The 1044299-nt window shown below is 41.3% G+C and overlaps 5 protein-coding genes, 1 long non-coding RNA gene and 1 other non-coding gene across 24 annotated transcripts in view; 4 read left to right on the top strand and 3 right to left on the bottom strand.

Moving 5' to 3' along the window:
- Positions 1-96913, top strand: part of FZD3 (frizzled class receptor 3) — a 98747-nt gene extending 1834 nt beyond the window's left edge. Inside the window, exons 2-7 of the mRNA XM_065907826.1 lie at positions 12450-12977; positions 35728-35924; positions 50184-51201; positions 80566-80714; positions 84399-84632; positions 92644-96913. Of these exons, the coding sequence (XP_065763898.1) occupies positions 12789-12977; positions 35728-35924; positions 50184-51201; positions 80566-80714; positions 84399-84632; positions 92644-92857 (2001 nt within the window). The 5' untranslated portion in view covers positions 12450-12788 and the 3' untranslated portion in view covers positions 92858-96913. The remainder of the gene's footprint in view (positions 1-12449; positions 12978-35727; positions 35925-50183; positions 51202-80565; positions 80715-84398; positions 84633-92643) is intronic.
- A 21396-nt stretch (positions 96914-118309) lies between these two features.
- LOC136148276 (uncharacterized) lies at positions 118310-122171 on the top strand. The gene is made up of 3 exons (XR_010659493.1): positions 118310-118453; positions 119050-119123; positions 122067-122171. It is a non-coding gene; the product is annotated as an uncharacterized lncRNA (long non-coding RNA).
- An 11950-nt stretch (positions 122172-134121) lies between these two features.
- On the top strand, positions 134122-259481 carry EXTL3 (exostosin like glycosyltransferase 3). 4 transcript variants are annotated; one of them, XM_065908047.1, is made up of 7 exons: positions 134122-134232; positions 218527-218618; positions 220142-222771; positions 235575-235702; positions 242444-242588; positions 247046-247174; positions 256383-259481. In XM_065908047.1, exons 3-7 carry the CDS (start codon positions 220624-220626, stop codon positions 256590-256592), a joined length of 2760 nt encoding a protein of 919 aa, XP_065764119.1. In that variant the 5' UTR covers positions 134122-134232; positions 218527-218618; positions 220142-220623; the 3' UTR covers positions 256593-259481. The 4 variants fall into 4 exon arrangements, with proteins under 4 accessions (XP_065764119.1, XP_065764118.1, XP_065764117.1 ...); XM_065908046.1 differs by lacking the exon at positions 134122-134232 and adding an exon at positions 197246-197388; XM_065908045.1 differs by lacking the exon at positions 134122-134232 and adding an exon at positions 197246-197434.
- Positions 259482-269722: 10241 nt separating this feature from the next.
- INTS9 (integrator complex subunit 9) lies at positions 269723-391105 on the bottom strand. 3 transcript variants are annotated; one of them, XM_065908099.1, is made up of 18 exons: positions 390903-391105; positions 387931-387984; positions 352714-352841; positions 342965-343025; positions 339722-339784; positions 335132-335271; positions 332937-333023; positions 317365-317485; positions 316468-316602; positions 297275-297386; positions 293847-294027; positions 287483-287543; positions 282963-283134; positions 279545-279669; positions 278534-278701; positions 273498-273596; positions 272280-272417; positions 269723-270412 (listed from the first exon to the last, which is right to left on the bottom strand). In XM_065908099.1, the coding sequence occupies exons 3-18, from the start codon at positions 352776-352778 to the stop codon at positions 270236-270238; spliced, it is 1905 nt and encodes a 634-aa protein (XP_065764171.1). In that variant the 5' UTR covers positions 352779-352841; positions 387931-387984; positions 390903-391105; the 3' UTR covers positions 269723-270235. The 3 variants fall into 3 exon arrangements, with proteins under 3 accessions (XP_065764171.1, XP_065764169.1, XP_065764170.1); XM_065908097.1 differs by lacking the exon at positions 387931-387984 and adding an exon at positions 355962-356178; XM_065908098.1 differs by lacking the exon at positions 387931-387984.
- Positions 391106-391445: 340 nt separating this feature from the next.
- On the top strand, positions 391446-602203 carry HMBOX1 (homeobox containing 1). 12 transcript variants are annotated; one of them, XM_065908103.1, is made up of 11 exons: positions 391446-391717; positions 468521-468600; positions 475808-476284; positions 483624-483709; positions 516051-516161; positions 528331-528484; positions 584378-584460; positions 586324-586419; positions 587248-587336; positions 587577-587648; positions 589158-602203. In XM_065908103.1, exons 2-11 carry the CDS (start codon positions 468578-468580, stop codon positions 589293-589295), a joined length of 1329 nt encoding a protein of 442 aa, XP_065764175.1. In that variant the 5' UTR covers positions 391446-391717; positions 468521-468577; the 3' UTR covers positions 589296-602203. The 12 variants fall into 12 exon arrangements, with proteins under 12 accessions (XP_065764175.1, XP_065764173.1, XP_065764172.1 ...); XM_065908101.1 differs by having other exon boundaries at positions 587245-587336; XM_065908100.1 differs by having other exon boundaries at positions 587242-587336.
- Positions 602204-604213: 2010 nt separating this feature from the next.
- On the bottom strand, positions 604214-805659 carry KIF13B (kinesin family member 13B). Of its 2 annotated transcripts, XM_065907699.1 has the most exons (40): positions 805529-805659; positions 787055-787148; positions 737812-737824; positions 732112-732172; positions 730442-730534; positions 729054-729234; positions 724758-724845; positions 722463-722597; positions 720490-720602; positions 719245-719356; positions 711636-711848; positions 709991-710101; positions 704225-704359; positions 696764-696894; positions 692149-692235; positions 690268-690458; positions 689251-689461; positions 688020-688182; positions 684490-684636; positions 683184-683333; positions 682789-682917; positions 678772-678942; positions 677108-677265; positions 676018-676150; positions 672019-672165; positions 671407-671436; positions 669830-669929; positions 669172-669298; positions 668277-668332; positions 666127-666251; positions 664491-664667; positions 661577-661669; positions 654472-654624; positions 653143-653220; positions 651374-651427; positions 641330-641441; positions 633843-633976; positions 615080-615142; positions 610447-611293; positions 604214-608183 (listed from the first exon to the last, which is right to left on the bottom strand). In XM_065907699.1, exons 1-40 carry the CDS (start codon positions 805581-805583, stop codon positions 607897-607899), a joined length of 5658 nt encoding a protein of 1885 aa, XP_065763771.1. In that variant the 5' UTR covers positions 805584-805659; the 3' UTR covers positions 604214-607896. The 2 variants fall into 2 exon arrangements, with proteins under 2 accessions (XP_065763771.1, XP_065763772.1); XM_065907700.1 differs by lacking the exon at positions 615080-615142.
- Positions 756600-756672, bottom strand: TRNAK-CUU (transfer RNA lysine (anticodon CUU)). Its single transcript has one exon. It is a non-coding gene; the product is annotated as a tRNA-Lys (tRNA).
- Positions 805660-1044299: the final 238640 nt, after the last annotated feature.

Here is a 1044299-nt window from a genome sequence, read left to right as displayed (position 1 = left end):
GAGGCTTGAGGTGAAGATAATAGTAAAGTGCACCTTCTTTCTTTGTATAGCACAATGTTGTGAGAGCGTCATCATTGGGCAAAGAGAGGGGGTTTTAAAGTCATGATAAGTCCTCTGTTGCCCACTTGACAGGAAGAAAATATCTTTCCCCAACTTAAATTTCGTATGTGTTAGTAAAACTATGAGATTTCTTACTGAAAACTTATTCTGAGCATGTTAGTTTGTTGATGTTAGACTGCTGTTGACTTTCTTTTCTTCAGGAGGCATGTGGTAGGAAACAGTTCTTACTGCATGTTTACCTTCTTTCACAGGGAAGAGCAGTGTTGGCCTCAAGTGTCTTTTAACCCCTAAATCTGTAGAATTAGAGACGTTTAAAAAGCTGCAGCTGCCCACAAAAAGAGCAGTAGTGCAAATGAAAATCAAGACTTTGAAGTATGTATGAGGAATTGTTCAGTATAGATTTGGGAGAAGAAGAGTCACAGCATCTTGAGGAAAGAAGTGAAGGTTTTTAATAGTGGCATTCCCAGAAGGTTAGGAATGAATGTTTGAAGCGTAACAACTCCTCTTTGACTAGAAAGCAGTTTTAACTGACTGTTGCTTCAGAAATGATGAATCTATCTTTGAGTTACAATTTGTTATGCTGAGAACTAACAATAGTTTTGGTGGATCCAAGGAGTGCGCTGTGAATGAAGTTTAAGAAAAAACAACTAGGCTAGTAGGCCTAAAAAAAAATCCTAGTCCCCAAAGTTTATCTCATTAAACCAATTTTATAGTCAAAACATGCAACCATGCTAAAGGGGAAAAAAAAATCAGGAGCTTGATATTAGAGCATTTTCTGAACACATTTTAATGGAAAAGGGAAACCAGGCTAGAATTTCAACCTGACTTTATTTTTTTTTTTAAGTCCAGACTCTGGCCATCTTTTAACTTTCCAGTTTTGTTTTTACTTTTAAAAAATCTTCTGCTTTCTCTAGTCTTAAAATTAATGTATAATTTGTAAGATGGACTGGATTTTGATTTCTACTATTCATTTTAATTTTAAACTTTATTTGTTTTTCCTATATTTTTTTAAGCCCCATCACTCAGCACACTGGAAGATTAGATTATCTTTTGTAATCAGTAGATGACTAGACAGACTTTAAAAATTAGATAAAGTAGCAAAGTGATAACTTGAGGTTAGTAAGAATCTAGGCCCTATGAATTAAATATGGAGCTATATAAACTTTAGCAACCAGAAAACAGTATCCTGAGAATGAATTTATTTTTTAAATAAGATAAGGAAAACAAAAGGCCAAAACCCACGTGAGTTTTAGGAAGAGGAATCTAGCACTTTGAGCAGTGATATGCTCTCAGTGTGTACTTTGGTCTCTAACAAGATGATAATTTCCTTGAGAGAAGAAGCTTCAGAGGTAGTGATTGCTAATCCTTATAATGCAGTCTTGGAAAACTCTGAAAGAAGACAAAAGAATATCCTCCTGTTCCCATTGTAGCCAGTGTGTTTCAGGCAACCTTCAATTTCTGAATTGGAAAGGCAAAATGTTATGTACATTTATAGTGTGTCAAGATAAGTAAATCTAAGCTGAGAAAGATGAAAGGAATCACTTTCTGTACAGAAAGTGTGAATTGGAATAGAATTGCTAACACCTTTGTTGCAGGGCCCTGCTGACACGCCCCCAGGGCCCACTTTTGTCATTGTCTCTTCTGGGATTCAGCCTGCTTTCTTTCCTCTTCACAGTTGCCATCTCCTGCTTTTCCCACCTGAGTTCTTTGAGTCTGTAGCCAGCCTCTGAAGACAGTCTTCCAAGATTGCATCCCCTTTATTGCTGTTCTTCAGGACAAATACTCAACTTACTTTAGGGGCTTTTACTTCTTATCATCAAAAGAGAACTGGTAAATTGGGGAATATCAGATTCCTGATGTTGCACATTGATAAAAATTAAAGTGTAGGGTTAAATGTATCTAGTCTTTTTGTTTTCTGAGGAAATAACCATCAGGTCACTTAATCTGAAATTAGTTTTCCACATATCTTATATTGTTCTGTAAAGAAGTAAATGTCTCTTTTCTCAGGGTTAGGGCATGAAAAGCTGTTGCCAGACCCCTCATTTTTTACTGGTCCTTGGTGCCTGAGACTGTTCCCTCCAGTTAATCCAGCAATTCCCTTTATTCAGCTGAGATTCTGCAAATTCCTATAGTAAAAGATATAATATCAAAAAGAATGCAAAAAAACCTTTTAACCTTTATGTAATCAGTTGCTGTATTTTGTCAGTATTTCTTGGTTTCCTCAACCTTCTCTGTGTCCTGCTGTCTGAAACTTACAGCTTCTTCAACGATGGTTCTCTTAGGAAAAATTACTTTCTATCTATACTCACGTGATCCTGATTAGAAGCATTTATTTCATTATGTTATTGAAAAGCAATTTAGAATATATATCAAAAGTTTTTTTTTTTTTTAACTGCATAATATTTGATTCACCTGAGAGGTGATCTGATTTTTTTTCAGTATTGAAAATCAATTTTTGACCCATTCTAAGTTTATCATCATTTTTTTACTTCTCTTGCTACCTGTAGTAGGGCATTTTTGTGTCCCTTGGCTTGTTACTTAAACAACAGTTAGTAAATCATTGATTCAACTAGTATTATTGTCAGCACACATTTATAGATTTAGCAGACTTAGTTTTCCCATACACAAATAACATATGACAGATTTAAAAATAACATTGCAGCATTTATAATACTTTACTGTTTTTTTGTTTTGTTTTTTGACTATGCTGTGCAGCTTGTGGGACCTTAATTCCCTGACCAGGGATCAAACTCGAGCTCCCTAAAGTAGAAGTGTGGAGTCCTAATCACTGGGTTGCCAGGGAAGCCCCTATAATATTGTATTTTTAAACAATTCATATAGTTTTATTCTATCCCATGTATGTATATTTTTGACAAAAGTGGGAGACTATATATATATATATATGTATATATATATATAATGGTTTTGTAAACCATTTAAAATTTTATTTTTCACTTATTTTATTGTTACTGTCTTTTCAAGTCAGTATATACAGATCCTGCTCATCATTTTTAGTGAGTGTGTTATGTGTTGGTTGTACCCTAGTTTAACCAGTTCCTTATTGGTAGACTTTCAGATTGTCTGTGGGTTTTCATTTTATAAAAAATGTTGTACTAACATTTCAGTTATACATCATGTGTACTTGTGCTTACTTTCTTAGAATAAATTGTAGAATAGGTTTGCTGAATCAAATTATATACATTTTAAGGGTTTTTGATATCCATAGCTATTTTTTTTGAAATACCAGTTAGTTTGCTTTTCCTCCAGTAGTATTTGAAAATGGAGAATTTCCTGGCGGTCTAGTGGTTAGACACTTCCCTGCCCTGGCCCGGGTTCAGTCCCTGTTTGGGGAACGATGATTCTGCAAGCCGTGTGGGACAGCAAAAGAAAAAAAAAAAGTATTTCCAAGTGTAGGAATGTTGAATATATTCTTTTTTCTGCACCCTCTCCTATACTGTGTTCTGTTATTCTTACTTTGCTCATCTGACTGACAAAAATGTTATATATCATGTTTGCATGTTTTTATTAGTAAAGTTGAATATCTTTTCATATGTTTGTTGGCCATTTGTGTTTCTTTTGTAAATTTATGTCCTTTTTCCATTTTTCTATTAGAGTAGTACTCTATCTGCTTTTTAAAAAATTCATTTTATATTATTACTTTTGCTAAGCACATAATTATGTGCAAATGTCCTATACTGTTTTAAGCTATTCTATTTTAGGATAGCATTTCTCAAAATATGACTTATAGATCACTTGTAACAGTACCGAGATAATCATTAGAATGTATGTATATCATTCATTTTCCAGAGGTTTGGATTTCTTAGACTTATGGGGTTTCTATGAATCTGCTGCACATTAACTTTAGGGAACCTCTGATTTGAAAGAAATATAAGTTCCTTAATATTTTTACTATTCCTATTTTTCTTCTTGTCTCATTGCATTCTCCTGTTTTTTATTTATCTTAATAATCATAAACTAGTCTTAATGTATTAAGGTTTTATTCTACCCCAGCCTAACATAATAATTTTACAAAAATGTTTTGATATATGGAAATTTGAATGTCAAAGTACATAATGGAAAGCACTTTTGTAAGTCTGTGAGAAGCGTTGTTTGTAAATGAGGCAAAAGGAATAACTGAGAGAAAAACAAGTAAAATAGAGTATAAGGGGGTTTCTCATCTAATTTAAAAAACTCAATATTACTTTGTTTCTTCCTCAAGTTTTGTATGGTAATCTTTGAACCATAAATTTGGAACCCATACTGCTTGAAAAATAGTCTAAATGAAAATGTTGAAATTCTCATTGTTATATACATATTCAGTAGGGAGCAATGTTCCCTTTAATTTTTTTTCAAGTTGCAAGCAGATGAACATGCTGCATAACAGCAAACTACAAAAATGGAACTTATATGGATGTTTTGATACTGTAGCCAAATAAAGCTTTCAGGGCTTATTTGACACATTTAATGATATGCGTAATTGTTACCGTGCTGCATGGTAATTAAGCTTAAATATACATGACTGTGTTTAATATCACTTTTCCATAGCCAGACATCACATTACTGGGCCCAGTTTGAAGGAGGAAAAAAATATGGCAGGCCAAGAAGCTTTAACAAATATTTCTGATTTAGAGATTTCAGTATTAGAGAGATTAGACGTTTAGGGCAGAGGTTGCTCGTAACTTTGGTTATTTCTAAGGTTGTAGACTTTCCTTTTGCCTTCTTCTACTCAAGACCATATGCTTGGGGGAGAAATTGGGAAGTTCAGCCATGGCTTTACTTTATCCAAATAGTTTTTTCTGCCCAGTAATTAAAACTTGGGATGCAGGGGTCCCTGTCATTGGTAGTACACAAAGGACAGTTTCTCTGCTTTAGCCAAGCCAGTTCAAGTTACCAAGGTCTAAGCTGTCATGGGCCCTAACATCTATTTGAGGTGTCTTGTTAACCTGGGTCTCTGAGAATTTCTGAATCTGACTTTCTCATGTTTTCCCAACCGAGTTTGTGTAGTTCAAACAGAAATATTTGACATCTGTGAAACGAAAATAAAGTAAAAGCAGACTTAACACCATTACAAAACCAAATGGAAGTATGATAGTTTTAGAATATGCTTTTTTCCTACCACTCCTGCCTTCCACTCTACCTGCCCTTCCAGCCCCCAAAGAGACGCATATTTTTGTCCCTAGGCAAAAAGTGAAATTGGCATCCAACTCTCTGGGACCCCATGGACTGTAGCCTACCAGGCTCCTCTGTCCGTGGAATTTTCCAGGCAAGAATACTGGAGTGGGTTGCCATTTCCTCCTCCAGGGAATCTTCCTAACCTAAGGATTGAACCCATGTCTCCAGCATTGCAGGTAGATTCTTTTTTTTTTTTTTTTTTCATTTATTTTTATTAGTTGGAGGCTAATCACTTTACAGTACCACAGTGGGTCTTGTCATACATTGATATGAATCAGCCATGGATTTACATGTATACCCCATCCCGATCCCCCCTACCACCTCCCTCTCTACCCAATCCCTCTGGGTTTTCCCAGTGCACCAGGCTGGAGCACTTGTCTCATGCATCCAACCTGGGCTGGTGATCTGTTTCACTATAGATAATATACATGTTTCGATGCTGTTGTCTCAAAACATCCCACCCTCGCCTTCTCCCACAGAGTCCAAAAGTCTGTTCTGTACATCTGTGTCTCTTTTTCTGTTTTGCATAGAGGGTTATCATTACCATCTTTCTAAATTCCATATATATGTGTTAGTATGCTGTAATGTTCTTTATCTTTCTGGCTTACTTCACTCTGTATAATGGGCTCCAGTTTCATCCATCTCATTAGAACTGACTCAAATGAATTCTTTTTAATGGCTGAGTAATATTCCATGGTGTATATGTACCACAGCTTCCTTATCCATTCATCTGCTGATGGGCATCTAGGTTGCTTCCATGTCCTGGCTATTATAAACAGTGCTGCGATGAACATTGGGGTGCACGTGTCTCTTTCAGATCTGGTTTCCTCAGTGTGTATGCCCAGCAGTGGGATTGCTGGGTCATATGGCAGTTCTATGTCCAGTTTTTTAAGGAATCTCCACACTGTTCTCCATAGTGGCTGTACTAGTTTGCATTCCCACCAACAGTGTAAGAGGGTTCCCTTTTCTCCATACCCTCTCCAGCATTTATTGCTTGTAGACTTTTGGATAGCAGCCATCCTGACTGGCGTGTAATGGTACCACATTGTGGTTTTGATTTGCATTTCTCTGATGATGAGTGATGTTGAGCATCTTTTCATGTGTTTGTTAGCCATCTGTATGTCTTCTTTGGAGAAATGTCTGTTTAGTTCTTTGGCCCATTTTTTGATTGGGTCATTTATTTTTCTGGAATTGAGCTTCAGGAGTTGCTTGTATATTTTTGAGATTAGTCCTTTGTCTGTTGCTTCGTTTGCTATTATTTTCTCCCAATCTGAGGGCTGTCTTTTCACCTTAGTTATAGTTTCCTTTGTTGTGCAAAAGCTTTTGAGTTTTATTAGGTCCCATTTGTTTAGTTTTGCTTTTATTTCCAATATTCTGGGAGGTGGGTCATAGAGGATCCTGCGGTGATTTATGTTGGAGAGTGTTTTGCCTATGTTCTCCTCTAGGAGTTTTATAGTTTCTGGTCTTACATTTAGATCTTTAATCCATTTTGAGTTTATTTTTGTGTATGGTGTTAGAAAGTGTTCTAGTTTCATTCTTTTACAAGTGGTTGACCAGTTTTCCCAGCACCACTTGTTAAAGAGGTTGTCTTTTTTCCATTGTATATCCTTGCCTCCTTTGTCGAAGATAAGGTGTCCATAGGTTCGTGGATTTATCTCTTGGCTTTCTATTCTGTTCCATTGATCTATATTTCTTTCTTTGTGCCAGTACCATACTGTCTTGATGACTGTGGCTTTGTAGTAGAGTCTGAAGTCAGGCAGGTTGATTCCTCCAGTTCCATTCTTCTTTCTCAAGATTACTTTGGTTATTCGAGGTTTTTTTGTATTTCCATACAAATTGTGAAATTATTTGTTCTAGTTCTGTGAAAAATACCATTGGTAGCTTGATAGGGATTGCATTGAATCTATAGATTGCTTTGGGTAGAATAGCCATTTTGACAATATTGAGTCTTCCAATCCATGACCACGGTATATTTCTCCATCTGTTTGTGTCCTCTTTGATTTCTTTCATCAGTGTTTTATAGTTTTCTATGTTTAGGTCTTTTGTTTCTTTAGGTAGATATACTCCTAAGTGTTTTATTCTTTTTGTTGCAATGGTGAATGGTATTGTTTCCTTAATTTCTCTTTCTGTTTTCTCATTGTTAGTGTATAGGAATGCAAGGGATATCTGTGTGTTAATTTTATATCCTGCAACTTTACTATATTCGTTGATTAGGTCGAGTAATTTTCTGGTAGAGTCTTTAGGGTTTTCTATGTAGAGGATCATGTCATCTGCAAATAGCGAGAGTTTCACTTCTTCTTTACCTATCTGGATTCCTTTTACTTCTTTTTCTGCTCTGATTACTGTGGCCAAAACTTCCAAAACTATGTTGAATAGTAGTGGTGAGAGTGGGCACCCTTGTCTTGTTCCTGATTTTAGGGGAAATGCTTGCAATTTTTCACCATTGAGGGTGATTCTTGCTGTGGGTTTGTCATATATAGCTTTTATTATGTTGAGGTATGTTCCTTCTGTTCCTGCTTTCTGGAGAGTTTTAATCATAAATGGGTGTTGAATTTTGTCAAAGGCTTTCTCTGCATCTATTGAGATAATCATATGGTTTTTATCTTCCAATTTGTTAATGTGGTGTATTACGTTGATTGATTTGCGGATATTAAAGAATCCTTGCATTCCTGGGATAAAGCCCACTTGGTCATGGTGTATGATTTTTTTAATATGTTGTTGGATTCTGTTTGCTAGAATTTTGTTAAGGATTTTTGCATCCATGTTCATCAGTGATATTGGCCTGTAGTTTTCTTTTTTTGTGGCATCTTTGTCTGGTTTTGGAATTAGGGTGATGGTGGCCTCATAGAATGAGTTTGGAAGTTTACCTTCTTCTGCAGTTTTCTGGAAGAGTTTGAGTAAGATAGGTGTTAGCTCTTCTCTAAATTTTTGATAGAATTCAGCTGTGAAGCCATCTGGTCCTGGGCTTTTATTTGCTGGAAGATTTCTGATTACAGTTTCGATTTCCTTGGTTGTGATGGGTCTGTTAAGATCTTCTATTTCTTCCTGGTTCAGTTTTGGAAAGTTATACTTTTCTAAGAATTTGTCCATTTCTTCCAAGTTGTCCATTTTATTGGCATAGAGCTGCTGGTAGTAGTCTCTTATGATCCTTTGGATTTCAGTGTTGTCTGTTGTGATCTCTCCATTTTCATTTCTTATTTTGTTAATTTGGTTCTTCTCCCTTTGTTTCTTAATGAGTCTTGCTAACGGTTTGTCAATTTTGTTTACTTTTTCAAAAAACCAGCTTTTAGCTGGTTTCTTTTGCATTTATTTCTGCCCTAATTTTTAAGATTTCCTTCCTTCTACTAACCCTGGGGTTCTTCATTTCTTCCTTCTCTAGTTGCTTTAGGTGTAGAGTTAGGTTATTTATTTGACTTTTTTCTTGTTTCTTGAGGTAAGCCTGTAATGCTATGAACCTTCCCCTTAGCGCTGCTTTTACAGTGTCCCATAGTTGTTGTGTTTTCATTTTCATTCATTTCTGTGCATATTTTGATTTCTTTTTTTATTTCTTCTATGATTTGTTGGTTATTCAGAAGCGTGTTATTTAGCCTCCATATGTTTGAATTTTTAACAATTTTTTTCCTGTAATTGAGATCTAGTTTTACTGCACTGTGGTCAGAAAAGGTGACTGGAATGATTTCAGTTTTTTTGAATTTACCAATACTAGATTTATGACCCAGGATGTGATCTATTCTGGAGAAGGTTCCATGTGCACTTGAGAAAAAGGTGAAGTTGATCGTTTTGGGGTGAAATGTCCTATAGATATCAGTTAGGTCTAGCTGGTCCATTGTGTCATTTAAAGTTTGTGTTTGCTTGTTAATTTTCTGTCTAGTTGATCTATCCATAGTTGTGAGTGGGGTATTAAAGTCTCCCACTATTATTGTGTTACTATTAATTTCCTCTTTCATACTCATTAGCATTTGCCGTACATATTGTGGTGCTCCTATGTTGGGTGCATATATATTTATAATTGTTATATCTTCTTCTTGGATTGATCCTTTGATCATTATGTAGTGTCCTTCTTTGTCTCTTTTCACAGCCTTTATTTGAAAGTCTATTTTATCTGATATGAGTATTGCAACTCCTGCTTTCTTTTGTTCTCTGTTTGCGTGAAATATTTTTTTCCAGCCCTTCACTTTTAGTCTGTATGTGTCTCTTGTTTTGAGATGGGTCTCTTGTAGACAGCATATATAGGGGTCTTGTTTTTGTATCCATTCAGCCAGTCTTTTTCTTTTGGTTGGGGCGTTCAACCCATTTACATTTAAGGTAATTATTGATAGGTGTGGACCCGTTGCCATTTACTTTGTTGTTTGGGTTCACGTTTATACAACCTTTCTGTGTTTCCTCTCTGGAGAAGATCCTTTAGCATTTGTTGAAGAGCTGGTTTGGTGGTGCTGAATTCTCTCAAGCTTTTGCTTGTCTGTAAAGCTTTTGAATTCTCCTTCATATCTGAATGAGATCCTTGCTGGGTACAGTAATCTAGGTTGTAAGTTATTCTCTTTCATTACTTTCAGTATGTCCTGCCATTCCCTTCTGGCCTGGAGGGTTTCTATTGATAGATCAGCTGTTATCCTTATGGGAATCCCTTTGTGTGTTATTTGTTGTTTCTCCCTTGCTGCTTTTAATATTTGTTCTTTGTGTTTGATCTTTGTTCATTTGATTAATATGTGTCTTGGGGTGTTTCGTCTTGGGTTTATCCTGTTTGGGACTCTCTGGGTTTCTTGGACTTGGGTGGCTATTTCCTTCCCCATTTTAGGGAAGTTTTTAGCTATTATCTCCTTGAGTATTTTCTCATGGCCTTTCTTTTTGTCTTCTTCTGGGACTCCTATGATTCGAATGTTGGGGCATTTCACATTGTCAGAGGTCCCTGAGGTTGTCCTCATTTCTTTTGATTCTTTTTTCTTTTTTCCTCTCTGCTTCATTTATTTCCACCATTTTATCTTCTACCTCACTTATCCTATCTTCTGTCTCCGTTATTCTACTCTTGGTTCCCTCCAGAGTGTTTTTGATCTCATTTATTGCATTATTCATTTTTAATTGACTCGTTTTTATTTCTTCTAGGTCTTTATTAAACATTTCTTGCATCTTTTCTATCTTTGTCTCCAGGCTATTTATCTATAACTCCATTTTGTTTTCAAGATTTTGGATCATTTTTATTATCATTATTCTAAATTCTTTTTCAGGTAGATTCCCTATCTCCTCCTCTTTTGTTTGACGTGGTGGGCATTTTTCATGTTCCTTTACCTGTTGGATATTTCTCTGCCTTTTCATCTTGTTTAGATTGCTGTGTCTGGAGTGGGTTTTCTGTATTCTGGAGGTCTGTGGTTCCTTTTTATTGTGGAAGTTTCACCCAGTGGGTGGGGTTAGACGATTGGCTTGTCAAGGTTTCCTGGTTAGGGAAGCTTGCATCGGTGTTCTGGTGTGTGGAACTGGATTTCTTCTCTCTGGAGAGCAATGGAGTGCCCAGTAATGAGTTTTGAGATGGGTCTATGTGTTATGTGTGACTTTGGGCAGCCTGTAAGTTGATGCTTAGGGCTTTGTTCCTGTGTTGCTGGAGAATTTGGGTGGTATGTCTTGCTCTGAAACTTACTGGCTCTTGGGTGGTGGTTGGTTTCAGTGTAGGTATGGAGGCTTTTGGATGGTTTCTTATTACTTAATGTTCCGTGTAGTCAGGAGTTTTCTGGTGTTCTCAGGTTTTGGGCTTAAGTCTCCTGCCTCTGGATTTCAGTTTCATTCTTCCAGTAGTCTCAAGACTTCTCCAACTATACAGTACTGATAATAAAACTTCTCCTTTCGAAGACAGTGGGCTGCTTTTCTGGGCGCCTGATGTCCTTAGCTAGCGATCAGAAGCTGTTTTGTGACGTTTGCTCTGTGTTGAATTGTTCTTTCAATAAATTTGTAGGGGAGAAAGTGGTCTCCCCGTCCTATTCCTCTGCCATCTTGGCTCCTCCCTCCTGCAGGCAGATTCTTTACCGTCTGAGCCACCAGGGAAGCCTCTAGGAAAGGCAGTGTCAAATCAGACTCTGAAACTTGATAGAAACTCTAACTGGAAATCTTTCATATCCTACACTGTAACTTTCTAGGGTTGACTCTTCTCTGCAGCCTGATTGTATGTAATGAAGCATTTGTTGGTCAAATGTTTTCTCTATGTATCTATCTATCTATCTGTCTGTTTATCTTCTCTATCTATGTATTAAATTTTTGTACTATTTAAAAGGATGAAGCATTGTTGGGAAAATGTCCTGATACTACTTTTAGAATCTTCTGTTTGCCAGTTCAGTATTGGTTGATAGAAGTTAAGTCTTTGTATCCGCTGTAATTCAGCAATAAAACTACCTAAATTTTGATGTTGCTTTACCTTTTATAGATTACATTATTTTATAATTCACTCATATACTGTCTTTGATAGGGAGGTGCAATTTTTAGAAAGGAAAATTCTGAGCTCAGAGAAGCTAAGTGATTCACATAGTGGGAAGAGGCTTGAATCCATATCTTTTGATTTTTTTATATTTTACACCTTTCACAGATACCATCTGCCAAATCATTTAATGATTAAAACGTATACAATAAAATTTAAATAACTTGTTATTAAGTGTGGCAGATATTTAAATAAAATTTAGGACAACAGCATGCAGGTTTTTCAAAATGGATCAATTATGTCTTGTGACAAATGAAAAATACCATTATGGGGGGAAATTAAACTGTATGTTATATAAACAACTGAGGGAGGAAATAGTGCCTTTAAATGCCATTTATGGATTCTCTGGTATATCTATAGCAAGAATAATAAGGTAGAAAAACTATAGTATTTTCTTATGAAATACCCATGTATGTTATCTATAAGGCAGTATTATATCTCTCATCAGAGTTTGTGGTTGTTGTTGTTGTTAGCCACACGCCCAGCATTTGGAATTTTAGTTCTCCACCAGGGAGTGCACCGGTGCCCCCGCGCTGGATGTGTGCAGTTTTAATCACTGGTCCACCAGAAAGTCCCAAAGGCAGTATTCTAAAATTTCTCTTTCTAGTAGCTGATTGTTAGTGTGTAAAAATGCAACTGATTTTTGTATACTGATTTTGTATCCGCTTTACCGAGCTAATCAAAGTTTTAATATCAAGCCTATAATATTTTAAGAGGAAATTGCTAATTTATCCCATTTTTAAAAAAAATTATTTTTCAGATATTTCAATCAAAGGAAGAAGTAGCTCTTCTCCTAAGATGGAATCTGTTGTTTGGGAATGTGGTTGATCAACTTGACACGTTGGCCAAATGGTGCCCGATGTAATAAAATGAAAAGAAGAGGCAAGATGATGTCATTCTCCCATATTGTGAAACCAAAACAAATGCCTTTTGTGAGACCAAGCTAACAAACCTCTGACAGTGCAAAGAGTATTTCTGTTTGAAGAACTTAACAGTAAGATAGAAGAAGTACTTTCAAGCTGAGACCTGCAGGTGTACAAAGATCTAAAATACATATTGAGTAGGCCTGATCATCTGAATCTCATTCAATCAAGGAAGCATGGCTATGAGTTGGATCGTCTTCTATCTGTGGCCCTTGACTATGTTTGTGGGCCATATAGGTGGGCACAGTTTGTTTTCTTGTGAGCCTATTACCTTGAGGATGTGCCAAGATTTGCCTTATAACACTACCTTCATGCCCAATCTCCTGAATCATTATGACCAACAGACGGCAGCTTTAGCAATGGAGGTAAGACTTCATCTATTATTTGGCATGTCGCAGAAAATTTTTCTTGTATTGCCCTTTTAATCAGTCTAATGAATGTGTCTGATAAACAACAGGAAAAACTAATATTTTATTTTTAACTGCATCTTATGCATTAAGAAGTTATGTATTTAGGTTCAGACTCTGGTAGATTGAAGATTTCATGTTTGGAGAATGCTACTCATCTTCGTTTTCAGATATTCTTTTATGAAGAAATTTGAAACATTGGAACTGGGGAAGTAATAGCCTTTCAGAAGTTTAAATTGTCCAAGTTATGGTTACATCTTTTCTGTTATTTGATAATAAGACTTTAAAGAGCAGACTATAATAATAGTAATCATAATTCATTTAGTAAATATTGAAGGTAACATGATTTTGAAAATGGGTTCTTTGGTTCAGCCTTTAGGCTGGTGGGTTTACAGTATTTACATTGTTTTAAATACTTAAGATGGTATTCCTGGTCTTACTATCTTCACATCAATTTAAGAACAGTAACTCCCAAGCATTGATAACAGTTTTGTTGTGTGAATTATCTGTTCTTGACCTCTCGGGACTTCATGAAAATCTGTTGCCTTACTTGAATTTTTCTTATGATAATTCTTTAGGCACTTTTTAATTATTTTACTTTAGAAGCTATGACAAATTTAATGGATATAGTTAATAATAGGTTTAAATAATTTTTTTAAAAATAATTTTGTATGTGTTTCAGTAATGGTTTTAGAATTGTGGACAAAGATATGTTTACCAGATAGGAATTAGGAGGCAGTAAACTGTGACAATAAGAGGTAAAAACTTTGGAGTTGTACAAACTGCAGCAGCAGCTACCACTTTCTAGCTGTATTACTTTGGGCAAGTTATTTGAACTTTCCTACCATTGTCACTTTGCTTGTAAAATAGAGTTAACACTTTGGAAGGTACAAAATGAAGCGTTTATAAAGTACTTGGCACAGTACTTTTGGAGTCAGTTCTCTTGAAGTGATAGTTTTTCCCATATTCTAATATTAATGTAGCTACATAGTACATAGAATTTAAAGTTGTTTTTTTTTTTTTTTTTAATTTTAGTCTTTAACCCTTTGTTACAGTGCTTTCAGCAAATTGAATACTACATGTTTTGGAATCTTCATTTTATAGTAAAATTCAAAGGTTTAGTACTTCCAAGTAAACTAATATAAATCTGCCTGGGAAATTTTGTAGACAGATTATTATTCATAGATTTTGAAATGTAGAGGGCAACTTGTATAGTCCAAATACTTGAAAATATTGTAGAGGTTGAATAAAATATTTCTGTTCTTCCACTGACTACACAAAGTCTTAACTGGTAAGGAGAGATTTGGTATAGACTGTTAGATTGGTTATATGGAAATGGGTATTGGTTTAATATAGGAATTTGGTTCCAGGCATGATAGCTCCTGTTTGGTATTAAAACTACCCAGTTCTCTCACCAAAAAAATGAAGTAGGAATATCTTTGGTTCTGGTATCATTTTAAGTCAGTATAACTCCTTTGGAAAGCAAATATAGAGTTGTAAGAAATAAGTCATAAAGATTTATGTACTGATTTGGGTTTAACTTTTGCCTCTTTCATGTAGTAGCTTTCAGACTTTGAAATTAAGTCACCTGACATCTCTGTGATCTGGAGAAGGAAATGGCAACCCATTCTAGTACTCTTGCCTGGAAAATCCCATGGATGGCTACGGTCCATGGGATCACAAAGAGTCGGACACAATTGAGCGACTTCACTTCACTTCAGCATCTTTGTGAAAATCATGTGTGAAAAGGCACCAATAACAAAAGCACCTTGAATGGCTATTAGGATTAAATGAGAGATTTAAGTAGCTAGCTCAATGCTTGATGAAGAATAGATGATCCACAAGTGTTAATTCTATTCCAAATTTCATTTCTAAGTGACCCTAGAGAGAAAGTACTAGAAAGACGATGTATTTGTTTCACATGAACTTGCATCTCTCATTGTGGGCTCCTGGGGCTTTCATAATGGTGGCATGGTGAGCTGTCTCTGTCCTCTCTTCAAACATGCCCATATAGGCTAGGTATTTTGTTGTCAGTGAGACTGCATCTTTTTGAATTTCACTCATTCTAGGGAGAGCACCTAGATGAGTAAGACAAAGCTCTGGTGACATGAAGTGATGTCAGGGATAGTTGACTTGGTTGTCATATCAGGATAGTGATGCCACTGACAGTCTCCTGACAGTCTGAGAGTGTAAAGTTTCTGTAATAGCAAAAGATATGGAAAGTCAGCAATCAACACAGCACACTTGCAAATAGAAGTAAGGATTCTTAGATCCTTACAAGAACTTGTCTGTTGATGACACCCTCCTGTCTCTGATCCAGGAACTTTGGATCAGCTTGCCAGCTTTTAGCGGAAGCAAATAATTGGAGCAGGTAACCCCAGCACATTCTTGAGTGTTCTTCGTGGGACTGGATGAGTTGAAAGACATTTCCTAGGCATAGCATCTTTCAGCAGACCCAGGCTTCAAGCCTGCCCTGGGTTCATTCCTGTACTGATGTTTGGTGAATCAAAATGAGTGCTTCGAATGAAATAATATATGGTATTGAGCTAAGGATGCCAGGAGAGAAATTGCAGAATTTGGGTTATTTCAAATTTGCTTATTATTGTTCACAATCAATAAGTTGGGTGTTCTTTCATTGTGTATAGAGAATTCTTCCTCAATACTTCCATTGAAGTTGGAACATGTTCAAATAAATGAATGGGGTGAATGTCCATTTATTAAATTGGAAAAAAGATCCTTGTTAGTTTAGTATGTTAGTATGTTTATTTCTCTTATTTTACAAAACGTGTGTTTATACACGAACACACACATTACATTTTTCTTGAGTTCTTAAGTTGATGTCTCTCTTTTCCCCGAGTATTGTGGCTTTTGATAGAAAAAAGATTGCTCATTCCTGAGTTTCCCACACCATTTTGAACTGTCTAAATTGCCAAGTAAATTTTTAGGAGCTGTCCAACATGAACAACAACTTGTCAGTAACTATTTTTACGAACCTACATGTTATCAGATATTTATGACTTTATTGGTAATGAATGAGATCTGAGCAGTTGTTTTTTTTTTCTTGTATTGAATAATTAAGCCCAGTTGAATAGGACGGGTACAGTTTACTGGAAGAAGCACTAAAACAGGAATAGAAGACTTGTATTCTGCCACTACCTAATCTTGTGACTCCCTTGTGTCAGTTTCTTCTAGGAAGTATTTTCCCTGTCCCTTTTCCAAAGTTTTTGTTAAGATCAAATGGTACAATTTACGTGTATTTTAAAGAACTTTAAAAAGTTAAAATGCTGTTCAAATGCAGAGCATCATTCTTTGCTGCCTGTCAATCTGTTTACCTCTAGTTAGATTGTGAAATAAGCAGTCTTTAATTTCTTTGGAAGGTTGATTGCTTTTTTTTTTTCTTCAAACTGAACCTGTATAGGATAATCAGAGGGAAATACTCCCGGGATGGTTCCTACTTGCCTCCATTTCCTGTTTTCTTTTGTAATTCTCCTTAAAGATTTTCTTATAGCATGAGAAACGGGCAGGTGCATAGATCCTAGTGGAAACAGAGATCCTCAAAGCCTGAACATTCTTGGTATCCTTTACGGCTCATTAAGAACAAAGCATGTTTGAAATAGTTTCCCAGTCATCCAAACTCAAATTTTAGCCTTTTCTCCCTGCAACTTTTTATTAAGGAAGAGTTCAGTTATGTGGACATATATGGAACACCATATACCCATCATCCAGCTGCAAAAATTATCAGCTGATACTAGTCTTGTTTCATTTATGACTGCATACCCAGCTGGGTTACATTGAAGCAAGTGCCACACACCATAATTTCATCCATAAATATTTCCATATATATCTCTATAGAGTAAGGACTCTCTCAAAATACGTAAACATATCACTTCCTCAGTATTTTCAAATATATGTTCAAATAAATGTTCAAATTACCCTTGTGCTATGCTTAGTCTCTCTGTCGTGTCCGACTCTTTGCAACCCCAGGGACTGTAGCCCACCAGGCTCTTCTGTCCATGGGATTCTCCAGGCAGGAACACTGGAGTAGATTGCTATGTGTTCCTCCAGGGGATCTTCCCAACCAAGGGATCAAACCCAGGTCTCCCGAATTGCAGTGAGATTGTTTACCATCTGAGCCATCAGGGAAGCCCAAATTATGCTTACAATTTCAGTTTTTTAATAGTTGGCTTTTCAAATCAGGGTTCATGCATTACATTCAATTGATATGTCTCTTAATTTATAGTTTCTCCTTACATTTCCCCTCTTCCTTTTTTCTTGTAATACACTTGCCTTACAGATTTTCTCAGACTCTGTTTTGCTGTTTGCATCCCTGTGGTGTTATTGACCATGTTCCTCTGTTTCTGTTTTGAAACAATACTTCCAAGGCACTATAATATCTGTCTGTTACTCTGTATAATTTTAGCAGCCATTGGTCATTCCCTCGGTCAAGAATTTTATTAGAGGTTTGTAAAATGGTGATTTCTGCCATGAAATTAAAAGATGCTTACTCCTTGGAAGGAAAGTTATGACCAACTTAGATAGCATATTAAAAAGCAGAGACATTATTTTGCCAACAAAGCTCTGTCTAGTCAAAGCTATGGTTTTTCCAGGGGTCATGTATGGATGTGAGTGAGAGTTGGACTGTGAAGAAAGCTGAGTGCCGAAAAATTGATGCTTTTGAACTGTGGTGTTGGAGAAGACTCTTGAGAGTCCCTTGGGCTGCAAGGAGATCCAATCAGTCCATCTTAAAGGAGATCAGTCCTGGGTGTTCATTGGAAGGACTGATGCTGAAGCTGAAACTCCAATACTTTGGCCACCTTATGCGAAGAGTTGACTTATTGGAAAAGACCCTGATGCTGGGAGGGATTGGGGGCAGGAGGAGAAGGGGACGACAGAGGATGAGATGGTTGGATGGCATCACTGACTCAATGGACATGAGTTTGAGTAAATTCCTGGAGTTGGTGATGGCCAGGGAGGCCTGGCATGCTGCGATTCATGGGGTCACAAAGAGTCAGACACGACTGAGCGACTGAACTGAACTGAAAATGGTGATATTCTGTTATTCTTCATTTCTCAGCTAGAATACTTTATAAACAGAAACTTCCTCATTTTGATTACTGGACTGTTGAGTTACTTTTATGTTCAGTTTATATAAAAAAGACAGTAAATACACAACTGTTCTCCTTTGTTAGTTTTTAGGATAATAAATTGATTCACAAGAATCTTTCAAAAGTGACTAATGAGATCTTTCTCCTTTTGAATATCGTTGTTCTCCTTTCAAGTATCATTATGAACTCATGGATTTTTACCATATTTTATGTGTTTCAGTCCATTGCAATTATTTTTTTGTTGTGGCTCAGTCGGTTCCTTCTTCGGTAGTGAGCACCTCTTCAACATACTCCTAAGTGGTTTTGATACTACCCTAGTGGTTTCTGATAGCTTCCTTGCTTTCTGGTATGATCCAACCTCATTTCATAAAATTCTGCCTCAGAACTTGAATTATCACTTTCTTTAGGGAGTGCTGTTTCCTTTTAGTTGGAAAGAATTTTCACGCATTTTCACAGACTGCTATCTGGGTGCTATGCTTATTGATACTAGGTTAGTAATTTATAGGTCTCTTCAGAGATGGAGCTAGGAAATACTTTTTTTGAAAAAGAAACTTCAGCATGAGTTTATACTAATAACTTGTAATTAAATAATATTGGAGAGTTTTTGTTTAATATTTTAGAATTTTTGTTTCTTCTCATACTGAAACCTTATGATATACAGACATTACATAATTTCAGAATAATATCAGTATTACTACTAGCAGTATCATTACTGAAAGCACTGTAAGATTTCTTTGTATTTCTTATGTCCTTAGGATGTATTTCACCAAGGATGTGCAGTCAGATTACTATGTTTTAGAGTTAAGTACTCTTCTGTTTGGTTTAACTCAATACACAGTTTAGGTTTGTTTTTCTTTGATTTTGAGGAACGACTTAAAATTTTTTTGTTTAAATTTATTTTATAATCGTGTTTAAAAACTTGATGTATACGACAAGGTACATTCAGAAAAGTCTAGTTTCTGGACTGTGTTTGTGCTTAGTCACTCATTCATGTCTGAGTCTTTGAGACCCAATGGACTGTAGCCTGTTAGGCTCCTCTGTCCATGGGGATTCTCCAAGCAAGAGTATTGGAGTGGGTAGTCATGCCCTCATTCAGGGGATCTTCCCAACTCAGGGATCGAACTCAGGTCTCCCGAATTTCAGGCAAATTATTTACCATCTGAGCCACCAGGGAAGCCCATGAATACTAGAGTGGGTAGACTATCCCTTCTCCAAGGGATCTTCCCGACCCAGGAATCGAACCAGAGTCTGCAGGTAGATTCTTTACCAGCTGAATCCTAACCTTATTCTTTCCTTCCCTTTGGGGTAGTTGTTTTTTTAAAGCTTTTTGTTTATGCTTCTGTTAAAAATTATAGTAATTATAGAAAATGTCTATATAATATCTGTTTATAGCTATATATTCTTTCACGTTCTTTTGATATAGTGTCATACTGTTTGTTTTCTCTATCTTGTTTTTTTACTTAATATATCCTGGCTATTTCATAGTAGCACTTATAGATAATATTCCTCAGAATTTTTTTTAAATTGTGGCAAAATATACATGTTGCACTAGTGATAAAGAAACCGCCTGCCAATGCAGGAGATGTGGGTTCAATCCTAGGGTTAGGGAGATCCCCTGGAAGAGGACATGGCTTCCCAATCCAGTATTCTTGCCTGGAGAATCCAATGGGCAGAGGTGTGTGACAGGCTACAATCCATAGTGTTGCAACGAGTTGGACATGACTGAAGTGACTTAACATGCATGTATGCAAAATACATATAACATAAAATTTACCATTTGAACCTTTTCTTGTTTGTTTTTTGGCATACCATGCAGCCTATGGGATCTTAATTCCTCAACCAGGGATTGAACCCAGTCCCGGCAGTGAAAGTTCGGAGTCCTAACCATGAGACCACCAAGGAATTACCCCATTCCAATCATTTTTAAGTGTGCAGTTCAGTGGCCTTAAGTACAGTCACCTTGGTATGTCATTACCACTATCCTTCTTCAGCACTTTTTCAGCTTCTGAAACTGAAATACTATACATATTAAACAGTAATTCCCTGTTCTCCCCTCCCCTCAATTCCTGGCAAACCACCATTCTACTTTTTTTCTTTCTCTCTGAATTTGACTACTCCAGTACCTCATTTAAGTGAAATCATAAAATATTTGTCCTTTTGTGATTGGCTTATTTCACTTAGCACAATGTCTTCAAGATTCATCCATGTTGTAACAAGTGTCAGAATTTCCTTCCTTTTTAAGACTGAATAATATTTCACTGTATATTTATGCCCAACGTTTAGTTTAATCATTCATTCATCAGACACTTGAGTTCCTTCCAGTTTTTGGCTATTATGAATATAGCTGCTATGAATACAGATGTATAAATATTTGTTCCAGTTTTTGCTTTAAATTTTTTGGGGTATTCCCAGAAGTGAAATTTTAGGATAGCATGATAATTCTATGTTTAATTTTTTGAGGAACTGCCGAACTGTTTTGTATAGCAGCTGCTTCATTTTATATTTCTGCTAGCGGTGCACAAGGGTTCCAGTATCTCTGTATCCTCACCAACACTAGTTATTTTCTGCGTTTTTGTTTTGGAATAATAGCCATTGTAATGGGTACAAACTTGTCATTTTTAGTTCAGGTCCTACTGAAGGACATTTACTTTTGAAAGCAGAACTTGCTATTGAGGTCCTTATTCATCTTTGTAGGGCCAGCAGCTAACATAGTACCTAACACATAACTGCTAAATAAATGTTGGAGTGAGTTAATGAACTTTATAAACTGTGAATTCTGGAAGAGGTAGTTGTAGTTGTGGTTATAGAGCTGTACCTAAGCACATGATCTCCTGGAATTGTAAATAGTTGTGGGTTTGTTGGGGTTAGTAGTGGTAGTCCTGACAGGAGTACCAAAGATACCACTTTCCTTTGAACACCGGTGTTTTACTTTGCCCTTTTTCTTGGGAGAGGGGAAAGGTCAAAGTGACTTGAAACTTTCAACATTATGTGTTTACACTTGTAAGTGGTATAATAAAGGAATAAAACAAACCAGCTTTCTTATCTTTAGACCTCTCATTCTCTTTCTGCCTAAATAATCTTATCTCCATCTTTGCCTGTCAGATTCTGTTGGTTGTACTTGATGTATCCCTCCAGGCTTCTCTGTCCATGGGATTTCCCAGGCAAGAATACTGAAGTGGGTTTGCCATTTCCTCCTCCAGGGAATCTCCCCAACCCAGGGATTGAACCAGCGTCTCCTGCTTGGCAGGTGGATTCTTTACTACTGAGCCACAAGGGAAGCCAAATTTGATACATTAATTAATAGGAAAAAAGTAGGAATAGATAATAAAATAATATATGTGGTATCATCCTATTTTTGTTGAAGAAAAGAAGTGTATTCATGTTCGTGTAGAGTAAGTGATCTGGAAAGATTTTTGTCAAGACCAATAGTGATTGTTCTTGAATTAGCACAATTTATTTGTGTTTTCTGTTTTTCATTTAATGTTTGTGTTTTCTGATTTTTCTGTAAGAAACACGTTGTGTTTTTAAAATAGTAAAATTAGTACAGAAACTTTATTTTTAAAAGTCCCAGCTGGCCTTTTTTGTCTAGCTCCCAGTTGCAGTGTCTAAGACTTAGTATTTATTAAATCTGTTTTTATTGGAATGACTGAAACTTAAGGAAGAACTTGGTAAATGCCGTAAGTAGGCGTATAGTGCTGAGAGGATTCCAAAGAGAAAAAGATCGTGTGTGGAGAGGATCAGTTGCAGATGACTGCGTTGACCTTGAAAGGCAGGGTTTTGTTTTGTTTTTTTAAGAGGATACTATAATTTAATACCCCTTCGTACCAGTGATTAACATTTTGTGGATAGGCGTTTGAGGGAACGAAATTTCTTTGATTGTATTTATTCTTTAAATTCATGGCTTCTATTTTTAGGATACATGTATTATCCAGCAGACTGACTTATTATCTTCTATTTAGGTTAGTATTAATAAGGTGGTTTTCCTTAAGCAAACAACAGCCTGGTGAAGTGGATTGAAGAGCCTATCATGTGTAGGGAAGCCAGCCAGGAATTAGGAAACTTCTAAATTGAAAAATGTGAAAAATACACAAGTAGTGGAGAATTAATTGCATTTAGTTATTTCTGACTTTAGGAAAAAATAAGCTTTTAAAATTTTAATTGATTTTCTTGCATGATAGGTCACTTTAAAAGAATGCCTTGAAATACTTACTCTAAAGTATTAAGTGTGATGAATTTGGTTTGTAAAGTTTTATCTTTTGAGACAGACTATAATTCACAACCATTCATGATACTTGAAATGTTAAAAGTTTACTTCCTGAAGAAAAGTCAGATTTTATGGGATCTCCAGGAGCTCCCCTTTGACTTAAGATAAATATATTCCTGTGATAAAGTCATATTTCTGCAAACTAGCTCACTGAACTAATATTGGAAAGTATTTAATATGCTGTCATAAGACATTAACAAAATAAATTTGTAAAAGAAAAGCAAATCTATGGGACTAAAGGTATTCTACAAACCTAGAATTTTTTTTAATATATATAAAGTAATTCTTAAAGTTTTAGACCTTTTCTCTTTAGAATTTTACTCTTACGAAAAAGTTTTTAAAGGTCTTATTTTACATCGCTTAAAATTATTCTAAAAACTTAAAAAAAATAATTTCTTACTCTAATTTGGACCTAAAATAGAATGAATATCATTTTTTAATTTTCAAGGCCATTCCACATTGGGTTTCACATTTTGTGAATTTAGTCATAATATTCCCAAACCCAGTAGGATACAGTTTCTATGGTTATCAGACCCTTTGTAGAGTGACAAAGATTGGAATTCTGATTCTCATGAGTCAAATTTTGGCCTTTGACTCTGTTCCCCTTTCACACTCCTTGCTAAGCTTGGGCTGTTGCTATGCTTGAAGGCTTGTCAGCTAGGAGGTTCCTATGGTAACAGGAATGGAAATTTCAAAGAAGAAAGAGAATAGGAGCACAAAGGCTTGGTTGATTTGAATTTGAACAAAGAATAGAAGGTTCCCTGTCTTGCACCTTTGTTGAAGAAACCAGAAATTTAATTTTAGAAAGTTATTTTTCAGTTTGTAAACTTCATATACCCTGGTCTTAATTTAGTGAATAAAAGTACTACTGCTTGGGGAAGTACTCAGTAAGAATCTTTTAAAAATTTAAACAACTGAAGATTCTTTTTTTCCTCCTTTATAGAGCTTTGATAGTCTGTGTTCCTTATATATATATTCTCAATTTGGCATTATGCTGGCTAACTCATTTAATTTTTACTTTGCTGAAGTTAAAAATTGTTAAGAGTTATAATCAGGGCAGTTTGCTTATTTGAAAAATATTAATGTTTTTTTGTTTTTACATAACTCTGTTGAGGTATGATTTGTATACAGTTAACTGTACCCATTTAACAGTGTTCAGCTTCAGTTTTGACAGAAGTATGTATCTGTGAAACCATCATCACTATCAAGATGTCATACATTTCTCAAAAGCTTCCTAGGGATCTTCCCTGTGGCTCAGACAGTAAAGATTCTGCCTGCCATGCAGGAGACCCAGGTTCAATCCCTGGATCAGGAAGATCCTCTGGAGAAGGGAATGGCAATCCACTCCAGCATTCTTGCCTGGAGAATCCCATGGACAAAGGAGTCTGGCGGGCCACAGTCTGTGGGGTTGCACAGAGTCAAAGACACAACTGAGTGACTGATGCTGCTACGCTACAAAAGCTTCCTTGTGCCCTTTGTGGCCCACCCTCTGAGCTGGCTCCCTGCTCTACGCAACCACTGAGCTGCTTTCTCTCACTGTGGACTAGTGTTCATTTCCTGGAGTTTTATATCAATGTAATCATATAGTATCTACTTTTTTATGTCTGGTTTCTTTCACCCAGAATCGTGATTTAAAGATTAATGCATGTTTTATTTTGCTTTTTAAAACCACCATTCCAGTTGACAGTTGACTTTTTCACTTGGCAGTTGAGCACAGGGAATTGAGCAGGGTTCCTCGTGCCCATCAAATAGGCCTTCTGTGGCTTTGTTAATTTCTAACTCTTTCCTAATCTCTTTTTAAGCTGTCATTTACTAGGTGCTGTATCCTATTTTATATATTCTTATTTGTATATATTGTTATTGTTCGGTTGCTGTGTCTGACTCTTTGCAACCCCATAGACTGCAGCACGCCAGGCTTCCCTGTCCTTCACCATCTCCCAGAATTTGTTCAAACTCATCTCCATTGAGTCTGTGATGCCATCCAACCATCTCATCCTCTGTCACCTCTTTCTCCTCCTACCCTCAGTCTTTCCCAGCATCAGGGTCTTTTCCAGTGAGTCGGCTGTTCACTTCAGGTGGCCAAAGTATTGGAGCTTCAGCTTCAGCATCAGTCCTTGCAGTGAATATTCAGGGTTGATTCCCTTTAGGATTGACTGGGCTGGTTTGACCTCCTTAATACATCTATATGTATTAACACCGTTCTATAGAGGAAAAACTGAGATTTAGAGAGGTTACAGAGAACAAACTGGTTAATAAGCTCAAGAGCTCTGGATAAGAATACCAAGGTTTAACTCTTGAGACTGTCTTTGTAGCTATGTCATCTTCGGCGAGCTACTTAACTTCTGTCTTGTTTTCTTCATATTTATTATAAAATGGTATGAGTAATTCTGGTACCTACCTTATGGAATTGTTCAGAAGATTAAGTTAGATGTGTGAAGCACTTACAACACTGCCCAGCCTGTAGTCAGTGTCCATAAAGGCTAGCTGAGATACAGCACAAGGTACTTAAGCTAGTGAATGACAGAAGCGTAAACTTAAAGCTTTATACTCAGTGCAAGCAGCACAAAACAGTGATTCAAGTCAATTTTATAACTCATGATGGGGCTCCCAAATGGAGGTTTTACTAACATGGTAACATATCAGGATCAGATTAGTTGGTATTGTATACTTGAGGACTAAGCAAGTTTGAGACTTACTTAAGGCATACATACGCTTGTATGTATGATGTCTATACATACATCAGCTGTGAATATAATGCATTTTTAAGCTTTGAATTTTTTTTTTTCATTGCATTGGGTCTTCGTTGCTGTGCACAGGCTTTCTCTAGTTACGGTTTAGGAGCTTCTCCGTTGCAGTGGCTTCTCTTGTTTCAGGGCACAGGCTCTAAAGTGCGTGGGCTTCAGTAGTTGTGGAAAGTGGGCTTAATAGTTGGAACTAGCAGGCTCCAGAGCCCGGGCTCATTAGTCGTGACCCACTGGCTCAGTTGCCCTGTGGCATGTGGGATCTTCCCAGACCAGGGATTGAGCTGGTGTCCCTTGCATTGCAAGGTGGATTCTTAACCACTGGACCACTAGGGAAGCCCTAAACTTTAAAGTAATTATAGACTCACAGGAAGTTAAAGTAGTGTAGAGATTCTATATACTGTAGCTAGTTTTATTGGGGGTCTTGCTATCTTATGTAGCTATTAGTATCAAAACTGGGACTTTGGACTTCCCTAGTGGTCAAGTGGTTAAGAATCCTCCTGCCAGTGCAGGGGACACCAGTTTGATCCCTGTTCCAGGAAGATCCCACCTGCCTTGGGACAGCTAAGCCCATGTACCACAACTACGGAAGCCTCTATGCCCTAGAGCCTGCTGCAACAAGAGAAGCCTCTGCAATGAGAAGCCTGCACACCGCAACTAGAGAGTAGCCCCCACTCACTGGAGCTAGAGAAAACCGGCACTCAGCAATGAAAACCCAGCACAGCCAAATAAATAAATAAAATTTTTTAAAAATCACAGGTGATCTAAAAAAAAAAGGAAAGTTATCATTGATATAATCTATAGCCCTTTATCATATTTCACCAGTTTTTACATGTACTCACTTTTGTGTCTGTATATGCACATGTACATTATGTTTATTGTCTTTGCATTTTTATCACATGTATAAGTTCATGTAGCCATCACTTTGGTTAAGATACTGTGGAAATTCCCTGGCAGTCCAGTGGTTAGGATTCTGTGCTTCCACTGCAGGGTGCATGAGTTCAGATCCCTGGTTGGGGAACTGAGATCCCACAAGACCCACAGCTTGGCCAAAAAAGAAAACAAAACACCAAAACGGTACAGATCTGTTTTTATCACCACATCTTCCTTGTGCTTCCTTTCTCCCTACCACCCTTTCCTTTTTCCAGGCAATCACTAATTTGTTCTCTGTCCCTATAATTTTGTCATTTCAAGAATGTTGTATAAATAGAATCATACAGTATGTAATCTTTTGAGTTTGACTTTTTTCATTTAGCATAATACTGTTTAGATCCATCCAAGTTGCTGCATGTACCAGTAGTGACTGTTTATAATTGCTGAGTAGTATTCCGTTATAGAGATGTTCTGTAATTTGTTTAATCATCCACTGAAGGATACTGAGTTGTTTCCAGCTTTTTGCTATTACAAATAAAGCTACTTTGAACATTCATATACAGGTTTTTGTGCAGACATAAATTCCTTTTGGGGGAATAAATGCCCAGGAGTGTGATTGCTGGGTTATATGATAAGCATGTATTTGAATTTTTAAGAAACTACTCAACTATTTTCCATAGAAGTTCTACCATTTTACATTCTACCAGCAGTGTATGAGAGATGTACGTTCTCAGCATTCTTACCACCATTTGGTATTTTCACTACTTTTTATTCAGTTTTTCTCATATGATGAGATATCTTACATGATTTTAATTTGCATTTCCCTTATGGCTAATGACATTGAACATCTTTTCATGTGCCATTCATATATCTTCTTTGATAAAATGTCTGTTCATGTCTATTGTTATTTTCAATTGAATTGTTTTTTACTTTTGAGCTTTGAGATTTCTTTATGTATTTTAGATACAAATCCTTTGTTGGAAATGTAGTTTGTAAATAGTTTGTTCTAGTCTATAACTTGCTTTTTCATCCTTTTAACAAAGTCTAGGAGAAGTCTTAAATTTTAACAAAGTCCAGTTTACCAAGTTGTTTTCCTTTTAGGGACTGTGTTTTTGGTGTCGTTTATAAGAACTCTTCAGTGGGTCTGCAAATTCTCTGAAGTTTTATAACTTTATGTCTCACATTTAAATCTATGACCAATTTTGAGTTAATTTGTATGAAGCAAGTTTCATTTTTTTTCCTGTGAATGTCCACTAGCTTCAGCACTATTTGTTGAAAAGGCTATTTATCCTTCCACCATTGAACTGCTTTTGCTTCTTTCTCAAAAATCAGTTATCTGTCCTTGTATAGATTTATATTTGGGTTCTCTATTCTGTCCTGTTGATCTTTGCGTATATTTCACCACCAAAACCACAGTGTCTTGATTTTTGTTAGCTATACAGTAAATCTTAAAATTGGATAGTATGATTTTTCCCACTTTTGTTTTTCAAAATTGTTTCATTCTACTTTTTTTTTCATATAAAATCTAGAATAAGTTTGTCTTTAACTACTAAAAGTGTTACTGGATTTTGACAGAAATTTTATTAAATCTAGAGGTCAGATGTTGAATCTCCAATCCATAAATAGTGTTGTTATGGATTGACTTGAGTCCCCCTGAAAAGTGAAAGTGTTAGCCGCTCAATCGTGTCTGACTCTCTGTGACCCCATGGACTGTAGCCCATCAGGCTCCTCTGTCCATGGAATTCTCTCCAGGGAAGAATACTGGAGTGGGTAACCATTCCCTTGTCCAGGAGTTTTCCCGATCCAGGGATTGCACCTGGGTCTCCCACATTACAGGCAGATTCTTTACTGTCTGAGCCATCAGGGGAGTCCCTTGAGTCCCCCTAATAAACCCTAACCTCCAGTACCTCAGAATGTGACCTTATTTGAAAATAGGGTCAGTCTAAGTGTTATTAGTTAAGACAGATTTATACTGAAGTAGTGAGGGACTCCTGTTCCAATATGGCAGGTGTCCTTATAAAAGGAAATTTTGGACACAGGTACACATAAAGGGAAGATACGTGTAGAAGCACGGAGAGAATGCTATGTGAAGGTTAGACTGGTGCTGCCACAAGCCAAGGAGCTACTAGAAGCTAAGAAGGATACCTGGAACGTATCTTTCCCTGTCACCTTTAGAGGGAGTATGGCTCTGCTAGCACCTTGATCTCAGACTTTTAGCTTCCAGAAATGTGACACAATCAATTTCTGTTGTTTAAGCCACTCAGTTTGAGGGACTTTGTTACAACAGCCCTAGCAAGCTAATAAATCATGTATCTGTTCATTTATTTATATCTTCCTTGATTACATCAGCATTTTATAGTTTTCAGCACACAAGCCATATATGTTTTATTAAGTATATACCCAGGTGTTTCTTTTTTAAAAAATAAATGTGATTATAAATGTATTGTTTTAATTTTGTTTCTGCATGTTCATTATATATAAAAACACAATTGTATACAGAAATTCAATTTTTAGGTATGTTTTTCTTGTATTCTGCAACCTTGTTGAACTTACTCATTCTAGGGCTAATAAATTTCATTAGTTTTTTGTTGTTACTAATTTAAAAATATTTTTTTGAGATTCCTTGGGATGATCTATGTAGACAGTAATGTCACATGCAAATCTGTCCTTTATTGAGCCCATCTTTGCATGAAATGTTCCCTTGCTTTCTCTAATTTTCTTGAAGAGATCTCTAGTCTTTCCCATTCTATTGTTTTCTTCTATTTCTTTGCACTGATCGTTGAGGAAGGCTTTCTTTCTTATCTCTCCTTGCTATTTGGAATAGCAAGATTGTTTGGCTCCATAAAGGACACAAATGGTATGGACCTAACAGAAGCAGAAGATATTAAGAAGAGGTAGCAAGAATACACAGAAGAACTATACAAAAAAGATCTTTACAACCCAGATAATCACAATAGAGCCAGACATCCTGAAATGTGAAGTCAAGTGGGCCTTAGGAAGCATCACTACGAACAAAGCTAGTGGAAGTGATGGAATTCCAGTTAAGCTATTTCAGATCCTAAAAGATGATGCTGTGAAAGTGCTGCACTCAATATGCCAGCAACTTTGGAAAACTCAGCAGTGACCATAGGGCTGGAAAAGGTCAGTTTTCATTCCAATCCCAAAGAAAAGCAATGCCAAAGAATGCTCAAACTAGTGCACAATTGCACTCATCTCACACGCTAGTAAAGTAATGCTCAAAATTCTCCAAGCCAGGCTTCAACAGTATGTGAACCATGAACTTGCAGATGTTCAAGATGGTTAAATAAAAGGCAGAAGAACCAGAGATCAAGTTGCCAACATCCATTGAGATCATCGAAAAAGCAAGAGAGTTCCAGGAAACCACCTATTTCTGCTTTACTGATTATGGCAAAGCCTTTGACTGTGTGGATCACAACAAACTCTGGAAAATTTTGAAAGAAATGGGCATGCCAGGTCACTTGGCCTGCCTCTTGAGAAATCTGTATGCAGGTCAGGAAGCAGCAGTTCAAACTGGACATGGAACAACAGAATGGTTCCAAATTGGGAAAGGAGTACGTCAAGGCTGTATATTGTCACCCTCCTTATTTAACTTATATGCAGAGTACATCATGAGAAACACTGGGCTGGATGAAGCACAAACTGGAATCAAGATCACTGGGAGAAATATTAATAACCTCAGATATGCAGCTGACACCATCCTTATGGCAGAAAGCAAAGAACTAAAGAGCCTCTTGATGAAAGTGAAACAGGAGAGTGAAAAAGTTGGCTTGAGACTCAACATTCAGAAAATGATCATGGCATCATAAGATCATGGCATCTGGTCCCATCACTTCATGGCAAATAGATGGAGAAACAGTGGAAACAGTGACAGATTTTATTTTTTGGGGCTCCAAAATCACTGCAGATGGTGACTGCAGCCATGAAATTAAAAGACGCTTAACTCCTTGGAAGGAAAGTTATGACCAACCTAGACAGCATATTAAAAAGCAGAGACATTACTCTGCCAACAAAGGTCCATCTAGTCAAAACTATAGTTTTTCCAGTAGTCATGTATGGATGTGAGAGATTGACTGTAAAGAAAGCTGAGCACTGAAGAATTGATGCTTTTGAACTGTGATGTTGGAAAAGACTCTTGAGAATCCCTTGGACAGCAAGGAGGTTCAACCAGTCCATCCTAAAGGAAATCAGTCCTGAATATTCATTGGAAGGACTGATGTTGAAGCTGAAACTCTAATACTTTGGCCAGCTGATGCGACAAACTGACTCATTGGAAAAGACCCTGATGCTGGGAAAGATTGAAGGCAGGAGGAGAAGGGGACGACAGAGGATGAGATGGTTGGATGGCGTCACCAACTTAATGGACATGAGTTTGAGTAAGTTCCAGGAGTTGGTGATGGACAGGGAGGCCTGGCATGCTGCAGTCCACGAGGTCTCAAACAGTTGGGTACTGAGCAGCTGAACTGAATGTTAAATAATCTGTACTTCATAGAATTTGTTTGGATTAGTTCTCTGCTGTTTTTTGAAAGAGATTGTGTAGAATTGGTATTCTTTTAAAATTGTTAGATTTTGCCGATGAAATTATCAGGCCCGAATATCTTTTTTCAGGAGATTTTAAACTACATATTCAATTTTTTGAATAGTTATAGGACTGTTCAGATTGTCAGTTTCATCTTTGGTAGTCTATTTCATTGGTCTGTTTCATCTAAATTGTCTGGTTTATATGCATAGAGTTGTTTGTAATATTACTTATATATTTTTAACTTTTATTAGAAAGTGAAAGTTAGTTTTGGCTGTGCTGGGTTTTTGTTGCTGCGTGCAGTCTTTCCCTAGTTGCAGAGAGTGGGGGCTACTCTTTGTTTTAGGCTTTTCATTGTGGTGGCTTCTCTTGTTGCAGAGCATGGACTTTAGAGTGTGTGGGCTTTAGTAGTTGTAGCACACAGGCATGTCACTATGAAGCGTGAGGGATCTTCCTGGACCAGGGACTGAACCTGTGTCTCCTGCATTGGCAGGCGGATTCTTAACCACCGGGCCAGTAGGGAAGTCCTTCCTTATTATATTTTTAATGTCGGTAGAGTCTCTAGTGATACCCTCTTTTTCATTCTTGATATTGGTTAAGTTGTGTTTCTCTGTGTCTTTTTAAATCATTCTTACTAGAAGCCTATCAATTTTTTGAAGTTTTTGAAGAACCAGCTCTTGGATTGGGTGATTTTTTTAAAAAAATATGGTTTTTCTGATTTCAGTGTCATTGACTTCTCTTCTTTACTATTTCCTTTCCTTTGCTTGCTTTTGCTTTATTTTGCTCTTTTTGGTTATTACGAATAACACTACTCTTATGAACATTCATATGCACATTTTTGCTTCAGTTCAGTTCAGTCGCTCAGTCATGTTCAACTCTTTGCAGCCCCACAGACTGCAGCACGCCTGTCCTCCCTGTCCATCACCAACTCCTGGAGCTTGCTCAAACTCCTGTCCATTTAGTCAGTGATGCCATCCAACCATTTCATCCTCTGTTGTCCCTTTCGCCTCCCACCTTCAAACTTTCCCAGCGTCAGGGTCTTTCTCAATGAGTCAGTTCTTCCCATCAGTTGGCAAAAGTGTTGGAGTTTCAGCTTCAGCATCAGTCCTTCCAATGAATATTGAGGACTGATTTCCTATATGATAGAGTGGTTTGATCTCCTTGCTGTCCAAGGGACTCTCAAGAGTCTTCTCCAACATCACAGTTCAGAAGCATCAATTCTTTAGCGCTCAGCTTTCTTTAAAGTCCAACTCTCACATCCATACATGACTACTTGAAAAACCATAGCTTTGACTAGATGGAACTTTTTGGCAAAGTAATGTCTCTGCTTTTTAATATACCATCTAGGATGGTCGTAACTTTTCTTCCAAGGAGCAAGCATCTTTTAATTTCATGGCCGCAGTCACCATTTGCAGTGATTTTGGAGCCCCCCAAAATAGTCTGTCACTGTTTCCATTGTTTCCCCATCTATTTGCCATGAAGTGATGGGACTGGATGCTGTGATCTTAATTTTCTGAATGTTGAGCTTTAAGCCAGCTTTTTCACTCTTCTCTTTCACTTTCATCAAGAGGCTCTTTAGTTCTTTGCTTTCTGCTGTAAGGGTCGTGTCATCTGCGTATCTGAGGTTATTGCTATTTCTCCTGGCAATCTTGATTCTGGCTTGTGCTTTGTCCAGCCTGGCATTTCGCGTGATGTACTCTGTATATAAGTTAAATAAGCAGGATTATTTTTGCTTGAACATGATTTTAAATTATTTGGAGTATATTCCTAGGATTGGAATTGCTGGATCACGTGGCAGTTTTATGTTTAACTGCTTGAGTAGTCGCCAAACTTTTTTCATCATGGTTGCCTCATTTTACATTCTTATCAGCAAATTTTTTTTGTACCTAGTCCAGCAGTCTTACTCTCTTATGTAGTCGATAGTTCATTTATATATAAAGCAATTGGTGATGTACTTGGGTTAATATCTACCATCTTATTATTTGATTTCAATTTTTCCAAACTGTTTCCCTTTTTCTCCTTTCTTGACTTTTGTATTATTCTATTTCTCTCTCTATTACCTAGTTAGCTGTGCATTCTTGTATTGCTTACCCCAGAAATTATGATATGTACTCTTGACTTACAATATTCTAATAAAAATAACTATGATCACTCTGCTGTTAGTGTTCCTCTGATCCCTGTCTTTATCATTTTATTTTTACACATAATTATTTTGTATTTTGTATGTCTTTTAAGGCATTTTTTGTTTTCACATAGAATATTCATTTCTATTTTCCCACATATTCACCTCTTTTGTGGCTTTTAATTCCTTTTGAATTTTCATCTTAGATTACTTTTATCTTTTAATGTAGGTTTGGGCCAGTAATTTTTCTGTTTTTGTCTATCTTAAAATGTCTTTACTTTGCCTTCATTTATTAAAGGGTATTTCTGCTGACCATAGTATTATGGTGAGCAGTTGTTTTCTCTTAGCTCTTTTAAGTCATCCTGTTGTTTTCTAGTATTCCAAAGTCCAGCAGTAGTTGTTCTGTTGAAGGTAAGTTGTCTTTTTTCCCCCTGTTAGTTGCTTTTACGATATTTTTCTTTGGTTTTCCAGAGCTTAAATACGATATGCTTAGGTGTATTTTTTGTATGTATTCTTCTGGGGATTTGCATAACTTTTTTAATCTAATGCTTGTCTTTAGCAGTTTTGACAAATTCTTGACCCTCATCTTGTTATATATTGCCTCTGTTCATTCTTTCTTCCCTCTTTTGAGGTTCCAGTTATGTATATCCTAAACATTTTCATGTATTTTACACATCTATTATGCTTTTTTCTGTATTTTGAAGTGGTTTTGGTCTTTGTGCTCCTGGTTTGGATATTTTCTATTGCCTTGTTTTCCATTTTGCCAGTTCTTTCTTCTGATATATCTACTGAGCTCTTAATTTCATCATTTATGTATTTCACTTAGAGAATTTCCATTTGGTCCCTCTTTATGATAGATTCCAGTTTTCTGGAATCCTTCATCGTTTATTTTCTCAAACATATTTCTCATGTACAGTCTTGGGACTGAGCTGAGTTGAGCCTGGGTTTCAGTTTTGATCGGTCTCTGCCTCCCTATCATTTGCCCCCACTGCTGAAATGTGGTCACTCAGGGGAGGGGCTTCCAGCTGCGAGTGAGTTACGCTCATCTCCTCTAGCTGGACTTGAGCCTCTAATTTATGTTTCCTCATACTGATATCACTGCCAAAATCTCCACTCTGCTTTTCAGAGGCTTTGTGCTTAGCTTTTTAACCTCCTGCCCTGTGCATCTCCAGAATTTTCAAATATCTTGAAGGGAAAATTAGCTCTGTGTCAGACCCAAACCTAGGTACTTCCCTGTTCACCCATCTGTCACTTTTGTTTTGAATTTTGTCTGTAGTCTTTTTTTTTCTTCTAATTTTTATTTTATATTAGAACATCATCGATTAACAGTGTTGCATTAGTTTTAGGGGGTACAGCAAGGTTACTCAGTTAGATATATACATGCACTGTCTATGATCTTGCACGACTACCAGAGCCCTGCTGGTTTCTTGGTTCTCTAGCATCAGCCTGGGCAAAACTTGCTTCTCAGTCTCTTACCTTACAGCCAGGTTCAACAGATACCTCCTTGGAGAAGTGGCTACACTTAGCAGGCCACCTCTGCATGCTTCCCTGCTTTCTGATTCCTGGTCTGTCTAGTTCTTTTCCTTCAATAGTTCTCTAGTAGCCTTCAATAGATACTTTAAAACTTTTCGTATATTTTGAAGTTGTTCTTGATGGAAACATTGATTTAATTTAAAGTTATTAATTTAAAATTATTTCTTCATGCTTGGAAGTGCTGATTGCGTATAGTTTGTTTTATGTTATTATATATAAATATATGTTATATTTATTATATATAGTGTATATATAATACATATAGTGTTATATTTATATATATTATATATGGTGATAGTGATAATAAGTGGTAAAGTGATCATCACATATAGTTGTGTATCAGTTATCACACCTCTTATACAGTTAACTTCTTTTAACACCAGTTTCTCTAAGTGACTCTTGGTTTTGTGACTGTGTTGTGTATAAAAGTCTTCTGGAAAATGTTTTATATCAATGTAGAAATAAATTGATTGAGTCTTAGTGGAAAGGCCTTGTGGTGAGAATATGTTATTAGTTAAAGATCAGCAATGACTCTCAAACTGGTTATATAAACATGTGAAAAAAATATTTGTTAGTCAAAAGCCCAGATGTACATTTCTTGGGATAATTGATCTATTCCTGAGGTTATGATGATAATTTTAGTATGGTTTTATGTTTGGGGCCACTATTTTTCTTTTTGTTTCCTTAATATCAGCTGACAGTGTTAGCTCTGTTTACATCATGTGATTTCAGAGTTCAAAGAACTCTAGTGTATGTTTTTAAAAGTTTCTTTTAATGTAAAAGAAACAGGAAAATATGAGACCAAAGTGATATCTCTTCCTTTACCTCACACTTCAAAATATGTACTACTGTGTATAATAATGACTACTCTTCCTCTCCTGTTGGGAAAGATTGAAGGCAGGAGGAGAAGGGGGACAGATGGTTAGATGGCATCACTGACCCAGTGGACATGAGTTTGGGTAAACTCCGGGAGGTGGTGATGGACAGGGTGGCCTGGCGTGCTGCAGTTCATGCAGTCTCAAAGAGTCAGACTCGACTGAACTGAACTAAACTGAACTTTTCCTTTCATTTTTTGGTCCTCCTCTCCTATTGATATACATTAGTTGACAAAAATACAGAAATTGAAGTACATAAGAAAAAGAAAATTGAAATCTCTTGTAATCCCATTACCAAGCAGTAATTAGGTTTCTGGGCGTTTGACACATATCTTTTGTGGATTTTTCTTTTTAAAATGGACTGTATTGTTATTTGTCATTCTCAGCCAGGCCTTTTCATTAATATCACCTGTAATAATTAAAATATCCATATAGATTCTGCAATATACCTCATACTTAACCAAATCAGAATCTCTAGGTGATTCTAGGTGAAGAGGGTTTTGTTGAAAAAAACAAAAACTTCCCTTCAGAAAATTTTAATTGCCTTCAGAAGTCTTCTAAAACAGAAAAAACAAGAATATTGCCATATTATATTTGAAGAAAACTTTAACTTGTATACAACTCTTCATCTAATGATTTGATTTGAACTTTTCCCTAGCCATTCCACCCTATGGTGAATTTGGATTGCTCTCGGGATTTCCGGCCATTTCTCTGTGCGCTCTATGCTCCTATTTGTATGGAATACGGACGTGTCACACTTCCCTGCCGTAGACTCTGTCAGCGCGCTTACAGTGAGTGTTCGAAGCTCATGGAGATGTTTGGTGTTCCTTGGCCTGAAGATATGGAATGCAGTAGGTGCGAAAATCAGATTTTTCATGGACCGTTGCTTCTTTTGCAGCATATTTAAAATTATTTGTCTTCTAGTTCATCAGTTTTTAAGAACTTTTCAAAGTGTGTGTATTATAATTTTGAACAGAAGTTTCATGCCTCAGCTGTTCATTTCCTTAGGAATTTGGAATGAAATGAAAAAGGTGGAAAAAGAAAAACATTTCTATGAAGAAATTTTTAAAATAATTAAGAAAAACATAATCAGGATATTGATTTTTGATATCTTTCCCTTACAGTTTTTTTTTTTTTCTGGTTATAAAAGTAATGCCATTTATAAAAGATTAGAACATATAGAGAACATAACCATTTGTTGCCTCATTATTAAATATCTTTAAGGATGATTTAATGGGACTTGAATATCTTTATAATTTCAGTGTTAATGACTATAGTAGTTTTGTCATTTCTGTTTTTCTTTCTTTTTTTTTTTTCAATTTTGTTTTTTTGACCATGCAACATGTGGGATCTTAGTTCCCTAATCAGAGATAGAACCCATGGCCTCTGCACTGAAAGCATGGAGTCTTAACCACTGGACTGCCAGGAAAGTCCCTCTGTTCTCTTTTACTGCCATGTATTAACATACCCAGACCCAGAAAAGTCACTTCCAATATATAGATTGTTGGCATTTCTTAAAGGTTTGAGGATATTTACCTGACAGTCTTATGATTTGTTTAAGAGAACATAATTGTTAGTAATAACGTGCATGTTAGTAATACCGCATTTTTTATACTGTAATATACCTGTTTGTATTCTTACATGTTTCAAGGATAAAGCATACATGAATACCTGTAAAACTCTTACTATCTAGCTTTGTCCAATACTATTTTGCAGTGTTTGCTTCAGGTTTATTTTTTTCTCGGCCACACTCAAGATGCCACATGGCTTGCAGGATCTTGGTTCCCCCAACTAAGGATGGAACCTGGGGCCCCGACAGTGAGAATACCGAGTCCTAACCATTGTTGCCCCAGATTTCTTTTTTAAAGAAATAAAACAGTACAGGTAGAGTGGAAAATTCCTTCTTTAGTATCCATCTTGATTTCATTTCCTTCTTTTCTCCCCAGAGATGAGATAATCATTATGTTGATTTTGTTGTTAATCCTTCTTATGTTTGTTTTTATACTCTTACTATACATTATGTACATATCAATAAGCAACATTATATACTTTTTTACATTTCATATATATATATAAAAATATATAATGTTGTTTATGTATCTGTGTTTGTATCTGTGTTTATATTTGTTAGTCTGGTTCATTCCTCTTAATTGCTGTGTAATGGCCAGTTGTGTTAATATTATCTATAGTTATTTAGCCATCTTCTACTGATGATCTTTTAAGTTATTTCCAAGGGTTTGCTATTATGGGCAAGTGCTGCACAGAACACTTTCTTTCTCCTTCATGTTTAAAATTACTTTTATTTATCATCTATCAATAGCCCTTGGAGATAGGTAAAAAGCCCATGTTGTTACTGTCATTTGAAAGATGGAAAGACTTAAAACATGTATTAGTTACTTGTAGTCAGTTAACTGACAGTTTGCTTTCTCTTATTTGTCTACTCTGTTTTCCACCTATTTGGCATACTCTCTTATCTAGCCCCATCAAACCATTCATCCACTGTCTCCCCAAAACCTTATAATATTTATAATTCCTCTTTTAGAAATCTAAATTTCTTGGTATTTATAACAACAGTTATGAATTACCTCAGCAGGAATCCTATTTTATGTTTTGTGTCTAGCTCCTATTGTTTACTAGTCTTTTTATTTTATTTTATTTTTATTTTTGGGGGGGTCTTTTTATTTTAATAGATTATGTACAGCTATAGAAATGTCATTGTGATCTCTGTTTTGATAGTATTAAATCTATTTTGTGTCCTCACTATTTTGCCTGGATTTGCCTAACTGAATTCTTACTTAAATTCTGACAAACTGATCTTTCATAATAACCTTTCATTCCTCCACACTTCTCATATCCTTATTCATACTGTACCTGTTCTTCAGTTTCATGGATACCCCAAAGTTTTGGGGTTTTCCCCCACCTTTCCTAATAGGTCCCTTCCTGATCTCATTTCTTTTCCTGCTTAGGTTAAGCTTTGCTGTCCATTACATAAAATAGTACTTTTGCTAACAGTTTCAACTTATTCCTTCTACTGTACTTGTTCAGATCTCTAGGGGACCAATTCAACTAATTTCTTACAAATTAATTATGCTGCATATTTAATTATTTAAACCATAGCAACTCCTTTTTTTTTTTTTACTACATTCCAGAGTCTGTCATTGTTTTATTATATTTGCTTTATCACATCTGTCCATCCCTCTACTGATCCACTAATCTACATTGTTCTTTGAGTGTATTTCAAAATAAATTAGAAGCCGCAGCTATTGTCCTCACAAATATTTTATCAGGTCCTTCACCAAACATTTGTCTATAGTTTTTTTTTTTTCTATTTAAAACTTTACAAGGAAATGCACAAATCTAAAGATAGCACCTGAGTTTTAACAAAACCCTGCAGCTTAGAAAGCCAAATCCTTAGAAGGATATAGGACAGGATCATTACCATTACCTCATGCTCTCATGCTCCTTGCTAGTTAGTCCATGTCTATAGCATTCTCTGGAAGCAGCTACTGTTAAGCATTCTTCCTAGATAATTACTTTGTATATTCTAGAACTTCATACAAATAAAGTCATATGTTGTTTAACTCTTATTTTGCTTAAGATTGCTCTTTCTTGCTCTGTTTTCAAGATTCATTAATGTTTTTGTGTTCATTAATAGTTCTTTCCTTTTTCTTGTCTTCTGTTGTATAGATTACTGTATTTTGCTTATCTATTCTCCTATTGATAGACATTTTAGACCATAGCTGCTCTATTTGGTCTTTGTCTTAAGTCAGTTTCCAGTGTGGTTAACAGGAAAGTTTCTGTTCATTCTCCTCAACACTTATGCCAAATCTGTGTCACTCACCTATATTTCATTTCACCTTTATTCCATATTTGACCCTTACTCCCCTCAACCTCAGTCTGTCCTCCTTTCCTGAAAATCACTTTGGCATTTTGTGCAAACTGTTGTGGTCTGCTACATCTCAGACCAGTCCTTATCAGTTTCCTTTCTTGCATCTTCTTCTTCCTGGTGCTTCTTAGCAATCTGTTTCTGTTCTTTTTGATTCTACTTGCTTCCTCTGGATAATTTCATCTCACTGATTTTAACTGTTACTCACATGCTGATGACTCCTAAATCCACATCTATAGCCTTGGCATCTTTCTGGTAAGTTCCAATTCTGCGTAACAAGCAACTATTGGATATCCTAACCTGAATTTGTTTCAACTACCTCAACTTCAACATGTCTAAAATTGACTTTACTTCTTGCTCATTTTTTTTTTAAATTCCTGGAAGGCATATTCCTCCTTCATTGACCTAAGCTCCCACATCCAGTCAGTTGTAGATTCTGTTGCTTTTATTTAACTTATTTCATAGCTGTTCATTCTCACTACCTTATCTGGTTTTCGTTATGGCTTGTCAGATATCTCTGCTCTCAATTTTGTACAACTCAAGTGTCTTCCATACTCCCTCTAGTTATCTTTCTAATTAACTTGTATGTGTGGTGAGCGCTTAGTCATGTACAACTCTTTTGAGATCCCATGAGCTATATATATAGCCCACCAGACTCCTCTGTCCATGGAATTTTCCAGGCAAGAATATTGGAGTGGGTTGCCACTTCTTTCTCCAGGGGATCTTTCCGACCCCGGGATCGAACCCACGTTTCTTGCGTCTCCTGCATTAGCAGGCAGGTTCTTAACCAGTTGAGCCACCAGGGAAGCTGTTAACTTGGGTAAGGGCTATATGAATTTATTTAGTCAACAGTCATCAATTAAGCAAATATTTAGTCAACAGTCATCCATTCAGCAAATATTAATTGGATGTCTTCCATGTGCTAGACACTATTCCAGATAGTAAAGATGAGTAGTGAACAAAACATGGTCTGTTCTTATGGATCTACAGTTCTAGTGATGGTTGTAATGGTAGGATATAAATAAATAGATAATGTCAGCAGTGAATGCCAATAAGAAAGAATAGAGCTAGGTGATAGTGATACAGTATGGAGACATTAGAGAAGTCCTTTTTAATAGGGAGACAATGGAACAGGGATGTGAGTGAAATGAGAGAACAAATGATACAGATATCTAGGGAAGATCAGCCCAGGCAGAAGAAGCAGAGCAGCAAGTGCAGAGGCTCTGAAGTGGAAGCGTGCTGTTTATATTCACAGAACATCAGGGACACCACAGAGGGTAGAGCCATGTGAGTAAGGGAGAAGGGAAGGACATGTGATCAGAAAGCATTGGGGTTGGGGGGTGTCTTTAGAGCTCCTTTATGGAATTTGGATTTGATTCCGAATGAGAAGATTTTGAGCAGAAGAGACATTATCATGAGCACAGGGTTAGCTTGTCTTTAAAGGATCACTCTGGTTCTTACGTACAAAAGGAGATGAACTGGAAGCCACTCCAGAAATCCAAGGATGAGGTACTAATAGCTCAAACTGGGTGGACGCTGTGGAGGACGTGGAAAGTGGTCAGATTTTAGATACGTTGCGAAGTCGAATGACAGGAGGTGCTGGTAGGTTGTAAGGTGACTATGACAGAAGCTATTTCAAGGAGGACCCCAAGGGTTTCAGCCTGAGCAGCTAGAAGAATGGGATTACCATTTGTGAAAATGGAGAAACTAAGGAGTGGAAATCAAGAGTTTGGTTTTTGAAGGATTAAAAAATAAGGAGTGTGTATATGGTGAATTGGCAGTTGGATATACAGATATATCCACTGATATGTTTATATCAGTATTTATACACACACATGCACATACATATTTCTGAAAGTGCTTACCTCTTGTGCTTACACTTCATGCACTCTTCATGCCCCAGCAATACTAAACACACCCTGTTCGAACCTCTCTGTGTCTTTGTTCGCATTTTTTGTTAGAATACTGATTGCCATACTGCCAGTACTGGCAAATACTGATTCAAAAATCCTGTGTTTGAGGGACTGACATGAAGTCTTTCATAATTTTGATTGCTTCATACGTCATGCTGCTGTATCTTGTATTGTGCTTACAATTTTGTGCCTTCTTTTGTACTACTCAAGGATAGAGTGTTTTTTAGGTGTTTTTTTCCTTAAAGCCCTGGCTTACTGCAGAGTTCTAATAAATGCCTCTGTGCAATAAGTTTCTGTCATTTGGCTTTATAATCCAAGCCTTGTGAAGAAAATGGTTTGTATTAATCAGCTTCAGTATAAGGTTATACATGTATTTGGCAAACTTAATATCAGTGATAGTTTATTGAGATTAATCAGCTTCAGTATAAGCTTATACAGGTATTTGGCAAACTTAATATCAGTGACAGTTTCTTGGAAACTATTTGAACCATGTAACTACTGAATATCTAGTTGATGGGAGTCTGAAGGCTTAGAAACTGATGCTGCCAAGAAAACTGAAAATGCAGGAAGTTGATGAGAACAGTACTTCCGATCATGTGAGAATGTCTGCAGCACATCCCGGTTTTTTCTGTACTGTGCCTGTGATGCTTTCTCAAGTCTGGAAAATTGTCAAAATGCAGATTTCTTGGGCCCTAACACAGGCATAATAAAATAGAATTTGAGGGTGAAGAATGTCTCATCCTCTCCTACCCTCTCCCCATGTCCATAAGTGTATGTCTGTTTCTCCATTGCTGCCCTATAAATAAATTCTTAAGTACTATTTTTCTAGATTTCATATATATGCATTAGAATACAATATTTATCTTTCTCTTTCTGACTCACTTCACTCTGTATAATAGGTTCTAAGTTCATCCACCTCATCAGAACTGACTCAGATGCCTTCCTTTTGATGGCTGAGTAATATTTCATTGTGTATTGTGTAAAGTACATTGTAATATTACATTGTGAAATGTAATATTTCATTGTGTAAAGATACAACTTCTTTATATCTGTCAATGGACATCTAGGTTGCTTCCATATTCTAGCTATTGTAAATTGTGCTGCAATGAACAATGGGATACATGGGTCTTTTTCAACTTTGGTTTCCTCAGGGTATGTGCCTAGGAGTGGGATTGCTGGGTCATAGGGTGGTTTTATTCCTAGTTTTTTAAGGAATCTCCATACTGTCTTCCATAGTAGCTGTATCAATTTACATTCCCACCAACAATGCAAGAGCATTCCCTTTCCTCCACACCCTCTCCAGCATTTATTGTTAGTAGATTTTTTGATGATGGCCATTCTGACCGGTGTGAGGTGATATCTCATTGTAGTTTTGATCTGCATTTCTCTAATAATGAGCGATGTTGAGCATCTTTCCATGTGTTTGTTAGCCGTCTGTTTGTCTTTGGAGAAATGTCTGTTTAGGTCTTTTTCCCACTTTTTGGTTGGGTTGTTTGTTTTTCTGGTGTTGAGTTGTATGAACTGCTTGTATATTTTGGAAATTAATCCTTTGTCAGTTGTTTCATTTGCTATTATTTTCTCCCATTCTGAGGGCTGTCTTTTCACCTTGCTTATCGTTTCCTTTGCTGTGCAAAAGCTTTCATGTTTAATCTGGTCCCACTTGTTTACTTTCGTTTTTATTTCCATTACTCTAGGAGGTGGGTCATAGAGGATCTTGCTTTGATTTATGTCATCGAGTGTTCTGCCTATGTTTTCCTCTAATAATTTTATAGTTTCTGGTCTTACATTTAGGTCTTTAATCCATTTTGAGTTTATCTTTGTGTAGGTGTTAGGAAGTGTTTTAATTTCATTCTTTTACATGTAGCTGTCCAGTTTTCCCAGCACCATTTATTGAAGAGCCTGACTTTGCCCCATTGTAAATTCTTGCCTCCTTTGTCAAAAATGAGGTACCATAGGTGCATGGGTTTATTTCTGGGCTTTCTATCTTGTTCCATCGGTGCCAGTACCATACTATCTTGATGACTGTAGCTTTGTAGTATATTCTGAAGTCAGGAAGGTTGATTCCTCCAACTCCATTCTTTCTCAAGACTCCTTTGGCTATTTGGGATCTTTTGTGTTTCCATATGAATTGTGAAATTTTTTTGTTCTAGTTCTGTGAAAAATGCCATTGGTAATTTGATAAGGATCGCGTTGAATATGTAGATTGTGTTTGGTAGTATAGTCATTTTCGCAATATTGATTCTTCCTACCCAGAAACATGGAAAATCTCTTCATCTGTTTATGTCATCTTTAGTCTCTTTTGTCAGTGTCTTATAATTTTCTGTGTACAGTTTGTCTCCTTAGGTAAGTTTATTCATAGATATTTAATTTTTTTTGTTGCAATGGTGAATGGGATTGATTCCTTAATTTCTCTATATGATTTTTCATTGTTAGTATATAGAAATGCAAATGATTTCTGTGTATTGATTTTGTATCCTGCAACTTTGCTAAATTCACTGGTTAGCTCTAGTCATTTTCTGATACTGTCTTTAGGGTTTTCTACGTACAGAATCATGTCATCTGCAAACAGTGAGAGCTTTACTTCTTCTTTTCTGATCTGAATTCCTTTTATGTCTTTTTCTTCTCTGATTGCTCTAGCTAGAACTTCCAGAACTATGTTGAATAATGGTGGTGAAAGTGGACATCCTTATCTTGTTCCTGATCTTAGGGGGAATGCTTTCAGTTTTTCACCATTGAGAATAATGTTTGCTGTAGACTTATATATGCCCTTTACTATGTTGAGGAAGGTTCCTTCTGTGCCCATTTTTTGAAGAGTTTTAATCATAAATGGGTGCTAAATTTTGTCAAAGACTTTTTCTGCATCCATTGAGATGATATGATCTTTTTTTCAATTTGTTAATATGGTGTATCACATTGATTTATTTGCATATATTGAAGAATCCTTGCATTCCTGGTATAAACCCAACTTGATCATGGTGTATGAGCTTTTTGATGTGTTGCTGAATTCTGTTAGCTAAAATTTTGTTGAGGATTTTTGCATCTATGTTCATCAGTGATATTGGCCTGTAGTTTCCTTTTTTGTGTTGTCTTTGTCTGGTTTTGGTATCAGGTTGATGGTGGCCTTGTAGAATGAGTATGGAAGTGTTCCTTCCTTTGCAATTTTTTGAAAGAGTTTTAGAAGGATAGGCATTAGATGTTCTCTAAATGTTTGATAGAATTCTCCTGTGGAGCCATCTGGTGCTGGGCTTTTGTTGTGTGGGAGATGTTTGATCACAGCTTCAATTTCAGTGCTTGCAGTTGGGTTGTTCATAATTTCTATTTCTTCCTGGTTCGATCTGGAAGATCAAACTTTTCTAAGAATCTGTCAGTTTCTTCCAGGTTATCTATTTTATTACCATATAGTTGTTCATAATAGTCTCATAGTCCTTTGTGTTGTCTGTTGTAACCTCTCCTTTTCATTTCTAATTTTGTTGATTTGATTCTTCTTTCTTTCTTGATGAATCTGGCTAAAGGTTTGTCAATTTTGTTTATCTTCTCAAAGAACCAACTTTTAGTTTTATTAATCTTTACTATTGTTTCTTTCATTTCTTTTTCATTTATTTCTGCTCAGATCCTTATGATTTCCTTCCTTCTACTAATTTTGGGGCTTTTTCTTCAGTTGTTTTAGGTGTAAAGTTAGATTGTTTATTTGATGTTTTTTTTGTTTCTTGAGGTAGGATTGTATTGTCATAAACTTCCCTCTTAGAGCTGCTTTTGCTGCATCCCATAGGTTTTGAGTTGTCGTGTTTTCATTGTCATTTGTTTCTAGGAATTTTTTAATTTCCCTTTTAACTTATTCAGTAACCCGTTGGTTATTTAGAAACATGTTTAGTCTCCATGTGTTTGTGTTTCTTACAGTTTTTTCTTATAATTGATATCTAGTCTCATAGTATTGTAGTTGGAGAAGATGCTTGATATGATTTCAATTTTCTTAAATTTACTGAGGTTTGATTTGTGACCTAAGATGTGGTCTAGCCGGGAGAATGTTCTATGTGCTCTTGAGAAGAAGGTGTATTCTTCTGCATTTGGATGGAATGTCCTGAAGATATCAATAAGATCCATCTCATCTAATGTGTCATTTAAGACTTGTATTTCCTTATTAATTTTCTGTTTTGATGATCTGTCCATTGGTGTGAGTGGGGTGTTAAAGTCTCCTACTATTATTGTGTTACTGTCAATTTCTCCGTTTATGTCTGTTAGTGTTTGTCTTATGTATTGAGGTGCTCCTATGTTGGGGGCATAGATATTTATAATTGTTATGTCTTCCTCTTGGACTGATCCCTTGATCTTATGTAGTGTCCTTCCTTATCTCTTGTAATATTCTTTAAGGTCTACTTTGTCGGTATGAGGATTGCTACTCCAGCTTTCTTTTACTTCCCATTTGCATGCAATATATTTTTCCATCCTCTCACTTTCAGCCTATATGTGTCTTTAGGTCTGAAGTGGGTTTCTTGTAGACAAGCATATATATGGGTCTTGCTTTTGTATCCATTCAGCCAGTCTGTGTCTTTTGGTTGGAACATTTAATCCATTTACATTTAAAGTAATTATTGATATATATGTTCCTATTGCCATTTTCTTAATTGTTTGGGATTGATTTTTTAGATCATTTTTCTTCTGTTATATTTCTTGACTGTATAAGTCCCTTTAACATTTGTTGTAAAGCTGGTTTGGTGGTACTGAATTCTCTTTAACTTTTGCTTGTCTGAAAAGCTTTTTATTTCTCCATCAATTTTGAATGAGATCCTTGCCAGGTACAGTAATCTTGGTTGTAGATTTTTCCCTTTCAGTACTTTAAATATATCCTGCCATTCCCTTCTGGCCTGCAGAGTTTCTGCTGAAAGATCAGCTGTTAAGTGTATGGGGTTTCCCTTGTATGTTACTTGTTGCTTCTCCCTTGCTGCTTTTAATATTCTTTCTTTGTGTTTAGTCTTTGTTACTTTGGTTAGTGTGTGTCTTGGTGTGTTTCTCCTTGGATTTATCCTGTATGGGACTCTTTGAGCCTCTTGGACTTGATTGACTATTTCCTTTTCCACTTTGGGGAAGTTTTCAACTATAGTCTCTTCAAAAATTTTCTCATACCCTTTTTTTCTCTTATTCTTCTGGGACCCCTATAATTTGAATTTTGGTGCATTTGCTATTGTCCCAGAGGTCTCTGAGACTATCCTCAGTTCTTTTCACTCTTTTTAAAAATTCTTCTAGGTCTCTGTTAATTGATTCTTGCATTTTCTCCATTTTGTTTTCAGGGTTTTTGATCATCTTTACTATCATTATTCTGAATTGTTTTTCAGGTAGTTTGTCTATTTCCTCTTCATTTATTTGGAATTCTGTGTTTCTAGTTTGTGCCTTCATTTGTGTAGTATTTCTCTGCCTTTTCATAATTTTTTTAAACTTGTGTTTGAAGTCTCCTTTTCCCAGGCTTCAAGCAAAGTTGGAATTCTTTCCTTGAAGAAGGTTGAATTCTTTCTTTTGGTTTCTGCCCTCCTAAGACTGGTCCAGTGGTTTGTGTAAGCTTCGTGTAGAGTGAGATTTTTGCTGAGTTTTTGTTTGTTTGTTTGTTTGTTTTTCCTCTGATGGGTAAGACTGAGTGAGGTGGTAATCCTATCTGCTGATGATTGAGTTTGTATTTTTGTTTTGTTTGTTGTTTAGATGAGGCGTCCTGCACAGGGTGCTACTGGTGGTTGGGTGACGCTGGGTCTTGTGTTCAAGTGGTTTCATTTGTGTGAGTTCTCACTATTTGACACTCCCTATGGTTAGCTCTCTGGTAGTCTAGGGTCTTGGAGTCAGTGCTCCCACTCCAAAGGTTCAGGGCTTGATCTCTGGTCAGAAATGAAGGTTCCACAAGTGGTTGGTTAGGGCATTAAGTGAGATTAAAACAAATATCCAAAAATGAGAAACCAAAGATGAACCCCAGACAAATGACAGTTACAAAATCAGGCAAATAATAATTAAAATAATGGAATATACACATATACATATATACCCATGAGCAAAGTCAAAACAATCCAACAAAAATAAAATACAGAAGATTGATCTGGCAAACAAAGGAAATCAAAAATTATATTTACCAGTTAAGAACAAAACTAATTAAAGCACAAACTGGAAAACAAAACTAAAGCAAGGTGCCAAGTGGGGAATAAAGCAATGAAAACAAAACTAACACATATGTTAAGAGGAAAGGACCGAAAGAAAAGAAAGAATAGATATGCAAATTTAAATAGAGATAGATGAAGATTTATATACATTAAAGATTAATTGCAAGGGGAAAAAAACAGTAGAAAAGGCAAAGAAATGGATAAATGTACAAAAAAAATACAATAAGTTTAAAAAAACTAAAATTATAAAAAGGAGAAAAGAAAAAAAAAATGGAAGAAGAAAGAAAAAAGGAAAACTCCACAGAACTGCAAAAGCCCAATGTAGAGGCAGAGGTTTATAACAACATTAAAAAGTGTGACTGAATATACACATGTGCATATACACCCATAGGCAAAATCCAAAAAGTCCAACAAAAATAAAGTACAAAAGATTGACCCAGTGAACAAAAGAAACCAAAAATTATATATACCAGAACAAAACTAGCCAAAGCACAAACTGGAAAACAAAACTAAAGCAAGGTGCCAACTGGGGAATAAAGCATTGAAAATAAAACTCACACATATGTTGAAAGGAAAGGAGAGAAAGAAACAAAAGAGAATAGATATGCAAAGTTAGAGGTAGATAAAGAAGATTTATATATGTTAAAGATTAACTGCAAGGGGAAAAGAACCATAGGAAAAGCAAACAAAGGAATAAATATAGAAAAAATAAAAATAGGTTTAAAAAATTAAAATTAAAAAAAGAGAAAAGAAAAAAAAGAGGAAAACTCCACAGAACTGCAAAAGCCCAGTGTAGAGGCAGAAGTTTATAGCAACAATAAAAAAATGTGACTAAGGAAAAAATAAAGCTCAAAAGTTTAATTGGATTTCATAGTGCCAGTAAAATCGACAGCTACAACAAAGGGGAAAAAAGAAAAAAAAAATCTGAAAGAATCTACAGAACAAGTCAAAAAATAGTGATAATAAATGTTTTTCTTGAGCCACTGCTGTCAGCGCCCTTCCCCTCGCTGGGATCACAGTCCCCCTCACCTCCCTAGGATGCCCTCCAATACTGTGCTGATCTCTGGACCTGCTGTGGGGGCAGCTCAGATTCTAATCTAGTCTTACTCCTGTGTGTTTTTGCCTTCAGTGTCCACAGCTATCAGAACTAGTGAGTTTTCTTTTGTGGGAGCTCTCAATGACCTTTTATATATCCCATAGACACAGAATCTGCCTCGTTGATCATGTGGATTTAATCTGTAGCTTGTACAGCTGTTGGTAAGGTTTTAGGTCTTCTTCCTTAGCCACGCTGCCCCTGGGTTTCAATTGTGGTTTTATTTCCACCTATACATGTGGGTCCTCCACTGGGGTTTGCTCCTGAGGCTGCCCTGGAGGGTTTGGATTTGCCTCTGTGAGGGCCAGGTGTGGAGGTGGTGCAACTGCTTGGGTCACAGGGGCTCTGGCATCACCAGGTCTTCAGGGGAGTTGGTGGCTAGGGCAGCAGGAAATACAGTGCTCTGGAAGGGTGTGGCGACCAGTATTGGCCAGTACACTCCAGTGTTCTTGCCTGGGGAGCCCCCCTCCCTGACAGAGAAGCCTGGCAGGCCACAGTCTACAGGGCAGCAAAGAGATGGACGTGACCAAAGCGACCGTGTGGGCATAGATGCAAGACTTTCTTTGCCTGTGGCAGCTCTGCCCCAGGAGTATTGAGCAGGAAGGTGGTGCAGCTACTTGGCTTGCAGGGACGCTGGCAGTGCCAAGTGTGCAAGGACATGGACTGCCTCTGCTGCAGGAGTTATGTCCCTATCGGTCTTTTTTTGAGCCTCCTGTAGCTGGCGATCAAAAGGCCTCTTTGGCCATTCTATCTCTGTAGCTCCGCCTGGTCAGGCACTTAGTGGGCTCCCTTGCCTGGGGTCCTTCTCTGTTGTTTGGTGTGTTAGGCACATAGAGGGACCCCCTGGCTGGGATCCTAGTCTGTAGATTGGCGCCTCTGGCACTTACAGTGGCACCTTGGGTGGGGTCCTGCTCTGTAGCTCTGTGTCAGGCGTTCGATGGGCCAGCCTCTCTATTGTTCAGCTGCCGATTCTGGCGTGTGTGAAGAGAGGCTATGGTGATGGCTCCGTCCCCTACCCGTGATCAGCAGTATTGCCTTGCTTCCATGGCTGCCTAGCTTTCCTCCACAGGTATTTCCCACCACCATCTCCTCCCTCATATCCCCTCAGTCTGTCTCTTCTCCCTCACATCCCCTCAATCCATCTCTCCGCAGTCAACAGCAGCCTTCGCCCTGGGGTTGCTCCACAATCCCTAAACTCCAGCTCCCAGCTGCTGCGCCTTTCAGGGTACCAGTGTTCCTGTCTGGGGTATGTATGGCTGCTGCAAGGACTGTCTGATTCTTATTCCATTTAGGCTGCCACAGATCAGCTGTTTCACTCTCAGCCTTAAATGTTTCTCCTCTAATTCAGACAATTGCCCTGATGTGGGGATTGGACCCCTGCTTCAGTTCCCCTCCAACCGAGTGCAGGTCCAGTCCTGCTAACACTCCTGTTTTTCCCCGTAGTTCCTTCGTCCCACTGAGTTTTGTGTGGTCCTATATATTCTTTTCCACTGGTCAGGTCCTCCTGTCCGCTGTTAGCTGGTGTTCTGCATGCACTTCTGTGTCTGAAGGTGTATTCCTGATGTACCCTTGGAGAGCAGATGTACTCCATGTCCACCGACTCCTCCGCCATCTTGTTCTCCTAGGGAAGATTTTTACGTCTTATTTTTAAGAAAGTTCTATCTGAGTCTAGGGTAAATGAGGACTATCTGGTAATTAAACATTAAAAAAAAGCTTTTAGCTGCTATTCTACTGGAGTTTTATATTTATGCATGTTTATTTTATATATATACTTATTTATAGTTTGAAATCTTACTGTAAACTGTGTCCTAAATAAATAGTATTAATTACACTATTTATTATTGGCTCTGCCTGTTTTAATAAAGAGTAATATTTTTGAAGCCAAAAAAAAATTAAGTATATATATTTTGTTTTTTTGCCAACTGTGAAATATCTTATATGACCCACAAGCAAGATATTTGCATTATTTCTTTGACATATCGTAATGTTCTCCAAGGACATAAGCATAAATAAACCACAACTGCTAAATGTGAAAATCCAAATCATTAGGTTCCCAGTAAGTAAATGATTCTTGTCTTGTGTTTTTAGGTTCCCAGATTGTGATGAGCCGTATCCTCGGCTGGTGGACCTGAATTTAGCTGGCGATCCTACTGAAGGAGCCTCAGTGGCAGTGCAGAGGGACTATGGCTTTTGGTGTCCCCGAGAGTTGAAAATTGATCCTGATCTTGGCTATTCCTTTTTGCACGTGCGTGATTGTTCACCTCCTTGTCCAAATATGTACTTTAGGAGAGAAGAGCTTTCATTTGCTCGGTATTTCATAGGATTGATTTCAATCATTTGCCTCTCTGCCACATTGTTTACTTTTTTAACTTTTTTGATTGATGTGACAAGATTCCGTTATCCTGAAAGACCCATTATATTTTATGCCGTCTGCTACATGATGGTGTCATTAATTTTCTTTATTGGGTTTTTGCTTGAGGACCGAGTCGCCTGCAATGCATCCAGCCCTGCACAGTATAAGGCTTCCACAGTGACCCAAGGATCTCATAACAAAGCCTGTACCATGCTTTTTATGGTACTCTATTTTTTTACTATGGCTGGCAGCGTTTGGTGGGTGATTCTTACCATCACGTGGTTCTTGGCAGCTGTGCCGAAGTGGGGTAGTGAAGCTATTGAGAAGAAAGCCTTGCTGTTTCACGCCAGTGCGTGGGGCATCCCTGGAACTCTGACCATCATCCTTTTAGCGATGAATAAAATTGAAGGTGACAATATCAGTGGCGTGTGTTTTGTTGGCCTCTACGATGTTGATGCCTTGAGGTATTTTGTTCTTGCACCCCTCTGCCTGTATGTGGTAGTTGGGGTTTCACTCCTTTTAGCCGGCATTATATCCCTAAACAGAGTGCGAATTGAGATTCCATTAGAAAAGGAGAACCAAGATAAACTGGTGAAGTTTATGATCCGGATTGGTGTTTTCAGCATTCTGTATCTCGTACCACTCTTGGTTGTGATTGGATGCTACTTTTATGAGCAAGCTTACCGCAGCATCTGGGAAACAACGTGGATACAAGAACGCTGCAGAGAATATCACATTCCATGTCCATATCAGGTAAGGGAAACCTTGTTCTAAATTTCAAAATATTTAACAGTGAAAAGAGCTAATCTTAGCTGTTTTGTTTTGTTTTTTAAACTCTTCATGAAAAATCTGAACATTAAAATTTTGAAGTGAAGTTAATGAACAAATTTATTGTAGTAAGAATGTCATACACACGTTTCTGTTAACATCTTCTTTTTAAAAGACCACTTTTGTGAGTCCAGGCCATGGGCTTTTAAGCACTTTACTTCTGTTATCACAAAATAGTTGCTTGTTGATTATTTAGAAGTCTGCAGGTTTGAGGGGCAGATGTTGATTAAAAGACAGTGTCTGTGGAAATTTTACTGATATTTAGAATGGGAGTTTTAATAGTTTTGAAAAAAAATTAGAATGCATTTGTACAAACAGTTTCATCTTTTAGTTGATATTTTTTCTTTTTTGCATACTGAATATTTTGTGATTTACCTTTTAATTTAAAGAGATTGGATAATCATAGAATTTTAGATCTATAGAGGACCTTAGAGATGATTTATTCAAGTTCTCTCTATAATTTAGAGTTTTTAAACATCTATCTCATTTGAGGCTTAGAAATGTTAAGTGACTTGCTCACTTTATTAAACTACTTAGGCGTTATAGATAACTTCTGTTTACTTGTCTCTTTCCCCTAATAGACAGTGAACTCTTTAAATGTAAGAACATCTTTTTCCTGTTTTTTCAAAGCATATTCTATAGGTTAGTAGATAATGGCATTGAGAATGGGAATGTGTAAATTGAGAAGACATTTTTAAGAAATGTTCCAGTTTTACTGGAAACAAGGAGTGTGTGATTAGCACATAGTCAATTCTTGTAAATACTTGATGACTGAAAATGCCATTTTCTTTTTTATTTTGTGGTATAAATAATTCTACACCAAATTACATTTTTATTGTATAAATATTAGCTACTGGCATTTTAAAAACCAACCTATAATTGAGAGGCCAGAAAAAATGAATAATTGAAATTTTATTACATTTCTTGATAGAATTGCTTATTAAAAACTCTTAATATGAGTTTTCAGGCCTGAAGCTAAGTAATCAAATTTTGCCTCTAATGAGAGAGAGATGTTTGAATTACATCATGTGCTTCTCCATGTAAGGTTTCTAGGATTCCAAATATATATTATCTTAGGATTATAAAAGAAATAATGTTTGTCTCTGAAATAATGATCTGAAAAATACCAGACCTCAAACATGTAAATTAGTAAATTAGAGTAGTTGGGATGCCACTATTTTCAAGACATTCCTAAGAATCTTTTAGCATCTTTAGAACCAGTTTGAGCTATGCAAAAATGTGTGTATTCATTTCTTTATAGTCATAGGTTCTATAAGTGTTTTTTATTTCCAGCTTACAGAAATAAGGTTGGATTTCTGACATCCTAAAAAGAATAGAAAATGGTGTAATAACTAGCATAGTTATTAAGCTGTAAAGTATGGGTCAGGAATCCTGGCTTCATATCTAACTCTTATTATTTACTAGTTTTATAGCTTTAGATCAACTTCACGTCTATCCACTTCAATTCCTCATCTGTAGAATGAGTAATGGAATCTCATAGTAATAAAAGAGTAATCGTGTTAGATAGAAATAGTAGTAGAATCTGTCCCCTAGGCCTGTCTTTAGGCATCTACATGCAGTTAGAAGTGTGCCTTCTGTATAATAAGTGCTCGACTATTAGTTCTGTTATTCATTTTTTCCTTTATTGTTGCTGCTGTTACTGTTATTTATACACACACATACATACATAAACTTTTTTTAAACCATTCAGTACAAAACTTTAGCAAATGCCATGTTTAAGTTATTGAGAATATACATGACAGTATGTGTACCACTAACTTGTTTATTTTAACTGCAGTAGAGAGATTTAATGTATAAATATACTTTAATTCATTTACTCATCTTGCTGATGGACATAGAGTTTCCAAATGTTTTACTATTGTAATACCTATCTTCCTTGTACATGACCAAGAATGTTCATGGGGTGTGTACCAAAAAGTGTAGTTGTGGCATTTTAACATACAGGCATCTTCAACTCAAGTGGTTATTTTAATTTACACTTGCAGTATAGGGTTGAAATTCCCCATTTTGCCCCATGTTGGTGTTCTCAGGCTTTTAGGTTTTTGTCAGCCTTTGAAACAATATCTCAAGCCTGTCTTGATTTATATTTTTATTTCCCTTATCCCTCAGTGTTTTCATATGTTTATTTGCTGTTTGGGGTTTCTCTTCTGTGATTTGCCTATTTGTTGCCTTTGTCCAATGCTCTGTCAGGTTATTTGTCTTTTGTTGTTATCTTGTTTTAATTCTTTGTCAGTTACTTGCATTTGCATATATCTTACCCTGCTCTGTAGCTTGTCTTTTCACTTTGTGTTTTCTTTGCCTCTTGTGTTTTAATCCCTCCCTACCTCTAAAAATCATAAAAATGGTCTGCTGTTTTTTTCCAGCAGTTTTTTAAATTTGATTTTTTAATTCACTACTGTAATCTCTTGAAATTCATTTTTATCTATGTTATGAGTAACGACTTTAGTTTTTCACATGAAGGGTGCTTTTTGCACCATTTATCAAATAGCCAGTCTGAATAGTAGTGCTTTGCTGTAGCATACAAGTTCCATTTTTAAGCTCTCTTATTTACTGCTCTGTTTGAATAACCGTGTTTCAATCCCACATTTCCTCTACCTATGCTTCTTCAAAATTATTTTAACTGTTAATTATTTTAACTAGCACTCTTCTGTTTGAATTTTAGAATAATTTCTTCATGAGAAACAGTTTGTATTTTGTTGAAATTGTTTTAGGTTTTAAATGAATCCAGGGAAAATTGCTGTCTTTGTGATACTGAGTTTTAGTATCTTTTTGTTTCTTTATGTATGTATTCATTAATTTGTTCCTAGGTACCTTATAGTTTTTGTTTCAGTTGTGAATGAGATCTTTTCTCTGTTATATTTTCAGTTGGTTATTGCTGGTCTACAAGAATGCCACTGATTTTTATATATTGACCTTATATTGAGCATCCCTGCTGAACTCTTCTGTTCTAATTGTGTGTAGATTCTTTTATGTATTCTTTGTAGAAATCCTGTTGCTGCAAGTAAGGCCAAGTTCATATCTCACATTCCAGTTCTTATGTTTTATTTAAGATTTTTGTGTCTATACTCATGAGAGATATAAGCTGTGATATTAATAGTTTTTCTTTTCTTGCTGTGTATTTTTCCTTTTTGGTGTCAAGGATGTAATAGCTTCATAAAGTGAGGTCTTTTCCTCCTCTTCTTTGAAACAGTTTTTACAATGAATAGGGACTGTCTGCTCTTTGAAAGAGTTGGTATATCATCCTGTAAAAATCCTTTGTCATGGTATCTTTGAAGTAAAGAGAGAGAAATTTCATCTTCCCGAACTGAAATTCTGCAAGTCCCCATTCCTCCCTCTCTCCTGGCCTTTGGCAACCATTGTTCTACTTTATTCTCTATGAATTTAACTACTCTGGGTACCCCGTATTAATGAAACTCAAACACTAGAATTTTAATATTAGTTTTCATTCAGGATTTTACTTCAGAGGAATTTTATACAGACTTGTAAATCGAGCACTAGAGCTATTGAATTCCTATTTGAAGTAATAGTCACACATAATTGAATAAGATTCACTATTACTGAGCATGCCTAAAAGAATACTTGTCAAGTTTTGATGATAATGCCTAATGAGAGGTTTGTAAAATGTATTAAGCAATGATGTTATCCTTGAGATAGCCTCCGCAGGTGTCTTGGAGAACGTAACATTTGAATATATGTTCACATGAATATCATTGCGGTTGCTTTGTAGTCATTTCTCAAATTAATGAAACTTTCAAACATTTGAAAAATCAGAATGTGAGGTAGTTGATCACATTGTGTCAAAATACCCAGTTGGGTTTAAAGTAAATTGCATGTATTTAAGTCCATGATTTGAAGAAAAGTGGGTTTGTGTAAAGTATTTTTAAATGTTTAAAATGAATGTCCTTGCTGAAAACAGGAATTCACTGCTTGGATTTTAAAATACTTTACACCAACTGTTTTTTTCAAGAACACTTTTTAAAAAATGTGTATTAAATAATTCTTGAGAAAGTAATCTTTAATGCCTGAAAAGAGTTGGTCATGAAATATAGCTTGAGTTTTCAGAATAATGTATATTTTACAGTTTAAAATCAGTAAAGTTTATTCCTAGAATATGTTTCGTCTTATGTATTATTTAAATAGCACAGTAATTTTCCAGGTACTTGGTTGTTGTTGTTTTTTTTTTCCTTTTAAAGTATTGCCTTCTATTTATTTAGGGGCTTCTAAGAGGCTCAAAGCATTTTATGAAAGAGTTACATATTTCAAAGTTTGTTGATATTTCTAGAAAGTCATTCACATGTAACATATTTATTAAAAACATGGGGTTTAAAGTCCTGTCTGTAACACTTTGAGTTTCAGTTTCCTCATGTAAAATATAGGGAATAATATGTTAAATATAGTAATATCTACTTCATAGGTGGCTGTGAAGATTAAATGAGAAAATAAAGTAAAGCCTCTATACTAGAGTGCCTTGCACAAAGAAAAATTTCGTTATTCTGTTGTTGCAAGTACATAATTCTTTAAAAAAAAATTGTTCTTATATTCTGTATTAGAATCATCATTTTGTCTTTTAAACATTGATCTTCAAAAGAACATGTTTCTTTTCCTAAAGTTTCCGCCTTCTTTTTTTCCTCCTTCATCTCTTTCATCTCATCCAATGATGTATGTCCCAAGGAATTTTGATACTAGAACCTGTGTTTCAGTAATAGAAATGTGTTACCATAATAGAAACAGCTTAGCTAAGACTGTCAAGTTCACATTAGAGCCATTTGTAGAATTTTAAAAAAATTATTCGTGTAGAAAACAAACAAAAAACCCATTATTTCTATTTTCAGCCACAGAAGGCAGCCCATCTGTTGTTTATCTAATCTTGATTCAGAAACATACAAAAATAGAAGAATAACATCATATCTAACTTATGATTTTAGCTTCATTTTCTGATAAGAGTGTTTCCCCTTTACCAGACAATACCAAAAGGAATCAACATTGTTTATGAAAGGGCCATAAGGAAGTGGGTATGTTTTGCCCTTCCAACATTAGTGACAGCAAATAATTCTCAATAAATATATAGTATGTACTACTAATCTTTTTTTTTCCTGCTACTAATCTTTAAAGTGGTAAGTATCCTGCCTGTGACTTTCTAGCACCAAACTGATTTTTCCTCAGAATTGTTCAGTGCATGTAATAGAGGAAAAGAGGGAGAGTTACTGAAAAAATATTCTAAGTCTCTTATAGAAAAATATTTTGAAATATTATATTTTAAAAGCATAGAATATTAAACTTATTTTTAAAGTTTTCATCCTATTATGTACAGGCTGTAAAATGCTATCAAGGGGCACTTTTGGATAAATACTTTAAAATATACAAGTTATTTTGGCCTCTGCTAAACAGACTAGATAGCCTAAGCCATGAGTTCCGTTTTAGTCATAACTGCAGATATATCTGGTAGTGGTGGTGGTGTTCATTCGTTAAATCGTGTCCGACTCTTTGTGACCCCATAAACTGCAGCATGCCAGGCTTCCCTGTCCTTCACTATCTCCGATATATACTATCTAGTCTACAAATGGTTTATACATATTTAGGAAAAAATTCAGTGTTCTTGCCACAGTCTACAGCAGGGCAGAGCAAACTTTCTCTGTAAGGTCATATAGTAGATATTTTAGGCTTTGCCAGCCATGTGGTTTTTGTTGCAACAACTCAGCTCTGCTGGTGTAGTGCAAAAGCATCTATCAGTCAATTCAGTCGCTCAGTCAGGTCCAACTCTTTGCAACCCCATGGACTGCAGCACGCCAGACTTCCCTGTCCATCACCAACTCCCGGAGCTTGCTCAAACTCATGTCCATCGTGTTAGTGATGCCACCCAGCCATCTCATCCTCTGTCGTCCCCTTCTCCCCCCACCTTCAATCTTTCCCAGCATCACAGTCTTTTCCAATGAGTCGGTTCTTTGTATGAGGTAGCCGAAGTATTGGAGCTTCAGCTTCAACATCAGTCCTTCCAATGAATATTCAGGACTGATTTCCTTTAGGATTGACTGGTTTGACCTCCTTGCAGTCCAAGGGACTCTCAAGAGTCTTTTCCAGCACCACAGTTCAAAAGCATCAATTCTTCGGTGCTCAGCTTTCTTTATAGTCCAACTGGCACACCCATACATGACTACAGGAAAAAACCATAGCTTTGAGCAGTGACCCCAGAAGAGAGTTGACCCAGACTTGCCTGTGAGTGTCCAGGAGTCTCTGGCGGAGGTGTGGGTCAGCAGTGGCCTGCTACAGGATGGGGGGCACTGAGTGCGCCAGTGCATGTATGAGACCTTTTGAAGGAGGTCACCATTATCTTCATTACCTCCACCATGGTTTGGTTTCAGGTGAAACAACAATAGCATACCAGACCACGTGACCTGCCTCTTGAGAAACCTGTATGCAGGTCAGGAAGCAACAGTTAGAGCTGGACATGGAACAACAGACTGGTTCCAAATAGGAAAAGGAGTACGCCAAGGCTGTATATTGTCACCCTGCTTCTTTAACTTATATGCAGAGTACATCATGAGAAACGCTGGGCTGGATGAAGCACAAGCTGGAATCAAGATTGCCGAGGGAAATATCAATAACCTCAGATATACAGATGACACCACCCTTATGGCAGAAAGCAAAGAGGAACTAAAGAGCCTCTTGATGAAAGTGAAAGAGGAGAGTGAAAAAGTTGACTTCAAAACTCAACATTCAGAAAATTAAGATCATGGCATCCGGTCCCATCACTTCATGGCAAATAAATGGTGAATTGAAACAACAAGGAGGGAACACAGTCCCACCCATCAACAGAAAATTGGATTAAATATTTACTGAGTATGGCCCCAGCCATCAGAACAAGACCCATTTTCCCCTACAGTCAGTCTCTCCCATCAGGAAGCTTCCATAAGCCTGTTATCCTTATCTGTCAGAGGCTGGACGTAATGGAAACCACAATCACAGAAAAGCAGCCATAGACAATACATAAACAACTGGAAGTGTTTCAGTAAGACTTTGTTTGCAGTGACATAATTGGGGCAGATTTGCTCTGTAGGTTGTAGTTTGCCAGCTTCTGAACTACAGCAAGCATTATTCTTTATCACTTTTAATAATTCTTTCATTACAGTGGTTCGTGACCTATGGCACTTTTCTGTCCCATGGAAATTGTCACTGTTTCAATCTCATCCCTGCTTTTTGAGGATCATCATTTTACTCTGTCACATAATGATATTAAAAATACTCAATAAAATAAATTCTAGTACATCACTATAATAAAGATATGCCAGTAAATCTTATTTCTAGTTGTCTTTGAAGTCATACCACACCAGAAAAATTTTCGTCAAGGAAAAATTTGAGTAGTTTATGGGAATAGTAAAATAAAAACAACATAATGAAATAGTCATAGAAGCTTCTAGTTACTAAGTATGTACTGTGCATCAGGTTCTGTACTCAGTAAATTTATACACATTATCTCCTTTAATTCTCACATAGTACAATAAGATTGTATTCTGCTTTATGAATGAAGACCCGAGTCTTATAATTAAATACAACTTATTTAGATTCTTACAGTAAGTGGTAAAGCTAAGGTGTGAACTGTATTTCTGATTCCAAAGACTACTAACCACCTACCTGATCATGTCAAATATGAAGTCTTCCATTTTATTTCCTCTGCCTACCTGCTTGCTCAGTCGCTTCAGTTATGTCTGACTCTTTGCAACCCCATGGACTGCGACCCACCAGGCTCCTTTGTCCAGGGGAGTCTTCCGGCAAGAATGCTGGAGTGGGTTGGGGATCTTCCCAAACCAGGGGTTGAACCTAGGTCTCCTGCATCTTCTGCATTGCAGGCAGATTCTTTACTGCTGAGCCACCGGGGAAACCCCTCTAGTGAATCACATATATTTTATCAGTGATTTTATAAAATGTGTTAAGGTAATTTGGCTTCCCAGATGGCACTAGTGGTAAAGAATCCACCTGCAGCAGGAGACGCAAGAGATATGGGTTTAATCCCTGGGTCGGGAAGATTCCCTGGAGGAGGAAATGGCAACTCACTCCAGTATTCTCTCCTGAAAACTTCCATGGACAGAGGAGCCTGACAGGCTACAGTCCATGGGGTGGCAAAGAGTTTGGCATGCCTGTGCACACTGTAACTGGTTAAGTTTGTTAATATTGTTAAGTTTGTTAAAGAGGTAAGAAGTTTGTGTTAAAGTAGAGCATTAGGAAAATAATTAAATATACTCAGGTTTCCCCAGACAGTATGACTTCTGACAATATGCCTCAGTAGGAGCATCAGCAAAGTCTGAACCAGTTAAATCTGGAAAGAACTCACTATTAGAGATATTATAGATCTTGCATGACTGAGGGGAGATCTCCAAAGAATCCCCCACTTCAAAAATTATTATGAATTGGGACCAGCCTAATAAGGAGCTCTAGGGCTGGCTCGTCAAGCAAGGGCCATTAGGTGGATGAGATGAGAAAGGTCACACAAGTGTGGTTGCTATTTATTGGTGAAAGATGAGCCTTGGGCCAGTTGATAAGTTGAGAAAGGGAGTCAAGAACTCCCTTGCTAGCCTAAATCACCAGAGCCATAGGCTGCAGGTTAGTTATGCCTCCTGTCAATCAGCTAGAACAATACTTTCTCCAGGATTCCCACTGACTGATTCACCAAATAGCTCAAAATATAAAGCCACCAAACACATGAGAAAACAAGCTACTGTGACGATGAGTCACAGCATCAAACTTAGAACTGCAGATACTGAAATTGTCAAATACTGAATGATAGAATAGGTAAGTATATAATGTTTATAGAAATAGGAAATGTAGTCACAGGTTACCAATCTACAAGAAATTACTTGAAATAATAGATTTTTTAAAAAAAATCCAGAAACATAACTTTTGAAATGGAAGCTCATTTGTTGGAATTCCTGAAATATTTAATATGAAACAGCAATTTAGGCTGCTGTTTGAGGAGAAATTTAATGAACTGGTAGTAGGTGAAAATAAAACTATCCAGAATGCCATAAGAGAGACAAGGAAAATGTGAAAGTGATGTTAAGAGAAATGGAGGGCAGAATGAGAAGGTCGAATAGGAGTATATTGGGTTGGCCAAAAGATGGTATGGGCTTTCTGTATCTGAATGAACTTTTTGGCCAATGCAATAATTAGATTCCCAGGAAGAAGGGAATTGAGAGAATCTAGGAGAGACAATATTTAAAGAGATAATGACTACATATTTCCCACAACTGCGAAACACATGAATTCACAGACCAAGGAGGAACTATACCACTAGCAGGATAAGTGAAAAGAAATCTGCACTTCAATGAAACTGCAGAACTCCAAAGACAAGAGTCATAAAAGAGTCTCAGAAAAGGGGACAGATCTTCTAAAAAAGACCAACAATTAGAATGACTGCAGAGTCCTTAACAATAACAAAAATCAGAAAACGATATATTTTAAATGTTGAGTGAAAAAAAACTTTTCAACCAGAATTTTGTACTGTGCAAAACTTTTGTGGGGATGCACAGTCAGATCGCCTTTGCAGAAGGATAAGCCTTTTAAGCTGCAGGGTGTGGGGTCAGTAGACATCCTTCATGTGGAAAGCTGCCTTATCTGAGGTGGGCCTGCAACCAGCGATTCTTAGGTGGGCTAAGAAGGCTTGACGGTTGGCCCAGCATAGCACCCTCTGATGGTCCTTATTTGCTCTGGAACTCCCTACCAGTTTGGCTGAGGCTTTTCTGAGAATGCATGGCAGGTCACTTTCTTCTGCCCAATTGTAGATACTGTTCCCGAATAAATATCTCACATCCCAAACTTCCATCTCTGCATGTTCTGGAAAATGCCGATTTGTTCTCAAGAATACAGATGAAATAAAGCTATTTACATATAAACAAAAACTGTGAGTTTACCACCAAAAGATTTGTACGAACTTCTAAAGGTTATATTTCAAGAAGAATGAAAATAATCTCATAGATAGTAGGAGATGCAAGAAGAAATGATGAAGTAAAGTTGTAAACACATATGTAAAGCTAAATAAACATTTCTATAAAATGCCAACAACAGTGTGTACTTTTGGGGTTTAAAAAAACATCTAAAGACCTATAGAGAAAAAAATACACCAAAAAAAAAATATATATATATATATATACATATAGACCAGAATTGGGTTAATGCTGTAATCAGCTGTATCAGATGTATTGATGATCTAGGACCCCTGACAAATGCTTGCCCCCTACCCTCTTTATTTTTTGCTCTTCTCATAGGCCTCTTGTTCTTAAGGGTTTTTTAATTTTTCGATGGTTTTTTAAATTTTTTGGATAGGCGATTTGTAATGTTTATAACATTAAAAATAGTAAACATATATATTGAGAAGCATTATTCCTACTCTTGTTTGTCATGTTCTCAATTTTTGCCCCCTCTCCATCTCTACCAGTAACCACCATATATATCAATAATTTCTTATATGTATTTCCAGAGTTTCTTTTTCCACATGGGTTGTTTTGAAAAGCAAGTCATAATTATAAGAGCCTGTCACACACCAAGAGGTCACTAAATTTAGTTCCCCTCTCTCCATAACCTTCTTAGGACCTTAAGACCCAGAAAGAATAATTTTCCATAATTTTGCTACTGAATATCACATTTTTTGCTTTATATCTATAAGCATAAATTGGAACCATAAAACCATGTTTCATGCATGTCATATTCTTAATAAAAAGTTCATGGAGCTTTCCTAGCCTTGGCCTAGAACTAATTGAAAAGGCAAGGTATTTTTTTAAAGATGTGAATATGATTAATAGAACCTTGCGTGTTTTCTGGAAAGAGATTCTGGTGTTTCAGAATGTGATATCATAAAACTAGAAAGTTTAGTTGTGCCTATTTTTTCCAAGATGCAAGTTGTTTTATTATTTCAAGTATTATAAAATGTGAGGTTAGATTTTTTCTTTTTATGGAGGAGAAGGAAAGAGTGGCTTTATTACTTTGCCAGGCAAAGAGGGAACACAGTAGGCTAATCCCCCAAGAACTATGCCCCACTCTCTGGAGATCAGTTTTGTTTTTTTGATTGAGGTGTAATTTACATATACTTACTAGTTTCAGGTATGCAGCATAATGATTTGATATTTGTATATATTGCAAGTGATCATTGTAATAACTCTAACATCTATCACCATACATAGTTTAAAAGTTTTTTTTCTTGTGATGAGAACTTTTAAAATGTACTCTTAGCTACTTTCAAAAGTGTAGTACAGTATTATTAACTACAGACACCAAGCTATACATTACATTCCTATGCCTTATTTCTCTTATGACTTGAAATACTTACCTTATGACCACCTTCACCCGTTTCATCCATTGCCCACCCTTTGCATCTGGCAACCACCAGTCTGTTCTCTTCATCAGTTTGGTGGGTTTTTTGAGGTGGGTGGGGGTGGTTTTCTTTTTTTTAAGGTTCTATATATAAATGAGATCATAAGGTATTTGCTTTTCTGTGACTTAATTTCCCTTAGCACAAACCTTCAGGGTCAATCTGTGTTGTCACAAAATGGCAAAATGACACCTTTTACAGCTGAATAATATTCCATTGTGTATGTATACCACATTTTCTTTATCTGTTCAGCCATCAGTGGACACAGGTTGTTTCCATGTCTTGACTGTTGTGACTAATGCTGCAGTGAACATGAGGTGCGAGTATCTTTTCAAGTTTGTGTTTTTGTTTTCTTAAATATCCCAAAGTGGAATTGTTGGGTCATATGGTGGTTCTATTTTTTATTATTTGAGGACTTGCCATACTCTTTTTCCATAGTGGCTACACCACTCTTCATTCCCACCAGCAGTACAGAGTGGTTCACTTTTTCCCACCTCCTCATCAATGCTTGTTATTGCTTATCTTTTTGGTAGTGGCCATTCTGTCAGTTGTGAGGTGATCTTGCGGTTTTGATTTGTGTTTCCCTGAAGATTAGAGATACTGAGCACCTTTTCATGTATGTGTTGACCATCTGTGTGTCTTCTTTGGAAAAATGTCTATTCAGAACTTTTGCCCATTTTTTAATTGGATTGTTTGGGTATTTTTAATTGAAATTGTATGAGTTCTTTATATATCTTTTGAAAATAACTCCTTGACATATATATGATTTGCAAGTATTTTCTCCCAGTCGGTTAGTTGCCTTTTCGTTGGGTTGATGATTTCCTTTGCTGTGCAGAAGCTTTTTAGTCTGATGTAGTCCCACTTGTTTATTTTTACTTTTGTTACCTTTACTTTTTGTATCCAAAAATATTTTAAAAATCATTACTAAGATTGATGTCAAGGAGCTTGCTATTTGTTTTCTTCTGGGTGTTCAAGTCTTTAATCCATTTTGAATTAATTTTTGTGGATGGTGATCCAGTTTCATTCTTTGACATATGGTGTCCAATTTTTCCAACATCATTTATTGAAAAGACTGTTCTTTCCCTATTGTGTATTCTTGGCTCTTTTATCAGAAATTAGTTGACTATATATGCATCGGTTTATTTTTGGACTCTCATGTTGTTTGATTACTATAGCTTTGTAATATAGTTTGAAATTAGGGAGCATGAATGATACCTCCAGCTTTGTTCTTTTTTCTCAAAATTGCTTTGGCTGTTTGGATCTTTTGTTGTTCCATATAAATTTTACACTTTGTCCTATTTCTGTGAAAAATGCTGTTGTAATTTTGATAGCAGTGCAAAGAATCTATAGATTGCTTTGAATAGTACAGATATTTTAACAATATTGATTTTTCCAGTCTTTAAGAATGGAATATCTTTCCATTTATTTGTCTTCAGTTTTTTTCTACTAATGCCTTATTTTCTTGTTGTAAATCATGCGATTATAGGACAGTTTTGTGGAGTTTCAAAGAACTCATTTCTGAAAGTAATCTTCCCTCTAACATACATAGTCTTTCTGTAGTTTTTTCAGGGCTGAGAAAGATGATCTATTATTGTAATGTTTAGGAAAGTCTAAGCTATGTTTTCTGTTTTGTTATTCTATACTTAATAACAAGCTAAATTTTTTCCTGGTTAATTTTCAGTTCATATTTAGAAGAGAGAATGGAAATTTTCAAAATTATTTACCTTCAGTTTGATTTGTTTTGAGAAAATAGCAGTTTATTACTTTAATCCAAAAAAAGAAAGGTTATGCTTTTCACATGATGAATGAGCATATACTGTGAATTCTGATTAATAGTTCTTTAATTAATAGTACATCAAGATTAAGTGTAAATTCTGCAGTTTTTAATTATTTGTTTCCCAGTTCTTGCATCCATTATTGTAAAGTATGTATATACAGAATACTGTTCTATTTTCTAACTATTTCTAGTTCATAAGATTAAAGTGACATAAGAATGATGATCATTTTCCCCTCACTATAGTTAGATGAAAGTTCAAGATGTTGTCCTTTGCTTAATCAAATATAACTTCTGAAGAAGTAATATTTTCTGTTTCATAATGTCATCAAAGCAAAGGAATAGAATTGAGGTAATTATTATTTTTGTTTTCATTTTAACTTCTTGAGTGAACTTTGGCTTTAAGCCTTTTCTTACCTAATTTGCGAGTTTTCCATGAGGTTCATTAAATAATAGGCACAGTATATCCAGATGTCATAATAAATCTTTGTGATGTTAATATTCTGTGGTGACTCTAAGAATGTATGCTCTGTACCAGTCAGTTCCTTCCCAATCAGTCATGCTGTCCTTTATTTACTCTAGGTTTACTGAAACCATTTTCTCATCTTTTTGCCTGGCTAGTCTTTCACTTGGAAAATTGTCTCTTCCTGAGATAATGGGAATAAAAATTTATTCTTTAATCATTAAATTTTATCTTTTATTTATCTAAAAGTTGACCTCATCCACAGTTTGCACTAGTCACTGGTAAAGTCAATTAGGATCTAAATTAACTTTCCTCATTGCCATTAGCCATTCTTGAATTTAGAAGACAACATTCTTTTAAGGTAGTCTTAGTGCTTGGAAAGGAAAATGAGATTATTTGCAAAATATCTGAAGTGTGGAGTTTATATTTTGTCATTTCCTCTATTGATTGAAGGAAAGCTTGGAAATTGAAATCCCAGCTTACTATACCTATTTTTCACTGGGTTACAAATAAATTGGTGGTCCAATAATGGGAGAAGGTAAACTTAGAAGTAAAAGGAAGATAGACTGATAGATACAGATCTGGTTAAAGAAGTGAATTACTAATTAGTTCTCTATTTAACCTACCTAGTGCTGTTTAATTTCAAAACTACTGCCTCTCTGAAAATAGCAAGATATATTTAAATTATAGGAGCCTTGACCACCCTTTTGTCCTTTTTTTTTTAAATTATAACTGTTTCTGACATACAGGTATTTATACACACACACACACACATACACATATATAAGCATGTATATAGTGGAGGTGATGGAATTCCAGTTGAGCTATTTCAAATCCTAAAAGATGATACTGTGAATGTGCTGCACTCAATATGCCAGCAAATTTGGAAAACTCAGCAGTGGCCCCAGGACTGGAAAAGATCAGTTTTCATTCCAGTCCCAAAGAAAGGCAATGCCAAAGAATGCTCAAACTACCGTACAACTGCACTCATCTCATATGCTGGTAAAGTAATGCTCAAAATTCTCCACGTCAGGCTTCAATAGTACATGAACCATGAACTTCGAGATATTCACGCTGGATTTAGAAAATGTAGAGGAACCAGAAATCAAATTGCCAATATCCGATGAATCATTGAGAAAGCAAGAGAGTTCCAGAAAAACATCCATTTCTGCTTTATTGACTATGCCAAAGCCTTTGACTGTGTAGATCACAACAAACTCTGGAAAATTCTTAAAGAGAAGGGGATACCACCTTACCTGCCTCTTGAGAAATCTGTATGCAGGTCAAGAAGCAACAGTTAGAATTGGACATGGAACAACAGACTGGTTCCAAATCAGGAAAGGAGTACGTCAAGGCTGTATATTGTCACCATGCTTATTTAACTTATATGCGGAGTACATCATGAGAAACGCTGGGCTGGATGAAACACAAGCTGAAATCAAGTTTGCCAGGAGAAATACCAATAACCTCAGATAGATATACAGATGATACCATCCTTATGGCAGAAAGCAAAGAACTGAAGAGCCTCTTGAAAGTGAAATAGGAGAGTGAAAAAGTTGTATTGAGGCTCAACATTCAGAAAACTAAGATTATGGCATCTGGTCCCATCACTTCATGACAAATAGATGGAGAAACAATGAAAGCAGTGAGAGACTTTATTTTGGGGGGCTCAAGAATCACTGCAGATGATGACTGCAACCATGAAACTAAGACGCTTGCTCCTTGGAAGAAAAATTATGACCATCCTAGATGTCGTATTAAAAAGCAGACATTACTTTGCCAACAAAGGTCCATCTAGTCAAAGCTATGGTTTTTCCAGTTGTCATGTATGGATGTGAGAGTTGGACTATAAAGAATGCTAAGCATTGAAGAATTGATGCTTTTGAACTGTGGTGTTGGAGAAGACACTTGAGAGTCCCTTGGACAGTAAGGAGATCAAACCAGTCCATCCTAAAGGAAATCAGTCCTGAATATTCATTGGAAGGACTGATGCTGAAACTGAAGCTCCAATGATGCGAAGAACCGACTCATTGGAAAAGACCCTGATGCTGGGTAAGATTGAAGGCAGGAGGAGAAGGGGGGTTGACAGAGGATGAGATGGTTGGATGGCATCACCAACTCAATGGATATGAGTTTGAGTAAACTCTGGGAGTTGGCGGTGGACAGGGAGGCCTGGCGTGCTGCAGTCCATGGGGTGGCAAAGAGTCAGACCCGACTGAGCGACTGAACTGAACTGAAAAAATCTGAATGAATTTTTGGCCAACCCAATATGTCATATACATATACATGTACATTATAAAGAATAATACATTGAACAACAATAGATTTATCACTCATTTAATAAATGAAACACAAAACACCAGATCCCCCTCCCTTATTGAATTTCCTTTGTAAACTATCATTATCCAGAACTTGGTGTTATTGTGTATTTATACTTATATATATTTACCTAAACAATATATTGTATTAGTTGAAATATTTTAAATCTTTGCAGTGTCAAAACTGCATGTATTTTTGCAGCTTGCTTTTGTCATTCATTATTTTTGTGAGATTTATCTATGGTAATATGTACAGTATGTGTTTATTTGCTGTCTTTGCTGTTCAACATTCTGTTGTATGAATATATCAAATTTGTGTGTTTTACTGTTAATGGATATTTAGGTTACACATTGCTTTTACTCTATTATAAATAATGCTGCTGTGAATATTGTGCATCTATGTGAACTTCTCTAGAATATATAAGTAAAAATGGAACTGTTAGATCTTGTGAATCTTCAGCATTAGCAGATGTTGCCAAATTGTTTTCCAAAGTTGCTGTGCAATTTAGAACCTCATATGAAAGTGCAGAGTTCTCCTTGTTCTACATGCTCACCATCACATTTAAAATTTTGCCCATCTTATTGACAATCCTCATTGCTATTTTAATTTTATTTCCCTGATTACTTACCTATATAACTTAAAATAGGTAAATAACTTACTATTTAGATTTCCTCTTCTGTGAATTGCTTGTGTATATACACAGTATATTCTGGTAAATATATTCTGGTATAATTTCTTAATCAGTTTTATGCATTACAGATAAAGTCTAACTTTGGTTTTTCATAGTTTTAATGGTGTCCTTTGACGAGCAGAAGTTTAAAATTTTAATATGTTATTCTTTTTCTTTGTTTTTTTTTTTTTAAACTGTTTAAGAAATCTCTACTCAAGGATTGCAAATAATATTCTCCTTTGTTTTCTTCAGACAGTTTTAAAGTTTTTGCTTCTCAGACTTGGATTTTTTTATCTATAGAGTTTATTTTTAGATCTGGAATGAGGAGGTGATATCATTTTAAAACTACATAGATGTCTAGCTAGCACCATTTATGACTAGTCCATCCTTTCTCCACTGATTTGTGATGCCACGTCTGTCATACAGTATCTGCTTTTCACTTGTGAAACTTATTTTGCTATTCTATTCTGTGGTCCGTTTTCTATCCTTGTCTTGATCTTCTGCCATTGTCATAATTCTGATAGGTCTTTATATCTGATAGGGTTAGTAAGTGAGTTTTCAAGGCAGGATAAAAGTAAAGGCAGATAAAGCTATGAAGTGTAGTAGGGCACAAAGTTTGAAATCAGAAGACTTACATTCCAGAACTGTAGTCGCTTATCAACATGGATGAGCCTGATCCGAAGTTTATTTTTATGTGGGCTTTCGATGACCATAAAGCAACATTTTGTAATGAATTTTTTTTAATGAAAGCAAATCTAATACAATGTAGGTCTCATTAGTAAAGAATAGATTCCACTTGATTGGGAAAGAAGCCAAAGACTCTGCCTACCTGATTCAAAGCCAAAGTCTCAGAAACAATAATTGAATTTAGGCCACCACAATAACCATACATATGTCCTTCATGTTTTTCTTCTTCTGTGAGGCTTTTTTCCCCTTTAGCATGAATGATTTTTTCTACTTAATTAAAAAGAAGTTAAGCCCCAGGATCTTTGTTAGATGATGGATCTAAATTGGGAAAATATTTTCCATATTTTGATCAAATAAAGTCACATTGCAAAATTCTGTTGATTGAAATTAGAGTGGTGTTAGTGGAGATTGGTTGTTGAAAAGATAGTAAAAGTAGGCTATTCACGGCAAGGCAGGCAGTTATAGAAAAAGGACAATGACCAAAATACAGGGGTAGCAGTGGAGGCTGATTGTCTGCCTTTTCTGCTGAGGATTCTCCTTCAGTTCCCAGTAAAGAGACCAAAGAAATATATCAGATGAGGCTTTTCAACTGTTAAGGTGGTGTTTTTTTAATTTAACTTTATTTAATATTGGAGTAATGTTGATTTATAATATTGTGTTAGTTTCAGGTGTACAACAAGGCTATTCAGTTATTCATATACATATGTCCTTTTTTTTTTTGTATTCTTTTCCCATATAGGTTATTATAGAGTATTGGGTACAGTTCCCTGTACAGTAGGTCCTTGTTGATTATCTGTTTTATATATAGTAATGTGTATATGTTAATCCCAAACCCAATTTATCCCTCCTTTCCACCTTTCCCCTTTTGTAACTGTGTTTTCAAAGTCTACGAGTCTGTTTCTGTTTAGCTTGAGTTGCTTTCTCACTGTATCGTTATCATGGCAGGTACTGACTTGTCTTCCCTGGGGATTGTCTTTAACCAGAATCTTATAATACAAAATGTCCCATGTTACAACCCTCTGTCCTCCAATTCTCCTCTTTACTGTCTTGCCTAATTGAAGGTTTTGGTTGTTGCTCTTATTACTGATTTTGTTTTTAGTACTCTTTTAATTCAAGCATTTGTGCTATATGGACAGTATTGCTAATTTATGAACGATAATACAATGTGGTTTAAAAGTACTGTAGGAGTCATCAGATGTGGTGCCTCTCCCAGGTTCCCTTTTTCTCCTCTTCTGCTTTTCTGGGTAAACTTATTCAGTCTCATATTTTGGATTATATAGGTCAACTTTTCTTCTGAACTCCAGACATGTATCTGTTTATATGATATTTCCAACTTAACATGTCTAAAATACAATTCTTAATTTTTCTTCTTAAACCCTGTTCTTGTTTTCCATCCCCAATTCTTTCCATTCAGTAAATGGTATTGTCATCTGTGAGTAGTTGTTGTTCATTGGCTAAGTCATGTCTGACTCTTTGCAGCACCATGGACTGCAGCAAACCAGGCTCCCTGTCCTCCACTATCTCATAGAGTTTGCTCAACTTCATGTCCATTAAGTCAATGATGCTCTCTAACCATCTCATCCTCTGCCACCCGCTTCTCCTTTTCTCTTCAGTCTTTCTCAGCATCAGGGTCTTTTCCAGTGAGTTGGTTCTTCACATCAAGTGTCCAAAGTATTGGAGCTTCAGCTTCAGCATCAGTCATTCCAATGAATACTCAGGATTGGTTTCCTTTAGGATTGACTGGTTTGATGTCCTTGCAGTCCAGGGGACTCTCAAGAGTCTTCTTCAATACCACAATGAACTAAAGCATCAATTCTTCAGCACTCAGACTTCTGTTTGCTCCAACTCTCACAGCTGTACATGAGTACTGGGAAGACCATATCTTTGACTGTATGGACTAGTCCAGCGATAATCATGTGCCAGTTAGAGCTAAAGTGTAATAAGGGAATTTTTAAACAGAGTCAGCCTAAAAGACAAAATGAGCTAATTTGCAGAATAGAAATGCAAATGATGGCTGGAGATAAAAACATGGGCTACTAGCATCCAGGTCTGAAGTGGCTGGGGTGGCTAGGGCTTTCACTTTCTATGGGTACACAGAAGTAAAAGTGTTACTTGGGAATCAGAGGACTAGAACTAGGCTTACCAGTTAAAAGTGGGAGTTGGGAATGGGACTCTCCTGCTCCTAAAAGAAAGTTTATATAAAAGGTGCAACCAACTCTTTCCTGAAGCTGCATTTAACATTAAAAATACTAAAAATATTTATCTAGAGATGTGAGAGGGCCAAACTGTAATGACTCAGTAGCTGAGTCTGTGGTAGCTGATAATGTCTGGAGTGTGCAGTCATAATATTAGACCTGGTTTTTAACTACGGCCCCATAAAGTAAAGTAAAGTGAAGTCACTCAGTCATGTCCGACTCTGCGACCACATGGACTCTAGCCCACCAGGCTCCTCCATCCATGGGATTTTCCAGGCAAGAGTACTGGAGTGGATTGCCATTTCCTTCTCCAGAGGATCTTCCCGACCCAGGGATCAAAGCCGGGTCTCCCACATTGTAGGCAGACACTTTACCGTCTGAGCCATCAGGGAAGTCCAGGGCCCCATGGGTACTGGTAGAGACAAAAATGAATGAAACATGGCAGATAAGTAGGGGGAGTGAGGGAGAGAGAACAAGAGAGAGAGAAAACTCTCTTACTCAAGATCTGTAAACAGAAATTCCAAAGCATAATTAAAGAAAAAAGCTAAACCTAAAACGTCATTCAATAAAATCAACAGTCAGGAGATGGATTCACTCCCAAATGTAATAAAAGTAATAAATAGAAAGTAATAATTTTCTAAAGACTTATTTTAAAAATATGTATGTTTATGATTCTTAAATAGATAAATAATAAAAAAAAACACTTTAAAAGAATAAGAACTTACAATAAATTAGCAGACGTGAAATAAGAATGCTGCTGCTGCCACTAAGTAGCTTCAGTCGTGTCCGACTCTGTGCAACTCCATAGACGGCAACCCCCTAGGCTCCTCTGTCCCTGGGATTCTCCAGGCAAGAATACTGGAGTGGGTTGCCATTTCCTTCTCCAATGCATGAAAGTGAAAAGTGAAACTGAAGTCGCTCAGTCAGGCCCAACTCTTAGCGACCCCATGGACTGCAGCCTATCAGGCTTCTCTGTCCGTGGGATTTTCCAGGCAAGAGTACTGGAGTGGGGTGCCATTGCCTTCTTTGGAAATAAGAATAGACAAACATAAAAGCCAGTTTGCCTAGAAATGTAGGTATAGGAATTAAGTCAATAGATGGAATGAATTCTAAAGTAGACATGATTAGAGAGAGAACTAGTGAAGTGGAAAATTGTTCTAACTCATTAGATCACTCAGAATGCATAATAGAGACATAAAATACTCAAAATTATCTAATTATGCCATTAAGAGATATTAAAAATAGGTTGAGAAACTTCAGTGTACATCTGATGGGAGTTCTAGAACAAGGGACTGTAAGAATGACTAAAAAGTGGTAACTAAAGAACTACATCCTGAATTTTTCAGAACTGAAAACTTGAAACCTCACATTAAAAGTACGCTCTGCATACCAAGCAGAACAAGTAAAAACCAAGCACAGTGAGAAACATTCTCTGCAACTAAAGACAGAAGGATAGAGACATTTAACAGCTACTAGAGAGAAGAAATCTCCAAAAGATTATCAGCTGTGCAGGCTTCTCAACAGCAACAATAACAGCTAGAAGATAATGAACTAATATTTTTAAAATGCTGAGTGATGATAACTTTATCCATCTAAAGCACCACTGAAGATTGAGGACAAGAGAAAGACATTATGGGGCAAAGACTGAAATACTTTATCTCTGGCATACCCTATCTATAAGAATTTCTAAAGAGCATCCGTTAGCAGAAAGAAAAGAGAACCCCAAGATAGGATGAGGGTGTACTTTTTGGCAAAGTCACTTAACAATGATAATAACAAGACCAATTATTTTTGTAAAGGTTATTCTGAGTCTCTTGAAAATAATAACAAGGAGTATTAGGTAGCTAAAGTGTGCTAGGAGCATAGTCTTGTTCAAGAAGATGGACGTGCTGAATACTTTTAACTATAACTTTTTCTCATAAAGCCAAGTATAAGTATATATTGTAAATGTATGTATGTATTTATTGAGCACCTGCTCTGTGCCAGACACTGATCTAGGCTCTGGGAATAATACCACTGAGGGGAAACACTCCTCATTGAGTTTATACTTTAGTAGGAGGAAACTATATATTGTTTAAAAACAGTAGTATAACACAAACAGGCTTGAGAGAAATACACTGGCAAATAGGAAAAGATACACTTGAAAAATGTGATGGTATGATGAAGGAAAAAACTGGTGTAACAATATTAAAGTCAGGTAAAATACTGTTTAAAGTGAGCACTAAAGTATATTGGGCAGCTAGAGCATTTATATAACACCTAACATAGACTTAAAAGTGAAAAATGACAGGATTAGAAGAAAAACTGAGGAGTTCATAGTTTAGCATATCTCTGTTAAAACAGATAGGTAGGGACTTACCTGGCAGTCCAGTGGTTAGGAATCGCCTTGCAGTGCAAGGGACATGGGTTTAATCCTTGGTTAGGGAACTAAGATTCCACGTGCCAGAGGGCAACCAAGCCCACACACCACAGCTAAGACTCGATGTAGCCAAGTAAATACATATCCTTAAAAAATAGGAAAACAGAAAATTAGTCACGAAAAAACATAAACCTTGTTTTATTGCACTTCCCTTTATTGTGCTCTGCAGACACTACAGTTTAGCCACTCAGTTGTGTCCGACTCTGTGACCCCATGGACTGCAGCATGCCAGGCCTCCCTGTCCATCACCAACTCCCAGAGTTTACTCAAGCTCATGTCCATTGAGTCGGTGATGCCATCCAACCATCTCATCCTCTGTCGTCCCCATCTCCTCCTGCCCCCAATCCCTCCCAGCATCAGGGTCTTTTCCAATGAATCAGTTCTTTGCATCAGGTAGCCGAAGTATTAGAGTTTCAGCTTCGGCATCAATCCTTCCAATGAATATTCAGGACTGATTTCCTTTAGCATGGATTGGTTGGATCTCCTTGTTGTCCAAGGGACTCTCAAGAGTCTTCTCCAACACCACAGTTCAAAGCATCAATTCTTCAACGCTTAGCTTTCTTTATAGTCCAACTCTCACATCCATGCCTGACTACTGGAAAAACCATAGCCTTAAAACACTCCGACATAAATCACAGCAGGATCCTCTATGACCCACCTCCCAGAATATTGGAAATAAAAGCAAAAATAAACAAATGGGACCTAATGAAACTTAAAAGCTTTTGCACAACAAAGGAAACTATAAGTAAGGTGAAAAAACAGCCCTCAGATTGGGAGAAAATAATAGCAAACGAAGCAGCAGACAAAGGATTAATCTCAAAAATATGCAAGCAACTCCTGAAGCTCAATTCCAGAAAAATAAATGACCCAATCAAAAAATGGGCCAAAGAACTAAACTTCTCCAAAGAAGACATACAGATGGCTAACAAACACATGAAAAGATGCTCAACATCACTCATCATCAGAGAAATGCAAATCAAAACCACAATGTGGTACCATTACACGCCAGTCAGGATGGCTGCTATCCAAAAGTCTACAAGCAATAAATGCTGGAGAGGGTGTGGAGAAAAGGGAACCCTCTTACACTGTTGGTGGGAATGCAAACTAGTACAGCCACTATGGAGAACAGTGTGGAGATTCCTTAAAAAACTGGACATAGAACTGCCATATGACCCAGCAATCCCACTGCTGGGCATACACACTGAGGAAACCAGATCTGAAAGAGACACGTGCACCCCAATGTTCATCGCAGCACTGTTTATATAACCAGGACATGGAAGCAGCCTAGATGCCCATCCGCAGATGAATGGATAAGGAAGCTGTGGTACATATACACCATGGAATATTACTCAGCCATTAAAAAGAATTCATTTGAATCAATTCTAATGAGATGGATGAAACTGGAGCCCATTATACAGAGTGAAGTAAGCCAGAAAGATAAAGACCATTACAGCATACTAACACATATATATGGAATTTAGAAAGATGGTAATGATAACCCTAAATGCAAAACAGAAAAAGAGACACAGATGTACAGAACAGACTTCTGGACTCTGTGGGAGAAGGCGAGGGTGGGATGTTACGAGAGAACAGCATGTATGTTATTTATAGTGAAACAGATCACCAGCCCAGGTGGGATGCATGAGACAAGTGCTCGGGGCTGGTGCACTAGGAAGACCCAGAGGAATCGGGTGGAGAGGGAGGTTGTAGGGGGGATCGGGATGGGGAATGCATGTAACTCCATGGCTGATTCATGTCAATGTATGACAAAACCCACTGAAATGTTGTGAAGTAATTAGCCTCCAACTAATAAAAATAAAAAAAATGAAAAGAAAAAAAAACATAGCCTTGACTAGACGGACCTTTGTTGGCAGAGTAATGTCTCTGCTTTTTAATATGCTGAAGGTTGGTCATAACTTTCCTTCCAAGGAGTTAAGCGTCTTTTAATTTCATGGCCGCAGTCACCATCTGCAGTGATTTTGGAGCCCCCCAAACTAAAGTCTGTCACTGTTTCCACTGTTTCCCCATCTATTTGTAATGAAGTGATAGGACCAGATGCCGTGATCTTAATTTTCTGAATGTTGAGTTTTGAGCTAACTTTTTCACTCTCCTGTTTTGCTTTCATCAAGAGGCTCTTTGGTTCTTTATGTTCTGCCATAAAGTTGGTGTCAGCTGCATATCTGAGGTGACTGGTATTTCTCCTGACAAACTTGATTCCAGCTTGTGCTTCATCCAGTCCAGCGTTTCTCATGATGTACTCTGCATGTAAGTTAAATAAGCAGGGTGACAATATACAGCCTTGGCGTACTCCTTTTCATATTTGGAACCAGTCTGTTGTTCCATGTCCAGTTCTAACTGTTGCTTCTTGACCTGCATACAGATTTCTCAAGAGGCAGGTCAGGTGATCTGGTATTCCCATCTCTTTAAGAATTTTCCAGAGTTTGTTACGATCCACACAAAGGCTTTGGCATAGTCAATAAAGCAGAAATGGATGTTTTCTGGAACTCTCTTGCTTTTTTGATGATCCAACGGATGTTGACAATTTGACCTCTGGCTCCTCTACCTTTTGTAAATCCAGCTTGAGGATCTGGGAGTTCTCAGTTCAAGTACTGTTGAAGTCTGGCTTGGAGAATTTTGAGCATTACTTTACTAGCGTGGGAGATGGTGCAATTGTGCGGTAGTTTGAGCATTCTTTGACATTGCCTTTCTTTGGGATTGGAATGAAAACTGACCTTTTCCAGCCCTTTGGCCACTGCTGAGTTTTCCAAATTTGCTGGCATATTGAGTACAGCACTTTCACAGCATCATCTTTTAGGATCTGAAATAGCTTAACTGGAATTCCATCACCTCCACTAGCTTTGTTCGTAGTGATGCTTCCTAAGGCTCATTTGACTTCGCATTTCAGGATGTCTGGCTCTAGGTGAGTGATCATACCATTGTGGTTATCTGGGTTGTGAAGATCTTTTTTGTATAGTTTTTCTGTGTATTCTTGCCACCTCTTCTTAATATCTTCTGCTTCTGTTAGGTCCATACCATTTCTGTCCTTTATTGACCTCATCTTTTCATGAAGTGTTCCCTTATTATCTCTAATTTTCTTGAAGAGATCTCTAGTGTTTTCTATTCCATTGTTTCCCTCTACTTCTTTGCAGTGATCACTGAGGAAGGCTTTCTTATCTCTCCTTGCTATTCTTTGAAACTCTGCATTCAAATGTGTATATCTTTCCTTTTCTCCTTTGCTTTTCACTTCTCTTCTTTTCACAGCTATTTGTAAGACCTCTTCAGACAACCATTTTGCTTTTTTGCATTTCTTTTTTTGGGGATGGTCTCAATCCCTGTCTCCTGTACAGTGTCACGAACCTCCATCCATAGTTCATCAGGCACTCTGTCAGATCTAATCCCTTGAATCTATTTCTCACTTCCACTGTATAGTCATAAGGGATTTGATTTAGGTCATACCTGAATGGTCTAGTGGTTTTCCCTACTTTCTTCAATTTAAGTCTGAATTTTGCAATAAGGAGTTCATGATCTGAGCCATAGTCAGCTCCCGGTCTTGTTTTTGCTGACTGTATGGAGCTTCTCCATCTTTGGTTACAAAGAATATAATCAGTCTGATTTCATTATTGATCATCTGGTGATGTCCATGTGTAGAGTCTTCTCTTGTATAGTTGGACGAGGGTGTTTGCTATGACCAGTGCATTCTCTTGCAAAACTCTGTTAGCCTTTGCCCTACTTCATTCTGCACTCCAAGGCCAAATTTGCCTGTTACTCCAGGTGTTTCTTGACTTCCTACTTTTGCATTCCAGTCCCCTGTAATGAAAAGGATATCTTTTTTGGGTGTTAGTTCTAGAAGGTCTTGTAGGTCTTCCTAGAACCGTTCAACTTCAGGTTCTTCAGCATTACTGGTCAGGTCATAGACTTGAATTACTGTGATACTGAATGGTTTGCCTTGGAAACGAATAGATCATTCTGTCGTTTTTGACATTGCATCCAGGTACTGCATTTTGGACTCTTATTTTGCAGACAGCACAGTTTTTACAAATTGAAGGTTCATGGCAACCCTGTGTTGAGCAAATCTGTTGGTGCCTTTTTTTCCAACAGCATTTGCTCACTTCATATCCCTGTGTCACATTTTGGTAACACTTGCATAAGAGGCATATCTCTGAGATATTGCAGGTTTTGTTCCAAACCACTACAATAAAGCAAATATCACAATAAAGCAAGTCACACAATTTTGGGTGGTGGGTTTACATATAAAAGGCTCTCCATGGGCCTTCTTATTCACTTAGGCACAATGATATTGAAAGCAGTGACCTTGATATTAAAATCAGATAAACTTACAGTGGCTGCTGAGGGTTGAAGTGAAAGGAGTTGCTTTCCTCTCACTTTAAATCAAAAGCTAGAAATGATTAAGTTTAGTGAGAAAGGCATGTTGAAAGTTGAAACGGGCCAAAAGTTAGGCCTTTTGAGCCCAATAGCCAAGTTGTGAATCCAAAGGGAAGGTTTTTAAAGTAAATTGAAAATGATACTCTGGTGAATTCATGAATGGTAAGAAAACAAAACAGCCTTATTGCTGATACGGAGAAGGTTTTGGGATCTGCATAGATCAGCCAGCCATGGCGTTCCCTTAAGCCCAAGCCTAATCTAAGACAAGGCCCTAGCTCTAATTCTGTGAGGGCTGAGAGAGATGAGGAAGCCGCAGAAGAAAGGTTTGAAGCTAGCAAGGGTCAATTTCGTGAAGTTTAAGGAAAGAAGTCATCTCTGTAGCGTCAGAGTTCATGGCAGAACAGCAAGTGCTGATGTAGAAGCCGTAGCAATTTATCCAGAAGATCGTTCACGAAGGTGGCTGTGCTAAGCAGCAGATTTTCAGTGTGGACAGAACAGGCTTCTATTGGGAGAAGAAGCCACCAGGACTTTCGTAGCTAGGGAGGAGAGGTCAATGCCTGGCTTGAGAGCTTCACAGGGCAGGATGACTCTCTTGTTAGGGGCTAATGTAGCTGGTCTGGTGGCTCAATGGTAAAGAATCTACCTGCCAATGCAGAAGACGTGGGTTTGATCCCTGAGTTAGGAAAATCCCCTAGAGAAGGAAATGGCAACCCACTCCAGTATTCTTTTTTTTTTTTTTTTTTCACTCCAGTATTCTTGCCTGGGAAATTCCATGGACAGACGAGCCTGGTGGGCTATAGTCCATGGGGTTTCAAACGAGTAAGATATGACTTGGCAGCTGAACAACAACAAAATGCTCATTTGCCATTCTGAATTATGCTAAATCTTCTCTTTCTGTGCTCTGTAAATGGAACAACAAAGCATGGGTGACAGCACATCTGGTTACAACATGGTTTACTAAATATTGGAAGCCCACTATTGAGATCTACTGCTCAGAGAAAAGATTCCTTTGAAAATATTACTGCTTATTGACAATGCATTTGGTCACCCAAGCACTTTGATGGAGATGTACAAGATTAATGTTGTTTAATGCCTACCTTCTCAACATCCATTCTTCAGTCCATAGATAAAGGAGTAATTTCAACTTTTAAGGCTTTATTATTTGAGAAATATATTTTGGAAAAAAAAAGAAATATATTTTGGGAGTGGTACACCTCACAGCTTACAGGATCTTAATTTCCTGACCAGGGATTAAACCTGGGTCACCTCAGTGAAAGTGCCAAATTCTATCCACTGGACTGCCAGAGAAGTCCCATAAGAAATACGTTTTTAGGCTATAACTACCGTAGTGATTCCTCTGATGGATTTGGGTAGTTAAATGAAAACCTGGAAAGGATAGACCATTCTAAATGCCATTGAGAATATTCATGATTCAAGGGAAGAGGTCAAAATATAAATATTAGCAGGAATTTGAAAGAAGTTGGTTCTAACCCTCATGGTGCCTTGCGGGGCTTTAAGACTTTGGTGGAGGAAATAACACCCAATGTGAAAAATAGCAAGAGAACTAGAATTAGAAGTGGAAACTGAAGATGTGACTAAATTGCTTCAATCCCATGGTAAAACTGTAATGGATGAGGAGTTGCTTGTCATGGGTGAGCATTAAGAAAATGATTTCTTGACATGGAATCTACTCCTGGTGAAGATACTATGAGGATTGATGAGATGACAACAGAGGATTTAGAATATTACATAAGCTTAGTTGATAAAACAGAAGTAGGGTTTGAGAGGATTGACTTCAGTTTTGAAAGACGTTCTATTTTGGGTAAAATGTTACCAAACAGTAATTCATGCTACAGAGAAATTTCTCATGAAAGGAAGAGTCAATGGATGCAGCATACTTCATTATTACCTTGTTTTAAGAAATTGCCACAGTCATCCTATCCTACAGAAACCACCCTGATCAGTCAGCAGCCTTCAATATCCGAGGCAAGACCCTCCACAACAAAAAGAGTATGACTCACTTGAAGACTCAAGTGATGGCTAACATTTTTTAGCAATAAAATATTTTTAAATTTAGATATGAGCATTGTTTTTTAGACTCTTATGAGTAGATACTGCATTCTACATTATAATCTAAACATGAGTTTTATATGTCCTGGGAAACAAAATCATCCCCATGACTCACGTTATTGTGGTATTTGTTTATCGTGGTGGTGTGAAACCAGACTTACAATGTCTTTGAAAATGCCTATGTAGAAGATTGGAACAACACAACTAATAAAGTTGGTCTAATACATATGGAAAGTTTTGTACCTAACAAATAGAGAATAAGCATTATTTCTGAGCACACAAGTACTTTAAAAAAATGGACTATGTCCTAAATCACAAAAGAAGTTTCCAAAATATAACGTAACCAGAATCAAGTAAACTACATTCTGTGACTATAAAAATTTAACTTGTAATCAATAATAAAAAGAAATCTTTAAAAAATTCACCTGAATAGAAACTAAAAAATGTATTATAAATAACTCATAGGTTAAAGAGAAAGCTTGAAAACAGCCAGCAAAGCAGACATGAAAGGAGGAGCATATTAAATAAAGGAACAGAAGCTAATAAAATGGGGGAAATGATTAACACTTTCCTAATTGTATATTGTGATAACCAATGATAGGATGAGCAGAGTTGGCCAAGAAGAATATAGGTATTATTTGAGCCTCTATTCCTATTCATGGTTTATTTTCTATATTAGTAATCTTTTTCTTTAGACAATATCTAATATGGGCTAGTAAGAAAATTATACAACTCAGGCTATATTATATATAGTCATTGTCAAATTTTCAGCAGTATATCTTTTCCATATAATGAGAAACTCATAGGACTGTGTAAGTGCAAACATCAGACTTGTATAATTATTTTGCTATTTATTTTAAAAGATTTTACAGTGGTCTTTAATAGAAATTTCTATTTATATATTTAAGATACTCTTCTTTCCCTTCTTGTAGGTTACTCAAATGAGTCGTCCAGATCTGATTCTCTTTCTGATGAAATACCTGATGGCTCTCATAGTTGGTATTCCTTCCATTTTTTGGGTTGGAAGCAAAAAGACTTGCTTTGAATGGGCCAGTTTTTTCCACGGTCGTAGGAAAAAAGAGTAAGTTGAAGTAAATTATCATGGTGTTCACAGGCTTCACATTTACATAATTTTGTGTGTGTGTGTTTCCTGTGTTGAAACAATTTGGATTTGGAGGAAATATTCCAACAAGATTATAACCTCAGTTGCCACCAGGTATGATTAAATCTTAAACCTAAAATCTTAACTCAGAAAAGATAGCCAAGTAGAACCAGGCTTAAGGCCTGTTCCGTACTAATTCAGAATATTTGAGGGAAAGCCAATCTTTTCTTAAAAAAACTCCAAATTATAATCTTCTTAAAATTAAAAACGAATGAATGCTTATGTATATATATTCTTATTTGATCTTTTTGACATTTCTGTGATGACTACTGTTATCATCTCTGTGTTAAAGATATGAAAACTGATGCACAGAGAGGTTCAGTGCCTTGGCTAAAGTTACACAGTATTAGACTTCCATTTCCAATTGTCCATTGTTCTTCCAAGTTACACCATAAGTTATTTAAAGGGATAGCATGTTATTTTATTCTAAGTCATACACTTAAAGCCAAAATAGTAAAATGATATTAGCAGATAAAATGAAATATGTTAAAGATGTTATTTTAATTCATAGTTGGCCAAATTGCATATTAGAGAGTCGTGATAATATAAGATTTGGGCATATTTGAGGAATCTTTCACTTTTTGACCCCTTAATTAATAGAACAAAATAAGACCCTGCAGTATTCACAAAGGAACAGATATGACTTCAAACTTTTTGCTAAGTGTAAAGCTAATATTTATACTGTATTTGAATTGTCACAAATTCTGTTAGTGGAATCCATATTCTTATGATTTTATTTAACTTAAGTTACATGGAAAATAAATTTTGGGAAAATTAAATCTATAAAAGTCTTAAGATTATATGTAAAATGTTATTGTGTTTTGTATGGGTTAATGTACTTTTAAAATACATCTTAAATTACCACATTATCAGAATCTTGTGTTTTCTCAATTATCAGTAATTAGCAGCTTCTGTTACACAGATTAGATTGAAATCTATAAAAATCACAATTTTAGAATATACATTCCTTATTACCACATCTGAGACCACTGCTAGTGATATCAGACAATGCATTTCTCCTTTAAATGCAATTTCATTGGGCAGAGAAGGAAAGAAGGGGAAAGGTTAATTCAACAATGACAAAAATGTGTTTTCTGGAAATTCATCCTTTGAGAAAGACATTAATGAGTGGTTACCGTGTGCCTTCAACTCTTCGGTAATGCCACAGGTTTAATAGCAAACAAAACAGACCAAGTCCTTGATTTCTGTGGAACAGCCTTACTTGGGAGATTTATCTGTGTATTCTTTGAAATTTTTAAATGTATTTTAATCACAGTAAAACATAATTCTAAGGAGAAGGTTTGAATTAGCATTCCTGGTCACCTCTGGGTCACACACAGGTCATTCTGTCACACAGCAATTTTGTTGTGTTAGAAACTCCAGATGGGGCTAAACTAAACCAACGCTGCCCTTTTGGGAACTCATTCCAGTTATTTGGGGGATCCTGGCTGGGCCAGAATCCTTTTGAAACTAGTTAGACCTCCCCAAACCCTTCCATTTGGTTTTCTGGAACCATGGACCACCTACTTCCCTGACTCAGCAAAGTCATTGTGACCCTCCCAGCTGGGACTGTGCTCTGGGCTAGAGTCTCGCTCCTCCAGAGTGTGAGCAGCCTACAGTCATTTCTAGCATTTGTCTGGTAGCCTTTGAGATATGACTAGAGAGTAACCATAATAATGGTTTCCAATCAGTTGAGCCCACTTAATACTCCAAGCACTGTTCTAAGCATTAAATCATTTAGTCCTCTAGACAACCTTGTAAGGAAGATTGTCATTTTACAGATCAGAACACAGAACCATGGTTCAATAGCTGGTGAGTGGCAGAACTGAGATTCAAACCCGAGCAGTCTGATTCTAGCCTCCAGTCTTTGCTGTTCACCCTCTGTTACACCATGTTGTCGAAAGACTGGCTTCTAAAACTATGCCAAATCAAATTAGTGTTCTTTCTCTCAGGGAAGCCACATTTAAGATTGCTTATGCTAATAATTCTGACACTGGTTGAAATATTTTTAGAAATCTTGTTTTGGAGTTATCTGGGTCACATCACTTCATTTTTCTGGACCCCCGTTTTCTTATTTGTAAAATGAGGAGACAGACCTTCAACATTTGAAAGTAGATTGAAGTTTTGGAATGACCAGAAGTCAGTATGAACCAATTTTTAAAAATAAGTTTAGAAAATAAGTTCAGCAATCCAGAGCAAATTTGGATGTATGTACATGTGCACAGGGGCATTGATGACAGAAGAATAAATGTTGTAATAACTATGTTTGAGTTGTTCTTTCTTCTATCTAGTTTTTGATACTTTCAGGATATATGTAAACATTATGTTTTATCATTACTTTATGATTCACTTTGAAACATTTAAGCTTAAGTTTGATCCCCAGCTGTTGTTTTGCTATATGACCTTTAAAAAGTTCTTTAATCCCTTGTGACCTCAGTTTCTTCATCTATAAAATGGGAACCACAATCCTTACTTTTGATGGACATCTACCCCATAGAAGTGTCTGTTTAGGAGTTAATCTCCATAATAAAAACATTATTGAGAAAGATTATTAGAGAATATATGTAAAACACCTGGCACTATGCAGGTACTCAGCAAATACTAGTCTTCTTTGAGTCCTTCTACCCCAGCACTAAAAATAACAATAGCAATAACAGCAGTGATTCTTTTCTAATTTGAAAACTTGGAATATGTGCACTTTGTCAATTTATGATCTAGTCTTCACATGTCAGAACATTTTTTTAGTAATATTGTCTAATTTTAACTTTATGATTTTTTTTTAATTTTAACCTTATGATTCTTATAGTCACTTATTTACCCAAACTGATACACTGACCTTTGCACCTATTTAATTGGCTCTTTAATTACCATTTTGCTCATCAATATAAACACCTATCTGCTTTTAGCTTTTTCATAGCAGTTGAAAACTTTAGCTCTGGACATAATTCATCCCCTTCTTTTTTTCCTAAGTCTTTATTATGTCTGGGACTTCATTGTATGTTTGGTTAAATTAATTTTTCATACATTTTATTCTAGTTACGGTCATTCGTGTTTATTCAAACACTAGACAACAGCTTCTGTCATAAAATCAACTTGTAACCTAAAAACAACTACTCTTACAAAATAAAAAAATGAGTCTATGCCATGATGAGGCCTCCACTACTTCTGTAAACCATGCAAGAAAATAATATTTTTACTTGATAGTAGTACCTTTGCAATATTTCAGTGTCCTCGAGAATGATAAATTTCTTTAGCCGAAAGGGACTTTTAAAAAATGATGAAATTGTATGCCTTCATTTTATAGATGAGGAAAATTAAGAAAAGGGGATAGTGACTTGCCTAAGATCACATATTTATTGATAGAGTTGGAACTAAAATCCTTATTTCCTTATTCTAATATGAACCTCTTACCATCATACCAGTTTAGGGGACAGATTGACACAGATTTTTGTTTTAGTCTCTCTTCTGTCAACAGTGTTACCTTACATCTCTCCTAAAGACATTGGTTGGAGAGCTTTTTTTCTGAAGAATAACATCAGTCTGTCAAAGTATTGTTTTTGGTCTGTAGGGTTGTTATCTTACACTTAGTATTTTGTTATCTAGGATAGTGAATGAGAGCCGACAGGTACTCCAGGAACCTGATTTTGCTCAGTCCCTCCTGAGGGATCCAAATACTCCTATCATAAGGAAGTCAAGAGGAACTTCCACTCAAGGGACATCCACACACGCTTCTTCAACGCAGCTGGCCATGGTGGATGACCAGAGGAGCAAAGCAGGAAGTGTCCACAGCAAAATGAGCAGCTACCACGGCAGCCTCCACAGGTCCCGTGATGGCAGGTGAGTTTTATCGGCAGCTTAGTTTACTTCACGCGCTGACTTAGAGTCACACGACGTCCGAAGGAAGAGCAGCCAATTCTGAAACAGAAGTTGATCATTATTGACCTTTCTGAACTCTGCTAGGGTGCAGTTGTCCCAGATTATGGTCAGACTTAATGCCAGTCATTTAATGCCACTCCTCCTTAATGCCAGAGGAGTTTAGACGTGATGCAGTGAGCAATGTGGAGTCATTGCACATCAGGGAGAAGGCAGAGTAAAAGTGGTTATTTTAGTGAGATTAACTTAGCAAACAATTATGGAATACCTACTGTGTCAGACATTGTGTGAGTCTCTAGGAATACAAAACTGATTTAGGCATGATCTTTTTTCTTAATAAGCTCAAGAAAAATAGAGTAGTCATTTGTGTTGTAGTTGAAAGCATGGGGTCTAGAATAATAAGCCTCAGTTTCCTCATCTGTAAAATGGAAATAGTAATAATATCTGTCCCTTTAGCAATGTTGTAAAAAATAAATGACATAATATACCTAATTGCTCAGAACAGTGCCTGTCTCAGTACGTGCCTGTTACCAACTTTTATTATCAATATGATAAGGTAATAATTAAAGTAAAATGCAAATATAATGGTATAGTCCAGAGGTTGTCAAATTTTTCTATGAAGAGAAAAATAACTAATATAATAAATATTGTATTATAAATGAAATAACATAATAAATAACTTTAGACTTTGTAGGTTACATGGTCTTTGTTGGCACCATTCATTTCTGCTGTTAATACCATGAAAGCAGCCATAGACAGTATGCAGTCAAAATAGGAGTGGCTGTGTTCCAGTAAAACTGTTCACAAAAATAGGAAGGGGCCCGATTTGACCAGCAGGCCACAGTTGGCCAGCCTCTGTTTGGTAGCATGGACAAGGGGGTGATTAAATCTGGTGGGGAGGAGGTGGGAGAAAGCTTCACAGAGAAATGTCTGAGAGTGGGCAGGATGTGCTTTCTAGTTATATTTGATGGTAGAGACACTAGAATTAGAAACCTCTTAGGAGCTCTGCAGTAATTCAGTTAAGAGACGATGGAGGTTTATGAAAGAACAGTGACGTGCCAAGACAGTAAGAACTGATCTGAAAGATATTTAACAAGAAGAAATGAAATGATCAGAGTTGGTGATGGATTAAAAGCAGTTGGAGAGAAAATGTGCCAAAAGAAATTTTTTTTAAGATTTCTAAGCTTGGGAAACTGAAAGAATGAAAATTATGATGCCTGAAATTCTCTGTTCTGTGTCTCCGTGGCTGTCCTGTATCCTTCCAGTCTCATTTCAGCCTTTCTTTCAGTCTTCCCTGTCCTTGTCATGTAGGATATGATTCCTAGACATACTCTCTTTTTAGATCTTCCTGTTTGTCCTCTCAATTTGCGTTCTTTTGCCATCTAACTTGTGCAGCTACTTAGGTTTTGAAAAGGAGCAGCCTTTCTTTATCTTTGACGTTTTCTATCTTATATCCATTTTTTTTATTTTCCTTGCCAGATTTTTAAAATATTTTGAATATTTCCTTTGTACCAATTCCATCCTTCATTCCTTGTATTTCTGGTCTTTTTCACCTTCTTGCCCAACTTCTAACATAACCAATGACCTGTTTTTAAACCACCATCTAAGATCCTTTCTCTTTCCTGCCATTTCCTTTCATTTAGCACTCCTAAGTGAAAAGCATTCTTCTAGCTGCTAGGAACGCAGAGGTGGAGGACAAAAGAGAAGTAGGTATGATAAAATCACACACAGTGTGCTTTGGGATTCCAGAGGAGAAAGCCTTTTAAGTCACTGTGGAAAGTCTTGTTCACAAACGAGGTAGTACTTTAATTTGACTAGGATACGTAGGAGGCAGTTGGAAATCTCAGACAAGGAAACAGCATATGCAGAGGTAAGGAGGATGAAAAGGCAATTAGGTATCAGGGCCATTGTAAGAGATACTGAGGAGTTCGGAGTTTTTTCCCCTAGAGCAATGAGAAACTCTTAAAAGACTTTGAGCATTGGGGTGATAAAATCAGATTTGTGTTTTAGGAAGATGACTTTGACAACAGCATAGGAGAGGAGGTTGTAAGTAAGCCCAGTTGGGAAGTTTCTAGAGTAAAATTAGAGCTCTTAACTTAAGACATTCATAGAAAGAGAGGAAACCAGAGAATCTTTCAGAATACCTGCCTCCATGACCTGCTAGCTCCAGTTGGCGCTAGTGGTAAAGAACCCACCTGCCAATGCAGGAGACATAAGAGGCATGAGTTTGATCCCTGGTTTGAGAAGATTGCCTGGAGGAGGAAATGGTAACCCATTCTTGCCTGGAGAATCCCATGGACAGAGGAGCCTGCCATAGGGTCACAAAGAATTGGACATGACTGACTTGATAGCATAGCATGGCTCCGTGAACTGACATTCAGCAGTGTTTGATAGTTGACATTATTAGCCTCATCCTTTTTCATAGGAGTGAACAGTTACACTACAGCTCTTATGCATGTGGCTTCTGTGTATTAAGAGAGATATAGAAGAAAGCTAAAGTATGATTTCTGCTTTCCAGGAGAATAGAACCTTACAGGAAAGGTATGACATATACACAATAACCAATTAAAAATAGTTCAGGCTGGCATATAATTAAAACAGTGAGTGTTAGAGATGATCAGTGTTACAGAACTTCAAATGATCAGATGGGCCTCTCTGAAAATATCTCAGAGGAGATAAATAGGGTGAGCAAATGGTAATACAAGTAATGAGTTCATATTGAGCAGAGAATTTCTGAAGGGAGTTAAATATAGGAAAATTTTAGCTTCTGTAATCTAAATGAAATTAAACTTTTTAGGTAAGAAAGCTTATAATCTTTAATATAAGGTAGTGGTAATTAAAAAGCTGTGAGATGGAATTCCTTGAAGCTTAATAAAAAAGGACATACCAAGAACAAGATCATCAGTCATCATCAGTTCAGTCACTCAGTCGTGTCCGACTCTTTGCGACCCCATGGACTGCAGCATGCCAGGCTTCCCTGTCCATCACCAACTCCCGGAGCTTACTCAAACTCATGTCCATCGAGTCGGTGATGGCATCTAACCATCTCATCCTCTGTCGTCCCCTTCTAGGAGAAGAACATGATACAGTAATGAAAACAATACAATAAGAATAGCCTAGCATTTGATTCAGAGAAAATGCTTATAAACACATGAAGGTCTCAATGAAAGTTTAGTGTCATGGAAACTAGGGGATAGCATATGACCTCCTGTGATGGCCTTTCTTATCTCTCTGGTTAATTAAAATCACACTCATCCTTTAAGTTCTGCTTAATTCCCATACCATGGCAGCTAATTAATTGCTTTTTAAACATTCTTTGAGTGTGACCTATTTTCAGTACAGTTTTTTTCCCTCAGCTAAGTTTGCAGTTTCTGGAGAATGTGAACTTGCTGACAGGTATCTGTATATCCCTTGACAGTATCTAGCCCTGTGTTGTTCTTCAGTTGCTAAGTCATGTCCAACTCTTTGCGACCCCATGGACTGTAGCCTGCCAGGCTCCTCTGTCTATGGGATTTCCCAGGCAAGAATACTGGAGTGGGTTGTCATTTCCTTCTCCAGGGAATCTTCCCAACCCAGGGGTCGAACTCATGTCTCCTGCATTGGCAGGCAGATTTTTTATCACTGAGCCATGAGGGAGGAAACAAATAAATCTGTCAAATAACTTTAGAAATAATTTGGGCATGCCATCTCATGGATATTTCTTTCTGCATCAGTCAGTTTTTAAGTTTACATGTTAGCACTATATTTTGGCCGCTGTTTTCTCATCATCTCATGTTATCTTGGCTGTGAGATTACACATATGCACACTTATATGCTTCTCAGTACTCAACTCTAGTCCAGATTCCTTGATGGATAATTACTGATCTCAGTGCTGTGTAAAATAAAATAGACTTAGGTAAATATACCTACACATATATATCGACTTCAAAGAATAAGTAATTGGTAGTTAGATGAGAGGATATAGAAAAGGAAATGGATGAGTAGCTGGGTGGAATTTGAGAATGAGTGGTTAGTTTGGTAAGTGGGTGACATTTTACTGTGTAGTTGAGTCCTAATTATCCATGGGCAGGTGGTTCATATATTAGAATTTTGTGAATAACCATATATTTCACTTAAATAGATATAACTCAGTTTTTTCTATGAAAAAGCTATTCTTTGAGTCTTATTCAGTAAATTAAACTCAAAGATTTAGGTTTCAGTTTTAGAAAATGTAATTCATATTTTTAATTACTTTGATATCATCATATTTTGCTTTCTTCATTTGCCATATTTACTTGAATTAGATACTTATGAAGTCATCGAGAGGTGAAAGTTCTCCAAATTAGCTAGCAACTCATAGTTAGAAAAATTTTCAGTTTAGGACAATAATTATTATGTAAAATAATTATTAACTAGAATAACATGCTTATTCTATTTTCATTATTTTAATTTGCAACATTGTAATTATTTCATCAAAACTTACAAATCAAATTTAAAACCTTTATGTTCTGAATGTGAAGTCTTTTAATAAATAAAAATTAAATGCTCTTTTATCCATTAACTTGAGAAATTTAAAAATATTCTAAAGGTAGTTTTTCATTCTTAAATTTTCTTTTTTGCTTTACTCAAACGGGAGAAGAAAGACATGCTTTCTTTTATCATTTAAAAAGGACTTGATTTTTAAACTTTGTGATCTAATGAAAACATTGTTTGATAAGCACTGCTATATAAGACTAGATCACCTCAGTAGTATATGAATCAGTCTTTGAAATCTTTAAATTTTACAAATGATTCATAATGAGTCATGAAGTTTGTTATAATCATTAATTGAGGGAAATGATAAATTGATATTTTCTGACAGCCAGTAGGTCTTCAGCTGTTCATGACTAGTTCTTTTGATGACTTTAAAAAAGGAAAAACCTGCTACCTCCTTTTTATTTTTAGAAATACTACTAAAAATTTAATGTATTAATTATATTTGGTTGTTTTCTTTGATCATTGTTTTTCTGAATTAAATACTTTTTACAAAACTGTGTATAGTTATATGGGGGCTTTCCCGGTGGCTCAGTGGTTAATAATCCACCTGCAGTGCAGGAGCCACAGGAAATTCAGGTTCATCCCCTGGATCAAGAAGATCCACTGGAGGAGGGCATGACAGCACACTCCAGTACTCTTGCTTAGAGAGTCCCATGGACAGAGCAGCCTGAAGGCTACGGTCCATAGGGTCACACAAAGAGCTGGACCCTACTGAGCGACTTAGCGTGCACGCACATATAGTATATATGACTGTGAGCTTTCTTAGCTCTAATGGGGACTCAGTGAATCAGAATCGCAACAAAAGAAAATTTTAACAGGTCCCACTGCTGCCTTTCAAGATAAATAGAATGATGGAGAGGATGGCCTGTGATGAGCAATGGAGCCCAGTTGACACACTCCGAAGCTGCATCTTGGGGAAGGGATAAGGAGAGAATTTTTTTTTTTTTTAATATTATTTTATTAGTTGGAGGCCAATCACTTCACAACATTTCAGTGGGTTTTGTCATACATTGACATGAATCAGCCATATAGTTACACGTATTCCCCATCCCGATCCCCGCTCCCACCTCCCTCTCCACCCGACTCCTCAGGGTCCTCCCAGTGCACCAGGCCCGAGCACTTGACTCATGCATCCCACCTGGGCTGGTGGTCTGTTTCACCATAGATAATATACATGCTGTTCTTTCAAAGCATCCCACCCTCACGTTCTCCCCCAGAGTTCAAAAGTCTGTTCTGTACTTCTGTGTCTCTTTTTCTGTTTTGCATATAGGGTTATCGCTACCATCTATCTAAATTCCATATATATGTGTTAGTATACTGTAATGTTCTTTATCTTTCTGGCTCACCTCACTCTGTATAATGGGCTCCAGTTTCATCCATCTCATTAGAACTGATTCAAATGAATTCTTTTTAACGGCTGAGTAATATTCCATGGTGTATATGTACCACAGCTTCCTTATCCATTCATCTGCTGATGGGCATCTAGGCTGCTTCCATGTCCTGGCTATTATAAACAGTGCTGCAATGAACATTGGGGTGCACGTGTCTCTTTCAGATCTGGATTCCTCAGTGTGTATGCCCAGAAGTGGTATTGCTGGGTCATATAGCAGTTCTATTTCCAGTTTTTTAAGAAATCTCCACACTGTTTTCCATAGTGGCTGTACTAGTTTGCATTCCCACCAACAGTGTAAGAGGGTTCCCTTTTCTCCACACCCTCTCCAGCATTTATTGCTTGTAGACTTTTGGATAGCAGCCATCCTGACTGGCGTGTAATGGTACCTCATTGTGGTTTTGATTTGCATTTCTCTGATGATGAGTGATGTTGAGCATCTTTTCATGTGTTTGTTAGCCATCTGTATGTCTTCTTTGGAGAAATGTCTGTTTAGTTCTTTGGCCCATTTTTTGATTGGGTCATTTATTTTTCTGGAATTGAGCTTCAGGAGTTGCGTGTATATTTTTGAGATTAATCCTTTGTCTGTTTCCTCATTTGTTATTATTTTCTCCCAATCTGAGGGCTGTCTTTTCACCTTACTTATAGTTTCCTTTGTTGTGCAAAAGCTTTTAATTTTCATTAGGTCCCATTTGTTTATTTTTGCTTTTATTTCCAATATTCTGGGAGGTGGGTCATAGAAGATCTTGCTGTGATTTATGTCGGAGAGTGTTTTGCCTATGTTCTCCTCTAGGAGTTTTATAGTTTCTGGTCTTACATTTAGATCTTTAATCCATTTTGAGTTTATTTTTGTGTATGGTGTTAGGAAGTGTTCTAGTTTCATTCTTTTACAAGTGGTTGACCAGTTTTCCCAGCACCACTTGTTAAAGAGATTGTCTTTTTTCCATTGTATATCCTTGCCTCCTTTGTCGAAGATACGGTGTCCATAGGTTCGTGGATTTATCTCTGGGCTTTCTATTCTGTTCCATTGATCTATATTTCTGTCTTTGTGCCAGTACCATACTGTCTTGATGACTGTGGCTTTGTAGTAGAGTCTGAAGTCAGGCAGGTTGATTCCTCCAGTTCCATTCTTCTTTCTCAAGATTACTTTGGCTATTCGAGGTTTTTTGTATTTCCATACAAATTGTGAAATTATTTGTTCTAGTTCTGTGAAAAATACCGTTGGTAGCTTGATAGGGATTGCATTGAATCTATAGATTGCTTTGGGTAGAATAGCCATTTTGACAATATTGATTCTTCCAATCCATGAACACGGTATGTTTCTTAAGGAGAGAATTTGCTTCGTGGATTACAAAGCGTTAGGAGGTTGTTAGTTGTGTATTTAAGTTGGTACTATATTAAGTAGCTTTGATGAGCTAGCATCCTGACAGCCGCAAGCCCTAACGAAAAGTAAGACCATTTACAGGTAGTTAACTGAGCTATTAACTGGGCTCTCTGGAAGGAAGCTGTCCACACTTTAAGCATCATCTTTGCTTGCCAACTCCCTCACTTTTTTAAGGTTCTGCTGATTTCTCCTCTAATTTCATATGCTCCCTTTTCCACTCCCAGGGTTGTAGTGAAATTGGAGTTTGCTGTACCATGACTATCACCATTCTTCTAGATTGCCTGGGATGATGCCATATTTCTTCTGTTGTTGTTCTTCCTCTCCCGAGACCCACCTCACAACCCAAAACTTATTTGAACGAGAGAATTATCCTTACTTAGCATAGTTCTAGATTAGTCGGCTCTGCTTAGCTTCAGCTTCTGTCTTTTTGCAAGGCAGCTCTTAATTCTGAGCCTAATTAGTAGATTTTTTTCTCCCTTTTTTTTGGCCATTTGAATTGAATTATTCAAATAATGTAATCAAATAAATGTAATCAATGTAAATCATGAATGTAAATCATGTATGTAAATCATGTAAATCATGAATGTAAATCAATGTAAATCATGAAATTATTTTGTAAATCAGTTTTATTTTCATGAAAAATTTTAGTGTCATTTTCTAGTGTGTTCTGTCACCTCCCACATTAGGTACACTCCCTGCAGTTACAGAGGAATGGAGGAGAGACTACCTCATGGCAGCATGTCGCGACTTACAGATCACTCCAGGCACAGTAGTTCCCATCGGCTCAATGAACAGTCACGACACAGCAGCATCAGAGATCTCAGTAATAATCCTATGACTCACATCACACATGGTACCAGCATGAATCGGGTTATTGAAGAAGATGGAACCAGTGCTTAAATTGTCCTGTCTAAGGTGGAAAATTTGTGCTGTTTTAAAAGCAGATTTTATTCTTTGCCTTTGCATGACTGATTGCTATAACTCACTGTTAAGATGCTTTCAGTCAGGTGCAGATTGTGTCCATTGAAAAGTAAATTTTTGCTTTTTATATTGCTTCAAACTTGGAACCTCAAGGCATCCAAAATGCTAAGAATGATATCATCACATAAATAATTCTTATTTCTAGGTTATGAAGAAATAATTATTTGTCTGGTAAGCATTTTTATAAACCCACTTGTTTTATATTTGGAAAAATCCTAAATGTATGGTGACTGCTTTATAGTGAACTTTCATATAATATCAACTAGTTGTGAGGTAGCATTCTGGTAGTTCTGTTAATAAAACAAAATTTCAGAATTAAAGAAATTTTCTATGCAAGGTTTATTTCTCAGATGAATAGTAGGACTTTGTAATTTTCTTTCCACTAAGTGAAAAAGAACTGTGTTTTTAAACTGTAGGAGAATTTGATAAATCAGCAAGGGTATTTTAGCTAATAGAATATAAAATCAACTGAAGAATCTGATTAGTCTACTGAAGATGCTTTTGAAATTCTGTCAAAATAGTCTTTATCCAGAGAAATACAGGAGTAGGATTAGCAACAGAGTAAAAGCAGAGATGGGCATTTTTTTCTCAGTAATTGTGCTGTTTTTATTACTTTTGTAAATATTACTTTTACTGGCTGTGTTTTTATATTGATAACTTATCCATATGCATGACAGAAAATTTTTACTTTTAGCCATTTTTTCCCATGTAGTAGTATTGATTTGTAGAGAACTTCATGTTCAGATATGTTCTATGGAAGCATGTAATAAGATAAGCATCACACACTGTAAGCCTTTTTGTAGTAACCATAGTTAAAAAACAGCAAAGTCTTTCCTCTGTATCTGTTACTGTGTTTTTTGCAGTGAGATGTAATCTTGCCAAAGCCGCCAGATGTTGGTATCCAGACCCCTCCTATCAGTGGACTTATTGTTCGCACTCGCATTGCCCAGTAGCCAATAAGCTACAGCTTTTGCCCCACACCCCTATCTTCAGATTCTGGGTCATTGTTGTTTACAGCTGAAATATATATATAACCCGAGTCCACAGTGGTGATTAATTTGGGATATTTGAAATTCATTTTAGCATGAATCAGTCCTGCTGTGAAGTATCTTTTAACTTTAAAAATATCAATTCAAAAATCTTTGACATTTGTCTTGTAATATTTAAATAACTTCTAATAAAAATTGTAAACTTTATTAGGCATGATAATGATCGTAAGGGAAAGAAAAATTCTGGAAAATGCTGGATGTATTATGTAGACAAGCATATTTAAACAAGCCATCCTCAACCCTGACTAGAGATAAGAATCATTCGGGCAATGCCTGACTTCTTCCTTTCATTGAGATGAGGACTGGTAGTTTTATAGAAAGCTTCCCCAGTGATTCTAATCTGCTTACAGGCCTGACTGCAGGCTGTTTGAAAGTAACTTGCCCCTGCTGACAATGTGATGACATCATGTTATATCATGTGAAAACCTAGCTGGACTCAGTGTTAGGCTTTTATATCGTTTACCTGATTGATCTACAACTGGAATTCTGGACTCCACTCCTAAAAATCTGTGCTCAGTAAGTCAAAGATGATGGTAGAACTTTAAAAATCTGTCATCATAAAAATATTAATATCATAGGTGATTCTTATGCAGATATCCAACAATCAAACTTTAAAAGATATTCTAGATTCCAGAGGTCTGGCTTTGCCATGTGCTAGTTTTTGACCTTTTACAAGTTAATTTCTCTGAGCCTCAGTTCCCTTGTTTTTGAATGAAGATAGAAAATAAATACCTACCTCACAAAATTGTCAATAAGTATCAGACAAAAAATCATATGAAAACTGAAAGCTCTTTGAAAACTTTAGTGTTATGAACTAGAAGGGATTAAGATTATTGAGGACTTAAGATATTTGTTTGAGGGCTACCATAGTACAATCTTTGACATATGTTTGAATTCATGTGGACTTTTTCCTCTCCTTCTTTAAAACAAAATGTACCAAGAAATTTGGTGTTGGAAAAGCTTTCATCAGGCACAGAAGTCAGTTTTCTGATAATAATAATTTGTTTGCCTGTCATTTTTTTTCTTTCATAGTACATATTTCTTAATATTTATTATTAATTCTTCATAAGATAGTTGAACATTTGGCTCAAATGCTTTACTTTTTCCTCCATCCTCATTGTCTTTCTCCTTGAAACTGGAGTTAATACTCATGACAAGTAGAGTCTGAATTCCCTCACATGTGACAGTCGACCTTTACTCTGAAGATCAAATTGGTAACAACTCATTTATAAATAAATCTAATTCATAAGGCTTTTGTCTGAGGATTTCTCCTGAGAACAGCATGAAAGACCAAAACAAACATTCAGACACAAAAATAAGTTAGCAGAGAAGGTACCAGTTTGAGCTCAAAGATGCTGTCATTCATTGCCATCTGCATTATATCATCCATTGCCAGAATGTTAATTGGTTTCTTTGTGGGCCAAGTATAGACAGTTAAGTGAACATCAATGTGAAAATCTTAACCCTGTGCTTCCTGATTTTTAAATATTCATTTGTATCTTCTCTATTAAACTGTTGATATATTTGTAAATGCTTTATTGGCCTTTCAGTTACTTTCACTATCTTAGTTTTGCTTCACAGAATTTACTTAATATTGTTAATCCATCATTTTAAATAATAGTATTTAGTTTGGGTTGTGTTATTTATCAAACTAGTGCTCCGAATTAAGACTTTTTTCTTTAAAGAGACATTTGAAGAACTACAGCAAAACAACAATTTCAAGTCTCAACTAGCTTAAACTAACTTGAACAAGTCTGGACAGCTTTCTTACCATATGTTTAATTTGTGTTGTGATTGGCAGATGATAATGTTTAGTATTTTATTTGTTCAGTTGACAACTGAGAAAATAATAGTTCTCTCTAAAATGTTAACATATAACCAAAAAGTTTTCGAAAAGTACTCTGATTTCAGCAATATTGTATTGGATTTTTTCAGTGATTAAAGCAAACAATTCGAAACAATGTTAAGCTTGAAACAATAATTAGTTTCAAAGAACAGTTAATAACTCAACAACTAGAAGAGGGCATGGTAGGTTTTCAATTAAAATATTTAAATAAATGAATGTTATGCAACTCACTTTAGTCGTGATAGTCTCAGTTTAAAGAAATTTGAAGAATCTAAATTTAAGCTAAGTAAAATGAGTCTCTGCTTTACCGGAATAATATGTGGCAAGTAATAATCGTGAATTGCACCAAATAAAATTTATTTCTCCTAGAGTAACAGTACATATTACTATTTTAATTAAATATATATACAAACTTATATTAATACTTTATATTAATTTTAAAAGGTGAACAGCAGGTTTTAGAAGTAAGTAGGTTCTTCTTGGTTTTATGTGAAATTAGATCTTTGTATACTAGTTGGGTGAATGAATATTCAAGTAAACCTTTATTAATGATGATTTTCTTTTTCTAAAACTGTTTCTTGGAGCAGATTTAAGAAAATTCTAAGAATGTCTTCAAATGAGGGAAATTAACTACATTTTAACCTACCTCATTAGTTTCTTTGTGATAATAGCTGGAAATAACTGAAGTTGTAACTTTATTGGTGTAGACTATATCTTCATGAAATAAAGGAACTACTTAAAATTTTTTCATAAAATAGTGGATCATTGACTGGAGCTTAGAAAATGTTAACTTACCAAATTTTCACTATGATGATATTTATATTGCTTTTGACATGCCAAAGGTATATTTATATATTATCATACTTGGATGACTAACATAGTCTAGTGTAATGAAAATTGCCCTGGGCTTGGAATTCAAAAGACCCATAATAATGATGTAAACTGAACAGGTCATTTAATTTCTCTTTGTCTCAATTTCTTTGATGTAAAATGAGGATAAGGTAATCTGGGGCTCTGAGACCTGCTTTACAGGACATTGTGAGGATCAAATGAGCTAACAAGAATTATAGTGCTCTTTAAAAAAAACACTGGGAGACAGAAATGGCAACCCACTCCACTGTTCTTGCCTGAGAAATCCTATGGACAGAGGAGCCTGGTGGGCTACCGTCCACGGAAAAAAAAAATAAAAAAATAAAAATAAAAAAAACACTGATAGTATTTGGTTTTGTTAGAATCTGGGGGTTACAGAAAGCAAGCATAGTGGTGTTGAGCAGTAAAAACAGAATAGGCGATTAGGCCAGTATTCATTTGACACAGTCTTTAAATCAGCAATCCAATTGACCCTTTAAAAATGAGATTCTTTTTTGAGGATGACTGTGCCCTTAGATTGTATTGGCCCTTTATTATATGTTATACCAGAATATGCTCTGAAAATTTATATGGTTGAATTTATAGGTCACTTTCAACAGAAATTTGGGGATATCCATTATATGTCTCCTTTGATATGGAATGATATAACTACATTAGTTTGGCAAGAAAAATATAAAGAGAAGTGTAGGCCCTGTTACTTTTTTTCCTTTGAGGTCTTTCATATGCCTAATTACTTCCAATTAAGAACAGTTCTTTTTTATTAGTGACTACTGTAACTTATTGGTTTTCATCATGGCAAAACTTGAAATTAGTGATATTATTATATTTGTATATGTAATTTTTTAACCTGCATAAAGTAAGGATTTCTCCATTCTTTTCCACACGGATTACATAAACACAAAAGGGCATTTTTATAGAACCTAGATGTACAAAGGAACTCATGATTCTTTTAAACTTCTTTTATGCCTTTTTACAACTGAGTAAGGAAAGGTGTTTATGTTTAATTCAGCTATGTTTCTTAGTAACTGTATGATGTTATACATTATTCTTGTGTCATTTTTATGTTTTTTATGAAAAAATTATGTTGACATCTCTTCATATTTTAATTCACTTCAATTCTGTTTTGCTCCAATTATATGATTTTTGAGAAAGGAATGGGAAAACTAAGCAACCTTTACCTGCCATCTTATTGTAATTACTCTCCTGGATTTTTTCCTAATATAAATTCTATACTTCCTTAGTAGCCAAATTGATAGGATTATAATAATTTCTCTCAAGATCTGAAGTCTTCTGGGAAAGAGAATATTAAGGTTTATCCAGAACCAGCCATCTTTGTAGACATTTCTGTTTGGTTGATTTATAAAGATTTAATACAGTAAGTTAATAAGCATATTCCTTATTCTGTGATCACTAATTAGAAAATAACATTTTTGTTGCCATAAAGATAAAAGAAAGTAAATTTTCACTTACATTTTAGTCATATCCCATGCCAGTACAACATTATCTCCTATAAAAGAGAGTGATTCAATCTACTTAAATGTATTGAAGAATGGTTTCCTTCAGAATTTTTTTTTTTAATAATCACTTTTCTCAGGAAATCTCTTATGTCCTTTCTTGGACATTTTCACTGGTGTGATAGCATTGTTTTTATTTTTTTTTATCTTTTCATTGGTCACTGTCAGCAGTTTTCCCTGATCAAGAGAAGCAAGTATTTAGAGTAATTCAGATTTTGAAAATTCAGTGTTTTGTTATTTTTATAATTACTGTTCATTAATAACATGAATTTTTATAAGACAGTGATATTTTTCAAGCTTTTTATCATATTTCTTGCAGTAGGATGAGCTATATTTTTATTATAGCCCTGGGATTTTTGTTATATAAGTCAGCTTGTTTGTATTGCTAACTTGCAAGTATTACTTTAATTGTGTTGACATGCTATTGACATAAAAGAAAGAACTTTGGAGCTTAATAGTTTCTTTTTTCTAAATTGGCAGATTTTTTGAATGCTTAGTAAAAATGCATTATGTTAATTTTTAAATCTGACAGAACTTTGTGTCAGAGGGCTGATTTGTAGTATTGCCTCTGTTTTCAAATGAGCTGTGGAACCTTGTGGTTTTATCTCTTGGGACCTCAGTTTAACCATCTGTAAATGAAAGAAAAAGGAGATTAGACCAGGTCGTGTCTCAGATTCCACCTGTCTCTGGCTTGGTTATCCCTTGACTATTTTATAATCATTATCTTATTCTTGTTATTCCCCCCATGAACTCTATATACTAGATCAGTCTGCAATGTTAATGTAAGTTGCACTTAAATTGATAGGATTCAGCTATGTTGCTGATTTTGTTTTTCATTCTTGATTTTAGGTAATTTTAAAGGAGGAAAATTATAGATTGTAAAAGTAAAAAAAAGGTTACAAATAATCGACATGACCTTTTTTCCTCCTAAGGGAAAAATCTCCTAAGGAACCAATATAAGCACCTTAAAACTGATGTACAGAAAAAAATAACATCTAAAATTGTGTGGTCTTTGTTCACTTAAATATGAGCATAGCTACTTAGGCTAAACTTTTAAACAACATGTTTTAAGGTAAAATTAGTAAACAAATCATAATAACAGTTATATGGCCCATATAACTAATTAAAAAGCTATTAGGTTTTGCTGACATTAAAATAATTATAAAATACAAAAAGAATTGAGGACTGGATTTAAATTTGTCTGTTTAGTAATTACCTGAAAGCTGAATTCTTAGATTCTTTGCATAACAACAGTTGCCAGATTGCCACGAGCAAGTGAATGTCCTGCTTTAATATATCCTTAGAGATAAATGTGGTTTCTTTATTTTTTCAGCTCTGCAGAAGATGTTTCTGTAAAGCCTCCTTCTGTAGTAAAATGTAGAGATTCTATTACTTCCATCTCTTGACAGATTTCTCTTGTAGTTTTATTAATAATTACATTCTCTGAGAACCAGGCCATAGAGGTTCCTGTTAACGCTTAAAGATCATTGTCTTTGTTCTAATTGTCTTCATTAACTCCTGTCAATCTCTTGAACCCTTGGTCTGTAGATTTACAATTTAGGTACTGGGTTTGGTGTCTGGTGGGTAGAGAAGAATAATGGAAATTGATACAGGAAGATGCACTGGTTTCTGATGTAATTTGTTTGGCTGTACTTGATTCCTTGTCTTTGGTCAGTTCACTGGATCAGGCAGCTCTCCTGACTTCTGAAAGTTCAATTAGATGCCCAGCATCTCTCATTCACACATTGCTATATTACAGTGTTATATTAATCACCTGTTAAGAACTACCACCACAACCTTCTTTTCAGTTCTCTGACTCTGTGTGTTTTGCTATTACATTTGTTAAATCTTAAGTCTGAGGTCTAAACATTTCATTGAGTATTTTCTGGGTTTTGATAATGGGATATGCTATAAGGTAAAACAGATAATCCTAGGGTGGTGTAATTTATATTTATCCATCCATCATTTTTCTTTTTCTAACTGACCCCTCCTCAGTTTTGAAAATTAAGTTTATAAATATCTTCTGTCTCTCCCTTAGCCCTGCCTCAGATAATTTTTCTTTGAACTACTCTTGTTGGCAGAAAGGTTTAATATGAAATAATTCTGTGTTTCTGAGACAAGATCAACACAGTAGTTCTTTACATTGCGCTGAGGTGAACATGTACTTGAAAATGTTGCAGCTTCTTTATATGTGAACTTAAAATTCTTTTTTTTAATCATGAAAAGGACTCTCTGATTTGAAAACGTTCGTTTGGAAGTTCTCTTGTCATCAGGTGCTATTTCTACCGTAGCTGTGAACTATCATAATAAATCTGAATTCTTTATCATTCATCTTTTTAAAAAAGTTAATGCCTTTAGAATGAGCCCATTTCACAAATCTTTTTTTTTTCCACAAATCTTTAATACCAACTTCAAACAACTTTTCTGCTTTTATTTTCAAATGCCGGACTCTATTTTTAAGTTTTATTTTTTCATTGAAGTTTAAACATATTACATATGTGAAGGAGTGACTACAGTTTGAACATTTACTTTGGCATGATAAAGAGAGCTACACCATCCATAATCGCTTTCTCCCATTACCAGAAAGAAAAGTTTGACACTTCAAAGCTGTTCAATTGTCTTATTTTTATTTGAAAGAGCTATGGAAGCTGTTTCTTCTCATTTAAACTGTTTAAGAAAATGCCAACTTTGCTGTATTTTAATCTGATAGTGGATTGGGATTATTTATATAAATATATATGTCTATAGTTTATCATAGTTAATAGTTATTTCACTTTCTGTAATATAGGATACCTGAAGCTCATATTTATTTAATGTGAGTGGGTTTTTTTTTGAGCCCCCTTTTTTGTTTTGTCTTTTATTTTCTTAGTGTTGTACATTGCTGTATATTTTAGGTTATCATGATCATCTCAGTAGAAAGCTGTTAAGTAGATGGTATTTTGTTTTTGAGAATCAGCCCAAGGAAATTCATATTACATGGCCATAGCTGGGTAATACTATTCTGAGCTATGTGAAGTTGCTGGTTTTATTGATCAAATGTTAGCAGTTTCATAATACATATTCAAGAAACAACCACGCAAAAGATCTTTTAGAAGAGATATTTCAACTTCCCAGTTCAACTCTTTTAAACAACCTACCAGAGGCTTTATAAAGATTCAAACTACAGATAACCAGAGGCCTATCAAGAAAATTCTGCTTTGTTTTGCTGTTAAATTGCCCAGTTTTCAAATGTATTTAATCAAAATGACTTCAGTAATTGAAGCAAATATCTTTTGGGAATGTTTAAGTTATGTCAGTTTTTCATTAAATTTCTGTATAGTTTTTCAGCTTTCATTCACTGAGATATTGTCATATATCAAAGGATTAGCCTGTAAATATCACTTGAAGGCAAAATAACTACCCCCTGCCAGTATCTAATATGGACTCAATTTTGCCAGCTATAGAATTTTGTCTTCTTAGCTATAGAATTTTGTCTTCTTAGTATGCATTCTAAAATAATATTATGTTATGTAGCCAACAGATTTGCCTAAACATGCCACTTTAAAGATTTTCTTTATACCTGTGTTTCAAGTTATAAGAATTAAAATATATGGGTATAAAAAAGGATATAAAAATGAGAAGCTCCTACCTAGGAGATCCCCAATTTTAAATAGAACTGTGTTTTGAAAGGTTGCGGATTGGGTTGTTCCAAAGTCAGACTACATCTTCTCATATATGTTAAATAATGAATAATAAGGGTAGCATATAGCCAACAAGAGCTGACCTAATGCTCTCCAAAGTTAACCTAGAGGTCTTGGTTTACAATAAAGTGTTTGCAACTATAGCCCTTTCACCTGTTTTAAAAAAACAAATACATTGTTGTTAGCACAGATGACTGTCAATTAGTAGAATAAATATTTAGCTTTAAAACAAAAGTGGAAATAGTTCAATCAGTGTTAGTGAAACTATTTTGAGACAAGAGATTTCATTTAGGTGACTTAAGTTGGGAATCTGCTCCTCTTTCGAAGAGCCCATGTGATGACTGAAAGTGCTGTGTGGTTTTGGTGACCTTGAGAAAGAGAGCCGGTCATTTCTTCTTAAGTGTCGTAAGAAGTAGGAACCTTGCTGGTCTCATACTTTTCAGTTCAGAAGCTGTGTCCAGAACATCTTAGATATCTTTCACCCACATTGTTCAAAGGCTGTCTGTACTTCAGGCTCAGTCTACCCTCCCTTCAGCTGAGCCTGTCTTCCAGCTCTGCTCCCTCATACTGAATTCACAGGTGGGCATTCTCCATTCTTGTTTTTTTTTTTTTTTTTAAAGTCTTTACTCATTTTACTGTTATGAGAAATGACCACCACCTTCTCCTTTTCTCAAGAAATACAAAGGTAGACGAGATGTTCCTTTTCCATTATTTTTAAAAGCTATTGTTTTTGAACTGCTGGCACTTAGCAGTTTAGTTTTTAGACCCTAATCTGAATTAGGTTGATGGAGGTGATCCTAAAATTGATCTAAAGTTTTAATCTTGCTTTATCACATAAGCATCTGGTTGGAAACTGTGCTGATGAAGATTTGTATTTTGTGGCATTAGTTCTTCATGTTTCTTTTTTATGTATTTAAAATCGATCATTAATTTCCAAACGAGTGGAGAATTTACTGTTGTTGAGCTATATAGAGGGCAAGTGTGCTTGATTAGAGCATGAACTGTACTTCCACATTAGCTGATGTGCTTTGCACTCTGCTCTTGTAGATTTATTTTGTTTACAGTAGACTGATGTCAAGTTTTTGTAAATGTTTTTACTTAGCACTTTAACTGTGAGTGTACAAACTGATTTTAAATGTAGTGGTTGTATATTTTGGTTATAAATTGGAAATTTGTAATAAAAATGAAATGATTTGTTCTCTATTTTGTCATCAGTACCTGATTGAGTGTGTAATTTTCTACATCATCTACACTGCTATTTTTAAATTAGGTTTCATGTTTTATGTTTTTCTAATTACTAATTTTTTCATTCACAATAGCATAGACTCCACAGTAATCTGGAATATAGATACGTCATTCTGTATCATATCCCTGGAATATAGATACATCGTTCTGAATGCTCTCCCATCTCTATTCATTATTATGTCCCCATGCACACCACTACCAGGTGTACATAACAGGAGAAAAAGATGAATGCATTCAAGTACCTAAATCAATTTTCCCAATAGGAAGTCCTACCCATGTAACCAACTCAGTTGTTTTTTTTTCCATACACAGGACAGCCGATTAAGACTTAAACCGGTACTAGAGTGTTTTTTGCCTAGATCATGCATTCTTTAGTTGGAAGCGACCTTAGAAATCATAAGGTTCAACTTCCAACCCAGTACCAACATCCTCCAAAACCATCTTTTATAAGCCTCTGTTTAAATTATTTCAGTAACAGGAAGCTTACTACTCTAAGGCCTTCCATTCCATTTTGAAGTCAGCCGACAACCAAAATGAGCAAAGTGAGCAAGGAAATTAACACTCCCCTAAAGTCTTCATAAAGGAGCTGCTGGCATCTTCATTTCAGCCCCTTGAGACCCATGTCAGACTTCTAACTTACCGAAGGTGATAAGTTGCTTAAGTGTTGCTTAAGCCCATAAATTTAGGGTAATTTATTAGAGCAGCAGTAGAGAACTAAAATATTCAGCCTCACACTTGCACATCTGCAAAGCATGGGCAATGAACAAGCAAGGAATGGAAAATGGCCCAAGGAATCCATTAAAGACCAGAAACATTGCTTAGAACTGGCCTGTTGCCATGAAACATACTGTTGAGTTTGCTTGGAGAAGTTGGAGGTACTGAGATTAATAAGAGCAATCAGTCTCTGCTGCCCTTCTTCCAATATTATCCTTCAGTTTTTTTCACCGTTATTGTCCAGTTTTCTTTTTATTCCCACTTCTCCTTTATCTTCTCCATCGTACTTTCCTCCTTTTTTAAACAATGCTCTTTATTTTTTTGCTGCTAATCAAGTGTATGTTTTTACCAACCTCACACTCCCACTAGCATACCCTCCCAATTTGTTGGCAGGAGATAAGGAGCAGAATATGAGAGGAGCCGTGAGAGAAGGTTGAGATTTTCCAGCATGCCAAGAATTAAAAAGGTAAGGAACGTAGCTTTACCGCCTGGTCTCTGAGTACTCCAGTGTAGCACATGAATTCACAAATGAGGGTTATATCCAAATCCATTTATAAGGAAAAAAAATCAAAACTAAGCAGACTCTCAAAAGTATTTTGAAGATAATTAAAGGTTTTTGCTAAGGTACTGATTAGTGACTGCCTTCTATCTTGCTGCTGAAAAATTATGTTGAGCCCTTTTCACTATCTCTTAGCTCAAAATTAAGGCCACCTTAAGGAGCTAAGGGAAGGTTTTCATCAACTTCAAGTAACATTAGATGAGCTACTGAACAACAGTAAATACAATAGAAGCATCTAAACACTTAAGTGAATCAGTGAAGCATGTACCTTTTTATTTTAAGAATTGTTTGGCACCAGATTTTTTAGGAAAGTGTTTGCTGAGTATGATGACTAAGATCCATGCACTAACATCTATGTACAAGCTTCTGATTTCCCACATGTCCTGCTGGCTACAAGGGCAGAAGGGACACTGTTCTCTGGCGACAGATTGGGCTCTGGTGGAGCCAGTTTAAAAGCACTGTTGGTAATAATCCCAAGGGCACAGATATTACCTCAGTCATCAATTTAATAGATTCCAAATGAACCCTTAGCGCAAGGACAAGGAGAGAAGTCTCCTTCATTGCCAATGTGAAGATAAGCATTTCTGAAAATTCCAAAACTTATGTGGGCCACATTAACTGTCAGAAATTGGCTTGTTTCTAAAGCCATTGCTGCAGCACTAAGATTGATGAGCAAATACAGAGGAGAGCAAAGTTATTTAACCTGAAAGTCCTTTTCTTCCTCTCTTCTGTCCTAATCATTGTTAGGAGTTCTTTTGCAGAAGCATGACATATTTAATTAGAGGCTTGTTTTTGCTGTCACAGTTTTAGTTGCTTTTCCAGAACCAAAGGTTATGTTCATGTTGTTTTTCGTGTCTGTTGATGAAAGTAATTTTAGAAAATGATATTTCAAGTCTCTGTGACTGTTCATTAGCATTCATTCATTTATTCAGTAAACATGCATTTGTTTACCTACTCCTTATCAGGTAGTGCATAAGACCCTAGAAATTCGAACAAGAAAATGTCATGATTTATACTCCTTCAAAGTTCACACTCTAGTAAGGAGATAAGCTTGTAAACACCTGAGTACTATAATGGTGGTGTGTTCAAAGTGTTATTTGAGCACAAATGTGGAAGTAGTTACTTCTGCTATGAAGACTGGGTGTTCAGAGAACTATTAGAAGATGACAGATCCAATCGATAGGAATTTATTAGTCACCTAACAATGGCTGAGGTCATGGTAGGGAACAAATAGACAGTTGTCCTGTTGTAGTTCTATAATGGAAATTTTGAGTCTAAAGAGAGGAAGCAGACAATAAGTAAAGACATTAGCAGATTAGTTTCAGATAGTAATAAGTGTTATGAGATACAACTTAAGGGTCTTGGTTAAACAATATGGATTTTATTCAAAGTGCAAAGGTGTGCCATTGAAGCATTTTAATTAAGGGATTAACATGACTAATTTTCCTTTTTAAAAAATTATTCTGCTGGCTCTATGAAAATGGATTATGAAAATCAAGAATGCACACAGGGAAACCAATAAAAAAAGCAATTGCATTAGTACAGGTTAGAGAGAATAATGACTAGGACTAGGTGGCAGTTGTAGAGATGGACCGGAAAGGGAAAATCCAGGATATCTTAAAAGTAGAGTCAGTACCACACACTTAGAAAATGAACTTATGATTGCCAGAGGAAAGGGATGGTTAAGGACTTTGGGAATGTCATGCACACACTGCTATATTTAAAATGGATAAACAACAAGGACCTACTGTATGGAGCATGGAACTCTGCTCAATGTTATATACTGACCTGGATGGGAGGGGGGTTTGGGGGAGAATGGATACATGTATATATGTATGACTGAGTCCCTTCAATGTTCACTTTAAACTATCACAATATTGTTAATTGCCTATATCCCAATAAAAAATGCTCTTGCTGTTTAAAATTTTAAAAATACTTCAAGATAAAAATAGAATCAGTAAGACTGACATACTGGATGTGATAGTGACAGGAAGGGGGTGAATGAAAGATGACTCCTAGTTCTTTGGTTAGAGCTGTAAGGTGGAGTCAGGGCCACTTACTATGGTGGAGAAAACTGGAGGAAGAAGAGATGCTGGAGGGGAAAACCAAAAGTTCTGTTTTGGACGGGTTTAAAGTGACCATTACCCAAGTGAAGATGCCAAGTAAGCAGCTGGATGTAACTCTAGAGCTCAGTTCAAGATTTTGGCCTGAGACCAAAATGTGAGAATCATCTAGATATAGGCAGGATATAAAGCCACCAGGTTATAGGAGATGACCTTGGGAAGACTAGATAGAAAGAAGTTGTGTAGAAGACAAAAGGTCAGGAAAGGACACTAAGGAGTGTCCCAGGAATATCCAGGGAATGTGTTGAAGAAGCCAGGAAAGAAGTGCTGTATAAAGGAAGGAGTCCTTAAACTAGTCAAATGATGCTTAAAGATCAAATATGATGACTAAGGAAGACCATTTGATTGGACAACATGGAGGATACTGAAAAGAACAACTTAAGGGGAATTTCCTGGCCATCCAGTGGTTGGGACTCCATGTTTTCACTGCCAGGGGCCCAATTTCAATTCCTGGTCAAGCGACTAGCGTGGTGTGGCAAAAACAAAAAACCACCACCACCACCACCAACAACAAATGGAGTGGGAGGGGTGGCAGCCTGGAGTGGCCTGGAGAGTGAATTGGGAACTTGCATTTTTAGCAGTTGGAAGATTAGATACTTTCAATGACCATCCCAATGTAAACAGTTAAAAATCATCTTTGTGATTGTGTTGCTAAACTGGCATGATCTTAACAAAGGTCAAAAACAAAGTGAAAGCAAGAAACTCCGGTGATAAGGTAGCACCAACACCAAAAACTCTTTTGAGTTTTTTGCTGAACCCTAGAGATGGTACCATATTTGGGGGGCAAGAAATTAAGCTTAAAGTCACAATATCAATTGGAGGCTGTGATAAATCTCTGCAGAGAGCTGGGACTTCAATGGGTTATACCTTCAATGTAAAGGAGATGGAAGAAAAGAAAGTCACACAGAACGAGACATCAAAGAAATCTGAATCCGAGTTTAGCACTGGTTGGCAGGAGTATGGTGGAATTTCCCCCTGAGAATGTGTAGTGGCCCTCACAATACATTTCTTGGTCCAAATATATACTGCATGTGACTTGAACCTTAAGCCAAGAATATAACTCAAAGTGTCCTGGTTTGCTTGTTACTCCAGGCAGTTTCAGAAGAAAATGCACATCTTTGGAGGAGAGCAGTTTAATGTTGGGAAAGACTGGGGGCAGGAGGAGAAGGGAGCGACAGAGGATGGGATGGTTGGAAGGCATCACTGATTTGATGGACATGAACTTGAGCAAACTCCGAGAGAATAGGGAAGCCTGGCGTGCTGCAGTCTGTGGGGTTGCAAAGAGTCAGACATGACTTAGTGACTGAGCAACAACAATGACAACATTCATTTAGCTGCCAAGGAATTTCCACACAGAAATTTCCAAGGGAAAGGAGCAGTTCATAGTCAAAGCTAGCAACACACACACTAAAGAACAAGACATCAGGAGTGAGAATCTATTCTCCAAAGACCGAAGATTTTTAGAGTTAGCACACAATATAAAATAACAATTTAACATGTTTAAAGAAATCAAAGAAGGTATTAGATGTATAACACAATACTATGAAAAATCACTAGACAGGTTTGAAAAGAAAGAGGCCTAGGTGAATGTCTAGATACGAATATTTTAGTAACTGAAATCAGAAACAACAGATTAAACACAACCGATGAGAGACTACTGAACTGAAATATGCATGCTCAGTCGTTCAGTCAAGTCCGACTCTTTGCGACCCTATGGACTGTAGCCCACCAGGCTCCTCTGTCCGTGGAGAAATTTATGTGGTGATTTTAAAGATTTATTTTTTGGCTATGCTGCACCGCATGTGGGATCTTAGTTCCCAACCAGGAGTGGGACCTCTGCTTCCTGCAGTGTAAGTGTGGATTCTTCACCACTGGGCTGCCAGGGAAGCTCTGTGTGCTGATCTTCAAGTGTTTAGAATTCTTTGATATTCTCCTCTTCAGGAGGTGGAGCTTCATTCTCCTTCCTTTAAGCATAGATCAGCCTTCTTGATTTGCTTCTAACCGACTGAATAAAGTGGAACTTAAGGTGTGTGATTCGGGGACTGGGTCAGAGAGGATGCTGTGGCTTCCTGCTGCTGGTTTCCATCTCTTATACCTCAGCTTGGGGAAGCCAGCTGGTCTGTCCAGAGACTACTCAGGCAGCCCTGGGAGAGGCCCCTGTGGGGAGGAATGGACGGGAACCAACCTGGAAGCAGCTCTATCTCCAGCCCTGGTCCCACCCTCTGTTGATGACAGCCCCAGGGTCACTTGACCTTCACCTTGTGAAAGACACTGAGCCAAAACCACCCAACTAAGTCATTCCTGGATTCCTGTCCCCCAGAAACTGTGTGAAGTAATACATGTTTGTTGCTTTCAGCAGCTAGGTTTGTGGGTAATTTATTATACGCCGATAAATAAGTAATACAAGATTAATTTGAAGAAATTACCCTAAAGGCAGCACAGGGAGAGAAAGCGATAGAAAACATGAAATGAGATTAATCAACAGTCCAGAAAGAATAATGGGAACAAAGAAATATTTGAAGTATTAATTGCTAGGAAATCTCTAGAACTGTTGAAAGACAATAATCATTAGGTCCATGGAGACCAGTGAATCTTAAGATGAATACTTTTTTTTTTTTAACAGCACTTAGACATCTTATAGGGAAACTGATGAATACCAGACAGGGAAAAGATTCTTTAACAACACAGTCAGAGAGGAGAAATCTCAGTCTCAAAGGGATGGCAATTACCGTGAAAGCTGATTTCTCTATAGCAATAATGGAAGTCAGGAGCCAGGAATATATCTTGATTTACTGACTGCAAGACAACTGTAGTTTGAACATTATTTGAACATTGCCTTTCTTTGTGTTTGGAAGGAAAACTGACCTTTTCCAGTCTGGTGGCCAATGCTGTTTTCCAAAGTTGCTGGCATATTGAGTGCAGCACTTTCACAACATCATCTTTCAGGATTTGAAATAGCTCAGCTGGAATTCCATCACCTCCACTAGCTTTGTTCATAGTGATGCTTCCTAAGGCCCACTTGACTTCACATTCCAGGATGTCTGGCTCTAGGCGAGTGACCACACCGTCATGATTATCTGGGTCATTAAGATCTTCTTTGCATAGTTCTTCTGTGTATTCTTGCCACCTTAATACCTTCTGCTTCTGTTAGGTCCATACCATTTCTGTCCTTTATTTGTCCATCTTTGCATGAAATGTTCCCTTGGTATTTCTGATTTTCTTGAAGAGATCTCTAGTCTTTCCCATTCTATTGTTTTCCTCTATTTCTTTGCATTGTTCACTTAGGAAGGCTTTTTTATCTCTCCCTGCTATTCTTTGGAACTCTGCATTCAGATGGGTATATCTTTCCTTTTCTCCTTTCCCTTTAGTTTCTCTTCTTTTCTTACCTATTTGTAAGGCCTTGTCAGACAGCTATTTTGCCTTTTTGCATTTTTTTTCCTTGGGGATGGTCTTGATCACTGCCTATATAATGTTATGAACCTCTGTCCATAGTTCTTCAGGCACTCTATCAGATCTAATCCCTTGAATCTATTTGTCACTTCTACTGTATAATTGTAAGGGATTTAATTTAGGTCATACCTGAATGGCCTACTGGTTTTCCCCACTTTCTTCAATTTAAGTCTGAATTTTGCAATAAGGAGTTCATGATCTGAGCCACAGCTCCTGGTCTTGTTTCTGCTGACTGTATAGAGCTTCCCCATCTTTGGCTGCAAAGAATATTATCAGTCTGATTTTGGTATTAACCATCTGGTGATATCCACATATAGAGTCATCTCTTGTGTTGTTGGAAGAGGGTGTTTGCTATGACCAGTGTGTTCTCTTGACAAAACTCTATTAGCCTTTGCCCTGCTTCATTCTGTACTCCAAGACCAAACTTGCCTGTTACTCCAGGTATCGCTTGATTTCCTACTTTTGCAAGTCAGTCACTTATGATGAAAAAGACATCTTTTTTTCGTGTTAATTCTAGAAGGTCTTGTAGGTCTTCACAGAACCGTTCAGCTTCTTTGGCATTAGTGATCGGGACTTAGACTTGGATTACTGTGATATTGAATGGTTTGCCTTGGAAACGAACACAGAACATCTATCAATATGCCAGCAAATTTGGAAAACTCAGCAGTGGCCACAGGACTGGAAAAGGTCAGTTTTCCTTCCAATCCCAAAGAAAGACAATGCCAAAGAATGCTCAAACAAGTATACTGCACAATTGCACTTATTTCACATACTAGCAAAGTAATGGTCAAAATTCTTCTAGCTAGGCTTTAACGATACATGAACTGAGAATTTCTAGATGTTCAAGCTAGATTTAGAAAATGCAGGGGAACCAGAGATCAAATTGCCAACCTCTGTTGGATCATAGAAAAAGCAAGAGAATTCCATAAAAACATCTAGTTCTGCTTCATTGACTACACTTTGACTATGTGAATCACAACAAAGTGTGGAAAATTCTTAAAGAGATGGAAATACCAGAGTTCCTTACCTGCCTTCTGAGAAACCTGTATGCAGGTCAGGAAGCAACAGTTAGAACTGGACATGGAACCACAGACTGGTTCCAAATTGGGAAAGGAGTACGTCAAGGCTGTATATTGTCACCCTGCTTATTTAACTTATATGCAGAGTACATCTTGTGAAATGAGGGGCTGGATGAAGCACAGCTGAAATCAACATTGCAGAGAGAAATATCAATAACCTCAGATATGCAGATGATTCCACCCTTAGGGCGAAAGTGAAGAGGAACTAAAGAACCTCTTGATGAAAGTGAAAGAGGAGAGTGAAAAAGCTGGCTTGAAACTCAGCATTCAAAAAACTAAGATCATGACATCTGGTCCCATCACTTCTTGGCAAATAGATGGGAAAACAATGGAAACAATGACAGACTTTATTTTCTTGGGCTCCAAAATCACTGCAAATGGTGACTGCAGCCTTGAAATTAAAAGATGCTTGCTGCTTGGAAGAAAAGCTATGATAAACCTAGACAGCATATTAAAAAGCAGAGACATTACTTTGCCAACAAAGTTCCATTTAGTCAAAGCTATGGTTTTTTCAGTCATGTATGGATGTGAGAGTTGGACTATAAAAGCTGAGCACTGAAGAAATGATGCTTTTGAACTGTGGTGTTGGAGAAGACTCTTGTGAGTCCCTTGGACTGCAAGGAGATCAAGATGGATTCTAGCAAAGAGGCTTCTGAGTAGGTTGACATCATCTACTGAGGGGTGGCACCCTCTCACTTTTTGACTATGGAGGAGCCTTTCTGTACGTGTGCAGTTGGGAAGTTTGCCTTGACTTCCAGAATGAGAACAATATGGTTTCTTTACCTCTTATCTGGGCAGGCTCAGCTCCTTCTCACTCCTGCTATTACCTTCATCTTAGGGTATCTGTCAGTGGGAGGACAGACTCCAGCTCTCAGCCTGGGCCCACTATTTCAGAGTGGCATGCATGGAGGAGTGTGGAAGCTCGTGCTGTCTCCCCACACCTCGCTCTGGGCATCTCACCCATCTGGCTCCTCCTGCGTTACCTCGTTTTACACTAAACCAGTGTAACTGGAGGCTCCGTCTGAAGACAGTGACAGCAGATAATGGAAGGGGACCCTTGTCGTGCACTTCCCTGACAATTAGTGATGTTGAGCCTCTGTTCAGGCACCTGCTGGCCGTCTGAATATCTTCTTTACAAATATGTCAGTTCGGGTCCAGACCACCCAGCACCCCAGGATGCCCTCTGCCGCTGCCCAGCATTCTCCAGTCAGATTCCCCGGATGGGCAGGAACTGAGGCCGAGCTATTTGCTTTCCTGCTGAAATGAGGCGGAAGAATGAGCTGGTGGGGCCCCTTGACTGGAGACTCAGGTCAGGCGGAACTGCGAAACAACCGTATTCCCTGGCCAGACGGGCCCCCCAGCAAAGCCACTGGCTGGGATGTCTGCTCCCGCACGTGGTAAGTGGGTACCTGGTTCACAGAGGGCCGCAAGCAGTACCCTGCAAGCCCGGCACTCTGTGTCTGTTTGATCCCTGATGGTGGAGCCCTGCCACTCTCCCAAGTAATTTCTTTGAGGCAAGACCCAAACGGGCCTCCCTGGGAGCACGCTCCACAATGCTGGAAAGCTGGCTGTCCATTTGGGCTTCTCTTTTTGCCTGCCAGAGGGACTAGGTAGGGGCGGGATGAGGGCTCTTCAGGCAGTGCGTCGCCAGCCTCGGGGAGGAACAACATGGTCAGACTGTGATTGCTCCTTCTACCTTCGAACGTGGTCCCCCTCAGTCTCTGTGGTCCAGATGGGTGCTTCAGCCTCACCCCTGCGTCTTATGATTTTCTCTGTGGAAAGATGCTAGTTGATCCTCTTGTGAGGGGTGCTGAAGTGGCTTGAGGCATGGCTCCATCCTTATGAACGTACCTTGGGGAAGATGCTGCTGCAGACCCAGCTGGGGCACCGGGACAAGCTCTTAATGGCCCAGAAAGTTGGGCTGGTGATGGCGGGATCTGCTAGTATTGGAGGGTCTCCTCTGAGGCAGTGGCGCGGGGCCTGTGACTCACTAGGGGAAAAGGCCCCTGGCAGCAGTTGTGCGGAGTACTCACTGGTGTCAGCCGTCCTGGAGGCCACCATTTTCTCACCAAGACCCCCCAGCCCACCCCAGCAGCCTTGCTGTTGTTGTTTAGTCACCAAGTTGTGTCTGACTCTTTACAACCTCATGGACGCAGCACGCCAGGCTGCCCTGTCCTTCACTATCTCCCGGAGTTGGCTCAAACTCATGTCCACTGAATCGGTGATGCTATCCAACCATCTCATCCTCTGCTGCCCGTTCTCCTCCCACCTTCACTCTTTCCCAGCATCAGGGTCTTCTATAATGAGTCAGTTCTTTGAATCAGGTGGCCAAAGTATTGGAGCTTCAGCTGTAGCATCAGTCCTTCCAATAAAAATTCAGGGTTGATTTCCTTTAGGATTGACTGCTTTGATCTCCTTGCAGTCCAAGGGAAAGACTCTCAAGAGTCTGCTCCGGCACCACAAATTGAAAGCATCGATTTTGTAGCCCCTCAGAGATGTAGACTCAGTAGGTCTGAGGTGGGGCCCAAGAGTCTGAATCTGGAAGCGCACATGGCTCTGATGCCTATGGCTGAGGACCACACTTAGAAAAACACTCCTACACATTATAGATTCTCGAACCCATCGGGCAGCAAGCACATCCTTGGATCACAGAAGGACAAATAAACAGGTGATGATGAGTTGTTTTGAATACTGCTTGAGATTCTTTTTTCCTTTCCCCTTTGTCCCCGAATCTTGGGTCTGCAGCAGCTTGCCTGTGCTGTGGGGTGGGCACGTGGGAAGTGTGGACACCTGCCAGCCAGCCTGGGGGGTGCAGCGCAGCTCCAGGGAGGGACAGGGCAGTTCTGAGTCACCTTTCCTAATGAGCATCGCTTGTTGACTGACTGGAGGGGAGGAGCTCATTATTCATGTTTGGCCCAGGGCCTTCTCTCTTGATTGCAAAGGAGCAGAGGCCCCGCGGCTTCCACCATGTTCACCTCTGTGGGAAAAAAAGTGGAAAGATCATCAAAGCAACACTTTAGTTCACCCTTCTCATTGAAAAGAGTTAGATTAGCTGGAAGGAAGCTTATGAGGCTGTTTGGCAGAGAATTTTCACACTTGATCTATTCCTTTCTTCCTCCATCCATTACCCCCTGCCCAGCCCACCTTGATCCCTTGAATAGGGACATTGTCTGCTCCAAGTCATCCAAAACAAAGCCTCTGTTCTTTTGAGCAATTCCTGTCCCCCCTCCTCCCGCCCCCAGATGCTTCAGAAACATAACCCCTAAGAAAACAACATGAGGTTCAAGAATATCGTGTCAGTATCCCTATTCCTGTAAAAGGCCTGGCCTAATCCAGAAACTTCATTTCTCATATTGTCCTTGTTTCAGAATCCGACAGTACCTTTTTCTTTGTCTCTTGGTAGAACTTTCAAATAAAGCCCCTAGAGCCAAACATATTTGGAGTTAAAAATTAAGTTGGAAAACAGGGTGGAATTTGTGGAGCTTAACTCCAAAGTGCCTTCCTGGACCAACCACAGTCAACACTTCTGGTTGATGGTTTCAACATAAGCAACCTTCTTCAATCATGAGACGGCTCTATACAGAGGCGTAAGGGGAGGTTCCTCCCTCCCTGGAAGAGGAAGGTTCGCATCATCCTGGCCCCTGGTTCTGTAGCCCACAGGGACTGGAAAGGAGAGAAGCCTTATCTCCTCTTCCTGCAGCCTTGGCTCCCATTCTCCATCCAGGGCACCCAGGACTCCTGCTGGCCCCTGGACAGCTTCTGGGCTAAGCTTGTATCGATTCAAAGATGTCCATTTTCATCTGTGGGAGTCCATTCACTAGGTCTTGAGAGGCGAATGATTTGCTAAGATAACACTGCTCAGGGGGTGGCTCCCATCTGACGTCATTCTAGAATGGCTCCTATCATCAAGTTGGAAGACCGCGGTGCTCCCTTTGAACGTGGGGCGTAAGTTTAGATGAGAGAGAAGGTGGGGTGGCGAGGGGAATGCTAGCTTCCTTTCTTTGCTTGCGGCTCTTTTTGGTCATTTCTCCATGTTCTGCCTCGTGGCATCTTTCTCTTTGCTTTTGCTCCTCTGTAGCTCTCTTTAAGGCTTCCCTGGTGGCTCAGTGTTAAAGAATCCACCTGCCAAGCAGGAGACTCAGGTTTGATCCCTGGGTTGGGAAGATCCCCAGAAGGAAATGGCAACCCACACCCGTATTTTTGCCTGGAAAATCCCGTGAGGAGAGAAACCTGGTGGGCTACAGTGCATGGGGTCACAAAAGAGTCGGACACAACTGAGTGACTAAGCAACAACAGTCTTGTTTAAACCAGGAGCTCTTTTTTTGGCTGCACCATTCAGCTTGTGGGACCTTAATTCCCTAACCAGGGATTGAACCCGGGATATGGCAGTGAAAACCCAGAATCCTAACCACTAGGCTCCAGGGAACTCCATTAAAACAGGAGTTCTGAACCGATGGTTCATGGATCCCTTGAATACACAAGAATTTGTCTATTTTCACATTGTCAAAGTGGACTGAGAGAAAGAACAATCATCCTAAACTTCTCCCCGCTTTCCTTTCTCTGACACTCTTGTTGCCCCCTTAGGATTCTGCCTCTTGTACTATTACGGCTCTTCCCCCCAATCCGTGTCTCTCCCGTTTCTTCTCTCATGAGCTCATGTGCTAAGTCACCCTCGGTCATGTCCGACTCTTTGTGGCCCCACAGACCGTAGTCCGCCAGGCTCCTCTGTCCATGGGATTCTCCAGGCAAGAATACTGGAGTGGGTTGCCCTGCCCTCCTCCAGGGCGTGTTCCTGACCCAGGGATCAAATCCCTGTCTCTTCTGTCCCCTGCTTTGGCAGGCAGGTTCTTTACCACTAGCGCCATCTGGAAAGCCTTTCTTCTCTCCTTCCTTCTCTCTTTCTCCTTCTGTCTTTGGCTTATTGCCCCATGCCATCTTTTTTTTTTTCTTTCTGAAAATAGGGTATAATACAAAAGTGAATACTAATAATTGTCACATATTGAACAATGTTCAGTTTTAAATGAAGGTTTAATTTCCCTAGTTATGTTCTTAATTTTAAAAGCTACTGAACTGGACATTTTTCTCGAAAGAAAAAGTCACGAGGGGTAATTGTTGGCTCCTCTTTTTTAACTCCTCTGTGACAGTTCATTCTACCCACTGTGAGCTCTCAGCTGTGAATGAGAGCATAGCTTCCTGCCCACGTCTAATCAGACATCGGGAGGGCAATCGCGCCCCCTCGTGTCAGAGTTTTAGATTGCATATTGCGTTAGATGAGGAAGGTAACTGAATCTAATTATTTAACAGAATTTGAAGTCATGAACAGGATTGCTTTCAGCAGCTTGCTGGTCTATCCGAACGGGGGGCTTCAGAGAGAAAGCCCCACTAGGGCAGAGGGAACAGGGAAGGGTCTGATTCTTTGTCATCGGAGCAATACAAGACTCCTCAACCATTAGATAGAGTGGATCTTTGTCCTTAAAGAGTACAGACTGCAACACCACCTTCTGGTGTTTTGATGTTTTGATATATTAATATTCCAGTATTTTGCTGGCATAATGCTGCCACCATGGTAATTTAAAAAATCTGAAACACATATTGAGATACACTTAGAGAATTAGGCACTGCATTAATTTTCAAATGGTAAAGCTTACTCAAAAGTGTTCTTTTATGCCTGTATAACATTCAAGAAGAGAAAGAAAATCAACTGATAGAAAATCTCTTGCAAGAACGAGTCTCCATTTTAAGACTTTAGAAACTTCATTTATCATATTACCCCAGGGGAAGGAAATGGCAATCCCCTCCAGTATTCTTGCCTGAGGGAAACCCCATGGACAGAGAAGCCTGGCGGGCTACAGTCCATGGGGTGGCAAAGAGTCGCATACGACTTAATGACTATCCCTGCTTCAAACCCCCAAAGTACCTTTTTCTTGGAACTCTTTATCTCTTGGTAGAACTCTAGAATAAAAACCCAAGTGCCATACTTACCTGTTTGGAGTTAAAAATTAAGTTGGAAGATAAGGTGGAATTTGTGGAGCTTAATTCTAAAGTGCCTTCCTTGGACCAGCCCCAGATGACACCCCAAGGAAAGGAAGAAGCCTGGGGCAAAGGTCAGCATTAGACACTTCAGGTGGAAGTTTCCAACACAGATACCCACCTTCTCTAACCATGAGACCGCTCTACACAGAAGTGCACAGGGAGGTTCCTCCCTCCTCAGAATTCTACAGTGTCCAAATGTAAAATTGTTGTTGTTTTCCGGGCATTCATCTTGTTCCTATGCAATGTGCAAAACTGACATCCATCCTGGGATGGGAGAAGGACAGCATCCATGGGAGCCTCAGGGACCAAGGGAGGATATGGTTCTGAAGGTGAGAAACAACCATGGTGTTAGAAGCTGTTGTCAAAACGCTCCGCAGTCAAAGCAGCTGCACCGAACTCTCAGAAACCTAGTAAAACACGCAGCTACGGAGGTGCCGGAGGGAACCATGTACGGGCAGTTATATTGATTGCAGGCCAAGCACTGGGAAGAAATGAACTTACCATCTCATCTTTTTTAAGGGACATGGGATAAGGTGATGTGAGATGGGAGTAGGAACCAACAATTACTGAGCACCTACTGTATGCCCCTCGCTGCCTCTCATATAACCTTCAAAACAGCTCTGGGTGGTAGGTAGTATTAGCCCTAGTTTTCAAAAATCGAGAATGAGAATCAGGTTAAGCGGCATGATTTTTTCATGTTCCTATGATGAATTTTCTGAAGCGTCCCACAGTAACTCCCTGCAAAGCTGAATCAAAGGTGGGGTCAGCTGTAGTTGCCCGGACCTCACTCTCTAAGGACTCTCCAGTCTTGCTGGAGTGTAATAACGGGGAGAACGTTAATTCCACTCCCCCCACCCCGCCCCCGCTCAGCACTTTCTCTTAGGGAGAATGGAGTAAAAAGCTGTAAGAAATAGTCGAGGGGCTTCTGGGGGTGAAGTGGAGCTGTAACGCCCGGCTCCTAGCCGTCCTTCTGGAATGCGGAGAAGGCAGTGATTAACTCATGACTCTGGTTTGCTGAGATGCAAGGTTAGAGAGCCGGTTTGGGACCGCGCAGGAAAGGCGGAGCGGCTGCCACCAGAGGGCGCCCTTCGCCCCTCCCTACACCCCGCCCCGTCCACACCCCGCGCGCGGCTCTGGCGCCAGCCTGGTCTCCACCCGCATCTCTTTCATTTCTCCAGTCTTTTCCTTTCTCCTCGCCCCGCTCCCTCCACGCTCACCCGCTCCCGCTCTTCTCTCTGAGGCTCATAAGGTAGCAATGAAGGAAACCTCCTGTAACTGCTTTTCCACCGCTAGGCACTTTGTTGTGTCTATCCATGGAGGTCGTCTGGCAATTTTATGTGACGTTCACTTTGGGTAAATCTTTTCAGTCCTTAATAACAACGTTGCTGGAATTGTTTTACCAGGGGGGAAAAAAGCAAGCCCACCATACTAGAATTACAACAGGGCTTGCTTTTTAACTTTTAGAGTGATAGGTAGTTAAAAAGCCAATTTCCGGGTGATCACGTAAATGTATGTCTAAATGGGAAAGGTGTTTCATAAAAGAAAATCTAGCCTTTTTCCAAATTCCTTTTAAAAACGAAATAATCCAGAACGTTGTAGAAAATAGTTGGATCTTTTTCCCCACATGGTAAGAGGAAATATGTAAATGGAAGATTGGGAAGAGAGAGGGGATCACACAGAGGCATGGGGTAGAAAAAGAAATAGGAAGATAAGGAAGACATAGTGGGAGGAGGGCACAGTTTGACCTGAGGAAAAGAGGATGAAAAAGTGATGAAGAGAAAAGGGAAAGAAAAGAGGCACGTATCACGTGCCCAGAGTGACTTAAGTCGGTAGAAATTAAAGCCCGGGTGTTAGCACCTTAGGTTTTCCTTGCCTATGAGGCGGAAGGTGAGGGGGAAATCCAGGGAAAAGAGTCCTAGAGAGACTGCTAGCTCCACCGTCTTCCTCAGAGCATGTGCTCATCTTCTATACCCACAGCAGAGGAAACTGCAGCAGGAAGGTCCAAATCTGTTCCCCTTGCAAGGTGAGTGTGCTTCCATCTGCCAGGCTGTCTGCTTGCTTTGCACGTCTCCCCACATCATATGCTAACAGCACCCATCGTCTGCCATCCTGGCACGAGCCCAAGAAGACGCAGCTAAATTAGAAGGTGGGGGAGAAGAGGAGAGCACGCCTTGTTTTCTGCTCTGGAATTTGGGGTGACTCATGAGTCATTGCTGCTGTTCAGTCGCTCAGTCGTGTCTGACTCTTTGAGACCCCTTGGACTGTAGCCCACCAGGCTCCTCTGTTCATGGGATTCTTTAGGCAAGAATACCGGAGTGGGTTGCCATTTCCTTCTCCAGGGGATCTTGAGGCCTTTGCAGGTCCAGACAATTGGGATCCTTTAGAAAAGGATTCTCAGTTTTCTGCTGGGCTTGCCCGATGTCTCCTCCTTCCCTTTGACCTGGTTGGTCCGCTTCTGAATATCAGCAGATTTTTGTGGGAACAGTCTTGGGATTCAGTTGAAATAAATGCTGCTCCAAGATAAGGCTCTTTAGTTCACTTTTGGTGGTCTGGAGTTCATTCCTTTTTTGATTCAAACAACAAGTATTTGTTGCATGATTTCCACATGCCAGAACAGGAAACAGGGTGGATTGATAGATCCCTGCTGTCTCACAGAGATTCTCTTCTCAAAGAGCAGGACAGGACCAAAGAAATAAACAAGAAATCTATCAACAAGTAACATGAGCTACACAGAGAATTACAATAAGTCACCGTAATAGCGAGTGAATGGGTGGGCTTCTGGCATGGGTCCTCTGAGCTGGTGACATCACACGGAGTACTAGAGGCCCCCATCCTGCAAAGATATGAGGGGACACACTGCAGGCAGAGGCACAGCTGGTGCAAAGGCCACAGCCCAGGACTAATGTTGGAACATTTGAGGAACAGAGACAAGGCTAACTTGTCCTGAGCCCAGTGAATGAACAGAGAGGTGTGGGATGAGTTGGAAAGACAGTGGAGGGTAGGGGGGTTCATTGAGGCTTTTCTGACTCAAAAGAAGGAATTTGGAATTTTTTTTCCAAGTGCAGTGGGAAATCATCAGAAAGCTTCAAGCTTAGGGATGATTTGACCTGGTCTGTATTGGCTCAGATGGTAAAGATTTTGCCTGCAATGCAGATTCAATCCCTGGGTTGGGACGATCCCCTGGAGGAGGGCATGCAGCCCACTCCAGAATTCTTGCCTGGGAAATCCCATGGACAGAGCCTGACGGGCTACAGTCCATAGGGTTGTGAAAGAGTTGGACACGACTGAGTGACTAACACATGCACACAAGTATTTTTAAAAGGTCACTGGTGGGTTTGTGAAGCGGGAACAAGTCTGGGGTCAGGGTGGATACCACAATGGTAAAACAGAAATTCATGGTGGCCCAGACTTGATGGTTGTGGAGTTGTAGTAGAGATGTGGAGAAGAGAATGGATTAGGGTGCGTTGTAAATGTAGCATCAAAGGCCCTGAGGAAGATGAAAGAAAGAGACCCAGGAACATCCCTAGATTTTTGGCTTAAGTTACCAAGTGGATTGTGTTGCCCTTTTCTGAGACAGGGTGCTTGAAAGAGGAGCCAGTCTGGATGTGGGAAGGTAGAGTAAAGAGCTCTCTTCTGGGCAAGTTCATTTGAGATGTCTGTGAAACCATTCAAGTCTTCATCTAGAGTTCTGGGCAGAGGTCAGGGCTGAAAATACCAATTTGGGGAGCCAGTGGGCTGTAGGAAGAATCCCCTAGTGCTGTTTTTTAAATTGCTATTGCGTTTGTCTTCCTCTGCTTCCCTGGTGACTTAGATGGTAAAGAAATTGCCTGCAATGCAGGAGACCTGGGTTCAGTCCCTGGGTCTGGAAGATTCCCTGCAGGAGGAAATGGCAACCCACTCCAGTATTCTTGCCTGGAGAATTCCATGGACAGAGGAGCCTGGCAGGCTACAGTCCATAGGGTCACAAAGAGCTGGATACGATTGAGAACTAATTCTTTCCTTCCTTTTTGTCTTCCTCTGCCCACATTCTCTTCTCCTAAGACCATGCAGCCTTCTTTTCTTGATCTACTGGCTCTTCTTTGTATGTATGACGACCTAGGCTGACCAAAGTCCTTATTGACCCTGATCATTTTTCCATGTTGGAAATATGGGAATAGGACCACATTCCCATCTATTCCCATCACCCTCCAGTATCCCACGTTATACACACACACATACATACTCTCTCTCTCTCTCTCTCTTCTGGATCTTACAGCATATATATGTAAATACAGGTTAAGGAAAGCACATTGAATGGAGCAGTTGGGGAGGCTTCCAAAATATCAATATCAAAAGATAATATCAATTTTTAATGACCTTTACTGGTGGCTCAGATGGTAAAGAATTTGCCTGCAAGGTGGGAGACCCAGGTTCGACCCCTGGGTAGGAAAGATCCCCAGAAGGGAATGGCAACTCACTCTAGTATTCTTGCCTGAAGAACTCCATGGACAGAGAAGCCTGATGGGCTACAGTCCATGAGGTCACAAAGAGTCAGACATGACTGAGCAACTAATAGACCCACACCCTGTTTCTCTGATAGAAAAACTGAGCTGCCGGTGGATCTAGGTTTTCATGTACAGCTTACCAGGGTGGAGGCAGAAACTAAGCCCCCTTCTGTACCTCATTTGCTGGCGAGCAGAGCTACAGAGACATGCTAACACATCTAGGGGTCCCTTCATCCCCAGTCTGAACCTGATACCTGCAAATACTCTGCCTCTTGCTGTCACTGGGACCAGAGGAAACAGGAATGAACTGCGACTCCAGAGCCCAGCACCAAGGTCTAGCTCTGACCCTGAGATCCAAAAAAAAGAAGGAAAATGCTTATTGAGGATTCTTATGTGGCAAAACTGTGCCAGTGCTCTTCAGGTTTCAGCCTTAATTTTAACAGCAATCCTGTGAAGTGATTCCTATTATGCCTGTTTTACAGATGAAGAAACAAGGGCCCAGACGGCTGCAATGACTTCGTGGTGTGTGGGAATCAAGCCCTGATCTATTGGAAGCTATTGTCCTGTATTGCTCCACCTTGTCATGTACCCAAGGGCCAGATTTTTACCTTCTCTGGCCCAGAGTGTCTTCGTTTATTAAATGGAACATGACATTTTTTATTTTTATGGGTTCATCTAACTCTGATATTCTGGATTGTAAATGCATTTGAATGCTTAACTTTCCACTTTTCTAAGCAAGGGTTTTGAATCATACTGTGAGTGACATGCTTCAGCCACAGTGTGACTTTCACCCTTTCACTACAAGAGGGGATAATTGACCTTGCTTGTGGAGTGGATTTGTTACCCTGACACCCAGGAGTGAAAGGCCACTTAGACACAGAGAGGATACTGACATAGCTTCTTTGTTCCCCTTGTTTATAGCTCTTGGTTTCTTCTTCTCTTTCTTTGTCTTTGGAAAATGCTTCTCATTTTCTAAATCCTTGTGCATTGAAGACCAATTTTGCCAGAGAAATGTCAAAGGAGACACGGGGTTAAATACAGAATTGATTCTGCAGTAGCTGCAGTAGCCTGACTGTCACCCCAGACCCCATCATCCTAGTGAGAGCAGAGGCTTGGCATTCTGGGATCACCACCTCCTTTGCCAACAGCAAAGGGCAAAGGGTTCTTTCCTAATTGATGTTTGCCTGTCTGGATCCTGAAGGGCATTCTGATGGTTGGAAGGAAAGGCAGCGCCTGGCTGGCAGCATGATGTTTTGGTCAAAATCTGTCTTCACTGCAGAAATTCTCATGGTGTTTTAATCTCATCCTTTTGGGTGATTGTCCATTTATAACATGTTTTTTAAAACTTTAGCAAGGGGACTCTTTTTAGTGTTCTTGACAATTATCTATTCATGAAGAATTGTTATTATTAATTTTGTATAAAATATACCATGAATGGGGGTTGGATTTTGTAAAGTACCTTTGCTGTATCTTAGTATGTTCATATGATTTTTCTTCTCTAGATTGATATGCTGGGTTCCTTCCATTCATTGATTTTGGAGGGTATGCAAGGCTAGAGTTTTGAACTAGCCTTGTATACCCAGGATAAATTCCACTTGGTATTATTTATACCATTATAAAAGAATGGTATAAAATTCTTTTCACATAGTGTTGGCTTCAACTTACTAATAATTCTTTAAAGGTTTTTGCTTCTGGGTTCATGGGAGATACTAGTTTTGTTTTCTTTTCTTGTGAAGTCTTTTGTCTGGTTTTGGTATTGGGATAGTGCTGTCCTCATGGTATCAGTTAGGAAGTGTTCCTGTGCCTCTCTTTTCTGGGAAAGATGCTAAGGGAATCGATACAATTTCTCCCTTAAATGTTTGTTAAAAGTCATCAGTGAAACCATCTGGGCCTAATGCTTTCAGTTTTAGAAGGTTATTAATTATTGATCCACTTACTTTCTTTAATAGAGAAAAGCCTGTACAGATTATATATTCTCTATGTGAGTCTTGGTAGAAAAAGAGTTTCGGGGGAAAAAGACTTGTATCTTCAAGGAATTGACCCATTTCATCTAAGTTATCAAATTTGTAGGTATAGGTTTGTTCATTATATTCCTTTATTACTTACAACATCCATGGGGGGTGTTATGACAGCCCCACTTTCATTTCTGATATTGGTAATTTCTCTCTTTTTCTCTTTATTAGCTTGGCCAGGGGTGTATCCATTTTATCGACCTTTTCAAAGAATCGGCTTTTGGGTTTGCTGATTTTCTCTGTTGCTATACTGCTTTCAATTTCATTTATTTCTATTCTAACTGCAATCTGCCTCTCAATGCAGGAAACTTAAGAGATATGGGTTTGATCCCTGGGTTGGGAAGATCCCTTGGAGGAGGGCATGGCAACCCACTCCAGTATTCTTGCCTGGAGAGTCCCATGGACATAGGAGGCTGGTGGGCCACAGTCCCTGGAGCCATAAAGAGTTGGACACGACTGAGGTTACCGAGCACACAGCCATGCACAGTGTAAGCTTAGACTACTGGCTTTAGATCTTTCTTCTTTTGTAGTAAATGTATTAAATGCTATAAATTTCCCTTTATGCACTGCTTTCTCTGTATATGATAGATTTTGATAAATTGTGTTTTCAATTAGTTTAAATTTTTAAAATCTTCTCTTGAGACTTCTTTGACCCATGTGGTATTTAGAAGCGTATTGTTTAGTCTCCAAATATTTTAGAATTTTTCAGCAATCTTTTTGCTATTGATTTCTAGTTTATTTCCACTGTGGTTTGAGAGCATACTTTGGTTTCTTTTTTTTTTTTAATTTGTTAAGGTATGACAAGGAAGCAACCTGTGTCTATCAGCAGATGAATGGGTAAAGAAGATGTGGTATATATATACACAATGGAATACTACTCAGTCATAAAAAGAATGAAATAATGCCATTTGCAGCAAGAGATTATCATACTAAGTGAAGTAAGTCAGACAAAGACAAATATTGTATGATACTGCTTATATGTGGAATCTAAAAAAAATGATACAAGAGAACAAAACAGAAATAAACTCATGGACTTAGAAAACACATTTATGGTACCAAAGGGGAAAGGGAGGGAGGGATAACTTAGGAGTTTGAGATTAACATTAACTAGTGTATTTAAAATAAGTAACATGGATCTACTATATAGTACGGGGAATTATACTCAATGTCTTGTGATAACATATAATGGAAAAAGAATCTTAAAAAGAATGTAGAGTTTTCCCTTGATTAGTATTAATGTGGTGTATCTTTCTCCATTTCTTGAATTTAAAAAACTATTGTATCAAATCTATCACGAGTGAAATTATTACTTTGAAGAATGTAACCACTCTTGCAAAAAGCAGGATAGTAAGCCATTTTCAGTCATTCACACCTTAGTATAAATCAGTGCATAAGCTCCTTTCAGTAAACAGATAAGGACAACTTTATGTGGAAGGAAATGGAGAAGCTGTAAGAGATGATGAGTCAGTAGCTGAGAAAGGGAGATAGAAGTCCTATGGAGAGAAAGGAGGGGTAGTCAGATGTAAAAGGCACATCTTGTTCTCCTGAAGACTTTTGCTCAAGCCTGATAGGGCCTGAATGTGTAGGAGCGTCCCTGTCTAGGTGAACTCATCAGAAGCTGTGTACTCATGTGTACTGAGTGTGGACCTCGATATGGAGCAGGAGCTAGGAACACACGAGGGCTCCCGGGAGCAACCTAGTGACCACCTAGTGGCTCCATACAGTCTGTCTCAGAACTTGCTGTGGTTTTGCTCTCTAGGTATATGAAATTGAAGGGAAAAGAAAATTAACATATAGGCTTATTCCCCAAGTTTCCTTTTTTGCTTCCTTCCTTAAGCCACATCATCTCAAACCCTCTTTACTTGGACTGCATCAAGGTAGCCTAGTGTTCCCAGTTATGCTCAACTCCAGGAGGTGGGATGTTCTTTCAAAGCCCACTTCCTGTCAGAGTGTCTCAGTCTTGAGAGGATCTGTCCAGGCAGGACTAGCTCTTCAGCCAAGCTGAGTATGTGGTGTGTCTTGAGGGTGTGATTTGAGGAACGCCCACATGGTTCCCACATTCAAGACATTTCTTCCCTACTCATGCCTAAAATCCTGTCCTTGATGATTCATATCTGTTGTTAGCACCTGGGGCCTAAAAGGGAAAGACACCTGGCTGTTTGCTTCCTAATTTTGCCTGGCAGTGGCCCAGGATTAGGGTCATAAAGGGATTTCTGAGTGTACAAATTGGAGTGTCTTGCTGCTGCTGCTAAGTCGCTTCAGTCGTGTCTGACTCTGTGCGACCCCATAGACAGCCATCCACCAGGCTCCCCCGTCCCTGGGATTCTCCAGGCAAGAACACTGGAGTGGGTTGCCATGTCCTTCTCCAATGCATGCAAGTGAAAAGTGAAAGCGAAGTCACTCAGTCGTGTCCGACTCTTCGCGACCCCATGGACTGCAGCCCACCAGGCTCCTCCGTCCCTGGGATTTTCCAGGCAAGAGTACTGGAGTGGGGTGCCATTGCCTTGCAACTTCTCATAAATGCTGACAAAATTCAGTATGAGGCCTCAAGGCTTTGGGGCAGGGGGAGAAAATCAAAGAGGCTCTCAGTGATTATTTCTTAGGAAGCAGGTTAATAGCAATGGGCTAGGTTTGACCAAACTTAGGCTAGATCATGGCGTTCAACACATGACCCATTGTATATCCTTGTTTGTATTCAGGTCATGTAAAAGCATGTGAAATAAGATTGCATGTTGGCATCTATTCCACTCTGTCTTTATTGGACCAAATTTATTATATGGCAGTGATTTGGTAGCTTGAACTAAAGCTCTGCTGAGTATTCAAATGACCACTTACTCTAATCTCCCTTCTTTCCATTTATATCCCATTTGTAGTTTTTATTTATTTATTTATTTTTTACCTTTTGACTGTACTGAGTGGCATGCAGAATCTTAGTTCCCCCACCAGGGATTGAACTCATGCCCGCTGCATTGGCACAGACTCTTAATTACTGGATTGTCAGGGAAGTCCCTTAAAAAGTTTTTTTTAATCTTATCTTCCATACTTTTCCACTCTTCTCTCAACCGGTTAATATCCACATACCCACAGTGGTCTCTACACCATTTTACTTTCTGAGAATGACTGCGTGTGGACATCTATGGGCATCAAATGTGAACCCATTTTTATCTCCCTTGGGTGGAGCCCTGCCTCTAACTGCAGGCTTACTGGAGCCTCCTAAGTAACCTCTTCAGGCTCTGCTACCTTCAGTCCTCCCCCTTCCACGTGATAGTCCATCTGAGAAAGTCTGCAATCCAGTGGGCACAGTGGAAGCATCCCTGGACACAGGCCAGAGGTTTGAGCTTGAACTCCTGTTCCATCATTTTCCACTTGTAGGTGATTCTGTAAGACAGATGGCACTTAGCCAGTTCTACCTCAGTAATAAGATCTGACTCTGTGGAGGCAAAAACATGTGATGTGTTAACCAATATTCAGAGCAGAATTATTCACAATAACCCAAAGGTGGAAACAACCCAGATGTGTATTAACATATGAATGGATAAACAAAATGTGGTATATTCATACAGTGGAATATTATTCAGCCACAAAAAGAACAGAATTCTGACACATGCCACAACATGGATGAACCTTGAAAATAAGCTAAGTGGAAGATGCCAGATACAAAAGGACAATTATTGTATAATTGCATTTGTAGAAAATACTTAGAATAGGCAAACTCCTGGAGACAGAGTAAATTAGACATTAGATGTTAGTGGAGATTGGGTGAAGTAGAGAGTGGGGAGTTATTGCTTAATAGGCTCAGAGTTTCTGTTTAGGGTGATGAAAAATTATGGAAGTAGTGGTGATGGTTGTATAATTTGTGACTGTCACTAATGCCACCAAATTCTACACTTAAAAATGGTTCAAGTGGCACATTTTATATTACATGTATTTTGCCACAATAAAAGATAGTAAAAAGAACAAACCCCAAACCTGGGGGCTTAATAATAAACCTATCAATGTGACTCAAGATTCCTGGCATGGGAAGACACCCATAGAGCTAGGAAAAGAGTAAAAACTCAGGAAAAACAACTATTAAGACCTAAAATCAAGCAAACATGGCTTCTTTGGGAAAGGCAACTTAGATAAAGTGAAGTTACCAGGAGTGGGGAGTCAGATACAGCTGATGAGTAGATGCTAGATCAGGAAAAGCCTGTGTCTTGTGCAAAAGAAAGTCAACCTGGCCCAGGGAAGGGTTTTTAAGCAGAAAGGAACATACATGTATCAGCTTTGCTCGTGGGAAAAATCACCCCAGCAAGGTGGGGGATTACTGCACAAGAACACCGCTGAGGGGACTTCCCTGGCGGCCAAGTGGCTAAGAATCCGCCTGCGATGCAGGAGGCACGGGTGCGACCCCTGCTCAGGGACCTCAGATCCCACCTGCCGAGAAGCGGCTGAGCCTGTGCGCCGCAACTACTGAAGCCCAAGTGCTCTGGACCCTGCGTGACATGACTGGGGAGTCCGTGCGCCCCAACACAAGACCCCGCGTGACGCAGTGAAGAGCCTGTGTGCCGCCACGAGCCCCGATGTGGCCGGACGAGGGACTGAACTAACAGAAGGACAACGCTGAGAGCAGAGCCAGCTTCTGGGCCAGGCTGTGGGGCACGTGCCCCCCTAGTCTGCACTGGAAACAGGTACAGAGCCCCTGAGAACCAGCTGGAGTGACAGGAGAGCCAGCAGTGTCTCCTGGTTGTCTTACCCACCTTCAGTTCAGCTCAGTTGTGTCCGACTCTTTGTGACCCCATGGACCACAGCATGCCAGGCCTCCCTGTCCATTACCAACTCCCGAAGTCCACCCAAACCCATCTCCATTGAGTCGGTGATGCCATCCAACCATCTCATCCTCTGTTGTCCCCTTCAATCTTTCCCAGCATCAGGGTCTTTTCAAATGAGTCAGCTCTTCGCATCAGGTGGCCAAAGTATTGAAGTTTCAGCTTCAGCATCAGTCCTTCCAATGAACACCCAGGACTGATCTCCTTTAGGATGGACTGGTTGGATCTCCTTGCAGTCCAAGGGGCTCTCAAGAGTCTTCTCCAACACCACAGTTCAAAAGCATCAATTCTTCGGTGCTCAACTTTCTTTATAGTCCAATTCTCACATCCATACATGACCACTGGAAAAACCATAGCCTTGACTAGACAGACCTTTGTTGGCAAAGTAATGTCTCTGCATTTTAATATTCTGTCTAATATTCTTGGTCATAACTTTCCTTCCAAGGAGTAAGCGTCTTTTAATTTCATGGCTGCAGTCACCATCCACAGTGATTTTGGAGCCCAGAAAAATAAAGTCTGCCATTGTTTCCACTGTTTCTCCATCTATTTCCCATGAAGTGATGGGACTGGATACCATGATCTTAGTTTTCTGAATGTTGAGTTTTAACCCAACTTTTTCACTCTCCTCTTTCACTTTCATCAAGAGGCTCTTTAGTTCTTCTTAACTTTCTGCCATATGGTGGTATCATCTGCATATCTGAAGTTATTAATATTTCTCCCAGCAATCTTGATTCCAGCTTGTGCTTCATCCAGTCCAGAGTTTCTCATGATGTACTCTGCCCGCCCTCACGCAAGCTTTATCGGCTATAACAGGAGCCCACGTGTGTCTTGCACTGGGCTCAGCCTCATACCAAGCCCTCAAGTGGGAGAACGACCTTGTGGAATGTAAGTCCAGTGACATGACAGCTGGCTGAGCCCTGGAGACTCTCACCTAAATGCCCCTCTTCCTGTCAAGGTCATCTCAGGGCGAACACCCTAAGAAGGGAAATGAAAGAGGAGTGTTTTCCTTCAACCTGAGAACCTTCTGATTGCTTCACTTGTGCCTGTCCCATTTCTCTTACCCAGACTGAGTGAGCCTCTCTCAGCTCAGGAAGAATGCCCTTTCTCCTGCTGGGTTTGGTCTCCTTGCCCACTCCCTGCCCCCCACTGCCCTGGAGGCTGTGTGGGGGCCTGGATTCTCATGGGGCTGCCCCACTGCTCCCCACTAGCATTGCTGCCCCTTTGAAGGCTCTGCTCTAAACCCGCTGCCCTTCTGTCTGAAGGGCTGTCCTTCTGTCTGCTCCCAGAAACGTCTCCCTGGCAGCTCCCAGCTTTGAGACCCTGAAAACAATTACCTGGGCTTGGTGCTGGGCATGCTGGTGCTCTAACTCTGCATTCAGTGACCTCCTGTTGGTAGTTTGAAATCAACCATGTAGAAGTATTTATGATGCTAAACTCAGCCACTCTGCATTGGTGCCGAATAGAATCTCAGAGACAAAGTTTTAGGTGAAGTAGAAAATTATAGCTTTATTGCTTCACCTGGCAAAGGGGGACACAGCAGGCTCATGACCTGAAAATTTGTATGTCCCTACCCACGAGGCTTTGGTGAGGAGTTTTATAGCAGTGGTACAAGGGCGGGGTTGTTGTTGAGGATCCGGGTTTGTGCAGGGTCCAAGTTCCTTTGATTTGGCCTCAGAGGATCCCCTGATGAGCTTTTTGATTCCCGAGGTTATGAAACTGTGACCTTCTCTCTGGCATGGAGAATGCTTCAAGTAGTTAACATCTGTTTGTTCAGGGCTCTAGTTCTGCAGAAGAGCTCAAAGATGTTGCTAAGTGTATCCCTTGAGGTGGAACTGGGATTCCATACCAAGGCCTCACTATTGTTTCTTGGCTGCTCCTCCCTCGTCCCTGCAGCCTCTCCCCACCCTGATTAGCAGCTATTTGAACCTGCCCTTTGGGATTCAGGGAAGGTCATGGAGGCTAGGGCTTCCCTGATAGCTCAGTTGGTAAAGAATCCGCCTGCAATGCAGGAGACCCTGGTTCGATTCCTGGATCGAGAAGATCTGGTGGAGGAGGGATAGGCTACCCCCGCCCCCCCCGCCCCAGTATTCTTGGGCTTCCCTTGTGGTTCAGCCAGTAAAGAATCTGCCTGCAATGTGGGAGATCTGGGTTCAATCCCTGGGTTGGGAAGATCCCCTGGAGAAGGAAAAGGAAAGGCTACCCACTCCAGCATTCTGGCCTGGAGAATTCCATGGACTATGCAGTCCATGGACTCGTAAAGAGTAAGACGGGACTGAGTGACTTTGACTTCCACTCTCACGGAGGCTGAAGCCTATTTCCTACAAACCAGAAAGGAGGACACAGAAAGGTTTCTATGCCCAGGAGCCCCACAGGGTTCTGTTTAGTTTTATTTACACCACAGAAATCTGCAAACACCATGAATTAGAGCTTTTTTTTTTTCTGGAGAGTCAGTTGTTTTTATCAGTATACCTCTAATTGGGCTTCTGGTTCCTTTAGAAGAATTAACAAACAAATAGATGGAACTGGAGGCGTTAGGGCTTTATTTTCTCAGAGATCTACTGGGTCCCCATCATCTCCAAAAGCAGAAGGCAGGACTCAGTAATGATTTTAAGCTTCTTGTCGAAACCTTGTAGTGAGATGAATTGGGAGAGGCTGGCTCAGCTCAAGAAGACTGGATCAGTCCTTCCAATGAATATTCAGGACTGATTTCCTTTAGGACTGATTGGTTTGATCTCCGTGAAGTCCAAGGGACTCTCCAAGAGTCTCCTCCAACACCACAGTTCAAAAGCATCAATTCTTCGGCACTCAAGCTTTCTTTATGGTACAACTCTCAAATCTATACATGACTACTGGAAAACCATTGCTTTGACTAGACGGACCTTGTTGGCAAAATAATATCTCTGCTTTTTAATAGTCTGTCTAGGTTGGTCATAGCTTTTCTTCCAAGGAGCAAGTGTCTTTTAATTTCATGGCTATACTCACCATCTGCAGTGATTTTGAAGCCCAGGAAAATAAAGTCTGTTACTGTTTCCATTTTTTCCCCACCTATTTGTCATTAAGTGATGGATGATTTTAGGAACAGATTTTATGATCTCAATCCTTGCATCTCCTCACATCTAGAGAAGCACTAAATCCCTACATGGTGACATCAGATCCTCACGACTAGCACAAAACCTTTTGTAAATGAGTGCTTAATGGTATTGAACTCCCCCTTCACCAAAACCTTATATATTGACCTCCCGCCACTACTTCTTTGGAGCAGTCTCTCAGAGCTATCTGAGATGCTGCCTCTTGGGCTACAGTCCTCATTTTTCCCCCAATAAAACTTAACAGCGCTCAAGCTGTGCATCTTTTTTAGTTGACATGCCCAAGCTGAGGCTCTTATCGACCTCCTGAATGAAAGTTGAGTTCCTCACAGGAGGGTGTTTGTGTGTGTTTTCCAGTGATGAGATCCTGCTTACAGTTCTCCACCCACAGCCTCTCTGACCTTGTTCTTGAGGCACAAATGCAAGAGATGGCGCCTTCCTCCCTGGGCGCATGGACACACCTTTTCCAAGCCCTTCCTGCAGGAGGTCAGACACATCTGATCTACTATCTGTGAAGCTAAAGGCTGTCTTCTTCCATTAATATCTCTGGTTCCACTGGGAAAGCCTGAAAGGTGTTAGAGGACAGAAAGAAGAATGCAGTTTGGTTTTATTGTGTTCAAATTGACAGGGTTTTGATATGTTCAAGACTGTATACAGGATTACTAAATAAAAAAGACTGAGTGCAGAAGAATTGATGCTTCTGAATTGTGGTGCTGAGAAGTTCTTGAGAATCCCTTGGACAGCAAGGAGATCAAGCTGGTCAATCCTAAAGGACATCAACCCTGAATATTCATCGGAAGGACTGATGCTGAAGGTCCAATACTTTGGCCACCTTATGCGAAGAGTCAATTCATTGGAAAAAACCCTGATGCTGGGAAAGATTGAAGGCAAAAGGAGAAGAGGGTGGCAGAGAATGAGATGGTTAGATAGCATCACCAACTCAATAGACATGAGTTTGAGCAAACTCCAGGAGATAGTAGAGGATAGGGAAGCCTGGCGTGCTGCCATTCATGGGATCGCAAAGGGTTGGACATGACTTGGTGACTGAACGACAAACCCCTCACCGCTCCCAGAAGGAATCAATCCTGCCAATACCTTGATCTCAGACGTTCAGCCTTGAGAACTGTGAGACAGTATACAGTCAGTGGTAGTTTTAGCTCTAGTAAACTAACACACTCCCTAATAAATTTACTTTTGTTTTGCGCCACATCAGGGTTTGCAGATAAGCAAAACTGTCTTGGTTCACTAAAACCTCAGAATTTTTTCTGTATCATGTAAAGTGAAGGGAAACTAAAATACTGCAGTTCCATTCAAAAGTAGAACTAAAAAAAAAAAAAAAAGTAGAACTAGTCCCCCACAAGTTAGGGCTGTTTAAAAAGTTGTTCAGCAAAGATAAAACAACTTTGCATGCATGCTTAGTCTGTCAACTTGTTGGGACCCTATGGACTATAGCCTGCCAGGCTCCCCTGTCTATGGGATTTTTCAGGCAAGAATACTAGAGTGGGTTACCATTTCCTCCTCCAAGGGATCTTCCCCACCCAGGGATCGAACCTGCATCTCCTGCACTGGCAGGCAGGTTCCTTACCACTGAGCCACCAGGGAAGCCTTAAGACATAATAAGACATACATTGTTCCCATGGTTATTTTCACACTTGTTAACACATATATTTTCACATAGAATCACAGGCCATGTGCTTTCTTGGGTTCTGTGTTTTTAACATTTGATAGAAATATTTCTAGCTAGTGATATTCATATTTTTATTTTGGTAGCTACATATTATTTTTTTAAAAGATGGTATTAGCTCAGATGGCAAAGAATCTGCCTGCAATGCAGGAGACCTGGGTTCGATCCCTGGGCCAAGGTTGTTTTATTAAATAACCGAGCAACTAACACACACATATATTATTTTTAACCCTTTCACGTATTTTTAGCTGTTTGTTGCTTTCTAATTTGTCACTGTGAATATTTTTGTATAATTTATTTTTACCCCACTTGAACTGTTTCCTTGAGGTGTATACCAAGAAGAAAAAGTCCTGGATTACACACTTTTATAGTCTATGTTCCGTATTACTGTTATTCTCTAGACAGATTGAGCTGACCTGTGGTTCCACCAGAACTAAAAACTAACTGTGCAGGTTTTTCCATAATCTTCATGGCATTTAATTTTATGATTTTATTTTTATTTATTTATTTATTTTTAGTTTTATGATTTCAAAATGACTTTTCCTAACTTAAAAATCTTTTCCGAGACTGACAGTTGCTTAGCTTTTCACTTATATCACTACCCGGGAGGGGGCCCTAGGCACTTCGAAAGCATCATTTATTTTCATCTTTGGGATATGCGGCAATAGGCAACCAGTACTAACTGCATGTGGCCCCCCTGAGCGCCCGGCGCCTCCGCTCGCTCGGCCGGTTCCCGCACACTGGCCCCGCCAGCTCTGGGGTAGTTCTCGGACGCGCCCGCCAGGGGTCAGCACAGGCTCGGCGGCGGGCTCCGGCTTCCCACAATGCACCGGGAAGTGATCCAGAGGTGACCGAGCTGCGGCTGCGGCGGCCGAGCCCCTAGGGTTTGCGGGCAGCCGAGGGGCGGGGCGTCCAGGGGGCGGGGCGCTATATGGGCGGGGCCAGAGCCTCAGCTCTGGCCTCGGTCGCCCGGCGCTGCGCCTCTCCTGCGGGCAGCGTCCGGTCTCCGGTCGCATGTTCCCGGCCTCGGAGACCTGTCCAGCTGGCGCTGTAGCAAGGTAGTGGGGGGCTCTTCCGGGCCATCCTATTTTTTCTTGGTGGTGGGGTGGGCTGTGAAATCTTAGCTGTTGCCAACCGGAGAAGCCGTAACGTTGCTAAAATTTAGGGATGGAGCAACTAGTTTCGCTCCGAAGAATTTAAAACTCTTGCTTCTGTCCCATTCTCCCGGTGCCCTCCAGTCTCCGCTGGGCTTTGGGAGGCCTGATTTGGGGTGCCCGTGCCAGGGTAATTTCAAGCTCTAGGTTCATCTCTCCTGCCTTATGAAGGGATGCTACCTAGCGGGTGGGGTTAAAATGCGTGAGAACTTTTATGGGTGTAGGCTGGTTTCTTAAGATGTGTGCCTATGTAAAAAGTCCTGAAAAATTAGATGTACTTGGTGTGAGTAGGGATCCCGAGTCCTCGCTGTTTCAGGGAGTTAGAGGCGTCTGTCTCGTGCCCGTCTCCGCCACCTTGTAACCACCAGGAGATAGCAATCCTGGGATCAAAGCCAGTAGGTGCCCTCAAATTCTTTTCCCCAGGACACTGCTTCCTAACGGTCCGTGCCGCCGCACCCCGGAGCTCCTCAGTACAGCTGACCCTCGTTTGGAGATCCCAGCTTTTCAAAAAAGCAAAGTTTGGCAGATAGAAAGAGCTGGAATATGCGGGCACCTGGGACAGCTTAAGCTTGTTGGAGGTCTGTCGTCCTCAGCCTGTTTCTTGGTCACACTACATGGCTCAACCCATTCGGTCTACTTTCTGTTACCCCAGTGCTCCCCTTGGTTAAAATGCCGATCTGAAGTAATTCCAATGTGAAACCTGCAAGTCTAAAGTGACTCCTCCTTTCCCCACTTCTAAAGGCTTAGAAAAGCACTTTAGTGCCCTGATCCCTAACTTCAGTGCAAAATAAATCATAGTTGTAAAGGTCTGTTTTTCTTTAAAACCCTCACCCAGTAAATATCATCTGGTTGATTTTACTTGTGAAATCCAAGCAGTTTCATTTATTGGTTAGTAATAAAGATCGTAACTCGGAAAACCATCTGAATGATATATTCTTCAGATGACTGTAATTAACCAAGTAGCTGATAATAAAAGGCAGATGGGAAATCAAGTAAGCTTGGGTCTAAAACATTTCTGCCTCTGAGAAGTTTGGAAAGATAAACTTTCCTTCTAAAAGTAGAAGGAACACAGATTTCCCCCCCCCTCCTTTTTTTTAAACTAGACAGACCTTTTATTTTGAAATAATCAAAACTAAGAAAGCTCTTTCAAACCGCTAGCACTTCACCTGTGTCCACTGAAGGAAAGACGGTAAGTCTAGGAGTTGTTAGGATTCTAAATCTTTAAGTAGAAATTCTTAATGATCCTTAACACCATGTGTGGGTACGTTCTTCCAGAAGAGTCAGTTCTCCATCAAATATAAAATTATGAATTTCTCATTATGTATCATATTTTCTATTTGGAAAATATTTTCCATATCTAGTATTAGATATTTGTGAGTGTATTTGTGAGTAAAATGATGCAAATCTTTAAAAGGTTAAAAGCAAGAAAAAAAATGGTCTTAGCTAGTCTACGTTAGTGATTCTCACCTGAGTTCCTCAGTTAGTGGCAATAAACCCTAGAGATAAAAATCAAAACCTGAGGAAACTTCCCTGGTGGTCCAATGGTTAAGAATCGACCTTGCAATGTAGGGGAGGCAAGTTTGATCCTTGGGGGAGCTACGATCCTACGTGCCCTGGAGTGACTAAACCTGAGCACCACAGCTACTGAACTCACTCGATGCAGCCAAATAAATAAATGTTTACAATTTAATAATAAAATCAAAAGTCATTAATAATTGCCAACACCTGTAAGAACTAGCGTGCACCATCTGAAGCTTAAAAGGAGCTGATTAACAGTGGCTCAGGTGGTAAAGCATTCCCCTACAGTGCAGGAGAGACAGGTTCGATCTCTGGGTTGGAAAGATCCCCTGGAGAAGGAAGTGGCAACCCACTCCAGTGTTATTGCCTGGGAAATCCGATGGACAGAAGGAGCCTGGAGGGCTATAGTCCATGAGGTTGCAGAGTCAATAACCTCAGATATGCAGATGATACCACTCTTATGGCAGAAAGCAAAGAAGAACTAAAGAGCCTCTTGATGAAAGTGAAAGAGGAGAGTGAAAAAGTTGGCTTAAAGCTCAACTTTCAGAAAACTAAGATCATGGCAAATATATGGGGAAACAGTGGGAGACTTTATTTTTTGGGGCTCCAAAATCACTGCAGATGGTGTCTGCAGCCATGAAATTAAAAGACATTCCTTGGAAGGAAAGTTATGACCAAGAATATTAGACATAATATTAAAATGCAGAGACATTACTTTGCCAACAAAGGTCCATCTAGTCAAGGCTATGGTTTTTCCAGTAGCCTTGTCTGGATGTGAGAATTAGACTATAAAGAAAGCTGAGCACCAAAGAATTGATGCTTTTGAACTGTGGTGTTGGAGAAGAGTCTTGAGAGTCCCTTGGACTGCAAGGAGATCCAACCAGTCCATCCTAAAGGAAATCAGTCCTGAATATTCATTGGAAGGACTGATGTTGAAGCTGAAACTCCTATACTTTGGCTACCTGATGCAAAGAGCTGACTCATTTGAAAAGACCCTGATGCTGGGAAAGATTGAGGGCAGGAGGAGAAGAGGATGACAGAGGATGAGATGGTTGGATGGCATCACCGACTCAATGGACATGGGTTTGGGTGGACTTCGGGAGTTGGTGATGGACAGGGAGGCCTGGTGTGCTGCAGTTCATGGGGTTGCAAAGAGTAGGACACGACTGAGCGACTAAACTGAGCTAAATGCCAGAGTGTTCTTACTGTTTTCACACACTGATGAGAAATAGCTTTGGGATGACTTCTTATCAGGAGTCGTGTCATCATGACTATGAATGTAGAGATCAGAATATTTTTCAGATGCTGGGAAAAGGAAAGCATCTCTCAGAACTGTGCAGACTCGAGGAATTCAAAAGTACCTTGAAAGTACCCTTTGGTTTCCATCCTTCATGGTGCCAATTTTTAAAAAATGCCCCATTTCATAGTAATACTAATTATTCTATAATAGTCATGTAGTACGAAACTACAGAAGCAGTTATTAACTCAAGAGTTAATCATATGTGAACGATTTCAACTTTCTTACAATAAAAATGCCACCCTGTTTTTATAGTCATCTATTTGTTCAGTAAACAGCCTGGCACTGTGCTAAGACCAGAAATGCAGAGATGCGTCATCTAAACCCCTGACTTTGAGGAGCTGATCTAGTTGGGGAAATCAACCCACAGACGGTTATAGTGAAGCGTGTGCTTGGCATGGTGATAGATCTCTGTTCTCAGTGCCATGGGCCCCGAATCTAGTCTGGTAGAGTCAGAAAAGTTCTGGAAATGTCAGAAATTAGTAATTAAAGGATGACTGGCTTTAGCTAGGATTGGAGAAAGGGTGCTGTAGGTGGAGGGGACAAGCATTAAGAAGACCATGGGGGTGGGACTTCCCTGGTATTCCAGCAGCTAAGACTTGGTGCTCCCCATGCAGGGGACTAGGGTTTGATCCCTGGTCAGAGAACTAGATCCCACATGCCACAACTAAGAGTTTGCATGTGCCAACTGAAAATACTTACATGCCGCAACTAAGACCTGGTCCGGCCAAATAAATTAGGGGTTAAGTGGCAAGATCTGAGAAATAGACTGAAGAAAGAAAGGCCTGGCAAGGGTAAAGGGTAAAAACCTAAGTGGGAGGGGCAGGAACCTGTCTGCTTTAGAGAGTTCACTCTGAATCTGTGGTGGAGGAGGGACTCAAGGGCAGGAGGCTGGAGCAAAAGAAAGAAATGAGGAGAGCTTAGCGTCTGTAGAATGCATGACCCTCTCCAGCTCTGTCATCTGTTACTTTGGTTTTCACAACCACCCTTTGCAGCAGTAGGGTGAGATTCACATCTTCATTTTCTTTTCTTTTTATTTTTAAAAATATTTATTTGGCTATATGAATTCTTAGTTGCAGCTTGAGAATTCTTAGTTGAGGCATGTGGGATCTAGTTCCCGGACCGGGGATTGAACCCAGGCCCTCTGCATTTCAAGCACAGAGTCTTAGCCACTGAAACCACCAGGGAAGTCCCTACATCTTCATTTTCTAAATTCTTACCTCACTGCTTTGTGCCTCATCCCTGACCCTTATTTAAAAAAAACCTGTAAATTAAGTATTATTGACCCACTTTACAGAAGCAGATACTGAAGCAGAGTCAGGCTCAGACCCAGGTCCAGGGTGGAAAGCAGGACTTATTCCAAACAACAGGTGGGTCCTTCTCCTGTAGAAAATGAGGCAAGATAACCTTCTGGGCAGATCTGCACCTGGGTGACATCTCTCAGGAATCAGCTTGGGGAAAGGACTGCCGTGCCCAGCTCCTTCAGTGCTTCCGTCTCTGCATTTAAAAGTCCTGTTGAACAAAACAGTGTGGTGGTTCCTCAAAACAATAAATGTAGAATTACCATGTGATCCAGCAATTCCACTTCTGGGCGTACACCCAAAAGAAGTGAATGCAGGGACTTGGATACTTGTACCCTTGTGTTCATAGCAGCGTTATTCACAATAGTCAAAAGGTGGGAACGACTCAGGTGTCCATTGATAGAAGAATGGGTAAACAAAATGTGGCCTGTACCTACAGTGAAGCGTTATTCAGTCTTACAAGGAAGGAAATTCTGACACAGGTTACAACATGGATTAACTTTGAGGACATCATGTTCAGTGCATTAGGCCAATCACAAAAGGGAGAATACCGTGTGATGCTACTTAGACAGTCAGGCTCATAGAGACAGAAAGTGGAATGGTGGTTGCCAGGACAGGCGGAGTGGGGATGGGAAGTTGCTATTTAATGGGTAGAGAGTTTCAGTTTGGGAAGATGGAAACAGTTCTGGCGATGGATGGTGGTGATGGCTGCACGGCAATGTGAATGTACTTAATGACTCTGAACCGTCCATTTAAAAACGATGCAATGGTCAATTGTACGTGTATTTTGCAAAAAAAAATTAAAAAGTCTCATTGAGCAAGTGACTTGCCCAGAGTCACTGAACAAAGCAAAAACATGGCCTCTGCCAAACAGTCATGCCTTGTCATTATAAGGAAGCTCTTTGGGCAGGCGGAGGTGTGACCTGGCTTTCTTTTTAAGCAGAAAGAGAAATCAAGTTTTGCATTGTTATCACGCTTATTGCAGCAAATTCGTAGGACTCCAATCCTTGAAGAAATCTGGGTGCTTAGAACTTGGGGTTTGCTTGCTGGCTTTGTCTAGGTATCAAGGTGGGGAGGCGGTGATAAATAGAGTTTGTCGGTTGATTCGTTCATTCGATGTTGAATATTTGACGGCCTTCGTTGTGTCAGAATCCCTCTCCAGCTTCCCACGTTTCTGTCTAGCAGTCAACATCTGCCAGCTCTATTCTTGGTGCTCTGCCAGTTTCCCTTGGACATAAAGTCCTAAGTTACATAAACCTTCATTGATTCCTGGAAAGGTCAATAGGGGAACGGGTAGAGCTGGAGGGGAGGTGATTTGAGGTGAAATGGGAGGTTCCAGATGCCTAGGAGAGTTGCGATTCCAATGAAGAGGCTGCTCAGCCCTAGATGAGTATCCTGAGGTGTGTCCAGGGGCTGCAGATGCAGAAGCAGTGAGTCCAGCTCATGGGCCTCGCCCCTGGTGCAGGCCAAGTGTGGGCATTGCCTGTGTATTGCTGGTTTACAATGTTGTGCTAATTTCTGCTTTATAGCAAGGTGACTCAGTTACACACACTCAGTCGTGTCCAACTCTTTGTGACACCGTGAACTGTAGCCCACCAGGCTCCTCTGTCCTTAGAATTCTCCAGGCAATACTACTGGAGTGGGTTGCCATTTCCTTCTCCAGGGGATCTTCCTGGCCCAAGGATTGAGCCCAGGTCTCCTGGCATTGGCAGGTCAGGCAGATTCTTCCCCATCTGCCCCGCCAGGGAAGCCCAGTTGCACACACATATACATTCTTTTTTAATACTCTTTTCCATTATGGTTTACCCCAGGAGATTAGATATAGTTCCCTGTGCTATATAGTAGGAGCTTTCTGTCTATCCATTCTAAATGTAATAGTTTGCATCTGCTAACCCCAAACTCCTAGTTCCTCCTCCTCCCTCCCCTGACCCTTGGCAACCACAAATCTGTTCTCTGTGTATGTGAGTCTATTTCTGCTTTGTAGCTAGACTACAAAGTTCATTTGTGCCATAGTTTAGATTTCACATATAAGTGGTATCATATGGTATTTATCTTTTTCTTTCTGCCTTACTTCACTTCATATGATAATCTCTAGGTCCATCTGTGTTGTTGTAAATGGCATTATTTTTTCCTTTTTATGGCTGAGTGGTATTCCACTGTATCTGTGTACCACATTTTCTTTATCCATTCATCTATTGATAGACATTTATGTTGTTTTCATGTCTTGGCTATGGTGAACAGTGCTGCTATGAACACTGGGGTACATGTATCTTTTTAAATTATAATTTTATCTGTATATATGCCCAGGAGTGGGATTGCTGGATCCATACGGTGGTTATAGTTTTAGTTTTCTGAGGAACCTCCATCCTGTTTTCTGTAGTGATTGCACCAACTTACATTCTCACCAACAGTGTCCTTTTCTCCATACTCACTCCTGCGTTTGTTATTTGTAGGCTTTTTAGTGATGGCCGTTCTGACCAGTGTGAGGTAGTACCTCACTGTAGTTCTGATTTTCATTTCTTTGTTAGTGATGTTGAGCATCTTTTCATGTGCCTGTTGTGTGCTAAGTCACTTCAGTAGTGTCTGACTCTTTGCAACCCTATGGGCTATAAAGCCTACCAGGCTCCTCTGTCCATGGGATTCTCCAGGCAGGAACACTGGAGTGGATTGACATGCCCTCCTCCAGGGGATCTTCCCAACCCAGGATCGAACCTGCCTCTCTTACGTTTCCTGCACTGGGAGGTGGGTTAGCGCCACCTGGGAAGCCCATTGGTCATCTACATTTCAAACTCTTTGGAGAAATGTCTGTTAAGGTCTTCTGCTGATTTTTGGTGGATGGTTTGTCTTTTTGGTTGAGTTCTGTGAACTGTTTGTATACTTTGGAAATTAAGCCCTTGTCAGTCATGTTATTTATAAATATTTTCTCTTATTCTGTAGGTTCTCTTTTCTTTTTCTTTTATGGTTTTCCTTGCTGTGCAGAAGCTTGTAAGTTTGATTAGGTCCCATTTGTTAATTTTTGCTTTTATTACTGTTGCCTTGCCCTTGGGAGACTGACCTAAGACAGCAATGGCACAGTTTATGTTAGAGAAGGTTTTGCCTGAGCTCTCTGTTAGAAGTTTTACAGTATCATGCCTCATGCTGAAGTCTTTAAGCCATTTTGAGTTTCTTTTTTGTATGGTTTGAGGTTGTGTGCTAACCTCATGGACTTATATACAGATGTCCGATTTTCTAACACGCTTGCTGAAGAGACTGTCTTTTTCCCATTTTCTATTCTTGCCTCCTTTGTGGAAGATTAATTGACTGTAGGTGTGTGAGCTTATTTCTGGGTTCTCTATTCTGTTCCATTGATCTGTATGTCTGTTTTTTAAACCCAGTTCCATACTGTTTTGATTACCACAGCTTTGTAGTATTGTCTGAAGTCTGGGAGAGTTATGCCTCTTGCTTTGTTTTTTCATCAGGATTTGCTTTGGCAATTCTGGGTCTTTTATAGTACCGTGTAAAATTTCGATTATTTGCTTTAGTTCTGTGAAAAATATCATGGATAATTTGATAGAAATCACATTAAATCTGTAAATTGCTTTGAGTAGTATTGCCATTTTAACAATATTAATTCTTCCAGCCCAAGAGCATCATATATCTTTCCATTTCTTTGAATCCTCTTTAATTTCTTTTATTAATGTTTTCAAGTTCTCAGTGTATATGTCTTTCACCTCCTTGGTCAGCTTTATTCCTGGGTATTTTATTTTGGTGAGAGTTTAAAAGGTCTTGCTTTTTTTACATTCCCTTTCTGATATTTCATTGTTAGTATAAAGAAATGCAACCAATTTCTGAATGGTATTCTTGTGTCCTGCTACTTTGTCTAATTCAGTTTTTAGCTGTACTAGTTTTGTGTGGAGTCTTTAGGGTTTTCTGTATATAGTATGGTGTTGCCTGGAGTTTTAATGACTACATGGAGGATTAGAGTGATGCCCACAGCAGAAATCCCGAAAAAGTAGATCAAAAGAGCAATACGTGGAGACAGGCAATGGTACAAAAAGAGAGAGTGATGTGGAAGACAGTGCAATCTGGGGAAAAAAAGCCCAATGTTTATGGACTGACATCCTCATCTTGTGCCCCAAAGGATAAAGCCTGGTTGGCTATTCATAACTATGTGCATAAATGTCACTAGAGCCTATTAGAAAGTCCAGAGTGTTTGGTTCTGTCTGCTTCCAGGAGATTTGAGGTTAGAATACAAGGTAAAGCATAACTTTTTTTATTTATTAGAGGTATTTTTCTTTTGTCTATTTATTTTTTTCTGTTTGAGGGCGCTCTCTGGTTTCAGAGATCGGGGCTCCTCTCTAGTTACAGTGCTTGGGTTTCCCACTGCAGTGGCTTCTCATGCTGCTCAGCACGGGCTCTAGGGCACATGGGCTTCAGCAGCTGCAGCTTGCAGGCTTTAGAGCTCAGGTTCAGTAGCTGTGGTGCACTGGCTTAATTGTCCTGAGGCATGTGGGATCTTCCCAGATCAGGGTTCACACTGGTGTCCCCTGCACTGCAGAGCAGGTTCTTAACCACTGACCCACCAGGTTAGCCCAAAGCGCAGCTTTAAAAATAAGGCTCTGGGGTAGTTTAGTAAAACAAGCACTAGATTTGTAATGACGTGGGGAGGACGGGCACATCAGGAGAGGTAGGGTGCCTGACCTGTAGGAGACACACTGTCTGTCTGAGCCTTTTTTCAAAATATAAAATGAGAGTGGTCCTAGCAGCAAGGCGGAAGTAGGTCCTACTGGGCATCTGAGAGGAGATACTTTGGCACAGTGTTTGGTTTTACGTTTCTTAGAAGTCATGATATAAAGGAAACAGGTACAGTTACATCATTTTATTATTCTGGCAAGATAAAGTATACAGATTCCACTCTAGAGGAGACCATTTTTACCCTGGAACTAAACTCAGGGAAGGATTTACCTCACGGGTTCCCTGGAATACAGTCTCGAAGCTGTGGACAACATCTTCAATGACGTTTTGTGGTTAGCTCTGAAGATGTCATGCAGATGAATGGATTTTACCTTTGGTAGAATCCATCTGGAGTCAGCGCTGAGCATGGAAAGTATTTTCCTGTTATAATGCTGTAGCGGTGGGATTCCCGGACAGTCACTTTAAGGAAGTTCCCTAAGGATGAGTCATCAGAGGGGCCTGGAAAAGAGGGGCCTGATTGGACACCTGAGCAGGAAAAGATCTAATTGTCCTTTGAGCTTGGTCATTTGCACTGTTCTCATGAGGTAGAGGATCTCTTGGCAGGAAACCAGAGCCAAGTGGTCCAAGAGGCATTTAAGCTTTGAAGGAAGAATAGAAGGAGTCCTGTGCCAGTCTTGACACAAGATGGCAGGCTCTGAGGATCATCATTCCTGCTGCTGGTCAACTACCAAGCCAGTGGTTTTTACTTCTCATAAACTAAACAGGAGGTTGTGCTGTGGTGGAAAGGCATGGTCCTTGAAGTCAGATAAAGCTGCTTCAAATCCTAGCTCTGCTGCTTGCTGGCTATATGATTTCACAAACTCCTTTATTTTTCTGCTCTTCAATGGGCTACTAATATCTGCCTTGTATGAGTCGTTTTACTGATCACAGATAAGATGTATAAATAGTCATAAACAATGATAATAGTAGTTAGCAATTTTGTCAGTTATTATTATGTTTATTATCAAGATACCAATGTCATGTTTTTTCCAACTTAAAAAAAAAAAAATCCATAGTATCATTCAGGTTTTTCCAGTTCATTCCAATAATGACTGCCACTCCCCTCCCTCCTTTTTAAAAAGCAATTTATTTATTTCTTCAGGCCCCTCAAGCACATCTCTAGTTGTTCCGTGTGAGTTCAGTAGTTGTGGTGTGTGGAATCTCAGTTCCCCAAGAAGAGATCAAATCCACGTCCCCTGCGGTACGGGGCAAATTCCTAACCCCTGAGTTACCAGGAAGGTACATCCCAAACTTGCAACAGAGGTGCCTCTTGTCTATCTTTATCAGTTCAGTCGCTCAGTCGTGTCTGACTCTTTGAGACCCCATAGACTTCAACACGCCAGGCTTCCCTGTCCATCACCAATTCCCAGAGCTTGCTCAAATTCATGTCCATCGAGTCGGTGGTGCCATCCAACCATCTCATCCTCTGTCGTCCCCTTCTCCTCCTGCCTTCAATCTTCCCCAGCATCAGGGTCTTTTCCAATGAATCAGTTTTTCGCATCAGGTGGCCAAAGTATTGGAGTTTCAGTTTCAGCATCAGTCCTTCCAATGAATATTCAGGGCTGATTCCTTTAGGATGAACTGGTTGCTTCTTGACATGCATACAGATTTATCAGGAGGCAGGTCAGGTGGTCTGATATTCCCATCTCTTTCAGAATTTTCCAGAGTTTGTTGTGATCCACACAGTCAAAGACTTTGGCGTAATCAGTAAAGCAGAAATAGATGTTTTTCTGGAACTCTCTTGTTTTTTCTATGATCCAACAGATGTTGGTTTCTCTTCCTTTTCTAAATCCAGCTTGAATATCTGGAAGTTCTCAGTTCATGTACTGTTGAAGCCTCGCTTGGAGAATTTTGAGCATTACTTTACTAGTGTGTGAGATGAGTGCAATTATGCAATAGTTTGAGCAGTCTTTGGCATTGCCTTTCTTTGGATTTGGATTGAAGGCTGACCTTTTCCAGTCCTGTGGCCACTGGTGAGTTTTCCAAATTTGCTGGCATATTGAGTGCAGCACTTTCATAGCATCATCTTTTAGGATTTGAAATAACTCAGCTGGAATTCCATCACCTCCACTAGCTTTGTTCATGGTCATGCTTCCTAAGGCCCACTTGACTTCACACTGCAGAATATCTGGCTCTAGGTGAGTGATTAAACCATCGTGGTTATTTGGATCATTAATATCTTTTTTGTACAGTTCTTCTGTGTATTCTTGCTACCTCTTCTTGATATCTTTTGCTTCTGTTAGGTCCCTACCATTTCTGTCCTTTATTGAGCCCATCTTTGCATGAAATGTTCCCTTGGTATCTGATTTTCTTGGAGAGATCTCTAGTCTTTCCCATTCTATTGTTTTCCTCTATTTCTTTGCAGTGATCACTGAGGAAGGCTTTCTTATCTCTCCTTGCTGTTCTTTGGGCCTCTGCATTCAAATGGGTATATCTTTCCTTCTCTCCTTTGCCTTTGAGATAAGATTAGATTTGATTTGATTAATTCTTGTCTATAGTCACTGACAATAATGATGCTTACCTCTTTTTTTTTTTAAGTTTCCTCTTTTAAAAAAAATTATTTTTGGCTGTTCAGGGTCTTCATTGTTGTGCAGGCTTTTTCTAGTTGCAGAGAGTGGGGGGCTACTCTCTAGTTGAAATGGCTTCTTATTGTGGGGGCTGCTCTTGTTGCAGGAGTACCAGCTCTGGAGCACAGGCTTGATAGTTGTGGTGCACGGGCTTAGGTTCTCTGCAGCATGTGGAATCTCACTGGATTCCCTGGGCCACCAGGGAAGCGCTCATGTTTACCTCTGAGCAAGCATTATGCTGAGTGCTCTACAGACATGCTTTTATTTATTCTTCAAAGCAACTCTCTGCAGTACATACCACCTGTCACCCATAGGTGCTCAACGAATGTTATCCACTAGTATCACTAGGATCACTTTTAATAATAAACTGATGACGTGAAAGAGAAGAGGACATCTTTGCCATGGGAATCAGTGCCTTTAATGCACAGGGCAAATCTGGCCCATCGCCTGCTTTTATGCAGTTGGTACGCTAAGCATGGGTTTTACATACTTAAATGGCTGAAAAAAAATTAAAATAAGAATACTGTTTTATGATAGGGACTTCCCTCGTGGTCCAGTGGTTAGGACTTTGCCTTCCGATGCACGGGGTGCAAGTTCCATCCCTGGGCAGGAGGCTAAGATCCCACCTCCCTTGTGGCCCAAAACAACATAAAACAGAAGCAATATTGTAACAAATTACAATTAAGACTTTAAAAATGGTTCATCATCTAAAAATCTACATCGAAAGGCCACATCTTTAAAAATAAATAAATAAATAAATGAGAGCTTCCCCAGTGGCTGGTAAAGAATCCGCCTGCCAGTGCAGGAGACAGATTTGATCCCTGGTCCAGGAAGATCCCACATGTCTTGGAGCAACTAAGCCTGTGCACCCCAACTGCAGAGCCTGGGCACTAGAGCCAGTGGTCTGCAACAAGAGAAGCCTGCACACCGCAATGAAGAGCAGCCCCCGCTCACCGCAACTAGAGAAAAATCCCTGCAGCAGCAAAGACCCAGGACAGCCAAAAATAATTGCGTATGAAACAAATACATACACGATTTTTTAAAAATAATAGTATTTCATGAGAAAATTATATGAAAGTCAAATTTAAGTGAGAAATGGCAACCCACTCCAGTATTCTTGCCTAGAGAATCCTGTGGACAGAGGAGCCTGGTGGGCTGTGGTCTATGGGGTCGCATAGAGTTGGACACAACTGAAGTGACTTATCATGCATGCATGCGTTGGAGAAGGAAATGGCAACTCACTCCATATTCTTGCCTGGAGAATCCCAGGGATGGAGGAGCCTGGTGGGCTGCAGTCTATGGGGTCGCACAGAGTCGGACACGACTGAAGCGACTTAGCAGCAGCAGCAAATTTCAGTGTCCATAAATAAAGTTTAATTGGAACACAGCCAGGCCCTTTGGTTTACACATTGTTTACATCTGCTTTCCTGCTGGAGCATCAGGATTGAGTACCTATGACCGAGCCAGAGCTGAAACTGTTTACCCTGTGGCCCTTTACTGGAAGGGCCCTTTCCTGACCCCTGATTTAGAGCAAGACCTCCAGAGGCAGTTTCAGTGGAGAAGCTCAGTCAAGCTCAGTATAAGCCAGACTGCACGGGGTGAACATTAAGAAGGGGGACCCATCGGCCTCCTGTTTGCACGGGGGACAAAGGGACTACTGTTCTGTTCCGGTGCCAGCATGGATGGGTGGAGGAGGGAAAAGAGGGCTGGGGTCGAGCCCTCTGTGTACAAGTTCTAATCAGGAGCTGGAACTTTGTGAAGGAGCTAAGAAATCTGGGATCTGTGAACTGTTCATTTTTATGCTTTTTGCTGTTTGCTTTTTGTTTTGTATTTGTTTGCTTTTCCCTTTGTGCTTAGGGAAAATTCTTTTTCAACAATTCTAATCTTATCTAATCTAAGCCAAGGGAAAAAATGATTGATTCACACCTGGGCTGGGACAAAGTTCAAACTTAACTGCTCTTACGACCAGCCCAGACGCTGGTCCCTTCTCACTTGCGCAGGCTCATCTTCTGACCTCTCCCCACACCCTGTGTTCTGTAATGCAACCTACAGCCCCCGGAAGTAAGCCTGTTCCATCTCTCTCTCTCCCTTTTTTCTTTTTTATGTTCTGCTATTCCCTCTGCTTCTCACTCTTCCACACATTCCCTGACTGGAGAAATCCTCATCTTTCGAGACCCTGCTGAAATGTCACCTCCTCCAGGAAGCCTTCCTGACTCTGCCCATCCTGGAAGAGAGGATAACATCCACCTTTTGGCCTCCTTTGCCTCCGATCACAGCACCTGTCACTCTGTATTGGCATTGTTCCTGAGTCTATGCCTCCTTCAAGGTTAGGAATGAGGTAATCTTAGCTTGTCACCTTGCTTCTAGCACATGGTAACCTAGACATGTAAAAGCTGAGGAGAGTCAGAGTGCTCTGAAGGGCCAGGAGGTAAGAACTTTCCAGCTTAAGAACCTGGAAATGTTAGGTCAGAAATGGGGTAGATAGGGACTCCCCTGGTGGTCCAGTGGTTAAGAATCTCTGTTGCATTGCAGGGGGTACAGGTTCAATCCCTGGTTAGGGAACTAAGATCCTACCTCCCACAGGGCAACTAAGCCGCATGCCATAACTAAGGAGTCTGTGCGCTACAATGAGAGATCCCACATGCCACAACTAAGACCCAACGAAGCCAAATGAATAAACAAACAAATATTAAAAAAAAATAAGACAAATGTGGCAGAAATGAAAACCAGGCAAGGAAGACCTTGGAGAGCAAAGTGCTGCCTGGTTTTTTTTGGTTGGATGATTTTTCTTTATAAAGAATATTGAATAATTTAGTAGGAAATCACCTCAACTCTGAAAGACAAAAAAAAAAAAAAAAACCCAAAACACTATTCAGAGTGTTTACATCATACCTGTCTGAAGACAGAGGTTATTGTGATTCAGAAAAGGCATTTCAGGAGGGGCTGAGACAAATATGGTCCAAAAACTTTGTTGAGATGAAACTAAATATAAGAAAATTTGAAATTATAAATGACTAATGTGATCCGTAGAGGAGGCCTTCAAATACAGTTATCTCACATGAGCTCTTATCATTCTCAACTGAAACTTTTGTCTTGATACTGGAAAGGACCTTATCTAGTGGCCTCTTGGTATTTGGTATTTGTTCAAGGCAGTGGTTGTATCTGGTCTTAACAGCATTGTTCCGGTCACTTTGATTCCGTGATTAGATAGTCACTGAGATCTCAAGACCTTTATTTTGCGAGCACAGTTTGTGTTTTAGACCCAGATTCATTATCATATTCCAGCCTGCTGAATCTTATCGGCCACTCCTCACTCTGTCATTTTGTGAGAATTGCCTGTGGTTTCTCTCCACCAGATTGGCCGTTTACTCTGCAGAAAAGCTGCGGATCCTATCAGCAAACTGAAAATTTCCTCTTTTAGGTCAATGATGAAAACTATCCCAGTACACCCTAACATTTTTTAATGTATGAAAGAGGACGTTTATAAATCAGTTGCCTCAGTATAAGCCAATACTCACTTTCAGATTCCATCCTTTCCTTGATGTACCCAATTTGGGGGAAACCACTCCATTGTTTGGTGTTTGTTTGGTCACCGAGTCATTTCTGACTTTTTGCAACCCCACGGACTGCAGCTTACCAGGCTCACCTGGCCTCCACTATCCCCCGGAGTTTGCGCAAACCCCTGTCCATCGAGTTGGTGATGCCATCCAACCATCTCGTCTTCTGTCATCCCCTTCTCCTGCCTTTAACCTTTCCCAGCATCAGGGTCTTTTCCAATGAGTCAGCTCTTTGCATCAGGTGGCCATAGTATTGGAGCTTCAGCATCAGTCCTTCCAGTGAATACTCAGGGTTGATTACCTTTAGGATTGACTGGTTTGATCTCTTTAGAGTCCAAGGGACTCTCAAGAGTCTACTCTAGCACCACAATTTGAAAGCATCAATTCTTCGGCACTCAGCCTTCTTTGTCGTCTAAACCCTTATGCACCTAAACCCAACTCTCACATCCATACATGACAACTGGAAAAACCATAGCTTTGACTATGTGGACCTTTGTTGGCGAAGTGATGTCTCTGCTTTTTAATACACTGTCTGGGTTTGTGATAGCTTTCCTTCTGAGGAGCAATGTTAACTGGTTTCTGCCATCCAGTGGGTCCTCATAGCTTCCAGTCAGTTCTTTTGTGTTTTCCTAGTCTCTTTCTCTCACTAGGGCTTCCCAGGAGGCACTAGTGGTAAAGAACCCGCCTGCCAGTGCAAGAGACATGAGACTCCGGTTTGATCCCTGGCTTGGGAAGATTCCCTGGAGAAGGAAATGGCAACCCCCTCCAGTATTCTTGCCTGGGAAATCCCATGGACAGAGGAGCTACAGTGGGCTACAGTCCATGGGGTTGCAAAGAGTTGGACACGACTGAAGTGGCTTAGCACACACTCATAATCTCTCTCCTCCACGGTAAAGTTTCAGACGGCCTGCATTCTCCTTAAGCTTCCAGCCCTACCCTTCCTCCTACCCCGCCCCCATTCTCCTCCTCAGCAAAGGATCCTGCTGGCTACTCTGTGGAGAACATGGACGCTCTCAGACTGTCATGCCATCTAGTTCCTGCTGCTACGCCAGGACGTCTAGTTAATTCCTCCCACTTCCTTCTGTCTATTTCCAGTGAAGAGATGCTCCTCCCTTGAATTGGGGCCAACCTCTAAGTCTGTGTCTCGGCCTGAGCTCTGCACCTTCTCTCTCCCCCCTCCTCAGGGTCTCCCCCAGCTGACTGTCCCCCTTCCTGCATCCTCCCTGGTAGCCTTTACACATTCTCCCACCTCATCCATCTGAAAGCATCTCCTTCGCCATCCCTCCCCTTGGCAATTCAACGCCTCGACTTAGAATTGTTTCTGTTCTGCTTCCTCACCTCAGCCCCTCACCCCTTCAGTCTGGATTGTACCCCCATCCCTCCACTGATACTGTCCTCACTGAGGTCACCAGCTCCTGCCTTGTGACTAAACCCAACATGGATGTCTAGGTCCTTGTCTGCCATCTCTCTCTAGAGCATTCAGCTTTACCAGCCACATGCTTCTCTGAGAGCTTCTCTTCTGCCCGATTTTCTGGGCTCCTCCTTTCCTCTCTCTCCCTGGACTCATCTTCCTGTGCTGCTTCTTCAGTGGTGGTTCTACGCTGGTCTCTCTGCTCCTATTGTCCCCTCTCTTCCCTGAATTCTTTTGGTTTACAAGCCACAGATCCCAACTCAGATTGAATTAACCAACCAACTAAAACACTACCATCACCAAAAAATCAAAAGGGAAATTAATTGATTCGTGTGTCCAAAACATCCAGTCATAGATCTGGAGAAGACTCTCGAGAGTCGCTTGGACAGCAAGGAGATCAAACCAGTCAATCCTAAAGGAAATCAACCCTGAATATTCACTGGAAGGACTGATGTGGAAGCTCCAATACTTCATCTGATGCAAAGAACTGACTCACTGGAAAAGCCCCTGATGCTGGGAAAGATTGAGGACAGGAGAAGGGGACGACAGAGGATGAGATGGTTGGATGGCATCACTGAATTGATGGACAAGAGTGAGCAAACTCAGCGAGTTAGTGATGGACAGAGAAGCCTGGTGTGCTGCAGTTCATGGGGTCGCAGAGTCGGACACGACTGAGTGAACAACAAGGAGATCTGGGATAGCCGGTCCACAGGCATAAAATAAGGACATCACAACAGCTTCACCGTCTCTGCCTTAGTTTCGTTTTCCTCTGTGTTGGTTCCGTTCTCAGGCAGCTTCTTTCTAAAAGACGGCATGACGCCTACCAGCAACTCCTGGCTTATATCCAATTCTCTTAGGAAATACAATGGAAAATTTTCTACCCAGGTTCTTAGGCTGGGAGTCTGGGAATCATTTCTGACTCCTGTTCCCCCACATCTTAGTCGCCAAGTCCTGTTCCACCTTCTTAATCCTCATTGTTTAGTCACTCAGTCATGTCCGACTCTTTGCGACCCCATGGACTGTAGCCCACCAGGCTTCTCTCTCCGTGGGATTTCCCAGGCAAGAATACTGGAGTGGGTTGCCAATTCCTTCTCGATGGGCTCTTCCCGACCCAGGAATCAAACTGGCATCTCCTGCATTGGCAGGGGGATTCTTTTTCACTGATCCCCTTGAGAAGGCCCCATCCTTGCTGCCGGTGTTCTAGTTCCGGGTACCATTTTTCATTCAGATTCCTGCTGCAGCCTCCCTGTGATATTCTGCCTTGAGTCTTGTTGCCCTCCAGTCTGTTCTTCATCACAGCCAGGATCATCTTTTGAAAGTGTTATGTGATGCCCAGCCACAATAGATAGGAAGCTAAAGACAAAAGCCCTTGCTATGTTCTGGAAGGCCTTGCAAGAAATAGCTCCTGCCTGCTTCTCTTTGCACATTATACCTCATCCCAGGCAGTTCAGCTGCAGATGCCAGACTAGCCAACTCCCTCCCAGCTCTGCCTTTTCATACAGTGCTCCCCGCACCGTGACCATTTCCCCTCCTGAGACCGCCACCTAATGAGCCTCTTCTTATTCATGTAGACCTTGCATTTGATATAACTGTATTGAGAAAAATCCTTCCATACTGCGTATGTACTCTTTCTGCTAGAATATCCTCTTTTTTCCATCTTAGTGATTATCACACTTTATCCTCATTACTTGTTAAATCATCTGTACCCCTCAGCAGACTGTAAGGTCCGTGAAGGCAGATGTTTCTCTTGTTTTGTGGAATATCCCCAGCATTGCAGAGTAGAGACTTGATAAATATTTATGAAATTGTAAAATAAAATAGGATGTGATTTTACTAGGTGATCTTAGACTATACGTTGGTTTGTGAAGCTACTGGAAAGTCTAATGTCTACTGCTTTTCTTTTTTATATGCTTATTGCATGCTAAGTGGCTTCCATTATGTCCGACTCTTTGCGATGTCGTAGACTGTGCCGCTAGGCTCCTCTGTCCATGGGATTTTCCAGGCAAAAATACTGGAGTGGGTTGCCATTTCCCTCTCCAGGATATGCTTATTGGTCCTCTATTAAAAACAGTAGAGTTTGGCAATTTCCTGGCAGTCTAGTGGTTAGGACTCCGTGCTTCTAGGATGGAGGTGGCATGGGTTCGATTCCTGGTTGGGTAACTAAGATCTCACAATCTGCGCGGTGCAGCAAAAAGTTTTTTTAAAAGAAAAAGTAGAGCTTTAGGATTAAAGAGGATCTTAACAACCATCCTGCACTAATTCACTTCAATTGACAGATTAGGAAGTGGGAGCTCAGAGCAACCCTGTAACTTGTGCAGACCACGGGGATATTCATGGTGGCCTCACTGGACTTGAACTCAACTCCTGACTTTTAGTGCAGAGCAGCCTTCTCTTCATCATGATATTAGCACTTTTAACAGACTAGTGGAGTGCGATTTTTATATTATCGCACAGGAATCTGACCATCTATAGCCTCCCGTGTTTTCCTTGTGAAGATGTTCTTCGTTTGCCTGGTGGCTCAGATGTAAAGAATCTGCCTGCTGTGCAGTTTCCATCCCTGGATCAGGAAGATCCCCTGGAGAAGGGAATGGCAGCCCACTCCAGTATTCTTGCCTGAAGAATCCCATGGACAGAGGAGACTGGCAGGCCGCAGTCCATGGGGTCACATAGAGTCGGACATGACTGAGTGACTAACGCTTGCTGGTTCTGTACATCTTGGTGGATTCTGACACTTTATCAGGATGCAAATCTCCCTGGTCTGTAGATGCCCGAGAATCCTTTAGAGTTTGTTCTCTATGTCAGTGTGGTCCTCAACCCTTTTGGCATCAGGGACCAATTTTGTGGAAGAAAATTTTTCCATGGACCAGAGGCAGGGATCATCCATCATTTCAGGATGATTCAAATGCATTACCTTTATTGTGCACTTTATTTTTGTTACTATTGCATCAGCTCCAGCTCAGATCATCAGATATTTGATCCCAGAGGTTGGGGACCCCTGCTGGACACCATTGACCCACAGAAAATCAGAAGCTCTACGTTTGGCTCCCTTGTTCCCCCATATCTCCTTGTAAGGGTGGGTACTGAGTGGCTGCCATCTGGATTAGATCTGAGGAACACTCGTGTTGTGTAAAAGAAGTAACAAACTTCTGGTTAAACTGTTTGTGAGAACCGCTCTTCTGTCTGTGAGGCTTGCTGACTGATGTCCATATGGGATAGGAGCTTAAAAAAGAGAATTGCTTCCATAAAAACAAGTTGAAGTTTGGCAAAGACTGGGTAGGGGTAACTTTCTAACAAGAATTTTAAGAACTTCCACGGGCAGTCCAGTGGTTAAGATGTTGCCTTCCAATGTAGACTGGTGCTGGTTCAGTCCTGGCTGGAGAGTTAAGACCCACATATCCACACACCCCACAACACATAAAAAACAGAAGCAAAACTGTAACAAGTTTAATAAAAACTTCAAAGATGATCCACTTCAAAAAAATCTTATAAATAAACGAAAAGAATTGTAATAGAATTGGGTATAGGTGAGAAGACAAATATTGGGGAAATTTTTTATTTAATAGAAAATAATTTTACATTAAAATGTTTAATTTATTTAAAAGTTTGAAAATGAAAGAAACTGAAAATAGAATCTGTTGACCAAAGCATGATGAAACTTCAATTAATTGACCTATTCTCTACATAAATGTCTTCAAGTACTCTTCCAAAATAAAATGTTCAGCATGTCCTCCACATTATGGTTCTTGCTTTGACTGATTATTTCAGTTAACCAAATTACCTACCCTTCTATCTGTTGCAGGTGGACTTGTTATATGTGGCTATAATTTTGCTTTTGAACCAAATTTTAAGCTTCTCAAGGGCTAGGACTGGACCTACATATTTCATTTCCTGTAAATCTTAGAGCCCTAATGTATTACTCTGCATCTGTCTCTGATGATGGGATTTTATTTCCCTAACCAGCTAGTCTTTCTTTACTGGGCCAACTTGTCTTTCTCATCTGGGTTAACATTATTATTTTGTTTTCATCTTTACTCCTTCCCTCTTCCTAACTGAAGGACTTTGTTTCTTCTGAAAAGGAGAGGGAGAAAGAGAATCAATAAGAAGAGCTTTGCCTTCCTCCCTAGGGGGCTTGCCATGAATTTGCCATAGGTCTTGATACTAAAAAAGGGACTAAAAATGAAGCAAAGGACAAGTTAAAAATATATTTAAAACAGATGTTTGTGCTTAAATTAAAACATTCCAAATGCCACCCTTTGACCCAGCAAGTCTACTTCTGGAAAGCTACCCTGTGGAAGTATTTAAAGGCATGCAGAGAAGACTTAGTTCTGCCATGCTCATTTCAGCCTCGTTTACAATGGAAAAGGTTTAGGAACAACTTGAATTTCCTGCCTTCAGCTTTCAAGGACATAACCTATAAATACAGAGGAATTCCATTATTGTTAAAAAGAATGTATGTACTGACATACTGAAGAGAGTCACAAGGGCTTCCCTGGTGGCTCAGTAAAGAATCTGCCTGCCGATGCGGGAGATGCAGGTTCAATCCCTGGTCCGGGAAGATCCCCTGGAGAAGGAAATGGCTTCAGTATCCCACTCCAGTATCCTTGCCTGTGTCATAGCCCATGAGGTCTTGAAGAGTTGGACATGACTTAGTAACTGAACAACAACAACAAAAAGATAGTCACAATTTATTAATTGGAAAACAAGCTATAAAATGTATACAATTCAACCCATTTTTGTAAAAGACAAATATACAGAAATGACTAGGAGTATATGCAGAAAGATTATACAGTGGTAATGAGACACTTTTTTTTTCTCATCTGTGCTTTGAACTTCTTTACAATAAACTTCTGTAAAGTTATCTTTAAAGATGAGTCCAAATAGTTTCTATTACTGTCATTGTTGTATATGTCTTTTTCTTCAGAAGTAATTGACTGTAAATTGTTGTTCAGTCGCTCAGTCCTGTCCAACTTGTCACAACCCTGTGGATTGCAGTGCACTAGGCTTCCCTGTCCATCACCATCTCCCGGAGCTTGCTAAGACTCACGTCCATTGAGTTGGTCATGCCATCCAACCTTCTCATCCTCTGTCGTCCGCTTCTCCTCCTGCTCTCAATCTTTCCCATCATCAGGTTCCTTTCCAGTTAATAGGGTCTTTGCATCAGGTGGCCAAAGTATGGAAGCTTCAGCATCAGTTCCAATGAATATTCAGGGTTGATTTCCTTCAGGATTGACTGGTTTCATCTCCATACCATCCAAGGGTCTCTCAAGAATAAATATATTAATAGTTGAGGTCTTAGGAAAAGGAAAACATTTCCTTTACTTTCTTGCCTTCATTCCACTCCCCCCCCCCCCCAAGTTCAGTGGATTCTAAATCCAGTTATGTTAAGTTGGAGTCTTGTGAGAAGGGAGGAGGTGGCTGGGTTTTATTTGTAGTTTGCTAATTCTTTTTAGAATCTTGGGACATTTGCTTTCTGGCTTTTTGTCCAGTAAGTCTCTGTAAAATGTGAACTCCCTCCTCACTGCAGCCCTAGCAGAGAGATTGAGAACAGCAGCAGGCTTCACTCCTTGCCTGGAACGTGGCTGATCTCTGCCACAAAGCCATGATAACACATAATATTAATAAATACTAACTTAACCACGACTCATTGATTATGTAATTAGCCATAATTCACCCAGCTACCCAAGGTAACTCATCATTCTCACCCTAACTACCATAGACATTTACTAAATTGTCCAGTTAATTCTGAACCATTACTTATGCATTAATTTAGCAAATACCTGAAAACTGGCAATCAGGACTCAAATCCCGACTCTCCCATTTCACTCTGTGAGCTTGGGGAAGGAAGCTGATTTCCCTGTGCCTCCTTTATAAAATGAATAGGATCATTCATCATTGGAGACTTCCTTGGTAGTCCAGTGGCTGAGACTCTGTGCTTCCAATGCAGGGGACCCAGGTTTGATCCTTGGTCAGGGAACTAGATCCCACTTGCTGCAACTAATGCCTGGTGCAGCCAAATAAATAGTAAAATAATAATAATAATACATTATTATTGTAGGGATTAAATGAGATACAAAATGTATAATGCCAAGCACATAATAAGCTCTCCTATGTGTGAAATGGGCTTCCCCAATGGCTCATTAATAAAGAATCTGCCTGCAACACAGGAGACACTGGTTCAGTCCATGGGCCAGGAAGATCCCTGGAGAAGGAAATAGCAACCCATTCCAGTATTCTTGCCTGGAGAATCCCATGGACAGAGGATCCTGGCGGGCTACAGTCCATGGGGTCACAAAGAGTCAGGTATGATTTAGGGACTGAATAACAACAACTAGAGCGATGTGCCGAATACTGAGATTCACATTCCTTCAATCAACAAACATTTATTGAGTGTCTGGTATGGGCCAGACAGTGCTGTCCATGTTTGGATTATATCAGTGAACAAAACAGATTTGCCTGTTATCATGAGCTTAAGTTCGGGCAGGTGCAAAGAGTAAATTCAATGTAGTTGAATCCATGATTATTGATAATATGAATCACTATTATTACTACTAGTGTATCATATGCCAGCCACTGTGCAATTGATTTCCATATATAATCTTATTTTCTTATTAGCCCCGTGAAGTAGGAGTTTTTTTTGTTGCTTGAGAGTGTGGAAACTGAGCCTCCAAAACGTTATGTAAATGAAGTTGGCAAGTGAGCGGAGGGGCTGGTGGTTAGACCAGGTTGTCTGGCTTCGTTCACTGCCCCACCTTCCTATCTTTGCTTGGTGAGTCATTGGTGGTTGTCATCTTTGCCTACAGTTCTTTCTTGACATCCTTGCCAACATGTTTTGCTCTGCAGTAGAAGTTGGGAGAGAACAAAATTTGCGTTTTCCTCATTTTGTATTAAAATACTTAATTATCTCTGCAGGAGATGATCAGAGAGGGGATAAATGACAGCTCTGCTGAGTGTTTCTCTGAATCAGCTAGAAGTCACCGCTGACTCCCCTCCGTGTTCAGAAAAGATGTCACGGTTAGAGGGAGGAGTCGAGGTGGAGCCTGGAGAGAGGCGCCTGGCCGGGATGGGGAGACTCCCAGCAGGAAGGTGGTGGCACTGGTCATCCTGCCAGTTAAGGTGAAAGCAGTGGAGTTGCTGCCTCCTGTGTCTGTCTTCTGGAGTTGGGTCATCTTCATTTCCTGGCTTGCAGTCTTTAGGAAAGATTCAGCTCCTCAGCTCCTCTGCTCGTTTGCAGTTGCCCAACAACCGGGCATGTTCATGTCCCTGAGCCAAGCTGAATAAATCTCGCTGGAATTTAAGAGAGTATTGTGATGAAATATTTTAAGTATTCAGAAAAGTGCAAAGAATATCATCTATGCACAATTTAGGTGGTTTTTTTTTTGTTTTTTTTTTTCTTTATTTGACTCCTCTCTGTCTTAGTTGCGGCATGTGGGATCTAGTTCCCTGACTAGGGATCAAACTTGGGGTCCCCTATATTGGGAGCACTGGGTCTTAGCCACTGGACCACCAGGCAAGTCCCTCACAATTTAGTTTTGTCAAACCTTAACATTTTGCCTCTGTGCTCCAGTTTTTAAATTGTTTAAAATTTATTTTTATTTATTTATCTATTTTTGCTTTTTGGCCACATCAAGAGGTATGTGGGATCTTAGTTCCCTGACTAAGGATGGAACTCGAACCTCCTGCAGTGGAAGCAAAGAGTCTTAACCACTGGGCTGTCAGGGAAGTCCCTCCAGTTCCTTTTTTTTTAAGTAAAAAATATAGATGTAGCTGAAATGCTCTGTACCGTTCCCAAGTCCACTCTCCTTCCTCCCTCCCTCCCATTCAGAGGCCACCACTGTGCTGACTTATCATTACAGTGCATAGTTCATCCCAGCCCTGCTCCATGTAAATGCATGGATAAGCACCCTTACACTCGATGCCTAGAGGCACATTCTTATAGCTGTGTCTTTGTATGCAAGGGCAGGAGTGTCTTTAGGATGTTGCTGGGGCGTCATGAATCTGCAGTGACATGGCCACATTTCTCTCCAGGATGGCTGTGCCAGTTGATGGTGTATATGACAATTTCTACCTCTCTACGACCTCAGTCTTGCTTACTGCTGATTTTTAAAATGCACTGCCTATCTGATGCATGTGAAATGGTGTCTCACAGTCGTATTTGTGTTTTTATTATTAATGAGATTGAGCATCTTTTCCTGTGTTTATTGGCCACTTGTGTCTCCTCTTTGTTGAATTATCTGTTCACATTCTTTGCTTTTGCATCTATTATGTTGTCATTTTTCTCACTGGTTGTAGGAGTTCATTGCATATTCTGGTTACTGATCCTTTACCAGTCACTGTGCAGAGACAGTCTCCAAGTCTCTTGCTTGTCTTTTACTTTGTTTATGGTATATGTTGATGTACAACAAGTTTAATTTTGATGCAGGCAACTATTTTGCAATCTTTTATTATTCATGCTTTGAGTCTTTTTAAAAACATTTATTTATTTTTGGCCGTGCTGGGTCTTCGTTGTTTCCTGCTGGCATTCTCTAGTTGTGGAGGCAGCGCTGCTCTCGAGTCACGGGCTACTTCTCATTGCAGGGGCTTCGCTTGTTGCGGAGCACAGGCCCCAGGGTCACGGGCTCTAGTAGCCGTGGCGCACGGGCTTTGCTGCCCCACAGCATGTGGGATCTTCCCGGACCAAGGACCAAACTCGTGTCCCCTGCATTGCAAGCTGGATTCTTAACCACTGGACCACCAGGGAAGCCCAAGTCTTGCTTAAAAGAATTTTCCACCCACTCTAAAATCACGTGTATATTTTCCTCTATTTCCTTTCTAAACTTTTTGAACATTTTGATTTTCGCATTAAGCATGGGATCCACCTAGAATTTATTCTGTGATTGCTGTAAGGTAGGGATCCATTTTTCTCTTTCTGCCATACAGGTGATCAGCTGGTCCAGCCGCTTATTGTATAGTCTCTCCTTTCTCCACTGACTGGTTATGTCTGTCTGGTACCAGGTTTCCATACTTTCAGGGGTGTGCTTGGGGCTTCTTTGGTCGACTGATCTTTTACCTGTTCCTGGGCTGGTATCATACTGTCCAAATATTTTAGCTTTTCATGTATCTCTTGATGTCTCACGGGGAGAGGTGGCCTCCCTTGTTTTTCTTTTTTCAAAATTATTTTTTGTTATTCTTAGTTCTTCCATACGGATTTTAGAGTCAGCTTGTCTGGTACCTTAAAAACACTCATCAGTACTTGATCTTGAACTATCCTGGGCTCCATCTAGACCATCATGCTTTAAACTCTGTCTGCTTTAAACTCTGTAACAGTATCCTTCCCGGTAAACTTTTACCACACAGCTTCTGATTCCTATGTTCACAGATCAGTTAGCACAGATTATTTTTTTCTTTTTATATGTAATTGTGAAAAAAAAGATGTATGACAAAATTTGCCGTCTTAACCATTTGAAGTGTGACTCAGCATGAAATACATTCATTGCATCATGCAGGCAACACTGTTAAGGCAAAACTCCATAATCATTAGGCAGTAATTTCCTATTCTCCCCTCTGTAATCAATAGGCAGTAATTTCCTATTCCTACCAGCCTCTGGCAACTACCATTCTACTTTCTGTCTCTATGAATTTGCCTTCTTAAACATCTCACATACAGATAATCTTACAAAATCGTTCTTTTGTGTCTGGCTTCTTTTACTTAGTATGATGTCTTCAAGCTTCATTCATGTAGCAAGTATCAGAACTTCCTTCATTTTTAAGGATGAATAGCATTCCATTATATGGATATACCACATTTTGTTTATCTGTTTATCCCATGTTGGACATTTGGGCTATTTCCTCTTTTTTACTATTGTGGATGATGCTACAACAAGCATAGGTGTACAGGTATTTGTTTCATCCTTGTTTTCATTTGTCTTAGATATTTGTATAGGAGTGGAATTGCTGTGTTATATGATGATTCTATGTTTAACTTCTTGAGGTATTTTTTTCACAGCAGATGAACCACTTTACATTCCTACCATCAACGTCTGAGGGTGGGATTTGTCCAATTTCTCTACATCCTCTCCAACACTTATTTTCCGCACTTTTTTATTATAGTCATCCTTGTGGGTGTGAAGTGGCAGCTCACTGTAGTTTTGATTTACATTTCCCTAATGATTAATGATGTTGAGCATCTCTTGATGTGCTTACTGGGTATTTGTTTATTTTCTTTAGAGAAATGTCTAATCAGGTCCTTTGCTCCTCTCCTCAATGCCCCTGTGTTTAGAGAAGTTTTAAGCTTACGGCGAAATAAAGTGAAAAGTATAGAGAATTCCCATATACCACCCCACTCCATGCACAACCTCCCTCACAATCAACATCCCACACCAGAGAGGAGGTATATGTATTAAAACCGATAAACCTATATTGACACAGCATTAGCACTCAAAGTCCATAGTTTACATTAGAGTTCATTCTCGGTGTATATGTTCTGGGTTTTGACATGTATAATGACATGTATCCACCACTACAGTAGTATGGAGAATAGTTTCACTGCCCTCCACATCCTCTGCTCCACCTAATCATCCCTCCCTTCCCTCTAATTCCTCCCTTCGCCCATTTTAACGTCACGTTATTTGATTCGGTATTGCTGACCTTTAGGAGTGCTATATGTATCCTGTGTTGTTGTTTAGTCCCTCAGTCATGTCCGACTCCTTGCGACCCCATGGAGTGTAGCCCACCCGGCTTCTCTGTCATGGAATTTCCCAGGCAAGAATACTGGAGTGGGTTGCCATTTCCTTCTCTAGTGTATTTGGCATATCAAATCCTTATTGGCTATACGGTTTGCAGATATTTTCCCCCATTCCCCTCTTTCCCCGTTACTCTCTTGATAGTGCACAGAAATTTTTGCTGCAGAGAAATGTTTAGTTTTCATGAAGTCCCATTTATCTGCTTTTTCTTGTGTTGCCTGTGCTTTTGGTGTTATATTTAAGAAACCATCGCCAAATCCAAGTCCACAAAAATTTTCCCTTACATTTTCTTCTAAGAATCTGATAATATTCGCTCTTAAATTTAGATCTTTGATTAATTTTGAATTAATTTTTATACATGCTATAAGGCAAGGATCAACTTCATTCTTTTGCATGTGGTATTTAGTTTTCCCAGTACCATTTATTGAAGAGACTATTCTTTCCTTATTTATTGGTCTTGGCCCCCTTGTCAAAATTAATTGACTATAAATGTGAAGGTTTATTTATGGACACTAAATTTTATTCCATTGCTCTATATGTCTCTTGTTATACCAGTACCTGGGTTTTGATTACTCTACCTTTGTAATAAGTTTTAAAATCAGGTGATGTGAATCCTCCACTTTGTTCTTCTTTTTCAAGGTTATTTTGTTTATTTTGGGTCCCTTGAAATTCCATATGAATTTCAGTATGGATTTTTCATTTCTGCAAAAAGAAAAAAAAAACACATCCTTGGGATTTTGCTAGTGATTTCATTGAATCTATATGTTGATTTGAGTAGTATTGTTACCTCAACAACATTAAATCTTCCAGTCTGTGAACACAGGATTCTTTCCATTTCTATAGACGTTCTTTAATTTCTTTCAGCAATGTTAGCAAGAGTCTTCTAATATTATCCCATATACTGAAGTCCCTTACTATCTTGGCACCTAAAAATCTGTCCCCTGATTTAATCTTCATAATAAGTCTGTAAGACAATATTATGTCTATTTGACAAGAAAGTCAGCCCCACAGGTACTGGATAACATAGATAACTCCCATGGTCATGTAGAGAGTAAGTAACAGGGCTAGATTCAAACTAGAGCTTTCTGGTTCCAAAACCCTTGCTCTTGTCTTGTCATTTTCCAAATCTTGGCTTCATTAATCCTGTGTTTTGGGACTAAAAATCCTTCATTCTTTGATAGGTATTTGTCACACAAGATCCTTGGCATCATGTTTCTCTTTCTACTATGTACCAGTGATTCAGCCTGGTCAGTGGGATTCTGAACCACCAGGACAGCCCTGGATGGAGGGAGAGGGACTAAATGGAGGGTTGCTGTTGACAGAAACAACAGGAGTTGCTTGGCCATTGAGTGGTGGGCAGGAGCAGGAGGTGCCAAGAAGAGTCAGCCTGCAGGCTCATTGGCAACCACTTTGCCTTTTACGTAATGCCCTCCAGGGTCCTCTGTTCATGGGCTCCGCTGGACAAGAATACTGGAGTGGGTAACCATTCCCTTTGGGGATCTTCCCCACCCAGGGATCGAACTGGGGTCTCCTGCTTTGCAGGCAGATTCTTTACCATCTAAGTCACCAAAGAAGCCCCCTTCACTTAGTAAATCTTTTCATTTCAGAGAAGCACCTGCCATCAAAAATGCTCTTTTCAGAAGCATTCTGACCTTCAGTTGTTTATAATTTACCATCTGGGAGCAATTGGAGGGCGGTGACACATAACACTTTGGATTTTGCTAAGGCGGAACAATCTTAAATTGCGTGTGCTCTGAAGCTGGTGAATAGTAGGAGGGAAGTCTTGGCTCTGAGAGCACTCAGCCTCCTCGACTCACTGCACCGTTGCTTCCTAAAAACTTAAATAAATGACTCCCATAAAGGTCTGAAATGCCATTTACATTTTCCAGTTAGACACTGTTTCTTTTTACTGGAGTGTAGTAGTCTTTTCTTTGTTTTCTTATTTATTTTGACCTGTCTGGCACCCAATGCGTTCTGAGAACCGAGGCACCTCCACTTCAACCACGTGATTCAGCTGGAGCATCTACATTCTTACAGCTGATTGGCTCCGGGTGAACGCCTGACCGTCACTGGCCAATCAGAGACTTGTCTCAGGATTTTTGAATTTACAACTGGAAACAGATGGAAGTTTACTGTCAGTGGTGATCCTTAACCTCTTAGTGGCCGTATCTCCTGCCATGTGGGGTAGGCGATGAAAATGGCTTGTAGTGAGATGCATGAATGAGAAACAGGCAGAGCCCTGATGGTGTATGTATCCTGGGTCTTGTTTTCAGGGAAGCTTACTGCACCTCTTTCTGAATTTGGTTATGCAACCATTCCTTGAATTCTGTCCTCCAGCACACTCCCCTTTCTGTCATTTGGGTTTCTATTGATATAATTTACAGTCAAAAGAGTCCTGCCTGAAAGGGGAAAAGTTTTGTGCAGTAGTGCTATTCCCAAATTTGGGACTCAGGGAGGCTTTAGGATAGATTCCTTGCAAATATCAATGTCTGCTATACTGTTTTCAAGCATTAAAGTCTTGCATTTAACTTTACTGCTGCTGCTGCTGCTAAGTCGCTTCAACTTTACTGATGATCCTTTAAATAAAGCCATTTGTGTAATGGTAAGAATCTTAGCCTCAGCTATGCGCAAGCCTATTCGAGTAATTTGAATGTTAGCTCACTTTTCTCAGGATTAACTAAGAACCTGAGAAAAAAGTTGGTTGAGTTTCAAAATGTATTTTTAAGTTTCTGAGATAAATAAGGCTACCATCAGCATTTGGGTTTAGAGAGTGGAGGCAGGAAAGTGGTTTGACTTGCTAGATGTCAAGTTTCAAACCCAGGGAGAGGAAGACAGTAGGAAGGCATATGACTCTCAGCTGGAGAGTGTGTGTGCGCGTGTGTGCGCGCTCAGTCTTGTCCTGTTCTTCTGTAACACCATGGACTGAAGCCCGCCAGGCTCCTCTGTCCATGGGATTTCATAGGCAAGAGTACTGGAATGGGTTGCCATTTCCTTGTCCAGGGGATCTTCCTGAGCCAGGGACCAAACCCAAGTCTCCTGCATTGGCAGGTGGGTTCTTTGCCACTGAGCTGCCAGGGAAGCCTAGTTGGCTGGAGAGCATAGGACCAATGCAGACATCTCTTTAATGACTGCACTTTCCTGCCCAGGAACTGTGGACAGTTCCACTGGGCCCATCCTGACTAGGTAAGTCAAAGTGACCTACTGTCATGTAGCATCTTCAGCATTATAGAAGAATTTTTAAAAAATTATAGTATTCTTATATTTCTTGTTTACAACTGTAAAATTCTTATGCTGCCCATCTCAATTTCCATTAGTTTTTTTTTTTTTTTTTTTTTTAATGTGAACCATTTTAACAGAGAAGGCACGGACGACCCACTCCAGTACTCTTGCCTGGAAAATCCCGTGGACAGAGGAGCCTGGTAGGTTGCAGTCCATGGGGGTCCCTAAGAGTCAGACACGACTGAGCGGCTTCACTTTCACTTTTCACTTTCGTGCATTGGAGAAGGAAATGGCAACCCACTCCAGTGTTCTTGCCTGGAGAATCCCAGGGACGGGAGCCTAGTGGGCTGCCGTCTATGGGGTCGCACAGAGTCGGACACGGCTGAAGCGACTTAGCCCCAGCAGAACCATTTTAATGGTTTTTATTGAATTTGTTACAATACTTCTGTTGTTTATGTTCTGGTTCTTTGGCTGTGAAGCATGTTGGATCCTAGCTCCCCGACCAGGGATTAAACCTGCACTCCCTGTCTAGGAAGGCGAAGTCTTAACCATTGGGCCACCAGGGAAGTCCCTCCTTTCTTCATCTTTCAAAGTTTCTGGACTACATAAGAATAATGGTTTGACTTGGTTTCTGTATACAAGGTGTATACAATATATACATCATTCATATTGTATGCAGTAGTTTTTGGTTTTTAAAAGTATTCTACACTCATTAAAAAAAAAATGGAATGCACATCAAAGCGTAAAGAGCAGGAAAAATAAACACCCACCCACAATTATACAACTTGAAGCCGGCCACATTCACAACTGGGCAGATTTCTCAGTGGTGTCTTGGGGGAGTAGTTTCCAAGCTTAACTTGGCAACCAGCCAGGTATCTGTTCCAGACTGTTTGACCTCCTGGGCTCCACTCCTCCTTTAATAGAAGTTTACTTAATCAACTCTGTCCTCCCCTTTCTGCCCTCCCATAGTGAAAATTAAAGCCAGCTGCTGGAAGATTCTGGTAACTGGTGAGGATGGGGGGTCATGAGCATCCTGGCCCCTGGGGGAGGCAGAGCAGTGGGCTCTGGCCGTGGTGAAGGAGGGGCCCCTGGTGAGGACGTGGTTCGTGTGGCAGCGGTTCAGAAGCCCTGGGTGCTGCCAGTGCATGAGCTGTGGGCTCTCCACTCTCCCAGGGCCCCTGTGTTCGCTGAGCTACCCAGAGCTTCAGTCCAAGCTCCACCCCAGGCAGGGAGGCCTCCTGCAGAAGCCAACTTCCTCCTCATCCTGCTCTACCTTGTTGGGGGGTGTTTTTTCATTGTTTCCTTCATTGTTTTGAATAGGAAGACATTCACGTGGTTCAGAATATATCTGTGCATTTCAGACGGCAATTCTCCCACCTGCCCTGAGACCTTCAGCCTCTTTTTACCTACCCGCCTCACTGCAGGTAGTCGGCTTGTTTTAAATTTTTTTTTATTGGTGTACACTTGCTTTATGGCATTGTGTTGATTTCTTCTGTACAGCAAAGTGAATCAGCCATATGTATACACATATCCCCTCTTTTTTGCATTTTTGTTCCATTTAGGTCACCACAGAGCCCTGAGTAGAGTACCCTGTGCTATGCAATTGAGTTCAGTCACTCTGTCATGAACGACTCTTTGCGACCCCATGGACCACGGTACACCAGGCTTCCCTGTCCTTCACCAACTCCTGGAGCTTGCTCAAACTCACGTCCATCGAGTTGGTGATGCCAGCCAACCATCTCATCCTCTGTCATCCCCTTCTCCTCCTGCCTTCAATCTTTCCCAGCGTCAGGGTCTTTTCCAGTGAGTCAGTTCTTCGCATCAGATGGCCAAAGTGTTGCAGTTTCTTTAGCATCAGTCCTTCCAATGAACACCCAGGACTGATCTCCTTTAGGATGGACTGGTTGGATCTCCTTGCAGTCCAAGGGACTCTCAAGAGTCTTCTCCAACACCATGGTTCAAAAGTGCTGTGTTATATGCTATGTCCTCATTATCTGATTTATACATAGTAGTGCATATATGTCAATCCCAGTCTCCCAGTTCTTCCCACCCTCGTTTCCCCCGTGGTGTCCAGACATTTGTTCTCTGTGTCTCTGTTTCTGCTTTGCTGATAGATTCATCTGTACCATTTTTCTATGTGATATTTTTCACTTTCTGACTTCACTCTGTGTGACAGCTTTTAGTTTTTGTGTGTATTCATTCAGAGTTTACTTAACAGATAATAAAGCAAATGCAGATACATTCTTTAAAAATTGTTTTTTAATTGGAGGATAATTGCTTCACAATGTTGTGCTGGTTTCAGCTGTATAACAACAGTGAATCAGCTATAAGTATACACACATCCCCTCCAGTATAATCTGTATTTTCATTTTCCCCTTCTTGCAAACAAAAGGAGGCATTGTATGCACATTTTCCATACCTTGCTGGGGTTTTTTTTTCCCCACCACTTAATATATCTTGGAGACTTTCAAAAATATCAGTGCATTGAAAGCTTCCTCATGCATTTTTATACCTTCAAAATCTTCCACTGTATATAAGTAGCATAATTTATTTAGCCAGTCCTCTGTTCAAGGATACTTGAGTTCTTTCCAGTCTTTTGTTATTTTGAGTAATGCTATAATGAATAACTGTGTATATATGTTATTTCTTAAGTATGGCTAAAGGATAAATTCCCAGAAGTTACATAACTGGGTCAAAGGAGATAATTCAGTTGTCATTTTGATCTCTGTGCCCACATTCCTTCCATAGGGGCTTGTACCAATTTATCCTTCCACTGGGAAAGTCTGAGAATGCTTGTTTCTCTTGGGGGATTATTACATTCTGCTTACATGTTCCTTTGGAGGGTTCTTCAGTTGTTTTAATTTGGATGTTGTCCTCCCAATTAGATGGCAAGTTTATTGAGAGCAAGGGCCAAGCCTTTTATTGCTTTTGAATTGTCTGCATTTATAAATAATACCATATGGTACCCTAGGAGTACAATAAATTTGTTTCTAGTGTAATTTGGGAGAAGAAGCCAATTAAACCTTAATGATAAAAAGATTTCTATACTTGGTTAGAATTCAGCTGAACTGATTTCTCTCCCTAAAGTAATTATGAGGTCTTGTTCCAATAACTATGGAATAAATCTTGAGATGAGGTGTTACAGCAGATTTACTTGCTGACACATGGGCTTCTCTCCTGCATCTGTGTCATTTTTTGTTTGTTGTTTTTTTTTTTTTTTTTTTTTTTTAATATTATTTTATTAGTTGGAGGCCAATCACTTTACAACATTTCAGTGGTGTTGTTTTGTTTTTAATATTTATTTGGCTGTGTTGGGTCTTAGTTGTAGCCAGCAAACTGTTAGCTGCAGCATGTGGGATCTAGTTCCCTGAGCAGGGATCAAATCCAGGCCCCCTGCGCTGGGAGCATGGAGTCTTAACCCCTGGCCCACCAGGAAGGTCCCCGGAGTGTCATTTTAGCAGATTCAGTGCAGCGGTGTCTCGGCATCAGTCAGCCTAACTGAGAGCCTGTCCTGTCGCTTTTTTTCCTCTCCGTGCGCCAGGGCCTGCCCCGAGATAAGCAAGAGAACAAAGAGCTGCTTTTTCACTTTGTATATCTATTAAATTAGAATGACACCTGGCTTCCCAGGTGGCTCAGTGGTAAAGAATCTGCCTGCCAATGCAGGAGACGTGGGTTCGATCCCTGGGTTGGGACGATCCCCTGGAGAAGGAAGTGACAATCCATTCCAGTATTCTTGCCTGGGGAACCCCATGGAGAGAGGAGCCTGGTGGTCTACAGTCCATGGGGTGACAAAGAGTAAGACACAACTGAGCGACTGAACAACAAGCAGTGTAAACATTGCACCGCTGTAGTTTCATCTCCCTGCATCCCAGCAGCAAAAGTGTACTCGTGGTTTTCCTGTCCTCTCGGTTTTTACCATGGTGGATTCCCCCACATGTATGGTCCTGTATGGGTATTCAGTGGTCTTCCAGTTTTTTGCTTGCATAGCATCCAGAGGAATTTTGTGAGATTACATGCCCCCTCACACGTTTACAGCCTATATCTAAAAATTTATTACAGGTTTAAATAGCTTGTAAAGGATATATTTTAAAGTATATTGTCTTTAGAAAGTAGTTCTTCAGTATACCTGTATACATGTGTATATCTACATGTGTTAAGCTTGTATACACACAAATGATATTTATCTATCATACTAAGGAAATATCCCTCTATTCCTTTTTTTTTTTTTTTTTTTCAATTTTTATTTTAATGGGGCAAGTTTTCCTCTCTTTATTTGCTTGAGTTTTTTTTTTCTTTTACATGCAATAAAATCTGTCAATTTAAAGTGTAGAATTTGATAAATTTTGGCTATTGTATGTAATTATGTAATATCACCACAAAGTATATTCATGCTGATGCTTTATTATCATATATATATCACATATGATATATATTATATAAATTGATCCCAGAACCCCCTGGCAGATAACAAAATCCAAAGATGCTCACATCCCTTCTATAAAATGGTGTCATATTTGCATATAACCTATACACAGCCTCTCTTTATATCGTCTCTCGATTACTAATAATACCTAGTACAATGTAAATACTATGCAAATAGTTTTAAATTCAATGTAAATGATATATAAAAAATATTTGCTAGTGTGCAGCAAATTTAAGTTTTGCTTTTTGGAACTTTCTGGAAAATTTTTTTTTCATATATTGTTTTTTTCAGTTTGCAGTTGGTTGAATCCACAGATTCAAACCTGAACATGTGGAAGGCTGACTGTGTCTGTATATATCTGAATTTGTGTATATACATATGTGTGACATGCATACTCAGAACTGTTACATGATTCTTCTAAATGTATTCAGAGGAGTCTAATAGTGTTTGATACTCACCATTATCCACTAGAACAATACAGGAACAAGGACTCCTTAACATCAGACCTTTTTATCATTCCTTTCTCCCCCTGAACTTGAATTTCCATTCCACTTCTCACAGAGACTTTTCTTTCCTTTTTTTTTTTTTTTTGAGACTTTGCTTACATATATTTTTATGCTTGAAATCCTTTACTGGTGGTCTTATTTATTAATAAGCAAAAACATTAGTATTAACCCATTGATATTAATATATTTTTGTTTCCTATAGCCTTACTTCCTATGACCATTGAATAATTTCTTCTGATGGAGCTGTCATTATAGTTTTAGTAATACATTTGGTAAAAATAACAATCTATTTCAAATTAGCAAATAGTAAACAGAGAGTTACATTTTAGTGAAAATATATCCCTTAAATGACTGTGATGGGCTTTTTATCAGTCATATTCAACTCTTTGTGTCCCACGGACTGCAGCATGCCAGGCTTCCCTATCCTTCCCTATCTCCTGGAGTTTGCTCAAGCTAGTGTCCATTGAGTTGGTGATGCCATCCAGCCATCTCATCCTCTGCTGCCCCCTTCTCCCCCTGCCTTCAGTCTTTCTCAGCATCAGGGTCTTTTCCAATGAGTTGGCTCTTCTCATCAGGTGGCCAAAGTATTGGAGCTTCAGCATCAGTGCTTCTATTAGTATTCAGGGTTAATTTCCTTTAGGATTGACTAGTTTGATCTCCTTACAGTCCAAGGGATTCTCAAGAGTCTTCTCTAGCACCACAATTTGAAAGCATCAGTTCTTTGGCACTCAGCCTTCTTTATGGTCCAACTCTTACCATACATGGCTACTGGAAAAAGCCATAGCCTTGACTATGTGGATGTTTATTGGTGAAATGATGTCTCTGTTTGTTAAGACACTGCCTAGGTTTGTCATAGCTTTTCTTCGAAGGATCAAGTGTCTTTTAATTTCATGACTGCAGTCACCATCTGCAGTGATTTTGGAGACCAAGAAAATTAAGTCTGCCAGTATTTGGGGTTGGTAATTACTCTTTGCTGGAGTAAGTCAGAGGTCACCATTGATTTTATGTCTCAGTGAAATTACAGAAGAATTTTGTTCATATAAAAAATAGCTTGGGGTGGAAAGCATTTTGTTACAGCACTCTCAGTTAATTCTTTTAACCCATTCTGAGTCCCAAATTCTATCTGGATCTATCATCAAGAATTATTTTTTTGAAACTTCCCTGGCAGTCCGGTGGTTAGGGCTTCAGGCTTTGATACAGGGGGCACAGGTTCAATTCCTGGTCAGGGAACTAAGATCCCACATGCTGCACAGAATGACCCTGATGCTGGGAAAGATTGAGGGCAGGAGAGGGGGCAACTAAGGATGAGATGGTTGGATGGCATCACTGACTCAATGAACATGAGTTTGAGCAAACTCCAGGAGATAGTGAAAGACAGGGAAGCCTGGCGTGCTGCAGTTCAAGTGGTTGCAAAGAGTTGGACATGACTTAGCAACTGAACAACAAATGCCACATATGGTAAATAAATAAATGAATATTTTTCATGTTCTGTCTGTTTGTAACTCTACTGAGCCTCCTTTGGTTCTGTTGAAACCACCTGACTCACACAACCACATTTAATCTAGCCTCATAGTGGTTCATTGCTTCTGCACCAGCACTGGTTGTTCCCATCTTTCTTTCTGTTTGATGCCCAGGAAAACATGCCCTCATAAGATTAGCATGGGTGAGAGGGGTCCTGGAGAACGGAAGAATTTGTTCATCATAGTCAGGATCTCAGACAAATACCTTGTTGAATTTATCTTGAATACCTGGAAATCGAGTCTCTAAAACCACCAGTGCCTCCTGCCATGGAGAGAGAGTTTGCTTGCTCCCACTTGCAGCCCACTATTCCCTGAAATCCTGATGGTGACTGTAGCCCAGCAGGCTCCTCTGTCCATGGGATTTTCCAGGCAAGAATACTGGAGTGGGTTGCCATGCCCTCCTCCAGGGGATCTTCCCGACTCAGGGATTGAACCTGAGTCTCTTACATCTCCTGCATTGGCAGGCAGGTTCTTTGCCATTAGTGCCACCTGGGAAGCCCATTCTTTCTAGAGCTGTTAACTATTATTGTAATGATAATTAACTATTATTATAATGATAAATAACTATTACTGTGATGGTAATATAGTGAAGGACAGGGAAGCCTGGCGTGCTCCAGTCTGTGGGGTCGGAAAGAGTCCAACACAACTGAGTGACTGAACAGCAACTGTAATGATCATTGCTCATTAAATGGAAACTAGGTCATTAATATTATTAAATATTATTAAAAAGCAGATACATTGCTTTGCCAACAAAGGTTCGTCTAGTCAAAGCTATGGTTTTTCCAGTAGTCACATATGGATGTGACAGTTGGGACTGTAGAGAAAGCTGAGTGCCAAAGAATTAATGCTTTTGAACCGTGGTGTTGGAGAAGACTCTTTAGAGTCCCTTAGACTGCAAAGAGATCCAACCAGTCCATCCTAAAAGAAATCAGTCCTGAATATTCATTGGAAGGACAGATGCTAAACCTGAAACTCCAATACTTTGGTCACCTGATGTGAAGAATTGACTCATTGGAAAAGACCCTGATGCTGGGAAAGATTGAAGGCGGGAGAAGAAGGGGACGACAGAGGATGAGATGGTTGGATGGCATCACCAACTCGATGGACATGAGTTTGAGTAAGCTCCAGGAGTTGGTGATGGACAGGGAAGCCTGGAATGCTGTAGTCCATGGGGTCACAAGGAGTCGGACAGGACTGAGTGACTGAACTGAATTGACCATTACTAGTAGTATTATTTTGACCCAGATTCAAATCATCTGAATCTTCTTAAGTAAACTCCAACAGTATTCCCTATATCATGAGTAATATCCATATCTCCCTGGGTCTGGCAGATTGGCAAATATCTCCTAAGGACCAGTAATGTATAGAGTAGCCTTGCCTGCTCTCAGAGAAGCAGAGTCTCTGAGGCTCTCTACGGTTAGCTCTTTTGCTCTGAATGGCGATTCAGCCTTCACTACAGTAACTATAAAGAAAGCTAACTTGATTGCAGTTATATGGTGCATCAGGGCATTGAGACGTGCTTTTTTATGACATAATTGTTAAAGCAGTTACCTGCATCAGTACTTACAGTGGGGTGGGGTGTTAATATCATCGAGCTTGTCAACTCTTGCCTTTTTTTTTTTAAAGATAATTTGATGTGGACCAATTTTGAAGTCTTTACTGAATTTGTTACAAGATTGTTTCTGTTCTGTGTTTCGCTTTTTTGGCCAGGAGACATATAGGATCCTAGCTCCCCCACCACGGAGAGAACTGACACCCCCTCTATTGGAAGGCGGAGTCTTAACCACTGATCCACCAGGGAAGTCCCTGCTCTTCCCATCTTGGCAAATGCTTCTCTCTGCATTACTTTTATTAATTGATATGTCCTCCATTACCTCTTGACTTTAAAAAGTACATCTACAAGCTTTCAAGAGTTTGAGAAGAGGTGTGTGTGTTGCACAAAGTCAGGGGACAGTGGAGAGGAGAAAAGAGGAAACCTTGTCATTTTTGTAGAGAACATAGAGAAGATTCAAGACAATGGACAGACATGGAACAGGATCCTTGCAAATCATAGAGTGTGTGTGCTGCTTCTGCTTCTGATATCACCTCTTAACATTTTTTATTCTTGGATAATAACAGAGAAGATCCAACATTACAATAGGTTTTAAGTTTCCCTTCCGGCAAATCTCCACCCCGACATCTCTTCCTGGGCTGACAGCAAAACAGGGCTTAAATCACTGGTGAATCACTGGATCTGAATCACCTCTACCAAAATGTCAAGGTACAGACATCCGGTAAAGGGGGTTTGGTAGAGGTTTCTAGGAGTAGTGCTGATTTTTAGTGAAGTATTGAATTAAAGAGGAAAAGAAGTGAGTTAGAAATTTTTGTCCCGTGCTGTATGAGCCAGGAGTCTCCAGAGAAACAGAACCAATATGCGGTGTGTGTGTGTTTATATATGAAGATATTTAGTATAAGGAATTGGCTCACGTGATTACAGAGGCTGAGAAGCCCTAAGATCTGCAGTCAGCAAGCCAGAGACCCTGGAGAGCTGATGATTTTATTCTAATCTGAGCCCAAAGACCCAGCAAAACTGATGATGTAAATTCTAGTCCAAAAACTGGCAGATTTAAGACTTGGAAAGAGCCAATGTTTCGGTTTTGAGTCTGAAGGTGGGAAAAAGCCTGGTGTCCCAGCTAAACAGTCAGGCAGAAAAGAGTTTCCTCTGACTCAGCTGGTTTGTCCAGTTCAGGCCTTTGCCTGATTGGACACGGTCCACCAACATTAGAGCAGACAATCTGCTTTACTTGGTCTATCAGTTCAAGTGTGACTCTCGTTCAAAAAGACTGTCCCAGACACACCCAGCACCATGTGTGACCAGATGTCTGGGCCCTGTGCACCCCCACCCCCCCCTCCTTAGCCCAGTCAGGCTGACACAGACTTAACCACAAGTACTTCTTCCTCCACGTTATTTGGTCTTTCGATAATCACTTCAACTTTTACGGAAAGAAAGGAGAGAATAGGATGAGAGCAAATTCTTTTCCTGACAACCCCACAGCTCCTGCTTTAAACATTGGTTGGATCTTTACTCAGATTCACCTGGTATGAACACATCAGTCACTGAATTATGATAAAAGTACTAGCTACTCAGATTTTTCTTTCCACTGGCACCACTCTGAGGAGAGGGAATTCCCAGGAAAGGAGAGTTACAGAAGTGATTTATTAATTTTGAGAAAATCTTTTCACTACACCACATGGCGTGTGGGACTTTAAAGTTCCCTGGCCAGGGTTTGAACCAACACCTCCTGCATTGGCATCATGAAGTCTCAACTACTGGACTACCAGGGAAGTCCTGGGAGTGATTTATTTATTGTAGGTATGCTCTGCCTTTGCTGCAGTTATTTTCCAGATAACAGATTGTGTATTAGAACCTTAGTTTTTCATACCCAGTTTGTGTTTTCCCTTAAGCAGTTTGGAGGCACTGGAGGCTTTGAAGTGGGTCATTGTAATGAGTATTTGCTTTCCTTATAATACTTCTTGTTGTTCAGTCATGTCTGAGTCTTTGTGACCCCTTGGACTGCAGCATGCCAGGCTTTCTTGTCCTTCACTATCTTCCAAAGTTTGATCAGACTCGTGTCCGTTGAGTCAGTGATGCCATCCAACCATCTCATCCTCTGTCACACCTTCTTCTCCTCCTGCCTTCAGTCTTTCCTAGCATCATGATCTTTTCCAATGAGTAGGTTCTTTGCATCAGGTGGCCAATGTTTTGGAGCTTCAGCATCAGTCCTTCTACTGAATGCTGCTGCTGCTAAGTCGCTTCAGTCGTGTCTGACTCTGTGCGACCCCATAGACAGCAGCCCACCAGACTTCCCCGTCCCTGGGATTCTCCAGGCAAGAACACTGGAGTGGGTTGCCATTTCCTCCTCCAATGCATGAGAGTTAAAAGTGAAAGTGAAGCCACTCAGTCGTGTTCGACTCTTAGTGTCCTCATGGACTGCAGCCTATCAGGCCCCTCCGTCCATGGGATTTTCCAGGCAAGAGTACTGGAGTGGGTTACCATTGCCTTCTGTGCCTTCCACTGAATATTCAGGGCTTATTTCCTTTAGGATTGATTGGTTTGATCTCCTTGCTGTCCAGGGGACTCTCAAGAGTCTTCTCCAGCACCATAGTTCAAAAGCATCAATTCTTCCTTATGATATGGTTTTCTTATTTCTTTGTTTGTTTATTTTTGGCTGTGCTGGGTCTTCGTTGCTGCTCACGGGCTCTCTCTAGTTACAGAGAGTAGGGCTGCTCTTCGTTGCAGTGTGTGGGCTTCCCATGCAGTGGCTTCTCTTGTTGCAGAGCATGGGCTCTAGAGTCTGCAGGCTTCAGTAGTTGTGGCATATGGGCTTAGTTGCCCTGAGACATGTGGAATCTTCCTGGACTAGGAATTGAACCCATGTCCCCTGGACTGGCAGGTAGATTCTTAACCACTGGATCACCAGGGAAGTCCACAATATGGTTTTCTTAAGGCAGATCAAATTAACCTCTCTTCGTGATCATTGGGTATAGCAGTTATATCAACCTGACTTTACCAGTTCTCAAAGTATGTTTCCTGGGTCAGCAGCAGCAGCATCTGGTAATTTGTTAGAACTAGACAATCTCAGTCTCACCCCAGACCTACTGAATCAGAAACTCTAGAGGTGGGACCCAGAGATCTGCATTATAACAAGCCTTCTCTGTAAATCTGATGTTTACTCAAGTTTGAGAACACCTGACCTAGTATATTTGCAGTTAAGTTGCTTGCTAATGATGTATGTGATCTTAAAATTGAGCAAAAAGTTGGAGAGGCAGCCAATTATAACTCCAGAACTGCAAAACTATCCAGATCACATTCTTCCTTTGGGTGGATATTTTCATCACAGTACGGTAAATGTAAGGCTTGCTCAGTTTGGTCAGATGCCCTTTGATGTGTTTTCATTGGTTAGAAGAAGGCAGGCTCACCCACTAATGACATGTGTCATACCTCAGTGTCGTTTATAGTGCATTAAAGAGGATCTGGGTTCCTCTCTGAAAAGTCTAGGACAGGCAGACCTAGTTTGCTCAATGGTTGAAACACAAGTTGTGCTTCCTGTGGCCCAAATGGGGGAGAAATGGATGAGGGGGAAGAGACCTCTGCAGGTAAATTTCATATGGAAGTTCTGCCTCTTAGCGTTTTCTTCCTCTGTAGGCTTACAGAGCTCCTGAAGATTAAAGAAGCTCATTTAAAGTGGACAGTGATTAAGCACCCTTATTGTTACTGTCAGCAACTGAGGGACTTACTCCTTCCCCAGCTCTGTTTCAGAGAAAAGCCTTTTAGGGCCTGCTGCTTACCTGGGTAAGAGGAACTGACATCTGTGGAGAGAGTTATTTTCACACTTTTTCTTCTCAGAATTAAGTAGGGGGGGGGGGGAGAATTACTCAGGAGGGACAAATATGCCTGTTACTGGTAGTAATAACAATTTGATATTGATGTTTTTTAAAAACACATGTAACATGGACAGCACAGGGAACTCTGCTTAATGTTATGTGGCAGCCTGGAAGGGAGGGGAGTCTGGGGGAGAGTGGATACATGTGTATGTATGGCTGAGTCCCTTTGCTATGCACCTGAAACCATCACAGCATTGCTAATCAGCTGAACTCTAATATAAATAAAAAGTTAAAGTACACATAACAATTTTTCCTTGCAGATTCCAAAGACTGCATATATCGCTAAAGGCAGAAGAAATTACTTCCAAACTGAATTAGGTGTTCCTGCATGTAACTCCCTAAACTTCTCCCTTTCACAGAACTGAGTACAGTGTTCAGATTATCTGCCTACTTGCCAGTTTCCTTATTAGAGGAAAAATTCTAAGAGGGCAGAGGTGGTGTTTTTGTTTTTTTTTTTACTTTGCTCATTGTATCTGTGATGCTCCTCACATAACATGTGTCCAGTGAATTTTTGTTTAGTGAATGAATTTTGTGATCCCCCTAGGTGTCACAGCCTATGCGTGGTGCTGGCTACAGAGAGGCACATAAGGTAGGCTCCTGGCCATGAAGATATTACAGTCTTGGGACTTCCCTGTGGTCCAGTGGTTAAGAATCCACCTTGCAATGCAGGGGCCACAGGTTTGATCCCTGATAGTGGTGCTAAGGGGCTTCCCAGATGGCCCTAGTGGTAAAGAACCCACCCACCAATGCAGGAGACATAAGAGATGCAGGTTCCATCCCTGGTTTGGGAAGGTCCCCTAGAGAAGGGCATGGCAACCCACTCCAGTATTCTTGCCTGGAGAATCCCCATGGACTGAGGAGCCTGGGGGCCTACAGTCCATGGGGTCGCAAAGAGTCAGACACGACTGAACAACTTAGCACGCGTGTGGGGGCGCTACGACCCCCCATGCCGCAGGACAGCTAAGCCAGTGTGCGGCAACTGCTGATCCCTCGCGCCACGACTGGAGAGCCTGTGGGCGGCAAATAAATAATAAATAGTTTTTTAAAAGATGCTATAATCTTGTAGAAAAGACAGACAAGAATGGGTACTTCATAGGATAAGGAAGACTTCACCGAGGAACTGACATCTAGTGGGCTTTGGCAGGTTGAATAGAAGTTTGCCAGGAAGACAAGCTGAGGTGGGGAGGCATGAGGAAGGCGTCAGTTTCAGGCACCAGGATGGGTCAGGATACACAGCTGTGAAGCTGCATTCCAGCAGGTGATTCAGCGCTAGTGAAATACCAGTGGTGAATTTACAGAGGGGAGAATGGATGGGAAATACACTCGAACGTGAGGCCAGTTAAGGGGCTTAGAAGTTAGCGTAAGGACCATGGGATTCATTAAAGGGATTTAACCACGGAGGTCATGAGGTGGCCGCTGAAGGATGAACTGCTTAGGAAAGATGAGAGCTGACAAGGTCTGCCCCAGAGTGGTGGTGGACACAGAACCGTCTGTAGAGTGAAACTGACCAAAGGAGGGGGGAGGAGAGTTGAAATGACCACACTGGGGACAGAACTGCCCTACTGTCTAGATTTAAAAGAATTTTTAAAAATTGATTCATTTATTTGTTTGGCTGCACTGGGTCTTAGTTGTGGCACTCAGGACCTTTAGTTGTGGCATGTGGGACCTAGTTCCCTGACCAGGGATCAAACCCAGGCCCCTGCATTAGGATGGTGGCGTCTCAGCCACTGGACCACCAGGGAAGTCCCTGTCCAGATTGTTCAAATTGATGCAGAATGGGTGTACGAGGAGACGTCTGGCTCATTCTAAACATACTGAGTTAAGAAAATTGTGCACCATTTGGCAGGAAAGTGCAGAAAACTGCTGGACATTCTGGAGGCTCAGAGAAGAGGCCAGGGATGGGGTGACCCTCAAATTTACTCACACCTGTGTTTGAACAGATACATAACCAAATCAGCCTCTGAGTGGCTGAGATCACTTAGGGGAAGGATGACGCTCAAGAGAAAAAATAAAAGGCTAAGACAGAGCTTTGGGGAGTCAGACATGAAAGGGCCGGAGGAAGGCACCCCAAGATGGCGAGGAAGCAGGGGTGTGGAGCACAGGCAATGTGCCAGGCTTGCGTGCTTAGTTGTGCCCGACAGTGCAACCTCAGGGGCTGTAGCCCGCCAAGTTCCTCTCTCCATGGGATCTCCCAGACAAGAATACTGGAGAGGGTTGCCGTTTCCTCCTCCAGCGATTCTTCCCAGCCCAGGGATCAAACCTGTATCTCCTGCGTAGCAGGCAGATTCTTTGCCTGCTGAGCCATCAGGAAGCAGTGCTTCTCAAAAGTGCTTCAGAATCACCCGTGGCGCATGTTACAGCACAGATCTTGGGACCCCTCCACCCCCCACCCCCCCTCCGCCACACAGACACACACAGGGATTCTGATTTGGTAGGTCTGGGGTGGGCGTGAGAACTGCATGTCAGATGTGTTCCCATGCGGTGCTGATGTTGCCAGTCCACAGACCACCCTTTGGGTGGCATTGGAACAGATTGTGAGAAGGCAGAGGGCTGGTGTTTGCAGGGTGGCTTGAGGTTTCTGGGGTTCTGAGGATGTGGGCATGATTGTAGGTGGAGGTGAAGCGCATAGCTGAGACAGGGAGAGGTGGGGAGAAAGGGGACGGTCAAGGAAAGAAATTCAAGGACGAGAGAAAAGGAATGGCCCTAGGAAGATGGAGGTGCCAGTGATAATGGTCCCAGTGAAAATATGAGTGGGCCGTCATGTCCTTTGTGAAAGCCAAAGCCCCCTTGAGTAAGGGGATTTGCTTGTAGCTCCACCCCCCTCTTTTTTATCTCCCACCTTCTCCAGCTACTGTTTACTTTCACCCCTCTGACTCTCCCACTGTGCCTAGGGCCCTTTGTCTCTCTGCCAACATCCTCCCAGCCCTGTCACTTCCGCATACAGATCCATAAAGAGATGCCTTGCTACAGATGAATGCTCAGTAATGAATAGACTTTCTGCAACACAAGGCATTTCAAGGATAAAGGAAAATTTCAAAAAATGTTTGATCATTGTTGTTAAAATTGTGTCTCTACCACCTTCTTGCTAGACTGCCATCAAGCTGTTTGAGAGCACCCCTGGGATGTCAGTCCTTGGCATCGCAGCCATAGCAAAGCACAAAAGCCCGGCTCTCTCCCCTCTGCTAACCAAAGCTTGCTTCCTTGTAGCCTCAGAGCCTGCAGCCAAACTAGAAAGGCTTCAAAAGTCACTTTGTATGATTTAAAAAAAAAACAACGATCATCCCGACTATAGCTGTGAGCAGTTACATGCCGGTGTGTGTCACCTTGTCTGAATTGAAGACAACAAAAGTTTATTGAAGGCTGGTCCTAGAACAGGCACCAGGAGAGGCACTGAGACCCAAAGATTAGAAAAACACTGGGTTCTGAGAGGCCCTTCATGTCCCTCTTTTTTCTGAGTCCTGACCCAGGTGATAGAGGAAGCAGACTGAGATGAAAATATCACCTTCCTTGCTGCTAATGCTGGTCTGGAGGATATAGCTTGGACCCGGGGGCAAAAGGGGCATCTCATTTCTTCCTCCATGAACTGAATTCCCCCGACACAAATAGGCTAAGCTATGGGAAGGTATATGGCCTGAGCAGAGATGAAGGTATATGGCCTGTAGGACAGACATCTCCAAGAGAGAAACTCAGACGGAGCATGGGCAGTGTGTGTGTGTAGTGACCCTGTGTGTGCGCACTCAGCCGTGAGCGACCCCAGGGACTGTAGCCCACCAGGCTCCTCTGTCTATGGGATCTCCCAGGCAAGAACACTGGAGTGGGTTGCTGTTTCCTCCTCCAGGGGATCTTCCTAATCCAGAGATCAAACCCAAGTCTCCTGCGTTGCAGGCAGATTCTTTACTGTCTGAGCCACCAGGGGGGCCCTGTACTAGTCTCATTAATCAGAGAAGTACTTTTTTCTTCCTGGAGGAGGAGGAAATAAATAAGGGAAGTAGGCCGAGAAAGGAGTAGAAGCTGTCTTCTCAGTACTGTGGACAGAGAATATTTCCTGCTTTTAAACAATGCTCAGTTTCTGTTTTAAAAAAAATATTTATTTTGGCTGTGCTGGGTCTTAGTTGCAACGCACAGTGTCTTCACTGTGGCGTGTGGGCTTCTTAGTTGGGGCATGTGGGATCTAGTTTCCCGAGCAGGGATCAAAGCTGGGCACCCCCTGTATTGGAAAGGCAGCGTCTTAGCCACTAGACCACCAGGGAAGTCCCTATTCTAAGTTCTTGGTCAAAGAAGACTAGAGAGATGGGAAGAGCATGGTTTTCCCTCACTCTCCAACTATATAACTCTCTCTCTTTTATTTTTTCAGTAACTTTATTTTTGGCTGTACTGGGACTTCATTGCTGCACAGGCTTTTCTCTCGTGGTGGTGAGCAGGGGCTTCTCTCTGATTACAGTGTGGCTTCTCATCGCAGTGGCATCTCTTGTTGTGGGACAGGGACTGTAGGGCTCGTGGCTTCAGTAGCTGTTGCAGCTCCCGGGCTCGAGAGTGCAGGCTCTGTAGTTGGGGCACACGGGCTTAGTTGCTTTTCTGCTGTATTAGCAGGCAGATTCTTTACTACTGAGCCACCCAGGAAGCCAGCCATAAGCTCTGTTAGCCCATGAGTTTTATAATCCGACCTCTGGCCAGCTGAGGATGGGGCTGCTCTCCTGAGATACATGTCTTGGAAGTGAAAAGACAGAAGTGCCAGGCATCAAGGGCAACTGGTTCAACTTTCAGAATATCTTTCCCTCATGTAGTGCTTCTGAGTACCTGCCCGGCAGCCAGTGGTGGGCTTTCCAGCTGTGCCTGCAGAGGGGTCCATAAAGGGACAGAATGGAGCCACTGATCAGATTAACTCCAGCACTCTGCTTTGCTCCGAACCAAAGGCTTTTTTTTTCTATTCTAGTTCTCAGTTCAAGAATGTCCAGCCATGTTTTGCTGTGAGGCCAAAATTTAGCATCAGAATATTACAGTAAAACCATGCGAGCAACATAAAATTGCCTTGAATTAGAATACTCCTCCCATGATTAAATTCCAAAGGGAATTTAAGTTCCTACCTCAAGTAGCTTCAACAGGTAATTACAACCCAGTCTGAGCATTTGCTTCCCCAGTGGCTTAGTGGTAAAGAATCCACCTGCAATACAGGAGATGCAAGGATGCATGTTCAGTCCTTGGGTCAGGAAGATCTCCTGAAGGAGGGCATAGCAACCCACTCCAGTATTCTCACCTGGATAATCCTCTGGACAGAGGAGCCTGGCGGGCTACAGTCTGTGGGATCACGAAGAGTCGGACACGACTAAGCAACTGAGCACGCACACTGAGCATTTTAGGTTAAAAATAAAAACACAACAACTTGGAGGAGGCAGGGTTAATTCTGTCTCAGAGAGTGGGAAAAGTATTTCACATAAGTAATAGCTTTTTAAAAATACCTTATTTTGAAAAAATTTCAAACATACAGAGATGCTTTCAAACTTGCAGAGATGCTGCAAGCATAAGCATTAACTCAGATTCACCAATATTAATATTTTGCTGTATTGGTTCTTTCTCTCTCTAGGTAGACACATACGCACCTTTTCATTCCCCCAGGGGTGCTGGGAGGCATACGGTGATCTTCATTCCTGGACCAGGGATGGAACACTTGTCCCCTGCAGTGAAAGCATGGAGTTTTAACAACTGGACCACCAGGGAAGTTCCTCCTAACACACATATACACACACACACCCACACACACTATTATTTTTATTAATTTTGCTGAAATATCTTAAAGTTGCAGACATCATCATACTTTGCCCCTAGATACCTCAGGATGTCTCTCTTAAGAACAAGGACCTTTTGGGACTTCCTTGGTGATCCAGTGCTTAAGACTCTGAGCTTTCAATGCAGAGAGTGTGAGTTTGATCCCTGCTTGGGGAACACTAAGATCCCACACACCTCGTGCATGGATTCACAACATATAATATTGTTTTAATGCTATTATTAAATGGTAAAGGGTCTTTTTTCTAATTTTATTGCTTGTTCAAAAAATGTATTTTATAGCACATTTTTTCCAATCTATGAAGAGCATCTAACCCAGGGTTTCACATTTCATTTACTTGTTATGTTTCTTTAGTCTCCTTTAATCTAGAACACTTTCTCAGCCTGCCCCTCCCTCCTTCCTTTTTTTTCCCCCCATGATATTGACATTTTTAGAATATAGGTCAGTGTTCTGGTAAAATGTACCTCAGCATGGGTTTATTTGATTGTTACCTTGTGGTTAGATTGCCTCATACTTTCTTTTTCCTTTGAAATAATTTCAAACTTACATAAAAGTCAGAATTATACAGAGTTTTGCAACTTCTTTTTTGTAAGTTCCAAATGATTCCTTTCCAGATTCACCAATTTTTAACATTTTATCACATGTACACTTGTCTTACCATTTTCTCTTTCTCTTCCTCTCCCTGTATGTGTGTTTTTATGTGTGTGTATAGAAACTTAAGAATCTGAACCAGTTAAAATAGTATCACCCTGTAAGTAACAGCTTTTAAATTTTTAACTTTTTAAAAAATAATTATTTATTTGGCTGTGTTGAGTCTTAGTTGCAGCACTTGGGATCTTCGCTGTCTCATCCCCGAGCTTCCGTTGTACTGCACAGACTGTCTAGTTGTGGCTTGCGGATTCCAAAGCATGGGGCTCAGTAGTTGTAGCATGCTGGCTTAGTGGCTCCATGGTATGTGGGATTCTAGTTCCCTGACCAGGGATTGAACTTGCATCCCCTGCATTACAAGGCAGATTCTTAACCACTGGACCACCAGGGAAGTCCCAATTTTTAAATTTTAAATTAAAATTGTGTATATTTAAGGTGTACAACATGATCTGGTATGCAAGTACATAGTAAAATGGTTATAATAGTCAAGCTAATCAACATATTCATTTAGTCACCCTGGAATTGTTAACCTTTTATTGTGGTGAAATCTAACCTCTTAGCAAATTTCCATTATTCAGTCCAGTGTTATTAACTGCGGCCATCATGCTGTACACGAGATCCCCAGACTTAGTCATCGTGCAACTCTGTACCCTCTGACCGACATCTCCTCCTTGTTTCCCCCACCTCCACACCTCTGGAAACCACCATTTTACTCTCTGTTTCTCCATATTTGATATCATTAGATCTCACATACAAGTGAGCTCATGCTTTTCTTTCTTTCTTTCTTTTTTTTTTAAATTTCTGCATCTGGTTTATTTCACTTAGCATAATGCCCTCTGGGTTCATCCATGTCATAGAAGTCAGGGATTTTTTCTTCTTTTTTTAAAAAAATTATTTATTTGGCTGTGCTGGGTCTTAGTTGAGACACTTGGGATCTTTAGTTGTGGTATGTGGGATCCAGTTCCCTAACCAGGGATCAAACCCAGGGCTCCTGAATTGGGAGTGCAGAGTCTTAGCCACTGGACCACTAGGGAAGTCCTTCTTTTGAAAGCTGAATGTAGTTCCCTTGTGTGTATCCTTCAGTGGATAATTAGGTCGTTCCCATATCTTGGCTGTTGTGAGTAATGCTGTAGCAAACATGGGAGTACAGATTTCTCTTCAGGTTACTAATTTCATTTCCTTTGGGTATATACCCAGAATATGGTAGTTCTGTTTTTAATTTTTTAAAGAATCTCCATACTATTTTCCATATGGCTGTATGACTTCACAGTCTCAACAATGGTATATAGTTTCAACAAAGTCTATAGTATATAGACATTATATATATACTATAGAGACCATATATAGACTATATATACTATATAGACATTATATACTATATAGCATATAGTATATAATGGTATATAGTCTCAACAATGGTATATAGTATATAGTTTCCCTTTGTTCCACATCTTTGGCATCACTTTGTCTTTTTGATGGTAGCCATCCTAACAAGTGTGGAGGGACTTCTCATTGTGGTTTTGATATGCATTTCCCTGACGATTAACTATGTTTGGCACCTTTCTCGTACTTGTTGATGATTTGTCTTTGGAAAATATTCAGGTTTTTCCCCCATTTTTTATATGGGTGGTTTTTATTTTGGTCACTGAGTTGTAGGGGTTCTTTATCAGATTTATGGTTTGAAAATATTTTCTCCTAATCCGTAGGTAGCTTTTTCAATTTATTGTTTCCTTTGCAACGCAGAAGCTTTATAGCTTGTTTGTTTTTGCTTTGGTTGCCTGAGTTTTTGTTGTCATGTAAGTGACAGCTTTTTGAAAAAATTCTTGAGGAGTGAAGAAGCTTTCCAGTTAGACAAAACAACTTGGGCGTGGGAAGGGAATTAAAACCAGAGGGATCAGCATGTCAGAAACATAAGCCAGTGTGTGTATGATGTAGCTGGTGAAGAGTCAATATTTTAGAGTAACCAGGATGGGGGAGAAGGGACCAGGAAGGCAGTTGGACTTTGTTCCACATGAAAAAAAGAAATGTTGATGTATTAAAGCAAATGAGATGATAGCATCATATTTAATTTCTGGAGAATTTAATTGCAGGGCAATTTGGAGGAGAAAGGGTAAAGCAGTGCAACAAAGTGGACATTGCATTCGACCAGATGGTGATGAAGGCCTAAAGGAAGGGGATGTAGGGGAATGTTTGTTGAATTGCAATTTTGTGCTGGCCATTTTGCATATGGTAGCTCATTTAACTATCACAAAGCCCAGAGGTCAGAGAGGTTAAGTAACTTGGCCAAGAACAGTCATTGTAAGCTTATGGTATGGTTAATATTTGAACCCAGGCTCATGCGACTCTAAAGCCCACTTTGAGCTACCACAGCATCATGAAGGATGGAGCAGGACTGATAGGATTCTGAATATCAAGCTCTGATAGCCAGTTGGACACAGTGGGCAAGCAAGGGAGACAGGAAAGATAACAGTTGATGTTAATAATGGAAGTGGTTATAGGGAAGAGAAAGAATTGGAGTAGATAGAAAAAATGATGGCTTTGTTAACAGGCTCTATGAATTTGATTTTGAAGCCTTGGTTTTTTAAACCCCTGGGATAAGGTATCTAGAGAGTAGTTTGGCTCAAGAGCTCAGAAGAAAGGTCTAGGTTAGAAGCAGAGATGTGGCTACTGGAGTTTTGACTGTGTTCGCTCAGTGGGTGTTGAGTGAGAGCAGAACATGGCTGAGGGCAGGATTCTGGGCATGTGAACCCTTACAGGGTGGTGAAGAAAGAAGAGCCAGTGAAAGAAAAGAGTGGTGGGAGAGCTAAAATTGGACCATTTCAAGAAAGTATGTGTCTAGGACTACCATGTATTCTGCAAAAGGATTCCAAAAGGAAAAGATTCATCGGGATTAATAACTAAGGAACTCACTAGTTACCTTTGTGAGAACAGTTTCAGTAGATTGGAGCCTTCTTGGGTTCAAAGAGTGGATGGTGTAGAGGAAGTAGACACAGAGTAGCAATTATTCTTCTAAGGATTTTAGTTGGACTTTCCTGGTGGTACAGTGATTAAGAATCCGCCTGCCAATGCAGGGGACATGGGCTGGATTCCTAGTCTGGGAAGATTCCACATGCAACCTGCAAGCCTCAACTACTGAGCCTCCGGCCTAGAGCCCAGGAGTCATAACTACTGAGCCTGCATGCTGCAACTACTGAAGCCCGTGCTCCCAAGAGAAGCAACCATTGAGAAGCCCTCACCCTGCCACTAGAGAAAGCACATGTGTAGCAACAAAGACTCCTGCAGCCAAAACTAAAAGAATTTTGGTGGATGATGATTGCAGTTAACATTATGAGGGTTTACTATTTGCCAGGTGCTGGGCTAACAATTTATTTTCATTATCTGGGATAATCCTTACCATAGTCTTAAGAGGTAGGTACTATCTTATTTCCTTTTACTGAGGAAGAAATTATAGCTGAGAGAATGCAGAGAGGTTAAGTGATATGCCCAAAGTTATACCACCAATGGGCTTCCTAGGTGGCATTAGTGGTAAAGAACCTGCCTGCCAATGTAGGAGACATAAGAGACACATGTTTGATTCCTGGGTTGGGAAGATCCCCTGGAGGAAGGCGTGGCAATCCACTCCAGTATTCTTGCCTGGAGAATCCCATAAGCAGATGAATCTGGCGGGCTACAGTCCACAGGATCGCAAAGAGTCGGACAAGACTGTAGTGACTTAGCATGGATGCATACCACCAATAATAGAATAAGGATCAAAAATCTCAACTTTTCTGAGTTTGAAGCCTGTGTTACAAGATGATGGTGCTTTAGGCCTGAGTCTGTGTACAAGCAGTAGAGGAAAATCCCTGTGGTGAGGATGATACTGACTTTATGTAGCAAAGAGAGAATAGTTGATGGAACCAGGTCTAAAGGAAAGATATTAGATCTCATTGAAAAAACAGAGTGCCTACTTTGGGACTTCTCTTTGTCAAAAGCCAGATATGTACCCAGATGTAGCTGAAGTAGCATTCTCTTTTGAGATTTAAGTAAAATTGGCTTGTCTCCATTCCGTATCCACTGGGGAGTTCAGTGCCTGCTCCAAGATCTCTGTTAATTCCTGGGAGGTGATCTTATGGTTTGTTTGGCTTTTGCATTTCTGCTTCCACTGAATTTTATTTATTCATCTCTCTTTGATCTTCATTGTGGCATGCGGAATCTAGTTCCCTGACCAGGGATGGAAACTGGAGCCCCCTGCTTTGGGAGCAGGGAGTCTTAACCACAGGATAGGACCACCAGCAAAGTCCCAAATTCTTCATCTCATTTGTACCTCAGTTCCCATGTTCTTATTCCCTGGTTCCATGCTCACCCAGTTGTAGAACTCAGACCTACCCCAGATCTTTTTTTCTCGGATTTTCCCCCAGATCACTCACACAAGCATTTGTGCATGTGTCAGGTATTACTGAGGGCTTAGGGGATTTTATATCCTTAGCAACACAACAATGTAAAGTCCAATAATAGATATTTCTATTTTAAACATACTTTCAGTTTCCCGATCTCTGGAGCTCTCTCCCTAAGCTTGAACCTCCCACATTGTTGTTTGAACCTCAACTCTCTTTACCACCCCACCCACCCCATTTCATCTTCTCTTTGCTCTTTCAGTCCTTATTGTATTGGTCTCTCTTTCTTTCAAATGGAAATCTGTTTAGGTATTTCTTTCTTTCAGTTTTATTGTAAGGCTAGCTTTCTTCTTTCATATTTCAGGTGTTCATATCAGGTATTTTCCTCAATAAGGCATTTTCTGTCCCTAAGAGGAGCCTGCTAAGAGCATCAACTGCTAAAATAATAATTTTGCACCCCAATGTTTATGTTGTTGTTCAGTCTCCAAGTCATGTCTGACTCTTCGTGACACCATGGACTGCAGCACGCCTGGCCACCCTGTCCCTCACCATCTCCTGGAGTTTGCCCAAGTTCATGTCCATTGAATCAGTGATGCCACCCACCAATATTTATAGATAGGTTTAAACGGTGGAAGAGGGAGTTTAGGAGCGATCCTGTCTGACCTGCCTTCTTAGGGCAGTGGGCAGCCCATCAGTTTCAGAAAAAAGATTCTGTCTGTTGCTTCTGTCTTCTCTGTGAATATAAGATATGCTCCTCTGCTGAGGTAAGGATGGGCTGAGTTAGGATCTGACAGCCACGATGAGGGATTCTGTCAATAGAAATTAACCAGATTTCTAAAATATTATAAAATAATATATTTATGTAGGCCGATTCCTTTACCTAAAGCCTGCAGACTTGTAAAGCTGATTCCTTTGGTAGAGCTGAATTTTTCAGTTTACTGAGTACTCTGGTCAACATGAGAGAAGTAGAAAAAGCAACGGAGAAGGAAGAAGTCAATGTAAGCAAACTGAAGCCAGGATAATGGACATCATAGACCTCGCTAATCCTTCCTCTCTCCCACCATCCACATGAACACACGTTAAGCTGTTGTGGCATTGTGCTGGGGCCAGAGACCTGTTCACCTTGCAGCCGAAAAAGGAGTTGCATGAGTTATTTATTGTTCCATAACACATTACCTCACACTTCGTCATTTAATCCACAGCTATGTATTATATCTCAGTGTCTGTAGGTCAGGAATTCAGCAGCTGCCTAGTTGGGCAGTTCTGGCTCAGGGTCTTCCATGAGGCTGCACTCATCCAAAGGCTTGACTGGGGCTGGGGGGTCTGCTCCCAGTGTCACTCACCTGGCTGTGGGCAGAAAGCCTCAGTTCCCATCACAAGGACCTCTCTGTCGTGTTACTCGTGACATGGCAGCTGGCCTCTTCCAGAGGGAGGGATGGAAGAGTGAGCGCAACCATGTGACAGCTGGAAAGCCTCGTGTGACTCACTCTCAGTAGTGATGCGCTATCACTTCTCCTGTGTTCTCTTGGTCATGCAGACCATTCCTGGTACCGTGTGGGCCCACGAGGGTGTAAACACCAGGAAGCAGGGGTCACTGAGGACATCTTGGAGGCCTGCTACCGCAGGAGTCTTTCCACAAATGTTTTTGAGTGTGTCTGTGTGGGCTCATGCTTAATTCATTTTTAAAATTGAGGTGTAATTGCTTTACAGTGGTTTGTTCCTACCGTACAACAAAGGGAATCAGCCATATGTGCACATATACACCCCCTCCCTCCTGGACCTTCTTCCCGCTACCCTCCATCCCACCCCTTCAGGTCATCGCAGAGCATGGAACTGAGATTCCGGTACTGTGACAGCTTCCCACTGGTTGTCTGTTTTACACATGGCAGTTGTACAGATGTCAGGGCCAGGCTCCCAGTTCATTCCATCTCCTCCTCCCGCCCACTCCATGTCCACACATCCGTTCTCTACATCTGCGTCTCTGCTCCTGCCCTGCAAATAGGTTCGTCTCATGAAGGAGTATATTTAATTGATTGACTTTTGGATTTACTGGACTAGTAAAATATAAAATAACTGGTAATGGTGGGGAGGGCAAAATAGGTATGTTTCAGTATTTTGTCACATGAGGAAGATAAAAAACTGCCATTTACCATTACTAAAGTTCCATAAAGATACCTTTTAACACAAGAAAAGGGAAAGGACATAATCTCAAAGTAAAGGACAAAGAAACTGCAATAATAATTATTATTGTTATGTAATAAATTCAATAAAGTAAACTGAATAAATTTAGCTTTACTAAAAACTTAGTAACTTGCCTTTGTTTATCTCATTTAACTGTGGTCTGATGAAAACTCCATTCTATCTACAAACTGTTATTCAGGAGCCACTGAGACAGACATGGAATGTCTTCAGAGATGACTATGAGAATCATCTGGAAGCATATAGTCCATTCAAAGTAGGTGAAAAAAGAAGAAATAAAACTAGTTAATACACAGAGATAGCAGTTTTATAAAATTGTGCTTCTGAGCTGGAAGGAAGCCACAGAATTGGCAATTATTTATCAGTTTTTGTGAGTTTTTTTGCAAATTTGTGTTCCTACTGATATTTACTTATTATTTAAGTTAATTAAATATGAAATATAAGGAAATATTGAGCATTTTTGCAACCTAGTTAAATGTACATAAAAATAATACAAATGCATGTAGTATTTGAACTTTTAAAGGATTTTCATACTTAGCATATTTCACATGTGGTTAAAGTATTTTTGGATTATTTACATCGCTTATGTCAGTCATCCTTTTTCTAAATAATCACCTCTTCACTTTATAAATAGGCTTTTCTTTATAACCTACATAATGTAATGATGGGTGTCCCTTTGTAACAGGAGGATGCAATATCTGACACAGTCTGTCAGAGTTGAGTTTGGGTTGTTAGTTTTGGCCTCCGGAATTGATATATTTGTTGACATGTGGTCACACTTCCATTTGGCTCCATTTTTGACCTGTGGCATAGCAGTTGCAAGGCTTCTGAAGGCTTGGGTTGGGGAAGGGGTCAATGATTATTTCGTTCTGGGATTGACTGGGTCCACTAGCATCATGTTCTTACCATTTAGTGTGAGAATTCATATTTAGGAATACTTGGGAAAATAGCATTTCTCTTTAATATAATCTTGTTGCAAACCTTCATGAATTGGTTTAAAATCTTCACATTTTTCTTTTGAAAATCTGGTTGGCAGAAACTACTTTTTTTTTTTAATACCTTTTTTTTGTATGTTATTTAAAAGTTGTATTTTTTAAAGTTTTGAGCAAGATTACATTCAGAAATTGCACTTTCAATTTTGATTTTCCAGCCAGATTGGTCAAGTAAGAAGTTAATTGATGTTCTTTAAGTACTTCTAAGACACTTGGCTAATTTTCAGTTGGAATGCCTTGTTTACAGGAAGGATTTATAAGTGGAAGTAGTGAGCAGTTGATTTTTTGAATCTTTGTGAAATGATAACTTTTGGTATTAGGACCATCTTGGAGTCATGGAGCTGCCTACAAACGTGACATTGGAACTCAGCCATCAGTGTTCAGCCTGACTTGTCTTTTTTTCTGCTTGTAACCCTTATTACCTTAAGTTCTTCAACTAGGCATTCATGCTGTGCTGTGACATGATATGGTTAACTGGTCTTGTTTTCATTATTCACTGTCCTAAAAGGGCATGTGTTAGGGGCCTGTATATTAGCCTTTGGGAACATCTGTAGCACTATTTGGAACTTTCAGGAGCAAGCTTAGGAAATTCTGATCACATTTTGAGATATACGGAATGTTCAATGTGATTACCTTGGCAAAGCTGTGCAGAGAGTAAAAACTCACGGGAGAAGGGGCTTCCCAGGTGGTCCAGTGGTTAAGACCCTGTGCTTCCAATGCATGGGGTGTGGAGTTGATCCCTGGTTGGGAAACTAAGACCCAGTGTGGCCTCATGACATGGCCAAAAAAAAGAAGAAGAAAAAATAAAAGGAAGAAGGGAACTTAAAGACAGATCTATTATATTTGAGGGACATGTGTGTGTGCTCAGTTGCTCAGTTGTGTCTGACTCTTTGTGACCCCACTGACTGCAGCCGGCCAGGCTCCTCTCTCCATGGAATTTTCCAGGCAAGAGTACTGGAGTACATTGTCATTTCCTACTCCAATTTGAAGGACAGTAGCTATTTTTTTTTGTTTGTTTGTTTCCTCTGGCCGTACAGCCTGTGGGACCAGAGATCCTGTGAGTTTTTACTCTGGTTCATTCCTGGACCAGAGATCGAACCCATGCCCCTTGCATTAGAAGTATGGAATCTTAACCATTGGACTGCTAGGAAAGTCTGGACAATAGCTAATTTTTAGAATGTTAATTGATCATTACAGATTAGATGTCTTATGTAGATAACTAGTTTCATATCAGGCTAAGTTTCCTGATGTGAAACTAGTACAAAACTTTATTATATATTTTTTAAATTTTCATTGGAGTACAGTTGATTTACAGTGTTGTGTTAGTTCCAGGTGTATAGCAAAATGAATCAGTTATACATGTACATGTATCCACTCTTCTTTTTTAATCAATAGATTCTTTGTCCACATAGACTATTACAGAGTACTGAGTAGGGTTCCTTGTGCTATCTAGTAGGTTCTTATTAGCAAAACATTTTTCACAGTCACATGCAAGGTAGTGAGGAAATGAATTAAATCCTCATTTTGAAATAATATGTGCTTTGTTTTGGAGCTCAGTTTAACTCAGTGTTCTTACTACAAATTAGCCACAAACTGCTCAAACCATCCCTACTTTTGCCAGATTATTAAAAAAAACAAAACAAAAAAACAGCCTCCTTTAAAAGGTAACATCAAAGCAAGGACTTTTGGGTTGAGCCATTTAGCAGGCTAAAGAATGCCATCCATGGAGCCTCAGAAGGTGACCTTTTGTCTTTCTGGCATTGATGGACCAAAGGGAAGAGTAACCTTGGGACTCTAATCTAGAAATTGTCATGCATTGTTCTAAATATAAGCCACAAAACTGCTCAATCATTTATATATAGAAAAGATCTTGAGTGGTGGTTGTCAGCACTTTCTTCTAAAGTCAAAGCATTATAGAGAGAACAAGTTCTTATCTGACTTAAACTCACTGATAATTCCTGAATCATGCCATTTGAGGTTGCTGGGGGTCACCAATGGCTTGGTTGTGATTGATCTAGAAGCCTTGCTGAGTGGATTGTGAGTCTGGCCATCATCGTGGGAAGTGACCACTGGCGTCTGCCTCCCTCTTAGGGAGTAACTTTTCTTTTTTTTTTTAGGGAGTAACTTTAATCATTAATTTCCATAGGACTAAAATCCCCTTCTCCTGGGTATTAACATTCTGGGAAAACTAGGTAATCTAGTTTTGTGGGGACCTGATAACAGAGCATTTTGCTGAAATTTTTAAACAATTTCCTGGTATAAGAACACAGTCTTGCTTAGTATAATTTGTCATGTTATATGCATTTTATATTTCTCTGACATCTATAACTCAAACTGTAATTCCCTTGTGAAAAAATTAAGTGCTTACCAACTTCTTTGGACAGCCAGTTTTTAAATCTTCTTTATCATTTCTCCATTTAAAATCAGATGCTTTAGTTAGATTGCAACATGCAATTCATGTTGACATTTTCAGCATTTCTCTATCACTGCAATGCACTTGATTTGTTAAGATTTCAGACTCCAGGATCAGACTGCTTGGATCCAAATCCTGCCAACATCACCTACCAGCTGTGTGATTTGGGCAAGTTGCTTAACCTCTCTGGGCTTCAGTTAGCTCATCTGAGAATGGGAATCATAATGGCACTTACTGTGTAGGGTTGTTACAGGAACTAAATGAGATAATATATGCCACAAACAGAAACCTATTCAAATTAGTTTAAATAAGTAAGATTTTCTTTTTTGAAATCACAGAGCTACATGGGACTTCGCAGGTGGATCAGTGGCAAAGAAACCAAAGCAGGAGATGTGGGTTTGATCCCTGGATTGGGAAGATCCCCTGGAGAAGGAAATGGCAACCACTCCAATATTCTTGCCTGGGAAATCTCATGGACGGAGAAGCCTGGCAGGCTATAGTCCATGGGGTCTGAAAGAGTCGGACACGACTGAGCGACTAAGCAGCAAGGCTACATGAGCAATCTTAGGGATACCCAGTGACAGGTGGGGTGCATGTGTACCAGAGCCGGCGCGTAAACAGCCTCTGGGGCATCTCACTCCTCCCACAGGTTTGTTTTGCTTCCTTTGTTGTGTTGGCTCTTTTTTCTGCAGACCAGTTTTCTTGGTTTATCACTGTGCATATGTCCAGAAATTCTTTGCCCCAAATCTGTGTAGTTTATTGAATGAAGCACTTCGTCACCTGATTCAGCTTCACAGTGTCAAGTTTCCAGGTCCAGCCAGCTGGGGCTGGAGGGGAGGTGACTCTTCTGAAGACGGACGGATGGACAGGGTTTAGTGTCTCTGAGAAGGTGGTGGGGGTGGGCCCAGGAATGATTGGCCTCTCTAGCATAACCATAGTGACAATGTTCAAGGGTGATTAAAGGCTTCTTGCCTTGATCATTAATTACTTTTTAAAAAAAAACATTCAAAAGTGAAGGATAATATCCACAAAAGGACACATATGATAATTGTACAACTTGATGGGTTTGGATAAACTGAACATACCTCTGGAGCCACACCCAGCTCAAGAGATAGAACAAGCACCCACAGAGCCCCTTTTGCTCCCCTCCAGTCACTACTCCTTAAAAGTAGATTAGTTTTGCCTGTTTTTTATACTTTCTATAAATGGGATCATAGCCTGTATATTATCGTGTCCAGTTTTTCTTAACATTGAGACATTCATCAATATTGTTGTGTATGTTTGCAAAGCACTCATTCTCATTGTTGTATTCCATCATATGAATATGCTGTTTAGTCTGTCATTACATATTTGCATAGTTTATTTCTAGTGGTGCAGCCCTGGTCTTGTTCAACATGTATATGTTAGCACTGATTATTTTTACCACCAGAGGCTTATACAGGGTGTGGTAAATTATCATCCATTACATGTAACTGGATTGATGACCTCTTATGGATGAATATTGTTATGCTTACTCTCTGGTAATTACTCATCTTTTTAAGTTGTGACTTTTACGGTATGAGGGCAGGATCATGTTTTAGACATTTTGCATATATGAAAGAACTTTGCATACACTTTGATAAGTGCTCAGCTGACTCTGGAGCTGGGGAGACTTGGGAGTCGCATCTGTGATCACTTGGTGCCTCACTCTGTGATCTGTGATCACTCAGCACCTTCTTTATTTAGCCTTTTTTCTTTTTAAAGATTTTTTTGATGTGGACGATTTTTAAAGTCTTGAATTTGTTACTTCTGTTTTATGTTTTGGTTTTTTTGGCTGAGAGGCATGTGGGATCTTAGCTGTCTGACCAAGGATCGAACCTACACCCCCAGCATTGGAAGGCAAAATCCTAACCACTGGACCACCAGGGAAGGTATGAATTAGCCTCTTTACATATCAGTAAGCTGATTTCACCCTGCAAGGATTGAAATGAGACAGTGCTTACAAAGGGTTGAACGTATTGCCTGGCAATTAAGTATTCATAAAATAGGTATTCACAGGATGGTGATGGTATGGTGATGTCTCGAGTGCAGCTGGAAAACAAGACTGGGGTGATGCAGTGAGGGATCTGCTTCAAGTTGAGATGATGCTCAGAAGAGACAGTGGGAAGGAAAGAAAGGAGCCCAGGGACTTCCTTGGTGATCCTGTGGTTAAGATTCTGAGTTTCCTTTGCAGGAGGCGTGGGTTCAATCCCTGATTAGGGAATTTCCATATGCCCTGTAGTGCATCCCCCCAAAAAAGCCCAAGTCATAACTAGTTAGTGACATGAACTGTGGGAGAGGAAGAAATAGTGGGAGAGGAAAGACTGACAAGATCCACAGGAGGCGGGTGCTCAGGAGCGCCTGGGGCTTTGGGGATGTCGAGATTTCACCACATTTTGGTTGTGTATCCTTTTTCTGCCTAAATCTTGAACTGCTGTTGGAATCAAGTGAGTCGACATTTGGGGCAGCAATGTGTTAAGTCATTTAGGTGGAGAAGTTGTCTGGGCTGAGTCCTCCGGGAAGAAGCTATCTGCAGGTCCTCTCTTGTCCACGGGCACATGAACCAGCACCTGGTGATGAACCAACACCTGATGAACCAGCCCTGGCTTCTGTTGCGTCTCCTACCACACTGCCAGTCTTCTGCCTGCTGCCACAGACCTCTGGAGGAGAGTCAAGATGAACTATTAAAAAAAAAAAAAAGAAAAAAGGACAACTTTAGGCTGCTTATAATATTTGGGCGACAGTTTTCCCTATTTTTATTTCTTGCAATGCTTTTGACTTTTAAAGCATTTTGATTTTTGCTTCCTTGCCTCCAGCCTTCTTTAACAAAACTGGCAAAAGCTAAAAAGGAGTTGTTTTTGCACGTATATGATGGTGGTGAGACTTTGAAGGTTTGAGTTAGTTCTTTGTAATAAAGGCAAAAGGAGAGAGAAGTGTGTGGTGAGGGATGAGGAAGATGTCAGGAAAGAAGGAAGAAAAGGGGGATCAGAAAAAGGAGGGGCTGATGGGTATGGAGAGAGGAAGTGTGCTCCCTGGAAAACAGGTTGCTAGGTTTTTAAAAAGTTTTGTTTTGCATATGGAATCCTCGGCCCAAACTGTCCCCTATGGGAAACATCAATCTTCAGGGTTTTGTCCGGCCTCTGGGCTCCCCCAAGAAGGGTGTGTGGATGAAACAGGGCTGCTGTGAGTGGTCTCAGGGGGTTGAGCTCCTCTAAGATACAGACCACCCAAGCACCGGGATCCCAGCCAGCAGCTTCTTCGGGTCCTGGAGTGTTTCCGGTCCCCTGGACTAGAAGCCCCGCCCTTTGGAAATTAGAAACATGTTTTTAAAAAGTTGGAGCAAGTTTGATCTTAGCTCATATTGCAGTTATAGATTTTAAGTAATGATTTAAACTCATTCTTGAGTGACCAGTAATGATCAGGTCTATCTTTCAGGATTGGTGGAGTTCCTTCTCTTTCTTGGGGCTAGTTTTGGTCACCGCCTCCTGTACAATGTTGCGAACCTCCAGCCATAGTTCTTTAGACGCTCTGTCTTCCAGATCCATCGTCCTTCGCCCACTCCCGCCATTTTTCTCCGAAAAGCCTAGTCCTGACTTTGCAAGTGTGAAGGTTGACAAGTCTCTTAGAGTTGTAGGATGTGTGCACTTTTCCGTTACGAGAGGTTGGCTCTTAAGTATTTCAAACGGCTTCGTCTTTTCCTCCCGGTTGTGGCTGATCACGCCAACACGACTGGACTAGCCATTGTTTCTGCAAAGCCTCGGTATTTTCCCCCTAGGCAATCTTGCCGGCCGGCCTTTTCTTTGTTGTTAAATATTTACTGTTTGCCAACTCCAGACCTTTTGGGAGACCGTCAGCTCATTGAAGAAGGCCTTGTCTGTGGGGACGGCTTTAGTTTTAGACCCGAAGTTCAATGGCTGAGGCTCTGGAGTCGGAACGCGTTCCAGGACCAGCGGAGAGCTTTCGCTCTGCACCCCCCGGAGAGGTTTTTCGGAAAGAGTTGGGACACTGGTAGGAGGCGGGTCTGAGGGCCGAGAGAGGCGGGCCGGCGCTTCTTTCCCGCGGGCGGCTCCCACAATCCCCGGCGCCGCCGCTCACGGACCCTGGCGAGCCCGGCTGCGGGGTCCGAGGCTTCCGAGGCATTTCAGGCGCGGTCGGCGGAGCCGCGGAGGCCTTCGCTCCGCCCCTTCTGCCCTCGCCCCTCCCCCTCCCCTCCTCCTCCCCTCCTCCTCCCCTCCTCCTCCCCCTCCCCGGACTCCAGGCTCGCGAGGGTAGGGGTTCGGCCATTTCCGGCGCTGCGCACTTCGGCAAGTTCCGCCGGTACAGGTCGGAAATGGCTGCTCGCCAGCAGGGGGAGCGGAGGATCCGGCGCGGCCTGGAAGGCGGGCTGCAGGCGGAGAGAGCGGCTCTTGGGAACCCGAGTCTCGCGCAGGCGGCAGCGGCTCGTCCCTGAACTGGAAGCCGGTAGGACTCCTGGCGGCGGCGGGAGCCCCGAGGAGCCGGGGCGGCGGTCCGGAAGAGGTTCGTGGTAGGGACCCCGGGGCCGGCCGCGAGAGCCGGGCACCGGGCTGGACCGGGTCTGGCTGCTCTGGGGTCGCGGGAGCCGGGGGGGAGGCTGCTGCCCTGCGTGGCGGGGGCGTGCAGCCTCGGAGTAGGCCTTGCCAGACGTCTCGGGGGCCCGGGAGAGACCTCCAGGGCCTTAGCCACCAGTGAGGAGGATAACCGGTAACGGGCCCCACCCTGGGGGTATAGGGAGCTCTAAATGCGACCTCCCCACCCCCACACGCCCCCTAGAGCCCCGGTTACCTCGCACCCACCTCCACCCCTTTTTCTAAAGGCTCAGCCTCAGCCGTGCAGCCACTTCTGCATCCGAAAGTCCTCCCCCATCCTTTGCCCCCCTGTGTTTGTCCAGCTGCTTCTGTAGAGCATCTTCGGTCCACGAAGGGGCATCCGGCCCGCCCCCACCCCCGTTCTGAGCGCGCACACACTTCCACATCTGCTTTCCGCGGCATTCAGACACAGCCGCCTGCAGCTGCTCTTCCTTGGCCTCTTTTCTCCCGGCTCACCTCCTTTCACGAGGAGCCCGCAATCAGAATAGCCACTTCCTGCGCAAGGAAGGGTCCAGGTGTATCTCTTCTGTGTATCTGGGGCTCTGGTACCCAGGCTCTGTAGTGATGGGCCTAGCGCTACTCAGGCGGGAGAGGGGCTGCGGAGAGCGCGTCTGCACGGCTGAAATCTTAGCGGAGTTAACCGAGCGCGCGGCAGAGTGCAGTGAGAATCCGAAACGCTTTGGAAGCCCGGCAGGGCTGCCAGACTGCAGAGAGGCTGTTTCTCTTCTCTACCGCTTGAGCCATTGTTATTCGTGGCTCTCAAAAGACTTAACTTCGGTGGATTCTTCCCCTCTCTTTTCTTTTCAAAAATTCGAAGGGGCTTCATCAAGCCCCAAGTTCCATGTCTTCGGAGGAGGATCAGACCCTTGTCTTTTTTTCCCATATGTGATTTACTTAAGAAGTCTAAAGTAGTTCACCCTCCAGTTTAGGTAGCTTCATTTTTGAAGGCTGGGCTTCCCAAGTTTTTTTTTTTTTTTTTTTTTTTTTTTTTAATCTGTGCGTTGTGGCCACACAGACTGCATTTCCCCCCCGGTTTCGCTCAGCCAATGTCTTGCGCTCTCGTTCAGTTATTCTAACTCCACTGAGCGGCTGGGATGCTAACCTGGGAGATCCTGATAGTCTTTTGAGTGGAGCTCAGCTTTCTCAGCAACTTTTAGCGGGGGGCTTTAAAAGAAAGAAGACCCAGCTTCTTAAACTCTTCCTTGGTTCATTGAAAATACTTTCTCCTGTGGGAATTTCCTGTGGGGAGTCTGAGGAGTCAGAAGTAATCAGAAGTATGGGGGAACCTAGTCTGAGTGCTTTCTGGAAGAGGGTTAGAATTGTAGATCTTCAGAACACTGAAAACATGGTTTATTTAATACTTCAAGATGTAGCCGCTGCTCTCAGGGACATAACTACTAGATAAATGATTCACCACTTTGAGTCTTCAGGTTCCCACCCCTTGCTTTATCAAAGGGGAAACTCGCATTTAATGTTCTGCATGTAGTTGGAATCTTTTTGTCATTAGGCTTCAGAGCTTTAACCTGTGGAGAGGAAAGGCTTCCTGCAAACAGAATAGAGAGAAATGAGTCAGGGGTAGAGTTAAGCCTGAGAAGGAGGAGGTTGAATGGATGGCTTGAAGCCATGGGAAGAATGGTGTGGGGATTAGATAAGGAGCTGCCCTTTTCCTCAGGGCTTTAGGCTAGCTGTTGAGTGAAATCTCTGAAGGGTGGTGCAGGAGTAGGGCCTGGGCTTCGGTAAGCTGTGCCGAGTAGGGGGGTCCCTAACTGAGGCACGAACTGGAAAGACTATCAGGATCGCCCAGGTTACCATCCCAGCCGCTCAGTACAGTTAGAAAACTGAAGCAGAGCACAAGACATTGGCTGAGCGAACCCTGGGGGACATGCTGTCTGCATGACCACAAGGCACAGATTTAAAAAAACAAAAACTACATGGGAAGCCCAGCCTTCAAAAATGAAGCTATCTAAACTGGAGGGAGAAATCCTTAAGAGTCGTCTTATGTAAATCACATCTGGGACCACATAGTGGTTACCCTGGAGGGAGAGTTGGAAGTACTGCCTAAAGCAGAAGGAGATTCAGGTATTAGGAGAAGAATGAAGGTTCCTCTGTTGGTAGAGATTTGAATGTCTTTGCATATAATTACTTCAGAGTGAGGCAAGGAATATAAACCTTTCATAAAGCTGTAAACCTGTGGACTAATTTCTGCTGGACGTTAAACTTAGTTCAGAAAACTTCTGTTAACATATTTATCTTCACCCTATTTTTCTTTCCTCTTAATTTTCGCAGCTGTTCTTTCGAAAACCTGTAATGATAGGGTAACTAAGTAAGAAGAAAGGATTTTTCATGTATTTGTAGGTTCCTTGAAAATAGGGGAGCTCAGGCAGATGGAGTTCGAGAACTCATGGGGGACGGGTAGACTCTCCGGTAAGCGTGATCTTTTCGTGCCTGAACTGGTTCCACACTCCTTGTACACTTGGAGTTCTTGGTGATATTACTAGATGGAAGAGAAGCAGTATTAAACTTTTTATAATCCTGGGTGTATCAGAGGAATATGAAGACCTCACTTGGTGACATATTTACCTCCTCTGCACTTAGGCTGTAATTTTCAGTATAGGATTTTGCTCACACGTCCCCCAGATGACCCATAAAACACAGGATGGAGCTGTGGGAAGATGAACTATGTCTCAGCATCCAGCAACCTTTGTGGTTTGTAACCCAGGAGTACTTTTACAGAAAAGTAGGCAAACTTTTTCTGTAAACGGCCAAATAGAGAGTATTTTAGAAACTGTTAAGCTTTGCTTTTGTAGAGTGAAACAGACTTATAGGACATATATACAGTGTGTGCATGCAGCAGTACACACGTGCCGTCCGTAAGCGAATGATCCAGTGTACCTCGGTTTACAGAACAGACCTAGCTGTGGTTTGCCAGTGCCTACCTGCGAGCATCACCCCTTCACACACGTTACTGCTTTTGTATATTCCTCTGTTTGACGGGCCCAGTACCTTTTAGACTGACCAGTGAGTGATATTAATGATTAACCTCCTGGATGTTTGCTTTTTGACTGTTTGTTTTCTTATTCTCTTATATTTGTCATCATTTTAACCCTCTTCCTCCAACTCTTTTTAAAATGTTTTTTCAACAAAGATTTGCTACTGAGTGAGGAATAAAAAAATAATGAATTAGATTTGAAATATGCCCTTCATCTGTATAGTAGGAGAGGTTAGACATACATAAATACATGATGATGGTAGATTAATATCTTAAATTACTATAGTCCTTGTCGATCATGTCATACTTTCCTATATTGTTTCTCACATAGATTTTGATCTTTATAGTAACTCTGAGAGATAGGAGGCTAAGTGTTAGAATATTCCATTTTTTAAAAAAATTATTTTTTTTGCCTGTGCTGGGTCTTCATTGCTACACAGGCTTTTCTCTAGTTACACTGAGTGGGGGCTACTCTGTTGCAGTGTTCGGGCTTCTCATTGCAGAGGCTTCCCTTGTTGCAGAGCATGGGCTTAGTTGCTCTGCGACACGTGGGATTTTCCTGGACCAGGGATTAAACCTGTGAGTCCTGCATTGGCAGGCGGATTCTCTGAGCCACTGGAGAAGACCCAATATTCCCTTTTGCGAAGGGGAAGGAAGGTAGGAAAGAAAACTGAGACTTGGGGGGGTGGGGAGTTGTGGGGTGGGCTTTTAGTTACTTGACCAGAAGATGTACTAGAAGGCAGAGTTACTGACCTGTTCCTCTTTGAATACTTACAGTGATGCCAACCCCCTGGGCCACCCATTCTAATTCGCAGACTAGTTTTTAGGACGGTTGTCCTTCCCAAGCTGCAGTTGGCCTCTCTGGGAGTGTCGCCTTTCAGGGCTGTGTAGAACAAGTCTATTTCTTTTCCCTCTTGAGAGTTCTTCAATGCTGGAAGATAGCCATCATGTTTCCGAGACGTGAGTTGCAGATTGGTGTGCATGGATCAGAAAAGGCCTGTGCATGTACAATTGGGCTGCCCAACTTATACCAAGTCTTACATTGGGTGCCAGCTCTTAGAAATGGGGAGATTTCACATGAAAATCTCTATTTCTGGTTTTCTTCAGAAAAAGAAGCTTCAATGTTGTAGAGTTCACATTTCTGATGATAGTAATCTCCTTTAGGGCCTACTTACGTGGTGCTAGTGGTAAAGAACCCACTTGCCAATGCAGGAGATGTGAGAGATGCAGGTTCGATCCCTGGGTTGGGAAGATTCCCCGGACGGAGGTATGGCAGCCCACTGCAATATTCTTGCCTGGAGAATCCCATGGACAGAGGAGCCTGGTGGGCTCTGGTCCATAGGGTCCCAAAGGGTCAGACATGACTGAAGCGAGTTAGTATGCAGTCTCCTTTAGATGCCAAATATCCTGTCCATTTTGCTAAAGTCTCTGCCTCCTAGCTTCACTCTTGCATAAGCTTCACTCTCAAGGCTCCTGTGGTCATTGAGATTACCGTCCTGTTTCCTGGGTCTTCTAGTCCATAGACTATCGATCCTCATTCCCTTCAGATGTTTCTTATTTGACAGTTTCAAATCCCCTGACCTGTTTCTTAGTCCTCTGTCCTGCATTCACTTTGTTAATGTCCCTCCTAACGTGTGGTCCTCAGCGCAGCATACAGTATTCAGTATACAGTGTCATCTAACAGGACAGAGTAGGGGGGGACGCTTACTCTCTTGTTTTTGACACCATACTTTGTTAAAAAAAAAAAAAAAGACCAGAAAATAGGTGATAATTTTTTTTCCCTAATCAGTCTTACATATTAGTATATATATAATTTTTTTATTGGAGTATAGTTGCTTTACACTGTTGAGTTGGTTTCTGTTATACAGCAGAGTGAGTCAGCTATGTTTATACATACACTCCTCTTTTCTGGATTTCCTTCCCGTTTAGGTCATGACAGAGCATTGAGTAGACTCACTGAAGTGATACGGATACTCACTGAAATCATAGCTCTGTGTGTGTGCATGCTGTTGTTAAACTAAATTATTTCCCTGTAGTTTTGAGATCCAAGTGCTCAACTCTACCTTGATTGCCTTTAAATGTACTTAGATATTCCAGACTGATAAAATCTTTTTCCGTATCCTGGGTTTTTTCCAACCTTGGCTTTTCCCAGTGTGACTTCCTTTGTTTCTGAAGCGGAGCTATAAAATATAAAAAAAAATACTGTGGCATAAAATGGAGAAAATAGTTGATAAGGACCCTAAATTATTATTAATGCAGTGGAAAATGAAGGGGAGGTCTTAAAGCATTATGCTTGGCATTTTGGAGGTGAAACAAAAGGAGGTCTTGGGGATGGCCTTGCTACCTTGAGTTTGTATGTTGGTATTATTTCCCCCCCAGTGAAACCAGTATGTATGTGCTTTCTCTGTGCAAGGCAGTTGTAAGTCAGTGGGGTCTCAGAATCTAAAAGGATCTTTGAGGTCATATAGTTGACTCTTTTTTTGGTGCTAGTGGTAAAGGACCCGCCTGTCAGTGCAGGAGCTGTCAGATTCAGGGGTTCGATCCCTGGGTTGTGAAGATCCTCTGGAGAAGGGAATGGCAACCCACTCCAGTATTCCTGCCTGGGAAATCCCATGGACAGAGGAGCCTGGTGGGCTACAGTCCATGGGGTCACAGAGAGTCGGATACAACTGAGCATGCACACGCATGCAGTCCACCCCTTTACTTTATGGGTTAAAAAAGGATAAGAAGCATTTGAGTCAAGAAGGACTGGAATTGTGAAGTTAGGGGTCCTGATGACTCTTAAAGATGGTTAGTTATAAAAGGATGACAGAATTGGAGTCTCAAGTTGAATTCAGCCATGAAGGTTGAAGTTGGATGCCCGAGTCATAAAGCACGATTTAGGTCATGCTTAGCAAACTGCTACATGAGTTTTGTGTCTTATTTAGGGAGACTTGGAGCCCTAATGATATGAATTGTATGCCTCCATAGCATAAGGTGAAAATCCTATTCTCTTGAGAAATGGAAACTCTTAGAGAAATTAGTTTATGCTCTAGGCACTTGCACATCAAGTTAACTATTCTGGAAAGATTCTTCAGCAAAATCCATCTGAAGATCTTATTAAAGAAACAAACCTGTTTTTACACCTTCTCCTCCCATACTGTGGAAGCTGTATTTTTTCACAGTTATATTGTGAACATTTCCCTGTTTGATTGAAACTGATTGAAAAGCTTATTAATAATCATATTAATGACATGGACTTATCATACTTAGTATTTAACCTTCCTTTAATCTTGGACATTTAATTTATAGCTTTTTCTGTTGAATGCTTGGTGATTGCATCTTTACAATACAAATCTTTGCTCACATAGAATGCATTCCTAGAAAGTGAAATTGCTGAGTCAAAGATGTGAACACTTTATGGACTTGTTACAGATGGAAAATTTCAGTTTACTTTCCTACTAATACAGCATCAGTGTACCTGTCGCTGTAGCTGCCAGCAGAGTGCGGAGATGTCCTCTACTTTACTATAGTCAGTAGTGTACTTCGTGGGCATTCTCAAAATTAAATCTCGGTTCTCATTCTCGACTCTTTCTTATAAATAACTTCTGGAAGTGGAATTGAAGAGTCAGTGAAGGCAGGTTTCAGGGCTTCTATTGCTTCAGGCCTAACTGTGTTCCAGAAAGGAGAGTCGGTACCTGCTCCCAGCACTGGGGATGTGGGGATGTTTGCCTTGATCCTGATTGGTGCCACATACTGTAATCTTACTGCCCTTGGCTGATTTATAGGTGGAAAATGTCACTGTGTCCTGTCTTAAAGATACATTTCCTTGATTTCTGGGATGATTAAATATTGAAAAATGTTAAGCCTTTGGGCCCCTTCTTTTTGTGTAGCTTCCTGTTTATTTCCTTTTGCTACTACAGTCTTGCCTTTGCTTCTATTAAAGTAATGCTGTGTTGTAAAGGCCTCCCCCTAGTCTCTTCACTGAGTCACAACTTAAAAAAATAAACAAATATTAGAAGCCTTTGATCCCTTTGTCATCAAGTTTGTTGAACTTTTCTTTCATGGATTCCATTTTTGCCTGGATTCCAATACAAGTGGCTGAACTTATCTTGAGGTGAAATTTCATTTATGTTTTCCTTGTTCTTTTTGTGGTTTCACTTATTACAATTACCTCTCAGATTCATCTGGGACTTACTTGGGGTTTTGGTTTGTCAAGCAGGAATTCAGCTTAATTTTTTTCTAAAAAGCTGATTGTCAGATTATGGGAAAATCTATGGGAAAGTCACTTTACAGTGACTGCAGCAAAATAACATTTTCCTTAATTGCGAAACTAGTGCATGCTTATTATAAATGAGTGAAAGAAGAATGAGTATTTTAGTAAACAAATCATGAACCCTTGGGTATCGGGGTACAGCTCTGGCATCTGGGTTTGTATCTGGGCTCCTTACCTTCTTGCTGTATGGCCTTAAACAGGTTACCTGACTTTGGGATTCACACTTACTTTTCTTCAGAGTACAGTAGAAAAAACAGGCCTGTCCCCCAGACGGTTGACATGAGGATGAGATGAGATAGTATGTGTAAAGTATTGTATACTGGAGGATGTTGTAAATATAAATACAGTTATAACAAGTGGTAGGTCTATAGTGATAACAAATGAAGACCACCCCACCACCCGCCCCGCCCCTGTCTTCCAGAAGTCTGTGCTGTAGTCTGTAGACTTTCTGCGTGAATGAGGTATATTGCTCTTTGGCCTCCTTAGTTGTCTGTAATTACATTGATTCAGATGTCATCAGTGTGAATGAGGACTGTCGTCAGTTCTTTGTTAGACCAGTACTTTTGAATTTGTGTGTGTGCTCTGCAATAAAGTCACCTGGAGATTTGTCAAATGGCAGGAACTTGAGTCCCATACTTGGGAATTCTGATTCAGTTACTGTTGGGCGGGCCTGGGTTTATCTTGTGAAAACATCCTGAGGTGATTTTGCATCTTGATTTTGTATTACTCTAGTTAAAAAGTGACTTGTCAGACATGATTTTCATTTGTGGGATGTTATCAAACTGCTGGGAGTGGAAACAGTTAAAGGAATTGGCATAATTTTCCAATCAAGGACTTATCCTGGAGTTGAGACTTCTGGGTTGAGATTTATTACTGACTAAATGCAGCAATATTTCACCTAGGTTAATGAAGAATGTTTGTTTGTTAATACACTATATACAGTTGAGTAATGGAAGGAATGCTTATTGTGTGCCTACTCAGGGCCTTTGTGGAACATCTTTGGACTCAGTAATCTGCTCTTGACCCAGGGTTCACTTGTTTTTCCTTTTTTCAAAGCCCTATAATAAAGGCGGCTCATCTCATGGTTCTCTGTGGTTGTGTCATTGTGACTCGTAACTCAGCGAGTGTGTCAGCGCACAACCAGTTTTTCTCACCTGATTTTGGTTTTTAATTGCCAGCAACTTTCTACTTCCCTTGTTTTACACCCAAGTTACGTTTACCCAGTAAATAAACTATGGTGGTTGTCTTATGAAAAGCACACATTGCTTTCCTATAACTTGTGAATTGCACACATTCAGTTTTCACAAGTCATTCTTTATCAACAGTTAGCTTCCCTGAAAAGTGCATCTTGTTATTTTGAATGATAGAAGAGAGAAGTCAGAATCTTAACAGTAGTGCTAGTATCAGGAAATTTGTTTTAGTTTAATTCGTTTAGCTTATTGAAATCCTCAATTTTAAACTAGGTAGTCTTCCCGGAACAGGCTGTTTGTCATGCCTGTGCATAGCAGGAAATCAGGAAATGATGTTGTTTGGTGTCGCTACAGAATTTAAAAAAATCTTTGAAATACTGCTTTCAGCAACCTTATTGAAATGATTTTTGTGCAGAACTATCTTTATCTAGTTTGAAGGGCTTGTGGCCATGGCAGTAATCGCAGGTTGTAATAGGTTCTGCCTGCTTAATGGGCCTGTGTACTAACTGCTACATGCGCAGACACACAGGTAGGTCATTCACTCTGAGCATATTGTTTTCTTGTTTTGTTTAGCAGATAAATCAGTGTGAATATAGAGTTGACTTGAGGTTTGGAATAGTATTACCGTGTGTGTTAATTACAGCTCTCATTACCCGTGTACAGCAGAGCTGTAGTAATCTGGGTAATTTAAAAATAATTTATGCATGCTGTACCTGTGATCTGTGTTCCCTGAATTAACGTCACAGGCAGTTTATCTTAAATGGGTAAGACACGAGTGAGTGTGGGCCTTAGAGTAACTCTGCTTTGAATCCAAGTTTTACTCAGTATGGATGCCTTTGGGCAAATTTCCTAACCTCTGTGCTTTGGTTTCCTCATGTACATAGTGGGGACGCTGGTAGTATGTGTTTCATAAGATTGTCATGAAGATTACGTGTGTGAAGGAACACAGTAGGTCTAACCTAGCATACAGTAGGCATTCAATAGATGTTCACTGTTACCACAGGTATTTAATAGATTAAAGTCAGTTGAAGGTTTCATTAGGGAACATCTGGAAAAGCGTCTAGTTTCTTGTCCCAGTCTGCCTCCATACGTTTCAGATAAAACGCATAACTGCAGCCCAAGTGGAACCAGCTGTTCATTCCCTTCTCTCCCTTCTGTTTTTTTCTTTTTTTCCTCTCTCCATTGAGTGTTTTGCTTTAGCTCAGTTTAGTGTTTTGTTTTTTTTTTCTTAAATGAAGAAAATTATATAGCTCTGTTGAAAGACATTAAAGAAGACCTAAATGAACAGAGAGATATGCCAGGTCCATGATAGGAAGTTTCAATATCAGATTTTTTAGTTGTAAAAGAAGAGAAGTTGAGTCAGTAGGATGGTTATTTTATCAGCAGACTCTTGAAAGCAGGGCCCTCATCACTGGCGATGTTCCCACTGAGACGGAAGGAGTGTTAGAGGGGAAGGCACTCACAGAGGAGGTGGCTCCAGTAAGCTCAGGTGTAGGAGGGAGGCGGGGAAGGGACAAGACAAGCAGGTGTGGAATTCTGACTGAGAACTCGAAGCCCAGCTAACTCCTCAGCATGCGTCCTGGACCTTTGACTTGAGTTACTTACCATTTCAGCTTCCAGGAATGTAACTGGTTTCAAACCTTCCAGTGAATGGCTAACAGATGAAGAATTCCCATTTATTAGCAAAAAAAATTTTGGTTAAGGGAAAGAGTAAAAAGTTACAGCATCGGCGGTGATCTGAATGATAAATGTCTGTACACGATATTTTGAACTCTTCCCTCTTTCCTGGGAGAAGACACTAACGTAACCTCCTTATACTCAGAGATGTACCCTTGCTGCCACTGGAACACTGAGGGGTAGATGTCTGTGTTGCTGACCATCGGAGAAGGGAGATCAAGATTAGAGAGGTAAATTTCATAGTCTTCCAATCAGGGGGTGCTAATTGAAGCTGCTGGCAAACTCCAGTAAATAAAGATAGGGAAAGAGAGGACAAGAGATAAACCCCCGAGGACAAACTGTACTTACGGAGTGGTGAAAGGTACCAGAGGATGAGCTGTTGAGGTGGAGAACCAGGAGAATGGATGAGTAAATTATATAAAATACAAATTAACTTAATATAAGACACTGGGGCAGGGATGAAGATGACAAAACTGTTTGATAGGAGAAATAAAGGTGTGACTAAATGGAGAGAATGAATGTTCATGCTTCCGGATAAGATCAACAATGTTAACACCTCCCTACCTACGAGCGATGTATGAATAATTTAATTCTTTTTATATATTACTGAATTCCATGCACTATTATTTGTTCAGTATTTTTGTCTTATATTCATGAGAGAGATGTATCTGTCGTTTTCTTTTTTGGTGCTATCTTTGGTTTGGGTATCAGGGTTGGTAAGATAGACTGGGAGGTGTCCCCCGACTCCGGAAGAGATTGTATATAATAGATCATTATGTTGGGTTGGCCAATAAGATGCTGTGGAAAAACCTAAAGGAACTTTTTGGCCAACCCAGTACTTTAAACACTTGGTAGAAATTCTCCAGTGGAAGCCTTTGGGGCTGGACATTTCTTTTGGGGGACACTTCTTTTGTAATTTTAAAATTACAGAGTCAATTTGTTTAATAGTTGTAGGACTAATTATTTCCTATTGGGTGAGTTGTGGCAGTTTGTGTTTTTTGAGGCATTGGTCCATTTTGTCTGAGTTGTCAAACTTACGTGTGTTCTTCCTAGTCTTCCTTTATTATCCTTTTGATGCCTGCAGGACTTGTGTGATATCCTGTTTCATTCCCATTGTTGGTGATTTGTATCTCTTTTTCTTCTTTGTCAGTCTTGAGCAGATTTGTCAAAATTGTTGACGAACCTCTTTGTTTTATTGAGTTTTGTCTTTATGTTTTTGATTTCATTGATTTGTCCTCTTTATTATTCCTTTCCTTCTGCTTACTTTGAGTTTATTTTGTTCTTGTAGGTTCTTGAAGTAGGAGCTTAGGTTATTGATCTGAAATATTCCCTCTTTTCTAACGTAAGTATCACCATCTATAATATCTTATTTCATCCCCACAATAACCCTGGAGGTATGTAGGGATTTTCAGTATCACTTTAAGGAGGAAATTGTGTAATATTCTTAAAATCTCAAAGCTGAGTTTTGAACCAGAGATTCTGGCTGCAAGTCCAGATGGCCTGCAAGCCTCCTCCTAGATGTGAAAGTCTCTCCTTTTATTTTTCAGTGTTTCATTTCCCTTGAACCAAGACTTCATAGGCTCTAAATCTCAAACTTGTTTGAAAATGAAAATGTAAACTAAGACTTTCACCTAGTATAATTATTTATTGAGCAGTGACCTGGTAAGCAGAACTATGTGGTATTTTGTAGAGAGGTTTTAAAAGTGGTGAGAAAAACAGTTTTTATATCCAGCTGGAGAGAAACAAATTGCTTAGATGAAACTAAGGAACAGTTGAAGTTCGGCAGGAGAATGATAGGGACAACCGACTGTTGTGGTTAGAAAAACACTTTCAGAGGTAGAAACTTTGGCAAAACAGGTGAACTGATAGTGTATGAAATGAGAAGCACAGATACTTAATGAGCACAGATTGTTTGCTCTCCAGTAATAAAGGGTAAATCAAAACAGGAGAATGACATTTTATCAAACTGAGTTTTTTTTAAAAATAGCATTCAGTTGAATTTATTTGGTTATGTATTTATTTATTTTATTTTTTATTTTTTTTTCCATTTATTTTTATTAGTTGGAGGCTAATTACTTTACAATATTGTAGTGGTTTTTGCCATACATTGACATGAATCAGCCATGGATTTACATGTGGTCCCCATCCCGATCCTCCCTCCTGCCTCCCTCTCCATCCCATCCCTCTGGGTCTTCCCAGTGCACCAGCCCTGAGCACTTGTCTCATGCATCCAACCTGGGCTGGTGGTCTGTTTCACACTTGGTAGTATACTTGTTTCAATGCTGTTTGTTCGGTTAATTAATGCTTAACTGCAGCCAACAGACACAGAAATCTTAGTGGCCTGAGATAACCAAAGTTTCTCACTCTTTCCCATTCAAGTGACTATCTCCAGTGGTGACCCAGAGCTCTGGGTTGCTTTTAATCTCGCCTCTCCGTAGTTGTAGAGTTTTTTGCTTTCAGTGTCTCAAGTAGTTGGGGGAAGAAGAATCCATCCCTGTTCTTAAGAGCCTTGTACAGGAAGTGATACCTTGCTGCTTCTCACATTCTCTTTGGCAAGAACTAGTCTTCTGATTCCAGCCAAACTGTAAGGCAGAGAGGGAAATGGAAGGGAGCAGATCCATACTTGTGGAGTAAGAACCGTCTCTGTCACACCGTGACTGGTCAACTCTTGGGAAACAGATGCCCTCTGTGTTGTTGCTGGGAGGATAAATGGCCATCTTTCTAGCAGACAGTAATTTTTAAAATAAGATATTCTTGCACTGACCCATGTTAAATTTTTTTTTCTGAGGAGCTACCTGTGGATGTGTGCAAAGATAGCTACAAGAATAGTTGTTATAGCGTTGATTATAATGAAAAATTGGAAACAAATGTCTAACAAAAAGAGGATTGGTTAAACAAATTATGATGTTTCTGTCCTCAGTTATTGACCATCATATGGTATAGCATGTAATGATATGGGTCATTAGACTGTTCTTGTTATAAGTGGGAACAATCAGATTACAGAAAAGAACATATGTCCCATTTTTGTAAGCATGTTTATTCATGCATAGACTAAAGACTGGAGGAGGTCTCTGGTTTTGGCACAACAGCAGACTAGATTAATGTAAACTCCTTGCTACACAATGCATATTTTGCTTTCAGGAAAGAAATTCTCATTAAAATTAAAAAGTGGAGTGGGGGCAGGAGAGGTTGGGGATTGAAAAAGCATCTGATGAACAGTCTGATGCTGTAGTCTGTTAGGGTGTTTGCCAGTTTTGGTAACTTGCAGTTTAGTTCCCACAGAAATAAGAGACAGAGCCTTGTGCCTGTGAGTGTCAGACTGAGACACCAGATGACAGTATGGATCTTTAAAAGGTTGAACACTCACTAGAGGAATGGGTAGACTGGAAAAAAATAAAGTCTCTGTTAGCAAGATCCAGAACTGGCTGGGGAAGGGAGTGTTCACTGAGAACTCAGAACCATTTTCCCTTCATATGGGTTTTGTGTTCAAATTTACATTTACTTGGCTTCTCGGAGACTCTCCAGACTGAGAATCGACATAAAAAGCAGTCCAAAGCTGATGATAATAGAGTCAGCAGACAGAAGAAACTCCGCACGTGAAGGGCAGGAACAGAAAACGTGAGAAAGAGTAGGTGCTATCGTAAAAGTAAGGCAGATTTTAAAAAAGGAGCCGACAGCATTTCTAGAAATGTAAAACAGTCATTGGAATCAAGACCTGGTGGTTTTGATAAACAACCCCTTAGGTACAAAAGAGGGAATTAATGGGTTAGATCAAGAGTTGGCCAACTGTGGCTTGTGGGCTAAATCTTGGTTGTGGTTTGTTTTTGTACAACCTGCATGGTAAGAATGGTTTTTATATTTTTAAAGGATATAAAAAAGAGACAAAATATTCTACTTAGACTGGATGTGGCTCCCAAAGCCTAGTATGTTTACTCGCTGGCTCTTTACTGAAAGCATTTCCTGACCCCTCAACTGCGTAGATAATGAGGACATTTCCAGATGGTAGCACAAAGGATAAAAGAATACAGAGGAAAGGTTTAAAGACATGGAGAATGGAATGAGGAGGTCTGACATATGTCATACGTTCAAAAGGACAGAATGAATGACAGGCCCTATACAAAGAGTTAATGACTAAACAAACAAACAAACAAATAATGATTGAACATTTTCTAGAATAATGAAAGACATGCATCTTAAGAACCAAAAAGTTTGAGTGCTGAGCATCCCACTCACCTTCCACTCCTGCCCCCTGCTCCAGATTCCACATGTAGACATAGCAGAACTCCAAAGCTGAAGAGATCTTAAATACAGCCAGCATGAAGAGTCAGGTTATCCACGAGGTACAATAGTTTGACATCTCACTTCTCAGCAACAATAATAGAATCCAGAGGATTCTTCAGTTGGTGGAAAAGAGTTATTACCCTAGACTGGTGCATGCAATTGGATCATTATTTAGGATTTAGGGTGAAATAAAGTATTTCACATAAAATTTACCACCAACAAACTCTGACTGGAGGAACTACTTTAGGAAAAAGAAAATAACCAGAGGGAAGGAATGAAATGTAAAAAAAGTGGAGCTCTGAATAAGGAGCGTGGTAAATAATGTGGGTGAATCTAAACAAGCACAAGTTGCACTAATGATAGTAAGGGCTAATGTTGAGCGAGTAAAAGCATGGTGGAGCTACAATATCAGTCAGTATTGATGTACAGTCACGAGAGGTCATCATAGGTAAAGTTGTTCAGTCGCTAAGTCGTGTCTGACTCTCTGTGACCCCATGGACTATAGCCCATCAGGCTCCCCTGTCCATGGGATTTCCCAGGTAAGAATACTGGAGTGGGTTGCCATTTCCTTCTCCAGGGAATCTTCCCGACCTAGGGATCAAACTCAATGTCTCCTGCTGGGCAGTTGGATTCTTTACCACTGAGCCACCAGGGAAGCTCCAATCATAGGTAAAGATCTTTTGTTAATTGAGAAGAGGGACAGAATACTAGAGATAATGTTAAACTTTCAACTAAAGTCATAAATTGAATATATAACTTCCAGACTGGTAGAGGGTTTAAAAGACACAACAAACTTATCAATTAAAAGTCAGGAAAGAGATGGGGAATAAAAAAAAGTGATAAATAACCCCCCTTCAAAAAAGATTGTTAGTAAATCTTAATGTATCACAAAAGTATAAGTAGATCAAACACTATAGTTTAAAGTCAAAGGTTGTTAAATTGGAGTTCTATTAAAAGAATGAAATCTTGTTCTCAAGTGTTTCTAAGAGGCACCTAAAATACAAGGAAAGACATGGAAAGTTTGCTGGGAAAAGAATGGAAAAAGTTAAGCTAGGTAACTATGAACTGAGAGCTGAGTGTCTGACCAAGTGGCAGGCAGTACCCAAATATCCATCTATATGGATAGTTCAATGGATAAACAAAGTGGTGGCATATACCTACCATGGAATATTATTCAGCCAAAAAGAAGGATGAAGTTCTGTGCTGCAACATAGATGAACGATGAAACATGCTAAGTGAAATAAGTGAGTTCCATAAGGACAGATATTCTGATACTCCTTACATGAATATTTAGAAAAGGCAAGTTCATAGAGACAGTTAAGTAGAGATTACCAGGGGCTGGGATTGATTATATTCTTTGTAGTCAAAGATGGAGAAGCTTTATATGGTCAGCAAAAGCAAGACTGGGAGCTGACTGTGGCTCAGGTCATGAACTCCTTGTTGCCAAATTCAGACTTAAATTGAAGAAAGGAGGGGAAACCACTAGACCATGCAGGTATGACCTAAATCAAATCCCTTACGATTATACAGTGGAAGTGACAAATAGATTCAAGGGATTAGATCTGATAGAGTGCCTGAAGAACTATGGACGGAGGTTTGTGACATTGTACCTGAGGCAGTGATCAAGACCATCCCCAAGAAAAAGAAATGAAAAAAGGCAAAATGGTTGTCTGAGGAGGCCTTCCAAATAGCGGTGAAAAGAAGAAAGTGAAAGGCCAAGGAGAAAAGGAAAGATACACTCATTTGAATGCAGAGTTCCAAAGAATAGCAAGGAGAGATAAGAAAGCCTTCCTCAGTGATCAATGCAAAGAAATAGAGGAAAACAATAGAATGGGAAGGACTAGAGACCTCTTCAAGAAAATTAGAGATACCAAGGGAACATTTCATGCAAAGATGAGCACAATAAAGGACAGAAATGGTCTGGACCTAACAGAAGCAGAAGATACTAAGAAGAGGTGGCAAGAATACACAGAACTATACAAAAAAGATCTTCACGACCCAGGTAATCATGATGGTGTGATCACTTACCTAGAGCCAGACATCCTGAAATGCAAAGTCAAGTGGGCCTTAGGACGCATCACTACGAACAAAGCTAGTGGATGTGATGGAATTCCAGTTGAGCTATTTCAAATTCTAAAAGATGATGCTGTGAAAGTGCTGTACTCAATATGCCAGCAAATTTGGAAAACTGAGCAGTGGCCACAGGACTGGAAAAGGTCAGTTTTCAGTCCAATCCCAAAGAAAGGCAATCCCAAAGAATGCTCAAACTACCACACATTTGCACTCATCTCACACACTAGCAAAGTAATGCTCATTCTCCAAGCCAGGTTTCAATAGTACATGAACTGTGAACTTCCAGATGTTCAAGCTGGATTTAGAAAAGGCAGAAGAACCAGAGATCAAATTGTCAACATCCATTGGATCATAGAAAAAGCAAGAGAGTTTCAGAGGAACAGCTGCTTTATTGACTATGCCAAAGCCTTTAACTGTGTGGATCACAACAAACTGGAAAATTCTTAAAGAGATGGGAATACCAGAGCACCTGACCTACCTCCTGAGAAATCTGTATGCAGGTCAGGAAGCAACAGTTAGAACCAGACATGGAACAACAGACTGGTTCCAAATCGGGAAAGTAATACGTCAAGGCTGTATATTGTCACCCTGCTTATTTAACTTATATGCAGAGTACATCATGAGAAATGCTGGGCTGGATGAAGCACAAGCTGGAATCAAGATTACTGGGAGAAATATCAATAACCTCAGATATGCAGATGACACCACTGATGCAGATGACACCACACTTATGGCAGAAAGTGAAGAAGAACTAAAGAGCCTCTTGATGAACATGGAAGAGGAGAGTGAAAAAGTTGGTTTAAAACTCAACATTCAGAAAACTAAGATCATGGCATCTGATCCCATCACTTCGTGGCAAATAGATGGGGAAACAATGGAAACAGTGACAGACTTTATTTTGGGGGGCTCCAAGATCATTGCAGATGGTGATTGCAAGCCATGAAATTAAAAGACACTTGCTCCTTGGAAGAAAAGCTATGACCAGTCTGGACAGCATATTAAAAAGCAGAGACATTAGTCTGCCAACAAAGGTCCGTCTAGTCAAAGCTATGGTTTTTCCAGTATTCATGTATGGATATGAGAGTTGGACTATAAAAAAAGCTGAGCACAGAAGAATTGATGCTTTTGAACTGTGGTGTTGGAGAAGACTCTTGAGAGTCCCTTGGACTGCAAGGAGATCCACCCAGTCCATCCTAAAGGAGATCAGTCCTGGTGTTCATTGGAAGGACTGATGTTGTAGCTGAAACTCCAGTACTTTGGCCACCTGATGCGAAGAACTGCCTCATTGGAAAAGACCCTGATGCTGGGAAAGATTGAAGGTGAGAGGAGAAGGGTATGACAGAGGATGAGATGGTTGGATGGCATCACCGACTCAATGGACTTGAGTTTGAGTAAACTCCGGGAGTTGGTGATGGACAGGGAGGCCTGGCGTGCTGCCGTCTGTAGGGTTGCAAAGAGTCGAACGTGACTGAGTGACTGAACTGAACTGAACGGGGAACAGGGAGGTGAGTTACTGCCTTCTGGTTGTAGAGTTTTTGCTTGAGGTGATGGAAAACTTTTGGAAATGGTAATGATGGTTGTATAACATTTTGACTGTAATTAATGCTGCAGGCTATACTCTTTAAAAATAATTAAGATGGCAGTTTTATGTTGTATATGTTTTATCACAATAACAAAAGTTTTTAAAAAGCTGAGTGACTGATACTAATATTGGCCAGAGTAAACCTTAAGGCAAAAAGTATTTCTAGGGATAATGAGAATCTGTACATGATTATATTCTTTCTGACTGCCTGACAGAAAATGTGCCATCTCTTGGGAAAATTGTATTTACTACTATGCTTATAGTACTTTTAAACAGTGTCCAGCACACAATAAAAAAATCCTAAGATTGCAAAGGAACAGGTAAACAGGATGTACAATCAAGAGAAAAATAGTAGAATAAAGTCTACAGGTGCCCCAGACAGTAAAATTAGATAAGGAATTTTATTCTTGTAAATATGCTAAAGAAAATAGAAGAGGAGATGGAAAAAATAAATAGATGAGGAATTTCAATAGAGAAATGGAATCTCTAACAAAAGACTTAATGGACATTCCAGAACTGAAATGTATAATACCTGAATTTAAGAATTTATTGGGTGGAATTAACCTTTAACCAGATAGAGCAGAAGAATGGTATGGTGAACTGAAAATCAGATCAGTTGCAATTATTCAAGCTAAAGCATTGTTAGATGAAAAAAATACTGAGTAATGCAGAGTTACTGAATTGTTACTCTGATTCAGAGTAATGCACAGGATAAACTGATGGGGAATTGAGATTAGGCATAATGGTTTGTTATGGCCCAGTATTAGGGTGAAGACAGTAGAATAAAAGGAAGGGATAAATGCACACATTGCAAATTATTATTATAAATATATTATTACCATAATATTTATTATAAAAAGGAATGGATACAGTTTGGCAGATCTAAAAATAACTCCAGGACTTGTAGCCAATAATAGACTATAAATTTGACATTCTGTGTAGGGTGATTTTTACTCACTATCTAATATTTGTAACAATCCTGAACATGAGTGTTTTACTTATGAAAAAACTGCAGCTCATTATGGTTAAGTGACCATCTAAGAGCTTGCTAAGCTGTGATTTGATCCAGGTCTGGCCAGGAGGTCTGTACGGTTTCCTGTATATCACATTGTTTCTAGTTTGCAAAAGGGGAAGAATGTAGCATCATGGGCAGATTTGAAAGTTTGTGGAAAGAGGGAATATTTGGAATCATGAAGTGGCCATGGTGTGTCCTAGAGGAGGTAGCCTTGTTGATCAGCCACTAAATTGTGTCCGACTCTGTGCGACCCCACGGACAGCAGCACGCCAGGCTTCCCTGTCCTTCGCTATCTCCCAGAGTTTGCTCAGATTCATGTCCTTTGAGTTAGTGACGTCATCCAACCATCTCGTTCTCTGTCGCCTCCTTCGGGAGCTGGAAATGCTGGTCTGCTAGTGCAGAGCAGAAAGGCTAGGGTGGGAGTAGGAGCTTTGGGGGTTGAAGCCTTCTGAATGGATGGATTCATTACCAGATTATGTCAGAAGCCTTGGGAGGCACTTTTTCTATGAGGTAGAACCACCAGTGGTGCCAGCAAAGCAGAAAGGGACGAGTCAGGGAGACAGGGGGAATAGAGTATACAGTGTCACGGACAACCAAGGGAACTTTGAGAATTTGTAGAACGGGAAAGTGATCGGTGATATCATTCATTTATTTAACAGATGTTTATAGAGATGCTAACCATGTGCCTGGTGCTGTGCTGAGACCTGGTGATATGGCAGTGCTCCAGGCAGACAAGGTTCCTACCCACAAGAATGAGGTTTTGTTGGGAAAGACAGGTAATACTGTATAGTCCATGGGGTTGCAGAGAGTCAGACACGACTGAGCGACTTTCACTTTCAGGAGCTAGTTATGAAGGTCCTGGCAGTGCAGTGGGAGAGCACTGAAGATTTCTGAGGAATGGAGAGCCATGGTCTCACTGAGATTTTAAGACGATGCTTCTGGTTGCTGCGTGTAGAATGCATCGTAGGGTGCAGGCTGACAAGCTGGGCATTCAGTGCTGTGGCAGATGACAGAATCAGTGAGGTGTGTGTACTGTGTGTGAAGTTACATTGATGAGGAGACTCCTCCTGATCAGTGTTTCATGGGACATTTATTTCTAGATCCTAGTACCTTCATTGTCATGTTCCAGAGAATGGCAGGAGAGAGTCTAACTGTTTTTGGTTTTCTTCTGTGCTTGAAATGATGGATTTAGCTGTTTGGGAAAGAAAGTTCATGCTTTAGAGCACTGATGACACTCTTGCCTAATTCCAGTAAAAGAGATGGAACTTGATGGGGACAGAAATTTTAGAGTCAATGTTGAATTACTGGTTTCCATCAGGACATTTGTTTCTTTTTCCAGTTCTGTTCACTGTAAGTTGGTGGTGCTAGCAATAGGAGATTGTGTAGTCAGTCTCCAGATGACTTTTTAAAGACATTTTGTTTAGACTCTGTATAGTTTATTTTTGAGTTTTAATATGAAAAATGTTAAACACATAAAAAGCAGACCCGCCTGTCTCCCTGTTATTCAGTGTCAACAGCAGTCTGGTCATGACTAATCTTGTTTCACTGATTCCCCAGAGTTCTCACCATCACCCTTGTCCTATTTATTTTTAAGCAAATTCCAGATAAATTGTCTGTAAATATCTCAGTATATACTTCTAAAAGGTAAGGACTTTTCTACATTTTAGTGTTTTGGTTTCTTCCCTCATGGAGCACATAAACAGGTAACCATATAGCTGGATGGTTTGCCTTTGAGAGTGCCAATTTATGCTTATTGTCCAAGTGTATTTATTGATAGGACCCCTTTTCACTTAAAATACTGTCTCCATTTGAACAATAAATTCTATGATTGCCTTGTATACATGAGAAGCCTTTTCATAGTGGACAGTAAATAAATTCTTCAGTATTGAGTGTTTTCCTAATTGCTTGTCACCTCTCTGTCTTCTATCAGGAGAGCAAGCCCTGGAGTTCACTCCTTCAGGAGATGATCCACCGAAGTGCAGTGCTACGTGAGTCAGAGAGAGGAGGGACCTGAGCCACATGGTAAGAAGGGGCTGGAGCAGCCGAGTTGCCTGGATTATGCCATTTTTTTTCCTCCACCCCAGTCTTTCTTTGTTAGGATTTGCTCAAAAAACGCAGAGCACATTTTTTTATTTTGAAAACAAAAAAGGAGATTTCTAACATTTGAATTAAAAGGATAATACTTTAGAAATACTGACCTACATGAATATCTGGTAAGCTGCTAAACTAAATTACCCAAGTTTAGGTTTTTTCCATGATTGATTATTATTTGGGTTTTGTTGTCCTTATCTCATGGTCTACTTACTCAGACCTCTTAGTAACATTATCATCACTTTCTGTTTTTATCTAAAAGGATAGATGACTCTATCAGACATTTAATTGTTATACATGGTTAGCAAAGGTGGAAGCTAGATAGAGTGAGCATCCATAAAATACCCCTCATTTTACACTGTCTCGTGGTAGTATCCTTGCTGTTTGTCTTTGTCTTTTTAGTAGTTCCCTGAGGTCAAAGATTATTTTACATCCTAGCTTCTCCCACAGTTATACTTAGCATGTCTTAGACATGAAAAGAGTATGTTGAATACTCTTTGGAGGAAATGAATGAAGGAAATTGGGGGTATTTTTGGCACAGAACATTATAAATTTACTTCTAGATGTACTGAAGTTGAGGAGAAAGCAAGTGCGAAACTTTTATAACTTCTGATAGTAAAGTTTGGTAAGAGAAAAGGACTGGGAATGTTGGTTCAAGATTTATTAATCTAAAATATCGTCCTTTATTTTCATAGCAACACAATGTATTGTTATCCCCACACATTTATCTCTGTTTTGGGAGATTAGAAACCTGAGGCCTAAAATCTCATGGCAAATCTCTGTAAAAGATAAGAAATAATACCCCCATTTCTAAGTACAGTGTTCTTTCTGAAAGACCAAGTTACTATTTATATAGAAGATAAATGAGAAGCAAACTGTGAAATACATTTTGTCTCTGGATTACTACACCCACTGCTGGGTGAAGATCCAGAGAGTTCTCTTCAGCTCTTTTCCACCACTCTGAATGTAACAAATGGAGCCTGAATATAACAAATAACACCTCCTCACAGAGGTGTTGTCTTTTTTTGCTTTTCCCCAATACTTAGAGGCAATTTTCCTGTCAGGAATGAACATAGATAGGGTATTTCTCTGTCTCACAACCGATGCCTAAGTCTCAAATAACAAATTGTTATGAACGTTTTTGCCCTCTGTTGAATGTAGCTGCTAATCATTTTATAGGACTCTAATAGAAAGTGGGTGTGTCTGAACAGTGAAACTGCTTTTGGACACTTACCTAATCCATCTCTTACTATTAATAACTCCCAAGTACAATATCCATGCCAAAAAATAAAACCTGTATTGGACTTAAAATGTTCTGCGAGGCACACACCAGCGATCCAACCATTGTTTCATCTTACAAGATTTAGACATTTTCTAGAAAGTTTCGGAAGTGGGGGAGCAAGGTTGTTGAGCATAAGGTCTTAAAGACTGACACACTTCTCTTTCTTTCGCAGGCCTGAATGTTGGCGGTGACACCATTAAGAGGCTGGCATTTATTCCTCTTCTGAGCAGCTACCATGTAACTGTGAATAGTAACTATGCGTATGTTTTGGTCAGCAAAACCAAGGAGCAAGAGCTATGGCAGTTGAGGAGGTCTGTCTGATTCCAGGGTATTTTTCCCCGGCTCCCCCATCAGGGACCTTCTCCCTCCCACCTCAACAACAATGTGGTACCGTCTGCTGTTTGATAGAGATTAAGGACATGTTCTTTGGCCTTCAGCTAGAACTCAGCCTCTGCTGGAGCAGGGTCAGAGACCGTTTCAGTCACAGCTGAGGAAGATGAAATTCCCGTTCTACTTGGTGCCTTGTCCAGGGAGCGCACTGCCTCTCGGGAAAACGTGCTGATTGAGAAGAGGCTGAGCCTGGCCCACCGGAAGCCCGCGGTTATGGCGAGTGAGCCGACGTGACCAGCGCGGGCAGGGGCCGCAGCGGGACTCATGACGGGGTATACCATGTTGCGGAATGGGGGCGCGGGGAACGGAGGTCAGACCTGCATGCTGCGCTGGTCCAACCGCATCCGGCTCACGTGGCTCAGCTTCACGCTGTTCATCATCCTCGTGTTCTTCCCGCTGATCGCTCACTATTACCTCACCACCCTGGACGAGGCGGACGAGGCGGGCAAGCGCATCTTCGGCCCGCGGGCCGGCAGCGAACTCTGCGAGGTGAAGCACGTGCTGGACCTCTGCCGCATCCGCGAGTCCGTGAGCGAGGAGCTCCTGCAGCTGGAAGCCAAGCGGCAGGAGCTGAACAGTGAAATCGCCAAGCTGAACCTGAAGATCGAGGCCTGCAAGAAGAGCATCGAGAATGCCAAGCAGGACCTGCTTCAGCTCAAGAACGTCATCAGTCAGACAGAGCATTCCTACAAGGAGCTAATGGCCCAGAACCAGCCCAAGCTCTCCCTGCCCATCCGCCTGCTCCCGGAGAAGGATGATGCCGGCCTCCCGCCCCCCAAGGCCCAGCGGAGCTGCCGGCTGCACAACTGCTTTGATTATTCCCGGTGCCCTCTGACCTCTGGTTTCCCCGTCTATGTTTATGACAGTGACCAGTTCGCCTTTGGCAGCTACCTGGATCCCTTGGTCAAGCAGGCTTTCCAGGCCACAGCCCGAGCCAACGTTTATGTCACTGACAACGCGGACATCGCCTGCCTTTATGTGATCCTAGTTGGGGAGATGCAGGAGCCCGCTGTGCTGCGGCCCGCCGACCTGGAGAAGCAGCTGTCCTCCCTCCCGCACTGGCGGGCGGACGGCCACAACCACGTCGTCCTCAGCCTGTCTCGGAAGTCGGACACGCAGAACTTACTGTACAACGTCAGCACCGGCCGGGCCATGGTGGCCCAGTCCACCTTCTATGCGGCCCAGTACCGGCCTGGCTTTGACTTGGTGGTGTCGCCCCTAGTCCACGCCATGTCGGAGCCCAACTTCATGGAAATCCCACCACAGGTGCCGGTGAAGCGGAAATACCTCTTCACCTTCCAGGGCGAGAAGATCGAGTCGCTGAGATCCAGCCTTCAGGAGGCCCGCTCCTTTGAGGAGGAGATGGAGGGGGACCCTCCGGCCGACTACGACGATCGGATCATCGCCACCCTCAAGGCCGTCCAGGACAGCAAGCTCGATCAGGTCCTGGTGGAATTTACCTGCAAAAACCAGCCGAGACCCAGTCTGCCGACGGAGTGGGCGTTGTGTGGGGAGCGGGAGGACCGCCTGGAGCTACTGAAGCTCTCCACCTTCGCCCTCATCATCACGCCCGGGGACCCGCGCCTGCTCGTCTCCTCGGGGTGCGCCGCCCGGCTCTTTGAGGCCCTGGAGGTCGGGGCTGTCCCGGTGGTGCTGGGCGAGCACGTGCAGCTGCCCTACCAGGACGTGCTACAGTGGAGCGAGGCGGCGCTGGTGGTGCCCAAGCCGCGGGTCACGGAGGTCCACTTCCTGCTGCGGAGCCTCTCGGACAGCGACCTGCTGGCCATGCGGCGCCAGGGCCGCTTCCTCTGGGAGACCTACTTCTCCACCACGGACAGTATCTTCAGTACCGTGCTGGCCGTGATGCGGACGCGCATCCAGATCCCCGCCGCTCCCATCCGGGAGGAGGCGGCGGCCGAGATCCCGCACCGCTCGGGCAAGGCGGCCGGCACCGACCCCAACATGGCGGACACCGGGGACCTGGACCTGGGCCCGGTGGAGACCGAGCCGCCCTACGCCTCGCCCAAGTACCTGCGCAACTTCACGCTCACCGTCACTGACCTCTACCGCAGCTGGAACTCCGCCCCGGGGCCGTTCCATCTGTTCCCGCACACGCCCTTTGACCCCGTGCTGCCCTCGGAGGCCAAGTTCCTGGGCTCAGGGACCGGATTCCGGCCCATTGGCGGCGGGGCCGGGGGCTCCGGCAAGGAGTTTCAGGCGGCGCTGGGAGGCAACGTCCCTCGGGAGCAGTTCACGGTGGTAATGTTGACTTACGAGCGGGAGGAGGTGCTCATGAACTCCTTAGAGAGGCTGAACGGCCTCCCTTACCTGAACAAGGTCGTGGTGGTGTGGAATTCTCCCAAGCTGCCGTCAGAGGACCTGGTGTGGCCTGACATTGGGGTCCCCATCATGGTAATAATAGAGCCGTGAGCGGTTTGTTTACCGCACCAAGAGGGTAGTTCATTCTTGATGATCTCTTTCCCATAAAGATGCTGTGTTGTATTTTTTTAACTTATTCAGATTCTTACCCCATGAAAATTTCCCCTTGCTTCTATTTCAGTTCTTTCAAGCCTTTCCGGTTCTCTGCTGCTCATTTCCAAAGGCCCCTAAGACGTTCCCATAGGGAGACTGATACTGGCCCCTTGAAGGTTTACAAAACCCTGTCATTGACCTCGTAGACATCTTCTCTGTCCTTATAAAGGGGCTGATGACGAGAATGATGATGAAAAGCTGATATTTAAGAAGCAGTCATAATTTTAGAGTTTATAGAACTTACAGTAACAGTAATGAGCTAATATGATTTCTTCAGTGGAAACTGAGGCTTGTACATTTTAATTATTTTGCCCAAGGTCACGATTAGCATTTGTGGAGGAGCTGAGCTTTAGTCCGCCTGATTCCAGGAACTGTGGTTTTAATCACCTCCCAAAGGGTTTAGGAAGGAGACCTGCTTCATTTCACAGGATTGTCTGTAAGTTCTCTGGGAGACTGGCCTCCGGGTTTGATATTTTGGGAGTTGGAGACCTTGGACCTTTTCTGTAGTTTCATTCTCATAAAACTCTTCTCTGTTATGGTTAGGATGACGTATTCTACAGGAAAAGTAATAGCCAAATATGCAGGATAGAGCTTTGGTTCTGAGTACTTTGTTTATCCACCTTCTGTTGTAAGTTTGTCCGTCTAGCGGGAGATTACCCATTTCTCTTAAATGTGAGGCCTTAGAACAAGTCTCAAGCCACATGGCAACAGTTTACCGTATGGCACAGGTACTTTCTAGAAAAGGTAGCAAAGAAGGGCCAAAGTCTGATGAGCCATCACTGCTAGATGCTTGCTTAAGAGTCATTTTTAGGAAGAATTTGCCTTGAAGGGCATTGAGGAGCTAATTCACGTGAAGTATTTTCTAAGCAGCCCCATGGTAAATGGGAAAGTATGAGTTTTGGCACGATAGAGACCTAGGATTAAATAGTCATTTTGTGATCTTTGATAAGTTGATTAACTCCTTTGACTTCAGGATTAAAGAGGGATCTAAGATAATACAGGGCTTACCCTGATAGCTCAGTTGGTAAAGAATCCGCCTGGAATGCAGGAAACCCTGGTTTGATTCCTGGGTCGGGAAGATACACTGGAGAAGGGATAGGCTACCCACTCCAGTATTCTTGGGCTTCCCTAGTGGCTCAGCTGGTAAGGAATCCGCCTGCAGTGTCAGACACCTGGGTTCGATCCCTGGGTTGGGAAGATCTCCTGGAGTCGGGAAAGGTTTTCCATGCCAGTATTCTGGCCTGGAGAATTCCATGGACTGTATAGTCCATGTGGTCACAAAGAGTCTGACACGACTGAGCGACCTTCCTTTTCTTTTGCTAAGATAATACAAGTAGTCAGTTCAGTCGCTCAGTCGTGTCAGACTCTTTGTGACCCCATGAACTGCAGCTCACCAGGCCTCCCTGTCCATCATCAACTCCTGGAGTTTTCTCAAACTCATATCCATCAAGTCAGTGATCCCATCCAACCATCTCATCCTCTGTCATCCCCTTCTCCTCTCACCTTCAATCTTTCCCAGCACCAGGGTCTTTTCCAATGAGGCAGTTCTTCGAATCAGGTGGGCAAAGTATTGGAGTTTCAGCTTTAGCATCAGTCCTTCCAATGAATATTCAGGACTGATTTCCTTTAGGATGGACTGGTTGGATCTCCTTGTAGTCCAAGGAACTCTAAAGAGTCTTCTCCAACACTGCAGTTCAAGAGCATCAATTCTTCGGTATTCTACTTTCTTTATATTCCAACTTTCACATCCATACCTGACTACTGGAAAAACCATAGCTTTGACTAGACAGACCTTTGTTGGCAAAGTAATGTCTCTGCTTTTTAATATACTGGAAAATTGCCCAATGATTATTTGATTCCTATTTATTCCTTCATGTCAAAGGAAATGGAAGTCAGCATGGATGTTCTGCTTATGTTAAGGACTCACTTCACTGATAAACCTCCTTGTTCCCATAACTTAATTTCCCTTGTGTCATAACTGTTATTACCTTTCTTCTCTTGTACCAATCTTTGTTTTCTTTTTTTTATAAATGCCACTACTTTCTTCATACTGCTGCTAATCTTTTCTTGTATTTTATTTAATTGAATTTATAATCAGAGACTTTTCAAAGACTGTAGGATTCTGCAAACTTTTGATCCCAGAATTTATCTTGTATATTAAGAAAGCTTCGTAAACGGGAAGATTTCTTTGTAGACTTCTTCCCAAATACATTTCACATTTTTTCTTTCCTAGTTAACTTTTTGAATGTCATCGAAATTAAAATTAAATCGTTCTGTGAAAGGTAGATGCTGCTCATTAGCAAAGCAGCCTGTGTTTTCCATTTTCCTGAGTTTTCTCTAAATTTGTTAGGGACGTGAAGAAGCTGATGCTGCCACAGTTAACAGTGACTGAAGTGCATCAGAGAACTTGCCAGAACTAATCCTTCCTTTTAACTCTGGTGGGAAATAAGTCTTTCTCTTTGATTACCGAGCCACTCATTGCAGCAATACCATGCTTAGTCAGAAAGTGCCAGAAACTTTCCAGACCGGGGGCAGCTCTGAATAGCTTGTCCGTATTAGTGGTACACTTTTTTTTTTTTTTTTCCTAGTTCCTGTGAAAAAAGAAGAAACTTTTTCAAGCTGAAAAATTTCACCCCATTCTCTAAATATTTGGACTGCTTTCTGTTCAGTATGTAAGCGAGGCAGGGTTTTTGGACAGCAGTTGAACTGCCGCGCTCTGGGGCATGGAGCTATCAGGGCTGGCAGGGAGGGCAGCCCTCCACGGTGGGAAATGGCAGCATGAGGAGCCATCTCAGAGTGGGTTTTCCACCGAGGATGCACACGTGACCTCTTTGTTCATTTTGCTACAGTTAACAGTAGATCTCTGTAAAATGACCAGGCAGTCTTTCAGGTTCCATTCCTTCAGGGAAGATGATTTGAGCTAAAAGAATCAACCTGGAGCCTCCCTGCTGCTTCAGAAAATGTCTTGGGCAGCCTGTGGGTCTCTTCTGCTCAGGGTGCCATCAGCGCAGCGGGCACAAATGCTGTCTGTCTGTGGGCTGTGAAGTCTGTTGTGCCCTAGGTGTTCAAGTAGAGAGCAGGGTTGTCTCAGGGGTACCTACTGGGGTCTATGGTGAAATCCCTCTTTCTTTTCCATTACTTACATAGCAAGGGGGAAGCTACTCTGGGTTTGGCTGAGTGTAAGTGTGATTTTCACTGCCATCGTCCTGCCCGGAATGCTTTATGTAAAGAGAATTTCAGTTGAGATCGGGTGGGGCCTGGGCGAATTGACGGCACTGCCCACAGGGAGGTGGGGTGCGTGCCACCAGCTGCAGTGGGTCTCTCACCTGGAAGGTAGGGATGGCTGCACCAGAGGCATCTTTATGTTTCTTGCTTGTTTGTGAGCAGTCAAATCGGGTTACTTAGCTCCTTGAGTGGATTCACATGAATGTTTAATGGAAGTCAAATGGAGGGTGGCATTGGGCCAGGGGATTTGAAGGCCTGTCTTTTGAAAAGCTCCCTTCTAGGTGGCGGAGTCAGCACTTTCATGCATCTTAAAGATTTTCCACTGTTCCCTGGCTGCCGTTGTTTGTAATGATAGTCAGTGATTTCTCAAATATTTATTTCCCCATAGGTAACGTGTTATTTTTCTCTGGCCACTTTGAAGAGTTTTTCTGTGCATTTGGTTTTCAACAGTTTGACTGTGATATGCCCCTGCATGATTTTCTCTGATCTGTGTTCTGATTGGGGTTCACTTAGTCTCTTAAGGGCTTCCCAGGTGGCTCAGTGATAAAGAATCCAGCTGCCAGTGCAGGAGATGTGGGTTCGATCCCTGGGTCAAGAAGATCCCCTGGAGAAGGAAATGGCAACTCACTCTAGTATTCTTGCCTGGGAAATTTCATGAACAGACGAGCCTGGTGGGCTACAGTCCACGGGGTCACAAAGAGTTGGACAACACTTAGCGACTAAACAACAAGGCTCTTAAATCTAGTAATTTATGTATTTAAAAATTATATTTGGGGAATTTTTTGTTCAATATTTGTTCAGATATTTTCTTCCTCTTTGGAGACTTCATTCTGTGTGTAATAGGCATTTAAAAAATATTTTACAAATTTATTTGTCTGTTATACTATATTAGGCATTTTGATACTGTCTTGCAGTTTTCAGCAGCTCTGTTCATTGTTGAAAAATCATTTTTAATCTTTGGTAATTTCACACATTTACTGACTTTGGTGTCTACGCTGCTCTTTATTGAGTCAGTTTTAAATTTCAGATACTGTGTTTTCCAGTTTAAGAATTTCCATGTTTTTAAAAATAATAGTTTCTGTTTCTTTCCTGAGATTTCCTGTTTTTTCCCCCCCATTCTGAATACACTTCATTTAAAAATTTTTAAAAAAAATTTATTTCACTTATTTGGCTGCATTGAGTCTCAGTTGCAGCACGTGGAGTCTTCATTGGTTCACATGGGTGCTTTTATTGCTGTGTGTGGACTCACTAGTTGTGGCCCAGGGTCTCTGGAGCGTGAGGGGCTCAGTAGTTACGGCACATGGGCTTCTCGCTCCTTGCCGTGTGGAATCTTAGTTCCCCGATCAGGGATCGAACCCATGTCCCTTGCATGGCAAGGCGGATTCTTAACCACTGGACCACCCGGGAAGTCCCTGCTTCACTTCAGTGAGTGCAGTTAGGTTTGCTGCTTAACGTCTTGGTCTGCTAATTCCAGCGTATGGGTTGAGTATTTATTGTAATTGGGGGTCATGTTTTTCTGGTCCTTTGTACACCAAACAGTTTTGTATTAAATTGTGAATGCTGCAAAGACTTTTAGTTTTAGCGGGAAGTTAATTTGGTTGGACTCAGACTGCAAGTTCTCTTGGGTGGCAACACAAATGTTAGTTCAGCCTTCTTGTCTGTAGCTGGTCTGCTTGTGAACAGCAGAAAGAATACATGGTTCTGGGGTGACTCCATGGTTCTGGAAACTGGGCGGTTTATACACAGAACTTGGAGCTCTCCTATCTGGTTCTCTCTCTCCTGCAACCCCTTTCTTCCAGGGGTGTGGTTGCCCCAAGCTCTTTCCTCTTATTCGTCAGGCCGGAGCAGCTCGGGTGCTATATGCAAGTTTAAGCTATCCTTCTTGGTACCAGCTCTGGTCTACGCTCAAGGTGAAGGCAGTGGTGATTCTCCCCATGTCAGTAATTTCTTTCTGAATTTTGGCTCCCCTTCGTAATGTGTCGCCTTCTGCTCACTCTGGCGTCTTGTAATGCTCTTTTGGTATTTTTGTCCAGAGTTAATGTCGCCGTCAGCAGGAGGCTGTGTTTGGGTGTACAGGAGCCTCCAGCTGGTCTCTTGATACTCAGCCCCACCCAAAATATTGGTTCATGTTACTACTTTATTCTGACCAATTAACACATCTTTTTCACTCTGCTTTACATTCTGGAAAATAGTATATAGGGTGGCCTTGTTTGAGCATCCTGTGGAAATGAAATGTCAAAATCAGTCCTTTTGGAGTTTTACAAAGGGGATGTTGTTATTCACCGTGTCATCTTGCCCTCTCAAAACACTGTCCATCTCTATGCTGTGTACTCTCTTGTGTTTTAGGTCCCTGACAGCCAAGGCCCTCATTTCTTAATTTTGAGTTCTCTTCTCTATAAAGGGTACAGCTCCTTTAAATAAGGTGCCTAGGGGGACTGTTTTGAAGAGGTGACATTTGAGCAGAAGCCTGAGGGAAGTGAGAGAGCGGACCATGTGAATCCTGGAGGGGTGTACAGAGCGCAGGAAGTGCAGGAAGCTTGCGCTCAGGCCGTGGCAGGGGGACCCTGTGTGCCCTGGAGGAATGATCCGGAGGAGAGCTGGGGAGGAGGTCGGAGGAGACAGAGGCAGCACATGTAGATCGTGGTGAGGACTGAAGGGTTTATTCTCAGCGTGTGAGGGTGCCAGGGGAGGGTTTTGAGCAGGGAGAAATATGAAACATGTGGGATGGTGGGGGAAAGAGCAGACACAGTTGAAAGGCTATTGCAGGAGCCCAGGTGAGGGGTGCTGGTGGCCTGGATGGGGCGACATGGTGGAGATGGTGATTCAGAGAGAAGTGTATCACCGCCCTGGGAGTCTCCAAGGTCTCTGGAAGTGAGACCAGAAGGCGCTCTGTTGCCCAAGTGAAGACTGTGGAGATATGAAGTGGTTTTTCAGCCCTTTTCCCCTCTCTCCCAGTCCTTGATACTAGAATTGAGCAAGGGAGGTTCTGCCTGGGGAACTCAGTGTCATGCCAGCATGGTTATTTCAGTCCTGTTGCCCCAGCAGTCTGCTGAGGAGGGTTGGAGGAGAAACTGACTGTGTTGTTAACTCAAGAGTCATTACAATTCAGGCTTGGGCCTCTGCCAGCTGGGCAGTTAAAGGCTTCATTTCTTGCTGGCTAGCCCGCCAGGCTCCTCTGTCCATGGGATTCTTCAGGCAAGAATACTGGAGTGGGTTGCCATTTCCTTCTCCTGGGAATCTTCCCGACCTGAAGTTGAATCTGTGTCTCCTGCATTGCCGGCAGATTCTTTACCACTGAGCCACGAGGAAGCCCCCAGATATGAGTTGTTTGCTACTAATTGGGAAAAGAATGATCATGATAGCTAATTAAATATTTACTAGGTGAATTGATACTTGGGTGATTAATTTGGATTTGCTGATTCTTCCTGGATTTAGAAACCAAATGGTTAGTTAACATATTGGCAGAAAGGATTCTATTTAAGTAGTAGTACTTTTATCATTCATAAGCTCCAGAATTCCTCAAAAACCGGGTTGAATGTTAGCTGGAGATGCTGGCTGTTTCTTGTATGTTTTTGTATGAAGCATACAGCTCGTGCATTTGCACATAGTAGGGGTCTAGGCTGTGCTTGTTGGACTATTCCGTTGTGATGAGAAGGGCGCCTTCATGAATGAAGGTGAACAGAGGACGAGGGAGCCATCATCAGGGAGTATTGTGTGTGAGACAGGAAAAAAACGAGCGTCAGTGAGCACTGCTCCTGACCTTGACTGTTGTAGGTTGATGGATTTTCTTTCTTTTTTTTTTTTTGCTCTAGAAAACTAGGTTAGATACTAAGAGGTTTCAGTAAAATCAGTGTTTATAGCTGACATATAGACTTCTCAAGTCTTTATTCCATATTCTGACAGTATGGGTGGGACAGGGCTAAGTTAGGTCCTATTTCCTGTTTGTTTTTTCATTTGGAGAACACTTGTTGAACATCTGTATGCCAGGCGCTGTGCTCTGTAAGTTCTGGTCACTGTCATAGCAGTAGTTAAATCAGCAGCTTGAAGGTCAGTCTTCTTGTTGACGAGTCACTAAGCGGTTGTCATAAGGCATGAAAAAAAACAGCCAACGTTGAGGGAGCGGGGAGAAGCATTGTTTTAATTTGAGAGAAAACAAAACAACATCAACAGAAGTGAGAATATTTCCTAAATATGACATCTTACTTCTGGTTGGCTCATTTCTTTCACGTTTGATCTGCCCTTTGTCAGATCCTTAGAGGCCGATGCTGTTCTGCGTGTTTGCGTTGGAGATATTTGAATCCCTTTGTCCTTCTGATTTTGGTGCCAGAATGGATAACGGTTGATATGCTGGGCTTTTGTCTAGCTATTAAGCACTACAGCTATGAAGCAAAACTGGTAGAAGAAAGCTTTTTCTAAAAGATGATTTTAATTTATCTATTTGGCTGCTCTGGGTCTTAGGTGTGCCATGTGGGATCGTAAGTTGCAGTATGTGGGATCTGGGATTGAACCCAGGCCCCCTGCATTGGGAGCTTGAAGTCTTGGCCACTGGACCACCAGGGAAGTCCTGAAGAAAGCTTTTGCTCCTCCCACCCTCCCCTCACCCTTTAATTTTAGTTTGTATTTGCAGACTTTGTAAAGGCAGAGATCTCTTTGGTTATGAGAAAGAGGTGGCTGTGCTTGCTTACATTACCAATTACTCATATTCCGAGTTCCCCTTGCTCTCTCCTGGTGGTTGATTCTGAAAATGGCACAGTGACATTTGGCTGGATAATCCTCTGTTGTGGGGAGCAGCCCTGAGCAGTGTGGGATTTAGCAGCATCCCTGGCCTCTTCCCACCAAGTGCAGGGAAGCCGCCGGCCCCCCAGTGGTGACGACCAGAATGTCCACAGACGCTGTCACGTGTCCCTCGGGGCTCAGGATCCCTCCTGGCTGAGAACCCTTAAAGCAGCCCTGCCGACCATAGTTTCTATGGGTTAACCACAGGTAGGCTGCCGCCAGACTGGACACTGTTTCTCTGAATCCTGGAAAGCTGCTCTTTATTCCAATGGCTGTTGCTTCAGTTCCCTTATCCTGGAGATCTTACTGTCGTCCAGCCCGGAGGAGTCATGCCAGGATGAGCTGAGACAGAACACGTGCTGTATTCCTGAATCCAGGGTCTTGTTCTTAATGGATCTGCCTCTTAATGAACTTTGATAAACTTGCTAAAAAACTGAATGTGAAATCTAGGCCAACACACACTTGATATGAGACCCTCTGCTCCGTCTCGGTTTTCCACAGGACAGGCAGGTCCTCTTGATTGGATTTACTTTGTAATAAGACAGAAAGTTTGGCTGTGTTCTAGGTATCAAAGCATGATGGTTTTAGTTTTTATTGTTTCTTAATTTTAGATGAGGGAGTTGACTGTAACGTTGTCAAGTGTGGCTGGTAAATAGCTTCCGTTTTTGCACACAGCATGGTGGTGAGTTGATGCAGCCCAGAGGTTGCTTACTCAGGCTCATGCATGTAGTAAGTGATAGAATTGAAATCTGAACTCAAGTTTTTCTGGTTGACTCCAAAGCCATGCTTTTCCCTCTGTCCCAGCGCCTCTCAAAGTGCGGTGTGCCTAGGACTCACTCTGGAGATCTTGTTAAAACGCACATCCTGGCTTGGTAGGTTTAGGAAGACTGGCAGTTCTGCCTTTCTAACGGAGTCCCAGGTGATGCCCATGTTGTTGACCTTGGAATCACACGTTGAGTACTAGAGCTCTGTGCTGTGTTCCTGGATTTTTTTTTTTCCTTTTCTTTTTGGTTCTGCTGGGTCTTCGTTGCTACTTGTGGGCTTTCTGTAGTTACAGTGAGTGAGAGCTACTCTTCCTTGTGATGTGAGAGCTTCTCATTGTGGGGGCTTCTCTTGTAGAGCACAGACTCCAGGGGTACGGGCTTCACTAGCTGTGGCTTGCAGGCTCTAGAACACAGGCTCAGGGGTTGTAGTGCATGGGCTTAGTTGCTCTGTGGCACGTGGGGTCTTCCCAGACCAGGGATCAAACTCATGTTCCCTGCTTTGGCCGGTGGATTCTTATCCACTGCACCACCAGGGAAGCCCCTGAATTGTTAATTGTGGTATAGATAATCCTCCTGGTGATTAACCCACAAAATTAACCAAAAAATTAACCACAAAAAAACCTTCAATTGAACATTCAGTAGTTGGATATTTTATTGATTGTTTTCTTCATTTTAAGCGATGTGTATTCCCTGGTAGAATTGAGGGAAAGCTCTGTTCCCCTGAACTGGCAGCATTGCTGTTCTGTGTTGAGTGAATGCTGGGTGTGCTTAGAAAGTAATGTGAAAGATCCCAGGGTAGTGTGTGGGGGCGAGCATTACAGTGCACAGCTGCCGAGGTCCACCGACCTAGAGTGGACGTTAATTTACACTTGCACACCTCTGAAATTGGGTGTGTCTTAAGCTACAGATGGCAGTTTACCGTCACTGGATGTTGGCAGTTGACTTCTGCTACTGCTGGCGGCCTCCCAGCAGTGAGCACCCCCCAGGGGTTGAGCTGGGCAGCCCCCACAGTGAGCATCTGGTCGCCTCACCTGCTCGTTCCTCTCTTTTTCCTTCAGTGCCTTTGTCCTATCACTGCCGAACCCAAGCTGGGGAGGTCCAGGCTACAAGCTCGGAGATTTTGATCTTGTTCAGAAGTGCTGCAGGGCAAGATGGATTTCTTTTGCTCTGCCCCTGACGTCTGCTGTTGGTAGCAGCAAATCTGTTACCGATTTCTCCTTGTTCTGACTTGGTAGGGACTCCTCCAGGACTAAGTCGAAATTTTAAAAAGCTCTTTACTAGAGTAAACATTCTAAATGATGAACTGTTTTTTCATAGTTTTCTTATTCGGCAACATTTTTGTTTCTTGATGGTACACAAGTTAATAATGCATTTTTCATGGGGCCTTATTAGCTAGACAAGAGTTAGAAGTTTAACCTAAGTTTACCAGAAAAAGACTGGTTTGGAGTTAGGAGGTGTACGTGAGAAGTCTAGGTCTGTGAGGGGCCCATTGTCCATGCGTAAGGTAAAAGTTGACTGAATGCTCTCCAAGCCCTCCTGGCTCTGAACTAATTGGATTCTAAGTGTGCTGGTATGAGTGAATTGAAATGTGAGGTCTCTGCTTTAAGAACATAGAAGAAGTGATTATTAATTATTCGTACTTTTGACAAGATTGGTGAATGAGGAGACATCTGAGCCGGGTGCTCAGGGGGAGAGTAGTTGTGGTGGAGGAATAGGAGAGAGAGGATTTTAAGCTGAAGAGACAGTACTCACAAGGTCATGGGAGAACCTTTAAAGCCATTCACAGGGACTTCCCTGGTGGTCCAGTGGTTAAGATGCTACGCTCCCAGTGCAGGGGCCATGGGTTCAGTTCCTGGTCGGGGAACTGAGATCCCACATGCTGCACGATGTGACCAACCAACGAACAAGAACACTCAGCTTTTAGACCCTGGATAAAATTATATTCATGACGTTATGTAGAGGTGAGCCTCAGTACAGGTGTTCATTGCAAGAAGGATGTCCTTTCCCAGCTGTCTAAAAAGATGATTACTCAAGAGGTTCTCTTTGTTTCTGGCTTTTGACAATAAAATGATGATTCCTTACTAGTCAGTCAATGAATGACTGGGTATAGAAACCATAAGATTGAAGGAGTATCCGAGTACTTGGATATGTTCATCCTTGTTTGAGTTTCAGTGTCAAAGTGAATAATAAAGCTGCTACCTAGTAGTAGCTACTATCTGAGGCACATTTGAACGAAAAAAAGTGAAAATGAAGTCGTCCAGTCCTGTCCGACTCTTTGCGACCCCATGGACTGTAGCCCACCAGGCTCCTCCGTCCATGGGGTTCTCCAGGCAAGGATACTGGAGTGGGTTGCCATTTCCTTCTCTAGGAGATCTTCCCGACCCAAGGATTGAACCTGGGTCTCCTGCATTGTAGGCAGACGCTTTACCCTCTGAGACACCAGGGAAGCCTTCCAGTGAGGCACACTTAAATAATCTTATAAATGATAATGTAGTTCATCCGATTGAGCGCCAATCTTCGTTTTGGGAAGAAATAGCAGCTTTGCATATGTCAGTCACTTCAGATAGAGGTTCTTTGAATTGGGAATTTCTCTGGACGCAGAGGCTCTTAGTTTTACTGAACCAGGTACACCGTGAAGGAAAAAGCTCTTGTAAGTGTAGTCAGTGTAGCAGGTAGCAGTTGCAAAATCAAAGTAATGAACCTCAACTGGATGGGCTCGCCTTTGTTTTAGACCAAAAAGAAAGGCCGTTTTAAATCGGGACTCAGAAATGGCACAGACTCCAGGGAGTTTGAGTTGGGTTTTCTAGGGCTGAGGATCCAGAGCTGAGGATCATAACCTCAGTTCTGCTCTGCCACCTTGTGTTCTCTTGGGAAGGTTATTGTTAATATCCCTCAACCGTGTTTGTTGCATACTTAATCCTCAGCTTTAGCTTGGTTCCCAGGGAAACTAGTTAGCAAATGAATAGAGCCTCCAGTGTGAAATCTTTATAAGTTTGCTGAATGGTCAGGTAGTTTTTATTCTGATAAGACGTATGCTAGATTTCACAGTTTGGTTTTGTTGTTGTTGTTATTCAGTCTCTAAATCGAGTGCGACTCTTTGGGACCCCCTGAACCACAGCATCCCAGACTCCACTGTCTTCAGTATCTCTGAGTTTGCTCAGATTCAGTCAGTGATCAATTGATGAATTGAGTCAGTGATGCTGGATCTAACCATCTCATCCTCTGTTGCCCCCTCCTCCTCTTGCCTTCAGTCTTTCCCAGCATCAGGGTCTTTTCCAATGAGTCGGCTCTTCACATTAGGTGGCCAAAGTATTGGACCTTCAGCATCAGTCCTTCCAATGAATATTCAGGGTTGATTTCCTTTCGGATTGACTGGTTTGATTTCCTTGCAGGCCACAGGACTCTCAAGAGTCTTCTCCAACACCACAGTTCAAAAGCATCAGTTCTTTGGCGCTCAGCCTTCTTTATGGTCCAACTCACATCCGTACATGACTACTGGAAAAACCATAGTTTTGACTATCTGGACTTTTGTTGGCAAAGTGATGTCTATGTTTTTTAATACACTGTCTAGATTTGTCATAACTTTCCTTCCAAGGAGCAAGCGTCCTTTAATTTCATGGCTTCAGTCATCATCTACAGTCATTTTGGAGCCCAAGAAAATAAAATCTGTTACTGCTTCCACTTTTCCCCCTTGTATTTGCGATGAAGTGGTGAGACTGGATGCCATGATCTTAGTTTTTTGAATGATGAGTTTCAAGCCAGCTTTTTCACTTTCCTCTTTTACCCTCAACAAGAGGGTCTTTAGTTCTTCTTCACTTCAGTGTATTTAGCCACTATCTCCTTGGACCTAAAGACAGCCTTGCTTTTGCCTTCTTCAGTACAGCATTGATCATCAGTGTTTGTCCTTCCTCTTTACAGGTGGTTCGTACTGAGAAGAACAGTCTGAACAACCGATTCCTGCCGTGGAATGAAATCGAGACAGAGGCCATCCTGTCTATTGATGATGACGCTCACCTCCGCCATGATGAAATCATGTTTGGTTTTCGGTGAGGAGCTGATTTTTAATCAAGAAACGCTTTTGTTTGCAAGTGACAGGAAACTAACTCCAAACCTGGATGAAGCAGGCAGATGGGTTTCATAGCTGGTAGTAACTGAGACATCTTATGTGCTGAGTCGCTTCAGCCATGTCCGACTCTGTGCCACCCCAGGGACCGAAGCAGCCAGGCTCCTCTGTCCATGGGATTCTCCAGGCAAGGATAGCGGAGTGGGTTGCCATTCCCTTCTCCAGGGGATCTTCTCGACCCAGGGATTGAACCCACATCTCTTACATCTCCTGCATTGGCAGGAGGGTTCTTTACCACTAGCGCCACCTGGGAAGGCCCAGGGCTTAACGATCTCACTTTGAAGGAACAGTACAGATAAGAGAACAGAGTAGATCAGGGCTGCTCAGAGCGTGTCCAGTCCTGGTGCTGACTCGTGGACAGTTTATTTCCTGTTCAAAGTGAGGTAAGTACAGAAATTGAGGGTAGATATTTAGAAGCCTTTAAATAACTTGACATTTACCATGACATCCAAGTGTGAACATTTTCCTGTAATTCATTTTTGAGTAACATTTATTGAATATAATTCATACGTCGTACAGTTCACTCATTTAAGTGGCTTTTAGTGTATTTACAGGGTTGTGCAACCGTCACCATAATCTGTTTTAGAAGTCTTCATTACCATCAGAAGAAATCTTGTACCCATTAGCAGTCATTTTCCATTTTTCTCCCAACTCTCTAAACCATTGGCAGCCATTAATGTACTTAGTTTCTCTGTAAATTTATCAGACATCCCATATAAATGGTACCATATAATATGTGTTCCTTGGTAACTGGTTTCTTTCACTTAACATGTTTTCAGAGTTGATCTGTCTTGTAGCATCTGTCGGTACTTCATTCTGTATGGATGTACACATTTTGTTGACTCCCAGGTAGCTCAGCGGTAGAGAATGTGCTTGCCAATGCAGGAGACGTGGATTCTACCCCTGGGTTAAAATTCCCTGGGGAAAGAAATAGCAACCAACTCCAGTATTCTTGTCTGGGAAATCCCATGGACAGAAGGGCTGGCAGGCTATAGTCCGTGGGGTCACAGAGAGCTGGACACGACTGAGCATAGACACACACATTTTATTTGTCCATTTTTTGACATTTGGGTCATTTCTGCTTCTTCACTGTTGTGAATACTGCTGTGAACATTAATGTACATGCTTTTTTATATGACTATTTATAGATACATACATTGGATATATATCTTGGAGTGGAGTTACTGGGTCACATGGTAACTCTTGGTTTAACATTTTGAAAAACTACCAGCCTGTTTTCCAAAGTAGTTGCACCATTTTATATTGCACCAACAGTGAATGAGGGTTCCAATTTCTCTGTGTCCTTGTTGACACTTGATATCTTCTGTATTTTATTTATAGCCCTCCTACTGGGTTCAAAGTGGTATTTCAGTGTAGTTTTGATTTGCATTTCCCTAGTGACTTAGGATATTGCTCATCTTTTCATGTGTTTAGGAATAACATATATCTTCTTTGAAGAAATGTCTATTTAGATGCTTTGCTTTGTTTGTTATTTGTGTTGTCTGTTTTTTTTTTTTAAACTTTAAACGTTTATTTTGTAGTGGGATGTAGCCAGTTAAAAACGGTGCGGTGGTTTCAGGTGAACGGCAAAGGGGCTCAGCTATATATATGTGTGTATCCGTTCTTCCCCAGGCCCCCTCCCATCCAGGCTAGCACATAATTTTGAGCAGAGTTCCTTGCTAGGTCTTTTTTGGTTTTCTGTTTTAAATATAGCAGTGTGTACATGACTGGTTTGTCTTTTTATTATTGAGTTGTCAGAGTTCTTTGTATATTCTAGGTACAAGTCCCTTATCAGAGATAAAGATTTGCAATTTTTTTCTCTTATTCTGTGGGTTGTCTTTTCACATTTCTTGATGGTGTCCTGCAAAGCACAAAACTTTTCATTTTAATGAAGTCCAATTTGTCAAGGTTTTCTTTCGTTACTTGTCCTTTTGGTGTTATATTTAAGAAACCATGCAATTCATTTTTATTGTATTTTTACAAAAGCACGAACAAGCCCAGGGAAAATTACTTCTTTGTCACATAGTTTGAGAAGCACTGGAGTAGATGTCCTTGGGGATCTTATTCAAACGAAGTATAGATCCAGGATGGAGAACTTTCTCTGTGCTTTTGTTTCAGGCACTGGGAGCCTGGCAGGCCCCTCGCTTTCAGGCTTCCTTTGGTTTAGGTGGATAAGTGCAGACGCTTAGATGAAAGGAGCAGCAGCTTTACTGTTGTATTTGTCATAGGTACATGTATAGTTACTTGGCACATTATTGACAAATTGGAACATCTCTTCTTCCTCTCCCTCACCCAGCCTCTCATTTCCTCTTACCTCCTCCTACCACTATGTTATTGAGGCAAGAATCTGTTGTTAGCAGTTGTGAAAATCCCACTGGAATGTGTTCCTTTTTACCATAATAATAAGTAAGCAGCTCTCTTTCCTTGATTTTATGAAAGGAACAAAAGCCATGTGATGATAGCAGAAACGGGCCTTTGGTATCACGGTTGTTGTTATTGATGGTGACGGGAGGGCCGGGAAGGTGGGGTGTTTCCGACACCGCATGGTGTACTTGAGAGCCTGCTGAGGGACTGGAGGCTGTGGACAGAGTCAGGGGGTGTTACAGGAGAATTGCCAATCAGCGCTCGATCCCCAGAATGACTAGATAAGCGGTCCTGCTTTGATGACTTTGAAGCTTATTAAGATAGCTGGTGTTTGCTATCTTCTGTGGTTCTTGATTTAGAAAGATTTTTCATCTTTTCCATTTGTCTCCAGATTCCCTGGTGGTGAGAGAGTGATGGGGAGCCTCGTAGCTGACGGTGCTGAGCATCTTTTCATGTGCTCAGTAATCGTCTGTTTGTCTTCTTCAGGGAAATGTCTGCTCAGATTCTGTGCCTTTTTATTATCAAGTGGTTGAGAGTCTCTTACCATCATTTGAAATTTGAGGTTTAGTCTCTTGTTATAAGACAAGTGTATTATCTCTGACTCTGCTTCCAAATCTTCTATTACGCTGAGTATTTTCTCATTTGTTTGGGCATCCTTTGATCTAAAAACTTTGCTTTTGAATTAGAGTTTTCATCTTTTTCCTATGTATGCCTAGGAATGGGATTGCTGGATCATATGGTAACTTTGTTTTTAGTTTTTTAAGGAACCTCCATACTGTTCTCCATAGTGGCTGTACCAATTTACATTTCCACCAAGGGTGTAGGAGGATTCCCTTTTCGAAAGGATACATGCATTCTGACGTTCATTGCAGCACTATTTATAGTAGATGAGACATGGAGGCAACCCAAATGTTGATATCAGCAGATGAATGGATAAAGAAGATGTGGTATATATATACCATGGGATATTTTTCAACCATAAAAAGAATGAAATAATGCCCTTTACAGCAACATGGATGGACCTAGAGATTATCACACTAAGTGAAGTCAGTTCAGTTCAGTTCAGTCACTCAGTCGTGTCCAACTCTTTGCGACCCCATGAATCGCAGCACGCCAGGCCTCCCTGTCCATCACCAACTCCCAGAGTCTACTCAAACTCATGTCCATTGAGTCGGTGATGCCATCCAGCTATCTCATTCTCTGTCAACCCCTTCTCCTTCTGCCCCCAATTCCTCCCAGCATCAGGGTCTTTTCCAATGAGTCAACTCTTCACATGAGGTGGCCAAAGTATAGGAGTTTCAGCTTCAGCATCAGTCCTTCCAATGAATACCCAGGACTGATCTCCTTTAGGATGGACTGGTTGGATTTCCTTGCAGTCCAAGGGACTCAAGAGTCTTCTCCAACACCACAGTTCAAAAGCATCAATTCTTCGGTGCTCAGCTTTCTTCAGAGTCCAACTCTCACATCCATACATGACCACTGGAAAAACCATAGCCTTGACTAGAAGTAAGTTAGAGAAAGTCAGATACCATATGATATCACTTATATGTGGAATCTAAAAAAAATGGTGCAAGTGAACTTATTTACAAAACAGAAATAGACTCAGACATAGGAAATAAACCTAATGGTTCCAAAGGGGAAAATGGGGGGAGGGCTAAATTTAGGAATTTGGAATTAAAAGATCTATACTACTATACATGTGTCATTTTGCAGAGTCGTACATGAACACACACACATATATAAAATAGATAACAAGGACCTGCTGTGTAGCACAGGGAACTATATTCAATATCTTATAATAACCTTTAATAGAAAAGAATCTGAAGAATAATATATATAACTTAGTCAATTTGCTGTACACCTAAAAATTGTAAATCAGCCGTTTTTGATCTAGAGTTAATAAATAAATATATCCATAGAAACTGTCCCTCTGGCAAAAGATAATGTGGGTCTTGGCTGACTTCAGCTTATGTAGCAAAGAAGGAAATAGTATGTTTTTAAGGGATGGATAAAGAGACCCAAGAGAATTGAAAGCACGTATCTGTACAAAAACAGTCCATGACTGTTCATAGCAGCATTATGTATAAGAGTCAGTAAGTATAAACATGATTCAGCTTATATGAGGCACTCACAGTAGTCAAGTTCATAGAGATGAAGTGGAATGGCAGGTGCCTGGAACTAAAGGAAGGCAAGAATGCCAAATTAATGTTTAATGAGTCAGGTTTTAGGTTGGAAAGATGGAAACATTCTGGAGATAAATGATTGTGATGATCATTTAACAGTGGGAATATACTTAATGCCATTGAACTGTATGCTTGAAAATAATTAAAATGGTAAATTTCATGTTATGTGTATTTTGCCACACACCAAAGAAAAATCAGTTGTCAAAAAAAAAAAAAAGCTACAACAAGAGAAGTACGAACAATCAGAACGTCCTTCAGCTGATGAATGGATAAACAAACGGTATATCCATACAGTGGAATATTACTTGGCAACAAACAGGAATGAAGTACTGACACGTGCTACAACATGAAAACAGGCTAAGTGAAACAAGCCAGTCACTAAAGGTCATGTACTGTGTGAGTTCATTTGTGTGAAATGCCTGCAACAAGCAGAGCCATGGACACGGAAGGTGGATTAGTGGTTGCTGTGGGAGACTGGGGGTTGGGGGGAATGGCAATGACTGCTAAACTGCTAGTGGTTTTGGAGTTTCTTTTCACTGATAGGTTATGAAAATATTCTGAAGTGGTGATGGTTGCATAGCTTTGTGAATATATTAAATACTAACCCCCAGCGAGTCATACACTTTTAAACAAGTGAGTCTTCTATGTGATTTATATCTCAATAAACTTTATTTTTAAAAAGGGCAAAAGTGTAAGCTTTACAGTGAGGGATCATGGACTGGAAGGTAGGTTTCTCTTCTGGAGGCATTTGAAGGGATCAGTATTTTTAGGAGTATTGATATAGCCTTCAGATATGCTGTTGGTATTTATTAACAATCCTTATATTCTGTAACTGTCAAAATATATTATTAAAACATAGCTTTTTAGGTGAGTGTTTGGAAGTCTGTGTTAGGAGATAAACAAGGATGGAGGTAGGGGTTTGGGTGGGATGTGGCAGAAAGCCCATTTAGATGGCTGCTGTGTTGTGATATAAGTTGTAGTTTCTCATCTTCTGGACTAGACTGTGTGTGCATCGTCAGTCGTGTCCAGTCTTTGTGACCCCATGGACTGTAGCCTGCCAGGCTCCTCTGCCCTGGGATTTCCCAGGCAAGAATACTGGAGTGGGTAGCCAATTCCTTCTCCAGGCATCTTCCCAGCCTAGGTATTAAATCCTCATCTCCCCCATCTCCTGCATTGACAGGTAGATTCTTTACTGCTGAACCACTTGAAAGCTCATTGGACTAGGTTAGTTGCTTTCAAACTTAACAGGAGAGGGACTCTTGAAATGGAATCTTGCGTGCTTTAGGAGCTGAGGTTTCGTGGGTGATGAGGGACTTTGTTAGGCAGTTTAAATCTCTGTTGGAGTGAGGTGGAGGGAGGACGTGATGAATCCTTGTTTATGGTACACCTGAAGCACTTCTGCAGGACTGTGGATTTCAGCCTGGGAATTTGATTTTATTTGTTGTACCTTACCTAGAGGTAAGGTAAATTTGAAGATGTTAGAACGTTTATCCTGGAAACATTCCCAGCTTATTTCTTATATTATGAAGTCTTTCATTTGTCCGGTTCTGTAGACCACTGATTTTCATGGTACAGGCTTCCCCCTCAGCTCTGCTCCAGTCCGAATGTTAGACTGTGGTTAGATCGGGGTCACTCAGTAAGAGAGGAGTGAAGTATACAGTGTGCATAGATTATGTGCAAGTCCTACCACACTAGGATGTTACAATCTTTACAAGTAGAGCTTAAGAAATTAAACAATATTAAAAAGAAATAGATACAAAAATTATCTTCTTCCTGCTTCTTAGCAGATTGTTGTACTTACCCCATCCTGGAGACCTTAGACTCCTTAGAGCCTTTCTGTGTTTTTCCAGCTTGTTCTTTATGCAAGGGCTGGAGAGATGCTAGCCACCAGCATCAATAAGTTAGAGGATCGATAAGCAGGTGCTTATTAAGGAAACTATGGGTGATACTTTGTTTTTATTCTGTTTGGTTTGTGATTGATTTGGTATATAAAATTAAAAAGAAGAAGTAACAGCTCAAAAAGAGAGATCCTGCAAAATAGCGGCAATAATAGTACACATTTCTGATAACCTTAGAGCTTTGTACTCAGGTGTGTGCATATGCTTGTGTTTTATGAGGGTGTGGAGAGAAGCCCGGGACCGCATTGTGGGTTTCCCTGGCCGTTACCATGCGTGGGACATCCCTCATCAGTCCTGGCTCTACAACTCCAACTACTCCTGTGAGCTGTCCATGGTGCTGACAGGTGCTGCCTTCTTCCACAAGGTAAGAAAGGGCTGGCAGGACTGGCGTGACTCGGTAAGAGTTGAGCCTTTGTGTGGCAGTGAAATGCTGCTTTAGATAAAGGTAGCTCTCCTAATGCTCCTTACATATCCCATGCTTGCTAGAATTACCCGACTTCTATCTTTAAAGACAGTGATCAAGATGGTTATAGCAACTCTAGAATGAAGTCAGGATGGGAATGCCACTAGTATAATTGCGCATTGGCCATTAGAAAATCAGTTTATCCTCCTGAGCACTGGCTCTCCCTCTGTAAAACTGAGCGCACGGGGCCAAAACATTTTCCAGTTTCCCCACAGCCATTCCAGACATGGCCTGGCCAACAAAAGGCTGAATCTGGCCCTCTCCTGATTCAGCCACCTCTGTCCCAGGCCCCACCACAAGCTTCTGTCCTTTCAGGCTCTGCAAGTTCTGTTTGATTCCTTAGAGCTTTTAATGTTCACGTTGCCTCACATCCTGCTTTTCATTGAATATTTAGGATGCAGATCCTTCCAGTCATTACTCCTCTCTTGTACTGTTGTTGCTAAACTGTTCTGTTTTCTTGCTCCTGACTCATTTTCTCTCTCCATTTCATCTGTTCTGTAAAATAGCCCCTGGGCACATGTGGCTGCTGAGCACTTGAAACGTGATTGGTCAGTGCTGAGATGTGCTCTCAGTGTAAAATATTGTACGTACCAGGCTTTGAAAACCTGGAAGAAAGAGTGTAGACTGTCTCATTACTATTATTTTTTTATATTGATTGTGAGACAGTGTTAGTTGCTCAGTTGTATCCGACTCTTTGCCATCCCATGGACTGTAGCCTGCTAGGCTCCTCTGTCCATGGAATTCTCCAGGCAAGAATACTGGGGTGGGTATCCTTCTCCAGGGGATCTTTCTGACCCAGGGATCGAACCCATTTCTCCTGCATTGCAGGCAGATTCTTTATTTACTATATGAGCCAATACGGAATGATTGTATGTTAAAGTGCAGTTATTTTGGGTACACTGGGTTAAATTAAAATATATTACTAATTAATTTTACTGTTTCTTTTTATTTCTTAAAACTGTGGCTACTAGAAAATTAAAAATGACGGATGTGACTGCTCCATACCTTCCTTCCCAAGTCCTCTCTCTTGGCTGTGAAGAGTCCTTGTTGTGGGATGGTCAAACTGCCTGTACCCTAACTTCACAGAACACCTCCTCTGTCTCCTTGATCTGGTTGAAACCTGACTTTTCTCTGAGCACGGTGCTTCCGCTTCAGCCTGCCTCTGTATTCCTTCCAGGGACCGTGATTGAAGCTATTCATTTCCCCAGACTTGTACTGTGGAGCCAGGTAGAGAGAACCTGGCTCACTGGTGACTCTTCTTGACAATTGCTTCTCACTTGTCCTGTGAAATCTCATTTGAGACTGGTTGTGTCTGTCTTGTTGCTCCATCTACCGACCTCCTAACTCATCCCTTCATGGTCAGCCAAGATGTTACCACCTGGCCCATCATCCTGTTCTCCACTCTGTGCTCTCCTGAACAACCCAGCCAGGACCCTCTCTCCCTATAATTATTGAAGTATTACAGGGTTCTCCTTCTGTCTAGTGCTTTTCTTTTTTTTAGTTTGAGTATCATTTTATATTGGAGTATAGTTGATTTCCAATGTTGTGTTAGTTTCAGGCATACAGCAAAGTGATTCAGTTACACTTGCAGCTACTCTTTTTCAGATCCTTTCACATAAAGGTTATTACGGAATACTGAGTAGAATCCCCTGTGCGCTGCAGTAGGTGCTTGTTGATTGTCTAGTTTATGTGTGATCGCCTAGTGCTCTTCTTATTTTGTGTCGTCCTTACGTCCTCTCAAGCTCTTGTGGCTTTTCCTAGCGTCCGTGAGCTGGTGATTTCCAGCCCTGCCTTTCCTTGAGAGCTTTACTTGTACATTTCTTTTCAGGACATTGCTGTGTTTCTCTCTGGTACGTCAAGCCGAACTTTTACCCAAAAAGCTTCCTTGTTTGGCCTTTGAAAGAAACTAAGTAGGTCTTCCCTAGTCTAGAGCGATCAGGTTATTTTTTCTTTTTATTATAAATGCCTATCAGTAAAAACTTTTGGTACCTCACAAATCTATGTATGTATAAATTATAGTATGTATACTATACTTAGAGAAATAATATAGTGTACCATACTTATAGAAATTTTTATATGGTTGAGATAAAGATGAAACAGTTTCAAAATAATAGTCTTACTAAATTCTTAAATTTTAGTGAAAGCAATATGACTGAACATGCATTATCATTTTTGAAAATCTTGATTTGACTCTTTGTATACTGGCAGGTCAGTGTTCTGTTTCTAAATTAGTCTGTTTCTAAATTAAGCACATTTCTGATACTTTGTTTTAATCACTGACCCTGGAAGAAATACCTTATTGCCCTGCTTCCAAAGTCCTGATGCTTATCTACCAATTTGGTAGCATTTTGTAAAAATTGTTGAATTTTCATCTTCTATGGCATTGTTCAATTTTTTTAAGCAAACTAATGAGCAGATATTGCATTTTATATTTTAGAATAGGTTCTAAATTCACTGAAACTTTTAGAAGATTTTTAAACAGATTACAAAGTTTTTCTGTATTTTAAAAATTATTTTTGGCATAAAAATCATATAATAGTGGAAATACTTCTAAATATTTGTTTTCATAATGCTTTCTCCATATACTTTTAAGTCAGTTCTTTTTTCTTATAATGTCGTGTTTCCCTTGATAAAGATATGGATTGTTTTTAATTAATAAATATTCTCATTAGCATGCTAATGATAGCTAATGGCCAGTTAAAGGGTCAGCCTGTCTTTTTGTAAAAGAAAGATGTATAATTCATCTTTTAAGTTTAACATCTCTTAAGTATTTTGCCACAAGATAACGAGCAAACCACTGTTTGGTACAAAAATTTTATGGTTGGTTTGCTATATAGATTCTACCATTTAAGGTAAAAAGATACATAAGTCAGTTTTATTGGACACCTCACCTGTTCATTTATCATCAGCATATTGCAACAGATCTCGATTACCATTTGGTGTGTTTTATGACATTTGTTCACTTCTGTGGTGTAAATATTCTTGCCATGACTGAGTTCAGGTTAACATGAGTCATTGAACATGGCTTTTGGAAGAGATGAGCAATTACATGCCAATTACATAGTCTTTTCACCAGACAGTTGTAATAGGCATGAACAACCTCAGGATGACAGTAAATGTGGGACTTCCCTGGGGGTCCAGTGGTTAGAACTCTGCCCTTCCCCTTCAGGGGACGCGAGGGTTCGATCCTTTGTCAGGGAACTAGGATCCTGCATGCCTTGCAGCGCAACCAAAAAGGTTAAAAAATGATGATGGTAAATGTAATAAATAATTATAAATGTGTTAGCTAGTTAAATAAGTGATGTGCTTTAGGTATTTATTGGCTGCTAATATAGTGTATTTAGTTTTCAGTTGTCATTTAGTCGCTAAGTTGTGTCTGACTCTTTACAACCTCATGGACTGTAGCCCGCCAGGCTCCTCTGTCCATGGGATTCTCCAGGCAAGAATACTGGAGTGGGTTGCTGTTTTCTTCTCCAGGGGATCTTCCCAACCCAGGGATCGAATCCGCGTCTTCTGCATTGGCAGGCAGATTCTTTACTGCTGAGCCACCAGGGAAGCCCCTTAATTTTAAGTACGTGTAATTCTATTTTTAATAATGGCTGTTTTTCATAACAAGGTCACAAAATTCCTAAAATCCCTGAAAGTTCAGCAGTCGACAGTCATTGGTAGATGTGAGGCAGTGCACACCTGTGGACCTTGTGGGACGTTTTAAGAACTTAGGCTTAATCTGAGTGAGGTGAGAAGCCATTGAGGGGTTTGGAGTAAAAGAGGCACATGTTTTAACACGATCGCTCTGCTGTGCTGAGGATGGACTGGAGGGAGGAAGGCAGGCAGCAGGGAGGCTGATGAGGAGACTGTGTGAGAACAGTGTGGGCCAGAAACGAGGGTGGCTTTGGGCATGGGTAGCCTGTGCCCAGACTGAGGAGTGAGGCGCTGTGGGATCGGATGTCTCATCCCTCAGTGACTTACTGAGGTCTGAGAGATAACCAGACTTTCCCCCTCGCTTGCCCTTTGCTTTGTCAGAACGCTTTCAGCTGAACTAGTGTCCAGCTGGATTTGATAGATCTCTATGTTGTTGCAGGATCACTGTGGTACCAAGGAGACAGCATGAAGGTTTGGTTCCCAAAGAGGGTGATGATGGCAGTTTGGATAGGCTGATTCTTCAATGCGGGAGGTCTGCCTTGCAGGTGCTCAGCATCCCTGGACCCAACTCCCTAAATGCCACTGGTGCTTCCTGGAGATTGCCACACCCAACCTCCGCCTCAACACGCTTCCTGACAGCCCTATGCGTGTTTTTGCTGAAAGCCAAAGAACTGTGGCCTCTAACACACTATGTGCTTCTGGTTCTGCCCTGACAGTATTATGCCTACCTGTATTCTTACGTGATGCCCCAGGCCATCCGAGATATGGTGGATGAATACATCAACTGTGAGGACATCGCCATGAACTTCCTCGTTTCCCACATCACTCGGAAACCCCCCATCAAGGTAAGGCCCCACCGTTTACGGGACTGGGGGCGCATGTGCACTCAGTTCACGTACTTTGTGGTCGTGCGGTGCGTAACTCACCGTACTTCGGAGTCCTCATCTGTAAAATGGGATGATGAGGCCACCAGCCAAATAGGATCACCTTAGGGTTTAATGAGGGTCTTCACTTCCTAAGGTGTAAATGGATAGAAGTCAGTGATTGGAATTTGAATGGGGAAATGGTACATCTTTAATTTTCGCTGATCTTGAATTAAAATTTATCCTTTTTATCAGTTATAAAACAGGCTGTAATTCATAAGAGGATTGGTGGTGACTGATTTTCACCAGAACTCACAGATATTTTCATATCACATTATGTTTATTGTGAAGTATTGTTAACTTTCATCGCTTTGAAATTATGGCAGTTACTAACTTTTCCCTAGATTGTGTTACTTTTATAAGAGTACATATATTTCTATGTTTCAGCATTACCTGTTTACACTGTTATTGTTGTTCAGTCCTTCAGTCGTGCCTGACTCTTTGTGACTCCATGGACTGCAGCACTTGTCTGTTCTCCACTGTCTCCCAGAGTTTGCTCAGATTCATGTCTATTGAGTCAGTGATGCCATCTAAGCATCTCATCTTCTGCTGTTTCCTTTGTAATTTCTTACATTTTACATGTCTAAAAGCATTCTAAGGAGGGTCCACAGGCTTCCCCAGGTTGCCAAACCAGAATGGAAGGTGGTGTGTCCTTGGCACACAAAATGTAAGAATTTCTGAGTTAAGGTGTGTAAAACTGTAAGAATAGTGCCTGGCACCTACCTAAGTTCTTCATAAGGTATTTATACAAAACACACGTACCCTCAAATTTGTAGAAATTCGAGTTCTTTCTCTGTCTTTGAGTTGGTGAATAGAGTTGACCAGACTATTAACAATTTCATACTCGGTGCTTTTCATATTTTTCATAAAGACCAGTCCCATCACCATCTCTGTCATTATTGTAGATTCAGACAAGTGGAAGCTCTCCTGGTGAGGGCTACGGTAAAGGGCTTGTAACAGTTAATACTAGAGAATCTGTCAGTTCCAATTAATAGTATTTATGACTATGCTCTGTCAGTCTTTTAAGTTACAGATTCACACTTGATGTCCTTACGTTATTATCAAAAAGTCATATTATTTAATTTTATAAAATAATTTTACCTTCATGAATATCATTAGGGCCATGAGTAAATAATAATTTGGTGTATATTTCATTCTTCTTATTGTACATTTTAAATGTAAGTTCTAGACTAAGTAGCCACTAGACTGTACTAATAATGGTGGTCAAATTGTATCTTTAGTTTTAAGCAAGAGTGGTAACTAGAGAGCATTGATTCCAGCAACAAAGCGTAACCGACAAATGGAGAAGCACTGGGGCTTTATGCACTCATTCACACCTGTTCCAGCCTTTTGCCAAGTGCGGTTCAGGGTTATAACTTAACTCCTGGTTACCACATAGATTCTTTAGCCTTCTGCTAAAGCCTCGTAAGAGAAGAATAATTAGCAAAATAATGCACCAAATTGTGTGTGTGTTTTTTTAAACTCTGAGTGATGATAGTATTCTTATATAAAATAATATGTTTTCCAGGTTCAGTGGTAGATCTGATAGTAAATGATAAAAAAGCATACTTCTTTGTAAATTCTAAGGAAAGGAGGCAAAGGTCTTAAAAAGAAATGAATGATTGGTGCACTTTTCTGTTCCTTATTTATCCTTTATTGTGTAACCGGGGACTGGACTCCAGCCAGATGTTTGCTTTCTAATTATAACTCCCTAGTAGATCATAAGACATTATTCATGAAAATTTAAAGTATCTGAGTGATTAGGTACCTAATAATACCATCAGTCACGTTAAGCACTCACAGACATGGTGCATTTTTCATCTCATGGAAGCATGTTTGTTCTGTTATTAGGCCACTGTTTCATTGGTTAAACATCTCTCCAGTGTAGAGAGTGAGGTGGAAATAATTTGCTTACGGTATACATGATTCTTTGACTACCTGATGTGAAGATCTGATTCAGTGGAAAGACCCTGGTGCTGACAAAGATTGAAGGAGAAAAGAGAAGGGGGCTGCAGAGGATGAGATGGTTAGATAGCATTACCGACTCAGTGGACATAAATCCGAGCAAACTTGGGGGATAGTGAAGGACAGGGGAGTGTGGCATTGCAGAAAGTCAGATGTGACTTAGCGACTGAACAACAAAAGTGAAAACTTGGAAAATTAGAATGACTTTTTAAAGTCAGAGGCTCACTAAGTTGAGCCTGTCTTCAAATTCTTAGTCCAGTTATTTACTTCATATCATAGAACCAGTTTGAACTCAGTATTTTCATTAATTTACCTAATTTTATCAGTATATATACTATTTTATATTATAAAGTAGTAATTTTTTTTTTTGCTTTAAATACTTTAAATTTTCACTGTCCCTTCCCTTGTTATAATTAGGAAGGCATGACTGTTTTAGGTGATAGTTGTATTCTTTCAATAATGTTAATATCTTGACAATATTGACTAAATAAATCACACAGAGTTAATTTCATATTGTTGCTTTGAATAATGTACTATTATTTTTTTGAAGAGGAGAGATCTAGAGTGTAAATAGACTTCATTCAGAATAAAGGATGAAAAACTCATAAAGCATTGAGAAGACAGGTGGAGATGGCTTATGGGATAAGGAAGAAGAGAGAGGATACATAAGTAAGCGTCTTAATATTAATGCTGAGTAAGTTCTCAACATCTATTAAGGATTTTCCTTACCATTACTAAGCAGAACTTTCTTTAGACTAAATTACTTGAAATATTCCTGTGTAAAATATAATCCATGATGTTGCTTTAGTAAGTGTTCAAACTTCACTTTGTACAATTTACTTTATTCTTAATTTTTTGTATGTTTTATTATGTTACACACACACATACACAAACACACACACACATATATAGTTGTTGTTCAGTTGCTCAGTCATGTCCAACTCTTTGTGACCCGTGAACTCCAGCACACTAGGCGTCTCTGTCCATTACTGTCTTCCTGAGTTTCCTCAAACTCGGGTCCGTGGAGTCAGTGACGCCACTCAGCCGTCTCATCCTCTGGTGCCCCTTCCCCTCTTGCCCTCAGTTTTTTCCCAGCTCTCTCTGTGTATATTACAGAGCCACTGAACCACCAGGGAAGTTCCTGTATATAGATATATATGTATATTTTTTAAATAAATATACTGGGGTTGCAATCACAACATTTTTTTAGTAGTGGGTTACATGATTAAAAACATTTATTTGGAAACCACTACTTCAGTGAAAATGCCTTTATAAAAGGAGCATATATAAAGAGAAAATGCCTTATAAAAGCAGTATAAATACCTCTTCTTGTGCCAGAGTGGAGTCATTTGCAGGTTAAGAGACTTTTCCCCTCGAGGTTGGGTGCTGGCGTCTGAGATGCGGTACAAGGAGAGCGAAGTAGGATACTGGACATAGATGCGGCTTGATGGCAGCCTTGCTTCTCCAAGCCCTTGACAGCCGTCTCCTCCTTCAGTCAAGGCTGGTGGGGAGAGGAGCAAGTGCCACACTGTTGGCTGTAAACTGGAGGAGTCTAGGGACCTGCCGGTGGGAGGGAGGGTGGGGAAGGGGTGGTGGGGTCCTGTGAAGGGACCTCTGCGGTCATGACTCCTTCTGAGTTTTATCTCTGGTGCGAGTGTCCCTTGGAGCCCTGGCCTGCGGTCATGATCACTCCTCAGTTTCAACTCTAGCAACTGGACTTCTGATGGCTGATCCTGGCTGTGGGTGGTGGTTATTCTTCAGCTGTGATTAACAGGATGGGCCATCCAATTTTAATTTTTTTCTCAGTTTATAATAGTAATAGTAATAATTTTAAAGTTATTCAGGAAAAAACATATTCAGAAAGAAAGTAGAACATGCAGATTTAAAAACTTAAATAGAACTACTGGAAATGAAAATTATAGTTATTAAAATGACAGTCTCTGTGAATGGGATAAAATGACAAGACAGCTGAAGAGAAAGTTAATGACCTAGTAGATTATGTGTGAATAATGTGAATACATTATCTGAGAAGGTATTATGGAGCTACAAAGAGATGGAAAATAAGAAAGATGAAGAGATGTGAACGCTGTAAAATCTCACACAGTGCCAGAAAGGGAACAGTAGAGAGATGGGAGGGGCAGTCTTGAAAATACAAAATGAGAATTTCCAGAATGTATTGACTGCATGGGGCCTTCCCTGGTGGTTCCTGCAGTGCGTTAGACTGGGGTTCGATACCTGGGCCAGGGAGATCCCCTGGAGAAGGAAATGGCAACCCACTCCACTATTCTTTCCTGGAGAATCCCATGAACAGAGGAGCCTGGTGGGCTACAGTCCATGGGGTTGCAAAGAGTCGGACACAACTAAGCAAAACGCGTAACATTGCATGAATACTACAGCAAATATTACACTTAATTGTGAAAGTTTAGAAGGTCCCTGTTGAAGTCAGTAGTAAGATAAGGTTACCCACTAAATAAATGGAGGTAGAGACCACATTCACATTCATATGGTCAGGATAGCAGTTCTCCCCAAGTCTAAAATGTCGGTGTAACTCTAACTGAAATCCTATTAGGTGGCAATAAAATTAACCATCACACCATCAAAAAAAAAAAATCCTAGTAGGATACTTCATTTGGTTTAATTTGACTTGGAGTGAAACTTGACAAACAGGTCCTCAGATTTGTATTGAAAGGCGAAGAGCCAGGATGGCTACGGCACTAGTGAAGAAGAGGGGAACTTGCCCTGTCAGAAAGCGTGGCTCGGTACTAAAGTACATACTTAGGACAGGTCCCTGTGATCTTGGCGCAGAGACCGACACCAGTGGTACAGGGCAGAATGCAGACACAGGCCCATGTCTACAGGGAAACTTGGCATGTGATAAAGGTGGCATCTGTAAATGAGTGCGGGAATAACTGGTTTTCTGTATGGAACAGCAGTACATGTCATACTATACACAAAGTAAATTCCAGATGGGTTAATTAACCTAATGTTAATAGCAAGCTTTAAAACTTCTAACAAAAAATACAGAAGTGTTTTTGTGATATAGAAAAAGAGAAACAAAAAGTACAGAGTCTAGAGGAGAAGATTGATTGGTTTGAATATATTAAAGTTCAAAACTTTGTTCAAAAAACTCTATATCCAGACTGTGACATTTACAGTGCTGGTACATGACAAAGAATTGATACCCAGATAAAGGATTTCCAAAGGAGAAGACTACTCAGTTGATTCAATAAGTATGTAAGAAAGTAGTTCAGTGAAGTGGAAACCTAGATGATTAATGAACATGTGGAAGGATGCTAATCTTCTGTAATAATCAGGGAAATGGAAGTTAAAAGAATGTGATATAGTCTATACCCATCAAGTGGGCAGAAATGAAAGTGTGATGGTACCAGATGGTAGTAAGGATGTGTAGAAATTGCAGCTGTTGATCAGGGCTGGTGGGTGTATACATTGGGACATTTATTTTGAAGAAAGTTTGGTTTTGTCAAGTGCAATTGAAGGTCATGTTCCCCATGACATTGCAGTAGAGGAAAGGAGGGTGGCATATGGATTAACTCTTTGTAATATTCTGTTTCTTTTGCAAAAAAAAATAAAAAAGAAAAATATATATGTAGTCTAAAACAAATAGGACAAAGTGTCAATATTTGACAAACCTGGTGGGTTTGCTTGTTTTGTTATGTTCTTCCCCCCTTTAAGCATAACATTTCATTCATATGTTTTAAACCAATAGTAGTATATGTTTCATACATGTATAGCCATGTTTGATTCTTTTGGAAATATTTATTTATTTGGCTGTGTCAGATCTTAGTTGTGGCATGTGGGATCTAGTTCCCTGACCAGGGATGGAACCTGAGAGTGCATTGGGAGGGCAGAGTCTTAGCCACTGGACCCCCAGGGAAGTCCTTTGATTCTTTAAACAAACACCTGTGCAATAAAAATGATAACTGAAAATAAGAAAGTTTAACATTCTCACTACCAACTCCTTGTATATGTACCTCGGTGATCCCGGACTGCTGCTCCCCTCCATTGATAACTGCTACCCTGAATTTGGTTTTAAAAATCCCCTTCCCCTCCTCCCTTAAAAAGAAAAGCATTTTTACTGATGTGTATTTATCTCTAGGACTTCCCTTGTGGTTCAGCTGGTAAAGAATTCACCTGCACTGTGGGAGACCTGGGTTTGATCCCTGAGTTGGGAAGGTCCCCTGGAGAGGGGATAGGCTGCCCACTCCTGTATTCTTGGGCTTCCCTTGTGACTCAGCTGGTAAAGAATCTGCCTGCAATGTGGGAGATCTGCGTTCAATTCCTGGGTTGGGAAGATCCTTTGGAGAAGAGAAAGGCTACCCACTCCAGGATTCTGGCCTGGAGAACTCCACAGACTGTATAGTCCATGGGGTCGCAAAGAGCTGGACACGGCTGAGCGACTTTCACTCCCTCATTCATCGCTAAGTGATTGGTGTCTTTAAACTTTATGTAAACGAAGTCAGACTGTTAGTGTCCCTCTCCGATTAGGTTTTTAAAAAGTCAGTCTGTGAGCTCAGTCAGTGTTGATGCTTGTGACTGTAGTTTATTTTTATTGCCCCAGAGTTTTAAAGAGGCCCTCCCCCATACCCCTCTAAAAGCTTTTGGTTTTGCCTTGTTGTATTTAAATCATCAGTCGTTGTGGAAGTGATTTTTGTGTGTGATGTGAGATAGGGCCGCAGTTTCATGTTTGTCTCCTAAGCAGTGTTCATTGCACACTTAGTTCATCCACACCCAGTGATGTGCAGTGCCGCTCTGTCGCTCAGCGGACGTCTGTGTGCACGTGGGTCTATTCAAGAGTTCTTTATTCTGGTCTGTTGGCCCAGTTTGTTCACGTGCCAGATTCACACTAATTGTCATATCTTTAGAGTTATTTTCTGTATCTGCTAAGACAGGTCCCCTCTGATGTAATCTGTATTTCAGGAGTGTCTTGCCTTGCACATGCCCTCCTGCAGGGATCCACCCAGAAGGGCAGAGTGTGCGCTGGGCCCCAGGAGGCAGGTGGCTCAGCTCAGAGCAGGAAGGAGAGCTCCGCTGCGGGAATGATAGCTTTTTTCTGTCCCAGGATCAGTTTTCAACTTTAAATAAATGGAATCATACAGTTATCTCTTTCCATGTCTCTCGGTCTTTTTTTTTTTTTTTTTTTTTAAATAACGTTATTATCTATTTATGGCTGTGCTCTCAGGCTTTTCTCTAGTTGTGGAGAGCGGGGGCTATTCTCCAGTTGCGCTGCGGGACTCCTCATTGTGGTGGCTTCTCCTCTTGCGGAACACGGGCTCTAGGTGTGCGGGCTTCAGCAGTTGTGGCTCCCCGCCTCTAGAGCGCAGGTCCAGTACTTGTGGGGCATGGGCTTAGTTGCTCTCAGGCCTGTGGGATCTGCCAGGATCAGGGATCGAACCCGTGTCTCCTGCATTGGCAGGCAGGTTCTTTCCCACTGAGCCACCAGGGAAGCCCTCCATGTTTCTTCATCTTGCTTTGATATTTCTTTAAAGCTTTTTCCCAGTATTTTACATTCTGGGAATAATTTTAGTATACTTTTTATCACTAATTTTCTCTTCACCCATCAGTTATCTGATTTAATTCAGTATACTTTTTTTCTTCCTAGTTTTATTGAGATGTAATTGACATTCAACTTAATGATTTGCCTTACAAACCATCATGAGATGATGATCACAATAAGTTTATATATTTCCATTTCTATTGTTCTATTTGGTTCTTTTTCCTTTTCTTTTTTTGATTGTGCCGTGCAGCATGTGGGATCTTAGTTCCCTCACCAGGGACTGAACCTGCACTGCTTGCATTGGAAGCGTGGTGTTAACCACTGCATCACCAGGGGAGTCCTTCTCTGGTTCTTTTTCATATCCATACGAACTTTTTTGATAGTCCCTGTTTCTTCCACAAACTTTGAGTAATCTTTCAAAACTTTATTGTACACATGAGACACGTTTACTGTTACTGTCTCTGTCTGAGAATCCTGCTGTTTTGCAGTGTTTGGTTCTGTTCTTTCTTTCTGCGTATTCTCATTCATGTGACTCATCCCTGCTGTGTGATTTTTGACTGAGGTCATATTCCTTGGGGTGCTACTTACGTCACTTCTTTGAGGCCTGGATCTGAGAGGGCTTGTACTTGTTTCTCTTGTGTGCCTGGGCTCACCACCTGCTTAAGACCTGTTCATGCTAAATTAGCATATTGGGACACACAGGTGACATAAATTGTAGCCTCAGCTGTGTGAGGCCAGCTTGAGGTTATAGTTTCTCAGAGGGGATGTTTCCTCCTCCTCTTGGAGCTCAGACTAAGAAGGAAGCAGTGCTTCACCACCTTGCTCTGTGGGGCTGCCTCCCACTCACGTGGCCTTCCGCTGGGTCCCAGGCTTCAGTCTCTGTTATGACAGTGGCTGCCCCAGCCTCAGGAAGACTGGAGCTCCTAGCTGTCTCTCTGTATTTTCAAGCCTTCTCACTCCTTTGACTTCTGAGGATTTCATTTCTTTCATTACAAGCTCAGCCAGTATATTTAAAGAGATGGTTTCTATATTTCATCCTGCCTTTTCAGACATTCTCTGCTGAGGGGGCTTATATTATTTGCTCTGCTGTGTTGTTGACAGTGAAGCTGTTGCATTCCTCTGTATACTTTTCTAATTGCTTAAAATTTCATCATACTAATAACCAGTGAACTATAGTATGATCACTTTCCCTTGTCTTTAAATATGACTTTCTTAAAACTTCTTTGTAATGGATGTGTAGTATTTTATAATTATTTAACTAGTCCCACTTTGATGGGTAGTTTTCTAGTATTTTGCTGTTAAAAACATGAATGAACTGAACAACTTTGTACCTACAACATCTGGCTGTGCAACCAGGAGAAATACTAGAAGTAGAGTCACTGAGATAAGTAATGCTGAAGACTTCAAGGCTTTCGATATCTGTTAAGTGTGGACCATTTGGAAAGTGCATCCTTACCAGCAGTGTTGAATATGAATTCAACACCAGTAGGTGTTGAATATGGCCCTGGCAGGAAGAGGACTCTGAGTGAGCATGGGCCTCGGGCTCTGCTTCGTCGCCATGGAAACGGAGGCCTCCTAGGCTGAGCCGCGGGGCCTCTGTCAATACTGGCGCCGAGGTTCTCACCCTCTGCTCTCTCTTCCTGCTCCCAGGTGACCTCCCGGTGGACTTTCCGATGTCCGGGATGCCCTCAGGCTCTGTCCCACGATGATTCCCACTTCCATGAGCGGCACAAATGTATCAACTTCTTCGTCAAGGTGTACGGCTACATGCCCCTGCTGTACACGCAGTTCCGCGTGGACTCTGTGCTCTTCAAGACCCGCCTGCCCCACGACAAGACCAAGTGCTTCAAGTTCATCTAGGGGCGTTGCATGGCGGAGCGAGGAGGAGCGGAGCCACGGAGGGGCTCCGGGGGGCCCTGGACACTGAAGGGCCTCGGACGCCCCCCGGCTGGTCAGGCCAGGCCCTCTGCTGGGAGAGGCAGCAGGGAGGCGGGAGGGGCGGGCCGCCTTGCTCTTGAGGTCGGCGGCGCTGGGCCCGGAAGCCTGGTCCCAGGCCACCAGGGTTCCCTGAACAGAGCACTGACGATAGCTTACACTGAGGACCACGGGGCTCTGGGGAGTCACACACACGGCTCACGAGCCCGGCACAGCCGGCTCGTGGTTTTTTACTTCACTAACAACTATTATTATTATTTAAAAAGTTTCAGATTTGCCATTCAAGATTTATTTATATATGTGTGTGTATATATACACATACGTGTGTGTGTATATATGTGGGTGTATACGGATATATGCACACACACTCACAGACATATACATATGTATGTATTCGAGGGGGAGCTTGGCGTTTCTGCCCATCTCACAAAGTGAGGGTCCTGCCGTGGTGGTCTGTATTTTGGTAGAGAAGGATCCTGGCCCTCCTGTATCTGGCTCATCCTTAAAGATGGTCTCTGTCCTCCCCAGGGGCCCCTCTGTGCAGAAACAAGAAAGGGCTGGCGTGGCCCTGGGGGGTCTTGCCTGAGTTAAGACCTGTGGGTTGGTTCCTTCCCCGCTCTCTGTTGCCAGCAGTGCTCTGTGGCTCGAGTGCTTGGTGGGATGAGGCCTGTGTATTTGGGGGCAGCTGAGCTTCCCTGCGTGGGACAGGTGGGTCAGGGACTCCCTGCTGGGTGTGCTGTCTGTGCACTTGACCTGGCTCCCCCTCTCCCCCCGTCTGAGAGTGAAGACAGGAAGGACCGAGCCCTGCAGACAGACCCCCAGATTGTTCACTTTGTTCGACCCTCCTTTTAAAGACCTGTTGTGCTTTGGCTGCAGACTTTCCTGAAGGTTCTCTCGTAGAGAGCAGATGCCTGGTGGCTACACTTCAAGGGGGTCTGAGTGGTTGGTTGCAGGTCGGCCGACTCTTTCTGGCACAGAGCAAGTGAGCAAGCACCCTTTGATCCCCACCCGGCTGGCCGGGAGCCACAGCAAGGCACCTGCCTTGGGATGATACCTGGGTGAAATTCACCTTACCCACCCCCTCTGGACCCCCAAAGTGTAGTTCCTAGATCCCTCAGCCTGGGTGGGTGCCAGGCCCCCCCGCCGGGGTTGGTTTGGTGTATGTCAGAATGATGGGAGCATAGGATTTGTTGGGTTAAGCTCAAATCCAGCCTGAAATTGAACAGGTGTTCACATCCCATATTACCACTTCCCCATGTGGGTTTCAGTCTCTCTTCCTGGGCTGAAATAGAAGGAAGCTAATTTTTTTTCTGGTGGTGGCAGCAGTAGGGGAACTGAAGAGAGTGGTCTCTCTGGCGTTTGGCTGGGATGTAGCACGTGACCTCTGCTGTGCTTTCTGGACCCCCCTTTCCTCCAGTGAGGCTGAGTCTAGGAGGTTCCCCTCAGTGACTGAACACAAGCCCAGGCCTGTCCTGGGCGCGCACATGCCTTAAGCCAGCTCCGTCTTCCCAGACCTTGACCTCCCCTCCCCTGTGTCCAGGGGTCACATCCCTCTCTGACCTGCCTGCCCCCCAGGGGGTCCTCTTCAGGTGTCACTGAAGCCAGCTCTGTCTTGGAGGGAGCGCCCCCCGGAGGGCTGCTTGACCTGAGGGACTCGCCCCGGTGGCGGACAGGACCGGGCTGTGTCTCCCTGACGTCCCTGCTGGCATCTCCCTGTGTCTGCCCTGCTGAGGCCGCTTCCTAGGAAATGAGCTCTGCTGCTCGGCAGCCCAGCGAAGGGGTCCAGACCCCACCTCCTGACTTTCTAATTACTCCTTCTTTGACTCTGGACTTGATTCTTTTTAGCAGTAGCCTTCTTCCCTTTGGGAAGCCAAAGAGTGTGGTGTTTTGAGCTATAAATGTGGCTGCTATTTTTATCTTGTCTCTTTTACTGTGAGGAACTCCTGGACTGCCTCTGAGCACGGGGTCCCTGGTGAGAAAGTAGCTGTCAGGACCCCCCGAGGTGGAGCCAGGGCAGGGGGTCCCTGAGTGTCAGGGACAGATCCAGAGGAACTGGTGCTCTGAGCTGATGGATGATGTCATGGGGCACTCAGGGGTGGGGGGCGGTGATGTCAGCGCAGACGAGGGGGCGCTCTCGGACCTGAACGTGACACCGACCTGAAGGACCTGGAGTGCGGGCTCTGGTGAACACGAGCCGCGTCTGTAAAGGACACTCCTCACGGCGAGAGGCGGGGGGTGCAGGGCTCTCGGGGGCCTGGTCGGTCTCCCAGAGAACAGCTGTCACATTTTGCAAGGTGGGTCAGAGGATGCGCAGATCCAGGCTTCCAGTGCCTTTGATGCCTGTTGTTCAGCGTGGGGAGTCCAGGGTTGTCTGCGCCACCTGGCTGATACCTGGAGCCTGCCACAGCCCTGCAGACAGGAGCCTCGTCAGCTGTCCCGTGACCACCCACTGCCGTCTGCACTCCCAGAGCCCAGCGCATCCGTGCTCCCCGGTGGGAGACACCCACCTGAGGGGGGCCCCAGGCGCTCACCAGGCCTGCGCCGTGGCCCTCCGCCCATGTGGACCGCCCCTCAAGCCAGGGCCCCGGCGCCGTGCCCCGGGGAGGAGTCCCTCCGGAGCGGCCTGCCTGTGTGAAGGCGGGCGCTCCTCTCTGCAGTGCTCGTGTTCTGAAGGGGCAAGCTCTGATAATTCTCATGCCATGTCCATCCACCCCACCCCTTTTCCAGTCATGAGCACAATGGTCTTACGTTGGGTTTTTGTAAAAAAAAAAAAAAAAATTAAAAATGGACTACAAGCAGCTTGGAGGTCTTCTGTGATTTTTCTCTGCAGGATGGAAGAGCGCCCTAAGGGAAGGTGCCTGCTGGTTCCAGGAACCCCCCACCCCCACGCACGGGGCACGGCCCGGGGCCTTCCTGCACGGCTGTGCTTGCCCTGGGCCCGGAGTGGCCTGCGGCTGAGCCGGGTGATGCTGTCAGCGGGCACGGGCAGCCTTGCCCATCTTAGTGTCCGTTTCCAGGATCGGTCACTAGATCGGATCGAGAGGAACTGTCACGGAACTGGTTTGCGCATGGACATGGGGTGGCACGGGGCACGTGTTTCCCACCTTTCTCGTGGTGACTTGTCAGTGTGTGTGGTGTGTGCTGGGGAGCTCCCCGCGTGTTCCCCAGCCCAGAGCAGGGGCTGGTTTACAATGGCCCCGTCAGACTTAGGGGTCACGAAAAGCACCTGCATCTAGCTGGGGCTTAACTCTTGCTGCTGTGGTCCCAGGCTTCTGCTCAGCCATGGGATCAGAGCCATCCTCAGGGAGAGAACACTGAGTCACAGAGTTGGAGACGGATGGAGACAGGAAGGAGGATGGGAAGCCAGGGAGAAGCTGAGCTGGGGTGCTCCTCTCCTGGGGGCAGTTGTGAGTTTGGACATGAACTTGGGCAAACTTCGGCAGGTGGTGAGGGGCAGAGAAGCCTGGTGCGCTGTAGTCCATGGGGTCACGAAGAGTTGGACACGACTGGAAGACGGAACAGCAACAACGATCCTAAGAATGCCTGGGACTGGAAGTCCAGCATTACTCTGAAAGTAAGGCTGACAACTGATGAGGTGGGTTTGTGGCAGGTGACGGGGGAGGATGATGTCATACCAGGTGGGGATGCCTGCTTAGGTGCTGCCAGGGTCCTGTTCTTCCAGCCATCCCTCTCCTTGTTATAACTTGTCCCAGAACCAGAGAAACTTGAGGAAGTTGCACAAGGCTGTAGAAATAGGGGTCTTACTAGGTTGCAGAGGTGATGCGTCTAACTTGGGTTCTGTTCCCAAGTTACTTAGTTCTGGCTTGGACCTGACAAGGTAAACCAAAGTGGTCAGTGTTAGTGGTTGATATATTGAAATAGAAGATTCCACAATACTTGCAAAACTGTGGTTAAGAAAATGTTGTGTTTAAGGATACTGGGTTCAAATCCTGGGTCACCCATTAAACTGTGGTGGGAAACACATTATATTTTAAACTCATCTATAAAATGGTAAGACTTGTGCCCACATCTTGAAGACATGTTGAAAATAAACATTAATGTGAAGAGTCCACTGTTTTGTTCACAACAGACATGAACTATCGTGGTAACATACTGAAAGGTCTTAGTGGCTCTTTCTGCACTCCACTTGTTTTTTTAAAATTTTATTTAAATGGGAGGATAATTACAATATTGTGATGGTTTTTGTCGTACATGAATATGAATTGGCCGTAGGCATATGTGTGTCCCCTCCATCCTGAACCTCCCGCCCCCCCACCTCCCCCAACCCACCCTCCAGATTGTCACAGCACCGGCTTTGGGTGCCCCATGTCGTACATCAAACTCTGCTTGGTTATCTGTTCTACACGCCGTGATGTGTATGTTTCAGTGCTATTCTCTCAAATCATCCCACCCTCTCCTCCCACCGAGTCCAGAAGTCTGTTCTTTATGTCTCTTTTCCTGCCCTGCACATAGCATCATCAGTACTATCTTTCAAGATTCCATATATATGCGTTAATGTATGATATTTGTCTTTCTGACTTCCCTCCGTGTAATAGGCTCTAGGTTTATCCACCTCATTAGCACTGACTCACATGCGTTCCTTTTTATATCTAAGTAATATTTCAGCGTGTGTATGTACCACGACATCCTTATCCATTCACCTGCGGTGGACATGTAGGTTGCTTCCCTGTCCTAGTTATTGTAAATGGCGCTGCTGGAAACATTGGGGTCCACGTGTCTTTTTCAGTTCTGGTCTCCTCAGGGTATAATGCCCAGTAGTGGGATTGCTGGGCTGTGTGGTGGTTTTATTCCTAGTCCTTAAAGGAATCTCCATGCTGGTCTCCATAGTGGCTGTATCAGTTTGCATTCCCACCAACAGTGCAAGAGGGTTCCCTTTTCTCCGCACCCTCCAGCACTGATTGATTGCAGGCTTTTTGATGATGGCCTTTCTTGCCGTTTTGATTTGCATTTCCCCTTGTTTTAATGCCAGCTCATTCAGGTCTCAGCTGAAGCACCCTCTTCAAGAAACCCACCCTGCTCCCAAGTTGCTGCTTCCCTCCCCTCCCCCGCTGTCTCCTGTTCCAGGAGCTGCCCCTCAGCTTCCCACACCAGACTGTAAGCCTCTGGAGAATAGAGCCCTGAAGTCCATTGTCACATGTGTGCTTTGTAAATATTTCCCCCAGTTTGGAGGTTGCCTATCCATTTTCTTTATGGTATCTTCTGATGAGCAGAAGCTTTTAATTTTGCTGAGATAAATTTAGAACTTTTTTTCTTTTTTGTTGCTTTCTGTGACTCGAGAGCCTTGTGCCTAGCCCAAGTCATGAAGGTATTCTTTTAGTTTTTCCACTAAAGGCTGTACAGTCCAAGCTCCATCTCAAGTTAATACTTGTGTATGGTGGGTGGTGGTGGTCAAGGTTCTATTTTTTTTTTTTGGTAAATGACTGTCTAGCTGTTCCAACACCATTTGTTAAAAAAGAATTTCCTTTCTCCATTGAATTGATTAGGGCCTTGACAACATAGTGACTGTCTGAGCTCTCTCTTCTGTTACTGATTTGTTGCTAATACCAGACTGGATAAATGTAGTTTGTTTGTCTTGAAACAAAAGTAGCATAAATTCTCCAACTTGCTTATCTTTCTTAGAATTGCTTTGAGTGTTTATAGTTATATTGTATTTCGATATATACATTTTAGAATTAATTTGTCAATTTTTTTCTAACCTGGAATTAAAATTTTTAAAAAATTCTTACGTGTAGAACTTAAATGCTTTTAGCCACTTTTATTTTTTAACTAAAGTATAGGTGACTTACCATGTTTATTTCTGCTGTGCAGCTAAGGGACTCAATTATACACATATATATTTTTAAAATATTCTTTTTGATTATGGTTTATCATAGGATACTAAATGTAGTTCCTGTGCTATACAGTAGGATCTAGTTAACTCCATATGTAACAGCTTACATCTGTAACCTCCCACGCTATCCCTCCCCTACACCTCTCCCGCTTGACAGCCGTTTCTACTGTTTCTGTCTCATAGATGGGTTCATGTGTCATGTTTTAGAGTCCACATGTAAGTGATACACGGCACTTCTCTCTCTGACTGCTTGTAGCGTGGTGATCTAGTTGCATCCACGTTGCTGCTGGCACTTTTCCGGCTCAGTAGCGCCCCCTGTATACGTGGACCCCGTCTCCTCCGTCTGTCCATCGGTCAGAGGGCGTTTAGGCTGTCTCCATGTCTTGGCTGCTGGGAACCTACAGGTGAGTGTATCTTTTTGGATTCGAGTTTTGTCTGGGTGTTTGCCCAGGTGTGGGATTGATGGTGATGAGAATTCTTTGCCTATCATCTCTTCAAGGAGTTTTATGGTGTCATATCTTACGTTTAAATCTTCAGACCACCATCCTGAATTTATTTTTGTGTATGGTAAGAGGATGTGTCCTAACTTCAATTCACATGTGACATTTTAGCCACTTTTAAGTATACAATGTAATGGCGGTAAGAATATTCACAGTGTACAACCATCACCACCAGCTATTTCTAGCACTTTGTCTTCTCAGATAGAAAGGCTGTGCCCATTAAGCAATAGCTCTGCATTTCCCCTTCCTTTCAGCCCCTGACGAAACCTCTGTTATGTTTCTATGAATTTGTCTATTCTGGACAGGCATATAAATGGAATCATAGAGTATTACGTGTTTTTTTGGTTTGGCTTTTTTAATATAGCATGTTTTCAAGGTTCGTCCATGATATAGCATGTATCAGAATTTCTTTTTTATAGTTGGACAATAGTTCCTTGTTTGTGTACAAATAATTACGGCATGAAATATTGTTTATCCATTCACCGTTGATGGATACTTGGGTTACTTCCACGTTTTGGCCATTGTAAATACTGTTATGAACATGGATGTGCAAATATGTGTTTGAGTCCCTGCTTTCTTTTGTGTAGATACCAATGAGTGGAACTGTTGGATCATATGGTAACTCAATATTTAACTTTCTGAAGAACAGCCAAACTGTCTTCCCATAGCTGCTGTACCATTTAATACTCCCACCAGCAACACACAAGAGTTTGGTATCTTCACATCCTTGCCATTACTTGTTTTATAATTAATAATTTTAAAATCATAGCCATCCTGGTAGATGTGGAGTGGTTACCTCACCGAGGGTCTGGTTTATATTTTCCTAGTGACTAACCATGTTCAGTACCTGTTCATGTGCTTATTGACCATTTGTATATATTATTCAGAGAAATGTTTATTCAAAAATATCCATTGGGGACTTCCCTGGTTAAGACTTTGCTTCTATGGCAGGGGATTCGATCCCTGGTTGGGGAGCTAAGATCCGACATGCCATGGCCAAAATAACCAAAACATAAAAACAAGAGGCAATACCGTAACAAACTAATAAAGATTTAAAAAATGGTCCACATAAAATTTTTAAAAGCTTTTTAAAATTGGGTTGTTTATTGTTGCTGTTATATACTGGGATTTTGATGAGATTATACTGAATCTGTAGATCGGTGGGTAGAATTGAAATATAATAAGACTGAGTCTCTAATCCATAAACATGCTGGTCTCTCTTCATGTATTCAGATCTTCCCTAATGTCTATCATCAAAAATTTTAAGACTTTTTATGTAGAGATCTTACACATCTTTTCAAAAATTTATTCCTAAATATCTCTTTTCACACTATTATGAGTGGAACTGCTGATATTTAAAGTGTTTTTCTAATTACTTACTATATTACTAATTCTAGTTAGTAGTTGTTAGGATTTTCTTTTTTTTAAATTATTTGGAGGACAGTTACGATATTGTGATGGTTTTGGTGATAGATCAGCGTGAATCGGCCACAGGTATACCGTGTTCCCCCGTCCTCCCACCTCATCCTGTCCCTCTGGGCTGTCTCAAGAGCGCTGGCTTTGGTGCCCTGCTCCATGCACTGAAGAGTTTCTGTGCAGTCTTTCGCTCATGGTCCTGGAAACCTGCCCCTGTATCCTTGGGAGAAGTCTGGGAGGAACCCGTACTTGGTCTGTCTGGTGAGCTCCGTCCTCAGGGACAAGGCGTTGCACAGGATATAACAGGTGTTAATAAATGCTCACTGACGGGTGGGAGGGCCCACAGATGACTGGAAAAGGCTTCATAACATCAAAGTTCTTTACTTTGAAAGTATTGTGAACATTGCAATCTAGTTAAAATTTATATAATCTTAGGAAACTTTTAGTTGATAATGTGTTTGGTGGTCCCAAATTACTGTACAGTATGTGAATTACAGTTACTTTTCATTTGTGACTGATTTCATAGTTACGCCATGAAGACATAAACTGCCTTAGAAAATATTGCCATGGTTTACTGTAGAGAAGTGTAAAGGATAAATTCTCCTAGCATAAGTGATCATGCAGAGGACACAGCTCTCTTTTTTTCCCCCTTCAGTGGCCTCAGATAACAATATAAGAGAAAGAAGAAATATTCCTTATGCTTAATGATAAGATGTGGGCAAAACACCTCTCAAAGATCTGTGGTTCTATGACTCAAAAAATGCTTAAGTTTAATACATGTAAGTCTCCCCCTGTTTTATTGAGATGTTATGGACGTATAGCATATGTAAGCTGAAGGTGCACAACATGATTCGATACACATATTACACTGAGAAATGATTACCACAGTAAGGTTAATTCTGTCCTGTCACGTAATTGCCACTTCTGTGGTAATAACTTTTAAGATCTACTCTCAACAGCTTTCAAGTATATCATATGGCATCGTTAATTATAGTCACAATGCTGTCCCTTATATCCCTACAACTTACGCATCTTCTAGCTGGACATTTTTATCTGGCCCTTGACAACCACCACTCTTCTCATCTTTGAGATTCTACATGAGTGAGAACATATAGCACTTGCCTTTCTTTGACTTATTTCATTTAACCCTTAAGGTCCACCCATGTTGTTGTAAAAGGTAGGAATTTCTTCTTTTTATGGCTGAATAATATTCCATTGTGTATGTGTATGTATCCCATATTTTTTTTTAATCCTTTATCAAGGGAAACTTCAGTTTCCATGTCTTGGCTATTTTGAATACTACTACAGTGAACATGGGGATGCAGAAATCTCTTCAAGGTAATTTTTTCACTCCCTTGAGATACATATCCAGAATTGGGGTTGCTGGGTCATATGGTAGTTCTATTTTTAACTTTTTGAGGAACAGCAATGCTCTTTTCCATGGAAAGTGGCTGCACCAACTTACCTCCCCACCAGCAGTGCATAGGGCTTCCCGTTTCTCCACATCCTTGACAAGATTTGGTACTTCTCATCTTTTGGGAATAGCCATTCTGACACGTGTGAAATGCTACCTCATTGTGGTTTTGATTTCCATTTCCCTAGTGAGTCATCATGTTGAGCACCTTTTCGTGGACCTGTTGGCCATTCCTATGTCTTTGGAAAAATGTATATTCAAGACTTGTGCCCATTTTTAAGCTGGGTTGTTTTCTGCAGTAGATTTCTATGAGTTCCTTATGTATTTTAGCTATTAACCTCTATCAGATAGTTTGCAAAATTTTCTCCCATTTGATCACCTTTTCATTTTCTCCCATCTGATCACCTTTTCATTTTGTTGGGTTCCTTTGCTGTGCAAAAGGTTTCTTCTAGTTTGCTAGTAGTCCCAGGTGTTGATTTTTCTGCTTGTTTTCAGTGTCACTGCCAAACATTGTTGCCAAGACCAGTGTCAGGGAGCTTTCCCCCTGTTTTCTTCTAATACCTTTACAGTTTTGGGTCTGACATGTCTTTCTTTATTCTTTCAAGTTTTTATGAGTGGTATACGGGCGGAGGGGGACCAATTTCATTCTTCTGTGCGTGGTTATCTAACTTTCCCAATGCCATTTACTGAAAAGACTGTTCTTTCCTGAGTCTTGTGGACTCCCTTGTCAGATGTGAGTTGACTGTATGTATATGTGTGGGTTTATTTCTGGCTCTCAATTTTGTTTCATTGGCCCATGTGTCTGTTTTTATGCTAGTACCCTACTGTTTTAGTTACTATAAGCTTTTATTAAGCTTAAAATGAGGAACTGTGCCTCCATCTTTCTTTTTCTTTCTTTTTTTTTGGCTATTCAGGATCTTTTGTGCTTCCATACAAATTTTAGTTTCTTCTTCTCTGAAAATTTTAATTGGAATTTTGAGAGGAATTGCATTGAATCTATAGATGGTAAAATGCTTTTACGATGTGATTAAGTCTAAAGTGTGATCCAGGAACAGTGTTGGCTGCAGCCTTTAGCAAGACTAGACGAGTCTGGCTTAGTTCTACACTACCTATCTCCATAATTCAGTGGCAACTTCCTTCAGAATTGTAATTGGCTATTTTTACCGCATTCTAGGGCTTCCCTGGTGGCTCAGTGGTAAAGAATCTGCCTGCAGTGCAGGAAACCCACGTTCGATCCCTGGGTCGGGAAGATCCCCTGGAGAATAAATGGCAACCCACTCCAGCCTGTAAAATCCCATGGACAGAAGAGCCTGGTGGGCTACAGTCCATAGGGTCACAAAGAGTTGGCCATGACTGCATGACTAAACGTCCAGGTTTGAAAGAGTAATGTTATTTACCCACGGTTCCACCTCGGTGAATGTGCGAACACTGGAGGTTTTCTGCCTTCACAGCATGGCATGGAACAGCGAGACAGCACTCGACTTTCCTCGCGGTTGTTGGGGAAACACTGGGCTTGGCAGCCCTTTCCTCAGCAGGTTGCTGGGCTCACGTGAATCGTGATCATACAGCTTTAGGGGTTTCTTCACTCTCATTTCTGTTGATACTTCATTGCACAGGTAAACCTCATTTCATTGTTCTCTGCAGGTTCTGCCCCCCCCCCTTTTTGTTTTTTAGCAAATTGAAGGTTTGTGGCAACCCTGCGTCGAGCACGCCTACCAGTGCCATGTTCCCAACAGCATTACGTTTAAATTAAGGTCCGTACACTTATGCTCTTGTACATTTAATAGACTGCAATATAAAGGTAACTTTTACACGCACTAGGAAATGAAGAAATTCAAGTGATTTGCTTTATTGAGATATTTACTGTCGTGGTCTGGAACCAAACTAAAAATATCTCCAAGGTAAGCCTGTAGTTTGGAAAACTTATGCCTTAATAGGACAACTGTGAGGCCCCAAAGCTTCAAGCCGTCCAGGGGTCAAGAAGAGTAGTTGTTACCTTTACCTGAAAAGGAATGAACAGACCTGTCTCCTCTTCCCCAGCTCGTGATCCCTGATGCTCACACATGATGGTACAGTAAGGCAGAAACCACTTGCTGGCTATGGGTTTTGGGGAAAGTTACCCTCTGTACCTCAGTTTCCTTGTCCAGCACGTTGACTATAGGTAGCCCTGTGGAAAGATGCCCCTGAATCAGGAGTACCCAGCTAAGCCACACAGGTTTCTGACCCATAGAAACGGTGAGATAATAAATGTTCACTGTTTTCAGCTACTAAATTATGGGATAATTTGCTTTACAGCAATAGATGCTATTTTGCAAAGATCAAAAGAAATGGGAAAACTGGGTTCCTCCTCACTGTTTTTAATGGCTTTTCAATTACTATTTAATCACTAGGTTAATCATTAGGATTTTATTGGCTTTTCTCTAATCATCACCCTCTTCTTCAGATTGGTATCAGTGGGCTGCATTTCTGACAGCAGGTCCCACCGTTTTTCCTGGGTCGTCTTCTCACCAGTCTGGTTTGGTATCTGGACACGCAAATTCTAGGCAGTAATTCATACTTGCTGTTTCCTAACAGGAGGCAGGATCTAGATTTTCTCTGCTCTAACAAATGATTCTTTGTGTCTTTCTGACTGGCTTCTGCCATGAAGTAGGTGGTGATGATAGTTAAAACCTTCATAATTTCTTAATTATTTCCTGCCCATCAGTCTATCAACTAATTTACATTCACATACTGTTTGTCTCTTTAGTGACCATCTCTCGAGATTAAGGCCTTGGAATTGATCCCTTGGGATTACTTAAGCCTCAACAGAAATCCAGTTTGGACAAATCCATGCCATTCCTGGACATGTCACTCACTGTTAGAGGACATTTAAGTAAAACAACTATTTGATTTCTTTCTTTTATACTGCTTTTGCATTTTTCAAGATGTTAAGAAAACTTAAAAAAAACTTACCTTGATTTCTCTAAGTTTTATTAGGAAGCATGCCTATATGTGCTGCATATTTACAGCTCTCCTAAGAACAAGCTAAATTCTCACAGCCCTGGCATGTCCATCTGTTGTAATGTTCGTCTTCCCCCACTGTTTATTGTAGGCACAGTCGAGGCCCCTCGACTGGAGTGACCTGTACCTTGGGAAGCACAGACGGTGGAACACAGCTGTACCCAACCAAGGCTGGCCCAGTTGGAGATGGCAAAAATGAAGTTGTGTTTTCCCTTCTCTAAGGAAGAACTGCTTCCCAGGGATAGGGCCATTTCAGAGAGAGAACTGACAGACAGTCAACTCTCTGTAACACCTGAGCAGGTAAGAGTTTTACAGTGCTACAGCTCTTGGGTCACTCGAGCCCGCTGTGATGCTCTGCTGCTGACCAGGCTGGAAGGCTGACTTCCAATTGAATTTCAACCAGTCTGAACAGATGGTTAAGAATTTGCTTCTGCTGTAGGCCAGTTCTAAGACTTGTGTGCTGCTCCCCACCCCTCACATTTGAATACTTACAGAACTGGCACGAGTGTGACAACTGACGCTAGACTAGATGGAATCTGGTAAATACCTGTTTCACACAATTTCATTATTTCAGATGCAGGCATCTGAGTTACTGCACAGTGGAATGCGGAGCGTCTGTGGGAAAGGCAGTGACACAGGCGAGTGAAGCCTAGTTCAGGCCCTCCCCAGACGGCAGAGGTCAGTGTTAGCGGCCTGTGCTGTTTTCCGTACAGATACAGGTCAGATCAAGTTAAGCACCCTTTTGTACAACTGAAGAAATACATTAATGCACACACCAAACTAAAATTTGCCAAGTTCAGTTCTGTATATTTTCATATTTTTTGATAGATGTTAAATGAATGCATAAATTTTAGGTTCAACAGAACACAGCTACTTCTATAAAAAATAAATTTTATTAACAAAATGAGCTCACATTATAAAAGCAAAATGAACCTTTGCTAATTTCTTGGCATCATCTTTCTTACTAGGTACAGCACTGTAGACAATAAAACAAAATCAAAGACTAGTTGCTCTGCCTGAGGCCTGAGAAACTGTGACAAATGGGCCACAAGTCATCATCCTTCAGTTCCTCCCACCACTGACCCGGTGCAAAGCTGCGGTCACTCTCACTCCTCCTCAGCCTGTTGCCTTACCTGCCGGGGGAAGTCAGGCCTGGGAAGAACACACGCCTCAAGTTTAAAGGGAGAGCGCTCTCCTCAAACAGTGCTGAGAAGGCAGACTGGGAGGTTCTGGCTGTAACTCCTGAGAAGGCATCTCAAAAGCCGCTTCTTCATTCCTCGAGCTAGAGACCCACCAGCTGCGGGTCTTCCCTTCTTCCGCTGGGGGCTGGCAGCGGCAGTGAAGGGCGCAAGGGTCCAGGGATGTGGAGGTGGCGCGGGCCTTCCCCTCAGAACTTCTGAAGGAACTTGAGGACCAGGTCCCGCAGTCGGACCCGGAGCACCTCGTCGTCATCACAGATGATGTGGGTTGAGTCTTCCTCAATCTGGATGAGGGTCTCGGCTTCCTGCAGCAGGACGATATGGCCCTTGGCTGTGTCTTCCACCTTAATGTCGCTGAAGCCGTGCTGCACCAAGAGAAAAGGGGCAGGAGGGCATTTCAGCGTCTGAGATGCTTCCTTCCCTGCTGGCTCACATGGTAAGGAAGGAACTGGCCTGCAGTACAGGAGCCCCAGGTTTGATCCCTGGGTCAGGAAGATCCCCTGGAGAAGGGAGAATCCCACGGACAGAGGAGCCTGGCAGACTCCGGTACGTGGGATTGCAAACAGCTGGACACAACTGAGCAACTAACACTTTCCTTTCCTTTCCAGCCTGGGCTACACTGAACATTCTAGAAACTGGCATTTTGGACTCTCCTCAGTACAGTTCTTCAGAGCAGTCCCAGGACCTACTACAGCAATAGAATTCCAGGGGAAGCCCCCAACCATGCAAAATCTCATACAGAGTACAACAGAATTCCCACCACCTGCTTAAGCTTCTGTTTATCATCTGAGGAGCACATCCAGGCACCTGGGTTCAGCAGGCTGGGTGTTTCATCCCCGCCTCCCGGCCACACCTGTGGTCCCTGTAAAATGCTCCACCCTGTCCCAGGAAGATGCCTTCCTCACCGCAGGTACCAGTGACCTTGTGATCTGGCAAGTCCCTCCCAAAGGGGAAGATGAAGCAGTGTATCAAATACTTCTCCAGGGCCCCCTCCAACACTAACTCAGAATTTCCTTACACATCAGATGTAAAGTTGAGGAAGAAGAAAAGAAGTGGAAATAAGAATGATTTGCCTGAGAAGGACACAAGATAGGTAATAATCATGACCTAGGGAGGTTCTCAATCTTTGGCGCAGTAACTGGAGTGGGAGAGTAGTCGGGTCGGGTCCTAGAGGTGAACTCCTGGGAGAGCCAGACAGAAGTAAATAAGATCTTTCTGGGAAAGCAAGGTGTTTCAAGTTTTCAAGAAACAAGTGACGCGTGAGTCCCCTCAGTACAGCCGGGGACGCCGCACAGTCAGGAGGAATGCTGTGCACGGCACACGGGGGCCCCAGGGGGAGTCCCCACATCACTAGGGGTCAGGGAGCCCAACAACTTGGGGAAAGCCCTCCATTTGAGGAAACTTAAATGACGAGCGGAGAAAACTCCCAACAAAGAGAAAGCCTTTAAGACTGGAAAGCATTCAGCTACTGAGTTAGTCTGGACAAAAGGCAGTAACTAACTTAGAAGAAAATCTCTCTTCCTGGAATGGTTTCTAGTGTTAACTGCAGTTCTTCCTGCAAGAAGCAGCATGAAAAATACCATCTTTAGCCAATTGCTCCTCTGTTCTGTCAAGGACTCTCTAATTCTGATGCCAAAACAGTGGTCTCTGAAGCCCTGTGACTGAAGCCAGAATTACAAGACACTTTCAGGTTAATAAATTCTTTTTCCTTTTACTTGTAGTCATGAAATCTATTCCACCAGCCACCACCATGACCACCTGCTTCTCTCTCCCACTACCCTTTCTGGGAATCACTGGCCCCGCTTCCCGAGCTCCAGGGGATCAGGCCATCCTGACCCCTCTGCCCACACCACCCCCCAAGAGCCCCAAGACTGGCGTCTCCTCTGAGCTGGCCATGCCAAGGGTCTTCTTGCACAGAAGTGCGACCCTAAGGGGGCAGACCCTTCTTTCCTGGCCAGCCCCCTGCCCCATATGTCACAGCTGTGTTTCTGAAGAAAGGCTCCTCCTCGGTCTGGTTCCCACAAGAAGTGGGTCTGGGGGGCAGTCTCGTGGCAGCCTGCTACTGGGGGTGGGGGGAGGAAGGGCCGGGGGAGGAGGGAGCAGGGCCCCTCTTAACTCTGCAGCCCCCGCCTGGTTCGGGCGCTGCCCTGACCGAGGGCGGGCAGGTGCTGCGGGGACAGCGCACGGGCTCCCGGGAGGAGAGCGTGGCACGCCCACGCCCACAGCGCTCACCTTCTCCAGCGTCTGCACGAACTGGTCCACGGGGATGGAGCCGCTCAGCAGAGGCTTCAGAACCTTGCAGTCTGGAATGTCGTCACTCGCCCGCTTTCGCTTCTTGCCGCCTGTGGGCTGGGCGGGCCTGGGCGGAGGCTGGGCAGGAGGAAAACAGGGGTCTCGTCAAGAAATCACCCGGCAGCCCCAGGTCCCTGCAGGCCACCCGCGGGACGCTCTTCCTGGGAGGGCGCAGGGCCTGGCCCGGTGCCGCTGTCTGTGCCCCGTGTCAGGGTCTCCATCTCCAGCTGGGTCTCCACACAGGACCACAAGCTAGAGCCAGCTATCCACAGAATCATCATCTCAGCTGGCAAAGACGCCTTCCTTTTAGCAAGATCCGTTTTTAATTTTCGGTCAACTCACTTCAGTCGTGTCCGACTCTGTGACCCCGTGGGCTGTAGCCCCCCAGGTTCCTCTCTGAGTAAATCCTTAATAACCCACGTTGGCAGCTGGGCCTGGGGCAGCAGTGCCAGGGGCTGTGGGGCCGGACCGACTGGTCACAGTCCTTCCGTCGGGGAAGTGAAGGGCAGAGGAGCTGCCTCTACAGTGGTGATGGGAAGGAGAACTTCGTGAGGCCTAACTGAGACAGCGGCTGCGAAGGGCCTGGTCCGGGCCCAGCACTGTGAGTGGCTGCTACGGGCACACAACCCGGGGCAGGAGTGACAGAGCCCAGCCCTGACGGGGGTTCCCAGGAGGGTGAAGACGGGGGCCCAAACAGCTGCCCTCCACCTGCAGGGGCTCCCCAGGTTCCCGGCCCTTGGCCTGACTGCTTCGGGGCCCCCGAGGGCAGGGGCTGCGTCTGCTGTTGGGTCTACCTCCCCTCCTACCTCACGCCCGCAGGCTCAGGGCCGGCACCTGATGAGAGTTTGTCTCCTGAGCACCCACCAGGGGAGCTGATGCTCCTGGAGCTGTGATGGCTCTAGAATGGTGGGCGGCCCCGTCCCTATGAATAATCGTTTCTCCTCCCTTCTCTCTCCAAGGCAGGCGGCCAGAGAAATAAGAGGTGCCCTTTCCTTCAGATCTGATCCCTGAGGAAGTCTGGCCTCTACTATCTGCTGGTGTGGGAAGCACTGTCCTGGGGGCTGGCTGGGATGCCAGCACCTTCTCAGGAGGAAGGGTTCCAGTCCCCACAGGCCCTGGAGGTTCCTCCTGGAGCCCAGCCCAGCCTCCCCACGCTACCTGAAGAACGTGCTTGTTATCTTTAGTGTGCAGCACAGCCGAGACGGTTGCCAAGGAAATGCCAGGCTTAATCTCCATGGGCACCAGCGAGTCTGCAAGCTGGGAGCAAAGAGGGGGGTTTCAGTCAGGTTCCCTGTAAACCGGGGACAAGAGAGTGCTGCAGCCGTGCTGCCCAGGGTGAGGCCATGCTGGGCCACCGTGCAGAGCTCAGGGATGGATGGTGAGAAACCCAAAGTCGTACAGTGATAGCAGGAGCCTTTAACATCCCACTTACATCAGTGACTAGATCGCTTAAACAGAAAATCAGAAAGGAAACACTGGCCTCAAATGATATATTAGCTCAAATGGACTTAATTGATATAGAGACATTCTATCCAAAAATAGCAGAATATACCTTCTACTCAAGTGTACATGGAACATTCTCCAGGAGAGATCATACGTGAGGCCACAATACAAGTCTCAGTAGATTTTAAGAAGACTGAAATCATATCAAGCATCTTTTCCAACCATAATGCTATGAAACTGGAAATCAGCTACATGAAAAAAACTTATACAAGTGCATGGAGGCTAAGCAATGTGCTACTCAACAATCAATGAGTCACTGAGGAGATCAAATAAGAAATGAAAAAATACCTGGAGACAAATGAAAATGTAAATACACTGATTCAAAATCTATTAACACATGCTTATATGGTCATTTATGACAAAGGAAGCCAGAATATACAATGGGGAAGACAGTCTCTCCGATAAATGTTACTGGGAAGACTAGACAGCTACATGCAAAGTCTTGTACTATGTAGAACAAACTCAAAATGGATTAAAGACTTAAATATAAGACCTTAAACCATAAAACTCCTAGAACAAAACACAGGCAGGCATCTTTGACACTGGTCTTTTATCAGTTTTATTTCTGGGTATATCTCCTCAAGTATGGAATTCAAAAGCAAAGATAAATGAGACTGCATCAAACAAAAAAGCTTTTGCACAGTGAAGGATACCGTCAATAAAACAAGAAGGCTGCCTAGGGAAAAAGAGAAGGTATTTACAAATGATGCACCAGATAATCCAGAATTCACAGAGAACTCATACAACTCAACATACCCCCTCTGAAAATGAGCAGAAGACCTGAATAGGCATTTTTCCAAATAAGACATACAGATGGCCAATGTTACTAATCATCAGGCAAGTGGATATCAACACCACAATGAGGTATCACCTCATACCTGTCAGAATGGTGGTTGTCAAAAAGACAACAAATAACTGGAGGTGACAATATAAAGGTGAACACTTGTGCACTGTTGGTGGGATGGTGAATTAATGGAGGCGCCAATAAATGCTGGAGAGGGTGTGGAGAAAAGGGAACCCTCTTACACTGTTGGTGGGAATGCAAACTAGTACAGCCACTATGGAGAACAGTGTGGAGATTCCTTAAAAAACTGGAAATAGAACTGCCATATGACCCAGCAATCCCACTCCTGGGCATACACACCAAGGAAACCAGATCTGAAAGAGACACGTGCACCCCAATGTTCATGACAGCACTGTTTATAATAGCCAGGACATGGAAGCAACCTAGATGCCCATCAGCAGACGAATGGATAAGGAAGCTGTGGTACATATACACCATGGAATATTACTCAGCCATTAAAAAGAATTCATTTGAATCAGTTCTAATGAGATGGATGAAACCGGAGCCCATTATACAGAGTGAAGTAAGCCAGAAAGATAAACACCAATACAGTATACTAATGCATATATATGGAATTTAGAAAGATGGTAACGATAGCCCTATATGCAAAACAGAAAAAGAGACACAGATGTACAGAACAGACTTTTAGACTCTGTGGGAGAAGGCGACTCTGTGGGAGAAGGTGAGGGTGGGATGTTCTGAGAGAACAGCATTGAAACAAGTATACTATCAAGGGTGAAACAGATCGCCAGTCCCGGTTGGATGCATGAGACAAGTGCTCAGGGCTGGTGCACTGGGAAGACCCAGAGGGATGGGATGGGGAGGGAGGTGGGAGGGGGGATCAGGATGGGGAACACATGTAAATCCATGGCTGATTCATGTCAGTGTATGGCAAAAACCACTACAATATTGTAAAGTAATTAACCTCCAACTAATAAAAATAAATGAAAAAAAAATTAATGGAGGTGCTATGGAAAACAGTATGGAGGTTCCTCAAAAAATTAAAAACAGAACTACCATATGACCCAGCAATTCCATTCCTGGGCATTTACTCAAAGAAAACAAAACACTAATTTGAAAAGATATATGCATCCCTATGTTCAGGGTAGCATTATTTACAATAGCTAAGATATGGAAGCCACCTAAACGTCTCCTGATAAATGAATGAAGAAGATGTGATACACACACACATGGGATATCAGTCATAAAGAAACAATGAAATTTTGCTGTGACAACATGGATAGACCTAGAGGGTATTATTATAAGTGAAATCTAAAAAGCAAAACAAATGAACAAACATAAAAAAACAAACTCAGTTATGGAGAACAAACAGGTGGTTGCCAGAAGGGAGGCAATGACAGAGACTGATTCAAGGGGATGAAATGTACACTATAGGAAATACTGTAACAGGATTAGTGTGGTGATCATTTTGTAATGTAGAGATATACTGAATCACTATGTTATTATGCACCAGGAACTAACACAGAGGAAGGTAGGTCAATTATACCTCAAGTTAAAAAACAAAGGCGGGGGGGGCCTTCCCTGGTGGCTCAGGGGTAAAGATTCCACCGGCCAATGCGGGACTCACGGGTCCAGTCCCTGATCGGGGAAGATCCCACATGGAGCAGAGCCGCTGAGCCTGTGCACAACCATGGAACCTATGCTCTAGAGCCCAGTGCCGCAACTACTAGGCCCATGTGCCCTAGAGGCCGCGCTGCCCAGCAAGAGAGGCCACCGCAGTGAAACCAGCACGCTGCGGCCAGAGCACCCCACTCACCACAGCCAGAGAGAAGCCCGCGCAGCAAGACCTAGCACAGCCGGAAATAAGTAAAATTTACAAAAGAAAAATAGGGAACAGTGTGAAATGTTCCCACTGAGAGACACGTGTGCTCTAGGCTCCCGGCCATGCCCATCCACAGATACTGTTTTCCTTCTGACGCGGCACTGACAAAGGTCAGGCTGCGGGCAGAACTGTAAGGCCAAAGACCTGGCGGGGGAGGCTCACAGATGGCAGTGTGGGAAGCCAGCAGGCGGCGGGCTCTCCCTGGGCGGCCCCAGGAAGAAATTCATCTCCAAGGAGACTGAAGTGGCAGCTCAGCCACAGGGAACTCTATCCGGAGCCCACAGACGACTCAGTGAGGACACCTCTGGGAAGGAAGACGCGTTCACCGGCCACCCCGGAAACAGAGGTTTTCTCTTAATGGAGGCCCCTGAGGGCTGACGTCAGCGTTCCCGCTTTGCACATGCCGGGAGAGAGAAGGCGGGTCTACAGGGGAGCTGATCTGGGGGACAAATGAGCATCCACTAGTTGTGGCAAAACCAAAAGAACCATGACAGAGTTTAACTCCTTCCTCTCACATGCACTTTCCAGGCAAAACCAAATGATTCTTCTAGTTCTCTCTCTAAATCCCACACACAAAGATTTATGTGAAAGTATGTTTCTAAAAGTATTATTTGCACTTTGAAAATGCAGGAATAATAAATGCCCACCAATAAAGGAACAGTGAAATGATGACACATTCATGATAGACCATTATATAGCCTAAGATGCTTTTCAAGTATCTTGAATGACACAATATACTTACCTTCACGTGACAAAGATATTATATGATACATGATTTAAACACACCCACAACACAGTAAACAGACAAGGCAAATACACAAAAACTAGAATAGTAATTATGTTCGGTATTCAAACTAGGATTGACTTTTTTTTTTTTTTTGGTCTGTATCCTTTTTCTCCTTATTTCCCAAGTTTTCCAGAATGAACAAGCACAGAGTCATACAATTCAAAGCCTGAGAAGGCTGAGGTGCAGACCGTCCAGAGCACTGGGTCTCAGGCGACGAGCAGGGATCCCACCTGGGCTCCTGAGGCTCAACATTCTGCCTTCCTTTTGCCTTTGAAAACTGACACATGGTCTCTGACACCAGTGGTTCTCCAATATTAGCGGGCACCAGACCCATGTGAAGGGCTGGCAGAAATCCAGATGCTAGGCCTCACCTGGAGTCTCTGACTCAGCAGGACTGAGGTGGGGCTGGAGAAACCTGCATTTTTTCAACACTTTCTCAAGGATGCCGCTGCTAGTGACAATCACACCGAGCACCTCGCTGCGACCCCCACGGGAAGGCATGGGCCATGTGCCCCAGCAACGCCACAGCCCAGATCAGTCGGGGGCTCTACACTCACTGGGGTTAAAGGGCAAAATCTTCAATGGAATAAAACCTTTAAGTTCTACTAATATGCGTGCAAATGATGATCATGCAAGGGATGTAAGCTTTCCTTCCTTTTTGGTTACTGTCATGTCCTCCATCTATTGCAGAATTCAGTGAGACCTGACCCTCACTGGTAAATGAGGTCCAGGAAGGATGAGAAAGCCCACAGCCCTAAGGTGGTTAACGACAGAGCTGACAACAGCGTGTTTGTTCTCCAGGCTATGACCCGCGGGTGACACGCTGAACTTTAACATAAGCAGCCCTCCAGCAGGCCTGGTGTTGACAGCTGTTACTTCATTACTGGAAATAGGAGGGGGGCGGGGGGGGGAGGACTTCCCTGGTGGTCCGGCAGCTGAAACTTTGCACTCCCAGTGCAGAGAGCCCAGGTTGGATCCCTGATCAGGGAACTAGATCCCACATGCTGCAACTCAGAGTCCACAGGCCGCAACTGAGGCCCTAGTGCAGCCAAAGCGGCAGCTCTGAAAAGCTCAGCTCTCTTCCCGCTTATCTGCTAAGGGTTCGTGTACCTTGGTCCATTCGTGTGTGACACAAACCCCAAGGAAAGCCACCCCAGGACGGTGTTCCAGAGACTCAAGAGGAAACCCAGGGAAACCCCGGGAAGCCCAGTGCTCACCTCCGGCATGATTTCGATCTTCTCGTACCGACGCTTGAAGGGCAGGGCGAGGACCTCGGCGCGCCGATAGGACATGGCGGGCGGCTGGCAGTCCACCATGAGGTCCATGCGGTGGGACTGCGCCGGGGGCGGCTGGGTGTACTGCTCGGGACAGACCACGTGGAGGGGCTGAGGGCCGAGAGGGCGGAGGCCGTGAGGCGGTAGCAGGCCCAGTGCTGACCTCACCCTCCCCACATGCCGCCCAGGCTCACTCATGGCCGTTCTGAACACCCATCCTCTCAAACCCAAGTCACCAGGGACCACAGCGTGTGGGGAGAAGCAAAAAACTTTCAGGGAAAGCCATGGTTATGAGCAAGGGACTTACTCCTCATCTCGCATTTATTTTCTCACTCTATTTAAGTCACTTTGAAGCTGACATCCGTGGGTCTGCTCTCAAAGGGCCTCCAAGTCCCTTGCGGGCAGCCTTTCTGTCACTTTCTGTCAGCATCTCTGACTGGCACCCCGACTAGCTGGTGAGGAAGAACTGTGACTTTCTGGGCTTGTTTGGGTTTCCGGTCTGGACCTGAGGTCCACAGGTCCTAGGCAGTGGGCGATGGTCAGGCCATGTCCTCAGTTGTGTAGGACATACCAAGTCAGAATTTTTTGGGTTTTGTTTTTATAAATGTCTTCTTTTATTATCTTGGGAGAAAAATAATTAGGAAGCCAGTGTTTACTTCGTCCAAATACCACCCAACCGCCAACTGGACCCAAGTGGTCCTCATCAAAAATAATACACTGTGTACGCTTGCTTTTCCTTCCACTTTTGATTTTTTTTTTTTAAGAGCAGAAACCTCTTTCAGGGTGCAAAGCCCACTAGTTTGGAATCTGGAGGGTACCGGCCGAGCACCCTGGAGGCCCTGGGGGTGGAGGTGAGGACGTCTAGCCCTCGTACTGCAGGACAGAGGGCACAGAGGCACCAGGACGCGGGAGCAAGCGGCACAGTGGGGCCCCCATGGCCCCCGCCCCCCGTACCTGCACTTCTTTCAGCAGCTTTGACACCTGGATGAAATTCAGCCGCGTGTCAATGGGGCAGTAGATGCATTTCATGGCCAAGGGCTGGTAGGGAGCCAGTGCTTCCAGGTATGAGAAGTCAGGTTCTAAGGGGAACATAAGAAAGGAACTTCAAAATGAAGGCGCCGGGGACTTCCTTGGTGGTTCAGTGGCTAAGACTCCGCGCTCCCAATGCAGGGTGTCTGGGTTTGATCACTGGTCAGGGAACTAAATCCCACAGGTTGCAACTAAGACCTGGTGCAGCCGAGAAAATAAATATTAAAAATGAAAGCAACAGAGGGGTGGCCACGTGACGAAGCGGCTGGCTTGGTCAAGGCCCAGCGGACGGACAGCAAGACAGGAAAGGCAGTGCAGGTCACAGGAGGCAGAGGCCTCACGGTGGGAGAGAGGGGTGATTTCTGGGTAGAGAGAGGGAGACGCTGGACTAAGCGCTGCAGGCAGGAGTGTGAGCTCAAGGTTTTCAACACTGACGGAGAGAGATGAGACAATGAAGGGATACATAAATAAATGAGGGAGAGAGGAAAGCTCTTCTTTGCAAAAAAAAAAAAAAAAAAGTCATGCATTGGCAGCCATTGCAGGAATAATTTTTCAGACCAGAATCATCAATAGATGCTAGAAAAATTAGATAAACCTCTGGGGAAGACCAGATGAATAGACAGCCTCAAAGTGTCCCCCAAGAGATGCCGATTAATACAAAAGCAGTGCCTTCACAGTGGAGATGTCCAGCCCAGTCACTCAAAGCGAGAGCTCCGAGATCACCCCCAGGCAAGAGACAAACCCCATGCCTCCTACTTGACAGGATGCAAAGAAGAAGAAAAAGAAGGATCGTGACCCCACATCAACAAGACGCCTGTGCTGAGGCTGCGGGGCCCATCTGTAGCGCCAGTCCAGCGCCCAGGAACCAACCTTGCCTCACTGGCCGGTTTGTTCTCTGCGGAGCCCCCACTGGAGCCGGCCTGCCAAGGACTGCTTACTCTAATCAAGAAAGCTGCCCACCTCAGGCCAAAAGCACTGGCTTAGTCCTGGCATGAAAAATGACCTGTAGGTTCCTGACAGAGCCTGTGCCCCGTGAGCGCGGCACTTCCTGTATGTGGCCCCGGCTTCCACGCACCGCTCCTTACCTGGGGAACTCTGGAGAATGCAGAGCTTCCAGGGTTTGAAAGGCTCACTCCTCCAGTGAACCCTGTCTACTCAGGAAGAACCCAGAAACCCCCGAAGGAGCCTGGCCTGCCTGGGGGATGACTGCCTCTCTCTGATGGACACTGTGTGACTCTCTATGGGTACAGTTCCCAGCGGTCACAAACAAGAAAAAGTGGCCCAGAACCTAGCGGACGCGGTAACTGACACAGCTTGAGCTCTGAAAGTGCAGCACACCAGTTTAAATACAAATTCCTGATCCAGACAAATGCTGGTGACGCGCGTCATGGACAGTCATGTAGCCCTTGCTTTCTTTTCAGCTGGCTGAAGGGAAGTTTCTGGTCTTGCGACGCTTCTTCTGTGCCTTGTCCTACCGTGCCCACTGTCACGTCAGAGCCAACATCCCTCAGAAAGAACAGGAGCGCCCCCTTAGTCCTACTGCAGAAAGCGTTCTCCAGATGACTTCCTGTTTAGCCGAACCTGGCAATCAATGGTGAGGCTCTGGGCGGTGTGAATCTTACAGACTGACTTCCTCTGCCTGTGGCTAAAAGGGGGCCTGGAGGGAGAACAGCTGCCCCCACCAGCTGCTCCTCCGAGCGCTTCCATCACTCAAGGCCAGGCCGCGTCCTCCCGCTGCACATAAACCATCCCACACGATGCCGATGTCACAAAAGGCTGCTCGGTGACCACCACGGATCAAGACTGAAACAAGGCCCTCTGTAATCATGCCTGAACACAAGACCGCAACTCTGTCCAAACCTCAAACAAGTAAATGCCACCCTGTCCTGGCTCTGTTCTTCTAACCCTCTAGACAAGAATCAAGATGTCCAACTAGAGAACTACTTCCGGTCCTGATGACACCCAAGCCAGAGCACCACCACCTCCAAGATCACCCAACCCAAGGCCCAACCGGTAAGTTCTTTTGACCATGTGCTGCGATGCCTCCCGCCTCCCCCTGGCAGTCTCCCTGACTCACTGCAATGAGTCGGCACCCAAGTTTGTTGCAACTGGTCCTTTCCCCACAGGCTTTTGGGCCAGGCCTGGTAAGAACTCCTTCCTTATAACACTTCACTAAAAGCACAGAGCTGCCCGAGGAGCCACCACCCACAGTCCCATTTTACAGAGAGGTGAGTAAGCAGGCTGAGGTTACAGTAACTCCGCTGAGATTTCATATCAAGGCTTTTTACTTCAATACCCAAGTTTCAAATCCCAAGACTATCTGAAGACCCTGATTGGTTAAGATAATGATTAAATAAAACCCCTAAGGTGCCCTCATTAAAGATTAGCTTTATTCTGAGGGGTTCATCTCCATAAGAAAAACTGCAAGCCAGCTGCTGCTGTTGCTGCTAAGTCGCTTCAGTCCTGTCCGACTCTGGGCGCCCCTATGCGCAGCAGCCCACCGGGCTCCTCTGTCCATGGGATTCTCTAGACAAGAGTACTGGAGAGGGATGCCATTTCCTTCTCCGGACCAAAGCAAACTATAGCCTAAGGAGAAAGATCTATCTCACTCAGTAATTCCTGACTGAAGGGTGAAACAAGACTGATCACTGGAATTCCTGCAGTTTTTGAATAGCTTACAAAACTGTCAACAGTAGTTCTAGACCAGAAATCTGTCTCGGGGACAAAATCTACAAAAACAGCTTATGAAAGCCCTGTCCAGTGCACATCATCTAAGGGGACATTTTGTTTTGTTCTCCTTCTCCCCCTGCTGGGTGATGTATCCTTTGGTATTTACAATGGAATAATGATCTAAAGGATTGTTGCTTTTGAACTGTGATGTTGGAGAAAACTCTTTGAGAGTCCCTTGGACAGCAAGATCAAACCAGTTGATTCTAAAGGAAATCAACCCTGAATATTCATTGGAAGGACTGATGCTGAAGCTGAAGCTCCAATACTTGGTCTCCTGATGCCAAGGGCTGACTCACTGGAAAAGACCCTGATGCTGGGAAATATTGAAGGCAGGAGGAGAAGTGGGTGACAAAGGATGAGATGGTTGGATGGCATCACTGACTCAAAGACATGAGTTTTTGAGCAAGCTCTGGGAGATGGTGAAGGACAGGGGAGCCTGGTATGCTGTAGTCCACAAGGTCACAAAGAGTCAGACACAATAACAACAATAGTATCATATTTACGCCTTACTGTCAAATTCTTCCCAGGGTCTCTACGAGGTTGGTAACATCCTACAGGTATTTAGGAATGATCCCAGTGGGAAGCACAGGGTTTTGTTTGCTGGTTTATTTACCTGTGAAGATGACCGTGTTGAGACTCGACTTTCCCCAGAGCTCCATGAAATGGACCACGTCCCCGAACCGGAGGGAAGGGTGTCCAGTGAAGACCACGCACGGCTGCCTGAAGTCGTTGCTGAAGTCTCCGTGGATGCTGGGGTAGTGCTTCAGCTTGTTGGTCTGAATGAGCTAGAATACGTGTAACAGGAAGAGATGTTAGCCTGCCCATGAAGGAAGCACTGCAGCATGGGAGAGTGAGTGGAGTACATTAAAAATACAAGATAAGGATACAGGTTTTTAACCTATAATGTGACTTTCTCCAACAATGGGTCTTTTGGGTAACATTGGTCTATGTGTGTGTGTTAGTCATTCAGTCATGTCTGACTCTTTGCGTCCTCATGGGCTGTGGCCCGCAAGGTTCCTCTGTCCATGAATTCTCCAGGCAAGAATGTTGGAGTGAGTAGCCATTCCCTTCTCCAAGGGATCTTCCTGACCCAGGGATCGAACCTGGGTCTCCTGCATTGCAGGCAGATTCTCTACCATCTGAGCCACCGGGGAAGCTCTACAACTGTCATACTTATTGGAAACTTTCATTCAGGCTGTTCTGGCTGGATTCTGTCTAACCCTTCCTTTATAGCTTCTTGACACTCTGAGCCCCAGGCCCAGAAGTCCCCCAAAAGTCTCTGAAGTACAAGTAACTTTCCCAAACTCTGTGCATCACTGAGTTCTGTCAACATTTAACACTTCACACAAGAAACTGTGTTTCTCAGCACAGGACCACCGCCTGAGAAGGCGGAGCTGTGTTACGTCACCGTGGGGACGGAAACGCAAGAACCAAGGCTTGCAGAAACGTGCGTGGGAGGAGTGATGTCCTCCTGACAGAGAGTTGTGGTGAGGAGCAGGCCATGCATGGCTTCACACCTGTCTCCAAAAGTGAATGTTCTGAACCTTAAAGGTCCTCTTTTCAGTACAGCACCTGGAAATACTCTCCTGCCAATCAGGCCTGACCCAAGACAACACCGTATACAGTGACCACCACAGATGGCATCTTGTGGCACTGCTCAGAAGTTCTTCATGCTGCCCCAGCCCCACTGCTTCACTCTGGCACCAACAAGTCAGATGATAAACACCCATACTTCAGAGACCCTCAATATCAACTACTATTGCCTTGAGAGGCTTAGTGGTAAAGAATCCGCCTGCAACGCAGGAGACCTGGGTTTGATCCCTGGGTCAGGAAGATCCCCTGGAGAAGGGAATGGCAACCCACTCCAGTATTCTTGCTTGAAAAATCTCAGGGACAGAGGAACCTGGCAGGCTACAGTCCATAAAGTCACAAAAACTCAGACACGACTTAGTGACCAAATGACAACAACATTGTCCTGAGATGCTGTCTGATGGATGAAGAATTGGTGTGAGGCATTGCTCGATCCTGTAGTTACTCCTAAAGCATAGGAGGGGAGCCCAAGCAACAACTCCAAGCCCGCCTGTCGCCACCCCAACGGTGAGGATGAGGCGAGAATGGGGCCATTCCCAAGTGGAAACACAACTTTCTTCACTATGAAGATCTAACCTTTAATTCTGAGAGACTGCTTTCGTTAGCAAGACCACCTTGGAGGTCTTAATCAGGGGTCATATGCTTGGCTGGGATATGAATAGTAAAGATGGAACACTCAATGCATTCTTACTTCCCTCCCTGCTGCTGCTAAGTCACTTCAGTCGTGTCCAACTCTGTGCAACTCCATCCCTGGGATTCTTCAGGCAAGAATACTGGAGTGGGTTGCCATTTCCTTCTCCAATGCATAAAAGTGAAAAGTGAAAGTGAAGTCGCGCAGTCACGTCTGACTCTTTGCGACCCCATGGACTGCAGCCCACCAGGCTCCTCCGTCCATGGGATTTTCCAGGCGAGAGTACTGGAGTGGGGTGCCATCTAGTTACATACAAATAAAACTGACATTTTTTTATAACCTATGTGGCCCAAATCATTACTCGCCCCAGTTAAATAGATATATGGCTGACTAAAGGACCAGTTCTCTTGTACCCACATGTGTCAAGGAGATGATTGGGAATCTAAGAAGAGCATAGGTCTTTGCACATAAGTCACTTTTTAGGCACCCTAATTTTTTTCCCACATTATATCTACTTTTCCAGCTGACTTACCACCTTTTTGACCATCCAGAATTACCTTTGTGCTGATTTAAGGTCTAAACTACACAGGCAGTGAAGCTGGAGGTAGGAATTCTGTAAAGCAGTTCTTTATCAGTACTAAAGGCAGAGGTGTATTTTCTCATAAGCACTGGTCACATGATACCATCAATACCATCACACCTTAATATCAATAAGCACGTATTAGGAACCCTGATTGTGCAACTCTGGTCTTTTCCCATCCCTAACTGTGAGTGGGACAAAGGTCATTTGTGACAAACTTGTGGGTAAGAACATGATAATACCCTTAGAGATCAAGTTCTAAGGAAAGGCTAACTGTTACTAGGGGAGAGGCAGGTACACTTTCAGTGGTAAAGTCCACTACAGAGCATGTTTTGCTATGCTTAATTTTCTGACATGATTAGATTTCTACTCTGAATTTCACTGAATAATGACAGAGTTTGCAAAAGCCTTGGCTGCTGTTAAGACATGTGAGGGGGGCCTTCCTGGTGGCTCAGTGGTAAAGAATCCGCCTGTCAACACAGGAGACATGGGTTCTATCCCTGATCCGGGAAGATCCCACATGCCATGCAGCAACAGCCTGTGCGCCACAACTACTGAGCCTGTACTCGAGAGCGTGGGAGCCACAACTGCTGAAGCTCCTGGACCCTGGACCCTGGAATAAGAGAGGCCACCACAAGGAGAAGCTGGAGCACTGCAACGAGAGAGTAGCTCCCGCTCTCAACTAGAGCAAAGCCCGTGCAGCAGCAAAGACCTAGCACTGCCCCCCTCCCACCCCCCAAAAAACGACAGTATGAGGGCTGCATGGGACTTCCCTGGAGGCCCAGTTAAGACTCTGCCTTCCAAGGAGGGGGTGCAGGTTCAATCCCTGGTTGGGGAACCAAGATCCCACATGCCCCGTGGTGCAGCCAAGAAAATTAAAAAAAAAAAAACAAGACAGTATGAGGACTGCAAATAACTTGCTCAAAACCTTCCACTTGACGTCCTAGTTAATGAAAGACCCATCCTTGGGAGTAGGAAAACAGTAGTAAGATTTAAAATAATTAGCAGGACATTTGTTGCAATTTACCCTTGAGTCAAACAGTTAACTGCATAAGTCAGTCAGCAAAATCCCCATACATACGGACCTGCACAGCGAAATCCTTATACATACATACATAACTGGATGGCATTTTTCCAAACTGAAAACACCCGTGTTCCTGTTCGCACACCAAGAAACAACATCACCAGCCCCTCAGAAATGCCCCTTGTCTGCTTCCAGGTCCTGCCTGCCCCCACTGCTGTCTCTGTGATGACCACTCTCCTGACTTCTAATATCAAAGGTGAGCTTTCTGTATGTGTGAAAGTGTTAGCTGCTCAGTCGTGTCTGACCCTTTTGTGACCCCACGGACTGTAGCCTGCCAGGCTCCTCGGTCCACGGGATTCTCCAGGCAAGAATACTGGAGAGGGTTGCATTCCCTTCTCCCGGGGATCTTCCCGACCCAGGGATTGTACTCGGGTCTCCGGCACTGCAGGCGGACTCTTTACCACCTGAGCCACCAGGGAAGCCAAGAACACTACAGGATGTGCATATGGGGTGCTATGAAATATTAGGCAGCAATAATAACAGCGAGGGACACAGAGAAAAGTTCATCACTTACTGTTTGGTGAAAAACAAAACTGGCACAAAACTGGGCACACATAGCCATATAAAAACACTACTGGTTCTGTGAAGGAGGAGGAACTTTTCTGTTTTGTAAACTGAAATGTTGTCATTTGCATTATTAAAAATTTATACGAAGGACATAAGCTATGTTTAGTATCTTATACTAAAAAACGTAACTTCATTGCTCAGTCGTATATGTCTCATTGCAACTCCAAGAACTGTTGCCCACCAGGCTCCTCTGTCCACGGGATTCTCTAGGCAAGAATACTAGAGTGGGCTGCCATTTCCTTCTCCAGGGGATCTTCCTGACTCAGGAATTGAACCCATGTCTCTTGTGTCTCCTGCATTGACAGGTGGGTTCTTTATCACTAGCGCCACCTGGGAAGCCCTTATACTAAAGATAGACATAACCAACTAGTAGGAAGGCTTTGACAATAAGTAAATCTATTATGCAAAAAAGGCAGTAGTAAATACTAGAAGAAAATTCCTCACCCGTCAATGAAACAGAACTAGACTCTGAGCTGAGCAATGTACTGGAAATGCAAGGTGTTAATGAGAAGAGAAAGTAACACATCTTGAGTTAGTATATTCACAGCCACCTTACAAGGCAAACAGAAGGCTGTGTCAGCTTATCTCCACATTTCTTAATTCTAATGACCTGCTATTTCCACTCGCATACCTTTACCTACATTTCTTACTCACTCTGACCCAGTGATTCCATTTTCTTACCTCAGCATGAGGAAAAGGTGGTTCTGGGAGATACACCTTAGTCTGTTTGTTGTGACAAAGCCTTTTAAAAAAGAAAACAGACCAGCATATTAGGCAGGGTGCAGAGAGGCATTTGCTGCCACATAGTGGTTAAACAGTGCAAATACATGCTGAAGTTTAAAATTTTCCTGCCGGTGACTCTCACTGTGAATAAAAACCTGGCATGTATAAAGTAATCAGGACGCAAGTCTCTTGTGAGTGTATTTTTAACCTTTGGAATTCCTCAATATATTTTTCCCATTAAAACACAAGCTTCTTATTTTGGAGTAATTTTAGATTTACAGAAAACTTGCAGATAGTACAGAGTTCCCATATACCTTTCACCGTCTCACAATGTTTTGTTAAACTAAGACACTGACATCAGTACATTACAGTTAGCTAAGCTCTAGACTTTACTCAGCTGTCACCAGTTTTTCCACTGATTTTTTTTTTTTTTTCCTGTTCCAGGATCCAATCCAAGATACTGTATTTCATTTAGTTGTGATCAGTTTTTTGGCTGTACCACAAGGCTTGCTGCTAAGTCACTTCAGTCGTGTTCGACTCTGCGACCCCATAGATGGCAGCCCACCAGGCTCCCCCGTCCCTGGGATTCTCCAGGCAAGAACACTGGAGTGGGTTGCCATTTCCTTCTCCAATGCACAAAAGTGAAAAGTGAAAGTGAAGCCGCTCAGTCGTGTCTGACTCTTCGAGACCTCATGGACTGCATGCAGCCCACCAGGCTCCTCTGTCCATGGGATTTTCCATTAAAGAGTACTGGAGTGGCAAGGCTTATAGGATCTTAATTCCCAGACCAGGGATTGAACCCATGCCTCCTGCAGTGGACGCACGAACTCCTAACCAGTGGACCACCAGGGAATTCCAAAGTGATCAATTTTGAGTAGAAAGTAATTTTTTGTTGAGACAGATTTCTATTTTGTACATGTACCATTTCATAAATAGCAGAATTTGGTAAGTCAAATGAGAGTGATAAATCTCTCTAGGAACTGTCTTAATCTAGAGACACTGACTGTTTTAGGTAGTCTGTTTTTCCCTACTCAGATATGACATTTAAGACATGGAGATTTCTGGAAAAGAAAATGTGATAAAAAGTTAATCAAGGTATGTGGTGTTCTGTAGGTCTGACATTTTTAAAAGTTGGGGAAAAAATACATGCAGTGATTGTTTGCTAGAACTGCTTCAAAGAATCCTACTAAAGCAGAATTAAAGCATTTCAACAATTTGAACAGATATTACTTTTGATGGAATAATTCAGGACTCTGGGGGTCTAGGTTTTGTCTGAACTTCATTATAAAGTCTATTATCTAATTTTTCCTACCTTTGGTTGAACTCCACTTTAAAAACATCATTTTATATCCTTTGTGGAAGAAAATGTAAAATACAAAAACAAGATACTTTTTGAAGGGTTATTTATTAATATTGTCTAAAGAGACAATCAGTTCAGTTCAGTTCAGTCGCTCAGTCGTGTCCGACTCTTTGCGAGCCCATGAATCATAGTACGCCAGGCCTCCCTGTCCATCACCAACTCCCGGAGTTTACTCAAACTCATGCCCATCGAGTCGGTGAAGTCATCCAGCCATCTCATCCTCTGTCGTCCCCTTCTCCTCCTGCCCCCAATCCCTCCCAGCATCAGGGTCTTTTCCAATGATTCAACTCTTCGCGTGAGGTGGCCAAAGTATAGGAGTTTCAGCTTCAGCATCAGTCCTTCCAATGAACACCCAGGACTGATCTTCTTTAGGATGGACTGGTTGGATCTCCTTGCAGTCCAAGGGACTCTCAAGAGTCTTCTCCAACACCATAGTTCAAAAGCATCAATTTTTCGGCGCTCAGCTTTCCTCACAGTCCAACTCTAACATCTATACATGACCACTGGAAAAACCATAGCCTTGAACAGACGGACCTTTGTTGGCAAAGTAATGTCTCTGCTTTTTAATATGCTATCTAGGTTGGTCGTAACTTTCCTTCCAAGGAGTAAGCATCTTTAGTAATGTCTTTATTTCAAACTCAGCTAAGAGGGATAAATAAAAGAGCTTGGTTTAAAACTTTAATGTAGAGTGCTGCAAAGGATAATAGATCAATTAGCATCAATACATAGAAGTATAAAACTAAAATACTTCTGTCAAAAAAATTAAAGAGATAAATGCATTTCATGCAAAGATGGGCACAATAAAGGACAGAAATGGTATGGACCTAACAGAAGCAGAAGATATAAAGCAGAGGTGGCAAGAATACACAGAACTATACAAAAATGATCTTCATGACCCAGAAAACCATGATGGTGTGATCACTCACCTAGAGTCAGACATCCTGGAATGGGAAGTCAAGTGGGTCTTAGAAAGCACCACTACTAACAAAGCTGGAATCCCAACTGAGCTATTTCAAGTCCTAAAAGATGATGCTTTGAAGTGCTGCACTCAATATGCCAGCAAATTTGGAAAACTTAGCAGTGGCCACAGGACTGGAGAAGGTCAGTTTTCATTCCAATTCCAAGGAAAGGCAATGCCAAAGAATGTTCAAACTACCGCATAATTGCACTCATCTCACATCCTACCAAAGTAATGCTCAAATTTCTCCAAGTCAGATTTTAACAGTACATGAACTGAGAACTTCCAGATGTTCAAGCTGGATTTAGAAAAGGCAGAGGAACCAGAGATCAAATTGCCGACATCTGTTGAATCATCAAAAAAGAAAGAGAATTCCAGAAAAACATCTACATCTGCTTCACTGACTACGCTAGAGCCTTTGACTATGTGGATCACAACAAACTGTGGAAAATGCTTAAAGAGACGGGAACACCAGACCACCTTACTTGCTTCCTGAGAAATCTGTATGCAGGTCAGGATGCAAAAGTTAGAACGAGACATGGAACAACAGACTGTGTCCAAGCTGGGGAAGGAGTACATTGAGGATGTATATTGTCACCTTGCTTATTTAACTTATATGCAGAGTACATCATGAGAAATGCTAGGCTGGATGACGTACAAGCTAGAATCAAGACTGCCGGGAGAAATATCACTAACCTCAGATATGCAGATGACACCACCCTTATGGCAGAAAGTGAAGAAGTAGTAAAGAGCCTCTTGATGAAAGTGAAAGAGGAGAGTGAAAAAGCTGACTTAAAACTCAACATTCAAAAAATTAAGATCATGGCATCTGGTCCCATCACTTCATGGCAAATAAATGGGAAACAATGGAAACAGTGACAGACTTGATTTTCTTGGGCTCCAGAATCACTGCAAATAGTGACTACAGCCAGGAAATTAAAAGATGCTTGCTCCTTGGAAGAAAAGCTACGATCAACCTAGACAGCACATTAAAAAGAAGAGACATTACTTGGCTGACAAAGGTCCGTCGAGTTAAAGCTATGATTTTTCCAATGGTCATGTATGGATGTGAGAGTTGGATCATAAAGAAAGCTGAGTGCTGAAGAATTGATTCTTTTGAACTGTGGTGTTGGAGAAGACTCTTGAGAGTCCTTTGGACTGCAAGGAGATCAAACCAGTCAACCCTAAAGGAAATTGGTCCTGAATATTCATTGGAAGGACTAATGCTGAAGCTGAAACTCCAATACTTTGGCCACCAGATGTAAAAAACTGACTCACTGGAAAAGATCCTGATGCTGGGAAAGATTGAAGGCAGGAGGAGAAGGGGACAACAGAGGATGAGATGGTTGGATGGCATCACCGACTTGATGGACATGAGTTTGAGCAAGCTCTGGGAGTTGGTGATGGACAAGGAGGCCTGGCATGTTGCAGTCTATGGGGTCGGAGAGAGTTGGACACGATTGAACAACTAAACTGAAATACAACGTGGAGGACTTCTCTGGTTCAGTGACGCAGTGCCTAAGACTCAGTGCTCTCAATGCAGGAGGCCCAGGTTCAATCCCTGGTCAGGGAACCAGATCCCACATGCTTTGACTAAGTGTTCATAGGCTGTAACAAAGACCTGGTGCAGCCAGACGCATAAATATTAAAGATGAATGAACCAATGAATTCATGTGGTACCCTGGACTGGCTCCTGGAAGAGGAAACAAGCATTGGTGGAATAACTGGTGTAATATGAATAAAGACTGGAGTCCAGTTAATAGTACCGTGCTCATGTTAATTTCTTACTTTGATACAGAATGGATGAGCATGTAAGACATGAACACTGGGGGAAACATGTCTTAAAAAAGTGCCAAAATGGGAAACAATATCTGTAGATATAACCAAGCATTAGGATCTTTAATACATTTACAGCGTTCAAGTAAATAGATAAAGGTACAACACCTCTGAAATGTTAATAGGCAAATAAGGAATAATTTACAGAAGACATAAAAATTTTTCTGGAAAGCAATTTACATTTGTATAATGAACATTAAAAAATATGTATACCTTTTGATCCAGTGACAGCATCTTTTGTAACTTACCCAAAGCAGATTAGTCATAAATATACAGAATTATATTATTTGAAAATTTATCACTAAAAGGAAAAAAACTGGGAAAAGCCTGTCTACTCCATAAGACAATAGTTACGTAAATTATACTATATATAAATGATGAGTCATGATGTCATAATGCAGTCAAGGAAAAATGATGGTATCAAAGATTTTCTAATGCTCTAATCTGGTATTGGGCTTCCTTGGTAGCTCAGCTGGTAAAGAATCTGCCTGCAATGCAGGAGACCCTGGTTCGATTCCTGGGTCAGGAGGACCCACTAGAGAAGGGATAGGCCACCCACTCCAGTATTCTTGGGGTTCCCTGGTAGCTCAGCTGGGAAAGAATCCGCCTGCAATGCGGATTAAAAAATTTAAAAGCAGGATTCACAATTAAATGTTCAGCATGATCCCTATATAGAAAGATGAAATACATCAGAATCTAATACTGACATTATTTCTGGTAGTGGGATCATGGGTTCAGATTATTTTTACTGTTCTCTGTAACTTTCTTTTTCTCTAGTAAACATATATTAAACTCATATTAAAAACAAATAACAAAAAACAGGAAGTCAAAAACAACCTACTCTTACTAGTCCCAAGTCTTATCCCATCAGACATTCTGACAAGAGTGGACTGGAAGGGCAGACACCCAGTTAGGAGGACACCATCCACAGGGGCCCACAGGGCTGGCCCCGGAGCTTGCCTTGTTCAGTATTTTCAGCTGAGGGTCTGGATGAAGACGTTTAGAACATGCTGATAAACGTTCAGTGATCCTTATGTGGACTGCCACTTATTCAAGATTACCTTCCCATAATGGGGGAGAAGAGACTTCTAATCAAAGAAGAAATTCAATAGCCACCAATAAAAGTGACCTTTTATTGTGAGTCACTAAGTCAAAAATAATGTAAATAACACCAAAAGGTCCTATGAACGACCATGAATAATATGCACGTGGGATGAAGAAGCCTGTCTGAATTTAAAAGCAGAAAAAAAGGGCCTTGAGTACAACTAAAATGGGAAGAGAAAAATGGTACTTAAAAGTGGGGCAGGCAAGCACAGCACCAGGATGAGCTGCACAAATGCTGTATGCAGCACAGTTGCGGTTCAGATGCTTTCAGCACATCAGGCTTCCCTGGCCTTCACCATCTCCCCGAGTGAGTGAACGCTGCACAGAATAATGTGCACATTTCTCTCAGATCAGAGGCTTTGTAGACTACTGTGTCCACCAGGTCATCACACCAGTAGACGGGATTAAGCACATCTGTATGTCACAACCCCACCCTCAGGTACCATTAAGTCTGGTGTGTAATTTACAGTATTTCCTCCTACCCCTGCCTTTTTGTGGCCAGGTGAGCTAGAATCAAACACCCATCTAAACAATCCTAAAAAGGTTCACCCACTTCATACTGTTCAATAGTTTACCCATCCTAGGATTTGATCAAATAATTTCCTGTTGTAATAAAACACTGTCACCAAATATACTATTGAAATGGAAAAATAAGCTAGTCTTCTCCATAAGATGTGGTATTAAAAATTTCAGAGAACATGAGCTTGGGTCTGAAACTTTTTTTTAGCTTTTAGAATGTAACTGCACTTTGTAACAGACAGAGGGAAGCATGTGAGAAGGTAAGTGTATAGTAGTTCTGTTGTTCATTTTGAAACTGCTGGCTAAGTTATGTCTTTGCCTTTCCTCCTTCCCTTCTTGATAACAATTCTCCTAAATCCTAGCAAAGTAACTGCTCTAGGTTTTATTAATACAATCTTCATATCACAGAGGGGGGAAAAAATGAAGGTTTCACAGTAAGGTGAGAAAAAATAGGATTATTTCTATTTCTTTTTAAATTAAAACTAAAAAGCTTTTTCTTTTCTTACAGCTTGAGTGTAGGGATCATAGGATAAACAGAGACCTACCACTCGGCAAAAATCTGTGAAAACTCCAGTGAACTGTTAGCCACTGGGGAGATGAAGTAGAAAGGGATGCTGGAGAGGCCGGCCGAGTCAATGTACTGATACAAGCACTCCAGGAGGTCGTAGATCACTCCAGAAGGGTAGCAGGGGACCAACACGTTTCCTCCGTTCCGTACTGTCAGTGCTAGAGGGGTGGAAACCACATGACACTGTAAATCAAACAGACTTCAATAATATTAAAAACAAAAAAGAAAAAATAAAAGTTGAGGCCAGAGTGGGGAAAGTAGCATGAAAAGAACAGTTTTATACACGGAGGACAGAACTTTACAAATTCTGTTTGCATTTCTTTCATTTTTCCACTTCTGTTCCTAAGATTCACTTCATTTGGGTAACAATCAACTTTGTTTTTTTGGGGGGAAATGTACAAAAAAATTAATATTCTATCAACTGAGATATTTAGTGCAAAAAAGATTTTCATACCCATACATGAAAAAAAAATCATTTAATCTTGTCTCCACTTTAAATGAACAAATACACTATTTTCTTAAGCAAAAGTCATCAAAACAAAAATTTTAATCAAAATTTAAAGAACAAAAAAAGATTTGAGTTCTTATTTTCAGTTGCTTGCTTTGTAGTTCAAATACCAATAAACTCAGCAGTATTATAGTGTGCAGGTGGGGAGGAGCCTGAGTTATTTTTTAAAAGGAACAATTTTAGTAAGTATTCTCAGTCACTGGCCCATTCGACAAACAATTAACTTGAAAAAAAAAGAATTATTTATTTTTGGCCCTGCTGGGTCTTCGTTGCTGGGAGGGCTTTTCTCTAGTCGTGTGAGCCGGGGCTACTCTCCAGTTGCGATGCGCGGGCTTCTCACTGCAGCAGCTCTTCTTGCGGCGCATGGGCTCTGGGGTCACGGGCTTCAGTAGCTGTGACCCCTGGGCTCTTAGAGCACAGGCTCAGCAGTTGTGGAGCACGGGCTTGGTTGCCCGAGGATTGCGGGAGCTTCCTGAACCAGGGGTAGAACCCAGGTCTCCTGCAATGGCAGGAGGATTCTTAACCAACTAGACACCAGGGAAGCCCCAACAACTGACTTCTTTTGAAGACTAGCACCAGTGTGGGAGGGTCCAGAGGCTTACTGATGATCACCTGAGGGATTAAGCAACATCTCAGGCCCTGGGACCAGGGTGTGCAGGGATGGGTTTGGGTTTTCAAGTTCCCAATGGCAGATGAGCTTCGGGACAGACCATCTCAGTGCCTTCTCTTTTCAGCTCCTGCTCAGAACTTTGTTTCATTTGTCTCTGTTTGGTCTCTGATCATTGCTGGGTGACCATAAAGAAATAGGCCAAGTTTTTCCATTTGACTCATTCTAGTAGCATTTTCTTCCATGAGCGTTTTGTCTATAAGAAAATCTTCTAAACTTTAAACGCTTAAAATCAGTTATCAAATGAGGAATTGCAACTTATAACCAAAATCAGATTAGAACTGGCTAAACAAGTCAAAGCTCTCAATTTCTTTTCTTGTCTAGTTTCCAACATAGATGAAAACAAGCAAAGTTAGGGCACAGAACCTGAACTCTCTGATGCCTTCTATCCCCCTGTATGTTCCCAACTCTCACATCCATTTTCTCCAAGCTGCTGTGCATGGAGGCCTGGCTGACCCGCTTTACTGGAGGAGGAACCAGGGAAAAGATGAGATGCAGGGCTCCAGTCTCACCCCATCTCAAGCTGTGGGACCTTCGGAAAGCCACTGCAACCTCCTGGGCCTTAGCTTCCTCATTGCTTATGAGAGGCTTTCAAGCTTTCTTTTGTAGGAAGATGCCAGAACATGTTAAAAATACAACTTCTCTACTAGGTCTCTTCTTTCCTCAGACAGTCTGACTGTGGCACAGCCTCAAAATTTGAGGCAGGTGGTTAGTGGACCCCTCTGAGAAACAATGGATTACATGGAAGATTCTTTTAAGATCTGAAGCTCTTGGATTCCATGATTCTAGAGTTATAAACAAACATACAAAGAGTCTCCTTGAGACCAGTCCAATTATTTTTCCAAGGTAAGAGTAAAGTGTTGTTTAGTTGTTCAGTCACGTCCGACTCTTTGTGACCCCATGGACTGTGGCCTGCCAGCCTCCTCTGTCTGTGGGGTTTCCCAGCAAAGAATACTGGAGTGGGTCACTATTTCCTGTAACAGGGGATCTTCCCAACCCAGGGATCAAACCTGTATCTCCTGCACTGGCAGGTGGATTCTTTACCACTGAGTCACCTAGGAAGCCCAAGAGTAAATTACTGGTGGAATAAAAAAGGCTACAACTATTGGCAAGGGAAAGTGAAATTTCACAGGCTAGTGCCTTCCATGTAAATATTAGAAGACAACCACTTCCCTCCCCCAGAGCTGAGGTAACAGGGTTGAGGGGCCTGAGCTCATGAACTCCTCTTTGGTAACAGTTATGGAATGAATGTGTCCCCTGAAGTTCATATATTGAAGCCCTAACCCTCAATGTGACAGTGTTAGCAAGGGGATCCTTTGGTAGGTGACCATGTCTATATGAGGTCATGAGGGTGGCGCCCCCATGATGGGATTAGTGCCCTTATAAAAAGAGGAGGAGGCCCCAGGGCAGCCTTTCTCTGCCATCTGGGGACACAGCCAGAAGGCTGCCGTCTGTAAGCCAGAGACAGGGTCCTTGACCAGAATCCAGCCGTGCTGGCCACTGCATCCCTGACATCCTAGCCTCTAGAACTGTGAGAAATAAGTGTTGTTTAAAGCCACCAGCCTTTGGTATTTGGCTAACACAGGAAGCAACCTACACATTTCTAGAAGAAATACAGCATTTCTAGACTTTATTGACAATTATTCCAAAGAAGCATACATTTATTCCAGGAGAAAATACTCAGCAAGTCTCTCAATTTTAGTTCCCCCCACCCAAAGAAGAAAAAATAATACCAAGCAAATATTTTTTGGGAAAAAATACACCTGTTCAATGTATCCTTGTTGTGAATTCAAAATATTAACAATCTTTTCTGTGCTATTATTTGAAAAGCAAAGACAGGATTATTCCCTTCTTTAACTCTGCTTATCTTGTAAGTACCCCTGACCCACCTGCAAAACCCACCAAAAAGCAAAAAAAGTAAGAGTTTCTATGTAAGTGGGAGAATGTTGAGCATCCGTTGTATAATTGCTAAAAATTCAAATTTACTGTTATAACCACCCTTCTTATCGTGCCTTCAGATTTAAGTTGCTTAAGAACTGTTTTTGTTGACAACAGTAGGTTTTGAAGGATAAGCAGAAAGTGTGGAAATAAATGAGGGAAAAAGTCGTAATAGGGTGCATCAGAGGGTGTGAATATGAAGCAAAGGGACAAAAAAGTACCATATGAGCAGGGTGATCAAAAATAAACGTAAACCATTTCCTCCCATGTAAGACTTTCCCTGGACACATACCTAGGTTGCTGCAGAACTCACCCACCATGCCGTCAGGGTTTGCGGTGGGAATCTGGGTAAGGCCCGTCAGGATGAGAACATCGCTGTTTTTGAGAGATGCCTGGTCCATGGGCTGAAAAACCACAGAGAACTAGGCTTAGTAATTAAACAAAAGAAGGTTAGGTATCAGAAGGAAAGGAAAAAGAGAACACAATCAATGGTCTTTCCAGGTCCAACTTGTCAACAGGTCCTCTCCCTTCCTTTTACAACATGCCTATCATTGAAGAGTGTCTGCCCAAGGGAGATGGGTACCAGTGGGAGGGGACTTTACGGGGCGATGAAAACTCACAGAACACTGGGGCAGGATGGATTCATGTGTATAGATGACTGAGTCCCTTTGGTGTCCACCTGAAGCCACCACACTATTAATTAGCTGTGTGCACGCTTAGTGTGTATGCTCAGCTGTGTCAGTCTCTTTGCGACCCCAGGGACTGTAGCCCACCAGGCTCCGCTGTCCACGGAATTTTCCAGGCAAGAATATTGGAATGGGTTGCCACTTCCTCCTCCAGGGGATCTTCCTGACCCAGGGATCAAACACGCATCTGTCTCCTGCACTGGCAGGTGGACTTTTTACCACTGTGCTGCCTGGAACTCCATTATAAAGGAAAAAGTTAAAAAAAAAAAAAAAGAAAAAAAAGGATAAAGGATAAAAAAAAGGTTAAGGATAAAGGGTAAAGGATAACCCCCCAAAAATATGAAGAAAAAAAAAAGAAGCTCTTTTTGTAAAGCCATGTTACACGTATCATCACAAATTTGAGGTGGTCCTAATCTGAGCCTGTACCAGGATCACCTGGAGGTGGAGTGCTGCCCCCCCACCCCAGGGTTTCTGATTCAGGTCTGAGGTGTGGCCTGAGAAGATGTAATTTTAATGAGCTCCCAGGAGATGCTCCTGGTGGGGATGTGGATGGTGGTCTGGAGATCATGCCGTGAGATCCCCTGCACTGTATGGTCTGGTTCTCAAAACAGCTCTGCCACGTACATGAAACTGGGAATGTTGTGGAAATACAGAGGTCGAGACTCAAAAAGCTGGGGTGCTTTTCCCCAATAGTCAGTGGCAGAGAAGAGAGGACAGACAGTGGATCAGGAACCAGAAATGTAAAGCCCCCCTTCAATTCAACTACCAGTAGGGGACCTCAGCCAAGCCTCTGGGCTAGGTTTCTTATAAAATGATCCATCTTAACTGAGACAGATCATTTTATAAGAAACCTAGCCCAGAGGCTTGGCTGGGAATACACGTAAATCCATGGCTGATTCATGTCAATGTATGACAAAACCCACTACAATATTGTAAAGTAATTAGCCTCCAACTAATAAAAATAAATGAAAAAAAAAAATGATCCGTCTCCCTTCAGGGATTTCTCAAGAGTCTCATGCGCTAAGTTACATGATCTTCCTATAGCCTATGGAGTCCTATAACACAATGTTATGCAATCCTTAGGTTGTTCTATTTTTGAATTTCATTTTGACTGCTTTCAGAGCATTTAAAAAAAAATACAAAGTAGCTCTTCCAAATAAATCAGGATTAAAACTGGAAACAAATATGAAGGCCCATGCAAGGATGTATTGTACAACATGAGGAATATAGCCAATATTTTATAATAACTGTAAATAGTAATCTTTTTAAATTGTATAAAAATAGGGACTTCCCTGGTGGTCCAGTGGCTAAGACTCCGTGCTCCCAATGCAGGGGGCCCAGCTTTGATCACTGGTCAGGGAACTAGATACCACATGCTGCAACTAAAGATCCTTCATGTTTCACTGAAGATTGAAGATTCCACGTTCTGCAACTAAGACCCAGTACAGTCAAATAAATATTTTTTAAAACTGCATAAAAATAAAAATTTTAAAGTATTTAATAAGAAGAATAGAAAGGGGAAAAATAGAAGGCCCAAAGGGCGAGATGCTAGAGAGCTCGTCAATGTTTTCATTTTGTAATGTATCTTTTGCTCAATTTCATTTAACCTACTCACTAGAACATCAGAAGGAAAAAACAGGAGGGATAAACATTATCCCTCCTCTTTTCTATCCAAATTTCTCAGTAAAATTTCAAACAGCAGTGCAGCCAAGAACCACCACCTGAATTGCTATCTCTGAGTCCACGTGCCTTTTGATGTATCATTCTTCAGCATCTTATATCTGCATGGACATAGGGATTCATTACTTTTTTTAAATAACATGATTGTGGTTAGATAAGTTGCTTAATAATGTGAAAAGCATTTTTTAAAAACATGGATACAGGAGATGTTCAGTTGTGACAATTATGTTGAGCAGCTTCTAACTGCTATTTGCACAGATACACAACAATGCGTGTAAGAGTTTTTCTTCTGCTCGGGCAGAACTGACCTGCGTATTTGCCTTCTCAACAAACACACGTACGTTCATTGTTTCCAGAAAAGGAGGGAAGGGGAAGTAAAGCACAGAGGTTTATAGTAACTGATGTGTGAGGAGCCTGGGAACGCTCACTGTGTGCATATGTCAAGCAGAAGGAAACTGGAATGGTGACCAAAGGTACCAAGCTTTGTTCGGTAGTATATTTAACTTATGGATGAGAAGGGCTTTCCAGGTGGCTTAGATGGTAAAGAATCTTCCTGCAATGCAGGAGACCCTAGTTTGACCCTGAGGTCATGAAGATCCCTGGAGAAGGGAGCAGCAACCTACTCCAGTATTCTTGCCTAGAGAATCCCATGGATGGGGTAGCCTGGGGGACTACAGTCCGTGGGGTCGCAAAAGGGTCAGACACGACTGAGCAACTAAAACAAAACAAATCAGTATTCTTGCCTGGAGAATTCCACAGACAGAGGAGCCTGGCGGGCTACAGTTCATGGGTCACAAAGAGCTGGACATGACTGAGCGTCTAACACACTCTCTCACACACACACACCCTCACACTCACACACACACACACTTAGCTTAAAAGGACAATTTTATAAGGACCTTATCAGAACAAGCCACTAATGATTCACAGGGCTGATAGGGGATTCAGAGGCCCTCAGAACCTCCTAAAATGGTACATACAATTCTGTCTCCCTATATACATTCTCCCACAGATTTAATCAGGTTGTCATTTGGGGCCATGATCTCCAAAAGGTTAATTAAAGACAACTAATCTAAACAATGACTCAGGAGCAATTCTGGCCTGGAAAACACCCTCATCTCTGAACCTCAGCTATTACCACATTCCTTTAAAAATTAAATGTCCATAATAAAAAACAAAGGCAGTGCTACAACATGACTAGCACCAATCTGGATGTTATAAAATACTTCATGATTGAGTCACACTGGATGTTCACAGATTTAGCCCTGTAACTCAGACATTTCTTGTGGATTCCTCAGTTCAGTTCAGTTGCTCAGTCGTGTTTGATTCTTCGCGACCCCATGGACCACAGCACGCCAGGCCTCCCTGTCCATCACCAACTCCTGGAGTCAGTCTGCTCAAACTCATCTCCATTGAGTCGGTGATGCCATTCAACCATCTCATCCTCTGTCGTCCCCTTCTCCTCCCGCCTTCAATCTTTCCCAGCATCAGGGTTTTTTCAAATGAGTCAGCTTTTTGCATCAGATGGCCAAAGTACTGGAGCTTCGGCTTCAACATCAGTCCTTCCAAAGAACACCCAGGACTGATCTCCTTTAGGATGGACTGGTTGGATCTCCTTGCAGTCCAAGGGACTCTCAATAGTCTTCTCCAACACCACAGTTCAAAAGCATCAATTCTTCAGTGCCCAGCTTTCTTTATAGTCCAACTCTCACATCCATACATGACTACTGGAAAAACCATAGCCTTGACTAGATGGACCTTTGTTAGCAAAGTAATGTCTCTGCTTTTGAATATGCTGTCTAGGTTGGTCATAACTTTCCTTCCAAGGAGCAAGCATCTTTAAATTTCATGGCTGCAGTCACCATCTGCAGTGATTTTGGAGCCCAGAAAAATAAAGTCTGACACTGTTTCCCCATCTATCTGCCATGAAGTGATGGCACCGGATGCCATGATCTTAGTTTTTCTGAATGTTGAGCTTTAAGCCAACGTTTTCACTCTCCTCTTTCACTTTCATCAAGATGCTCTTTAGTTCTTCTTCACTTTCTGCCCTAAGGGTGGTGGCATCTGCATATCTGAGGTTATTGATAGTCCCACACATCACATCCAGCCTTCTGATGCCAATTAGAGCCCACTCAGCGGTCTCCTTGATCCCCAGTGGGAAGGGATATGCCCCACGTCTGAATCCCACAGCCCTGGACTGGATTTCTAACCTGACAGGACCCATCACTTGTACCCTGGAGAAAGTCCTTTGGGCACCCATGTTCTTCCTCTACGGTAACCGGTGTAAACCTAGCACCTCCCCATTTACGTTTCCCTTACAGTCGAGCATAGCCCACTATCCAAAGCAGGAGGTTAAGAAACACCACAGACTAGATGCGGGAAGGAAGGCATGAACAAAGAGATGAAGGCATGTAAGCAGTGCACAGTAACTCAGAGAAGGAAACGCTCTGCCAGGTTAGAAACCAAACAGCATGTGTAGAAAGAAGAAGACAGGAGCCCATTAAGTGGTCCAGTCTCTCCCTCCTTGCTTCATGGGATCTGTCTCCCGAGTCCAATCCTTCAAGCCAATCACGAACTCTTTGTAGCTCAGCTTCCTCACTGCAACTGCCCTTAAATATATTAGGTTTAACTCTCACTGGCTAACATTGCTTCACCAGTGAGGACAGAGCTTTGTTTCCTCAGGACTGACCCGAGGAGGCTGAGGCTTCGGGACAACTTGGGGCTATGTCCATGGAGAGGAGAAAACTTCTTGTGGCCTTGGCAGCTAAGGTGGGGAGCACTGTGTGGTGGTTTGTCCCAGACATCTTTCTTAAATAACATTTTGGGGACATGGCTGTGTCCTGTCCCAGGAGGAGTGGGCCCTTCGTGGACATATCTGAGGGACCGCTGCGGACAGATGTGTTACTAGAAACTCAGTCATCTGGTCTTCACAGAGGAACTGAGGCCCGAAGAAGAGAAGTGATTTTTTCAGACTGCCCCTTCTTGAAGGGTCAATATTCGGCCCAGGCCTGGCTCTCACGTAGTGGGCTCTGATGTGACAGAAGACAAAGGAGAACTGAAGCCCAGATGTTTCATGGGGCCAGCTGATCAGAGGAGCAAAGGCAGCTTCAACTGGCTATACTGAAGGCTGGGTTCTGTGGATGCAGGAAAAGGTCTTTGTGTTGACCTTCAGCTCTACCCTGGGCGCCAGGTAAGCAAGTGGTTTTAATCCCCTATGTTCTGTGTCAGGGAAAGTCAGACACTTCCGGAAAATTCCCAAGGACTGAACCTGACTGATTGTAAGATCTCCATAAGGCCGGGCACAGAAGGAGAAGCAGCAGCCTGCAGATATTTCCTGAGAATATCTCAAAGGAAATGAATTCCTTCAAGAATTAATTCCTTAGAAGACTAAGGAGTGGCTGAAAAAAGCTAACATGTACATCCACATGAAGATCAGAAGCAAGTCACAGATTTATAACAATAAAATGCATTAGAAAAATCAATCAAACAAAAAAACAGAAAACTTCTAGAGCATCCATTTCAGAGAAATGCATAAACAACAACAAAACACTTGGGGAATTCAGAGGGAAGAAGAAAAATGTAAAAAACAAAACAGAGCAAAACAAACCTATCCAAGCAACTGTCTTAACTCTAAAAACTGCCTTCACCAGTTCCTCTTCCCCAACCCCATCTCCAGTGACCAGCAATATGACCTCTTTTTTTTTTTTTCCCAGTGGGTTTTGTCATACATTGATATGAATCAGCCATAGAGTTACATGAATTCCCCATCCCGGTCCCCCATCCCACCTCCCTCTCCACCCGATTCCTCTGGGTCTTCCCAGCCCACCAGGCCCGAGCACTTGACTCATGCCTCCCACCTGGGCTGGTGGTCCGTTTCACCACAGATAATATACATGCTGTTCTTTCGAAACATCCCACCCTCACCTTCTCCCACAGAGTTCAAAAGTCTGTTCTGTACTTCTGCGTCTCTTCTTCTGCCCTGCATATAGGGCCATCGTTACCATCTTTCTAAATTCCGTATATATGTGTTAGTATACTGTAATGTTCTTTATCTTTCTGGCTTACTTCACTCTGTATAATGGGCTCCAGTTTCATCCATCTCATTAGAACAGATTCAAATGAATTCTTTTTAATGGCTGAGTAATATTCCATGGTGTATATGTACCACAGCTTCCTTATCCATTCATCTGCTGATGGGCATCTAGGTTGCTTCCATGTCCTGGCTATTATAAACAGTGCTGCAATGAACATTGGGGTGCACGTGTCTCTTTCAGATCTGGTTTCCTCAGTGTGTATGCCTAGAAGTGGGATTGCTGGGTCATATGGTAGTTCTATTTCCAGTTTTTTAAGAAATCTCCACACTGTTTTCCATAGTGGTTGTACTAGTTTGCATTCCCACCAACAGTGTAAGAGGGTTCCCTTTTCTCCACACCCTCTCCAGCATTTATTGCTTGTAGACTTTTGGATAGCAGCCATCCTGACTGGCGTGTAATGGTACCTCATTGTGGTTTTGATTTGCATTTCTCTGATGATGAGTGATGTTGAGCATCTTTTCATGTGTTTGTTAGCCATCTGTATGTCTTCTTTGGAGAAATGTCTGTTTAGTTCTTTGGCCCATTTTTTGATTGGGTCATTTATTTTTCTGGGATTGAGCTTCAGGAGTTGCTTGTATATTTTTGAGATTAATCCTTTGTCTGTTTCCTCATTTGCTATTATTTTCTCCCAATCTGAGGGCTGTCTTTTTACCTTACTTATAGTTTCCTTTGTTAAAAGCAAAAGCTTTTAATTTTCATTAGGTCCCATTTGTTTATTTTTGCTTTTATTTTCATGCCAAAGACTTTAAGACCTCAGGAAAACTAACCAGGGGGAGCAGGGTCAGGAAGAGGAGGCAGAGAAAATAGAGGCGGTGTGTGCTAGAAGAAAACATTCTCTCAGGCTGGCCACCAGCCTCCTCCACTCCCAAGGGCAAGAAGTAATTCCCACTGTGAACACCAGAGGCTTCAGGGTACTGACTGGATAGAAATTCTCAATTGATTTAAAAAAAAATTTTATTTCTTACAAAGAAAAAAAATTTCTTTCCAATGCTCTATGTCAGGGATTCTTAACCTGATGAATAATAATGGGTTTCTGAAGACTCTATAAGCTCAGTCTTCAGAAAATAAATGTAAAATGTCATATAGATGTGCAACAGATTTTTTTTTTTTAAAACAGTTCTTATCAGATTCTTACCACCAGGATTTTGGGGCTGTGACCCACAAGATGTTAAGAACCACTACTCTATGGACTTCCCTGGTGGTCCCGAGGCTGAGACTCCATGTTCCTAATGCCCAGGTTTAATCCCTGTTCAGGGAACTAGATCCCACATGATGCAACTAAGACCCAGCACAGTCAAATAAATGAATAAATATTAAAAAAAAGAAGAAGAAGAAAGAAAAGAACCACTGCTCTAAGGCAGACATTTCCACAGGGAGCCTCTGCTGTCAAAACATCTCTCCTCTCCTTCTTACAGATACTCACCACCCGTCTGGCATCCTGAGAACCACCTGTTTGAGCCTCAAGACCCAATGTTAACTGGCTTGGAAATAGCCCAGTGACTGACTGAGCCTGGACTCCCTATTTTGTTCCAGGCAAGGCGGTAAGGAGAGTCCTCAGTGCAGGAGAGCTGAAGGGGGGAGATGGACACCTTTCCAGGTCCCTCTCGTGATCAGGATAAGGATGGGAAAAGATTGAAATCATAAACGAACCAAACGCAAACCCTTAAGTACTGCTGATACGAACAACACCAACAAATATCTACCACTAACTTTAAAGTTCCACACTTCAAATCTTAGCCTTGGGACTTCCCTGTTGTCCAGTATCTAAGACTCTGCACCCCATGCAGGGGCCCTAGGTTCTGTCACTGGTCGGGGAACTAGATCTAGATCCCAGATGCGGCAACGAGACCTGGGACAGCCAGATAAATAAATAAACATTAAAACAAATTGTTTTTTTTTTTTTCTTGTAGTCTTGCATGGGTATCAGTGTCCTGTCCTAAGCCAGCCTCTAAAACTACCCCAAATTCTGTGGCTCCCCATGTCTGGGTATATGCAGGTTTTGCCCTTTTATACTGGTGATTTTCACATCTAAAACTCAAGCCCCACCCCTGAAGTCAGGCAGAATAACCAGGAAACTACTGAAATAATGAATATAAAGTTGCCTTTTTAAACCATCATAATAGAAAAATAAAAGTTCAAACATTGGTTCACAATGCACAAGCAAATCCATTAATTTAATTTCCAAGGCCAAAAAGGCTGTGGCTCTAATAACCAAAAGTGCTCTCTAGTTATTGCTAATGTGTTCAGGGGACTCATCCAATGGTTACTGTTTATTCTGTGCTAATAGCATTATAGTTTTTAAACTGTATCCAACGCCCTCTTTCTGGGCACATCTGTTTGAAGATGATGATGTTCGGGGGGGAGGGGGGGAAGCTTTAAATAATTTATATCTCTGACAGTGATAAAACAGTTAAATACTTTACTATATATCCATATGATGGAATTAGGTAGCTATCAAATATCACGTAGTAGACCTAATCGTCTAAGAAAAGTTCATTAAATCAGAAAGAGCAGAAAATCAGGCTGTAAATTCTCTCTTAATCTTAAGATAATTACATTTTTTTTCCTTTGAGAATTTTATATTTTCCAAAACTACTAAAATAAGTGGCTCAGATGGTTAAGAATCTGCCTACAATGCAGGAGACCCGGGTTTGATGCCTGGATCAGGAAGAGAAGGGAATGGCAACCCAGTCCAGTATTCTTGCTTGCAGCATCCCATGGACAGAGGAGCCTGTCGGGCTATGGGGTCCATGGGGCTGAAAAGAGTAGGATAGGACTGAGCAACTAACACGGTAACACACAAAACTACTATAATAAACATAAATTACTGTTCTAACAGAAATTTCTGGAGAAGAAAATGGCAACCCATGCCAGTATTCTTGCCTGGAGAATCCCATGGACAGAGGAGCCTGGCAGGCTATGGTCCATGGGGTCACAAATAGTTGGACACAACTAAATGACTTAGAAAATAATATTAATTTAAAACAAAATGAAAAATCCTGACAAGACAGAGCATAAACACAAGCTGCTGGCTGTCTTGTAGAATTTCAGGGACAGTGTAGAAAGAAAGGCAAATGACAAATTTTGAGAAACTGAAAAACTAGAATAAATTCCCAGAGAGACTATGGGTCCTGGATGTTGTTGTTCAGTGGATAAGTCATGTCCGACTCTGCGATCCCAGGGACTGCAGCACGCCAGGAGGAGCCAGACCAAAAAGGGTTGGGCACTAAGGGAAGAACAAGGGCCGGGAAGAGAACTCTCTGACCCTTCTCCTCTCCTCTGCAGTACCCCTGGCAGACGGTAGCCTGCTCCAACAGAGTGCGAGGGAGAAAATACCTGGAATAGTGGCATCAATGTTCGCAGAAGGTGCAGACACACCCACAAGCCCTTGCTTACTCCCTTCACCTCACAAGGCTAAGCAGTAACAAGTCAGAGAGACAACTTCTGGGAAAAAAGCAGTGTCTGGAGCTGAGGTACAAGAGGGTTTCCCTGAGAGGCAGGTAAGTGGTAAGAGCTGACAGGGAAATAAAACCAGACAACTGACGAATGCAACGTCTACTAAGAACAACAACCTACCCTGCACAGAGAATAAACAAACGAGATGGAACAGTAGCATTTGCATTAAAAAAAAGTCCATGCACAAAGAAAGTAAAAATGAGTAAATAAAATAAAAATAAGTGTAGGGCTTCCTTGGTGGTCCAGCAGCTAAGACTCCAGGCTCTCAACGCAGGGGGCCTGGGTTCAATCCCTGGTTGGGGAACTAAATATCCCATGTGTTACAACAAGATCTAGTGCAACCAAATAAATAAAAATAAGTATTAAAAAAAGTATAAAAAGCAACATTTGGAGATACTGTATATGGAAATATAACCATTGAAATAAAGAATGCAATACACAGGTTGAAAAGCAGTATGGATATAGCTAAAGAATGAACTCATGAGTTGAAGCAGGGAACTGTAAAGAGATGAGAAATATAAAAGAAAAGAGATATGGAAAACACAGATGTCTCAATATCTATATACTAGAAGTTATACAAGAAGAAAAAAAATCAAGCAGAAGGAATAAATAATTTAAAAAATGATTAAAGAATTTTTCTATGTTAAAGGAAATTGGAAGATCTTACAGGAAAAACAGACAGGAAAACAAACAGGAGAAAATATACATTTAAAATACATCACAGTGAAATTTAAGAGCATTGAGGATAAAGGGAAAATTCTACAAGCAGATCCCACAGATGACCACAAATCTGATGGGCTTTGCAATTCTTCAATGCAATAAGGGTACAAGTGGAAAATGAAGAAATAGTTTCATAGGGCTATAGGTTCAGAGTTTTTTCCCTTTAATTTTATATCTATCTAAGCTATCATTTATTAGGGCTTCCCTAACAGCTCAGTTGGTAAAGAACCCGCCTGCAAAGCAGGAGACCCTGGTTTGATTCCTGGGTAGGGAAGATCCGCTGGAGAAGGGATAGGCTACTCACTCCAGTATTCTTGGGCTTCCCTTGTGGCTCAGTTGGTAAAGAATCCACCGGCAATGCAGGAGACCTGGGTTCGACTTCTGGGTTGGGAAGATTCCCTGGAGAAGGGAAAGGATACCCACTCCAGTATCCTGGCCTGAAGACTTCCATGGACTGTATAGTCCATGGGGTCACAAAGAGTCGGACAGGACTAAGCGACCCTCACTTTCACTTAAGCTATCGTGTGAAAGTGAAAGTGAAGTCACTCAGTCGTGTCCAACTCTTTGCAACCCCATGGACTGTAGGCTACCAGGCTCCTCTGTCCATGGGATTTTCCAGGCAAGAGTATTGGAGTGGTTGCCATTTTCTTCTCCAAATGATAAAAGCTATCATCTAAATGTGAGGAAATTTTAAACATATTCTCAGTAGATCAAACTCTCATAAGGATTACCATTTGAAGACCCTCATGGTGAATATTCCTCAATTATTCCTGGAAAAAGAAAAGTAAATCTAGGAGGATTGTGAGCTTTATGGGAAATAAGAGTGAAAATAAAAAAAGAATAAAGTTCACTGTTGTCGAAGTACGTTCACCACCCTGTTGATGTTCAGTTACTAAGCCATGCCCAACTCTGTGACGCCATGGACTGCAGCACACCAGGCTTCCCTGTCCTTCACTATCTTCTGGAGTTTTAAATAATCTGAGACTAAATTTCTAGACACTACTGACAACGGTGGGTAGGGGAGAGGTGGGAAGAAAGAAGAGAAAAAAGATGAAAAGGACAAAAGGAAACTAGAGGGAGAGACAGACAGTGATAAAGATACTCACAGGAAGAACAAAAGGAGGAATAAACTGGAAGAATAAGATATACATAGATAACATAGAGAGACCTACTGTATAACACAGGTAACTCCGCTCAATATTATGTAACAACCCAGGAGGGAGAAGAATTTGAAAAGGAACAGATACATGTGTAACTGAATCACTTTGCTGTCTGTACCCCTGAAACAAACACAACACTGAATCAACTATTGTTGTTCAGTAGCTCAGTCCTGTCTGATTCTTTGCAAACCCATGGACTGCAGCACACCAGGCTTCCCTGTCCTTCATTATCTCCCGAAGTTTGCTCAAACTCATGTCCATCGAGTCAGTGATTCCATCCAACCATCTCATCCTCTGTTCTTCCCTCGTCCTCCTGATCTCAATCAGGGTCTTTTCCAATGAGTTGGCTCTTCCCATTAAGAGGCCAAAGTATTAGAACTTCAGTATAAGTCCTTCCAATGAATACTCAGGACTGATTTCCTTTAGGATTGACTGGTTTGATCTCCTTGCAGTCCCAGGGACTCTCAAGTCTTCTCTAGCACCACAATTCGAAAACATCAGTTTTTCAGTGCTCAGCCTTCTTCATGGTCCAACTCTCACATCCATACATGACTACTGGGAAATACTACTACTAGCTTTGACAATATGGACTTTAATCGGCAAAGTGATGTCTCTGCTTTTTAATACACTGTCAAGGTCTGTCATGGTTTTTCTTCCAAGGATCAAGTGTCTTTTAATTTCATGGCTGCAGTCACTGACTGCAATGATTTTGGAGTCCAGGAAAATAAAATTTGCCACTGTTTCCATTGTTTCCCCACCTATTTGCCATGAAGTGATGGGACCAGATGCCATGACCTTAGCTTTTTGAATACTGGGTGTAAGCCAGCTTTTTCTATGATTCCTATGAGTCAACTATGCTTCAGGATAAAATTAAAAATGAAAAAATAGACATATATGTTCAAACCTGCAAAAAGAAATTTAGTCTTCTAAAAAAAGGCAAGAAAACACAGGTGAAAGAATGAAGTAAACTAAAAAAATGTGAAGATGGCAAAAACAAGACTGAAATAGTGATTTAAGAAACATAAATAGGTTTCACTAATCAAAGAGACTCTGTAGATTAAAAAAGAAAAAAAAAATTCTTTACTACGTTGTCTGCAAGGGATTCACTAGAAAAGGACATAGAAAGAGTAGCGGAAAAAAGGATGAAAAACACTAGCAGCAATTGTAGAAAGGAAAAAGACTCCTGGCTTTTAACGTAGCCTTGACAGAGAAAAACAGGAAACATTCTGATAGAAGGAGTAATTGATCAACAAGACATAATGATAACACAAACACATATCCCTGAGTACACGGCTTAAAATATGAACAGGATAAATCAACAAATAACGCATCTTTTTCAGATACTGGTAGCTGAGCAAAGTTATGAAAATTAAAAACACAACAAACTCAAAAGGATAAATATATATGGAAAAAATTTTCATTCAGCAGTGAATACAGTCTTTTCCAACATATGTAGAACATTTACAAAAAAGGAATTGTGTTTCAAAGTAAGCCTGAACAAATTTCAATGAATCTGTAAATTCTTACTGTAACACACAAAAAAATTAAATAGACTCCTGAAACATAACCATGATATGACAAAAGTCTTATTTAACCCTAAGTCTAACCACACTGGATAGGCCTGAAACAAATAAAAGTATACTATACAATAACCTCTGGTTATTTAAATCAGAAACATTAAGAAGGAAATTATGATATACTTACACATAAATGACAAAGTACTTCTTATCAAAATTTAACAGTTTTCCACAGCTCAGTCTTCAGTCCTCAGCACTTATATTTCAAAAAATGTGATGGCTCTCCAATTTGTCTCCAGTCTTACCTTCATGTCTAAGTTTCAGCTCTGCATTTCCACTTGTCTCATGTTCTCTCTAGTTCCCATTCATCATACCTACTACCCTTTTCTGCACCTAATGACCACCCCTGCCCCTGGCCAACTTGTCAACTGTATTCATGTCATTATCACTACTCTCTGAGTCATCCAGGTATGAAATGTCTGCCTTATATTTTTCCTTCCCTGAAGATAGTAGGCACTCAAGAAATGATTGTTGAATTTAAGATCCGCCAATGTTTTCACTTACCTTTCCATCCTTACTATTTCAGGCTGAACCCAAAGTCTTATTTCCATATGCTTATTAGATCAGCATAACAGTCTGCCACATTCTTCCTAGCTTATGGGCTTCCATTACTAAAGCTGAATTGGCCCTTTTCTATTAATATAAAGTCTAACTTCATAACTGCTGTGACAGGGTGTAAGCAGCTGCAAACAACCCATAAAACAATGGGTGTGGCTATATTTCAACAAAACATCATTAACAAAAACAGGTGGGAGATCAAATTTGGTTCAAGGACCATAGTTTGCTGACATCTGAAGTAGACTACTGAGCTTTTTCAAAACAAATCTTTTCTTATCCCTGCTAATTCAATACAGAATCCAATCATCTGGGCAAAAGAAAATCTAATTTACTTTCTTTTTTACATACAATAGTGGCTGCCAGCTAGAAACTAAAATTAATTACTTAGGTATATTATTCATTACTTTCAAGACCTTATTTTTCCCTTTAAATTTATGGATCTTTTAAGAATAATTTACTGGAAATTACATCGATAGTACTGTAAAGGCTTTGATCTAAGCAGGACAAATCGGAAGAACTGGCAGCCAAGTAATCTTTCTGTCTTTTATGAAAGAATATATCAGGAATGACAGAAGCTGCCAATACAAAATTCTGATTCAGTGAAGCAGATGAAGATGACACTGATGGGCTTTTGATTTCAGCAAGCGGGAAAGGCCCAGAATTCTGCTAGCTATAGGAAAAACTAGCAACTTGTCCCCTCTAGACCTTGAAATGAAAGTTGCTTACAAAAAAGGTATGAAAACAAAGCAGAGTGGCAGCTCAGAGCATTCTATGGTTCTAGACTTACAACATTCCTTTTCTCATATTAAAATGGGACATGGATCTCACCCATTGTCTATCCATCATCATTGTTATCTATCCGTCCATCACCCATTGCCTATCCAATCTCCATTGCCCTCCTTTATAAACATGGGAAGATAGACATGTGCTTTGCTAAGTTGCTTCAGTCCTGTCCTGCTCTTTGCGACCCCATGGACTGTAGCCCGCCAGGCTCCCTGTCTGTGGCATTTTCCAGGCAAGAATACTGGAGTGGATTGCCATGCCCTCCTCCAGGAGATCTTCTGGAGCCAGGGATCAAACCCACGTCTCTTATGTCTCCTGCATGGCAGGTGGGTTCTTTACACTAGCACCACCTTTTATACCCAGATAATCACAATGGTGTGCTCACTCACCTAGAGCCAGACATCCTGGAACGCGAAGTCAAGTGGGCCTTAGGAAGCATCAATACAAATAAAGCTAGTGGAGGTGATGGAATTCCAGCTGAGCTGTTTCAAATCCTAAAAGATGATACTGTGAAAGTGCTACACTCAACATGCCAGCAAATTTGGAATACTCAGCAGTGGCCACAGGACTGGAAATGGTCAGTTTTCATTCCAATTCCAAAGAAAGGCAATGCCAAAGAATGCTCAAACTACCGCACAATTGCACTCATCTCACACGCTAGCAAAGTAATGTTCAAAATGGTCCAAGCCAGGCTTCAACAGTATGTGAACCATGAACTTTCAGATGTTCAAGCTGGATTTAGAAAAAGCAGAGGAACCAGAGATTAAATTGCCAACATCCGTTGGATCACCAAAAAAGCTAGAGCATTCCATAAAAACATTTACTTTTGCTTTATTGGCTATGCCAAAGCCTTTGACTGTGTGGATCACAATAAACTGTGGAAAATTCTGAAAGAGACGGAAATACCAGATCCCCTGACTTGCCTCCTGAGAAATCTGTACACAGGTTAGGAGGCAACAGTTAGAACTGGACATGGAACAACAGATTGGTTCCAAATCGGGAAAAGAGTATGTCAAGGCTGTATATTGTCACCCTGCTTACTTAACTTATATGCAAAGCACATCATGAGGAACGCTGGGCTGGAAGAAGCACAAGCTGGAATTAAGATTGCTGGGAGAAATATCAATAACCTCAGATATGCATATGACACCACCCTTATGGCAGAAAGTGAAGAGGAACTAAAAAGCCTCTTGATGAAAGTGAAAGAGAAGAGTGAAAAAGTTGGCTTGAGGCTCAACATTCAGAAAACTAAGATCATGGCATCCGGCCCCATCATTTCAGGGCCTGGTGTGCTGCAGTTTATGGGGTTGCAAAGAGTTGGACATGACTGAGAGACTGAACTAAACTGACCTTTTATAAACATGAAAAAATTTAGAAAATGAACCATAAATTCTTTAGAAATATCTAAAAAATGGAGTTAAGTAACACTTATAACAATACTTAAAACACTGAGCTTCTTGCCAATATAACTGTTAAAGAAAGACTAACTTAAAACTTTCCAAAAGCCTCAGTCTATACATTCAAATAAAATTCAAACTTCTCATGAAGTCCTACATGGCTTGGCATCTTGGACATGTCATGATCACACTTCATACGATGCAATCACAAGGGTGTCCTCTTGCTCTGCAGACATGCCCAGCTTGTTCTAGTGTTAGGAGCTCTTCATCTGCCACATCTCTGTCATACTTTGCCCACACAGCTTTACATGCCTCATTTCCCCACGTCTCAGTTCCAATGAGATGTTTCCCCAGAAGCTCTCTCTGACCATCCAAGTTAAACCAGTCACCAGCACTCTCTACAGAGCTCTGTTTTCAGTGCTTGTGTCGCCACGTGGAAGCATTTTGCTCATTTATTTTCATCATGCCATTCTCTCTCATCATATGAATACTGATCCGTGAGAGGAGACTTTGTCTGTGGGCCACCACTGAATCTCTAACACCTAGATGAGTGCTTGACACGGCGGGCCCTTAGTAAACATTAAAAAATTAGTATTTGCTGAGTAAATGAGCGACCATCTCTGTTACACACATCAGGTTCTGGTTATTGGAAGTGTTGAGAAATCTCTTAAGTCCCAGAGGTGACCTAAAGGCAGCATGATCTTATAGAGGAACTATGATCCTAAATGTTCAGACACAAATAATCTAACTTTGATAAAACAGTAGGACATAAAGTTTCAGGTAAACAAGATGAAAAAGCTCTAGAGATCAGCCATACAACACTACAACACTGCACTTATAGTCAACAACCATGTATTGTACAGCTACACTTTTATTATAAGGGTATAGCTTATGTTCTAGAGTAGGAAATGGCAACCTGCTCCAGCATTCTTGTCTGAAAAATCCCATGGACAGAGGAGCCTGGTGGGCCAGTCCATGAGGCTGCAAACAGCTGGACACAACCGAGTGACTGAGCACCTACCTCATGTTAAGTGTCCTTACACAACAAAAAAGAATGTTTGTAGAAACTAAAATCAGAAAGATTTAAAAGGCTGATGCTTTGGTAAAGTGCAGTATACAAAATTAATATACAAAAATCTGTTGCATTTCTATACACTAACAATGAAAGATCAGAAAGAGAAATTTAAGAAACAATCCCACTTACCATTGCATTGAAAAAGAGTAAAATACCTAGGAATAAACCTACCTCCTGATGCTGGGAAAGATTGAGGGCAGGAAGAGCAGGGGACGATGGAGGATGAGATGGTTGGATGGCATCACCAACTCAATGGACATAGCTTTGGGTGAACTCCAGGAGTTGGTGATGGACAGGGAGGTCTGGTGTGCTGCAGTTCATGGGGTCACAAAGAGTTGACACAACTGAGTGACTGAACTGAACAAGACAAAAGACCTGTATTCCAAAAAGTATAAGATACTGACGAAAAAAACTGAAGATGACACCAACATATGGACACATGTACCATGTTCTTGGATTGGAAGAATCAATATTGTTGAAATGACTATACTACTCAAGGCAATATACAGATTCAATGAAATCCTTACCAAATTACGAACATCATTTTTCATAGAATTAGATAAAAAAAGTCTTAAAATTTGCATGGAGACACAAAAGACCCTGAATAGCCAAAGCAATCCTGAGAAAGAAAAGCAAAAGGAATCAGGCTTCCTGAACTTCAGACTGTATTACACAGCTATAGTCATCAAGGACAGCATGGGACTGGCACACAAACAGAATTACAGATCGATGGAGCAGGAGGACAGAAAGGCCAGAAATAAATTCATGCACCTGTGGTCAATTAATCTACAACAAAGGAGGCAAGACTATACAATGGAAGAAATAAATGGTGCTGGGAAAACTGGACAGCTACATGTTAAAAAAAAAAAATGAAGACATAACAATCTTTAATACTATACTCAAAAATAAACTCAAAACGGATTAAACACCTAAATGTAAGACTGGATACTATAAAAACTCAGAAAACACAGGCCAAACACTCTCTGACATTAACTTCACCAGTATCTTTTTTTGATTTGTCTCCTAGAATAATGGAAATAAAACCAAAAACAAATGGGACCTAATTAAACTCAAAAGCTTTTGCACAGCAAAGGAAATCACAGAAAAAAAAAAAAAAAAGACAACCCACAGAATGAGAAAAAAGCTGATGCAGTTTTATACCCCCAAAACAAACAACCCAATCAAAAAATGAACCGAAGACCTAAACAGACATTTCTCCAAAGATGTACAGATGGCCAGCAGGCACATGAAAAGATGTGCAACATCACTAATTATTAGAGAAACACAAATCAAAACTATAGTGGGATATCACCTCAAACTTGTCAGAATGGCTATTATAAAAAAAAATCTACAAACAATACATGTGAAAGAAGAAGCGGAGAAAAAGGAATCCTCCGACACTGCTGGTGGAAATGTAAATTGGTACAGCCACTATGGAGAACAGTATGGAGATTTCTTAAAAAAAAAAAAAAAAAAAAAAGAGTTACCATATGATCCAACAATCCCATTCCTGGGGCTTTTACCCAGAGAAGAACATGGCTCAAAAGGATCCATGGACCGCAGTGTTAACTGCACCGCTATTCACAATAGCCAAGACATGAAAGCAACCTAGATGTCCGCTGACAGATGAATGGACAAAGAAGATGTGGTAAATACACACAATGGAATATTACTCAGCCATTGAAAGAATGAAACAATGCCATCTGCAGCACATGGATGGACTTAGAGATTATCATACTAAGTGAAGTCATGAGACAGAGAAAGACAAATACAGCATGATACTGCTTTACATGCAGAATCTAAAAAGATACAGATGAACTTCTTTACAAAATGGAAGCAGACTCAGAGACTTACAGAATGAATTTATGGTTATGGCAGGGAGGGCTGGGTAAAGTGATAGATTGGGAGTTTGGGACTGACATGTACACATTGTTCTACTTAAAATAGATAACCAAGAAAGACCTACTGTAGAAATGAATAAATAAATTAAAAATGACAAAGAGCTAACACCACTCTGGATACATTGTGAATTTAGGGTAGTTACTGAAAATTCAGGGATTCCCTGGTGGCTCAGAGAGTAATACAGTCTGCCTGCAATGCGGGAGACCCAAGTTTGATCACTGGGTTGGGAAGATCCCCTAGAGAAGGAAATGGCCACCCACTCCAGTTTCTTGCCTGCAAATCCCGTGGACGGAGGAGCCTGGTGGGTTACAGTTCATAGTGACGCAGAGTCAGACATGACTAAGCGGCTTCACTTTCAACTGAAAACCTCAGTTGTTACAGGAGAATTTAGAATTACCTGTGGGTGCGTGGTAAGCAAGGAGGATCCAGAGACGTAAGACACCTTCTCATAATGGGACTGGATGATCCAGTTGGAGCTTCCAAGGGCGTAGCCAGAACTTAGGGGAGTCACCTGGACCGCACCGAAAAGCTCCTGGAAAAGAACCACGGTAAGAATGTGTGCTGAGCTTTCAGTAGTGCAGTCATGCCAGGTAAGTCTGCAGAGGGAAAAAACCCAGAAAACCCTTCTCCACTTAGGAACGACTTTCAAGTGAATCAGAAAGTTTAAGGACAGAAAGATGGTGGAGACCATGGGAGGGTCACAGCTTATAGTCTTTTACTCGTCACATTTCTGAGAATTTCAGTCCATCCACGTGTCACCAGGCATCCAGGTCCCACCCATTAAAATGTAGAGAGGATATGTTATGATATAGGCCAAAGAGACAAATACTTAGGTTTTCTTCTTCTCTTTTTAGCCCTTTTCAGGTTAGGAATTAATATCTTGGTTGTTCTGTACAGAGTGGCTCTGGGCCACAGTTGACAGGAATGGGAACCCTCATCATGATCAGAGCTCAGAAGTCATATGTGCCAAATTATTTCTTGATCCCTTTGTTGCTGTTTCCTACTTCACAAGTCTAAAACTTTAAAATGGTGTCACTGTTCTAAAGTAAAGAGGATGAGATGCCTTTTTTTTTCTTACCTATTATATGCTAATGAGTGACGGGGAATATAAGGTTTAGGACAGAGCACCAGTAAGAACCTGGGAAGGATGGAGGGAAATAACAGATGTTCTATCTTTCCACCATGTACTAGTACAAGATTTATAGTGACTGAATGGCTTAAAAAAGGGAACTACAGAATCCTTCCAAAGAATCAAGAGCATTCATCAATCAGTTAAAATCGTATTAACACTCACAATTTTCTGAGAATATCCCACCAGTTGGATCTTACTAAGGGCAGAGTTCACCTCCTGCATTGTGTAGCATCTTCTCCAGGTCGAGACTTCTACTGCATCCTTGAGAGGAGAAGGCAGGAGCCTGGAAACAGATCATCAGGTCAGTTCTTAGGTACAGAGAATACTGTTCAAATAACTTGCCCATTTTGTCTTAGTTGTCCAACCTATTGGCATATCTGGATGTTCACAGGATAAACATTCCTTTATAACTACTTTTATTTCTATAAGGTTGGCAGTACTCTCCCCTCTTTCATTTCTGATTCTAGTAATTGCAGTATTCTCTCCATGGGGTGGCAAACAGTTGGACACAGCTGAGCGACTGAACTGAGCTGAACTCCTTTTTGCTTGGTCTAATCTAGCTAAGGTCTGGTGGTTTTGTTGATCCTTTCAAAGAACTAACTTTTGGATTCATTGATTTCTCTCCATTGTTTTTCTACTCTTGATTTTGCTTATCCAGCATATAGCTAGATCTTCTCTTTTGTGTTTTTAAACCCACGAGATAATCTTGGTCATGTGAATTATTTAAGTCATTCACACTTAATGTTACTACTGATATATTAACATAATAGTTGGCTTGCTGCTGCTGCTGCTGCTAAGTCGCTTTAGTCATGTCTGACTCTGTGTGATCCCACAGACGGCAGCCCACCAGACTCCGCTGTCCCTGGGATTCTCCAGGCAAGAACACTGGAGTGGGTTGCCATTTCCTTCTCCAATGCGTGAAAGTGAAAAGTGAAAGTGAAGTCACTCAGTCGTGTCCGACTCTTAGCGATCCCATGGACTGCAGCCTACCAGGCTCCTCCGTCCATGGGATTTTTCAGGCAAGAGTACTGGAGTGGATAGTTGGCTTACATTTACCAATTTTTGTTTTTTATATGTCACTTCTTTTTTTGTTCTTCTATTCCTCCACTGATTTTTAAAAATAGTAAGTGAATATTTTCTGATGTAGCCTCTTAAATCCCTTCATGATTTTTCACTTTTTTAAAAGTTATTTCCTTAGTGGTTATCCTAAGGGCTTATCGTATATCTCTTAATATAGAGCATTTCTGTATGACCTCTCACATTCTCTTCCCTGTTCAAAAAAGATAAATGAAATAAATGTTACTTGTGGACCTGCAAAGTTATAGGAAAGAACTAGGTTAAACACATCTGAGGCTTGGCAGAAAGAGGAAAATAAAACACATTTTGCAACTTTTCAGACCAGCATCAAGAGCAATCATTAAAACAAACAAAAATATGTCATTAGAAAGACATTTTATTCAATATTACTTGCTCAAACACAAATAGGAACAGACCTAAAGAGTGACTTCCCTGAAATTCTCAGTATAATACAGGTGAGGGGACTTCCAGAGAACGGAAGCTGTGCATTAGCTCTGCTCTGTCTCCTGAGCTGACGCCGAACAACAGTGAAGACTCTCACACGCTCACAACTGGCCCTTAAGACAAAGCGATGAGAGGAGAACTCACAGCAACAGTGTTTTAGAAAGCAGAAGGACAAATAACGACTGACTTCATAGACCCAGGAAAGTTCAAGTCACTAAACTTATACTGCAGAACCCACAAAAAGCTCAGCAATGGGAAACAACAGGTATGTCTTGAAGTGAGGTTAAAGGTGAGACTAAAAACAAGAAAATTCCTAGAAAAAACTGATTAAGAAATAGAACCTACTAATTCTCCTCACCCAATATTTCTGCTTTATTGACTATGCCAAAGCCTTTGACTGTGTGGATCACAATAAACTGTGGAAAATTCTGAAAGAGATGGGCATACCAGACCACCTGACCTGCCCCTTGAGAAACCTATATGGAGGTCAGGAAGCAACAGTTAGAACTGGACATGGACCAACAGACTGGTTCCCAACAGGAAAAGGAGTACGTCAAGGCTGTATATGGTCACCTGCTTATTTAACTTATATGCAGAGTACATCATGAGGAACGCTGGGCTGGAAGAAGCACAAGCTGGAATAAAGATTGCTGGGAGAAATATCAATAACCTCAGATATGCATATGACACCACCCTTATGGCAGAAAGTGAAGAGGAACTAAAAAGCCTCTTGATGAAAGTGAAATAGGAGAGTGAAAAAGTTGGCTTAAAGCGCAACATTCAGAAAACTAAGATCATGGCATCCGGTGCCATCACTTCATGGCAAATAGATGGGGAAACAGTGGAAAAAGTGTCAGACTTTATTTTTTTGGGCTCCAAAATCACTGCAGATGGTGACTGCAGCCATGAAATTAAAAGACACTCCTTGGAAGGAAAGTTATGACCAACCTAGATAGCATATTAAAAGCAGAGACATTACTTTGCCAACAAAAGTCCGTCTAGTCAAGGCAATGGTTTTTCCAGTGGTCATGTATGGATGTGACAGCTGGACTGTGAGGAAAGCTGAGTGCTGAAAAATTGATGATTTTGAATTGTGGTGCTGGAGAAAACTCTTGAGAGTCCCTTGGACTGCAAGGAGTTCCAACCAGTCTATCCTAAAGGAGATCAGTCCTGGGTGTTCATTGGAAGGACTGATGCTGAAGCTGAAACTCCAATACTTTGGCCACCTCATGCAAAGAGTTAACTCACTGGAAAAGACCCTGATGCTGGGAGGGATTGGGGGCAGAAGGAAAAGGGGACAACAGAGGATGAGATGGCTGGATGGCATCACTGACTCGATGGACAGGAGTTTGAGGAAACTCTGGGAGTTGGCGATAGACAGGGAGGCCTGGCGTGCTGCAATTCATGGGGTCGCAAAGAGTTGGACATGACTGAGTGACTGAACTGAACTGAACCCACGTAGCTCAACAATTGCCCCTTCCACTCCCAGGCATGTCACCAATGACTCCAGGGAGAATAAAATGAGAGTCTGGACCAGGGGAAACCAGCAACACCTGGAAGCAACCTCCTTAAGCAGAAGTTTACATACTGAGAGGGACGATTTTCTTATGCTCAGAGCAGAACACTATCAGTTAATCTTACACCCTGCAGGGTTGGAGACTAGAAGAACCTTCTCTGAAAAACAAGATCAGCACCAAAAAACCCAAAAAACCCAAAAACAAACCTCAATGAAAAGATTCTGACTGACATTGGGGTTTTACAGTGAAATTATCCAACCAGGCTATGTTATGGTAAAGTCTAGAATTCAACAAGACCTGGCACACAGGCTTTCCAAGTAGCTTTTTTAATTGTCTAATTCTTAAATATGAACCAATAACCAAGGATCACCATGTATTTGAATAAAGCCTCTAAAATTATAAAGGCCAAAACAAATGGAGGAAGGAGAAGAAATAAATTAGGTAGGTAGAAAATATCAATCATTATTCTCAGATAAATAAAAGAGTGTACCTAAGAAATGAGAAGAGACTTCTACTAAAAGGGGGAAGAGTCATTAAGAGAATGAAAAGAATGCTTATAAACGAAAATAAGACATTACATAATGAAAGCATGCCAACAAAACAACAAGATTTCAAAATAAGCTAAAAACATGAAAAAGTTATTCAAGACACAAAGACCCACATAAAACAAGAAATCAGAAAAGCTTAAAAATGAAGGAGCAGAACTACATAAAGAATTAGAAATTTAGTAAGAATTCAGGAATGAAGACTAAACTGAAAGACACACAAGAGTGGATAAACATAACAGATATGCCAAGAGAGAAAAGATACATATAATATACAGAAAACAGGAGTCCCTCACAGAAATCCAAGCAAGGGAACAGAATACTAAGAACCGTAATTAGAAATAAAAAGAAACCATACACTGAAAGAACACAATGCATACTTGAGAATACTGACCCAGAATAACTTAATACCAGATATATTCTGGGAAAATATATAGATTACAGAGAAAAATGTTTGGGCATGGAGGCAAAAAGGGCAAGTTATTTACAAGGAAAACAAAAAAAGATTACGTCGGTTTTCAACAATTTTCATTGTTTTTTCTAGAATAAAATAGAGAAACATATTTAAGAGACTCAAAGAAAGAAAATGCAAGCCAAGGACTACGTATTTAGCAAAACTGACTTGCAAGGTCACAGAGCACAGACAAATGATTATTAACCAGCAAGAACTCAGGGAATACAGTTCTCATGATTCCATCCTGAGATAGCATCTCAATAATGAGTTTCACACAACCCAAACTGACTACAGTAGAAACATCAATATATGGGTTGATAGTATTAAATGTATAGGTCCTTGAGGGGAAAGGCCAAATGAAGTTAGAAGGGAGAGAGGACAGAATGGAACGGCTACATGTAACGACAAGATAGACACAGTAAAAGTATAAAAGCAGTGGAAGAAAAATATATATTTTTTGTCCTCCCAAAAGGCCTAGAAACAACTGACCAATCCAGTAACTGAGCAGCAACCAGAATGGGAGCTCAAAATCCCATTTCCCACTAAAAGAATCCAGAGTTTCTTGGAGGAAATGGGTGATTCCACATTTAGGAACATGAAGGAGGAGTCTTCGACATCCTGCTACATTAGATAACAAGAAAACTATCAAAAACTACAAAGGATGGAACAAAAGGACATGGTGGATAAACTGAATATATGCTTCCACTGTCCGAAGATGGGACAGTCTGAGCTGCAAGAAGCATGATGTGGGGACAGGCTGAAATCCTCGCTCTATGTATGTCTCAGTGTGCGCTGTGATTAGACTGGAGCACGGAGACATGGCTTTTGAGTTACCAGACATTTTCTATCTCTTAACCTAGGTGGTGTATAGGGGTAGCTGCTTTATAATAATTTGTTAACTGTATGTCAAGCTTTGTGGGGTTTTTTGTTTTATATTACAATATAAAAAGGTTAATTTAAAAATACAGAAAAATTTATGTCAAAACAAGAAACAAGTAGCAGAAACAAAAAAATTCATAGGAAGGCTGGGAGATAAAAGAAATTCCCAGACAGAATAACAAAACAAAGTGACGGCAAAGAGGAGAGAGAAGAATTTTAGTGTCAGTCCAGGAGGTTCAACATCCAAATAACACGAGTTCCAAAAAATACACAAAAATTGAAAAAAGGAATTTTAAAAGGGGGGGGGGGGAATTTGTTTTTTAAACCAGAATTGAAATTCTCCATTTTCTAGATTGAGGGTCAGCAAACATTTTAGATATAGGGCCACAGATGCTTTAAACTCTGGAGGCCACCTACAGTCTCTGTCAAGTTATTCAACTTGGCCATATAACACCACAATGACTTGAATGTGTCTGTGTGCCAATAAAACTTTATTTACAAAAACAGTGGCAGGCCAGATTCAGACACAAAACAGATACTTCACATAGCTGCCGACACTTTTCCAGACTGAAAGGACATGCTAAGCTCAGTCCATGAATGTGAACTATCTTTAGGTAAGACACACCATCATAAACTTTAAGGACAAGGAGAATTTTCTAAAAATCTCTACAGGGGAATAAACAGCATACATACGGGAGATCAAGCCTTAATAACATTGAACTTTTCAACAGCATTTTTGGGAGACAGAAGAAAATAGCACAACGCTTTAAAAATTTTATGAGCAAACACCTCTAGTTTGCATTTCTATCAGAGTGTGAGGGTAGAATGCAGACATTTTATATGTGCAGGGTCATAGACAATTTACTTCTCATGCACTCTTTTTCAGGGAGCTGGTGGAGGAGGTACCTGGCAAAATGAAAGTATAAACCAGAAAAAGAAAGGCCCAGGAAATAGAGCTTCTACCAGAAGAAAAGGGTGAAGAAATCTATAGAATCAAGGTGGAGAAAGTCCCAGGCTGAATGCTGTGGAGCAGTCCCAAGAGCATCTGACACCAGACAGGGTAAGAGTGAAGACTTGGGGAGGGGACTTCTAGAACAGCAAGATAAAACTGTCAGACTATTCATTAAGTCTGAACACAGAGAAGAGACTCAGACAAATGGGGGGAAAGGTTAGAGATCAGTTAGTGATATAATACGTAAGGGCTTTTAATGCAGGAGATGTGGGTTTGATCCCTGGGTTGGGAAGATCCCCTGGAAAAGGAAATGGCAACCTACTCTGGAATTCTTGCCTGGGAAATCCCATGAACAGAGAAGCCTGGCAGGCTATAGACAAGGGGTCATAAATAGTTGGACATGACTGAGAGATTGAGCACATATGCACACAGAAAACTAAGCAAATAAACAAGTAAGATAATTACTAACTCAAGGGAAAACAGAAAGTTGCGCAAGAAAAAAATTCCTAACAATGTTACACGGCCAGTGAATTGCATTTCCATGATCATAATAATGTAAACATGGAACAGAGATTCAGTAAAAACAGCACACGGATCACGTAAGTCCAACTCGCTTCACCTTTGTTTCTGCAGCAACAAAATAACAACAATCCTTCCTGTTACCTTCTGCATAAACAGGTGAAGATTTTCTTATTTCATGTACCTGTCCTCTATAGAGTGAATTGATTTAGGTTTGACAATATTGAGTCAATAAATATTTACTTAGCCCTGACTATGGCCATAGTACTCTAGTCCTGTAAGGAATTGAATAGGTATAACATAGAGACCTCGGCTCACAGGAACTTAGCCTGAAAAAAATCTTTACAACAGTACAAGGCAAAAAAGGAGACATGGAAAACCATCATAAGTCATTCTTGCCTGCATACGTGTCTTCCCTCCCAGAAGGGGTTAAATGATACATTGAAAATGCAAATCTCTACACATACACACACACTCTCTCTCTGTCCTCCTCCAATTTAATGGTTCACCATTACATTCAGCATAAAATTCAAGGCTCTCAGCATGACTTATAAGGCTCATCTTTATCATGGTCCTGCCTCAGTCTACATTCTACACCCTGAACTATATAAGGAGCTTTCTAAGTGCCAGGCTCCCTTCAAAGCCGGAACATTCCATTGTCCAAGTCTTCATATTTTGTGTGGACAACATGCATGCATGCTCAGTTGTGTCTGACTCTCTGGGACCCCATGGACTGTAGCCCACCAGGCCCCTCTGCTCATGGCATTTCCCAGGCAAGAACACTGAAGAGGATCACCATGCCCTCCTCCAGAGGGTCTTCCTGACCCAGGGATTGAACTTGCGTCTCTTGAATTTCCTGCACTGCAGGTGGATTCCTTACTACTTAGCCACTGGGGACGCCTTACTCCTGCTTTAAAATCTAGGCGACCTGTCACCTTTTCTCAGGTCTTGTGACACCTGTCTCTGTCAGGTGCACATCCCATGTGCTGAGAAGATGGCTGGCAGAGTCTCAGAGCCCAGGAAGGGGCACAGAAGCCCTCTCTGGAGCAGGTTCATGGCAAGGGGCCACCACCGACACTTCTGTCTCCTTCTGCTACTATCTTTCACCCACTGAGGAAGGAGAGGTTTCTCTCAGAGGCACACCACGGGAAGAGCAGACAGTTTAGACTTGTTCTGGATGTAAATCTCAGCACTGCTTCTTCACCTGTGAGCCTCAGTCTCATTTGTGAAAAAGGAGAATATCACCTCCCTTTTAGAGCTGTCCTGTGAGCAGTGAAGGACAGAACTCACACAGTGTCTGCCATAGAACAGAGGCTGGGTGAGGACTCTCTCCAACCTTTCCCACCATACACAGCCATTGCTACCCCAGAACAAGCATTTTCCAACAATACTGTAGTGGACTTTAACCCAGGGTAATTTCTTTAGATGAGTTGCAATGACCCTGAACTTGAGTGCTCCAGGCACTGCTCTAGAGCGTCTCAAGGAAGACTCCAAGTTACTGCCCTGCTTTGAGTGTGAATGTGTGCTCAGTCGTGTCCAACTCTTTGCGACCCCATGGACTACAGCTCGCCAGGCTCCTCTGTCCAGACTTTTCTGGGGAATACTGGAGTGGGTTGCCATTTTTTCCTTCAGGGGATCTTCCCTGATCCAAGTCCTTGGTCTGGTCAATGACATTTTTACAAACGCTAACTGTACAGAACATATGCAGCATGGTCATCATATCCAATTTAAATTTGATTTCTGCTTTAGTTACAGCATTAAATAATTCACCTAACCTCTTTTCTTCCCTTCATAAATCTAAATGGGCGGTAAAATGTTTCCTTCAAAAACTGTTGAAGACCACAGCAAATGAGTAATCACACACACACATGTGTATATGTATACTATATTATTGACATTATATATCTATGATTATTCAGTGCCTATGAATTCCTCCCCCTTACTCTTATGCTTAAATTCTTTGGGTATCTTATTCTGGCACCTTATATATAGACTACACTACTTTCAGATCTAAAACTAATTGTTTGTCATTTCTCTATTGGAAACATCTAGAGGTTTCCTTTATCACACAGGTTTGGTGACTATGTTTTCACAAACAATTTTGATAAATTTTCTACCCGCTAGACAAAACACTTCAACCAGGAAATCAGTCAAATGTATTGCTGGCTTTTCCAGAAGAACAGTCTGAATATTCTTTCGTACGTGGTTAGCTGGCAATGCTTCTCTCTTCTTGGTGTGCACTGGCTAACTGGAACCCAGTCGGTCCCCTCTCAATCACGCCATGTGGCCACGTTTTTGCCCACAATATTCTCTTATCTTAGAATGACCTCTTTCCTCACTCAAACCCTGCTTAACCTGCTAAGCCTGGCCTGAGTCTCGCCACTTAGTACGTAATCTTTGCTCAACAAGCTCCTTGGATACAGGAACTACGCCTTAAACTTTTGGGGGCATTTCCCTATAAACTTGTCATAATGCCAGGCCCTTGGGAGTTAATCAACAAACAAGACTGAAGTCCTCTGAGTTTCCTATTTCTACCCCCAAATTCCCTTCGCTAACACCATCTTTACTCTTTCAAGATACATGGTCCCTTTCTCCTTCTATCTCCTAACATCTTATCTAACTCAGCTCTCCCCAAAACTTACGCTTGAGGCCATAATTATAGAGAGGCCGTTACAGAGCCATTCAAAGCCATTAGGATTATTGGCTGATTAAGGATAAGTCGGATAAGGAAACCCAGCGGGAACTAGTTCTGTTTTTGCTGGCTTTCTAATTTATCAAAGTCAAGTTCCCAGAGTCTAAATGTTTAATAAGTACTTTCTAAAAGATTTCATTGTTTTGTTTTGTTCTTATCACACTTGAGTGCTTAATAAACATTTTTTCCCAGGGCTTGACAACACGCCAGAACTCTGCTGTCTCTTCTTCCATCCTACCAGCACAAGATCACGTGTTTTCATAAAAGAGTAAGACTTTTAGGTCCACAGGGACCACGTAGAAGCTTATAAATAAAACACTGGTTGGGCTTTTTCTAAGTGTTTGATGAATGAATGACTGAATGAACAAAATAAATATAAGAGCAGAATACAAAGAAGAAAAGAAGCAGAAAAAATTTCTTTCCTCTCATTATAGTGAAGTGTGCTTAACACACACGGAGGTGGCGGGAGGATGGAGATGTGTCAGCTGACTGATGCTCTTTATTGCTTTTGTTGTTTAGTTGCTCAGTCATGTCCGACTCTTTGTGACCCCATGGACTGTAGCACGCCAGGTTTCTCGGTTCATGGGATTTCCCAGGCAGGAATACTGGAGATTAGCCATTTCCTTCTCCTGGGGATCTTCCTGACCCAGGGATCAAACCTGAGTCTCCGGCACTGGCAGGTGGATTCTTTATTACTGAGTCTCCAGGGAAGTCTGATGATCTTTATGGGATTTACCAAAAGCAAAACCTGAAAATCAAGCATTTCTTAATACTAAACTGAAATCAGATTATAAACCTTGATTTTTGTTTCAGATCAATTTCTCTCTTAAAAGCACAGAGGCAATTGTTTAGGCTACGAAAGCATGACATAAATAATTCTTGAGAAGGCTTAAACCATCTCTGCTTTCATTTTCTGCTTATCAAAACCCTCTTATTTATAATTTGATCTCTTTAAGTGGACTTGCTGCCCAAAACAGAGTCCTGGGCAGAAGAACGCCCCCAGTTCTCAGGATAAAGTAATTAAGTGGAGTTTCTGTCTGTCAGTCAGTATCCTGGGAGTTTAGTTAGGTCGAACCTGTCCCTCAACTGACTCTAAGTGAAATGAAATGACTAAGTTTCTGGAACTGCAAAGTTGTGATGACGCCATCAAGTACCACCACTCTCTGCTGCTGCTACTGCTGCTAAGTCACTTCAGTCGTGTGGGACCCCAAAGACGGCAGCCCACCAGGCTCCCCGCCCCTGGGAGTCTCCAGGCAAGAACACTGGAGTGGGTTGCATTTTCTTCTCCAATGCATGAAAGTGAAGTCACTCAATCGTGTCGGACTCCTAGCGACCTCATGGACTGTAGCCCACCAGGCTCCTCCATCCATGGGATTTTCCAGGCAAGAGTACTGGAGTGGGGTGCCATTGCCTTCTCCGACCACTCTCTGAGAACCTGCTTAAAGACATCTTTAAAAACTCTAACATAAGCTAACTGTGTTCAATTCAATTCTCCTGTACTACAGAAGAGAAGACTGAGTCCCAGAATCTGAATGATACTGCTAACGATCATCAACAGGGGGATTAGGAAAATAACTTCCCTTCTGCTATACTAAATACGTTGCTCTCACTAGGAAAGGTAGTGCTGAAAGATAAGTAAGGCTGAGGAAGGCAGATGTGTGATGGTTACTGAAAGGGGGGTGATGTGAGCCACGTGTATCATTAAAGGGAGAAAGGATGCGGGTGTTCGCTGAGCACCTACTATGTGCCTGGCACTGTTTTAAGGACTTTACTTGTATTATTCATTTAGTCCTCACAACAACTTTGTGACGCTGCTAATACTATGCCTATAATATAAACAAGGAAACAGAGCCTAGAAGAGAGAAACTTCTGCAGCTAAAAAGCAGATCTGAAATTCAAACACCAGGCTATTTGACCTCTAAGTCCAGAGTTTTAATTTTCTTCCTACTACATAGTGAGACCTGATAAATTCATCTATAAATACCCAAGGAGTGTCAGAACAGAGGAACTTCAAGTACAGTATGCTTTAAAAAAAACAAAATTATGTCTTCTATAAGGTATAAACTCACATTTTAAGCTCTGAGTACTGAAAATTGCCATAACATTTCAGCCAGGAATATATCGATGCATAATTCCTTAACGCTTGTCAGAGGATTGTGACAATATCCTGTAATGATTTAGTCTCTTAGTTATAATTGTAGATTTCTAGTCTTGTACAAAAAACACTACACTCACATAAAAAATATTAGAGGATGGGCTAGTTTCTTCAGTGTAATATTGTGCTTTAAATTTTCCCATTAAAAACCTAAATTCTGAAGTGTATATGGGAATGTCAGAGGCTCAAAAATTTTATGGTAGGGGATTCTCCTTTCTCTACCCTTCAAAAATCTCTCTTTCAAGAAGTGTAAGCTGCAATGTCAAAATGAGAAAGGAGGATAGTTAACTTCTAAATAAATCTCAGGGAGTAGTGTCAACTGACTTGGGGAGTCTGACAGCTGCCAAAAAGCAAGTGTAATGGTTTTTTTGGGGGGGATGGTGGGTTGGTCAAACACACTAATATAATACTAAATCAAATGCTAATTCAAACTAACTTCCTGTGATTTAAGGGAATTTATCAGAAACCAATGAGTCTGAAAGATTTTCAATTATTGTTTTTTTGGTTGATGGTCTTATGAGTAACTTAAGCTACTAAGATGCATTAATTTTAAACACTTAACCATGAGACAGCTTGTATAAGGTTTAGGTCAAAACTTAGGGGCTTGAATCCAACTCATGGAAGTGTTCCACTTGAGGTGTTCATCTAGAATTTTATTTTAATGTGAGAGCCAACTTTTTAAAAGGTAGGAAAAAAAATCACATGTGAAACATCCAGATCCTGAGCTTTTCATTTAAAAAAAAAAAAAAAAAAAAAGGAACAGGTTTTGGCAGTGACGGGCTCGCGTTCCCGTATGGCCAAAAATGTGCTGAAGTTGTGCGTCAGCTGCCCCTTAGAGAGGTGTGGTCGCCGGGCCATGGTTCTGGGCAGCCAACCCCACTCCTGAACTTACCTACCTCTTCTTCATCCCTAGAGGTATCTGAGTTTGTGACTCCTACTTTATAGGAATGGAACAAGGGGGATGCAGGAATTAAAAAATAAATTGAGATAAAGAAAAGATACAGCTGTATCATTTGGTCACCGCTTCGCGATAGAATCTATTACAGTGTCTTGGGACATATGATATCATCTGGTTTATGACACAGGGAACTTTTCAAGGGGTGTAAATCCTTCAGCATAAATATTCACATGAAACGCTTTTAGTATTCTGGTCCGAGATGAAATCCTGGGTGACTATTTTGAGAGAACTCTTTTGTCTGATGTCAATTACAAAATAGCTCCTCACATTTTTCTACCAGTTCTAATATTTATGCTGAATTTCTTCAAGAGAAAAAAAAAAAGAGGACATGGCTTGCTTGATATGTCTGTCACCTCGGTGTAATCTTTCCAATAATCAGACTCTTCTCTTTCCCTATCAGTAACTATGGCTCATCTCACACTCAAAAACCAAAACAAAATGCTTGATGGGGATCAGAAATATGCTCGGATACAAGAAGTAATGAAATACAGTCTCTGATTGGTCCAAGTTATTCTTTCTTCTCTACCAAGCTACCTCTCAACAGTTTCTGGTTTTTGCCCACCAGGTGGCGAGATAACAGATTCAAGGTTTTATTTCAACTAGCACCTTTTTTAAAAAAAAAAAAAAAAAGGATATCCTAAAGCACCTTAGGAAATTACTTTCAGGCCTCCTCCCTAGCCCTCTGTTCCTTCAAGTTCAATTCACCTTTTCCCCTAAAATACGATGGCATTTTTTTCGGTGAGCCCGAAAAAAATCTTGTATTTTACAAAGAGTGGGAAGCAAAGACCACTGCGCCAAGGATTCTGTCCAAGGTCACAGACAAAAAGGCAAAGGACAGACTTGGATGTCTCAAGGCTTGGCCCAGGGTTTGGGAATCAGGAAACAGTGACCTTTGAACATCATCACTGGTGTGCCAAAATTCTTCATGGCAGAGTATTTAAGGGTATAAATATAAAAGGAGGAAGTGAAGGGAGCCAAGGTGTACGTGTTCCACAGCAAGTGAAAACAAACTCCTCAGGTTTCTAAGGAGGGGGATGAAAAGAGTAACTGGGACAAGTGTGGGCCAGTGGGCAGACAGGAGGGGGAAAAAGGGGAGGAGGAGGTATGTGATAGGCAGGAGGAAGGAAGCTGAGAATAAAAACACACTCGGGACGGGAGGGAACCTGTACTAAGCTGGCAGATCAAGGAAGGCAGCCACGTGCGCTGAGAAGACTCAGAAACGCATGCGTCCACCAAATGTTCCCTAATGACAAATCAGACAGATACCATGTCCCCAGGCACGGAAACAGAGACACAAAGGAGCCCATAAAACACAGAAGATGCGCACTGCTGTGTTCCCCTTCCATCTCATGAGGGGCTCACACACTCTGCAGGAGAGGCCTGTAATGGCTGAGGGGCCGCCCAGCACAGGTGGTAGCAGCTCGGTGTTGGGATCCAGACAAGCCCAGCCGCCTGGGTTTGAATCCAAATCCTACCATTCACTAGCTGGGTGACCCGAACAAGTTACTTAACCTCGCTGTGCCTGTTTTCTCTTGTGCAAAACAATCATGTTGAAGAACTAAGTGAATTAAAGAAAACACTGATTAGAGGGTCAGGCACATAACAAGTGCTACGTAAGTTAAAGAAGGTGAGTAACACATGTGATAAAGGAATGCATAGAGGAGACTCATATTCTCAAACTCTGAGACGGTCACAGTGTAAAAACAAAGCAGGACTTCCCTGGTGGTCCAGTGGTTAAGACCCCCACCTCTTCCTATGCAGGGCGTGCAAGTTTGATTCCTAGTTGGGAAGCTAAGATCCCACCTGCTGCATGGGCCAAAAACCAAAAGGCAAAACAGAAGCAATATTGTAACAAATTCAACAAAGACTTTAAATATGGTCCACATTAAAAAAAAAATAAAATATAAGCAAAAACCAAACAAAGCATATTCTCCTAGCTACATGTTCATAGTGTGTATTAGCTGACCAGTTGTGTCTGACTCTGTGCGACCCCATGGACTGTAGTCTGCCAGGTTCCTCTGTTCATGGGATTTCCCAGGCAAGAATATTAGAGTGGGTTGTCATTTCCTCCTCCAGGGGATCTTCCTGACCCAGGGATCGAACCTGGGTCTTCTGCATGGCAGGCAGACTCTTTATGGTCTGAGCCACCAGGGAAGCCTATTCATATTCTACATGTATCCTTGTAGAAAGAATGTCACAAAACCCAAGACATTCTAAAGTTTAGCTAATAGATGGCTCACAAATCATGGACCTAGAGGGAAAGAGCTCAGTGACGAGGTAGCTGGAAGACAGTGGAATGGGTAGGAGTATAAGGAACACACCTAAGAAATTAGAGATGCGTTCTGACTCTGAATGCCAGGCCTGGAGGGCTGGGGCTGGGGTGCTGGAGGCTAAGTGTAGCAACTGGCAGGGGTGACCAGCTGCAATGTGTTAAGACTGACTGGTGTCCTCTACTGTCTATCAAAGGCGAGTGCGGGAGAAGAACCAAGCTGCCTCTCTGCCTTCTCAACTGCATTTCCACTCCCTTCACCTGTTCATTCTCCTGCTACAGCCTTCTTAGTTCAGGCTTCTGTTCTCTTGCCTGGGTTTCTGCCACTGGGCTTCCCTCTCCTGTCTCTGTATTCCATCCATCCTCCCTGCCGCTTCCAGGGTTGCTTCCTCTCAGTAGACATGTGATCATGTCCCTGCCTTGTCAACCTACCCCGATGGACTTCCCACACCCGATTATGGAAAAATCAGTCTTCACACGGTAGACTCTTCATCATCTTGCTCCAGTGTCCCTGTCTAGGGACATTTCACCTTTCCCCCTCTGTGCTCAACCAATTCTAATCCACCCTGGACTGAATATGTTGCCTGAATATACTATATCAGGGGCCCCCAACCTCTGGAATCTAATGCCTAATGATCTGAAGTGGAGTTGATGTCCTAACAATGGAAGTAAAGTGCACAATAAATGTAATACACTTGGACCATCCCCAAACCATCCCTTGCCCCAGTCCATGGAAAACCTGTCTTCTACAAAATGGGTCCCTGGTGCCAAAAAGGTTGGGGACTGCTGTATCCTACGATGCTTTGCCTGGACCCCACTTTATGACCTTTTCTATCAGGAGAAGTCCTTTTCTTCCTCTGAGACGTACCTTAATTGTCATCTCCTATGGAATGTCCCTTCTCAGTTCCCTAAGCAAGGAAACACCTTCATTTTCTGAGTGCCTATAGCCTTGTGACCAAGCATCTGTTACATTACATGCCACCCAAGACTGTAATGTATGTGTTTCATTGTCTGACTTCCCATTAACCCCTCTGCACCTCAAAGAGACAGCCAACTGTTTACTAAGTTTAAAAAACACCCAAACCTAGCATACTACCTTGCATATGGCATGGTTGCCTCTCAAAATCTGTTGGTTGAATCAGACATAGGGAAAAGAGAATCTTAGTTCTAACAGCATAAACTAAGCAGAAAACAAGGAAACACTTGAGACTGCTTGCTAAGCCCTTCCCCTGCCCCCACAACGGTCAAGGGGAGTAGACCGCCCACTGCTCACCGCTGAATATCCTTGTTCTTCCACAAGGAGGCAGACTGAGCCTTGGGCACTCGTTCAATGAAGTTCACCAACTCTTCCATGAGAAGTCTGGATTGAAACAAGGACAGCGATGAACACTCAAAAAGAGAGTCAGAAAAACACTGCACTCTAACACAGTCAAGAGAAACGGGCTTGTTTTCCTGCCCCTCCCCAATCATCTTTCTTCCTGTTTCAAATAAATGTGAGCACCATTTTATATAAACCTGAACAAAAACTCAGACTCTGTCTTGTATTTCCATGTTAAAAATTTGGAATGTAAATGATTTAATTCACCTTTAAAATAAGCCTGGAGTGTTGCTTATCTTGGAAGTCTGAAATATTTAAACCTATGGTTTTACTCTCTTAAGATCTCTGCCTTTATCCAAGTAATTAAAAATACAGCAGGAGAAAAAGCTAAGTGAGCATGAAGTATCTGATTTTGGTGGTAGCAGAGGTGGGGACAGGATTGTTTCTAAATGACAACATTAAATGGACATTTTTTAAACTGGTGAAACAAATTTTCTTCATATATTTGTTTTAGGAATTAACAAAATTCCACATGCAAGAACACTCTTAAAAAAAAACAAAAACACTCTAAGAACTAATTCTGAAGCTCTAACTCAAGGACCTGCCAGAGGACAGGTTCTGCGACTGCAAGCTGGATTTCCACAGAGCGCCACCTGAGGGAACCTGAGAGAGGCCTCGCTCAACTGGGTCAAAGATCTCATGCTCTGAGGAAGCCATGGAACAGCGCACGAGAGGACCTGGACAGCTGCAGGATGACCAGAAAGCTAGAAAGAGACTTCTAATGTCCTGACTCCCCTATATAATCCAGTACAGATGTTCCGGATCGACTTAAATCCTCTCCCAATAAACATATAGGCATGGCAAGCCATAAACGTATTAGCATTTGAATGCTGGAAGACTTCATTTTGTTTCCATTTATTTACTTATTCCTAATACCATCACTGACTTTCACCTCAAGGGAGCAGCACCTGTTCTGGCATTCGAAGATCTGGGATTCAGGCTCACACCTGCTGTGGCTGTAGCTTTCAGGAGAACATTCTTGTGTGTGCATCCTCAGGATGTAGCTTTCTCAGACAATCTAATGCTGTCGGTTTCTCCTCTCCCTGAAACTGACCCATCACCTTTACTTTTCTATTACATCTTTCCCTCAGATCTCTTACGATTTTTCTGTACACACTGAGGGTAATAAATTTGACACAAAAAACACAGACTGATTTTGCTTCACTTCTGGTAATTCCATCTTGCTGGACTTCAGCCAGACTCTAGAACCTAGAACTAAGAGTCTATATCGCACTTAGATCCTGTAGTTTAGGTCTTGATAGTTTTACCTCATACTATACCGATTTGTTTGCTTCAACACAATTCTTTCTGCTCTGGGGTAATTTTCTTCACATAATTTTTTTTTTCTCACTAAATGATGCTCTGGTTACTTGAAACAACCTTCTGTCCCACAGAAGGGGCTGGGAGGGGCTGGCATCTGGCTCATAGCATTCTCAGAGTCAAAGGAAGACTGTGAGGTTTTCATTTCATTGGGTCTTGAGTTTCACTCCGTCAACAGTACAGACAACTTCATCTGCATACTCTTCCTGTTTTCTACCAGCCACCTCTCTCTGTCTTTTTTCCTTTTACTGGCATGTGGGATCTTAGTTACCCAATCAGGGATTGAACCTGCGCCCTCTGCAGTGTTAAGTGTGGAGTCTTAACCACGGGACCACCAGGGAAATCCTGCAAGCCATCTCTGTTTATAGTCTGCACTGAAAGGAGGGAAAATTTGAAAGCAAAGTAGTAAATTTTCTTTTTTTCTTAAATATGCTGTGTTCCTTTCTCCTCCAAAGCCCTCTGCATTGCATCTCGGTGGCACCTACTGAATGATATCTCCCATAATTAGTGTTGTCTGCACAGAACAGTTGTCCCTCTCTTTCCATTTTTCTAAGAAAGACTGAACGACCACTATTCCCAGCATCCATTTCTAGGCAACTCCAATGAACATTTGTTTTATCTGCAGAGTTGTCTATTCATTCTGTTCCTCCGGGTCAGCTGCTCCGGAGCAAACAACGGTGCCTCTGGGCACAGCACTCTAGTAAACAGTCACTGCTGAAGGCAGGAGTTCTCCAGCCACTCACTCACAGCTCTAGAAGAGATGCCCTCACCTGCCGATCTGGACAGTGGGCTCCGTGGCGTAGACTGTGCCTGTGAACCCAGTGTGCTCCGTGATGTAGGGCAGGGCCATCATGCAGTGATAGTTAGAGATGAGGATCACATCCACTGTAGACAGATCTATCAGCTCGGTCTGAAAAAAAGGGGAGGGAGTGAGACGTGTCTGTGCTCCGCACAGAGCTCAGCATGATGGGGCTGAAAAATGACACTGTCAGAAGGCAGAGTGGCTGTGGTGCCACAGAATAATGATGCCGCTCCTCTAACGTTTCTGGTCTCTCGCACGGGGATAATCCCCAGTGCTGACATGGGGCAGCAGGACAGGACGGCTGCTGATTTTACCACAACAGAGTTCTGAAAGGCAGATGTATGAGGATAAATGACAATGGGACACTTTAGCCGCCGCTGCCTGCCAGGTGGAGCCAGGTAACAGGAAGCAGCTGAGAGGGAGCACCACACAGAAAGTAGCTCTTCAAAAGTCCAATGGAGGAGACAAGTTTATTTTTTCTCGAGGTGACTTTAGACCACTAGTGCTGGATAAAGAACTCCCCCCAAATGTAGTGGCAGAGTCATAAAAGGAGGCTATACTCTTGTACTCTACCCTAATCATAACCCTCAGTCTACCATTTACTCCACTATTAATGTCATGTGAATAGGGAAAAAGACAGGTTTGCAGGTGAGGAATAATGCTACTCATGTTGAGTAAATTTTATGAAAACTTTTAGTATAAGGGAATGATTTTTACATAAATTTAAGCTCTACCTGCCTTTTTAAAAAAATTATGAAGTATTTTTTTGGGGGGGGCAATAGCTGCTGCTGCTTCTTCTTTTTTTTAATATTTACTTACTCATTTGGCTGTGCTGGGTCTTAGCACATTGGATCTAGTCCTGTGTGCTAGACCAGGGATTGAACTGGGGACCCAGGCATTAGGAATACAGATTCTTAGTCACTGGACCACCAGCGAAGTTCCCCTACCTGCTTTTTAAGACTCAATTCTCTTCTGCTAAGCCCTCCTGATTTGCCCAGATGAAAGGAAGCACTTCTTCCTAAGAACTGCCAAGGCACTTTGTCAATATCCCTCTTAAAGCAGTTACTATTCTTTACTATGGTGGGCACCTCAAAGGATGCCCTTGTCTCCCCAAACTGGAATGTCTCTGAGATAAAAAATCCCGTGGGACTCATCTCTGTCCCCTTCAAGCTGTGGCAGCCAGGACAGAACAGGCCTCGGTGCATTGTTGCTGGAGGAACACATCACGAGAAGCGGCGCCCTCTGTGGAGGTGCCACTGTGAGAAGCTAGCCGCTCTGGTTCAGAGACATCTCCTCAGTCTCTGAGCTCTCCCTCACGGAACTTATCCCACAGAAACTGCATGGGGCCGTACAGACAGCATGGGGCAACTCAAGAAAGTTTTAGTTAGGAGACTGGGGCACAGAGCTACTCTGTCCCCCACAGAGTGGGACAAAGATGTCTGTGCCATCTTTGCAAACGACAGAGACAGCACACCATTTCGGCTGTGGGTATTTTCTGGTTGAATGACTTTCTGTGTAAAGTAAATTGATTTAATAAAGCCACCAAGACATAATCAGCTTCAGCTCCTTAGGACAGAAAGGAGATTAGAGTCAAAAGCTACTCACTGCCAAGGCAATGGCAATCTGTGTGAATAAAATGTCAAAGGACCACAACTTAATTCCATGTTGCGTACTGCACTTCCAAGACTATATCCTCACATAATGAAGGAAGGTCTACTGGTCCTATTTCTCACCTCCTCTCCAGAACCATTTTTAAACAAATGAGAAAGTTAAGACAGAGTAGCAGAGTGACAGGTACAGAAGAAAACAAGGGAAGGAGAGTTGAAGCAACAGTAAAGGCCAAAAACTTCCCTCCCTTCCTTCTACCTCTATAGAAACTGGGTAGGTATATTTGAAATTTCTCTTTAAGGATATAAGAATCAGCCCACAGAGTCTATAATGATAAGAAATCTGGTGAGGACAGCTGGGGGACAAATATATATATATATACACACACACACTTACACACATGTATTGCCTGTATATATATCAAAGACTGCCTACATAAACAATTTTCTGAGAAATAAATTTAATATCCAAACTATGTGTGTGTATGTATATACACACACACACACATATTTACTTTCACTCAATGATATCCCATAAAGATTATTCTTAAACGTCTTGCATATAGATACTTTGGTTCTTTGTGTTTTTGTGCACTTGTGGGCTCAGATGTGTCTGACTTTTTGCGACCCCATGGACTATTGCTGGCTAGGCTCCTCAGCCCATGGGATTTCCCAGGCAAAAATATTGGAGTGGGTTGCCATTTCCTCCTCCAGGGGATCTTCCTGACCCAGGGATCAAACACGTGTCTCCTGCGTCTCTTGCACTGGCAGGCAGATTCTTTACCAATGTGCCACCTGGGAAGCCCAATACAGACACTTGGGTTCTACAGACCATGAATTGGATCAAAACAATCATAATTTATTGGCTGCTTACTATACTGTCCTAGACTTTATGCACAGTCTGTGGTGCAGACTTTGGGGGAATACAAAGATGTTTAAAGTAGCTGCACTAGATTATAAATTCCATGAAGACTAGAATTTTAGTTCTGTATGGCTCAGCCACAAGTCAGCCAAGGCTGGACTGTGTAGTAAGTCTCTCTCTCCTGATTCAAAGACTCTCCTATTTTTCTTCTGATCGTACAATGCCCTGGTTTCCCTTAAAACAGTAAGTACTACTGATCTGTCATGGGCTACCCTGGTAGCTCAGATGGTAAAGAATCTGCCGGCAATGCAGGAGACCCCAGTTACATTCCTGGGTCGGGAAGATCCTCTGGAGAAGGGATCGGCTACCTACTCTAGTATTCTTGGGCTTCCCTAGTGGCTCAGCTGGTAAAGAATCCGCCTGCAATGCAGGAGACCTGGGTTCAGTCCCTGGGTTGGGAAGATCTCCTGGAGAAGGGAAAGGCTCCCCACTCTGGTATTCTGGCCCGGAGAATTCCAATGACTATAGTCCATAGGGTTGCAAAGAGTTGGACACAAATAAGCAACTTTCACTAACATGCCATAAACTACAAATTCTGATCCAAGTTTAAAAAAAAAACCCTATGGCTCTGGAATCCTACATATAATGCTGCTGCTTTTAGCTTGGCAAAAGTGAACTGTGGAATGATGACTGTCTAATTTCAAAGTTTAGTAGGAGTCTATGGAGCAAGTCACAAAGACCCCAGAACCCCAAGCCAGGGATCCTCTGCTGTTGGTCAAGCTGAAGGTTGCAGCAGTCAATGCCACAGGCAGTAAACTGAAAAATAAAAGCACCTGGGACTAGGAATCTTTGAAGAAATGGGGGACTGGCCCACCAGCTCCTAAATGACAAATGAAGACGACAAAATTTTATCAGCAGTTAGGGAGAGCTTAGGATTTTGCTGTCTCCTTCACCCTTGCTCCTATCACTTCACCACAAACTCTCTCCCTTATCAGTAAAACTTCAATGACCATGTCCTTCTCTGTTTTTCTTTGCTCTGGTGTCCTAAAAGGTCACCTCACATACTTCAAAGAGAGAGAGAGAGAAAGTTTATCTAAAGGGTATCAACAAAGTTGTAGAAATGGAAAGAGAGATAGGAAGAAAGGACAAAACTAAGAGACACAGCACACCCAATTTCTTTTCTCTCTGGCGCTGAACTGTGAAAGTCTGTTTGACAGGCACTGACACCCCCAGGGGACATGGAAAGAGCAGAATGGTGGCTTCTCAGTGATTTCCCCAGGAACCTGGACAGGCTACTGGCCTCCCCACAGTTCTCCTGTGTGCTGAGATATCCACCCAGGCCACTATGGGGATCAGGCCTGTCCGTTGAGATATTTCCTTTAAGACTAATGCAAACTGATCTTTGTTTCCTTTAAAACAATGGAACTGGACTCAGATACTTATAACAAGTCTCATTGTGATGATAGTATATAAGCGACAGATATCTGTGATTCAGTTCAGGATCTGTGAATTTCAAGCAATATTTCATGTGTTATTAAGTCAGCAAGAATTTTTCCAGTTTATTGTACTAGTGGATTAACAACAATTCCCAATTAATCAAGACTAGAAAAAGTGTGGCTAACCTAAGACAGGGCATTATCCAATGGGCCTTCTGCAACCCTGGATGTGAAATCTGTAGATATGGAGGGCGGCCTCTATTCATCGTACTCCATCATACTGGGTGCTTGAGTATCTGTGGATTTTGGTACTCACGGGGCTCCTAGAACCCATCCCCTCAGAGACTAAGGGATGACTGTAATTACAAAACTGAAAGACTTCAGTTATTCTTTACCTTGCTCAACACTACGCCCCAGTGTGAATGTCAATGGGGATTACAGAAAGAGTTAGGAAGAGAATGACTTCAGTGATTTATGGACAATTCAAAAAGCTCCTAAATGATCGAATTTTAGTTGTATAACAAAGTGCCTAGTATAAGATTCATTTTGATTTGAAAATAAGAAGTTCAGCCCCTTGAAATTATTTCGTGTCTTCACTCTGAGAGATGATCAGATATGCTCTGTTCCTACGATAAGATCCACTTTAATCTTACCTCTGGTAGGCAGAATTCAGGTACAGAATCCACAAATACATGACCTGAGCACTCCTTTAGCTCCTAAAAGACATGAAAGAAAAAAAATTCTAGGAAGACATGGTCAATAAACACAGTGCCAAAGAAATTCCATCCCCAAACCAAACTCTATGAAATATTGCAGAAGGCTGGAGTTGGAGGAAAGTGGGAAGGTTATTTAGGTCAACTGGTTCTTGTTTAAGCTTAGGGCAGCTGAACATTTTATTCAGTATTAAAAAAATCAGGGTGTGCATGCACATTTCTTGATGCTTCTTTAAGGAAGCCATGTGTGGACATATGCTGCTCACACAACTCCGAACCAGAGCTTTCCAAATAATAGTTATATGGACTACACCAGAAATATCAGAATGATCCAGAACAGTGATGGAAGTAGACTCCTGGGTCTTACCTAAGATCTAAGGGATCAGACATGGGACCTGTATCCATGACAAGCATGTCCAGTGATTCTGTTCTACAATTAGATTGGGAGTCCAGAGTGCAGATAAATGAACTGGAACCCCCTTCTCCTTCTACCAAGGTTTGAGGGGCAAATAAGGTAGGAGAGGAAGAATACAGGATAGGGATTAAATCACCTCCCCACCACCATTCAAAAGAAAACAGTATATTTATATACTGCAACTCCCCATACTGCCCATGACCTACAGTATTTAATAGGCCTGTGTTACTTCAAATTCTTTCACAAACAGACCTTGAGAAAAGGGTGTGTGAAAGCTTATAAGAGAGGTGCTAAAAAAAAAAGAAAAAAAGAAAAAAATAGCAGGAGGAAGGGCAAGTGATGAAGGGCAAAGAAGCTGGCCGATAATAGATGTGTCACATAGCCACATACGACTGTGTGCAACAGGGAGACTCTGAGAAATGGTATCAAATGTACACCCAGGAGTGATTCTACCCAGAGGCAAGGGACCTGGGATATTTATACAGCAACTGCTGCATCTAGGGTAGCTTCAGGAAAAAACTGTCAGGCAAAGCCATACAAGTATCAGCAGCTGGAATTATGACAGCGGACACTGAAACGACTGGAGTGGGCCCCCAGGAGGCCAGCAGAGGTGCTGTCTTCTCGTGATGACACTGTACTGAGATCTATGCAGGAGTTTTTGCTCCAAAGTTAGAGCTGTCTATGACTCTATAGCAAAATAGAAATCTTGCTGTTTTTCCCAGAAAGGGAAAAATACAGTTGGAATTGTGTTCCACTGTGTTTTCATTAGTCACTGCACATAAATTTCTGTATATTCATATATCTCTACTTATACATTGGAGTTGGAATGATTTTACTCTCAATCTTCACCTGAAAATGTGGCATTAACTGTCTGCTCTCTTCCTTTTGAATTTTACAAGTCTCCTATCAGAAGCTTAGAGAACATTTCCTACTCTTGCCTTCCACTGTAAACTCTGGTTCCTCTCCTTATATGACTACCATTTAACCAGTGAAATGCCGAGCCAAAAAGAGACTGAAACCATTTGTAATTACAATACACCTGCCAGTGAAAAACAAATGAGCAATTACGGTTAATGGATGAAGACCTCCAACTCCCTTGGGATGAGATTAAAAATGATTAAAGACAAATCATGGGAAATTTCAAAGCACGGCCTGGCCTTTCATCGGCTGTGTAATCTTCTTCCCCACATTCTCCATGCCCTGCCATGCACCAGGGTGCAGGGTCTGTCTACCTCGCCTGACAGAGCCTCCTCTGAGGTGCTCATCTTTCCTGGCCTGGAGCAGCGTATTTGCCATTCTGAGCACTTACAACATCACTGTATTTTATTCGCCACTCCCTCCTAATGAAATGCTCCCACAGACACATGCGAGTCATCTTGCTCACAATGCATGGGTAATGGGATGCTTCTGAGCCTTTCTCTGGGAACAATGATTTACAGCCAGCAGGAGACACAGGCTGAAATTTCATCAGGTGCATAGGTTCTTGAATGTCACCTAATTTTATAGTTAGGCTATGAGGGAAATCTGGTTTCAAGTCATGCATCTGGCTTGCACTTGAAGCTAGGTTGAGGGGGAAGGTACAGGAATTAATTCTGTAAAAAGAGCTCCTCTTCCTTTAACAATATCTATGAAGAGAAGGAAATGCCTCATTCAGATGAATCATTTTAAGGATCCTCACATTCAGTCTTTTAATTATGAAACTGGGGAGAGGAAGAATGACATGGAGGTCTAAGAATGCCGTGGATAAGCTTTACAGTGTCTAATCTTCCTTTATCTCTGACTTTTTTTCAGAAGAAAATTTGGCTAGGTAAGTTTTACGTTGTTGTTTTGTATCTCTGGTCTCTCATATGGAACTTAAATGCCTAAAAATTGATCTGAGGAAGGACAAACCATGAAGACAATCTAATGGCAAAAATTTAACAGCCTTGAAAAAAATAAAAAGTAATTTGAGTCATTCAGTTTAGGCTTAGTTAGTGATTAAAGTCATTAATAGAACTCCAAATTCCTAGATTCCTGTTAAAAGAACCATGTTCTTTTTTCATAAATTATAAGAGTGTCCAGGCCAGGCTACCATGATCATGGATCATAGTCTGGAAGGCCCTTTTGTTCACGTTTACCTGAACACATGTTTCCCTCTCTCCCCCCCCCCCGCCGAGGACACGGCCTGCAAGCGAAAACACTTGGCTCCTCAGTCTGTTCTCCACACTGCAGCCAAAGCGCTCTGCGCAGAGGATGGCCCTGCCTGCAGCAACCCTCTGTGGCCCTTCATCACCCCAAGAAGAAGACCCAAACTTCTGACAACGCCCTATGTGATCTGACCCCTAGAAGAGCGGTTTAAAACTCAACAGTGTCTGGTGGGCTTTAAAGTTATTCTTTTTTAAAAAAAGTTCACTCCTTATAGGAAAAGTCAGTACAGCCTCAAAACGAAATGAGATGGATGGAATTCTCTAACAAGCAATGCCACTGAAACACTCATCACAATTCTAGAAATAATAGTTTTCTTTTTGGGGTGATAAAATGTATTTCCAGCTGAAGTTCCTAGATTTTACACATGTGAAAACTGGATCTGTGTCTGAACACCGAGACTCCTTAAAAAGCTCTTAAAAACAGTAATTACCAAGTACTGAAGACTCTACACGGGTCACAGGAGTTTTTAGGGAGAAGACAAAGGGGAAGAAATGAGCCCATTAGTCACATTAGTGTGGGGTGGCTCCAGAATGACAAGATGGCTTTCCAGTGGATGTAGATACACTTCAGCTTATCATTACCTTGTCCAAGAAAGCGTTTCCATCCTTTAGGGACCAGCCAGGAAGACTGGACAGTCTGGGACTGCAAAACAAAAGATTAAATTATCCTAAAGAGGTTATAATCCTCAGTGATTTCATGGTGACTGTACCAGCTCCACAAAATGAAACACAGTTTGAAAGGAGTGGCAGCAAGGCTCACCCAAAATAATAATCAGAAAGATGAAAAGTAACCAAGTGGTATCAAGCTTAAGAATTACGTGGCAATGGAACATTAAAAAGTCAAAGAGTTCTGCCCTCAATTGGAAAAATTAAAAGAATGCTATGCAGAATAATAAAGAGAAAAGGAAAGATGAGGCACGACAGCATTGTATAGTTTTCCAATCACTGGCCCTGACTTCACCTTGCTTGCATTTGACAACAAGCCGGAGGGGAAGGCCGAATGGGACCCTCATATTGCAGAGGACAAAACAGACTCAGAGAGGTCAGGTGTCTGTCAAGAACACTTAGCTGCCTACCAACCAGAATTTACCACAAATACAAATCGGAATTTGGCTCAGTCACCTCTGTATTCATTGCTTAAATGAATTAGTCACTGGTTACCTGTGCCTTGATGTTACCTGTGCCTTGAGTTTCCAATTTTGGCAAATGAAGCTAGCTTTTCTCAGTGTTATAAAATCTCACCGTATCTCAGTGAGTAATTTCTAGAAGGTGAGGTTAATTTCACATATACGTTATATCAAAAAAATCTGAACCAAAAATCATTCACTTTGGCAAGATCAGAATTTAACTGAGTGCTATGAGCTGACCAGAAGAATTACACTGGAGTCTGAAAATGCAAACATGTCAGGAGAAAAAAAAATGTTGGTAAAAAGAAAAACTTGACCAAGGTGATATGTGAAGAAAACACATCAGAAGTACAAGGTAGATTACAAAAGGATTTTAGCACTTCAACACAAAATTAAATTTAAAAATAAAAGGCAAAGTATGGGTGTGGAACTAAAAGACTCTATAACCCCAAACCAAATTAATATATAATACTTTATCCTCTTGCTAAACTGATTTTTATCAAATTTCTGACTTGGTAATTAGGTGCTAGATACGAAAGTCAAATTGAAACAAATAATGGGAAATATCTGCCAATCTTCCAGGAAAGATTAAAAACCTGAATAATATATATATGCATCTGATTTTAGCAAAAAAGGTGAGAATTTGATATAATTCCCAGGCTACAGGGAATTATGGCATCTCCAAGAGTCGGACACGACTGAGCAACTTCACTTTCATTTTTCACTTTCATGCACTGGAGAAGGAAATGGCAACCCATTCCAGGATTCTTGCCTGGAGACTCCCAGGGACAGAGGGGCCTGGTGGGCTGCTGTCTATGGGGTCGCACAGAGTCGGACACGACTGAAGTGATTTAGCAGCAGCAGCAGCTAGTTCATAGAAAAGCTGTTAAGAACGTAAGTACAATGAAGTCCCACATCTCCTTTGCCTAGATTCTCTGTTTACATTTTGCCTTTATTAGTCAAAAGTGAGAATTCTGAATTTCATTCTTGAGAATGAAAATTACTACTAGGAGAATCAAATTTGACTGGCATAAATTATATCTGAAAAACTTTTTAAAAAAATGCTTGGCGTTTTCTCAGAAAAATACTCTATTACCATTAGATGTTGAATTCCCATCTCATTTCATAGTTACATGTGTACCTTCAATTAAGAGACTTCTTAAAAATATTTACTATCAGATAGATTAAAAAACCAAGCATTCTAATAAAAGTGTAAAGATAGGCCAGTCTCAATACTATTCTCATTTCACGCACGTGGACTCTTTACAAGAAGGTTATAAATGTCCACTTCCCTTTACAAAGGGAACTGGATCAGAGGACTTGTATCCTGTTTGTTTCCTACTGGGCACATACAACTCAGCCTTCAAATTACAGATGATTGATTCAATTAGTTTTGTCCTCAACAAGTGATTAGAAATGGTATGCTGTGCTGTGTTCAATCCCATCTGACTCTTTGAGATCCCATGGATCGTAGCCCATCAGGCTCCTCTGTCCAAGGGATTTCTCAGGCAAGAATATTGGAGTGGGTTGCCATTTCCTTCTCCAGGGGATCTTCCTCACCCAGGGATCAAACCTGGGTCTCCTGCACTGCAGGCAGATTTTTTTACCGTGTGAGCCACCAGGAAAACCCATTTACTGCTTATTAAAAAATAATTTTTTAAAAAGTAAAAATTTCAGGTATTACTGCTGCTAAACATTGTTTATAACATCAGAGACTTCTGTGAATATCTGGAGTTATTCTGGATTTGAGAATTGCCAGTAGATGGGACTGAATGCTCAAAGAAGATCCTGACCAGGGTGTAACAAGAGTGCCAAAGACAAAGGGCCACAGAAATGTAGCCCCAGGTGGCAAATGGATGCTGACTACAGAGATGCAAATATTTTGTTTTTAGGTCCAATTAAGTTAATGACTAAACCATGAAGAGCTAGTAAATGTTAAGCTACGAAAGAGGAAGAAATGTACTACTTTGTTCTTAATGATTACAAAATTTGACCGTGTAAATTTTTTGAACAAGGAAACAAGTCTCTTCACAGAAATCTACGTTAAAGAAACATGGGCAGTAATGATACTAGAAAAATTCTGATTACAGATGAACACATCTTTGTACCCACTATTTAACAATAATTTCTATGGAAAAAAAGGGTGGCTTTAAAAAATGTTATGGTCAAAAAAATATGTATACAAAAATTTTTTTTAGTAGTTTTTTTATTTTTTTTCAGTGGGTTTTGTCATACATTGACATGAATCAGCCATAGAGTTACACGTATTCCCCATCCCGGTCCCCCATCCCACCTCCCTCTCTACCCGATTCCTCTGGGTCTTCCCAGTGCACCAGGCCCGAGCACTTGACTCATGCATCCCACCTGGGCTGGTGGTCTGTTTCACCATAGATAATATACATGCTGTTCTTTCAAAACATCCCACCCTCACCTTCTCCCACAGAGTTCAAAAGTCTGTTCTGTACTTCTGCGTCTCTTCTTCTGCCCTGCATATAGGGCCATCGTTACCATCTTTCTAAATTCCATATATATGTGTTAGTATACTGTAATGTTCTTTATCTTTCTGGCTTACTTCACTCTGTATAATGGGCTCCAGTTTCATCCATCTCATTAGAACTGATTCAAATGAATTCTTTTTAACGGCTGAGTAATATTCCATGGTGTATATGTACCACAGCTTCCTTATCCATTCATCTGCTGATGGGCATCTAGGTTGCTTCCATGTCCTGGCTATTATAAACAGTGCTGCGATGAACATTGGGGTGCACGTGTCTCTTTCAGATCTGGTTTCCTCAGTATGTATGCCCAGAAGTGGGATTGCTGGGTCATATGGCAGTTCTATTTCCAGTTTTTTAAGGAATCTCCACACTGTTCTCCATAGTGGCTGTACTAGTTTGCATTCCCACCATTTTTAGTAGTTTTAAAAATAGGTAAAGTATTCCCATAAGTAACTAAATAAATAACCTACGGTCTTTAAAAATAACCTGTTGTCTAGAAAAATAGTGAAAGGTAGAATGAACATGATATGCAATTCATTTTCTTTTTATACGTTTCCTTTTCCCATTTTCCTACTTTGAAATGCATTACTTTTATAATTAGGAAAGAGAGAGGCATAACTACACTCATTCATTCAAAATATGTTTATAAAGGCTTACTCTTGATTAAAATAGGCAAAGTAGAGGGATATGACAATAGCTAATCCTTGAGTTTGAGGAGCTTGCACTGCAGTAGAGGGAGACAGGAACCAGCAATCACAATGGAATAAACTAAACGCTTGGACAGGGACAGCAGAGGCGTTATGTTCATACAGGAAGGGGGCTTGTGACAGTGTGCAGAGGTGTGAGAGAGCAGGAACACAGAACCGGAACACGGGGTGAAGGCAGAGGTGACTTTCCAGAAAGAGGGATAGGGAACGGCCTCATCATTTAGTGAAGTGTTGAAGGGGGAATGAGGTATTCATCTTCACTTGTTCGTTCACGAGTCTTGATTTTTGGGTCAAGCACTCAGAGGCTGGTGATACTGACCACGAGCAAAATGTGCCTGTCATCCTGACAGGGTAGGGAAAACTGATCAAGTAGCCACACACACAGAGAACAAGTTGTTACGAATGATGAGGCCACACCGCACAAAGCGCCACGAAGTCTCCTAACACGGGAGTGGTCTAGGCGGTATCAGGGCCCCTTGAGTCTCTGCTGATCCAACTGCAATCTGGATGTTGGGAAGTCAAGGGGAAACTGGTCAAGGGGCAAGCATGTGTGTGTGCGCGTGCATGCGTATGTGTGTGTGTACGTGAGGTGATTTGTCCCTCACTGTGTCTCATTCTTTTGTGATCCCATGGACTGTAGCCCACCAGGCTCTTCTGTCCATAGGATTTCGCAGGCAAGAATACTGGAGTGGGTTGCCATTTCCTCCTCCAGCGGATCCTCCTAACCCAAGGATTGAACCCGCATCTCCTGTGCTGGCAGGCGGGTTCTTCATCACTGAGCCATCTGCAGTGGGATCAAGGGGCAGGGTTTGGAGGGAACAGAGCAAGAAGATAGCTACAAAGCCCAATCACTCTCACCAGCCTTCAGGATGCATGTCTTAAAAAAGATTATTCAGATGAAATTTCAAGCAGAGTCTCATATACACCACCCTCCCCCTCAACCAACGAAAATGCCATCTCTCTGTCCTTCCCAGGTAGAAAAGGGTATCAGAAATGATCTGAGAGAGGAGCTCCTGCTTACTAGGTAGGCTAAGGCAAAGGTGGGATGGGAAGGGTGGAGAGCCTTTTGGCTGAAGGAACAATCTGTGTAGACTGCTCCCAGGCAGGAGAGAAGTCTTTGACACTGAAGGAATACAAAGAGCAGGAGACGAGAAGGATATCAAAGGTACCAAGAGGAACTCGGTACTTAACCTAAAAGCAATGAAAAATCCACTGAAAGATATTAAACAGATGAGAGACGAGACTAGATCAGTCTATTAATAAAAGGTGATTCTGGAGAAAACTGACATCAAGTGCCCTCTGATAACATATACTACCATTTGTGTGGTAATTCTACCAAAAACAGTAACCCCAACCTCATCGTGAAGAATCAAGAGGCAAACACAAATTGAAAGATGTTACATAAAATAATTGGCCTATACTCTTAAAAATGGCAAGGTCATCAAAGACAGAGCTGTGAAACTTCCAGACTGAAGGAGATTAAAGACATGACCGAATGCAATGTGTCATCTGGATTGAACCCTGGACCAGTAAGTTACTTTTTTTTTTTTTTTGCTATAAAAGGCATTACAGAGAAATATGAGCTGGTATATCCTGAGAAATATAAATAAGGTGCTAAGTTGCTTCTGCCATCTCCGACTCTTTGCGACTCCATGGACGGTAGACTGCCAGGCTCTTCTGTCCACTGGATTTCCCAGGCAAGAAAACTGGAGTGGGTTGCCATGCCCTCCTCCAGGGGATCTTCCTGACCCAGATATTGAACCGCGTTTCTTTTTTTTCTTTCTATTTTTAAAATTTATTTTAATTGGAGGCTAATTACTTTACAATATTGGGGTGGTTTTTGCCATACATTGACATGAATCAGCCATGGATTTACATGTGTTCCCCATCCTGATCCCCCCTCCCGCCTCCCTCCCCATCCCATCCCTCTGGGTCATCCCAGTGCACCAGCCCTGAGCACCCTGTCTCATGCATCAAACCTGGACTGGCGATCTTTTTCACATATGGTAATACACATGCTTCAATAGTATTCTCTCAAATCATCCCACCCTCGCCTTCTCCCACAGAGTCCAAAAGTTTGTTGTCTTTACATCTGTGTCTATTTTGCTGTCTTGCATATAGGGTCATCATTACCATCTTTCTAAATTCCATATATACGCGTTAATACACTGTATTGGTGTTTTTCTTTCTGACTTACTTTGCTCAGTGTAATAGGCTCCAGTTTCACCCACCTCATTAGAACTGATTCAAATGAATTCTTTTTAATGGCTGAGTAATATTCCATGGTGTATATGTACCACAGCTTCCTTATCCATTCGTCTGCTGATGGGCATCTAGGTTGCTTCCATGTCCTGGCTATTATAAACAGTGCTGCGATGAACATTGGGGTGCACGTGTCTCTTTCAGATCTGGTTTCCTCGGTGTGTATGCCCAGCAGTGGGATTGTTGGGTCTTATGGCAGTTCTATTTCCAGTTTTTTAAGGAATCTCCACACTGTTCTCCATAGTGGCTGTACTAGTTTGCATTCCCAGCAACAGTGTAAGAGGTGAACCACGTTTCTTAAGTCTGCTGCATTAGCAGGCGGGTTTTCCACAAGTAGTGCCATCTGGGAAGCCCAACATAGCTCAGACACTAGGATGACATCAATGTAAGTTTCTGGATTTTGATTACTGTGCTGCGGTTATGTAAGAGAACGTCCTCTTATAAAACAGGAACTTGAGTATTTAAGGGGCAAAGGAGCATCATGTCTGTATCTTTCAAATGGGTCAGAAAAAACTGTGTGTTTGTGTGTTAAAAGGAAGTGATAGAGTGAATGTGATAAAATGTCAATAACTGGTAACAATAATTGGGAATTGTTTGTACTATTCTTGCAACTTTTCCATAAATCTGAAGTAACTCCAAAATAAAACATTACACAAAAAGACTACTCTGGATTCAGAGAGCAGCAAGAACAGAATTGAAGAAACTGGTTAGAAGGCTTCAGCAGTAATGCCTGTGAAAGAGGATGATGACCACCACAGTAGCACTTATGAGAAGTGACGGGATTCCAGCACTATCTAGGAGGTAAAAAATGACAAGGCTCAATGAAAGAGTTGGCTTCTCTGGTGGCTCAGTGGCAAAGAACCCACCTGCCAAGGCAGGAGACTTGAGTTCAATCTCTGGGTCAGGAAGATCCCCTGGAGGAGGAAATGGCATCCCCACTCCAGTATTCTTGCCTGGGAAACCCCATGGCCAGAGGAGCCTGTCCAAAAGAGTTCATGGAGTCGCAAAAGAGTCAGACATGACTTAGTGAGTAAACAACAACAGCAACAACAAATGAAAGGCTGGATGCAGGAAGGGAGAAAGGGGGCATCCACTCCCAGTTCTCTGGCTTTTCTATCAGGATGCCTTTTCCTAAAACAGGGCAGCAATGGGCGGGACCAGGTCTGGGAGGGTCGGTTCTCCTCTTCTGAACCAAGTCTAATCACGATCTCAGTTTGAGGCATGCTGAGTTCTGAAGTGCTTTCAAAGGTACATCCAAAGACAGAAGCCGAGTGGGCATTTAGGATTTATGAATGTGGAACTCAGAGGAGCATTATTAACTGAAAAACACACACTTGTAAGTGACTGTCTGGATGGTTATCCAGGCCCTGTGCATTTATTAAATTCCCTTGGTGGAGGCTCTGTGGCTAAGCACTGAGTACTTTAGAATTCTGATGTGTGATGGCCAGATGGAGGAAACTGAATCTCCAAAGGAGACAGGAGAGGAAGAGTCAGAGGAGTAAAGAAAACCAGGACGGCATGATCATGGAGGAGAGTGATGCTAAATGGTCGAGGAGAATGAGGGTGACAACTGAGTATCACAGCTAATGACACGGAAGCCATCTGTGATTTTACTGAGAGATGTCCTGGTGGGTTGTGTGGGCAAAGCAGACGGGAGGAGCAGGAATGCTGAGGGGACAGTGGAGTGGACAGAAGGTTAGAAAGGTATTTAAAAAAAATTTTAAGTTAGAAGTGATTGAGCATAAATGGGGAGGAATGAGTCAAGATGAAAAGATTCAAGATAAAGGAAAGATTATAAAAGTGAAATGACTCAGAGGCGAGAAGGATTGGAAACCAGAGAAGATAAAGTGGTTCATTCATTATCACAAATATTTACTGAGCAGCTACTGCATACCAGGAACTATTTTTGGCACTGGGGATACAACAGAGAGCAAACAAAATCTCTGCCCTTATAAAACTTATCTTTCAGTAGAGAAGAAAGACAATACGTAAACCAAATATGTCTGTATGATATAACGAGAAGTGCTCTGAAGACAGACAAAGCAGGACGAAGAGGTGGGGAGGGACTGGGGAAACTATTAGTATTTCAGCCAAGCAGATCGTCAAGATTCTGAGCAAATGAAGACGCTTTTTGTGAGGGACTGCCATGGGCTGCTAATCATCCCATTAGTATAATGTCCCTCTGAGAGAAAAACAGTGACAAGGAGAAGAGAGGGTAGAAGCAGATTTTCTATCGACTTGAGAATACAGAACTGGTTAAAGACGGGAACCAACAGGACAGGGAAAACATGTAGCGAGGACTGTCTGCACGATCCAGGTTTGAATACCTAGATGATTCATGACCCTACAGAGCATGCGGGTCCCCTCGTGGGAACCCTCAGCATACCCTGCATTTTGTTTTCTTTAGTAATTACAAACACACAGACAGTTGATTTTGTAACACAAATATAACTAAATCTTCAGCAGTGTAATTCTTTTCCTCCTGACGGACTATAAATTCCGTGAGGAAAGAAGAGCTGTCCGTTCTTGTCTGTGTCCTGTGGCCCAGGCCACTGCAGACTGTTAACATCAAGGGAATGAACATTTTAATCACCGGAAGCACACAGACAGTGATACTAGGCTATTTTAATAAGGAAAAACTTGTTCATCATCTTTGTCAAGAAATATATGTGACACCTACAGCTCCTGAATCAACTCTGAATATATTTCTTTTCTCTTTTGGATAGTATCAGTGGACAGTAAATGTATTTCCAAGTGCTGGGTGTGGTTATAACTGAATGTTATCAGTTATGCATAAAATGCAATCTGGAACTGTCTTTGACCTTGTCCCCATCACCTTACCTTATGCCTGGTTGTTGTTTAGTCTCTCAGTCATGTCTGGCTCTTGAGTCACCACTGTATGCCTTATCTCAGAAAAAAGTCAATCCTTCATTTTTAATTATATTTTTTCTAGAAGGTTCATGGGGTTATCATTATGAATAATGACTGCAGACAATGAAGTCTTGAGCAGTGAATGAGAACACATGAGCTGGTTTTTTTAGCTTGTTATGCTTCTAAGTTCTTAAATCTGCTTGAGATAGCTTTGTGCTTCCCTTCCTTCATGCAGTATCACTTTTTGCTACTGGGAGTGCATCTGCTTCTAAAAGGATCTGCTGCTTTTATAAATTGCTGCTCCTAAATAGCAGCAAGGTGGAAAACTGATCTCTTAGACAAGGTCTTAGTAAGAGTGAACAGTGCTACCTGTAGGCTTGGGGTAATCTCTCTGCTTTAAGACAAGAACTTTGGCTTCATATATGATTGTGTGGTGTCTACAGATGATCAGTATTAGATACTAGTAGATATCTAATACATAGATATCTACCAAAAACAAATGTCAGGCTTTATGATGTCAAGTCCTTGCAAATGATTCTAAAATTCAATCCTTGGGACTCATCAGTTGACCATTTATCAGTTCCTACATGAATTAGCAAGAAAGATGAAATATACATGACCTCACTTGCACTGAGCAGTTGCAGGAACATTTTACAGAAGCTCAGGAGAAGTTATAATATAGAAGTCAATCAATAAATCAATACAACACTTTGTATCAACCCAGCCAAAGAACACTACTTTAAGAACGTTTTTAAGGGAAGAAAGTAAACTCTGGAGCACACACGAGCCATCGCCATCTTGATGCTACTGGGGACCATCTTTCAGCCAACTGAAGCTCATTCCATTTCAGATGCGTCAGTACGTACCTTTGAACAAGTGGCAAAGGAAGGAAGTTGAGGGTAGAAGTCATGTCCAGTCCACAGTCCAGCATAATGGTGGTTGATTTGAATTTGAGCACATTGCATGGTAAGGTTGGGTGCCCTGACAGGCAATACTGAAAAGAAAAAAGAAAAAAACAAAAAACTTTTGTCAATAATCAGTTACAGAAGAAGTCTCAAAGATACAGTGAATCCAATACTCTGGCCACCTCATGCGAAGAGTTGACTCGTTGGAAAAGACCCTGATGCTGGGCGGGATTGGGGGCAGGAGGAGAAGGGGACGACAGAGGATGAGATGGCTGGATGGCATCACCGACTCGATGGGCATGAGTCTGAGTAAACTCCGGTAGTTGGTGATGGATAGGGAGGCCTGGCGTGCTGCGATTCATGGGGTCGCAAAGAGTCGGACACGACTGAGCGACTGAACTGAACTGAACTGAACCAAAGCTGACCACCTTCTCTCATTACAGCAGGGTGTAAATCCAGCTAACTTTCTATGTGGTTTCCTCCCTATCACAGCTCTGGATATCACCTCCCCTCACACTCAGCATTCTCTACCTCGGATCATACCCAGTTCTTTGTAGGGTACCAATTTACATCTCAGCAAGCAGAGTTTTGGAGGGGCGGAGGTTATTCCAAATAGATGGTTTCCAGGCTGCAGTTTTCCGCCCCATTCTCCCATGACACATTCAGATTTCCACTATCCCATCACACTTAAGTACTGTGTGAGAGTGAAAGAAAGTCAGAGTCGCTCAGTCATGTCCACTGTGTAAAGTCAAATTAAATTCTAAGCTGGAATCTCAAACTGTGCTACAGGTTAAGTTTTCTCCTCTGTAAATAAGTCAGGTGACTTTCCTTTAGGAGGAAACGATTGGGAAAGGTAAACAAACAAGTATTAGGGTAATGGCTCCTAATGGCTCAGCCGTGTCAGGACAAATAACCTCCCCGATGTGCAGATAGCAGACTGGAGTGATGACCACCAATTCCCAACCAATCAGGAGCCTCCTGCTTGTGGCAGCAGACCTCAGAAGTCAAAGGGACATGAGCCACCAAGGTGTACTAGAAAGAGAGTGACAGGGCAAACCAACACACCGACTTCAAACACTCTTCACGTCTTCCTCAATGGAGTGGAGATGACAGATACACCACACTGAGAATTATTTATATGCGATGGACTCTGTTACCTTTCGTAATTTGACTGCTGCTCTTAAGAAAAATATGAAAGAAGAGGAAAAAGACCTTTCCTCTCACTTTTTAAGTCATCCTATAGAAGCCTGTCTTGAACAGCAAAGTCCAGAAAATGGAAGGATCAATGTTCTTCATCTCTGGACACACACATTCTTTCTTTCTGATTTAAGTAAAAGTCAGGGTAAAGCGGGACTTCCCAGGTGGCACAGTGGTAAAGAATCTACCTGCCAATGCAGGAGATGCGGTTTCAATCCCTGGGTTCAGGAAGATGCCCTGGAGAAGGAAATGGCAACCTGCTCCAGTATTATACTGGAGAATCCCATGGACAGAGGAGTCTGGTGAGCTACAGTCCATGGGGCTGCAAAGAGTCGGGCATGACTGTGTACCCACACACACAGGGTAATGCAATCAGTACTGCTCCCACGTGGCCACCAGGGCTCAGGCTAAGTCTTTACAGCTACTGGTTGCTCTGTTGGTTCTATCACTGGATACATTTCCTACCTTTCTCCAGAAGACAGTACAGGAACTGATGAGTTTTTAAAACTGCAGTTTCTAAAACTGATAAGACCAAGAGCCAAGAAATTTTGGGTATTCTGCAAGCTTCTTTTCTGGCCACCACTGTGTGGCTTCCAGATTTTAGCTCCCCAACCAGGGATCGAGCCCAGGCCCCTTGCAGTGGAAGTGCAGAATCCTATCCACTGGACTGCCAGGGAAGTCCCTTGCAAGCTTCTTTATTCCAAGTTTATATAAGATAATTATATTTTCATTGTATAATTCACAACTCATGGCCTAAAATAGTACAGGGTTACTTACAATAAAAACAGTAGCAAGAAAGTACTAAAAAAGTCCAGGAAGCATGATTTGGGTAATTATACTTTCCCTGTAAGTTCATTCTTTAAGAGCTATCAGAACTACAGAATATATTTTCCAAGTAATCAAGACAGAGCTATCCACCCCTGCCCTTTCTCCATCTGTTTCCTATTGCCAGCTTGGTCTTCAAACTTATCTAGGAATCATGTATTTGTTAAAGATAAACTATCTCAAAATGAACACAGAGCGACCTGTTAAACCTGTCCCAAACATAACAGCAGTTCTAATAAGAGTTCTCCTATTAAAAAAACAAACAAACAAAAAAAAAACACCACATATTCAGAAAAACCTAAAAAGAAAAGAACTGGAATGTATCTAATGGTTATTTTTGGGTAGAAAGGTTAGTGTAATTTTCTTCTTTCAGCTTTTTGCATCTTCTCAGTGTTTGACTATCAGCATTTACCATGCTTTTATAATCAGAAAAAAATATATTAACTAAAACAAAGGTGAAAGTTGAGCCAGCCACATCAAATGACAAAATCTTTTTGATCTTCATCTTTAAACCATGGATAACAAGCTGCAGCAGATGACAGAAAATGGACATGGCAAAGCTGCTGGTCAGATTTCAGGCAAAGGAAGTTAGCCATCTACCTGCTCCTGTCATCCAAGGATAAAAAAAGGCGAGGACCACTTTATAAGGGCCATAACCGATTGTAAGACATTTCCAGAGCATCTACTAAGAGTGCCAGACTTTGATGTCCGTAGTTCCAATTTTATGAGTCAGGAAATAGAGCTTTTTGCACAGTTGAAGGGGCTGAGAAGAGAGCCAAAGACACACAGCAAGTTCTCCAGACTCCAGAGATCTTACTCCTGCTTCCCAAACTGCACTGCTCACTTCGTGAGGGTCAGCTCAGTCTGCTGAGACAAGAGCAGCTGTCACCAGTCAAGGAGCCACCTGGCAAGGTTCCCCAAGTTTCTCTGCTCCACTGATGCTCTCTCTCTGCCTGTTTCCAACATGCAGTTGTGAACAATCATCAAGTAGATTATAATCCAGTAGGCTTAGGAGACTAATGCACAAAAACAGTAAGTGATCATGTGATTTTAATTTCATAATTAGAAAAAGGATGACAAACATTTGGAAACTACTCCTCCCCAGCGTTTTTACAGGCCCTGACTTCCATGTCTGTAAAAGCTGTAATTTCAGGGCATCACTGCCCTGTGTGCTGCTGACGACTTACAGCTCTGTGCTCTTTGTCTGTTGTTGCAAAGCACTTCATCTCTACTGGCTGCCTAGAAAAAATACACCGTCACTTGTTTAATCCTTCTCTTGCTGTTGAACCATTAGGGTCGCTTTAGGTTGCTCTATCACAAACATGACTGTGGTGTTAACTTTAGCGCTCAAGGCTTTTTCCATACTGGACCATTTCTTCAGAGGATTCCCAGAAGTGGCATTAACTAGGTAAAAAAAAAATAAGCATTTTATGGCTTTTGAAATACACTGCCAAAATGTTTTCCAAAAAAGGCTGTGCCTATTTACAATGTCATCAGTCACACAGCAGAAGATCCATTACACTGCTTAGTCCCATTAGCACTACGGTCAAAACCGTCTGGAATCTACCAAAACAGAAGTTAGTAAATGTCAGCAGTGGCTATCTAGGAGCAATTAAATGACCCCAAACAGGAAATCAACTACTTGATAAATGCTTTAATTTTGAGAGGCAGTTTGATGAAATGATCTAAAGCAGGGAGTTTGAAGCAAAAATGCCTAGGCTCAAAAACTAGTCATGCTCATTATTAACAAGTGATTTTGGAAAAATTACTTAACTTTGCAAAGATACAGTTTCCTTATCCACAAGATACAGTAGTAGAAGCTACCCTTCTAAAGTTGTGAGGACTAAATGAACAGATACAGAACCTGACATAGAGTATGTATTCATTGTTGCTGTAGTTACAGAAGGGGTTGAAGAGGCTACCGAAATTTTTTTGGGGGGGACACCTAAATTTACAGCATTTTAAAGAAGAAATTCTATTTCATTGTGGCATTCACTAATGTTTTAGACATCTGTGTATCCCATGAGACTAGGCAGGGACATCCCTAGTGATCCAACTGGTTAAGAATTCACCTGCCAATGCAGGAGACATGGGTTCAATCCCTGGTCTGGGAACTAGGATCCCACATGAGCAACTAAGCCCACAAGCCACACCTTCTGCAGCCTCCGACTTGTGCAACTAGAGAAAGCCTGCATGAAGCAACGCCGACCCAGCCCAGCCAATATATAAACACCCAGCACAGCCAATCAATTAAAAACAAAAGACCAGGTAAAGGGAACGAACAATTTTACAAATATTTTTCTATTGCAAGTTTTCCCTCCAGGAAGATAACAGTTACTTCTGCAAGAGTGAATATTCTAGCAAACATAAGGTTTTATATGTTTTATTTATTTATTTATTTTTAGCATTGTTGACATTTTGGGGGTACATTTTTTTTAATCAATTATACTTAGTAAACATATTTCCAATTCTCTTTCCTTTAAAACCATTTTATTATGGAAAACTTCAAACACATAAGTAAGCAAAATTAGTAAAATAAACTCCCATCACTCAGATTTAACAACTGTCCCTTTTCTGCTCTTCTCTTCATTTGATGTTGACACACTTCTGCAGAATAGCTACTGTGCTGACAAACCAATCTGATCTCTGAAAATACTGTTTTCATAAAGTCTTAAATCTATCTCTTATCCACAACTGAGACAAAAACATGATTCCATTTTTCTAAATGTCATAGCAAAATTCATTAAACGTAACTTCTTCCACCTTTAACTCTTTAGTTTTTAACACCTCCGAGTCCTGTAACAATTTAAATCTATTTCTGAAATCTCTATTTTGTCCACTGTCCTTTTTTGGTTTTGTTTTCCATTTTTGCCCTTAATGCTGTAGTTTTTTACTATACTGAAATATTTGAAAACAAGTTAGAATGAAGACTTCAGTACTAAAATAGTCTTCCCAAGGATCTTAATGGCGGCTACATTTAATCTATGTATTTAGGGAATGCTGCCATTTCTACTATATAACATTTTTCTGAGCCAGAAGTAATGCACTGATTTCTCTTTAATTTTTTTGTTCTTCCTTTACATTTTAAGATGCTTTATTTCTTTAGTTCAAAACCAACTAGTCAATTATCATTAACATATATACATCTTGCTTTTCAATTTCTACTTTTGGTTTTATTGTTCAAGTTTTATTTGTAAAAATTCCTACAGTTGGATGTGTAGTGTAGCCCATTAAATTATGCATTCAGGCTACAGATAGCCCTTTAAGTGACGCTCTGGAGGAATTTTTCAAATTTACATTGAGTTTTCAATTTATCCGTTTCTAAGTACTATGTGACTTCTGTTGTGATTTCTGCTTTGAGCCGCAAAGAACTGTGTGTTGTATGTGTACATGTGCTTGGTTTCACTTTCAAACATAAAAGTGGTAATGGTTATCTTTTTGGTAAGTGATTTCTGATTTTCTTGTGGGCATGGAATAGATTTTATATATACTTCGATATTCATTGAAACTTGCTTTGTAACAGTATAGTGTGAATAGTTGATTTTTTATAAATAAACCAGTGTGCATGAAAACTGGAAATATATAATCTAATTGTTGTATACAGAGCAGATCAAGTTTATTATCTTACCTAAATCTCAGGAGAAAAGAACTTGTTGATTTCTTTTTGTAATTCTGTCCTATTTTGCTTTTTACATCTTGAGGCTACATTGCTACATAATCGGAATTATTACTATTGAATGTTTTATCATTATGTAATGCTCTTTGTCTCAAAATCTATTTTTAGATTTATTTCTAAATAATATTATAGCTATATCTATTTTTCCTTTAGGGGATCATCTTGTGTTTTTTTAAATGAAATTTACATATATATAGTTAAAAGTGAATCACCAAATTCAGGAAGCAACTACTTTTGAGCTATTTCTTCTAGTTATTTCTCAGTAATATCACTATACTATTATTTCTTGAGTTTTAGTTGTTACTGACTTTTTTCTACTATGGAAACTATTTCAAAACTGATATGGTCCATATCCAACATATGTACAAAAGGATTCTCTATCACATTTGAAGCAAAGTTTATGAAGACAACTGCCACTTTACTTGAACTGGGTAACAAAAATTTTAAAGGAATGAGAAGTTTGTCTAACAGAGTAATGTACTGATTAACACAATCATTAAAGCAACTTGTCATGATTTAACTCTGTTTCTTCTCTCAGTGCTATGCAAATTAAAGAAAGATATATCCTAACAATAGTATTGCAGAGTCAGTGAATTATTCTACACTTTTTTTTAAAAAAACAGTTAATGATTATTTACCATCATTTTAACAACTACTTTATTCACCAATCCTTCCTGTATCTCATTTCTCTCTTTTAGGGCCAATTCCCTTTTTCCTGAAGTACATCCTTTAGTCTACTTCCTTCAAATGGTAAACTCTTAGTCATTTTTGGTCTGGAAATTTCTTAATTTTGACTTTACTCCTCAATAGTTATGGTAGTGGAATTACAAGGTAGCAAACTATCTTAAACAGTAAATATATTAATCCAACTGTCTTCTGGCAACTCTTAGGGCTAGTGAGAGATCTGGTGCTAGTCTAACTGGTAATCCTTTATAGGTGGCTATTAAAATCTCTTTGCCAATAGTGTTTTGATATTTTATTAAGATGTACATTGGTCTTTTTTTGGGGGGGAGAGATTTATGCTTCTAACATATAAAGACTCATCTTTCACAGCTGTGAAAAACACTGCCAGCCATTATCATTTTTAATACTACCTCTACCCCATTCTTCCTAGTTTCTACTAGTGAAATGCCTATTAAATGTATGTTGTAATGTTTCATTTTACTCTCTGTCTCTGTAACTATATTATCCTTTCATATTTTGCTTTTTGGGCTCTATATATTCCATTCTGGATACTTTTCTCAGCTCTATCTTAATTTGTTAATTCTTTCCTATTGGTGTCATATCTGCTATTTAAACGCCGCTACTGAAATTTTCTTTTCACTGACTACTTTTCATTTCTAGAAGTTCTCTTTCTTAAAAAATAACATCTTGGTCTCTTCACAGGTTTGGTATCTTCATTTATGTCTTTGGTCACTTCAATGTTTTAATTTTAGACTCTCCATCAGACTGTACAATTGTCTAAGGTTCTTAGGAGTCTTGTTTGGTTTGATGGTTCAAACTGATAATGGATTTCATTACTGTTTTAAATTTTTGGATGGTGAGCCCATCTTTGGTGGGGCTACGTCTGTGGGAATTCTATGTACCACTGTCTTGAGATCAATCTTTAAGTAGATTTCTCAGCTTGACTATTTGTACTTATAGAGGAGCAGACAAATCAGATTCAAGACTCTCAAAGCACTGGCCCCAGCTCCTTGCAGAGACAATCTTCCTTACTGACCTCTTGAATAAGCAAATGGTTTTTTTCTAGTACTCCTTTCATTGAGGTACACAGCCCTTGGTGGGGGGAGCAGTTTCTGGTTTTGAAATATATATTTCTGAATATTACAACTGTTACTAAGAAGACTCATATTATGACCTCAGGTTTTAGCCAATCTAAAAGACTTTAATTTTAAAAAGCTGCTATGAACACAAAATGACAACCAGCCAATCTGGCCTCACAGAAATCTTTAAAAGCCGTATGAATTACTGTAAACTGCATTAATAACAACAACAACAACAACATAATTTGGCAAACCAACTATATCTCAATTAAACAAATAAAAAATAAAGAATTTGTCAGGTTTGTATGTATGGTAAACTTGGCAATTTCATCACATGGCAAATTCAAGTTTAGCGAACTGGCTTTGAGCAGTAAGTCTCTTTTGCAGAGAGAACCATGGACTGAAACATCACATATGTACTCACTTCTCTTTCCTAGTCTTCTTTAGAATAATGATAATACATAGAGTTATTATGATATGGTATTTATTAAATGTCGGGCACTCTGCAAGAACTTTACATTTAACTCCTTTAATCCTCCCGGGAACGCTATGAGGTAGACACTATAGTCCCATGTTACAGATGAAGAAAATGCAGCACAGAAATTGGGAGGTCCCAAAGTTGTGGAGGCGGTGCCAGCACGTGAACCAGGAGAATGAGATCTAGACGCAGAGCATTTCACACCACAGCACGCCACGCTACACAGAGGGAAAGGGGCGTCACACGCCAAAAACACTGCAGGGATGACATGCTCTGAAAGGCCATAGTGTGAGTTGGTAAGAATGTAGACTGAATTTATAATCTAGTGAACAGAGAAAATTAGTTAGCTGGCTAAGTTAAGGCAAAGCAAAGACTGAATTATTAAATATGTCTGCACTCTATCATAAGCAGTAATTTTTTTCTGTTGGCTTTCCCCTTCCATTAAAAAAAAAAAGATTAATAAACAAAAGATGATAGAATTCTCTTGCTGTAAAGTAGTTTTACTGATAAAACTGTTTTTAAAGCTCTGTAATGTAACCTTTAGGTTGAGCTAGTGCCAAAAGCTCTTTAATCTTGTTTAGGAGAATTTTACACACTATAAAGGAATTTTTTTTTATAGGTAACAGTGTTAATGAAGGAAGCTGTAAATGACATCATCATCATCATAATTTTTTCCCTCTTTTTCTCAATTTTCTATTTAACTAACTCATATATTCACTGTGGATATCTGCGAGCAGAGAGAAGAGGTTCAGTTTTCTCTCTCTGGCAGTGAAATAAACTTTAGTTCTTTCTGAGTCAAATATGACATTAAAAAAATACTTCTAGAAAATTGATTTTAATGAAATGCTTTTCCTTCTTGGTACAACATTAGAAAACCAATTAATATAATTAACATACAAATGAATATAGGGAAAAACAAAATTCAAAAGATTGAGAAAAAGTATTTAAAAAACTCAATATCAATCTAAAGGCAAAAAGTTTTACCAAACTATAAACAGAAGAGTATTTCTTTAATCTGATAATAAGTCGCTAACCAAATTCTACATCATAGTTGATGATGAAGCATAAGAAACAGTTTCCTAAATGTCAAGAACAAAAGAATACCCACTATGACTGCTTAAATTCAGCACTATACTGGAAATGATATATAATGCAATAAGACAATTAAGACAAGAAAAATAAAAGATAAAATGATTAGAAGTGGAGAAATAAAAATGTCACTGTCCACAGATGATATGCTTATAAGACATTCTGAAGAAAATCTACTACAACTAAGAGAGTTCATCAAGATAGCTGGATACAAAAAAATCAGCCTACTAAAGTTAACTGAGTTCTTACATACCAGCAATGAACATTCAGTAAAAGTAAAAAGAATTAAAATGAGAATACCATGTTGTATATGGTAAAAATTTAAATGTATCATAAGAGTAAAAAAAAAAAAAAGTATAAAACTCTATAAAAAACTTAAAAAAAAACCCAACATATAAAACTCTCCTTAAAAATAATGTTAATTGGAAAGATAATAAGCTGTTGTAAAAAACAAAAACAATAGGTGAGGGAGATTAACAGGTTCAAACTTTTAGATGCAAAATGAATGAGTCATGGGTTTGAAATGTACAGTGTGGGGAATATAACCAATAATTATGTAATATATTTGTATGGCGACAGATGGTACTCGACTTATTCTGGTGATCATTTTGAAATACATCTGAAATACAAAGAAATATTTGACTCACTGTGACATGTAATGGGAACTAACAGTTATAGGTCAATTATACTTTAGAAAGAAACTCAAAGAAAAAGAGGTCAAAACTGTTGTTACCACAGGCAAAGCAGTGAGAAGAGGAAGGATTGGATGAAGGTGGTCAAAAATTACAAGCTTACTTATTATAAGATAAATAAGTACTAGGAATATAATATAACTGATAAATAAAACAACACTGCTATATGTTATATATAAAAGCTGTAAGAGTATATATATAAAAGCAGATTCTAAGAGTTCTCATCACAAGAAAAATTTTTTCTTTTCTATTTCTTTAATTTTTTATCTATATGAGATAATGGATGTTCACTAAATTTATTGTGGCCATCATCTTGTGATATATGTACGTTAAATCATGCTGTACACCTTAACTTAGTGAGTAACGTATGTCAATTATATTTCAATAAAGTTGGAAGAAAAAAGTATAAAAACAGGGATTTTAGTTGAGAAAAAAAAACCCTAAGAGACTAATAATAAAAGGGGAAAGCCTTCACTGCCAGCAGACTGTGCTATAAAAATGTTAAGGAAGTTCTTGAGGAAGAAAGAATCTATACCAAAAAAGTGAAGAACTCTGGAAATGGTGAAAATAAATGCAAATTTTAAAAGCTGCTTTTAAAACTGTTTAAAAATATAATTAACTGTCTAAAGGAAAAAATGGTAACAATATGGTGTGGAGTTTGTAATGTATAAAAATAAAATGTGTGACCACCACAGCACAAAGAATGGGAGGGGAAACTTGAAAGTAAACTACTGTAAGGTTCTTATATTTAACATGAAATGAGCCAATTCCTCAAAACAAACCTACTTAAAAAAAATCAGTTCTCACTAATCTACTTTTTATGGAAACTAAAAGTCATATGAAAGAGTCAATTAAGAGCTAAGATTAGCTAAAAATATATTGAAGAGTAACTATTAGAGAAGATCTAAATTTTCTGATATTACAACTTACTACAGAGTAATTAACAGTAAGACGTTGCACTAAAATAGCTCGTGGACAAGTGGTAAAGGAATAAATAGTCCAGAAAAGAGGTACATGTGTGTCTTGGAGTCTGAAATAAAAGCAGCATTACTAATATATGGAGTGCTGGGAACAGTTGAAACCCATTTGGAATAATTACTTCACACCACACAAAAAAATTAATTCCGGATGACTTAAGAAGACAAAAACTCCACAATTTGTAATGAAAAATAAAATGGAACGAGGATAACACCTCATCACTGTGGGATAGTGGGGAATTTCTTAAAGAGACAAGAAGCACAAAATGTAAGGCAAAGTTTCACATATTTGTGGTACTTTAAAATGAAAGCCTTCAAAAGACATCACAACAGAGAGAAAACACAAGCCAGAGACTTAGAGAAGGTATTTCCAATAAATGTTATTTTTAAAAATCGCTGGTAACCTATTCAGTACAAAAAGCTCATTCAAATTAACAACAATAAAAAGATTTAGAAATCCAGCAGAAATGGGTAAACATAAGTGGTCAATAAATAAAGGTATAAAGAAGCTCAGTACCACCTGTGTCAAGGACATACAAAACAGGATTTGATAGGCTAAGTAAGACAATTCTGATAAGACTAAAATTAGACGGAAGACACTATATTTTGGAAAGAAGGAATTCAAACTGGAGTATAAATTAGTACAATCACTCTGGAGAAGAATCTGGCACCACCGAAAATTACCGAGGGCTGCCCTGGTGGCTCAGTTGGTAAAGAATCTGCCTGTGAAACAGGAGACCCAGGTTCAATCCCTGGGTGGGGAAGAGCCCTTGAAGAAGGAAATGGCAACCCACTTCAGTATTCTTGCTTGGGAAATCCCATGGACAGAGGAGCCTGGTGGGCTACAGTCCATAGGGTTGCAAAGAGTTGGACATGACTTAGCAGCTAAGCCACCAATAATATTGAATATATATATATATACACACTGCAACATACACTAAACTAATAAAGCCACGCATGGGTATGATACACGTCAACTTGAGGAAACAAGTAACTTCTGGAGAGGGAGGAAAAGTGAAGACTGGGAATCTTGCCTTTAGATATGACATGTCAAAAGTAGGGAGGAGAGGAAGATCTGATCCAAAAAGAAAAAAGGCAAACCGTTAACATCTATTTTACATTAGTAATGAGGGCAAGAGTGTTTTTCTGTATTGTTATCGACGCTTCTGCAGACATTAGAATTCTGTAACTATACTTTTCCTACTATTGTCAAAATTTGTAGTGCCCTTTTCTTTATAACAAAAGTCGCATGATACAAAAGCAAAATCTAACAGAGTTTAATGGATAAATATTTGAATATTAGTATAGCATTTGCCAGGTATGTTTGTTAATTTTCAAGGAACTACTAGTGATAATGGTTCATGATTTTCACTTTGATTCACATTATACTGGTCCAGATGCAAAGGGAACAAGACTTACAACTACTGACATGGCAATAGAAATGGAATAAAGTGAGAATGCTACTTCACAAAATTCAGTAAGATATTGCCTTGGAAGAAGGAAAGAAACAGATACCACCCAGATTTTTGTCTCAAGTTTTGAGATTACGTTACTGACTTTAATAAACTCCTTGATGCTCTCTGAAGTTTGGCAAAACATTTCTCTAGCAAGATTCAGGAAGGTTTTTAATTTTATGAGAAAAATTCCAAATGCTATTGATAATTATCTAATTACCAGAAATGTTACATTAATCTGATAGCTATATTTATAAAGAATACATATTCATAAAAGTAAACAACAATGCTGACACCTGAAAATAAATTCTAAAAATAAAAAGTAGACCTTTGCTTAGAAAGGAACAGAAATTGAAAATATCACTGTATGAATTACCTCCAGGAACAATAAGAATTACTGGCAAACATTTTCTATCCAATATTAAATTAGCTCTTTCCCCCAAACTGAATGAAGTAAATACTATCAATATCAACTCGATTGTCAGTGCCCAAGGTCACACAGTCAATGACACTGATTTTGCACTCAAATCAGTACAAGTCTCAAATACTTTCTTCTAAATCATCCCACAAATTTGGAAAACTCAGCAGTGGCCACAGGACTGGAAAAGGTCACTTTTCATTCCGATCCCAAAGAAAGGCAATGCCAAAGAATGCTCAAACTACCGCACACTTGCACTCATCTCACACGCTAGTAAAGTAATGCTCAAAATTCTCCAGAACAGGCTTCAGCAATACGTGAACCATGAACTTCCAGATGTTCAAGCTGGATTTAGAAAAGGCAGAGGAACCAGAGATCAAATTACCAACATCCGCTGAATCATCAAAAAAGCAAAAGAGTTCCAGAAAAACATCTATTTTTGCTTTATTGACTATGCCAACGCATTTCACTGTGTGGATCACCATAAACTGTGGAAAATTCTGAAAGAGACGGAAATACCAGAGCACCTGACCTGCCTCTTGAGAAACCTGTATGCAGGTCAGGAAGCAACAGTTAGAACTGGACATGGACCAACAGACTGGTTCCCAACAGGAAAAGGAGTACGTCAAGGCTGTATATTGTCACCCTGCTTATTTAACTTATATGCAGAGTACATCATGAGAAATGCTGGGCTGGAAAGAGCACAAGCTGGAATCAAGATTGCCTGGAGAAATATCAATAACATCAGATATGCAGATGACACCACCCTTATGGCAGAAAGTGTAGAGGAACTAAAAAGCCTCTTGCTGAAAATGAAAGAGGAGAGTGAAAAAGTTGGCTTAAAGCTCAACATTCAGAAAACCAGGATCATGGCATCTGGTCCCATTACTTCATGGCAAATAGATGGGAAGACAGTGGAAACAGTGTCAGACTATTTTCTTGGGCTCCAAGATCACTGCAGATGGTGATTGAAGCCATGAAATTAAAAGATGCTTACTCCTTGGAAGGAAAGTTATGACCAACCTAGATCGCATATTAAAAAGCAGAGACATTACTTTGCCAACAATGGTCCATCTAGTCAAGGCTATGGTTTTTCCAGTGGTCATGTATGGATGTGAGAGTTGGACTGTGAAGAAAGCTGAGCACTGAAGAATTGATGCTTTTGAACTGTGGTGTTGGAGAAGACTCTTGAGAGTCCCTGGGACTGCAAGGAGATCCAACCAGTCCATCCTAAAGGAGATCAGTCCTGGATGTTCATTGGAAGGACTGATGCTGAAGCTGAAACTCCAATACTTTGGCCACCTCATGCGAAGAGTTGACTCGTTGGAAAAGACCCTGATGCTGGGAGGGATTGGAGGGCAGGAGGAGAAGGGGATGACAGAGGATGAGATGGCTGGATGGCATCACCAACTCGATGGACATGAGTTTGAGTAAATTCTGGGAGTTGGTGATGGACAGGGAGGCCTGGCGTGCTGCGATTCATGGGGTCGCAGAGTTGGACACAACTGAGTGACTGAACTGAACACATTATAAGTTTTATACACACACACACACACACACACATATATATATAGTGCATTATACTAAAAGCAACAGAGTTAATACGGATAGGATAGTTGGATAGAAAAAAAAATCAAGAATATTAGCAATAAAAATATCCCTAATTTTTCTCTAGTAATCTCTCCTAATTTCTCCTTCAATATTGCTTCCCTGTTGTACCACTACCTAACTCCTGCTTGGTTACGTCTAAGACAGTTTGGAATAAACCAAGAAAAAGTGAAGTGAAAGTGAAAGTAGCTCAGTCAGGTCTGACTCTTTGTGACCTCATGGACTATACAGTCCATGGAAGTCTCCAGGCCAGAATACTGGAGTGGGTAGCCTTTCCCTTCTCCAGGGAATCTTCCCAACCCAGGGATCAAACCCAGGTCTCCCGCATTGCAGGCGGATTCTTTACCAGCTGAGCCATAAGGGAAGCCCACGAATACTGAAGTGTGTGGCCTATCCCTTCTCCAGCAGGGCTTCCTGACCCAGGAATCAAACCAGGGTCTCCTGCATTGAAAAGGAGAGCATTCAATTAGTTAATTAAGATGGCCGACAGGGTTATTTCCATACTTCTGAGAAGTTGTACATTCGTATACTTTAGCCTTTAAAAAATATGGTATTTCCTAATGGTAAAGTCATTTTAAGTCTTATTTTGAAATTTAGTTTCAGTTAGATCTTCTGAATGTACTTAAAATTTCCTTAATAACAGAATCAAGTATCAGCTTTTAATTTACAATTTAATTAATTAAAATACAATTTTAAACTGTTAAATAGCCACATGCAACTGGTGGATACTCTAATGCCTAGGGCAATTTTAGAAAAAGAGAGGGAAAGTTAGGCAAAGGTTTCTGAGATTACTCAAAGGAGAAGAATCATAAAAGAAAATCTATAAATTGGACTTAATTGAAATTTAAAACTTCTTCAAAAGACACCCGTAAGAAAATGAAAGATAACTAAGAGACTGGGAGAAAATATTTGCAAAACACATATCTGATAAAGGACTTGCAAAGAGAAAATTAAAAGAACTTTTATAATTCCAGCCAAAATAAAAAACTAAATGTTAATGTAAGAATGTAGTTCACTGACCTTTGATTTCAGATTTTTGTGTTCATCAGAAGAGCTTCATTTTCACTCAGATTAATTTTATGATTTATAAAGTAATTATTTTTAACTTAGAAAATAAATTTGTATTAACAAAATACCATTTTTATCACTCTTATTAAAAAAAAGTTCTTACAACTCAGTTCAGTTCAGTTCAGTTGCATCTGACTCTTTGCGACCCCATGAACCACAGCACGCCAGGCCTCCCTGTCCATCAACAACTCCCGGAGTCCACCCAAACCCATATCCATTGAGTCAGTGATGCCATCCAGCCATCTTATCCTCTGTCGTCCCCTTCTCCTCCTGTCCTCAATCTTTTCCACCATCAGGGTCTTTTCAAATGAGTCAGCTCTACACATCAGGTGACCAAAATACTGGAGTTTCAGTTTCAGCATCAGTCCTTCCAATGAACACCTAGGACTGATATCCTTTAGGATGGACTGGTTGGATCTCCTTGCAGTCCAAGGGACTCTCAAGAGTCTTCTCCAACACCACAGTTCAAAAGCATCAATTTTTCAGTGCTCAGCTTCTTTATAGTCCAACTCTCACATCCATACATGACTACTGGAAAAACCATAGCCTTGACTAGATGGACCTTTGTTGACAAAGTAATGTCTCTGCTTTTTAATATGCTATCTAGGTTGGTCATAACTTTCCTTCCAAGGAGTAAGCATCTTTTAATTTCATGGCTTCAATCACCATCTGCAGTGATTTCGGAGCCCAGAAAAATAAAGTCAGCCACTGTTTCCATTGTTTCCCCATCTATTTGCCATGAGGTAAATGGGACCAGATGCCATGATCTTAGTTTTCCGAATGTCGAGCTTTAAGCCAACTTTTTCACTCTCCTCTTTCACTTTCATCAAGAGGCTTTTTAGTTCTTCTTCACTTCACTTACAACTCAATAACCACACAAATAATGCAATAAAAATGGGTAAAATGTGTGAAGATGCATTCACTGAAGACGACATATGGATGGCAAATGACGAAATGCTAAACATGAGTCCTTAAAGAAATACAAATTAAAACCACAGTAAGGTACCATGACACTCTTAGAAGAAGGGTCAAAATTAAAGACTGACAAGTGCTGGCATGGATGCAGAGAAACTGTAAATCTCAAACACGACTGGTATAACTTAGGGTTTTCCTGGTGGCTCACTGGTAATTATCTGCCTACAATGCAAGAGACCGCCTGCCTGCCAATGCCGGAGATCCGGGTTTGATTCCTGGGTGGAGATGATCCCCTGGAGAAGGAAATGGCACCCCACTCCAGTATTTTTGCCTGGGAAATCCCCTGGACAGAGGAGTTTGATGGGCTACAGTCCATGGGGTCGCACACAGTTGGACAGGACGTAGTGAATGACCACCACCACCAGTATAATGCCTTGAGAGTCATCCCTGCTGTTGCAAATAGCAATAGCCCACTCTTTTTTTAAATGATAAGAAGTATCTCATTGTATGCATGTGCCGTGTGTACTTATCAATAACATCCACAAGCTGATGGATATTTGTGTTGCTTTTTCAGTTTTTGACAATTATGAATAAAGCCACCATAAATATTTACATACAGGTTTTTGTAGGGGGATACAATTTTTCTTTTCCCTTAGGTATATCTTTAAGAGTGGAATTGTTGGGCTATGTACGTTTAACATTTTTAAGGAATAACTGAACTGTTTTCCAAAGTGAAAATTTGTTTTTAAGTTCAAATAAACCAGGGTCAGATTTTATTTCTGGGCTGTACACCATAGCATCCAACATTTCATTTAACTAGGCATAAAGCATTAGTTCTAACTTTGACTCTAAATTAGTATTAATCCAAATGACATCCCTGAATTCTCTGGATCCCGAAGTTCTTCATCTGAAGAGACCTGACTAGACACTTTCTGTTTTGGCTGCACTGTGCGGTACATGGGGGTCTTATTTCCCCAGTGAGGGATGGAATCTGCGCCCCCGCAGCAGAAGTAGAGATTCTTAACCACTGGACCACCAGGGAAGTCCCGAGATTATTTCTAAGCTCTCTTCTAACACAGAAATGTTGTCTCTCACTAAAACTCCATGGTCTTTTATTAACCCATTGAGACCTGTCCATGCCACTTGGTTCTTTTAAAATTAACTATATGAAATTCTGGGCTCCAAAATCATTGCAGAAGGTGAGTGCAGCCACAAAATTAAAAAAGAAAGATGGTAACGATAACCCTATATGCAAAAAAGAAAAAGAGACACAGAAGTACAGAACAGACTTTTGAACTCTGTTGGAGAAAGTGAGGGTGGGATGTTTCGAAAGAACAGCATGTATATTATCTAGGGTGAAACAGATCCAGCCCAGGTGGGATGCGCGAGACAAGTGCTCGGGCCTGGTGCACTGGGAAGACCCAGAGGAGTCGGGTGGAGAGGGAGGTGGGAGGGGGGATTGGGATGGGGAATACGTGTAACTCTATGGCTGATTCATGTCAATGTATGACAAAACCCACTGAAATGTTGTGAAGTAATTAGCATCCAACTAATTAAAAAAAAAAAAAAAAGATGCTTGCTCCTTGGAAGAAAAGGTATGCAAACCTAGACAATGTATTAAAAAGTAGAGACATCACTTTGCCGACAAAGGTCCGCGTAGTCAAAGCTATGGTTTTTCCAGTAGTCATGTACAGATGTGAGTACAGTTCAGTCGCTGAGTCGCGTCCCATTCTTTGTGAGCCCACAGACTGCAGCATGCCAGGCTTCCTTGTCCATCACTAACTCCTGGAGCTTGCTCAAACTCATGTCCATCCAATCGGTGATGCCATCCAATCATCTCATCCTCTGTCGTCCCCTTCTCCTCCTGCCTTCAATCTTTTCCAGCATCAGGATCTTTCCCAATGAGTCAGTTCTTTGCATCAGGTGACCAAAGTACTGGAGTTTCAGCATAAGTCTTTCCAATGAATATTTAGGACTGATTTCCTTTAGGATGGACTGGTTAGATCTCCTTGCAGTCCAAGGGACTCTCAAGAGTCTTCTCCAACACCACAGTTCAAAAGCATCAATTCTTCAGTGCTCAGCTTTCTTTATGGTTCAACTCTCATATCCATACATGACTACTGGAAAAACAGTAGCTTTGACTAGATGAACCTTTGTTGGCCAAGTTATGTCCCTGCTTTTTAATATGCTGTCTAGGTTGGTCATAGCTTTTCTTCCAAGGAGCAAGTGTCTTTTAATTTCATAGCTGCAGTCACCATCTGCAGTGATTCTGGAGTCCAAGAAAATCAAGTCTGTCACTGTTTCCATTGTCTTCCAATCTATTTGCCATGAGGTGATGGGACTGGATGCCATGATCTTAGTTTTTTGAATGTTGAGCTTTAAGCCAGTTTTTCACTCTCCTCTTTCACTTTCATCAAGAGGCTCTTCAGTTCTTCTCTTTCTGCCATAAGGGCGGTGGCATCTGCACATCTGAGGTTATTCATATTTCTCCTGGCAATCCTGATTCCAGCTTGTGCTTCATCCAGCCCGGCATTTTACATAATGTAGTCTGCTTATAAGTTAAATAAGCAGGGTGACAATATACAGTCTTGACGTGCTCCTTTCCCAATCTGGAACCTATGTGTTGTTCCATGTCTGTTTCTAACTGTTGCTTCTTGACCTGCATATAGATTTCTCAAGAGGCAGGTAAGGTGGTCTGGTACTCCCATACTTGGGATGTGAGACTTGAACCATAAAGAAGGCTGAATGCTAAAGAATTGATGTTTTTCAACAGTGGTGCCAAAGAAGATTCTTGAGAGTCCCCTAGACAGTAAGGAGGTCAAACCAGTCAATCCTAAAAAATACTAGCCTGAATATTCATTGGAAGGACTGATGCTGAAACTGAAGCTCCAATACTTTGGCCACCTGATGCAAACAGACGACTCATTGGAAAAGACTGATGCTGGAGAAGACTGAGGGCAGGAGGAGAGGTGGGCGACAGAGGATGAGATGGTTGGATGGTGTCAACAACTCAATGGACATGTGTTTGAGCTAGCTCCAGGAGACAGCGAAGGACAGGGAAGCCTGGCGTGCTGCAGTTCATGGGCTTGCAAAGAGTCAGACATGACTTAGTGACTGATCAACGAACAACTATGAAAATATAAGAAAGTACTTGATTTATAAGATGGAAGATATTCTAAGATCACCCAGTCCAAATGTTAATACCTGTTTAAAAATGAGGAACCAAGCTCTTTTAAGGCTTGTGGATTTCTCTCTGCACCAACACACCTAAGTATACACATTCACTACCACTAATAACTATAGTTCACTAGGAGATCCACCATGTCCTAACAGGGTGTGAAAGATTCTTAGTGTGGCAGAGAAAGGGAAAGTGCTCTTTGTGGAGAATCCCTGCTTGATACCACAGCATCCTGAGCTAAACTGGCTTTGACTGAGCCAAATCTGCCTAATTTGCAACTATTATCCCTGCTGAGAACTGTGAGCCAGGCCCTCCAACACTCAGAGATTCCTATAAATACATTTCAATTTTATTTGGTAATCTTTCATTTTCTTCCACTTTATCTCTTGATTCTATCTTGCAGTAGAGCTGTTACAGGTGCCAATCACATTCGCTGTCACACTGACTACACAGCTGGATAAAAGAGAGGGCTCATTTTCCACTTGAGCAGCAGATCTGTACACGCACGGTGAACAGAGAAGCCACTTGCTGGTTGGGGCATGGCTAACTATCACCCACAGCTGGGTAACTGACACAGGGCTCTTCCCTCTTGCTTATCCAGTCCTCTGACTTGGCTCTCCATGAAAATGAGTAAAAAAGAAGAGAGTGGTCATAAAAAGCAACTTCCCACAGTTCCCAAGAGAAGTTCAGGAAGGTTGAGAGTGTTGACAGTAAATATTAAGGGTGAGAGAGGGAAAACAGGGCTTGGCTTGGGAAGGAACATTGTTGGCTGTCTAGCAAGAGAACTTTAAATCCGTTAAAAAATAATCATTGGCAGAAAAAGAGTTCAGAGAATTATGTATATGACCTTTTTTATGATGGCTTAGCAGTAAATAATCCGCCTGCGATGCAAGAGAGCTAGGTTTGATCCCTGTGTTGGGAAGATCCCCTGGAAGAGGAAATGACAACCCACTCCAGTATTCTTGCCTGGAGATCCCATGGACAGAGGAGCCTGTGGGCTACAGTCCATGGGGTTGCAAAGAGTCAGACACAACTGAGTACCTGCACATGCACACGCGCACACGCACGCACACACACACCAATTACATAAATATACTTTTTAGTTTAAAGAGAAAAAAAAAAAAGACTTGAAGCACATAAACCAAACTGGTAAAAGTGGAGTTAGGGTGGTTAACCAGATGGAACTTTTACTTTCTGCTTTAGATATTTCTGTACTCCTGACTTTTCCTTTTTAAAAACATTAACTAATTTTTTTTTAAATCAGAAAAAATTCATTTTTGGAATAATAAGCAACTACAGAGGTTTCTGTTCACAACAAAGTTGTAAAAGTGGCTGAGAAGAGGCAACAGGATTTGAAGGAAAGGACATAAGGAACATGAGAGATATAGACAAGAATAGAAATAGCTTAATGGTAATAATAGAATGGTAAGTACTCCTCCAAACTTTCATAGAAACGATGAATACATCTACTCCCCACAACAAAAGCTGTGTCCCACCACCACCAAAAAAAAAAAAAGTGTTAAAGGTCTCATATGATTGACCTATGAGCTCTTTTGTTCTACAGTCTTAGCTTCCTTGTGAGTGGTTTTCAGCTGTTTAATGAACATTATTAACCCAATACGTCCTGTAAGAACAGAGAGGGTGATAAAAGTGCTTGGAAAAAGTAACATGACTATGATCGATAAAGATAATTTTAACAAAGCAAAATAGGTATAGAAGTGGTAAGTATCATTTACGTGATGAATTATTTAGCAGTAGAGGCAATTTAAGGACAATGTAATTTATACAAATAGCTGCAAGTCTGCAGCAATGACAATGAGAAAGAAGGAATAAGAAGGATTAACAAAACGGTAAAACTTGTGAGCTGCTAACAGGACCTGCATCAACAAGGACCCCTATTCGTCAACTATTAAGTCAAGAGGAAGCCAGGAATTTTTTCTAGGCATGTTAAAAATTTTGTACATTCCCTGCCCCAAATCACAGAGAAATGCATTTGTTCAAGGTTCAGTTCAGTCGCTCAGTCATGTCTGCCTCTCTGCAACTCCATGGACTGCAGCACGCCAGGCTTCCCTGTCCATCACCAACTCTTGGAGGTTACTCAAACTCATCCATCGAGTAGGTGATGCCATCCAACCATCTCATTCTCTGTCGTTCCCTTCTCGTCCCACCTTCGATCTCTTCCAGCATCAGGGTCTTTTCCAAAGAGTCAATTTTTCACATCTGGTGGCCAAAGTACTGGAGTTTCAGCTTCAGCATCAGTCCTTCCAATGAATATTCAGGACTGATTTCCTTTAGGATGGAATGGTTTGATCTCCTTGCAGTCCAAGGTCCAGACAAATCTGGACATCAGTCAAACATGAGGGAGACAGCAGAGACATCACAGTTACTAGTGAGTTCCCTGTGGCATTTGTGTAGATAATTGGGAAGGGGTGTTACCTAACATACTTTCAGTGATGACAAGACTGTTCTAATATTTAGTGTGGTGATGGTGGTTTAGTCGCTAAGTCATGTCCGACTCTTGCGATCCCATGGACTGTAGCCTGCCAGGCTCCTCTGACCATGGGATTCTCCAGGTAAGAAAACTGAAGTGGCAAGAATACCATTTCCTTCTCTAGGGGATCTTCCTGACCCAGGAACTGAACCCGGGTCTTGTGCGCTGCAGGCGGATTCTTTACCTAGCTACTAGGTCTTATCAGCACAGAGAAGAGTATGGCTGACTCAGCTTTTGAATGAATGTGCCTCTGCATGAATCAGGAGAACAGCTCACATCTCTTTTAGTCACTTAGTGATTTTCAAAGACACGAATTGACCGATAGGCTTTGATTAAGTGAATACAGTTCTAAAAACAGCTACCATTTATTGAGTATGTCATGATAGGTTCTTTACATGCATTTATTTATGTTGGAGACAAAAACCAAGCTAGCAAACAATGTTTTGGGGTATAGAAAAGGCTTCTGAACCAAAAAATTTCTTACTAGTCACACCAGTATCAAGTCAGGGGTCAATAGAGGAGAGAGCTTTCATTTGACTCTCCCATCTGGGTCCTTGGGAGAAAACAAAAAAGCTGGGTTTTGCTCTTTTTTTAAAACTAACCCTGACCCTATAGAAATAGCAGCAAGGAGACATACTCTTACTGGAGGAACTAACTTGATTTTGATTTTCAGATTGTTGTGGTTTATGATAAAATACTTCTTGGAAAATCTTTATATGGAGTATGAGCAGAGAAATCCTAAAACTTAAGGGAAATACTTGACATAAAAGTGGGGTAGGAAAAGCACCACCCTAAAGCTATGATCCCACAAGAAAACGACACATCTGATCATTTATAATAAAAATTTTGATATGGCAGAAACCACTATAAACAAGGCAAAAGATACAATGCAAAAATTTTATAAAATCAAAACAAAGAAATTTCATCCTTAAAATATAAAGAACCCTAACAAATGAGTAACAAAAAGATTTCAATGGAAAAATGGGCAAAAAACACAAATAGGTCATTCACAAATGACTATAAAGGGCAAAGAACAAAGTAAAGATGGTCAACCTTTATAAAAGTAATACAACTACAAATTAAAACTACACTGAGGGAAATTCTCTGGTGGTACAATGGCTAAGACTTCGTGCTCCCAATGCAGGGGACCTGAGTTCTATCCCTGGTCAGGGAAGTAGATTCCACGTGCTGCAACTAAGATTTGGCACAGCCAAAAAAAAAAAAGCCAAACCCAGATATCTAACACTGAGAGAAAATACTCTGTCCACACACTAGCACAGGACAAAGAAACTGACTGTGAGGGAGGATGTGGGGAATGGCAACTCTCAGGACACCGGGTGGGTAAAAATGAAAGACGAAAGCAACTCTGAGTCAAAGTTTAGCCTGCACACACGGCAACCTTACCCAGGAAACTGACAGGAAGCACACACTGAGACGGGTGCCAAAAGACGGAAATAAAAATACGTTCTCTTCAGCATTGTACGGGACAGGAGGGAATGGAAACCAAAATGTCCAACAGAGGAATAAATCCATACAATGTAATCCTATAACAAGATCCAAACTGAGCTCACCAATATTCAAAATGGAAAGTCCTGTGACAGACACAGTCATCTCATCATCTGTGTTTCCCTTTGCCCTTTCATAGGAGAACCCCAAATCTCAGGGGGAATTCTAGCCACTTGGAATAAAGATTCCCCAGTCTTGGGACCTCTCTTATGGTTCAGTGGCTAAGACTCTGTTCCTAATGCAGGAGGCCTGGGTTTGATCCCTGGTCAGGGAACTAGATCCCACATGCCACAGCTAAGACCCAGCACAGCCAAATAAACAAACAAATAAGATTTACCAGTCTCTCTTGCACCTAGATGTAGCCATGTAACTAAATTCTAGCCACGGGGAACGCATCGAGGTGTGTCTGCAACTTTGAGAAACATCTAAAGGGAAGGAGCATGCCGTTCCTCGCTCCTTCCTCCCTCCCGTGTGTGCGCGCTCAGTCGTATCCAACGCTCTGTGGCCCCAGGGACTGCGGCCCGCCAGGCTCCTCTGTCCATGGAAATTTCCAGGCAAGAATACTGGAGTGGGTTGCCATTTCCTACTCCAGGGGACCCTTCCGACTCAGGGATCGAACCCATGTCTCCTGCATTGGCAGGTGGCTTCTTTACCACTAGCACCACCTGGAAGCCTCGTTCCTGCTGAGTAGAGAAAGGATGTGATGGCCCAAGCTGGTAAAGTCACACTGGATCACAAACAGTAAGCCACACTTTGAGGATGGTGGGGACCTGGACTCTCTACGCCTGGCCTTCCTTCATAAGAAACAAACAACTGAACTGTTTCAGTGTTTCAGCCATGTTACGTCAGGCTGCTTATCACTCAGAGCTGAATCGAATCCTAACAGATTCACAGCATCAGACAGTCTGAAGGGTATCAGCGCACACACCCACCATGGGAGGTCCAAAATGTGACACAGTGATTACTCCAGGTGGTGAGATTCGGGTGAGTTTTTTCTTTTTCTATCTTTCAGTTATATTCAGAAAAAAATGCATGAGTATGTATTGGTTCTATAATAGAGCTATCTTTATTTTGAGAAAAGTCTAAAAATTCAAGTGAATTAAACAATTTTTCTTTTATTTAGTCCCTGTGAAGAACTGACAGTTTAGCTGGATGGATTGCTTTTTAAAAGAAACCACGCTGACTCGGCCGACAGTCTCCCACTGAACAGAAGCAGCTTGCCTAGCCCAGAAATAGGCTGGGCCAGGCTGACTTTCTCAGGGTTCCCTCAAGAAAACTCCGAGGAGATGGTAATCCCGCAGGCACTTTGACAGTCCTCTCCCAAGTTGCTATTTACGGCTGGGTGACACAGTTTAACCAACAAGCCATCAATTTCATCCTTCAAAACTTTCAGGTCAACAAAATGTTGAGTTACAGAAGCCAGGTACAAAAGAACACACTCAGATGTGTAAGTAGGAAAAAATTTACCAACTGTATGTACACATGATATGTATGCTAGTTTTATTATCTGAAAATTTTATTTCAAAAATATCCCGAGGACAGCATCACACTTTTTTGGAGATTTCTATTCAACCTATTGATGTGACCAAGAATACTCTAGGCATTCATCAGTTCTGTGGGAATGGGGCCTTCCCCATCTCTTCTCAATAAAGAAGAACGTCAAGGAATCAGTGAGGGTCTCTGTCCTCTTCTTACATGGTGCCCAGTGACTGACCCACTGATTCTCGGGATCCCTCTCATTTTCTGATGTATTCACGAGTTCTGTTACTGTTCCTAAGGCCCCTGTAAAGGTGCTTAAGACAAATCTTGTCCTAAGTAGGTAATTCTGACCCTGATATACTTTGATGCGTTCGTGAAGCTCCTTAATGCCCCTTCTTTTGATTTCCCTTTTAAAAATACTTTCTGTAACTGCAATGAATCATCTTTTTTGATTTCATATTTCAAAGTTTTTAACTATGTAAAATACAATTCTTCTAACTCCTCTGTTCTAGGTTTCTGAAGGGATGAATTTAAAGCTTTGGGTATGTAAACATTCTTAAACATCCTTGAAACTTCTTCTTAAAAAAAAAAAAAAATCCTTAATCTGTTACTTCTCAAACCACTGAGTCTTACATTGATACTCCACCACTGTGGCTTTAACCTACCTTTCTAATTTTCATTCCAGCAAGTTTGTCCCTGGCCCTAACTGCAGTGAGCTAGAGCTCCAATCACGTGTATAAACACGGATAAATCCTTTAGATGTTAATAACACGTATGTGATAACAATGTTGATTTCTAAAGTCATGAATTAGAAGAATGTGAGGGGACAGAAATGTGTTCATTTTTGTACACACTGCTATAGAGCAAAAAAAAACATATTAAATTGCATATGCACAGTATTTGGAAAATGGAACACATTATTTGGAAAATGGAACACTCACTTCCAAATCTTTTTTTAAACCACTCTACTGAGGTATGACTGGTATGTGAAAAGGTGTATGTATCTAATGTAAATAGCCTGCTGAGCTTGGTGATAAACATACACTTATGAAACCATCACCACTATCAAGTTTATAAACATATCCATCACCTCCCAAAGTTTCCTCTCACTTATGACTATTATTATTATTTTGTGTGTGCTGGAGGGGTGGTGGTGGGGAAAAAGATAAGAACTATGAACAAAACCCAAATCCCTTAACAGTCCCATCTACCTGGAGTAAGTCCATGATGTTTCTCCTCCAACTTATTTGTAAGCCAAGGTATTTCCAAAGCCAGCTCAAATTTTACTTCTCTAGGAAATTTTGATTCTCAGTATGGAATTCACCTTTCATTATCCTATTCCCAGGTGGTACTAGTGGTAAAGAACCTGCTTGCCAATGCAGGAGACATATGAGATAAGGGTTCGATACTTGGGTCAGGAAGATCTCCTGGAAGGAGGGCATGGTAACCCACTCCAGTATTCTTGCCTAGAGAATTCCATGGACAGAGGAGCCTGGTGGGCTACAGTCCACAGGGTCACAAAGAATCGGACACAACTGAAGGGACTCAGCACATATACATGTCACTAAAACCACACACACTCAGTCACACACATAAACAGTATACACAGTACATCTATCTAGGGTTTATTGGATGATGAGTTACTGAGGGAAGATCTATGTCTTACTCATCTTTTGTTTGCCCTACAGCACCTAAGAGGTTTTGATTTAATAAAAGAGAGTCATTTAATAACATTTATTGGATTGTATAACCAAACAATGGAATTTTGATATGGTTTCTCTTAACTGTTAGTTTTAACTACCACATAGTTAATTGTTCATCAACAGTTTTCTCCTTTTGGATCTATGTAGCTTGAATCAAATGCAGCTTAAAATAAATAAGCCACTGCCTAGGGCACTGAACTCCTCTCTGCTTCTTCAGGTTTTTTATTTTTTGGTGTGGTAATTATGTTTATTTTAACAGACAATTTGTTTACATTTCTTGCCTTTATCAGGCCTGTCTCTTAAGGACAGAGAAACTATTTCTGGCTGTTCTGCTTTCCAAGGAAACCGTGCAATTTTCTTTTAAGGTCATGGAATTCTTTTACTTCCACAAGTCTGCTCTGCACCACCTAAGACTTGCAGTTATAAAAACCATTGTTTTCTCAAAAGTCTGGAAATGGCCTGCAAGATATAATTAACTACCTAGAACAAACAATACAACACAAATAGATCTTCCCCTCAGAAAATAACTGTTGGCTTATGTGAAACAAACTCACTTTTTTTAGTGACTAGGAAATTTTGGAGCAAGAAAGCAGTATGTAAATTAAAATATACAAAAGTTTCAAGCCAGAAATCAATATAACAGTTTACATGTTCAGTTCAAGCAACATGTACACATATCAGAAATAGAACAGAAATGCCTATTCCAATAGAAATGCCTACCACTCCTATTCCAAACTATAAGCCAATGTAATCACACTATTGGAGTGGGGGGTGAGGAATGAGATTAAAAAAATTATCTGCCAAGTTATACACCTGAAAACCTAAGAGAATTAAATAGAAAAAGTATCAAATTTCAATAAAAGAAAATTCAACAAAGGGCTGTGTAGAGAATGCAAAAAAGAAATACCATTCTTATAAGTGAACAATTCAGGCAAAGACTCCAATTATAGCAATAACCAAAAACACATGTTTAAAACCGGCTTTAGATAAAGGAAAAAGACATTTCTTGTTCTTGGATAGATTCAATGATATGATGGAAGAAATAAGTCAATTCTCTCATTCTGAATTGTATATGAAAAAAACATAAGGGTAGTCTGGAAAATTCTGAAGTGAAGAAAGATGGGTGGGCACAAGTACTACCACATAAATACATTCTAAAGCTACAGAAGTTGAGAAGTGAAGTATGAATTGATCAAGTTGGGGAGACGAGCAATGAGAAGGAAAGGGAAATAAAGATGCTTTTCTAAACATATGAAAAGATGTTCCATGTCTTATACAAATTGAGAGGAAAGTAAGTATAATGACATACCTTTTATTTTTTCTCACTTCCCAGTGAGGAAAAAAAACGAGACAGCTTGATGATAATACTGTAGTGATGAGCTGGGATATAGTTGTGGACAAGAGTGTAATCCGTTAAGTCGCTATGGGGGCATTTTGACAACAAAATGAAATAAAAAATGCATATGCCTTTTGAAATGTATCCTACAGATAGACTTCCAAAGACAGTCACAAAAGAGATAATCTATGCAACATGATTCCTAATTGAAAAAGGACTGGTAACAACCCAATGCTCACAGAGAAAGGTTTGGTTGGATAAATTACAGTATGTATACCCAAAACAACAAAACACTATGCAACTGATTATTTTTTAGCAATAGTTTGAAAATATTTTTGAGATGTGTTGATACTAATTTCACATGCTATGTATTATGTTTTATATTAGCAACAAAAACCATGCCCTGAATTTTAACAGTGAAAGACTTCCAAATAGTGGGGAGGGATGTATGTGGGGGAAACTGAACTCGACCTTCTAGCCTAACATCTTGATTCTGAACTCCTCCTTTCGACAATGAAAGGACAAAGTTTCCGGTAGAAATATTTTTAAAAAATTTTGAAAGGAGTATTGAAACTCTTTCATTGTTTAGAATGAAAGTATCATGAAAACAAATGACCCAGGAACTTGTTAAACTCATTAGGTATGCATATGGAGTGTTCATTTTAAAATGAAGCTGCTCTAGATACTGATATGAAATGATCTCTAAAATGTGTTTCTAACTTAAAGAAAAAGAAACATGCAAAACTAGAGAGGGCAGTATCTTAACTTTCATGTAAAAAACAAAGGGACGCAAATTACACAAATGTGTATACTTCCACAGAATCTCTGACTATACACAAGAAACTGACAGCTGAGATTGCTCTTGTGGAGGAAGATAAAGGTGGTAAGGGATCTTTTTTCTTTTAAAACTTGTGTACAGGCTTTTTTTTTTTTAATTAAACAATATGCATGTATTACCTATCTTAAAAAAAACCCAAAAAGATGTTCAAAATCACTAAACAGTAGGGAAATGTAGATCAAAACCATAGTGAGATAGTACTTCACATCCATTGTTATTGTTTAGTTGCTAAGTCATGTCTGACTGACTCTTTGAGACCCCAAGAACTGTACCCACCAGGCTCCTCTGTCCGTGGGATTCTCCAGGCAAGAATACTGGAGTGGGTTGCCATTCCCTTCTCCAGGGGGTCTTCCTGATCCAGGGATCGAACCCACGTCCCCTGCATTGCAGGCAGATTCTTTACCGCTGAGCCAAGGGGGAAGCCCTGATGGCCCACACCCTTTAGGATGGCTATTATCCAAACAAAGAGAAAATGACAAGTGTTGGCCAGTTGTGAAGATGTGGAGAAATCAGAATCTCGGTGCAATGTTGGTGGGAATGCATTCAATAAAACGTGCAGGTACAGACACTATGGGAAACAGTATGCTGGTTCCTCACAAAGTTAAACGCAGAATTACCGTATGGTCCAGCAATTCAACTTCTGGACATACACCCAAAAGATCTGAAAATAGACTTGAATAGATACTTGTACACCCATGTTCATAGCAGCTTTATTCACAACAACCAAAAGGTGTAAACAAGCCAAGTGTCTATTGACAGATGAATGGATAAACAGTATGTGGTATACAGCAGAGTATTATTCAACTCTAAAAAGGGAAGAAATTGACACAGAGCACAACATGGATGAATCCTGAAGATATGATGCCAAGTAGTGTCTGGAAATGGATGGTGGAGCTACACAGCAATGTGAATGTGCTTAAAGTCACTGAGCTTAGCTCAGTTCGGTCACTCAGTCATATCCGACTCTCTGCAACTCCATGCACTGCAGCACGCCAGGCCTCCCTGTCCATCACCAACTCCTGGAGTTTACTCAAACTCATGCCCATTGAGTCGGTGATCCCATCCAACCATCTCATCCTCTGTCGTCCCCCTTTCCCCCTGCCTTCAATCTTTCCCAGCATCAGGGTCTTTTCAAATGAGTCAGTTCTTTGCATCAGGTGGCCAAAGTATTGGAGTTTCAGCTGAACAGTACACTTAAAAATGCTTAAAATAGTAAATTCTATGTTATTTATATTTTATCACAATTAAAAAAAATGTAGTGCACAAAAAGAAAATCAAGAGAACTATAGCAGGTAAAGAAAGGGACACAGTCAATTAAAAATCTTCCCAGAAAAGCCCAGGCCCAGATGACTTCACTGATGAAGTCTACCAAGCATTAAAAGAGAAAATAATACCAATTCTTCACACAAACTCTTTTGGAATACAGAAGAGGAGAGAGTATTTCCCACCCAACTCATTCTAAGAGAATAATATTACTGATATGAAAGCCAGACAAAGACATCAGAAAAATACTACAGACCAATTTCTCTCATGAATATATAAGCAAAAACCATCAACAAAATATCAGCAAATGAAATTGAGCAACATCAGCAAAGGACTTTACCTCATGATCAAGTGGTAATTATGCTTGGAATGCAACATTGATTTAACATTCAAAATTCAACAAAGGTTAATATATTATATTAACATAAAAAAGGACAAAACCCGCATGATCCTGTTGATACACACAGGAAAAATATTTGATAAAATCCAAGACCTATTCATTATAAATGATCAACCAACCAGGGCTGGAAGGGAACATCCTGAACCTGATAAAGGGTATCTGTACAGAAAACCCTACAGCTCAGGACTTCCCTGATGGTCCAGTGGTTAAGAATCTTCCTGCCAAATGCAGGGGACACAGGTTTGATTCCTGGTCCAGGAAGCTCCCACACGCTTTGGGGCAACTAAGTCCATGTGCCTCAGTTACTGAGCCAACGCACCCCACAGCCCGTGGCCCGCAACGAGAAGCCGCCACACAGAAGTCCGCGCACCACAGCTAGAGAAGAGCCCGAGCACCCACGGAGACCCGCACCACCACAAATAAACACGCAAAAGCCCTGCAGCTTCCGTCATACTCAGAGGTGAAAGGCTGAATGCTTTCCCCCGGAGACACCACTGCTCGCTCCACTCCCATTCAGCACTGGAGGCTGCGGCCAGGCAAACAGGCCAGAAAAAGAGACGAAAACATGGAGAAATCAGACACAAACACTTCTGTCCACACAGTATTAACAGTCCCAAAATCCATCAACATGGCACATGGATACACAAAATATGACATGTTCCCGTAAAGCATGACTGAGCAATACGTGCTAGAAGTCAGACAGGTAAGACTGTGCATCACATGAGTCAATTCATATGAAATGACCAGAAAGGGCAGATTTACAAGACAGAAGGCAGATCAGTGCCTGCCTGCACCTGGAGGGAGTTATGAGGATTACTAATGGGCTCAAGAGATCTTTCTGGAGTGATGAAAATATTCTAAAACTGGACTGTGGTGGCTGTTGCACAACTTTGTAAATTCACTAAAAGTCACTGCATCGTACCTTTTAATTGTATGAGTTTTGTTGTATGGTAACTATACCTCAATAAAGCTATTTTAAAAATGCAAAAGAAGGACTTCCCGGGTGGCGGAGTGCATAAAAATCCACCTGCCAATGCAGGGAACATGGGTTTGGTCCCTGGTCCACATGTCTACTGAGCCCGCAGGTTGCAACTATCGAAGCCTGAGCACCTAGAGCCTGTCCACTGCGGCAAGAGGAGTCACTGCAATGAGAAGCCTGCACACCACAACTCGGGAGGGGCCTCCCTCACCACAATGAGAGAAAGCCCATGTGCAGTAACAAATAGTAATAATTATCATTCAAAAACTTACAAATTAAAAATGCAAAAAAGTAACAATTATAGTATATTTTACATTATTAATACTACTGCTTGTTTACCTGTACTTTCACAGGCTGATAAAAAAAATGAGAAGACTTACTAAATTAGAACATCCAATTATACATTTCTCTATTTTGCTGGAAGAGAAAAATGCAGAAATAATGTATTCAGGAAAGGCCAATCTTTGCTTAGGTCATAAATTTGACAAAGATTATATAAGACCTTTTATTATTCACCTTCCCTATCCCCTTCATAAGCATGAGTGATGAAAAATAAACTGTACCTTAAGGGCAAAAAGAGTGTTAGTTTTGCAATTTCTATTAAAGAATGGCTTTCTTTAACCCCATCTATCTGATTATCTATCCATGAGAGAGCCAAAGTTCATTCGTTTGTTTTCTATAAATTTAACTGTTTTAGACCCTTAGGCCATTTCCTTCAGATATATGGTCAACTAGGACAATTGAAGGAGAAGGCAATGGCACCCCACTCCAGTACTCTTGCCTGGAAAATCCCACGGATGGAGGAGCCTGGTAGGCTGCAGTCCATGGGGTTGCAAAGAGTCGGACATGACTGAGCGACTTCACTTTCACTTTTCACTTTCATGCACTGGAGAAGGAAATGGCAACCCACTCCAGTGTTCTTGCCTGGAGAATCCCAGGGACAGGGGAGGGGTGGGCTGCCTGGTGGGCTGCCGTCTATGGGGCCCCATAGAGTCGGACACGACTGAAGCGACTTAGCAGCAGCAGCAGGACAATTGAAACTTCCTTATTATTCTCACAGTCAAGTTCCCACCACAGTTCAGTCTGGATCGCTGAGACCCTTGGGGCTCTCAAGCCAACTCCTTTCTCTTACAGTCCTTCCTGTTCCCCTTTATCCTGTTAGCATTCTTGCCTGTTTCTAAGGATCTCTGACAATTCTGACACCTACCCTCCTGACTTAGCCCTTCCTGATGCCCCAACTCCTAGCTTCATGTCAATGGTCATCCTCTTCTTTTCTGGGGGGTGTGGGGTCTCCTCTGCCATGAAGGCACACCTGACCCAGCTGCTGCTCCACTCAGGCAGACCCCATAATACTGTCGTAATAATTACTGCTCCCACGCATCAGGTTCAAAGCAACACCACAGGTTCTTTGCAAAGTTCCTTTCGAGGATTCTTATGGCCAACAAGTACACACTGCTAGATTTAAAATGGATCACCAACAAGGACCTACTGTATAGCAAAGGGAACTCTGCTCAATGTTATGTGGCAGTCTGGATGGGAGGGGAGAGAGGGGAGAATTCATACATGTACATGTGTGGCTGAGTCCTTTCACTGTTTACCTAAATTAATCGGCTGTTTTGCTGTTTAGTTACCAAATTGTGTCTGACTCTTCGTGACCCCCATGGAAGTAGCTTGCCAGGCTCCTCTGTCCATGGGATTCTCCAGGCAAGAATACTGGAGTGGGTTGCCATTTCCTTCTCCAGGGGATTTTCTGGACCCCCAGATTGAACATGGGTCTCCTGCTATACTCCAGTATAAAATGAAAAGTTAAAAAAAAAAAAAAAAAAAAGATTCTTATGGCACCACTTTTTTATCTGAAGAGATCTGATATACTTTCCCACATCCACACATCACTCGTTTTACTAAATGTGGCTCAATCTAAGAGACAAGAGGATGTGAGAACTCATAAAGGAGACAATTAAATTAGTAAGACATATAGTTAAAGAAACAGATGACATCCTTGGCAAGGGTGGGGAAATACATTGTCATACACTACTGGTACAATGATTAAGCCAGTGGGCAGGCTGGCCATGTCTGTTACAATATTAAGGAGGCATCTTCTAGGATACCATTAAATACATTTTTGGGGGGCAACAGAGAATGAGATGGTTGGATTGCATCACTGAATCAATGCACGTGAGTTCAAGCAAACTCCAGGAGCTGGTGAAGGACAGGGCAGCCTGGCATGCTGCAGTTCATGGGGTCATAAAGAGTCAGACACGACTTAGTGACAGAATACCAACATTTAAAAAGTACTTGAGGGACCTCCCTGGTGGTCCAGCAGTTAAAAGCAGTCTTTGCAATGCAGAGGACACAGGTATGAACCCTGGTCAGGGAACCAAGACCCCATTTGCCCAGGAGCAACTAAGCCTAGTGCTGCAACTACACTCTGGAGCCCAAACACTGCAACTAGGGAGTCCGTGTACTGCAATCAAAGATCCAGATGATGCAAGAAGATCCTGTGTTCCACAACTAAGACCCAACACATCCAAATAAATACATAAGTATTAAGAAACAAAAAATCTCCTGAAGCCAGTGCCCAGTGATATCTCTCCACCAGAAAGTTCACTGTAATACTGTCGAACTGCACAGTGAGCCTGCTAGACTTTCTTTCCCGTAAAGGCAGGGAGTAAATCTGTTTCTCCACTGGAATATATCCATTATCTTAAGCAATGCCTAGCACAGAGAAGGCAGATGTCCAGGAAGACCTGGTGAATGAATAAATGAGCGATGACTGAAGGGCAGTTTCTGCCTGGACCTCTGTTGGCGCTGAGTAAGCCAGGAGCGAGCTTTCCATTTGGAATGCTAGTTCCATGGCCATGCTGCACTCTGGGCCCTAGACCTTCAAAGTACACTTTGCTGACAGAGCAAATGGCAGAGGAATCTGAGTACTCAGAGCAAACCAGTTACAAAACAAACGTGTTACTACAGTTAAAAGCAGCAGCAATGTTGTCATGCTTGTATTGTATGTCAGATTGTGTGTGTGTGTGCTCAGTCATGTCAAACTCCTTGTGACCCCATGGGCTGTAGTCCACCAGGCTCCTCTGTCCATGGGATTCTCCAGGCAAGAATACTGGAGGGGGTTGCCATTCCCTTCTCCAGGGGATCTTCCTGACCCAGGGATTGAACCGGGTCTCCTGGGTTGGCAGGTGGGTTCTTCACTGGCTGAGCCACCAGGGAAGCCTATTACATATACACAAATATAATATTTTCCTCTTAATTCATTACTGACCTTGGTGTATATATATATTGTTTGCCATAAGTATAAAAGGTTTAATCTTCAGAGTCACCACCAGGACTTAGAAATGCCCAAGAGTAAAATACCCAGTTTAATCCCAGAGCACAACTGAACAGTGGTTGGGCCTTATGTCAGTTTTCAGAGCTTGAGGAAAACATTCTAAAGGGAAAAAACCTTATCATACTGAGGTGGTGATAGAAAGGGCCTTTCTGAAGCTTGAAATGACATTACACGATAGAGACACACGAGGGCGCTCTAATCAGCCAGCAAAGAGAAACAGCTAGTGAAACCAGGTTGGCATTTTAACAATTGTACTCAAAGAGGTGAAATAAGTCCTGGTAAAATTATGGTATTTACAGCAAGCCATTTTCTGTTCCTGATCCAACGTTTGAGAAGCCAAAAGGATTCTGCAAGTCTTAAAACTGCAGGAAGAATCCACTGCTCTCAGATCCAAGGTAAGGATTAAGCATATCCCTTCCTAATGTTTGTTAAATTGACCTTGAAGCAGGATTTGCCCTTTTCAAGTCAGTATTTTCTTTCAACTCTACAATTCCACTTGGTGCTTTACCTGTCCTCAGCTGGAAGTGGCCCATGAATCCATTTCTTTGCTCCATCTGCTTTCCTAAGAAAAATGGTGAGTTACAAGTTTGCGCCTCCCCGTCCCCGCCCCAAGCCAGTAGTAATGAAGCAGCGTTTTGTACAAAGGAGCCCAGACCACTGGAGAAAATAACTCACGGCCTTCTTGAGGTTTTAAATTCATAAATACAACTACAGCATATAATTTTCTCCATCAAATTCAGAGTACAGCACAGAACGAGCATTTAAGCGACCTTTCTTTCAGATCTTTAACAAGAGAGCAACAGAACTGCAGAAAGTCCTGGATTCTGAGGCAATCAGGCTCATTTCACTAAGGATTATCATTTATCTTAAAATCACATTCAAACTTTCGTCTCAGCAAAATTACAAATAATTTCATGTGATCAATCCTTGGGGTCAAATTCAATAGTTAAAATGCAAAGTATTAAAACTTTGAATGTCACGGGTATACTGTGGTTTCAGTCATCCTTGTTGACTGAATAAACTAGAAGATTCTCTCCAGCTCTGGAACTATCTACAGGAAGTATGACAAATGATGCATTTTTGAACCGCTAGTTATTTTACTCACTTTAACATTCATCTATTTGAATGACTAAATTCTAGCCATGATGTTTCCAACGATTTCTGTCGATGAATTTGGGTTTTTTTGCGGGGGGCGGGGGGAGGGGGGTAGCTCCCAAAGTCTTTTGTTAAAGACCCTGGTGAGTTCAATTTTCTATGCTTTGCTGAATCTGGCCATCAGGGTATACCCAATTAGGCTCAATCGGTACTAAAAGGAGAATAAGCTCTAAAACGTGCTAATTTAGAGGATATGTTTCTAATTTTCCTGTTCTTTTCAAAATTGTCCTGATTAACACGAAGATGAACTTTCTTCAAATAAAGTTGCCTGATATCATAAAGAAAAAATGAAAGTGTTAGCCACTCTCAGTCATGTCCAACTCTTTGTGACCCCATGGACTGTAGCCCACCAGGCTCTCTGCCCATGGAATTTTCCAGGCAAGAATACTGGAGTGGACTGCCATTTCCTACTCCAGGGGATCTTCCTGACCCAGGCATCGAACCCGCATCTCTCGAGTTACCTGCACTGGTAGGCGGATTCTTCATTGCTAGCACCACCTGGAAAGCCCAACTGTATGGGAAGCATGACAAAAAAGAAGTCTAACTTGCTGTCAAAGTTTCTGAAACCACTTTGCTGTGTTGACAGATACTCCTGCATTATAAATCATCAAATACCAAATGAATTTTAGTTATTAGGTGGATGAAAAATACAGAGGAAGGGAGTACAGAAAGAATAATTTCTCTTCCTCTGAGGCATTTTATGGTTCTTAAAGGAAAAAAAAAGTTTCTACATTTTCCACATTTTCACATCTCTAAATACAGTAAGCAGGAGAATTTTATATGCAAACCAAAGTATATGTAAATTAAAACCTAACTCTGATACCCTCAGCAAATGAGCTGTTATAGGAAAAGAAACCTGCTTCCCACTTGCCTGCCTTCACACCACACACATGAACCATGATTTATCTTTTATTGACGAAACATGGTCTGTGTTTCTACCATTTAGGTGCCAAACTCTTTGGCTTCTATCAGCTGAACCCTCTTCAAGGAAGGCTGGAGCCCACTTGACCTTTTCAGTTCAAGAACTACCTTTCCAAAGGAGCTGTATCTGACTCCCCACACGACCCCAGTATCCTCTCAATCCCCAAACCCTGAACATGACCACTCTGTTCACCCAGATGCAGGTGAACTATAACTTTTTCAATACTTTGTATCTTCTTCATTAGATTGCATGCTTCTTTAAGACAAGGGTGGTGACTTTCAATTCTGCATTTTGAAATGTTTGGAAAACTGACCCAAAAGCAAATTGATACTCTCAAGGTTTACTGAACTGTGTGCCCTTCTCCTAACAGAAACAGTTTTAGATAGAGATAGTTTTGGAACTGAATCCACTTTTCTTATGTTCTCTGACATCTCAAAGAACAGCTGACACTGTGCATGGTATATATGCCTGTACCGTGTGTGGGGACATACACAAGGACTGTGCAAAAGCATGCTCAAATAATTAAGAGAAACCTTTTGTTTTTCCTCAAAAACTTCAGAAAGTAAAGTCTGACAATACCTGGCTGCAGGAACATGACTTTTAAAGCCTGAGAAACAGCATCTCACCCTTTCTCTACTCAAATTATGCTGTTACTAATTCCAATTAATTAGTTGGAGTAAATTAGTTAAATCTGTGCACACTGAGAATAAAATGGCTCAAAACAAAAGCCTGAGCAGCTTTCCCATAAGCCAGGCGTCTGAGTTGTGTATTGCAAAATTTTTCCAGGTATCCTGGCATGCTCCACATAACCTTAGCTCACGCAGTCCCTACAGCTCTAGACTGTAACGCCATGTAACAGTTCCTCTCAGCCCATCTTATACAGAATTTAAAACTCAAACCATCCAAGATCACACTGACTTCGACTTCCTTTGAATGATCAAGGGCAGTTAGGAGTCTATAACAGAGAATTAAATAGGAGATTAAGATCCGCCTAGAATTTTCTAAACTCCGTTCATGTTACCAAACCTTCTCAACAACTGTAAAAAGGAACGCTTAATCAAGTGTCAATCCCGTGGAAAGAAGTGTACCAATTATCACACTCACGTGGCAGCCGAGAAACAAATCAAATCTGGTTCATAAAGCCCAACCTTGGTTCGTATGTGAAGAAAGGTGACAAGATTCAATCTCTTATCTAACCAAAGGGCCGCGCCAAGGGATGAATTACATCTAGCAGTTGTGAAGGGTCTGAGTTGGAATTCAACCTCAACAACAAACATCACCTTTCCTGGCTTCACCCCACCTTCTAGTTCCCTGCCACCCCTCATCCGCGACGGTTCCCTTCCCAAGGTGGAAACGACGAATTCCAAAAGGATATGCCCTCCGATCTAAGAGCGGAGACTCACCAGTTTCATGCTGGACTTTTGGCTGGTCAATAGCAGTTCCTCGACTTCTCAAACCCAGAAAGCGTCTTCCGGTTCAATCTCCGCCACGGGCCCGCCGAGAGCATCGCGGGACATGCAGTCTTTCTTTCCTACGCCCCTTTCCCGGCGCATCATGGGGAATGTAGTCATCTCTGCGTGAATCATGTGAACCGTGGTCATCTTTCCTTTTCCTCTCTTTCCTCTTAGAACGCCTCCTTCCGTCAGCTCAAATTCATCCGCGCCGCCAATTCATCCTCCCTCTACACCCCAGCATGATATCATGTCCCTCATCTGGGCCCAGAATCCATGGTATTCTGGGATGTGTAGTCCCTACGGCTCTGGCGCCCCTTTCCCCTCCTCCCTGTGGGAAGGCTCACGGGCGCGGTACTTGCCGGGAGCTGTAGTTCCCTGGGGCCTCCGGACGCAGAGTCCCGCACCTTTACTCAAGGGAGACAAAAACTACAACTCCCAGGGCCGCCCGGTGGCAGCAGGTGGGAGCGGGGCTGTTGATATCAATATGGCGGTTGTCAGCCAGACAAAGACAGTCAGTCTGATGTGATTGAGACAAGGGAGGTTTTTCAGGGGGAGACTGGGAGATAGGGGCCTCCCCTCCCCCTTCTCCTCTTCCTGCGCCGGCCTCAACCCCTCCCCAGACCCCTCCCGACGGGCGCCCCACGCGGAAGACACCCCTCCCCCTCCCGCTTTCCCCTCCTCCCTACCTCAGACCTCAGCCCTTCGTACCGGGACGTTGGGGAGGGGGCTGTGCCGGGCGGAGAGAACTCAGCAAGCTTTCTGAGGTGAGTCGAGTGGTTTGGAAGCCTCAAGTCTCTTCAGTCTCTTTCCTCACTTCTTTCTCTCCACTTTTTTTTTGGGGGGTGGGGTGGGGCGAGTAAGTGAGTGGGCTGGGGATGGGTCTCTTAAGCGGCCCAACTGAGAGGAGGAAGGAAGCGGGGGGTTTCGAGGGGGTGATCCGAACGCAGGGTCTGGGGTGGGGCAGTTTATGGGGGCGGTATCGAAAGGCGTCGGGTGCTCCCAACTCTTTTCCCCTGGTTGCCTCCCCAGTGGGCGGAAGGTTTGAATCCTGGAGGTGGGGTCTCCAGTTTGGAGTTTGGGAAACTGTGAGGGAAATTTGAGGTGCGTGGGTTTGTTTGGGGTGCAGAGCTGTGTTTGAAACCGAGTGACGTGCGCTCGGGCGATGGGTTAGCCTTGAATAAATGTCTCTGGAGAGGAAGTTCGAGAGCCGGAGTTGGAGCTTTCAGCTGGGCCTGGGCGGAGAGGCGTGCGCGAGGTGCGGCTCCGGGACCTCTGGGCTAGCGGAGCAGCGCGGAGTGGCCGCGGGGAGCAACTCGTTCGTGTCCCATCGGCGGCTCACACTCCTCCTCCCCGTCTCCCGGGACCCACCTCCACCCCATACTCAGGGCAGGCGCCTCGGAGAGATGAGGTGCGGTGGAGATGGCTTTTTGCATCCTCAAGTCGGTAGCTAGGTGGGAAAGGAAAAGTGTTCTTAATATTTTATTCCGGAACCGTGTTTTGGTTACACTATTGGGGCTACTTGGAAAGGCGTCCTCCACCCATCCTCACCCCGAAACAGTAGGTCTCGTTGGTCGTCTTCGCCTTCCATAGATGAAACATTACTTAAGATTCGGGGGCGGAGGGGTGAGGGTCGGGAGTGCCCACTTGTATACGCGACCCTGTGTGTCTCCTGAAGACGCGGAATGACTGTTGTGTATTCTGTGGTTGGGTGACTTATTTTCGTAGTAGGAAAAACTGTTGGAAATTGTTGGGGGCTGCGTGGGGAGTCGCTAAAAGGCGCAGCTTGTATTTTTCGTCTACCCCACCCTGTTCTGTCTCGCATTTGGCTGAAAGCTGGTATGGAAGCGAGAGGAAACGTTGGGTGAGTGAAGGGGAGAATGCAGTTGGCATTACAAATACTATACTATGTAAAGTTGAATGATGGTATAGAGTGATTACCGTTTTTATTTACCCTGAAGCTTAAAAATCTTACGTAGCATGTAGGGTAGAGTGATGTGACTAGTTAATTTCTATGGGATCCTGCAGGTGTAGAAACCTCTGCCGTCTCTGCCAGCCTGCCTGCCTGCCTTACCCACCTCCTTTCAGTGCTTCGTTTCTGTTTTGGCATGGTACGTTTCTCTTTGATGGACATGCTGCCTCCTGTGCCCGTTTCTTTAGTTGGTTCTATGGGGTTGTGCTTTTAGCGGTTTTGCTGTAAGATGCATCTTTCGATGAAGAGGACCTGCATTTGTTTTTAATTTGCATTTATTCCGCAGGTAATTATCACATCAAGATTGTAGTGCTTTGCCTTAAACTTATTTTAAAATTGCACAGCTGAGTTAGATCTAGTTGAATTAAGTGTATAAGTCAAGGTTGGGAAATTTGAATTCTGATTTTTTTCCCCCGAGTTTCAATTGGAGTTACAAAGGGAAGAGGATTGCAGCATCCCTTGTTTCTCACAGTCTTTAATATTTAAAAACATTACAACAGAAGAATTAAGATAATATAATTTGTACTTCTTTCACCTGGAAATGTAAGTTTTCAATAACCATTGTTTTGTCACATATTTTTAGTATAATGGACTTTTAAATAAAGAAGTCGGCATAATTTGTCTTTTCGACTGCTGAGAATTTAATATATTTACATATTTGGCTTATCAATTCTTGAACCTATCAGTAAAGGACCTTAGTTACTATAAAAACTGGAAGTTACATCGTATGTAATTATATGGTATGTTTTATAACCTATGGTTTGAAATTTCTGTGGTTGGTCATTTACACAGATAAGCTGACTTATAAGTATGAGGTAGCATATTTGTTTAGATTGACCCGAATAGGAAAAGTTGTGTTTTTTCTAAATCTCAAACTTAGGATATACAGTATGTTGATACAAAGCTGAGTTTTTAGTTTGTTGTTGGCTAGAATTTCCAGAATTATTTGTTTTAATCTTCTATTTTAGCCTGAAATATTACCTTTGCAGAAACTGGAGAAATATCCTATATAACTGCGTATAACAGTGCTTTTCTGCTGAAAGATATTCTACTAGACACTGTCTTTAAATGTTCAATGATTGTTTTATAAATAAAAAACTAAAATGTTTGTTTAGAGTTGGAAAACTTTAAAATATAAGAATATATTCTCTTCACCTCAGATTTTGTTTTATTCTATGGAAATGCAAAGTTACTTACTGAGAAAAGCATTCATTAAACTTTTTCTGACTAGTGGTTTGGTTGAAGCCAAATATATCCCTTGCATTCGATGGGATGATTCTGTTGCATTTTAGGCACTGAGCATTAAAATGATGTAAAGCCTTTACCGCAGGTTAAAGCATAAAACAGTCTCATCATGTGGAAGTCATATGGTTTACGAAAAAAGTAGAAAATCAGGGCATTGGTGCCTGTCCAGCTTAAAATTTCATCCGGTAACTGTGAAGGACACATTTATTTAATATGATTGCTTCTAAAAATGTTGCCTGTAATGAGAAGTTGAAAATTCAAACTGTTTTTAACCAATCTGTTGCTAGTTTAGTGTACTGCGTGCTGTGAATACTGTGGTCGCAAATGTGCACCAAGGAGCCTTTAGGGGTCAGCTTTATCTTGAATGTCTTTAGTGAGGCTTCATTTTTCACTGCTGTCTGAATAGATTTCAGTCTTCTTAGCACAGATCCTTAGTTCAAGCATCTAATAGAAACTTAACAGCTCAGTATTGGTAAGTTACAAATATATTGCAACAAACCTTTCCTTGTTTCATGGTTTGAAAAAAAAAGTAATCCGTTTATGGCAGTTTTCTAGTAAGTATTGATTGGATGGCATTGCTTGTTCCTGAAGATGTTAAACACACTGGGAGTATTTATGCTTAATTTGTTCATTTTGGATCTTTTGTTCATTTTAGTGAGTCCATCCCACTTTTAATGTTTCAGGTGGGTTCCATGTTTCCTGTAAAATCATGTTTGCTTTTTCTATTTTGCAGTTTTTCTGGTATTTTTGTATGCAGATCTTTAAACTTGATTTATTTTTCTTAGGAACTATAAATTTATCCTAGGATGTCACTTTTCACAAGTGAAAATTGGTATACTCCTCAACTTTTAAAAAAGGTTAATATTTATAGATAAACTTTAACAAGCTCAGTGAAAGTGTGCTGGAGTTTTTCCTTTTGTGTATCTGCTTTATTTAGGTTTTTTTTTTACTTCCAGGTTAAATTTTATAGCTCCCTTTGCTGTTTGGCTAGATTATTCTTGTAACTGTTGGCTTTTACTTCTCAATTTACTAGAACTTTATAAAAAAGCTCTTTGAGTGGAAATCACAGCTTGTCTGAAGTGTCTTATATGTACATTCATGTATATAAATCACAGCTTGTCTGAAGTGTCATATATGTACATTCACATATATAAAGCACCTTTATGTTTGTTTTTGTATGAAATTAGTACATACCTATCAGACATACAACCCATAAAAAAGAAATCTGAACCACAAGTAACAGACTTTAAAAAACTCAAGCTTAGAATCAGAGTTTGCACACCACATGTTTGTCCACATTATATAAGTTATGGAGATTTTTAGTATTACTGCAAATGATGATTTTTGCAGATTCTGCCAAAGTCTGCTTCTCTCCAAAAGAAAGCTAGTGGTATTGAAAATTTTCTCAAGATAATATTAAGTAATATGTGATTAAATTTCTAGATGCAGCACCCCCCCCTCCCCAATCCGGTTACTTACTGGTCTTAGGTACCATCCTAAGTAAAAAGTACAAAGATTTTTTGCTGAGTGATTCAGTCATGTAAAACTTTTAGTTAGAGCCTATTTAAATATAATCCAGTGTTTTAGATAACTTGTTTTTGTTGATCTTAGATGAAATGAATTGGAAATTTACTAACATTGTTTTGGACACTTTCCAAGAGCATTTAGTTACTGGAAGGGCCTGGCTTTATGTTGTTTTTACCTTACAGTGGTAATAAGGTTGAAGTTATAGTAAGTTTTTTCAGTACATTTTTTTCATTGTATGTTATAGTACGTTTGTACATTATAGTACATTTTTTCAAAATTAAATTTTATAGATCTTTGACTTAGACTATAAAGATAGTGGGTTTTTTTATTTACATTTACAGGCAGAAGAGAAAAAACATAATTGATTTAACTTTGAAGTTATGAGTTGTTTTACTTTTTTTGAATCTCAAAAGAGTTGTCTGCAGGCCCCTTCTAAGTGATCAAATGATTCTAATCTGTTTAAAGGGCGTTTAGATTTTCCTTAAATTTAGGGTGCTAAATATAAGAATGCTTGCTAAATTTCACACCCTCTGTAGCTTCTCTGTCCATGCTCAGTGATGGTCTGTGTGTGGTTTTATAGCCCTCTTTACTGTCTGCATATTCAACAATTAGTGTGGAGTTGCCAGGTGACAGTAATTTTAAGTTATATAGTTACATTTTTAAAAGAGGAGAAAGTCAGGTGCTGTGCTGTTGTTGAGAAGAGGATGATTTAATGCTAAACCTTTCTGCTTTAAGATTTTGATAAAGTAACAGGATCGTTAAAATGTGCAGCTGTTGGTTTGGGCCTGGTCAGTGAAGGCTTAGACTCATCCTCACTCTCCCTTTTCTAATCATGAAGTCAGGCTGAATTTTTCTCCTTTGTATCTATCTACCCACTTGTTTTCGTTCTATTGCTACTCCCTTAATTCAGGCCTTCGTCCTTTCTGTCTTTCCACATCCCTCTCTTAATTCATCTTCCGGTTTCAGGTTGTTTTTTTTTTTTTTTTTCTTTTGTCCTTATGCACTTCTCCCTGAGAGATCTTGCTAAAATAATATGTGAATTTGTTTGTTAGTCATTACTTGGCTTATAATCCTTAATTGGCTCCTTAGCCCTCAGGTAAAGGCATATTACCATTCCACCTTTGCCACATCTTGGCCCTGCCCCATCCTAGCTGTGTGACCTTAGGCAGATCATTCAATCTGTGCTTCAGTTTTCTCACCTGTTGAATGGGAAGAACTAGTCCTTACTTCATAGGATTATTGTGAGCTCTTAGAATGATGTCAGCATATGGTAAATGTTAACTATATCGTATTATACCAGGTATTTTATGCTCTGGTTCCTGCCTTATATTTTATCATTACCAATCCCAGACCCTATGGGCCTTAGCGATCAATGCCAAACAAACCTCTTTAGCATAGACAGGAGAGTACATTTGTGAGAGCAGCAGCTGTTATAATGTCTTCAGAAGTAAAGAATTGTGACCTTTAAAATGTTATAGCTATGTTTATGCTTCCATAGTCTGTTGCTGTGCCTTCTATTTTTTCTCCCAAAATGTAATATCAGTTAAATTACTGCCTAATTCAGGATACAATTTTAAAATTCACTTTCCTAACTCCATTAATACATGCTTAAGTTTCTAAATTTCCCCCTGTTAATCTGACTTGTTATCTCATTACTTCAGTAAAAACCTGTTAACTTTATGTAGTTTTCTTTCGCTCCCCCCGCGCATTCCACCCCCAAAATCTGAATTCTTGTTCCATTTCAGGTAATGTATTTTCTTTACATTGCAATTGGGACAGTTGAATACTTGCTTTATATGATCTGAAGCCATGTTTTAGGCAGACATCTGTTTTATTTACCGACTGATGTTTATACTTGAGTTTGGGTGTCTCCACTGCTTCAAGTTGACTTTCCAAAGTGGAAGATGATGCATATATGGTGATTTATATCTGTATCCCATTTCTCTCAAGGAGGAGAAAGAATGACTTGTATTTACCAGACTGAGTCTCATAAGGATAAATGTTATCCAAGATCCTTGTCTAGAGGAAGCAGGGTGACAGGTAAGGTATCAGTCGAGACTTTAGAATGTAACTTTTGTAGGAGGCTATATTATGACTGTAGTTTGCAACCACCAATTTAGCCAGCATTTGCCTTCATGGAACATAATTGTTAACTATGGGGAACTTGAAAGTAGCTATTCTAAGTATTAACTTTATCTGGTTGAAAATTCCATTTTCTGGAATCAAAGGTAGCCAGCCTATGTTTAGTTTTATATTATAGCTGTTTAGAGCCATTCAGGACAGGAATAGTTGTACACTTTGTTGTCTGAGGATGACCTCTTTGTAAAGATGGCATGATCTTCTTTGGAATACTGTGTCCTGCTTTTCAGTAAACTCACTTTGCTTCAGATGTGCAAGTTCTAAGGTTAAATATAAATTTGTTTTTGAGTTTTTTTTCCCCCTCAGAAAAAGTTTCTTCCTTCAATAAAATGTAATAATTAAAAAAATATTGGTTGCATTTTAATGCAACACAGGCATCAGCCAACCTGATCATCTTTGGTTAAACAGAATATTGTTAATGACTGCAAGCGATTGGTTACTTCTCATTTTATGTTTCTTAGTTGACAGCATTTCAGTTAAGTGCCTTTGCTCTGTTACTGGCAATGAAAGTTTGTATTACCTGGTTAGGTCTCAGTCTTCCAGTCTGTTGAAAAGGGGATTTAGGTTAATTTTTTGATGTGTATGTATATATATATATATATATAGTGTTTTTGTTGTCATTGATTAAAAACTATTCATTTACTTGTTTGTTTTTAATCTTTAAATAATTACAGGTTCATAGGCAGTTGAAAAATAGGGCCCTGTACCTTTCACCCAGTTTCCCCTACTGGTTGCATCTTCCATAACTTTTGTGCAGTATTAAAACCAGGAAATTGATATTGGTACTGTGTGTGTGTGTGTGTCTTTGTGTAGGTCTTTGCCATTTTATCACACATGTGAATTCTGTAACCACCACCAGTCAAGATGCAGACCTTTTCTGTCACCCCAGAGATTGAATGATTCCTCTTTATTCGTAAATTTTGTTGTTTTGTCAGTATAACTAAGAAGAAAGATACCAATTATTGGATCAGTAATTTCACTCTTGCCTTTTGTAGTTTGGAAATTCTTTTGGCATGTCTTGAAAGTTTTTATGGAAAATTCCAATTAAACTTTTTTATAAGAATTTTAAAATTGGCAAGCTTTTCTTAATTGAAGTTTTTTAATATCAGTACCTGTTAAACATTTTTTAGTAAAATGTAACAATATTAAAAATTTCTGTAAATCAAATGTGTATGATTCAAATACATTCAAGGCTTAAGTGATATTTCTTGCCACAGAGGATGTATGCTAGAATCAGTATTAGGTAAACAAAATCAGTTATTCTAATGTTAGTCCAGTCTCTGACGGTGTTGAAGCAAACTTGTTGGGTTAATTGATTGTGAGCTCATGTTTTAGTTTTATTTGGATTTGTTACAAGGGAACTCTCTTCAAAGAAGGTTCAAAGATTGTTTTCAGAGAAAATACCTTTAGAAGGAAAAAAGTGGTAAAGATACTTTTGTTAGTCTAGGTACAAAAAAGAACCATCAGGTTAAAGACTAGTTAAGGAGCTGGCCTTTACCTCCCCTTTATCAGCTGTGTGAGTTATACAGCCTGTCTTCAAAAATGAGGCTATTAATCGAATGTATCACTGATTATTACAGACCTCAAACAACAAAGGTCTGCTTTAAACAGGCTTACAAAATATTTGCAAATATGTTAACAGAAAAGATGTATCATGTGGTTTTTCTCTCTTGTGGATGATTTGAGACAGTTTTTTGGTCCACACTGATATTTGCTTTGAAAACATCAATTAACAATTAAATTTTAGTTTGTTTCATTGGTAAGAATATGGTAAATATTGGTGGTTCTTCCTGATAAGTCAGATTCATATTTAGAAAACTTACCGGCTATCCAAAATTTCACTTTCTTCCTGATTCAATTTTTTTTTTCCTTTGGATTTATCTGTTGCCAGCTTTTTATATTGTCTTCATGTGCATTCTAAAAAAAAAATAGTGCTTTAATCAGGAATTGTTTGACTTGAAGGAGAGGTTGTGGTAGGGATCCGGTTCTTTTCGGCTGATAAAGAGCAACTAGACCTTGTACAGCTGGGGGAACTGTCAGGATCTGAGAAGCGACTGTCTCTGCCTCATTTTGGGGTTTTATGTTTTCTTGTCTTGCCCTCTTTCCGTGTCTGCTTCTTCTGCCTTTGCCATTTCTCCCTTCCACTTTTGTTTGCCTTGCTATAGTTTTTCAGTTTCTGCTTCTTCATAACTTTGACTTGCAGGTGCATTTGGTATGCCATGTTACTGATTTTGAACTGCTCCTTTCCTTCAGTTAAAGCTTACCTCCTAATATTTCTTTAAATTCTCTTGGCGAGAGAGAAATCTGAATGCATTGCATGACCATGAGTTAGATGTACGTTCCTGTTCTGTGGCGTTGGTGAGTAGGATGCAGGAGGACTCTGTTGTAGGGATTGAAGAGGGTATTCAATTAAACATGTCGAGTCTAGCAGTACGTAGATAGATACTCTGAGTTACAAAGATGAGTTTAATCCTCGTGTAGAGCATCCAGTGGTATTAGCCTTAATAAAAGGTGACTTCCAATGTACATAGCAGTATTATTTATAATAACCAAGACATGAAAACAACTTAAATGTCTATCGACAGATAAATGGATTAAGACGATGTGGCATATATACATTGTGATGTGGGATGTGTTCTGATTAAGCAAGGTGTTTTTCTAGTTGTTATGCTTAATGATTAGTATTATGCCCAAACATCGAGCCTTTAATGGTTATATCATCAGTTCATTTTTTAAACTTTTGTATTTTCACATTCCAACTTTTAAAGCAGTCTTCCCCCGCCAATAAATCTCTCCTATATCTATTAAGCAAGATTTTTTCATAGTATGCCTTTTTGTATAGCAACCATCTCTTGAAATTTTGCTCTCACAGCTTTAATTCCTCATTTTTGGGGGATCTGTCATCATTCTCAGAGTTTTAAATAATCCTAGGATATTAAGCTGGTTGAGAACTTGGACTTAGGAGCCAGACTGTTTAGGTGTAAACCTGGCCTCCATGACTTACTCTGTAACTTTAATAAATCCTTGCTGTGTCTATTTCTCCATCTGTATGTTGGAAGTAAATGATAGTACTTAAATTATAGGATTGATGTGAGTGCTTCAAGAAGTATTGTAAAGTGCTTAGGACAGTGGTGGGCACAGATTAAGACATCTTTTTTATTAGTTGGCTCTGCTTCTGTGTCTGTGGTATTTACTTCTCTCCTGTAAATAGAATTCTCATATGTTGAAAGTAGTCCCTTCCTAACTTGTTTTTTGGTGATTTGTTTCCTCAATTATACATTTGTAGGCCTTAGTTGCATTTGATACAAATGCCTATTTCCTTCTAGTTAAGATTCCTTCTATCCAGGTCTTCTTCCTTCCATTGTCTTTTTCCTTTCTTGTTAAAAGTTACCTCTGGTTTTGAGTTCCTACATCTGAAACCTTTAAATCACCCCTTTAGTACTTTCCCTTTTCAGACTGCTCTCCCTCCTCCCCCATCTAATATATCTGCAGTGTTCTGCTGATTTTTCCCTCCTCATGTCTCGTAGATCATTCTCGTCCTTTTTACACCCATAGCTGCCATCCTCACCCCTGCTCGCTGAGATGATTGCGGCAGTGGAGCTGGCCTTCCTGCCTCTTCCCTCCCCTGTTGCATGGTGCACAGTCTTGTTAGAATAACTGTCATCAAGCTCTTTTCATCCAGTCGTTGAAGAAGTACCTTAGTTCGAATTGTGTTATATTCCTGTTTTTAATCCTTGGTTTTTCTTTTTTTTAAGGTTTTCTAACATTTTCTTCCCTCCCTTACTAGCATTCTGTTTTCTTATTTCTAAAGATGTTTTCTCTGTTAGAGTCAAGTAAATTACCTTTCTTTCTGCTGTATGTTTCAGCCTTTATGTATCAAGATGATACATACTACTTTCTCTGTTTAATATGTTTGTATGTGCTTATCTTGCCAGTTTAAATGTTCTTAATAAGACCTACTTAAAGCCTTCTTTCTGAGGAGACCTTTTCCTGTGAACCTTGTCATGCTCAGACCAGTTCGTTTTCTCCATATATAAGCTGCACTTGTACACTCAGTTACTAGTGTATATAATTTTTTGTGTTTACTTGTAAGTATATCACATTTTAAATATATTGGTTTTCATTTCATGTGTATGGATTGGATTCTTAGTTGGAATATAAAGTACTTGGGTCTCCTATTGGCTCATCTATGTCTGCCATTTTTTTCTTTCCTCCTTTAATTTTCATAGTTCATTTATTATGGCTCATTCATTCAACCAATATTGACTACATATTATCCACATGGACTCTAGGAAGTTCATGGTTTGGTTTTGATAGGATCAAAAGGAGGACTCAACCCTGAGTTTTCAGTACTGAGATTTCAGTACTATACCTGAGTTGTTCTTGGTTCAGTAATTTCTCAGATGCACTCTTAAAAATAGCAATTAGCACTTGATAGATTGCTGAGTCTTAAGTGCCTCACAAATATTTGTGCATAGAATGCTGGTAGTAATGACAGTAGTTAAGAATGGTTAGAGTAGATGATGCGTAGGAAGTTTAACTGTCTTCTAAGGATAGAAGATTCCCGCCCCCCTCCAACCTTTTTTTTAAACCTAAACAGTGGGAGATCTAGGACTTAAAAAAAAATTTTGCTTATGAAGTTGTTGAATAGAAAAGAATTCAAGCAATAGAAAATTATATGTAAAATAACAAGCATAGCTTCCCCCTCTTCTTCCCAACACATTCTACTCTGGTTTCTGCCCATTGCTCATAAGGGACCTTCCTGAAACGTAGTAGTTTAAAACAACAATGACCATTTTGTTATCCTCTAAGAGTTCTGGGAATTGGCTCGGTTCAATGGTTCTCACTTTGGATCTCTCATCTGCAGTCTTCTGAAGGCGCTCACCCTTGTGTCTGATGTCCAGGCTAGGAGAGCTCAAACAGCTGAAGATGGGGATAGCTGGGCCTTGTCTGGCACCCCTCTCGGTCTCTGTGATCTCTCCAGTGTGGTGTGTTCACAATAGCTGGACTGCTTACGTGGTACCCCGGGGCGCCAATGGCAGGGGTCCCAACAGAGAGAGAAAGCCAGGTATAGATCGCTTTTTGTGACCTAGCCTTGAAAACCACACAGTGTTATTATTCAAGCAGTCATGCCAGCCTCTCCAGGTTCAAGAGCAGGGAACACAGACAGATTCTCCCTCTTGATTGTGTGTGTATGTGTGTTAGTTGCGCAGTCGTGTCTGACTCTTTGCAACCCCGTGGCCCGTAACCCACCAGGCTCCTCTGACTGTGGCATTCTTCAGGCAAGAATACTGGAGTGGGTTGCCATTCTCTTCTCCAGGGGCTCTTTGTGACCAGGGATAGAACCCAGGTCTCCTGCACTGCAGGCAGATTCTTCACCACTGAGCCACCAGGAAAGCAGGAGTGACGAGTTCTAGACGAGCATGTATGAAGGAATATTGTTGTCAGTTATGGAAGATACAGAACATCAGGGATAAATGCTGTTAATAATTTGGTTTACTCTTAAATCATTGTCTTTGTATGTACAAATCATACTTCCAACTATCTGCTTATATGATTTTATCATACTGCAACTTTTTTTATGTCATTAGGTAACTTTGCTCTATTTGATATGGATATATGCTATCCCATTACATGACAAATATATAATATTGTAAGAGGTTAAACAACTTATTTGATAGATGTTAGAGTTACTTTTTTTTTTTAATTTTACTTTATATTGGAGTATAGTTGAGTAGGGCTTCCCTGGTTTCTGAGACAGAAAAGAATCTGCCTGCAATGCAGGAGACCTGGGTTCAATCCCTGGGTTGGAAAGATCCCCTGGAGGAGATGGCTACCCACTCCAGTGTTTTTGCCTGGAGAATCCCCATGGACAGAGGAGCCTGGCGGGGCTCCATAGAGTTGCAAAGAGTCAGAAATGACTGAGCAGCTAAGCATAGCACATAGTTGAATAACCAACTTATTTTTCACTTAACAACGTAATGGCATAAGTGCTCATCTTATTTATGTTGAACATCATAAATTAGTGAATTATAATTTCCTGTAACCACTCACCTAAAACAGACATTAAGCTCTCTGGGAAAGATTGAAGGCAAAAGAAGAAGAGGGTGGCAGAGGATGAGATGGTAGGATAGCATCACAGAGTCAGTGGACATGAACTTGGGCAAACTCCAGGAGATAGTGAGGAACAGGAACGCCTCGTGTGCTTCAGTCCATGGGGTCACAAGCAGTCAGATATGACTTGGCGACTGAACAACAGGCTTTTTGGAGTTTATGCCTAGGAACCTTTCTTGATTGGTAGTAAATGTTGCAATAATAGGGCTACTACTAATAATAGTCAAGAGACAATAATCTTTTTGCTTATGCTGCTCTTCCAACCATTTGGAAATTATTTCTCAAAAATTTTTTTTCCTTTGCTGATACCTCCTTTTCTTCTCTCTGCTCTAATTCAGTAATGCTGTGCTTCTGTCTTGCTCTCAGAGAAGATATGGAAGAAGTGGGGATATCATCATATATATAGTAAAGCTGTCTTTTTTTTTTTCAATTATTTTTATTAGTTGGAGGCTAATTACTTCGCAGCATTGCAGTGGGTTTTGTCATACATTGACATGACTCAGCCATGGAGTTACATGTATTCCCCATCCCGATCCCCCCCCCCCCCCCCGCCCCAAGTAAAGCTATCTTATTTGGTACTTTCCCATTTCAAGGATTCTTTTTTGTTTCTTCCTGTTAAGTAATGAGGAGCCATTAATTTGAATTAGTAGTTAAGTAGTCAAAAAAATTGTCTATAGTAAAAATCATTAAAAGCTGATTACCTAAACATTTTACTTTAATGAAAAAAAATATGTGTATTTAACAATCACTCGATATAGCCCGTGGTTCTCAATTGGGATGATTTTACGCCCTTGGGGTGTTTAGCAACGTTTGGAGACGGTTCTGATGGTCAGAGCTGGGATGGGTGCTGTTTTGCCATCAGGTAGTGGTGGAGAAGCCAGGGATGCTGCCAGGCATCTTCTGATTCACAGGACAGTGTTGCTTTCCGTCCCAGCCCCGCCTCCAAGGGAAGAATTCTCTAGTCCAGAGGGTCCCTAGTGCTGGGGCCAAGAAACCTTTATCCAGGGCCAAGGTCTTTTCTTGATAGATGAATTCACAGACTGGCAGTCTGCATCAGATTTTCATGCATAAACTATACCCATAATGTATTATTTATAATTTTTGAGTTTTGATTTCTTTTAAATGGGAGGTAGACCTTAAAGACATATAATCTGTGAGTCGTCTTAATATTATTTTACCCACATCTCCAATAGTCCCACCCACACTCAATTCAATAGCATTTTTAAATCATTTATTTTATCAAAATAGTCCATCTTTTTTTCAACCTAGTTTTTATAGAAGCAATTCTTTATACTCATATTTTGTTAGTTCAGATAAGGTATAATTAAATTCCACCTTTGCAGAAGCAGCTGATAAAGGGACTTTGGTTAAGACTTTAGTTAAGACTTTTAGTCTTGGTTACCAAGACTAGATTAAGTGGTTAAGACTTTGCCTTCCAATGCAGCAAGGGTGAGTTCGATCCCTGGTTGGGAAACTCAGACCCCCAAGCCTGTGGCCAAAAATCCAAAACATAAGACAGAAGCAGTGTTGCAACAGATTCAATAAAAGACGTTTAAAAAAAGGACAACTGACTTAAACAGTGAGGGAACAAATGATGTAAACAATTAGCCAACAAATCAACTTGCTTTTCTTGGGCTCAGAGTGGAGTATTTGAGATATTAGTCTCTAGTGTCTCATGTCAGTTTGTTTCAGAATGACAGCCTAGAAGGCGTTGGTTGATTGTGATGGCTGGTTAAGTGTAGCTTGGCTTAGCGCTTTTATATGAGCAATAAGAAATGGAAAATTTTTTTTGTTTATCAAAAAGAATTGTTTTCAAAGTAAGTTCACTGGAAACAAATTCTTACTTACGGAAAAAAAAAATGCCCAAAACAAAATCTGCACACACACACAGAGCAAAACTAGACAAGCAGATAAACTACAAGCATAATATAATGTTAGCATATAACTGTTATATATATGTATAATATAATACATAATATGTTGTATATTATACTGTTACATTATTATATATAATGCAATATAATGTTGCAACTGTACATGCAACATTACAGTTGCATTTTGTCTTGCCCCAAATGGTTGGATTTATGAGGATGTGATAGAGGAGAGTGAGAAGAAGAGATGCCAATGGTAGTCATTTGAAAGAGAATAATGATCTTCACTCTTGATTAATAAGCTTTAGTGGTAGGAGTCTAGTGATCTTTGGGTATTTGGGATAATCAAGAAGCCTATTCTATTTGAAAGTTATTATTTTGCTGGGTTCCAGCCCCTCTCATATAATATATTCAATCATGTTTTTGTGTGTGCTTCAAAGACCAGTGGCGTTATCCTATTTAACAGATCTTTATTTTAAATAGACTGATTTTCATGATTATCTTCTTTCTAGATCACCTTCATCTGAATCTTTGCATGTTAAACCCCATCAGCCAGTCTCTTGTCTTGTACCAGAACATTTCGTATGCTTCTTTAAAATACTTGAACTCAGTATCTCAGTTTCTCTCGTTAATTAAAGACTTGATTATAATAGACATTTCTGATCGTTGCCTTATACTAGCACTTTTTTCAGCTTTGATTATATGAATTTTCAACATATATGCATAATTTTGGCTACATGAGCTTGTGCAGGCTGACTTACTACCTAATAAAAATTATGTTATTTTAAATTTAATCAGAGGTTAATCAGAAAAATCCAGAAATTGGCATTTTAGATATCCTAATGAATTATCTAGTCATCACTAGCCAGTGGGAAATACAGCTTGAATAGATGGTTAATCTTCTCAGAGCTAGAGGATTAAACTGAATTAGCATAGGATTGCTAAAGTTGTTAATTACTGTTTCTGTAGTTGTTGGAAATGTTAGCTTTTCTTTCCTGCACTTTCTATTAATGGTGGTAATTTCTTTATGGAGAAAAACTTGTCAGAGAAGCCAAAGAGATTACTTAACAATGTAAGTAATCTTTTTTCCTCTGAGTTAACTCTTAGTTAATGAAGTTTTAAAAATTATCATTTTTTCCCCTCAAGCTTATACAAAAAGAAAATTCAATGCATAAAGTGTTTTGTATATTTATGTAATTGTCTTACAAGACATTTCTAAAATACTCAGTATCTAAACATTTTTAAACTTTGTATGTCCATTTCCTCTCTTTTTTCAAGCATAATGAGATTCTTAGGAAAAACTTTTCGAAAATTATAATTATGAATGGATCACCAAACTGAACTGATCAAGTTATCAGGAGTTATTTGAAAAATAATTAAATGGAATCTGGGGGGAAAATTCATTTTTTTAACGAAAGATTATTTTCCCAATGAACTAGATACATACGGGGTCAGTTTAGAAAAAGCATAGTACATATTTTAGGGCAGTTTGTTCCATGTGTGGTGATGATGTTTTTTTTTGCATTGTTGGTAGTTGTATCAATAAGGTGTAATGTACAATTCTTGAAAGAAAAGGACCGGAAATGATCTGGTTTATCATTTGCATCCAATAAGGAATTGAAGGAAGAAAGATGTTCTTGTTTAAAGTTTTACTGTCAAGGTAGAACTCAGGTCGTTTATCTCCTTGTTTCACTCTCTCCCTTCTTCTGCCTGTTACCAAAGACTCTAAACTCTCTAATTCACTTTGCTCAAATTCTGCAAGTTAGTGAAGGGCAGTTAGGGGATTTTAATAACTTCCTTTTTATAGATGGGTCTATATTTTAACAGTAATTCAGTTTATCTCTCATTTTCATTATCACTTCAGTGTATAGTATCCATGATCTAAACAGTCTCATCTAGGTAGTATAAAAATGATTCAGTCAGTCATGTATTTGTCCTGTGCCTCTGCATTTGACCGTGTTGTCTTAGGAAGCCTTCAGGCTGCTCAGCTTCTCTCTGTGATCTTAGGTATGCATAGCTGCTGTTGTATTTTTGTCTTGAGTTTTCCATTTGCTGACCCTCGCATTATGAGTCTCTTCTGCTACAGATCTGTCAAATAATCATTATTATTGTATATCTATATATGTAGTCATTTTATTGCCTGATTTAATTCATTGATAGACATAGACAAGTTGTATAAAGTGTAGATACTAGTTTATGTTGATTTAAGTATCATTTTTTGCATCAGTTTACAAATGAGCATAGAAACATGTTTTTGGTTTAGTTTGTATTTTAAAATGAAAGCATAAAATCGGCTAACCTTGTTTACAGAACCTTTCCTAGGACCATAATTTGTCCATGTTCAAACACTAGGTTGTTTTTTTAAATTCAAGCTTTTTTTAGTTGAGGAAAAAGGGAAAAAATGGACATTTATTAAGTATATATAGTTTGAAAATTTTTGTCTTTGTAAACTTGAAAATCTATTGATAAAAACAAAAAAAAAAAGAATATCTGTTAAAATCTGGGTTATTCAGAAGGCATTAAAATTAGGCATTGATAAATACACTACCAGAGTTGCTGGAGCATATGAAGCAGGTTTAAAAAGTTTTTTGAAATCATGTTGAGTTTGACTTACACCGATAGGTATGATGGCCAGTGGAAGAGCAGTATACATCGAAAAAGTTTAAACATTAAGTTTCCAATCATTGACTGATTGAATATTATGTGAAAGTGAAGTTGCTCAGTCGCTCAGTAGTGTCTGACTCTTTGTGACCCCATGGACTGTAGCCTACCAGGTTCCACCATCCATGGGATTTTCCAGGCAAGAATACTGGAGTGGGTTGCCATTTCCTTCTCCAGGGAATCTTTCCAACCCAGAGATTGAACCCGGGTCTCCCGCATTATAGGCAGATGCTTTACTGTCTGAGCCTCCAGGGAAGTCTATGTAAAATACAGTAAAAATGAATGACTGGAAATAGAAAAAAAAAATAACCTAAGAAATATAGGATTCAGGTCCAAATATTATCAGATTCAGCAGACATATTATTTTGCGAAATTGCTATTGAAGTTTCTAAACACATATTCTTAGTTTCTGTAATTACCTAGTCATGGATCAATCTCAGAGTAGCGGTGCACATAGATTGGCACTGGTCTGCAGACCACATTTTGAGGACTGTTCCAGAATATGCAAGTGTTATAAATACCATGTTTTAGAAGTCACTCCTGAACTAGGAAACTCTCTTACAGGAAATACTGCTCTTGCTAACATTACACTGGGGCCTAACCCTAAAGTGCTGAGTGAACTCCTATGAGGACCAAAAGGAAAATGGGAATTAAAAATAGTTTTATTGAGGTATGATCTGTGTAGCATAAAATTCACTTCTATTAAGTGTATACAGTGACTTTTAGTTAATTTGCCAACATATGTAAAATATCACCTGAAAACAGGTGATCAGACAAAACTTTGTAAACAGATTTTTATAGCAGCATTATTCATAATACAAGTAGAAACTGTCCAAATGTCTATTAATTGATGAATGGATAAACACAATTTTAGAACATTTTAATCACATCAGTAAGATCCTACATGCTCTTTTGCACTTCTTACCCATCACCATCCCCAGTCAAGCACTAATCTATTTTTTGTGACTATAATTTTGCCTTTTTTGGGCATTTCACCTGGACGAAATCATACAGATATAGTCTTTTGTGTCTGGTCTCTTTGATTTAGCATATTTTTTTTTTTTACTTTGATCCATGTTGTAGCATGTATCAGTATTTTGTTCCTTTTTATTAATTTCATTTTATAGAAATAACAGTTTGCTCACCAACTGATAAATATTTGTTTTCCCCCCAGATTTTGGGATATTATGAATAATGCTTACATGAATATTTGTGTGCAATTTTTTGTGTGAACATGTTTTCATCTCTTGTTTAACTTTTAAAGAAATCCCTGAGCTGTTTTATAGTGACATGAACTATGTACTAAGGTTTCAGTTTCTTCACATCCTTTTTAGCACTTGTTTTCTTTTTTGATTATAGCTGTTCTTCTACAAGTGATATACTATCTCATTGTGGTGCTAATTTGCTAGTGACATGAACATCTTTTCATGTATTTTTTGCTCATTCATATATCTTTTGTGAAATACTTATTCAGATATTTTGCCCATTTTATAATTGAGATGTTTGTTGTCTTATTGTTGAAAGAATTCTTTTTGTGTTTTGGATACATATCTCCTATCAGAAACATGATTTCCAAATGTTTTCTTCTAATCTTTGACTTTTTCTTTTCTTTCTCTTATTGATGTGTTTTGAAGTGAGAATCTTTCAGTGTTTGGTTAAATTGTTCCTTATTTTAAAGAATCACAAGTACTAATATATGAAATGGGAGATCAGTGGCAGGGTCTGTTCTTTAGCCTTGTTTCAGAAAGTACTTGTATATTGCTGGGATTTGCTTCTGAAAGATGCTAAAAAACTGAGTGACTGTTTCAAACCAGATCTCCTAGTATGTGTGTTGGTGGAGCTGTTTTGACAACATTTCATTGACATAAACATCACCTTTCATTGTAATTCCTCAAGTAGGTTTCTTGGTTGGAGAAACAAAGACTGACTCTGGCTATTTAAACTAGAAGTAAACTTATTAAATGGATGTTAGGAAGCTCTCAGCATTTCTGGGAAGATTAGAGACCCAGACTTGTACAATGGGAAGAGCTGTTGCTGCTGTCCCCTGGCAGGAACCACAGGTCTGGCCCGCTTAGGACAGCATTCTGCTGCTCTAGACCCGTGGTGCTGCTGCTGGACTTCTGTTTCTGTCCTGAAACTTAAATCAGGCTGCAGCGGTCCTCTCTCCTGAAGAGTGTTCTTCCTGCTTGTTTGTGACACATTCCTGACTCAAAGTGTGAGGCAGGTGCCTCTGTCTGTGCTCTCTTTCAAAAGGAAGCTGGGAAATGAATATTTGGCATTTTCAAGCCTCCTAATAAGAGATAAATCCTACCTCTCATTAATGTTTAAAGACACAAGTATTTCTCATCTGAAAAGAAAAGGAGAAGAGCAGTCTTTATCTAGACTCTGCTGTATCTCTCTTCTCTCCTCTACAGGCCATATGGACTGTAGACAGTTTTCACCTCCATTTCCTGACCTTTGTGGACTCCTCAATCCACTAAAATCTAGTGTACACTCTTCTTCTATAATGTGCCTAAAATTAGATTTCAGTCTTCGGGTTTGATACATCAACAGTTTTTGTTAAGGATCATGCGTCTTTTCTGAAACACTGCCTTCCTTCCTTGACTTCTTTGAAACCTCCATATTTTGGCTTTCTTCTTAGTCTCCTGGAGGCTGCTTCTTGCCCTCTAATAGTTTTTCAACTTCCTTGAAGGTGTGCTCCAGGCCCTGTTTTCTTCTCATTACACACCCCATGGGCAAGCTCATCTATTCCTGTAGCCTCAGTTACCACTTACAGACTAGCCCACACAACTCTGTTGTGCTGCAGAGAAACCTGTGTGTACAGTTAGCTATTTCCTCTTGGTTATGTCAGAGATATCTCAAAATCAACACTTTTGAAAGCCACATTCAGGTTTTCTCTTCTAGTATTGCTTGTTTTGACACCAGCAATCAAACATCTAGTCAAGCTAGAAACCTGGAGACTGTCCTTGAACTCTTCTGTTGACTTCATACCACTTCTTCTAGAATTCTATTTATTAAATGTCTCCTGAGATTCACCAGTTCTCTCTCTCCTTCCTGCAGTCACCCTGGTCCAATGGTGGCCTAGAATGGTTCACCGTAAAACCTAGTAACACTCCCTCATGCTAGTCTTGCCCTGTTTCCCACAGGATAGCCAGGTGGATAATTAAGATAAAGTCCAGACTGTTGAATGTGCCTTTTAAGGCTTTCCAAGATATTTACACTCACTTATCTGTAGATCTCTTGATAACTGGTTTTCTTCTTCCACTGATACTTCAGTTATACTGAACTTCTTCAGTTTCTCAGTTGGGCAAACTTCTTGCCTCATTTGTCCCACATGCTGTTTAAGTAGGACATTTCCTCTCCCACTTCTATTTTAGTGTCCCATTTCTCCGCTCTTCAGCTCAGCAGTGCCCACTGAGTCTTCCTGTTTTAGTTTCAATACAATTGCCTAGACTAGGTGAGTTCTTTCTTTTGCATGCTTCTGGAACACTCTGTATTGTCCCTAAAATAATACTTATTACAATTTATTGTAATTATTTGTCTTTTCTCCCAAGACTTCAAACTACGTAAGGACCAGAATAGTGCTTAAAGGTGTATATACACACCTACCTCTATAGCACCCAGCATAGAGCTTCACACATAGTCAGTGTTCAATAACTGTATATTAAATGAATGAGTCTCTAACCTGTTCAGAGAGAGAAGGTCTTCTTGTATTACCAGTAGAATCAGTAGTACATGAGTTCAATGTACTGGGTTTAGGTTAATCTATTTTAAAATGCCTAGAATTTCATGACTGAATTATCAAAGTGAATATTAGCAAATTATTGGTGCTTATGTAGTAAAATTATCTTTAGGAACTTAATAAAATTATAGTTGTGGAATTGAATATGTATCAATGATGGTGGTTTAGTCGCTAAGTTGTGTCCAACTGTGATCCCATGAACTATAGCCAGCCAGGCTCCTCTGTCCATGGGATTTTACAGGCAAGAATACTGGAAGGGCTTGCCATTTCCTTCTCCAGGGGATCTTCCCGACCCAGGAATCGAACCCGTGTCTCCTCCATTGCAAGCAGATTCTTTACTGACTGAGCTACGAGGGAAGATTTATAATCTATTAATGGTCAATGGGAAATTTAACTTATAATTTTGATGGGCATTATTTAAACTTTTATCTTTCCCCACTTTTAACTGTGGGGTGGCAGTTTACAGAGGGCTCAAATATCTGAACATACGCTTCCCCTCTTCTCCTTCATCATGACAAACATCTGTATCAGGTTCAGCCTAGCATCCTTTGAACCACAGCCCTGAAGGCAGCCATGACAGTGATGTGGCATTGAAACCTTTTTGACTTCTCTAGCTTCAGTAAGGGCTCAGTAGGGTTTGAATTAATAAGTGATTATGTGGTTTTCATTTTGGTGAGAATTTCTTTTTTCTCTATACCTATTTCAGTGGGAACCTACCTATTTGCTTAGAAGTTATTCTAAAAATTAATATTATGACTTTAATACCTTCATTTCCTGTAATGGAAGTGACATGCTTTCTAAAAGGCAGTGAGTGCATTATAAACATACATGAATAGAATGAAAGAACTGCAAAGAAAATCTCTGCAGAACATATTTTTATTTATTCAAAAGTGGCAATAGAAGAAACACTGCTGGATCAGAGTGGAAGTTGGGATGTTTCAGTTGCCAAATTACAAAATCTATGAAGATAATTTAAACTAAATTTAAACTATAATTTAAATCTATGAAGTGATTTATTCATTTATGTATCAGAAAAATCCAAAATTAGGGCAGCTTCAGGCAAAAGTTGATCCAGAGACTTTGATATCATCAATAAATCTTTCTTTGTGTTGTGTTGTTGGACTTTGCAGTCTCAATTTCCTAGAGCAGCCCTGTCCAACAGAAATATAATGCGAGTGACCTTTGTAGTAACAAATATTCTATGTGCTTAAAAAGAAACATAATTTTAATAATGTCCTTCATGTAACTCCATATGTCCAAAATATTGCCATTTTATTTGTAATCAGTGTAAAGTTATTAATGAGATATTTATATATATATTTCATGCCATGTCCTCAAAATCTTATGTATTTTATCCTTAAAACACACCCCATTCGGGACTAACCATGTTTCACGGACTCAGTTAGGTACACATGACTGGTGGCTGATATAGCAGACAACACAATTTTAACATTCCTGCTTTACCTTAAAGCTGCTTTTCCCCATTTCTTCAGGTTGGCCACCTACAGTGATGGAAACTACCCAGGCTTGGAGTTTTCTTTATTGGGATATTTTAAAACTATGAACTCAGATGCTTTAACAGCTGTTGGACTGTTCAATTGTTTCTTTTGATAGTATATTGCAGGGAGTTGGTCTGTTTCATCTAAGTTGCTGAGTTTATGTAAGTTTTTTTTTAAAAAAAACTTTATTCTGTCCTTGCTTTCATTATCAAAAAACCGTAACTGGTGAACTATTTGTGCTTCATTTGAGTGTATACACATCATTTTACACCAGCACACCACGCTTAAATGCTTCCAACTTTTCACTTAGCAAAAGTGCTTAAAAGTAGTAAGATCGAGATCATTCAAAAATAGTCATTTACTGGGACATGAGTGGACAGATAACTGATTAAATGTCTACCAATGGTGTTTATGATATGTTATCAAAATCATTTAAGCACCTGAATTCAAGTGACTACTAAAGTCATAATCCAGTTTTGAAGAGTAGGAGCTCCTTAAGGACACTTAAAACATTATCCAAACATTGTAGCAACTTTTAAAGCATTGCCATATTCTGTCAATTCTAAATTGAATAAGTTAGGGGTTAGAAAAAGAAGGATGTTATTCTTCTTGACCAAAGTACCAACAAGAGGAATGCGGCAGATAGAGTATTAGTTACTCAGTGTCCCTGTGTAGCCAACTCTCCTTCTGCGATGACAGATTAATCCTGTAGCAAATGTGAGAGAGGTGGGATCCCTACCACCTGATGACCTGTTTATAATTCTGAATGTCAAAGTAACGTGTATTTACCTCTCTTTCAACAAAAACCGTATCCTTGAAAGGTAATAAATAGCATGAATTTTTATGTACCAAAATTTGCCAAATTTTGTTGTAGATGTAAAACATTAAAAAAAAAGCCTTTAAATACTTTCATTAAATGAATACTCAAAGATCACCGTTAGAAAAATTTAGTCTTCCATAGTACCTTTTCAAGTTCAAAGGTAACTGTAAATGCAAATTTTGTTTAGGTGAAAGTAAGCATTACCTTAATTTAAAAATGAAGGCCTTAGTCAAAGATCTTTCAAATGTTGAATATTACAAAGAACAAGCAAAGTGTTTTTTTCAATAGCTAGGCTTAGAGATGTATTGCATACAAAATTGGCTTATGAATAAACAATTATGTTTATTGTGACAAATATAGCATTTTAAAAATATTTCTTCCCGGATTTAACATTAGCTGGGTAAACTTCACAGCAGCTCTAGTTTCAAATATGTATGTTAACCTTTTAATTACATTGTTTCTTCAGTCATTCATCAAGTCTTGTATTATTAAGTTCCTACTCTGTGGTGGGACTTAACCCACCCCACCACTTACTGTCTTGAAAAAGATAGACTTGGTCACATAAGTCCATCATATTTACTTGTAGATTAAAATCCTGTGCAATATCTTCTTAAAGTCTGAATATATTATCAGTTTATTAAGAAGATGTATTGTTCAAATTCAACATGAGATGGTGTGATAAACCCCCAAGTTTATTTATACATATTAATTCATTTAGACATATATACATACATACATGTATTGGCATGTTGGGACTTAATTAACAGAGCATAACTCTGGAGTTAAGTTACCTGAATTTGAGTTCTCCATCTGCTGCTTATATGTTGTGTGATCTTTAACGAGTTAATACTGTCAACCTGCCTGATAGGGTTGGATTAAAGGAGTTACTTGGTGTAAAGCTCATAGATTTAGTGGGTGTTAAATATTAAGGCTTCCCAGGTGGCGCTAGTGGTAAAGAACCTGCCTGCCGATGCAGTAGACCCAGGTTCCATCCCTGGGTTGGAAAGAGTCCCCAGAGGAGGAAAAGGCAACCCATTCGAGTTTCTTGTCCATGGGAGAATCCCATGGACAGAGGAGCCTGGCCGGGCTCACAAAAGTCAGACACAACTGAGCGACTGAACACACACAAATATCAATACTTAGGGTTCTGTTGGTGTTATCATTTACTGTGTTGACTGATAACTTATATTTTGTCAGAAAATAAATGATTTTGTTTATTAATTTGAAAAAATTAGGATAAAACCTGTGAAATCTCTATTAGCTGCAAATGATCTGTCTTATGTTAATTGTCATTATTATGTTGGTTTGGACTTTATTCTCTAATTTGACTTGACAAATTCTGTCTATCTCCATCATATAGCCGAAAACTGTACTACATATATGGCCCCCTCTGTTTTCAAGGGTGCTTGGTGACTCCCATTGTCAATATGAACAAAATCAGAGTTTTGTTAGTAAGGAACAAAGGAAAAAAATATTTTCAGCAAGCCCCTAACAGTGTCTGCCATAATTATTTTCTGTAGAATCATTTTTCTTCCTCTTGTTTTTGTAGTTCATATCAGGGATTTCCTTTCTAAACAAAACAATAAAGGAATTATAAAAAATAAGAGTGTTGAAAATAATTCATTTTATAATGTATTCTATACCATATACCATCTTTATATACCCTTCAAATGCCATGGTGATTTTGTAAATAAAGATTGATAGCTACTTTGTTTTAGATATTCAGTAACCTTGACTGCAGATGAAATTTTAAGTTAGGGTCTCTTTTCTGAAGAGGGAAGATGGTTTAAGTACATCCTTTCCTTGTAAGGGCCTAAGTTATTTTGCCTCTTGAAGTTTATCACATCACTGTTTTATGCTTACTTAAGAGAAACTACATAATGACTACTAAGATATTGTATGACTGCATTATGTTAAGAGCTTTACTTTCTTTAATGATTCTATATAAACTATTCATTTATCAATACTGACCTCATACCCAAATATTTTCCCAAACAAATTAATGAATAGACATTAATTGAGCATCTAGAATGCTAGAGATTGTGCTTAGGCTTTAAGGGAAAGAAAAATGAAGCAGAGTCCCCTACCTAACCTTTTTAAGATTGACTGTCTGATGAAGGAAATAGGGATATAAATGAATTGAGCATTATTATATTATTATTGCCGTAACAGAAATATGCCCAGGGTAGTGTAGAAGCAAAGAGAAGGATAATGCTCAACTCTGCTTTGATTTTTGAGAGTAGCGTCTCAGAAAACATTTCATCATTCTTTTGGAAGACTAGAAGTTCTATGAAATAATGAGTGGATGAAATAGTGAAGAATGTAGGCTAAATGAAATTGCTAATTTGAGTGGGGATTTGATTTCACTTCCTATCTCAAGTTCAAGGATAACTTAGTCTTAGAGAAACTAGACTAAACATGGAAGAAAACTCTTTTTGGAGCTAGTATGTGTGTGTGTCAGGCAGTTCAGTTGCTCAGTCATGTCCGACTCTGCGACCCCATGGACTGCAGCACACCAGGCTTCCCTGTCCATCACCAACTCCCGGAGTTTACTCAAACTCATGTCCATCGCGTTGGTGATGCCATCCAACCATCTCAACCTCTGTCATCCCCTTCTCCTCCCGCCTTCAGTCTTTCCTAGCATCAGGGTCTTTTCCAGTGAGTCAGTTCTTTGCATCAGGTGGCCAGAGTATTGGAGTTTCAGCTTCAGCATCAGTCCTTCCAGTGAATATTCAGGACTGATCTCCTTTAGGATGGACTGGTTGGATCTCCTTGCAGTCCAAGGGACTCTCAAGAGTCTTCTCCAACACCACAGTTCAAAAGCATCAATTTTTCAGCGCTCAGCTTTCTTTATAGTCCAACTCTCACATCCATACATGACTACTGGGAAAACCATAGCTTTGACTCCATGGACCTTTGTTGGTAAAGTAGTGTCTCTGCTTTTTAATATGTTGTCTAGGTTAGTCGGAGCTTTTCTTCCAAGGAAAAGCATCTTTAAATTTCATGGCTGCGGTCACCATCTGCAGTGATTTTGGAGCCCCCCAAAATAAAGTCTGTTACTGTTTCCCCATCTATTTCCCATGAAGTGATGGGACCAGATGCCATGATCTTAGTTTTCTGAATGTTGAGTTTTAAGCCAACTTTTTCACTCTCCTATTTCACTTTAATCAAGAGGCTCTGTAGTTCTTCACTTTCTGCCACAAGGGCGGTGTCATCTGCATATCTGAGGTTACTGATATTTCTCCTGGGAATGTGTGTATGTGTGCGCAGTCACTAAGTCATGTCCGACTCTTGTGACCCCCATGGACTGGCCCGCCAGGCTCCTCTTTCCGTCCATGGAATTTTTTAAGCAAGAATACTGGAGTAGGTTGCCATTTCCTGTGTAAGAGGTCTCCAGGGACTGAACCCACGTCTCTGTTTCTCCTGCACTGGCAGGTGGATTCCTTACCACTGAGCCACTTGGGAAGATTGGAACTAGTATAATTTATAACAGTTAAATGGTTTGGAATGTCTCTAAGTTTGTGATGACCTCCCCCCAAAAAAATCTTTAAAATGAACATTTTGTAAACATTCAGATCATATTCAAAACAAACATTTCCACAGTTCCTTTGTTGTTATTTGGTGTCAGAATGGTGAATTATGACCTTTTATTCTTAAGTTTGTCACACAGTGAATAGTGTTATATAAAGGAAACTTGAAAAGCTTCTGGAAAGACTTTAATATTTTTCAATCTGTAAGTGAAGTAGGCATGAGTGGATAATACTGATCTACTAGTGAAGTGAAGCATTAGTAAATATGGTTGACCAAGTGAAACAACATGTTTAGGAATTTAATAATGAATTTGATAACTGGGTATGTTTCATTCATTATTCAGTGTTACTCATAAGATGTATACCTCATTTAAAATATAGAACATATACCATAATGAAACATGCTTAGAGTTAATTTTAAAAGGTATATATGGGGCTTATAGAAATAAAATTATGATGTTATCTTTTATATTCCAGGACTACTAAATAAGTAAAAGCAAACAATCCTCTGTCCTTTGGTAGCTTGTCATTCATGGAGGTAGAGGCCTCCACACAACTGTTAGTGATCCGGGCAATAAATGCCAAAGTTTTAAATTATACTAAATCAACAAATGAGAGGTACACATGAGCTAATTATTGCAAAAGTAATATTTAGAAGAGGAATAATAGACAAGAAAAGTAACTATGAACTAAAATCTTCCAGGAAAGCTCAGGGAAAAGGCTGACCTAAGGTTGGTTTTGAAATAATAGAGCATTACCTTGGTGGGTGTTTATCTTTGAGTTCTTTTTTTTTTCAGGAACTTTATCTTTGCAAAGACAAATTTATGCTTTGAGAAATCAAACAAATCATCCTTTCATATAATGGAATCTTTGTGGCTTACCAGTAGTTGTTAACCTGGGTACCACTGAAATCTGAAAATTATGAAATATAAAATAGCATTAGACACAAATATACACATAGAAAATTTTCATGTAATTTCAAGCAGTTCTCAAACTTCTGCTTGGGAGTTCTCCAGGCATTAACCCTCTTGTTGTTTTCTTCAATGTTTCTTAATTTATAATAGAGACTTGGAGTCTATAAAGTTGTGAAGAAAAATGACAATCTATTACTCCTAATATTTTATCAACCATTATTATGAAATCTCTTTTATCTAGAGTGTGTTTTGATAGCAGCTGCATTTTTCTGGAATAATAGTAACTTATGTCAATAGTTTATAAAGTGAGGCCATGAACCAAATCTCATTTTACATATGGAGTAATAATATATAAAGGCTTGTAGGTAGGCAAGAATTATCCACTTTTTGTTTTTGTCCTCTTTAAAATTATCCTTTCTTTTGAAAATAAATTGTATATAGCAAATACATATGACATAAATGTAAGATTTAACCATTCTAGTGCATATAATTCAGTGACTTACGGCATATTAACTGTCATGCAACCATGAGCAGTCTGTGTCCAGAACTTTCTCATCACTTCAGAAGGAAAGCCTGTAGCCATTAAATAATACTCCCGATCCCTCCCTCCCCTAGCCCCTGCCAAGGACTCATCTACTTTAAGTCTCTGTGGTGTCTGACTCTTTGTGACCCTATGGACTATATAGCTCGCCAGGCAAGATACTGGAGTGGGTTGCCATTTCCTCCTCCAGGGGATCTTCCCCACTCAGGAATTGACCCTGCATCTCTGCTTCTGCATTGTTAGGTGGGGTTCTTTACCATCAGTGCCACCTGGGAAACTTAAGTCTGTGGATTTGCCTGTTCTGGACATTTCATATAAGTGAAGTCATATATTGTATGGCCTTTGTGTTTGGCTTATTTCACTTCACAAAATGTTTTTAAGGTTCATTCTTGTAGCACGAATCAGTATTTCATTCCTTTTTATAACTAGATACTATTTCATTATGTGGATATGCCATCTTTTGTTTATCCATTCATCTTTTAGTAGACAGTTGGGTTGTTTTTACTTTTGTCTCTGATGATACTGGTACTATGAACCTTTGTGTACAAATTTTTATTTGAATATCTGTTTTCAGTTGAATTGTTGGATCATGTGGTAATTCTGTGTTTAACTCCTTGTGGAACTACCAAGCTGTTCTTGCAGTGAGTGTACCATTTTACATTATCATCAGTGTAGGAGGGTTCCAATTTATCTACAACTTCGTTAACTCTGGTTATTGCCCTGCCCTTTTTTTTTAAAATTCTAACTAAAGTGAAAGTGTTAATGGCTCAGTTTACTCTTTGCGACCCCAGGAACTGTAGTCTGCCAGGTTCCTCTGTCCATGGAATTCTCCAGGCAAGAATACTGGAGTGGGTTGCCATTCCCTTCTCCTGGGGATCTTTCAGCCCAGGGGTTGAACCCAGGTCTCCTGCATTTCAAGCAGATGATTTACCACTGAGCCACCAGGGAATATCAGTGGGTGTAAAGTGGTATCTTATAGTTTTGATTTGCATTCCCCTAATGACTGATGTCACTGAGCATCTTTTGATGTGCTTGTTGGCTGTTTGTATATCTCCTTTGAAGAAATGTCTTTTTAAGTCCTTTATCCATTTCTGTATTTTTTTGCTTTTCTGTCATTGAACTTGGGGAGTTGCTTATATTTCCAAATATTCCTTATCCTATATATAATTTGCAAATATATGTTCTCATTTTGTGAGTTTTTTCACTCTTGTAATAATGTCCTTTGCACAGAAGTTTTTAATTTTGATGAAGTTCAGTGTATCTAATTTTTCTTTTGTCACCTGTGCTTTTGGTGTCATACCCAAGAAATCCTTGCCAAATCTAATGTCACGAAGATTTTCCCCTATGTTTCCCTCTAAGAGTTTTGTAATTTCAGCACTTTTATGTTTAGGTATTTGATCCATTTTGAGATATTTGTTTATTATGTTCCTTTATATATATATATTTGAAGAAAGTTTAGTGTGAAGTCATGGATCACATAAATCATCTATCAGTGATTTTTCTTCTAGACTGTGCATTGGTAAACTATGGCTCACAGGTCAAATCTGGTTCACCTGTTTTAGTACAGTACGGAAGTTAAGGATGATATAATTTAAAATTTTTTAACTTAACAAATTTTGATAGTTGAAATCAGGAAAACAATAATGTAACGTGAAAATTTCATTGTCTGCAGAAGTTTTAGTGGAACACAGCCACATTCATTTGTTTATGTATCATTGATGGCTACAGAGTATATTACATGTTTTGCATCAGTGACTAAGAACTGAGCCTTTCAGTCAAGATACATATCAGATCAAACTGGTTTGCAGAGAAGTGTCTGCGCTCCCCTTCCCCTAGGGTGTTCCTCTTAATCCTAGTTTTGTTCCTTTTAAACTAGAAATGTATAGTAACTATTTAATCCTTTCTTACTATGTTTCATTATTGGTAAGCTACTATTTGCTTTCAGCTGCTTTTCAGCAGTGATAGGGAAATGTTTTAATAGTACATGGAGTTCTATAGGTGAAAATTAAATGTGTTTCTGAGTAAAGTTCTATAGGTTAAGCACCTTGACTTGGTCAGAAATACTGACTAAGCCTTGAGAGTGTGACTCAAAGGACTTAGAACCCTAACAGTCTTTCGTGAAAAGTCTCCTACTTTACTGACATTCTACCTATATGGTTTCTTTCTTATTGTGTTGCTTGTTTTTTCTTGCATTTTTAATACGAGTCATCCTTTATTTCACACTGACATAGCAAATCCACGACTACATATGGAATAATCCCCTCGGAAAGAGACCTGAAAACTAGATGCACAGTTTTCACTGTGCACTTGACAAAGGGTCAAGTGACAGAATCAAGATGTGTAGGAGAAACAGACATACAGTTATGCCAAGGGAAAAAAACACCACATCCCAGATGGCAATTCTGGAAGGATTGCAAAGGCACAGTTATTCCCTAGGAGTGAGGGATTGGAGCTCTACTTCAGGCTCCTCAACTCTTTAGATACTAAACTGGAGACACAAAGCCTTCAAAACACCTGGCTTTGAACAACAGGGAGGACATCCAGGAAAGCTGTAGAATCACAGGGAACAGAAAACCCATTCTTACAGGGCTCGCATTCGGGATCCAGCACAGAAGCAGCAGGTTGAAATGTGCATTGACCATAGCGGGAGGGAACGCATTGAGTAATCTTGAAGCATGTGACAGCGGCAGGCAAGAGCTGGGACACTCCCCAAGGACTGAGACACTGATGGGAACCATTTTTTGTGTTCTCAGGCTATTTTGCTAATACTAGAACTGGCAGGTGCCGTTTTGGAAATGTTCATCTAACTTGTTAGCACCAGTGGGTATATGACTGAGAGCCCCACCCACCCTCACCTCAGTTGGGTCTCAAAGTCTGCTGGGCAGTAACCCCAGCCACCAGCACCAGCAGCCACCGCTCCATATCCTGCAGCCGTTCCAGAGGCCAGCTCACCCGCAGTGTGCTGCAGCGGCAGCTGTGGGCCTGTGACAAGAGGGTGCATACAGTGCCCGTAGGAGATAGCCTACAAGAGGGCGCATGTCTCCACCTAAGAGGTAGCTGGTGAACACTTGGCTCTGTGGCAGGCAGGAGTGCCCTTCTGATCCCCATAGGACATCTATATAAAGCCAGTCCTTCGATGCTGGGAGATGGAACAGATTTACCAAATATGTGAAAACAAACACAAAGAATTAGGCGTAGTGAAGAAACAGAAGAATGTATTCTAACGGAAAGAACAAGACAAAACCTCAGAAAATGAACTAAGTGAAACAGAGAGAACCAATCTACTAGATTACAAAGTTAAAAGTATTGGTCATAAAAATGCTCACTGAACTTCAGAGAAGAATGGATCAACAGAGTGAGAACTTCAACAGAAAATGTAAGAAAATACCAAGCAAAAGTTACAAATGAACTGGAAAATACACTAAAGAGGCTCAGTAGAAGGTTGGATAAGGTAGAAAAACATCATGAGCTGGAAGACAAAGCAAAGGAAATCAGTAGCAAAATGAAAAAAGAATTTTAAAAAGTGAGGATACTTTAAGGGACTTTTGGGACAACATCAAGTGGAGTAACATTTATAGTATAGCGGTCCCAGCAGGAGAAGAGAGACAGAAAAAAAAATTGCTTAATACAGGAACTATTTCCTGACATATTTGAGGAAATAATGAATGAAAACTTCCTTAGTCTGAGGAAGGAAACAGTCGTCCAGGTCCAGGAAGCCCAGAACACTTCTGAAGAGTATGAACCCGAAGAAGCACCAGGCACACTGTATAACTAGAATGGTAACTGCTAAGGATATGTGAGGATTATAAAAGCAGCAGGAGGAGAACAACTCACATACAAGGATAACCTAAGGATATAAGCGCTTTCTCAGCAGAAACCTTATGGGCCAGAGGAAGTGGATGACATATCAAAGTGCCAAAAGGAAAAAAACTTTCATACAGGAATTCCCTACCCAGCAAGATAATCATTCAGGATTGTAGGAGAGATTGAGTTTCCCAGGTAAGCAAAAACTGAAGGAGTTCATCACCCCTAAACCAGCCTTATAAGATATTTTAAAGGGACATCTTAAGCTGAAAAGAAATTATACTAATTAATAATAAAATATGTGAAAGTAAGAGTCCCTGTAAAAGTAAGCATATAATAAATGTTGTGGATCAATCCTGTATAAAGCAAGCATGAATGTTAACAGAAAGTAAAAGTAGAATTAACTAAAATTGCAACAATTAGTTAAGGGAGATATTTGCCATTTACTGAAATAGGACTGTTGTTTTTATTTGGCTTATTTAGGGAAATTGGGGAGGGGAAAACTATTTATGCATTCCCTTTGGACCTGTTTGAAATTCATAAACTGTTGGATATTTTTGTCTTGACCTCAAAGGAGAAATCTGAGATGGAGAAATAAATTTGTGAGGTTTATTCTACGTCTTTTACAGTGAAACAGTCCCATCCTCTGCCTACCATACTCTTGATTCTTCCTACTGTGGTCCCTCCTGCACCCACAGCTCTTATTTTCTAACATACTGTCATTTATCATGTTACGTGACATAAACCTGTGTTACATATTTTCTGTGTTATATATTGTTTATATCCTTCTCTGAATCCGAACTGGTAAGCTTTAGGAAGGCAAGAATTTTTGTCCATTGTGTCTCCCACTTGAAAATCAGTGCCTGGCAGTTAGTAGGCCTTCAATAAATACTTGTTGAATGTTCAATGAATGAATGAAGAAAGATATTCCACTGTTTTTAAGAGAGAAGATGAAAGAGGATGGATGCAACTGTAGCATGTTTTTACTTTACATTTCGGAAAGATATCAGAGTTCTTGCATGATGATTATTTTCTCTAAAGTTTTATAAAAGGTCATCTCACAGCAAGATAAAGGAATGTCTGTCCGAGGATCAAGAAGGGAGATTTGCAGTAGCCATGGTGGAGTGTGGGAGAATGGATTAACCAGAGAAATGTAGGATTGTTCCCTTGTGTGGAGGGCTCCTTTGAGATCAATAATGGTGAGTTTATCATGGAATCAGCTTGCCCTTTGAAGATCTTTCTTTATTAGTTGCTTGACTGCTCAGGTGTAGTCATGCATGGATAGGTGGATAAAATAGGGTATCTGACTGACGAATTTTGGTGGCAGAGTATTTTAAATAATGATCAGAGTCCAGGATTTCACATTGACAGTAGATGGATAAAAGTTGGAAGATGAACTTTCCTGTTTATTGTTGAGGACAATGTCAGAGACACATTGGAATGAATTGGAAGGTGGCGTGAACTGGCGTGAAAGTACACGGCATCCTGAGGATGGACCTTTGACAACATGGTGAAAGGCCTTGTGGAGTTGGTTTCAGCTTCCTTTTTTTAAATTGAAGTGAAATTCACATATATCAAGACTTCCCTGGTGGCTCAGAGGTTAAAGCGTCCGCCTGTAATGCGGGAGACCTGGGTTCGAACCCTGGGTCGGGAAGATCCCTGGAGAAGGAAATGGCAACCCACTCCAGTATTCTTGCCTGGAGAATCCCATGGACAGAGGAGCCTGGTGGGCTACATACAGTCCACGGGGTCGCAAAGAGTTGGATACAACTGAGCGACTTCAGTTTCTTTCAGTTTCACATATATCAACGAGGTTAAAGTGTAAACTTCGTGTCATTTAGTGTGTTCACGGTGCTATACATCCCATTATCCCCAAAAGATATCCCTTAGTTGTGTGTGTGTGTGAGCATGCTCAGTCATGTCCAACTCTTTCTGACCCCAGGGACTGTAGCCCACCAGGCTCCTCTGTCCATGGGATTTTCCATGGCTCACTTGGCTAGTTCATGGGTGAGCACCCTCGTTGGAATGTGTAATAGAGGCTCTAGGAACTGGATGTGCTGCTGTTGCTTCATATTATAACTCAGAAAACTCATGTATTAATAAAACCAGACTCTCTATTACTAAAAATAGCTCCTCTCCATCTGAGCTTAGGTGTTTCTTTCAATTTATACCATTATTCTCCCAGCAACTGAGGACTAAGCTCTGGTAGCCTTTTTACCTTTTTCAACAGTCATCACCATACTCATAAATTGCTTCCATCCTTTCCATTCCCACTGTTGTCACTTTAAGCTGGATCCTTATATGCCTGAACTTTCATAACAAGTCTGCCTCTAATAGATGGAATAGTCCATCGTAGATACTGCTGCTAGATATTTATAACCTGGTACTCAGGGCCTTCTACAGTCTTACCCTTTTCTTGTATGGTTGTTTTGGTGATCAAAGGAGATAAGTGAAATATTGCCCAGATTCCCTGGTAGCTCAGACGGTAGAGAATCTGCCTATAATGCGGAGGTCCTGGATTCAATCCCTGGGTACAGAAGATCCCCCCAGAGAAGGGAATGGCAACCCACTCCAGTATTCTTGCCTCGAGAATCCCATGGACAGGATCCTGGAGCCTTACGGTTCATGTGATTGCAAAGAATTGGACACAACTAAGCGACTAACACTTTCAAGTATTGCTATAGCTATTGGACTTCATCTTTGCCCTCACTGTTAACTTTATCAGTCTCCTGTTTGAGTCAGACTGGTCTGGTCATATCTGTGAGCATACTTGGTGGTTCTTTTCCTCCCTTGGCGTCTCTGTTACAGCGATTCCACTTCCTAGGATGCTCTTTGCCCTTTCTTTCCACTTTTGTATATAACCCCACATCCTTTATGGAGTCTTTACTTATTTGTGTTTCAGTAATCAGTCATTTATTTGAAATCAGTTGGAACAGAGATTGTTGTACCACTCATTTGGCATTAGGCTATTTTGCCTTAAATTATTGTTTTTAACTGTATTTTAACTATTAATATCTGGAAAAAGATAATTGTAAAGGTTTTGAGGATAGAAAGCATGTTACCTAGCACCTAGTTGAGTATTCTGAATATAAATTATTGACAAATAATATTACACAGTATTGAGAGAGTCACCAGAAATCCTTTTAGGAAATACTTGGCTACCCTTTCTTCCAACCCCCTTTTTTATTTTTGGTAACACATTGCTTTTCAGAATGATACGTTCACTAAAAGTGATTTTTTAATCCCATTAAACTTGATGTTAGTTTATAATCTTAATTCAGATGGGGAGATTTAAAGCTAGTTAGATCATTTTTCCGTATTTAACAATTCCAGATGATTAAAAATTAGCAACTGTAGGAAGTTTTATAGTGATTATTGAAAAGTTTCTGTCCCTCACCAAGTTCATTTGCAGATTCCTCCTCATGTAATACTGTTCTTAGATTGTTGTATATTCTTACAATTTTTCTATGCAAATGCATAATTTTATTTTCAATTCCTTTTTCTACAAATGTAGCATATATGCTTTTTTTCATCTTATTTGGCAATCATATGATGGAAATTTTTTCATATCAATACATAGAGAACTTTCTCATTCTTTCTTAACTTTTGTGAAGTATTGCTTGCATGGATTATTACACTTTATTTACGTAGTCCTATATTGCTCATTACATTCAAGTTTGGTTAGAATGAAGATAGCACCACATTGTTCTATTGTTCTACTTTTAATTATTAAAGGTGGTGCAGTGGTGAAAAATCTGCCTGTCAGTGTGGGAAGTGCAAGAGACACGGGTTTGATCCTGGATTGGGAAAATCCCTTGGAGTAGGAAATGGCTACCTTCTCCAGTACCCTTGACAGAGGAGCCTGGTGGGCTATAGTCCATGGGGTTGCAAAAAGTCCGTTGCAACTGAGTACACGTATGTGCGCGCGCACACACGCGCATACACACAATGAAGATAGCCCCACATTCTTCTGTTGTTATGCTTTTAATTGCTACTTTTAAAAACCATAACCAAGAGGATCCCAGTAAAGGAAATAATAATGACTATCAAATTTGTGTTTTTTAAGCACTTTACATAGCAGATTTAAATGAAATTCAAGAAAAATCATGTGTGTTGAATGCCTGCCAAATACTATAGAAATGTTTTTATTCTCAGAAGTTATAACAACTTTTTAGAAATGAAAATCTTTTTTTTTTTTTTTTTTTAAATATTATTTTATTAGTTGGAGGCCAATCACTTCACAACATTTCAGTGGGTTTTGTCATACATTGACATGAATCAGCCATATAGTTACACGTATTCCCCATCCTGATCCCCCCTCCCACCTCCCTCTCCACCCGACTCCTCAGAGTCCTCCCAGAGCACCAGGCCCGAGCACTTGACTCATGCATCCCACCTGGGCTGGTGGTCTGTTTCACCATAGATAATATACATGCTGTTCTTTCAAAACATCCCACCCTCACGTTCTCCCCCAGAGTTCAAAAGTCTGTTCTGTACTTCTGTGTCTCTTTTTCTGTTTTGCATATAGGGTTATCGCTACCATCTATCTAAATTCCGTATATATGTGTTAGTACACTGTAATGTTCTTTATCTTTCTGGCTTACTTCACTCTGTATAATGGGCTCCAGTTTCATCCATCTCATTAGAACTGATTCAAATGAATTCTTTTTAACGGCTGAGTAATATTCCATGGTGTATATGTACCACAGCTTCCTTATCCATTCATCTGCTGATGGGCATCTAGGTTGCTTCCATGTCCTGGCTATTATAAACAGTGCTGCGATGAACTTTGGGGTGCACGTGTCTCTTTCAGATCTGGATTCCTCAGTGTGTATGCCCAGAAGTGGTATTGCTGGGTCATATGGCAGTTCTATTTCCAGTTTTTTAAGAAATCTCCACACTGTTTTCCATAGTGGCTGTACTAGTTTGCATTCCCACCAACAGTGTAAGAGGGTTCCCTTTTCTCCACACCCTCTCCAGCATTTATTGCTTGTAGACTTTTGGATAGCAGCCATCCTGACTGGCGTGTAATGGTACCTCATTGTGGTTTTGATTTGCATTTCTCTGATGATGAGTGATGTTGAGCATCTTTTCATGTGTTTGTTAGCCATCTGTATGTCTTCTTTGGAGAAATGTCTGTTTAGTTCTTTGGCCCATTTTTTGATTGGGTCGTTTATTTTTCTGGAATTGAGCTTCAGGAGTTGCTTGTATATTTTTGAGATTAATCCTTTGTCTGTTTCCTCATTTGTTATTATTTTCTCCCAATCTGAGGGCTGTCTTTTCACCTTACTTATAGTTTCCTTTGTTGTGCAAAAGCTTTTAATTTTCATTAGGTCCCATTTGTTTATTTTTGCTTTTATTTCCAATATTCTGGGAGGTGGGTCATAGAAGATCTTGCTGAAATGAAAATCTTTGAATCTGACATTTGTGCCTAAAATATGATTTCTCTTTTCCCTAGTGAAAAAATAACATACGAGTTTTGTCGGTCATTTTAAATGGAGACTGTTTCATGAATTGCTTCAGGAAATTGGTTTGAGTTCGGTCACGAGAAACTGCAATACAAAAAGTGTAGTGAATCCCCAACTGGGTCCTAAGAAATTAAAAGCTCCCCAGAAGCAGGATTGTTCTGAATATCAGGATCATTCACAGAGAGGAAGATGTGGAAAAGCCAGAAGTTTTTAGTTGTGTGTTAACTAGAGTTTAAGGTGACTGGTGTGCAAACTGAGGCTCTTCATATTTCCAGAAAGAGGGAAATCAGAGGCAGAAATGGAAGTATGTAACCAAGAGGGAGAACTAAAATGGTATGCACTGAGGTGACAGAAAGATATTTTGTGGATAAGCATAAAGCAGCAAACTGAGGAAAAATTCAGATAAACTGGGAATCTTTGGGAAAGGAAACTGAGACAAAGAACTCCCAAGGGGTGTCCAGGAGTTATTAGGGATTTTGCTTATTTTTGGAGATATGCTGAATAGCAAGTACCTAAAAATTAAAGTATTACTCCTGAATGAAAGTATATTGACATAATTTAGAAAGCTCCTTAGTGATCGGTATTGCTACCATGAAATATTTTTGCTCTAAAGTTAATTCTCAAATAAACAGTATTTTACCTGACCTTGTAGACTTGGCATTTTAGGAGAACTGTTTCCAGAGAATAGGATGATTTTTGGCTTCCCAGGTGGCATTAGTGGTAAAGAACCTACCTGCCAGTGCAGGAGACATAAGAGATGCAGATTCAATCCCTGGGTTGGGAAGATCCACTGGGGAAAGACATGACAACCCACTCCAGTATTCTTCCCTGGAAAATTCTGTGGACAGAGGAGCATGGTGGGTTATGGTCCATAGGTTCGCAAAAGAGTTGGACATGACTGAAGCGACTTAGCACACAGTGTTTAGCAATGACTTAGCCCTTCTCATTCAGGTTAAATATAGTTAACTGTAAATAACTGTTGGTGAAGTCACAAGAAAGACTTGAATTATAACTTTAATACTGAGTTTTCTTACTGAGAGTTGAATCCTGGGTAATTATATTTGGCTTAGTACTCATAGTGTCTCTTTTTCCTTTTTTCACTCAAGTAATTTCACATATTTGCATGTAAGTATCACATTTTTATGTCCAAAGAAGCATGTTCCATCTACTGAATGCCTGTGAATGTGGATTTCATTCTGTGTCCATCTGTTAACCTGTTTACCAAAAGCTGTATAATTATGTGAAATTCTATGCATGTATTTATTTTGTCATTAAATAACATTTATTTCTACTTTGTGATTAGTACTCTAATTAAGATAGAGCAAAAAGAGAAAAGGTTGCTGTGCTGCCCTGTGATCTTAAATAAAGAGCTCCCAGGTCCAGGCTGTCACATTTGAGACAACCTTAAATATTCTAAAAAAATTACTTCAGGTTGTAGCATAAAATTTCCCCACACCTAGAAATATTATCATACGCAATATAGCTTTACAAACTCACACAGTAAAACTCCTCAGACATGCCATCTTTATCACAGTGTTGTTCATTGATTTTCTGCCTCTACATAGTTGCTTCATTGAGTATATCCTCATGAAGACAGAACATCTCTCATTAGAGTCACTCTGCCCTCCTCTTCCTGTAATGCCGTAAAGATGTTCCTGGTATTCATGTAGGTACAGGTGGAAATCCTTACTGTGGGACCAAAATCACTTAGGCTCCTTGACCCAATAATATTGTGAAGTGCCCTCTGATTATGCTAGACCCACCTACTATCTTAATAAACAAAAGTATGCTCTGCTTTGAGATCCAATGACTGGTTATTTAGACTGGTTATTAAATGAGCAATGTACCAGGAAATTTTTTGTTTCATAAAGAAATAGCTAAGGTGATTGATGTTATCTAATGAAGGCTTGTCCTTCTTACGAAAAAAAATATGTTTCTGTATAATTATGATCTCTGACTGTTGTGATCTGTGCCTTCTCAGTATTTTCAATTGAAAGATGGGATATTGTAAGAGACAGTCAGAATTCAGTGATTTTTAAAAAAAAAAAAAATATGAGCTTATTATCAATGTTATTTTTATGTGAAATAAGTGCACACATCATTGGAAAGATCATTCAGAATTACGAAATAAATGTCCACGCATAGACCAGTTTAAGAATGGTGTATAGTATTATAGCAGTGGTCTGTAAGTATAAACAAATAACTTTTACTCTGGAAGTTTAATTCTTTGACCTATAGTTAATCTTGTTTTATCTTTTATTACTCATTTTTACTTGTTCAGCAATGTGAAACACTTGGGATTCACATTGCCAATCAGAGTTGAAAGAGAGCTCTGAAATATAGCAGCTGTCAGTCAAGAACCAAACCAGAAAGCCACAGTAGCTCTCTGACTCTTCTACATCCTGATATTTATTAATCACCCAGCAGTAATTAGTGCACCCACTTTTATTTGCAAACACCTCCTTTATATCAAGACAGGTTAGTACTTCAAAGCGCTAAAATGCTTCAGTGACTGTTTCACCTAACATGGCAAAATTGTTGTTTCTTTCAAATACCCTAGAGAAAAAGACACTACATGCAATTTGTAGTCTCCTTTTTATTTACTATTATACCCTGAATATTTTCCATGGCATTAGACGTTGATTTCTAAGTTTTTTCTTAGGAATATATATTAATGAACTCTGTGTGTCATAATACCTTTAATAATCATCTATTGCTGACATGTGGGTTGTTTTCAGTGTTTCATTATTTTAAGCATTCTTGTGACTTCATATTTGCACATGTCTGTGTGATATAGTCCAAATTTGAAGTCTTTATATAAATATATAATCTCATTTTAATATTTTCTGTACCAGTACCTTCACACATGTGTAAGTGAATCTGCTTTGTTAGATTCCTTTAGTATAGATTTCAGTAAAAATGACTTATAATCTTATTTCAGAAGAATAATATAAATTTCCAGAGAATTATATAAACCATACATGTGATGTCATTGAAGACCTGAATATTAAGGGAAAGCTTTTATTTTTTTATTTTTTGTGTGTGTGTGTTTTATTTTTTATTTATTTATTTATTTTTTTTAATATTATTTTATTAGTTGGAGGCCAATCACTTCACAACATTTCAGTGGGTTTTGTCATACATTGACATGAATCAGCCATATAGTTACACGTATTCCCCATCCCGATCCCCCCTCCCACCTCCCTCTCCACCCGACTCCTCAGGGTCCTCCCAGTGCACCAGGCCCGAGCACTTGACTCATGCATCCCACCTGGGCTGGTGGTCTGTTTCACCATAGATAATATACATGCTGTTCTTTCAAAACATCCCACCCTCACGTTCTCCCCCAGAGTTCAAAAGTCTGTTCTGTACTTCTGTGTCTCTTTTTCTGTTTTGCATATAGGGTTATCGCTACCATCTATCTAAATTCCGTATATATGTGTTAGTATACTGTAATGTTCTTTATCTTTCTGGCTTACTTCACTCTGTATAATGGGCTCCAGTTTCATCCATCTCATTAGAACTGATTCAAATGAATTCTTTTTAACGGCTGAGTAATATTCCATGGTGTATATGTACCACAGCTTCCTTATCCATTCATCTGCTGATGGGCATCTAGGTTGCTTCCATGTCCTGGCTATTATAAACAGTGCTGCGATGAACTTTGGGGTGCACGTGTCTCTTTCAGATCTGGATTCCTCAGTGTGTATGCCCAGAAGTGGTATTGCTGGGTCATATGGCAGTTCTATTTCCAGTTTTTTAAGAAATCTCCACACTGTTTTCCATAGTGGCTGTACTAGTTTGCATTCCCACCAACAGTGTAAGAGGGTTCCCTTTTCTCCACACCCTCTCCAGCATTTATTGCTTGTAGACTTTTGGATAGCAGCCATCCTGACTGGCGTGTAATGGTACCTCATTGTGGTTTTGATTTGCATTTCTCTGATGATGAGTGATGTTGAGCATCTTTTCATGTGTTTGTTAGCCATCTGTATGTCTTCTTTGGAGAAATGTCTGTTTAGTTCTTTGGCCCATTTTTTGATTGGGTCATTTATTTTTCTGGAATTGAGCTTCAGGAGTTGCTTGTATATTTTTGAGATTAATCCTTTGTCTGTTTCCTCATTTGTTATTATTTTCTCCCAATCTGAGGGCTGTCTTTTCACCTTACTTATAGTTTCCTTTGTTGTGCAAAAGCTTTTAATTTTCATAAGGGAAAGCTTTTAGAAATATTAGTATTAGCAGTTGGACCTTTGTGTAAGTACTCTTGGTTGCCTAGTCTGTGGGTCTCTTTTTCCTTCCTTGAACTACACTAATTTTGTTCTTATATAGGCCAGTGTACTTACACATGACATTATAGCTTAAAAACAATAAGGTTGTTTCTCAGTGCGGATGGTAGAGTGGGGAAAAGGAAGAGGGCTGTTTGCCAAAGATTATTGGTCTTCTCAGTTAACTTATTTCAAAGCTGTCTTGTCTTCCAGCCTCTTTGTTACATGAAATAGTAAATGTTCTTGTAGTTTAAGGCACCTTGAGTGGTGCTGTCTATTATTTGCTCTATAAAGTATGTTAGTGAAACTTTGAGAGGTAGAAGTGATTTGGAAAAGATGACATATCCTGCACGTAACATTTTCAGTGGGAGAAATCACATAAGCCAAAGTGTTCAAGGAGTCATCAGGTTGATGGCCATATGCAAGTTTCTTGTGCCTTACACCAAAAAAGGGGGAGTTACCACATCAAACTCTTGTTTTCTATAAGTGATATCTCAGTCCTAAAGAGTCCTCTAGGACTCTCAGGAACATCTGCAGACTTTCTTACCTCATTTTCTCCAGCAAGTTTGAAACTTGGAACCAGAGATCAAATTTCCAACATCCACTGGGTCATTGAAAAAGCAAGAGAGTTCCAGAAAAGCATCTATTTCTGCTTCATTGACTATGCCAAAGCCTTTGACTGTGTGGATCACAGTAAACTGTGGAAAATTCTGAAAGAGATGGGAATACCAGACCACCTGACCTGCCTCTTGAGAAACCTGTATGCAGGTCAGGAAGCAACAGTTAGAACTAGACATTGAACAACAGACTGGTTCCAAATAGGAAAAGGAGTACGTCAAGGCTGTCTATTGTCACCCTGCTTATTTAACTTATATGCAGAGTACATCATGAGAAACGCTGTGCTGGAGGAAGCACAAGCTGGAATCAAGATTGCCAGGAGAAATATCAATAACCTCAGATATGCAGATGACACCGCCCTTATGGCAGAAAGAGAAGAACTGAAGAGCCTCTTGATGAAAGTGAAAGATGAGAGTGAAAACGTTGGCTTAAAGCTCAACATTCAGAAAACTAAGATCACGGCATCTGGTCCCATCACTTCATGGCAAATGGATGGGGAAACAGTGGAAACAGTAGCTGACTTTATTTTTCTGGGCTCCGAAATCACTGCAGATGGTGATTGCAGCCATGAAATTAAAAGGCACTTGCTCCTTGGAAGGAGAGCTATGACCAACCTAGCCAGCATATTAAAAAGCAGAGACATTACTTTGCCAACAAAAGTCCATCTATTCAAGGCTATGGTTTTTCCAGTGGTCATGTATGGATGTGAGAGTTGGACTATAAAGAAAGCTGAGTGCCAAAGAATTGATACTTTTGAATTGTGGTGTTGGAGAAGACTCTTGAGAGTCCCTTGGACTGCAAGGAGATCCAACCAGTCCATCCTAAAGGATATCAGTCCTGGGTGTTCGTTGGAAGGACTGATGCTGAAGCTGAGACTCCAATACTTTGGCCACCTGATGCGAAGAGCTGACTCATTTGAAAAGACCCTGATGGTGGGAAAGATTGAGGGCAGGAGGAGAAGGGGACAACAGAGGAAGAGTTGATTGGATGGCATCACCGACTCGATGGACATGGGTTTGGGTGGACTCCGGGAGTTGGTGATGGACAGGGAGGCCTGGCGTGCTGTGGTTTATGGGGTTGCAAAGAGTAGGACACGACTGAGCAACTGAACTGAACTTACTCCTGAAGTCTGTGAAATAATCTACTAATTTGTCTACTTTGAAGATTTCACCTGGGTTGAATTCATAGACATTAGTAGTAAAATAATTGGACAAGAATAGATCTCACACAGCCCTGGTCTGTAGCAGAAAATGTGGGAGTTGTGTTAGCATGGAACCCATGTAGTTAATGGTGATGGTTTATTAAATCCTATTTTTCTTTGCCTTTCAAAATACTTAACTCTCCACTAATGGAGAGCTTTGTCTTCTCATCCTTTCCCAAATTAATACCTTATCTTTACGGAATTCATTAAGAAAAATATTTAAGCACGTCCTTTGTGCCAGACTCTGTTTAAGGTACTGGTAATATAATGGTGACTAGCCTGAAACTATCTTTATTTAGATAGGGCTGGGAGTTCAGATATGTAAACAAGTAAATAATTTTAGATGGTGGTAATTTCTAGAAGAGTATACATCAAGGTTATGATACAGTATTTGAATTATGTGGTCATGAAAGGTCTCTCTGAGGTGACATTTGAATTAGTACCTCAGTAGGAAACCAGGTGAGAAAAGAATATTTTAGATGAATGTAGTTAAACTCTTAAAACAGGATTGAGCTTGGGGTTTGTTTGTTCATTTAGTCACTAAGTAATGTCTGACTCTTTGTGACCCCATGGACTGTAGCCTGCCAAACTGCTCTATCCATGGGATATCCCAGGCAAGAATACTGGAGTTTGGGTTGTCATTTCCTCCTCCAGGGGATCTTCCCAAGCCAGGGAATGAACCCATGTCTCTTGCATTGGCAGGCAGATTCTTTACCACTGAGCCACCAGGGAAGTCAAGCTTGGGGGATTCAAGAATACAAAGAAAGCAGTGGTGCCCAGGTTTTCGGGAGTGAGGGCAGAGGCTGAATCTTTTATGGCAGTGTATGTAGATCATGGTAAGGAATCTAACTTTTACTCCACACACACTGAGCAGCTACTGTAGCATTTTAAGTAGGGGCATGGCATGATTTGAGCTGTAGTTTTAAAAGATCATTTTGGCTGCCGTTGAGAACAGTTTGTAAGCTCTGCTTTATGAAGAGAACAGATAGTAGCAGACACTAACAGTCAATGTAAAGCCAATGTATAAATTATGGGAATCCCTTATTTAAGTTCTTCTACCTCATGCCCCTCCTTTTTAAAATTTTTATTTTATAGTTTCTGTGGTTTTTAAAAGAGTAGGTTTAGCAGTCTTTTAATTGACTTTAATGTTCCTTGTGTTTTCTCCCTTATCAACTTCTTAGAGGAAAATCTTTTAGTCTATTTTTCTGTCAGTACTCAGTAGTTTCAGTTAATTACAGTAACTGGCCACTTCAAAACTTAGTGAGTTGAAACAATGGAGATTTATTTCTCATGATTCTGAAGGTTGGCTGGGCTGCTTCTCTGTTGGTTTTGCCTAGGTTTACTCATGTGGATCCATTTAGGTGGTTTGACTAGACTGAACGTCCAGGATGACCTTACCTACATGTCTGGCTGTTGGCTGGTGTGTCTTGGTTCTCCTCTGTGTGTCCTCTCAACTTCCAGTAAACTAGACTATCTTCTTTACATGATAGTTTCATGGTATCTCTGCAAGAGAAAGCAGAAGTTCTCAGAGGCTTAAGGTTTAGGTTGGGAGGTTGTATGACCTCACTTTCATCACTTTCTGTTGGTGAAAGAAGTGCAGTCAGATTCCAGTCCTCTCTCTTGATGGGAAGAGAAGCAAAGTCATATTGCAGAGGAGCAATTATTGTGACCATCTGCGAAAGTAGTCCGCCACAGTTCACTCTCTAACCACTAAAATTTGTATTCCTGCCAAATGCAGATATACTCATCCTCTCCCCTAATTCCCAAAATCTAATTGCAGCCTTACTCTCCAAGTCCGAGATCTCTTGATCTGCATTGGGTCCAGGTATGAATAAGGCCCCTCAAGTTTATTTCCTCTGAATTCTTGCTTCATAGACCTGTGAGCTAAAACAAGTACCAAATCAGTGATCTTAGGTTTCTAGCTTCAGAAATTGCATAAACGTGAATAAATTAAACCCAAAGTAAGCAAAAGGTAAGAAATAATCAAGAAGGATAATCAATAAAATAGAAAATAAGCAGGGAAATCAATGAAACCAATAACCAGTTCTTTGAAATGCTTCTTAAAATTGACAGACCGCTACCTACATTAGTCAAGAAAAAAGGAAAAGACACAACTACCAATATGTGAAATAAAAAAGAGGGTATCACTACAGATCCTCCAAGCATTAAAAGAATAGTAAGAGAATATTGTGAACAAATTTGATTATTATTTTTTATTTATTTTTAATTGGATGATTGCTTTACAATAGTATGTTAGTTTCTGCCATATAGTGTCATGAGTCAGCCATAGGTATGCATTTGTCTCCTCCCTCTTGAACCTCCCTTATGCCAATAAGTATAACAACTTAGATAAATGATCAGATTCCTTGATGGATGCAAACTATTAAGGCTCATTAAAAAAGAAAATAAATAATGTGAAAATCCCTATGTATGTTAAATTAGATTTGTAGCTACAAACCTTACCACCAAAAAAAACAAAAAAACAAAAACCGGAAAGCAAGTCCCAAGTCAGATGTCTTCTCAGTGAATTCTCTCAAACATTTAAGAAAGAAATGATGCCAATTTCACACAAGCTCTTTCCAAAAATAGAAGAGAAGAGGAACACTTCTGAACTCATTTCATGCAGCCAATATTATTCTGATACCAAGACAAAGACATGACAGGAAAAGAAATCTGTAAACCGCTATCCCTTGGGAACATACACAGAAATTCTTATTAAAATATTGGGAAATGATAAAATGGAAAAAAATTGAATCCAGCAATATAATAAAGAGTTAATATATCATGACTAATGTAATGTCAAAAATGTAAGGTTGGTTTAACATTCTAAAATCAGTCAGTGAGATTCACCATATTCACAGGCTAAACTGAAAGAACGGTGTCGTGGTGGTTTAGTTGTGAGTCGCGTCTAACTCTTGGGACCCCATGGACTGTAGCCTGCCAGGCTCCTCTGTCAGTGGGATTCTCCAGGCAAGAATACTGGAGGGGATTGCCATTTACTTCTCCAGGGATCTTCCTGACAGAGGAATTGAACTTGGGTCTCTTGCATTGCACGCAGATCATTTCAGTAGATGGAGAAAAACACCATTTATGACATTTATGAAATAAAAAGCCAAACTCGGCAAACTAATAATAAAACAAACTTCCTTAAACTGATAAAAACCTAAAACTAGCATTATACTCACTCGTGAGGACTGAGTGCTTTCCTCCTATGACTGGGAACAAAGCAAGAGTTTCTGCCCTTATAAGTCGCTTTGTTCAACAATGTACTAGAGTTCCTAGGCCATATGGTAAGATAGGAAACTGAAAGGCTTATAGATTAAAAAAGAAAAACAAAAAACTGTCATTATTCAAAAGCAGCCTGATTGTGTTTGTAGAAAATGCTGTGGAATTGGATTTTTTTTTAAGCCCCTAGAACTATTAAATCAGTTTAACCAAATCACAGGGCATATGGTCAATATAGAGAAATCATTTTTAGTTCTGTATACCCTTATCTGGTATTAGCAGTGAACATTGGAAAGTCATAGTTCAATAACAATGCCATTTATAATAATATAAAAAAAATGAAATACTTTAGAATAAATAATAAATATGTACAAGACCACATTTATTATTATGATGCTGAAGACCACAGAACATTGCTCATATAAATTAAAGAAGACCTAAATAAATGGAGATGTATAATCTATTCATGGATCAGAAGACTCAGTTTTAAAATTTCATTTCTCCCCAGATTGATCCATAGATTCAACACAAACTTAAAACCCTAGGAGGCTTTTTTAGTAGAACTTGACAAATTGGGTCTATAATTCATATGGAAATTTAGAAGACCTCTCTGACCCATTAGAAAAAAGAACAGCAAAACTGGAGGAATTGCACTATTTGATTTTAAGATTTACCATAAAGTTACAGTAATCAAAACAGTGTGGTATTAGCATAAGAATATATCAGTTGAACAGAGTCTAGAAACACCCACACATTTATGGTCAGTGGATTTTTGACAAAGATGCCAAGGCAATTCATTGGGTAAACAGTACTGGAGAACTGTTTATAATAGCCAAAACATGGAAACAGCCTTCATGTCCATTGACAGATGAATGGATAAAGAAGATATGGTACATATATACAGTGGAATATTGTTGTTTAGTTGCTAACTGGAGTTCTACTCTTTTTTGACCCCATGGATTGTAGTCCACCAGGCTCCTCCATCCATGGGATTTCTCAGGCAAAAGTACTGGAGTGGGTTGCTATTTCCTTCTGAAGGGGATCTTCCTAATCCAGGGATTGGACCCATGTCTACTGCATTGGGGAGAAGGCAATGGCAACCCACTCCAGTACTCTTGCCTGTTAAATCCCATGGACGGAGGAGCCTGGTGGGCTGCAGTCTATGGGGTCGCGAAGAGTCAGACACAACTGAGCGACTTCCCTTTCACTTTTCACTTTCATGCATTGGAGAAGGAAATGTTAACCCACTCCAGTGTTCTTGCCTGGAGAATCCCAGGGATGGAGGAGCCTGGTAGGTTGCCGTCTATGGGGTCTCACAGGGTTGGACACGACTGAAGCGACTTAGCAGCAGCAGCTACTGTAGTGGCAGGTGGATTCTTTACCACTTAGCCACCAGGAAAGCCCACAATGGCATATTACTGAGCCATTAAAAAGAATGAAATAATGCCTTTTGCAGCAAATGGACCTCAAGATTGTCATACTGAGTGAGGTAGGTCAGAGAAAGACAAATATGGTATGATATCGCTTATATGCAGAATCTAAAAAGAAAGATACAAATGAACTTACTTACAAAACAAACAGATTCACAGATTTAGGGAACGAATTTATGGTTACAAGGGTGTGGAGGGTAAGGGAAAGGATAGGTTAGGGAGTTTGGGATGGACATGTACACATTGCTAACTTAAAGTGGATAACCATCAAGAATAGCATAGGGAACTATGTTCAGTATTATATAACAACCTAAATGGGAAGAGATTGAAAAAGCATAGATGCGTGTCTGTGTATAACTGAATTACTTTGCCATACACTTGAAGTTTAGCGAGGGACAGGGAGGCCTGACATGCTCCAGTCCATGGGGTTGCAAAGTGTTGGACATGACTTAGCAACTGAGCCACAACAACACTTGAAACTAACACAACATTGTTAATCACCTGTCCTCCAATATAAAATAAAAAGTTTATAAAAACGGTGCTGGAGAAGTTGTATGTGCTGATAGGGTAGGACTGAGGGGAGGAGAACAGGGGAGAGACCTTGACCCTCGTCTCATATCATATCCAGAAATAACTTGAATGGGTTATAGTCCTTAACCTAAGTTCTGAGACTTAAAAACGTCTGGAAGAAACATAAGAGAAAATGTGAATTTGCAGAGGCAGCATTTCTTTGAGAAAACCCAACAAGCATAAATGGTGATAGAATGAATATTGATAAGTTTCACTATATAAAATTTAAAACTTTCTTTGAAAGGGGTGATTAAAGAGCAACAGTATCATATTACAAACAGATGTGCATCCTGAGATGGATGTAATTTGTATTTTTATTTTGCAGTCTCTTACTACAGTGTAGTGTAGAACAGAGTGCTGAGTTTAAAGTCAGAAATTTTCTCATTTGTAATCCTAACTCTGACACTTGTCAAAGATATATTTTACTAAATTATTTAGTGTTGTTAACATTTTCAGAGCCTTGGTTTTCCTTTTGTTTTTCTCTTTTGTGAAATAGTCTTATGAATGCTTACCTTAAGGGATTACAGTGATGGTCAAAAAAATAGGAATAAAAAAATAAGAGTGCTATTGCTGTTCTTATTTGGTGTGTCATTATTGTTATACATATTGTTGATCTTTAACTTCTCTGCTTATAAAATGGTACATGTGAAAGAACCTCCCTTCCACACATAGCCAACTATAATTAGCTTTTAGGGAGAGTCTGAAATTTTTTAATGTTTTGGTAGATGTTTAAATAGATCTCCACTTTATCCTTCTGATGCTTGTTGATGATGGAAATCAAAGTAGGTATAGTGACATTATTTTCATTTTCTTTTAAGAGAACTGCTCACACTACTTTGGTGGACACACTGTAGTTTTATGCCAAACCAGTCCTTTTTACTAGTAATATTTTAATTAGCAATTGAAAAACATCTCCTAAATGTGTGTGTTTATATATTAAGTAATAACATAGATATTAAGTAATAACTATGTCACTTATTATATGAATAGCTATTGTAACATTTAAATATATACTGTGTCTTATATATTTAAACTGTAAAACAATAGAATCAATTAGCCATTAGTGTACTTTCTGCTTGGAAGCTTTTTCCATGTACTTTTTTAGCATAGTAGGTTCAGCTGTCCTTTAAAACATGCAGTTATACTTGCAGTTATACACTGTGAGGGATGAAGGATAGTTAAGTGGTTCCTAAGAACATATCAGGTACTTTGAGCTAAAAAGAGAATGATTTCATGTCAAACAGGACAAACTCCATTGTTTCACAAATCCACTTGGCTTTGGCACAGAGAAAATGAGTTTTTTAATATCTGAAAGTTGGATTGTAGAGCCTCATCCATGACTCATTCATCTATTTTAAATTTAAACTTTCTATATTACAGACGTGAAGACCCTCTTTCTGTAAAGGACCACTGAATCTAAGGGTTAAAAAATAACAGCAACCACAGCCGCTTTCAAAAAGGCCAAATTAAGGGATTTGAGGGCAAGAGAAACAGAAAACGTTACTGTCATTCTGCTTTTACAAAGTACAAGATTGTTTTTCATTTTATATCTGGGTAGATAAGATAGGCTTTGAAACAGTGGTATGGAAGAGATCAAAAGAAAAAAAACTACTGTCTTTTTTTGTGTGTGTTCTGTATTTCTATTTTCCTGTTCAGTTATTGGTCAACTATGTTCACCCTCACCCAAGCTATCCCACTGGGACAAGATGAGGAAAATGAATATAAGATGGGTGGTAAAGATGGTATAGCAGAGGTAGAAAAACATTTATAAACTGGTTCTGGGGAGTTCAGAGGGGGTGTCAGTACTTCTATACAGATTTCCAAAGTCTTTTGGATTGTGCTAATAAGTTATTGCTGTTTTGTATCCATACTCATTGAAATTCTGCTTTTCTCCTTAGCAGTTAATCATTATTCCTAACCTGTGTTCTTTCTGACTTTATGCTACTTTTAACTCTAAGGAAGATTATTCTTATATATACGACATTATCACTTACTAGAGTACTTACTTACCATAGGCCAGATGGCTTCATAAGCCTTAGGCACTCAAGTCCTTGAGTTAGTCTTTGAGATATGAAATCTTATTCATGGCTCCCACTCAGGTTCTTGGATCAATCTCTTTGTGGTATGGAATCTTCTTATTAATGGCTTTGAACTTTTCTGTTCTTCTTTAGAGAAAGTCCTTTCTATTTATGAAAATAGAGTAAAGCCCAACAGATTTTCTTGAATACAATCAAGTGATGATATCTTCTGGTATTGCTAAAACGTAAATCTTTGAGACTGGAGACCTGTCTTCCATAATACTTATCTTCCATAATACTTTACACAAGAGTAGAGGCTTAATATATGTTAATAAAAGTAAGAGTATTATTTGCATCATTTAGAGTCCTCTGTGTATTGGGAAAGGAAAAGAGGAATAATTAAGTTTGATGACTAAGAACAGCATAGATTTTCAAAGTGAGATCATTAAAAATTTTCTTGAAGACACCTTGTGGGAGAAAATGGAAAAACGACTTTAAAACATTAGAAAGTGCTATTTGAAGGTAAAGCCTGTCTCCCCTTATTCATTTTTGTTCCTTAATATATTGTGCTACTTTCGTGTTTTTTTTTTTTTTTTTCCCTCTTTCCCCCAGCCCCTTATCCACAGCTGGTTTTTTTTAATACTTGAGTTATTAGGTTTCATCAGGAGTGCCTCATTTGAATCTCTGTCTCTGTGTATCATATTCTCTTTCTCTGAGAAGCTTACCGGCCTATTACATTACTTTCATTTATTTAAAGCCAGGATAACTGGCTTTTGCCTCAAGGTATCATAGAGTTCTTATGTGTCTAACATCCCAAGCCTAGTTAGTTCCCCATATTTCATGAAACAGGCTTGGATAGCTGTTCCACATCCTAGTGATCAAGTATCTCTAATGTTATAAAGAAAGCACTGTTGAAATGTGACCTTGCACAAGTCATTTAACTGGCTTTCTTTATCTGCAAAATGGAGAGAATTAATGTGTATCCTTGAACCTAATATGGTTTGTTGTGAGTAAAGATCAAACCAAGCTTTGTAAAAAAACTACAAGACCTCTACAACTTTAAGATGTTCTGGGGATGATATTTCTAAAGTACCACGTAGGAAAGATTGCATTAAAATAAAATATTCACACTCTGTGAAGCAGCAAGGGGTATCTTTTCAGTCTCATTTCTTTATCTGTAGTAGTCTCTTTATCCTCTGTCTGTAGAAATTCAATCCACCTGTAAAAGCCTAGGGCAAATGTCACCACCTTCGTAAATTTTTTCTTTATGTTCTAAATTAAAACTGATGTCACTCTCCTGGAATTCAATAACTTGGCCATTTTTTTTCACCATTGTTTAAAGTCTTTACTGAATTTGTTAGTATTGCCTTTGTTTCACATTTTGGTTTCTTGGCTTCCAGGCATATGGGATTTTAGTTCCCTGACCAGGGATCGAACCCATACCCTCTGTATTCGAAGGCAGAGTCTTAACCACTGGACCATCAGGGAAGTCCCATTTTGGCAGCTTTTTAATGGATGTAGCAGTTCCCTTATTTTCGCATTCTTGGCCACCCACCCACTATACCTGAGAGAACCATCTAGATATTATACAACAATGATTAGACTAGGGCTGTGGTCACTCCAGCCTTAATGTGTCTGAGGTCACATGAGGGATCCTGATCTCGCTCACTCTTGGAAGGTGGGAGTCAGAACTTGTGCTTGAACCACACTTTTCTTCCTTTAGTCTCTTGCATTTGACATGCCCCCTCCCACAGTGAGTCTTCTGCGCATGATGCTGCCTTCGCCTATAGTTAGTGCTTCTTCCTCTGTGCTTATGATGCTTGTCCTTCAGATGTGAGCTTTATCACTAATTCATAGTAAGTCCTTTCCTTGGTCAACTTTCCCACATTGTATGTTCTCATAGCACTGGCTACACCATCACAGCACTTGTCACAAGTGAAGCCTGGCCATTTATCTGTATAATCACTTAAATAATGACTCACTGAATTGGCAGCTCCACGAGGGTAGACACTACGTATGTTCCTGTTCTTTCTTATATTTCTGTTGCCTATATAAATGCCTACAGTTTCTGGAACATAGTTGTCACCGAAAATATTTGAATATATAGATGCATAATAGTCTACAAACAAGCTTTGACACAGACGTTCTAGACCCTTGCAGTCAATCCTTGATTTATAATTGACTTGTAAACTGTCTCTTAACTTTTCTTTGTTTTGGTGTATAAAACTGAATGAAACCTGTGTTGCCTTCCTCATTGGGTATGGTGGACATCAAATGAAAAATGTGAAGGTATTTTGAAAAGTATAAAGTGCTATTTGAATATAAAGTTACATTAAATAGCTAGTAATGTGAGAGACACTGTCATAGATACAGAATATGCTACCTGGACCTTGCTAATGTTATTTGCTCTGTAACAGTAGTAGCTGTGTTCTGAGATGGAGTTGAATCTTATATATTGGGCTTCTTATCTTAGAAATTCTCTCTTCACTATCCATTGTTTAGGGTAGTGAGTATCATTTATTTCCTCTTGTGAAAAGCATATGACCCAAAATTGCCTAACATTAGCCTTCAAATTCACTTTTTTCTTAATGGTCCAGCAAGCCCTATTATGTTAGTACAAACCGCATCTTTCACAAATGGCTTATCTCTGTACTTATAATTACTTAATGCTGTGTGCTATGAGGCTTAACAGGATTGTATATGTTACTTTAACTCTGGATGAAATAGAATAGGAAAACATCAGTTAAGTAAATTGAATTGATACCCTATTGTATTTTTGGAACAGGACAAGATAGCCTTTGTTTTTTAAACAAACTCTCTGTTTGGTTATTCCATAATTTTCTTAAAATATATTTATGTTGCTTCATCTCTGTTTTCTGTTCCCAATTCCTCCCCTTCACCCTTTTAAATTTCTCTAATTTTTCTTTTTTACTTCAACAGTCTGGGTTGCAGGGGGAAAAAAAAGCCTGGCTGTTAATCAAGAACATGATCTCATTGCTTTCAATGGCTTAGAAAAGAAACATTTTAAAGCAGTTGAAAGATTTCACTTTGGAAAGTAGGTACTGCATAACTAAGTGTGTTGGTTCCCAGCAGAGCCTTGAGTAATCTCTTTCCAGCCATCCTCATATTTTTTTCTCTTCTACTTCCTGTTCAGTGAGCAAGTGCCTAAGTTAATAAAAAAGAAAAAAAAAAAAAAAAAGAATCCGTAAGGCTTCTCTTTAGGAGTTCTTGCCAGAGCATTGTTTTCTGTTCCTTCACTGATCCACATATATTTTTATCCTTCTGTGTTGTGATCCTTTCCCAACTTCATCACTTACATAGAGATGGAGTTAATTTTTAGTTCCCCTCCTTACTCACACAAGCCCCCAGCCCTCTTCAGAGTTGCCTTAAGTATATCTGGGAGCCCTTGAGTAGAACATAATGTGTGTTCAAGAAGTGAATATTACTGTCCTCCAGCCTTCTTGGGAAGTCCGTCCCCTTCAGCCCACCCCAGTGTGGAACCTCATCACCGCCCTGCTGTTGCGTCCTCGTGAGGGACAGCAGCCGTGCCAGGAACGCTGTTTCTGGTGCTGTCAGAGCAGCCGTCTTCAAGTGCTCAGAGGAGCGAGGCTGACCTGGAGCCATCTTCCCCACCCCCAGCTCTGCACCAGACTTTGTCTCCAGGTCCCAGGGTAGCGGAGCTTGTGCTCACAGCTTCACAGTCTCTGCTGAAAAGGTGTCTTATCTTTTGAATCTACCCTGTTACTCTTTCTGGGCTCAAAACCAGTTCAGAGAGCCAGATTAAAAAAAAGACACCTTGCCATTTCTTCCATTGGCCTTATTTCATCTCACTTTCCTTCTCTCTTCTCCCCCCTCAGCCTCCTCTGGGTTCCCACTGACATTTCCATTCATGAATTAAAAGGCAAAATACCATCTATAGAGAGAGGTCCCTGGCTCACTAGTTCTGATAGTTGCTGAGTTAATAATCATACTTGGAATCAGCTCAGCCAACCTGTTACATTCTTAAAAACTGGTTTTTTGAATAGATATCCACATATCTGCTACAAAATTCAAAAGATAGAAAAATATCATGAAAACTCTTCCTAGCACCTCCATCTTTCAGTTATCAAGTTCCTATCCTGTAGGGAATCAGTGTTTCCAGTTTCCTCTGTATCCTTCCAGAAATCCGTCATGCATGTATAAACAAGTGTATAGGTAGTTCCTTATATATTCTTTCCTACTTCACTCTTCCTTTCCTCCCTCCTCCTTCTTCTTCACAAATGACACATATGCTTTGCTCTTCCTTGTTCTTTTCGCTTAGAGGCTGTTTCATGTTTTCATATAAGGAATTTCTTAGGGCTGCCGTGTGTGATTATACCATAATTTATCTGTTCCCCTATTGGTGTACATTTAGGTTGTTTCTGATCTTTTCCTATTACAAATAATGCTGTAAAAATTAGCACTGGACATAATTTAGTTTGCTTGCTCATGTGTGAGTTATGTCTGTAAGGTAGATTCCCTAGAACTGAAATCGCAAGGTTAATGGTTATACTTTTTGGAACCTGTGACATTTTCAGTTATTGAGTTCTGAGTAGGTTGTTTGTTCTGTTTCTCATTTCTGACTTATATTCTGGAATCCGCCTTCTAGCTTTATCACCTATTTGTTGATTGCTCAGGCAGTGTGCAGGCAACATTATTAAGTGGTCCAGGTGTAAATAAAAAAATAGATTTAGTTTTTGTTTTCAGACTTTTCATAGAGATATAAGAATAAATAATTATTTTTTCTATCATGACACAAACTGCAGTATGAGCTGGGTCATAAACAACAGCTGATATTTAGTGTCTAGAGGTGACCAGTCCAGTGGTGATTGGGAGGGCACGTGTCTGATATAAGAAGGGGAGATCAGTTCCAACCAATTACTGGCATAGGAGGGATTACGAACTCAAGGGTGTCTTGGCGGATAATAGATGCAGCAACTTTTTTTCCTATAAAAGTAAAAACTTGCATATTTATATTCAGTCTCCTGACTTTTAAATACCACATAGACCAAATAAACATGCATCCACGGGATTGATCCATCACCCTAAGCCTCCAGTTTATGCCCCCAGCTGTTGTGGATATAGAGGCACCTTCTTGGTCTGTTTCTCTAACTCTGACCTCCACGTATTTTAGTTCCTCATCTGCTGTCAGCCAGGTTCTGTCTCTAGCACTCATTGATTCCTAAATATTCAGTTCTGCATATCATCATTGTCTGTGTTCTTAAATCTTTATTTAGAATTTCCTTCACTCTTGATGTTTTCCAGTCATACCATACAGAATCAAGATATTTAAATATCACATTTCTATTCATTTAGTCACAATATCTTATGACTTGCAACAAGTTTTTTCTATTTTAGAGGTGTAGGCTTTCAGAATTTTAGCTGCCGGAATCAGAACATAATGATATTTATTATGTTCTCTTTATGATTTCTACCAAGATTCTTTTTAGATTTTGGTCATTATTTGAAGGGTCGGGGAAAACATGATCATAGATATGACTAAGTATTAAAGCTTATTAGCAAGAAAGCTTTTTCTCTCTGAAGTCAGTCATGACTTTCTTTGGATGTGGTTTATCTATGAGATACTAAAAGAGTATCTAAGAGCTACTGAGAGAGCCAAAAAAGTCTCTAGACTTTGCATCATGATTCCCATCAGATCATAAACTTAGTTGGTAGATAATTACTGTTTGTTTATTCCATTTTTCAGAATTCCCACTAGAGAGAGGTATACAGTTGTCAGCATCACATCTTCCTTCCCTTCTGTCAGACTTTCTCCCACCTTGGCCCCAACACACATTCACTATTCCTTTAAGATGTTGAGAAACTACTGCCTTTGATGCCTTTTTTCAAATAAAGTCATTTATTCGTAATTAGAGTAATTAAAAGGTTAGGGGTGTGTGTGCACATGCGTGTGCGCGTGCTCAGTCGTGGCTGACTCTGTGACCCCATGGACTGTAGCCCGCCAGGCTCCTTTGTCTATGGGATTCTCCAGGCAAGAATACTGGAGTGGTCTGCCATTTCCTCCTCCAGGGATCTTCCCAGCCCAGGGATCAAACTCACATCTGCATTGGCAGGCAGATTCTTTACCACTAGCACCACCTTAGAGGCACTGTTTTAAAAAAAAAAAAAAAAAAAAAAAAACTGGATTGTGGGATAAAACTTGGGATAGGGAGTCCTTGCAGTTACTTGGGGAAAACAAGCCTTGTCCAAGCAGTTCTTGGCAGAGAGCTGTCTGCCAAATTGGGATTTCTGTGTACTCATGAAACTACTTTCTCATCATAGTTTAATTTTCCAAGTAAATTCCCATATTAGAAAGCAAGTACTCTCAATACCAGCCTTTGCATTGCTTTTCTGCTATTCGCATTAAATCATTTTCCCCCTCAGATGCAATAACCTTTTTGAAAGATTGCTGCTTCAGACTTACAAAGGAACACGGAGGCTAACTTTTCTGGGTGCTTCCATAAGGAACCTTTTTTATTGTATCCTGTTGAGTCCTCATAGTGCCTCTTTGAAGTAAATAACATGGTCCGCAGTTTGCCAAGGAGGAAACCAGGGTTTAACAGGATAAGACATTTGTACAAGGTCAAACTGCTAACAAGGGGTAGAACCTGGGATTTCAAACACAAAGCAGTCATGGTCCAAATCTCTTACTCTGTGCTCTTCTGTCCTACTCCCAGTTGTGTTGTTGGTTTTTTTTTTTTTTTTTTTTTTTTTGCACCTTAGAAAGATTAACTTAACAAGATTGAGGCAGAGAAGGCAGTTGGAAATCATGGCTTTAATACAGCAGAAAGAGGAAGTCTCAAGGAAGATACAGAAGGTCACAGGTAAAAGAACCTACTAAGGAGGTTAATTAACATTAATTTGGTTTAGCCTGTACTTATATTTTACTTTAATTCTCCTTGTAAAGAGTGGATTTTTCTAGCTATAAACTTCAGTTTAAAATGGCAGCCTATACTAGCCATCTTAATGCCAAATGTGTGGCCAGCCCCAGACAAGTTCTCATCACTTCACCCTATGTTTCTCTCAGTTGCAATTCCCTAGCCTATTTATTTCATTCTGTTTTGTGGGGTTCTGTATATTTTGAAGAATAATAAATCCTTTCAGAAACAACAACAACAAAAAATAAATAAAATGGCAGCCTATCAATTATATTAATATCTTGATGTTATCTAACACGGTATCTGGGAATATAGCAAAAAGTATAACCATAGAATTTTAAGATTGAATCATTTCCTACCTTTCATAGAGATTATCTTTAATATGAATGAGCTTGGGAAGTATTTTAAGATCTTTTATTTATATATTAACTCATATGAAAAGACGTAATAAGGAGCATGGGATACAGAGTCAGCACATTTTTTGATGCTGGTTAGACATAAAAGAATTTAAAACAGATCTGAGTCTGGAAATTATTCTAAAGATTGAAGAAGTCTTACCACCTATAATTAGATATAGATCTATAGTATAGAGGGTGCTTTTTGAAAGCTGATTGTATTCGGAAGGATACAGTAAGTAATTTACAATATTAATACTGTCTGTTTCCATGGTACATTATACATTATGCTTCTCCATATAGTTGGAGAACTCCTGAACTTTACATTAGGTATCTGAGGAAAATAATTCAGAATAAGGGATTTGAAATATATGAAGACTTTAGCAGATAAAACTGAGATAAGCCATTATGAATCTGGAGTGGAATACATGATCATGCTGGGATGACCAGATCATGGGGAACATGGAAAAAAAAAAAAAAAAAGTAGAGAAAATAGGATGGTTATCTGAAGCCTGAGGTTTTTTGATTTTTGTTTTATGTAGGAGCATAATTGGTTCCCAGTGTTGTGTTGCAGGTATACAACAGAGTGACCCAGCTATACATACACATGTATCTATTCTTTTTCAAATTCTTTTCCCACGTAGCTTATTACAGAATACTGAGCTGTGTTTCCTGTGTTATACAGTAGGTCATCGTCGATTATGTGTTATAAATATAGCAGAGTATACCTGTCAATCCCAAACTCCCTAATTATCCCTCCTCCCTGCCCTTCCTCCCTGGTAACCAGTTCATTCATTCTGTGAATTTGTTTCTAATTTGTAAGTAAGTTCATTGGTATAATTTTTTTTAGATTCTGCATATAAATATCGTATGATACTTGTCTTAGTCTGACTTCACTTAGTATGATGATGTCTAAGACCATTCATTTGCTGCAAATGGCAGTATTTTATTCTTTTTAATGACTGAGTAATGTTCCGTTGAATATGTATATTACACCTTCTTTATCCTTTGATCTGTTGATGGATGTTTTAGGTTGTTTCCATGGTTTTGGTTATTGTAAACAAAGCTGCAGCGACCACTGGGCTACATGTGTCTTTTCGAATCATGTTTTTCCTCCAGATATATGCCCAGGAATGGGATTGCTAGATCATTTGGTTGATGATTTGGTTGCTCTATTTGTAGTTTCTTATGGACCCTCCATACTGTTCATAGTAGCTGTACCAGTTTACATCCCCACCAACAGTATAGGAGGGTTCCCCATTCTTCACACCCTCTCGAGCGTTTATTGTTTGTTGATTTTTTTGTTGATGGCCCTTCTTACTGGTGTGAGGTGATAACCTCATTATAGTTTTGATTTGCGTTTCTTTAATAATTAATGATGTTAAGCATTTTTTCATGTGTCTGTTGGCTGTCTTTATGTCTTTGAAGAATTAGCTCTTTAGGCCTTTTGCCCTCTTTTTGATTGGATTGTTTAGGGTTTTGTGTTTTGTGTTTTTATTTTGGATATTGAGCCACATTAGCTGTTTGTAAATTTTAAAGACTAATCCCTCGTCAGTCACATCATTAGCAAATATTTTCTTCCGTCCTGTGGGTTGTCTTCATTTTTTAAAAATGATTTCCTTTGCTTTCCAAGCCCCAGGTTTTCAAAGGCAGAAGTATGAGAAAGTTGCGTGCTCCCCAGCTCAGGTGCAGAGCCTGTCCTCATGACCTGAGGTATGTTTTTGTCTGTTCAGTCAGACGATACAAAATGTGAGGGCCTAACAATGGTAGACTGTGGAAAAATGTAAAAAATAAACTTGTCCTTGGGATGCTTAAGTATTATAAATAGTGAATAAAGTATAGATAGGCTCCCTGAAATTTGTTTGACCACAGCTTTAACTTGGAAACAATCTGATTGACCATCTTCCTATTTTGAATTATATATTAGCATACCTCCTGAAATATGGGAGATAAAGCATGTCTTCACTTCTCTGTAGTGGGAAACATGAATTCCCTTATCCTCAGCCTTCTTCATCCCCTTTTCAGCACTTACCTCCTAGTAAATTGACAAGGGTATGCTTCAAAGCTAGTCATTTATAAAAGTAGTTGATAATGCTCTCAGAAGTATAATTTAATGGATGCCTGGAATGTCCAAAAATAACGTCTCTCTGGCAACCTGTTGATGTTAGAAATTCTACCATTAGCAATTCATGATAAGTTTCCTATTAAGTTGAGTCATCCCTAGGCTATTGATTTAACCCCAGTCTAGCTAAAGTAATATTTCATATTTTTAGCAGAAATTTTCGGTTACAGATTCCTCTTTGATCTTGTCCTCCCGGTGAGCCCCGGTTTGCATGTTCTGCTGTGTTGCCCTTTGCCCATGCGGCTCTGGCCACACTGTCCTTGGTGCTGCTCTTTGAACCTGGCAGACAGTGTCTGTGTCAAGGTCTCGACCTTCAATGTCCTTTCTCCTATATCTACGTGGCTTTCTTCCTATTTCAAAATTGTAATCCTGAATTCGTTCCCATCTTTATTTTTCTCTATTGTATTTATCATGATCTGAATACTATATGATTGACTCTTTTTTAAAATTTGTCTTTCACCACAGAAATGTAAGGTTTTATGTGAACACAGTTTTATTTTGTTCACTGCTCTACTTTTCAGTGCCTAGCATATGCTAGGTGCTCAGTAAGTGTGTGTTAAAAGCATAAATGAATGAATGCAAAACCCTGCAGGATTGAGGCATAAAAGAAGTTCCTCTGGGGAAAGTGTATAACAAACACTTCTTAAGATAGTATTTCCCAAAATATGTTAAATTTTATTTCTCCCTGTATAAGAAATACTTGCCTAAGTTCAGCTATGGGACAACTTCTGTTTGCACACTTGTCATAATTCTGAATTTTTAACAAAGCTTTTAAATGACATGCATTTAAATAGACCCTGAGTTTCTGAATGACTGATGGGAATATTTGCTTCTATTTGTTGGTAAATTTGTGTAAGCAGTAATCTGGGCATCAGGGTTTCTGGCTCCAATTATCAGAATTTTTTTTTTTCCTCTGTAAGCTGAGGTATTTAGGAAACATTGTTAACATCAATTCCAGTTTAATATAAGACTTTATGAGTCACTTTATTCTAGCTTAATGAAGTATCTTACTTCAATTCTATTGTTATTTATTAAACCTTGGAAAACTGCTGAGATAGGGGAAATGCAAAATGGTAAGGAAGGTATTGGATCATCCAGAAATGCAGAATCACAAGTTACTGTTCTAGAAATTATCAGTGTGTTAATATAATCTTCCTGCAAAAGAGAATAGAGGCTTCAAAGGCACATGAATGTTTGTGCAATAGATGGGAGCATCTGGATTGGTTCTGTGAGTAAATTGTTATATTTTAACATCAAAGTATTCTAGGTGTATGCCAATAGGAATGTTTTTTGTATATTTTTGTTTTAGTCCAGGGGATATTTGAATGGTAGTCACACAGACTTTAAAATTTATTTATAATGTTGACAAAAAACTCTTGCCATTCAAATCACTAAGTTTTCCTGTTGTAGTGAACTCTGGAGAACTGTCATGGCCTAGACAACATGGAGCTGTTAGACTGCTGAGTTCTCCGGCCAGTATCATTGGCTCCCTAAGAGACATCAACAGCCCTAACAGAGTTTGGCTCCAAGGATACTGTGAGTGTAGATTGTAAACCAATGACAGAATATCTCTTTGGGAACATTAATATTACTTACCCTGCTATCAAGAGCAAAGCTCTATTTTTGTATCTTTCGCATTTGCTTATCATTTGGCCTATAGGACATATTCAGTATTTAATAAATGCTTATCCGTTTTCTTGGAAAACGTTCCAACTGCATTAATTTTTATATTAGTAGCATCTTTTTGGTGTTAATTTCGAGGATCAGGACTGTTAAGATTATTTTGTTTGAAAGAGACTAGAAAACAGACATTTTCAACCATTTCTTAACCAAGCAAAGATTTTTTTACCGTTTATACCTTGGTAGTAGAAGTAGTGTCAGTCACTCAGTCGTATCTGACTCTGCAACCCCAGGGGAGCCCCACATCTCAGTAGGAGCTGGAACTACAGCAGTTGATAAATAATCCTTGCTCTTAAGAAGCTCACATTTTAGGAAAGAGGCAGATTTGTATATGAATTATAGTGTAATATAGCAGAAATATGTTTGTGGTACCCTACTAGCAGAGAGTTTTGCAAAAGTTTGCTGTCTTTTAAGAGTCTCTGAAGTTGGTGGAAAGGAAAGGGGGAAGGAACCATTAATTTTTTTGCAGGGCTATGGGAACTCCTTGGCTGGGACAAGTACTTACTAGGTAAAGGAGGACACAACTTTTAGAGAGAAGACTAGTTTGAGAATATTTATAAATTGTTTTGACCAGTGTCTATTATATGAGTTTCCTTGAAGTAGACATATCTTATTGTTGGTTAGTCGTTAAGTCATGGCTGACTCTTTTGCAACCCCGTGGGCTACAGCCAGGTTCCTCTGTCGATGGGGTTTGCCAGGCAAGAATACTGAAGTGGGTTGCCATTTCTTTCTCCAGGGGATCTTCCCAACCCAACGATTGAACCAGTGTTTCCTGCATTGGCAGGCAGTGCTCTTTACCCACCGGGAAAGCCCAGACATATCTTAAGTGCTCTCAGATTCACTTTCAATTATGAATAACCAATTACATTTATTTTGCCAAGTATTCAGCTTGGAATGTTGTGTAGGAAATAATAGATGTTTTGCGTGTGGGTATGCTCACAATGGTCTTTATGCCTAGACACTATATTTTATATAAGGACGATGGCATTGCATAATTAGAGTTTTTTTTTGTCCTCCAGAACAGTAGATTCCAAATAGAATTACCTCAGAAGCTGTTTAAAAATATTCTTGGATATTTACCTCCAGTGATTTGGATCCAGTAAGTCCAGAGTTGGCTAGGGATTCTGTGATTTTAAAAGATATCCATATAATTCAGAGGCACAGCACAGTTTAGGAATAACTGTTCTAAACTGACATGAGGAGAAAGTGCTGCCTGCTGTCATATATTTGTATTGTAATTCAGAAGAATAACAGAGTCATGAAACAGTAACAACCTCATGAGAGTAGAGAACCCTCACTTTCATAGCAGGGATGCTAAATCGTATCATATAAAGAGTAGCGGCTCCATAGATGTGTTTTTAACTTAAATGAATCAAAAAAAAATTCTGAAATCACACCACAGAGTATATAGCTACAACTCTAATAATGAGGCCACAAAGGAAGTGGCATCTAAACTGACTATGGTATAAAGATGGTCCTAGCTGGAGTCAGTACATTTGAGGAAATGGTGGCTCATCCTCTGATTTAAGGATTGCTATTCCCTAACATTTCATAGCGTAGTTCAACAGAATTTAAAAGTTACCTACTCTAATCTCAGTGGGACCTTCCTGGTTGGTCCTCTGCTTCCCTGGTGGCTCAGATGGTAAAGTGTCTGCCCGCAATGCGGGAGACCCGGGTTCGATCCCTGGGTCAGGAAGATCCCTGGAGAAGGAAATGGCAACCCACTCCAGTATCCTTGCCTGGAGAATCCCTTGGATGGAGGAGCCTGGTAGGCTACAGTCCATGGGGTTGCAAAGAGTTGGACACGACTGAGCAACTTCACTCACTCTAATATTAATGATGGGGAGATGTGTAGTTTTATTTTCAGGTTATATAATTATTTTAGAATGGAAAAGCAGGGGAAACATATAGAGGGTAACATCAAAACCACCACATATCTTAAAAGTAATCAAAGGCTATAATTCCTGTATTAAATTGTCATAGTAAATTCTAGAGGGCATGTGGTAGTTACTGCTCTTCTGATTGTGTATTTCTTGATAAAGCATTAAGATCATTTAGCAGTGAAGTGTAGTAGTCTAGAGATTGCTTCCCAGAAGCCAGAAGGATATGAATGTTCCACTCTCTTCCATCTGTTTGTGAGTTAGTTCAATAATAAACAGTGCTTGTTATATTCCAGGTACTATTTTAAGAGTACATGTAGAAAATAGAAAATAATGACACTGATAATAGACAAATAAAATATATAATATATATCAAATAATAATATTTACTTACAAGAAAAAAAAAAGCAAAAATGAAGCTGTTTTGCTTTTAAAAAATAAAAAAAAGCCTCAAGTTTAGGAAAAAGAAGCATGGATAAAAGCCTGAGTCAGTTCAGTTCTCTCGTTGATGTTTAATCACTGCTTCGTTAATGAATGTGCAAAAGTTTTGCCTGTAAACTTAATACACTCACAAAAATGACTTGGTGGTGGGAGAAAGTAATATGATTTTGGGTTCAGAACAAGAAAACTAATAGTTCCCTGTTTCCTCCTCTGGTTAGGTTCTCTGCAGGAGTCTGTGCCAAATGTGGGGAGACCCACTTTTTAAGAGAAGATTAGATAATGACAAAGAAACCATGTCAAACTGGAATCATGACTGGGATGTTTAGCATGGAGACTCTTTGTGAAGATTTTACAGACATTTAAAACACTGCCTTGTGGAAAAGAAAAGAAGAAGTGTAGTCTTTATCGATTCAGCTGGCTGAGTGGCTTCAAGTTATTAAAAAAGTTTGAGTCTGTTAAAGGAGTATCTTTATTAGCCAAACTCTACATTAAACTTCCCTGTGACTGGAAATGTAGGAGGAGCTACATGAGTATTTCTGTCTTTAAAAGTTTGACAAATAGTATACGTAATAATTCTTTGGGAATAAAACTCTCCATGGTATACAACCTTAAGTAGTGAATCATAATGAGTAAAACATAAGAGGAACATCATTAGTTTCTTAGTGGTATATCTGTTGACCAGCTTGTTGCATGGTACTTAACACAAGTAAACATCTGCTCCAGAGAAAAGATAAAATTATATCCCTAATCTTACATTTTGAAGAAAAACAAAGACTAACATAAGGACTTCAGTTACAGTTCTAATAAGAAAAGGGAAGTTCACTAGCTGATTGACCTTGGGCAAGTGGTGTGTGCATGCTAAGTCATTTCAGTCATGTCTGACTCTTTGCCACCCCAAGGATTGTAGTCTGCCAGGCTCCTCTGTTCATGGAGTTCTCCAGGCAAAAATACTGTAGTGAATTGTCATGCCCTCCTCCAGGAGATCTTCCTGACCTGGGGATCGAACCCACGTCTCTTATGTCTCCTGCATTGGCAGACGGTTTGTTTTTCTTTCTTTTTTTTGCCACTAGGGCCACCTGGGAAGCCCTGGGCAAGTGGTGTCTTGTCTTAGTCATCTACCTCAGAGGATGGTGAGATTAAATGAGTTTGTATGTGTAAAACACTTAACCAGTGAATGTTGGCCAAGGGTGATGGTTGTTGTTTAGTTGCTAAATTATGTCGAACTCTTTTTGTGACCCCATGGATGGAAGCCTACTAGACTCCTCTGTCCATGAGATTTCTCAGGCAAGATTACTGGAATGGGTTGCCATTTCCACCTCCAAGGAAATCTCTGACCCAGGGATCGAACCCGAGTCTCCTACATTACAGGCAGATTCTTACTGAGCCACCAGGGAGACCTGGCCCCGGGTAGTACTCATTAAATAGTAGTAGTAGCTGTTGGGTTTTCCTGGTGGCTCAAATGATAAAGAATTCACCTGCAATTCAGGAGACCTGGGTTCAGTCCCTGGGTTGGGAAGATCCCTTGGAGGAGGGCATGGCAACCCACTCCAGTATTCTTGCCTGGAGAATCCCCACGGACAGAGGAGCCTGGTGGGCTGCAGTCCATGGGGTCGACAGATTCAGACACGACTGAGCAACTAAGCACAGTAATTGTTTAAGTTAGTAGTTGTTCACAGTTTTAACCTGGCTACCTAGAAGCATCATTTGAAAGATTATTAATAATATTCAAATTTAGATGAGTCTTTAATTCCTAATATCTGGTAGGTTTTCCTCACATGTCACCAACCATTCATTGTAGTAAGGCCTCATTTACCTGGCTTTGTTCAGGGAAAAATGTTTGACACACGTGAAACACCTGATTAACTTCCTAAAATCAAAACCTTGCTTTTAACCACTTCAGCTTTTAAAAACAAATCTATCACATACTTACCTGTCTTTGAAAAATGAAGTTCCTAGACATGACTTTAAACTATTTGATAAGTGGGTATTATGTGTATGTATCTAGAATTAGTTTTTTTAGTTATTTTGCTCTTTTCAGGTAGCTATCATTCCCGCCCACCCCCCCATCCCCCCATGGTAAAGCCTTTTTATACCCTTTCTGTCACTTTCTGCCTTTTCATATTGTTCATGGGGTTCTCAAGGCAAGAATACTGATGTAGTTTGCCATTCCCTTCTCCATTCCTGAAGCCAAGTGGGCCTTAGGAAGTATCACTATGAACAAAGCTAGTGGAGGTGATGGAATTCCAGTTGAGCTATTTCAAATCCTAAAAGATGATGTTGTGAAAGTGCTGCACTCAGTATGGAAAAGATCAGTTTTCATTCCAATCCCAAAGAAAAGCAATGCCAAAGAATGTTCAAACTACTGCAAAATTGTACTCATCTCACACGCTAGCAAAATAATGTTCAAAATTTTCCAAGCCAGGCTTCAACAGTACGTGAATTGTGAACTAACAGATGTTCAAGCTGCATTTAGAAAAGGCAGAGGAACCAGAGATCAGATTGCCAACATCCACTGGATTATCAAAAAAACAAGAGAGTTCCAGAAAAATATCTACTTCTGCTTTATTGACTACGCCAAAGCCTTTGACTGTGTGGATCACAACAAATTGTGGAAAATTCTTAAAGAGTTGGGAATACCAGACCACCTTACTTGCCTCCTGAGAAATCTGTATGCAGGTCAAGAAGCAACAGTTAGAACTGGACATGGAACAACAGACTGGTTCCAAATCAGGAAAGTAGTACATCAAGGCTGTATATTGTCACCCTGCTTATTTAACTTATATGCAGAATATGTCATGCGAAATGCTGGGCTGGATGAAGCACAAGCTAGAATCAAGATTGCTGGGAGAAATATCAATAACCTCAGATACACAGATGACACAACCCTTACGGCAGAAAGCGAAGAGGAACTAAAGAGCCTCTTGATGAAAGTGAAAGAGGAGGGTGAAATAGTTGGCTTAAAGCTCAACATTCAGAAAACTAAGATCATGGCATCTGGTCCCATCACTTCATGGCATAAATAGTTGGGGAAACAGTGACAGACTTTATTTTGGGGGGCTTCAAAATCACTGCAGATGGTGACTGGAGCCATGAAATTGAAAGGTGCTTGCTCCTTGGAAGAAAAGCTATGACAAACCTAAACAGCATATTAAAAAGCAGAGACATCACTTTAACAAAGGTCCGTGTAGTCAAAGCTATGGTTAATCCAGTAGTCGTGTATGGATGTGAGAGTTGGACTGTAAAAAGAAAGCTGAGCCCCGAAGAATTGATGCTTTTGAACTGTGGTGTTGGAGAAGACTCTTGAGAGTCCCTTGGACTGCAAGGAGATCCAACCAGTTTATCCTAAAGGAGATCAGTCCTGAATATTCATTGGAAGGACTGATGCTGAAGCTGAAACTCCAATACTTTGGCCACCTGATGTGAAGAACTGACTCATTGGAAAAAGCCCTGATACTGGGAAAGATTGAAGGCAGAAGGAGAAGGAGACATCAGAGTGATAAAGGATGAGATGGTTTGGATGGCATCACCGACTTGATGGTCATGAGTTTAAGCAAGCTCTGAGAGTTGGTGATAGACAGGGAGGCCTGATGTGCTGCAGTCCGTGGGGTCGCAAAGAGTCGGACACGACTGAGTGACTGAACTGAACTGAACTGTCTCTTTCTAAGTTCCTATGTCTTATATTCTCTGGATTTGGAAACCAGATACTGAAACTTGAAGAGAATTGGATGTTAAAGTGATAAGATATCTGAAATTGGCCTGAAAATACCCTTTGGAGCCAGGGGAACAAGAAAGAGATAATTGTTGAAGGAGGGTGATGGGTACCTAAACATTTATTGTTCTGCCTTTGTACATGTTTACAAATTTTCATATTAAAAAGTTTTTAAAAATTGCCATTTAAGAAAGGACTCTATGTTAGATATATAGTATTATGCTGGTGCAGTTTTATGACCTGTTTTTTTCCTCCATGTGTTGCATTTATATATCTGTGTGTGTGTTTAATGTGCATCCCGCAAGGAAGGAATTTTAATTCCTCATCATTAAATTCCAAGTGCTAATAGTGTCAAACTTAGGGGATTATAAGGCTTGTGCATCTCTGTATGTTTACACATTTTTTAATTTTTCTGTAAATTGGTATTCTAGGTGGATAACAGTGGTTTCTGTGTCAGGTGCTGAAAGAGCAGTAAAGGAGATCTGTAATGGTTGTTTTGAACTTCTGAGAAATCTTTTTTGATACCCAGATCTGAGTTTAAGGGTCTCACTAGTTGTCATTAGCAGTGTCCTATTCCCTCTTCCTGCTGCCTGCGCTGTTAGAGCTAACTCTTCCCTTTCTCTTGTGCTTTGCTTTCTTAAAATATTCTGCCCTTTCTGTGTTTACCATTATTGAATAAAACAAGATACATACCAAACTATGCAATGTAAATTCGATTTTAAATCACCAGTGACATACTGGATTCGCAGTTAAGCATTTCCTGAAGGTAGGGGTATGGATTGATCTTCTTTAAGGAGGCCATTCGGCGAAATCTCTCTTAGCATAGTTTGCAAGGTATATGCTTTTTGTCATAATGATTCCTCTACTGGGAATTTACCCTAAAATTACACTTCCATGTTCTAAGATGTATGAAGGAACTATATAATGTCTCAGTGGAAGAGGAAAACGGATTTGGGATAGAAGACAAACTTAACTTTTACTTTGTATCTTTTGAAATTCTCCTTTACCTTATATGGTTTAATACTTTTTATATTAAAGAGAAAAGCTAGAATAAAAAGAACCTTTTTACCACCATCTACAGGTTCTTATTCCTAATGGATTTTCCAGGTTACATTTTTTTCTTCAAGGATCATCAGTGCTGACAATAGGCTTTTTCCTTATGGAAAAACCTGACATTGTGTTGAATTTTTACAACCCTAAAATCATTATTTGACAATTGACTCCATTTCTGATAGTAGGAATGTTTACAGTTTGTTTGCATTACTGCATATTTAACTATTGCATAGACGCTTTTATCCTTCCTTATGCATATTCCCTATGTATACCCTCATCCTTAACGCCACCTCCAATACCTGTTGACCACCTATTTTTTCCCCATGTCCGTCTATGTATGTATGTCAATAAACATACTGACAGGAGACATGCCTATAAAAGGACTGTTTTGTTGGTAAAGAGTCTACCTGCAATGCAGGAGACCCTGGTTGGATTCCTGGCTTGGGATGATCTGTTGGGGAAGGGATAGGCTACCCACTCTAGTATTTTGGCCTGGAGAATTCCATGGACTATATAGTCCATGGCGTGGCAAAAAGTCAGACATGACCGAGCAACTTTCATTTTTGTTATTGTAGGTTTTCTTTTTCAGTCTCATCATACTCATTTGATTGCATTTTGCTGTTCATTTTTTAACTCAGTGTGGCAGTGTGCAAATCCCGCCAAGTCACCTGATAAAACTCTACTTGATTGCATTGTGTTCATTGATCAAAGTATATTGTCATTTACTCAGCCATTCCTGTATGTATTGAAACAATTCTGTTTATAGAGACAAGAAATATGAAAATAAATGACAATAAATATCCTATGTAAGTAAATACGTAAGTAAGTTGTACACGTATTGTGTATGATTACTTTTGTTTATATATGATAGATTCCCAGGAATAGGACTACTCGTTAAAAGTGTTCAGTTCAGTTGCTCAGTCGTGTCCGACTCTTTGCGACCCCATGGACTGCAGCATGCCATGCCTCCCTGTCTATCACCAGCTCCCGGAGTTTACTCAAACTCATGTCCACTGAGTCAGTGATGCCATCCAACCATCTCATCCTCTGTCCTTCAATCTTTCCCAGCATCAGGGTCTTTTCCAATGAGTCAGCCCTTTACATCAGATAGCCAGAGTATTGGAGTTTCAGCTTCAACATCGGTCCTTCCAATGAATATTCAGAACTAATTTCCTTTAGGATGGACTGGTTGAATATCCTTGCAGTCCAAGGGACTCAAAAGTGTAAATACTTTAAATTTCAATTTATGTTGCTGGATTTCTTTCCAAAAGGACTTTGTCCTTAGACCAGTAAAGGACAGTACCCTTTGAGGACATATTATAATCTTTTAAATTTTTGCTGAATTTATATCTCATTGTTCAACTAATTGTTATTTTTCTGACTTCTAGTAAATTTGAGTGTTTTTTTAAAATAAATATGACAGCTTGGATCTGTTCTTTCCCTTACATGTCAAATAGTTTTTCTGATTTGCTTGTTTTTTGTTTTGTTCAGTTGCTCAGTCCTGTCCGACTCTTTGCAGCCCCATGGACCCAGCATGCCAGAGTTCCCTGTCTTTCACCATCTCCCTGAACTTGCTCAAACTCATGTCCATCGAGTTCGTGATGCCATCCAACCATCTGATCCTCTGTCGTCCCCTTCTCCTCCTGCCTTCTATTTTTCCTAGCATCAGTAACTTTTCCAGAAAGTTGGCTCTTCGTATCAGGTGGCCAAAGTATTGGAACTGCGGCTTCAGCGTCAGTCCTTTCAGTGAATATTCAGGATTGATTTCCTTTAGAATTGACTGATTGGATCTCTTTGCAGTCCAAGGGACTCTCAAGAGTCTTCTCCAACACCACAGTTGAAAAGCATCAATTCTTCGGCACTCAGCTTTCTTTATAGTTCAACACTCACATCCGTACTTGACTACTGGATAAACCATAGCTTTGACTACACGGACCTTTGTCAGCAAAGTGATGTCTCTGCTTTTTGACACCCTGTCTAGGTTTGTCATAACTTTTCTTCCAAGGAGCAAGTGTCTTTTAATTTCATAGCTATAGTCACCATCTGCATTGATTCTGGAATCCAAGAAAATAAAGTCTGTCACTGTTTCCACTGTTTCCCCATCTATTTGCCGTGAAGTGATGGGACTGGATGCCATGATCTTCGTTTTCTGAATGTTGAGCTTTAAGCCAGCTATTTCACCCTCCTCTTTCACTTTCATCAAGAGGCTCTTTAGTTCTTCACTTTCTGCCATAAGGGTGGTGTCATCTGCATATCTGAGGTGAGTGATATTTCTCTTGGTGATCTTGATTCCAGCTTGAGCTTCATCCAGCCCAACATTTTGCATGATGTACTCTCCATATAAGTTAAGTAAACAAGGTGACAATATACAGCCTTGGCGTTCTTCTTTCCCTATTTGGAACTAGCTCTTTATTCCATGTCCAGTTCTAACTGTTGCTTCTTGACCTGCATACAGGTTTCACAGGAGGTAGGTAAGGTCATCTGGTATTCCTGTCTCTTGAAGAATTTTCCAGAGTTTGTTGTGATCCCCACAGTCAAAGGCTTTAGCATAGTTAATGAAGCAGATATTTTTCTGGAACTCTTGCTTTTTTGATAATCCAATGGATGTTGGCAATTTGATCTCTGGTTCCTCTGCCTTTTCTAAATCTAGCTTGAACATCTGGTAGTTTTCAGTTCATGTACAATGCTTCCTGAGGCCTGGGTGACTTCACCCTCCAAGATGTCTGATTCTAGGTGAGTGATCACACCATCGTTCATCCTCCAAGATGGATTCTTGGTGAGTGATCACACCGTCGTTGTTATCTGAGTCATTAAGACATTGCTGGTATAGTTCTGTATATTCTTGCCAGTTTCTTCTTAATACCTTTTGCTTCTGTTAGGTCCATACCATTTCTGTCCTTTATTGTGCTCATCTTTGCATGAAATGTTCCCTTGATATCTCTGATTTTTTTGACGAGATCTCTAATCTTTCCCATTCTATTGTTTACCATTATTTCTTTTCATTGTTCATTTAGAAAGGCTTTCTTATCTCTCCTTGCTATTATTTGGATCTCTGCATTCACATGGGTATATCATTCCTTTTCTCCTTTGCCTTTTGCTTCTTCTCTTTTCTCAGCTATTTGTAAAGCCTCCTCAGACAACCATTTTGCACTTTTGTATTTCTTTTTCTTGGGTATGGTTTTAATTATTGCCTCCTGTACAGTGTTTCAAACCTCCGTCTATAGTTCTTCAGGCACTCTTGTCTACCAGATCTAATCCCTTGAATTTACTCATTACTTCCCCTGTATAATCATAAGGGATTTGATTTATGTCCTACTTCAATGGTCTGGTAGTTTTCCATATTTCCTTCAGTTTAAGTCTGCATTTGGCAATAAGGAGTTCATGATCTGAGTCACAGTCAGCTCCCAGTCTTGTTTTTGCTGACTGTATAGAGCTGCTCCATCTTCGGCTGCAAAGAACATAATCAATCTGATTTCGGTATTGACCATCTGGTGATGTCCACGTGTAGAGTCTTGTCTTGTGTTGTTGGACGAGAGTGTTTGCTATTACCAGTGTGTTCTCTTGGCAAAACTCTGTTAGCCTTTTCCCTGCTTTATTCTGTACTCCAAGGCCAAACCTACCTGTTACTTCAGGTATGTCTGTACTTCTTAGTTTTGCGTTCCAGTCCCCTGTGATGACAAGGACATCTTTTTAAAAATTCTTTATGGTTTTTTTGTAGTAGGAAATTTTAAACTCTTATGTCTACCTTTTAAAGTTTCTCCTCTTTGTTAAGAATACTTAAAAGACATATCGTCTTCTAAATTTTGTTGTAGAATGTGTCTCTGAGTTTTATAGATGTGTGTTTATTGCACCTGGAATTTAAATTTTATATATAATTTAAGATAAAGATCTAATTTTTTGCCCGATGATAAGTTATCGTAGCTTGTTGAAATAAAATTTAGCCTTTGGCTTGTGTGTTTTCTTGTTTGTTCTGAAGTCCCTGAGTTCTTTTTCTCTTCGCTCAGCTGTGTGTCTGTTCCCACGCCAGTGTCATGTTGGTTTGTGTAGTGTCTTTTGTGTGTATTCTGTTGTCCTGCCAGTGAAGTTCACTTCTGGTCTTCTCCTTTTGTTTCATTTTCTTGGAGGTTCTTGGACTTCTTTTTTTCTAATTTTAAGTCCCTATTTTTAAACTTTAATTGTGGGGGGAGCCTTTTTCTCAATACAGCTATTTATAAGTATTAGAAAAATGTTATTAGTGTGATTGATGTATTTTTTTTTTCCTGTTTTTCTAGATGTCTCCTGCTAAACTAGGGGAAATTTTTTTAAATTAATTTAAAGTGTTGTGTCACACTTCTTAACAAAAAACTTCAACTTTTTTTTTTTTTTTTTTACTAGAATAGCTTACATTTTTTAGGTATTCATTTAGATCATTAGCAAAAAGGTATATATTTCTCTTTCATTCCAGCATTTATTCCAGTTAATTCATTCTTATGTCTTATTAGTTTGCTATAATCTTCAAGTTGGTGTTGAATTACAAAGGGTTCAGTGAGCTCCTGCTCTTAATTCCTATTTTTATTAATTTGATTTATTAACTGAGCAATAACATTCATATGGTTAAAATGATACAGTTCTCTGAGAACAGTCCCCTTCCCAACCTTTTCTGAATCTGTCCAGTTCTCACCCTGTACTTACACTAACCACCATTACTGGATCTCTTCCACAGATCAGATTTCTCTATGTGGAAAAACACACACATATATATATAATATATATTTATTGCATGTCCTATGTAGCAGAACACTAAAACCATTTCAAATAAAATAAAGATTTTGATTTCTTTGACCCAAAGATTATCTAGTTCATCTTGTAGTTTATAAGTAAAAATATCTTTGCACATTTTTCTTAGTTTTTTATATTATGTGTCTCATTTGAGGTAACTGATAAAATACACTCTCTGAATTCTTGCATATTTGCAGTGTTTTTCTTATATAAAAATGTAAGCTTTGTTGGTACAGAATCCTCTCAGTCATCTGTGAATGTTATTCAGCTCTTTCTCTTTTAAGTATAGTAGATGAGAAGTCCAATAAGTAGGTGATTTCTTTTTATCTTTTATAGCTTACTTTTTATAGCTAGGTGCTTAAATATGATCCAGCATCCATAAACTTTTATCCCTGATACCTTTTAATATGTGTTTTCTTTTATTATAACACTCTCCTTTTTTCAGTACTAAAGCATACATAATATAAAATTTACCATTTTAACAATTTTAAAGCAAACATTTCATGACACTAAGTACCATAAACATTGTTGTACAACCATCACTGTCATCCATCTCCAAAACTTTTTCTCATCTTCCCAAACTAAAACTTTGCACCATTAAACAGTAACTCCTCCTTCCCCAGCCCCCCTTAAGAACCATTCTACTCTCTGCCTCTGAGTTTGAAGACTAAATATCTTATAAAAGTGGAATTAGACAGTGTTTGACCGTTCGTGGCTGGCTTCTTTCACTTAGTATAATGCCTTTGGGGTTCATAGATGTTAGCATGTCAGGATTTCCTTCTTTTTTAAGGCAGAATAATATTCCCTTATATGCATGTATCACATTTTGCTTAGCCATTCATCCGTTGATAGATATTTGTTTCCACCTTTTGGCTTTTGTGACTATGCTGCTATGAACTTGGGTGTCCAAATATATTTTTGAGTCCCTGCTTTCCCTTCTGCGTATATACTTGGAATTGAAGTTGCAGATCTTCTGATAATGCTATGTTTAAATTTTTTAAGAAACCACCATACTATTTTACATAGCAGTACCCCCATTTTACATTTTTCATCAGAATACACAAAGGTTTTATTTTATCCACATCTGTGCCAATACTTGTTATTTTCTGTTTTTTCAAAAATTATAGCCATTCTAATGATGTGATTTTAATACACAGTTTTAATCTGTCAATTTAAAAGCTCTGTCTCTTATGCCAGGAACGCTCTATGTTATTGAACCTGGGAGCAGAGAGCTCACAGCAACTTGCTTGATCTTCTGTCCTTTGAATACTTTATTTTTATGTATTACTTTAAGTCCATTTATGTCTGGAATATAAATGACATAAATTCAGTGAGTTGCACTTATACAGGCCTGTATCAGTGTCTTAATCTGTTTCCTCATCTGTGAAATGAAGGTCTTTGGTGATTTATCCCCTAGGTTTTCTGATTCAATTGTGGTGGTGGTCTCATATTTATAGAATTAAGATCAGAAATACTGCAAGGCATTTATGAGCCCTCCATAGACTGTGGAATTCTTCCCTTTCTACCTGTCTGTTCCTCATACATACATGTTAAAGACCAACAAGACAGGTCTACTTAGTCCCTAAACATCCTTCATAATCTTTTTTAAACTGTTTCCTCTTCCTGATTTTTTCTTCCACTGATTCTCACCTCCCTTCACACTTTGATTTGGTGGAAGTCTTATTCTAAACTTCAAATAACAGCTGAGATCTCACTTAAAGAAGTCTTCCCAGTTTTCTGTAACCAATTAATTTCTGAATTGCTGTGCTTATAAATCTTGTATTGTTAGTCTTATTACTTAATGCTTTTTATTGGAGATGTGTGTGTGTGTGTGTGTGTGTGTGTGTGTGTATGAAATTTTTATTTTACTTCCCCCCCGCCACCATAGTTTAACAAGCTCTTACACTGCTGGGACCATATCTTACTCACGTTATGACCTTGTTTCTATTTCAGGGCTAGTATTAAGTATATTTTAACTAAATTTGAGCAGGAGTGAAAATATATATATATATAGACCAATAATCAATGTTGTGGCTTGTTGTTGGTGTTTTGTCTAGGAAATGCAATCAACAGTATTTTTAGGAGGTTTTCTTGTGTTTTATATCTGCCATGTAGGACCAGTATTTCTCACGTCAGCAAGAAAATTAACTTCAGCAGGAACTTCATTAAAGCTACAGTTTAGAATATGCAAATGTGAAAGGTTTCTAACTTTACTGTGTACATTTCACATATATCGTTAATCACTGTTAGACACTTTGGTCTTGCCTAATATAATTTAGTGCTGAATGTGTATTTTAATGTGATAGTTTTTGACATCAACATTTTTGGCTTTCATCTAATTTTTAGTATTAACTTGGAGTTAATGGAAATAGTTCCCTGTATATATTGTGGTTTGAAACTGCTAATAAGTGCAGTCAGTAATACATGATCTTTAGCTCCTAAACTGTGAATAGTAGATTTCATTTTTTGTTAAGATCTATGTCTGAATTGAACGGGGTCACAGCGTCTGAACGCTGAATAAAGCAGCAGAATGCTAATCAGAAGATAGAAGTACTGAACTTGCTCCATTATTAACTTAAGCCTGTTCAAGAATGGACATCGTTATTGGTGTCTTTTTAAAATTAGTAGTAAAAGCCCCTGCTACTTGATAGTTTGTGAAGTACTTCATCACTACCATTTTAAAAATGTTTTAAGTTCTTGTAGCTTTTTGAAGTAGTTACCTATTACCTCTGTTTTATGATGTGAATTGAGACTCAAAGAAATCAAGTCACTGTAAGATTTGGCTAGCAGTAAAATAAATAACGGGCTTCCCTGGCGGCTCAGTGGTAAATCACAGTGCCAATGCAGGAGATGTCGGTTTGATCCCTGGGTCAGGAAAATCACCTAGAGAAGGAAATGACAACCCACTCCAGTATTCTTGCCTGGGAAATCACATGGGTAGAGGAGCCTGGCGGGCTACAGTCCGTGGGTTCACAAAGAGTCGGATATGACTTAGCGACTAAACAACAACAAAATAAATAATAAACTTGGAACTACACCCCAGGTTTTACCCCCAGTTAAGACTATTAACTTCAATCATGCTGTGGTATGTTTTTTTGTTTATAGGATTCTACGTAAGTGCACTGGAGTTATTATCAAGTTATTCTGAATGTCACAATATTGTGTGTATATATATATTCCATTTCATGTTTAAATCTGTTTCCTTGGGTGGTATCTGGTAACAGATAAAGATAAACTTCAGGGATGATTTTCATTTTTCCAAGTGAGTAATTTGAAAGCTTTAAAAAGTATTTTTCTGTTTTTAAAATGTTCCTTCAAACAAATGTTTTATTTGAAAAATAAAAAGTAATTTTTAAAAACCTGATTATCTGATGTTAACTGTTAATCCTTAAATTATGTAATTAAAATTTTTATTCAGTATTTAACTTAAAGGTATTTCTGAATTTTCTGTCTTTTTTTCTACAGAATGATAAATAACGCTGATCATCTCTAGCAAGGATATTGATTCACCTCATGTAAAGTATGCTCAGTTCCTTTCCAGTGGTGTGAGTATCTAGTTCTTCTCTTAATTTTTATCTTCTCTATTGTTTTAATAAAGTTAAGAAATCATTATATTATAGTAAAAAAAGGATAGAGTTGAAATAATTTTTTCATAATTATGTGGTAAGGAATGAATTTTCAGACCTGTATTACCTTTGTCTTTTACTATTTCTTTTTCAACTTTGAAGTCTAACATAGATTTTTCAGTTGAACCTAAAATTACTTAAAATTTTAAACTGCTTAATACCCTAGAAATTTGTGAAACAGATGGCTAGTATTAAATTCCTTGTGACAAACAGGATATTGGTAGAATGTTACTTTAGTGCTGCCCTTTGTATGCAAACTCATAAGCACGAATAGCCATTTTCTTTACCTGCTGGGGATAATAAGCCTAGTTAAGCCTATTAGCTAATGCAGTTGGTAGCCTTTCTTTGGAGTCTGGTAAAAATACAAATTGGATGGTGGTATTGGGAGTTTTTTGTGCTAGGATATCAGCTGTAACCTCTAGTTCATATTAAATAGGCCTCTGAACAAAAGTATTCCGGGAATTTCAGATATTAGAGAAGATAAAGCACCTATTAGCTCATTAAGTGCATCTTTAACGTAAGTATTTTTTTTAAATTCGGTTCAGTCTACATTTCAATTAAACTCCTTCTGTTTTGGTTGTCAGTTCTGTAATCCACTAAGCAGAATAATGGTAGATTTTCCTTGTTACTGAGATTTTTTTGTTAAACATTTTTCTTCTCTTGTTGATTTTATAGTAGATCAGAAAGTCTCTGGAATAGACCAGGTGGTGTGAACTGTGGCCTGAGATGCTAAGCAGCTGTGTACTTGGGAAAGGGATGATACTCTGTTGCTTTGGGCCTAATTTTCCCTGTTTTAAAAAGTACAGTTTATTTGTTAATGGCTGTTCTCCATAGCCATTAGAATGTAAACATTGTGAAGCTTTTTTTTTTGCCTTATTTGTGCCTTGTTGCATTCTTTTTACTTTGTATGTAGTCTGACACACAGAGGTTATTCAGTAAATGTTGTTGTTTAGTCCCTAAATCATGTCTGACTCTTTGCAACCCCATGGACTGTAGTCCACCAGGCCCCTCTATCCATGGGATTATCCTGGCAAGAATACTGGAGTGGCTTACCATTCCTTCTCCAGGGAATCTTCCCAACCCAGGGATCGAACCTGCGTCTTCTGTATATGCAGGCGGATTGGTAAATTGAGCCACTGGGGAAATCTCAGTAAATGTTAATTGAATTATTTTTGTCTAAATGGTCTCCTCTTCTCTGATTCCACACCTAATTTATATCTCCCTCTACAGACTTTCATGTTTTTACTTGGATTTTATTTTCCCCATTGTATATAGATGGTTGTTATTTAAAAATCTCAACCTTAATTTGTGGTAATTTAAGAACTGTTAAAGTATAATTATAAGTTGAATATAATATTATTTTTCTCAATATCGATATATTTTGAAAACATTCTTATGCTCTTACCTATAGTGATAGCCTTTGTTTTGTCAGTTCTCCCATTGGTTTGAGTTACAGAATCACTTTTCCATATTGTAAGCTCAGTCCCCAGCAAATCTTCATTTCTTACTTACTCTTGTCATTTTCTTACTTTAAAACTGCCACTCCTTTGATGGTAATAATAGTTGTGAGAGTAACGTGCCATAAATAGTATGAAGAGCCTTTAGTATGTCTTTCATTGGTTAACATTATGATTGGCTCCATAATGTGTTAAATCATCATGGAATAAATACCATGAATGACAAAACTAATATACAACTGTACCATATTTTGCCTAGTCATTCTAGATAACAAGATAAAAACAGCAAAATCCAGCTCAAGAAAATACTGTTATCCAATAAAATCTTATTTGCTGTTGATGCTTTACAAGTAAGGTGGTCATGTCATTTTTGCACATATGATTTCAAGATTAGGCATTTGTGAATGCTTTAATCTTCTTTCCTCTACATGATTCTAGGATTTAGTTAAAGTTTGTTCTGAACCTCAAGACTTATTCAAGAAGGGTTTACATATACAGGTGGAGATAAAATTAATTATAAAAAGAGTTTACTATTGTGGTCTTAATAGTATGGTATTTTAGAATGTCACTTTGTGAACTGAGCCATAATTCCTGAATTTAATTGTTCTTTTATGCTTTAAACATTGTCTGTGTTATTACAGTGTCGAAATTCTCCTCACATCATTTTCAATTATTGTTGGCCTGAGTCTGCATTCAGATGAGTAATTTAAAGTGAAAGATGTTCCTTATCCTGTGAACAGTTCTTGTGTTATATAGGAAAATTAATTCAGCTTTTACATGTTATCTTTTTCTGTTGTAAAAGAATTGCTGGTATCATGGACTTAGATGACCTTTCTAGGTCATTATTGCCATAATCTCATGATGATGTGCTTAAACTAGGTGAATTGTAAGAAATAAAATTTGAAAATGACAGAATGTGTGCCTTTGTTTATGTTAATGTACATTGGAATATTGTTCTCAGTATCTAAGCGAGCTTCTAATCTTGGCATTTTCTCAATAAAATATTGTGCCTTCAGTGTCACATGTATGATTTGATCCTGCTCATTATCCCACCCTGCTCTAGGGCAGTCATACAGTTTGCTCTAGCAGTTGTAGATCTTTTTATTTTAGGTATGTCTTTGTATTAGGGACCTCTCTTGGTGCAGGGCACATACGTCTAATTTAAACAAAGTGAAGCATAAAGGGAAGTCTGTGTGAAGTTAAACTGCTTCCCTGTTGGCTCAGATGGTAAAGAGTCTGCCTTCAATGCAGAAGACCTGGGTTCAATCCCTGGGTCAGGAAGATCCCCTGGAGAAGGGGATGGCCATCCATTCCAGTATTCTTGCTTGGAGAATCCCATGGACAGAGGAGCCTGGTAGGCTACAGTCCGTGGGATCGCAGAGAGTTGGACATGACTGACTAACACTTTCACTTTCATGCTGTTACATGACAATATAAGAAGAGCAGGGATGTAGTAGGGTCTTAGGAATGACTAGAACAACGAATGTGAATACTGTAGAGTTTTCTGCTTTGCCCTGCATTTCTTATTATGCCTGCCTTATTTTCCTACAAACTAGCTCCTTCTACATGGTGAGGAATATACCAGACTAACATCTTCTTGCAGCTGACCACAGTTATAGTGACTGTCCATCTTCCTGCTACTCTAACCTGAATATTTTGAGAAGAGCAAGGCTGTTTCCTTGTGTGCCTACACTATTGGCCAGAAGGTGGGGCATTTTGAGTGGCAGGGCTTACCTGGTGGCTTGTATGGTAAAGATTTGCCTGCAATGCAGGAGACCCAGGTTCAATCCCTGGGTCGGGAAGATTCCTTGGAGAAGGGAATGGGAACAACTCCATTATTCTTGCCTGGAGAATTCCATGGACAGAGGAGCCTGGCAGGCTGTAATCCATGGGGTCGCAAAGAGTTGGACATGACTTAGCTACTAACACTTCCACTTTTCACTTTCATCCTTTCCAAGAACGTGTGGTTGGAAACAGACATTCTGGGCAGACAAAATAATAGGTGCCTTCTTTTATCTTTTTTTAAGACTTTTGAATTAACCACTCTTGAAAAGGGCTTCCGTAGGGAATTCCCTGGTGGCCCAGCCTTTAGGACGCCACACTTCCACTGCAGAGGGCGTGAGTTTGATCCCTGATCAGGGAGCCAAGGTCCCACAAACTGTGCAGCATGGCAAAAAATAAAGTGGTTCCCATAGTCTGACTCTGAATGACATAAATACGTTGTTTTAGATACTGTGGAATCTTTAGTTCTGGTCGGTCTAATATAAGCTTTATAGTGGATACTTTTCAGTTAGCAGATTAAATTCACGCAATTCATTTTAGTTGTATACTAATATACAGAGTGCTGCCCCATACAGAGAGAGGTTTGAAGAGTTACATATAGAATACTATTAGCTCTGATATAAATGGGATAGGAAAATATCATGGTTGATTTTTTTTGTCTGCAAAATAAAACAGTCCTTGAAATCTCATATAAGATAAGGTCTGTTTATGATGTATTTTGAAAGCATGAAGACTAAAGTTAGCAGTGAACAACTCCATTTTCAAGAGAAAAGAATATATAGAAACCTGAATTTACCAAATCAGTAAGTTAAAGGGTTAATTATTTGGATTACTAAGGGGATCTGGCAGCTACTTTTAAAAAGAACTTTCTGGGATTAAGAACTAACATGTTACTAAACACTAGAAAGGACCAAGGGCCGAGGGTTAAGGTAAAACTGTAGTGTCAAGAGTCTCTTATAAGCCATTCAGAGAATGTTTATACAGCTTTTTCAACAAATTTTGAATATAATATGCCTACCGAAAAATGTACAAATCAGTAATGTACAACTTGGTAAATGTTCACATATTATGCACCTATATAATGTAACTAGCATGAAACATTACCAATACTGCATATTATTTTAATAGTAGAGCATTTGTGTTAAGCAAGGTATCCTCTTCTGTTGACATTAGTCAGGAGAAAAAATAAATGAATTACTCTGGTTGAAAGTTTTGTTTTTTTCTCTCTCACCCAACTAGTCAGTGATATATTATAGGTTGGGGGTGGGGGGAGGGCAGATATATGAAGCTGACAAGGAAGTTAGTAGAGTAGTGCAACTGTAATAGGCAGAGCTTTAGAATAGCTAGTAATTGGCATTCCAAGCGTCTGAAATAGAATGGCTAAAGAAACCTGTGGTATATTCCTACGATAAAGTACTCTTCAGCAATAAAAAAACATAAACTGCTGATACATACAACATCATAGATGAATCTCAGAAACTTTATACTGAAAGAAGCCTTACACAAAAGAGTACATAGACATTCCATTTGTATGAGGTTCTGGAACAGAAAAAATTAACCTGTCATGAGAAAAAATCTGAGCAGTGGTCGCCTCTGAGGAGAGAGAATGGGGACTGACCAGGAAGGAGCACTAGGGAACTTCTGGCGTGAGGATAATACTCTCTATCTTCCCAGGGATTTAATTTCACAGGTGGATGTACTTCTCAGAACTCAAAGAATGGTGAATGTAAGATTTGCATATTTTATTTTATGTAAATTTTACTTCAATAGAAAAAAATACCTGAACAAATACTGAGCTCTAGCTAATGATCTACATGTGGAAGGATTTAAGGAGAGGTGTACAGATGTCTGTAACTGATTTTGAAATGCATCAAAAAGTGAAATGAATAGAGGGATGGATGCCTAGAGCATGGATAGATTATGTGGTAAAGCAAGTAAAATACTGATGGTAATATCTCGATGATTAGTGTATAGGCATTCACTGTCAGCACCTTTTCTATGGGTTTAAAATTTTTCATTATAAAATCTTGGAGGAAGAAAATAATCGGGAAAGAATGTAATAATCATGAACACAGGATTTTTATGATGAATAGCTTATCACAAATGAATATTAGAAGAGAGAAAAAGAAAATGTGAATAGGCAGAAGGCAGACAGTGTGGCCCATGGGGACAAACAACCTGCAACATATTATTTTAGGCCCATAGAATGTCTGTTTTTATTTTTAATGAGCTGATCTCTAAAACTAGAATAACTTCACATAAAAATTATAGATTTCTGCCTGCTTTTTTTTAAAAGGACTTGGAAGACAAAACAGTCACTCCAAAGGTAGATACAGATTTTTGTGGAGTTTTCATATATATGATAAAGTTGGTGTTTCAGACCAGAGAGGAAGAGATGTACTACTCGATGAAGCATATTGGACAAGTGAACTATCCTTTTGGGGAAAAATAAAGTTCAAATCCTTTGATACTCATTAAGTAAATACAAATTCTGTATGGACTAAAGATTTTAAATATTAAAAAAAAAGCTGTTACTAGAACCCCTAGTCCCTGAGTGGAGTGGTTTTGTCTAAGTGGTTTAAACTGGAAACTTAAAAAAGGGCAAAAGTCTGTGTCCCATATCGTTTGATTCCTATAATTTCTGCCATATATGCATGCTTTTGGAGTCAGTAAGATCTAGGTTTAAATCTTTTTTCCTATGTCTTAGTGAGACTTTTTCCAAGATACAAACCATTGTGAGCTTTAGTTTCCTCAACAGTCAATCAGTGCAGTACTAAAAAAAAAAAATTACGATTCAATGTTGTTGTGAGGAACTGAGCTTGTATGACATGAAACTCTTGCCCAGTGCTGACCTAGAGTGAATATTCAGTAAATTTTTATAGAGGGATATGTGTGTGTGTATGTCATGTCCGACTCTATGTGACCCCATGGACTGTAGCCCGCCAAGCTCCTCTGTCCATGGAATTCTCCAGTCAAGAATACTGGAGTAGGTTGCCATTCTCTTCTCCAAGGGATCTTCCTGACCCAGGGATCGAACCCAGGTCTCCTGCATTGCAGACAGACTCTCTACCCTCGGAGCCACCAGGGACCAGGGAAGCCTCTTATAGAGGGATAGAGAAACTGATCTCCAAGAGCTTAGAACTGACTGAGAGTAGAAGTTTACCTGGAAAGGATGAGAAAGTTTTTTGACATTTATTTTCATCAGCAAACACTTAACTGAGAGCCTGCTGCATGCCATGCAACCTATTTGCACTAGAACCATAAAAATAGAAGAAACTCCCACTTAAAAGAATCTTTAGTACGAAAGTCAAGTTTTATTAAGAAAGGAATTCGAATGGTGAGAATTTTTATGGTATTTGACAATTCCCTTAAACTTAATATTGTCATTGACTCTGAGGCATTTTCTGGTGCACTACAGTACCTTGTGTTAGTTAAAGGAAGCATGATATGGAAGCAATTTCCTATGAAAAATGAATAGTTCATTGTGGACACAACCTCTCAAGATCCATTTCTTGAGATAACTATATAGAGAGAATACATTACAGAAATGAAATACTCATGAAATTGCAAAGTGGTGGGTGAAATGGTGCTTATTAAGTTTTTTTGTGTGCCCCTCTCATGTTTCCATTTAAATATTTTTGCTAGTTGTAAGTTATTTACTTGGGCTAAGCTTACCAAATTGTTTTTGTCTATGCCAAATAAAAGTTATAGAATTCCTAGGTCAGTTTTGCCTATAAAACAAAATATTACCCTTTATCATGTCTTAGTCATTTTCAGTAAAGACATTGATAGAGAAATATTTTGTCTGTGTTCATTCTCAATACATAATGATACATTCTTTGGTAGATATTATAAATAAAGGGACTATTTTATTTTATTTTTTTTAGTTTGCTGGAAACCATGTCTCACTATACAGATGAACCCAGATTTACCATAGAGCAGATAGATCTGCTCCAGCGCCTCCGGCGTACTGGAATGACTAAACATGAAATTCTCCATGCCTTGGAAACTCTGGACCGCCTTGATCAAGAGCATAGCGACAAGTTTGGAAGAAGGTCCAGCTATGGAGGAAGTTCGTATGGGAATAGTACCAACAATGTTCCGGCTTCTTCCTCTACAGCTACAGCTTCCACGCAGACCCAGCATTCGGGCATGTCCCCGTCACCTAGCAATAGTTACGACACCTCCCCACAGCCTTGTACTACCAATCAGAACGGGAGGGAGAATAACGAGCGATTATCCACGTCCAATGGGAAGATGTCACCAACTCGCTACCATGCCAACAGCATGGGTCAGAGGTCATACAGTTTTGAAGCCTCAGAAGAGGACCTAGATGTAGATGATAAAGTGGAGGAATTAATGAGGTTAGTTTCTTTCTTATTTAGAGTCCTCCAAATATCTATGTGCTTAGACTGATTTTGAGTAATAAAGCTGTATTTCAGCTCTTTACATATGAGAACTTCCCCTTAGGTGATAAAGAAAAAAATTAAAATTTTTATGTTTTTAATTCAAAAATTTTTTTCTCTACCTAAGTTCTTTCTCTTTGCTGCTTTATAAGTCTTTTCCATTCTGCTATCTAAGCAAAGGTTAGCCTTCTCTATGGCTCTAATTTCTAACGTCTAAATTTTATGAGTTGCTAACAAATACACTGTAAGCCTTAAATGCAATGTAAGTACTTTCTCTGAGAGGTAGGATGTTTTTGTAATAATATGTATACTCTTTAATTTTTCCCTCCAACATGCCAATTGACAAACTAATTTTGAGCATCTATTATTTAAAAAGCAGTGTTCTTAAGAAAAATAGACATGGTTTCTATTCCTAAGAAACTGAAGTTCTGATTTTCGCAGTAGATACTGTACACACACGCACACACACAAATTTAATGTCATCTATTACAAGATAAGTGTAAGCACCTTGAGTTTGAAACCCTGAAGAAGTCCAGTTTCAACAGAGGTAATTAAAGAGCTTCCCCCTGAAGCTGAGACACTTTGAGGGCAGCACTGCTGTGCTTCCCATTCTGTGTCTCCAGGATCTAGAACTGTCCTTGGCACATGTTAAGGGCTTATTATGTCAAGTGAGTAAATGAATTTGAGCTAAACGTTAAACGATAGCTTCTGTTTTGAAATATAGGAAGTTTGTTTAAAGTTAAGGTAGAAAAGGCAAGATGTTTAGTCTTCTAAGAACTGCAGATTGGCTATATATGGTGATAAGAGTATATTGGGGGGGCAGTACAGGTTTGGGGGAGATTTGAATTCCATGTACGTGATTTTATGTTTAACATGGTAGAAATTAAAGGATTTTTTTTTTAGAGGTCAGTAGGAAAGAGATAAAAGCATTATTTTTGGTAGATTAGCACTGCTGTTGTAGGGAGGAGAGCCTAGAGATAGATTCATTGTGGTTTATATGAAAGAAACTGTAGCAGGAATATGTCAGAAGTAAAATTTTAACCTATAATTATGAGTTGTAGTTCTTCTCTAAGACTGTAGGAGTTTAAGATAGTATAATGGTGACTTAATATTGCCATCTGAAAGGTCTGTAGTACCACAAAGGTGAAATAATCTTTTGAACAAACTGTCCTGAATTTACATTTAGGGTAGAACTGCCATATGGGGAATTCTGGGCTAAATAGACTATTGTATCTAGATTCCAATGTAATTACTGTAATGAATGGTTTCATAGAGCACCTACAGGACCTGTTATTTAAGCCTTGTAAAACTTAAAAGTATAAAACATCAGTGTGGCTTTTCATTCATTTTCCTTGCTTAAACAGCTGGCCGAAGTTTATATGTTCATTTTGAATTTAACATCTACATCACTATCAAGATTGAGAGAGGATCATTTGGGCAAATGGAAGTTACTTTAATAGTTAACATGTAACAAGGTTAGTTTTTAATTATCCTAAGCAGAGTGGGTATCAACAATAAAATTTGTTAGGATGCTAACCTTTTTGTTGTTGTTGTTGCTGTAGTTAATCAGTTTTAGTGAACTTTAAAAGCATTAGTTAATTCCCAGATGTGTTTTAGACTAATGGGAAGTTTGGGAAAAGTTTATTTTTAACAAAAGTCTCTGGAAGATTGTCCAGAGTCTGAAACTTGAGTATAATGGTCTAAAAGCTTGACAACAGGGTTTGTGGTTAAATCCAGCAAGTACACACATTCAAGTTTCATCACTAGATATATGTGTGTGTGTGTTTGTAATTGTTACCAATACTTAATTTACATACCGCCCCTTGTTGCGTAGGTGGGGTATTTTATGACTTCTTTCTTAGAACTGCTCCTGTGCTGTCCTCTGATCATCTAGTGGTCTCATTGATCCTTCCGGCGCTCTGTGGTCCTCTGCTGTTGCACCCTCACCCACACCTTCACTCTTCCTTTGTGCCCATCTCCCATTTTTCTCAAGTCTACAAATAATCACAGCCCTCAGGTTTGAGGGAGAAGTTTATTGCATGACTGTTTCACTTTTAATTATCACAACCATGCTATATGTGAGGTAGAACAGAGATATTAAGATACACAAAAATAACTTGACCCAAGAAAACTTAAGTGGCAGAGCTCAATTCTAACCCATGTCTTTATTACCAGTGTGTCTGTCACTGGTATCTGTTACCTCTGTAAATACATTTTTCATGTGTGTAGATTTAAGTAAAATTTTAGGAATGATCATTAATATAACTCAAGACAAAGTGTGAAAGCCTTAATGTACTTATCCTCCACTCTCCCCACAAGTGATATTTGTCACTTCAAGTCAGTCCCTTGGGTAGCTGAATGAATTTTTATTTGGTCGAATGTTAGAGAATGAGTTTTGAGCCGTGAATCTTTCTGAGTACGCTGTGCCCACATAGGCCTCCATCCCCCTTTGCCCACTCCACACTCTGATGATACAGAGGGTTGTGCTCTAGGTAGGGAGAATGGACACCTAAATGCCTTCCTGCTTCCTTTCCTACATACGTCACATGTAATTCACTCTCATGCTCATATTAGCCAGCCTCCAGAGCACTCAACTATAAGGTTTAGCTTTCAAATCTCATAGTCCATTGGGTCCACAAACTCAACTCCTAAAAATTTTAAAGTATCCAAAAGAGAATTTTTTTTAATTTGATTAATTTGAAAGAAAGTAACTGCTACTTTGTCCGTTTTTGGATTGATCAGAGTTTTGAAAAAATCAAAGAGAAACTAGAGTGGATTCTCAGCAAATTGTTTAGTATAACATTTTAGGAAGGACTTTAAAACCAAGAGCTAGGATAAAGACATTTACATGTTAATATTTTAAAAATGCATCTATTAGTATATATGCTTATATATAGGTGTATATGTATATCTGCTAATAGCATATATCTATTAAAGTGTATTATCCTACTGTGTATGTATAAAATAACAATTGAAATCAGGCTTATCAGAATTAATTTGTCATATAAAAGATGTTATTCCTGACTACCCACATACTAAATTTCATGAGTGTTTAGTATTTTATCTAGAATTCTGAGACATTATTCCGAGTTGGTTATCTATATGCCTAATAGATTATTTACTTGTGTAGGTAGGAATTTATATTCTATAGGACATAGTATTCAGTTACCATGTTGTTTATACATACAGAGTAGATTTTGTTTTAACATTATCTTGTAAGCTTCTAAATTATGCTTTATCTTCATGAGTAGAAATTAAAGGGAGCAGCTTCCTATTCATGTGTGAAAGAATTTGTGTGTAGTTATGTTTTTCCACCAGTGAAATACTCTGTATTAGTAGGTATTGCTCCACCTCTGAAAGTCTTGAGATAGATGACTACCTTTAAGAGGTCTTAAAGAATGTGTAGTGTATATCAACTAAGAGAATTTGGAAGATCCTAAAACATGCAACTTTTAAACATTCAGTCTTTAGTAGCCTGTGTTCCAGAAAAGAAGGCATTACCATTTTGAGCTAGTATACATAACTCTCTTCCATTCTGTTTTGGGAAGCTTAAACATATTTAACATTAGGAATTTAGAGCTCTTTTTAATAAATTATTTACATCAGGTTTTCCACTTTACAACCTTTTATCTTTAACTACAGATTTGTTCATTTATGGAGCAAATTAAGCTCTAAATATGCAAACGCCATAATGAATAAGACAAAATCTTTGTGCTCAGGGACTTTGCTAGTAGAGATAAGACCAGATCAGGAACTACTGTAATACAGAATCACATGTAATATATTGGTATGTATATTTGAAATGGTTAAAGTTAGCTATTAGAGGAAACTATCTTTTTTAGCTCTGAGGATCAGCGAGAACTCTGATTAGATGATGATTATTATTTTAAGATATCTTTTAAAAAGGGTGCCTTCATGAAGAGGCATTACTGAGTGTATCTAAGTGATTAGATCGAAGTAGAGTGGTAGCTTATCTTAGAAGTAAACTATGGAATCAAAGAAAGATCAGCCTACACTTCACTTGAACTCCATAAGACTGGAGGAGTAGAAATCATGAGAATGAGAACTTGTAAGGGTGGAAAAGTGGATACATTGTTTTTAAAGATGTCAATTTTAGACAGAGGAAGTAAGGCGTAAGAGATGAGACAAATTTGGAGTAAATGAAGAAATTTTCACACCAAGAAATCAGTGATTTCACAGGATATGATGTGGACGTTAGGAGTGGCAGGTCGTTTTTGTTAAAGAAGGTGGAAAGAATGAGGGAGAATATGTGAAAACTTAGAGAACAAATTTAACCCAGTAGGGTGGAAGTTTTTGAAATAACATAAGAGAACTGAACACAGTGAAAGTTAAATGCTGTTACTATTATGGAAATACCTAGTGAAACCAACTAAATGACAAAACACTTGGATCTAAAATGACTTTATAGAAATCTTTTCATGGTGCCTTAAAATATCCAATACAGATGTTAGCTTCAATCTAACGTACTTACACTAGATCATTTGTTTCTTTTTTTTCCTTGAGTTCTTTCTGGCATATTATAAAATGATAGTCATTGTTTATATAATGCTTTTACAGTTTCAAAAAGTCTTACACTGAAGAATTTTCAAATTTTATATATTATGTACACACATTTGATACTAATTTTCATTTAATTTTAATTTCAGTGCTTGGAGAAAAGTCTTTAAAGCCTTGTGATGGGGTAGGGGACATGTTACTGTTCTTATTTTACCAGATGATGAAACCAACTTTATTAAATGACTTGCCCAAGCACACCCTTTATCTTCTAAGTTTTGTTTTTCTTCAGTTTGAAAAAGCTTCTTTCTGGTAAAGCAGTTGAGTAAAGAGGTTTTTGTTTTTAGTTTTTTAAACTCATTATGGATATTTAGAAACTTCCCACATATCTAAAAATAGAATCTCTGAGAGGGTTAAGTGAACTTCCGCTCCTTTGCAGACTTTTTGGGGTTCCTTCTGTCTTGCTGCAGTGCTTGTAATATCCTACTGCAGGGCTGTGAATAATTCACAAACTGGATGTGCCCTCTTGGAATAATTGAGTGTTATCTCCTCCCTATAACTTGGTCTCTACTTGAGGAGAAGCTGATTTTAAATAAATTGATTTAGATTCCAATTTAAATCAGTAGTCAAGAAAATAGCATTTCATCATTTTCCCCACAAAAGCACATTTTTATTTAACCTTACTAGATACCCTCTTAAATTCAGTTTTCATTTCCCTAGAAGGACATTCTATACATTGGAATGCAATGCTTTACTTAAATTTTTTCAGCTTAATTTTGCATCTGTATGAGAAACCAAATAATTTGGTTGTTCTATTTACATAAACTGATTGAAATAGATACTGCTGAAGTTTATCTCTTGCTCTACTGACTGTTGTTGGATATTTAAGCGCCAGATGGTAATGTAGATGGGTATTTTGACCTTTAAATGTATTGTGTCCTTTTCTTTCAGATACGTAATTTCAAAATACGAATGCATATTTTTCAAAGAAATGTTTCCCGTATAAATAAGCATTTTGGAAGGAATTTGGCCAATATCTAGATCAGTATGAGAAGCTTTAAGTACTGGATTAGGCTGCAGATTCTTTATTTTCTTCCTCTGGGAATCTTTTTGATTAGGATTTCCAACCAGTGGATGAAGAGTAGACTGTGGAGCTCCAGATTGGAAGCTGTCCCTACCATGACTTCTCTGCTCTTTTCCAGAATTCCAGAAAGGGAACATGAAATTCACCAACAGAACACTTAGTTCCTCCTCAGCAAAGGACTGCCAGTCTGCTTGAGTAAATCACTGCTGATTCTTTGGGAATAGGATACTTTACTTTTCTCATTCCGGATAATCTGTAGAGAGACTTGAGCTCCAGTCAGGAGTTTGTGATTCACAAAGCAATTTATAAAGATTTTACGGTCCCTTTGTCTGAGATCAGGAGTCCACAGAGTTTTTCTGTAAAGAGTTAGATGGAAAACATTTTATACTTTGTGGTCAAGAGGCAAAATCAAGGACATGATATAGATACTTACAAGAGAGAAAGCAAATGATCACAAATTTTTATTTGCAAAATTCAATATAGAATAATAATTGATCATCAAATATCATCTTTAAGATACAGGCCAATAGAGAATAATAGAATTTTTTGGTGAGGAGGGGACAATATTTTTCCCAATTCATGTTCAAAGTTAGTATTCCCTGTCATCAAATTGATTGCAAATATTCATCTGTGGAAACTACTCTTAGCTCACAGTTTATATGAAAACAGATGGGAGGCCAAATATATTCTATGGGCCATAGTTTGCTGATCACCTGCATTAGACCATAAGTTACCACTATTTAGTTACTTTTGAGCTTGAACAAAAAATCCATTTGTGTGATTCTTTTGAACATTCAAAGAGAAATTGATTAGTTTTAAGGCTTTGGGTATAATTTTCACTGAAGTATTATCTTTGTCCTGGTAGAGAAACCGTCTTCCCATTCATTGTCATTCTAGTGAATGTCTAGTCTTTTTGAGAATTTCTTGAACTTTTAAATAAGTAAAAATTTATAAGTGTCTTAGTGGAGGAAAAATTAGATCTATGATATGTAATGTCAAGGACATAGAATATAGTATAGTTTTAAGTATTAAGTATCTTGTGTATTACATGTATTAGGACATTAATGTGTCCTTTATACTAAAATTTTATATTCAGCCCCCCCGCCTAAAATTTTTTTGGTTTGTTAAGGACAAAGAAGGCAAATTAAAAGGCAAAAAAGCGCCTTAAAATGGCCAGCATTTTAGCAGTCGTGAGAATGATGATTTCTGTTCCTTTGACAAAGGTTTTCAAATGAACTAAACATGATTTATGCAGTTGCATAGTTAACATGCAAAGCCACAATCTACTCACAACTGATTGTTGTTGTTGTTGCTGCTGCTTTTTATTTTTCTAGGATTTCTGTCTGTGTAAGACACACTCATTCCCCAGTAATGAAAGCTTGCATATACCATATGGCCGCTTGTTCCTAGTGTGAATTATACACAGCATGCGATTAACCACCTCTGGTATGAGACTGACATCTACGGTGGCACTCACTAAAGCGTCTGTCTGATGGTGTGCTGTTTTAGGACTTGAATATTTGGTGTTTCTTGGTTTGTTTTAATTTCATATTTTCCCACAAGCTTGGTCTGTTTTACCTTTATTTTTGTGTCCTTTCTTTCTGTGTTCTCCCCACCTCTCTGCTTCACCTTTCTTAGCAAAGATGAGGATTTCTACCTTCAACATACATTGTTGGTCTTGTCTTCTGTTTTTGTTAGGAGGGACAGCAGTGTGATAAAAGAGGAAATCAAAGCCTTTCTTGCCAATCGGAGGATTTCCCAAGCAGTTGTTGCACAGGTAACAGGTAAGAGCTGAAGAGCCCTTTATTCTGGAATCTTGTCTAGTCTCTGCCTTCTAGTGCAGATGTTGGAATATTGCTTGCATTTCTGCATTGCAGTGCAGATCTGTCAACTTAGGCATAATAATGTATGCCTGTGATTTAAAACCCATTGTCTCCGATATCTTGGAACTTCTCCAGTGATTTTTTTTTTTTATCTTGTGCTAGTAAATTTTATAGCATTTGTAATAAGCACAAAATTCCCTATTTTATGACTAAAAAGGATTCTCTGGTTTTCTTGTAATTGTGACAGAGCTTATGACACATGCACATCCAACTGCTTTCTACATTTCATATTTTTAAAAGCTTTATAGTCCTCCAAATCTACTTGATTTTACCAGTTAAAAAAAAGATTCATGAGAGTGAAGGAAGTTGTGTTTTTAACCACTTTTCCATATGTGAAAGAAAATGTATATTCTCAAACCATTACTGAGAAGATAAGAATTACCAGTGTCTTCTCCTTATTTTTTTATATCCCATCCCATTACTCAACCAACAGCAGCCCCATCCTGAGTATGTGGTGTATATGTGTCATTCTCTATTCAGATTGCATTTTTTTATGAAGTTCTTAAATTTGGGGGTAGCATGTCTTTTCTTTGTTGGTCTGTAGTCTTCTTTTCTCGGATATCAGTAATTTCTAAGAGCTTAGTAAAATCAGCTATGTCTTAGTCATGAGAGGAACCAGAAACTCTTTCAACTACATACATGTTGTAGTTGATATATTGTTGTGTGTTGTATATTAACAGATACAAAAATTAATTTGTTCCTCCCCTTCTTTTTTTTAACATTCCAGTAGCAACTCTGCGACTTTGGCCTTTTTAGCCTTTGCACCTCAGTTTCTTCTGTTAATACATTGAAATAGTTGAATCTGGTCTTCAACAACACCTTCCAATTTTAAGATGTTATTTCTGTTCTTTAGACTTTGATACATTTTCCTCAAATGTTGTTACTGACCATTTGGTTAAAAATGAAATTTGAGATTTTGGAAGTCTTAAATTTCACCCCAGGAATCTAAGGTCACCCAGTCTTAATATGTGTGTAACATATTACACTAGTAAAGTATTTTTATAAATGATACTTCTTTTCATGGTTTAAAAAAAAAGTTAAAGGCATATCCCTTCCTCTAGAACTATTTATGAATCTAATTTTTGTAATTTTCAGTTGTTTTTCAATAGGATGCTTAAAATGTTACTTTTATCTTCAGGGATTAAGGTGTGGTGCTAAGGGCATTGTAAGGGCAGGTTAGGTGGGTTTTACCAAAACCCACTGATGTGCACTGTAGAAAGACCAGTTGTCTCTCAGGACTTTTAATTCAGCCCCCAAGATTAGACGCAATAGTATCTTCTAGTTTGCCAGCCTAAAAAAGAGAAAAAAGACAAAACTATAGTGTTATAAGCAGCATGATAAAGTTGATTTTGCCCAAGTGGAAATATTTCTGAATATCTTAAATACCCTGAATCTTGAATCATCTGGGACCTTTAAAATAGTGTCTTTTGAACCCCATCAGATGTTGATGCAAATTATAATACAGTACCTCTAAAAGGAATTTCTTAGACATATCTGAGGCATTAGCTATACCATACATCAAATACTACCTTTTTCGAAAGGGAAATTAAAGATGTTTTAGCATCTTGCTATTCAAAATATAGTCCATGGGATAGCAGTATTGGGGAATTCTTAGAAATGTACCACCCTAAACCTACTAACAGAGAAGGCAATGGCAACCCACTCCAGTACTCTTGCCTGGAAAATTCTGTGGATGGAGGAGCCTGGTGGACTGCAGTCCAGGGGGTCTGCATGTCCGACTCACAAAGAGTCACAGCTGAGCGACTTCAATTTCACTTTTCACTTCCACACATTGGAGAAGGAAATGGCAACCCACTCCAGTGTTCTTGCCTGAAGAATCCTAAGTACGGCGGAGCCTAGAGGGCTGCCGTCTAAGGGGTCACACAGAGTCGGACATGACTGACACAGCTTAGCAGTAGCAGCAGCAAACCTACTGAGTCAGAGTTTACATTTTAACCAGATCGCCAGGTGATTTGCGATGAGAAGTAGTGTTCTAGGAATCTAGTGAGCTTTCCTGATATTAACTGCCATGGATTCGCATTGTCTAGCATTGTCTCAGTCAGTGGCAGTCATCATGATGCCATCTCTTGTTTTTGAAAGCAAGAGTTGAAATTTTTCCATGTGTTTTCTGTTAGAACACGTGGACTTTTGCCACTGTAATCATAGGATTTGGTACCATTAAAAACTTCTTCCCCTCATTTCTGCCTCACCCCAAGTTGTTCTTTCTCCTCTTCATTCCTAGTCAAAACTTGGGTTCATTCATATATCTTTGGTTCTCCATTGTATGGAAAATGAAGTTCTTTATAATCTACTCCAGCCTGCTGTTTATAGCCATCTTGTTTTCAGCATCCTTGCTAGCTGGATTCAGCTACTTGCCACTTCTGTCTCTGTTCACCAGGATGCTCACTAGTCACTGACTGTGCCTGGCTTGCCTTCGTCTGCTCACCCTGATCTTCACAATTCCTGCTAATCATTGTTGTTGTCTGACTCTTTGTGACCCCGTAGGCTATCTCCCACCAGGCTCCTCTGTCTCTGGGATTGCCCAGGCAAGAATAATGGAGTGGGTTGCCATTTCCTTCTCCAGAGGATCTTCCCAACCCAGGGATTGAACTGGAGTCTCTTGCATTGGCAGGCGAATTCTTTACCACTGAACCACCAGGGAACCTTTTATCAACATTACTTCTGTTACTATCCTCATTCTGACTTCTTTGATCACTGTAGCCCATGTAGACCTCTCTTTTTTGCCTGAAATTAACACTTAGTTTACCACCTTGAGAGGTTAAACTTCATTTCAGTTCTGCATTTTAGAGTAGTAGTCTTTAAAAGCAGAGATCTTCTTATACATTCTCAAAGAGTCTAGCATTGCACATACTCTCTGAAGATCTCACGTTTCCCTAGAAAAGGAGTACTAGTGAAGCTAACAAAGGTATACATGTGAAAATTTATCCAGTGTGACTTTCTCCAGTGATGTCTCCCCTCTGGAAATACTTATTTGCTCAACAAACGCAGCATGAATTTCTTCCCTTAAGGGATTTGCATTTTTCTTTTATCTACTTTAATTCAATTGTTTATGTTAGGCAGGGGATTGAGGATGATTTATAACCAGATTGGTTCATTGTCCCTTTGGTCTGCTTACTGAATTCATGTATTTCTCTTGTATATCTATGTCACATTTCCACCCAGCCTGTCTAACCATCCAGCTAAACTCAGGAGCAATGCTTTTCATTCCAGAAGAGAGATCCAGCTAGAGAATAGTGAGTTAGTGAGAACTAGGGTAAAGCTTAGCCCTTATAACTGACACAGCTCAGATAAAGAAGCCACAGTTAGGAAGGCTTCTGGCACTTGGGGCTCACTCGCTGGGGCACCCGATTAGTATACTGGCACATTCTTCTGCCTGTTTAACAAATTAGTCAAATGTATCTTAGAAGAACAGCTACCTGATGAAATCTCCCCCAACGTAAAAGATAGGGTGCCCTGGAATCTGTCCTAGATTGGAGTCTGTTAAAGTCAGTTAAGTTTAACTCCAGTATGTGACATAATGAAATAAATCAGCCTTGGGTAAAAATGAGAACGAGTGATGCATAACAAAAGGAAATGCTAAATAAAAATGTGTAGTGAGGTGCAAAATTACCACACATGTGCTTGTTCCAGAAACAAAATACAGAGGCTTCTTTTTATAGATTTGGAGGATTTCTATAATAAGATAAACAAGAAGTTCATGGGTGGGGTCTGTATAAATAATATCCTACTGATAGGAAAAATGACAGTATAAACAGGATATAATAACAGTGCCTGCTGAATTTCCCAGCATGTTATTTGTAGCTTCTTTCACAGAGTCACAGCTGCTCCCACCAAGAGTAGATTTTTACCCCTGTAAGAGATGGGGCAAGTTTCAAAATTCTCACTAACAATGAATGGTAAGGTGGGGAGCATACATAGCCTTTGCTTTAGTAATGAACATGTAGGTTTCATATTCACTTTCAGGGTGAAACATTTTCTTGGATTGTGAGAATTCTTAAGACATGATTTTCTTCTTAGGTCACCTCTGGGGAAAATCAGGCTGGCAAAATAAGTGGGTAAATGGCAGTGCTTTAGTGTGTGCTTATCAGCTAAATAAATATCCTAATTAGATTCACGTCCTCTTAAAAAGTAAATAAATAAAAGAAGAAAAACATAATCATCTCTGAGTTTTAAGAAATTTATCCCAATTCTGTTTTCTTGAATGATAGTTGTATAATGGAAAAATGACCATTAAACTTTTGAATGCCAAAATTCTAGTCCTTCTGTCAAATAGCCTTGTGATCCAGGGCAAATCACATAACTTCTCTGAACCTCAGTTTCTTTATTTATAAGATGTGGGGTTTGACCAAATGTTTTCCAAGTAACTTTTCTAGTTGTCAAACTCCATTCCCTTTTTAAACCGCTAAGTACATTTAACAAGTATGCATTTTACCCCTCCCTAGTGACTCTTATTCTGCAAATGTAAGAATTTGTATAAAGAGAAGCTCTGAACCAGTTTTAGAAATGTTTCAGCTGAATTCAGATCACTTTCCCTTTCTTCCTTATCTTTAAAATGAAGACTAGGGACTTTACTGGTGGTCCAGTGGTTAAGACTCCATGCTTCCACTGCAGAGGGCATGGGTTCCATCTCTGGTTGGGGAATTAGGATTTCACATGCCATGTAGCATGGCCAAAAATCAAACAACCATAAAATAAAATGAAGCATAAAAGGACCACATATTTAGTTTAACTACAATAATTTCTTTACAAAGTTGTGTATATATTGATCCTCTCCCTAATTAGAGAACTTCAGACCTGACACTAAAAACCAACTAAAATGTCATTATACCTTTTTTAAAAAATGGACTTTATGTTTCAGGGTAGTTGTAGATTCACAGCAAAAGTGAGCTAAAAGTATAGTTCCCATATACCTCTTGCCCCTCCACACACATACACACACAGCCTCCCATATTCTTAGCATCTAGCACTAGAGTGGTACTTTATGAACCTACATTATCACCCAGAGTCCCAATTTACTTTAGGTATAAATGATTTTGTACATTCAAATAGGTCTTGAAAAAATGTGATTACTAATATCTACGGTTACAGTGTCAGAAGACGACACTCTAGTTTCACTGCCTAAAAGTTCCCTGTGCTCTATCTATTCATCCTTCCCTCTTCCTCCCCCAACCTGACAACTGCTGATCTTTTTGCTGCCTCCATAGTTGTGCCTTTTCCAGAATGTTATCATATAGTATGTATCCTTTTCAGGTTGGCTCCTTTCACTTAGTAATAATTATTTAAGGTTCTTTAATGTCTCTTCATGGTTTGATAGTTGATTTCTTTTTAGCACTTAAGTAATGTTTCATTGTCTGGCTGTACCACAGTTTATCCATTCATCTACTGAAGGACATCTTGGTTGCTTCCAAGTTTGGGCAATTATGAATAAAGCTGCTCTAAGCAAGTAGAATTTACATTTATATTAGAAAAGTGGTATTGGTAAGGCATAAGTCACAGACTATGGTATCATCCTATTATAATATAACCAAATATAATTCTAATGCTTATCTAACAAGATCTTATCAATTCCTACCTAATGAATTTTACTAGCTTCATGTAGAGCTCCACTATGAAGGCTATTATCTGTCTATAAATTGGGCAGATTTCTGCATGTAAGTTGGAACTTGTGTTTCCAAATTGAAAAGGTTTAGAGCTTTAGTTTCTATTAGGAGAAAACTTCTTTTCAAATATAAATGTTTTTGCAAAGTACATTTTAGAATTTTCCCTTGTCTCTGAAGAATAAAAACAGATGCTATCCTCTGATTCAGAAAAATTCTTTTATTCTTATTTTCTTCTACATCCAGCAATTTGTTGCCAAACCGTTTTCTTATAAACAACACATACGGTTACCTTTCTTTTCCTCAGGAAAAAAAATCCAAGCTGTATATCTGAACACTCATTTTTCTCCCTTTGGTGAGAGATGTGAAAAATTGGAGTGAAAATAATTTCAGAGGACACGTTTTGTTGTTAGAAAAATCAGTTTTCTTTTTATATTTAATGTCCTACCAGGGCTATTAGCATCTCACATGCAGTGTATGGGATTATACATTTTTGCTGTTAAACTTAGGAAAGTTGATTTTCACTATAAAACAAAATTCTCTTCCACCTGTGTTTAAAGTAGAAGCTATATTTTTAAAAACTTTATTGTACCAAAAGCTTTGACAAAAGTGATTTTAAAAAGTCAGGCACAAGTGTGGTTTTTCACCCCTCAGTAATTTTCATTTTTGTTTCTCCCCCCTTCTTGCTTCCTAAGATCATGGAGAGAAGTCTGTACTTAGGGTGTAATATTCCTTCAAGAAATACTTCTTACCTAAGTAAATTTTCTTCATGTTAAAAAAAACTTACAAGGAAAAATGATAGAAAGAAGAAATAACCCTAGTAAGAGTCAGAAAGTGTCTGTGTCTGATAAAATAGCAAAACATAAAGTTCAGCAGCAGGCAGTCTTATAAATAGCAACCTGCAGAAGATGACTCAGAGGGAATGGAATAAATACCATTTTTACTAAATTACAAATACAGTCTTTTATGCCTTAAGGAATATTCCTGCCAACTTTTAACGTTTTAACATCAGTTGCTGCATTTATTTATTATTATTTTTTGGTTGCACTGGCTCTTTACTGTTGCACGTGGGCTCTTTCTAGGTGCAGCTAGCAGGGACTGCTCTTCATCGTGGTGTGCGGGTTTCTTTCTGTGATGGCTTCTCTTGTTGCAGTGCACAGGCTCTCCAGGCACATGGGCTCAGTAGTTGCCACTTGCAGACCCTAGAGTGCGGGCTCACAAGTCATGGCACATTTGCTTAATTGCTCTGAGGCATGTGGAATCTTCCCGGTCCAGAGATTGAACCCGCGTCCTCTATGTTGGCATGCAGTTTCCCATCCACTGCACACGGGAAGTCCCTGTATCTATTTAGGTGAGGAACTGAAGCTTGAACTAACAAAGCTTGAGGGCCTTGGTATCTGAGAGACCTATAAAATTTTGAAACAATCATGCAAATTCTTATGGCCCTTTAAGAAAGCTTTTAACATCAGTGTGTATCAACTTCAGCTAAATTTAACTACAGTTGATTCTTCGACAACAGGGGTTTGAATTGTGTGGGTCCACTTTATGTGCGGTTTTTTTCCGCTCAATAAATGTAATGAAAGTATTACATAGACCATGGGTGTTTGAATCCATAGATTTAGAGCCGCAGATTTGGAAGGCCAACTCTAAAGTTATCCTTGAATTTTGGACTGGGCAGAGAGGTCAACACCTTGAGCCCTGAAGTTGTTTAGGTGTCAGCTAACTGTGTATCATTTGATCCTCACACAATAAATTTGAGGTATATAGGAGAAGTATGTTTTTCTTCTTTTTATTAATAGGCTTTATTGAGGTAAAAACTTTCTTAAAAATGGAGCTCTCTTTGAGTCGTGCCAAGTTTACAGAGTGGTGTACTCATTACCACAACCAAGATATGGAACACTGTTGGTGTTTCAGCAAGTTTCCCCATGCTTCTGTGCAGCTAGATATCTCTCCCCACCGCCAAGCCCCCTGCCACCACGGGTGTGTATTCTGTCAGTAGCATCATATAACTAGAACCATGCCATACATACTTTTTAAGCTTATTTTCATTCAGGGGATAATTGCTTTGCAGTGTCGTGCTGGCTTCTGCCATAACAGGTGAGTCAGCCGTGTGTACACTTAATGTCCCCTCCCTCTTGAACTTGCCCTCACCCCCTGCCCCGTCCCCGCTCCTGGCTGTCACAGCACCACGTTGAGCTCCCCGTGTCCTCCAGCAGCTTCCTGTTAGCTGTGTTACAAACGGCAGTGTGTGTGTGTCCGTGCTCCTCTCTCAGTTCGTCCCACCCTCTCCTTCCCCCACTGTGTTCCACCTCTGTTCTCTCTGTCTGCATCTCTGTTCCTGCCCTGCATGTAGGTTCGTCAAAACCATTTTTCTAGATTCTGTAGACATGCACTAATACATGATATTTGGTTTTCTCTTTCTGACTTATGTCACTCTGTATAATAGCTCTAGGTACACCCACCTCTGTAGAACTGACTCAAATGTGTCCCTTTTTATGGCTGAGTAATATTCCACCATATACATGTACCACAGCTTCTCTATCCATTCATCTGTTGATGTATGTCTAGGTTGCTTCCATGGTCCAGGAGCTATTGTGAATAGTGCTGCAGTGAACATTGGGGTGCATGTATCTTTTACAATTACGGTTTTTTCAGGGTACATGCCCAGTAGTGGGATTGTTGGGTCATGTGGTAGTTTTACTCTTGGTTGCCTAAGGGGCTTTCATACTGTTTTCCATAGTGGCTGCACCAATTTACATTCCCATCAACAGGACAAGAGGTTCCTTTTTCTCCATACCATCTCCAGCATTTATTGTTAGCAAACTTTTTTGATGATGGCCATTCTGACCAATGTGAGTGTCTGACTTCTGAAACTTAGCATGAAATTTTTGAGATTCATTAGTGTTGTTACATGTATCAGTAGTTCCAACTTTTAAATCCTGAAAACTAGTCCCCGAGTGAATGGATATAACAAATTTAATTTATCTGTTAATAAGTCAGTGGACATTTGAGTTTTTCCTGGTTTTGGCTATTTAGGTAATGAATATTTGTCTACAAGTTTCAGTGTGGATATACGTTTTCATTTCTCAATGCTAAAAGTAGTTATAGGGTTACTAGTAAGTAAGAAACTGCCAAATTTTTCCAAAATGGCTATACCATTTTGCATCCCCATCAGGAGTATATGAGATTTCCAGTTGCTTTGCATTATCTTCGGCACTTGGTACCTGTGGTACTCTTTAAATTTAGCCATCCTAGTGCATATGTAATAGCATCTCACTCTAGTTTTATTTTGCATTTTCCTAATGACTAATTATCTTTTCAGATGCTCATTTGCTATTCATGTATCTTATTAGATGAAATGTCTGTCAAATCTTTTGCCCATTGTTTTTTAATCAGGTTGTTTGCCTTATTGATTGTAAGAGTTCTGTGGATATTCTGGATGCAAGTCCTTAAATATGAGGATGTACAGATAGATACCCTAGTCTGAGGCTTGCATTTTTATTTTCTTATTGTTGTCTTTCAAAGAGCAAATGTTAAACATAATTATGTTTATCTTTTCTTCTTCCTTTGTGGTTCATGCTTTTCATTTTGTGTCCTAAGAAAATCTGCTTAAATGAAGTTTCAAAGATTTTCTTCAATTTTCGTCTACAAGTGTTCTACAAGTTCATGCATTTGAGTGTGTAAAACATTTCAAGTTAGTTTTTTGTGTATGTGTGAGGTAAGGATCTAGATGTATTTTTTTTTCCCCACATGATTGTCTGATTGTGAGAGTACCATTTTTTAAAATAGTCAGCAGTTGTCAAGGCACTAGTCTTTCCCTATTAAATTACATTGGCACCTTTATAAAAAATCAATTGAATGTGTATGTGTGAGACTCTTTGGGTTCTCTGTTATGATCCATTGGACTTTATATCTAGTCCTATACTAATACAAAGCTCAGCCTCTCAGTTCCTATAAAAAAGCATGTTTGTAGTGAGATTATGATTGGGATTGTGTTGAAAATCTGGATAAAGCTACCATCAAGAATCTTTGAATCATACTGAGTGTTCCCATCTACAAACACGGTATATACAAATACATATACAAATATATATACATATAGATAACATACAAATACATATACAAATATATATACATATAGATAACATACAAATACATATACAAATATATATACAGTATATACAAATACAAACATGGTATATCTCTCCATTTGTTTAGGTCTTCTTTATTTTCCTTCAGCCATGTTAGTAGGTCTTGTACATACTTTCTTAAATTCATCTAAATATTTTATACTTTTGGTATTACTATTTTGATACTATTTTTAATTTCAATTTCCAGTTTGTTTCTTGCATCATAGAATAGTTGATTTTGGTATTTTGACCTTTTGTTTTGAAACCTTGCCAAAAATTCATTTACTTGGTACCTTTTTTGATAACTGTTTTGGTAAAATCTTAGAATTTTCTACATGAGCAGTTGTATTACCTGTGAGTAGAAATAATTTTGCTTCTTCCTTTTACTTGGTTTGTCTTCTATTTTTTTTTTTTTTTTTGCCTTATTGTGTGGACTAGGACTACTAGTTAAATATAGTAATGTGTATAGACATCTTTGCCTTTTACCTAATCCTAGAGAGCAAGAGTTCAGTATTTCATGAGTAAGTGCCATCTTAGTTGTAGATTTTTCATAGATGTCCCACATCAAGATGACCTTTAAGGGAAGTTCTCGTCTATTTCTAATTTTTGAGAATTTTTATTGTGAATGGATATCATACTACATCAAACACTTTTTCTGTATCTGTTGAGATGGTGATGTGGTTTTCTCTTTCTGTCTTGTTATGGCAATTACATTGATTTTCAAATGTTAAACCTTTCATTCTAGGGAAAACTCCACTGAAATTATGATGTTTTTTATGTAGTTTGACTCAGTTTGCTGATACTTTGTTAGAATTCTTGATCTGTGTTGATAAAGGATTATTGTTCTGGGTTTTATTTTTTTATTTTTTTTTTCACTTTTTCATTTATTTTTATTAGTTGGAGGCTAGTTACTTTACAGTATTGTAGTGGTTTTTGCCATACATTGACATGAATCAGCCATGGATTTACATGTGTTCCCCATCCTGATCCCCCCTCCCGCCTCCCTCCTCATCCCATCCCTCTGGGTCTTCCCAGTGCACCAGCCCTGAGCACTTGTCTCATGCATCCAACCTGGGCTGGCGATCTGTTTCACACTTGATAATATACATATTTCAATGCTGTTCTCTCAGATCATCCCACCCTCGCCTTCTCCCACAGAGTCCAAAAGTCTGCTCTATACATCTGTGTCTCTTTTTCTGTCCTGCATATAGGGTTATTGTTACCATCTTTTTAAATTCCATATATATGTGTTAGTATACTGTATTGCTGTTCATCCTTCTGGCTTACTTCACTCTATATAATGGAATATTACTCAGCCATTAAAAAGAATACATTTGAATCAGTTCTAATGAGATGGATGAAACTGGAGCCCATTATACAGAGTGGGTTTTATTTTTTTATTCTTGTAATGTCCTTGTCTAGTTTTGTTACTATGATAATGTGACATCATAAGATGAATTGGAAAATGTTCTCTTAAATTTCTAGAAGAATTGGTATAGAATTTGTATTATTTCTTCCCCAGATATCTTTGAGACTCTGGTTGTTGTTGTTGTTGTAATAGTGACTATCTTATTCAACTTGGTTATGACTTACTGTTGAATATAATGCTGCAGGTCTTGTTCCCTGTACTGAAATCAGCAAAATGGAATGTATAATAGTAGAGATGTAGGGGTCATTAATACTTCATATATTGCCAATACTTTTCTACGTGATGTTACCCTTGGCAGAAATATTTTTCTCTTGCCAGTGGCCTAGGATATCAGGATTACAAACCACAAACCAAACTGAATTTGGTTTGGATACAGCAGTAGCCCTTCTCCTGTGCTCTAGTCTGTCTGAGTAAAGAACATATTTTTCACTCACTTCAGCTATGGGATTTTGCTTTTTGTAGAGTGTTACAAATGTTGACTGACCTATGTCTGAATCTGTCCCCAAGCAGATCCATGGACAACATCTTGGTTTTTGGACACACTGATTTTAATGTGTATGTCCAGTATAACGTTGCCACAGGATTGCTGTCATTGTTGATGGTGGGAATCATAGTAAAGAGTTTTTAGAAACATACTTAATGTGTGTTTTGACCCCTATTGAATATTTCTGGACATCTAGAATATGCTATTTTCATAAAATTGTTTCTTTTTTCTCCTTGGACTATTTTAAACATACAGATTTTTCATGTTCTAAGCCCTTCCATTACTAAAATACTGTTAAAAGGGCATTTATTACCAATTTGTCTTGATTTTTCTAAAATATAAAGAGTGACTGAAATGTTTGAGTGCTACGTGTTAAAATAATTATCACACATAAAAATATTTAGTAAGAACTCGCTCTCAAGCCACTGTTGTCCGTACAGCTTTCGGTCTTTAGCTCCGCGTTATCTTCGTGTTGAGATCAGGACGGCGTATAGCCCTCTGAGTTGTAGGTGACCGGTTGGTCTGCTTTTTACTGCTGTGCACCTTGTGGGCTACGCCTCTCTTTTTGGAGAGTTTTTTTTTATTTTTAGGTATAATTTATTTTAACACTTGCCAAGTGCTAGATGCTGTGCTAACTGTTTTATATATTTGAGAGGCAGGTGTTAACTTCTTCGGTTATAGACGAGAAAGCTGAGGCTAAAGGAGTTTGAATCATTTGCCCATAGTCACACAGCTAATTACTGTTTGTCTTGCTGCCAAGCCAGTGTTCTATGGTCAAGTGCATGACTTTGAGGATTTAAAATATTATTTCTGTCACTTACAAGTTATGTAACTTTGGGCAAGTCCTTGAATGTCTTAAACCTCAGTTACTCCTTTTGGAAAATGCAAATAATAATCATATCTACATAAGGGTGTTCTTGGGATTTCCCTGGTGGCTCAGACGGTAAAGAATGTGCCTGCAAGACAGGAGACCAGGGTTTGATACCTGGGTCAGGAAGATCCCCTGGAAAAGGGAATGGCAACCTACTCCAGTGTTCTTGCCTGGAGAATTCCATGGAGAGAGAAGTCTGGCAGTCTACAGCCCGTGGGGCCACAAAGAGTCGGACACGACTGAGTGACTAACACTTTCTTTCTTTCATAGGATGTTCTTCAGTAGATTAAATGTGTTATTTGAAATAAAGTTTCTAGCACACCGTAAATGCCATAGAAATTCTTTATTTTTATGATTATTAACCATTATACTGCTTAATGTTCAGCCAGCAGTCATTTCCCCTTCATCTCTCTCCAGGCTGACTTTTCTGAATCTAAGCTTCCTGACACTAAATATGTTAACCAAAATGTTTCTAGCCTTGGGCCAACATATTATAAACTTTAAAAAATATATAGAGCCCTCATGTTCATTGCAGCATATTTATAGTAACCCAGGACATGGAAACAACTGCAGTGTAAATCAGAGTATGAATGAATAAAGAAAAGTAAGTCCTGGCAATACAGTGCATAGCATGGTAACTAAACTATATAGTATACTTGAAAGATGCCAAGAGAATAGATCTTAAAAGTTCTCGCCATATGTATACACAAAGTTTGTAATTATGAATGGTGATGATTTTAACCAAACTTTCTGTGGTAATCATTTCATAATAAATGAATTTATTATTCATTATGTTGTAAACCTAAAACTAACACAATAGAAAAAATTTAAAGAAAAGTGGATTTTAATGTAATGAAGTTTATATTAATGAAAAAGTTTAGTAGTTGCTTTCACATTCAGCATTGCACCTGACCTTTAAGAATGGATCCACTTGTCCAATTTCAGTTTTGTATCAGAGAATACCACGGTTTTGGAAAATGTTATTAAAATAATCCTTCCTTTTCTATCTTAAAAAATTATATTGTCTCAATTTCATCTTGACAATAACATAGGGGAACTTTCTTTATCATAACTAGCCTTCCACAGTTTGACATGCACAAAATTGCCTTAAAAATATGATTTAAATAGTTTCCTCTCATATCCTGAGCAGAATTAGGATGTGACAAGGACAGACTCCAGCTCCTTTTGTGGCAAGATCTCCCTTCTCTCTGCCCCATAATCTTTCTGTGTGCTGACCTTACGGGCATTCTGACTAGTATTCTCATTGTATTACTCCAAAGAAAGGGAAATCAGTTGTGGTATTGCTTGCACAACTCTCTGAGAATATTAAAACTATTGAATGGTACACTTTCAATGGGTGAATTGTATGGTATGTGAATTATATCTCAATTAACCTACTATAAAAAGTTAGGGAAGGAGTAAAAATAAAAGTCATCTAAACTATTTTCTGAACAGAATTAAGTTTCCTAAAGTGGGATTTTAAAATTTTCTTTGTATTATTGCCAAAATAAAAAGCTAATAATAAAACTAAATTAAAAATAAAAAATACATTGACATGCTGTATTAGAAATGTATGTTCATGTGGTCAAACTTCAGAGGGTATGTACAATACTTAACCCCTCCTGTTTCTATCAGTCATAATTCCCTTCCTAGAATAGACTAACGTTACACTTTGTGCAGAGATATTCTATGCATATAGAATACATGCATATAGAGCAAGTATATCTACAGTCCTTTTCTCCTATTTTTTTTGGCCAGATGGGTGGTATGCTATATACACTGTTCTGCACCAAGCTTTTCTAACTTGGAAGTATCCCTTGTCAAGTACCTAAAGGGTATTATCACTGTTTTGTTTTGCTTTGCTTTTCCCCATCAGGTTTTTTTTTTTTCTTTCTGGTATGTAAAGCAATAACACATCTTACAGTCAGTGCTGTTGTAGATTTGATGAAATGTGGTATAAACATTGATGAACATGCAGCTTGGATCATTCTCCAAACCAGTTGTAAGCATGTGCGTTCTAAACATTACTCTCCATCTTTGTCAATAATTGATATATTGTTAGACTTTTTCATGTTTTTCCAACTGGATAGCAGTGAAATTGTATGTCGTTGCAGTTTTATTATTTTATTTTTAATTTTTAAAAAAGGATTTATTTATGCATTTATTTTATTTATTTTTGACTATGTTGGGTCTTCCTTGTGGCACACAGGCTGTTTGTTGCTGCACGTGGGCTTTCTCTAGTTGAGGCGAGCGGGAGCTACTCTCGAGTTGTGATTCATGGGCTCTAGGCATGCAGGCTTCAGTAGCTGGAGCAAGTAAGTGGACTCAGTAGTTGCAGCTCATGGGCTTAGCTGCTCAGTGGCATGTGTGATCTTCTGGATCAGGGATCAAACCCATGTCCCCTGCACTGCAAGGCGGATTCTTAACCACTGGACCACCAAGGAAGCCCTATTTTTGATTTTTTATTAAGGTATAATTGACATGTAACATAAATTTCATGTGTACTACATAATGATTTGAATTTTGTATACATTACAAAATGATCACCATTAGCTAGATGTATTAACATCTAGCTAACATTTGTCACTATGCCTAGTTACAAAAATTGTTTTTCTTGTGATGAAGACTTTTAAGATCTACTCAGAAATTTCCATCATTGCAGTTTTAAATGCATTTCCCTGATTACTGTGCAGGTTAAATATCACTTCATGTTTATTAGTCATTTACATGTCCTTTTTGTGAATTGCCTGTTTAAATCTGTTGCCCATGTTTTATAGCATTGTCCTCATCTTTTTTTAAAAAAAATTTTTGACAAAAATTGTTTATATTTAAGGTTGTGGTATGCAGTGTTTTGATATATGCCTACTTTATCCCTTTTTAATTATCACTGTTTTTTAAAAATGCATTCCAGCCTCTGAAGACTTAATTTTCAACCAACTGTTAAAATTTAGCAATTTAGTAACTGTCTTAAACCATTTTTTTGCCTTAATCTCACACAGAGACATTAAATACTTGTTTAATAATTGAATAAATTTTGTTTAGCTAAATATTTAGACAAGAGTTCAACTTGATAATCATATATTACTTTTAAATACACTTAGTCTTTTGTATGTATAACATTTCTATTTTTAAAAAATGTATATGTACGTCCCCTTTGATCATATAATTTATCTCTTAGGATTTTATCCTATAGAAATATTTGCTTATGTCTAGAATAATGAATGTGTAGGAATATTTATTGCAGCATACGGTATGATAGCAAAAGGCCATTAATAATCGAAGTGCCCATCTGTAGGGGACTAGCTAGATAAATTATAGTGCAATCATGTTATAGAGCACTGTTTGTCCTTAAAAGTATAATGCAGCTTAATGTGTGTTAAGTAGAATGAGGAAGGAATGGATTTTAAGGTGTGGGAAGGAGGTGACTGATTTTATTTTTAGGCACCAGCTTTAAAACACAACCATGTCACAGACTCAGCAGCCACATGTTCTGGCCAGATTCAGCTCAAGTATCAACAGTTTGCTCTGTGTGCTTTTTGATACCAATCAGAACCACAACAGGATTATATTCTTTTTTTTACCTAATTCTGAAGTTCATCTGTAGGAAAAAATTCATAAGAATAACCACGACATTCTTTAAAAAGTACAGAGAAAAGAGTTTGAACAAATTTTTCCTGCCACATACTAAAATACACTGTATGTTTAGAGTGATTACGTAAGATCGTATTGGCAGATTGATATATGTATTGTTTGTACAAAACAGATTTCAACAAAAGATCCTTGGATCTATTAGGAAATTCAGCTTAAGTAAGGGAATTCTTTTAAATCTGTAAGGAAACGATGGTTTCCCATCAGTTGTCCATTTGAAAATGAGAAAATAAAAACTAGGTCTCAATATCGCATCAGAAACAGACATCAGTTTTCATATGGAATAAAGATGTCTGTATATCTCTGTGTGAATGTATATATCTGGAGAAGGGCCTGGCAACCCACTCCAATATTCTTTCTTGAAGAATTCCATGAACAAAGGATGCTGGCAGGCTAGTCCATGGTGGTCACAAAGAGTTGGACACAACTAAGTGACTAACACTTTCATATATATGTATTCAAGCTGGATAAAAAGCCTTACATTACTGTTTTGAACATTTTTATTATTTTGTAGTAGGAAATAACACATAAATCCCCAAAGATAAATTTAGATATATTTAACTGTATAAAAACTTTAATCATATATCCAATAAAAGAAACTGTAAACAAAACTTACACTGAAAGATAATTTGAAATAGCAAGAGCAAAGAATTGGTATCTATAAATGTCAAAAGAGCAATTACAAGTTATTGTGAAAACAACCCAATAGAAAAATTTGCAAAGCTATCAGTACATAATTTATAGAAGATGAAGTATAAATGGCCAACAAGCATAACTAAAAGATTTGCAGCCTCTTGGAAAATTAAATAGGAACAATCAGCTACAAGTTAACAGGCTTGCTTTTTTTCCCCGTAGATCACCAGATTGTAAAAAATTGAGAGCTACTGCTAGTTAAAAATAATAGGATTTTTTTTCCATTTCTGTCTCATCATAACCTAGCATAAACAATAAAAATAAACAAAAAAATTTTTTAAAAACTCTGTCTTCACTAAAGTGGTGAAGAAACTTAAAACACAGACTAAATAAAATAAGAATTCTGAATCTAAGGAAAATGTTAGGCATTGACACATGCCTCCTCCATCCTGGGTAAGGTAACAAGTTGCCCTGAAAGTATGTTAGTTATGAATGATTGAAGCCTGATTTTTGTTTAAAGGTAACAGTTCTAGAGGGGTGAGGCAACAGGAGTCATGGGAGTATTCCTACATAAACTTGTTCAACATAGAAACCCTGTATCTGTAAGCAAACATTCCTTAGTCCTTTATTCCCCCAGCTCCTGGCAATCACTAAGTTATTTTCTGTCTCTATAGATTTACCTGTAGACAGAATTCTGGGTATTTCATAAAATAGACTCATACATTACATAAGCCTTTGTGTCTGCCTTCACTGTTTTCAAGGTTGATCCATGTTGTACTATGTATCAGCACTTCATTCCTTTTAAGAGCTGAATGATTTTCCTTTATTTATTCATCAGTTGTGGGACAATTAGATTATTTTCACTTTTTGGCTATTGTGCATAATGCTGCCATGAACATTTATGTACTAGTTTTTGTGTAGGCAGGTTCTCTTAGAATGTAACACAGAATGGAATTGTGGGTCATATGGCAATTCTATGTTTGATGTTATGGAAAGCTGCAAACTTTTCCATTTTACAGACCCACCACAAATGTATGAGCCTTCCAGTTGTTTTACATCTTTATGACACTTATCTTTTTAATTACCATCATTCTGGTGGTTATGAAGTGGTATCTGGTAGTCTTGATTTGTATTTTCTTAGCAATTACTGATGTTGAGCATTTCTTTCATGTGCCTCTTGGCCATTTATACATATCCTTTGAGAAGTATCTAGTCAAATCCTTTGCCTGTGTTTTGAGTTTTGTCTTTTTCACATTGAATTGTAAGAGTTCTTTATATATTCTAGATACAAGTCCTTTGTCCTATAGAGGGTTTGCAAATATTTTTACATTCTTGTTAGTGACTTTTGAAGTACATAAGACTTTAATTTTGATGAAGTCCAGTTTTTTGTTGTTATTTTTGTTGTTGTTTTGTCATAGCTAAGAAACCATTTACCTAATTCAGAGTCACATAGATTTATGTCTGTTTTCTTCTAAGAGTTTTATAATTTTAGCTCTTAGTTAGGTTTTATCCCTTTTAAGTTAGTTTTCATACACAATGTGAAGTAGGAGTCCAGCATAATATTTTTTTGTATGTAGGTATCTAGTTCAGCACAGTTTGTTGAAAGGACTGTTCTTTTCCCATTCAATTTTCTTGTCACCCTCATGAAAAATCAATTGATGATAAATGTTTGGGTTTGCTACCTGACTTTCAATTCCGTTCCATTGACCTATATGTCTCTCCTCATGCCGGGCTTCCATGGTGGCACAGTGGTAAAGAATCTACCTACAATGCAGGAAATGGCAGTACCACACAGACTTGATTACTGTGGTTTGACAGTATGTTTGAAATTGGGAAGTGTTAGTTCTTCAACTTTGTTCTTCTTTTTAAAGATTATTTTGGCTATTCCAGGTCCCTTACATTTCCATAGGAATTTTAGAATTTCTTTAGAAAAGCCAGCTGAAATTTTAGTAGGAGTTAGACTGAAGCTGTAAATCAGTTTGGAAACTATTGTCATTTTAACAGTATTTAGTCTTCCAAGCTATGAAAATGAGATGTTCCTCTTCAGGTATTTTTCAGTTTCTTTCAACAATATTTTGTAATTTTCATTTTATAAGTCTTGCATTACTTTTGTTAAGATTTCTTCCTAAATATTTTATTGTTTTTGAAGCTATTGTTAGTGGAATTGCTTTCTGAATTTCATTTTTGGATTGTTCATTGCTAGTGGCTAGAAATAGCGTTTAATTTTTGTATGTTGATCTTGTATCCTGCAGCCTTGGTATATATGTTCTTCAGTTCTAATAGTTTTTGTTTGCATGTATTCATGTGTAAGATCATGTCATCAGCAAGTAGAGGAGGCTTTACTTTTCCCTTTTCCATGTGGATGCCTTTCATTTCTTTATCTTGCCCTATTGCCCTGGCTAGCACCTCCTCTATTATGCTGAAGAGAGGTAGTAAGAGTGAACATCCTCATGTTGTTCCTGACCTTAGTGGTGAAGCTCTCTGTCTTCAGCCACTAAGTATGGTATCAACTATGGGTGTTTCATGGATGTGCTCTGTTAAGGTAAGAAGTTTACTCCCAAACACAGCTTATTGAGTGTTCTATATCATGAAAAGATGTTGGATTTTTTGAAATGCTTTTTTTGTGTCTATTAAAATAATTTCATAGGTTTTATCATTTGTTAATATGGTATACTGCATTGGTTGATTTTCATATGTTGAATGAACTTTGCTTTCCTGAGGTAAATCCTACTTGGTCATGGTGTATAATCATTTTTATATGTTGTTGGATTCAGCTTACTGGTCTTTTGTTGAGGATTTGTATATCCATATTCATTGGGGACATTGATTTGTAGTCTTCATTTGGTTTTGGTATCAGAGTAATACTGACCTCATGGAATGAGTTGGGAAGTGTTTCCTCCTCTTCTGTTTTTTGAAATTTTGTAATGGGTTGGTGCTAGTTTGTGTGTGAATTATTTTTCAAACACTTGGTAGAATTTAAAAGTGAAACCATTTGATCATCCTTTGTGGGAAGATTTTTGGCTACTGATTTGTTTACTTGCTACACATCTTATTCAGATTTTCTCTTTCATGAATCAGGTTCTAGCAATTTATCTATTTTATCTAAGTATATAATTTGTTGGCTTACAGTTGTTCTCAGAATTCCTTTATTTTTCTTTTTATTTCTATAATGTCAATAATAATGTCCTTTCATTGCTGATTTTAGTCATTTGAGTCTTTCTCATTTTGCTTTGTAAATCTACCTAAAAATTTCTCAATTTTGTTGACCTGTTGAAAGAACCAATTTTTTTATTACATTTATCTTCTCTACTACCTGTTTTTATTTTCTATTTCATTTGTTTCTCCTCTGCATTATTTTCTCACTTCTGCTTGTCTTGGATTTAGTTTGCTTTTCTTTTTTCTAATTTTTTTAAGGTAAAAGCTTAGATTATTCAGATCTTTTTTCATCTTTAGTACAGGCATTTATAGCAATAAATTTCTCTCTAAGCACTTCCTTAGCTTCATCTTATACATTTTGGTATGGTGTGTATGTGTGTTTAAGCATCTCAAAGTATTTTCTAATTCTCTTGTGATTTCTTATTCTTTGACTCATTGGTTAGGATTGTGTTGTTTAATTTGCACATATTTATGAATTTCCCAAATTTTTTTCTATTATTGATTTCTAATTTCATTCTGTTGTGTTTGGAGAACATGAGAACATACTTTGTTTGATTTAAAAATTGTTGACACTTGTCTTGTGTCCAGAAATGTTCTATTCTGGAAAATATTTCACATACACTTAACTTGAGAAGAATGTGTATTCTGCTGTTATTGAGTGCAATGTTCTATAGATGTGTGTTAGGTCTAAAAGGTTTATATTGTTGTTCAAGTGTTCTGTTTCTTGTCATCTTCTGTGTAGTTGTTCTGTTATTGAAAATGTTATACTGAAGTTTCCAATTATTGTTGAATTGTCTATTTCTCCCTTCAGTTCTGTCAGTTTTTGCCTCACACATTTTATATTTTTTCCTTATGTCTTCCTCATGTTATGTCATTATGAAATGTTCTTATTTTATCTTGTTACAAATTGTGTCTTTAAGTCTGTTTTGTGTAACATTAGTATAGCTACTCCAGTTTTTATTTGGTTACTCTTTATGTGGTGCATCTCTTTGCATTCTTTGACTTCCGATCTATTTTTATCTTGGAATAAAAAATATATCTCTTCCATATTTTCTGGCATCTAGTATTACTGCTAAAAGTCTATAAAGCTTATTATCATAGTGATTTAAAAAACTGAATGAAGCTTGAACTTCTAAACCAATTCTGAGAATATAAAGAAATACTATGTTGAAAATAAAAAAGATTAGCATATGGAAAAAAAATGTATCTCTTATAAACTGTATACAGTGTGATCAATTTTTAGCCCATTCTTCCCATCTCTGTCTTGTGTAAGAGTGCATAATCCATTTAAATTTAATGTAGATATGCAAGTAGGATTTATATCTGCCATTTTGTCATTTGTTCTGTATGTCTTGCATCTGTTTTATTCCCCTGTTGCTCAATTTCCTCCCTCTGTTTCATACATATTTCTAGTGTACAGTTTAAATCTCTTGTCCTTTCTTCTGCTGTTTTTTTTTTTAATTTGTTATCATTGATTGCCCTGGAAATTACCATAAACATTTTAGTTTAAAATAATCTAGTTCAGATTAATACCAACTTAATTTCAATAGTATATGAAAACTTGACTCCTTTAGAGATTCATTCCCTATCCGCCCCTCAGCTTTGTGCCAGGATTGCCATTCAGTTTATATGCTTATACATTTTGTGCCCATCAACTTAAATTTACAATTATTGCATTATCCACTTTTCTTTTAATTCAACTTGGGAAAAAATAAGTTAGAAAAAATACATTTATACTGTCTTTTATATTTACCTGCGTAGTTACTTTTGCTGGCACTCTTTATTTCTTCATGTGTATTTGAATTCTGTGATTCCTAAGATGTCGATGTTTGCTCTTGCCATCTCCTGCTTGACCACGTCCAGCTTACCATGATTCATGAACCTTACATTCCAAGTTCCTATGCAATACTATATTTGAATTACTGTTTAGTATCTTTTTGTTTCTGTTCAAAGAACACTCTTTAATATTTCTTGTATGACAGGTCTTCTGGCCATACAGGATTCTCTGGTTTTGTTCATTGGGCAGTGTCTCAATGTTTCCTTTGCTTTGGAGGGATAGTTTTGCTTGATATAGAGTACTTATTAATTGGTCTTTTTTTTTTTCCTTCAGCACTTTGAATAGATCATTCTTCATGGTTTCTGATGAGAAATCAGCCGTTGATCTTTTTATTTTTATTTTTGTTGAAATATAATTAACATCTCTACCTCTCTTGCTTGTGTGCTTACTCATGTCCAACTTCTTACAACCCCATGGCCAGGTTTCTCTGACCATGGAATTTTTCAGACAAGAATACTGGAGTGGGTTGCTATTTTCTACTCCAAGGGATCCTTCCTACACAGGGATCAAACCCACATCTCTGTGTCTCCTGCATTGGCAGGCGGGTTCTTCACCACTGGTGCCACCTGGGAAATCCAATATATTAATTTCTGATTTGCAGCATAATAGATCAGTATTTATATGCATTGCAAATTAGTTATTACAATAAGTATAGTTACCATCTGCAGTGAGGAACTTACTGAGCATTCCTTGTACATAATAAGTCCCTTCTTTCTTGCTGCTTTCAAATTTTCTTTGACTGTGGTTTTCAGCAATTTATAATGTACCTAGACTGGATCTGATAGAGGTAGAGCAAAGGATCAAAGTAGATGATTAAATAGTTAAACTCACTAAGGGATTGTAAGTAGAAAAAAATATAGGAGACCCCAGTAAGTTAATGATCACTCAAGAAAGCAGGTTTGCTTAACCACAAAACCAGACAGGCTTGCTGAGCAATAAAACCACGCAACAGAAGCATGAGACGTGCCCCTAAACAGTAAAACAATGGTGGCATGAGATCCACATCCTGCCCAGTGAGCTCAGTAAGTTAATGATCCCTAGGACATGCTCTCTGCACACATGAAAACAATAATTTATGAAAAGGTGACCTTTCAAAGTGAAAGACTTTCATTGTACTGACACCTGAAATAATTGTTCTATAGTGCCATGACAGTCCTGGCTTGACCACGTAGGGAGAAAAAAAATGCCCCTCCCCAATCTGGAGAAGGAATTGATGATGTAAGTGTGACATCTACTTAAGAATGAGGAAGAAAATTGTCTTTTCCCCCTCCCCACTTTTTCTTTGATTATAAAACTGTGGCCCACTAAGTTCCCAGAGTGCAGCACCCTCTCGCCCACCTGATTATAAGCCTCAAAAACATCCTACTCCAATAAGTCACTTATTTATCACTTTGCCTCTTGCTGAATTCTTTCTGCACCAAGCATAAAGGTCCAGAGCTGTTTGAAGCCCTCCTGAAATGCTACCTACTTGCACATTGTTGAGCTTCTTGAATGTGTAGGTTGTTTTTCATTAAGTTTTTGAATTTTATGACCATTTCAAATATTCTTTGTTTCTTTTTTTTCTTTAACTTTTCTCTGTCCTCATCCTGGGAATCCCATTATGTATATGTTGGTATACATGGTGGTGTCCCCTAGGTTTTTGATACCCTACTGTATTTTCCTCATTTTTTATTTCTCTTTCTCATAAGAGTTCATCTCAATCAACCTGTCTTCATGTTTTCTGAAAATTTCTTTTGCCAGTTAACATCTGATGTTGAGTTTCTTTAGTAATTTTTTTCATTTGATTTATTGTACTTTTCAACTCCAGAATTTGTTTGATTCTTTCTTGTAATCCCTGCCTCTTTATTGATACTCTGTTCAGTGGTGCATTTTTCTCATACTTTCATTTAGTTCTGCAGTTGTTTTTTGTTTTTTAGTTTTTTAAATTACCTGATTGAAATCTTTGTCTAGTAAGTCTAACATCTGGGTTTCCTCAAAGACATTTCTTAGTGACTGCTTCTTCTACTGTGTATGTCATACTTTATTGTTTCCTTGCATGGTTCATAAGCCTTTCTTTTTTTTTTTAAACTGGCAGTTTAATGTGGAAACTCTTGAAATCAGATTCCTCCCTACCCCTTGATTTATAATTGTTTGTTTTTGTTGCTCTTTATTTAGGGACTTTCCTGATCTAATCCTGTGAATTCAGTATTCTTTGTGGTATGTGGTTTCTGAAGTCTCTTGTTAGCTTAGTAATCAGCTAATTATTGGATAGAGATTTCTTTAAATGCTTACAAGCAATAAATTTTCCAACTTTGCTGAGGGACTCTGTATATATATTGAAACATTCCTTTAATGCTCAGGCAGACGATTTATAATTCTACCTTACCCTTTACTTTCTGTTTGTACGATATCTCAAAGTCAGCCAGAGATAAGAGCTTCATAGTTCTTTCCTGTGATGCATATTGCCCTGGTCATGCACATAGACCTAAACATGTGTATAGCCTTGTACATGTACCTGGCCTTGTAGATTCCTAGAAATATGTCAGAGTTTTTCAAAGACCCTCATAGACATCTTAAGAATTCCTCAGCTTTTTAAATATTTTGTTCAGTTCTTTGTTTGCCCCAACTGTTAGCATCATCACTTCAGGCACCTGCAATGTTAAATGATTACCACTGATTGTTTACTACAAACCACTTCCCTTCCTTCTCCCCTCCCAGGGAAAAGGCTATTCACACTGAGTGAGGTCTGGATAAGGTCAAATAAGAATAAACTTTGCAAATGGGAGTTTCCCAGAAGTTGCCAAACAGGTGAAATAATGACAGTTTTCTTCGAGTGGTGTTTTGGGGAACTCCAAACATGTTTTTCCCTCTCCAGTGGCTAGTAGAGCACTCTTGCTATTCACTGTGATTGCGATGCTGATATGGGAATGAGTGTAGGTCAAATTAAAATCTCACATAGCTGGCCTTACTAAAATTTAGCTTTTCTTTTGAATACTTGTACACCTTTGGTTAATTTCCAGATTTCTGAAAAAGTTGATTTTGACAACTTCAGTCAGTACTTTTATGATAGAGCAGCTTTTGCTGTCATGCATTTTGGGGGTACTAAGCTATCCAGAAGGCCTTACTCTGCTACCCACTGACATTACAGGCATTTAACATTTTAAAGGAAAGTGTAACACTGCCCCCTAAGATTCCCTTGTAGTGTTTTCCTTAAAGTATAAACATGAAAGCCAAACATACAAGCATGCAAGGACTGGGGAATGCAGCAACAATAAATCTATACTGGTAAAACTGGTGATGAAATCTTACTAACCTAAAGTTTAAAATATAAAATTTAAGCATTAACTGGAAAGTGAACAAAGGGAGTCTTTTAGAGAGCATGAAAATAATCTATACCTTGATTTGAGTGATGGTCACTTGTGTGTATACATATGTAGAACTCACTGAACTCTTCACTGTATATAAAATATGCCTCAGTTAAAAAGGGGACAACAGAGGATGCGATGGTTGAGTAACATCATTGACTCAATGGACATGAGTTTGAGCAAACTCTGGGAGATAGTGGAGGACAAGGAAGTCTGGGGTGCTATAGTCCATGGGGTCACTAAGAGTCAGACGTGACTTAGCAGGTGAACAACAAAAGCAAAAGTACAGAGCTTAGGAATGGGAACACTGGGAAACTGTATGATAAACCCTGAATTCATTTAAATATTCAACTGTGAGTAAACAGCTATGGCAGTTATGAGTCCAGGACAGAATGTTGACTATACAGAAATAAATAGTCAAGTATCTCCCAAATATAGGAGATGGATGTACAGTCTGGAGAGGGAAATGAGAAAAGTGTATTATAATGTATGTCTATTAGTTATCTATTGCTACTGAAAAGATTACACTGACCTTAGCAACTTGAAAGGACCTAAATTTTTAAGCTCAGGCTTTACAGATCAAGATTCCAGAAGCAGCTTAGGTCATTCTGATTCAGGGTGTTTCAGGAGACTACGTTAATCAGCAGCTTAGCTAATGCTAGGGAATGACTTCTAAGAGGGCTCACCTGCATAGCTGTTAGTGAAACTTCAGTTCTTTGCCACATGGATTTCTTCTAGGGCAGAAAGTGTGGCAGCTAGCTTTTCTCAGAACCAATTATTGAGAGAGCTTAACAGTAACCTTTCATGACTTAGCCTTATAAGTCACCATATTCTGTTGGTTGCACAGACCAGCCCTGAAGCAGTGTTGGGGGGGATTACATAAAGGTAGGAACACTGAGAGAATCATGAGGAGTTATCTTGGAGCCTAGCTATCACAGTCAGCTAATTTCCTTAGCTTTTTTAGCCAGGAGCCACTAGATACTGCCCACGAGTTAGAAAACAGTGCTTCCAGCCTCCTAATGTTTTTGTATGATCCTTGTTTGTTTGTTTGTTTTATTGCACTCTTAGGAACCAGGAACCCCATTTCCCTTAGGGAAGCATTTGCTAAATTTGAGTAGATCTTTATCTCAGGCTTCCCTCCCGTGGCTCAGACAGTAAAGAATCTGCCTGTAATGCAGAAGACCTAGGTTTGATCCCTGGGTCAGGAAGTTCCCCTGGAGAAGGAAATGGCAACACACTCCAGTATTCTTGCCTGGAGAATTCCCATGGACGGAGGAGCCTGGCGAACTACAGTTCATGGAGTTGCAAAGAGTCGGACATGACTGAGCAACTAACACTTCTCTCTAGTGTATTTGAATTTTTTTTCTTGTATTAGAATCAAATCAAACTAATTTGATGTTTTTACATTTTAAAATTCAGTATATAGTAGTATCTCATTTTAGTAATTATTTCTGCCTATTTGGTGTCCACATATGCTTGGAGTGATCTTGTAATGAGTGTAGTTGTTTCTAAGTGGTAAAAATTTGGATAAATTTCTTTTATTAGCTATCCTCCTAGGTTTTTGACTCTCCTTTGAATTGCTTAGAATTCTTTTTGTAATGAGCATGTGTTAATATTTACAAATCAGACTTCAAAAATAAATTTTATAGTTTTCAGTAATGGTGAGGATGTAGGGAAAAATGCTCATCCATGTTGGTTAGAATATAAAATTGGGTACAGTCTTCTTCAGGGGACAATTTGGTAGTATCTGTCACAAAGTTAAATGCTACTCATATACTACAAATCAAATTCCATTCCTGTAAATTGGCCCTAAAATATTTATTTACATACACAAAGATAGGCATAGAGTGTTCATTGCATCATTTATAATCATAAAATGTTTGCAACAGTTGAAATGTCTAAAAATAGGTCAGTGTTTAAGTGGATTATGGTGTATTTCTGCTGTAAAATACCATGTAGCTTAGAATGACGAAGATTCATAGTGTGCTACATGAGAAAATTTTAAGATGTGAGAAACATTGTTACTTACTACTTATGGAATAACTCCAAATGTGTGTTTAAAAAAGAATAAACCTAGATGTGTATATGTAAAAGCGATAGTCACTCAGTCATGTATGATTCTTTGCAACCCATGAACTGCCCGCCAGGCTCCTCTGTCCTTGGGATTCTCTAGGCAAGATTACTGGAGTAGGTAATGCCCTTCTCCAGAGGATCTTCCAAACCCAGGGATCAAACCCATGACTCCTGCATGACAGGCAGATTCTTTGCTGTCTGCGCCGCCAGGGGAGCCCATATGTGTACATGCTTGTGTGTTAAATGCATAGGAAGGAAATTGGAAAGATTCACACCAAATAAACAAGGATACCTTTAAGGAATGAGAGAAGGGTTAAAGATAGAGGAAGGACTTTTTTCTCTGAGTTTGGGGAATGGATGCATGTGTTCTAACTTAAAAACTTTGAGACATATCTCTCACAGTATAGAAGGTGAGTTGCAGAAATGACTGTAGCTCTCAAGTAGAAAACTGCATAAAGCACATTCCACTTTTTCTAATTAAAAAGGATCTGAACCTGAGGATTTTTCATTTTATGTATCTTAGATGACTTGTCCTTTTCATCAAAGCTATTTCCATTATCTAGGCAAAGGAGGCTGAGATTCCAAACTGCAGGAATGAGGGCTGGAAAAACAAAGAGTTTTTGGAAGAGAAAGAGTTGTATTTAGTAAGCATGTGAGAGTTCAGAGAATGAGTAGAATGTAAGATAAGATTGAGATGGAGGGCACAGGAAGAAAAGCAGGTTTAAAGGAGGAGGCTAATGAATCAAGTTGACTGTGTTGAAGGCCTGTGGGAAAGTCTCATGATGCCATCTAGCAGATGGTTTGAAAGGAATAGTCTGGTGCTCCAGTGACGATGGAAGTGACTTAGCAGCAGCAGCAGCTAGAAGCCACTGGTATTTAGATGCTTTAAACCGTGATTGTTGGTAGTTGAGATGACCAAAGGAAGAGTGTAGAGTGAGAAAAGATGCTTAAACATGGACTCTTGGGGCACTAACATGAAAGGAGATAACACAGCAATCCCTGAAGTTGGCTAAAAAGTTGTGTTGGGGTTTTTATCCAGCATTCCAAGTGTGAAGATGATGTGAGTGTCACATGCCACAGGAAGTTGGAGGAAGAAGAAACACTGAAATTTGTAGTACTGGGGAGTTGGACAAGAATGGGTTGTGGTGGAGAGCCCTCTAGTGGAAGGGAACATGGTATTTGAGGAACTGAAAGGAGCCTGAGAGAGCTGAAGCTCAGAAAGGAATATGAATGAGATGGGCAGGGAGGCTTTTTCATCCTTTGAACACAATGTGATCACTTACTTATTGGAAAGAAATTAATCAGGGGTTAGTTTTAGACTCGCAGAATATGAAGGTTATATGTAAATTTCTTTTTTTGTCTGCCCTGTGAAAGGTAAAAAAGAGATTTTGAGGAGGTAAAACTTTCAGAAAATGACATTGTTTTCAGCAGTGGAAACAGTGGTAAAGGGAATTAGGAGAATTTTCTCCCAGTAAAGAGAAGCTGCAGGGCCTTTTGACACCTAGCTCAGTTGGAGCTCAAAAGATATGGAACAGCCCCAGAAGTTGCTAACTAAAAAATATCATTGTAAAATGTATTATTGTAGATGCTCTAGTTTTACAGTGCCTTTTCTGGAAAAAGCTACCTGATTTATTACTTTGTTTTCTTATAAAAACTGAGATTAAGTTTACAAGAAGTTCCTTGTTTATTTCTTCCTCTCACAAAAGACTGGACAGGAGGCTATTCTTTATTAACTTCTCTCTCTGTTTTATTAAATTAATTATTACACATAGAATTGCAAAACAACATATATTAACAGTTAACATTGCTTACCCCAGAGTGGAATTGGCCAGGGAAGGGTGAAATTAACTTCTTTTTGCACTTATATTTTGTTTAACTTAATATCAGTGTTTATAAAGCAACCAATAAAGTATGTTGTGTTTAAAGGGAAAGGATAAAAATAAAATTAATAAATATTTGTATACAGAGTAAGAAAACAGTTTAGAGATGCACAATGGAGGGAGAGTCCACCACTGTATATTCATATAGTGTATCTTTGGCTGTATATGAGCTTTTGTTACTGTATAAAACAACATAGATTATATAAAAGTAAATGTATTCATTAAACTATGTACTTTTCCATTTATCATGGACATCTTTCCATATTGATACATACTTCATTTTTTTTTTTAGCGCTACATAGAATTTTTAAAACTTTTTTGGGGAAAAAAATTTTTTTATTGAAATACAATGTAAAGAGAAAAGTACCCTGTTTAACGACTTTTACAAAGTGAAGACACACATGCAGCCACCATCCAGATTAAGTTCAAGAACAGTGCTGGTGACTATGGTGGTCTTTCTCATCCTACCTTCAGTCATTAACTTCCCTGCTAATCACAGTTAAGCACCATTCTGATCATCATACGTATAGATAAACTGGGTCTGTTTTTAAACTTTACGTAAATTGAATCATACAGTATTGCATGGCTCTTTATGTGTATGCCTGACTATATTTGGCCAACATTATTTCTGTGAGGTTTATCCATGTGATTGCATATGACAGTAGCTTACCCTTTTTCTGCTTGGTGTAGTAGTCTGTGGTGGCTCAGTGGTAAAGAATCCACCTGCCAGTGCAGGAGATGTGGGTTCAGTTCCTGGGTCAGGAAGATCCTCTGGTGAAGGAAACGAAACCCACTCCAGTGCTCTTGCCTGGGAAATCCCATGGACAGAGAAGCCTAGCAGGCTACAGTCCACGGGGTCACAAAGAGTTGGACATGACTGGGTGACTAAACAACAGCAACAGGTAACAGTCTGTAGTAGTGTATGGTAGAATACAGAAATACCACAGCTTCTGCATTTTCCTGTGTTTGGGTATTTGAGTTTTTTTTAAACTAGGGACTATGATAGAAAATGCCCATAAAAGCCTTCCTGTATGTGTTTTTGAACACATTCTTTTGGGTATGTACACATTTCTGTGGGAATGAACTGCTGGATCATATATGTTCAGCTTTAGTAGATTCTAGTAAATTTAGTAAATCTAATAGATCTTTTTAGTAGATCTAGTATATCTAGCAATTTAGTAGATAAACTCAGTTCTTACCCAAAGGGGCCCTGATATGTTACCCTTCCATCAGCTATATGAAAGTGTTCTGTACTCCATTCCCTGCCAACGCTTGGAGGTGATGGCTTTTTGTTTGGTTGGTTTTGGTTTTCTGTTGTTTGTCTCTGGCTGTTTTAGAGCATTAGTTTAACATTCTGCCCAGGATTTTATTACATGAATATGCCATAATTCACTGTCCATTTGCTGGGGTCTTGCCCTGCCCCCTTGCTACAGCAGAGCCAGAGCTTGAGCAGCTCTGATGTCTAGTCAGCTGTGGTTTGTACTGTGTGTGATCTGACTGATTGAGGAAGATGTAATACTGTAGGTACCAGAACCAATATAGTCTTTGTTTTTTTCTTAACAGATTTTCCTCAGATTCCCTCTGTTTTTGAGTAGTATGACGCCAGTGTAAGAATCCTTGTAAAATAGTTTCATTTTGTTGACATGAAAATCAGTTTTAATTTCATGGTGGAAAATGGTTGTTTTCGTCACTCTTGTTAAAAAGTCACGTAAAAAAAATAGTGTAATGCCTGAAACCAGACTTTCAGTGAAAGCACTGATAAACACAGCCAGTTTAATTATACTGAATAATTTCATTCTCCTAGAACAAGCATACAGTGATAGCTGCCAGCACCTGCATGACATAGATCTTCAACCCATTGGAAAACTGCTGTGAGAATGATCTGAGAACGTAATCACTTTGTTTTTGGAAAACTGAATTTCATCCTTTGAAAATGAAAGGTGTTTCCTATCAGAGAACTATGCTTCAGCCCAACCTTAACAAAACTCCCCTCCCCCATTGACTCAAATTTTCTTTTAATGTGGAGTTTTACAAGTACAGAACTCTACTCTAGGAACTTCTTTCTAATGAGTTCAATGTGATCACTAGACCTCCTGCTTCTTCTCATGTTGGGCGTGTGATTACTTCATGATAACCACTCTTCCTATTGTGCAGTATAACTTTAAACAGGTGTTTTCACAGGTGGTATTCAGTACTATCCAGTTACCATAAGTAATTCCTTGTGAGAGTTTAGATACTGTTAACCCTCTATGGTTGCTGAATGGTCTTTTGGAAAGTGCCTTATGGGCATGTAAGACAGTTTTATATTTCCCATTCTTTGCTTTTGTCAGTTGTATGTTGAATTATTCATTTTTGGAATAGCTATAATGACCAGAAGGGGCATGTTATTCTCTTCCTAGTAAGTTTTAGACATGCTTTTTACTCTCAAGTGGAGGTGTTTCACATTTATTATTAATTACTGTCAAGAACTTCTTAGTGATAGCTGAAAACTACTGCTTTATATTCTGTGCAATGTTTGGATAAGTCTGTTAAAGGAGCATCTTTACCTCTTGGAATTTTTTTAAGAGGTGCCATTGTACATAGCTGTAAATCTTCCAGTTGTTAGTTATCTGTACTAACAAGCCTGAAAATAAATCAACAAGCGAGCTAGCCTAAATGAGTTAACACAATCCAGAAACCTTATTGAAGAGAGTATTTTCAATGACCTCTCCTTTCTCAGCCCCTAAATCTTTTTATCAGTATCAATAATGTGTTGTCTTGATTTTTTTCCTTCTAAATACCTGATAAAAGTTATAATGTCATAAATCAAGATTGGGATGGAGGTGGTGACGGTGGTTGAAGGAGCACAAATTGAATCAACTTCTGACTTTATCTCATATTTGGGACCTGGTTTAGAGATGAATTTAGAAAGCATTTTGAAGTCTTGGTAAATAAAATGCTTTGACCTCTAATAGATCATTTCTGAATCTATCCTTGCAGTCAGCTTTTACAAAGAAGCCCAGTATTAAAAGCTTTGCTCAAGTTGCAGCTTCCTTGTAGAGTGAGAGAGTAAAGTACCCAGTAAGCTAGTACCAGCAGACCCCTCATTAACTTCCCTGTCATTGCAGCACCCACAGCAGCTGTTTCTCTTTCTCCATAGGTATCAGCCAGAGCCGGATCTCTCACTGGTTATTGCAGCAGGGATCAGACCTGAGTGAACAGAAGAAAAGAGCATTTTACCGATGGTATCAACTTGAAAAGACAAACCCTGGTAAAAAAATTTTTCCTTTTTTTAATTGCCTTTGAAACAGGACAAGTATAATTAATTAATTACTTTATTGAATCTGTGTGCTGATTTGTCTTCCCCAAGGTAGTTTCATACGCTGCTGTTGCTCCTTTATGTCAGAGAACTCTCTTTAACTGTAAAACCTAATCCCTGTTTATTATACCAGTTTTTAGTTTAGTGTTCAGCATTATCTAGTCATCTTCACTGCTTCCTCCAAGGTGCCTCTCTGTTTCCAGGTTGTATGACATTTCTAACCATAATTGGAAAGAATGGTCATGATTGTCAGTGGTCAGTTTTATTTTCCCCCCTCAACTAAAGGTACATACAGTATTTCATACCTAGTTTTGTGTGTGTTTGTAAATCTTGTTTAATATTTTTATTTTGTTCACAGTATACCATATCCAGTGGTTTCTGCTAATAATTTTCTGTTTCTATTTCTAATTGTGGGTAATGAATGTGTCTTTGGACATTAGAGTGAGCTGCCCCTTTGACTTCGGGGCTTCGAATAGAATGAAATCTTAAGGGAAAAGATCACAGAGACCTTTGTGCCAGAAGTTACCAGGATATGCAAGATCTATTGCAGGATACTTTTAACAGGTGATACATAAAGTAAAATCTGAAGTTTTTGACAGACTGTTTCAGTCTACACATTACAAAGACTGGTTGCAGTGAGGTCGGTCTCAAGTTTAACCTTGTGACTGAGCTTCTTCTGTAACACTATAGCATTAAAACCTTTGCTTACATACTAAACTATCAATCCAAATATTGTGTATTGAAGACTCTTAGCTAATAATAGCATTGGCTCCGAGGTGGAAATAGTGTTATGGAGACTTGTTTGTGTGTGTGTGTCTGTGGTAAGGCTTGTTTTTCAAAGATCACTTTTTATTTGAAAGCCTTGAGCAGACAAAAGAGAACAGCATACTCTCCCCAATGAATTTTTTAAACTAACCAGCCCCCCATTTTCTATACTGAAATGTTACAGATGTACAAAAAAGTTGAAAAACTAGCACACTTAACACCTGTTTACCCTCCTCTTAGATACAGTGATTGTTCACAATTTGCTGTTTGTGTTATACCTATAAAATAAATAAAATAATTTTAAATGTATGGTTATATACAAACACATTCTTTCTCTCTTTAGCATTTGTCTGCTTAAAAAAAAGGACAGTGATAACTAAACTACAGCCCCTACTATCACATTTAAGAAAATTAATTATAATTCCTTAATATCAGCTAATATCCAGTCCATATTCACATTTCTTTAGTTGTTGAAGGAATGTTTTTTGTAGCTTCTTTTTGAATTAATTTTTAATTGGTGTGTAGTTGATTTATAATATTGTGTTAAGTTTCAAGTGTACAGCAAAGTGATTCAATTATATATATGTTTCAGATTATTTTCCATTAAAGGTTATTATAAGGTACCGACTGTAGTTCCCTGTGCTGTACAGTAAATCCTTGTTGCTTATATATTTTATGTGTAGTAGCTTGTGTCTGTTAATCCCATACCCTTGATTTATTAGCTTTTTTTAAAATTAAATGTTTTTTAGCTTGACAAACTGGAATTTGTTATGTCTCTTTAGACTCTTAAATCTAGTCACTTAAAATTTTTCTTTCATCGCATAAATTTTTTAAACCATCTAATCTTACAAAGCGTCCTACATTCTGGGCTTTCCTTTTTCCTCTTAGTGTGAACTAACTTGTTTTTCTGTAGCCTGTGTATTTCACCTAAACTGAAAGTTAGAATTGGAAGCTTGGTTAGATTCAGCTTAAATATGTTTGGCAAGAGTAATTCAAAGATCGTTTAAAGGAGGACATTTACTGATGGCCTTAATTAACTTTGAAACACATGAGGATAAAATGAATATGTGATAAACTAGGTATAGTAAAATATTAGGGGGTATAGGTACAGATATTCACTATAAAATTCTTTCATCATTGCTATATTTTTGAAAATTTTCACAATAAAATATTAGGGCAAATGCTTTGTAGATAATTTTACCTCATGTTATCACATGTCAAGAGGCGTGTAAAAGTCAGTTTGTAGCACTACTCATTTGCTGAGTTTGATTATTTGTTAAAGTGGTGGCCACAAAAAAATAAATAAATAAAGTGGTGGCCACTGGATCCTGTTTTTGCAGGTTGTGAATAATCTCTCGGGAATTATTTTGACACTGGATAAATAGCCTTTTTTGTAACAACCATTTTGCCAGTGGTCTTAGCATCCATTGATGATGCTCACCTGAATCAGTTATTCTCATAGAGGGTTGTAAAATGGTGATGATGTAATCTAGCACTCCTCCACTATTTATTAGCTGGCAGTTTTTCTATAAAGAGGAATTCTCATCTTTAGATATTTTTCTAGCGACATCTAGATATGCAGGCAATCCTCTCAAAATAATGACTTTGTTGTTGCTGCCATTAGTTACAATTCTAAAACAGCACAGTTTAGAAAAAATATAATGTAAATGATGTATATAATTTTAAATTGTCAATAGCCACATTTTAGAAGAAATTGCTAGAATTAATTTTGATAATATATTTATATTTGTGTTGTCACTTCAACATTTAATCAACACTTTAAAAAGTTACTGAGATCTCTCTCCCACCTTATGCACTTCCTTTTTCTTTCTTTCTTTTCTCTCTCTCTCTCTCTCTCTCTCTTTATTTTGCTTTGAAATCCAGTGTGTATTTTACACTTGAAGCACCTGCCATACTTCACGTGCTCAGTAGTCAGGTGTGGCTAGTGGCTACCATATAGGACAGGGCAATCTAAAGATTCATGTTGAGGCCATACTTCAATCTGAGCTCTGAACAGTCTTCCCAAAGAGCTGACTGCTTCCATGATCCACAGCATAGCAAATCAGATGGAGAGGAACAACAGCATGGCCCTTGATCTGTTGAATACAGCAGCTTACACTGTGATAGCAAGGGTTAGGCAAGGTAAGTAAGGAACTGTGTCCAGGGGTTTCATAAACCTGGTCATATGCCAGCAATTGGCTACCAGGGGGAATATCAGAGGGATTATTCATGTTCCAGAATGTATATATCAGAGCAGTGAAGAATTTGGAGGACAAACACTAGTCAGCTCTGTCAGGAAATCAGCCTCCATAAGAGAAGGGATTTTTGTCTCTTAGGTTTGGCACTTAGATCAGTGTTTGACATATAATCTAATCATGGCTGATAAAGGTAAATTCCCACACTGGCTTTCAGGGCTGGACTTTAGTCTCAGACAGGGACTTGGATACCAGGAAAAGGAATTCCCTAGAAACAGGAAAGCAGATTATCATGTCAGCATTGTTGTAGCTGATCAGGATAGCACTGTCAGTTGTGGAATTCTACTATTGAAATTCAGTTTCAACAGGAAAAATGGGAAAGGGCTAGCAGCACTCATCCAAATGTTGATTAGCAGGTGTTATTTTAAGGATAGAGAGTCTCCCTTTAAGAATAAGTTCCTCTAATTATATGCATTTTCTGTTCAGTGAAGTTACATTACCCACTGTCCCCTTTTTAAAGGCTTCCTATTTTTAATTTGAGAATCATATCCATTCTGGTGACTTCCCCGGTGGCTCAGAGAGTAAAGGATCTGCCTTCAATGCAGGAGACCTGAGTTTGATTGCTTGGTTGGAAAGATCTGCTGGAGAAGGAAATGGTAACACACTCCAGTATTCTTGCCTGGAAAATCCCATGGACAGAGGAGCCTGGCGAGCTATAGTCCATGGGGTTGCAAAGAGTTGGACACAACTGAGCGACTAACGCACACAGATCCATTCTAGTTCTGAGTTCTTTCTAACTTTCTAGTCTTTTCTGTAGGATGTAATTTAAAGTTAGCTGAAGGGAGAACGGTAAGTTAGTGATTATCAGTTGGTCATTTTCATTGCATTAACAGTAATTGGATATTATCAGTTGAAATTTAATTTTTTAAAAGGTTTTCTTTGTACTTTCACCTTGATTAAAAGAACTAATATGGTACAGAATTTTTTCTAGATAAATTCACTTTTATTGACCTTAAAATAACCTTTGGTTTTAGCTAAAGAATTCTATTCTTGTTTCATGGACACTTTGGAACTATTAGCCAAAATTACATTAGCATTTAAGAATAGCTTATCCAGATAAAGAACATTACAGCATACTAACACATATATATGGAATTTAGAAAAATGGTAACGATAACCCTATATGCAAAACAGAAAAAGAGACACAGAAGTACAGAACAGACTTTTGAACTCTGTGGGAGAAGGTGAGGGTGGGATGTTTCGAAAGAACAGCATGTATATTATCTATGGTGAAACAGATCACTAGCCCAGGTGAGATGCATGAGACAAGTGCTCAGGCCTGGTGCACTGGGAGGACCCAGAGGAGTCGGGTGGAGAGGGAGGTGGGAGGGGGGATCGGGATGTGGAATACGTGTAACTCTATGGCTGATTCGTGTCAATGTATGACAAAACCCACTGAAATGTTGTGAAGCAATTAGCCTCCAACTAATAAAAAAAAAAAAATGTAAAAAAAAAAAAAAATAAAGCAACGTGTGACCAAGTGAAAAAAAAAAAAAAAGAATAGCTTATCCACTGTTTAGTCAGTAGTTGCCTATAATACATCAGAATCTTCTTTACAAGTCATTGCAGAGGTGATTAGAATACAACTAAATGTATCTCAGTCGAGAAGTGGTTAAATAAATGATGATATGTTCCTACAATGGAATACTGTGGAGGCTATGTAGCTATCTTTTAAAGGTTTCTTTACAAGAATTGAATTTATATGTGGTAATATCAAATTTGTAAGTGAGTAAAGTAGGCTAATGATATAGTATATTTCTCTTTATATAGGGGGATACACACACATAAGTATGTAGTTACGTAAATATGGAACATCTCTGGGAAGGTATATTAGGAACTGATAAGAAAGACTCTGTGGAGGGGAACTGAGAGAAGAGGAGGCCAGGAGTGGCAGGGAGGTTAGTTATGTAACGTTTTTGTGTCTTTCTAAATTTTGTACCATGTACTTGGGTTATATATTCCAAAAACACATTGAGAAGAGAAGAGGAAGGGAGAGAGGCAAAAAAAGGAAATTATCTACCTGTATATAGCTTTCAAGATATAAAAAACTGAAGAACCTAGGTTCACATAGTTCAGACCTGTTTTGAGAGCCAGTTAAAAAGTACAATGTCAGTGATTTTTCTTGATCTTTTATTTCATATTGTTTCTCTGTCCAAGACAGATAGCTTATCAGAAGAAATGTAAATGGTATTAACCCTTTGCATATATTCTGAGAAAAAATGAAAACTTAAGGAAAATCACAGTGAAAAAGTGCCCCCTTTTTCCCCTCTAAATTTAGGCATTTAGAAAAACAACCAAAAAAAAAAAAAATTGTACATTCTGTGCCTTTATTCCTGAGCTCAGAGCATTTCTCTCTGTATACCTTATTGAAGTTCTCTCTTTTCAGCCTCTTCACTCTGGATCCATTTGAATAGTTCCTTTTTTTTTTTTTTTTTTTTTTTTTTAAGTCTCTTTTAGTGGGCTCAGCAAGAAAAATAATAGAGTAGATATTTATTTTTTACTGATAATCATACAGATATAGTGTAGTTCTCTGATAAACAGACTAATCATCAGAATTTCCCATCACAACCCAACGCCTGCCAAGACATATGAATAAAATAGGCTGATGGAAACTGATCAAATACATTTTATCTTGTTTCTTACGAAATCACTTACAAGAAAATGCTTATTTTTAAAGCAGTGAGTATGAAATTTAGCATGGTTGACATCAGAAGCCCCTTTATTTAATTAAATTAAGCTCAGCAGTCCTTTTGCTTGTCTAATTTAAACATTAGTGCAGCAGACAGGGTTTGATGAGTTCTTCTTGGCTCATGGCTGTGATTCTGCATATTTCTAAATTAAACAATTAAATAAAGTTTGCCAAGAGGTTTCTGCAGCAAGCACATGAAGTAAATTTGGAAATCAGAGGTAATGCCTCCTCCCTTCACTGTTGCAGAGTGTCAGAGCCTCAGGGAGATCATGTGTGTGACAGTGGGAAAGATGAAAAATTACTTATAGAGAAGCTAATATCTGTGAATGGAGTAGTGATAACGTGCTTGTAGTCATTGTTTTATTAGCTGATTGGCAAAGGCTCACCCAAAAGTGATCATGAGAAGCAAGAAAATAATTACATATGCAAAGACAACAGTTACCAAAATGTTAAAAATCTATCAGCAATTTAGAAAGAGTTCTCTCTCTCTCTCCCTCTCTCTCTCTCTCTCTCTCTCTCTCTCTCTCTCTCTCTCTCTCTCGTTTAAATTTGCTAGGTAAATCTGCAGAATTTGTCTTGCAAATTTTGCATATGTTTTGAGGGAAAATGCAAAGTTAAGGAAAATCACACGATGAAAAAGTACCCTTCTTCCCCTCTAAAGGTAAGCGTTTAAAAAAACAAACAAAAAGTGTCAGAGTCTTTGTATCAGGGATGGTATATGCATTTTCTTAACAAAATTTTGTCTTAATGGGGGCCCAGATATAATGTGGAGAAAGTTTCTGAAGAGAGCACAGGTAACACACTCCTATAAGGAAAAAATAGTGGGTTCCTTAGCCAACACAGAATGCCTGTGTTTTACTTCTTATACATTGTTCCTGCATCCTACTATCCTTGTATTTTTCTCTCAAAGTCAATAATTTTGAGTCCTTTCTTGGGTTATTCATTGCTCTCCATCCATTTCAACCAAAGCAAAAGGAACAGGTTTCTAGATCATATTTGTGTTTATTGTAATATTTCCTGCATGCTTCTTGTGCTGTTTAAAATACTACTACACTGACAAAGGAAAAGAAGCAAGAAGAAACCCTCAAGAGTAATGTAATAATATTATGTTTCAAATTAAGTATGTTTATAAGTTTGAAATCATTCAGTTTCTACGTTCTGTGCATAAATATCCTTGAATTCTTTTAATGTAACCAGGCCACTGCTTACTTCACTCTCTTCCTCATTCCCTCTCTCCCCCTTCCTTTTCCTTCCTGACCAATTTTATTTCATCTAAGTTTACTTTTTCGAGAAAACCTGGACAATACAGAATATTATGAAGAAGTATAGTTACATTACCAATCAACCTTAATATCGGGAAAGAACCATTATTGTCACTTGGCTTATTCCTTCCGTCTCATGATTTGGTTAAGATTCTTTGTTTCCTTTGTGCTCACTCTAAGAAAGCATGCCATCTGCGTATCTGAGGTTATTGATATTTCTCCAGAAATCTTGATTCCAGCTTGTGCTTCTTCCAGCCCAGCGTTTCTCATGATGTACTTTGCATGTAAGTTAAATAAGCAGGGTGACAATAGACAGCCTTGACGTACTCCTTTTCCTATTTGGAGCCAGTCTGTTGTTCCATGTCTGGTTCTAACTGTTGCTTCCTGACCTGCATACAGATTTCTCAAGAGGCAGGTCAGGATTGTCTGGTACTCCCATCTCTTTCAGAATTTTCCACAGTTTACTGTGATCCACACAGTCGAAAGCTTTGGCGTAGTCAATAAAGCAGAAATGTTTTTCTGGATCTCTCTTGCTTTTTCACTGATCCAGCGGATATTGGCAATTTGATCTCTGGTTCCTCTGCCTTTTCTAAAACCAGCTTGAGCATCTGGAAGTTCATGGTTCACGTATTGCTGAAGCCTGGTTGGGCTGGAAGAAGCACAAGCTGGCATCAAGATTGCTGGGAGAAATATCAATAACCTCAGATATGCAGATGACACCACCCTATGGCAGAAAGTGAAGAGGAACTAAAAAGCCTCTTGATGAAAGTGAAAGAGGAGAGTGAGAAAGTTGGCTTAAAGCTCAACATTCAGAAAACTAAGATCATGGCATCTGGTTCCATCACCTCATGGGAAATAGATGGGGAGACAGTGGAAACAGTGTCAGACTTTATTTTTGGGGGCTCCAAAATCACTGCAGATGGTGACTGCAGCCATGAAATTAAAAGACGCTTACTCCGTGGATATTAAAAAAGCAGAGACATTACTTTGCCAGCAAAGATCCGTCTGGTCAAGGCTATGGTTTTTCCAGTGGTCATGTATGGATGTCAGAGTTGGACTGTGAAGAAAGCTGAGCACCAAAAAATTGATGCTTTTGAACTGTGGTGTTGGAGATGACTCTTGAGAGTCCCTTGGACTGCAAGGAGATCCAAGCAGTCCATCCCTAAAGGAAATCAATCCTGGGTGTTCCTCGGAAGGACTGATGCTGAAGCTGAAACTCCCGTACTTTAGCCACCTCATGCGAAGAGTTGACTCATTGGAAAAGACCGTGATGCTGGGAGTGATTGGGGGCAGGAGGAGAAGGGGACGACAGAGGATAAGATGGCTGGATGGCATCACCGACTCTATGGGCATGAGTTGGAGTAAACTCCGGGAGTTGGTGATAGACAGGGAGGCCTGGCGTGCTGTGATTCATGGGGTTGCAAAGAGTCGGACACAACTGAGTGACTGAACTGAACTGAAGAAAGCATGCCATAGTTACAGATAACGACCTGCTAGTTGCAACTCACTGACCTATTTATTGTCCTCCATCCACTGAAGCCCTGAAGTTCTATATCCTTTTACCAGAGTAGACCTTGGATGGGGCCCTGCTGCCTCACCCAGATCATTTCTACTTCTGTCTTAATCAATCATGGACTGTAGAATCGTGGCTGTAGAATAAAGTTTGTATATTCTAACTTAGACTCCAGAGTCCTCATTATACTGTAAATCCTGCTTGCATTCAGAAGAATACCAAAACAAGAATTCTGAAACTCTCTAGCCCCATAATTCCCTTTTTACACCTAAACTTTGTTAATTTTGATTTTGGGCCCAGACCTAATTGCCAAGTTATTTTGGCAGTACAGAGCCCTCTTTCTTGAGCTATCTAAAGAAAGGTTTCAATTTAGAGTTTCATAGTATGTGGGCCAGGAATTTTTTAAATCAGGGATCAGCAAACTCTCCCTGTAAAGGGCAGATAGTAAATATTTTAGGCTTTGCAAGCTGTGTGGTCTCTGTCACACTTACTCAGCTCTGCCATTAGAGTACCAAAAAAAGAGGCAATATGTAAATGAAGAAGTGTAGATGTGTGCCAGTAAAACTTTTATTTAAACTGTGGCAAAAGGCCAGACTGTGCCACACCTTTTAAGCTATCAGTCTATAATATTTTCTGTAGGTGACATATTTGCCCATTTGAGGAAGAAGTCAAATATTTACATCACACATAACAGGAAATCATGTATATATTAAGAATGCAAACAAAAGTGAAAACTAAAAAAATATTCTGAGTAATTCAAGATGCGAGACCATAAAGGAACAGATGAACAGACCTGACTATACAAAAATGAAGATCACAGACCACAGCATAAACAGGAAGTCGGAAGACAAACTGGAAAAACAGTCACCGTCTGTGTGACTGGCAGCCGATGTGGCGTGTGTACGCCAGCGAGAGGAGTAACTGGAAAGAAGGACAAAAGATATACGTTCCCAAGAGAAGATACATTACATAATTCTCAGAAAATATGAATAGATGCTCATTCTTACTAATAGTGAAATCTTTTTATTAGAATTTTTTTTGCCTGCCAAATTTATAAATATGAATGATTAGTAACACAATACCCAATGTGTTGGAGAAAATTGGGGAAATAACTGGAGATGGTTGTGTCTTCTATTAGTTCTATCTTATTGTGTAACAAATTACCCCCACAGTTTAGCAGCTGAAAACATCAAGCATGGATTATCTCACAATTTCTGTGGATTGGGAAATCAGGAGTTGTTTGTGAGGCTGTAGTCGAGCTGTTGGCACAGTCTACTTCTGAGGTCACTCCTGTGAGCCCTGCAGGCTCCAGTTCCTTACAGCCTGTTGGCTGGAGAGGCCAGGTCCTCCACATGGACATCCACATTGGCTTCCTGAGTATTCTTACTACATGGCCATGAGTTTCTCCCTGAGCAAGTGATCTGAGAGCCAGGACAACAACACAGAGACCACAGTGTATTCTGTAGTCTAATCCCCCAAAAGTGGCATGCCACCACTTCATGACATGTTGTTGGTCACATAAACCAACCCTGGTACAACAAGGTCAATACAAGGAGGTGGGATTCCTCAGGAGCCACCTTGAAAGCTGGTTACCACACAACTGTATTGGGACTGTATGTCTGGAGCCTTGTATCTGTCACCTGGCCTCTCTGCGTAGCTTCTGCTGCAGCTAGTGTCCAAATTGGCTTTTTTTCTCAAATGTCTGGTGCCTGGGTGGATTTCATAGGAGCAGCTGGGAGCAGACCGGGCCTCTTTCACTCCATATGGCTGGCTTTGGCTTCCTTAAAACAGCGTGGTCTCAGGTTAGTCATAGTTCTTATATGGCAGCCAACTTCCCCCAGAACCAGCATTCCAGGAAATCTAGTCAGAAACTGCAAAGCTTCTTATGACCTGTGCTGTGTGCTTAGTTGTTCAGTCTTAGTTGTTCCCACTGTCTGCAGCCTCATGGACTGTAGCCTCCAAGCTCCTCTGTCCACGGAATTTCCCAGGCAAGATACTGTAGTAGATTACCGTGTCCTACTCCAGGGGGTCTTCCCTACCTAGGGAGCAAACCCACTGTCTCTTGCATCTTCTGCGTTGGTAGGAGGATTCTTTACCACTAGCATCACCTGGGAAGCCCTTATGACTTAGCCTCAAACTATCTCCATTTTCTGTTGTCACAGCGTGTTACAGGACCTACCCAGATTCAAAGGCATGATTACCAGGAGGTGTGACTTACTGTGAGGGGCCATCCTTGAAACCTATCCAAGGAATTTGTGTTTAGGATAGATGATGCTGTCTTACTCTAAAGTGGGAGCAGTGAAGGTCATATAAATTGGTCTGATTCTGGATGTATTTTGAAGATAAATCTCACAGGATTTGCCTGTGGATTAGATAAATATTATAGTATGTAGGGTAAAAACAGCAGAGTCAAAGGTGAATCTGAGATTTTTGAGCTGAGCAGTTTGAAGAACAGGGACACCATTTTGTTGGATGGAAAGACGGCAGGGCAGCAGGTTTGGAGAGGAAATCAGGATTAGTTAAAATATTAGACATTTGTATGAGACAGTGCATGTAACGATGTAGCCACTAAGGGGATGTCAACAAATCTGTATGTCGTACAGTAGAAACACTATCCATGATACTAATTGCAGGGTATAATAAGTATAATTCAGATTATGGAGAAAGAAATACATTCATGCATGCATTATTGCAGTTCAGGTTGAGAAAAGACTAGTCTGAATTAGTAAAATATCTCAATTGTACATTTTTTCCCTTGGTTTTATTATGTTCAAGAGGTGAGAAATGGTATAGCATTAATAGGTAGAATTAGGAAGATCTGATTTAGTTAATAGACTAAAAATATGTCAGATATCTCTTTCTGATGCTATATTTGGCTTTTTTTAAAAAGTGTTTGCAACAATTGTGTGTGTGAGTCACTCAGTCGTGTCTGACTCTTGGTGACCCCTTGGACTGTAGCCCACCAGGCTCCTCTGTCCATGGAATTCTCCAGGCAAGAATACTGGAGGGGGTTGCCATTTCCTTCTCCAGGGGAATCTTCCCAACCCAGGGATTGAATACAGGTCTCCCGCACTGCAGGCAGACTCTTCACTGATGGAGCCACCAGGGAGCAACAATGAGGGTTATCTTAAACTCATCTCCTACCTGCATGCTTTGTTTAAAGGGCTCCATTTTCTCAGCAACCTGAAGCCTTTTAGATGGTAATAAAAGGGTCTGAACATGTAGGGTATATTGTTCAGAAAGATTAGAACTGTCACGAATCTCAAGAAAATTTTTTCAGAAGATTCTCTGACTAAGTTGTCACTGGGCCAAAAACCATATATCCTTATTCCCCTGAAGAGATAGATTTTGAGCTTTGTTGACATAAACAAAAATAAAAGACAAATGACTAGCTGAAAAAAAAGGCACTTAAAATAGTTAATTAGTTAATGATGGGTTTATTTTCTAAGGAAGAGTTTTTGTCTCCTCAGATTTTTATTTTAGTCAAATAATTTTTTTAAATATAAGTATCAGATGTATAGGGCCTGCAAGTTCCAGGGAAGGGGCAAACGTCAGTTGTTGATTTCACGATATAGTTGTCATGCTGGTTTTAATAAATTACAAGATATTTACAAAAAAGTGTCTTGTTTATTTTCAGGGGCTACGCTAAGTATGAGACCAGCACCCATTCCAATAGAGGACCCAGAGTGGAGACAGACGCCTCCCCCAGTCTCAGCCACGTCTGGCACCTTCCGACTACGGCGAGGCAGTCGATTTACCTGGAGAAAGGAGTGTCTGGCTGTCATGGAAAGGTACCTGTCTCCTTTTTCTAGGAGCAATCTTGCAAAGTGAGGAAAGAGAATCTTGGGATAGATGTGGACCCTTCATTTCAAACAAGTAATTTGAGATCTAGAGTCTCTCAAATTATTTTAAGGTAGAATAAGTGCTATATTATTGAAATACTATTAATCTTATCATTGAGAATTCATAAAACTGGAGTTAGTATCTCTCAATGTAATTTGTGTCCTCAGTGATTTAAGGAACTTTAAAATAATTTTTTTGAGTTTAGATCTTTGTATTATACTGTAGAAAAACTCACTGAAGTCTTATTTTCATGAAAATATTAAATAACTGTGTAGGAGGCCACTGAGACCTAACTTTTTTTTGATAAGGAGTACAGCCTAAATGAGCTTCGTCCCAAAGGCTAGAAGTACATGTTTTTGACTTTGATTTCATGTCCTCTGACTCTAGCACCAGATCTATAGTAGGTACTCAGTACTTTGTAAACTTTAAATTGACCTTAGCTTTAGTCTTCTCATTCGAAATTATGTAAGTTAATTAAATGTGGTTATGAAATGTTCTTTGGCACTCAGCCGAAGAATTAATGCTTTTGAACTGTGGTGATGGAGAAGATTCTTGAGAGCTCCTTGGACTGCAAGGAGATCCAGCCAGTCCATCCTAAAGGGAAGGGAATCAGTCCAGAATATTCATTGGAAGGACTGATGCTGAAGCTGAAACTCTAATACTCTGGCCACCTGATACAAAGAACTGACTTATTTGAAAAGACCCTGATGTTGGGAAAGATTGAAGGCAGGAGGAGAAGGGGATGACAGAGGATGAGGTGATTGGATGGCATCACCGACTCAATGGACGTGAGTTTGAGAGTAGACTCCAGGAGTTGGTGATGGACAGGGAGGCCTAGCATGCTGAAGTCTGTGGGGTTGCAAAGAGTTGGACACGACTGAGTGACTGAACTGAACTGATGAAATGTTCAGTATATTTAAGGTGGATCCTATAGTGTAATTACCCTTTTCATCTCCTACCTGTAAGTAATGTTTATAGAATCTTGGTTTGATGGAGAGTTTTTATATGCAATAAGGTAATTTCTATTAGAGAAGTATTTATCTCCCAAGATTAAGATGTAGAGAAAAAGAATATATTAGGCAGAGGTGAAAAGCATTGAACTTTTTCATATTGTGATTTCTCAATAATTTAAATAATAGAATGGAATTGAATGTTTAAAACTAAATTTAACTTCACATTTTTTTCCTGCTGTCTACTCTGGCCAATTGAGTGGTATACTGAAAAGAACATTAGAAGACCTGGAGCCTGTGATCTTGGCTTTGCCATTAACCAGCTATGAAACTTTGTTCAGGTCACAGATTCTGAGCTTTAGCCTTCTCATCACTAAAAGGAGGCTTTTCTACAGCCAGAGGTGAATTACCTGCAGTCTAGGACTTTTGCCGTCTCTCTTCCTGCCTTTGTCATTCAGTCACTAAGTCGTGTCCAGCTCTTTGTGACCTCATGGACCAGTCTTGCCTGTCATCCACTATCTTCCAAGTTTGCTCAGGGTCATGTCCAGTGTGTTGGTGATGTCATCCAACCATCTTATCCTCTGTTGCCCACTTCTCCTCCTGCCTTCAGTCTTTACCAGCATATTTCCAATGAGTAGGCTCTTCGCATCAGGTAACCAAAGTACTGGGACTTCAGCATGAGTCCTTCCAATGAATATTCAGGGCTGATTTCCTTTAGGATTGACTGGTTTGATCTCTTTGCTGTCCAGGGGACTCTCAAGAGTCTTCTCCAACACCGCTGTTTGAAAACATCAATTCTTCAGCGCTCAGCCTTCTTTATGGTCCAACTCTCATATCCATACATGACTCCTGGGAAAAGCATAGCTTTGAAAGTAATGTCTCTGCCTTTTAATACGCTGTCTAAGTTTGCCATAGTTTTTCTTCCAAGAAGCAAGCGCCTTTCAATTTCATGGCTACAGTCACCGTCCACGTGATTTTGGAGCCCAAGAAAATAAAGTCTAACTGTTTCCACTTTTTCCCCATCTATTTGCCATGAAGTGATGGGACCAGATGCCATGATCTTAGTTTTTTGAATGCTGAGTTTTAAGCTAGCTTTTTCACTCTCCGCTTTCACCTTCATCAAGAGGCTCTTTAGTTCCTCTTTGCTTTCTGTCATTAGAGTGGTGTCATCTACATATCTGAGGTTGTTGATATTTCTCCAGGCAATTTTGATTCCAGCTTGTGAGTCATCCAGTCTGACATGTCACATGATGTATTCTGCATATAAGTTAAAAAAGACAGGTGACAATATATAGCCTTGATGTACTCCTTTCCCAGTTTTGAACCAGTCTGTTGTTTTATGTCCGGTTCTAACTGTTGCTTCTCTTCCTGCATATTTCCCAGCTCATTAACATCACTGCCTGAAAGAGAGGGAGATTTTCAGTGCTGAAGTTTAGACCATCTTTTTATTTTTGTGATCAAGTTGAAATTAAAAGCCTTTCTTAATGAGAAGGTTGGACCTAGTAGGCAAAATGTAACTATAGAGATCCACTGATGTTATCATCTGTTCCTTTTCTGACTCTGTTATAGATCAGAAAGAAGGCATTTTTTGAATAACAATCCTTATAGGCTTGAGTGGTTAAAGTGAAAGAGTGAGACTTTATTGTACTAGAGACATGACATTTACAGCCTCCTCTGTTTTTCTCATTTAGAAATTTTGATCCTTTAAAAAAATTCTTTCAGAATTTATCACAGAACAGACATGTGTTTAATTAATATCTAACTTATTTCCAATATTTTGCATTTTCTTCTTGATAGCAAAATAGCTGTGGTATTCGTTTCTATTTGGTATAAGTACTGATTGTTTTATTGATTGAGAGTTAAATATTTTCTTGAAGATGTTGCAGGAAGGGAGACTCCTTCCAGGGCCCATAAGTGGGCTCTTGTCTAATATTTGGAAATGAATTGTCTAAGGAAATACACGTGCTGACAAAGCAGGAGACTTTTTTGGGAAGGGGCAGCCAGGTGGAGAGCAGGAGGATAAGGGAGCCCAGGTGAACTGCTCTGCCATAGTCTCATAGCCTCAGGTTTCATGGTGATGGGGTTAGTGTCCAGAGTGTCTCTGGCCAATCACTCTGACTCAGGGTCCTTCCTGTGGTGCAGGCATTGCTCAGTCAAGATGGATTCCAGGCAGGAGGATTCTGGGAGGTTGGTAGGATATATGGACTAGTGTTTTCTCTCTCCTTTTGACCTTCCTGAATTCTTCTGGTTCATGGTAGCTTGTTAGTTCCACATTCCTTACCAGGACCTCCTGTTGGTAAGATAGTTCATGCCAAGTGGCTGCTATCTTGCCTGGCTAGAGTGGGCAGTTTCAGTCAGTTGTCTCCTTAACAAAGATAACAGTATCCATTTATTACATAATGTCAATTTGAGGAAGGATTAACTTAAAAATTGCTAACATTAATAATAATAATAATAATATCACCCAATAATGGGTGATATTGCTAATAGATTTTCAGAATTGAGCCTTGAAAGCTTTGCAATTCATGTTTTCCCAAGGCAACAAGAACTGGCCACAAAATCACTGATTAAATTTCACCTAAAAAGACATTGAGTAATTATCCTATGTGAGGCTCCTGTTTAATCTTAGTTTTCACTGTTTAACCTTAATTTTAATTAGTGTGTCTTTAATCCAAGAATTAGTTATCTTTGGTTTAATTTTATCTCACCTGACACAGTTAGTAAGAAAGTATGATATAGTTTATTCCAGTAGTTTCACATATGCAAGAAGCCTTTGAAAGGTTTTAATAGCAGTAGTACAGAAGGTCATAGTATGATTTTCTTTCTGTGAAAATGGAACTTTTTATTTTCTAACACAGAATAGCCTTAGAGCAATTCCTGACTTTTTTTTCCTAGACCAAATGGGTGAATAAATACATATGCACAGACTATAAAGCCAGCAAAGTACCAGCCTTACTGAAATACATTAGTACAAGTCAAAAAATATTTCATTCTTCACCTCATACACAAAGATAAATTTCAAATGAATCAAAAAAGTGAGTCTGTATAAATAATAGAAGAAACATGAATGATTCATCCATATCCTAGAAATGGTGAACTTTTTCTTAAGATTCAAAATCCAAAAGCAATATGATTACATAATTTACAAGAAAAACTGGGGGCAGAAAAAAACCATGAACAAAGCAAAATAAAAGAAAAATTGGATAAAATACTTGCTGCTTATTATTGTCCCTAAAGTATAAAGAACTTTTAAAAGAGAGAGAATACCAACAACTCTATAGAAAAATGAACTAAAGATATCAGCAGAAAAACAAATACAACTGGCTCTTACACTTTAGGAAAAGATGTTTAACTCATTAAGAGAAATTAAAATTACACTGAGATATTAATAACTACCATTATTCTCCTGTCACATTGGCAAAAGTCCAACAGTTCCACAGTGTTTTCTGTTCTTTGAGCTGCAGAGAAATGGCCTTTCTCATGCCTTGCCTATGGGAATGCAAAATGGAACAATTTCCATGGAGAGGAATTTGACAGTATTAGGGAAAATTACCCATGGGTTTGCTCTTTAACTCAGCACTCCCACTTATAAAAAATTATCCCAAAGGTAAACGTCTAGATAATTATCCCAAAGATATATCTTGGAATAGTATCAAAATACTGAATTCAACCAATATGTCTATTGGTGCACTGGGTGAATAAGTTAAATGGTATATCCATATGTTGGTTATCCGGGCTTACATAATGAAGTGCTATGCAGCTGAAAAAAGGAGGGAATTTTTCTTTTCATAGAATGAAAACCATAGTGTGTCCATCTGTATTATTGCTATTAAGTATTTGAAAGTTTTTTTTTTGTATTTTTAAAATTATTGAAATGGATGCTTCTCTATATGATAGTGATATCCAGGATATAATGTTTTTTTAAAAAGGCAGTATCAAATGTATATACTATGCTATCACTTATATATTTGCTTACAATTTGTTTATGTATTTGCTTATAATATGTTTTTAAATGAAAGAATAAACCATAAATAAAATGATTTCCAATAGAAGAGAAAACAGATTGGAAAGAATAAGGATAGAAGCTAGACTTCTCTGAATATACCTTGTTTTGACATTGTAACCATTTAAATATTTTATATAATTATAAAACAAGATTAAGTTGAAATGAGGGGGAAAAGGTGATCTCTAAAAAAAAAATAACTAATGAAACAAACAGACCTACTGTGTGTATAAATTGATGACCTAGACACTCAGAATATTTATCAAATAACTTTATACTGCACAATTTCGACTATGCTTCCTAGGTGGGATACAGCTTAGAGATAAAAAGAGCTACAAAAATTTCAATGTTTTTACTAATTTTGGTAATATTAATATCTTTACTCAGATAATATTTCTATTTAGATACAGATGATGATATAAGAAAAAACAAGTAATCATTAATGTTACCAGGAACCAAAATTTTCACTGTAAAAGAGATAGAACCATTAAATCAAAAGAACTAGGTAAAAGACTGTAATCTCTGTGTGTATGTGGATAAAAATAGCCATTAATTTAAAATTCTTTATTAAAAAAATAACAGCCTTGTTGAGCTATGAGTCACCAATTTAAAGTGCACAATTCAGTGCTTTTAGTACATTTACAGTTAGGTAACCATCAATCCCATAATCAGTTTTAGAACCTTCTCTTTACCCCCAGAAAACCCTGTACCAAACAGCTGTCACTCCTTCTCCCCCTCCCAGTCCCTTCCAAATCTGTGTTACCATTAGTCTTCTTTCTCTGTATATAGATTTGCCTGTTCTGGACATTTCCTATGAATGGAATCATATAAGGTGTGGCCTTTGTGACTCACTTCTTTCACTTAATGTAGTGTCTTCAAAGTTCATCCACGTTATTGCATGTTTCAGTATTTCATTCCTTTTTATTGCCAACTGATACCCCGAAGTATATGTGGTGGTGTTGTTCAGTCACCAACTTGTGTCCAAGTCTTTGCAACCCCATGGACTGCATGCAGCATGCCAGGCTTCGCTGTCCCTCACCATGTCCTGGAGTTTGCCCAAGTTCATGTCCTTTGAATCAGTGATGCCATCCAATCATCTTGCCCTCTGTCTCTACCATATTTTATTTATTCATTTCATCAGTTAATGGACATTTGAGGTTGTTTCCACTTTTTAACTATTTGGAATAATGCTGCCTTGAACATAACTTATATACTAGCAGAATTGATGGTTAAATGGTAACTCTGTTTTCACCATTTTGGGGAACTGCCATATTGTTTTCCTAAAACAGATTCACCATTTTACATTCACCCAGCACCATATGATGGTTCCAATTTCTTGTCAGCACTTATCTGTCTATTTGATTATAGTCCTCCAAGTGTGTGTGAGGTAGAATCTCATTGTGGTTTGATCTGTGTTTCCTTAGCTGATGATGTTGAACATATTTTCATATGCTTATTGGCTATTTGTGTGTCTTTGGAGAAATGTCTGTTTAGATCCTTTGCACATTTTTAAAAAATTTTATTTGTTTTGGCTGTGCCTGGTGTTAGTTGAGGCATGCAGAACCTTTAGTTGCGGCCTGCAAGATCTTAGTTCTCTGACCAGGAATCAAACCTGTGCCTCCTGCAGTGGACATGCAAGTCTTAACCACTGAACTGCCCGGGAAGTCCTTGTGTAATCTTTTTATATTGATTTGTAAGATTTCTTTATGTATTCTACATATGAGTCCCTTATCAACTATATGGTCTGCAAATATTTTCTCCCAGTCTGTGGGTGGTCTTTTCACATACTAGATATAATGACCTTTGAAACATGCAAGTTTTTAGTTTTGATGAACTCCAGTTTTGTTTTTGTTTTTGTTTTTTTTGTATGCATTGTCTTATCTAAGAAGACTGTACTAAATCAAAGACTCCAAGCTTTATTCCTGTGTTTTTTCCAAGAGTTTTATACCTTTAAGACCTATATTTGTCTTTGATCCATTTTGAGTTACTTTTTATGTATGATGTGAAGTAGGGACTCAGCATCATTCTTCCACATGTGAGCCATCCTGCACTGTTGAAAAAACTTTTCTTTTTCCATTGATAGTCTTGGCATGCTCTCATGTCAAATCAATAGACTATATATGTGAGAGCATGTTTCTGGACTCTCAGTTCTATTCCATTGATCTATATATGTCTAGTCTTATAACATATTTGTAACTTTTGCATTATAGTATTGATAGATTTTGCTTTCTTCTTCTGCAAAATTATTTTAGCTATTCTGGGTCCCTTGCATTTCCATATGAATTTTAGGATCACCTTGTCAGTTTTTAATCAGAAGCCAGCTGTAATTTTGATGGGAAAATCCTATAATCTTAAGTTTGAATTATAAATAATAGTAAAAATTAGTTACATTTTCTCTTGGGAAAAAAAAAAAAACTGGGAGGGGGTATGTTACTTCTCATCTGTACCTACTCAAAAGGCCTGTAGACAACGATCAACCTAGTAGAAATTAAGCATGCGTGGGGCCCAGGTTGTGGTCTTAAGTACCATTAGCACTCCTTGGAGAAATGTCTGATTCCAAGCCTGGGGCAGGAAATATGATGATGAGACTGGACATTGTGTTAAAGCAAGAAGGCGATTGTAGATAAGTGAGTGATATCAAAAGAACTCAGCGACTAACTTGAAGAGACTCCCATTGTCCAAAGAAGGGAACAGTTTGAACACTAGTAATAATAACAATTGTAATATTGAAGCTCATCAGACTGATTAAAAATGTTTGTAATAATGATACTAAAAAAATTACTGATCACACCTAGAGAATTAGGAACCCAACTATATATTTGAAATCATGGAGAATATAACCTGCTTTGCACATAAGAACTTTGATTTAAAAGTTTTTCCCTGAGGAAGGATTCTACCTAATAAATGGAAAAGGAATGATTAGAGTTTCATTATTTTGCAACTTCCGAAGGAAATAATCTGTGACAATATCAATGACAGTGATCATTGATAGCTGCTAACATGCAGATGACACCACTCTTACGGCAGAAAATAAAGAAGAACTAAAGAGCCTCTTGATGAAAGTCAAAGAGGAGAGTGAAAAAGTTGGCTTAAAGCTCAACATTCAGAAAACTAAGATCATGGCATCTGATCCCATCACCTCATGGGAAATAGATGGGGAAACAGTGTCAGACTTTATTTTTTGGGGCTCCAAAATCACTGCAGATGGTGACTGCAGCCATGAAATTAAAAGACACTTACTCCTTGGATATTAAAAAAGCAGAGACATTACTTTGCCAGCAAAGATCCGTCTAGTCAAGGCTATGGTTTTTCCAGTGGTCATGTATGGATGTGAGAGTTGGACTATGAAGAAAGCTAAGCACCAAAGAATTGATGCTTTTGAACATGTATGGATGTGAGAGTTGGACGGTGAAGAAAGCTGAGGGCCGAAAAATTAATGCTTTTGAACTGTGGTGTGGGAGAAGACTCTTGAGAGTCCCTTGGACTGCAAGGAGATCTAACCAGTCCATCCTAAAGGAAATCAGTCCTGGGTGTTCATTGGAAGGACTGATGCTGAAGCTGAAACTCCAATACTTTGGCCACCTCATGTGAAGAGTTGACTCACTGGAAAAGACCCTGATGCTGGGAGGGATTGGGGGCAGGAGGAGAAGGGGACGACAGAGAATGAGATCACTGGATGGCGTCACCAACTCAATGGACATGAGTTTGAGTAAACTCAGGGAGTTGGTGATGGACAGAGAGGCCTGGCATGCTGTGATTCATGGGGTCATAAAGAGTCAGACACAACTGAGCGACTGAACTGAATGGAACTGAACTGAACATCCCATAGCAACAGATAACCAGACATTATGTACCTTTTAGAGGATGTTAGCAACACCACCTATAGAGTATTATTCTAACAAAATTGAAACTGAATCAAATCACATCTCTAGATCCAGCTCCAAGTTTATAGAAAATATGGAACAAAGTTCTGTTAATCAATACCATGGAAATTCAAGTCAACCAGATTCATGACGTGAGAGACTCTAAGCATAATAACTCAAGTTTCTTCAAGTGTTTAAAAGAAAAAAAAGAAAGAAAAAAACCTTCAGCCAGGTGAGGAAATTTGAACCCTGACTGGATAAATGGTGATTCTTGTTTCAGTTATGGTATGGTTGCTTATATGTAAATGGTGCCACTTTTATAAAAATTAGGGTTCTTGTCTTTTAGAAACATGTACTGAAATGTATTATAATGATAATAATATGATAAAATGATATCTGGGATTTACCTCAGAATAACGCAAAGCAGGCGTTATCTTGCCCCTAAAGATAGGGGCAAGGGTTTGTGCAAAACAGGAGTGGTGTCAGTGAGTTACTGATTTTTAACAGTTGGGTGATGTTTATCTGGGGGTTCATGGTTGTCTATACTTTTCTATGTATATTATATGTGTGTTAAAGAACAATCTAAATTTTGAGTCAAATCACATGGAACTAGGAGAGATGTAAAGCCTTCATATATCACAAAAACTCAATGACACAGTGTTATCTAATAGTAACATTTACTTGATAAACATTTGCTTGTCAATGCAGTGACAGCAGTACAGTGGTGAACATTGTGAACTTGTTCCTAGAGAGTCAGGTTGTAGAGACAGAAGTTAATGAAATAATCATACAAATCAAGGTAAAATTGCAATTGTAATACATGTATAAAAGGAAAGGGACATTGTGCTTCAAGATCTTATAGTGGGGGATGTGGTAATTTAGGGCTTCCCTGGTGGCTCAGATGGTAGAGAATCTGCCTGCAATTCAGTAAACCTAGGTTTGATCCCTGGGCCAGGAAGATAGCCTGGAGAAGGGAATGGCAATCTGCTTCAGTATTGCATGGAGAATTCTGTGAACAGAGGAGCCTACCTAGCCTGGTGGCCTATGGTCCATGAGTTGGCAAAGAGTTTGACATAATTTAATTAGGTTGAAAAGGAGGGTCTTCCATGATAGCTCAGTTGGTAAAGAATCTGTCTGCAATGCAGGAGACCCCGGTTTGAATCCTGGGTTAGGAAGATCCAGTGGAGAAGGGATAGGCTATCCACTCCAATATTCTTAGGCTTCCCTTGTGGCTCAGCTGATTAAGACTCCGCCTGCAATGAGGGAGACCTGGGTTCAATTCCTGGACTGGGAAGAACACCTGGAGAAGGAAAAGGCTACCCACTCCAGTATTCTGGCCTTGAGAATTCAATGGACTGTATAGTCCATGAGGGTCTCAAAGAGTTGGACATGACTGAGTGACTTTTACTTTCACTTTCAAAGGAAAATATTGCAGATAGAAAGGAGAACCATATTCATGTAGAACTGTGGTCTCTGTTGCTGGCCAGCTGTGGCTATTTAGATTTAAATCATATAAACTTTTTTTTCCATTTATTTTTATTAGTTGGAGGCTAATTACTTTACAATATTGTAGTGGTTTTTGTCATACATTGACATGAATCAGCCATGGATTTACATGTATTCCCCATCCCAGTCCCCCCTCCCACCTCCCTCTCTACCCAATCCCTCTGGGTCTTCCCAGTGCACCAGCCCTGAGCACTTGTCTCATGCATCCAACTTGGGCTGGTGATCTGTTTCACCCTAGATGATGTACATGTTTCGATGCTGGTCTCTTGAAACATCCCACCCTCGCCTTCTCCCACAGAGTCCAAAAGTCTGTTCTGTACATCTGTGTCTTTTTTTCTGTTTTGCATATAGGGTTATCATTACCATCTTTCTAAATTCCATATATATATGTTAGTATACTGTAATGGTCTTTATCTTTCTGACTTACTTCACTCTATATAATGGGCTCCAGTTTCATCCATCTCATTAGAACTGATTCAAATGAATTCTTTTTAATGGCTGAGTAGTATTCCATGGTGTATATGTACCACAGCTTCCTTATCCTAAATCATATAAACTTTTAAAAGTTTAAAATTCAGTTCCTTAGTCACACTAGCCACATTTCAAGCACCCCATAGTCATGTATGGTTACTGACTAGTTTTAGACAGCACAGATAATGTAACATTTCTATCATCACAGTAAAGTTTGGTGGGCAGCTCTAATACAGACCAACTGTGTCTCATCTCCAATAGAAAAATAATGGTTAATATCTGACCCATAATGATTTGTTTTTATTTTTCTCTTTACTCAAAATCTTAAGGAATATCCAAATATAAATTAAAACCCAAACATTAAGTCCATTAAAATATTTCAGGAAATTTTCTATGTGACCGTGATAGAAACATAAATATTTCACTAATTCACATATAAAATTATTATGCTTTTGCATCCTTTTCCACATCTGACCCTGCTTTTCAAAGTACAAAATTGAATAATTCATCACTTGTAATGATGGGTCTTTTCTCTATAATTAGCATTCATTCATTCATTCACCTTTTCATTAAACATGTATTTTTTACACACTCCATTTGGTCTCCTGAGTTGCTTAATTGTAACAGTTGCTTTATACACACAAACGCACATACATACACACACAAATTCCATGCTGGTTATTTGTTAAAGAGACCAAGGTATTTTATCCTGTTGATTTTCCCACATTTTAGGTTTGGGCAATTATGTCCTCTTGGAGAATCCCAGGGATGGCGGAGCCAGGTGGGCTGCCGTCTATGGGGTCGCACAGAGTCAGACATGACTGAAGTGACTTAGCAGCAGTGTCTCATTATATGACCCTATATTTTCTGTAGACCAGTAGTTAGACTTAGAGTCCTGCTTAGATTCTGGTTCAATTCTTTGGCATATGACTGGTGCTTTGTTCTTCCTATTACATCGTGTAAAGAGACACAATATCTGGTTGTCCCCCATAATAAGTAGTTGTTGCTTAGTCATGTCTGAACTGCAGACTCTAGGCTTCCCTGTCCTTCACCATCTCCTGGAACTTGCTCAAACTCACGTCCATTGAGTTGGTGATGCCATCCAACCATCTCATCCTCTGTCGTCCTCTTCTCCTGCCTTCAGTCTTTCCCAGCATCAGAGTCTTTTCTAAGGAGTCACCCCTTCGCATCAGGTGGTCAAAGTATTGGAGCTTCAACTTCAGCATCAGTCCTTCCAATGCATTTTCAGGGTTGATTTCCTTTAAGATTGACTGGTTTGTCTTTCCTCTCATTAACTCTCTTTTTTAACATCTGTTTTTTGTATTTACTTGACTGTACCAGCTCTTAGTTGTATCACAAGGGATCTTGCTCCCTAACCAGGGATTGAATCCAGGCCCCCTTCATTGGGAGTGTAGAGTCTTAGTCACTGGACCACAAGGGAAGTCCCTTCTCATTAAATCTTTAGTTGCCTAGAAATACATTTTCTCACAAACTTGGGGTGGAGATGTTCAGTTCAGTCTCTCAGTCGTGTCCGACTCTTTGCGATCCCATGAATTGCAGCATGCTAGGCCTCCCTGTCCATCACAACTCCTGGAGTTTACTTAAACTCATGTCTTATCGAGTCGGTGACACCATCCAGCCATCTCATCCTCTGTCGTCCCGTCCTCCTCCTGCCACCAATCCCTCCCAGCATCAGGGTCTTTTCCAATGAGTCAACTCTGCGCATGATGTGACTAAAGTATTGGAGTTTCAGCTTCAGTATCAGTCCTTCCAGTGAACACCCAGGACTAATCTCCTTTAGGACGGACTGGTTAGATCACCTTGCAGTTCAAGGGACTCTCAAGAGTCTTCTCCAACACCACAGTTCAAAAACATCAATTTTTTGGTGCTCAGCTTTCTTCACAGTCCAACTCTGACATCCATACATGACACTGGAAAAACCATAGCCTTGACTAGATGGACCTTTGTTGGCAAAGTAATGTCTCTGCTTTTTAATATGCTCTCTAGGCTGGTCATAACTTTCCTTCCAAGGAGTAAGCGTCTTTTAATTTCATGGCTACAATCACGATCTGCAGTGATTTTGGAGCCCCAAAAAAAAAATTCTGATACTGCTTCCACTGTTTCCCCATCTATATCCCATGAAGTGATGGGACCAGATGCCATGATCTTAGTTTTCTGAATGTTGAGCTTTAAGCCAACTTTTTCACTCTCCTCTTTCACTTTCATCAAGAGGCTTTTTAGTTCCTCTACACTTTCTGCCATAAGGGTGGTGTCATCTGCATATCTGAGGTTATTGATATTTCTCCCGGCAGTCTTAATTCCAGCTTGTGCTTCTTCCAGCCCAGCGTTTCTCACGATGTACTCTGCATATAAGTTAAATAAGCAGGGTGACAATAGGCAGCCTTGACATACTCCTTTTCCTATTTGGAAGCAGTCTGTTGGTCCATGTCCAGTTCTGACTGTTGCTTCCTGGCCTGCATATAGGTTTCTTAAGAGGCAGGTCAGGTGGTCTGGTATTCCCATCTCTTTCAGAATTTTCCACAGTTTATTGTGATCCACACAGTCAAAGGCTTTGACATAGTCAATGAAGCAGAAATAGGTGTTTTTCTGGAACTCTCTTGCTTTTTCGATGATCCAGTGGATGTTGGCAATTTGAACTCTGGTTCCTCTGCCTTTTCTAAAACCAGCTTGAACATGTGGACATTCATGGTTCACCTATTGCTGAAGCCTGGCTTGGAGAATTTTGAGCATTACTTTATTAGCGTGTGAGATGAGTACAATTGTGCGGTAGTCTGATCTTTCTTTGGCATTGCCTTTCTTTGGGATTGGAATGAAAACTGACCTTTTCCAGTCCTTTGGCCACTGCTGAGTTTTCCAAATTTTCTGGTGTATTGAGTGCAGCACTTTCACAGCATCATCTTTAGGATTTGAAATAGTTCAACTGGAATTCCTTCACCTCCACTAACTTTGTTCCTAGTGATGCTTCCTAAGGCCCACTTGACTTCATATTCCAGGATGTCTGGCTCTAGGTGAGTGATCACACCATCGTGATTATCTGGATCATGAAGATCTTTTTTGTACAGTTCTTCTGTGCATTCTTGCCACCTCTTCTTAATATCTTGTGCTTCTGTTAGGTCCATACCATTTCTGTCCTTTATTGAACCCATCTTTGCATGAAATGTTCCCTTGATATCTCTAATTTTCTTGAAGAGATCTCTAATCTCTGCCATTCTTTTGTTTTCCTCTATTTCTTTGCATTGATTGCTGGGGAAGGCTTTCTTATCTCTCCTGGCTATTCTTTGGAACTCTGCATTCAAATGGGAATATCTCTCCTTCTCTCCTTTGCTTTTCACTTCTCTTCATTTCACAGCTATTTGTAAGGCCTGCTCAGACAACCATTTTGCCTTTTTGCCTTTTCCATGGGGATGGTCTTGATCCCTGTCTCCTGTACAATGTCACGAACCTCCATCCATAGTTCTTCAGGCATCTGTCTATCAGATCTAGCCCCTTAAATCTATTTCTCACTTCCACTGATAGTCATAAGGGATTTGATTTAGGTCATACCTGAATGGTCTAGTGGTTTTCCCTACTTTCTTCAATTTAAGTCTGAATTTGGCAATAAGGAGTTCGTGATCTGAGCCAGTCAGCTCCCGGTCTTGTTTCTGCTGACTGTATAGAGCTTCTCCATCTTTGGCTACAAAGAATATAATCAGTCTGATTTCAGTGTTGACCATCTGGTGATGTCCATTTGTAGAGTCTTCTCTTGTGTTGTTGGAAGAGGCTGTTTGCTGTGACCAATGCGTTCTCTTGGCAGAATTCTATTAGCCTTTGCCCTGCTTTATTCCGTTCTCCAAGGCCAAATTTACCTGTTACTCCAGGTGTTTCTTGACTTCCCACTTTTGCATTCCAGTCCCCTGTAATGAAAAGGACATCTTTTTTGGGTGTTAGTTCTAAAAGATCTTGTAAGTCTTCCTAGAACCGTTCAACTTCAGCTTCTTCAGCGTTACTGGTTGGGGTAACAGTGATATTAATGGTTTACCTTGGAAATGAACAGAGATCATTCTGTCATTTAGGTACTATCATCTAAATAATTATAGAACTGAGGAATGAATGCTATCATGAAAATGGGTGATTAAATTTATGGGGTCTTGAGACTCAAGCAAGCAAAGGAGAGAGTCAGGAAGACTTTCCCAAAGTGGTGACATTTTGGCTGCATTTTGGTGGGTGATGAATAGAAACTCACCAGTCCGAGACTGTTAGAAAGGATAGTATGACGTCGGAGACTGTCTGTGGCAGAATGTAGGGTTTTCCGTCAGGAGCATCTCTACTTAGGACTTCATCATGCTATGCACTCATTAAATAAGACCATGCTTAATTAAACCATAGCTTTGGTGTTCAGGCTTTATCATAAAGAGATATACCTGATCAGGTTGGTCTGTTAGATAATGTTAGTGGGAGTATGGAAGATGGGCAAGAAATCAGCCAGCTATGTATGAGTTTGAACTTATACCGTATACCTAGAGCCAAGGTAAAATAAATCTAAGTTGTAGTATCTGCCCTCAAAAATCTTTACAATAATAGCTTTACATTTTACTGTAGGATTCTACAGTGTATAATTATTGATCTTATTGATAATTATTTTGCATCCTAAGTGAATTTATTTAATTTTTACAATTCTATGCTATGGAATTTTATTATTTATAGTTTATGTATATAAGTGCTTCATAGGGAAAAAGTGACTAGCTTATATGTAAATGGGTTGAGGAGGGATATTTGGAGGTTGTTAGGGTCATCTATGCATCAGTGATGAGGGCCCAAATTAGTAATATTAAAGCAAAAGGAAAAAAAGTGGAAGACAATAGGTATCAGAAAAAAGTTGCAGGAAAAAATCAACCTAACTTAGTTACAGATTGAACATAGAGATAACAGCAGGAAGTGTAAAAGAATTTAGCAGTGGTGATGCTCAAAGAGCATTTATCTGGGAGATACCCTCTGTACCATTAGAAAATAGTTTGACTTTGGTCAAATTATTTAATGTCTCTTAACCCCCATCACCATATTTCTAAAATGAAGAGTTATGTACTATGATAGATAGTCATACAAACATGGTTTAGTCCCATTTTCACCTTACATTAATCTTTGGAAATTTCAGTTTTCTGTAAAATGAAGTTGGTTATTAGAGTCAAGTGAGATAATATATATCAAACACATATTAGAATGCCTTTCTCATAAGCAGTATTCAATACATGTTCTCATTCTACCTAAATTCTTTCCACTAAGAGCTCTGCCTGTCAGATCACCTCGAGATCTCTGTATGAGCAGATATCAGTGGCACTAGAAATGGAGATTCAGGGGTCATCAGTGGAGTAGATACAGATAGAGCCATAAGTCAGAATGTACTGTTTATACATTCATCCCTTCTGTTTCTGTGTCTTCGTTTATACTGTCTGCATTTTGAGAAGACTCATGAAGAGCTAAATATGGCTGCAGAAAAACTTAAAACCCTTCTGACTGATATCATTTGAAATCCATGACCATGAACCTCAAGTGGATCTTTAATTCTGCAAGACAGTCATACTATACCTTCCTGGTTCATTCTTTCCCACTTTCCTAAACCATTATTTCACACTTTGTTCTCTCTGCAGTCTCCCCATCCTATCACACAATAATCTTTCTTCCCATTTAAATGAGGAAAGTGAAGGACTTAGAGGAGAATTTCACTAACTACCCTCCTGTTCATTTGTAACACACAGAGTGTTTTCCTACTCCTTACCATCCCTGCAGCACTTCACTAAGAGTCCTGAGCACATATCTTAGTGCTACCTGCCTTACAGTAGATTTATATAGATTTAAATAAAGATATTGATATAATTAATAGAAAGGCTTCCCTGATAGAGACATAGATAAATAGATAGATCACCCTTTTTTGACCTTTTTCTACTTCTCTGACCTCATTGCATTGTCTGTACCACATATTTGACTTTTAAAATACCTAATTCCAGAAATATTTGTCACAAAAGACAGTGTTGTATGATTCTGTTTATTTGAAATACCCAGAATAAGTAAATATATACAGACAGAAAGTAAATATGTGGTTTCCCAGGACAGGGGAGGTTAGCGACATTGTCGGGGAGGAGGAAGACTACAGAAGGAGTGTTGGCTTTCCTTTTGGGGTGATGGAAATTTCTAAAACTGATTGTGATAATGCTTGCACAACTCTGGATATACTAAAAGCTACTGAACTGTACAATTAAAGTGGGTGAGTTTTGGGGTATATAGCTTTAAAAAAAAGTTATTTAGAACAGTATTGGGAGTTTCACATATATTTATCCTCCACATTTAAGTCTCATAACAGTCCTGGTTTCTCCTTTTTCTACTGAGGCAACCAGGGCTCTAATAGGTTGAATACCTTCCCAGGGCCACAAAGCTAATAAGTGGCCTGGCCACATGTAGAACTTAGACAGTGCTTCCCATAGATTTGAGTGGTCCTTATTAACTAAGAGGAGTATATTTTAACCTGGGTGTACACTGATTGTATTTAATATATGGACTTGACCTTTGTTAATTCTGAAGTCTGATTCTACTATATTAACGTGTGATGCAACCTTCCTTTGTTTAGGGGCTTTATGGAGATTGTAAATGGGAAGAGGTAAAATGAAAAAATGGTTGATAATTGTTGAAGCTGGGTAACAGGTACATGGCAGTTCATGGGAATATTATAATTGTGTAGTTTTGAAATTTTTGTAATCATAAAGATTTTGTTATTAAAAAAAAACAACAGGGGGACTTGACTAAGATTTTGATGGACAAAATAGAATTAGATAATTGACTAATATTCTTTCAATCCTTTATTTATAGAGCATCTGTTGTATGCTAGCTCTGAGCCAGGCTTCCCTCAAGGGGTTTACATACTCACAAAGGGAAAGAGCATCATCTGTATCATATGTCTGAAATCCCTACAGATACAAATAACACAATGTAAGACTCAAATGTAATTTTTATTCAGCAAACCTACCTGTCCCTTTGTTCGTCCGTTCAACAGAGGTATGAGGCAGAGTGCTAGGGATGTAGCGGATGGATATGTTTGAGGGTGAAGAGGTAGAGGATGATGGATGGAATAGACCTGAAGTGTCGTTAGAGTTTATGGTCAGAAGCTGTGGAGGCCTTGCGGCCCAAAAGCAGAGCATGTGATGACTCTTTCCCTTTTAACCTTTCTGCCTTTGGGACTGGGAATTTTTTCAGCTTTAGAAGTAGGTGTGTCTTCAGAGTGTTTGGATGTTTGACTGAGACGCAGAAGAGTGAGACCTGACTACTGCGCCTGTTCTGGTTCAAGGGAGAAAGGTGAAAGAAATCTTGAGTCTCCTTATATAGGTTTTTCAGTCCAGTTAACCAAGATAGAGCAGCAACAGCTTGAAGAAATCCTTGGCTAGACACAGGAATAAATAAGAGCACCCTGGGACATGTAGAAGCAATAGTACCCACATTGGAGCCAGATATATGTTTATAGATTACTTCCTGCTGTTATTTTTCATCAAGAGTAGCTGAATGATGAGTCTATACCTGGGTGTCTCCAAGAAAACGAAGGCAAAATGAATCTCTCTCTGTGTGTTTGTAGTTAAGACTATTTCATGTGTGTTTTTTTTTTTACAGAAACAGTACACCTATGATTTGTTTTTTTGTTCCTTTTAGATTTTTTTCATTCTCATCTTCAGTGAGCTATTATAAAACAAAATCATTACTTAAGCTCAGAACCCTCTGAAATTATAAGGAAAACATTTTTTGTTTTTGTAATCTTTATCAATCTCCAAAACAACTTCAGAAAATTAATCCAAATTATTCTCCCCAACAGGCAAAGAATCAGTATTAAAAATTTCAGTTTAGGAGTGTCTCTTCCCCTCAGATTTAAGAACCTAAAAATAGTTTCCTCAGATAAAAGTTCCTCTTTATGAACAAAAATAACTTCATAGCCACAATACTATAGCATACCAAAATTAACTCATAGCTCTAAATTTGCTGTCACTGCTGTTAAGCTGACATGTTATATAGTCTGAATGTGAAATCTGAAGCAGAGACCTGGGTCTAGTACACAAGTGCATTTTATATAAGTCTGTTGTACATCCTGGGAGAATTAGCATAGAAGAGACAAATATGTTTGTAAAGTGTGTTTCTAGAATGTTGCTTGAGGTTTCTGTAATTTAATTCTCTTGGTATTTACAGCATTTTGGAATTCTTCCCAGGACAGTTTATTAGTACTTAGATTTTGGTTTCAGTCTCTTTCCTTTCTCCTTTTTACTTTTAATTTTTTCAGTGAGTACTTGGACTGTGAAGGTTAGGCAGACCAATAGTTCCAGAAACTAAGCTCTATATTTAACTGCAGACTGGGTGTGGCTCAAAAATTGCAATGCAAGCTTGCCAGTATTTTGCCAGTCATCAAAACCCTGACCTGCAGGAAACATTCCTTTTCCTAGTCTTCTGACTCTGAAATATGCTGAATTTTGATGATATATGGTGTGCACTTTTGTATGTGTAAGTAAAATAAAGAGAGGGTCGCATGAGTTCAAACTTGAAGTGGTTCTGGAAGACTTGTTTTGTCTGTGTTCTTTTATAGTAATCTCAAATGATATTAACCTGCCCTGTCTTCATGGTGCCATTTCCCATTATCCTTTTATTACTTTTAATTACCACTGTGCAGTTTAACAATTTGTTACACAATAAGTCTTCTCCACTACATCCTTCATTTCATGAAGCCACATTTTCTTTTAATGTTTTTATTTTGCTTGACTTTATATGGTTTGAGACAGTTTCCTAATTACCATAAAAAATGGAGAAATAGCTGCTTGTTCTCCTAGTAAAAATTTCCATCATTTAGAAAAAAACACTCTATCTCTTGAGAATCCTTTTACTTTGTAAAAGGGAAAAATAATCAGCTTTTCCTCCTTAGCAGTATCCTTTTGTATTCTTGTGTAGGGTAGCTTCCAGTATCATCTGGCGTCATTCATATAATACAGATATCCGTGGAATAAGAGACCCCTGCTCATTTCAGTAAGATTATATCTAGCCAGAAAAAAATGTGGAGCAGAAATACCTACAAGTGCTTTCCTAATATTGCTTTTCTGAGAGATTGAGACCTATCCAGATGCTTCTTTAAATGACAACGTGTATCATGTGAACAGTAAGGGGGCTGTTTTGCCTTTGTTGTACAAAAATATATAAATTGCATCTGCTGACCACTGATTTGGTTTAAGCAACATTTAAGAAACTTCCCGTGATTTCATTTGCTTGTATTTAGTCACCATTTGTGCAGAGAATGAGAAAAAGACCCTAAAGATCGTCTAGTTCAAACAGTTTGTTTTTTAAAACAAGAATTAAGAAGTTAATTAAATTAGCTAAACTCCAGAAGAAATGAGTTTAAGTTATTTATTCTGAACCCATAACCATGTGAACCATAGAATCTTTTTGTTAAACGTTCTGTTCTTTCACTTTTTTATTTTTGTTAAATAAACATTTATTGTCTGCTATGTGCTAAGTCGTATGCTAAGAATTGAGATGCAGAGATGAATAAAACAAAAATCCTTATTGCACTTAACTTTCTTCCAGTCTCTATTCATCTCTCATTTCTCTCAGGCCCTCTTAATCTTCCGTTTTCTGCTCCTAAACTCCTTTCTATATTTTTCTCAAGGTACCTCACTTTCTGTTCTTTATCTTGCTAGAATATTTTTTTTTCATTTTTCTTTTCATACTTTCTTTTAAGTATATTTCTTGCCTGCCCGCCTTTAATTCTCAAAATTGCATTGCTGTATGATTCTGAATAATTTCTTGTTATGTCTGGAGCCTTTGTTCTTAATAAGGCTCAGTGACTTTTGATAGCAGAATACTTGTCACCCTAGAAGTAAATCTTTGAAAACTAATTGCTTTGTATAACTACATGAATGAATAGACTAACTTCAAAGAACAAAATCACCTCCATGATAACCAAGTTCTATGAGAAGACCAGTTATCTAGGATTTCATTTACATATATACACACACACACATACACACACTGTGTATATACACACATATATAAAATCTCCACATAATATATCTCAGTACCTTGTTTGGTGGTCAACTTGTATTTCGGTCTGTCAGTATCTCTGTTTCTAGTAATGAAATAACTTAAGGGTATTACAACCTGGAAATGCAAATAAATCATTATTCACCTACCTTTTATCAGTCAAGATAAGGAGAGAATTACTTCCTTCTTCCTTATAAAATGAGAAAACTAAAAACATTTCTCACTGCTTAGAAAAAGTTTGCTTCTCCTATTTTTCATTTTATCTCTAAGAGTAAAACTTCCTTCAGTATTTTACAATAACAAAGAAATTTGCACCTCATTTTCATCTTGTTATGTTGCTGCTGAAGTGAGTGCACTAGGTAAAGAGAATGTCTTTTTCATATCTAGTGTCAGAGGCCATGTGTCTGACCAAGATAGCAACTTTGGATAGGAAATTCAGAGAATTTGTTTTCAACTTCTTTACATTTAACTATGATAACTTTTTGGCAAGTCACTAAGTTATTACATGGAACATAGGGGTAAAGTAACAGATATGACCTATATAATTTCAAAGAAAAATGTGAATGAAATAATGTTAAGCAATAGAATAAAAATTGCATTACTACAATAATGAAAAAGGAACAAACATATAAAGATTAGGAGCAGCAATAAAAATTTTAAGTACATGGTTTGCCCTAAATGTCGAATAGTTTGTACATTTGAGGTTACTCTTTGTTTCTGATACTATAGTGGTTAAGAACACAGACTTTTTTTATGGTCTACAGCATTGTATTAACTTCTACTGTACAGCACAATGATTCAGTTATACCTTTACATATATTCTTTTTTCATATTCTTTTCCATTATGGTCTATCACAGGATACTGAATATAGTTCCCCGGGTTGGGAAGATCCCCTGGAGAAGGGCATGGCAACCCACTCTGGTATTTTTGCCTGGAGAGCTCCATGGACAGGGGAGTCCATAGGGTCACAAATAGTCGGACACGACTTAGGCAGTTTATCATGCATGCACATGCTATCCAGGGGGACCCCACTGTTTATCCATTCCGTGTATATTAGTTTGCGTTTTCGAGTCCCAAACTCCTGCTCCATCCCTTCTCTACCCCAACTCCCTCTGTGGTTACTGTAGTTTGTTTCCTGTCTGTTCCTGTTACATAGGTAAGTTCATTTGTCATATTTAGATTCTATATGTAAGTGATAGCATATGGCACTTGTCTTTCTTTTTCTGACTTACCTCACTTAGTATGTGATGTACTTACTTCACTTAGTAATCTCCAGGTCCATCCATCTGCAAATGGCATTATTTCATTCTCTTTTTTTGGCTGAGTAGTACTGTGTACCACATCTTCTTTATCCATTCATCTGTTGATGGACATTTAAGTTGTTTCCATGCTTGGCTACTGTAAATAATGCTGCAGTGAACACTGGGGTGCATGTTTCTTTTTGAATTATACTTTTCTCTGGATGTATGCTCAGGAGTAGGATTGCAGGATCAAAACTTCTATACTGCTTTCTGTAGTGGCTGCACCATTTGACATTCCCACCAACAGTGTAGGAGGGTTCCCTTTTCTCCACACCCCCTCTAGCATTTATTATTTGTAGACTTTTTAAGATGACCATTTTGACTTGTGTGAGCTGTTACCTCATTGTAGTTTTCATTTGTCTTTCTCTAATAATTAGTGATGTTGAACATCTTTTTATGTGCTTGTTAGCCATCTCTCTTTTTTGGAGGAATGTCTGTTTAGGTCTTCTGCCCATTTTTTGATTGGGTTGTTTGTTTTGTTTTTGTGTGAGCTGTTGTATATTTTGGAAATTAAGCCTTTGTTAGTCACATCATTTGCAAATATTTTCTACAGTTCGTAGGTTGTCTTTTTGTTTTGTTTATGGTTTCCTTTGCTGTGCGAAAAGCTTTTAAATTTGATTAGGTCTTGTTTATTTTTGCTTTTATTTCTATTCCCTTGGGAGACTGATCTAAGAAAACATTGGTACAATTTATGTCAGAAAATGTTTTGCCTATGTTCTGTTGTTAAGAATTTTATGGTGCCATGTCTTATATTTTAAGTCTTTAATCAGTTGAGTTTATTTTTGTATATACTGTGAGAGTGTGTTTTAACTTCATTGATTTACATACCAGTATCCAATTTCCCAGCACCACTTGCAGAAAAGACTGTCTTTTCTCCATTGTATATTCATGCCTCTTTTGTGGAAGATTAATTGATGGTAGGTGTGTGGGTTTATTTCTAGGCTCTCCATTTTTTAATCCATATGTCTGTTTTTGTACAAATACCATGCTGTTTTGATTACTGTAGCTTTGTAGTCTTGTTTGAAGTCTGAGAGGGTTATGCCTCCTGTTTGTCCTTTGTCCTCAAGATTGCTTTGGGAATTCTGGGCCATTCATAGAAGAACATGGAATTTTTAGTTAGAAGGACTGGGGTTCTGGTCTCAAGTGTCCTACTCACTAGGTATGTATCCTTAGACAAATTCCTTACTATAAAATGACAATGACAGTCACACCTATCACATGGGAATGCTGTGATTTAATACTGAACAGTAGTGCATGTGAAGTACGGTACATGACACACATAATAGGTATTTAGTAAATACATTCCTACTAGAAAAATGAGAACTTTCAAACAGAATCCTGGGTTTCTTCAAGTGGAATTTTCTGAAGAGTTACCATTTTCCTAAGCCTCAGCTAATAAAAGTCTATTTAGCATTTCTTTACTCAAAAGAAAGTCATTAGTCCCCTCTGTGCCAATCACTACACAAGTGCTGAAGCGTATTTAAGGATAAGATTTTACTCTATTGAGTGTCAGTCTCTTGGAGGAGTCTGGTTTTAACATGTTCACAGAAGAGACAGGCGCTAAGTGCAGCAGGACACAGAGGAGAATGGTGTGAGGAAGGGCCGCACGGAGGTGACGCTGAAGCAAGGCCCCGCAGGGTACAAGGCTGGGAACAGGAAGCATGGCATTCTTGGCAGTGGAAGCAGCATATGCAAAGGCCCAGAAGCATGAAAAATTAGGTAACTGGAGTATATGGTTAGCCAGACTGGGGTTGCAGCCAGACTGTGGAAAATCCTTGTATCACCACAATTGCAACATCGGTCTTTCTCAGGCATTCATATTTGCATCCATTCCGAAATATGGTTGTTCTAAAAACCTATTAAGCCATTGTTTAGGCTGTCTGTGCCACTTTCCTCTCCCATATAAAGTGTTGACAGTAGTCCTTTTATGACAAGGACTCGAATTATTTGTGGGAATGGGGGTGGGTCTTTATGTCTAATATTTGTAAAACATCCTAGGAATCAAAAAGTTGAAATTGTTTCAGGAATTTTGCCCTTTCACTGCTGAGGGCCTGGATTTGGTCCCTGGTTGGGGAACTAAGATCCTGCAAGCTGCATGGTGCATCCGAAGAGAAAAAAAAAAAAACCTGACACTGTTTTGAAAGTCTTCTCAGCCTTCCTTTTTAAAGACAGGAGCCAAAGTGATACTTCCTTTTCTATGTGGCAAGGAAATATGTTGAAATTCCAGCCATTTTCACTTCAACTTTTTGACCCATTGTTTCTCCCTGCTAAAGTTTGTTTTATAAAGGTGGATTATTATAAAATTATAAAATCCAGTTTTCCTACTGACTTCTGTTTATAGCAGTACATTGTTAGGAAAAAAAATTGAGCCATAACTTTACCAGAATGAATTATTTCATCATCTGTTAAGTAAATTTTACTTGGTACTTCAGTGACATAGTTCATGTGCCCTGCAGCCTAGGGTTTGGTTATAACCAGCTGGCTCATAGGCAAGCAGAGTGCTCTGCATAAACTATGACATCCGTAAGTGTTGCCTGAACTTGATGGAACTGACTACTTAAGAAAACTCTACAATTGTAACAATATTAGAAAATGGTGGTTTCCATCTCCCCCACCAGATGGACTTGGGGAGGGTATAGAGTAATACAATATTTTCTGATTTTGTTGAATTGTAAGGCATTGAATTCAACAATAAATAATAATTTGATCATTTAAAGTGATCCACTAAAAATGACTCTGGAATAGCAGAAAATTTACTTCTAAATGCCTCAATGTCATTTTTCCTTAGCCTGATCATTGTATTATTTCCCCCCCACAGAAACAGCTCTGTGGGGCTTGAATTGGGTCCTGTAAAATCTAAGGGTTGTCTTGCCTTCACTGCAACCCCTGGCAAGCTAGTCTTCCTTTTCCTCTCTTCTGATGTCATTGCTGTTCTATGATAGAAAATGTTGCAAGAATACATTATAAATTTTGGGATTAATGGATGCTGGAAGATGAATTTTAAAAAGAGTGTAACCTCTTTAATACTCCTTATGGAATGACTCGGGTAGAACATAATGAACTACACCTCCCATATCTCTGCAAATAGAAGGAAGTTCTTAACATTTATATAAGACATCAAGAGCCTGAACATGACCTCATTTCAATCCATTAGACTATTTGAGGAAAAAAACAACAAAACTTTCCCACTTATTGACAAGTAAAGTTATCCCAATCCATTTCTCATAGCCAGTAAGAAGATGAACTGTCCTTAAATGCATTTTAAAATTGGCAAATTACACTTCCTGGTTCCTCTTTGGTCAACCAGAAATAGCCAGAAGAGAAATTGTCATGATTTTTTCTTTTTGAGGCAGATTGAAAATTCTCCCCATCCTTATTTGGAAGATGTGCCAGCAGTTTTATTTTGTGCAAACAACAGACCCCCTCATTTCTCTAGTCCCTGAGCCAATTCAGCCGGACAAAAGACTCCGTGTTCCTCATGTTGTCCTGTGGCCACAGTATACAAAGAAATGAAGTATAGTTGGGTAGGTATTGGTGTTGTATGTAATGAATCACCAGTGAAGATATGATTCATCCCAGAAGCAGAATTATATGCATCATATTATAAATAGTGATGGAGATCAGTTTATAGACTAGCTGGAAAATATTCATATAAAATGAGTGAGCTTTTTCTTTTATAAACTTAACCAACATTTATTGAGGTTCAGCTTCATCAGTTCAGTTCAGTCACTCAGTTCTGTTCGACTCTTTGCAACCCCATGGACTGCAACATGTCAGGCTTTCCTGTCCATCACCAACTCCCGGAGCCTACTCAAACTCAAATCCATCACGTTGGTGATGTCATCCAACCATCTCATCCTCTGTCATCCCCTTCTCCTCCTGCCTTCAATTTTTCCCAGCATCAGGGTCTTTTCAAATAAGTCGATTCTTCGCATCAGGTGGCCAAAGTATTGGAGTTTCAGCTTCAACATCAGTCCTACCAATGAACACCCAGGACTGATCTCCTTTAGGATGGACTGGTTGGATCTCCTTGCAGTCCAAGGGACTCTCAAGAGTCTTCTCCAACACCACAGTTCAAAAGCATCAATTCTTCGGCACTCAGCTTTCTTTTTTTTTTTTTTCCATTTATTTTTATTAGTTGGAGGCTAATTACTTTACGGTATTGTAGTGGTTTTTGCCATACACTGACATGAATCTGCCATGGATTTATATGGATTCCCCATCCCGATCCCTCCTCCCACCTCCCTCTCCACCCGATCCCTCTGGGTCTTCCTAGTGCACCAGCCTCAAGCACTTGTCTCATGCATCCAGCCTGGGCTGGTGATCTGTTTCACCCTTGATAATATACATGTTTCAATGCTGTTCTCTCGAAACATCCCACCATCACCTTCTCCCACAGAGTCCAAAAGTCTGTTCTGTACATCTGTGTCTCTTTTTCTGTTTTGCATATAGGGTTATCGTTACCGTCTTTCTAAATTCCATATATATGTGTTAGTATACTGTATTGGTCTTTATCTTTTCAGCTTTCTTTTTACAGTCCAAATCTCACATCCATACATGACCACTGGAAAAACCATAGCCTTCACTAGTCGGACCTTTGTTGGCAAAGTAATGTCTCTGCTTTTTAATATGTTTTCTAGGTTGGTCATAGCTTTTCTTCCAAGGAGCAAGCATCTTTAAATTTCATGGCTGCAGCCACCATCTGCAGTGATTTTGGAGTCCAAAAAATCAAGTGTTTCCATTGTTTCCCCATCTGTTTCCCATGAAGTGATAGGACCAGATGCCATGATCTTAGTTTTCTGAATGTTGAACTTTAAGCCAACATTTTCACTTTCCTCTTTGACTTTCATCAAGAGGCTCTTTAGTTCTTCTTCACTTTGTGTCATAAGGGTGGTGTCATCTGCATATCTGAGGTTATTGATATTTCTCCCGGCAATCTTGATTCCAGCTTGTGTTTCTTCCAGCCCTGCATTTCTCATGATGTACTCTGTGTATAAGTTAAACAAGCAGGGTGACAATATACAGCCTTGAAGTATTCCTTTCCCAAATTGGAACCAGTCGGTTGTTCCAGTTCCAGTTCTAACTTGCTTCTTGACCTGCATACAGATTTCACAGGAGGCAGATTAGATGGTCTGGTATTCTCATCTCTTGAGGAATTTTCCAGTTTGTTGTGATCCACACAGTCAAAGGCTTTGGCATAGTCAATAAAGCAGAAATAGATGTTTTTCTGGAACTCTCTTGCTTTTTCGATGATCCAGAGGATGTTGGCAATTTGATCTCTGGTTCCTCTGTCTTTTCTAAAACCAGCTTGAACATCTGGAAGTTGACAGTTCATGTACTGTTGAAGCCTGGCTTGGAGAATTTTGAGCATTACTTTGCTAGCGTGTGAGATGAGTGCAATTGTGCAGTAGTTTGAGCATTCTTTGGGATTGGAATGAAAACTGACCTTTTCCAGTCCTTTGGCCACTGCTGAGTTTTCCAAATTTGCTGGCATATTGAGCTCAGCACTTTCACAGCATCATCTTTCAGGATGTGAAATAGCTCAACTGGAATTCTATCACCTCCACTAACTTTGTTCATAGTGATGCTTCCTAAGGCCCACTTGACTTAGCATTCCAGGGTGTCTGGCTCTAGGTGAGTGATTACACCATTGTGGTTATGTGAGTCATGAAGATCTTTTTTGTATAGTTCTTCTGTGTATTCTTGCTACCTCTTATTAATATCTTGTGCTTCTGTTAGGTCCATACCATTTCTCTCCTTTATTGTGCTCATCTTTGCATGAGATGTTCCTTTCGTATCTCTGATTTTCTTGAAGAGATCTCTAGTCTTTGCCAGTCTATTATTTTCTTCTATTTCTTTGCATTGATCACTGAGGAAGGCTTATCTCTCCTTGCTATTCTTTGGAACTCTGCTTTCAAGTGAGTATATCTTTCCTTTTCTCCTTTGCCTTTAGCTTCTCTTCTTTTCTCAGCTATTTGTAAGGCCTCCTCAGACAACCATTTTGCATTTTTCATTTCTTTTTCTTGGCGAAGGTCTTGATCATTGCCTCCTATACAATGTCACAAACCTCCATCCATAGTTCTTCAGGCACTTTGTCTATCACATCTAATCCCTTGGATCTATTTGTCACTTCCACTGTATAATATAAGGGATTTGATTTAGGTCATACCTGAATGGTCTAGTGGTTTTCCCTACTTTCTTCAATTTAAGTCTGAATTTGGCAATAAGAGTTCATGATCTGAGCCATGGTCAGCCTCCAGTCTTGCTTTTGCTGACTGTATAGAGCTTCTCCATCTTTGGCTGCAAAGAATATAATCAGTCTGATTTCAGTATTGACCATCTGGTGATGTCCATTTGTAGAGTCTTCTCTTGTGTTGTTGGAAGAGGGTGTTTGCTATGACCAGTGCATTCTCTTGGCAACTCCGTTAGCCTTTGACCTGCTTTGTTTTCATTACCAATCCTTACAATAGACACTGGATGGGATACAGTGATTAGCAACACAGATGTGGAAATCGTTGTTGATAGAATAGACATTCACAGCCCATACCAAGTTTGTCGTGTGTGTTTGGTGTTTGAAGATCTCAAAGTAGTTTAATATGAACCTGTGGGTAAATATTATACTTCTGTTTTAGTTGCCTTTTGGTGAAGAACCATGTATGGACCTTGTAATTTCAGTGATAGCATATAAAATTGATCTTTTTGAAAAGCTGTGTATCATAGAAATCTCAATCATAATGGTGCCTCACCCACATATTCTATTTTATTGGTTCCTATTTTGTCACATCATCCACTCAAAGCCAGAGACAAACCTACAGTTCTAACCATTTTGAGACTGTCCTATAGTTACCATCCTTCTGGGGATAGAAACCTTAATTTGTCATCAAAATACCTTCCCCGGAACACGACTATATGCCAGATTTGCTCTGATACCACTGTGAAGAAATGTATTGTGTACAATTAGTAAGATAACCTTTCAGTTCTGACAGTAGCGCTGTAAATGGCCTGTTTTCGGTCAGGTGTTGTCAGAATTGATTTGACTTTTTAAAAGGCAATTACGCAGTCATTTATGTATATCCTGGGTAGTTTGATTAACTAAACTAAAAACAGCAGCAAACCCATAACACAGGAAATAAAAAAGTAGGTTTAAAAGAAAGTAGCAAGTACCTTTAAATACAAGGTATTGTTTCTCCCTCTTCAGAGAGATATCAGAATAATCCCAACCAGTGAACCTCTGTTTCTCTAAAGAATCTAGGCTATTGTCCATGTTTGGTTTGCTGTTTGTTGAGACCTCCCCCGAGAGGACAGATTCTCATTTTAGATACATACCATATCCTTTTAGCAAGAGGTGGTCATTTTGTAGAAGCATAGTATTCATCATAAGAAAAAGCATGCAGGAATCAGTGGATTGATTTTATCAATCTTGTTCTATTGATCTTCATATTATAGTAAATCGTTGGTCAGTAGTGTCAGATTGGTAAATGGCCAGTTTGTAATTCAGTACTTTTTATTTAAAAATAGGCTCTCTGCCGCAGGATGACTAGTACATCAGTGTAAGAAACTTGACGGTTCCATATTACCTGTGCATATGTTAGTTGCTCAGTCGTGTCCGAGTCTGCAAACCTGGGCACTGTAGCCCACCAGGCTCCAGTGCATGGGATTTTCCAGATAAGAATACTAGAGTGGGTAGCCATTCCCTTCTCCAGGGGATCTTCCCGACCCAGAGATCAGTCTTGGGTCTCCTGCATTGCAGGCGGATTCTTTACCACCTGGGCCACCAGGGAAGCCACCAGATCACCTTGCATGTCTGCTAATTCCACCTAACAAAGGCTGACAAAACAAGAGAGGAAGATACAGCTGCTTTCAGCCAGGCGGGAAGCAGAGGCAGCAAGGGACCTAGACCACACCTTGACTGAGATGTGGTAGATGCGGTTCACTCTCCCAGGTAACATGGTTTCCGTTGGTGTGAAGTTCACCTAATTGTCACTGGCATTTGATAGTTTCATTAGGAAATTAGGAAATCCATGGACCAGCAAAACCAAACACTGCCCTCTTATGCATGTTCTTTTTCTTATTAAAATAAAATATAGAGTTGAGCAAACATTTAATGAATTCAGTGGTATACAATCAAGAGACATGTCTTAAGAGAAGTACCATTTCTCAGCTGTTTTTCTTTAAGGTGGTTAGAATTTGTCAGTTTTACTGTTTTTGCCTGATAACTCCAGGAACTTGCCTACATTCTTCTTTTTCGGTCTTCATAGGACTGATGACTAAAAGGTAATACATATTAGAAAGCAAACTTGTTCTACATTGTCACATAGTACTAAAACTCACACCAAATCTCTGCTGTGATAGGACTTCATTTAGGGCTGCATGTTGCTGGACAAATGATAAACCTGTGTTGTTTCTAAGTTTCAGTGATAGGATAAAATGTATTAAACACTCTGTTCCTGAATTCACTGTTACCCTTGAAATCTATTTATCAAATAGCAAGTAAGTTCTAGTGGCAGCTAGCATGCTGCAAATAAATACAACATTTAAACATAGAACCTTTGCAGTGAAGGATCTTGGGAAATGAAAATTTTATTCAGGGCACATTTCATACATGGTATCTATAATTTTGTCATATATGGAATTTTCCCTTTTATATTAGTGAAGAAAAGCCATTGTGAGAAGGACTTGGAAGCTTTTTTTCATGCTAGTGTCTGAAGAGGTACTACTTTTCTACAGTAGGGTGAAGTGAAGAGAAAGTCACTCAATCCTGTCCAACTCTTTGTGACCCCATGGACTATACAGTCCATGGAATTCTCCACGGCAGAATACTGGAGTTGGTAGCCTTTCCCTTCTCAAGGGGATCTTCCCAACCCGGGGATCGAACCCAGGTCTCCCGCATTGCAGGCAAATTGTTTACCAGCTGAGTTACAGTTAACTGTGCTAGATACGGCCTTTAAATGTGTATGGATGTTGTGTTTCAAAGGAGAAGTCCCAGAGTTTATTTAATTCTCCTACCCCAGTTAAAAAAGGTAGCTTAGTGTTATTATGGTCTCCAGAGCAATTACATTTCCTTAACCAGAAGGAAAAAGCCCTTAGGTGTAGCTGCAGTCCTGGGGCTGTCAAGGGGTTCTCATTAATGCTGGGAGAATCTGTGCTTCTGGGAACTCTTGTGAAATTTATAGGAGTTTGGTTTAGGTGATTCATTGCTACAGAGATTTGCATCTAAAGGAAGTCTGAAACAATACTATGTTGTAGCTAAATAATGACCACCATTCCTGTGGGCCCTTTGAGCCAAAGAACTGAGTCAGGAAACTTGAGTTCTGGGTTGGGTGACCTTGAACAAGTCAAGTCTCCTTTCTGACTCTTCATTTGTCAAATCTATGTCTTCATCTGCAAAATGAAGAGGCTGACTTGGTAATATCGCCTTCCAGCTTAAAGTTCTTTGATTCTGTGTAAGGGTATACTCTGTGGTATATCTAAATCCGTGTGTAATGAACTGTGTTATGGGATTTCATTGCATTTATGAATTAAGATTCCAAAAGTCAGCCTTCATATCTGAATCCTTTATAGATCAGTACTAATTTTTCCACTTAAAGTCTTCCCTTTTCACAGGCTTTTCTGTTCTAAAACTTTAAGATGCTGTAAAGTCTCAAAAACTTAGCTTCTTCTATAATAGGACTCATTTATATTTTAGCTTTTACTTGGAAGGTATTGTGAACCTCCTCAAAGTCTGATTTAGAGGGAGCCATTATTTAAGTCTGTAGAACTAAAAGTGAACCCTTATTCTTAAAACGTACGTTAGTGTAGAACATCTTTTGTCATACTTTAGTGTGTTTACATAACAAATCTTTAAGGTGTGAATGTTTGTTGCCAAAAGGCATTAAGATAAACTAAGACATTTATTTAAAAATAATTTTCTGCAGTTCTATTTTGTTGATGCTTTGGGAGAGCAAACTTTATTTTCAAATAATGCTTTTTTGATTACAAAATTAGTACATACTTCAGTTCAGTTCAGTCGCTTAGTCGTGTCCGACTCTCTGCAACCCCATGAATCATAGTACGCCAGGCCTCCCTGTCCATCGTCCCGGAGTTTACTCAAACTCATGTCCATCGTGTCGGTGATGCCATCCAGCCATATCATCCTCTGTCATCCCCTTCTCCTCCTGCCCCCAATCCCTCCCAGCATCAGGGTCTTTTCCAATGAGTCAACTCTTCGCATCAGGTGGCCAAAGTATTGGAGTTTCAGCTTCAGCATCAGTCCTTCCAATGAACACCCAGGACTGATCTCCTTTAGGATGGACTGGTTGGATCTCCTTGCACTCCAAGGGACTCTCAAGAGTCTTCTCCAACACCACAGTTCAAAAACATCAAATCTTTGGCGCTCAGCTTTCTTCACAGTCCAACTCTGACATCCATACATGACACTGGAAAAACCATAGCCTTGACTAGATGGACCTTTGTTGGCAAAGTAATGTCTCTGCTTTTTAATATGCTATCTAGGCTGATCATAACTATCCTTCCAAGGAGTAAGCGTCTTTTAATTTCATGGCTACAATCACCATCTGCAGTGATTTTGGAGCCCAAAAATATAGTCTGACACTGCTTCCACTGTTTCCCCATCTATATCCCGTGAAGTGATGGGACCAGATGCCATGATCTTAGTTTTCTGAATGTTGAGCTTTAAGCCAACATTTTCACTCTCCTCTTTCACTTTCATCAAGAGGCTTTTTAGTTCCTCTACACTTTCTGCCATAAGGGTGGTGTCATTTACATGTCTGAGGTTATTGATATTTCTCCCAGCAATCTTGATTCCAGCTTGTGCTTCTTCCAGCTCAGCGTTTCTCACGATGTACTCTGCATATAAGTTAAATAAGCAGCGTGACAATAGAGAGCCTTGACGTACTCCTTTTCCTATTTGGAAGCAGTCTGTTGGTCCATGTCCAGTTCTGACTGTTGCTTCCTGACCTGCATACAGGTTTCTCAAGAGGTAGGTCAGGTGGTCTGGTATGCCCATCTCTTTCCACAGTTTATTGTGATCCACACAGTCGAAGAATTTGGCATAGTCAGTAAAACAGAAATAGATGTTTTTCTGGAACTCTCTTGCTTTTTTTGATGATATAGTGGATGTTGGCAATTTGATTTCTGGTTCCTCTGCCTTTTTTAAAACCAGCTTGAACATCTGGAAGTTCTTGGTTCACATATTGCTGAAGCCTGGCTTGGAGAATTTTGAGCATTACTTTACTAGCGTGTGAGATGAGTATAATTGTGCAGTTGTTTGAGCATTCTTTGGCATTGCCTTTCTTTGGGATTGGAATGAAAACTGACCTTTTCCAGTCCTTTGGCCACTGCTGAGTTTTCCAAATTTTCTGGTGTATTGAGTGCAGCACTTTCACAGCATCATCTTTCAGGATTTGAAATAGTTCAACTGGAATTCCTTCACCTCCACTAACTTTGTTCCTGCTGATGCTTCCTAAGACCCACTTGACTTCACATTCCAGGATGTCTGGCTCTAGGTGAGTGATCACACCATCGTGATTATCTGGATCATGAAGATCTTTTTTGTACAGTTCTTCTGTGCATTCTTGCCACCTCTTCTTAATATCTTGTGCTTCTGTTAGGTCCATACCATTTCTGTATTTTATCGAACCCATCTTTGCATGAAATGTTCCCTTGATATCTCTAATTTTCTTGAAGAGATCTCTAGTGTTTCCCATTCTTTTGTTTTCCTCTATTTCTTTGCATTGATTGCTGAGGAAGGCTTTCTTATCTCTCCTGGCTATTCTTTGGAACTCTGCATTCAAATGGGAATATCTCTCCTTTTCTCCTTTGCTTTTCACTTCTCTTCATTTCACAGCTATTTGTAAGGCCTGCTCGGACAACCATTTTGCCTTTTTGCATTTCTTTTCCATGGGGATGGTCTTGATCCCTGTCTCCTGTACAATGTCACGAACCTCCATCCATAGTTCTTCAGGCACTCTTGTCTATCAGATCTAGTCCCTTAAATCTATTTCTCACTTCCACTGATAGTCATAAGGGATTTGATTTAGGTCATACCTGAATGGTCTAGTGGTTTTCCCTACTTTCTTCAATTTAAGTCTGAATTTGGCAATAAGGAGTTCATGATCCAAGCCACAGTCAGCTCCCGGTCTTGTTTTTGCTGACTGTATAGAGCTTCTCCATCTTTGGCTACAAAGAATATAATCAATCTGATTTCAATGTTGACCATCTGGTGATGTCCATTTGTAGAGTCTTCTCTTGTGTTGTTGGGAGAGGGTGTTTGCTGTGACCAGTGTGTTTTCTTGGCAAAACTCTATTAGCCTTTGCCCTGCTTCATTCCGTACTCCCAAGGCCAAATTTGCCTGTTACTCCAGGTGTTTGTTGACTTCCTACTTTTGCATTGCAGTCTCCTATAATGAAAAGGACATCTTTTTGGGGTGTTAGTTCTAAAAGGTCTTGTAGGTCTTCATAGAACCGTTCAACTTCAGCTTCTTCAGCGTTACTGGTTGGGACATAGACTTGGATTACTGTGATGTTGAATGGTCTGCCTTGGAAACTAACGGAGATCATTCTGTCATTTTTGAGATTGCATCCAAGTACTGCATTTCAGACTCTTTTGTTGACCATGATGGCTACTCCATTTCTTCTAAGGAATTCCTGCCCACAGTAGTAGATATAGTGGTCATCTGAGTTAAATTCACCCATTCTGGTCCATTTTAGTTTGCTGATTCCTAGAATGTCGACATTCACTCTTGCCATCTCCTGTTTGACCACTTCCAATTTGCCTTGATTCATGGATCTAACATTCCAGGTTCCTATGCAATATTGCTCTTAACAGCATCAGACCTTGCTTCTATCACCAATCACATCCACAACTGGGTGTTGTTTTTGCTTTGGCTCCATCCCTTCATTCTTTCTGGAGTTATTTCTCCACTAATCTCCAGTAGCATATTGGGCACCTACCGACCTGGGGAGTTCCTCTTTCAGTATCCTATCATTTTCCTTCTCATACTGTTTATGGGGTTCTCAAGGCAAGGATACTGAAGTGGTTTGCCCTCCCCTTCTCCAGTGGACCACATTCTGTCAGACTTCTCCATACTTACTACATAAAAAATGGGGAAATGCAGGAAAATATAAAGAAGAAAGTTGACAAGCCCTTAACACCACAGATAATCATTAATATTTTGGTGTGTTTCTTTTCAGCCATTTTTCTGTTATGTATGCATCTGCATATCTTCTAAATAGAAGAAGGTTGTGTAAGAATTTACCATAATTTGTTACGTAGTCCCCTGCAGTTAGACATGTGTGTCGACAGCTGTGTCTAGCTCAGGTCCTCACTTCATAACTGCTTATGTTGCCAGTTTGTAAATAGATACAGGGATGGTAAATGAAAGAAAAGTATTTTGAAAAGCAGTTTTAAAATTAATCAGGGTTAGGTTTTTGTAATACTACATAACCCAGTTTATTTTTATTTTAGGTAATTTTTTATTAGAAAATTAATAGTAACACATTGTAAACGATTTGGAAAATAATGTATAAAGATGAAAATAATGTTTCCATTCATAAATAACCATGAAAAATATTTTGGTTCATTTAGTATTTGTATCTATCTACACTTTAAAAATGATTAGAATAAGTCATATCTGATTTTGTAACCTGTTTTTTTACACTGACATTTTGCAGTGTCATTTAGTGCTCTTTGAAACATGATTTTTTAAAATGGCTCCTTCCTTTTTCTTCAAATGCCTATACCATAATCATATTTAACAACTTTTACTATAGGAGACATTTAAAGTCTTCCCAGCTTTGCCCTGTTAAACAGTACTGACAGAGACACCCTTGTTCTTACTTACCTTTTGTCTTAAGAGTAATGATATGTGTAGCCATATTTCCAACTTCCTCCAAAAAGCTGAATTTATCCACATCACTGACACTGGCCTTGCATACACTGACACCACTACTACAGCCTGCCTTCTCTGTGTGCGTAGCTTTTTAGGCAGTGAAAAATCTCCATTTGCTTATCTGGAGGGTAAAAAGCACTGTTTTAGTTTTGTCTACATGTCAACTTCTCTGATTACTAATGAGAATAAATAGTTTTACATGTTTATTAATCATTCATACTTCATCTTTTGGTGTTTGTTCTTTTCCTTTACCCATTTTTCTGTTGTGTATTCATGTTTTCTGCTTGACTTGTAGATTAATTCTTTATGGAATGAGGTCATTAACCCTTTCTGCTATATATTTGCAATTTATTTCACTTTTATTCAAATGTAGATAAGTGCACCAACTTTATTCTTGTGTGACTGCCTCCATCCCTTATGCTTCTCATTCAGATGTTTTCTTTTACATTTAGCCATAAAACATTGGGTTTGTAAGGTGAAGATCTCATTTGGTCTCATTTTCCAAATAGCCAGTTTTCCCTTTCTTCTTAAGATTTAAAATTATTTCTCACATATGAAGTTGTTATGTTTTTTGGTTCTATTTACCATCAATCACAATTATGATTATCATATAATTTCACAACATTTGATGAGAGGGCCCATTCACTAATATTTATTTTTAAAATGTTCTTAACCATTCTTATCTGTTTTTTCAGGTGAGCATTAAAATAGTGTTGTTGACATACCACTCCCACTGAGAAGAAAAAGGGAAAAAACATACGATTGAAGTTAAACCTGAAAATTAATTTGTGAAGAAATGTCATTGTAATATTATTTATTCTTATCTAAGAATGTGTTGTATGTCTCTCCGTTTCTTGTATCTTTTTATACCTATCAGTGCAATGAGTAACATTTTTAGTTTTTTATGTATTTTTCTTGTTCAGTTCAGTTCACTCACTCAGTCGTGTCAGACTCTTTGTGACCCCAGGAACTGCAGCACGCCAGGCCTCCCTGTCCATCACCAGCTCTCAGAGTCCACCCAAACCTATGTCCATTCAGTCAGTGATGCCATCCAACTATCTCATCCTCTGTCTTCCCCTTCTCCTCCTGCCCTCAGTCTTTCCCAGCATCACGATCTTTTCAAATGAGTCAGCTTTTCGCATCAGGTGACCAAAGTATTGGAGTTTCAGCTTCAGCATCAGTCCTTTCCAATGAACACCCAGGACTGATCTCCTTTAGGATGGACTGGTTGGATCTCCTTACAGTCCAAGGGACTCTCAAGAGTCTTCTCCAACACCACAGTTCAAAAGCATCAATTCTTCGGTGCTCAGCTTTCTTTATGTCCAACTCTGACATCCATACATGACACTGGAAAAACCATAGCCTTGACTAGACGGACCTTTGTTGGCAAAGTAATGTCTCTGCTTTTTAATATGCTCTCTAGGTTGGTCATAACTTTCCTTCCAAGGAGTAAGCATCTTTTAATTTCATGGCTACAATCACCATCTGCAGTGATTTTGGAGCCCAGGAAAATAAAGTCAGCCACTGTTTCCACTCTTTTCCCATCTATTTCCCATGAAGTGATGGGACCAGATGCCATGATCTTAGTTTTCTGAATGTTGAACTTTAAGCCAACATTTTCACTCTCCTCTTTCACTTTCACCAAGAGGCTCTTTAGTTCTTCTTCACTTTCTGCCATAAGGGTGGTGTTATCTGCATATCTGAGGTTATTGATATTTCTCCCGGCAATCTTAATTCCAGCTTGTGCTTCTTCCAGCCCAGTGTTTCTCATGATGTACTCTGCATATAAGTTAAATAAGCAGGGTGACAATATACAGCCTTGACATACTGCTTTTCCTATTTGGAAGCAGTCTGTTGGTCCATGTCCAGTTCTAACGGTTGCTTCCTGACCTGCATACAGGTTTCTCAAGAGGCAGGCCAGGTGGTCTGGTTAGATATTTTTATTTTAATTCTCATTTTTCTTGATGTCATGAATAGAGGCCTTTTTTCTATTAAGTTGTCCGATTGCTTATTGATACACAGGAAAATGTTAATATCTTTGTTGGTCTGTTTAGTCCCCAGCAATCTGATTGATTATTTCTGAGACAATTTGAATTTACCCCATGGTTTCTTAGTATAATATGCAAATGATATTTTTGTGACCCTCCTTCCCAGTTTGTTTCTTAATTCTCTTTCATGTCCTATTGTAATGACTAGGACTTTGAGAAAAACATTGAATTGTAACAAGAGAAGAGGTTGTATTGGGGATAGTGGGCTCTGTTGCCTTGTTCCTGATTTAATTTAGATGCTGCTAGTATTTCTCATAGTTGAGTAGGTAAAGAATCTGCCTGCAATACAGGACACCTAGGTTCAATTTCTGGGTCAGGAAGATCCCCTGGAGAAGGAAATGGCAGCCCAGTCCAATATTCTTGCCTGGGAAATCCCATGAACAGAGGAACCTGGCAGGCTACAGTCCCATGAGGTCACAAGAGTCGGATACGACTTAGCGACTAAATCACCACAGCCACTAGCATTTTATCATTTTATTAATGTTACCAGTTGCTATTTTTCCAACATATTATTGGGAAAAATTTTAAACATACGGCAGAGCTGAAAGAATTTTACAGTTACCACCTAGATTTTACCATTGTTTTACTATACCTGTTTTCTTATACATCTCTTAGCAGATTTTTTTTTAATATTGATAGTAGTCTTTGTTGTATTGCAGAAATATTTATCTGTACTTAGTGTTACAAGATTTTAAAAAATAAGCACTGCTAAATCAGTTGCTGAAGATAGAGATGAATATAGCAATCCCTTAGCTCCATTTGTTATCATGAAGTAGCCAATCTGAAAAGTCAGAAAAGCTTTGAAATGGGGATTTAATATGAGAACTGTTCAAATGGAGGACAGTGTTAAGCATCAAAAGAAGGGTTGCAGCCAAATTTGGATTACAGAAGGAAAAAGAATTGAAGTCAGAATTTTTCTGTATTTGACCAGACTTTCAAGAGAATGCCTCATTCAGGTGTTTACTTATAGAAATCAGAAGTAGCTGCTTATTTCAGCCTGCCTGCCAGGTGTAGTTCTGTATTGAAATGGTGTCCATTAAGCTATGATAGTTGAATCACAGTATCTCTTAAGACCATCCCTTTCTTTTTGTACTGCTTCTCTTTACCCAGAGGATTTGTTTTGTAGGGCTGATATAACAGATTTCCACAAACTTGATGGCTTAGAACAGCAGAAGTGTATTTCTCACATTTCTGGAAGCCACAATCTGAAACCAAGGTGTCAGCAGAGTGGGTTCCTTTGGGAGGTTCTGAGGGTAGAAATCCTCCCACACTTCTTGCTTTGGTCACTCTTCAGGGGTCTTGGCATTCCTGAACTTGCAGACCCATCACTCTGCTTTTATTTCTGCATTGTCTTCTCTGTTTGTGTTCTGTTCTTTCTCTTATGAGGACAGTCATTGGATTTAGGGCATAGTGTGACCTCATCACACTCCTTCCCGTAATTACATCCGCAGAGACCCAGTTTTATATACAGTCACTTCCTGAGGTTCCAGGTGGACGTGAATTTTCAGGTGACGCTCTTCACGCCACTGCACCCAGCAACTTCCTTAGCAATCAGGAATGGAAAGAGCGTGGGCCTGGTGGTCAAGAAGCTTGGTTCTAATCCTAGCCAGCTGTGTAACTTTGGGAGCTTATTATCTGTAAGCTTATCATTGTCCCCATTTTTCCAAGTCCCTGATTGTCCTAAGTTCACAGTAAATGACGAACATTTGTATGCATGGCTGACTTCCAGCTCTGCTTCTCCTGTTTCTCTCTGACCCCTGGCTGTTTCTCAGGGATATTTTAAGGTATGATTAGTATGAGAAGAGCTTTGAGATCTTTGGATAAAATACAGGGTGTCACTCTTCTGGTTTGTAACTGAACTGAGGATGTCATTAGGCTTTGTGGATTAACCAAAGAGAGGTGCTGTACTTGGAGAAAGTTTTCCCATTTCTTTCATCTCTTGCTTCCCTCTGTTATTTAAAACAACCACCACCACCACCACCACCCAAGAAAAAGAAATATTTTAATTATTTTGTTGTTGCTGAAGATCATTTAACACATAGATGCTCTCAAAGTGGATATGGGACAACTAGGTTCCAAACTATTTTAGTTTAATGTTATTCTTTCCTGCCCTCCACCCAGTAATTATACTTAGTGATAAAGAATGCACACTGGATTGTAGATAGTGAGCAGTGTCTGACAACCCTGAAATGTTATTTTTTTAATTACTAAAGTAATGAGGTTTAAATCTCTCTTCAGGGGAGATGGTTCATTTAAAAACATGGCGGGGGAGGCAGGAATAAGTTCATTTACCTGGCATTATCCTGGCAGATCAGACAGTAAAGAATCTGCCTGCAGTGCACGAGACTTGGGTTCGATCCCTGGGTCGGGAAGATAACCTGGAGAAGGAAATGGCAACTCACTCCAGTATTCCTGCCTGGTACACTCCATGGGGTCACAAAAGGTGGGACACAACTGAGCCACACACACACACACCCCTTGCTTAGAGAGCCAGTTCCTATCTTTTCTATGTGCTCCCTGAGACACACAACAGGAGGAAGTTTCTGATTGTTGTTTTTATAGACAGGTGCTACTGAAATGAAGGCGCTTCAAGGACATTTCCATTTGTTACCAGCTTATGGTATCTCATCTCATGTAAATGATTTTGCCACTTTTCATTTTAATTCTTTGCTGTCATTGTCTTGCAGAGTGATCATTTGGTTTCTCTCTGTGAAGATATTCACTGATCATTCAGCTGACAATGTCCTTTGTCTATAAAAGTATAGTGCCCTTAGGATTTATTTTTATTGCATTTATATTACTACTTGTAGATTTCTGTTTACATGTCTTTCCCTTTTCAGTCTTATAAAATGTCTAGGGCTATAAACATTCTTATATGGGACAGAAGTGTACTTCAGAAACAGGTCCCTTTCAGAGTCTTAAAGCCAAGTTCTCCCACAATTTATCTACCTGGTAACAGTAGAAATATCTAATCCTTTGACATAATTTAAGGATGAAATGCTAGAAGGTGAATAATGGGTAGTGTTTACTATTCCTAAGGGTATCTTCTTTTGGTGGAAGGGAGGAAAGTGAAAGTGAAGTCGCTCAGTCATGTCTGACTCTTTGCGACCCCGTGGACTGTAGCCCACCAGGCTTCTCCATCCATGGGATTCTCCAGGCAAAAATACTGGAGTGGGTTGCCAGTTCCTTCTCCAGGGAATCTTCCCAACCCAGGGATCGAACCCAGGTCTCCCGCATTTGCAGGCAGACGCTTTAACCTCTGAGCCACCAGGGAAGCCCCAGGAAGTGGTGCCTAAACCCAGGAAGTGAGGGTGTCTTCAATTTTTATTACCATCCCAAAATGTCTCTTGAATTTTATCTTTCCTTGTATTCCCATGCCTTAGCCTACTTCAGATCCTCTCCTCAGCTTTTACCACAGCTGCCTAACTGACTTTTACCTCTGGTATCACCAGAGATACTACCATACAAAATGTGTTCGATCATATAATACCCTTGCTTAAAAACCTTTGTCCAGTTGCCTGAAGTTAAGTGCAAACTCTTATTACACTCTTTAAAATATGAACCCAATATTTTTCTTCAGTTTGATCCCCAGTCACCCATCTCATTTATGTTTCATCCACACTGAACTCCTCATTCTTGGGGCATTCTAAGCTCTTTTATAGCTCCCTTTATTTTATATGTCGCTTCCTTTGCCTCATGCTGTTCTACTTTAGCCACCCTACACGCTCTGTCTTCAAGAAGTCTGCACAAACGTTGATTCCTCTCTTCCCACACACTGCACTCATTCCACTACTGCAGTCCATTTTACATTGGACTCTATAATGTGCCTTGTTACATACATATACCCCCAGTGACTACATTAGAAGCCTCTGCATGGTTTATTTTTGCCACCATTTTGCCAATTGCTTGGTATAAACTAGGACTCAGTCAGCATTTTGAGTTGACTAAATGATTAATTACATCTAAAATCAGTCATTAGACTTATTTCTCAACTTTATTGTTAGTCTGTTGGTTATGTATAGTTCAAAAATAAACACTACTAACATATTTGTATTCAGCTATATCTTAGTATAAAACCTCTGAATGAACCAAGGGAAGACAGTGCATTGTAGAATACGATAAGATTCCAACTGCCTTTCTCCTGAAAGAAGTATTGTTGGTTTCACTTAAGGCCTTAACTGAAACCAATGTTTTCTGTTTTCCCCTTTGTTTCTTTCTTACATTAATTTATTCCTTCACATATACATTTATTTGTATAGATCAGACAGTTGCTTACTGAGTGTCTGTTACAGGCCAAGCAGGTTCTCTGGACTTAGATAGCTCCTCTTACAGGTAACTAGATAGAAACTATAGTTACTAATTTCTTCAATGCTTCCTTTTTTCTGACAGTTGCCATGTTCCGTTCACAAAACACCTGTGAAAAAGACATAGGGGTTTTAGTTAACATTAAACTCAGATGAGTCAGTAAGGTGATATGGTCCTGGACTGACTATATAATTTACTGTCTAAATGGGATAATTTAGGGGAATGAGAGTGCATGCTAAGTCACTTTAGTCATGTCCAGCTCTTTGCGACCCCATGGACCATAGCCCACCAGGCTCCTCTGTCCATGGGATTCTCCAAGCAAGAATACTGAAGTGGGTTTCCATGCCCTCCTCCAGGGGGTCTTCCAAACCCAGGGATCAAACCTGTGTCTCTTAGGTCTCCTGCATTGGCAGGTGGGTTCTTTACTGCTAGCACCACCTGGGAATGAGGGGGGCAGGGGTTGTTAATAATCCAGGATAACAGCACTATTTCAGGCAAACCCTGAATATAATCCTTAGAGTCTAATCAGATGGCATTACTAGCTGCTTTTTGTTGTCTGAGCACATCTTAGGTTTTTATATGTTTGTCTTTATTGATAACTTTGCCCTTTCCTCTCCAATGCCTGAAGCCTGTGCATCCCTCAGAAGAGATCCAAAGCAGTAAGCTTTCCCAGAGCAGCAGAGTCCATAGAGATATCTCTCTAACCTGGATTTATTTAACATATCATTTATATATTTAATTAGCAGCTAGGTATATTCTAACTTGTCACTGTTCTACTGTTTTGACTGTTCTTTTGACTCCTTTTGTTTTAACTTCATATCTGATGTCCTCAACTGAACTGTGTACTGTTGAGATGGGGGTTGTTTTTGAATTTCCATCTGCTCCTCAGATACATACTCATGCTCATGTAACAGATATTGGTTGAACATTTTATTTCCTGGCCTGCCTTTGTCTTTCCTGAAAATTCTTGCACTTTACATCAACATTGTGTACCTGTCTGCCCCCCACCACCCCCAAGAAGAAAGCTTTAAGAGCTTTGTAATTTTTTGCAAAAAAACTATTACATTTTAAACTTAAATATTTACCATGAGGTATTTTAAAATATACTGTTTTGTCAGTTTACCTTATACTGTGCATATTTAATTAATCTGTTTTAAACATCGAGGCCTTACAGAAAGATGACAGCAGTAATCACTGTCCAGTGCACACCCCTGCAGCTGTAGCAGCACATGTTAAAGAAAGGTGGTATTTCTGGCAGGCCTGCGTTTCTTACTCACAATAAGTCTCTAGCAGAGGAGAGAGGGTTAATTGCCAACTTCAGAGATTTAGAACTGTAGTTAGTACATTATATTCTTGAACCTTCGATTTGGAAGGTTTGATTTGGTAGGTTACCAATTTGTTTTTATTCCGACTTTATTTTATATAGTTAAATGCTAAGTACAAATTAAATAAGATTTTTACAAAATTTTTTGACACATTAATATCCAGGTAGCTCAAACAGTAAAGAATCTGCCTGCAATGCTGGAGACCTGGGTTTGATCCTTGGGTCGGGAAGATCCCCTTGGAAAAGGGCATGGCAACACACTCCAGTATTCTTTTTTTTTTTTTTTTATTAGTTGGAGGCTAATTATTTCACAACATTTCAGTGGGTTTTGTCATACATTGACATGAATCAGCCATAGAGTTACACGTATTCCCCATCCCGATCCCCCCTCCCACCTCCCTCTCCACCCGACTCCTCTGGGTCCTCCCAGTGCACCAGGCCCGAGCACTTGTCTCATGCATCTCACCTGGGCTAGTGATCTGTTTCACTATAGATAATATACATGCTGTTCTTTTGAAACATCCCACCCTCACCTTCTCCCACAGAGTTCAAAAGTCTGTTCTATACTTCTGTGTCTCTTTTTCTGTTTTGCATATAGGGTTATCGTTACCATCTTTCTAAATTCCATATATATGTGCTAGTATGCTGTAATGTTCTTTATCTTTCTGGCTTACTTCACTCTGTATAATGGGCTCCAGTTTCATCCATCTCATTAGAACTGATTCAAATGAATTCTTTTTAACGGCTGAGTAATATTCCACAGTGTATATGTACCACAGCTTCCTTATCCATTCATCTGCTGGTGGGCATCTAGGTTGCTTCCATGTCCTGGCTATTATAAACAGTGCTGCGATGAACATTGGGGTGCACGTGTCTCTTTCAGATCTGGTTTCCTTGGTGTGTATATCCAGAAGTGGTATTGCTGGGTCATATGGCAGTTCTATTTCCAGTTTTTTAAGAAATCTCCACACTGTTTTCCATAGTGGCTGTACTAGTTTGCATTCCCACCAACAGTGTAAGAGGGTTCCCTTTTCTCCACATCCTCTCCAGCATTTATTGCTTGTAGACTTTTGGATAGCAGCCATCCTGACTGGCGTGTAATGGTACCTCTTTGTGGTTTTGATTTGCATTTCTCTGATAATGAGTGATGTTGAGCATCTTTTCATGTGTTTGTTAGCCATCTGTATGTCTTCTTTGGAGAAATGTCTGTTTAGTTCTTTGGCCCATTTTTTGATTGGGTCGTTTATTTTTCTGGAATTGAGCTTCAGGAGTTGCTTGTAGATTTTTGAGATTAATCTTTTGTCTGTTTCTTCATTTGTTATTATTTTCTCCCAATCTGAGGGCTGTCTTTTCACCTTACTTATAGTTTCCTTTGTAGTGCAGAAGCTTTTAAGTTTCATTAGGTCCCATTTGTTTAGTTTTGCTTTTATTTCCAATATTCTGGGAGGTGGGTCATAGAGGACCTTGCTGAGATTTATGTCAGAGAGTATTTTGCCTATGTTCTCCTCTAGGAGTTTTATAGTTTCTGGTCTTACATTTAGATCTTTAATTCATTTTGAGTTTATTTTTGTGTATGGTGTTAGAAAGTGTTCTAGTTTCATTCTTTTACAAGTGGTTGACCAGTTTTCCCAGCACCACTTGTTAAAGAGGTTGTCTTTTTTCCATTGTATATCCTTGCCTCCTTTGTCAAAGATAAGGTGTCCATAGGTTCGTGGATTTATCTCTGGGCTTTCTATTCTGTTCGATTGATCTATATTTCTATCTTTGTGCCAGTACCATACTGTCTTGGTGACTGTGGCTTTGTAGTAGGGTCTGAAGTCAGGCAGGTTGATTCCTCCAGTTCCATTCTTTTTTCTCAAGATTACTTTGGCTATTGGAGGTTTTTTTGTATTTCCATACAAATTGTGAAATTATTTGTTCTAGTTCTGTGAAAAATACCGTTGGTAGCTTGATAGGGATTGCATTGAATCTATAGATTGCTTTGGGTAGAATAGTCATTTTGACAATATTGATTCTTCCAATCCATGAACACGGTATGTTTCTCCATCTGTTTGTGTCCTCTTTGATTTCTTTCATCAGTGTTTTATAGTTTTCTGTGTATAGGTCTTTTGTTTCTTTAGGTAGATATACTCCTAAGTATTTTATTCTTTTTGTTGCAATGGTGAATGGTATTGTTTCCTTAATTTCTCTTTCTGTTTTTTCATTGTTAGTGTATAGGAATGCAAGGGATTTCTGTGTGTTAATTTTATATCCTGCAACTTTACTATATTCATTGATTAGCTCTAGTAATTTTCTGGAAGAGTCTTTAGGGTTTTCTATGTAGAGGATCATGTCATCTGCAAACAGCGAGAGTTTCACTTCTTCTTTTCCTATCTGGATTCCTTTTACTTCTTTTTCTGCTCTGATTGCTGTGGCCAAAACTTCCAACACTATGTTGAATAGTACACTCCAGTATTCTTGCCTGAAGAATTCCATTGACAGAGGAGCCTAGTGGGCTCCAATCCATGGGGTTTCAAAGAGTCAGACACGACTGAGCGACTAACACAACAACAGTCATATATGCCACAACTGCAACTTATTACTTGTTGTTTTGTTCAGTTGCCAAGTGGTGTCCAACTCTCTGTGACCCCGTGGACTGTAGCATGACAGGCTTCCCTATCCTTCATTATATCCCTGCATTTGCTCAGACTTACGTCCATTGAGTCAGTGATGCCATCCAACCACCTCATCTTCTGTTGTCTTCTTCTCTTCTTCCCCTCAAACTTTCCCAGCATCAGGATCTTTTCCAATGAATTGGATCTTTGCATCAGGTGATCCAAAGTATTGGAGCTTCACTTCAGCATCAGTCCTTCCAACGAATATTCAGAGTTGATTTCCTTTAGGAAATGACTGGTTTGATCTCCTTGCTGTCCAAGGGACTCTCAAGAGTCTTCTCCAGCACCATAATTTGAAAATATCAGTTCTTAAAAATATATATATATATGTCAGTTCTTTGGCACTCAGCCTACTTTACAGTCCAACTGTTATATCCATACATGACTACTGGAAAAACCATAGCTTTGACTAGATGGAAATTTGACAGCAAAATGATGTCTCTGGTTTTTAATATGCTGTCTACATTTGTCATAGCTCTTCTTCCAAGGAGCAAGTATCTTTCAATTTCCTGGTCTGCAGTGATTTTGGAGCCCAAGAAAATAAAATCTCACTGTTTCCACTTTTCCCCATCTGTTTGCCACGAAGTGATGGGACTGGATGCCATGATCTTAGTTTTTTGAATGTTGAGTTTTAAGCCAGCTTTTTCACTCTACTGTTTCACCTTCATCAAGAGGCTCTTTAGTTCCTATTCCTTTTCTGCCATCAGGGTGGTCACCTGCATATCTGAGGTTATTGATATCTCTCCCTGCAATCTTGATTCTGGCTTGTGAGTTATCCAGCCTGGCATTTCACGTGATGTACTCTGCATACAAGTTAAATAAGTGGGGGGGGGGGGGGGGGCGGGCAGAAAGCATGGTGACAAAATATAGCCTTGATGTACTCCTTTCCCAATTTTGAACCAGTCTCTCATTCCGTGTCTGATTCTAACTGTTGCTTATTGTCTTGCATAGAGGTTTCTCAGGAGGCAGGTAAGGTGGTCTGGTATTCCCATCTCTTTAAGATTTTTCCACAGTTTGTTGTGATCCACACAGTCAAAGGCTTTAGTGTAGTCAATGAAGCAAATGTTTTTCTGGAATTCTCTTGTTTTTTTATGATCCAGCGGATGTTGGCAATTTTGGTCTCTGGTTCCTCTGCCTTTTCTAAATCCAGCTTGTACATTGGAAGTTCACGGTTCAAGTACTGCTGAAGCCTAACTTGAAGGATTTTGAGCATTACCTTGCTAGGCTTTGAAATGAGTGCAGTTGTGTGGTAGTGTGAACATTCTTTGGCATTGCCCTTCTTTGGGATTGGAATGAAAACTGACCTTTTCCAGTCCTGTGGCCACTGCTGAGTTTTCCAAATTTGCTGGCTTATTGAGTGCAGCACTTTTCACAGCATCATCTTTTAGGATTTGAAATAGCTCAACTGAAATATCTTCTGCTTCTGTTAGGTCCTTGCCATTTCTGTCCTTTATTGAGCCCATCTTTGCATAAAATATTCCCTTAGTATCTCCAGTTTTCCTGAAGAGATCTGTAGTCTTTCCCAGTCTGTTGTTTTCCTGTTTCTCTGCGTTGATCACTGAAGAGGCTCTCTTATCTCTCCTTGGTACTCTTTGGAGCTCTGCTGCTTCTCTCAGTTATTTGTAAGTCCTCCTCAGACAACCACTTTGCCTTCTTGCATTTCTTTTTCTTGGGGATGGTTTTGAACACCACCTCCTGTACAGTGGTGTGAACCTCCATCTATAGTTCTTCAGGCACTTTGTCTACCAGATCTAATCTCTTGAATGTATTTGTCACCTCCACTGTAATCATAAGAGATTTGATTTAGGTCATACCTGAATAGCCTAGTGGTTTTCCCTTCTTTCTTTAATTTGAGCCTGAATTTTGCAATAAGGAGCTGATGATCTGAGCCACAGTCAGCTCTGAGTCTTGTTTTTGCTGACTGTATACAGCTTCTTCATCTTTGACTGCAAAGAATATAATCAATCTGATTTTGATATTGACCATCTGGTGATGTCCATGTGAAGAGTTATCTCTTGTGTTGTTAGATTAGAAGAGGGTGTTTGCTGTGACCAGTGTGTTCTTTTGGCAAAACTGTTAGTCTTGGCCCTGCTTCATGTTGTACTCCAAGGCCAAACTTGTCTGTCACTTCAGGTATCTTGACTTCCTACTTTTGCATTCCAGTCCCCTATGATGAAAAGGACATCTTGTTTTGGTGTTAGTTCTAGAAGGTCTTGTACGTCTTCATAGAACTGTTCTACTTCAGCCTTTTCAGCATTAGTGATTGGGGCCTAGACTTGGATTACTGAGAAGTTGAATAGTTTGCCTTGGAAATGAACAGAGACCATTCTGTCGTTTTTGAGATGGCACACAAGTACTGCATTTTGGACTTTTTTATTGACTGTGAGGGCTACTTGATTTCTTCTAGTAGATATAATGGTCATCTGAATTAAATTCTCCCATTCCCGTCCATTTTAGTTCACTGACTCTGAAGATGTCAGTGTTCACTCCTACCATCTCCTGTTTGACCACATCCAATTTACCTTGATTCATGGACATTCCAGGTTCCTATGCAGTAGTGTTGTTTATAGCATCAGACTTTGCTTTCTCCACCATAAGGGCATCATTTCCACTTTGGCTCATCTCATCATTCTTTCTGTAGCTGTTTCTCCACTTTTCCCAGTAGTATGTTGGACACCTACCACCTGGGGAGGTCTCAGCTTTCAGTGTCATATCTTTCTGTCTTTTCACACTGTTCATGGGGTTATCAAGCAAGAATACTGAAGTGGTTTGCCAGTCCCTTCTCCAGTGGACCACGTTTTGTCAGGCCCAGACTATCAGGGACATGCTCTTCAGCCACCCCACATAGCAGGACAACATGCCTGGTTCCCTGGTTGTCCCACTGCTGGTCCTCATTAAGCATGTAAACCGTCACTGGCTGCGGGGTGTCAGTCAACCTGCTGCCCGGGGGCTGGACAGAGGCCCTATGGAAGTCACTGGGAAGGGGATCCCGAGAAGGGGATCTGATGTTGGAGGACGTCTAGCCTTACCGCTGCCTCTGGGTGCCCTAGCTGGGCCCTGGTCCCCACCTGTCCTCTCCTCCTGCTCTCCGATGTTATCTTCCAGGCCGGGTGAGCCTGGCTCCCTGAGGAGGGTGCGTGGTGCTTCATGGCCTCTCGCCCCACCATGCTAGGAACTGGGGGCACTGGCCAGTATGCTGCTCCTGCCTCCTCCATGATCTCCACAAAGCCCATTTCTGAACTGTCACCTCCTCAGGCCCCGCTGTGCTAGGAAAAATCCTAAATTCTTATTTAGCTTCCAGAAGTACTGTGGTTTTATCCTGTTAGTCACTAGAATGGCAGTCACAATCCTAGTATTTTCTAGATGATTCAAATGCATTTTCCAAATATAAATTATTTAGGGAGTTAGATTAATAAGCTACTTCTTAATTGTTTAAATGTTTTCCTAATGTTCTTTTATTTTAAAATAGCATATTTTCATTATAGAAATTCAATAGAGAAGTAAATATATAGAGCAGAAAGTGTAAATCCATCTTAATTACTACCAATGTTTCCCTGTCTTCTACCCCAACCCCCACTTACCCAACCCCAGCATTCTTGCAAGACATAATCATCATTTGTAACAGTTTGTAACTGTGCTGTGATAACTCTGCATATGCCCTTGATGGCCAGCAGTTCATTTACAGTAATAGCCATTTCTTTTGGAGGCCCCTGCCCTGGGCTGGTGGTAACTCTCTCCGTCATTATTGAGGAGGACATCTCATCATTGAGGAGTGCAGAGGAGGGCGAGTCAGACTTTCACCTGAGACAGGTGGCTTTTGGTTTAGTAGGAGAGAGAGGTATACAGTGATGACTATAATAAAGGATGGAAGAGGTGTGAGAGAGGAACAGGTAGAATGTTGGGTTCATGGGATGAGGAGATTACCTTTGACTGGCCAAGAGGTGACAGTTGAGCTGTATCGTGAAAGACAAGATGGTCTGGAGGCAGGGAAGCAAAAAGCACATAAACGGACAGTAGAAAGGCATGTCCCATGTCCCCAGACTAGCATGCGTGTATAAGAGCAGCACTAGATAACGCTGCAGAGGCAGTCTGGGGCAGGGGGGACTCTGAACACCTCTGTAATAAATCCTTAACATTTTTTGAATAGAATAGCAGCATGCCTGGAGATATACATTAGGTATATTAATCAGACATTAGAGGGAGTAGAGTGTCAGTCACAGGCTTTGCAATAATTTGGGAGAGTTAGCACAGTGAGGTATAGTAGCCATTGAACTTTGCTGAAATGGGACCCCTGGGTCTTAGCAGCTACCACATTCCATCAGATCTAGGAAGCCTTTGACTGTATGACACACCCTTGTTTTATATACTGGCATGGAGGGGAGATGCTGCCAATTAATTTTCAGACGCCACAAATTATAAGATGTATCCTAATTTTAGAATCATAATAATGAAGAAATATGCATCTTAAAATGAGTGAAATAGAGTAAAATATGAGGGCACAGGGAAAAGATATGCAGGTGAGACAGGGTGTTCAGGGCTGGTGCACTGGGATGATCCTGAGGGATGGGATGGGGAGGGAGATAGGAGGGGGCTTCATGATGGGGGGACACATGTACACCCATGGCTGATTCATGTCAATGTATGGCAAAAACTACTACAATATTGTAAAGTAATTAGCCTCCAATTAAAATAAATACATAAATTTTTTTAAAAAGAAAAGATATGCAGGAAAGAAAGGAGACACGAGAAAATGAAGCAGCAGGATGATGAGGTCAAAGACACAAGTGGAGAAGTAGACCTCGAAGAGGAGACTGCATCTTCCTCTTCCATGAGATGCAGAGATGAATGAGCAGTGACTCAGAGACATATAGAAGTTGAGAAGCTAAAAACATTAAACAAATCCTAATAATCTCCATCTTGGTAAAAGAGGAGGCAAGGACATCTGCTAAAAGAATGATGGTGGTAGGTTTGAGGGCTTGGGAAAGGTTTCAGGAAAGAGGGGCATGAAAGATGGGAGTATTACAGACAGTTGGCTAGAAGGACAAAAAGCATTCCCATCAGAAACAAGGGGTCTAGTTAAGGTCAAGAAACACAGGGTTATAAAGAAATCACTTGGCCCTATTTTATAACTTTGTCTAGGAACTCTTGGTACCCTGATTGAAGGATGGAAGAAAAAAGTGGAAGCTGCTTTCTGCAGGGTGAGAGATTGGCAGGACAGGTATGGTGGAAGGACAGGATAGCTGAGTAATCAGAATTTCTCCTGAGAGATACTGTGTTTTGGTTTTTTTTTTTTCTATTGAAGTATAGTTGAATTACAGTGTTAACTACTGCTGCACAACAAAGTGACGCAGTTATACACACATATACAATATATACACACATACACACATTCTCTTTCACATTCTTTCTCATTATGGTTTATTATAGGATGTTGAATATAGTGTCCTGTGCTGTATAGTAGGACCTTGTCGTTTCTCCATTCGATACATACCAGTTTGCATCTGCTAACCCCCAACTCCCACTCCTAGCCTCTTTCACCCCCTGACCCTTTGGCAACCACTAGTCTATTCTCTGTGTCCCTGATTCTGTTTCATAGACAGATTTGTGTCATATTTTAGATTCCACATTTAAGTGATATTGTATGGTATTTGTCTCTTTTTCACTTACTTCAGTTTGGCTTCCCTTGTGGCTCAGATGGTAAAGAGTCTGCCTGCAATGCAGCAGACCCAGGTTTCATCCCTGGGTCGGGAAGATCCCCTGGAGAAGGAAATGGCAACCCACTCCAGTATTCTTGCCTAGAAAATCCCATGGATGGAAGAGCCTGGCAGGCTACAGTCCATGGGGTCACAGTCAGACACGACTGAGTGACTTCACTTTCACTTAGTATGATAATCTCTAGTTGCACACATGTTGCTGCAAATGCCATTATTTTCATTTTTTCTTATGACTGGTTGTGAAAGGTATATATGTGCCATATCGTCTTTATCCAGTTGTCTGTCGATGAACATTTAAGTTGCTTCTTTGTCTTCGCTATTGTGGATAGTGCTACTGTGAACACAGAGTTGCATGTATCTTTTGAATTATCGTCTGGATATATGCCCAGAAGTGGGATTCCTGAATCTTATGGTATCTTCTAAGAGATACTGTTGATTCAGCTTGCCATGGAATTCAGGGTGAGAAGCGAGATGAGGTCAGAAGAAGAGTGATAGATGAACAGGTTTTTTAAGTTGGGGGAGGGTTTTAAAGTATTCGAGATTAGTATAAAGAAGAAGAAATTTGAAGAGGTGGAGTAGGTGAGTAGAAAGTTGACTAGGGAGTTTCAGAATTTCAGATTTAGACGTGGAGTTCTAAGTCTAAGTCATCTTGAGCCTTGAAGAAGATGTGCTGTCTTTCTAAAACGCAGCTGGGAGTGGTATCTCTTTGTGGGTTGTAAAACCTGTTTCAAGATGAAATCTTCATGCCTATGGAACATCACAAGGTGGTCCGATCCTACTCCTCCAGACTAGCATCTCTCATTTTTTCTTGTGAATCCTGTATTCTAACCACACTGAACTCTTCTCCATGCCCAGAATCATCAAGACTTTAATCTACCTTTTTGCCTTTGCTCATGTTTTTTCCCTTTCATGACAAGTTCTTCCTTCTCTTGTTTGTTTGCAAACTCCTATCTTGTCCTCAAGACGTAACTCAGATGGCACTTCCTCTGCCCAGTCTCACAGCAACACTGAGCACACTTTCCTCTGTGCTCCCCCCTCCTCTGTTCAGACAGCCTATGGAATCTTATCAAGAGTAGTGATTTATGTGTCTCTTCAGTAGATTATGGGCTTCCCTGGTGGCTCAGATGGTAAAAACTCTGCCTGGTAGTGCAGGAGACCCAGGTTCAATATCTGGGTCAGGAAAATCCCCTGGAGGTGCAAATGGCTACCACTCCAGTATTCTTGCCTGGAGAATTTCATGGACAGAGGAGCCTGGTGGGTCGCTAAGAGTTGGACACAACTGAGCAACTAACACTTTCACTTCACTTTCAGTAGATTATAAACTCCTTGCTGTCAGAAACTATCTAATTCTCTTCTTGACCCACAGTGGATGCATATAACATTAGATACTTAGTATCTGCTTTTGTTGTCTTTGTTGCTAAATTTTAAATGAATGCGCTGTTCGCTGATCCTGTGCTTTTCAAACATTAATGTGCAGTCAAATTACCTGGAGATCTTGTTAAAATTCAGATTCTCATTTAGTCTGAGGCAAAGTCTGGGATTCTTCTTTTCTAACAAGCCCCTGGGTAATGCCTGTGCTGCTGGTTAATGGAAACTAATCCAGAGTCTTTGCACAAATAAATAGCAGAGGTGGAATTAAGACGAAGTCAGTAGGAATGTGGAAGTGGAGCAGTGACTTGGAAAAATCCTCAGTCTGAACATGGAAGCTTTAAAAAATGATAACAGAAAATCATGTGGAAAGAGATGTGTAAATCCTGTACTAAAGCAGGAGACCTCTGTGTGGGGTGGTAGTTGCACGACTGGATTGGTAGAGTTCTGTCGCTTGTATTATAGAAAAGGAAAGGCTGTTTGGTGATGGCAGCTGCTGTGTCGGGACTTCAGCAAAGGATGCTCTCCACATGGAGAGGGTGCGGGGGAAAGGAGCTACACTGCAGAAGGCACGGTTCAAGGGAGGTTAGGGGCCTCCCAATAGAATGGCATTGTCACCAGTGCAGACAGAGGATGAGGGAAGGGGAGAGCTGTGTTCTGGGGGAAGGAAAGCTCCCAAGGAAGTGAGAGGAACTACGATGTGACAAGGAATCATTTCCTGATCTTAAGTTTCCAGGTTCAAAGCACAGAAATTCTGTTTTCCTTTTGAAAACTCATAGGTGACAGAACAAGTAGTACTAATAAGCATTCTGTTTCCACATAGAGTTTCACAGGTCTGATAATGCCAAGGATGGGTTCAATAACCTAATTTCTTTAAGTACTATTGTACAGAAGTAATATATGCATTTTAGCCTGTGGAAAAAGGCAAAGGTAAATCTTAAAATGTTTCAGTTTCCTCCTACTTATCCCTTTCCCCATGATAAGGTAATCAACCTTGATGTGTACCCTTCCAGCTTTTATCCATGCAGATTTTTTATGAGGACATTTTATTAGAGGATAAATGTATCAATATTCTGATACTTAGTCACTTAGGTTTTTTTTAATTGGAGGATAATTGCTTTACAATGTTGTGTTGATTTCTGCCTTACAGCAACTCAAATCAGCCATAAGTATGCATATGTCCCCTCCCCCCACCCTTTATCCATGCAGATTTAAGTACACATACACAGGAATTTTTTTTCTCTTTTAAATTTTTATTTTATATTGGAGTGTAGCAGATTAACAATGTTGTGATAGTTACAGGTACACAGCAACGGGACTCAGCCATATATATATATGTATGTATGTATGTATACACACACATGTGACCATTCTCCCCCAGACTCCCCTGCCATCCAGGCTGCCACATAACATTGAACAGAATCCCTGTACTATACAGTAGGTCCGTGTTGATTATCCATTTTAAAAACAGCAGTGTATACATGTCCATCCCAAACTCCCTAACTATCCCTTCCTCCATTCTTTGCCCCTGGCAACCATAAGTTCATTCTCTAAGTCAGACAGGAATTTTTAAAATTTCTTAACAGTACTTGTACTTGCACATTATTCTATAGATTGGTTTTTTTTTCCCCCCATTTAGGACCATGGCAAGAACATCTCCCCAAGCCAATGAATAGTTTTTCTAGTCCTTTTTAAATAGCCGTGTATCAATATAGATGTCTCATAATTTGTTCTATCATTCTCCTATTGATGGACAATTGGGTAATTTCCACGTTTTGCTACTACAGACAACAAGACATACAAAAAGAGTCCTGTTATTACCAGTGCCTCAATAACAGAAGTCTGATTTCAGTCAGCCACCCATATCACAAGTAACTTTTATATCCAGTACACCTTTTATCGAAGCCTAGCAGTGGCTAAACCTATCCTATCCAATATAGTAGCCACCAGTCACATGTAACTGTTTAAATTTACTAAAATCAGGGACTTCCCTGGTGGTCCAGTGGCTAAGACTCCAAGCTCCCAATGAAGGGGGCCAGGGTTCAGTCCCTGGTCAGGGAACTAGATCCCATGTGCCACAACTAAGACCCAGTGCAGCCAAATCATAAATAAATAAAATTATTAAAAAAAAAAAAATAAATTGGCTAAAATCAAAAATTCAGTTCTTCCACATCAGCTTCATTTCAGGTGCTCAGCAGCCACATGTGAGTAGTGGCTGCCCCGTTGGACAGAAAAACTGTTTCTATCCTCATAGAAAATGCCGTCAGACAGCCTGGACTAGACATTAATGTTACATCCTAGAAAAGGACATCTTTTTCACTGAGCTTGTGTGTTAAGGAGAGCACATTTCTAAAAGTACAAACTCTGTGTCTTAACTGATTGCCTCTGCAGTTACTTCAATGAGAATCAATACCCAGATGAAGCAAAGAGAGAAGAAATTGCAAATGCTTGCAACGCAGTGATCCAGAAGCCAGGTAAGGGAGCGAGCGCGCTTGGCTCTGGGCTGTGCTCGGACAGCATTTGGGACCTCGGTCTCTTCCTCATCCCAGCGGGTGCTCTTGGCTCCATTCCCACCATCCTCCTGTGGATGGTCATTGCCCTGTCTTGTTCACACTGTACTTCTGAGGGGGTGATTACACTACTCCAAATTAGGCTTCATGTGGGAAAGTTCCAGTGAGTATCCTTGCTTGAGATATGCAACCTTGAAATTACTAATTTTAACAACTGTATAGATTTCTTTTTCCAAAAATACAGCATAAACATACCAGTTTCAGAATAGTTTTAAAGTTGGCATACTTAAACAAGACTTGTAGATAGTTTTGTTTTGTAACTGTTGTAAATTGTATAATTCTGTATTCCTGTTTAGTGAAAGAAATGTTTTTGGAGCGGACTTCTTAACTCGGAGTATTTCCATTCTGAAATCCAGTTGTTTCTGTACAAGTCAGCAGAGCCCCTGAAACACTCATACGTCGTGTGCTAAAATGTTCTTCCACAGATTATGGTGGTGGTGGGTTTTTTTTTTAAGCCAGAAACCATTCTCAGTGAAGAAGATCCAATTGATCTCCATTTGGCCAGTTAACTGGATTGGCTTAAAGGGTACATACAAAAGTATCACTTTTTTATGTTTTAAGTTTTATCACTGTTTTGTGGTAATTAAATACTAATTTATTCTCCCATAGCAGAAGCCAGACTTCTAACTGTCCAGAACATACATAGTCATCTACAACGACATCGGTACCCTTACTTCTCACAGGCCAAAGCCCCAGTCCTAACGCTGGAACTCAGACTCTTCCTGGAAAGTACTTAAGCCCCGTGCATCAAGTGCCTGATCTGTTTTCTGGTCCCTCTACCCACTGAGAGTTAAAAGCTAAAACAGAAAAGGATGAAGGAGAAGGGTGGTTGCCATGTTGCTAAACATGGTGCTATCCGTAAGCCGTAAGCCGTCACATTTGACAGCAGTTTGCAACTTGAATTGTGCTGTGTGTTCCTGTGTAGTTACAATAACAGGGGCATAGTGACCTTAGTCTTTAAGAAGACATGGATAGTGGTCTCTGCCTTAAGACAGCAGGAAACTAATTAATACAAGCCCTTAAAGATGTAAGGAAACTTCAGCTATCTGGGAATGTGATAAAGAATAATATATTCATCTAAGTAAATGATGCTAATTAAATGAAGCTTTCATATTACTGTCATGTGAACTCTGAACCCTAGCAGACTGAATCCTTCAATATTTTATATTGGAATTCCTTAATATTGTGTGGCTTTCTGAATTGAAGCATTTTGTGTTATTAGGGCTGTTTGTATGTTTTTTTTTCCATCCTATCAGACACAGAGAGCCGTGTCTGACTCTCTGTGACCCTATGGACTATACAGCCCGCCAGGCTCCTCTGTCCATGGGATTTTCCAGGCAAGAATACTAGAGTGGGTTGCCATGCCCTCCTCCTGGGGATCTTCCCAACCCAGGAACTGAACCCATGTCTCTTGTCTCCTGCATTGGCAGACGGGTTCTTTACCACTATATGTTTATTCTGGAGAAGGGAATGGCAACCCACTCCAGTATTCTTGCCTGGAGAATCCAATGGACAGAGGAACCTGGCAGGCTACAGTCCATGGGGTCGCAAGGGTCAGACACGACTTAGCCACTAAACCACCACCACCACCATATGTTTGTTCATTCAATAATTAAGTCTATATATAGTACTAGATCATGCTAAAAGAAAATTCTATATCTGTTATTCTGGCAATAAATGCAGTGAGAAAAACATTTGAAAAAAAAAAGTATTGTCCCTTAAAACTAGCCTCAGAAATTTTCTGAATTTTACTGCATGTCTTCACAGGCAAAAAACTGTCAGATCTGGAACGAGTTACCTCCCTGAAAGTATATAATTGGTTTGCTAACAGGCGGAAGGAGATCAAGAGACGAGCCAATATCGGTAATGTATCCGAGAGGCTGCCGTCTCTTTGGAGGCAGTCCTGGGCCTTGTGTTTAAGAGTGACTTCAGTTTAGAACTGCAGGTCTAAATGAGCCTACCCTTTAAGCCTAAGAAGAATTGTCCTTATGTTTTTCTTCACTATATTTTTAATAATGTAAAGTTAATACTAATCATACTATTTGTATTGTACTAAGAATGACATTATTATTTCTAAACCTTATCACTCTTAATGTGCAAGAATCTGGAATTAGACATCTCTGATCAGTTACTCCTGTGGTGCAGATGAAAGCTACCTGTAAGGCCTTGAGACACCCTAAGCCTTTTCATTGTTACCAGGCTATGACCCAGAGACTAAGAAACATCTGATTAATAGAATTGGAATAAAAGCATCTTGATACACAGGGAACCTAGTGAAAAAAGCATTTAAGAAACATGAATCGATGAGATCAGGATGGTGGGTTGGTTTTGAGCTTTTAAAATTGTATTTCACTTATAAACTTACTTCTTCATCATGACAATCCTCAAATGCTTTATAGAACCCCAAGACCGGAGAGCCGTTTAATTAGTTGGTAAGTATGAAGCACCTACCAGTCAGCCACTCAGAGGTGCACACGAAGCAGCAGGGCCCTCCAGAAGGGCAAATGTGTTGTTGCTCCCCCGGCCTCTGTGCCACTGAATTCCATCTGTCTGCAACTGAGAAGAAACAAGACTTAGTCTAGGGTTTTGTTTAATTGCATTCTCATTTCCTCAATACAAATTCAGCGTTCAGACCTTTATGGTATGGTAACAGATAATTTAGGGATCTGTTTGCTTTTTTCGAAGAAGCAGCAATCCTGGAGAGTCATGGGATAGATGTACAGAGTCCGGGAGGCCACTCCAACAGTGATGACGTGGACGGGAATGACTACTCGGAGCAGGTGAGCCACGGAGCAGGCGCTGCTGGGTACAGAGCGGGTGGGGTCGTATGACAACTCAATTCTGTGGGTGCGCTTTGTCCGGGGTGGGGGGGTGGGGGCGAGCTAATGTCCCTCCAGCTCTGCTCATGTGTCTAGTTAGATTTTCATATAACTTGAAAGGAATGTGGTTAAGATTCAGTTGTCCTGTTGAATTTGTGAGAAATCCTTATTCACCCACACGGATTTATTGTCATACAACAGGATACTTGGCAAGTACGCAATGGGGAGGAGGAGGAGGGAAGAAGTTCAGAGGGAGGCAGAGAAGCAGAGAAGGTAGAAGAAGAGAGGAGGATCTGATCCAAACAAGCAAGTTCCACCATCCACCACACACACACTCAATGTCTGAGAGATGCTAGGGGCTTCGGGCAGCCGCGGCCCTGCCTGGACATGAACCCACCCACACACAGTGGAAGGGCTCACCCGCTTCAGCCCCGTGCTGTGGGAGCCCTTGTGCTGAGACTGTGGTCCCTCCAGAGTCTCTGGCACATGGACACACACACACCCTCTCATAAATGCATGTGCGCTCACCTCACCCTGACTTCCTCTTCATTGCTTAAGGGGGAAAATATATTTAACTGTAGCCACTGGATGGAATAATTCAGTAACTAGGAATGTGGGAGCTTTTCCCCACTCAAAGATTTAAATTTTCTTTAAAGGATTTTAAACTCACTCCATTTGGAATATGAAGAGTGGTCTCTTGTAGGCGCCAGCGGGAACACGTTTGCTCTTTCCTAGTCAGTGTACCCCACTCAGCCAGCTTGTAAACAAGGGTCCACCATGCTCTCCTCCTGCTCACCGTCCTGCAGCTTGAGTGTAGACACTGCCAGAGTCCCTCCAGTCCCATGCTGATCCCCGTTTAAACCAAAGACCAGCCTGTGAGAATAAGCACTGCTGCCTATACTTCCCAAGGCTTCCCTTCCCCTCGGACCCCAAGTCAGAGCTGCATGTTTCACTCTAGAGAAACATCCTTGTTAGTTTACCAGTGTAGATGGATCATTTCCATCCTTTTTCCAGAGGCCCTAAGGGCAGCACACACCGTGCTTTTTTCCTAGGAAGGAACTTACCATTCCCAAAACTTCCTGCTGTAGAGTCCCCTGAAGATGACAGGTGAGAAACTTACACCTTATTTGTAACACCAGCTTCAGTGCCTGACGAACACCCTGCCGTGCAGCTTCCAAGGCAGGCTTCACACCTTCTAAGTGAGACGCCTGCGCTTCCCTCCCCCGGCTCGCCTTGGAGCCAGAGAGTACGTAGCCACTTCCCACAGTTCTCTCCTGTTGTACCTGAGAGTTTGGAGTTTTAGGAGGGTTTTGGTTTATTTTCTACTAAAATGCACTTTTATCCGTAAGGTGTTGGTATCTGTAGTTTTGTCTGGTTTTCTCAACTGAGCAGAGAGATACTGTGAATTGTAATAATCTCTAAGAGCACCCATCCAGAATGTAAGCTCACTGGTGTGGCCCTCAATTACTAGTGCTCTAGTGGTTGCAAACCTGGAATGGTCCAAGTTTGATCATCATCCCCAGCAGTCTTTCTGGCAGAAGGAAAATTTCTCAACAAAAAAAAGCCACTTTAGTGCTTTTTATCTGTTGAACCATCAAAATGCCAACCAGTAGTCTCTGGACCTGTATCCATTCAGTGTCTACTTAAATACATTTCACCTCTACCCTGTCATGACCCCTCTCACAAGTGTTCTGCTGCTCCTTGCCCCAGCATGCTTTTCTGTAAGCTGGAGGATCTCACCAGTCCCCCTGTAACACCTGCTTCTTCTTTCTACACGTCTAGGATGACAGCACTAGCCATAGTGACCACCAAGACCCCATCTCGTTAGCTGTGGAAATGGCAGCGGTCAACCACACTATCTTGGCACTGGCCCGACAAGGAGCCAACGAAATCAAGACAGAGGCCCTGGATGACGACTGATGAGGGAGGGCTGAACGCGAGAAGTTAACTTAGTTTAGACGTAGCACCTTAGCAGACTTTCCTCGGTCCTTAACATGTGTTCTTACAGTATAACTTGCAGTTTCTTGTATGTCAGTTAGCCCTTAGGGTCTTGTTCTGTGAAGATGGCATGGTGCCCTCAGCCTTTGCATATACTCTCTCAGTATTAATTCCCAGTAACTAATAACCAACCAACCAACCAACCAAACTTCCCTCTCCCAGCCCCCGAGGCTAGAAAATCTTGCTGCTCTGTCTTAGCATTCCAAGAAAGTGCTTCCAGGTATTTAGCTAGCCCTCAGTTCTCAAACAGTAGGCTCCGTGTAAAACCTTGGGTACCTTTAGATTCCTGTAACACTAGTCTCTACCCCTCTTCCTTCCCCAAGACTGGTAGGATGCAAGCTGAGGTAGTGTGGCCAGGATTGACAGACACCATTTGGGGAGTGTCCGCAGAGTAAAAGGAACACTAGAACCCCCACCTCCACGTGGGAATAATTGATTTCCAGCTGCAATAAGCCGTGCCTCACAATAGTCACACTGTGGCTAGATTATACTTCTCTGGGTGCTGTGCTAAGAATGTCAGTGGAAAAAGTCGATCTCAGATTTCAGTTGATGTTAAGATGCCTGACACAGACATCCTTTCCTCTCACAAGCTGTGTGACTGAGTAGATAAAATACTGCCTTCTGCCTTTGGGACCATGATTAAACAGAAAAATGACAAAAAAAAGTTAAAAAACCCACAAAACCCAGCTTGAGAGCATTGGGAAAAACCATGAGCCGAATGTGTAATAACGGTGGATGTTGTTAGAACCACTGTACAGTACGTGGCACAGGTGCGTGCCCACCTGGAAAGGTGCCGGAAGTCATCGTGGAAGCGGCTCTGCCTCCTGTCTGTGTCCCCTTTCCTTGCTACCAAAAAAACAGAAAGGTGATTCGAGGATGGAACTAAGGCCAAAAGTGAGTGAACGAACTTCCAGTCCCTGTAGCCATTAAACTGAAGCCCCCTCAACATGAGAGGTTGGTAGAGGACTCTGTAGTGGGATTATGCCTGCTGACTGTCACAAGCGCAAGAGCTTTCCTAAATAGGAGCAGAAAAAAGCAGGGGACGTTTGCCACTTTCCTGGCGGGTCTGCGAGATGTGACTTGCTTTGGTGTTCTCTTTACTCTGTCCTTGTGGAGGTGTGAAAAGCTATATTGCTACAGGCAATTTATTTAATAATTGGAAGCCATATTGATAATGGATGTGGTAATATTTGTAAAGTTTAATCTACTTTAAACGGCAGTAACTAATGGAATTTTTTTCCTTGATCACATATGTAGCACTTTTGTTACTTTTTAAAGATATTTATATTTGATAAATCTTTTTTTCATTTTGAGAACTCAAAATACCAAACAGTGAACTTGCGTTAGAAAAGTCACCCTGTGATCACCTTGTCATCCAGTAGCGAAATGATGAACTACTCATGCATCCAAGAATATTACATCTGCTGGCCTCGTATGAAAATGATCTCTTGGCATCCTGATTAAAGGACACAGTGTCACGGTGCGTAAGAGGAACAGCTTCCAGTGTAGGGTGCGTCTGAAAGAGGCACGACCGCTCTGTATTTCCTGCCTCGCTCCACCTCTCTGCGTATGACAAAATGTTGTTTAAAGGGGAATATGGAGAGGGCTGGCTCTTAAGCAAGGTTCGTCTGTTTGTCCATTACCTGAAAATGATTTCTAAGATTGAAGGAGGGGGCTATTTCCTGACCTCTTCACCCTTCCTCACCCACCAAATGTTTTCAACTTCAAACCATTGAGAGAGAGAGAATGACTGGCCTTCCTGTTTCCCCTTCCTCATCAGTGAGATTCTGAATATCCGCCAGCTTCTAGCTGGTCTTGTTCCACCTAAGGCACCTGCTGAGGCGCTCGCCTCCGCCTCTGTCCATCCTGCTTACGTGAGTGTGGGGAGGCCTTTCGGAGGCATGGAGGTGCTGCCTCTGTGGGTCCGTGACATTATAGAGCTACAGGCAGGACCTGCTCTTGTCCTAGGATTTCAGGGGGAAAATGTATATATTTTTTTCCAGCTTCCCAGAATTGAAGTAAAATGGAGTAGTCTTTTTCTGTTTCACTGTATTACTTGAACCAACAAATTCAAGAGTAGCATTTGTTGTTCTCAGGAATGACCCGCCCTCCCCCCCATTCATCTTCTTTCTTGGTGTGTTTGACTTTTTATTGCAATTAGACTGTGTTAGCTTTCTTTCCTTTGATATTATTTAGAAAAAATATAACGTATCTATTGTTCCTGGAATTTTTGTCTACTTACTTTCAGCTAAATCAGAAAGAAAAGGAGAGAGAAAAATACACTGTCTGACAAGCTGCATCCATGATTTATTGTAAGGAGATTATTATAATTGATATCGTCTTTATGGTGGGATTGTCAGTATCATCTGTTCTTGCTGGTTCCTTTTAAAGAGACAGACTCACACTGTAAAGGCAGCTGCAGTTTCTAAAGAAACAGAGTGATTGCCAGAGAAGAGCCAAAAGGTTTCAATGTTTTAAGACCTTTCAGGAAGGACAAAAAGCTTCAGAGAGTAAAGGTGAGTACCTGTGAAGGCAGTACCAAGCGCTACCCAGAGATCTGGAAAAAGTGAAAGAACGAGTTTGCCGGGCAGGGTAGCAGCGCCTTGAGTGGTAGGAGCCAGAGGAAGGAGCCTTCACCGCTTTCAGTAAAGACAACTGCCAGTCTTGCTCTGGCTGCCACTGCCTTACGTTCAACTTTGGCTTTCTCACCAAGAGTGAAAATTTAGTTCTTTGGGTCTTCAGTTTAAATCTTCTGTAGGTTTTTTGTCATCAGGTTTAACTCCGCTGTCTTCTCCAGGCTCCCTTAGTTCTTGCCATGGCATGTGGAGTTGGCCACTAATGAGTCATATCTTTGGGGAGTAAATTTTTTTCTTCAGCTTTTTCAGGTTTAAGGGGTGGTATTAAAATAGAAACCCTAAGTTGCTCTCTGAAGGGAAGATAGACTCTTTTAAAAAATCCCACTTGTATGCTTTTTGGTTTTTCTGTCCTCTTTTCTCACTTCCTGCTGTACATTTTTCAGGCCCCAGAGGACTGTTTCAGGGGCTGCTGCTTCCCAGGTGAGGAACCCTTGCAAGCAGTTCCAGGTAACTTATTTTGTTTAAAACACTTTCATTGAATTACTGCAGTCACATGGGTAAACTTCCTCTGCTTCTTAAAACAGATCTGTACAGAGGGACCTTTTAAAGATGGACCATCCTAATGCCATTTTTGCATTAAATGAGAACCTTAACACCAGATGAAGGCCAGTCAGTACCAAGTAAACTCTCTTTCAGAAGAGTTTGTAAGGTTGGAGTAAAGCTTAAGGCAGTTTTCTTCATAATCTTGGTCCTTTGAGTGTTAAGAGGAGTGTGGTTAGCTTCTCCCACCTTTCGGGTCTGTACAGTTCCCACACTCCGGCCTTTGGCAGGGTTGGGTCTTCCCCCACATCCCCATTGTCCTTCACAGGAAGACCACTTAAGTCTAGTCCCAAAGATGGGAGGGTCCACACCCAGGCCTAGAGGGTTGCAGCAGCTCCTCTATCCAGATGTCCAGGTATATCTTTACCTCAAAAGGGACAGCTCATGAAGAGCTGGTGACAGAGTTGCTTCAATTCTCCCTATTTGGCCTTTGTACAAACTTCCCTCTTGGATTTCAACTACCAGGTATAAGGAAACCGTCTTTCATTTCATCAGAAATCTACAAGCACCTCCTTTCTGTCTGTGGTTAACTCCTCTTCTCTTTGGGCTCCAAACCAAGGCCTCCTCTTGAGCTGACTTCCTGCTGGAATTTTCTCATGTTCTGCAGCAGGCAGAGTAGGGGGTGTGGTCCATCTTGTCACACAAACACTCCTTCCTGTCTTGCAGCCCTGCTTTTTGACTAGTACTTATTCCAGTGACCAGCCATTCTCTCTGCCCACCCAGTGGGAATAATCCCTTTTTTCATAAATGAGCCCCTGCCCCCGTTCTAAAAAATGTGAATGTCAAGTCCTTCTCTCTCTTTGGTCTTAAGAACAGTTTGGGTAGAAGCAGTCTTCCCATGCAACTATGGCTCTGCCTTTTAAAATTGCTTTTTCTCTTTTTGTTGTTGTCAGAGAACCACCAGAGGATTTTTTTTTCCCCAGTGAGTCTCAACAGATTCTTAGGCAATAAGTTCTCTTATTAATGACTTTGTGCACAGTTGCACGCGCTCTGCATTGAGTAGCCTGACCCTCTACTTGTGCGTTGGTTTTCTGTGCTAACCTGTCTGTGATTTAAATCTTACGTCAGAGTGGCGATAGAGTTTTGTCATTTTGTTGTTGTGATCACATTAGTGTTTTACTACTGTATTCACTGGGGCTGCGTTAACCAGCCAAATCCATTTATAGCTTTACTGAGCCGCATTTGTTGTCAGGATTTCCCAAGCGCATGCTGGGCGCGCTGACCAGCTCCTGCTGGTGGTGTCTGTGTGGGGTGGGATGTGGGGCGGGGGGGCGGAGTTACAGAAGACATTCCTTTTTGTGTGTTCACTCAGGATTTGGGGATCAGTTGTTGGCAGACTGAGCCGTGTGCTCTGGAAACCCTCCTCTGTTTCCTGATCTCCACACTGTCTAGTTGACCATTACCCGCTCATACCTAAGTTACCCAGTTGAGAGGTGTTACACCACACCAAAAGCAGAAGGCTTTACCTGTGAGGCAGCCGGGAGTGCCCAGGCTCTCCTGAGGGAAAGTCTCCCCAGAGACTTTGGCTTTTCTGTCCTGTTTTCTCACTTCCTGCTGTACATTTTTCAGGCCCCAGAGGACTGTTTCAGGGGCTGCTGCTTCCCAGGTGAGGAACCCTTGCAAGCAGTTCCAGGTGTGAGGGCCCTTCCTTTTCCAGTCCTGCGGGCTCCTTCACTATATGCTCCTCTTTCCAAAAGATGCTAATCACTTCAGAGGGATAAGGAAATCTTTTCTCTAAAGAGAAACCGTGAACCCACTGTGCTCAGGTGGTGGGAAAGGCTTTCTAAACACATCCAGCCCACAAGCCCATCTTCCCTGACAGAAACCCCCTCACAAACCGGTCATACAAGAGGCTCTTCTTCATGCTCACTAGCTGTCCGTGCCAGCTGCTCATCTTGCCGTCTCAGAGGCGGACTCGCTACACGCTTATAAATTGAGAACTTGCCATATCAGCTGCATTCTTCCTCCTTAGTGGGAAGGAAAAACAGCAGCAGAAGGAAAGCTAACAAGCTGAGAGATCTAGTTTTCTATAACACTGCTTTTTTAATCAAGAGGGGAATAAATGTAGGTGAGAAGAGAGGGAAAATCTGGCTGCACCCGAGGATCTTATATCCTTGCTCACCCAGAGACCTCGAGGATGCGGCAGGCGCCCTGGGAGTACAGGTATGTCCGTCCTCGACTTGGTGCTCGTTCCCATAACACCTCGGACCAAGCAGTAAGCAGAACTAAATCTAGTTCATTCCATTCAAGTGAACTCTAACTAGCATTTTTATACCCCCAACAGTTTACCACCCACATTTCACACCCATTAACTGATTAGCCAGCTCCCAACACAAGGAAAAGGACACTTCGGCAGGGGCCTCTGCCTTTCCCTCCTGACATCCCGTTTACTTGGAAAGTCCTGGGAGCCACCTGCCCCCGTCTGGACAGCAGCGTTGTGCACACCAGTGGGTGTGGGAGCAGTGGGACGGGGACCACTGCCTCGCGCCAGCCCGCGCACACAGCTCGACTGGCACTTCAGACACGTCGGGACGCCGGCTCCCTTGACTCTGTTCTCATTTTCTCTCTCTCAAATAAAAATGGCTCTCTACAGCCATAATTAACTCTCAAATTCACATTGGTGTGCTGTGATCAAATGAAGGTTTGCCCGCATCCTTTCAAAGTGTAACCATGGTAATTGAGGGGGGTGGAACAGAATGAATATATAAAAATATAATGACAATTGTTCTGAATGACTGAGTGTCCTCCTGACATGTAATTAGCTGTTTTAGCAAGATGTAGATTGGCATGGTCATAATTAAAAGGATTTCTGTCCTTTATGTGACTGGAGATGGCAGATCTCCCGTTCCCTGTTCCCTTTGAGCACTAATGCTCCCTAGAACGTTTGGAACAGCAACTCAGTAAACTGAAATAATGACATAGTGTTTGCGTCCGCGCCGAAGTGAAAGGGAAGGATTTGGAGTGATTTCAGCTCCCAAATGGAAGCCTTTGATTAGTGCTCCCCAGTTGATTTCTAAGTCGCACTAAACCTCTCCCTTATATCCGGTCTCAGCCTGATCCATCTTTGGGATTCTGACTCAGGCTTCTGCCAAACAGAGTCCACCACTGCGGAGCCTCCAGGTCACTGTCCCATATGCTGACCAGCTCAGCTACTACATTGGCCTCACCTGAGGCTTCCTGCTTAACGGACTCTGTAGAATTCTCCATTTCTCCTTGGTCACTTGTTGTCTCCATTGCTGTCACCATCAGAAAGTGTTTTTCAGACAAGAGCTTGCACTTGAGCTAAATGAGGTTTTCATAACCTAAGGCAGCAGACACGATGAACACACTTGAATGAACCAAAACGTAAAGAACTACGAGGCCTAAGTGGGGTACTGCTGTCTGCAGTGTCCCACCGTTACTGGCAGGGTAGGACCCGCCTGAGTTTCACCCAGGTCTGCTCACGTCACTGGCGGTTCCCAGCTTCCTCGTGTCAGCAGCCCCTGGTTCTTGAAGTTTCCCCCCTTGTGCTGCCACGTCAGTGGGGTTGTTCCCCGGCCCTTCCCCTTCCATGTTCCCTCCCTCCCACCTCGTCCCATTAAAGACCATGGGCTCCTGACACCGTACATGGCCTGCTGCCTCGCTCTCTAGAACAGGCCTCGTTTGGTTTCCCCATCAATTCGGTTGTACGATGCAGAGTGAGTCTATGTGAATACCAGCACCAGCAGAGTGCCAGCGGCCCCTCACAAGCCGCTTCCCCTGAGGCTTCTGACCGCACTGATGAGCCTGGACACTTCAGGGCGGGGCAGCAGCCACCCTAGAGAAAATACAGCTCTTGTTTTTGTTCACACTTTGCTGCTGACCTTTGTGCAGCAGCCTTGCCCCCTCCACATATCAGAGGGACTCCTACTCCAAACAATAAATGTTAGTTCCATGAAAGTGCTGAGGCAGGCTGCTGCTTCATAACCATCCTCCCCCACACAGTCAGGATAGTTGCTGCCTTGAGGTTCTTTTTTCCCCCCCTCAAAATACTCACAGCCCAGTGTACAGCAGTCAGGGAATATACGCCATAAGAGGTTCTTCCTCAGTGCCACGTCTCCTGCAAGATCAGAAGCAGCTTACCCTGCTTCTGCTGTCCATGCTCGGTCATGGTGACTCTGGGGGTCCCCTCCATCTTCTGACGGTTGGAATGGTTGTGGGTTTATGAAGATCAGAGTAGCACATCTTGTTTTCCCAACTGCTGAAAGATAAGTATCTCCATTAGAACCAAGAATCCGTCTTAAGATTAGCAATTCAGAAAACTGACCAGCTGAGTCTGTGATTTGTAAACCATGCATTCAGCCAGCGAGCAGAACATTCTGATTATTTGCTTACATTCAAAGAAAACAGAACTATCACCACAGTTAAAACCTTCAAATACAATCTTACTATTTTAGGGATCAAAGTCTTAGATGTGCTGCTTAAAGGATGGTGCTACTTAAAAAGAACTGGAGCTGCTGAGATATTTCCCTCCCCAGATGCTTCCAGAAGCCTCTCTGGTGATTCAGGAAACCCTTCACCACCACAGCCCCCACTAAAAAAAGTAAAGCCAACTTACCAAAATGAGTGAAAACATAGATAGTGCTTATCCCTGACTATGTACTTTTTTGGGAATAAAATGCCAGAAGTAACCAGAATACAATGCCGCCATCCTAAATTGGCATAAGCTCAGACCGCCCAAGCATCTGAAGTGCGTAGTAGCTTCCGACATGCGCTAGCCTGTCCTGTCCCACGTGCCTGGCGCTGTGCTGAGTGTGTTCACTGTCTTGTTTGTTCTTGAAGCAGGACCCCCCCCTTGCGTGGACTCAAGTAAAATCTCCAGGTGCTGCTTTGATCTTAGTAGGAAGGTAGCAGGATGTCCACCTGGCCTTGTTGAGTGAATTCTCTGCACTCCATCTGCTCCTCTCTCGCAGGCAGTGCTGGCTGGTCCCCACTGTTGCCATCATTTCTTTGCTGACACGGGCCAGTGTCACCGTGATGATCTAGACACCAGGTCATCCCTTCTCCTTGGTTCTCCTTGGTACCTCTCCTCTGCTACCTGTGGTGACGGGCACACAGTGACACTTGGCACGTGTGACGTGAGCCCTCATTTCCAGTCCGCTGTCCCATCTCCACCTCTAGACGGCAAATGTGAAGGTTTTGCCCTTTCCTGGGAAGGAAGGTCTTGGCTCTGTCTGTCTCTGAGTTCTGGGGGGTGGGGAACCTGAATGTCCCAGCACTCGGGTGTAGCTGCGTTTTGTGGACGCAGAGAGTATCAAAGGTCACTCTTCCTGTTCTCTCTCTATTCTGAGCATCTTTTCAGTGCCTGTGTTTGGAAGTTTCGCTAAGCCATTCCAACTCACTCCACCACGCCCTCCATCATAGTCACAAGAGGTGTGGGGCTGGGTCAGTGTCTGCTCCGCCGTGGGCTCTCCGGCAACCAGAGCTTTCTGATAACCATGGTTCAGCCCAGGGGCCAGCTGCCTGGATGTCTGTGTGTCCCCTCAATGACTGTTGTCAGGGACACGGGCTCCAAGGTGACCTGAGGACTTCAACTTGACTAAAATTTATGTCCGTTCTTCCCCTCTGCTCCAGCTCTTTACTTCCCAAAGTGGATGGTTCTCCAGGGGCCGGCTCTGTCACTTCTCTCTCCTCCAACCACTTAGTCACATCCTCAGGAGACGTGAGAGGTGCAGGTTCAATCCCTAGGTCGGGAAGATCCCCTGGAGAAGGAAATGGCAACCCACTTCAGTCTTCGTGCTTGGAGAATCCCATGGACAGAGGAGGCTGGTGGGCACAGTCCATGGGGTTGCACAGAGTCGGACATGACTGAGTAACTAGCACTTTCATGCATTATTGAAGCCCCCGAGAGTAGAAACACCTCACTGGGAGTGGCCCTGAGAGAGGGTCTCCAGGTTGGCAACAGGGCTCGGTGGCCCCTGTGATTGGCACCTGTTTCACTAGCTGGCTCGTGACTCCCCAGCAAATAAACCCACCCTTAGAGTGAAGGGAAGAAGGTGCTGGTCCTGACTTGACATCTCGGGGGGTGGGGGGCGGTGGTTGGAGGCAATGAAATGTGAAAAGGGAGACATGGATTCTCCCCGAGGAAGGCGGTGTGACTCACCAGTCGGGGTGCACGCCGAGCTGGTCACAACACGCGGGTTCCTTTCTAATGTCCCAGAGCTTCCAGGTCAGGTCTGATGTCAGTCTGGCTTTCGTGGAGCATGGACACCTCCTGCTTTACTGGAACCATGAGCCCTGCAAAAAGTGGTGAGGGTGATTTTTCCAATCCATCATTAAACTGGAAATAGAACATTAGTGCTATGTTAATGTAAACAGCAGCCCGTCTGGTGGTGTTACCCTGAAGTCTCCAGTTTTTAATGCCAGATCTGTGGGAGGCGGGCAGTACCTGTTAGCGATGGACTGAAGGGAGGTGAGAGACTCGGGCGTGGGCTGCTGTCAGGAGCAGGAGTGAGTCGTCATTTGCCTTGAGAAACACACCTCAGTATTGTTAGCGAACCCCTTAATCATGCATCTCTAAAAACGGGCACCACAAAACCAAAGTTACTGGGGACAGGGCGGGGGGAGCGCTCTGGCGAGGCTGCTCTCGATGGCACGCCAGTTCTCCTTGGACGCTCCTCTCAAAAGGGTCTCTCCTCTTCCTAATAGTTACTCTCATGCTGATCATAGAAGGCAAGTCCGTGCAGCCCACGCCGCCCTCTGGCCCTCTGCCTGCCCCTGCATGTGTTCTGTCCCCCTTGGGTTCACCCGCTGTCCCCACCAGAAGATGCCAAGAACATCCTTGCCGCCTCCCTGGAAGAGCCCACAGCCTTCTCTGACCCCCTGGGCTCCCCTCCCTCCCATGGCCATGGTCGCTCTGGGTACGCAGTACCTTCTGAGGATCAGTTTCTCTTTGTTTTTTAAGTGCCTGCGCAAGGTGCAGACCTCTGGAACCCGCCAGAGGGTCGGCCTGTGCCCTGCTCCTCCCTCCCCGACCCTGCACTTGGCCCCCGGGGCGCCTGCCCCCTGCCTGGGTCCCCGGGCCCCACAGGCAGGACGGCTCCAGAGGTGAGCGCGGGGTGAGGTATCCGAGGCTGGCTGTGTCACTCTCGCCTGCGCCGCCGCCGGGGCGTGTGTGCTGTTGGGTCACTGTCGCAGACTGTGAAGGCGCCTGCTTAGCTAGCGAGTGAGGAAAATGGGAGCGGGGCAGCTGCCGAAGGTGCACCAGACCCAGGAGGGCCCCGAATCAGATAGAGTTGGGACCAGGATGACTCACTTGTCAGTCACTGGAACCCTGGCTGCCCGGCTCACCCTGTTCTTCCGTGTGTGGGATCGAGGTGTCTGCCCACAGGGGCCGAGGAAAGCTGTCGTCAGTAGGGAAACGAGATCAGAAGTGCGCCTTTGCAGATGAGTGTGAGTGAGTGTTTGCTTTTCTCTCAAAGTACTTGGATTCAGGGCCTTGGCCACGTGGCAGGTGGACGAGGGTTCTCCTGTGGCCGCGCTGTTGACGTCAAGGCACTGAGCAGTGCTCGGATGGGGGCTGGTGCATTCCAAGGTTTTGCAGAATGGGGCAGTCCATACCCAGGCACTTTATTTTCATGAATAATCCAGCCTTTTTGTTCAGACAGTGGAATGACCCACACGCTGGGCCTCCCCATTTAACACATGTGGCATTTGCTGGAGGAACTGTGAGCAGGTGGCACTGGGGGCTTTGACGGAGGCAGTGGGTGGGCGAGTCCGCCACGGGGCAGCCACACGCGGACCCCGGCTCTCCAGGGGCCGGGTCCAGGTTCCACCAGCGCCCGTCGGCTCCCTGGGTGGTAGCTGTGGCGAGGCTGAAGCGGGGGAGAGGCTGGTTTCTCTCAGCTCACCTGGATGTGGGCTCCGGGTCGCCGGGCATTGGGTGATGGTTTGCTCCCTCTTCCTGGGCATTCGTCACGGGGATGGGAGCTAGCTGGTGCAGCGAATTTTAAAGTGGAAAGTGAGTTGACGATGGTCATTTGATCAGATGCCTCGGGACTGCCCGGAAGTATTTAGCATCCACCAAATAGTCGAGTACCTGACAGGCCGCAGGGCCCTGCCCGGAGGGGGCGGCGTGTTGCGGGGCTCACCAGCCCTCTGCCCCCCGTCACGTCTTGGTCTCTGTGTCCCCCCCGGCGTCTCCGGGTCCTCCCCGTCTCGTGCACCGTGAGTCCCTGAGGGGGTCGCACCCGTGTCTTGCGTCTGCTGTAAGCTGTTCAGTCTACCTCAAGGGGTCGTCATGGTCAGCTCTGCCCCATAGCAGTCCTTCCAACGTCGCCACACACACTGGAATGTAGATCTGCCCTGGCCCCGGCCCGCCCTCGTCAGTTACCCTCCTGACCCCATCTCTTCCTCTGTCACCACAAACTCCTAGTGCAAATTGGATGCTGCTTTAAATGTGAAAACAATTGTTCAAAAGCTATAAAACCTGAATGAAAGCTAAAGCTGAATTTATAAGCCTTGTTGCATATGAGCCAAAAGTGCAAAAAGCTCTATATAATGAACTAACCTGCCACTCGTATAAATATAAATATATATAAATATATTAAAATCAGACTGTTCTACAAAATTGTGTATTTGTATTTTTGTGTACGTACAATTTTCTGCTAAGCAGAAGGAGGATGTAGTATAGGATGCTGTGAGAAGAGATTCGGTTTAATCCTGTTTCTTTGTTACTTACTTTTGTTAACATCAGATGCCTGTCTTTGTCTCATGTGTATGACACTGTTTGGAAATCTGCAGTATCTCTCTTCCTTGGGGCCAGCGTCCTCTAGAGAGTGAGACCTGGGATGGAGAGAGCCATCCTGGGCACCAGACATGGGGCAGTGGCCCAGGTTGCCCGGGTGCCACTCGAGGCCCTGAGGTGGGACTGAGGGAACCAGAACTCCCCTTTCTAGAAATCAGCTTCCAAAACAAGACTGTCCGCTTTAAGGCAGACTCCCCACTGTGGGGTGGGGGGCGCGCACGAGGGCCAGAAGGTCGCCTAGAAAGCCAGCCTGGCTCCTGGGCTCTGGCCCCTCTTCCACCTAGTTGCTGCCTTTTTCAGATCAGGCCTCCCCTCTGCCGAGCTGCTGGCGCTTCATCCCCCAGGCCTCCAGCCCCAGCTCCCTGGAGGGTCTCAGAACCCACCTTCCCGGTGCTAACACACAAGAGGCAGTAGCGCGGCTGCCAGCAGTGGCCAGAAATGAGCATCAGACTGGCTCTGCGTGCCCCAGGCAGCCGGCCTTCCCCTGACAGAAGGCCTGGGCCTGCCCCCTGCTCCCGCCCACTTCTCAGCGTGCTCCCACCAGCCAGCGCCCCCACCTCCAACCCCGACGTGAACCTTCTCTAGGGAGAGCGATACTGCACCTTCGCCTGTGGGACTCATATTTATAACAATGTGTGATGACTGTAGCAAACAGCCCTTGTTTCTGGATGTACAAGGTTCGAGAAACAAGCGCTCTCTTGTATTGATTAAAATAGTTCCAACGAGTCCTGTATCCTTGTATCTCCTATTCTGGATTAGTGCCTTTTGGACAGTAGACTGTTCTGTAATTAAAATGTAGTATACTGCTTTTTTGTACAGTTTTGTTTTAATAAAACTTTTTTTTAATTTGTGTTTATTTTAGTATTGTACCTATTAGAGAATAAAATGTATAACTGAATAAAGGCTGGCCGGGGTTTCTTTGAGTAAGAACAGTCATTCGGGAAGTACCCAACCCTTCTGTCTTGAACATCCGTCCCTTCGTGCTTTAAGAACAGTCTAGTGTCCCAGAGATGCTAGGAGATCACTGGGAAGGGGTCCAGGGGTTGATCAAGCATCTCCTGGTTGAAGGAATGTCTGCTGGGAATCTGGCCCCTGCTGCCTCCAGCCTGCACTCCCTTCGTGTCTGCCTGAATTCCCCAGGAGAAGCCACGCTTTCCCGTAGCTTCCCCTCCGTGGTCCCCCTCACCACAGGCACCACGCCCCATGTCCTGAAGTCACTAGGATGCCGGCAGCTGCTCTTCCACGAGGACCACAGCCCTTGCTTTGCCGAGCTGCACCCTCAGCACCTCACTTTCCTACAGAAACCCTCTTTCCTAGGGCTTCACCTTCAGCAGTCAATAACAATGTGAGAGAAAGCTGAAGCTTTGTTATTTGTGTTTCTTAAGCAGGATTGAAGGACCAGGTGCCCAAGCTCCCATCTCACCTGACAGGTTTACCAACCCCTCCTCAAGAGAAAAGGAAGACGTGGTTTGTTTTCTCACACATGGTGAGAAAAAGACTGTGCAGAGCTTTAAGCTGTCTTCAAGCTTTAGGTTGCCAAGAGAGACGAGCAGGTTTTCGGAGGAGGGGGATGCCCAGGGCCGTCGCCACCCCATGCTCCTCCTATTTGGGCCGGAACTGCTCCTTCCGGCTGTGCCCACAGCATCCCATCCCTGGGCCTCATCTAGAGTCCTCCAAAGGAACCTCCTCCGCCCCCCAGAGCTCCAGGGCCCCCAGCTAGTGGGCACGGCGCTCCAGCTCCATGACCCATGACCCCGGGGTCATACAGCAACACAGGCCCAGTGCAGGACGCGCGCAGGTGTTCCGCGTGATCAGCGAGTGAGCGAACGGACACAGTGAGACATCCCACTGGCACCCATCTCAGGGTCTGAGTGACTAAAAGCCCCACAGCCTCACGCAGAGGAGATCTCATTGAGTTGCAAGAGAGTAAGTAGCCGCTCAAAAAACGAGATTTATCCTAGGAGCTAGATCCATCTGAGACGCTTGCCTCGGAGCAGGACAGCTCCTGGCTGCCAAATCTCTGTCATTATTTGGCAGCGCTTATCTCTGAGAACAAGTCCTGGGCACTTATGAATATAAACAAGTCCCGCCAGGACGTGCTCTGACTGCCGGCCACCTCCCCATCAGCCCTCCCGGCGGCTGTGGTCCTCATGTTTGCAAGTACATTTTGTCTCTGGCGAGGCGCTGGCAGAGGGACTCACCAGTGTGGGGCCGCCAGCGTGCTGAGCTGACCACGTCCTCGCGGGGAGGGCGGGACCCTGGGGCCACCAAGGCCTGCTCCTGTCCCAGTGCTGTTCGGGTTCTCGCTGGGTGCCACGTCCTGAGGATGCTGGCCTGAGGCAAGCAGGACCCGAAAATTTGCCATCAGTTTCCAAGACCTGTGAGATGGGACCTGCTGGCGCCCACAGCCTTAATCTTTCTCCCCCATCCCCTTGCTGCGGAGGCTTTGAAGGTCTGCTCACCTGTGCGGCAGTGCAAGGAAGCCCTGCTCCCTGACTGCGGCATCTGACGTGGGGCGCAGCACGCAGATCCAGGGGGACACGGGGGCCGAGGCCCAGAGCCAGGACATGCCTGCTCCAGAAAAGTGGCCTTCCGCCGAGTTAGCCCAGAAGCTCCAAGTCTAAGGTCATCAGGAAGTTTCTGTTGGTCCTTGGCTCCTGAAAGATATCTCGACTGACTGGCCACAAAACCACAGATGTGACAAAGACCGCCAGGCCAGGGGTGTGTGCTCAGGGGACCTGCTACTGCCCTGAGCCTCCCCTCCTCCAGTCTCTGTGCTGAAAAGCCCCACCCATCACTCAGAACCAGGCTACCCCGGCCTCTGAGGGACAGTCTGGAATGAGCCCAAACACCCCCGGCCTTGGCGGGGAGAGGGGGAAGCAACAGGAAGACCACAGACGTAGGCAAGAGATCATCTGGTTTTATTTAAAGACTGTTGGTCACGTGGTGGGAAGGCGTATAAGGTACAAAATTACAGACGTTTAGTTCACTATACAATACAAATCATTAAGTCTTTACAGGTCATTACAGAGTCTTTGGGTTTTTCTTAACTCCCATTTCACGTGTAGGAATCAACAATCCCCCAATCAAAATCACTTCCTTGTGTGAACCCATCATATTTACAGAACTCCACACAAACAGAGGCTCCAAGACGCCCCCAACACGATTAATGAGCAGCACGCAGAAGGCACGAGGGGTTCCCCGGTGAGCTGCCTGCCCCGCCTGGAAGAGGAGAGTCCCCAAGCCCCCAGGAGGCGGGCGACAGCACGCGAGAGGCCAGGGCGTCCCAGGACTCTGCTCCATCCATCCATACACTGACCCAAGGCGATGTGAGGTTGTGAAACAAAGTGGGGCGTGGTGTGGGAAAAGGGGGGGGATGGCTGCACCCCACACCTTGTGAGGACCCAGCAAGACCTCCACGCCCCGCTGTGTGTAGCTCCCTCACTGCCTTCAGGGTCCCAGGCCACCCAGGGGCCAGAGCGGGGTCAGGAGAGCCAGGCCAGCCCCTGCCCTGCCAGTAGCGCTGACGGGTGAGGGTGCCTGGGGCGGCCTGCGTGTTGACCTCCTGGCCCCGGGGACAGCTCACCAGGATGAACAGTGACGTGGCCTTCCTAACACCACAAGCATGGGCCCAAACTCGCTTCATTCTAAGAAAATCCCAGGCGAGCCATGAGCTACAGACTCAAGAGCAGCGACAGAGTTTCCCTCCCGGGAGGAAGGACCACCTCTGCACACAGGCGCCTGGCCGCTGCCCCCCAGTCTCAACAGCTCTAGGCCAAGGGCTCTAAGGAGATGCCGCCTCACTGCGTAGGGACGCCAGGCCCCGGTGAGCGCGGGGCAGGGCCGATGGGAGACGCTCAGGCAGAGGGAACTGGGGACGTTTGAAAGGCAGGCCCCAGGAGAAAGGGGGGCGAGGCTGGGAGGAGAAGGGGGTCGTGAGGCCTCCTGGGACAACAGGGTTGGAAGGAGCTGACCTACATCACCTAAGGCTCCTCCTGGCCTCCCTCAAGGCTGCAAGGAGCCAGCCCGTATCACCCAAGGCTCCTCTCAGCCTCCGCAAGCTCCAGCCAAAAACCTGCTCAAGGCAGCGACCCTCCTGTCATCTCATCCACTTTAGTTCAACCAGCAACAAAATGAGCGTGGCCCCTCGTGCCCCAGCTGACCACCCCAGGCCGGTTCTGCGAGGTTGAGATGCCCGTCACGGGGCAGACGGGCCCCAGCAAGTACTGGGCTCTGTCCATGAGGATCACAAACACCCCGACCACTTTCTGGTTCCCCACATTCTCTCTCCAAGTGTGGGGTGCACGACTTTCTGCCCTCAGGCAGGTCACGGGGGCTCTGGGAGCAAGGTCCCCCCCAGGGACAGGAGGGTGTCCAGGGAGCAGGGTGTCACCCTGGAAACAGGTCTGAAGGAGAACATCTATGCTGGGAAGGGGGCTGCGTAGAAAAGCTGACACAGAGGTGAGAGCACTTAGTTCAGGCACAAGCCCTGCCTGGCACGGGCTCCCCCAGCAGGCCCATCAAGGACAGGAGGGGGGTGCTGGGGGTGGCGCCACAGACAGGACCCCCAGCCCCCTGCAGACCTGGGGCTCCGGCAGTCCTGGCCCCGAAGGAAGGAGACAGGCTTCTTGTGGCGGACGGCAAACGACCAGCCTGGGAGCTGCACTGGGGAATGAGAAAGATGCCTTCTGCCCATAGGGCAGCTGTCATGGGGAGCCCCCCACCCCTCCCCGCAACCCACGGTCGGCTGTCTGCTGGGGCAGCAGATGGAGCGAGGGCATACCGGGCCAGGTCACTAAAACCTGCAGACTCTGTGCTGGGCAGCTGTGCCCTGGGCGGGCGGACGTCCAGGTGGGCTGGAAGCCACTTCTCAGGAACACAGAGCCCAGATGGGCAATCAGAGGCCGGGGCTTCCACACTCTGGAAAAACCAGCAACTATCCTTGGTTTCATCCTATTCACTGTGAGAACGCTTCCAGCTCCCAAGCTAGGAGTATTTGTTGAGACGAAGGGGTTGCAAGCTTAGACTCCCGGGCCTGCCCCCCCCTTCTAAATTGGGCCAGGGAGGCTTGGGGTGATGAGATCTTGTTCTGGGCAGGCGAGCCCATGGCCGGCAGAGCCTGCACGCGGCTCCATCCTATCCCACAGTCCCAGAGGTGACAGGAGGGTGCCTTGGCATTAGCACACCGGGTCATGGAGGCCACTTCATCTGAGCTCCTTCCTGCGGCCCCTCCCAGGGGCAGGGAACCAGGGCCGCCTTCAAGTGAGGGGCTTCATGTTGCTAGAGAACCGAGTTTTGTTGTTCTTTTTTTTCAAGCTTTCTGGCTATCATTTTTAAGAGTCTAAACGTGAGAACTGAAGAGGCAGGCTAGAATGCTATGTGCAAACTCCAGCTCCGAGCTTCCACCCCCAACTGCAGGGTGTCCCCAAACCTTGCTCACGGCACAGGCCCAGCGGCTCCCGCAGTGACAGGCAGGGAAGGCAGCCCAATGTTCGTCACCAGGTCACTGGACCACCACCTTGGTAATTCGAGAAGCACTGATGGAAAAAGGGCTCAGGGCCAGGGCTGTCTGGCCCATGGCTCCTAGAGGCCCCCAGGGGTGAACCCTGCCAGGCTGCAGCCCTGGGCTGAGTAGGCATCAGGGCACAGAACTGCCATGAAGCTCAACTGGTCTAAGGACCCTCCCAGACCCCAAACTGCACCAAGGAAGGCTGTGACGCCTCTGAACACAGAAGCAGAACAACCACCTCCTCCCGTTTTTCCTGTCAGCTGAGAGTAAGGCCACTTGTGCATCTGTGTTTAAGACACAGGAGGAACTGAGAGTCCTTTGGCCCCTCCAGGAGCCCCGTCCGAGGCAGCAGGCTGGCCGTTCCGCAGCAGTCACGGAGGCCAGCTATGTGCAAGGTGGGCCCTGGGTACCGGTGCTGAGTGGACGATTGTGGCTCGCGAACAATTTTAGATTTTGGAAAAAATAAATATAAATAAATATAACCCAGGAACTCTGTTAAGGGAATAAATGGCAATGAGAGAAAACTTTCCAGGTATAAAGGCGCTGAAACACCCACAAAGGAACCTCTAAGAAACCCTGTGGAAAGAAAGCGGGAAAGAGGGGGCAGGCCCAGGGCCCAGGCACTTAGAGGAGCTGGCACTTGGGGGGTATTGGGGGTAACTGGGGTGCAAGCCAGGACTTGAGGCGCTGAGGGCCACCTCCATGGAAGTGACAAGGCACTAGTTAACAATTATGTTTTAAATTAAGAGGTTAACGGGGTCACCAGACAGAACAAAGAGCAACAGCGGCCATGAGTGGACAGCCCCAGGGACAGTGGGGACCTCACTCCGGGCTCCTGGAACCTTCCACCTGAGGTCCAGCTGAGACGCACCCTCACCCCCTGGGGAGAGGGTGAAACGAGGGGAGGGAGGGGCGGGGGGTCACCAGCCCCGTCACCGTGCAAAAAGCATTCCTGGCCTGTCTCCAGGGAGAGGGGCTGGAGGGCCCCCCAAGGACTGTCCCCGCAAAGGCTCGGAGGGGCCCGGAGCCCTCTGTCCATCACCCCGGAAGGACGGGAGGCAACTGCCCTGCCGCTCAGCTGGCCCAGGACTTGCGGTTCTCGGGGTTCCTGTGGCCGCGCTCGACCCGCAGCGCCGTGCCCTCGGTCTTGGCCAGCGCCGCCGTCAGCGAGGCCAGGTTGCTGGCAGAGCCGGAGAGCAGGCCACTCCTGCGGGGCTCGGGGGCGCCCTGCAGACGGAGCCCCGCGCTGCGCCTCCGCCCCGCGCCTGCTGCCCTGCGCACGCGGTCCGGCCTCACCAGCAAGCCATAGCCCGGGTTGCACCTGAAGTACTGCTTCCCGCCGATGGAGCCGTCATTCTTACCTGCGGAAAGAGAGGAAGGTGTGGAGGTGGCTCCCAGCCCCAGGGGACCCCCATGCGCCCGAGCAGCCGCGCCCCGTGGAAGGCGTGGGGCCCGGGCAGCGCCTCCCCGGCAGCGCCAGTGGTCACTGCAGACAGATCCCTGTGGCCTCAGACTCGGTCAAGGCCTGGTCGCTTCTGAGGCCCATGGGCCAGAGCAGAGCCCCATGTCCTCCCTCGGTACTGACCATTTTCAGTCTGGACAGTCAAAATGCAAACCAAGCAAGGAGGTCGTAAGGTAAAATGATATTTTTTCTAAATCTATCGGATGGGAACTGGCAAATTACCAAACTGAAGCTAGAAAGATAGGCTTCCCTGGTGGCTCAGTGGTAAAGAATCCACCTGCCAAGCAGGAGACTCAGGTTTGAGCCTTTGGGTCAGGAAGATCCCTTGGAGGAGGAAATGGCAACCCACTCCAGTATTCTTGCCTGGAGAATCCCATGGACAGAGGAGACTAACAGGCTATGGTCCGTGGGGTCGCGAACAGCAGGACACAACTGAGAAACTAAACGGCAACAGCTAGTGAGCTGTCAGCCTGGTGTGTCAAGGTGGGGAGGTGTTTCCTTCATAAAACCAAATAGAAAGTGCTTTAAGGTGAAGGGCAGCACGGGGCGGGGGGATGAGGAGTGGGTCCCTGATCCCTACGTGTCCCCCAAGCTTCCGCTCAGGAGCGGCTGCCCCGCCCCGGGACACAGGGGAGGAGGGAGAGAGGCAGGCAGGCCGGCAGGCTCAGTGTGTGGGATGCAGAGAGCCGCCCGTAGCTCCTCAAGAGAAAGGACGTCCACACCAAACTTAGATGAGGAATCCCTGCTGCTTCACTCGCAACGGCCAAAAAGTGGAAGCAACCCAAATGTGCATCAACCGACAAGTGGATGGACACCACGGGTGGCCTTATGACGGGACAGCACGGGCCATAAAAAGGAACGAAGAGCGGGCAGGTGCGACTGGCTGAGCCCGGGGAACTGGAGAAGTGAAATAAGCCAGCCACAGAAGCTCGGGTCTTTATGACTCCATTTATATGAAAGTCCAGATTAGGACCTTTCATATCAATTTTGACAAACAGTATAGATTAATGGTTTACCTGGGGCTTGGGGAGGGCAGTATCTCGCTAATTGACCTATGGCTTCTTTTGGGGGTGATAAACCCATTGTAAAATCAGGTTGCACAACTCTGGAAATATACTAAGAACTGCTGAACTCTACCCTTTTAAACTTCTGGATTTTTTGTTATGTGAACTGCATCACAATAAAACTATTTCCAAAAAACAAAAAAACCTGCTGTCCATTTGCTATATACAATGTAGCTAGACCTAGAGGGCATTATGCTAAGTGAAATAAGTCAGACAGACAGATACTGTATGTTCTCTCTTACATGTGGAACTGAAAAAATAAAACAAAGGACTATAACAAAACAGAAGCAGCCTCGCAGACGCAGAGAACAAACTGATTTACCCGCTGGAGAAAGGGAAGCGGGAGCGGCAGGACGGAGGCAGGGGATTGAGGAGGCACAAGCTACTGTGTATGCAACAGGCTACAAGCACACGTTATCTGGCACCCGCAACACAGCCAGTGTTTCAGAGTAACTTTAAATGGAGTATAATCTATAAAAATCTTCTATTACCAGTTTGTACACTGGAAACTAATATTGTAAATCAATTGTATCTCAATTTTAAAAAAACAGGAAAACAATTGCTTAAGCCCTGCCCTCAGTTCTTCTGCAAATGATGATGTCTTGGCTTGAAGGTGGGCCGTTCTATACAGGAGACTCACCTCTCCTCCCGTCCTCCTGCTGGGGGCCCAGGAGCCTGGGGGTGTCTGGGGAACACCTGAGGCATCTGAACCTCCACACGGGCATCAGAGTTTGTAACCTGAGCTAGCAGAGCAGACAGAGATGCTGTGACAGTTCAAATGCGGCCCTTTCTGTGACTAAAAACTAAAACCCAGGATTTAAATTCGTTATTGAATATTTAGTAGCTTTCAATGAATATCTTAAGTTTCTGACAAATCTCTGCAAGTTAAAAAAAGAGAGAGAGAATCTGACTCTTAAAGCACTTAGGAGAGTCTTATCTAGAGAAAATTCCTGATTTTGAAAAGTGGTAACTCCAGGGCTCAGAGAGGGCAACAATGTGCCCAAGGGCACACAGCAGGTGCTCGGCAGCGCCCACACTTTTCTGCCAGGCTGCAGTGGGCATGGGGGCAGGAGCCTGTCCCAAACTAGCATCACTCACCTGAAGGTAAGTCCAGCTCCACTCCAACCCAGGTGCCCTCCTGAAAGTCGGTGGGTCCCACGTATCTCACGATGCCCGTCTTGTTGGTGCCCACCGTCACATACTCCCCCTCCTTGAGCCACTCTGGGACCTCACTGGCTTCTTCAGAATCCGAGGAGACTTCCAGCTTTCCCAGGGCCTGAGCCCCAGCGCCACCATCCCCCAGGTCCCCTGAGGCCAGTGGGTCCTCTGTGGTCCCCGAGGGGCTGCCGGGGTCCCCGCCAAGCATGCGCGTGAACGACTTCAGCTCCGAGGTCCGCACCTTCTGGATCCTGAATGGAGAGGGGGGAGCGGGCAACTGCAACCGGGGGTCTGAAGGCGGCGGTGGCCTGGAGACGTCGGACTCTGGGCCAGCGACTGGTTTCGCCTGGGGCTGGGTGTTCTCTGGCTTCTGGGGGGCGGCAGGGTAGCTCCTGCTTGCCTGGTTGGGTGGTGGGGGGCCTGCTGCCTGGTTCTGCTTCTCTGCAGACGCCCCGACTGGGGCCAGGGCTGCACCATTGCCCGGTGCCTTTCCCTCCACCGAGGTGGTCAGGGGCTCGAGGGTGGCCAGGCCGGGGCCCGGAGGGGTCGAGGCCATGGCATCCAGACCCGGGCCACAGGCATCCGACAGGGTGGCGGTGGAGACGCTGTGTGAGAAGTAGCCGCTGGACGCTTCGCTCAGGGGGCTGGGGGGCCCATCCCCGCCCTCGGGGACCGGGGAGGTGGGTGTCACTCTCGGGGACCCATCACAGGTCCTGGGCGCAGGGGTGGCCAGCGGGGCCACAGGCATGCTGGGGGTCACGCGCAGGCCCCCGTTCTCCCGCTGAGCCTGGAAAGGGGAGAGTTCAGAGTCAGGCATTCCTCCACAAAGCCTCGAGGCCAACCCTGCTGTCGGTGGAGACAGACAGCTCTGATGGTGACTAGAGGGGCCGTGCAACAGGGCGGAAGGCTCCCACATCCGCTCTCCGTGCCACCTCTGAGCACGGACAACAGAGGCAACAGGCTCCCAGCCACTGCCGCCCCTCCCTGCCCTGACCCGGGCTGAGCAAGGCAGCCCAGAGTGCCCCTCATTGCCGCCCCCGTCCATAAGCACAGCTCCTGTGCCTGTGGCGGTATGGTTTCTAGTTAAGAATTACACATTTGGTCTTAAATGTCTTGTTTTTTGGTACAGAACCCCTAAAACCCTTGGGGTTTCCCAAATGCTAGAAACAATAAAGGTTTCATGATACTCATAACAAGCCCCTTACAACCACATCTGAGTTTATGTTAAGGGGGGTGACTTTTGGAAAACCCCCAAGGTAGAGGCCGGAGAAGGCAATGGCACCCCACTCCAGTACTCCTGCCTGGGAAATCCCGTGGATGGAGGAGCCTGGTGGGCTATAGCCCATGCAGTCTCAAAGAGTCGGACACGACTGAGCGACTTCACTTTCACTTTTCACTTACATGCACTGGAGAAGGAAACGGCAACCCACTCCAGTGTTCTTGCCTGGAGAATCCCAGGACGGGAGCCTGGTGGGCTGCCGTCTATGGGGTCGCACAGAGTCGGACACGACTGAAGCGACTTAGCAGCAGCAGCAACGGGGGGCTGGTTGCCAAGGGGACCAACCACATGACCAGAAGGGTGTAACTCTCCATCCCATCCCGGCCTCTGGGAAGGGGCTGGAGGCTGCCTCACTCACCAGCGGCCAGCGATGTAACCAGCCATGCCTGTGTAGAACACCTAAGAGGACAGGGTCTGCAGGGTTTCTGGGTAGGTGAGCACGTGGCGATGGGGGCAGACACGGGGCCCAGAGAGCATGGCAGTGCCTTGCCTCCCCCGCAGGCCTCTCCCATCTGCCTGCTCCTGCATTACACCCCTTTCTAATAAAGGGCTAGTCTAGTAAGTCAGATACTTCTGGGTTCTGTGAGTCGCTCCAGCAAATCCACTGCACCTGAGGGAGGGATCAGGGGATCCTCTGGTCTGGAGCCTGCGGGACTTGGCGACTGAAGTGGGGGCAGTCGAGTGGGGCGGAGCCCTCAAGCTGCAGGGATCGGATGCTGTCACCGGATAGAGAGGGTCAGGTGGAGTTAACTGCGGGACACTCCCCTGGGGTCAGAACTGCCGGGTGGTGGGAACGCCGACGCGGGGCGGCAGCTGGGCAGTGTGGTACAAGACGGGCAGGCGAGCCTTCACATAAAGCATGGCGCATGCGAACGCCCGACTCCCTCTTACACCTGCGCTCAGGCCCGGAGCTCTGCTCTCTCGGGAATGGATGCCCCCCTCACCCCCCAGCCCAGCACCAACTTCCTGGGGAGGCTGAGAGGATCGCTGGAGGCCGGGAGAGCACTCTGCTCCTGCAGAACTGAAACGGTGGCCTCGGCGAGGGATCCGGACGTGCCAGGGCACAGCTCGGGCAGGAGCGACACCCCTGGGGCTGGCGGGGCCAGGAGGCAGGGGAAGAGGAGGGACAGAGGCTGCCTGAGGGCTGTACCCTTCCCCTGAGAGGCTGTCTTTCAAGACACTGCTCAAGGCTGGTCCCACGGCCCAGGTCAGGGTCTCTGATCCTGGAGACTTAGTGGGCCAAGGAGCAGCCAGCCCAGCGAGCAGGGCTGAGTGAGGCCAGAGCTGCGCTGGGCTCCCCGCCTCTCATCCCTGGGTCTGAGTCACATCAGCAGAGCCACTCGGAGCCCCGTGCCCTGGGGACGCCAACAGCTGACTCTCCGCCAAGCTCCACGGCCCCGACGTGCTCTCGGCTGTTCCTGCCATGAAAACTTCAGCCACCGGGAGAAGGCGGCAGATTATCTTTCTATTTCCGGTGCACAATAGCAGGGAATGGGAGACGGAGTGGGAAGTGGGTTGTGGGGCGAGAAGGGTGCTGCTCAGAAAAAGAAATATGTTCTCAATATTTACGGAAAGATTATTTATCTTACAGGAATGGCCATTTTCCATTTGAAATACAGGATTTATTTGAACTGGGAAACAGCTGAGATCTATAAGTCTCTTACAGTTACTTGGCTTAACTCAGCAGTTTGATAAATCATGCCTTTTCACGTGAATTGTCATTTATATTCCCGTCTCCGGAGGCCCTCCTCCCCCCACAAGGCACACTCTCAGGGTACGAAATTAACGGCACCTCTTGAGATTAACAACCCATTTTTGTGATGGATCTCTGGGCTGCAAAATTTACTAAATCCAGTAGATCAATAACTGTCACCAGCATAAATACTCTAAAAGATGAGGCAATCCTTCAATCATTTTTCTCTCGCAACTTGTACATGTTTTATTTATCCTTTTCTATTCTATTTTTAATCTCACTGACCAGGCAGGGAAGAATACACAAGCAAAATTTAGGAGACTCTGAAATCTGAACAGTAACCATGGTTCTGAAATAGTCTGCAGTTCCCCACTCCCTGGGGATAAGCCCCCACCCCTCCCACCCCGCACCCCGCACCAGTTGCAGGACCTGCTGAAGGAACGACTTGGTCCTGAGGAGTGGATGGCCCAGGGACAGCGCCTCAGAGCTCCATCAGCTTCTACCCCATCAGTTTCCATAGAGTCCTCTGATGCGGGCTAGAACGGACTTACTTTATGACGTAGCCCAGAGAAGCTATTCACCCAAAGCCTCCAGTGAGGGAAAAACTGGGGATCAGAGGTCAGACCCACAGCAACAGGAAAGAGGAGAGGGGGGTGTGGAAGGTGATCTGACTACCCCAGTTCTTGGTTCTTTCCCGCTGAGCCAAGCGCAGCTCTGATCCTTCCGCTTTGGCACTGCAGGTTCCCACTCAATTGGAGTTGCTATGTGAGGGGGAATCTCCCTGCAGTCTCTGGGTCACAGTTTAGCACAGACGTTCCTGAGGCTGCCGGAAAAGCCTAGACCTGAGCAAGCCAGCAGGGCGGCACCCTCGGGGAAGGGTCTCCCTCTGCCCCACTGGCCTGGGAGCCCCAGTCCTGCCTCGAGAAATCATCAACCCAACTCATGGGGGCAGGGGTGGGGGCAGCTCTCCTTTTGGTTAAATTCGTGAACACCTAGGATTGAGATGGGCCACGCAGAAAGGAGTGAACTCTTGGACATCTGAATTATCTTTCAAATTATTTGGCCTCTTTTGCTCCTATTTTAAAAAATAAAAAGCTTCCTATGGAAGACACAGCATCTCCTCAGAGGATGAACGGCACAGTGGGAGAAAATAGATTTGCTATTCATAAGATGAGAAGTGCTGTTCATCTGTGGGAGATCATAAGAGATGATTTTCTACCCCAGCTTAGCGTCAGTCTTTTCACGCTGATATCATGAATCAGAATAAAATGCAGAACTGAGAATGAAGCCAGCACTTGGGATAAGGAGAGGGTTCTGTTTATAGAAATCGCCTCTGCCGAGCAGTGGGCTATTAAAACAGCAGACGGCATTAGCAGTCAAGCACCTAAGAGTTTAGCAATCATATGATTAACAAGTTGAAAATAGAAAAGTGTAACAAGCAAAACAGAGGGAGAAGACAGTGACCTATATTATAGTTCATTATCGAGACGGGAATGCTAAAATTAAAAGCCACGGGCGTGGACTCCACAGTTACAGCACTGGGGCCACCGCCGTATGTGGGACAGCCGCGGAGAAGGCACCACCCGGCCCGACCAACTCACCTCGGCCATCCTGGGTGACCCGGCGTCCGGAAGGGCCGGCTGCACCATGATTCGGGGCACGGGCTGAGGAGACAAGGGAGCAGGTGGGCTCGGGGCGCAGGGGGAGCAGAGCAGACAGAACCAGAGAAGCCTTCACTGAAGAGACGGGAGAGCTGTCAGGACGACCCACCCAGAGTGAACTTCCACAGCTTGCAGGGATTCTGACAAGTCACTGCCTGGCAGGGCTGTCGGGGGCTGGGTGGGGATGCTCTGCCGGAAATATACAAAGCCAGGAGCAGAGCCAGCGGCCCAGCCCCGGGGACGCCAGACAGGGGCTAAAGACAGCAAGGAGTGGAGGTGCTCTCTGCGTGCACGGCACATGTTGGCCAAGGGCTGGATCTGTACACGGAGCTTTCTGGGTGGCTCAGTGGTAAAGATCCCGCCTACCAATGCAGGAGACGTGGGTTTGAGCCCTGGGTCGGGAAGATCCCCTGGAGAAGGAAATGGGAATCCACTCCCATATTCTTGCCTGGGAAATCCCAAGATCAGAGCAGACTGACGGGCTACAGTCTCTGGGGCTGCAGAGTTGGACACGATAGAGCACGCATGAGTATCACTTATTATCTGTACATAGCAGCATTACAGGACCTAATAGAGAGACGTGACAGGACAGGAAGATCAGCAAAGGCTTCAGGGGAGGTGGAGTACAAACCAAGCCTTGCCTGGCCAGGGAGATTCCTGGTCCAGAGGCGCACGGGCAGGGCCATCAAAGGCAGCGAGGGGGACGAGGCTGGAGGCCAGTATGGCTGGGGTACAGAGGGACAGCAATGTGAGCAGAGGCTCTGGGGTCTGAGCGAAGCTCCTGGGCAATGGCGAGGACCCCCCAGCTCCTGGGCGGAGGGGGCAAGATGTGAAGATGACCAACCTGGCGATGGACGGCAGACTGGCTGCAGAAACAGTGTAAGAGTGAGGCAGGCAAACGACAGGTGCCAACGACAGAGCAGGGTTGATGGGTAAGAGCCTGAATTGATGGGCACAAGTGAGATCACATGAGTGGAGGCAGTTCCTGACGGATGTGTGGTTCAAGGAACAGCTTTTTAAAACAGCTAAAAAACAGACAAAAACTAGCCCCAGAAGAAAGAAAAGCCGGGAGGAGGATCTGGTAACCCTGAAGGAGTCGGCAGCTGCTGCGTTCACAAGGGCAGGTGGGCACAGAGGAGACGCAACCATCCTGAAGAAACCTGGGGTCTACCGTGTTCTGCATTTATTTCCCCAACCAAGGTCTGGCCCCTTCCCGGGCCTGCCTGCTCCGATGCGCAGGTCTGGAGGTCACCTGAGACAGCTCGGCTCTAAGAGCGCTCCATCCGGGCCAAACACCTACCCTCAATCCCGTTTCACAGGAGGAGTCCAAGCTGGGTGTCGGGGCTTGTTGCCACGCAGTAGCCTGATCTATCTAGTCTACTTGGGCTGCAAACCTTTTCGAGTCCCGTCCTCCAGCCCTGAGCACCTGGTCCCTCCCAGGCCCCTGGTGTGTCCGGGCGCCAGGGCTCCCCTGCGGTCATGACTCCCCAGGAGTCTGCAGGCGTGAAGGCTGACGGCCCAAGTCGTGCTTCCCTTCTAGCAGCCCAGACTCTTAACTGAAGGGAGAAAGTCCATCTGGAACAAAACAGCCCACGGAGAAGGGTGTCAACCTACATTCACACACCAAACAGCTGCCTCGTAGCAAAGGTACCGCTACCGCCAATCCTGCCCTGGGACAGCCTCTGGGAAGAAGGTGCTAGAAGGGGTTAATTCTGGTGCTAGAGGTAAGGGAGCAGCACCAGCATCTGAGAAAAAGGCCCAGAGACAGTGAAGGAGGACATGGTAGGAGACATAGCCAAACAGATGGGCAGACCTAAGGATAAACTAAGGGAAGATACAGTCTACCCTGCAGACACTGGGGAGCTCCTCGGGGTGAAGGCCGAGGAGAGCCTGGATCAGAGGGGTGTTTAAGAAAGACAATGGAACAGAACGGGAGGGCGCCCTGCCAGCAGCAAGGCCATGAACCCCCAGCCTCTCCCTCGATTCCCTGACCAGGAAAGACCCCCATGCCCTCCCCACCCAAGTCCCGTCACACATCTTGCCTGCCCCGGGCTTCCTCTCAGGGATTCTCCGCTTCAAGCACGTGCCCTCCATTGTCTTATGGCCCCTTCAGGGCAGGGGCTAGCACCTTCATTTTCATTTTCCCCATTGTGTCCGAAGCCCCCCGCGAATAGAAAGGTGTTCAGACCATATCTCTCAGTGAGGGCAGAAAAAAAGTTTGTTAAGCTGGAACCCCAAAATACTTACATTCTTCAGTTATATCTTATTTAAAAGAGACAAGATTGAGATGAAACATTCTCCTTTAAAGCACAAAAATGTAAAAATCCACCCAGGATGAAACCTTTTCTATGTCTTCCTAAATGGAGTACAGAAAAATATACTTTTCTTTATGATTCAGAATAATTTTTTAAAAATCCAGTAAATGCTTGGGAAAGTATCTGTTTGACTGGGATGCAATACTGGAATCCAGCGAAGGCACAGGGCTTCCTGAGGGTCAGGGCCCCAACTTCATGGCTCCAGGCTTCTATGCTGAAGACCTCACGCTTCCCCTCACTGTCCCTCACTCTCCACAACCACTACTTTCTGCAACCCCCACCCCCCACCCCACCGCCACAACCACTTCTTCCCGAGTAGCTCAAACAGTAATGAATCTGCCCGCAATGCAGGAGACCTGGGTTCGATCCTTGGGTCAGGAAGATCCCCCTGGAGAAGGACACGGCAACCTGCTCCAGTATTCTTGCCTGGAGAAGTCCATGAACAGAGCAGCCTGGCGGGCTACAGTCCATGGGGTCAGAGTCACACACAACTAACACTTACACTTCTTGATCAGGCAACAGATCTGCTCTGTAGGGACACCCGCCCAACTCCTAGATACACCTGAAGTGGCTGGAACCTATGTCAACGATAAGATCACATCAGGTCTGAGCGGGTCCTGAGCAGTAAACTCAGGTGCTCCCGCCACACCTACTTCACTTCCCACACTAGGCAGTGGCTGCAGACAGCAGCTCTGGATGAAAGCGCAGCATGCGGATTCTTCTCCAGCAGAGGGCGTGCTCAAGAGGGTGGCGCAGACGCACAGACCGCAGGACGGGCCGCAGACGCGTTTCCATGGAGGCTGGGTGACGAATGCATGGGGATCCACCACAGTATTCCCTCTATTTCTGTGTATTTCAAATGTTCCCACAATGCCGCCCTGCATGACAACTTAACTGGGGCTCTGCTTTAGTGGGGCTCTCCTTCAGCTCAACACGGACTCGGGGACTTCCCTGGTGGGCCAGTGGTTAAGAATCCACCTGCCAATGCAGGGAACATGGGTTCAATCCCTGGTCCAGGAAGACTCCACACGCCTTGGAGCAACTAAGCTGGTGTACCACGACTGCCGAGCCTGTGCTCTGCAACAAGAGAAGACGTGGCGATGAGAAGTCCGTGCAGCACAACTAGAGGGCAGCTCCCACTCAGCAGAACCAGAGAAAGCCTGAATATAGCACTGAAGATCCAGCACAGCCTCCTCCCCCCCAAAAAAGTAAATAATTTTAAAATATTTTAAATACTTAAAAAAAAAAAAAAGCAAGGACTCAGGTCTCAGGTGCACAAAGTGTTGCAGTAGTGCTGTGGGAATATGAAGACCAGAAGGATATGGGCTCACTCTTAACAAGGCAGCAACACCGTCTGGGGGAAGGACGCGTATGCAAAAAAATGAAAACATCAAGGAAGATGACAGGTATCAAAAGTTTCCAAGCAGAGAAGATGCGGAGGAGGAAGGGGTTATCCAGGGACCAGACCGAGAACATCTCCATGGGGGTGACCACCTGGAGACAGACCATGAAGACACAACGGCTCCTGGCAAGGGCCAAGCAACCCATGAAGAGTAGCGTGACAAAGGCAGGCTGCCCCTTCTGTCTGGAGGCTCCCTCCTCTCACTTCCCTGCCCGGGAAGAGCTTCTCAACCTTCCAGGAGGTCTTCAAGAGAGGGAAGGATCTGCAGTGACCAGAGTTCGGCAGGGGGAAGGGAGGTCAGGGTGTGCGGAGGAGGCCTTGTGAGCTTATGGTGGATGTTCGCAGGCAATGAAGAGCTAGCAGAGGAACTGAATGAAGCGGTACTAAGAACTAGACTTACAGAAGATCATCCCTAGAGGAGGAGACAGAGAATTTGGAGAAATCAATTAAGCAGTTGTGTCAATGGTTCGGCAGAGCACCAGTAATGTAAGAGCCTGAACTTGGCTGATGAGAGGAAAAGGAGACGGGAAGGAGAATTCAGAGATATGAAGAAGGCCACCGAACACCTGGAGACAACCAGGGGAGAGAGTGAGATGGCGCCCGGGAAGAACAGGAGACAGGGCAAGGGGGACGCTGGCTTCAGAGGGAGCAGCAAGTCGGCGCACATGCACCCACGCATGTGCCCACCCGGGAGGAGCGCCAGCTTTCTGTACCGGGCGGTGGCCTTCGGTGAATTCAGCAGCCTCACTACGTGCACCAGCAATACCCTCAGAGTGTACGAACTCTCCAGTGTGTCCTCTGTCCTTCACACAGAAGGGCTCACATTTCCAAATGGTACTGTTTGCATTTTAATGCTCCTCTGCATATCCCCCATGCAGGCGGCTGCCTCCTATTTCGAGAGCTCAAAACATTTCAGATCGTAAGTTCATTAATCCTTACGACACATCTGGTAACTATTAATAAAAATGACTGCAAAGTATTTTGCAGCTATAAATATTAAGAAGTCCCATGAGGCGCGTGAATATAAGTATAATTATCTACATTTCGCACTTCAGAAAGCGAGGCTCAGAGGCATTCACCTAACGGTTAAAGGCTGGACAGCTGCACCAGGGGTCAGAGACAGGATCAGAAGGGACTGTGGCCTCAGGGCCAGCTGAAGCCCCCAGGGCGCTGTTCTGAGTGCGGCTCAGGTCTAGTGGACCAGCACGTGAGAGGCGCAGGGTGGCGCGGAAGTGCTGTGGGCAAAAGGTGACAGTTACTTCTCAGACCCTATCTCGTCATTTTTAAACTCTGGCTTTCATATGCCACCTGAATGAAACCAGAGCTCAGGATGTCCTAACTAGGCATAAGAGCTAATTTGTCTGGAATGAAGTCTTAACTCCTTGACACGATATGAAAGCACATCACCTCTCATGAGGCTGAGCATGCTTCTTATCCAGAGACTTCCCCGCGCTGTCCCTTCCCTGAGGGAATCACCGCCCACCTGGTGAAGACCTAGCCATCGTTAAGTCTTAGCTGGAGCATGATCTACTCTTCCAGAAACTGCAGGAAAAATGCCTCGCCCCCCCCCCCCCCCCCGCCACCTTCACTGTGTTACCTCAACACACCACCTAAAACCTATTTATCTGTCAATGTGTCTTGACGGGGGTCACTCTCAACTGCAAGCTCTTTGCAGGGTAGAGATTAAATCTCATTCATCTCATCCATAAAACAAGAACTTAATGTTTGTTGTCTGAACAAGTAAATAAGTGAATGAATGACTTCAGTGATATAAAGGCTGAATTGTACACTTAGGATCTGGAAAAATCCTGTAAAATTCCAAATTTTGGGCACAGGGATAGGTAGAGGGGAGAAGAGATATCTGTTAAAGCAACTTAGTTAACACTTTGTTCAAAAACACTGTATTTTCTGATACTTTTTTTTTTCCTTGTCTGAAAACGAACCTTTCCTAATAATCACCCCTTACCATCAATTTGATAAATTCTTTACAAGTCATGTTCTAATGGTTCCTAAGTAAATATGATCTTCTAAGTCTTTTTTTTTTTTTAACTCCAACCAATCACTTTAATCCAAGCCTAGAAAAATACAACAAGAGATGTAAGATTTATTCTTGCCATAAATACTCAGTAGCCAACCTTTGATTTTCATGCTGATAAAGTGAGAAAAATATAAAGAACACTAGCAAGCAGAATCCTTCCTCATCTTTGAATACGTTCTGGTAAAAGTAACAAACATTAGATAAAATCAGACATGTACAATTACCTAAAGATCAAGAATCAGCAATAGCTTAAGCAATATAAACAGATTTTGAAAGGTTATGTTAATCAGAGAGCGGGGTGCTGAGCCGGCAGTGACAGGGACAGCTGGCGGTGCCCCCAGCAACCGGGCAGGGACTGGCGGCCCCAGCCACGGTGGGAGGCTGGGGGCACCCCTCAGGCCCGCCCCGCCTCACACAGCCAGCACCCCCACCCCCCGCCAGGGGTCCACGGTCAACCTCACGATCTGCACTCTGGCTTTCCAGGAGGATCCAGCCAAGACTGTGCTGGTCACGGACGACACAGCCCTTGTAACCACCTGGCCGTCAGAGTTCTCAGTTTAAATGAGTAACTCTCACTCTGACCACTCCCTCAGTTCTCTGGGTAAACCTGATCACCTCTGGGTTGCACATCTGGGAGTGGCAATCCAGTCCACAGGAATTCTCTGAGCAATGTCAACCAGGGAGAACGGTGGGTGGCCACCGGCTAGTCCTTGCCAGAGACACTGTTTCCCTACTTGCTCCTTCCAACCAGCGACAAATGTCCATGTGTCAGCAAGGGATGGTGACTTCCCTTCTCTGACCAGTATTACAACCCCTCATGAGGTTTGTACATTCACTTGAGTAGACTGCTCCAGTTCTATCCTCTTCCAAATCCACCTCCCAAACTGCAGTGAGAGGAGCCTCCTGAGACACAAATTTGACCACATCACTTTCCTGCTTTAAGTCATCAATGCCTAGAAATAATTGTTTTTAGAAATAAATGGGCCAAAAACCCCAAAGATAGAGTCTACGCAGTGTTTTTCCACAGTATGACTAGCTCCTTCAAATACTCTATAGATTAAGTCTATAAATATTATCACTTGCTGTTTTTCATCAAATCCAGTGAAATCTCTTCAGATCACAATTGTGCATTAAATTCTGCTTCTTGACTGTGTCTCAGTTCTGCTCCTCACTGTGCACTGTAACCCTAGACAGGATGTTACCTACCTGAGACTCATCTTCGCTTCTGAGTCATCACCTGCCGTTACCCTTTCAGTCTGTGTGTCCAGCACAGCGGCCACCAGCCAGGTGGCTTCTGAGCACCTGAAATGTGGCTGGTGTGACTGAGGAAGTGGGTTTTTTATTTTACTTAATTTTAATAACATATAAATTTAAAAATTAAAGTGTCTTTTAGTATGTTTTTCTAACGTCTTGGGCATGAGGATTTATTTTTTCAATTCTATGAACTCTGAATGCAGACCAAGTATTTCCAAGGAAAATTTAGTATCTGCATCGAGATGTACCAGAAATGTAAACTACACACCTGATTTTGAGGGCTCTACAGGAAAAAAAAAAAAAAAAGAGGAGGATATCTCAGATAGTTTTTTTATACCGATGACAGGTTGAAATGGCAATATTATGAATATACTGGGTTACATAAATTATTTAATTCAACCTGCTTCTTTTTACTTTTTCAAGTGTGACTAATAGAAATTTTTAATGACACACATGGCTCATATTGTATTTTCATCAGACAGCACTGTTGTTGAGCTGATGTATATAAAATCCCTGGCACAGTAAGCACCATGGTAATCCTAATTACTGAAATTTCATGCACTGTCTTCCAAGGTACTTCTCTAGATCTAAGTACAACATGCACCACGTGCCTGTGCTAAGTTGCTCGGCTGCGTTGGACTCTGCGACCCCCATGGAGTGCAGCCTGCCAGGCTCCAAGGAGCCTTCTATATTCTAAAGGTTGTGTCAGGAGTTGAGGATACAATTTGTGCAAAATCAAACATAAACACAGTCCTCCTCTTCAGAAAGAGGCACTCAGGGTCTATACCTGATATTTCTATTTAATTTTAATTACATAAACAACTAAAAGAGCGTCCCTCATGGTCCAGCGGTTAAGAAGCCAGCTGACAGTGAAGGGAACGTGGGTTTGATCGCTGGTCCAGGAAAACCCACACGCTGCAGGGCAACTAAGCTCATGGGCCACAACTGCTGAGCCCACGTGCTGCGACTGTTGACGCCTGCAGGCCCTCGAGCCTGTGCTCCACAGCCAGAGAAGCCACCGCGATGACAAGCCTTCACACCGTGCACTCGCCACAACTAGGGAAAGCCCACAGCGGCAAGGACCCAGCACAGTCAAAAGTAAATGGATCTTAAAAAAACAAAAGACCTAAAAGGCACACTCTGTCAACATGTACATTATTTATCAGTTGGTGAAAGTGAATGAGCCTGTCCTAACAGACTTCATGGTTGGATGGCATCACTGACCCAATGGACGAGTTTGAGTAAATTCCGGGAGATACTAAAAAACAGGGAAGCATGGTGTCCTGCAGTCCATGGGGCCACAAAGAGTTGGACAGGACTTAGCAACTGAACAACAATATATGTGTTAGCTCAACATACTTGAGATCCCACGTATGGAAAATTTTAAACACTAATATTTCTGAAGTTGCAGGAAAGACACAGTTTCTTATATATTACTTTTTAAACTTCTACATGATAATTGGTAAAACTTAAGTATTTGTGTAGAAAAAGATTTCTATTTTTAAAAAATAGAATGTAATAAGTCACTCTATCCACTCAGTCTTTCAAGTATCCATGAAGAATGAAGGATAATTTATGAAAGATAGTGAAGTAAAAGTCGCTCAGTCATGTCCGACTCTCTGCGACCCCATGGAGTGGGTAGCCTTTCCCTTCTCCAGGGGATCTTCCCAGTCCAGGGACTGAACCCAGGTCACCCGCATTGCAAGCAGATTCTTTACCAGCTGAGTCAACAGAATGGCTGTAAATCTAAAAACTTAAAAACAGAGTCTAAACCTAAACTGTCCCCAGCTTGGTATGTCCTACAAGCTAATAATGGTTTTTATACTTTGAAATTATTAAAATATCAATAAAAGAATACTTTGTGACATATAAAAATTATATGAAATTCAAATTTCAGGGTTATAAATAAAGTTTTATTGGAACAAAACCAGACCCATTGTTTGGCATTGTCTGCAGCCAGTTCTGCCAGCAAAGCCTAAAATGAGCCTAAAATAGAACTATCTGGCTCTTGATCAAAAAAGCCTGCCAAAGCCTGGGTCTACAGACTCATACAAAAGTACACAAGGCCCATTTCTGAAAAATAAGTGGAAGATGAGCCCTCTTCAAATCAACTCCTATCCTGCCTCAGAAACTATCTTCTTTTCATTATTCTTCAGATTAGCTACTAACCCTGACTCTGAAGACAACTGGCAACTTAGTGTTTAAGTATGTCCATATCCATACATTTCTGGGACAAAGACAGATGGTAAGATGTAAAACAAAACAGAGATAAGAGCCTCATTTTGTAAAGCAGTAAGAATTGCCTAAGAATTCATCCACAAGGCCACTGAACAGAAATCATTTTCCTTGAATTTTCGTTAAAACTCTGTATTCCAAAAGGTTTGCACATAAGAACAAGCAACATAACATAACATCCAGATATAAACTACAGGGGAAAAGAACCTTTAAACAACCTGAATACTTAAGGGAAACTCAACACTAAAAAACAAGCTCTCGATCCTTTTTCTTATTTTTAGTTAGTTACGATGATGAACCCTTGGTAGTTCCCTGGTTGTCCAGTGGTTAAGACTTCAGGCTCCCAATGTAGGGTGCCTGGGTTCAACACCTGGCCAGGGAACTAGATCCCACATGCCACAACTTAAGCCTGGAGCAGTCAAATAAAAAAAAATTTTTTTTTAAATAGCAGCTTCCTTCGAGACAAATTCCTACACCTCAACCAACTGAAATAGAACTTAAGGGGAAAAAAAAAGATGATAAACCCTTAAGACACCACAGCAAGCATTTATACAGCCTATTTCATCGGAGGAGCCTGAGTAATGAAGAGTCTAAAACAGCATCTTAGTGCACAAGGGAAGAACCAGTAGCTGTGTTTGTTTCTCCTCATTCTGCACACGGAGCACTCACTCACATGAAAGCCGAAAGAACTACCTAAGCATCTCTGCAGCTGGGTCAGAGATGTGGAGGGCACTGCTTTCTCTACTCAAGGCTCCGTCCACCTACCACACTGGAAGCTGTGTTGAAACTGGAGACAGACACCCTTGTGGTCAGCAGGGTAGGCCTTAGCAAAGCCCAGGACACTGGGGAGGAACTAAGAGTAGAGCAAGGATAGGCCAGAAATGTGGCTGTGTTTTTGATGGTGGAGATTAAATGTGAGCATTAACTCAGATGGTAAAGAATCTGCCTGCAATGCGGGAGACCTGGGTTCAATCCCTGGGTCAGGAAGATCCCCTGAAAAGGGAACGGCAGCCTGCCCACTCCAGTATTCTTGCCTAGAGAATCCCATGGACAGAGGAGCCTGGTGGGCTATAGTCCGTGGAGAAGCAAAGAGTCGACAGGACTGAGCGATTTTTTCCTTTCATTAACTCCTTAATTCCCCAAATGAACCAAAGATGCCATTTGGAATTCAGAAGTTGGAAGTACATAAATAGCTTCATCTGAACACCAACTTCTAGACACATGAAAAAAGCTATTATGCCAAATTAATTCAATCTAACTAATTAGAGAGCAGGAAGTTCTTTCAATTATTTTATGTGCTGTCTGAGAAACACACTTGAATATGAGTACAGATTTCATTAATTGCAGTTCATTATTTTCCAGATTCGTTACTAAACTTGCATCAGAAGGTCAGAGACAGCAATTTTGTCAGCTGCCACCTCTTTCGGTGCTTCTATCTTTTGCATTTCTGGAACTCAGACAGAAATTGATTACAAACAAAAAACAAATCTCCATAAAAATGAGAAACATAAGTTTTATAAATATGTTCAAGCCAGATGATTTTGTAAACTATGAGAAACTTTGTCCTTAAAGACTTCCTTAAAATCGTTATTTTCTTTCTTTATAAATTTATTTGTTCCTCAGGATGAATTGTTAGCTTCTATCTTACCAGAAAAGATCCCTGAATCTTCTCAAATACTGAAATATGCCCCCCAAATAATAGAATTTTGATCTGAGAACCTTCTGATTCCAAAGAACAAGTTAATAAACACTAATCTTTTCATTAGCGATTATGTGTTTGTATCTTTGCATGAGGGACGGAACTGAACATTCTTGTTTGAAAATGTCAAGGACACTCTGATTAAAAGTACTTTTTTGTTAATAATCATTCCTTCATCACTTCTGCTTCTCTCCCACCTGATCTAACAAAGAAAAGAGGAAATATGACTGGTAGAAACAGGATCTATTTCATTCCTCGGTTCTTACTGGGAATATTCTTACATTTTCAAAACCTTATTTTTTAAAAAATAGAAGTGACTGAAATCCATGGCGGTTTTGAGAGAGGACCCTGCTATCTATAAATCACTGTACTCGTTCACGGTTGTTACCTTCTCTTCGTTAATATCACTTCGTCATTCTGTGCCTTTCATTCTGCTGTTTTCCTGGAACCATCCTTAGACAATTCTTCCCCGCCTTCTGTGTTGCGATCCCTTGAATGCTTATACAGTCAGCTCTCTTAGTCATTGTTCGGTCAAGCTATAAATAACTCCTTTAATCCTTCCTCATAAATCATTTCTGATGTTATTCTCTGAAATAATTCCAGTTGGTCAACGGGAGGCCCAGTGGTAAGGTACCCAGAACTATGTGCAGTGATCTAAGTGCCCGCTAATGAGGCCAGAGAGCATCCAGGCGTGTGTTTAGGTGGGTTGCTGTGTCTCTGCTACTGTGACTCTTCCAGAGAAGGAGTTTAAGTCTCCAAACTAACTTGGGACAGAAACAGAAAAAGCAAGGAGCTTTAAGATCTTTCATCACAGTTAGGCGGGAAACAGAGAGAGAAATGGCTTTGAAAATGCTGAAGACAGAAATGAGAGTGTGCTTACCTTACTCTGTGGCCTGCTGGGTGACTCTGGGCTGTGTCTGCGGTTCCACTGTTAGTGAATTTAGTGGATTTTAGGGGGTTTCTGTTTAGCTTTTTAATTTTATTTCTTTACTGTTTCTGGCCATGCTGGATCTTCACTGCTGCATGTGGGCCTTTCTCCAGTTGCAGCAATCGGGCTCCTCATTGCTTCTCTCATTGGGAAGCACGGCAATGAGGGTGTTCAGACTTTGAGAGCTGCCGCTGCCAGGCCCCAGAGCACAAGTTCAACAGTCGCTCCTCGGTATGTGGGATCTTCCCAACCCAGGGACTGAACCCGTGTCTCCTACGTTGGCAGGCAGATTATTTACCACCGAAGCCACCAGGGAAGCTCCCCCTCTGTTTAGTTTTTTATATTATCTCACACTGCAAATCTTCAGCAGTTCTACTATCTATTTATTATCTCTAAGTTTTATGACTACACCAAAGCCTTCGACTGTGTGGATCACAATAAACTGTGGAAAATTCTGAAAGAGATGGGAATACCAGACCACCTGACTTGCCTCTTGAGAAACCTGTATGCAGGTCAGGAAGCAACAGTTAGAACTGGACATGGAACAACAGACTGGTTCCAAATAGGAAAAGGAGTAGGTCAAGGCTGTATATTGTCACCCTGCTTATTTAACTTATATGCAGAGTACATCATGAGAAACGCTGGGCTGGAAGGAGCACAAGCTGGAATCAAGATTGCCAGGAGAAATATCAATAACCTCAGATATGCAGATGACACCACCCTTATGGCAGAAAGTGAAGAGGAACTAAAAAGCCTCTTGATGAAAGTGAAAGAGGAGAGTGAAAAAGTTGGCTTAAAGTTTAACATTCAGAAAACTAGATCATGGCATCTGGTCCCATCATTTCATGGGAAATAGATGGGGAGACAGTGGAAACAGTATCAGACTTTATTTTTTTGGGCTCCAAAGTCACTGCAGATGGTGACTGCAGCCATGAAATTAAAAGGCGCTTACTCCTTGGAAGGACAGTTATGACCAACATAGACAGCATATTAAAAAGCAGGGACATTACTTTGCCAACAAAGGTCCGTCTAGTCAAGGCTATGGTTTTTCCAGTAGTCATGTATGGATGTGAGAGTTGGACTGTGAGGAAAGCTGAGCGCCAAAAAATTGATGCTTTTGAACTGTGGTTTTGGAGAAGACTCTTGAGAATCCCTTGGACTGCAAGGAGATCCAACCAGTCCATCCTAAAGGATATCAGTCCTGGGTGTTCACTGGAAGGACTGATGCTGAAACTCCAGTACTTTGGCCACCTCATGCGAAGAGTTGACTAGTTGGAAAAGATCCTGATGCTGGGAGGGATTGGGGGCAGGAGGTGAAGGGGACAACAGAGGATGAGATGGCTGATGGCATCACCGACTCAATGGGCATGAGTCTGAGTAAACTCCAGGAGTTGGTGATGGACTGGGAGGCCTGGCGTGCTGTGATTCATGGGGTCGCAAAGAGTCGGACACGGCTGAGCGACTGAACTGAACTGAAGTTTTATACAATGTTTGTATCAATATTTATCCCTTCCTGTACTGGGAGAATTGATCCAGCTCTCTTTTAGGCATATGCACTGATTTCTATTTTTCTGGGTTCTTTCTTACACGTTATTCTAAAATCTATGTTAAGTTTTTTTTAGAGTGGTATTGATTATTTAATGACTATTTATATAGGCCATTGAAATTAATGTACTAACAAGTCACTAGCAGCAAACAAAAACCAGAATCAAAATAGAGAGCAAACTTGGAGGAATATGTGTATTTCTTTATGATACACTAGACACCTCACCGGGGTACAGCGAAGCCAGGCAGCAGGCAGGGTGGTGGAGAATGGTAATCAGCATAAATTTTATCTTAGTCTTACTAGGTAAGTGACACAGAGGAAGGCATGGTGTCCCCCTGTTTCCATAATGCATCTAACAAAACCTCTTATAATCTCCTTGGTAGAGAGAGGGGGAAACGGGGGTAGGAGATGGCACTTACTGAACAGGCAGAGCTGAAACACATCCATTGGCCATTCTGTGGCTTTGGGAGTGAGTTCCAGTCACATATGACAGAGCTCTCTCTCACGCTTAATGTTCCACATTTTTTTTGTGACTCAAATGCAGAGTAGGCCCTTCAAAAGTTTGCAGATGCTAATAAGAACAAATGTATCTTTAAAATAATTATTCAAAAAATATCTTGTTAACCTAGGAATGCTGAAACAAAATCAAGCTGAAAAATTTTAGGAATGAATCTGAAGATTCTTATTTAAGTATTTTTATGCTTCAACGAAGGGGCTTCTCTGGTGGCTCAGTGGTAAGGAACCCGCCTGCCAAGCAGGAGACTTGGGTTCAACCCCTGGGTTGGGAAGATCCCCTGGATAATAAAATGGCAACCCACTGCAGTATTCTTGCCTGGGAAATTCCGTGGGCTACAGTCTATTGGGGTCACAAAAGAATTGGACATGACTTAGCAACTAAACAACATACTTCCAACTAAAAGACGTGTAATAAAGAGAGAAGTGCACTGGCCAGAGTGTAAGCAAATGAATAAGCAAATGAAAAGGGGGAACATTAACTGACCAGAAGCACAATGAACTAAAACTTAACCTTAAAAAAAAAAACAAAAAACTGCTATCATGTGCCACTTTGGTAGAAGTACATTAGTCACAAGAGGAAGACAACAGGTGCACTGTTTTCAAGCAAAAGGATTATAGGATCACTTCCGGGCTCCCCACTTTAGCAAGACCCTGGCAAGACCACTGAAGAATGATGAGGCATTTATTATACGAGACAGAGTTGACATCTTTAGCTGTTAGGACTGGAGAAAGCCTAGGAGAGTAAAGAATATTTAACTTCTGGGCAATAGCAGAAAAAAGCGGAGGCAAAGATTGGGTGGCAATAAGCCAACTTTTTTCGTGAAGGACTCAGAGGGTCCACAGGGAGGGAAAAAAGTAAGAACTTCAACTTTTGGGTATCAAATCTGATTTCCAAGTGAATAGGATGCCATTATTGTGATGATTACTGTGAAAAACTGGGAAACACTAAAAAAAAAGTCCAGTCGGTACAGCAATGTACTTGGTGTTATTTTGAGATTCCATTGTTGCAAAAGTGCTCCATTTTCAAGGATGAAACCTCATTTAGGTGGTAATGACTTAAAGCATATTTAAAGTGGCCCTAGTAAGGGAAACCTCTATACTGATATTGTTTCTGTATTTCTCTATATTGACACCGTATCCAAACTGATAGTGGAAATAATAATTTACTTCTCTAAAAGCTTTAGCAAAGATAGCAAAAATGAGAAGAACAGAAGCATCTCTGATCAACTAAGAACAGTTAGCCAAACAACTTTAAGAACAGCTCTTCAGTGGAACTTGCATCAGTCTAAGAAAGAAACTTCCTGAATATGCCTTGATATCCCAAATCCCCACTCGGGTGCAGTTCTCTCACCTCTGAACGTTAACCACAGTCCTTTACACTGCGTATATTCCAACTATCTAATGTTAACATCTGTACATTCATCAATGGTCAACCAACATACACTTTCCATCAAATCTGCCTCTGCCTTCAAGGATTACACTGTAGAGGAGATAACCAGTGAACATATAAATGTAACTCCTAACAAAAAATTAAATAAGGGAATACACTGAATTATGTACAGTAGAGGCTGCTGTTTTATTTAGTTTGTTTGGTCCAGCGCTCTCTAAATTCAAGCATATTTGTTTACAGTGGCCTTTCTTGACCCTTACAGTAGCAGACCAGTCTACTAGAGACTTACTAACCACATAAAGACTTTGGTGAGGAGCATTCCAAGTAGAAGGAAATGCAAGTAAGAAAACTCTTGAGACCAAAAGGAGCTTCATGTATTCATGAGATCAACAAGAAAAAGGCCAAACAATGCAGCTTAGCATGGTGCACAAAGAACAAAGGGAATAAAGATGAAAGGTCAGGGGGATAGATCACATAGGACACTGTAAAGCACAGTAAGGAATTTAGATTTTATTCAGTTTCAGTGAGAAGCAATGGAAGGTTTCAAGCCGTGAACTAATATAAGGCCTTGGGAGCTCGCTCTGGCTTCTCTGTGAGTAACAGACTTAGTCAGGCAAAAAGCATCAGTTGACCAGCTGGTAGCCTGCTGCACAGTCAGGGCCAGAGACGATGGCTTGGATGAGTGATGAGAAATGGAGTCATCATACTGAAAGTGGTACCTATAAAATTTACTGATGGTCTATTTGTGAGGTGAAGCAACGAGGTGGACATCTGTGCTATACGCTGAGATGGGCACATATTAATATTTCAGAAGTGTTCTGTATGCTGGAAGTAAACAGACTTGTGAGCTCAAACCGACAGCAATGACATGAACTTGTAAAATCTGAATGTCTAATTGACTTGTAAGTGGAAAAGCTGAACGGGCAGTTACCTCCACGAGGCCAGAGCTCGGGGTGAAGCCTGGGCTGGAGACAGAAATGTGAGCATCAGAAGTGCATAAACAGTATAAGCCACAGAGTTGGATGAGGTCACCCAGGAGGGCACTCTGGAACCCCTGAATGCTAGCAGCTTGACGGAACAAACAGTCCCAGAACAGGCAACTGAGAAAGACGGAACAGTCAACAAGTGAAGCCCAGTGCACGGCTCAGTGCCGAGTTCAGAGATGAAAATGTTTCCTGCACGATGTCAAGTCACAGGAGGACGGAGCAGTGCGGGCAGAGAGACGCGGCTCTGGTGACCTTGAGAAATGGTCCTCAAGGGACTGTGGTTTCATAAACCAACTGGGAACAGTTCAGATCCACCACTGGGCACCTTCATTAAGGCTACTTTGTATTTATGTTTTCATTTATTTATGAAATATGAAGCACTGGGGGCCACTTTCTCCAACACCTTTGCGAGTTGCTTCAGTCGTGTTCGACTCTCTGCGACCCCGTGGACTGTCGCCCGCCAGGCTCCTCTGCCCACGGGATTCTCCAGGCAAGAATACTGGACTGGGTTGCCAAGCCCTCCTCTAGGGGCTCTTCCTGACCCGGGGCTCGAACTCGGGTCTCTTATATCTCCTGCACTGGCAGGGGGGTTCTTTACCACTAACAACACCTGGGAAGTCCTTTGCACATATATGCTCAAATAAAGTAAACAGAAAGAATATTACTTAAGGTATCTTCAAAGTATTTCAAGGTTACCTCTCTTAACCTGGACACTGCACACTGCAGTTTCTACCAACCACTAGACTGCTTTCTAAGCCGCTGCTCTTCCTCTCATATCCGGAAGAACCAATCACTCACTGGCAAGAGGACAGGTTGCTTCTTATGGCAGCAGGTGCTCTGACTCATATCAAAACCTTGAAGCAGCTTTAGAAGAATAATTGTAACTCTGGTCATCTGAGTCACTGACTTCTAATGCGATTTCAATTTCTTTTAGCTTATGTAACTTCCGTCTTCACCAAACAGGAATTGAAAAACAATGGATATCAAACTTAAATGTAAATGAAAATCACCTTACTGCGTTTGTGTGGCTGTCGTGTCTGACTCTCTGCAACCCTATGGACTGGACTGTCGCCCGCCAGGCTCCTCTGTCCATGGGGATTCTCCAGGCAAGAATACTGGAGAGGGTTGCCATTTCCTTCTCCATTGTGTACTTATAAATGCAGATTATCAGGTGTCCCAAGGTGAGGAATGGGTTCTAAGATCAGGCCATAGTTTTAAGTTACCTTTTTAAAAAGCTACCTTGGAAATTCTGGCACAGTTCATGAATCATACTTTGTGAAACAACAACACAGCAGTTTAGAACAGAATAAGGTACACAGTAACAAACCATGGAAAAATCCTTTTTGCCTACCCTAACCCCCACCAAGTATCAGGTTGGCTATTTCTTTTAGCTTTCACCATCTCAGATTCATCCTGATAACAGTCAAGCATCCTTTACGTGCCCAGTTAAATTTGAACATTTCCAAAATCTCAAAGTTTAATTTTTTTCATCCAATATGAATCTATGCTCATGTACTGCTAGCCTGAAAAAAATACCTGCACAGCAGCCTTACAAAACTATTACCTTAAATATACACTCATGAACTTAGAAAATTCTTTTAAAGAGTTAACATCTCAGGCAAGGACTCGCCTGCACTTCTGTGACTTGAAAGTTTCAGAGAATGTGGAGAAGCTGATGTCAAAAGACCTATTTCAACAACTGAACTTGCACTGTATGTGTTTTTGAATGAGTATAAATAAATCCTCATTTATCATTTTCTGCTGAATTCACACCTAGAGAAGGCTAGAAACTGCATTTCCAACAGGCTTCCCATGCACCATCACATACAAGCAGTCTCCTGATGATCTGGAAAACCCTTTCACATCTTCTCTGAAACTTCTTCTAAGGCTGGGTAGAGAGTTTCAAGAAAAAGGGGGCCTAAGACAAGTGATCCCTTTTGACATTTAAGTGAAAGAACAGGTAAACCACAGTAGAGGAAAAAGAGGTTGAGCGACAAGGACGGGGATGATGTAAAATTGTTTGAAATAAGAAATGAAATCAAGAATTAAAAATAGAATTACATTTTCTGTTTGGCAATACACAAACAACGCTAAGTGCACTTCATAAATTTCACTATTGTTGCTCTAAGTGATATTACCATAAATCACATTAGGAGCGTACTTGGCATTTTTTAAAAGCAAAAAGGATTGAGAGTGTCAATACGTTTAAACAGCTCTGTTCTCTTCGACGAGAGTGGGAAGAGAAACTATCAGAGCTTTCAGCAGGTCTGAAAGCCCAGCTCTGACACCCCCATGGCTGCTCCCCTCCGCCCCCCAGCTTCAGCGCAGCACGGGGCAAGGCTGGGCCAGCGGCCTGTCGGGAGCACGTGCACGGTGCTCCCACGATGCTTTTACCTGATGCGTGAGGGGAGACAGCTGTTTGCCCCTTTTCTCGTCACGGACCGGGAAAAGAGACTTCAGCAGCTTCGGCATCTGCGGCACCAAAGATTTCACCGGGTTCAAGTAGGAGGCTGCGAGGCTACTGAGTCCTGCCGAAGATATTGAAAGGAAAAGAGATAAGGCAAAAACGATTACAGAGATGCTCTCCTTACTGTAAACTGGCCAAGCATTGTTTGTAAGCAAAACAAACAATAAAAATTTTTAAAGGTATACTGGAAAAATTAATACTAAAAAGACATAATAGTACTACATGTATTGTGTGATCACTCAGTCTTGTCCGACTCTGCGACTCCATGGACTATAGCCCACCAGGCTCCTCTGTCCATGGGATTTCCCAGGCCAGAATACTGGAGTGGGCTGCCATTTCCTCCTCCAGGGGACCTGTAGTTACCCTCAGAAACAATGATGTTTCCTTTTCCAATTAAACAGCAGCAGTTGGGGGTATTTCTAAAATGCTCTAATATCCAGCGTTCCTATTAAATCCAAAGGGTCACCCAAGCCAGGCCTTGTCATTAACTGATCAAATACTAACTTAGGCCCTGGAATGAAATGGGACTTTTTACTTTTAAATCATATAGCCAGTGACACACACATTAGTTCTCCATCTAGACTTTGACCTCTTTATAAAGTCAAGGACCGTATCTTATTCAACTTTAATTCTTCATGCTATTTACTGAATGAAGATGATGAAACTGACCTTTCAAGAAGACAGTAGTGTTTGGGTTGTGTTTACAAGTGAGGGACATGTCCTGAACCAACCCTGTTCCTACCTGCTCTTAATACCAAAGGCTAGGGTCAGACACGCAGATGACGCCTGTGATATTAGCAGACTTCTTCTGCCCCTTAGTGAATAAAACTAAATTTTCAGGAAAATCTAAACCAAGACATAAGTGATTAAAAAAACTGTACCCTAATTAACACTTTAAAAAGAAGCCAATCAACCTGAGGCATCTATATGAGAGGCTGCCTTAAGAGAAGCACATGACCACCCCTACCTCTACTCCCCAAAGGCCTGAGATGACGCAAGTTCATCAGCAACACAGCTGGTACATGAACCTGTGCGGCCAGGAGGTTTCATGTCTTCCTTAATTATGTTATCTCTAAGTAAACTATGAAAAGTTACATAAGGTTATTTTGCAATCATGAGCACAGTCACTAAAAATATAAACCAAAGAGATAGCTATCTGCCATGAGAAATATAAAAACTGAGTTCAAAAATGTCAAACAATTTATGTGTGTGTGCTCAACCATGCCGACTCTTTGTGACCTCATGGACTGCAGCGTGCCAGGTTCCTCTGTCCATGGCATTTCCCAGGCAAAATACTGGAGTCAGTGGCCACTCCCTTCTCCGGGGGATCTTCCTAACCCAGGGATTGAAGCTGCACCTTTTGTGTCTCCGACACTGGCGGGTGGATTCTTTACCACTAGTGCAAACACTTTATAAGAAAGCAAAAACAGGGATGAAAGAAACAAAAAACAGGAGTCAGGAAATTCCCTGGCAGGCCAGTGGTTAGGCGCCACACTTCCACTGCTGAGCACCCCAGGTTGGGGAAATAAGATCCTGCAAGCTGCATGGCATAGCCACAGAAAAAAAAAGAGAGAGACAGACCCCAACACAAGAAAACTTAAGATGAATAAACAGCCAGAAGACAGAATCATCTAATGCCAAGGGAAAAAATTACGGACAATCCAAAGTTTTACATGCAGTTAAACTAACATCCCAGAGTGAGATGCTGTTATCATTGTTTGGTCACTCAGTCCTGACTGACTCTTCACAACCCCATGGATTGCAGCCCACCAGGCTCCTCTGCCCATGGGATTCTCCAGGCAAGAATACTGGAGTGGGTTGCCATTCCCTCCTCCAGGAGGAGGAGCTCCCTCCAGGGCATCTCCCCGGCCCAGGGATTGAACCCACATCTCCTGTACTGGCAGGTGGAGTCTTTACCACTGAGCCGCCAGAGAAGCCCAGAGTGAGGATGATCCCTAATCAAATACATATCTTGTCAATGATTAACCAAAGGCTGATCACAAAAGGAGAGACAATCAGACAAGATGTGTCTCCTAAGGGAAGTACATAAAACCACTCATTTATTTATCCTACCTTCCGCCCCTGCCTCAAACTAGCCTGAATCTGACCACGGCTGCAGATCTAACCACCAATTTACAGGAAATACACTGGGCAGGCAATTATGCTTAAATAACTTGGTTAGGATGGCAAAAATAAAAATATACAGAGTCTACGGCACAAAACCTGGTCTCATCACCAAATACAAACGCAACAGGGAAAAAAGATGAAGAAACACACACTGACTAAACAGGTGTGTGTGCAGGTTTGTCGCTCAGTCATGCCCAGCTCTCTGCAACATCACGCACCGTAGCCCGTCAGGCTTCTCTCTGTCCGTGGAATTTTCCAGGCAAGAATACTGGAGTCGGCAGCCATTCCCTTCTCCAGGGGATCTTCTTAACCCAGGGATTGAACCTAGGTATCCAGCTACAGGTGGATTCTTTACCATCTGAGCCACCAGGGAAGTCCCAAGACATATCAACTAACCAGAATGTGTGAACTTAACTTGAATTTTCATTCCAAATAACTAAGAGATGCTCTTGATTCAAGTGGAGAACTCGAAACACTGGCTAGATGTTTAATACTATTTTGTGATTATTTTTAATTTTTTCTTCTTGAAACATCGCTGTGGGTATTCCCTTAGAGATATATGTACAAACATTTACAGATCAGACAGTGTATGAGATTTGCTTCCAAGTCACCCTGAGCAGCTGTGGAGATGTAGTGGGAGCACAGATAAGTAAACCTAGTGATGCTCTGATCATCCTGAAATCAGCACGGGGCACTCAAGGGCACCACATGTCACTCTTTCTACTTTATATACCTGATATTTTCCACAGTAGAAGGATTCTTCAAAGTGAGAGCAAAATAAAAACTTTAAACATACAAAAGAAAGAATTTGTCACTAAAAAAAAAGATCACTGCTAAAGCCACTAGTGATGGATATATGATGACTAAAAAAGAAACTAAACTCAGAAGCATGCAGGGAAGAGGAGTAAGAAGCAAGGATGAGCAGAACAAAGCTCATTAGAATTTTTTTTAATTCATGGAATTTTAAAACAAAGTAGTAGTCTATGACCAAATAATTTCACCCTGGGTATTTACAGCACAGAAATGTTACTAAAACACTGATACACAAACAAGTCACAGTAACCAAAAAGTGGGAACAAACCAAGTGTGGATAAACAGGAGAGCTGGTTAAAACTGTGATAAATTCCACTGTGGAAGTGAAGTCTCTCTCAACAGTAAAAAAGAATAAACTGCTGATACGTGCAAAGGTATGAATGACTTCAACAGATATGCTGAGCAAAACAAGCCCAACACAAAAGAGTACATACAAAATGATTCCATTTAAGGAAACCGAAGAACAGGCAAAACAGTGAGATCTGAACACTGACCGGCTGTGGCAAGTAACTGGAGTCATGTAATCTTCTACAGCTTCACTGTGGTATAAGTTACATGAGTAAATAAATCTGTCAAAACTCATTAGGTATGACTCATAGTCAAGAAAAATGCAGCGAGAAACAGATCATGAGATTGGTCCTGATGCTAGATTGAGCAGATAAGGATTTTAAAAGTGCTTTTTATACATAGGTACAAGGACAGAAAGAGTAATATGGCCTTAATATATAAAAAGGAAAGAAATACCAGCAGAGAAGTTAAAACTATTTTAAAAAGAAGCAAATGGAAATTCTAAAACTAAAAAGAATAATAACTGAAATTTTAAAATTCTTGGTTATGCTTAATAGAAGACTATAAATGGCAGTAGAAATTATCCAATCAGAAGAAACACACACACAAAAGAAACACAAATAAGATAAAAAGACGAAAAATAGAACAGAGCTTCTGCAACCCACAGGACAATATTAAGCAATATAACGTGTGCAATTAGATTCTCAGACTGAGTAGAAAGAGAGAAAAGGACAGAGGAAAAAATGTAATGAACTAGCAGTTGAGTATTTCACCAAATTGTTGGGGAAATCTCAATGTAGAGACCCAAGGACATTGGTGAAATCCAAGCAAGATAAACACTAAAAATACTACACCTAAGAACATCATTACCCGACTGCTGAGAAGAAAAATAAAGAGAAAAATTGGAAAGCAAACTATGTAAACAAAGACATATTTCACGTAGGGAGAAAGTGACATAAATGATGGCTGAGTTCTCATCAGAAAAGAGGTCTAAAAGATGATGCAGTGTCTTTGAAGTGCTAAAAGAAGACAAGCTATCAACTAAGAATTCTCTATCCAGTGAAAATATCTGTCAAAAAAAAAAATGAAATAGAGACATTCTCAAAAGGAGAGATCTTCCTTCTTAAGGAAAACTGTACAATAAGAAATAATATAAGATATTCATCAGGCTAAAAAGAAACAGTATCAGATGAATATATGATCTTCAGGAAGGAGTAGATAGTGACAGAAATAATAAACAGGAAGGAAACTATAAAAGATTATCTACAGTCTCTTAATTTCCTTAAAAGACAAACAGCTGTTTTAAAGCCAAAAAAAAAAAAATTAAGTAAGGTGAGTCTGTAACATCTGTAAAAGCAAAAGATACAACAATAATATAAAATAAGAGGGGTGGAGGAAGAGGAAAAGGGAAGTAGACTGTTGCAAGACTCTTATAATTATGCAGTGTGAAATGATAGACTATTAACTCTAAGAAGACTGTGGTAAAGTTAAGGATACCTACTAGAATTCTTTAACAAAGACATTAATAAATAAACGTTGTTTGTTGTTTTCAGTTACTACGTCTCTTTGCACGTCTGACTCTTTGTGACCCCATGGACTGTAGCCCGCTAGGCTCCTCTGTCCATGGGATTTCCCAGGCAAAATTACTGGAGTGGGCTGCCCTCTCCTCCTCCAGGGGATCTTCCCAACCCAGGGACTGAACCCATGTCTCCTGCATTGGCAGGCAGATTTTTTACCACTAAGCCACCAGAGAAGCCCTAATAAATAAATACAGGTATTAAAAAAGCCAAAGATAAAATAAAATACTACAAAATATTTTTCAATTAACACAAAACAAAAAAGATTATAGTGGAAATAAATAAAAAGGCCAAATAGAAACCAACAGCAACACAGCAGACATAATATTATATGTAAAAGAACTAAACATTGCAATTAAAAAGCAGAAATTGTCAGACAAGATTAAAAAAGAAAGTCTATACCTAAATATGCTGTCTATAAGATAATCACTCTACAGATACACAGAGGCTAAAATTTTAAAGACTGAGGAAAAGATACACCGTGCGAGCAATCTGCAAAAGAAAACTGGTGTGGCGATACTAACATCAAGCACAGATTTCACAGTCAGAGTATTACCAGAAAGGTAAAGGGACATTTCATAATGAGAAACATCACTTTATCAGCAAAAAAAAAAAAAAAATCCCAATGTGTGTATACCCAATAACAGAGATTCTAAATTATTTCATGCAGAAACTGATATAATTATAGGAAAAAACAGACAATTTCACAATCATATATGGATATTCAATGCCTTTTCTCAATGATTAATAGAACAAATATGGGGGGGGAAGTCAGTAAAGTTACAGCAGATTTGAACAAGGACATCAACCACCTTGACCTAACTAACATACACAGGACACTGTGCCCCAAAATAGAAGAGACCTTCCCAAGTATACATAGAATGTTCACCAAGACAGAGTATAGTCTCAAAAAATTTTAAAAGATTGAAATTTTGAAGAGTCTGTTCTCTGAACATTATAGAATTTAAAAGGAAAGCAATAATAATAATAGACCCTCGAGATATATAAAAATTAAATTAACATACTACCCAGTAACTCATAGGTGAAAGAATAAATCACAGAAAAATTAGAATATCTGGAATATAATGATAATAAAAGCACATCATGCCCAAATTTGTGGAATGAAGAAATAACAGACATCAACAAAATGGAAAATAGAATCAAATTTGGCTCTGTGGGAAGATTAAGAAAACTTATAAACCAGTCTCAACTATATTAAAGAAAAACAGAAAATAAAAATTATCTATTCAGAATAGAAATAAGGAACCTAACAGATTCTATAAACATTAAAAGATCAATAAAGCAAACTGTAACATTTACAAAAATTAAGTCATCTGATGAAACAGAAACTTCTCTAAAAAACATAATCTTTGAAAACTTACTTACAAAGACATAGAAAAAGTTAAACTTTAGAGAAACTGAAGTCATGATCTCAAATCTTCCCAGAGTGAAAATTCCAGACCCAGAGAGCGTCACTGGTGAATCTTATCAAACATTTAAGGAAGTAGTAAGAGCAAGTTTACATAAGTTCAGGGACTTCATCATAAAAGATGATGAAATTTTTCTCATCATTTTGTTGTTCAGTTGCTAAGTCGTGTCCACCTCCTTGTAACCCCATGGACTTCAGCATCCAGCCCTGTCCCTCACTACCTCCTGGAATTTGCTCAAACTCATGTCCATCGAGTCGGTGATGCCATCCAACCATCTCATCATCTGTTGCCTCTTTCTCCTCTCGCCCTCAATCTTTCCCATCATTTTATGAAATCAATATATACTCATGATACAAAACCTAAACAAAGACGTTGTTATAAGAAAGGTATATATATATATATTCACCGTATGACACATACACAAAACTCTCAACAAAATATTAGCGAACAGAATCAAACAAATATGAAGGACAACACATCATGATCAACACATCATTTCTCACAGGAATGCAAGATAAAGTCAACAATCAAAACAATGTGACTCACATATTATAAGAAAGGGAGGGGCTTCCCTGCTGGCTCAGTGTAAAGAACCCACTTGTCACTGCAGGAGAGACGCAGCTTTGATCCCTGAGCCAGGAAGATCCCACATGCCTCGGTGTAACAAGGCCTGTGCAACACAGCTACTGAGCCCGCACCCCGGAGCCCAGGAGCCGCAACCACTGAGCCTGCACCACGGAGCCCGGCCCGGGAGCTGCAGCCACCGAGCCTGTGCCCTGGGACCCGGGAGCCGCAGCTACTGAAGCTGGTGCCCTGGAGTCCAGGAGCCACAGCAATTGAGCCTGCGCCCCGGGGCCCGGGAGCCGCAGCTACTGAAGCTGGTGCGGTGCAGAGCCTGTGGTCCACAGCAAGAGAAGCCGCTGCAGTGAGAAGCCCGAGCACACAGCTAGAGAGAAGCTCTCACGCGCTGCAGCTAGAGAAAAGCCACGAAGACCCAGCACAGCCGATGATAAGTCAGTCAGTAAAAGTACAGGAAAAAAAGGGAAAAATTCAAACTTGCATTAACTAGTAGGACTTGGTAGAAAATCCTGATTTAAATGATTTTTTTTTTAATGTAAACTATTTCTGAAAGATACTCATATTTCACGAGAGTGACTGAAACACAAAAAGATAACTGACCTGGATCAGAAGGGTGGTTACTCTGGGGACAACCACGGAGGGTTGGGGCAGCTGGAGCGGTTCCTTTGGAAACTGCAGTTTGCGAGACGTCCTGTTGACTTTCCCACCGGCCCTATTAAGGACAAATCGGTCATTCTGACTATCAGTCGTTTAAAAATTTAAAGATATTGAAGAGAAGACTGTTACACATTGCTAAAGCTTTATTCTTGATGAAGACATGAGAAATCTGATTACCTGAACATAACACTGTTAACAGCATAATACTATTTCTCTTCTTTACAGAATTGATCTCCCTAATAATAATACTTCCCACTTGGATATCCCCTTCGGTTACAGTTTATAGTCTCCTAATACTCTTTCTCCGGTATCACTGCATCTCACAAAACATGGATATAATAAGGTATTTTCTGAAATGCTCCTCCTGCTCTGCTCCTTAGGCCCTTTCTGCTCTTGTGCCTCCAGACACACTTTCCCCCCCAAAGGACTGTTTTTATTTAAGTTTAAAAATTTTTAATTTTAAATGAAAATTATTTTTAAACTTTAAAAAAAAATTGACTGTGGGAGGGGGGATCAGGATGGGGTATACATGTAGGTCCATGGCTGATTCATGTCAATGTATGACAAAACCCACTGAAATGTTGTGAAGTAATTAGCCTCCAACTAATAAAAAAAAAAAGCTTGACATTAAAAAAAAAAAAAAAAAACAAAACTGACTGGCCACATCACATGGCATGTGGGATTTTAGCTCCCCCACCAGGGATCAAACCCACACCCCCTGAAGCGAAAGTGCAGAGCCTTAACTACTGGACCACTGCAGAAGTCTCAAGACACCTTCTTTCATTTCAGATTCTCGATGGAAACCCAGGAACCAACTCTAATACTGTTCAGGTTTCTTCTCCTCTGCTGACATACCATTCATGAAAGAAACACTCCAGAACAGCGTATTACCAAGCCTCTCATTTTTAACAGATACTAAAAATGAGTTCGAGTTAAGCCCAAACCAAGGAGTCACAAGCTCCCAACAACACAGGTCTCTGAATTAACAAATCTGATTATTCTTTCAACTTGTCTTGTTGCCACTCAGTTGCTCAGTCCTGTTTGACTCAGTCATGTCTGACCCCATGGACTCCAGGAGGCCAGGCTTCCCTGTCCATCACCAACTCTCGGAGCTTGCTCAAACTCATGTCCATTGAGTCAGTGACGCCATCCAACCATCTCGTCCCCTGTCATCCCCTTCTCCTTCTGCCTTCAATCCTTCCCAGCATCAGGGTCTTTTCAAATGAGTTAGCTCTTCGCATCAGGTGGCCAAAGTATTGGAGCTTCAGCATCAGTCCTTCCAATGAATATTCAGGACTGATTTCCTTTAGGATTGACTTGTCTTGCAAACTCCCATGAAAGAGATTTTGTTGCATAATACAAGAACAATGCCCATCAGGTGATGGAGTAATTTACTTTTCTAGAACTTACGGTGAGCCATAAAAATGGTCATCGCACCAAAGCACTTTGAACATCAGTCCCACCCAGTAAAGAAATAAACCTCCGCCCACACTACCAGCACAGAAACCAGTAATGGAGAGAAGATGCAAATCTTTTCAAAGCTGTACATCCTCTTTAGTCTTTTGATAGTCACTCTTCTTTTCCACCCCAGTTTTTAAAATGGTATTTTCTGTTAGATTAAGCTACTACTCCCCAGATGAGTGACCCTGATGATCAACTTGCGTCTTTATTAGTAATCGCCTGCAAAGCTCTTTGCTGCTCCTGAAGATGGATGGAGGTAGAAAGCCCTCTAAGGTTGCCAACATGTATTGGAAACCTATTTGCTTTTAGCAGCAACCTAAGTACCGATCATAAAATCAATAAGCCCTAAGTGATTCAGATCCTGTTTACTTAGAGAAAGCCACTTTCTGGGGGAACTCTCAGCATCTGATATTTTTTCTGTGTTTGCTTATTTTGGACCATGTTGGGTCTCTGCTGCTCAACGGGCTCTCCTCTGGTTGCGGTGCTCGGGCTTCTCATTGTGGCGGCTTCTCCTGTCGTGGAGCGCTGGCTCCCGCACGCACAGGCTGCAGCAGCTGCGGCGTGTGGGCTCAGCAGTCTCCGCTCCTGGCCTCCAGAGCACAAGCGCAGTTGTCACGTGGCAGGTGAATCTTCCCAGACCAGCCATCGAACCCGTGTCTCCTGTACTGGCAGGTGACGTCTTTACCACTGAGCCACCAGGGAAGCCCAGCACTTTGTATTTTAGAATGTGGTTGGGTGCTCAGCATTAGGAAGCAAGGGGGCAAAAGACACAGAAGAGCTGACAGGACGATGAACTCAGAGCGTGTCACTCTAGGAGCGTTTGTGTTACTGTGAACCACACGCTGATTCACACACTTTGTTTCATTACTGCTTTCTCCTTTGACTTCAATTATCTGTCTTGAAGCTGCAGTTCTGTGTGCGCTGGGACGTCATAATCGGGTGTCGGAACAGTGAGGTCAACACTTTGGAACTTCTCAGGGGATGTAAAGCTTCATGCTGTGTTCACGGGATTAAATTCATGCCTAGCTGTTCTGAAGACAACTTGCTCGATTTGAGGATAAATTTGTTGCCATACTTTAGATTTGTCTTCCTTGTTAGGCAGCTGACACAGTAGCACTCTGGCCCTTAGAAAAACCAAGCAGCTAATTTGAAGTCAGCCCCTCAGCTGTGCGGTGTGGGTTCAAAGACAAATAACAGAGGTGTCACCTCTTCCCCAAGGCACACTCGGGGCTCTGCCAGCTTCCCGGGTAATTCTTCCCAGCTGGCACTCCCACACACAGTGTTACTCCCGAATCTGAACAGAGGCAGTAACTCTTACTGTCTCATATATTCAAATAGCTCAAGTGAGAACCTTTGAAAGGATGCTCACCGTTCTTACACAGCGCCTCAGCCATATTGCTAACTCTATAGGAGAATGAAAAACGGAGACATGTCATTCATCCATCTCCCTTAACCGTCATCTTAACCTTGAGGAATCTCACAGTCTTGCCGACCAGGGACAAGGACGCAGAGTATCTCAAATCGCTCTGGGACAGAATGGGCGCTGCTTGGATGATAAACTGGGTACAGCACTGCGCCCCCCTCTTTCTGACCCCCGCAGACCTCTAGGGAAACACTCCACTGACATCACGCACCAGATTCTTCTTCTCCGGCAGCATATATCCATTCTCTTGCCAGAAGCAGAATCTGTGGTTCAGGGTCTAGCAACACACACTGCCCCCCAGGGACAAGGCAATTCGTGTCTTTCCAACAATCTTACAGGGCTTCCCAGGTGGCTCAGCAGTAAAGAATCCGCCGGCCAATGCAGGAGACCCAAATTCGATCCCTGGGTTGGGAAGATCCCCTGGAGATGGAAATGGCAACCCACTCCAGTGTTCTTCCCTGGGAAATCCCATGGACAGAGAAGCCTGGTGGGCTACAGTCCATGGGGTCACAAAGAGTTGGACACAACTGAGCAGATAAACAACAAGAATAACAATAAATTTTACATCCTTGGCCACTCCAGAGTGATTCTCCCACTACTGCAATGTTGGGGGAAAAACAAGGAAGCACCCCAGTTAAAGGTATTTCAGAGGGAGATGAACTCAAGGCAATGAATAAAAAGGACTTGGCCAGATACTGGACCTATCTGCCATCATATGGGCTCAGTTCTCAAACAGTATGGCTTTCTTTCTTTTTTTCACTTCTACCACCGTAACCTATGCTCCATTACAGAACTCTTGGAAAGATAATTCTGAGATGTTTCTGACACTTTTTACCTCTATCAGCCTTCAGGATCAGCCACAAAGGGAGGATGTGAGAGTGGAAATTCTGGCTTCGTTTTGGGTCCCTAAACTAGCTTCATAATTAGTAGGAATTATTTGTGCTAACAGGCTGAATTCAAAAATATAAAACCCTATTCAAAATAACAATTATGCTTAAATGTAAAACCCAACAGGAAAAAATGCAGAAGGCTGTCAGCTGACTTGAGGGTGTGGTTGGTCCCTGCAGGGACCTCCAGTTCTCCTGCTACTGTTCTCCAGAAAGACACAAATGCTTTGGGTGTTCTCTACAGAGATCTGGCTTGGATCAGGAAAGTGACAAAGAGGTAAATGAAGTGCCAGTGACACTCCAGGTCCAAAGGTGGCTACTAACGCAACTCAAGAAGAGGTGACTCACCTTTGGCACCAACCATAACCAGTGTCGGGCTGAATAATTGCAGTTTTCAGGAAAATGATGGAGCCAAAACATACAACACAGCTTTGCTAACTGAATAGTCATTCAGACTTTTGGCTAAATTTTTTTTTAATATTTATTTGCTGCATCGGGTCTTAATTGTGGCATGCAGGATCTAGTTCCCTGACCAGGGGTCAAACCCAGGACCTCTGAACTGGGAGCACGGAGTCCTAACCACTGGACCACCAGGGACGTCCCTGGCTACTTTTAGTTGCATTGAAAACTCCATTTGGAAGATGACAAACATCTCACTAACTTATTTTAAAATATATGATTTCATTTAAAATGGCTTCAGTAAGTAATATCAGTTATTTTTTCTTGACAGAGTTTCTTAAATCGCAAACGGTCTCAACACACAGCCATTGTTTAAATGGAAAAACGATCTGTTGGAATTAATTCTGCAACTAAACTATGAATCTAATCTGGTAGACTGGTCATAACAAGTTTGCTAAGTTTTCATTATATCTATTAAAAAAAAAAACCTGCCTAACAATGATGAAAGAGCCAGTAACAGTAAATAAAACCATCACTGCAATTAGAAATATTTTATATTTTTAATTGAAAAGCTTATCAAGAGTGATTTCTTTTAGGCCAAAAGGTAAAATTAAAAGTTAAGGGTAGCTAATAAAAATTCAATGTATCTTTCTAAGATTAATTAGCTCATCCATACCATCTTGGTGGAGCTCAGTAAACAATTCCAATTTTCATAGATATGGAGCATCAGTGAATGAGGGCAGGCAAAATGTGGCTGGCCAAACTCCAAGTGTTAGGAGGTCAAAGTGCGAGAAGGTTTTAGTACCTTACTACTTGCTCTCACCTCTCCAAAAGCACTGATCCTAGCGAGCTCTGCTCTTGCCTCCAGCCGCAGCTTTTAGTATTACTCTGCTCCCAACTAACCTCCACCACGATGTTAACGAAAATTCAGAGGGAAAGGCAGACTCGAACCTCCTCTGCGGTCGTACTCTACTTCTTTACGTAATCTGAACTAATTCTGCTGTTGTGTTGTTACGTGGCAGGCAACAGAGAACGGCAGGTTCTCTGGGCCACAGCGCTGACTCCACAGTCAAGGAAAGAGGGACAGACATGTGGATAACGGGACAGAGAACCCGGAAGTAAGTCCCCAAGAGTGTGCAAGGGAGATGCAATTAGCAGGATTATAATTTTCAATTATTTTAAAATACAGTTTCTAGCATTTTAAGCAGTGATTCCAAGTTAAAATTGTATTCCCAACTCAATTTCATTGTGTATTAAGTACTTCCATGCAAAGAAGCCAAGACAGAACCACTGAGCTACGTTCTGTGGTGTTGAAGGAAGGCCCAAGGCACTTCCGCTCTTTCTTTGCTCCTCTCCCCCTGCATCCCATGCTTGAGAAAAGGATGTCTTACAAATTCTCAAACATTTACTGTACCATTGGCTTCATTAATGAATCAACTCTACCCCTCATATCCCAGAGCCTCCTACATTCCATCAGATGCCTTCATTCCTGGCATCTTCTGACAGATATTTTCACAGTCCCAGGGAACAAGGAACTGTATATCCTGACTCCCGAAGTTATTTTTACAGAAGGGTAAGAGCCAAAAAAACTAGTACAGTGTCATAAAAACTACATTTAAAAATGCATTTGCATTCTCAAGGTAAAAGCAAGCATGTTTTCAATAGTAGGATAATATGTGTATCCCACTCATTAAGAAAAACCTAATGGATTAATTACCTCTCCCTGGATCTCTGAAAACTGAAGCATGCAGGAAGTCCCCAAAAGAAAAGAAAAATACATGAGTCTCTGAGGTTTTCCAAAACAATGTCTTCAGTAACCTCTCCTTGAGGATTTTGTGTGAAAATTATTATAGATAAAGCAACTGGAGAGTTTCTCAAACCACTACCTATAGGAGAATAAAATCTACCTACCGTAAAGGGTAGAGAATAACATTTTTTCATTTTAATTCTTTCGATAGGTAATTTGTTCCCATGGTCCGAAAACCAAGTAATACAAAAAGGCACACCATGAGAAGCCTCCTGCTTTGGGTCCCCGCATACTCCCAGCCTCTGCCCAGACAGTAAGCAGTGGTATCTGTTTATAAAACAGCCTTACGGGGTTTCCTGCATCATGTGTACATCTACAAACAGCCACACACACTCTTCCCTTGTGCTCCCCGCTCCAGCACAAACAGCAACAGACTGTGCCGCATCGCACTTCCAATCACTGCGTGCATCCTGCTCATCTTTCCGTATTAGTGCCTGGAGGGGTTCCTAATCGTTTTCATAGCTGCACAGTATCCCATTTATTTGTGTGTGTGTGTGTATGGACACAGATAAAACATATTTAACCAGGTCAAACCAACAGACATTTAACTTGTTTCCAATCTTCTGCCCTTATAAACAACACAGCAATGGCCCTCATATACATGTCATTTCTTACCTCTATAAACACCTACTGCTGTATAAAGGGGTTTTAATAGGATCTAAATGATTCTTACATCAACTAGTTTAAACACTACCCCATCCTGAGGAATTCTGTTACGGGCAGCACTGTAACAATTCTGAATTCAAGGCAATGCCATAGTGGATGCAGTTCACCACTGCTTCATTTAAAAGGCCAAAGGGAGGACTCTCCTGTTCCTTGCTGCTACTAGTGGAGGGAAATATTTCTTTACTCTCTAGGAAGAAAACACAATTTTAAGAATATTTATTCTCTCTAAAAATCTTTTTAGACGCTCCACTTTAGATGATAAAACTAGTGAGAGCCCCTCATCTGCAAATGGGGAAGCCACTCTGTGCTCCCTGCTGAAGTGAGCCTGGAATCAAACCCTCTCCACCGAGTGTTTTATGGCTTTTGGCTTGGTTTCCTAACATCAGTTGTGGTCCTCTGTCACCTGAATTTCCTTACTCATTCAACAGGTCCATCCACTAAACCTGTCTTAGAGCAGTTTTCCTCTACCTCTCCCCCTAGTGACAAGCAAAGGGTCTCTGATTTAGACACTTGGACATTCATATAACCTACTGATAAGGACACAGCAGGAAGTCAAGGGATCCAGGGTGACAGTGATGAGGTGGATGGAAGCCTGGCTGTACCTGGTGACTATGCGGGATCTGAGGGGACCAACAGTCTACAGGAAGATGAAGAGATGGCTCCACGGCTGACCTGGGAGCAGTTAGAAATGGGAAGCTGGCCCTCCTGCTCTCCCTGACGAGACTGCCACTGTCCGCCAGAGGCCAGGCACACTGTCCATGCAGAGGGGTGAGACAGAAGACTCCAGACTGCTGCAGTGGGAGAAAAGGGTCCTTCTCTCTTGGAGGTGTCTGATGACAACGAAAACACGCGACACAGAGCAGGCAGAGCCAGCCCTTTGCTGCTGGGACGGCACCAGGATACCAGTCCAACCTGAGAGGGTGGAAATCAGACTTCCCTCATCTTCACTAAGTCTCCTATCCCTGACTCAGGGGCCCCAGGACACCAAGATGACTGAAAAGGGGAAGGTCTTGGTAGAGTAACAAAAAATGTGCAACATTATTTACTCATTTAATACATCCTGCTACAAATTCCCTGGTGGTCCAGTGGTTAGGACTTCACGCTTTCATTGCAGGGGTGCATGAGTGCTCGGCTGTTTCAGTTATATCCAACTCTCTGTGGTCCCATGGGCTGTAGCCTGCCAGGCTCCTCCGTCCATGGGATTCTCCAGGCAAGAACACTGGCATGGGTTGCCATGACCTGCCCTCCGGGGTTCTTCCCGACCCAGGGATTGAACTAGTGTCTCCTGCACAGGTTCTGTCATTGGTTGGGGCACTAAGATTCTGTATACTGCGGCCACAAAAACCAAAAAACAAAACAACAACAAAAAACCCATGTCCTAACTTCTCCCCAACCCTCCACAGAGCCTGCCCTGGAAAAGGGCCTCCAATAAGCTTCTCTGTCGCACCCAAAACAGTCTCTTCCATCAGCACAGTCTCTGAAGCGTCCAGGAGGAGTTCCTCCAGACTCCCAGCTGCTCTCCCCACCACTTCTCGTCTCTGAGGACGCCCGTCCGTCACCCTGGCCGGCTGCTCCCCCTGCACAAGCCCTTAAGCTTCGCCGTCACCCCACACAACCCCGCCTCTCTGTCTGACCCTCTTACGGCCAATTCAGGAGACTCAGATGATTCCCTGGCTGTTCCAACTAGGCCCTGAGCTCCCCAATCTGTGTTCAGCTCAAGCTTCCAGACCCCTGAACTGGCTGACACACCTTCAATCCAAAGTTCAACTAAATCACGTTCTTCCTCAAACCTGCCTCCTCACATTATGTCCCCAGAACCCAGACTCCACCTCAATCCTTGCGTCCCCAGAGTTCTAGAGGCTCCATTCTCCTGAGCGGGTTCTGACTCTCTTCCCCTCCCCTCCCACTGCCGAGACCTCTCCCCCCACCTGCTCTGTCCACCCTCACTTGTGTGTTGACAACAGTACACATTTCTACTATATACATTATTCTAACGTAATTTTATGGACCACAGCCAGGAACATAAGCGGGGTTGAGGTGGACTGCCTAAAAGTGGCCCAGCTCCCCCACAAGTTCCAAGTACATCACACAGGAACTTCTGAAACAAGGGCCCTCTCTCTGGGTTCTGACCTACACTGCACCCTCTGCTTGACTTGGGCTTCCTCCTCCCTGCATGCTTCCGTTCACACTCTTGCTTCAATCCTTCCCACTGGGGTTGATCTTACCATCCTTCAGCACTAAGCTTATGGCGGGGGGTTCCCCTCTTTGCAGCCTTTCCTGGTCCTTGAATAATACCTATAAAAGTGTCCACTTCCTCCTCTGGGTTCCTACTCTACCTAGGCATACTTCTATTATAGTATCTATATTCCTTTATTCTATTTGAAAGTAGATGAGACAATAATTTTCTTTCAAGTAGATATTACTGTTTGGTTTTTTTTTTTCTTTTTTTCCATTTTAAACAAACTAGCAAGAGAGAAAAACTGAAAATCTTTTGGCCACTTTTTTCAATGAATTTATGATAGAGGATTTGGGTTAGATGGATTTCAAAATAAAAGTCATTCTTATAAATAAAAAAATAAAAGTTTTTCTTATATTTTCCCTAAAATTATTTATTATATCAATAATGTTATTTATAATCAATAATGACAGTTTTCCAAACACTCTGCTTTGTTTAGGTGATTACAACTATGCTATGCAAGTCACACTTATCAGCGGACCTACATCAAGGAGTGCTGAACCATAGCCCACTTTTAGACTCACGGTAGGTGGTCAATGAATCGATGAACTAGAGCACTCTCAGTCGTATCCAACCATCCACCTATGACTGTTTTGAGTGTGATCCCTTTAAGTAAATGATAATGAATTATCTATGCTTAAAACTCTGTTAAATTGGGGAAAGCTATATTAACAAGTACATAAATACATCCCAGCTAATAAAATTTCTGTTCCCTTATTTTTCTTTCTTCTAACATATATTATTAAGTTTTAAACATAATCTTATTCTTCACAAATTTTCAATTACTTCATCAATATTTTAACTATTAAAAATCTGAAATGAAGTTCCTTTTCTGACACAAACAGGAAGAATATATATTTCAACAGGAATAGGAACTTAACTAAATTGTTTAACCCTTAAAAAGCAGAGTAACAATAAAGTTTCAGTAACATTATTTTAACTGGCAGATAAAAAGAAATGAACTCTAAACACATTCCAATAAATTTCACATAGTACTGAAAAGTGGAAGAAATTTTGGCATGCACGACTAGCGTGTGATACTTGAGAGGAGGAAAAGTTGGATGGGAAACAGGTCTAAGACTGACAGAAAATAGTCATAAGAACTTACCTTATTGCTACCTAGACTGGAGGATGGGATAAGATCCTGGCGGCTGCCAGACAACTGAAGAGGAAACGAAGAGGAGAATTAGCCCTTTATGTGCAAAAGCACACACATCCATGATCCTGGAAATACAACACTTTGAAAACCAAACCGACAGAATGTTAAAGGTGGATGAGAGAGGCTGCCAAGACCAAGCTGCAAACTAGACCCGCGGCCTTCGGTTCCCCGTCAGGCACAGTTTTTGTCTGTGTTTTTAACTGAATTAACATTTTTAACACAGCAGGTTTGAAGAAGATCAGATGTCCAGCTTACACAGAGCTAACAGCCAGCTGGGCCCAAGTAAGGGACACGTGATTTGTTTATCCACTTCTATGTAAAGGATGCCAGGCTACTAGTTTCCTTGTTGTTACTGTTGTTTAGTTGCAAAGCCGTGTCCGACTCGTGCAACCCCATGGACTGTAGCCACCAGGCCCCCTGTCCATGGGATTTCCCAGGCGAGATTACTGGAGTGGGTTGCCATTTCCTTCCCCAGGGCATCTTCCTGACCCAGGGATTGAACCTGAGTCTCCTGACTGGCGGACAGGTCCGTCACCGCTGAGCCACCAGGGAAGCCCCCTGGTCCCCTTATAGTGTCCTGATCTGATGGCTCCTTTCTCTGGGTGCTGCAGTGAATGTCTACACAGAAACGATTCATTTTACTTTATTTTGTTGCTGTTGTTGTAGAAGAGAACAGTTATTTATTCATATTCTTATTCAACCCACATGTATTGAGCATCTGTATGTTCTCAGTATGTACCAGGTGTTTTTTGGGTTTTTTTTTTAGACTATTTATTTTAAATCATAGGATTCTAAGTACAAAATCTCTGCACAGAGATTTTAGTACATCATTCACTGCATTTTAGTACATCATTTTCTGAAGGAGTGAGAAGATGCTGAGTTAAAGGGAGGTTTATTTACTGTCTGAGAATGTTCCCAATCTTTCCATCTGAGATCATCAGTGACATCACTCAGTCGCAGGGAGCCACCTGTGCCCTCCAGCCTGACACCCATCCTGTCCTGTCCCTCACTGGGATATCTCCAACACCAAGGCTAAGGGTCAGCTGCTCTTTATTTCAACATTTATTCCGTGGTTTCTCTTGGTGTGAAGTTCTGACACAGTGTACTATTTCTCACATCCACCTCTTTATCAAAAGTAAGGAAAGTAGAGATAAATCACAGGACTCCAAGCATTGTTTCTTTGTGAAGAATTATTTGTAAACTTCAGATTCATGTAAATTTTATCTTTATTTTAAAACACATCAACAAACTTAAACACTGTGAAAAAAACAAACCTAACTGATTTGACTCACTTATGCTCCTGGATGACCTTTGAGCAACTGAGTTTATAAACATGGTCCAGACTTCTCCTCAGCCTGAAAGTAATTAAGTTCAGCCTACAAAATTCAAACAGCTTTCCCCAGGCACTACACTAGCTTTGCTTTAGTTCAACACATGCACACCTAACACAGTCACTGTGCCAGGCACTGGAGGAATGAAGATAAATGAGAAACAAATCCAGAGGGACTTCCACGGATGCTTTCCGTGTACCATTAGGAAGGTCAGAGATGGGGGGCTGCAACGATGCTACGGGGTAGAGAAGTGGGGACTTCAGTCAGTGCAGAGGAGGAAATGACACCCGAGATGAGACTTGCAGGGTGGAAAAGAGTTATCCAAGGAAAGAGGAGGAGCAAAAGCAGATCCTGGGCCGGGCACAGGCTGGGTTCCTGCGTACTCACTCTGTTTACATTAGGAGAGCTGATACTCCTCCTGCTCAGCTTCCCTTTTCCCGTCAACTGTTCCTTCACGGCAACTTCCTGTGGGTCAGAGAAAACACAGAGGAAAAGCACGCATGAGACACACACTTCCAGAGTAACAGTGTCTAAAACGGGCTTTGAGCTATGGACATATTCCAAGTTCTTTACTTACTGGAGTGCGGTGGCCATGCCACACAGCTTGTGGGATCTTAGTTCCCCGACCAGGGATCAAACCCGTGCCCCCTGTAGCGGATGCACATAGTCCTAACCACTGGACTGCCAGGGAAGTCCCCTAGTTCTTTAAATGACAGCTGTTACTTCATACAACAGAATGACCCAATTACTGTCACGGTGGAATATTCAAAGTTAATTAAACAAGTGACAGGTTATGTGGTTCATCCCTTTCCTTATCTACTGATGGCTCCCTTGAAGCTGGCCACAAGTGAGTCCCAGGAGAAAGATTATGAAAAGCAGACCATTCACTTTTATGTTACATTAGTATTTTTGTTAAAAAAAAAAAAAAAAAAAGTTTGGGGACTTCCCTGGTAGTCCACAGTGACTAAGACTCTGTGCTCCCAGAGCAGGGGGTCCAGGTTCCATCCCTGGTCAGGAAGCTAGATCCCACAGGCCACAACTAAGAGCTGGCACAGCCTAAATTAATAAATTTTTTTTAAAGTTTCAACATAGCCACATAAACTGACATTTAGAGCTTCTCTGAGCCTTGGGTTTATGACTATTACCTCTCTTTTCCCTCCTGGAGATCCACTCTGAGGCTGTGGAGGCCAAGAAAGGACACACATTCTGCCTCAGGGCTACATTTTTCTTTGGCAGCTATCCAAGGAATAGTGTCAAGGAATTTGTAAAATACTTCTTAAGCAGCAAGAGTGATACATTTCCTTCCACTACTGGCTCAGTCAGTAAAGAATCCACCTGCACTGCGGGAGACCTGGGTTCGATCCCTGGGTTGGGACGATCCCCTGGAGGAGGGCATGGCAGCCCACTCCAGTGTTCTTGCCTGGAGGCTCCCATGGGCAGAGGAGCCTGGCGGGCTACAGTCCAGGGGGTCGCAGAGAGTCAGACACGACCACGCACAGCACTACCCAGGCAACTGGCTACCATTTAGGGTCTTGGAAAAAATAACTTCCAAATGTCATTTTTGTATCTGTGAAGACTCACCCGGCAAGTTTAATGTAAATTAATATGCTCCACTTAAGAGGTTTCAGAAGTTTAGACCTAACAACACTGTGAATTGCGGGAAGTCAAACCCTGGGTCGAGCTGGCTGGCACCCCGCCCTGTCCCCATCGGCTGACCTGGCGAAGGCGGTCTAACGTGAGGAGATTCTCCACCGCCAGCACGCTCCTGAGGTACTTCTCGATGTACGCTTCCGAGTCGGCAGACGCCGTGTTTTCCACATCAGCTGCCATCCTAGCCAACGCCTCTCGTTCCTCGACTCCCTGAGCATCCTGGAGGGGGGAAATTATACGTTAAAATTAAGTACCTTGCAGAAGAAAATGCTTCAGAGGCATCTTGATCTATAGGAATCCACAAAGAGTACCGAACCAACAAACGCGATATATTCCAACTTCCACTTTAAAGTCAGCTCTTGGAACTCAAAATGCGTTTTCCCACAGAAATCATGGCATACGGGGTGGCTGGGGTCACCTGAAAGGCTAGTTAAACACAGAGCAGTTTTCAACAAAACTGTCCTCGCCTGCATTTCCATCAGGAACCAAGACGTTCCCGGTCAGAGAGGACCTGGGGGACAAGCTGGAGTCTGACCACAACAGTGCTCTAGGGCCGCATCTTAAGGGGCCAGAGGGAGGACAAGGAGCCGAGGTGAGAGCGGGGCGCATATGGGACCCAAACCACCCCCACAGCAGGCAGACACAGGTATGAAGGGTAACGGTGGGAAGAACGGCTGGATTCCAACCCTTTCAGGAAGCAGCCTCCCAGGGACCACACACTCTCCACAAGGCCAATCCCCAACTCTGCAGACAGAGGCCCAGGAGCGGAAGCCGACCAAGCAGACAAGCCCCCAGGCGTGTTCTCCCGTGCCCAGCTCCATGGACACAGCTGGTTCAGGCATGTAAATGGGATGTTTGCACGTCACGGGCGGGATTTTGTTAATGTAATTAATTAGATCTCTCAAGCTCACAGTGGCTTATAACAAAGCACTCTTCTTAGGAAACATCAGGTCCTTTACTTGTGAATTTTGTTATAACAACATCAAAACCTGCAAAATACACTGGGCTGGCCAAAAGGTTTGTTCCAGGCTTTACATACCATCATATGGTAAAACCAAACATTTGGTCCAGTTCACTGGTCATAGCAAACACCCTCTTCTAACAACACAAGAGAATACTCTACGCATGGACATCACCAGATGGTCAACACTGAAATCAGATTGACTATATTCTTTGCATCCAAAGATTGGGAAGTTCTACACAGTCAGCAAAAATAAGACCGGGAGCTGACTGTGGCTCAGATCGTGAAATCCTTATTGCAAAATTCAGGCTTAAATGGAAGTAGGGAAAACCACGAGACCATTCAGGTATGACCTAAATCAAATCCCTTACAATTATACAGTGGAAGTGACAAATAGACCCAAGGGATTAGATCTGATAGACAGAGTGCCTAAAGAACTATGGATGGAGGTTCGTGACACTGTACAGGAGACAGGGATCAAGACCATCCCCAAGAAAAAGAAATGCAAAAAAGCAAAACGGTTGTCTGCTGAGGCCTTACAAATAGCTGTGAAAAGAAGAGAAGCGAAAGGCAAAAGAGAAAAGGAAAGATTTACCCATTTCAATGCAGAGTTCCAAAGGAGAGCAAGGAGATAAGAAAGCCTTCTTCAGTGATCAGTGCAAAGAAATAGAGGAAAACAATAAAATGGGAAAGACTAGAGATCTCTTCAAGAAAATTAGAGATACCAAGGGAACATTTCATGTAAAGATAGGCACAGTAAAGGACAGAAATGGTATGGATTTAACAGAAGCAGAAGATATTAAGAAGACGTGGCAAGAATACTCAGAAGAACTATACAAATAGATCTTCATGACCCAGATAACGATGGTGTGATCACTCACCTAGAGCCAGACATCCTGGAATGGGAAGTCAAGTGGGCCTTAGAAAGCATCACTATGAACAAAGTTAGTGGAGGTGATGGAATTCCAGTTGAACTATTTCACATCCTGAAAGATGATGCTGTGAAAGTGCTACACTGAATACGCCAGCAAATTTCCAGTCCAGTGGCCACAGGACTGGAAAAGGTCAGTTTTCATTCCAATCTCAAAGAAAGGCAATGCCAAAGAATGTTCAACCTACCACACAATTGCACTCATCTCACATGCTAGCAAAATAATGCTCAAAATTTTCCAAGCTAGGCTTCAACAGTATGTGAACCAAGAACTCCAAGATGTTCAAGCTGGTTTTAGAAAAGGCAGAGGAACCAGAGATCATTTGCCAACATCCACTGGATCATTGAAAAAGCAAGAAAGTTCCAGAAAAACATCTATTTATGCTTTATTGACTACACCAAAGCCTTTGACTGTGTGGATCACAACAAACTGGAAAATTCTTAAAGGGATGGGAATACCAGACCACCAGACTGCCTCCTGAGAAATCTGTATGCAGGTCAACAAGCAAAAGTTAGAACTGGATAAAGAAAAATAGACTGGTTCCAATTAGGGAAAGGAGTACGTCAAGGCTGTATATTGTCACCTTGCTCGTTTCACTTATATGCAGAGTACATCATGGGAAATGCCGGGCTGGATGGAGCACCACTGGAATCAAGATTGCCAGGAGAAACATCAATAACCTCAGATATGCAGATAACACCACCCTTATGGTAGAAAGCAAAGAAGAACTAAAGAACCTCTTGGTGAAAGTGAAAGAAGAGAGTGAAAAAGTTGGCTTAAAGCTCAACATTCAGAAGACTAAGATCATGGCATCTGGTCCCATCACTTCATGCCAAATAGATGGGGAAACAGGGGAAACAGTGGCTGACTTTATTTTTGGGGGCTCCAAAATCACTGCAGATGGTGACTGCAGCCATGAAATTAAAAGACACTTACTCCTTGGAAGGAAAGCTATGACCAACCTAGACAGCATATTAAAAAGCAGAGATATTACTTTGCCAACAAAGGTCTGTCTAGTCAAAGCTATGGCTTTTCCAGTGGTCATGTATGGATGTGAGAGTTGGACTATAAAGAAAACTGAGCGCTGAAGAATTGATGCTTTCGAACTGTGGTATTGGAGAAGACTCATTTGAGAGTCCTTTGGACTGCAAGGAGATCAAATAAGTCATTCCTAAAGGAAATCAACCCTGAGTATTCATTGGAAGGACTGATGCTGAAGCTGAAACTCCAATACTTTGGACAACTGATGTGAACAACTGGTTCATTGGAGAAGACCCTGACGCTGAGAAAGATTGAAGGCAGGAGAAGGGGACGGCAGAGAATGAGATGGTCGGACAGCATCACTGACTCAATGGACATGAGTTTGAGGAAGCTCTGGGAATTGGTGATGGACAGGGAAGCCTGGCGTACTGCAATCCATGGGGTCGCAAAGAGTCAAACACAACTGAGCGACTCAACTGAACTGAACTGTATGTATCCAAATGCACTGCATCTTAAGATGCCATGAACTTTAAGAGAAAATCATTTTATATATTACTAAGGAGGAAAAAAAAAAAAGGAAAACTTGGCCAATTAACTTTAAGACAGCATCAATTTTAAAACACAGTCTAACTTCAGGAATATTTTTTCTTTAAATTAACCTAAGCCTTAGAACAGATAAAATATGGAAAAATTCAGAAGACAGCTTAAGTTCACAAAACTTTTGTCTTCTACAGTAATTCATTTGGGTCTAGGAACCATCCTCATTTTACAAACAAGGAAAGAGGAAGGCCGCATAATTAGCAAGAGAGGCAGGACTAGAACTTAGGTCTCCTGACTCCTGATGTGAGTATTCTTTTCACCACTGGACATGGAATACTTTATGGTATCTGATGGGAACAGACATATCTTAGTTTTCTGAGAGAGAAGATACCTGAGTTTTAAAGAAATGTATTTAATGTTATCCACATCCCTCTCAAGATATAAAACACTTCCATTACTTCACAAAGTTCAACTCCTTCCCTCCCCTAAGGAAAGATCAGTTCTTTCACCACAGATTAGTTTTTCCTGTTTTAGAAGTTCACAAAAACGGAACGATACCCTTCTGCATCGGTTGATCACTTAACATAGTGACTCAGAGATGTGGTCATCATGTTGTTCATTACTGTGTATGGCTGAGTAATACTCCACAGTATGGATACACCATAATTTATTTACCCATTCCTCCACTGATGGATGTTTGGGTTGTTTCCAGCTTTAGGTTGTTTTGAATTAAGCAGCTTTGAATATTCTTATGTAAATCTTTATGGATATATGTTTTCATTCCTCTTGGGTAAGGGCCTATAAGTGGAATTACTGAGTGATGGGGTATTCTATTTAACTTGATAATAAACTGCCAGTGAATATATCATTTTATACCCCCATTAGCAATGAAAGCATTCTAGCTGCTTTTAACCAAAACAAAAAAACAAAAAACAAAACAAAGGAAGAAGAAAAAGAAAGGCAAAACCATCTCCTGTTGCTCTCTGGTCTACGACCACTTTTTTTTGCTACTGAGTCCTCACGGCCTCTGTAACATGAAACACAAAGAACTTTTCCAGGCTTCTTCATGATGAAACACAGCTATTAAGAAGCTTATTTTGAAATAAAAAACAAATCCTTACACTGTAGGCTTTAAGTCTCATTTTTCCTTTTTATCATTAGGAATTGATAATGTGACCCTAACACCTGCCAACTTAGTCGTTTAGCGAATTATTAACAGGTAGCCCCATTACGTGAGGCTGTCTGTTTATCTTTCTGCTGATTACTGCATGCTTCTGCCATTTGAAAACCATGTCACCTGGAGAATAAAAACCCTGGGAAAGAGAAAAAGAAAACTGCAAATGAGAAGGAAGGAGGGGAAGAAAGATGAAGGGAGAAAAGGATGGTTCATTGCAGTTGTGTTTCTCAACTGCATTCAAACCATTTATAGACTTAAGATCTGAAACAACTGGAAAAGGAGAGAAAGCATTCAGATACAGAGAATAAACAGTAAGCCTCTGGCTACAAGCATACACAGAGCAACCTATTACAGACCCAAGATTTTGCAGCTAGTCTAACTCGAAAAGGGGTTCAATTTTTAAAGTTTCGGCAGGTTCAAAATTAAATAGTCAAACAGTTAATATTTGCTTTGCAAGTCTGATACTTTGAAGAGCCAGGGAAGAATTTAGTCATTATTTGATATTATTTGAGAGCAAAAGTGTTCTGCAATAAAAGAACTCTAAAACGAAGCCCAATTTTTAAGAAATAATATCAAATAATGACTAAATTCTTCCCTGGCTCTTCAAAGTATCAGGCTTGCAAGGCAAATATTAACTGTTAGGGAGATTTCTTCAAAAACTGGAAATAGAACTGCCATATGACCCAGCAATACCACTGCTGGGCATACACACTGAGGAAACCAGATCTGAAAGAGACACGTGCACCCCAATGTTCATCGCAGCACTGTTTATAATAGCCAGGACATGGAAGCAACCTAGATGCCCATCAGCAGATGAATGGATAAGGAAGCTGTGGTACATATACACCATGGAATATTACTCAGCCGTTAAAAAGAATTCATTTGAATCAGTTCTAATGAGATGGATGAAACTGGAGCCCATTATACAGAGTGAAGTAAGCCAGAAAGATAAAGAACATTACAGCATACTAACACATATATATGGAATTTAGAAAGATGGTAATGATAACCCTATATGCAAAATAGAAAAAGAGACACAGATGTACAGAACAGACTTTTGAACTCTGTGGGAGAAGGTGAGGGTGGGATATTTCAAAAGAACAGCATGTATATTATCTATGATGAAACAGATCATCAGCCCAGGTGGGATGCATGAGACAAGTGCTCGGGCCTGGTGAACTGGGAAGACCCAGAGGAATCGGGTGGAGAGTGAGGCGGGAGGGGGGATCGGGATGGGGAATACATGTAACTCTATGGCTGATTCATATCAATGTATGACAAAACCCACTGAAATGTTGTGAAGTAATTAGCCTCCAACTAATAAAAATAAAGAAATAAATAAACATACAATGCCATTGCAAAAAAAAAAAAAATGTATCCTGAATAAAAGGTCATTAAAAGCCTTGTCAAACATTAAAAAAAAATAAAAAAATAAAATGAAGCCCAAGTACTGTGTAATCTTCTCAGTCTTCCAAAACCTGATCTGTCTTCCAATATGTACTGTCCATCTATTGCTCAAATACTCAACAGAATCGATGGACAGACACTGAGGCCCTGCATGAAGAGCATGAAGGCGAGGTCGTCGGTGTGCTTAGGTGGGAGTCCTCGCCCCAGGGTCCCATTCCCACTTTCCACCCCCAAGAGCAGCACAGCCTGGACCGCCTCATTCTCTGCCAAATTCTCTGTAGTCAACACGGCGGAAGGAACCACTCTCCTTCACCTTCACAGAGTCCTTTCCTTAGACCCCTCGCTTCTCCCAGTCCGGTAAGGAAGGCCTGGTTACTAGCTGTGCCAATAACCAGGTGAACAAATCTGTCTAAATCAGGGAATAACTACTCAGAAGCATATAAACTACATTCTCTAGCAAGTGCCTGTCACGGGTATTTTCAGCTCCATTTGTGTGATTTCTATGCAATTAGCTCAAAAAGAAAAACAGTAATAAATACCATTTATTAGTATTTAATAGTAATTAATAATTAATTAAAAATAAAAAATTTTAAAATGCTACCCCATTAGTATTTAATAGTAATACTATTGCTAACTATAATAGCAATTACAATTTACTCTTTAGCATGTGTACAATTTGTGTATATTGTCTCATTTAATACTTAAAAAACAACTCTGTATAGCAGGTATTACTAACCCTGTTTGATAAACAAAAAAACTTAAGCTCAAAGTAACTTACCCAAGTTCACTTTACTAAGAGGTTACAGAAACAAGAGGTGACAGAATCTGTCTGATTCCAATATGATACGCTGGAACTCTGTATTATGCTGTGTTGTCTCCCTTTAAGGGTTATATCCTCTTCTGTGGGTAAAATGGTGCTGATTTGCTTTTCAAAAGACTCCTCTTTAACAAAAGACTAAAACCAGAACCTTTAAGCCCACAGAAGTAATACATATGCACACACATTTTAGTATGAATCAAGTTACCATTACAAAATTCCTCTACAAGCCTACAGCATTTTTGTATACACACATTTTCATTTGATAGGTATTTCTTAGGTACGTGACTTTTCAGGGAGTTAGCTCTTTTTACATGTTTATTTTTAGTAAATTCAAATTTCATATGATCCTTCACCTCTGGAATATTGGAGACAATTTCAAAAGTCACTCCACAGCCTGGAATAGAACTTCGATGTGACATCTTTTTGAGGAGACTCTGAGCAAAACCCTAGAGAAAAACAAAATAGAAGATATGGCTTCCCATCTCAAAAACTGAGTTTTCATTAACAAACAGGCAGCATAAAAGACAGCTTATTCACTCTAGCCAAAAAGGAAACGAACATTATCTGCAATTTAAGTCAAAACCCAAATCACTGCATGTAGGTTTCTCACTGTGTTCTCAGTGCCCCAACCAAACCCATTTATGTGAAGCTTGCCATGTGCCAGACTCAATACATGAAAATGCAGATCCTAAACTCTGGAACCACGGCAGGCATCTGGTTCAACTTTGCTTTAAAAGGGCTGCAGAAATCAGACTGTTGACTTCTACACAATAAAATGACCTTCCAACTAAAATGTAAAGAAAGGCTGGTGACTCTTTAATCTTTTTTTTCCCAGCACAATGGACATCTTGCACTATGAATATTGACAAGTTCAGGCATTAAATTCTTAACCAAAGCAGGGTCGTTACGGAGAATGATTTAAGAGTGCATGGTCACTGTTTATGCTGACTGTGCTCTCTGCACGCTTAAGAATTGAACTGTTGAATTAATGCATAGATGACTCATTTGAAGATGCTGCTAAGACTGAACATCCTGTAGAGGTTGAAGAGAGCAGGGATGAGGGCAGAATACAATTGGTGAATAAAGATAAGAAGGAGAGAGGCTATTAAACCAACACTGAACCTTTTTCCCCATGCAAAAGCAAAGTAGGATATAGGTTTTTAAAATAACACCAAAAAACCAAACAGAACAGGGAAAAAGCTGTTTGGTCTCAGAGGTATGTATTTTCACAAACTTAGTAATAATTTAGTGATCTTTAGTTAATTTTTAAAAAATTTCTAGTGTCTAAGAATGCAAGAGCCTCTTAGAATGCATGTATCTCATCCCTTTACTCTTGACTCCAGCCTCCCAAGGCTGAACCATTGCCAATTACACTGGTCAAAGAACAGCTACAGTTCGTTTTCTTTTAATGGGTGGTGGGAGGAGGTGAGGGGGCCGCCATTATCTTACTTTTCTGTTTTCTATTTGTATGAAATTATTTTTTTAATGTTTTTTAAATGTGGTAAAAGTTACATAAAATGTGCTATTTTAACCATATTTAACTGCACAGTTCAGCGGCACTATGCAATATTTACATTGTTGCACAACTCTTACCATCATCCATCTCCCGAATTGTTCATCTTCCTAAGCTGAGACTCTGTCCCTGCTAAACACTAAGTCCTCATCCCCACTCCCCACCCCATCCCCCAGCATCTACCAGTGGTACAGAATTACTGAAGCTGACTGACATATATGAGGGTCAAGAGGAAGTCTCTGCTCTCGCTAAAGAAAAGCAAATGCTAGTTAATGAACCATCTGAATTTCAGTTTGATATCAAATCATTTTAACCAGGGGGGAGTGCAGCAACTTCTCACATCTACAGATTTTAAAAATTAATTTAAAAAAAGCAAAAAACAGAAGAAACTTGGTGAGTTCACAACACACCTTTCTATTAAAATTTCTGGGGCTGGTGGTTGAACCAGGTCAGTCTCAGTGCCTGGCAGCCAGAACCCCTAGCTCTGAAATGGCAAATAACTCCTCAAAATGCTCCCCAAGAGCAACATGTCTTTTTCCAATTCCTCAAAGACTTCTCAGAAAAGAGTGAATGGGAGACATAGCACGTATATCGGCAGCTACCCCATGACCCATATGTACTGATGCTGGAGTGCCAAGCCGAAGAGCTGAATTTTAACAGCATTACGGCCCGTCTTCATTCAAAGATTGGTATCAGTGTGACATTTAGAACTAAAGATTAATTTTTAGGGGTAGAGATTACATCTAGGACTCTGTCAACCATGACTGTACTCTTCTAAATGAGAAGATTTACTTTCATCTGTCTGGTTTTAGCCAGTATATTGAGAAGAATCCCTAGACTCAACCTCTCAAATCCTATCTTTGCAAAACCAATAGGAGAAGTGGTTTCTATTCTTATCTAGAAGTTTTCTGCTGAACCGGTTCATATGGCACCAGGTCCTTCATAATCTCGCTGCAACTGTGTGGACAGGCACGGTCATGGCCTCTACTGAACACTGACCATCAGACTATGCTTCCCGTGGTCCCCAAGCCTGCCACGCCCTTTCCTCCCTCATCATCTCTGCACGCGTATTTCCTCCTCTCTGGGGAGCAGCCAACGAGTCGTTCTCTGCCTGCCAACCGCTCCTGTCTGCAGCGGAGCAGCTCCAAGTCCCCTCCTCTCCGAAGCCCGCCCCGACTGCTCTCGCACCTCTGCCCTGGCGAGCCCCTGCACGGCGGAGCCACCACCACAGAAGACAGGCCCCTGTTTACACACTCACGGGCCAGTGGACACGGGCTCTTTAAGGATGCAGGCTATTTCTCATTCATCTTTCCACCCCAAAGCTCAGCAGAGGACTCTCCAAATACATGAATCAGTGAACCAGCGGAAAGGAAAGCGAGGAAAACCAAGGGTGAGGAGCACAGACGACAGCTCGTCGGCAGCGAGCTTCTCATCTCATCAGACCCAGATGGAAAGTCAAAGACAAAACGGTGAACTTCGCCTTGACAGGGCTCTATGGCACCCACATGAAGGGCTGAGCTGTGACTGCGGAGTCACAAAGATTCAGGGTGACAACGCAGTGCCATCCAGGAGGCGGTCAGGCTGACGGGCTCCGGGACTGAAGCAACCACGGGCACGGGACAGCCACAGTCGCCTGGCGGAGAAAAGCTCAGAGCGCCACAGAGCCCGGGGGTCCGAGGCCAGAGCCATCCTCCCGCTGCCCCGCCCTTACGTCAGACCCAAAGTCGCTTCCTCAGTGAGAATCAGTGACCCACCTGCCGGCCGTGAACATTAACACAAATGCGCTTGCGCAATACCAACTGCATGTCGGCTGGGTGGCTGAGCTGGACAGTCACCCGCACGATGAGAAACACCCGCTCGTCCATGGGGGTGCCTTTACTCAGCTGAGGGCAGCCGTGCACGGCCGAGTCCCAGGAGGCTTCCGCTTTCACCTGCAGAGAAGATGGAAAGGACGGAGTCACCTCCTCCTCCTAAAACACAGAACCTCACAAGGAAACGTCTCGGCTTGGCCGAAGGGGAACAGCCAGTCACGAGGGCAGTGCTGCCTGCAGCGTGAGCTGGGAGACCACGGAACCCAGGGATGTGGCCTCAGGTACCCACCTGGGCGGGTACAGAGCAGGATGCTCCTGGTTGGCAGCGACAATGTATTTACTTTGAAAAATACTCAAATGGAAAGCTGTAAATTTAGTACAATGAACCCCTGTGTTTCTCCCATACAGATTCATCAACTGTGAACATCTTCCCTTTTCTCCTCTTTCTCACACATTCACATTCAGTATTGCTGTTGTTTTGGGGTTGGTTTTTTTTTTTGCTGAATTACTTTGGAGTAAGCTACAGATGTGTAACTCTTTATCCTTGAACACTTCAGCAAGTATCATTTTTTTTTTTTAAGATTTTTTGATGTGGGCCAATTTTAAAGACTTTATTGAATTTGTTACAACATTACATCTGTTTGATGTTTTGGATTTTGGGCCCCGAGGCATGTGGGATCTTAGGTCCATGACCAGGGATCGAACCTCCACCCTTTGCACTGGAAGGCAAAATCTGAACCACTGAACCATTAGGGAAGTCCCAGCAAGGATCTTTTAAGAGCAAGGACCTCCTCTGACCTAACCACAGAGCAATGATCACATTCAGGAAACGTAACACCTGAACACTACTGTACAATACAGGGGCCACCCTCAGACGTCTCAGCGCTTCTGATGTGGGATCTCAAACTACATTTAGCTGCCCTGTCCTTTCTGTTCACTCTCATCTAGGCTGGTTCCCAGCCTTTCTTTGCCATTCATGACACTGGCTTCTTAAAGAAGGGTGCAGGCCCACTGTTTTACAGAATGTTTTACTGTTTTTACAGAATATACCCCAGTTTAAGCTTTGCATCTTTGAATAACACGAAGTGTTGGTATGTCCTTCTGAGTATTGCACTGGCTTTCCTTCCTTAAAATCTTTCATAATTTTTCCAATATATTCAAAATTAGAAATTAAGCCCCCAGTGTATATTCATCACTCAGACTGAAACATTTTCATCTGGCTTCATCTATTCCTTTCCCCCCTTATTTCAAAGTCAGTGCCAAATATCGTGCTGTTTTACCTTCATGTACATTAGGAGCATTTCCCCAAAGAGTGGACCACTGCTGATCTGAAATGCTAATACTAACAGAGATCCTTTACCAGGAAGAGCCATACAACTGTGAATGGGCATAATCTGATTGGTGCTTTCCTTCTGGAACTGGTTCCGTTCTTTGCAGAAATCACAATTAAGATTTTCATTTATATTTCTTGAGAAATGGAGGCACTGAAATGATAACTTTGCTGACTGTTCCCAAAGGCCTGTGGAAAGGTTAAAGGAACTACTTTTCACCCAGTCTTCCCGAGTTACACTTCATTTACCTCTCCGTCGTGCTGTTTCACGATCTGCAGCTCAAAGAACTCGTCCTCCTCTTCCCCAGCGAGGGTAGCATCCCATCCACTGGCTTCGGGGTCATCGAGATTATCCTGAGAGCTGAAATCATCAGCTAAAAGCGGAGGAGTTCCATTAAATACAGAGATCACTTTAAAGGATAACCCCTACCAGCTACATTTCAATGTGCTTAGTAGCAGAATCCTCCTGCCTCAAATTTCATTTGCTTTTGGCTCTGAAATCTTACATGACACAGAGGATGACCATTAAACAGTTCACACATCTCAGAGATGGGAGACGCCGCAAGAAGTCATCTCAATCCAATCGCCTGCCTCTGTGCCTTATTTTGCATGGAAGGCGATCGAAGCCAAGAAACCCAAGAGGTTACTCAAGGTCAACCCATAAATGTTAAGGATAGGATTATAACCCCAATTCCCTGGTCTTTCAGTGCAATGAAGACAGGACAATGAGAATGATTTCTAATTATCTGACAGGTAAATTTAACAAAACGAATCTATTGGCTACATGAGCTAGAAACGGAATGGTTGCCCTGTGGTCCTCTTGAATACTCATGTCCAAGCCTGGCCCTCCCAATTCCCCATCCATCTAAGCTTGGGGGTGAGCATCGAAAGTCTCTTTTCTAGGACGTGGGCTTCATGGACAAAGAACAGACATAAGGCTGAGCAGGGTGCTGCTCCTGTCTTGGAATATCCATACTGCTAGGTCTTCTTTAAGCTTATTCTTTTCCACTTTCCAGCCCTCCTGCACACACGTACACACCCCTCACCCATCTAGGAACCTAAGGTAAGGACAGGACAGAGTTGCCTTCAGTCTCCAAGGCTCCAGAGAACAATGCAGGGTAGAGTGCTGTGGCAAGACCTTAAAACCCCGAGGGGCAGACAGACAGCGGAAGTGGCTTCCTCTCTTGACTCCCTGTGAATATACAAATCGCCCACACATCCAAGTAAGCCAAATGGTGCCTGCGGCTCAGTTGCTAAGCCACCAGGCTCTGTGACCCCATGGACTGCAGCCCGCCAACTTCACCTGTCCATGGGATTTTCAAGGGAAGAATACTGGAGTGGGTTGACATTTCCTCCTCTAGGAGATTGTCCCGACCCAGGGATCGAACCTGGGTTTCCATACTGGCAGGTGGGTTCTTTACTGCTGAGTCGCCAGGTAAGTCCAAGCCAAATAGTACAGATGCCGAAATGCACTCTCAGGGTGAGAGAGAACTAGGAGGGCATCCACGCTTGTCTGTTTAGGACAGTTCATTTTAATACATGGTTCTACAGATGTCTTGGGCATTTAAATGCTGACTTTTAAATTATTTTTAGCTCTTTAATCTACCTTTTCATTTTCAGTTTATCTCCTCAGACAGAATATATGTAAAATATAGCCATATCCAAAATATTTCATGAGAGTGAAAAAAATGAGGGTAATTTTTAAAAGGCGCAGGGTGGGGGGGAGCAATGCATGGATGGATGGCACAAGACCTCACAGAAAAAGTGACAAATCCATTAGGTAATGCTAAGACGACGCCAGACAAAAGAAAACACGCTACACGACCATCACTAGTTATTAGTCATTTCCGGAGAGAAGTCTCTTCCTGAGAATTAAGTGCAGGAAAACATTACTACCCTCCTAAATTGAAGAGAGAATACAGCACACGGGGCAATATGGGCTGGAGAATGAAATGTGAGAACACATCACAATGAAACATACCTATCACTGTTATAAAAACATTATGCTTACAGGAAATTCATTCTCTGTTGAGGTATTAGAGTCTTTCTGCACACATAAAATGGACCTGAACCTCAGGCCTGCAGAGCTGCCTATCTGCATACCTGGTCAGAATCTAAATGTTACTTGGGCTTCCCAAGAGGCTCAGTGGTAAAGAATCTGCCTGCCAATGCAGGAGACATGGATTCGATCCCTGGGTTGGCAAGATTCCCTGGAGAAGGAAATGGCAAACCACTCCACTATTCTGGCCTGGGAAATCCCATGGACAGAGGAGCCTGGTGGGCTGCAGTCCATGGGGTCGCTAAAGAGTTGGACATGACTTAGTGACTAAACAACAGCAGCTGTTACTCAGACATTAAGTTTTCAGAGCAAAGCCTGCAGAAGGGACTTCCTCACTCACCATTTAAGTCAAGGAATATGACAGGAATGTGTGTTTCCATCCCAGGAACTGGGGTCCTAAAACATAATGAACAACAGCATCTCAAACAAAGCAGCCTTTCTCAGTGGCATGTATTGGCTTGGCCAAAAAGTTTGTTTGGGTTTTCGTAAGATGTTATAACAAACCCAAAGTAACTTTTTGGCCAACCCAATGCTTTGTATCTCAGCTTTCATATATTAAGAGCTATTAGAGGTCAACCAATAATAACGCTGGGTACTGGGTCTGCTATAATTTCACGTCAGAGATTCCACCAAGACCTGACGATCACCAATGCCGCTTTTCTCCGGTGCTCTCATGTGAATTATCATACACTCTGATACCAGAGCCCAGGAGGCACATGTACCTGCTGAAAACTGAAGTTGAAACTCCCTTGTTTCAACGCACCTTCTTACTAAGTTATATATCTAAGAGCCCCATGTGGCTTAATTCGATATTTTTAATTTCTATAAAGTGGCACAGAACATCTGCTGACAGTTAAGTTTAGGCCAGCACCAAAATCAAAAACTCCTGGAGATGCAATTTTATTAGGAGTGAATCGTCTTTTAAGGGAATGACCCAAGTAATTAACATATTAACTACTTTTTTAAAATGCTAAGTGCGATGGTACTAAATATTGATTTAGATTCTCAGAAATCTTAATTACTTGGGCCAATAACAATATTACTTAATAAAACACAGTTTTAGGGCACAGTTATTCCAACTCATGAAAATAATTTAACACTTCCTCTAATTCAGGCAATTTTTTTTCCATATACTATGACTCATCCATTAATCAAAGCACAGGCAACATCCACAGCGAAAGTGGGCAGCCCTGGGAGCACCGAGAACTTTGGAAGACAGATGGCTGGACCCATACCATTCTGCTGGGGCCCCTGGAATCCCGCTGCCGGCCGAGGGGACCATGACTGCGTTCCTCTCCTCCGTCAGAGTCAGCCTCATCTCTAGGAGCTGAGCTTCACGGTCGGCATCATCCTCTGTTTTATCTAGAACATTAGAACCAAGATCAAACACAGGTAGTCCACATCCTCCCCCTGCGTACGCTCTGTATATGCCAGGTACTAGCTGATGAGAGTTCACCAGCAACTTATGATTCCCCCGACTCCTGATGAAAAGTTCACGATAAAATACTGACTATCGGCTAGCAGGGCTGGTGTGCGCTCGCTGACAAGCCACCTTCAGTTCATCAAAGACCACAGAGGAATAGATCAGAAATGATCTTGAGAGTCAGAAGGTTCGAGGGCTTCTAGACCAGAAACCAAGAAAGGTTTGCCTCTTGTGTTATGTTTGCGGGACAGTGCTTACTGCACATACTGATTCCTCGTCACTGAGGAGGAAGGCAGACCTATGCAAAGACATCATTAGAACTGAAAGGATGTGACACAAATCAGCACCGTTCCTGTGCTCTCGAGGTTCCCATGATGGATGAGTTCGTCTACTTTTCCTTTCTGTGATGGCCAGTAGGGATTAACCACACTGATGCAGGGAAAGGGAAACGTTCCAGTTGCTTTTCGTACCAGGTTTACTGACAAGCTTTTGCAGTTGTTGATCTAAATACTCCTGACGTTTTGTTAATGCATTTAGCCATTTTCTACGGAGTCTCTCTAAATCCCGATCCTGGAAGTAAACAGAGGAACTTAGAGTAAATATGTCGTCAAGACAGTACATCTGAAACTCTATCTTAGCTTACTCTAATAGGCTTCAAAAATGTAAAGTACTACACGCTAACTTTTTTGTCATCACTATTAGTTGACTTCAGCCATTATTAAGAACAGAAACCTTCAGAAATTAAAGCATTAGTGTCCTATGGTAAGACCATTCCTGAAAGGGCATTCTCTGATATCTAGAACCAGTTTCATTTCTGTTGGCTCAAAGGACAGAACAGAACTTCAAGCCGTTGTACAGCAGAGCTCGTCTACAAGGTCTCTTTGCTGACAAAGGTCACAAGTACTGGGACTTCCCAGTGGTCTGGTGGTTCAGATTCCACCTTCCAAAGGAGGGAGTGCACGTTCGATCCCTGGTTGGGGAACAAAGATCCCACAAAACCCACAAATACTATTTGACAATCCTCACATTTATTTCCTTTAGAACCATCATAACAACTTTTCAAACTTTTTAACTACAGTCTTCAACATGTTCCACCAGTCTCTGCACATCACGTAAACACTTCTCTCCTTGTTTCTGTGGGATTCTGGAGGGGAGTGTGTTATCAACAGACTAAAAACTACCAGTCAACACCTGACTACGCGCCCATCTTACCTCATTTCCTTCTGTAATAAAGTTACGAGATGGGTAGATCAGGGGAATGCTGAGCAGACTGGGCGTATCTGGGTTTCACTAAGGCACTTAACCAAATAACTCCTGACATTCTTGTGGACAAGATGGAGAAATATGCAATGGATCTATTTGGGCGAAATTACGGACGAATGAAATATCACATCCAAAGGACAGTGATTCATGGAATAACATCAGCTTAAAAGAAGTCTGTTCGGCCGTGCCACAGGACTTTATTTAACCCTCTCCGATGCTAGGCTTTTATCAGTGACTTATAGGAAGGCAGACATTTTTATCCAATTAGAAGGAGGCCAAATCATGAGGGTGACGACACTGGATGACATATTCAGGATCCAAAGAGCTCTGACAGTCCTAGATGATGACTAACCAGACTGGCAAAATAAAACTTATCAGACATAAACAAAATATTGCAGGAGGGTAGGGAATGAAGCGGGGGAGAAAACGAAAGAAAATCTGTGACTCCAAGAAAGGGAAAAGGGGACCTGGCTTAAAGTATGGAAGACACCTAAGGGTGTGTGTGGCCTGACTGGAGCCCAGTCTGAGACCACTCTTTCGGGCAAACAGGAAAAGGATCTGAAGAAATGGGTCTGTAAGGACCTGGATGGGAAGCCCCAGGTTTGGAAAATGAGAAACGGTCACAAATAGTGGCTCTCAACTCTGTTTTAAAACTTGAGAAAAAGCAATACTTGAATCAAAACTAATTGTGTAATTATTAAGCGACAGGATGGCAAGACTCCAGAACCTGTAATTGAGTACTTTAATCAAGCTAATTTGATGAGGTTAACCCGTGGTTCATTACCTGGTAGCTGTCCATGTCCTCCTCTTCCTCCTAAAAGGAAAAATATATTATGCAGAGCCAAAACCAGCATTTATCGAAGAATCAGGCTATACTAAACAATCTAAATCTAGCTCCATAGTTTATATTTTCTAATTTTATGAATATGCCTTTTCATCTCCCACCAGCAAGGGAGTTGGAGTGAAACCTCAAGCTTCTCACAGGAAAGTGAAGAACACTCATTTGACCTTTTCGGGAGCTAGTACAATACTTTTCCTGCTGGGTTTATAGTCCTACTCCCCAGGGGAAATCAAACACCTGCTGGCAAAGAGTCTTCATAAGCCAGTAGGGGGTTTCCGGGGAGATGTGGGTGATGGGGGGAGGCAGTTAATGACTAGCAGGCATGAGGAGTTCCTGAGATGGAGATGTTTTAACCCTCAGCTTGCCATGGACCAGGGACAACCAACAGTCTGGGGCAGTGATTCTATGCAAATACAATACAGTTTGAAAAAAAGAGGACAAAAAGAAAAAGAGGTATCAAAGGAAACAAAACACTGAAAAGAGCTGTTCATGAAAGGCAGTTTTCTGACAGGTTCCCGAAGACTCTGGCCTGGCTGGCTGTGTCCGGAGACTCACATGGACGGGCTCGTGGGCCTTCGGTGACCGTGGCGCCCTGACTTGCACACACCCGATGCCGACCGACAGGATCCGTTCCTCCATCAGCGGCAGAGTCCCAGACTCCTGCACAGACTTCACTTCCACCTGGACTCGCCGGGACTGCCCCTGCACCACACACAATCTTAAATTTCTTAAAATCGGTCTGAGCTCCAAAATTTGGGTTTAGAGAGACCCCTACAGGCGAATGTTGAGAAAAGCATTTAGCTTTCAAGGTACTGAATCTTACATATTTAGTAGTAAAATACAAATTAAAAAACTAATCAAGAACAAATCTATAGTTTACATATTTTTTGAACAAAAAAAAAACATTAAAAGGAAACATTCTAACCAAGGAAATGCAAAATGCTAGATAATACAAAATGTTCAATTTACTAATAAGCAAAATAATATAAAATGTTAAACTAATAATTAAAATAAGCATGAAATACCTTTACTTTCTCTAAACTAGTAATTATTGCTTAGAAAGGCAATTTATAATATTGCCCAAAGTTTATGAAAAAGGCAATTAAATACACTGTGGGTGGGAATATAAATTGGTAAAGTTTTCTGCAGGGCAGTTTGCCTTAAAAAATAAGTTTCATTTGACTCAGCTATTCAACTTTCTAGGAATCTGTTTTAATAATCATACATGCACATAAAGAATCTTACAGCACTATGAAGAATAACAATAAATTAGGTGTAAATTAAATGTACAATATTCATAACACGAGTTCTAGTATATTAATGAAATGTAAACTATCTATAGTATATTAGTGAAATATATACTGTAAACATTAAAATATTGCTATAGAAAAACATACATGATATATAAGTTAGAGTATGGTGGTAGATGTTAACTAGACTTCTTTTTTAAAAAAGCTGATTACCAAACTCAGTATTATAAAGATCCACTTTAAAAAGTAAGTAATCAGACTAATAAGAACAATTATATTATCCTAAATTCACTGTTCTAATGCCCAAGTAAAATAATTTTAAACCAAGTTGCAAAATAAACAACTGATCAGAAAGACACTCTTCCTTCTTTAAGCACATTTTCACAATAAATACTACATGATTTTGAACATTTACAATGAAGTAGCATTTTAAAAGAAAGTTCCCAGTACCCCCAATCACTGACTTCAAAGCTGGCTTATAAATTTTAGGAATGTCAAGTAGAATTTGAAAAACAGAATCAGAATATGTAATTTTGAGTCACTCTTCCCCTCTTCCATTGGATTTTAATTCCCAAGAGTTTTGCATCATCAGGAAAATCAACTTAGGCAGTGATTGATCCTATCAAGCTAGATTTAAAGAGATGGGTTGCAGATGTCTTTGATTTAATATTTTCCAAGGACTATGTATCAGATATTTTGTGAAGAAAGTAACTCAAAAAACATTTTAATTGTCTAAAATAGTTTAGTCCTTTCAATTGGCTACCTTTTGTTTTCACTTTGCTGAGACAGAAAGTGATCTGTTCTGAATGTGTACCCCAATGTGAAGGGTATCTACACTTTGGGGAAGGATACAGGGAAAGGAAAGGGAACAATCGGGGAAAAAGATCCAGGAGTGGCTTAATGTTCCATAGAAAAGCTTTGAACAGAATATGTAACCTACTGAATTTCTTGTAACTGCTGCTATTTCACCATTTTTTAACTACAAAACTAGCAAATGCATATGGTTAATCTCCTAAGTTCTCCTCTGGAACTTTCCTATTCAAGAACAGTAGGTTCCAACTTTGAAATATTGGGTTGGCCAAAATGTTCAAGTTTTTCCATATGATGTTATAGAAAACCCTGAACGAACCTTTTGGCCAACCCCAAACATTAAATTCTAATATGCCTACTATCCAAGGCCCTCCATGAATTAAGCAGCTGCCACAAGCCTCTATTGTTGTTGTTTAATAACCAAAAACTGTGCGACTCTTTTGTGACTCCATGGACTATAGCCTGCCAGGCTTCTCTGTCCATGGGATTTCCCAGGCAAAGAGAATGGGTTGCCATTTCCTCCTCCAGGGGATCTTCCCAACCCAGGGATCGAACCCACGTCTCCTGCATTAGCAGGTGGAATCTTTACCACTGAGCCACCAGGGAAACCCACAAGCCTATATAGCCCCTTCTGTTACTGCTTTCCAGGTCTTTCGATATATTTCTTTCTACACAAATGTGCCTAATTCACCCTTTATCTCTATTTCTGCCATTTACATATGAAGAACCTTTCCAGCTTGGTATGATTCTTTCACCGTCCAAGTCAAGACATATCCTTCAAAAAAGCCTTTTCTGATAAATTCAAAATACCTTTGATCACTTTCAATAAAGGCTGCCAGAAGTATGACAAACACTTAAATATTCAATTTATACCAAACCACAGAAAATTATCTGATCTTGCCGTCCAGGAGATGAATCTCTAAGGCATCCAAAGAAGATATATATAGTTTCAACAGATGTTCAGGAAAAGATGTTCTTCATGCCTTTCTGAATCCTATTTTATGTATATATCTCACACTATAATTTAAACTAATTTCTTTTTGCTTTTAGTGCCTTATCCATACATGAATGAATGTGCTACAAGTCATTTACTAGGGTCAGAAAACAAGTGTTTATCATTTTCCTCCTCCCAAGACATTCAGAAACTGAAATATTTAAGCAAACTTTCTTTTGCCTTTAAGCTTATATTTTGCTTTGAATGATTTCAATGTTTATTTTCTTGAGCCATTCTAATATTTTACTATTCTTTTAAAGTATGGAAACTATCATAGGATACTATAACCTACTTAACATTGACTTCATGTAAAGAATAGCAAAAAAAGTGTTTGTAAGTCTTACATGTAAATTCTATTAAGATGTTCTCTCTCATCTTTAATTTGCAGCACAGATACTATAGATTGCATCTGTCTGGAGTTAAGTGACAGTTCTCACACACGTCTTTGCTATACTGGTTTCTCGCTGGCAGGTATTCATATCTACCTAGCTGCCCTGATTTCACATGTCCATTGTTAGGGCTTTCCCGGTGGCTCGGTAAAGAATCTACCTGCAATGCAAGAGGCACGAGTTCGATCCCTGGGTGGGGAAGATCCCCTGGAGAAGGAAATGGCAATGCACTCCAGTATTCTTGATTGGAGAATCCCACGGACAGAGGAGCCTGGCAGGCTACAGTCTATGGGATTGCCAAGAGTCAGACATGACTGAGCACGCACACACACCAGCAGATTATGCCACCTGAGAGTCACAGGAACCCTGATTATAGCCAAGTCAGGCAGAGAGGTGGTGACCTGGGGTCCCAGCTGGCATCTGAAGTGAAGGCGGTCGTGTGCTTAAGTCTGAGCCCTTAAACCTGTGGTGTGATGCTCACTCTGGGTGGGTTAGGGTCCAAAAGGAATTGAATTACACGACACCCTATTGATGTCTATGCAGAAGCAGAGAACTGGCGGGCTTTAGGCCTCCCTAGTTCTCACCTCTCCCGTCGCTAGCAATGGGCTCCGTATACAGTTTCTAATCCTCACACTAACCCTGCAAGGCTAGTGTTATCATCCCCTCCACATCACACCTGAGGCAAGATTCCAGAAGGTGATGAACTTGCTCACAGATATAGAGCGAGGCCATGGGACAGCTGGAACCGAACCCTGGCATATCAGACTCCACAGTGCCTGTTCTTTCTGCCGTATCACGGCCTCTCTGCGTCTTTATAAATGCTCTAATGCTGCTTGATATGTTTGTTTTACTTCGGACAATTCAATTCTAAGTCACTTTAAAGCTTATCTTTTTCTTACTTCAACTTAACAGAAGTTGGTTTTAAATACTACAGATAGCATTTTTTTTTTTAAATGAAAGAAAATACACATGAGGTGAGAGACGACTTTAGCAGAAGAAATGATCTTGGCCAATCTAGGTTTCATCGTCACGGATGTTTCCACTGGAAGGAATCCAATATTAAGCTTTATGGCACCAGAGAATTCCACACTAGCGTTGGCAGCCTCATTACCTGCCGCAGTTGGAAGACCCCGCCTGTCGGCACGTCCTTGGCAGGAGCCACCTCTACGGGTCGGTGCTCGCCACTCTCATCCTGCTCCAAGATTTGAACCCAAAACTCCACTTTCCTGGTGACTTCGCTCCACCTAGGACACAGTTGAGGTTCTTGGGAAATCATACATTTCTATTTCAATACAAGCAGCTTAGGACCCTACACATGAGAATGAACAAGGAAAAACTGACCTCCAAACAGAATAACTCTGTTATTATTAGAGTCCTCTGTAGTTCAATGAGGAATACACAAGTACATCCTAGCAAATGTGATTGAAAGTAAAGTTCAACAAACAGTATCAGAACTACAAGATGACGCCTTTATTTCATTCATAAAGGTGTGATAACTACAAACTATATCAGTGTGGTTATTCAAAAATTTAAGCGTTGTTATCAGAAGTACAGAAGCAATTCGCAGTGGTGATCTTTTCATAGACAGGGGGAGCACTGTATGCTTTGGTGGCTTGACAAGTACCTCTGCTGAGGTCAGTAAGAGAATCAAGGGAAAAAAATCTCTGCGTCTAATTTAGTATTTGCTAAACCTTTTAAAAAGAAGTTAGAATATCTGGTTCTCATCTATAATTAGAGGCAGTACAAATATATGCTCTTTCAGTCTTTTCCTTTGAACTCTTCTGTTTCAAATATTGGTCAACAAGTAAGCCTTCCTCCTTTCATGATTGATGCAACTTGAAAAGAACTCTGAGCTAAAGATAAAAATAAGAAATTCTGAATTCCAGAGAATATCCTGATTCATCTTCTCCACAGTTGATTAACTAGAAGTTATTTCATAATAATAAGCAAATATTCTCCAAAAATTCATTTTACTCTTTATTCTTACTACCTATTTCTTAACTTTTTCCCATCACTCTTCAAAAGTTCACTCCTCTAAGGAATTTTAACTGTGCTATTAATACCCCGAGCCTAACATCATCTATCCTTGGAATACTGATAAATGTTCAGGAAGTGGTAATCTTTATAAATGGCAATATTAATCTCTAGCAGTTTTTTAAAAATTATAAATGGTATCAAATGGACGGATATCTCAAATTCACCTGTCCCGAAGACTGCGTGTTTTTGCTTGGATAATCCCCAAATCCCACAGGGCTGGGTTTTTCCGAGGATCATTCATCTTATGGCCGTAGACTTCAATTGCCAATGCCCCTTCTGAAAGATGCTCAATAAAGTCTTCAGTGACGCTAACAGAAAACTCCTGAAAGGAAATAAGCACAGAAGAAGAAACACCTTCCAGTGACCTGATTATACACCTCACATCATATCCTTACTTCATCATGGAGAAGAGAAATAGAAGAGAATGTTTTAGTTGTAGCACAAAACTGTCATCCAATGCCCATAAAGAATGCTCAGATGGCCCAAGGTCCTTAATTTTCACTACAACTTTTCTGAAAACTCTACACCTTGAAAAAGCTACCGTGAAAGACCAGCACTGTATTCTATTTTGAGAGCAATATTCTGAAAGCATAAATAATTATATGAAGAATGACAACACTGATCTACAATGTCTTGATATAAAAGTTATTACATCTAGTAAGGCAGCAGTGTGTTGGACAATTTTTCCTAGTTTTTAGGAAGTTAATGATCTCTGATAGTAAGAAAGAATGACTATCATCGTGCAAAAAAATCAACTAATTTTTAAAAATCTGTCCATCTTTGTAAGATACATATGAAACAGTCTCCAGTAATAATTAGGATTAACTTTTTAAATAATTTATTTTTAAAAGTCATAGAATCTCCTCTTTCTCAATCTTTAAAACAGAAAGACTTTTGATGTGCTAAATAGATTAGAAAGAGACCTCTCTCGTTCGAAAATAAAGAGATAGCTCAAGTGAGATAAAGTAGAAAACAAGAATCTAGAATCTGACAGTCTCAGCCCTGCTAGTTACTAGTCGTGGACAAAATGACCTCTGAACTGGCTTCCTCCATTTAAAAAAAAAAAACCACTGTCCTCAAACAGAGCTATGGGAAACATCAGCAAACTGCAGAACAGAGCGTTGGGGCCCTGAAATGCTTGCTGTCACTCTTCTATCTTCACTTTCTCTAAAACAATAGCTTCCTGACCTTCCCAGATGGCACTTTCTCCGGTAACTCACAGAAAACACGGACATTTTTTTGGAGAAGGGTACCATGTGCACAGACACAGTCGCACAGAAGTCAGCGTTTGATGGTGGAGGAGTTACGTGCACTGAAACTATAGTTGGGTTTTTCCCCAGCTGTGGTGACTGTGTTCAGCCGCTGAGTCACGTCCGACTCTCCTGCACCCCGTGGACTGTGTTACTGAGATATAACCGACACAGCGCTGTGAGAGTTTAAGGTGTGCATACCGTGCATTGGTGACACTCTAGTCTTTGACTCCAAGGGCTTCCCTTGTGGCTCAGAAAGTAAAAAATTTGCCTGCAATGCAGGAAACCTGGGTCCAATCCCCGGGTCGGGAAGATCCTCTGGAGAAGGATATGGCAACCCACTCCAGTATTCTGACCTGGAGAATTCTATGGACAGAGGAGCCTGATGGGCTATATAGTCCATGGGGTCACAAAGAGTTGGATACAACTTAGCGACTAACATTTTCTCTTTCTCACCACTCTAAAAAACTGATCCAAGACATACATAGGTACCAAATTACTCAATAAAATATGGGTCATTTTTATTTTGCTTTCACTTGAGTAATTAAATGCTGACCAGGTCTGGAAAACACACTCACATTGCAGTGATCAAAGACAACCATGCACTGAGGCTCCTTGCTGATGGGAGAAGACGAGGTGTCCACCTCGGGAGCAACGATGACGGGCTCCTGTTGATCCCAGAAGTCGTATTTGCAGAACACAAAGTGGGACAGATGCTGCGGCAACCCAGTGGCTTGAAGTATTTTCACCTGAAGAAAAAGGCAGGCTGTTTTTAACCCATGTAATTCCAAGAAGTACTCTGAGTCAGAGACACAGGTTCCAGTCCTGACCATGCCCCTAACACCTTTTGTTGATCACATTCCAGTCCCTTTCAATCTGGGCTGTATTTCTGCATCTAGGAAATGCCATATTTAGCAAGAGGTAGACCTAAGATAGCAATGATCTAGACTGTATACAAGTGGACATTTTAAAGCATTTACAGGCTGAAGAATAACATTTAAAATTCTAGTTTCTTATATCATCATCTTAAGAAGAAAGTTCTCAAACATCAACACCACTTAACCATACAAACCTGGCCAACCATGGATATAGCACAAGGACACAGGATTGTTAAGAATGATGAATGAAGAATGAAAACAGTGTGTACACCAATAAGCAGTAAATATTCAGAAAAATATTTATCTGATATTTTAGTGTATAAAAAGGAATAAGGTTCTCAATTGGAATGTTACTTACTACTAAAGCATTTTTGGAAAATCTGAAGCATCAGAAATGTATGCTTTGAAGATCTGGAGACTGAATGGAGAAGAAAGATTGCGCCTGCTAACCACTCTCTTTGCACTAACAACTGCTGATGCGTTTTCCGTGCAGATTCAGAGAGGAGAGCTGGGTCAAAGGAAACATGCCCTGGGCTGCAGGGCTGTAGGGTATTGTGATAACTACATAAAACTAGAATATGTGTTTAATCGGCCCCAAACAAAATTAGACCCAGGAGAAATACCTAGAATAGATTTTAAAGCAGCCAACAGTCTAAATATTTCTTTCGGCAGGCAGCATCAGGTTGATTTTTAAGTGGGAGTTTTTGTGATAAGCTGTGACAGTATAAAACTCCTCCAACTACAAAGGAAACCGAATCCTAAAATTAACTAAGCTAAACTGAATTCTGACTTTATAATCAACGAGGCCAACCTCCAAGAGACTGCGCACTGAGCACTTATTCACACCCTTCACTTGGTCACTTCTTGCACGCTGTATGATACAATCTAAACCTCCAGTGAGTAAATTTAATAAAAACAGATTTGAATATGTGGCAGAAGTTTACATAGTTTCATAACCACAAATATAAGTCTTACTGTTTCAGGAAGTATTAATAATGACATAGAAAACCATGCAAAGCAAATGACTATTTTCTTCTCTACCAGGCACGTGATGGGTAAGCAATGGATGGGGATTCTTTTTATTATTCAGTTTTTCCTATAATGGCAACAAGATTGTGAAACATCTAGAGGGCAATTCCCAGGCTCTGGAAGATGATCAGCTAACACATTCTATTTGTCCAAACCAAATAGAGTGATTGGTATTAATTTTTCGTTAAAATTTCGTTAAAATTTTCATTTAAAAACCATCCCCTTCTCATTAAGTGCTTAAAATACGTATTATATTCTTTAAGTTGAGGCAATGTGGTATTTGGGAAGACTGCAAGATTCTGGAGGACACAGATCTAAATATAAATCTCTGCTACTTCTTAACTTCTGTTTTTAAAAAAATTGCTTAAATCCTTAGTTCTTAGGCTCAGTTGTTCTTCTATACAAAACAGGATAGCTGCCTAATGATAGATGTGTGAGAACTAACCATACCAATGAAACACAATGACTGAAAACGCTACCAGGCATTGACTGGATGGATGTTCAGTATATACTTCTTTGTGACTGAATTCCATCTGAAAGCTAATTCTCTTTCTTAGAAATCAATCTCAAGATGTAAATGAATAACAAAGCAAGATTTCATATGCTGAACTCTCATCCAGAGGCAACTTCTCAGAATGAGACTGCCAGGAATAAAGAGTATTGGGAATAAACAAAACCAGGAATGATTATTATCCAGAACACAGGTTCAAGGTCTTGCATGCAGAAACCTAAATCACCACCAGGTGGCAGAATACCACAGACTTCGACTTGCGGCTGCTCAACACATGGCCCAGAAACGTGGGGAGATAATGAAGTCGTTTGAACTTTCAAATATACTGATTTTATTTAATACAATTAAAATAATCAACATTTTTAATATGTACATACTTTTTTATCACAGAAAAATAAATGTATTCTTCTTTTAAGGGTCAATAATACTCACACCTGTGATCTTTCAAAATATTTTGATGTGGACCATTTTTAAGTCTTCACTGAATCTGTTACAGTATTGCTTCTGTTTTACCTTTTGGTTTTGGGCCCCAAAACATGTTCTCTGGCCAGGGATCAAGCCCACACACCCTGCACCGGAAGGCGAAGTCTTTACCACTGACCACCAGGGAATGCCTTATCTGTGACACCTTAAGTGTGCCCAAACGGGTTTCTTCTGTTTCTGTCCATAAACATTTTACTGTCATATAGTTAATTTGGCTTCCTTTTATGCAGAAAGCTATTACATGTCAGACTATGGTCTCTAAAAACCACCTCCTACTGGAAGGAATCCAGTTCCGTGGAGAAACGGCTGATTCCAGGTCTGGGATGAGAAATGTCCAGACTGCACGAGACCCAGGCAGGAAGGCCGGCACGGCCTCTGGGGTTAGGGCTGTGTCAAAGGACCCAGGAGCCCACTGAAGAGGCTCCCCCAGGCCAGAGATGGGGTTGTTTGAGCCTTGACGTAGGTAATAAATACAACAGATCACAGCATATCAAGTATATTTAAATCCAAGAGTTCATATAATGATAACAAGACCCAAACCAAAAAAACACCCTCACTTGTCAGTTTTGGATGTTAGAAGGAAAACCATTTATTTTTAAAAGTAGTCAATAAAGGAAGAAAATGGCGTATTCATCCTGCCTCTGTGATAAAAACTGTATCTGTGAATAGTAAGATACTTGACAAAGAGTGTCACTCAATAGCACAATTCCAGCTAATAAATGAAGGGATGATGGAATCACAGTGTTGTTCTTTTCTAACTCCTAATGAAATATCTAGGTGAAAACCATCAATGATAGCAAACAATGCCCCAAAGAAAACCAGGCACGACGTGCCTTCTGATGGAAGCAGACACCTCCTTCTCCCTGTGAAGCGTCATCCTGACTCCTCTTCTGCATGTCACCTTTACACCTAGCTCCCAACTTACAGCAAGCCTACCCCGACCCAGTAAAGAATCAGCAAAACCCAGACTATGAGGCCACGCAAGAAGACAACCCAGCTTCTACACTAAGCAAAGCGTAAGATGGGAGAGAAGGTGCGCACACAGGAGGGAGCAAGTACACGGGCCAGAGCCTGAAGAGCAAAACATAAAACAGGCCAGAGACACATCAGCCCAGACGACCAAGGAGAATGACTATTTCACAACGTTAAAGAAGCATTAATTTTTGAGAGTGGTATTTCCTGGCTAGGCTGGGTTTCTTAAGTTTTCTTCTTCTGGAGACACATATTAAACTATTCTTGATGAAATACAATGTCTGGGATGCTTCAAAATAATCCAGGGGAAGGGGACAGTGGGGAAGCAACGTGTTTACATGAAGAAGACAAGACTGACCAGCAGCTGATGGCTGCCGAGGGAGGATGAGTGGGGTCAATAACAGTCTCCTCAGTACTTTTCTGTATGTTTGATCTCCTTCATAAACAAATCATACTACGTTTTAACTGCTATTTTTCTTTTTAAGTTTAAGTTACCCAGTGACAAAAGCCCACTTTCCGAGGAAGACAGTATTCTATGCTGCTTCACTAACGGTAACTTTCACACACTCATCTTTCACAGGGTGGCATGCCTGGTCCATCTCTATACAGCGGGCTATTACAGACGGAGTCAGCAAGGCTATGCTTCCATCTCTGATAACCGTATAACCTCACAGGAAACGTTCGGAAATCCCGTACTACTGCTGAATGACACGAGGACTCACCATGCACACGAGCCTGTTCTCCTGGGTCTCCTTATCCAAGGAGGCATCCCCGGACTCGTCCCCCCCGGCAATCCTCTCCCCGACGTCACCGCTGAGGCGCATCACTTCCACGTGCAGCCGGCCGGCCACCTACAGCAGGGAAAGCAAAAGAAGACCCTTGCTCTGCATTTCGGCCATCATCCGTCTGAGTCAAGTGGAGGGCGGCTCGACGATGGAACGGGCTCTAACGGTGACTCTTCCTCAGGTACTCGGAATAATCACCGACAAGTGGTATGCGAACACGGGCATTGAAAATACACAGACGGCGCTTGTTACTGATGGGAAACTGTTACTGTCACCACCCTGTTTTCCTGAACTGCTCTCTGCAGGACAAAAGGCACAAGGAGAAAACTAACCTCTCCTTTCTGGTTGATGATCGGTACGGCATACTGTAACTTCACATCATAGAAGAGGGACTCCAGGAAGACGTTGGCCACCCCAATGAGACTGTGATTTTCCTGCTCGTCATAAAATGGATCTGCACGCCTGAAGTAAGACCGTATCACCTTTGAGGAGATATGAAACATATAACTTCAGAAAATCACTTAAAACAGAAGAATTCAACCCAGTACTTCTTGACACAGTCCAGTCTAATAACTTAGATGAAGTACAGCCCTGTGTTACACATGCAGGCATACACACACACAAACACACACACACACTTTCTCATTCCCACTTAGAATGATGGTCAGCACCCTTCATCCATGAGACAGCGATACCAGTAACACCTCACTGCTTCGTCATTTCTTTTCCCTTATGAGGAAGCCTTGCCATGAAAAGAGAGAAAACATAGGATGACTGAAAAACTCAGCAGAGTGAATGAAACCAGTCCTCATGTCTCATTCACATCTATTCTACTCGTTCCCACCAAGACATCAGACACGATGCTGTCAATGAGAGGGGACCTCTTTATAGGAGCGTGGTTTGTGTTTTGTTATTTGTTGGTAATATGGTTTCACCTCTAAGCTGAAATGGGAGAGGAGTGCAAAAGAAAGAAAAAAATGCCACCTAACTATAAGAAGTCATTTTTATTGACAAACACTTTTACAAAACAAGAGGCTAAGGAACAAGTCTATGGGGCACTAGGACCAGCAGCATTGAAAATATACTAATAATTCATATTTCAAATAGGTATAAGCTAATGGCCAACCTAAGTGAGCAGACCTACAATTTGAGGGGAACATTTCAGAATTCAGATCTATAGCACCTACTTTAGGATCAAATCGTGTTCAAAACATGATCCTAACAGTATAAATATTAAGGCATCACGGATGTTTGATTAAAAATACGGATGTCGTAGGTTTATTATTTGCAAGGTTAAATGTGCTGAGAAATGGGAAAAGATATAGTAAGACAGTCTCTGTCCTGAATAAAAACCATGGGACTCAAAAACGCGTAACATGAACAGAAGCCAGAGAGAACACAGAAGATTCTACTAGAAATCCAGATGACACCAATGAGGAGAAAACAAAAGAGGATGCCAGAAAAATAGGTTATTAAAATTTTTGACTGGCTAAACAATTTACAGGATTAAAATAAGCATTTTATTTATAAAACTGCATTTTGGAAAACTGAACAGTTCTTCCCTAAAATGGGTAAGACTCATTCCTGCATGGTCCCTTCTGGGACGAGCAGCTCAGTGATTTTTGCCAAATGACCCACCGGGGTGTCTTCTTCACATTCCTTCCACTCCTGGTACAGGTCTCTCATATCCAGTAGCCTGTTGTCCAGCTTTTCCAGAGACCAGATCTGCTTCCCTTTTCCTTTCCTTCTCACCTGGATGGCAGGTTCACTGAGGAGCGAGCCTCGCTGTGGAGACAGTGAGAATGACTTTGTGAAACGCAGAGACACTGGTACAACGTGGGTGTCAACCCCGACATTCTACTGATACACCCACCGGTCAAACGTCACCAGCTGTAACGGAAACTGTATCGTTCTTTAATCTGTTCAGTGACAAACTTTCCAGAAATCTTACAAGCTGAATATAATCCTTTCTAACTGCAGTCAAAATTTAAGAATAAATATAAATTTAAATCCCAGAAAAGTAGATCACGTTTAATGGAAAGTCAAAAATGTCTTAACTGGGGGACTTCCCTGGTGGTCCAGTGGTTAGAACTCTGTGCTTCCAACTGAGGGGACGCGAGTTCGATCCCTGGTGGAGGAACCAAGGCCCCTCACTCCATGAGGTGTGGCCAAAAACAAAAGTGTCTTAATCGGACCATCATATGGCCAAAGAGAACTAGTGGGGAGGAAGAGGGTCCTAAGCAGTGAATGAGAAGGGCAAGTTTCCTGGAATGGATGGTTAAGAATCTTTTTCTTTCAAAAGTTTGAATGACAATTTTTTTGAATGGCTACTATCTTAATGCAGTACCAAACACAAGTGATTAAAAGAGTCAATTGTGAAAAGTATCCTGTTTCCTCATCTGGATGCAACAAATGATACCAACTTCCAAATACACATAGTTTGGATTTATTATTAAAAAGTTAAAGGGCTTCCCTGGTAGCTCAGTGGTAAAGAATCCGCCTCCAATGCAGGAGATGCGGGTTCGATCTCTGATTTGGGAAGATCCCACGTGCCATGGGGCAGCTAAGCCTGAGCACCACCACTGCTGAGCCGGAGCTCTGCAACAAGAGACGCCCTCCCGCTGCAGTGAGACCCCCTCACGCTGCAGTGAGAGCAGCCTCAGCTCACTGCAACCAGAGAAGCCGTGCAGCGATGAAGACAGCCAAACAGCCCCAACAGCCACACACAGACGAACAAACAGAAAATACTTTAAAAATAAAATGAAGAAGTATAGAACCAGCTAGAGATGCTGGTTGTATACAATATTGTGAACATACTACATGACACTGAATTGTTCCCGTTAAAATATTAATTTTATGCTATGTGAATGTCATCTCAGAAAAAAAGAAACAGTACTCCCTGAATTCTCCCAGCTTAGAAAAGCAACATGCTTTTTTAAAAATATAATACGGTTTTACTACTTTTTAAAATATTTATTAATTTATTTGGCTCTACCAGGTCTTTGTTGTGGTATGATAGATCTTTAGTTGTGGCATGTGGGATCTAGTTCCCTGACCAAGGTTTGAACCCCGGGCCCCCTGCACTGGGAGCGTGGAATCTTAGCCACCGGACCACTGGGGTAGTCCAAGCAGTGTGCTTTTTATGTAGGCAAAAATTGTAAACTTTTGGAAATCACAGAGCAGAAAGTAAAAATGCCTCTGTGTATCTCCCTCAGAGAGATGAACCTAGCAGATCTCTAATCAATCAAGATTTATTAGAATTTTTAAAAAACTGTCCTGTCTGCTTAGAACTTTACAGAGAATTTTGAAAGACACTCAATGTTGCCTTAACATCTGGCCTATTATTAGTTCCAAAGAAACAGAATTTACATAATGAAGAAAGGATTTTAGAACTGTGAAGTTCAAGAATTACCAAACTCTCACATATGGTAAAGGCCCTTCTACTTTATATTCACCCAGCTAGGGAATGAATATCTGAATACAAAATCCTACCTAATCCACCAAAAATTATGTACTAACATGATCGAGAACTATAAAAGAAACCCATGTAAGAAAGAAAACAACTGAATGGCAAGGAGAGGAGAATGTGGTGGAAGGACCGATACTGAAGCGGAAACTCCAATACTCTGGCCACCCGATGTGAAGAACCAACTCTTTAGAGAAGACCCTGATGCTGGGAAAGATTGAAGGCGGAAGGACAAAGGGATGACAGAAGATGAGATGGCGTCATCAACGTGATGGACATGAGTGTGAGTAGGCTCCGGGAGTTGGTGATGGACAGGGAGGCCTGGCGTGCTGCAGTCCATGGGTTCGCAAAGAGTTGGACACGACTGAGCAACTGAACCGAACTTCCCCCATACTTTTATTAGAATTCTTACATTATACAAAAGAAAATTTTATGACCTTGAATATTTACATGAAACAACTAGTGAACAGTTCTGCCATGCCATCTATTGACAAGTAGAAGATAACATTCTATAGGTAAAACGAACACTTAACTTGGGCAGGGTAGGAAAGGATGGCAGAGGAGCGGAAGGAAGGGAAGAACATTAGAACCTGCCCGCCAAGGCAGCAGGCCTGAGTTCAACCTCTGGGCTGGAAAGATCCTCTGGAGAAGGAAATGGCAACCCATGCCAGTGTTCTGGCCTGAGAAATCCCATGGACAGAGGAGCCTGGTGGGCTACAGTCCATGGGGTCACAAAGAGTCAGACAGGACTTGGTACCTCAACAACAACATTATTTAAAAAAAAAAAAAAAATCTGTGACCTTGGATACTCACAGAGAACAACTAGCGAACATTTTTTCCATGTCATCTATTGACAAGTAGAAGATAACATTCTATTGGTAAAGTGCGAAAGTCAAAGTGTTAGTCACTCAGTTGCATCTGACTCTTTTGAGATGCCATGGATTGAACTGGAGCCCACCAGGTTCCTCTGTCCTTGGAATTCTCCAGGCAAGAATACTGAAGTGGGGTGCCGTTTCCTTCTCTGGGGGATCTTCCCGACCCAGGGATTGAACCAGCATCTCTTGCATTGGCAGGCGGGTTCTTTAACCACCAAGCCATGTGGGAAGCCCCTCTTATAGGTAAAATGAACCCTTATCTTGGGTGGGGTAGGAAAGGATAGCAGAGGAGCAGAATGAAGGGAAGAACCACTTGGGGAAGATATATCAGGAAAGACTTCTCGCAAATAATTTAAACAAACTTGAAAATAGGAGTTAAGTAAAATAAATGGCTACAGGGACTTCCCCAGAGGTCTAGTAGTTGAAAATTTTCCTTCCAAGGCAGGGGACATGGGTTCAATCCCCCGTCAGGGGACTAAGATCCCACATGTCCCAGGACAACTAAGTCCCCGTGCCACAACTAGAAAGACCACCAAACAAAGACCCAGCACAGCCAAAATTTAAAAGAAAAAAAAAGAAGTTGGTAGATCTGGGGATGGGGGTGGAAGAGGATATTTCTAGTGGATAAAACCATTTATACACACAGAGAATTATACGGAAGTAATTCTGTTCAAGAGAGGCAGACAGGTCCCAATGACCTAGACTGTGGAGGATGTGGGCGGGGATGAGGGCAAACTCCCTGCTCCCAGTGTTTAAACAACCCCGGTGAAACAGGAAGCTGTTTAATACAACGGTATCTTTGGTCGTTTCATTAACAGCAACCCCACCTTCCTGTTGGCATCGAGACTGGAGGCGGGAATCTGGAGGGTTACTTTATATTCTGTGCGTTTATCCAGTTCTTCCGCGATGTAACTAGCTTCTCTCACCAGCAGATTGGCTTTCACAATTTGCTCCCTCAGCCTCATCAGGCTGTTACTCAGTGTTGCTTCTCTTTAAAATAAAAAGGGGAGGGGATAACCATTAGAGCAGCACGTGGAAATATTATACAGCACATGAAACATGAAGGCCAAACTGCGAACCAAGCTTTACGACTCTTTTGCTCACAGGGACTACACCTGCGGCACTGCCCTGCGCATGCACCCGAATGTGGGCTACGTTACAAGCGCTGGCACACGCTCCTGGGGGAGGCTGCCCGGGGCTAGGGCTGGCAAACTTGACTGTGTATACAAATCACCTGGGAATCTTGAGAAACTGAAGATTTTCACTCAGTATACCTGGGATCCCTGCTGTGCACCCTCAGTCCCTGAGTCGAGTCCAGCTCTCTGCAACCTCATGGACTGTAGCCCATCAGGTTCCTCTGTCCATTAGATTTCCCAGGCAAGAATACTAGAGTGGGTTGATATTTTCTTCTCCAGAGGATCTTCCTGACCCACAGATCAAACCCACATTTCCTGCATTGGTAGGTGGGTTGTTTACCACTGACCCACCTGGAAAGCCCGTATCTGGGGTGGGAGACCTGAAATGCTGCATTTCTGTCAATCTCAAGGTGACAGACCAAACCCTGAAGAGCAGGAGGTTAGTTAAGTCCACTCTGTAACCATGGCGAAGACATTCAGCGCAATGCTCATCAGCCCATATAAAGATCAAACTTGCAATCTGAATCTTACTGGCACCATGCTTTACATACCTGATATACCACCTCTCTTTCTGTCCTTTTTAAAAAACCATCTACCCACGCCTCAGAACCTAAAGTATGATACAATGATAAAACATAACTTCTGAGTATACACACTGGTTTATTCAAATCCAAAAGCTATTTATATCCACTGAAAATGGGGTGCCACCTAAGAGGGGTGACTTTAAATACATCAACATAAATGGATAACTTCCCCTTTTTAACCCCCCAAAATGGGGGCAAAAAAGACAAGGCCAAGTGGTTCTAAGCTATAACACTTACAGTATAATTCATGTTTAAATTAAGGTCTAGATTTTTCCCCTCTATACTTTACGCAGGTGGGTTAAAGGTGACAGGCAGCAAGGGCCCTACCATCCACCTACCTCTCTTCCGTCCACTGCCGCAGTCGCTGCTGAGCGCTGGGGGAGTGGAAAGAAAACCTGTCTGAACTACGACAGTTCTGCTTCTCGGGGGACAGCCGTCTCCGGAGCTGCTCCAGCTCATGTTCGTACATGAGCCTCTGGCGCTCCAACGCAGACCGTTTCTCCTCTTCATGCTGCTGTTCCAGGCTGTTCAGTATTGACTGCATGGGATCTGAACAAGGTGGTTTTTTTAAGGCAAACAACAAACAAAAGGTTAACTGCACAACACCATACACATCAAATGCCGCTCTATATTGTGGTTTGTCACCCTAATTAATGTTTAATTTTTTTAAACTGGAGGATAATTGCTTTACAACATTATGTCAGTCTCTGCTGTTTAACAATGCGACTCAGCCATAAGCACACATACATCCCCTTGCTCTTGAGCCTCGCTGGAAACTGGGTCATTTGGCCTCCAACTAATAAAAATAATTGGGAAAAAAATTAAAAATAAAATAAAATAAAAAAAGAAACTGGGTCATTTGTAGAGATGTGGATGAACACAGAGTCTTTCATAAAGAGTGAGGTCAGTCAGAAAGAGAAAAACAAATAATGTAAGATTCTTAAAGACAGTTTAGCTTTCCTTAATTGGGAAATTACTAACCGTATTATCCATTCTGTCAGATACTTGCTAAACTATCTTCTGTACAGAAAAAGTAGGTCAACTGTATGGTCTACACATAAGCTAAGACAGAGTCAGTGCTCCAGAAATCCACTACAATAATAAGCCAGGGACAGTCAAGTCTCAAACCTGAGAAATTCTACCAATGAGAACAGTTTGAAGTGACTTATATATCAAGGCAGAAAGAATAAGTTTTTGTAAGTATAATACACTTAGGCCAAAGCCACAAAAGAACTGAGTACAGAGGAACATCACGAAGATGTCTTTTTGCTAATGTTTAAGAAGTGTCCAATGTAAATACCTCTAACCAGTCCAGCGACTTTGAAAGACTCTAAAAAGCAAAACAGCCTGCTCACCGTTACTGCCCAGGGCCTTCATGGTCACCTCCATCTGGGCGTACTCATAATTGAAGTTGATCTCACTGGACACCTCACTGGACGAGTCTCCGTCAACATCCAGCTGCTCAGAACTGGTATCATTCTTCATGGATATGTCTTGTTCCTCATCGTCTCGATCTGCTTTCTTTTTCTTTTTAGGCAAATTAAGTCTTGAGAGGAAAAAAGAATATTATCTTTAAAAGAAAGATATGTGTTTATTCATTCCAGTCATAAAATAGTGGCATTTGCTAGATGCCAAGGGGATACTATAAATAGAAGGCAACTGCTCAACTGGTAAATAATCCCCTTGCAATGCAGGAGACATGGGTTCAATCCATAGGTTGGGAAGATCCCCTGGAGAAGGAAACCACTATGCACTCTAATATTCTGACCTGGAAAAATTCCATTGACTGTATAGTCCATGGGTTCACAAAGAGTCAGACACAACTGACCGACTTTCACTTTTCACTACACTCAGAAGTTTCTATTCCAGTAGCAGAAATAAAACAGACACATGTGCCAATAAAAAAAGTAAAAAAGTTAAAAAGTTAGCTTAAAATGCCACATGCATAAAACGAAGATCACAGCATCTAGTCCCATCACTTCAGGGCAAATAAAAGGGGAAAAAGTGGAAACAGTGACAGATTTTATGTTCTTGGGCTCCAAAATCACTACAGATGGTGACTGCAGCCATGAAAATAAAAGATGCTTGCTCCCTGGAAGAAAAGCTACGACAAACCTAGACTGCATATTAAAAAGCAGAGATATCACTTTGCCGACAATAATCCATATAGTCAAAGCTATGGTTTTTCCAGAAGTCATGTACGGATGCAAGAGTTGGACCGTAAAGAAGGCTGAGTGACAAAGAACTGATGCTTTTGTACTTTGGTGCTGGAAAAGACTCTTAAGAGTCCCTTAGACTGCAAGGAGATCCAACCAGTCCATCCTAAGGGAAATCAGCCCTGGGTATTCATTGGAAGGACTGATGTTGAAGCTCCAATACTTTGGCCACCTGATGTGAAGAGCTGACTCACTGGAAAAGACCCTGATGCTGGAAAAGACTGAAGGCAAATGGAGAAGGGGGCGATATGGTTGAGGATGAGATGGTTACACAGCATCACCAATTCAATGGACATGAATCTGAGCAAACTCCAGCTCAGACTTTCTCAGCCTCCCTTGCAGCTGAGAGGCAAACTCTAGTACGTGAGAGGTCAGAGGAAGGTCACTGGGGACTCTGGGGAGACTCCTGCTTCTTCTGCTCAGGATAGTCAGGGCTAGTCCCGCCACCCCTCAACCTTGCCTTCTTCGGGGTGTCTGAGTGCTGCTTTGATGCCCGGAGGGGCGTGGTCATCGTTAGACCACAGGAAGAGGCAGGACAATGACAAGATTCTGCCATGACTCTTTCGAGAGCCTGAGCCAATGCCAACAACCATCCTCCTTGGGAGTCCCTGTTTTGTCACAGAAAGGAACTGTTTAACCCAGAGTCAAATCTGCCATTAAATGCAGCTGAGAGCAATCCTAAATAAAACATGAGCCTCCTTTCTTAGACAAGGAAACTAAAACCACTACTTCTCAAAAAATAAAAATATAAGCATGTCAGAAAAATAATAAGATGCCATATGGCAAAACAATCATCTTCCATTGGGAAATAAAATTTAAAAATATGTAACTGAATCAGTATTTATCCTGAATGCACTGTTCATGCGTCCCTCAGGCTCAAGCTGTACAGGGAACGAGCATGTATATACTGAATAAATATCAATATATATGTGTGCACAAACCAATACATAATATTTATGGCATTAAGTTTTCTTTTTCTGTTACAGAGCACCTCCCTCTTTAAGAGCATGACCGTCGTACCTGAAGAAGTGGTTGTTGCCCCACAATATCCTGTCCCCGTGGTGCAGCTGAATAGGACTGGATACAGAGGAGCCATTTACAAATGTTCTGTGGAGAGAAGAGGCCAAACATGTGAGCAATGATTATCATATCCTCTCCTTCAATTTCTCCAATACAGGAAAAGCAAAATAACCAATTCCCCCAAAATAAAACGCCCTTGATAAATTATTTTTTTTATTTCCTTCTTTGCTGATTTACCTAAAATCCCTATGGTACCAAGTGCTGTAGATTATTAACCTCTATTTTTCAAAGTTCTAAACTTGTTATATAGCATATTAAGGAGTAAATATGGAACCATTACAGCTAATGATACAAAGACAGTGGCAGTGTACATGACAACTAGAACAAGCATGTTCAATCTACACAGATAGAAAAAGCCAATCAACCAACTAAACTCAGAACTATCTACAGTGGCAGTAATTAGAAATGAGATCTGTTCAATTCTTAACTTCCTATAGCACAGAAAAATGTCCATATCCTATCAATATAGAAGAGCTATAAGGTCCACTTGACTGCTCACCCTGACAATGCAGTTCAACACAAGAAATGGTGGGCAGAAAATTATTAAGGAAAAACTTCAGAGGGGTGGGAACTAAATAGAAAATCACATATACCATTATAAGGCTGATATTACTGGAATATCTCTGTCATCACATCTCTCCCACTGAGTGATTCATCTGCTTAGAGGATAAAGGTCTTTAATTTGACAGTAAAGGCCCTGCAAAAGGAAACCCTCTTAATCTCCTTCTTTCCCTGTTCCAGTGAATTCTCAACTCCAGAAAAATCAAAAACAGGGGGAGGGTGTTACGCTCTGTCCACTAGACAATGATTTTCCTTTCCTCCAAAGCGAGGGTTGTCCCAGCCCTATCACCGGGAAGAGCGTTCCTGTTCCTCTTCATCCCCCTGAGTCTCAACTCAGTTTGATTCCTCGCAAAGCTCAGTTTGATTTCTCCAAAGCCCAGTTTGATTTCTGCTTCCTCGGTCACTCCAGCCTATATTACCTTAATCTCCTTAAATTCCTAAAGCATTCACCTGGCTTTGTACAGACAGTTATTTTTAACGTATATGCACAGACAGAACCTTACTCTGCATCTAGACTCCACTTACCATGTGGGTTTTTAACAACTTCTAAAAGATTTTTTGATTTTCTGCTGTACTGGGTCTTCATTGCTGTGAAGGCTCTCTCTGGTGGTGGTGAGCAGGGACTACTCTGTGTGAGTGGGCTTCTCATCGGGGTGGGTTCTCTGGTGGAGCACAGGCTCCAGGGTGAGGGCCTCAGCAGTTGTGGCCCGGGGGCTCAGTTGTGGCACACGGGCTTAGCTGCCACGCGGCAGGCGGGAGCTTCCCGGACCAGGGGTCGAACCTGTGTCTCCTGCATTGGCAGGTGGATTCTCTACCACTGAGCTACCAGAAAGCTCCATGTGGGCTTTAAACACTAAAAGTAATTGGTCTCTATGTTCCTATAGTCTGATTTACTCAAAGCATGAGCTCAAAAAATAGAGCAATGACAAGAGGGGACGTACTAAAAGTAGCAGATTTTAGCCTGTATGACACAAATTCCTTAAATACAGTGAGGCGTTTAATTAAAGGCAAACACATATACAGGCTTATTCTCTAAAGCTCTAGCAGTTAATAAATACAAGCATGACTATAACAACAGTTCTCAAAGTGTGGTCTGCAGGAGGTCCCAAAGATCAAATTTATTTGTGTAACAACGCTAACCTGCCATTTTTCACTGTGCTGACATTTGCGTTGGCAAAGAATAAAACTATTGGTGTTTTTGCACAAATCAAGGCAATGGCACCAAACACTTATTAGTAGTTACTGAATTATTCGCTGCTGTGCACTCACAATTTTTAAAAATGTTTCATTTGAAAAGGTCCTTGATGAAGGAATAAAAATCAACTGTACTCCAATAAAATTTCTTTAAAAATCAGAAAGTAAAAATAAATTTATGAAAATAAAATTTTAAAATTACTACTTTTGGTAAATCTTGACCCTTGAGTAGTACACAACTTCTTAAAACATTTGAGGTGACAACATGAGAAGCATACAAAGCTCTATGCTGAAGCATACCGAAGTATGACGACCATTTTGAGCAAAGACACACACAAAGTGGTTTTCCGGCACATTTTCTTGAAAACGAACAAATGCAGCCTGTCACCTTGACCAAAGAAATTGACAGTATTTGTTGTCAAGCTTTCAAGTGAAAATTAAGAGTTTCAGGAAATTTGTTCCTATGTCCTGCAACCAAAGACCACCAGGATCACTCCCATAGTTGAGCCGGTTAGGTTTATCACTCATACCAAGTGAGAAGACACCACAGGAAGCCTGGGGGTGTCAGCAAGGGGGGAATGGGGACGGGCGGGGGGACTGCTGCAAGGAATGGGCTTCAGCTGGACAACCCAGGTGATGGCCTAAGGAGGTGGGAGTCCTATATATATTGGATGCTGCCAGAGAGCAGGACTAATTCTAGGATTGGGTTTGTCAAAAATCTCATTCCTAGAGAGGAGACGAGGATGAAGTTGTAACTGGTAAAGAAATAGTCACTCACATCGGCTGAGAGGTGCCTGGTATTTTGGGTGTGGCATAGTGACCATGGGCTTCCCAGGTGGTGCTAGTGATAAAGAATCTTCCTGTCAATGCAGGAGACCCAAAAAGATGCGAGTTCAATCCCTGGGTCAGAAAGATCCCCTGGAGGAAGAAATGGGAACCTGCTCTAGTATTCTTGCCTGGAAAATTCTATGAACAGAGGAACCTGGAGGGATACAGTCCATGGGATTGCAAAGAGAGAGACATGACTGAGTGAGCACACAGTGACCTTGGTTTTCGTCTCTGCTGTGACAAAATTCTTACATGACCTGTTTCATCTTATTCTGTCACAGCCTCAGAGTAACCTTCCCTGGGCTTGGCGTCTGTGAGAGTATTTAATGGGAGAATAGCATGCCTGCGCAAGCCAGGTTACGCTCTTTTCTTCTACCTCATTTGCATCTTTCACCATGAACTTGATAGCTTCCAAACATTTAAACACTTTATGGGTGAAGTCAGTGATATTAATGATTTTTTAAATATGATGATGAATCAGCATTCAGAAGATCAGTATACCAATTAACCATCACTTATAATAGTTACATAGACAGTTACTCAACAGGACAATAACAGTCTTAAAAGTGAAGAAGACAAACCAACAAACACCTAGTGTGTATAATGTTTTGCCTTTTCATTACTTACTGAGCACTTGTGTTATTAGTCTGGTGCGCGCATGTGTGTGTGCTCAGTAGTATTCGACTCTGCAACCCCATGGACTACAGCCCACCAGGCTCCTCTGTCCACGGAATTTTTTCAGGCGAGAATACTGGAGTAGGTTGCCATTTCCTCCTCTAATATTAGTCTGACATTACACACTAAGGATAGAAAACCAAAAAAGAAAGTCCTCTTCCTCAAAGGACCCCCAGGCCCATGGGGTAACAGAGGCTAGCAGCCCACAAGAACACAGCATGCAGTGCTAACATAACAGGAAGCACAGAATGCGCTAGGAATATGCACTGGGGGGCCCTTATTTTAGACTCAAGTAGATAATGACAGAGCTTAACCTTGAAGGTCAAACGGGAGTTAGCTGGCCAGAGGAACAGCAGCTGCAGAGGAAGAGGAGATGAATAGGAGGGGCGTAAAGGACTTTGTATCAGGAAGAGCCAAAAGCCATCTGGCTGTATGCAGTATGGACCAGAAAGAAGATCAGGCTGCTGGCAGGGATTCCAATCAGGATCTGACTGGGGGGCAGGGAGGAATCCCCTGATGGTCTAATGGTTAGGACTCTGCACTTCTACTTCCCAGGGCCTCGTTCGATCCCTAGTCAGGAAATTAGGATACCACAAGTCATGCAGAGCATGGGAAAAAAAAAGAAAAAAAAAAAAGATTTGATGGAGGCCTTACTTAAATAAGGTGACGTTAGTATGTACAGTGAGGAAGGATGGGTTTAAGCGATATTAAAAAGTTAACCGAGAGCCTGTTACAGAGTGAAGAATGTCAGAAAAACAAACACTGCACATTAACACACATTTATGGAATCCAGAAAAATGGTGCTGACGAACCTATTTGCAGGGCAGCAATGGAGACACAGAGAACAGACCTGTGGCCGCAGCGTGGGAAGGAGAGGGTGGGACAAACTGAGACAGCAGCATGGAAACATACACATCATCATGTGTAAAACAGACAGCTAGTGGGAAGCTGCTGAGTAACACAGGGGCCGCGGCTCCGGGGTCTGTGACAACCAAGGGGGTGGGCTGGGGTAGGGTGCTGGCAGAAAGTTCAGAAGGAGTGGATATGCGTACACTTACGGCTGATTCACATGTTGTATGGCAGAAACCAACACTGTAAAGCAACTTCTCCCCAATTAAAAATAAATGTGAAGAAAGAAAAAAAAGTTAACTACTAAGGACCTGGTAACTAACTATCTTCATTAAGTGAACGTAAAAGCCAAAAACAAGGCCAAACGACCTTATACACCACCCTCAGTTAGTGTACTTTCCGCCTCTTAAAAATTACTGTGACATTAACACTAAATGAAGTACATTACCTGGTATTCTTTTGAGGAGTCAGCATAACCTGGCCTTCTGGTGTGATGTCTATGATACAATGTTCAGGGAGAATTCCCATGCCACACAGTTGGATATCTTGGGAATTTGCTGAACCTATCAGTGTATGTTCCTGTAAAATAATCAAATTCACTGATTAATACTGCATTCTCACACGTACACAAACTGAAACTGTCTACTCTCTGCTCTAGTATATTACCTTATATTCTCAGCTATCTACCCATGACCTTAGCTAAAAGATCTTTAAAGCAAATGGAATAGCAGGGGGAATTCCTGGCTTTCTCTTAAATTCATTATACAAGCTGTATTTCCTTATAAGGAATAAGGCACTGAATTGAGTTATATAACGTTTAAACCTAAAAACTACAGGTTTATATTAATGGCTATACTATATCCTTTATTTTCCACTGCAATCTTGATTCAAAATATTCTATCCGACTTCAAAGCCTGAACCACATGTCAATTCAGTTCAGTTGCTTAGTCGTGTCTGACTCTTTGCAACCCCTCAGACTACAGCACGCCAGGCTTCCCTGTGCATCACCAACTTTTGGAGCTTGCCCAAATTCATGTCCATTGAGTCAGTGATGCTGAAGCTGAAGCTCCAGTACTTTGACCACCTCATGTGAAGAACTGACTCACTGGAAAAGACCCTGATGCTGGGAAAGATTGAAGGCAGCAGAAGGGGATGACAGAGGATGTGCCAATGACGTACCAAAAATACGGATCTGAAAACTACAGTTACCCAGGTTGTACATCACCTACCTGGTCTCAATCAAGATGAATCGACAAAGATAGAGAGCTATTCTAATACAAGGAGTCTGAGTTATTTTGTAAATCACATGGTCTCCCGAGACCTCATAAAAGATACAGCAGACGCATTCTTCTTACCGTATACCCCCAACCTCTCAGTTCTTTAAGCCCCAATCAGCAGGGTCACTTTTTGGCAAGTAATTGGAAAAAAAAAAAAAAGGACATAAAAACCGAGCCCTCTCTTCTGTGCTTCAACTTTTGACTGCACTTAAATGTTGGTATGACTGGGATCCGTCCCTAGGCCCACTTCTCCTATACACCTAGATCAGGGGTCAGACATGAAATACTTCAGGCTCTGTGAGTCATACACAATTACTCAATTCTGCCCTATAGTGTGAAAGCAGCCAGACAATACACAAAAGCACATGTAAAATAAATAAATAAGTTTTTTCCAATAAAACTTTACTTATGAACACTGAAATCTGAACTTCATACAATTTTCACATGTCCAAAATACTGTGACTCTTTTGATTTTTTTCCCCAACAGCTTAAAAAATGCAGACACTACTCTTGGCTCCTGAGCCATATGAAAACAAGCAGGGGGCAAGATTTAACCCATGGAAGTAAGTTGCTATCCACTGGCCACAGTGATCTCATCCAGTCCAACAGGCTTTAACTATGTATTAACGTCTCTACCTATCTATCTAAAATCACCAGCCAGGAACTGCAGACTTTAGTTCCACCATTTTCCCACCTCAACCACCTCTGTCCTAGTCGCAGTCACCATTATTTCTTGCCCACTTGGTAGAATTTGGATGTTTAACGAAATTTCAGAGTTAAAGGGCCAGGGCAGAACTTTTGCTTCCACCCTTCACCACACCATTGAGTCTATTCCCTTCCCCAATACCAATGGCACCACCACCACCACCAAGCTGCTCAAGTGAAAAGGCTCAGATGCTATCCTGCAGTCTTCTCTCCGTCTTACCAGCCTTCTTCCAGCCCCAAGTCAATCACAAAATCCTCTCAGGCTCTCCCTCTGACATGTATCAAGACTCAGCTCACTTCCCATCTCCACATCACATCCTAGTCTCTTCCCTGGGTGAATATTGTGTTGTTGTTATTGAGCCGCTAAGTTGGGTCTAACTCTTGGCGACATGGATGGTAGCCCGCCAGGCTCCTCTGTCCATGGGATTTCCCAGGCAAGAATACTGGAGTGGGTTCACATTTCCTTCTCCAGGGGATCTTCTCAATTCAGGGATGAAACCTGAGTCTCCTGGTTTCAAACCGGCAGGCAGATTCTTTGCTGCTGAGCTACCGGGGAAACCCAGGTGAATAAGAGCCTTCTATTGTTTCTCTGCTTCCTTCCCACCCCACCCCACCTACTTCCACCTTCAAGAGCTGATCACACGATCCCCTACTAAGAATCAGCTAGGGGCTTCCCTTTGAACCTCTAGGAAGTTCACATTCTCACCCAGGCTTACAAACCTCCTGTGACCTGGCCCCTGGCTACTTACTTCTTCTGCCCCAGCTCCCGGCACTCTGCCTCTCCTGGAGCATGATCCACCCACACAGGCCTTTCATCCATTCTTTGAGCACACTAACCGCTTCCTCGGCCTGAAGAGTTCCTCCCCTGATGGTGATATTGGTAGTTTCTGATCATTTCTATCTCAGCTTTTAAGGGCACATCCTCAGAGAGGTGTATACTGAACTGACAATGAGAAAGAACCACCATCTTACTCTCATGCCTGAATCCCTTACATAGCGCTGACTGTGGGTTTAGTGTCCATCTCCACAGCTAGCGAGGAAACTCTGAGAGAGAAGAAGGCAGCCTGTCCGGCAACCTACCGCCTCACCACTATATTCCAAGCATGTAACACAGGACTGCTACATTGAGCCATTAAGTAAAGACAAAAGATAGATAACTGAACAACCATTTCCCTTAGCATCCTCCTCGGGTTCAGAGGAAGGTGATTCTCTCCTCTCCTTTGTCCACGAGGCCTCTAATTACACTCCTGGTTCCGATTCTTCCCATCTCTTCTGGGACCCCAGTCTAATAAACAGGCCTCTTCCCTTCCATCACTTTCACTTTCCCTCTTCTGGGGGTTTCCTCTCTCAAGTGCACTGCAGTGCGGTTTCCAAGGAAACAAAGAGCTGGGATCAGAATTTCGTTCGGGTATTCGGTTCAGTTCTCAGGGGATATATACGAGAAACACAGGGACACTACAGGCCAAAGTCTACTCCTCGATTTTGACTGAGGCTTCCTGGTCAATCCCTGGATTGACCTTCCTAACCCAGAGAAGGGGGCTTGACCAAGTGTCAACTACAAGGAATGGTTTAGTGACGTTCAGTAGCAGGCCAAAGGAATGCATTCCACACTCATCTCCCATCTTTCCTCTATATCTTAACACACCCATTACAAGGTGGGGAGAAATTCCAAAAGGAGAGACAGAGAGTCTAAAGAGTAAAAGAGCCTGAGATTGCCTAAAAAAACAAAGACCGCCCCCCAAGCCCTTGGCTTAGGCTATTTCTGCACACAATCCCCTTCCTCCTCCCATGAGAAATTCCAGCAAGAATCCTGTGACTGTGGAAGCCTTTCTGTCCTTGGGGACAAAAAGCAGAAGAAGCTCTGAACTACCCCCGAGACTGGAGTGTGAAATAGAACCGCCTCCAGCTGCCGCACCCCAAGACTGCACACGGGTTCATCCGCACATCTCTGACCCTGCTTTTGTTCTCTTTGCCCAAAACGCTCTCTTCTTTTCATCCAGATACAAAACATGAATATCTTCAACACTTCTGCCTCTTCTCCTTGCAGGTTTCACTAGTAGCCTACACTGACTTCTCCCTTCTCCGAACCCCCAACTACATCTAGAGTCAGCACCTCAATTTACTATCATATGAGTGTTGTTGTCCCGCTATTTAGGCAGCAACCGATACAGGACTCCTGCATCTTCAGCAACAAGCAGAGTCCGTGATGCACAGTGGGTGCTGCTCAGTATCAGCGGATAAACTGAATGAAAAGCAAAACCATCAGAGCTGAGACACCAAACAGCAGAGTCGTTGTGCTAGGTCGCTCCAGTCGTGTCTGACTGTTTGACCCCATGGCCTGTAGCGTGCCAGGCTCCCGTCCATGGGATTCTCCAGCCAAGAACACCTGAGTGGGTTGTCATTTCCTTTTCCAGGGGATCTTCTCAAACCAGGGATGGAACCTGGGTCTCCTGCATTGGAGGCAGAATCTTTACCACTGAGCCACCAGGGAAGACCGCACACAGCAAAATTTAACCCAAATTCTAAAAGGAAAACTATTTCTTTTTTCAACAAGTATTACATTGAGCTAGGCATTGTGCCACTAGAGATAAAAGATAGACATGATCGCAAATGTACAGCTTACATTATAAATGATGACTTAAGTGTCTCATTTGAGGTTACAATCCCTTTGATCAACGAAGTCCAAAAAGAGAGCAGTACAGAGTGACATACTTCACACGCAGGCTTTTCCCACCCTGCGAGCAGGAAGAACAGCACAGGCACACACTCTGTACGGCTGCTCAGCCTTATAATAAGGCCAGCCTCGCTTTGCACAAAAAAGCAGGACTGTAAAAAATAAGTGAGCAAGGAGATCTTAACCATCCATGGGGAAAATGGCAATAATTCTGTGACAATTAAAACTGTAAAAACATGCAGAATTCTTTTGTTGCTACAATGTAGAGGGAAATGAAAAAACAATGAAACTAATATTTATTCAGTACAGTGTCATTTAGAATATTAGAAACACTAAAATAGAAAGCATTTTATTTTTTTTGTTAAAAGCTTATCGAGGGCCTCCCTGGGGGCTCATTGGTAAAGAGTCCACCTGCCAATGCCGGAGACATAGGTTTGATCCCTGATCTAAGAGGATCCCACATGCCTGGGAGCAACCAAGCCCATGAGCCACAACTACTGAGCCTGTGCTCTAGAGTCCGTGCGCTGCAACAAGAGAAGCCGCCACAATGAAAGCCGGAGTACCGCAGCTAGACAGGAGCTCCTGCCTGCTGCAACTAGAGAAAAAAGCCCAGCAGCAACAAAGACCCAGCACAGCCAAAAATAAACAAACAAACAAACATACACATCTAACGCTTATTGAGTGTAGCTGGAACTGTGCCCCCTTTTTCCTCTCAGCATATAACTTACAACATGGAGTGAGGATATTTTCCACGCCTCGGTGCACTGCCATACTCCTTTCTGCCTCTCCCATTTCATCCTCTGAGCTTTCAATGCTGTGAAGTATCTCCAAGAGTTCCTCTCACATGACGTGCTCTTTGGTTTAACCCTAATCCTTCGCGACATCTGCATTCTTCTCGTCACAACCACTTTCATCATTCACATTTGTAAGCTCACCTTCACTAACTTCCTCTGGCTGCGCATCTAGAACCGTATGCATGCCCGCTATGTCAACATTATTCCCTAAACCGTGTCAACTGGAATCTGTGGAGGCTGGAACCATGCCACACAAGAGCTGCCTGTCTATACAAATAAGATGCAAAAAGACCCCATGAGTTACGTTCTGCTTAGAGTTTGGCCACCACACCTTGCTTCTGCCAGTTCTAGACAGAACAGATAAAGAGAGGATTCTGTTCTGGAAGAGAACCATTCAACTTGGAAGTAGAAAGAATGTTGGAGGTAATTTAATCCAGTGGCCTCATTTCACAGACGGGGTGCTCAAAGTCACCCAGTGATGTGAAGTCATCTGCCCAGCACTTACACCGACATGGGAATGGGAAAGCAGAGAAGCAAAAACCACTCGGCCTCTAAATTCCTCCATCCCACATAATGGTATCACTTTACTGAAGCAGAAACTGTTCTTGGACGGAGGTCATCCTTTTGAATGTGCTTTGTCATGAATATACTCTTGTCATGGGCTTAGCCTGGGCAGTAAGAAACCAACACTGCCTCAGGCTTTGCCAAAGCAGGGCTGACCACACAGTCTGCACAGAAGCCCAACACCTCCTCACAAGATGGCCAGAAATATTCTGACTGCCCTCCAACAGCCTTTAAATAGTTTCTTTGTGTAACTTTTTAGCGAAGGAACAGATAAGAATTGGGATTTTTTTTTCATATTGAGTGTGCGTGTTTGTGTGTTCTGATTTGAACATCACGTCAGAAGAGAAAAAGAATTCACAGTTCTGAAGATCTAAAGGGCAAAACACTTAAGTCCCATACGAATGCTGCATGAGTATCCCCAGCTGAAATTCTAACACAAACAGCTGCCAACGCTGTTAGAAGCATAGCAGGAGATGTGCCAATCTGTCGTTTTTCCCCAAAGGACAAGGGTGATATAATAAAGTACCAGAGGATCAAGTGAGAAACTGGTATGTGGGAGAAGGTATATGTCAGCAGGGCTTCCGTTTATAAAATGCTTCTATAGGTCAACTCCCATTTAAGCCTTCAGGAAGCCTGTGAGGTAGCCAGAGAAAACTTCCATTTATAGAGGAGGAATCTGTAGACTGCGGGGGTAAAGACCTTGAGAGAAAAACAGCTGTCAAGAAAGTGGTGCTGGACCAGAAATTCAGCACGTCTCCCTCCCACTGCCCACAGCACCTGAGCATGCTAACAGGAGCGTATGCATTAGAGACTCGACTTAATGCACAGAGTAATAAAACATGATACGAGATACTTAGGAATAGCAGGGCCTTATCAAAACACTACAAAGCAATTACCCCAGACATGTCTGATAAAAACTGGGAAACCAGCCAACGTGTCATGAATTCTTCAGTCTCTTTAGAAATGAAAGGACACAAATCTCTAATTCTCACAGTGCTTCCAACTGTACCAGCCCATATCTGTGCTGTCCCAGTCACTAACTCAGTTAAACCCTCAGAGATAGTTCCTGTATTATGAGAGGAAAATTCCCCACCTAGTATTTATTAACTGCATGTCAGAGTAACTCATCTATGTTCTAGGCTTGGCAATTTTGGTGAACACCTCATAATTTCTATAGTGTCTGATTCATGTTTATCCTAAAGTTGTCTCATCTTCCTGTTATGTCCAACAACCTATATAACTTTCAAGGTACATGACTATATACATATACAGAATGTATATATATTTCTGTATATTTGGTTTCTTCTGCTCCAGGCTCTGACCCTCTCAGCCTCTAAGTGACTTACTCTTCTTTTTGTAAGTTGACAATTCAAAATGTTTAACTTTCCTAAGAGTTAATTTTTAACTTTCTTAAGAGTTACTGGAAACACAAATTTTCAAGTCAAGTGGTCCTAATTACTTTTTAAGAACATTTCCTCTTGCAAACCAGGACCACTCACCAGAAGGTGTGCTTCACAGAAACCACAAGAGCTTTAGTCTACCAATGAAACCATTTAGTTTACAAGTCGTTCTTTAAGCTCAAGCTATCCACTTAACTCCCTGCTTTAATCACACTAAAGGATAGAAGTCAAGCTACTTAATTTGTTGGAGATAATATCAGAATACCATTTTGTATATTTACTAGGTTGAAAAATATATTTACATCACTCAAAGACGAAAAAGAGAGACTGGTCTTAGAAACCCAAGATTCTTCTACACTGCAACTGAAGCAAACAAAAACAATTTGCTAACTCATTCTTTTTGAATATGCATGGTTCTCCGAGTATAAAGAAAGGATACTATGAAATACTGCTCTATTTCATGGCAGAAGACAGTAGACAAGCCTACGACCTCACCTTTAAGTAATAAACCAGAAGTTCATTCAGAGCAGGATCAGCATTCAGATTAACGAGGAAACATTTATCGTCCCCAACTTTAATTCCAGACGATTGAAGAGAGATTCCAAGACTCTCAAGCTGTTTCTGTCGCTCCTGTAAACGCATTAGAGAAGTATTAATTCCACAGCTATTGAGGCAGCAAGCTATAAAACACCATATATGATGGTAATTATGAAATAACTTTATAACTCAAATATGTTATCTTTGGACATGGTATCATATAGATGACTGCATTTGTCCTCTTTCTAAACTATATAAACTCTATAGTTGAGAATGAGAACAAACTCTAATGTTGCTTTGTGAAGTAATTTCAAAAGTAAAGCCAATTACAAATTGCCACCAAATATACTAAGCTCTCACTTTTCATTCATGAAAATATCTAACATCCTGAATTCATCTTTCTCATTTAATTCTTTACATATGAGCAAATGTACATGTTTTCTATTCAACTGTGATCTTCCTAAAAAGCCAAGTATTTAATACACTTGGCAGGTCCCCAGCAAGGATGACGGCCGAACTCCCTCAACAAAGCCACAGGCCCTTCAGTCTGACCCACTGACTCCACGGTCATGTCCTGTCACCCCTCAACTATACACAGTCAATGGGGCATCTTCCAGGACCCTAGAGTCTCAACAACGCTCTCCCTAGCTTAAGGGATTTTACACCTATTCCTCCTAGCTGAAGCACATCTGTTCTCAAACCTGGTAACTTCTTACTCCATCATTTCTCTGTGAGGGCAGGGACCCTGTCTCCCCACTGGGGACTCCTAGCACCTCACAGAGTGTGTAACACACAAGAGCACTCAAATTGCCAGTGTTGTGAATTTTTCAAAATAAAATCTGCATATTCAGGAAAGCCCTATTTGCAAAAGAACATGGACCTTTCCTTTCTGTGCCTACCGGTCTCTGAATTCATACAACATACATGTGTGCACACAGGGAGACACATGTGAATCCTGCAACCACGGCTCTGTTACTAACATACACAGATCAGGGCAGAGCAGGGTGTCTGACCGTGTACACAGAGCAAATAGGAACAAGTCATCAAGAACCTTTGATTCTGACAAAAGGCAAGGCAAGCTGTGTTATTTAACTAGGGCCACACAGTAAGGCTGCAGGATAATTAAATTTCAGGCTTAGAATTTTGCTATACTAGGCACAACCGCCTAATTTATACAGCCACTGCAACCCAAACAGTCTCTCCTAGAATACTATTGCGAGGGTAGAGAATGGGCTATTTTGGTTCTGGGTCTTTGAATTCAGTCTCTTTTCTAACAAAAAACCATTATTGGGTTCTTTCAGAAGTTCTGAGTCATTTAACACTAGCCGTTAGTTTTCAGCACTCAATCCAAAGAAATTATTATTCTTGATAAAGAACCATGTTCCTAAAATGAAGAAAGCAATTCTAATATAGCTTGTATAGTCCCTTCTGAGGGAAACCTCTTTTAAACACATGGGGATATTGGTGTGATTAAAAAATAATTCCAATAATGAGAAGAAACACTTCTCTGTAAAAATATATATATATTTTTAAACTACAAATGAAATGGGTAGACACTCATGAACTAACATTAAATTTAAAATGCAGAGTGTAACTAGTACATCGATCTGTGCACTGGAAAATCCTGGAAGAAACCACAAAGATGTTAACAGTAGCTTTCTTTGGATGACTGGATCAGTTAAATTTTCTTCATAATAATCTTTCTGTATTTTCTATAAGTAAATACTACTTTTGCAATACACAGTTCCTTTTACTTACATTCTTCTTAGGACTCTAGTGATTTCATTTTATTTATTTTTTAATTGAAGGATAATTGCTTTACAGTACTGTGTTGGTTTCTGCCAAACACCAGCATGAATCAGCCATAGGTATACATACGTCCCCTCCTTCTTAAACCTCCCTCCCATCTCCCTCCTCATCCTACCCCTCCAGGTTGACAGAACTCTGGTTTGAGTTCCCTGAAAGTCACTCAGTCATGTCCAAATCTTTGTGACCCCATGGACTATACAGTCCACGGAATTCTCCAGGCCACAGTACTAGAGTGGGTAGCCTTTCCCTTCTCCTGGGGATCTTCCCAATCCAGGGATCGAAGCCAGGTCCCCCACACTGCAGGCAGATTCTTTACCAGCTGAGCCACAAGGGAAGCCCTGAGTTCCCTGAGGACTCCAGTCATTTCCACTATGGAAATAATTATAAATTTAGAAGAAATTTCATTACTGTCATCTAGTAGCAAAATTTTCATTCATAGAGAGGCAAAGGTAAGCCTGAAAAAGAATGTATGACTTAACAAAGGTAAAGTCACTCAAGAGAGAGGGAAAAGATAGGACTTAAATGAGATAATATAGTAAACCACTGCTTTACCCTACTTCCTTAAGCATTTTCCTATCTTTCGAGACTTTATAACGGTAGAAATACCATAAAATCTTTGTTTAAACTGAAGGGCACAACATTGAAAACCCATCAATTCACTGTTACATCTACCACCAAAAAACAGACTTGAAGTTTTTAATTATTAATAAACTACAAAAGTTTGCAACATCTAAGAGTCAGTTTCAAGAATAAACAAGTATTATATGATCAAATATAGTGACATTTACTATGTATTGCTTCTGATATCAGAGACTACTTAACTTTTCCTATAAAATGTCAAACAGTTCTTTTAGTCATCTGGGTTCAATGGTCTCTGTCGCAAGCTATTCAGCTCTGCTAATGCCATAAAAAATGCTAAAACAAATAAGCATGGCACATTCCAATAAAACCAGTAATGAAAAGCAGTGACAGTCCAGGTTTTGCCCAAGGGCTTAGTTTGCTAACCCCTGATCTATCTCACTTAAGTGTACACTTCTTTACTGAGAACTTAAAAGATGGAAATTAAAGAATTTGGTATCAAATATATGGCACTGGGCTGAGAAATCAGTCAACTTTGATTTCAAATTATTTAATCAAAAATATTACTGAGCACATACTTTCAAAAACTAAAAGGAGGACTTCTTTGGTGGTCCAGTGACTAGACTCCATGCTTCTAGTGCAGAGGATGCAGGTTCAATCCCTGGCTGGGGAACTAGACCCCACATCCATAACTAAAGATCCTGTATGCTGCAACTAAGACCTGGCTGAACCAAATAAATAAAAATAAATATTAAAAGAAAAAAACTAAAAGATATGGCTTTTTTCCTTGAGAATTTTATAAACTCATTAGATAATAAAAGTATACATGCACACAAAAAAATCACATGAATTAAGACTCAAGAGAGTATAGATAGGTTCCATAGGATTCAATGTCAGGAATAAGCTCTGGGGGCTGGCACGCCAGACGAAGATGCCAGAGAACACAGAGGACTGCCAGAGAGCCTGGCTGGCTTGGAACAGACTCCCAGAAAGTTCTTACCAAGAGAAGTCCATTTGACTCAGTTCACCCAGATTTCCCCAAAGTTACCTGACCATGTACCATTTCTTTTCTCCCCAAAAGATTTATTAACAGTTGGTGGATATACGGCCAGAAACACATTTTATGGAAAACTAATCTGTACTGCAAAGAGGTTGATGACCAATAAACCAGCGAAAGAGGAGAAGACAGCTGGAAGCACTGAAGCCGGGGAAGATGAGGTGTTGAATGCGGTGTTCGATAAACACCAGGCAGTCAGTCTGCAAAAGGGGCATGTGGCGGTGAGAAAGGACACTCAGGGAAGGGAAGATGCTGCAGGAAAGTCCCACCACACTGCACTGCCCCTGAGAACCGCCCTGCTGCACATCAGAGCAGGCAACCCAAGTACAAGAGCACTTCAGAATCAAGGTCTTACTTGCAGAGTAGCTCAAAAAGGCTCGCATATATTAGTCCCAAATCGGACAATTATCAGAATGACCTAACCTGTGACAAACAAATGTGTAATGAGAAATAAAGCTCATACACTGGTGTATTCTCTGCGTAATGTGAGGGATGTGCTTTCAAATAACCCCGTGCAGGGATACAGATAAAACAAGATTGGTCATATGTTGACCTTTAATGAATTGGGTACTGGGTATGTGTTGGTTTATTATACTCATGTTCTCATCTGTTTTGAAAAGGACTGTAATAAAGATGTTTAAAAATCAACTTAAATCCTAGTGTGCACTAATATAAATCTAACATCCACTTTATCCTACATAATAGTAGTACTGTCCTACAATATCTAATCTATCCATTGATTCTGGAAGCACACCGAGAGATAGAACTTACTGAGAAATGAAAGGAGTAACAGTTCTATACATTCATGAATACCAGCAACAATGAACACCAGAGATTTAACTTTAGCAAAGGAAGGGAGGAGGCGGAGGTGATTTTAAATATCTGGGTAATAACAGGCCCTATCTTGCAGGGCTATTGGGAGGATTAAATAAAATACTGTATTTTAAAGTGCTTAGTCAACACTGTTTGTTAATCGACTACATCCCAATACAAAATAAAAAAAAATTTTTTAAGTGCTTAGCATCAGGTGCAATATCTAAGTGTACTCAATAAGTGCTGGTTGTTATTGTTATTATTAGTTACTGTGCACAAGTGGGCTTATTCTCTTAGCTTTGGAAGAACAAACTAATGCCAGCGAGCAAAAATGGAAGAATAGAAGATTTCGGTTCAACAGCCACTACTATCAGAGTTGCCCAATCATCAAATGATCGTTCACTGTAGTACTGTGTTCCACATCATCATATATATTAGTATTTCTAAAACAGGCTAAATAAGCCTCTAACAGGAAGGCCATAGCGTAAATCTTTAGGAAGCAGAGACTTGGACATTTTAGGATTTTCTCTAAATGCTAATATTCCCACTGGAAGATTTCACAGCTCTATAGTAAATGGTCTAAAAATGAGACATAGTCACTTGGGACTTAGGTACTTCATTGTTACTTTTTACTGACTTGTCATATGGAAGGAAGCAAGGAGCTCACAGCCTAAATATCCACAACTAATAATTTTATAGCTGGGTAAGTTTCTGAGGTTTGCAAAGCATTTAACAGAAATGGGTGTTCACAGCCAGTGGCTAGTTATATCATTTAAAAATTTTTATGGCCCTACAAATGTATTTCTTACATAATGAATACTCAGTTAATTGTAGTTATGTTTTCCTTAAACTTCAAATTAACTTTGTGAAGTACAGACTCCTGGATTTAGGTCTTATTTAAATCAATTTGGGACTTTCCTGGTGGTCCAGGGGCTAAGACTCCGCCCTCCCAATGCAGGGGACGTGTTTTCAACCCCTGGTCAGGGAACTAGATTCCACACGCCACAACTAAAGATCCTGCAGGCTGCAACAAAAACTCAGTGAAGCCAATTTTAGTATATGTGCTGCCGAAGCGAGCACAAACAGCTTTTTTTAAATAAACAAATCTGAATTGCTAGATTTGCTACATTCAAAGCTAAAAGTCAAACATACATTACCATATATAAAATAGATAGCCAATGGGAATTTTTTGCATGATTCAGGGGAACTCAAGCCTGGTGCTCTGTATCAATCCAGAGGGGTGGGATGAGGACAGAGACGGGAGAGAGGTTCAAGCCGGAGGGGACATATGTACACCTATGGATGATTCGTGCTGACGTTTGGCAGAAACCAATAGGATACTGCAAAGCAATTATGTTTCAATTAAAAATAAATAAAATTTTTAAAAGGGGAACCAGAAACATGCTCAGCACTGCGCTGCCCAAGCTACGGCAAGGTTTCTCTCTCCTTAAGCAGGAATCACGAACCTGGGCGATCTCCTCGGTTTTCCTTAGTTTCTCCTCCCAGGTCACAGTCATTTCCTGGATTAGCTTCTCTGACTCTTCCAGCCGGTCTTTCAGCTCTGGAGATTTCATTGCCTACAAGCAAAATGTTTATTTCATGAAATGCCTGCACGATGTCCTGGAAAAAGGATACCTTCACTAAACCCAAGAGGACCAGAGGAACAACGTGCCTCCTCAAAGCTCTACAGCTCGCTGAGGCTCCTGACCCACCTAAGACACAAGGACTGTCACTGACCCGCAGCATCCAGACTGTGGGTCACAGACTCATCCGGTTACCCAGTGCACTTGAACGAAGACTTAACTTCTTCCTTTCCCTCTCACCTATTGCTACTTTGAGGTCTAACTACAATTAGGGAGATAGAGAGTTCGAACTATCAAGGACTTATTTTTTTAAATCCCAGTAGGTCTAGACTCAAGACACTTGATTCACCCTAGTCTTCACTGATGTCTTTGGGTATGTATTCAAGAATACACAGACTAAATATGTACATGCTACAAAATGGATGGCATTATTACACCAGGAAGACAGAAAGAAAATTTCAAAGAATCTTGATGAACTGTAAAATTATCCCTGTAAAAACAGAGTAAGATTCAACAGGCAAAAAATACAATCAAGATAATTATTTTGACCACATAATTTACTGATGGTCATGAGAAAGAAGAAGTTATGGTCCCAGGTCCAGGAAAGAATTCCACAGGCTGGGAAATCATAGGAACAAAAATGCTCATTAAAGTAGGGATCTTGAATCTGACGCTTTATCCCACTTTTGATAAAAAGATAAGCATTTGAAACCATTATATACAGGATGGATAAATAACAAGGTCCCTCTGTAGAACACAGGGAACTATATCCTATGACAAACCATAATGGGAGAGAGTATGGAAAAGAACATAGATAACTAAATCACTATACTGGACAGCAGAAGTTAACACAACACTGTAAACACACTTCAACAGATTTTAAAAAACTAAAAAAGATCTGTGATTAGAATTGTGTAGGCTTCAAATTCAGTAACAGAACTATATACTATAGCATCTTTTAATGCAAAGGATAGTGACATAGAGCACTATTAAAAAGATGGCTACTTCTCTGCCCTAGAATATTTTTTCTTATGAATATAATTAACCCATAACATGAAAAAACTAGATTATTATACGGTGCAAGACCATAGTATTTCTGTTTGGACTTCAACCTGCAAACATATGATTCTACAAAAATTTATTTGATGCCTCTTCTAACCAGCCTATGCCCACCGGCCACCATGTGCTGCACTATATTAAATTGTATCTGTTTTTTTCCAAGCACCTCTCTCTCCCCCCTACTCTACCTCTTCTCTCTTGTCTGTCACCTATTGAGTGCAAAGAAATATTTTCTCAGTTACCTTGACTCTCTCCTTCTAGTCAATCCTTTAACACCTGTAAAAACTATCTAAATTTCAACCATGACAATTTATCTGTCTTCCTTTATTACTCATATTTCTCTTCCTATAGGAAATCCAAAAATTCTGAGTTGAATATTCATCATTTAGGCCCCAAGGGAAGGCAATTCAGGTTCTAGATTTACTAGATTTTCCTAGACTCATAGGCGTGGCTCAGCTAGGCCTTATACCTCCGCTTTGGTTAGCTGCTCACGGAGTTTTTCTACTTCTTCCCGGAGATCCCGGATAATTCGTGCGTTGGGATCCTCGTTCACCACAGCGTGGTTCACGATGTGCTTGGCACGATCCGCATACCGTAAAGTTGAAAGGGTTTCATCATAGTTGTCAGCTGCAGGGCTCACAGTAGCTACCATGGCAGTCTTGCTGTTACCCCCAAGGCTGTCCTGGAGGAGAAGAGAAATTGAATAGCTTTTTCAAGTTGGAAGAAAGCATCATATGGGAACCCGGAAGTCAGAAATAGTGAGATAATGTCCCCAGGTCAAAAACAGATTTAAGGGCAAAGCCAGGACTTAAATACAGGTGACCTGACTCCCAGTCCCTTGCTTTTTCTTCTTTGGCAAGCTACTTTTCTGCAAAAAGGAGCTTTGGTTTTTGAGAAAGAACAGGGAAATATTAACACAAAGAAGCCCCCTTTTATTTCAGTTTGATAAAAATTCATTCTAAGTCAATTTGTCATCTTTTACCAGGCAACATGATACCATAGGTCAGCAGACTGCTCAGAATAAAAGGATGCTTCCTTAAATACCTGCAAAATCTCCCTGAGAAGAACTGAACAATTCTAATAGCATTTGATCAAAGAGTGATTGCCTACAGTCTATTCCATAACACCATGTATCTGGGATGTCTATGAAGCTTAAATGATGTCTCAGAAAGTGGTGCTGTTACAAGCTATCGAGCTCCCTGTCCCTTTTTTTTTTTTTAAACATAAGGAATAATTACGGTCTTATTAAACAAAAGATACATTGAAGGTACTACATCTTATTCCCTCTGTCAGCACTTCAAACACTACTAAAATAGGCTTCAAGTTCTGTACAGCCACTTCTAGAATTCAGACAAGGGTGCTAAAAAATAAAAAGATATTCATCTCCATTATACAAAACTGCTAACTAAATAAATGAATTTTAGAATGGGCTCCAACTAATTCAAAACCCAACTTTCCCTTGACAGCATTAAAAATAACTAGATATAACTTGGAATTACAAAATGAGACTTGGAAAGTCAGATCTACCCCACACCACTTTACCACACAAAGGCTACATGAACTCCAACTGCAGGAGGCGGCCTCCAAGATGACCCCCAGAGATCTTGCCTCCTGGAATTCACACCCGGGGTCTCCCCTTTCCCCAAGTGTGGGCAGGAATTGCTGATCTGCCTCTGAGGAAGAGAACACAGAAGTGATGGCCTGCCACGTCTGAGACTAGATTACAAAAGACTGGCTTCTCGGGACTTCCCTGTTGGTCCGGTGATAAAGCATCCGCCTGCCAATGCAGGGGACATGGGTTCGATCCCTGGTCCGGGAAGATCCCACATGCCATGGGGCAGCTAAGCCTGTGCCCCACAATGAGAGAAGCCGCCGCAACGAGGAGCCCGCAGACTGCAGAGCAGCCCTCGCTTGCCACAACAAGAGAAACCCTGCACACAGCAACAAAGACCCAGAGCAGAAAAAAATAAATAAAAAAATTTAAAACAAGAACAGGCTGGCTTCTTTTGTGCGTGTTTTCTTTAACTCTGAAAGAAACCACTGCCATCAAGTGAAGCAGCCCCAGAAAGAGACCACGGAGGTGAGTCTGGGAACACATCTTCTGAAGCCTGTCCACCAGCACTCAGGTGAGCAGATCCAACCCCGGCAGCCGGGCAAGGACTGCAGCCATGGGAGACACCCCGGCCACAACACTTGGGCAGCACCCGGAATCCTACCCAGAGGAACTGAGATAACGGATGATGGCTGTTCTCAGCTGCTAAGTCTTGGGGGTATTACACAGCTATAGGCATACACCAGCCTGGATGAGAGTTACCTGGAAGACTTGATTCAACACCCCTTTTTACCAGTGAAGTATCACTGAATTACAGACTCACATTATTACAGAGAACATTCAAATAGCCCATTTAAGAGGAATTCCTTAGGTCATAAGAAAGCCAACCCTATCTTTGGGTAGCATCAATCAATATAAAATTCTTTTTTTTTTATTTTCTGGCCAAGCTGTGCAGCATGGAGGGTCTCAGTTTCCTGACCAGGGATCATATCTGTGCTCTGCACATTGGGAACATGAAGTCTTAACCACTAGACCACCAGGGAGGTCTCCCAAATTCTCACTTTTGAAGACAGAAATTTTTTCCAGTATCAACATATCTAAAATTTGTTTGAACAACCTGTGATTTACAAAACTCTTGTGCATAGATGATTTAGTCCTCAGCCTTGTGTGAATTAATTATTATCCCCATTTTACTGATAAAAACCAAAGGTTTGTTGTGACAAAGGAGGTTAAACAACCTGCCTATAGATCCAGAACGAGTAAACAGAAAATATTCCAACCTAGTTGTATTCTACCTTCCAACCCATTATGATTTCCATCCCCCTATAGCTACCCACAATAGCACAGGAACAAAACAACACTTGGCAACACACAGAGAGTTCAGACCTGAAACCTTTCCAAATTGTTCTGTCCTAGTGCCAGAAACAAAATAATTCCCAACATACTGGTAACAGTTCAATATAATCACTAACAATATGTCCACTTATTCATCCATTACTAAGATTTTGGTTTTCCACAGGAAACATAGCTAAGATAATTATATCTTTGAAGAAAGTACTCTTCAAAGCATGAAAAGGAAGGAAATAAAAGTAATCTGGGCTTTAGGAAGCAAAGGCAGTTTCTAGAAAGTCTGGATGGAACTGCTCGCTTCACTCCACTTCTAGACACGACCACACATCGCCGGTGCCCAGCCTCGGCAATTTGCAGAAAAAATGTCAAGAAGAATCCCATGCATGGTAATGCAGTTCAAATATTATATACCAAGATCACAGGAATTACACCTCTGGTTGGAATTCAGTCCACAAGCAGCACCACGTAAGACCGCCCTTCTAAAGCACTGCATTCTCTCAGCCCACACCAATAGCAAATGCTACTGGGGAAAAGCAGATTCCTAACAATGACTACCACAGGAGAAAAGCATGTGTATTGTGCTTCAATTTGTGCTGAGGAAAGGAAACCTGGCAAGCGACAAATATTTGATATTTTAAAAGAGCTTGTGCCTGAGGAACAATATGCTTATATTCAAAAATGGCCTCATGCCACCAGCAAAAAGGAAACAGCAACACAAGAACTGGCACTCATTCAAGAAGAAAGTAGAATGCCTCTTGTTTACTCTTTAATTGTTTAATTAGGCAAACCTGATGAGCTTTGTTTTGGCAATGACAAATTAAATGGACATAAGAAAGAAATTTGATTTTGGAAGTCGGAATTTTTTGAAGCTGAGAGAACTCTCTGAAGTCATCTAATCAAGTCTCTTCATTTCACAGATGAGAAATTGAGACCCAGGAAGATTTACAGGCTTACCAAAGGTCATAATGCTCGTGCAGAGAAGAGCTGAAATTATTCATTCATTCAGCTCTTCATGGAGTTTACCATCTAGAGGGTGATGCTGGTGAGCAAATACTATAGGCTACAAACTAAAGTAGGGATGAATACAATATGGTCCGGGAAGATAGAAAAAGAGCAGACAGCACAGCCCTCAAAGGTTAGGAAAGACTCCCAGAGAAAGTGACATTTGACACGTAAATATGAATAAGCGTCACTGGGGTAAAGTGGATGGAGAGGAAAGTGTGAAGCAGGGTGGAAGAGAGGAGCAAGGATGTGCCCGGCAGAGTAAGAGCAAAGTCTTCATCACTCAGCTAGACTTGATCATGTCAAGAAGCAAAAGCTGAACAATGAGAAGTTGGGAGAAGCCGAGCAAACCACAAGTCTTTAAAGAATTTGGACTAACATAAGGCCCTCTGGAGAGTCATTCAAGAGATTTAAGTTTAAGAAGAGCATTGATTTAGAAAGACAGCAACCCCACTAAAGAACAGGATGGACTAGAAAAACTCAGGAAAGGAGTTTCAATCATCCAGGAGAGAGAAGAAACCCTTCATTATTCATTAGGGAAGTGGCAGTAAGGATGCAAAAACAGATGAATTGGAAGGACTTCCCCCTGGTGGTCCAGTGGTTAAGAATCTGCCTTGTAATGAAGGGGACAGTGGTCCATCCCTGGTCAGGGAACTAAGATCCCACATGTCTCTGAGCAGCTGAGACCGTGCACCGCGTGCCGCAGTGGGAGAGTCCGTGTGCCAGCAATGAGGCCCCCTGCGTGACACGACGAAGATCCCATAGGCTGCAACCAAGACCCAGTGCAGCTGAGGAAGTAAATAATTTTAAAAATAAATAATCTTTTAAAAGTAGGGGAATTTGAAAGATATTCATTATTGGAGCATTCATTATCAGAAGTTAGCTGATGTTAAAAGAGACATATTCAGAAAGTTACAGAGATAAGCAAAGATCATCTTAATAGGAAATGGTTCTCTACTGACCACTGACCGAATGAGTAAGCATTCAAACACACCTGTGAGAAAAGGCAATCATATCCATCAACACCCCCTCAAGTCACCAAGAGTGATCAGTTTCTCTTTAAGATGCTGTAACAGGGAGAGCAGGACATAATTATAATGCATATACAATGCAAAAAAATTAAAAAGTTGCAAATCTTATAAAGGATGAGCAATTTTATGAGTTCCATGAAAGTTACATTGGAGAATAGTAGAATTGTACCAAGTTAAACAAGGATGAAGGAGAGTTAGACTAATTAAGAACTAAAGAAGGAAAAATCAACAGGGACATAGAAGGCACTTCAAAGGAGAATGATATGTGTATCAGTGGATTCTAAGAGGCTATGGGGAAAATCATTCAAATCCTGGTATATTTTTACATAAATGCCCTACTTGTGCCCTTATTGAAAAAAAAAAATCATGTAGTTTTTTAGAAAAGATATGAAGGAAACTATGCATTTTTTTTAGCCTAAGGATGAACATATAGAAAATACAATTACAGGGCTTCCCTGGTGGCTCAGTGGCAAAGAATCTGCCTGCCAATGAAAGACACACAGGTTTGATCCTTGATCTGGGAAGATCCCACATGCTGTGGAGCAACCAAGCCCATGCGCCTACTGAGCCTATGCTCTAGAGCCCAGGAGCTGCAACTGTTGTGCCCCAGTGCCTCAACTACTGAAGCCTATGAACCCGAGAGCCGGTGCTCTGCAAAAAGAGAAGCCACTGCAGGGAGAAGCCTCTGCACCGCACCTAGAGAGTAGCCCTTGCTCACTACAACTTGAGAAGAGCCCATGCAGCAACAAAAATAAACAAATAAAATTATACAATAAAAAGCTACAATTATAGCCTAATTTTATCAAAGATAAATGAGTTTTTAAAAAAAAAAATAAAAGAAGTGTTTAGTTTTGCTCAAGTTCAATTATATTCAACAGTTTCTATCACATTTGGTAAAAAGTAAGTGCTTCTCTTTCTAATGGAAAGAAACCTTTGGTAAGAAGCGCATAGCCTGGGCAACAGGGGATGGCAGCAAGGTCAGCCCTGGATTCCAGTCTTGGTTCTCTCACTTGCTGGTTCTGCGTATGTTGCTGCATCTGTAAAATGGGAACACTATCACCTGCCTTCCAAGGAGGCATGGTACATGATTCTCCTGACCTAAACTCTCCTGACTTCCAGTCTATCTATGGGATGGACACTCAATAATTAACCTAGGCCATGTTAACTATGTCAAGTAACTTAACAGAAGATTTTTCTTATTGTTAGGTTAAATGAACTGAAGTAGCAACATCAGAACAATACAGCAATGAATATATTCTTTTAAATCACACACATCCAGAAATTATCATGAATGTGCAGGAGATGTTTCTATTGATAGTGTGAGGAATTAGTATCTCATTGAGAATTTCTTCTGGAAATGAAACAAAGGAGATTTCAAGATAAATTACTAACACAGGAAGACCAGACAATTATTTCCTCAGTAACTAAGTGTTTTATATACTGTATGCTTTTAATTCAAGAGTTATTTACAAGCATTTTCTTTTCTTTTTAAAAAAATTTATTTATTTTTAATTGGAGGATAACTGCTTTACATTATGTTGGTTTCTGCCATACATCAATGTGAATCAGCCTACAAGAGGTTTCAAAATCAAATTTTGTTTATCCTTTTGTTTTTAATGTCTATTTTTATTGCATTTTGGCCAAAGGAAGTAAGCTACCTGATTTTCTACTGTGGCAAACTTCACTTAATCAGGCATGCTCAAATAGTGTTAAGAGTTTTAGAAAGCAAAGTTGAACACTAAGCAAGCCTTTGACAGGATGTAGAAACTAGGAGGAAATCCTTCTTCCTTCATAAGCACAGTTCTCTAAACATGTCAAGAATAACTCAGAAGCTGTGTGCTTTACTATGCTGACTGCGCTTACCTCATCTTTACATGCTCAACCACTAGTACACTAACAGGTATTCAACAAATTCCTGACCAAGAAAATCAAGAGAATAGGCCAACATAAAACTAAACAGGGCTTATAAAATTATTTTTCAATTTTAAAAACATTTTTTTAAAGAGCATTAGGTACAGGACTTCCCAGGTGGTCCAGACTCCAAGCTTCCAGTGCAAGGGGCATGGGTTCGATCTCAAGCTGGGAAACTAAATTTCCACATGCCATGTGGCACAGCCAAGAAAATTTAAAAATAAAAATGCTAAAAAGACTTCCTTGAAAATGGGGAAAAAAAAAAAAAAAAGAGCATTAAGGTAAAATATCTTTTTCCGGGTTGGCAACTTTATAAGGAGTTAAACTGTCACTAGATTTTTATATCCTCTACCTTCCAGTCCAATACCCAATCCATCATGGCGACTCTATCAAAACAAAAGGGAACCTTGAAAACTAGAAGAAACCTGGAAACAGTCTCTCCCTTCGAACTCCTATTACATGTCATTTCCATCTCTCCCATGAAATCACCAACTCGTGGTACAGTGTTTTGTGCACACATCTCTCCCTTACTAGATTCTGAGGGATTACAGGACAGGGAGTGTCTAGCATTTCCTTACATCCTCCTCATAGCACTTCATACAGTTTTTTTCTTCCTCATTTCCATTCCTCTCATTCACACTGCATCAGTTAACCAGTGAATGACTGTGTGTTCTACTCTCTACCCTTTAACAGCACCTTTAAGAAGCCAAAAGCAATGTATGACAAAACCCACTGAAATGTTGTGAAGTAATTGGCCTCCAACTAATAAAATAAAATTTAAAAAAAAGAAGCCAAAAGCAAACCAAAATGATCATGAGTAGTCTGGAAGTTAAACAGGAAAACAAGGTCCAAAAAGTACATCAGACACAAGGGGTCAGTAAGAAGGCTGGAGCGGTCCAGCTGAGCCCGGAAGGCAGTGGAAACCCCTTCTTAGGACTCCCTCGGCTGTGAGACTGGCACTCGCTCTTTATTCTGGTCCCCAAGTCTTAGAGGTGACAGTGCAATTGACTCCATGCGCCCCAAGCCCCCACTGCTTCCAGGTTCTGGTGAAATCAGGAAGAAACCCATGCTTAAACCATTAAAATTATAACCACCATGTAAGAGTCTAATGATTATAAATTTGAACATTGATGTGGGAAATTATAATTGGGAGAAATCAAGAGTCTACACTTTATTATTCCTTTTTACCAACCACCAAGAGAATCCCAGAAAGGGGGTTAAAGACGACTTACTTTGAGCAGCCAAGTGAGAACTGAATCACGGTATGGAACAAATTTATTCTTGTTTTTGCCAGCACCCTGATCTGCTAGGGCTGAGATAACCAGACCAAGGGTTGTGAGGGACCTGCATGTGCAACAAACCATAATAATCGTAAAAACCTGAGTATATCAAATGTCACATTTAAGCACAAAGATTGAACACCAAGATGCCTTTGTGCCACCCTGAAAACAGCACTTCTGTCAATGTTTTGCTGCTCAGGTTAAGAACACACAAACTAATACCTGATAGCCTTCTAATACTACTGTAAGCTATAAAATTGCTTAGCTCGAATTTTTTTTTCATTTTTGTATAAAGAAAATGTAAGCTGTAAACCACTAGGGCAAAATAATGACACAAATACCATGTATCTTTAAGAGAGGAAGCCATGAACACAATGCAATTAACTAAAACATAGTACAAGGCAAAAACATTCCTACATGTATGAATACATAACAGCATGCAACTGGACGATGGTGTTCTATGATCTCCAGTTGGTTACTGATGACTGTCTTGCTATGTGTCCTTCTGGGAGCCATAAAGATGGAAAAGATTCCCACCCACTAACAGGGGCTAGCAGTTTAGCTTAATTTAGCTTAAGGTAAGAAAATATGTAACCACACATAGGACTTGATGCACCAAATATTATTTTGTAAAGTAAAATCTTGGTATAAATAAGGACCACAGTTGTCATAAAAGGAAAAGTCCAATGTGGTCAGTACACATGCTGTTGTTTGTTCATACACACCCATGCCAAGGTTCTGACACTGTGATTATATTTGTTCTCTTCTATAGCTTAGACCAGTGGCTCGCACCTTGAGGGTGCCTGCGTCTCCACAGGGAGCACCTGGCAATATCTGTAGCTAACCGGGGTTGTCACGAGCCGGGGTTGGGGACGGCGGGAACTGGCGCCCCCTAGCGAGCAGAGGTCGGGGCACGCTACCAGGCCCGGGACTGCTCCCTGGACAGAGTTCCCGGCCCTGAACCTCGGCAGGGCTGCCCTTGGAGAACCTTTGACTTGACTGAGGCTGTGCTCCTGGGCCCCAGCAGACATCTCAACAAAACACAGAACAGGCTCGGCCCTTAAAAAATACTATGGAAAAAGCTCTATTTATTCTTTGTAGCCTCACTCATTCCGGAATCCTATTCTTTAAAAACTACACCAGCTCCCTCTTGGGCTAAGTCACTGCAGCAGTGGGGCGGGCTTCCAGACAACGCACTTGTTGATGTTGCTGCCCTCTTTCAGCCGGTCACCTGCCGCTCCTGTTTTCGTTGCTCGCTCGCTGCCAGCTAAATCGACCAAGCTCAGCTTGCCCACCTTCTCTCCAGAAGTCTAGGGAGCAAATCAACAAACACTAAAAGTTAAAGAACACAGAAAGTGGTACATTTCTACCAAATGCGTTTACTATCTGAATCTTTCTTAAAGCATATTTGTCCTTTTAAAATTCATTTGGGCTGCTACAAAACAGTGTAAGAAAACTAAACAACCCAGTGGTAGATACATACAAAATCATACACAACTACTAATCCAGAGAGAAAATTATCTCAAAAAAAAAAAAAAGTGACTCCAAAATGGTACATTTTGAAGGGAACCCAACAAAACTTTCACAGATAAGTATATAAAAGCATTACAAGTATAAATTTTAATATATGACACTGTGCTTAAAATTTCATATATACTTACCAATAATCCCGAGAGAAAAATATTTGCATTTCTTATGATATTAAAAAAAAAATTTGACTTTATCCAACAGAAAGATCCCTCAAAAACCTAATGCATTCTAAAATGTTTTCATATTGTTCATACAATAATTCTCTTTTCCATAATTTCAGGTATTAAGTTTACATATTCTCCTGGTTAAGGTATTTATATATACTATTTTCCTTTGTCAAAAATATTCTATTAAATCACAGACATAACCAATATTCTATACTTTAGCAGCAATATAAGAAATGTGAGAAACCTCATTTCTGAATCACTTTTTAAAACTTTCTTTTAAAATATACATTTATATTTATTTCCATAAACAAACATGTTACTAACAAAAGGGAATTCAGCTTCCCAAATCAAAAGTGCTTTTGGTTTGAAAAAAAAAAATGTCAGAATGTTTTTTGTTTTATGCTGAAAAGGAAAGAGAAAACAAAGAACTTTTTGTCATTACACTAATCTTGCTGTGACGGTAAAAGAAGAAAACTATGCTCTCAGCAAACGAAAATCTTGCCAAAATATAGCACTTTGCCAGGGTGATCATTTTAGCTTCTGGTACTTGAAACTGATTCGCTGGAGGGTAATAATAAAATATGCAAAAATTCACATAAGAAGTAAGAGGGGAAAAAAAATGTACGAGTCAATACAGAAGTTTTCAGTGTGGTAGAAGCATATCTATCTCTGGTTCTGTTAATCTTCAAAGGTTTCAAGACCAAATGCTCAAAAAATGATTCTATGAATCTAGACTCTTAGGGTGCAAGTTCTCCAGTGCAACTTACTCCTTCTAACACTCAGCTTTTTAGCATAAGATAATACTTCAAAGGAAACCTCACTAAATCAGCTAGGGTGTTATTAGCTTATATAATTTGCCGTCAAAGTTTAAAGTTCAAAAACCGCTGTGGCACAACTGTAGGCCATCAGTTGGTATAACTTCCGTTCCAACTTCCTTCAGGTGAAGAGAGTAGAGAGCTAAAACCTACATTTATCAGACTCCCTGCGGCCAGTGTTCAGGATGTGATTTCGACTCTGTCAATCAGATATTCTTGCTTCAAATTTATAAAGCAGAAACACAGTAGAGGTCATCCCCCTGGCCCATTCTGGCTTCTTCTGCTGGCAAGCAGGAATATGGGCATATGATGGGTCACAGCTCTGGGATGTGCCTGGAACTCACAGGTCTGGGGGCGGCCACAGAGATAGTACTTTCCTCACTGGATGAGATCTGTGCTGTTCTGGAGATTATTTCTAGAAACTGAGTCCAGAAACCACTCCTCAGTAGGTCTATCAACACCTGTGTAATCATCCAATTCCCTCCACTCAATCCTTTCTGTTTACCTAAAGCGGCCTCTATTTCTTGTCCTGAGTCCTAACTGATACATGTCTGGTTACAACTTTAAGTCATCTAACATGAGAAAGGAATAAGATAAACCATGATCCACTTTAGAAATTGGAAAGAAAAAAAAAGAAGTCATGCATCTGAATACCTACCCCAGACTTCACATCGTATAAAGTGTGTGTGAGGGTGATTTTGAACACCGCATGTGATCGGCTGCTCTCCTCATTCATGTTGGTTGCAGCAACTGTACGGGATTTGTTACCCTCGGACATCAAAGACTCGATATCCTACATGGAAACAAGTCATAGACACACATTTTATTATCTAATAAACATGAAAACTCTGCTATGCTACGAAATGCATTCCAAGTTTTACTGCTTAGTCGGCCACAACTGGAGTTTATATTCTGGTTTTCAATGAACATGAAGCCCCATAGAGTACAAGAACCAATACTACCTCTGAAAACACAAAGAAAATACATTATTTACTGTAGGTGTAGAATAAAGTGTCAGCTCTGACCAAGAATTAGGAAACAGTAGAAGCTGCATGTTGAAGTCCCACAAGATGGACAAACACGCCTTGCCTGTCCTCATCTCACCTAGAAATTAGAAAATCTTTAGCTTATTTAGTTATAGCAATAGAAGCTGTTAAATCAAATTAGACTGTATGAACAAACAGCAAACAAAATAACTTGTAACCCATCCCTGCAGGCATAGAACTGGATCACCACATTAGTATATATCTTACCAGACCTGTTTTTAAAAATGAGAACGAGACTAATTTTCTGCATGGATTTACTAAACTTCTTTGCCATTATAGCTAAAATGGAGACAGAAAGATCATGGGATCTTCATTTTTTAAAAAATGTTAAAGGCTCTAAAAAATTTATTTAAGCCATCTGAAACTTGGTTTCATTACAGTGGGGCTCCCCAGGTGGCACTCGTGGTAAACAACCTGCCTGCCAATGCAGGAGACTTAAGAGGTGTGGGTCTGACCCCCCAGTCAAGGATATCCCCTGCAGAAGGAATGGCAACCCACTCCAGGATTCTTGCCTGGCTGATCCCATGGACAGAGGAGTCTGGCGGGCTACAGTCCATAGGGTCACAAAGAGTCCGACAGGACTGAGTGACTTAGCAATCATACAAGTAACAATAGAGCTATTACATCTACCTTTCAGGGATTTAACGAGAAACAAGAAAGATATACTTGTGAGAGTCTACTAAGGGTTTCCTTTTATCCAGTCTCCTGTATTTTCCAGTAAAGGAACCCCATCTTTAGCTGAGCACATTGCAGTGGAACTAAGGGACTGCACTTCTCAGAGGCCATTGCAGCTCAGTCTGGCCATATATGCAAATGAGACAAGAGTTTACCTAATAATACCTAACATTTATATGATACCCTCAAGTTTTTGAAGACTTTTCACATGCATCAACTCATCTGATCTCTTCCAGGAAGCCTTCCTGGATACTACCCTCCCAAGATACCTACATATCCATTCAAGTTAGGAACTCCTCGTTCAAACTACCATGAATCTGAAACATGCATCTCTCACTGCACTTAAAATCATGTTTTTTTATAATACCTTTAAAACATGTGTAAGCATCATAAGGAACCGGACCTCATTAATTTTTTGTTTCTTCAGCACTTAGCACAATGTCTGGCACAGGAGAGGTGCTCAATAAATGTTTACTAAATGAAGTACCATTGACCAAATAACAGAATTTGATTCATGAACAAAGGAATTACTAAATCTACTTCAAAAGATAGTCAAGACAATAAAACTAATTTCCATTCTAAAAATGAGGACAGAGAGGCTTGGTGAGATGGAGTAAATGTTCCAGAGTCATATAGGAGTCACATGAGAGGACTGTCACCAAATCAAGTCTCTGACTCTTAATTCAATGTATATTACATCACAGCTCACGCCACCCCCATTTCCCCAAAGAGGGAAGCCTAGCAGATTCACACAAAGCATAACTATGATGTCTGAAAATGAAGAGAACTAGTAACTATAAAGGCCATTGAGAGATTCTCTCAAATTAGAAACAGGCTTTGAATTCCAACTACTCAACTCATATAATTAATTTCATTAAATCACCAAAATCATAAGCAACATCATTATTTTATATACTACTATGGAAGAAAAAAATTCTGCCATTTATCATTTTAAGATACAACTGTAAGGAATATCAGTTTCAGAGCTCATAAAATATGGAAAAAAATGTCTCACAATAGATGAATAGGTATGCCTTGCAAAAATGTATACCTTCTTTCAAAATTGAACCAACTTAATAACCATATATAGGTTTTTAATAAAGAGTTTTGTAAAAAAGTTGACTTATTAAAGTGATGCTATAACTTTTTTAATTGCAAAAAAATATCACAAATTCAACAACAACAAAATTTGCTATGTGAATCTTAGCAGTTGACATAAAGGATGCTGTTACCTTGTAGCTTGTGACAGCCAATTTAGACAGTCCATCCACATAGGGTCCCAACACACTGTGCTCTCTGACTTTTAACGTCTGACGGCTTCTGCTCGTTAAAAACAAAAGAAACGATTTTCAAACAATAACCTGTTTAGAAAAAGACTCAACCACGGCTCCATAAAAATACAGACTGAATTCAATAAAGATCCCAAATAAATAGAACAAACAGACTTGATCCCAGAAGAATTTAAACCAAAACTTAAGATTCTTGACTAGTAAGAAAAACTTCATAATGGAGTAAAATATCACATAATTCAAAAGGGTACACTGTGGGATGTCCACTACCACAAAGAATGCAGAGTTGAATAAATACAAACAATCTGCTTGTCACATCACAGAATGCAGCACAGAGAGCAGAAAACTAAATAAATGTAAACTGCGCCAGAAAGAAAGTGACAGACCAGTCTCAATCGCGAATAAAGACAAACAGACAGACAAAGAGAAAGACAGCAGGCTGGATCTAACAGTGATTTAAAAACATAAAACTGGACTGCCTGGGGCTGCGAGGTGGTTTAAACATTGAGAAAAGATTCATGTCTTTCATCACAATGATAAGACTAAAGAGGGAAAAAAAATAAATCATTTCTGTAAAATGATTTCAATAAACTGAAAATGATTCAGTAAAATTAAATACTCATGAGTTAAACAATAAATAAATAAACCTCTTACAAACAAGGAACTAATAAAACCAGTAAAGGGAACCTGCCAAAACCCTACAGCTTACAGCGTACTTAATGATATCAACCAAAAAATGATAAGGATATTTGTTACTGGCTAACTCTATGTGAAAAAAGCTCTTCACAAAGTATAAACATTACATCTTTTTTTTTTTGGCTGTACCATGCATCTTTTGTGATCTTAGCTCCCCAACCAGGGACTGAATCTAGGCCCCAACACTGAAAGTGCCAAGTTCTAACCAGTTAACCACCAAGGAATTCCCTAAACACTGCAATTTTTAAAAAGAATACTGATGGTAAGATTAGAAATGAGTCTTGTTCTATGTAACTCATTATTTTCTAATGATTTAGAATCTACAGTATCCTAGGATCAATCACCAAAACTTACTACTATAAAACTGTATATAAAAGTGCATAAAGAGTATTCAGTTTAGTTCTGATCTCTGGATACATATTCTATTACAACTTTTTTCCTTTCATTTTCCCCTATTTCTTAAAGATAGTGCACACTGCATTATCTCTTGAGTAAAATATAACTACATTACTACACATAGTACATGGTGAATTAATAAAATCAGTACTTGAATAAAGTAACGAGGTTCTCTCAAACAATCCTTCATTGAAAAGGAATCATAGAGCTTTTAATTCACTCACTCTGGCTCTTCAGAAACACTACAGAAATTCTCAAGAAACGTGCATGAAGGAAACAACCGCAGCTAACACTTATTGAGCACTTACTATGTGCCAGTAAATATTCTAAGATCTCAGTTCTATCTTCCATGACAGGCCTCTGAGATATTATGTAATGTTATTACCTCTTCTGGACAAATGAGGTCTAGAAAGCATAAGGAACTTGCTCAATAGGTAACAAGTAGAAGCCCGGGATCCAGAGCCAGGTGATTCCAAAGCCCATGCAGTTAATTACTAAACTATACACAAGACAAACATATAAGATATTATTAAAGACTTAGCAAATCATAGACAGTGAAGCTCAAGTTAGGGCTTCCCAGGCGGCTCAGTGGTAAAGAACCCACCTGCCAGTGCAGGAGACGCAGGAGACTAGAGTTCGATCCCTGGGCTGGGAAGATTCCCTAGCACAGGAAAATAGCAACCCACTCCAGTATTCTTGCCTGGGAAATGCCATGGAAGAGGGGCATAGTAGGCTACAGTCCATGGGACTGCAAAAGATGTAGATGCAACTAAGCACGCATGCACGCAAAGCTCAAGCTATTCACACAAGCACTGTGGAGTATAAACATGAGAATGAAGTCAGCTAAGAATTTCTGGAAAGAGTAGGTCTAGGTTCTCAAGGGAAGTGATGCTCTTCAGAGATGAAGGTGCAAGAAAAAGTACTGAAGGCAGAACAGGAAAAGTATGGGGCATGATATTTAGCAAATGTGGGTACCCAGGCCATGGTCTTCCTCCCTCTGGACTCTGGTTTCCTGTTTTGACATCTGTACATCTGTTCTCCAGGTCACTGGACAGCTGGGTCCCTTTTCAAATCCCCGACTTCTCCACATCTCCACACTCGGGCACAGCTGTCCTCTATGCCTGAATTGTTCTCACCCAGCTTCTCAGTAACAAAGTCCTACTCAGCACAAAACTCATCAAGCACTCTCAGTGAAATCATCCCTTCTCTCCTGAGCAAAGACAGTCACTCCCTCTCTGCTCTCACCGACTTTGTGTAAGCCTCCTTTACCATGCAAAAGCATTACTGCACTGATTTCATAACTATTTGTTTCCCAAACTCCCAATCTGACTGGATAAAGATGTGGTGCATATATACAATGGAATATTACTCAGCCATTAAAAAGAATGAAATAAAGTCACCTGCACAAACATGGATGGACCTTAGAGAGTGTCATCCTGAATGAAATAAGTCAGACAGAGAAGGAGAAATATTATATGACATCCCTTACATGTGGAATCTAAAAAGAAATTTTACAAATGAACTTACAAAATAGAAAGAGACTTACAGACTTAGAAAATGAACTTACGGTTGCTGGGAGGGAAGGGATCACTAGGGGGGCTGGGAAGATCATGTACACACTGCTATATTCAAAATGGAGAACCAACAAGGACCTACTGTGTAGAACATGGAACTCTGCTCAATGTTATGTGCCAGCCTGATGGGAGCAGGGTTTGGGGTAGAATGGATACGTGTACGTATATGGCTGAGTCCTTTCACTATTCACCTGAAACTACCACAGCGTTGTTCATCGGCTACACCCCAACACAAAACAAAAAGCCTGAAGTCTGGAAAAAAAAAAAAAGAAAAACTCACATTCTGTCCACTGTGAGCTCTCCATCTACGACTGCATGGTGCCTGGCACACAGGGGTTGCTCGATAAATGTTATGTGAGGTTTTGAATAGAAACACTAAGTGCCAAGGATTCCGTGGCAGTGCAGGGGCCAAGGTTCTATTATATATCTGGCTGAGGAACTGAGATCCCACAAGCCACGTAGTGGAGCCAAAAAAAAAAAAAAGAAGAAACACTAAGTACCAATTCAGTCTCATTCAGAAAGGCCTGCAGATGGTTATCGTTGTTAAAGAAATCAAGAGGCCAGTGAGGAGGTGATCAGTTTGGTTTTCTCCTGATGGAGGGTCACTGACTTCACTGCTTCTAAGACCAACTTTCCCTGATCATCTTTTTCACCCAGACATAACTAGATGTGCCCTAGGCGTCCTCCACACTTTCTGTAAGCCTCAGCTCACGTGGCTCTCTGACCTCCCCAACACTGTTCTTACAGCAATAAGCCACAAGCTGCGGTTAGTATCTGTTTCTTTCTCTCCATTGTTGCACTTCCTGAAAATCTGAACTCTGAGAACTCTGTGCAATGAGCAGATTTCCTCAGATACCCCCTTATCTTCCTCATTAGCTCCAGTTATGACTGCAGAGTGAGGCCATCATTTTTGAAGGCTTTCTAACACTTTGAAGCCACTTCTTTCAAAGTCTATGCCACAAAAATGATGAGGGTCAGAAGTCCTTAGTACAAATCACAATGTTAGGGCTGTGAGGTTAGCGCTGTTGTATTAAATAAAACCAATTTAAACACATAAGGAAAAAAATCAAAGTCTAGGCCATGACATGGGACAGTCTTTTCTCCTTCTGAGAAAAATAAAATGAACCCTCTGAAAGTCCAGGTTTCACTATTTCTGATTATGCCTCTCCCTCACTTCACAGCCTGCAAACAAATGGATGAATTCCATCCAAAACTTCTTGTTTTAAAACAAAGAAACACCTCACTTGATTATGGATACCAGTTATCCTGATATGCAGTAAGTTATCTATGATTACATATTTTTTCTTTGTGGCTTTGAATATATCTGAGAGAGGCGGTATACAGTCCAAACACATGCCACTCAACCATGCTTCCCAGCCCAACTCAGCCCAAGTTCAAAAGCCCAGAACTGGCTGCAGGAAGCCACTTAATAAAATTAAAAACAAATCCCAAAGACAGGAACTAGATAAATAACTCTCTACTAAAGTTCAATATAAAACATTTCACTTAAGCCAATTCACAAAGTCTGTTTTAGTCTCTAATATCATAACATTTAAACTTCAAAGTCATTTACCCTTTGGGATCAAGAAGGTCTCTAACTTTTTCATTATAAATTTCCATGTAGGACACTTCTACTTTAAAACTCTGCTCTTCATTTTCCTCTTTCTGGGTTCGCTCAAAGAGCCCACTGCAGAGTCTTGGGATTAATCCAGGTTGGTCAGCTGTGCCCATCATGGTGTAAGATTTTCCAGATCCTAAAAAAGTGGAAATCATAGTTATTACTGTCTCCTTGAGAAGTTTAAATACACAGCCCTCTTTCCATTGCTCATAGTAAAACCCTAGCACTTAGGAAAATGCCCAAAATAAGGAATATACCCAAATACCATGATGACACTCATAAGCAGACTAGCTTTCCTATTTGTACATGTAAAAGTCACTGGTACACATTCTTTAGGAAGAAAAACAAAAACCTTCTTTAACCACCCTTATACTTAAAAAAAAAAAAATTACCTAAAATGACTGAAAAATTGTGAGGTCTGAAGAGTTCTCTAAAATTGAACTGGAAAGATCTATATGATGAAAGCTATGTGCTTGCTCTCAACCACTAATCATAGCACACAGAACATATATGCCATCACTGCAGGCCCCAGAGCAAATTATCTCTCTACCACTACCCTCTGGCAACGGCATAGAAGTCAGAGTTATTTTTTTTCCAGTACAAATTTATTTTCTCTGTTGCACCAAAAATACATGTTCATTAGAGAACATTTACAAGACATGAGAAAACAGAAAGGAAAAAATTAAATCACTCATAGTTCTGAAAAGAATTTTAAGTCTTGAATATATCACAGGCATTCTTCTCTTTAAGAACAAGCTATACGATAAATCCTGATAAAAATGTGCGTGTGCATCAGTTGCTCAGTTGTGTCCAACTCTGCGACACCATGAATTGCAGCCCACCAGGCTCCCCTGTCCAAGGGATTCTCCAGGCAAGAATACTGGAGTGGGTTGCCATTTCCTTCTCCAGATTAAAATGACTCCTTCACTTTTGTTATTTTAATTTAAAAAAAAATTTTTTTTTTTTTGTATTGAGGTATATGGCTTGTTAACAATGCTGATGGTTTCAGGGGAACAGCAAAGGGACTCAGACATACATACACATGTATCCATCCTTCCCCAAACTCCTCTCCCATCCAGGCTGCCACGTATCATTGAGCAGAGTTCCTGTGCTATACAGTAGGTCCTTGTTGGTTATTCATTTTAAATACAGCAGTGTGTACACGTCCATCCCAACCTCCCTAACTGTCCCCTTCCTTTTGTGTTGACCACAAAGGTACAGAAGTCAAAGCACTCCTTTATCAATCATAACTGCTAAGATGCTAGCGATATGTATTCTTTTTGGTATTTTCTTTGTTAGGGTTGTTAAAGCTTAAAAAAAAACATAGATTATTTAACAATTACCAGTCTGTCCATAGGCAAAGATACACGCATTGTAGCCATCAAAAGCATTCTGCAGGATATTCTCACCAAGGCACTTGAAAACATCATCTTGACCTGAAAGAAAAAAACACAGAGAAAACAGATGTTTTAAGCCAAAACTACATATGAACAATTAAAAACAAACAAAACCCTTAAAAATGCACTTTTTTTCAGTTTGTTTATCTACCAAACAAGATTTTTAAACTGGATGAATGCTTCTTTGGAAGCAGGTCATTTCTAGTTAGCATATGACAGAAAATGAGTGAAAAGTTCCTGATGATATAAACTTGAATAAACCACTGGCCAAAAAAATAGACCAATGAACCTCTATTTTATAAAGAATCTGATATATATGCTTGGGACCTGGCTGGACCTGAATTCAACTATGGACCACTCACCCAATGCTTCTACTGAGTGTATGGTGAAGTTCAAAACAATGGTATGTATCAAATTCCCTCTCCTTTTCCCTCAATGAAAATGTTCAATTACAGATTGGCTGGGAGAGGGAGGAAGGTCTGGGCCATTTCTTCTAGCTTTCAATCATGAACATAAAGAGTAGGGTCAGACTGCCTTCACAGGCTAAATTAAATGTGTCAATAATCAAGTGACCTGGACAAATTATTTAACTTCTTTGAGTCTTGAAAATAATATGGAAGAACTGGATGCTGTTATGTTTGTTTTATTTTGTATGCTATAAATACCATCCCATTGTGCCTCATTTCCTAATTAATTTACCAGGTTAGTGCATCACCACAATTCTGACACGGAAGCAATCCTTTTTTTTCCCCGGGCCATGCCGCATGGCTTGTGGGATCATAGTGATCCGCAATCAAACCAGGGCCTTCAACAGTGGAAGTATGGAATCCTGACCACTGGAGTACCAGGGAATTCCCTGAAGCAATCCTTAAAGTCATCACTGGGCCCAGCCAGCCCAAATTAACCTCAACTTTTTCAAACAGCTGTAGAATGAACTGTTTCTCACGATAAAGATCAACAAGACACTCAATATTTAAAAGATTTCTTAGGAAACAGGCATCACAAGCAATTAGGAATAAAAAAAATATATAAGGCTGCCACTGTAGTCTTTTTTAGATTTTTTTTAACTAAATTTGGCAGTCGCTATAGTTTTAAACTTGTAGTGAAAAGGGGCCTGAGACAGTCATCACTGAGGAGAATAAAAGAACAGAATCCCAGAACAAATTTAGAGGGAATATGGCATATTCCTCTCCACTAAAGAGGAAATAGGAACACTGAAAGCCTAATGGTCAGGACTCGAGCTTGGTATTAAACTCAGGGTTTCCTTTCCTTCTTGGCTAGAGTTCTTCCATTTCACCAAGCTGCCTCTCTTGACCACATCACCAACATCTAAGGGAAGCGACGTGGCTACTGCATGCTATGGTCCCACGTGAGGCCCGGCATTCATTTAGGATAACCTCAACTGTGAGCGCTGTTCATCTAACTTTACCATCTTACACCACCAACAGTGCACTGTTCATCTCCCATTTCCCAATTGAGGTAAACACTCTTAATAGCAAAGATTGGAGGAAGGTCGCTGTATAGTTTCTAAAATTATACCACTATGAAACTTTATAGAAAACATATTAAAACACTTGTCTATGTTATCAGGAGTTAATAGGATGCTGGACTCTTACCTGCATACTTTTCTCTGACAGATTCATCCATAGACCAGAAACAGTGATCATATGCAAACACCTGTTGAAAAATAAAAATAATGAAGTATGTGTTAAAAACAAAACGTAGCCAATGGGAATTCGCCACATGACTCAGGGAACTCACACTGGGGCTCTGTGACAACCTGGAGGGGTGGGACTGGGCGGGAGGCTGGAAGGAGACTCGAGAGGGGACACATGTGCACCTGTGGTTACCTCAAGTTGACATATGACAGAAAGTAAACCCATACTGTAAACCAACCAACTAAAAGTAAATATTTTTTAAGAAAACTGTAACATACTCATGATGTTATAACAATGGCATAACTCTGCTAACACGGTTCATAATACTGAAATAAAAACAACTCGCTGTCTTACAATGGAGGTCAGTTCTTTACAGGACAGTCTTACAAAGACAAAGCGCCCTGCACGTAATATAGATCTTGAATTCACACGGAAAACTCTTTACAATGTGATGTGAAAAGGGAGGGGTTACAAAGCAATACGTATAATATGATGACTATTAAACACACGGAGTTACATACATAAAGTTCATTACTGTGTGGTAAGATTACTGATATCTTTGCTTTCTTATGTTTTTATGTATTCTCTACAGTCTTACTCTTCTTCAGAGAAAACAAATTTTTTTTAAAAAATGTAAAGATGATTACCACAGCATACTGAAAATGCAGATTCTTTAAATAAACTATAACACACCCACAGTCAATATACTACGTAGCTTTAAGAACAGAGAAGAAGGGCTTCCCTGGGGGCTCAGACTGTAAAGAATCCACCTGCAATGCAGGAGACCTGGGTTTGATCCCTGAGCTGGGAAGATCCCCTGGAGGAGGGCATGGTAACCCACTCCAGTATTCCTGCCTGGAGAATCCCCATGGACTGAGAAGCCTGGAGGGTTACAGTCCAGGGGGTCGCCAAGAGCCAGGCATGACTGAGCGACTAAGCACAGCACATGAGAAAGTCTGGACCACCATCCCTTCTTTGTACAAAAATCGGCACATGCAAAAAGTAGGAAGACTACACAGTGGAAATACTGGTGATACACAATGCTACTCTGTGAGACACCACAAATGATTTGCCTTGACCTTTTATGCTTATTACTTTCTAAAATACGCTCTTTTTTAAGTGATCTTTTAAGTCTTTTTCACTGATTATAGTTTTAATTTTTTGGATTTCATGTTCAATAATTTAGTCTTTTAAAAAGTTTTAAGGGTAATTGCTTTTCAATTCATTTCAGTTTGCCCTTCAAAACCCTCCCACGTTGAGTGTGCTGCCTCACTTCCTGATGACAGTTTTCCTCTTGGCTTTATAGGTCAGTTTGCAAGCACATCTGAATTGGGAGCTTGTTTTATGGTTTACGTGATTGCCTGTTTCATTCCTCTTCCTTTGGCCACCTTTACACTGCCACTCCTAGCTACTGAAGCCCAGGTCTGGGTCTTTTCAAAGCCCAGTATCTCTACTCCCTCCTATTTATACAGAAATTAGCTCAGTATGTGTATGTGTACGTGCTCAGTCGCGTCTGACTCTGTGACCCCATGGACTGTAGCCCGCCAGGCTCCTCTGTCCATGGAATTCTCCAGGGAGGAATACTGCAGTGGATTGCCATTCCCTTCTCCAGGAGATCTTCCCAACTCAGAGATCGAACCCGGGTCTCTTGCATTGCAGACAGATTCTTTACCATCTGCACCACCAGGGAAGCCCAATTAGCTCAGTGTTGGTGGCCAAAAGCCTTTTTTAAGCCTTCTTTCATGATGGAGCCTCACCCAAATCAGTTTTTCACATGGATGAATTTCTCAGGTCCTTAACCACACATCAGGGTCCCCTCTAGTCTGCAAGGGCTGCACCTCCGAGGATCTGGGTCTGATCTCAAGGCCCAGTAAACACACTAATTCAGCCCCAGGCTTCTGCAAGCCCTCGAAGTGACATATGTTGTTTTTGAATAGAAGGAAATGATTTTTAATATTTTAAAATATGTTATCTGTCCCTGCTCTGAGTTTGGAGTTGGCAGAAGAATGTTTCTGTGTGAACTCACAAGGCTGTCTGGACCCTAAATCTAAGAGTTAAGTTTTTTAAATAAGGAAATTAGATTAGGTTGGTAAATGAAGTATGTATGCCTATATCCACCTCCACCTGAAATTAATTCAAAATGATGGAGGGAGTGAGGGAAAGAGCCAAAAAGGGAAAGAAAGGAGGCAAGGAGAGCAAGTTTTTGAAAGTTAGATTGCTCGCTGATACGTGGACCAGGAATTGAGAAACCCTGAAAAACAGCTGCAATGAGACGGATGGCAGGTAGAGTGGGGTGGGGATCATGGGAGAGCACAGGGCAAACAGCTGCAGGAGGAGATGGCTGCAAAGCTGAAAGAAGCCCCGGGAGAATGCCAGGGGCAAGTTACAGGAGTGGTCGGGGCCCGGGGGCAACCAACTATATGACTGGCTAGAAACAACTTTAGCACAAGGAAGGATCAGAACACCCACATCTGTGCAAAACAGTGACACCAAACATTTGTTCCCTGGGGTGGGACAGTGATGCCGAAGCAAGGATAGAAAGGGTTACGGAAGTTCAGTATCTGACAACACCCCCAAAGAGGTGGGAGGCCTGGAGCCCAGCAACTACCACCCAGCCTCAGCACTATGTCATACATTACTAATCCTCAACATTTCCCCAGAGCTAACTATGTGTCTATCAGCAGTCGAGGCTCCCTATGTTAGCAATTCCCCAACAGGGAGAGGAGTACATCAAGGCTGTATATTGTCACCCTGCTAATTTAACTTAAATGTAGAGTACATCATGCGAAATGCCGGGCTGGATGAAGCACAAGCTGGAATCAAGATTGCCAGGAGAAATATCAACAAGCTCAGATAACAGATGATACCACCCCACTGACAGAAAATGAAGAGGAACTAAAGAGTTTCTTGATAAGGGTGAAAGAGGAGAGTGAAAAAGCTGGCTTAAAAACTCAACATTCAAAAAAACTAAGATCATGGCATCCAATCCCATGACCTCATGGCAAATAGATGGGGAAAAAGTGGAAACAGTGACAGTTTTTATTTTCTTGGGCTCCAAAATCACTGCAGATGGTGACTGCAGCCATAAAACTAAAAGATGCTTCCTCCTTGGAAGAAAAGCTATGACAAACCCAGCATATTAAAACACAGAGACATCAGTTTGTCAACAAAGGTCCATATAATCAAAGCTATGGTTTTTCCAGTGGTCCTGCATGGATGTGAGAGTTGGACCATAAAGAAGGCTGAGCACTGAAGAACTGATACTTTCAAACTGTGGTGCTGGAAAAGATTCTTGAGAGTCCCTTGGACTGCAAGGAGATAAACTGGTCAATCCTAAAGGAAATCAACCCTGACTATTCAATGGAAGGACTGATGCTGAAGCTGAAGGTTCAATACTTTGGCCACCTGATGAGACGAGCTGACTCCTTGGAAAAGACCCTGATGCTGGGAAGGACTGAGGGCAGAAGTGGGCGACAGAGGGTGAGATGGTTGGATGCCATCACCGATTCAATCAAAACGAGTCTGAGCAAACCCTGGGAGACAGTGGAAGACAGAGAAGCCTGGCATGCTGCAGTCCATGGGGTCACAGAGTCAGAGACGATTTAGCAACTGAACAACAACAGAGAAAGAGGAAAGAAAGAAGAAGGAAGATGGTCCCAAAGGATCGTGGATCAAAACTTCCAGTGGGAGTTGTGTTTCAAAGAACCTCTGTCAGCAGGGTGAGATTAAATACAATGTGAAGCTCAGATTAAGTTTCTTCTGCTCCAGCTTTCAGCTCTTATGTCTTATCACTTTTTTGATTCTACTCTTCCAAGGTTAAGTAGAGACCATCCCAAGTCTTTGCTTGCTTATAAGCTTAGCTCACACTTGAGCCATCCATCTCAGTGCACTTCTCAGAGATCAGGCTCTACGTTGCTCTCTTCTCCCTATTACTACAGGTTTTTCTTTTCTTTTTTTTTTTAATTTAGGGATTTCTTTAACAAGTCTTCTTCTAAATTCCAGTAGAGAAGTAACAGCAACAGCTGATACTACACGGGAGGCCCTAGGAAACAAAGAAGTCAAGGACCTGGTGGCTAACAGGTGTTGGGGAGCTGGCAGCTGAACTCAGCCTTGGAGCCCATGTCTGCTCCCCACCTGGGCTTCCCAGGTGGCGCTAGTGGTAAAGAACCCGCCTGCAGGAGACTTCAGAACCACAGGTTCGATCCCTGGGTTGGGAAGATCCCCTGGAGGAGAGCATGATAACCCACTCCAGCATTCTTGCCTGGAGAATTCCATGGACAGAGGAGCCTGGAGGGCAACAGTCCATAAGGTCACAAAGACTCAGACACAACTGAGCGACTTAGGACGCACGCTTCTCCCCACCAGGCCCTTCATCGCAGAGTGGCTGAGCTCTCCTCCTCAGTAACAGGAAGGCACCAGAGCCTGGTACAAAGGTGGGAACTAGGAATGCTAAGATCTTGTTTACTAACAACACTGAATGGTCCTCTTTAAATTTCAGCTGTTTTGTAAATTATTACAGGTATCTTCCAGCCATGAATTTCCTAAAGCAAACAGGCCCCTCTTTTTTCCCCTAAATAAATATTTGTCCTTATTTTTTTTTTTAATTTCTTTTCAAGTAACAGAGAAGAAACACACATTGATTATAGCAAGGCAAATAACACAGAAGCATAAAGAATAAAGGACTCCCATTCACCAAGCATATTTCTCCTTAGAGGGAACCACTGATAAGAATGTAGTGTTGGCCCTTCCACATCTTTGACATTAACAGATTTTCTCTAAACAGTAAGATAGAGTTGAATTAAATAAAACATGAATATTTTTAAAACAGTCACGTAATGTTTCTTCACATCATTACTGCAATATCCAGCCTCTGCTCCATCAGAAAATAAGAAAACAAAGATAATCCAGCCATCTTTTCACACAAAAGATAAAACTGATCAAATTAGTTCTATTATGTATAAAGAAGTCAGTGCCATATTAAACTTTGTTTACTCATTCAGAGTCCCAATAGCCAAGTCTATACATACTTCAGCAAAAGTAATATTGAAGGAAATCACTGTTTCACCACAGATTCTAAAACAAAACTCCAATTAGGTAGATAAAAATATAAATTTCCTGGGAAGTTCCCAAGAATGATCAATACAAAACACAGTCCTTGTCCCTACTCTGGTACAACTGCATTCCTAAAGGACACAGGAACCAGGGTTTCTTGAGAATCTGGGCTCAAAGCTAGGATGAAAGTACATTTCCCTGAGGAAGCTGTGGGCCAGGGCAGGTTTCTGTTGGCCCGAGACCATGTCCCCGGCTGTCCCAGGAGCACCAGGGATGAGTCTGCCTAGTATTGGTTCTGACCGCAGTTTGGAACGAGAAGTTCCCAGCCAATCTGTGGTGACCATCGGGGCACAAAAGGAATCTGTGTTGTAGTTGCCAGGAGACTGGCCAGAGTTGGTCAAAGTACAAAAACAGCTTTTCCATAAACCTCCAGTGCTTCTTACGCCAATAAATGGCTTTGGATTTATGAAGAGGCTGGCGGCTTGCATTATTTTTTTTATTTTAAAAGTGACAGAGAGTATTTTTATTTTTCAGAAGAAATACCAGTACAAAAAAATACACACATACAACTTGAACAAGCATCTCGTAATAAACCAAATCTCTTACCTTTGGTTGGCTTCTGAGTTCCCAAAAGAGGTGTCATGATTGACATGAAAGAAAAGAGTTTAAAAATATTTTTTGGTTAGAAGGTGCCTTTTGAAGGGTAAAATGATAATAAATATTTACATGATATTTATTAAGAACACAAAATATTAACCTTGAAATCAAACAGCAACTTGAAAGAAAGGATAATTAATGTCTACTAACTAGTAAGACAGAATGCTAGTTATAGAGAACTAACTTGTATCTTCCAGGTAGAAGAAAGACTGTCTGAGCACTAGATAATTTTTATTAAAGTCCTAATATTTCTGCCTTCTACATTTTGCTTATCCTTGTCTATGATTTGTAAATATAAAAATATTCTTCTTAGCATCTGATTTCACTTCCAAGTAGTTTCCTTTGCTCTGATAAAGCAGCAGCTTACTCTCTCTCTATAGAGGACCTTCTACAAAAAAAGTTCTGTTCTAAGGAAAAAAAGGTTAAAGGAACAACTAATTTTTTGCTAGTGAGTGATTGCTAACTGAATTCCTCACTTATTACTTATTCCTCTATGCTGACTCAGGTGCCTCCAAACTCCCTTCCTCTGAAAATGCCACTGGCTCACACGGCCTCAGAGTATAAGAATTTAAATTAATCCAGTGTAATTCTGAGATAGTTAAACTCAGAGAAGGACTTCCCTGGTGGCTCAGAGCTAAAGAACCCAGCTGCCACCGTGCAAGATGCAGGAGACTCAGGTTCCATCCCCGGGTGGGGAAGGTCCTCTGGAGGAGGAAATGGCAACCCACTCCAGTATTCCTGCCTGGGAAATCCCATGGACAGAGGAGCCTGGTGGGCTGCAGTTCATGGGATCACAGAAGTGGGACACCACTTAGAGACTAAACAACAACAAACTTAGAGGAAAGCTGGAAGAAAGGCACAAAGAGCTCCACGCACCTGAGCTCCCCATTAACACAGTCACAGCTGCCATGGCATCGTCCCCCTCCCTCTCTCCCCTCTTGTTCACACACACACACACACACACACACACACACACGCACACACACACACACACCTGAGGGTGAGTTACACACACACACACCCCTGAGGGTAAGTTACAGACACACACACACACACACCCCCCCCGGAGGGTAAGTTACAGACATGACCCTTCAGCCCTAGACACTTCCATGTTAATTCAAAAAATCAATGATATTCACTCCACAACCACAGGAATAACTGGTCTTTCAGAGGATCAAAAAGGCAAGTCAGACTGCAGCTTGAAAGAAAATGGTGCATGGAAACACTTCCCTTCAATTGTCTGGATATCTTGTGCCTTTTCGCATAAGATTTTCTTTTAAATTTAATATTCATTTGTATGGAAAGATTTCAGGTCTGAACACTAAAGTGCCAAGGAAAGCAGCAAATGAGTGACCCTTGTCTAACAGATTTTGGAGTAACAGCCAATGTTGTTATGACTATTGTGTGACTAGCACATAATAGAAAATAATTTCTCTGGGATGAGAGATATGGGGAAACGTCCCAACAAAAAGACTTGGGAAACATGATCAGAGGTGACTGACGTATGCTGCCACCTTTTTGTAGGTCTTTATAAGCAAAGCAGAATCTCATCAATTTCAGAAGGCCCAGTTATAAACCCAGTTGGAGGTAAGAACAGAATCAGCATATATGAGATGCCTATGTGAGGTCAAGTATCGGGTTGGCCCAAAAGTTCCTTTGGGAAAACCCAAAGGAACTTTTGGGCCAACCCAATATGCTGCAAGCTACTTCACTGAATCATCACAGTAACTTTGAAAGGTGCTATTATCATTCCAGTTTTACAGATGAGAAACTGGAGGCTCAGAAGAGTTAAATGACCTGTCCAAGTCACAATAGTAATCAGTGATAGATCTGGGATTCGAAAGTAGGTCTTCCGATTCCCAAGTCCATGTTTTCCTCTTCTGATACACTGGTCAAAACAGCCTCATCAAGTTTCTCCAAGACTTAAGAATCTGTGAGTCATACATTAACAACTGCTCCCGGTAACAGAAACATTTCCCAATGTATTAATTTCCTCCGTTCTAATTATTACCCAATAAAAGGCCACCATGCGGTGCTTATGCCAGTGTAAGTTTACTTATTCATTATATTTATAAAAGCTCCAGACAATCTTTGCTAGGAGGAAAAATAAGATGTTCAGTGTGATATTTCCATTTTAGGTAAAATATTTTTATACAAATACCAGCTCTTCCTAAAAGACAATTGACAAATACGAAATTCAACAATATATGACACACAGCAGAAGAATCTGTGGGACTAACCTGAACCCAGAACACGATAATAAAAACAGAAACAAACCAGTAAATTAATTACAGAGCTAAGTTTCCAGCTATGGTTCCTGATGGCTACAAGAGCAATGCTCAAATAACCTGGAGTCACTTGAAACCCAAAGATGTAATTACAGCTCTGTACAAAAATAAATAAGTAAATTAATTAATTAAACAGAACCTTTTAACTTGTAGCTGCAATCCGATAAGGCAATGCCTCACTACTTCCAAATCCCTTATTTAGAAACCTCAGCTATCCAGATCACAATGGAGACTTAGAGGAAGCAAAGAAAACCAGTCCCTTGACCAGAAGAGATCACATAAAGTAGAAGGATGAGAGTCTGAATTTCTGAGTTTCTGTTGTTGTTAAATTCATTTTGAACTTTCACACTTACAAAAAGTTCCTAAAACAGTACAAAGAACTCCTGTGCACTCTTCACCCTATCACCCAAATGATAACATCTAATAAAACTGCAGTTACAGTGATCAAAAGCAGGTAATTAACCATCAACACAAGATTTGTGAAATAATCTAGAGCAAGCCTTATATAAATTTCTTCCCAACTGCCCTCACTGATGTCCTCTTTCTGGTTCGGGATCACACATTCACGGAGTTGCCATGCCTCCTCCAACTGGGGTGGTGTGTCTCTCATAACCCTGACACCTGAAGGTACTAGGCAGTTATTCTTTAGAATGTGCTCACTACACGTCTGTCTAATGCTTCCTCCAGACTAAATCCAGGTTAGGCATTGTGGCAGGCACCACAGAAGCCCTTCTAAGTACATCAATAACAGAAGGCCATCACTATGGAGGACAGCATGGAGGTTCCTTAAAAAACTAAAATATGATCCAGCAATCCCACTCCTGGGATATAACCAGACAAGACAAAAACTCTAATTTGAAAAGATACATGCACCCCAGTGTTCCCGGCAGCACTATTTCCAATAGCCAACATATGGAAGCAACCTAAACATCCATCAACAGATGAATGGATAAAGATGTGGTACATATATACAATGGCATATTACTCAGCCATCAAAAAGAACTAAATAATGCCATGTGCAGCAACATGGATGGGCCTGGAGACTCTCACACTAAGTGAACCAAGTCAGAAACAGAAAGACAAATATCATATGGGATCACTAATATGTGGAATGTTTAAAAATGACACAAATGAATGTGTTTACAAAACAGAAATAGACTCACAGGCACAGATAACAAACCTTGGTTACCAAAAGTGAAGAGGGGTGTACAAATAGGGAATCTGGGATTAACAAATAAACACAGTTAAGTCGCTTCAGTTGTGTCCGACTCTATGCAACCCTATGGACTATAGCCCACCAGACGACTCTGTCCATGGCATTCTCCAGGCAAGAATACTGGAGTGGGTTGCCATTCCCGTCTCCAACAAATATACACGACTATATACAGAATAAACAACAAGGTCCTACTGTACAGTACAGGGAACTATATTCAGTATCTTGTTAATAGCCTGTAATGGAAAAGAATCACTTGGCTGTACACGTGAAATATTGTAAATCAACATTTCAATTTTTAAAACATACCAGAAGGCACATGAAGATATCCAGATTTCACTACTGATGATGGTAACTGATCATGTTACAGTTGTATCCACCTTTCCACTGTAACATTACTAGTTTTCCCACTGTAGCTTTTTTCAGTGTCCACTGATGAATCTTGCATACAATTATTGTTCCCCAAATACGGTCTAGTCACTAAGATGTTAACAGCCCAGGTGAAGCAACATACACAGATATGGTTTTTAGAAAGAGGGTGGCTCGGGAAACAGCAAATGATTTGATTATATATTTTGGATAGAACTGTTTCTATGAATAAGCCACTCACCTCCCTCTTTTTACTGGCCTGGGTTAGGGGCTTATGCCCACTTTTCTTTTTAATAATAAAGTAAACCATAAAATTAAACTGAATTATAGTCCTAATCTTAGACTGCCACAGTAGAAGAAGAAACTTAGTGATGATTTTATATAAATTTGGAAATTTTTATTAAAACTTCTGACCATGACAAAAATAAATTGAGTCCAAAAATAAGCCACACAGTACTGTGTTATGTGTAAAACAAGCTATACCAGAACGATGAGTTACAAATCAATTACTGCTATCAACTACCAAAATCAAACATGACATCCAGATCTCATCGACTCTATTAATTTTAAAGTTTCTGAAACTTCCATAAATTGCGACATCTGGAATCTGTTTTAGTAAGATCCCTCTCCAACACACTCTATAATGACTGTGTTGCATCACAAAGAGTTTATTCTAATACGGCCATGCTACGTAATGATATTGTTTCCTTTCTAGACTTAAACTGGCAGTACCAGCAACCAAACAACAATCTGTGTGACGATCAGTCGTTTTTCTTTGTTGCCCCTCCCCCAATGTCAGTCTTTTTCATGTCAGGAATAAAGCTGACCTGACAAAAATTCAGACATTGACTAGATTCACAGAGGAAGCTTATCAATCTCTGCTTATCTGGCTAATGTTAAGATGGACAATTAAAAGTCCTAGTCATTGTTTCCTCAGAATCTGGAATACTACAACCAACTGTGAAGAACAAACTTTAAAAAAATCATTGATCAAGTTTTCTGGAGAATAGTATTTGGATTTAGAGGAGTTTAAAAAATGATACCAGTGAAAGGATAAATCAAAGAACAGAAATACATAGCCCGGACCAGGAAGACTAAAAGACGACAGGATGCCACCTCACGTAGGATCTAAGAAGAACGTTAAAAACAAAAAAAGGGAGAGCTCTTTAACCGAAGAATAATTAGCACTGGGTTAGGCAGCCAGCTCACCATTAGTGGAGTTATCTGAAGAGAGAACAGGAAAGCATCTGCTGAGGATGTTGAAGACGGAATGAGAATTACTTGCACAACTCTGTGTTTACAATGAGAAAGCAAACATCAGGCATTCGACAAGTTATATTTCAGCATTTCTATCAGGGCCATGGTGCAGAGCGCCCACCCATCAGAGCTACAGGTCGAGCATCACCTCCCACGCAACTCCCGAGGAGGTCCCTCCTCCCCAGCGAGCTAGTGTCCTCCTGCATCCCACAAGCCTGCATTAGGGTAAAGCCACTCCCTCTGACAACTCTATCTGTTCAAGCCCTACTCATGCGGGAAAAGCTCAGATCAAATTCCATCTCCCTCGAGATCCCCTCCACAAGAACCCCAAGCAAAAGTGAGTCTTCCTTCCCCCATTTCTATTAGCAAAAATTCCCTACAGATCATGTATTACCTATCGATGTCACATGATATAAACTTTCTAATATTAATATAAATGGATTATCTCCCCAACTAGACTACAAGCTTCTGAAGGACAGAGTGTGTCTTCCAGGGTTTATCAGTGTCCAACACAAGGCTTTCTGCTTATTTAGCGAATGTTGTTTACAGTCCCTAGGTGACCTGGCCTCGCCGTCTATCTCAGCCTTTTTCTAATTGGCCCAGTGTACACAGCTTCCTAGTCTACGGGTATTCACTCGTGGTTTTTTTTTCCTACCTTGAAATCTTAAGGCTAAACTCATTTGTCATTTCTTAGCTTATTATTTCTCTACATGTATATTTCCTGAACATCCCATCTAAGTCAAGTCACTCATGTTACCCTCAATCACAATACTCCTGATGGAATAAAAACATTTCCACCACCATCCAGGCTCCCTAAAACCATCCCCCAAACAATAAAGGAAGCAAGAAACAAATACAAATTCTATCTTCAGTGAAACTAGGAGATAATTACACATGAAACATATTACACAAAGGCAGGAGACACCTTCACTTGCAGGCAAGGAAGGGTGAGAAATGAGTGGCGCTGAGCACCCCAGAAGGCGGGGAGGGGCGCCTAAGGAACAGGAGGCGCGTTCAAGTCACTACCTCCCATATACGTCCTCAGAGAGACTTCTTTACATCCAGGGAAAAGACAGTTTTGACAATTCTCTATTAAAATCTTCCACCCACACAAATGATACTTGGTTGAGAACAGAGGGACATTCCAAGAACACAGTCATTGAACCACAACTGGCATATTTCCCAATCACAGAACTTTAGAAAGATGAAACCTCCAGTTAACAAATTCCATAAATTCAAATTACCATATATTGAAATCGCACCAAAGAATACACTATTAAATAATCATTTGCAAACCACCTGCTGCTTCTCATCTGTTAAACACACAAGCAGAGTAAGTTTTAAAACACTGTCCACTTTTACTACAAGAAAGTTTAAAATCTAACCAAAGAATTATACTAATCTTGATTCATTTGTGGGTTTAATACATTTCACATGCTACGTTAACAGAGAAATATACATTCATTGTAAAAATTAGATGTGAAGATAACATCAAGGTGTACACAGAGATTAGGATAATTATTAAAGCACTCATTGCAAGAAAATGCTTATATTTTTTATAAATAAGCATTAAAAATAAAATTTTTATTTCAGTATTTTTAGTTATCACTGGTAAAAACTCCAATTTTATGAGTCTATATTTATCTAGTTTCCCTGAATGGATTGATGTGATTAGATTTCTCTGGAAAAAAAATTTTTTCTTTTTTACTGAGTATGAAATTAACTCTCCAGTTCTCTTACCCTTTCAAACCCAGACCCATATGTCAGGCTCTAAACCTGAAGGCATAGACTCAGTGTTCACAGGCAGTACAGCTCACAGCTGTATTTTGCTTAATCCTCACAATACTGACCAAAAACAGAAAATCAGAAGATTTCACATTAGAATCCTCTGGAAAATTCAGAAGATGTGGAAACGCTAGGCCTAAACGTGCACATGCAGACCCTGGCTAGACCTGCACTGCTGTGCCTTCCACATGGATCTGCTGGTAGGCAGGTGGCTGAGTTTTAAATTCCTGCTATGAAGAAAGCAGAAGAGGGTTTTCTTCACACTCAAAGAAAACAGAGACCTACAAATTCATATCAATAAAGACAGTGTTTCCAAATCTAATTACAAGAACCTAAAATCAAGGGCCACCACAATCTGATGAGGACTACCCTACAGATTCTCCCCACCCTAGTAAAGAATACAGTCCCCTTTAGTATCCCAACAAAGAATCCTAAGTATCAAATCCCAAAAAGGAATCCTAAACTCAAATGTCACTTGGAACAGTAATTAGTGTCATTAGAATTGTTGCTGTTTAGTCACTAAGTCATGTCTGATTCATTGTGACCCATGGACCATAGCCAGCCAGGCCCCTCTGTCCATGGGATTTCCCAGGCAAGAATACTGGAGTGGGCTGCCATTCCCTCTCCAGGAGATCTTCTCAAGTCAGGGATCAGACCCATGTCTCCTGCACTGGCAGATGGATTCTTTACCACTGAGCCATTAGTAGCTATGAAACAGAACTAAAGGTGAAGTTCTTGTCCTCACTATAAGCAGTGGTAGGTCTACAATTCAGACTTGAGTTGGAAAGCCTGGGGGCTTCAAGCGGGGAAGAGCAAACATAAATACCGGTGCACCTACATCTCTGCACCAAGAATGTTAGGTCCCATCAATACCGTGGTGTTGATCCATGATTCAATGTTGATCTGAGGTTCAAGTCAGCCAGTGGGTTGAGAAAAACTAAAATTTCTAACCCATTACTATAATTCCTCCCCAAACTCACTGCTTAGCAAAGACTTCTTTAACTTCCTTATAGACTTCTTTAACTTCCTTATGTGGAAATTCAATTTCCAAGCATTCTCCAGCTAAATAGTTCACTACTCACAAAGGTCTAAACTGCCTGGTGAACTGAAGCCTGCAGGGTTTACCACTTTCCTGAGGGTATGGTTCTCATCTGTGAAATGTCTCTCCAACCCATCCCCTTTCCTTCTCAAATTCACTCTTTCACGCAGCAATATTTACTGAGGACCTGCTAAAAGCCAGATGCTAATGTGGTGCTAGAGAAACTGCGCTGAACAAAAGCCTAAGAGGAGGACTTCCCTGGTAGCCCACTGGTTAAGACTGCGCACTGCCAATGTAGGGGGTGCAGGCTCAATCTCTGATTGGGGACCTAAGGTCCACATACAGGAGCCAAGAGGTTTTTTAAAAATCGTAAGAGCCTTTTCTTTACATCTGTGTTTCTTTTGCTGTCTTACATATAGGGTCATCGTTACCGCCTTTCTAAATTCCATACATTTGCGTTAATATACTGTGTATCGGTATTTCTCCTTCTGACTTACTTCACTCTGTATAATAGGCTCTGGGACAACCCAGAGGGGAAGAATGGGGAGGGAAGAGAGAGGGGGGTTCAGGATGCAGAGGGTGATTCATGTCAATGTATGGCAAAGACCACCACAATATTGTAAAGTAATTAGCCTCCAATTAAAATAAATTATTTTTTTTTAATGCTATGAGCTTCAATTGTTTTACAACAGAATCAATGATTGAACGTGTAGTAAGTGCTATGAAAAAAATGAAGTGAAAAGGGGGAGAAAGCTGTAAGCAAGAAACACAGTATCACCTCTTCCCGCCTGTCCTCCTCCCCCAAGACCTCAAGCTTCACACACTTGTGTACTTGTCAGCCCTGCAGGCGTGGTGCCACTTGTACTTTTGGATATCTGGGTACCTCCCCCACTTTTTGCCCTAGTGATAACCTTCTTGTCCTTCAGAAAACAGTCACCTTCTCTGTCCTTCTTAGGAACTATCACCTCCCTTAGGCCTTCTTTTCCTCAGCAGGTACTGGAGCTGTGTTGCCTCCTCCTGGACTTTGAGCTCTAGAGCGCACAGGGCAGTTTCACTCTCCTCCATTTCCCCAGCACCTGGAGTTAAGTAGGCACTCCACAGTGTCTGCTGGAATTTACCAAGACGTGATGAGCTTGTCTCAACTGCTCAGTAGCTAAGTTAGCTCCTGGTTTACCCTGTCCCAAGCTCTCTGTAACTCCTGACACTCACCCAAAAAGTCTTAACTATTAGATACATACAGTAATATAGCTTTTAGACCAGCAATTAGAATTCCATTTAGCACCAGATTTCCTGGTGGCTCAGACAGTAAAGAATCTGCCTCCAATGCAGGAGACCGGGGTTCAATTCCTGGGTCGGGAAGATCCCTGGAGGAGGGAATGGCAACCCACCCCAGTATTCTTGCCTGGAGAATCCCACAGACAGAGAAGCCTGGTGGGCTATATACCCCATGAGGTCACAAAGAGTCGGACACAACTAAGCAACTAACATACACATACACAGCAACTATTCAGAATATACTTGAAATGTATATACTTGAAAACATACTTGAAAAATGCTTCTAGAAACAGCCCAAAACAGAAGCCAAGTTTCTCTCCACAGATGAGACTAGGGCCTACAGACCTAATACTGTAACTGTAATGTAAGGTTATGAGGGCTGCCAAGTGGCTCCGTTTGTTGTGATCCACACAAAGGCTTTGGCATAGTCAATAAAGCAGAGATAGATGTTTTTCTGGAACTCTCTTGCTTTTTCAATGATCCAACGGACGTTGGCAATGTGATCTCTGATTCCTCTGCCTTTTCTAAATCCAGCTTGAACATTTGGAAGTTCATAGTTCATGTACTATTGAAGCCTAACTTGGGAGAATTTTGAGTGTTACTTTACTAGCGTGTGAGATGAGTGCAATAATTGTGCAGTAGTTTGAGCATTCTTTGGCATTGCCTTTCTTTGGGATTGAAACGAAAATTGACCTTTTCCAGTCCTGTGGCCACTGCTGAGTGTTCCAAATTTGCTGGCATAGTGAGTGCAGCACTTTCACAGCATCATCTTTCAGGATCTGAAACAGCTCAACTGGAATTCCATCACCTCCACTAGCTTTGTTCGTAGTGATGCTTCCTAAGGCCCACTTGACCTCCCATTCCAGGATGTCTGGCTCTAAGTGAGTGATCACACCATCATGATTATCAACCCTAAATATTCATTGAAAGGACTGATGCTGAAGCTTCAGTACTTTGGCCACCTGATGTGAAGAGCCAACACATTGGAAAAGATCCTGAGGCTGGGAAAGATTGAAGGTAGGAGGAGAAGGGGATGACAGAGGATGAGATGATTGGATGGCATCACAGACTCCATGGACATGAACTTGGGCAAAGTCCAGGAGATGGTGAGGGGCAGGGAAGCTTGGTGTGCTGCAGTTCATGGGGTCAAGAAGAGTCGGACATGACTTGGCAATTGAACAACAACAGAAGACGAAACCCCAAGTGGGATATAATATAACTCGAAAGACACCCTATGTCACTTCTGTTCCCTTCCAGTTCATCAACAAGATGCGGTACAAGCTTTGGGCAGGTATCGAGGTGATGAGCCTCATGTCTGCTCTGTGTCTTAGCCGGTGGAGCTGAAAAGGATCCAGGGTCAGCGCTTAAAGGATCACTGTGAGAGCCAGGAAGCAGTGGGGTCAGGATTTGGACCAAGGAAGGAATAAGAAGTGTAATTAAGACACAAGAGTAAAAAAAAAAAAAAGACAAGTGTATTATATATTTGAAATTTGCTAAAAGGATAGATATTACAAGTTCTCATCTCACACACACACACACACACACACACACACACAATTGTAACTGTGGTGATGGATGATCACCACTTACTGTGGTGATCAATTTGCAATATATACAAACATCAAATCATGATGAAACTTAATATAATGTTCCGAAACTTAATATAAAGTAAAAATCAATTACATCTCAATTTTTAAAAAGAGGAGTAATGTGCTTCCCAGTAGGCACAGTAGTAAACAATCCACCTGACAATGTAGGAGACACAAGAGATTCGAGTTTGATCCCTGAGTCAGAAATGGCAAACCACTCCAGTATTCTTGCCTGGGAAATCCCATGGACAGAGGAGCCTGGTGGGCTACAATCCATGGGATCCCAAGAGTCAGACATGACTTAGCTACTAAACAACTGAGAACTGAAAAGGAAACATTTGGTCTTAAGATATGTATTAAAATGGATCCCTGAGACTTTTTCTTACAATGATGATTCAAAATAAAACAATGTGAGTGACCTTTTTCCTTGTCCTCAGTCGTGTCTTTGCGATGCCATGGACTGTAGCCCACCAGGTTCCTCTGTCCTTGGAATTCTCCAGGCAAGAACACTGGGGTGGGTAGCCATTCCTTTCTCCAGGGGATCTTCCTGACCCAGGAATTGAACCCAGGTCTCCTGCATTGCAGTCAGACTCCTTCCCATCTGAGCCACCAAGCTGTCTGCTATAGGATCAGGGCTCAATATAAGTCCAAAACTCTAGCTATGACAGAGTTCTAACTGGCTCTAGCTTTCATGCCATAAACAAGAAAACTGCACAAAAGACATAAAGCAAATGTGTTCAGACAATGGATAAGAGGCAGTGTGGGGGAATAACTCAGAGAGAAGGAAAGCAAGTGAACTGGGCCCTACAACTGTCCAGGCTTCCCACCAACAGATGCTAGGGACACCAAGAGGAAACCAAGGCAGGACACGGTGGCCTGAGCGGAGATGGTGGAGACTGAAGAGCTGAGGCAGTGGGGATTTGCTGGCCAGAGAAAAGGAAGCAACCCAGAAGAAGAATTCTAGGAATCTGCAAGGAGTTTCCTTCCATGTTTGACTCAGTGCTACACGGCACATGCAGAAGGTAAGGCCCCAAAAGGCGATAAAAACCATCCAGGAAAGAACTACTGTGGCAGAAGCGGCTGTACACTGAACAGTTTTCAGGGCTCAGACAAGAGGTACAACCAGCCACAATGGAAAGATCTCCTTGAACACCAGGAGGCATTTGTTCGGAGCCCGGAAACGTCATGGTTGAGGAGTAGTGCTACACCTGCCCCACAATAAAGGCTCTTCTGGCCCCAATCTAACAAAGTTCAACAAGTCAAGATCCAACTGATCCAGGAGTAAATAACTCACAGGGAGCTTCCAAGGTCTCGCTCACACCAATAAGAAGTGGGGCAATACCCTCATTCAACTTGGACTATTCGGACATGGAATCATGTAGACACAAGCTTAACACAGAGTTTTTTCTCAAGGAAACGATAACTGAGCACCAAGCCCTACATTAAGTACTTCATTTTCATCACAGCAATCCTATGAAATATCCTCATGTTACATCTGAGTTATTTAGCATTCAGAAATTAAGACAGCCGGTGGAAGTGGAATTAAGATTCAAACTGGTGTCTGCCTGCTTCAAAGCCCCCATTCAAGCTGCTGTTGGTGGCAAATTCAAGGCACTCAGCCAGCCGCTTTCCCAGGTAAAGCACATGGTCAAACATCACTAACGAACCACAATACTCCTGTTCTTCATTAAAAGAAACTTTGTCCGGGGCACCCTCGGAGGGAAGTGCTGAAAGCATTAAATATTAAATAATGCTAAATGTCAGAGAATAAAGCAATAAGAAATATGATATTTGGCTATAACTTAGAAAATTACAAAAATATATGTCACAGGATGAACAGAGTCCTTTCACTGTAAGCTTTCAAGTCAAATTTGAAAGTATATTTTCAATCAAGTTTAAGTACAGTATTAATATTCATTTCTTCTCCCAAAAACTAACTTGACTTTAACTGCTACGTCACAAATAGTCTACCTTTTTTTTTTTCTTAACTAAAAGTAAAACCTGAAATTCAAAGGAAAATAAGACACCTATTCCTCAGTGTACAATTATGTAGCCTTTTGCTTTTTTTGGAAGCAGGAAATGTGTTGTAATGTTTAGCTCATAACATTTCCCAAAAGAAATGCTTTATGTCACTCGAAATAAACCATGCTTCCATCATTTCCATGTTTGTCGCTGTTGATTTTAATAAGCAAAGGAGTAATAGGGAAGGTAAAATGAATTTTAAAAGCCTTGATCTTGAAGAAAAGGGTGAGGATGTGGAAAGAGGAAAAGGATTAAGAATTAAAGCGTAAGTTGAGGCCACTGGCATACAGTGCTAGCATGTTTCAGCCTAAGGAGGAAGCTGTATGGGCCTTGCCTAGTGGTCCAGTGGTTAAGACTGTGCTTCCAATGCAGGGGTGTGGGCTTCGATCCCTGGTTGGGAAACTATGATCCCACATGTTGCATAGCACAGCTCAAGAAAATAAGCTGTAGACATAGATATTTTGAGGAACCAAATATGCCTGGACCAGCAAAAGCCGGAAACCCCTACATTAGACAGCAAGAACTCCTTAAACCGCATGCATCAACACAGTAACCCGGGTTTCCTGAACTAGCCAACTGGTTAACAAGGAAAAATTGGCTCTCAACTGGCGGCTAAAGGAAGATTGGATGAGTAGTTAAGTACTAATAAATCACAGAGAAGGGAGAGTTCAGTTAAACCTGGGCATTTTCTTAAGAGTTACCAATTCTGATGTCTTTTTAAAATGCAAGTTTTTAAGATATAAATTACCTAATATATTCTACATATCTATGTAGTTCTAACAGTTTTATTGACATCATAATTTATATACCATAAAGTCATCCACTCTAAGGGAACGATTCACTGACTTTTAGGAAATGTGCAGGGTTGTGCACCCCCCACCCCAATCTAGTTTAAGAACAATTCTGTCACTCAGAAAAGTTTCCTCAAGCCTGACTGTACTCAGTACCAGGTCCTTCTCCCAGCCCTAAGCAACCACTTAACAATTACATCTGCTTTCAGTCATTCTTCTGTGAACATTTCATATAAATGAAATTATACAATATGTGGTCTTTTGCATCTGGTGTCTATCACCAGGCATGATTTTGTTCATTTGTTTGTTGGTGGCGCTATGCAGCATGCAGCATTTTAGTTCCCCGACCCAGGACTGAACCCGTGCCCCTGCAGGGGAAGCAAAGTCCTAACCACTGGACCACCTGGGAATTCCCAAACTCGGGCATGTTTTGAGGTTCATCATCTTGTTATCAGTTCCCTGTTCCTTTTTATTCCTGGTAGCTGACAGGAATTTTAGATTGTTTCCAGTTTGGGGCTACGATGAACAAAGCTGCTATGAACAATCAAGAACAAATCTTTGTACAGACGTTTATTTTTATTTCTACAGATCTACACAAGTATAGATACCTAACCAAAGAACTGCTGCATCAGAGGGTAAGTGTGTATCTATCTTTACAGGAAACAATCAGACCGTTTTCCTAAATGTGTGTGCCAGGTTACATGCCCACCAGCACCAAGTCAGAGTCACAGGTGCCCCACCTTCACCATCTTTTAGCAGTGTCTGCTAAAAGTGGATGTGATGCGGCATCTTGCTGACATTAATTTGTATGTCCATAATGACCAAAGAGGCTAAGAGTCTTAACATGTGTTTATATTTCACTTAAAAGAACAGAAAAATTCTCACAGTCTAGTCTCTATCCCTATTTTCAGACTAGTCTAAGAACTGACAAACTCCTGCTCAAATACACACTGTTTCCTTTTCATTCATGCTTATTCCTCTGGACCATTTCCATTACTTTGTTCACTGCTTTTACCTCTTTAACCACTTTTGATTTTCTTCATAGTTTTTGTGGAGACATTAATTTTTCTCTCTCTTGGACACCTAAAACTGCTTGGTCATATGGTCAGCATCAATTTAACTTCATATTTACTATTTGTTTTATGATAAATATGTGCAAAACTGCCCATCTGAAATTTAGGTCAATCTTTTTTGGATCAAGCTCAGTATGTAAAAATTTTAGTAAATTTTATTTAATTTCTAATGTCCATACTGAATGATTCAAAACATACACTGGAGTCAATATGCCCAAGTCATCCTTATTGCATTAAGCCTTGAGCGTCTAACTATTTCAGGCCTATAATCGGATGGCACCAAGGACTTCAGAGCTGAAATCCCTAAGAAGCTTGCAATATAGTTGACAAGATAACAGATCAGTAGATATCAAAGACACTGTCTCCATGGCATGACACTATAGGGAAAAGTACTTTACACTAGCAATTACAAACCCTTCAGTTTTCATTTTGCCCTACTTTAGTTTTGTGAGCCCAGTGGTCACTTAACCTCATCAAACCTCTCTGCTACTTCAGAAACCAGGCAATCACCTACGTAATCTGCTTCAGGCCACCATGCAATACCCTATGTGGTATGGAAAGAACGTGGCTTGGGAACTAGACAGATGAGGGTTCAGATCTAGATTCAATACAGGTTTGTGCTCTTATCAGGTCCACACTGCATTCCATGTGTTATTTTCTTTAATCTCCACAACAACCCTAAAGAATAGATTCTATTATCCTCATTTTACAAGTGAGGCAACTGAGACTCAGCGAGATTAAGCTGCTTGCTCAAGTCAACAATTAAATATTAAAGATTCAAACCAAGGCAGAAGCAATACTCTGCTGAAGTGACACAATCAAAAACATGTAGGTCATGTGAGAGCAATACCGAGTCTTCTTTCATGGCCCAACCTTCTCTGCATTATTTTTTCAAGACTTTGTTTCTGTTCTCTCCTTCATGAAGTCTGGTTTCCTGACTAGGCAAAGAAACCTTAAGGAAATATGTTGTAGCCCCAGGAGACTAACTTGTACATTTGCAAGGGGGCGCAGGTAGAGAAGACTTGTCCAGCCTACCTAACCAACAGGCAAAACCCATCACTTTTTGTCCAGCACAGAGTGGGGCAGAAGGATGACACACAACATGGGAAACGGTTTAGAAAAGAAAACACCGACATCCTTTGGTTCTCTCATATTCCAAGATACAACCAGCTAACTCTTAAGAAGCAGTATGGCTTCAGAATTCAGGGTATTCTTAACTGAACTAAACTGTCTTAAAGAAAGAAACAGCAATCTTAGAATACATTAGCTTGAAGGACAAAGAAAAAAGCACTGGAAGCTTTTGAATGCAAATTTAGACTCTTGGAAATAAAATAGTAAATGAGGATATGAACTGAAGTTTAAAATTCAATCTGCACACAACATAGGTAACAGGTACTGTGTACAAGAGGAATACTTGCACATTAGTTTTGTACACTCACCTACCAACACAGGTGTGTCAGCAATACCAGACAATACAGCCAAACATTAACTGGTATTTCCATTTCCCAGAGAGGTGAAAAAGAGACTTGTTTAAGAAATTTGCTTGTGTAAAACTGTTGAAACTGCCAAAAATTTTTTAAGCATTCTACAAGTTTAAGTCAGTATTTCTTCATACCTTTCATAGTTTACAGTGGTAAAGAGACTGGGCTCGGGAATCAAACTGCTTGATTTTGAATCCCAACTGCAGCGTTTACTGTGTGACCTGAGAAACAACTAACCTGACTGTGCTCCAGCATCCCTTATCTGTAAAACGCAGACAATAACAGAACCGACGTCAGGGATCGCGATGGGGATTAGAACAGGACCTGGCACAGAATAAGTACCAAGTGAAGAGGGGATATTGTGTATGGATTTCCTAAAATCTCAACAGAGAGATTTCAAAAGTAGGAGATGATGAATGCCTTTTGGCTACGGAGGCAAGATGGTGCAAAGGTCTTATTCTTCTCCTGGGTGAACTAGTTTGGAAAAAATTCCAGAGTAAGAGCTGGTCCAGAGGCGATAAGGCACTAAGGGTGCCTAGTTTTAAGATCTTCCATTAGTCAAAAATTCACTTGCAATAGTATGATTTTTTTTTTCCAGGGCAGAGGGCTGTCAAGACACACCCCCCAAGATGGTTCATTGTACTTTGCTATATTATTCGAATCTACTGTTCATTAAAAATAAATGGTAAAGTTTGGTGGCATTTTTTAATATCATCTCTTCCTGCTCCTTCTCTCTTATGGGTAACAACTGGATCCCCATTGATGTTCATAAACCTGTTTCCTATCTAAAATGCCCCTGTGTCTTGGAACACTATGAGCACAGTTATATCATGCTTATCGGAAGGCATAAGAGAATTACAGCAATTAAAGGTGAAAACACAAGGTTCCCAGAACTCCTTGAATATGCTTCTTTGTAACAGGCACTACACTATACCAACTGCTTACAGGGACACCAGGAGCCGGAGGCCTCCATCCCGGCCCCCACCCCAGCTCCTTCACCTTCACACCTCAGCGCTTACACTTAGCCCTTCCAGATTGTAGGCATCCAATGAATGTCTACTGAAATGACAGACTAGGAGTTAGGTTAACCATCACTATATCCTACCTAAAATAAAATCTCTCCTGATAAATAATCCCTCACCAGGGATTCCCTGGTGGCTCAGATGGTGAAGAGCCTCTCTGCAATGCAGGAGATCTGAGTTCAATCCCTGGGTCAGGAAGATACCCTGGGGAAGGAAAAGGCAACCCACTCCAGTACTCCTGCCTGGAAAATCCCATGGACAGAGGAGCCTGGCGGGCTACAGTTCAGTGTCGCAAGGAGTCGGACACGACTGAGCAACTTCACTTTCACTTTTCAAAGCCTCTCCAGACACTACTTTTCCTAGGCATATTCCCTGTCAGCGTTTTGTCCTTCCTTTATTGTTGCACATTAGACTCTAAACTACCAGTTTCCTTAAGAAACCATGATCTAAAAATGTAAAAGAGCCAGAAAACGTTAATTCTTCCCCACTGAATTTCAGGTAACAGTTATCTAGAGAGTAACCATAAGACAGAAGGCTCAGAGACAAAAATCTTTGGAGGGAAATAATAAAATTGTACAACTAAGGATCTGAAAGAGAAAAATTTAAGAATATGCTGAAGACGGAACTGGGGCTTCCCTGGTGGCTAAGGGGCAAAAGAATCCACCTGCAACACAGGAGACTTGGGTTTGATCCCTAGGTCAGAAGATCCCTAGGTCAGAAGAGAAGGAAATGGCAACTCACTCCATGGACAGAGCAGCCTGGCAGGCTATGGTCCACGGGATCGCCAAGAACTGGACACAACTTAGCGACTAAATCACCAAAGACACAGTTAAAAAGTAAACAAAACTGCAGGAAAAATAAAAAGCTTACTCAAGTGAGTCATGGTTTAAAATGTGGTACAGTCTGATGCAATTGACTGAATTTAAGAAAAAGGGAAATTTATTTTAACTTTATGCTAGAACAACCCCATCAAATAGCCTATGAACCAGTTCTGATAACAATCCCAGGGAAAGACAGGAAATCTAACACACCATTTGGTCTAGCACTGAGACAGAGGGATAGACAGATGGATGGATGGGCAGAGAAGCCAGTGAAAGAGTAGATGGATGGAAGGATGGATGGATACACATATATATATGTATATAATAATGTCAACTTATGAATAAAGCAAGTGGGCTATAAGAGGACAGAGAAAGGGGGAAGGGCAGGATCTCATCTTGGTAAAGAAGGAATGAAGAGACGATGTTCAAAGTACAAGTTAATATATTCTGTAAAAACACCACAGAGATGACTATGAAACGTGAAAGTGTTAGTCACTCAGTTGTGACCAACTCTTTGCAACCCCATGGACTGTACTAGGCTCTTCTGTCTATGCAATTTGCCAGGCAAGAATATTGGAGTAAAGGAAATACTTCACCCCTGAAGTATTTCCTGAAATACTGAAGGAAATAGCCATTTCCTTCTCCAGGGGATCCTCCCGACCCAAGGACTGAACCCAGGTCTCCTGCATTGCAGGCAGATTCTTTGGGCAACCGCCCAAGGTGGGGCTTGAACCCATGACCCTGGGATTAAGAGTCCCATGCTCTACCTATTGAGCTAGCCAGGCAGCCTGAAATGACGGTAGAAGAAATTAAATATAAAAATCAAACAGTAGGAGAAGAGGTTAAAAAGCTTGTACATCTTAAGCTAAAATCTTCTTCAGGGAGTCAATGAATATATGTCTAAGACTAATAAATCTAGGTATGCACATACCTGCAATAGTCTTCAAAAATTTCTTTGATCGTGTACCCCCCAAAAGAACCTCCTCATACATTTAAGTTGTCATATAAAGTTACTAAAAAATGGGTTTAAATAGTTGCAAAGAATTCCTGAAGTTTTATATTTTTAAATAGAATTTCTTAAATTTATCCACTGGAATCCAAGTACCATAAATTTATATAAATTTAAATAATGATATTTTATTGTTGATACAATCCACTGTTTTTTAAATGAAAAAACTCTTTTCTTTAATAGCCAAAAATTTCATACCTTTACTTCTTTCCCATCAAGTCACCCAGTGATGTCAAGTCATCTATCCAACATCTGAACTGACTTGAAAATTTGAAGGCAATGAAAAAGAAACACTCGGTCTCTAAATTCCATTCTATTGATAGTTTGCACAAAACATTTTATCCTAATGTAAACTCTTTTGTTAACCCTCTATCATGCTTTTCTGCAAAAATATCTATATAAATTAAAACTTTAAATTTCTCAGGTTACTCTTCTTCTGCATTGAGCTATCAATACAATTATTAGTAGCACATAATTGACTAGAGCAAAATAAATACATCACAAATTTTGATAAACACAATAAAGTAAAAACTGTAATGGAAAAGCATCTTATAATGAAACGAGTCCATGCGGTTACTATAACTTACTACTGAAATGAGCTGGCATTGAGCATTCATGGTACTGCTTTCTTCTGTACAGAAGTAAGGCACTGAAGGGGCTTCCTAGATGGTGCCAGTGAAGGAGCTGACTGCCAGTGCAGGAGAAAACCAGAGACGCGGGTGTGCTTGCCGGGCCGAAGATCCCCTGGAGTAGGAAATGGCAACCCACTCCTGCATTTTTGCCTGGGAAATCCCAGGGACAGAGGAGCCTGGCGGGCCACAGTCCATGGGGTCCCAGAGTCGGAAGAGACTGAGCACACATGCAAAGCACTGAAAATCTTGCTAAAATGTGTAAGAGAACTGAACTGGAGGGAGGTTTGTTACAGTAACGTCACTCAAGTCTTCACACTCCTGCCATGGTACACAGCAAAAAAAAAAACAAACAGAATGCTCTAATACCAAACATTATTTTTAAGACTCTATAAGCTAATGAATCAATTAGGTCTCCTGAAAGCAAAAACTGGAAACTACCTGACTGGCAAAAAGAATGTAACCCAGGTCATAAAGCATTCCTTTTTCTCAGCTTCTTGGATAGAGGCCAAAGACTCTACCATAACTTCTCAAGTTAATCACACCTGCTATTGTTTCACTTATCGGAACTTTACTTAACCTCTAAAACTCAGAAAGGATTGAAAAAAATCAAATCTTGTTAACTTCATTATACCTCTGACAAAAGAATACCATTTGGAAAAATTATTTCATCTTACAATGTGCTTTCAATATATTTTCATAAAAACACTGAAGTTACACATTTAGCTGATTCAATTTATGGAAAAGTTTGCACTATAACTAGAATGTGACTTAATTATTAAATCAGTAACTTACATATCTTATCAAATCTTGATTATCTTATTATCAAATTAATCAGGTAAGTCAAACACATTTTCCATAGAAACAACCTGACTTCATTTTTAAATTCTAATAAAAGTGTTAACATTCATTTCAAGGAGGTGTATATTACAGAATACATTTTGTAAGATAGATTACTGAAAGTAATTAAACAAGTATTTAAATTATATACATCTAGTAATTTAAAACAGATAAAAGATGGATCAATATGTTGCTTCTCATTAATTGATCTATAATAATAAAATTTAATGTGTAACTAAAACCAGAAATTATTTACAAAACAAGGAGTATGATGAAGAAATGGTGTTCCTTGGGTTAACATGTATATTAAATTGGTATATTGAGCTTTCTTCTAATAATTACATAAGAATGAGAAAAAAGTCCATTAACCTTTTAAAATCAAGATCTGACTTTTCCTATGTATTTAATGAAACAGAAGAGTGCAGTCATCCCTTGGTACATGTGGGGTTAGAGAACCCCCACAATACCAAAATCTGAAGATGCTCGATTTGCTAATTATTAGAGAAATGCAGGAAAAGCTATGACAAACCTAGACAGTGTGCTAAAAAGCAAAGACATCACTTTGCTGACAAAGGTCTATATATAGTCAAGGATATGGTCTTTCCAGTACTCATGGATGGTTGTGAGAGCTGGACTATAAAGAAAGCTGGGAGCCAAAAAATCAATGCTTTTGAACTGTGGTGTTGGAGAAGACTCCTTGGACTGCAAGGAGATCCAACCAGTCAAGCGTAAAGGAAATCAACCCTGAATATTCACTGAAGGACTGAAGCTGAAGCTCCAATACTTTGGCCACCTGAAGTGAAGAGCTGACTGTTGAAAAGACTCTGATGCTGGGGAAAGACTAAAGGCAGAAGAAGAGGGTGACAGAGGACAGGATAGTTGGATGGCATCACCGATGCAAAGGACATGAAACTTGAGCAAACTCCAAGAGATGGTGATGGACAGGGAAGCCTGGTGAGATGCAGTCATGAAGAGTCAGACACAACTTGGCGACTGAATAACCACCACCATCTCACACACTGCTCAGAATGGACACCGCTAAAAAGTCTACAAATAACAAACGCCAGAGAGCATGTGGAGAAAAGGGAACCTTCCTACACTACTGATGGGAACGGAAGCTGGCACAGCCACAACGGAAAACAGTATGGAGGTTCCTCAGAAAACTAAAAATAGCTACCATATGATCCAGAAATTCCAGTCCTGGGCATAAATCCGGACAAAACTATAATTCAAAAAGATACATGCACTCCTATGTTCACAGCATGAAGCTATGATCTGATCCACAGATTTCTGATCATAGCACTATTCAAAACAACCAAGACTAGGAAACAACGCAAATGTCAATCAACAGTTGAATGGATACATAAACACAATGGAATGCTACTGACTCATAAAAAAGAAGGAAATAATGTCATTTGCAGAAACATTGATGGACATAGAGATTATCATACTAAATGAACTAAGTCAGAAAGAGAAAGACATATTGTATGATATCACTTGTATGTGAAATCTAAAATGACACAGATGAATCTATCTATGAAGCAGGAACAGGTTCACCGACACAGAACACAGACTTGGGATTGCCAGGGGGAGGAGAGGAGGTGAGGCACGGACTGGGAATTTGGGGGTTAGTAAATGCAAACTATCAGGTACAGAATGGATAAACCACAAGATCCTCCCATACAGCACGGGAAACTTTAAGTCAATGTGCAGGGATAAACCATAATGGAACAAATATAAAAAAGAATGTATACATGTATAACTGAGTCACTCTGCTGGAGAGCAAAAACTAACACTACACTGGACATCAACTATACTTCCATTTTAAAAAGTAGATCTCAGCTACCTTATTCAATAAAGATTCTATAAGGAGAGAAAATGGCATAAATTTTATCTGTGCATTTAGCCACTGCATCTTAAAATAAAAAAATCCCATTTTCCTGCTTTGGCTGTTTGAAAGTACTTTGCCTTCCAAGGAATGCCTTGTCCTAGGGATGAGTATTAAGAATAGAAAAGAATTGTTTCTATTTTCCAGCCTGGAAACCTACAATTTGATAATTGCAATTAACAATTAAACAGAAGTTCTATATTAAGAAACCTTAGCTTAAATCACACCATTAGTCTGTCAACAAGAAAGTGAAAAATAAAAACATGGAAATGAAAAATGGGAATGTAGAAGAGAGCATATTTGAGTGACTATGAGGGTGAAAATGTTAACACTTCATATTGAATGACCCGAAAATAATCATTGCATTACAGCAGAATAAAAGCAAATCAATGATATTTCTAACCAGAAATATCAAGGAGTTGAAGTTAAAGATATCTGGGCCTGCAAAAGTGAAGAAGCAAGGTCTAGAAGGACTGTGTGGGTGAAGGAGGCCCGCCCACAGGCGCCTAGGGAACGTCTGTCCAATCAGTGAGGAGCTGGATATGGACTCGGCCAATGGAAAGCTTTGAGTCCAGGAACCTACGACTCCACCTCTCTGTAAAGGCTGAACGTGGACTCGTTATGTTTTACAAACTCTCATATAGCTCTGATGATCTATTACGTGGAGAACTATGGACCCTGGTTATTTATCCATGGAAGTTCACATTTTTGCAGCCCTCTTGAATTGTTTAAGGGAGAACTCACTAAGCTGCCAGAAACCTCTTTTGCAGGGCTTAGCAAAGTCAGGACTGAGGGGGTGTTTGCTGTATTTCACCTCAAAGATGAAACAACCCTACTCCAGTCCCTGAATGAATGATTAGTCAACCCTTGACCTAAAGCTTTTCCTCCCACTTCTCTGAGTTTTCTCGAACTGTTAGCAAATAAGCCAGATTCCGAATGTTTCCTCTGCTCTGACAAGGCGTTGGTACCTTTTACACCTGTAAGCTTAGTCACCACACACTGTTCCCCTGGTGATCCTAGGTAGGCTAGTGGCTACAGGGGTGCTCACTGTAAATGCTACCTGGTGATTATAGTAAAATCCTGCCAGTAATGAATATTCTGCACTCAGGAGAGAACTGGTAACACAAGCATTCATTCAGCCAAGTACATATTTAAACTGGCTGGGGAAATTTCTCTCCACTCAGAAACACTAGACTTTCATCTCCTATTCTGTGGGTGTTGTCTCACTCGAAAAACATCAATGTGCAGATTTCCAAGACGAAAACTCTTTTCATCTGTTGTCAACACTCAATGTTCAGGCCACCTTTAGCATCTCTTGCCGCATCATTTTAATAATCTCTGACCCGATTTTCCAATCTCCCCTTGCATTCCCGCCTAATCTACCCTCCACAGTCATCAGTGTAATCTCATACTGAGTCATTTTGAGTCCAGTGGAGCCAGACAAGGCCTAGTTTTGACTCTGAGCAAGATTCTTAATCTCTCCATGCCTTTTTCTACATTCGCAAAAAAATGCAAATAACAGTAAGACTGCTGTGAGGATTAAACAACATGTATAAAGTGCTTAGAGCCGTGACTGGACAATTATGTCACTCTTGTGTGGAAGAACCTTCCAGGCTCTCCCACTGTCCATGCCAACCATCATGCTATTCTTTGTATCTGAAATGTCTTTATTTCTGGACCAGACAGAAGAAAGTCCTAATCATGTTTTTCTGCGATGTCTTTTTCAACCTTCATAAATTATAGTACTTGCAACTTTCACTCCGCCTCCCCTCAACTTCTTCCTAACACTGCATTCATGTCTGTCTAGATTGTCTTATCATGATGTCTTTACTAAGATTCTTTTGTCTTTATTTGAAAATACTTCTGAATAGTCCCATAGCACTTCATAGCTCTCTCCTAGGGAACTTTCACACACTGCATTTGTGATTTGTACAGTCTCATTATCCCTACTAATTATTTTTAAAAAGAAAAAATAGCAATAAAGGCGAGTGTTAAGTTTTAATCCATTAAATTAGTTTAATTTCTTGACATTCGGTATCCTAATCACAAATATACACTCCAGGCTTCATCAGGTGACAGAAGATTCTAATCAAAAATTCACACTCCAGAGGGAGAGGACATATGTACACCTATGGTTAATTTATGCTGATGTATGACAGAAATCAAACCAATACTGTAACCATCAATTAAAAATAAATAATTATTTTAAAAATGCACACTCTAGAGTAGGGATTCTTAACCCTGATAGAATGAATGGGCATCTGCAAAAATGGTTAGGGGAAAAAGTTACACTTTCATGTTTTACTATCTAACAGTAATTTAGCCATTACCCTCAATCATTAATATAAGCAATAAATTACAGAATTAGCAGTGATTTTGTCACCAATAAACATTACAGCTATTTTCTTATCATTACAATTATTGTATTTATATTCATCACAACTTTGAAATGAATTATTCCCAACACTAGATCTTCATAGTCAATACAGTAATAAAGAAGCACATATTACTGCACTACACGTCTTTAAAAATATTCGGGAAACTGTATTTCATTATATTTGGCTTCTTTTGTAATCCTTTGCATTTTATGCTTTTGAAAGATTATGCTGAGAAAGGTCTACAGACTTTATCAGATAGCCAAATGGGTTCATGCAAAAACAGGTCTGGCTATCTTTTCTTCTGAACAACATTCCAGGGTTCATTAATCAGCACACGGAACATCAGAAATAATTTTTAACTAGTAAAATGCGCCATGTTAACACTCTGCACACGGACTAGAAATCTCACACAGGTACCTCCATTCTTGAGAGACAAATTTAAGACCCTGGCAACCGTGGCATCTTGTACCATTGGTCTGGGGTTCTCTGCTTAGGACTCTAGGCAGACCTGAATCCAGACTCTGCCACATAATTCTAAGCAGAGGGTCCTGAATCCTGCTCCGCTGGTCTCATGGGAAGCTTTCGGGCAAGGCACCTGTCTGAGAGCTGTGACTTCACAGAGCTCACAGGAACAGGCTGTATGACTAACGCTGCGCCTGCTAATACCTTTGAGAGGGAATCTGTCAGATCATCATGGCTGACATACCATGTGTGTGTGCATGCATGTGTTCATCAGAATTTCATGGCTGACATACTGTGTGTGTCTGTGTGTGTGTGTGTGTGTGTGTGTGTGTGTGTGTGTGTGTGTGTTCATCAGAACTTCATGGCTGACATACTGTGTGTGTCTCTGTGCGCGCAGTCACTTAGCTGTGCTCGCCTCGGTGCAACCCCAGGGATTAGCCCATCAGGCTCCTCTGTCCATGGGATTTCCCAGGCAAGAATACTAGAGTTGGCTGCCTTGTCCTCCTCCGGGGGATCTTCCTGATCCACGAATCGAACCCACGTCTTCTGCATGGAGGTGGATTCTTTACCACTATGCCACGTGGGAAAGCCCCAGCTCTCATCGTTGGGGCTTATTAATGTCTGATTATAAAAGACCCAAATGTCTTAGACCAGTTTGTAATACCTGTGATAGACTAAGACGCTCCATGAAGCCTGGGACCAAATTTCTTTTTATGCATGATCATTCTCTAAGGGTCAATACTATACTGACACACTTACAGGGCATTCAGCAAATAGTTGTTGAATGCATTAACAAATGTAATATCCTTAGGTGAGGATGTGTTTCCTGAAGTGTAGAATGTAATTCCTTTAAAAGAAAAAAAAGCAAGTCTGGACTTCCCTGGTGGTCCAGTGGCTAAGACACCAAGCTCCCTGCAGGGAGCCTGGGTTCGATCCCTGGTCAGGGACCTAGATCCCACGTGACACAACTAAGAGTCAGTTTAGCCAAGTATATATACTTATAGAAAAGTTATGACAAACCCAGGCAGCATATTAAAAAGCAGAGACATCACTTTGCCAACAAAGGTCAATCTAGTCAAAGCTATGGTTTGTCCAGTAGTCAGGTATGGATGTGAGAGATGGACCATAAAGAAGGCTGAGCATCAAAGAATTGATGCTTTTGAACTGTAGTGCTAGAGAACTCCTGAGGGTCCCTTGGACTGCTAGGAGATCAAACCAGTCCATCCTAAAGGAGATCAACCCTGAATATTCACTGGAAAGACTGAAGCTGAAGTTCCAATATTTTGGCCACCTGATGCAAAGAGCTGGAATGGAAAAGACCCTGATGCTGGAAAAGACTGAAGGCAAGAGGAGAAGCAGGCAGTAGAAAATGAGATGATTGAATGGCATCACCAACTCAATGGACAATGAGTTTGAGCAAACTCTGGAAGACAGTGAAGGACAAAGAAGCCTGGCATGCTGCAGTCCAAGGGGTCACAAAGAGTCAGACAGAACCTGGCGACTGAACAACATAACAAAATATTTAAAAAAAAAAAAAAAAAAAGAGCAGGTCATACTTATCTTTCCCTTCTCAGACACCTTGCCAGGGTACCATGTATTAGATACCAATCAATAATTGTTGAATGCCCACAGTTTTGCTCTAATCTGAATTTACCAACTATATTTTTCTTTTTTTTTTACTTTTCTAAAAGCAATTACATTTTCAAATGTCTAAAGATAAAGAAGAGACTCTTCTGTGAAATCCTACAAAGCAGTAAGAAGCAGTGAGTATAGGTGGCTTTGGAGGGATGAGCTCATGCAGACCTGAGTTCAAGTCCTAGTTCCGCCACTTACTAAGTGATATAACAGCTTCCTGCCTCATTCCTCTTCTGAAAAATCTGAGATAATCATGGTGCCTATATTTTCTGTTTTAAGTGCTTTTACTGAACTTGTAGGTAAAACCCCTGGCAAAGGATCCAACACACTATAAGAAATAATAATGCCTACAAATGCTATTTATCATCAGTGAGAAGATCCCCAAACTAAATTCTCTGTTCAATTCTTATATTTCCAAGAACACTATCCTAGCTGTCTCTGCATTATTTACACCTTCTAAGTGTTCAAAGACCTTGACCACGAAGTTGCTTTGACTATGATAATAATAGCTCTTTGCTCAGAACAAGGAAACCAACTCTGAGCAATATTATGCAAATTGATGCTCTTTAGAGGAAACCCACAATGCCTGAAATAAACATCTTGTACTTGCTATCTGGAGGGTTAATAAACCACACTTAGAGTTATAGCTTAAGTCACCTAAGATAACTGCCAATTATCACTGCCAATTAAGAAGCAAAAGGGCATGATTTGTTATTGCTGTTGTTAGCCTGGGCTTCCCTGGTGGCTCAGATGGTAAAGAATCCGCCTGCAGTGTGGGAGATCTGGGTTTGACCACTGGGTTGGGAAGATCCCCTAGAGGAGGGCATGGTTATTAGTCTAACCTGGCCAATAAGTATGCATCAATGTTGCCTGTAAAAAAATTACTTAAAATATGATGTATTTCAATGAGTAAAATTTTTATAGTGAAAAAATGATCAGAAGAAACAAATCAAGGAATAATAGCACTTACCATCTACTAAGTACCTAACCATGTAGTAGGCATTCAACATAAATAACTCATTTATGCCAATAGCGATCTGGCAAGATCTGTATAATGGTGTCCTCACCTCAGTTTTACAGAAAAGGAAACTGAAGCTCATGAAAACTTCCAAAGTCATGAAAACTTCCAAAGGCACACCAGTGGTAATGGGAAATCCAGAAGGCAAACCTTAGTCTGAGTCGTTCTCCTCTGATGCCCTTTAACCAACTCTTGCCTTCTCCTACCCTTACAAGCAGTGATGACGGCTAATTCCACCGATAGCACCTCAGTCCTAGATCCTATCTACAGCTTCTGAGGTGGACAGAATTAAAAATTAATCCCCATTGTGAAGAACAGACCTAACCTGTTCCTAATTTTTAAATTCAGAGTCAGGTTAAAATACAACAGGCCAACTGTAATGTAATACAGAGAACTCGTTTAGTGCACAGACCAAGGGCAGGCAAAAAGGATGTTCTTAGCATGGATTCCTCAGAAACCAAAGACCCAGGCTTGTCCTGGACTGCAGCCCCAGAGCAGAGGGGCAGGGGTGAGGCATGAGGTGTCAGCTTGTGTCCACGTCAAGCTGGGCTGGGTTCAGTCTGAGTTGGCAGCAGTCAGGGGTGAAGAATGATTAAAGGCTCTGGGGAGAGTGAGGCCAAGAGGTTCCAAAGCGGCATAGAAGAGGTGTCTGATACAGAGGATAAAGATGAAGTCAGTGTCAGAAAATTCAAGGAAAACCTATGGAAGTGGCAAGGCACAAAGTCCAAGTTCAGTGCCAAGGTCTGACTCAACCAGTCTCTGTCCCAATACCCTACTTTTAAGCATCCTTCCTGATAGGAGCAGATAAAAAGACGAGTCTATGTGTTCAGTCCTATTAAATCTAACTTTCAGAGAAAGGACATTCATACAATAGAGTTTTCCTGTACTACTTACATAACTTAATTAGAATGACTCATGCGAAATTGTACCAAATGTATATTCAATGTCTGGTTCCTCCCATTACATGGCAGTTTCCAAGCCCCTGAAGAACATAGCAGATTACAAGGGCGGCTGACTAGACTAATGACTCAGTGGAAGTAAAAACTGAACAAAGATCTTGCTTACATACAGGGTTTCTGTTGTGGTAACATCTGATGAGAACACAGTTGAGCAAGCAAGTCTATGACATGTGACCAAAACACCAAGTCTTCCAGTTTTCTACATAGAGGAATATGTCAAGTCTGACAAAACAATAAAGCGCAATTATAAGCTACTATGTATTGATTCTCATGGTGGTTTTCATTTCATAGGGTAAAATTTATTTTTTAAAACATTTAAATGGATAAACAAGGTTCTACTGTACAGCACAGTGTGTGTCTGTGTGTATATATCCTGTCATAAACCACAATGGAGAAGAATATGAAAAAGAATGTGTATGTGTGTGTATATATACATACACTCAACTGAGTCATTTTGCTGTATGGAGTAATTAACATATTGTAATTCAACTACACTTCAATAAAAAATAAATTTTTACAAAACAATTATTTAAGTGTTCGTTTCATCTAATAAATAAAGAGAAAAAGATCTGCTTTAACGTAGACTTAGATATACATCAATTATTGCATAAAATTGCTATAAAAATCCCAGTTTGCAAAACAAGGAACTCCAGTGAAAACTGCTTATGCATTACAAAGTCAACTTCCAAAGTCCTGCCAGCTACATAAAAACTGACAGGTATCCTGAAATTTGAATTGCTGTACTTATGAGTAAAAATTAAAGTAAAATTAGTCTTGCATTCCTTTTTTCCCTCACAGTGACTACTTTCTGCTGACATCTGAAATCTTGACAGTTATCTATCTTTTTACTTAGGAATATTTTTAAACTTTATTAAAGTTTTTGACATATAAATTTATAATCAAGCAAGCCCACCTTGTTGACAATAACCAGATATTTGCTTTGTCGAAGATTTCTTGGCTTTTTTTCAGATCAATTTTTAAAAATTTTTTGAAATACACTGATTTACAATGTTTAGTTTCAGAGGTACAACAAAAGTGATTCGGTTATACATATACATAAATATATATATTCTTTTTAATACATACTCTTTTCCTGCCTTTTCTGTCTCCTTTAAATATCCTGATAGACAAGGAGTGTCACATAATCCACCCTATGGTGAACAGACCAACCCTGGGAGTCTAACACCCAGAGGAGTTTCCTCTTTTTTTTTTAAGATGTTGTTGATGCAAACCATTTTTAAAGTCTTTTTTTCAGCCAAGAGCCATGTGGGAGCTTAGCTCCCCGACCGGGAATCGAATCCGCAACCCCTGCATTAGAAGACAAAGTCCTAACCACTGGACCACCAAGGAAGTCCTAGGAGTTCCTTCTTGCAAGGCAGAGCAGAGACCAAGTCATCAGAACCTGCTCCCCTCAGGCAGTGAAAACTGAGGCCAAAGCCCCTCCCAAAAGTAAGTTAAACTGGCTTAACTACAGTCAAAATCACATCTAATCTTATCTTCTATGCATACACTCTAGCAGGACTTTCAGAGCCTGTTCCAGTTCTACAGCATTTTATGAGATGTATGCTAAGGACTTTCCTCTCTCCTCTCAGGGCAACAGGACAATATACATGGTGATAAACATTCTGTTTTTCAGTCTAAAATTATTGCTGGAGCACCTTGGAGCCTAATCCTCTGCTAGATCCTAACATATAAAGACACCCTATCCTACAAATCCTTTAAATCAGAAGGGTAATTAGGTAGGATTCAATTTCTAAACCAAAGTGATTTAAAAAATAGTTGGAGAGACAGGATAGGTATTTGCAACTAGAGAACAAGAAAGATCCATGTGTCCTAGCTACACACACTGTTCTACTTGAACAGGTGCCCAATCAAACTGGTCCCTGCCCTCGCTATGGCTGCTGGGAATTTCTCTCCATCCTGCCTACCCGCCTCTTTCTATGTCACCACAGCAAAACCGTTCTTCTTCTCTACCCATATCTTGCTTTAACTGTTCAGTTACTCCAGTGATGTAAGGTAAGGACTCTATGACAAGACAGAGCAAGCCAAAGTGCAGAGAGAAAGAAAAAAAAGACCCCCTCCTTGCTTCAGGGGACCAGTAAAAGGTGGATGGATGAAAAGAGGCAACTGGGAAAGGGGGGGCCTGCAGGAACCTGCTTTTCCAGGTTGTTCACCCACAGAGGGAAGCAGGTGAGATTACTTCATGCCCCTCTAACCTCCAAGTAACCCCAGCTTTCTTCTCCACTGCTCACACTTTTAGCCCCTTAGCATCTGAATCTTGTTTGAAAGTCTCCCCACTAAAATCTCCAGTCACAACAAAATTCCATCTCAGATCTTCAAATCCTCTTCCCACTGTTCATACAACAAACTCTACCAGAGGGAGAACAAGAGTAAGAGAACAATCAGAAAGGCTTAATTAATAGAACCAGAGAATCCCTGGCCTCCTACCCCAAAAGACACAGGGTTAAATTTCTTGGCATTCTAAATTAGAAGTCCAAATTCACAGAATCACTTGCCTAAACATCTTAGTCAAATAGCAGAAATACTATGGGTTCAACAGACTTTTGCAGGGACCTAGTGTTGATTCATATGATATTGCTTATGATGGAAAAAATAATTATGTTCTAAAATTTTGGTGAGTGCCTTAGACAATTCTAATTGACCTGGGCTAACGCACTGTCCTTTAGAATCAGAGATTCTCAAACTTTTTGGTATCAGAACTCTTTTACACTCTTCAACAACTGAGGATCCTAAAATGCTTCTTTTTACATGGGTTATAGCTAGAGAAAAAAATTTTAGTTAGAAATTAAAGCCAAGAAACTCTTAAATATGCTATCAATTCATTTAAAATAGCAAAATTTATTACATAAATATTTAAGAAAAAAATACTATTCTTTAAAGCAAAAATATATAAAGATTATTTACTGAAGAGGAGCATCATTTTACATTTTGCAAACAATGTGTTATGATAATTTATAAAGTCATATCAACAATTATTGAGTTCACATGGTTAAACAATAAACCAACCATGTGAATTCTTTAACTGTTGATATGACTTTATAAATTATCAAGTGTTCAATGTAACTCACTGATTTGGAAAAATATAAAATGACGCTCCTCTTCAGTAAATATATGTTTACAAGTTTATGTATTTTTGTTTCTGAAAATAGCATTTTTTTTTAATTGAGCCTAGTGGGCTACAGTCCCTGGGGTCACAAAGATTCAGACATGACTGAGCACTCACACAAACAATAAACTAAAGAAAAATTGAGAACATAACGTATTCAGTACCAGTATAGAGGTTAAGAGTTTCAAAACTCAAAAGCCTGGGGCACAGGTCAGGAAAGGACATGTTTGATGACAGAAGCTTGTAAGGATTTACACCAAGGATTACATGGGAAGGTCTACAGGGACCGGACAAATAAGAGAAGTTATTTGCTGCACCCACCAACTGGGGATCTAAACAGCTCATGACCTTATCAGGGAGAAAGAGCTCCGTGATGCCAGATTTTCAAGTTGTTTAGGAAAAACTACAAATTTGAATTTTTATGTGAAACTGTTTGATTTTTAGGTATTGAAACTGCAGGCCAAATAAACAACTATATGTAAATGGAGCCTACAACACCCCCAGTCTGCAACATCTGTATGTCACAAAAAGAACTGTTTAATCTTTGAATAATTCTTCCCAAGGAAACTTATCCCACAGTATGGTCCTAAGATCCCCAGGAAACAGCATACTTAAGATATAATCAATGAAACAGCATTGGAACAGAAGGTTGTTATCAAAACATGAAAAGCAAAACAAAGCAATACAGTGCCATGAGTCAACAGGCGAGCAGATCTACTGCACAAGAATCTCTTTCTAGAAAGTCACACAAAGCATGGTGGGGTGGGTTTGAGATGGTTCATCAGGTCCTACCATTGTCCTGAGAAATACTCTCCATAACACCTAACTCCCAGACTCACAAATCACCTTTCCAACTACTAACTGGGGCTAACATGAGGATAGGGAGCTTTAGACAACAAGCATCACAGGACTATAAGCAGTCAGGAGACGTTTACGGAGCACTTCTGCCTGCAGAGCACCGCACGAGGCCCAAAGTTTAAGTGATCCCACCTTCAACTGTGACCCCAGTTCACAGCCTCAAAGGGGAGGGGACCCAAAATACAAACAAAACAGCGAAACGGTACGTGAGTTAGAAAACAAGGAGGGGGACGTGCCTGGTGGTCCAGTGGGGAAGACTCCACGCGCCCAATGCAGGGGACCTGGGTTCAATCCCTGGTCCAGGAACTAGATCCCACATACTGCAACTAAGATCCAGCACAGCCAGATAAAAAATAAATATTTTTAAAAAAGGAGAGATGAACATATAAAAGATGTCTCCCAGACACCGACATTTCTTAATTAGCAGAAATAATAAAGGCTCCAAATTCAAAAGACAGATTACAGGATGCACGAGCAAGCTTGAAGGAAGGTTCCAGAAACCAGCTAGAAGGCAATTATGGTCCCAACTAGGGTAACCTCAGAGAGAACAGAAAGATATGTCAGGGTAAAAATATCTGCAAGAACTGTTGGTGGGAATGTAAACTGATACAGCCACTGCAGAAAACGGTACGGAGAATCCTTAAAAAAAACTAGGAATGAAACCACCATAAGACCCAGCAATCCCACTCCTAGACATATACCCTGAGGAAACTAAAGTTGAGAAAGACACATGAATCCCATTGTTCTTTGCAGCACTATTTACAATAGCTAGAACACAGAAGCAACCCAGATGTCCACCAACAGATGAATGGATAAAGAAGTTGTGGTACATATATACAATGGAATATTACTCAGCCATCAAAAGGAACACCTTTGAGTCAGTTCTGATAAGGTGGATGAACCTAGAACCTATTATACAGTGAAGTGAGTCAGAAAGAGAAAGATAAATATCATATTCTAATGCATATACATGGAATCTAGAAAAATGGCACTGAAGAATTTACTTACAGGGCAGCAATGGAGAAACAGACAGAGAGAGTAGACTTACGGTCATGGAGAGAGGGGAGGAGAGGGTGAGATCCATGAAAATAGAAACACGGAAACTTACATTACCATATATGAAAGAGAGCCAACGGGAATGACTCAGGAAACTCAAACAGGGGCTCCGTATAACCTAGAGGGGTGGGGTGGGGAGGGAGAGGGGAGGGAGGTTCAGATGGGAGGGGCTATATGTATACCTATGGCTGATTTATGTTGAGGTTTGACAGAAAACAGCAAAATTCTGTAAAGCAATTATCCTTCAATTAAAAAATAAATGAATTTAAAAAAGAAAAATATCTGCAAGAAAAATCAATATTTGCCATCTGACTAAATAAGTGCACTATCAACCCATCAACAGAAGGAATGATCCCATGTATTCAACAATCAAGGAATCAATAAATTAAAAGACATAATAACCCAATCTCAACAGGTAGACCATATTTGGATGCCCTTCAAATCAAACTCTGGGGAAAAAACTTTATGAAACAATTGGACATGTGAACACTGACTGAAACTTTGATGCTAATACATAACTACTGTTAATTTTTAAGGTGTAATAATGGCATTTTGGCTATGTTAAAAAAATAATAAAGATTATTAAAATATTTGTGGGTAAATGGGATTTACTGCAAAATAATATGGGAAAAAGGAAAGAGTTGAAGGAGTGGACAGGACAGGATTAGCGATGGGCTGATGGCATTGCGGGCTGAGAACAGGCACAGGAGGTTCATTATACTATTATGGCTACTATGGCCGATCTTTTAAATTCTCTGTAACAAAACATCTTAAAAAATTAATGGCAAATACAACTTTCACCTACTTATGTAAATTCTACTTTAGTTTTCCTAAAAGTGGAACAAAAACATTACTGATTTGTCTCATCTGTGGGTCAATGCACAAAGATTATTATCATTCTTAATTACTACCCATTCTATAGGATTTTTAAAATTATAAATACATAAAATTAGATTTAATAAAAAGTGAAACTCACCATTACACAAGATTCTTCTTTAACAAATTCTAAAGAGGTAGGAGAAAGGGCTCCAGAACACTACACTATTAATTTGCAAAAGAAATCACTTTTCCTTTTAGCTAAAAATCACTCTCATAAGAACATGCACAACGATCAGAATTAAACAATAGAGCCATTTCAAATCTGAGCCTGCAAAACTCTAGCCTTACAAAGTCCACAATAATTCAACTTCTCTTTCTGCTTTTCTGTTTTGCTTTGTTTTTTGTTTTACTAGTATGTTTACAGACAAATTATGTGCTAAAAATAATTTAATCACAATTTAACGAAACTAAGACCAAATAAAGGTTATCCTAACTTTTAGCTTGATACTTGGCAAAAAGTTGATGTTCAGCCGCTAAATGGATCAGAAAAGAGTCCTAAGATATTGTGATATTATGATGCAGCAATCTTTTAGATAGAATGGTTTCTCATGTCACATTTCCTCATAGATTACTGCTACCTCCATCTTTAAAATGTAAGTCTAGATTCTTACACAAAATGTGCTTTATTAGCAACAACTCCTACACTGATGACTTAGAAAGAGAACCCTAAAAAAAAAAAAAAAGTATTGCCAAGTAAAGACAAATTTTAACAACGTCAATAGTGGGACTTCATAGTTTTTACCTAAGCCTTATTTGTAATTAGATATCTTATCTATTATATCATATGGGATCAGATAATTTTATGTTGAATCCAGAATTCTGGGGAAATTCAAAACATTTAATTCCTATTAGCTATAATTTAATCTAATAAGTAGCCACACACACAAAACTGCATCGTCATTATATCCAATGTTAGTAGCTAAGCAGTATTTCAACCACAGGTATAATGACTTTTCTTGAATTAACAAAAAAAAATAATAATAATAACTTATTCCTTCTTATTTTTGGACCAATAAAAGCAAAAACAAGATACTTATATAACCAATGACAAGGCTAAGATTTCATAAATTCTACCAGAACAGTCTAATTCTTGTTAAGTTTACTAATCAGCTATCAAACAGGTCATTTGAGCAACCTAAGCATTTGCTGGTAAAATTGTGAAAAATCTGGGTTTATTGCTATTTGATTATCTGCTTCTATTAACTATGCAGCGATATGAATTGAACCATACATACTTTATTACCTTTTTAGCTTTTAAGTGTTCCTGATTCATTTTCACAACTATATTCCAAAGTAGTAAATGGTTTGTACACTCAATGTCTGCAGTATTTTTTTAAAAAAGAGGGGGAAGACTCCTCTGAAATTTCTGAGTATGTAGAACACTGTTCTCCTCACTTTACTGACATAATCAGGGTGGACAGACTCCCCCAGGAAGAGCCTCTTTATGAAATTAAAACACACCACATACTATTCTCCAGAGGAATAAACTCTGTTTGGGCAGGATTATTAGCCTCACTCAAGTCATTTCACAGCAGAGAGAACAAGCAGGTCTATTGTATATACCATAATTACATTTTGCATGACTTTCTTCAATTAAAATCTTTACTTAAATTAGCATCCATACAACAGCAGAGAAAATTTAAAAGTCATTATCTAATATGACCTAACGATGACTTCTACTAACAAGAAATTAGTCTGAAAATGACTTCATATATTTCAAAGTAATTACTGGCATTAGGCCCTCCCTTCAGTAGTATTACACAATACATTTGTCAGAGAAATGTACAAGTCAACTCCACTTAATTCTGCATCTATCTGATATGTATTTTTTCTGCCTATGTTCTTTCATCTACCAGGAACAGAGTACTTTGAACCTCCAAAGAAGGACTGGATATATTTTGCTCATATTAGGTACTCCTTAATTATCTAATACTCGTAACTAAGATCTGGTGTCTGGTAAACAATCAGAAGGAATAAAAATATTTTAGTGACCTTTCTGACAAGAACTGGTTAAGAGCAACATCTCAGACGTTCTTTTCACTGGACTGGCCATTATAACCTTCACACTATCAATTTATTATTAGGTTAAACATAACCAAGCAGGAAGGAGTGGAAAGCCCCATAGTTATACAAGAACACAAAAAATCTGCATATCTATATGTCATCTACAGCTAACTCCATCCATGTTGAAACGTCTCTCCAATATGTACTAAAGAACAAGTCACTTCACAAACCACCACAGAAATCAGCGTTCAGGTTCATTACGATCTTGAGGTCTCTCTCTCCAAATGTTGTCTACTTCAGAAAATTCTGGTCTTCAAAATCTTACACTTTGGGGAATTCCCTGGTTGCCTAGTGGTTGGGGCTCTGCGCTTTCATTGCCGGGGGCACGAGTTCCAGCCATGGTCAGGGAACTGGGATCCCACAGGCCACCCGACCAACAACGATAATAAAATCTTACACTTGATGGGGCAGAATAATAAAGAATTATAAAAGAAAGTCTATATACAAATACACACACACACAATAAAGAAAACAGAGGGCTAAAGAAGAAAACAGATTAACTGACCAAGAGATTCTCAGTACAATTTAAACTGATTATTCCCTTTCAGTTCTGTTATTTAAAGCAGCACCTCTGAACAGGCATAGATCACTGATTCAGTCTCTCAGAGTTGGAAGTCCACTAAAATAATTTTCCTGCCACATTTGCTTGGAATTCACTGCAAACAATAGATGGAGGGGGAGCCTTTTTTTTTGTTTTTGTTTTTTAAGAGGAAAAAAGGAGGAACAGGGTATTTGATAAAATAGGAACAATTAGCTTTCCTCCCCATGCTAAACCTGGGTTATTATTTTTGGCTCCTCTTAATACAATTTTTTTTGCCTTTAAAACTCAGGCATTCAATCTTTTTTGAGTCACCTATCTCTCTGACTTTTGACTAGAAAAAGGCATTTGTGGACACACAGTATTGTGCAAACAACTTCCAAACACACACAGTGAAAATGTAAAGAAATGCAAGGGAAAAGAGAAAAACCAAATTCAGGAAAAGTTAATTGTGGTGGAGAAGAAAGGCATGCAAACTGGAGACTGTTCACAAAAGGCTTAATTGTACTGGTAATGATGATTTGTTAAGCTGAGTGACAGGTACATAAAAGTGTTTTAATCTTTAAACTTTTTACACATTATATTTCTAAAACTTTGCGAAGAAGTACCACTCAACAGAAAAGTATGCTACAGTCTGAAGTTCCCAAATCAGTAGCCAAGAGCTGAATCCAGCCAAGACTGTTAGTTTGGACAGCACGATGTTTTGTTTTGCTTTTTAATTGTAATCCGAATGCCTTCGGGCAAGACATGCACTCTCCAATTAGCCAGAGTCACCACCATTTTCCTTACAGTGAAGAAGAGTTCTTTGAAAGCCAAAGAAACTGGAATCTTCATAATGTAAAAGACTGCAGCCACTTTAGAGAAGTCTGACAATTCCTCAAAATGATAAGCACAGAGGTACCATAGGACCCAGCAACTCCACTCCTAGACATCTACCTAAGAGAAATGGAAATGTGGTCCACTGAAAGACCTCAACAACCGCTATTCACAGCAGCATTATTCACAATAGCCCAAAAGTGGAAAACACCCAGATATCCATCAACTGATGAATGGATAAACAAAACAGAATACGATGAAAAATTATTCCCCCCTAAAAAGGAATAGTACTGATAGATACCATAACACAGATAAATCTCTAAAACATTAATCTAAGTAAAAAGAAGCCAATCACAGAGGACTGCAAGGAGATCCAACCAGTCCATCCAAGAGGAGATCAGTCCTGGGTGTTCACTGGAAGGACTGATATTGAAGCTGAAACTCCAATACTTTGACCACCTCATGCAAAAAGTTGACTCATTTGAAAAGACCCTAATGCTAGGAAAGATTGAAGGCAGGAGGAGAAGGGAATGACAGAGGATAAGATGATTGGATGGCATCACTGACTCAATGGACATCAGTTTGAGTAAACTCCGGGAGTTGGTGATGGACAGGGAGGCCTGGCGTGCTGCAGTCCATGGGGTTGCAGAGTTGGACACGACTGAGCGACTGAACTGAATTGAACTGATAGATACTATAACACGGACAAACCTCAAAAACATTAACCTAAGTATAAAGAAGCCAATCACAGAAGACCACAAATTATATTTCATGTATATGAAATGCCCAGAAGAGACAAACCTCGAATATAGAGACAGAGCATAGATTAACAGGGTGATAAAAGTGTCATAAAATTAGATAATGGTGCTGGTAAATACAATAAAAATCATTGAGCTGTTCACCATAAAGGGGTGAATTATATGATATGCTTATTATATGTCAAGTAGTTTAAAAATAAACCAAAGACATCCATTCAGTCTAACTTTAGTTCTCAAACTGTGGTCTGAGGACTCCCCAGTGTTTCCTAGAACTTATCAGTGGATCTGAAGTCAAGACTATTTTCACAAAATCCTAAGACATGCGCCCTTTTCACTGTGTCAATATTTGTACTGATGGTGCCAGAGTGACGGCAGATAGTCAGGGAGTTTGGTATGGTCATGTACATACTGCTATATTTAAAACGGGTAACCAACAAGGACTGACTGAATAGCACGCGGAACTCTGCTCAGGGTTATGTGGCAGCCTGGATGGGAGGAGAGTTTGGGGGAGAATGAATACATATATATGTATGGCTGAGTCCCTCTGCTGTTAATTGACTATTCTCCAAAACAAAGTAAAAAGTTTAAAAAAAAAAACCTGCTGTCACCTTTGGCTCAGTGACACCAAATTATACAGGTTACTTACAGTCAATGTATTCTTTATCTCACCTACTCACAGCAAAAACAAACTTTACTGTATGAATTGTGGATCAAACTGGCCATTTTGTTTTAACAAACTAGCATCTCTTTTTTTTTTTTTTTTCAGACTAGCATTTCTACTAGAAACCATCAGTTCCTCTAGGAAAATGCATTCCTATTTCCAAAGTCAAAGAACCATAACTCTCATAACACAACTGTTTTGTAAAGTGAAAGCGGCCACTCTCCATGGGAAATCACACCTCACTCCCTTTGAAAACATTTTTTTAACCAGAGTGATCAGTAAAGTCCAGTATGGTGGATAAAGGAGGGAAGGAGGCAAAAGACAGAATATAAAACAGCCTAAGAAACTATTTTGCCCTATCATGGTGACAAGCACTATCATTAGCATTTTATTATAAGATAGAAGTCTATTAAGTTTTAAGATAATTCAAACAAAATAAGGCTTAAAGATTTTGTTATTTAAAGGAGGACTGTTCTACATAACATCATTATTGTAACTCGTGATAAAAGGGACTTAAAGAGCTCCAAAACGCTAAAGATCATACACTGAAAACTAAACTTGCAGAAATCCACTAAGAATAATTAATGAATTAGTCACGTATTAGCCCTAAAACATGATTTTGCAAATATGTTGCTGAAGATTTGGGAAACCCCAAGGACCAATCCAGAAAACTAAACTGATTTAGTGCAAAAGGGTAATTCCAAAAACACATTTACTGCACTAGTAATGTAGGCAGTGTGGCTCTGCTGGAGAAAATAAAAAGATCAAATCCATCAGTGTGTATTCAGTACTAAACAGAGAAAAAGAAGACCGTGCTGGAGGACACAGGTATTTCAGTCACTAGGGTGTTCGAGTGCTGTGGGAGAGAAAATCTTCTCTGTACTTAGTAAAATGTCCCTTTGTTCTTACTCTGTGTTCACAAGCAATGTTTTGACCTGGCTTCGCAAGTTAGTTGATACTAAAGAGAAGCCCAGATGACAGGGATTAATATTTTGTTCACTGTAAACATAAAATCAAGGGGCTGCATCAGCAGACGAATGGATAAGGAAGCTGTGGTACATATACACTATGGAATATTACTCAGCCATTAAAAAGAATTCATTTGAATCAGTTCTAATGAGATGGATGAAACTGGAGCCCATTATACAGAGTGAAGTAAGCCAGAAACAAAAGAACATTACAGCATACTAACACATATATATGGAATTTAGAAAGATGGTAATGATAACCCTATATGTAAAACAGAAAGAGACACAGATGTACAGAACAGACTTTTGGACTCTGTGGGAGAAGGCGAGGGTGGGATGTTTCAAGAGAACAGCATCGAAACATGTATATTATCAAGGGTGAAACAGATCACCAGCCCAGGTTGGATGCATGAGACAAGTGCTCGGGCCTGGTGCACTAGGAAGACCCAGAGGGATCGGGTGGAGAGGAAAGTGGGAGGGAGGATCGGGATGGGGAATACATGTAACTCCATGGCTGATTCATGTCAATGTATGACAAAACCTACTGCAATGTTGTGAAGTAATTAGCCTCCAACTAATAAAAATAATTGAAAAAAAAAAAATCAAGGGGCTGATCTCTCTGATGGCATGTGAGTCCCTACGAGCCCCATGAACTCTGGGCAAACTAGATAAAAGTTTGTTTGCAAAGTTGAAATTCTTCTAGAACTAGGTGATTTTTTAACAGGCATGTAGACTCAAGTACTGAATGTATTTTGGTTTCAAAAATTTTTACCTCCTTTATGAAGTTATAATATAGTTCACAACATACCATGGACACACCTTAAAATACAGGCCATAATAACACCAATTATAACCTTGGATATGCAGACGACACCACCCTTATGGCAGAAAGTGAAGATGAACTAAAGAGCCTGTTGATGAAAGTGAAAGAGGAGAGTGAAAAAGCTGGCTTAAAGATCAACATTCAGAAAACTAAGATCATGGCATCCGGTCCCATCACCTCATGGGAAACAGATGGGGAGACAGTGGAAACAGTGGCTGACTTTATTTCTTGGGGCTCCAAAATCACTGCAGATGGTGACTGCAGCCATGAAATTAAAAGACACTTAATCCTTGGAAGGAAAGTTATGAGCAACCTAGACAGCATATTAAAAAGAAGAGATATTACTTTGCCAACAAAGGTCCATCTAGTCAAGGCTATAGTTTTTCCAGTGGTCATGTATGGATGTGAGAGTTGGACTGTGAAGAAAGCTGAGTGCCGAAGAATTGATGCTTTTGAACTGTGGTGTTGGAGAAGACTCTTGAGAGTCCCTTGGACTGCAAGGAGATCCAACCAGTCCATCCTAAAGGAGATCAGTCCTGGGTGTTCACTGGAAGGACTGATGCTGAAGCTGAAACTCCAATACTTTGACCACCTCATGCGAAGAGTTGACTCATTTGAAAAGACCCTGATGCTGGGAAAGATTGAGGGCAGGAGAAGGGGACAACAGAGAATGAGATGGTTGGATGGTATCACTGACTCAATGGACATGAGTTTGGGTGGATTCTGGGAGTTGGTGATGGACAGGCAGGCCTGGCGTGCTGCAGTTCATGGGCTCGCAAAGAGTCAGACACGACTGAGCAGAACTGAGTAACAGAATGGGTAAGAATCAAATAGCTAACTTTTATATAAGGTTTACTGCACATCAGGCACTGACACTGCATATTTTAACTCATTTATTCCTCATAACAACCAATAGGCAGGTACTACTATAATCTCCACTTCACTGAGACAGAGGACAATTAAGCAACTTGCTCCACACCACACATGTTAAGTATTGGGTTGGCAAAAAGTTTTGTTTGGGTTTTCTGTTACACCATATGGGAAAATCTGAACGAACCTTTTGGCCAACCCTACAGTAGAGATGGAACTTCCCAGGTGACTCCTGACAATGCAGGAGACATGGGTTCGATCCCTGGGTCAGGAAGATCCCCTGGAGGAGGAAATGGCAACCCACTCCAGCCTTCTTGCCTGGGAAATTCTATGAACAGAGGAGCCTATTGGGCTGTGTATGGTCCATGGGGTCACAAAGAGTAAAACACTTAAGCGACTCAACGATCACATCAGTAGAGCTGAAACAGTCTGTCTGACTCCAAAGTCAGCATTTATTAATCTCTGGTTAGCTGTGTACTACCAATTTTCTGAATTTTAAGCATCTTATTTTTCAAAACAGTTTTGAAATTCCATATACAAATGTTTCCCAAATTCCCATGATTAAGCTGTTAAGCTGAAAATTGTCTACCTATTCATTTTTAAATGGCTTCTATTGCCTTTAATAAGCATAAATATCAAACCATGAAATTTTCAGAAGTTAATGCAAAATTAATCAGAAAAATATACAACTATTGTTTTAAAATGTAAACATATTCACTTTCAAAGTATACTAACATAGGTTATTAAGTACACATATAAAATTAGTCACAGTTTTAGATTAATAAGATTAGTGGACACTATTCAAAAAAGAAGTATATTGTAGCTTTTAAAGGAAAAATATTAGTTTGAGTCTTTCTGACTATTGATTGAAACCGACTCCAACCACTTTTTTTGTTAGTTTCAAATCCCTGGCGCTTCAGCTGCAAGTATAGCTCCTATAAAACCATAACTTGTTTTATGGGTTAGTCATTCTCCAAACTAGACTGTAATTAATCTTAACTTTGTAATTTGTGCTTTCCTTACTATTTCTCTTTTAATGAACCTAACATATACCACCAAACTGCTACATTCCCAAATTTTCATTTTCTCTTTTCACCTTGACATTAAAAGAAAAAGTACTTCTTATGAGGTGGTCTTTTGTCATACTCAGGGCTTCCCTGGTGGCTCAGAGGTTAAAGTGCCCGCCTGTAATGCGGGAGACCTGGGTTCAATCCCTGGGTCGGGAAGATGCCCTGGAGAAGGAAATGGCAACCCGCTCCAGTATTCTTGCCTGGAGAATCCCATGGACGGAGGAACCTGGTGGGCTACAGTCTGTAGGGTCGCAAAGGGTCAGACACGACTGAGCAACTTCACTTCACTTTATCATACTAGTAATGTTTGTTTTTAATCTGGGCACCAGTTACAGGTCTGTGCTCAATTTATGCAAATTCATCAAGCTATATATACTTTTCTATACATACAGTATATACTTCAATAAAGAGCTGTTTTTTAAGAAGCTGTGCTTCCCAGCTTTATCTCACCAAAAGCCATGATGTACCAACCTTGACGGATGTCACTTCTGTTTTTGACAGCTGTCACTTCTAAGTCTTTTTTATATCAGACAGCACTCTACAGTTCTGAGTTAACATTCAATCTGTATTTTCAGTACATGTAAAAAGAGTCATCTAAGATACTCTGTGGAACCAAAAGTGCTATCTAATTCTTTCACAAACCCCTGAGATTTAAAGATCTCTAAAGGAAAGAAAACATCTATTTTATATTCTATGTGCTCATTTTATTCTCACAATTACCTCATCAGTTAGACATCACACACTTGTGGATGGAGCCACAACAATATATTTCCCACCAAAAATGGTTCCCGTAGGTGACACTAATGTTTCTCCTCTTGGTGTAACTGTGTAGAGCTTTATACCAGCCTTCAGCATGAATATGTGACAGAACTGTCATTGTGTGACTGCCAAGGTTACAACATCAAGGATGGGGAAGGAGGGAAGCTCAAGAGAGGGGACATTTGTATACATACAGCTGATTCACTTTGTTGTAAAGCAGAAACACAACATCGTAACTACACTCCAGTTTAAAAAAAAAAAAAAAAACGCAATACTGCTCCCACCTGGCTTTCTCACGCTCTCAGGATACTTGCCTTCGGAACCTGCCACCTGACTGGGAGCAGGTGTTCTGCTTGCAGCCCCAGCGACATCTCCAGCTCCAGCTGACAAGCAGCATCAACCACCCGACCCAAGTGACCTGGTGAGCCTTCTGATTGCAGCCCCTCGCCTTCAGTCTTCCTGGTGAACCCTCAACAGCATGGACTGGAGCAAGCCATTCCCGCTGAGCCCTATCTGAATTCCTGAGCCACACAAACCATGAGATAATGATTACTGGGCTTCCACGGTGGTCCAGAGAATCCCCCTGCCAATGCAGGGGACATTGCTGATCCCTGATCCAGGAAGATTCCACATGCCGCAGAGCAACTAGGCCCAGGTGCCACAACCACCAAGCCCATGCGCTACAGCTACTGAAGCCCGCGCACCCTACAGCCCGCACACCCTACAGCCCGTGCACCCTACAGCCCGCGCACCCTACAGCCCGCACACCCTACAGCCCGTGCACCCTAAAGCCCGTGCACCCTACAGAACCTGCACCCTACAGCCCGCACACCCTACAGAACCTGCACCCTACAGCCCGCGCACCCTACAGCCCGCGCACCCTACAGAACCTGCACCCTACAGCCCGCGCACCCTACAGCCCGCGCACCCTACAGCCCGCGCACCCTACAGAACCTGCACCCTACAGAACCTGCACCCTACAGCCCACGCACCCTACAGAACCTGCACCCTACAGAACCTGCACCCTACAGCCCGCGCACCCTACAGCCCGCGCACCCTACAGCCCGTGCACCCTACAGAACCTGCACCCTACAGCCCGTGTACCCTACAGCCCGTGCACCCTACAGCCCACGCACCCTACAGCCCGTGCACCCTACAGAACCTGCACCCTACAGCCCGTGCACCCTACAGCCCGCGCACCCTACAGCCTGTGTACCCTACAGCCCACGCACCCTACAGAACCTGCACCCTACAGCCCACGCACCCTACAGCCTGTGTACCCTACAGCCCACACACCCTACAGCCTGTGTACCCTACAGCCCGCGCACCCTACAGCCCGCGCACCCTACAGCCCGCGCACCCTACAGCCCGCGCACCCTACAGAACCTGCACCCTACAGCCCACGCACCCTACAGCCCGTGCACCCTACAGAACCTGCACCCTACAGCCCGTGCACCCTACAGCCCGCGCACCCTACAGCCTGTGTACCCTACAGCCCACGCACCCTACAGAACCTGCACCCTACAGCCCACGCACCCTACAGCCTGTGTACCCTACAGCCCACGCACCCTACAGCCTGTGTACCCTACAGCCCACGCACCCTACAGCCTGTGTACCCTACAGCCTGTGTACCCTACAGCCCACGCACCCTACAGAACCTGCACCCTACAGCCTGTGCTCTGCAACAAAAGAAGCCACCACAGTGAGAAGCCCATGCACCACAACAAAGACCCAGCACAGCCAAAAATAAATAAACCTTAAAAACAAGTACATGATTACTACTCTTTTAAGTCAAAAGCCTTTGAGATCATTTATTTGTTATACAGCAATAGAAAATGGAAACACTTTACAAATAAAACACACAGGAAGATAACCATGCCAGCAAGTGGCAAAGGCAGAATTTGAATCGTCAGTCCATATAGAAAGCCCCAATTTTTTTCTACCAGAGGGTATTGCCTCCAAGTTTGCTCAGAGTTGCCCACATTTCCAAAGAAAACAACAGTACTCAGACTGAAAGCTCTAAGAGCAATATATACTCCCCCAAATTAGTGTTTTCAGTCAACACTCAGGACAGTAGGTCATTCCATTAGCAAGCTCAAAATTCCTGCACCTCTGACTCATCAATATCTTTCCCACCCTAGTAACAGCATCTCCTAGAGATGCTTAAGAAACATCACTACGTCAATAATAATAAACTTCAACATTTACAGAACATTTCACAAATCACTTAACGATCACTAATTTGATCTTCAGGAAACCCCCCTATGAAACAGATAAGGTAGGTATCACACAGACAAGGCTCAAAAAAGGTATAATTAACTAACTACAGGGCTTTCCTGGTGGCTCAGTTCAGTTCAGTTGCTCAGTCGTGTCCGACTCTTTGCGACCCCATGGACTGGAGCAGACCAGGCTTCCCTGTCCATCACCAACTCCCGGAGTTTACTCAAACTCACACCCACTGAGTGGATGACATCTCATCCTCTGTCGTCCCCTTCTCCTGCCTTCAATCCTTCCCAGCATCAGGGTCTTTTCAAATGAGTCAGTTCTTTGCATCAGGTGGCCAAAGTATTGGAGCCTCAGCTTCAACATCATTCCTTCCAATGAACACCCAGGACTGATCTCCTTTAGGATGGACTGGTTGGATCTCCTTGCAGTCCAAGGGACTCTCAAGAGTCTTCTCCAACACCTCAGTTCAAAAGCATCAATTCTTCGGTGCTCAGTTTTCTTTTAGTCCAACTCTCACATCCATACATGACCAATGGAAAAACCATAGCCTTGACCAGATGGACCTTTGTTGGCAAAGTAATGGCTCTGCTTTTTAATATGCTATCTAGGTTGGTCATAATTTTCCTTCCAAGGAGTGTCTTTTAATTTCATGGTTGCAGTCACCATCTGCAGTGATTTGGGAACCCAAAATAGTAAAGTCAGCCACTGTTTCCACTGTTTCCCCATCTATTTGTCATGAAGTGATGGGACTGGATGCCATGATCTTAGTTTTCTGAATGTTGAGCTTTAAGCCAACTTTTTCACTCTCCTCTTTCACTTTCATCAAGAAGCTCTTTAGGTCCTCTTCACTTTCTGCAATAAGGGTGGTGTCATCTGCATATCTGAGATTATTGATATTTCTCTTGGCAATCTTGATTCCAGCTTGTGCTTCCTCCAGCCCAGCATTTCTCATGATGTATTCTGCATATAAGTTAAATAAGCAGAGTGACAATATACAGCCTTGACATACTCCTTCTCCTATTTGGAACCAGTCTGTTGTTCCATGTCCAGTTCTAACTGTTGCTTCCTGACCTGCATACGGATTTCTCAAGAGGCAGGTCCGGTGGTCAGGTATTCCCATCTCTTTCAGAATTTTCCACAGCTTATTGTGATCCACACAGTGAAAGGAGTTGGCACAGTCAATAAAGCAGAAATAGATGTTTTTCTGGAACTCTCTTCTTTTTCAATGATCCAGCGGATGTTGGCAATTTGATCTCTGGTTTCTCTGCCTTTTCTAAATCCAGCTTGAACATCTGGAAGCTCACGGTTCACATACTGTTGAAGTCTGGCTTGGAGAATTTTGAGCACTACTTTGCTAGCGTGTGAGATGAGTGCAATTGTGCGGTAGTTTGAGCATTCTTTGGCATTGCCTTTCTTTGGGATTGGAATGAAAACTGACCTTTTCCACTCCTGTGGCCACTGCTGAGTTTTCCAAATTTGCTAGCATATTGAGTGCAGCACTTTCACAGCATCATCTTTTAGGATGGTGGCTCAGTGGTAAAGAAATCTGCCTGCCAATGCAGGAGACGCAGGTTCGATCCCTGGGCTGGGAAGATCCCCTGGAGTAGGAAATAGCGACCCATTCCAGTAATCTTGCCTGGGAAATCCCATGGACAGAGGAGTCTGGTGGGCTACAAATCATGGGGTCACAAAAGAGTGGGATACAACTTAGCGACTAAACAACAACAAACTACCTACAACACAAGATAAGTAGGGATTCGATTTCTTATTTTCTGACTCCACGTCAAGTGCTCTTTTCAACTCAATTCAACTCACCTTGAAAGAACTTTCATGGAGTGCCTTTGGGTGTACTTTCGTAAACAGCACTGTCTCTGCAACTATTCTGAAGCAGCTACTTGGCACAAAGCGTCATGGCAGGCACCATGTATTCTCCACTTTCAGGAACGGCACAAAAACATCTCTGATAGCTGATCTCTACAAAAAGCCAATCTTTCCCCGCTCTGATCCACTCCTGACACCACCATCCAATAATCTTCCTAATTCACTTCCTTAATCACAATAATTCAAAAACTGTCAAAGATGACAACTTCCCATAAAAACAGAGGCCAAATCTCATCTGCTTCCAAAGTCTTCTATAAACTGACTCTAACTTACCTGGTAATTTCCCTGCACTTGCTAAGAAAAACCGAATTAATCTCTTCCTTCCTGTCCACGTTGGCTTTCTTTATAACCTTCCTGCTCTCCCTTTGGTTCATATGATCACTCAAACCCAGAAGTGAGGCTCAAGTATTTCATCCCCAACTCCTGACAGAGAGTCCCTTCCTTCCAAGACCTTAAAATTTACTGTTGAGCTATAATTAATAATTCAAAACAATACACCATAATTAAATTAGGTGGCACAGATTATAGCTCACAGTGACTTTAAGGAGAAGAATCCACCAAGGGCTGCAAGAAAGTCTTCAGGAAGAAAAGAACACTTGAAATGGGTTCTGACTGATAGGCTAGGATAGGAACTGGCAGAAGTAAAACCATCCATAATGAGGAGCAACTAAAATGCCTTCCCTTCTTCCTATTTACATCTCACCTAAGCCTCCAGCCATTATCGTCTCCTTCAGGAAGCCTTCCTCAGGAACTTCACACTCTAACCAACATTCTCTTCTCTGCGCTTCTAATACCATCACTGTACCACCCATGACACTCAATCAGGCCCTCAGTCCTTCTATATTATGTTAATAAACCTTGTCTCACTGATCTGGCAGCAATATGTCTCCACATAGAAAGCACTCAATATTTGTTCAACTGAACTCAGTTCAGCAGCCACTGTTGCCTTCTGTCTTTTAAAAACCCATCGATCATAACACTGGTTCTTAACTTACCGGGCATCGCCTTTGGAAAGGTTGGTATTTACAGGATTGAGAATAACCTTGTTTGCGTCTACATCCACCACACATTTGGTGTGCAAGTCAATTTCTGCAGATTGAAAAAACAAAAAATGAGTCATTTTTGAAGCAGTGTATGTCAGAAAAAGCATTTGACCAAAAAAAAAAAAAAAATCCAACACTCTTTCAGAATAGAAACAGTCAACAAACTAGAAATAGACAGGAACTTCCTCAATTGACCTGATAAAGGGCATCTAAAAAACTTGCAGCTAACTTCACACTTAATGGTAAAAAACTGAACAGCCTACCTACTAGCATCAGAAATAAGACAAGGATATCTATACCTGAAACACTTCCCTGGTGGCTTAGAGGGTAAAGCGTCTACCTGCAATGCAGGAGACCTGGGTTCGATCCCTGGGTTGGGAAGATCCCCCAGAGAAGGAAATGGCAACCCATTCCAGTACTGTTGCCTAGAAAATCCCATGGACGGAGGAGCCTGGTCAGCTACAGTCCATGAAGTCACAAAGAGTCAGACACGACTGAGAGACGACACATATACACCAATTAAAAAAAAAAAAAGACGAGAAGGATGGCTACTACTGAGCCTATTCAAGGATATACCAGAATTTCTGGTAAGGGCAGTTAAGCAAGAAAAACTAACATAAGGCATCCCAACTGAAAAGAATAAATAAAACTACCTTTATTTGCATAAGATAGGATCTTATATGTAGAAAATCCTAAAGAATCCACTAAAAAACTACTAGAATAAACAGGTTTTGCAAAGTTGTAGGATATACGCTCAATACACAAAAATCAGTTGTTTCCATACACCTGCAATAAAAAATCCAGAAATGAAGTTAAGAAAATTTATAACATTTTTGATTCATTTATATCAAAAAGATTTAAATGTTTAGGTAAAACCTTAAAAGAAGTGCAAAACATATACACTGAAGATTCCAAAATATTGTTGAAAGAAATTAAACACTTAAATAGAAAGAAATTATATCCGTGAAGTGAAAGACTTAATACTGTTAGGATAGCAATAACTCCCCTATACAAAAACTCAAGGCAATCCCTATCAAAATCCCAGCCAACTTTTTTTTTCCCCCCAAAAGTTAACAAGTTGATCCTAATTCTATGTGGAAATGCACAAGACCTAGAATAGCCAAAAAACCTTGAAGAACAAAATACAAAGACAGCACTTGTCGATTGTAAACTTACTACACAACCACAGTAACCATGGTACTAATAAAAGAAGGACAGATAAGTGGATCAATGGAACAGAGAATCCAAAATTACAGTCAGATTTATGGCCAAATGACAACACTGCCAAGAAAATCATTGGGGTAAGCACAGTCATTTCAATGTGCTAGCACGCCCTCATCAAAATGAAAAACTTCTGTGCTTCAAACGATACCATCAAGGGAGTAAAAAGATAATCTACAGAATTGAGAAAATATTTGTGAATCATATATCTAATAAGGGACTTGCATCAAAAAATATAAAGAACTCTTACAACTCAATAATTTTAAAATGGGCCAAGACTGGGACTTCCCTGGTAGTCCAGTAATTAAAACTCCATGCTTCCAGGAGGCACGGGTTCAATCCCAAGCTGGGGAACTAAGATCTCACATGCCACATGGAACAGTCAAAATAATAAAACAAAATGGGCAAAGATTTGAACGGACACCTCTCCAAAAAAATACAAAAATGGCCAATGACCACAAGAAATGATGCTCAACATCATTCATTAGACAATGGGGAAATGCAAATGAAAACCACAAGATACCACTTCACACCCACTAGCATAACTAACCAAAAAGACATATAACTAATATAAATACTGTCAGTGACATTGCAGTTTAAAAAAGAAAAAATAATAGAAGTGTAAATTGGATCACGTCCAAAAAAAGCCAGGTAAGTACAGGTGAGGACATGGAAAAATTGGAACCTATATACAGTACTGGTGGAAATATAAAATGGTGCAGTCACTTTAGAAAGCAGTCTGGCAGTTCCTAATGGTTATACATAGAATTAGCACATGACCCAACAATTCCTACTTACAGAGATATACCCAGGAGAAACCTATGTCCATACAAAAGTTTATACATAGAAGTTCATAGCAGCATTATTTGGCTAGTCAGAACAGATAAAAAGTGGAAACAACCCAAGTGTCCTTCAACTAATGGATGAATAAATGTGGTATATCCATAAAACAGAACACTACAGCAATTAAGTAGGTACTGACACATACAGTAGCAGACTTTATTTTGGGGGGCTCCAAAATCACTGCAGATGGTGATTACAGCCATGAAATTAAAAGACGCTTACTCCTTGGAAGGAAAGTTATGAGGAACCTAAACAGCATACTAAAAAGCAGAGACATTACTTTGCCAACAAAGGTCCATCTGGTCAAGGCTATGGTTTTTCCAGTGGTCATGTATGGATGTGAGAGTTGGACTATAAAGAAAGCTGAGTGCTGAAGAATTGATGCTTTTGAACTGTGGTGTTGGAGAAAACTCTTGAGTCCCATGAACTATAAGGAGATCCAACTAGTCCATCCTAAAAGAGATCAGTCCTGAATATTCACTGGAAGGACTGATGCTGAAGCTGAAACTGCAATACTTTGGCCACCTGATGCGAAGAGCTGACTCATTGGAAAAGACCCTGATGCTGGGAAAGATTGAGGGCAGAAGGAGAAGGGGACGACAGAGGATGAGATGGTTGGATGGCATCACCGACTCAATGGTCATGAGTTTGAGTAAACTGCGGGAGTTGGTGACGGACAGGGAGGCCTGGCATGCTGCGGTTCATGGGGTTGCAGAGTCGGACACGACTGAGTGACTGCACTGAACTGATACATACTAAAACACAGATGAAGTCTGTGCTAAGTGAAAGAAGCCAGTCACAAAAGACCATCTATTGTATGATTTTAGTTATTTCTAACATTCCGAACAGGCAAATAGAGACGGAAAATAAACTAGTTATTGCCGAGAGCTGAGGCCTGACTGTCAGCGGGCATAGGTGTCTATTGGGGGTGATGAAGATGTACTAAAATTGTGCTGATAGCTTTCACAACTGCATGAGTGCAGTAAAAACAACTGATGTGGCTGAACTGTATGAAATATGAACTGTATCTTAAAGTTTGGGGTTTTTTTTTTTAATGTATATAGGCCACATCGTGTTCTCTTATTTTCATATTCCTCTACATTTCTGACCCAAAGTATGAAACAGTTTCTCTTTGCCTTATCTCTACTACGCAAAGATATGCTCTAACGAAAGAAACTGCACTCCACTGGAGTCATTTTGTATTTTCCTAGGAACCTTGGCCAAATGTCAATGTCAAACTCATTACAACTTTAGAGTATTTCCACTGCCAGCAAAGAGGATTTATTTTTTGTTTGATTGCTTTAATTTATGTAACTGAGACCAATGAAAAACAAAACAAAAATTTCCTTTCCTGTCCTACCAAAACTCAACTTTTCTCATATCAGTTATTTTATCAATACATTTGTTTGCAAAGACATAATCTATAAGTACGAAAAATTCAGTGGTCGGGCTTTTAGCCAATACTTTTTTCAGGCAAAGAGAACTGAAAAGAAAACAAAGCTATGTTTTATCCAGGTGTGGAAGACTAACTCCTGAAGGCTTATATTTCACTGTGGCCAACCAATATTAAAGTCTATTTCTAATACTTGTGTTTAAATCCACTCTATACTGTCATAGAAATGCTGCAAGAAAGCCTTAGGCACAATGAAGAAACTTTTCAAGCCCTTATCTTTACTTCTTCCTTTCCTTAGGCCCAGGCTTCCCAGGAGGTCCCAAGGTAAAGAATCTACCTGCCAATGCAGGAGACACAGGTTCAATCCCTGGATTGGGAAGATTTTCTGGAGAAGAAATTAGCAACCTACTGTAGGATTTTTGCCTGGGAAATCCCATGGCCAAAGGAGACTGGCAGGCTACGGTCCACAGGGTCGCTAAAGAGTTGGACGCGACTAAGCATGCACAAAACATTCCTTAGCCCCATAGCTCAAGAAAGTTTGCACACATCATACTTTGTTAATACCACCCCTTAATGACCTCTGACCATGCTATACTGGCCAGCCCCATATGTATATATTGTACACAAGTGCATTATCGAGCCTCCGGAAATTGTACTGACTCAGAATCTGCTATCTCACCACCCACCACAAAGCTAGATATTAGTTTCTTGCAAGAACGTCTGGTCTGAGCAAAGGCGCTGCATGTATAGTTCTGTATCAGAAGTGCACATCTAGAATGCATGCCTGCAAAGCTGTAAATCAAATACTTCCCCCACCCCCACCAGAGTTTTGCCTTCATTTCAGATGATCTGGAAATGAGAAATGATTCAAACATTTTCCTTCAATATTTGTAGGCTTTTCTCCTATACTCTTCACAGCTCCTCCATCTTACCCCTCATGACTTCACTAGATACATTAATAATTTGAAAATATTAAATGGCATGATTAAGGAACCAATTCCCAGAAAATCCTTTATAATTCAAAGAAATACCTAATAGCTAATATAGTCAACCTAAACTCATTTTGTCCTAAAGAGGGCAATCCTAACAAATGTCCCTACATTTAACCCTCTGGAGGTGGCCTTTAAAATTATAAACTATCTTCACTTCTTTATTGCTCAGTTTTTATTATCAAATAAAATTCCCACCCCAATGCTGTTACAAGAACGTTTTTCACAAGACTGTTTAGAATATGGGTGGAACATCCAGGACACACACCCAAGCAAATAAGAGCAGTGAAGAGAGTTTAAGGGTCAGATTCTCTGGTCGCTCAGACGGTAAAGAATCTGCCTCCAATGCAGGAGACAGGGGTTCCATCCCTGGGTCGGGAAGATCCCCTGGAGCAGGGAATGGCAACCCACTCTATTATTCTTGCCTGGAGAACTCCATGGACAGAGGAGCTTGGTGGGCTATAGTCCATGCGGTCGCAAACAACCAGACATGACTGAGCAACTAACATACGCAAAAAATTAAGGGTCAGATATACGAAAAGCATTTTACAGCTAAATGTGATCAATGCTTGAATAAAATTATACTGCTTCAAAATTCTAAATATGACACCTTCTCCATGGAAAACTTCTTGCTCTATACTTCTTAGAAAGCAAAGAAACAGAAAGTGAAGTTGTGTAGCCTACCAGGCACCTCCATCCATGGGATTTTCCAGGCAAGAGTACTGCAATGGATTGCCATTTCCTTCTCCAGGGGATCTTCCCAACCCAGGGATTAAACCCAAGTCTCCTGCATTGCAGGCAGACGCTTTACTGTCTGAGCCACCAGGGAACCCCCTTAGAAAGCAAAGCCATGATTAAATCACAATGCCAAATTTAGGCCTTAAATTTAAGCTGGATTTTAAAAAAGAAAAAAATTTAAACACCTACCAAAAATCCAAAAGATAAACACCTTCCTCTTAGTCTGGAACAACACTTTGGTTAAAAAGATAAAGACCTAGCTCTACCTGTGTAAAAATAGCATGAAAGTGAACATGAACACACATGAACACTCACGTTCACAAAGCTAAAAGGTAGAAGCAACCCAACTTTCCATCAATGGATGAATGGATAAACAGAATGTGGTATGTGTATATATATGCATGTATATGTGTATATATCTATTTTTTCCCCCAATGGAAAATGATTCAATCTTTAAAAAGAATGAAATTCTGCTAAAACATCTACAAACCTTGAAGACATAGTGCTAAGAAAAATAAACCAGTCACAAAGGATAAGTTTTGCAGGATTCCACTTGTATGAGACACTTAGAGTAGTCAAAGTCAGAGATAAAAAGCGTGACGGTAGCTGCCAGGGGTGGGGCTAAAGGGTCCACAGGGAGTATTTCATGGGCATGGAGTTTCAGTTCTGCAAGATAAAAAAGTTCTAGAGATGGATGGTGGTGATAGTTCCATAACAATGTTAATGTACTTAATGCCACTGAACTGTACACTTAAAAGTGGTTTAAGATGGTCAATTTTATATCTATGTTACCACAATAAAAAAAATAGCACTAAATACTCATCATTAGTATAATAAGTAACACATGGACAACAGCTTACTCCCAGGGAAGCATAAAATAATAAGATTGGTATTTAATTAGCACTATGTCTGAAAACCAATAAAAAATGAGAGTGATCTTAGAGTTAAGTAGTGCTGTAAGTTTCTGTTATGACTAATCAAATTTTACAGTACTCAGAACCACGAATGCTTTGATGTATCCACAGTCCTTAGAAAAAGACAGACAGATAGAAATTTACTCCACTAACATTGAAGCTCCCATATTATTTTCCAAACAGGATCTTTTTCTAGGTCAAGTTCCTCAAGATGAATAAAATATCAACAGCTGACAATTCAGTTTACTCAGCCAGCAAATTAGTCACCTTATAAAAGTGAACAATAATTTGAAATGAGTCTTTCTGCAATGCATAAATCAGCGATGGCTCTGTCTCCAATGACCTCATAGTTAAAGATGGGCAGGGCCTGGAAGACTCCCTTTATATAACTCATGTTCTGTCTGGGGAGATGCATCATTCTCAAAGTGGACAAAATAATTCTGAGTTGTCCATTCATTAATCTGCCTTTCTAATTCTCCAGAAAATTAATAATAATTTTCAGACCTAACCTACTACTCAGAAATACAAATAAACCTCCCTTTACCTATCTATAACTTACTGTTAAATTCACAAGTAAAATTCACAAGTAAAAGGAAGATAGTAAATTATTAATATCTGTAAGAGTCACATCTTAGATTGCAAATTCTGCATGCTTTATATGGTTCTATTTTCAATAATCTGTCTCATAAAGTTAGTATTTTTACGTGTCTGGGTATGCTCATAATATTCATCACTAATATTTCATATATGAAGTGCTTGTTTTCCCAAATGGAATGTAGTAGTCTTATTAGAATTGGAAATAAGACTTATGTTCTTTACTATAATTACAAGTGGCTTGGGACCCTTTTGAGGCCCACTGACCCAAGGAGAAAAATAGGACGTGATGCCAGGGAGGCCTGGAGAGCTGCAGTCCACGGGGTCACAAAGAGCTGCACACGACCAGGCACGAACAACGACCCAAAGAGAAAAAAAAGAATGTGATGCCACACAGGAAAGAGAGCAAAGAAGTAGTTTGCTTTCTAGTAAGAGATATATAAAATATCCTAATCACTTACTTCTATGTTTTTACCACTGAACATGAGAATCTATTCAATAAACAAAAGATTAAATATAACTGAGTTCTAATACGGCTAAAGAAATGAATGAGGAATGAAGGAAAATCCTAGACAAGACGCCTGGTAAGGGGAAGAGAGATGATAATACCAAAACAACTGAAATACTCTTGAGTCTGTTTTCAAGAAACTCATCAACTTCACAGGATTAGAAAGTAGGTCTTTAAAAACTTGTAAGGCAAAACCAGAATAAACAAATTTATCTTGAAAAAAGAAGAACAAAGCAGAAAGACCAGTGTCACCAATTTCAAACTTACTACAAAGCTATACTAATCAGACAGCGGGGTACTAACCTAAGAACAGACATATAAATCAATGGAATAGAACTGAGAATCCAGAGATACGCTGTCACATTTATGGTCAATTAATTTTCAACTAGGGTGCCAAGACAATCCAATAGGGAAAATATAGTCATTTCAACAAACGGTGCTAGGACAATTGTGTATCTACATGCAGAAACATGAAATTGATTTCTTCCTCACCCCTCATTCAAAAGTTAATTCCAGGGGTTTCCTGGTGTCCTACTGGCTAGGATTCCAGGCTTCTGCGGCCAAGGGTCCAGGTTCAATCCCTGGTCAGGGAACTGACATCCCATAAGTCACACAGTCAAAACAAAAATAAATTTTAAAATCTAACTCCAAACAAATCAAAGACCTAAATAAATGCATGAACTAAGACTATAAAACTCTTAGAATATATACACATTAAATTCACATGACTGTGAGTTAGGCATTGGCTTCTTAGAGATTAAATCAAAAGCGCAAGCAACAAAAGAAAAAAACAGATAAATTGGACCACATCAAAATGAAAAACTTTTGTGCTTCAAAGGACACCACTGAAAGAATGAAAAGGCAACCCACATGCTCAAGAAAATATCTGTAAATCAAATATCTGTTACAGGACTGGCATCCAGAATATATAAAGAATTCTAAGAACTCAATAATTAAAAAAAAGATAACCCAATTTTAAAAATAAGAATAGGGTTTGAATAGAGATCTCTGAAAATATATACAAATGGCCAACAGGCACATGAAAAGATGCTTAATTAACATTATTAGACATGGGGGATAAGCAAATCAAAAATCATAATGAGACTCAACTTCACACCCATTAGGATGGCAATCAAAAAGAAGGCCAATAAAACTGATGGGGAAGACGCGTAGAAACTGAAACCCTCACACATTGCTGGGGCAGGTGTAAAATGGTGCAGTAGTTCTGGAAGACCACTGAGCAGTTCCGCAGGAGTTAAGAGTTACTACATGACCCAGGAATTCCACTTCTATATTTATACATACTCAAGAGAAAGGAAAATACACAATAACTTATTATTACATTACACAAAAGTTCATGATTCATTAATAGCCATAAAATGGAAACAAGCCAGATGCCCATCAGCTGAGAATGGGCTTAAAAGTGCAGCATACCCATGTCAGGATACTGCTGCACTGTGTCTAGTCACTCAGTCCTGTCGGACTCTGTGTGACCCCATGGACTGTAGTCCTCCAGTTCCTCAGTCCCTGGGATGCTCCAGGCAAGGATCCTGGAGTGGGTTTCCATGCCCTCCCCAGGGGATCTTCCCAACCCAGGGATTGAACCCAGGTCTCCCACATTCCAGGCGGATTCTTTACCATCTGAGCCACCAGGTAAGTCCCACAGAATATTATTCAGCCTTAAAAAGGAATGAAGTATTGATTCATGCTACAACATGGATAAGTCCTCTTTAGGAAGGAAAGGAGTCAGACACAAAAGTCCATAAATCATATGACTCCATTTATATGAATGTCCAGATTAGGGAAATCCAGAGACAAGATGTAGATCAGGGGCTGTGGGGAGAGGGGAGGGGATGGGAGTGCGGGTGGATGGAGAGTAACCACTAACTGGAGAGCGTCTCTCGTAGGGATGATAAAAAATGTTCTGGAATCCGGTAGTGGTGATCATTACACAACTCTGCAAATACACTAAAAGCCACTGAATTATACACTTTTGATAGGTGAATTACATCTCAAAAATAGCTCAGAAGGAATGGTCCCACTACCATCAATGGATGTAAACTATGGTTCAAGTCCCTCAACCACACTCTAAATAATCACTACTTTGAAGAACCCAGCCAACCCAATTCTCACTCACAATTAATAACCTCACATTCTACCTCATCAAGAAAATTGAACACTCTAGGGCTTTCCCATTATAGAATGATCCTCTCCCCTCTATATTTCAAAAATTTTTCCACTCTAATGACTATTTCTCCCTGTTGATAAAAAGGCTCAAACAACTCCAAGACTTGGGTTGGCAGCGAGCGGGGGAGGCCTGTTCCTCATCTCCAGAAGACCATTCTTTACCATGGCTTTCTATACGTCATTTCTTGAAAGAAAACTCCCGTATACTCACTGCCTCCATATGAGCACACACACTGATTTCTCGGCCCACTACCAACCCACCAACAGCAATTCATTCATTCAGTCGAAATTATTCTTTTGCCATTCTTCACCCTGGGCCACCACATTACTTTCACCTGCTTTTCCTTACGCCTGTCTTCTCAGCCTCTGTGACCTCCTCCTTCAGGAACATGCCTTAATTTGGTGTTCTATAAGATCTTCTAAATATAGTAACAACTTCCACGTCTACCTGAATCTCCAGTCCCTTATTTTCAGCCCCCTGTACAACAGCTTTCTCGATCCACCCCTTGGCTGCACCTCAGAACCTAAAACTCAACAAGTCTGTTGCATTTCTTCCAGGCGTACACTACATCTTATCTGAAGATGTAGGTGCAGTGGGTGGCGTGTGATAAGCACTGACTAAATACTGTTGAATGTCTAACAAGAGAGCTCATAACTTCCCATACCTCTACCTTAAAACCTGCTTCTCCCACATTTCTAATCTCAGTTGATGACACCGGCACTCATTCACTTAGTCACCTAAACTAGAAGCTTTGCAGTCATCCTATATTTCCTAGGGCTTCCCCTGTGGCTCAGTTGGTAAAGAATCCACCTGCAATGCAGGAGACCTGGGTTCAATCCCTGGGTTGGGAAGATCCCCTGGAAAAGGGAAAGGCTACCCACTCCAGTATTCTGGCCTGGAGAATTCCATGGACTGTATAGTCCATGAGGTTGCAAAGAGTCAGACACAACTGGCAACTTTCACTATATGTCCTAAATCTTGGCTGCTTTCACACCACCTTGAAATGCAAGGCCACAAAGGCACTTTGCATCGCCCACCTCTCAGGAATGCGGTCCCAGCCAGCAACCTTCAGGACAAAGAGCAGGTCTGCTCACCGCTTAAGAGCAATGGGGTTCCCAGCTCAGTGCTCCTCAGATGCAACTCAAACCCACTGCCTGCACAGCATCTGTCTGGACCCCTCCACATCACTCCTGTGGGATTTGCAGGCGAAATCTGACCCCAAAGTCCTGTGTCTTTCACCAGCATCCATCTAGGAGTAACAAGCTCATGTATCAGCTTGTGAGCAAGGTAAAGATGCAGACCTTAATTTCTCTTCCGAGAGCATCTCTGTAACAGTGCCACTGCCCCTTTCAAAAACCTAGACATTTGTGACAACACAGATGGACCCCAAGGAATGTACTGTACTAAGCAAATCAAACACCATATGATTTCATTTATATAAAAAAATATAAATATGAAGAATATAAAACAATCAGGATGGGGAACACATATACACCCATGGCAGATTCATGCCAATGTATGGCAAAACCAATACAATATTGTAAAGTAAAAAAATAAATAGAGAAATAAAACTGGGAAAAAAAAAAAACTCACAGACACAGAGGACAGACCAGAGGTTATAGAGGAGAAGAGGGTTGGAGGCTGGCAAAATGGATGAAGGGGGCTAAATGGTTTGGTGACATGGTTACTAGACTTACTGTAGCGATCACTTTTTAAGAGTTAAGTTGTACACCTGGAACTAATATGTTCATACCAATTTTACCTAAAACAAACCTACAGTCACTGCACCCCTTATCCTGTCTGAGATCCCCCCTGAATCTGCCTGGACCTCACTTCAGTAACTTCATTCTGCTCTGCTCCCCACAAACCTCTCGACTTCAGTGAAGCCACCTTCCATCACTCCTCTCATCCCCCACTCGCCACATGCTTCCAGCTTTTCCAAGAAAGCACAGAATTTAAGAGCTGTGGCTCCAGAGTTGAACTGCCCAGGTTCCAATCCTCCATTCCTCTACTTGGTAATTATGTGATTTGGTGCAAGTAGTAACTTTGTCCAAGTTTCCATTTTCTTGTCTGTAAAATGAGCTATCGTATAAATTCTTGTGAGAATTTTTGGAAAGACTGATCAAAATAATCTAGTTCAGTGCTCTGGACATGTCAGCGCAAGGTAACCGCTCTTTAACTGTTATTTACAAGATACTGTCTGCTTCCTGCTGCTTGAATGTTTACAGCTAACTTCCCAGCTGTTTTTGCAAATATCTGGCTAATTCCACCTTTGCTAAGTTCAACAACTCATGCTATGCACCCCCACTTGCCTTGTCTTCCTCCTTGTCAATTGTCTTCAACCCATTACTCATCATTCTCAAGTCCCACTCCCATTTCTTTAGTTCATAAGGCACTGCTCGGACTTCCCTGGAGCTCCATGCTTCAAGTGCAGGGGGCAGAGGTTCAAACCCTGGTCAGGGAACTAAGATTCCACACGCCATCTGGCATGGCCAAAAAAAAAAAAAAACACTGTTGCTGACTTGTGTATTATCTTCTTGTGTGTGTGTCTGTGAGAACTCACCTGCCAGTGGAAGAGATGTAAGAGACTCAGGTTGGATCCCTGGGTTGGGAAGATCCTCTGGTGGAGGGCACAGCAACCCACTCCAGTACTCTTGTCTAGAGAATCCTATAGACAGAGGAGCCTGGCGGGCTACAGTCCATGGAGTCGAAAAGAGTCGGACATGACTGAAGCAACTTAGCATATAGCGTGCATGGACTGTATCCTTATAACTGACTCACCTTGGTATTACTGTCTTAATACCAACCAGACAGTAAGTTCTGTTGGTCAAGGATCATGACTTATGCTTCTCATATATCATGCACATCTTTGAAAATTACGCAAACTCAGGAATGCAGCATCCTGTAAAGATCATCATGTCTGATACGGCAGTAAAAGCACAAGCTTTAATGGCAAAACAGGAGAAATTCAGGCTCCAAAATCCTGCTTTTGTAATTCTGGGCAAGTTACCTAACTTCTCTGAGATTGTGTTCAATAGAAATTCTATAACCACCTTTCAAACTTTTGTTTCAAGAATAATGTATAAAAAGGAATGAACTTTGTAGCTCACAAATAGAAAACTCTCAAAAAGTAGCTATGATTTTTTTTCCTCCAATCAACACATGTTAAATTGAATAGGCTAATTCATTAATGCTTGTGTCTATCAGCCACTCAGTCGTGTCTGACTCTTTGTGACCCCACAGACTGTAGCCCGCCAGGCTCCTCTGTCCATGAATTCTCCATGCAAGAAGACTCAAGTGGGTAGTCATTTCCTCCTCCAGGGGATCTTCCTGACTCTAGGAATGAACCGGGTCTCCCACACTGCAGGCAGATTCTTTAACTTCTGAGCCAATACCAGCTTTTAAAAATATCAACAGCTTCTGAAAGTTAAAGCCCAATACCAGTTAAGTTGTGGACTTCAAGTCCCTTACACCAGCCAGTTTCACACACTTTCCTAACGAACACACTGCTTCTGCCGGCCAAGCTTTTGAACACAAAGGGAAACTGACCAGCGAGCAGAGAGATCAATAACTATAAGTACATTTCCACCCAGTAAGCAGCTCAATTCATCTGCTTAACCAATAGTTTTGCCGGTGGCTTCTTCCATTTTCAGAACTTAAGAAATGGAAAAGTTGACACTGGTCACTGTTTTATGGAGGTGCGAGTCAAGGCAGGGGGCTGGGGGGAACAAAGCAGTGGGGAGGAATGGACATAAATGCCAATTCAAACAAATTTTGATTTGATAAACCTGTACTTTCTTCTCCAAAAGCCTCTGGTCCAATGAGTATAAATCCCATTTTCAGTCACTGAGTTGACAGTAGAAACAGAAGAATGTTGTGATAGATGTGTCTCACCCTCTATTAGCATATCGAGCAGATGCTAATAGAACAAGAATCTTCTGTTTCAGAAATATATCAGAAATTTCCATCCACAGTCATCCCTAACTCCAACACCAGTCCTCTCTCTCTGAGAAGGCTTAAAAACCACCAGTAGGTTCGGAGTCAAAAAATACCTTCCTGTTTCAAACAGATGCTCCCGCCCCACACTGCACCTTGACTTCCCCGGGATCTCCTGTTCTCCCAGACCACCGGGGTCTTCCAACAGTCCTTCCACAGGGACTCCTACAGTCCCAGTTTCACCTGCCTTTAAAAAAAAAATTTTTTTTGAAGGATAATTGCTTTACAGAATTTTGTTGCTTTCTGTCAAACCTCAACATGAATCAGCCATAGATAAACATATGTCCTCTCCATTTTGAACCTCCCTCCCTCACCTGTCTTCTGATTCCCACCTGCTCACTTGGTTTTGACTGGTCTCCTTCCTCTTCTGGGGGCTTCATTTTTCACCACGTTGCCCAGCGATGCCCTGAATCAGTTTATCTCACCCAGGCTTTGCAGCCTGCCCTGAGATCTGGCTATCTTTCTAATCTAATCATGCATGTGTCTTGAGACCCACACAAAGTTCTATTAATAAAAAGCTGAATGGCGCACATGGCCCGGCCACCCTGAAGCCAGACTTCTGGGCCCCCTGCAACTTGGCCTGACCTTTCTCATCTCACCCGTCTCCGGTCCCCCTGACGGAACCCTCCTGCCAGCGAGGAGGGTTATCTTATCTCAACTCTGTGCCTAACCTAGCCTGGCTCACTCCTACCCTTGTGCCTTTGCTCTCAGGCCGTACTTCCTTCTCAAAGAACCAATTTCCCCCTACTCCTCTCTTCTCCCACGGGAAACCGTTCCAACCATAAGCTCCCTCCCTCCACACAGAAGACTTCCCTCATCACCAGGCTTTGAAGGATCTCTCTCAATTCCTGCATCTCCCTCTCACACACCTGGCATTTAGTCACTAGCAATCTACTACAGGTGTTTTTACCTTTCAATCCTATCTTTCCATATGACAGTCATTTCCTCATGAGCATACAACATTAAGTACACTTTATTTTATTTGTCTTGGCCATGCCACACAGCATGCAGGATCTGAGTCCCCTGACCAGGAATCAAACCTGTGCCTACTGCAGAGGAAGCGTGGAGTCCTAACGACTGAACCACCCAGGAAGCCCCACTGTAAAGCACACTTAAAAAATATGAATGCTCTAATAGCAGCCAGCACCAAGAGAAAGTGTCCAGGAAATAAAATTCCCCCAACAAGAACAACCAATCTCATTTTTTCACATTTCTTTCGAGCCCTGGCCCGTTCCTGTTGGTATTTTTACATAGTGGTATCATAATAGTAGGTCCAACCATACAGTTACACATACTGTTTTACAGTCTGCTTTTTCTAACATAAGGAAGTCTTCCTTGTTAAATGGTTTTGATTTTCATCATTTTTAACGTCTATAAATATCTTATCCACTGAGATATTAGACTGTAATTCACTTAAGCACTGACTTCTACTTGACATTACATTAGTCTTTGTATCTTTCACCATGATGATGATTCTTCTCTGTGACTTTCACTGCATCAAGACTGAAATGCAAACCAAACCCTTGAGAGATCCCTGCTAAAATAAATGTATTGACCATGCTTCCTAACACCCAAAATAACCCATTTCACCGGTTTTTCTTCTTTCTAGCTAAATTTCTAACATAATTTTTGGTTTCATCACACCTCAGCGAATGTATTTCCCAAACAGTTTTTTACCTAGATTTATTTTGATAGTTAATCTCACACATATTTAAGCCACCAAGAAGTCCCTTGAGTAAGGCAATAAAATCCCATACTACCTAATATAAGATAGACACCTGGCAGGCATTCAATGAATATTAAATATTTTTTAAGCCATCTACAGTTATAAAACATCAAATTACTGAACAGGAGATGTCGCTGACCTAACTAGTGCCATCAGTCATTCGTGTAAAACTTCAGCTCATTTAATAATTAGATTGGTTAATAATGCATGAACAGGTGTTCCTTACAGTACACAGAACACAGCCAGGTTACTTGGTGAGCTGTACACGTCTCAGAGATGACACGAAGAGACGGACAAATAGAACTGCAAACAGAACTCCCAGATCTCGTGACAAAACAAGCTTGACCCCTTTGACTTCAGCTGTTCAAGTTCATACTTCAGAGGAAGAAAAGCGGGAAAAAAATGTTGTAGTATTAAACCTATGTAGAATTACACAGGCATGTGAATACAAACTGGAATGAAAGTAAGAAAATGAGTGTGAATTGTTATGGTGAAAGAATGTTGGAGACTTTTTCCTTTTTATTTTTTGTTTAAATGTAAAATGTTTGTATAATGTTAAAATGTATAACAAGAAAAATATTCCTGACAAATGCATATTCATTAACCATTAGAATTCTCGCTATTACTGAAGTAGGCCCAAAGCTGAATGTTCAACTAAGTTCTCCAAGGCCACATATAGTTGAGCAAATGCAAAGAAACCAACCATCCACCTTAATACCTAAGCCCAGTCAGACACTGAATCACAGGAAGAACTTACTGGTACACTAGCAACTTCCTTGCCAATTTAAGATTTTCCTCAACAGGTAGCTAATGGGATTCCAAGTATCATTCAGAATGATATATGGCAGAAACCAACACAATATTGTAAAGCAATTATCTTCCAATTAAAAATATTTTTTAAAAATAGAAGAAATATAAAAGAGAAAAATATTATACAAAAATAAGTAAGTCTTTACAGAATAAAACTACATCATCCCAGGAACCCATTCTCATCTCATTCTCACTGGTAAAATCATTTCTGAGATTGCTTCCTGCACTAACCTGCCAAGGGAGAAACAATTATGACGAAAAGTTTACCATTCATCATAATTATATACTATTACTTAATACATTAGTTTTCCCAGAAGTAATAATTGGTCAAATAATTTTCTTCAAAATTACTGGAAAGGGATACGGCTTGCCTTTTTAAGCAAACTCTACACAGCAGTTTAAAAATCCCTGGCTTTAGAATTCCACTCCATTGTATTCCACTAGATCCTCAAGATGTATGTAAATGACTCCTTTAGGACAAAATAGAAATAAAACCACTTGTAATTCTCTACAGCAATCACTGAAAAAAAAAAAAGTCCACGTGCACTCAGGAACTATAAGAGATGGCACTAAATTAAAGAAGCAGTTTACCACAAATAATGCACTTCTATTTAAAGGGTAAAGGATCTATGCATACACCTCAATTTTAAAATGAATTCAAAAGAACAGCTAACATCTACTCCAAAACTGTAGTAATTATCCTATGCATCCCTTGAAACTCTAATACTGACACTTACAATCAATGTCTAATCAAAGACTATGTATAAGTAAAAAGGATAGTACTTCCCCTGGAAAACTGAAATTCAAAGTAGGGGGAGGGGAAGAATGAAGAATTTTAATTGAGAGTTAGCTGCCTCTTTTTAGCACTGACATTTCCCAAGTTTTCTGTGAACAGGAAATTTTTAAAATGTGCTGAAATCACCCTTTCAGAATCAAATCCCAGCTACTTTGCCTTTTCTGTGACTTAGTGTTTTGTCTTGTTTCTAAATCACTGTGATGGTAATATACTTGAAATGAACTGAAATAAAGCTGCCTGAACTGCTTTAAGACCAGAAGCTTTAGGGAAACTTCCACAGTTCATCTAAGTTCTTTCATTGTGTCAGAGTGTGGAGTTAGTGAGGCCGAGACTGAAGACCCAAAACGTGCACTCTTTGAGAAGGTAAAGTAATTAAGTTCTTAGGGAAAACTTCTTCTGTGTCATCTGACAGCCTTTAGCCAACCAAGCAGGAACAGGAGGAATCACCAACTCAAAAAAAGAAAAAAAAAAGAAAAAAATGCCAGTACGCCAACCTGTTGATCTGTGTGCCTCAACATACAGCAAAGACAACCAGAAAGCAAACCAATTTCTACACAGACCTAAACCACACTGAACTATGAACAAATGAGTTGTGAAAACGACTTAGTGATTGTTACTTACACGAATGATTTGCACTGAGAGCCTTACCAATTGAAAAGTCATCTCCTGGGACTCTAATGATTCCCCACTAGTATTAGCTGGTATAAGAGGTGTTTTCAATATCTCATTTAAAGTAATTTGTCCCGTCACGAGCCTAGTTAAGCATTAAAGCCAAGGCCCAGCCCACCTCTTCTGACTTGAGTCAGGTTTTCTCTACTCCATCTGACTCTCTAAAGAGGATTTAAAATGTACTCGGTTTATCTGCTTTCTCTACCCTCCCTGCAGAATTAAGAGAATGCTTGAAAGATACAATTTCACAAGAATCTTGGCACCTAAGCTATTTATTGTTGAGAGATGACGAATATGACTTCAAGCAAAAGCAAAACTTTCTCAACAGTCAAAAAAAAAAAAAAAAAGCGGGGGGTGGCGTGGGGGCGGGCAACTCCTCTCCCCAAGTTCAATCAAAGTATTTACAAGTCTTTCTGACCGTCCAGGTTAAAAGGGATATTAAAGTTAAACACCAAGAGAAAGGAGTTTTTCTCCAGAGCGCTTTCTCAGGAGTAAGCCCAACTCCCTGCTCTTCTTCCTGTCGCGAGCCACGGGTGTGCGGGGTCTGGACGCCTGGGCCACCGACGTGGGGCCTGGGGGTCCCCGGCTGTCCCGGCCAGGCCGGAGGGCGAGGACCCCCGGGGCGGGGCCGCTCTGACAGCTGGAGGGCCGCGAGCGGGGGCGCGCGGGGCACGGGAGCCGGGGCCGGGTGGAGAAGGAGGAAGCGAGCCCGGGGCGCTGGACGCGGGCGCCCTCCTGAAGGGCAGGGAGACCGGAGGGCGAAAGGGCAGCGGGGCGGGAGCACCGGCGGAAGGGCAGCGGGATGGGACGTGGGGCCCGCGGCGCCCCGGGACGCGGTGCCGGCGAGGGGAGGGGCGTCCCGCGCAGGCGGGGCGGGCGCGGAGGACGAGGTTTCGGGGTGCGCTGGCCGCCCCCCTCGCCCGGGCGCGGATTTCAGGGGCGGGGCCGGCCGGACCCCACACGGCGGCCGCGGCCAAGGCAAGGGCGCGCCAGGCACCTGCCGCCTCCACCGCGGCGGCCCCGGGCGATCTGGGCTCTCACCTCTTCGGTTCATGGGCCGGATCCGGACGGCCACTTTCACTTTGGAGTCTCCCATCCTGCCGCCGCCGAGGTTCTCGCTCGGCTTCCGTCTGCCGCGGCCACCGGGCAACTCTTTGGGGCTGACCGGGCGGGAGGGGGCTACGGGCGAGAGGGGCGTGGCCAGGGCGGGGCCTGTGGAGGGGCGGGGCCGGCCCGGGGCTCCCAGCGCGCCCCCGCTGCATGACGGGACTTGTAGTCCCCGTCGGTGGTCTTGGGTAGGCCGGCAGAGCTGCAGGCGCGCTTCCCTGTCTGGAATTTGTAAATTCCCTTCTGCTTCAACACCATCCTCTCCCTTGTGGTTAATACTGAGACATAAGCTGTCTATGAGCTGATACCTCACCTGAAAACAAACAATTGAAAAATGGCATTGGCGACCTTGCGACCTCTTTCAGACTCATTTCCTGACAATCTTGTGTTTGATCCCAGGCTCAAATTATCTCCTCTGCCTGGATTGCCCTCCCCACCTTGTTTGCTGAAATCACCCTTGAAGGCAAGTCAAAAGTTACCTCTTCCAGAGATCTTCATAAATCCGCAGGTTATCCCATACCAGCCACCCCCTGTCCCAGTCAAGACCTTGGGAAATCAGGCATCAAGCTGGGTTGAGATCCATCCTAAACAGTTTCCAGCTGTGTGACCAGACAAGCGACTTGACCACTCTGTGCTTGCCTTTTGCATATTTAAAATGAAGACCATGAGAGTGCCTACTTTATAGGTTCCTAGTCAGGTTCAATGAGTTAATATAGATGAAGCTCTTAAAACTCCCTGGCCCATATGTGCTTAGTAAAAGTCATTATTTTGCTCAGTTATAACGTTTATGCTGCAACACTGTCTCTCCTATCTTGTATTTTAAAAACTATATGTTATATGTGTAACCTAGCCTGTAGTAGAGACTCAGTAAACATTTATTACATCAATGAATCAATGAGGTCACACTAAAATGTGGTTTTTGCTAAGCCCTAGCAGAGAGGCTACCTGGTGGCCTGTGGGCAAGATGGAGCCTGCAAATATGTCACACCTGGCCCAATGGAATTGGCCAGTGCATGAAAATTGGGAAGTTTTTACATGCAATGCTGGGCCTACATTACACATTAGGAATACTGGTAGAAACTGAGTCGCAGTGGCCACCTTTGTAAGAGGCAGATCTGCTTGGATGTGTTTAAATGATAGAATAGAACTCAGAACAGTTTTACAGATGAGTAAACACAGAAAGCTGGCAAGACTTGCCTTTGGGTCAACCATCCTATTGTTGAAAGAGCTTCAAAGAGTTGTCCAAAAGTTTAAAAATACCTCTAAGAGATGTTTAGTATAATAAAGAGATATATAGTAGGAGGAACCATACTCAGTATCCTATGATAAACCATCTCGGAAAATAATAAATATATATGACTGGTTGACTACACTGTACAGCAGAAATTAACATACCATGAAATGAACCTGATACAAAAAAGAAAGCAGTGTATGATTGCACTTATTTGAGGTACCTAGAATCATGATTCAGAGACTGAAGGTAGAATGGGTGTTGCTAGGGGCTGAGAGGAAGGGGAATAGGAAGTTAGGGTTTCTGTTTGGGAAGATTAGAAAGGTTCATCAACAACTCAATGGACATGAGTTTGACCAAACTCTGGGAGATGGTGAAGGATGTCGAAGCCTGGCTTGCTGCTGTCCATGGGGGTCACAAAGAGTCAGACACAACTGAACGACTGAACAGCAACAGCAACAGGAACTTCGCTGGAGATCCAGTGATTAAGATTCTGTGTTTCCAATGCAAGGGGCACAGGTTCGATCCTCGGTTGGGGAGCTAGGATCCCACATACCATGCAGCATGGCCAAAAAAAAAAAGAAGGTTCTAGAGATGGATGGTGGTGATAGTTGCACAAGAATGTGAATGTGTTTTATGCCATTGAATTGAACACCTACAAATGGTTAAACTGGTACATATGTTATGTATGTTTTGCCACAACTAAAAAAACTAAATTAGTGTGTTCTACACCTGAAACTAATATGTTAATTGTACCTCAATTTAAAAATAAGGATGGAAAAAGATTAAAAATAGAAAACGCAACCCCAGAGGCACTCTTTATCTTACCCAGACTGCCTCTGGGGTGAGATTTCAGAGGATCTTCTCAGCTGGAGAAGCAGTAGGTGTTGGACAAAATCTTTTGATTTTCACAGCCCAGTAAACAAATAAGGAGAACCAATTTAGATTTTCCAGCTTTTTAATTTTATTAAGTAGATTCTTTAAAAACTAATGGACCAACAAATTGCTATTTACTATCAGTATCATTCTTTAAAAAAAAAAAAAAAGACAGGTCACATAGAATGTATTTTTATATTGAAATCATTTCCTGGCTAAAAAAACCCTCACTCCTACACTTTTGTCCTCCTTTGGCCTTGAAAACAGCTTTCCAGGTGGCTCAGTGGTAAAGAAACCTGCGTGAGAATGCAGGAGACCCAGGTTCAAACCCTGGATCGGGAAGATCCCCTGGAGGAGGAAATGGCAACCCACTCCAGTATTCTTTCCTGAGAAACACCATGGACAGAGGAACACTGAAAAAACATTACTGTGGCCCTTGGGCTGATTACCAGAGTTTATTCTGGATCGAAACATATTTCCTATTAACCATCTCACAAGATGCAAGTTATAACAAATAAAGGTTTGCAATGTGCAAGGTTCCTGGGCATCCACTGTTCACTTGATATTTCTTTTATCACTTCATGGTGTGGTATTCCCATCTCTTTAAGAATTTTTCAGTCTGTTGTGATCCACACAGTCAAAGGCTTTGGCGTAGTCAATAAAGCAGAAGTAGATGTTTTTCTGGAATTCTCTCACTTTTTAGATGATACAGTGGATGGCGGCAATTTGATCTCTGCCATTTCCTCTGCCTTTTCTAAATCAACTTGAACATCTTGAAGTTCATGATTCACATACTGTTGAAGCCTAACTTGGAGAATTTTGAGCATTACTTTGTTAGTGTGTGAGATGAGTGTAATTGTGCAGTAGTTTGAGCATTCTTTGGCATTGCCTTTCTTTGGAATTGGAATGAAAATTGACCATTTCCAGTCCTGTAGACACTGCTGAGTGTTCCAGATTTACTGGCACATTGAGTGCAGCACTTTCACAGCATCATCTTTTAGGATTTGGAATAGCTCCACTGGAATTCCATTACCTCCATTAGCTTTGTTCATAGTGATGCTTCCTAAGGCATCATTTGACTTCCCATTCCAGGATGTCTGGCTCTAGGTGAGTGATCACAAAATCAAGGTTATCTGGGTCGTGAAGATTTTTTTTATAAAGTTCTTCTGTGTATTCTTGCCACCTCTTCTTAATATTTCTGCTTCTGTTAGGTCCATACCATTTCTGTCCTTTATTGTGCCCATCTTTGCATGAAATGTTCCCTTGGTATCTCTAATTTTCTTGAAGAGATCTCTAGTCTTTCCCATTCTGTTGTTTTCCTCTATTTCTTTACACTGATCATTGAGGAAGGCTTTCTGATCTCTCCTTGCTATTCTTTGGAACTCTGCATTCAGTTGGGTATATCTTTCCTTTTCTCCTTTGCCTTTCATTTCTCTTCTTCTCACAGGTATTTGTAAGGCCTCCTCAGACAACCATTTTGCCTTTTTGCATTTCTTTTTCTTGGTGATGGTCATGACCACTGCTTCCTGTACAATGTCACAAACCTCCATCCATAGTTCTTCAGGCACTCTATCAGCTCTAATCCCTTGAAACTATGTCACTTCCACTGCATAGTCAGTCATAAGGGATTTGATTTAGGTCATAACTGAAATGTCTAGTGATTTTCCCTACTTTCTTCAATTTAAATCTGAATTTCACAATAAGGAATTCATGATCTGAGTCATAGTCAGCTCTTGGTCTTGTTTTTGCTACTGTATAGAGCTTCTCCATCTTTGGCTGCAAGGAATATAATCGATCTGATTTCAGTATTGATCATCTGGTGATGTCCATGTGTAGAGTCTTCTCTTGTGTTGTTGGAAGTGGGTGTTTACTATGACCAGTGTGTTCTCTTGGCAAAACTCTATTAGCCTTTGCCCTGCTTCATTCTGTACTCCAAGGCCAAATTTGCCTGTTACTACAGGTATTTCTTGACTTCCTTCTTTTGCAGTCTAGTCCCCTATAATGAAAAGGACATCTTTTTTGGGTGTTAGTTGTAGAAGGTCTTGTAGGTCTTCATAGAACCATTCAACTTCAGCTTCTTCAGCATTACCAGTTGGGGCATAGACTTGGATTACTGTGATACTGAATGGTTTGCCTTGGAAACGAACAGAGATCATTCTGTCATTTTTGAGATTGCATCCAAGTACTGCATTTCAGACTCTTGTTGACTTTGAGGGCTATTCCATTTCTTCTAAGGGATTCTTGCCCACAGTAGTAGATAAAATGGTCATCTGAGTTAAATTCACCCATTCCAGTCCATTTTAGTTCGCTGATTCCTAAAATGTTGATGTTCACTCTTGCCATTTCCTGTTTGACTGCCACTCCAGGGCCTACCGTCTTGTAGGACATGGAACAGACTGGTTCCAAATCAGGAAAGGAGTATGTCAAGGCTTTATGTTGTCACCCTGCTTATTTAACTTATATGCAGAGTACATCATTAGAAATGCTGGACTGGATGAAGCACAAGTTGGAATCAAGATTGCCAGGAGAAATGTCAATGACTTCAGATATGCAGGTGACACTTATACCAGAAAGCAAAGAAGAACTAAAGAGCCTCTTGATGAAAGTGAAAGAGGACGGTGAAAAAACTGGCTTAAAACTCAACATTCAGAAAACTAAGATCATGGCATCTGGTCCCATCACTTCATGGCAAATAGATGGGGAAGCAATAGAAACAGTGACAGACGTTATTTCCTTGGGCTCCAAGATCACTGCAGATGGTGAGTGCAGCCATGAAATTAAAAGGCACTGCTCCTTAGAAAAGCAATGACTAATCTAGCATATTAAAAAGCAGAGACATTACTTTGCCAACAAAGGTCCTTCTAGTCAAAGCTATGGTTTTTCCAGTAGTCACGTATAGATGTGAGAATTCGACTATAAAGAAAGCTGAGCACCAAAGATGATGCTTTTGAACTGTGGTATTGGAGAAGACTCTTGAGAGTTCCTTGGACTGCAAGGAGATTCAACCAGTTCATCCTAACAGAGATCAGTCCTGGGTGTTCATTGGAAGGACTGATGCTGAAGCTCTAATACTTTGGCCACGTGATGCAAAGAACTGACCCATTGGAAAAGACCCTGATGCTGGGAAAGACTGAAGGTAGGAGGAGAAGGTGATGAAGATGAAGGAGAAGGAGAAGAGGATGAGATGGTTGGATGTCATCATTGACTCGTTGGACATGATTTTGATGAAGCTCCGAGTGTTGGTGATGGACAGGGAAGCCCAGCGTGCTGCAGTCCATGGTGTTGCAAAGAATTGGACACAACTGAGCAACTGAACTGAACTGAGCTGAACTGATCACCTCATAAATTTTCTTTTTATTTTTTTAAATTTTTTTTCACACTTATTTTATACACTTTATTTATTATTTTTTAAGGAGTTTTACTTTTTATTTTATTTTTTTTTCAACAATTTTTTTTTATTTTTAATTTTTTTTATTTTTCAGTGGGTTTTGTCATACATTGATATGAATCAGCCATAGAGTTACACGTATTCCCCATCCCGAGCCCCCCTCCCACCTCCCTCTCTGGGTCTTCCCAGCCCACCAGGCCCGAGCACTTGATTCATGCATCCCACCTGGGCTGGTGATCTGATTCACCATAGATAATATACATGCTGTTCTTTCGAAACATCCCACCCTCACCTTCTCCCACAGAGTTCAAAAGTCTGTTCTGTACTTCTGTGTCTCTTTTTCTGTTTTGCATATAGGGTTATTGTTACCATCTTTCTAAATTCCATATATATGTGTTAGTATGCTGTAATGTTCTTTATCTTTCATAAATTTTCTTTTTAAAAGGCCAGTTCTGATGACAACTTGAATCTAGCTTTTTGAACAGAAACAAGGAAGGCAGAAAAAGAGAAGGCTACCAGTTTCTGCAGAAACACTGTATTTCAATTTAAGCTCAAATTTCCAAGAGGAGAAAGCCCCTGAGGAATTGAAGAGGTGGGGGAATATAACAGGGAAGAGGTAAGGACTCTCTGTCTAAAGTTTCAAAACCATTTGAATTGTCCTGGAAACATGTGATTGGAAGAAATGACAGAAGCTTCTCAAGGGACTGTAGAGAAACACTCCTAGTAGCTACACTTCCTTTTGACCTCTGTTTCACACTCATCTCCCTCTTTTGACTTCTGCAATAAAGGTGAGGCAAGTGCCAGAGACTAGGAATGCCTTTATCTTATCAGGGAAGATCTTCCTGAGATAGAGAGAAAGATTGAGATGCAAGTTACAACCTGCTGCCCAGCCCAGGACCCTGGGGGCTTTCACACCAGGTAACCTGAGAGCTCCCCTCACCTGGCTGAGAGTGCTGTCTCAGACTCCTTACAGGAGAGAGAGAAAGTCAAAGTTCCTCTCTTTTGAACTATGAGAAAACTCATATATAAGGCACCCCTGTGGACACTGTCTTCCAAAGCAAGGACTGAAGAACTCAACCGATATTTATGGGGTAGATGCTGCAGTCAAGACAGTTGAATTTTGACTGTGTTGAAAAGAAGGGTCCTCGGGTTTTTTGCCCAGACCCTTTGCAGATCTACTTATTCTAAAACAAATTGTTAATTCTACCCAATGCTCTGTGGTGACCTAAATGGTAAGGAAATCCAAAAAAACAAACAGGAATATATGACGTGTGTGTGTATGCTCAGTCACTTTAGTCATGTATAACTCTTTGTGACACTAGCACTGTAGCCCTCCAGGCTCCTCTGTCCATGGGATTCTCCAGGCAACAGTACTGGAGTGGGTTGCCATGCCCTCCTCCAGGGGATCAAACCCATGTCTCCTGCATCTCCTGCCTTGCAGGCAGATTCTTTACCCACTGAGCTACCTGGGAAGCCTGGATATATATATACATACGACTGATTCCCTTTGCTCTACGGTAGAAGCTAACACAACACTGTAAAGCAACTATACTCCAATAAAAATTTAAAAATAAAACCAACTTCCAGTTTACCATCTTGTTGCTTTGATCTACAGTTTCTGATGGTCCCTGTGCAGATTGAGAAAGACATTTTTCCCTGGAAGACTGTCACTTACTAGAATAAGGAGAACTCACAAACTGAATGATCACCATGTGCCAGGCACTGTCCTAAGGGTTTACATGTATTAACTCGTTAATCCCCACACTAACTCTGTGAAGCAGTGACCACTCTCCTCATCTTACAGAAGGGAAAACTGGACCAGATAAACTTATTGCAGGAGCCACTGTGCTGCTCTCATGCTCTGACCCCAGCTCTACAATACTTTACAAATGAAGTGTCCTCGGGCAGATTGTTCAGCCCGTAGAAATTTGAAACATCTAATTTTTACCATTTTATGTTCCAGAATAGTATCTAAAACCCTATTATAGTTAAAAAAAAAAAAAAGGGGGGGGGAACTAGAAGCTAATTTATATATATATATATATATATATATATATATTTTTTTTTTTTTTAAGGAGGGAATGAGCTAATCTTCATCAGGGTGGGAAAATAAAAAACCTTTCCAGAATAATTAAGGATTTCTCTGCATGCCTTAAATTCAGCTTTACCAAAGCTCTAAGTTTCTCCAATGATAACTGTCTCTTCCTGTCCCTTCTGGTATTCTGTGAGCATGGGAGAGTGTCTTTTTCAAGTCTCTTTACCTCCCACACCCAATACAATCCCTGGTACTTAGTAAGTAGTCACTTGATACATTGGGGCAAAGATATTAACAACTCAGCATCGTGATTAACCACAGACAGGTGAAATGACTTGTCTCAAGTCATCACAGGGCTAGTAAGCTGCAGGGTTGGAATGCAATCACAAATTTTATTCTGAAAATCTGTGCTGTTTCCACAAAGAAGACAATCCCTAAGTGCCCTTCTCTGTGTTTTTCATGTCAGCGTTCTTCCTGTGCACACACACCATAGCATTTATTTTTCAGATATTTATCAAGTGCTTATTACCAGGTATTGTGCTCAGCACCCCACATCCATGATCTCAGTTTTCACAATGATCCCATGAGGTGTGGTGATATGATTACCGCCTTTGACAGATGGGGAACTGAGACTTCACAGGACGAGTTAACTTGTACACTGGTCTGAGTAAGAGGTTTCTAAATGCAAATTCTGGGTCCCCCTGTGTGCCCTTGCATAGGCCTTGAGACCACTGCCGCCACCTCATCCTGCTTCACATAGCATCTGGTGCTTCCCTGGGTCTCTCAGCCTTTCCTAATGCTTCGTCAGTCACCCACTGGCAGGACCACACCTGAATCTCGCCATGATCTAGAGGGTTCCACCTATGAAACTCAATAACTCATCCACGGCCTCAACATCATCCAACATGACTCACTGTCCAACTGCCAAGCGTGAATGCACTGTTTTTAAGCTCCAGCTCCTCAGCTTACCTGTTTCCTCGTACTTGACCTCGCTCAGAGGCTCGTTTTTCTTACCTGCGTGCATACTAAGTGGCTTCAGTCACATTCAATTCTTGGCGACCCTTTGGACTGCAGCCCACCAGGCTCCTCTGTCCATTGGATTTTCCAGGCAAGATTACAAATGCCATGCCCTCCTCCAGGGGATCTTCCCGACCCAGGAATTGAACCCATGTGTCTCAGGTCTACCTGCATTCTCAGTTGGGTTCTTTACCCCTAGTGCCACCGGGAAATCCCATTTTCTAACATCACTAGTTTAAACTTCCCTCTCGACTGAGCCATCACCACCACTCATGCCCTCCAAGTTCCCAAACTTAGGTCACTTCCCTTCCCATACTTGGTCCCATACTTGGTCAGTGTCACACTGTGATTTACAAGAAATATATATTTGGTCACTCAGAGCACCATAATCTTTGTCTCACGTGTATTTGACCTTCATCAACAATTGCTTTGCTGGCCCATAGACTCCCCAAATCCTTGAAATTTTCTAAGGGTTGAAAATGATCTGGGGTGCCTTTCGTTGTGTTAACGATGTGTCTTTTGGAATACATCTAAGGGTGGGGGTTGATTACCAATGGAACCAACCTGTGATTAACCTCCAGGGAGGGGGCTTGAGGTTAACTCAATCACCATGATTGGCCAAGGATTTGTCAACCATGTGTTTGTAACAGAGCCTCCATAAACCCCCTAAAAGGACAGCTTTGGGGCCCATTTTTGAAGTTTCCACTTGGAAACTCTGGGCCCCAAGCTCTATAAGGACAGACACTCCTTTGTCTGAAAAAGTAATGTTAATTGTGTCCAACTGTTTGCAACCCCATGGACGTAGTTTAGCAGGCTCCTCTGTCCATGGATTCTCCAGGCAAGAATACTGGAGTGAGGTGCCATTCCCTTTTCCAGGGGCTCTTCCTGACCCAGGGATCAAACCCTGGTCTCCTGCATTGCAGGCAGACTCTTTATCATCTGAGCCACCAGGGGACCTCATCCTCTATACCTCTTCATCCAGCTGCTGATTCCTATTCTTTAGTGTCTTCTTATAACAAATCTACTGAGTAGATGTGTTGTCCTGAGTTTTGTGAGTCGTTCCAGCAAATGAACTGAACCCAAGGAGGAAGCCATGCGAACTTCTTAACTACAGCCCATTGGTCGGAAGTACAGGTAACAACCTGGAATTGCAATTAGCATCCTGAATTAGGCAGGGTCATTGGAACCCCTAACTCAAAGCCAGAGAGTCAGGAGCACAGGTGACAACCTGGGTTTCACCACAGGCATCTGAGGTGGCAGGAGGTCTTGTGAGACTGAGTCTTTTACATGTGGAATCTGATTCTATGTCCAGGTAGATGGTGTCAGAATTGAGTTGAATTCCCAGTCACTGCTGGGGTCCAAGAATCGCTTGTTGGTGTGGGGAGGCCCCCCCCCACACACACACACGCACACACACACACGTGCTGGAATTGGGCCCAGAAACCTGCTGGAGGAAGCACATGCCCAAGCACCTTGGTGCCCACAGAAATCTGTGCTTGTTGGTCTCAGTGTGGCCCTCAGCCCCCTCTCCCATTCCTCCAGGGCCTTTACCATCTTCATGGATGGATGTGAGAGTTGGACCATAAAGAAAGCTGAAATCTTCATCAGTTTCCCTCAACCCTGAGTCCACTTCTAGTTACCAGCCTTTCTGCCTCCTCCATAGCCAAGCTCCCCCGGATGATCTACACTCACTGTCTTCCTTCCTCACCTCCCTTAGTCAACCAATCCAATCACGCTGCCAGCCCTTCAGCCCCCTTAGAACCATCCTGGCCAGGTGCACCATCATGCCTCAAATAGCAAAGCCAGCAGAGTGCCTTTCTGTTCTCATCTGACCTGATTTCTCTGTGATATTTAGTGTTATTGACCATCGCCTTCTTGTTGGTCCTGCTTTCTATGACATCACTCTGTTCTCCTTGTTTTAATCTATTTATTATTTTAGTGAGCTGAGACTTTCCTGGCAGTTCAATGGTTAAGACTATGTGCTTCCAATACAAGGGGTGCAGGATGGATCCTTGGTTGGGGAACTAAGATCCCACAGGCTGGGTGGTATAGTCAAAAAACATTTTATTTTTAATTTTTAAAGTATTTTAGTCAACAAACTTTCCTACCTTGTGCTTGGCATTACAGTGTTCGGTGCTTGGGATACAAAGATCAAAAAGAGGTGGTGACTGTCCTTAAGGGCTAAGAAGTTTGTTTCAGTTCAGTCACTCAGTCGTGTCTGACTCTTTGCGACCCCATGGACTGCAGCATGCCAGGCTTCCCTGTCCGTTACCAACTCCCAAGCTTGCTCAAACTCATGTCCATTAACTCAGTGATGCCATCCAACCATCTCATCTTTTGTCGTCCCCTTCTCCTCCTGCCTTCAATCTTTCCCAACATCAGGGTCTTTTCCAATGACTCAGTTCTTCACATCAGGTAGCCAAAGTATTGGAGTTTCAGCTTCAGCATCAGGCCTTCCAGTGAATATTCAGGTCTGATTCCATTACGATGGACCAATTTGATCTCCTTGCAGTCCAAGGGACGCTCAAGAGTCTTCTCCAACACCACAGTTCAAAAGCATCATTTCTCCGGTGCTCAGCTTTCTTTATGGTCCAACTCTCACATCCATACATGACTACTGAAAAAACTATAGCTTTGACTAGACGGACCTTTGTCGGCAAAGTAATGTCTCTGCTTTTTAATATGCTGTCTAGGTTGGTCATAGCCTTCCTTCCAAGGAGGAAGCATCTTTTAATTTCATGGCTGAAGTCACCATCTGCAGTGATTTTGGAGCCCAAGAAAATAAAGTCTGTCATTGTTTCCCCATCTGTTTACCATGAAGTGATGGGAGCAGATGCCATGATCTTGGTTTTCTGAATGTTGAGTTTTAAGCCAGCTTTTTCACCGTCCTCTTTCACTTTCATCAAGAGGCTCTTTAGTTCCTCTTCTCTTTCTGCCATAAGGGTGGTGTCATCTGCATATCTGAGGTTATTGATATTTCTCCTGGCAATCTTGATCTCAGCTTGTGCTTCATCCAGCCCAGCGTTTCTCATGATGTACTCTGCATGTAAGTTAAATAAGCAGGGTGACAATATACAGCCTTGACATACTCCTTTCCCGATTTCGAACCAGTCCATTGTTCCATATCTGGTTTTAATTTCTGCTTCTTGACTTGCATACAGATTTCTCAAGAGGCAGGTAAGGTGGTCTGGCATTCCCATCTCTTGAAGAATTTTCCCAGTTTGTTGTGATCCACACAGTCAAAGGCTTTGGCGTCGTCAATAAAGCAGAAGTAGATGTTTTTCTGGAATTCTCTTGCTTTTTCTATGATCCAACGGATGTTGGCAATTTGATCTCTGGTTCCTCTGCCTTTTCTAAATCCAGCTTGAACATCTGGAAGTTTTCGGTTCATGTACTGTTGCAGCCTAACTTGGAGAATTTTGAGCATTACTTTGCTAGCGTGTGAGATGAGTTTGGTTAGATTCCTGGAAATTTTGTAACTTCTTCATTTGTTTTGCTGCCTCTTTTGTTTGTTTCTCTGTGTGGGAAACCCCTTTAAGGGCGGTGTGCTGGGAAAAGAGGAGGTTCAGAGGACTGCTTTGGGAGATCATGGGGAGGTCAAAGGTAAGGTTCCTCTGACCATTTCCAGAGCTGTTGGAACAGGGAAAGAGATAAGCCAATAGCTGGAGTAGCAGCCGAGAGATAGAGAAAGCAGGCATGAAAGAAAGGGGACAAAGGACAGAAACACCAATCTGCGTAAGAGTAGCTACAAGAGTAAATTGCAGAGGACTTCTCTGGCGGCCCAGCAGTTTAGGGGGCCAGGCTCCATCCCTGGTTGGGGAACTAAGATCCCACATGCCACAGCTATGACCCAGCAGAGCCAAAGAAAGAAAGAAATGTTTTAAAAAGAAGCTCTGTCTCTAAAACAAATAAAAATTAATAATTGTAAAAAGCTCCTATGAGTTCCTTGCCATCAAAAGCCATGTCTCTCATATCTGTTTATTCCATCCCTGTTGCCACACGCCTCTTCTAAGCCTTCTGCGTTTCTGGCTTTCAGAGACTCGGCATGAACCCTCCCCCAAAGATACCTCTGGGCGGAAAGCAAGCCTTCGTCCTGGGCAAGGGGTCATGCACTTTGGGGTCATAGATTAGGTTTCTCCTGAAATCATAAAGCCACAACTCAGGCTCAGGAAGCTGAATGGAATTGCTTGGATTGTGAGAGATTTTGACGTTTGGGAGAGTTGTCTTGGGTGCTGAAGGCTGAAGGTATCCCCTGACGTGTGCTCGGTAGGGTAGACCCCTCTTTCCCTGGGATTTCATTTGGAATGAGGTAGGGTTTATGAGCCCTAGAGAGCAAGGTATACCTCTGAAACTTGATTACTTAAAATTCAGTTTCCTTTTTTAAAAAGTATCTGTTTATTACTACCTTTTAAATCTATTTGGCTTCACCGGGTCTTAGTTGCAGCATGAGGGATCTAGTTCCCTGACCAGGGATAGAACTCAGGCCCACTGCATTGGGAGCAGAGTCTTAGCCACTGGACCACCAGAAAAGTTCCTAGTTTCCTTCCCCCCCCCCCCCCCCACTTCTCTTTGTGCCTAATAAACTTTTTTTTAATTTAATTTTTATTTTTACTGGAATATAGTCTTTTTGTAATTTCTTTTAATATATTTATTTATCTAGTCTGTCCTGGGTTTTAGTTGCAGGATGCAGGATCTTTACTTCAGGCATGTGGGATCTAGTTCCCTGCCCAGTAATCGAACCCAGGCCCTCTGCATTGGGAGCATGCAGTCTTAGCCACTGGACCACCAGCGGAGTCCCCATATTGGAGTATAGTTGGTTTACAATGCTGTGCTAGTTTGGGGTGTACAGCTAAGTGGTTCAGTTATATAGATACATATATCCACATATATGCATCTCTTTTCCAGATTCTTTTCCCATAGAAGTTATTACAGAATATTGAGTAGAGTTCCCTGCGCTATACAGTAGGTGCTTGTTGATGATGTTATATAGAGTAGCATGTCTGTGTTAATCCCAAACTCCTGATTTATTCCTCCCCCATTAGTAAATTTTCCTTAAATGTATGTGTATTTGACCTATGCTAGGGGGAAGCAAAAGAAGGAACTTTTGACAGAGCTTCAAAAGGGAAGAAATCTGCCTCTGAGGCCGACATGGTAAAGGCTGTGGGGATGGGGGAAGATCACAACACAAGTCAATCAGCAGTAAAGATCTGAGACCCCAGGGCTCTCATACCAACCTTACACCCCTGGATTTTACTTCATTGTAGTAGGTGGCATCCCCTTATTTATAGGAGAATGAAATGGCAAACCACTCCAGTATTCTTGCCTGAAAAACTCCATGGACAGAGGAGCCTGGCAGGCTACAGTCCATGGGGTCACTAAGAGTCAGACACAGCTGAACAAACACAAAAACATCCCCTTACTTTCCCCTCATGACTTGGGAGGTTTCTCTTACCCTGCACTTTTGCTCACGTTTCTATATTTCCTAGGATGTCCTCCCTTCCTCTGCCAGTTAACTTCTAACCACTCGAACCCTGTTTTCTTCTATAGTCATCCTCTGCTAGTCCTACACACGTTAATTTTCACTTCTGGCTCTGTCCCATATGAGCATCCGTGACACGCTGGTGTGAGTAATGTGTGTGCGTGCGAGCCAAGTTCCTTCATGTCTGACTCTTTGCGACCCTATTGTCTGTAGCCTGCCAGCCTCTGTCCATGGGATTCCCCAGGCAAGAATACTGGAGTGGGTTGCCATGTCCTCCTCCAGGGGATCTTCCTGACCTAGAGATTGAACCCTCATCTGTGTAGGTCTGATCTCTGACTATGTGGAGAACCCAGTCATGATGATGTCTTGTCTTTGGTGCTGCTCCAGGTGACAGACACACAGCCAACTCCATCTGTACCAGGAGACTGGACTATTTCAATTTAAAACACACAGGACGGAAGCGCCAGGAGGCCAGAGGAGGGCTTTACATTCATTATTTTGACTGATATTCTACAGGGACAAGAAATTCCAGGCATAAAATAAGCACAGGTGATGGGCTGGAAGATCTTTTCAAACCTCACATTGCCCTCCTTATTGAGGAAATATAAACCCCTCTTTGGGCTTCCCTGGTGGCTCAGTGGTAAAGAACCTGCCTGCCAATGAGGAGACACTAGTTCGATCCCTGGCCCAGGAAGATCCCACATGCCATGGAGCAACTAAGCCTGTGCGTGCTCCACAGCCTGAAAACCCACTAAAATGAGAAGCCTAGACAGTAGCCCCCACTCACCACAGCTAGAGAAAAGCCTGAGCAATGAGGACCCAGCATAGCAAAAAATAAGTAAATAAAATTATTTTTTAAAAATCTTCCTCATCCCTGAAGATCCAGAAGTAAAAGCCTTCCCCCGAACACACAGATTTCACAGTAAACTCCCCCAAAGAGTTCACTCTCCTTATGAGCATAAACTTACTTCCCTCTTTGTTGAAAAGTGTCTGGAAATACCATCCATACGGAATGTCTTATAAGCCTAGTTCATCTCGATAAATCATTCGGGGCCGAGGTCAGAAGAGGGTATTCTTTTAGTATTATTCCAGGCAACTGTACAGTTCAGGCCCCATTAATGAACACAAAAGGACATTCATCAAATATTCTTAGGTTGTAGGACAAATACATCGGCTCTGAGGGGACCCACTGCCTAAGGGATGAGATTTGTCAAATCCATGGTTGCAGCCGTCTGCTCCCTTAAACTCAGAGGTTTCCACAGCTCATCAACAAATTTGATTTAGAATTTAAAGAATTTTTTTTTTTGAAGCCGCAAAAGAAAGTTAGCTGCAGATGAACTATCTTGCCCAGGTCTCCCAGCCATAGCTCCAATACTTTGGCCACCTGATGCAAAGAGCAGACTCATTGGAAAAGATCCTGATCCTGAGAAACATTGAGGGCAGGAAGAGAAGAGTGTGACAGAGAATGAGATGATTGGATGGCATCATCAACTTACTGGGCACGAGTTTGAGCAAACTCTTGGAGATGGTGAAGGACAGGGAAGCCTGATGTGCTGCAGTCCATGGAGTTGCAAAGAGCTGGACACGACTGAGCAACTGAACAAAACTCAGTCTGAGGGGCTTTCCCCTATGGCTCAGAGGTAAAGAATCCATCTGCCAATGCAGGATTCACGGGTTCGATTCCTGGGTCAGGAAGATTCCCTGCAGGAGGGCATGGCAACCCACTCCAGTATTCTTGCCTGGAAAACTCTATGGACAGAGGAGCCTGGTGGGCTATAGTCCACAGGGTCGCAGAAGAGTCAGACACGACTGAAGTGACTAAACAACAAGATCAACAACAATCCACCCTGAGAAGCAGCCTGACTTCTCACAGGGAGGGCCATCTGGAGAAGAAGCAAGACCTCCCGGGAGAAATTCTAGATGAAGTTAGAGTTGGACACACACAAAAAGAAATCCCCCAGAAAAGTACCTGGGGAAGAATCCCTGCTATGAAAGATTCTCCCCGCTTATTAAAATAGATGGCCAATGGGAATTTGCTGTCTGGCTCAGGAAACTCAAACAGGGGCTGTGTACCAACCCAGAGGGGTGGGATGGGGAGGGAGATGGGAGGGAGGTTCAAAAGGGAGGGGATATATGTATACCTATGGCTGATTCGTGTGTGGTTCGACAGAAAACAACAAAATTCTGTAAAGCAATTATCCTTCAATAAAAAAATAAATAAATTTTTTAAAACATCAAAATTTGATGGCACATGTAATCAATGCAAAGTACTTGCCTGAAAAGGAATCATACTCTGTGTTTCCAGGTTAGAATTTACTGGGAAATAATGATGCTGTTCCAGTGGAAGGAAAAAAAACTGTCCATCAAATTCCTCCTTGGATACTGCAGGGAATTAAGATCCTGTCCTCCCAGGGAAGTTGTCACATGTGGCAGCTGCAGGTGGCTGAGGTGGAGGCCTGAGCCTCGCTGAGGAGGAGAGAAGGCGCATTCTGAGTCACCCCAGATTCCGATCTAGGAGGTGTCACCTCTGTAAGAAGCATGAAGGCGGGTGGGGGAGGGGAGTGCCAACAATGCTGGCAGGAAGGGAGGGCAGAGGAAATGGCCCCTGGCCAGGATTCACGCCTCTGTGGTATGAGTCTTCTAGACACCTGGCACAAAGCGGTTAAAGTGAAACCCAGGGACCTGCAGCTGCCAGGAGGCTCCGGAACAGAAGTGTCCTAGAGTTCATTTTCTGCGCCACTGAGGAAGGCTTTTCTTTCAGCTGGGACTCAGTCTGGAAGCTGTTCTACCCACTAGAAAGCCAGAGGCTATAACCACACACAGCCCCACCCCCCTCCAAGGGCCACAGCGCAACTCAGCGGCGGCTGAACGAGGCCCGGACGGAGCAGGGCAGCTGTGAGCATCTTGCACTTCAGTACCACCTACGGAGGTGCCTTAGAAATAGAGAACGAGGGCTACGTGTAAACATATAGCTGATTCATTTTGCTCTATGGCAAAAACCAACACAACATTGTATTAATAAAGCAACTATACTCCAACAATGAAAATTAAAAAAAATTTTTAAAACAAAGAAACTTGCAAAAAAACAAATTTTTTAAATGGTTTCAAAAGGAATAGAGAATGATGTAGCCAGCCTTCATCAGTATAACTTCCAGACTCCAGACACATCCAAGGCTGTAAAAACCTGAAAAACTAAGAGAAGAAAAAGAGCAAATATTTAGCTGAGCTCAAGAGAAAAAAGAAGTCGTCATTAATAGGAAAAGCGCTGAGAAACTTGTTTCAGGTCTATAGGCAAAACTGGGGTCTCTGCTACACCAGAACCTTGCTCTCTTTTAAGAAGAAAATAAAAACAGGTAGTTCGGAAAACAAATATTTCTTAAGCATGCTGGAAGGGATCACCAAAAATGGAAAGAAGCAGTGACAAAGTGGAAAGTTTTGGCAATATGCAACAGTAACATAGAACTATAGTCCTAAAGAATACTTATTTAAGAAAAAAAAGCACAAATAAAGAGACCAATCGAAGGTAACAGGCTATTTCCTAACAAAGAAATGTGAACAATGCCTGAGATACATAAATGTAATACTTTTTAAACAAAGAGTAAAAATACAATAGGGCTAATTCTACAAATGTTAACCTATGTTTAAGAGAAAAGCCCGAAGACAGGTTTGTTTTTCTCCCATAGTACCATAGGATATTTTTACTCTTCCCACTTCACACTGAATAGTCACTCAGTCTTGTCTGACTCTTTATGAACCTATGGACTATAATCCCGCCAATGTGCTCTGTCGATGGAATTTTCCAGGCAAGAATGGAGTGGGTAGCCATTCCCTTCTCCAGGGGGGTCTTCCTGACCCAGGGATTGAACCTGGGTCTCCTGCATTGCAGGTAGATTCTTTACTGTCTGAGCCACCATGGAAGCCCCACCTTTTTTACTCTTAGTTTCCTTTTTTCAATAATCCAGAGCCTCTTTCTTTGCTTTTGTGTAGTGACAGAATATACTCAAATGTAAAATTTAGTTGATTCTTACCATGTGCACGACACTCGTGTCTGCTGTCAGTCTTATGTGATGACAACAAGCTAACTATCCTCTCAACAAAAGCATTTGACATAGAATATGTAGGATTTTACTTACTATTAATAGCAGGGTTTTAAACTTGTGGGAATTTGTCTCTAGCTTTCTAAAGATGTTCATCAACTTTGTATTTACAAGCTTGTTTCAGTAGGCCAGCTGATTGTCAATAATGTCCTTTACACCTATAAATTATTCTTTAAAAAAAATTTTTTTTTTGGTCAGTATCAGGTCTCACTTGTAGCACAGGAATATTTTAGTTCCAGTATGTGAACTCTTAGTTTCGGCATGTGGGATCTACTTCCCTGACCAGGGGTTGAACCTGGGCCCCCTGCATTAGGAGGATGGAGTCTTAGCCACTGGACCACCGGGGAAGTCCCTATAAATTCATCTTACAGACTGTCCATATCAAAAATGTCCATCATTTGTGAACACTCTAAAACATCTTGGGTGACATCATGAGCTAAATTTCTCTCAGGGAAGAATAATCTTAAAGCATGGATGTAGTCTGAATTTGTGAAATCAAAATTTGATTCCAAATAAGTTATAGCTTTAGGAAAGAAATGAGAAAGTCCAGTTTAATTTGGCAGCCCTTTTTTGGTGACATACTTTCTTCTCTGAGTTCTGGAGCCGTCTTAATTCCACAATATTCATTATGCAACTTTTTGTCAACCTACACATCACACCAAACAACTCAAGTGGGCTTAGTCCATCCTTGGCTGGGCTCCTTACAGCTTCTTCAAAGATCATCAGATCGATTCTCCTGGTGGCTCAGTGGTAAAGAAGCTACCTGGCAGTGCAGGAAACACGGGTTTGACCCCTGATCCAGAAAGGTCCCACATACCTCAGAGCAACTGAGCCTGCCAGCAACTGCAAGTCCTGAGACCATGCACCCTGGAGCCCCTGCTCTGAAACGAGAGAAGCCACCACAATGACAAGCCCAAGTACCGCAAGCAGAGAGCAGCCCCTGCTCACCACGACTGGAGAAAAACCCTCACAGCAACAAAGATCCAGGCAGTCAGAAATAAATAAATAAATAAAATTATTTTTTTTAAAAATCCATCAACACTTTTGGAGAAACAGCATAGAAATCTCTGCTTTACAGTCCTTTTTCCCTTTTGTGTTCCCCCTGTGTTTGCAAATTAGAGGACAGCCTCTTGGCCCTCATTTGGAAAATATAACTTTACGGACAATATTTAAGATCTTTTCTATAGCTAGCAGCAAATATAGCCTGTGTCTAAGACATGCGTCATATGTCTAAGAAAGCGATCTCTTTCCATTTCTAAAAGTCAACTATCTCATTAAGTAATTCTGCAGTTTTCAGGGAACTGAAAAGTGACCACAACTTTCATAATGAAAACCTTAACTTCGCAAGTGAGCAAATCATATTTCGCTCTAGCAGTGTGGTGTATAAGGTATGAAAAACATTCAGTAGGAAAGATCTTTTTTCATTGTCTTTGGTTTAAAACAAATGTATAGACTGAACCTGTCAAAATTTACATTTGGACTGCTCCCAATAGGCAGATAGATAAGCAAGGTCTAGTTTGCAGTCGAATAATATATCAACAAGCATTTGTTTTATGTTTTCTGTAGTTTCATTTAAATCTTCATAAAAATCAAGAACATTTGAGATTCTGTTTTTCACATCAAAGTAACTAAGAATATATAGTTAGACTCACAACCAGTTGCAGATGTGACTGGTGATGGAAGTATAGTCCGATGCCATACAGAGCAATATTACATCAGAACCTGGAATATTAGATCCATGAATCAAGGTAAATTAGAAGGTGTCAAACAGGAGATGGCAAGACTGAACATTGACATTTTAGGAATCAGTGAACTAAAATGGACTGGAATGGGCGAATTTAATTCAGATGACCATTATATCTACTACTGTGGGCAACAATCCCTTAGAAGAAATGGAGTAGCCCTCATAGTCAGCAAAAGTGTCCAAAATGCAGTACTTGGATGCAATCTCAAAAATAACAGAATGATCTCTGTTTGTTTCCAAGGCAAACCATTCAATATCACAGTAATACAAGTCTATGTCCTAACCAGTAATACTGAAGAAGCTGAAGTTAAACAGTTATATAAAGACCTACAAGACCTTCTAGAACTAACACCGAAAAAAGATGTCCTTTTCATCATGGTGAACTGGAATGCAAAAATAGGAAGTCAAGAGATACCTGGAGTAACAGGCAAATTTGGCCTTGGAGTACGGAATGAAGCAGGGCAAAGGCTAAAAGAGTTTTGCAGAGAGACTGCACTAGTCATAGTAAACACCCTCTTCCAACAACACAAGAGAAGACTCTACACATGGACATCACCAGATGATCAATACTGAAATCAGATTGATTATATTCTTTGCAGCCAAAGATGGACAAGCTCTATACAGTCAGCAAAAACAAGACCAGGAGCTGACTGTGGCTTAGATCATGAACTCCTTATTGTGAAATTCAGACTTAAACTGAAGAAAGTAGGAAAAACCACTAGACTATTCAGGTATTACCAAAATCAAATCCCTTACAATTATATAGTAGAAGTGACAAATAGTTTCAAGGGATTAGATCTGATAGACACAGTCCCTGAAGAACTATGGACAGAGGTTCGTGACATTGTACAAGAAGCGGTAAGCAAAATCAACCCCAAGATAAAGAAAAGGAAAAAGGCAAAATGGTTTTCTTAGGAGGCCTTACAAACAGCTGGGGAAAAAAAGAGAAGCTAAAGGCAAAGGAGAAACTGAAAGACATTCCCATTTGAATGCAGAGTTCCAAAGAATACCAAGAAGAGATAAGACAGCCTTCCTCAGTGATCAATGCAAAGAAATAGAGGAAAACAGCAGCATGGGAAAGACTAGAGATCTCTTCAAGAAAATTAGAGATACCAAGGGAACATTTCATGCAAAGATAGGCACAATAAAGGACAGAAACAGTATGGACCTAACAGAAGCAGAAGATATTAAGAAGACGTGGCAAAAATACTCAGAAGAACTATACAAAAAAGATCTTCATGACCCAGATAACAATGATGGTGTGATCACTCACCTAGAGCCAGACATCCTGGAATGGGAAGTCAAGTGGGCCTTAGGAAGCATCACAACGAACAAAGCTAGTGGAGGTGATGGAATTCCAGTTGAGCTATTTCAAATCCTAGTAGATGATGCTGTGAAAGTGCTGCACTCAATATGCCAGCAAATTTGGAAAACTCAGCAGTGTCCACAGGACTGGAAAAGGTCAGTTTTCATTCCAATCCCAAAGAAAGGCAATCCCAAAGAATGCTCAAACTACTGCACAATTGCACTCATCTCACATGCTAGCAAAGTAATCCTCAAAACTCTCCAAGTTAGGCTTCAACAGTATGTGAACCATGAACTTCCAGATGTTCAAGGTGGATTTAGAAAAGGCAGAGGAACCAGGGATCAAATTACCAACATTTGTTCGATCAACATTTGTTCGATCATAGAAAAAGCAAAAAAATTCCAGAAAAACATCTATTTCTGCTTCATTGATTACACCAAAGCCTTTGACTGAGTAGATCACAACTGTGGAAAATTCTTCAAGAGATGGGAATATCTGACCACCTTACCTGCCTCCTGAGAAACCTGTATGCAGGTCAAGAAACAACAGATAGAACCGAACATGAAACAACAGACTGGTTCGAAATTGGGAAAGGAATACATCAAGGCTGTCTATTGTTACCCTGCTTATTTTACTCATATGCAGAGTACATCATGAGAAACAGATGAAGCACAAGCTGGAATCAAGATTGCCGGGAGAAACATCAATTACCTCAGATATGCAGATGACACCACCCTTATGGCAGAAAGTGAAGAAGAACTGATGAAAGTGAAAGAGGAGGGTGAAAAAGCTGGCTTAAAACTCAACATTCAGAATACTAAGATCATGGCATCTGCTCCCATCACTTCATGGTAAATAGATGGGGAAAGAATGGAAACAGTGAAGACTTGATTTTGGGGGGGCTCTTAAATTACTGCAGATGGTGACTTCAGCCATGAAATTAAAAGATGCTTCCTCCTTGGAAGGACAGCTGTGACCAATCTAGAGAGCATATTAAAAAGCAGAGGTATTGCTTTGCTGACAAAGGTCTGTCTAGTCAAAACTATAGTTTTTCCAGTAGTCATGTATGGATGTGAGAGTTGGACTATAAAGAAAGCTGAGCACCGGAGAACTGATGTTTTGAACTCTGGTGTTGGAGAAGACTCTTGAGCGTCCCTTGGATTGCAAGGAGATCCAACCAGTCCATCCTGAAGGAGATCAGTCCTGGGTGTTCATTGGAAGGACTGATGCTGAAGCTGAAACTCCAATACTTTGGCTACCTCATGCGAAGAGTTGACTCATTGGAAAAGACCTGATGCTGGGAGGGATTGGGGGCAGGAGGAAAATGGGACGAGAGAGGATGAAATGGCTGGATGACATCACCGACTCAATGGGCGTGAGTTTGAGTAAACTCCGGGAGTTTGTGATGGACAGGGAGGCCTGACATGCTGCAGTATGCGGGGTCACAGAGTGGGACACAGCTGAGCAACTGAACTGACTGAAGAATATCTTTGTTATTGGGGAGGAAAAAAACTTTTCCTCTACCCTAACCTGTGGCCAGTACATTAAACTGGCCCAAGACCGATTAATAGGAGAAAAGGCACAATTTTTATTTAACATGGGTAGTTAAAGGCACAGGAATTCACAGAAAAGGCGTGAAACTTAAAGAAGCAGTTAGGTTCAGGAACTTATATACCATTTTTAGAGAGGAAAGGACTTTGGACTTCAAAGGATGCTAAATGGTAGGGAAGTGATTAGAAAAATATATGGAGGAATAGTTACTTTAGTAAGGCCTGTTTATGCAAAATTTATCTCAGTGTCAGCTCCTTATCTTGTGATAAGAGTGCTCTTCCTGGTAGAAGGGGTTGGAGGTGGGACTCGGAGGAGGAAATTGATCAACTTCAAGGGGAAATTGATGCCTTGCTTTTAGGCATATGGAAGAGGGCAGACAGTCCTTCCTGCATCTGCTGTTACTCAAGTGCCTTTAGTGCAAAATAATATACCAATTTTGAGGTGGCCTATCCCGACCGTCTTCATTATTACTAATGTTACTGTGGTTTAACCCATCACGTGATACACTGTAGAAAGCATAGTGGTTGGCAAGTTCTGCCAGAATTAGCCCTGCATTGTTAGAGGCCAACACATTTGTGATCACGATTTCTTCTTTTGTTTTCCCCAGAGGACACTTTAGTTTTAACCTTTGGATCAGGAAATGAAGCTTTACTGGGTTTAGCAGAGCAATCAAGGAGCAACAGGAGAATGTGTGTCCCCCAGTGTGCTTTTGTGCACATGAAGGCAGAAGCAGCTCCTGGGGAAAAAACTTGATTTAGAAGAACTTGCCCACCTCATCCCAGACCTTTAAGATTCAGTCTCCATGTGTGCCTTTACATCCCCTTCTGCATCATGCTCAACTGCACTGCATTTTCTTTTTCTGCTGTGCTAAATCTTCCTTGCTGCACATGAACTTTCTCTAGTTGCTACAAGTGGGGGCTACTCTCTAGATGCGGTGCATGGGCTTCTCCATGCGGTGACTTCTCTTGTAGCAGAGCGCGGGCTTTAGGGTGTGGGCTGCAATAGTAGTGGCCCATGGACTTAGCTGCCTCAAGACATCTGGGATCTTAGCTCCTGGACCAGGGATCGAACCCATGTCCCCTGCCTTGGCATCTGGGTTCTTAACCACTAACCCACCTGAGAAGCCCCCACTGCATTTTCTGCACCTGTTTAGTACACTCCGTTTTGGTCATTTCACCTCCCTAATCACATACCCATGTCCTTCCATTAGTCATTAAAATGTCGCAGTCTTTTTAGCTGTGACATCTAAGTCATGTCGGTGCTGGCATTGTAATCTGAACTCTTAGAAAACACGAGCACAATATCCACAATGTTAAAAATTAAACTAGCATTTGGTACAAGCAAATTCTCAATAGAAACACAGCACAAGGGGTGATCCACAGGCCAAGCTGAAGACAGACTGGTAAAGATTATAAGGCATTTGAGTTGCACACCTGAGTTATATCACACCCAGTGATGTCACAGTGGATGATCGGCTATGGGAACCGAAACTCATAGTAGCCAACCTCAGAAGTCAGTGACCACAGAAGGTGGGTGATCTATGCCACGTCCAACTGACTTGAAAGGTTTGTTTCAGCCCCTAGGTGGTTTCCTGTCTTCCCTCCATCTTTCACACTCAGGACAAAAACCATCCTTTCTCTTGTATAATAGTGGGGTTTCCTGGAATGTGGAACTTTAAGTGCTAAAACCACAGGAGGGCAGTCCCTGTGAAAATAGCACTTTCAGTTATTTCTGGTCGGAAGTATATATTGGTGCACTTTTTCTAGAGAGGTAGCTTAGATGTGAATTTCAAGAACCTTAAACAGACCTTTGAACCAGTCTCTAGGAAATTCATCTTAAGGAGATAAGGAGAGGAGGTCATAAACCTTTGTGACTATAGAGAGGCCAACTGGATTTTACTTTTCACACTTAAAAATTGAAAATAGTTTCAGCTTTCAACAATAGGGAAACAGACTGTGATACTGTTTACAGTGAGATGTAGTAATTAAATGCAATCATTAAAATTCATGTTTTGGGAGAATGTTTAATGGTGTGGAAAAGTGCAGTCTAACAATAACTGAGGCATTTATAGTACAATTCCATTTTTACCTAAATATGCATTTAATATGTATATTTATTACACACACATATAAAACCATATAGTAAAAAGAGAAAAAGAAACTAGAACTACCCCAGAATAGTACTTAAAAAAATTTTTTTTTGGTCCTACCTTGAGGCTTATGGGATCTTAGTTCCCTGACCAGGGATCAAACTCAGGCCATAGGCCTTGAAAGCATAGAGTCCTGACCACTGAACCACCAGGGAATTCCCAGAATGGTACATTTGAGTGGGGGGGTTATGGCTAACTTTAATTATTTATTATAATTTTCCCAGTTTTCTGTAGTCAAATTTTTTTCTGATGATTTTTTTCCTATTATAATATTTATTTAATTAATTTTTTGAATCACATCTTTTAATAGCCAAAAGAATAGCTATATAAAAATAAGATGGGGAAAAAATTAATTAATTAATTTTTAAAAAAAGCTGGCGAAGGAAATGGCAACCCAGTATTCTTGCCTGGACTTTTCAGTCCATCATCCAATGCACGCATATGTGCTCAGTCATGTCTGACTCTTTGCAACCCCATGGACCGTGGACAAATATTGTCAGATTCAATAAGATTTTTTAAATGGGCCACACCAAAATTAAAAAAAAATAAAGAGAAGTATTGTGATTGTTGACAGTCTACTAGGATACCCAATGCATTACCCTCAGGTTCCTAAAACCCACAGAAAGGTAAATTGTGTTGAATAACCCCCCAAACCAGCCCTTCCCCTTACACTGGATTAACCTGTTCCAGACATGGCTCTTCCTTGTTCAGCTTATCACCCAGCTCTCTATCAGAAGGGTAAGGGGAAACCAGCCTCCCCAAAACCACCAAGATCCAGGGTTGGGGGCTGAGATGGGGTTAGAACTGTAGGAGGAAAGCTAGAGTTTGTAGACGCTCACAAGGCAGGATCTATCAAGGTAGAAATCGGGAGGCCAAGCATCCAATGCCAAAGAAGCCATCAACTCCTACTAGTGTGGGACCAGGGAGGAGCCCAGATCACAGGAGAGTCCAGCCCCAGCCAAGGGGTGAATAGGTCACTCCAAGGCAGAAACTGGTTCTCCGTCCGGGATGTTATCAGTAAGCCGTAAACCGGATCCAGAGAAGCCAGGAAGACATGGGTGTGAGTCAAGGTGTGTTTGTGGCCTGATTTGAAGATAGGGCTTATTTGCATCAGAAGGTACCTCTTTACAAATCCTTCAGGGCAGGAGCCTGTGTGACTTGGGCTCATACCAGGCAAACTGGGAACAGGAAAAGCCAGCAAGTACCTGAAAACAGTGTGGTTGCAGATGACTTGGCAGGAAGGTTCTACCACGTGTGACAAAGCAGAGGGGGCAAGGGCGCCACTGAACAGGCCTACCTGGGGAGTTTTTTTCAATCCCAATATCCAGCCACACCCCAAACAAATTAGATCGGAATTTCTGGGTGTTGGGCGTTGGAATGCTTTAAAAAGCTCCCGGGGGAATCTGAATAGGCAGCCTGGGACTGGCAACCCTGAATTAAAGGTAGGTTCACAGAATTGTTCCCTAGAAGGCTGATTCTGATTGAGTAATTTTCTCGTGACCAACTAGTCATTACAAAACAAGCTTTACAAAAATAGTATTTAAAGAAACATTTACACAATAATATATATGCTTTTAAAATCAAGATAAATCAATACCTACTAAAGCCAAGGGGTTTGCAGTTTCACCCAACAAGGAAGATTTTGATCTGAGAATGATATGACACAAATGCCAATGTAGGAGGAGTAATTGGACAGTGAAGTGTAGGGTAGGGCCAGTTTAGTACAGCAAATATTTATTAGTGAATTTATGGTCACTAGTATTTATGGAGGCAAGTACTGCAACAGACTTGCTCAATCCTGCCTACAGTCCCATGATGAGGATAGTTTGGGTAACTTGTATTTATTTTTATTTGTTTTTATTATTTTCTTTTGGCCATGCCATGCAGCATGCAGGATCTTAGTTCTCCAGCTAGGAACTGAACCTACGCCGCTTGCATTGGGAGTCTTAACCACTAAACCACCAGAGAGTCCTAGATACTTGTTTTACTGATGGAGAATCCAAGGGTGAGAAAGGTTAAGTGACTTGCCCAAAGTCACTGGTGAGTAAAAAGAGAAATGTTAGGATTCGAATCCAGAGCTCCTTTCATAATCACCTATCTGCTACATCTCTCATGTCATGAATGACCGTGCCAGCATATTCTCTGTAGACACACAATGAATGTCACAGTCCCTGCCTTCAAGACAGGCCAGACAAGTCTAGAAACATCCACCATGATGTTTGTAAGTGCTTAATGGTGTTCTGACAACACAAATGGTGCATAGCAACGTCTGCCTCAATGCTAGAAGAAAACAACAGTAGACTTGTCTCATTCTTAAAGGAGAGGGGACGAGTGGAAATGGGGAGGTCAGTTAGAAAGTCATAGCAGGAACTTCCCTGGTGGGCCAATGGTTAAGAATCTGACTTGCAAGGCAGGGGACTTGGCATGGTTGGGGAACTAAGATCCCATATTCTTGTTGTTGTTCAGTTGCTCAGTAATGTCCAACTCTTTGTGACCCCATGGACTGTAGCACCCCAGGATTTCCCGTCCTTCACCATCTCCTGGAGTTTGTTCAAACTCATGTCCATTAAGTCGGTGATGCCATCCAACTATCTCATCCTCTGTCGTCCCTTCTCCTTCTGCCGTCAATCTTTCCCAGCATCAGGGTCTTTTCCAGTGAGTCAGCTCTTCACATCAGGTGGCCAGAGTATTGGAGCTTCAGCTTCAGCATTAGTCCTTCCAATGAATAGTCAGGGTTGATTTCCTTTAGGGTTGACTTGTTTGATCTCCTTGCTGTCCAAGGGACTCTCAAGAGTCTTCTCCAGCCTCACAGCTTGAAAGCATCAATTCTTCAGTGCTCAGCCTTCTTTATGGTCTAACTCTCACATCCATATATGACTACTGGAAAAACCACAGCTTTGAGTATATGGACTTTTGTTGGCAAAGTGATGTCTCTGCTTTGTAATAAGCTGTATAGGTTTGTTTCCCCACTTCCTGGTTTATCAACAGTCTTTTGTCCTTTGGTGAAAGGGGCGAAGGAGCTCTGTGGTCTCTTTATAAGTGCACTAATCCCATTCATGAAGGCTCCACCCTCATGACCTTATCACCTTTCAGAGGGTCTACCTCCTAACACCATTATACTTGGAGTTAGAATTTCAACATATAGATCTGGCAGGGGGTGGGACAGGCACAAACATTCAGTCTATACAAGTGAGGCAAGAGCGGTCCCTAGGATGCAAAGCTTAAGGAGGCGCCCACTCTCAAAGCTCTCGCCACACTTGTGCTACCCTGAGAGTGGTGCCACCTTAAAGGCTGTCACCCCAGTTTGCCTCACCCTAGGCCCCTAGCTTCCTCACCTAGTTTTGGCCCTGAGGGTCTACTTGGAGAGAGACCTGCTAAAAGAAGACTCAGGGATTCAATCACCTTGAAATGAAGAAGTCATGGTGAAGTGAAGGTGTCAAGCTTAGGTTATCGGGAGAATAACATAGCAGATAACATGAAATAATGATCGGCTATGACAGGATATCAAAGTGGAAACAAGCAACCAGCACTTAGAATGCAAGTGGATCTTGTGACTGCTCAAGACGGGGGTTGCTGATTTGGGAGTCATGGGAATAGATGCAATAGAGTTATTGGAGGTGAGAACAGAAGGCTGAAGACCTCCCACAGGTAGGCTAAGGCTTGCCCAACTTTGCACACGCTCTTCAAAAACAGGCAGTAATGTTCCCAATAAAGTTATTCCCTAAGGCTTGACAGTGAGTGCCAACAAGGGGAACACAAATTATTTAACACCTTTTATACTGTTTCCTGTAATCAACAAACTACTCCTATAAAAGCACTTCCCTATAATTGCTACCAGCATTTATAATTACATTTTTTAAAAGTATTTATTTTTGGCTGTGCTGTATCTTTGATGCTGCATAGACTTTTCTCCAGTTGTGGCAAGTAGGAGTCACTCTCTAGCAGTGGAACACGGGCTTTTCATTGCAGGGGCTTCTCTTGCTGCGAAGCTGGGGCTCTCGGGGTCACAGGCTTCAGTAGTTGTTGCAGCCTGTGGGCTCAGTAGTTGGAATTCCCCGGCTCTAGAGCTTGGACTCAGTAGTTGTGGCATGGGGGCTTAGTTGCTCCTTGACCTGTGTGGTCTTCGCAGATCAGGGATTGAACACACAGCTCCTGCCTTGATAAGAGGATTCTTTACCACTGAGTCACTAGCAAAGTCCTACAATTACCAATGAGCCCTGAACAACTGGGGCGTTAGTGTCACCAATGCTCTACAGTCAAAAATCCTCATATAAATTGTAGTTGGGCCTCCATATACATGGTTCCTCTGTATCAAGGGTTGCATATCTGTGCATTCGAGCAACCCATATCGAGTGGTACTGGTGGTATCTATTATTGAAAAAAATCCAACAGTAAGTGAACCCAGGCAATTCAAACCCATGTTGTTCAAGGGTCAACTGTATAAACAGTTTTGATAGTGGTTCCCCTCTGATCAAACTGAGCCCAGAATATAAGAGTATCTTAGGGACTTCCCCCGTGGTCCAGTGGTAGAGACCTGGTGCTTCCACAGTAGGGTTCAATCCCTGGTTGGGGAACTAAGATCCCACATGCTACATGATGTGGCAAAACAACAACAACAACAACAAAAAACCTAGCTTAAAGACTGCAAGTCATCTGATGTTCTAAGCTACATATTCAGTAAATGGAAGATGGAAAGCACACGTTTGCTGAACCCCAACTATAAAGTGGACATGACTTAGTTGCTCAGTCATGTCCAACGATTCGCAGCCCCATGAACTGTAGCCAACCAAGCCACTCTGTCCATGGAATTCTCCAGGCAAGAATACTGGAGTGGGTGGCCATTCCCTTCTCCAGGGAGTCTTCCCAATGCAGGGGTTGAACCCGGGTCTCTTGCATTGCAGGCAGATTCTTTACATTTGAGTGACCAGGGAAGCCCAATCACCAGCTATACACTAGGCACTAGTCCCTGCCCTGACATATGCACCATCTAATTTAGATTAATAACAGCCATTAGTACTCTGTCACATCTTTGGTTCAGTCATACTAATAAATTAAAACTCACTGAATGGAATCCCCTGGTGGTCCAGTGGTTAGGACTGCTGTGGTCTGGGTTTGAACCCAGTTGGGGGAACTAAGATCCTGCAAGCTGAACTGCTCAGTCAATAAAGTCAAAACAAAACAAAAACCCCCAAACAAGCAAACAAACCAAACTCTCACTGAAGAAAAACCAGTCCCTGGGAAGGAAAGAGTTAATTTCAAGCCACCTGATTCCTGAATGAGGAACTGAGGTTTCAACACCTTGATGTGGCCTTTCAGGGAATGCAGGTCTGCTCTGTGTTTGAGACAACTCGTTAAACAACAGTGAAGTTTGGAATGTAGACACACTCTCGACGGGAGCATGTCTGGGGAGAGGTCAGACTCTTGGAGCCAGATGATGTGACTGTCGACACCCTCAGCAAGGGGAACACCCAACCCCTTCCAGCTCAGCTGAACAACAGCGGGGTGGCAGAACCTTGGACAGACCCCACCAATGGGGACCCCAGTATGAGACCAGGGTCACCCAGGAGACCTCCTGCCTTCCCGCTGTCTTCTTGAATCCTGGGCAGGTGCCTGATCTCGTGAGGCCCCTCTCTGGTGATGGCTAGTCTCAGAGAAGATAGAAATCTGAGGACAGGAGGCTTTAGCTCCCTGCGAGGAAGGTCTATGTCTGATCTGAAGCGGCACTGAACATAACACTTTCCCAAAAGCTGAAGTTGCTGGTGGCTCAGAAGCGCCACTTGCTTACAGGCAATCTGAGTCCTCCATCTCGTTTATCCCGGGATGGATTCTTGGTGGTATTGATCTCAAAAATTAGCTTCCCACCCACCTGGTTGAATTACATCTCTTGTAGCTGAGCTCTCCTGGGTGATTTTTCTTTAAAACAGTTTCTGATTGTGGCAAAACACATATAACTCAAATTGAACATACTGCTCTACATGGTCAGGGCTTCCCTGGTAGCTCAGCTGGTAAAGAATTTACCATTTTAACACTTTTAAGAATACAGTTCAACAGCATTAAGTACCAAAAGAAATATTTGTAAGGGATTTTGTATCCTGAGCTGTAAGAAGGTTTAATCACCTTTGTTCTGTCTAGTACCAAAAATGTGACTGTTGAGAGCTCAAGGTCATTCTAGAATGGAAGAGTCTTACCATGGAAAGGGATTTTTTTGTTTGTTTGTTTTTTGACATCTATGCTATCCTGAGAAAGAAATTCCATTTTTTTTTTTGGGGGGGGAGGATTATATGAAATATTTACATAGGAACCCACTGATCTCTTAATAATCTCTATTAACACAGATTTATTTATATACATATATATATATATATATATATATATATATATATATATATATATATATATATTAGCTTCTTTCTCCAGGCAAGAATACTGGAGTGGGTTGCCATTTCCTTCTCCATTTCCAGAATCCCATGGACAGGGGAACCTGGAAGGTTACAGTACATGGGATCAAAAGAGTCGGACACAACTTAGCAACTAAACCACATAAAATGTTCATCAGTTACAACACAAAGAATGAGCCATAAATAAACTGTAGATTTGAGTTAATAATAATGTAATGATATTGGTTCATCAATTGTAATAAATGTGCCACACCAATCCATAATAAACTGTGTGTGTGTGTGTGAGGGGGTAACATGGGAACACTTCATACTTTCTGCTCAATTTTTCTGTAAATTGCTCTAAAAAATAAGCAGATGGTTAAAGAAAAGACATAACTGAACAAATAATAATTAAAATTAAGATAGTTAATATAGTAATAATAATAAACATAACAATTAATTCCTAAAATAAATGCTCTTTTTTCCTTTCGGTCATGCCCTGCAGCTTGTGGGATCTTAGTTCCCCAGCCAGGGATTGAACTTGGGCCCTCAGAGTCCTACCTACTGGACTGCCAGGGAATTCCTTCCAAATTCTCTTTGACACAGTCTACCATCCTCAGAGTTTCCAGCTGTGCCCCACCAGGAATTGTTCACCTCTAGCTTTCCAATCTTACCTAAGAGGGAAAGAAAATGTTCATAAATACTACATTCCTTAAAAAACCTACTTCTGGGGTTAAACTCTCCCTTTCCAAACTGGCATTCCCTCTCCCTCCCATTTAAATATTTCCACTTTAAGCCAGCCCACATTTCACCCTCCTCTCTGAAGTCTCATTAACTCATGCTGCGTTACCATCATTAACACCATCTTCTCTATGCCACAGACTTCCCTGTGATGATATTTATGATCCCTCCCCTCTTTGAAGAAAGGAGTAATGGTTTCCTGTTTATAGAAGTTCTTAATCCCTTCCTGTCTACACTCTCAACTTGCTGATTCCCTGAATCCTTATAACTAGGTTAGAGACACTCCTATATCAATTTCTCACTCTTTCTATTTTGAAAAGCAAACTATTTCCAGCAATCTTCCAAACTAGATGGCAGACCTGGATTCCAAATGAAATGAAGGTGCTTCCCCGGTGGTCCAGTGGTTAAGATCCCTGCTTCCAATGCTGGGTATGCGGGTTCGATCCCTGATCAGGGAACTAAGATTCCACTTGCCTCACACTGCACCCCCAAAATGAAACGCACCTAGCCAAGGCTGGTGTAGTTATGGGCCTGAGACAGTGCACATAGGCAGACCAGCCTGAAAAGGACTTAAGGAATCCAGGGTCAGCAGGGTGGTCACCACATCTGCAGGCAGTTAGGTCAGCCTGGGCCAGCATAGAACATGTGTGCAGGTGAGGTCCAATGCCAGATAAACCAGGGTCCAAGGTTTCAGACCGGAGGGGCCTCACAAGACCAAGGAGAGATCAAGGCAAATGTTCATAACCCTCCATCCATCCCTGCCCTATTTGAAAGAGCTGGTCTGGTTTCACTGGAAGGGGAGATCTTACTATCAAAAGATCACAGACAAGCAAGTGGAATCTGGAGAACGGCTGAAACAGTTGGGTATTTTTCCATCACACCAACTTTCAGGGTTATAAGGCAGCCGTAGGCCAGTATCGGAGGTTTTTCCTGGCTACCCGAGTCCTCCCCGACGGGGTCCCCGCTCCCTCCTGGGACCCAGTGGAACTCTCCTGAACTCCCTCCATGGATCAAAGCAGAATGTCTACAAGAGACACAAACTGTGTCCTCACCAGGTTAACCTTTCCTGGCGTCGTTTGTCATCTCTTTCATGACGAAAGACCACATTCCCACCAGGAAGGGGAGAAACAGAGTGAGAAGAGGACAGAAAGCTTGATCTTTGGTTTTGTGCACACTTCAGCTAGAACGTGGGCTTTCCCGGTGGCCCAGACAGTAAAGAATCTCCTGCAGTGCGGGAGACCTGGGTTCGATCCTGGGTTGGGAAGATCCCTTGGAGGAGGGCATGGCAACCCACTCCAGTATTCTTGCCTGGAGAATCCCCAGGACAGAGGAACCTGGTGGGCTACAGTCCATGGGGTTGCAAAGAGTCAGACACGATTGAGTGACTGAGCACTCACAACTAGAACACGCCTTTTGGTCCCGAGTGGGGGACGGCCAGGTGGTCCCCTTCCTCCCCTCCCCACACCCCCACCAAGAGCAGGACCCTTTAGGTCCTAAAGAACCAGGATGAATAACAGAAAGTATAGCTTTTCTAGGGCAGACCTGAGCTACATGCTTTAAATCTTTCCTGTGTTTGAGGGGAGAGCTACTGGTCTTCAGGTATCATTGGGTGAAACTAGGGGTGGGGGAAAGGTCAGTCCAGGACATGATGGGCTAGGTGAGTGGGGGAGCTTGGGAAGATGCCAACTCACCATCACAGCATCTGTGTTTGTAAGTCAGTCACCCCTGGGGCCAGTGAACAGGGCAACCTAGCCCACCACCTGGACAAATAACTAGGTCTGTATTGTGCCTGTGTAGCTATATTGTTTGATTCTCATATCTCATGTGCATATGTTTAGTCATTCAATCGTGTCTGACTCTGCAACCCCGTGGACTGTAGCCCTCCAGGCTCCTCTGTCCATGAGGATTCTCCAGGCAAGAATACTGGAGTGGGTTGCCATGCCCTCCTCCAGGGGATCTTCCCAACCCAGGGATTGAACCCAGGTCTCCTACATTGCAGGCAGATTCTTTACCAGCTGAGCCACAAGGAAAACTTCATCTCTTATACAACCACTTAAATTATGCACTTCTCATCTGATCCTTATTTTTCACTATTATTTAAAGCAATTTTTTGGCCTCACTATGACATTTGGGATCTTAGTTCCCCAATCAGGGATTGAACTTATGTCTCGCTGGAGCCTTGGCATCTTACCTACTGGATTGCCACAGGAGTGTCTCATCTGATCCTTAAACACTAGTCCATAATTATACTTCTTTTGATTCTTTAAGTATTTAACATATCTATCATTTACTTTCTCGTAAAGAAGTTATCTTTCTGATACTTTCCAATCATTCTTCAACAGACCCTGATTTCTCAAAAATTTATTTCCACCTAGGCAGGGATTTTATAATAATGCCCTATGTCTAGTTTTCTCTTGTTTTATTGTGAGTAAAATAGAACACTAAGCTATAAAATAGTTCCTCTTTTATCTTTTTTAGCCACTCAATTTTGCAGCTGTTTTAGGCTATGTCACCCTAGAGGCTGTTAAAATCAAACGGGGTGATATATATGAAAGTATTTTAAAAGCATGAAGATGCTACTCAAAAAGACTCTTGTTGGCTGTTGTTATTTCAAGTGGCCTTTACAAGTTGTGGCTTTTTGGCTTTTTATTTTTTCATGACCATACTCATTATTGCTTAGAATTATACAAAACCTAACAAAATCACCTACCCCAAACAGCCATCAAATTTAGTTTTTCTAATGGTTATTGGTACATTTTTCATAGAAAGCTTTTTCCTTCTTTGTTTCTTTTTCAATTTCTTTTTCTTTTTTTTTTAAACTTCGCTTTTTTAAAGAGCAGTTTTAGGTTTCTAACACAATTGAGAGGAAGGTACAGAGATTTCTTATATACCCTCTGGCCCTACCCATACAAAGCCTACCCCACTTATCAGCACCACTCCCTAAAACGGTGCCTTTTCACCAAAGATAAACCCACATTAGCACATCATAATTGCCTAAAGTCCATCGTTTACCTTAGGACTTACTATTGTTGTTGTTGTTTTTAATTTTAGTATTTATTTTTCTGGCTGTGCTGAGTCTTCGTTTCAGCAGGCAGGATCTTTTAGATGCAGCAAGAAGGATTTTTAGTTATGGAATGTGGGATTCTAGTTCCCTCACCAGGGATCTAGTTCCCTCCCCTGCATTGGGAGCCAGGAGTCTTAATCTCTGGACCAGCAGGGAAGTCCCAAAGCTCATTTCTTTTTAGCTTTGAGTAATATTCCATTGTCTGGATGTACCAAAATTTATTGATTGATTTATTTACCTTGGTGTCCTTCAGTTTGGGCAATTATGAATGAAGCTGCTATAAAACATCAGTGTGCAGGTTTTTGTGTAGACATAAGTTTTCAGTTTCTTTGGATAAATACCAAGGAGCACGACTGCTGGATCTGATGGTAAAAGTATGTTTAGCTTTTCTAAGAAACCATCAAACTGTCTTCCGCAGTGGCCGCACCGTTTTGCACTTCCACCAGCAACGAATGAGTTTCTGTAGCTCCACAGCCTCTCCAGAATTTAGTGTTGTCAGTGTCTGGATTTTGGCTATTTTAAAAGGTGTGCAGTGGTGTCTCACTGTAGTTTTAATTTGCATTTCCCTGATGACATTATGCAGAGCATTTAAATTTTAAAGATATTCGATTTACTTCAAAACATGAATTAGAAATGAATTTGCTGGACACTTAAGTTGCTTCCATATCTTAGCATTGTAAACAAGGCTGCCATGAATATTGGGGTGCATGTATCTTTTGAAACTAGTGCTTTTTATATACCTCGGAGTGGAATTCCTGGACCATATGGTAACTTACAGTTTTTTGAGAAACCTCCATATTGTTTTCCACAGTGGCTGCACCAGTTTACAATTCTACCAACAGTGTACAAGGGTGTCTTTTTGTCCACATCCTTGCCAACATCTGTTATTTGTGTCCTTTCTGAAGATAACCATTCTGACAGGTGTGAGGTGAAAACTCATGATGACTAGTGATGTGGAGAATCTTTTCATGTGTCTATTGGCCATCTCGGAGAAGGCAATGGCACCCTACTCCAGTACTCTTGCCTGGAAAATCCCATGGACGGAGGAGCCTGGTGGGCTGCAGTCCATGGGGTTGCTAGGAATCGGACACGACCGAGCGGCTTCACTTTCACTTTTCACTTTCATGCATTGGAGGAGGAAATGGCAACCCACTCCAGTATTCTTGCCTGGAGAATCCCAGGGACGGGGGAGCCTGGTGGGCTGCCGTCTGTGGGGTCGCACAGCGTCGGGCACGACTGAAGTGACTTAGCAGCAGCAGCATTGGCCATCTGCCTTTCCTCTTTGGAAAAATGTCTATTCAGTGCTTCTGTCCATTTAAAAACCGGGTTGTTGTTTGTTTTATTGATGTTGACTGTATGAGCTGTTTATATATGTTGGACATTAATTCTCTATTAGTCACATCACTTGCAATTTTTTTCTCCCATTCAGTAGGCTGTCCTTTCATTTGTCAAGGGTTTCCTCTGTTGTGCAAAGAAAATGAATAGATAAAGAAGACACGATACACACATTATGGTGTGTACACACACACACACACACAACGGAATATTATTCAATCATAAAAAGCCAAAAAATTTGCCATTTGCAGCACCATGGACGAACTTGGAGGGCGTTATGCTAAAGTGAGATAAATCAGACAAAGACAGATACTGTATGATATCACTTATATGAGGAATTTTAAAAAATAAAATAAAATAAAAACAGGGCTTCCCTTGTGGCTCAGCTGGTAAAGAATCCGCCTGCAATGTGGGAGATCTAGGTTTGATCCCTGGGTTGGGAAGATCCCTGGAGAAGGGAAAAGCTACCCACTCCAGTATTCTGGCCTGGAGAATTCCATGGACTGTATAGTCCATGGGGTCACAAAGAGTCAGACTCTGCGAATTTCAGTTAAAAAAAAAAACAACTAATGAATACAACAAAAAATTAGCAGACTCACAGATGCAGAGAATCAATTAGTGGTTACAAGTGCGGGGGAGGGGTAGGGCAACATAGGAGTTGGGGAGAGGGAGGTACAAACTATTGGAGTAGGATAAACTCAAGGATGTATTGTACAACAGGGGGAATACAGCCAAGATTTTGTAGTAACTGTGAATGGAAAGTAACCTTTAAAGCTGTACTAAGAAAAGGAAAAAAACTTTGAAACTCAACCTTGAGGAACATATTCCTAGTGGAAGGTGTGAAAGTGAAAGTGTTAGTCGCTCAGTCGTGTCTGACTCGTTGCAACCCCATGGACTGTAGCCCACCAGGCTTCTCCAGGCAAAAATACTGGAGTGGGTAGCCATTTCTTTCTCCTGGAGATCTTCCTGACCCAGGGACCAAAGCTGGGTCTCCTGCATTGCAGGCAGATTCTTTACCATCTGAGAGACCAGGGGAGCCCAGTGAGAGGTATATGGATGAACCAATAATACTTAATTCAGGTTTATCAGTATATTATCATGTTTTTTATAATAAAAATTTTGTGTTAAAAAAAATCTAATTTTTTCTAATTGCTGCACTGACCTCTACTTTTCCTTTTTTCCTTCTGTTTTGTAATGTTACAATTTACATCATTTACTCTTTCATCAGCCCCTCATCAATCACAGGGTGAGCCTGTGATCGACAAGCAGGCACCAATTGCAGTTCTTTTCTTCCTGACACTGTGTGTTTCTAGGGCGGGTCTCAATCTCTCATGACTGGGTGCTGAGTTGTTCTCATTTGTGTGGACACCCCATAAATGTAGGTGTGTCATCGAGGGGTCTTAATTACAAGCACTAGACACTGACTAAGCTGATTAAGCAGAAAGGGAGTCTGTTACAAAGATACTGGGCAATTTTGTTGGAAGGGCTAAAAGATCCAGCCAGGCTTGGCTTCCAGAAGCAATGTCCAAACCACACTGCAAAACTGGTTTGATGAGGACCCCCTACAGGGACTGTCTTGCACTAGATTCTACAGTTGGTACCATCTGAACCCCAGTCTGCTGGAGGGCTTCTGATTGGCAGAGTTGGATCACGTCTGTGCCCTAGTAGCAAGGGATGCTGGAAACGGGAAGTGGATTATTCACAGCATGAGAAACTCCCAGGAAACAGGAAGGGTGTTCAAAAGACGCTGGGTGGCCACGTGACAAACACTCAAGACAGTGGACATGATGATCCCATCTAGATATGACATCTTGGAAGATCAGTTTATCTGGCACTCTAGTTCTCCTTTGTTATCTGCGTGGTCTAAACCTCTTTCTTGAGAGAGTTTTGTCTCCTGCCTCTCCTCTCTCATGAGGGTTCATGGACTTCCTAGAACAAGGTTAAAATCTACTGGGATTTCCTGGTGATCCAGTAGCTAAGACTTCGCACTCCCAGTGCAGGGGGCCTGGGTTTGATCCCCAGTCAGGGAACTAGATCCCACATACTGCAACTAAGAGTTGACACGCTGCAACTAAGACCCAGTGCAGACAAATAAATAAATAAATATTTTAAAAAAATCTTTTGAAGGACCCTTAAAGAACTAAAAAGTCATGGATCTTCTGTCCAGAAAATACACATGCAAAGTAGATTTCATAGGTAGTTTCAGGAGGTTCCTGGGTCCCCCAAAGCCCATGCATGGGACCCTTGTTTAGAAACTTTTTCCCTCAAACAGGTCTGTGGTTCAAAAGAAGGCTGAAATCCATAACTGCAAAGCGTTCCACAATTTCTCTCTCATTTACCAGAAGTTGGACTTTCTCTGAGGAATCAGACAGTCCTGGGTTTGCCCCCTGCTAGCTCCACGTGGAACCAGCTTAGCTGTGTGACACAGGGCAAGTTACGTAAACTGAACATCAGTTCCCTCATCTGCCAGCCAGAAATAATAATAATACCAACCCACTAGGTTAGTATGAAGGTTTGAGATCTATGTGCAGGGACTTCCCTCACGGTCCAGTGGTTAAGACCTCACTTTGCAATGCAGGGGATGTGGGTTTGATCCCTGGTTGAGGAGTTAAGATCCTACATGTCCCAGGGCCAAAAAAAAAAAAAAAAAAACCCAACCATAAAACAGAAGCAATATTGCAATAAATTCAATAAAGATTTTTAAAATGGCGCCCATCAGAAAAAATCTTACCAAGAAAAAAAGATGTATGTGCAAAATACCTGGCTCACAGAAAATGTCCCCAAACCAAGTATCTGCTTCCTCCTCTCCGTCTTATTACTTTTCTGTACCTTTTATCCCACCTGGTTCTCAGAGATTCTTAGATGGAAAGGACCTCCAAGGTCACCTACTGACGATTATCTACCTTCCTCAGTCTCTGTCCTTATCTCCTTTAAAATGACTGCATAAAGCCCCTCCTGCTCCATCGCTCCTTGCTGGAAGCACTGATGCCTGGGCATCAGTCTTTTTAGAGCTCAAGGGCGTGGGCTCAGGTATCGCCCCTCTTGGGTGTTGTTCCCATGATCTTCTTTACTCCCCCAACTGTGATGTTGACCTGCAATTCACCCTTCATTCCCTCTGATCAAAAGTTTAATGCTAGGACTTCCCTGGGGGTCCAGTGCTTAAAGACTCCATGCTTCCACTGTGGGAGATGCAGGTTCGATCCCTGGTTGGGGAACTAAGATCCCACACATCTCGAGGCCAAAAAGGAGAGAGAAAGAGAAAGCTTAGGTCTACCATTTTCTTTGACTCTCAGCCTAGACCTGTCACTCTGGCTCCAGAAACAGTTTGGTGAGTGTGGGACCCCTCTGTTAGCAGCCACTTGCCTGCCAGTTCTAGATGAAGCAGCTCATCTCTGCATTTTTTTCCCATTTGTTTTTATTAGTTGGAGGCTAATTACTTTACAATATTGTAGTAGTTTTTGCCATACATTGACATGAATCAGCCATGGATTTACATGTGTTCCCCATCCCGATCCCCCCTCCCGCCTCCCTCCCCATCCCATCCCTCTGGATTTAAAAGCCACTCAACCACAACTCCCTTTCTACTCTGAAATGCTTGTTGGAAGTCTTCAACACTCCTCCAAGGATGCAAAATGTTTTCTTTTCAGAACCTTTTATCTCTCATGGCTTTTTCAAGTTGGACAGGCAGGTGATCTGATTTTATAGGAGATGAGCAGATCCAACCAGTCCATCCTGAAGGAGATGAGTCCTGGGTGTTCATTGGAAGGACTGATGCTGAAGTTGAAACTCCAATACTTTGGCCACCTCATGCGAAGAGTTGACTCGTTGGAAAAGACCCTGATGCTGGGAGGGATTGGGGGCAGGAGGAGAAGGGGACGACAGAGGATGAGATGGCTGGATGGCATCACCGACTCGATGGGCACTCGATGAGTTTGAGTAAACTCCGGGAGTTTGTGATGGACAGGGAGGCCTGGTGTGCTGCCATTCATGGGGTCATAAAGAGTCGGACACGACTGAGAAACTGAACTGAACTGAACTGAGCATGTGTGCTGCGTGAGTGCTAAGTCACTTCAGTCGTGTCCTTATGGACTGTAGCCTGGGGAGATTCTCCAAGCAAGAATTCTGGGGTGGGTTGCCATTTCCTTCTCCAGGGGATCTTTCCGACCCAGGGATCGAATGCATGTCTCATTACGTCTCCTGTGTTGGCAGGTGGGTTCTTTACCACTAGCACCAACCTGGGAAGCCCAGGTGAGCACGAGGGAAGATTTTTTTTTTTAATATTTATTTATTGGCCGTGCCAGGTCTTAGCTGTGGCAGGCAGTACCTTTGTTGCGATATGTGGGATCTTTTTTCAGTTGTGGCATGCAGGCTCCAATTCCCTAATCAGGGATTGAACTCACGCCCTTGCAGAGGAAGCTCAGAGTCTTAATCACTGGACCACATAACATTCATCCATCTTGCAGCCTGTGTCAGAACTTCCTTTTTAAGACTGAATGCTGTTTGATTGTATGGCTAGACCATATTAATATTTTGTTTCTGCATTGATCAGTTGATGGACATTTGCGTTGTTTCCACCTTTGGCTATTGTGAATAGTGGTAAAAGTTTATCTGGGTGTGTAAATATCTGTTTGATTTCCTGCTTTCACTTCTTTTCCATATATACTCTGATAAGGATTTGCTGAATCATAAGGTAATCTTTTTTTTTTTTTTTTTGGCCACACTGCATGACTTTTGGGATTCCCCCACTAGGGACTGAACCTGAGCCCATGGCAGTGAAAGTCCAAACTCCTATCTACTAGGCCCCCAGGGAACTCCCCTGGTAACTATATATATATATATTTTTTTTAGGAATTGCTATTTATGCTGTATTTTGAGGACTTGTTTTCCATAGCTGCTGCACCATTCTGCAGTCCCACCAGCAATGCACAAGGGTTCCTCAGCACTTGTTATTTTCTGTTTTTATTTTTTCTTTAATATCACCCTCCTAATGGCTGCCAAGTGGTGTTCCCTTGTAGTTTTGATTTGCATTTCCTTGAGGAATGATGTTGAACATCTTTCCATGTGCTTATCAGCAAATCTTTTGGGAAAAATATCTATTCAAGTCTTTTGCTTATTATTTTGAAAAATTTATTTATTTGTTTTTTTCCGTGCTGGGTCTTGTTGCTGTGTGGGCTTTTCTCTAGTTGTGGCGTGCAGGCGTCTCACTGCAGTAGCTCTTATTGTGGAGCATGGGCTCTAGGCGCACGGCTTCAGTAGCTGCAGCTCCCGGGCTCCAGTGCATGGGCTTAATAATTGTGGCACATGGACAGTTACTCCGGGGCACGTGGGATCGTCCTGGATCAGGGATCGAACCTGTGTCTCCTAAATAGGGCAGGCAGATTCTTTACCATTGAGCCACCAGGGAAGCCCATTTGCCTATTTTTATTATTATTTTTTACTTTTTTTTTCATTTGCCTATTTTTTTTTAAGTATTTTATTTTTTTATTTTTTTCCACATTCCTCCAGTACCTGTTTTGTTTTTTTTTTAATTTTATTTTATTAGTTGGAGGCCAATTACTTCACAACATTTCAGTGGGTTTTGTCATACATTGACACGAATCAGCCATAGAGTTACACGTATTACCCATCCCGATCCCGATCATTTGCCTATTTTTAAATCAGGTTGTCTGTTGTAGTTAAGTTTTGGGAGTTCTTTACACTTTCTGGATATTAACCCCTTATCAGATAACATGATTGGTATTCCATGAGTAACTTTTTGTTCTGTTGATGTGTCTTTTTAAAAAAATTTCTTTTTAAAATTTACTTTAATTATTTTTGACCACAGCGGCACATGTGGGATCTTAGTTCCCCGACCTGGGATTGAACCAGCACCCTCTGCATTGGAAGTGCAGTGTCTTACCCACCGGGCCACCAGTGAAGTCCCTAATGGTGTCCTTCAATGCCCCGAAGTTCTACATTTTGATGAAGTCCCATTTATCTATTTTTGTTGTGGTGGTCTCTGCCTTTGATGAAACTGCCAAGAGAGCCTTGCCAAATCCAACATCATGAGGCTTTCTTCCTAAGAAGTTTATAATTTTAGCTCTGACATTTAGGTCTTTGATCCATCTTGAGTTAATTTTTGCCTATAGTATGACGTCAGGGTCCAACCTCTTTCTTTGGCTTACGGAAATCCATTTTTTTCCAATACTGTTGAAAAACCTCTTTCCACATTGAATGATCTTGGCGCCCTCGTCAAAAATCATTTGACCATATATGGGAGGGTTTATTTTTGGGCCACTGAATGTTTTTGCAAATAAAATGTTATTGAATACATGGCCATGCTATTTCATTTGAGAACCCAGCGTTGGAAGAGCCTAAAGTATTAACTACCTGGCCTTTGACAGAAAAGGTTTGTCAGCCCTTGCTCATCGGAGCGTAAAACCTGCAGAGGTAGAAACATGTGGGAGGGACTTCCTGGGCGGCCAAGTGGGTTACGGCTTCCCACTTCCATCACAGGGGGGTGAGTTCACTGTCTGTTTGCAGAACTAAGATCCCACATGCGGCATGGTGAGGCCAAATGTGAAAGAAAAAAAAAAAGCTCTTGCACAGGTTACAATCCAGATCCTGAAGCTTGGGACACTGCTCCTCCGAGGTTCCTCTGGCTTCCAGCTCCGGGTCCATCCAATTGCTCACAACTTCTCACCCATTAGCCTCACCCCCCTGCCCTTGAGTTCCCTCTGGTTTAAATTCTCTTCCCTTGCCTATCACTTGGGCACTTGGTTAAATGCCCCCTCCTCCAGGAAGCCTTCCCTGAATGCTTTGGGGTGAATGAAGTATTCTCTCCTTTCTCACTCTCAAAGGGTCTTGATCTATAGTCTGTCACACAGAACACACTGTTCTCCTGGTTTGTAACTTACTCTCTCTCCTACAGTCCTGGGGGAGCCAGCAAGGCAGCGCTCAGCAGCCTCAATCCCTTTATAGCTAGCCAAAGCCCGGCACACAGTAGGCATGCAAAGTATACAGTGTCTCACTGATCAAACTGAATAATCTTTGTCAAAGCTGGGCCCACTGGTTCACAGGATGGAGCAGTCTTGGTTTATTCAGAGAAAACAAGAGAGGACATCAACAAAAAAATTTTTTTAAAGTTTGGCTGATTTAAAGCTTTCTCTCTTAAAAAAAAAAAAGAAAAAATTTTTAAGGGATCCCTTGGTGGCTCAGACAGTAAAGGGTCTGCCTTCATGTGGGAGACCCAGGTTTGATCCCTGGGTCAGGGAGATCCCCTGGAGAAGGAAACGGCAACCCACTCCAGTATTTTTTTTTTTCACTCCAGTATTCTTGCTTGGAAAATCCCATGGAGGGAGAAGCCTGGCGGGCTACAGTCCATAGGGTCTGAAAGAGTCGGACACGACTGAGTGACTTCATTTTCTCTTTTTTTAAAATTCATTTTTGCCTAAAAATTTAATTGCTGTGACTCATCTAATTACAATAATAAACAATACAGTTTCTTTTTCTTCAAATAATAGCAAAAATACAGTTTTTGCAATGTGCTAAGTAAAATCTAAGGTGCTTTGCCTATGTGCTCAGTCGCTCAGTCATGTCCAGCTCTTGGCAACCCCGTGGACTGCAGCCCGCCAGGCTCCTCTGTCCATGGAGATTCTCCAGGCAAGAACACTGGAGTGGGTTGCCGTTTCCTCCTCTAGGGGATCTTCCCAACCCAGGGATCAAACCCCTGTCTCCCACATTGCAGGCAGATTCTTTACCATCTGAGTTATCAGGGAAGATGTGTCCAAACCCCAGGGCCACCAGTCCCGACAGTCAGCCTCAGCTTTCCTCATCCTGAAATGGGGCTGTCAGGACGTCTGAATGGGGCTGCTGTGAGGGATGAATATGGCAGGGCAGTTGTGAAAGAACCAGAACCACATGTGTTCTGAGGATGGTGGCCCGGGACACGGGTGGGGTGGGCGGGAGGAGGGGGGCATGCATTTGGCTGAATCAGCACTGTTCATTTATTTGGATCCAGGTTTGAGACTTTATGTTCACTGCAGGTTCAACTCTGTCTAGTTGGATCTAGGCAGTTGTTGCTGCCTATTTTTTTGTTTGGCTGTGATGCATAGCATGTGGACTCTTAGTTCCAGGACCAGGGATCGAACCCGTGCCCCTGCCTTTGAGGTGTTGAGTATTAACCACGGGACCACCAGGGAAGTCCTTGTTGCTTCCTTTTTGTACCTGATAAAGTTCTCTTTCTGCTCTGTGGTATTGACAACACGGTCAGGGCTGCTTGAATGACAGACCCCCCCCACCCCCGACATTTTGTTTGTTTAATATTCTTCTCCAGGATGGTTTATCACGGGATATTGAATATAGTTCCCTGTTAAAAGATAGATGTTTAAGTCACCTCCAGAAACCCCTTTCATCCTCTGAGTAACATACTGAAACCTCACTTCTCTCTTCCACAAGGAGTAAACCCTCAGCCACGTCTTACTGATGGCCCCAGGGAACAGGGAGACAGACAGAATCCAGCCAAGGCGGGAAACCCTTCACCTTCCAGCTCATTGATTCTGTTAGAAGGAGGAACTGAGCTTCTGAAACGTTTCCTTCTCTGTCTCCTCCAATAAAATCAAACTGAATCTCAGATGAACTCAAAGGTGAAGAGTCTGGCTGTAACTCCATCATTCTGTCCATTACTTTTTCTCTTCCCAGTTTTAGTCATTGAAACGAATTTGAAGGCCACTCAGCCTCATCAGCAGGGCCAGCTCTCAGCGACCCACCTGAAGAGACACCGCAGCAGCGGAGAGAGAAACGGTAAGGCGGGCGGGCTTCCCTGGCGGCTCAGACGGGGAGGAATCCGCCTGCAACACGGGAGACCTGAGTTCAGTCCCTGGGTTGGGACGATCCCCTGGAGGAGGGCATGACAGCCACTCCAGCGTTCTTGCTGGAGAATCCCATGGACAGAGGAGCCTGGCGGGCCGCAGTCCCCGGGGTCACAGAGAGTCGGACGCGGCTGAGCAGCCAAGCACACAGGCAATTACACGGCCCGGTGGCCAACATTTTACCGGCCTGCAGGGTGGACCTTTGTAATGAAATAGGAGAATATATCTCCTATGTATTCCTTTTCCAATCCTCTGAATTTTGTTGACTATTAAAATCTTAACTTGGGAATTAAACACAGATCATATACAAATGAATATATAGTATGTTGTCCATTTCCCCAATACCTTGGGTCACAGACACTGGAAAATTAATACTCTTTACTCATCAGGAGCTTCTTAGCACATCTGTTTCTAATGCGTTATCATCGTCTCATTTATACCATGTGCCAAGCTCCACACTGGCACTGGAGGAAAAATGACATGTAGCATGAAGTCCCTGACCTCCAGCATATTACAGTCTGGTCAAGATGAGTAGGTTCATCTTGCCTTGAATTGACCTGATGTCTCCTCCCTCTAAGCTTATGTCACCAAAATGTAGGTAGACACAAATTCAGTGGATGCCAAATACCACTGCTCCAATTGTGAAACAATTATCATCGGCCAAGAACATGTGATGAGAAAATTCCCTGAGCTAGATAATTTCCTTAACACATATTTAGCACTTCCCAAACATAGGCTAGATTAGAAAGTTCCATCCAAGGAAGGATGCCTGTCCTGCTTTGAAAAGGAAAAACAGGGTGACCCTACCATGGCGAGAAGGGGGGCTCCTTTGGCTGAAATTAGGGTTTCTCTAAACCAGAGCCCTTGGGTCCCCAGGGAACAGGAAAGCCATAACGGTTCTCAGAATTCTCTTACTTTTCTCATTTCTCTCTTTCTGTCCCTCCATTGCTTCCTCCTCTCCTTTTTAATTTTCCATATCTTAATAACTCTTCTTGCATTTCTCTGTGAGAAAGCAAACTACTACAAAATGTTTCGGAGGGTGCTGGAGTTTGATGACACTGGTTATCTCAGAGTGATCTGAAACTTATGATGGCTATTATTTGTGCCTTTGAAAAGTAAAAGTTGGAAACCCCAGTTGATATTTCTTAATCAATTTCTTTTGGTGGACAAAGCATCTTAAGGGTTAGTCTTTAGAGGACTAAGAGGACTACCTGGAGATTCTGCTTTAATGTGTGGTAAATGCTGCCCTCCTGTGGACACATGTGGATATTACAACCTATGAATGCGGCTCCAAGAAAAAAGCTGGTAATTGTTGATAATTATCAACAATTTGTTGATAATTTGTTATCAACTGTCTTCTGCAAAGAGGCCTCTGTTTTTTATTTCATTTTTTTGGAGGATTCCCTGGGACCCTGAAAAATTCTCCTTATTCTTCTGAACCACTTTCCACATCCCAGGAGCTACAGAATGTCTGCAGTTCTGTGTGCATGCGTGCATGTTCAGTTCAGTTCAGTTCAGTTGCTCAGTTGTGTTCAACTCTTTGCCATCACATAGACTGCAGCACGTTGGGCTTCTCCAGTCATCACTGACTCCCGGAGCTTACTCAAAGCCGTGTCCATCGAGTCGGTGATGCCATCCTTCCATCTCATCCTCTGTCGTCCCCTTCTCCTCCTGCCCTCAATCTTGCCCAGCATCAGGGTCTTCTCCGGTGAGTCAGTTCTTTGCATCAGGTGGCCGAAGTACTGAACAGGTGGTGTGTTCAGTACTGTCCCACTATTTTGTGACCCCATGCACTATAGCTGGCCAGGTTCTTCTATCCATGGAATTATTCAGGGGAGGATGGTGGAGTGGGTAGCCATTTCCTCCTCCAGGGGACCTTCTAGACACAAGGATCGAATCCATGTCTCTTGTACCTCCTGCATCGGTAGGGGGATTCATTACCACTGTGCCACCCGGGAAGCCCAATTCTCTGGATGATAAGCTACCAACCTAGCTCTTATAACTAGCTCCTGCCCTCTGGCCTGCGTGTGGCCTGGTGACAGTTTTCTGTTCAGAAAGCATCTGGGTATCCCATTACCCAGGGCTCCTCACAATCCCACTCATGTCCACCTACTGCTGCTGGGGCGTGAGGGGGAGAGCAAGGCTGTAGAGAGATACAGAGCAACTTCTCTGCACTGCGAAGATCAAGGAGCGAGGACTGCCGGGCCTCCTCTTTGGCATCAAATGTTGATCCCTGCACAACACGTGGAGGGCGCTTACACAAAACATGTTAGTGAGCAGAAGCCGAGAGAGCATCGCTTCTGCCTTAAACAGCAAGGGAGGTGAGGATGAAGCTCTGTGGACACTTTAGATGGAGAAACGAATTAGGCTGAGGTCCTGGCCCTTCCCTAATGCCATGGGGGCTCTGAGAAAGGCTCAGTCCCCAGTTTCCCAGCTGTAAGCTGAGAATGTTGGATACAGTAGCTTTAGGAACAAATTTAGCTCTACTTTTATATGATCTGTCTGGAATTTTGTCTGGATTTTGTCCAGATAGAAATTTATAAAATTTCTATCCAAAGGTACCTCCTCTGAGGATTTAGTTGTTAGCATATAAATGCCCAGGAAGAAGTCTCAGATGGGCCTTCAAATGTCTGATTGACTGTGGGTATTCATTCTCTGTTGTGAAGTACCTCACCCCAAAACCACGTGTCAAACCCCAGTCTCCACGGGGCAGGATCTGGCCGTGGCTGAGCTGGATGTCAGGTGTCAGACAGAGATGCCATCTCACCTGCTGGCTCAGCTGGGGGAGGATCCATCTGCCTTCTGCTCGGGTGTGTGGCCGCGGGCAGACCTCAGTTCCTCATGGGCTGATGGACGGAGGACCTCAGCTTCTTCCTGTGGGCCTCTCTACGGGGAGCTCCCAACGTGGCGGCTTCCTTCATCAGAATGGAGCAGTGAGAAGAGCCAGGGGCGGGGGAGAGGGAGGGAGGGAGAGAGGGCAGGGAGAGAAAGGGAGGGAGGGAGGGAGAAGAGGAAGAGAGGGGTGGGTGGGGAGAAGGTGAATCTTTTGTAACCTAATCTCAGAAGCAACATCCCTACACTTCTGTTGTATGATTTTAAGTGAGTCCCTAGCTTTAGCCCAGTCCCAAGAGGATGGGATAAAACTCAGCGTGGTGGGGAAACCAGGAGACAGTGTTCTCTAGGAGTAATTTCAGAAGCTGCTGATCACACTGTCACTTTAGGAAAGGAAATGCTTTTATATCCCAATACCTAAAATTGGGCTGCTCAGGCCTATCTCCTAGCATGCCTGGTTTTTAATGTGTGATCATAGACTCATTTATATGGGGTGCCAAGCTCCACACTGGCATTGGAGGAAAAAATGGCATATAGTATACAGTCTTGCATATTAGTATAGTATAGACCTCTCGCATGTTACAGTCTGGTCAAGATGATTAGGTTCATCTTGCCTTGAACTGACCTGATGTCTCCTTCCTCTAAGTTTACGTCACCAAAATGTAGGTAGACACAGATTCAGCGGATGCCAAATACCTCTACTCCAATCCCAAAACGATCGTCATTGGCCAAGAACATGTGATGAGAAGCTTGCCTGAGCTAGAAGGTTTTCTCAGTGCATAGTTAGCATTTTCCCAACGTAAGCTAGATTAGGAAGATCCATCCCAGGAAGAATGCCTTTCCTACTGTGAAAAGGAAAATGAAATTACACTACCCAGTTTTCATTCCAATCCCAAAGAAAGGCAATGCCAAAGAATGCTCCAACTACCGCACAACTGCACTCATCTCACAGGCTAGCAAAGTAATGCTCGAAATTCTCCAAGCCAGGCTTCAACAGTATGTGTACCATGAACTTCCAGATGTTCAAGCTGATTTTAGAAAAGGTAGAGGAACCAGAGATCAAATTGCCAACATCCGTTGGATCACCAAAAAGCAAGAAAATTCCAGAAAAACATCTGCTACTGTAGTGTTATGCCTACAAAATGTAGGTAGAGACAAGTTCAGTGGGTGCCATATACCACCACTGCACCTCCCAAATATTCGTCACCGCCCAAGAACATGTGATGAGAAGACTGCACGGGCTGCAATATTTCTTCAACAAATATTTAGCACTTCCCCAACACAGGCTAGATTAGGAAGTTCTATCCAAGGAAGAACGCCTGTCCTACTTTGAAAAGGAAAATGGCAGTATGCTACCCTGGGGAGATGGCTGAACTACTCTGGCTAAAGTTAGGGTTTTTCAAAGCCAGAGACAACGGATTCCCAGGGAGCTGGGGAATTGTAATTGTTCTCGGACTTCTTGTCTTACTTTCCTCCTCCTTTCTTTCCTTCCATCCCTCCATTGTTTCCTTCTCTTTCTTTTTAATTATCAGCATTTTATTTTTATTTATTTATTTATTTATAATTATCAGCATTTTAATAACTGTTCTTACATTTCTCTGTAATACGACTAACTACAGAGTATTATTGGAGTTGTTGGAATTTGATAAGACTGGCCATCTCCAAGTGATCTGAAAAATATGATGGTTATTATCTGTGTCCATTAAAAGCAAGAATTGGAAAGCCAAGTTGATATTTCTTAATTCAGTTTGGTATAAAAATATCTCAAGTAGTCTTTTTAGAGGGCAGCTTTGAAAATTCTGCTTTAAGTCATGGTAAATGCTGCCCTCCTGTGGACATATGTGGACATTACAACCCATGAATGAGGCTCCAAGAGAAAAGTTGCTTGGTAACTCGTTATTGAACGTCTTCTGCAAAGAGGGCCCTGTTTGTTTGTTTGTTTGTTTTAATTTTCTTTTTCTCTTGAGAATTCCTTGGACCCTGGAAAATTCTCCATCTTCTGAGCCACCTTCATATCCCAGGAGCAACAGAATATGTGCAAGTCTCTGGCAGATAAACTACCACATCTAGCTCTTACAGCTAGCTCCCTCCCTCTTGCCTACGTCAGGTTGGTTACAGTTTCCGGTTAGAAAGCATCCAAGGATCCCATTATCCCGCTGTTAGAGCCCCAGGGCTCCTAACAATTCCATTCATGTCTGTTTCTTGCTGCTCAGGTGGTAGGTGGAGAGAAAAGCGTGTACAGAGATACTGAGCAAGAGTACCTTCACTGTGAACATCCAGGAGCAAGTACTGTTGGCCTCCACACTTGCAGCAAATAGTCACCACTACATAAAATGTACAAGACATTTGTATAAAACATGTTAGTGCACAAAACCCAAGGACACCTCATAGCTGCCTTAAATAGCAAGGGAAGTGAGGATGAACCCTGTAGACACTTTGGATGGAGAAACAACCTGCGCTGAGGTCCTGGCCCTTCCCGCATGTCGTGGGGGCTCTGAGAAGGTCTCAGTCTCTCCGTTTCCCAGCTGTAAAATGAGACAGTTGGATAACGTTTAGCTCTACTTTTGTATGGTTTTTATTTTCTGGACCTTTCTTGAAATTTCTATTCAAAGGTACCTCTTTCGATGATTTAGTTGTTACTGTGAAAAGATGTCCAGGAATTGGTCTGAGATGGGCCTTCAGATATCTGATTGCCTGGTGTGTATTCATTTCCTATTGTGAAACACATTACCCAAACTGAGCGGCTCAAAATAACATGTGACATCTCCCAGTCTCCACGGGGCAGGATCTGGCCGTGGCTGAGCTGGATGTCAGGTGTGGGACGGGGCTGCCGTCTCACCTGCTGGCTCAGCTGGGGGAGGATCCATCTGCTTTCTGCTCGGGTGTGTGGACGTGGGCAGACCTCTCATGGGCTGAAGGACAGACGGCCTCAGCTTCTTCCTGAGGTGTCTCCACAGGGAGATCCCAACGTGGCAGCTTCCTTCATCAGAATGGAGCAGTGAGAAGAGCCAGAGGCAGGGGAGAGGGAGGGTGGGAAGGAGGGCGGGTGGGTGATACTGAAATATGGAGAGAAGGGTCAGGGTGGGGAGCAAACTCAGTCTATTATAACCTAATCAGAAGTGATATCCCATTACTTTGTCTGTAATATTTTGATTAAAGTCAGTCATCATTTTTTAACCCAGTCCCAAGTTGATGGGATAAAACAGTGTGGTAGGAATACTAGAAGGAAGTGTTCTTTGGGAGTCAACACAGAAGCTGCCAATTATACTGTGTGATTTCATGAAAGAAAATGCCTTGTATTCCATTTTCTTTCGATGTAAAATAGGGCTGCTCAAGCCTATCTCCTAGTACGTCTTGATTTCTAATGTGTTATCATCAACTGATTTATTCTGTGTGCCAAGTTTTGAATTGGCATTGGAGGAAAAAATGACATATAGTCTAGAGTCCTTGACCTCAAGCATATTCCCACGTGGTCAAGATGATTAAGTCCCTCTGGGCTTCAAAACGATTGTCATTGTCCAGAAGCACGTGAGCCAGAAGATTTCCTTAACATGTATTTAGCACTTCCCCAACACAGACTAAATTAGGAAGCTCCATCCAAGAGAGAGTTCCTGTCATAGTTTGAAAAGGAAAATGGGACCACCCTACCCTGGGGAGATGGTTGGACTCCTCTCGCTAAAACGAGGGTTTCTCAAATCCAGGTAGCCTCTGGATACCCTAGGATCTGCCAAGTCATAATGGTGCTTAGATTTCTTTTCGGACTGTTCTTCTTTTTCTATTTCTTTCCTTCCTCCCCTCCATTCTTTCCTTCTCTCTTCTTAAAAAAGTTTCAGCATTTTAGTAACTCCTTACATTTCTCTGTGAGAAGACCAATTAAAAACTATTCTGGTGGGGGGCAGGTATATATTTTAACACTGGTGGTCTCAGAGTGATTCGAAACATATGATGGCTCTTATCTGTGCCTTTGAAAAGCAAGAATTGGAAACCCAAGCTGATATTTCTTAATAAATTCAGTTTGGCAGACAAAATATCTCAAGCGGGTTAGTCTTCAGAGGTTGACGTGGGCTATTTGTCTTTAAGTCGTGGTAAATGCCGCCCTCCTGTGGACACATGTAAACATCACAACCTATGAATGCGGCTTCTAGAGAAAAGTTGCCACCGAACATGTTATTGAATGACTTCTGCAAAGAGGACCCCGTTACTTTTTTTTCTTTTTCAGAATTCCTTGGGACCCTGAAAAATTCTCCTTCATCTTCTGAACCATTTTCCACATCCCTGGAGCTGCAGAATATCTGCAAGTCTCTACAATATTGGTATTGCAATATCTGCAATACCAAAGTAGCTCTTAAAACGAGCTCCTTCCCTCTTGCCTGTGTGTGTGGCCCTGTTACAATATCCTGGTCACAAAGCATCCAGGTATCCATTATCCCAGGCTCCTAACAATTCCATTCAAGTCCATCTACCGCTGCTGGGGAGTGAGGTGGAGAGCCAAGGGTACAAAGAGAGATTGAGCAACTTCTCTCCTTTATAAAAAGGTAGGACCAAATAATGTTGGGCTTCTAATCTTGCAGGAATATTCATCACTTATAACGTGTAAGGCCATTTATACGAAACATGTCAGTTAGCAAACCCCAGGAAGGCATCATTTTTGCCTTAACTAGCAAGAGAAGTGAAATGAAGCCATGCAGATAAGACACCTAGATGCAGAAACCAAGCAGGCTGAGGTCCTGGCCCTTCCCAAATGTCATGGGGGCTCTGAGAGAGTCTCAGGCCCTCATTTCCCAGCTGAAAACTGAGAGCGCTGGATAAAGGAGCTTTAAGAACAAGTTTAGCTCGACTTTTGTATGATTCATATTCCCTGGACTTTTCTTGAAATTGCTATTCAGGGGCACCTCCTCTGAGGATTTAGTTGTTCGTGTATAAAGATGCCCAGGAAGAGGTCTCAGATGGGCCTTCAAATATCTGATTGCCTGGTATTAGTGGTGAGTATTTGTTCTCTATTTTGATGCACATTACCCAAATGTAGTGGCTGAAAACAACGCGTGTCATCTCCAGACTCCACGGGTGAGGATCTGGCCGTGGCTGAGCTGGATGTCAGGTGTGGGACGGGGTTGCCGTCTCACCTGCTGGCTCAGTTGGGGGAGGATCCATCTGCCTTCTGCTCGGGTGTGTGGCCGCGGGCAGGCCTCAGTTCCTCATGGGCTGATGGACGGAAGGCCTCAGCTTCTTCCTGTGGGCCTCTCCAAGGGGAACTCCCAACGTGGCAGCTTCCTTCATCAGAATGGAGCAGTGAGAAGAGCCAGGGGCAGGGGGAGAGGGAGGGAGGGAGGGCAGGAAGGGAGAGAGTGAGGAGGGGGGAGGGAAGGGAGAGAGTGAGGAGGGGGAGGGAAGGGAGAGAGTGAGGAGGGGGAGGGAAGGGAGAGAGTGAGGAGGGGGAGGAACGTTAGTCTTTTGTATCCTAATCTCAGAAGTGATATCCCATCACTTTTGCTGTCTTATTTTGATTAAATTGAGTCACTACTTTTAGCCCAGTCCCAAGGGAAGGGGATAAAACACAGGGCGGTGGGGAAACCATGAGGTAAGCATCTTTTATACCTCATTTTCTTTCGTTGTAAAATGGGCCTGCTAGCCACTATGGAGATCAGTGTGGAGATTCCTTAAAAAAACTGGAAATAGAACTGCCATATGACCCAGCAATCCCACTGCTGGGCATACACACTGAGGAAACCAGATCTGAAAGAGACACGTGCACCCCAATGTTCATCGCAGCACTGTTTATAATAGCCAGGACATGGAAGCAACCTAGATGCCCATCAGCAGACGAATGGATAAGGAAGCTGTGGTACATATACACCATGGAATGTTACTCAGCCATTAAAAAGAATTCATTTGAATCAGTTCTAATGAGATGGATGAAACTGGAGCCTATTATACAGAATGAAGTAAGCCAGAAAGAAAAATACCAATACAGTATATTAATGCATATATATGGAATTTAGAAAGATGGTAACGATAACCCTGCATGCAAGACAGAAAAAGAGACCCAGAAGTAAAGAACAGATTTTTGGACTCTGTGGGAGAAGGCGAGGGTGGGATGATCTGAGAGAATAGCACTGAAGCATGTATATTACCATATGTGAAACAGATCGCCAGTCCAGGTTTGATGCATGAGACAGGGTGCTCAGGGCTGGTGCACTGGGATGACCCAGAGGGATGGGATGGGGAGGGAGGTGGGAGGGGGGTTCAGGATGGGGAACACATGTACACCCATGGCTGATTCTTGTCAATGTATGGCAAAAAACACCACAATATTATAAAGTACTTAGCCTCCAATTAAAATAAATAGATTAAAAAAAATAAAATGGGCCTGCTAGGTGTAAAGAACAGACTTTTGGACTACGTAGGAGAAGGCGAGGGCAGGATGCTTTAAGAGAATAGCACTGAGACACGTATATTGCCATATGTAAAATAGATGACCAGTGCAAGCTCAATGCATGAAGCAGGGCGCTCTGAGCCGGTGCTCTGGGATGACCCAGAGGGATGGGGTGGGGAGGGAGGTGGGAGGGGGATCCAGGATGGGGGACACATGTGCACCCGCGCTGATTCATGTCGATGTATGGCAAAAACCACCACAATACTGTAAAGTAATTAGCCTCCAATTAAAATAATTAATTAAAAAAATGGGCCTGCTAATGCCTAGGATGGAATCTAGGCCTGATGCTTTGGGAGCAAGAGTCTTAGTCACTGGACTACCACAGAGGTGTCAGTCTTCATTTTTAATGTGTTTTCATTGACTCATTTCCACGGTGTGCCAAGCTCTGCACTGGCATTGGAGGAAAAATGACATATAGTACAGAGTCCCAGACTTCATGCAGATTACAGTCTGGTCAAGATGATTAAGTTCTTCTTACCTAGAACTGACCTCACGTCTCCTCACTCTAAGCTTATGTCACCAAAATATATGCAGACATCGATTCAGCTGAAGCCAAATACCACCCTCCAACTCCAAAACCAATGTTATTGGCCAAGAACATGTGATGAGAAGCTTTCATCAGCTGGAAGATTCCTTTAACATGTATTTAGCACTTCCCCAGCATAGGCTAGGTTAAGAAGCTCCATCCAAAGAAGAACGCCTGTCGTACTTTGAAAACGAAAATGGTACTCTCCTATCCTGGGGAAAGGGCTGGACATTTCTGGCTTAAATCAGGGTTTTTCAAAACCAGAGCCTCTGTATTTGCAGACTTCTCTTACTTTTCCCCTTTCTTTTTTTCCTTCCCTCCCTTCATTTCTTCCTTCTCACTTTTTACTTTTTAGCATTTTAATAACTCTTCTTGCATTTCTCTGGGAGAAACCTAAATACAAATTTTGTAATTTTTATTTTATATTTGATAAAATTTTTTTTATAACTGGAATTTTTTAACACTGGTTTTCTCAGAGTGATCTGAAATATATGATGCCTATTATTTGTGCCCTTTAAAAGCAAAAATTAGAAAGCTGAGTTGATATTTCTTAATAAATTCAGTGTGGCAGACAAACTGTCTCTTCAGTTCAGTTCAGTTGTTCAGTCGTGTCCAAGTCTTTGTGACCCCATGGACTGCAGCACGCCAGGCTTCCCTGTTCGTCACCAACTCCCAGAGTTTACTCAAACTCATGTCCATCAAGTCAGTGATGCCGTCCAACCATCTCATCCTCTGTCACCCCCTTCTCCTCCTGCCTTCAATCTTTTCCAGCATCAGGGTCTTTTCCAGTGAGTCAGTTCTTCACATCAGGTGGCCAAAGTACTGGAGTTTCAGCTTTAGCATCAGTCCTTCCAATGACTATTCAGGACTGATTTCCTTTAGAATGGGCTGGTTGGATCTCCTTGCAGTCCAAGGGACTCTCAAGAGTCTTCTCCAACACCACAGTTCAAAAGCATCAATTCTTCAGCACTCAGCTTTCTTTATAGTCCAACTCTCACATCCATACATGACCACTAGAAAAACCATAGCCTTGACTAGATGGACCTTTGTTGGCAAAGTAATATCTCTGCCTTTTAATATGCTGTCTAGGTTGCTCATAACTTTCCTGCCAAAGAGTAATCTTTTAATTTCATGGCTGCAATCACCATCTGCAGTGAATTTGGAGCCTAAAAAAATAAAGTCTGCCACTGTTTCCACTGTTTCCCCATCTATTTGCCATGAAGTGACGGGGCCGGGTGCCATGATCTTAGTTTTCTGAATGTTGAGCTTTAAGCCAACTTTTTCACTCTCCTCTTTCACTTTCATCAAGAGGCTCTTTAGTTCTTCTTCACTTTCTGCCATAAGGGTGGTGTCATCTGCATATCTGAGGTTATTGATATTTCTCCCGGCAATCTTGATTCCAGCTTGTGCTTCTTCCAGCCCACTGTTTCTCATGATGTACTCTGCATATAAGTCAAATAAGCAGGGTGACAATACACAGCCTTGGTGTACTCCTTTTCCTATTTGGAACCAGTCTGTTGGTCCATGTCCAGTTCTAACTGTTGCTTCCTGACCTGCATACAGATTTCTCAAGAGGCAGGTCAGGTGGTCTGGTATTCCCATCTCTTTCAGAATTTTCCGCAGTTTATCATGATCCACACAGTGAAAGGCTTTGGCATAGTCAATAAAATAGATGTTTTTCTGGAACTCTCTTGCTTTTTCAATGATCCAGCGGATGTTGGCAATTTGATCTCTGGTTCCTCTGCCTTTTCTAAATCCAACTTGAACCTCCGGAAGCTCATGGCCCATGTACTGTTGAAGCCTGGCTTGGAGAATTTTGAGCATTACTTTACTAGCATGTGAGATGAGTGCAATCGTGCGGTAGTTTGAGCATTCTTTGGCATTGCCTTTCTTTGGAATTGGAATGAAAACTGATGTTTTCCAGTCTTGCGGCCACTGCTGTTTTTCAAATTTGCTGGCATATTGAATGCAGCACTTTCATGCGTCATCTTTTAGGATTTGAAATAGCTCAACTGGAATTCCATCACCTCCACTAACTTTGTTCATAGTGATGCTTCCTAAGGCCCACTTGACTTCACATTCCAGGATGTCTGGCTCTAGGTGAGTTGTTTTGTGAAGATCTTTTTTGTACAGTTCTTCTGTGTATTCTTGCCACCTCTTCTTAATATCTTCTGCTTCTGTTAGGTCCATACCATTTCTGTCCTCTATCGAGATCATCTTTGCATGAAATGTTCCCTTGGTATCTCTAATTTTCTTGAAGAGATCTCTAGTCTTTGTCATTCTGTTGTTCTCTTCTATTTCTTTGCATTGATCACTGAGGAAGGCTTTCTTATCTCTCCTTGCTATTCTTTGGAACTCTGAATTCAAATGGGTATATCTTTCTTTTTCTCCTTTGTTTTTGGCTTCTCTTCTTTTCACAACTATTTGTAAGGCCTCTCAGACAACCATTTTGCTTTTTTGCATTTCTTTTTCTTAGGAATGGTCGTGATCCCTGTCTCCTTTACAATGTCATGAAACTCCGTCAATATTTCAGGCACTCTTATCAGATCTAGTCCCTTAAATCTATTTCTCACTTCCACTGTATAGTCATAAGGGATTTGATTTAGGTCATACCTGAATGGTCTAGTGGTTTTCCCTACTTTCTTCAGTTTAAGTCTGAGTTTGGCAATAAGGAGTTCATGATCTGAGCCACAGTCAGCTCCCAGTCTTGTTTTTGCTGACTGTATAGAGCTCCATCTTTGGCTGCAAAGAATACAATCAATCTGATTTCAGTATTGACTATCTGGTGATGTCCATGTGTAGAGTCTTCTCTTGTGTTGTTGGGAGTGGGTATTTGCTATGACCAGTGTGTTCTCTCGGCAAAACTCTGAATTAGCCTTTGCCCTGCTTCATTCTGTACTCCAAGGCCAAATTTGCCTGTTACTCCAGGTGTTTCTTGACTTCCTACTTTTGCATTCCAGTCCTCTATAATGAAAAGTACATCTTTGTTGCTTGATAACTTGTTATTGAAAAAAGTTGCTTGATAATTTGTTATTGAATGTCTTCTGTAAAGAAGGTCATTTTTTTCTTTTTCTTTTGAAGATTCCTTGGGACCCTGAAAAATACTCCTTCATCTTCTGAACCACCATCCACATCCCAGGAGCTAAAAAATACTTGCAATTCTCTGGCATCTAAGCTACCAAATATAGTTTATAACTAGGTCCTTCCCTCTCACCTGTGTGTGGCCTGATTACAATTTCCTGTTTAGAAAGCATCCAGGTATCCCATTATCCAGGACTCTTGAATAGGGCTCAATTCCATGTCCATTTCTTGCCACTGGGGTGGGAGGTGGAGTACAAAGCATATAAAGAGATATTGAGCAACTTCTCTTTATTTGAACATCAAGGACCAAGTACTCTTGGGTTTCCACTCTTACACCAAATATTCATCACTACATAACATGTACGATCCATTTATACAAAACAGGTTAGTGAGCAAATCACAGGTTGCCCTCATTTCTGTAGTCATGTTTTTCTAGTAGTCATGTATAGATGTGAGAGTTGAACCATAACGAAGCGCTGAGACGCCATCTTCTCCATGGCAGACAGCACATCGCTGGCATTCGGTGTCTTGAGTTTCCCTCCCATCGCGAAGCTGTTGGCACAGGATGCGGCATTCAGCACAAAGACGCTGGCGGCGCGGGAGGTGGAGATGTTGACACCGTCCCGGAGCGCCTCCCTGGTGATGCCGGTGATGATGGCGTTGGGCAGGTTCAGATCCTCGGGCCCCTCCGCCTTGGCCGAGGCCGGGAACCGGGCCTGCGGCCTCCGCTTCAGGCTGCCACGGGGTCTGCACTCCCCGCATCGCCACGGTCCGACCCAGCGAGGCTGCGGTCCTGCCCCGCGTGGCCCCAGGAATACCTCTGAGAAGGCTAACCACAAAAATCTGGGGTGTTGCCGGAATACCATAACACTGGTTATCTCAGAGTGATCTGAAAGATATGCTGGTTCTTACTTGTGCCTTTGAAAAAGCAAAAATTGGAAACCCAAGTTGATATTTCCTAATAAATTCAGTTTGGCAGACAGTATCTCAAGTGGTTAGTCTTAGAGGACAGCTTTGGACATGTTGCTTTGAGTCATGGTAAATGCTGTCCTCCTGTGGACACATGTGGACAATCATGAATGAGGTGTGAAGCGCAAAGGTGCTTGAAAACTTGTTATTGAATATCTTCGCCAAAGGCTGTCTGTTTTTTTTCTTTTCTCTTGAGAGATTTCTTGGGACCCTGAAAAATTCTGATTCATCTTCAGAACCACTTTCCACGTCCCAGGAGCTACAAAATATCTGCAATACTCTGGCTTATAACTTACCAAATCTAGCTTTTATAACTACCTCCTTCCCTCCTGCCTACGTGTTTACAGTTTCCTTTTTAGAAAGCAACCAGATATTCCCATTTTCCAGGGTTCTTAATTCCATTCATGTCCGTTCCTTGCTGCTGGGGTGGGAGGTGGAGAACCAAGGGTATAAAGAGATAAAGAGATATTGTGAACTCTATTCTCTACGTTGTGAACTCAAGGAGCAAGTATAGTTGGGCTTCCACTCTTGCAGCAAATAGTCAAAGCTATGACCAACCTAGACAGCATATTATTATTATTATTATTTTTTAGACAGCATATTAAAAAGCAGAGGCATTACTTTACTGACAAAGGTCTATATAGTCAAAGCTATGGTTTTTCTAGTAGTCATGTATAGATGTGAGAGTTGAACCATAAAGAAGGCTGAGCACAGAAGAATTGATGCTTTTGAATTGTGGTGTTGGAGAAAACTCTTGAGAGTCCCTTGGACTGCAAGGAGATCCAACCAGTCCATCCTAAAGGAATCAACCCTGAATGTTCATTGGAAGGACTGATGCTGAAGCTGAGGCTCCAATACTTTGGCCACTTGATGCGAAGAGCTGACTCATTTGAAAAGACCCTCATGCTGGGAAAGACTGGGGGCAGGAGGAGAAGGGGATGACAGAGAATGAGATGGTTGGATGGCATCACCAACTTGAAGGACGTGAGTTTGAGCAAGCTCCAGGAGATAGTGAAGGACCAGGAACCCTGGTGTGCTGCAGTCCATGGGATCATAAGAGTTGGGACACAGCTGAGCAGCGACAGCAACAATAAAACATGTACGAACTCTTTATACAAAACACACAAGTGCACAAAACCCAGGAAGGCATCACTGCGGCCTTAAACAGCACGAGCAGTGAGGATGAAGTCGTGTAGACAGACACTTGGATGGAGACGCAAACTGGGCTGAGGTCCTGGCCCTTCCCAGATGTCATGGGGGCTCTGAGAAAGTCTCAGCCCCTCAGTTTCCCAGAGGTAAAATGAGGAAGCTGGATAAAGGAGCTTCAAGAACAAGTTTAGCTCTACTTTGAATGATTTATATTGTCGGGACCTTCTTGAAACTGCTATTCAGGGGCACCTCCTCTGAGGAGTTAGTTGTTTGTGTATAAAGATGCCCAGGAAGAGGTCTCGGTGGAAGTGAAGGTGAAAGCCCCTCAGTCCCGTCCGACTCTGGGCGACCCCATGGACTATAGTGGTCTCAGGTGGACCTTCAAATAGCTGAGTGCCTCGTTTTTAGTGGCGAGTATTTGTTCTCTATTTTAAACCATATTACCCCAAACTTAATGGCTGAAGGCAACATGTGTTGTCTTCCAGTCCCCATGGGTGAGGTTCTGGCCGTGGCTGAGCTGGATGTCAGGCGTCAGACGGGGCTGCCGTCTCACCTGCCGTCTCACCTCCCCCTGCTCAGCTGGGGGAGGATCCATTTGCTTTCTGCTCGGGTGTGTGGCCTCAGTTCCTCATGGGCTGCTGGACAGAGGGCCTCAGCTTCTTCCTGTGGGCCTCTCCACTGGGAGCTCCCAACGTGGCAGCTTCCTTCATCAGAATGGAGCAGTGAGAAGAGCCAGGGGCAGGGGGAGAGGGAGGGTGGGAGGCGAGAGAGGGGGTTGGTGGGGGAGAAAGTTAATCTTTTGTAACCTAATCTCAGAAGTGACATGGCTACACTTTTGCTGTATTATCCTCATTAAATTGAGTCACTAGTTTTAGCCCAGTCCCAGCGGGGTGGGTTAAAACACAGTGTGGTGGGGAAACCAGTGTTCTTTGGGGTTTATTTCAGAAGTCGTCATACTGTGTGCCTTCAGAAAAGAATATGCATTTGTACCTCATTTTCTTTGGGTAGAAACGGGATGCTAATGCCCATCTCATGGGTCTATGGTAAGAAACAAATGCAGAGTACTGGGAACATAGTAATTAAGAACTCAGTGACCATTACTTTGCATGCATTCCCTATTGGAGGCCTTCCATAACAATAACTGCGGAATTGAATTACCCAGTTTGTTTCATGTTTTCTCCCTCAACAACCTTCTGCTCTCTAAGGAGTAGTAGCAATGGGAAATAATGAAACCACCATGATTCATCTTAAAGTTATAAGTCAAAATAATAAAATAATCTTTAAGCCACCAAGTATATCCAGGAAAGAGATTAAATAGTCATTGCAGCACTGGTTTCTATATTTCTCAGCATTATATTCCCAGCACCACAGCATCTGGTTCATGGCAGACACTTGTAAAATATCTCTTGAGTTGTATGCTGTTTTGTTTTATAAATGGTTTCCCAAGGAAACCGGTGAAACATCTTGCTTGGACTTAAAGGGACAACAAGTTTCTTGGTACCACAGTGAGTATTATTAAAAAGAAAAGAATGAAAACATCATTGTCTCATCCTTATTTAAAGTTAAGGATTTCTCGATGGAACACCAGAAATTTCTGGTCCTCTAAGAAGGAAAGTTCCCAGGGAAGGCCATATCTTTAGGGTAAGGATGGACTGGCCCAGCAAGGGATCTGTTTTCCAGGCTTCTACCATCTGGGTGGTAGGGAAACGTCAGACAGTGCCCGTACTGGTGGTTCATTCTCTGGACTCTGTAACAGGCAGGAGCAATACAAATGCAAATCCCCTCTGGGGATAAGAAGCTTTATCTGAGGCTTCAAATACTTCCTATAAATATTTCCTCTAGGACAGTTAGAGCACACGAGTTAATGCATGCTAAAGAAGATCAGAACTGTGATTGAGAAGCAGAGAAAACAGCAGGATGAGGGCCACAGAGGCACAGGCTATTTGGAACCGTCAGGCACAAGTGAACAACTATACTGACTTATTATGTTTAAACCTACTGCCCTAAATTCAGTTCAGTTCAGTCACTCAGTCACGTCCAACTCTTTGTGACCCCATGGACTGCAGCACGCCAGCTTCCCTGCCCTTCAGCATCTCCTGGAGCTTATTCAAAGTCATTTCCATTGAGTCGGTGATGTCATCCAACCATCTCATCCTCTGTTGTCCCCTTCTCCTCCTGCCTTCAATCTTTCCCAGCATCAAGGTCTTTTCCAATGAGTCAGCTCTTTGTATCAGGTGGCCAAAGTATTGGAACTTCAGCTTCAGCATCAGTCCTTCCAACGAATGTTCAGGACTGATTTCCTTTAGGATGGATTGGTTTCATCTCCTTGCGGTTCAGGGGGTTCTCAAGAGTCTTCTCCAACACCACAATTCAAAAGCATCAGTTCTTTGGTGCTCAGCTTTCTTTATAGTCCAACTCTCACATCTATACATGACTACTGGAAAAACTACAGCCTTGACTAGACGGACCTTTGTTGGCAAGGTAAATGTCTGTGCTTTTTAATATGCTGTCTCAGTTGGTCATAGCTCTTCTTCCAGGGAGCAAGTGTCTTAATTTCATGGCTGCAGTCACGATCTGCAGTGCTTGTGGATTTCACTACTGCCCTCAGTAGTGAACATATGGAGTCCCGACCAGCAGTCCACATATTCATAGGTTCTGAGGCTTAGGATGGAGTGAGCTATGAGGTACCACAGGTGGGAAGAGATACACCATGCAAATATTAACCAAAAAGAAGGTCGGTATGGTTTTATTTCTATCAGACAAGATACACTTTAAGGAAGAAATAAAAGAAAACCTAAATAAGTGGTTATATATGCTCTGCTCGTCAACAGGAAGACTTAGTTTCATGAAGGTGCCCATTTTCCCTAATTTGATCTATAGATTCAGTACAATCCCAAACAAAGCCTTAGCTGGAGATTTTGTAGACAGACAAGCTGAATCTAAAATTTACATAGCAAATAACATAGGAAATAAAATAGTCAAAACAATTTTGAAAAGAAAGAAAAAGGTTGGAAGATACACATTGCCTGACTTTAAAATTATAGTGAATCTATAGTAATTAGGACAGTGAGGTACTGGTGAAGTAATAAACTGTATATCTATGTGTATGTGAATTAGACTCCCACAGATATGGTCAATTGATATTTTTAACAAGATTATGAAAGCAGTTCAAGGGAGAAAGAATAATATTTTCAACAAGTAATACTGGAACAGTTGGACAGTTTGCAACCCCTCTCCCAGACAAATCACCAACTCCCCCGCAAAAGTCTTGACCCATACCTCAGATTTTATACAAAAAATTGACTTAAAATACATCATAGACTTTAATATAAAGCCTTGACTATTAAACTTCTGAAAGGAAATACAGGAGAAAACTTTTGTGGTCTTGAATTAAAGAAAATTTTTGGACATGGTCACCAAAAGCATTGTCCTTATAAAAATTATAAATGGGTTTAGATAAAATTAAAAACTGTTTCTCTGTGAAAGATGTTGTTAAGAGAATGAAAAGATAAGCCACATGCTGGGAGAAATATTTGTAAATCACATTGGATGTCAAAGGACTATGTATAGAACTCTCAAAATTCAACAACAATAAAAAAATAACCACATTTTTAAAATAAGCAAAAGATTTGAACAGATATTGTCAACAAAGGTATATCGATGCAAATAAGCTCATGCAAAGTTGTTTAACATTGATCATTGGGGAAAGGCATATTAAAAGTCCAGTGAGATACTGCTATATACGTAATAGAATGGTTAAAACAAAATACACATGGCTATATTTAAAGTGGATAACCAGCAAGGACCTATTGTATAGCACAGGGAACTCTTATTATGTAAGAGTTCAATATTATGTAACAACCTAAAAGAATTTGAAAAAGAAGAAATACAGGTATAACTAAATCACTCTTATGTTCACCTGAAACTGTCACAATATTATTATTCAACTGTAACATAAAATAAAATGTTGACAAAACAAAGCAAACAAAACCCCAGTAATACCAACAGCTGGTAAGGATGCTGAGTGATGGGAACTCTCACCCATCGCTGCTGGGAATGTAGAATGGTCCAGCCACATTGGTAGCAGTCTGCCAGTTTCTTATGAAGTTAAACGTACATTTATCACGTCACCCAATAACTCCAAAGGAGGGAAATAAAATTTCTCTGGGAAACCTGCGTGTAAATGTTTATAGTAGCTTTGTTCCGAACCACTAAAAACCTTGAGTGAACTTGAGTATTCTTCAACTGCTCAATGGATGAGCAGATTTTGCTACCAGGCAGTGGAATACCGCTTAGCAACACAAAGAACAAATTACTGATATGCACTTGCCACAACATAGATGAATTTTGAACTAGAGCTGTGTGAAAGAAGCCAGAGTCAAAAGGCTGTATGCTTAATGTTCTCTTTATATGCTCTTCTGGAGAAGGGAGAACTGTAGTGATGGAAAACAAAGCAGGGATGCTCAGGGCTATCTACATAGGAACAGGACAAAAGAATTTGGGGGTGATGTGATTGCCCTGTATCTTGATTACGGTGATGGTCACAGAACTCTGTGTGTTTCCCAGTAACTCTTAGAACTGTACCCAAAATAATAAAGTTCACTATTTGTTAAATAAAAACACCTAAGGGAAAAAAAAAAACACCTAAGGACTTTAAGGCAAAAAGCAAAAGTCATGTCAAAATGATAAAAGATCGATTCATCAGAAAGACTTTTTGATCTCCAAACCTGTATTTACCTAACAACCATTTGCCAAATTTAATTAAAGATAATGTGACAGAATCGTAGGAGAAATAACCAATCTACAATTATCCTGGAAGATTAAAGACCCTTAACTCTCAATAATTGATAGAAGAAGGAGCAAGAGTCACACTGAGCCCAGTAACTGCATAACATTTTTTCTCTTTTTTTAAATTAAAAAATATCTTTAATTTGTTTTATTTTTGGCTCTTCTGGGTCTTTGTTGCTGTGCGCGGGCTTTCTCTAGCTGTGGTGAGTGGGGGCTCCTCTCTAGTTGCTACACACAGGCTTCTCCCTGTGGTGGCTTCTCTGGTTGTGGAACACAAGCCCTAGAACTTGGGCTCAATAGCTGCGGTACATGGGCTTAGTTGCCCCATGGCATATGGAATCTTCCTGGACTAGGAATCGAACCTGTCTCCCCTGCATTGGCCAGCAGATTCCTATCCACTGGATCACCAGGGAAATCCCAGAATAACATTTTCTGAGTGCACATTTTATATTTAAAATATTTCACTATGTTCTGGGCTGCAAGTAAATAATTTTGAAGTATCAAAATCATACAATGTTTATTTTTTTTAACAAAATAAGATTATGCTAGAAATCAGTAATAAAAATGTAACAAAGTGTCTCCATGAATTTGGAAATTAAGAAATGTACATCTAAATAATAATGAATGCAAAAGGAAATGATAATGGAAATTTTAAAATATTTCAAATTCAACAATAATAAAAACTTTACATTTTAAAACTTGTAGTACTCAGTGGGAAATTTATAGCTCTTAAAAGGTATATTCTAAAAGAACAAAGACTGAAAAAAATGAGTTAAGTATACTTCTTAACTAATTAAAAACAAAATAAATTATCAAAAGTAAAAAAGAAGGAATAGTTATGATAAAAGCAGAAATAAGTGGACTAGAAAATAGAGAGTTTTGATACTGTCAGAAATAGTTCTTCCAAAAAGATTAATAAGTTTGACAGACCTTTGGTGAGACTGATTGAGGAAAACAAGAAAAATGTTACAAACATGCATGAGTGAAAAGGGAACATAAATTAGATATAGTTAAAATGAATGATATAAAGGAAATCAATCCTGAATATTCACTGGAAGGACTGATGCTGAAGCTCCAATTTTTGGTCACTTGATGTGAAGAGCCAACTCACTGGGAAAGACTTTGATGCTGGGAAAGATTGAAGGCAGGAGGAGAAGGTATGACAGTGATGAGACGGTTAGATGGCATCACCGACTCAACTGACATGAGTTTGAGCAAACTCCAGGAGGTGCTGAAGGACAGGGAAGCCTAGCGTGCTGCAGTCCATGGGACTGCAGAGTCGGACACGACTGAGCAACTGAATAGCAAGATATTATGAATAATGTTACGCCAAAAATCAGATGAAATGGACAAATTCATGGAGAAAAGGTTTACCAAAACTGAATAGTGGCTCTAGAACAAGATTCTGGTTATGGATACACAAGAAATTATATTCTAAAAGTTGTTGAATTATACACTTAAAATGCTTGAGTTTGATAGTGTATAAATTATACCTCAATATGGTTGTTTAAAATGAAAATTAACTCTGGAAGTGAAAGCAAACCCCCAAATTCTTATAATCATTGGAAAAATTGAGTTAGTAATGAAAAATCTTCCTGCAAACAAAATTCCAGGCCCAGATGGTTTCACCGAAAGTTCAAACCAATTATTCAAGGAACAAATAATTCCAGTCTTACATAAACTTTTTAGAAAATAGACAAAGAGCCTTATTCTTACTCATTTCTGGAGCTGTTATAACCTTGATAACAAAATCTGACATAGATAGTAGGCAAAAAAATACAGACCAACCTCACAAAAGCAGAAGATATTAAGAAGAGGTGGCAAGAACACACAGAAGAAGTATACAAAAAAGATCTTCATGACCCAGATAACCATGATGGTGTCATTCACCTAGAGCCAGACATCCTGGAATGCGAAGTCAAGGGGGCCTTAGGAGGCATCACTATGAACAAAGCTAGTGGAGGTGATGAAATTTCAGTTGAGCTGTTTCAAATCCTAAAAGATGATGCTGTGAAAGTGCTGCACTCAATATGCCAGCAAATTTGGAAATATCAAAAACCTCAGATATGCAGATGACACCACCCTTATGGCAGAAAGTGAAGAGAAACTAAAGAACCTCTTCATGAAGGTGAAAGAGGAAAGTTAAAAAGCTGGCTAAAAACTCAACATTCAAAAAAACAAAGATCATGGCATCCAGTCCCATCACTGCATTGCAAATAGGTGGGGAAACTATGGAAAGAGTGTCAGACTTGCTACAGTCTATGGGGTCATAAAGAGTCAGACACAACTGAGCCACTGAACATGCACACACAATTATCTTGGTAGCAAAACCAGAAAAAGACATCACAAGAAAAGAAAACTACAGACCAATCAATGTCATGAACACAGACATAAAAATCCTCAACAAAAGACTAGGAACTAGAACTCAATAATAAGTGAAAAGATTATACACTGGGATCAAATGGGATTTTTCCCAGAAGAGGAAGTTTGGTTTAACATTCAAAAATTAATTAATGTACTGTGATGCATCAGTAGAATAAAGGACAACAATATGGTCATCTGAATGCATGCAGAAAAACATTTCACAAAACTCAGCCCCTCATCATAATAAAAGCACTCAACAAACCAGGAATACAAGGAAAATTCCTCAAGCTGATAAGGGGCATCTATGAAAAACCTATAGCTAACATTATACTTAATGTGAAAGCTTTCCCCCTAAAATCAGGAACAAGGCAAAGACTTTCACTTTCACTTTCACTGTTCTAAACACCATTTTGCTAGAGTTTCTAGACAGGGCAATAATGGAAGAAAATGAAATAAAATGCATATATACTGGTAAGGAAGAAATAAAACTACTTGTATGTGATATGATCTTGTATATAGAAAATTCTAGGGAATCCACTAAAAATCTTTCAGAACTAATAAGTGAGTTCTACATGGTTGCAGGATACAAAGTCAATATACAATGATCATTTGTATTTCTATTAATATATAGTAGCAATGAGCAAACCAAAATTGAAATTAAGAAAACTTTTCTTTTCAATAGCACCAAAAAAATAGATATGTAAGAATAAATTAACAAAGGCCATGCAAGATATGTATACTGAAAATTACAGAACATTATTGAAAGAAATTAAAGAAGGCCTAAATAAATGGAGACATTCTATGCTCATGAATGAAAAGACTTAATATTGTTAAGATGGCAATTCTTTCCAAATTGATGTATACATTCAACATAATCACTATCAAAATCCCAGTTGAATTAAAGAAATCAGCAAGCTGATCCTAAAATTCATATAGAAATGCAAGGACCCATGACAGCCAAAATGATCTAGATAAAGAAGGACCGAGTTGGACTCACACTTCCTGATTCAAAACTTGCAACAAAACAAAACTTACTATAAAGTGACAGTAATCAAGACAGTGTGATACCGCTACAAAGATGGACATATAGATCAATGGAATAGGATTGAGAGCCCAGAAATAAGCGTTCATTACATACAGTTAATTGATTTGTGACAAGAGTGCCAAGATAATTCAATGTAAGTAGACATGCAAATAACTACCTACATGGAATAAAACTGGACTCACATCACACACAATACACAAAAACTAAATCAAAATAGATAAAAGCTAATTGTAAGAGCTAAACTATTAAATTCTTAGAAGAAAACATAGATGTAAATCTGCGTGGCCTTGGATTACGTGATAGTTTCTTAAATATGATACCAAAAGCACAAGCAATAAAATAAAATATAGGTAAACTGGACATCAAAATGTTAAACCTTTGTGCTTCAAAAAACACCATGAAGAAAGTGAAAACCCATAGTATGGGAGAAAATTTTTGCAAGTCACACATCTGGTAAGGGATATATATATATGTATATATATATGAGAAGGAAATGGCAACCCACTCCAGTATTTTTGCCTAAAGAATCCCATGGACAGAGGAGCCTGGCAGGCTACTGATCATGGGGTCACGAGAGTTGGACACGACTTAACAACTAAACTACTACTATATATATATATATATATATATATAATAAAGACAATCCAGTTTTTAAATGGGCACTGGATCTGATAGACATTTCTTCAAAGAAGATAAACAGATGACCAATAAACACACGAAAAGTTGCTCAACATCATTGGCTATGATGGAGATGCAAATCAAAACAGAAGAAAATATCAAGTCACACCCACTGGAATGACTATTAAAAAAAGAAAGATAGCAACAACAAGATGTGGAGAAATTGGAACCGCCATAGGCTGCTGGTGAGAATGTAAAATGGTGCAGCTGCTTTGGAAAACTGTCTGGCAGATCCTTAATAGATTAACCATAGAATTCCCATATGATCAGGACCTCTGCTCCTGGGTATGTATATACACAAGAGATTGGAACATGTCCACACAAAAACTTGTAAATGAATGTTCACAGTGGCATTTTCATAATAGCCAAAAAGAGGAAAAACCCTGATGCTCATCAACTGATAAATGGGTAAATAATAATAGTCATACTGGAATATTATTTGGTATAAGAAATGAAATACTAATTCATGCTATGGTGTGAGTGAAGCTTGAGCAGTAATGCTTAGTGAAAGATGCCAGTTACAAAGGCCCAGATGATTCTACTTATACGAAATGAAATAAACAGGAAAATCTATAGAGAAAGAAAGTAGGCAACCATGTTGTCTAGGGAGTTGTGCGGATGAGCAGTGATGTCTAAGAGGTTTGGGGTTTTGTGGCAATTAAAATATCCTAAAATGTTTAAAATATTAATTCTTTTTTAAGTTTTACTGAGGTATTACTGACAAATAAAATTGTAAGGTATTTATTTAAAGCATATATTGTGATGACTTGATATATATATATATATATATATATATGTTCAAAAATTGTGATGACATAGGCACAGCTCTGTGAATATACTAAAAACCATCAAATTTTACAGTTTGAAAAGGTGAATTGTGTGGTATGTGAATTATGCCCAGTAAAGCTGTTAAAAATTACAAAACAAACAAAAAACCCTTTGACAATACCAGGTGTTAAGGAAGCTATAGAGTAATGGAAACTCTCAGGTGCTCTTCATGGGAGATGCAAATTAGTATAACCATTTTTGTCTTTACTTTTATTTATTTTCTTTTTTGGCCATGTCTCATAGCTTGCAAGGACCTTAGTTCTCTGACCAGGGGTTGAACCCACACACTTGGAGTAAAAACTGAGTCTTAGCTACTGGACCGCCAGAGAATTGTAACTACTTTGGGAAGATGTTTGGCAGTACTATCTAATAGCAGAAAATATGTATGCCTATGACTCAGTAATTCCATTCCTGTCTATACCCCTAGGGAAAATTGTATACACATGGCCCAGGATACATTTATAAGAATAACAGCATTATTTGTAATAACTCCAACCTGGAAACAACCCAAATATCCATCAGTAGAATTTGTAATTTAATTGTGGTATAGTCCTATGATGGAAACAGATCACGAAAGAGAATGAATGACTTAGAACTATTCTCAGCAAACATGGATGAATCCTAAAACTTAATGCTGAGGGGAAGAAAGAAGACACAAAAAATATAGACAGTTCATGTACATAAAATTCAAAGCCAGCTCAAACTACAGTTTAGCATTTAGGGGTATACCTGTAGGTAATAGAACATCTTTAAAAATACAAGAAAATGATTATTTCAAAAGTCAGTATGGTGTTTACCTTCTCGTTGTGGGGAAGAGACACGTGGGGGTTTGGGGACCCCTTTCCTTGACCTGGTGTGATTATATAGCTGTAGGGTTAATGTTGTTCATTAAACTGTACTTTTGTATGTTTTTGTCTTTTCTGTATGTAATAATATACAATGAAAAAAGGTCAAAGAAAAGCTTGACAGTTTTGGAACTAACAAAAGGAATATTTTGTTAATATTTTAAACTTACTTAAAATTGATTATTTATAGGTATTTGGAGTGAAGTAGGGGGGATTATATGTGCTTACATATTATGCCGCCCTTGCGACCCAGAAGTTGATATATTGCATTAAAAAGAAAAGAACTCATTACCAGTAGCGTCTGTAGTGGGACTGTATGCTGAGGTTCAGGACTGGTTTAGATGAATGGATGCAAGAGAGATCGCAAAGGGTGATATACAGTATAAATTCCTAACCTTTTGAAGCGGGTGTCAAAGAGGGTAATTGGATTCTCTTCAACATGCTTCTTGTTGCTGCTGTCAGATCGAAAGATACCCTGGATCGATGGAGGGGCTGACCCAGGAAGTCAAATCTCATCTCCTTCGGTAACAACAGAAGACACAAATTCTTCCCCAGAGGATCTCAGTCCTGTGCCCAGAATGAAGGTCGCAGCTGATCAACCAGACTTTGCCATGCAATTTAGGACTAGAGTAGTTTCTAGGTCCCAGTTTTTAAATAATTTACAGTCTGACTGGGGAGACCAAAGGGACATCCCCGAATAGGAATTTTACATTTTGAATTATGTGGTTTTAATTATAAAGGTATTAGAAGGGAAAATATTTGTAGATTTCATGCCAGAAAAACTTACAAATCAATAAGAGAAGTATAACCACCTAATAGAAAAATGGGCAAAGGACCTGAATATGCAGTTCACAGAAAAAAAAATTCAAATAGAAATAAGCATATGAAAAGTTGCTTACCTTCACTTATCATTTAAGAACTGTAGAGCAAAGTGACAAGGGATTCCTAATCACCTATCAGATTAGCAAATATTTATAGGTTTGAAAATAGCCAGTGTTGGTGAGTATGTAGGGAAATAAATATTATTTTTTTGCTGGTAGGAATGTAAATGTATTTGCTGCTGCTAGTATTTACTAAGTCCTAATTAGTATTACTAACCACTGAATTAATATTTACTAATTACATCAGTATAATCTTTTTGAAGAACAGTTGGCAGCATCAAACAATTAAAAAGCAAAACCACTTTGACTCAACAATATGAGCACTTGGAATTTAGCTCTTGGATATTCTCTTAAAAGTATGGCAATATAGACAAAGATTAGAAAGTAGTGACATTAATAGCCTCCATGGAGAAGAACTGAGTGGCTGGAGGCCATGCGGGAAGCATGAAAGAGGGATTATAGGAAAGAAGGGGAGGTTTTTACTTTTTATGCTCTTGTACACTGGGATTTTGAATCACGTGGATGTGTTACTCGTGTTTTAAAAAGAAGACTTTAAAAAGGGCCTTCAGTATAAGTTTACTGGGACATTGCAGCAAGAATATAAGTGGAATCATACAGTATTTGTCCTTTCGTAACTGAAGACTCAGCATGGTGTCCTCAAGGTTTATCCATGCTGTAGCTTGTGTCAGAATTGTCTTCCTTTTCCAGGCTAAGCAATATTCATATATGTGCTTCCCTGGCAGCCCAGTGGTAGAGAATCTGCCTGCCAGGCCCGGAGACCTGGGTTTGATCCCTGGGTCGGGAAGATCCCCGGAGAAGGAAATGGTAACCCACTCCAGTATTCCTATCAGGAAAATCCCATGGACAGAGGCGCCTGGTGGGCTAGAGTCCATGGGGTTACAAAAGAGTAGGATAATACTTAGTACCTATCAACAATATTCATATATATAACATTTTTATTGCTTCTCCCTCTTAGATATTGTGAACAGTGCTGCTATGAACATGGGTGAAAATATCCCTTTGAAACCCAGCTTTCACTTCTTTTGAATGTGTACCAGGAAGTGAAATTGCTAGATCATATGATAATTCTATTTTTAATTTTTTGAGGACTCACCATACTGTTTTCCATAATAGTTGAACCATTTTATAATCCCACCAATTTCTCTACTTCCTTGCCAACAGTTGTTATTATTATTTTTTATAGACGTCTCATCCTAATGGGTGTAAATTGGTATATCATTATGGTTTTGATTTGCATTTATCAAAAGATCTTTGATAACATCAATAACATTTAGATGTGATAGCATTGAGATCTGACACTAAACATCTTTTCATGTACAGGCCATTTGTGGGATCATCTTTGGAGAAATGTCTATTCAAGTCTTTGGTCTTACTTTTAATTGGGTTATTTGAATTTTTTGTTGTTGAGTTGTATAAGTTCTTTATATATTCTGGCTATTGGTCTAGGTACTTTCGTCATAAATATCTTTGCCACAAGGATCTTTGCTGCATAACTGATTGACTGTCAGGCAATTTTGCCACACCAGATAAAATAATGAAAAATAAAAGAGGGACATTAAAAAGGACATAATGAAACATGAGAAATGAGTAACAAAATTAAGAAGTCTTTATTGCAAAATGCAAAATACTTGAATACTTTGAAAATGTGTGTAGATTCAAGGCAATGTTGCACAAAGCATGTATTTTATTTTGTGGGTTGTACCTGAGCACTTTTCTTCCAAGTCTTTCATTCATTGTGTGTTACACCTTTTTTGCTTGTTGATCCATTTCCTTGTTCAGCATGGCACTTTTTCTTTTTTGCTAAAATTTCTTCCTTCATTAGAGAGGTATCAGCTTCTAAATACTGGGATGAATATTTGTAACTGAGCTCTTTGCTGCTTTGTGAAAGCCTCTACACTGTTTTATGCTCTTGGTGTGTTGTCACATGCATTGCTAATGCATTTGAATCATTTGAAACCAAAGCGTCAGACCAAAAATCATCAAGCAGTTATTTCATCTTTCACAGCAAAACTGCCTTACGGCCAATTAGTTCTGCAGTCAAAATTTTTGCAGCGAAAATGCTCGTGGCATGGTGAAAATACTGAATATTGTGTCCGATGTTTTCAGATACATTATTTGTAAAATTTTCTCCCATTCCCTATCAGACATGTTATTTGCAAATATTTTCTCTCATTCTATGGGTTCCCTTTTCACTCTGTTATTACCGTTTGATTCACAAGAGTTTCGAAGTTTGGATGCAATCCCATTCGTATGTTTTTGCTTTTGTTGCTTATGCTTTTGATGTCATATCCAAGATGTCAGTGCCAAATCCATTGTCGTAAAGATTTTCCCCTATGTTTCTTCTAGGAGATTTGTAATTTTGGGTCTTATGTTGAAATAATACATTGATTTTTTAAAATTCCACAAGTCCACATGAATAAGTGGAACAAGGATAAAAATATAACTAATGGTGGAAGGAATGTTAGAAAACCATCATTTCTAACCTCCAAAGCAATAGTTAATTCAGGTAAGGATCACTGATGGATAAATACATTTGTTGAGGAATAAGATATTCTCATGGTCTCAAAGTTGTCACTCTTCAGAATTTTATTAATTACCAAGGGTAATTAATTAACAGTGTCTCTTTAGAGTGGAGAGAGCTGGGAGTCATCATCTGGACTCAGGAATTAAATATAGCAACACTAATGATGGGACACCTTGACATTCTGTGTCTCCTGAAGTGATGTAACTAGAGGAATGCAGTATCACTGAGGATGTGCTCTTGTCAAAAACGTTTAACTTGAAACTAGGCATGAGGGAATAATCAGACAAATCCCAAATATGAGCTACTCTGGACAAAGTAGAAGACAACAGATAACTGGCCCATGCTTGTAAAAAAAATACCATAATATACTGTAATATTAATATATAATAATATAATTCTTATTGTTATTATTCAGTTACTCAGTTGTGTCCAACTCTTTGAGACCCCATGGATTGCAGCACGCCAGGCTTCCCTGTCCTTCACTATCTTCCGAACTTTGCTCAAAGTCATGTCCATAGAGTTGATGATGCCATCCAACCATCTCATCCTCTGTCACCTCCTTCTCCTCCTGCCCTCCATCTTTCCCAGCATCAGGGTCTTTAATTTTATAGTTATAATTATTTAATAATTATATCAAAAAAGCAAGGAGACTGTTCCAATTAAAATAGAGCAGAAAGACATAATAAATGCAATACATGATATTTGATTTTATTTCGGATCAAAATCAAAACAACAGTAACAACAACCGTAAGAAATATTCTTGGACAAGGCTGCAGTTCCTAGAGTGGTCCCAAGGACATAGTAGGAATCTGATATAATATTTGTTGAATGAATTCCTGATGGTAGTAGTTAGTGGTGGCGATTTGGGTAGATGGGGCTTTGGCCATAGCTAAATATCAAGATATACTAGGTTTGTGTTATTACTCTTATGTTCTGTGCTGTGCCTAGTCGCTGAGTCATGTCCAACTCTTTGCAACCCCATGGACTGTAGCCTGCCAGGCTACTCTGTCCATGGGGATTCTCCAGGCAAGAATACTGGAGTGGGTTGCCATGCCTTCCTCCAGGGGATCTTCCCAACCCAGGTCTCTGGCATTGCGGGCAGATTATTTACCATCTGAGCCACCAGGAAGCCCTGTTACTTTTATGCTAATACGTAAAATGCAATGAGAAGAAAATGCATTGTTAATAAATGCATAGAACAACAAGGGAAATTTTGGGTAGAGAACATGTAGCTAGGGTAAGGGTGTACAGGAGAAGCCCTGAGACTCCATGCCAGTGATAAGGAGCTAAAGTCAAAAGAACATTAAGTGTGAAATGAAAGGAGAGGCATTTCTGGAGGAGGAAGGAATTTCATAGCAAAAAGAAAGAAAATCCAAAAGAAGAGCTGGAGGGCATTAAAAAAAAATGCATGAGCCTCTGATGGGGAATGTTGATGACGGGATGGTTGTGCCTATGTGTGGGGTCCATCAGAAATCTCTGTACCTTCTGCTCAATTTTTAAAATAATTTTATTTAGTTATAGCTGGGCTGGGTCTTTGTAGCTGCATGGGCTTTCTGTCATTGTGGCAATCGGGAGCTACTCTTGGTTGCAGTGTGTGGGCTTCTTGTGGTGGCTTCTCTCATTGCAGATCATGGGCTCTATGGCACGTGGGCTTCAGTAGTTTCTCCACACGGGCTCTGTAGTCGTGACTCCCAGACTCTAGAACACAGGCTCAGTAGTTGTGGAATCAACATGTGGAATCTTCCCAGCCAGGGGTTGAATCCTGCACTGGCAGGCAGATTCTTTACCACTGAGCCACCAGAGAAGGCCTGTTCAATTTTTTTATATTAATTTTTACTGAAGTATAGTCGCTTGCCTTCTGCTCAATTTTATAGTGAACCTAAAAGTGCTCTAAAAAAGTAACTTTCAAATAAAAAGTGAGGAAGAAGAAAGGATGGAAGCAGGCAGTGACCTTTTCCTCTCCCTAAAATGTCTCTTCAAAGAAAGAAGCAGCAATTGATGAGCTGTAATTCATTCCTCCACTTGACATTTGGAGATGGTTGGAGAAATCCTGCCATGATCTATCTGGGGGTTGCACGCTTCAGCCGGCCTAATCCCAGATGGCTGGAAGGGGTGGGTTTCTTTCCTCCTGACTTCTGTGCTGAAGATGCCGTTCAGGGGAGGATCCCATGGCCTCGTAAGAACACAAACGGAAGGGTGAGTGAGCTTCCCCAGGAGCAGGAAGGCAATCTGGGTGGAGTCGGGGGTGTGGGGCCCCGACGCGCTGGTGACCTGCCCCCACCACTGTCACATCTTCAAGGATGTGGACACACGTCCATGCAAATACCATCCCATCTCAGCAGACATCCATCTGGCAAGAGCATGTCCATGTGCCCGTGTGAGGGCTGATCCACAAGATCTGTCCAGCAAAAACAGCAAGCAGGCTCTTCTCAAACCAACCTCTAAGAAGCAAAACGCCTCTCTTGTTTCTCCTGGGGACACCCATTGACCTACAGGTAGTAAGCGTTTCACGCAGAGAGAAGGAATTGGAGGGTTCAGGTTTATCAAGAGGGTTTCTCAGCTGGCTCAGTGGTAAAGAATCTGCCTGCCAATGCAGGGAACATGAGTTTGATCCCTGGTCCGGGAAGATCCCACAGGCAGTGAAACAACAATTGAGCCTGTGCTCCAGAGCCCGCGGGGTGCAACTACTGAGGCCCACGTGGCCTGTGCTCCTTTCCCCCACAACAAGAGCAATCACTGCATTGAGAAGCCTGTGCACCGCAAGGAGAGAAGAGCCTTGGTTCGCAGCAACAAAGACCCAGCACAGCCAAAAATAAACACATACAATTTTTTTTTTAAAGATTCATTAAAGTTTTTCAAGAATGAGAGTGATCAGGGACTTCCATGGGGTTCCTGGTTAAGACCCCATCCTTCCAACGCAAGGGGGTGTTGGTTCAATCCCTGGTCGGGAACTAAGTAAGATCCCATATACTTTGGGTTGTAGCCAAAACAAAAAAAGGAGAGCGATCATGCTTTGTTTTAAAATCTTTCTATATTATTGGCCCCTTTTAGCAATATTTGCAAAGTCACTTTATCTATTAGGATCTATAGTCACACTATAGATCCACACTATAGACCAGTATTTTGGTCATCTGATGCAAACAGACACTCATAGGAAAAGTCCCTGATGCTGGGAAAGATTGAGGACAGAAAGAGAAGAGGGTGTCAGAGGATGAGATGGCTGGATGGCATCACCGATGTAATAGACATGAACTTGGGCAAACTCTGGGAGATGGCGAGGGATAGGGAGGCATGGCATGCTGCATTCCATGGGGTAACAAGGAGTCAGACATGAATGGGCGACTGAACAACAACATTGTCACACTGCCTGATGCCTATCAGCTTTTAAAGAGCTTGAAAAATGCCTGATACCTTGGAAAAGAAAAAGTCTATCTCGCCAAAATTAAGAGAAAAGAAAAAGCAGATGTTGAAGTATTCACAAAGTATAACTTTAGATCTATTGAATGAATTATTAAAATTATTATTTTTCAATTTTCATTATATTAAAAAACTATAACCAAGGGGGAGGAAGGGAAGGAATGGGTTTAGAAAGGAGTTGGGGTTTAGCAGAGGCAAACTAGTATATACAGGATGGAAAAACAACAAGGTCCTACTGTGTAGCACAGGGAACGATATTCAATATCCTGTGACAAACTATAATGGAAAAGAATATGAGGAAGGAAATAAACATGTATAACTGAATCACTTTGCTCTACAGAAAACATTAACACAACATTGCAAATCAACTATGCTTCAATAAAATTTTTAAAAATAAATTAAAAAGAAAGAAAAAGTCTATTTGTGGATTTGATTTTTTCACTTCACAAGAATTCCGGTATAAGCTAAATGATTACTGAGAATTCATATGCAAATTAAATGATTTCCTTGGAGCTAAACAATTTCAAAAGCAACTTAGAAAAATCCATTTAATATTTTACAGCAAAACTATATTTAATGCTAGTTGGAGGTATATTTTGCAATGCTTGGTGTGCTTGGGGTGAGGCTGTAAGAATGGAAACAGTCTATGAAATCTTTTAGAAATTTTATTTATTTATTTATTTAGCCACACCACGTGGCAGGAAGGATCTTAGTCCCTCAACCAGGAATCAAACCTGTGCCGCCTACAGTGGAAGCTTGAAGTCTCAACCACTGGAACACCAGGGAAGTCCCAAGTCTATGAAATCTTAAAGTGGCAATACATGCAAATATTTACCTATAAGGATATTCATCCCAGTGTGATTTACCCACAAGACTGTTCGTCACAGTGTGCTTTATGATAGTAAATATAAATAACTCAAAACAACCTAACTCCCCAGCAAGTGGAGACTAGTTTAACAAATGCTGGTACCACAAAATGGATACTAAATGACCACTGAAAATGAAGTTGTAGGGAAATATTTAATGATCCAGAAATATATTTGTACTATATTAAAATATAAAACAGTTTGTACAATATGGTTGGTCTTATTTGTAACAGAAAAAAATATCCTTAGAAAAAAGACTGGCAGGAAACATTCCAACATGGTAATGTTAGTGGTTATTTTGGGATGGTAGAATTATGAGTTAAATTTATTTTCTTTTAAAAAATTCTCTATGTTTTCTGCTATGCACATTTATTGGTTCTGGAAAGCAGATAGTTAAGATTTATAAAGATAGGAAAACCGTGATAGATGACAGCTCTTTCTCTGGTAATAAGTAAATTCTAACCCAAGAAGCCTCTGTAGGGGCTTGAGTGGACAGATTGAGTGGAAATTGCCAACATTTGCTTCTCTTATGTCTGAAGTTGAACATCATGGAGCTATCACTTAGAGATAGATTTTTGACTAAATAATGACAACACACACTCACATCATGACCAGTATTTAGAATAAGCCATTTAAAAAATAAATTGAATTTTGCATCACTTCTGTATCTTCTCCTTCTACTTAGGATAAGATCTCAAACCTTTATCACAGCCATGCCCATCTATCTCCCCAACTCTACCCCCATCTCCAGGGTCATCATTAGCTCCTCACAGGCTCCAGAGTGAGAATCTGTAGCTATAGAAAGATGTTCCTACCACACTGGTGGGAAAAAAGCAAATTATGGTTCAAGTGTGGTTTATTCCCATTTGTGAAGAATGCAGCCACAGTGTCCCCTTTTATGGGCTTCTCAGGTGGCGTCAGTGGTAAATAACCCTCCTGCCAATGCATGAGACATAATAAATTCGGGTTCAGTCCCTGGGTAGCGAAGATCCCCTGGAGAAGGACATGGCAACCCACTCCAGTATTCTCGCCTGGAGAATCCCATTGACAGAGGAATCTGGCGGGCTACAGTCCATAGGGTCACAAAGGGTCAGACACAGCTGAAGCGACTTAGCATGCTCACACACATACATGTCCAGAACTTTCTAATAGGATGCACTCAAAATGTTAACAGTGGTTACCCCTGAATGATGTCATTTTGAGCAATTAAAAAAAAAGGAATGGGGTTTCCCTAGTGGTTTAGGGGTAAAGAATCTGCCTGCCAATGCAGGAGACACGAGTTCCATCCCTGATCCGGGAAGATCCCACATGCCGTGGAGCAACTGAGCCCCTCACCACAACCACTAGGAGCTATGACTGCTAAGCCCACGGGATGCAACTACTGAAGCCTTCATGACCTAGAGCCCATTCTCTGAAACAAGAGAAGCTACCGCAATGAGAAGCCTGAGCGCCGCACCTAGAGAGTAGCCTCTGCTCTCTGCAATGAAAGCCCGCCCGCAAGAGTGAAGAACCAGCACTGCCAAAAATATATAAATAAATAAAAGTACATGGCTTGAAACTCTTACAGAAACAAAGCATCATCTTACAGAATGGATCTGTGACCCTTACATTGTTTTACTCACTCTCATTACTCTAACATCTCTGATGGGAAAGAGCAAATTAGGTAAGATTGCAAAGTTACTTTTTAAAGAAGAAAATGGATAGAGATGCTTCTAGGGTAGAAGGGTGAAGTGGGACTCCTGAAATACTGGATTTCATTCTGCGGGCACCTGTGTTTGTTCTCAAGGCTGAAGTGATTGCTGAGCATATATGAGGGGCACAGAGGTATCTGTTGATTTCCCCCAGGCTAAGGGCTCAGGATGTCAACAACATCACTGTTGTTCCTTAGGTGGGCACAGGGTCATCCCTCTTTAGGCAAGAATCATAAATGTACCCCAGGGGCCCAGCAGCTTGGAGGAGGGTACTGATTTTCAGACAAAGTACACGGAAAAAGAAAACTACCGTTGAGAGCCGAACATTCAACATTCAGTTTAAAGCGTTGTGGGAAATGCTGTAGAAAGATGTTTGACTGGAAGGATCTAGAACCAGAGTGGCTCTGTTCCAAGCCTGCCCCTGCCACTCATGAGCTGTGGGATCTTCTCAACATTCTGGACACAGTGATGTACAACTCAGTTTCTGGGTCAGTGAAGGGCTTGCTGGCCCAGCTACTGGAAGTGTGGTCAGCAGGCTGTCAGCAGCCATCAGCCCCTTGGAGCTCTGCCCCCACTGCAGAGCCATCTTGCCCAAAGTCCACCCTCCTGAGGGGTCCCAAGTCCCATGACTGACTGAGAGGAAATATAAAGATTTGTTCATCCCAGCTCAACCTGAGATAACTCTGAAGGGCCACTCTAGCTCCAGAGCTTTCTGTAGTTTGGCTGAGGCCAGCAGTGGGCTGCATCAGAGCTCAACTTCTCCTGTTCACTCTTGTTCCCATCCCCTCTCCCTTCATGCGTGTTGATCTCAGGGGCACTCTCAGCACCATGCTAAACCACCCCTGCTCAAGGGCATGCCCTAAAAAGCATGCTGCCCAATAATCCAGTGTCTGCTTCCTGAGGAGCCCAACCTGGGACAAATAAGTTATTGAATTAACCTGAGCCTCCATTTCTTCATCTATAAAACCCAGGATGACAGTATCAGTGCCCACTATCTAAGGATGAGAATTACAAGAGATCGTGTATGTTAAACGCTTGACACGTGATAGTTAATAAATGGCAACTATTATGACTGTAATTTGAAAAGAAGTAGCCTGTCCTTGACCACTCACCATCATCACATTTATCAGATAGTTTAGCCTCAGTGAGAGGGATCTTGAAGACATGGACATAAGAGAAATCTACACTGGTGGAATACAAAGTTTGGGGCAAGAGATGTTACCAAAGAGGGCAGTGTAAAGGGGATGCTTCCTCCTAATAAAAGAGTCAGTCCATAGACATCTGGTTTACCAACAAGTCTCTTATGAGTTTGCTCAGCACAGGCAACCCTGTAGGGTCTGACCACTTCTCAGCAAACTGACCAAACTGAGGTCCTGGCCTGCCATGCCACGATGGGGAGCTGCAGCTGTGTGTCTTCTGCAAGATGGAAGCACCCTAGACAGTGCATTCCCTCCATGCGTCACACTTGACACCAGGGGTGGTGGCCCACACTTCCAGGCTGTGCACACAGCTGTGTCGTTGTTTAGTTGTTCAGGCCTGTCTGTGCAACACCAAGGACTGTAGCCCACCAGCCTCCTCCGTCCATGGGATTCTTCAGGCAAGAATGCTGGAGTGGGTTGCCATTTCCTTCTCCAGGGGATCTTCCCGACCCCGGGGATCCATCCCAAGTCTCCTGCATTGGCAGGCAGATTCTTTACCTCTGGGCCACCTGGGAGGCTCCCGTGCACACAGTAGGGCCATATGTGTGAGGCTGGGTCTTCACACCCTAACAGGGAAGGGAGGGCAGGTGGACTGTGCTGTTGGCAGAGCATAAGCCCTCCCTACTATCACCCCTGTCTTCTGCTGACCTCTGCTCACCCCACACGTTTCTCGGACTTTGGCATCTGGCTCTTGGTCCTCCCGACCCCCGCGCCTGCCATCCCACTGCGCATGTGCAGCTCAATGCAGAGCAGCGGAGTGATCATGACATTATAGTGACTGGGACTTTTTGTTCCCTGAGTTGTTTTTGTATCTGCCTTGGCTGCATTTTCCCCTCAAAATCTGTGTCCTGGGTATAGATTTGGCTTTGGGAGAGCTGTCCATCTGGATCTATTTGACTGTAAAATGCTGTCTTGTATTTAAAGCTACGGTTGTCCATGATGAAGCCCAGACACGTGGCGGTGGTTTTCTGGTCCAGGAATGGCACAAGCCTCTGAGTCTTAGAAGAATACAGGAGGCATGGGGTCTGTAAAGTCATCTGGTGTTCTTTGACACTTGGTTTGTCCCTTGGCTCTGGCAAGGGAATCTGGGAGCAGCCTCAGGCTGCCAATCTCTTTGCACAGAGCCTGGAAATTTTTAGAAATCTTACTTTGAAGATATCATTTAGCTAGCACATAATTTTTCTCATGGTTTATTGACACGCAAAAATGATGTTTACAAGGCTCCAAGTTTGGACTAGTGTGTATTGATGGTCTCCCATCTGGCATCATTGGGAAATAAGGTAATTCTCTCTCTAAAAAGGTAAAAAATAAAAAATAAATAATTCCATAAATAGAAAAATCACTTTCAAGGTAAATCTTCCTTTAATATAATACATACTTTTCCATCTTTTAAAAAAATTCCTGGCATTATTGAATACTATTTACCAGCCCTTTATATGCATTATTGCATTCAGCCCTTAGCATCTCTGCAAAGTGGATATTATCATCATTTAGCCAGTAAGAAAACCCAAAGCTTGGAGAAATTATGTAACTTGGCTAAAATCACAGGTTGGGTGACTGCCAGGATGGAGATTTGAATCCAATTTCATCCAACTCCAAAACCCACGTGATTGCTACCACACTGTGAAAATGCTCCTACTTTTCTCAAAGTTGGGATTCTAAGCATATTTTTAAACTTTACTGGATGGATTAGAGATGAAATCATAAAAATCAGTGACAATATAGGGCTGAAATACTGACTTAGGCGAGACCCTTGGTCGAGGTAACAAATTCAGTGGTGTTTCCTCAAGCCAAGAAAGAAGGAGTTATTAGATCAGGTGAATTGTAAGAATGTGAGGAAAGCGTGCACCCGACTCTCAAGAATGAGCTGACTTGAGACTTAAACTTATTAGACCTTCTCCGACCCTCGCCTCTGCTTTACTCTGCGCCTCTGTTCCTGTTTCTCTCTTCTCAGACCAGTTTGAAGTAGGCAGTCCAGGGTTGGTGCTGTGACTCTTCAATATTATCAGAACCTAGATACCTCATAACTGCCTGCCTTGCCCCTCTTTTTACTATTGTTCTCAGAAGGTAGCTGCCGTATCTCCAGACATCAGGCTCTTATTCCAGGCTAGAATACAGGAAAGGTTGGGGGCAATAGAGAATTTTCCTTTTTATTCAGGGGAAGCCCCAGTGGACAAGTCACAGATTTCTCCCTACATTCAATAAGCTTATAATCCTTCAGGGAAGATAAACATAAACCATTAAAGATTTTTGATAAGAAGATGCCAGAGTATTCAAGAGAGGGACTTCCCTAGTGGTCCAGAGGCTAAGATGCAATACTTTCACTGCGGGGGCCCCGGGTTCAATCCCTGGTCAGGGAACTAGATCCCACATGCCACAACTAAAGGTTTGCATGCCGTAAGTAAAGATCCTGCATGCTGCGATGAAGATTGAAGAACTGGCAGAGCCACATAAATAAACAAAATGAATATATAAAAAAAAGAGTAGCCAAAAGAAATGTGTCTATGTCTGAAAGACGGCCATAAGAATATTCATATAGCTTTATACACTTGATCTTAGCCAAAAGGCCAAGAAGCGATCATATAGCTTTATAATAGCGCCAAACTGCAAACAACCAAAACATACATCAACTGAAGAAAAGACAGGTAAATTGTAGTATATTCACACAACGGGAGATTCCTTAGCAAAATTCCCTCTGCAATCCCTCGCCAAAGCCCCCAAACCATTACCACACGCGACAACATGGATCAGTCTCACAGATGTAAGTTTGAATGAAAGAAGCCGGATACATTCCGTTTACATGAAGTTCAGAAGAAACAAGAGAGGGACTTTCCTGGTGATCCAGTGGCTAAGACTATGCACTCTCAATGCAGGGGCCCGGCTTAAATCCCTGATCAGGGAACTAGATCCCACGTGCCTAAAGTAAGAGTTCGAATGCTGCAAGTAAGGAGCCCGAGTGGTGCAACTAAGATGTGGTATAGCCAAATATTTTAAGAAAGGAGAAACAATAGAAGTCAGAATAGTGGTTGCCTGTGGAAGGGGGATTATTGATTGAGAGGAATCATGCAGGACCTTCTAGGGGACTGGGAATGGTCTGCCTCTTGTTCTGAATGCAGGTGTACACACATGTAAATTCACCAAAATGTACTCTTATTGTGCTCTCTTTTCTGTTTGTATTACATCTCAGCTTTTAAAAAGGTATGTATGGCACCTAAAAGAGAATGTTCAATCTTTTCCAGAACAAACAAACAAGTAGTAAATAACTCAGGAAACTTGTCCTTGGACTTGTTTTCACAGTCAGCTCATGGTTGTGTAGTACAGAGGTTCTCAATCCTGGCTGTACACGAGCATCACTTTCCTTCTATTTTAATTTTGTGAATTTAATTTGGTTTTTGACATAGGCAATCTATTTACCTGGTTGCATATTCAACAGATTTGAAGAGATAGGCGGCAAAAAGTTGCCCTCTGACCCCCAACCCTACATCTACCAAAAACTTCTTCAGAGACAACCACTGTCGCTAGAGTCTTATAAATCCTTCCAGGATATTTTATGCCTAGATAAGTGGAGACATGTGCACATTTTCATCTCCTGAACAAATGTTTCAGTTCAGTTCAATCCCCCAGTCATGTCTTGCGACCCCATGTTTGCGACCCCATGGACTGCAGCACACCAGGCTTCCCTGTCCATCACCAACTCCAGAGCTTGCTCAAATTCACGTCCATTGAGTTGGTGATGCCATTCAATCATCTCATCCTCTGTCGTTCCCTTCTGCTCCTGCCTTCAATCTTTCCCAGCATCAGGGTCTTTTCCAATGAGTCAGCTCTTCACATCAGGTAGCCAAAGTATTGGAGTTTCAGCTTCAGCATCAGTCCTTCCAGTGAATATTCAGGTCTAATTCCTTTAGGATTGACCGGTTTGATCTCCTTGCAGTCCAAGGGACTCTCAAGAGTCTTCCCCAACACCACAGTTCAAAAGCATCAATTCTTTGGCGCTCAGTTTTATAGTGCAGCTCTCATACCCATACATGACTACTGGAAAAATCAAAGCCTTGACTAGATGGACATTTGTTGGCAAAGTAATGTCTCTGCTTTTTAATATGCTGTCTAGGTTGGTCATAGCTTTCCTTCTAAGGAGCAAGTGTCTTTTAATTTCATGGCTGCAATCACCATCTGCAGTGATTTTGGAGCTCAGAAAAATAAAGTCTGTCACTATTTCCATTGTTTCCCCATCTATTTGCTATGAAGTGATGGTACTGGATGCCATGATCTTTGTTTTCTGAATGTTGAGTTTTGAACCAACTTTTTCACCCTCTTTCACCTTCATCAAGAGGCTCTTTACTTCTTAGCTTTCTGCCATAAGGGTGGTATCATCTGTGTATCTGAAGTTATTAATATTTCTCCTGGCAATCTTGATTCCAGCTTGTGCTTCATCCAGCCAGGCATTTCAAATGATGTACTCTGCATAGAAGTTAAATAAGCAGGGTGACAATATATACAGTCTTGACGTACTCCTTTCCCAATTTTTGAACCAGTCCATTGTTCCACGTTCGGTTCTAACTGTTGCTTCTTGACCTGTATACAGATTTCTCAGGAGGCAGGTCAGGTGGTCTGGTATTCCTATCTCTTGAAGAATTTTCCACAGTTTGTTGTTATCCACACAGTCAGAGACTTTGGTGTAGTCAATAAAGCAGAAATAGATGTTTTTCTGGACCTATCTTGCTTTTTCTATGATCTGATGGATATTGGCAAATTGACCTCTGGTTCCTCTCCCTTTTCTAAATCTAGCTTGAACATCCGGAATTTCATGATTCACATACTGTTGAAGCCTGGTTTGGAGAATTTTGAGCATTACTTTGCTAGCGTGTGAGATGGGTGCAATTGTGTGGTAATTTGAACATTCTTTGGCATTAGCTTTCTTTGGGATTAGAATGAAAACTGACCTTTTCCAGTCCTGTGGCCACTGCTGAGTTTTCCAAATTTGCTGGCATATGGATTTAAACCAATTTCATTCATATAGCACTCTACTAAGGAGATTTTTTCTTATCAGTATGTTGACAACTTCCTCAGTCTTAAGTTTGCATTGTATTCCAACATGAGGGCTTACTATAATTTGAGTTCCGAGGACTTTTAAAAAAAAATAAATTTATTTATTGCCATACAGAACCTTTGTTGCAGTGCGGGTTTTTCTCTAGTTGTGGTGAGTGAGGGCTGGAGCTTGTCATCGTGGTGGCTTCTCTTGTCGTGGGACACGGGCTCTAGGGTGCTTGGGCCCCAGTAGTTGCGGCTCAGTAGTTGTGGCTCCCAGACTCTAGAGCACAGGCTCGGTGGTTGTGGCTCACGGGATCTTCCCAGATCAGAGGTGAACCTGTGTCTCCTGCATTGGCAGGTGAAGTCTTTATCACTGAGCCGCCAGGGAAGCCCTTCCTGAAGACTTCTGAAAAATGCTCACGCCCTGGGTTTTCCCTGGATTTAATGCATTGGAAGTGAACCCTGAGTATGATGAGCAGACAGACGTGGGGAGCACTAGTGTGGCTTACATTTCTCCTTCATCCTATGACAGGAAGGATGCTGGTTTCCTAGAGCTCAGAAAGCTGGCTCAGGGTTTTGGAAAGACAGATAAATCCCTTCCTTCTGATGAACAGAGAGTGTTCCTAGCTAAGACTTTCATTAGCAAGAGACACAGTGGCAGGTACATTGAGAAAAGCTGACCACGAGCCCTGGACCTGTATACAACGTGAGCAGCATTCTCCAAGTCTACGGACCTCATAAGACTTACCAGGCAGCAAGAACATAAAAGATGGAGGAAGGTCTTTCCAGATTCTCTGAGCTGCAGAAAAGCAGCGGATGAGTTTCAAGATGGGTAAATGAAAGATGAAATACTGAGAAAAATAATAATCCAAATTATACTTATAGTTCCTTGGGCTAAAATATGTCTATGCACTGTCTGAGATTGTCTTCTGAGCTTATCCTTTTCCAGTAGCTAGAGAAGTTGATTACAGGTAGGGCCCAGCCAGGAAAGGTGTTAGAAATTAGAGTGGAAACACTGTCCCAGTATCATAAAAACGTATTGTGTTTTTCAGGCTGATTTCTATGTCGGAATTTTGGTTGATAAATCTCAGAAAAATATTCTAGTCCTTGAGAAGGGCACTTAAAACAGTTAAAGGAATGAGAAAGGAAACAAAGTATTTGGGCTTTTGAATCTGGTAAAACTGGTGGTTGATACACTTATTGGTCATTTTATTTATTTATTCTTCCATTTGAGGCTCTGCTGGGTCTTCGCTGACCTAGTTGTGGCTCGTGGGCTTCTCATTGTGGTGGCTTCTCTGTCGAAGAGCACAGCCTCCATAGCTATGGTTCATGGGCTTAGTTGTTCCGTGGCATGTAGAATCTTCCTGGATCAGGGATTGAACCCGTGTCTCCTGCATTGGCAGGTGAATTCTTTACCACTGAGTCATCAGGGAAACCCTGAAACACTTATTTAAAAGCTAAAATCAAATAGATTTCCAAGTTGGAAACAACCCAAATGTCTTTCAGCGGGTGAGTGGTTAAACTGTGCTACATCCATACGGTAGCACAGTTTCACTACAGTAGGGATGTCGGTAACTACATTTTATTGCAGAATACTACTCAGTAATAAAAAGAAATAGGCTATTGATATGGATAGCCACTTGGGTGGATCTCAAATCTCAGAATGTCACATGCTGTATGGGTTCATTTATATAACATGCAATAAACAGAATTATAAAGACGGAGAACAGATTTGTGGTTGCCAGGAGTTGCAGGCAGGGCAGGAAGTACTGTAGGTGGGTGTGTAGAAGGGTAGCATGAGGGATCGTTGCGTCAGGGGAACTGTCCTGAGGCTTCACTGTGGGAGTGAACTTAACAAATCTACACATGTGATAAAACTGCATAGAACTAAACACACACATACACACACAAATGATATTCCCGGTTGTGACATCGCACTATGGTCATGCAAAATGCCACCATTAGTAAGAGATTGGGTGAAGAGGACATGGACGCACTCTGTACTATTTTTCACCACTGCATGTGGATCTGCAATTATCTCAAAATCTAATTAAAAAAATTAAATAAGCCTAGAATGTTAGTGCTAGAGAAATGTAGAAATGGGCAAAGCTACGCTGACATTGATTTTTATCCAATTCAAAAGGGGCAGCTCTTGACCTTTAATATAAGTAGATTTAAAATCAATAGAACTATGTGCCTGTTCATACATTGAGTAATAAACTTAAGAAATGTATTCACCTACGAGATGTAAGGGCTTCCCTGATGGCTCAGCAGGAAAGAATCCATCTGCAATGCAGGAAATGCAGGACACAGTGGCTCAATTCCCAGGTCAGGAAGATCCCCTGGAGTAGGAAATGGCAACCTCCTCCAGTATTTTTGCCTGGAGAATCCCATGAACAGAGGAGCCTGGCAGGCTACAGTCTATGGGATCGCAAAAGAGTTGGACACAGTTGAGCACACACACACGAGATGTAGGAGGATAAAAATATAGGCATACCGTGAAAAAGCACGAGTGGGTCTCTAGGACACATTAAGACAGTTTGGAAGCTCACCTAACCTTGGAGCTTGACGTCACTCAGTTTCACAACAGGATCACAATGTGATGTGGAGGGACTTACAAATTACTCCCACAAACATTTGCTGAGCTCTTCCTATGAGTCAGGCACTGTCCCAGGTGCTCTGTGTTGGAAAGGCAGAAGACACAGCCTCCCTTTCCAAACCTCCTTACCCAGAGTTCTTCAGTAACTTTGTACATGTTCCACTGTTCAGGAATTCAATGCTGGTGACATTATTTATGGAACAGAAATGAATGTCATCCTGACAGATATTATTTTTAATGATATACTGATTAATAGTCACACTTGAGGCTATTTTAAAAATGGAAGCAGTCACCATGAAGTGTGATAGGAATTACCCCAAAATAGACCATTTTATCCTCTGTGAATAATTTAGACCCTGGCACTCGGAATGCAGTGAAGAGTGTGAGAGGATGGTGAAAGAACTGATTGGGAGCTTTCAGAAAGTAGGGCCAGTATCTTATTATCCCTGTATCGCCAAACTTAACAGTTTGTGCTTGGTATGCACCAGGAGCTCAATAAATGCTGAGTTGGCAACCCAGGGGCTCTTTTTGTTTGTTTTATATGAGTTCAGGCCAGAAGGCCACCTGCCATTGATGACTGGAAATCGATTTTGACTGGTGTCAGGATCTGGGATGAGATGTAAAATAAAATAACTGAATGGAAATGCAAAAGGCCATCGGCCCAGGGCAGACTCGCAACTGTACCTAGGAAACGCCTTTGGCAATCAGAGCTCTCAGGTCTGCATAGCTCTGCTACCACCAATTCCACTTTTTTGCTTCTGGGTAAAGGAGCAGAATCCTACCTGCTTGCTCCCTTCCTTTCAAAGGTCATGTGGGGATACAGCTTGATTCACCACTTATTTAACTTTCACATGCAGAGACTAGCCGAGCGTCATGAACATTACAAAAATGATACTTAGACTTCCCTAGTGGTCCAGTGCTTAAGAATCCACCTGCCAATGCAGAAGACACCTGTTTGATCCCTGGTCTGGGAAGATCCCATGTGCCACAGTGCAACTAAGCCTGTAAGCCACAACTACTGAGCCTGCATTTTAGAACCTGCAAGCAGCAATTTCTGAAGACTGATCGTCCTAGAGCCTGTGCTGCACAACTAGAGAAGACCCTGCAATAAGAAGCCCATGCACCGTAATGAAGTGTAGCTCCCACTCTCCCCAACTAGAGAAAGTCCTCATAGCAATTAAGACCCAGCACAACCAAAAAGCAAGATAAATTAATAAATAATTTTTTAAAATATACTATGGCAATGGGAAAATATTCTGAATACTTCTTGGTGGTGAGCTTCCCAGAAAGACAATTATTGAAAAGATGTGGGAGAAAATGAACATGATCTTTGGCAAATCTGGGCTTCCCTCATAGCTCAGTTGGTAAAGATCCGCCTACAACGCAGGAGACCCGGGTTTGATTCCTGGGTTGGGAAGATCCGCTGAAGAAGGGATAGTCTACCCATTCCAATATTCTTGGGCTTCGCTTTTGGCTCAGCTGGTAAAAAATCCGCCTGCCATGAGGGAGACCTTGGTTTGATCCCTCGGTTGGGAAGATCCCCTGAAGAAAGGAAAGGCTACCCACTCCAGTATTCTGGCCTGGAGAATTCCATGAACTCCATGGGGTTGCAAAGAGTTGGACATGACTGAGCAACTTTCACTTTCACTTTCGGCCACCAAGGACAGCATTTACTTTACCTTGTAGGGGAAAAATAACAAACAGCTACCAACATGGTAGGTAGCTAGTAGGTAGCTGATGTCAGGATCTGAGGCGAGATGTAAGATAAAATAACTGAATGGAGATGCAAAAGGTCATTGGCCCAGGGCTGACTCGCAACTGTACTAGAAAACGCTTTTGGCAATCAGAGTTCTCAGTTTATCTCTGTGGCTTTTTGGGCAGATGTGGGTATTTAGATCAATACTCAAGGACTAAGAAACACCATGTGCTTACTCTTTTGTTGACTGCAACTCTTTATTCATTCTGCCCAACTGGAGTCAGGGAAAGTCTGGGACATGGTAGAGTGGTGATTGTACCACTCAGACATTGAAGTAGAGGGATTAGTTGACCTGACACCCCTGGTACTTAACTCTGGGATCCAGAGCAATGTATTTGTGCTGAGTCCATGCTTCCCACCGGGGGGCAGCCAGCCAGTAACTAAGTATGCAAGGATACCAGGGCTTCTCTGACAGGTGGCTTTGGCTTGAACCTTGTTGAAACTTGCTTAGACTTTGTGGCAGTCTAGGATGCTCCCATCCACTTCCCTCCTTCCCTCTCTCTTTCATGTGTGGCAAGACTTGCTTTGAGGTCTGACATGGGTCTCCAGCATTTTGGGCTCCCTCCCCATTATTTCTCCCCATGGGCATAAAAATCTTTGCATGCTTAACCCTTCCTTGATGTTTGCATCTCAGAGGACCTGGACTAACACAAGTGGTATTAAGAGTGGTCTGAGAGAACAAGGGAGAAGCTGGGGATGTGGACCTGGGTTGCCCACCACCCAATATATGAAGAGGAAGATTAGGAGGTACACTGGAGGTGTACCAGTCTCTGGTACAGTGTGGTAGCTCAACTGCCAAAGATTTCACTGGTGGTTACCTGGGAAATGTCATGGTAGAGGGTTGGGGGGAACACTGTGACAGGTGTGACGATGCAAGAATTTGAAAAATATGGAGGGAGCAATGCCTCCAAAGACAATGGAAGTCACTGTTTACTGAAAAGTTGCACTGATGCTCTGCAAAAGGATAATGAGAGACCTGAGGCCATTAACAAGCAGATAAAGGCTAAGTGCAAGAGTCCGAATGCCTCTGTGGTGGTTCACAAAGAGGCCTTGCTACCCAGAGTGGAAAGGCAGAGACACTTGGGCATCAGGCAGAAGACCTCATCATGAGTCACAGCTCCAGAGATGTCAGAATACTCAGTTATGGTGGGTCTGCTTTGCAGAGGAGAGGGCCATGGGAAAATCTGTGCTATGGACTGAACTGTGTTCTACCCAAATTCATATGTTGAATCATTAATCCCCAAAGTGATTCTATTTGGAGACAGGGCTTTTAGGAGATAATTAAATTCAAATGTGATTATAGGGGTGGGGCCCTAGTCTGATAGGTCTGTGGCCTCATAAGAAGAGGAAGATCTTTCTTCTCTTTGCCACTTCCCTCCTCCATGCCATGTGAGGACACAGCAAGAAGGCAGCCATCTGCAAGCCAATAAGAGAGCTCTTACCAGAAGCCAAACCGCCTGACACTTTGATCTTGGAGATTGCAGCTTCCAGAACCATGAGAAAACTAATGTCTATTGTTTAAGCAATGCAGTCTGTGGTCTTCTCTTATGGCAGGCCCAGCAGACTGAGACAGTCTGGGTCCTTATAGCTAAGGATGCTCAGAAGTATATTATTATATCACATACCACACCACCTTCAGACAGTTGGTCTCATAGAATCCTAGAATGGCCTTCTAAGGGAGCAACTGGGGACTTCCCTGGTGGGCCAGTGGCTAAGACACAGAGCTCCCAATGTAGGGGACCCAGGTTTGATCCTTGGTCAGGAACTAGATCCCACATGCTGCAACTAAGAGTTCATGTGCCCCAACTAAAGATACCACATGCCACAACAAATATGGGAGACCCTGTGTGCTGCAGCTAAGAGCAGGCACAGACAAATAAATAAATAAATATTAAAAAAACAATTAGACTTTCTAAAATAAATAAGGGCTTCCCTGGTGGCTCAGAGGTTAAAGCGTCTGCCTGCAATGCGGGAGACCCAGGTTTGATCCCTGGGTTGGGAGGATCCCCTGGAGAAGGAAATGGCAACCCACTCCAGTATTCTTGCCTGGAAAATCCCATGGAGGGAGGAGCCTGGTAGGCTACAGTCCATGGGGTTGCAAAGAGTCGGACACGACTGAGCTACTTCACAGCAGCAAAATAAATAAATAAAGGAGCAACTGAAGTGTCAGCTTACAGGAAGTGCCCTGAAAGGATGAGGTACCATCCTCCAGTGCCCAAAGATCTATTTATGGCATTGGGTTCCTAAAAGGAAAAATACAAAAGTCTGGAAACTGTGGAATTAAAGAAACTTCAGCTAAAACTGGAGTTGAGATAGACTTGATGGGGGCAGATCTTATGCCCTGCGGTGATTGCTTGGTTGCACACATGTGTCCGACTCTTTGCAACTCTGTGAGCTGTAGCCCACCAGGCTCTTCTGTCCATGGGATTTCTCAGGGGAGAATACTGGAGCACCTTTCCATTTACTCCTCGAGGGGATCTTCCTGACCCACAGACTGAACTCTCATCTCCTGTGTCTCCTGCATTGCAGGTGGATTCTTTACCTTCCAGCTGAGCCATCAGGGAAGCCTCCATACCCTGCCATATATCATTAATTACTCCCCACAGGGAGCAGTGTAGGCCTACATTGCTGACAGGAAGATTTTACCTACTTTACCCTTTGTCAGGAAGAAGAAAATTCTCCACCCCGTGACAGTCCGGCCAATCAGAGACTGTAGCAGTACAACCAATGAGAAGCCTCCACACTTTGGCTTCCAGAGTTCTTCCAGTGGATTCTGGTTATTACAGCCCCTCCCAACTCTTCTCTTTTCCTGTTGAAAGCAAGTTCCCCTGCCTTGTTCTCTGGATTCCCCTGTGAGTGAGTGAGTGAGTGAGTGAAAATCGCTCAGTCATGTCTGACTCTTTGCGACCCCATGGTCTATACAGTCCATGGAATTCTTCAGGCCAGAATACTGGATTCGGTAGCCTGTCCCTTCTCCAGGGGATCTTCCCAATCCAGGGATCAAACCCCAGTCTCCCGCATTGCAGGCGGATTCTTTACCAGCTGAGCCACAAGGGAAACCTGGATTCCCCTGTGGTACATCATAATCACATATCTCAAGTGACAATTCCTCTGGGCATTCCCAAGTAAACTTGCTTTTGCTGGTAAAATAAATGGGTATTATATTATTAGAGTTGACATTTTTGGTGTCAGAAATGGGGTTCAAAGGAGGCAAATCTTGAGAGGTGATAGACCCCCAGAACTGAATGAGGTACTCACACCAAACCCCTGTGCTCATTGCTTCCATGAGTAGCCTCCTGTTTTCAGGTTGGTGGGTCTTCTCTGAGATTTCAAGCTTTGCTCTTTGTGCATTTTGAGTTCTCTGACTTTATTCTGGATCCAGAAAGGCTTTGTTCCTTCAGGGAAAAGAGTGCATCTTTTCTAATTTAAGGTTTTGTCCTTGGTGAGTACTCAGTTGCTTCCTGAAGTGCAAGGTAGTGAGGTTCTCTTTGGAAGATCAGATTAACTGAAATCCAAGAATTTTTGTTTCTAGACTCCTTTTGGGATTTAGACTAGGACTCTAGCAACTTATGTTTTCAGAAAAGTTTAGGAAAATGGGATGCCAGTCATCTAAATGCTCTAAGGGCAGCCCTCCTTTGGGGACTCAGGCTCACTTGACATTTAAAAACTATGACCTCCTACATGCACATCTTTAAACTAAGTGATCTGAACAAACTTAGAGTGATTTTGCATTACAATGGTCATTGTGGAGAACTTTTGATTTCTCCAAATTCATTTTTTCTTAAGATTAAATTGGAGTACTGCAGTTCTAAAATTAAGCTAAATGAATGGTATATTTATTTTCATTGGTATGCAGAAGCTTCCAATTGTGCACAAAAAAAATCTAAAATTGCCTCTTTGCAAGATACCATTTCTACGTTGGCTGGAACAACTAAAAAGCTAAGAAAAGAATAAAATGGCTTCTGAAGCTTCCTCCAAGGGTAGCATGATCAAATGAATTTTGGGAACAGTAAGTTAAACAAAGTGAGTCGAGTTTCTTTCTGTTAGGACTTAGCATAAGGCATTGTCTCTAGGACTAAGCATTATCTCCCAAACTTATTCAACTATAGCTCCCTTCCCCTGCATTTTCCCCTCAGCATCTCAGGGAACTAGTTTTCTGTGGAACACACTATGGAAATGCTGGCTATGATGGCTTAGAGGACAGAATCCAAACTCCTTGGTCTAGCCATTGAGGTTGTGTTGTCTTGGCTTCAACAGTTGTTGAACCTTATTTTTCTTCCTGAACGCTTTGTTGCAGGAAACTTAAACCTAGTCATTGTGCCTTCCTACTGATGCTTCACTGCTTTTGGGCATTTCATGTTCTTCCTTCTACTTCCGAAGCCCTTTTTCCTCTTCTTTTCTTTTTTAAAGATTTTTTTTTTTTTAATGTGGACCGTTTTTAATGTCTTTATTGAATTTGTTACAATATTGCCTGTGTTTTATGCTTTGTTTTTTTTTTGGCTGTGAGGCATGTGGGATCTTAATTCCCTGACCAGGGATCAAAACCATGCCCCCTGAACTGGAAGGCAAAGTTTTAACCACTGGACCACCAGGGAAGTGTCTTCCTCTTCTTTATCTATTGAAATGTATCTGCCCTTTCAAGCCCAACTCAGTGCCAACTCAGAGACTTCTGGGAAGTCTCATCTGAAACAACATGCTGTTTTTAACAAATGTGGGGGGGTGCCAAATGGAAGTGGGGGAGTGGGTATATGGGCTTCCCAGGTGGCACAATGGTGAAAAATCTGCCTGCCAAAGCAGGAGGCGCAAGAGACGTGGGTTTGATCCCTGGGTTGGGCAGATGCCCTGGAGTAGGAAAAGGCAATTTATTCTAGCATTCTTGCCTGGGGAATCCCATGAAGAGAGGAGCCTGGTGGGCTACAGTCCCTGGGGTCACAAAGAGTCAAATTTGATTGAGCATGCACACAGTGGGAGACACAAACTATTTGGTATAAGAGAGGCTCAAGGATGTATTGTACAACATGGGGAATATAACCAATATTTGTAATAACTGTAAATAGAAACTAATCTTCAAAAATTGTATAAATTTTTTAAGAAATAAAAAGATCATGATAAAACTACATTATATAAATTCACCATCATAGCCATTTTTAAGTGCACAGTTCAATGATATTGAGTACATACATATTATTGTATAAGCATCACCACCATCCATAGTACTCTACATCTTATAAAACAGAAACTGTATGCATTAAACAACAACTCCATATTACTCCCCTCAACCCCCCCCAGGTAACCGCCATTCTACTTTCAGTCTCTATGAATCTGACCACTATAGGACTTCAAATGAGTAAAATCACACAGTATTTGTCCTTTCGTGACTCATTTGTTTCACTTAGCATAATGTCTTCAAGATTCATCCACGTGGTAACACATGTCAGAATTTTGTTCCTTTTTAAGGCTAAGTAATATTCCATTGTATCTTTATACTGTGTTTTCTTTATTGATTCATTTGTTGATAGATACCTGGGTTGCCTTCACCTTTCAGCTGTTGTGAATAATGCTGCAATGAACATGTGTGTACAAATATGTGTTTGAGACCTTGCTTCCAATTTTTTTGAATTTGTACCCAGCAGTGGGATTGCTAGATCTCACGGTAACTCTGTTTTTAATTTTTTGAGGAAACGCTGTACTCTTTTTCACAGTGGCTGTACCATTTTACATTCTTGAAAATACATGACCTTTTTTACAGTACTCTGTGTTAGGTATTACTTTCCATTATGCTCCTAGTCACTGATACAAGTCTTTTCATTCCTGATTATAAGTTCCTAAAAGGTAAGATTCATGTCCAATTCTTCTGTTTCCTCTCAGGTTTCTATATAAGTGTCTTAATATTGTGCTCATTGATATTCTGCCCCTTAATGCTGGTGCCTTACTCGTTATTGAAGGGCTGAATTTCTTTTTTTAAGCTGTTTTATTTTATTTTTAAGTATTTAGTTGGCTGCACTGAATCTCAGTTGCGGCATGTGGGATATAGTTCCCCAAGGGACCGAACCCAGGCCTCCTGCGTTGGGAGCTCAGAGTCTTAACCACTGGACCACCAGGGAAGTCTCAAAGTGTTGAATTTCTATACATGTCGATATCCTATCAATGATTCACAGGTAGTCACACAAAACAGTCATATCATAGTCTTTCTTCTCTTCATCATGGTAAATGAAGTGTCTACTAAAGGATCTCAAGATGTTGATTTGCACCAAGAATATTGTCCTGATACACTGAAGTGCCCCTAAACGCTGAGCAGAGATGGTACTTTTCCAGTGTTAGCTACTTATTGCATCAGAACAAACTCACCCCACAGACAAATTCACAAAGATGTGCTATGAGCTGCATCTCATACATATGTGCTATGTATTGTTCAGTCACCAAGTTGTGACTCTTTGTGACCCTGTGGACTTCAGCATACCAGGCTTCCCTGTCCTTCACTATCTCCCAGAGTTTGCTCAAAATCATGTTCATTGAGTTGGTGATGCCACCCAACCATCTCATTCTCTGTCACCCTGTTCTCCTCCTGCCCTCAATCTTTCCCAGCATCAGGGTCTTTTACAATGAGTCAGCTCTTCTCATCAAGCGGACAAAGTACTGGAGCTTCAGCTTCAGGTTCAGTGTCAGTCCTTCCAATGAATATCTCAGAGTTGATTTCCTTTAGGATTAACTGACTTGATCTCCTTGCTGTCCTTGGGACTCTCAAAAGTCTTCTCCAGCACCCCACTCCCAAAATCCATATGTCAAACTTTAAACTCCAATGTGTTGGTGTTTGGAAGTGGGGCTTTTGTGAAGTAATTGGATTTGAATGAAGTCATGGGGGTGGGGCCAAATGATGGGATTGATGCCCTTATAAGGGGAGGAAGAGACCAGAGCCATGTGAAGACACAGGGAGAAGGCACTGTCTGCAGGCAAAGAAGAGGGTCCTCACCAGGAATCAAATTGACTGGCATCTAAACCTTGGACTTCAAGCCTCCAGAACTGTGAGAAATAAATGTCTGTTGTTAAAGCCACTCAGTCCAGGGTATTTGTTGAGTGTGCATGTGTGTATACTCAGTCAGTCATATCCAGCTCGTTGCCACCCCATGGACTGTAGCCTGCCAGGCTCCTCTGTCCATGGGGTTTTCCAGGCAAGAATACTGGAGGGGGTTGCCATTTCCTCCTCCAGGGGATCTTCCTGGCCCAGGGATCAAACCCACGCCTCCTGCATTGGCAGGCAGGTTCTTTACCACTGAGCCACCTGTGAAGCCCATGGTATTTGTTATAGCAACCCAGATTGACTGAGACAGGATACAAAACTGGAAGTGTTCCAGGTGGCCCCTGACCTGGTTCCACCAAGGTAAGGGTTGGTAACCTTCCTGCTTCCATTCTCATCCTAGAATCTAGCTTCTCTGAGAAATGAAGATGTTGCAAATCTCCATCTCTCCTGCCTGATAAGGAAACAAGATTGAATGGGAAACAGTTCCTCAACTATTTGGGGAAGAAGATGTTCACCCGCCCAGAAGGCTGATCTTTCTCTTTCTTTCTTCCTTTTTCTCTCCCATGCTTACTACCCCTCTTTCCTCAGGTTAACATTTAACTTGAAAAAACAAGTCAGCTACTTAGAATTTTGAGCAAATGTTAATCACCACCAGCAGTCTCAGTAATCTGCTTTTACTATTTCTCCTGAGGTGGGCAGGCTAATTTAGCTTGTCAGTGGAGGCTTTGTCTGCTATTAACCTCTTCACCTCTTTGTCTTTCTCGAGTCTAGTTGCTTTTGCAGGGTTTAATTGGATTAGGGTTAGGGTCTCAGAGACTTTCAGATCTGGAGCTTTTATTAGATGAGACAGTGGAAAACAGGAGGCATAAGGAGGAGGGCAGTAATTCAACGCCTGGCTCACAGGAGACAATTAAATCCTGAATTAGTGAGACCTGGGGGCAGGGCCCCTCCATGGGGGTTTCCTTTCGGTCCCAAATTACTCTACTCAAGGCATATGCATTGCTATACCTGGGAGAGGTGAGCATAGGCATTTCTGGCTCTTCTCTCCCTTTTTTTCTTGTGTAGGGAGGAGACAAGAAATATTGGTGGCTTGCTAGGGAGAGAGACAGCACAGTAAGTCATAAGCAGTGCGGTGTTGTGAAAAACACCAAATGTTATACAGTTGGTGAAAAAAAAAGTAACGATTTATGGTCTCCACATAAGCTTCTGTCATAACACTAAACTTGGACTCTGAAGTGTGCTGGGAACTTGTTTGGAGGGTTAGGAGAAAAGGCCAACATTTCAAACCACAGAACTCCAGAGGATGTGATGGACTTGGTGCTGAGGTCTTCCAAGGAAGGGGGATGCAGGAGGGAGATACCAATCTGGTGGGTTTGAATCCAGGAATAAGCTATTCTACTGGAACCTCCATCATATGGGGTGTGCACTACACAACTTCAGATGCACCATTCACAGGACATTGGCGGTAATATCAGTGATATTACTTGGTCAGGACTCATTTCTAGGCTGCTGTCCCTCCCTCCCTTCTAAGGTTACCATAGGAGCTCCATGTACACACTTAACTCACATTTGACCAATCGGGGTTTCCTATGCTTTTGGTTAAGTTTATTGGTCCAGGGGTAGGCTCTTAAGTTAATCTGAGTTATAAAATATAAAGTCTGGGAAATCCCAATGGCCGTGTTTCTTGCTGTGTAAACCTGGGAAGCAGAGGCTAGTTTGAAGAAAGAGAGAAGAATTAGACATGTGCAGAGAGGAGCAGATGCTGGAGACCTAGAGAAAGATGTCTGAGTCCATGTTTCTAGTTGTCCTTGAGTAACTGGATTCCGTGGAATGATAAATCCCCCTTCATGATTAAGCTGGTTCAAATTGTGCTTCTGTCGCTTGAAATCAGAGTTCTGAATAATATGCTAGAAGTCAGGGTCAGGGCTGTGAGTCTATTGTTCTTCTTAAACCTTTATTTAATTTGTTACAGTATTGCCTCTGTTTCATGTTTTGGATTTTCGGCCATAAGGCATGTGGGATCTTAGCTTCCCGACCAGGGATTGAACCCTCACCCCCTGGATAACGAGTGTGGGGTCTTAACCACTGGACTGCCAGGAAAGTCCTTTCACTGTTGTTCTAAGTCCTTTATCAGATTTGCAGTAGGAGTTCCTCAGAGATGAAGGCTAGCTCTCAGAAATCAGAGGCAGGCAAGATGCAGGAAGGTTTTCAGAGACCCAACCAAGGAGGCTGGTTTGAGGATCTAAGAACAAACTGCCAGGAGACAGATGACAATCAGTGGGCATGCAGGTGACCAGAGCAATGACTCGATACCCATCTTAGGACAGAAAGGCAGTACTCAGTGGGTAAGGGGCTGCTGCCTCCACTCCTTGTCAGAATATCCTCAGATTCGCCAACAGAATTGTCACAGCGTCAGCAAAACAACAAATAACCTGATGTAAAAAATGAACTGAGGCCTTGAGTAGACATTTTGCTAAAGAAGACATGCAAATGGCTAATAAACACTTGAAAAGATTCTCAACATCACTAATCTTTAGGGGAAATGCAAGTCAAAAATCACACAGAAGCATCATCATTAGGTTGACTACTAAAAACAAAAAAACAAAACGATCCCTCCTCCCCCCTCACCCCACCCCACACACCAGAAAATTAGTGTTGGCAAGGATGTAGAGAAAATGAAACTCTTGTGTGTTGCTGCTAGAAATGCAAATGGTGCAACCACTGTGGAAAACAGTATGGAGGGTCTTCAAAAAATTAAAAATAGAATTCCTATGTGCTGTGGACTGAATTGTGTCTCTCTTCAAGTCCTAACTCCCAAGGTAATGGTATTTGGAGATGGCAAATGGTGCTTGGGAGGTGATTATGTTTAGATGAGTGGGGTCATCATGATGGCCCTTATGAGACGAAACCAGAGCCTCCTCTCTGTCTTTCTCTTTGCCACATGAGAACACAGCAAGAAGGCAGCCATCTGCAAGTCAGGAACAGAGCTTTCACTAGAACTCAACCACGCTGGCACCCTGATCTTGGACTTCCAGCCTCCAGAATGGGGAGAAAATAAATTTCTGTTGTTTAAGCCAGCCAGTCTGTGGTATTTTGTTATGGCAGCCTGGACTGACTAAGACACTATATGATCCAGCAATTCCCACATGCAATCTGGCCCCACACTTACTTTCTGCTATATTGTCATTATACCTATGGTTTGTTCTGCAAACCCTCCCCACCCCAGGACGATGCTCTTGTTCATCTTACCGTTTAGGCTGCTCCCCCAACTCCCAAATTCTACCTCTTGAAATTTCCCTCATTGTCTTATTGGAAAAGGAGTCTTTTTTATTTGAACTCCTCTGGCATTTTGACTTTTCTCTTGTATGATATCAACCACATTTGGTTTCATTGTAATTATTTAAGTATTTCTTATTTTTTTCTACTGGACTCAAAGATTATGGAGGGCAGGGAAGGAGGGGGCCCTAAGTATCCACAAATTCCTCCTGGCTGATATCAGAGTTTGATGACCAGCAAGATTTCAATAAAATGCTTGCAAATGAATCCAGGAAGCAGAGATTTATAATCAACAGCACAAGAATTAGCACAGGGATAAATTTAGGGTGTCCCTCTCACATCAACCTTCTCCCATATCCAGCGGTCTCTAAATACGCAACCAAGTCAGTCCTGGCTGTGGCCATGTTAGTTCTGTCTGTCCTGCTGCACAGATGTCCGAAGTTAGTGTTTACAAGAATAATCCTCCACAACAGCCTTACTAACCTCACTCCTTACACATATCAGTTCAGTTCAGTTCAGTCGCTTAGTCATGTCCGACTCTTTGTGACCCCATGCACTGCACACCAGGCTTCCCTGTCCATCACCAACTCCTGGAGCTTGTGCAAGCTCATGTCCATTGAGTCAGTAATGCTATCCTACCATCTCATCCTCTGTCACCCCCTTTTCCTCCTGCCTTCAACCTTTCCCAGCATCAGGGTCTTTTACGCACACAGACAAATAATCCTGGAAGACTTCCTAAAGTTACAGTGGGGGAAATCAGGGAGATGCTTCTGGGAAATGGCCCTATCAGTAACAGTGAAATTGCCCCCAAAGAGGCCCTGGAGTTGCTGGGCCTGGGCTCGTTTCACAGGCTGTGTGTGGAGCAAATGACAGCCTGGCAGTCAATCTGGAGTCTGAGGGAGGAGAAGACACTGCTCTCTATTCCCATCTGGGGAGAGAAGGCGCCCTAAAAGCAATGGCTAGTGAGTGCTTATTGAGCGCTGACCATATGCCAGGTATTATGCTGAAGCCTGCATTGCCTGATGGGAGAGCACGAACTACATGTAGCTATGGAGCTCTTGACAGGTGGCTACTGCGATTCAAGAATGGATCTTTGATATAATTTAAGCTTAAAAACAAATACTCTAGGGACTTTCCTAGTGGTCCAGTGGTTAAGAATCCGCCTGCCAATGCAGCTGACACGGGTTTGATCCCTGGTCCAGGAAGATGCCACATGGGGGAGGCTGGTGGTAAATGAACCCATGCACCACAACTACAGGGCCCACACTCTAAAGCTCGTGTTCTGCCACAAAAGAAGCCCCCATGAGGAGAAACCCGCACACCCAGCTAGAAAGCAGCCCCGATCTCCCCAACTAGGGAAAGCCCGGCCCAGCAGCCAAGGCCAGCACAGTCAAAAATAAATAAATAAATATTTAATGAAAGAAATCATTTGGAAAACAACAAGTACTCTCTTGGGTTATTAGAAAATACTTTTAAATGGTTGACACTACCTTGGGTGTGTGAATTCGTTCTTCAACTCTAGATTGTAGGAAGTCTAATAGGAAGCAAGTCTTTCTGTTGAAAACTCAGTAACTGAACTGGGTGGCATGGTATGTGTTAGCTACACATCAGATTTTGAAGATGTAGCCTGAATAAAAGAATGTTGGATGTCGCATGAATAGTTTGTACTCTGATTAACATGTTAAAATTATAGTATTTGGGGTTCTATGTATTGGGTTAAATAAAATATATGATTAAAGTCAATGTTATACGTTTCTTTTCACTTTTTAAAATGTGGCTACCAAAGAGATTTAAGTTTTGTATATATTTGCATTATATTTCTATTGAACAGCGCTAAATGTTTTAAGGGGGATGACAGAGGATTAGATGGTTGGATGGCATCACCGACTCAATATACGTGAGTTTGAGCAAACTCCAGGAGATAGTGAAGGACAGGGAAGCCTGGCATGCTGCAGTTCATGGGGTCACAAAGAGTTGGACACAAGTGAGTGATAGCAATAACAAAATGTTTTTAACATGCATTATCTAATTTAATCCATAAAACAACTCTATGACGTAGACACCATTATAATCATTACCTTTTTACAAAAAACCCTCAGAGAGATTTAGCAACTTACACAAAGTCATATACATTAGGCTGTGTTCTCTCTGGGGGCTGGGCCTGGGCCTAGGGGGCCCTCTGTGACTCTGGCCTCTGCTTGGGTGCCAGAATCATGAAGGGTCTCAAATGCAGACTTTTTGGTAATACTTTTGGAAGATGCTCTACAGACAGCATAGGTACAGTAACAGAACTGAAAGCAGGTATTAATCATTTAATTTCAAATTCTTAACTCTAAGCATGTAAAAGACATCACAATTTTGGTAAACCTTGCTTTCGCATTTCTTAATTTTGGAATAGCCTGGGAGCCTCAGGAAATGGAAGGGATGAAATCCCTCCAGAATCCTAAGAGACCCTGATATCACATTAAATAATTTTCCTAGCCACCCCAAATGCTAGGGATAGCTTTTCGTCAGTCGTATGAGGAGGGATCCAGGAACTGGATAATACAGGTTTATCGAAACAAGGGTGGGTGCAGCCTGGTGGCGGAACCACGCTCCGAACTTCTCGGGCTAGGCTGTTGCTCTTGATTAATCATCCCAGCAAAGGCAGCAAGATGCTAAGGCAGAAGGAAAAGACAGGAAACCGGCAAAAGACTTTCTCCAAGACCAAGTTTTCTAAGAGGCTAGTGGGAACCCAGGAAGGCTCTGGCATGATTCGAACTTACTGGCTTCAAGCTCACTAACAAAAGTCATAGCCCACTCGACTCCTTGCCCTGAAAGAATCTGCTCTGGATCCTGGCTTGGCAATGCAACGTGGCTTCTCCAAGAAAAATGGATGCTATCAGGGTGTCAAGGAGATGATGGAACTCCACTTAGACCAGGGAAGACTGGCTAGGGAGAGGAGAGTGAACAAAAACAACCCAGGGAGGTACCAAAGTCACGTGGCGCATCCTGACGGGCTATGAGTCTGTACTTAACCAGCTTTAAGACTGAAGAAAAAGCCCAACGTCAGCGACAGAGACATCAATAGTTAACGGATGGGGGACATCCCTGGTGGTCCAGTGATTGAATATCCACCTGCCAACGCAGGGGACATAGGTTTGATCACTGGTCTGGGAAGATTCCATGTGCCACGGAGGCCATGCACCACCACGACTAAGCCTGTGCTTTAGGGCCTGGGAGCTGCAGCTACTGAATCCCACACCTAGAACTGGTGCTCCACAACGAAGACTAGCCCCCGACTGCTGCAACTAGAAAAAGCCTGTGCAAAAGCGATGAAGACCCAGCGCAGCCAAAAATAAAACTTTTAAAAATAGTTAATGGATGGGGAAACTTACATGTCTGGAGCAAGATCCTGGGGCAACACCCCATTGTGTGGGGCAGGCGGTGGGCAGGACATGGCACCGGCTTTTCCTGGGGGTTGGGAGGGAGAGGTTACCGGTGATGGTGGTAATTGATGTCAGGTGGGCTTGTTGGTTAGCAGGGAAACCAGCAGAGGAGCAAAACTGTCCCCTCCCCTTTGAGGAGCCATCAAGGTGGGGTTGTTCTGACCCAAAGATTAGGACAGTCCCCACCTGGGGCCAGGGCGAGTATGTAGGAAGGCCAGTCATTTGAACAGGGTTTAGGTGAAGCAGGAACCAGCGGAGCAGGGGATGTTCTGAGAGCAAGGGAACAGCCATCTGGGGTAGCCTCATTTTATACTACTTGATTCCCAGATTCACCAGAAACGCCTTAGATTCTACTTTGAGTCACTATAGGGAACTGGACTCGCTGGGTCACAGCGTCCAGTGTTTAATCAAATAATTAAGCGTGACTCTTTCTGGAACAGTAAAATCAGAATTCACAATTATGCAAACTGACATAAACAGACTGGCCTTAAAGGCAGTGGCCTTAACCGAAACTGATAGCATATAATGTGCAGAAGTCACAGGTGTCTCTGTTCAAGGCTCAGGGTGCTCCTACCAGCCTTCAGTTGGGAGAGGAAACCAAAGAGGGTTCACCTGAGGTTCTTTTTTTTATTTGGCAGCACCAGGTCTTAGTTGAATCACTCAGGATCTTTGTTTCAGTATGCAGAATCCTTTAGTTGAGGCACAGAGGATCTAGTTCCCTGACCAGGGATTGAACCTTGGCCCTTTGTATTGGGAGCACCAAGTCTTAGCCACTGGATCACCAGGAAGTCTCCACCTGGGGTTCTTGAAATGTGTTTTCTTATTAACTGTGTTATATAATATGTTAGGGCTTCCCTGGTGGCTCGGTTGTAAAGAATCTGCCTACCAATGCACGAGGCATGGGTTCGATCCCTGGGTTGGGAAGATCTTCTGGAGAAGGAAATTGCAACCTATTCCAGTATCCATGGAAATTCCATGGACAGAGAAGGCTGGTGGGCTACAGTCCATGGGGCTGCAATGAGTTGGACACAACTTAACAACGAAATAACAACAATAACGAATGTTTGGAGCATCAATATGTCTAGAAGGAAGGGATGCTTTCCTCAAACAAATGGGGAAGTTGATGCTATTCTCCCTGCTTTTAGACGCATTCACAAGAAACTCCAACCTAGATTCCACTCAGTGCCTCATCTAAGATGCAAATATCTCTAGGAAATTTGAGACAAAGCAATTCACTTATTTGTGTGATATGGCTTAACTTCACTGCTCTTCTAATACCTCTTGACCATTGAGAATATACATATTTTCATGGGGCTGGGGGGAGTAGAGTAGAAGGAGAGAGAAATTGATATTTATTTATGGCATACCCCAGTCAGGAAGGGTAAATAGATATTTATTTATTTATGGCATACCCCAGTTCCTGGTAAAGAACCTGCCCGCCAATGCAGGAGATGTGATGATATGGGGGTTTGATCCCTGGGTTGGGAAGATCCCCTGGAGAAGGGCATGGCAACCCAAGTATGGGAAGAACCCAAGTATTCTTGCCAAGAGAATCCCCATGGACAGAGGAGCCTGGCGGGCTACAGTCCATGGGGTCGCAGAGTCGGACGCGACTGAAGTGACTTGGCTCTCAGGCTTCACTTGGGAACACCTGGGTTGCAGTGTGAATTGGGGGTAGTGAAGGAAGAGATTTGAGTGTAGGGTTTGTTAGAAAGGAAAACAAGTACTCGACAAAGAAGGCAAAAGGGCTCAAAGGAGATTTTTTTACACTTTTTTTTTGGCTGGGCTGGGTCTTCATTGCTTCGTGGGCTTTGCCCTAGCTGAGGGGAGAGGGGGCTACTCTCTAGTTGCGGAGCATGGGCTTCTCATGGCCGTGGCTTCTCTTACTGCTGAACACAGGGCTCTAGGGCGCTCAGGCTTCAGTGTTGCGGTTCCTGGGCTCTAAAGCACAGGCTCAGTAGTCATGGTGGGATCGTCCTGGGCCACGTATCTCCTGTGTCTCCTGTGTCTCCTGCGTTGGCAGGCGATGCTTTACCACTGAGCCACACGGGGAGCCAAGATTTTTTTTTTTTTTTTACTCTTTCATTTTTACCTGTGGGAATGGGCATGTATGTGGTCTCTCAACCATGCATGAAGTATCTGAAAATCAAGTCCACACATCTGGATGAGTTAAGCAGGGCTGGGGCCAGTGGATAAACCAGAAACGGTTTTCAGCCCCTTCCTTGACAATGAGGCCACTCTATTTCCTGCCCAAGAGGTCTTCATGCATAATTGTAGATTTTTTGCAGCCAAAGAAGAAGGGCAGCTCCTGCTAATTTAATGACATTCAATTTAGATGGTATTTATTGAGCCTTATGTGGAAGACACCTCCTTAGCAATGTCCCAGCCCAACACAACACTCACCCTCATGTTGGCCCAACAAAAAACCTGACCACAGGGTTCCCAGGCCAGGATGAAGGCCTCCGACCCCCTCAGCACTGGGGCAATGCGAGGCCTCAGCCATCACCAGCTGCTCTGACATTTTGCTTTCTCTCAGTTCAGTTCTGAGGCTGACACAATGCAGGCTGCTATAGAACTGTTAGAGGTAACTGAAAAAGCCCGCTAGAGCATTTAAAGCATTATTTCAAAATGGGGAAGAAGGGAAAAAAAACAGGCAAAGAAGGATCTGGCTGGGAGGGGAGTTTGGGGCAGAATGGATACACTTGCATCACCTGAAACCATCACAGCATTATTAACCAGCTACACCCCAACAGAAAATAAAAAGTTACAGAATATATAAGAAGGATCTCCCTGCTTGTCGCTGGATTTTTTCCTTTTATTTTCCTGTTTCCAGAGCACCCATAAGTGGAAGTGCTCACTTCCAGATATCAATGAATTCTGGGCACACAAATAAAACAAGGTAAAACACATTTTTTTTTTTCCTTTAAGGCGATAGCCCCTAATTGTGACCGCTCCGCATGGTCAGGAAGTGAAGCAGGAGCGGTTTCCAGGGCATCCGTGGGACAGGAGACAAAAGCTTGCCTCTTCATCTCCGAAAAGGGTGCTTTTCCCAAATTGCTTTCTCAAGTTTCCCTCCTCGAAATGTGAAAAGACAAGGTTCCAGCTCTCCGTGAATCGATGGTGTTCTATCTGGGTCCTAAGCTCTCAGGCCGGCCCTGGTTGGGCTCCTGGGGAGGTGAGGGAGGGCTGGGAAAGGGGAGGGGTGAAGAAGGGGAGGCCCCCAGTGTCTTCTTCTCATGGAAATGTACCGCTCCAAATTCAAGTCTATTCAATATCCTGTAATGAACCATAATGGAAAATTAAAAAAAAAAAAAAATGGCTCCAGAGAAAGCAAGCCCAGAAGTGGTGAATAGAGGAAGGAAAAACTTAAGATGCCCGTTTTTTAAAAAAGTGGGAATTACTGACTTCAAGGGCAAAGAAGAAATCTCCCTCAAAAGGAGAAAAAAAAAGCCTGAGGGTAACTGCCCCCCTCCCTCCCCCACTGGGCTAAGTGCTGGGACAAACAAACAAGAAGACGGATGTGCCCAGTAAATCATCTTGCGGTGGGGGAGGGGTTTGAATAGAGGCAAGGAAGACACGCAGAAGCCAGGCCTAGTGTTCGCTGATTCCAGCAGAGGCCGTAAGCAGCAAGCGGCCCGGGCTATGGGCTACATAATTGGCTAACGAATAATAAAGCCAAAATTGGATATTAACAGCAATTAGTTTCTGTAGAGGCACTGGGGAAAAGAACTGTAGAAAACCCCATTGGGCCTTAAACCGAGGCGATGTGAAATTAAACCAGTGTCTCAATTAAATGGGAATAAATATTGCCACATCAATCTGGGGACGTGTGACAGGCTGAAGGGAAGCCCCGGGTGAGGATGTCCAGGTGCGTCTCCCCGTGTGTCGCAGGCTATCCCTGCTGTGACCTTTGTCAGGCACCTTCTGCTCCTGACCTGTGTGTGTCCTCTGGTGGCCGATCGGCCGGCCCCTTTCCTTGGGCACGCCACCTTGACCGCAGGACTCTGAAGATTATTCTAAGGGACCGATCTGTTAATCCTATGGAGACTTGCATCACTGAGGTTGCACCCGGGTGGGCCCAGCAGCTGAGAAAAAGGAAGAATTGAGTTTTCTTAAAAACAGAGACTAGGTCCAGTGGATGGAAGGGCCCTATCTCTTTCTGTCTGGGTCAGAGGGCTGGGGTTTGGAGGATCCCAGAGCCAGCAAGAGGAAGTCAGACCCACTTCTCAGCGCTTGGTCCCCTCTGGGTAGACCTGGAACTGGCAGGAAGGCTGCAAGAGAAATGTATCTTTTTCTCCCGAGTTGAGAGTTCTGCTGCTGTTTTGGCTTCTTTAGGGAGGGTTGTGGGGGTGGGGGAAGGAGGGTGTTTGGGGAGGCTGGGGGTGGTGGATCGCTGGGCCCTGGGGGAAGAAGCCTGTGCCCTAGGGAGAGGATGGAGGCTGGGAGGGCTTAAAGGGGGGTCCGGAGGATTCCACCCCAAAACCACCGCTCGCCAAGGACTTTTAACCCTTGCACTCGGCTGGTGGGAAGCCAAAGGGATGGCTAAGAAGGGCTTTCAGGTCGGGTCCTCTCCCAGCCTGTTGCCAGGTAGCCCCTTTCTGGTTCAGTCCGAGGCTTTCTAGAGTGAGGGATGAGCTGGTGGGCGCCATAGGGCCCGGGGTGGACGAGGAGGAGGCCCGGAAGAGGATGAGGGGAGAGGGATCGAGGGGACCGCACCCTGCCGTCCCAGCGCAAACGCCAGACCAGGAAGCGCCGGGGAGCTGGGAGGACAGGCTGTCTGCCCAGGCCTTCCGTTTGTGCCGGTCTTCGAATCTGAAGGTATATCCCCGCCCTCCCTTCCTGCCCGGACTCTGTAATCGTCTCTGTTGACCACTGTGTGTCCGTCTGTGAAATGGAGACCAGAGGAGTGCGGAAAAGTAGCCTCTCCGGGGACTGTCCCGCTGGGAGCCGTGGGGAGAGGCTGCTCTGCCCCCTCCGCGTCTACCCGGATCAGTCCGGAAGCTTCAGGAAATGAGTGTGGACCTAGGTCTTTGGGTCTCCAAGTTACTTGATTTGAGCAAGGGAGGGAAAAAAAAATCAGTCAGGAAAATAGGAACAGAAAAGAAAAGCAACTCTGTTCATCTTCGCCTGGCTCAATTTAGGGGTCTCAGGGCATGAACAGAAAAAGCCAAACGTGTTGGCAAGAGGGTCACTGCGAGCCTAGCATGCCGCCACCTCTAGCCTGCAGCAGAACGTGGCACGAAGCAGCAAATGGAACCTCCAGCCTCCCAGGTCTCTTTATTTGTGTATGTTTAAAAAATAAATAGATGGGATTTTAGTTTCAAATAAACCTCTCCCCCCCCCCCCCCTTTAATTTGGAAAGTCCCTAGTGATCCACAAGGTTTAATTTTTTGGGTTTATGCAGCCCTGACCCAGGTCCTCATTTTGGGGGGTAACATTTCCATTTTAAGACAAATGGAAGGATTAGAAAATGAAAAGGTGAATCTACTGAGAGTTGCTGACACTTCATTTCTGACCCCTGGAACATTCCTTGCTCTCAATAAAGTCTGATCTTTTTTTTTTTTTTTTTTTGAGGCCATCTAAATTTGGCGCAGTTCTCTCCAGGCCTCCAGCAGACCCGCCCGCATACAGTGGCTCACAGCAGCACCGGTGGACAGGAATGCATCCCGTTTGAAGTCTTTTTCTTGTTCTATGCCTATATGGGAGATGTAATTATGTATTATTTATATATATTTAAACTGAAGTCAAATTGATAAGACTTGGCAAAAACACCCAAATAAAAGAATTATAGATGGGACTTGGAAGAAAACATCTTTATTAGGTATTAAAATTGTCATAATTGTTGACATACTCAGCACCGTGAATCACCCAGGCAAGCCACAAACACAGGCCACCAGCACATCCCTCAGCCCCTACTGACTCACTAAACCCACCCACAGAGTAGCTGAGGAAGGGTGGCTCCATCTGTCCTAGGAAGAAGGCTTTACAGCTGCCCCCGAGGACTCTCTTCTAAGGCTGGAACAAGGGGTGGGGATATTATGTAAGTTCAGTAGAAGGAAAGATGAAATTATTTCTCTGCAGAGACAGGATAGGTGGATGGATTGCGTATGTGTGTATTTGTGTGATTCAATACTTTCCTATAAATACTAGCGGTGTATATGAGCATATGCCTGCTGAGAAATTACCCCTACTCCCAAATATTTATTTCTCTGGCTAAGGCTCCTCAAGAGCCCACAAAAACTGTCCCTTCTCCCCACCCTGTGGGCAGCAGGAATGTAGTGATGATAGTTGGAATTTACCTTTGCCTTTGTTAAAAGTTCAGTTGCTTTTCTGCTTAGAGTTCTGAGCCTGGAGGGTCTCTGGCAGGGGAAAGAAGAATGTTACCAATTTTTCCTTTGATACATTTCTAAATCCATCTTAAAGTATCTGAGGCTGACTCCTTGAGAAACCTTTGAGCTGCCATCACGATGAGGACCATAATGATGGTGGTGTGTGTGAACGATGGCATGGGTCTTCAGACCATATTCAGTCCGCAAACTGCCTCAAACATGTCCCACATTTTAAAAAAATAATAGTTTTTCTTTCATTTAAGCCATAGATCGTAATTAGAGGAGCTTCAAATAGGTAGGGGTGAAGATGATGTGGAGAGTTAAAAGAAGACTTCACTTTCCAATACAGGGGGTATACGTTCCATCCCCGGTGGGGAGCCAAGATCCCATATGCCTCCCAGCCAAAAAAACCAAAACAAAACAAAAGCAGTACTGTAACAAATTCAATAAAGTCTTTTAAAAAAATGCCTTGAAGGAGCAGAAATAGTTAGGTTTCTTACCTAGGTATCGCCAGGCATAAGCAAGCCTCTAACAGAGCCGAAAGGAAGATGCCAGGACTGACCTTTACCCCACACCTCTATCTGGTGCACACAAAAGGGGCCTTGAAATTACCCAGGGGGCAGAGTGGTGTATTCATCGCTGCCATTTCAGCCATTAAAGCCCCCTCATACAAACACATTTCACAATGAGACCTGGTAAATGCCGGAAAAGCCCCAACAAACCCAGAACACTCCCCCACACATAAGAGCTTTCTGGAACAAGAGTTTACATAAGTAATAAAATAAAGCATGCCCCTCCCTCCTAATGATCGGCAGCAGGAAGCCGGAAGGCCTGGTCCATGGTGCCTGCGGTTTAAACTCTCAGGGAGAAGCGTGTTAGGTTTCCACCTTAGAGGGACATTACTTGGGAAAGGCGTCTGGAGATGCTGGCAGCAGGCACATCGGGAGAGGGCACGGCCACATCTGATGGAATTACAGGGAAGCAATTAGGGAGATAAAGCTCATTTATGTGAACAACTGTGGGGTCGAGGGTTGGTCATCAGAGGCTTAGATCAGCCTCAAAGAACTGTCAGAACAGCCCTCAGAGGAAGGAGAGGAGAGCCAAAGAGGGACTGTTTAGAGGGAGGGTTATTTTGAAGGCGGTGGCTGCGGATGCCTCTTAAGACAACACTGTCTAAGGCTCAGGGGCTAGAGAAGCTGCTTTCTCTTCTGTCCACCAGCCAGGCTGGCCTTCTGCGATCTGAAGGACAGCACTGTGCTTGCAGTTTACATGATGTGGACTGCAGTCTTCTCTCTGCAGGGGGGAGCAGGTTCTTGTGCATTTCTGTCAGACCCAGAGAAGGTTCTGGAAGTGTCTAGATGGGGTGCAGTGGACTTAATCTCACCTGACTCCAGACACTCCCTTAGGAGGGCAAAGGAAGAATCTAAGATACAACAATTACACAATGATTGGCACATAGTAGGTACTAAAAAAATATTCAGGAGGAAATAAGGCTGGGGGTCCATGAATACAAATTGACTGAATGGGAGAGGGTGAGGCTTTGGAGATGAAAGAGCTCCTCAGCAAGTTTCAGTAGAGAGACTTTTAGGTTTTGCTTACTGTGTCAGGAATCAAATACAATCCTCAGCATCCCTATGGCCTTGGCCTTGTAGAGACAGGCCTCTGCCCAGGTCAGGGGAAAAAAAAGCGATGATCAGAGCAGCCTTCGTGGGTAGGAAGATCCAGTTCTTGGCCTCCTTCCCCTGCAGGGACCTGCCCCGCCTCCATTTTCTCCACCTGGAAATTAATGAGTTTAGGTCTCCACCATCCACTGAAGCTCAAGGTGGGGGTGGAGGCGGTTAATACAGAGCTGGAGGTGGGATGGGGCTGTGCCTGTGGAGAGCAGGGGGATCGGTAGGACCAACTGCTGCTTTAGGTCTGGTGATGTAGAGACAGGCTGATGTGGGTAGCAGGTTCTTCAGGAGGAGGGCAGGTTAACTCTTTGCATTCCCTGAATGGTCTCTTTCAAAAATAATCTTTCCTCAGACCCCCTCCTGTACACATTCTAGTTTTCCTTCTGTTCAGATGTTTAAAAGGCATGAACCCTCCCATCCTTGGGTCTAGGTAGGTTCCTGCGCCTCTCCCCCTCATCATCTCCCAGATCTCTGCCTACAACTGCAATCACAGCCGCAAAGAGGAAGTGAGTGGCTCCCCAGAGTTCTGGCCAGACTTTCGGCTCTAACAGAGCTTGAGAATGGTCCAGGAGTTTGATGCTTTACCCCTCTGTATCTCAATGACTTCCTCAAGCCTGTAACTACAGCTCAACAGCAAAGGGGGACAAATCCCTTCCCTACTCCCTTCCAGCGGGCTCCCGTGCCCCCACCCAAGCGCAAGCAGAACCCAATATATCTGCAGCCTCAGCCCTGGCACAATCTGCCAGTCTTCTGGATGCCCGGTTATTTGTTTAAAGGGTAAACCAAAAGCTAAAACCAGAGCAAAAACGCAGCCGCGAAGGAAGGTGTCGACCCGCATACAATGCACCCGGAGCCCAGAGAAAAATCTGCACACGGAAGCACTCCGCAATGCGCTCACAGCATCCTCCCGCCCCCATCTGTGCTTGCACAGATCTGTGTTTCCGTCACAGAATCAGCTTCTGTTTCTCTGAGTTTGTTTGCATCTCTAAGCCCCTGTCTGTCACAAGCTACACACCTCCCCACCCCAAAGGCTTCGGCTGGGGCAGCCCAGCCGGCGCGAGCCCGCGACCCCCGCCCCCCCATCCACCCCCACCCGCTCCCGAAGCCGCGGCGCGGAGCTCTGCGGAGGAAGACTGGGCTCTGTGGCTCCTTCGTCGCAGGGCCCTCGCGGACCGACGGGTGCTCAGCCAGCCCCATTCTTGGCATTCACCGCGTGCCTTAATTGTATGGACATTTAAATCAAGGTCCGCTGTGAACACGGAGAGAGAGGCCTTTCTCCTGAGGAAGGAGAGGAGGAAGGAAGGAAAGGTGGAAGAAAGCAGGGGGGCGGTTGGGGAGAAGATGGAATGAGAAAACGGGAAAAACAAGTAAAAAGCGGCGCGCGTGCGTGCGCACTGACAGCGGGGAGAGGCGTGGGGGTGGGGGAGCGCCGGGAGGAAAGGACCACAGCATCCCCTCTACCGCAGCTCCCCCAGTCACACAGACAATGAGATAACAGCGACGTCTTGCAAAGGCTCTTTGTTCTCCCCCATCCTTTCGAATCCAGGCTTTTTCCTGCAAAGCGGAGGGAGTGGTGGGTTGAGGGGTGTGGGTGGAAGTGGGAGACGGAGGGGTGCCTCCCCCCGCTTTAATTACCCGATTCCCCGCGCCCCTTCCCCGCATCTCGCCTCCCCTGTAGCCCCAGACAATGAAAAAAAAAAAAAAAAAAAACCCACCAACCCCACCTCGCCTTAACGCAGCAAATCCTACCCACCCACTTCGCCCTCAGCTTTGCCCAGGAAACTGAGGGGGGCCGGGAGGGGAAAGACGAGGGAAGGAACCCGCAGGGCAGCAGGCGCTCCGCTACCGCCTTTACCTAGCTTGCCGAGTCCAGGCGCAATCCGGCCGGGCGTGCCGCAGGGGCGAGCTGCCGGGGTCCGGGGCCAGAATCTGGGGAATCAGTCTTCCAGAACTCGGTTGCTGCAGTCCTCTCGCTCAGGTCCCAAGTGGTGGAGGGGAAAAAGGAAAAGGGGGAAAAAAAAAAAAAGAGGAAAAAGAAAAAAAAAAAAACCCACCCATAAGACCGAGGCCCATCTGGCCTCTCAACAGCTTTGTCAAGTCTTGCATACGCTAAAATGCTAATGACCTAGATAGCTCATGCAAAATGCAGCAGGGAGGGAGGGAGCGAGGGAGGTGGGAGGGAGGAAGAGAAAGAGTGGGGGGGGGGGCACAGCGAGGGAGGAGGAGACGCAGGGGAGGGGGGAGGGAAGAAGGGAGGGAGGAGGCAGAGAGCGAGCAGGGGAGAGAGAATATATGTCTTCTAAACACCCCTACCACTCTCCCCACCCCACCCCACCCCAAACTGTCAACGGGCTTTACCAGGTGAAGGGTGGGCACAGATTTAAAAGGTCACTCTTGTCTAATGCGCTGGATCCCTGGGTCCAAAAAAAAAAAAAAAAAGGAGGGGGGAGGATCAGAGGATGACAGTCCCCAAAACCAAAGGGATAATAAGACATTATTTTCAGCCTTTCCCTCTATACCCTCCTCTACCTCTCTTCCTTAAGTGTGTACATGGACATACCAATTTTCCATCAATTTCTCAGATCTCCAATCAACAGACACCAGTATTCTCATCCCCAGCAAAACTCGTCCTGTCAACCCAGAGAGGGGTTCAAACAGACCCCTTCTTTTCGCAACCCTCCTCCACCTAGCCCATCCCCACTCACACTATCCCCTCAGCCCTTCGGCATCATCTCCAGCTTCGACTCTGCTAAGCCTCCTGTTCCACAGTCTCCTCTTCAACGCCCAGATCTCGAGAGGACGAGGCAGGGAGCAGGAAAGCCAAGTTAAGTCTATCCGATCTCCCACAGTTCCGCTCCCGTACCCAGACAAACCAGCAAATGGAACCCGTCCCCAACAATGACACTGTTCAATCATACCAAGAGGCTAAATAAAATTCGAGTCCTCTCGGAGGTCCGCACGCCCGGCGGACAGGAGATCACTCGTATTCCCGAGCCAGCGCTCCGGCGCGTCCCTTCTCGCCGAGCCCAAAGTGCTTTGTCCGGGGCGGGGAGCGGGAGGGGGGGTCCACTCAGGTCTTCGTCTTTTTGTTCTTCTTGAGGGACTGGTCTCAGTCCTCAGCGTTCCAACGAAAGGCAGTAGATCTACTGGAATAAAAAGGGATCAAGAAAATGCACATGCACATGAATGAAGGAGGGATGCGGAGAGGCGAAGGATGTCCGCATGTAGGGAGCGGCCGCCAGGGCCCGGCCCTAGTGGCTGCCTTCGCTGGGGAACGGGGCGGGCGGAGAGAAGGCGCTGGTGGTCGCTCTCCCTGGCAGGAGGAAATGATAACCATGATAAGAAACATCATGGTGATGATCATGAGCAGGATAAAAAAAAATTCAGAATCTCCCTTTGGTGAGCCAGAGCATGCGTGCAGGAAGGTCTGCACTGCTGGCGGAGGCGGCGGCCGGGGGGAAGGAGAGGCGAGCCGAGCAGGAGGCAAAGGTTGCGGCGGCAGCACCCTCAGATGAATAATAATAACGCGCAGCGCAAGTTGCGGTTGAGCCTGGAAATCCAGCCCTCCGCGTGAACTCGCGTCGAGCGCGGATTGCAGGGGATGGGGAAGGAGAGGGGGGAGGGGAGGGAGGAGGACGGAGGGGGAGGAGGGGAGAGGAAGGCAGAGAGGGACAGAGAGAATTTGGAACCTTTTCATTTATCCTTACCAAGCCCTAATCTCGCTCGCCGTCCTCTTTGGGTGAGGTCGATCCCCTTTTTTAAAAATTGTTATTCCTTTAACGGATTATTCAGCTAAAAGAAGCCACATCTGCTGACTGTACCGAAAACAAGAGGATTAGGAGCCGGTCCACAGAGCCGGGCCCGCAGCCCCCCACCCCCTCTCTGCACCAGCACACGTCATTCTCACTGCCCCCGGGTACCTCCCTCTCCTCCTTGCTTGGGGAGAGCTGTGCCAAGGAAAATGCGGATTTGGGGAAAGTGAGAAGTGGGAGCGCTCGGAAGAGCGGGAAAGCCAAGTCGGGAGGTGGCGATTCGCACCCCCACATTCACACGCGCTTCCGTTTATCCGTTTCTATGCTGGGAGAAGGGGGCGCTTTCGTCGTGCCCACACGCGCGGCACCTGCAGTGGGCCGTGCCCTCCGCCTCCTTCACGTAACCCCGGCCGCACGGGCAAACCCCGGCAGCAATCCTACACCCGGCCCCCAGCTCGGCTCCCCGTCCTCCGCCCCGGTGGCCGCCGCCCCGCGGTTGGCCCACCCCCTGTCTCTCTAGCTTTGGCAAATGGAGTAGGGGGCTCAGGGTACCGCACGCCCTCTGCTTCTAACCCCAGGCAGGGGTCGCGGGACGTGGGTTTCCGCCGGCCGCGGCGCGGGCGAGGCCCGGGGCGGGGTGGTTGGGGGTGGGGGGGCCCTATGGAGGATGCGGTTGACATCACTGCGGAGACCGCGCGGCTGTCCCGCGGCTGCAGCGACCGCAGCGCCTTCGCGCCTCCCCCCTCCCCGCAGCCGGAGCCGGCGTCAGGGCAGGACAGCGGCGGGGGTGGGGAGAGGGGTTGTCATCCGGGGGGAGGGAGTCCCATCCCCGCCCCCTGCAGTCAAGGTGAACGTGAAGGAGAGCGGGCGCGCGTGCCCGCGCTTCTGGGTACGTGCGCGCGCCCCTCCTGGCTCCCCCCGCTTCGCGGCCCGCGGCGCCCTCCAGCCAGCCCGCCAGCCCGCGCCGCCGGGGCCAGATGGACGCCCGAGATTAGAGCGCGCAGAAGTGCGTCCCCACGTCCGGCCGCCACCCGTCCCGCGAACGTTTAGACTCACTTCGGGAGGCGCCTTTTGTTGTGCTGCTGTGCCCGTGAGGAGTGTTTTTCGGGAGCGCTGGGTTAGCTTGGCCTTAAGGAAGGGCTCAGAATGAATCTGCCCGTGAGAACAAAACCCAAAGACACCCCCACCCCGACCCCCAACAAGAAACCCAGCGCCAGCAAGGAGGAAACTTCGGTCTTTTCCCGGGAGCCGGTTCAGCAGCCGCGGGAGCCAACCCTCACCCCGGCGATGTCCGCACACGCAGGTCCCATCTGCTTCCCCTACTCGGGCTTTTCTTCTTTGATGACTTTAAAAGAAAAGAAAAGAAAAATCTAAGTGTCCCTCGGGCAGCGCTGGATTCAGAGCAACGAGCGATGGGTAGCAAGAACAAGCCCCTGACAGCTAAAAGCAGCTCCTTAAATCAGATGGCCCGCGCGCGGCGGCCGGGATTGGTCCTGCGGGGTGGCGGCAGATGCGCGCCCACCGCGCGGCCACTGTCCCAATGCGTGGTGACCCTGGGCTCTGCCCGGTTCGCTTCCAGGCCATTTCGGTTCTTGGTATTGGGTATTTGCCCCATTAAAAGAAGAATAGCACAACCTCTTAGCACTGGCTTTTTGCCTCTAACATGTACCACGAGAAGCATAAAAATAAGCAGTTTTTGTAAATTCTAAAAAGCGGAAAGTTTGCTTAAAATCGAGAGAGAGAGACGCAGACAGGGAGAGAAAGAAACAGAGAGAGGAGCGGAAAAGAATATAAAACACTCCTGTAGTAGATTCCTAATTTCTGAAGACTGTAGTTGGTGGGAAAGAGCCGTCATCTGGGATGTCTCTCCGGGGAAACTTACCATTCTGATAACGTTGCCCGCAAACTAAAATACTTTCGTGGTGGAAAAACTATATTGGCGGTCGCTTGGCTCAAGACTTCCACCATTTTGATGAGGGTTTTAGATTCAGGACTATGTGTTTCCTATTTACTAAGAATTCCTTTAAGCAAGCAGTTCCTGAAGCCCTGCAACGTGGAGGGATGGGGGCCGAGTTCCAGGTAACCCTGACTGAAGGGCAGCGGGACACACTGCTGTTGCCCTTCCCTTGGCTTTCTTAAAGGCCTGGTTTTGTTTTACTTGAGAACGGTTTCAGTGCGGTCCTTCTGAGCCCGTTGCTGCAATGCAGGATATTTGCTCTCTCATCTTGCGGCATGGGGGAGGGGAGCAGAGAGATGGTTTTGTAACAGGCTCTGCAGGCCTGAGTGGGAACGCCTTAAACGGTGAGCCCTGGTTTTAAAAAGAAAAGGAAAGAGAAGGAAAAACAGAAAGAAAAAGCTGAAATAATAGTTAGAGCATATCCCTGGGGCTTTCTCCAACGAGGGGGTCACGAATCCTTTCCCCTCCCCCAGTCACAGATTTCATATCTGTTTTTAAACAGTCTCATCAGATGCTGGGACATTTGTGATGGCTTCTTAAAACCTAAACCCTTGGGCTTAAGAGCTGTCTGTTCTCCTGATCAAACTCACCCCAAATACTAACACGTTAAGAAATTACATTGTAAAACCTCCCCAAATCCGATTGACGGGGCTGTTTGGGGCCCATATGGCTGGACAGCTGTGCAACTCCACGTGAAAAGACACCATTGCCCCTCGGATGGTATAAAGCGGGGGTTCCCCAGAGAGCTCAGACATGACCTAAGTATTAGCTTAGCCTGGGGTGAAGACTGAGTTAAATCTCTCTCTTCTTGGAGGTTAAAATAAAGACAGCAACAAAAATCACAAGAGGTGTACTTTTGAATTCATTGTAAATTACATGCCTCCCGCTGGTCCCACCAAAGGAAGGAAGAAGACCCTGAGAAATAAACTATCTTTCCAGCTTACCACAGGCATGATCTTAGGCAAACTGAAGACACAGGAGGTTGGGAAGAAATATATTATTTGTTAGTGACATTTGTGGTTCCCTGTTCAGAGAAGTGGGGTTCTGACCTCAGCCAATGCCTCAGTGTTAACCATAAAGAACGGCCATCAGAGCGCGATTTCCATGGTGAGAAGCTGAAACCGTGCTTTAAAAAGGAAAGCCCATTATGAAATGCAGCCGGATTTAATTTTTAATATGATGGCGGATCCTCTAACGCATTCTTTGCTGGTGTTTGCATTCAGGACGAGTGATTCATCCTGTGGCAGAAATCAAAATAACTCTCTGCAGTACTTTGAAAACGGGCACCTCGTTTTTAAAAGTGTCCTGAAATAGAATATTCTATAACCTTCAAGTTGTGGTGGCTGGAGAAATTGAATATAAGACTCTGTCCCTACTGAAGTGTGCAGGCTAGATAAGAAACAGGCCTGTTCTTACTTATCTATGTGTGCATTCGTGTGCTGCGTCCTCTTCAGGCCTTAAATATTTTAAAATAAATATGAGGAAAAAAAAAAAAAAACGCTCACAAATCAAACTGGAGAGTGAAATGGGAGAAGAGATACTGGTGAGAGGATTAGATTAATAAACTCTGAGTCCAAAGTCAGTCAACATTGTTTTGGAGAAATTATTTCAGTAGTGAAACTGCATCTTGTGAAAATTTTGCATAGATTTAACAGATACTGAAGTGTTCCTTTAGTGTCAGTTCATATCTTTGGAAATAGCCCCAGATAGTTCTGCAGTGACTGTGGCTTTAAAAAAATTAAGCAATTTTGGAGATATTATTTGAGTGGCATAGTTAATGATGGAACCCTGGAGATCATTTGGCTTCTTTCTTACTCGAATAGAAGAGGAAAACATGGCCTAGAGAGAAGGAAAAATTGCTTCTAGATATCATGTGGATGGTTGGTAGCAAATTCAGCGATAAAGTTAAGAACAAAACCAGTTCATTTTTTGCCTGTATGTTTTTCTCTTATCGTATTTGAACTTTAGGTTTTCTTAGGATTTTGTAAGTAACAACCCACTGACCCTAGCAAGTACCTTTTGTGTGTAGGTGGGATTTAATTTTGAAATTCAAATTTTTCTCTTTAGATTGTCTAGTTTGATGGATATTTCAGAACAAATTTAGGAACACACACACTGCCAACCTCCTGTGGCCCCGGAAGGAAAGGCCAGAGCCACACAAAAGTTTCCGAGCATGTATGTGGAAGAGTGAATTAAGTGCCACAACAGGCCTGGAAGATAATGACATAAAGTCAGAGTTGGAGGTTTTGCAGAAAGACCCTGGGACAGAGGTCTGGCAAACAGCATCCTTTCATAATTATTTTGGAGAAAGGATAAGGCATGTGACAAGTTCCTGATACAGACCTAGTTTATCAGGTGGCAGTTCTGAAGTCAGTTTGTTTTGTTTCTGCATTATTTAATAAATTATTCATATTGTATAAAAAAAGGGATCTTTGGGGGAAAAACCCTGAAAGTGAAAGAAACTGTGGTGTGGTGAAGATGACCTCTGTGACCTTGGGTGAATGAGTCACTATCACAGAGGATATGAAACCTTCAACAGGAGATACTTGGAGTAGATGATTTCTAAAGTCCTTTTAACACCAATAACGTTTGATTCTGTTGTTTAAAAAACAGAAAATCCACATATTCCCGAGTCTGGAAAGTATTGTTTCCCTTTTAAGATCTACTCTAAGATACTGTTCTTAAAATATCTTAAGATACCATTCCGGTCCTGAAAAGTTGAACCTAGAAAGCTTTAAGGAGGGTTGTATGTGTGTTTCAATGACAGTCATCTGAAAGTACAACACTCTTTATTCTTGATGACCCTCTGGGTCGGGAGAAGGTCCCTTTAGCAGGTGAAGGCATTTTTCTATCGCTGTTAGAATCCCTTGCCACAGTGGAACTGTCTGCCTGTTTTGCCTTCTCATAAGCAGATCCAAGCTGAGCCCTGTAGCAGATTTAAAAGCCCTTCCCTTTAGCTCCATCCTGACCTAGATTGCCGGATGAAGACTAATGATTCATTTGCAATGCTTATGATGGGCATCCAGGCAGGGTCTTCCCTCCCCCTTGTTCTGAAAGAAACCCTGTTATCCTTATCATCTGATATTACCACAAGTAAATATTTTTGTTCAAATTGCTACATAGGGCATGAGGCTATTTCCTAATGAATTATCTGCCCCAGGGAGATCTATAACTTGCCAGTGCTTCAGGCAATTTTTAGCATGTGTCAGATTGTGTTTGCATTAGAGAATTTGGACTGGTTTTTTTTTTTTTTTGGTGCAGGCAAACTACAGTTTTTTCTTTCCGTCTTTCTACAGAGATACACAATTCAACATACCTTTACAAAGAGTAAAGCCTTGTTTGTGTTTAATAAGAGTCTGACGGGAGCACGCACGTAAACAGTGTTCTTATACATAAAGGATCTGGTCGTGGAGAGGAAAGAATGTTGGTATTCATATGCCGGATACTGTTTTAATGCAAACTGGACAAGGCTTTCTTTGAGTTTCATTTCAAGGCAGCTACCCAGTAAGTTATGAAACCAGCGTGTTACCCTTGGAAAAATGGTCCTGACTAATAATGAGATGCCAATTGGTGTGTTCATTACATATACAGATTTGAAGCAGAATTAGTAGAAATTACTGAAATGGAAATCGTGTCAATCACAACTGAGACAGCTGACAAGTCAGAAGGAAAAAAAAAAGCCAAATGTGATTCATATCTTGTAGGATTCTGTCTGAGGATGATTTAAATAAATTTGGACATTAGGTGGTGACAAGATGAAAATGAAAAATAACATGCAATTGGGCAAAAAGACTGTAGTAGGCCTGGGGGAATGTGAGGGAAAAAAAGGAAAGGGGAAAGGGAAGATCGAGGGGGTCGTTTGGAGGATGGCTTATTTGTAATGAATGAATGAGTAGATGAAATTTAGAATATTTATTTCCCAGTAGCTGACACTGAGTAGACATTCAACTGTTGTTCATAAAATAAAATCAGTGTCCCTTCTGTATTGAGCAGCATCAAGCAGGTTATCTGCATAGAAACCCTGCTGGGAGGCCAAGGTATCTGCAGTGAGCAGTGCAGTACAGGCAAAGTCGGTTTACTACCCATCTTTAATTTCCAAATGCGGTAGACAGGCGCTTACAACACTGTATGTGAGACAAAGGGCCGCTGCATGCCAGGCAGCTTCGGGCCAGGCACAGTGTTGAATTTAGGTGTTTCCTTTATGTGATCTAAATCTCACAGCCTTACTAACCCCATTTTAAAAGAAGAGGTAACTGCTTTCCCGAGCGGTTAAATGACTTTGTCAAGTGCATAAACTGGAATTGGAATCCAGTTAAGACCAGCCTCTAAGACTCCATGCTGCAGGCTTCCCAGAAGAAACAAGAACGACATTATATAATGTAAAGCTGATACCAAAAAAAAAAAAAAAATTGGTAAGCGTTTGTCCTGTTTCCTGTACCAAGTTGGAGCCGGCAGCATGAGACTGACAGAGCAGATGAGAAACACCACTTAAGATAATTTCTCCTGCTAAACTCTGTTGTACACTATGCAAATATGATTGCAAAAGTGGAGCATGATCAACACTTTCAGGCTAGTTATCTTTCAAAGATGATACTTGGAGTAATCAACATAAACTTAGTATACTGTATCCTAAATAATAAAAAAGTTGGCCTGCATCATTCTGACATCTGAGTACAACCTACCAAAGCCTATCTGGATGATATGTAGTGATAATAACCTCCATCCAGACAGCATCTTCACAGTCACAGCTTTTCGTCACCTGGGGTAGGGTGGGGGAGGGGAGCTGGAAAATAGAAAAGGACTTAGGGGCTCCCAGAGTACCTGGGGGAATTCTTGGGGTGGAGGACTGTGAATCAAGATGAATGTACTTCCATTTGGTTCTGGGAGGTCTCCCGCTTCCTGTCTCCCTCAAGGCAGGCCTGATAAGCAAGAGCCTTGCTCCACAGAGATGTTTCCTGTTTTCGGTGTGTGACTAGATACCCTGAGCTGGTCCTAATAAACAACCACCACCACCAAAAAAGAAAGAAAAAAAAAACTAAGGAAAAAGCCAAACATGGATTGAAGCAAGTGATGGAAAAGGCAGAAGGTAAAAATAAATAAAAAAGAGAAAAGGTAGGAGGGAATAAAAAAAGGAATGATGGGAATTTAGTTTTCATGGGATTTGTTTCTCTGTTTAATACATATTTTAAAATTATTGAGCTGCCCCGGAACAGGCAACGATCACATTGCATTTCAAATTCCTTGTCATATGTCAAAGATATTACAGATCGTTGTTGCGATATTACCAAGAGTTCCTTGTCTGGTAAAGCAGCCAGAGGGCCCACAGAATGCTGTCTGCGTGGGGTGGGCTACTGGTCTGGGAGCCGGGAGGCCTGAGTTCTAGTTCTTGGCTTGCTGCAGTGACCTTGGATAAGGCACTCTCCCTGGTGGGGGATGCAGGAGGTGGACCTAGGGCTCCAACCTGCATTTGTTCTGTTCCCCACTTCTCAGGGCTCCCTCCTGATGCTTGCAGGATAACGTTCCGACGCTGAAACCGTCACCTCACTACCTTTCTTCTCATGCATGCATGCATGCGTGCATATGGGCATGCTGTCACTGCAGTCGTGTCTGACTCTTTGCAACCCCATGGACTGTAGCCCGTCAGGCTGCTCTGTCCATGGGATTTTCCAGGCAAGAATACTGGAGTGGGTTGCCATGTCCTTCTCGAGGGGATCTTCCCAACCCAGGGATTGAACCTGTGTCTCTTATGTCTCCTGCCTTGGCAGGCAGGTTCTTTATCACTAGCGCCACCTGGGAAGTCCTTCATCTCCTCAGGAGATTTTAGGAGCCCCTGAGCCAGTGAAGGATAGCTAGGGGAGACAGAGGAGGTTTTACTGGCATTTCTGAAATTATATCAGGTTTGCGTGGGTCCTTGTCTTCTTTCACCATAGGTGGTGAACTCTGAACAAGCAGGAGTTTGGGGGCCCAGACAGATGCAAGACCACATTCCAGCTCCACCACCTACTTGCTCGGTGACTTTGGCTAGTTTTTCACATGCAATATGTGAATGATGATAAGGCAGACCTCACCGGGCTAGTATTTACTGAGAGAAAATCCCGTAAATGCCAGTTTTGGACTTTACTCTCTGCGTTCTCTCTAAAAGGCAGGAGGGGGCCAGTGATGATCTCTGCTCCTCCCACCCCCTGTGCCTCCCCAGTAAAAGAGGAGGCAGGGAAGTGGGCAGGGGAAAATGCCATGGCCACTGCTGTGAGGTCCACGGCTGGCCCCAATCTGAGCAGAAGGGGGACCTGGGGAGGGTTGAATTCGTGACTCATGTTCTGTAGTTGATCCACCATGCTCTCACTGAACAAGCAATTTGAAAACAACATATTATGAAATAGGGAGAGACACAGCTATGAACTCCTCCTGAATCCTGGTGGGAACCTTTTGGAATCCTGAGGGTCTCAGAAGCTCCCACGTGGATGGAGCTGGAGCAGGTGGGGGTCATTGCCTTCTTGAGATGACCAGACATCTTGCCGGCCCCCTGCCCCCCGCACTGTGTGTGGAGTGGTCAGAGATGGAAGAGAAATTTAGAGCCAGAGGAGTGAAGCACCTTCCCTCGGCTCCCTAGTTATCATTAGGTGACTGGAATCAAAGAGGACAGGGCTTGCACACGTGTCGGGGAGGGGCAGAGGAGGGCGTAGACGCGAAGAGGTAGAGTTCCGTGCAGGGGCGGGGAGGGTGACTGCAGAGCTGGGGACCTGTTTCCTCACGGGGCCTGAGCACACCTCTGGCAGAACTGCAAGCTTCTGAGGGTCTCTTTCAGGCGGGTAATAGGTATACCTATGTCAGAAAGTGGTAATCAGGATACAATGGCACCGTGTACAATAGATGCTTAACACAATCCCTGTCATAGTACGGGCTCAGTCACATTAGCTGAAGACATTTTTTTAACTAAAAAAAAATAGAAGGCAGTCATGTTGCTCTTGGCCAAGGAAAATTGTTACCGTTCTTGGCTTTCTTCTTAGTGAAAAAGCCAGGGAAGTTCCCCAGCTGCCCATGGTAATGACATCACCATTAATGGCAGAGAAGGCCAATTGTCAGTCCATTTTCCAAGGGTCTAAGTGACTCTCTTTCTTTTGGAGACCTGAGTGTTAAAGTTAAGGTCTGTTTTCAAGAAAGAGAGGGGCCTACAGTATCTACTTTGTCATCATTTCACTTGTAGTACTATCTATTAGCAGGAGCACAAGGAGACTTTGAAGACTTTAGCTGGGGATGTGAAGTTCTTTGGGGATGTATGAGAGACACAAGATGAAATTTAGGACTTGTTTGATGTGATGGAACAGCACAGACTGAGTGAGAGAAAGAGTCAATTTTTAACATCCTAAGGGAGGCATTGTAAAAAGACATCTTCTTACATAGCAGGGTCCTAGACCCTTAATTTCTGGCAATGAGAAACCTGAAAACTTCATGAAAATTAGCACCTAAAAATCTTAGATAAGATATATGAATATTCTTTTAACTGCCTAGTAGAGTTTGAAGGAAATAAATGCAACTGGACCAGAGATAAAATCTAGCTATATGCTATTCGTAAGTGTAGCATCCAAAACGTGAAACAAAAAAGCTAAAAGGAGAAGGATGAGAAAAAAAATAGTAGGAAAGAAAACAGACGTAGTTTATTAATGTAATATAAAATAGACTTGTTTTTAATGTAATATAAAATAGACTTGAAGACAGACATTACTAGTGATAAAGATGGTCTTCACATGATGAACAATTTAAAAAGGACATTTAAGTAGAAGAATAGTTCTAATATTGTATGCCCCTAGAAACATGCCTCAAAATATAAAAACAAAAAGTGAAGCAATTTCAGGGAGAAAATGATGAATTGGAAATGATATGAAAGCTTGCCCAGTCATGTCTGTCTCTGCGACCCCAAGGACTGCAGCCCGCCAGGCTCCACTGTCCATGGAATTTTCCAGGTAAGAATATTGGAGTGGGTTGCCATTTCCTCCTCCAGTGGAAGTAATAGTAAGATACTTTAATGTATCTTTCTCTGTAACTGACAGAAACAGAAAGGATCATGTAGAAGGTTTGAACAAAACATTCTCAAGCTTGCCCTTATTAATAATTAGAAAAATCATTCTTTTTGTGTATATGTGGGACACTTAGAAAATCTGATCATGTACTAGCTCAGAAATGAAGTCCCAACAAATGCTGTGATATAATGTCATACAGATTGTATTATTTGACCACAATATCATGGAGTGAGAAATCTTAACAAAAAAAAAAAAAAAAAAAGAAAAATCCACCTACTTCTCTCCATACATTTGGGGGCGGAGGGAAAGGCATTTCTAAATAACTCGCTGCTTCAAGAAGAAATCATATGATAATTAATTAATGAATTAAAATTCTACTTATCAAGATTTCATGTCTTTCAATCACAGAAATGAGTAAAGGATAACACATAGGCTGAAGATGCTTATATTAGTAAAGAAGAAAGACCAAAGATTAATAGTCTTTATGTCAAACAGAGGAGGTAAAAAAAAAAAACAGGAAGAAAAACAGAGTAAGCCCAAAGAAAGAAGAAGAAAAAAATAATGGAGGAAAAAGTGATGAGAATCAGACTCTAGTGACATCTGGAATAGGTCCATAGCTACTTTACGGTTGAGAAACATCATTCCATTGAAAATACCTACCCCTTCTAGGATCACATAATCTCTCTCCCCCCAAAGACCCTTCCCACTGAATCTGCACCATCTTTGCAGTGGAGGGACTAAAACCATGTTTTATTCATCTCTGTAGGCTTTATATCTAGCTTAGGTGCTCAGTAATCCTATTCGATGACTTTTCCTTTGGAGTTATTTATTTACTCTCTTGGCTGGATTGTAAACTCATTGAGGCTGAAACTAGATCTTTCTCAACTCTGTTCCTCCACAGCCTGTGAGCAAGGACTTGTGAAAAGGAGCCACCTGATATTTAAATGTGTTTGAAGTTGTATTGAATTTGTAGAGAGAGCATTAGCTTATAGGCTGGAAGAGAAATGGAAGGAGGAAGGTGGGGTGATTTCTGATTCGTTCAGACTTGGGAATCTGATCATATTCAGAATAGGCTACTGATGACCTTCAGCACAGAAAGAAATTTCCTGATGCCTGGGCATGATTTTGAGACTTCATAAGAAACTTAGGGAAAAAAATACTAAACTCTCCATTGGGGAAGGAATACATACCTTTCTGATTCCTGTCTGTGGTGGGGATGAATGAGTGATTAGGGGTAAAATGTTTTAGAGTTGGATGCTACTTAGTTTTTAAGTTCCCCTCTTCTTTTATTATGATGGCTAGATATCCATATAAAACTTACCCTTTGACCATTTTAAACAGTACCATTCAGTGGCATTAAGTACATTCATAATGCTGAGCAACTGCCACGATTATGTATTCCCAGAACTTTTCCAATAAAGATCTCAAACAGAAAACTTCATCCCCATTCCCTTTTAACTGGGCAATTTTGCCAGTTTCTTCATCTGAGAATCAGGGCTAATCATATTATCTATTGAATAGGATTACTGTCTGGATTAAATGATGTAATGCATGAAAACTGCTTAGCACAGTGCCTGGCACTGTGTTTCATTGGGTAAGTAGTCAACAAATGTTATTATAGAAAAGGGCAAGGGCAGAGGAAATTCACGTCCTCGAGAGCTGGGAGGGCGACTTGAGGGAAGCATAGTTCAGGAAAGCCTGCTGGACAAGGTCTTGATGGGGCTGCTCTAGAATCACACCTGGTGACAAGTAGCCTCTCCAGTCTCAAAGCTGTGGGACTAGGGGAGGTTATCTCCAAAACTCCTTCCACCACCAGCGTCACACCTGGAGCGTGGCAGGAACTCAAGAAACGCACAAATAAGTGAATGAATGAATGAAACATGCGCAAACATTTCACTGCTCCCTGGGAAGTAGAACTCACTTAGTTGTCAAGCTATCAATCAGAAGACTGAGACTCAGAAAAGTAGTGACTTGTTTCCAGATCACACAGTTTGGGGGAGAGTTGCGTTAAAAAAAAAAAAAAGCCAAAGTTCCTAAGCATATGGTGTAATCTTAACTTGAACCAGAACCCAGAAAAACAGGAGAAAAACCTGAGAAAACCCGAAAGGTCCAGGCAATGCCTAATTTTAGAGGCAAAGTCTCCAAATGTTCGGTGACATTTTCCTGCTCTGACTACATATCTGATCCAGAATGTTGCAGATAATTGCTTTTTGTTTAGGGGAGAACATTTCCTACCATTTCAGGGGCAATGGTCATTCTGGTAAGGAGGACCACAGAAAATAACTATTTTTAAAACTGTTAATTCTTGGAAGAACTAGGAATTTTTAAAAGACCCAAAAATAGCCTGCACATTTTCACCTCATCCAGCCTCAGTTTTACTTGTCAGGTATAAATAATAATACTCGAGAAGCAGCAGTGAGAATTAAATGAGATAAAGAATGTCACGATCGCTTTTGCAGTGCCTGGCATATGGATGCTGTTCAGCAAATATTTGTTCCAAGCAAAGGGAGGTATTATTGATGAAGCATACCCTCCATTCCTATCAGCAGCCCACTTGACCCTGCTGGGAAGATTTGCTGGCTCTGTAGACACTTTGTTTGCAGTGTGACCCAAAGAATAACCTAGAGGCGGAGGTAGCCATTAGGACTGAAGCAATTTGTAGCAAACAAGTGCTGCTTTTCTGCTTTTCTGCCCCAGGCTGCAGTTAGTTGGAAATGGCTTCCCCTGTTTCCTGGAAACATCCAGAAGGGTTTCGGGGATGTGAAGGCTGTGCCTGTAGGTTTTCAGTCCATTCTCAGGGACAGAGGTCACTGGGCATAGAGGGGAGTCATCGTATACCCAGACAGAGCGGTGGGAAGACTCCCGTCTTGGGAGCCAGGATGCTGGCTTCTAGATCTGGCCGCTTACTGGCTCTGTGACCTCAGGCAAAGGGCTTCACCTCTCTGAACCTCAGGATCCTCTTCTGTGAACCAAGGGGCTGGGAGTACATGATTTCTGTGTCTCTCTCCATCTCGACCACACTACATTCTATTTATTTATTCTACTCACAGCTTTCCAAGTATTGCTGCTCACTGAAAATATGAATGTCCATACATGTGTACAGTCACACACACACACACACACACACACATCCTCTTACATCCAGAATCGTCACCTAGGGAAGCGCAAAAACCTAACACCCCAGTGAATAGCCACGTTACTCACCACCTTCAGAGTGCCAAAGCCCAGCAGCTTCTGGACTAGGACCTCGTCTTCCTGGTGACCCAGTACTTCTGCTGCCAAATGAGGTAGAAATGCTGCGATCTGATTTCTAACCCCTAGAGCAACTGCTGCTGCGGCTGCTGCAGCCGCCCGCCTTTTCGACCATGGATGCAGCAGCAGCAGAGAAATGCTGAGCACAGCACATTTCTCAGCACTGGAGGGCGGACTGGCTTGCTGCAGAGGAAGCTGGGTTGCCATTCCTCCAAGGGCTATTTCTACCCAGTGGGTTTGGGTGGTGGGAGGATATTTACTTTTCAACCTTGCACTCCTCAAAGGGATGACTGTGAAAAACCTTGGCTTTTGCCAAGATCAAGCCTCCCTTGTGGAGTCAGAGTCAGTCATCAGGAGATTGTGATCTTGCTTCCTGCCCCAGACTTACACTTAGGGATCTTGGTGTTTGTGGATGAGGATGGTGACGGGGTCTTTAAGCATCCTTAAATGCTAGGGGACAGGCCTGGCTTTTTTTCTAAAAGGGTAATGTTTCTGTGGGCTGCCAGGGTTCCAGGAGACCTCACTCAGTCTGATAGGATGATATAGGCTTTGTGGTGCTGGCTTTCTTGGCATAATCTTTTGGGAACAGAACAGGGCAGAGCCTGGAACTCATTCGCTATGGGGGTGGAGTTTGCTTATTAATTTCCACAGATGTCTCCCTGAATTCCTCACTCAGCTTTTGGGGTGCCAGTTTCACCGGTGGCTAGTCTTTTTTTAAAAAAACATTGTTTATTTTTTAACTGAAGGATAACTGCTTTACAATGCTGTGTTGGTTTCTGCCATACATCAACATGAATCAGCCATGGATATATATATGTCGCCTCTCTCTGAGCCTCCCTCCCGCCCCCACCCCATCCCACCCATCCTGGTTGTCACAGAGCACCAAATTGAGCTCCCTGCGTCACACAGCAAATTCCCACTGGCTTTCTATTTTACATATGGTAATGTATATGTTTCCATGCTGCTCTCTCTGTTCCTCCCACCCCCTCCTTCCCCTGCCGTGTTCACAAATCTCTTCTCTGTGTCTGAATCTCTATGGCTGCCCTACAAATAGATTCATCAGTGTCAGTGGTGACTGGTCTTTGCTTCTCCATAAATTCTGCAGCTGATGGGCTCTGAGAGTTTTTGTCATCCTGAGTTTCTGTTTTCTCATCTGCAAAATAACACCACCCACAGGGTGATCAGGAAGAATTTACATGATTTATGGCAATGGTCTCCAAATCTTGAGGGTGCTCTCCATCAGTAAAAATTTATTTGCAAGTATACCCCCAGTGTAGGCATGTTTATGTATTTGTAAATTATATAATAGACATGCCATTAGCTAACACCTCAAGTCACAATATACACTAAAGATGAGGTTCATTACTAATGGTAGTGGATGTTAAATGATACTTCAAATGCTTGTGATAATTTCAAAAAACTTTGGCCAACTTCTTTTTGGATCTGGATAAGTCGTCATTATTTTGATCTTCTATTCTGGTTATGAATATGGTTGTAGCATGGTGGATTTCTTAGGACTGAAAGTGTCAGCTTCACCTTTGCTCATTGTTTGTGTTGTTAGTATTCATCTCCATTTGGGATTTCTTCATGGGAATATTTCTAAACCAAGCATCCACTCTATGCATGTGGGGTTAGTTTAAAAATAAGATGGTTTGGATAACAAACAAGGTCCTACTGTCCAGCACAAGGAACTCTGTGTCCCACCAGGCTCCTCTGTCCATGAAATTCTCCAGGCAAGGACACTGGAGTGGGTTGCCATTTCCTTCTCCAGAGGGATCTTCTCAACTCAGGGATTGAACACAGGTCTCCTGCATTGCAGGCACCAGGGAAGCCCCAAGGAACTCTGCTCAATGTTACTTGATAACATGGATGGGAAGGGAGTTTAGGGGGAGAATGGATACATGTATGTGTATGGAGGATTACTTTTGCTGATCCCTGAAACTATCATAACACTTTAAATTGGCTATCCGCCAATATAAAATAAAAAGTTTTAAAAAACAAAACAACTAAAATGGTTTGCTGTGCAGCTCCACTTAACTCTTCCACATATGGAAATCTCACTCTTTCCTCAGGATAGTATGTTTCCAGTAAGTGACACTGGGGCTTCTAAAAGTCATCAAGGTCAATCCATATATCAGATATTAGTAAAAATTAACTTCTTTCTAACATTTCCCTTGTGGCTCAGCTGGTAAAGAATTGTCTGCAATGAGGGAAACCTGGGTTCCATCCCTGGGTTGGGAAGATCTTCTGGAGAAGGGAAAGGCTACCCACTCCAGGATTCTGGCCCAGAGAATCCCATGGACTATACAGTCCATTGGGTTGCAAAGAGTCAGACATGACTGAGCAACTTTCACTTTACTTTATTTTTAACTTCTCTCTGACATTTAAGACAAAATAGACCCTCTGATATTATCTCTCCTGCACTTCAGTGAATGGTTCTGCATGTGTCCTGCGTGCATGCTCAGTCACTTCAGCCGTATCTGAAGCCCCTATTTGTATCCTTGTATGGAAATTCCTGAGTTGATGGATGTAAATGTGCTTTGTAAGCTGCCAAGAACAGACTACATGAAAGCAACAGGGAGGATGCACACTCAGGGAAGAATGTCTTCATACGTAGAACTGTTGTTACCTAAAACTCTAAGGACTTCTGAACACTGTTCCAAGAAGGATGAACCCATTGGTGCTAACCAGTGAGAAGAGGCACACCTGGATCTTCTGGACCCCAGCTATGCTTCCTGCACAGAAGCACCTGAGCGTAGATCTCAATTCCTTACTCTTTGGACTAGAGACCTAAGAGAATTCTCTGGGAATTGACTTATGGACACAGCAGGGGAAAGAGAGGGTGGGAGTTGAGAGAGTAGCATTGAAACATACCCATTACCATATGTAAAACAGCCAGTGGGAAGTTACTCTTGTAATATGGGAGCTCAGCTGGGTGCTCTGTGATGACCTAGAGGGGTGAGGTGGGGCCTGGGATGGAGGTTCAAAGGGAGGGCATGTGGCTGATTCATGTTGGTATATGGCAGAAACCAACACAACATTGTAAATTATTCTCCAATTAAAAATAAATTTTAAAAATGTTTCATAAATGAAAAAAAAGAGAATATAGGATTATATTCTTTAAGTCTCTGCAGTATTGGGTTTATTTGTTGCATCACCTCAAAGTTAACCTTAATTCAATTACTGCGTGTGTGTATGTGTGCTCAGCTATGTCCAACTCTTTGCAGCCTCATAGATTGTAGCCTGCCAGACTTCTCTGTCCACGGGATTTTACAGGCAAGAATACTGAAGCAGGTTGATATTTCCTACCCAGGGATCGAACTTGCATCTCTTGTGTTGGCAGGTGGATTCTTTACCACTGCGCCACCTGGGAAGCCCAATCTCATTGGCTAGTGAGAAACAAAGTCTGACCTGAGAATTAGAAGACCTGAATCTTATGTTGTTGTTTTTTTCCAGGACTTCTTTTTTTTTTTTTACTTTGAACTTCACCTTTCTTGACTCTAATCTTATCTGTAAAATGAAGGTGTTGGATTAGATCGTTTTAAAGGTTTACTCCAACATTAATAATCTATGTTATCTTCTTTCTTAAAAGTATCTTTTTATGACGCTCTAGGTATATCCAGTGGTGGTTGTATTCGATGAAAATTTCCACCCAAGCAAAAGATTTGGAATGTGACCTCCATCATGACCTCTCTTTTGCTTCTCCTCCTTTCCCTTCTGCCCACACCACCTGTCCTCTATTCCTTCCTGATTCATCTCATCCACCAGCCAGAGAGTAGGTCCAGAAAACCTCAGTCATTTCTTTGAGCTTAGCTGCTGCTGTATGCTTCCAGCTGAAATTCCATCTGGAGCTAATGTTTTAGGCCAACTCCCCCTGTGAGAGCTGTCTTTTTTTCCGTTGTGCCTCTCTGCCCTGCACCCCAGGGGTGCTTTGGGCAGAACTGGCCACTGAGGACAAACACTGTATTTTTTCTTCTCCAAGTCAGAGCTCTTTTGGAATCAAGATGCTCTTGAGAATTCCCTCTGGGAATGTGAATCTGTGCTAGGCACTGTATTCAGCGAGAAGGACCCGGCCTTGCCTTCATGGCACTTACATGCAAGCTTAGGTACTGTCACTCAGTCAGAAAATGGTTAAGCTTTTTATTTCATGGTGCTTTGAAGTCTAGGAAGTGTGTTTTTATAGTAACTCTAAATTCAACTCTAAAATAACTCAGTAAGGGACCCCCTGCCAGTCCAGTGGTTAAGACTCTGCACTTCAGACGTAGAGAAGAGACTTGTGGACACAGTGGGAGAAGGCAAGGATGGGATGAGTAGAGAGAGTAGGCCTGACAAATATACACTGCCATGTGTAAAATAGATGGCTAGTGGGAAGTTGCTACATAACACAGGGAGTTCAGCCCGGTATTCTGTGACAACCTAGAGGGGTGGTATGGGGTATGGGGGTTTCAGAGGGAGGCTCAAGAGGGAGGAGATATGTGTATATTTATGGCTGATTCACATTGTTGTAAGGCAGAAACCAACACAATATTGTAAAGCGATTATCCTCCAATTAATTTTAAAAAAAATTTAAAAAGGACTGTTTCCAACGCAGGGGCAAGGGTTTGATCCCTGGTCAGGGAACTAAGATCCCTCATGCCATATGGCCAGGCTAAAATAGAATAAAATAGCTCAGTAAGTCTGATATTTTTCCTCTCATGTGACAGGCAATTCTCCTAAGAACACATCATAATGGGCAGAATTAGGGCTGGAATCCACACCTTCTAACCACAAAATCTGCACTTTTTTCTTTTTCCTTTTCATTAATCTAATAAATATCTTCTCTAGATCCATGCCTAGATCCTCCAGGCAGGACTCTGAGCACCCCTGAAACTTGGCTCATGTGTTGGTATATAAATAATTGGTTTGTAATATGCCACCCATCCTCCCAACTGGATTGGAAATGCATTGAGAATAGAGTCTGTTTCTCAGTCATCCTTATGACTAAATAAGTCTGGTTTATAAGTTAAGTGTTTTTTTTTTTTCTCTATAAAACCAAAACCTTTCCCATTGTGTCATGATAATAGTAACAAGGACCAGCTATCTGTCGAGACAATAAGAAGCTGCTTTTGGGTGTGAAAACCTGGAGGACTCCCCTTTTCTTACTGCCTCCCAGATACCTTTCTTACATGATTAAAAGAAGAAAAATTCAGCTGTTATGGGTCTTTGTTGCTGCATGCAGGCTCTCTTTAGCTGCAGCGAGCGGGAGCTATGCTTTGTTGCGGCACGCCAGCTTCTCTTTGTGATGGCTTCTCTTGTTGGGGAGCACGGGCTCCAGAGAGCAGCAGAGGCTTCAGTAGTTTCAGCATGCAGACTTCAGGAGCTGTGGTGCACGGGCTTAGATGCCCCACCGCATGTAAAATCTCCCCAGACTAGGGATCAAACGCATGTCCCCTGCATGGCAGGTGGATTCTTAACCACTGGACCACCGGGGAAGTCCCCAAAATACCTTTCTTAAATGGTAGTGTACACTTTCATTTCAAGGCATGTAAGATTTCAAATTAAGTCCCACACCGATGCGAATTCACTAGTTTGTGAAAGATTTCTCCCAGACTCTCTTCCAAGATAGGGCTTGGGAAGCAGTTTGTGGAAGATCTGCACTCAAGACAGGGTGAGGAAGAACCACAGAAGGAAAGAACGAGGACATGCAAAGTGGATTCTCAGGAGGTGCATGATCTGACCTGGCTATTTGCCTGGTACTAGTCGTAAAACTTCAAAAAGCCCTTTTCTGGGCTTGCAAGAAGCTGGCTTGAGTTGTGAGAGTAAAAGTAAAGGTGGGTATTTAAGGCACTCTGTCCTAGATCTGAAACAAGTAATTCGAGGGCCGCATGACTCCAGAGTGAAATCAGACGCAGAGCCTGGGCATCACTCTTGCTGCCTCTGCGAGTTCCCTGCGCCAGGCTGGGCTACTTCAGCACCGAAGACAGCGCCTTGGGAGCCCCTTGACACTGAGCTGGGACTCTGTGGCTATTTACATTGGGGACTTCTGTCTGTTTGATTCAGTGTTCTTGGCAAGCTGTGCTGAAGACTGGGATCTGGGGAAGGCTCAGAATCCTAGGAACTAACCCAGATTCCCTTAAAGTGCATTCTTTGGGATCTCTTTTCTTTTTCCAGCTGCTTGAGGCATTTATCTAATCTTTTCTTCCCCATTCTATCAGAAAGGAAGAAGATGGAATCCTACGGCATCTCTTTCCCCATCCCCATAGCTAATCTGGTTCCTTCTGGTCTAAGTATGCTCTTTTTTTCCTTGGACCCCTCACTGTTTTCCATGCAAGAGTTGTCTAAACTACCCTGGATTTTGGGGAAAGCATGGATAGGCACTAAAGTATAACTGACAAGATAGCAGAATGCCTATCTCTTTTCCACTTTCCCAGGTGGTACATGGACATTTTGCAGTGCCTTAGATCAGTGGGTATGTTCCCACTAGTAGGGATTTCAGGCTCAATTTCAGGCCAAGGTAGAAGATATTCTCCAAGAATCTTCAGGGTCTCAGAGATGCCACAAAGAATGTGATAAAAGGCACATTGAGGCTGCCCTGGTTATAGATCTAATTCTTCACCAACTGGGAAGATTAGAACAGGTCACTTAAATTCCTGGAGCCTCACTTAACTTTCCTTAAGTATAAAAAGAGGATAACAACAAAAACCCATCTTAAGTAAAAATTAATGGGATCATTCATGAGAAATCCTGTTGTTAACTGCAGAGTACTACCCAATAATTAATAATAACAGTCCCTGCAAAACCACTGATAGGAAGATATAGGCATTTCTGGTTTCCAAACCCCAATGTGGGCTGCGAGAGTATCAAACAATGCCTGTCAGAGAGGCACAGATAGTGAAGCCAGGACAATTCAAAAGGACACTTGTCATCCTACCTTGAGTTGGCCATTGTCTGTGAACTTGGCTTTAGTCCCTTCTGTATCTGATTTTTTTTTCTTTCATTAACTTAATAAGTCAGGGAACTCACACTGACACCCTTGATTTATCAGACAGTCACAGTACTGCTGGAAACAGCTAGTGACACATCCCTGCCTCCACCTCACTTCCCACTAGCAGTTACACATCCCAGAATCTGGCAGAAACCTGTGGGTTTTTGTCATTGCCCACATGCTCCCATCCACCCCTCAGCTACCTTCATGTTACTTCCACTCATTGCTGCCACATCTTTTAGATAATCTGACCTTCCTATGGAGTTCATAAGAAAGATTACTTTGTGTTTTCTCTAAGAGAGGGTAAGCCCTAAGGCTGACTTCACTTCCCCGTCTTTTCTAACAGAGCTGCAACTGGGTTCGTGTATCCTCCATTCCCCATGCAGCCATGTATCTGTAGAAAGCTGACCTCGCCCCCCAGCTCCAGAGTAAGCCTGACTGTCCTCTCCCCTGTGCCAGCGGTTAGTGCTGTGAGGTCTCTGCAAAAGGCTTTCTTACCTCTAAGAGATGGTGACATGTCTGGATGAGATGCTGAGAACTGTTGCTGCCAAGCTGCTACTGGCCTAATATTAAAGCCTACAGCATGGATGACAGAGAAGTGAAAAGAACCTAGGTTCTTGGTGACATTGCTATGCTACCAAATCAATCAATTCTGAAGCCTGCATTTCTTCTGGTGAGATAGTTTCGTGAGATAGTCAAGTTCTTTACTGATTGGGCAGGGGTTTCTGTTACTTGCAGCTAAAAGCATTCTTTTCTAATACACTCAGTTGCTAGTCAGGAGATGAGTCTAGGTCATTTGTAAAAGATATAGGGCACCCTTGACCTGCCGTTGAGCTCCGCAAACAGTAGTCCAGATGAATTTCCTGAGCTTCTTAAACCAACAGCATTTCAGTTGCTCCTGCCAATCTCAGCCACGTGTTTCCAATGATGTAAGCTGGCAGGCGTTAGGAGACATATTCTGCGAGTTTATGGATTCTGTTTTCTTAGATATTCAGATTTGTTCTTAATCATAGCTGATTCTATTTCTTCTGGATGCCAAGCCTCATCTTCTAACTCAACTGCTTGATGTAATAGTTTTTTTTTTTGTTTGAGTAGGAGAGATATCCTTTGGTTACACAGAACAAGGAGCCTACCAGGGAAGGAGATATTTGTCAAGTAGCAAGACTCTTTTCTCCTTAGAAGCCAGTTTGGGAGCCCAAGATTCTATATATAAAGGGTTTCTGGAGGCCATATTTGTTAATCTTCCTTGAAGGACCATATTAACAGGGTATCATGCCCACTCTTCTAGGCAAGACTCTTCAGCTGACAGTCTGTCAGTTGCAACAATGATTTCTTCCTCTCAGCTCTGTGTATTGTCTGACTCACAGGGATGGTAGAAAGTGGAGGAAGCCATTAAATTTTTTTTTTTTTGCCATGCCATGCAGCATGAGGGATCTTAGTTCCCTGACCAGGGATCGAACCCACACCCCCTGCATTGGAAGTGTGGAGTCTAAACCACTGGTTCACCATGGAAGTCCTGGAGGAAGCCATTTTTAAAGACTGATTCTTTACACTCATAGATAGATGACTGATGAGCCACTAGATGGAAATTAAGACAGAAAGACAGATGGGGAAACAGGGGGGACACAAGAAGCTGTAAGGAAATTAGTTTCATCCTCCCAACAGATGCAATAATACAACCCGGTCAAAAAATCATATCGAGGGCCTCCCAAGTGCAAGTGCTGTTGAGAGCGGGCACTGAGATACTTTCTCTATCCTTGGGGTTTCATAGTCTAGCTGAGAGATGATATAAACAAGCAAAAAGTTACTTTTAGCTGTAAAACTAGCTGAATAGAAAACAGGAATTTAAAAAAGAAAATAGGAATAATTGTTCTGGACAACAGAGCCATCACAAAAGGATAGATCACTAATTTTTCAATTTTCCAAATGAAATGTATAGATAACAATTGAGAAGAAAGGGAATTTGGGCTACAATGACTAAGAAACTATGAGGGATATGAGAATACTTTCAATATCATCCCTATCATAATTACTATGACTACTGCTGCTCTGACAATAAAATATTCTGTAACTTGAGCATCTACTGTAAAGCGATACTGGACACTTCACTATAGTCACTTAGTGTCTACATTAGCATTTTAGGGTATTGTCCTCATTTTGTAATAATGAAACTGAGAATTAGATGACTAGGAATTTTAAGAACAGTTTCATTGAGGTATAGTTCACATATCATACAATTCACTCATTTAAAATATACAATTCAATGCTTTTTAGAATACTCATCATAATGCAACCATCACCACAATTTTTGAACATTTTCATCACTGTAAAAAGAAACCACAAATCCATTAGCCCCGTTTCTCCCTGGATTCTTGAGACTTTTGCTTAAGAATTAAAAAAAAAAAGTCTTTTGGCCACACCCCATGGCATATGGGATCTTAGATCCTTAATCAGGAATCACGTGGTATCTTAGCTCCCCAACCAGGGATCGAACCCACAACCCCCTGCATTGGCAGCATGGAACCTTAGTCAATGGACTACCAGTGAAATCTGTTGCTTAAGAATTTTGAACTCAAGCCTATTGGGCACTCGAGAATTTGTTAATGCTTGCAACTCTGGCATTAATGGAATATTATTTAGCCTCCCAAGTCCTACTAACTTTGAGACTAATTCTGACAAGACAAGGAAGTAGATAGTTCAGTTTAAATATGAGGATGAATTCCTGAATGAATGCTTTCTAAATAGTGCCTAGAGTGTTCGATTGTCCAATGTACTGAGATATTGGAAGTTCTAGAATTGCATTTTTGTCCATTTCTCTCTTCTATGTTTATGTGCTGCCTAAGGCTGAGACTGTTGGAAATCTCAAATAAAATTTCCTTGGCAGTGTGGGCTGAGAGCTGAGAAAGATGATTCATAGATGACTAAACAAACAGTGCTTAACACCCTTGGCCTTACCTTCAAACAAGGAAATTGGTTACTGAATAGCATGCTCTGCAAAGGAAAGGACTCTGTCTCTTCTCTCATCCCTGAGTGGTTTAACCAAGTTAGAAATTTCTAACCAAGTTAGAAATTGATCTGTCGGGAGTTCTGAACTCCCAACAGATCCTTCTGTAGGAGTACAGACCAACAAAACTTAAATCATAGAGTGTAAGTATAAAATCCTGGAGGACTGAGACATGGAATCCAGAACTGAATGTTAAAACATTGAACTGCAAGCACTAGGATGTTGAAACATTAAACAAGAACCTGGACTCAATTTTTATTTTAGTTTAAGGGCGTTAAAATTTTACTTAGTTTCATTGCACTTAAAAAAAACCCCTCTGAGTATTCTGTCTTTTGCAGACTCTCTGTGATCCCATTATAGTCCACCAGGCTCCTTTGTCCATGAAATTCTCCAGGCCAGAATACTGGAGTGGGTAGCCTTTCCCTTCTCCAGTGGATCTTCCCAACCCAGGAATCAAATCAGGGTCTCCTGCATTGCAGGTGGATTCTTTACCAACAGCTATCAGGGAAGCCTCTGTAGTCTGTCAGGTGCAATATAAGATGAGTAAAGAAAATATATTCTTGTTTCTAGAAACAGCGACTCCTAGAAGTTCTCCTGTTCCTGCTCTTTTTTTATCTTAGAGTGAACTTTCATTTATTTTTAAAATTTATTTATTTTTGATTGGATGATAATTGCTTTACAATATTGTATTGGTTGGGCTTCCCACATGGTGCAGTGGTAAAGAATCTGTCTGCTAATGCAGGAGATGCAAGAGATGTGTGTTTGATCCCTGGGTCGGGAAGATCCCCTGGGTGAGGAAATGTAGCCCATTCCAGTATTCTTGCCTGGAGAATTCCGTGGGCAGAGGGGTCTGATGGGTCACAGTCCATGGGTTTGCAAAGAGTCAGACACGACTGAGCCCACAACACAACAACAGCAGCATTGTGTTGGTTTCTGCCACACCTCGACATGACTCAGCTCTAGGTATACACATGAGGATCTGGACTCTTCTGATCCTTATTTAAGAAACCTAGAACAGGGAATCAGAGTGTTGGACTTCAAATGGGCCCGTCCAGACTGTTTTGGGCCCTGAGATGGAAAGAATATTAAGTAACTTGTCTAAAATCACAGTTTTTCAGTGGAGGAAGAGCTGAGCTTTAAACCCAAGTCTGTCTGATTCCAAAATGCATATTCTTTCCACTATAAGAGTGTTAGTCACTCAGTTGTGTCTGACTCTTTGCGACCCCATGGACTGTAGCCCACCAGGCTCCTCTGTCCATGGAATTCTCCTGGCAAGAATACTGGAGTGTGTTGCCATTCCCTTCTCTAGGGAATCTTCCAGACCCAGGGTTTGAACCTGGGTCCCCTGCTTTGCAGGCAGATTCTTTACTGACTGAATCACCAGGGAAGCCCTTCTTCCACTATACCAATGTGCTAAAAGCAGGTGGTCAGGAAGGAAATCCAAAGACCCAGAAGAGTGAGTGATGAATAAAACATACTCTGAGCATCCTGGAAGGGGTAGAAACTGCTTCTCTCCTGGCCACAGGAAAGGTAGTCCCAATCTCCAGAGGCTATTTTGAAGGTGAGGAGCTGAAGCTTGCTCCTTCCAGTTTGCTTCATCTCTCTGGGCTTCTCTTTGCTCCTCTGCAAGGTAGGTGATGGAGAGGCGGGGAGGTCAGAACGGGGCTCAGAACAGTAAAGTCCCTCTCATCTCTAATAGTCTCCAAACCTCGCAGCATATTTATTTCTTCATCTTTTAAACTTGATGGGGCAAACCACGGGCCTCACATAAATTCCCACTTTCATGTAACATTGCCAATGGTGTGACATCTTTATCTTCCATGCTGGTAGGAAAAAAATGAAGAGGAACAAGTTCAGACACACGGGCGGGGGCCATGAGCCTCTCTCTGGTCTCACCCCGCAGAGAACTGCCCCGGTCAATTCTCTGGTTTCTTTTCTGAGGTCCTGCAGAGAAGAATGAGATCATGTCTGAAAAAGGAACTGGGCTTCTTGGAGCAAGAAGCTAAATAACTCCAATGCCTACAAGTGCCATTATCTGGCTTCCATTCTGAATCCTGATTCAAGGACCTGATTGAGTTTATCTTTTAAAAGAACTGGTCAGCTCTTGAATCAAAGAGTTGAGTCCTCTTCTTTCCCTCTTCTGGGTTTTTGAATGGTGTTGAGAGCCCCTACTGCCATGGCAACAGGAGATGTGGAAAATCGAACCTGAAATCGTGGGATGGAGAGGACCCTGTGGAGAAGGCAGCCTCTGAGGGACAAGAGAGTCCTTATCCTGAAGGTGGATGGGAAGCTGGTCCTTTGTTTCATACTGACGTTGTCCTCTGTGGCTAAGATTTTAGGCACAAGCGTTGACCGGCTCTGGTGTCATGCAACTCTCAGTCTGAATGCCGGCTCTGTCGCACTGGCTGTGTGACACCTGGTAGGCTGATTAACCTCTCTGAGCCTGTGTGTAGGACTGTTGCATGGATTAGATCAGAGGATAAATCATTGGGTGCTTGGCACTTATTAGATGCTCAATAAATAGGAATCCTTGTGGCCTATTTTAACTGTTAGTTTCTTAGCTCTTGTGCCATGTGCTCTGCTGGCTGCCTCTGAAGATGTGGTTCCATCCATTTGGAAGCATATGGGTAAAATCAAGTTCCTATATGTCAGGCTTACTTAGCTCGGGGAGGATCAGGAAAAACCTGCCTGACATTCTCCTTGTACACCCAGCTCTTCTCTGCTCAAGTAGTGAGGATGATGGAGGGGACAGAAATTTGTAGGCAGAGAAACTGGAACCAGAAAATCTGGATTCCTCCAGCCCTGGCACACACAGACACTCTGGGCCAGTCATTTCCTCTCACTGGCTTTGAACATCTGCTCTGTCACATGGGTTCCTGAGGCCTGTAACCCACTGCCCGAGCCTCCTCCCCTGGGCTAGTCCAAATTGGGTGCTGTCTGCCAGGCCAAGTGCAATCTCTAGTTGAATCACCATCTCTCCACAGCTCTGGAAAAGGACAGCCACGTGCAGGGGTGAGGAGGGACGAGTACATAGAAAACCAAAGCTGCTAGACGCCGTTGCATCCTCTGCCTCAGGCATTTTGTCAACAGCTGGGCCATTGGTCGCCTACCAACAAATCCCCATGAATCAGGAGAGAGGCTAGAGGGACTCAGAAGCTCACTGCATGCATTTGGGCAGGTTGCTCCATCTCACTGGGTCCCAGAGTCCGCATCTGTAAAATGAGAGGGTTTGATCCTTTCAACTCTGCTGCTCTGATTATGTGATTACATGGGAGGATGCTGCCTGGGTTCCGAGGACCAGGGGACAGCAGCCAGGAACTCCAAGGTGGGGCTGTCAGTTCTAGCTTCTCCACTGCTAGAAGTCTGCTCAAAGGGAAAGGCAAAGATCATGGCTTGAACTGAGGTTTTCTTTGCTTCTCGTGTGATTTTCTTCGCCTCTCTTACAAGCCATGGAGGAGAGAAAGAGCTGATGGGGAGAGGAAGTCTTCAGGAAGCAGGCGTGGTGCATTGAAGGGCCCCCCTCTCCCTTTCTCGTTTAGTATTACTGTATTTTCTCAGTACATATTTATTGAGCACCTATGGTGAACTCGGGACTTGTTCACCTCAGTGTACAAAACACACAAATCCATGTCTTTGTAAAGCATACGCTCTAGTGCAGGGAGACAGACAGTAAAAAATAAAGGTAGAAAATCGTATCTTAACAATGTCTTCTTGGTGATAAAGACTAGAAGAAATACGGAATCAAGGTTGCGACTGTGGGGTTTGTAGATAGAGGGCAGTGGTAATAATTAAAATAGTTGACTTCTGAAGGAAGATAGATACAGGCTGGCCAAGGGGAGGACAATATTTAGAATATAACTACATTTAATATTCACAAAATGCTTTTTAATAATGATATTCATTAGTGCCAGTTGTTTGTTAATAATAAATGGGCCATCCTCCGTTCATCCTTTTTCTTTTTCTTTCATGAAGTCTTCGGCAGCTTTGGGGTGTCCCTGGCTGTCCAACTTTTATTCTCTTTGTCTCCCTCCTCTTATGGACGCTCTTGTTTCTTGCCTGGTCACCTGGGATTTTTCCATCTCGAGTCTCCCTCCGGCCTCGCCCCTCCTCCACACCCCTCCCCCCATCCCGCTCTGCTCTAGCTGCCTGGCCAGCCTGCCCGTTTCAGTCCGATGAGGGCAAACCGACTGCAACAAGCTGGTGGATGGGGGAGAAGACGAGGGGCAGGCCTTTGAGCAGTCAGATCGCAGAGCGAGTCCCCCGCCGCGGCTTGGGCGCAAATTCCGATCGGCTCGCGTTTTCAAAGTGGTTGCGGCGCTGGGGACTGACTGCACTGCATTTGAGCGGGCAGGGCGGGGGGAGCGGTGATGATCTCCTCTCCTTTCTGAGCAAGAGGGCCACCTGGAGCATAGGCGCTCCACGGCGAACCCCTGCTTCTTCAGACTGAGAGTAAGGGTAATGATGCTAGATTAGTCATCATACTAGCTCAGGCTTCTTGTGAGAGATCGGTTTTAAAAGTAGAAGACAGGGCTTTGGTAGGTGCTGTGCTAAATCTCAAGGTATTCTTCCCGGTGCCGGATGCAGAGCAGGCGGCTCAGTGCTGGGTTCCCAGGGGAAGAGCGATGAGGAGACCACCTTATGACCTCCAGGGGTTTGTGTTTCCCCATGGGGAGGAGCGGGGAGGCATGCCACTCTCTGTAGCAGAATGCAGGCTGTTTTAAAGCCAGGGGGAAGGTCTGTCCTGACTGGAGGACGAGGGGCCACCGCTCTAGGTATTGCACTGGAGTAAATGTAACTGCGACCGGTATATGTTCATATTCCAATGATGACTTGGATTGAAAGCGTACAATTGAAGGACACATTTAAATATGGGATGGGCCTCAGCTTCACATAAGGAATTTGGTGACCTGACATGCTGGGTATCACTCAGGATGCTGAGCCCGGTGGGGTGAAGGCCAAAGGGCTGAGAATGTTGTTAAGATGCTGGGGATAAGTCCTCTCCCTGCCAGAAGGTTCATGCCTCACTGATGATCTTTACAGATGCTGGTCCTTCAGACTCCTTGGTGAATAGCGTGTATTTTTACATTCTGTTCCAGCAAAACACTTACAGGCAAGCATGTTTGTCATTTGTTTTTGTTTCTGAATCACCTACTTGTGCTCTGTACCCATTTTTGATTTTTTATTTGTATATTTTTTCTTTGTTGGGGCATTTAATATATTGTGACTAATACTCTTTTTCCGACTTGCTGCCAATAATTTTTCAAGTTTTTTTGGTCATATTTTTTTCTTATACCTTTAGGGGGTATAGTTGTGTGCAATAAACTGCACATAGTTAAAATGTTCAATTTTGTGAGTTTTGAAATAGGTATAAACCAGTGAAGCCATCATCATAATCAGATTAACATGCATTTTTATCACCCTTCAAAGAGTTTTCAGACTTCTCTAGTGACTCAGATAGTGAAGAAAGTGAAAACCAAAGTGAAGGTGACTCAGTTATGTCTGACTCTTTGAGAGCTCATGGGCTATACAGTCCATGGAATTCTCCAGGCAGAATACTAGAGTGGGTAGCTGTTCCTGTCTCCAGGGGATCTTCCCAACCCAGGGATCAAACCCATGTCTCCCTCATTGCAGGCGGATTCTTTACCAGCTGAGCCACAGGGGAAGCCACAAGGGAAGACAGTAAAGAATCTGCCTGCAATGCAAGAGACCTGGGTTTGATCCCTGGGTCAGGAAGATTCCCCTGGAGAAGGGAATGGCAACCCACTTCAGTGTTCTTGCCTGGAGAATTCCATGGACAGAGGAGCCTGGTGGGCTACAGTCCATGGTGTTAAAAAGAGTAGGACACGACTGAGTGACTATACTTTCACTTTCAAAGAGTTCTTGAGGCCCTTGGTAACCCCTTATTTCTCTGTCTTCATCCCCAGGTGGCCTCTTGATCCCCTTTCTGCTACTATAAATTAATTTACAATCTCTAGAATTTTATATAAATGGAATTATAAAGTATGTGCTCTTTTTCACCTGGCTTCTTTCACTCATTGTAATGATTTGAAGATTCATCCCTGTTGCTGCATGGGTCAAGAGTGTGTTCTTTGTTGCCGAGTAAAGTCCACTGTATGGATATACCACAATATGTGTATCCATTCACCTGTTGATGGACATTTGGATTGTTTCCAGTTTGTGGCTATTAAAAGTTGAGCGTCTGTGAAGATTTCTGTACAAGTCTTTGCATTTCAAATAGGTTTTGACAGCTGGAGATGAAAATAAATTTCAGATGAAAGGTCACAGAGAAGCAAAGGCAAGAGGTGGACAGAGAACAGGGTTGTAGCTGTCTGGGGTAGACGGAATGAAGGCTATTCACTTGGAGAGCAAGGTGAGAAGAGAACAGTTTGGGGGTGGATCTCAAAGGCCTTCGGAGTGTATGCCTTGGGCTTTATTTCATTCTATACATAATGGAGAGCCAAAGAATTCTTCATTGAAATATGGTTGTTTTATTTTACAGTGCTATGTTAATTTCTGCTGTACAAAAAGTGATTTAGTTGTACGTATATTATACATTTTTTTTTACCATTATGGTTTATTTTTTTTTAAGGCAGGAAAGACACAATTGGAATTCTAACTCTTCAGACTAACAGCCCCTCAATCCATATTTTGCTGGATGTGTGTGTATGTGCTAAGTTGCTCAGTCTCGTCCGACTTTGTGCAACCCTATGGACTGTAGCCCACTGAAGTCCTCTGTCCATGGGATTCTCTCTGCGAGAATTCTGGAGTGGGTTGCCATTTCCTTCTTCAGAGGATCTTCCAGAACCAGGAATCAAACCCGTGTCTCTTAAGTCTCATGCATTGGCAGGTGGGTTCCTTACCACTAGCACCACCCAGGAAGCCCATATTTTCCTGAATAGTTAAGCTAAATGGTCAGTTTGCTTTTCATGTTGGCATGGGGAGACATTTTCTTATGCTGAAGTTCAGAATCAGCAGTAGCAGAGTCTCAAGGTCATGGAGGAAAAGAAGGTCCTCATCTCTTATGTTCCCCACTTGTATAAGAAAATAATTCTCTTGAACTCTTCCTTGTCCAGGTATCCCGTAAGTAGTGGGATGTATATACTCTGAAGGAGTTTATAAAATGTAAAAATGGATTTCTGATAAATAAATTCAAATTTCTCATTAATTTCTATTAAAAAATCGGAGCTGTATGACTGTAGAAAAATGCCACCTTAGAAAAATCATCCTTATAAAGTGAATTCGTCAGGGTCCCAAAAGGAAAAAGGCAACACACTAGAATTGGGTAAGTCAAAAGGACGTAAAAAAAAAAAGAAAAAGCTCTTTACAAAGGTGTGGGGCTGTAGGGTGGCCACAGGAGACAGTGACATAATCAGAAAAGACAAGTGGAGAGAGCGTTACCAGAGCCTGAAGGGAAAGCTGTGTAAAGTCAGCCTCCCTTTGTGGAGGGACACACTTAGCCCGAGATGACCAGAAAAATAAATACTGTGTTCACATCCTTGTCTTTGCCAATGGCTAACCCCAGCTAGAAGCCCGAGATCATGGGAAGCCTTCGATATGGTCCACACAAGCAGAAAGTAGGATGGAGAAGGGTGAGAATACTTTGGGAGGTGTGTGAAATTAACTTGCTCCATCTGCCCCCACCCCTTGTCCCCCACCCCGACCCGCTCTTCATCCTTCACTCTGCTTTATGCCTTGGGACCACCCTTGCCCTCTGGCTTCAGGACGCACCGCCTGGAAGAGGGGCAGGGTGTCTGTTTCCTTGGCTTCTTCCTTGCTGCCTTGCTGCGGATGGCTGTGACCTTGTACCGAAGGCCACAGCTCCTATGAGGGAGCATCTCTTTACATAGTTACTTTCCTGGAGGCAGCTAATACTTCTTCTCCTTTTGGTCCAGGAATGGTAATGGGTTCCCAGTGTTGCTAGCCTTGGGGTACCACACCATCCCTGGTTAGTTTCTTCTTATCCTGACTGCTGCTTTATAAATAGTCTCTTATTATTGTCTCTCCTCTTTTACTTGGCTTGAGTTGCCATCCATATCCTGCCAGGACTCTGGTTGATACAGAAATCGAATACATGTAAAATTCCACTTGGCTGACCTACTCTGTCAGGTTGATTTTGTGAACCTGGATGAACTAACAGGCACCTAGAACAGCTGGCTCATCCCATCATCTCTCCTGGCCACTGGAGGCCTCACATCTTCCTGCAGATTGCTCTAGAGCCCCAGGAACCGTTTGCCATTTCAGCCTCCTGCACCTGACTGCTCCATCTTACTTGATCACTGTTGGGAGCCCTTCACTTCCGGCTGGTTTCTTCCATGCCCACACTGGTGCTTCCTTGCATAGGAATGGAGACCCTCAATTCCCCTTTGTTTCATGCCTGTTGCCTCCTCCAGTCCACTCGAGCTTGTGTTGAACAGGGTGGAGATCTTTCCTTACAAGGCAGGGGAAGGTGGCCATATTCTAAAATAAGACTTTTTATGATAGTTTCCCCAGTGAGCGTACCAGCTGATAGGAATGTAAGCTGCATTGCTCACGTAGACTAAAGACCATAGAAGAGGAATAGGTGGGGGGAGCTCCCTGGTGGCCCAGTGGTTAGGACCTGACGTTCTTACTGCCAGCGCCCTGGGTTCAATTCCTGGTCGAGGAACTAAAATTCGATAAGCTACAAGGCACAGTCCAAAAAAAACAAGAAAGAAAAGAAGAGGAACGATGGGCCAGTGGTTGCATACCTGTTCTAATTTATCTTTTGCCAGGTGGCTCCATCTCTGATTCCTATCCTACTTTTCTTAATTGTGCCGAAACATTCCTTGCTGCAGAATTTTTGTTTTCTTTGGATTCTATATGCTTCTCATCGATCTGTCTTTGTTCAGGGGCCCCTGTCTGTGCAGCATTTATTTCCACCCTAATGATACAGAGGAGCCTGGGAGGCTATTGTTCATGGGGTCACAAACAGTCGGACACAACAGAGCAACAAAGCATGCACACACACAATGGTGCTAGTGTTAGGCTGGTATCCATATGTATAATTAGATATTAATGGCTTATTAATGCATTGGTAAATCCACTAACCAAGTAAGTCATTAATTAAATTAGAGACCATTTAGCACATGCAGTGGAGATTTATTAGCTTCGGTAAGGTTAGCGCTGAGGAATGTTAGTTTATTGCTGCGGGGGTTTTTAGAACCCTGGCCTTGTTGGCTCTGCAATTTAGCTTGTTATCAGGCAGCCTGTATTGTTAGGAAGATAGGCTTTGTAGTAAGAGAAGGTGGTCCTCAAAGCTTGACTCTGCTAATTATTTCTTGTGTGATTTTGGGCAAATGAAGTAGCCACTCTCCACCCTAGTCCCAATGCTGGTCAAAGGGGAATGATTGAAGTATTCACCTTCTAGGTAGATGCTTCCCACATGGTATCTGATTATGTGCACAACAATCTGATTATGACTCTCTGGTCTCTCCTTGAGTAACAGTACACTGCATCTCCTCTATCAGATTGCATGTACCTTGTCTTAAACCCTTTGAGCTGCTACAACAGAACACCATTGACTGGGTGGCTTATTAAAAAAAAAATTATTTCTCACTGTTCTAGAGCCTGAGAAGTTCAAAACCAAGTTTTATCAGAAGACTCAGGGTCTGATGAGAGCCCACTTTCTGGTTCACAGATGGCCATCTTCTTGCTATGTCCTTACAAGGCAGAAAGGGAGAGGGAGTCATCTGGAGTCTCTTATAAGGACACTAATCCCACTCATGAGGACTCCGCCTTCATGACCTAATCACCTCTCCAAGACTCCACCCTCTAAGACCATCAGGCTGAGGGGTAGGTTTCAACATATGAATTTTGGAGGGACACGAACATTCAGTCCAGAACATACCTCTAGGGCAACTCTGTATTTTTCATGGTGCTTACCATAGGAACTTTTGATTGGTGATTATTGAAAAATGTAGAGTAGTTGCTATTGTTGTTTAGTCACTAAGTCATGTCTGATTCTTTGCAACCCCATGTACTGTAGCCTGCCAGGCTCCTCTGTCCATGGGATTTCCCAGGCAAGAATACAGGAGTGGGTTGCCATTCCCTTCTCCAGGGAATCTTCCTGAACCAGAGATTGAACCCAAGTCTCCTGCATTGGCAGGCAGAATTGGCAGATTCTGTACCATTGAGCCATCAGGGAAGCCAAAAAGAGTTGCTAACACTTACCAAATGTTTGCTACCTGTTAGGTAGCACTGTCCTGACTCTTTCACGCGGGTGAAAGCTCTGTGAAGTAAGAGGTACTAATACTCCAGTTTTATAGTTGAGAGAATGGAGGTACAGAGAGCATTAAGTAAATTGACTAAGATTATAAAGATTAAAAAAAAAAATCAGAGTCATGATTAGAACCCAGGAATCTGTTCCTAAAGCCCAGATGCTCTAACTACTGCACTAAACTGACTCCCAGAGAGATCTTTAGTGGAGTTGTATATCCCGACAAGACAGTCAGGACACAGGGATGGATAAAGATGGTCACACAAGATCTCACATTTTTTACATGGGGGGAGGGCTCAGCTTTCTGAGGTCACTAAGGCATCTCATTCATTTGGCTCCAGGGCTGCCTTAAAGGCTCACATCTGCATTTGAAGAAGTTGCTACAGATTCCTTCGAGTACATTTGCTTGTTCTTTTCCTTGCAGTCTGCAAATCTTTCCAGGCTGTTTTATCCCTTATGCTTTTGCAAAACTTCAGAGCTTCAGTTACACAGTGGGACAGAGTGAGTTAAACTAACTGATTATGTACCTGTAATCTTCTAAGTTTTTGTCAACTTCTAGTCCAGTCCCAGAAGCTGGCCAACTCAAGAGGCAATGGCCAAAACTATGAGCTAGAGCCTAGATATTGTATTTGGCCTTCTCTGTGGCCAAGGGCTGTGCACAAGGAATTCAACCTCTGGGAACGTCATCACCTATTGGTATTGGGTTGGCCAAAAAGTCTGTTCAGGTTTTTTCTATACAATGTCATGGAAAAATCCAAACGAACTTTTTGGCCAACCCAATATAATGGAAAGACCTTTTCCAGCTTGCCACTTTCTGATTTCATGTTATTTCTGCCCTATCTGTCAGACTTTTTTCTCCAAACATTTATTTGTGGACTATGTCTTAAGCCCAGTTAAATGTAAGAGAGAGATGATTTTCTTTTTTACCTTGAAGAACTCCTAGTCTGGTGGACCTAGAGAATTAATATGCTGGAGAGGGGATCATCAGGCGCCAGAAGAAGCTGTGTGCTGTGCTTAGTTGTTCAGTCGTATCTGACTCTTTGGGACCTCATGGACTGTAGCCTGCCAGGCTCCTCTGTCCATGGGGATTCTCCAGGCAAGAATACGGGAGTGGGTTGCCATGCCCTCCTCCAGGGGATCTTCCCAACCCATGGATCAAACCCAGGGTTCCCGCAATGGAGGCAGATTCCTTACCATCTGAGCCACCAGGGAAGTCCTGGTGAATAAGCTGAGAGTAAGCTGAGGAGCCAGTTAAGGATTCAGATTCCTGGGCTCCACCTCCAATGTACTGAACTAGAGTCTCTGGTTCTTATGCAGAATCAGGTGGAGAGCTCTTGCTGGGCGGCATTTGGATGATGGTGGTGATGGACCACAGATGGGATGCTCAGCAAGAGGTAACTGTTCCGTGGAGGATGGCATTCATCCCTGGACCACCTTCATGTTCTTGGCCATAACTGTGTGAGTCTGCTGTATTATTTACTTCATCATTTTCTTTAAATTTATTCACTTGGAGACCTGAAATGTATTTATTGAAAAATGAAAATCTTATGCCAGAAATGGAGGTGTAAGTAAATACTGCTTGCCACAATAGAAGGCGACTGTAGAGGGAACATGATGGAGGAAAGAAAAAAGGTTATGCAATGCCAGCTAGATACAGCTAAGGGCTCTAGTCCACAGTTTCTCAACTAAAGTAGGAAATTTGCAAGTGTCAGAGAGATGGGAGTCTGGGCTCAGAAAGAGGAAGCCTGGTCACTGAAACAGAGGTCAGCTTGATGTTCAATTTGATGTCATTGATGCTAAACACTTCAAGGTTGAACAAGAAAAGAGACTTTCAAATTGATTTTCTTGACCTTTCTTCAGAAAACATCTTACATAAAGATCAGTGTGTAAGACAGATTAAAAGCAACAACAACAACAAAATAGAAAACAAAGCAGCCGCTCTGAAAAACGTCAGGGTAGGGGTCCATTCCCTGCTGTGTCAGACCCCAAAGCACTCAGTCTGCACTTTGAGAAGTAGTGGCCTTGGGGAACCATGGGGTTCTGGGGGCTGGTGGAGTAAGTGAAGGTTGAGGACCTGGGCACAGTGACAGGATCCCACGATCTTTGTGGCAGCAGGGACTGAAGGAGGAGCATGGGGGTAGGTAATGGAGAATCGAAAGGCTGGCCATACCTGCGGTGGGGGGAGGGTTATGAGATTTCTGAGCTAGGAGTGAGTTTATATTTGATTTTACTAGTTTCTTTGAGTCTAAGGAGGCAAAAGGACAGTGGTCTCTTCATCTGGAGCGCATAGTTGGGTTTATCCTTTGGTCAAGAGGGACAAGGAAATCTCAGCATGGTGATTAAGAAAGGTACATTTGTATTTCAGAGTATTTGCAAAGACAAAGTTTCCTGGAATTGGAGGTTACCTGTGGCCTGACTCCTGTCCTTGTCACTCTGATGAATCCAGGAATCATCTGAGGCTAGAAAGAAACATCATGTGGTCATTCTCAACACTTCTTGAGAATATTTTATGACAACTATGGAAAGCCTTTTTGATTCCGGAGAAAAGTCTACGGTGAATCAGTGTGCTCATTTTGGGAAGAAAACCAGAGATGACTAAGTTGTAATTCTTATCATGTGAAGGTTAGTCAAGAGAGTAGCCAACTCTCATGGATATGCTGGCATCCCACCTAGATACCACCCCTCTTTTGAAGATTTCTTTTTTTTTAATGTGGGCCACTTTTAAAGCCTGTATTGAATTTGTTAGAGTATTGTTTCTGTTCTTTTATGTTTTGGTTTTTTGACCTTGAGGCATGTGGGATCCACCTCCAGGCACAGGGGATCTTAGCTTCCCAACCAGAGGTTGAACCCATTGGAAGGTGAAATCTTAACCACTGGACCTCTCGAGAAGTCCCTAGAGCCCCTTTTGGGGGCTGAAGCTCCCAACCCTGATCACCAGCAACACTGGCTTTGACGGGTTCAAGGTTGTGTCTCTTGTTGCAATTGGCTGTGGCAGCAGGTGTCCAAGGTTCCAGTCCCCTCTGGGAGCGACCTGCCCCATGCCCGGCTAATACGGGGACACGAAGGCTGGGCCCCTGGTCTTCACCTTGGGACCACTCCTGAAGGGCCGTCTTAGCTCCAGAGCGCTGTGTAGGCTTGATTGGGGTTTCAGTTGCAATCTCATCCTGGGTCAGCTCCCATCTTCCTGTGTTCTTGGTGACATCATGATGTGAAACCAGACAATGGAATTAAATAATATTAAGTTTCCAGGAAAGTGGAATTCTCCAGAGGAATAAGGCTGTCTCCATGAAATGAAACTGCTCAGATCACAGGAGCTTTTCCTAAGCGTCCTATATATGGTGGCTCTTTCTTGGGGACAAATAATAAAGTCTGAGTCAATAAGGTAATACCTGAATGTGTATGTCTACATATACATTAAATATATTTAATGTGTATATATACATATATGTGTATTATGTGTAATATATATATGTAAATATATATAAAATGTGTAACCTCTTTCTCCCAGGTGGTGCTAGTGGTAAAGAATCCAGCTGCCAGTGCAGGAGATGCAAGAGATGCAGGTTTGATCCCTGGGTCAGCAAGATCCCCTGGAGGAGGAAATGGCAACCCACTGCAGTATTCTTGTCTGGGAAATCCCATGGACAGAGGAGCCTGGTGGGCTACGGTCCATGGGGTTGGAAACAGTCGGATGCTACTGAGCACAGAGCACACAGCACGTGTGCACACACACACACACACACACACACACACGTGTGCACACGCAACCTCTTTCCTAAGCCTTGTGTATAGGGTGGGCTCTTCCTCAGGGACAAATAATAAAGTCTGAGTTAATACAGGTAACCCTTGAATGTGTGTACATATATTTTATATAAAATGTATATATTTTATATAGCAAGTACACATTATGTAATGTATATATACTATATATACTATATAGTATATATAGCATGTGTATATTATATAATGTATATGCACATTCTATATAATGTATATATAATATATATATACACAGTTCGGATATAAAAGTAGCATCCTCATGAGTAGGTGTTCATCTGTGTGTACATCTGTTCCAAACCCAGTTTATATTTCTCCCTGATTTGCTCAGCCTTACCTACCCTCCAGTTCTTGGCTGTCTGATCAACGAGGAACCCCAGCTGCTTCCTCTGTCACCTCGTCTCCTAACACTGCCATCTGTCTCAGCTCCCCAGAGTGAAGGCCAGACTTTGGCAAAGCCTCATTGCATCTGCCGTGGTGGTAGCCACCCCAGCTCTGGTGCCCAAGGGTGACCAGATGCACCTATAGAGGCTTTGGTTTCAGGGGAAGCCCCAGGTCCCTGCAAGAGACTTGGTTTCCCCAGAGGAGCTGACTAACATAACTTGCAGGTTTAGGGAGGATGTAATGTCCCATTGGATGAAGTTTGACCACAGGGAGAGACAGGAAGGAACCAACAAATAAATGACTCTCTTTTTCTCCCCCTCCTAGACTGTTCCAGGTGCCCTGACTCCATATGGTCTTTCTGGAGACTTCCGGTGTGAATGAGCAGCTGGCTGTGTCATTGGATGAAGTTGAAGCCAGCTTGGTAATTACCACCTTGCATTTGTCTCCATCCTTCCCCTCATCTTTTCCCTCCCCTGCCTAACCCTGGTGGTCCTGGGATTGCATAGCTGGTAACGTGTTGGCACCTAAGATTTGCTTCAGATGGCTTTCTTTTGGGGACCCACCAAGGTAACGCAGTATCCAAGAGCTTTCCTGTGCATTGAAATGCATATTTTGTATTTCAGTACTGTGTTTAGCATCCAAATATATGAAATAAAATACCAACATGTATCTAACAACTGAGCTGAACATATGTGTCACAACTGAATGTGTGTGTTAACATTTAAACAACAATGGGAAACGGTTAAATTGGTATCCATAGCTGTGGGGTCCATCCATGTTAAAGTTGGTGTATTAGTTATCTATCACTGCATTATAAGTCACCCCAAAACGTTGTTGTTGTTCAGTTGCTAAGCTGTATATGACACTTTGTGACCCCATGGACTGTAGCACACCAGGCTCATCTGTCCTCAACTGTCTACCAGAGTTTGCTCAAATTCATGTCTGTTGAGTTGGTGATGCTGTCTGACCATCTCATCCTCTGATACGCCTTCTCTTGCCCTCAACCTTTCCCAGCATTAGGGTCTTTTCTAACGAGCCGGCTCTTCATATCAGGTGGTCAAAGGATTGGAGCTTAAGTTTCAGCAACAGTCCTTCCAATGAATATTCAGGGTTGTTTTCCTTTAGGATTGACTAGTTTGATCTCTTTGCAGTTCAAGGAACTCTCAAGACTCTTCTCCAGCACCAGTTTGAAAGCATTAGTTCTTCAGTGCTCAGCCTTCTTTATGGTCCAACTCTCACATCCATACATGACTACAGGAAAAAACATAGCTTTGACTAGATGGACCTTTGTCAGCAAAGTGATGTCTCTGCTTTCTAATACATGTAGAGCTGCTGAGAACAGCGAATGTTTATTATCTGACAGTTCTAAGTGGGTCAGGAATCTGGGAGCAGTTTAAACAGCAGTTCTGGCTCAAGCTCCCTTAGTATGCAGTCAGGCTGTCAGCTGGGGCTCCGGGTTCAACTGGCGGAGACTCTGCCTTCACCCTCGCTCACGCGGCTGCCAGCTGGCCTCAGGTCCTCTCCACGTGTGCCTTTTCGTGGGGCTGCCTCGAGCGTGGCAGCTGCCTTCTTCTGAAGAGAGCAGAGACAGCCTCCAAAGGAAGCCATAGTCTTTTTATAGCTAAATCTTGGAAGTGGTGTACCAAGTGGTATCATTTCTGCCATATTCTATTCATTTGAAGTGAGTCAATATATACAGCCCACATTCAAAGGGAGGGGATTACACAAACGTGTGAATACTGAGGGTGGGGATGCTTGGGGGTTATTTTAGAGGCTACCTACCAACCACATGGGTATACTATTCCAGTGGTAACTTACATCAACTGTCTCTGCTGAGTCTCAGAGAAATCCCCTTATGTCTTATTCCAAGAGCCTCTTGGATTTGTTTCGGAAATTTTTCTGATTGAGCTGGATAATTTCTGATGTTTTTGTCTCCAGTTGTGTGGGAGCTGAAAAATCTGTGTTGGTGTTGGTATTTTGGTCAAGCCTGGGAGGAGTGTGGCATTCATGTAGGAGCGAAGATGGACAGACCCCTGGAATGCCACAGGGACAAGTCATCCTCAAGCATCCTAAGAGTGGAACCACGAGCCTCAGCCATGAGGACTGGACTCTCCAGGCTGCGTGACCAATCTCACCTCTGTGTTTGGGAAGCAGAGAATGTCATGCGGCATCTCTCACCCATACCTGCTGCCTCAGTATTGCCGCAGGTACCAAGAGGGATGATGGACGGTTTAATGAAGACAGTCTCTGTCCTCACGGCATTTATTTGTGTGAGGTTAGTGCTCAGAGTGGGAGTTCAAGGCTACACACGTAAATTTGGGACGCATCAAGCAATGGAAACACTTTTCGGCAGTGGTCCTCAGCCTTTCTGGCACCAGGGACCACTTTCGTGGAAGACAGTTTTTCTACAGACATGGCAGGGGCGTGGTTTGCAGATGATTCAAGTGCATTACATTTATAGTACACTTTATTTCTTTTATTATTACATCAGGTCCACTTCGAATCATCAGGCATTAGATCCTGGAGTCTGGGGATCCCTGCTTTAGGAGAGTGAGTATAGATAGAGTCCAAAGAGGCTGAAGAGAGCCTCCTGGGCACTCCAATATTTAGTGATTAGGAAGGCGTAGAGCTGCCAGCACAGAAGACAGGGAGGTCCCATCTTCTTCGTCCCTAAGCAACCTTTGACCCAGCAGATCAGTGGTTGCCCTGGTTAATCCCAGAGGCAGGTTGGAGACTGCCTCTGGGTCCTCACAGTGACTCCAGGCTCCCAGACCTGCAGATGAGGATAACCACAGAATAAGGGAGTTCTCGGGCTTCCCTGGGGGCTCAGATGGTAAAGAATCTGCCTGCAGTTCGGGAGACCTGGGTTGGGAAGATCCCTGGAGGAGGGTATTGGCAACCCACTCCAATATTCTTGCCTGGAGAATCCCCATGGACATAGGAGCCTGGTGAGCTACAGTCCATGGGGTCGTAAAGAGCTGGATATGACTGAGCGGCTAAGCACAGCACAAAGGAGTTCACAGCTGCAGGTTTTGTTTCTTTTTTTACATAGACTTTTTTTTTTTCCCAGAGTAGTCTTAGGTTCACAGCGAACTGAGCAGGAGTTACCGAGGTTTCCCACAGACTCCCTGCCTCCAGCCCCAGGCTTGCCTCCCCTATTATCAACAGCCCACTCCAGAGTGTACACCTGCCATAACTGATGAAAGTACATAGACACATCATTATGCCTCAAAGTCCGGGGAGTTACATTAAGGTTCACTAGGACTCTTTCTTGGTGGTGTACATTCTGCGGCTTTGGAAAAATGTCTAATGACAGGTAGCCACCATTATAGTATCGTTCAGAGTATTTTCAGTGCCCTAAAAATCTTTGTTCAGCAGTGTTTTTTAAAACCTCTTTTTAAGAGCAAGGTGGAAGGGGTTGGGGAAGTAAAGGAGCACCATGCTGCTTGTGGCTTCTAGAATAATCCCAGATGTGGTCCTCTGTCTCACTCACAATTGGACCAACGTCTACTGGAGCAGAGTTTCCCAACCCCATGACTGCCCCTGGACACTGGAACCAGCAGCTCCGGCTTCAACCCTGCTCACATTTGCTCCCATTTTTCTGTTCCATCTATAGTGCATGGGAACATTTGTTGACTTCCGAGTCAAGCTATCCGTTTTAATTTTTTCCCTAAGATCATGTTATCTATTAACACTATATAGATGGACCAGAAAGGTCCGCCAGATTTTGAACTTATTGCATCATCTTGACTCCAAGTCTTTTTTGGAGTCAGATTTACTTCCTTTTGGGTGTGAATGATCCCCAAATCTCAGATCCCAAGAATTGAGCCTGATAACAGGCACAAGAGAGCCAAATTTTATTTAGGTTATACCTGAGGCAGGTGATTCCTATGGGTGAGAGAATATTGATTCTTGATTGTGAAATAAGAAAAATAATATCTTATTTTGCATCAAGTGTCAATGAAATGATAATGTGGCAGTGTTTCATAAACTGTCAAATGCCCTGTGAATTATAACTGTTACTAAAGAAGGGTCATCAAACAGGGAGGGGGCCCTTTCCATAGATTTGGTTCATGGAAACCTAGTATACCCACTCTACTTTCTTCAAGCAAAGTGCAGTCAGCAGAACTGTGTGTTTTAAAAAAATGCACATTCATTTCTCATTCATCCTTCCTCTAGGCTCTAGTGCTACAACCAGATATAGACCTGAGGCCATGCCAGAATGAAGGGAAAACATGTGGCCAATTTAATCAATTCAATAAAAGCATCCTTTCAAGCTGGTCCAGAAATTTGGAGCCCAGAGCTCTAGGTAAATGACTGGCAAAATCTTCTGATTCAACTGATAAGATGTTTTGGGGCTGTGTAGATACTACTTAAGAGATCAAAGGTCAAGCAGTAAATGGAGAATCTAATTGGGATTAAACTTGGAGTCCTTAGGTGGTGCTACTCTAGGGTAGAAGCTGGGGAGAGAGAGATGAGTCCTGGAAGGGACACATCCAGTTCATTCTTCTGGGCATTAGTCAGGGAACTCCTTTCTGTGGGTCCCTGTCCGCTGGCTCTTCCCAGATTCATTTTAAATGTCATGGGTGATGGATCACTTCCTGGGGATGCCCTTTCCTTAATGCACCATCCTCCGGGAACTGTTCTTTCCTGTTCTCCTCCATGGAAGTCTCCATTTGGGTCAAGGTCACCCTGGGGAACTCAGCCTATCGAGACCAATCTCTTCTCTTTCCCAGAATCACTTTATGACTAAGACCAAAGGCAGGCTCAGAGGCCCTGCACAGCAGGAAGGAAGCTCAGGAAACATAAGCCAGGATGGATAGAGGAAAACTGAGACAGGTGGAGAGGGGGATGAAGAGACTTTTCCATAGTGTATTATGTCTACAATGACTATTATTATCATCATGGTCATTTGCATCTCTCATGTAATTTGTTTCTGGCCACTTTGTAATGGTGAGACAGTGAATGCAAACTTCCTAGCATTGGACTTGACACAAGTTGGAGCTCAAGGAAAGTTTTCTTCTCTGTATGTGTCTTGTTTCAGGCTTCTCTGCATCACTCACAGTGCCTTGAAGGAAGCTGATGCTGCATTCAATCTCTTGACTGAATAGAGATGCTTCATTCTATTTGACTAAAGCAGCAAGCAAGCTGTTCAGAAATATTTCTCAGTTAAGAGCACTCTTTGTTGAGGAAGGGGAACCATGGCCACTCACATCACTGCCTGGAAGGGTAGCCGGGGCCTGGATGTCTGCAAAGACAGGGACAGCCCTTTCCCTCTCACCTGGAAAGCCACATGAATGTAGTCTTCCTGAATTTCTCAGTGAGTGTTGATAGTTGCTCCCTGCGTTACATATTCATCCACTTACTTCTACCCCTAATTGACTGCCCTAAAAATTTTCACTTAGGACTCAGAACTTTCACTTAGGACTACCCTGGTGGCTCAGATGGTTAAGTGTCTGCCTACAGTGCAGGAGACCCAGGTTCAATCCCTGGGTTGGGAAGATCTCCTGGAGAAGGAAATGGCAACCCACTCCAGTATTCTTGCCTGGAAAATCCCATGGACAGAGGAGCCTAGTAGGCTACAGTCCATGGGGTTGCAAAGAGTCAGACACAACTGAGCAACTTCACTTTCACTTTCAAACAATTTCCCTCAGAGACCTTATAATACCTAGTGGTTAAGCAAGATCCTAACCCCCCCTTTTTTCAGAAAGCTGTCTTTCCAGACCTGGTTACTGCTGTTACGGGAAACACTGAAATGACCCACTCTGGCCAGATACCATAGTAACCATCTGTATGAGTTATTTAGCAACAGGAGGTCCTCGTAAGGAACATGAAACTAACAAGCCACAACCAAGCAGAAGAATTTGGGAAAGGTCAAAAGGAGATACCACATGTCCTACCAGCCTCCCAGAATCCTCCTCACTGGAATCCATCTTGGTTGAGCAATGCCTGTGTCACCAGGAAGGGCCCTGAGTCAGAATGATTGGCCAGAGACAACCGGAAGCTAATCCCATCACCACAAAAACCTGAAACTGCAAGCCATATGGCAGAGCAGTCCTGTTGGATTCACTTATCCTCCTGCTCTCCGCTTGGACAATCCTTCCCAACAGTCTCTTCCTTTGTCAGTACATGTGTCTCCTTGGACAGTTCATTTCTGAGGGTTAGATAAGAGCCCACTCTTGGGCCCTGGAAGAGGTCCCCCTTCCTGCAACACTGCCACTCCAGGACCTGAGATGTAAAAAACCCTGAAGCTCATGCAGCTGAAAAGACTTACCCAGCTAACTAATCCACAGAGAAGCACAGCTGCAATCAGAACCCAGGGCTCTGGACTCTCCACCCAGTGCTCTTCCTGTTTCACTTAATCTAGTGCCCCTCTTCTTTTAAAAACGTGCAACCCATGAAATGTTCCATTTCTTTGTGTTCTTAAATGATCATTTCTTAAAAAGGGAATGAATCAAGTTAATTTCTAATGAACTTAGCATAAATGACGTCCCCCAGAGATATGGCCACTTTTCAAGATCCCCTCTATGGGGTATCTCAGGTGCTACACTAGGTTGGACCATGGTGGGAGGGGGTGTCTTCTGAGTAGGAGGATTCTTCCTGAGGTGTGAGAAGAAGCTGCAGGACACTGGGGAGTTGGCCAAGCATCAGTGGTGGGTGGATGGGCTCCAGATTTGAGAGCCCGGCTCGTTTGTCAGTGGGCTGCCAGACAAGTGAAAGTGAAAGTCACTCAGTTGTGTCAGACTGTTTGCAACCTCAGGAACTATACAATCCATGGAATTCTCCAGGCAAGGATACTGGAGTGGGTAGCCTTTCCCTTCTCCAGGGGATCTTCCCAACCCAGGGATTGAACCTAGGGCTCCTGCATTACAGGCAGATTCTTTACCAGCTAAGCCACAAGGGATGCCCAAGAATACTGGAGTGGGTAGCCTTTCCCTTCTCCAGTGGATCTTCCTGACCCAGAAATCAAACCAGGGTCTCCTGCATTGCAGGTGGATTCTTTACCAACTGATCTAGGCAAGGGTGTATCAAAGTTTTTGCCTCATCATAATTTAGGCTGAATAGCCCTCTTGGCTCAGCTGCACTAGTTTGATCTGTTTATTGAAAGTGCAAGTCCCAGAACTGACCTGGTTGAACATTCTTTTTGATAATTCCTCAGGTCCCATCTCTAGAAGTAGGAGTGCCCTGTACAGACCACATTAAGGTGGGACAGGAAGAGCTTGAAACCAGACAGCCTTTGGTTCCCACACTGGCTGTCCTGACCTCCCAGCCAGATTAGCTTAGTAGGGATAATGACACCAGTCTTGAGGGGTTATTGTGGTGTGATTACATGTAATGTATGTCCATACTAGGTATTCCACTGAAGAAGAAAGTGGCTCCCCACTCCAGTATTCTTGCCTGGGAAATCCCATGGACAGAGGAGACTGGCAGGCTACAGTCCATGGGGTTGCAAAAGAGTCAGACACGACTGTTCGACTGAGGATGCATGCGCCAGGTATTCCATGGTGATGGCTACTATTGCCATGAATATTGTTAATTATGTAATCTTGGGCAAGTTACTTAACCTCTTTGAGATTCTCCTCTGCAAATTAGGGATAATTTTAATTTTATTGCAGTCAAATTTATCAACCTTTTGAAAAAGGAATTGTTTTGTACTCTGAGGCCATGAAGATTCAAGTTTCCTATTACTTTTTTAAAATGGGGTTTTGTTTTTAAAGAATATCTGTTTTTTTTTTAAGGTGTATTTGTTTATGTTTTTATTTTTGTCTGCATTGGTCTTCATTGCTGCCCAAGGGCTTTCTCTAGTTGCAGCAAGAGGGACCTACTTTTTTGGAGCACAGGCTCTAGGTGTGTGGGCTTAGGAGTTGTGGTGCCTGGGCTTAGTTGTCCTGAAGCACGTGGGACCTTCCCGGATCAAGGGGTGAACCCATGTCTCCTGGATTGGAAGGTGGATTCTTAATCACTAGACCACCCGTCTGTGCTTAGTTGCTCAGCCATGTCCAACTCTTTACAACCCAAAGGACTGCAGTCCGCAAGGCTCCTCTGTCCATGGAGATTCTCCAGGCAAGAATACTGGAGTGGGTTGCCATGTCCTTCTCCAGGGGATCTTCACAACCCATGGGTCAAACCCAGGTCTCCTGCATTGCAGGTGGATTCTTTACAGTCTGAGCCACCAGAGATGCCCAAGACTACTGGAGTGAGTAACTCAAGAATACTGGAGTGAGACCACCAAGGAAACCCCTTTTTACTTTTATATTGATGTGTACCTTTCTTGTCTTAAAAGATCTTTATAGATATCAGCATCACTTAGTAACCCAGAGTTTTGCTTGTATGCCTCCTATGATGACTGTGAAATATCTAGTGCCTGTCCTGGAATGGGCTGTGTCTGTTTGTCCTGTATTCTATGGGAACCATGCCATATAGCTTCATACTATGTCTATGAAATAGGTGTTAGAATTATTCCATTTTATAGGTGAGGAAGTTGCCTTATGTGATTATGTTTCTTGCATACAGCAGATATGCTAACTTCTGTCTTGCCTCCTTTGACTATCAAAGGTAGAGAAAGCTAAACACTCATTCTCCCAGACTCCTCTGCAGCTGAAAGTGTCATCCGACAGTACTGATCAACCTAAATGAGAATCTCTAAATGCTTCAAGGAAAACCCTTGTTTTCTTAATAAAGTGAACTGGAGTGACATCCCTTTTCCCTTCTGTCTTTCTGGAATGCAGATGTGATGCCTGGAGCAGGTGCAGTTATCTTGAGACCATTAGATGACAAAAACCCAACAAGCCAAGGATGGCAGAATGGAAAGATAGACTCAGAATTGCTGATGGCATCACTGAAGTCTAACCCAGTGCAAAAATAACCATCTACCTCCAGGTGTCAAACTTTAAAATGAAAAGCTCTATGGACATCTTGGAGGGAGTTGCAAAAGCCCTCCTTAAGCCAAGAGGGGATCACAGAACTTCTTGGCTCTCTCTCAGGGAAGACAGAAAGGGGCAGCTGAGCATTTGAGGACATTTGCTTTCTTTGCCTTATTGAGAATTTTGAATGCATTACTAAAACAAGCTCCACAGAGCGACCTGCTTTGAGCTGTCCACCAGGGTGGTGCTGATACTTCATGTCCTGCAGCCGAACTAGTGAGAAACCTGGGTGCTGTGCCTGCAACTGCCACAGCATGGCAGCAGCAAAAAGAGAGGACAAGGTGTGTGTGTGTGTGTGTGAACGTGTGTGTGTGTGTGTGTGTGTGTGTGTGTGTGTGTGAACGTGTGTATGTCTACCATTCCAGTAATTCATGCCTGACAGCTGGGAGAACTCACTGACCATGACATGTCCAAATATTCTTTGCTAAGAAGAGAGAACAGGGATCTGGTGGGGATGGAGGGCTAAGCATTCTTGTGGGACCCCAGGTCAACTGTGAAAGAGCTTAACTTATTTTCCAGTCCACTTGGTTCAATGTGGGACACCACAGGGGATCTAGGAAGACTGATCACGTGATCTGATTCTGCTTTTTCAGGTAAGTGAGGAATAAAATTCTGAAGTATCCCAAGGAACTGTCCCATCAAGGGTCTTCTGGGGCAGTTCTCCTGAGAGCACATCTGGATGTCAGAGATGCCTTCAGGCTTTGATTTTTCTTTTCAGGACTCCAAGAATTAGACCTTTTGCTCAACAGTTTTGCTCTCCTGTCTTGTCACATATTTTTTCCCCTTACCTCTTATCCCTCAGTAAATGGACAATCCTAAGCACTTTTTTTTTTTCCCGCTGATATTAACTACAGAGAAACTGACTTGGATAAAAACAAAACAAAAAACAAACATAGGTCAGTTGCTAAGTTACATGAAGTCTTAAAAGCTTTTGAGAAATAGCTGGTACTGATCTCGGTTGAAATCTAAATGGAACTTGTTTTGACTCCACTTAACCCCTTTCTGACCCTTTTACTGACCCATCTCTTGGATTTCTTTTTCATCCCATGAATTTTTTTTTGATTCACTGGACTGGTGCTTCTGTATCTCCCAACCTCCTCCTTATTCACCCTTCGCCTGTAGGAAGGGGGCATTCTACTTTATAGAAAGTGTGAAGTTCTGAGGTTGATCCTAGATGACTTTTGGGAAGAGGAGTGTCCTTGGTTCTTATCTGCTTATCCTGGGCTCTTTCTTGGAGTCCTATACCATGCTTATAAATGGATATATCTTTTTATTTGGGAGTTCATGACTTATGCTTGATAACTTAGACAGTTTTAAAGAAATATATATTTAATTCTGTTTCATTTTTCCTATTATCAAATTACCAAACTTTGCCCACCTTTTATTTTTTGCCTATCTTTCAATTTTCCATTCAAGTTCCATCTTTTCTGTGAAGACATTCCAAGAAGTCTAATACAGAAGAACATCTTTCATCCCTCAGAGTCAGGATACACAAGATCACTTGATAAAATTGCTTCTCTATTACATTGCTCCCAACCAGAATATCTCCCTAGCTAGTTAGGAATTCACAGATACTCCTCAGGTAATTGTGTTAAGAGGATTTTGAAACATTCTGGATACTAGCACTATAAATCTTGAGATGAGTAAGAGAAATATTTAATCATAATTTAGGTACAACCCCCAGACTTTTTGTGTTCACTCATCCTTTCTTCTGTTGCCTCCAATATGCTGTCTACTAATCCATCTGCTCTTATCAGTCTTCCACCTACTTCACTTGACCCTTGAGTCTTTGATTCTCTTCTAGTCACCAAGTTATGTGTTATTATATCTACAGATCCACTTTCCTCAGGGACAGGACTCTTCTTTCCTTTCAAGGGTGGTTCCCTAGGCTTTCTTTATAGAATTCATTTCTCTGGCACACAGACAAGCTGTCTTCCTTTGGACGTCTGTGGGGGTGATTTTCCAATCATGGTTTGTTTGGGAACTTCACCTTCATAGAACTCCAGATTTAACAAAAGCTTCATTAGTGGGTGATTATCTACTTTACAAAGGATTCCTTTAAATAGCAAATTCCCAGAATGGATTTGAAATAGGTTTAATTTAACCCCAGTCCAAATGTATACCCCATTCAATAACACACTGATTATTAAGGATGAGGTACACTTGTGCTTATTTATAGACTAATTGCTTGTTTGTCCTTCTAACCCCCCCTACTTCTTACCTAGTAGAGCACACTTCTTTCAAATTCTTCAAGATTCACTTCTGTGGAAGGGCTATTTTCTGATGAAAGGGAGTGCCTTGGGGAAGACACAGCTTAGTCCTATTGCCATTATTTCCCATAATGAAAGAGAGGAAGTTATCGCTATCAAAGACCACCTCGTCAAGACCTGCAGCCTCTCACGTCTCTTTTCAGATTCTCCGTCTCTGTCTGTCTCTCTTTATATATCTCTCAGCATAGCTGATCAGCAATTTTAAAGTTCACAGTTGATTTTCATCTAGGTATCTGATTCCCCGCTACCAAGATAGTGTTCACCTTACACATGGTGTTTAAAATAAAGAGAGAAAGACTATGGTCTCATTGCCTACACCCATTATCAAAACCAGATTAAAGGAACTTTTCCTCCCTTCTGCTGAAACTTTACCTGAAATTCCACAATGAGCCCCACTGCATATTCCAGTGTATCCTACCTGTGGTTCTAGTGCTATGGCTGTGTCCTTAGGATTCTGGCTAATCTGGTGAGAAATGAAGGTAATTTGAAGAAAAAATTCAGATTGTCTATACAAGTGTTGCCTGAGTGTTTCACTTACTGACTGGATATTTCGGATAAGGGTCTATCCATAGGTGTTTGTGAAAGAACTGTTTCGAAGGGTGGTATAACGAATCATTACTAAAATCTCCTAACTGGTCTTTCTAAAGTTTTACCTCTCTTTTTCACGAAAATTTCTCCTTTTAGCTATGCATCTCCAACTTTAATTTGCATATGAATCATCTGCAGAGCTTGTTAAAATGCAGATTCTGATTTAGTACATTTGGGATGGGAAGGGAGTTTCTTTTTTTTTTTTAAACTTCTAACAAGCTCCCATGTGATCTTGATGATGCCGACCTGTGGACCACGCTTTGAGGGGTAAGGCTCTATAAACTGCTGGATGAACATTCTAAATGTGAACCTGGTCCTGTCACTTTCCTACTTGAAATCCATCCATAAACTCCATCACTTCCAAAGTTAAACCTCAAATCCTTAGATGACATACAGGTCTTTATCTTCAGCTCCTTGCCTATCTTTCCAGCTTTATGTATCACTCTTATTGTTTCCAGAACTGGTCATGCACCTCCTCACTTGGGCACAAGTTGTGGACCCCAGTGATCTAGCAGACTTCCACCCACCCTTTTAGATTCAGCTCATACTTACCTGCTCTAGGAATCCTCATCTGTTATCTCAAGACTTCTTAGCTCCTCAATGCTCCCCAAGCACGGACTGTGAACTTCAGCTACATGTTGCATGCCAGGAAAGTTCTGTCTACAATTCTTCCTCCTTGTTAGACTATCAGTTCCTATGGGGGCATCATTTTCTCTTCTGTTGATCTCAAACTCCCAATACCCTAGCACACTGTTCGGTACATTTAATAAATACTTGAGTGAAGATAGACGTGAGTTTGTAGTTTTGTCTTGTTCCTTTCATGATACTTGCTCAGCCAAGGTCAACCTGTCTCTGCTTCTTGTCTGCCAGGCTCTAGGTCTCAGAAATCCGTGTTCAACCCTCTATCTGGGGAGACGAATCTGATGCCTACAAGTCACATCTAATTCCATAGTCTGAACATTAGCAGCAGTGTAAGTCATTGCCGTTGCTTGGAAAATGCTACTTAATCAACATGATTTGTCTGGTGCTCAAGGGAAAAAGTCAAACTATTTTAAAAGCAGCATTTACCTCAGGTAACTGAATTCTGTTAACTAAGGCAGGAGGTCTCAACCCAGGCTGCCCACTGGAGCCACTTGGGAATCTTTTAAAAAACACTGTTGCCTTGGCCCAACCCCTAGGAATCCTGATTAAATTGGTCTGAAGGTAAGGTGTGGCATCAAGAGTTTAAAGAACTACCACTAAAAATCACTGTACCAAATTAGGCATCATAACTCTTCTCTTTTTTTAAAAAAAATTTTATTGGAGTATAGTTGCCTTACAAAATTATGTTAGTTTTTGCTATATAGCAGAGTGAATCAGTCACACACACATACATCCCTCTTTTTTGGATTTCCTTCCCATCTAGGTCACCAGAGAGCCCTGCTATAACTCTCGTCTAGATAAAGAGTTGCCGTTTATCTGATGTATTATCCAACATTGTTCTTCCTCCTTGTTGTTCAGTCACTAAGTTGTTTCCAATTCTTTGTGACTCCATGGACTGTAGTTAGACTGCATGCCAGACTCCACGGGATTCTCCAGGCAAGAATACTGGAGTGGGTTGCCATTTCCTTCTCCAGAGGATCTTTTTGGACCAGGGATCAAACCTATGTCTCCTGTATTGGCAGGCGGATTCTTTACTACTGAGCCACCAGGGAAGCCTGGTGTTGTTCCTCCTTAGAAACTCTTGATGTAAATTTCTTCTTGACATAGTTAGCCAAGGTGATAAAGTTGTTATTCAGTAGCTTATTCAGTAGGTCCCACTTATAGTTATGCTCTATGAAGTCTGTAATCTTACTAAGAGGACTTTTGAATTAAAACTCTTGCTCATAAACTCCAATTGACTTTGAATCAGAAAGAGGGGAAATCGACTTTGAGTTGTTTTATATCAACTATGGAAGTGTTCTCTGCTTATCTCTAGAATGGATACAGGTAAAGGAGAAGTTCAGCTGAGGGCAGGGGTAAAGTTTTTAAGCTTTCCCTGGCTTAATTTGGATGGAGTGATTTCTCTGAAGCATTGTGCAGTTAGAGCCCCAAGATATGATTTTGGAATCAGCTATAATTTTGAAAAATAGCTGTTCATGATATTCCTCCCTTGGCACAGAGAATGAACAAGAAACCTTATAGAATCAGAGGTGCTTTTATAGTGGGTGGTCTTCCCTGATGGCTCAGATGGTAAAGAACCCACCTGCAATGCAGGAGACCTGGATTAGATCCCTGGGTTGGGAAGATCCTTTGGAGAATGCTTTTCCTTCAGAGGGGATGGGGTTTTTGTTTCTGTTCTTTTTTTGTTTTGTTTTTTAGCCACACCACACAGCGTGAGGGATTATAGTTTCCTGACCAGGGATGGAACCCCATGCCCACTTCATCCCTGCATTGGAAGCTGGGAATCTTAACTATTGAATCACCAGGGAAGTCCCAAGGGGATGGGTTTTGATGGGGTCTGGTCTGAAAGGTCCCCTTTACCCCTGCTCTCCTATAATTGGCATATATACAGGATCCTAGGAAGTACCATGCCATAAAGGGGAATTTGAAGGCTATCCATAAATAGTAGCCAAGAGCACCCTTGTATGTTTCCTAATGCTGTAATGCTTTCTGATATCAAACACATTGGTGCAAAAGCTCAGTGTGAGGGATAGAACAAAGGCTGGCAAACTCTTGGTCAACAGTTGGTAGTTTAAAGAAACTCATATTACCTAGTCTGGTTCAAAGGAGGGTTAGCTTTTGGGCTCATATACATTCCCTGATTTCTCACCTCTGACTTATAAAGTTGCCTTCTGAATAAGATCAAGGGTTTTGATGTGGTTTTGACTCAGGCTGATAGCACCTTCATGAACCCAGAAAGAAAGTTGAGATTTTTTTCCTGAGCAGTTTATAGGAAAAATTTAAATGTAACCTCACTAGATATAATTTGCTTGAAAGTAGGGGGTTATTTTGTTCTTTTCCCTATTCTGTTTTTCACCCCTTCCCCTCTTTGCTTTGTATATTATGGATTCTCATAAATGATAGTAAATAAATACAGCTAAAATTTCTGAGCACTTTTATTAGTTTTTGGCCTCACTGTGTGACACATGGGATCTTAGTACCCCAACCTCATCAATCCTGTGCCACCCCCCCACCAGGCATTGGAAGGGTGGTGTCTTAACCACTGGACCTCCAGGGAATTCCCGCCTGGTATATCTTAAATGGTCCTAGGAATATCTCAACTAGCGTCATGGGATGGGGAAGTTGATTTGTGGAAATTCAGATTTCTGGGCTTGATTCCCATGAGATTCAGATTCAGCTGATTTGGTGTGAGACCCAGTAGTCTTTAGCATCTCAGTCACAAGCTTGTTGGGTTGTTTGGCACAACAACCCAGCTCTCTTGGTGAGTAGGTATCCTCGTCTTTGTCTCATGTGACGGCTGTCAGGACAGTTCGAATGGTTCAAACCTCGTGAGCCCAGAATTTCCCTAGCAACATTAAGCCCTCTACACATCAAGAGGAGTTCTTGTATAATGCAAATACATTTCACCTCGGTCTCCTATGAGCCAACTAGCTTCACCCATTTACTGAAGTGGGCCCAACCCCCCCTCACTCACATCAGTATTAATGTATAATTCACAAACAATGAGTGGAAGCTCTTGGAATCTATCAAGTTCCTCCATCACTGTACACTATGCTCTTGTTCATATGCTCAAGTGTGGCATTTCCATCAGCCTTAAATATTTATCCTGCATCACTTCGTAAAGGTGTTGGTCCAGATTCTCAGGTAAGGTGAGCTTCTTCCTTCCTGCCAGTCCTAGAAAATGACTTAAGGAAGAATCTGAGACTTGGAGCAATGGAAGGAAACTCTGGAATCCTTTTCTGACCTCCCACCTGCCCTGTGCCTGATGGAGGAGAATGTCTGTAATTGTTTGCTCCGTTAGGGGGCGCTCATCCTCTCCAGAGACTGGATACAGTTGGTTGACAGCTGTAGTTATTCCTTAAAATATATATATATTTATATAAAATATATAATATATACATGCAGGAGATGTGGCTGTGATCCCTGAATTGGGAAGATCCTCTGGAAAAGAAAAATGCAACCACTCTAGTATTTCTTGCCTGGGAAATCTTGCCTGGCGGGCTACGGTCCATGGGGTCCCAAAGAATCGGACACGACTTAGCAACTAACCAACACCCACCACAGCAACGGGCTTAGCTGCTCCTCAGCATGTGTGATCCCTCAGTCAGGGATCAAACTCGCGTCTCCTGCATTGGCAGGGATTCCTTACCGCTGAGCCACCTGGGAAGCCCAATTTCTTTCTTTCTTCCTTTTGTTATGTTTCATTTGTATTTTTAAAATTGGAGTATAGCTGATTTATTATAATGTTTCAGGTATGAGCAAAGTGATTCAGCTGTACATATAAACATATCTATTTTTCTGATTCTTTTTCATTATAAGTTATTACAAGATATAGGATATAGTTCCCTGTGCTGTTAACAGTAGGTCCTTGTTGTTTATTTTACATATAGTGTCATGTATCTATTAATCTCCAATTCCTCATTTATCCCTTCCAATGTTGTTTTTCTTATAGATGACTTTCACCTGCCAGAAATAGAAATGATTTAAAAATAGACAAACATACTTAATAAGTGAAAATTATCACTGCTGCTGCTGCTGCTGCTGCTAAGTCACTTTAGTTGTATCCGACTCTCTGCGACCTCATAGACGGCAGCCCACCAGGTTCCCTGTCCCTGGGATTCTCCAGGCAAGAATACTGGAGTGGGTTGCCATTTCCTCCTCCAATGCATGAAAGTGGAAAATTGAAAGTGAAGTTGCTCAGTCATGTCCGACTCTTAGCAACCCCATGGACTGCAGCCTACCAGGCTCCTCCGTCCATGGGATTTTCCAGGCAAGAGTGCTGGAGAGGGGTGCCATTGCCTTCTCCAGAAAATTATCGCTAGAGACCACCATTTTCTTCTTTTCTTAAATCAAGATATAACTTCTGGTGTTAAGAAAACTTCCCTGTAAAATCAGCAGCTATAGGGGAAATATAGATCTGCATTCTGAGTTTTCTGACTGAGGAGTAAGGAAGGCAAGAGCAAACTCAGTTTTCTGAGCCCTGAATTTGATTTTAAGCCCTTTGACGCCATCTGTGTCCTCTTCCTTCCCTCTCCTAAGACATGCCTTGAATCCTTGGAAACCCAGTGGGTATTCACAAGTGAGCTATTAGGAGACTCAAGAAAGCTAGGACGTTGAACCCAGGAACTTGCCAACTTTCTACCATTTTTGATTATAAGAATATCATTTCGTATGGTCCAATGTACTATTTAGTTTTCCAGATTTGACCCATTTCTTCTCGGGCCTCTCTCAGCCGATCTGTTGAGTACTCCTTTCCCAGAAATGGAATCTTTCCATTTCTAGGGGCTCAGAGAAGTCTTGAGTCCTAGATAGGGAAGTGTGTATGTGTTTGTGTCTGTGTGTGCTCAGCCATGTCTAACTCTTTGTGGCCTCATGGACTGTAGCCCGCCAGATTCCTCTGTCCATAGAATTTTCCAGGCAAGAATACTGGAGTGTGTTGCTATTTCTTACTTCAGGGGATCTTCCTGACCCAGGGATCGAACCCACATCCTTTGCATCTCCTGCACTGGCAGGAGGGTGCTTTGCCACTGAGCCACCAGGGAAGCCTGGGTAGAGAAACGTGGCCTCATCTTATCTCCGCAGCCAAGCTTTTCATAGTTGCTACCAGAACCTAAGTCCAAGGACCAACCTTCCCCCCACCCCAGGTATCCATCAAGGAAGAGCCTGTTTCATCATTCACAATGGATAAATCATGACTGACATGTGAACTGTTAAAGAAAAATTATTCATGACACTTGTTGGTGATGATAAGGAAAGCTTTATTCAAAGGGGTTATTACAGTGGGTTTTTTTTTTTAATTCCACTTATATTTTTAACCCCGAAAACATTTTGTATTGTGGTACAGCTGATTAACAGTGGGGTTTTGCAGGATGAGAGAGAGACTGGGTTCACCTTTGAAAACTAGAAGGAGAAGTAGGGATTTCTAACCAAGGAGGATGGTTGATGGGGAAGGTCAGTGGGAGGAAAATTCCTAAAAGAAAACAGCAGGAAGAACTGGGTTCTTGCTAAACTGACCTAAGAGGGTCATTGCTGAAGGCAGGCCAGGGTGAGCGGATATCACTCAGGGGCTTGGTGGGGACAAGGAAATTTGATCAGATTTTGAAGGTAGGGATTCACTCCAAACTGACGGAGCAGGATTCCTGCTAAAACTGGATCTGTAAGGACAGAGATCGAAGCCCAAGTTTGGGCCTAGCTGAGTGGAGGTCTCAGAGAAACCTGGTTAAATTTGGTCAAAAAGAGAATCTTTGAATGTAAGTGGGCAACCGTGTTTATTGCAGTCAGGGATCCAGGTTCCCTCCCAAGCACTGTTGTGAATTTGCAGCCCGAGCCATCCTATCTCCTGAATACATTTCTACAGCCACCCCAATACACCCGTTGTTGTTGTTTATTCTCTAAGTCATGTCCTGCCCTTTGCAACACCGTGGACTGTAGCCTACTGTGCTCCTCTGTCCATAGGATTTCCCAGGCAAGAGTGCTGGAGTGGGTTATCATTTCCTTTTCCAGGGGATCTTCCCAACCCAGGCACTGAATCTGCATCTCCTGCATTGGCAGGCGGGTTATTTACTGCTGAGCCCCCAGGGAAGCCCCCCGCCCCAATACATCTACGCTTGACTAAAATCAGGATTTAAATTGGACAATGGTTCAGTGCTTCTTCTGACCTAGAAAAACTGATATATACATATATTTATTGGAGTAGAGAAAGGTTTATTGCAGGGCCAAGCAAGGGGAACTGGTGGCCCATGCCCCAAATCTGATTTTTATTTTCAAACTATTAATGTTCACACAAGACTAGGGGCCAGGGGCTCTGTCCATCTGATGTAAAAATAACTGTTTTTCATCCTAGCAATTGATCAGTTCTGTGAGGGATAAAAATCACAAAGGCTGTTTGAATTGCTGTCAAAAATAGTCAATCTATTGACCCTGGATTAACATATGTGTTTTCTGGAAGGCCAAGAGATGAATTTTCATTGTCATCCCATCTGAAAGAAGGGACATGTCAGTTTCTGCCTGCTGAAGTCTGCCTTAGAAAATTCACGCCTGCCACTGGCCCTCACACTACAGGACAAGCTGCCAGAGGCTGTCACAGGTTACTGATTCTGTGCTCAGAGATGGGGGCCTGAGAGCCCGAGCCGGGCCGCCCGATGGGAACCTTACCCTCTCTCCTTTGTGGACTTCTGCACACACACAGGGCTGGCACACATGTAGACACAAATGCAGAGATCCCCCGCAAACCTACACAGACCCACACTCACACCATGGGCGCTGCCGCAGACCCCTGCTGGGCAGGAGGGGAGTCTCAACGGAAAAACAGTTGAACCCATTCTCAGCTTAATCAATAAATAGACAATCTCTCAAATGGAGTAAATAAAGGTCTGGGCAGTAGAAGATCTGAATCTCCAGTAGATCTGAATCTGAGTCTACAGTGTGTGACTTCGGGGCAATAACGTCACCTCTCTGGGTCTCAGTGTTTCTACCTGTACAAGCTGAGTGTTGAAATAGCACAGTAGTTCTCAAACTTTAATGTGGAGTCCTAGTCCAAGGCTGGGGCTCCCCAGATGGTGGTAAAGAACCCGCTTGCCAATGCAGGAGATGTAAGAGGTTCAATCCCTGGGTCGAGAAGATCCCCTGCAGAAGAAAATGGCAACACACTTCAATATTCCTGCCTGGAGAATCCCATGGACAGAGGAGCCTGGTGGTCTACAGTCCATGGAGTCTCAAAGAGTTGGATATAAGTGAAGTGACTGAGCCAAGGCCACAAGTGTGAGGCCTTGCCCTAGGGCCACAGAAGCTGAGCCCAGAAAGAAGCTCATCTCCAGAACTGACTGAACCCATTTGTAACTGTTGCCAAGAACCCCTCTGCTTATCACCAGCAGGTTTCCTGATCCCATATTAGTCAAAAATATGAGTTCTGGGCCCGCCCCCAGAACTCACCAGTTACCTAACACCACCCTTTTGGCAGGAATTTTCTCTATCTCGAGGCTATAAAAACTGGCTACTAACCCGTGAAAAGCATCGGCTCTTCCATGAGCCACCCGCTGTTCTGACAGTGTTCTGGTGACTGTCTCCGATCTGTCAGGAGTTGGACCCACTGGGCTCTCAGCGCCCAAGTTATCTCTGCTCTCTGTTCTTAGTAAACTCACTCCTTTCTGCAATATTCCATGTCTAGGAATTGTTTTTCAGCTCATGTTCAGATTGCCACGACATTTAACTCTAGTCCAAATCACCTGGAAGGCTTATTAAAACAGAGCGCGTGGGCCTCATCCCAGGGTTTTTAACTCAGTCGGGGTGGGGCTCCCTGATTTGCATTTTTAACAAGTTTCTAGGTGATGCTGGTCAGGTGGACCACACTTTGAGAAGCAGAGGAGTAGAGAAACTCTCTTGTTTTTATTAGGTCTGAAAATTTTCAACTCCGGACAGATGTCAGGATTAAATGTAAGTTGTCTTGCTTCTCAGTGGAAGCTGATTTTGCCTGCAAGGGCCATTCGGCGAGGTCTAGAGACATTTTTGATTGTCTTGGAATCAGGATGTGTTGCTCCCAGCGTCTAGTAAGTAGATGCCTGAGATGCTGTTCAACATTTGAAAATGCCCAGGACAGCCCTCACTACAAAGAATTGTCTCATTTAGAATATCACTAGAAAAAGCTGAGGCTATTTCAAAGATTATTTTTGATGTGGGCCATTTTTAAAGTCTTTATTGAACTTGTTACGATATTGCTTCCATTTCTAGGTTTTGCTTTTTTTTGGCTGTGAGGCAGATGGGATCTCAGCTCCCCGACCAGGGATTGACCCCACACCTGCTGCACTGGGAGGCGAAGTCCCAACCACTGGACTGCTGGATAAGTCCCGAGAAACCCAGCTCTAAGTGATCCAATTGGGCAAAGTTTGGATTTATATAAAAATGGTGGGCGTTGGAATACACCTCAGGGGAAGACTGATGTTGACTTTTCATTTCCGGGAAGGAAAAGATCCGGGAAGGCATTCTCTGAAGCTAGATTCTGCTCCTTGCTCCTGGACCTCCCTCAAGGATGAGCAAGACAGTTATGCCTCTCAGGAAGCTTGCAGATCTCAAATCCCAGGGCAGCCATCCAACAAAGCACCAGGGCTGGCTCCCAGCGGGGCATGTTCCCAAAGCAGCATCCATCCGGGATCCGGATCCGACAGACCTTACTCTAGCTTAGGATGGCATAGGTGTTGATTACACCGTGTTCTCATTCTCTGCTTCCAACCCAGGGGCTAACGAATGAGGGCAGTCCTTGTGGGTTCTGATTAGAGTCTTCACATATCCGTCCCTAAATTTGCAGAATATCATAAGCCAGAAAGACTGTGTGTGTGCGTGTGTGTGTGTGTGTGGTGAGAACCACATATCCGAACCATTCCCTATTTCTGCACCTCATCCTGCCAATTACAATCTGCTTGGTGGTGTGAAACTGACAGCCGGCAGCAGTGATGGAGACAGGAGAACGAGGAACAAGGGCTTTGTGCATTCTCAGCTTTAGAGAGAATGTTCAGTGGGGCGGACAGGCATGTAACTGGCAGGTTTAGGAATCAGTAAAAACCAAGAACTGGAAGTCCTAATTTATCGTCTGTTTCAGTACAAGGTTAGACACAGGCTATTTAATATAATGCATTGTTTACAAGTGGAGGAGAGTGGAAGTTATTGATGCATTACAAATGCAGGCAAATGCATCTCATAAGCCAAGGGGTAGGTAATAACAATTGCAGGAGACTAAATTTGACTTTAATCCCCTGAAGAATGGCATGCATACAGCTTAAAATGATAAAAGCTGGAGGGGGTGTGGGGAGAGGGAAAGAGGGAGGGAGGAGATCAAGGGAGACAGAAGGAGACAGAGTGGGTGGGTGGGGGGAGAGAGAGACAGAAAAAGATAGAGAAATGAGAGCTGGCTTTCTCCTGGGATTATGCATTTCTCGATTAGGAAATAGAGTGGAAATTGAAGGAAAGATTTTTTTAAACCTTGTTTGGATAAACAAGCATCACAGTTGGCAGAGTGTTTTGGGTAGCAGGTCTGGCGTCATGGTCAAGCAGCTTGGAGTGATTTAAAGACCTGCCAATCCCTTAGATAACCCCCAAAGGCAGAAACAGAAAACAAGTCTTCGTTTGATCAGTGCGTGTAGCTGTTCTGTGTCCCCCTCCCGGGGTCATTAGCCCCACAGCCACTCTGGCTGTGTGTAAATGAACTTGCCCAGCCTTTGGGGTTAAACCCCCCCACTGTTCACACTCGGTGCCCAATGCTTTAGACGTGGTCCATGTCCCGTGAACGTTGGCTGAGTGGACATGGGGTGAGGCAGATGCCCATAAAGAAATGATGTAGCTAGACTCCATGTTTCAGAGTCCCTACAGGGAATGTGGCTTTGGAGTCAGCAAAATTGAGTCTCCCTCCACCCACGTTGGAATCTCCTCTGCAATATTATTGACTGCAGTTGTTGCTGCTTAGTCAGTCAGTTGTGTCTAACTCTTTGAGATCCCATGGACCGTATGTAGCCTGTCAGGCTCCTCTGTCCATGGGATTCTCCAGGCAAGAGCACTGGAGTGGGTTGACATTTCCTTCTCTGGGGGGATCTTTCCGACCCAGGGATTGAACCCACATCTCCTGCATTTGCAGGCAGATTCTTTACCACAGAGCCATCAAGGAAGCCCACTCTGTGGCAAGCACTGTGCTAAAACATCCATCTCTCTTTATGCTCATCTCCAACTTAGGAGGAAGCAAGCATCATTTATTTTTAAAGATGTGGAGATTGAGGCATGGAGAGTTTTCACAGCTGGTGCTGCTGGGGGAGGCTGGCTCTGTGGGGCATCCTTGTCACTGTTGAGGATGTTCTTCATGCGGACCTGAAGCTGGCCTCCCATTCCCACCCAGCGGTCCCCAAGGGCTAGTGTGCCCAATGCTGGATTTCCATTATCAACACGGTTCACATTTGCCTAGTTTATGGATGTGTTTGCAGTGCACCATCTGCCTTTTCTGGTGATCCAGTGGCAAACAGAGGGAGAAAGAAGGCTGGCACTGAAGATCTTTCTATGAGAGCTTTCTGAGGGTGGAGCCAAGGGCATCCAGCCTGGGTCATGGAGCACAGAGGCCCTGCTCATCACTGCAAGAAGCCACTGTTTGTGGATCAGTCCGGGAGAAACAAATGAACTTACTCTGGAGAGCAAACAGTGGTCTCAGTGACCCCATCTGTGTGCGTAAGCCGGTTGAATCCTGAAGGGAGCTAGTAATGTCACCTCTCTAGGCACACCCCAATCTGGTAGGTCCTCAGCGAACATTTGTTGAGTATCTCATCAGACAGCATTCTGGCTGATGGGTGTGCAGCCAGCCTGTGTCCTCAGAAAGGCTGAGCCTGGAGAGAGAAAACATTTTTTATTTGGAAGAATGATCTTGACCACTTGCCTCAGACTTTGGGTAATTAGACCTCACCATCTGAAGGACTATTTCCTTGCAGCTGGTTTATATTTGGGGGCTTTGCGGCTTCTGGGTGTTTGCCCTTGAGGCACGATGGGGCTCATCCCTGGTTTCCTATGGGAATCTGCGGGCAAGTCAGCTCCTCTCTCTGGGATGTGTAAGACTTCTCTGGATGTTTCAAAGAGAGAAGCCGAACTATTCCGTGGTTGGCAAGCCCTGTCCATTTTGATTATTTCCTTTTCTTTCTGAGAGCCAGTTCTTTTTCTTTTTCTTTTTTAATTTATTGGAGTACAGTTGATTTATAATGTTGTGTTAGTTTCTGCTGCACACCTAAATGAATCATATATATGTATATACACACACATATATCCACTCATTTTCGATCCCTGGGTGGGGAAGATCCCCTGGAGAAGGGAATGGAACCCACCCCAGTATTCTTGCCTGGAGAATTCCACGGACAGAGGAGGCTGGTGGGCTATACAGTCCATGGAGCTGCAAAGAGCTGGACACAACCGAACGACCAACACTTTCACCTCTTTATGGGAACATCAGATGTATTTTGTTTCTCTCTCTTTTAAAAATATTTTTTGACCACATCACACAGCATATGGGATCTTAGTTCCCTGACCAGGTATAGGATCTACCCCCCTTGCCTTGGCAGCATAGAATCTTAACCACTGAACTTCCAGGGAAATCCCCATCATGTGTATTTTGGTAAAAATACTGTTTTATAGACTCAGGGTCCAAACTTTCCTGTAGGATTGTAATAAGGTTGCTCAGATTGAGATCTAAACCAAATCAGGGGGAATATATTCTGTTATTTACATACATTTGATCATCAAATACAGTTTCCAACTATGGTAACCCACCTTCAGCCAATCCTTAGAAAGTGAAAATCTATAAAGGCAAAAAAATATTTGTTTTTTAAAGCTCATGTATCCTTGAAACGTTTCAGTTCTTCATTGAATTCTTGATACAATAGAGGTGTTTTACTGTAGTCAGAATGCAAGGAGAATCCAGTTTGGCTGGGGGCAAATCTGGTAAATTTGTTCTCATACAACAGAGAATGTGAAATGGTCAAAGAATCAAATCTAGCGGACTTCCCCGGTGGTCCAATGGTTAAGAACCCACCTGCTAATGCAGGGAACACAGGATTGATCCCTGGTCTATGAAGATTCCACATGCTGGGGGTGGCAACTAAGCCCATGTGTCAAAACTACTGAGCCTGCATGCCCTGGAGCCCGCGCTCTCAACAAGAGAAGCCACCGCCATGAAAAGACCGTGCGCCGCCAACTGGAGAATAGCCCCACTCGCCACGACTAGAGAAAACCCACTCACGGCAACGAAGACCCAGCACAACCAAATATGAAATAAAGAAATAAAATTTAAAATGTTTAAAAAAAAAAGAATCAAATCTAGGGCTACTGTGGGCAGGGAGGGTGTGCCAGAAGTAGCAAGCCAGCAATGATTTTGCAGAGGTGGGGAAGAGAAACATTTCTGTGTGGATTTACCAAAATTATTATTCCTATCAAAAGGAGCAAGCTTCTAAATGTCCTATCTTTCTTGAGGATTTTTTTGGGGGGCAACCCAGAGGTTTCAGACAGAGGTATTCAGGGAGAGACAGAAAGCCACAGTCATGGAGGAGAAAAAGCCAGTCCTGTGGTGATAAATGGCTGGCAAATAGGCATTCAACAGAGAGCCCTGGCAGAAAAGCAAGCACTCTTCTGTAAGTACAATACCTGAAGACTCTTTAGAAAACCTGAGGCTAAGAGACAGACATTTTCTGAAATTAGTGGTAATGATGCTGATATCAGGAAATAACCATTCCGGCACAGAATGGCCTGGAACAAGAACAGCCTGAGATGCAGAGGATCGGCCGAGCCGGGATCACATGAGAAGAAATTCCCCACAAAACCAGACAAAGGCAGTTCCCGTCACCTTTGAAGAAGGCTTTTCACCTGTTCTCCAATGAGGGGAGATTGGAAGTGAGCATCAGAGCTCTGCTGTACACTTCTTATTGTTGTCCCTTGTAGAATTATATTTACGTTAACTGTACAGGGACCTGTGCAGCCCTTATTCCACAGGTCAGACTCCACTCCATCTTTCTGTTGTCTTCATTAATGCCCCAAGGGAGAGAGCCACTTCAGGTGTCCTTGTACACTGACCAGATGGAACCTTCTGACTTCTGCACGTGAAATCTTGTTCTGAGCATGGTCCTCACGGAAGCTGGACTTAGCCTGAACATGGAAGTTGAACTTAGCCCGGAATATTTGTCAGAGTGTGCTGCACCTCCCCAGATCACTGTTTAAAAAATGGCAATTTAGTTGCAATTTCCTGCCTTGATGGATTTCTCTTTTTCTTTTTTTTTAGACTTTTTTTTAAAGTTGTAGTTGATTTACAATGTTTTCCCAGTCTCTTCTGTATAGCAAAGAGACTCAGTTGTACACATATATACATTCTTTTTTAATATTCTTTTCCATTATGGTTTATCAGGGAATGCTGAGTGATAATTCCCGCTTATTAAAATCCCTGCACAGTAGGACTTTGCTGTTTATCCATCCTAAATGTAATAGTTGGTTCACAGCTCCTGATCCATCCCTCTCCCTCCTCCACCCCTTGGCAACCCCAGGTCTGTCCTCTACGTCCATGAGTCTGTTTCTCTTTTGTCTTTGAGTTCATTTGTGTCACGTTTTAGATCCCACATGTAAGTGATATCATATGGTATTCGTCTTTCTTTTTCTGACTTACTTCACTTATGACTCTCTGGCTGTACCCATGTTGCTGCAAATGACATTCTTTTTAGGGCTGAGTCATATACATGTACCACAGCTTTTTTATCCATTCATCTGCTGATGGACATTTAAAGTTGTTTCCATGTCTTGGCTATTCTGAAAAGTGCTGCTAATGAACACAGAGGTGCATGTATCATATTGAAGTATAGTTTTGTCCGGGTATATTTCCAGGAGTGGAATTGCTGGATCATATGGCAATTCTATTTTTAGTTTTCTGAGAAACCTCCATACTGTTTTCCATAGTGGCTGCACCAATTTGCATTTCCACCAACAGTGTAGGAGGGTTGCCTTTCCTTCACAGCTTTTCTAGGATTTGTTGTTTGTAGACTTTTTAATGATGGCCATTCTGACTGGTGTGAGGTGGTACCTCATTGCAGTTTTCATTTGCATTTCTTTAATAATTAGTGATGCTGAGCATCTTTTCCTGTGCCTACTGGCCATTTGTATGTCTTCTTTGGAGCTGCCTCAGTAGATTTCTGGGACCCACCATCGTTTTTGTTTTCTCTAGCTATTTCTTAATGCTCCTAGAAATCTCCGGAGATGAATGCAGGAGTGGGAAGACATATACTGATCATCATTTGAGTTTGTCAAATGGTTTTGCTCTTGAATAGAAAGTAAGAAGCGAAAAGGCCAGTAGGTAAGTAATCAGACTGACACTGGGAAGTGGGTAGAGCCTTCTGCAATGATTATATGTGTATAGGCCTCCCTGTTAGCTCAGCTGGTAAATCTGCTGCAATGCAGGAGACCCTGATTCAATCCCTGGGTGGGGAAGATTCACTGGAGAAGGGATGTATGCTGTGCTTAGGAGCTCAGCATATCGTGCCCGACTCTTTGTGATCCCAAGGACTGCAGCCCACCAGGCTCCTCTGTCCAAGGGGATCCTCCACGCAAGAATACTGGAGTGGGTTGCCATGCCCTCCTCCAACGGATCTTCCTGACCCAGGGATCAAACCCAGGTCTCCCACATTGCAGGTGGATTCTTTACCATCTGAACCACCAGGTAAACCCAATGCAATGCTAATGCAGCAGCCTAAACTTGAGCAGAGAGCGTCTACATCTGGCTGCCTGTCAGCTGCTGGCTCTTGCGGTGCAACCCTTGAAGTTCATTAAAGCAATCAGTCTCTTGAGTTGCTAAATCTCCCTTCCCAGTGCTTGTTTACACACCCTGGTACACAGCAATTGCTTGGCTAAGGGCTGCCCTGTACCAGACCACGTTCCCCTGTGTCACTGCCTCAGAAGACAGCATCCTTGGTGGCTTCCCTATAGGGAGGCACTTGACTTACGTTTCTCCCCCAATTTTTTCTGGGGAGGACAAAGGGTGGGAAACATGAAGATGGATGAGGGTAGGCTCATTTTCCCTGAAGTAAGAACAAGCTGCCTTTTATTTGTTATTTTTTAATACTTATTCATTTATTTGGCTGTACTGAGTTTTAGTGGCAGCATTCAGGATTTTTAGTGGCAGCATGTGGGATCTAGTTCCCTGACCAGGGATTGAACCCAGGCCCCCTGCATTGGGAGCCCAGAGTCTTAGCCACTGGACCACCAGGCAAGTTCCGCTGCTTTTTATTTTTAGTTAATAGTTCTTTGGCCTGGCTTCTGGAGCAAAATGTGGTATTCATTCATCAAGTTCTGAGTCACTATTGATTTTCTGGATCATTTCAGGTGGGACCCCTTCCCTAGCCTCTTTTTGGATATCTGTGAATTGGAAAATTCCAGGTCATTTTTCTGTATAGTTCTAGGGATATAGAAAAACCAGTAAGGCTGTGTTGTACATGATAAAATAAGTATTGGGGTGGGGGAAGAGTCTAGACTCAACTTTCTGTGATGTTTTCATAGATGCGAAAGGCAACTTGAGAACATTTATACCTCGGCACCTTCTATCACGGGGCTTCCCCGGTGGGTCAGCAGTAAAGAATCTGCCTCTAATGCAGGAGACCCGGGTTTGATCCCAGGTTGGGAAGATCCCCTGGAGAAGGAAATGGCAAGCCATTCCAGTATTCTTGGCTGGGACATCCCGTGGACAGAGGAGCCTGGCGGGCTGCAGTTCATGGGGTCGCAAAAGAATCGGACACGACTTAGTGACTAAAACAGCAACAACCTTCTGTCACATGTGACAGAACTACAGTACGGATGTGACAGGGGTCCTCAAGGACTTCATGGCTGGCTGACTCCAGGACGCCAAGCCTCCAATTCTGAAACCATGCCCCTCCCCCATTACACTTTGCTCTTTCCTCATTGCTTTTGTTTAAGGTACCTTGTCAATTCTCAAATCTTAGACCTTTAGGCTCTTGGGTGCACCACTCAAAAGAAATCATTCTATGTAGATGTGAATGTAATTAAAGTTGCTTTTCTTAACAATGTGGTAAGATTGACATTTTAGCAGCTTAAGTCCTTTTTTTCCCCCTGACAGATTATTTTCTTTATTCAGATAAAGCCTGTGTTCTATTTTGAATGCTGGGAGAAGGCAGATTTTTTTTTTTCATTTAGAGTTTGAGGCAATTAGAGCTACAGATTAATTTCTCACATGAAGAGGAATGTTTTGTCTTCAGATCTGCACCTGCTCAACCCCCATTTCCAGAGAATCGTCGTAAGTTATAGTACTAAAGAGGAAGAGGAAATACTTAGCAGAGTCAGAGGGAATCACTAATGGCAAATCAATAATGGAGTATTTCAGAACTCTAAGGAGACATAGTGTTATGGAAAATGGTGGGATCATTTAGGTGTGGTTTCACTTGTGTGGGGTTACTGGGAAGAGCCAGAACTGACCATCAGGCATCAAAGAACTATATGTCTTTTGTTGTCTTTGTTTAGCTGCTAAGTCAACCTGACTGTTTTGTGACCACAATGGACTATAGCCTGCCAGGTTCCTCGTCCATGGGACATGTCTCCTGGTTCTTTCCAACAACAAATTCATGTGTGCCCCTTACCTCTCTGTGCCACCCTCAAAAGTGCTTCTCCTCTTATATTTCTGATCTTTGTTAAGAGTGTCAATGTTCTCAGCTAGCCACGCCAGAAATCTTGGGGCCATCTTTGATGACTCCTTATTCCTTTTTCTCTATCATGGACCAGAGTTGATTTCTTTTTAATATTATTTAATTACTATTTATTTATTTATGGCTGCACTGGGTCTTCATTGCTGTGCACGGGCTTTCTTTAGTAGCAGTGAGTGGTGGCTGCTCTTCATTGCGGTGTGCAAGCTTCTCATTGCATTGCTTTCTCTTGTGGAGCATGGCTCTAGGCGCTTGGGCTCAGTAGTTGGGGCATGTGGGTTCTAGGGTGTGCAGGCTTCAGAAGTTGCAGCACGCAGGCTCGATAGTTGGGGCTCGAGGGCTCTAGAGCACAGGCTCAGTAGTTGTGGGGCATGTGCCTAGTTGATCCGAGGCATTTGGGATCACCAGGGATTGAACCCATGTCCCCTTATTGGCAGGCGGATTCTTATCCACTGCACAACCAGGAAAATCCAAGAGTTGGCTTCTTAACCTAGCATCCATTCCTTCCCTCTCCCATTGCTCACAGCCTGCAGATCTCCTTTGAAGAATCACTTCCTTACCTTGTATTTGCTATGCGGTTTGGGTAAAATTTACCCTGCCCCTCACCCAAGGGGTGGGCTCCTGATTAGACTCAGTCAGCATAATTCTGTCTCATGTCACAGAGATCGGCTCAGAGGTCCAAGCTGTTCTGTGTATGGGCACTTCTTTACCCCAGAGTTTGGTTCCGTTTGACCCAAGTGGAGCAAATGCAGGGCTTCTGTATGAGGGCTGGAGGAAGGAAAACCCGTGTTTTTTTTTTTCCTTTGAATGAGGTGGTATGCAAATATGAGGTCTGGAGGAGCCAAGCCCATTTTTCTACCGTGCAGGTCAGCAAGATGATACTGTTGCAGAAACCAGTAATCAAGAAACCAAGCACCACCCTCGGGGAGTTGGAGAACTCAGGTTTGTTATGCCCGCAGGCCCAGAGCTCTGAGCCCCAGACAAAGCGGTTGCAGAGTTTTTATAAACCTACTATAGTGGGCAACACAACTGCTAATAGGCTGGTTTAAACCAAGTGGTTTCACGCGCATGGGAACAGCAGTCAAGATGGGGAGGGGGATGCCTGACCTTTACACAGACAGGCATGATTAAGCAAGGTGTGAGAGAGATAAGCTCCGGTTCCTAGTCCCCACTTTCTGAGACTACGTGACCTACATGATCCAGACTTTGCAAGGAGCAAGCTGAGTTACAGAGGCAGAAGGGGCAGGAGGTTATGTAAAACTTTAACTTTTCCTCTTCAATACAGACCATTCCTCCTGGAGACCAGAGCCAAGGGATGATAGGGATACAGAATTGGAGCCCAGGGTTTGTCTTTTAGTGACTGGCTTATTTCATTTAGCGTGATATCTCAGGATTTATCCATGTTGTAGCACGTGACAGAGTTTCCCTCCTTGTTAAAGCTGAAGAGCTTTCCACTGTGTGTATGCATTACCACGTTTAGTTTATTTATTCATCGATGGACATTTGGGTTGCTTCTACCGCTTGGCTTTTGTGAATAATGCTGTTATTAACCTGAGTGTGCAAATATCTCTCCAAGATCTTGTTTTGAGTGTTTTGGATGAATTCCCCAAAGTGGAATTGCTGAATCTAAAAATAGTTCTATTTTTGATTTTTAAAGGAAACTCTATGCTGTTTTCCATCTGACTGCCTCATTTTACAATCCCACCAACAGTGTACAAGGGTTTCATTTTCTCTACATCCTTGCCAACACTTGGTATTTTCTTTCTTTCTTTTTTTTTTTTTTTGATGGTAGCCATTCCAGTGGATGGGTTTCCCACGTGGCTCAGTGGTAAAGAATCTGCCTGCATTGCAGGAGATGTGGGTTCAATCCCTGGGTAGGGAAGATCCCCTGGAGGTGGAAATGGCAACAAACTCCAGTATTATTGCCCAAGAAATCCCTTGGTCAGGGGAGCCTTGTGGGCTATAATCTGTGGGATCCCAAAGAGTTGTACATGACTGAGCGACTAACACTTTCTTTTCTTTCTTTCTCCCCAGGAATATTCTGAAGGAGTTTCTCAAGTAATTCTGATACCCCCTCCATCTGCATTTCTCACCCCAGGATCACCCCAAAGGAGATCCTGAATCTTCTGTGTCTTTTGTACTTCTGCCCAAATTCTTCCCTATATTCGGACTATATTCAGTCTCTGCCTTTGCTGGTGTTCCAAAATGTTCTTTTCCATATCAACCTTCTGTAACACCCCAGGTCCTCCTGCTCACACCTAGCATACCCCAATGTTCTCTTCTTCACTCTGTCCAGAAATCTTCTTTCCCCCTCAACCCATGGTTAAAATAAAATTCACACCCTTTTTGGCTACCACATTAACTTCCACTTTGGGACAGAAACTTGGCCTCGCTATCACTTGTTTACTTGGCTTTCGGTCCTACTAGAGGTGAACTCTTAGAGGACCAGGGCTGTGTGGTTTTCATCTTTAGAACTTTGCCTGGCACACACGGTGCTCAGTCACTAAGTGAGGGAATACATGCCTGAACACATCAAAGAGAATAAAGTCCAGGAGACACTTTGTAAACCAGAAAGTGCAGCAAAGATGCAAAGCATTTTTGTTATTTGTTTATTTTATTTATTTATTTGGCTGTGTGGGTTCTTTGATCTTCACTGTGGCATGTGGGATCTAGTTCCCTGACCAAGGATTGAGCTCGGGCCCCCTCCATTGGAAGCATGGAGTCTCAGCCACTGGACCATCAGGGAAGTCCCAGGGTGGAAAACACTGTTACCACTATTTAATAGAACTGAAAAATCTAGAAAGTCTTCAAATTTTACTTCCTTGTGAATGTCTATCTTGATGTTCCCCAAGACAGAACCGATGACTCCTTTCTGGGGACTCTCTCAGGAGGCTGGATTTGATATTTTCTCCCAGGATTCTTTATGAAAATTACAACTCAGACACCTGTCGCCCTTTAGGAGAGGGGTGGGACACTTGCAACCTGTGGATCCTGACTCAGACTCACCTCAGTGCTTGGACCATTAATGTTAGTGGATTTTCTGCCCTGATTTTCCCTCAGGGCAATACCTTCATCTGCACCCATCTTCTTTCCTTCTTCAGCCTCAGAGAAAGCAGTAAACCTGTGCTATTTTCCTGTGCCCTTGGGAGTTGAAGATGTGGGTGGATCTAGAGCTTTCCTTAATAGCTGACAGCTAAGGTGTCCACATGATGGGTAAACACAAGAGGCCACTTTGTCTCCCTGGAGAGGACTTTATGCATGTGACTTTCTTATCAAAAAAAGAAAAGGAGGAGAAACCAGGGACCAGGGCTGAGAACGAGCAGCATAGAAAATAGAAACTGGGCTGTGTTGAGGAGCAGACTTCCTGAGTAGATGCAGAAACCCCACAAGGATCTGCTGGTGTCTGTGCAGCGCTAGAAGCATCCTTGATGGAGAAAGGCGCCTGGGATCGCCTGGACTTAATCAGATTGGGCAAAACCTTGCGGGAGCAGCCTTTGAGCTGACCTCTAGCCTGAGATTCAGTGCTTGCCTGAGATTAACATGTCTAGCGTTAGGCCCTGTTTATAGTTCTTGCCTGTCCATGGTGGGGAGGCTGCTGTTTTCCTCCCTGTATAAGATAGAGACCTATATGTGGACTGTGATTAGGTGACCGGCCCAAGGAGGAAGCTGGGGGGAAGGGGAAGGACCAGGGCTGCAGCCACAAACAAAACTCAAAGCTGGTGGATGGAGCTGGCCAGCATGACTCAGTATCACAGGATCCTGGGGCAGGAGGAAATCTTAGAGATCACGCGGTGTGTCCTTTACTGTATGAGCACCCTTAAGATGAGGCCTCAGAGAGGTTAAGTGACTTGCCCAGGGTCATTCGGATAAGCACAGCTTCATCGGGATTGCAGGTCTCACAGCTGACAGGCTGGTGCTCTCTCCATAGTACCACAGACTGGGCATTTGGGTAGAAAAAACGGGCTTTATGGAGGTCAAACCAAGGATAGTCCTTCATCCTCAAGGGACGGGAGCCCATGGGTGGGTCATGAGAGAAGCTGGTTTGGACCAAGGAGATGGTGAGATGGGGCAGAGAGTAGCTTTTCACTCCAGGCATAGATCGTGTTTGTTTTATCCAGCAGCTTATTAGATCAGTTCTATTCCTACTTGCTAATTGTCTACTTGTCCTATATAAGGCTGACTTCCTCCTTTCCTCTGCCCTTCCCTTCTTTCCTTCTCTTTTTCCTTCCTTTCTTTCTTCTTGCTTCCTATCCTCCTTCCCTCCCTTCCTCCCTCTCTTCCTTCCATCCTGTATTTTCCCTTCCTCCCTGTCTCTCTCCTTCCCTCCCTCCTTTTTTTCCTGAGCACATCTGGTCAGATGTCATGTACTGTTGATCAGAGATGGAAAAGATCCATTTCTGTCTTCCATGAAAACACACAACACAATACAGAGGGAAAGAGATGAGCAGGGATGGGGTGCTGATGGGGGATTCATCTTTGACCCGAGGGTTCCTCAGGGGTCTCATTGCAAGGAAAAACACTGGTAACTGAGTGAGGTGATGGATGCTAACTAGACTTAACGTGGTAGTTATTTCACAGTATATACAAATATCCAGTCACTGTGCTCTATGCCTTAAACTGATAAAATGTTGTATGTCAATTATATCTCAGTGAAACTGAAAACAATTTTTTGATTTAGAAAACTAATGACTCTGAAATGAGTTTGCAAAGGCAGCATACAAAGACTGCCCCCTTGACTCTGGTGTGTTTCCCTTCCTCTCAGTGTAGAAGATAGTGTGGCTGGGATTCCTCAGCCTATATTTCAACCTCCTTCTCTCTAAAGGGCTGATTATTATAGAGTCTGAAAAGCCCAGTACCCTCTCCCTAGGCTCCCTTGCAGTTCCACTTCTGATGTGATTTATTTTATTTTTTAAACGGTTTATCTTATTTATTTATTATTTGTTTGGCTGTGCTGGGTCTTAGCTGTAGCCTGAGGGATCTTCCATCTAAGTTGCGGCATGTGGGGTCCAGTTCCCTGACCAGGGATTGGACCCAGGCCCCCTGCATTAGGAGTGTGGAGTCTCAGCCACTGGACCACCAGAGAAATCCCCTGGTGTGATTTAGATCCTACCAACTGGTTACACTGGCGGGAGAGGCACCTTTGGAGGTGGGAGGGACAGGAGGCTGCATTGCCGCAGATGTGTGGTTCTGGATTCAATGGTATATTGACAGCTTTGGGATTTGACCAGGAAGTTCCTGATTGTGGCAGGAGACCTGGCAGTCTAGCTCTGTGGTGTGAGTTTGAAAGCTGTTTTAGATCAGGGTAGCTCTCTCTCCAAAGCCCTCTGCCTCTGCTACTATGAGCCGTGAGTATAATTCCTTGCAAATCTTCTATTTGAATCAGTGAGAGTGGATTGTGTTATTGGCAACTTATCTTGATTAGCACAGTTTTGCAGGGGGCATGCATGCATGTTTGGTGGCTCAGTCATGTCTTTGTGACTCCATGGACTGTAGCCAGGCAGGCTCCTCTGTCCATGGAATTTTCCAGGAGTGGGTTGCCATTTCCTCCTCCAGGGGATCTTCCTGACCCAGGGATCAAATCTGTGTCTCCTGGGTCTCCAGGGACAGATGCCTAAACTTTAGGGAAGGTAGAGTTCATGTCAGTCGATTCTCTTTCTCACTATTGTATCCACATGGAGCAGTTATGAGAGAAACAGACTGCACATCTTCTCAAATAATAGAATCTTACATGTTATTTGAGATAGAGTGTTGTTGTTCTTGTTTTTTAATCCAGTTACCTTGCAATCTGGACCTGGAGAGGAAACAGGAAAGCTAGTAGGAGGCTGTGGGGCTGTAAATCTAATAAGAAAGTAACAGAAAGTAGGAGTCAGTTGACCTGTTGGGAGACACAATAGTAAGACACTGCAGGAGGTACTGCGTACGGAATGTGTGTGTACCCCCAGACTCAGATACTGAAGTCCTGATTCCAACAATGTGGGCTTTGGAGACAGTCTTCGGGAGGTACTTGGGTTTGGAAGAGATCATCAGTGGAGCCCTCAGACTAGGATTGGGGCCCCTATAAGGGAATGAAGAGACCAGAGCTCGTTCTATGCCACATGAATACACAGTGAGAGGGCGGTCATCTACGAGCCAGGAAGAAGGCTCTCCCCAGACGTCAGATCTGCTGGCACCTTGATCTCGCACTTGCCAGCCTCCAGAGCTGTGAGAAATAAAGGTTTGTTGTTTAAGGCACTCAATCAATATTATGTTTTGTTATAGTAACCCAAGCAGGCTAAGACTGAGGGGTAGCTGATACAGCAGTTAGTCAAACAAAGTTCTTGCCCGGGGCTCACCTTCTAATAATGGATTACAAACAGAAAACAAAGTGACGATGAAATATGTGATCATGTGTGCTTAGCTGCTCAGCCGTGTCTGACTCTTCATGATCCCGTGGACTGTAGCCAGCCAGGCTCCTCTGTTCAGGGGATTCTCCAGGCAAGAATACTGGAGTGGGTAGCCATTCCCTTCTCTGGAGGATCTTCCCGATCCAAGTTCAAATGCAGGTCTCCTGCACTGGCAGGCGGGTTCTTTACTGGCTCAACAACCAGTGAAGCCCTAAATATGTAATATGTCAGGTCAATTCACTAATGGTTTAGTAGATGCTTGCCTCAGTTTTTTTTTTTTTGCCTCAGTTTTTTATTTTATTTTATTTTTTTTTACAGTTTGATGAGACATGCTATTATCCATTTGTACCTGTAATTGCTCCTTTCGGCAGAGTGGCAGGAAGGTTATTAGATCTTGTTCCAATGATTGCCTCAGTTTTTTAAAAGAAATTTGTAAGAACTTGTGGGGAAAAAGGTCTACCATTTTGTGACCCCTAATAACCCTAGCACCAGACTCATGGTGAGTCACGGAGAAATGCTTGTCAACTTATAATTTGAGGTGAGCTGGATCTGCATGGCAAGACTCAGCCTCGCTTATGTAACTCCAAATGCCATGAACAATTTGCCTCTTTCTGGGTTGGAAGTAATATTCCTAAGGTCCCTTCTAGCACTAAGAGCTATGGATTTTTTTTTCCTTCTTAACTACCATGATTGTTTTAAAAATCAAATCGTACAAATATAGACCGAACATATATAATGTTTATTTCAAAATGACTTGGTTATGGAATAGTATCAAAAGGAAAGAGAAGGAATTTTGTTAAAATCTTTATAAACATGGTCCCAAGTGTACTGCTCTAATATGTGCAATTAGCCTATATTCTCCCCTTTAAAATGGATTTTTCCCTCCAAACCTACATAAATTTTGCTTTATAGCCTTTTGCCGTCTATATCCATATATCATTAAAACTTTATTGCTTTAATACAAAATTGTACGCTCCTTCTGATTACAACCAAGCAAAATTATGTGTTCACATAGACTAGAGCCAGGAGAGAATAAGCCCTGGGTGAGAACAGTGAGATGCATGGTTGTTCTTTTTTATCCCTTAGGTGACCCTTGAATGCTATTTTTTAACTTTTGTGCAAGACTAAAATTTACTAGTGATTCAATTTGAAAAAAAGTTTCTCTAAAAATAAGTTTAAAACCCAGGAGAGCAACCCCTCCCACTGGCCTCAGTGAAGGGGTGCCCTTGCCTGGGCTTAATGCACCTACAGACTGCAGAAAGGATTTCCTTACTCCAGGTGCCCAGCCCCTAATGTCCAGGATCTCAGATTCAGAAGGGCCTCAGAATTTTCTGGAATGGCCTAGTTTGGGAAAGGATTGGGCCGGGAGACCTGGGCAGGCTCAGTGATCAGTTACTGCCAGTGAGGCTCCTTTGCACCCCCGTTTATGTTCTCTGGGCTTCCCTGGTGGCTCGGATGGTAAAGAATCTGCCTTCAGTATAGGAGACCTGGGTTAAATCCCTGGGTCAGGAAGATCCCCTGGAGAAGTGAATGGCTACCCACTCCAGTATTCTTCTCTGGAGAATTCCATGGACAGAGGAGCCTGGTGGACTGCAGCCTCTGGGATCACAAAGGGTCGGACAAAACTGAATGACTGAACAACATAGAATACTCTGGTTGAGGTGACCAGAGAGGTCTCAAACCCAGAAACTCAATGTAGTCACCCACCCTAACCAAATCAACAGGACCTCCTTAGATTTAAAGACAGCATTGCTAGATAAACTTGGACTTACCGCTTAAAAAAGAATTCTATTATTAATTCACAAAGCAAGGAACTTCCAACTTGCTAGGCAAATACACAGCACTAGGCATCCGAGACACAAAGGTTTGCAAGGGCAGGAAGGCAAGGTCCTCCACTGGAGGTAGGGAGGGAGTAGAGGCTGCTGGTGTATGTCGGGCATTTTTAAAAAATTCTTTTTATGTATTTAACAAATTTCTTTGACTGTTCTAGGTCTTAGTGGGGATCTTAGTTCCCAGACCAGGGATTGAACCTAACTGGGAGCATGCATTGGGCCGCCTACATTGGGAGCATGGGATCTTAGCCATTGGACCACCAGGGAAGTTCCTATATTGGTCATTTTTAAGACAAATTTCCAGAGAGCCTATTCAAAAGCAGACTTACTGGCTTATGCTATGGTCTGAATGTGTGGCCCTGCATTCATCTGTTGCAATCCTAACCAACCTGGTGATGGTTTTTGGAGGTGGGGCCTTTGGAAGTGAGGTAATGAGAGTAGAATCTTCATGAATGGGATTAATGCCCTTATTATGTAAGAGCTCACGAGGACACAGTGAGAAGACTCTGAGGAGGCTGGTTTTCAGGGGACATCAAATCCGCCAGCACCTTGATCTTGAACTTTCCAGTGTCTAGATCTGTGGGAAATAAATTTCTGTTGTTTATAACCCTCCCAGTTTGTGGTATTCTGTTAAAGCAGCCCAAAGGTACAAAGACAGCCTACATCAATAAAAATCCAGTTCTGCACTCGGCTTGACTGAGGGAGTCTAACAAGTCAACAGACCTGAGTTATTCTGTCTCCAGAGGCTGGTCACCTGTGCAGTCTTCACTCTGAAGCCAGCCCCTCCTCTCAAGGAGCCTCAGGGCTCCAAGGATACATTGTTCTGATTTCCAGGCTCATTCCCTAGGACAACCGCTTTTTTCAACCATTCCTGTTTTTGGTTCTTTTAGTTAGTCACTTTTATAGTCTCTAAGACAGACAGTGTCTTATAATATTGTTGTTGTTTACTAGCTTAGTAATGTCTGAGTCTTTTGCAACCCCACTGGGCACTTCCAGGGAAAGGAATTTTAAGAACCAGTTTTGTTTTGTCAAGTTGACCCACTACAAAGCCACCACACTCTCAGATCTAAAATTCTGCTCAGAAAGATGATGTGAATTATTCAAAGCACAATAATTTTTTAGTGGTAGAACTTAGACTAGAAAGAGGTCTCTTGATTATCAATTCAAGTGCCTTTTAAAAAGTTTTCCCCCTTATCATAGATATAATATATTATTATTTTTTAAAAAATTGAGCAACATAGAAAAGTTGGGTGAGATTGAAGATTACTCATAGTTCCATCATTTAAGTTCAATAGTTGCTAATTCCTTTTGTCTTTTTCTATGCATAGCTGCTTGTATTTCCATAATTATACATACATACATATTTTCATATGCATTGAAGTCTTTATTAGCATCATGAAGCTATTTGTCTAAAAATAGGCATTAAGGATACTTCTTTTTTAAAGAAGAAGGACTTTTAAATTTTTATTATTTATTTAATTTGGCCATGCTGCATGGCATGTGGAATCTTAGTTCCACAACCAGGGATTGAACCTGTGTCCCCTGCAGTGGAAGCACAGTCTAAACCACTGGACCACTAGGGAAGCCCAAGGATACTTCTAATTTTTTTGCTATTACAAATACTGCTGAGTATACAAAAAGTGCTGAGTATCTTTGTGTATATATTTTATCCATTTTTATCCTTATGAGAAAATCTTCAAGTTGAAAGTAAACACCCTGATATTGCTTTCATCAAAAATTTTACCCATTGACCAGAATATCTGTCTTCCTAAACCTTTGCAACATTGGATATCATCTTTTGAATATTTTTATTACCAAACTTTTATTTTTTCATTGTTTCAATTTGTATTACTTTGATTACTTGAGAAGGTGAAAATTTCATCTGAGTTTGTTAATTAATTGTGTTTAATTTTGGTGAATTGTTTCTTTATCCACTTGTTAATTGAAGATCTTAATTTTTTGTGTCATCTTTTACTATGTTAAATGCATTTACTCCTTGTTATTTTGTTTAAAACTTTCCCCTCTTATTTGGTACACTTAACTATGTAATAGTCATAACTAGGACAAAACAATGGGCCCCTGGAAGCAGAAGCACTGGCATGCAGAAGGTGGGGACAAACTGACATTTGGAAACATTCTGATCAAGAGTTCTGACTGATGTTTGTTGAGCTTGCTGTTATGAAGCCTAGATGAGTCATTAGACGTCAAAGGTAACCCCGAGCAGATTAAGAGGGTCAGGTGGGGGCTGGGAACAAGACAGAGGGTGGTGAAGGGCATAGGCTCTGGGGTGCCTTTAAAATCAGGAAAAGGTATTTGATGAGTGGATGTGATGGGAACAGTTGGAGAAAGTGACTCTGATATCTTTGACTTTATAGGTAAGGACTGTCCTCAGATTTTGGAGAAAGCTTCTTTGAAAAAGTTCAGATGACAGATGGATGTAATTTCATTCCCTAGGATGAAGGAAAGCTGCTCAAAAACAAAATTATGACAACTGCATATAAGAGGATCCTAAAAATTTAAACTTGGAGAAAAGAGCCAAAATATTTTGCTTTTTAATGTATGGAGAACAGTGGGAAATGTGTTTGAATAGGGATTTTATTCTGGAATGACAAGTGAATTCTCTACGATTATGACTTGTAACTATTACATAGCTCATATATATTGCAAATATATATGTTAAGAACAGAAAACATAAATGATTAAGGGGAGGGTATTCCCTTATCTGAAGAAGGCTTTGTCTTGAAGAGGGCTGTTGAGGAGAGAGTTTCTGACTAGGTTTGAAGTAGACAGGATAAGAAAGGGGATTTTACAGAAAGTTACAAGGCTGTGTTTACAGAGGTGAGATTATATAAATTAGTCAGTGATAGTTATTTCAGAAACCACTAAGCACATGCAAGATGATCTAAACTTCAGACAGACCTGAATTCAGATGCCAGTCTGTTTGGGGCCATATGACTCTAGTAAAGGGTAAACTCTCTGACTACATCTCTGAAAACAAGGCTAATAATTCACTTTTTACATATTCTTGGGAAGAACGAATGAGCTACTAGCAAAGTGTCTACCGTAGTGTTAAAAAAAGTTGTCTTATCAAGAAACAGTAACCATAATTCATTAATTATTTTTAAATACACTTTTTGAAGTGAGCTTATTTTGAAGAGCTCTGATATGCTGTGATATGCTGGCTATTCACAGGTACCTGCTCTTGGATTTTTCCGCATTTATATCAATAACCTCAGATATGCAGATGACACCACCCTTATGGCAGAAAGTGAAGAAGAACTAAAGAGCCTCTTGATGAAAGTGAAAGAGGAGAGTTTGGGTAAACTCCGGGAGTTGATGATGGACAGGGAGGCCTGGCGTGCTGCAGTCCACGGGGTCGCAGAGTTGGACACGACTGAGAGACTGAACTGAACTGAACTGAATGTATAAATATTAGTGTCAAGTTGATTCAAGGAAAAATATTTGTTCAAATGGGATCTAACTAATTTGTGAGATACACAGACACATCTGATGTAACAAATAAAATATCTCCTCAAAAAAAAGGGAGGGAATCCACTAAATGTTACTGTAGCCTATGTAAATTTCCTTTAATGTTTCAATAGAAGTGAGTTAATAATGGTATCCCCTTTTGCTTTTTTATTGTCTATCAAACTGTATCTTTTGCTAAAAAACTCCAAAACTGAACTGTTTGTGCTGCAGTTCTTAAAGGTTGTGTCTTCTTTAAGATGCTTTTGGGACTTATTTTTAGAAAAAGAAACAAAAACAAATTAAAAAACTTCTCCTTATATATGTTAATAGGATTAGAAAGAAAAATTACTGTTTTATCTTGAGATTAAAAGCCCGGATTTTTGTTGTTGCTGTTGTTTAGTTGCTAAGGCGTGGCCAGCTCTTTGTGACCTCATCAACTATAGCCCACCAGGCTTCTCTATCCATGGAACTTTCTAGGCAAGAATACTGGAGTGGGTTGTCTTTTCCTCCTTCAGTGTATCTTCCTCACCAGGGATCGAACCCTCGTCTCCCTCTTGGCAGGTGGATTCTTTACCCCTGAGCCACCTGTGAGACTGAAGCTATCACTGAGCTGCTAGTGAGATTAAATTTCAGACTAGATTATTTCAGAAATAATTTACAATTATTTCTTTTTAAAAATCTTTATGTAAAATTTATTTATTTATTAGAGTATGGTTGCTTTACAATGTCATACAACAACGTGAATTAGCCATCAGTTTATTTCCATCGTTTAGTTCTGTCCGACTCTCTGTGACCCCATGGACTGCTGCCCGCCAGGCTTCCCTGTCCATCATCAACTCCCAGAGCTTGCGCAAACTCATGTCCATTGAGTTGGTGATGCCATCCAACCATCTCTTCTTCTGTTGTTCCTTTCTCCTCCTGCCTTCAATCTTTCCCAGCATCAGGTTCTTTTCCAATGAATCAGTTCTTCGAATCTCATGGCTAATGTACTGGAGCTTCAGCGTCAGCATCAGTCCTTCCAATGAATATTCAGGACCGATTTCCTTTAGGATGGACTGGTTGGATCTCCTTGCAGTCTAAGGGACTCTCAAGAGTCTTCTCCTACACCACAGTTCAAAAGCATCAATACTTCAGTGCTCAGTTTTCTTTATGGTCCAACTCTCACATCCATAAATAACTATTGGAAAAACCATAACTTTGACTATATGGACCTTTGTTGGCAAAGTAACGTCTCTGCTTTTTAATATGCTGTCTAGGTTGGTCATAGCTTTTCTTCCAAGGAGCAAGTGTCTTTTAATTTCATGGCTGCAGTCACCATCTACAGTGATTTTGGAGTTCAAGAAAATAAAGTCTGTCACTGTTTCCATTGTTTCTCCATCTACTTGCCATGAAGTGATGAGCCCAGATGTCATGATCTTCATTTTTTGAATGTTGAGTTTGAAACCAGCTTTTTCACTTTCCTCTTTCACTTTTATCAAGTGGCTCTTTAGTTCCTCTTCACTTTCTGCCATAAGGGTGGTGTCATCTGAATATCTAAGGTTATTGATATTTCTCCCAGCAATCTTGATTCCAGCTTGTGCTTCATCTAGCCCAGCATTTCCCATGATATACTCTGCTATAGAAGTTAAATAAGCAGGGTGACAATTTACAGCCTTGACATATTTCTTTTCCAATTTGGAACCAGGCCATTGTTCCATGTCTGGTTCTAACTGTTGCTTCCTGACCTGCATACAGATTTCTCAGGAGGCAGGAAAGATGGTCTGTATTCCCATCTCTTGAAGAATTTTTCACAGTTTGTTGTGATCCACACAGTCAAAGGCTTTGACGTATCCACTGAAGCAGAAATAGATGAGATGTTTTTCTGGAATTCTCTTGCTTTTTCTATGATCCAACGGATGTTGGCAATTTGATCTCTGGTTTCTCTGCCTTTTCAAAATCCAGCTTGAACATCTGGAAGTTCTCGGTTCACATACTGTTGAAGCCTTGCTTGGATAATTTTGAGCATTACTTTGATAGCGTGTGAGATGAGTGCAATTGTGCAGTAGTTTGAATATTCTGTGACATTGTCTTTCTTTGGGATAGGAATGTCCTGTGGCCACTGCTGAGTTTTCCAAATTTGCGAGCATTTCAAGTGCAGCACTTTCACAGCATCATCTTTTAGGATTTGAAGTAGCTCAGCTGGAATTCCATCATCTCCACTAGCTTTGTTCGTAGTGATGATTCCCAAGGCCCACTTGACTTCATATTTCAGGATGTCTGGCTCTAGGTGAGTGATCACACCATCATGGTTATCTGGATTATTAAGATCTCCTTTGTATAGTTCTTCTGTGTATTCTTGCCATCTTAATATCTTCTACTTCTGTTAGGTTCATACCATTTCTGTCCTTTATTGAGCCCATCTTTGCATGAAATGTTCCCTTGATATCTCTAATTTTCTTGAAGAGATCTCTAGTCTTTCCCATTCTATTGTTTTCCTCTATTTCTTTGTATTGATAACTTAAGAAGACTTTCTTTTCTCTCCTTGCTATTCTTTGGAACTCTGCATTTGGATGGATATATCTTTCCTTTTCTCCTTTGCTCATAGATGTCATCCCTCATGGCCCTTCCTCTCACCCGCGTCCCAAGAAAAGCACAGATTTTAATCTAAATTTTGCCTTCAACCTTGGTGTATAGAAAAGTAAGATGTGATAGTATGTAGCTTTGTACTCTTGAAGGCCTTTGTGTGTTTGTTTATTTGTGCCTCATTTCATTTCATAGTTTCACGTTTCCTGTCTTTGCTCTGCTGCTTCCCTTACTGGAAATTCCCTTCTTTTGCTTCTCCATCTGGTAAACTCCTACGCAAAATCCAAGAGCCAGATGACTTATCACCTGCTCTATGAAACCTTCCCAGTTCACCCAAGGAGAATGAACTCCACCCTTCTGAATGCACAGCTTCCTAATGTATGGCTATCACACTGGATTGTTAATGAGTGTGTACTTGCTCAGTCATGTCCTACTCTTTGCAACCCCCTGAGGCCCGCCAGCCTCTGTCCATGGGATTTCCCAGGTAAGAATACTGGAGTGGGTTGCCATTTCCTCTTCCAGGGAATCTTCCCAGCCCAGATATCGAACCTACATCTCCCAAGTCTCCTGCATTGGCAGGCAGATTCTTCACCACTGAGCCACCTGGAAAATCCTTGGATTGTTCATAATTTCTGCTAGATTATAAATGCTATGAGGTCTCATTGATTTCTACATTTCCAGCATCTAACACAGAGCCTGCAGGGTATATATGCATGAGGGACTGAAGCCGGAAGCACAGAAAGTCCTTTCTGATGAATGGATGGTTTATACTTCTCTTTGTGTTTCAATATGGAGGGACTTAGAACAGGAGCCCCCAACCTCTGGGATCTAATGCCTGATGGTCTGAGGTAGAGCTGATGTAGTAATAATAATAATAGAAATAAGGTGCATAATAAATGTAATACACTGCAATCATTCCAAAACCAACCTCCTAGTCCATGGAAAAATTGTCTTCCACGAAATTAGCCCCTGGTGCCAAAAAGGTTGGGGACCACTGACTTAGAGTAACATTCTGGCTCCCCCTTGCCCCGCTCCCTACCTCACACCTCCTAGGGGAGGAGGTTGATGCCTCTGATCAGCCTATTTTGACTCATCTGATGAGCCAAGGAACTCTGATCAGTTCCTTGGTCAGCCTGTTTTGCAGGCAATCAGACCTGACTGGGTGGATAAGTTTAATTCTGGGGCAAGGTGTGAGGAAGTTCACTGCAGCCCTGAATCTGTACCAGCTGTTATCTGTGATAAGTCTGACGAGTTGATCTGCAGTCTGGCTGACTCCCCATGTGTCTCCGTCTCCATCGGTTTCTGACTCAGGAATGGAAGAAATGTGTTATCTATTGCTCCCCTGCTAAGCCCCCAACGTGTGACATTTGTACAGTGCTTTTCAGTTTACAAAGCACTTCCACATCTATCATTTCAAGGCCTATAAATGAGGTAACGAAGGGCTGTGGGAGTCTGGGGAGCCAGTGATTAATTTCAGTTGGGAAAACCACATGGAGATGCCTGTTGGTGAGCCTCATTCAGCACAGCTATTGGGCCAGAAGGTTCCTGAACTCTGCCCCTTCCATGTGCTAAGTCACTTCAGTTATGCCCGACTCTTTGCAACCCTATGATCTGTAGCCTGCCAGGCTCCTTTGTGCATGGGATTCTCCAGGCAAGAATACTGGAATGGGTTGCTGTGCCCTCCTCCAGGGGATTGTCCCAAACCAGGAATCGAACCCATATCTCCAGTGTCTCCTGAATTATAGGCAGGTTCTTAACCAATGAGCCATGTGGGGAAGCCCCTGCCCCTTTCGAGCCCTTACAAAAAGAAGGAAACTGGCAAAGGACACTAGCCCATTTCCAGAATTTGCCTCATCCAGCATCTAGTTTTCTTTTCTGGTCCACTGCACCTTTAGAGCATCTTTTCCTGATTTCTGATGTCTATTGGTTATGCCTAAAAGATGATGCTGTGAAAGTGCTGCACTCAATATGCCAGCAAATTTGGAAAACTCAGCAGTGGCCACAGGACTGGAAATGGTCAGTTTTCATTCCAATCCCAAAGAAAGGCAATGCCAAAGAATGCTCAAGCTACCACACAGTTGCACTCATCTCACATGCTAGTAAAGTAATGCTCAAAATTCTCCAAGCCAGGTTTCAGCAACATGTGAACCGTGAACTTCCAGATGTTCAAGCTGGTTTTAGAAAAGGCAGAGGAACCAGAGATCAAATTGCCAACATCTGCTGGATCATTGAAAAAGCAAGAGAGTTCCAGAAAAACATCTATTTCTGCTTTACTGACTATGCCAAAGCCTTTGACTGTGTGGATCACAATAAACTGTGGAAAATTCTGAAAGAGATGGGCATACCAGACCATCTGACCTGCCTCTTGAGAAACCTGTATGCAGGTCAGAAAGCAACAGTTAGAGCTGGACATGGAACAACAGACTGGTTCCAAATAGGAAAAGGAGTACATCAAGGCTGTATATCATCACCCTGCTTATTTAACTTATATGCAGAGTACATCATGAGAAATGGCTGGGCTGGATGAAGCACAAGCTGGAATCAAGATTGCCGGGAGAAATAGCAATAACCTTAGGGGAGATGACACCAACCTTATGGTAGAAAGTGAAGAAGAACTAAAGCGCTTCTTGGTGAAAGTGAAAGAGGAGAGTGAAAAAGTTGGCTTAAAGCTCAACATTCAGAAAACTAAGATCATGGCATTTGGTCCCATCCCTTCATGGCAAATAGATGGGAAAACAGTGGAAACAGTGGCAGACTTTATTTTTTTGGGCTCCAAAATCACTGCAGATGGTGACTGCAGCCATGAAATTAAAAGACGCTTACTCCTTGGAAGGAAAGTTATGACCAACCAAGATAGCATAGTAAAAAGCAGAGACATTACTTTGTCAACAAAGGTCCATCTAATCAAGGCTATGGTTTTTCCAGTAGTCATGTATGGATGTGAGAGTTGAACTATAAAGAAAGTTGAGTGCTGAAGAATTGATGCTTTTGAACTGTGGTGTTGGGGAAGACCCTTGAGAGTCCCTTGGACTGCAAGGAGATCCAACCAGAACATCCTAAGGGAGATGAGTCCTGGGTGTTCATTGGAAGAACTGATGTTGAAGCTGAAACTCCAATACTTTGGCCACTTGATGCGAAGAGCTGACTCGTTTGAAAAGACCCTGATGCTGGAAAGATTGAGGGGAGGAGGAGAAGGGGACGACAGAGGATGAGATGGTTGGGTGGCATCACCGACTCAATGGACATGAGCTTGGGTAAACTCTGGGAGTTGGTGATGGACAGGGAGGCTTGGTGTGCTGCGGTTCATGGGGTCACAAAGAGTCGGACATGACTGAGCGACTGAACTGAACTGAACTGATTGGTTATGCATTTGTATTCCTGATTCTTACGTCAAGAAACCCTGACTTCGTCAACCTTTTCAGACATGCTCTTGTGACCTGGCATCCTCTGAGGGTCAGGAACCTGAGGATGACTCTCAGATAATGCTCTGTGACTAACATTCCTTTCCCTATCACATCGCCATAAATCAGGGGGCTTGGGACAGCTCTGTGTTCTAACAGTTTGTGATCATTGGACTAAATAACTTTGTTCTCAGAGTTATTTTCCCCAATTTTTATTTATCTTTTGGCTTCACCAAATAGTGTGTGGGAATCTTAGTTTCCTGACCAGGGATCAAACCATGCCCCCTGCAATGGAAGTTGGGAATCTTAACCACTGGATGACCAGGGAAGTGCCTGGATGTAATAATTTTAAAGCAACTGGGTCTCTTTCCTCAGTTGCAGCAAAGGCTTCATGGCATCAGAAGCATTGTCATTTCTATGATACACACCAGGTAACTTTGTAGTCACCCTCAGTTCCCTTTGGATGTGGGTCCACTAAAACATCAATGTGAATGTGCTTGAAGGCATTTTGGGAACAAACAGCTTCCACAAAAGGGCCAAATTCTTTTTTTGCATTTTTAAAAAAGCCTTTATTTTATATCAGATTATAGCCAAATAACAATGTTGTGATAGTTTCAGGTGGACAGCAAAGGGACTCAGCTTTACATACACATGGATCCATTTTTCCCCCAAATCCCCTCCTATCCGGGCTGCCATATAACATTGAGCAGAGTTCCCTGTGCTATACAGTAGGTTCTTGGTTATCTGTTTTAAATATAGTAGTGTATACCTGTCCATCCCAAACTCCCTAACTATTCCTTCCCCCAGTCCTTCCCCTACCTCCCTGAAAAGTGCCAAATTCTAATTGACATTGTTTTTCAAAGTGTTGGAATATAATTTGAGTTTCAAGGCAAAGGGAAAAAAGCTAGAAGTGGAAGTCAAGAAAGGGAATTTGCAAGCAGGAATGAAATGAGCCAATCTAATTTCGAAGCCTGTCCTGAATCAAGGGTAAAATAACAAACAGGACTTAGAAAAAAGAGTTTTTATAAGGAGTTCCACATCTAAAAGATGATAAATGGCACTTGAGAGGAAAAGCTGCATTAGAAAAATTGTCTTGACAATGAGCCCTTTCACATGCCTGTAGAACTTGTCTCGTACATCTGCTGTAGCCCACATACCAGTCTGTCCCTGGTAGTAGCTGAAGGGTTATTTTTCTGAGAAAAAATCTGTTTGACTTAGAAGCTAGGAGAAAGGAGAAGGAGTCTCAGAGATTGGAATTCAAATGAGTAATAGAAAAATTCCAATGCCACCATGACAAGAAAAAGATGAACAAGTCTTCGATCATTGAAAACTCTTCTTATATTGAATTTCATTTTATATGATCTTCCCCCTAAAATTCTTGGCCGGGATTAACATCATCAAGGTTGATTTAGAGAATGTGACAAAGGAAATTAAATCAGGAAAATGCATTGTTGGGTGGAATTACCTCTGGAGATCAAACCCTTGGATATGCGACACTGGTGGTTCTGAGTGTCTGTACCCCTTCCCTGATACCAATGGGGCAGAAAGAATGAGGAGGGAAAGACTGAATTCAAAAATGGGGGTGTGCAGGTTTGTGTGGGTAGGGAGTAAGGGTCACACACAGATGGTGCTTTTGTGCACACACCCATGCAGGTGAGCAATGCAGAGTGAAAATCAGAACCTAAATGGTGGGGTGAACAGGTGCGGTCAGGTGATGTTCTGGCCAGAAGTTTTTGCTGCAGTATCTCCTTTCTTTGCTTCATGATTCAATTTTCTTTATTGGTGACATCCCTTATGCAGAAGAGGTGTGTAAGACATTGCAGTCTTTATAAGTGCCACTTGCAGTTATCACTAAATGATCAGTAATGGCTGCTCACAAACAGGCATTTATGATGAGTACTTCAGTATGAGAAGTTGGGCAAAATGATCTCTTGGGCTCTACCCTGTGGATGTAATTGATCTTAGCAGAACTTTAGACTGAGCTGGAGCACAGAGTGGAGCGTTTATTACTTGTCTGGAACTATTTGGAGGAATACATCTTATCTCCTGAACTGGTAAATTCTGGGAAGGCAGAGACGGTTACTTTTTATTTATCTCCGTAGCACTGGGTGCAGGGTGTAGGTAGTCAGTAAACATTGACTGATTAAGATCTTCTAACTCCAGATGCTTATAACACCAGGACACTTGAAGTTGGGTCAGATCAAGGAAGGACTCTAAATAATGATCCTTAAGGGCCGTTATTGGAGAAGGCAATGTCACCCTACTCCAGCATTCTTGCCTGGAAAATCCCATGGATGGAGGAGCCTGGTAGGCTGCAGTCCATGGGATTGCTAAGAGTCAGACACGACTGAGCGACTTCACTTTCATTTTTCACTTTCATGCATTGGAGAAGGAAATGGCAACCTACTCCAGTATTCTTGCCTGGAGAATCCCAGGGACAGGGGAGCCTGGTGGGCTAGCATCTATGGGGTCACACAGAGTCGGACACAACTGAAGTGACTTAGCAGCAAGGGCCATTGTAAAATATAGTAAAAACAGAACAAAAATATTATAGTGCATTAGGTATTCTAAGTAATCCACAAATGATGTAAAGTTTACAAAAGGATGGTTATAGGTTATAGGCAAATACCTTGCCATTTAACACAAGGGATTTGAGCTTCCTGGGATTGTGGTGTCTGTGGGGGTTCTGGAATCCCCACAGATGGTGGCTCAGATTGAGAGGAATTCTCCTGCAGTGTAGGAGACCTGGGTTCAATCCCTGGGTTGGGAAGATCCCATGGAGAAGGGAATAGCTAACCAGTATTCTTGTCTGGAAATCCCTTGGACGGAGGAGCTCGGTGGGGCTGTAGTCCATGAGGTCTTAAAGAGTCGGGTATGACTGAGCTACTAACACTTTCACACAGATACCAAGGGGCAACTCTATGCATCCTCCTGAAAGTGATGCTATAAATTGAAACATGCTCAAATCTGGATGGAGACGATCAAATTGAGGGGACATCTTTATACTATTACTGGGATCAGGGAAATGGAGAGAGAGAGGAAGTTAGCAAAAAAAGGCTCACTCAGTCTAACTGTTAGGGATACATCTCAAAACAAAACAGGCAAAATGTTCTGTTCTCATGGAGCTTGCAGTGTGGAGGAGGAAAACACAGCAAATAAATATTTTATGGTGTGCTAGAAGGTGATAAATGCTAGGGAGGAAACCACGGCAGGGAAAGGGATGGCCAGGAAGGCGATAACAGGATGCGGGATGAGGGATGTAATTTTCAATACAGTGATGAGGGAAGGCTGCAAGGACAAGGTGATGTTTGAATGAATCCTGAAAGTAGAAAAGGAATCGAGCTATGCAAATAATTACACAGAATGCATTCCAGGCAGAGGGAGTAGCAGACACAAAGACTGAGGTCAGAGGCTGGATGGCTTGTTTAAGAAACAGCAAGCAGGGGACTTTCCTGGTGGTTCAGTGGTTAAGAATTCACCTTGTAATGCAGGGGACATGGGTTTGATCCCTGGTTGGGGAACTAAGATCCCATATGTCATGGGATCTTGCACATTCTGGAGCCCACATGGAGCCAGAATGAATGATCCCGCATGCTGCAACAACGATGCTACATGCTACAACTAAGACCTGATGCAGCCAAATAAATAAATTTTATTAAATTATTTTATATATTTAAATAATTATTTTATATATTAAATTATACATTTATTAAATATATTTCTTGGGAGAGACCCAAGCCACAGAAACAGAAAAGAAAAGAAACAGCAAGGTGACCAGCATATCTGAACCTGAATGAGCCAGGGGAAGCATAGCAGGAAACGGGGTTAGAGAGGTTATAAGCCAAGGGATAAAAGTGTTAAATTTTATCCAATTCTTTTTTTGCACCAGTGGAATGATTATGTGATTTCTTTTCTCCTTTGATTTCTTAATGTAGAAAATTATGTTTTATATTTGTCTATGTTAAATGTCGTCACCTTCCTGAAAGTGAAAGTGAAAGGGTTAGTCACTCATGTCCAACTCTGCAACCCCATGCACTGTAGCCCGCCAGGCTCCTCTGTCCACGGGATTCTCCAGGCAAGAATACTGGGGTGGGTAGCCATTCCCTTCTCCAGGGAATCTTCCTGACTCAGGGATCAAATCCAGGTCTCCTGTGTGGAAGGCAGATTCTTTATAGAGTCTGAGCTACCAGGGAAGCTCTACCTGCCAGGGCTAAGCTAAATTTGATCATGATATGTGACTTTTTAATATAAACTAAATTTAGTTTGGCAATTTTTTTTCAGGATGTTTGAATCTATTTTCTTGAGTGAGCAGGGCCTGTCATTTTACTTTTAATACCTCCAAAGTCATACTAGCCCTCATGGAATAGTGAGAAATGTTTCCTCGTGGAAAGTGTTCCCTCATTTTTCACAGAAATTGTTAGCTTGGATTTACCCTTGTGTTTGTCAGTTTTCTTGTTTTCATTTCCTTTTTGCATCACAGACTTCCCTTATAGGAGCATTTTCTTTCTTCCTAGAATACATATTTTAGGAGTCCCTTCAGTAAAGCACTGCTGAGACAGAGTGTCATACTTCTATTTATTTGAAAATGTCGTTATTTTGCTTTCATTTCTGAAAGATAGGTTTTCTGGGCTTATAGTCCTCAACTGACAGTTACTTTTCTCTCAGAACTTTGAAAATAGTATCAAACTTTGACTATGATACAATTCATATCATATCAATTTTGTAAATGGACTAGGAGTAAACACAAAAATGATCATGAACATAGAACCCACATGATTGAAGTTCTCTGTCACTCCTTGATTCAACTACCTTACCTCCCCAAACAGAAGGCAACTGTCTTGAATCTTGTGTTTACCATCCCTTTACTTAAAAAAACCCCAGAAGTTGTAGAACTAAGATCAAACAACTTGAGAATATGGTGATAGGACAGAAAATAGGTATTATATACATTTTCAATGGAAGAAAGAATAATATAGCTGAAAAAATAAGACTAGGAAAGGAAATATGAGAAATACCATTTTCTTATCTTTCATTACAGACAGTATTGCTTTTGTCTAAAATTAAAACATATACAGATCTTTTATTTTTAACTTTTAATTTTATATTGGAGCAAACCAATGAACAATGTTGTAATAGTTTGAGGTGCACAGCGGAGCAACTCAGTCATACATAAACATGTATCCACTTTTCCCAAAACTCCCCTCCCGTCCAGGCTGCCAAATATCATTGAGGAGAGATCCATGTGCTGTTCAGTTGGTCCTTGATGGTTATCCTTTAAAAAATAGCAGTGTGTACAAAAACATGTACAGACCTTAGATGACTCCAATCTGTTTTTTCCTTAAACCCTTTTTCCTTATAATTTCATAAAATGAAACCAAGGGAATATTTCATGCAAAGGCAAGCACAATAAAGGACAGAAACAGTATGGACCTAACAGAAGCAGAAGATATTAAGAAAAGATGGCAAGAATACACAGAAGAGCTAAACAAAAGAGATCTTGATGACGCAGATAACCACCATGGTGTGATCACTCACCCAGAGTCAGACATCCTAGAGTGCAAAGTCAAGTGGGCCTTAGGAAGCATCACTATGAACAAAGCTAGTGGAGGTGATCGAATTCCAGCTGAGCTACTTCAAATCCTAAAAGACGATGCTGTGAAAGTGTTGCACTCAAAATGCCCACAAATTTGGAAAACTCAGCAGTGGCCACAGGACTGGAAAAGGTCACTGTTCATTCCTATCCCAAAGAAAGGCAATGCCACAGAATGTTCAAACTATCGCACAATTGCACTCATCTCAAATGTCATCAAAGTAATGCTCAAAATTTTCCAAGCAAGACTTCAACAGTACATGAATTGAGAATTTCCAGATGTTCAAGCTGGATTTAGAAAAGGCAGAGAAACCAGAGATCAAATTGCCAACATCCATTGGATCATAGAAAAAGCAAGAGAATCCCAGAAAACATCTACCTCTGGCTTATTGACTATGCCAAAGACTTTGACTGTTTGGGTCACAACAAACTGTGGAAAATTCTTCAAGAGATGGGAATACCAGACCATCTTTCCTGCCTCCAGAAATCTGTATGCAGGTCAGGAAGCAACAGTTAGAACCAGATATGGAACAATGGACTGATTCCAAATTGGGAAAGGAGTATGTCAAGGCTGTATATTGTCACCCTGCTTATTTAACTTCTATAGCAGAGTACATCATGGGAAATGCTGGGTTAGATGAAGCACACGCTGGAATCAAGATTGCTGGGAGAAATATCAATAACCTCAGATATGCAAATTACACCACACTTCTGGCAGAAAGCGAAGAAGAATGAAAGAGTCTCTTAATGAAAATGAAAGAGGAGAGTGAAAAAGTTGGCTTAAAACTCAACATTCAAAAAATGAAGATGATGGCATCTGGTCCCATCACTTCAGGGCAAATAGATGGGAAAACAATGGGAACAGTGACAGACTTTATTTTCTTGGACTCCAAAATCACTGCAGATGGTGACTGCAGCCATGAAATTAAAAGATACTTGCTCCTTGGAAGAAAAGCTATGATCAACCTAGACAGTGTATTAAAAAGCGGAGACATTACTTTGCCAACAAAGGACTGTCTAGTCAAAGCTATGATTTTTCCAGCAGTCATGTATGGATGTGAGAGCTGGGCCATAAGAAAGGTGAAAGCCAAAGAATTGATGCTTTTGAAGCGTGGTGTTGGAGAAGACTCTTGAGAATCCTTTGGACTGCAAGGAAATCAAACCAGTCAATCCTAAAGGAAATCAATCCTGAATAATCATTGGAAGGGCTGATGCTAAACTGAAGCTCCAAGCCTTGTGATGAGAAGACCCAAATCGTTAGAAATGACCCTGATTATGGGAAAGATTGAAGGCAGGAAGAGAAGGGGATGACAGAGGATGAGATGGTTGGATGGTATCACCGACTAATGGACACGAGTTTGAGCAAGGTCCAGGAGTTGGTGATGGACAGGGAAGCCTGGCGTGCTGCAATCCAGGGGGTTGTAGAGTCAGATACAACTGAGTGACTGAACTGAACTGAACCTAACTGAGTGGTCTAGAAAAATATTTATCTAGACTTCAGCAATTCCTTAAGTTTCACTTTATTTTCTCTTCTTTCTATAAAATTATAGCAAAATTAAATGTAATACTTTTAATAAAAATAAAAGTTCTATTATGATCCTATTTTTATGAAAGTATTTCTTCTATGTAGTTTCTGTATGGTGAAGAGGTCCTGGATTGATATGCACTTTGATATTTATAATAATTTATTTCACGTCTTGGTGTTTGGGTTAAAATGTAGCTTTGTGTATTCTATGTTATTTGAATTCCTTGTTACTTGTATGTATTATTAAAAAAATCATTTCAAAATGCAGCATCAGCAACTTTGCAGGGCATTCCATATTGAGACAACTTCCTCCTCTTCATCTACTCCTGTATTCATGGACTTAACCCTCAGCTTCACTTCTTTTCTTACTCCAGAAACTAGTCAAAAATGCAAGCTAATTATAGCCATAGAATTTCATATCCTCAGAGTTTTGCCCTGCAGTGTGCTATAGACAGAATGTGATTTGGAAATTCATACGTTAAAATCCTAACATTTGGTGTGATGGTGTTACTAGCTGTGGACTTGGTAGGTGATTAGGTCACTAGAGTGCAGCCCTCATAAATGGAATTAACATCCTTTGTAAAAGCGACCCCAGAGAAATCCCTAGCCCCTTCCATCATGTGACGATACAGTGAGAAGATGGATGGCTATGAACTAGGAAGTGGGCTCTTACCAGACATTGAATCTGCCGGCACCTTGATCTTGGACTTCCCACCCTCCAGAACTGTGAGATATTAACATCTGTGGTTTACAGGCCACCCAGTCTGTAGTATTTTCCTTATAGCAGCCTGAATGGATGGAGGCAGGTGTCTGGTCTGGCCTGAGCTGGACTTCTAGCTGTCATTTTCCTAATCTTGGAGTTTTACATTGTTTTTGCTGAGGTTGGTGATTTTTTAAAAATTAATTTTTATTGGAGTATAGTTGTTTCATAATGTTGAGATAGTTTCTTCTGTAAAGCAAAGTGAATCAGCTGCGTTGAATCACAGAGCACTGGGTAGAGTTCTCTATACTACATGGCAGGTCCTCATTAGTTATCTATTTGATACACAGTAGTGTACAATGTCAATCCAATCTCCCAATTCACCCCACCAAGATTAGTCATTTTAACCTGTCACCATTGTTCTTCTACACAAATCTTTGTTCCTAACTTTGTTTACTTCTTAGGATGAATTCTTAGAGGTAGGGTCAAAGCATGTGGCTTTTTTCTTAATGCTCGTGATTTTATACAGCCAAATTGACTTTCAGAAGGGTTATACTAATTGATGCTTTCACTAGAGGTATTTATAGAAATGCCTCTTTCTTAACTCTCTTGCCAACACCCATCCTGTCTTTGCTTGACATCTGTCCCCATTTGATAATCAAAAATATACTAAATGGCTGTTTTACTTAGCATTTTTATTATTAGTGAGGTTGAATGTTCTTCGTATGAGGATTAAATTCTTAAAATTTCCATGGAATTCTGTAAGTGGGCAGAAAACATGATCATATTTATTTTTTAAAATTGTAATTTGGGTGGGAGTATTGCAAATGGGTGGCTGGAGGAGCCTGAGGTCAGGAATGTCAAAGGAGAATTCAGTGATGGGCTGCTGATAGATGATGAAGGCCTAAACCAGGTGGGGAATCCAGAGATCTGACAGCATTCCATTGCCACTTCTAAATTTTCAGGGTTCCTGATTTCCTGTTATTAATACATCTTCCACTTTGAAAAACTAGGACAGTAGCAAGAGTGTTGTTCAGTCACTAAGTCTTGTCCAACTCATTGTAATGCATGGACTGCAGCACACCAGGCTTCCCTGTCCTTCACCAACTCCTGGAGCTTACTCAGACTCATGTCCATTAAGTCAGTGATGCCGTCCAACCATCGCATCCTTTGTCATCCCCTTCTCCTACCTTCAATCTTTCCCATAATTAGGGTCTTTTTAATGAGTTGGCTCTTCACATCAGGTGGACAAAGTATTGGAGCTTCAGCTTCAGCATCAGTCCTTTCAATGAATATTCAGGATTGATTTCCTTTAGGATTGACTGGATTGATCTCCTTGCAGTCCAAGGGACTCTCAAGAGTCTTCTCCAACACACAGTTCAAAAGCATGAATTCTTTGGCACTCAGCCTTCTTTATGGTCCTACTCTCACATCCATACATGACCACTGGAAAAACCATAGCCTTGACTAGACAGACCTTTTTTGGCAAAGTAATGTCTCTGCCTTTTAATATGCTGTCTAGGTTGGTCGTAGCTTTTCTTCCAAGTAGCAAGTGTCTTTTAATTTCATGGCTGCAGTCACCATCTGCAGTGATTTTGGAGTCCAAGAAAATAAAGTCTGTCACTGTTTCCACTGTTTCCCCATCTATTTGCCATGAAGTGATGGGACCAGATGCCATGATCTTCGTTTTTTGAATGTTGAGTTTTAAGCCAACTTTTTCACTCTCCTCTTTCACTTTCATCAAGGGACTCTTTAGTTCCTCTTTGCTTTCTGTCATAAGGGTGGTGTCATCTGCATATCTGAGGTTATTGCTATTTCTCCCGGCAATCTTGATTCCAGCTTGTGCTTCATCTAGCCCAACATTTCCCATGAAGTACTCTGCATAGAAGTTAAATAAGCAGGGTGACAATATACATCCTTGACATACTCCTTTCCCAATTTGAAACTGTCTGTTGTTCCATGTCTGGTTCTAACTGGTGCTTCTCGACCTGCACACAGATTTCTCAGAAGGCAGGTGACGTGGTCTGGTATTCCCATCTCTTGAAGAATTTTCCAGAGTTTGTTGTGATCCACACAGTCAAAGGCTTTGGCGTATCCATTGAAGCAGAAGTAGATGTTTTTCTAGGATTCTCTTGCTTTTTCTATGATCCAATGGATGCTGGAAATTTGATCTCTCGTTCCTCTGCCTTTTCTGAATCCAGTTTGAAAATCTGGAAGTTCTCAGTTCATATACTGTTGAAGCCAGGTTGGAGAATTTTGGGCATTATTTTGATAGTGTGTGAGATGAGTGCAATTATGTGGTAGTTTGAACATTCTTTGGCATTGCCTTTCTTTGGAATTGGAATGAAAACTGACCTTTTACAATCCTATGGCCACTGCTAAGTTTTCCAAATTTGCTAGTATATTGAGTGCAGCATTTTCACAGCATCATCTTTTAGGATTTGAAATAGCTCAGCTGGAATTCCATCACCTCCACTAGCTTTGTTCGTAGTGGTGCTTCCTAAGGCTCATTTGACTTCACACTCCAGGATGTCGGGCTCTGGTTAAATGATCACACTATCAAGGTTATCAAGGTTATTAAGATCTCTTTTGTATAGTTCTTCTGTGTTTTCTTGCCATTTCTTCTTAATATCATCTACTTCTGTTAGGTCCATACTGTTTCCATCTTTGCATGAAATGTTCCCTTGGTATCTTTAATTTTCTTGAAGATATCTATGGTCTTTCCCATTCTGTTGTTTTCCTCCATTTCTTTGCATTGATCACTTAGGAAGGCTTTCTTATCCCTCCTTGCTCTTTTTTGGTACTCTGCATTCAGATGGGTATATCTTTTCTCCTTTGCCTTTTGCTTCTCTTCTTCTCTCAATTATTTATAAGGCCTCCTCAGACAACCATTTTGCCTTCTTGCATTTCTTTTTTTGGGGATGGTTTTGATTACCACCTCCTGTACAATGTTATGAACCTCCATCCATAGTTCTTCAGGTATTCTGTCTATAAGATCTAATCCCTTGAATCTATTTGTCATTTCCACTGTATATTGAAAGGATTTGATCTAGGTCATACCTGAATAGTGTAGTGGTTTTCTCTACTTTCTTCAACTTAAGTCTGAATTTGGCAATAAGGCATTCGTGATCTGAGCCACAGTCAGCTCCCAGTCTTGTTTTTGCTGACTGTATAGAGCTTCTCCATCTTCAGCTGCAAAGATGTAATTAATCTGATTTCTTCTTTTGGTGTTGACCATCTGGTGATGTCCATGTGTAGAGTCGTCTCTCGTGTTGTTGGAAGATGGTGTTTGCTATGACCAGTGCGTTCTCTTGGCAAAACTTTGTGGGCCCTTGCCCTGCTTCAGTTTGTACTCCAAGTCCAAACTTGCCTTTCACTCCAGGTGTCCTTTGAATCCTGTTTTTGCATTCCAGTCCCCTATAATGAAAAGAACATCTTTTTTGGGTGTTAGTTCTAGAAGTTCTTGTAGGTCATCATAGAACCATTTGATTTCAGCTTCTTTGGCATTAGTGATTAGGGCGTAGACTTGGATTACTGTGATACTGAATGGTTAGTCTTGGAAACAAACAGATCATTCTGTCATTTTTGAGATTGCACCCAAGTACTGCATTTCAGACTCTTTTGCTGACAATGAGGGCTACTTCATTTCTTCCAAGGGATTCCAACCCACAGTAGTAGATATAATGGTCATCTGAATTAAGTTCACCCATTCCAGTCCATTTTAGTTCACTGATTTCTAAAATGTTGATGGTCACTCTTGCCATCTCCTCTTTGACCTCTTCCAATTTACCTTGATTCATGAGCCTAACATTTCAGGAGGTTCCTAAGCAATATTGTTCTTTCAGCATCAGACTTTACTTTCACCACCAGACTCATCCACACCTGGGTTTTGTTTCCACTTTGGCTCAGCTGCTTCATTCCTTCTGGAGCTATTTCTCCACTCTTCTCCAGTAGCATATTGGTCACCTACCAACCTGGGGGGTTCATCTTTCAGTGTCATATCTTTTTGTCTTTTCATAGTGTTCATGGGTTTCTCAAGGCAAGAATGCTCAAGTGGCTTGCCATTCCCTTCTCCAGTAGACCATGTTTTGTCCGAACGCTCCCCTGTGACCTGTCCAGTAGTAATGCTTTGATCCGACTAATCTCATGATGCTCCCAATCTATTTAAATTTGGCGGAGATTTTATTATTCTCCTGAGCGGTCCATTTCTTCACTTCCCATCTACAGAATCAATAACTCGAAAGGAATTCGACTGCAAGATGATGAATTATGTCCCCCTATGACTTGGCACTAGGGGTAAAGAACCTGCCTGCCAATGCAAGAGACTGTAAGAGATGCAGGTTTGATCCCTGGGTTGGGAAGATCCCCTGGAGGAGTGAATGGCAACCCACTCCAGTATTCTTGCCTGGAAAACCCCATGGACAGAGGAACGTGGCAAGCTACAGTTCATAGAGTTGCACAGAGTTGGACACGACTGAAGCATCTTAGCCCAGCATAGCAACACAGCACATGTGACTCCTGCACTGGAAAAATGGAAGAGGATTCTGTAGATCCAAACAAGCTCAAGAAATACATTGATCTGCTACTGGCTTTTGCTAGTATTGGTTAGTCTCTTGGCTTTGACTTTAAAGCCCTTCCATGTCACGTTTTTAAAACAGGAAATGAAACACACATAGTCGGGTTTTAGCCAAGGCTAACCCTGATGAAAAAAGCGACCAGCCCTCTGTAATTCTGAGCTGAATTGTAATTCTTTGTTCTCTGTAGACTTCAGATAAAAGGATTCATGTGGAATGGTAGATAGTGCAGTTTTAATTTGGATCATCTGGACTTACTGCTGGATTTTACACCAGCCATGCTGAGAGGCGCGGGTCTTTGTTTTCAGCAATTATCAAACTAAGCCTAATTAAACTTGCTTGGCTTTGATGCGCTGTAATGTTTTCCATAATTTTATATTCTGAACCATTTTCCTAAGTCCTTGTTTGAAATCAAGGATAGACTGTGGCTTCATTTTCTATCTGTCATGCCATGATTTCGTATGTATCTAATCAGGTTTTCAAATGCTTACTTTGGGTTGATAGAATTCAACGTTCTTCTTGTGTTTTTGCAATTTGGATGCATGGGATTGTTTTTAGATAAAATATGCTAATGTACTAAATACAGTAGATACATGTGAAAGGAAAGTGCAAAGATTTTCAATCCTACCAGTTAAATATAGATCTTAAACCATAGAATACACTCTTCTATCTTTTAAAATGCAATTGATTTCCTTTTTCCTTGTGTTATTCCTTAAGGGGACTCTTGTTTTTATAAAAAGCTCATTTGGTCCAGTTGACTCCATGTATATTTCGTTTGTGTAGATGAGTTAAACAGGGCACTCCATTGTCTGTATCGCATTCACAAGTTGTTCATTACCCACTTAGTGGTGCTTCTATTAGATCTCTTTTGCTTTATGGGTGCTAGCACACAATATGTGAGTGCTCTTTAAAGAGCGTTTTCCTCCACCACCAAATAGAAATAATTTAAAGGCACATTTACTTCATTCAGCTAGTACCCTACTTGGGGTTCTTGTTAGTCCCCATGTTCTCCTCTGCCTTTAAAAAGGAGTTAATTATTCTTATTATTTTACCCTAATTTCCTGTAACTTTTAGCCTATCAGTTGGAATGGGCAAAGACTACAAAAACCTGATCAATTATGTGGCATGAATTCTTTCTTCAGCCTCTGTGTGAAGGGAACTTTGATATGAAGAGCCTTTTAAGCATCTTTGAACAAAGTAATGCTTCTCCCTGAGATGTGTCTTGAAGAAGTATTACTCTTATCTGTTTCTATTAAAAAATGAGGAAAACATAGAGCTAAACTATTATCAATATTAAAAAACCACAGTTCAATAATATATTTTTTAAAACTTTGTGTTGAAATACAATACACATAGAGAAAAGGGCATGTATTGTGAGCAAACAGGTCAGTGTATTTTTACAAATTGAACACACTAAAAAAAACAAAAACAAATTGAGCACACTTGTTTTAGCCAGTACTCAGACTGAGAGAATATCATCAGCACCCCAGGATACTCATGTTGCTAATCAGTCTTTGATCCCCACCAACTTATGCCTGGACACCCACTTTCCTGGTGTCTAAAAACATAGCTTGGTTCAGCCTGCTTTTTCGCATTATATATATGAATTATATGGCATGCCTCCTTCAATGTCTACCTTCTTCCATCCAACAGTTTATGTGTAGAATTCATCGGAATTGTTGAGTGTTGGTGTAGATGTTCATTCTCATTATTTTCGGTTTTCCATTGTATGACTATACCACAATTTATTTATCCTTTTTACTGTTGAAGGGCAGCTTTATGTGGAGGTGGGGGTGATGAGAAGGCTTGGGAAGAGGGGTCACATGACTTCACCTTTAATACCCTGTACCAGTACTTGATTAGCAGAAATTGTAAGCAAGCTAAATAGATTTGGTAGTATCCTCTAAGCGCTTACTCATTCTAGACAGTGAAAACCTTGAGGACAGGGACTAACTTTGTTTGCCTTCCTCCTCCCCACTAACCCAGTGCCTCCTACAAAGGTAATTCAGTGAAAGTTGATAGGTTTTAAAACAGCTTCCCCAAATAGAGAAATAATTAAATGCAATTAAGAGGATGTAATGGAGAAGGAAATGGCAACCCACTCCAGTTTTCTTGCCTGGAGAATCCCATGGATGGAGGAACCTGGCAGGCTACAGTCCATGGGGTTGCAAAGAGTTGGACACAACTGAAGCGACTTAGCACAAGAGGATGTAAACCATGAGACATGAAAAAATAGTGCAGGACTTTCCAGAAGGAGAGCCCACCAAAAGATAGAGAAAGCAGAAGATATAACGTAAAACAGCATAAAACAATACTTATTTATCTTGCTGTCACATAAGTGAGTTTAATTAAATAGACTTTGTGGGGCTCTAGTAAATCCTCTGGAGAAGGCAATGGCACCCCACTCCAGTATTCTTGCCTGGAAAATCCCATGGACGGAGGAGCCTGGTGGGCTGCAGTCCATGGGGTCGCTAAGAGTCAGACACGACTGAGCGACTTTACTTTCAATTTTCACTTTCATGCACTGGAGAAGGAAATGGCAACCCACTCCAGTGTTCTTGCCTGGAGAATCCCAGAGATGGGGGAGCCTGGTGGGCTGCCGTCCATGGGGTCACACAGAGTCGGGCACAACTGAAGTGACTTAGCAGTAGCAGCAGTAAATCTTCTGATAAAACATATAAATAAAACGATGGTTGGGTTTGCTGTTTTCTTGCTCACTGCTACACAGTAACTTCCCCTGACCTCCCATCTTTGAATCTTTGATCATTTTAAATGTGTTTTTTAATTCACATGATTTTTTTAATCCTCAAAGCATCTGAACTGAAGAAAGTAATAATTGTATAAAGTTGATTTTCATCACAGCTATGCAAATATTTGGTATTTCAACCAGTTTTGCTTTTCTAGTTTGTTTTTTGTATCAGGCTTTACTGTGGATTCTACCAAATCTAGTTTGTTTATTTATTTTTTTTTGGTGAAACACATGATAACTTCTATTATTTTTTCATTGCTTATATTGACTTGATTGAAGCTGCTCCACAGTCTCAATAATCAGTACACTAATATGTGAATAATTGTTGCCATGTCCCAGCAAGTGGTAGTAAGATAATTGTAGAACTAATACCAGTGAAATACATAAATTATTCATTGAAGCATCTAGTGCCTGTTTAATGTATTGCTGCATTCTCCTAGCAAAAGCATCAAATGCTTTATTGGAGTCTGTCATTTTGATTAAAAAAATTAAGGTGACCCATTCTTTCTGACAATTTTTACATCCTATTCTCTTTGAATTTTTTTTCTGGTAACATTAAAAATAACTATAGTCTATAGAGAATAATCAAACACTGGAAAACACCATCGAACATCATTGAGTAATATTCAAATAATGTAATATTTGGATATCCTAATAAGTACTTCATAGCATTAAGTGTTGGCATTGCCATTACTTTTTACCTACTGATGATCATATTTTCATTTATTTATTTTTTTATGGCTGCTCCATGTGCCATGTGGGATCTTAGTTCCCCAACCAGGGATGGAACCCTTGCCCCCTGCAGTGGAAGAGAAGAGTCTTAGCCAGTGGACAACCAGGGAAGTCCTAGCATTGCCAAATGAAGGATTCATTTGTTTCCAAAACTTATTTCTTAGAATATCACTCATAGAACTTACGTAATGTATTCTATACCTTCAAACTTAACAATATTCATTTTGTTTGCAAGCATGGTTTACCATTAATAGCAGACTAGCCCTAGGAGAAACACTTACAACAGGGCAACCACAAGCAGACCCACTGATGACAAATGTGACCTCTTTCCTTCTGCATGTCCTATCCCGGTTCCCAGAAACATCAAAACTGATTGTGGTCAAGCCTAGCTGCTCTTGCTTTTAACTTGGTGTCAATGGGTTGCTTCAAACTGGCACTGTCTGTCTGATGATTGTTAAGCATTAATTCTTACAGGAGAAATCCCATTTTCTTGATTTTTTTAAGAGCCTGCCTACAGTGCAGGAGACCCAGGTTTGATCCCTGGGTTGGGAATATCCCCTGAAGAAGGAAATGCAACCCAAATATTCTTGCCTAGAAAATCCCTTGGACTGAGGAGCCTGGCAGGCTACAGTCAATGGGGTCACAAAGAGTTGGACACGACTGAGTGACTAACATTTTCACTTTTTAGGATTCAGAAAAAGGGGCCTAATATATTCTCTAGAAGGAGCCCTTCCTAAAGGAAGGCGGGCACACTGGTTGGACCTTAAAACAATGCCTTAGTGTTCATAGCACTGGGATGTTTCTGAGCACAGTTGGAATCTCCCTGGGAGTGGTCCTCTAGGGCAGCTCCTTTGGACTCTGAGTTCCGTGGAAAGAAGGGGCCAAAGTCAGAACACAGGGGGATGTCTTCACTGTGGGCTCTGCAGCATAATATGTTCTAGAACACTGTGGGAACTGCAGTGGGAGGTGGAACTGGTCTTTTATGAGCATAAGGAGACAGTACATGGAGTACTGACATTCAGACTCTCTTAGTGAGCCCCAGGGGTAGAGGCAGAAGGGAGAGCTTCATGTGGGCATGTGAGTAGCTAGGTGTGAAAAGCAAGTGTCTCTATTGGGTCAGAAAAGCATGAAAATGGTAGCTATCCAATTGGTACTGGAAGAATTTGCTCGCTAGAATTATCAAAAACACGTGGAAATTCCAAGAAATAACTAAGGAGGCTTTCTTTTTCCCCCAAGATTTTTTTTTTTTGGATGTGGATCATTATTAAATTCTTTTTTGAATTTGTTACAATGTTGCTTCTGGTTTTCTTTTTTTTTTATTTTATGTTTTGGTGTTTTGGCTTAGAGGCATGTGGGATCTTAGTTCCCCAACCAGGGATCGAAACTGTACCCCCTGTATTGAACCACTGGGTCACCAGAGAAGTCCCACTAAGGAGGTTTTCTGAGGCATTGGAAGTTTTATAATAGAAGGTGAGAGAAATATGACTGTGAATATGATCTCTGATCACTCCTGGTATCATCATAGCAATGTGTGACTTGGGAAACTGAAAAGAACAAAACCCTGCATAATGAATGACTAGGACCCTTGGCATACAGAGCTCTCCTATACTTTCACTAACAAAAGACTGTAAGACTGTAATCAGCAAATGACTGCCTGTCTCTGTGCTATCATATGTGCTGGGTATAGAAATGCTGGAAAAGGCCATTCATGCTGCTTTGCACAGCCAGAAAAGGATCAGCCACTGCTTTCTCCCAAGGCTTAAGATGAAACTAGCAGCCCTTTGAGTCTTCACAAGAAGTCTATAATAATCTTGAAAGACTTCTGGAAAGCACAGAAAAATGCCTGGGGATATTTGATCAAAGTTTGCTTCGTTTTCATTTTTTTGGAGTATAGTTATTTTACAATGTTGTGTTAGTTTCTACTCTACAACAAAGTGAATCAGCTGTACATATATAGCTGGATTTGGATTTCCTTCCCATTTAGTTGACTGAAATTTTGATTTAAGTTCTTTAAAAAAGTTGAGGCCCATCAAGGATTATGCCACACAGTCCATCATTTTTTACCTTAGAGTTTGTTTCAGAGCATAAGGCATAGTCTGTACCTTCTGACATCATTAGAACTGCTACCAGAGATGCTCTACATAGTTTAAGCAAGATGATGAAGAACCATTTTCAGGAATGATAGCATGATCACCTCATACAAGGCAATGTATGAGTAGTCATGTTGAAATCTTGTGTATGATTTAACTTACCTAAGCGGTGTCTCATAGGCATTCTTCAATATTTCCCCGCTCCATTAATCTTTCAGGCTGCATCAGCCTGAAGAGAAAATGACCAATGGAGGTGACATATTGTAAGCCAGAGTATTCAGTAGTCAATGACCCAAGCCATTCGTATTCAGATTACTGCAGAAAAACACATAGATCTAAGTCTTAAGCAGACATTTCACCACTGCATATGTTTGTAAGCCACACACAGAAGAAGGCATGAGAGAGGAAAGCAGTTAAACTCCATGGGGCAGTGGGTGTCTGCTTTAGGCTCCAGTTGCATTGAAGGAAGAGGGTGGGGTGAAGAGTATGGGGAGTTTCATGGTGGAAGCAGGGCATAATCTTAGGAAAAATGGCTGCTGCGCAGTGGGGGAGTGTTTCAGGCTGTGCTTGGAATTCGAGGTCATTACATCATCTAGGGACATGCAGCGGCTGTGCAGAGTGAAGGCCGGGAGTGGAGTCGTTCAGCATTGGAGGGGATTTACCTCCACAGCATTTTTACATTTCTTAGTTTTGTGAAAGGCAAACAAGGAAAGACATCACAGGAGCAGTAAAAATGCTCTTAATATTTTTGAGGCTCAAAGATGGTAGAATGAGTTTTGAGGTCATGCCATTGTGGATGGCACCTAGGAGAACTTTGAAACCAGAAAGCAAATGGACTATTATGAGACCTATGGGAAAAGCAGGAAGCAAGACACCTTTGTCCCCCAGACGCCCAAACCAGACCCCAATTCACTATTCCTTCCTTCAATTTCCTCCTCTTGCCTTCAAATGAGTTGTTTCTAGTTTTTTTTTTCTCTTAAGACTTATATTGCTATGGACATCTTATACATATTTCTTGGTACATTTGTGCAAGAATTTCTGTAAAATGATACCAGACTGTTTTCAAAAGTGATTGAGCTGACATTAAAACCACACACAGTGCATCAATCTTCTGTTAGGTAAAAATGTAAAAGACATGTTCGGGACAAGTGGGAAAATTTGACTATGGAATGAATATCAAGTGATACTGTGGAATTACTATTAATTTTAAAAGTATGAATGAGATTGGAGTTATGTTTGAAAATGTCCTTTCTTTATTCTTTAAGAGCATTTAGGAGCGAAGTGACAAGATATCCATAGTTCGTTTTCTTTCTTTTTTAAATTCATTTTTAAAAATTGAAACAAAGTAATTTTGGGGGCTTCCCTGGTGGCTCAGATAGTAAAGAATCTTCCTGCAATGAGGGAGACCCAAGGTGAATCCCTGGGTTGGGAAGATTTTCTGGAGAAGGGAATAGCAACCCATTCCAGTATTCTTGCCTGGAGAATCTCACGGACAAAGGAGCCATTAACATTGAGCAGAGTTTCCTGTGCTATACAGTAAGTCCTTGTTGGTTATCCGTTTTAAATCTAGCAGTGTGTACCTGTCTGTCCCAAACTCCCTAACTACCCCTTCACCCCACCCTTCCTTCTGGGAGCCATAACACACAGCACCATTTCTAATGGCAAGAACATGATTCTAAAACAACTCAAGGGTTCAACAGTACAACAGTAGATAAATATAGGTTATTCTTTCACCATTTGGTAAAAACTTCACTGTACAAGTACGTCTGTTGACAGTGAGAGATGTTTATGGTATTGCTTAGTTAATAAACCATGTTATAATAGTGCATGTATAATGCAGTCTCATTTGTGTAAAAAATAGATAAATATAAGTGACACTTGAATGAACGTTCACCAAAATATTAACAGTATTTATCTCTGGGTGGCAGAATTATGTATGATTTAAGCATTATTTCTGCTTGTCACCAATTTCTAGTCTTTCTACAAGGAACATGTATTTCTAGTGAAATGAAAAAGAAATATATGTTGTATGAAAAAAATTATTTTAGGATATGAATCCCAGTCAGCCAGCTGACCTCATAAAACTCTGCAATAAATATTTAACCAATCAGTTCAGGTGCAGAGTCAGCTCCGTTCAGGGAAGGAGCCCAAGCTCAGTTATTAATGCCTATGCATGCTTAGTCGCTCGGTTGTGTCCGAATCTTTGCGCACCAGGCTCCTCTGTCCATGGGATTTCCCAGGCAAGAATACTGGAGTGACTTGCTATTTCTTCCTCCAGGATGCTTGGTTACCTACCAGTTTTTAAAGACATATTTAAAAAAATTTTTTTAGAAGTCCACTTCTTTTTCTTCCTGGAATATAGAACAGTAATAAGCAGATAAGGAATGATCAGACCATGAATATGGCATTATTTTACTGCTTCAATTATTGTAAGGGCCAACCTCACTGCAGAGTATGGGATGCATTTAACCCATGGGAAGACATAAACCATCAGAGCTCTCTCACCCTGAATGGTTGGTCCTGCTCCTGGACATATGGAACGGGTACCAGAGGTTAAACACTTAGATGAATGCTCTTGAAGATGTATGTCTGATGATGTTGTTATTAATCAAAGCCTTTTGGGAGAAGTCTTTTTTTGATCCATCACAACGGCAGTCATTTGGTAAGCACCATGTCTCTGTGACTGCTCTATATGCATTGTTTCTTTTTAACTGTCCTTTAAGATTAGTGATGACCTAAAAAAAAGAAAAAAAAAAAGATTAGTGATGACCTGATTTTTACTGAGGAGACTGGCTTGGAGAGGGTAAGCCACTTGTGTGCCTGTGTGATAAGTTGTTTTTGGTCACTTCTTACTCTTTGCGACCTTAGGGACGGTAGCTCGCCAGGCTCCTCTGTCCATGGGGATTCTCCAGGCAAGAATACTGGAGTGGGTTGCCATGCCCTCCTCAAGGGGATCTTCCCAACCCAGGGATTAAACCCAAGTCTCTTGCATCTCCTGCATTGGCAGCTGGGTTCTTTACCCCTGGAACCACCTGGAAGACTTTAAGCTACTCACTCAAGGTCAAATAGTAAGTGGCAAAACAGATTTCAGACTCTTTCTTTTTTCCTGGCTTCAAATCAGGTGCAGAAACTTGGTCAAGTTGTTTCTAGATCTACACTGAAAATCTATCTTGTATCTTTATAGTCAAACATGTTTGATCTAAAATATGAGTGCTCAGTTTAATTACCTGCTATGTTCTCCATGTTCTGCTCAGAAAGACTTCAGAGTTGAAGATTTGCCACTTTGGGGTAATAAATAATAGAATGTACATCAGGGGACTTCCCTGGTGGTTCAGAGGTTAGGACTCTGAGCTTCCACTGCAGGGAGCATGGGTTTCATCTCTGGTCAGGGAACTAAGATCTTGCAAGTCACACGGTGCCACTCTGTGCCCCCCCCGCCCCCCCTCCCCCAAATGTACATCAGGTTCTGAAGACCTGAATCTTTGAAGTGTCCTCCAAATGAAACAAAGAACAGCTAATCATCAGAACTGCTGTTTAACCTAAGAAATAGCTGTGAAGGGCATTATGTATTTGAATAATTCCAAGTCTTCTTGTGAAAGACAATTCATTGTTTTCTTTAAAATTCTGTCACCTGAAACTTACGACCTTGTAAAGCAACCACACTTCCATTTAAAAAAAATTTCCACTCTCTGATTCTGTTACTTTGAGAGTCTGAATGGAGTTTTTAAAAGATCCACAGCTTTATATGTATGTAATCTAGAAAGATGGTACTGATGAACCAATTTGCGGAGCAGCAATGGAGATGCAGACACAGAGAACAGACGTGTGGACCCCCAGGCGGGGGAGGAGAGGGTGGGATGAATGGAGAGAGTAGCGTGGAAGCATATGAAGGGAAGTGAAGTGAAAGTCGCCCAGTCATGTCCGACTCTGCAACCCCATGGACTGTATAGTCCATGGGATTCTCTAGGACAGAATACTGGAGTGGGCAGCCTTTCCCTTCTCCAGGGGATCTTTTCAACCCAGGGATCGAACCCAGGTCTCCTGCACTGCACATGGATTCTTTACCGACTGAGCCACAAGGGAAACCTGGAAACATATACCCTACCACATATACAGAAGACAGCCTGCGGGAATTTGCTGAATGGCTCTGGGAGCTCAAACCTGGGCTCTGTGACAACCTAGAAGGATGATTTAACAGTAAATATATTTTTTAAAAAAAGAAGAAAATCATTCAGAGACAGTTTGAGTCAAAGACATTAGACCTTGTCCCTTACCATTTGTGTGATCTTGGGCTTATCATTTACCCGTTCTGAGTGTCAGTTCCACCGCCTTTGAAGCAGGTCTTACACCAACTTCGTCATGTTGTTTTGAGGATTAATATTTGGGCACCCAGTCTCTTTTACCTGGCCTATGGAATCATTTTTCATGGAGCACGAGCACCGAGAGTTCCTCCTCCCATAAAGGAGTTTTGATCCTCTATGGCTGATTAAATCACAGAGGTAGTTATCTTTCAATGCAAGTTTTATATATGAAATGAGGTGCCAAGTTAACAGCCCAAGAAAACAGAAGGCTTATGTTTTTCCACATAATAAACTGTGAGGAAATGAGTCAGGCCAGCTTCCCAGCCCCTCCAGGAGCACGATGTGCCTGTAAAACGCCTCAGACACGCAGGGTCTTCTTTAAGACACGGTGTCACTGTGAGTGAGGAGATGCATGCTCCAGATCATCCCGAAATTTGCTTGAATCTGTAGCTAAACTCTAAGAGGCAGGTCTGTTCATTCAGCACTTGCACAGGAATTCGGTTATGCACCAGCCACTGAGTGGGAAAGGTTCAGAAATAAATAAGACCACCTCCCCCAACAGAATCCTCAATCTGGGGGGTGATAGGGGCACACGCAGACCCTTTTAATTGTCTGTGGCAGAGAAGATAGAAGATGTGCTAGGAGTCCAGAGGAAAGATGTTTAACTGATTCACATACGAAGAGTGAGGCTGATCGATGTTATCAACAGCAATACAAACCTTGATGAAGCGCCCAAGTGGGCTTCAAGAATATAACGCAGACATCACATGGGGAGAAAAGGTCCCCATTCCTCCAGAGGGTTAGCCCCATCCCCATAGCCACCTCCCACATGAGTGTCAAAGGAGCTGCTCAGGACCACCCTGGTGGTCCAGTGGTTAAGAATCCGCCTGCCAATGCAGGGGACATGGGTTCGATCCCTGGTTCAGGAAGATCCCACATACCACGGGGCAGCCAAGCCCATGTGAAACAGCTACCGAAGCCTGAGCCCCAGAGGCCGCACTCTGCAACAAGAGAGGCCGCCACCATGAGCAGTCCACGCACCGCAGCGAGAGTGTAGCCTCCATTTGTCACCGCTAAGGAAAGCCTGTATGCAGCGACAAAGACCCAGCCCAGCCAAAAATAAAGATAAATACATTAACAAAAGAGGGGGAGCTGCTCAGCCAACACAGGGCAAGGCCTCAGCTTTGGGGATCTGAGGAGGAGAATGAGTGCGTTACTTTCTCTGTCACACGTGCTGTGAGACACACCCTGAAGGGGAAGAGTGAACAAGGCCTGGCCTGCCTTCCAGAAGCTTGCAGTCTAGGTGGGTGGGCTAGCTCCACAGAGCTGCCAGGACAAATTATAAGCTGGATGACTTAAAAGCGCGGACATGTATTCCCTCACAGTTGTAAAGGCTAAAAGTCCAAAGAGTGTGTCTGCAGGGCCACGATCCCTCTTAGACTCTGGGGTGATCCTTCTTGGCCCTTCTTGGCTTCCAGTGGGGCAGCAGTCCTTGGTGTTCCTTGGCTTGAGCTCCATCACTCCAGCCTGTCTCCATCATTCCATGGCTTTCTCCCCTGGGTCGTCACACCATCTTCCTATTAGAACACTAGTCTTGTTGGATCAGAAGCCCACCTTACTCCAGTAGGACTTCATGACTAATCACATCTGCAATAACCCTATTTCCAAAGGCAGTCAGATTCTGAGATTCTGGGGTTTAGGACCTCAAATAAACCCTTTGGGGCCCACAGTTCAACCTTTAACAGGGAGTGAAGGTGAACCCACAAGTGTGACAGTGTATCAGCGCTCCTCCAGCGCCCCGCTTCTCCCTTCCCTCTTTGGGAGGGAGGAGATATATGTATATGTGTGGTTGATTCACTTTGTTGTACAACAGAAAGTAGAACAACATTGTTAAGCAATTATACTCCAATGGAAGAAATAACACTGCTTACCTCTGGGGCCTGTGTCTTGCATCACCCTCTACTCCTATATGACTCCTTTCCCCTTCCCTCTCCCCATTGGTAGCCACTGGTTTGTTCTTTATATCTGTGAGTCTGCTGCTTTTTTGTTATATTCACTACTCCGTTGTGTTTGTTGTATTTTTTTAGATTCCACATATAAGTGATAACATACAGTATTTTTCTTTCTCCGTCTGAGTAATTTCTCTGAGCCTAATCCCTCCAGGTCTATCCATGTTGTTGCAAATGGCAAAAGTTTGTTCTTTTTAACAACTGAGTAGTATTCCATTATACTATTTGTGTATATATTTGTATATACCACATCACTTTATCTATTCATCTGTTGATAGATCCTTCCATATTTTGACAACAGTAAATAATGTTGCTGTGAACATTGAGGTGCATGTATTTTTTTGAAGTAGTGTATTTGATTTTTATAAATATATACCTAGGAGTGGAATCACTGGGTCATATGGTAGTGCTCTTTTTAGTTCTTTCAGAGACCACCATACTGTTTCCATAGTTGGTTGCACCATCTCACCAACAGTGTATAAGAGTTTCTTTTCTCCACATCCTCACCAACATCTGTTATTTGTGTCATTCTGATCGATGTGAGATAATATCTCATTTCTCTGGTGATTAACAATGTTAAGCACCTTTTTGTGTGCCTGTGGTCATTTGGATGTCTTCTTTGGAAAAAATGTCTACTCTTATCTTCTCCTTATTTTTTAATCAGGTTATTTGTTTTATGATATTGAGTTGTATGAACTGTTTATATAGGTTAAATATTAACCACTTATCAGTAATGTCACTTGCAAATTATTTTCTCCCATTCATAAGGTTGTCTTTTTGTTTTGTCAATTTCTTTCACTATGCAAAAGTTTTTAAGTTTAATTAGGTCCCAAGTGCTTATTGTTGCTTTTATTTCCTTTGGTTTAGGAGACAGATCCAGAAAAATATTGCTATGATTTGCATCAAAGAGTGTTCCAATTATGTTTTTCTCTAGGAGTTTTATGGTTTCTGTTCTTGCATTTAGGTCTTTAATCCATTTTGAGTTTATTTTGTATATGGTCTTAGAGAATGTTTTAATTTCATCCTTTTATATAAAGCTGTCTAGTTTTCCAGCACCACTTATTGAAAAGACTGTCTTTTCTCTATTTTTTATTCTTGTCTCCTTTGTTATAGATTAATTGACCATAAGTACATGGGTTTATTTCTGGGCTCTCTATTCTGTTCCATTGATCTATATTTCTGTTTTTGTGCCAGTACTATACTGTTTTGATTACTGTAGTTTTGTAGTATAGTCTGAAGTCAGGGAGCATGGTTTCCCTCGCTCTTTTTTTTCAAGACTGTTTTGGTTATTCGGAGTCTGTTGTGTTTCTAAATAATTTTAAAATTATCTTTTCCAGTTTGGTGAAAAATGCTCTTGGTATTTTGGTAGGGGTTTCATTGAATCTGTAAATTGCCTTGGGTAGTATAATCATTTTGACAATGCTAATTCTTCCAACCCAAGAACACTATGTATCTTTCCATCTGTTTGTGTCACTTTCAGCTTATTTCATCAGTGTCTTATAGTTTTTTGAGTACAGTCTTTTACCTCTTTAGTTAGGTTTTTTCCTACTTATATATTTAAAACAATTTTGGATTAATGTGATGTATACTTAAGTCTCTCTCTCTCTCTCTATATATATATATGTATATATATAAACTCAGCTTTCTTTTGCTATTCAATTTTTTCTTCTAGGTTCTTTGAAGTGTAATATACGTATAACAATAGTTCCTCGAAATACAGAGCATTTTCACCACCCAAAAATATTTCCTCCTGCTGCTTTGTAGTCAAGCCCCTTCCCCAATCCCTGGCCCAAGGCAACTATGATCTGCTTTCTGTTACAATAATTTATTTCTCCTAGAATTTTGTATAGTTAGAATTATACCGTTTTTAGTTTTTGTGTCTCATTTATTTATTAGAAGCTTTTTGAGACTCATCCATGTTGTATGATTTAATAATTTAATAATTTTCTTTTTATTTCCAAGTAATAGTTCATTTTATAGCATATGTAATTCATGTATCAATTGGTGGATATTTGGGTTGCTTCCAGTTTGGGGGCTACTATGAGTAATGAGATACATACATTCATGTACATGTCTTTGTGTGAGTATACATTTTCATTTCTGTTGGGAAAATACAGGGCGACTTCATGGATGGGAACAATGGCCCTCAGAAGGGCTCTGGGCTTGGTTTGATGTTCTGCCTTGCTGACTTGAGCAGTTGTACCACTTTGCACCCCACTGACAACATACGAGATTTCCAGTTGCTCTGCGCCTTTATCAGTTCCTGCTGCTTTCTACCACAGTCATCTCTTCAAACCTGTAAATCTAGAGGGGGCATTAGTATGTTGTAAGGATCTCAATGCTCATCCGTGAAAACTCCCACCCTCTCTGTCTCCTTTGGACTTGGGCTTCCGTGACTTAATAAAATACTAAATAAACTGGTAGGATAGGAAGAGTATAATTCACAGAATCATGGAGTCTTACATTTATGGTCTTCTCTTTGTTCTCAAGCTGACATTGCTATATAGTCTAATATTAATAGCCATACACTGGGAATTTAGGCACAGGAATGTTTTCTAAACAAATAGACCAAGAGAATTACATTGCTTTTTAAAAAAAAATTTCATTTAATACAATTTTATTTTATTTTTAGCTTTTATCACAGTAGAGTTGATTTACAATGTTGTGTTTATTTCAGAGGCAGAGCAAAGTGAATCAGTTTACATATACATGTATCCACACTTTTCTTCCCATATAAGCCACAGAGTTGAGTAACATTCCCTGTGCTACAGTAGGTCCTTACTATTATCTGTTTTATATAGTAGTGGGTATTTGCTGCTGTTGTTTAGTGACTAAGTCGTGTCTGACTCTTTTGCAACCCCATGGACTGTAGCAGCCAGGCTCCTCTGTCGATGAGATTTTCCAGGGAAGAATACTGGAGTGGGTTGCCATTTCCTTCGTTAGGGGATTTTCCTGACCCAGGGATCAAACCCGTGTCTCCTGCATTGGCAGGTAGATTCTTTACCACTGAGCTACCTGGGAAGCCCAGGAGTGGGTATATGCTAATCTCAGCCTTCCAATTTATCCCCCATCCCCAACACCCCAGGTGACTGTGATCAACAGAAACTATGGGGAAAGTTATTTGTGTTGTCCTATAAGAATAATGTATGTTTGTCATATGGCTATTGCCTTTTAATTTAATAAATAAACATAGAGTTAAACAGATAGCCCCTTCTCACATAGAAACTCTCCAACAAAGGAGTCAGCACCAGAGTATTCTTTTGTGACAGAACCATATTTATAAAGAATAAACACTTCCTGAAATCCAAGTGCTTCACATGTAATTCTTCACTCTTATCTAAAAGTCAGCTATCCTGATCAAAAGAAAGCAGATTGATCTGACACTGTGTGCTCTTCAAAAACCACATTTCCTGCAGTCACACTGTGATTTTGTAGGTATTTCCATAAAGCAACCAAAATGTAATTTATAAAACAAGCCGTTTCTTCATAAAAAAAGATGAACTCCTACATTTTCCTCTATTTTCTGTGATTTCTTAAAATACCATACTAGAAATACTTCAGTTCTTCAAGTGTCACTCTAGCTTGCACTTTTGGACACATTTTAAGTGCAGCAAAACTGTTGCAAAATAACAATGAATAAACTTAATAGGTAGGCCCACATGAAGAAAATGCTGTAATTCACTGAGGCAGAAAAAGAAGGAAGAAATGGACAGATCTATCACTTTCATGGATATGAAAACTGAAGATGTCTGTCTTCTCCAATTTATGACTTGAAAATATTTCAATCAAAACTCCAAAGAATTTGGGGAACAACTACAAACTTATTAAAAATCTGTTGACAAAAATGAATAGGGAGAAGGACCAAAGTAGTTTGAAAAAGAATACTAGCAAGGGAATACTTACCTTATTCAATGTCAAAATATTTTATAAAAAGTGCTTGATCTCATTGAGGAAACTATTCTCTGTTTATCTGACCATGTAGGGTTTAATAAAGACAATAATAAATATTAGAGCAGAAATGTGGTGAAGTATGTATATATTTTTTACTTTTGAGCATTTAAATAAGGGAAATGAGGATTCTTTCCACAAGGTTCAAATTTATTCCAGTACTATTCTTATGTGGACATCATCTCTTCTTTTAGAATATCTTACTGATTGCCTAAAAGTGACATGGAGCTCTTAGTATTAATAAAAGGGCTTAGTATCTTTCCATTAGTGCATCCCTTATAAAATAATGTGAGGATGTTCTGATTGGTTTCAAGAGCAGATGGATACTGAGAGCATTTAAATGATTGAAAACCAAGTGTGTTGTTGATACCTAGATTAACAGACAGACTTGGTGAATCACAAGAGCTGTGTCCACAAGCATCCTTCATAATTTCTGGATACTCATTTTTGTATTAACTGGAATGAATTTCTTTTAAAATATAATAGGATGGAAGATGAGAGAGGAAAGTAGGAAAGTTGATTTATTGATAGAAGGAAAATAATTCCTCCCTTAGAAGAATTTGGTAGCTTTTAAATTTAAAGTTCCAGTAAATGAATAGTGTTGATATTTCTTCAGAGTGACGTTGATTGCCATTTGCCCCAGTGTGAGATGGGCAGAAAAAGATAGAGGTGCATATTTCATAGCTCCACACTGGCCGCTCTCATCTCTCCTCACTTTCCATTTCATAATGCTGGTTGGGTCCAGGGTTTAATGCTCCAAACAAGGCTGAAGATAAGCAGTGACAGCCTCCTATGGATAAGTGTGACTGTGACTTTGACTTCTGGTATGGTAAAGGATCTGCCTGCCAATGCAGGAGACATAAGAGACATGGGTTCGACCCCTGGGTTGGGAAGATCCCTTGGAGGAGGAATTGGTAACTCACTCCAGTATTCTTGCCTGGAGAATCCCATGGACAGAGGAGCCTGGCTATAGTCCATGGGGGTGTAAAGAGTCAGACATGACTGAGCAGACAGGCAGGCAGATAGGATATTAATGCAGCTGGACATACACTTGGTGGAAAATTTATTTTTAGAATTATCCACAGCATTTTCATGAACCCAGACCTTCATTTCCCTCCAGGTCTCCCCCCACTTGACTCCAAAGTCATTTCCAGGCAGTAGTCTGCAGAAAAAGCGAGGTTGACTTCCTCTTACTCAACCTGCTGGGTGATCTGTAAATAATCAGGTGTGTATAAGAATGCATGTTTATTCATTTGAAATGTATTTAACACATCTCTCTTAACAAGCGAATATCACAAAATTTTGGTCAGGCTCTATCTCATTACCCCTGAGCAAAAAAATGTTATTGGAACACTTTCTGAGTTGAAAGGTTCGATAAGGTTCTTAAGAGGCTGTGAAATTTTGGTGGAACTTTGGTATTATTTTCTGGTGTTTTGTGTATTCTTGGAGGGAATAGTGCCCATTTCGTCGTGTCCAATGGGGGATAAATGAGCCCAGTGAGGGTCTTCCTGTCTCCACTTCAGCATGGCTATTGTATTAAATAAGACTTAGACACTGTTCACATATCAGTTTGCCCCTATTCCCTGAAAATATGGGAACTGCATTGGTTTTTCTAACCTATGCACTCTGCCTGGCACATGATAGGTACTCCATAAACCTTAACTTATTATGTAACTGTAATAATATAATTTCTCTGACTCCATCACCCATAGCCTTCATCATGTAGCTCTTGGTATTCATGTATCCTTGGGGTGAAAATCATGAGTATTTCTCTTGGGTTTTTAACACCTACACATTACTTAGGTATCATGTCACCATAACATCATGTCATCCTAACATCTCGTAAGAGACGTTCAGAAAAAAATGACAGAGTTTGTCTGTGTTGAGGGATGCAGGTAAGTGCCGTTTGGCCATTTGGTGATGTTGTAGTTACAAGTGAGAGCCACCAGATGGCTTAAGGAAATGAGTTTATTTCCAGTTGAGATGTTAGCTGAGAAATCTAGGACCAAGAAGTAAAGCATGGCTGAAGGCATTCAAAATATTCTCTGTGGTGAACCCCAAATAACTCGCAAACCCCCGCTTACCCATGTCACCTGATTTTAGGAATGGGTATATTGAGGCTCTGAAGTGAAAAACACCAAAGTGTGCATCCTCCTCCCAACGTCTGCAAGCTTTAAAAATTACAGAATAACTACTGAAATTCAATTTAATACCACAAATATTTGTTAAGTGCCTAAGTCCCAATTAGACCTTCTGAGAGGCTGATGGAAGCACGTGGCACATGAAACACAGCTCACTCAAGATGGAAAATGTACACAAGACTAGAGGTAAAAATGGACGCTTTTTTCCTCCTTTTGTGCACTACTGCTGGTTATAGTTTCAAGGAGAGATGCTGGTGGAAAATAATTGTGACCTAGAAAATTTTTGCATCTTATCTGTAGGCAGAGTAGGTAAAAGACAAAACAAAAGAAAGCAAAGCAAAACTTGAGAAGAACCACATTATTTCTAAATCAAAATGTATTTTATATGGTGTTTGTATATGAGAACCAGAATTGAAATTTCAGACCCGATTAAAATGTTTTAATGAAGCAATTTAAAAATAAATCTATATTTAATAAGATCTGAGAGAATGTATGCCAATGATAGAATATGTTCAAGCGGCTGCTTTATCTCTGGATATTCTGTACTGTGTGATGTTTTTGGAACAAGCACATGTTTATTTATAATTTTGGAGTGTAAAGAATGACATATAAACCTAGTTAAAGAGAATTTCATTCATTTATTTGTCAAATATACTAAGCGGTAGCCACCGTGAGGGAAGCAGAGCTTAAAGTTAGTCTTGAATTAGAGATCTTAATTTCTATTTTTACTCACATTGAGATAGTTAACCTTTCGAGATTATTTAAAAATTATGTCAATCTTCAATGCCTACTTTTAAAGATGTTAATATATTTAAATAAATAATATACTTCAAAATATTTTAAATGCTTGCTTTTTAAAACATGCATTAAAAAGGCTCTTCAGAAATACTCAATATCAGATCATTAAACTACTGAACAAATTTGAAGTAGGTATAAAGGAATTCAGCAAATATTTCTGAGGGCACATGCATCTTATAATTATTAGTTAGCAATTTTTAAGTATTTATTTGCTAATGAGAATTGAATAAAAGAAGACCAATAAATAGGGAACCATTCCCTTTTCAAACACAACCTAAAATTGGACAATTAACTGTTGAAAGCACTGATTTCTTCTGAAGGTGCAGAAAGAATATTTTCTTTCGCTGATAAAGCAGTTTTATCTTCCTATTCAGGTTATGAACAAACCAAAGGAGATAAATATCTAACTTAATGAGGTAGTCCAGTATTTGAAGTTAAAAGAAAAAATTGAACTGGTTAAGACAGTTCACTTTTTTTTTTTAAACCAATCTAAAATTCATCTTTGTTGTTCTGATTACAAAAGTGATACATGTATACTGCAGAAAATTCAAAAATAGGAAAGTATAAGGAAAAAAATAAAAATTAACCACAGGCCTATTATAGAGAGAAAACCACTGTCAGCGTTTGGGTTACAGGATCACCTCAGTGATATTGTGGGCGGGGTTCCAGACCATCCAATAAAGCACATATTCCACTAAAATGAATCACGTGAATTTTTTGGATTCCCAGTGCATATAAAAGTTATATTTACGAAATACTGCAGTCTACTGAATGTGCAATAGTGTTATGTCTAAAAAAAGCAATGTTCATGTCTTAATTAAAAATATTGCTAAAAAATGCTAAACATTATCTGAGCCTTTAGTGAATTGATAGCGTTTTGCTGGTGGAGGGTGTTGTCTGGATGTTGAAGACTGCTGACTGATCAGGGTGGTGATTGCTGAAGGCTGGGTGGCTGTGGCAACTTCTTAAAATAAGACAAAGAGAAGTCTGCCATATCCATTGACTCTTTCTTTCAGGAATTTCTCTGTAGCATGCAATGCTGATAGCATTTTACCCACAGTAGAGCTTCCTTCAACGCTGGAGCCAGTCCTCTCAAACCCTGCTTATCAACTGAATTTATGTCATATTCTAAATCTTTTGTCATCCTTTCAATAATTAAGTTGCCTTCTTATATGGGTGTGGTTTGTGGTGTCCCAAAACAATTACAACAGAAGATCACTGATACACAGATCACCAGAAGCAATATAATAATAATGAAAAATTTTCAAGTACTGCGAGAATCACCAAGTTGGGACACAGAGATGCCAGGTGGAGCAAATGCTGTTGGACGCAGGATTGTCACAAACCTTCAGTTTGTAAAACATGCCATATCTGCCAAATGCAATAAAGTGGAACACGGTAAAAGGAGGTGAAAGTGAAAGTTAATTGCTCAGTCATGTCCGACTCTGTGCGAGCCCATGGGCTATAGCCGCCAGGCTCCTCGGTCCACGGAATTCTCCAGGGAAGAATACTGGAGTGGGTTGCCATTTCCTTCTCCAGGGGATCTTGCTGACTCAGGGATCGAACCCAGGTCTCCCACGTTGCTGGTGCCTTCTTTACCATGTCAGCCACCAGGGAAGCCCAAAATGAGATATGACTGTATTTTCTTTTGTTCTTTTCCCTCTGATTTTAAATATGACATATATGTAACTGGATGCTGAGGGAAATCTCACTTTTTTCTCTGGAGTTGGCAAGGAAGACCCAAAGTTTAAGAATTATTGTTGATAACCAATAGTCAAATAAATAAGTTATTTGATAATTAAGCTTTAAAAAGCCTATCTAAGTCAGTTTTAAATTAGATAACACTGGATCGTTCACTATTCATTCAGCACATAGTTACTGAGACTTTCTGTGTGGCTAGAGGTGTTTTCTGGACTAAGAACCAGACAGTCTTGTTTTTCAAGCCTGGACAACTCGACAATATCACCTTTGGGCTCTGGATGAACCTGATGAACTATCCACCAACGGAGGGTTCTGCCAAATGCAGGTTAAAATGTTGGTGACTCAGTGCATTTAGAGAAGTTGTGACTTCTCTCTCCTCTTGCTTCAACTTTAAGATGACAAAAACTAAGACATTGTATAACCAGTGAAAGACCACAGAGCTAGTTAGTCCAAAATAAGTATTTTAAGTTAGGTGCTGCTGCTGCTGCTAAGTCACTTCAGTCGTGTCCGACTCTGTCTGACCCCATAGACAGCAACCCACCAGGCTCCCCCATCCCTGGGATTCTCCAGGCAAGAACACTGGAGTGGGTTGCCACTTCCTTCTCCAATGCATGAAGGTGAAAACTGAAAGTGAAGTCGCTCAGTCATGTCCAACTCTGAGCGACCCCACGGACTGCAGCCTACCAGGCTCCTCCGTCCATGGGATTTTCCAGGCAAGAGCACTGGAGTGGGGTGCCATTGCCTTCTCCATTATAAGTCAGCACTCACTCCTTTTTAGTACTCATTCACTTTGCCATTTAATCATTTAATCTTCAAATCTTTATTGTCTCTCCAAAGGTGGTCCAGGCCTCTTGGCTCATCATTTCTCATAACAAAGACAAAATAATAACAATAACAACAGCTATTAGGCATTAGTGAAAGCGAAAGCCAAGTCACTCAGTCGTGTCCGACTCTTTGTGACCCCATGGACTGTAGCCTACCAGGCTCCTCTGTCCAAGAGATTTTCCAGGCCAGAATACTGGAGTGGGTTGCCATTTCCTTCTCCAGGAGATCTTCCCGACCCAGGGATTGAACCTGGGTCTTCCACATTGTAGGCAGACTATCTGAGTCACCAGGCATTAGGGACTATATTAAGAATTTTCACTTGGATTATGTTGTTTAATGGTTATATAATCTCAGCAAGCACTTAGAGCAGAAAAATAATGTTGACAAATTACAGCATTCTTTTTAAAAAATATTTTTATTGTGGTAAAAGTCACATATTAAAAAACATACTATTTTAACCATATCTAACTGTAGCGTTCAGTGGCAGTAAGTACATTCACATAGTTGTGCAACTCTCACCATCCTCTATCACCCAAATTTTCACCTTCCTAAACTGAAACTCTGGCCTCATTAAACTCTCAGTCTCCCTGCCTACTCCCCACTCCAACCCTTGCATCTACCAATGTACTCTCTGACTCTGTGAATTTGACTGTTCCGGGCACCTTGTATAAGAGAACCTAGAGACTGTCACACAGAGTGAAGTCAGACAGAAGGGGAAAAACATACATATCGGTGCATATATGTGGAATCTAGAAAAACAGTACTGATGGACCTATTTGCAAAGCAGAAATAGAGACACAGATGTAGAGAACAAACATATGGACGACAAGGAAGGGAAAAGGGGGTGGGGTGAGTTGGGAGATTGGGGATGATATATATGCACAATTGAGACTACGTATAAAATAGACAACTAGTGAGAACCTGCTGTAGAGCACAGGGTGAAAAACAGAAGGTGCGATCTGTTTGTGGGACACATATTAAGTTAACCTGAAAAACCACAATATTCTTAATAAGCTTTCTGGAGAGTCCAGGTGGGGGAAGTAAATAGGCAGAGAACAGAGGATTTTTAGGACAGTGACAATACCATATATGATATGATACTATATGTATGGTATTATAGTCATAGATATATGTCATTATGCATCTGTGCTAAGATTCTTCAGTCGTGTCCGACTCTATGTGACCCCAGGGACTGTAGCCTGCCAGGCTCCTTTGCCCATGGAATTCTCCAGGCAAGAATACTGGAGTGGGTTGCCATGCCCTCCTCCAGGATATGTCATCCTTCATTTGTCCAAATCCATAGAATGAACAACAGCAAGAGTGAACCCTACGGTAAACTATGGAGTTTGTGTGATTATGACGTGCTAATGTAAAAATCCTTGGTAAAGAAATATACCATTCTAGCCAGTGATGTTGATCATTGTGGCAGTAGTCTATGCTTGTGAGGAAACAGAGGGTTAGTGGGAAATCTCTGTACCTCTCTCTTAATTTTGTTGTAAATCTAAATGTGCGGTTTAAAAACTGTCTTATAAAACATCCTAAAGAGATCTTCTGGCTATTTATAGTAGTGAGAACCTGGAAACAATCAAAGTGTCCATCAATGGATGAAAATAGGGCACATATACACAATGAAATATTATCCAGCCTTCGAAAAGAAAGAAATCCTTTCATTTGCTATAACATGGATGAGCCTGGAGGACATTATGCTAAGTTAAATAAGTCAGTCACAGAAGGACGAATACTGCATGACTCCACTTATAAGAGGCACCTAAAAATAAATTAGTCAAACTCATAGAAACAAAGAACAGAATGGTGGTTCCAGGGGTTGAGAGGTGGGGGAAGTGAGATGTTGTTCAATGGATATAAAGTTTCAGTTACAAAATAGTAATTAGTTCTAGAAATCTGCTGTACAACATAATGCCGGTAGTGAATAATACTGTATTGTGCATTTAAAGATTTATTAAGAAGGTAGATCTCCTGTTAAGTGATCTCACCACATGAAACCAAATCAAAACAAAACAAAGGGAGACAAGAGAATTTTGGAGATGATGAAAATATCTGTCACCATGATTGTGGTGCTGGTTTCAGAGACGTTTGCCTATGTCCAAGCCCACCAAATTTATCTGTTAAATACGTGCAGCTTTTGGATATCAATTATTCATCTTGATAAAGCTGTTAAAACAAAGAAAACTCTATTTGCATCCTTTGGGGGACTCTGATGTGCATGTGTACATGCATGTGTCTCTGTGTGTATATGGAGCTTAACTTGTATACTAACTAGAGAACACTTGGATGCAAAATAAGAGATGTTAGTCCTACTTGCGTCAGGACCCATCAAACATTGAGGAGAAGTGGAAAGAAGGAACTTTTGAAACGATTTGCCCAGTTGGTTCCAGAGATGCTATGATTGATTCATGCATTCATTTGACCAACATTGGCTGAATTCTTCCTGTGGCCTTGACAATGAGTAGGCAGTTGGGATTAAAAAAAAAAAAAAAGGACATAACATAACGTCTGTTCCTAGAGTTCATGGTCTAGTGGATGAGATGGATTTCCAACAGTCACACAAATAAATGTTTAAAATAATTATAGCTAATACTTACTGAGGGCTTCTTATGTGCCAGACATGATTTCAGGCATTTTTCTTGTATTGACTTATGTAATCACCACCAAGAAAAAAAACAAAGCCAAAATAAAAAATCTGAGTTAGGTGCTACTGTTATTATCCCAGTTATTTTTCTGATAGGAGCTATGAAGGAATGGTTCATACTGATATGAGATCACTCCTTAGGGAAACTAACCTGGCTTGGGAGTGTACCCCAAGTAGACTGAGAAAAGATTGTCACAAGCTGTCCTGCCTTCCAAGGTGGCAGTGAAGTGAAAGTGAAAATGGAAGTCGCTCAGTTGTCTCCAACTTTTTGCAATCCCAAGGAATTCTCTAATTAAAACGAGGTGACCCCTGAGCCCTAGGGAGTGGCAGCCACACAGGGGTGGCAGTGTCAGATGCTCTGATGGGGGCGGCATGATGAGCCCCCTCTGATGGGGAAGTAGCATCCGTTGTGATGGGGGGGGGGGGCACTGGTGACAGCGGAGGTGAGCACAATCACCGGGGACTTAGCCAGGGAAAAAGCTCAAGGTCACCTCTTATTGGTCCTTTCCAAAGGCCACCATGGGTTGGGAAAGTGTGAGTTATACATCTGAAGGTTTCCTGGCTTATTCTCTGACAGCATCTTTGATGTTTCCTGGTTTCCAAGCATTCAGCTTGTTCCTCTGCTGTCTGCAGAGCCCTGCCCCTCCATTCAAAAGTTTGATTCCCCCGTGTGTGTGTGTGCACAGCCATCTCGGTCGTGTCCGATTCTTTGTGACCCTATGAGCTGTAGCCCGCCGGGCTTCTCTGTTAATGGGATTCTCCAGGCAAGAATACTGGAGTGGGTTGCCGTGCCCTCCTCCAGGAGATTTTCCCAACCCAGGTATAAAACCTATGTCTCTTATGTCTCCCAGGTTGGTGGGCGGGTTCTTTATCACCAGTGCCACCTGGGAAGCCCACGACAGGGTGGCTAATAGGTGCTTAACAACCAGTAACTACAGTCATTCCTCTGTATCTTTGAGGATATGACCCAAGCTACCCAGTAGATGCCTGAAACATGGCAAGCATGGAACCCTATCTATGCTGTGTTTTTTTTCTGTACATACATTCTATGATCAAGCTTAATTTATAGATTAGGTGTAGAAAGAAATGAACAACAATAACCGATAATAAAATAGATCAATTAAGGCAATGTACTGTAATACAATTTATGTGAATATGGTGGAGCTTTTGTTCTCAAAACATTATACAGATTTAATGTCCTTTCCATCTTAACTACCCACTTATCACTCACTGTGGCTGTTAACTTTTTTGGCCTGAGGTGTGACAGCAAAACTAGCACGAATTTCTCTTTCCTTCTTCACAGTTTCACAGATAGATTTGTTCTTACCGAAGATCTTCACAACCTCAGCATATGATTTTTTTTTCTTTATCTTTTCAAAGATTTTTTTTGAAGTGGACCATTTTTTAAGTCATTATTCAATTTATTACATTACTGTTTCTGTTTTGGCTTTTTGGTTCCGAGCCAGGTGGATCTCAGCTCCCTGACCAGGGACCGAATCCGTACACCCTGCACCGGAAGGCGAAGTCTCAACCACTGGACCGCCAGGAAAGTCTCGATTAAACGAAGTACTTTATGGTTGCTCTTTGGCACATCCCAATTGCCAGTTTCACCAATCTTGCCCTTTGGGGTCATTAATAAGTAAAATAAAGTTTACTTGAACTCAAGCAATGAGACACCTGAAAGTTGATCTGATGGCGGAGTAAGCTACTAAGTAACTAACGGATGGGATATGCAGAACAAAATGATGATTCATGTGTGTCGTGGGTGGGGGGAGATGGA

Source organism: Muntiacus reevesi, chromosome 17 (genome assembly GCF_963930625.1).
Source record: "Muntiacus reevesi chromosome 17, mMunRee1.1, whole genome shotgun sequence".
In the NCBI taxonomy this organism is placed as follows: domain Eukaryota; kingdom Metazoa; phylum Chordata; class Mammalia; order Artiodactyla; family Cervidae; genus Muntiacus; species Muntiacus reevesi.
This window is presented reverse-complemented; position numbering and strand designations above follow the sequence as displayed.

Bases quoted from the DNA above. Each gene is read 5' to 3' on its own strand.
- EXTL3 (XM_065908047.1), top strand. From the start codon at position 220,624: ATGACGGGGTATACCATGTTGCGGAATGGGGGCGCGGGGAACGGAGGT. The intron at 235,703-242,443 runs GTGAGGAGCTGA...GTGTTTTATGAG, and splicing joins GAAATCATGTTTGGTTTTCG to GGTGTGGAGAGAAGCCCGGG. The intron at 242,589-247,045 runs GTAAGAAAGGGC...CTGCCCTGACAG, and splicing joins GTGCTGCCTTCTTCCACAAG to TATTATGCCTACCTGTATTC.
- INTS9 (XM_065908097.1), bottom strand. From the start codon at position 356,000: ATGAAGTGCTTTGCAACAACAGACAAAGAGCACAGAGCT. The intron at 273,597-278,533 runs GTGAGCACTGGG...CTTTGCTCCCAG, and splicing joins AGATCGAAATCATGCCGGAG to CTTGCAGACTCGCTGGTGCC. The intron at 270,413-272,279 runs GTGAGCGCTGTG...CTCTTGGTGCAG, and splicing joins TCGTGCAGACGCTGGAGAAG to CACGGCTTCAGCGACATTAA.
- HMBOX1 (XM_065908100.1), top strand. From the start codon at position 468,578: ATGCTCAGTTCCTTTCCAGTGGT. The intron at 476,285-483,623 runs GTTAGTTTCTTT...TGTTTTTGTTAG, and splicing joins AAAGTGGAGGAATTAATGAG to GAGGGACAGCAGTGTGATAA. The intron at 587,649-589,157 runs GTAGAAGAAGAG...CTACACGTCTAG, and splicing joins GAGGCAGAGAAGCAGAGAAG to GATGACAGCACTAGCCATAG.
- KIF13B (XM_065907699.1), bottom strand. From the start codon at position 805,583: ATGGGAGACTCCAAAGTGAAAGTGGCCGTCCGGATCCGGCCCATGAAC. The intron at 729,235-730,441 runs GTAATTGTTAAA...CCACTTTTTTAG, and splicing joins CTTTGCCTATGGACAGACTG to GATCTGGAAAATCTTACACC. The intron at 682,918-683,183 runs GTTAGTTTTCTC...TCCCTGCTGTAG, and splicing joins TCATCAACCAGAAAGGAGAG to GTGGCCGGCCGGCTGCACGT.